We start from the raw sequence: 1,153,433 nt of genomic DNA on the forward strand, positions 1-1,153,433 counted from the left end.
TCCACTAAGCCACCAGAAACAGCCTATTTAGTTCAAAACATTAATGTCGACACTGACAAATTCACCTAACCTTTGTGTGTGTGTGTGTGTATATATATGTACTTTACATTTTAACCTTGGGTGTTGTAGCACATGCACTTTTATGTACTTTAGCACTTGCACTTTACCAGTCAAGATGTTTACTTTATGAGTTATTAACTATGAAGGAAAATCAGCTTAAACTTCATACATAAGGCTTAAAGAACAGTCTTGTTGAATTTTCAACACTGAATGACATTTTAACTCTCTTTAAATTAAATATGATCTACACAACAAAAGTTCCATAAAGGACAATACAATTTTTTAGAAACGTTCACCTATGTTTTAGAGTGTTGGTTGATGCAGTAATAAAATCCAAACAAATATAAGTTTGTATGTATACAATAAGTTATTTTATGACCATGAACAACAGTATAAAATGTATGATACTGACAGTCGGTGAAATGTTAAGCAAAATCAATAGGAAGTCTTTTGTCGACATCTGTGACTGTTAAATATATGCACTCGTCACTTTAAGAAATGGTTTAAAAAGGTTGAATGAAGCCGCGGTGCTTGTCATGTGATCAAGGCCCGTGAGGGCTGAAACGCGTAATGGCTGACAGCAAATAAATACAGATATCTTTGCACTTACTTCATGGTCGGTGCTTTGGTTTTGTTACAAGGATTGAAGGCAGTGGTGGTATATATATATATATATATATTCACTCTGATGACATTCCTGAGACAAGAAGAACTGAATGTCCCATGAACTTGGTCTTGGTGGCGGCCATCTTGAATACCCTTGTGGTACATAATGTTCTTGCTAGGCAATCTTGATACAAAGTTTCTGCGGCCAGACTGTGTTAGTGTAACTTAGAATTCTTGCAACCTATTTTCTAGAGAAGCCATCAATCAAATCAGAATATTGTCTCTGCACTGCACTTGCAAGGGACATAGACTTGCACTTGTTACTTTCCAGAATGTCATCAATTAAGATTTAAAGCATTGTCATTGCACTTTGTTTATTTTTATCACTGATCATCTATTACGATTACAAACCTGTTTTGTGCCTTGTTTATTTTCACCAAAAATTATTCATTGAGATTACAAACTTATTGAACTTGTTCGTTCCACAAGGAGTCATCCATTAGGATTCTGAACTCTACCGTGGAGTGCTGTGTTAATTAAATCTGGTCGTACCCTAATGTGCCTGTCAGTGGCGAACTCCCAAGCATCACTGGGCAAAAGTCAGACATGGCTGAGGGTGGTGCATCTTTTGATGGCAATTTGTCATGCCAACACAGTCAGTACCCCCAGTTAGGAACCTCATCTTCCACTGTGGAGCAGGTAGATACCCCTGGTGCCATACCTCACTCATTCTTTAGGGCGTAGAATGCTGTGTCAGAATCGCCAGACCACGGCACCGTGTCTGGAACGTCTGTCTGTCAAAGCCTGCAGTAGTCTGCCACCCTTTTCTGCATGCGTGGTCGGGGACAAAATGTGTGGTGGTGGAGCTTTTATGTATGTAAGGTAATATGGCTTTTCTCAGGGCATCGGTGATGCCAGTGGTACTTCATCTGGGAGCATAATCCAGACGTTCTTTAGTTAACGTTTGGCATTGGGCTACTATTACTTGTGCTACATCTGTAGTTGCCAAGGAGCCCTCTAGTTTTCTCCACTGGCCTATGAAGTACTGTAGTGTGTCAATCATTCTGGCATCTGCTGAAAATGGTAAATGTGGTCCCTGGAAGCTCAATTTAGAGAGATCCCATTCGTGCGCTTGGGGTGAGGGGGATTCTGTCCATGGACAAGGTTTTGGAGCGCTGTACATAAGGGCAGTGCACCCGGGGGTCTGTCTCCATAAAATGAGCCAGCACCAGACCCAACACTGTATCTCTGTGTGGTCTATCATGCGTTCCGGATGGTTGACCTACTTGTAACTTGCTCCCTACTAGGTCATTTAGTAGCACAGTGCATTTTGATCTGTCACTGTGTACAACAAACAAAATCTTATCTGTACTGCTGAGAGCTCTCTGAGGTAGATGGCAGGGGTGAGGAACCATGCCATGCTATCCCTCCGGGCACCTGGTGGTTTTGTTTGCCTGTCACATGTGTGCGCTGCAGCTGATGTATGGTGTACAGTATGTTTCCCAGGTGTGGCAATATTTTCATATGAGTGTATTCAGTTCAGTGTATATTCTAAAGATCCATTGTGAAACATCTGCTGCCACACTGAGTTAATTAAGTTTGGTGGTACCACGTTCTTCCCTTTGTATGCTTTCGCCCCGATCAGTGCAAAGAAAATGTAGTTTGAAATATTATCAAGACTGTCTGTTGTTAGTTCCCTATTTACCAGTCGCTGTGGCAGAACATGGCTCTCGGCCTGTTCTGCTGCAGTTAGCTGTGTACATTTTGCACCTGAGGAGAACTCCTACTGCACATGTTCTTTACTGATAGGAGTACCCTGTTATTATCTCCTCTATCACTTGGTCTACTTTTTCCCCTTTATCCCCCGGCTGTGTACTTGCCTCAGCAACACAGGGGAAGACCCCAGTTGCATCCAATTGTTTTTGTCTCCATGTTTCCGTAATCAATTCCCTTGCCCTTATTTGTCTTCATTTTCAAAATTCACAACTAACTCAATTCAATTCAATTCAATTCAATTCAAAAATAGCTTTATTCGGTTTAAAATGTAAATCGTAAAAGCACAGTTTATCACGTAATAGTTCAAGCGGCGAATCACAAAGGGATGAAATGGTTGAAAATGATATAAGAATCATGTATTAAGAGTAATGTTCAAATTCCACATTGTTTTCCTAGAAATAATCACGCATTTCAAGTACGTAACTACAGGGCTAGTAAACGTTTCATATTGTAAGAGTTGTAACGTCAAGAAGGCTGGCCAACATTGTCTCATACCCAAGATCTTTAAGATGGGAACGATCCATTTTTTTCTGAGGACAGTATAACATTTACAAAAGAAAAGAATGTGCATTGTACACTGTTGTGACAAATCGTCACATGGACAGGTGCCTATGGTTTTAGACCAATCGTTCATGACAGGAAAGCTTGTAAACCTATGAAAAATCCCCCAGCGAAAATGTGTGAGCAACTTCCTGTCATAACCCCCAGTTACGTATACGAGATATGGCTGAATGCCATAGCGCGACATTAAAAACTGGTTTTCCAGGACCGTGGGCTTGACAATTTCTTGCGAAAGTCTAATTGTCTCAAGGTGCATTAGGCAATATGCTTTCAGGGTTTTTCTTGGAATTGATATGATACTATCTGGATTAGCAAAATATTCAGGCTGGCCGATATCTGAAATAAAATTTTTGATGTAGTTTAGCCAGGGAAAACAAGATGCCCTGTCAAGCTTTAAACAATCGTTAATAATATCCCGATTGAAACTAGTTTGTGTTGTTACCCATATTTTATGCCATAATAAAATCGGTTGAATATTAATTAAGTCAGATATGTATGGGACCCCAAGCTCAGCATGACAGATGTAAGTAGCAGTGCTATTGGGGATCGCCAATAAATATCTGACAAAGGCATTCTCCATTAGTTGCAGGGGCTGAGAGTCAGCATAGCCCCAGATGCCCGTGCCGTACATGGCAATTGTAACACACTTGACTTTGTAAATTTGCATAAGTTCCACAACCGGCCTTCTGCCCAGTTTTCTAGCTCTTGGCTAGGGCAGCGGTAGCTTTAGAAAATAGCTTTTTCCAGAGATAAGATGGCGTCCGAGTGACATCTCCGCCACGATGCTCTGCTGATCGGAACCCCCAATCACTGCCAAAACAGCTTTTGTATGCCTTCTACGCTAAGTATGCAGTAAATCAAACGCAATGCAGCAGAAAAACCTTCCACGGGTGTTAAAAGTATTCCTCTTCTACAGCAAGAATTCATGCTCTCACTTCTTCCCAGCCTCAAGGTCGCCCGCACTGCTCGGGCTTCCTGGATTATTCCTGACCTGCGTGATCCTCCATCAGCACGATCAGAACGCAGGAGCTCAGCGAGGACATACAGTGCGCTCTCCGCCAAACGGGAAGCTACGAGGATTACACAGCGCTTGGGACGGTACAGCGATCTTCTGGAAACCGGAGTCGATTCTGTGATACTTTGTTGCAGCGTCTGGAACTGCCACAAACAAGTAAGGATGGCTGGCAGGGGGACTAAAGCTGTCAAAGGGAAGAATGTATCTGCGCTTAGCGCTCAAACACACACAGCCTCACAACCCAACTCAGCGCTATCAGTCACCAGGCAGAAAAGGCTGGACACTTTGGGCGCCAAAAGCAAAAGTGGGGGAGAGAACGGGGGGAAGGGGGAGAGCATTGATAAAAGCAGTGATAAAATCACATGTGAAAACCACTCAGAAATCACCAAGCCTATTAAAAAAAGGGTCCAGCTAAATTACACAAAGAGACCAGCTATTCTCAAACGTTAATCACTAGCAGTTTTGGTGCATCAGGGGGGACCTGGCACTGGGCCTAAGTCTTTAGAAGAAGCTCCAAGTTTGACAGAAGAGATAGTAAAGCAGATTGAAGGAGCACTGACTGATCCCAAATTGCCATCTCCACTATATGAATTAGGGCCTCCAGGCACTCCCTTTCCTGCAGATCTGAGGGGTATAACAAACTTTGAGGCTTATTCTATACCTGTGGCCCAGTCAGTTGAGGTTTGCTTTGCGGACAAGGCGGCAAGTCTTTACAGTAAAAACAGTAATTCAAGTGATGGTGCAAATATCGCTGGTGGAACTGTAGAATCCATAACAACACCGCAAGCTGCAAGCAAGGTGCTCCAAACCCATTCATTCAAAACGCCTGACAATCAAGACAAGTACTATTCATTAACGGATTAATCAAAGCTGTCAGACATAAGCATTTCAGTGTCAAGCGGGGATGATGGTCCCAAATGGTACAGTAGCTCTAACACGGACCCTCAGAAAAGCAAACATGGTTCGAAAAAACTACAAAAAAAGAAAAATGGGGGTCGCCAAAAAAATAAACATGATATGCCAGACAAAGAAAGTGCTACAGATTTGAGGTGGGACTATTCTGATACTCAGCTTACAATATTATCTGACTCTATGGCCGTCTCAAGTGGTAATCAAACAATTATAGGTGGCAGCCTAAGCGGAGACAATGGAGGACCGAAGAGCAAACCAGCTCTGGCAGTTGTTCTTCAATCTATCAAAAGCTTCCAGGAGGAAGCCAAGGCAGACAGCCGTAGATCACGCCTGACTGCCAAGAAACTGCAAGAGGCTGACAGGAGGGTCGGTAAAACCTGCGCTGAAATCACAGATTGGATGGCTTCTGTGGAGGAAAGGACAGAGCATTTAGAGAATGATGTAGCCACGCTTAAAACTCAAAGAGATGAACACAAGAGTGTAGTCAAAGATCTTATGTGGAAGATGGAAGAGCAGGAAAATAGGCAACGGCGCAACAATCTCCGCTTCCTATGGATCCCGGAAGGGGTGGAAAAGGAGGATCCCAGAGGTTTCATGATCACATTTCTTAAAGGGGCTTTTCCAGAGCTACATTCCTGGGACTGGGATAAAGAAGTTCAGAGAGTGCACAGATTCCCTCTCTCCCTTGCCAAACGCACCCCTTCAACGCAGCAACAATCTCGTGACATGTTGTTGTTTTTTGGCAACTTTCTTCTCCGTCAAACTCTCTATGATTTGGCCAGACCCATGAGCAGACGATCCTTTGATGGAATAACTGTCTTCACTAGACCTGATTTTGCGCATGCCGCAGTCGAACGCAGATGGAGGCTCAGGCAGCTCTTTGATCCTTTTCAAAAACTTGGAGCCGATGTATACCTTCAAAATCCTGCCAGACTTAAAATTGTATATAAAGGGACCACTCGTAGTTTTGTTTCAGAGATCCAGGCTGAAAAATACTTAGAGGAAGTTTCTGGAAATAAATAGTGGTAGCAGTAATATAATGTTCTTAAAAACCATAAGGACTTCTATCCTGGCTTTAAGAAAATCATGCAGCTGCATCATCACAGAAAATAGTCTTTAATGTTTCTGCTAATTTTTTTTTCTCGTTTTGATAGGCATATTTAGGGTAAATATGGCTTTTTTGTTTTTTTTACTATTTAGACATGAAGGTGCTACTTTTGGGGGGGAAGATCTGGCAGGCACGTGGAGCTCTGTTGTCTGGGATGTCAAACCCCTGGACTCGGTTAGGCCAGTTAACCTCAAAAACTGGTGGGGGGTGGGAGGGGGGGGTGAACGGTGTCAGACAGGTAATTAAAAAAAATGATATGAGTAACAAACTATGTTTAATTTGGTTTGTTGTTAATATCAGGATATTTGGCAACATATGGGCTGTGCAGTGCTCTGAGCATGGAGGCTCATCCGGTATGCAGGCTCTAGCCAGATGGGAGTGCTAAGGGTTTTGTCCTTAAATATCTGCGGGCTTAACGATATTAACAAAAGGCAAAAAGTGTGGTAGGATTACAGGCATTGGGTGCCAATATTGTCTGCTTGCAAGAAACACACATCGAAGGCTCACAAACACACATTTTAAAAACACTTGAGTTTAGGTTGATATGTGCAACAACGTAGGGTGCCAGGGTCCGTGGGGTAGCTATTTTACCCAAAGGGAGTGGGCTTGTGTTTAGTCGATCTAAAGCTGACAAATTTGGCCGCTGAGCAGTCACCGAATGTCAATATGGGAGTGGGCAAAAGCTAACACTTTGTGCAATATATGGAAGCAACACTGATGATCCGACGGTCTTTGATGAGATCTCAAATGAAGTTACGCACTGGCCACTTCCCTTAATGATCTGCGGGGATTTTAACATTAATCTTCCTAATGACTTGTCTCTGAAAGAGGACTGGCAATATGCTGGCCGTAAACCTAAAGTCTTTAGGGCCTTAGACACATAGGGTTAGTGGATGGTTGGCAGACTTTAAAACCCAACGACCAAGGGTATACTTTTTTTTCTAATCCACATCTCACTCATGTAAGAATTGATTACATACTTATCTCTAACTCACTGAAATCGAAATGACAATTGGAGAAGCTACCACGTGTCCTATCGGATCACAACCCATTAATCTGCACCTTACAAATAAGTATGGGTAACCTACCAACAAGTTCTTGGACCTTCGAGAAATCCCTACTTTTAGATGTTGAAAATTGTGCACACATGAGAGAGTGGATCCCAAACTTTTTAGCAGATAATCTAGGGAGCACGTCAATTGAAGTGGTCTGGGATACCTTAAAAGCAGGAGTTCATGGGGAAACACTGAGATTCTCATTAAATGCCAATAAACTGGCTAGGGAAACTACGAAACGACTTAAGGAAAATTTAAGGTTGGCCAAAGAGGAATTGGTAAGGGTGACAACAGGAAACAGTGGGGCAGAGGAACTCTCAAAAATTGTCACGGTGAGGTTAAACACTAACCTGAAGCCGGTTGCAGCAGAAGCGATGATGGGCGAGAGGAACCTCTTCCCCTACCTGTGTGTTCCCCCAGAGAGAAACGTGAATCACCTCGCCTGGGGAAGCCACAAGGAAGGGGGGAAAGGGAAAAAAGGGACAAATGAAACCAGAATGTAGGGGGTTCAGCTCTCTCTCGGGAAGACTTCAGGGAGACGCAACAGTCACTCGCTATCGCCTGTTGTCCCTGCAGAGAAGACATATACCAACACTATGAGTGTGACTCAATCCCTCCCCCTCTAATTCACCCAGCCCTGTAAGTGATGTACATACCTTGTAGATTCTACCCCAAGCGTATGGGAATGAAGGAGAGAAGGTAGAAGATAGAACACTACCCCAGAAGACGGCCAGTAAGAACGAGGAGTGCTCCTCCGTTGGGTCAAGGATGGAAATCCGAGCCTGGCAGTAGCTCTCCTTTGCTGAGGGGTGTAGCGCTCCCAGGCGCTCGTGTGTTGCCAACCGCCACGTAACGGTATTTGATGAGGAGACAAAGTATTACAAAAGCAAGTACGAAAGCGCTCAGGCGCATATGTCTGCGAGCTCTCCCCAGCTCCACCTAGAACTGTCCCCAACTTAGGTAAAGCGCGTCCTGCGCGTAGAACTGTGAGCTTTCAGCAGCTCACTTCTGGCAAGGTTCATGAAATGAAAAGGAAAGCGCTCCTGCGCATAGAACTGTACGCCTTCAGCAGCGCACTCTGGCAAAGGTTTTGAACTGAAAAGAAAGGCGCTCCTGCGCATAGAACTGTACGCCTTCAGCAGCGCACTCTGGCAAAGGGATTGAACTGAAAAGAAAAGGATCTCTTGCACATAGAACAGTGAGCCTTCAGTTGCTCACTCTGGCATTAGCTAGTAAGCGTTGTGCAGTCTCGCTCCGCGTTGCTGTAATGGCGGCCACTCGGAGAGTGCCCCATGGGTACCGGCACTGGCGTCCTGGGCGAGGATGCAGGAAAGGGACCCTATCCCTTTAATCCGCACCGAAGGTCCACACAAAGGGAAGGAAGCCAGCGGGAAGGTGGAGACGTGTAAGTACAGCGTAGCGCTGTTCTGGACTCGTACTTGGAGCACGGAACCCTCCGGTTTGCAGAGGTACGAACAGACAGGAGGCACACGTACCGAACAGGAATGGAGGTCGCGTTGTTCCGATCAGGAGTTGATGAACAGATCACGGGCTTGTCGGGACTTCGGGACTTCACGGAGATCATCAGGTGATGAGCCCCGAGTTCAAAGGAGAAGGAGGTTACATAGGAAGGATACTAGAAAGAGAGGTAGGACACACGTGCAGATAGTGGCAGGCATTCTGGGAGTTGTAGTGCATTCCTACCTCCTCACTGCTATCGCTACCTACGCGCTGTGACAGAACCCCCTCTTAACAACCGCCGTCTCGGCGGTCCACCGGGCTTCGTGGGAAAGAACCTGTGAAAGCGTCTAAGGAGGTGTGGACAATGTAGGTTTTGTTACTGGTTCCCAGGATCTCTCTTCCGGCCCAAATCCCTTCCACTCAATGAGGTACTGCAACCTCCCTCTGACCCTTCTGGAATCGAGAATGTTGTGTACCTCATATTCTTCGTGTCCATCTATTTCTACAGGAGTGGGTGCTACTAGCTGTCTCGTGCCCCCGCGATATGGTCGTAAGAGAGAAACGTGAAAGATGTATGTGCCACCGAACAGGGATTTGTAATCTCATAGCTACGGGATTGACTATGTCTACTATGCAATATGGCCCCACAAACTTAGGTTGTAACCTAGTGTTCCCCTTGAGACGCAAATGTCTCGTGCTCAGCCATACTTTATCTCCTATTTGATAGGCAGGGGAAGGAACTCTCTTTTTATCCGCATTACTTTTGTCTCGAGCTTGAGCGAGTTCCAGGTGTCTCTTGGCCTCGGCTAATACTAGCTTTAAGTGAGCATGGTGTTCCTGTATGGTTGGAAGGGCTGATGTTCCTGGTTGTTCAAAGGGTAACATGTTCGGGTGGAACCCGTGTAGACAGAAGAAAGGGGATGTACCTAACGAGGAATGAGTGGTGTTATTGTACGCGAACTCCGCTGTCCATAACAAGGTTCTCCATTCCGCATGGTACTGCAGGGTGAAGCATCGGAGGTATTGTTATAAGGTCTGATTCAACCTCTCCGTTTTGCCATCAGTTTGAGGATGGTAGCTTGTGGAGAATTTGGCATCGATCTTTAGAATGGTGCATAATGCCCTCCAAAACTTAGAGGTGAATTGGGTTCCTCTATCAGTAATGAGAACGGCTGGGATACCATGTAAACGGACTATGTTCTGAAGAAAAACAGCAGCTAACTCTCCAGCCGAGGGCAGCTTGGTGAGGGCTACAAAATGTCCCATCTTCGTTAAGTGATCAATGACCACTAAAATGGTGTTATGGCCTTGACTAGGTGGCATGTCAACGATAAAATCCATGGACACCGTATGCCATGGTGCAGGAGGTATGGGTATGGGTCGTAGTAGCCCTTGGGGTTTTTGATGGATTGCCTTTGCTTGTGTACAAACTGCGCAGTTAGCTACATACTGTTGTGAGTCGGTCGACATCGTTTCCCACCAAAAGTATTTGGATACTTGTTGAAAGGTTTTGTCTTTTCCCAGGTGTCCACCTAAAAGGGTATTGTGTACCCATTGTAAGGCCTGGATCTGCAGGGACTGCTCTGGTACATATAGTCTGTTATCTACGTACAGCAAGTTGTCCTTGAGAGCACGATGTTCGGGGTCGTGATCAATCCATGCTTTTATGTCCACTTGTTTTATACCCTGTCTCACTGCAAGTAGGAAGGCTGCTGTAGAAGAGGTGGCCAGTATCTCCGTCTGGAAGGTGGCCTTCTGAAGAATACCAGGTGGCTCAGCGGAATGCTGTGTTCCTGTCTCCGGGGTAATTCGAGATAACGCATCTGCTTTCCCATTTTGTGGCCCTGGTCTGTATTTGATCACAAAGTCGAAATCGGCAAAGAATAAGGACCACCGGAGTTGGCGAGGAGTCAAGGCTCGAGCGCTGTTCAGAAAAAGAAGACTACGATGGTCGGTGTAGATTTCGACCATGTGTCGAGCCCCCATTAAATGATGTCTCCACTCTTCGCAGGCCCTTTTTATTGCCAATAGCTCCTTGTCCGTTATACTGTAATTCACTTCACTGGGTGTCAGTTTCTTCGAGAAGAAGGCCACGGGATGGAGTTGACCGGTGTCGGGATGCCGCTGAGAAAGAATGCCTCCTATTGCATAGTAGGATGCGTCGGTTTCAAGCACGAATGGCTGACTTGCATCTGGATGTCTCAAAACAGGGGCAGTCGTGAAGCATGATTTCAGGGTTTGGAATGCTCGTTCAGCCTCTTCTGTCCACTGAAAGACGGCACCTTTTCGCAACAGAAGAGTTAAGGGTGGAATGATCCTGGAGAATTCACGTATAAATCGCCTGTAAAAATTGGCGAAGCCTAGGAAACTTTGTAAGGATTTAACGGTGGAAGGAGACGCCCATTGCAGAATTGCCTGAATTTTCTTTTGATCCATGCACAACCCTTCGGGACCGATGATATATCCCAAAAATTCTACGGTAGAGGCGTGGAACAAACATTTCTCAAGTTTGGCGTATAATGCGTGTTGCTGAAGGCGCTCCAATACTTCGGCGACATGGTGTTTATGTTCCTCCATAGACTTCGAATACACCAAGATATCGTCTATGTATACTATACAAGACACATCCAACAGACCTCTCAATACCTCATCCATGAAGTATTGGAAGGCTGCGGGGGCGTTTCAGAGGCCAAAGGGCATCACCAGGTATTCGTAGAGCCCGAATTTGGTCCGAAAGGCTGTCTTTCATTCATCGCCCCATCTTACGCGTACCAGGTGGTAGGCGCCTCGAAGGTCTAGTTTGGAGAAAACCGTAGCCCCCTTCAATTGGTCCAGTAGTACGGGAATCAAAGGCAGAGGGTACCGATTCTTCTTAGTGACACGATTCAGTGCCCTGTAATCGATGCACGCCCTCAATCCCCCTTCGCGTTTTGGTATAAAAAACAGGGGAGAAGAGGCGGGGGACGTAGATGGACGTATGAACCCCAGCCCGAGCAGTTTTTCCAGGTATTGTTGAAGGTAGGTAGTCTCGGCCTCTGCAAGCGCATATATGCGGCTGCAAGGGATACTAGCTCCTGGTTCCAAGTCGATAACGCAATCATATTCCCTGTGGGGTGGTAATCTGCTGGCCTCTTTCTCGCTGAACACGTCTTGATATGTGTGATAATCAGCAGGAAGCTCCGAGAGCGGAATCGCTTCTTGAGTGCTACATCCATACGCCAGTAACACTGCAGGATTTTCAGGGATAGTAGTTGCATGGATGCTGGTATAGGTGCAGTGTTCCGTGCAAAAGGAGGAGTTCAGGGTTACCGTCCTAGCGGCCCATTTCACATAGGGGTCGTGTAAGGTGAGCCAGGGTAGTCCCAAAATCAATTTAAAGTGAGGGGCATCGATGAGATCAAACCGGATGATCTCGTAATGCTCTGTGCCAATTTGCATCACTAGTTGTTGCGTATGTAAACTCACAGGACCAGATGATAAATCAGTCCCATCCACTGCCTTCACTGGTTCGGGTATCTCCTTCTTAATGCAGGGAACGCTTATTTCTTTTGCGTATCGTTGGTCGATAAAATAACCCGTGGCTCCGGAATCGACTAAAGCATACCCTGTCACTGGGTCCGATCCAGGCCACTGCAACGTGATACCTATGAGCAGATGGGGAGCCATGGGTTGGATCATGTGGCTTTGAGCGGTAAAGACCTCTTCTGTGGTTCTACTCAAACAAGGGGTCTTCAACTGGTTTGAGCATAGTCGTTTCCCGAAGGTTCTGAACCGCGTTCTACCACAGGCACCTTCTTAACCTCTTTCTGTTCTCTACTAGAGGTAGAGAGCTTGGTTCTACAGTCTTTAATGAAGTTTCCTGATTTCCCACAATACATGCACAGTTTCAGGAGACGACGATGACTCCGTTCTTCGGGGCTCAGTGGTCCTCTTACTCCGCTGATTTGCATGGGTTCTGTTCCATCACTGGGTACTACGGAGCCCTCAGAAGGAGGCTTTGGTCGGCTAGGCCAATATCGGGTTTCTGGCCGCTGCCGATCAGATTTTCGTTCCTGTAACCGGTGATCTAACTGGACTGTAAGGTCGATTAATTCCTCGCATGTAGCTGGCATATGCACCACTTGAGCCAATACATCTTTCAACTCTCCCCTCAGTCCTTGATAATACAATGAGGAACGTTTTTCGACTGGCCATTCCGTTTCTACTACCAGTCGGTTGAAATTAGTGATGTATGACAAGAGATCCTGTGAGCCCTGTCGCAAGGTGATGAGTTCGCGGTCTAACGAAAGTTGGTGGGCCTTTCTATCAAATAGTTTGCGCATTTCTTCACAAAATGCAGCAAAGTTCTGTAGGACCGGATCATCTCTTTCTATCAGGGGAAAGGACCAACTAGCTGCATTCCCACCCAGATACGACATCACGAATGCCGTCTTGGTCTGATCATTAGGAAAGACGGCAGGTTTGCACATAAAATGCAATTTACATTGCCCTAAGAATACACTAAACTTTTTTGGGTCCCCAAAAAACCTCTCAGGCGGGGCTAAAGGCAAGTGTGCGGGTTGTATAACATGAATAGTGGAGGATTCCCCGCTCCCCCCTTGCTCGCGTGTAAGGTTAGAAGAAGGAGGAGGTAAAGTCCAGTTTCGCATGTATGGAGGCCCTCTAGCCCCTGTGGTGGGTGCACGAGACAGGCCCGCTACTTCTCTTCTCACGGTTCCCATCTCGTTTCTCAGTTCCTGGTTTTCGCCTCTAAAGGCGTCCACTTCCATTCGCAAGGCTGTCATTGTGTCTAGCACCGACGTAAGGACTGTGGCGGTATCCATCGCTCAGGCTGCAAGTAACCGTGGGCTCGTCACTCTGTCACGGTGAGGTTAAACACTAACCTGAAGCCGGTTGCAGCAGAAGCGATGATGGGCGAGAGGAACCTCTTCCCCTATCTGTGTGTTCCCCCAGAGAGAAACGTGAATCACCTCGCCTGGGGAAGCCACAAGGAAGGGGGGAAAGGGAAAAAAGGGACAAATGAAACCAGAATGTAGGGGGTTCAGCTCTCTCTCGGGAAGACTTCAGGGAGAAGCAACAGTCACTCGCTATCGCCTGTTGTCCCTGCAGAGAAGACATATAACAACACTATGAGTGTGACTCAATCCCTCCCCCTCTAATTCACCCAGCCCTGTAAGTGATGTACATACCTTGTAGATTCTACCCCAAGCGTATAGGAATGAAGGAGAGAAGGTAGAAGATAGAACACTACCCCAGAAGACGGCCAGTAAGAACGAGGAGTGCTCCTCCGTTGGGTCAAGGATGGAAATCCGTGCCTGGCAGTGGCTCTCCTTTGCTGAGGGGTGTAGCGCTCCCAGGCGCTCGTGTGTTGCCAACCGCCACGTAACGGTATTTGATGAGGAGACAAAGTATTACAAAAGCAAGTACGAAAGTGCTCCGGCGCATATGTCTGTGAGCTCTCCCCAGCTCCACCTAGTACTGTCCCCAACTTAGGTAAAGCGCGTCCTGCGCGTAGAACTGTGAGCTTTCAGCAGCTCACTTCTGGCAAGGTTCATGAAATGAAAAGGAAAGCGCTCCTGCGCATAGAACTGTACGCCTTCAGCAGCGCACTCTGGCAAAGGTTTTGAACTGAAAAGAAAGGCGCTCCTGCGCATAGAACTGTACGCCTTCAGCTGCGCACTCTGGCAAAGGGATTGAACTGAAAAGAAAAGGCGCTCTTGCACATAGAACAGTGAGCCTTCAGTTGCTCACTCTGGCATTAGCTAGTAAGCGTTGTGCAGTCTCGCTCCACGTTGCTGTAATGGCGGCCACTCGGAGAGTGCCCCATGGGTACCGGCACTGGCGTCCTGGGCGAGGATGCAGGAAAGGGACCCTATCCCTTTAATCCGCACCGAAGGTCCACACAAAGGGAAGGAAGCCAGCGGGAAGGTGGAGACGTGTAAGTACAGCGTAGCGCTGTTCTGGACTCGTACTTGAAGCACGGAACCCTCCGGTTTGCAGAGGTACGAACAGACAGGAGGCACACGTACCGAACAGGAATGGAGGTCACGTTGTTCCGATCAGGAGTTGATGAACAGATCACAGGCTTGTCGGGACTTCGGGACTTCACGGAGATCATCAGGTGACGAGCCCCGAGTTCAAAGGAGAAGGAGGTTACATAGGAAGGATACTAGAAAGAGAGGTAGGACACAAGTGCAGATAGTGGCAGGCATTCTGGGAGTTGTAGTGCATTCCTACCTCCTCACTGCTATCGCTACCTACGCGCTGTGACAAAAATACAAAGTCAGGTTGCCATTGCTAAGGCAGCAATTACCAACACCTTTACCGACAAAGCTGTTAAAAAAGCTTTGTCACAGAAGGAAATGGTTTATGAGGTGAATGAACAAATTGGCCACCAACTGGCCGTACGCACAAGTCAACAGACCTCTGCGAATCTGATACGCGAGATAAGTGATCCTCTGTTAGGCCAAATAACTGACCCGGAACTTATAAGAGATGCCTTTTGTTTTTTTTTACCAGGATTTATACACTGCCGAGGTAGGGGGTGATCTATTAGATTTCGAAAGGTATTTAGATAAGGTAGATAATGAAAAATGTTACTATGTAGATCAGGCAACCTTAGAGGATACACCGGACACGGAAGAAGTTTTAACGACAATCAAAAGTTCGGCAAAAGGGAAAGCAACAGGAATGGACTGTATCCCATCTGAATTCTATGTTACCTTTTTGGATCAAATTAGTAGTATTTTCACAGATCTCATTATATATATGTTTAAAGGTGGCCAGCATCCAAGCTCTTGGTCTAGGGCTAAAAAAAACAAGCATCCTGAACAACTAGGCTCATACCGACCAATTACTCTCATTAATGCCGACTTAAAGATCTATTAAAAAATCCTGGCCAATATAATTGCACCCATCATCCATAAAGTAATAGCCAAGTGCCAACACGGTTTTTTGCCAGGGAGATCCACTATAAATCATATTCTGAGAGTGATCACACTGTTTGACTTTATGGAGGCTGCTGGAGACCCTATAGCATTGGTTCTGTTGGACGCTGAGAAGGCCTTTGATAGGGTCTCCTGGCAATATTTGTGGGCTGCCATGTCTATGGTTGGAATCAAGGATGCGTATATCCAGGCAGTGCAAAAAATGTATATTAAACCCATAGCGGAAGTAATGGTGAATGGGATTTTAACAAAACAATTTACAATATCACGCGGAACATGACAGGGTTGCCCATGTTCACCACATTTATTTGCCATATACATCGATCCCTTCATTCGTAGAATTGAAGGAAACAGGGAAATAAAACCTATTTGGTCACAGGATTTTCCCACCAAATCCCTAGCTTATTCAGATGATATAGCTGTGGTAACTGCTGATCCTAATCTGGCCATGATAGCCATTGAAAGTGAGGCTGAGAACTTCGGATTGGTATCCGGATACGCATTGAATCAAGGGAAAACACAGTTAGTATTGAACAACAATGCTAATATGAATGACATCTGTGTAATAGAAAAGGCTACATATTTGGGAGTTTGTATTTCATCTAATTGTATGGTTACTCTAAATCTAAAAGCAATGATGGACAAAATGCAGTTAGATCTCCAACACCTAGATAACTTGCATCTTTCTATCATTGGCAGAGTTAATGTTGTGAAGATGGTGTCTTTCCCTAAAATTCTATACCTATTTAGAGCGATTTGCCTAGAATTTTCAGCTCAATGGTTTAAATCAATAGAGCGTATGTTCTCTAGCTTTATTTGGGCGTACTCGCAACCTCGGCGGGCCTATAAATTCCTCACCCTCCCTAAAGATAGAGGAGGGTTAGCGCTCCCAAACTTAAAAGCATACTATTGGGCCTCTGTGTTATTATATAGCAGAGAGTTAATACAGAACATGGAGGGGGCGGAGACACCATCCATCTTCCAACTGGTTCTTGGCAGTAAGAGTAGAGGATATCTCTGGCGCCATCTACATGACAGCTATCACAATATAAAATGCTTTATAGTGGGTTTAAGGTATTGAAATCGGTAAGAAGAATGCTCGGTATAGGGCAAATATCATTCTATACCCCCTTAAGTGATAACCCAATCCTCCCGGATATTTTCAGAGGTAGCTGTATAAATAAATGGAAAGAGGCGGGAACTGTTCAGATAGGATGTCTCCTTTCCGCTACAGGAATATAATCTTTTGAAGAACTAAAAAAAGATTTCAAGCTGGACTGTGGGATTTTTTCAAATACCTCCAAATCAGAGATTTTGTGTCACGAAAGGTGGGGAGAAGGGCACGATTCGAGAAAATGGGTATTGTGGAGAAACTAATTCACATTAAAACAAGCACTATTGGGGAAATATACTCTTTGATTAATGCAGTATTCCCTGACGATATGCACAAAATTGCTCGGAAGTGGCAGGAAAAAGTAGGAATGTCTAATGATGAGTTTAATTAGGCATACTTCATGTCTCAATCTATTCTCATGACACTGAAATTACAAGCACAGTTTTTTAAAACAGTTTTTTTTAAAATATTATATGCCTGATAAAATTGCTAAGTGGGGGAGTGGTAATGGGACTTGCTACCCAAGATGTAAGCTATTCAACGCCGACAGCATTCATATTTTTTCCACATGTGTCGAACTAACACCATTAAAGAAAGAGATAGAGAAATTCCTGACCGAAATACTCCAAATTGAAATAGTACTGTCTAGTGATCTTATTAGGGGCGGTAGATCCCAGTAATGCAAGGGTAGGTCATGAACTAATTTTTATTGCTATGGATGTGTTTTTGGATAAAAACTGAATGAAGATATTTTTTTTTTAAATGGCTTTTTCCTGGCTATAACCGCATATCACCAAGTCCCTCTTTGATCAAAGTGAATTCCCATATATGCAAATCTATTGATACACTCCACCATAATCGTGTTAATAAAAATATTGCAACATTTAGCACTTTTCGCTCCGCATTTCATTGTAAACGTTTTTGCAATATTCACTTGCAGGCCCAGATTTTGCATGAATATTGCAAAACTAGTCACCATTCTTTGTAGCCCTAGTTGGGTAAGTGACAATAAAACAGCATCGTCTGTATACAATAATGAAGGAATAGAGTGCATACCAATGAGTGGCAAATCCTGGCATTGATGAACTAAAACTTGTCTGAGGCCATTAATATATAAAGTAAAAAGGAAAGCGGAAAGTACACATCCTTGTCTCACCCCTTTTCTAATTGGAAATTTGGCAGTGCACTCACCCATATTTCCGTAGCGGACCCTTGGTACTAGCATCTCGATATAGCTGCCTCATGTAGTTTATGATTGGTAATTCCACTCCCATTTCCTCAAGGATGCTCCAGAGTTTTTTTATGTCTAACACAATCAAACTCAGAGCTAAGATCCACAAAGGCCAAAATTAGCTTACCCTGCTTAGCTCGCGTATATTTACTTAACAATAGGCTTAGGTTTAGTCCCTGTTTTATTGTGTCTAATTCCTGGCGAAAGCCATATTGTAAATCGGAGATGACGCCCGTCTCTGCTGGCAATGACTGCAGTCTATTTAATAAAATACGGCCTGTCACTATGAGGAAGGAGTCTAAAAGAGAAATTGGTCAATAGCATTGTAGGAGAGTAGAGTCTGCTTTCTATGTTCACCCCCACTTTTTGCTTTTGCTTTATTGGTTTTTGACTTAGATGTGGCTGTGGGCCTGCTAATCAGACCCACATCCCTGCTGTTCTCTCTCTAAATTAATACTATGTACTTTAGGTGTGTAACCCATTTGGATAGGATCACCCTATTGGCCCCTGTATAGTGTACCTTAGGTACCCAGGGCATAGGTGTACCCTAGGCCTACCATTGGCTGCAGCATGTATTATGCCACCCCTGGCCTGGCCTTCCATTATGACACAACTGGCTGATCACTCAGCTGGGGCAAGGTCGTGTAATCACCCCTTGCTTAGGTGTAGTATTCCTATACCTGCCTTATATATAGACACATGTGTACCTATCAGCCACTCCTATGGCAGGCCTTAACAATCCTGGAGGCAGAGTGCTTGGTAACATGTGAGATAGTGCTCTAGCATGAGCTGAGCCTGTCTGCAGCTTTCGGAACCATGTCCTTATAGCTGTTCTATGATATAGCCTACCATATACTCTTAAAGTGCCTTATAATCTTAAACGGTTATGGTGACTATGGTTTGGCTTTATCAAAACATGTCGTGTAAGGTGTCTAACACTTTGGAATAATACTCCCATCCCATTTCTGGTGATGAGGATATTATCCCTCCCTTCTAGAGGGAGAAGACATGTTGAAACCTACTTACCCGGTTAAAGTTAACCAGAGCCCCAGCATCACAAAATGGATGATGCTGCCACGACACAAGTCTGACCTCCTGCTGCTGGGAGTGATCCCGGCACAGGAGGCTTGGACAATAGGTTTCCTGCCTTGGGAGGTGCGAGCACCACCCCAGACAGGCCTTAGTGTATTGGGGCAGGGAGGGATGAAAGAAACGAGACACTGCCTGGGTCACACAAGGTGTCCCATGCATAGTCCAGTTCAAACCGGTGCCGGGGCACCCCAGCCCCAGTCCTGACATGAAACTGGACAAAGGGAAGGGGGTGTAACCACCCCCTCCCAGGTCCCACCCATAAGGCGTGACCTAGCAGGAAACCCAGCCCCCAGATTAGTATAAGTGTGGTAGCTGGGCCCCATGAGATTAGATTATCCTGAACCTGCAACTTGGACAGAAACTCTGGACCTTCGACATTCGACGAAAGAAGAAGACTGAAGAATCTCCCTTGTGGCCAAGGAGTGGCTACCCTGTGCAAACAGGCACCATCAAGAGACTTACCCTTTGCTTTGCTGAAGTTCTACGAGGGACCGACTGCAGAGTCCGACCAGAGCCTTGACTTCCAGACTTCTCTGACCCTGATTCACATCCACAGCCGAGCTGAGATCCGTGGAGGTGACGAGAGACGTGGGACCGGCTACCTGGGAAAAGTGGCGAGTATCTTCCAGCGCAGCTTCTGAGGCACCCTCGAAGTTGTGCACCGGGGATTGAGAAGCCCCAACCCCAAGCACCATCTGCACCGAAGATCAGCCCCCCACACTCCACGAGTCCTGACTATCCTAGGGTCTAGTTTCCGAGTCTCGACTTTCTAGCTATACCAAAAGTGTCCTAAAACGGCTTATTTCAGAACTGTACTATTTCTATCGATTATACGCATTACGCGTGAGTGTTTCCACTCTGCACCTGAATCCCGTGGGCCTCCCACTTCCTAACTGTTGGTAGGGTAGTGTAGCCCCAGCGATTCCCTAGGCCTAGGCCTATTCTATTTCCGTGACAGTGGTCCTTATACCACTTCTTTAGTATATGGTTTGCGTGGCCCCTAGGGCCTAACTGTATTACTTACCTGTGTGACTTATTGTATGCTTAAATAAGACTGTGTTGTACTTACCTCGAATCTCATAAACAGTGCTGAGGGTTTGACTAGAATAAATACACTTTATTTTATATATATATCTGTTGTGGTGTCCTTTCATTTGGTATTCAAGGGATTATATATGGTATAACAGCTGGCTTCACATGCCATTCAGAGTTTAGCCTAACACTGCTCTTGTCCATGCTGCCACTAGGATATCTGGTCTATAAGGTTGACTTTACAACCAATCACCATAAGGGTTGTTTGGACTGATATAAGGTGTACACTAGAACTAGTGACATCATACATCAGGCCAACTTCTCACAATCATGGTGGGATATTTCTATCACCCTTTTTTAAAATTGGGACCAAGATCGATTCAGACCAGAATGGAATAAAGCCATCATGGCAACATACTGTCAAAACCAAAGTTAGTAATGGGCCCCAAAGAGAGAGATTCGATTTGTACAGGTCGACGGGGACTCCGTCCTAGCCAGGAGCTTTACCTTCCACACTGGTGTTTATAGCACAGATCACTTCATCTAATGAAAAATTAACATCTAATGGAAAATAATTAAATGGTTCAGGCTCTGAAGAGGGTCTAAGTGCAGCTGGAGATACTGCCTACTCCTCGTCCTTGTATAATGTAGTAAAGTTATCCACCCATTTGACTTCGCTGATAGTTGTTTCTATTGATGGTAGATCTCTGGGAGCTAAAAAGGCTAGTTGACTGCCTTCCAGAAGCTTATAATATCTCTGTGTAGAGAGGCTTCATGCAGGGCCCGCCAGGATTCGGCTCTCAGGGCCTCCTTACGTTCTTTCAACGCACGACCATATGCCCTTCTAGCCATCTTAATTTCCAGCTGATTTCTATCAGGTTTATGAAGGGCTTTTTTCAGGTCTGTGTGAGATTTTGTGCATTTGGAGTTGAACCACCCTTGCTTCTTGGTGTGGCACTTTTTGTTTTCCACAAATAAACTCCTCTTGATTTCTGTAGAAATTAATCCAAAGGATTTCAAAACTTGCGCATGGGGTGCAGACTCATTAAGACAGACTAAGAAATCTGATATACAATTGGTTAAAAGTGACTTAGTGATCTCGATTGGTTTAACTTTGGGCCAGCGCTGAGAGTAACCATTATTTCTGTTAAGAGCAATTTTTTGCACAAGGTGCTCTGATGTGCCCTTTACATTTAACACATTGCTTGGTAATTGAAAGGTAATACTTATAGGAAAGTGGCCGATCATTGCGTTGGTATGTGTCACAAAATTAGCCAACCACTTCAAGTGGCGGTTTGAGATCAGAATATAGTCGATGATGGAACCAAGCCCTCTGCCATTATAGGTGCATCAAATGGTGCTGTAGGGGTACACAGTTTGTTTGCAAACCCGAGATCAATAGAAACAAGATTGAATTTAGAAGGTACCTGGGTATTGTGTGTGGAAAATGAGCAGAATCAGCACACTCATCATAAGCTAAGCCGCAAGTGCCTCCCTTGGCATATGGACACATGGCAGAACTGAAGTTCCCTTCCCAGACGACACACATGTCTTTGGCCGTATCATTCTGTAAGATGGACAGATTGTTCTGTAATTTGTTCAGCACACCCACAAACTGTTCTTTGGGAATATTGTTGTAAAAGTTTAACAAGGCAATACAGTGCTTTTTGTCCACATATAACAAAACAATCTGATAGTAAATTGCTGATATCTTAAGTTCAATCTTTTTGATATTGACTCGATTGGACACATAAGTACCCAAACCTCCCTTATTTCTCCCATGTGCTGAAGCTGTCGCTGGAGAATGGAATGTTTTATAGCCGTTGATATGCCAACAATACTCCAGCCAGGTTTCTTGCAAGCACAGTATGCTAAAATCTTCTACAAAGTTTAACCACAGGGGGTCACTGGCTTTAGTTTGCAGGTCTGCCATGTTCCACAATAATATATTACAACTAGGCGACCTACTCTCGCTACCTTTACACTGTGTATTAGTCTTGTCGTGACGTGCAGTTTTGTATTGTTGTACTGTCTGGGCCAGTGTATCCTGGATGCAAGCAGAAGTCTTAGCTGGGGGAGCAGATTAAAACCTTTGGCCATAGAAACTGATGTGTTTATGAGAAGTACAGATTTTTCAAGAGTTTTATGCACGTCAGATCCGCTTATTTGGACTCTACGTGCGTCAAAGGCATTGGGTCAATCTATGTCCTCTAGTGTGGGTAGAATGTCAAAACGATTAAATACAGGTACATTATAAGAATCTAGGGGAACTGCCAAGGGACCCCTACTCTGTATACTAGTATGAGTTACACGGTGTAAAAATACCCCAAAGGGCAGAATTCTAATGCCGATGGAGGTGGCAGGCCCAGCTTCGCAGGATCCGGTCGCAGCAGAAAATAGGTCCACCTCCAGATGTTACCAACACCCAGATGCTAAACGTAACTGGGTATGTGAAAGATCAGGCGGGGAAAAGGAGAGGGAAAGGACAGCAGTGGAATAGAACCTGTGGAAACAAAACATAAAGATGTAAACACCGCAATTATTTCTACTCTCAATATTATCTCGCTAGGATTGACAGGTACCTGCATTAACTACTGCTGTTGTATCACTCTGGATGGCCTGCACGTCCTTAGACCACCACACGACCTATTAAATAGAAGAGGCTCCACATTACATCAACGGACCCATCACATGCGCCATATAATGCTTTCCCATTCACATAACTCACATACCAGGAAACAAAAGGCAGTAAGCAGTCAAAGTGTATAACGTCCTTCCGTAAATCCTCAAAGAATAATAGTTCCGAAATAAATAAAGGATTCTTTATGCAGATAGAGGTATGGACCCTCTCCCCTGGTTCACCAATGTATTTATCCTGAAGTTTCTTCACCTCATTAAAACCCACTCCTTCTCCAGTCTTTGGGTGTCTTTCATAGATTAACATGCTTGAATATTCCCCGTCGTCGAAGTGGGAGTCCCACGGTATATAAAAAGCAATAGGTGTCATGTATATACATAAACATACATAACCACATAATAGCATATACATATCCAAATAAACTTTATATACTATTCAGAAATAACATATCAAGTGAAAATACCATAGGATAGTATTGACACATAGGAAAGCATTGAGAACAAGAATCACTTTACTGACATATCATTGTCGTTTTATAGTCCAAACTCCAGCCAATCAGGCGCAAGCACCCTCTAGAACCTTCTCCTCAGAGGCTCAGGCCCTTAGATTTTCTACCGCACGTCGTGTGAAGGGAGTCTCCCTGAGCTCTGCTCAGTTCTTTGGTCTGGTTTGAGTTTTCTCATCATGTCTTTTCCGTCCATGTTCATCTTGTGGGAAGTTAAGGCTCTTTTCTGAGGACCCTCATGACAAATGTATAGATTGTCTTTACCCTGACCATAAGGTGGCCAACTGTAAAATCTGTAGAACCTTCTCTCAAAAGACTTTGAAGGACAGGGAGGGTCGCCTTTTATTGTGGCTTCAAAAACTGAAGGATACGGATAACCCCCTTTCTGAGGTGGAGAGTGTAGCCTCTATTCGAACAGGAGTCTCCCCCAAGTGTGGTAGTGTTCAGGACTTGCCGTCTCCCTTTCTGAAAAAGAAGAGACTTCATCTTGAGGAAGTGTCTACAGGCCAAGTCTCTGTTACCACGCCAGCGCCCCCGAGACCTAGCTCTCAGGCGTCCCTGACTCCGTCAGCGCATGTTTCTACTCCAAAACGCGCAAAACCGTCGACGGCCCCTCCGTCGACGAGATCTGCCACTTCATCAACCTCGTCGACGACGGTGATGACGGTGTCGAGCAGATTTCCTTCGCCGTCGACAACGACTTCGTCGACGTCTTCACCGTCGACAGTGGTGTGTGTTTCCCTGAAGACTATTTCGTCGACGATTCCACTATCTTCTTTGTCGACGACTAGGAAGCTGTCGCTTCCGTCGACGTCTAAGGCTTCGTCGACGATAATGAAGAAGAAGAAGTCATCGCCGTCGACGCTCACAGCATCGTCGACGACGGCGTAGTCGACGGCGGGCTCGTCGTCGACGTCAGTCTCGTCGGCACGGGCTTCGTCGTCGGCACCCTCGTCGACGGCATCGACGGCGGCCTCGTCGACGGCGGCTTTTTTGCCGACGACTTCATCGACGACAACGGAGGTGTCAAATTTTGCAATGATGCCTTTGGTGCCAATGTCTACACCAGCGCCAGTGTCGGTGGACACCTCCTTGTTGCAGCATCGCCATGCTGTGCTGGACTCTGTTATGTTGCCACCGGTCACTCGGCCATCTCATCAGCTATTCCCCACGGTTGCTGAAGAGGTTTCGGACTCTGATGACGATGTTCAGTCCTCTTTCCGAGATGCTAGTAGTCCTTCTGAGCTTCACATTAAATGCCAAGATTTTGAAGAGGATGATTATTCGCAGGACTATTACTGTCAGGAGCAACATCCCCCTGCACAAGTTCCCATGGCGCAGCTTCCGTTGTCGCTCATCTCCAACCTTCAGTTCATGTTGGAAGATTATAATCAGCACTTTCCGGCTTCCTCTCATAGCTCTCCACGTGAGATGCCATCTGCTGTTCCGTCTACCCCTGTGTTGCCAACGATGCCGACACCATCCGCACCTGCATTGGTTCCCCCTGCAACAGATGAGGTGGTGGACAATCTGCATACGGAGGAGGGAGAGCTTCATGATGACGACTCTATGGCGGACTGGGATGACTATCAAGTCAATTGGCCGGCATCACCTCCAACATCGCCAGTAAATTCACCACCTGTCAACATATCAGGATTCCATCAACTGATGGACAGGGCAGCTCAATGCTTTCACCTTCCCATGATGGTTAGGGAGGAGGACTGCTTTCTGTATGACTTCAAGTCCCAGCCGCAGAAGCAGGTACGAGCCGTGCCCATTATAGACTTTATCTGGAACGAGGGCAGTAAACTGATGAAAACGCCTAACTCCATCCCGGCTGTCCTCCCGAGACTGGAGAAAAAGTACAAGGCCCCGGACTCTTCACCAGCTTGCTTAGTGTCTCAGCCTAAGCCAGACTCGGTGATCACCCAGGCGGCGCAACGTCGCTCCAAAAATCCATTGTCTCCGCTCTCGTCACCTCCGGATCGTGACGGCCGCCGCCTGGATGCCATTGGCAAAAAGTTTTCAACCATGGCTTTAACAACAGTCCGGGCAGCAAACTCTTTGGCCATCCTCGGTCGTTACGATCGACAAATGTGGTCGGACATGGCGGCTTTGGTTAAGCTTATCCCGGAGGATTCTAGAGTGGAAGCTCTTAAGATCCTGCAAGAGGGTGAGAGGGCATCCTCCGAAATCATCGACTGCTCCGTCGACATTGCCTCCACGGGTTTTCGTCAGTTGGCTGGAGCGGCTGTTTTAAGACGACAGGGTGGGCTTCGTTCCACCTCGTTCCGTCAGAAGGTACAGGCCAAGATTCTGGACATGCCGTATGATGGAGAATCTTTATTCGGCCAGCATGTGGAGGACGCTTTGCAAGCCATCAAGAAGGACACGGAGACGGCTCGCTCCCTCGTCACTCTCCAGTTCCGGAAGCAGCCCTTTCGGGGTGCGCACGGCCGCGGCACCTCCTCTTCTTTTTGTGGGTCCTCTTCCCAGTGCCGCTTCTACAACCATGGAAAACAACGTTATTCCGCACAGCCACAGCAGTCTTACAGACAGCAGTCTGGCAAATCTTTTAGAGGAAAGTCAAATTACAAGGGAAACTCTTCCAAAAAACAATGACTGGGTACATCAAACGTCCCCTCTTTCCAGTTTTCCCCTTTCTCCTGTTGGAGGACGAATCTCCCAGTTCTTTTCAACTTGGTCCTCAATCACTTCGGACCGCTGGGTTCTGGACATTATTTCAAAGGGCCATGCCCTAGAGTTTGTGAAGGTTCCCCCACACACCTCTCCATCCGGACCTCCTCCCGCTCACCTCAAAGAACTTTTCAATCAGATTCAGATAATGCTCAAAAAAGGGGCCATCGAAGTGGTTCCGAAATCACAAAAGGGATTGGGGTTCTATTCCCGCTTTTTCCTCATACTAAAGAAATCTGGGGAGTGGCGCCCCATCCTCGATCTAAGGTCGCTCAACAAATTTCTCAAGGACCAATCATTCCGCATGCTCACGCTAAAGGACATCCTTCAATTCTTCTCTCAGGGCGATTTCATGACAACAATCGACCTTCAGGATGCGTATTTCCATGTGCCCATAATTCCACGCCACAGGAAGTACTTACGTTTTCGTGTGGGTCACAGGGATTTCCAATTCAAGGTCCTGCCCTTCGGCCTCCACTCAGCTCCGCGGGTCTTCACAAAGATCCTGGCCCCGGTGGTGGCTCATTTGAGACCGACGGGCATACAAATATTCCCGTATTTGGACGATTGTCTCATCAAATCTCAATCCTCCCACCAAGTGGACCTCGATACTCAGCGCTGTCTCAATCTGTTTCAGTCTCTGGGCTTGTCGATCAACTTGCAAAAGTCTCAGCTCACGCCAGCTCGGCTCAAAACCTTTCTCGGCGCTACCATCGATACGAGCACGGCTATGGCCTTTGCCTCTGCGGAACGTCAAGCACAGATTCGACAGCTTGCAAGCTCCATCGCAGCAAAGCAGTCAGTTTCAGTCCGCACATTAAAGTCTTTTCTGGGGATGGCGTCCTCATGCATCGCTTTGATCCCACATTGCACACTGAGGAGTCGTACCATTCAGGAGGAATTGGACAAGCAGTGGCGTCAGGTCTCCGGTTCCTTCAACGACCAGCTTGTGGTGACACCCCGCATGGCTCAGGCGCTGCATTGGTGGACCCATCCTTCCAACATCGCAGCAGTAACATCTTTTCTAACGACAGCCCCAGAACTCGTTTTTACCACGGACGCATCCATGGAAGGCTGGGGCGGACATCTTCAAGATTTATCCGTTAAGGGCAAGTGGACAACGGCTTAGCATTTCTGGCACATCAACAGATTGGAGCTGATGGCCATTTTCGTGGTGTTGAAATCCTTCTGCCTCCAGCTCCAGGGGGAGTCAGTCCTCATTCAGACGGACAACGCCACCTGCATGCACTACCTGAACAAGCAGGGCGGGACAAGATCTCCGCTGCTTTCCCGTCTGGCTCAGAGGATTTGGAGTTGGGCCATAGTCGATCGCATTACGCTCTAGGCAGTTCATCTACCCGGCATTTCCAATACTCTGGCGGATGCACTCAGTCGGTCAAAGTCATCGACCCACTAGTGGGAATTGCATCAGCCGACTCTAGACTTTGTCTTCGGCCTTTGGGGTCGCCCGACTATCGACCTTTTTGCAACCCCTCAGAATACCAAATGCCAGTCCTACGCAAGCTGGTTTCCCCACAAAGGGTCGTGCGGAAATGCCCTTTCGATAAATTGGTACAGGATATTTGCGTACGCTTTTCCGCTGATCCCTCTGATTCCTCGAGTGTTGCGGAAGATGCGGCAACAACCGTGCCAGATGCTCCTCATAGCTCCACGGTGGCCTCGGCAGGCATGGTTCTCGGAGTTGCTCCTCCTCTCCCAATGCGAACCCATCCTTCTTCTCCCGAGGCCGGACCTTCTAACAATGAATGACGGGCGGATATGCCATCCGAATCCCAGTTCACTCAGCTTGTCGACTTGGAACCTGAGCACCTTGAATTTGCTCATTTGAACATTCCACCAGCCTGCAGGGAGGTGTTAGCTAAAGCAAGGGCGCCCTCCACAGTGAAAACGTATAAGCTAAAGTGGAAGCGATTTTGTCTTTGGTGTGCGTCCGTTCACATACATCCAGTGTACGCCTCCCCGGAACACATTCTGCCGTTCTTCCTGCAGTTAGGGCAGTCTGGACTGTATCACTCTACCTTAAAGGTCTTTCTAGCGGCAATATCTCGCTTTCGGCAGGACGGCTCGTCCTCTCTCTATTCATCTAGAGTAATACAGCAATTTTTCAAGGGTCTCGTCCGAATGTTCCCGCCCATTCGGCGTCCTTCACCCACGTGGCTTCTGAACATCGTATTGGCTCAGCTCATGAAGGCGCCCTTTGAGCCAATCCACTCGGCGGATTTCAAATTCTTAACTTGGAAAGTGGCCCTCCTCCTTGCTCTGACTTCCTCCCGCAGAGTCAGTGACATTCACGCCTTTACAATACAACCTCCATTTCTTCAATTCAGATCGAACTGTGTTATTCTCCGCACTAATCCGGCTTTCATGCCTAAAGTGCCATCCGATTTCCATCTCAATGAACCAGTAATCTTAAAGACCTTTTTCCCGCATCCGCAGTCTCCGGCGGAGCAGAGTTTACACTCTCTGGACTTAAAGAGATGTCTTAAATTTTACATCAGCAGAACACAATCCTTTCGCAAGTCGGATCAGCTGTTTGTGGCTGATGGACGCTCTTGTAAAGGACAGTCCGTTACCAAGCCCACGATTGTCCGTTGGGTTTCTTCAGCAATCTCTTTTTGCCATCAAAGGGCTGGCAAGCGTCTTTCTTCTGGAGTAAGGGCTCATTCAACGAGAGCCATGTCATCTTCCACTGCCCTGTTCACTGGTGTACCCATCCATCAGATTTGCCGGGCAGCTACGTGGTCCAGCAGGCACACGTTCACGAAGCACTACTGCCTGGAATCGATTAATGAAGCGGACAAGGCTGTGGGACAAGCAGTTCTACGGAATCTGTTTAAATAAGGTGAGCCTCTGCTACTTCCCTCCTCCTTGGGAATTCTCAATTGCGTATTAAATACATTGGCATTGTATTTCATGCAATATTATTACGGCCTTGTCAGCCAGCTGCTGCTTACTGCTCACTATTCTATTCAAGCATATGAATCTATGAAAGACACCCCAAATACTGGAGAAGAACAAATGTTACTTACCTGTAAACTGTGGTTCTCCAGTATTGGTGTCTTTCATAGATTCACATGCGACCCACCCTCCTCCCCTCAGAGGCTCTCTTCTCCTCTTTTTCGGCTCTTTTGTCACTCTCGTGCTATGAAAATCTGAGGGCCTGAGCCTCTGAGGAGAAGGTTCTAGAGGGTGCTTGTGCCTGATTGGCTGGAGTTTGGACTATAAAACGACAATGATACGTCAGTAAAGTAATTCTTGTTCTTAATGCTTTCCTATGTGTCAATACTATCCTATGGATTTTCACTTGATATGTTATTTCTGAATAGTATATAAAGTTTATTTGGATATGTATATGCTATTATGTGGTTATGTATGTTTATGTATATACATGACACCTATTGCTTTTTATATACCGTGGGACTCCCACTTCGACAACGGGGAATATTCAAGCATGTGAATCTATGAAAGACACCAATACTGGAGAACCACAGTTTACAGGTAAGTAACATTTGTTCTTATGTGTCTGATTCTTGGGTAATCCCAAAGTTTGCTGCAGCCCGCACCTTTCGAAGAGTATGTGTGCGAAGGAATGCACTCACGGCAATACGCGGTTGCATCACCGCTGTATTCCGCTGTGCCTGTATAAATCACCAAAGCCAAACACACACGGCAATACGCGGGGCCTTACCGCCGTATTCCGCTGTGCGGCCCGTAACAGAAATAAACAAGGCAAAATGACTTCCTGTCCCAGAAACGGCAATATGCAGAACACCGCTATATTCCGCTCTATGTGCGACCTAGAAGTGGCCACTTGGGAACACACAGGTGAACTTCTCTCTAGGCTCAATGCCCCCGTCTCTCAATGCACTCACGGTTTCCTTTATTAATCCTTGCCGCTCCTTCCGCCTTAAGTCCAGGGATTCGGGCGGCGGAACTACGGACGGCGCTTCGATCTCCTGCCTCCTCTGCGCTCAGCCGAGGCAGAGGGTGTTCCACGGACCAGAATTGCGCGCAACTTCTTGCGCGACGATACGAACTAAATCCTTTCCCAATTCGAACATCATGGGAAATGTAGTTCCTGGACCTCGGTAGGCGCGGTAATGCGTGAATCCTGACAGACGTAATGTGTTGGTTGCCAGCTCTAGTGAGAATCGCCTGTATTAAATGTGGGGATCTGAAAGTCAGTACTACACAGTCACCAGCTAACGTTTTATGATCTCTGCCAACCCAGCGAATCCTTCTGGCCATTTTGAATTCGGGAAATAAAGCTTCTGTTAATCCTGTTTTTGTGCCCAGCCAAAATAGGGCTTTATTTCTCAGAGCATCCCATGGTTCTTTTGTCTGAGTCAGAAGAACTGGGACCTTGACCAGAACTATTGCGTAGGGGGTAACTGCCAGTGGTAAGTCAAGCGTGCGACTTTCCATATGAGGATTAGGTTGAAGTAAAGGAACGGACTGCTGGTTTACTCTTAAAATTGGTTTGGCAGGAACCCTCAAGATGTTATATGTGATGCAGTTTGCCGCATTCATATTTATTGTAGAGGGGATTGAGCCCGTGGCCGGAAGGTCAAGGTTTGTTGGTAACATTGGACCGATCCTTTCGTGAGACTCAACGCATAGCGCTCCTCCGGGTCATTGACCCTCGGGCTGAATCAGTAAATCCCTACTTGGGCAAATAGCAGAATTAACCTTTATGGGGGGATATTGAGTGCCTACTTTGTGCTTTAATATCTCCTCAATTGCTCCCACCCTGGTTAGTAGCTTGGTTAGTTCTTCACTTACGGTTTTGTGTAAGTCATCTATTTTGGCCGTTATCTTACAAAGATCAGCTGATTGGTTTGTAATTAAGGTATTAATGGAGGGAAAACCCTTCCTACCAGCATCAGGTTTACTAGGGTTGTTCATTTTTTTCCATTTCTTTTTATTTGTCTGACCTAGCTGCTGGTTGAATTGGATCAGTATGGTTAGAAACTACCTCGGGATTTCTAGGGCGCTTTGATGGGGGCTGAGGGTTGTAATCCAGGTCGCTCATATATATGTGCCCTGAAGTATTTTGAACACATCCATTCCAGGGTGATTGTCCAAGAGCAACCTCAGGTTGTCTGAGTAAAGAGGCATTGCATGCAGTTGTCTGGGGGCTCTTAACTACCCCGCCTCTTACCTTCCCTTGTATTAGAGACTCTTCCACTGAGTTAATTTGTTTTTCGATGGCCCCTATGGCCCCAGTTAGGTAGTTTATTAAAGATTGCTGTGCACCCCCTAACGGTTTGGGAATGCTGCCCACTTTTCTCTTAGCCATCCCACGCCCTCTCTCTTACAGAGAAAACAGAGGTATTACAACAAATAATGATCTTATCACTCTCAGAATGTAAGAAGTGTAGGTCTTAACCTCGTGAAAACAACAAGCTAGGTATCGGAGTAACCAATAATGAGGAAAAATAGGCCACCAATGATATCTAATACCTGCAACAATGACCCCTTTATGCAATTCCAACTTAATTCAGATGCATCAAGTCTGTATCCCACAATAGCGATGGCTCAATCAACCGTTAGCCCTTCAAAATGAGTTCAATAATGAGTTGTCCTTACTTATGTAGGCCCTTGAACAACTTCAGGTGGCTAGTCTTTAAATGAAACAGGTCCGGGTGTAATTACGCAAACAAGAAGGACTGACCCCCATAAGCTTGAGACTCCATTTATAAAATTCCCGGAGAAAGGCCCAGCCCGGCCTCCTCCGGTCTCTGATGCACTAAGACGGGCCAGTCTTGGCCTGGTCTTGCCCAGGGTCGAGCCGGGGCACGCCCTACGCGCGTCCAGCACTGCGGGACCTCCGCCAACCTTTTGGGGCATCTCACGCCCCTCCTCTGTGCCAGGCAGGGATCGGGCCAAAAGTGCAGCATGCTTGTGGTTAGGGTTTGGGCCAGAGTGCTCTGCTCCTCACACTGCGGGACCCCGCCAACCTTTTGCGGCGTCCCACGCCCCTCCTCTGTGCCAGGCAGGGATCGGGTTAAAAGTTCAGCGTGCTTGTGGTTTGGGTCCGGGCCAAAGTGCTGAGTACTCTGCTTCCCGTGCTGCTGGACCTCACCAACCTTTTGAGGTGTCCCATGCCCCTCCTCTGTGCCAGGCAGGGATCTGGCCAAAAGTGCAGCATGCTTGTGGTTAGGGTCTGGGCCAAAGTGCTTAGTGCTCTGCTTCCTGCGCTGCAGGACCTCCCCCAACCTTTTGAGGCGTCCCACCCTCCTCCTCTGTGCCTGGCAGGGATCGGGCCAAAAGTGCAGCCTGCTTGTGGTTAGGGTCTGGGCCAAAGTGTCTAGTGCTCTGCTTCCCAACTAACTCAACAAAAACGATCTGGCCATATTATGAGTGCCATTCAAATGGAACCGCAAATCCATGTTCCTGGCTGTCAGTGTGTGCCATTTGTCTGATAATGGGCATGCACTGATGCTGTGGCGTGTGTCCACTTAATAGGTGGGGGAGTCTTCGGGCGACATATGCTTAATGCCATGCAGGTCATTCTTACTCATTGTGTTACCCATTGTATGTTCTAGGAACAAGAGCAATAGCAAATAAACTAGAGAAAAAGAGAACAAAATGTAATATCGACATTTTTAAAACTCACAGCCATTATGGACAGTATGCAATTGTGACCTGCTTACACATGGATTCAAATCCATGCCACTGTACCTAATATATGAAGATGTACTCACACAAACATTAAAAATAATGTAAAACATATCATAGAGACCTACGAAAAATACATGGAAAGAAAAACACTTTTGACCCAACCAATTATTGTATTCACCAAATATAGATATAGACATCCCTGCATCCAGGGTGTATTGAAAATTATACAAACTTTTAATTTAGTAAAATCAAAGAAAGTCCAAATATTGTTGTGCATACCTGTCCAGTTGTGCATTTATTTGCTTTCTCCACTATTAACAATACACGCTGAACCTACTAGACTATCCTGCACGTACATTATACTTTGATTTGCAGTCACAAGATATTATTACATTGTGTGGCTGTTGAGTCGAGTAGGTCGCCATGGCAGTTTGAATTCCACTCACAGACACTGCAATGACAGGCCTGAGACATTTTTGCAGGGCTGCTCATATGGGTGGCAGAAACAGTGCTGCAAGACTCAGCTTCCCTCACCACATTTCCAAATTATTAACATCCTTTATAAATAGAATGTAACGTTGGTCATTGTCAACTTGTATCACAATAATTTTGTCCCCAATAATACTGCCATTGCTGAAGACCTACAGAAATCACTAAGCAGGCACATACAGGAACTAAAAACTGATTTCATTGTTCTCTGAGGGGGGTGATTTTAATTGTAAATTATGTCCCTTATCAAAGCAGTCTGCATGTTGTCTAGTAGATGGGGTCAAGGATGGTGGTTGCCATTTTTATCATAATCCATGTGGGAACATCTTTAATTCGCTGCTCTCAAAAGTTTCTCTTTTTCTTACAATAGATCTTATCCAACCATTAGGCCCAGATCATGTCTCTTTTACGGGCAGAGGTGGAGGCAGCCTTATTGACGGAATACTTTAAACCTCAATCTGTGGTCTTTTCTATGCTTAAGGTTTGTCTTAGTGACCACTTTCCCCTAGCCATTCGTTTAGAGACCCAAACTGGCTATCTCTCTGGGAAAACTAATCTACATCCCATATCTTATAATAAAAATAAAGGCCTGTTGCACAAGTGGTCCACTGTAGATCCAGATTCCGTTCTTCAACAGATTCTGACCATCAACATGAGACACATTTTGGAGTGCCTTGAATGTAGTATAAATCCCCCATACACGTTTAATGCTTTTGCTGCATTAACTGAGACCATTAATGCTGCTTTATGAAGTGACAATAGACCAAGACCCCAGAAGTTATGTAAATTGTTCAACAGTGACTGTTCACAATCTCACAATAATCTCATGAAGGCACTGAAAAAAACCACTGGATAATTTAGTGGTGAAACAGCTCCGATATAAATATAAACGGGCTCTGGAGAAACGTAAAATGGACATAAGAAGAGAGGCATGGGAACAATTGCATGAAGCAAGTCAAAATAAAGACCCTAGACTCTTCTTGAAAACTGTTCATTTCATTTTTTTCCAAAGTTCCCACAACAGTAGCATTGATGCCACAACTATGCCAGAAGCTTGGGTACAACACTTCTCCAGCCTATATAGTGTTAATGGTGAGTACTGCCCCACTTTAAATTATGGGACCTCAGAGTTGGCACACCCAACGCTCGATGAAGTTGAAATGGCATTAAATCAAACTGTAAAGAACAAGGCATCTGGCCCCGATGGCGTGCCTGCCGATTTGTTTTGGCCAATCCCTCCCTATGGCTCCCCCGGTTGACCAATTTACTAAGCTGTATAGCTTCCCAGGGCCCTCCCAAATCATGGTGCACTGTGATTATAGTTCCCATTTTCAAAAAAAGGGGACAGGTCAGACCCAAGATGCTACCGCCCAATCTCATTAAATGATTGCACTTGTAAACTGATGGGCAGGTTTATATTAGATCGTCTGGAAACCTGGGTAGCTGAAAGTGAGAAGTTTTCAGACATCCAATATGGCTTTAGGAGGGGCCTGGGAACTGTTGAACAGTGTCTTAATCTGCACCTGGTCATAAGCAAGTATACAATAGCTAAGACCGCATCCCTCTATCTCGGGTTCATGGATCTTACATCAGCATTTGACTGGGTGCAGAGAAGGAGATTATGGGAAAAAATGCTGGATCTGAGCATTGATCCATCTTTAGTCTACTCCTTAGCCCAGATGCATCATGATGTGATTGGGAGGGTCAGGGACGGAGCGGACGGGGAACTTACATCTCCCATTAAAATGAACCGTGGGGTTTGTCAAGGGTGTGTCCTTGCCCCTTTTTTATTTTGTCTCTATATTATTGACCTAGAAAGTTACATTAATCAAGGGCATGTTGACGTTCCTAAGATATGTACTAGAAATCTTCTGGCATTCCATTATGCCGATGACTGTGTCCTAATGTCCAGAACCAGTGTGGGCCTACAGAAGCTTGTCAGAAGCTTGAGCGATTTTATGACCGAACTGGGCCTAAAGACTGACACAGCCAAGTCCTGCACTATGGTGGCAGGTAAATCTCCCCCCTTTTAAAATCTTGTTTTATTAAAAACGAAAGGCTGTCCTATGTCCCAACTTTTTCGTACTTGGGAATTCCTTTTGACCTGAAAAACACTTAGCACCACCTAGTTGAAACAAGGGTCAGTAGCTTTAATCAAAACCTGGAAGCGTTATTCAGGTTCACGAAGAAATTAGGCTCAAGACCTATCAACTCAATAATTAATATTTATAAGGCTCACTTGTGTTCTGTTATCTTGTATGGGACTGGAGTATGCAGCTTTTGCAATCCGGCTTGCCTCTAGGCAGCTGGGAATCATTTCATGAGACGTTTGTTGACAGTCCGTAGTAGTCTCCCCGCTACCATCTGTCACAGTGAACTTAGTTTGACCCCTTTGTCCCATTGCATACAAACTGCACCAGTTTTATTGTGTCATTCAATTTGGGCAAATGAGGAGCCAGCCCTTAAACGTGCAATTATTTTAGACTGTTTTAAACTTGATCACATGTTGAAGTTACCTTGGTTTAGCTACATAACAAAACAGTTGGAGACAATTGGGCTGGTGGTCTGTTTTCACAACCCAGTGCATACTGTAAAGATACCAAAAATCAAGTTTAAGAAGGACTTCTTGACCTGTCTAAAGTTGTCTTGTGAGCTTCTAGAGATGGTGAAAAAGAGAGTCTCTGAACACTTGCTTCTAGTACATTCTCCAATTGTTGAGCCCCATCTTATTTCTGTCACACCAACTTGTTTTATCTCATTAGATTCAGGTTTGGCATTTTGCACCTTCTGGTTTCTTATCCTCGTAAAGCCTCCTGTGATACTAAACTGGATCTTTGCCCTTGTGATTCTAAATCTACACAGAACACGTTGCACTTCCTGTTTTTTGTCAACTTTATTCCAAGCCAAGGCGCGATTTTATCATCCCCCTTATAAAAATTTTTAAATATCAGGAAGTGTCGGCACGCTCTGCATCACCTTCAGCTCTTAAGTGATGAATTTACTTGTTTAATGGTATATAGATATATCTCTACAGCTGTCCGTTTACGTAATGTTTTTGGGAAATGATTCCTTTTTACTTGGCTTGTAATGAATTTCTTCTGTTTTTTATGATTTAGTGGACAGGGGTTTGCCACAAAGTCTATTACACGCTGTTTGTATGTCATGCTGCTATTTTTGTAGAAATATTAACTTAATTATTTACCACTGATACACTCTGGTTATGAATTACCACTGTCATAAAGTGTACCATACATTGTCTGCATCCTATTTCTTTTTATCTGTTTTTTAAATACTTTTATGTGTATTCTTTTATGGCTGCAAGTCAGCCGAATAAAGACATTTGACTGACTGACTGACATACACTGATTCACATATGATACGCACATCAATTAATCAAATGCAATTCACAATATGAAACAGATCACACCTTGATGCATTTCACCATTTTCCAAATGAGTCGTGAGTTGGGGCTGATTTTGAGTCTTTAAGTTGGGATAATCCAACATATATGTGATGGAACATGCAATCTGCCAAAACCCCTTCAAGTATCCCATTTTTCTCCATGACAGAATTATCATCTGGACGTAACAAAGGGCAGTGGAAAATGGTTAGAGGTATTTGTTACTCTGTCACCATTGTGTACACTTTCCTGTCTGTGTTTTTACAAAAATGGTATGCCTATCACAAGTATTTGTACAAAAACACACTGGCTTACATACACATTTGTGAAAGAGTAAGACATCATGCAAATCAGTTGCTTTTAATGTGTATGAAACAACATATCTGATGAAAAACACAATTGGGATATGTGTCGACTCCAAAAATGTAGCCATTAAATTTGATGTGACTAGTGATTTTGGCTCACATGCTCACTCTTGTTTGATTAAGAAACCCAACTTACCAATGTGACGTTTGGAACATTGGTAACGTTTGGCATGAGCTGAGGACCAGAACCGCAACAGGTTGAAATGCCGGGTGAGGACCCTCACTTAAGACCACCCACATTATCGCTCCGGTCCTGTGTGTAACGCGCAGCCCTCCCGCAATTGATGGAGATTGCCAGTACACAGACACATGTACATTTCACACACTGCGAGGAGTAGCTACTCTGCCCTCGCTTCACAAAGATGATAGGGACTTCCCATCCTGCAATAGCCCTCACATAGGGGGTTCTCCTTTTGCCCTGAAGAAAGTTCGGGAGCTTTATGGCCGCACAGAACTGAAACATGTCGGCACTAGGGTCTTAGGACCATAATACCCTAACAAGACTCGTTTTTAGATTTTTATTGACCCAGACAGACCCAAGAATAAAGGGAAACTGGGGGTCTGACTGAGGTATTTTATCTTTAACCCCCCTACCTTCATCTATCCAAAGAGCTCCCAACACTGTGGTTGAGCCCACCCCGACTTTTAGGGGTCGGGGTGACCCGATGATGAAGCATGACACCACTAGGGTGTGTGTGAGGGTAATTAAAACAAGAAGTGCTCTTTCCCTGACACAAGATTGTGACTAGCACAACCTTTCACTAGAGATGCCCACCTCATTTTTTCTTCCCTGTTCTTTGACACGGGTAATATATTAACAACTCTGACCACTGATCTGTCAATTTGATTTTTTTTTGTGATGAACGTTTGGAAAACCCAATGTATCATAAGTGCATAGCATGCTATGTCACATGTAGATTGGTCTACCATTACATCATCAACAATAGTGAAGGATCATCACACCTGACACAACAAAGAACCATTAGCCTGTTTGGTACAACTGTTCCTCACGATCTCAAACAACCTGATGAATATGTGTAGTTAAGTAGCCATGTGTCTGCTCAGAACAGTCGTTTGGTAGTGAACAAGAATCAGGTGGGATCCTTTCCTACAAATGAATAGGCAAAGCACATCATCACACACATTGTGCAAAACTTAAACCTTCAGGAACTCTTCTTGTGCGTTGGACATGGGTCACCCTTAATGTTGATGGGAAACGTCCTGACTGTAACAAAAAATAAGTCATGTGAAACTCAAATAAGAACGTACCCATTGTTGCTGCTGTTGGGCTCTCAAATGACCTTCAAGGTGGGGCTAGGCCAATGCAAGAATGCAGGGCTTTAGGGGGGGTCGAGATGCGGGGCACGTGCTTCCCTCATTGGGAGGAGTGCCTGAGCAAGACTTCGGCTGACTTTTTGGTCCAGTACCGTAGGTCCTCCCACCTCTTCCTGCAATGGAGGCTGTGCTGCTTGTAGACCCCCAGGGTCTGCACCTTCATGACAATAGTCTTCCAGATATCCCGCTTCTGATGGGTTTTGACCTGTATGGATACAAGAAATGGAAGCCAAAAAAAATATGGTTTTGGGATGTTTTGTTTGTCTGTATGAATGTAACATAATTTTACTACATGTTTCACAAGCATGACTCATAATTTACCATACAAAATGTGTATTTTCACATGCTGGACAAAACAAAGATATTAATACACACTTTTGTAGCAACATGTTGACTACCTTCATCCCTTGTCATGTGCTAAACTCTCTAATCCAGTCCAGTGACATCATCTAGCCCTGGGGGCTCCTACATTTTCTGTGATGTGAGCTGCTTCAGCTCAGTTCAAAACATTGTGAACTACTGAAGGCTAAACAACTTGTGCTTTGTTACCAGACACCCTCACAGCCAGCTTCATTAACTTGATGCCTAAAGTCCATAGTCAGATACTATGGTTTGAACTACATACTATGACTAATGGCAATAAGAAAGGGCAGTCATGTGTGCCAGTGAGAGCGTGCTCTTTTGGGAATGTATGAACATGTGTGCATATGAATGGGATATGATTGTATGGGTGACAGAGGCTGTGTGTTATGTACTTGTAGCACAGGACACACTTTTTGCCATATGTGGCACTGTTACATGGATGACACAAACATGCAATTGTATGTCCTTTTGAATGGGGGAATTTCAAAAGTGCAGAGAAATATTCTACCAAACACTTCATATCATGGAACATTTTTCTGCTCTTTAAAATTTTCACATGTAAAAACGGGCTGTATCTTGCATAAATACTTACGGCACACTGAATACTGACCACTGGGATTAAGGGGCCTGTAGTTTGAAGATGAAACACTTGAAATGGAAGTAAAATGAAATGTGTATTAGCTCAAGAAGTTAGCTGACCTCTCCATTTCAATTGTCATCCATTTAAAAGTATCGAGGGGGAGACGTTTGCTCACACCTCCAAATTTGAGTTGACAAGAAATATTTTATGAGAGATATACTTCAGTGCTTCAGTTGTGAGGCGCTGTGATGCAGCCCCAGCCTGGCCCATAATTCTGACTGAGCACTGCTCATTGTCAGCCCGTTATCTGCAGCCTGATGATCATGATGTCAAATGAACACAGCCTTCCCTTAACTTTTATATGAAATAATGACCTTGTGCCCATCTAATAACTGACCTAAAGGCTGTGTGCTACTCTGGAGTGGTATGGGAACTATTGGTAGCTCCCAATCAACTGTTTGGAAACCCCTGATAGAAACTGAGTGATTTCTGGGATGATACACATAGCAAACATCATTTTCATTTGATTTGTACAGAAAACATATATATGTACAGTTCCAAAGACAATATAATGTGTTTTCTAATTTACATGATATGAGATTTCTAAATTTCACATGCAAATCAAATTTATACATAGATATTTCTCTACATACACACCTATATGGATTGGAGATCTCCTCAGTGACAGGTGTTTGTCCTCGTACTCTTGGTGTTGGACCTATTATGAATGAAAAAATACAAATATTAGAAGTCTGGATTATACATTAAATGTGTTGAAGCTAAGAAAGTAGAAACCTACAATGAAAAAGATATTAAACATAATAATTGTATGTTTAAGTTGTATTATAATCAATAATAGAGAATGACATGCAGAAGTTAATCAGAAAAGCAAGTAAAAAGATGTCCTTAAATGACAAAAAAATTATTAATTAGTAAGTATACATTAAATATACCAAACACTCTAAAGAACACAGTAGAGAGGAGAAATGTGAACTCATCCTATGCATGACCTAGCATACAAAAAAGCGGACTATTACACAACCTAGAATGATATATAGCATTAGTCGTCATATAAATATTGCAGAGTCAATTTGAAAACAAACACTGCTTAGATTCAGCATGCAGTTTTACATACCTTAAACTTCTTTGCTTTGTGACACATATGACATCATTTCTATACCATAACAAGGATAAGACAACATGGAAATGTAAATCTTACAAGATTTCTAAACTTAGCATGGACAATTGATTGAAAAATACATTACACCATAACATATGTGGAATCATGGTAGAAAAAAGAAAATGAGCAAGATGAAATAGCAAGTTTATTTTCACAAAACCAAAACAAGGCATCATGGTAGTGAGGAACGTCGATTTTCGATCGGGATCGAACCGAGCCGCCATTTTGTGCTCCGTCGCCATTTTATGTTGCCCTCACTCAGGCAGCACGGCGAACAAAGTCTATTCTGCTTTTTCTACAGCTTCGTGTAGGAATAACCCTTCTGCCTCTATTTGCAAAGCTGGTGGTAGGACTGGCAGAGTACACTAATCCCTGTCTGGTTTTCCTAATCCCCATCTCAACTATCTGTTGGTTCACACTATTCTTTCCTGACTTTATCTTATCGTCTGGCCTTCACTGTCCTCTGCTAGCATTCTCTCGTTTCACAACTGTCCTCCAACATACACAAACGTATCTCGCCACCTACAAGTTAGTTACGAATCCGTTAATGAATTAGTTTGAGGGAGGGGTGACAAACATAGTTGGAGGAGAGGTTTCTTCGAGTCATCTGACACTTTGTTTTCAAATCTCTCCTATTGGTTTTGTCCTGTTTTTCAACGTTTCTTATTGGCTCTTTCTTGTATATTCTGGGTGTGTATTTGGTTAATGTATATGTTACCTATATGGTATAAAAGATTGTGCGCCACGGAGTGAAGTGGCAGTCTCCTAAGAACCTATCTTGTGTACTTCTGGGATAACTGTACTAGCTGCAGCTAATACAGTAGTTGTGGTAATTTCAATTTTATCTTAACAACACTTGCAACACTGGAAGTTAACCATACCTAATGAATAAATGCCGTTAAAAATGATAGATATTTACTATATAAGACGGAAATATGTTATTTGCTGTAAAAACACTTACAAGAACCATTACATCATAGGCAATGTAATGGAGGTTGATACCTATAATCTTAAATAAAAAATAATACATTGAAACACAGCCTAGATGAAAAAATGATTGATAGAATTATATGTTGGCTTCTATGTTTGCTAAAGGTGGAAAACAAATTACCAACAGCTAAATGAAAAGTAATAAGGACATTTTGGTTTAGTGACCCATTCAACAGTCTAATTTACTAATCTCCACTCCACCAGAGATTCCTGTCAAGCCTTCCGGATGTAGGATCTGTAAGACCTTCTCCTCCCATAGAAAGAGTTGTAAGGGGGCCCTGGGGGAACCACCATCAGTCCTCTGGGCCTTAGGGTGATGCTTGGTGGCCAGGCATTGCACTCTCCCCCACAGGTCATTCCACCTCTTCCTAAATTCCTCCTGTGTGCATAGGTTGTTTGCTACAACATTCACTCTGTCAACTATTCTGACCCACATTTGCCTTTTCTGTGCTATAGTTGTGGCTCTACTCTAATGATTTCATCTACCATGACGGACAGTTCTCTCTCAGTAAAATTAAGATTTTTCTTCCCAGCCAATCTAAGATTATAAACCTAAATACATTAAATAACCCACAAGATGATAAACAAAAGGGTAAGTGAACAAGAAACAGAGAGCAAAAAACAGAAACAAAACCCTGAATTCAGTGGTAAAGTTCTCTGCTACAAAGTTCTGCTGTGCTGGATTGGCAAAAGATCATGGTCTGAAATGGAGTGTGTTTTAAGGTGTGGTAAGCAGGTGTTCACAATTAGCCAAAACACATCAGGTGTGTGATGCTATCATCCATCCTACAGCCACAGGAATAGTCCACTGCTGGCCGTCGTCCCGCAATGTATTTACTCTGTCAGAAAACCGCTACAAGAAGACCTCCAGTACAACTGTGAAATCTAAATATGCTCGGCTCAACCCTGCTGCCCTGACAGCAATGGAGTACTGTTTGCCAGCATTGGAGTCCGCCACATCAGCAGCAGCGATCCGCGTAAGCAGCAGTAAACATTGTTGACGGGGATAGAGAGTCAGCCAGCATACATCTAAATAGGGCATGCGGACCGCCGTCAGCTTGATGGAGTACTTGGACCCGTCGACGTGGCAGGATGAGGGTAGTATCACCTTGATCTACATAAGGCCCTATATTTGGGATAGTGTGCTGATCTGTTAAATAACAATGACAAAACATTTTTTAGAATCTATGTAAAATCGAGCAATGTTTAATGCCTACAATGATCTGTGATTGGGGGAGGGGGGTGAAGAAAATTGAAAATAAAGTTAGTATTTTAGAAAAAATGCTTTGCGTTATTAATGCGTTTCTCCGTGACGCACAGTTAAAAATAGGCACTGACCCGAAATAGAATTTTCAGGATTTCTTAACCTTTTCTGAATAGAATGTTGATTGAACAATAAACACTTGTAAAGCTCTGCAGAATGGTTCTTGCCATCATTATCTAAGAAGTCTGTCAAATTCAGAGGCTAATCAGCTGTGGGGAAGGAAATTAGAAAGAGGTCTCCTATTGACTGAACTCCATATTTCAAAGGAATTAATTTATTTCATGAAGTATAGAAAATAATTAATGGTTATGAAAGCATCTCAATGAAACTCTGGTTTTTATAACACTGCCTTTTGTGAAATAAAAGCAATAAGCTGCTTGATTATTTCCCAACAGAAAATTGGTACACTAAGGTTCATTTTTGAAAGGATTGTGTAATATGGTCATTTGCTTAATTTTTCATTGAAAATTCCTATGGTAGATCTTGCCAGGTCATTGTCAGCTAAAGGACCGCTGGATGATTCAATACCAAAGTTAAAATGAAGATAAAATCCATTTAGCTATATTTTGATTAGTAATACAATCATAAAGCATTTTTATGAACCATTTACACTGCCCAAAGAGATTTAAAAAGTATATATGTAGGAAAAAGTATTATTGAAACAATTAATCAATATTAACAGCTTCACATCTACCTAAAAGGAAAAAAGAAAAGTTGTGTATTTTAATGAAGCTATGAAAAGCTAAGTATGTTTCAAAGCTTTGTGTTTTGCAGAAAGAAAAATGAAATATTAATTGATCAACCCCTGGTTTGCATCAGCCAGTGGACATGTGAATTAACTCACTCAGACGAAAACAAGTGATATAATCGTATTGTCTTCGGTGTGAATGCTGACAATGTTCCTTTGCAAATACACCTATTTAAATATTTGAATCTCCTCATGTTGTAATTGTAAGATTTGAATATTTGTTATTTTAAAACAGTCAAATAAATTCCTTCACTCTCCAACCATTCTTTGAAAATGAACAAAAGTGTAATACAAAACACATTAAATAAATAGAAGCAGCACCAAAGCAGAGCACTGTTATCCACTTTCATTAAATGTAATATATTAGTAGAGGTTTCCAGAAGTCATCTTTTCTGCTCCAATTCCCTCTCATGAAACTTCTAATTCTCAGTTGACAGTTCACCTGTTTTACTTATTGCTGAATGGCTCTAAATCTGTTGTCCAGATAGTTCTAGTAAAGCGTTGCTTTCAATAAACCCTGAGCACTGCTGAGGAGTAAATTGGCTGCAGGATGATCCCGCCCCCAGCCAGATCATCTCAAGGCTTAAGAAGAGTTGGTTCCTTCACCCAACTTCATCAGTGAAAGGAAAGGCAGCAACTGTCTATCACCTTCCATACTTTTCACGAAAGGTAGTCAGTTCCTGTCAAAACTTTCTCCCCTTTTTTGGGGCGCAGTAACCTAAAATATAGAAGCAATAAAGCTATGCATGTAGAACTTGAGTATGCCTCCCCTTTTGGAAATAAGCTAAGAATTCAATAGAAAGAAATACTCATCCTGGCCCACAACATGTCTAGAACCCCTCTTTAAGAAAAAAAGACTACCATTTCAACCCTGCTTTCTTGCGTGTAAAACTGACTTCAAGTAAGTATCTACTGAGGTCAGTTTACTAGCTTCTCACCTCTTCCTTACTTTTTCCTTCATCAGTCCCACCAGTTTATTTGTATTTTTGTGCAGCTCCATATCCAACCTTCTTACCTGTTCATCTGTGTTATCCCCTAGTTTTAGTTGTTCTAGCTTTCTAATTTCCTCCTTCATCAGTCCACATTCATACCTGTACACCTTGTTTCTTTGCCAGGACATGTAACTTTGTTACTTATTCTGCCCCGAATATAAGCCTTGCGTCCCAAATGATATTTAAGAGGACAGAACCCTCATTAAGTCTAAACAACTTTTCCACATCTCCTTTGAGTTTTTCGACCACCTTATCGTCCATAAGCAGAGTCCTTTCGAATTACCATTTTCTCTGCTGCAGCCTCTGCGTGGCCTTCAGCTCTAATATTACCTCTGAGTGATCTGATATATGAGCTGGTATATGCCTGACATTGTGAACTTCCTCTGCTACAATGTGTCCGTAAATAAATAATTGATCCTTGAGGCACCAAGTTATCTATTCTGGAAAGTATATTCTCTTTTTCTCCAGTCTTCTTTTTCCAGATGTCACTCATACCTAGCTCTGACACCACTTTTCTGACAAACTGTTTCATTTTAGGAGGATGAATCAACTCCCTTCTAGATAATTTATCTAACACATGTTGATCAAAACATTCAAATCACCTACCGGTATCATCAGGGTATTATCATTTAATAACTTCAAATGCACTGTTTTTATCTGTGTAATGTCATCTGTATTTGGTCCATAGTACCCCACAAAATGATATCTTTTATTCAGCATCCTCAAATTAGCTATAATACACATCCCAGTGCTGTCGGTTTCATACTCGTTAATTGTTGCATAAGTATTCTTTCTAACTATGGTACTCCCTTAGTGCACCCCACTTGATTTGTAGAAACCCCTTGCTAAAAATCTTTTTGTGATTTAAAAAGATCTACACACTCCTTACTCAGATTTTAATGTCTTTATTTCGATAATAAAATCATAAAAGACAGCAGAATTTACACAAACACTTTGGTCCATGCTTTACAAACGCCATAAACTGTCCAGATTACAAATATTTATACACATGATAAAAACTATACATTAAAAATAATCCTTGTTAAACATCCCATTTATATTTAGACGATCCGTTTATGTATGCTTTTTAAAAACATAAAATCAATAAATAAAACCATCTTAAAATACTATACAATATCCATCTTTGGATAGGATGTTTTAGGTACGAATCGTATAAGCAATCATTTCTAACTATTTATGGGCTCTGATGATCCAAACCCAGCCAAGGAATTTCGCTGTGCTCACCACAAACAACTCTGAGGTATTGGTCTTCAATGCCCGAATGGCCTCCGCGGACCTACTACAAGTAAGTCGTTGAAACAGAGGTTTTATCCATTTTCTGCGAGGGTCGTGGTACATGGGGCAGGCAAATAAAAGGTGACCCTCTGTCTCCTTATGACCAGGACACCATTGACAGAATTCAGTTACTCCAGTACCCCAATTTTTAGTGAATGTATTCAAGGGCAAACAACCCACCCGAAACTGATGGTAGAGTTTCTTATCTAGCGGCCTGGTAATGATATCCCAGTAGTTCTCACGGGAGGGATCCAGCTTGTTAGCCAGAAACCTACCTGTTAGACTTGTGGAACTAGAAGCAGACACTAAGGTTTGTCGAACCGAGGCCCAGTACAATGCTTTAAATTCTTGTTTGGAGGGAAACACATTGGTTCCAGGAGACAACCACAGCTGTTCCAAACCCATTTCAACCAAGATGGTTCTAACCGTGCGTAGCCATAGAATTCTCCCGGATCCCTCTATGGACCTAACTTTGACAAGTTCATTAGCAAATAAGGCAAGGTCAGGAGAAGACCAAATCCGTCTCCAAAAGGCAACCAATCTGAACCTCGCCATCTCATTAATTGGATTACAACCTAAGTCCAAACACAGGGGTATAGATGGATTTGATTGCGGAAGCCCCACTAGATTCCGCAAGAACTTACACTGTGCTTTAAACAGACTAGAAAGATCCATATACGCCCAAAGATCCGCTCCATATAGAATAGCAGCGTTAATCTTTGCGTCATAAATTTTTAGCGCTGGGTGCACACGTTTAGTGATGGATCTCTTTTGTTCCCTAAGGAGACAGCCAGTTAAGCGGGCCATTTTAAGCTGCTGTTCGACTACCTGCTCCTTCCATCGCAGGCGAAAGTCTAGTGTAACCCCTAGGTAGGACATATGATCTACTTGTTCCAAATTAACCCCACCCATCCTTACCGAGCTCCGAACCGAGATGTTCTTAGTAAAAACCATAAACTTAGTTTTGCCCACGTTTACCTTCAAATCATTGATGACACAAAACTCCTCAAAGCGGTTCAGAGCCCGCTGTAAACCGCTTCTGGTCTTAGAGAGGAGCAGAGTGTCGTCAGCGAAGATAAGCATAGGGAACTTCTTCCCAGCCAGGGAGGGAGCGTCAGTTGGGAAGGTCTTGAAAAAGTTTACTACCTGGTCAATAAGTAACAGGAAGAGTGTGGGTGCCAGGACACAACCCTGACGAACCCCGCGTGTTACTGGGAAGCTGTTCGTCACTTGTCCTTGACCGCCCCACCGAACCCTAGCAAAATTGTCCTCATGCAGTTTAACAATTAAGTCCAGAAGTTCCAAGGGCAAACCCAAGTCTCTCAAGACACACCACAATTTAGCCCTCGGGACCATGTCAAAAGCCGCCTTTAGATCAATAAAAGCGGCGAAAATTTTCCCCCCGCCTAACAGCACCACCTTCCAGTAAATCAGACAAAATCTAAACACCTGGTCGATGGTGCTGATACCGGATCTAAAGCCTGCTTGCATGGGAGACAAAATGCACTCGGAGACCATCCAACCCTGAACTCTACCTAAAATCATACGTGCAATGACCTTTTGGAGGGAGTCAATAAGGCTGATCGGGCGATAATTGCCCGGGTTGGACCGATCCCCTTTTTTGTGGATTGGAAGGATCTCAGCCCCCTTCCAGCTCTTTGGGATTCTGGCTCCTTGGGCAATTGCATTAGCTAACCTGGTAATATACGGTACCCAAAGTTCTGGGTTGGATTTAAACAAATCGACAGGGATTAGGTCCATCCCTGGAGCCTTCCCCCGCTCAGTCAAACCCAGAGCTAATTCTGTTTCTTGCTCTGTGAAGAACAGGACCCCACCGTGATCAAACAGTATGTGCTCATAACTTAGCATAGTGGAGGATACCGAGATCTCAGACCTAAATTGGGCAGCATAAAAATCCACCCAAGTTCCGGGGGAGACATGGTTTGTAGGCGTTCGCGAATCTGGGTCCCTGCCCCACTTTACCAGTTCCCAGAATTTAGTCTGGTTATTGGATGTCAATGCATCCAGAAGATCGGACCAATGCCTATCTTCCCACTCTCTTTCAGCATCCCACTGGTTTTTTTTATACTGTACCCTAGCTAACTTGACATCACTCATAATCCGAGACTTGACCGCCTTAACTAATTGGCTATAGGCCTCCCTACATTTCCCGTTGTACCATTTCTGACGGGAACCAAGTTTTTTTGACGGGCCTGCCAAGTATGGACTGGATAAGAGAAGTTTAAGCTGTTCAAAACAACATTCGTGGGTCTCGGTTACATGATCGGGGCCAACCCCCTCTGACACAGTGGGCATGAGTTCGTTCACCGTGTAGGTGACCAATATTTTAATACTTTCAAGGAGGGTGGCATCACCCACTAACCTAGACCATTTCAGCCTTCTTCTGTCATTGGTCAAGGTGAGATCTCCTGTCCTAAGAGTATCTGGATTCCTCAATCTATCAGAGCCCAGAAGCCTTAAACTAAGCGACAGGGGGTTGTGGTCGCTTTCTGGGCGGGATACCACTTCCATGTCGATCATATATTGCCAGAGTTCCAACTTTAGCAAAATATAATCTATACGGCTTTTCCTTAAACCATTATCATAGGTGTTGCAGGCACATTGATCTGATAAGGAGCGGCCATTAACTGCCCTTAAGCCCCTGTTCAAACATAGGGCCATCCAATTCAAAGCTGCCTCAGTCCCTTTGGCGATTTTATCAATTGATAGGTCCGGAATGTTCCAGACTGCATCCTCTGAGGACCCCCAACTGTCCCCAACTGCCTGGAGCGGCTCAAAGGTGCAGTTCAGGTCGCCCGCTAGGACAAAGAGATTATCACTTCCTAAACTATCAAGATACCTATCCACTACATCGACAATACCAGGGCAGCGGCCACCAGGTAGGCCTCGTGCATAGATGTTAATAATAATCAGATCCCGATGGGCAGCTTTGCTCAACTTGATACCCAGGAGGTCTTGATGTTCCAGAGAAATTTCAGATAAATGGACTCCCAAGGATTGCTTCACCCAGATCAATAGGCCCCCTGAAGAGCGCCCTTTGCTACCACTGATTGCAGGTTTTGAAAAATTAATGAACCCAACCCTATGGATTGGGACCGTAGCCCAAGTTTCCTGGAGTAATATAATATCAAAGGTATCTATAAATTCCAACCACTCCTCTGAGTGTAGCCGGCCCTTGATCCCAGCCACGTTCCAGGAAGCTACCTTTAAAATATCGTGTGGGGTTATTACATTACTTTTATATGATTGAATCATTGGCATAGTGGGGGCAGGGATCTCCACCACCTTCACAGGTTCAGCCCGTAACTCTAATCTAAGAGTCATGCAAGCACCATCCACCCCCACAATTTCCTCTAAAATATCCTCTGTAGTTGCTTCAACCGACCCCCCCATAAGATTTAACAATGGACCCCCCTCAACAACATGCCCCATAGAAAATTCCACCCTTCCGGGCCCAGGTATTACATTCCTGTGACTCTCCACAGTGCTGTACTCCTTGCTTGGTAAATGTAGTCAATCAACAGCCTCAAGGTCAGAAAGGGGGCCGTAGCGATTGAAAAGTTGAAGATGTTGGGAGTGATAAGGAGTTCTCACAATCGAACGCCTCCTGTCTAATAATCTCTTGGGATGGGGGCCTGGTGTGAATTTAGAATTTCTTTCGGGATAAAAATAAGCAAGGTCCAGTGTTTGTACATCCCCCATTCTTGCAAACCTTGCTTCCCTTCGAATGGACTCTACCACCCAGGGATCCTTAAACGATACCAAAATGCAGTCACCCTCTAAATCTTTAGTCCCAAAACCCACCCAATCAACTCTCCTCACTAATAGGATTTCGGTTGAAGTAGATGGCGGGAGAGGGCGGTTTTTATTCAGCCAGAATACTACTTTATTACGTAGGTCCCTGTCTGTCTCTTTAACACCCTCCTTGACGGGTGCTGCCCCAGTTAACACAATGGTATATTGGTTTGCTTCTGGGGGTAGGTCAGTACGGGGGTGAGCACCCTTAACAATGTTTCCCCCGGTGTGAATTCTGGGGTTACGAATAGTAGTTGACTTTCCTAAAGGAGGCTGGGATGGGGTGCAATGTACACCATTTGCCCTGTCATCCGCCCTACCAGTTTGAGCTTGTTGCGCTGTTATCATAGAGGAGGTTTTACTAGATTCCTGCACCAGGGTGCCTGCACCAACGGAGCTATCTATATCCCTGAAACCCACCTGTGCCATAGACTTTGTTGCTACAACCCCCATTGCTTTACCAAGGCTCACATTATCTGTGTTCTTAATTAGGTTTGCCTGAGAGGTAGAAGCCCCCACTACTATGGAGGGGGTGGTTAGCTTCTGGAGTAGGCGCATGTTCGTATTCGCGACAGACTCCAAGGCATCAATTTTGATGGACATCAACCTAGTTTGCTCCAAGACGGGAAGCAGTAGGGTTTTAAACATGGCCTCCATTTTTACCAGCAGGATTTCATCGCTGTTAAAACAAGTAGGGCAAGGATCTGATGAACCGATAGAAGTTAGAGTGGGGCACAATACGTTGGAAAGTACCGAGGGGGGTTGTCTAACTGTGTGAAGCTGCGAAGCAGCTGCACTGGTATTATTAGAGACATTTGGTTTGGACGGCTTCTGTACTCTCCCCCCATGTTTGCTCTGAGTGTTTTCCCTTTTACAGATTTTTTTTTTTTTGAAGGAATCAAACACTTCCGGTGGATTTGGCACCGAATTATTAATTGAGTCCACTCTATCTATGCCACTAACATTTGCCCCACTATGCTGGGTGACATCTGAGCTCAAATCAAGATTGTCTGACGAGTGTAGAGAATCCACCCCTTCTCCTGCAACATGCATTAGTGCCTCTGTCGTTAGTGAATGTAGATGATTAGACGGGACTTGAGCCGCAGGGCTAGAAATTGTAGCAAGGGCACCTATGGAGGAACGCTTACCACTGACTAAGTCTAGGGAGAGCCTTTTCTCGGTCATTACTATTTCTTTTTCTAAAATCCCAGTTGCTCGGGTTAAAAAAGCATCTAGCGGGCCAGAAACTATTCCCTTAGAAGTTTGCAGTTGGACTATACGGTCTTTACCTGACCTTAGAGGCATGTTAGGGTGAAATAGAAACAAGCAATACCTATGACAAACCCCGAACTGTAGTAATGGGTGGATGCCTGCAGTGATGAAAAACACAATGAAATGTGGCGGAAGGCCAAAAATTGTGGACAAACTCTGCCTCGTCCAATCACAGGCGGGCACAGACCAGACCCCGACTAGTCCCGGGCTAATCTCAAGTGCTCAAAGTTGACCCTATTAACAAGATAGACAATGGACAATAGCTGCTCTGTCTTTATGTTCTTGAGATGGTATACAAGAGTCAGGAGAAGCAAACTATCGTAGAGGGGCCAACTGCCACCGTACTCAGCAGATGGACAACAGGGAAATCTGGGTTAACAACCAGGAGTGGTACCAAAAATTCGATAGGAAGCAAAGTCCACAGTACCTTAGGGAAACCGATGATGGTATGGCACAACTTAGAGGGGTAGCCCCGCCCCGGCCAACTCCGGTCAGTGACGGGCAAGGACGGGCCCGCCCTTGGCCCGGGCTTCGCCCGGGCGCTGCCCGCGCGCGTCACGCGCTGCGGTGAGGGTCCTGGGTTTATGAGGGATTCCCCTCAGCTGTTCGCAATCTCGCTGCGGCGCTAGGCCTTCTGGGGGTTGTAGGCAGGATGGTGCAGCCGGCCAAAGCTGCTTCCTTCGTGACCCCTTGGGCACCAGCACGGACAAGCAAGAGCAAGGGCGGCTACACAGGACAGAACCGTTCCCCTCACGGTGTGACTGGTAACTCCTTCGCGCGTCCCCTTACTCATTATATGTGTCTCCTGAAGTATAATAATTTGTGCTCGTCAGTCTCGTAAATATTGCAGCCCCTTTCTTTGTCTAACTCACAGTTGCAGGCGGATTACATTCCATGACATAATTTGGGTTAAAACTTCTCTACCTCTCTCCAGGCCTTTCATAATCTAGTCTGGATTAGTTTAAACTGTTTTGATGACCTTCTAATCTCTACAGTGTAAGTGTGGATCCCAAGGATTTTTTTTAACGTTTATGCCAATTTGCTCCCAACCCTGTGTTCTCCGTGCCCCCTTTCCTCTAAAGCCTCACCCCAGTTCCCTCCCAAAGTCCTATTGGACCTTTCTATTGGCCTATAGGACACCTGCGGCTTGGTAGGGGGAGTGAGTTGTGTACGATGACCGAGTTCTAATTTAAAAGTGACCATGTGATAAGTTACAAATGTGAATATGTGGGGACTCTGTGTCCTGATGTGTTTCAGCTATGAACATGCTCTAGTCACATTTTAATCAACTGCTGCTGCAACTGTCTTAATCTTCGTTATTAATTCATCAGCCTCGTTATAATCTCTCAAGTTATATATTATGTTGTTGTACATTACTTTAAGGGGGGTTGGAAATTTCAACTGGACTGTGGCCTCTAGTTTCTTTAATTCACCCATTTGTTTTTTAAGTTCCCATTGTTTTTCTAGCGTCCTTTGGTATATATACAATCATATTTCAAAGGTAATACCATTTGCCATTAGAGATTTTAATTTTAAGGCTTTTGACAGTATCTGCTCCTTGATTGAATATGTTATGAAATTCCCTAACATTTCCCGAGGTTTCTTCCTACTGAGATTTTTCCGATAGGGATTTCTATGTACTCTCTGAATATTGTTTGCTACGTCCTCTGTGTCGTCGCCCAGAGGGGCTGTCAGACTTAAAAGATCTACCACAAAGGCTCTCAGGTCTTCCCCCTCGGCACCCTCTGGAACATTAAAAATTCTTAAGTCGTTCCTTCTGGTATTATTTTCTAGCTGTTCAACTCCCTCAGGGAGCTAGTTTTCCTTTTGTTATATCAATATAATGTCTTTTTGTTCCGAACAACTGATTTTCTTAGGTCCCTAGCATCCTCCTCAAGGGCCTGAGGTCTCTGTGCTAGGGCATCCAGCTTTTTTCCAAAGTGACACAGGCTTCTTGAATCTCCTTCTGATTCATTTCTGATACAAATAATCTTGTTTTAGTATGTTGTTAAAGACCTCAACATACTCTCAATTGTTGTGGATAGGTTTTGCGGTTCTGATTGCTAAGAGAAAGGATTTATTACAGAAGGATCTCCAGGGGTCAGAGGGGCTCCATCGATCCACCTTTCAACTGTCTCCTTTTCTGTTACAATTTCAACCTCCCCCATCAGTGGTACTGCCTCCTCTGCTGCCTCCACCACTCTTATACCACCTACTTCATTCACTTCTGCCAGGGCTTGAAATCAGTTTGCCACAGGTACATTTAATATGCTCCCCATATCAGATCTTTCAACATTCTCACCATTTTTTCTAACTGTCCTTACTGCTGAGGGTGATCGTGGTGAAACGGACCCACTGTCACTACTTTGTGCGTGCTTCTGAGAACTCCCCTTAACGGGGGCATTTTGAAATTTGTCAACCACTGTATCTTTTTCCATCTCCTCTGAGTTGCTTGGCTTTTATTCAAAAATGGAACTCACTGATGGAGTTATTCTTTATTTTCTTCAAGTTATTTTTTTTTTTATTGCTCCCTCTCTTTTTCTTATTTTGTTCATCTTTCTTCCCTTTCTTGTTTGGAGTTTTGTCTACCTCTTATTGTTTACTCCATCCGTCCCAACTTATAGATTGTTATCAGGGTCATCTTTTATTTTCTCCTTCACTTACTTTACTTCTTATGGGGTATCAATAACCCCCTTTTAGACCGCTTTTTGTAAAAGATGTCTTTATTGATAAGAAAACACAAAAAGAAACCACCGGCGACAGTCCCGCACAACTTCCCTCGCAGGGGGACGCATATTAGGAGGGGAGGCCAGGGAGCCAAACAGCCGCCTGGTGTATCAACCATGTTAAGCAATCAGCCCTGTAGCTAGAAAGAGACCCAAACGAGTCTGAGGTATCAGGGATAATGTTAATGGTGGGGCCTCACTTCCGCCCAGTAAAATGCCCCTGCAAAGTCCATGCTATCGGGCAGGGCCCAACAATCGAGAAAGAGCCTGCTCTCCCCTCCTCTTCAGGCGCCTCTCCATAAATCAAACACAAAAGAAAGGAGAAATCCCCCCAACCCGCAACCTCCCCGACCCTCCCAACCCCTCCCACCCTCCCCCCAGTGGTGGTAACTCTCAGTCATACGCAGGGCATTCCCCAATCGATAATCATACCTGGAACAGGTGAAGGGCTCGAATTGAGGGAGGACACACCGCTGCCGGCAGTCCCCTAGAGAGAAAGCGCACTAGAGGGCCCCAGCGGAAACTGAAATTCTTAAAGGACCCCAGGAAGACATCCGCCATCCGTTCCATGCTCAACAATTCCCACAACCTCGCATGCCACAAAGATATCGCCGGGGCTTCCTTCTTTTTCCAAGCTGCCGCCAGAGTGATCTTAGCCGCCCCAAGCACAACCAAAGGATCTTTTTGTCCACACGCGTCTGGTGTTCGAGGAGGGGATCCCGGAGACCCAGTAATACGTGAGCCACGAAGTCCGCGATCGGGTACCCCAAGATCTCTTTAATATGGGACAGTATCTCCTGCCAGTAGGGGCGGATGACCGGGCAATCCCACCAAATATGGCGGAAGTCCCCCAAGAGACCACATCCCCTCCAACACCTGTCCGAGGAGGTAGGGAAGATGCGGTGTATCTTGGCGGGAGAGAGATACCAGTCCATCATTGTCTTAAGGTGCGCCTCGCGCAGTTCCACCGAGTGATTGTGGCTGGTCAAATCGCACCACAAATGAGACCATTCTTCATCCGCAACGGCCCTCCCCAGGATGTCCTCCCAGAAGCCCATATAGCGCGGCCTCGGAGAGAGAGCGGTGGCCAAGAGATGGCCATAGATAAAGGAGATGGCTCCGCGCATCGTCGAGGTGCGCGAGAGAAAAGCCTCAAAGGGGGTGGGTGGCCGAACTGCCGCCTCTGGAACCGACAGAGACAAAGCCCAGTGCAGCAGTTGGGTGTGGCGGAACTGCTCCGTCTGAGGAACCCCATAATCCCGTCCACAATTGGCAAAGGTGAGCGGGGCAGAGCCATGAAATAAATGCATAAGGGCGAGACAGCCCCCGCTTCTCCATACGTCGAATGGACCCTCTTGCATCGCAGGTGGGAAGGCTGGATTGAAATGTATGGGAGTAAAAGGCGACAGGAACGTAGTCTAGTGCTCATCCCGGAAACCGAGTCCCAGACCTTAAGGGTGGTGCTGGTAAGGGTGTTGATGTACGCATTCTGGGGCCTGTCCCCCTTGGGTTTCCATACCAGATCCCATATTGTGCGTCCCGCCACACTTCTGTCCCATGTGGAGCCAGTGTTTCTCCGAAAGCGGTTGGGTCCATTGCACCAAGATCCACAACTGTGCAGCTTTATAGTAGAGGAGCAAGTCCGGGAGGCCCACCCCTCCCTCTCCCCGAGGGCGTCGGAGAGTGGCAAAAGAAAATCTAGCTCGCCCCCCCTGCCATATGAAACGGAGCATTAGAGTCTTTACGCGGCGAAAGAAATCAGTGTCCAAGACAATAGGGAGCACCTGGAACAGATATAAAAGCTTCGGCAAGAGCGTCATTTTAATCGCGTGTATCCTACCTAGCCAGGAGATAAACAACGGCTTCCACCGGTTCAAATCAGCCCGTATCGCAGCCATGAGAGGAGGGAAATTGGCCGAATACAGTTTCCCCACTGTGGGGGTCAAGTGCACCCCCAAATATAGTAATGAGGAATGAGTCCAAGGCAGGGGCGAGGGCTGCCGAAGGCGGTCCACCTCCATCGGCGAGAGTGTAAGATTAAGGGTATAGGATTTGTCATAGTTCACCTTAAAACCCGCCACCGCTTCAAAACGCGCCAGGGTCATCTGGACGTGGGGGAGGGAGTGCGCAGGGTCCGCCAGCGAGAGCAAGACGTCATCCGCGAACAAGGAGATCTTGTGCTGTTCGCCCATAAAGGGTAACCCCCGGATGTCCGGGTGTTCCCGTATCGCCAGCGCCAGTGGCTCAATACTCAGAGCGAACAACAAGGGAGAGAGTGGACACCCCTGCTTCGTTCGTGCCCCGCGAGTGTGGGAAGAAGGACGAAAAGTAGCGATTGACCGCGACACGGGAACGGGGCCCGCTAAAATTGGCCCAAAGCATGGTGAGGAATCTGTCCGAGAACCCAAACACTTCCAAGGTACGGAAGAGAAACTGCCACTCCACCCGGTCAAACGCCTTATCGGCATCCAGGCCAAGCAAAACTGCCGGAATGTTAAATCGGTTGGCCTTCTCGATGAGGTGAATCACCCTCCTAGTGTTATCATGGGTTTGTCGCCCTTTAATGAACCCCGATTGATCCGGGTGGATTAGTACCGGCATCAGGTCTTGCAGGCGGGACGCTAGGATGGAAGAATAGAGTTTGGCGTCGACATTGAGCAGGGTGATCGGCCTATACGATGAACAGATAGTGGGGTCTTTACCGGGCTTAGGGATGACTGAGATGACGGCCTCCGCCATAGAGGCCAAGGAAACCCCCGACCCAGCCATCGCATTGAACAGTTGGACCAAGAAATCACTGATATCGGCGGCAAAGGTCTGATAAAAGAGGGTCGTGAATCCGTCTGCACCTGGCGCCTTATGAGGCTTCAGGGACTTGACGGCACTCAGCACCTCCTCTCTAGTGATGGGAGCAGCGAGCAGCTCATTCCAGGCCGCAGACACCTGTGGGAGCGGGAGAGTGCGCAAGTAGTCCCTCTGGGCAGCGGGGTCAAGGGATTCCCCCGCGTATAACGTCGCATAAAACTCGCCGAAGCATCGCAGTGCTGCAGCGCGCCCACTGCGTCCCGAATGCCTCCGATGTATTCCCGCTCACGCTTACGGCGCAGTTGGCGGGCCAAGTGTCTCCCCACTTTGTTCCCCTGAGTATAAGAGAGATGACGGAGCTTCAGGAGGGTAAACTCCGACCTATTATTGTAATGAGCCCGTAGCTTGCCCCGGAGAGCAGTAAGCGGTCGCAACGTGTGTTTGGAAGGGTGGTCTTTATGCGCACGCTCCAGCACCGCGAGTTCCGCCTCTAACGCCTCTCGTTCCGTTCTCCTCAATCTATTAAGTGCCGCATTAATAGCTAAGCAACTACCCCTCACTGTGGCCTTAAAGGCATCCCAGGTAGTGAAAACAGATGTGTCTTGAACCGGGTTAAGGTCGAAAAAGTCCCGAATCGCCACACGGAGCTCCTTGCAAGAGGAATCGTCCCTCACCAGGGAAGCCGGAAAATACCATCTGCGCGGAACATTCCCCACCGGCGCCCACTGTAGCCCCAGCGCAAACAAGCTATGGTCAGAGATAGAAAGAGGAAAAATCTTGGCCTCACTCATGGAACCCCGAAGGGACTGGCTGTAAAAAATATGATCTAAGCGGGAGTACGATTGGTGGACATGAGAGAAGAAAGTGTAGTCCCAGGAGAGGGGGTGCAGGGAGCACCACCCATCCAGCTACCCCAGCTCCTCGATCCGCCGGCGCAACTCATCAGAGAAGACCCCAGTCTCGGCCCTCCGGCAGTGGGAGCAGTCCAAGTCCGGATCCCAAACGAGATTGAAGTCCCCCATTACGAAGAGCGCCCCCTCCACAAAGTCCTCTACAGTTTGCAGTAAGCTCAAAAGGAATCTATTTTGCCCCACATTGGGAGCATACAGCACAAGGAAAATAAACAAGTCCTGCCGAGTAGCACCCCCTTAACAAGAAGCCATCTACCCTCCCTATCGCTCCGGACTCCCAATGGCTGGAAGTGGAGAGTCGAGCGGAACAGCAGGGCTACTCCCCTATGTTTTGAAACCGCCGAAGATCTATAGATAAGGGGGAACTGCTTATGTTTCAACCTGGCCTCATCCCGCCGAGCCAGGTGGGTCTCCTGGAGACCCACCACATCCAGGTGATGATCCAGTACATATTTCCAAACCTTTTGGCGCTTCTGAGGCGAATTCAACCCCTTCACATTCCAAGTTCCTAGGGTAACAGGCATGCTTCAGATCTCCCAACTCTCAGCTCTCTCAGGTCAGCCACAGACAAAGCGCCGCCACCGTCCCAGGGACCCAACCCGTCCAGATAGGCCCCGGCAGAAGTGGGCCCGCAGTGCTCCTCAGGACCGCAGTCCTCAGACCATCCCATGTTATCTCTCCGAGGGTGGCCCGCAGCCCATATCCAGCCAGAGCAGCGCCCCCAGCGACAGCAACCCCCTCCTCCCCCACCTCGCCTAGGATCAGGGCCCCCTCCAAAGCAAGCGCCACTCCCCCTCTGCCATTCAAGAGTGACCCCCGCCACCCCCCGAGCTCCCCCCTAGAACCCCCACTAAGCGCAACCCACAGAGCCTCCCTCGCAGCAGCTCCATGCTACCACCACTGCCCCCCCCATCCCACCCCCACCCATAAACCCCGACACCCCCCCTCCCCACCCCCAAAATCCCTTTTCCAAAAAGTAAAAAAAAAAACAAATGCAACAGGCAGAAGAGTCAACTGAACCCCCCCAAAGAAAGTCAAACAAACGAATGCTGCAACCAGGAGGGCTGGTGATGAGACCCTCGGAGAACGGGATCGCAGGCAACAGGCAGTGTCCCATCCGCTCTCCGGTCCGGGGTATCTTCCCCAAAAGTACATAGTTACCCACGGTACCTGAACAAGAGGAAGGCGTCCCCCCACCACCAAGCAGCCTTCCCTCTACAGTCAAGCCGCCGATGAGCTGTCCCGCGGCGACGACACCGTCACATTCCCTAAAGAGGCCACTGCTCCATCTCTTTCCTGTTGACTGGACGCGGAGTGCCCCCAGTCGCCCAACTCTGTGCCAGGAGGAAGAGCGCCTTCTGCGCCGCGATGGTGAGCGTCCCCCCCTCGGGGAGTCCGTGGCGTCGTCCAGCCCCAGGAGGTCTTTGCCAGCCTGCAGTGATCGAATCTGGACCAGTCTGTTTTGCCACCTGAAGATGAGGCGAAAGGGATGACCCCAGGAATATGCCGCATGCTGATCACGCAAAAACGCCGTCACAGGATGAAAGTCACGTCGCTTCTGCAGCGTAGAAGCTGCAGATCTTGGAAGAGTTAAGGATGGTGCTCTCTGAATAGCAGGTTAGTAATACTCCGCGCCTTCCGGAGAATACGTTCCTTGAGCTGGAAATCATTGACGCAGACCAGAATGTCCGGCAGTGGAGCCCCCGAGCCCCTCGGTAGGCCCACTCTGTGGACTCTGTCCATCCTGACTTCGTGGAGATCGTATTCATCCAGGATTTGCAAGAAAAGAGCCTCTACATACCCACGGAGATCCCCAGCTTCGCCCCCCCAGGGCACCGCTCGGATACGGATGTTGTTTCACCGAGACCGGTTTTCCAGGTCTTCTGCGTGGGCCTGGAGATCCAAGTTCTGCTCCGTTAGTCGGAGCACATCCTGTTGGAGCTGATGGACGTCACCCGCCAGACCCAGATCGTGCTCTTCCAGCGTTGCCACACGCTCGCCAATGCCATCCACTTCACGCCGCACTTCTCTGAGGTCCGAGGCAAGCTGGGAGCGGAGATTCGAGATGTCTTCCTTGATAGCGGAAAAAAGCTCCAACATGAAGGCCTTGGTGGCCGGCGCATCATCTGCTTTCTGCTGGGGGGAAGCGCTGGTACCCGGGGGCGTCGCTGGCAGCGCACCCCTCGGGGGCCCCTCCTTGCCCGGCTTTTCCTTGCGGGGCCTAGTCGACATCGCGAGCAGCACCAAGAGTGACCGGGGTTCCAGACCGCAGGCAGACCCCACCACTCTCGCCCCGGCCCCCTCACGGCTGGCAGACTCTCCAATACCTCTCACCTGGCCAGTACTAGCGTAGAGTCCCGAGTCCCGGGCTCCCCACTCCGTCACACGCCGGGGGCCACCGCGTCTCAGCACTCCGGGGGTCCGATCCACTGCCAAATTGCCACAGAGAGCACCCTCCAGCGCCTTTGGGGTCCGGGCCCGTGCCAGGCCGCACTCTCCAAGGGCCCTCGTCAAGCAGCAGCAACCAGGGGGGGCACAAAGGACACCAGGGCCAGCCTCCAACTCTCCAGTCCGCCGACTTGGACAGCGCCCACGTTGTCACTGAATGACCCCTGGCCTAGCAGTCACAGGTGGGAAGGCGGCCGGCCAAGCGTTGTCGGCAGCTGCATGCCCGTCGGCGAATACGCGTCCCACCAGGCACCCCAGGCTCACAGTAGCACAGGCGGCAGCACACCCCTTTCCAGTAGGCACCAGCAGCAGTATCAGGTACGCAGCCCCCGCGAAGTCCAACCAGCCGGAGGGGGGAGAGGGGGAAGGATCTCACCGGCGGGTCCCGAGAGCAGCTCGGCAGCAGGCCTCACTCCAAGAAGGGCTGTTCAGGTCCGGGCACCTCACAAGGGGGGCGGCCCCCAGCTTCACAGGGCCCCCACCGGCACACCACTGCAGACTGAGCCCCCACGGGGCCCATGAGTCCCAGGGCCGGGGCCACCCCACACTCCAGTCGACCACAGGCCCAGAGGCCCCCCAGCACCAGCGGTCCAGCATCTCTCCTCGGACCTCGGCCGCAGTTTCTCTCCGTACCTCCGTAGCGTTCCTCGTAGGCGAGGCCCTCACTCCGTGCCGTCACCGCGAGCCGCAGGCGCGCTCTCCCCACCTCGGCGGTCACGCTCCACCGATCCGGTGGTCAGGTGCGGCAATCAGCGTCGTTGCGGTAGCGCGGCAAAGGGCACCGCCCCCAGCCGTGTCGCCACGCAGATCTCCCGGCTGCGGCCGCCTCTCTCGCCACAGGCCCCAAAGCCGCCAGAGGTCCCCGTTCTTGCCCCTCGGGCACCAAGATCGCCAGGCTTCCTCCCGGGCCACCAGGGGACCAGCGCCAACTCAGGGTGTCAAGCGGGAGGGTCGAGGGAAGGCGCTATACAACGCTGAGTGGGTACGGCGGCGGAGGGACTGAAGACACGTCCTACTCCGCCGCCATCTTGGACACGCCCCCTTAGACCGCTTTTTAAATTCTCCTTCATTTCAAGCCCATGTTCCCTTTTAACTCTCACCTGGAAGTTGAGGTCTCTAGGCAAACAGCTGTCTACTTATCCCGCTTTCTCCAGCCTGCCCGCCTCCACCTCCAGATTGCTTTGTTTTCTGTTTCAGACAAGTGCCATGCTTTGACTGTCCTACCTCTGCCCCCAGCAAGATAGAAGGGAATTCTCACAGAGGCACGCCTCCCTCATCGGACTCCTGACTGCGCTCTGCTCCAGGTGCTGATGCAGAGACTACTGCCACAGGCTCCCTGGCCAATATTGCTATCTTTTTTCCCCTTTAGTACTTGGGACGCCATCCCTGAAGCGGTCCTAAGACGCAGCATAGCCCTTCTCTGAAGCAACTGTTTGATTTCTCCAGTATGGAACCTCCCAAGAACCTTCCCCAAAAAAATCGCATCCAGTCTTCCTAATTCCCGGAAAGTCACACTCGATTGTCCTGTGACCCAGGTCTAGCCTGCCACCATGTTTGCCTGAACCAACATTTTTGTTGTAGCTGTCAAACCCAACATCAGGTTTCATTTGATTATCACTGCCAGCTACAACTTCCTTCATATAGTCTCAATAGTAGTTCTGGTTGTACAGTATTCACACATGTCATACATTCATACATTGTGTTTAATAACAGTAAATCTCAGGCTATAATTCATATTGTATGTAATAATTTAATCCTGACTCCCTTACTCCTTTTGAAAGTCTGTGCAAGAGTTTAAAAATTGACAATGAAAAATTAAAGAACAGCCAAAATGGCTTTCTGTTAATGTATACGTTTGTGCAAATATGTTTTCAAGTCGCCAAATCTTAAATCATTTGTAAGTATTCCAATCCATAATTATCCCAGTCTTGATTTACTTTTCTCCAAGCCCGCTTTTTGCCGGAGGTGGGAAACAGATCTCTGGTCAAGCATGTCATACGTTCTCTAAGTTCCAACTAGTTCCACCATCCCCACTTGTCTTTAAGTTCAATGTTTTACCTCTTGGATCCCCACATTCAATTTCTCCTTGAACTATGTTTGACATGTACACAAGTAATTGTGTAACACTTTTTGGAGCGGTAATTTGTTCCACACGTAACATTAACTTCATACTTTTGCATAATGCAATTACATTCTCAGTAGTCTTTCAAAAATAGTAGTACATTACAACCAGGTCCTGAGTAGATGTTTCCATAGTCAGAAAATGGAATTCATGCAGTGTACCTTTTTTATGATAAACTACAGTGGACGTGAATCAATATCTTGATGGAACTACCCTCATTCTTATTAATGTTTCCATGCAGCACATTTGAATTAATTTCTTCTCTGTATAAGTATATCATCCACATTTATTTCATTTGTTAATTGAAGAATAATAAAATTCGATTTTAAACGTTTAGTCTCCAACACGTTACTTCCATTTAGTCCTTACCCCCTCAAGGACACTGGGGAGTACAGTATGACTGTTGGCTGCAGACAAACAGCCAAGAAAAGCCAATGTCACAGCTAAAAGCACGTGGGGTCAATTTGTTGACAGAAATCCATGTTCTACTTTAGATAAACAGTCTCGCAGAATCAATTCAGGGTCAGGGAGGAAGACATCAACAAATCAGTAGATCCAGCTATCATCAGCATTACAGTACCATCTAAAGCAAAAAGTGGATGCGCCTGCTAATTAAATCACCCAGAGAGGAGCAGCTCAAAGGCAAAAGGTGAAAGCCCTGTGGGTTGTCACAGTCAATCACTGGGCTCTCTTGCAGAAACTTGATCAGCCAGATTGAAAAACGATTCACACCATGTGTGGAAAAAGGAACACAAAACGTTTCAAAGGGTGCGTATTCTGTATAAACAGACACAATTCTGCAGCTTTTGTTGAATAGGAAGTGCTCATACCTGCAATGTGGCTCCAAGCATTACTACCCACTAAAGAACATCAAAGCATATGCCATTTACTTATGAAAATTGTGTCTTAGTTTTCTTACTTTGTGTGCCATGTGTACAAATATAGTTGCAGCCTTATTACAATGTATTCTCCAAGAACAATCGAACCCTAATAGCGAAGAGTTGTTATGAAAAATATGCCACTCTTGAAGCGTTACATTTACAAACGATTGTCAGTTGCTGTTACCAAGGTGCATATTACTTGGCGTACATTGTGGAAAGTGAACCTTTAGATCAGTGGTGGCTCCTCCGCTAAGGCGGAGGAGCGTCACCTCACTGCTCCTGGAAAAAAAATGGTAATAACAAGAAGTTATTATCATTTTATTGTACTTTGCAACGCAGGGTGGGGTTGGCTTGCAAGAGAGAGCAAGAGTGGTTTGCACTCCCTCCCTACATGCGCATGATGCTTTGACCGGCCCTCTAGGGCTGGCCAAACAGTCATGCGAAGTTAGGCTGTGTTGCACAGCCCCATGGAGAACATGCCCAGCCTCCCCAGGCACTACCTGAGCAGCCAAACAGGCCACTCAGATCAATCACGACTCGTCGTGATTAGCTGGCAGAGTCGGAGCCTAGGTGCTTCCGGTGCAGACTGCAGGCAGCAGGCAGGAAGAAGACGAGACAGAAGATGGAGGAGAGGCGTGTGGCATATATTTAAAAAAATCTTTCATCCTGACCCCCCGCTGCACCACCCCCGTTCAGAGGCAGCTGCCACTGAACCTTCCCTTGAGCAAGATTGAGATTAATAGGAAAGGAGATTATGAAGCTAAGAGATCACAACTCCCTGCTCTTGTAAGTGGGAATAATGTGGGCATTTTGAAAATAAATTGGAAAAATAAGATTTCAAATAAGAGGTCTTGACAGTAGGATTGGACTGGGCTCTGAGCTTGCAAACTTGTCAAAGAGTTTAGGATTTTCCGAGGAAACTATTTAGCAGTTGGAACATGACTGAACGTTTTCATGACAAATCTGCAATTTTCACAGGAAAGGGTGTTTGTTTAATAGATTAGTCGGATGAGCCTTAATACAGAGATGTGCATCATTACCGCTCACACATTAACCTTTTTCGAAATTTGTCACTTGGCACACCTGTAATGATAATGTACAAGACACAGTTTCTCATTATGTTCACATTTAGCAGTATGAAAAGCTGAGCCACAAGTGTCTTCTGAGCAATCTTAACAAGATTGTAACTTTTGACCTGTAAGTTTCACACACATTGCTGATGCAGACAACACAGCTATTGAGCTGCTTGACTATGTTGGAAACTGTGGTCTGTGGGTGTCTAGCTTTCTCTATTGCGCACACATGACACACACACAACACACACAACACACACAACACACACACCACACACATGCCTACATTTCCACAGCTTGTGGCAGCCACGATTACATTAACTGGATTCTCTCACATGTAAGTTTCTAACAGGCCTCACAAGCCGACACCTTAATCATCTAAACAGTTGCGCACAATCCTTTTCTGTGAGAGCTCTAGGAAAGTCTGTTTAAGCTACTAGCACACTTTATCACTGTAAAATAGTGACTATATGTCTTTATATTATAATGTGACGATACTAAGCCTGGTTGTTAGTACTGAGCACCCAAACATTTCAGATGAGGTTACCAGCAAAAAATGTCTAAAGCTTATCAATATTAAATGTATCCACCTGACTAAGGAATTAACATCCAAAGTATCTCTTGACCTCTAGAACAAAGGACACAACCACAACAATACTTCTCACCAACTCAGCTTAAAATACCATTCAACTATCAACTTTAATTGTGTTTTAGGATTACATTCTTTTGTTTTCAGTTTCTGAAAATGCACATATTTTTCTATCAAATACCACATTTCGCTATGGGCAAACAAACTCAATTTTAAAGATGAAAAACAATAAATATAGTTTTTGACTTCAAAATATTATTTTTCATTATTAGGAAATACAAATAACAGCTGTCATTTGTATTGAGTACTTATATGCACATTTGCTCCGCACGAGCTGAGTCTGCTTCAGATGTTCATGATTTACAATGATAGGCCATGTGTGCTCATTATAGCTCCACAAATGCCTGTAATATGCCAATAAAGTCCACCATTATACCAGTGTCACCACTGTGTCAAGGATGGACACCACAACGGCCAACATGCAGACCATAAATTAGTAATGGCCAGTATTACTTGAGGGTCAGCCACTATTATGTCAGGGATGACTAAATGTAGGCCAGCCATGTTCACTTTAATTCCTTGAATAGCCACTCTTGATTGATTCATACCCTGCTCTCCTCATCTGTTGGTGCTGATTTATGCACCCAACTAACCAATGTTCCCTCTGGCTGCTCCAGTTTTACACTTTGGAAGGTCAGCAATGGCTACTTCTCAGACTACTGCTAGCACTATTCTTTTATGGCCCATTATATGCACACATGGAATGACTGATCGAGCTGCATTATTTAATATGCACAGACCCTCTGAAGGAGTAACTGGGCTTGGCTTCACTTCTGAAAGCAGCTTTAAGGATGCTGGTGAGCTACTAGTAGTTCCTGGGCTACCTATTGGAGACCTTTGATCTGCACTCTATCTGGGATTGCATCGTGGGACCAATAGGTATCCCCATAATACAAAAGAAAAGAAATGAAAGTCTGCTGTAATGAAACCACAACTGGATTAGTTACTCAGGTGTGAGTAACTATCTACATGCAGGCCCCTGCAGTTAGGGCTTTAATCCACCTATCAACCACCAAAGATTTTAACATGTCTCCCACAGATTATACGCAAGTCTTTACAGCAATGACAGTTACCACACTGGGTGGTGTTTTGTTGCATTTTGCTATCTTATCTGCCACTTGCTTTTTTCGCTTCTGTCACTTTCATGCCTCATGCCTCACCGCCTTCATCCCAAGCTCTATCTCAATGTCTTTGCAACATTTCCTCCCATTTTGGCACTATTGTGAAGATTTTGGATTATGGTTCATAGCCTCACTACTGATGTGAACTGCCAATATGCATAATTTTTTGGTCAATATGTGAAAATCTTCAGGGTACTTTTGCAGACTACATCCAAGCTGTTGATCTTAGGAGGACTAAGAAATACCTTTCTTGCAAGTGGCTAGTCTAAAAGACTGCATCTTTAATACCATCTGGTTAGCTGTGCATAGAAGCATGTGTGTGACCTTCAATGTTACAGTTTTAGTCTTGTTGGCTGGAGCATGTTCTTGAAGTATATTATGTTACAACCCTTTATTTTTATCAAGATTCTGATGTTGCAAACGTATAAATGTTGGCCTCTTTTCCTACGTCTGAAAACTAGTGTAACTGTAATGTTCAGAACCTGTTGCAGTTTACTATCCTTCTTTATAGGCTTGCAAACATTTTTAGCTGTAAAATTACAATGTATTGATGCATATTCTTGTGCAACATATTCAGGAGAATCGGGGAGACCCACCTACCAGATTCTTTGTAAAAGGTTAACTTTACCTATGGGTCCCTAACAACCACCTGTATACCCTTACTGTTTTGTTTTTGGTAGTTTTGGCGCAAGACGTACTATATCCCACAGATATTCTGAAACAGTTTCGACACTTCTATGCAAAGCTCTACAAATCCAGGAAGTACCAGTCCACACAACTCATACACAAGTGTCTATATAAGGGAATGTTGGCCAAGCTTGACTTCCATCAGTGGCAACCTTTATATAAACAGGTCACTGTAAAAGAAATCAAGAAGGATGATAAAAATTGATGAAGAATGGATCCACACCTAGCGAAGTTGGCTTCTCAGTAGAATTTTATAATGTATATGCTGAGGCGTTGACACCAATACTGGCAGATGCTTACAATTAGGCCTTTCAGCATGGCAGTCTTCTCCCAACTGTGAGAGGCCATCATAATCATACTCCTTAAAGCAGGTAAACCTATGAATCTCAGTGAATCCTACCCCGGCTGTTATTGATAAATGTAGATAATAAACGTCTTGTGAAGGATCTCACTAATAGGCTCCTTTCCTTACCTCCCTGTCTGGATCAATAGGGTTTTATTCCTGATAGGTCCACTTCCAACAATCTAAGCACCTTATTTGCTCTGTGTACTATGGTGTATTATTAGTATTCTTTTGGTTCAGGAATATGTTCTTTAATGTTGTTATGGCTATATTGGAATGTACTTCTGTCACGTTGTTGGGGGTTCTGGAATGTAGGGTTTGTGGCTCATTGACTGTCATGCTGCTGTGGCTAGCAGTCGCGGGTCCTATCTGTGGAATAAATCTGACTTTGGTAAATAATTCAGCTTTTGCCTTTTTACTTCATGGTACTATTCTACATTTTTATGGCGACGAGTTACTAACTCCCAGAGATTCAGGACCCAACGACCACACGTTTATATTTTGTATGAAATATCTCTTTGTCTCTCTTGGATACCTTTGGGACATATCTGGATTTCGTACACATAAGTTTTGTGTGCTGGAATTTTTTTCATGTGCCGATGCGCACCATGATCTTGTAGGCCTTCATTGTGTATGTTCCTTAATGATCAGTGCGCCCCACACATTCTTTGAACATTTTCTTACCTCGTTAAGAGTCTTGAGCTGGACATACTGCGCCTGCCACTTTCTTCAAGAAGCTGTTTGGGACGTCCTGATGTCAACGCGCCTGCTCAACGTTGCAGTATAACTTCAATCGCCTATTGAAAGGCACGCAACACATTTTCTTTGGCGGCCATTTTATTGGTTGGGCATTTCTTCATTGATTCCTTAGGAAACAGGCTATTCTGTGCACTTTGTGTATGCTTGTTTCCGTGTCAAGCACACGTCTGCACATTATTGCGTAACCATTCATTGACTCCACTTCTGCCTGTTTTTATGACAGGCACACTCTGCTCTTTTACATTTTATTTTAATTCTGTCAACATTTTCATCTGCATTTGGATTGCAAGGTGCTTTCATTTCTTTCATGTAATTGTTGCAGAGTTATTTTCTTTGCATGTTGGGAATCATCCACTGTGACAGGCACATATTCACAAAACTTTCCTGTTATATATTTCTTACTTTAGTATGGCTACTTTTAGTAATGTTTTGCAGGAACCACCTTTTCTACAAATTCCAGGTAACCACTTATGGCATGGCACAAGTGGTATAGGGTTTTTGAGAACTATCTAGTTGCTATAGACACTGCTAGATATTCAGCGGCTAGAAGGAAAGCTTTATTATTCAACCATTTAGGAAGTGCAGGCCAACAAGTTGTTGATAACCTGCCAGTTGTGGCCGCACCCTCTGGTGATGACATTTGGGATGTGTATTCTGAAGCTTTAGCATTCATGTGTAAACAATATGTGGATGAACCATCTGTTATGGTAGAGAGACATGTTGTTTAAGCGTAAGAAGATCCCAGAGGAATCCATTGAAGATTATTTAGCAGTTCTGAGGGTGTTAGCATCCAAGTATGAATTTGATAACAATTTGGATACATCTTTACGTCATCAACTTGGTTTTAATTGTTTCTCCCCAAAAATTCAAGAACGTGTATTAACTTGTAAGAATCCATCTTTAGAAGAGGTTATGGATATGACTAGAAGTATAGAACGTTCTGTAATATCTTCTAAAATTTTAACAGAAGGTGGTACCAGCAAAACCTTAGAACGTGTGGGGTAATGCAAGTTGCAGCTTTAAATAGTGCAAATGATTCTGGTGTTAGTGATGTTTTACAGAAGAACAAGACTAAGAAGACCTTTGATAAACAATGTGAATGGAGCATGTTACAGATGTGGTTCTAGATATCATATGGGTAATAACAGCAATCGTCTGGCACAAGAGAAAAGGTGCAACAATTGTAAGAATATTGGACATTTGCAAATCAACTCAGTGTAGAAGATGAGTCAATATGCGAAGCACTAAATAATGAACTGTTGAAGTTAGCACATTAAGTAGTTCTGGTAAAAGGTGTAAAGGACCTATTGTGAAGTACAAATTGGATAAATTGACTTGGGTGTCATGGCTGATTCAGGGTCACCTATAATGATTCTGGCAGAGACTACATTTAATAAATATTGGTCCAATAAGTTGTTAAAACCTACAGATGTCAACCCCAAAGCATTTGGGGAGTATGATATAGTTATGAGGGGTTACTTTGCTGATGTGGATAGATTTTATGGAAGAGAAATTCATACTAAAATATATGTTGTGACCTAATGGACGTGACATTTTGGGCTGGCAAGGTCAAGCTAGTTTAGAAATCATGCTTAGACCAGGACATTATGAACCTGTGGTGTTGGGGGACTTGCCGATTTTATCTGTTGATCAAAAAGTGAGCATGATGAAATTTTGTGTGACATATTTTCTAAATTTGCTAATGTTTTCAGCAACAAGGTTGGGGCTGTTAAAGGATTTCAACATGCCATTAAGTTGAAAAATAATTTCACTCCTCTTGCACAGAAAGTTAGACAAGTTCTGCTTTCTGCCAGGGATGATCTTAAAAAGTTATTAGAAGCTATGTGTTTCCAAGGTAATATTACACCTGTGGAATCTTCAGAATGGGTTTCCGCTGCTGTCGTGGCACGTAAAAGTTCAGGGGATATACGCTTGTGTGCGGATTTGAGGACTCTCAATCGCAGTATTATAGTGGATTGCCATCCTCTTCTGAGGATTCATGAGCTACTGGCTAAGTTAGGTGGGAGCAGGTATTTTACCACTATTGATTTATGGTCAGCGTACCATCAAATTCCTTTATCAGAGGAATTGCAGCCATTGACAACCTTTGTGATACCATTTGGTGTGTACATGTATAAACGGTTGGCATCAGCTACCAGCGTTTTTCAGACTCTTATGGACCAAATGTTTGGAGCGGAAGTTGCTGTCCAAGCTTTTCAAGATGATATCCTTATTCACACTGAAAGCTTGGACCAACATTATCATCTATTAGAAAAAGTTTTGAATGAGTTGGGGAAACAGGGTATGACTGTTAATATAAACAAGTGTAAATATGTCACTGAGGAGGTGGATAATCTTGGCCATAACATCTCATGTGAAGGGATAAAACTAAAATTGTCATTGTTGACTGCTATTAATGATGCACCTATTTCGACGGACAAAGACTCTCTGAGGGCATTTCTTGGTCTAAGTGAGAAATATGCCAAATTTGTGCAAGATTATGCTGTAATTGTGCAGCCACTGAGAAATGTGTTAAAGAAAAATGTAAAGTATGTGTGGTCTGACGAGACTCAGAATGATTTTTATAGTGAATGCGTCTGCCATAGGACCTTTTACTCTTGGTGAAAGAAGCATTATAACAGTGGATTCTAGTTCCAAATGATTGGGGGCTGTATTAAGTCAAATTGTGAAGGGACAAGAGTGGACAGTAGCTTTTGCCTCAGGCACACTCACTGCAGCTGAATGGAATTACAGCATTATAGAACAGGAGGCATTGGCATGTTCATGGGCTGCAGAAAAAATTTAAATGTATTATTGTGGGAAACAAATTCAATTATTTACTGACCACAAGCCTTTGATTTACATGTTGGGAGATAGTTGCTCCAACAAAGCATTTTCAAGACTTATCAGGTTGCTTGCAAAATTGCAAGAATTGAATTTTGACATTAAGTACTTGCAAGGAGGAAATAAAGTTCGGGCGGACTGCCAGTCGTGTTTAACTGTAGAGAGTGAAGATAACCTTGATGCTGGTAGGAATGAGGATGAGTTTGTTTTAATTGTGGGTGATGTTATGGAAGAGTTTAAAATCACTGAGAAGCAGTGGTTTGAAAGTTGCGAGAAGGATGCTTGTTTAAATAATGTTAAGACATTTTCGACTGAAGGCTGGCCTTGTGACAGGAGTAGGTCTTTAGAAATAAAGTATTTTTCACAAGTAGCATCTGAATTATCTTTGGTTAATGATATTTTGGTGAGACAAACATGTTTGTGCCACCTATAGGTTTGAGGGGGAAAGATTATTTTGTTGGCTCACGAAGGGCATTTGGGTATTACTGCTACAGTTAGGAGGATTAAACAGTCTTATTGGTGGCCTGGTATTGACGGTCATGTCAAATTTTTTGTTGAGAAGTGTGCAGAGGGTTTGAGTTCCAATAAGCATTCATATTTTGCTTGGTTGGTTAAAAAAGATTTCTTATTGTTGCCATTGATTATTTTTCTAAATGGTTGTATTTTGGTTTTGTTAAAAATGCTGATACTAGTTCTGTCATTTGTTTTTTGGAGCACTTGTTTTTTTTTTTAAGGTATTACTAAAGAAATTGTGACTGACAATGGGACGCATTTTGCCTCGGAAGAAATTAGCATGTTTCTTAAAAGTCGGTACCAAGACACACCCTTTCACTCGCACTCTTGTACTTGTCCACAATAAGATCTGACAGAGACATGAAGCAGTTTAAAATATTTATTTGAACTAACATGCAGTATACCTGCCACAACAAGCAGGAAAATGCGTAGTACAAATACAGTCAGCATAGCAGCTAGTCCATAAATCATTAAGGGAGATGACATCATGAAAAGACAATCAAGCCTAGCCTCCTCCTATATTAGAAGATCTCTGGGCTTTGTCAGCAGACCCCATACCTTATCCTATAAATGGTAGATCTACGTCATAGGTGTTGTCCCTCTCATCTCCCTGGAAAAGTCCCTCTCCAAGTGTCTGCTACCTATTTGTGTATTCCAATAAAACCCAAACAACAGCTGCATCTGTATGTTTTGTCTAAGGGATAAGGTCTGGCCAGGACAAAATCACAAGGGGCATTGTTGTTCGACCTTGCTCATAATGTTCAGTCAAAATCCTAGGCACATGCAGAGAATGAACAGATCGAGGAGTTCTCATGTGAAAACAGCCATAGATATTATTGCAAAAAATAAAGACGTGTAGTAACCTGCGCAAAGGAGCAGACAGGCTGCAGCGTTCTCATGCTTACTTAGTGAAGATGACAATGTCCCTATGGGTGACGTGACATGACCCTATCCTCTTTGTCCTGCTGTTGGGGCCCTTTTCTTGCATTAAGAGAGAGTATCACCTCCAGCAAGTATAGATGTGGCATTCATAGGATTTTCTTGCCTATGTATGCTAGTGGCATTCTACTCATCATGAACGACCTTGCCCTAAATCTAACACTGATCATAAATGAAATTGTTACAGTCGTCATTTGGTCCGGTTTAAAGATTAACTGGACAAAATCACTCCTGATGCCACTGACTAAAAACACATAACAACTCAGCCTGGCATTTCCTTTACAGTGGCAAAGAGAACACGTGAGGTACCTGTGCATTGGATATCACATGGATATGACAGTGGTGATCAGAGAAAACTATGTCGCTATCTTACAAATATCACTAGACAGAGGGTTGGATCAAATTACCACTATTGGTGTCTGGCAGGTGGTTTGCTCTTATAAAGATATTGGTGCTCCCCAAACTACTTACTACTTTCATATAAAATTACAATACCTTTAACCAAAACATTCTTCAGGCAACTTAGATCTCTCATGCTCAGACTGACATGGGCAGGTTGGCAAACTCAGGTAGCATGGTCTAAAGTGTAGCGGCCCTATAAACTAGTCAGCTTTGCCGCTCCTGATTGCGAGACATACTACCTGATGGCACAGGTGCAGATTGCACATCACTGGATACACTACACTAGACATACACCAAACGTAAACCTATAGATGACAAGGTGGAGGGGGATCTAGCTTAGTGGGGTGACATGATTGGTAAAATTGAGGAACAGCCTTGGGCTAAGACACCTTGACTAACAATTGAGGGAACTCTGGTAAGCAAAAGGGGGGGGGGGGGTGCAGGGTTAGAAAGGCTGGTACAGGAGATTGTGTGCTTTACATTTACTGCATTGCTGTCACCCTATAGTGCATAAATTGGATGCTAGGTGTACAGTATGTATTATGAACTAGTTGAAAAGAACAAGTTTCTAGTTATTTGTAAACTGTACTCTAAATTGCTAATAAACAGATGAAACAAAAGTAGAGAACCTGAATAGATAAACATGAACTGCATCAAAGAAGTCCACTATGTAAAGACTGCTGAAACAAACTTTAAGGTCTACCTTTAAAAAAAGAAAGATGAAAAGAGTGGGTTGAACGTTTTGAGCTTATATTTGTATGGGCTACACCATAGATAGAATGACAATTTAGAAAGACTAGAAAGAGGTAGCCTAATAATTCTAAATTTTCAATTATACTGCTAAGCTTTTCAATTTAAAAACTGTAGAATGTTGAATATTAAGCCAGACCAGTAGACAGTTGGGGAGAGCTCTTCGAGCAATGGAGAACGATGAAAGGCAAGCAAATCCTCATGTTCTCTATAAGTCTGAGGCACTACATTTTTTCAAGAAGGTACGACAGCTGTCAAACTTTGGTACGACATTAGGGACTTGGGTGATATTTCATACTTCAGTAAGTTAGTCCCCATATGTGATTTGTGGGACACACTAGAGTGTATGAGAGATAAGCTGAGTCTCTGGTAAACGGAGATAAGAATCAACAAATGGGGCAATTGGTTGATAAAGGCAGTCTGCTCCCTTGGAATTTGTTGAAAGAAAAATCGAAGTGCCCCATATTGAGATATAAATATTTACAGTTGACCATGTGGATTCAAGCATATGTTTGTATGCAGAAGACTACAGGACAAATTGAACACGATGTACAAAATACAACTCCAAGGAAATTGCACTATGGTAATGGAGGCTACTTGGAGCAACGGAAGGAGACCAGAAGTCAATATCCTGTGTGTGGGAGGAAGACTTGCCTTCGAGTGAACTATAAAACTTTTGGCAAGTATCTATGAATGCTCTTTATACTATAGTTGAGTCTTCTACTCTAAGGAAGAACTATTTGTCCTCTCTGCATAAGTTATACTGGATTCCTACACAACTAGAGAAAATTAATAAATGAAGGCGCCACAAATGCGTAAGTGAGGGAACAGACAATCCCCACGTTTGTGACTTGCCTGAAGATACAACCTTTTTAGCTAAATGTGGGTAAGACAATAACAACAATTAAGCACTGGAAAATTGAGGTCAGCTGCACTCATTGTATTGAGAGGTTCAAAGAAAAAGCAGAGAGCAGTTTTCAATATATCAATGTAAACTGCTATTTTATTTCTTATTGTTGGCAAGAAGGCCAATATGTAGATAATGGATTAGCCCAACAGCCCCATTGCATGTAAAATGGCTAGAATACTTAAAATGTATCCATGTTTTGATGGGATATGCTCAAATGTAAAATGAACAGAGGTGTGGCAACATTTTGACCCGAGGTTGAGGATTGAAATGGTCTCATTGTCCAATTTCTACTGATTACACCTAATAAACTGTAGATATACTTGAGCCAAATAGCCAAGGTAATAGTACTCAGATAAGTGATTGGAGGAAAAAAGGAGAAACATCTCAATGGTGTTGTCACGAAAAAGGTCCCTCAAGCTCCACATTGAGGCAGTCAATGTTTCAGCTTCTTTCTTCATATTCTGAGGTAATGTGAGGACTAACAAACAAAAAACACACAAGAAGGTTGAGGGCACTTAGTGACAGTTAATATACATTTACTAGAATATGTAACATATTTTTAATGTAAATCTAAAACGTTGGCATCATTTGTACTATGGATGTGGTGAAGGGGTTGGACCTTATTAGTTAAGACACAGTGCTCTGTTGTTTCAATCTTCTTTCCCTGCTCATGGGGTGAATTTCCTCTCTGTATCACCAATTGGAAGAAAGTTTAATAAGAAATGGCCATCTTGCAGGGATTTTAAAAGGATTCAGAGGTACCCGTCGGTGGTGCCCTGTGTTTCAAAGGTTGATTGCTCTGTTCATGGAGCTTCTTGCAACATATATTTGGAAATCTCGTGACATGGTGTCTCCATTAGTGGTTCTTCAGATATCAAACAGGGTGGTGAAGATTTTCTTTTTTTTTTAAAGCAGATCGTGATGCAAGTTTAGGTGACCAACACTCTAAATTATCCTTTCATTTCAAAATACCAAACCTGCATGATGAAAGCACTACAGTGTGATTGATCGTGTTTTTTCATTTATTGATCCATCACTATTTGTCAAATGCACGCATAGCACTGGTGTTAATAAACTTGGAACAGTTTTTCTTGCCTGGGGTTCTAAAGCTAACCAATGCCCTGCTAAGTGGCATGAGAAAAAATGTTAACTGCTTTCAGTTTTACATTCTACAACTTAAAAGGGCTTTTAGCACTCTTGCATCTAGTGATATTTCTCTGTCACTAGTGTTATTAGTATTTTTTTTCAAACAGTTCATGCAAGAATATATCAGGGCTATGGTATTCCTGGATTACAGAGTAATGGCGAAAAAACGTGCTCCTCCAGGGCGCTGTTCTGCTCTCTCCTTCCCATGCACACAGCTTTCTTGGCTGCTGTGTTGCGTGAAAATTTAGTAAATAGACCCCTCAGTTTCCCAATCCCAACCAGATTGCAATGTCCGGCTCAAACAGTAAATAGTGTTTTCGGTTTTTGGTATTTTCCAAAGTACACAGTTTGTGTCTCATTCACAGTTTCTGATCATGAAATGGGGGTAAAACAACAATTGTGCTGTTTTACTCAAATCCAAGTTTAACACACTCAGGCCCAGATTTAGAAACATTTTGTATCAGGGTTGTGTTACTTTTTCAATGTAGACCTGATGCTAAATCTTTTTGGGCATTTACAAACCAATGCAAATTGGTATCACGTTGGTTTGTAACAAACAGTAACACAAATGAGCTTTGCATTACTCTACATCAAGGGGGTGTTCCATGAGTGGTACATAGTCGTTCCCGTGCTACCACACATGGTCTTTGATGAAAGACCCTATTTACTAATAATAGTAGACGGGGATTTGCAGCAAAAATGAACACCACTTCCAAGCAGGCTTTAACAGCAGAAATGTTTTCATTTCTCCTTTCTTTTCCGACTTTGCACTTGTACTGCATGGTGAATCACACATACAAGGTGGGAAAAGTAGATTCAAGCACCATATTTTGTACTTGAAGAAATACAAAACCTATACTAGTCTCAAGCACACCCCCTCGCACTATGGAGCAAAGGTGTGTGTATGGTGCTCAGCAGCAAAATCCAGTGTCTGTGCAAGGGAGAGGGGAGGAGGGTGACAAATCTCTGTAGATATATCGTTCTCCTGCTCTCTCCCCATCACGTAACGCAGTGCAACATTTTTGTCTGCTGCGCTGCATGACACTTTTGTACGTCTGGGCCTCAGTGTGGCGTTCTTTACCAATTCTATTTCATGCAGTTTCAAAACACAATTCGCACTCTGGTTGTTATCCCATTGCTATTGAAAACTACATTTTGAGCCCAAAACGGGATTAGGGCCCAAATTGTAATTGGGAGCAAAATCTTTGAGCTTTTTAGGTGAAATATGATGCAATTGGTTTAAGTAGAAGGCCTCAACTCTTTCTCCAACTCTCACATGTGCTATTTTGTAGCGTAGTCTTCAAATAGTGCAGTTTATCCTATTCTTGAAATTGCGACATGGTTCTTACATTTCTTGGTTAACATTTGAATATACCAGTCCAGCATGTATTCATATGAAGGCTGTAAATGCAGTTCAGTTCTCAAGTGTCAAACAATGACTTACAATCGCTGTGAGACCAGTAGATTCCCTGAGGTTATAGAAGGGTTATGAAGTCTACTGTGTAGCTGAAAATCAATCTTTAATATCAAAAATCCTGTAGGATTTATGATGCTCCATCACAGGTGTCTGATTTTGTTGCCATAGGACTGCTACATTGCAGCTGTAATTTCACATCTATTACACTTCGTGCCATCACTTAATCCAGTCGTTCTTTGTACTTCACTCCCCCCCACCTACCCACACGCACCCTCCGTTTCTTTTCAGCCCCCTTCCTCCACCCCCCCTCCTTCCCAAACCCATGGCAGCGTGTCATGTTATTTCCTGGTATTCAGGCCACCAAACGAATGAACACAAAAGGTCATTTATTGTTAACGTTGATGTGACCCCTTTGCATTTTGTAGCGTCTACTTGTTGTTCAGCAGGGCACTCACTAGAAAAAGACCTTATGAAGAGAAAGCGAAAGCACAGGTAGACAAAAGTAAATGAAAAAGATTTTCCTAGGGCACCTTTGAGAGTCACGTCTAGTAGACTGGATTTATACTAAATAGCACACTGGGCTTGTAGTAAATAAATAGTGGTGCACATTTATTGAACTGTAACAAAAAACACAAATGGATAATACAGAAGTTATTTAAACAAGGTCAGAAATCGTTCAGTAGCTCAAGGAGAAATGGTTTGCATGATATACATAAAATAGGTGCTAAAGTCAGCACTGTATGAGAGAGAGTTGTGATCACTCCAAACCAATGAGTGTTCAAGATTTAAGTTATTTTTTCTTGTAGTTTTACGTAGTGCAAACTTGACCCCAAGGTACTCGTGCGCTCTGCATGAGCATTACACAAGGACACATTCATTTTAATTATTTAGTTTTTTTTTGTTTAGGCACAGGGAGATTTAGGTCCTGATTACGATATCGGGTGGACTGTATCGGTCTGGAACTGCTCGACCATAGGTCGGCATTTCCAGCCTCCCGAGTTGGATGTCACCGCCCATAGGGCGGTCGGAAACATCCATTCAAAAATGGAAGCTTGTGTGGCCGACGGGAAAGGCCTGCAACACAAGCTTCCATTGTAGAATGGATGTTTTTAAACATCCCTGCATCGTGTGGCAGGCACCATGTGGTACCAGCCACACAGTGCAGGGATGTTAAGGGGGGCACCATAGATGCCCCCCAGGCCCCAATGCGGAGGGCCAGGGGGGGAAGGGAACCCTGCTAGAGGTCCCCAAAGACACTTTGCGACAGCCTTTTCATGTAAAAAAAGTCAACACGAAATGGCTGTCGGAAAGTGCCATTATAATCCCGACGGCAGAGCCAAGCCTGGCACACTGGTTTCGTACCGTCCGCCGCCATCCTTATACGGCAGTCGGAATGAAACCTATGATGTTGGGTGGAAGCTTTCCATCCAACATCGTAATCAGACCCTAAGTGATTTGCCCAGAATCACAAGAGTGCGGAGATGATGCAGAGAATGGACCTGGTTCCCTAGTTCCAAAGTCAGCAGCTCTGGTCATACATCACATCCTTTCCTGCTATGTTCTTTACTCTCAGTATTTGATTAATCGGGCGTTCACCAAGCTCATATGGTAGCTATAGAATTAACAGCCAGCATCGTTCCAATATCTAAAATGGCACAAAGCATGCTTTTCATGTGGTATTTTTAAAAGAATGAGGCTAGCTAATGAGACTGCTCGATAACGTTATTGCTGTAGAGCTAGGTCTTTAAGAAATAACAACTTTCTTGCTATGGATCTAGCCCATTTTCATTTATTTAGATTGTACCACAGCAGAAGTAAATACAAATTAACAATACTATCCATCATTTTACTTACTTCTGTGGGTGATAAAATGAATTTGATGAAATCAAGCGAAATTCTTCTTTTTAGGTTAGCTATACACTGCTTTAGCTGTTTACAGAACTCATATGATGTCAAAAAAGATAATTTAGAGAGAATCTTTCAGTCTATATTTTAACCTGTATGCATTTTTGCATTGTGCTTTGCATTGGCAAGGAGTATAAACAAATAGTACTTCTCCATGATTCCCTTGTATTAATGGTTCATAGCAACGCGGCATTATCGATGCAACCACATCTACTGTCAATGCAGGAAACACAGCAGCAACAACCGGTTTCATGACATTAGGGACCACAGCTTCAGTAACAGTAGTGAGCACAGCTGCCAACATGGCAGGGACAACAATAGCAATATTATCTGCCAGCCTAGCAGGAACAGCAGCAGCAGCCACTGCTGGAACGCCTGCAGGGATGACAGCAGAAGCTGCAATTTCCACTCTTGCAGGTACAACAGTAAGTACAAAAGCTGTCAGCAAGGCAGCGACCACAGCAGTGACGAGAGTTGAAACCACTGAACAACAGTTGCGACAGCAACAGGAATTACAACAATTGTACCACAGCGGGGACCACATTTACAAGAACTGCCACCACACCACTTTCAACTGCCCCCACATAAACTACAACTTCCACATTATTCACCACCAAAACAGCATCCAGCATCAACAGCTGTCCATGCAGTAACATTAACTCGAAGCAAGGCAGGAAGTGATTTCGCAGACTACAGCGGATACCACAGCAGGGACCAAAGCAGTAACCATAGCTGAGACTGTATCATCAAACAGAGCTACCACCACAGCAGCAACACCAGAAATGATGAGTGCTTACAACAGCAGAGAGCATAGCAGCAGCAGCCCAACCACCATGGTAATGACAGCTGTAACAAACGTTGCACCACAGACATGCCAGCCGCTTCCACAACAGCAGAGACCACAACTGTAATCACAACATAGACAGCAAGTGCCACTATGGCTGGGTAAATAGCAGCTTTCACCACAAGAGGGACTGTAGGAACAACCATGGCTGCCAGCACAGCTGGGCCTGCAGCTGTAAAAATAGCAACCACAACAGAGCAAAGTAGTAAACCAAAGCTGTAAAATCATGAGGGACCACTGCAGCAACCTTACTTGCTACCTCTGCAGGGACAATAGCTTCTGTATCTGCAGGGACCTAGCAGGGCCAAAAGCGTTCACAGTTGTAGCCACAGTGGGGAAAAGAGCATAAACAGCTGCAAATGCAACAGGACTAACCACAACAACAACTTGACAGCTGGGTAAAGACAACAACAGCGACCATAGTTTTGACCAATGAGAACAAATATGTTATCAGTGAAATTTCACATTTTCAGTGGCCCATCCGGACCAGGCAGTGACATTCATGTATACACCCGTAGAATGGAGCCATGCGGAACTCTGCAATATTGACATGGTTTGACCCAAGAAGCTGTCCAGATAAAGGCTGGGGAGGTACATCAGTCCCGATTTGAGTGTTTAAAAAAGGAATTAAGGCATCGAGGAACCAATGCCCAAGGAGGAGTGCTTTATCCTGGTTTGATTCTCAATGTAAAAAGGCCAAATCAGCACAGGTTAGGGCCATTAAAATGGAGGATACGGGGTAATTTAAATCAAAAGAGCCAACTATAAGAAGGCACTCAGCAAGGCAAAAAGGGAGTGGGACCACAGGACGGGGGACCAACTTCTCAAAGCCTCTAGTGGAAAAATACCAAACTCTTTTGGAACGTTGTAGTTACAGGGAATGCGGAGGGCCGAGTGGAGTTTGATAATAACATTGCAGCTGATGCATGAATTCAGCATTATTCGCACCTCTACTCACCATCACCAGGGGCTATCAGGCAAGATACTGTACTATGCAGTCTATGCAATGTCAACATAGTTAGACCAGCAGAGACTTGGACGTTTCAATCAATTACCTGTCTTGAGGTTGAATCGGCCATTAGAACGATTTTGCCCAATAAAGCCCCGGGAATAGACAAAATACCTGGCGATCTATTTCTTTCAGAGATCTACATATGGGGACCATATTTTAAAGTGGTTTTTAATGCCATCTTATTTGGGTTGAGCCCTCCCGAGTCATGGGCAGGGGCTTAAAACTATCCTATATTTAAGAAGGGTTCAACCCTAGACCTATTAGCCTCATCGATACTACTCAGAAACTCTTAAGTAGGGGGACACTGACTAGGCTTCAGCAATGGTTAGAAGACCATGCAGTTTTATGTCCCCAGTTAGCTGGTTTTCGGTCAAAGAATGGGGAGAGAATGTGGCCTAACGGCTAGGGTGGTCGACCTCGGAGCTGGGAAACTGGGTTCAAGCCTCGACAGCGACACTCAACATTCTGTGATTCTGGGCAAATCACTTAATCTCCCCGTGCCTAACAAAAATTAATGTGTCCGTCTGTAACATAACTGGTGCTCATGTAAAGCGCTCTGATACCTCCGGGTCTAGTTTGCGCTATATAAAACTCCAAACAAAAAAAATACTTATACAATAAACTGTATCTGTAATGTCAGACTAAAGATGCTGTTGCTAAGTCCGCCTGTGGCAGGTCTGTTTATACATCTTAAAAGTTTGTGAATGAACGTCAGCCACTATGGAACACTATTATGATGGCACACATAGCTTAACCCCCCTGAAGGCACTTCAGCAAGTATGGTCTTAATGAGAAGATGTGATGCACTTTTAAGCACTATGGAACACTATTATGATGGCACGCATAGCTTAACCCCCCTGAAGGCACTTCAGCAAGTATGGTCTTAATGAGAAGATGTGATGCACTTTTAAGCACTATGGAACACTATTATGATGGCACACATAGTTTAATTCACCTGAAGGCACTTCAGCAAGTATGGTCTTAATGAGAAGATGTGATGCACTTTTAAGCACTGTGGAACACTATTATGATGGCACACATAGCTTAACCCCCCTGAAGGAACTTCAGCAAGTATGGTCTTAATGAGAAGATGTGATACACTTTAAAGCACTATGGAACACTATTGTGATGGCACACTTAGCTTAACCCTCCTGAAGGAACTTCAGCAAGTATGGCCTTAATGAGAAGATGTGATGCACTTTTAAGCACTATGGAACACTATTATGATTGCACACATAGCTTAATCCACCTGAAGGCACTTCAGCAAGTATGGTCTTAATGAGAAGATGCTGCTAACCCCGTTATTATCATGATTGCACATATTGTGTTTTAACCTTTCGATTGCACTTCTAGTCCTTATGACTCAAAGAGTCGAATTACATTAAACTGTATCTGTAACGACTTTTTCAAGGCTGAATATCTCCTATCTGTAAATTGAATCTTAATACAGGTAATTGAAATTCTTAATAATAAGTCCACAGGATAAAAATTAAGTGTTCCCCAGTTCTCGTAGTTATATTTTAACTTTCTCACAAATTGCTCAGTCAAATCTCCGTGGTCTTCCCACACAAATCACGGCGTCCATTACTGTCGTGTATACGTGACCCGATACGGTTCACGAGGTTCCGTCAGCTGACATAATTGGAGGTGACGGAACCTCGTGAACCGTATCGGGTCACGTATACACGAGGGTAATGGACGCCGTGATTTGTGTGGGAAGACCACGGAGATTTGACTGAGCAATTTGTGAGAAAGTTCAAATATACCTACGAGAACTGGGGAACACTTAATTTTTATCCTGTGGACTTATTATTAAGAATTTCAATTACCTGTATTAAGATTCAATTTACAGATAGGAGATATTAAGCCTTGAAAAAGTCGTAGGCTTAATGCTATTATCGACGAAACACGTTGGCTCAGGCATGGTTCAGACATAAGGCTCAGAGAACCAAAGAATGAGAAGACCTATGAATATTAAAGCAAGAAGAAAAAGAAATTAATTCCTCTTATGTGCATTATTGTGTAACAAATTGTTTTTGATTGATCAACGTGTGCTCTGAAAAAACTGTAAACTGTTATACTAATCCTAGGATTTAACTTGGGAGGATAGGGTGTTTCCTCTCTTTTTGGATGCACCGTACAAGAGATACTTTGTCGATTTACTTTAGTGTGAATACTTTATGTGCGCTTTTAGAAACCCTCTACACCCAAATCTCTTTTTAAAGAACGGTGATGGATTAAACCCAGATCAGTTGACTTGGGGTGAGTGCTTGCAATGTTCAACACTCCGTCCATCATTTCCTTTGGTTTTTGCTTTCCACCCTTGTGACTTAACTAATCTTATTATTATATATTACAAGGCAATTAGCTTTTATCTTTTGTTGGGTTCAAAAACCGACCGTACCAACAAACACATACCCTTTATTAGGCTGGCAAATGAGGGAGGCTAGCCGGAGTGAGAAAACGGATATTCAAGGTCCTTGGGGAGGAAAAGGAGAGAGATGGGCAGAAAAAAACATTAAAATGTGAAGTGTTGGGGAGTAGGGAGCAGAACTGAGATGGAGGCTTCTTACATGGAGGAAAATATAGAGAGGAGCAGATGGGAAACGAAAGTGGCTGATAGGAAAATGTGGCAGAGATGGATAATGTGTCAGGACTTCAGCAGGAAGACAGAAGAGGAGGATGTACTGAAGGGAGAAGCATTATTCAGAAGGGAAGCTATGAACAAGTCTCTGGAGTAGGAGGAAGAAATGTGGGCGCAAAAAGGATGATTAGCAGATGAATACATGAACATAAGTAGAAGGGCCGGGGTGATATTGCAAACCTGTTTGTGCATAGTGTTTGCTGCCACAGTTTTACTATTTCATAATGCTATAACAAGGGTCACAGAGCAGAGACATAGGAAGCTCTGATGAAGTGAATGGAAGAAGGGGTGAAGTTCAGAAGAAAAGGAATGAGTGGCTAAAGGAACAAAGATGTTGGGGAGGGAAATATTAGAGGGAGGAGGAAGGTAAAGATGAAAGGTTGAATGGTCAAGGAGGGGGGTATTGGATATGCTCAGCAGGGGAGAGCGGGATAACGGATGAGGGAAGAGTGACAAGTGAAATCACGGTCAGAGAGAGGTTAACAAGTCAGCAGAGACAGACCCAAAGGAACGGGTATATGAGGGAAGGCAAAATCTTGGGTAATAGGAAATGAGAAAAAACACTGACAGGGCAATAGAACAAGAAGCTGAAAGGGACTGCAGATGGAAAGAGGATGAGCTGAATACCTAGATGTAGATATTTGTGAAGAGACAGGGCGAAGGAGAGGGAAATGGGGGGAGAGGAAAAGCTCAGTGCAGGAGGATAAGGCAGGGCAGAAAGGCTATGAAAGTGAAGCAGGGTTGAGGATATAGATATTGCTGAGGAAATGAAGTTCCGAATGGATGGTCCCGAAAGGTATAATGGCCATGTTTGTAACAAGGTGGCGGAGGTAGATAAAATGTCTTGAGAACGAGAGGTGTGGCGCAGCGGCCAGAGCAGCTGACTCCAGAGCGTGGGCTCACGGTTTGATCGCTGGCGGCAGCTCCGCTCAGCATCATGTGACTCTGGGCAATAGCTCACTTAATCTCCCGATGGTCCCCAAGCACCTGGATACCCTTACGGGTGATACATTTGCACTTTACAAATGTGGAATTATTGTAAAGTGGAGATTGAAGAGAATCAGCCCTTGCTACATGTCATCATGGACACTGGATCCTATCCAGGGCTCTCCTGTTACAGCTTCATGCAATCGGATTGTTGGATTCTGGGTATTCTTCTATTAAATTGTTCAGACTAGCACGCCTGAAAGCAATAATTTTATGTACACTACCCAGAACAGATCATAGTGTCGCCTATTAAATGGAGGAAAGTGGCCCTCGTAAGTTTGCAATGAAATAATAAAGTGCTGATGGGTGGATGTATGGAGCTGCAGGCGTTGGGAGCAGGATGAGAGCAAGAGTGACCCACGGGAGGCAAATCACCAAACAGCAAATACTGCGAAACCACTTTAAAAAAAAATGTATGATACTGTACCTGCTTGCACACCAAATTACAAAGTCACAAATGTCCTTAAATAAGAGTCCGCTTCAGTCAATCCATAGATAGAAGCAATATTTTTGCATTCCAAACTTCAAATCATAACAACTAACTCCAGCCCAGGCTGCACATTTTTTGTTATTTGGGTAATAATCCTGTGACCTCGTCAGGGTTCGTAAAAATGTCGCTTTATAATGCGGTAATGTGCTTTCTTCCGTGTGGTAGAATGCAATGAGCCCATCTGTTTTTCCCGAAATTAACAACCGTTGGAAAGTGTCGACCGTACCCTGGTAACAAATACCAGAAATGTAACACCCCGGTGTGAAATCGGAGAAAGAATGCCGAGCTTACACCTGCCAACGAAATGATTATGGTTACATTGATAAGAAAGAAATCTTTTTTCATTATTTCTTCTTATTTGACTCGTACATAGATGAAGGCATGACTGTAATAGCCATAACAAAGTTTCCATAATTCTCTACCAGAAAGCACGTAACATTGGTGTTATAAATGCCGACAGTGTTCGTCCTGTCTTCCCAAGGGAAAGGTTGTGTTGAATTTAAAACGTAAAAGGAACTAAGTAACATCATTGGAGACAGCAGAACATATGTTGTCGTTAGTAGCAAAAAACGTGGCTTCTGTGCGGAAGAATGGTCGTTGACAGGCAGAGAAAGTGGAGGAAAAAAGCTCACCTGGTACAGGTAAACGTCTGATGTGATGCACATTACTTGCACTGGCGCAGGCGCAGAGCAGCTTTAAAAGGCAGCTGCAAAGCCTCGGCCAGGTGATTACCATTCCGGAGCTGGAGAGCCGAGGAGCAGCAGCTCGGAGCGCCGGAGCGCGAGGGAGGGCAGCCAGCCAGCCCCGGGTTAGCGAAACTCAGAGCCCGCAGCTGCTGGCGTCACGCGGGCTTCCCCGGGACCACTCGAGGTAGAGCAGAGCTCGGGCACCGACTTCACAAGAGTTACTTTGTCTGCCAGTGACCGAGTTACAATATCTTAGGCCTGTGAGAAAATGTTTCTCACAATATTTATAAAGCTATACACATGTGTTAAATTACAATAGGCTTACTATTACATTTTAAACAATAATTGTGCGAACGTGTTACTCTTTAACTTATACCTAACTGAGGAGCGTGCGTAGAAGATATGAGAACCTAGGTCCAGCTGTGCAAATATATGACTTAATGACTACAATGCCATATGCACTTAAGACTGAGATACATCCCCTCCCACACACGATTTTCTCAGCTCCTTATATATAGAACCTTGACCTAGAAGTTATAAAGTCAACTAATGTGGCACAATTAAGTATTTGGCTCACTGGAATCGGTAAGAAATTAGGTTGTTTCTTGAGGAAGGTACGTATTCACCTCAAGTAATATTCACTACCCATGTCAGGGTGAATCACTACAGTCACAAAATAAACCTGACAACAACCCCCTTGGTAGCAATAGTACACAGCAGCCAGGTTTCTCTAGACTTAGAGGCAATGTACAAGGTTTTTATGCAGTACTAAAACAGTAACAATGTCGTAATGCAAAGCATTAAACAGCCCAAACCGAATTAGACAGCTAGAGTAAAATTTAATAAACAAAATGACACCTAAATGAAAAAATATTCAGTAAGGAAAACTGGACATATGAAATCTTAAAGTTTTAAGCAGACATAGGGCCAAGAAGAACAAACTGCCAATGATAGTCAATAGTCACAGTAGAACAGGACCTAGGTGTAATTTGACGCTGACTGATGGTGTGTGGGTCGGATACACCAACTAGATCCACCCTTGTCAAGGATTTTACCTTCTGACTTCAGTCCTTTGTGTCCTAATCCACCACAAGAGTACATTTCTAAAGCCCCTAGAACCTCTGGGGAGGCACCGATGGACTTACAGAGCATCCGACAGAGGGTCAGTCCAAGTCAATTTGCCACTGTTTAGCTTGGGGGTTATTGGAAAAGACCTTTTGCAGAGTGTTGTGTCTATGTAGCTTTAACAGGAAGTCAGTGTTATGACTCTTGAAGTCTAACTCATTGATTGGGTATAAGAGGGGAGGGCAGGTCAGTCTTCAAGGCTCTTCTTTGGTCTCAGACATCAGATTCACCCCAATTCTGATGTTCCACAGGTCCAGGAGTGTTCTGAAGTTGGTGCCGGTAAATGCCACATTTATGCCTGACATGAGCTAGTGCAATGGAATGACCCCTGGGGATGCTGTAACTAATGGGAGGGTAAAGGTTCCATGGGTAATCCTACCCACTTTGAGCGTTTTCAAGATGGCGAAGCTGTTGGTCGCACTAAACTTAGGCTCCGAGGGATGGGGCATTTGTGGGGAGTGCACTATGGTAATCCAAGCGTCCTCTGACATCTAACACCAGATTCCAGTTTTAGACAGCCCCTGTACCCACAACAAGCTCAGAGTTAGATGTATGGTAGACCAATCCTAAACTTTCTGTGACCAAACTGTAGATACACACACATTGTTTTGTCATACTGTTTCCCTTCTTTGAGGTGTGCCTCAAATGTCATATGAAAACACCCAGAAGATCTGTCACACAGATCTTGACACTCCAGCAGGATCTGACACTATGATGTCAACAAGAGCCCCCCCTGTGATGGAGACTGCTCTGGCTGTGAGGACGAGAAGGATGCAGGCCTTGGTGTTACCTACATCTGCTTGTGAAAGGGTAGGCCTCTTTGACGTTAATCAAGTCCTTGGGCCCACTCCAGAGGCAATCCTGTCAAGGGCAAAATACCACCTCTCCAACCTGAGAGCAAGATCACACTTCATTCACACCCACTGAAATGCTAATTACTGGCTGGCAGAAGGGAGAGAGCAAAATCCAGATGTAGCTTCCAGGATTTTAATGCAGGGCAAATGTGGATTTTGAACAGTCATTTTTCCAAAGTATTTATTACAAATCTGACTTTGCTAGTGAATTTTGCTTTTAATAAATATTTCAAAAAGTCTAAAAGTTAATTTTGTAGTGTTTGAGAGGGGAGGGGAGATCACATGTATTAAACTTAATACTGTATCCTGGTGCTTTCCTATGTAGCGCCTAACTCTGCTGCAGTGAAAATAGCTTTGGGTTACTAGTCACTGTATGGAAACATTTAACATTAACCTTTAACCCCTTCGCTGCTGCGGACATTCCGCTGCAGCGCTGGGGGGGGCAGGGGGGCAGCGCGGCGGGCCTGTGCTCATGACGGAGCCGCTCCGTCATGAGCCACAGTTGAGCTGTGCTCATGACGGAACGGTTCCGTCATGACTCCGCCCATTTGCGTTGTCGCCCCGCACAGGCGGGGAAACAGCGCCGCGCAGGCGGAGCGGCCGCCGGCAGGATTGTCATGACGGAACCGTTCCGTCATGAGCACACGACAACCGTGGCTCATGACGGAACGGTTCCGTCATGAGCAGGGAAGGGGTTAACTACCATGCACACTACCTAAATGGGCAGTAAGGTTTACTTAGCGGTGACTTTTAAGTATCTAAAGGGAGGGTTTTAGGCCTGTCAAAAGTGGTTATTTTGACAGGTTGAATTTAAAGTTAAAACTTCCACCACTGTGCTGCACATTACAGGCCTGTATTCATGTTTGCATTTTCACTGCAGTGGGTGGCACAAGTGTGGCATCCCACTTGCAACATTTAACTTACAGGCCCTGGTACCATATACTAGGGACGTATAGGTAAATTAAGATGCCAATTAGGGGAATACATATTTCATCATGTTGAAACGGAGGAGCACAAGCACTTAACCACTGATTAGCAGGGGTAAAGTGAACAAAATTATACAGCCAGCAAAAAGGCCAAAACATTTCCGATGACCCTGTAGAAAGGGCAAATTTGTAATGGAATCTAACCAGTGCAAGTAAGATCCCTATTTAACATATTTTGATTGAGACAGTGTTAGGTAATACAATAGCAAGCCCATCTCCAATACAGCTTCTTGATTATTTGTACATAAAGGTCTGATTTAGATCTTGGTGGACAGGTTTCTCCGTCACAATGGTGACGGATATCCCACCCGCTGAAATATAATATGCCGTGAGATATAATGGGATTTATATTTCGGCGGACTGAATATCTGTTACCGTTGTGACTGAGTAACCCATCTATCAAGGCCCTAAGTCTGTAAATGTCTTTTTACCTACACTGTGTCATTGTGTTGATGTCAACTCATACTTAGTTGTGTTATTGTTTTAGTATGGGCAATATGTAGATTATTCTATGTACAATGAGCTCATGAGTGTGATAGAGCACAACAGGTAATTTTATAATCATTTTGGAGTGGTTATGTCTGTCACACTTTAATGGTAAAACATGGCCCATGTATTTATGAGTGTGCTTACACTTAACCTACGGACCCTGGGTACCCCTGGTACCATATACTAGGGACTTAGTAAGTTAACTTAGACCAATTGTGGATAAACCAATTAGACATACACCTTTTAAGGGACAGAGCACTGGCACTGAGACCCATTAGACAGGATTCAGTGCACATCCAGAGTACAACCAGCAGCATCAGTCCAAAACGTTTGGGATGATCATGCAAAACTAGGTATTGCCTCACTAATTTCCATGGCCAATACTGAGCAAGCTCCTTTTAACTGCTTCTGCTCATTAATGATAATGCTTCCATAGTGAGGCCACTTTTTATTTTATTTTTTGCTAATGAACATCGTATGTACTGCTGTTACCAGTTATACTGTTTCTCTCCCTTTGGAGCCATATTTTAAACAACACTTATTCTTTGGGACCACACGACAATCTCTTATAGCACTTTTTATGTGCTTCCCTCGAGAGCATTATGGAAATACTCTTATCCCTATAATTGGCATGAAATCTTGATATGAGTCATTTAGGAAGAAATAAAGAAACAATGAGGTCTTGCTTGTGTATGTAGCCAAAATGATTTCCCTGGAAGGTGAACACCTGCACTATTGCTAAGGTTTCACATGTGAGGTGTTATACATGTTTGATATTTGCTACCAGGGTAATGGTTTCCCACTTTATAAGTGGTTGTAACATTTTTGAACATACCAATGGGCTTAATATGTACTACCTGCACTGATGAAGGTATGTTACTGTATTAAAAATAGGTAGATGTGTTTCAACTATCTGCCCTTCTTGTTTGAGTTTTTTTTTCAATCGGAATGGATTTTGGCTCAAAAGTACAGTTTCTTAAAGTAAGGATTCAAAGTACAACATTCTCTTCCAGGAGTAGCATATCAGGTTCTTGGGTACACACATTCAATATTGAACAAAGAGTCACTGAGTTGTAAAAGAAGTACTTTTTTCTTTAAAATTCCTATGGATTAACAAGAACTATTTAAACATCGGGTTGTCCCTGAGGCTACATGGATTGGAACACAGGTAGTAGATTGAAATAGTTTATTTTGGTTAAGAGTCTTTATAACAAAGCTACTAAAATATCATTAGAACAATGCAATTCCAGTCTTCCAAAATAGTCAAACAATGTAATAAAAGTAAAAAAAGTGCAATAACTAAGCTGAGTGGAGCTCATGATTATACATTGTTCCCTCAAGGTGGTTCTTATCTTGCAGGCTGCAGATATATATCTGGATGGGACAAAAGTATTCATAAGGGAATTCATCCAAAGAAAATGCAAAACGTCTGGTCTTCATCTATGATAACCCATTGTTAGGAGCATTGCTTTAGATATTTTCTCCTGAGGATATTATAGAACTTAAGAAAATGAAGTGCATAAATGATTTAGATAAGATTTGGCACATAGTCAAAAAATTTGTTTTTCCACATGTCTTACCTTAGGGAAACACAACATTTCTGTTGAGCAAGCAAATCCCTTTTATGTGAATTAGGGACTCATTCTAAATATTGCTCTATCCCAGGCCAATTTTAAGGCGTTTGTGAGACTTCACTGATGGTTTACATATCTCAGTCATTTCCTGGTCCTTCAAAAGAACAAGTGAGCACATTTGCCTTTAAAAGAAATCAAGATTTTATTGAAATGCCTACAAACCTATCTGCAATATATTTTCTGCAGTGTGGCATTGATTTACTCCAGCCATAAATTGACATAGGAAATATTTTTGGCAGTTATATCTATCGAAATTGATCTTGTGAGATCAGCGGAAAAATTTGTTCACACTAAAATCCACATCAATAGGGCACATTTTCTTCTATTCTTGTATACCACATCAAGTTTTTGGTGCATGGAAAAGGGGGGTGACTGTCTGCGGGAGGCCAAGAATCTGCCACAAGCAACTGTTTTCTCTTATCTAGAGGTATTACTTTTCAGAACACCCCCAGATTGCTGCTCTATATGTGGCAATCCCCACACTTATTGACTGATAAAAATTAAGTGCAGATGCTGTATGCATATTTCCCTTTCATCCATCAAAACTCTAAATACCAGCATTACATTTGCTACATTACTGAATTTGAAAGATGCCAATGGACTCCAATTTAGGTTAGCATCTAAGTGCTCAAATAGGGGGAAGGAATATATCCTTTTCAGGATTGTACCAGTTACTCCAGACTTTTTATAACCACATTTGTTTCGGCACAGAGACATCAGCGCTTCAGCTATGTTGATTTTGAGCCCAGGTTATTCCATATATGCCATATTTTAATCACAAACTGCTCAAGATATGTTACTGTCTTTGATAGTTTAACTGCATTGTTCACAAAAATCAATAGAGGGCAACTTTGCAATCACAGAAGGGTCAGAAATACCCCTGCAAGATACTTTTCCATAGCACTAATATGTAATAATAAACAAGCATTTACAATGCAATGGTCTCGGCATTGTTAAAGTTAGAGCTATTGGCATTGCTCATGACATTATTTTTGTTAATGTTTTTGTTTTTAAAACATTTAAAGAAACGGCATTGTTATTTACAATGTCAATAGCTTAATCTCTCTCAAATGCGAGACCTATTGCATTTGCACCCACACACAGAGCCACACACATAAAGCCACCCACACAGCCACCCACACACAGCCACCCACACACAGCCACCCACACACAGCCACCCACACACAGCCACCCACACACAGCCACCCACACAGCCACCCACCCACAGCCACCCACACAGAGCTATTCACATAGAGCAACCCACACACAAATAGAGCCACCCACACAGAGCCACCTACACACACACACAGTTACCCACACACAGACAGAGCCACCCACGCATAGAGCCACCTACAAACATGGTAGGTAGGAATTAGAGTGCTGTACTAGGACGAATACAAAAGTTACACAATGACAGGCATTTAGTTATATAAAATTACAACGAAAAATATCGCTTGTGCATCAAACTGCTTAATATTAAACTGAGTACATTCATCACGAGTTTGGAGGGACTCAGAGAGGGTAAAATCAAGGGGAAAAGATATTTCCATAGATGTCACAAGAAGGTAGCTGATGGATGAAGGAACTGAGGAAGGAATGGGGGAGGAAAAGAATGAAACGGAATGTGGAGGTGAAGTCAGAGAGAAAGATATCAGGACTCGATCGGGGGTCTCTTTCAAAGGGTAGTTTCAGCTCCTTCTCAAAGGTGCATATCGGCGCACAGGTGAAAATGCTAGGAGAGAGAGAGATTTCCAAATTCTGTTTGCACTCCTGAAAAGGACTGTACCACAGTCCCCGTACTGCGAACCGATCTGAGCTCATAAGGTACATTTAGTTAAGAGTATGGGCATTGTTTGTGGAAAGAAGATGGAGGAGGAGTGTGGGGGGTAATCATGGCCTTGCAATTAATGCACATTTTTTTGGTCTCTTTGCGGAAGCAAACCACTACATGTGAAACTGCCTTAAGAGGGCTAGATATATTTTGTGAAGACCAGTCAGAGGAGAATTCCCATAGTAAGCATCTTGTAACCCAAGAGATTGGACGAGGATTTGGAGGGCCTGTTAAGGAACATATCAACAAAGCCTCCAAAGAAATCTTAGATAAAAGTGCAGATTTTTAGAAATCATTCCCTTGAAACTGCACATGGGGTCTTTTGTCCGGGATGAAACCCTGCCAATGTCTGCCTGTTTCTAATCCAGTTCGCCAATGGATCCAAGCCAATATTGTACAGGCGAGGTTGAGCGGAGGGCTCGATGAGGAGAAACTCATTTTAAAGGATAGAGTTTTAAGTGGTGGCAGGTTGGACAGTCTTGTTTAGGAAGAAGCTCAACTTTTCAGGAGAGGTTATGTCAAGACAGACGTGTGTATCACCAGCACACGGACCGATTATTTAAGACAGGCTCCGGCTATGTAGGATAATTCTGCATGCCGTGCAAAATATTCGGTCAAAAAAGGCACCACCGAGTAAGGATGAAATGCTGAGATGGCTCACATGGGATTCACAATTGTTTGCATGTCACAGAAAGATCTGTGTAGTGGTTTATGTGTCATTGCGAACAGTTCATTACCAGTGGCAAATTACTATAAAAAACACGTTTCCATAGTAAAGCCTGCATTTCACAAGTTTAAGAATGTAATCCCTCCCTGCCTTTGTAAGATACAAAGCTGTCAAGTGGCTTTGTGTTATTTCCGAGACATTCAGACAGCCCTGCTTCTTGTTTATTTATTTTTAACGCGCAGCACTCTACAAGTTAGGATTCTGTGCCCACAGTTGCAATGGCCCCACTTCAGAGTTGTAAGGATGGAATTAAATATGCTCAAAGATTTTTTTAGCAATTTGCAGGGTAAACATTTTGCAGCAAAGACAAGGTTGCCAGGAAGTTCTACGCCACTTCGGCAGGCTACTGTTTTTTTGGGTGTGGGATTTCCTTCTAAAAGTCGCCCGATTAGGGGTGATGGAGCAATTGTTTCAATTGAAGCAAACAAGAGCTACCATCCCCGGAACGGAGTGATTTGAGAAATGAAAGCCCAGGGTTGAAGTCACTGTGGGATAACTCCCCTCAGACTCTGCACGTGTACGAGCAAGACCCCTGGTGAATGGACTCGGTCACCTGGGACCAGGCTGGTGCCTCTTAAAGGCCCGATGGGCTGGGGCGGGATCTGTCGCAATGTCAGGCGCCGGCTGATGTACGATCGAGGCCACAGCCACCAACTCGTGAATGTTGCCTCTTTCCAATGACGCCTTTTGCTGCAAGAATACTGAATACCCAATAATCGTAGTGGTCCGAGATGGGGGTTACACATCACATCATCATCATCATCATCAATCAATTTTATTATGTTTTGGCACTCCGAAGAGGTCCACATAAAACAAGATACACAAATACAAATACACCTTTTCAAAATAAAAATGACAACTACAACATTTTCCACTGAACAAGATAATCAGCGACACATACCTCCATATTTCATCAATAAATAGCTAAAAAACCTTTAAAAAAGTTAAAAATATTGAAGCAAAACATTTCATTTGGAGGAGTATATAAGGCCTGCAAAAAAGAATTCACATTGAGGATACCCAATTGCAAGCATATTGATCTTAACCACTTCTAACGAAGTGGACGCAATGCAGGACATATAAACAGTACATGAAAACGATCCTGAGCAGACATATTACAAAAGTTACATGTGGGAGAGGACCCATACCATTTTGCCAAAAGAGTATTTAGGGGCAGCAAGTCCTGCCTTAGGAGGAACCCAAATCTCCGAACACCATGTGGTAGATTCCAGGTGACATAGGGTTGGGCAAGCTTCATTGAGTATGTGTTTGCAAGGAGATCACCTCCCCTCTTTACTAGCATGGACTTCTTGTCCAACGTGAAGCAAAGAGCCCAAGAAGCCTGTTTCAAAAGAGATTTTAGCTGGGAAGGGGAAATAGTAATAAGGGTACTCTCTTCCAATTCAAGAAGTGCCACAGCCTTTCTAAAGTTCTTAACAATTAGGGAGTACTCTCTTAAGCTACCCAACAATTCCCCCTTAAGAAGGGATCTCAAAGTCCATGTTTCTCCTCTAGCCAGGCTGGCAACCCATCATACTAGAGCGGACAGGCCCTGCACCCAACTACTACGGAGACCGAATTCAAGTCTACAGGCAGCCACAGAACAGGCGGGGTTGAGAGAAGTTATAGACCTTAATAATTTTCCTTCTACCGTCTGTAGAAAACCCCAGTGCTTTAAGTCAACCAGTTCCATTCCGTACAAGAGGGTTGATGGAATTTTTGCCCTATAGACCTCCAGTAAACAAGCAAAGTGTCTTCTCCCTGTGGCGGAATAAAGGCCGCTCAGACTTTTGCCTTGGGACAGGGCTTTACGGGAATTATTATCGATATGAGGCTTCTCGCTCAGGTTGGCAGAAATTATTTTTCCTAAGAAGGTATATGTCTTAACCACCTCCAATTTCTGACCACCAACTGACCAACCAAAATTCTCTGATTTAGATTTTTTCTTCCCTGAAATGCACATAATTTTGCTTTTTGTGGCATTTATCCTCATGTAGTGGGTCTCTGCAAAAAGATGTAAAGCCTGCAGTCAATTAGCTAATCCCTTAGGTGTTAAATCTAGGATAAGAATGTCGTCTGCATATAGGAGGCAGGAAATAGAAGATCCCCCCACTACCGGGGCTATGCCAACACAAGATGAAAGCGAAGCTGGAAGGTCAGCAATGTACAGGGAGAACAGTAATGGAGCCAGTAGACAACCCTGTTTTAATCCATTAATGGAGGGAATAACCCGCGATAAACCCCTTTCTCCACCTTGTAATACTCGGCACTAAGTGTCCGTGTGTAAAGACCGCACCAGATCTAATAGAAGAGGGGGCATGCCCAAGTCAGATAGCTTTCTCCACAGCAAGGGACGATCAACTTTGTCGAATGCTGTGGAGAAATCAATGAAAGCCGCATACACTCCTCCTCCCCGAACTCTTATATATTTGTCCAAAATAACCTGAAGGGCTGTGAGGTTATCCAATGTACCATGCCCCTTACGTTCAAGGGGTAATATCTGATTCGCATCAACCCAATCAGTAATTAGCGATAGGAGACATTTGGAAAAGACTTTTCCAATGGCATCGAAAAGGGCTATCTGGCGATAATTCATTGGCTTATCCCTATCGCCCTTCTTGAATAATGGAACCAATATGCTCCCCTTCCAAGAAGAGGGCACAGTTTTACTAATGAAGCAAGATCTAAATAATGGAAAAATAATCTTGCTCCATAAAAGAGGGTCCTGCTTCAATACCGATATGGGAAGTTCATCAGGCCCCATTGCTCCAGAGGAACGCATGTCCTTAATGGCCATTTCAATGGTTTTCTCCAAAAGGGCGTCAATAGAAAACTCATCTTCTTTAGTAGACCCCTTACATTCTACCCTTACGCCGTTCCCAGCATACAGGTTGAAAATGAAAGTGACCCATGACAATTCAGCAATGGGAATAGGGAGGGGGCTAACTCTTACTCCACAACCCTCCCCAATGAGTGACCAGAATTGTCTACCTTTGCCATGAACTGCGGCCTCCCGTAGACTTATCCAGAGTGAATCTTCTTTTTCTTTTTTAAGTTTCTTCCTAATTCTGCTTCTCCTTCTTTTTAACAGGTATATTTTATTATTTATTTCAATAGATCTACGCAAAAATTGCTCCCGCACTAATTTATTTATTTTCTTATTTAGGAGGGTAATCGGTCTAGAAACATAAATCTTTTTTACAGAAGAGCTAGACCTTTTGGTAACACGGATGACCTCCTTCATAAAATTCTCAAAGTGAATTATTTCAGAACCCTGCCAATCATTCAGTTCTAGAATTGTTTTACCTAGAATACACTCCAGGCCCTTCTTGGCTTTAAAGTTCCAAAAACATCTTCCAGAGTCCTTATGAAAGTTAACTACATCACTGTTAAGGGACCATGAATCGGAATTAGAAGGTTGTAATGAGAGGCTTATAGTAATCACATTGTGGTCACTAAATGATGTCGGAGAGACCACCAGATCCTTCACTAAGGAGAAAATACAATAGTCGGTGATTACATAGTCCAGAATTGACTCACTCTGGGAGGATCTATGAGTATATTTTGCAGGGACATCAGAGGGAAGCCTACCGTTCACTATTAACCCCTCCGCCGCTGAAAGTTCTTCTAGCAACAGCTTCCCTCTCTTATTAGTTTTAATTTTATTAGGGAAGAGAGATTGAGGAATAAGATAGGCTTCTTCTTTAAATTTGTTTCTAAATAGCTATAAGCTAGAGTTAGAAACTTTACAATTAAAATCACCTACTAACAACACATAGGGGGGAGGTTCTAACTCTTTAATCTGTTTAATGTACGAAAAGACTTGCTTCAATAGAATATTAAAACATTCATCCGGGGGAATGTATGCGTTTATTATTACCAGAGGATTATTATTTCCCATACTGGTTAGACTACAAAGGGTCACCGCCTGAAAGAGGTTGCTTGGGTCAGCATAATGGGTGAAGTTCCACTTTAATCTATTGGACAGAAGGCACCCAATTTCCCCTTTTGCATGCCCTTTCTTCGAAGGAGAGGCCATTGCCTCCAGTACAAAATAATCTCTCCCTGCACACAATCTACTAGCACACCAAGTCTCTTGGATGCAAACCACACTAGCGTTCAGAGAGAACAAGCACTGTAATTTCTCGGGACTATTATTTATCCCGGCAGCGTTCCAAGAGAGAACTTTTAAATTACTGCTAAAGATGTTGAAAAAGTTTGGGGTTGTCTATGGATTTACTAGACAAAGCACCGGGCAGCCAATTCCACAGCTGGTTATCTTCTATTGGGAGGGTGTTCTGAATTAACGGGGCAGGCATTACATGCGTCACCAAACGTGTGCTTTTCGAAACCCAAATCTTTAAATCATCAAATGAGGGAGGGGGACCATCTTGGCCAGTGCCCTGCTGAGAGAGTCTATTATAAGGGAAACTATCTCTTCCAGAAGACAAAACAGGTAATACATCAATTCCCCTACACTGGAAGTTCTCAGCCTGTTGCAATATAAGATTTACTATAAGTTTGGAATAGAACTTTACCCTGACATAGGGCGCGGCAACTGTTCCTGATATGGAGACTAAATCAATATCGTTAGATTGGATTAACTTTAGACTCTCTATGTCTTTGAAATACTTAAGTAACCATGCTCTATTTAAAGGCAGATCAAAATCAAATAACGATAGAAAATCCACAGTCAATGTATCTACAAAAACTTCTGATACTTTTATAGGCAGATGGTGAGGCCATACAACGCCATCACCTGAGGCATGAAAAGTAGGAGCAGAAGGATTAAGAGCCACAGATACAATAGGGACTGACCTAGTCATCTCTGATACGGGGAGAGGGATCGTCAATCCTCCTACATCTAATAGGGGGCCTCCTTGAACAATTGGAAGAAATTTTAATGCCTAATGCAGAGGGATTCAAATTATCGGAAGGATGAGTGGCCGCTTCCTGACTCAAGGACCCATTCACAGATTCTCCAGTGATAGGTTCATTGATATCAGGGACTTGGGAATCCTCAAACATTATTTGTCTCTGCCTTTTCTTCCTGTATCTGCGGATTGGTTTCCTCTTTTTTCCTTTGTTCTTTCTTTGTTTTCCAGTTTTTTCTTTTTCTTCCCCCCCGTCTCCTTCATTTCAGGCACAAAAATTGGGAATAGCTCTTTTTCAGATTTTTGAGCGGTAACATCAACACTTTCTTCTTCAATTTCGAGGTCAGAATTCCTTACACAGTTAGATACGGGAAGTGTGGGTACTAAAGATTGCTCATTTTTAAGAATAGCCACAGGTTTATTTTGAACTGAATTAACATTTCCAGCTAGATGGTCACTACCCGACTTAGGCCCCTGCAATCCTGCCTTAGGAACTAAGTCAGGAACCTTTTCTGGGAGCTTTAACAGTAAGACATTTAGTATCTGAGTGACTGAGTCCAAAATACAATCAGAGCTTCCCACAAATTTACCCAATAACTGTAAAATAGATGCCAGCAAATGTTCCAATGCAATCAGGGATTCAGAAATCGGTTTTTCTGATTTATCAAAACCTGGAGGACCCATGGGACCAATGCCAGATATATTAAACAGTGGGCTCTTTAAGATGTTATACTGTGAGGAAATATCTAACGATTTTAAAGAGGGGGTACTGCTATAAAGCAGAAGACCAGATGGAGTAGCGCCGATCGGGGACTTAATAGCTTCAGATGATTTCAGAGTACCATCAGCTAGGTATCGACCACAAAGCTCCAGGTCAATACTCGACAACTGTGAGTCCCCCTTACCGTCCACCTTTGGCTGTAAACCTCCCATGGGATCATTGGATAAAAACACTTTATGGTTTGCAGGCACATTATTTTGTTGCCCACCCTCAGAATTGGAAGCAGAACACTTAATGTCACCAGTCATTTCAGGGGGTGCTGGGCAAGATTCCTCAATAATCAGGGAGCCCGAATATTCTTCATTCACCAAAGGAAGGACCTTCTTGAGCACCATAAGGGCTGTGTCAGATGGAGAAGGTATGTCAAGGGCTTTATTTGCAACATTTAACAATTCCTTACCCTTGGGTTTTCCCCACAATTGCAGCAGCTGGCATTGACCCTTTAATAACAAATTACTGGCAGCCTTGTTTCTAAGGGGGTTGGATCTTGTCTTCATGCAAGACCTTCCCCTCAATTGTCTCCCCGAACGTAACTTTTTAGCCGTCATCCTTATACGTGGAGAGCAGGAGAGACCGTGACCCCGATGAATACAATTAATAACAGTTAATCAAAAAAGATTGAATATTTGGAGGTAAGTTACGGTAAGTTCCTGGTCAGAGAGACAATGTTTACACCGTCATAATACAACGCGAAATATGTAACACTAAGCAAATGAAGGAGTTCAATACAAATAAAATTAAAATATAAATTAGTAGGCCCAGCCCAGCCTACTTCAGCCTCTGAGGGCCACAGAGGGCCCGCCCTTTGCCCGGGCTTAGCCCCCGCGCGCGATCCCGCGTCTCGGGAGAAGTGCCACTCCTTTTCTGCGCCTCCGGGCGCGGGCGCTGGTGTCGGTGGGGCGGGGCCACAAAGGATTGTGGGGCCTGTAGTCCCCCCGCTCTGCGGTCGCGGTATAGAGTGCGACGGCGGGGGGGACCAGGCAGCAAGAACACACAGGTAATATCCCCCAAGTGCTCCGCGAGTCCAAAGTGTGGCAAATTGGCTCCAAAAACCGCGTTTAGGCAATGTAATTACCCCCCAATGCTCCGCAAGAGAAAGCATGACGAACTTGCTCCAGAAGTGGCGTTAAGCAATTCAGTCAACCAGACAGTCCAGACAGATCACGCAGGTCATGCGGATCATATAGATATTCATTCAGCTGGTCAATTCCAATTCCAGTGGTTGATCCTCCAAACAGCCCCCACAAACCCACCTTGCCCAGCCAACATGCAGGGAGAAGGCGATATGACTCCTGCCTCAATCTAGCTGCACCGCTCACCAGATAGAAACGGGAGGGGGGAACACCTCTCCCACTGTGAAACCAGCAACAGCAGCAATGGCAGTGACAATGGCCAAGTCCGAGGAGTCTGAAGACAGAACCGCAGGAAATTGCGTCTTAACAAGTCCCACCAAGTCCCAACAATTAGCGCCACCGCTGCACTCACGGGACTCCCGGGTATTCCCGCCCGTCCACTCGTTCGCTGCACACTGCACACTGCACACTGTTCAGGGGATGCCGCTCGGGACTTGGTCCACTTCAAAGTCCCCCGGAGATTGGAAACTGGAACACCCGGTCGGCGTTTTTCAGGACAGCTCAGACCGCTCGTGGCCGCTGTGGCTGCTGCTGCTGCGCACACGGCTCACACCTCACTACTGCTGTGGCGGCTCACTGGAGCTCTGCTGCTCTCTGCTGCTCTCTGCTGTCTACACATACATCCAGCAAAAAAAAGCACAGCTACTCCTATACCAAGCGTCCCAGCACTGAGCAGTCAGATCACACGTGACACTTGACGAGCTAGGAGGTCCTTTTAGTCTGCACTAGCACAAAATACCCCCCCCACACACTCACCCCCGCGCAGAGACACGTTATCTTGGCCCACTGCTCCCGTTCCGTTATGCAGTGAGAGCAACATAGCAAATGGATTACAACTTACAAGCATCTCTCCCGCCACCTCCGAATGTCTCCGGACCACGGTATTCTTCCACTCCCTTCGCTTCCCGCCTTACTGCCCCAACGCCCGGTGTCTGTCCACACCTTCTACCCTTCGCTATGTCTGAAACCACTCACCTTGCGGGCTCCTGGTAATGCAGAGCAGCCTTTCTCCTGGAGTACCGCCGGATCCCTGAACCCCTCCTGGCCGCCCCTCTCGCTGCTCCACTCGGGTCTCCGCTAGTTTGTAGCCTCTCGGCCCATCAGAGTCTGTGCTCTCTGCTCTGGTGCCACCTCGACAACTTCCGGGGGAAACAGAAGCCGCACAGGAAGGTTCCTACTGGGGGGCGGAGAGGCAGGGGGAAGCCGGCGGGGGATGGCCGAACGTGGCGAGAGGCAGAGGGAAGACGCGGGTAGTACGGGGGCGTGTGAGGGACAAGGTTAGCAAAAAAGCGAGTCCACGCTGGGCAAGAGAATGAGGCTGCGGCGGGGAGGAGGAGAGCCAGAGAGGAAGGTCCCTACTCGGAGATGGGGGCGGGAATGCGCTGAGCAGAGAGAAAAGCTTGCAAACAAGCGAGTCCATGCTGGGCAAGAGAATGAGGCTGCGGCGGGGAGGAGGAGAGCCAGAGAGGAAGGTCCCTACTCGGAGATGGGGGCAGGAATACGCTGAGCAGAGAGGAAAACTTGGATGGTTCGGTTCTTACAGCAGACATGCCAGCCAACCCTCCCGATTCAGGCAGGAATCGCCCTGGACACCACCGCCTTTCTCCGAGGTCAAGCAGAAATGCCTCGGAGAAACGCAGAGGCCTTTTCAGATTCGGGGGCGTGTTTTTCTTTCTCTCCTCTTGCCATTGGCTGGAATGTTTACATTCCAGAGGAGAGAAAGAACGTGAAAAACACGCTCCCGAATCCGAAAAAGACGGGGCTTGTTTGGAGAGACAAAGCTCTTCTCCAATGGCTGACCAGCATTTAAGAGGCCAGCCAATGGAGAAGAGGTAAAAAAAGGGGCGGGTTAAAGCCCCACTCGTAAAACATTAAATCTCGCGAGCGAGACTGCGCAAGCACAGCCTTCGCTAGCCGAGACCTAAGAAGGAGCAAGCATGTCCTTCTGCTGTCCGCCCTTTTCTGAGTTGAATGATCTAGTTCAGCGGGTCTCCTGCTTTTTCAATACTAAGTGGTACTTTTGATTAACAAAAGTACTCCAGAGCTTCTGACCACTATAATACCTGTTACAGTAGTAACCACTTCAGACACGCTCATCAGGGTATTCAGTTGATTCACACACATTCTGCTGCTCTATTTCCTGTAGTCCCACACTGAATCAACTCTGCTTTTCCTTCCAAGAAATCAATTGTTACTATATGCTCGGCGCTGGTACAAGAAAGATCTGATAGCTATTGAGGTGACAAGGAATGGATAACCAGGTTTCCTGTACACCATGATCTGACTGAAGTCCTAATTAAATAGACACATTTGTAATCTTGACTTTTTTCCTTAGATCAGCAACCTTTCATGATAATAATCTGATTGGTACATCATTGGGGGTGTGGTGGGATGTGGGGTGGTTGTCTTTTTTTAGTTTAGACTGTGGACTAAATGTTGAATGAATGGACAAATCCTGGCATAAGTGAGACCTACTTTTAAGATAGTCCACTTGGTTGGAACCAGAAACAATCTGTGGTTCCATAAACCATTTGTTGTTCTCTTAGTGAAATTGGATCATGGGCTATCAGAGAGGTAGTCCACAAAAGTCAAACACATGACATCTAAATGTACTCCTTCCAATATAGAGTTGTACATCCCCATTCTTTTAAAAGGTCATAAAGCCTGAAGTGCAACCTTCAGCTGGACATAGTACAAGGTTTACTTCAAGTGGAGGGATTAAGCATTAATTTCATAAAGTAATTGTAGCAGGAAATCAGTGCTGCTATTCCCCAAAGAAAGAATATCTATAGAGCAGTACAAAATTGTTGTGTGGATTAGAGTCCCTTAAATCAATCTCTTTTCAAAGTCATACACTTAGAGATTGGCTAGTAACAGATGTACTAAACTTGTGTATTGATCTGGTGGGAGTGATACAGTTTGGCCTCCACAGAAAGTATTTGAAGGACCGATCCTTAACCAAAGGTCAAGGAGTTTACCTGGGGAAAATGGGAATGGCAAAAGAGAGTGATATAAAGCAGTGTGTTCAGTTCAAGCAAGTGTTGAAGAATCCACAAATAGCAAGAGGTTTAGTAAACAACCTAATTACATTCAGTCTTTCGATTAAAAATGACTTAAGTACCTATTTACACTTGCTTCAGATAGGATCTTTCTATGGCCCTAGCTTTTAGTTCTTCATTACCTGTTCTTAGACAAGACACGCATGGGCATATATAAAAGAACCGATGCATCGGCGCATCAGATTTCTTGTGCCTACTGAAAATGTCCCAACGATGCTATGGGTGCGCTGTATTTAAAATGCAGTCCTCCATAGCGCAAGGATTCACAGTTGCGTCTGAAATTCTGATGCATCTTTTTGTGCTAAAGTGGAGCATTGCTGGAGTTGATCGTAAGAGTGACGCATCTCCAGCAATGCATCAGAACACAGAGGTGAGTCACATGTTATAAGACTTGCGTCAATCCTCAAGCCCGATTTTAGACGGTGTGGGGATTTTGACATAGTCAAGTTATAGAGTGACGCAGTGAAATGTTGTAAATTTCACTGCGTCAGTTCCACGTGGCTTTTAATGTGGGTACACCTACGCCACATACATTATACCTGGCGTAGGTATAATGTGAAACAGGCCTCTACAAACTGACGCATTTGGCCCAATGCTCCAGTTTGTAAATAAGGAGCAGTGTGGAGCACTGATTGCGCCACCGTTTCGTCCCCAAAAAATCATGCTACGTCAGCGCTAGCTCCTTGTTAATATGCCGCACAGTTTGAAATTGAAATGAGAAGTGCCAGACCAGCAAGCAATGTTGCTTCTGTTGAAGTCCTGTTCATCACTATATCTTGCTCTCCAGAGAAGGTTATGTGCCTACTTATGTAAGAACTACTCTTTGAACATCTGTTTTCGTAGGCTATGGTTCCATGTGGCTCAGATCTCTTATCTCTCAAATGAGTTCAGGCTCGTATTTCAGTGTCATAAGGCTGTTCATTGTTCCTGTTAATTCACACACTTGGTTGTTTGTGTACATACAACCTTAACTAAATTATTCTGTTCTCTATTGGTTTCAGGTACGACTTACAAGACTGAAAAAAAGATGCGTCATGGTTGTGTCCTACAGAAGAAGATCCATGAGAACACCATACATGGATGAAAACTCCAAACAGAAGAAGACGCATTATGGTGCTTGTCAGGTAAGTTCTCCCTGGCGCCGGAGCAAAACTCAAACTGCTTCCATTCTCAATAGACCACCATGGCAATCAGGAGCTTGCTGTTTTTTCAGGAGAGTTGCAGGTCAAAATGGCTGCCGAAATTTAGTGCTCTCATAAGACCTCGGAATTCCTGCTCCTTTTGTAAACACATATGCCAGTCACACTGCCGAATAGGCGATGTAGTGCAAGGAAGTGGCAGACTTGGAAGCCAAACCAACCAACTGTTGCTCCTTCACCTACATCAGAGGCAGCCAGTTCAGGGCATTTTTGTTTGAAGTGGAACACAGGGTTTGTTATCACACCTGAACATACTGGATAGGTGAATGATTTCAGGTGCCACTGCGGTGGGTGAGCGGTGTGATCCTCTGGGATGTCTGGGCCATTGACATGAGGGATGTGGCATTACTAACCTGTGACAGATGAATCAGTTTGGTGCATAGGTAGGAGTTAACTCTGCAAGCCTAATAATAAAACTGAAGAAGTCTGTCTGTACGACCAGCAGTCTGTTCAAAAAGTGTTTACCAACCTTTAATGCTCGGTCTTGGGAAATATTTGTGTGCAAACCCGCCATGATACATGTAACCACAAGATGTTTTGGTTGATCACATTTATACATTATTTGAATCTGTATCATGTCTATAAAGTCCTTAACAGACGATTTTGTGTGGGGTACAAATGTTTTGTTTAAAACTCCTCATATTTCAGACAAAACTGGCACTCTGACACTTTGTTGCTCATGTAGGTTTGCCAAACTTTGGTGAATCGTATAAAGGTCATGAAACCCCAGATGTGGCACATTAAAAACTCATATTCCTTATCATCAATCTAGCATTACTTTAAAGAAAAACCTTTGTTCTCTTTTATCTGTACAAGCATTGATTTGGTTGCACCGCCATCTAGGGGTGGGCATTGAGCGCTATTATCCTGCTGCTCTTAAGTTCTCTGTATCCCCAGCTTGATAATGACGATATCATTAGCAGCCAGAGATCTAATTTCTTGTCATTCCTCTGTGGAGCAATTCGGTCTGTTCCGCTTTGATTTTTCATGATGCTTTGCAAACCTGCCAATGCAGTTCTCACAAGAATTAACGCTTTTGATTGCATTGTGGCAGAAAGAGTAGTACAATTGGGATTCCCTAACCCAGTTATACCTCACATACTCGTAGCCCTTCTGTATACAGGGAAGTCTGCTGTGGCCTGTGCGGTCATCTCGATGTAAACGTGATGCATGGACATGTGAGGGTGAAAGTGTCAATGTTGGGCAGTAGAACAAGTGATTGCTCAAGTGGATTTGGGAACAATCTTCCATACTTATAGAAAATGAAAGGCTAGGACAGCAAGCATTGAAAATGCAATCGGTCTCGCCTTTGATTAAGTTAAAGCCTTTTGCTTTGCTAATGGGTATTGTATAGCAAAGCAAATGGCGTTAACTTAATGAAAGGCGAGACCTATTGCATTTTTAATGCTTGTTAAAATGTGTTATCAAGTGCATGACTGTCAAAAGTCAAAAGTGTTTGGTTGTTATGTATATTTTTGTATGTTTGTTTGTACCTGTAGGGGACAGTGGTGCAGTACATTTTGTGTTTATTTTAAATTAAAATGCCCCTTTTTAAGAATATTGCTTTGAATGGGGAGTGCTGTCTAGAAGGATTCAGGCGAGCACCACGGTATTGTTTCACATTGTAACTCCTTCTCCGGGGCCGACCATACAGGACTAGGTCATCTGTGGGTACATATCACCCTAAATTCACATTGCCCATTTCAAACTTAGAGGGATGAAAGGCAAAGCTGGTCCAGTAAGAATATCTGTCTAAGCTGAATGTCGCACACAGCAGCAGCAGGCACATTGACACGATGGGCTATACTGCCTCGCTATTAAGTCCACTGCATTGTATGGTTTCACACAAGCTTTCTTTTCAAATCTGCCCACTTTGAACCCCGTTTACGACGTAAACGGCCTCTTCCTGTTGATTGTTCAGGAGGTAGGAAGATGGGGGAACGTGCAGAGTCTCTGACAAAGGCAGTAACCCACTGAGCTATCCACAAATTCAGTTTATCTGCATTTAAAAACTACCAACAGACAAAATTATTGCTCTCCAGCAAGATCATAAATCACCAGAGGTATCGGTACAATTTTTAGGTCTCGACCTTGCTATCGCGTAAGCGATCGCAAAGCGAGACTATAGAAAGCGGGTTTGAAAAGTGCTCCCAAAAAGCGGATTGCATGGCTAGCATGCGCACAATCACGCGCATCGTGCCGCCATGCAATCCGCCTTTTGGGAGCACTTCAAAGGGTCCGCTCCCCCGCCCCCAAGCGTGCGGGAGCACTTCAAAGGGTCCGCTCCCCCGCCCCCAAACGCGCGCGAGCCACGCTCCGCCGGGCTTGTTACTTTTGAATGTATACACCGTGTTGTCGACTGCAGTAAGACATTCGCTCTCTTCTGCTTCCTCTTAAATCCTCTTCATTATCTGGAGCCGCTCCCAAACTCTTCCTCACTCTGCCAATTCTGATCACGCCATCAGTATTACTACGTACTATTTTTACCACAAGTTGCTCAGCAGCTTCCGGTCACAGACGTCACTCGCAGCGGCAGCTGGCTGTCACTCGGAAGGGCTACCAGCATCCTCAGCTGCCTGTCAGCATTTACCTGAGAGCTCTGTGCAGCTTCCTCTGTTCTGTTAGCCAATTAAACAACTGTTTGCACTTGTATGGAACCCGCTTCAAAGCCACGACCTCTTGCCTGCTTTACTCTCCATAGGCGCTTGGGCACTGCGCCCTCCAACAGCTGTGTTTTAAATAGCGCCGTGTCAAAAGTGTGAGGAGACGGGCTTCCACCCCTGCGGAGAGAGATGCAGGCCCAAGGTCCAGCACACAAAACACTTAACACACGGGGCGCTTTCATCTGGCTGAACACTACAGGGCAGAAGTGATGAAACATTAGAAGATCGGAGATGGGACCTCCAGTGCAAAAGGGAGCACACAACAGATGATAAAGGACGGCCCCTACTACAAACAGCGACGCCTTCTCCTCCATCTCTACCTGTTGTAATAGTAACATTCTGTCATGATGGCATCAATGGGGTGGAGGGATTCTGACAGCTTTAGCATGCTATTTTTTGCTGCAGTTTTATATAGCGCAAACTCAACCTGAAGAGTTTGGAGCGCTTTACATAAGCAACAGTTACGTTTCACAAGGATACATTCATTTTTGAAAAGGCGCAGGGAGATTAAGTGATTTGCCCAAAATCACAGGACGTTAAGCCTTCCCCCCGATATTGGAACCTTCCCCATGTCCAATTTCGGCAGCTCTGACCGTTAAGTCACATGCTGCTTCCGCTACTCGTATGTCAATTTTTGTTTCTAGCTCAAACGGATGTAAGTCACGTAAAACGCAGCGACACGCGTTGATGCGCTGTGGAAACCCCTTCGCAAATGTTTACTGGTGACACCTTTCTTTGGCTTATTGCTGTATTTGAGTGTTACACTGGTACTTGTGAATAGCCGAACAGTGTAAGTATGTTAATTTTGTATGTGTACTGCAAAGCAGGAGGCAGCTGCCCACGTCGCTGGTCTGTTATAGGTAGGTAGTGTTCTACTACATTCAGATTTCTGTTTGTCCTTTTAGATTTTAACCCTCATGAAACAGCTCACTTAACAGCAGATATAACCACATTGGTATTAGTAATTCACTCAAACCCTCTATTGTCCTAAGTGACAAGGTGTGCACCATTCCTGATCGATATATTATTTGTTGCTATAAATAAATACATCAATATTTGCAAATATTCTCTGTAAAGAGCTTCTTGGAATTACGTCAATGAGATCCCCCAAAAAATAAAAACCATTAAAAAGGTGAGTTTTTTCCAAAACAACTTCTGGCTATGATAATTCTAGTTGCGTGTTTGCCATATGCGGAATTTCTCATCAATCTCGAACGAACACTGCAAACGGCGAGCAGGACGTGTGTGTGTTGTTACACGCTGGGAAGGGCCTGGAGTCCTGGTGCAGAGCTCCGGGTTTATTTTGTTGTAAATCATGTTGTGTTGATTCTGTGCCACATGAAACGGCCCTGCGCAGCCAGACATCAAGGCCTGCTCTGCTCACACTCATTCATCCGACCCTACTCCTGTGCACTGTGACTTAAGGCCGTCGCACTTGCAAAGATTACTTTGTCTAGCCATTGCTTGTGTGCGCGCTCGCGTGTATGTGTGTGACTGATCCATGGTGGCAGCGTATCTGTGTCTAACGCAATCAATAATTTGATTTTAATGAGTAACTTGAAACCACACATATTGGCCTAATTATCTTCTCATAAAAAAAGCGTAAATTGTGTACTGAGTGGGAATTTAAAGTACCAACGACAAGCACAAAGGGCAGCTGGGCAGGTCTGGGTCTACCGTTTTGTGTCTAGCTGGCATATCTTTTAAATGGATGGTGTTCACTTTTTGTTTCACACCAGAAGTCATGGACATTAAAAAGAACAACAATATGCACACACACACACACACTCACGTCTGCGCACGCTCGCGCACGCACACACTCACACACACAAACAAACATTCCCCTTGTAAACCGAAGGAATCCGCCTGATTGAAGCACGCGCCCATCCGTCTAACAAAGGGACACGGCCTGACAACGAGCACGATGGACGAGAAACAGAGCAACCCTCAATGTGTTTCTCATTTCCTCATAAAGTGTATTTACACAAGGCCAGGACTGTGGGAAGAAATAAAGCCCTCGGTCCGAGTTGTATATATCCCCGCCTGGATTACAAGGTAATTTACTGTTATCGTCAGGGGCCATTGGCTTCACATACTCTGCAGTTTACAGCCCTCAGGAATACCTTAAATCACGAGCTGTCATTCTTCCATTTTATATACATTATGTCGGCAACTTGTTTAAGCTTATGCAACTTGAGACCATCCAGCGCCTTGGTCCTGTGCAACAGTTACAGACTTGATAGCCCTGGAAGAAAAATACAAAACCACAGGGCCCTCACGTTCGTTAATTCTCCAGCAGGGCAGGAGCTGAGGGTGGAATTCAGGGGTGCAGAAAGAGGTGGTGGTGGACAGCACAGTTCTTAATCTACCCTGTTATGTCTGCACACTTCAAGGCTGCAGCCAGGGCAACAGTCCTAAACAAGCATTTGCAATGCAATAGGTCTCGCAGTTACACGAGTTAAAGCTATTGGCATTGCAAATGACAATGCCTTTTATTTATGTTTTTAAAACGAAAAAAAATATAATAGGCATTGCCATTTGCAATGTCAATAGCTCAAACTTGCGTAAATTCGAGACCTATTGCATTGCAAATGCTTGTTGTTATCGTTGTGCATCATTGGCAGATTCACTGTGAGGGCCAAGGCTCAAGTTTGGGTGGGCCAGACTCATGTTTGGGTGGGCCTGGCCCACCGGGCCCACCCTCTAGAACCGGGCCTGCTGCTGCCCCCTGTGAGCTGGACAGAGTGCCAGTCTGCTGCCACCTCAGACCTGGACAGAGTGCCAGTCTGCTCTCACTTTGACACCGTGCCAAACAGTTCAGAAGAGTTGGAGTGTCCTCACAGGTCTCCAGCTCTAGAACAGCCGCCGATCCCTGAAACGCATGTGGCTGTCCTGACGCTACACCCAGCAGAGTGGCCAGGGTCTGAATGGGAACCGTCTGAACTCCCCCCACATCTTGTAGCGCAAAGGTCCTTGGTTCACACGGATTGGAAACTAGAAGTCCTGCAGATCAGTGCTTTGGGCCTGATAGCTGCCACAGGCCCCATACTCACTTACGAAGCCGCCCCTAGCGCCTAGAGGTCATTCAGCTAGCACTGTGCTCATTTGTGACCTACTTACCTTTATTAGCCTCCCATTTGCATTGTCGTGCTCCCCTCACAATGCCTTATCAAGCGCAGTGAAGCAGGAAGGAGAGCTCAGTGAGTTACACGTTCATTGTAGAAAGTGTGCATGTGTGGGCAGGGCTTGTTTGTTTGTGGGTTTCAAATCAGGTCTGAACTAGTTCAACCTCTCTCATTGTTTAAATGTACAACCTTAATATTTAACTGGTTAATAAATGCACCTGGTATGCAAGCGCCTACCGATCACAGCGCTTAGTTTCTACACCAAGAATTGAAACGCTATATATTTAATAATCATTGGCATATCCATGATGTTATTAAAATTATAATATTGCCAGTGACGTACTCACAGTCTGCAGCAGCGCCTCAAACTACTGAGCCATTTCACGGGTGGATGGTGTCGGATGATCTGTGGTAACGGCAGGGTTAATATTACACAGCAGGTCGGAATGTATCAACCTGGGAGGATTAAAGCTGCCTCTGTCGAGGCAGACCTTATACCGCAGGCGCACTAACCCAATGAACTATCTTGCTGACAGTGTCAGTAAATGGCTGTCCTGTCCGCGCGCACTAATGTTTTATTCATCGGGTGAAGCTTAAGACGTTAAGTGCTTCCTCGGCTCTGCTCCAGAGCCCCCTGTCACCGATAAGGATCTCGGGGCTTTTGGTATTAGGTAGACGTTGCTGACAATATCTGCAGCTCCTTGTTTCATGCTTTTTAGTCTGTAGAGCGATTAGTTCTAAGGGGGAACTTTACCACAGGCCAGTAGGCCACTGTCATAGAGCAACACAGCCCTGCAGAATGTGAACCCACATACCCCAAGCCCTGCTTTTATTCCCTCGGTTGGTCTTGTGTTGTGATTTCTGGGGGCACGGTTGCAGGCAGAGCAGGCACAGTCCAGGTGTCAGGCATCCGTGCCAGTGCAGCAGCTGCTTGTGAAGGAGTGAGCTAACTTGTAGCATGGACGGGACTCCACAAAGGAACGTGGGAGAGCAGATGGGACCCGCAAGGGAAGGATATGGGGGCAAAGCAAGGGAGAGGGCAATAGCAGAAGATAGCAACGGAGAGGGAGCACGGGGGGACACGAAGGAGCAAGAGGGACAGATGAGACAGGGAGAGACCAATGCATTGCAAAGAGAAAACACACATGAATGGGAGACAGGGTGAGCCGCTGTGGGTCCCTGACAGGGAGGGCAGGATAGAGAGTGACAGAGCGAGTGACCAAGAGACACTGGAAGCCCTACAGAAGCGGCGACAGTTATAGTCAGAGAGGGCAGGCTCACAACTTTGGGGATTCTGCCACAGGAGAGGTTAAAGGGGCTCTCGGGTAGAGAGGGGGGGGAATGGAAAGGAAAGGGGGGCACTGACTTTAAGAAACAAGCGCAGCGTGGTCCCAAAAGTGAAAGAGGATCGCTTGCCTTTATGGGGCCATGTGTTTGAAACACATGGCCCCATAAAGATAAGAAACCTTTCACGACGCACGGAAAGCAGACGAGCCCGTCCAAATGGGACGGCTCAAAAAGCCAAAAGTAAACGTCACAAACAGCTCTTTTCCAATGGCTGGCCACCGTTTAGCATAAGAGGGGCAGGGCTTAAAGCCCTTTACAGAAAATACCCCAAAACATTAAATCTCGCCAGTGAAACTGGAAGGTGCGCAGACCATGCCGGCCAAGACCTAAAAAGGAGGGCCTGTTAGGAAAATGCCACTTTTTAATGGGGAATTAAGGCTATGTAACTAGAGTGAAATCCTGTACCTGAGAGGAGCACAGGGCTACTTTTAGAAATTGAAAAGCCAAGGAAAAGCATTTTTTAAACCAAACATGACAATATGATGCTTGAAGCCAATATATAAGTAATATCTGAAAGAAACTATTAGTTATGGATTCCTCACCTTAGAATTACCCCCAGGCGTCAGACTGGATCCAGAGAATTTTTTCCTCAGCAGTACCCCTGCGCATCTGTAGGTGGCGGCGGTCGAATATGCGTTCGTTGTGGGCATCGTGATCGCCAAAATGACATTGCGGTATCTACTTAGATGCCGACCCTGCGCGCTGTCCTCAGTTCTTTCTTTTTCTGCTCCAGCCAGCACAGATCTGTAGAGAGCCGTAGCTCGAGTCACTTTTCGACATATTTTTGAGTCATTCGACTCCTCGTAGGTAGGGATATCCCTTTCTTCAAGGCCTGCCACAAATTGATGTCGGTTACAGACCCGCACCTCATGTGCCTTTGGTGTTTGGAGCATGACCACAACCTGAAGTCGTGCTCTGACTGCCGGGCCATGAACCCAAAGTTTTTGCGGGAGCAGTCCCGAAAGCTTCTTGCGGCCTGGCAGTCTGCTCTGCTTGAGGTCCTGATCAAGAGGGAGGTCGCGTGACTGGTCACGGAGCCATATCACCACTCATCGTCTTCGGGTAAGTAGATGCACAAAAAGAAGGCGAAGAAGCATCGTCGCTCTTTGTGTTCTCCCCGTCCGTCGGACGACGCGACGCGGGTTTCGGAAGGTAGTCATCCGGCTCAGCCCGCAGAGTCTGTTGGGTCGACCCCGAGCTTCCCTCCCTTCACAGGATGCGGGGCGACTCCTGCCCAACTTCGTAGTTTTTACGAAGCCCTCCACTCGATCTTTGGGAAGCCCGACTCCGCCGGGGCGCCTTCAGCCCCTGTGGACTCAGCTGGCGGCTCTTAGGCCTTCGATCCCTTTGGCTCCGTCACTGCAGGGCCCTCAGGGATCCAGGTCTGGATCTGTATCAGCACCGGTCGACCTCGTGACACCTCTTGCACCGAATCTAGTGGCAACACGTCCACCCACCTCTGAGGCCGGTTGTGTCCCCAGCCGACGTCGACCCTAGCCTCCCCCTCAATGTGGACACGGAGCCAGACTGGCATCGACCAATGTCGGCACTGGCGCCGACCGGTAATTTTGTACCACTGTTCCCTGCTGGTGTTCCCTATCACCCTGAATGGCTACCAGAGGAGGGTGAGGAGGACTGGGAGGGGTCTGTGGACCCTCTGGCAGACCAGTTAGAAGAACCGGACTGGTGAGAGGAGTTGGGTGAGTCCAGTGGTCTGGATACCAAAGGCCGACCCAACAGACCTGAAAAACTACCAGCCCATCTCTCTCCTCCCCTTCGCAGCCAAAGTCACAGAGAGACTTGTGAACGCCTAGCTGACCTCCTTCCTCGAAGAGAACTCCATCCTAGACACCTCCCAGTCTGGATTCCGCAGCAACCACAGCATCGAGATCGCCCTCCTCGCAGCCACGGACGACATCCGCATGCTACTGGACCAGGGACACACTGCGGCCCTCATCCTTCTGGACCTCTCCGCAGCCTTAGACACGTCTCACATCGCATGCTCACAGCCAGACTTCATGACGCAGGAATACAAGGATCCACCCTCAACTGGATCCAATCCTTCCTCTCCGGAAGAACCCAGAGGATTCGACTCCCTCCCTTCCTCTCCGAACCCACTGAAATTAACTGCGGAGTACCTCAGGGATCATCACTGAGCCCCACGCTCTTCAACATCTACATGGACCCCCTCGCCGCCATCGTCAGACAGCATGAGCTCAGCATCATATCATATGCCGACGACACCCAGCACCTCCTCTCACTCACGAAGAATCCCAAAGACACAAGACTGTCTCCAGGAAGGAATGAAGAACGTGGCAGTCTGGATGCAAGACATCTGTTTGAAGCTCTACTCAGAGAAGACCGAGGTCCTCATCCTCAGACCATGCACCTCCGCCTGGGACACCACCTGGTGGCCCTCCGCCCTCAGAAACCCACCCACCCCGACAGACCACGCTCGGAACCACTGCATCATCCTGGACTCCTCCCTCTCCATTAACCGCCAGATCAACGCCGTCGCCTCCACTAGTTTCAACTACCTTCGCATCATCCGTAAGACCTTCAAATGGATCCCCCCGACTGCAGAAAGACCGTTACCCACGGACTCATAACCAGCAGACTGGACTACGGCAACGGCCTCTATGCCGGAATCAACAGAACTCTTCTATGCAAACTACAAACCATCCAGAATGCACCAGCCAGACTCATCCTCGGTACTCCGTGTCACGAGCACATGACCCAACACCTACGAGGACTCCACTGGCTCCTCGTCGAGAAGAGGGTCACCTTCAAACTCCTCATCCATGCCTACAAATCCCTCAACAACATCAGACCCAAATACCTCAATGAGAGAGTGTCCTTCCACGTACCCAAGAGGAACCTCCGCTCCGCCGACCTCGCCCTGGCCGAGGTCCCCCACATCCACAGGAACAGAACTAGCAAGAGAGCTTTCTCCTACATTGCTGCCAAGACCTAGAACAAGCTCCCTGTGAGCATCAGACGCTCGCCAACCCTGCACATGTTCAGGAGGGACCTCAAGTCCTGGCCCTTCGTCTGATCCAGAACCGCTCCCCCCCCCAGCACCTTGAGACCCTCACGGGTGAGTAGCGAGCTTTACAAACCCCTGATTGATTGATTGATACCTCCCTAGACCTTGGCATGCTATCTACCCCTACCGTGGCTATGGAGGAGGGTGATACCTCCCTAGACCTTGGCATGCTATCTTCCCCTACTGTGGCTATGGAGGAGGGTGCATCATACGCAGTGGTGTTGGGTATGGTGGCTGAGGCCTTAAACCTTGAGCTTCCTACGGCGGCGGTCAGGGCTAACCTCCAAACCGAGGTGCTTCAACTGGCAGTGGCCTCTGCGGAGCCCCTGCTGCCGTTCAATGAGACCCTCACGCTCATCCTTTTGGGAACTTGGTCCAAGCCCAACACCAGGGATCCTGTGGATAGGATGATTGCCTGACACCACTGCCCGGCCGACCCCATCTTCCTCTCCCTACACCCCACCCCTGAGAGCTTGGTGTTCCAAGCCTTGACTTCCAAGGGCGCTTTGCCTACCGCTCCACCTGATAGGGAATCCAAGAAGTTAGACCACCTTGGGAAGAAAATGTTTTATTCCTCCAGCTTTGGACTGTGGTCGGTGAACACCGCATGTCTCTTGGCCATTACTCCCACTCTGTGTGGGACACGTCGTGCAGATGCTGTCACAGTGCCTGGAGGAGGCCCGGGCCGTGCTCTCCTGTTGCCGAAGGGAGAGATGCAGCAAAGTTCGCCATACGTTGTGGACTGGACACTGCCGACTCGCTGGGCAGGACAGTTTCAACGTCAGTAGCCCTGAGACGCTATGCCTGGCTGAGGTCCTCAGTCTTTTCGGGTGATGTCCAAACAACACTTTTGGACATGCCCTTTGATGGCCGTCGCTTGTTTGGCAACAAAGCAGACAACGCACTTGAGCGCTTTAAGGACTTCAGGGCTGCGGCCAGCTCCTTGGGCCTCGCTTCCACCTCTCTTCCTGCACAGTTGCTTTTCGCCCCATTTGTGCCTACGAAAGGGGTGCCCTGCCACATTCCGTCCAGAGCCACAGGCCTGTGCAAGCTGTCCAGCCTCTGTGCAGCCGGGGACGTGGGACCCACCATCATGGGTCTGGGGGCCAGATGGTGGGCCAGTCCACCAGCACCCCCTCTGCAGCAGCATCCAAGCCCTCCTAGTCCAAACTTTCAGGGCCACCATTCGTCATGGCGGCAGGATCCACCATCACCTCCCCCACTGGCTCAACATCACGTCGGACAGGTGGGTTTTGCGTATACTCCAAAGGGGCTACTCCCTCTCCTTCGAGACTTCCCGTCCATGCATGCCACCTCAATTCCATCGCATATCCGAGGATCACTTGGCCCTTCTCCAACAGAAAGTTATGGCTCTCTTGGCCAAGGGAGCCAGTGAGCGAGTTCCTGCCCCAGAAGTAGGTTGTGGTTGTTGTTCTCACTACTTTCTGGTGCCCAAGAAGGGCAAAGGCCTCCGTCCTAGCTTGGATCTCATGAATGTCAACCGCTTCCTACAGAAGGAGAAGTTCAAAATGTTGACACTGGCTCAGGTCCTGTCTGCCCTCGACCCCGGAGACTGGATTGTAGCGTTGGACTTGCAGGATGCTCATTTTCACATCCCTGTCCTGCCGGCCCATTGTCGTTACCTACGGTTCAAGGTAGTTCACAAGCACTTTCAGTTTACCGTGCTCCCCTTTGGCCTTACCAGCGCCCCTCGGGTGTTCACGAAGGTGATGGCAGTGGTCGCAGCTCATCTGTGCAGATCAGGGGTTCCAGTCTTCCCCTATCTCGACGACTGGCTGTTGAAGGCGGGCTCGCCCCAGGCTTCCACCACCAGAATTCGGCCAACCTCCTGCATCTGCTGGGGTTCACCATCAATATGCCAAAGTCACACCTGATTCACCTCTCAGAAGCTCCTTTTCATCTGAGCGGTTCTGGACACAGCGCAGTTTCGGGCTTATCCTCCCAAGCATCGAGTCTGGGATATTCAGGCTATGATTCCGATCTTTCAGCCTCTATCCCGGGTTTTGGTCAGACTGACCCTGAGGCTACTGGGCCTCATGGCCTCCTGCTGGTGGACTATGCAAGGTGGCATATGCGGGCTCTTCAGTGGGACCTGAAGTTCCTGTTGGCACAGCATCAGGGGAATCTTTCTGATTGCGTCCAGATCTCGGAGGGCACTGCGCACTAATTGCAGTGGTGGCTAACGAATCAGGATTGGGTCAACGGCAGGTCCCTCTCCCTTCCCGAACCAGAGTTCACAGTGGTGACAAATGCATCACTTCTGCTTGAAGACCTGGCTATTCAGACTACCTTAGAGACTGGCGCAAGCCTCTCTCCGTTCTATCCCTTGTGCCTGTAGGACGCTAGTGCTGGGACACTTCCGTTGGAAGTAGCTGTTGCGCTTTATAAAATATTAATAATAATAATAATTCTGGGCTGGGCTGGGCGGCCACTAGGGAGGCCTCTCAGAGGCCTCTGGTCTCCGGCGGATTCTTGGCTCCACATCAACCTTCTGGAGCTTCAGGCGATCCGTCTTGCACTGAAGGCATTCCTTCCTTCTGTTAAATGGAGAGAAGTGCAGGTGTTCATGGACAACACCTCCACCATGTGGTACTGCAACAAACAGGGCGGAGTGGGGTCGTGGACCCAAAGTCAGGAGGCACTTCATCTCTGGACGTGGCTGGAACATGAGGGCATGACCCTGGTGGTTCGACACCTGGCAGGTTCTCTGAATGCCAGGGCGGACAAACTCAGCCGCCGGTGCATGATGGATCACGAATGGCATCTTCACTCGGAGGTGGTGCAAGGTCTCTTTCAGCAGTGAGGAGAACCTTGGTTAGATCTATTCACCACCAAAGAGAACGCGCAATGTCAGCATTTCGTCGCTGTCTTCTATACGCCTTTCCGCCTATACCATTTTGGCCCAGAGTGCTGCAGAAGATCAAGCCCGACCGGGCCCAAGTCATTCTTGTGGCCCCGGACTGGGTATGAAGAGTCTGGTATCCCGAGCTTCTGCACATGGCCATCGATCCTCCAATCTGACTGCCTCTTCGGGGGGATCTTCTATTGCAGCAGCAGGGCACTGTCCTCCACCCGAACCTGTCCAGCCACCACCTCCTTGCATGGGGATTGAGCGGCGACAGTTGACAGCGTTCGACCTTCTTCCCGAAGTCTGTAACGTTATCTTGGCAGCCAGGCGTCCCTCCACCAAAACAGTACAAGCCTGTAGATGGAACAAATGTGAGGCATTGTGCGCAGCAAAGGCTGTGGATCCCCTTTCTTCACTCCTTTCAGAGGTTCTCCTCTTCATTTTTTTCTCTTGGGCCCAGCAGGGCTCTGCTCTGGGCACTCTAAAAGGCTATCTTTCGGCCATTTCGGCCTTTCTTCAGCTCCCTGATCAGCCTTGTCTTTTCAAGTCCTGTATTGTAAATCGCTTCCTTAAGGGCAGTACTCACTTGTTTCCTCCCATTCCTTTCATTATGCCCCAGTGGGACTTGAACCTGGTTCTCACCAACCTTATGTGCGTGCCTTTCGAATCGCTACATAACTGTCCTTTCAGACTTTTGACACTTAAAACTGCCTTTTGAGTGAGATTCAGACTCTTTCTTCAAAACCTCCTTTACTGGCTGTTCATCCGGGGAAAGTTGTCCTTTGCACTAGGCCTTCTTTCCTTCCCAAAGTGGTTACCTCTTTCCACATAGGGCAGACCATCACTTTGCCCACCTTCTTCCCACATCCTTCTAAAGAGGAGGAGAGTCACCATCATCTGGATCTAAAACGTGCGCTTTCATTTTATCTGGATTGCACAAAGCAATTTCGGGTAGATGACTAGCTCTTTGTTGGCTATGTGGGCACCAAGAAGGGTCGGGCTGTGCAAAAGCAGACCATCTCTCGATGGGTTGTACTTTGCATCAAAATCTGTTATTGCTTGGCAAAGAAGGAACCTTCTGTGGGGCTGCGTGCCCATTCCACCAGGGCGACGGCAGACACTACTGCTTTGGGATGTGAAGTTCCTCTTCATGACATCTGCCAAGCAGCCATGTGGGCTTCATTGCACACGTTTATTAAACTCTACTGCCTGGACAGCCAAGTCCGGAGGGACGGCTTCTTTGGCCGTTCAGTTCTCCAGGACTTTCTGGTGTGAACTTAGTTCGCAGACCCACCTCCGGGGTAGTATTGCTTAGGTATCTAATCTAAGATGAGGACTCCATAACTAATAGTCTCTTTCAGATGAACAAGTTACTTACGTTCGGTAACAATATATCGGTAAGAGACATATATTAGTTATGGATGCCTCACCGCCCCACCCATCCTTCCTGTTCTGCGAACTGACTTCTAGGGTAACTTCCTAGTTTTTGTGCATCAGTGGTCAATGTCTTGCATGGCTCTGAGATTCTGGCATGGAATGTCGTGTAAAGAACTGACGTCAGCACGCAGGGGCTGCGTCTAAGTAGATGCCGTGACGTCATTCCGGTGATCACTACGCCAGCGACAAACATGGAGTTAGACCGACGCCACCTACCGATGCTCAGGTGTACTGCTGAGGAAAAAATTCTCCGGATCCAGTCGGACGCCTGGGGGTAATTCTAAGGTGAGGAATCCATAACTAATATATGTCTCTTACAGATATATCGATACCGAAGGTAAGTAACTTGTTCCTAAGGAATTACAATTTTAAATTTGAGGAATGTGACTCAATTTAATAAAAATGCATTTATTTTAGATATAGTAGCTCCTAATACATTTTTGGGGGCATTATCAGTACAACTGTCGTTGTTCTGAGCCTGTAGTGGGGTTTAACCTCTGCTTGCTGACCATTTAGGCTCTCTACAATCTGAGAGAGTAGATCTACAATGTGATGTCCATTACCTCATATTGCATGATCTCTGTAATGGAACAAGCTTTATCAAACCAATAGATCTGACTTTAAAGTTCCCAAACACAAAAACAGAATTTGCGCCGGTGTTTATTTGCATCTGTGAGGTCACAAAAGACCTATATATTGGCTTTGGAAAAGTCTTCTTATTTGGACCTGTGAGGAGGACGAAGGCTCAGCCCGGCGGAAGTCGGGAAACACGGACGGAGACACAAAAGGGGAACCGGAGGCAACCTGCGTCCTAGTCGCGCTAGGGACGCATGATGTCAGGACGTCGACGACAACGGAGGACAAGAAGGGCGGAGTATGGCAAGGAAGGGTCCAGAACAACGTGGATCCCGAGAACAGCAGAGAAGACCGGACAGTGGAGCCAGGAACACGAGGAGGAGACGCCGAGGCATGCGAGGAGCAGGACAGAGGAGCCCCTGAAGACCCGAGGAGACCAGAGACCAGCAGAGAACCAAGGGGAAGGACCCCCGAAATCACGAAGACATCGGAGAGGGAGCAGAACGCTGACAAACCCGGCGGCCTACAGGAGGGAGAGGACGCCCCGGGTCCCGCCGCCACGGCCCTGCTCACGGGTCGTGGCTCCAGGCAAGTGCCTCTCAGAGGGTCATTTTGATGGGGTTGGTGGGGTGCCATAAAGAGTTAATCCACTGCCACGTCCTATCGGAGTTTTGTTTTCTTTTCCCTCTCACGTCCCCGCTCACTCCCCAAAACGGCCCCTTCCTGGATCCCCTCACAACGTTTTTGGTGATGGTGGCACAAACTACGCAGTCTGAAACAGACAGAGCCTAATCCCAGTGCTTTTGTTTTTCTCCCCTCTCCCCCCTTTTTTGGAGCCCGCGGGAAGAGAGCAACCCTCAAGAGAAGCGGGAAGGCAAAGACACCCAGGAGTACAGAACGGACCGCTAGCAGAACCCATCCCTCACAGACCGGATGCTGTAGTGTTTCTCTATGGAGGCTACTCTTGTTTTTTTTTGGTTTGTTGTTTTCTTTTTCCGGTCCCATATACAGACTGATTCCTTCTCACTGTGACTGCAAGCGAACCTGAAAATAAAAAGTATCTATTGGAAGCCCACCTACTGGCTGCATCCCATTCATACCCTCTGTTTGGCCCTCGAGCCCCCTACAGGACCCTCAATAAGAAAAATGCTTAGGGGAAAGAAAAACATAATAGGCAAGAAAAACACACGCACAGGTCCGGACAAAAATAATTAAAAAGCTTGATGGACTTATTGTCTGTATACAATGTATGTAGGTCATCAATAATGTAATATTTGCTTCAGTGTACTTTGCAGATGTAAAAGTCACTGATACTTGACAATGTGGTGGAGGTGGAAGGTTACACCAAACAATAAATAAATAGCAGGAGGTGAGATGCCAACAATCCTCTGGATCTGAAAGATACACGTTAGTTAGATTCCTCACCTTAGAATATCCCCAGGCGTGAGGCTGGATCCGGAAAGATTTTTGTAGCAATACCCCTTGCGCGTCGGTAGGCGTCGTCTGCGGCTCCGCGTCCGTCGTCGGCGTCGTGCGCCGGAATGACGTTGTCGGAGTACTTCGACGCCGCCCTCGCGCGCTGACGTCAGTTCTTCTTTTTTCCGCGCCAGTAAGCGCCGATCCGGGAAGAGCTTACCCCTAGTCATTTTTTGACTAGCTTTTTTGACTTTTTTGGTCTGTCGACTCGACTCTGGTGCCGGTAGGATGCCTGGTTTCAAAGCCTGTGACGCCTGTCATCGCCTGATGTCGGTGACGGATCACCATCGCCGGTGCCTTTATTGCCTGGGGGCCGACCATGACGCGGAGTCGTGCCTCGATTGCCAGGCCTTGACATCGAAAGCTAGGCGGGAGCGGTCCCGTAAGCTTCTCGAGCTTCGGCACTCGGCTCCGTGCCGCTCTCGGTCCCGGTCCAGTAGGAGGTCCAAGGACCGTTCGCGGAGCCGCAGCCATCGTCATCGCTCGTCGGGGTCTTCCTGTAAGTCGAAGCACTCCAAGAAGTCCAAGAGACGACATCGCTCTTCGGACTCCCCTAGCCGGTCGCGCAACTCAGCTGAGGGTCAGGGTGGTCCCACCCCCGCGGCTCTGTCGGAGCCACAGGAGCCGCATCCGTCCCCAAACCCGCCGGTCCCTGGGACTGACGCAACTCCGGCGGAGGTCAGTGCCTTCCTCTCGGCCATGAGGGGCCTGGCTCCGCCGTCGACGCCTGTAGGCGCGCCTTCGGGCCCCGCAGGTTCGACTGGGTGACCTTGCGTGCCGGCGGCTCCGGCCCCGATGCCGCAGGTCCCTGAGGGATCCAGGCCTGGATCTCGGTCGGCGCCGGTTGACCTCATGACACCTCCTCCGCCTACACCGACACCGATTCCACCCCCGGCGCCGTCCCTGGACTACATCGTTCCCCAGTTTAGCCCGGTCCGGGCCCGACGCCGATTGGTGAACGCTTCATCTACTGCCCGGCTCCGATCATTCCACCTGTTTATCGGGAATCGGATGACAAGGGCGACTGGGAGGGGTCTGAAGACCCTATGGCCGCTCAGGCCCAACTTTCTCAGGACTGGGCAGAGGAATTGGGGGATGCCAGCGGTCTGGATACCTCCCCGGACGCTGGTTTCATCTCTCCTCCGACTGTGGCCTCGGAGGAGGGTGCAGCCTTCTCAGTGGTGTTGCGCAAGGCGGCCGAAGCCCTAGGGCTGGAGTTGCCTGCTGTGGCCGTGAGGACTAACGTCCTCACTGAGGTCCTTCAACTGACAGCAAGCTCCACTGAGCCTCTGCTGCAGTTTAATGAGGCCCTCATTGACATTCTGCAGGGCACTTGGTCCAAGCCCTCCACAGTCCCTCCTGTGGACCGGAACGTTGCCCAGCGCCACCGCCCTGCTCCGGGCGGCCCCAGTTTCCTCTCCCAACACCCCACCCCGAGAGTCTGGTTATCCAGGCCTCAACCTCCCAATCCTCCTTCCCGTCCGCTCCTCCGGATCGGGAATCCAAGAGGTTGGAACAGTTTGGCAAGAAACTGTTCTCGTCCCTGAGTTTGGGGCTGCGTTCTTTGAATACCGCTTGCCTTTTGGACCGTTATTCCCACTCTCTGTGGGATACGGTGGAGGATGTGCTGCCCTTGTGTCCTGTGGAGGCCCGGACACGACTCGCCCAAGCGCTTGCTGATGGTCGAGATGCAGCACGGCACGCTATACGGTGTGGACTTGACACCACGGACTTGCTGGGTTGGGCGATTTCCACCACGGTGCCGCTTCGGCGTCACGCCTGGCTGAGGTCCACGTCATTTTCGGGGGATGTCCAGAGTTCCCTCATGGACATGCCCTTTGATGGCACTCGCCTTTTTGGTGAGAAGGCGGACAGAGCGCTGGCTCGGTTCAAGGACTCCCGGGCCACGGCCAAGTCCTTGGGTCTTTCGGCCCTGTGGCCGCAAACTTCCGCCTTTCGTCCCTTTCGTGGCCAAGGAAGGGGCGCTTCCTCACGCGGTTGCGGACGTGGATTCCGCCGAGGCGGTACTGGAGGTCAATGTGCCGGTCAGTCCACATCCACCCCGGCAGCATCCGCCTCAAAGCCTTCCTTGTCCGAGCTTTCAGGCCCATTCAATGCCAGTGGGTGGCAGGGTTCGCCATCACCTGCTCCGCTGGCGCTCCATCACGTCGGACAGGTGGGTGCTGCAAATCGTCTGAATGGGCTACTCCCTCCCCTTCGAGACGGCCCCTCCAGCCATGCCACCGCTGAACCACCGGATGTCGGGGGATCATTTGCATCTTCTACGTGAGGAAGTTTCGGCCCTCTTGGCCAAAGAGGCCGTCGAGCGCGTTCCTGGTCCGGAAGTAGGTCGCGGTTGTTATTCCCACTACTTTCTGGTTCCCAAGAAGGGCAAAGGGGGCCTACGCCCGATCTTGGACCTCAGGAGCGTCAACGCCTTCCTCCGGAAGGACCGGTTCAAGATGCTCACTTTAACTCATGTTCTGGCTGCCCTAGACCCTGGAGACTGGATGGTAGCGTTGGACTTGCAGGACGCTTATTTCCACATCCCCGTCCTGCCGGCCCACCGGCGTTACCTGCGGTTCACGGTGGGTCAGGAGCACTTTCAGTTCACCGTGCTCCCCTTCAGCCTCACCAGTGCCCCTCGGGTGTTCACGAAAGTGATGGTGGTGGTTGCAGCTCATCCGCGCAGATCAGGGGTTCCAGTCTTTCCCTATCTCGACGACTGGCTGTTGAAGGCGGGCTCGCCCCAGCAAGTCGTCTCCCACCTCCAGACTACGGCCGACCTCCTGCACTCGCTGGGGTTCTCCATCAATGTGCCGAAGTCACACCTGAGTCCCTCTCAGAAGCTCCTTTTCATTGAAGCGGTTCTCGATTCGGCTCAGTTCTGGGTCTATCCGCCGGAACAACGGGTCCGGGACATTCAGGCCCTGATTTACATCTTCCGGCCTCTGTCCTGGGTTTCAGTCAGGTTGGTGCTGCGGCTTCTGGGGCTGATGGCCTCCTGTATCCTGTAGGTACCGCACTCCAGGTGGCGGATGCGGGCTCTGCAGTGGGACCTGAAGTTTCAGTGGGCCCAGCATCGAGGCAACCTGTCCGACCATGTCTTGATCTTGGAGGGCACTGCGAACCAGCTGCAGTGGTGGCTCACGAATCGCGATTGGGTCAGCGGCAGATCCCTCTCCCTACCCCAACCGGAGCATGTCGTAGTGACGGATGCGTCCCTCCTGGGATGGGGGGGCCATATGGGAGAGGCGGAGATCAGAGGACTCTGGTCTCCGGCGGAGACTCGGCTCCATATCAACCTCTTGGAGCTGAGGGCGATCCGACTTGCACTGAAAGCCTTCCTTCCCTCTGTCCGGGGAAGTGTCATGCAGGTGTTCACGGACAACACCACCGCCATGTGGTATTGCAACAAACAGGGCGGGGTGGGGTCGTGGACCCTTTGTCAGGAGGCTCTGCACCTCTGGACATGGCTGGAACATCAGGGCATCACCCAGGTGGTTCAACATCTGGTGGGCTCTCTGAACGCCAGAGCAGACGAACTCAGCCGCCTGTGCATGATGGATCACGAATGGCGTCTGAACTCGGACGTGGCGCAAGGTCTCTTTCTACAGTGGGGAGAGCCTTGGTTAGATCTATTCGCCACCGAAGAGAACACGCAATGTCAGCAGTTCTGCGCGTTGGAATTTCCAAGGCGGCACTCGCTCGGAGACGCTTTTCGTCGCGAGTGGAGTTGCGGTCTGTTGTACGCCTTTCCGCCTATTCCACTTCTGCCCAGAGTGCTGAAGAAGATCAGGCGCGACCGGGCCCAGGTCATCTTGGTGGCTCCAGATTGGGCACGAAGGTTCTGGTATCCCGAGCTACTCAGTATGTCCATCGATCCCCCGATACGACTGCCTCTTCAGGAGTACCTTCTGTCGCAGCAGCAGGGGACGGTCCTCCACCCGAACCTGTCCAACCTCCACCTCCATGCTTGGAGATTGAGCGGCGACAGTTGATGCCATTTGACTTGCCTCCTGAAGTCTGTGATGTCATTCTGGCAGCCAGGCGTCCCTCCACAAAGACGGTATACGCCTGCCGGTGGAACAAATTTGTGGCATGGTGCACAGCAAAGGCTGTGGATCCCCTTTCTGCCCCTCTTTCTGAGGTTCTCCTCTTTCTTCTTTCTTTGGCCCAGCAGGGCTCTGCTCTGGGCAGCTTGAAGGGTTATCTTGCTGCAATCTCTGCTTTCTTAAGGCTTCCTGATCAGCCTTCTCTTTTCAAGTCCCCTGTTGTCTCACGTTTTCTCAAGGGCATTACTCATATGTTCCCTCCTGTTCCATTTGTAATGCCTCAGTGGGACTTGAACCTTGTTCTTACTTTTCTGATGTGCGCTCCCTTTGAGCCCCTTCACAACTGTCCACTTCGTCTACTGTCTCTGAAAACTGCCTTCCTGGTGGCTATCACCTCCGCTAGGCGGGTGAGTGAGCTCCAGGCTCTGTCAGCTAAGCCTCCCTTCCTTTCGGTTCATCCGGATAAGGTTGTCCTCCGGACCCGTCCTTCTTTCCTTCCTAAAGTCGTGACTCCATTTCACATCGGGCAATCTGTCACGGTGCCCACCTTCTTTCCGCCTCCGCATCCTTCAAGAGATGAAGGGAGGCTCCACTGTCTGGACCCAAAACGTGCGCTGTCCTTTTATTTGGAACGCACAAAACAGTTCTGGGTGGACGACCAACTTTTTGTTGGATATGTAGGTGCTAAGAAGGGTAAAGCTGTGCACAAGCGGACCATCTCGCGATGGGTCGTGTTGTGTATTAAACTCTGCTATTCCTTGGCAAAAAAGGTCCCTCCTGTTGGGCTGAGAGCCCATTCGACCCGGGCCACAGCGGCGACAACTGCCCTGGGACGGGGAGTCCCCTTGCAGGACATCTGTCAGGCGGCGACGTGGGCTTCACTGCATACGTTTGCCCAGCACTATTTCCTGGACAGCCAAGTCCGGAGAGATGGCCACTTTGGTCGTTCTGTTCTCCAGGACTTTCTGGTGTGCTCTTGGTTCGCAGGCCCACCTCCGGGGTTGGTATTGCTGGGGTATCTATTCTAAGGTGAGGAATCTAACTAACGTGTTTCTTTCAGATGAACAAGTTACTTACCTTCGGTAACGATGTATCTGTAAGAAACATTAGTTAGTTAGATTCCTCACCGACCCACCCAGCCTCCCCATTCTGTGAACCGACATCTAGGGTTAAGGTTCTCCCTTTCAGGGCCCTAGATTTTTTGGCACCAGTGTTGGTCTCTTGCATGGCTCAGCGTCCCTGGCGTGGAAAGCTATGTATAAGAACTGATGTCAGCGCGCGAGGGCGGCGTCTAAGTACTCCGACAACGTCATTCCGGCGCACGACGCCGACGACGGACATGGACCTGCAGACGAAGCCTACCGACGCGCAAGGGGTATTGCTACAAAAATCTTTCCGGATCCAGCCTGACGCCTGGGGATATTCTAAGGTGAGGAATCTAACTAATGTTTCTTACAGATACATCGTTACCGAAGGTAAGTAACTTGTTCGTCTAGTGCACTTACGAATTGTTCACACTAGGACTTGAAGACTGATGTGCTATCAAGGCAGACCTAAAAATGAAATAAAGGGAAATGTCTTTCCCTGTGCCTTTTAATTATATTATTTTTACACCGCATGAAAGTGAATCTATCCGAAGGGAGAAGGTTGGTTAAATAATGGGAATTGAGAGTAGGTGTGAAGAAATATGCTATATCCGTGCTTACATGATAGCCTGTGTCAAGCTACATCCCAGATTTTTTTTTTACTTGAAAAATGATATGAATGGTTTGCCAAATATTATGGAAACCTTGCTTACAACTTTATAGTGTTTGCTACTATTTATTAAAGGAGAACATCCACGCTTCAACGCCCACGGGGTTCTTTGAACTTGCTTGACACATCATGAAAGAATTGGTATATTTCAGTTGCTCTCCTTTAGAACCTAGGAGCTTTTAGCCATTTATTTGAAACCACTGTTTTATAATGTGTGGTATCTCATGTGCCCTGGTCTCACTTGTTTACTGTGTCCAACTTTTAAAGTGTAGCACATGTCGGTGTTTCATTGATAAAGTAAGGATTTGCTACACATTGCGAAAAAATGGTCATATGTTTAAAATCTATTTGGGAGAAACAATGTCATTGTAAAATGGTGCTGGCTTTCAATATTGTTTCTCTTTTGCAGTAGATGTTTGTTATATTTCTCTGAATTGCATCTCAAAATGCACAAAAAAACTAAACAGATAACCATAATCTTCACTATCTCTCTAACCTTTCACCCAAACCAAAATTCTAACTTTAACCTAAACATTACCTTGCTCTTAAACTTTAACCTGACCCTTACATTACCCTAATTCTCACCCTAATCAAGACCATCAGCCTTGTACTTATTCAAGCTTTTCTTAGCCTTGCTCAAACGTTACTTCCAACCCTTACTCTAACATAAATGTAAACTTGAATCTCACTCTACACTGACCTTAACTTTACCTTTGACCCAAATCTGCACCCAGGCTCCCAGTCTCTAACGCTACTAGTGATGCCTCACTCACTGAATGATTGTAATTGTTTTTAAGAACTGTATTTTTCTCTATTTATTGCACTATTGTAAATGCGGCTCTAGGTGCGCCTAAAGTTGATTTATGAAGCTGTCCTCAGTTGAGTGAGGTCTTCAATTCACCCTCTCAAAAACCTGGGCTGTTCTTAGATTTGAATTCCCACAGAGAATCAAAAAAACAGAGGCCCCTATCTACAAATAAGTATATCAGACATACGGGTGGTTGCTGCCATCACTTTTTAACTGTTTGGTGGTTAGATGAGAAATAATTCCCAGGTAAAAATATTCTTTGAGCTATTTAACCCCTAGGTCAGCCACTTTCCAGCCTCGAGATAGTGAAATGACTATGAGCATGTACCTTAGCAGACAGATGTGACTTAAGCTCCTGAGAGAGAGGTAAAGGGCTTTGTGCAGCATATGAAAAATAACTTTTGACCCCAGCAAAGGGTAGTGACATGGTCATTTGACGTTAGAAGGGAGACCTGCTTTAATTCATTCAGGTGATAGCAGAATTCAGCAAGGTATGGCAGGTAGGCACTTTTGGGGAAATAGGTGAAAATTGGATAAAAAGCAGAATTTGCTGATGATTACAAAAACCTGGGAGCCTCCAGGGAAAGGCAGTGAATACATAGCTGATAATGAGACCAGAGTAAGAGAGCCAATTAAGATATGAATCTAAAATTCAAAAATGCACATTCAGATATACAAAACAATTTGGAATGTTCATGCATTAATAAAGCACAAACCTGCACCTTTTCTTGGCATATCTATTATCTTTGCTAGTCAAATTTAGTAATCTATTTTATTTTATATATAATATTTTCGTCGGAAAATGGCCCTGTCTGAAGAGTCAGCTCAAACTTTTTGCCTTCCACCTCCTCTTTTTCTGGCCTTCTTTTTGTTGTCTTTAGGACTTTGGGCACTTTACCACTACTGACCAGTGCTAAAGTGCATGTGCTCTGTCCTCTAAACATGGTATAATTGGTTTACACCTGTTTGGCATATTTGATTTATGTGTAGGTCCCTTGTAAAGTGGTATACCATATATCCAGGGCCTGTAAATTAAATGCTACTAATAGGCCCGCATCACTGATTGTGCCACCCACAGAAATAGCCTTTCAAATCTCTCTTAGGCCTGCCACTGCAGGGCCTGTGTGTGCAGTTGGCTGTGACTTCAACTTGGCATTTAAAACTACTTGCCAAGCTTTAATTTCCCCTTTTATTACACATGTCACCTCTAAGGTAGGCCCTAGCTAGCCCGAAGGGCAGGATGCTGTGTAAATGAAAGGTAGGACATGTACTTGTATATTTTGTGTGTCCTGGTAGTGATAAACAGCCTATTTTGTTTTTCCCTACTGTGAGGGCTAATACTCTCATAGGTTACCATTGGGAATTCCTTAATACATTTTTACGCTGTAATTCCTGATCAGAGAAGAGTAGCTTTTTCATGTTTCATGTGTTTAGAATGGTAATGACAAACCCTCCTTACTGGTAAAGATGGATTTGGCATTACTATTTTAGAAATGCTGCTTTTAGTGAGTGGACATTTCTCTGTGTTTATAACTCTGTTTGCTTTGCAGCCTTTCTCCAATACACTTCTGGGCTGGGTGACAGCTACATTTTGTGCATTCCCTCAAGACCGCCACAACACAGGAAGGATAGGTGTGTTTGAGTACCGATCTACATACATCTGCACTTTGATGGCCTACCTTAGAAAGGAAGGACATGAGATGCCAATACTTCACTTGAATTGGCTGTGTCCTGACTCAACACAAAGGACTGATTACCCCCCACTGATAACCTAGCAGACAGGACTGGGATGAAAGGGATATGTGTGCACTTCAGAGAGCTGCTTTGAAGTCATCCCCACATCAAAGGCACTTTTGGGTATAAGTACTGGGTCTCTGACCCCCCCTAAAAATAGACCCTACTGGACTTGTAACAAAACTCTGCCAGAAGAACTGCTGTGCTGCTTTAAGGACTCAACTGGACTGCTGATCTGGAAGGCCTATTAAGTTTATTGCCCTGCTGCTCTCGGACTCTACTTAAGGAGAGCTGGACTCTGCCTTCATTCCAAGGTATAACCAAGAGCTTGTTGGCTTGCCTCCTTTTGTTAAATACTCAGGGATATCAAAGTCTCTACCCTTGCTGCTCTGCCTGACTCACTGTAAGTGACCCAGAGATGTGCAACACAGGTTTTGACACATTTTGTCTGTGTATATCAGAACCAGTGCATCGACCCGGTTGTAGAAGTGAAATCAGACAGCGTATCACTGCAGCTGCAGATTGATGCATCTCCTCAACTGCGTGGCAGAATCTGGTGCATCGCTCAACGCCTCTCGACTCCGGCACCCATCTTCAGACCGGATGCATCACCTTCACTGCATCGAGAAGATAGACCCATCCTGTGACTGTGGGACTCAACATTGACACATCTCGTTGTTTTTGAAGCCAGGAATGGTACTATGTTCACTGGGGCCTGTGTGGGTCCTGTAGCCAGCCAGCGCTCCATAGTGGTCATCCCCAAATTTGACGTTGCCCCAGTCCACCATGAATTAAAGTAACATTTTTAGTACTACTTGCTACCAAGCACTTCACTGCATTTATTCCTTTTAAATTCAATATCTCAACTTCTATACATCGAATTTGTGTTGTTTTGGTCTTGTTTTGTTTATAATATAATCTATTTTTATAAACTTGTGCGAAGTATTTTTGAGGTGAATTAATTATGTTACTGTGCGTGGGTGTTGCACAAATACTTTACACATTGCCTCTTTAGATAAGCCCGACTGCTCTGTGACAGTCTACCAGAGGGTGAGCACAGGTTATATTTTAGTGTTTGCTTAGCTTACCCTGACAAGAGTGGAGGTTCCTGCATGGTGTGGGTTGTGAGAAGTTGGCCTGGCATTTGCTGGTCACTAGTTATTGTGCCACCTTGCACCAGTCCAATTCAACTCTTATGGTAGATAGGTTTAAGACAACCTTTTAAAGAAAGCTATCCTAGTGGTAGCTGTGGAGAGCAGCCTTCAGGCTAAGTCTCTGAGGAATGTAAAGCAGCTTGTTTTACCTTATAATCTCTTGAATTACCAAATGAAAAGGACACCACAGAGGTATATATATCAAATATATATGTATTTATTTCTAGAAACACTCTACTAATCTCTTTATGAGATTAGAACCCAGATACACATTCAAATGTCAACAGTGCTCAATAAATTAAGCACAAATATGGCTGTAGCCCTAGGGGCGTACCAGACCATATACTAAGAAAATGGTTTAACAAAGTCGACTTGCAAAATGACAAAGCCTAGGGCCTTGGGAATCGCTGGGGCGTCACTACTGCAGTGTTAGCAGGTAAGTAACAAGCCCACGGGAGACGCGTGCAGTGTCTAAACACAGCCGCGGGTTTCCTATAGGTTACAATGGAGCAAGTCGCGGTTTGTATTTTAAAGTTTTAGGGCACTTCAAAGAAGTCAACAAGCAAGCCACTTACAGGGTAAGTATTTCGAGGGACAACACACACTTGGGCACCGGAGTGCACGAGTTACCTCACCCAGGGAAGCCGGGTGCATAGGTGTCTTTTGGTGTCGGGTCGCGATGCTGTTTTCAATGGTGACCAATGAAGACTTGCTGCTTGAGACGACTGGAGAGGTGTCCGCTGGAATCCGAAGGGGGATTGAAGATGAGGAGGACCTGAAAATTGAGGGGACAGTGTTCAAAGTCACTTGCCAGTGACCGGTGGCCAGCAGAATGGATGACCACAGATGTTGCGTCGTTTCAGGTCATCTATGGTGATTTGTCTCTTTGCTCACGAGATCCAGGAGGGATCGACGATGACCAGCAGCTGGATTCGGAGTGTTCCATAACGTCTGCAGCTGATGACGGTGTCAGCAACCGGATTGGCACCAACAAGCCTTGGCAACTGCAAGTCTTGTGTGGACTGAAGATAGTTGGTGATGCAGACCAGCAAGGTCTGATGGACTTACCCAGCAAGGGTAAGTGAGGGCAGACCCGGAGCAACCAGGAGAGCCCTTGAAGTTGCTTAGAAAGTCTTCGGGTGAGTCACTAGCCAATGGGCAAGTAACCGCAAAGACGCCTTCACAGGAAAAGTTTCACAGGAGCCCACGGTCACTCGGGATGGGGTAGGCTGCTGATTTTTGGAACACAACTTGCTAGGGACTTGGACTACAAATGGTCCAAAGCACAAGTTCGTAAAACGTTGTTTAGAGTTTGCACTCAAAATCAGTGCACGGTTCCCTGGTATTGCTGTTCCTCGTCACTCGTGGGGTTCAGATGCCACAGCTTCACTGGGGACTCAAAATCGCCGTCGAGAGGTCAGGAAATCTGCTTCAGGGGATGCAGGGACTTCGGACTCCGGCGGCAGCGGTGAAGGTTGCAACCATCGATTGAAGTTACAGGTGCCTGCCAAGCAGGGGAGTCACTCCTTGACTCCAAGGGAGATTCTTCAGTCTTCCAGAGATAGTGGAACGTCGAAGGGCCAGGATTCTTCTTTGTAGAGCGTTGTCCGGGGTAATCTGGATTGCATTGGCAATGCTTGCTATCTTATAGTGAAGATAGGGGAGGGACTAGCTCTATGACCACTCCTCTAGGAGGGTCAGGGTAGTGGGTGGTTACACCCACTTCCCTTTGTCCAGTTTCACGCCAGAGCAGGGGCAGGTAGCCCCTGAACCAGTTTGAGCTGGTATATGCACAGAGGAGCCTACTGCTCCCCCAGTGCAGGACTTCAAAGCACTCTAAGAGTGCACCCACCCAGCTCCGATACACTAAATCCTGTCTGGGAGGTGGTGACACCTCCCTGTGACAGGATACCTTTTGTTGGGCTTCCTCCACTGCGAGTTTCGGTCAGCAGCAGGAGGGCAGCCCAGTGTCTGTGCTGGTGGCATCCATTTTGTGATGCCAGGGCTCTAGAAGATTTCTACCGTTTAGTGCAGTGGGTACATGTCATCCCCTCTAGAAGGGTGGGATCATACTCCCACACCAGTTACTGGTGTGGGGGTATGATTCCAAGTTGTTTGACACCAAACACGACATGTTTTGATGCAGTCATTCTAAAGTTAGCATTTACAGCGAGGTTATAATGCACTTAAGAGTATATGGTTTAACCGCATCCACAAACAGCAGCAGAGAATAGACTCTGCCAGCTGCAGAGGAGTCCTGCTCATGCAAAAGCACCCCCTCACATAGTAAACCAAGCACCCTGCCCTCAGGATTGTTAGGGCCTGCAATAGGAGTGGCTGATAGGTTTATATGTGTGTGTATGGTGAGATATAGGAACCTATACCTCAGTGAGGAGTGCTAACACTACCTCACACAGGCTGCAGTAGCAGGCCTGTGGTGTCAGATTGTGAATGCTTCCCAGGGGTGGCATAATACATGCTGCAGCCCCTGGTAGGCCTGTGAAGTACCAATGCCCTAGGTACCTAAGGTACCATATACTAGGGGCTCATAAGGTACCACAGTATCCAATCACTAGTGCATCTAATATGCACACCAATCATTTAAGGGAGTAAGCAGATAGGCTGGGGTCCTGGATGGCAGGATCCCAGCCAGACTAGTCAAAAATGATTCAAACACCAGGAAAAAAGTGGGGGCAACCATATGGTCAGATTCCACCTTCCTACATGGGTGCATACTTCAGCCAACCAGGAATCCCATTTTTAACAATTTTGATAGGAGAGAAAAATATTTTCCTCGTTGCTTCATGAGCAGAAATCTGAGAGTGTAGGTTTTCAATATCTGCATAGCATTCTAATGAGCTGGTGCTCCCACTTACATCCTTCACTTCAAGATTCATGAAGGAGAAGAATATTACATATAATTTGGTGTAAAATCTTAACTTGAGTTTCTTTTCTCTAATTTGGTGTATCACCTTTTCTCTCTTTAAATCATTGCTCACAACTGCTTTAAGTACATTGACTCACATAGTATCTATTAATATATAGCCTTTCTGATCAAAGGATCTCGGGTTGCTGCATTCTTATTAATGTGAAGAATGGGAAGAGCATATGGCCCATTGTGTAATTATTTTAAATCTGCATTACTCCAGTCCTATTTAACTCATCCCTTTCCTCTCACAAAGTGTGTTAGTACACTCAAACCATAACAGGTACCTAGAAGTGTACAGCTCCTCCTGTGTTGTTGTGGCAGACGTAAGGAGGATAACATGTTGATCCCAAGAAGTCTTTTGATAAAAGATGCTGCTCTAGGAGTAGATCATCCTATGATCATCCTATGATGTAAGGAATTGCATTAGTAAGATGCCTAAACCTAATGATGACTAGCTTTAAGTATTCAAACCAGTAGTATACACATTACAAGTTGATGAGCGGCCATCTCTGAGTTGGTACATGCCCATCTCAATTATAGGTTTTACATGGTGCAAAAACACACCCAGTAGGACGTTGAACGAGGTCCACAAAATCTGACTTGAAATTGAAAAAGACATTTGAAATTGCATCTGGGTCTTGCAAGTTTTTCCCGAATTCTGATGCCAAAAATATGAGATGCCAGATAACAGAGGCAAGGAGGAGTAAAGGAGGAACTGTTGAATGCCAGGGCTGCCCCTGGATTCCCCGGTAGATTTCATTAAACCCCCCAGCAAGGCAGGTATACCAGTCTTCTATTTGGAGCAGGAAAACAGAAAGGTAGTGTCTCATGAATCTATGTGCACTTACCGGGAGGAAATTCACAGAAAATAAACATTGCCTGCAAGAGAGAGAGGTTTTCTTTAGTGGGTTCACCTCATGCCTTCTCCTAAGCACACACAAGCAATTTGGACTAGTATATTTAAAGGCTTTAGTTTAAAGGCAATTAAGTGCAGATTATCTGGAAGCGAATTGTTGTAAATATTATACATATTGTGGTGAATAAGAATAAACATAAAAGAAACAATATTTAAATAGGCAACATGCAAGTCTATGTATTTGGTCTTTCTATGAAGCACTCATTAATGATAATTAGCGCTAAAATGTCTGCTTTTATGAGGGCTGTAATACAGCTACATACCTGTTTCAGATCAGCAGGCTGCCTAAAGCCAGTGAAGAAAGACTTTGGATGTGTGATCCCCAGCTTGTTATTAATAAGTGGCCTTAATGTTGGTGGGAAAAAAACGAGAAAACTCCCTGAAATGAAGAGGTACACCTCTCTGGGAGACTCAAAAACAATTTAGATTGTTTTTAAGGCTATTATGAGAAATAGACTGTTAGTTAGAAAAGTACCTCACATGGTCATGGTGTATCGCTGCCCTGACTGCCCCAGCTCAGGTGATATCTGCATCCTTGGTAATGACTTTTGGTCATGAACAAACATGGATCACGTGTGTGCGCTATGACCTAGGACTGTCTCATGGACCGCGGTCTGCTTAGACTGGGAGGGGTATCCAAAGCACTACTCTCAGGTAGTGTAAGGCTACTGCCTTCGTCAGGAGTAAGTAGCATAAGCTCTGTAGTGGCAGCATACCATGATTTTAGGTTTTAGTGATCAGTAGAGTGAACAAGCCTTTTTTTTACCTCTGTGACTGGAGTGGCGCCTCCTGGCCCATGCTACTAAAGTTCTACTGCCATGTGCTTAACAAACCCCTTGGCCTGCATTGGATAGTGTGCAGCGATGGGATGTATATACCTGTGAAAATGTACAGTGCATCAGAAGACAGAACGCATGGTTGCACGCCTACACTGGCATACATGTGTCCCTGTGAGAAGGTACAGGGGATCAGGAAATGGTATGTGTCGTTACATGCATGAGCTGCACTATATGTGGGCCATATAGTGCAGCATGTAGGAGATAGCATGCAGTGTTTTGTCAGCACAGCACTGAACATTGTTAGCTGTACATGTATGTATGTGGTTTCTCAGTGGTGTGTGTGTGTGCTTGCAATGAATATAGCACATAGAAGACACTGGCTTCTATTTTGGAAGGCCCTGGGCTTGTTGGAGAAGCAGGGAGAGGTAGAGGTTTCCCCAGACAGATGTGTGGATTGCTGCATGCCTGAGAGCTAGATGAGACACACATTAGAAGAAGGAAGAGCCAGGCTCATCGTGTATATCAGTAACAGCTCTTTGATTCATAAAGGAGGTCACTAGTCGAAGGGGCCTGGGCACATCTGAGGAAGGAGTTGGGTCTGGTAAGAGAATTATAGAGGCCCTTTGGTAACCTTAAGATGTATATTTTACTGAGGCTGACATCCATGTGTTAACGTTTAGTCACTCTCATGGTCTGTATTTGGGGAGGTCAAGATTGGAGACTTACCTTCTGTAATAGAGTGCTTTCTGGAGGAGCATCATAACAAAGGAGTAGGTACTTCAAAGTCAGCAAACCTCAGAACTTGAACATTAAAGACAGGGACACTAGAACACATTTTGTCCGGCAAAGGATTATACAAAGGGGAGCTGAAGGCTTCCAAATTGTTAAACTGAGGCTGTCCATCAGCATGGAGAAGCTCGACATGAGTTCTGCCTGTTGTGCCCAGAACAGGGGATAAAGGTTTGCCAGTTTCTCATCCTGGGTCAGGGGACACCCAGGCGAATCAAGAACACTTGCCTGGAGCACCAGCTTCTGCCTAACCCAAGACCAGTGGGCCCTGTCAGTAGAAGGAGATTGCCTGGAGAGAGCAAGGTACAATGGATGTCCTACTGAGAGGATCACAGGAGTGGATTGCAAGATGCTAGTACATTGAGAACTGCGCGATGATCCGGTTTGCCCATGTGTGACACCCTGATGCCAGTGGGGGGCTGCTACTAATAGAAAGGGTTGCTTCTCTGGTGCTGTACTGCCTCGAAGTGAGGGTTGTTGCTCTTGGAAGTGCTGGGACTCAAAGAGGTCTGTTGCCTTATCGATTCTCCTAAGTAATCTCCTTTTGCCAGGAGGGGATCGTGGAGGAGGCTAATGGCCGTTCCCTTGTGTATGATGTGAATACCACCTGCATGTCAGGAGGGAGCATAGTCCAGGAAGAGGGCTATCGCCTGAGGGTAGCATGCAGGCATATTCACCTAATGAGCTGTGACCCTTGGAGCTGGAACCAATTTTCACCTGCCGAGTCCAGGAGCATGCAAGACCTGTCCCCGGACAAAGAAGACAACTTAACACTGGCTCAGAGGAGCGCCGTTGGTGTCTGCTGCAACAGCGGCAAATTCCTGAGTCTGCTCAACCCTGGGCCCAGAATGCACGCCTGTGGGCTCCAAATTGCCATCCCAGCGAGTGTGGGTAAGATTGATTCCACGCCATTGGGCCCTTGTGGAATCTTCTCTGCATAAAGCGCCCAGCTGTGGCGACACATGGACTTTTGCTAAAAGCCCTCATACAACTTCTAAGCTGAATTAAGCTCACAAGCGCGGCCTTGCTTGGATGTCGCCACACTTGAATGGGGAATAGCTATCACACATAGAGTGGAAAGGAGACAGGAGCTGACCTGACTAACGCTAGCAGGCCTGCCATCAGAAGACTGTATATTGTTTGCAGTGTTTTGTATTGCTCTTCGTGTTAGTAAATAAATACTCCTTTTTACAAAAAAGACAATTTATTAGGGTTGCTAGGCATATTTTAAGTTGTGAATCTGAGCTCGCCTTACACCTACTTCCTCCCCAAGAAGCTTTGGAGATCTCGACCCATGCTACCACTGAGAGTCATGTGCTGAAGGGATACTTGGCCCAGTTCCTAAGAGCCCCTAGTAGGCAGGGCCATGGGAGATCTGGAGTGAAAAGGCCTCAACCACCACAGTTGGGCCTTGTGGCTACTGCTGTTTCCCATGGCCCTATGAAATAATAGTGAGAGGTGCTTGATATAGCGACTACCTATACCTTGGCAAACAGTGAATAAAAACAGCTGAATATTGGCCGTAATAGTCCCCTCTGGTCCCGTATGGCCCTCTCCACTTACTGAGTGCCTCCGGATGAGGCCCTTAGTAGACTATTTTAAGTTAGAAATGTTCATTTCCATTACGATCTACTTAAATATGTCCGTTCACTACATCATAAAGTGCTACATTGTCGGTGCTCCCGAGGAACACGCTGTTGGTTCGTTTCCACGCATCACAAGAGTTCTTCAGCTTTCTCACGTCTGCATGCATGGGGGTGGGCAGGCTGACTCTCATGCTTCACCTTTTATTGCGAAATGTCTTTTCTTTGGCTTTTTATGTTTAAACATAGTGATTCTTTTCCTGGAGCAAATCCATCAAAGGATAGATAGGGGCATTGATAAATAAAGGCACATTAACAGAAAAAAAACAATGTTACCATTCATTTCGCACTGATCTTGCTTTGAAGACTGACCCTGAAGAAATGTTGAGTAAATAAGAAATACTGTAACTCTCCACAGAAGTCTCACATTGAGCTAAACCCCCTGAAAAAAGGTTTTATACCCATCCAAAATTATATATCCCTTAGGTCAAAGGTAACACTTATCCATGTAATGCGCAATTAAAATCAATCCCTTGCTTTGATGGAAAGAAAGAGCATTAAAATGCGCTCATCAGTTACAACCTGAAAGCTTAGCAGGCATTGATTAGCAGTAATGACAGTCGGTAAAATTACACCATCTGTGTCACATATGCACTTGAAGGTATTTGTTTACACTGGAAAAAATGCTGTTGCTTTTAAAGGTTAATGGATCTTCTAGACACAATTTATAGAGCGATGTGTAAGTCCGTGGGAAAGCACATCTTTGTTATACACTCGTATTAGTGGTTCCCTTGAGATCAAACTTTGTAAATTAATAATAATACAGATTACAATATTGCAATCGTACTGAGTGAATAAATAAAAGTACATTATCAAACTAAATTAAAGAATGCCACGCCTCTAAAATAAACTAGCAAAGGTTTTCAATATAAATAAAAGTTCCAGCTTTAATAAGTCTCCAATTTTATTTCAATTTGCTTTGTAAACTTATCCAATTAAAAGTAATAAATGTGGCAAATCCTCCGTGGCCCCCAGAGTAACCAGCAGTGAATCAGCAAAGGAGCCCACTGACAGACACAACCCTCTGGGGACAGTGACAGCGGGACTCGACGGAACTGCATGAGTACAAAGGCCCTCCAGGCAGCCCTGAGTCCCCCTTGGAAGTTAACCACAGCCGGTGTGGTCAGCGGCGGACAGCCTTCCTCCTCCTCCCTTTGCACATGGCGGAGACCGCCGGAGCCATGACACCCACATGTACCTAACTACACGTGGGGCAACCCTAATTCCAACTACGCTCCCAAACAGGCCGGTGTGCTCCGGGGCCTGTGTACACCGGCACTTCCCCGCCTAGTACATCGGTTGAAAGTCGAGACTCCCCTCATGGAGGCGACAACCTGGGGGCACCAGCAGGCATATCGGAAGGAGAGAGACACGAGTGAGTGCGGAAAGTAGCACATTCCCCCTGCGGGTTGCGAGGGCGCCTCCGGAAGCATCAAAGGGACAATATAACAGCACGTGGTGCTTCCCAGCCCTTCTCCTTTGATCTAACGGAGGCGGTGCTCTAGGTGTTGACAGAGGCCAGTAACCCACTCATATTGTTGGCAGGCAGCACCTACTGGGCCAGGTACATCCTGTGCCGTGGACTCTCACAACCACCAACAGACCCCAGCGGAGAAGTAAGGACGGTGATGCACAATTGACCTGAAGGGAGTACAGTCACTCACAGCCACCCGACTGCACATCACCTCAAACTGTCTCCCGAGGCTCTCCCAAGAGCGACAACTAGACAATCAGTTGCCATGGGATGACAACGCACCACGAGAATGTTGCAGATGCCAGCCCCGGCGAGGCGGACCTCCCCAGATGCTAAGTCCACACAGTCGTATGGGGAACCTTCACACGCAACGTCCATGTCCGATAAACTAGATAAGGTGCTGGCGGCGATCGAACACTCAAGGGTAACCATGGAGGACCGATTCGGGTCACTGGCCATTGACCTTAACCTGCTCCGAGATGACCACAGGAAACTGGTGGACAAAGTCAAGCAAGGGGAAAAATCACTTCACACCGTGGAACCCCAACTGCAGTCGCAGCAGGAAGCCCTGAGGGACCTACAGTCTAGAGTAAAGACCTTGGAGAGTAAAACTGACGATTTGGAGGGACGCTTCGGCCGTAGCAATATCCAATCCTGAATCTGCCGGAAGGAGCAGAGGGGTCCAAACCTATCCAATACTTTGAAACATGGTTCAAAACGTTCTCCCAGGTGAAGGACTTGACCCCTTTCTTTTCCGCATACCGAGCGCACCGGGTTCCGGCACATAGGCCGCCACCGGGGACACCACCCAGGCTGCTCATATTGAAATTATTACATTACCAAGACAGAGACACTGTCCTTCGAGCTGCTAGATGGCAGGGGCCTCTCCGAGTCAAGGTCAAGCAAGTCATGTTGTTCCCGGATTACTCCAGAGCTGTTCAGCATCAAAGGGCGACCTTCTTGGAAGTGAAACATCACCTACGCCAAAAGAACATACAATATGCGCTCCTGTTCCCTGCTCGCCTTAAAATAATTCATGAATACACTACACATTTTTTTACAGATCCCAAAGAGGCAAGTGATTGGGTGGAACAACGCCTAACAGGACTCCACAGCCCCGGCACGAAATGCAACAACCGTCCCTCCAGGCATCAACGACGACAATATAAACTGGTCACCCTGAGGCAACTGATCCCCCGACCTGGACCCTCTGCAAAAGCCTCCCCAGACCTAGAGCAAATTATGGCGGAGCGAAGGAAAGTACTGCATGAGGTAGCAGAGTTGGGACCACCGCTGGAGAGCTCGGATGGGGAAAATGGCCCGCATATCTTCACCTCGGAAGAAGAAGCTAGTGACATGTACACCTCTCCAGAAGGCTCAGTCACTCCACTGTTGGTGACCCCCAAACGGCGGACACGCTGGTCTGAAGCTGGTCCCGAGGAGAGATAGCAGTGCAGCACTGAATCCATCAAGGACTGAGTACCCGTCAAGAGGACACTGTTATGAACACTTGTGCCAGAGTAGCAGAGTACTCTGTAAACTGCTGGATTGGGCGCCAGATTACGGTATTGTAGATGGGCAGTGTTGTGGGGACCCCCGCAGGCATCCCATACATATGGCTCAAATGCGGGCAGTCATGAGGGTAATGGCTGGCAGAGACGAAAGGCACCCCCCTCAGATAACGCACTAAGGAATGTGCAAAATGTCTAGTTTAGACATATCACCCCGAGCGACATGTCCTTCCAGTTGGGAATGTTTCCCGTTCTTCAGTTCCACCCTTACCCCCACTATCCATTCCCAAATCGCACCTAGAGAGGCACACAGGCGGGACGCTGGAGGGCACGCAGGTGGTTGGTACAATGAGGAGGGTTTGCAGAGGCTTGATCCGACACTATGGCTGAACAGTCTACACCTACTCCTGTACAGTATGACTCACAAGCTCCCTAATACTGCGATAACTCTCCTTACATTAAATGTCAGGGGCATGCACACTGTACGTAAATGATATGCCATCTACGCATATATAAAAAGACAGCAGGCACAGATAGCTCTCCTACAGGAGACACACTTAATGACTGCTGAGGTGGATTGCCTACGTAAGAAGTGGCGAGGAACTATTTGTGCCACGACCTATTCAGCGTTTGCCAGAGGTGCCCTAATTTGGATAAGACCGGGGACCCCTTCAGGGAGTACACGCGTATAGTAGACAAAGAGGGCCGCTATGCTGTACTCGTGGGGTTACTGGAGGGCCAGTCGGTACTGCTGGGGAGCATATATGCCCCTAATGAAGTGCAGTAATGATTCTGGAGTCACCTCATGGGGTATTAACCCCATACACTTCCAGCCCAGGACTTTTAGGAGGCGATTACAACTGTGTTTTAGACCTCCTCCTTGACAGATACCACCCCCACCAGCACAATTTCCTGCATGTAAGCAGATGGAAAAATATCAAAAATGGGTAACACATTGGGCTCTGGCGGATGCATGGCGGGCACGGAACCCAGTCACTAAACTGTATCCTTCCACTCCATTCTGCACAACCTACGAGTGCGACTTGACAGATTTCTCTGCTCCACGATAATACTTCCAAGAGTCCAACACACTGCCTATCCCGGCAGGGTTCTGTCAGACCACGATGCAGCCCACTTGGAAGCTGCCGCGCGATTGTCTCACTGATCAGGTGTTCTGCCACGACCATGGGGACCACATTTGAGAATATTTCTCACTAAACACAGGTACGGTGGGTCCAGATTAATAGAATGGGACGCACACAAAGTCGCCGCCTGGGGACATTGCATACAGCGGATAGTGGGCATACCTAAAAAACTCGAACAAACATTACACCGAGTGGAAGCAGCTTCAGCAGATTTAACGAAAAAGTCATGTGGGTGAGTCCAAAAACCAAAGTAGCAACAGCCAAGACATCACATGCAGAGGCCATGAGGGACTTCCGAAAGGACAATTTTAGGATGTACGCCACTAAGGTACACAGAGAGGGCAACACAGCTGGGACGCTCGTGGAGTGGTTAGCCAAGAAAGACACGAAGCCGGTTACGGAAATAATTAATAAGACTGGGATCGCCCGCTATACGCAAATAGATATCCTGCACACATTCCACGACTATTACTTGGGTATTTATCAAGCCCCGGCACAAAAGGAGGGCGCTGCAGTATCCCGTTTTCTCCGCCTGTTGCCCATACTCCGTATCCCGTCAGCAGACAGGAAGGCCCTGGAGACGAAGATCGCGTCCCCGGAAGTTACCCGCACCCTTAGAGCATTGGCGCGCAATAAAGCCCCGGGAATCGGCGGCTTCCTGCTGGAATATTACAATATCCTTTAAGCCATACTGACCCCTCACATAGTGGCCATGTATGACGACGCACTAGAAAGAAGAGAGCTCCCAGGATCACTTCGGAAGTTTTATAGCCGGTGATCATCCACAGGGAATGTATTCCTCATCTATCACACTACATAGCGCCCATACGTCAGTATGGGGCTAGGCATATCTCTGCACTTCCGGGAACTGTGCCCAACCAGGCTCTTACACATGTCTATTAAAGTTCCCGGACCTACTGATGGGTAGTTCCCAGAATGTACCACCGAGAAATGTTACTTCTACACTGCATGAACAGTTATTGCAAACTAGACCGTCAGTAGATATTTTACTCCTTGTCCTTATTGCACACACGTATCGCTCTAATATGATTGTACTATGCCACTCTGTTATGTATGATGTTCAAATTTAAAAAAAGAACATAATAAACGTGGCAAAATAAGGTAAAATAGTCATGGCAGAAAAAATTAATTTAAGCAGAAATAAAGTAGAAATTGCCTTACCAGAATGGCACTGAAATCGACCGCATTTAGGGCAGACATGTACATGTGAGCAGACTACATAAAGTAACTCGCAGTTGGAGAAACAATGGGCCTGATTCACAAACATAAACCTACACTTTTGTGTACGTTTACACTTGCTGTAGTAGTTTTGCTGCTTTTTTATATTCACAAACTACTAGTGTAAACAGTAGTGAATGTACTACCAAGTGTATGTTTGCCATTGTTAATCTTATTCATATAGGATTTGTATGCTGGGGCCTGATTCACAAAGGTAATCCTACCCTTTTGTGTAATTTTGCACTTGCTGTAGTAACTTTACTATTGTTTTGGGGTTAACAAACTATGAGTGTAGTTTTACTACTAGTGATTTTACTAGTAGTAAAATTAGTTTGTCAATATCGAAAAGTAGTGAAGTTACTACAGTAAGTGTAAACTTACACAGAAATGAAAGTTTACCTTGTGAATCACGCCCTAAGAATCAAGTGAGCCAGATCATTTCTCTTTGCTGTATGCTATGGAGGGTGGAAGTAAAATGTGAGCACTTGAACAGACCAATGGATGAAGAGGGCTGACTGAAAACCACTGTATGTACATATATATGCATGTATTTTTTTTAAACGTGGGCGTCTAACGAGAGAGCATAAGCTGTCATTACACCAGACTTCAGAGCTGGTTAATCGCTGCAAATTTAAAAATCAAATACTAGGTGCCTAGCACTTGAAAGATTCTTCATAGAGGAGGCGAATGAAAACAGATGACAAAAATTGCCTGAATCAATATCTTCTAAGCAACTGTAAACAAATGTGCAAAGTACTTTGTTGTATTGGTGAGGTGCAGGTTTTCTTCCCTCTGGCACTGCAAAATCTTCCTTGTGAGAACACGTGTCTCAGCTTCACCTGTGAATTCTCTGGTATTTTCGCTGTTCAACAAGTAAAGCTGGATGAGAACAAAGGATGCAGTGCTTAGTTGCAGCATCTGCACATCCAACACTCGGTAGTGCCCTTTACCAAATGGTCCCTAGAGCCTCAGAAGCTGATTGAGGTGTATTTTTTATAAATATATGCCTTGCAGTGCAAACCCATAACAGATTTTCAGTAAACTAGCTTTAATCCCAGCTCATACTTGGGAACCCGCTGTACCCTGAATTTCTTACAAATAAAATCTTCTTAGTGAAGCTTTTTAAAAATAAATTATTCAAGTTTTATATAGCGCTGGCTCAACCCAAAGGTAACAGAGCGCTTTACATTTTTAGAGAATAAATTTACACAAGCACATGGGGAGAGGTAAAACGGCATCACAAGAAGTCATATACAGAAATATAGGAACACAGAGTATTAAAGTAGACACAGGGGGAGCATAGTAATATAAATCAATAAAGTAATTGGATGCTAGGGAGGAGGATAGGCTTTGAGTTAGACTGGTAAATATTCTGATTGGAATTGTCCAAGAGAGTTGGGTCTTTGGGTGGCGTAATTGCATGATCTAGGTGAAAAATAAAGATTAGAGGTCTCATTTGAAGCAGCAGGAGGAGGAAGGGTTGCAGCGTAGTTCCTTATGGAGTGAGTTACAGATTTTTGGGGCATTTCCAGAGAAGGAGTGTGTCTGTGATGATTTTTTTTTTAGTCTAGGGGGTATGAGGAGCTCAGTGCTATGTTCCCTTATCAGTTTTTTCAGTTTCTGTTAGAACATTAAAAGATAAGTCCTCTCCGCCAACACCTTACTAAGCTTGTGAAATTCTAAGACACTGTTATAATGCATCTACCATTTTGAGTTAGTCCCTGTGCTAGAGGTCTCAATTGTCTTCCACACTAAAACCTTTAATAGTTTTAGGGTCAGATGTACAGGCACAAAAACAACATTTAATAAAATTGGCTTTTGTGCATAAAGTTTAACTAAGCACTGCAATCTGCAGACTTAGTTGACATTGGGGGGTGCCTTAAAGCAGATTAAATAGGCACCGTACAAAAATACAGTGTCATGTATCCAAAAGATTATCTTGTGACCCAGTCATAGTTTACTTCCCATTAGATGGGAATGGAAGCATGTAAGTGCCTCCTCCTCCTTATTCAGTGTTGGTAAGAAAAGAGTGTTTCAAGTAATGATTTTTTTATTTTGCTGTTCATACTTTTTAAGTTTTCATCATTTGTTCGAGATGTTTCAAGGTACAGTTTGAGACTTTCAACAGCCGACACGTGTTTCGCCCTTACATGGTTATCCGGACCAGGGCCTAGTCAAGGCTGCGATAGATTCAATAAAAAGTCTATGATTAAATATTCAAGAGATCACTCAAAGCCACCACCAAGTGCTATGTGACAAAGCTAAAGACATTTTTTTATGATTACTTTGCCATGCATTTTCAGTCTAAATGAACGCGGAAATGGTGTAGTGATGTTGTTATTAAAGAGAGAGAATGGAAAAAAAAGGAAGGATGAAAAGGAACTGGCAAAAGTGCTGGCAACACAACTCCAAATTAGATGTGAGTGATATCTTGAATATTGAATCTTAGACTTTGTATTAAATCTATTGAAGCCCTGGTGCGGATGACCATGTAAGGGCAAAACATGTCTCAAACTGTACCTTGTAACATCTTGAATAAATGATAAAAACTTATGAACAAAACCACAATACACAAATCCTCACCTTAAACCTTGAAGCACTCTTTTCTTCCCAACTCTGAAAAAGGAGGAGGAGACCCTTAAATACTTACAATCAGTTACAAATTGAGGTAAATAAGGTCCAATACCTCGAAATAGCATCCTCCTAACAATAGATAAAAGGCAATAACACCCAGGAGGAGAACCCTTGGATCTTTCTTCTGAAACAAAATTCCATTACATGGGAATGGTAAGACTTTTGCTCAAAAAACTTTAAATAATAGGTACTGTGGGGCTTCTTGGGTTGTGATATACATTTCTAAGTACGAGAGTAAGTCCTGCTCCTTTACGCCAGATCAGTAAAACCTGTTGCCTACAGTTCCATAGAAACCAGATTCCCAAATAATTTGTGGCCCTCATTATCTTCCAGTGATCTAAAATTAAATTTGTATTCATGATTCTTTCCCCCATCTTTCACAAACTGCATTTGTTTTTTAGGAAATTAACTGCAATGTAATCCAAATCATACTTAGGCAACTTTATGGTCTTCTGTTGCCCAACCTGCATCCATTCCAGAAAATACAATATAATGTGCATGCTGATGGATCCCCATGATGGTTCCACACCGCTATTATAGCCTTAGAGCCCACTGTAGTGGGCTCCACCAGCCATTAAAGGCCAGGCTCAGCATTAAAGGCCCAAGCTGAAGGCGAGGGCCTTTAACAAAGGAGCAGGCCCTTAATGGCCAGTAGAGCCCGCTACGGACGGCTCTAAGGCTATTAGAACTTTCCGCCTCTAGGGGGAAGAATGTTAAAATTTCAACAACAAAAATAAGGCCTCTCAGAGCCAGAGGGGATTGAAATCCTCTCGGACTCAGTGAAGCCTATGTTCACAGCAACAACTAGTTAGTTTTGTCATGACATTGACAAGGAAGCATCCACTTTGTATAGTATTTGATTTGACAATGTTATAAAGAGAAATTGATTCACTGACTGAAAGTTTTTAATGAAGTACCTCACAGAAATCCACCATATCTGCTAAAATATGGTGCGCTTATGCTCTCTTATAGCACTGGGTGCAATTTAGGCAGCCTAGCGCCAACACAGGCACCCTTTTGTACCAAGGTGCAAGGGTGCCAGTGTTACAAGGAGAACTGTTTTTGTGCATGAAGGGATATCTTCTTGCACAAAAACAATCCCTCGTGGCATTTTGGAAGTAACAAGGAGAAAAAGTGATTTTTCTCCTCATTACGCCATCCTCTAGGAGATGTAGCGATTTCCCACAATTCCATGTTCACAAACTTGTGTAAATCTGTGATTCCGTGAAATTCATGGGTGATGCATGGGAATGTCCATGCTTCATCTATGGACCACCTTCCAGAACAAAATGTAATGCAATCCATTGCAAGCCACTTTGTTTTGTTAAATTGCTTTACAAAGCCATGCAAGGTGGCACAAAACGCCACTTGCGTGGCTTTGTGAATATCTACTTACATTTATTGTCATAGCGCATACACCAGTATATCCATACATGATATGCTGCCTCTTATCTAAAAATTTCTATTGGTGTTGCAGGTGCTGCTCTGTTGGTGTCACAGATGCTTTAATATGTGTATCATTATTTGCACTAAAGTAAACAGAAAAAAAAATGTTCTCGGATATATTATCTTAATTACCCCAATAAGTAGTTTATAAAACGGGATTGTTCCATTTTATGTCATACAGAAAAAAATATGAAGTCAGCCTTTCCATAACTTTACAACGCAAGCAAATGAGAGAGGTTGGCTGAGAAAGATGAAGATGAGAATTGAAAAAGATCGCTAGAGATTCTAAATACTAAGGGCCTGATTATGATGTCGGGTGGAAAGCAGTGTTAGGATGATGGCAGTCAGAGTTAAACCTGCGGGACGATTCCGACGTGGTTCCAACAGGTTTAAGGAGCTCGTCGGTCCTTTGGAAAGTCTGCATAATCCCTAATGGTGGTGGCTCCACCGTTGGATTATGATGTTGGTTTCCGACAGCCATTCTATGTCTGCCCTTCCGACATGGAAAGGCTGTCAGAAAGCGACATTTGGGGCCCCTAGCAGGGCCTCCTTTTACTTGGCCTTCCGCATTTGGGCCTGGGGGGCACCCCTAAACATTCCTGCACCATGTGGCAGACACCCTGGGGTGCCTGCCACATGGTGCACGGATGTTCAAAAGGTTGTACAACGCAGGCAATTACTTCACGTGCCTTTGCCACACATTTTTTAGTGCACGTGTTTTTACCACAAATATGCATTTACAACACATGTCAATACCATGCATTGTTTTTAGATTTAAAAACAATGTATTTGTGGGGGGAGACCCCCACACCCCCTAACCCACCTTAAATGTGTGGTATTGGCATGTGTTGTAAATGCATATTCGAGGTAAAAATATGCATGCTAAAAAATGCATAGTAAAGGCAGAAAAAGGTAAAAACCTCGTCGTAAAGGCTGTTTCCAGTTTCAACAAGTTGTTTTTTCAATGGAAGCTTGTGCTGCTGGCCATTTCCGCCCACCGCACAAGCTGCCTGTGAAATGGATGTGTTGGATCATAATAGTGTGGTCGGAACCGCTGACCTAAGGTTGGGCAGTTCCTTTCCATAACGGTGTCCTCTGACTGACATCGTAATAAGGCCCTAAATGTTAGACCTGCCATCCTTGGTGTGGTTTCCCCTTTCTTGTTGCCTCTACCTTCTCTATTTTTGACTGTATACTGAACTTCGTGTTCGCTGGTTTTTGTGCTCTGGGCATTTTACCGCTTCTGAACAGTGCTAAGGTGCAAGTGCACCCTGTGTAAACTATGATTGGTTATCCATGATTGGCACATTTGATTTACTAGTAAGTCCCTTGTAAAATTCACTGTATGTACCCAGGGCCTGTAAATCAAATGCTACTAGTGGGCCTGCAGCACTGACTCTGCCACCCACATGAGTAGCCTTGTAAACATGTCTCAGGCCTGCCACTGCAGTGTCTGCCAGTGCAGTTTAAACTGCCATGTCGAACTGGCAAGTGCACCCACTTGCCAGGCCCAAACGTTCCCTTTTATTACATGAAAGGCACCCTAAGTTAGGGCCAAGGTAGCGCCATGGGCAGGGTGTGGTATCTGTGAAAGGTAAGACATGTCCTGCTGTGTTGTACATGCCCTGATAGTGAAATACTGCCAATTTTGTGTTTTTCACTGTTGGAAGATCCATCTCTCCCAAAGGTTAACGTTGGAGATGCCTTGTTACGCCTTACAAGTGTAACTTTCAATTGGGACGATATAGGGATTTGGAGTTTGGGCTCCCTGATCTCAGAATTTAAAAATACATCTTTTAGTAAAAATGTTTTTTGAAATATGTGTTTGAAAATGCCACTTTTAGAAAGTGCACATTTTCTTGCTTTGCCAATCTGTGTGTCTGCCTGTCTGTGGAATCAATGTTTGGTTTAGACTGACAGGGGCTGTTTGTGCATTATTCACTCTAGACAGTCACACAAAGGGAGCTGAGATGTTCCCTACATATCCTGATTGACCATCACCAGAATGATGGACCTTTCTGAGCTAGAGTGGTGGGAGGAGATTTCACTGACACCTGAATAGGACTGTGTCTGTCCTCTCACAATGAGGTCCCAACCCCCTGTAGTAAGTCTGGAGCCAAGGCAGGGCAAGGAAAGGATCTTGTGGAAAACAAAGACTTTTCTTTGAAGTGTGCCTACTTTAAAGTCTAAAAGGAATATAGGTATTGGACTGTAACCCCACATTTTAGAACACTTCTGGATCAAGAGGAGATTCTGTCAAGAAGAAGAGCTGGAGAAGCTGTCAGGAGGAGTACTGCCCCTTTGCGGTGTTGTTTTGCTGGGTTGGCATTCAGTTGCTGCTTCTGTGTGTAGGCAGTGAAAGACCTGGACTTTGCTTTCGGGAATCCTGCTTTCCAAAGTTCTCCAAGGGCTTGTGTGTGCTTGCCTCCTGTTGGAAGTCTCGGGGCCATCAAAGATTTCACCCGCAACCCCTGGACTCCTCTGCTGGGTGTTCTGACCTGCCAAGTGGTGCCAATTCCAGTTATGTGCCCTTTGAGGTGGCTTTGCTGCAAAAAGAAGAAGAAAATCCACGTGGCAAACTTCTGTGCCTGTTTTTCACACCGCACTCTTGCTGTGCAGTGGAAAAACCAATGCATTGCCCCAGCTGAAGAACCAACACAGCGCCTGTTCGTGTGGCTCTGAGATCACCGCAGTCCGAGTCCTGAGCACCATGTCTCTGATGTCCGAGACACCCACACTGACTGTGATGCAGGCCATGCTGTGTGGCTGAGAAACCATTGCATTGACGCGGCCAAAGGATCGACGCAGTGTCTGCTTGTGGCTGGAAGAATCGATGCAGTGCCTGTTTTACTGCTGCCCCTTCGACCACAGCGCATCTAGATTTTCCACGCATCACACCTTTGCACCAAATTTACAGCGCATTGACCACAGAAAGGAATTCAATGCATCACTTCTCCTTGCAGTAAGGAATCAACGCAACACTTCTCCTGCATGCAGCAAAGCTGACGTCTCCATTCCCCTGGGAATCAACAACCGACTCATCGCGTGTGCTTTTGATGCTTCTTTTCTCCGCAGCTGTTTTTAATTCCGGATTCTGATGCATCAAAGTTACTTTGTGCTAGATTCAACACATCCATAGAGTTCTTCATTTTTTTTTTTTTTTTTATATATTTTTTATTATACTTTCCATAGCGCACATTTCATAAAATCAGTTAGTTGTTAAATCCACAACACTTTTCAAACAAAATGTAGTACAAATAAATAAATCATGTTTAAGAAATCAAGTCATAATCAGCAATACATAATCCACTCTCCAAACACAAAGTCCCTTTACCCTATCCCGTCCCTCCACCGCGCTAGTGGCTCCCAGATTCTTAGACCCCGAGCTCTCCCTGCTCTTCCCTTTCTTGCGTATATAGGTTTCTCCAGATTAAATGTAGCAATTAGATTCGCCAACCATGTTTGCATGAGCGGGGGGGGCCTTGTCAAGCCAGGCCCTGGCTAAGGTTAGTCTATACACAGCCCTAATCATGAACATAAACTCCTTATCTGAATTACTATTATTTCCATCATGTCCTATACCCAGCAATATCCGCAAGGGAGTTAGGGATATCTGTAACCCCAGTGCCCTAGCCAGAAAACCCTCTATGTCCTTAATTAGCGTATGTAGTTGAGGGCAGGTAGCGAACATATGAACTATATCTGCATCGGTTGAGCTACATCGAGGGCAGCTTATCCCGACCGTACCCCCCCATTTAGCAATTCTGGCTGGCGTATGGTAAAGTGAGAATAAGGTTTTATAATGTTGGGATTTTAAAGGAGCCGAACACAGTATAGTACAACCCAAATCCAACGAATCCTGGAAATCATCAAATTCTCCTCCAAGCTTCTCAACCCACTTATGCCTGTGCTTGTCCAAGTCATCCACTTTGGTTTTAACTAATAACGCATAAGCTGATCTAATCGTGTGTGCACCACCAGTGGTTAAAGTCTCCAGAAAGTCATTAATCTTATATCCTACTGAACCGCCCTGTTTATTGCCCAGAAATCTCCTAACCTGTAGGTACTTAAAAAAGTCTCTATTGCTTATATCGAATTTGTTTACAAGTGCTCCAAACTGTGTTACACCCACAGAGTCTCTTAAATCCCCAATTTGCTTAATTCCCTTTTGGTCCCATGCGGCCATAACTGTATCTGCAAAAATTTCCGAAGGAAAAGACTTGTTATTATATAATTTGGTGTATCTGTTGAATCTGCCAAGTCCCATCTTTTTCAGAAAAGCATTCCATATTTTAATAGCCACAGCTAGAGTCCGAAACTGTTTCCTTCTGAGGTACCCAAGATCAGTATAGTGTAAGAAACAGTTTTCTGTCTCCTGTCCTAACACAATTGCATAAACATCTGTAGATGAGGAAGTAATTTTCTGCAGGATTCCACCTCCTTCAATTAAACCCTGCATATATTGAAGGGCGGTTGCCAAATAATATAATCTAAAATCAGGAGCTCCCCACCCTCCTCTTTCTCTAGGTAGGGACATAAATCTATAAGCTCTACGCGTTTTTCCATGCGCCCATATAAACCTATTTAAGATACCTTCCAGTATATTAAACCATTTAGCTTCGAAAAATAATGGAATTGCTCTAAATAAATAAAGAAACTTTGGTAAAATAGTCATTTTCACCACGTTGGTACAGCCTACTAAAGAAAGATGTAAATTGTTGACTCTGTCTAAATCTGTTTTTACTTTGGCTAGTAGAGGAGTCATATTAACCTCAACGAGAGCATCAAGGTTTGCTACTATTACTATACCTAAATACATAGCTGACATAACCACCCTGGGATCGGCACAAGTGGTATATTTATTTTTAACTATCTGGGTCTTAGATTTATTCAAACTGTATCCCGAGAATTGCCCAAATATACTAGCTTCCCGTTCAACCTCTATGATAGCCAAATCCGGGTCGGGGTGAGTATAGCCACATCGTCGGCATATGCCAAGATTTTAACTGTACGGCCATTCAGAGCCATTGGGGAAATCCCACTATTTCTCTCCAACCTTCGTATTAGGGGCTCAAGAAATAACGCAAATAAGAGAGGGGATGAAGGACAACCCTGTCTCGTTCCCCTGAAAATTTTTACTGCATCTGAGTGTCCTCTATTCCTTCTAATTTTAGCTGTTGGTCCTTTGTATAGGGCTTGGATAGCTGTTATGAAGCCTTCCCCTATACCGCTCCATCTCAAGACTGCCCAAAGGTATTCCCAGGTGACCCTATCGAAGGCCTTTTCAGCATCTAAGAACAACGCTGCGATAGGGTCACCCAGAGTTCCTGTGGCGTCAAACATTGTAATAACCGTCCTTACATGCTGGGTAGTTCCCTTACCTGGTATGAAGCCATGTTGTGACGGGCTTACAAGCTGCTCTATATTCCCTGCAAGCCTCGTTGCGAGCATTTTCGAATAGATTTTTACATCAGAATTCATAAGGGTAATGGGTCTGTATGAGCCGGGGAAGTGTCGGGGATTTCCCTTTTTTTGGAATAACTATAATATCTGCCCCCCCCCACGACTCCGGAGGAGAACCACCCCGTTGCGTATGTAGCATAATATCAAACATCTCGACCAGCAGAATATTCTGAAACAATTTATAAAATTCCACCACGACCAGCAGAATATTCTGAAACAATTTATAAAATTCCACCGGGATTTGGTCTGGCCCAGCAGCTTTCCCCGAGGGGAGACTCTCCAAGGCATCCCTAAGTTCATCCAACTGAAAGGGGGTGTCTAACAACTCTCTATCATCTAACAGTAAAGCAGGAGCCAAGATGTCGCTAAGGTACCTATCTACCTCTATTGAGCCCCTCACATCATCCAAAGAATAAAGCTTGGTGTAAAAATTGCGAAAGACTTCCCTAATGAGATCAGGATCCATAACTAAGTTTCACTGGGTATCTTGGATCTCCTTGATATCAGCAGTGGCTGTACGATGCCTAGTTCTAACAGCGAGAATATGTCCAACTCTCTCGCTTAACTCGTAGGTATCTTGTTTATGTGTAAGATACTTCTCAGCAGCTTTCGAGATGATACCCTCCGTAGCATCTCCTTTGAGGGTAACTATACTAAGTATATAAGGCTCAAGTGGGAGAAGCTGCGTTATAGCTATGGCAAGATTTTCTTCTGCTGCAAGTAACCTAAGCCTTATATCTTCCAGATGTCTTCTTTCCCTTTTCCGTCTTGCCAATACATAACTCATCGTTTCCCCCCTAACCCCAGCTTTAAAACAATCCCAGACCGCGCCAGGGGAAGCCATACCTCTATTAACTTCCCAAAATAATTTTATCCAACATTCCATATGTTTCTGATAAGCCTCATCTTTTAGTAGAATACGCTCGAAGGTCCACTGGGTTTTCCTAACATTTACCTGAGTAGTATTTAGTGTTAAAACAAGAGGACTATGGTCTGAAATAATTCTGGGTTGTTTTTCTATTTTTGAATGAGGGATTAAAGAGTTGGAGATTAAAAAATAATCCAACCTGACCAGTGTTTTATGTGGGATGGAAAAGAATGTGCTGCCATCTATAGAGGGATGGAACTTCATCCACGGGTCCCCAAGGGAATTATGTTGAACCATAGCGGCAAGGGCTCTGTATGACTTCTTCTTTCTCCCTAGGTACCTTCCCCCTGGTTCTGCAAAGGAGCTTCTTGGGTCATGAATATTGAAATCCCCGCAACATATAATAGGTTCCAGCCACTGCGGCAATTCCATATCCATAAACTGCCAAACATCAGGATCATCTTCCGTGGATCCATATATAGTGGCTAGTGTAAACCGCGTCCCTTTAAAACATAATTCCACAATGACCCACCTACCCCATTGATCCTCCTTTTTCCTATGCACCACTAAATCACTACTTCTCCCTAATATTGCTACCCCCCTAGTTCTAGTCCCTTGCTTACTTGCTGCTAATACATCAAATCCTAACTGTTTCAGAAGATATACCTGCGATACTTCAATGTGGGTCTCCTGGAGGCAAACCAGGTCCAAATGGAAAGATCTCAGCAAATGTGTTACCTTCGCTCTCTTCCTAGGATCATTGAGGCCACATACATTAATTGAAGCCATCTTGCAAGGCATTAAGGGATATCCGAGAAATTCCTACTCCTAATCCGCCAGATAGTAGATAGCATAAAATTACAACAACCTACACTCCTTTGATACTGTCTATACCATCTGTATTGTATGTACCATGACTCGCACAAAAGAATAAGGAGAAAAAAAAAGGGCATTATCAAACCACAAAAGTCAACATTTTTTAACCATATTGAGAAACCCCCCACCCACACCCTCTCACCACCCACCCCTTCACACCCACCCCCTCCCCCCCTGTACAGGCAAATAGGTCCATGAGACCTATATGTGACCGGTTTTGGGCTGCGACAGTCGCACCCCTCTCCCATCCCCCATCTTAGACAGATATTGTTACCCCCTGGATCCGAGCAAGCTTCTAAAAAAAAGCCAAGTGTTACAGCACCACCCTGGCTTTTTAAAATAGAGATAACGTTCCCTTTACGGATCCTGTTTTTTCAAATCGTCCATAAACTGCTGGGCTTTGATCTCTGAAAAAAACATCCTAACTCTTCCTTTAGTAATTACTTTTAATTTGGCAGGGAACAATAAATAAGCCTCTGAACCTAACACCTGGAATTTTGAGATCAACTGCCTCAGCCTCCACCTCCGTTCGACCGTCACATGGCAAAAATCCGGCCTGGCGAAGAAGGTGGTGCCCTCAAATGATCTCTTGCTATCAGGTCTAGCTTTCTCGATTACTTCTTGCCTTAAGAGAAAATTCCCTAGATAAACTAAGATAGCTCGCGGAAAAGCCGCATTGCCTCCACCATCTGCCCCATGCACCTTTTTGAGGGTAAAAGGGAACCTATGCGCTCTCTGGATTTCCCTGTCCCACTGCCACTGAGACTCCGGGAACGCCCCTTTAAGTAAATTGATCACATAACGCCTTATGTCCTGCCCTTCCACCCCCTCAGCCACACCCAAAATTCTGACATTATTACGCCTTTGGCGATTTTCAAAATCCTCCATTTTCCATTGGAAGTCCTCTGCCACCTTTTCTTGAGCCGATTTAAAGTTTTGCCAATTGCCAAGATCATCTTCAAGCTTACTTGTGCGTTCTTCCACCTCCGTAACTCTGCCCACCAAATCATCGTACAGTTTATTAGTCTTCCTCAGTGAAGATTGTATTTTTTTAGCATCCTGTCTTGCTTTCCGGCTCACGGCTCTAGCCTCTGCTTGCATCTGTTTCAGCATATTAAACAAGATGTCAGAAGGAGCACTCTGTTTTGGTGACCCAGCGGCATCCTCTTCCTGATATATCTGGGAAGTACCTGAATAGTCCCACAACAGCCCCTTTTCTGTGCCTCCCGGTGATCCGGTCTGTTGGCTACTTAGCTTTGGCTTTAGCTGTCTCTTCCTCAAGGTCGAGTCGTTACCTGTACCTATACCCCCCCAGAGGAACTGGAGCCTGAAAATGAGACCTCCTCCGCTTCATCATCTTCCTCCTCTGAGATCTCCTCACTTGGCTGCGCTGAGTCTGAGTCTTCATTGAGAGAGAAGAATCTCTCTCCTTCACCCGAACCCACATCGCCCTTTTCAATTGCCTCCTCCTCTCTGCAACCAAGTAGTTTCTCTTTATTTGTCAAACTAACAGAGCTTCCCCATGTAGGCAGGTTTCTTTTGGGGTTTTTGGGGCTCTTGGAGGCTAACAACTCTGCTTCAAGCACCATGATTGCGCCCAGCATGTCTGCATCCACATTACATTCCCTGACTGAGCCTGTCCCTGCTCAGTGCATACCAGGGGGGAGCCTGTTGCAGAAGCCAAGTCCGACTCTATTTGAAGCCTCGCTCGATCCTGAGCCCCCGCAGAACGCTGTGCCTGTTGTGGTTGCCTAGCAACGGGAGCGTCCGCGATTGACGTACCTCCAGCGTCCTCCAGGACGCCTCCAGGATCGCTGGGTCCGCCGATGCTTCTGCTGCCTTCGTTTGGTGACCGATCGCCTGGTGCCATAGAGCGAGCAGTAAATACTTCTGACAAGGTAGGCTGCCTGAGGGGGGTCTCCCTAGTTTTTGGTTTAGTTTTGTCAAATCTGTCAGTTCTTTCAGCCCTTTCAGCATATTTTGCCGGCGGCTTACTCCTTGCTTCAACGAGACTGCCTGGCTGGCTACCTGACTCAGTAGCACCGATTATGACATTTTTTTCCCCCCCTCGCATCTCCATCTTCTTATTTAGCTGCGGGCCACCGTTTTCCGTATCGCCCCTAGCTCCTTGGCGGCTGGTGCTGCTTCTTCGTTTAGACCTTTTGGGGGGTGTTTACCGGCCTCCGCTTGCTCCTTTGCCTTCTCCTTCCCCTTTGGTTTATCACTTCTAACAGGACGCGGTGGCATTCTGTGCGGCTGTGTGTATCGTGCCCTTATGCAACCAATAGTCCTCCAAAATCTACCCCAACTTTCCTTGAGCCAGACCAGCTCTAACAGCATATTATAGTTAAACGCTGTGATGGATGAATGCATCGGTGGATGAGTATACAAATATGGATACACCTCTATACCAAAGTCATCAGGGGTCAAAAATCCTATTAACTAACTCATCGTCGATGCCAATTTCGTTACTGATGGGAGAGATGTCAGCAGCGACCGCTCAGCACAGCCCGTCCGCGGCCATCTAACACATCCATAGAGTTCTATGGATAAATTTGCTTGAACCTTTAAAAATTGATATCTCTACTTCTGTATGTTGCATGTTTGTCATTTTAGTCTTGTTTGGTTTAGATACAGATTGGCTATTTTTCTAAACTGGTGTGGTGTCAATTTGTAGTGTGTTCATTATGTTACTTTGTGTTTTATGTACAAATGCCTTACACATTGCCTCTGAGATAGTCCTAAAGCTTGTAGCAAGTTACCAAGGGGCTGAGCAGGGATTATCTTGGTTGTGTAACACCCTTACCCTGACTAGAAGGAAGAGTCCCTACTTGGAAAGGGTGCAAGTCACTGCACGCTAGAGACCCCCACTTCTAACATTGATGGTCAGTGGTGAGGAAATGACTTGTGTTTGTCCTTAACATACAGTGATTGGTGTACACTACTTTATAGTGCAGACCACTATGCAACCACATACTGTTTTTTGATTCTTCATTACAACTCTTGAGTTTTTCTACAAATCATGTCTGTCTGGTGAGCCAACAGTTGGAGCTGCAGAGCTTGTTTTTGAGATAGTCTGGAATCCCATATGGTGCCTTAACTTAGACAGATCTTCAAGGATGTCAATTTCCCTGTTAGAAGTTCTGCTAGGAAAGAGGAACTGTAAAAGGTGCTGAGAGCCTGGTGAGCAACACAAGAAGCTGGTGGGCATACTGGGGCTGAGGATGTGGATGTGGAGGTACAGAGCCTGCATGAGGATTTTGTGTCCCAGGATCTGCCTGTGGGGAGAGCACCCTCCAGGACTGGCAGCAGTGTGTAATCTAGAGGGTTGGCCCCAGTCGATTTAAAGTACAGGTGACAGGCCAGAGAGCATGAGCTGGAGCTTGAGAAGCTCAAGATGGAAAGTAAAAAGTTTGAAATGGAGCAAAAGCAATAGGAAAAGGATAAAACCTTTGCTCTGGAGGAGAAGAAATTGCGTTTGGCTCATGAGTTGTGTTTGAAGGAGCTGGACATCAAGGCCAAGCAGGCAGAGTCCAGCCCAAATGATGGCAGTGTACGTCCAGTGCAATCTGAGGGGAGGGTGAACATTCCCAAGGATATAATAAAGAATTACACAAGGGAGGATGACACACACAACTGGTTTTTGGAGTATAAGTCTGCTCTCCCCATGTACCAGGTCCCTGACATTCACTGGGGAGTGGGAATCTGGAAACACTTTGAGGTAGAGGGGAATGACATTTTGACAGCCCTAGGGCCAGCACAAACTTTCACCTACTCTGCCATGAAGGATGCACTGATCACTAGGTATGGTCTCACCGCAGAGCAGTACAAGGTAAAGTTTAGGACATACAAGAAGTCTGATTCCTAACTTTGGCTTGATGTGTAGATTCTTTTTGAAGAGCACTGGATGGTTGGGTAAAGGGCAGCCAGGTAGCAGACTATACGGGGCTGTTTGATTCATTTGCATGGGAGCACTTCTATAGTCTTGGTTTTCCAGAGCTGCACCAGCATCTGATTGATAGCAAGCTGACTCACCCCAGAAAGCTTGCTCAGGAGGCGGACTGCTGGATGAGTACCGGGGTTCACAAGGGGTATGGGGGAGACTCCACCAAGGGTGGGCAAGGTCCACAGCAGAAGAGTTGGGGGTCAAGGTTAAACATAGGGATGTCTCAAAAGGGCCCCAATCTAGTTCCCAGGGTAAGGATTCTCACCCCCAGGTGATATGAAACCTTGGATCTCTACAGGGAAGCCTGCAGAGAGCGGACTCCACCGGTGTTATGTAAGTGATCAGAAGGGCCACATGAGAGGGGGATCCCAACTGTTCCAAGCAGGCACCACCACCAACTGGTGGGCAGTCACAGGGGTTGGCCAGTGTAATGCTTGGGGAAGAGTTGGTTCCAGGAGTAGGGAAGCCAGCTGAGATTACCCTTGTTTCACTAGGAGACAGTGACATGGTCCAGAGGACACTCATGCCTGAGAACATTAGGAAGTGCAGGCAGTGGGTGACCATCAATGGACAGAGGGTGGAGGCGCTGTGAGAAACTGGAGCCAGTGTTAATACAGTCAGGTGTCACCTGGTGTCAGAAGAGCAGGTGGGCCCCAATGTGTTTCACCAAATGTTTGCAGTGGATAAGTCTTAGCACTAGAACAGGGTGGTGCAGGTTACCTTTGAATGGGGGTATCTCAGGTTCCTTGAGGGTAGCTGTGAGTCCATCCATGCCTGTTGATTGTCTGCTAGGTAGCAACCTGGAGGATTCCCCTTGATGTGTGATTGATTGCAGGTCACACTTGGAGATGGTGGGTCTGCCTTACTGAGCATTTGTGACCACTCGGTTCATGTCAGCCAGTAAGGAATATCAGAAGGACATGGAGCCTTAAAGAGTGGCCCAGGTGCCGGCCAGAAAGAGGAGGGGCAGGGGGCATGGGAAACCCACCCCAGAAGGTTCCCACAGTCTGCGAGGGGGCTGAAATTGAGGTAGCCCCAGAACCTACAGGGGAGCAAGTGGCCGAACTGGGAGACTTGTCTGAGCTGACCAATTGACAGCAAGAAGGGGGTCCCACCAGGTAGGAATTCTGCAAGGAGCAGCAGGAGTGCCCTTCTCTTGAGGGTCTGCGGCAGATGGCTGCAGAACAGGCAGCTGGCAAGGAGTCTGGATTACACTGGATTTACTGGGAGACTGGTCTCCTGTATAGTGAGCCTAAGGTTGCTGAGCCTGGGCCAGCCTGGACCATGCCACCTGGTACCCAGAGGCTATCCCTCTGATGATAGTGACGGCACCCATGGTTGACCTATGGTTGGCGGGCACTGATGGGAATTTCTACCTGCATGTGGTTCCCTAAGGAGGTGGTATCTGATTTGGGTACCAACTTCATGTCCCAATACATGAAGGCCATGTGGGAGGTGTGTGGGGTGAAAAACAAATTCACCACACCTTACCACCCTCTAGGTAATGGGCTGGTTGAAAGGTTCAACCATACCCTGAAGGGCATGATTGGGGGTCTGTCAGACTCCATGAGGCATAAATGGGATGGAGACCCTATTGGCGTACCTCTTAGTCTGGTGAAGGGAGGCAGGGAGAAAGCTCCCCGGAAGCCCCCCAGGATGCATTTAGTTAAATGCTGACCTTCAGAAACCAGCGCTTTAGAAAACTCACTCAGGCAAACCTAGGAGCAAGCCAGAATGACATCAAATGGTGGTATGACCAGAATACCACTCTGGTTGAGTTTCAGCCTGACCAGAACATGTGGGTAATGGCCCCAGTGGAGCGATGTGCTCTGCAGGCACATGGTCTGGGCCTTTTGAGGTAAATGAGTGCAAGAATGATGGCACATACCTGGTGGACTTGAAGACTCCAGGGAACCCTTTAAGGGTCCAACACATGAACTGCCTCAAACCGCACTTTGAGAGGTCTGAATTGACCATGCTCTTGGTGTCTGATGATGGGGTGGAAGAGGAGAGTGAACCTCTTCTTGACCTCCTGTCTGAAAGGAGCAAGAAGGGTCAGTGAAGGGTGTGAACCTCTCCCCTACACCGACCCTGGAGCAGCAGAGTGACTGTTGCCAGTTTCTGGGACAGTTTGCCTCTTTGTTTTCCTTGACCCCAAGATTCACCCATTGATGCACCCACAATGTGGATACTGGGGACAGTCTACCTGTGAAACACAAAATCTACAAATTGACTGACAAAGTCAAAGCCAGCATCAAGGAAGACGTTCCGAATATGCCAGCTTTAGGGGTGATAGAACCCTACAACAGTCCTTGGGCCAGCCCAGTTGTCTTGGACCCAAAGGCTGCTGCACCCAGTGCTGCACCTGAACTGCAGTTCTGTGTGGACTACCGTGGACTCAATGCCATCACCAAGACTGAGGTGCACCCCATCCCTAGAGCTGATGAGCTCATAGATCGGCTGGGAGCTGCCAAGTTTCTCAGTATGTTTGACTTAACGTCTGGGTTTTGACATATTGCCTTGACCGATGGGGCCAAAGAGAAGTCAGCTTTCTCAATGCCAGAAGGGCACTTCCAGTTCCAAGTTATGCCTTTTGGGTTGAAGAATGCCACTGCCACCTTTCCGAGGTTAGTCAACCATGTTTTGGCTGGCCTGGAGGATTTCAGTGCCGCCTACATGGATAACATTGCAATGTTCAGCTCCAGCTGGGAGGATCACTTGCACCACCTCTGGGAAGTGTTGAATGTCCTGCAGAAGGCTGGCCTCACTAGTAAGGCCAGTAACTGCCAGATACGGTCTGTGGTGTACTTGTGACACCAGGTAGGAAGTGGCCAGGTGGCGCCACTACAACTAAAGATTGACACCATTCTGGCTTGGGAGCCCCCAAGACCCAGACAGAGGTGAGAGCCTTTTTAGGTCTCACTAGGTATTACAAGAGATTTGTCAAGGGCTATGCCACCATTGTTTCCCCCTTGACTGAGCTGACTTACAGGAAGAGGTCCAGGAAAATAATCTGGTCTGAGGCTGGCCAGACGGTTTTTGATGCCCTGAAGGCAGCCATGTGCTTGGCACCTGTGCTCAAGGCACCCGGCTTCTCCAAAGAATTCATTGTCCAGACAGATGCTTCAGAGCATGGTGTGGGGGTGGTACTCTCACAGCTGAACGCAGATGGCCTGGACCAACCTGTAGTCTTCATTAGCAGGAGGTGCCTCCCCAGGAACAGAAGTGGAGTGCAATAAAAAGGGAAGCTTTTGCTGTGGTCTGGGAGCTAAAGTACCTAAGACCCTACTTGTTTGGTATTCACGACCGGGTTCTGACACACTACAGGCCCTTCACATGGTTGATGCAGATGAGGGATGAGAATCCAAAACTTTTGAGACGGTTCATCTCCCTACATGTTATGGACTTTACGGTGGTGCACCGCCCCAGCACAGAACATGGCAATACTAATGGTCTATCCAGATTCTTCCGCCTTATTGATAAGAACTTCCAGGAGGTTGGGAGGTTCTCCCTACTTTCAGCTGGAGGGGATACGTTGTTAGATCTGGCATCCTTGGTGTGGTTTCCCCTGCCTTTTTGCCTCTACCTCCTGTATTTTTGACTATATGCTGGATTTTGATTTTGCTTTTTTTGTACTCTGGGCACTTTACCACTGCTGATAAGTGCTAAAGTGCAAGTGCACCCTATGCCAATTGTGATTATGATTAGCTACCATGATTGGCATATCTGAGTTACTAGTAAGTCCCTAGTAAAGTGCACTGTGTGTGCCTAGGGCCTTTAAATCAAATGCTACTAGTGAGCTTGCAGCACTGATTGTGCCAACCACTTGAGTAGCATTGTAACCATGTCTCAGACCTGCCACCAGCAGTTTTAAACTGCCATGTTGACCTGACAAGTGCACCCACTTGCCAGGCCCAAACCTTCTCTTTTATTACATGCAAGGCACCCCTAAGGTAGCTCCAAGGTAGCCCCATGGGCAGGGTGCAGTGTTTGTGAAAGATAGGACATGTACTGGTGTGTTTTACATGTCCTGATAGAGAAATACTGTCAATTTCGTTTTTCACTATTGCAAGGCCTTTCTTTCATTTCTATCATTGGAGCTGCCTTGTAAGACCTTACAAGTATAGGTTTCAATTGTGAAGAGATAGAGATTTGGAGTTTGGGCTCCCTGAACTCAGAATTTAAAAATACATTTTTTAGTAAAGTAGTTTTTTGAATTGTGTGTTTGAAAATGCCCCTTTTAGAAAGTGGGTATTTCTTTGCTTTACCATTCTGTGTCTCTGTCTGCCTGTGGAATCAACATCTGGTTTAGATTAACAGGGGCTGTTTGTATATTCACTCTAGGCAGTCACACAAAGGGAACTGAGGTGTGCTCTGCATATCCTGATGGCCCATCACTAGGCTGATGGGCCTTCCTCAGCTAGAATGGTGAGAGGAGTTGTCACTGACATCTGAATAAGTCTGTGCCTGTCCTCTCACAATGCTGTTTCCACCCCCCTGTAGTGCGTCAGGAGCCAAGGCAGGATCTTGTGGACAACAAGTACCTCGTGTGGCTCCGAGATCACTGCAGCCCCAGTCCCGAGCACTGTGTCTCTGTGTCCGAGACACCCTCTCTGACTCTGACGCAGGCCCTGCTGTGCGGTCGAGCAACTATCGCATTCCCACGTTGAAGCTGAAGGATCGACATAGCACCTGTTAGCGGCTGAAAGAATCGATGCAGCATCTGTTTCACCACTGCTGCATTGACCCAAGCATGTCCAGATTTTCCACACAGCGCACCTGTGAGCCAAGTTTCCAGCGTATCGCCCCGCAGAAAAGAACCCCGTTTGGAATTTGATGCATCGCTTCTCCTCGCAGTAAGGAATCGATGCAACACTTTTCCTGCGTGCAGCAGAGCTGATTCTTCCATTCCCCTGGGACTCAAGAACAGACTCATCGCATGAGTTTTTGATGTTTCCTTCGTCTGTGGCTGTTTTTTGGTCCAGATTCTGATGCATCAAAGGTGTTTTGCGCTGAAAATCGATGCATCAATAGAGTTCTAGGTAAAACATGCTTAAACGTTTAAAATTTTATATCTTTACTTCTGTATGTTAGATTTATGTTGTTTTGGTCTTGTTTGGTTTAGATAAAGATTTCTTATTTTTCTAAACTGGTGTGATGTCCATTTGTTGTCTTTTCACTGTTTTACTGTGTGTTTTATGTACAGATGCTTTACACATTGCCTCTGAGATGGGTCTGACTGCTTGTGCCAAGGTACCAAGGGGGTGAGCAGGGGTTATCATGGTTGTGTAACACCATTACGCTGACTAGAAGGAAGGGTCTCTACTTGGCCATTTCCAACTAGAGACCCCCCATTACTAACACTAAAAAAACTAAAATTTCATGATAACCTCACCTACTTGTCAATGCCACTATTAAACTCTTTTGGAGCAACACTGTCTCTGAAATTTTTCTCTTGCTTTCCCTGGTTAATCAATAAATATTGTTCTACAGAGCTTTAATTTCAGTTTTTCTTTTTAATGAGTGTAAAGTATTTTAATGCCCTGATTACAAGGGGACTAGTAAAGAGTGAGGCATTTACTGCACCAAGTAAATTATTTTAACCCACATACATTATTTACCAGATATGGGAAACATCCCATTATCCAAATTTTACCTCTAAAAATTGCAGAATCAGTATTTTTCTCTATAAACTCCACATGTAACAGAATTTACCATACCTTTACCCCGGAAAATGTTGACAGACCTGTTCAATATTTGCTAGGGGTAAATGGTGGGGTGTGATGATTAGGACAACACTCAGAATTCTGATCCATGCAAACAAACTCCTTTTGTACAGTAAATGGAATCTTCTCCTACATCACATAACCAGTTAAGAATTTTGTTTATCCAAACATCAGGTGGCTAAGTGTGAAAAATCAGTACCTGATTCTCAGCTGGCAAACATGGAATGCTTTATTTTGCAAAATTAACTACTTGGGGCATATTTACAAGGCCCCTGCGCCCACCGCAGCATCACCTTTTTTTACTCTCCAGTGGTGTACATTGCCCCATTATTGGATTCACCATAGAGATTATGTGGGAAATGAGAATAACTATCCCCATACTGGTTCCCATACCCACAGTGCTTTCCTTCTAAAATACCACATTTTTTACTATTAAATCTCCAACCCAGATCAGGAGATAGTCACTCTTGATGTTTTGTAAGAATAAATCAAGTTCCCTCTTGAGTGCCAATATCACTTGATTTCTGGTGTTATCAAAGACATTATTATAAAAGTTAATTACTACAAAACATTGGTGATCAACAGAATGGAACCACAAAAATGTAAAAAAGGAAGAGTCAATATAAGCTTTCTTCAGAATCAATGGGCATGTGACTGAAAGTAAAACTGCTAAGCCTCCCTTTGCCCTTCCATTCCTTGAGGGTGTTGCTTGGGTGTCAACAATTGAAAAGCCATCAATGTGGAAGGGTTTTGTATGCCAAGTCTCTCGCATGCAAATGATTTCACAGTTATTTAAAAGAACAGGCCATTTATCATCGTTGAATTTCTTGTTTATACCCGCAATGTTCCATGTTACTAAAGTCAAAATTTTAAATTTTCAGTTTTGAGTTGCAGGTTATATCTCATCAATTGGGCCAGAGTCTTGTGCCACCTCCTGGTGTGGTCAGTCTACATCGCTACATCTTCTAAGGGGTAGAAATCTGTTAGACAAAGCAAGTGGTCTAGGCTTTTCCATTGTTATAGGACCATTTCCAAACTGGCTGGGATTTCTCATATCTGGCTTATAGAAAAACCCTAATGGAACCCCAGTGATGGTTTTATTCTGGTGTTTTAGTGGCATCTCCCATTTGTTGCATAGATCTTCTAGCAAAGTATTAACCATCTCTGGGTGTTGAAAGGAGACTATAACACAATCCTCTTCACAGTTTTTGGGTGATTTCACTACCCAGGTTACTCTTCTTACCATATTAATACTTTGGGCCAAAGTATTTGAGTCATATTTACTGTGATTAGTAAACCAAAATACAACCTTATTTTTCACTTCTGCCCAATCCTCATTTACACAAACCTGTAATTCTGGCACATTTTCCAGGATAATCGTATAAGGTGCAGCCTCGGGCGTAGGTGTAGTGGTCTTTGGGGCCTTGTAGGTAACGGTTTGTATTTATATTTATCCGCATCTATAATATTTAGTCTTATCTTTTTTGACACTTGGTTAGCCAACGTCGTGGGGTGTGACGCAATATTGCTTTCTTCCTTGTCCATTGGCCCCACGGTGTTCTCTCCTTCACACAATATTGGTGGCCCCGTAAACTACTGGGGGTCGTTTGTAGTAATTTGGTGATTGTTAACCGTTACTATTATATTGTTTGTATCAGATTGTATATTTTCATTTTGACGTTTTCCCCGTGGTAACGACTCCTCAATTAGTTTAGAGATACTTACTATATCGTTTTTAATTTCTGAAATTACTGTTAACAAATTTTTCGCAGTTAAATCAATCTTCCCATGTAACTTTTTAAAAAGTGAGTCCAGGTTGTGGGGAGAGTCATGACTTACAATGGCCCTCGTGTTTCTCAGGCAATAGCTGTTGTTGTGATTGTAATTGTTTAGTGGGTTGTTTGGTTTTTCCTTCCATAGCTGTTTTCCTTCAGTTACAGAGGGTGTGAATGAATCTATGCCTTCTGTTAAGACTGATCTTTCCAGTGGTGACGTTGATACACAGGGCGCAACATTATGCATTAACACTGTAGTATTCTTTTGTTAAGGTTTGTTATTTGTAGCTGTCTCCAAAGCAGTTACATCCACTATTGTATCTTCAAACACATTAGTTAATGCAATCTTTGTGGCTACTAAACGCTCCTCAACTTTAACAATCTCGCTATTGATTAGTCCCATCGCAGTATTTAAGTAGTTCGTAATAGGTGCACTTAGTCTTGCATCCTTGGCCTGGGCTTTGCCTGCGGGAGCTCCTGATGATTTTTAAATGCGCCTCCTGTTGCTGTGCTGTGTGTCGGCTGCACACTGGGCCACGAGGGATGCTGGGGAGTGTAGTCCTTACTCCCGGTCTCCTGGCCCCCAGCGAGTGGCAAACAACAAGGCAAATGGGCTTCCCGTGCTGCAGGAGCACCTGATGATTTTTAAAGGAGCCTCCTGGAGCTGTGAGGTCCGTCGGCGGCTGCACGCTGGGCCGCGAGGGATGCTTGAGAGTGTAGTCCTTAATCCCGGCTCCCTGTCCCCAGCGAGGGGAAAACAATAAGGCAAATATATATATATATATGTATATATGCCACGACATTTCCCAACAAATATCCACTCGATACGGATGAATGGGTACGGACTCCAATGATTGTGCAAAATACGTGTTTATTTTACTCGCTCCAACTCGCTATTACGCGATTCGGTCACTACACATGACCTTGATCACATGAGGAAACGCCGCAAATCAAATGTTTTTAAATCCTTTGTGTCAACATGTCGCCTGACAGGAGTTCAGTGTAATCACCATGGAAAACAGACTGTGTTGTTGTGAAGCATTTGTTGGGATAATATAAACTACAAGATATTGTAATTCTTGTTCAAACCGAAAGTGGTTGATCCACTTAACATATTGCATTATTATAAACAAATATGTATAACCATATATAATTGTACATATAGTTCAATAAATTCATGATTAAACCAGCAGTCAGTTCAATAAATAAATAAATTAATTAATTAATCGCTGCATTTTTCTAATATTTATAATGCTCATTGATGGAAGGACTTCTTTCTAACTGCATAATGCCTGTAATGTCATACCCATACTGAGACATGATTGTCCATCGCGTAGATAATATTGAGTTTTACTGGTTTACTTGGAATCATTATCACTTTCCATACCATGTGAACTTAAATAGCTATTTAAAAAACGGATAAAAACATTGTACAACAGCTTGATGTAAATTGGAGGGGCTAAACAGTTATATTTACAGAAGTTGCTTAATGCAAGACCATCTATATTCCTCAATATTGTTACTGAAATTTAAAGCGCAGTAATTAAAGAACATCCCACTGGTTATATTCTTACTCTCTCTATATCTCTTTTTTGTTCTCTTTTTTTTCCTTTTTTCTCCTTAATGATTTTTCAAATCTTTTCTTGTGACCGTTTAGATGAATAAGTGGTATAATCCTATACCACCTACTTAGATCTTAGCTATTCAGTCCTAAAGTATATAGGTATGGAATATAAAAATAATCTAAATTGAATTCCATATATCCTCCATATAATTTCATACAAAATTCATAAAAACTTCACAAATATTTCATAAAACTTCATAAAAGTTCCACATAGACCGCACAAAAAAGAACCTCACAAAAATCTCACAATGTTCCAAACTCAGGCTACCACATGAAACACTGCACTGTGTCACTTGAACTTCACAAAAAATTATGTAATTCTTCACTATTATTTAAACCGAAAGGTGATTTGGAGTCCAATTCTAAAATCACTCTGGACTCCAGTCTTCTGAGTAGTTTTCCTCTATTCCCACCTCGCCTAAGAGGTGGTATGGACCCGATTACATAATAGGTTAAGAATTTGAGATCATTTTGGTGTATAGCTTTAAAGTGCCTAGCCACTGGGTATGTCTGGTCGGAAATAACTATTGCACTTAAGTGCTGAAGTATTCTCACATGCACCTGCAGCTTGGTGCTACCCACATAGCGCAAGCCGCAGGTGCATGTTAGCACATAGACTGCATATTATGTGCGGCAGTTGTAATTAGCTTTCAATAGTGTAGGTTCTGTACTGAATGGGGTAATGTATTCCGTAGTATTCACCCCAAATTTACATGCCCTGCATGACGTACATTTAAAAACAAACTTTTTTGGTTTGAGCCATGATGTACTAGGGTTGAGCTCTGGACTATTTTTTACCAAGTTTGACCTCATAGATACTGCCCGCCTGAAAGTTAATATGGGCTTTTTCGGTGTTCTATATTTTTTTAAAACAATGAATCTGCTAACATTATTACATTTTGTAAAGAGTCATGGGTAAGCCTGGCCGGTGAACTCCGCTCGCGGAGTTTGCGGTGTTTTGCGCACTCCGCATCACTTGTAGCTCGCGGAGTTCCGAAAAACTCTGCTCAGCGGAGCAAAGTATTTTTCCTTGCTCGCATTCGTCAATGTCAAGTTGGCGAGCGCGAGCGAGGAAAATCCACCTCCTGGCGAGATTTTTCCTCGTTCTCGATCGGCAACTTCAAGTTGGCGAGCGTGGAAAATCATTCTCCTGGTGACATTTCTCAACGCAGAGGGGTCAGGGTTCTCATTACAAGTGGTAGTGTATGCTTGCGACTGCTCGGGTGAAGAAACTACCCGTTCGTGTTGAGGAAGCTGCTGCTCGAGTAAAAATGTACTTGAGCAGCAGAAAGGAAAGCAGCACCCGCTTGCACTGTGCATGGTGCTGTGGCGAAGATTGCACAGTGTGGAGAAGCATCCGGCACTGAAAATCACAGCGAGCGGCATTTTTCTATCGCACTTCGCCGCTTGCGGAGCTCCGCGTAGCGCGACGGAGTCTTTTTCCCACTTCACAGAGTTCCGCGTAGCGCAACTCCGCCCTGTGACGCCCCGTGAGTAGGCGTAGCGGACCCCAGGATTAAGAATCACAGTTTTAAATAGTTATGCTCAGTCTGTTGGTGTCAGAGCTTGTGTTTGTATCCGTAAGGGAGGATACTTCATAGGAAGATGACTAAAATACTTTTCCTGGGGAAGTATTTGTGCTTTGCCTAAAAGCAGTCATCATAAGATCGCTTTTTCCCTTTGTCTTTACTCACATGTCTGGTGATTCTCTTGCAATCAGTGCACTCTTAATATTGTTCAGTCCAAGAATTCTAATGGTTCTTGAGACATTTTCACACGTCGTTGAGGATTATTTCTTAAATGTGTGTGTGTATGCGTGTGTATCTATGTATCTGACTGAAACGGACATATAGAAAAGGCCCCAGTATGTTATTTTTAGGGCCGTAGCACAATCCTAGCAGTAATGAGGCATGACTCGTCCCTACGTAAGGCTCCCCAGGCAAAGGAAGTTAAAAGCAGGCTGACAAGCCGAAGGCCTATCGCCTGTGACAAGTGAGGATGAAAAAGAGTTTCACTGTCACACGTTGTCTTGCGCATAATTAAACAAATGAAGGCTCTGGAGATTCGCTACCCGAACATATGAACTACTTCATGCAAGATGACTCTCTTTGGATTTGGTTAAAAGACAGCAATCTCTCACAATCTCTACTTTTTTAGGTGACTCGTTCATAACATGAAGACAGGAACATCAGCCGCGCGCATAGATTTAAGAGGAACAACATACACAGCAAAATTACACTGGGAAAATGCGAGAGTAAAATCTACATCAGGAAATATACACTGGGCGCTTGAGGGGTTTCCATTTCAGCCCTCTGACCCCTGTACAGAGAAGTATCTTTGAATGGTCAGCTTTTCTTGTCGGTGGATTGTAAATCGACCTTTCTATTCCAGAAACGCTATAACTCAGAAAGAGAATTGGTTCACAGGTTTTGCGTTTGGCTTAACACTAATATGTTCCAAGTGACCAGGAAAACGAAACTAGAATTGGCGAAGCCAATTATTCCTAACAATCCAGAAATATGGGCTTTGCCAAAACTTTGTGCCTAGCGTATGGGAATGCACACATGAAGAGGCATGCGCTCTCGTGGATAAGAAAACCCATTTCAAGATGTCTGCCATATGATATTATGCATGCTTGCATCATGAAGTGCACATGCTTCATGACAGATGCCAGCCAATTTTAATTTGCCGTTGTAACATGTCAAACGAGCCATGTTCGAACATAAATTAAAATATATAAACTGTCAGTAGTAAGTGTCTACAAGACTTGAGGATGTGTGAGCAGCCTATTAACACTTTGCTGCTATTGGGACATCATACAAAAAACTAAATAGTTCATATGGAACGCAGGAAAGGAAGCATTGGTAAACCAAGAGAGTGGAAACAAAAGAGAGCATGCGGACAATATGAGAGAGAGCAAAGGAAAAAATAAGTAAAAAAACAATAACATGGAGAGCTGGATGGTGCTAGGGAGAGATTTATCAAAAGGAAGTGTGCTGGAGGAGGTAGATATAAGAGACAAAAGAAACACATGCGTTCACATAGAGTGTTCCATACATGCTGAATTTGAGCCAGTGGTTTCCAGTATGTACTCAATCATCAGCACTGGTGCTTTTCATGAGCACCAGATAAGGACACATTCATGGCACGGGGAGATTGTGATTCGCCCAGAATCACAGGAAGTTGAGCTGACGCTGAGACTTGAACATGCTCCCCTAGCCCCAAAGTCAGCAGCTCTGGCCATTATGCCACATCCCCTTCCCACGTTCATGGTTAGTAGTTGACTCTGTTTTAGGCAGCTGCAACAGCAGAAATGGGCTGGTGTAAGCTGCCTCCTCACAGGAACCCTGGCAATCATTCTTTTTACAAATTAACCACTGGCTCCATAGAAATGAAAAACAACAATGGCAAAGCTAATATGGCTTGCTATTCTCTATATATAAGCACATTCATCTTCCCTATAAAAGCAATCTGTACTTTATTGATGCAGTCTGCAATACTTGATATCACTACTAGGGGTCCCTTGAGTTAGACACAAATGCTAGCTGCAGTACATTAGGCCATTGTCAAAGGTTGTTTGAGTCAGATGCAAATGCTTGGTGCTGCAGGCTACTGCACCTTAGGTTATTATTAGATGTCCCTAGAGCCAGAACACGTCTTGATTGCAAACAAGCCATAATACATAACGTTGTTACTAGAGGTGCCTGGAGTCAGACTTATGTCCTTGGTGTGGTCATGCACTACCTATTTACTGGTGGTCCCTGGTGTCTGATGTTTGTCATTGGTGTGGTCAGGTTCTGGGGTCAGACATAAGTCCATGGTATAGTCAGATTGTAGTTCCTTTGCTCATTAATAGAAGGCCCTGGTGTCTGAGATGAGTCCTCTGTGTGGTCAGGCTGCACTTTCCTAGGTTGTCACTCGAGGTCCCTGGCGTCAGCAGTAAGTCCATGTTGTGCTCAGGGTTCAGCTCTTTAGGAGATACCAAAGGCTGGGTTCCACATTTTAGTACTCATTTCTAAGAGTATATGTTTTTTGCATAATATTTACAAGCACATGGGCGCGGTGGGTGATTCCAAATAACACAGACTTGTATTTCCAAAGACCAATGCATGCGTTTCCTTTGGATATTTTAGTAAGTTGCATCAAAAGCATTATGGGCTGTTAGGAGCTGGATGATTAATAAATATATTGATTTTCAATAGCTAAGGCTCGCTTACAAGCACCTATATCAAAGGTTGAAGGGGCCACAGCCGCGGCCCGTGTAGGTAAGAGCGGTGGGGCCGGGTGGGGGGATTTCGACAGACGAGGACAGAAAATGAATTACTTATTTAATATTCCCTCGTGGTCATCTGTCAAATCCCTCTCTCCCCCAACCCGGCCCACTGCTCCTTCCTGCACGGACCGCAGCTGAGGGGCCAGTCTTACCTCTGTATGTTTAGTTTTTTTGAGCTTTGGCGTTCACTTAATTTCAACATGCAAGAATAATTTCCATTACCCTCAATTCTTTTCTAATTCATAGGACGCCAACAAATGTTGATCACACTCATGACATGTTACATCAGTAGGACAATTAGTGCTGAACACAGTTTTTAAGGACACTAACACGTCACAATTGTAAAACAGTCTTCTTAAGCATTGACAGTAGTACCGGCGCACGCTGAGTTCTGTGAGGCAAGGATACTGATGTTGTACTAATTGATTCTCCCCTACCTGTTAAGCATAGGGAACTTAAACAGAATGCCTGCAGTGATTTTTAGGGGACTGAAACCACAATGACAGAAGGGGAGAGTGAGGAGGTGCGGGAATGAACTAGGACAGCCACTGATGGAGCCAGGGTCAGGGATGAATAGGGAATGACAAATGAAATCTACAGGAGGCCAAATGGGTGAAGGGGACTGACCCAAAGCCGACTCCCGCTCTTTCACTATAATATAACCTTATAGCCCGCTGTAGCAGGCTATACCGGCTATTAAAGGCCTGCTCCAGCGTTAAAGGCCCGAGCCAAAGGCGAAGGACTTTAACAAAGGATCAGGACTTTAATAGGAAGTATAGCCCAGCTAGGAAGGGCTATAAGGCTATTAGAACATTCTGCAACTAGTGGGCAGAATGTTCCAACAAATAAAACAAAGGCCTCTTGGAGGGCTCCGAGAGGCCTTTGTAAAACAACATTGAAATGTTGCTTTGCGGGCCTTTACCCGCCCGTAGAAGCATGGAGCATTCCATTGTCTTCAATGGAGCTCCCAACATTCCAATGTTCTAATACTTCTTAATGCTCGTTTTCTTATTGATAACGAGGTGTCACAGATAACTAAATCAGTATGTAGGCTATACCTAAAATTAGCCCCCTAAAGTATGCAGTGGAGGGATGCAAGCTACTGATTCTGAACACAGAGACTGACATGCTTCTGGGCATGACAAACACAGCATAGGTTGGACATTCATGAAATCAGGAGCAGGGAAGTGAGATACAACAGAGCTATCCAACAAAAAAGTACCACTCTTGACCAAGAGGCTGCCATTCTTTTTTATACGTAAGATATGGGAACGTATAGGTTTGGCCAACAGACAGGTAACGCTGTCTGTAGCAGAAACAGAAATAGAAGGTGCAAGAAAAATATTTGTGAAAGCAGTTTTATTTTGATCCTGACTTTTGTGTGTTTTTTTCAGACAGGACTATTTTAATTAGAACACATGGGATCACACTGTTGCAGTTTTCTGTTGGCAGTAGTATCTTGACTTTGGAAAGTGTAGCAAAAGCATTTGGCAAATCATATGAACACACTTTTTATTAGCAATCACATCAAGAACATTCAGTATATCGATCAAAAAGCAAAAAGGGAGAATGCAGATTGATGTGTCCATAATGCAGGTCTAAAATTCTGCACTATCACGGAATGAGCAAACATGAACAGATCTCTGTATTTAGAAAGTTGATGAAGTTGAGCCTTCACCTATGGGATAAATTCTGCATGGAGAAAGAAAGCAGCTTGCTGATTTTCAGAACAGGCTTAAGTGCTCATATGTAAGTAGAACAGATGGTATATTTTACCTGTGGGTATAGATTGATGGCAATACCACATACAAGACCCACACTTTAATACTATGTGCCTGTGTTTGCGCAAGTTCTAAACTGCATGTGAAAGTAGTTCAGCTGTGTCAATCCTTATTTGTAAATCGCTATGTGGTTGTTAGATCATGTAAAATGTTCTGGAGTTGTGCTAAACACATTTTGAATGGATGCATTATAGTTTGATATTTTTTATTCTGTTATTTTGTTACAGTTCAACTTCATGTAAATAAGTCATACCAAAATGTTACTAATTGTTGTTTAATTATTTGACATTATTTAAAATTCCCAAAAATTAGTTATAACTCTTGGTAGCAAGAACTTCTTCATCGTGGGGTTTTAGCCCTTGGAGCTGCCAGGTGCTGTTGCTGCCTGCACAGTAGTGACCTTCCTTTAACCTCCTGTCTACCTCTCCCTTGTGGATACCTGCTTCGGGTTATTACCAGTACTGCAATCCTCAAGTCAGAATCTACCCACTAGACACCAGGGAATTCTGGAGTAGGCCAGTAGTCTATCCCTCTTAAAAATACAATACCAGTTTTTCCTTCCCCGCCACAGGGTGGAGTGAGTGGTTTGTTCATTCTTAATCGGTCCTGCATGGGATACGAGGCTGATTAGAACCTAGGGGAACACAAATTAAATAGAAGTGGTGGGCTGCCTGCTATAGCATCGGAGTTTTGGCCCACCTAATAATGGCCACAATAGTCCTTCTACTCCCCTTGGCAGCTGGTGGATTTGCCCCAGTCTGCCTCCACGGGTGAGGGCCAAAAAGCTCAGGAGCTGCCAGTTGATACCACTTTTTTGGGGAGAAGTGTGGGAATATGGGATATTAAAACATTTTTACTACCAATTGAAATTCTCTCCATATATGCTTTCTAAATGTAAGCCAGTGTGCAAAAAACACATTTTGCAAAATGCCCACAGGATCACATGATAGTAATCCCAAATTGAGAGTTTTTCAAATAACCACTAATCTTAAACCCAGTATTTTAGGAAAATGGAAAAAAATAATAAGTTTCCTTCATACCCATTTCATTAGATTTTACCATATGGCTTGCTGCATGGTTGGTACACAGTGAAAATCATTATAAACTGCAGATCATTTGTAGGCTGTGAGTATTTAATGTTTAGGGGCAATCAACAAACATTATATCTCTGGGATTATAAGGGTCTGACGTATATTACTTTTGTAAATCAGCCATTGAGGCAAACAATTACAGAAGGGAGTGAAGAACATTTGAGAAGGAAAGGAGAACAGTTACGTTTGAGAAACCAGGAGCGATTTATGTAAATAACACATTTCTGGACATAGGATTTTGTCTACTTTTCAGAAATGTGTAACTTTTATGAGTTCATCAATGAGTTTCACACCTGTTTCCACCTCAAACTTTAAATAGGTAGAAGCCACAAAAAACTGGAAAAATGTAACTACCATTTAAAACAAGCATTTGCAAAGCCAATTGGTCTAACTATTGATAAGTGAAAGGGCTCCTTTACTGATTGGCAAGCTTTGGTTGAACGCATGAGCAATATTGTTCAACATATGAAATGCTTCATCATATCAGCTAATGGCTCACAATCTATTTACACATTATGAGAGAGAGGCTGAAAATAACCAGTTTCCAAAAATATTAGCTAGTCCAAGCTCTTCCAGCACCGTCGCGGAGAATCCTCTCAGCTGCGTGGTGTGCTGAATTGTCCCCTGTATGGAGATGCTACCTCTCATGTGACTTTAAAGAAAGATTACATCATGATACATTTCTGGCAATATTCAACCTTGAATAAAAAGGGGAAAACGAAAGCCTTCTTTGGTGATCCAGTATCCTGATGTGTAAAGGTTATCTGCATTCCATACAGTCTTAAGCTAGATAAAAAAAGAACGATTGATAAGCTGTCCAACCACACTTACTGGATTCAGGAATACTTGTTTGTATATTGGTTTAATAGTTCAGCAAATGTCAGTGACTGAAATGATTTACTGCACTAGGTTCTTAATTAACGATTTCCTTCACAACTTCCATAATAGCATCATAAACATTTTGTTTCAAGCTCCAGTGGAGCAAAAGTTAATAAAAGATCACCACACATGGTGCCAGAAAGTGGGAGACCACTTGCAAATGTTAACTGATGATATTTGAGTTTCTGCTTTCGGTTATTACAATGGTACGAATTAAGTGAAATATTTGCAGAGGCAGAATTGACATGTTACCGTAGCGAAATAGCGCTGCCCAAATGATGCTGCTTGAAGCTGCATGCGTTTTCTTTGTTTGCTGCATAGTTTATTTAGACGTGCCAAACAAGCTGGTCCGCATTGTGACATAATTTCAGCAGCCCGATTACAATTCACACCCAAGAAGATACCATCATTCAAATTTGGATGTGGGACGAAACAGTGTGATTTTTGTCCCAAGAAGTGAGGTGCACTTTTCGACAATAGGACACCAAAGGACGCAGAGTAGTGTTGAGGTATATAAGTACATGGGAAGAGTATAGGAGTTATTTATGCTTTTCTCCAAGCTGTGTGGCTAAAGTCGAGGGCCTGCTGTTTTAGGAGCTTCAAGGGCAAATGAAAGAGACATTACAATCACTTCTTGCTTTTTTTACTCCTCCTCTTAAACATGTATTTCCTACTTGTCTGTCATTTCAAGGTGGATGCTGGAGCCAGGGCTTCCAGCTTCCTCTACTACAGAAAACACAGCCGGCATTGTTTGTACCTATATGGGGCAGTGCTTGCTGATTTGCAGGTGTGTAATAGCATGTGGATGCTGAGCTGATGTGTACTAGTGAATGTTTTGTGGTTGCAACGTGCCGCCTAACATATCCCGCCTATGTGAGTACAACCAAATGTTGCCCATGATCGTGTAACACAATCCAGTATCCTTTCTCACAAATGTGAATTTTTAGTCACTTATTCACATGGCGTTTTTAGTTCAAGCCTTTGGTATTCCAAGGAGGATTTTTTTCTAATAATTGGAATTTGGAAATGTAGTGTCTCATAACATGGTTGCAGAGTGAAAACGCATATGGCTAATTCTCTACTTACAACTCCGAGGACTGGACAAAGGTAGGCGTTATAACTGAGTTAGATGAAAACGATATGTAGAAGAATAATCTGTAACTTAGGTAATAAGTGATTATCATAATTGCACAGAAGTAAACCAACTATAGCAAAAGGTTCACATAGGCATCAGCTGAACCAATCATAGTGTAGACATTAAGCAAGTATTAGTTCCCGTTCAGTAGCAACATTTGCCACCACAATGTGCAATGTTAGTTAATGTGCTCTTCACTCAGGTCCAGGCTGTCAGCATGGGCAGTGAATGAGCCTGAGGGGTCCTGGCAGAGGTGACTGAGGTCCTGGGCCTAAGATCAGTCTCGGCGGATGTGAGAAAGTTGCAGCGAGGCACAGGGAAGGTGCACAGACACTCAGTAAAGAAGGTGAAAAGGGGTTTAGAAGACAAAAAGAGAATGGTAAGATAACATGGAGTAGAGCAGCTGAAAAGGGGGACGTTTAGAGAAAGTTTGTGAAGAGAACGGGAGGCATCGGAGAAGATGGAAGGGAAGATAGGGGAGGGAAAATAGAGATAAACAAATGGAGTAAAGTGGAGGAATGGTGGATGAAAAGGGTCAAGAATTCGCATAGGGTGCAGAGGGAACTGAGCAGAAAAAAAGGTGAAAAATGAGAATGCTGGAGATGAGAGAAAAACATGTTGAAAAAGGGAGTAGAAGTTAGAAATAGAAAATAGGTAAGAGTGGAGAAAAAGTATTAGTGGAAGATAAATTAAGCAGAAAGGAGGGAGTGAAGAACATTTGAGAAGGAAAGGAGAACAAAAACAAGGGAAAGGAGACTTAGAGGGGCAGAAATAAGGTGATATAGAGGTGACGTAATGCTAGTGTTGAAAAGGGGCAAAACATGAAGAAAGCAAAGGGAAATAAACGATAAGAGAGTGAAACTTGCATATACGATCTGGACTGCAATGGTAAGAAAGTGCAGAGACTGGAGGTAGGTGAGTGGAAGGACGAATGATGTATGAGCCCTCTTGGTGAGGCCTTTTAGGGAGAAGTAGGAATGAGGTCCTCTTGGGTAATCTGGGGAGGGAGGTTAGCCACAGCCCGTGCAGGTAAGAGCGGTGGGGCCCTGTTGGACAGCGGAGGATTTCGACAGACGATGACGAGGGACAATTAATTAGCGGTCCCACTGCTCTTATCTGCACGGGCCGTGGCTGAGGGAGGTATCAGCACCTACTGCATATAGCTCTGCTGCTATATGCTGAGTTTGTTGATGGCTTCTTCTGGGGCTCACTGGCTAGTTTGTGACCAGCACAGCAGCAGAAAGCCTCTGAAGCACACGGTGTAGTGTTCTGCTAGAATTATGAGTCTCTTAGTCTTGCTCTCAGCCTGGATGCCTTGGATTTGGGCTGAGGCACTTCAAACTATAAAGATTTTTTCAAGCTAGGAACATTTCTGCTCTGTGTAAACCTTGAAGCACTGCAACAAAAAGGAATTCCTAGAAATTGTTGTTCTGCTAAGTGTCAAATTCTTCTATATACAGACAATTAATCCAGGCGTTAGAAAGTGAGACCAGAAATGGTGCACTTTTTGTATCTTCATGCCTAGACTTAGGTTTCTAAGGGCGTTTTGGAAACAACAGCCTCTAACACATATTAGGCCTCTGTGCATTTTAATGAAAAGGCACCCAGGAACTATTAAAAATAATAAAAATATCTTTATTAGATTATTATCAAATAACAATAAAAGCACAAATAAAAACAGTTAAAAATGAATGAACAATATGATGATTAAAAACAAATCTTACATTAATGATCTACATTAGACAAAAATCATACGCTGGTGTATTGCAGATTTTCTTTAAACACTCCACAAAGTAACAGACAACTAGATCAGACAACAGTAAAATGCAGGTTTGTACTGACAGAATCCATATGACTTAAAAACATATCAAAAAGAAAGTTTTTTTAGAATTCATAGTATTTCCAGAATAAGACTAAAGAAATTGTGAGAGGACGATTCCTCAGAAGGACCAATCAAAATGGACGCAAAATCAAACTCACCCAGGGGAAACCATACAGAGCTTCTGATAGTCTCCAAATGAAATTTTGTCGAAAGCATAATTTTTCAAGGTTCTGCTCCAACAGATGCTTGTATAGTGGCATCATGTAGAGACGTTTTACCCATTTCCTTCGCCTTTCTGTTCCGTGTTAGAGAAAAACATAAAAACATTTTTCACCTTTAGAATATTCCTCTTCACAATCAGGTGGGGAGACCAAAACAAATCTGGCTTACCAAGAGCTTCTGAGGTACATCTACGCCAAGGCATTATTATGGCCCCAGTCATACGCTAAAAAGTCAGCTATGGCGTCGCAATTAAAGGTGGCATGCTTGTTTCCCCCAAGTGAAATCCAAAAAAGCAGTAGTGCAAGTTTTATATGATCTTCTGCATAGCTGAGGCCCAGTTCCTCGTGAAGCCACTATTGAGGACTTGACGGGGATATACCTAAAAAGGGCCTACAAAAGCATTTGTCCTCCTGTGGTAGCTTGGAGGTTTTGCAATAACCCCATAAGCGGCCCCATAGGTCAACACTGGTAAGCATTTATGTTTATATATTTAAATTAAGAGTAACATTCGTTTACTTCCAATAGCCCATGTAAACTCATACAGAGCTCCAACACAATGGTTAAAACAGAGCATCTGCTGGAGATACAAGGCAGCCACATGCTGTGTGGTTGAAATATGACCCTCTAATCCGGGAAGTCATTGACCTTCACAATACACTTTCCCTTACTGGAAACAAGTTTATTTTGCATCTTTGTGGACCACATGCAATATAATGAATTTTAACAATATTGGTCTCAAGATCCAATTGTCCCTGAATACAACAAAGTTATCTATTAACCCTATAAGACCATTTGGTGTATCAGAGAGCAAAATTGCATCATCTGAATAGAGTAAAGACGGGGCAGTGGTTAAATTAATTTTTGGAATATCTTTACCATTAGCGATCAAAAAGGCATTCAGGCCATTTCAATCAATTGATCGATCAATCAGTAATATCTTTTTTTCGGCCTGAAAGGCCATGAAAAAGTGTGATAAATACATACATACAGATTATACAAAAGCAAATAAAATACAAAGTGTATAAAAGAGAGAAAAGAGATCCAACTAGATAGTTTACTGTAAAACCAGGATAAAATATGTTAAAAAGTTTAGTACACAGCAGCATTAGAGGGACACCTTTTTCTGTCTTAATCTCCAGATAAACATCAGATACCTTGAGATTGCAAAGACAATGGGTTGACTTGTGTTACTTCTGAGAATTCCGAAGGCGATGCTGTAATTCATTAGACCAAATTAAGACATAGGGGCAAATTCTACTTTTTCCTTGGACCATGATTGGCTGGTCAAAATAGAATTACATATTCAACCATTTCAATCACCCCAGGGCAGAAAGGGCACGATTTGTCAGACTCCCTATTTACAAACCTCCATGCAGTAGTAAAGGCTCAAATTGGGAGGATCCCTAGACGGAACTTTAGGTACAGGGTTCTGCCATAGGGAGGTTCCACCTTATCCAAAAATGATTCAAAGCAGTAGTCAATTTTGTACTCGAAAGAGGCAGAGAGGGAGCCTTCCATAGAAGTACTCACAGCGTTTTGGTCCACATATTGCCAATAGGCTCTTTTCAATGCCTGTTTGGAGACCAGTGCAACATGAGTTGGTATTGACCAGAAATTGCCAAAACCAATCTGTCTCAACCGATCCCTGACCACCCTAAGCCAGGAAATCTTACTGGACCCCAGTTGCCCCATAATGTCTCCCAAGGCTCCTTGGAGAAGTATGAGTCTGGGAGCTGACCAGAGTTTTCGCCAATTCATTAAAGGTTTCAACCCAACTATATCATTAACTCTCTTTAATCCATGATCTAGTCATAAAGGGTGTAGGGGTTTGGGGGGGTGCTTCCTGGGAGTTTGTTCAAGCTCGTCAAAAAATGATTTCCTACCATTTCAAGGGGCCTAGCATCACAAACACCCCATAATTCAGTGCCATACGGTGCGGCTCCCAATGATTGACATCTATGGATCACTAAGGCTGGGGTAATTGGTCGGCATGGCAATATGCGGTGGACCCTCAAAACACCCTCACAGTATAATCTTACTCTTCTGAATATGGAATGACCAGTCAAAGTGATCTGATAAGGTCACTTTCAAATAATCAAACACTCGAGCATGCTCCAAACGTTCGCTGTTGAGGGTGGGATTGGAGAGGGTTGCGGGGCAAGGCTTAAAGACCATGTATTTAGTATTGCTAAGGTTGATATGCTTCCAAATCGATAGCTGTGAGAAGCTGGCTTGGTATATGATGCACACTTATGTAAGTGGGCACCATGCACCAATCCAGACAACCCTTATTGTGATTTTTCGTGGTCTTAGACAACCTTAGAAAGCTCTCTCTCTGGATGTTTTTTGGAGGCAAGATGGCCGCTGACTGATTTTCATGGACAGCAGCGCTGACCTTCCTCTCCCCTTGTGAAATCCCCGCTAAGAATGGATGAGTAATCTGAGGATTATGCCTCGATGGATCTGCTGCGAGGCTGCTCAGACCCCGCAGGCTCCCTGCGGCATAAGCTAGAATAGAATCTGGGACAGCTGGTTTTGCTTACGTGACCGCCCTTACGAGGCGCACAGCGACACACAACTCCTACTGATTACTGCGACTCTGTGGCGGCTTCTTGTGTCCGTTCAGCAGTGGTCACTGCGGTTTCGAATTGCGATGGCCTTGAAGGCATCAAAAAACGGGAAAGACCAGAGTGCCTTGAAGGACGATGTTAAAGACTCTAAAGATGCGGCTAGGGAGACCAAGGAGAGAAAAGGAATCATGTGAATACAGGACACTGGTGCAATCTCTGGGCAGACGTGACGTGGTGGCCCCAAAAAGAAAGTTGAGGGGAACAAACTGCTGGATGTCGGTGTGGCAGGCAGTACAAGGCTACGCGCTGCGACCGTTGTTGCTACAGAAGGCACTATGTGCCAGCCGTCAGTCTTAGAGGCGTTTGGGGTGATTGGGGCGATAAATGCTATAGGGATAATACCCTCGAATAATGTTTGCTCTCCGGTCTACACCCCCGCTCTATCTCTGTTGTGTCTGTTATACCCAGAACTGATGCTGGTGTATCTCCTTCAACGGATGATCCAGGCCATTGCGCACAGAGAAATGACTTTCCAACAGTTGACCATCTAGATTCTGGGCCGGGTAGTTCTTGTCCCTACTCCTCGCCTCAGATATTAGAAAATGTAGAGGAGGGTTTGGAACTAATTGGCACTATACAGACAAATCGAAAGGCGATGGAGGGGGTAAACTCTCGGATGATGGCTATTACAGTGAACGGATATAGCAATGGACAGAGCAATGGCTTGGATAAGGAGAAAAGCAATGGCCCCTCTGGCATGCGAGATAGCCCAGTAATAGTAGATGAGAAAATAGCTAACCAGTAAATTCTAGGCCAGGTCAATATATCCGTACAAGCTCAATTAGCCCCAGACACACTGGAGTTCGACGATGGCAACCTTAGTAGTGCCTCAAGCGAGCAGAATAATCAAGGGACTATATCTACCTGGTCCAGCGCACCCCTGCTCTCCTCAGAGGGAGATAAGTTTTTCTCTTTGAATGACGATTCAGACACATCTCAGATTAGTGAGCAGGATTCCTCGCAAGAGAGTGTCTCAGGGTATGATTCCCCGACCACACAGAAGAGGCACTGCAGCCAAACTATGATCTCTAGACGACGGGCTAGGACTAAAGGAAGATCCTCGGACTCAACTAGCAGGCGGCTTGAATGGGATTACTCCAGATCCACGCTGACAGCTTGTACTGGTAGCGGGCCTGATTTAGGAAATGAGATACAAAGTGGAACTGGCACAGGCAAAATCAGCAACTCTGGCAACGCTTCTCCATCCCCGACAATGGAGTTACTGTTTGGTACTCTTAAACAAATGCAGGGTGAGGCAAGGCAGGGAAGTAAAAGATCGCAACTTGCCACTAAGAAAATTCAGGGGGCCATTCGCAAAACGAATAAGCTATGCACGGACATGTCGGAACGAATAACCCATGTGGAAGTGCAAACCGTTGCTGTTGAGGAGGAGGTCGAGAAACTGCATATATTTAAAGCTACACAGGAAAAACAAACACAAGATGTATGTTGGAAACTCGAGGAGTTTGAGAATCAGCAGCGTTGTAACAATGTCCGGCTCCTTGGCCTGGAGGAAAACGTGGAAGGAGAGAACACTATGGCGTTTGTTGTAAAGCTACTGAAGGGCGCTTTCCCAGATCTCGCCCATTGGAACTGGGAGATTGAAGTACAACGGGCTCATCGTTTTCCAATGTTTAAAAGAACCCACTGGAAAAATCAAGGAGAAAGACCTAGGGCCATATTGATCTTCATTGGCAATTTTTTGCTAAGGCAGGCAATTATAGATCGGGATAGACCTAATTCAAAAAGAACATTTGAAGGACACACCTTCTTCGCTCGGCCAGACTTTTGCCACACAATGGTTGAGTGGAGATGGAGGTTATGACAGATGATTGCCTCATTTCAGTGGGTGGGCTGCAAAGCTTTTTTGCTCTTTCCTGCATGGTTTAAGGTTATTTATAAGGGAAGGGTTAGAATGTTTTTCTCTGAGATAAACGCTCAATTATTTCTTACGGAAGTAACTGAATCATTGGGGCAGTGGGCCCTAGGTAATACTGCAGAAAGGGGGGCAACAGGGAATAATTGATGGAATGATCGATGGGGCTTTCTTCTTTTCTTTCTGTTAAGTGAATATGAAACTTAGTTCTGTTAGCTAACCTGCGCTACTAATGCCCTTTGGGGCATGGGGGAAGGGAAAGTTTATTATGAGGTATATCTGCTGCTTAGGTATTTTTCTTGCTTGAAACTTGGGGGCTGGGGCTGGAGTTTATTGATGGAATGATTTTAAGGATTTGATCATTGAGTCTTGGCAGCATTTAGTGTTAGGGGACACTCGGGGGTGGGGAGGTTGGCACTGTTGGTGCTGGAACTACAGCAGCCACACTTGGGTCATGCTTGACCTATTTGCCTGTAAGGGAAGTAGGGGAGGTGGGGGCGGGGGAGGGAGGAGGGGTGTCCTTTTGGAGGAGCTTGGTGGAGGTTCAGCACAGTATGTGGTACTACGATTTGCGAGGTCAATGAAGGAGCGGCATAATTGGATACAAAATGTTTCGGTTTGGTTATTTAAGGAGATTCGAATAAGGCGTGTAAATATAAATGATTGTAGGGAGAGACTAATTGAAAGTAGGGCTTATTTGAAAGAAATGAGAAAATCTAAGTCATGAGTTTACGGATTCTGACAGTTAACATTTGTGGGCTGAATGACCAAAATAAGCGGAATAAGGTGGCAATCTGGCTGAAGTCTTTACGTGTAGATTTTCTTTGTGTTCAAGAGATACATATAGAGGGCAGCAGAGCTCGTATAATGGAGCAACTGGGGTTTAAACTTTTGTCACATACGACGCAGGGTTCTCGAACTAGGGGAGTGGCAATACTTTCCCGGAGGAATGATGTAAGGGTTCTTAGAAAGACCGCAGATAAATGGGGTCGGTGGGTGGTGATCGAATGTCTGATTAATGAATGCAAATTTACACTCTGCTTGCTATACAGATCAACATGTGATGACCCGGAGTTGCTAGAAGAGCGAGATTCTAGTCTGGCCATGTGGTCTACCCCTATGATTATTTGTGGGGATTTTAATATCAATGGTTTGGGAGTACAGTGGGGTATGTCAGGAAGTAACTATCTTGGGAAAAAAAGAAAGGCTGGTTTTGCCTTAACTAACTTAGTTCGCAATAATGGTCTGATGGATTTATGGGCATATTTGAAACCCTTAGATTCAGGTAGTATCTTCTTTTCCGCTCCACATAAGGTTATTTCCCGTTTGAATATTTTTTTTGTTTCAAAACAATTTATTTCTAAGGGTGGGCGTAGTGGGGCTACGTGAAGCAGCACATAGTGTGCCCAAATCTACGCACACTACGTGCTTCGCGTAGCCCCACTACGCGCCACCCGCCCGCCCTTCTTTTAAATCAAACCCCCGCATTTACAATAAATACTAAATTAAAGAAACTTACCTGAAACGCGGCGTCTCCGGGGCTCCCTCTTCCATTTCAAACTTCTTCTGACAAATGCGCATGCGTGGAAGCCCGCACATGCGCATTTCTTGCGAGAAATGCGCATGCGCGGGCTTCCGCGCATGCGTATTAGTCAGAAGAAGTTTGAAATGGAAGAGGGAGCCCCAGAGACGCCGCGTTTCAGGTAAGTTTCTTTAATTTAGTATTTATTGAAATTGCGGGGGTTTGATTTAAAAGGAGGGCAGGCGGGAGGCGGGTGGCAGCGGCAGGCAGCTACGCTTCGCCCTGGGTGTGCGTAGCGCTAGCCTGCTTCGCCTACTTCGAAAACTGCGAAGCAGGCAGCGCTACGTACACTACGTGGGCGAAGCATAGTGTCTCGCCCAGGGTTATTTATTTCCAATTCTGGTAGTGAGAGGCATCCTCGGATAATATCGGATCACAATCCACTAGTTCTTATAGTTAATTTGCTGATGGGGGTGAAGCAAAATCCGGGATGGACCTTTGAACGGAGGTTGTTATATGATCCTGACGATGTCGTATTCATTAAGGGCTGGATTAAGGAATTCTGGGACTTTAACCAAGGGAGCAACAGCGGGAGATGGATGTCAGGGAAAAATTAAACAAACTGGAAGAGGCTCAAGCTATAGCCATCAGCATGGGCGAGTTGATAGATGAAATAACACTACAGCTGGCTATAAATAAGGCTGAGGCAGGGGATCATTTTGCTACTAAAGCAGCAGAGATCTATCTGGCAAAAAAAGAACACTGCCATGAATACAACGAGCAGGTTGGACATACCTTGGCTATAAGAGTTAGGCAGAAAATAGCAGCTGGGGGGATCTCTGAAATCTATGACGCCGAAGGAAAGGTTATAACAGACGCATTAGGTATCCGTGAAATCTTTAGGCTTTTTTATCAGAACTTATATAGTAGAGGACCATCAGTGGCGTCTTCGGGCATTCAAAATCTTTTAGATAAAGTAGCTGTACAGAAGGTAGACCCTGCAGATAGGGAGGAACTCAAGAGGGTGTTCTCACATGAGGAAATAATTGGGGCCTTGCAAGACTTGCCATCTGGAAAGGCAGTTGGCCCGGATCAGATTCCGCTGGAGTTTTATAAAGATTTGAAGGTCTCTATCGGACAAGATTTGATCGAGGTTATGCTGCTGGCTCAAAAGGGGGGGCCTGTACCTGAGTCATGGGCGGGTGCGGATATTGTAGTTTTTTTGAAAAAAGACAAACCAGCCAGAGAGCCTGGCTCATATCGCCCTATTAAACTATTGAATAGTGACGTTAAAATCTTCTCTAAGGTCACGACGACACGATTAAATGGCATACTAAAGAAAACTATCCACCCCTGTCAACACGGGTTTATAATGGGTCGTGGAACCACACAGCATGTACGGCGGGTGATTACACGCTTTGTCTCAGGAGACCCTATGGCTGTTTTGTTATCAGATGCTGAAAAGGCATTCGATAGGGTCTCCTGGGACTTTCTGTGGGATTCAATGAGATGGTTCGACCTGGGGGAGGGGTTTATTAAATCCATTCAAGTGCTTTATTTGGCACCCACAGCTCGCCTAAGGGTAAATGGCAACTACACTCTGCCTTTTAACATCCAGTGGGGGACACGGCAGGGGTGTCCATCTTCACCCCTGTTATTTGCTATCTATATGGACCCCTTAATAAGGCTATTCGAGGCTAACAATGGAATCTGCCCAGTTGTATGTCAGGGTGTGGAATCTAAAGTCCTTGCCTATGCCGATGATGTGGCCATTATCACCGCGGATCCACTCTCGGCGTTGGCAGCGGTCGAGGTAAAAGCACAAGAGTTTGGCACCTACACAGGGTATGCACTTAATAGATCTAAGACGCAAGTAATAAAGAACCGATTTGTCAATTTCGAAGATTCCCTGTTACAGAATCGGCAATGTATTTAGGTATAAGGATTATGTCTGATTTAGAAAACTTGGTGGCTATAAATAGTGAGCCAGTAATCAGTAAGGCGAGAATGGATTTCGACAGATTGAACAATCTTCATTTTTTGTTGGACGGTGCAACGTCGCTAAAATGATGATTCTACCAAATATTTTGTATTTGTTTAGGGTGATCCCACTGGAATTTCAAAAATCTTGGTTTATTACTTTAGAAGGCTTAGTTAATCGATTCATTTGGGCACAGGGGAAAACCAGGAGGGCTCTTCGTTTTATATCTTTGCCACGGGAGAAAGGGGGGTTCTCAGTTCCCGATTTTCGAAGTTATTATTGGGCAGCCGCTCTTCATTATATGGGTATTTTGGTTGGGTCATCCCCTTGATATGGATGGGGAAAGAGAGCTCCCTGATGTTTACAAGCTGTTATTGGGGGAACATGCAGAGAACTGCTTCTGGAAATTCTCGGAGCCTAGTTACTATAAGAGGACAAAATTCAAGACTCTGCTATCTGCTTTTAAGATCTGGGGGTTTTAAAAAAGAAGATTGGTTTGGGGAGGATTAATCATTATACTTTGCTTTCTAAAAAACCCCACCCTTCCGGAATTTTTTTTTGACGAGATCATGGCAGGATGGGCAATAAAGGGAGTCCAAAAGGCTGGTGATTTAATTGGGAACGAAGGGTTTTGCCAATTCAGGGACATTCAGCTGGAGTTTGGGCTGGAAAAGGGTAATTTTTTTAAATATTTGCAGCTGCGCAGCTTTTTTGGCAAAAAGGTTGGGGGAGCTAGTGGGTTTAATAACAACTTAATTATTGACATCATGCAAGATAGTGCTAAGGGCACTATCAGGTTAATATATGCAGAATTGATTAGCTTGAAACAAGATGATTTAGCTAAACATGAGAATAAATGGGCGGAGCGCGTGTGGGCTGCACCAGAGGTATTTACAAAATCCTTAGAGCCGGACAGTTTTGTGTTCAGCCGGGCTTCAGGCGCAACATTTGAAAACTGTTTTTTCTCTATACTATACCCCAGCTAGATTAGCACAGTGGGGGGGGGATGGTTATCAGGGATCACCTGCCCACGGTGTGGGGGGATGGCAGCTGATCTCGTACATATGTTTGCAACTTGCCCACGTCTGCAAGGTTTATTGGAATCTATTATGGAATTTTTAGATCGGTCACTTGTGCTAAAAACTACAATAACCCCCCTGACTAATTTTGTTGGGAATAAGCAATCCAGAACAAAATGAGAGGGCTTATCAATATCTTTTCGTTGCTATGGCTGTCCTAAGGATTAATATTGCTTCTGCTTGGTTAGACCGTCTCCCTCCACCTTTCAGCAATGGCTCTCGCGGTAACTCTCTATATATATTGGAAAGAGCGATTTATGAAAGGAAGGGCAACAAATCAAAGCTGTTAGGACGTAATATCTGGGCTCCCTTAGCAAGATGGAAGGAATCCGAATAACGGATAGGTATCAGTGGAGTAAGTTAAGCACGATGTCAGAGTTAATGGGATTAGTTTGGCTCCAATGTGTGCTCTTCTGAATCAAGACCTATGCCTTTTATTCGTTTTGTTTCCAATTCCTTTTTTTGTTACTACTATTTGTTTATCTTGTATGACTGCTTCCTTTTAAAAAAAACTTGCATTTTTTGTTGCTTTCTATTTTGTTGTGTTTACTGTGCTGATACCTGTGGGAGAATAAATGTAAAAATGCAATAAAGAAATAAAAAAAATAAAAAAATAAAGCTCTCTAAGTGGTAGCTGTGTGAAGCAGCCTTCAGGCTTAGTCCAGAACGAGTGTAAAGCAGCTTGTTTTACCATAACATACTCTTATAGGTATAGATTAAGTGAAAAAGAACCACGCAGTGTTTTATAAAAATAGGTATTTATTATAAGACACTCACTAACACATACAGATATCTCCTAGCCGGAGATATACACAATGAACAGAATACTTTTCAATAGAAACAGGTAAGTAGCACGAAATACACAGTGGTCACCAGGGGGAGTTTAAACCACATACTATAATAGTGGTATGTGAATCACGAAGACGTAAAATGGTGGACCTAAGGAACCACCTGAGGCAAGTAACTAGGAACCCCATGGAGGCTGTTTGCAGAGCGGGAACATGACCACAGGCTCAATACAAGTCAATGGGTAAATCGCGGTTGCAATTTTAAAGAAGGACCCTTCCCAGTGGACCCTGAAGAAATCCTGTGGAAGACAGAAGGTTGGAGAGCCACACCACCCATGGGTACCCTAGGACCAAGGATACCTACACCAGGGAAGCTTGGTGCATAGGTGTGAAGTGGCGTCGGAAACCGCTGTCGAACTTAATGGGAGACTTCAGGAAGATGCAGCTGATGGAGAAGGCGAAAGTGTCCGGTGGAACCCAAAGGTGGATTCAGGATGAGAAGTACCTGTAAAGAGAGGGGACAGAGTCTATGCCACTCAGGAGTGATCAGGAGGCATGGAAGGCGAATGCCCACTGATGTCGAGTGTTGCAGGAGAGACGATGGTGACCTTGGAGCTGCAGCTGTGAGGACCAGGCAATGCTGTGGAAGACCAGGAGCTCTTCATAAGCTGTCTCAGGTTGGATGTCGAGAGTTGAGGGGTCTGTGTCTGTCGAGAACACCAAAAAGCCTTGGCAACTGCAAGCAACGTGGAAAGCGAAGAAGGTGCAGTGTCGGGACCAGCAAGGTCCAGGTGACACACCCCGAGCAGGGGAGTCAGTACAGGCCCTGAGACATCAGGAGAGCCTGCAGAAATCAAAGAAGACCCTCAAGAGAACTCAGAGGCCAGAGGCACTGGAGTCGCAGGAAGACCTCAGACAGCTCACCAAAGATGCATGCCCACGGTGCAAGTCATGTGGTGAAGACAAAGATCTTGGTCACAGGAAATGCTTGAGGTGGGAGCTGCTTGGACCCCGAAGATCTTGATGGAAGGAAGCCAACAAGCCTTTGCAACAGCAAGTTGACACTGTGCACAGGGGTTAGTTCCTGTGGCTCCGACAAGGGATTCTGTCCTCAAACTTGGTGAGAGAACAGGGCAGGCCTCGAGTAATGTGAAGAACCACCACCTGTGTTGCTGAGCCTTTCAGAGTCTGTGGGAGCTCAGGATCAGCAGACTGGTCAGCTTAGTTGCGGTGCCTGTAGATGCAGGGAAGTGACTCCTTCACTTCAAGGGAGATTCCTTCAGGTGTCTTGGATGCCCACAGGCCTTGTAAGGTTACTGTATGGAGCACAGGCAGGAATGTTGGAGCAGAGAAGCAGGGCGACGATATCAGGAGCAGCAAGAGTCTTCCCAGTTGCAGCTTCATACCCAGAGCGAAGTCCAATGAAGGCCATTGTGCCCAGACGGTTGAAGAAGTGGTGCCTTTATATGAATATTGTCCCACTATGAATCTAGAGACCCACCCTCAGGTAAGCCCGTAAGTACTCTAAGGAAAGGGTTGGGACAACCAGAAGCCAACGGCACCCTGAGCTGGTTTGAAATGGATTATGTAAGGAGGGCACCAAGTGTGCCCTTCAACCAGACTGAGTGGCGCTGGCAAGCGCTTCCACCCGGCCCCAATACACTAAACCCTGTCTGGGAGGTGCTCACCCCTCCCTGTGACAGGATATCTATTGTTCTACCTTCCCCTGGTCGAGCTTGGCTCAGCAGCAGGGGGGCAGAATCGTGTCCCTGGTCGGCAGCAGCCATCTTTTGCTGTCTGGGTCTAGAAGACTAATACCGGGAGCACCAAGGGCCTCCCGGAGGAGCTTTACATTGAATGGAATCATACCTTCCACACCGTTTACGGCGTGGGGGTGTGATTACAACATGTTTGATACCAAACATGATAGGATTCATTACAGCCAGTTTAGAGATGGTCATCACGTAATGACACATGGCCACTCTATATATCATAATGATTGATGCTCTTAAAACCCAGGAGAATGGACTCCGAAGGTTGTAGGGGTGTCCTGCTTATGCAGGGGCACCCTCACACTTAGAACCAAGCACCCTGTCTTGAGGATTGAAAGGGCTGTTTTAGGGGTTACTTAAAGGTTTTTAGTGCAGTGACCTTAGATATAGGTAAACCTATATTTTTCGTAAGTGGTGCTAGCTCCAGCTTACACAGGTTTTAATGGCAGTCCTGTAGTTACAGTTTGAGTGGTCCCTTGTGGGTGGCATAATACATGCTTCAGCCCATGGGGGACCACAGGTTTACCTATGCCCTGGCTACCTCAGTACCATATACTGGGGACTGATAAGGGTACACCAGTGTCCAATCTGAGATGTTCCTAAAACTTAACATACCAATTTAGGGGGAAAAGCACAGATACTGGGGTCCTGATTGGCAGTATCCCAGTCAAACTACTCAGAAACAGCATAGCACCAGGCAACAAGTGGGGGTAACCAGAAAAGCAGATCCTACTTTCCTACAATAGCTGAAGCCTAAAGACCTGGTCTGTAGTGCTAATACCATCTCTGAATCCAGCCTGCCATGGAGTCGAGACTTCTGTGTCCACCATCCACTCATTCAGTCTATTCAGGATGATGTGAGAAAACAATTTTTTGGTACTATCAATAAGGTTTATAGGTCTGTAATTGACAGGGGATGATCTGCAACCCTTTTTAAACATTTGGATGATATCTTCCCCAGCCCAAATTAGGGGTATGGGAGCACAAGACAGCAGGGCATTAAAAAAGAGGACCAAATAGGGACACCATATATCTTTAAACATCTTAAACAGGTCACCAGGCCCTTTATCCAAGCCTGGCGCCTTGTTGGGTGTAATTAAGTCCAGGGCCTTGGAAACTTCTACCTCTGTTATGCGGAGGATATCTAAATGTGGTTGATCGATAACAAGGCCAGTGGCGGCTGCACCAACAAGGTTGCCAGTGTTCCACATAACCTTCACATTGTCAGCTGTAGCCTGGGATTCTACTACTCCTGCAGTTGAGTTCTGGAGGCTACCTGACAGATTTTGAGTGGAGGCTCCCTGAATTTTTACTCAAGCATACACATTGGAAAAATGTTTGACCCAATCACTCGCCGCAATATTGTTCTCAAGTGGGGCCTGTATGCCTGGGTCAGCCCCTGCAGCTAAATGCCAAAAGGTACAGAGATCTTTTCTTTTAATGGCATTTAACATCATGGACCATTTGCCACACTCCCACTCTCTTTTAGCTTTTAGTATGGTGGCTTTATAATGTAACCTGGCTGCCTGTAAGCCTTTATATGCCCTGCTCTTATGAACCCTAGCCAGGCAGGCCTAACTTCCCAGCAAGGCTTATGATACCACAAAGCCTCCTTTTTTCTTTTCCTAGCCCCCAGGTGTCCTTTGTAAGTAGTGCCCTGAGCGAGCCGAACATAGAATCATGCATTGCATGAATATTCTGCAAAGGGTCTAGGTTATTACTGTCCTCAATTATACCTGCCACTGACTCCAGCCCTACAGTTACAACCTCTAGCACCATATTGAGATCTATCTAGGGCCTCGTTTGGTGCTGCAGGGATATAGTCACCCGGGGCTACCACTGATATGCTCAGAGCAGTCTGATCGCTATCCTGCCTTTGTATTACCACCATATCTACCAAGGCTGGCCACAGTCTTATGTCCAAGAGAATATAATAGATAAGGCTGGAGTGGTGTAGATGAATATATGTAACTCTCCCAACCCTGTCTGATTTGGATCAGGAGGTACCGGCTAATCTCATGGTGCGAAAGGCAAGGGGGGCACCATAGCAGGGTATTCATCGGGCCCGGGGAAAAAAAAAAAAAACCCAGCTATTTCAGTGTACCCATGATAACAAATACCAGAAAGCCATTTTGCTCTGATTACCAGTTCTAGCAAGGTCCATACGTGATGTATACAAAATAGAAGCCTGCCAATCGCTAAAGTTGGAAAGGGACGAGTCCTTCCACTTCCTGCAGATCTCCCTTCTTGCCAACAACACCGCGTAGAACACCAAATTCTTGGCCGCACTTTGAACTCCTTCCCGAATCCCAAAGATCACGAGAGGCAAGTCAATGTTAACCTGAACACCCAGTGATATGGTTAGAGTATTACTGATGGCTGCCCAATATGACTCTAGGCTAGGGCAGTCGAAAAACATGTGGGTGTCTGATGCTGCCAGAAGGCCACACCTTGAACATGCCATTGGGTTGCCCTCAGAAAATTTAGATCATCTGAGGGGAGAATAGTATGCCCTATGCAGTGTAAAAAGATGTTTTTTGCGTAGCCATGAAGGCTTCACTATACTGCACAAAAGGCCGAAAGAAGCTGACCAAAGATTTTGTAGATTTGGACCAGAAATTGAAGGACTCCACAACAAGTCAGGCAGGTTGAAAACTCTGTCCGTTTCCTCGAGTAGGAGTCTATACCATTGTGAGGTCTCCTTTTTACCGGGTGGGTTATTGACCAAATTATCAATAAGTAGGCTATATCCTCCAAGTGGAAATTTGTTTCTTTCAAGGGATTGAGTCTTATAGGCCTGAGTCCAACTAGACATTTGGACGTATTTGAACCTTGATAGATTGGGGCCGATCTTAGCCTGGAGCTGATCCCATGAAAGCAACTCCCCGTTAAAAAAGAGATCTCCCCAGACCTCTAGGCCTGCGTCTCTTATAGGCGCCGCTAAAATATCTCCAAGCCAGACGGGGTTTTCACGTAGTCCCCATAGCGGAGTAATATAAAACGAGGATACTTTTGTGATAGATCTTGTGACTTCGGCCCATAATTTTGCCAATCCCTGTAACACCTTCAGTTTGATTTTTTATAAAGTACTTGGGTTTGCCAAATTTGAAGAGAAAGGCCGATTGACTAACATATTCCCCTTCTAACATAGCTGAAAACATCAGGCCCACCCCATAGTCTGAAGGCATTTTTAACAACATACAGGAGTGAGTAAACTGGAAAGCCCAAGCGTACAATTTGAAATCCGGGGCAGCCAATCCCCCCTTGTCCCATCGCCTCCTAAGCTTTTTCCATGAAATCCTTGCCTGTTTGTTGTTCCAAATAAAAGATGTTATGTCTGACTGTAATTTAGCTAAACAAGAGTAATCAAAGTGCAAGGGGATGGTGCAAAACAGGAAAGAAATTTTAGGGAGAATCGACATTTTAATTAAATTGACCCTCCCAATTAAAGATAGTGGAATGTGAGACCATGAATGCAATAACCTACGGCATTCTTTGGCTACTGCTGAAAGATTCATATGAGCAATTTTTTCTATGTCCTTCCCAATATGTAGACCCAAATACCTCATCGAGGAACCTGCTTGTAAATCCTCAGCTCGCCCATCATCATTCCAGACAAGCATCTCGGTTTTGGAATCATTAATTTCGTAACCGGATACTTGGCCAAAGGAGTGGGCAATCTTTAGAATTGTGGGGAGTGCAGTACCAACATCTGAAGTAAGAATAAGCACGTCATCGGCGTATAGGGCTACTTTCCTTTCCCACCCTTTATAAGAAAAAGGCTTGATAGTGGCCTCCCCCCTCAATTGTTGCGCAAAGGGTTCGATGTAAAAATCAAACAATAGGGGGGAAAGTGGGCAGCCCTGCCGTGTCCCCCTAGTGATAGTAACCGGGTCCGATAGTTCTCCATTAACCAAAAGGCGTGCAACTGGGCTATGATATAGCAAACCAATTACCCTACGGAACCCTGCCCCCACGCCAAACTTAGCCAAAGCCCCCGACAGGTAAACCCAATTAACCCTGTCGAAAGCCTTGGTCGCATCCAACGTGAGGCCGCCAGAGGGAGGGTCCCTGCAGATGCTATATCTATAGCACCTATTAAGTCATATGTTAGCTCAAATAGTTGTCGTCCCTTGACAAAGCCCTTTTGGTCAAGGTGGAGGACCGCCGGCGCAATCTCGGCCAACCTCGATGCCAAAATTGTGGTGAAGATCTTATAATCCACATTAAGAATCGAAATTGGCCTATAGGATCCACAAGCGGTCTTTGGTTTCCCTGGTTTCAAAATAAGGGTGATTGAGGCATTATCCCAAGAGGCAGGCGGGAACTGACCTTCCACTAAAATTTGATTGAATAGAACAGTAAGGAATGGGACTAATTCTGTTTCAAGGGCTCTATAGATTTCTGGCGGCAAGCCGTCAGGTCCGGCCGCCTTCCCCTTCTTACTTCTTTTAATGGCAGATCTTACCTCATCCTCCGTAATGGTGTTATCTAAGAACTGAGACTGCTCGGTAGATAACGAAGGGAGATTGATATCCCTCAGCCAACCTTCAATAGAATCTAACGAGATCTCCTTATCCTCCTCGTAAATCGCCTGAAAGTATTCTCTAAAGGCACCCCTGATATCCTCATCTGAAGAAAGAGTACGATTATCTACCGTTATTGCGGCAATGTTATTGCGAACCAGATCTGTTTTAGTCTTCCAGGCCAGTAGTTTCCCGGCGCCCTCACTGTATTCAAAATGGGCCAGCTTACTAGCTTCCCATCTTTGTTGAAGCCGAAGATTTAATATCGAGCTCAAACTACCCTTCAGAGCCACTAATTGATTGCGAAGAGTGGGCAGATCTAATCCGGAAGCCACATGATTGGAGTCTATATCTTGTTGCGTTTGACGTATCTGAGCTTCAATAGAAATGACTTCCTCTCTATGTAGTTTCCTTTGCCCAGAATAACCACTCTCAAAAAAGCTTTAAATGAATCCCAGATCATACTGGTCGTAGCTGAGCCCCTGTTGGAATCCAAAAAATTATGGGTTTCAGATTTTGTCCATGGTAATCCCCCTCCGAGGTTCCTATTGGTACTAAATTGGAGTCCAAATTTTGGGCACATATTACGGAACACGTTTGTCCAAAATTTAGACTCCAATTTAATTCCAATATGACCAAAGGTCATATTGGAACCTCGGAGTGGGATTACCAGGAACAGCGCACTCGCTACTAGGTACTCGTCTTTGAAGTGCCGTTTGAGAAAATTATATTAGTCTAAATTTTGGACCAACGTTACGGGACACTGTGATCCTTCACTACATTAGAAGTGTCTGCCTACTTTATTTACACAGGAACCGCTCTTGAATTGATATAGGGACTTCTTGATAGTCGGTCACACATCTTATTTATACACCAGCCAGGATGAATGACAACCGGCGGAGAGGAGTTTTTTTTTACTGTTTGCGCTTGCCCGAGGCCCTGAAGACATCGAAGGGTACATCCCTAATGACGAAACACTTGTTGGCTGGGCAATTATCGGATTAAAGGAACAAGAAAATTACAACTACACAGATTAATCTCATTTTAGTGATATATGTGTCGATTGAATTTCTATTGAAGTTTAACAAACGTCTTACTAGAAGTTGTAATTAACAGGAGCATGTGCATAGGCTTGCTATACATAATTGTTTTTGGTCTAGTAGTCTCGCTTCCCTGGACCTTGTGTTCAAAATTACCTACTAATTAGGTGTGCATTAGTTGCATAATGCAAAATTATGAGTTCAATAAAATAATTACTGAATGAGCTTGACTGTAGCTCCTGATTTTGTCCTTTCTGAGTAATATGCACCATAATTCATGGTAACTTTTAAAATCTATTTCCCATATTTTCACTTCTATTATTACAACTAGCCGTGTTTTGATGTTATTGCCAAAAGAATTGTCTGTCGAATTTCACAATTGAACCACATCCATGATGTGATAAAACCACATTGCATAAGCAGTTTCATTGCAAAACCTTCAATCAGCACAAAATATAAAATGAATGAGACTTGTTTCCGAAAATGTTACCATTAGCATTAAAAATGGCCGGGTTTCCCTCCTTTCTGGATCCAACCTCTTTTAGCAAGACAGGGTCCAAGGCTTTATTCAGCAATGGCTACTTAGGATAAGCTAATCAAGTAATAGCTGTGCAGAAGAGCTAAGTTAAAAATAGTCTAATGTAAGAAAGAAAAGAAAGAAGGAAATACCTGTGTAATGCAGTGAAAAACTAAGATATAGTGGAAACAGAAAACTAAAAAAATACAATGGGATACAAAAGGAGTATGAAATGAAGGAAAAAAACAACGAGATGGAAAGGAAAAAGATTGAAAGTGAGTATGAAGTAAGACAAACAATGAACAGAAGTTAAGATGGAAGATTGCTAGATGGAAACAAGTACAGAAATATGGCAATACATAAAGAAAGAAAAGGAGGATTAAAAAATGAAAGAAGAAAAGAAAATGTGGAAAAGAAATGACATCGTGAAAGAAAGTTTCAAAAGATCAGATGAGGGCAGATAAAAAGACTATCTCTTCTCCAAATATCCTTGGGGTGGATATATGGTGGTTTGCACATAAGTTCCAGTTCACTATTGACTGTGAAACCTACAGCTATTTTGACACTTTATTTGTAAAATATGGCCGGATCTTTTTCACCATCTGTGGGAGGAGGGCCCCTTCTACATTTCTGAAGAAAATTTTGAACGGGCATTTACCGGTTCATTTATTTAATTATTACATGACAGCCCATAGTGAATGTCCTCTAAAACCTCAACCCTTTCTATCAAATCATTTGAGAATTTAGGAGTAAAACGCAAGGTTCGGCTGCACTGTTCTCTGAATTCCCTTGGAGTGGGCGAGGAGACAACCACCCCTGCCATCTCCCAAATGAACGAGCCTAAATCGCTGTCTCAGTGCCATTTCGTGAATGGTTCAAAGTGTGTGTGCATGAGGGGGGTTATTTTTCTGGGTTGTTCGACTCTCATGTTAAGAAATATCCAGCTTGAAAGTCCCCATCTTTGATGACATCAGTTTTTTTTATCAGGACATACAGAAAAAAATTTTGTTCACGTTGGATAAGAATATGTTTACTAACAGATGCAGAGAAATAAATTTACACACTCAAATTAATCTGTGATAGACACTTATTTTATAGGGGGACGTGGGTGTCAGTGATATGTAGATTCGCCTTTATAAGTTAATATAGATTTACAAATATTTGCACTTACTCAGTTTAATGCCTTTACACTTGAGAAGAACAGTGACTGCAGTGTGTTTCCTGTCATCATTAACAAAACCTTTTTGTCAAAGTTGTACATGTGTTTGTTTATTTTGCTGTTTCTGCTGCAAGGTACTTTGTGGTTGCTTATAGAAGGCAATAAGATATCTGCCTCTAAGTAAGATGTGATCTGACAACTTGTTTGTAAGAAAAATGAAAGTTTCTTCCCAGCCGGTAGAAATGGTGGCTGGGAAGGGGCGAGGCATTTGCTTCTCTGCTCCGAAAATCCATTACTTTGCAACCCCCTGGGATTATTCGATCATGACAGCTGACTTCTACAAACAACTCTGCCCGCCAGCTTCAAGCCCCCGCTGCCTGCCTCCTTGGACAAGAGCAGCATATCAGGTGTTGAATAAACAAAGGCTGACTGAAGATCAATGGGAAACTCTTCTGGTAAAACTCGGATCTGAGCAGCTCCTGCTTTCTGCGGAAAGAAACATGAGGGCAAATAGAAATAAATCTTCCCGGCAATTTGCTGAAAAGAGAACAAAACATTACATTTCGTAAAAACAGGAACGGTACAAAAGCAGGATATTTGTTTCTTTCTTGCCACTAATTGATTTCACTTGCAAAAGATGACCTTTAGGATTCCTCATAACAATTTCTAGTTCTGTTGTTGCAGGGCAGAAAATGTAAGGACTATGGAAGTTATGAATGATGAGAGGTGTTTGCTTTTGTGGACTTAAAAGCTGAAAAACGCTATATATGTGGCCCTAAGACTGGACAAAAGTGATGGCAATTGTGTATGCCATTAAAAGACAAGTTCATAAAAGTTCCACTATTAGTACATCAAACCAGTGGGAGTCCCAGGAGTTATGCAGACTTACTCCCAGTGAAGGAGAGAGGGTGTGGCTTACGGCCAGAGCTGAAGACTTTGAAACTGGGGAATCATGCTCGAGTTCCTGCCATAGCCCAACATCCTGTGATCCTGGACAAATCACTTCATCTCCCTTCGTGTAAAAAGTGAATCAGACCTTATGTAATGTAACTGGTGCTCTTAAATAGCCTCGGGGTAACTTTATGCGACATAAAACAGCAGCAGCGGTCCATGCAGGTAAGCGTGATGGGGGGATGGCAACAGAATAGGATTTTTTTTTTCTTCCCTATTCTGTCATCTTTTGACTTCACCCCCCTCCTGCCCCGCCCCCACCTCGCCTCCCTGCACGGACCGCCGCTGTAAAAAAGGAAACAGAAATAAAACCATTAAAGATGCAATAGGCCCAGGTGGAAGAAAAAACAAAATAAGGTTGAACGAAAGAAAATACACAAAAGGGCATATGCATCAAGACAGAAAACTATCCAGAGGCATCTACTTTTGTTTGCACTGGCTGAAATACATTGCAGACTCTAAATCCTACATGCAATGCAGATTTGTTCTTGCTACGCAAAATGATCATGCCCCAGATTCAAAATTGAGACTGGAGAACTCTGGACACAATTCAAAGTTTGCATGTCCGCTAACACCAAATTAGAAACTGTCCTTAGAAACATGATTTGCATGTGCACAAAAGGGGATGTGTGTGTACCAGCTGGCTTGCATAGATGCATTTTTTGTGATTAGGAACATTTTACCCTTTGAGGGATGTGGCAGTCACATATATCTTTGTATCAGACATACACAGAGGTGTCACGCTGGCCTGTTCATCAGAGAGGGTTGACTTTTCCTGAAAGCTGTTCTACAGCCTACCTGCTCCCTGTGCCACGCTGTCTTTGCCAACACTGGAGGACGCCCACACTAGCGCACCTTAGCGTTTCCCTGCCGCTGCCGCATTCACCACCCACACGGCCGCTGTGTGCAGGGAAACTACTGCTCCCAGCAACCCTTGCGGGACGAACCCGCCCACGTCATCAGAAGCGCGCTTGAAGGCGCATAAATCTAGCGGGAGCCTCGGCAGAGCGGGGGTGACTTTTCCTGAAAGCTGTTCTACAGCCTACCTGCTCCCTGTGCCACGCTGTCTTTGCCAACACTGGAGGACGCCCACACTAGCGCACCTTAGCGTTTCCCTGCCGCTGCCGCATTCACCACCTACACGGCCGCTGTGTGCAGGGAAACTACTGCTCCCAGCAACCCTTGCGGGACGAACCCGCCCACGTCATCAGAAGCGCGCTTGAAGGCGCATAAATCTAACGGGAACCCCCGCGACGCGGGATCGCGCGCGGGTCGGCGCCGGGAGAAGCCCGGGACAAGGGCGGGCCCTCTGTAGCCCTCAGGAGCCGAAGGAGGCCGGGCCGGGCACACCCCCCTAACATTTGCTGGTACTGTTCACAAACCTTTTTCATCTTATATGACATCGTTGGACTGTTGGACCGTGATATATTTTCTTTTGTAGTGTTGCATATGTCCATACAGCGGTGTTTTTTAACAAGTTATATTGATATGGCTGATTGCGCTAATAGGGGTACACTTGATGGTTATTTATTGAAAGTTCCCACGGGCACAGATCGTGAGGCAATACTTGCTGAATTAAGAGTGAGGCGTCGTAATTCTATTGAACTAATTAAAAGCACGCCTTTACTCATGAGCCCACAGCATTTGGCAACTACTCCAGTTGAGAGTGGGTATTCACCTAAAGATACTCCACTCCCTCCTGGTAAAAATGATTTAATTGTACAACCCCAAAGTGTATGTGTTGTTGAGACATTGATTGATTTATCCCCAACTGTTTTACATATATCCCCGAGCCAAACTGCTGAGTCAGCAGTTTGTAATGGGTCACCACAAGCCGGTAAGACCCCATCCCACAAGGCTAATTCATCTAGGCAATTTAAATCAATGGGTCCTTTGCCTAATAAACGGAGAAGGATAGATCCTGATTTGTCAAAGAATAGAAAGACAAAATGTAGCCGTAATTCTGGCATGGCACTCATTGATAAAGATCCTACTTATTGTGCAGTTAACTTATCTTCTCCTGGTAAGCTTACATATTGTCTTTCAAATAACATAAATGTTAAAGAGTTAATGGGTAATATAGATCAGTTATTGAAATCTCTTCTGTTACCTGTTGTTGATAGCTTAAAAGTAATTGAAAAAAGGTTGGAGAAAGTGGAACTCTTAATAAGCAGTAAAATGGAATCAATTGTGGGTTTTTGTACATCGCACACAGTTCCTTCCGTTGGACCAGGCTCTGCTGAAACACCTTATATTGCTCCACTTCTGGAGACCACTTCCCAAACTCAGTCGAGTACCAGCAAGATAACCCGCACAAATGTAGATGGCAATACAATGCAACCCACTACTTCGAATAATACCAGTAATTATTTGGGAGATAATGTTTTGCCACAAAATGGCCCAACGAGTGACAGAAAAGGTTATAAGTCAGCTCCTATTGTCAAACCACACCGAGCTTCCTTTATTAACCTGCCACCGGAAGCTGTCCCCCTTGTGGTAGTTCTTGCGGGTGTTCCTACCCTAAAAAACGGCATAACAGAGGGATATTCTCAGCTAAAAAACAAGGTGATTCACTGGCTTGCCCAGAACCGCCCTCTTCCATCACATATTAATGGGGATATTCTTCATGTACGACGTTTACCCTGGCTGGGAAATACACAAAAAAAGATAGAGGGAGATATTATTTTAATTAACTTCAGGGACCCCAGAGCTGTCAGTCATATTCTTAATTGGCATATTAATTACACGAGATCTTCTATTACTACTTGGGAACTGACCTTTTTTTATCCAAGAAGTGAGATAGTTCCCAATATTAACTTTGAGGCACCACTTCTTAACCAATTTAATTCTCCTATCCCGCTGAGAAATCGTTATGAGGCACTAGCAAGTCTTGAGGATGTGGACTGACTTGATAGCCCTAAAGCTCCCCCTTTGGCCCTTGAACAGCCATCCTCCGATACACTTCTAGCTTCCAGTGACCCAAGCGAGCCAGTATTATTACAAGCAAGCTCAGATACTTTTAATGGCTATCCCCCTGCCCCAGATATTTTACCACCTGTTGACAGCTTGGTGGGTACCAAGACAGTCTTGGGGAACCTACTCTCCTGGAATATTGCTGGTCTATTCTCTAAAATGGATTCTGAGGATTGGATAGCTTTTGTTAATCGTTATGATTTGTGCATATTTCAGGAGACTTGGCTTTGTGAACCTCTTTTTGTGCAGGGATACCTGAATTATTCGGTGCCTGCATTAAAAGGACCGAGAGGAAGACCAATGGGGGGACTAACCATATGGGTCCGTCAGATTCTAAAACTAACTATTAAAGTTGTAGAGACTAATAATCGAGATATCCAACTAATTAAAGTGAACCTAGAAAATTTAGGTATGCTGGATATTTATAATATCTATGTCCGGAGTAATAGGGGAGGGAGTCTAGAGACTCTAGCAGTCTTGAGCAGCCTTCTTGACACCCACTCTCCAAACAACAACATTGTCATTGCAGGCGATTTTAACAGAACATTTGAGCCACTGATCAATGAAGACAATCTTTTTGGGGAGGAAGAGGATTGCCAATGGGGAGTCCCTAAACTAGAGCTCAAACCGGTTGCACGTTGGACCAGTGACGTCATAGCCCTAAACTCTATCTGCTATGAGAAGGGCTTAAGAGCTCTGAATGGAAGGTCTAACAGTGACAGGAATGGAGCCAATACATTTGACAATGGGCGTTATAGTAGTCGAATTGACTACGTTTTATGTAGTCTCAGTCTGTGGCCCTCAATATGCGACATGGAGGTTGTTGGGAGAATTGAGAGCGACCATAATCCTTTGTGTATCAGACATAAATGGTGGTCCCTACCCAACCAGCATGCTGGTTCTTCTGAGCTGGTTCCTCCTGTGATTGTTCCAACCAACGATCTACGTAGATTAAAGTGGGAAAAGATAGCAACTAATTGTCAAGTTATTGCTGATATATCTGACCAGGTCGATCAAGCAATACTGGCAATTGAGCTCTCTAACTCACTTGACACCGGTTTAGATAAGGTAGAAGGAATACATAATACTCTTTTCTCCACAATTAAAGATTATTTCCTCAAACCTGCAAAAAATAACGGAGTTAGAATCTTTAAGCCCGCCAAGTGGTATAATAAACAATGTAGAGAAGCACGTCTAGCCTTGGGTAATGCTATTAAAGGTGGTACACCCCTAGTAATTCAATCAGCTAGAAGGGATTATAAAACCAGCATATCAAAGGCTAAGAAAGCATGGGACGAACACCATTGGTCTGAGCTACTGGTAGCCAGTAATAAACGGGATTCCCGGTCGTTCTGGCACATTGTTAGGTGGGGAAAATCTGGTTTTCCAGAAACCCCATATAATAATGTGCCTGAGGAAGAATGGGTGACATTCTTCACAGCACAGTATGCCAACCCAAATAGTTTTAGCTTGGGGCTAGAAACTAGAGTAGAACAACCCCAGGAAACTTTTTTCAGTGTCTCTGAGATTACGATGGCCCTTGGTTCAGTGGCAAGTGGGCGTGCCCCTGGTCTTGATGGAGTGCCAGCGGATTTATTTATTAATGATAAAGAACGCTGGAGCAAGTACATTCACCTACTCTTGAATGCCATTGCTTTGGGCGCGCCGGTACCCACTTCCTGGCAAGGCGCAATAATCATTCCTATCTTTAAAAAAGGCGACCGGTCTAAGCCAGGTAACTATAGGCCAATAAGTCTTATAGACACTATTCAAAAAATTGTGGGACGAGTCATCGTCAATAGGCTCCTGGATTGGGCTGAGGAGTTTAATGCTCTTTCACCCTTCCAGGCAGGTTTCCGTCGCTCCACCAGTACAGTTGATCAGGTTTTCCGATTCACACTGCTACAGTGGAAAACCGTATTGTTGGGCGAGGGAAGTCTCTACGCGGCTTTTGTTGATCTAAGGGCCGCTTTCGACCTTGTCCCTCGTTCTACGTTATGGACGGTACTTAAGAAGCAGGGACTCCCAAACAAATTATTATCCCTCATAATGAGACTTCACGAATCCAATTATGCTAGAATCCAATGGGGGGGGGATGGGTTCGGTAACCGCGGACTTTCCAGTTGAAAGGGGAGTTCGCCAGGGTTGTTCGATGGCTCCTGTGCTCTTTACATTATACATCAATGACGTTGTGGGCCGCATGCTCTCAGCCCAAGTGGATGCCCCTTTTTTAGCAGGGACTAAAATCCCTATTTTAATGTTCGCTGATGACACGCTCATCCTATCGAAAACTCCTAGTGGTCTACAGCATGCCTTGTCAATCTTTGATCAATTCTGCGGGGAGTATGGCTTAGAGGTTAACACTGCCAAAACTAAGCTTATGATTTTTAACCCCCATCGAAGTTTTAAATCTAAAATTACTTTGAACAATCGTCCGCTAGAGGTAGTGAAAACCTTTACATACCTAGGTATTCATATATCTAAAGAGAAGACCTGGCGGCACCACATTGATCTTGCAACACTCAGGCATAGACAACTGTCTGGTGCTATCTGCGCAGAGCACAGGAAATCCTTAACTAAACCTGTTAAACCCGCCTTGCAGATTTATGAAGCAAAGGCTTTAGGCTCTGCGCTATACGGCGCTGAGCTTTGGGGTTTTGAAAAGGTGGCAGCACTTCAAACCTCGGAGAATAAATTTCTCAGGGCTATAACTGGTGTTCCCAAAAGCACCCCATTATTGCCCCTAAAATATGATTTGGGTAGAAGAGCAGTCACAGATTTAGTTAAGTTACGTCCAATTATTTACTGGCATAGGTTGTGGACTACCCCTGTACTTAAACATTATGCCGAGGGTTTTTTAGACATTATGAGTTCCGATGTTTACCACAAAATTGGATGGTTGAAATCATTAAAGACATCCCTTATTGAGCTTGGTATGTCCCCACTTTGGGAAGATCCTACGAGAGCAATCTTCCCCTCCAAAAGTATTTTAAAAAGTGCTTATTGGGAGATGGTTGCCTCCCGACATTGGAGAAGCTCTAGCGCTGGTTCAATGTCTGGTGAATTTTTAGAGGCAAAAATGTATCCCTGTTTAGAATCGTACTGGGACACTATTACCAGGCCTGGAGATAGGAAGCTCCTCTTCCAACTCCGAGCAGGTGCACTCCCCCTTAAATTTCTGACAGCTAAGTGGAATGGTGGTTCCTGTGACACCTGCCCTGTTTGTGGTATTACTAAAGAAACCATCGGCCATTTTTTATTTTCTTGTAAACCCTATGCGGTACCAAGGCGTATTTGGTTGTCCCCAATGTGCAAAAATTTTGGGACAGATAGCAGTACTGTGGCCCTGCGTATTATATGCACCAGCACTTTGACATGGGTTTCAATAGCCACCGCAAAGTATTTAGGTTGGGCGTGGTCAATTAGAAGGAGATTGCTAGGTACTTAACTACTCTCCCAACTATTGCAGAGACTGCTAGCTATTGACTATTCTCTGTCATGTTTTATTCTCGTGTCTTATCAGCCGTTTTACAACTATTTTAAATTATGTTTTTAATTATTTCTTTCTTATCAATATAGGTAGAACAGTACACGCATATAGGACTAAATATCTCAGTTAATAATTTTCTCTTCCTTGAAGTGTGCTTTGCAATTGATGTCATTGATGAAGTTTAATCTTGTTTTAAAATGTATGTATTTGTGTTTGTCTATTGTATTGTGCTTTTGCTTTTATGAATGAAATTCGAATAAAGCATACTCTGACTGACAGAGAGGGTTCAGGAGTCAGGCTCTCTGAAGTGGCTGTCCCACATTTGTGCTGGGTGATCTGTAGATTTATTTAATTCCCATGGATTTAAGGAAGGTTGCCTTAAAGGGGATGGAAGTATATTATATAACAGTGTGCCTAAAAGATCTAGGGCTGCATTACCAACTTCCTTTGCTCCTAAATTTAGCGTTTCTAGGCCTGTTAGTGTGACCTTTTTAAATGCACTGCATGGATGGAAATTTGGCATTTCCACCTGGGCATTCTCTTATTTGCTTGTAGATGTGGCTCAATTCAAATGACATAAACACTTTCTTGCCTGTGCTATACTGGAGGTGCAGGTACATGCCAAATAGGTTCACAAGGAATTAAAACTCAGCACCGAGAAAGTAGCCAATAGTTATTGGGTTTTCCCCTCTGTGCTGTTCGGTAGGCCAAATAATGGGCTACAAAAATTCATACCCTCTCTAAGAAGGCCTTTAAGAGGCTTCCTGTATACTGGCTCTTAAAGGAGTCTTTAAAGTATTTTACTAATTATACCATGTGCGTTATGTAAGACAGAAAGACATTGTTGTTTGGGAACTTTAGCCATGTAATAACAACCACTGTGTTTAGTACTGCTAACAAGCACACTTGGTGGGATCTGTGGCAGCTATTGCAGTAACAGAAAAAAATAAATGTTGTTGGAATAAGGAGGGAGGAAATGACTATTTTAGGTGCAGTGGAAGATTGTGCCACGGGTTGTGTGCATTTTGTTTTTTAAAAATGGTGCAAGTTTGTGAGTCCTCTTTTTGTGGCCCTCTTGATTTCCAGTACAACGATCACTAGTGCAGTTTAAACGCACATGATTTTTGAGGCCATAATATACTTAAAGAATCAGCGGTGTTAGATTGTTTTCATGGGCTTCTCTTTTGTGCGCTAATAATAATGATTAATATTTTCTTTAATTCATGAATATATATATATGTGTGTGTGTGTGTATATATATATATATTTATATGTGTGTATGTTGAAGTGATACACTTGTAGTTAAAATGAACAATATATAATGTGTAGAAATGTGTTTATTAATGTATTTTAGTTATGTCCCATGTTCATGTAAAACACTTTAGACGAGGTGGATGCCATCTGCATCTGTCGCATCTGCTTCCGCCTGCGTACTTCTTCTCCAAACTGGCTCCACAGAGCACGGTCAAGCTGACCTGTAGTAGTTTATTTCCACTGTTTTTATTAAAATGCTTTTAATGAACTGTTCTCATTTCTCTATGGCTTGCAACATCTGTTAAGGTCCCTTCTGCTGCCTTGCCTTCCATCGTGACAACTACTCTATTCATTTGCTGAAAGTGCTATTGTTCAAATGTTTCATATTAATCAGAGCATCTCAGGATGGCATTAACGTAGTAGGTGTTGAATAAGTTTTCAGAAATGGGATGGTACTTTTGTAAGGTAATAACGTGTAATTGTCTTGGCTTCTCTAACTTGCTAAGGAAATTATACGTATGCTCACACCATGATGATGTCTCTGTCTTTCTAATTTGTTATGCAAGAATAATGTATAATAACGTATTAACCTCTTGGGTTTGGGGGTGAGCCAGAAATTCTGAGAGATTTTAAGAATACTTCTCTATGCGAGGGTTGCTGTCTGTTTTTTTTTCTGATTTACTACCCTTTTGGGACTTTGAATATTTGTCTGATTGCACACTCTGTAGGAAAGCCTTCATGGCATTGATGCTGTACAACTTATATTTAAATTGTGTAATAAAATCCTTTAACTTTATTTTGCAGACTAAATGGTATAACATGAATGACTCCTTGTGGAGCTTTCTCTAACCAATACAAGTGCTAATAAAAAAGCTCTCTAGCACCTCTCTTTGATGTCAAAAGTATTTAGGTAACCTATAGTGCCGGATGTTTTTGAAAAATATGGACCCTAATTTCAAAGGTAAATCTATTGGCTTAGATCTTTGCACATGTAGATGTATTTCTACGTCTGTGTTTAAATCTTTACCTAGAAGCAATTCAGCAACTCCAAGCAGATATTTGTGCTCAGTAGTAGCAGTAGTACATGTTCTCATCTTTTTACATGAGGGATAATGGATCACAACATGGCCTGCCTCCAGACACCATCACTGTACATTATTCCCTTTACATTCCCCCTTTACTCATTTTTAACCCTTAACAGGGATCATTCTCAATAAAGTGGTTGTAGGAACCCCTAGTTAATCTTACTATACTTTGCACAAACAAATCTACACACCTTCCTGGGGTTTCAGCTGGATTCCTTGGTCAATATGGCAAAACCAAGGAAAATAGCTCTGGCAAAAAACTCATTTCTTGCTCCAATAATTTAAATATCCTATATGGCCTATGATTGGTTAAATTATACAGTAATAGTGCACCAGGTTTGCGCAGGAACAGCACATCATTTTGTTTTTTTTATTACTATAGAAAAGGGAGTATGTGCTGGACCTTGATCAATCCCAGGTCACCCACTATTATTCTGTTATTGTTTGTGACCAAGAGGATCCCTGTTGGTTGATGAATCCTGGCATGTAAAATTAACAGGGATCTGTTTCAGCTATATCCGTACATTGAAAACGTTTTTCAATCTTATCCCTTTGGCAGCTAGAAAAACGGTGACAGTAGCTCTTATACTGGCTCGGCTGGACTACTGCAACAGCCTCCTCGTTGGGACAAATAAATCCTCCCTGAGACGGCTTCAGGTAGTCCAGCATGCAGCAGCCAGACTGGTCTTGGGACTTCCTCGCAGATCATCTGCCTCTGCTGCATTGAAGGCTCTGCACTGGCTTCCGATTCATAAAAGAATTCTGTTTAAACTACTTTTGACGACTTTTAGAGCTTCCCGGGGAGTCGGCCCCGCTTATCTATCCAGCAGATTTAAACCATACACGACAACAAGGACATTACGATCTAGTTCCGCAAATCTTTTGGCAATAAGCAGGTTCAAATTGTCATCAAAAGGAGGAAAATCAGCCATGGTACTGGGAGCAAAAGCATGGAATAATCTGCCAAAGGACTTGAGGACAATTCAAGGTGAAGATCTGTTTAGACGAGCCCTTAAGACTTGGATCTTCGGCCTACCAAATGTCTGTTCCTTGCCTATGATTTAGTCTGGACATTATAGTTAGTCTAGTTATCTGCAGCGCCAGGAGACTCCGTCAGGAGTGACAGTCGCGCTATATAAATCTTTCTTTTAATTTAATTTCATGTTGTGTCCTCAACCTCTCCCCCAAATTTATTTACCTGTGACCATAACATTCTCCAGTTGAATGTCCTTTTTCTCCTCTTCAGTTGTGGTGCTGTCTTCTTGTGCCTGAAGAGGGAATGAAGCCCTAGCTCTTCTTCACTCTGGTCCTGATGTTCCCTGCCTGCTTCCTGGTTAAAATGACTAGTGAGACAACCGAAGACGTATGAGTGCATACGCCAATTGCAATGTCATTATTCAACAGTCATTGTGACAAATACACACATTGTCATTTAACTCACTCCTCTGTCACATTCAAGGCTGATATTCCCACAGGGCACTTGTAACAGTGTTTAAATATGAGCAACAAAGGTGCAGATGTAGCACATCTTACTTCACCCTCCATCATAAAACTTTGTCAGAGATATACATAAACAAATGTCACTTTTGCACATGTGACATGTTCACTGACCCAAGTGATGTCACCCACAATTCTTTTATGATGGCACACAGAGATCTAGACATGGTTCTGAGGTCAAAGATGCCTCCCTGTTTGCTGAGCATGTGATGGTAATTAGTTTTTAGTGTCCTCTGCTTGTGCCTATCTTAATCCTGAGCTGTTTGTGTGGGTGTGGGTGTCACAATGGCTGAAATGTTGTGTTGGAATGAGTCAAGTAAACATGAAATAGGTCCCATGTGGACTTAGCAATGCAAAGTGCCAGTGGTAAAAATGAAGACATATGACATGGACAGCCTGCTGAAAAATCTGTGTGCCAACATGCGTTTCAAGTGCACATAATGAAACTTTATGCATTACACCATGGCATACCCTCAACATGGGCATAACAGGTACACTAAAGAATAATAATAACACAACAGCACTTGAGCACTTGCAATAAACAGATGATGGTGTGTTGCTTCACACTCCCCAAATATCAGAAATACAGCTCTCCCACACAGAGGCACACACACGGTGAAACAAGAAAACACCTGGAAAGGGGGTTCACTCTCATAAAATGAGGCACATCAAAATACAGCTTTCAAAATAAAGCATGGGGTTTTATTTGTGAAAAATTCTCTAACAGAAATGCTTTCCCAGATGTAAAATGAAACAACATGTACATGTGTGTGTGTGTATATATATATATATTTCACGTTGTCATGTGAACAAGGCTCTGCTGAGCCGAAACCTCAAGACGACATCCTCAAAAAATTAAGCACTTTATTGAAGGTCCGTGTCCGCCTGTGATTTGGAGCTTTGACGTTCATCGCCGTCGTTTTCCCCATAACTAGCGGTAACTGTATATATATAAGCTGGAGGCTTTCAACTACTGGGTGGTAGACTCAATCCCTATTCTAAGAAGGGGTGGGAACCGGGAGGTCTTGTTAAGGAGATTGGAAACCCAATACATTTTAGAGTTGGATAGTAAGAACCCCAGAGGACTGAATGCAAGTGAGGATTTTTATACTCACTTGTAATTTGGAGATTCATCTTCTTTTGGGAAAAGAAGGATGTTATTTTAATCAACTCTAACAGTATGCTGCTATATCCCTGTCTCGTTAAATTGCACTAATTTTTATGTGAGACATATTCATTTTTACACTTTTTTGCACAATGGGTTCATACTATTTTAGAGATAATATTTATTGGGAAAAAGTTTTTCAACAAATTTGGCAAATGTATATTTATTTGTAAACAGGTGTCACGGACGTGGATCTGTACAGCAGATGTGTATACTTGCACGAATTTGCACTAATTTGCACAGTCACTTTATTGCAATAGGTGGTTTCATGGCAAGGCCCACTTGGGCCGTATTAAGCAAATAACATTGTTGAAAACATGCCATTCGTGTGTTTTTAAATTGTTTAAATTGTAATTATTTATGGTTTTAATGAAGTAATCAGCAATCAGCGGATCTGTGACGAAATGCAGTATTTTTATTGTAAAAACGATGTCTTTTACAGCTATTTCTAGATGTGATAGGCATTGTTTGGTGAAAATCAACTGACAATGTAAATGTTACGGAAACTTCTATGTCCATGATTTGTCCCCACTTGCACATGTGACTCACTCCAAGCATATTTAAAAGGTGAATCCGTTGTATTGCGCATCATGTGACCAAGGCCTGTGACGGGCTGAAACGCGTAATGGCGGCGGTGGTGTCTACTATATTTAAATAAATAATTAATTTTCACCGCAAAAAAAAAAAATGGCGGCGGTGGTGTCTACTATATTTAAATAAATAATTAATTTTCACCGCACCTTGGGTTTGCTTCGGTTTCTTGAAGGAGAGATCTTCAGTTTACGAAACGGAGTTTTGTTATATATATATATATATATATATATATATATATATATTATATATTTATATTTATATTTATATTTATATATTATCTACTGGCGGTCGCCAGTAGATAGTTATAGTTAGGACCTATTTTCCATAGGAAATCCACAACATTCTATTTGGAATAATGTTGGTGCCGGTTGACGAATCCTCGCAAAATTTTCCCAACTTTTGGCCAGCTCTGCTCCGCTCCTACCTTGAAAGTTTTGCGGTGATCCCTCAAGCGGGGGCCGAGAAAAAAGGGGGGTCCCAAAACACGTTTTCCCCATGCAATTTCCCATAGGATCTGTTGTCGCAGCTACAGCCCGAACCGCTGAACGGAATGACACCAAATTTGGCAAAGAGATAGTCCTCAGTTCGGACTCGTGCCTTTTGTATATATGGTGTGAATCTGTTCAGTAGTTCCTGAGAAAATTAGGGTAAAAAAGTTAGTGATATCTATGGCTGCGGAGGATCCGCGGACCGTACCCGCACCGTAAGCGCACCCTCCCCAAACCAAGCGCGCACCCTCCCGATCGAGCTCTGAATGCTAATTGGCTGTCGAGTGTCTCTCTACATTCAAAACCAGGAACTGTTGGCGGCCATTTTCTGCCTTGGTAGAAGCGAGGCTGAAGATGCAAGGGGAATAAGTGTGTAAAACATATGAAGGGGGCAGAGTGGAAATACTCTGATCCTCTAGAGGTGCTTAGGGGTCCCAGAAGGACCCCCTGGGGTCCCCCTTTAAAAAAAAAAAAAAACGGCGAAATGCGCGTACGGTGCACGCATCCTATCGCGTTGGATGCACGGATCCTCTCGCGGTGGGTTCGCGGATCCAAGGGAAAAAAAATGAAATTGTTGGGAGATAAAGATTAAGCTTAAGTGTTTTGTTCTTGAGTGGCTCTAAAAAGAGCCCTTGTGTTCATTGAGAGTTTTTGGTACTTATAAGTAAGTACCTATACAGAGTCTAAAGTTGTTGAGGAAGACTCTGTTTCCTTCATCCGTAAAGTGTACTCCATCTCTCCTAGACATCTCTTGCATATGAAAGCGCAGATTGTTATTGTAAATGGACCCCATTCTGTAGTCTCGGAGAAAAGCAGAATCAGATTTATTCACATGTTTTCTAGCTTTCTCAATCTGTGGACAAAAATGATCGGACCAGTTCCATTTCTGCCTTTGGCATACGTTAGAGTACACAAAGGCAGTTTTAGGGAAAAGTGAAATCAGTTGTGCAAAGGTGTCCTTCATAAGCATTTCCAGACCTACCCCAGTCAAAGTGCCTTGGTCATTGCCACCACAGTGCACTATTATGAGGTCAGGGTGTTGGATTTGCATGAAGGATTTCACCAATGGCATCAATTGGTGCCACTTTAACCCTCTCTGTCCAATCCATTTAATGTCTACATTTGGCAAACCTAGGTCTTTGTGAATGCCTTTGTTTTCCGCATACCTTTGGCTCCAGAAAATGTAGCTGTGTCCCACAATCCACACTGTAAGCATCTTGTAAGGAGGTCTGGATGCACTCAGATGGTCTCTGAAAATGAAATGGCAGTTTGGAAAGTAAGATGTTTCTAAAATGGTGGCTAAGATGCAATTTTGAAAAAAGACAAGAAATTATTGGTTGTTCAACAACCTTCTACACTGAAAGGTAGGGTGCATGTTTCTGTTTTTTAAACGCATGATTCTTATTGGTTAACAAAAAGTGTGTGAAAGGAACATTATATATGATAAGCTGATATGTTGAGAAGTCAAGCACACTTGCTGTTTTGATTAGCAACATTGTGTGTGCTGAACTTGTGACCTGTGTGCTCAGTACAGTGTTCCATGACCTGTTTCTATGGTAACGGGCAGAAGGCAGATTGGGGGAATTGTTGAAGTTTGTCATTTGGAAAGTGTTGAAATGTTTAACCAATAGAAATGTGTGTTTGCTTTTGAATTTATGTGGGAAGGAATGTGATTTGATGTTTACATGTATATGTGTGGAAAATGAGAGGGAAACTTTGCCATTCTTTGGTTCTGCTGACAGGTGCACAGTGCAGATATTCTGTATAAGAAAATCTGGTGTGTGACTGATACCTGGCGTGTGACTGATATACTTCTTAATCTACAAAACATCTTGAAAGGTGAGTTATTTAATTATGAGGGGATGTATGTAGACTATTTTTATTTTAATCAGAATAATGTATTTCTTCTGCTAAAGTGTAGGGAGTACTTTTTTTTCTCTACAATCTTATTGACAGTGTGTGTGTATGTAGAAACCATTTTGTGATAAGGATTTGTTTTTTTCATGTGTTTGTAGACAGATAACTATGCAGTTTTTATATTTTAGTAGAATTAGAAACCAGTCATTGTTTATGAATTTGGGAAATGAGTTATGTTTCTGCAGTAAAATGTAATGCTCTTTGTAGATGAAGAAATGTGTTTTGGTATAGTGCAAGGGATAGTGGTGCTTGTCTAGAATCACACTGTGAGTCTGTGTGCATTTGGGAACCACTGTGAGAGAAGCATTTGGTAACATTGTGTATTTGCTGACAGATAACTGTTTTTTTAAAAAGCTGTCATGTTGTCAAGTTTTAGTAGCATTAGAAGCCAGTCTTTGCTTATGCGTTGATTACATTAGTCAGGCATTGACATTAAAGTGCAGTCGTGAAATATGTAGATTGTGTGCAGTTACCTTACCTCCTCCACTGTAGTGAATGAGTTTTGGTAAACTCCTAGGGATAGTGGTGCTTGTCTAGAATCACACTGTGAGTCTGTGTACATTTGGGAACCACTGTGAGAGAAGCTTTTGGAAACATCGTGTATTTGCTGATAGATAACTGTTTTAAAACCTGTCATGTTGTCAAGTTTTAGTAGCATTAAAAGCCAGTCTTTGCTTATGCATTGATAAAATGAGTCAGGCTTTGACACTAAAGTGCAGTACTTAAATATGTAGATTGTGTGCAGTACGCTTACCCCTTCCAGACTAGTGAATGAGTTTTGGTAAACTCCTAGGATAGTGTTGCTTGTCTAAAATCACACTGAGAGTCTGTGTGCATTTGGGTAAGGATTGTGAGAGAAGCATTTGGTAACATCGTGTATTTGCTGACAGATAACTGTTTTAAAACCGGTCATGTTGTCAAGTTTTAGTAGCATTAGAAGCCAGTCTTTGCTTATGCATTGATAACATGAGTCAGGGTTTGACACTAAAGTGTAGTTCAAGAAAACACTTTATTCTAAGACTTAATATAAAATTCCTATTGGACAGAGTGTAGGAGAGTAGGATCTGCTTCACATGGGTACCCCCACTTTTTCCTGGTGTTTCACTGTTTTTCGATCTTAGTCTGGCTGTGGCCCTGGTAATCAGGACCCCAGCCTAGCTGCTTCCTCTCTAAAATGGTTTCCATGTACATTAGGTACATATCTAATTGGATTCTGGAGTGCCGTATAAGCCCCTAGTATATGGTATACTGTGTACCTAGGGCATAGGTAACTCAGAGGCCTACCAGGGGCTGAAGCATGTATTATGCCAGCCCTGCAAAGGACTGCAAAATGGCACCACGGGTCTGCTACTGCAGCCTGGGTAAGGTTGTGCTTGCACCCCTTACAGTGGTATAGGCTACCTATATCACTACCATTGCACACACATATAGAACCTATAAGTCACTCCTATGGCAGGCCTTAACAATCCTGAAGGCAGAGTGCTTGGTTTTTATGTGAGAGGGTGCCCCAGCATGAGCAGAGCCCCTCTGCAGCGTTCGGAGTACCTCCTCTGATGCTGTTTGTGGTGCTGCCTGACCATATACTCTTAAGTGCATTAGAACCTAGCGGTAAATGCTAACTTTGGGATGGCTGCACGGAAACATGTTGTGTTTGGTGTCAAATGCTTTGGAATACTACCCCCCCCACCAGTGCTGGCGGTGGGGGTAGCATTCCACCCTTCTAGAGGGAGAGACTTGTTCACACTGGTCTAACCCGTTAGGACTTTCTAAAGCCCTGGCATCACAAAATGGATGCCTCTGCCACAGACACGGGTCTAGCCTCCTGCTGCTGACCAAAACTCCGGCAGGGGAGGCCTGGACAATAGGTTTCCTGTTCCAGGGAGGTGTAACCACCTCCCCAGACTGGCAGATGTCTATTGGGGCTGGGCGGGAGCACTCTTTGGTGCTTTGAAGTCCTGCACTGGGGGCACACTTGGTGTCCCTGTACATAGTCCAGTTCACACCGGTTGCAGGGGCTACCTGCCCCTACTCTGGCGCGAAACTGGACATAGGAAATGGGTTTAGCCACCCCTCTTTCCAAACCCTCCCATAGGTGGGTCCCTAGAGTATGTCCAGCCCCCAAACTTAGTATAAGTATGGGAACCCAGTCCTTGCGACTTTAGAGTACCCTGGATGAAACTCTGCAACATATATCCTGGACCTTCGACGTTCTACTTTGACTAGAAGACTGAAGAAATCTCCCTTGTGGTCAAGGTGTGACTTCCCTGCTTGGCAGGCACCAAAGAAGCAACTGACCGGTCTGCATCGCTGAAGCTCCCACCGGACACCGAAGTCTTTGCATCACCAGAGGTGGATTTCCAGACTTCCCTAGGCTACTCTGAGTCCACAGCAAAGCTGAGGCCCGTGGGTGACGTGAAACCGTGACCCCTGGACACCTTGAACTTTTGCAGCAACACTATCTTCTCGAAGTTGTGCTTTGGGCTCCGAGTAGCCCCAGTCTTGAGCACCTCCTGCACCTAAGATTGCTGGCCTCCACTCCACGAGTGACCCGTTGGCCAGTTTCAAGTGCGACCGCTCGAGGCTCCTTCGCGATCGCTAGCCCATTGGCTAGTAGGTCCCCACAAAGGCAACTCCTCTTCTGATTGGGCTTCCCTGGTTGCTCCAGACGTGCCCCGGCTTACCCTCGCTGGGTGAGTCCCCCAGGCCTTGCTGGTCTGCACCGACGTCCTTTCTCTGCTTTCAAGTAACTTGCTGTTGCCAAGGCTTGTTGGGTCCAATATGGTCGCCAACACCGCAGCACTCAACAGACTTTGTGGGACAGCTCCAATCCAGCTCCTGGTTATCATCGGCACCTCGTGGCTGAAGAGTCAAGACACCCGTCAACTCACCTGAAGCACCCGACATCTGTGTGCATTGGTCAGTCGTTTCTTTGGTCACTGGTAAGTGACCCAGACTCTGTCCCCTCTGCTTTCAGGTTCCTTCCATCCTAGATCCAGGCTTGGATCGCTTCGGACACTTCTCCTCTTCACGGCAGCAGCACTTCTTCGCCAGCTTCCATTAAAATCAAGAACGCGACCCAACACCAAAAGACACCTATGCCCCCGGCTTCCCTGGGTGAGGTAACACAAGTACTCTGGTGCTCCCGTGGGTGCTAGCCCTAGAACTTCCTATGTCCAAAAGGGTTTGGTCCTGACTTGATTCTAAGTGTCCCTAATCTTTAAATTTCCAACCGCAACATTGCCCATAGAAGCTAACGGGAACACACGGCTGTGTTCACATACTGCACACGGCCCCCGTGGGTCCCCTGTGTCACTACCTTGGGTGGTTCCTTGGGGTCCCAGCGATTCTGCAGGCTCTAGGCCTTGTGTCTAGTTCAGTCGTGGTTCTTATACCACTTTATTGGTATATGGTTTGGTACGCCCCTAGGGCCCAAACGTTTATTTGTGCTATTACTGTTGATTGCTAGCTTTTAAATTAAGTACGTCGAACTCCAGTCTCATAAAGAGACTAGAGGGGTGTGTTTTATCTTAAATACATATATTTTAAATATATACCTGGTGTGGTTGTCCTTTCATTTGGTCATTCAAGAGATTATAGACTGGTAAAACAAGCTGCTTTACATTCCTTCAAGACTTAGCCTGAAGGCTGCTCTCCATAGCTACCACTAGGATAGCTTTCAATAAAGGTTGTCTTAAACCTATTCACCATAAGGGGTTGTTTGGACTGATACAAGGTGCCCACTATAATTAGTGGACAGCATATATCAGGCTAACTTCTCACACAGAGGTTATTTGAGAATTTGCTGCTTTTATTTGCCAGGAGTATCGTCTTATATTTTAAGTTATTAGATTATTCTGTTTCCTTTTTATGGACATTTCATTTGCTAGGACAGAAACGTTCTCTGCATGGTAATGGACCCCTGCCCTGTGTGCCCAACTGTACTAATATCAGGATCCCTAATGCTAATTTTTGTTGTCATACGCAAACAGATCATTCTTGTGTGCCATGACATAGGCCTGTCTCATGGACTGCGATCTTGTTGGACTGGTAGGGGTATCCAAAGTGTTACCTTCACAGTTGTGGAAGGCTAACGCCTTCAGCAGAAGCTAAGCGCGGTGGTAACAGCATACCATGTGGGGATCAATAGTAGTGAACAGGACCTTTTCAAGCTTTGTCACTTGAGTTAGGCCTACAGGCTCAGTCACCTTTTTAAAAGTTCCCCTCCTGTGTGCTTACCTCACTCATGGCCTACACCGGGTAGATTTGGAGCGCTGCATAGCACAGGAGTAGTGACTCTGCGTTGGTTGTATTTGTGCCTGGGAAGGGTACAGTACAAGGAAGGAGCAGTACTGTGAACTGCATGTGTGTTTAGTCCATGTGTTTAGTCCAGGGTGTATTTATGCTTGAGAGGGATACATGACATGCAAGATGTAGGGTTCTGAAGTGCGCGTGCAGGGTGTATTTGTGCTTGCTTTAAGTACAATACAAGAACGGTAAAGTAATGTGCAGTGCAGAAAGTGACTGTGAGTGTGCTGCAGTGCACGTGATTGTAAAGAGCACATCCTGATTAAAGATTTTAAAAAAACTTAAGAGCTGAACAGTGCGAGCAGACTGAGTGGCTTGCTGAATGCATGTGTACATGTGAGGGTATGATGTACAGTGGTATCACTGCTCAACAGTAAATCTGCTGTGAAAGTACACTGAGTGAGTGTGCCAGCAATGGTGCACTGTATGGAGGACCCTAGGTTCAACTTTGAGAAGCCAAGGCCTGACTGGTGAAGACATGAAGAGCAGAGGATTCCCCAGTCAGATTTCTTTATTGCTGCATTCGTGTGAGCTGTATGGGGATTGCTCTTTGATTCAGTGAGGTGTCGAGGCGTCTTTCCTGTGACCTATCTCAGAAAGGGAGATGGGTATGATTAGAGTATCAAAAATGGCAGGGATGGGGGGTCTGAGATTAACCTTTAGATGCACATATCACTGAGGCTGACGTCCAGGTCACTCACATGAATTGTTTGTGGATAATCAGCTTTGCAGTCATGCCTGCTTAGACTGACATCTTTCATGAAGGAAGGAAGATGAAAAGGAGAAGTGCCCACTTAAAAAGAAGGAGAACCCCAACATAAAACTTTAAAGATCAAGACCGTAAATCACATTTGATGCCTGGAGAAGCACTATAAGAAGGGGAGGTTGAGTCTTCTGAAATGTGTCATCTGCCAAGCAGCCAGATCGGGGGCCAAGGCCTGCTACTGTCCCTGGTGGATGAGGGGACATTACCCAAAGAAACCAAAACTACTTGTCTTGGAGCACCAGCATCTGCCTGCTTCCCAAGACGACTGTTTTTATTGATTCCCCTATGCCAGTAGAGGGCCATCGTAGACGCTGGCATGTATTGAGTGCTGTGTGGAGGGCGCCAAGCCCACACAGCCTCGTTGCTGTAATCTCGTATGTCAGAGGGGGCCGCTGATCAAGCAGTTGCGTGACCACAGTGCCAAGGCATGTGAACCCCTGAGCAGTGATCCCATAAACACCAGGAGGGGCCGTTGTGGTGTGGCCAATTGCACTTGAAGAGTCTACGTTGAGTTTGGAACGTACGGAGGCAGCCCCATATGTCAAGGTGGGGCTGCCAGGACAAAATTATCAAAGGCTTTGGGCCATTGCCCAGGACTGAAGTGAGGCTGTGACAGACAGGACAAGCTGTTCCGAGGGATCTGCCCTGACTGACTTCTATGGATCAGGAGGACACCGAGGAGGATGATGCTCCCTTGTGAGACTCCAGTTGGGCGCCAAAGGATTGAATTCTCTCCCTGGGAGAACTTGACATACCGCATCGCTGTGAAAGGAGAGCAGCTCCTATCACTGGTGTGAGCAGCTTTGACGCTCAGTAGAGTGAGCTTGCACCCACCCGATGCTGCCACGTGTATCACTAGCAGCCTGACTTCTCTGAGCAGGATCGGACCTTGTGAGTGCCCACCCACTGTAACACCGAGCGCTTCCATATTGCAGGAGTGGCTAAGACTTGAACTCAGGCTTTTGGGGTTGGGGGATTCAGTCCTAATGGTGCTGTGGCACCATAGACACATTTGACTGTAATCCAGAGGAGTCAAAGGGTAACACTTAAGTCCAGCCTAATAGTTTATTTTCCCTAATGTGGCCACCAGTGAATGGGGAATAACTGTGAACACATTACACAAAGGAGGATGGGACAGGGATTTGCCTGACAACTGCTAGAGCTCCGACCTCAAAGGGGATTGTGTTGTTGCGTCTGAACGTCACACTAAGCTGCCGGTGTAGAGTTAGAAATAAAACACTTTTTCTTATATAAGCAAGCATATGGCCGGACATTGATTGATTGTTTGTACTCTTTGCACTTTAAGTAATGAGTTGTATCCACTGAATTAATGAAGGCAAGCTTTTGCTGCTCAACGTGCAATGGTGATTGAGGTGCAAAATCATGTGTCATGATTACCTATACTGTTGTGATGAAAGCCCAAGCATTGTCTCGTACACCAAAAAATAAAGGGTGTACAGCACACAGTTGGTGGGGTTTGTAAAGGTGTTAATGAATTGGGTCTTTGCCCCACACATAATGTTTCATCCTTTGCGGGTGTTTTCAATCCTGTACTTTAAGCAAAGTAAATACAGGAGCGTTACTTTCCCCTTCACTCTAAGGTAATGTTGGATGATGTTGTTTGGCATTGCAAGGGTGGATACTCAAAATAACTGAGCAATAAATTTCATAAAGGCATGTACACTTGTAATAATAGTATTGTCGTGTACCTCCTGAGAAGGTAGTATAACATCACATTTAACCTATAGGAGCTGTGAAATTTATTTTGCTCAAAAATGTGATAGAAACAAATAGTTAAGTCACATAAGGTGTATAAATACCCAAACAGTAAAAATGATGCAAGTCCGTCAAGGTTCAAGAAACACACATAACCACAGTTTGTTAAAAGATTTTCACAATTCCCCAAACACTTCATTGTGTGGCATGACGCTGGATTCGTTCTGGGTGAACCTGCCGAATAGCTGAGATCGAAATTCTCCTGTGAAAGGCCAGTGGGAAGAGATGTCTCCAGCTTGCCAACAAGGGAACAAGTTATTTTTCGGGCCATACTGCTGCAGGGAACTGTGAGCAGCAGTCAGATTACATTTTCTGCCCCTATGAACATCTTTCTTATTGAGCTCTCTAAAGACAGCAATTTTTTATCACAGCTTGCAAGTACATTTCAAACCTTTCTAGGATGTTTGAATATAGCAGAATGAGTACATACATTGCATATGACAGGTCGGACGCCTTCTGAAAGGTACACAACGTAATGGCAAACTTGTTCCCCAAGTGGAGCAACTAGCATCAACAAATAGAAAATGAAGAGCTCGGTAATTAGTGTGTGGGTAATTTGTGTGAAGAAAAGTGCCCTGCAAGAACGTGGCCTCTCCTATCAGGACTTAAACCGGTATCACAGCCACAGGAATTGACAATTAATTTGAATGGAGTCGAGACAAAAAAGGAAGTAATTCTGCAGTGTGGGTCGAAATTCCTGCAACTAAAGTTTTTATTTTTTGTGGAAGACTATTTTTGAAAAGCCTATGGATAAGCCACTTCGCTTATCAGTGTAATTATGTTCAATATTTGTTTAGATAATCTTTTGACAAGCAATAAGGCCCAGGTAGGATGCCGCTCATAAGTGCAGCAAGTGTGCAAGCAAGGTTAGTGGCCCTCATGACTGCTGGTTGGTTCGTAGTCTACAGCAATATACATTGCTCGGTGGGCCACTAAGATTTCTGAACCCTAGTGCCACTGCACCTGCTGCACCAGTGATAGCGATGCCCCTGATACCGCTCTACCCCTTGGTAACAAGCCAGATTCCCGTAACCAGATTTCTCCGATGCCAGAACACCAGACCTGGTTGTACCGGGTAGAGAATATTGACAATAAAATTGCTTTATGTTCGGTCTGTGAGTGCAGTCTGTCTTGTTGTCCGCCCCGCCTTACACCCTCCTTCAGCACAGGGGGTATGTCATACCCTCCCCCCAAGCAAGGCCACAGCCTCCCCCGCCAACTACCACCCTTCCGTTCCTTCCCTTATCCACTGACCTGCACTGGCAACTACTCCCATTTAGTACCTGCACAAAACAGGTGATACATTGACGAATTAATCTGCATTAAAAAAGGGAATACTATTCGGATTTTCTCTCAATAAATCCGGTCCACCTGGTTATTCTTCATTTCATCCTTATTTAGGTGCAGAGATACCGTCTGGAATTGCTCATCCCTGCCACATGGTATCTATGCACCACATCAGTTACAACAGTATAATATGTCTGACAGCAGGACTGATTGCAATCAGGGGTTAGCAGTCCAGCTGCTTGATGATTGGACTTCCTGGCCAGAGACCAGGAGACAGAAATAGTGGTTATGTCATGGAGGCTGGGAACCAGAAGGTGTGTGTGGGACTAGCTCCACATGAGTATGCCATTTGATGTTATCAGTAGTGATTTCAAATAAAGGTGACAAGTGCTAAACTGCTTTTCCTCTCCTTCAAACATAGTAAAATTGGCCTACACATAATTGGCACATTAAATATACTTATAATTCTCTAGAGAACTGTACTATATGTATCCAGGGCCTAACATTACATGGTACTGGTGAGCCTGCAGAACTCACTGTGCCACCCATTTAAGTAGCCCTTTAGCCAATCTGACAAAATAAAACTTTCACCAGGCTTAAACCTTCCAGTTTAATACTTACATGTCACCTCTAAGGTCGACCCTAAGGACTCCTAGGGCACGCGGCATTGCATTTCGAAAGTAGAACATGAGAGCTTAAGATGTACATGTCCTGGCACTAATAAAGGCCTAAGGTCCTTTTTCACAGTTGTAAGGCTTTTCTCTCCCATTGACGAACAGTGGGTTACCTTTGACATGTAATAAGTGATAACTCACTTATACTCGGAGCTGGTAGTGATGTGCTGTTTCACTCAAATGAATTGTAATTTAAAACCCTCTTCAATTGTACAGTCAGATTTTAGGTTAGAATTCTAAAAATGCCACTCTTAGAAAGTTGGCATCTCCTTGTACCAACCATTTATGTCTGATGCCAGTGTACTGGGTCACATGACTTTGAATGGCCCTGCTGTTGGGGTTTGTGTATTGCTTTCAGGCAGTGACACAATGAGGCTTTATGTGTGAACAGGATAGGCCACACTGGTAGGATGACTGGGAGGGGTTGTACCAAGCCCAACTTGCACTTCAACGGGTTTTGCTTCCAGTACAAAGCAACTTGACACCAGGTCTGCCCTTTTGTCATCCCTAGACCGTTTGGAGCCATGACAGGGAAAGGGGAAGAACTTTCTAGAATCAGATGTGGTGGTAGGACTGGAGTCTCCTACACAAAGGCTGCTACCAGGTACACTCCTGGACCTGTGAAAGTTACAGAAAAAGGACTGCCCTGCTGCTTGAAGGACTCCCTTCCCCTGAGAAGGAAGACTGAACCAACTTGCCTTCATCCCAAGCTAACCAAAATGACACCTAGGGTCAGTTGGCTGACTTCGTGTGAGCTACAGGGACACAACAAGCTTCAGAGGCCTCCTACAACTGCCCAGATGACCTGCCACAATTGGACCAGCCTGTACCTGCAACTGGACATGCCTCAGGCACGCCGGCCCCTACTGGAGTGAGCCTTTGATCTCCAAGAGCTGGCTCCCCAAGTCCTAGACCCTTGGCTGGCATCAGAGTGTACTCCTCCACAAGAAAATGTAAAGTCCTGAAATGTGAGCTTTTTGTCAATGGGCCCATTTGAGCCAATATTGCTGGATGCGACGACCGTCCATGTGAAGCTTCAGTGAGACCGGCCCATCGCATCAACAGCGACTGCCAGCGACGACCAAAAAATAAAGACATCCACTTCGTGCTAGAGCAATGACCGCCCATGACGATTGCCAAAATGTAGCTACAACAACCCCCATCCGTGACGCCTGCCTGGTTCTTCACGCTACAGTGACAACCATCTGCGATGCTCATCCACCTCCATGCAGCCTCCTTCAATGCGAACAGAACTCTTCGTGCTGGGTCTGCAAAGGTACTTAATCTGGTCACTGTATCCGAATTACGCTTCATCGCATTGGCTTGAACTTGTGACTTTTCCTTGGTCTAGCTCGACCAGATGACAGCGAGTGGTGCTTTGTGCTTCTAGATGCTATTTTTCACTTTCATTAATGTATCTATTAAAATGTACTCTATTTTTCTAAATTGGTGGGAGAGTTTTCTTGCATTGTGTTTTCATATTGTTACTGGTTGTGTGCTGCATATATACTTTAGCCATGGCCTGTAAGTTCAACCTGACTGCTTTTGTGCCAAGCTACATACCAGAGGGTTAAGCACAGGAAAATGTAGTGACTTTTGTGGTTCACCCCAACCAGGATTGTGGTTTTTGCTTGAGTAGGGCTTCCATTTCCCTCAACCAATAACCCACTTTTTTTTACATACACCCAGTAATTTCACAATAATGGAACTGGCATGATTCATGCTGACAGCCAAATGCTTCAACATGCTTCTAAGAAAGCAAGTATAAACAGAGAAGAACAGGTGTTACTTTGATGTCAGATTGAAACCATAGCTATATACTCTGAAGATAAACCAGATCATACACAGTGTCATGAAATAAGGGATTTGTCTGTGTCATAGATGTGGATTAGGTTCTGTTTTTAAATGTGCTTGTAATTCTAAAGTGAAAATCTCTTCTGTAAGTATAGACAATCTGTTTGGCTCCCCACTCTTCACTTGACCATTGAAAAGGCTGTCTGGTACGATGTTTGTGTTTTTACAAGAGACACCTTGGCAAACTGGTTTCCCCGAGGCTGGTTACTAATGGGCCACTAGGTTTTCTTAAAGAGAGAAAGCTCAGGGTTCGTATTCACCAGCTCTTAAGACAAGTCCTCAGCAGAAAATGAGCCTCACCCTAGATTCTTTAAGCTTCTGGGAAGATATAGGCAAAAAGACAAAATATCCCTGTTAGAAATGGGATTTCTGGTTGGCTGAGGCGTGCGCCAAAGCCAGGCAGAAACCACCACTCTAGTCAGGGCAAGGAAGTTACATGCCAAAGATAACCCCTGATCACCCCCTTGGTAGCTTGGCATGAGCAGTCAGGCTTATCACGGAGGCAATGTGTAAAGCATTTGCGCATGCACACAGCAACAACATCCCAGGCCCACCACAAAAGAAACTCCACACAAGGTTATATATAAAAATAGCCTTTGTATTATCATAACACATTAGAATAGTAAGCGCATATATTACACTGTGCCAACTGGCACTGGGCAATATTTACAAGGGATTATTTACACCTGGCAGGGCCAACTGGACCACTGTCAGTAACATCACAAAGTGAACTTAGTAAATGTAGAACTTATAAACATAGAACACAACCAGTAACTACTGGTAACCACTGTACTTAGCATCAGCCTGTAACATAAACTACATTAGGCTCAGTATCACATCAGGTGCACATTACATTCTGCGCCAACCTCACCAACATAAACACATGAGGCCATCATCTCACAAGTCTAAACGCATTAGACCCTGACCCCCTTATTATAACTACATTAGGGGCGTAAGTCACACAGTGGGACATAATCTCACTAGCATAAACACAGATGCAAAACAACCTCATAATCATAGGGACCATATTTAGAGGTATAGAATACAGGTGCGTAAGTCATTCTACATGAATCACATTTCTTAGCACCCAAAATCACAGTAGGGCCTGGTGCCCTATAAACCTACCAATCCCCCTGGCCAACTGGCCATCCCAAAGGGTGGGCTCAAATGCCCTGGGTCCCAAGAGTCAGGGTTGCTGCCTATATAGCGAACGTCAAGTGTGCGCCACTGCGCCAACCTTAACGTGGCAGCTGCCCACTACTTGCTGGGCAGCTGGGAAAGTGTGGGGCAAAGGAGCGCATCTGACTCCTGATTTCACAATACCCCAAAAGAACGGTGCGCCTGAACGATGCAGCTGCCCACTACTTGCTGGGCAGCTGGGAATATTAAAATGAGGCCCGGGCTCTCAGTGGCCCTTCAAACAAGTGTGCCCACCGGTGGAACCATCTGGCTCTAAAACAAATACTGTGGGGCGTAGGAGCCATCTGGCTCTTAAAATAAATCTGCCCCCGTGGAGTGCCCCGGCTCCGGAAATAAATATGCGCAAGGTAGGAGCCACGCACAGGCTCTCATATCAGCACATGCCTGCCTTGTTGGAGAACCGTAGGCTCTGAACATAAACATATCCCCTGTCGTTGGGGCAGCCCCCTCGCACGCGGGGCTGCCCAGGCGCCGCAAATGCGCCTCGATATGGCCCCAGACACGGGGACCAGCACGGGCCATGCTGGGGCTCTCCAAAGAAACCTGTCACCTGTTGGAGCCCCACTGGGCTCTTAAAATAAACATGACCTTACTGTTGGAGCCACTCAGGGCTCTTAGAACAATAATGCCACTTTGGAGCCACGTAGGCTCAGAAATGAAGGCGCTCATCGTTGGAGCGGCCCACTGCACACACGTGGCCGCTCTGACTCGGTGCCCCGTACGGGCGCCTTAACAAAACCTGCTCCTTCGAGGAGGGGGAGCGAACTGCCCATGTCCCCTGCCCAGCCCTAACTCACCGGACTTCGGCGCAGGGGATTCCTCTGTTCGAGCGGATGCCACGCTTCACCCGGTCCCCCATCTCGGGACCGGGACTTAAAGAATGGAGCACTCGTGGCTCCTGCAATGTACGGGCGGCCGCCACGCTTCACCCGGTCCCCCATTTTGAGACTGGGACTTAAGGGATGGAGCAATCGCGGCTCCTGCAAAGACTGCTTTTCCGGGGCACCCTCCAGCCAATGGGAGCCCCGCAACGCTCGCGCTGCTTCCTGCTTCCGCCGGTCGAGCCCCTCAGTTGCCAGGCAACGCCCGCGGTTGGGTCCAATCCCAGCGCGGCGGGCTCCTGACGTCAGGGGCACAGTGAGGCAGCACTTGGGAGACTCCGGGCCAGCTGCGGGGATGCGGGGTGGGCACCTGCTGTCCGACCAACATGAGAGCGGGATGGGCACCCGCAAATCTGAACAATATGAGAGCGGGGTGGGCACCCGTAAATCTGAGCAAAACAGATGCGGCCATGATGCGGGGTGGGCACCCGCATTTAGATATAAAAATAAGCGGGGTAGGTTCCCGCTAGGCAATAAAAGAATGCGGGGTGGGCACCCGCTTTCAGAGGCATCACAAGGGAATCCCTCACACGGGGATTCCCTCTCCAAGCGGGATGCAGCAACAACGCGGTGCAGCCCACACGCTCTTCTTGGGGGAAAATGGACAGGAAGCGCACATGAGGCGCTGGAGGCATCACAAAGTCCTGCACCCAAAAATAAGGGACCTAAGCAAGCAAAAGGGTCCCAAACAGTCCTCCAGGCATCCAGAGGCAGGGCAGGGCCCAGGGAGGCGAGCCTTCCCCTGAGCCCCAGCAGCAGCACGCCCCTGGTAAATTCAAGTCCAGAACAAGAACATTTTCATGGGGTCACAGCCCCTTCTATTATACTACATTTTCCTTTGTCTCAACAACTGTAGGGCAAGGGGAGAACCAGATACAACTGGTTCAGGAGCACTTGTTTTGCCCAGCACCCCTCTCTATTCACAGGACAGGCCAGGGACATCAGACGCACCACAGGAGGTGGAGCCAACATTGTGAAGGGAAGGCCCAGCCCTATTCAGGTCCCAGGTGCATCTCCTCCCTCCCATCTACATGCAGATCTCTCCATTCACCACCGGGCAGACTCACCCTGGCTCCTGGAATTCCCCAGCCCTCTCAGCTCCTGTCAATCACAAGCCAAACAGGACATTCACATCACACAGCACACAGCCAATTCACATCACACAGCACACAGACATGCCAACTTCTAGAAGTGGCACTTCTCCACCAGTCACCATAAATCTGTGCACACCATTGCACAGCATTTATTCTCACGAGTTTGCACATACCAAATTCGCCCCTGCACTCCTCTCACATCAGGAACTACCATGGACACACATATCCCCCATGCATTCCTATGGGAGGGCAGGCCAGTCTCACTACATGTAACACAGAGTGCACGCACTTTACACTGGGACACTGTGCTAAAGTGCCTCGAGGCCTAAAACTAACAACACTACCTAGGGAAAAAGGCCAGGATAATTGCAAAACGTTTAGGGGTGAACCTGCCAAAAGGGCCAGGTCCAACAATCCCTCTTTGTGGGGTGAATCTAATTACACTTAAACAGAGTTATCACAATTAGAACTGTACATTAATGTCTGGCCAAAGTTGTATGATAACACACCAGTTGAATAAAGCATTACTGTTTGTACTGCATGTGTATTTTTAGTAATTAGATGAGTAGAAATGCACAAAACATTATGTAGAACACAATGCAGGAGGTAATGAAGTAGCTACATAAAGAAATAGGTAATCTTCTTTCAGAGTATGGATCTTTTTAAAAAGATTTATTTTTATTGCATTTTGTTTCACAAACAGCCTTAAACAACATAGCAACATACTGTTTGAGGAGCTCAACTGGTTTGGGCATGACCATCTTGACACAATCTGTGTCATGCCACTTGTACATAGCACAGCACAGCTTCACATAGCACAGGTTCTCGCAGAATTCCATCTCTTCCCAACCACATTCACTCAGTCCTCCCCCCAACTACCCCGTGGTTGACTTTACAGGGGCTACCATCAGGGGTTCCATCATCCTAACAATCATTTCCCCCAAGTTTCCATCCACTGCCTCGTCTCATCTTGTAAGCCTGATATGTTGTTCATCTGCAATGGCCCATTCCATTGTATCCCTTTTTCACTGTGCCAATATTGGGCCAGTGGTGCCACCCAGTGTATTGCAATGCAGCATCTTGCCAATACCACTGCCAATGCAACCATCCTAGATTCCATGTTTAGGTCTCGCCTTGCTATCGTGTAAGCGATCGCAAAGCGAGACTATTGTAAGGGGGTTTTGAAAGTGCTCCCAAAAAGCGGATTGCATGGCTAGCACGCGCACAATCACGCGCATCGTGCCGCCATGTAATCCGTTTGGCAGCGCACTTCAAAGGGTCCGCTCCCCCGCCTGGAATGCGCTCCCCCGCCCCCGCCAAGCGAGCGCGCCACGCTCCGCCGGGCTTGTTTTTCTCTTCCTACGCTAGGCATTAGCAACAGAACACCGTTATTACAAACGCAGAGCAGGGTGGATGTCCACAGCGCTCTGATCTCCCCCCATTACATTCTTGCGGTTCCGGTTTGTTGCAGCCATTGATAAACATCAATCAGAGAAGGTCCCGGGGTTAAATCTATGTTGCTTTGCATTTATCCCCCGCGCCCCGCCCCCGCTAAGGAGAAATCTACACACCTTGATCTCGTTTGATCCCTCTGGTGCCATTCGCAGCACAGCGAGCCATTTCCATGCACGGGGGCCACTGCGCTTGTTATGATGGCAATTTTAAGCTTTTTCTGCAATGCTGCGAACTGTTCTGTTTGGGATGTAACTCTGAAATTAGCAGAACCAGATCGAAAACTGGTCTGAGCATTCGAGGTATGACAGCAAAGATGCTTAACCAAATATACTTTTAAAAGTAATGGACTTTTTTAATAAAAGAAACTGAAACAAAAATAATAAATCTTCATTTCGAAATGGGCTCAAAAAAGTCTTTATTGAGACATTTAGTTTTTGGGTTATGGGTTTGGCAAAAACATGCATGCTATTGCCAGGACAAACAATATCATGGTAACATTTCTGTGTGTGTTTTACTTTATTTGTATCCTGAAAGATGTTTTTAGCCTTCGCCAAGACCTTTGGTTTTTACTAGAATTATACAATGTACTTACAGAGGATTGCGCACAATGACGAGCAGAGGCGCCATATGGCTTTCCTCTCTTGTCATGGTGCGCGCACATCGCACACCACTCGCCAGCCCTCAATGCTCCTCCCCACCACAGAGCGCATCCGTCTTTTTGTTGCTTGGCTCTGAGACTAACTGGTGGACAGCTTGCTTTCAGTTTTCTCTCCCAGAAGGCACTCTTTTGCCAAATGTGAGCAGAGAAAGAAAACATGGCTTCCTGCAGACATGCGTTCAGGGCAGTGCCGCGATTCTTCATCTCATGTGACCTCATTGGTGGAAGGCTCCATGACATGTACAGCAACCGCAGCGTGTGCATCAAAGCTAGGGTGACCCGGCGCAGTGAAAGTCTCGGATGAGCCATGTGACGTGCTGTGTGATACTCCCCTGTTTCTCCATTTATGACCACGACTGTGCACTCAGAGCTGGTGGAATCTGTTTATATTTGTATTAAACAGTAAATACGGGTCAGTCAGTGGCACTTGTGATAGGATGGACATGGATTGGCACTGTGTAACTGGGCGCCCGAAATTTCATGCTTAATGAAATTTCACCTAGGCTCCGGTGACCATGAAGACGGTGGCTGCTAAGTGAGTGCTTGCCTCCATCCAGTTCCCACATACAAACACCGAAATATCACCACGTCGGGTAATATATATTGCTCCTTTGTGGACGGGATCAGCAGAGAGGCCAGGACCTGACGGAGCATGGAACCATAACTCACCCTCCGCCCCTTCTCTCCCCACTCACCCCTGCCCCTGAATTTGATTTTTTGCGAGGACGCGGCACTCGCTTTGTGACTTTTTTTCTTGAAGTGCTTTTTTCTGCAATGCTGTGAACTGTTCTGTTTGGGATGTAACTCTGAAATTAGCAGAACCAGATCAAAAACTGGTCTGAGCATTCGAGGTATGACAGCAAAGCTGTGTAACCAAATATACTTTTAAAAGTCATGGACTCTTTTAATAAAAGAAACTGAAACAAAAATAATAAATCTTCATTTCGAAATGGGCTCAAAATGTCTTTATTGAGACATTTAGTTTTCGGGTTATGGGTTTGGCAAAAACATGCATGCTATTGCCAGGACAAACAATATCGTGGTAACATTTCTGTTTGTGTTTTACTTTATTTGTATCCTGAAAGATGTTTTTAGCCTTCGCCAAGACCTTTTGTTTTCACTAGAATTATACAATGTACTTACAGAGGATTTCAGCAAGCCTCTTCATCCGTTGATCTGTTGTGTGTCCTTTACATTTTCTTCCTCCTGTTACTGCATACAGCAAGGAACTCTTGGTCAGCCCACTTCAGTCATTGGATATTTTCACTGTGAGTGATGGCGTTCCTCTCTTTCACAATAAGCACGTCCACACACCATGTAGGTCCCTCCATTGCCAAGACCTTCCATGGCAATGTGTGCTTTTTGAGACCAAGAACAATTGTGGGTTTGTATGATGTTTATTTATTTTTAAATATTGTAGAGGCCCTGGCAGATACCCCTCGAATACATTTTTACAAAAGTCCAGCAAAACAAATCAAGCCTGATCTAAGCCCAAAGGGTGGAACTTGAATGCCAGACCTATTTGCTTTGCAAGTTCTAATTTTTTATGAAGTACTCTTTGAAATGGCTATTGTTAATATAATCCAGTCTACACGCTGCAAGAGCCCAAGGAAGATTAGATTCTATCTTCATTTTTACCAGGTTGCCTGCAAGGTTATTTAAATAAAGCGAGAAGTATGGTGTGGGTACTCATTAAGTGAGAGGAGATATCCAAGCTATACCTATAATCATTTTTAGGTTTCAACTGAACACTTGCCATGCACGGAGGTGACACATTTTGGCAGAGTTGTCATTACATTAAACCTCTGATATTAGATTCTCAGTTTACACCACGGCTCGTAGTTTGTGTTCCAGCAAAGCTCTGATATTTCCACCTTTCTGATTATACTGTACTTACCATAACTCTGTTTCCGGTCGCTGAATATTCAGTCTCTGCATATGCAGATGCTCTGTTATGCCAGCGTAATATTCACTCTAGAGCTCTGCATATGCCAGCACTTTAATCCGACAAGCGTTCTAATTATAACTGAGTTAAGGCTATACAAGTCTTACAATTGTACCATTGCACTCTTTCTCACTTTCCGAGGAAGCATTTTATGATTTGTTTTTCTAGCTTTGCTTCTTTTAGGCATGCACTCGGTTTCATAAAATGTTACTGTAAATAAACACAGATTACACTTGTGGTATAGTGCCTGTGTTGCCAACTGATGACCCATTAAATACTGACTTTTTTCACATAATCACGCTGTTAATTCTTGGACATATCACTTCATCTCACTGCCTGCCAGTACTCAGGTTTGCCATAATGATGAGCATATAAAAAGCACTAGATTAATGTCTGGACATTTGTATTTTTCCAATAGATGAATGCTGCAAAGTCTTTTGAGAGTCAAATTAGTATAGGCGCTATTCGCAAAGCATTTACAAGTGTAAGTTTAGCTCACATGTGCAAATCTTGGTTTGGCTTTCATAAAATGATTTACTCTCACAGAGATTTTCATATGACCAAATATACGCCCAGGGCCTAAAAGTGGACAGAAGTGGTACTTTCAAGGCTAGAATGCCCTGTGAGATTGTGAACTCTCCTAACTTAAGAGCGGATTGCATAGCGAGCATGTGCACAATCACGTGCATCGTGCTGCCATGCAATCCGTTTGGCATCCTACTTCAAAGGGTCCGCTCCCCCGCCTGGAATGCGCTCCCCCGCCAAGCGCGCGCGCCACGCTCCGCCGGGCTTGTCTTGTTTGGAGCAAGCAGAGATGTCTTTCATAAAATCTTGCAACAGCACCTGAATGTCCCCCTTAGTCGACAGTGCCCAGAGATCTAACAGTGTGGGAAAGTCACCTGTGCTGACTCGGACACCTCTGTTTTCAAGGTCTTTCTAGAGATTTATTCTTAGCAGAGGCGTATTTCTCGCCTCATCAACTGTGCAGCACCGATCAGGATCTTACGCAGTTGTTCGTGACACCAAGACTCAATCAACCAATGTTTGGCGCTCATGCATCATAACACTGCATTTAAAATAAAACCTATGCTGGGAATATATGTTTATAAATCAGAATTAGGAGGGAACTTCGCTCTGCCTTATGTAAATATAATCCCACCGAACTTCTTTGTTGCTCACATCCCGCTCTCGATTTTCCCAGAGTCAAGCTTCTTACTGCTGCTGCTGACCAACCTCTGGCTTGCCATAGGTCGGGCCGAGTCGAGCTTCTTTCTTCTGCTGCTGACCCACCTCTGGCTTGCCGTAGGCCGGGCCATATCTTGTGCCGCCATCCTGTAGTGTCCTTGAGGACACTGTGCTGGCAGAGGGGCTTTAGCTTCGGCCGTCTTTCTCCTTTCTTAACTGAACTTCGCCTGTTGTCACACGTGTTTTTCATACTTGGCTTCAGTTCCTCTTTAGGTCAGTATGCTTTTAATTAAAATATCTGTGTCTGTTCAGGCTCATGAGCCTCACCAGTACCAGCAAGGATATAGAATGTCGGGTCCTCGCATCAGACAGACCTCTGTCCTGTAATTGAGTACTCCAGGTGAAGCCTCACTAACATTTAATACAGCTGGACCACAAGTTCCTTCTTGCTGCTGGTTATACCTGCACCCATGCACTCCTCATGCTCCCTTCAATGTGCACACCATGAATTATTTGACCTCTAAATTAACAAGATAAAATTCAGTGGCAACTACCGTAAATAAACAAGCATTTGCAATGCAAAAAGTCTCGCATTAACGCGAGTTTGAGCTATTGACATTGCAAATAATAATGCAGTTTATTTTTGGTTTTAAAAAAAACCCATAAATAACAGGCATTGTTATTTACAATGCCAATAGCTGAAACTCTCGTAACTGCGAGACCTATTGCATTGCAAATGCTTGTTAATCTCTGTCACCTTGACACAAAGGCCAAGAGATACAATTTGAAAGAGCCTTGGTAATTTGAAAGAGCCCTCCGGTGTCAGATCCCCAAATCCGGGTCAGGAGCTGTAGCATGTCCCTAGAAAATTCTGCTATATGCGAGCACCCCCACGTCATGTGGTGGAGTTCAGCCATGACCTGACTGCAGTGTGTGAATGCCATAAGCATCACAGGACATTTAGATGAGCACCTGTGGGATCATGTAAGTCCAATGCAAGTAGTGGAAGTGTATGTGCTTAAAACGCACATTGGGTGACATATGTTTGACTTAAGCACAGGCTTTTTTCCCAGGCTGCTGTTGTCGAATCATCAGGACAGCCTGCTTCACCGCGCTCCTGGGCGGTTCCATACTCCCTCCCCATCTGCCACTAGGGCTACAAATAGGTGAGTTATCAGTCATCTAAAGGTTGCCAATACCAGCAATTGCCTCACTGTGTCATGTTCCTGAGGTTTGCCAGGAAGCGTGGGCCAAATCATACATGCAGTATCAGCTATCGAGGCAAAATGTAAAAATTGTCCCATCCCACCCCAAGCAGCTCCTGGGTGAGGGATATGAAGTGATTATTGAGGTATAAGCCCCCGATAGTAACGCATCCCCCGCATGCCATGCTGCATAGGAGGTATCTTTGTTCATGTTGTAAAAAGTCCTCAATGCCCACAGGGTTAGATCCTCTCAAAGGGGGATCTGCAGAACATTGCCAATTGCAGAATTAGATATGCAAAGTACCTCCGGACTCCCACCCTCATTAAGAACATCTCAGGGAGTGTACAGAGGCCATGTGGGTCAACCAAGAGCATTGTTTTCCCAGTTCAGGCCCTCGTCAAGCCAGTGCACTGCATGCTGCAGTTGTGTTGCAGCATAATAAAGAAACAGGTTCAGCAGCTCTAATCCACATTTTATACATCGAAGTTTAATTGTGGACAAAGCACACCTGGCTTCTCTCACCCACCCACACAAAGTCAGTCAGCAATAACCTATCCAGCTGGAACAACGTCGATTCCAGCACTGGACACTTCACGTTCTGCAAAATACACAAAAACCTAGGCAAGAACATAATTTTTGTCAGGGCTACTCTCCACATCATAGACAGTGGTAACGCTTTCCAGAAGTCAACTGACCTCCTCAGTCCTTCTGTTACCTTCCCTACATTCAGGTTATATTGCACCTTTTGTTCATCCATTCACCCATATCCTCCAATCTCCTGTTCACAGCTGAGCCCGAGTCCTTCTGGCAGGGTTACCCTTTCATGCCCCTAGTTTGGATTGATCTCTGTTGGTTCATAGTCCTGAAGCTTCTGTAAAGTCCTGTAATATATCCAGATCTTGAACATCAACGAAATGGCAGCCCCCATCGTCCTGGACCTGTCAGCTGCTTTCACCACCATCTCCCATCACATCCTGATCAACAGACCCCTCCACATTGGGATCCAGGGAGAAACTCTCCAATGTGTCACCCCATACCTCACAGGAAGAACTCAGAAGATCCGTCTCACACCGTTCATCTCAGAACCCAAGAAAATCATCTGCAGAGTTCCCCCAAGAATAATCCCTCAGCCTCACCTTCTTCAACACCTATATGAGCCGACTGGCCCACACCATTAGATCGCATGAACGCAACATCATCTCCTACACCGATGACACCCAGCTCATCCTCTCACTTTATGAAGACTCTCAAAAAACAGAGCCAACTCCCGCAGATGCATGATGGACATCACTGAATGGATGAAGCACAGCTGTCTCAAACTCAACACGGATAAGACAGAAGTCCTCATCTTTAGGAACAACACCTCACCCTGGAAAAATGCATGGTGGCCCATGTAACTTGGGTCACCTCCTGCCCCTACCAACCACGCCCACAACCTCAGCATTAACCTGGACAGCAAGCTATCTATGGGAAAACACTGTCTCCTCCACCTGCTTCCAAACCCTTTGCATGCTTCGCAAGATCTTCAGGTATGTCAACAACAGAAGGACCATCACACAGGCCCTCATCACAAGCAGGCTGGGCTACGGTAACACACTCTACATATGAAATCACTACACAACTCCTGAGGAGACTTCAGACAATATAAATCTCAGCAGCAAGACTCATCCTTGACCTCACTAGAAAGACCTACATCACACCTCACCTCAAGAAACTACACTGGCTCCTTATCCAGAAGAGATGCCAGTTCAAGGTTGTTAGACCCAGCTGTTTCTGGTTGGCTGGGACGCTTTGAAGTCAAACATAATTCACTGTCCTAGATAGAATGAGTACAATACACTTGTACTCACCCATGGGTAGCTTAACACAGAGCAGTCTGGCTTATCCTCAGGGTCAAAGTGTAAAGTGTTAGCACAACACCACCCTTGTGACACACTGAGTACACTACAGTAAAACTCCACACCGTATCTATAAAATACTGGTCTTTTTATTACACACATTGAAATCAAAATTACATAAACATTGGATATATACTTTAAAGTTATATGCAATTGTTAAACTCAACCATTAGCAGCAGAACCTCATGAACATATATGTACTAGTCATAGGTATTCACTTGCCCTGTTATCCCCTCAACCTTGTAAGCAACATTGGAGAAATGTTTCCCCTCAGGTGGAGGAGCGAGCTGCAGTTGCTCCAGGCCGCCACCCATGGAAGCACACAAGGCACAACGAGGCCCAGTCATGATATTCTCAACAACAGAGTACCTTGTGGTGTGGGTCCAGGAGTAGGGAGCCAGCGACCCTGGATGGAAGCCGCAATGTCAGATATGGTCGACCTCCCAGTCTGGAGGTTGGAGACAGTCTAGGCATCCAGCCCGGGTTCCGCTGGCTCAGCAAACATCCCCCAGCACCCCTCGGATGCCACACGCTACAGATTGCAAGCTAGCACAGGTTTCTGGTTTCAAGCACGGGCCCCTTGGACTGTGTAAATTTCCACCGCACTCCTCAAACTTCTTCCATTCTGGCACCCAAGATGGGCCACTAATCTTTACAATCACACTCCTCTGCACAGTGTGATTACAGCGTATGTCAAGACGGTCCTTGTCCTCACCGATGATCACTTCCTCCCATTTCTGACACACCATGCGCAGTCGTTATGATCTCGTGGAAACAGGGAGATCCTTTCTGTCCCTGGGATCTCGTGGACAGGAGGCCAGCCAACAAGTCATTGGAGAGTGCTTAGTTGACAATTAGCTGCAGGCCAGCAACATCCAGGCAAAATCCACCAAGTGCTAGTCCCATTCCTGGAGCACGAGAAGCCCCAGGCCACCAAACGTCTGCAGATATTCCAGTTGCAGTCATTCCTGCCCCAATGGTTCCTCTTGTTGATATCCTAGCATTGAACCAGCGTAGTATGGTAGTTATACCCACAATGGTCTTTGAAGATGAGATCGGTTCAAAAGGTCATTTTTGAAATGCTAGGCCCTCTCAAAATGTGGTCCTGTCTGCCATCCTACCCTGAGAGGCTTGATCAGTATCTTTAGTGGGGCCAAAACCCTGCCCCTTGAAATGCAGGTGCCAATTCCACTGCCTATCTGCCCCAGAAAGGCCCTCAGAGTCAGAGGTCTGCAGTTTCCCTTGAGTCCTAGTTTATGGCCTTTTATTAAGAAAGCTCACCTGTAGCTGTCCCCCCAAGCACCCAGATGTGGATTCAAGACAAGCGGACAGGCACACAGAGCCGCAAGCACAGAAATGCCCACTTTCCCAAAGTGGCATTTCCTCATTAGTTATGTCGAATCCACTCGCTCGACCAGAGAGGATTTGCCATTACTAACTCATCAATATCCAACACTGCTACTCTTCCGCACATAGGAAATACTGTTCAATAGCCTTTCCACTGGTTTCCTATGCTAATCAATGCGAGAAGCAGGCCCCACCATACCGAACACACCATCCGGTGCCATTCACTACCAGTGCATGTAGCGCACCGATGGCCTGCCTCCTCCTGACACCGCACCTGGCCCCCAGGGAGAATTCCGATGTAGTGAGAGACATGCAGAACCTTGGCAAGTAGCTTTGTAAATGCCAAGCCAAGTAACTGTAACCTGCACACATAGGCGCTGCCAGGGCAAACCTGTGGCACATATGAAGAGCTACCTCCGTGGGTGGCACAACCAGTGCTGCAGGCCCACAGAGAAGCATTTGAGTTGCATGCCCTAGGTAAATGTCTTACCCCTAGACAAGGGACATTCAGCTAACTCAAATCAGCCAATCATGTATACACTAATCACCAATGTGTATATGACACGCACAGCACTTTGGCACTGAATGAAAGTGTCAAAAGCACTCGGAGTCCTAAGGCTTGCACATAGATCAGCAAAAAACCAGGAGGAACAAAAGCAAAACATTGAGGGAAAGCACCCTAGAAAGGGCAATTTCCAACAAAGATGCCTACCCACTCTGACAAAGCCCTGCACAACAAACGACGTTCTGTAGTTTCTGAGCTGTTTCTGGGTGACGCCGGTGTAGTGTATGTGGCCGTAGTCCAGTCTACTGGTGATGAGTGCGTGGGTCACCGTCTTTCTGGAGTCTGTGGGGAGCCATCTGAATGTCTTTCGAAGTAGGCAGAGCGTGTGGAACAAGATGAGGCTACTGTGTTGATTTGGCAGTTCGGCAGAGCGAGGAGTCCAGTGTAATGCCAAGGGTGCGTGAGTGGTCCGTAGGGGTGGGAGGGGTTCCTAGTGCAGCGGGACACCAGGAGTCATCCCGGGCTGGGGGTGTGAGTCACAGGATGTGTACTTCGGTTTTGTCCAAGTTGAGCTTGAGGCAGCTGTTTTGCATCCAGGTCGCAACAGCCTTCATTCCATTGTAAAAGTTGATTCTGGCGGCTGTGGATCAGTTGGTGAGGGATATGATCAGCTGGGTGTCGTCGGCGTAGGAGACGATGTTTAGTCCTTATCTTCTGACGATGGCTGCGAGGGGAGCCATTTAGATGTTGGCAAGGATGGGGCTCAGAGAGGAGCCCTGGGGCACACCGTAGCTGATCTCTGTAGGTTCTCAGAGGAACCGGGGTAATATGACTCCCTGTGTTCAGCCGGTAAGGAAGGCGTGGAACCAGTCCACCAGTCCAATCACCAGTATGTATATGACACGCACAGCACTTTGGCACTGAATGACCGTGTCAAAAGCACTCAAAGTCGTGGATGCTGGCGTAGTGGAGTCTCGTGCTTAGAGTGCGGTGGGAGATGGTCTACAATGAGTGAGTTCCTCATTTTTTCTGACAAACTGTGTTGTGTACTCCCTAATGTGTGTGAGAAAGGTGCCATTTGTCAAGGGCATTAATCTTAAGTGGTAACCAGCAATCCAAAATGAAAACCTTAATCTCAAATGAAATAAAATAATAACAAATAAAATATGGTAAAACAGTAGCCACTGACTAACTATACTATTTAACTTCGACCACATTCTAATGTGTTGAAGCTCGAAAAAACATATTGGAAGTACAATGCAATGCAGTGTGTAATATGTAATCTCTAATGGCAAATGATCGCCAGCGGTTCATTAAAATTGTATCAAATTGGAGGAACCAATGTTCCTTCCCAAACACGATATTTTGTAACTTACTGTAATGTTTAAGAATGACAATCCAACAGTTTTGGCAATGTATAAAGCAATATGTAACATAGATATCCCAATAACAATTGGCATTAAATTATCTTTGGAACCTGTAAAGGAAGTGGATGGAGTCTTGCAGTTCATGTGTGTGAGACCATGGGTGAACACTGACTTTGGGTGTTAATATGGACTCAAGAGCCATAAGCATTGGGGCAAAATGGGCTCAATATATACCTAAATATATACCTAAAGGTTTCTAAATTTGATTTGCTGCTAGCTACCAGGATGCTGTACCACAACACATGGCAGATCTAAAAGAGAGATAGCAAATGGATAAAATAACAAAAGTCCTTTGAGACAAAAAGTATCTCACCTGCACATGTAGCAGTCGATCTCACGCAGACTGCATCTCTCTAGTGTGGCGATTGTGGTTCTCAGCAGATATCAGCAAATATATTTTGTCATCAATGTTTCTCTGCAGAAACCCTTATCCATCCCATGTTGAAGATCAGAGCAGGCTCCCATCAGGGCCTTAAGGCTCCTTGTGCCAGCTGGAGGCATGCTCAGAAAGCAAAATCAGCAACATGGTTGACCAGGCAGGAATAAGTAAAGGCATTATTCTTAGTCCTTGCAAGAAGGAAGGAGACAGCTCACTATTTTTGTAATCTGGCTGCATAAATAGCACAGCTGTGCGCACGTAACAATTAGCGTGAAGAGCAGGAAACGTGCTGTACCGCTGTGATGCATGCATGCCTGCCTCATCACAATGCTTTACCCGCCGGATGGGTGATTAGAAACACAGTGATGCTGTGAACACTTTAGCGTGTTCTGTCAGTGCCACACGCCTGCGCGCTGCACCTCTGTATTGTGCAGCGCTTAACATCTGCACTCCGTAACCCCTCATGACTTGAACGCAGCTGTTGAGTCTGTGCCTTGACCTTGGCACATGTCTGCACCCTGCGCCTATTTACTGTGCAGCACTTACTGCTCCGTAAGCCCTAACGTACTCAAACACAGCTGTTCAGTCTGCATCTTCACCATGGCTGGGCTGTGTCATGCCTCTCGAATCCAGCAGTTGAGTTTGCTATAGGGGACTCTATATCCATCTCAAATGACAATGCCGCTACACTTGTCAGCAAAACGCTACTCTTCGTCTCATCAGCTCCCCAGTGCTACCGACACTCACTTTACTCTGATCAACGATAAAAGTTCTGACGTTCATGCTACACCTCTCTAATTAGCTCGTAGATAAAATGTTGCCAAAGTTATGCTGTAAAGAACATTAAAACCAAAGAGTTATAACGTAGATGTGGCTTATTAAGCACATAGGTAGAGCGTGACTTCTCTCCCTGCCAGCTCCTAGTAACTGAAAAAGATCGAATGACACTGCTCCCATCACCGCACAGCTTTACAACATTCTAGGACTCTGTATTGGAGCCTGACAATATCGTGCAACATAACAACTTACCCAATACTAAACATGTACATACATTACAACAAACATCCGTAGAAGTCCAGGAGATAATTTGTGAGTTGCAGAGTAGCCCCAGTTTGTTACTAAAGCCTGTTATTTGGGCATCAATGCATTCTAGCAGATGAAATGTCGAGTCAACTATGCTAAGACACTCAATTATGTCATTTGAGATGTGCAATCAATGAAGTAATTTAACATGTCATGAGTGATGTAATATGCATGGTCATAAGCACGGCATGGTGGAGGCACAAGTTATAGTTAGCTCAGGAAACTATAACTAGTAAATGTAAGTGTTTTGTTTTTTAAACATTAGTTTTTATATTATTACAACACCTAACTATGTCACTTTAACCTTTGGTTTTTGTAGTAAGTGACTACAAATAAAGTTAAATCTTTGTAAAGATTTATTGTAAGATACAGGTACTGCACTTCAGTTTAGAAGAGTCAGCGACTCTGTAGCAACTGAACACGGTACAAAAATGTTAAACATTCTAGACCAGAATGGGAAGAGACAGTGGTTCCACGAGTTCCACTAGGTGACCAGGGCCCACTACATTATCACTTCCCTTTATTAAAAAACAGAACAATCTTTAAAAAAATGAACTACAAGCAAAACAAAAACTACAAAAACAAAAAGAGGGCAAAAAAATGCATACAACCATAGGTTTAGAAACAAAAACATTAGGGACAAAATGAATCCTTCCATTCAGGTGTCACACAATACGATTGAGAATAACCCAAAAATTGAACAAAAAGACACAGGAAACCTGTAAGGGAAACCAGGATGTAAACTCAGCAGAATCTTATTGGAACATCACACTGTCGTTTGCTCCTACATGGCCCAATAAGGACATGTTCCTTGCCCAAATTTGTTTTGGACATGGAGCCAAACCTGACATTCTCTCATCTTCACCACAACTTTCCATGCTAGAATTTCCTTTGTGTCCTTGGTTATTTTTCCGCCTTACTACCCTGGCCATGTTCCTCCAATTCTTGTTCACTCTTACGGCATTGTCACAAACCTTGTCCATGGTCATAGGTTCAGAATACTTTATGTAGCCCTTTTTAGTATGAACAGGACCTTTAACCGGTACCACATCTCCAACCCTAATTTAATGTTAGGCCACCCTTTTTCTTACATCAAAATAATCCTTTGGGGTTCCTGGGCTTTGCCCACATTCGATCTTGAAAAATCATCCAAGTCTTCCATGACATCCATCTTCACCCACCTAAACATCCAGCCTGGACATATTTTAGTTGAATGTTTTCTCCCTCGCAATAATTCAAAAGGTGACACTTTTTTGAAGATTGCGGAGTGTTGCGATAAAACCAAAGCATGGAACACACCGCATTATGTACCACACACTTGCTAGCAATAGCCCAATGCACACAGTTGTTCAATACTCTGTTCATACGTTTGATAAGAATATTTGTTTGTGGATGATATAACAAACTCTTGCAATGGTCAATCCATCCCTGTTGCAGGAATTTTTGTAATTCTGTACTCAAAAACTGTACACCATTATCTGAAACAAGGGAACGTTAGAAACCCCTCCTTTAAAAAATGTCCTTGAGAAAGTCAATAACATTTTTAGAAATGGGATCTCATATGAACCTAACCTCTGGCCACTTGGAATAGTAGTTGATGACCACAACAGCAAACCTGGATGCAACAGGCAATGAGTTGAAAGGTCCAACCAAATCGATACCCACTTTCTCCCAAGATTTACTGGGATAGTCTATGGGATTCATGGGCGGAACTCTTACTTTAAACCCCTTTTCAGCACCACCACAAACCACACAATGTTCAACCAACTCGTCATTTGTCAACTTTCTTATCCATGTGCAGCCATCAGAACACTTCTCTCACTCTCCGTTTTGCAAAAGTCTTTCCCAAATGCCCTTCATGTTCACCGCAATTATTCTGTTCTTCAGCCTTTCAGGTAGTTTCAATCTTTCTCCATGCATCAAAATGCCATCTTCAGCTGAAAGATCTTCTGAAAATTTAACATCTGTTTGAAACTGGAACACCACATACTTCTCTTTTGGCCAGCCCCCCTTAACATACTTCATGACCTGCCCAAGTACCTCATCACTGGCTAACTCTCTTCTCCACTCGATTTCACTCACAGCACCCATATTTTCAACATCAATAGACAATAAAAAAATAATCCTGATCCTCTTCATCTAGAGAATCATTATCTGTCTCCACAACTGGGAATCTAGACAAATAGTTTGCGCTGCCATTCTTATTACTAGGCAGATAAACCACCTCAATATCGTATTGCAGCAGTTTAGTAGACAACCTGGTGATTCTTGGAGTGTTCTCTTTAATTTTCTCACCAGAAATTATAGAAATCAAAGGACTATGCTCGGTGCGCAGCACAAAATGGTTTCCCCAGATGTAGGAAAGGAATTTCCCGATAGTCCACCAACAGCCTTACAATTCCTTCTCAATGACTGAAAAATAAGCTTCTGCTCCTCTCAATACCCTAGAAGCATACCTAACGTATTCTCAGTACCTTTGTTGTATTGAGTAAGAATTGCCCCCAAACCAAATCCACTGCCATCAATAGTGATGGTACTTTTTTTTGAGGGTCAAAAGATTTGAGAAGTCTAGAGCCCACCAACTGGGATTTGATCTACTCAAACACATGACACCTCGCATCCCATTGAAATGCCCCTTTTTTAAACTATTAAGTGAGGGGTTTAATATGGGATGCATAATCCGGTATGAACCTTGAGTAGAATTCAGAAAGACAGATGAAAGGTTTCAAACTACTCTTGTCACTAGGCGAGGTAGCATCCACAATGGTCTTAACTAAACCAGGTCTTGATTCAACACCATTTTGGGACACTACATGCCCTAAATACTCAACCTTGTCTTTAAGAAACAGACACTTTTACCTTTTCAACACAACACCTTTGTCTTGCAAAATCTTCAAAACCTTGATAAGAGTATTGTCACAACTCTCTCTAGTCTTTCCAAAAATCAACACATCATCTTGGGAAACGGCAACTTCACTGACTCCTTTCAACATGTGACTCATGATTCTCTGGAAAAACTGCAGCTGCTGACACCAACCCGAATGGCATCCTACAGTATTGGTACGATCCAATTGGTGACACAATGATGTAAGATGTCGAGAGGGCGGATCCAGCACCACCTGATGGTACGCTGAAGCAAGATCTAACTTAGTGAACCATTTGGAATCATTAATCATCGTCAGTAATTCAGTAATTTGGGGCAAGAGATGTGAATCTACCCAGATGTTTTTCGTTAGACTGCATAAGTTCACACAAACGCTCACATCACCATTTTTTTCCCTTGCTACGACTAAAGGAGAAATCCATAGGATGACTCAATTGGTTCTATAATGCCTTTAGCACACAGCTCCTTGAAGTCTTGTTCTAAACGTTCCCTTACACTAAAAGGCAGACTTCTAGGATTCTTTACAGGTATAGCACCATCTTTAACCTTTATCTCATGAGTAAAACCTTTGGTTTTTCCAGCCCCCCACTGTGGAAACTGCTGGATTAAGTTCTCAGTGCAATCTGCAGAGTCAACCACACTAACTTGCTCTTTAGTACGAGGCCTAAGGACCATTTGATAAGTCCTTGTTGAAACCACCACAAGATTGACAGGTCCTTGATGGCAACGTAGACTTTCCCAAGAATTTTTACACCCCTTAAATTCCAATATGTCTTCAAATAATTCCAGCTAACTCTATCCTGCACCCCTCGTAAGAGACAGGAGGTTCCAAAGGTCGATCACACAATGTTTCCTCGAACAATTCTTTTGTGATCATGGTAATCCTTGTCCCAGAGTCTACTAATAAATTTAACTTTTTGTCTCTAACACCGATCTCAACATAAGGATCCACACAAGTAGATACATCAGCAAGCACAACTCTCTCCTCCCTGACAACCAATACCATATCTCTCAACTCATCCTGAATATTCTGCATTTTTTCAGTGTTTTCTTGGGAGCATTCCTTCACATTTGCAAAATTGGACGTATTGCCCTGACCTCTGCTCACTTGAACACTCACTCCACCATGCTTCCCACTTTGACACACTTTGACAAAATGACCATATTTGCCACAGTTCCTACACATGACATTCTTTGCTGGGCAAAACTTGGTGCCCTTAGTGTGAGCAGCATTTCCACATCTTAAACAAATGCTACTTTGCCTGAAAAAGGATTTGTTATCTGCAAGTGGCACAACATTAGATTTTAGTTCCTTGCCCCGAACTGCACACACAGTTTCATCGTTCTTGTTTTCTAACTCTTTCACTGATGCCTTAGACAATTCAACGCTTTTAGCTGTACGTATGGTTTCCTCTAATGACGGATTTCCCCACAGATAATAATTTTTGTTGAACAGTTTTGTCAGAACATTTAATTACATACTGGTCTTCGACCAATTGTTCGGTGCTACCTTCCATCTGACAATCTGCATTCAATCGCCTAAGTGCAGAAACAAATGTGTCCACATCCTCTCCTGTCAATTGTTCTTTTTTGAAGAACTAGGCTGGGCTGAACATCAAAACGCAATTCTAGTTGTTTTACTGTTTCAACACATTCATCAACGTCTTCCTCTCCTTTGTTTCTCATTAAAGGTGGCAAGTGCTTGAAAATTGATCAGCACTCGAAATCCAACGAATGTAGCAGTAAAAAAAAAATGTTCTTTCAGGACGGTACATTGATGCACCTATGGCTCCTAAAAAAGTAACAAATGCGTCACACAATTTTTTCCAAGCAATAGGTGGATTACCTGGTACGTCTAAAAAAGATGGTGGTGGTGTTGTTGACTGCATGGCAAATGGATAATCAGAGTACATGTGTAGATTGAAGCACCTACCATCAAACTCTATAAACTCAGCTCTTACGTTCTTAAACCATACTGTTAGAAGAACAAGTGTACATACATTTGTTAAAAGAAATAACATTAACAGTTGTATAAAAGTAACAGTTCTCCGACACAGCTGCTTGTTGCATCAGAATTCAGAGCATGAGCAATAAACTTTTAGATGAACACGCACCTAAACCCACGTTACACAACAAAGGTGTGCGTATCACCGTATTTTAACATCAAACAAATAATGCAGATAGAAAAAAATATATAAAAAACAAGAACAGGGAACCTTGAAGGTAGGCGCGCCACTGCTCTGTGCCACATCGGATTTCTTTTGCAGTCCAAACAGATGATAAATTGACAAAGTGGTGTGCATATCACCGCAACATATTTTGGAATGAAATGCACTATGGACACTTAGTTATTGGAGTGCGCGTCACCGCGCAGTGAAGCAAAGAAGGAACATCTGCCTGACCTCCACCTTGAACCTTTGCCTTCTGCACAAGCAAAGACGCAAGACGAATAGTGCTCAATCCTCCAAAACAACTCTAACTAAACGCGAGTTGTCACTCAACAACTGCCCTCAAGATTGCCAGGAGATAGACTAGCGTGCAAACACAACAACGATCTCCAAAATGGCCGTTACATGGTGTTGAACTTCTATACTTATCTCATCCCAAGATGGCTGTCAGCATCAACTAGAGTTCTCATCAATCACCAGAGCCACTTCCATGGCCCTACGCATGCGCACTGACCAACATCTTTTTTCTTTTTTTAATGACCTGTACCTTCCTTCGTCAAGCACTGCTCACAACAACCACAGCTGCCTTTGTGCTTTGCTGCTGTCCGACACAACGAGGTGAAAATCCTCCAATGTTGAAGTCCTCCACAAAGGAAACCAGACACAGACCTCCGCAGGCTTCAATGAAGAAACTGCACGTGGGTTCCACAGCACCTGTAGTGCGGCGGCAACATAGTTGTAGTAAGTGACTACAAATACAGTTAAATCTTTGTGAAGATTTATTGTAACATACAGGTACTGCGCAGCAGTGTAGAAGAGTTAACGACTCTAGCCCAGAATGGGAAGAGACAATGGTTCCACGAGTTCCACTAGGTGACTAGGACGTCACCCCAAAATTAACTACTATCGTTTTTTAGTCAGTTTCTAGGGAGTTTTTAAAATAAGCTAATATATTATTAGCATTCTGAACTTTGACCTTTGTTTTTACCAGATAATTTTTGTACTTTTTTTCGAACATATGCATCAAACTATCCCACTGAGCACACTTTTTGGCTATGTGCAGCAGTGGGTTGGCCACACAGACTGGCCTGCAGCCAGGTCCTGCACTCAACTCCCATGGGTGGCCAATCATCCAGCTACACCCAGCCTTCATCCATGCATATCAGGGGGGGTTGGTGCCCCAACCCTTATGCAGAACAGAGAGGATACCTTTTTTTGTTGGATATTTTTTGGGGTGTTTGTCATATTTGTTTCACATTTATTTGCAGTTTTGTTGCAATTTTCAACTACTGTTTTTGTAAAAATGTTTTGATATAGTTTTAAAAAAAAATTTAAATCAATTTTTATTTCTACTTTTATTTTCTTACACGTCTTTGTGTTCTGTGGACCTTGTATATTTCCTTAGCTTCAACACTGGTCAAAACTTTAACCATATCTGTAGGAAAGTAGTATCTGCTTCTTATGGTTACCTCCACTTTTTGCTAATGTCACAATGTTTTTGGACTAGTCTGACTGGGATCCTGCTATTCAGGACCCCAGTCTATCTGCTTTCTTCCTTAAATTGATATGCATGTACTTTAGGTACACTCCAGATTGGTTTCTGGGGTACCCTTATCAATCCCTAGTATATGGTACACCATGTACCCAGGGCATAGGTACCCCAGAGACCTCCCATGGGCTGCAGCATGTATTACGCCACCCCTGAGTGGCCATCCTAATTGACATGACAAACCTGCTACAGTAGACTGTGTAAGCTTGTGCTTGCACCACTTACTTAAGATATAGGTTCACTATATCTATCTAAATCACTACACTTAAATACCTATCAGTCACCCCTATGGCAGGCCTTAACAATCATGAAGGCAGGGTGCTGGGTTTTATGTTATAGGGTGCCTCTGCATGAGCAGGGCCCCTCTGCAGCCTTCGGAGACCATTCTTCGGGGTTGTCTGTGATACAGCCAGACATAAATGTTTAAGTGCATTACAACCTCATGGTAAATGCTAAATTTAAAACAGCTGCTTGAAACATGTTGTGTTTGGTGTCAAACACATTGGAATTATACCTCCACACCAGTAATTGGTGTGGGAGGTATGATTCCACCCTTCCAAAGTGGCATGTGTTTGTCACCGGTCTACCCGGTACCAGCTTTCTCGACCTGGGCACTGCCAGCCACAGACACGATTCTGCTCTCCTGCTACTGAGCCAAGCTTGACAATAGGCATCCTGTCACAGAAAGGTGTGACCACCTCCCAGACAGGGTTTAGTGTATTGGGGCCAGGTCGGTGCACTCTGAGAGTGCCAGAAAGTCTGCACTGGGGGCACATTTGGTGTCCCTGTGCATAGTCCAGCTCAAACCAGTTCTGGGAGCCATTTGCTCCTGCTCTGGCGCGACACTGGACAAAGGACATGGGTGTAGCCACCCCTCTGTCCTGCCCCTCCCCTAGGAAGGTCCACAGAATCTTTCCAACCCTTTCCCATAGGTATAAAGTGGGTTACCTGACTACAGGACTTTAGATTTTACCTGGACAAGATTCTGCTAAGAAGAAACCAAGTACTTCGACTGCCTGCACGATTTTGGACGACGGAAGAATCTCCCTTGGAGTAAAGGAGTTACTCCCCTGCAAAAGCTGGCACCTAAGCGCATCTGATGGTTTGTTTTTCCCAAGCTCCTGAGGACTCTAAAGACTTCATCAACACAGGAGATGGGTTCCCAAAAGTCCCTGAGGTTGATCTGCCCTCTCAGCAATTCTGAGACCAGTATCCCTCGGGGCGACCGTGCAACCTGAACCCCTGTGCATCCAGTACATTTGCAGTTGCATATGCTTAGTGACAATTCCAGAGCTTGTGCATTGGACTTCGTGTAGTCCCGATCCTGAGCAGTATTTGCACCAAAGATTTCTGGCCTCCACTTCACGAGTGTCCTGTGGGCTGGTACTTTGCACACTTGCTTGAGGTCTCCTTGCGATGCCTGGTCCATTGGCCTGTGGGTCCTGGCGAGGGTCACCTTGTTTGTTCTTGGGCTCACCTGCTTGCTCCAGACGTGCCCTGACTCTCCATTGCTTGGAGAGTCCCCTGGACTTTGCTGGTCCACACTATAACCTGTTTCCTCTGACTATGTGGGTTGCATTTGCCAAGATTGTTAGTGCTCCAGCCGAACATCAACCCCACAGCTTTATACACTGTACAAAGGTCCTTTATCCATACACAGCATGGGGTTATCCGCAGGTCCTGGCCTACAACCAGGACCGGTTCCCAGTCTCCTGTGAGCAACCAACTTACTGTGCACTGCCTTTAGCCATGCGTGCAATGGAGCTGGACATAGGGATAGGCAGGCTCTGAGGCCACCCTCTGTATACCCCCATCTCTCATATTTATTTATTTTTGTTAATTTTTCGGTTACTGGTGGCAAGCCTCAAACCTGGTACTGCAAGACTGTGCACGCTTCAGTTTGTGAAGTATGTACATTCTTGCGGCTGTCTCTCCCTTGATAGTACAATGGAACCACATGTGGGGCCTCGTTGGATCCAATGGGAGTACCGCTATACTCGCGGCATGAACTTTTTCTCTCTCTTTATTTTGACCCTGGGCTTAGGGGTGCATCTGGGTCCCCACCTGAAGCGCAATGGGGTCGGAGTCTCCCACCCTGTCCCTTATTTGATTTTTTAACTTTTTCTTTTAGGATATGGTGATGGAGTTCCTGGGACCTGTAATGGCTGCAACATTTATCGTCAGGGTTTGTCGAGTCAATTGGATCACTTGGGGCTATAGACCGAAAGGGGCAAAATGGGGGGGAAAAAAGCCTTGCTGGCAATTCAGAATGCTTTACTGTGGGACAGCAACAATCCAGATAACAGTATAATTTAAACCTGTATTTCTCAAAAACATATTTACACCAAATAATGAAAAGCACGTTATCTAAGTAAAGATTGAACTTTCTGCTATATTTGGGATAATTCTGTTGGGCCATTTTTTCCGTATTGCTATCAAAACTTCCTCTGGGAATTAACTAGGGAGAATGATGTTTTGGGACCTAGCTTTTTCTCGGCCTTCGCTTGATGAATCACTCACAAACTTCTCAGGAAACACATAAAGTCAATAATGTTTCGTTTTCGTTTTTTTTTTTTTAAGTTTCATGAAGATTTATCAAATGGTGCCAAAGTTATTAGCAAAATGAAAAATCCTCTTCCCATGGGAACACTGACGTAACAATAAGCACACTTTGATGACATCACTGTGTGAGATATATATATATATATATATATGTGTGTGTGAATGTGTGTATATATTTCAATGCCCACTTTCAGTTAGGATGGAATATTACCATGAAATAGAATGATGATTTCCAATTGCATTTTTCAGCAGCGTCTTGAATCATGATTGTGTTTTTGATGCTCCCAGAGGCAGTAACGACGTGTATTGAATAAAAAAGGGAACAGTCAAGCCAGGCATTTGCACATTGTTGCTGAATTAATTTTTTGAAGACTTATGTTTTGACTGGGTAATAATCTATAGTATCAGTGATTGATGCTGACATATTCTGTGTCCTGAAGGGCACATCCTAGCCAGCAGGGCCATCTTTAGTGTTTGTGGCGCCTAGTGCAACAATCTGTTTTGGTGCCCCATGACTACCACAAGGCAAAAGTGCCCCTTATCTCTCATAGCCCCCCTTTCACATACATTTCATTTGTTTTAAAGCACTGGTAAATGCTGGATTTACTAATGAGAATGTATATCTACCTAAACGAACCCTTTTTAGCAACAACCCCCTGAGGTCAGTGCCCATTCCCTAAGGCAAGTGCCCAGTCTATCTGCACCAGTCGCACTGCCCTAAAGCCAGCCCTGCTAACCAGCCCAATGCAGCCTTCCATCTGTAATTATTGGCTATCTGTGGTAAAAGACTTGCAGATCCTACGGTCTGCACACCTCATCATTCACTTGCGGTCTGTAAAGAGTTTTGGGCTTGGCAAGATATAACATGTTCAAGAAGTAAAACAGTCACCAGAGATATTCTCCTTAAGCCTTTCTGTATCATTCCATCATATTTAGGCCATTCTTCGCCCCTACAGAAGAAAATGCATCTTATGCAAATCAATACTTACCGTGCTTAATTTGACCTGGTGGTTACCCATGGGGCCCACCAACACTCATTTTTGGGAGCCTGCATTTATTTTTCATCACATTTTGAGCATGAGCAAAAGAGAAAACACACAAACATCAAAAAAAGAGGAAGTGAAAGACAAAAAAAGGGAAGAAAGCAGGGACTGGCAAAAAGTAATATAAAGGTAGACAGTGTCTATAATGGATTAAAGAGGACTGAGGTGAAATCAACAGTACGCAGCCTTGACATCCGTCAAGCCGATTTTAATGGCAGCCCCAGGAATAGCACTCGTTACATCGCATAGAAATACCACACATGCCTTTACAACGCGGGTATTACTACGCGATGTCAATTATGACGAGTACTATTACAATGCAAAATTTTACCACAACAATACCTTTACAACGCATGCCATTTTACGCCAAGGCATGCGTGGTAAAGGTATACTCATGGTAAACGTTTGCAAGGTAAGTGACTACAACCTCCCCTACCCTAATCCCTAATGTAGTTTCACTGCACGAGCCTCCCCCGACCACCAGTCCTCTCCTTACAATAACACTACACTACCCTGCACAACCCGCCGACACTACACTAATTCCTAAAACACTACCCTACACTACACAAACACCACAACACTACCCTCAACCCTAAAACTCTACCCCCTCCCTCAGTCCGGTCCCTACACTCTAACACTACCCTGCACGACCCTGACACTACCCTAAACCCTAAAACACTACCCTACACAAACACAACACTACACTAAACCCTAAAATAGTACCCCCGCACGACCCTCTCCCTACCCCCAGTCTGTTGCTACACTCAAACACTACCCTGCACCACCCCGACACTACCCTAAATCCTAAACCACTACCCTACACACAAACCACAACATTACCCTAAACCCTAACACGCTAGCCCCAGCACGACCCTCCCCCAGTCCTGTCCCTACACTGTAACACTACCCTGCACGACCCCCCGACACTACCCTAAACTCTAAAACTCTACCCTACACTACGCAAACACCACAACACTACCCTAAACCCTAAAACACTACCCCCAGCACGACCATCCCCCTAAACACAACCCTCCACTACATAAACATTACTACACTTCTTCGACACAACCCTAAACCCTTAAAAAGTAACCCCCAACCCAAGCACAATCCCCCTTACCTCTCTCTCCTTGTGGTTCCTCTCTCCTGGTTCCAGAGTCGACAGAGGGGTGGTGCACATCCTTGTGAGGAAACTGAACAGCCCAGTTTTCTCACAACGATGTGGATATCCATTACATTGCATTTGTTACGCATGCGATGTAACAACTTGTGTGGTAACAGCCTCATAGTAACTTCTGTTTACCCAGCGCCACAGTAGAGCTTTGGGTACCATCACTCATTCTTTTACAAATTAAACACTGAATACAAGACTGCTCCGAAACTTAACACTCCGGCCTAGATAGTTGCTCTTTGTCCCTCCTTAAGGGTCCTCGTTGGAGAGGAGTAGCTTCAGACTCTAGACAGTTCATGCATGGATTCACTATCAGGCATGTTTTCTTCAATTTGAGAACCCAACCTGAAAACAAAAATTGTGATAGGTATGCTTGAGCACTTGTGCCACAAATATATATATTGACTAGCCCAACATTTATGCATCTTGTGAATCCTTAATAACTATAATGAACAGTAATATAATTATCTATATTTTTACTGTTACACTCTGCAGGGCATAGTCCAAGACAATGCTTATTGTTTTGGTATTAGTAGTGTGTTAACTGGTGAATTTTGCCTACGCTCTAAGAGAGCAGCGTTACATGATAAAATAACTACACATTCATATAATAGACAAGAAATTCACTCGTTCCTTGATCTGAGCTGTTTTTTTTCATTGACTATTACAAAACGTTTGGACAGGAAATTAATTCCTGCTGCTATTGTGAAGAAAATACATTGCTTGGTGACAAAACGCCCTGAAGAAGTTTGATGATCGAACGAAACGTTGAAGCTGTAATCGTTTTCATTTATAAGAAATTAAAGATTGTGGAAGAACAATAAAGGAGAAGCAAGAATATTTGATCTATTTCCATTGTAGTTTTTCCCTTTTGGGTGCAGCTTTGTGATTGTAGCTGTATGTTGATCTGCTTTGCAGTGGTATCAGTTAGCGGCCTCTAAATAGTGTGTGCACACAAAGCCTGATGTTGGGGAATAGTGTGGGAGGTGCAATTTGGTTTACCTGCACATACATAGCTAGAACTGCATGGCTAAGATGCCAACATCCTTCTAAATATGTTGTTTTAATACAACGGTCGGTCTGCTGTACAAAATACCTAATCAGATCAATACTCTACTGTAGAAGGACCACTAGTGCAGCAATTTTGCTTTAACTTCTAGGCATCAAAAGAAAAGCAAGCACAAATGGAGTCAATCATGATATAGTTTTGAATTAGCCAATCAGGGATTGTCTCTCCAAAATAAAATTTCCCCCCATTAGCAAAGTATATATCAAAAAGAAAAATGGTAATATCAGGGAAATTAACAATAAAAACCAGCCAACATAGCCAAAAAACCAGCCCACAACTGCCACAAAAAAAACACAGCCCAGGCACATTTTCAGACCACCCATTGGGCACTGCCCAATTGCCCTATAGGCCAGTCCAATCCTGAAGATGTCTGCACCTCATCCAGATACGGATGTCCTGTGCCTACATGAAGCACAGCCCCAGCAACAAAGAGTCTCCAAGAACAATAAGCAAGAAAAAGTATAAACCTGGCTCAATGGGGAAATTGTTCATTCTGTTCTCTTAAAGCACAGCTAACAATGGACACTGATTGCAATTAGAATGTTAAAGTGGTCTTTACCTTTCATGAACAGACTCTTGATAAAGCAATGGACCATGATAAGGGCAAAATGAATAATAATGAACTTTCTGGGGCTTTGAAGTTATCACATAATTATCGATTTTCCCTTACTACTAAATATTTTGCCACAGAGCGTAATAAAAATAATTTCTAGCCACAATGGCTCAAAATCATATTGCCAGAGAATGGGCTGCATAATTGTTCATAATTTGGCTTTTCTTGCAGCAACATCATTTCTATGGACCTAACTACGAGTGCGGCGGGGTTCGGACCACTACACTCACAGTGGTGCAGCAGTGGCGGTCCACCGTCTGCCGGATTACGACTCTCACTGTCATACCGGCAGTGGACCACTGACTGCATCAGGGAACAGTCGTTCCCTGGTGGAGCTGTGCCACAATCTAAAATGCTCAGCGGGAATGCACCAGTCCTGCTGAGCATATTACAAGTTCCTGCACCGCCAGACATTTCATTTATATGAACAGGCTGGCTGTGCCGGAACAAAGAGGTACTTCCGGGCCCCCATGCCCCCCGCCATGGGGATACATTTAGGGGGGCACAACACATGCACCCTCATCTGTATTCCCCCAAAGTTCCAGCATGCATGGACGTCACCATCCATGCCTTGCTGGAACTTTTTTCGCCGTTCCCATTCCAGTGCCTGTTTTCCAGGCACCGCCATGGGAAACTCAAAGGACTGTCCGCCTTACATGAATTCAATTTGTAATAAGGTGGGTGGTCCTTGCACAGCTTTGGCGGTGCCAAAGTCGTAATGAACCCCTATAACCTTCCTGCATAACTTGTTCCTCCACATCTTGTTCCTCCACTGCCACATAATCCTAGCGGCCCTGACATTGGCAAAGCTCTGCAGATTGGTTTGGAGGCTGCTATTATGATCATGAAACCTATATTTCACATGACCCTTGTAATTTTTTCCATATTTACGGCTCCCAATGAGTTATGTGTTTATATATCACTGTACTTTGTACAATCTAATCCGGCAAGCATGCAATAAATATATATCGCCTCATAGTTATGCAAAAGTTTGTTTCTACTCTCAGAGGAAGAAGAGGACCTCAAATGTAAGGTACATGAACCCACCTCTGCAAAATGTATGCTTTTCACACAGCCACTGTGTGCTCACTGCCGCCGGTAAGGCTTATCAGGGAGCATATTTCATTTACTGAAATATCAGTCACCAACATTATCAGGTGGTGGGCCTCAGCTGCCCGCTTCAAAACCGCATTTTTCATTATCGTCTCTATTACACGTTGCATTATTATTTTAGATGGAAGCAGAATTTGAGATGGCGGATACACTGGATGATGCTATTTTCGTTTTCAGCCTGAATTTTCTTCCAGTGAAGGCTGCCTGGCATTTTATAGTCCTAGCTTCAGGCAAAAGAATGGTGACATTTAGAGCAGTTGAGCAGATGTGCTCCCCAGTGCATAAAGAACTTACAGAACAGTTGCAGAGCAGTAGTATAACACAAAAAAATACCTCAGACACATGGTCATCTCTGAAGCAAGTAACAGCAAGGTCCTGGCTAAACAGCCACAGAGGTGGAAAGGCCCGTATGAATGGCCATGTGTGCAGTGGCTGACATGGTAATTATGCACCTTTTATGAGACTTTAAAATGCAGTAAAACACTGCTGCACCATTAATCTAAAGGTAAAGGCTCCATTCTTAGTGAAACAAACACCTTTTTCAGTCCCAAATAAATATGACAGCAGCAGACATTTTAAGTACGCTCTGTTCCAAAAACATCTGCAAGACAGTATCACAGTGAGACCACGGAATGCAGCTAAACCAGTCGCTTGCAAAAATACGAGTGTGCCCAGTTTGATATTGCATAAGTGAAAATCAACAGCATAAATGTGTTCTAGAAAAAGTCTAAACATTAATCATTGTATTGGTCTTCCTGCTAAAAAAAAATGTGTATAGATTCTAGACCCTGCATGTCACTGTTAGCAGGGTGGATAAATTGTGCCTGCTTAAATTTCATGTTTTATATTGTGCATTTGTCAAGCAATTTAGAGCATTGGTTCCTGACCATTGGTCATGGCACCACAGGGGTTCCACAAAACCTACTTAGGGGGTCTGCGACGGATTAAAGACTTTTATAATATTAACCGACTAATAATTTGTATATAAATAAAGAAGTAAAATGTACACATGAAAATGCTGAAACATTCTGTAATGATAAAGGAATTTGAAATTAGAGGGGAAAAAAATTAAGTTATTACCCTCAGATTGATTTGTGAGAGCAGTGTAAGTGCGATGAGTAGTGTCAATTTAATTTAATTTAAATAAGTGTGACTATTTCGTCACTTGCGTATTTGTTTGGTGTTAAAGTCAGACACGGACTATGTGTTCAAGAAATCAAGATTTTATTATATGTTCTGGCTTAGATGAGTGATGATGTTTACTCTCTAAGCTTCTCTTTAGCTGAATCAAATCAGTTTTGTTTTTCAGGTAATTTGTAGTGCATCCCCATCTCAATCCCATCCTTGTAAAAACCTAATCCTCCATGAGTGTTTTAATATCACTTGGAAGCAGTTTTTGATAAATCTGGAGTGGAGAAGAAGAGTTTGAAGAACCAAAAAGTCCAACTAATCGTAGTAAAGGCCCTCCTACGTTTCATCATTAGAAGTCCAGAGTAATCTCCCAGTCACGATTGAGGGTAAAGTGCATCAAACAAAGTGCTAAAAAAAATAGTGCAACTGCGCATTATTCCTAATTCATCTTTCTAAAGTGCATTTCATACAGTTTCTGAACACATTATTTCATTCCCTTTCATAAAATATAGAATTATTCCCAGTTCTGCAAAACATCCAAATAATCCTAACAAAGGCCCTCCTACATTTCCTTGTTAGAAGTCCAGAGTAAGTAATCGGTTACGATCAACGGAAAAGTTTATTGAATATTGCTGTTTATAGTGCTGAAGTAAAATAGTGCAGCTATGCTTTGATGTTTATTCATGCTTCCAAAGTGCATTCCATAGGGCATATTTTACAGCCAAAAATGTTTCCTTGCCTCAAGTCTTAAATTAACATCACTTCCCTTTGAAAGCTAAAATGCAACAAAAGTGCTTTTTTTAATTAAAAAAAATACTAATTAATTTCAATAAAGTGCTTTCCCTATATCAAGTAAAACATTTTCAAACTTTTAGAAATCTTAACCCTCCCTACCTTTTTGCATATACATATTCATTTTAATAGACAATGTGAAGCCATATTTGGTGGGTCCCTTCATTTCCAGTAGTTAGTTATCACTGATTAGGCTAGCACAGTTGCTGTGTACCACCAACGTCGCAAATCTCTAGTCCTTATGCCCAAATGTATGGAGCTTTCTAGGTGTACTGACTTAGTGTCCAGGACAACCTGAGCTCCTAATACTACCTGTAAACATGTTACAACCTTATCCCAGAATCTCTTCCGCTTCTGGCAACTCCAGATCATATGCTCCCAAGTGCCCATCTGGGTACATCTAGGTCAGCTATCTGGAATATTTGCATTCCAGTCATGTAGTTTTTTAGGGTTATATAATATTAACCATTGCAATTAAATCTCCATCCATTTAAAATATGCCCCCCTCAAAAGCTGGGAGTTAAAAGCAGATATTCTTCAGCAATCTCTCTCAGCCACATTTCAGCCAACATCCTTTATCCACATATTTTGGGCAATATGATACATTTTATCAACATCATTGTGACTAGTTTGAATGCCAACTTACCAATGGTTCAACCTTCTTTGTGATGTTTTAAGGTTTGTATGTTTCCATCGCTCTTTCCGTTTTTCTTTCTGAAGCTGAAAGAATTTCTTAAGTACGCTTTGAATTTATAAATATTCCAGGATGTTCCCAGCCCGGGCTGAGGGCGATCTTGTCTGCCTTCCTTCCCAGAATGTTAATTCATTATTATCCCATCTCCTAATCTTCCTGAGTTGGCTTTTTCATACTGGCTGTTTTTTTTAAGATCTGTGGGGCATAAACATTTGAAGAGGGTTGCTGCATGTGTCTGTGGAATGTTGAGGTATTTCCATAGCTGCTTTTTCTTCTGCTTAATATAAAATTACTGTTGTATAGCTAACCATTTTAGGATTCCTCTCATAGACCTTTTGGAAATTCGGGTACGGTGAAGCCTTTTACAACTTTTTTTTCTAGATAAAATTGATCTACCCTTGATGTCCTAGAAAGGTTATTGATCCTGGTATGTGAGAGCGCATAGGTGTGTGATTTAAATCTCTCCTCTAAAGGGTCTTTTTAAGTTGACTGAGACAAAAAGGGAGTTGATAATAACAAAACAATTACTGCTCTTTGAAGCCTGTTTGGCCACACAATAAGGACTAGGAATCAGTGGTTAAAGTTAAATGGTTTATTGCAAATGAATGATCAAACCAATCTATATGACTATTAAAAGAATATTAAACAGATACAGCATTACAGTTAATAAACTAAAATCTCGCAGTAGGTTCAGTCTCAGGGTGATGAGGTATAAAATAATCACAGCCACTGCAATACAGAAAACGAGAAATAGGTGTTCCATAAAGAAAGTCTGATATTCCCTCCTAAACTCAACTAAGCTCTAGAGTCATCTAATCAAGATTCTACGTTTAGAATAAGAATGGTTTCTAGAGTGGGGCCTGGAATGAGTTCAGAAATGCGAGAAGATATCAGCAGAGTAAAGACTCCAGTAGAAGTCTTACAGAATAGGCATAAGTGTTTAGCATAAAGCTTCGCACTTGCAAGATTAAAGGTAGAAAAGAGGTATGTACCCATTAAAGTATAAGGAAAATCTGCCAAAACCCCTCACAGTATTAACATTAATTTAAACATACAGAGACTTCAGCAACAGTCATATCTCTTCCTATCCTTCCAAGAACCAATAGTCTCAAACCTCACGTTGTACAATTGTAACATTACCAGACTTTTCCATCCCACAGAACTTGGACAGTTACTGTAACCTTAAGCATCCATCTGTTACTGAAACACAATGAATAGGAGGCTTTATCTGCTAATTAGGTCTTCACATTCTTGCCAAGATTTCTCATCTCAGGCCTTACTATCAAGAAAACTAATACAAATAATACTCCTATTCTATAGCTAATGAAACCTTGAGAATGCACTTACAAAAGAAAGAACAACTGGCAGAGCCAAATACATTTCAAATTAAGACCTCTAGTAAGGCTAACTTTAAGCATCTAATGTGCACTTTGATTTCATGGTTACACATGTAACTTCTGATAATCTGCAAAAACGTGAGCAATGGAAAACATGTTCTTAAGAAATGTAACTTGAAGTGTAAATGTAAACCTGAGTAAAGAATACATGATTCATGCTCTGTTAAACATGAATGCTTACGCATATAAATCTCAAAGTTTCAAAGTGAATACATTTCAATAATGCGTTTAAATGTTTAGCACACGTTAATATTGTTAAGGCACACAGCTAATCTAAGGTCAGGTGCACGTATATAATTGCACTTCTATGGCTTAAGAGGGAGGAGGCTCAATAGCAGTGCTTCATATGCATAGCCAGGAAAGCGGCCAGATAGTACATTTCCTAATCTGGGAGTGCCATCCCTCCCTCTTCCCACCAGCTTTTGCCGACTTATCCATGCTTTGACCTTATTCCATATGAAACTAGCAATTCTGGTACTGAGTCATGAGACAAATGTGTTGGTTAGATGCACTTGTTTTGACATAAATAAAAATCAGCAGAGGTGGTGGAGTGAGCTAAAGAATGATGATGGATTAAACCCAGATCAGTTGACTGGGGGTGAGTGTTTGATTTGCTCAAACGCTCCATCCATCATCCCTTTTGGTAACGCTCTGTTCGCCCTAAGTTGGCAGGGTATGCCCAGACGTGGGTCCCTTGCTCACTTTGCCACTGGATTCAAGATAGCCTGGCTGATGAGGGTTATGAACCCGAACCCGGTCCCAGGATGCTTGTTTCTGGTCCAGGGAAGACATTGCTTTGCAGTTCGGGCCGGTCTGTTCCCATGAGGCACAGGGTCAGACTGATTTGCATATGGCCATGTCTGAACTGGGGTGGCAGAGTGGGCTAAAGAACGGTGATGGATTAAACCCAGATCAGTTGACTGGGGGTGAGTGCTTGCAATGTTCAACACTCCGTCCATCATTTCCTTTGGTTTTTGCTTTGTTCGCCATAAGTTGGCAGGGTATGCTCAGACGTGAGTCCCTTGCTCACTTTGCCATTGGATTCAAGCAAGCCTGGCTGAAGACGGCTGAAATGCCAGAAACCGGTCCTAGGAAGCTTGTTTCCGGTCCAGGGAAGACATGGCTTGGCAGTTCGGGCTGGACTGTTCCCATGAGGCACTAAAGAAGGCTGATGGATAAAACCCAGATCAGTTGACTGGGGGTGAGTGTTTGATTTACTCAAACGCTCCGTCCATCATCCCATTTGTTAACGTATGCATTCTAACAATTGCCATCCTGCCGACAATCGAGATTGAGAGCTTGTCCTATTTATCCTGGATTTTCCTGATGAGGGGGGTATAATTTAACTTATTACTTGTTACTCTAATCCTGAGATGCCTAATGGGGTTTCTACTGTAAACCTTCTAAAGAACGTATGGCTAGTCCTTCAGATTGGTATTAAAACGCAGTATCTCTGTCTTGCCAGGGCATTGACCAGTCAGTAGACTGGTCATGGGTAAGTCCAGGGGGCCTGGGCTTATGCACTTACTTAATCCTTTGAATATTTAAAGTCTGCTTTGGGCTCCCTTTTGGGTTGATGGATGTTGATTTTAAAACTGACTATGCTGTGGTCTACCTAAGTGATGGCTTTTGGGGTGTTGAATGTAATGTTGATAGATGAAATCATAAAAAGTATATGTTGGCCAACATGCTGCCCTAGTTCACAAGGCTTTCCTACTCATAAGATTACTCTGGGAGCCGTAAAAAAAGAGCAGTTGGTATATTGTCCAAAGCTACATTGATGTAAGGGAAGTTGGAGACCATGAGTGCAAGGATTGCACATGCTGAGAAAGAAGCAATTGGTATCATAGCCAGAGCTTACTGGATACAAACATGCGAGTAGTCAACACTACTGCCATCTCCAGAAGTGAAGCTCTGGGAGTAACACTAAATCTCCTGTAGAATACTGACTTGTTGAATACCAGTCTCTAGGACAGGCGATATCTGCATCAGCAGGCCAAGGGGCCAGAGAACAAATGAGGACATGGTAATGGAGGAGACGTGTTAGAGCTTCAACTTGTAACAAAGTCCTCCTCAAGACCCTTTTGGCATAGCAAGACCTTGAGCCAAAAAGGATTTACTTGAACTCTGATCTGTAGCCCTATTTGGCACCAAGCGAAGTTGTGCATGATAAATGAAAGGACATAATAGATTGTTTGCATTGCACTGGGATCATGCAGCTGTGCCAGTGTTTATTTCTATAATAAATACAAAATTTAAATAGCAAAATGATAACCTCAGCACAATGTCCAATAATATGCCCAATGGTTTGAACATTCTGCAACAACAGCCACTCTGCTGCCCTCTCACTACATTACAAGAAGGAACATCAAATCCACCAATACACTGACCACGGTTGTGTAGTTTCCACTAACTGCACATTTCCAAACGACATAAACTTAGAATGGTGCCAGACTGATTCATTGCACCCCGGCAGGATATGTTGTCCCTTAGACCAACTACCTCACAATGCCGTTGTTAGCCCCCCTAAACCTAGACAGGGAGCGACCAGTTCTGGCAACTATGGAACATAACAACCCTTTTCCCTCAGGAACCATGGTGACAGACCTAGAACTTTACGCTTAGTCACTCATGCGCTCTTTTGCTCAGAGAAATATACAAATAATTCACAAAGGGACGTTTTCCAATATTTATTGAACCATAGTGATTCTTGTGTAGCAAATGTGTGCTGCACTGATTAATAGACAGAAGTAGAAAAAAGTTATGAGTGTCAAAACAGTGAATAAATCGAAGAGTTCCACCATCTTCTTGAGACATGTTATATATGCATACATATACAATATTATAAGGACCTAACATACTCCTACGATGCAAATCTTAATCTACGTGTCTAGGGTGTCAGTGTATGGTTTGCCAAATAACCCCCCTTCAGGATGATATAATCCTGTTACTTGGCGGGTAAGAATGTAGGACCCCGTCTTGGTCACGAACTGGACACCCCTCACAGAGATCTCAGTCAGATGGTAGGTGAAAGCTTCAGCATGCAAGGACCCTTCAAAGTCAGCAGAAGTGTCTCCTCTGATTACATTTGGAAACATAAAGGTTTATATAGAAAAGGGCATCCTTGCCTCCGGCCATAATTGTGATCAGGCTGCCTGTTGATTGTATTCCACAGATAGCTGCGTCTCCATATGAACATAATAAACACATTTGTACCTCACACCTGAAGGCCTTGCACATACTGCCAAGGTAGTGTGATGGTGTTGTCACAACATTCTCTTGTGTCAGCAAGGTCGGTGTTTCTTAGATACTAACCCAAGTGTCATCAATGCAAATGTGTGTCAAAAGTTGATGTGAAAAAGGAAATTCAACTTTAATAAAGAACTGTGTACATGTAAATTTGCACTATTTCCTACTAGGCCTAACTCGGGCACACCGGGCCAGCAAAATGTTATAACCTTGAGTGATACGTAATCAGGAGAAACATGGTCACAGATCTCTAGGGCTTCCCTACTCCAGACTGCAATCCTCCAACCCACAATGAATCTATTACAATATTTCAACAGTCATGCAATTAGTGCAATGCTTATAATGCAATGCAATGTGGCGGGTTACTTCCTCTGGGGTACAGAATGTTGTGGTTAAATTCAAGTTATTACCATGCGGTAATTCGGCTTGTGTGCCTGTCAAACAATGCTGTATATTAGTGACCCTTGCTTGCAGTGTAGCATAGTGGAATAGTGCTTTGGATTCAGCACACTACGTTAGTGTACATAAGATTAGTAATCCATATTTGTAAAGCGCGAACAATCAGCCGTAAGGGTCTCTAGGCGCTGGGGGCCGTCGAGAAGGTTAAGCAAGCTAGTGCCCAGAGTCACATGGTGCTGGGCTAATCTGCTGCCGGCGCCGGGTATCGAACCGTGATCCCCATATTCCGGAGTCAGTCACCCTGGCCGCGGCACCACCCCTAATGCATTGTGGTGGGACAGTGCCACTAGAGTCTGTGAAGATTAGTGCCATGATGTATCTAAGATGCAGTGCATTGTGGTGGCCTAGTCTCACTAGAATACAAGAGTGGTGGGTTTGTGTTATTATGATGCAATTCAGAATGGTGGATTAACATCCCTGGAGTACAATGATTTATGGCGGGTTTGCATGCTTATGTCTCCGTTTAAAGATTTAATGCCTCTTGGATGTAGTGAATTGTGGTGAAATAGTGTTTGTAGGTTGAAGTGCATTGTGGAGGAGTTTGTGGATGCAAGCACAGTTGTTTGTCGTTATTAAAATGTAGCATGGAGCATCTACATAGTTTCCTCAGTACGCCGATCTGTTTGATGGGTTTTTAGCCCCCAAATAAAATGCAATATGGTGCGTTAGTGTGTTTTTATTTAATACAATGCAATGTGGTGACATGTTTTACTTAGGATGCACTGCAGTGTGCTGGGATAGTGTCAAAAAGATGCAGTGCTTGGTCACTCAATGCTCCTACGATGTAGTTTGCCTCCTCTGGTGCATAGAGACCCTCTTGTAGGACATGCATCATGTGGACATTAATTGTTAAATTTCTCTTCAGGCATTAAAAAATGTCACTCTCCTTTCCTCTGAGTAAATTGCCCCTGACATTTTAACAGTGATACTTTTACACGAATGGAAAAATAATGTAATAATTTCCTTAAAACAACTTTTTTCTTGTTTCTGCATATTAACGAAAAAAAATGTGGGTTGTAACATTTTGTAGTCATACATTCTATTCAGGAGAGCAGTTAAAGCTGACTCATGTTATAGTATACGGATATGGCAATTGAAAAATATATTATATGGGTAGTTTATTAATTCTGAACTTAACAAAGTGCACTCATAAATAATTCCCAACCAAACTTCAAGCCTGCCACCGAAATCTCACAGGTCCTAAAAACAGAGCCCGTGTGTATTGAAGATTCAGCTCTCAATATTGACCTCGTTAACTTATGCAAACACAAGCATATTCTAGCCTTCCCAAAACATTTTCAATTTAATTCAGTGTCATAGATTAAGAACAGAAACTAATATTAAATGTAACAGCATTGCCTTATCGGTACACATTCATATATAAATATAATTAACAGCCCACACATTTAAAAGCGCAAATCATAGATGTTTCTCACTGGAATACAAGAACATATTTCTTTACCTGCATCTCTACAGAAATACCTACAGCTGGTATTCCCACACACACAGACAGAATTCAAAATGTTGCTATGTCTGATTGTTATTTCAGACCGGGCTCACTTGATAAAGTGTGTTGCAATAGAACATTGCCATAGCTAAGTCGATATCTTGCGGTGCATTACATACAACAGGAACATTTCCAATATTAATGAAAGGGGCGTAGGAAAACCTTACCCGACATCAGCATCTTACTCCCATTGCTATCCAATCACACTCCCTAGTGAAAAGAGAACAAACAATGCTAGAGAGGGAAAGCAGACAGGAGCTAAGGGAAAGTGTGGAAAGGTGACAACAGAGTAAAGAAGAACAAAGAAGACAAACTATAAAAGGCTTATTCATAATTTTTTGCAATGCCCAGGAAGAGTTGCAGAATGCAATCAACAAAGTAGAAAAGAACTATTCCACAGCAGAGCCATATATTGAGCTTGCCCCGCCGCAGCTATCGGTCCCCGTCCAGACCCCAGGAAACAGGAGTGTGACAAGGTCCAAAGGAAAGCAAACGCTGGAGAGAGAAGACATTACCAGAGGAGAGTGTTAATCTACCTCCTATCCTAGACCACCAATAACCAAGATGCAAGACAGGAGACAGACCCTGAGGCCCCATTCTCTTAATGCCACAGACCCTTGCAATCCATGGTACCCATAGAAGAAGGGTGGGGTATTATTGCAGAACAAAAAGCATGACCTAGCAAGGAAAGAGGGAGTGTTGTAGATAATATTCAGCACTCTCATGCAGAGTTATCTTCAAAGTAGTTTATTTGTCCAGAGATAAGAACCCCATATGGCAGTCACACCAGGCATAACTTAGAAATGAACAGCATTAATCAAATAATAGAATGTAGCTATGTCATTCATGGAATGCGAGTATCTCACAGCAGCTTCAGTCTGGCTGAAACTGGCTAGGTACAATATAACACTTGTCCTTTCCTTGGTAACCTAATATGATTAACTATACAACTCAACTTAATTAATGCTACAAAGACATAACACATTAAACACAAGTAAAACAGACAAAACAAAACACAGTGGTACTTGCAAGTCAACACAACCAATAGTAAGTGACACTGACAAGTCAACACAATCACACATAAAGACTTTGTGAGACAAAACAATCACAAAAATACACATGCTAAAACAACTTCACAGAAATGCAACCCAACTCTTTTCTTTACTGAGCAACCTACAAAACCTCCTAACTACAAACATAATCACCCAAATACCCTGGAGGCCTCCTTGTCCTCACTTCTCGTTCACCCTGGAGTATAATTGTAGACCCATCTCCTCTCTCCTGCACCTGACCCATTGTCATTAGTTGAGAGCTGATGCTTCTGGAAGACCTGTGTCACTTATAAGTAACTATGGAGAGTATGCACCTCCAACTTCATGCTCCTTCTTTGTCACATCACTTTGTCTTTGGTACAAAGCCACCCTTCTAGGTTTCCACATGTGTCCATTGTCTAACTTGAACCAATTTACACCAATAGAGTTGACCCTATGCGGACCATGAAATTTGTCATCCCCTTACCAACTCTACCCGGTTTATCTTTGATCTAGTCTCTCACTTGAAAAACACCTCTTGGGTCCCTCATCAGTCAAGCGATTCAGTTTTTTTCCATGAAATACTTTGAAGCATCCAGGATGGAACCAATTTGGTTCTTGATTGTCTGCCTCGCATAATTTCAAAGGGACTTTTCCCCTGTACGGACATTCACAGTAGTGAGATAAGCCCATTAAACCCCTTTGATGGCATCCTACACCAACATACCATCCTGATCCAGTCTTTTTATGATATAGAATTTCCTAATCCTTCAGTGGCATCATCTAAATCGGCCACTACTTCTTCAGTTGCCAATTAATAGTGTTCAGCAGCTTTGCTGGGTAACATAGAGAGACAATCAGCCACTTTGTTTTTCCATCCTTGCACATATTCTACTCTACACAAATAATCCTGTAATCTGACTGCCAATTTTGCTAGTTTCCCTGAACAATTTTTTGTGCCTCCAGGTCCAAACTCTTTAGCATCCATCAAAGAACGTGAAGCAAAGGCCAATGTTGTTTCCACCTTACCATGAATTTGTACTAATACTGCTCCAATGCCCACCGCGCTGGCATCCACTGTGACTATAGTCTTTAAACCAGATTGAAATGGCACTAAAACTTCTGCTTGTGCTAAATTGTCTTTAACCAATGAGAAGGTTGCTTGCTTTTGTTTACCCCTTATGAATATCCTTCCATAATAATGCTCTCAGTGGCTCTGTTTTGTGAGCAAAGTCCTACACAAATTTGGAGTAATACTCCACCAGGCCCATAAAGGACCTCAGCTTAACGCTGTCACTGGGGACCTGGGCATTCACAATGGCACTCACCAAATTGTGTTTCTATTTTATCCCCTCCCTAGTGATGAGGTAACCCAAATAATCCACCTCATGCATAAGAAACACACACTTTTCTTTATTCAAGGTTGATCTTGCCTCAACAAGACATGATAACACCTCTCCCAGAATTTGGTTGTGTTTCTCCTCATCTTTCCCAAGCACAAGAATTTCATCCTATAAGAAAATGACCTTACTGAGACAGTACTTGAGTTATCAACCGCTAAAATATGCTAGCAGCTGAGCATAGCCCAAATTGAAGTTTGCAAAATTGGAATGTGCCTTCAGAAGTTATAAACAATGTTAAATGTTTGAATTGCAGATGAAGCTTAACTTGATGGTAAGTACTCTTTAAGTCAAGTTTCAAGAAATATTTTCCCCCTGACAACATAAGAATGATCTAATTTATGTTGGACAATGGAAAATTATCCATTAACAATCGATCAAAAGATGCTTTATTCAACAGTACATATCATAAAATCGTTACAGATAAGTTAAAAACAGTATAAAGATATAAGCTTGAATACAAATTTGTGTTTAAAAAATGACAAGGGAGTCCTTAAAAGTCCCAATACAACCAGGACATGTAGTTCATGGGTGCTTTGGCATAAGAAAGCAATAGTTAAAAAAGATCTTAATTGATCACAAAAAAGACATAAAAGAGCAAGTTGAAGCCCACACTTCACAATAGGCCAACTGCACATACATGGGTATGGATAAGTTCCTTTTTCAGGTTACGGGAGTAGTTTGCTGCCCATTAATTGCCCACATCCACCTTAGGAATTTTGCTATCAGAATGGCATATCTGAGGGACGGATCTGTGCAGAGAATAAGGAGGGCAGTAAAGCATGATCTTGTACCCATGTTCCTGCATGTTTGCACTAGCCATACTTTACGCGGGCCTACATATGCAGGACATACAAACAGTACATGTGATAGAGTTTCTACCTGGTCTACATATGTGGTGCATTTGTCATTCTTTTCCGTGGCCTATTTAGATGTAAAACAATTAAAGGTAGGGTCCCTGATCTAAATTGGAAATACAGTTTCCGGTCCAAAGGCTTTGTGATAGCATCCCAATACAGCTTAAGATTTGGGCGAGATTTGATCTGTAGGAAGAGTCCTGTGAGTGAGGTGGAATCATTACACCTACACTCTTTGGGTTCGATCGTCTCCTGATATATTTTTTTTAAGCTTGATTTTTGTCGATAACAAGGAATCAGTGGGGCTTTCCCGCAGATGTGCAAGGCCCATTCCATAAAAGAGAACCTTCAGATTTCTCAGCCAGCTGATCCTATGGAATTGGTTGGCATCAATATTGTCCCTTAGACTCTCAGCATATACTGTCAGTTCCGGCGTACCACATATCCTACACCAGTATAGAACAGGTTGTAACCTGGCGAGGTCTGCTATAGCATTTCTACCTAGATTGCTCCTTAGGGGAACAATCAGTGTGCTTTGTGGTAGGCTAGTTATTGCTTGAATAACTGTATTCTCCGCAACACTTAGCTGCTGCAGATTTTCCAGGCCCCAGAGCTCAGCACCATGTAGGGCCGAGCTCAACACTTTGATGTTGTAGATTTGTAATTCAGGGCTAAGTGGTTTTGTCAGGGAAGTTCTAAATTCCTGTCTTAAAGTGCCCGCTAATTGTCTGTGTTTTATTGCCATGGCTTCTACATGCAACTTCCATCTCATGTTCTTCTGTAGTTTGATTCCCAAGTAGGCAAATGCATCGACTTGCTCAAGGGGCAACCCATCCATAAACATTCTGCCCTTGAAAGATGAATGTTGGTTAAAAGCAATGAACTTAGTCTTGTCAGCATTGATTTTTAGGCCTCGAAGATTACACAATTCTTCATATCTTCGCAATGCATATTGTAGGCCGCTTGGTGTTTTAGAGATGATCAAAGTATCATCTGCAACCATTAAAATCTGAATCTTTCTGCCGGCTAAAACAGGAGCGTCAGTGTGGGTGGCAGCCAAAAAATTTGCTACACCGTTGTTAAAAAGGGAGAATAGTGTGGGGGCTAACACACATCCCTGAAGAACGCCCTTACATACTGGAAAGGGACCTGTCTTGTCTCCCTGCACCCCCAATCAGATCTGCGCAAAGTTACCCTCATCAAAACTGATAATCAGGGAGAGCAAATCCAGTGGCATCCCCATTACTTTCTGAACCTCACATAATTTAAGCTGTGGGACCAGGTCAAAGGCTGATTTCAGATCAACAAATGCACCATACTGTTCGCCAGTGTAGAGTAACAAAGCGAAAGACCTGGTCAATTGTACTTATGTGTGTCCGAAAGCCTGTCTGAAGGTGGCTGATGATGGAATTTTCATCCACCCATACATGGATCTTGGCCAAGACAATCCAAGCCACCACTTTTTGTATGGAATCTCTGAGGCTTATCGACCTATAATTGCCAGGCATTCATTTGTCTCCTTTCTTGTATATTGGGATTATTTCTGCCTCCCGCCAGGAATTCGGGATGGGAGCACCATGGGCAATAGCATTAGCTGATAAAAGTATACATTGAGTCCATTTAAATGTGTCCTGCAGAAACACATCAGCAGGAACACAGTCTAGCCCTGGTGCTCAGCCTCCTGTAAGTGAATTAAGGGCGGGGCTAACATCTGCCTCATCAAATACTTAGTCGCTAGCGCAGAAATGTGTCAATACTAGTCCACAATCCTCTGTTTCCTCACTTTCATATTGAGGGGAAAAATGCCTAACCCACACATCTGGATCTTCGTGATTTTCTGGGAGTGGTGCCACTCCTGCACTCCCCCTTTTTACCAGGCTCCAAAACCGTTGTGAGTTTTTGGTACCACAGGTGCATTTTAATTCTATCCACCTATCCTCATCCCAGGCTTTTTTGGCTGAAAGGATGACCTTCTTATATGTAACCCTAGCAGATCGCACTCTAACCACATCTCCTGACTTGATAGCCTCGCTAAGAGTCCCACAGGCGTGTCTACAGTCAGTGTTGTACCAGTGATTTTTTGCTTTGATTTCCCATGTCCTGGTTTTGGTTGGTCTTTGAAAGAACGATCTAATTTTTAAAAATAGTGTATTGTGCAATTGCATATAGTCATTTGGCAACTGATGTTTAAGACGGATCTACTGTATTTTCCAACTCAATAGCTATGGAGGACATAATTTCTGGGCGCTCTAAAATCATGGGCCTTTTAACTTGCATATTATTTGATAGCTGGAGGTCGCAAGTAGTATGTACGACATTATGCTGTGCTTGTGGCCTTGGGTCCCGGAGTACACACCTAGAACACAATTGGTCTTGGTCACTCTCCACACGGGCCTTCACTACCATGTCCTCAAGGATGTGCCATAAGTTCAAACTGACTAGGACATAATCAATGCGACTTGAATGGTATCCACTATTGAATGTGTTTGCTCCATGTGTATCAGAAATGGTTCTACCATTGGCTGCCCTTAAGCCATGTTCTAGACTGAGAGCCTTTATTTGAATGGCAGAGTCAGTCCATTGTTTGATTGGTGCGAGTTCCATAAGTGGAACGCCCCATTGTTCGTCCTCCTCCCTTGCTGCTTCATTATCCTCGTTATCAAGGAGTTCAAATATTGTATTTAGATCCCCAACTCTTCCTACGGAAGTGGCCACTGAGGGAATTTCTAGGAGCTCACCCAGAGCATGAATGGTGTCAGATTTCCACCCCCCAATGAGGCCTCTAGCATAAACATTATAAAGATATATGGGGCAATGTTGATCAGACACCAGCCTGATTGCAAGAATGTCACTGCAGGCTACCGGGAGCGCTAGGATTTTAAGGCCAATGTCCTGTCTAACCCACAGTGTGAGTTCCCCCGATGGTCGACCTCTGGCTCCCTGGTTTGCTGGGATGTAAAAATGTATATATCCAGGGTGGTATATAGGTTCTGTAGACCATATTTCCTGGAAGGCACAAATATCAAATTCCTCTATCAAGTTATTCCATTCGGGAACATTACCCCTGTGCCTCAGACAGGCAATATTCCAGGATAGTATTTTAATAGTGCGTGGCGATATATTTGTACCTGGCGTTTAGCTGGCCCTGGGGATTATAGAACCTGACATCTGATTCAGTATACGCCTAGGAATATTAGGAGAAACGGTCGGCATTTGGAGTATACCATCGGGGCAAAGATTAATAAACTCACTCATGTGTGTTATTTTACTGACCTGTGAACTGTTAGCAGGGGACGGAAGACACCTTCAATCAGTCTCTCTGGGTGAGGACCTAGAAGATTGGAGGTCATTGGGATGTGTACAGGTCATGCCACTGATCTTATCTGGGCGAATATATTTAAAGCAGATTACAGTATTAAAAAGATGTTGAGACCGAAGATCAAAGGCTACCAAATTTTCTACTAGGTCATGATGTGTTAAAGTAAGGGCAATGGTATCTGTGACGGATCCCGAAGTGGAGTACCTTTTGGCCCTCACTATGTCCTCCCTTATTATGGATTGACATCCCCTCACTTGTCGAATCAAGTGAATAGCTTTGTTGACTAGGGTTGCCTCAGCTTCACTACTTATCTAAGGCAGGAGCCTAGGTACATTAATCAAGTGTATTATCCGATTCCACCCAGGTGAAGTGTCGGTATTGATTGCCTGTAGAGGATAGATACTTGCATCGGAGCGCTGTGCATGATATGGGATTGGAAAGTGAAAAAGGGAACCTCCATTATAAATTTCCCCACCTTGGTGCTCAGCTGATTGTTAGCCTCCTTTGGCACTCCCATTGCTAGCAGTACTACTTCTAGCGTTAGTTTCAGCCCGCTGGGATTTACCTGATGTAGGGTGCAATTCTACTGACCCCACCTTGCCATTTACTAGACTATTGGGCTTAGAGCTTAGAGCTTTTTTGAGGAATTGAACATCATTATGTACCCTACTAAAAGATTAAAAAAGGCTACCTACGGCTGCCTTTAGTGTCCTAATTACTTCCAATAAATTAGTTATCTGTCCTGCAAGCGATTTTTGCAAGGGCATCTCGCTGTGGGTGGAGCTAGTGGGCACGGCTATGCTTTCGCTAACGTGGGCTGCTACCTTGCTAGCATTGTTGACATGGCCTGGATTCCTCCCTATACATATACTTTGTTATAACTCCCCCTTTTTGTGCCTTATTACCCAAATTGGTGTGGCATCATTGTTATACATAGGGGGGGCGAAACTTTTGTTGCAGGGGAAGACTAAAAATGTGTCTGTTAGTTCTTGCACCTCTGTTTCCTCATTAATATTCTCTGCGTGTCTAGATTTTGATACAGGCGCAGATGGTTTCTTTCCTTTATTAAATAACGATGGGATATGACTTTGGTAGATGTTGTGAGCAGGGCCTCTCTGGTGCTGCGCACTATGGGCTGGGGTCAATGTGCCTTTGGAATCAAGAAGGCCTTCACATTCTGACAATAAAATATCAATACGATCCATCACCCCATCCCCTCCACCCCCTTCATTGGAGCTTACAGCCTTTTTACATTTCTTCGCCCTTTTTTTTAGAGGCAGCCCTTGGACCTTCCTCAATACCCTTTCTCTTTCCCATTGTAACACAACACTCCCCACAAAGCTATGGGTTGTTACATGCACCGTAGGTCAGGGTTCAGATTTAGACAGTTGCTTGTATACACAATCAGAGTGTTATGGTAAAACAGTACTTTTATCCTGTTGTAGGCATCCCGTAGGGAAAAAGGGAGAAAATGCGGGGCTGTCAAATGTCAGAGAGCTGGCCCAGACCAGTCTCTTACTGGCTCTGATGGGCGCAGACGGTCCCCGCCTTTGGCTCGGGATTTGCCCGGGCGCAGCCCAGACACACCCACGCGCGTCCCACGCTGCGGGGTCCCACAGCCCATCCAGGCACGATGTGCAGGCGGCAGCAAGCCACTAGGGAGGCTGGGACTGGTGGTCCTGGGTCCCACCCCCCCACTACAGGAAAACCAACAGGAAGCAGTGAAGCAATATTCTCATTAAGACTTCACAGATCCACACAAAATCTGAGTGAGCCATCAGATTTCTTGGTGATAACAACTGGGGAAATCAACACAGCTCCTTTCACTGCCTCTATCACCTTGTCATACAAGAGTTGTTGTATTATGTCTTCACCTGCTTTCTAACTGCCATGGTGCTCTTTCTGGCAACATGTTTAATAGGTACTGAATTTTTCTTTAATTTGATCTCATGCATATAGTCCTTTGCTTCGCCCAGCCTATTTTCAAAGACATGTGCATGTTGAATAAAGATGTCCTGTAAATCAGTTTCATCAATAACCATAACTTGGTTGTGGGCTCTACGATCCACCATAATATGTAGATCATACTGATGTGACCATCCTAGAATCAGAGGATCAGGAGCAGTATGCACCTTTCCTGTTATCTAGCACCCCTCAAATTTAATCAATGATGTTATGAAACCCATCACTCCTATATCTGCTCTCTGGTGTCCTTTCAAAACAACATCTGTGGATGACAACTGTCCCCTTGACAATGTAGCATCATACATCCGCTTTGGTATTATGGTGTACAAAGATCCAGTGTCTATCATCAATGATGACATTTTTCCATCGACTTCAAATTCATCTTTGGGCGTGCTCTCCTCTTTTCATGATCACCACTTCCATCCGTTCCTCCTTCCTTTATCATTAATACTCTGTGTTTAAGTTCTTCTTCATCCACCAGAGGTACCTTTTTTTCTGCCACATTACACATGTGCAAAGTGACCTTTCTTATTGCACTTGTGATACACTTTACTCTGCGCAAAAATGTTTTCAAATCTGCGAAGTCCAGATTGCAGCCACATCTGTGACAGACATGAAATATAGTCTTCCCTGGTGCATTTGAGAGTGAGTACCCTCTTGCTGTGTTGCTTTTGGTAGAGGTACTCCCCCATGGAACTAATAGTATTTTTTACAACATTGACCAGGTCTCTGTCATCCAGCATTGCTGCTACCTCCGAGACTTTTTCTTCTGTAACAGTCTCCATCTCCTGCATGCCCTGCTCTGATTCTTCTACCAGTTTAGCAATGGCTATTGCATCTTTCAAAGTCGGGTTACTAGAAGCCCACAATCTCTCTTGCATCTTCTTACTACTACATTGTACAACCAATTGTTCCCTTATTATATCCTCAGTCATATGTCCAAACTGATAGTTCGCAGATGATTCTCGCATCCTGGATACCAACTTATCAATAGATTCTGCTGGACGCTGTGTCTGTGTATCGAACTTGGGATGATGCATCACTACATTCACTTGCTTTGCAAACAGGACCTGACTGGTGATGTCGGGCACTGGGCAATCCCCCGATAGGCCGGAAGGATGGGGAGCTGGTTTTGTCACAGGGGGCCGGATTTGTTACGGGGGGGGGGGGGTAAATATTTTGCAAAATCAGCCCCAAGTAACAAAATTAGAGGACCTCCATGACAGTCTTTCCAGTGCACTATGACCTCTGTATTTAGTTTGTGTGCTGTGCACATATCTGCCACCTGGCTTATGGAGGCAGTGCGCAGCACCAGAAACCGTCTGGGAGCACAAATCATTGGTCCAACTCGTGCGTTGCACCCCAAACTCTCACTGTCCTTGCCATTGACAGTGAGAGTTTAGGGCACGATGCGCAAGTCATACAAATGATCTGCGCACACTTCCCAAGTTCGCCTGCCGGTGCAGCAGAATAGTGCCCAGTGCGCCCTCTTAGTCAGTCAGGGACTGACATGCACCGCAGAAACAAGCAGCAGGCAGCATTAGTCTGTATAGGCCTGAGGCCTCCATTCTTTTAAGTAGGTGTAATTTACTTTTTTACAAAGATATTTTAAAACCATTAAAAACAGTTTGTTCATTCATTGGGCAAATGTACTAAATGTACAGTGCCGCATATAAAGAAACACCGGCCTTCGAATTGTTTCGGCAGCTTTTTCCAGGGTGAGTGTCACACAAACTGAGGCTACCTCCCCTGCCATCTCTACAGTTTTTAGGCACTGCAGGTAGTAACAGGTTTTACTAATATCCTGTTTATTGCACTCAATATACCAATCTCAAAACAAGGATGAAATACTGAGTCAGAATAGCTAGGAGTCTAACTTGTCACCTGCACATCACTTCACCGATCTATCCTGCCAGCAAGTGGGTGACCCTGACATACAAAAAACCACCCGTAGCACTTTTCACTCTCTTTACAAACAAGGGTAGTCCTCATGTGTCAGTGGCCAGCTGTCCACGACACAGCAACTGAACCACAGTGGGTGACACTGCAGAGTCCCTCTCCAAGCACAGCTAGATAAAGGCACCGCAGTCTCACCACTCGTCCGCTTTGTACTTATGTTATGTGACTAAAACTTAGTGTGAGAAGACAATTCCACACGCTCCCAGGTTACCCAGGTAAGGCACCGCAGAGGCCCTACCTTGGTGTCTCATTTTGGTCCTCAGACCTGGGTGTATTCCTCGCCATATCCATCCATACCTGGCACACTCTTTGAATCTCAGTGCTATCTCCTGTCCAGGCTTCACCCCTGCATTAACATCCCTCTGCCCTCTCCATCCTTCATGGTGAGTGTTCAAACAAGGTAGACTGGTACGGGAGCCATGGTGATGAGTCTGTTTTAACATGTGTGCATACAAATACTTATATATATTTAGGGGAATACTGCGTTTTACTGGCTCACATCGATGAAGTTTAGCAGACCAGGATAAACGACGATAAATGCTCCACTGCTGAGGGAACACAGAATGATGACTGAGTTTTATTATCTTCCATTTCGCTTTTAATAGTGGATAAACCACACTGGAGGACTGCCATCTGCCAGGGCAGGCAATGGTAGTATACATAAAATAAATCTTGTGTCAGGGAAACACTTTTGCACTTACCAACAGGATCCCATACCATAATAGCATACGAGTGAATAAACAGTGCTTGAATCTTAAAGTTCTGTGTAGCAGGTTTTTTATAATTACCCCTCTTATGGGTGTGTCTTCAAATTCCCTCAGAAAGATAAAGAACAGAGTGAACTAGATGTGTTTTGAAACCGTGTTTGTGGATAACATACAGATCAATGCGTTGGATGCATTAATTTACGGATCCACAGTAACTCATCTAAATGACTATAAGAAATCTGAACATATGTCTTTTATACAGCACAATATCACCCCTAGGGACTTCTTGGTGCCATACAACTGATGAGTCTTACAATAAACAAGCATTTAAATAGCACACGCTTTGAACTAAATAGCTGCACTGCCTTTACGCAATCAAGTGCAGCTTTATACCTTAGTGACTTCAGTGATGGACCATTGATGGCAGCACCCACAATGAAAAATGTTCCTGTGCCACTGGCCTGGGTTCCTTTAGTGACAATTTCATGCTTTCTGGCCTTGCTGATTATGTATGACATTTCCATGCTTACTGACCTGGGTGCTTATGTGTGCCATTCCCATGCTTTCTGGCCTGGGTGCTTCTGTGTGCCATTTCCACAGTTTCTGGCCTCAGTGGCTTGGGAGCTTATGTGTGACATTTCCAAGCTTACTGGCCTGGGTGCTTACGTGTGACATTTCCATGCTTTCTGGCCTGGCTGCTTATGTATGACATTTCCATGCTTTCTGGCTTGGCTGCTTATGTATGACATTTCCGTGCTTATGTGCGACGCTTCCATGCTTTTTGGCCTAGGGGCATATGTGTGACGTTTCCAAAGTTTCAGACCTCAGTGAGCTGGGTGCTTATGTGCGACATTTCCACAGTTTCTGGCCTCAGTGGCCTGGGAGCTTATGTGTGACATTTCCATGGTTACTGGCCTGGGTGATTATGTGTGACATTTCCATACACTCTGGCCTGGGTACTTGTGTGTCACGTTGCCATAATTTCTAGCCTTAGTGGCCTGGGTGCTTATGTGTGACATTTCCATGCTCACTGGCATTGCTGCTTATGTGTGATATTTCCATGCTTACTGGCCTGGCTTCTTATGTATGACATTTCCATGCTTTCTGGCCTGGGAGCTTATGTATGACGTTTCCACAGTTTCTTGCCCCAGTGGCCTGGGTGCTTATGTGTGACATTTCCATGCTTACTAGCCTGGGTGCATTTGTGTGACATTTCCATTTTTTCCGGCCTGAGTGCTTATGTGTGACATTTCCACAGTTTCTGACCTCAGTGGCCTGTGTGCTTATGTGTGACATTTCCATGCTTACTAGCCTGGGTGCATTTGTGTGACGTTTCCATTCTTACTGGCCTGGGTACTTATGTGTGACATTTCTATGCTTACTTGCCTGGTTGCTTATATCTGACATGTCCATGCTTTCTGGCCTGGCTGCTTATGTATGACATTTCCATGCTTTCTGGCCTGGTGTTTATGCGTGACGTTGCCATGCTTTCTGGCCTGGGTGCTTATGTGTGACATTTCCATAGTTTCTGGCCTCAGTGGCCTGGGTGTTTATGTGTGACATTTCCATGCTTTCTGGCCTGGGTGCATTTGTGTGACATTTCCATGCTTTCTGGCTTGGGAGAATATGTGTGACATTTTAGTGCATAATGTGTGACAATGTGAGTGACAATTTATTGAAAATACAAAAAATGCTGTAAAGTTAGGGCATTGAAACAGTCTTACAACAGCCTAAAATGCATAGTACGTTTGGCTGAAAAGACATGCGTGGCCTTGTGATCAGTACTGTACAGCACCTTGAAGATTCCTGGGCAGCAATGTATGCAATTTACTTCTCTCTTAAACTGACCCAGGGAGTAATCTGTAGGTTGTGATTTCACTCTGTACTGTGCCATCTCTGAACATGTCCTAGAGAGAAGTCTCTTCACTTGTAATCTTATTCTGTTTCACACTATGCCTCAGTCTGTTCAATGGAGCAGTCTCTCCTTCTGTTGCTATTTTAGTTTGTATAGAGTGTGTAGCCTGTCCTGGGAAACAGTCTCTGGAAGAGTTATGATTATGATATCCCTCAACATTGTGCTGTCTGTTTGTTAAACATGATCACACACTGACCTATGCTATTTCTTAAACTACACTGCAGGGACGTATCTTACTCTGTCTTGGACACCACTACTCCCATGTGATCTCAATTGACCATGTGCAGTCTTTAAAAACAAATTCTGGAAAGCACTTGGAAAAATTATTTTAGGCTATGTTGATACTTTTGTGGACCCCAGGCATGTGTGGCTAGGCTGACAGAGAGAAGCAAACAGAAAGCTCTTACATCATTATTAATGATGAAACAAGAAAAAGTAATTATAGTGTTAATGATAATAATGCAAATAAAAGCTTGCATGACTGAAAGGGAGCCAATTATAGAGAATTTGTGAGTTGGAATTATTTATATGTTTGAAATCCATTACCTGTGTCTGCAAGAGAGTAAGTGATCCTATCTGTACCACTTAATAGCTGCCTGAATCTGTGGGATTTCCTATTAAGGAAATGAAATTGGCCAAAGCATGACTAATGCACAAGTGACACCACAGTTTCTGTATACCATGTAACCAAGCCCCATGCATCGGGTGTTTGTGGACTATGGTTGTTCTCCCTTTAAAAGCATAACATTTCTATGATTGTAGCATCCTTATGTATTTCATGTGCATATCTTATGAGTGAGGGCTTCCGTAACACCTTGTTACAAGAATAGAAACACAGAAACTTGTCAGATTTATATCAAATCTTATCATTTCTTTTAATTCTGGTATCAATAGTTTTGATGTGTGCTGAAGTATACTAAGGAATATCTAGTTTCAAATTCATCAGTTTGCGTCCGCTCTGAAAACTCGCTTGTCTGTTATTTTAGATTTTCACTATGGATATGAAAGGTGCTAGGAAGAGAAAATCACACAAGAAAGGAGGAGCTGAGAAAAATAGAAAAAGTGCAAGAGAATTAGGCAAGCCATTACCAAAAAGTGACTGCTGTTTTAGTCCCAAAAAAGGTTTGGTTCTTTCGAAGGCAGCAGCACCTCCACCAGCTTCAGTACTGAAAGTGCTGAACAAACTGCTGAAGGCTAAAGAACTGAAATAGGTAGTGAAGCTACTGTAACTGAGGCAGCTCCTAAGTATATAGAAGGTTGCATTGAATTAGAAAGTGATGTAGATTCCGAAGAGAAGTGTCAGAAAGACCCTGTGACACATGCAGCTTTTGGAAAGAAGAAATGGCACAAGAAAGGAGGAGCTGAGAAAGAAAGTGAAACGCAGAAAGAAATACAAGAGAAAGAAGCAAGCCATTACCGAAAATTGACTGATATTTCTAGGCCCAAAACGATTTGGTTTCTCTCGAAGGTGGCATCAAGTCTACCAGCTTCAGAACTAAAGCTGCTGCACAAACTTTTGAAGGCCAAAAGAATGAAATGCGTAGTGATGCTACAGTAAAGGAGGCAGCTCCTAAGTCTATCGAAGGTTACATTGGATTAGAGAGTGAAGGAGATTATAAAGAGAAGTGTCAAGAAGACCACATAGTTGAGAAAGCAGCATGTGCTGATCTGACTTTGATTGATCCAGCTGAAACTGTTGATGAGAACCATTGTTTTTTTAGACCAACATCTGAAAATGTGAATGCCTTTTTTTTTAATGTTTTATCCCTGTCAACCAGATAGTCTACATTGGAATGCAAAACAATTATATCAGCAAAAAAATGGTACACCAAGGCAGTGGTTGACTTATTCACACAAAGCCGAATTCACACTATTTCTTTGTGGAATATCTAGCTTTTAGCAAACAGACAGATAGAATTGCTTTAATTGATGACTGTTCTGAGGAAAGGCATATGTATCAAAGAATTGATGAGTATGAAGACAGCATCCGTAATTGCCCTACTTTGGAATCCTTCATGATGCGATCAAGAAACATAGATATGTGTAGCCATCTTTTTAAAAAGCACACAACTGCAAAACAAGAGGAAGTCAATCGGAAATGCTGCCATTTTAGAATGAGTAGTGGAAACAATAATACTGGCAAAAGAGGTCTGAGCTATCAAGCAACTACAGAAGCTACCCACACCTTAGAAGATGAAAAATTGGGCCCTGGATTTTTTTGGGAACTTCTTCAATATCTTAAAAAGGTATATCTTAAGAAAATGGATCCATTATTGAAAAGCCATCTTCAGGATGTTATTAAAAAGAGTAAAAAACATAATGAGGTTGCAAAGAGTGATTAAGGACGTGGCAATCTGGTTATCCAGATTTCAAAAGCAACTGTGAACTCTTTCATAGATATTATTTACTAATTAATAGCAGAGGGTAATATCAGGGATGTCGAAATGTTCTCAATACAGCTGGATACAAAACAGGACATAAGTGTTGTAGACCAGCCCTCTATTATGATCAGATCAGATGCATGACAGATGTTGTCCAAGAACGTCTCATGTCTGTTGTGAATTGTAGAATGGCAACTGGAAAGGCATTGTTTGAGCTAGTTTGTACTGCACTTGAATCCATTAACATTAACGTTGAAAATTGTGTTGTTAACTCATCAGATGTAGCCTCCAATATGCAGGGAAAGTACAATGGGTTCACACCATGGCTGAGTAAAAAAGCACGTGATCAGATTAACATGTGGTGCTACATACATGTACTTAACCTTGTCATAACTGATATCACTAAAATCTCTATCTGCAGTATCACTGTTTGGGCTGTTAAATTCTTGCGCTGTATTAATCAGGGATTCATACCTTCGAATTAATGTGTTGCGTGACAAAAGTATTGAAGCATGGTTTCGGTCCATCTCTACAATTGGAGAAACAAGATGGTGGGCCAAAGATGTGGCAGTCAAAAAAATGTTTGGTCTATTCAATGACCAAAGCAAATCGGTGCACATTGAGGTTCTTCAAACTGTGGAAGAGATGTTAACATCAGATAACTTTAAATGATGAGTTCAGATACAGAGCCATTTTATTTCTATCACTAGTTACATTTGACACCATTTTAACTGCGCAGATTTATCGGTTTATTTTTCAAAATACCACACCTATATCTCTGTACTTGCAATTACAAGGTATTGGTGTACTGCAGGCATATCGAATGGTAAATAAAACCATAGACTCCCTACAGCAATAGGGTCAGTATTTCAGCTGCATAATTGATGCTACAAACAAAATATTCACTTGGGCAAAAGGCAAATTGGATCAGTGTGATGGCGACATTTTGATTCAAGTTGACTTCCCCAGATTAGAGTGCACAGGAAGATGATGATGCCTGGCAAAACTGCGACTGATGAACCCATCAGATCAGCTACTGATAAATACAGGATAAAAGTTTACGATGCTGCAACGGACAAAGAAGTTACCAATCTGCAAAGTCTGGTCACAACTCTTGGTCAGTTTGCAGATTTGGCATGCCCAGATCCCAGAAACTTTAAAGACATCCTTCAGAACTTTCCCCAAAATGCACTTCAACGACTAAGTGGCTTGCTAACCAGGTTTGATCCAGAAGCATCTGTTGAAAAGATGCAGCATGAGTTAATTGATTTTGTATCGAAGTGCAGCAGACTCAGTATTGAGGAAGAGTACAATGAAGTTGAGCAAGACTTAGACACCTCTTGTCTCAACTTTGGGGATGAGACAGTAGAACACGATAATGCTGGGCAAAAAAAGTTTGTGTAAGACCTGCAAGGACTGTATGGCTTGCTGTTATAGTTTATTATTGTGTTATAACATGTACAGTAAAGCCTACTCTTCTCTATTTAAAGCCTACAAGTTGACATTGACTCTTTCCTCCTCTAAGGTAGCTTGTGAAAGATCTTTTTCTAAGCTCAAGTACATCTTGAACAGGCTGCTTAATTCTCTCTCTCTCTCTGTCACGTTTGAATGCCTTTATGCTCATGTCTGTGGAAAAGGATGCCTTGATGCGAGTAAGCAATGAGGTAATCATTGATCTTTTTGCCACCAAAAGCAAATTGATGTAAGGGATGTTAACACTTTAAAATGTGAGCTCAAGTTGCCAAATATTTTAAGCTGAGAAATTCTAACAAACTTTTTTATTTGAAGGCTGCATGTAAGACTCAGGACATGAAATATGTTGTACTCTTACATGAAGTAGACGCTGATAGCCATGTAAGTTCTTTAGTACCTTTATTCCAGTAGTACAGCAAGTTGGTCTACAGGTACATCCAACAGGTAGTACAGGTAACAGGATAAGGTAAAGTAGGTTAGCCCAGTAGTCAGTCCTTGGTACTATGCCATAGCAAACAACTTTGTAGTATCAAACCCCACCAGGAGCAGCCTGCCTGCTGCTCAGCCCATCTGTAACTGACATACCTCACCCAGTCAGACTCCCAACGTTCTAAGCATCACAGCATTCTCAACATTCTACTCCAAACACACACTGTGGCTGATCAGCAGGTGAACTGGTAAACTGCAAGATATGAAAATACTATGCAGGGCATAACATAATGCATTTGACTTTTGAACGTTACTGTGCACATTGTGAGGCCGACTTGCAACTATCAAACAATGCAGTGCAATAACCAGAGTTCAACTCCTTGCATCGGCACTCTTTGAGCCTCCTTTGTACCATAGTGAAAGGTTGTGAGCATTATGTCTAGCATAGGGTTTACAGTACAAAATCCTATGCTTAAGTTAATTTAAAAATGTTTACAGCACTATATGTGTGCTGTACAGTAAGGTACACATGCATTCTTACAAAACCTCAAGGAGGCGTCAGTTTTTGGCTTAAATCTAGGTTTACCTTTGTTAGTAGGAAGGATTTTGCATCAAAACCCATGTGTGGTTGCTTGGGGACTCCCACAACCTACCCATGAAACACCCTCTTGACACAAATTAATGCAAATTAGTGCATAGTGCAATTAAATATAACACTTGTTTGAGATTAAGTATGTTTAAGTTATGTTTTTACACTTTCATATTAAGGAAGTTGCTGCAGGCCATGTCAACTGTTTAAAATGTTTAAAATGCCCACAATCATAACGTTGTGCATGATTGCCTTTAAATAAGATGCTTTATTTTAGCACTGTTTACAAAACTCAGTATATAAAAACAATTTTATTTCTGCACATTGGCTTGTACATTTTTTTCCTCTAAACCTTTTCACAGTTGTTTGAGGTTATATGCATTTTAAATCTCTTGTTTATACTATCTCTGTAGGAATGTATGAGAGTTATGACTGGGTATCCTGGTGCATCATAAAGTCCTAATTTACTATGCTTTGAAAGTTAATACAATTAAATAGGTAATAACATATGTGTTGACAAATGCTTTGTTTTGGCCCTTCTGTCTCTAAAACCCCCCTAGTAGTTGTCAGGCTCACTCACTGCGCTTGCTCGCTACACACCATATGGGGCTGGTCTGACTTATACTTTGTATTCTCTGATTTACTACTCTTCTGTCTATTTTTGGTGTTCTATTTAAGAATGTCTATGGGTACATATGCCTGGGTAACCTGGTCCTCTTTAAGGTCATCATTTACTTTGCTCTGAAAGTTAGTATCATTTAATATATAATTAAAAATGTGTTCTTAAATGCACCGTTTTAGTCTTCATTTTTCCAAAATTTTCTTGGGGAGAAAACATCTCCAAGCCCCCCAATCAGTGATCAGGCTTTCCCCCTACACACCGCGAGGGAACTGCTCTAACAAAATTTGGCGGGGATGCTTTCAGTGCCCAGTCTGGCCCTGTTTGCAAATCTAGTTTGCCATCAGGACGGCCTCCATATATACATCTTCCACCTCCTCAATTATCGTTGAAAGATACTTAAAAACATGTTGACTTACTTTGCCTAATGAGACCGACAATCATGCCTTGTTTCGTATTTATGAAAATCTGCAGCTATCAAGGTCACCCAAATAATTCTTAAAACACTCATCCAATCCTCCCATTCAATATGTGGGTCACCCGGTGTCCTTAAGAATGATAGAGGTGCTATTATGGCATTGGTTATATTCATTCTCAAAATGTTGTTAATATTCTTTTATTGTCTTAAATGTTCCTCTTAGTTCTCCTGCATTTCCTTTTTGTTCCTCCAGGTGACAGCCCAATTTATAACCAAACGAGTGAGAATGCTGAGTGTGGACATTGAGTGAATATTGACCCTTAACATTATTCAGTCTTGTTGTTCAAAGTGCACGCGCCAACCAACATGCAGTTTACTGTTCCAGCCAATCAGTAACAGCGAGACAGGTATTGAGTATTGGCAGTACTGTAAAGCACATTCACAGCTTGAAGACAGCGTGTGAGGCTGCCACGCGATGCCGCTTCTCTAGGTGCACACGTTAGTTCCAACAGCTGCGAGTCAACTGCCCTTCTTTGCCATTCCACGTGGATGTTGCAGTGCATATGCAATAATGTGATGTCACACTGCATGCGCTGGAACGGTGACACTGCTAACTTGATTGTGATGCTGTCCGCAATGTGTGTTACCCACTTGCATTCAGATGGAGCCTCGCGCTTCTTTAAAAATGTAGCCGTTCATCGCCTCACTTTGCTCGAGGTCATTACTTTGTGCAATGACATGAATGATAATCTCACATACACTATGCTGTACTGTGGACTTTACCCGAATTCTCTTCTTCCTTCGCAACTCACGCACTGCCAGAGCTACTGTGATAATTTGTTGAAGATTGCATATCTGGCTCGGGGTAGGGTGGAAAACTTTAATTGCAGATAACTTCATGGCGAGAGGTCTATGGTGAGGTGAATTCAGGCTCCTGATTTCGCGTTCGGGCTCACTAACAAAGTCTTTGGGATGACTTATGTGGCTCCAATGATGCTATGTATTCTGTTAGGTGGTTCATCTATCTCTGTAATCTTGCTGATGCCTGGCACTATCGTTGCCAAAATTGCTGTAGATAGCATTCAGCACTCTGTAGCAGGATGATCTTCAAAATTTAGCAGGCCAGAGATGATAACCCCAAACTGCAGGCATGCCAGGCACATCATACTAGTGAACTGCGTTATTCAAATAATAGAATGTACCTATGTCATCGATAGAATGTAAGTATGTCACAGCAGCTCATCCTGGCTGAAGCTGGCTAAATACAATATAACAGGGAGCAAAAAGAGAGAGAGAAATCTCAAAAGCATAGAAACAGGAAACTAATATCTAGATATAATCACATAGAACAAACTGGGATGGAGCTAATTCATCTCACAAACAGAGCCTGTAGTTTGTTTTAATTCTGTTATTCTTCCAGATGTTTAATTGCCTTTTTATATATGAGCCTCTCAGACAGCCTCAGTCGTTATTTCAGTTTCTAAATGTCATGACTTTCTGCTATGACATAGCAACAGCTGATGCCAAAACTGGCTACCCACTGTTGTGATGTCATAAAGGCCACCCTGGCCAGGATGAATTAGCTCTCTGAGAGCCTGTCAGTGCAGGGCTGTTTATTTGTTTTGAAAGCAGAAGCACAGCTGCAAGAGGGGCAAGTAAGGCAGGGATGGTGGAGGAGGTTGAATAAGTGTGCCAAGTGAGTCATTTTTTTCTCATATTTTGGTCAGGGAGGAGAGGCCATGTCATGCATGGCTCCCTTTAAACTACTCTGCCACTGCATAGTCTTTGAAACCAGAGACAGATGATTTTTGGAGCCATACATAACATAAAACTATACATAAGTAAAAAGTGAATTACGTATATGTTTTTCACCTCGGGGTGCTGAGTGACATCATGGACTGTTCAAGTTTTGCTCTCGTTGTTTATTTGAGGTCACTCAGAAAAAATCAGTGAAAAACATCTTGTAATTCACTGTTATTCATCGAGAATTCTATGCATAATGCATGGGATTCTTCACCCCTAAGTGCTAGTGAGAAACAGGGATAAAGTACCCATTGCCATACATTTTATAATGTATGGCAATGGGTACTTCATCCCTGTTTCTCACTAGCACTTACCTTCTTTTCAGGGGGTCACGGAGCTCGAGGTGCTCCATATCATAATGGAGGAACAATAAAGAAACCTGGGAGAAAGAGAACAAAAGAGACATTCATCCTCTGTTTTGCAGAAACCAACACTGCGTGAGAAAATGTGAAAAGAATGAGATAAACTTTATTTTGATTATGACTTGTGTTAATTAATCCGTAACATTCTAAATTACTATATACTTTACCCCAATGTATGACTAAACCTCTGTCTGTGAGATAATGTTGAGGTGAGTCCTTACCCACTCCCCATGAAGGACCTCGCACAGCTCCACAATTTTTGGGGGATATTAGTCTGTGTGCATTGAAAATATTAAATCAGAGTACTCCCTCTTCACAGCCAAGAAGTTAAGCTAACTGGCCGCAAGCTCAACGGGGAGGACAGAACGTTTTTTTGGTGTTAGCTAGCCCCTGTGCCCTTCCCCCCCCTTTTTCGGTGCCTCTGGCACCTACCTGTGGCCGGCTCCTCTGCCATTTGGTGTTGCTGCAGTGGGCTGCTGGAATGTTCGTGGCAGGTCCCAGCCCCGAGATCACTTTGGTGGATTCACGCTGGGAGAGTGCAGCAAGGGAGCTGCAGCCCAGTATGGCAGCCAGCGTATTGCTCCGGGGCAGTGGCAGCTGAGTCAGCACAAGTCAGTGGGAAGATAGGGAGGACTGCCCTTAGACTGCAGTGAACTTCCTTGAGGTGGCTGGCAGTCCACAGGTTCAGGGCAGGAGTTGGGGGGAGATCCTCCCTCAGGCAGTAGGAGGATCATTTGAAGTACATATAGGTGCACTGGTTGAACAAAAGAGTAGGCGATCTTTCTGGGAGAGAGGAAAAGAAGTCCAGTGGGCACAACGCCCCTTGTCCATGGAGAAGGGCAGTCAGCACTTAAAAAAGGTGGAACGCGAGCTCATAGGCAAATTTTCAAGATACACAATGCATACCAGAGGTATAACAGCAGCATCAGGGGTGGGTCCTGAGCTGGAATTCCCTTCTGTCACAGTGATCCATGGTGGTACAGAAACTGCAAAGAGGCATAGCTTCACATTCAGGATGGCTGCGTATGCGGAGGTCTCTATAGCAAAAGTTGGGAAACCTGGGAAATCAGTAAAGCTGCAGAGGAAGAGCCCGGAGGGTAGGGGAAAACATGCTCCTCCTCCCAGATTAAAGTCACCCCCTCCCTTAAATCCTTTTATAAAGTTCTGGCATCGCTAGGTCTTCAAAATGAAGGGAGAGGGATGGATGTGGGCATAAGTCAGAAGTGCTTAAGTATGGATAATGCCACTAAAGAGTCTGCAATAGGTATTGATAAGATGTAATTGTGTAGATTGAGCTCTGTAGTAAATACAGGGCCAGCAGCTGATTTAGATAGTATAGCCCAGGTCCCCACCGCTAGGAGATTTGATGTTCTCGCCGTAGTAGATGAGCCAAGTTCTGCCGATGGGCATTCCCAGGAGGTGACAGATACTGAGAGTGCAGCCAGGGAGAAACCAGAGGAGTCTTTGACCTCCATCCTCTTAATCTTAAAAGAGGAGATGAAGAACAGATTTAAGGTATCCAAAACCAACCAGGTAGACATCCAGGCCTCCTGCACTGCTTTATCTAAAAAACTAGAGGAAGTGGCCCTTCGGACAGGAGCATTGGAGGAGAAGGTAGCTACTATGAGACAGGATATAGTAAAAAAAAGACTCTACTGGCATATGCCTCCTGTCCAAACAGTGATTAAAGATCAAAAATCACTCTCGGAGGAATAACCTCAGGCTCCTATATGTACCAGAGGACGCGGAAGGTTCCGATATCAAGACCTTTGTAATCATGATGTTGCAAGACACTGCCTTGAAGACCAGATATCATTCTTGACTTAGAGATTCAGCACGTGCATAGAGACCCCTTTAAAAGGATACCTCAAAGGCAGAGGCCAAGGAAAATACTAGTGAACTTCCTCTCATATGCAGTGAAGGAGGCGATTCTGAGTGAAGCTTTAAGGAATAGCCCCTATTTGGGTGGTACTTACTCCCCTTCCCTTAGCTCAAATGTCAGTCGGGCAACTGATCAGAAGCAGTGGGAACTAAGCAAAAGAGTGGAGAAGCTGAATAAACTTGGGGCAAAAGGGCAATTGACATTTCGAGCAAAGCTTTGTGTTATGTGGAACAATCGTATGTACAATTACCTGATCGAACTGATCACAAAAGGAGTGGTCCCCTGAGCTTCATGAAGCAGTGGAGTGCTGGACTGGGGGGGGGGGGGTTGCCATAGTTTAATTAATTTTGAATAGAATCACTCCTCCCCAGGAGAAGCTCACCAGGCATGAACGCTAGGGGTGGGGTAGAGCACTGGGTGGGGAGCAGCAAGGGAAAAATAAATACAAAAGTCCTCTGTATCACCTAGACATATCTATGTAGCAAGCCGGCCTAGAACAATGCAAAAAGAATGGGGTTTCGAATTCAAGGAAAAGGATGGGGGTAATAATGTTATCTTTTTTAACGTGGAATGTAAACGGTCTCAGGTCTAATAGGTGGCAGAGATTGGCTATGAGATACTTATAAGAAAGTCAGGCTCACATGGTCCTTCTGAAAGAAACTCACTTAATGGCCAGCGAGAGTAGAGACCTCTTCTCTAAATGCAGATGGGTGGATAGCTACGTAGTTTCAGAGCAAGTAGACCACTGTCAGTGATTATCCTGATTAGAAGGGAGCTGGAGTCAAGATAACATCTTCAAACACAAATATCTCTAGAAGATGGGCTTTGGCAAGGTTTGGAGATTTTGAGTTTGTATGTGCTGGATTTTACCGCCCAAATTTGGATGATCCCCAGCATTTATCCAACCTGGACTGGAATTCAGTGGAGGTTACATCTCCAGTGATTATTGAGGGGATTTTGACACCCTCCTTGATTACACCTTGGATAGATTCACTTGAAAGAGCTATGCCTTAGCCCCTCGAGAGAGACAGAATCTTAAAAGTATGCTTCAGGACAGAGGCCTGGTAGATGCATGGAGACATACAAATGGTTCTAGGAGGGGCTGGTCAACATGTTTCTGCCTTTGGTAGACTCTAAACAGAGTTCTTAGGCATTCTTGAGGACCCGAAGAAGGCCTGGACCCCTTATACACAGAAAACTCGAATCAGTACTGTGTTTCAACAGCCGAGTTGGCTGCGGGGGAGCCATATGGCTGTAGAGATGTAAAATGCATCTCCTCCAACAGATGGAGATGTCGTTTTATTCACCCATTATTTTCGTGACCTCAGACAATCACGGCCAGTATGGCCATCTGACTAATTCTATTATTGTATGCAGAGTGACTTGAGCCGTTTTCTTGTCCTGAAGAATGCCTAAGAACTCTGGTTGTAGTCTAAGAAAGGCATAAACATGTTGACCACTAAGGGGTATATCTGCTCTGAACCCCCAGTCCTCTCACTTTTTATTCCTATCCATGGGTACTATTGAATAAAGATATTGAGTCCCTGGAGACAGTTTTAACTTTTCACTTGGTTTGGTTTGGCACTCTGCCCCTCACCCACTCATTCTTTCCAGTGGCATCCCCCATTCAAAACACCTCAGCTCCTCTCCACCCACTGCTCTCATGGGGAGTTGTAGCCCACATCTGGGACCTTGCCGCCCCGATGTGAAGAGGGAGGCCCTTGATGAAGCATGTCACCTTCGGGTGAGTGAGGGTTCTCGTCGTTCTAAAGGATCACTTTTCCTTATCAAACAAAAAAACAACATTTTAAGTAGAGTGTTTTTTTTGTGGGTTTCATGTATAGATAGGAATTGATACGTTCTCAGATGGGATTCTATCCCTTTGATCCCTAGTATGATTTTGATGCACCCCAGAAGTTGCACAGCCCCAGCACAAAATAATAGTAAATATGACCCTTGGTTTTCAGTGTCTTTGTCCTTATTGTTTTACCATGGCCTTTGCAATGCTTTTGGGATTTACTCTGAAACTGCTCCCTTGAACAATCAAGCCCTGTACATCGCATCCCACAGTGACGATTTCGGTGCAGATTTACAAGGAACTGACGCATCTGCATAGATGCATCCGTTTCATTCTGCCAGTGTCAAATGGCCTTGCGCCTCCATGGACGCACAAGGATTAATAGATGTGTCAGAAATACTGACGCATCTGTTGGCACAAAAGTGACGCATTGCTGGAGTTGCTCATGAAAGTGATGTAACTCCTGCAATGTGCCACAACAGATAGGTGAGTCCCATACAAAAAGCCCTGCACCATTCCTTATACCTGGTCTGAGAAGGCGTAGGGATTTATCCGTAGTGAAGGCGTGGAGTGACGCAGTGAAATGTTGTAAATTTCACTGCGTCAGTTCTACATGGCTTTTTGCGTGGGAACGCCCACCCTGCATACATTGTACCTGGCGCAGGTATAATGTGACGCAGGGCTTTACAACGTGACACATCTCCCTCGATGCGTCACGTAAATTGGCCGCATTGTGTGGGCCGCAGTTGCATCAAAAAAAGTGATGCAATGGGGGAGCAAAGAGGTGCAAGGGGCTTGTAAATCTGCCCCTTATGTTTTTAAATCCTATGAGAGTACAGTTCCAAAGTAAAGAACACCACCTGAACCTATGATTTCCTTAATGCCATATATGCTATATACATTTCTTTCACAAATTCTTTTCAGATAGTCTTTAAAATGGAGGCAGTTAATGGAAAGATTTAAACTGTTTTTGGAAGGAAGGTGTACTTGTTCTTTTTTTCAAATGTTTTTGGTATCAGTTAATTAATATCACACATGTAATCTCCTGTTTGAATTTTAATTAAATAACACAATTCTTTCTATAAGGAAGTTTTCTACAGCTCACAAGATATTTAACTGAAAATGTATGTCACGCCTCTCCCATATATGTACGATTCACAAATATGCGAATTCGACCAAGTTTAAGCCAATGCAAAAATAAAATCCTCATAGCAGTGCGAGCAGGTACGCTAAAATGGTTTCAAACAAACCTCATCTCCCATCACGTAGGGATCAAGGGGCGATCTAGTTTTCTGTCATCCCTAGAAATAATTTGAGCAATATCCTTTATGCCACTCAAGGCCAAATGGGGCTTGAATCATGCAGCTAATGTTACCTCCTTTATCTGAACGCATTGTATTGTAGAGAATGAAAACTCATTAGGGAATGCAATGGAAAATTAAGAATGTGTTATTCTAGAAAACTGCTGTCATATTGTTTATAGCTGTTCGGAATATGAAAATGAATGCACTGAAATGTAAAAAAGGACCCGACTTATTCACTGTTACAGATCGAAATTAACAATTTCACAGCGCTGAACAGTGATTTAAACGGATGAGTGGTTTTAATTCTTTCATAGTACAATGTACTATACTTTAAACTCTGCTACAATGAAGCTCATTTCAAGAAAACATAAGTCCGGGGTAAAAATAAATGAACATATGCTCACGAACGGACAAAAGAATCGCGAAACGGGTAGCTTCATTAACCATGTTTTCATTTTATACCTATTTATTTGTTGTGTTTGCTTGAGAGAAAAAATTAGACCAGGTGCACTACAGCCAGATTGCAAATTACAATTATCGTGCTCTGCCGGTGAGGTAGAAGGCGATAACAGGACGCCAAGTATACTTGGTCTATGGGAAAGATCCATTCTTTTAAATGGTGTATGCATTTGACAATGACGATTTGATAGCACGGTTTTGCCATGGGATGGGAAGCTGATATAATTAATTTTAATTGTGCTTGTAGTTTGGCAGAGATTAATGGTGGGCTCTTTACTTTCAAACTTTGGCTTCTCGACCCAGGCATCATGTAATAGACGAGATAAATTTCCACTCATAATTTGTTAGCGTCCCAGATCCATATACACATTACAGTTAGCACTGTGGCATGTGTGGAGGGTAGGCATGATAGGATATCGCCAATCACGCATTCCTTTACACCTTCTTGGCTCTTTTCCACATGGGTTCATTCGTAGTAGCACAGTCCCCATTAAGTGATAAGCTTTATTTTGTGAGAATAGATTTTACCAGACACATTTGATAAACTAGATCAAACTTTAAGAATGCATACTTCAAATCTTTTAGTGTGCGAAAAATATTTGACTACCACATTTTACTGTGCTTAATTCAAAGCAACTGAGCACTGCAATGCAAACTTATTCCATATGTAATGTTGTAATTAACTAATTTATTCAACCAGCTTCTTCGTTTGCCATCCAGTAGAAACAGTGATTAACTAATTCTACACAGTGGGAAACAAGCTGTGCACAAAAGCACCATCAACAGCTCCCTGAGCCATTTCCATCGGAATAGCAATGCCCTAATATCTCTCAAACACATCCTTAAGGCTAACTAGAGAATCTGCTCGTGATTCTCCTTTATCCTGCTTGCAATTGCAAAAGTTTCGTCCAGTCTATTTTCACTGGGCACACATTTGCAACTGCATTCAATAACGCATCCTTTGCCATATCCAGGGCCCTATGACGCTGTATCGACCAATCCGACTTGTCAACCAGCCTATCACTTCATTCGGTATCACCAGATCCAGCAATTGATTCACACCAACCCAGTTTGATTTATTTGCAATTCTTCCTGAAACTGAGTAGGTTTTTTGCTAATGTTGGGGACATCGTTTCTTAATCATCATCAAAAATAGAAGGGTTCTAGGGGATTTGGATGTTGACTATACCCCTTAGGTTGGAGTAATTCCTTAATGAAAGTAGAGTATTGGGAACTGGTGAAGTGGAGTCCTCATTGTCTCCATCAATAAAGTGAGAGAAGTCTCTGTACTCGCTCCTAGAAACCTGTTCCTAGCTATTAGGTATTCGGACTTCGTTAAACTGTTTCAGGTAATAGTGGGTTGCATCATTTAGGATCCCTACATCTAGCTAGGACTTCCCAGAGTGATCAGCCTATGTACGGCCCCCCCAACTGCCCAGAGTGATCAGCTTGGCAGTGGTTGCAACTGTTCACCGCGATTGGCCTGTGCATGCCTAAAACAGCTGGCCCGTGAAGGACTACAACTGCTGATGTAATGACCACTTGGAATAGGCCACATTTCAGGACTTTGGTGAACACCCCAAATGCTGCAACACTGCTGAGGTCAGTGCATTCATTTATTATATTAGTGTGTGATTTGTTGAGCTCTGATTTCAAACACTTTACGTTCCTGAGAATCTTATGACTGCTAGCCATCTCTACCACTCAGAGTCAAATGCTAAAGGAGTTGTACTTGGCCCAGTTTGGAGAGCTATAGTAGGACAGAACTGGGACATCCAAGGCAAACGCGCTCAGTCCCCATTGTTGAGGCCCAGTGGCCCCTGCTTGGCTCATGCCCCCCTGGATCAGATTCTGAGGGATTGATCACAAGATCTAAAGTACCTTTCTGGGAATTATATTAGCAGACAATTTTGGTGTCTTCACAATCTGTTCCATAAGGGGGAATTTGATGTGTAAGGCAATGCAGAGTGATTTAGTGTGGGGTCATATTTGAGGTTTGAATCTATCTAGGCGCATGCCATTGAGCCAGAATTGGCCTAGGTGTGGATTGTTGTGCTTGGTGAATAGCAGGAATCATGTTTTGGACACTTTCGGGTCTATTAGGATGACGGACGGATGGCTGCCGCCGGGCCGGCTGTGGCAACCGCCGTGCTGGCGGTGGCCATCTGTTCGTGACCGCAACCTGGAAAAACGCCGGTCACATGAGTATGACGGTGTTGACTGCTGCGGTGAGAAATCCCGCCCGCCACTTTTCCGCCGGTAGAAGTCTGCAAGCTTGCCTGGCGTGCGGAGCTGGACCGCTAAAATGGGGCCTGTGCAGGGCCAGGCTCTGCCTGCACGATTATGATACTGGTAGAAGCAAGCATTTCCGCTGCGGTGGAACCGCCATTCAAAGGCTTGCGGTGAATGTCAGTGCAGGGAAATGCAGGACTTGCTCCATTTGACATCGCAGCGGTGCTGCTGGCAGCAGCAACCGCTGCTATGTTAATGGCCGCGGTCGGATTTCGACTGCAGAGCATACTAATTGGACCGTCGGTTATGCCGCGGTTCTGGTGGGCAGTCTTTTCCCGCTACCATGGCGGTCGGGGTGCCATCCTAATAGACCCCCTAGGTCTGGGTGACGTGCATGCAGTGTTTGAGGTGTTCAATTTCTGGAGAGAAGGGTAGTTTAAAGTAGAGTTGTGTGTCGGGATTCTATTATTTTTTGTGTTTAATAAGCTTTATTAAGAATACTACAGGTCACAAAGAGCCAGCAATAAACATTTGCATATGAAAGCAAAAGGTACACGAACAAGCGAGCAATAAAAACAGAAAAGAAAGCTATTTACATTTTAAGTAGCAGCAGAAGCAAGGGAAGAAAGAGGTAGAGAGGGGAGACACGTTTACAACTGGAGATCGAGTATTATTGCAAACGAGTGAATATCAGTGAAAAAAGTACAATAACATTTGAAGAAAAACCAACCTACTGATAAGAAGAAACGAGCAGAGAAGCTTGAATGATCACGGAGGTTTAAAATTCTTATAACATTTACGAAAATGTTTTGTTTTTACAATCTCATTTAGACATGATGTTAACCAGTGTAAGTCTCTATTAACAAACGGTTTAGAGAAAGAGGCAAAAGCAACATCCAATCGACGATAGTGACAAAAATTATTCCACCAATTCTGAACCGAAAGATTAACTGAGTTTTTCCGACTAATTGCAATAAGTTAGAAGGCTAAAGCCAGCATAAGGTCACATAAACCATGTTCATGTGTAGTTAAACCCAAAGTATCTAATAAACTCCCACTGAAAAGAGTAACATTAGAGAGAGAACTATGTGAATTAAATACAAGGGAAATATAGGACCAAACTTTTTCCCAAAAAGAGGCAACGGGAGGGCAAAGAAAGAGGAGATGCATTAAATCAATTGAAGGAAAGCCACATGACCAACAGCTCTTATCATTTGTGTGAGGAAAGGTAGCGATAGGCATAGGTGTGAATATATAATCCATGGTATAGAAAGAACATAGATTGAGTAGTAGATGCAGATCTAGAAAGCTTAAGGGATCAACTCCAAATCTTATTCCAGAAACTGATGCTCCAAACACATCCCAAATCCGCCTCCCAGGCTAGCACCGCCTTACTCTTAACATGAGCAGGATCAGGAGATAAAACGTATTGTAAATCAGGGAAACCTTAGGGAGAACAGTAAGTATTTTAAGAAGAGAATTTTACACAGGAGAAGATACAGCCACATGAAGCGAATAAAAGGTCTCTAGAATGGCTGCCATTAAAATGGAGAATTTGAGCCAAAACAAGCGAGGGCACTTAAAAGTTGCTTGAAATCGAGAGAATTAACAAGGGGTTGTACCATCAAATAGATCATGAAGCCACATTATCCACCACAATCGCCAGGACTTCCAATAGAAAGGTCTGTTCTTAATGGTAATGAGGCAATTGTACCAAATTGGAGAATGCACAAAGGAGTCTCTAGAATAAAACTAAAATTGGGTGAGCTAGTATTTTCAAATAGGGGGAGAGAAGGCCAGTGCCTCTTTAGTAGAGAAAGGAGTAAATGAAGAGTGCTCAACGGTGAGCCAGAAAGTCTTAAAGGGGGAGGTGTCCAAGAGAAGCCATTTAGAGGCTAAATGAAGGCAAACATATTTATGATAGATTCATTAATCAGGAAAATGAACACCTCTGTAAGATTTTTGTTAACGAAGTTGTGATAAAGGAGTTCTAGATTTTTTAGTTTTCCAAAGAAATTTGGAAAGGAGAGAATCTATTTTCTTAAAATGATAGACAGGATATGAATGGGAAGCATAGAGAGAAATTACAATAGAATAGGTGTGACCATCATTTTAATGGAATCCAGACAGCCCCACCAAGAGAGAAATAGATGATTCTAAGAAGAAAGGAGTATAGCAATACCAGAGAGAGCTTCTTTCATATTTAAATTGACTGAAGCTGAGATGGAGTTATTAAGCTAAATGGCTAAATACAACATTTTCGATCTACTCCACAAAAATCCAGTGGATGAAAATGAATGCTGGGTGAAAAATGTGGTAAGAGGGAGAATTTCTGTTTCATCCTAATTCATCTTATAGCCAGAAACTAAGGAAAAAGCTGAGATTTCTTGTAATAAAGGGGGGATTGAAATCTTTGGGGTAGAAATAAAAAGTAAGATGTCATCCGCATAGGGAGAAAGTTTCAAATGATGGTCACCATAAGGAAATCCAGTAATAGAATTTTTTCTACGAAAAGAAGTTGAGAAGGTTTCAAGAGCTAGTATAAGGAGAAGAGGGGACAACCCTGGCGAACACCACGTTTTAGAGGAAAGTATTGTAATGTGTGGACAATAACTGATAATGAGGCCATGGGGGCAGTATAGAGCAAAGCGATAAGAGAGATTATTTTAGGACCAAAACCATGCCAACTAAGAATCTTAAAGAACAAGCATTGGCATAGCCAAAAGGTCTCGCCTTTGGGACCTTATAAATGTTTAGCCATGCAACACTTGATGATGTTGCACCAAGGATATTGTGCTGGATAACTAAACACTTATAAGGTCCCAAAGGCGAGACCTATTGGCTATGCCAATGCTTATTATTTGATTCCTTTTTTAGATTATATATTTCCATTACTTTTTAGAAGGCTTTATCTCTGACTTACATTGGGGTACTTCAATCATTTGTTGAAACTTATGCTAGACCTGGTTGCTCTTCCTCTTCATTGTGTGGATGCGATGAGTCTTCATATGAGACTTTTGCATTTTTTTCTTACTTCGTGTATTTTAGTTGTCCATACAGAATTTCTTTTTACTTCTAATCATTAGAAATGAGTGGGTTAAATGCTTGTCATGTGCTCTGTGGAGAGCATGGGACTTTGAATACCAAAAAATCTCTTGTACTTTGTTCTGTTAATAATGTTTTGAAGCTTTTAAGATTTTATGTTTTTTAAAATCTGTTTTTACATTTATGTAATGATGATTCTCTGTGTTGTGAAGCAATGAGAAACTGGTTATCAAAGGGACTACAGAGATTGTTAAAGCGGGAGGGAGATGTTGCAGTAGCATCTTTGATTTTACCTAATACTATCAGTAAAATCAAAGGCCTTTGTAAACCAGTTTAAACCAGTTTTCTGAGCAGAATGGAACTCAGTATATAGTCATTTTTTTTAAAGAGGTGATATGCCCCAACATTTGAAAAGGCATTGATTTCTTGTAGCTGGGCCCATGCTCCATGCGCCCGTGGCAATCCTTTGATCGCAGAGGGAAATGTAATGCATAGATCATTTAAGGTGCTGTGTCTTGTAGTGCAACACAATTTTATTAAACTTAATGGCCGCTTTCCTAGAGATAGGCCAGCACAGACTGCTTTTGGACATGACAAGCTTCTAGTGCTGATTGACTACTCTAGTATCTGTAGAAAAGTTTTTAAAACATTGAAGATTTCAACATACTCGTTATGGGTCTTATTGATCACATCGCCATGATACTGGCCTTTAGGGCACAATACCAAAATAATCTGCTGAATCAAACATGTTTTATAATCACACACCCAGGGTTACAATGTCAGATGAGAATTTACAAGTCCTGTTTACAATTAGTACTTATAACATTTTAATTAGCTGGGATTATATTTGCAATTTAGAGTGGTACAACAAATGTATTTAGGAAAAAAAGTTTTGTCCTATTTGAAATCACAAAGCAACTCATTGCCTTAGGAAAACGGTAAAAGGAAAAGATTTCCCTTGGGATGGTTCAATTCAGAATGCCGCCTGCAAATAACTGTCCTTAATATGATGCGTCTCAGTTTAATCAATAATAAAAGCGAAGCAGCAAAACAAAAGTCCAATGCAGGGATCAGAAAATATCATACACTTTTGATAGGAAAGAAACATGAGGTTTTTTTTTACTTTCATTGCAATCAAGTGCTTACTTTCCCTCAATGTTAAAGAACAGTAGATGTTTCAGCACCCAGGCTAATGTGCTGCATGCTAAATACATATGGTCCCAAAGGCAAGACTGATTGCATTGCAAATGCTTCTTTAAGTGGGTGTCGTCTAGTGGTAGAAAGGCCGTCGGTTGGAACCTGCTAACTACAGGCTGATTTCATGACACTACCTCAAAGATCTAAGCAAAATCACTTTTAACCCACCTTGAAAATTGGGCATTTACATCAGGAATTATCCCAAGTGAATAGATGGATTTAGAGAAAACTACCCCACCATGGATCACTATTTGACCCTTTAAACGGCGTCAAGGAAGTCAATCCTGTCAGCTGGCAAATTATGCTGCTGCTTTGTAGGCTTCCGAGCCACGTTTGATCTGGTCCACCATGAGATACAGTGGAATAAATTAAAGACCTTCAAAATCCCACACAACCTATTATTTAAGATTCAGCAGTTTCATATGAGAAATTGGGTTCATGTATATTTGACTGGACAGGGAATGCTCAGCAATAATTCATGCGCGAAAAATGTCTTCAGCAGGGGTGTGTTTTAGCGACCCTCCTATTTAGTCTATTTTTATTTAGTCTATTTTTATTTAGCCCAACCATACCATTGTTGGGTTACAGCGCAAATTTAATGTACTTATCACAAACTATGTAACCAAAGGACATGTATATATTTAATGTAGAAAAGGCTAGGGCTTACATTTTTTTCTAGAGTTTTAAGAAGTTTATATGGTTTCCTAATAAAGTTCCAATAAAGCAAGTTAGTGTTTACATGTACTTGGGTCTCACTTTTGCAAACGACTTGAAACAGGATAAACATTTAGTAGTTGTAAAAACCTCGTCAATGGCCACGCAAATGCTTTTAAATGGTTTGATGTATGCTATGGTGGTTTATCAGTTGATCTACTAATGAAGGCAATTCTGAGTAAATTTATCCCGCTGGTGCTTTAGGAGCAGAGCTACTGTCTCTTGATCAAACAGTAAGCTGGGTCTAGTTGGACTGCAGAGGGACCTGGCCCAGGTAAAGCCCTGGCTAGCAGCAAGCTTATCTGTCTTAGTGCCTTCACAGCAGAAGAAAGCAGTCCTGAGCAGGGATAGACTAAGGAAAACTGCATTGACATTTATTTGCTGTAGCTCCAAGTGCCAGGCCCAGTCTTTACTTATACACAGGAAGCATAATAAGTAGGCGTGCAATCAGACAACTTTCAAGTGCTCAGGGCCTTGCATAAGTAGCCAGCCTAAGTTACGGGAAAAGATTAGTAATGTATTCCCTGAGGCCTCTGGACAAAGCCTTAGGTATCAATACTGAAATTATGAGTATGTGCAGGAAACCTCTGTAACGTATGCTGTCCAAGGTTAAGTGTCACCCATGGGTACACAGGAACAGAGGGTACAAGTCCAAAGGATAATAGTGGGAGAGACTAATGATTATTATATATATATTATATACTAGTATATGCAATTCACAATGACGTCACTGATAGGGGACATCACAAGAAGTAGTGCCATGCCCTTATAATAATCCTCACTTAAAAGGTAAATGGCCTACTATACAGCAACAACAAATGAACATAACAACAAAGGAATGTGAAAAGAACATGTTTCAGGTTTTACTTTTTATATAGCGCTTATCTTTTTTTTTTCACATATACATTCGTAACCAAGCTGGGAAAAGAATGAAAGTGACATATTCTTAAACACACATGTGGAACTTTGAAATTGCATTTTTGAACTGCATGTAGTAAGTAAACAAAATGTGCTGGGTCTATTTTTAAAACACTTATCATTGCTGTTAATGTGCTGGCATTAGTTATCTAGCGTCAAATCACTTCACACTTGCAGTTGGTTATGGAATAGAAGGGTTAGCAGTGTGAATGTCTCTGTTCCTTCTCAGAAAGATCTGAGACAGAAAGGGAGTTTGGCAAGAAAACTTGGGCCTAGGAGACAGAAAATGGTGGCAAAGTGATTGAAAATTGATACAGATAACAGACACTGTAGTTTAGGAGTAGGCATGGCGGGCACAGTCACTCGAATGATAAAGGGAGAGCTGCGTGAGAGAGGAAGGAAAGAAAGACAAGCAATAGCCGCGCGGCTGTGAAAGTGACACGGCTGCGCGAAAGTGAAAGGAAAATGAAGCCGATAGCCGCGTGGCCGTTTAAAGTGACACGGCCGTGCAAAAGTGAAAGGAAAAAAAAGAGATGGCAGCTGCGCACGCACGCGCGCGTGAATGCAAGCGCTAGGCCACCAGGCAGCACTTTAAAAACCCCAATACTAAATGTCTCGGAACAGCGCATGCGCTAGCTCAGCGAGACCCAAAAAGGACCAATCCATCCAATTAAATGCTTTTTCTGTATCTATGCAAACTACAGCCAAGGAGTAATATCTGAAGTCAAACTGCCTTTAACAAACCCACATTGTTCTTTACCAATCTAATGCGGCATGAGAGGTTCCAACCGTAGTACAGCTAATTTAGCTGACACTTTATAATGCACATAGACCAGGCAAATAGGGCGATCATTCTTAAAATACAAAGAATCATGACCCTCTTTATGAATCAAACAGATCGTGGCTTCTTGAAAAGTACCTTCCACTTTACCACAGAAATAAAAGATTGAAACAGCTGTAGAAGTTTGGGAAGTAATATATTGGAGTAATGTAAATAAAATTCCACCGTAAAGCCATCTGGACCTGGAGTTTTACCTATTTTGAGTAATTTTTTAAGGCTTTAGATATATCCGCAAGTGATAAATCAGACTCGAGCACAGAAAAATTAAGATGAGCACGAGGAGGGGACGGAATCTTTTTTAGATAGGATTGAATAAGGGGAAAGAGAAGGAGGTGACTCTGGAGTCTATAAATCTTTGTAGAATTTCATGAATTAATCTAAAATATCCTGATCTTTATACATAAGCTTCCCATCTGCAGAATGTATGGAGTCAATTAATACTTGATCCTTCCAAGATTTAATGTAAATAGCTAGAAGCTTTCCAACTTTCTTACGGTCAGCATAGTAGCGAGCACTACTACGAAGTAATATAGATGCAGAAATATCAGTAGTTGCTTTGTTAAAATTCAACTTCACACATATAGGCTCCTACAGAATAGAATCAGAAGGTGAAGTGTAAAATGTGTGTTCCAAACATTTAATATTAGCTAATGTAGAACTATGCTGCTGAAGAGACCACTTCTTCTTTTTAGAAACATTGTCTATAATATGTCCACAAGCTGTGGCTTTAAAAGAGTCCCATAATAAATGAGGAGAGAGATTCGGGCTGCAATTCAACAGAAAAAAATCTTCATCAAAAGAGGTAAATGAAGAGGAAAAAGAGGGTCCTGTAAAAGAGAATTATCAAAACAAAACTGAGAGGACCTAGGCTGTGGAGAGAGCAAATCAAAATCAGCAACAACGGGAGCATGATCAGAAATAACAATAGATTCATTAGAGGAAGAGATAAGATTTTGAGTTAAAGATTTAAAAAGAAATATATAATATAATCGAGAAAGGGAGCCATAAGGTGGAGAGAAAAAACAAAAGGTTATTGCATCAGGATGGCATAATCTCCATGCATTCACAAGGTGTGTCTGAGATATGGTATTGAGAAACTGTTTATGGGATTTATGGGGAATAAAGCGGACTTGGGATTGACGATCGATAAAAGGATCAGTAATCGGATTACAATCACCCCCCAAAATAAACAATTCATCCCTAAATTGAGTAAATTTTTTTGCAACAGCAGGCTAAAATGAATAGTCTGGCTTGGTCGGACCATGTACATTAAATACAGTCAAAAAAACATTATTAATGAGCAATTTAGCTGACAGCCACCTCTCCTCAGAATCAGTCTCTTGGGATAAAACTTTACATTTACATTTTTTATTACATGAAATAATGACTTTCTTAGTGGAAGTGGGGGAAACTAAAACGGAACCTATCCAACCCCGTTTTAACTTTAATATCTCTGACTCCTTGAGATGTTTCTTGCAAAAAACACAAATCTGGATTTTAGGAGGCGAGATGTGATAAAAATTCTCTGTCTCTTAATAGGATTAATAAAACCTTTCACATTCCAAGAAACAACTCTGAATGTAAAAAAAGTAAGAATACTTATAAAACTACATGAGCAACAGCGAAACAATAAAGACAGTAAAAAGGAGAAGAAAAGAGTGGGGAAGGAAAACACTTCAATAATATCATTGAAAGGGAAAGGAGTAAAGGAGTAGACTAGGGAAGAATGGAAGGGAGGAGCAAAGACCACAAGAAGAGACAATGCATGTCAGAACCTGACTGTAATACACACCTTCCATGGAAGACCGGAAAATAAGGAGTGGCGACAGACAAATGAAGACAGCACATCTGACAGGGGACAATGCACCACATCGGGACGCCATGTAACACGAACAGGAAGTGGGTGCACAGAGATTACAAGAAACCTGAAATAACATTAATGAATCAATGAGATCACAAATGCAGATAACAAGATCAAACACTGCAAATGATAACACTTGAAGTCAAGTGATAGAGGAGGGACCAGCAATCTTCATCAAGGATGTAGAGTGAGAGTGGATATCTTTCCTGAGATCAGCAGGATCTTCAAATGAAGAAGTCTTGTTCTGAAAGGTAGCCTCAAACAAACAAGGATGGAAAAAGCCATAGCGTGCACTAAGAGTGCGAAGTGCGGGTCGAAGATCTAGGAATTCCTCCCATCGTTTAGCAGTAGACGTAGAGACATCTTGAGATAAAAACAGTCTTGTGCCAGACCAAAGTAGTTGCTTCTTGAACTTGGCTGCATTTAAGACTTGTAATAGATCAGTGAATAAAAGAATTACTCCGCTGGGGTTTTGAAGGAGCAGATGAGGAAAATAGACACGGACCCAGTCTGTGTGCATGTTGGATAGTTAATTTGGTCAACACAGGGAGGTCCAGAAGCTGTGGAAGAAAGGTAGTAAAATAAGTAATAGGGTCATCTCCCTCAATGCCCTTTGGAATCCCATATAAATGAAAATTATTATGCCGATTCCTGTTTTCGAGATTCTCTGCAGTGTAACAAAACCTCTCTCTCCAAAGAAGTAATTATGGCAGATAATTTCTGTATGTTGCTGATCTGTTGTTCCACCAAGGATGAACGAGAATCCATGGATGACCATTTATTGTCAAGAGTCTGTAGACGAGTAATTGTTTCCTCAACAAAAGGTCTCAGAGCATGTATTTCTTCCAAAAGATTGTCCAAAGGTACGGTGGACAGAGATTTAGACAGAGGGGGAGGGTCCTTTTTGAGCCTATTATTGGCAGAAGATGGTAGCTACAGGTGCAGAAATCGGTTAAACCGCAGGTTGAAATGAGGCAGACTGAGTCATTTCCCCAGAGGGATGCAGACAATTAACAGAAGTAACAGTATGAGTAGAACTAGAGAAGGGTTCGCTAATGGTGTGTCTCTTGGTAGAGTGCAATAACTTCTTGCTTCTGCCCATGAACCAAATTAGTCAACAGGAAAAAACTTTTGAGGTAAAAAACAATAATGGGCATAGAGCACTCAATAAGCAGCAAAATCCCTCTAAAACAGTTCCTCTCTGAGACAAAGTACATCCAATATTGCAAAAATGAGAGGGAGAGTGAAATAAAGTGCAAAAATAATATCACTGATGTAAATTAGCCGAGTTTTGAGGAGAAATATTCAAGATGGGCAAAAACAAAATGGCAGGCGCTAGGCAGCCTTGACAATCACCTGGTAAGATTAGGGTCCATACTCTAACACACATCCTCACTGGGTCTAAACTCACAAAATGTGTATAAAGTAGCAAATCATGAGGGGTATTGGATCTCAATGCAGAAGTTTAAAGAAAATAAAGAAAAATCCCTTAAGGATGATTACCTTCACTCACAAAAGGTGACATGCTTCATTATTTGGGAATCTCCTCTCAGTAGAAAAACCTAGTTCCACTGAGGGCTACAACCCCCTCACTGTGAGGGAGGAGCTCAGGGATGTTTTTGAAGTTGAAGCTGCTAACCTCTCAGGGATCCTAAAGTCCCGTGGCAAGTAAGGTAAAATGCAAAAACATGCAGCGCATATAATTATAAATGTGATTTAAAACTACCTAGTGAGCAACAAATTGAACTAGCTTTATTGGTTTGCTCCCACTGGCAGATATAAAAAGCAGTGCAACAGCAGTGTGGAAATTAAACTGCTGGTTGTGAACAAAAGGTCAACATGTTTCAGCCCTTATGATCATTAAAGTATCTGGGCTTTCGTCAGGACCATAAAAAAGTACAAAGCTGCTGCTAACGTGAAAAACCTAAAAAAGCGCAACATAACACAATATTATTGTGATACTGAACCATTCTCCATTGTATCCATCAGTGATAGTGGAAATACCTATAAAACAGAAAATAGGCATATGGCAGGCCAATATCCCACAATAAGCCAATAAACACACATTTTTTATAATGAAAGGGCCTCATTACTTGTCCCTTATTTAAACAAATTAAAAAGGTGGAAATTGACTCACCCAATCTGTTGGATATAGTGAGCCTCACCTCAACCTTGCAACAGCTTAGGGAAAGGGGCCCGCTCTACAAAAAAGAAGTATATAACTCTGTGTCATGTGTCCATTTCAGCACACAGATTACTACAAAACGACATAAAGAAACACTAACTGCTCACATGCTAGAGATCAAACACAAAAGTAGACTAAAAAGAGATGTAAAGCATTTAAAATGACTTCTACAGTCTAAAAATTCATGTTGCTTTTTCTGGAAGTGTATATCATATCTCAGTTCTCATTACTAAATGATCTGCCCAAAACACTGTTATACCAATGGGCTTAACCTCCATCTGTGTACCGGGAATCATTCAGAAAAACCAACATGACAAACTGAGCTTAGGTCAAAATATCAGAAACCTAAGATATCAAATAGCCCTCAAAGTCACTATTTCTGCATAAGCTGCTAAATCTAAACCGGTAGCTTCAACTAATGCAGAAAAAAACATGGCGTGTACTCACCTATCCGTCGGTACCCCGTCGCAGGCTGAGGCTGTGACCGGAGGCACCGAACGGAAGGCGCCATTGGATTTTAAAGCCCTCTTCAGCAATAAAGAGGACCCATAGTCAACCAAGCCTTGCCTGATCAACGGGGGAGCGAGAATGACACGCATGCGCAGACCGCTCACACTAATCATCGCGCACATGCGCGATTGATGTGGCTGCGCATATCGCTCACACTAATCAACGCGCACATGCGCACGCACTATGTTTTGGATCGATTGTAGTGTCACCTCAATTGAAGATCAAGATTAAGAGATAAACATAAAAACCGGTTAACAAATTGTATATGAAACCAGATTGCGACCAAGGGGAGAAAAACACACGGTCAGCGGTTTTATCAGACGATGTCTGTGTCAAATGGTTGTATCTCCATTTAACTCGCACCTCTGTTAAAATGGAAACCTATCGTCAGTGTAAATAGAATAGTCACCATATAGTTATAACAAGAAATATAATCAATAAGTTCATGGCAAGCAGTCATATAGAACTGATGAGAATGTTACTTTGTCATCAGACTAATGAGTAGCATAGTAGACAGACGATAGATAATAAAAATTGTCGTGTAACAGAGCCACCATGATCATACTAGCTTCAGTGACCCAAACTGTCAAGCCAATCTGAAACCATTTTTTTGGGAGGATCAAGAAAAATCAAGAAAAAGTAGATCAATACAAAACTGCCTAGTAAGGCCTGTATAGCCCTCTATTTGCAGTGGCCAAAACAGCTAGTAGAAAAAATTAAGAAAAGCACTTAGATTGGCCTGTATTGACCCAACATAAATTTTCGGTTATAGAAAGCAAATTTTATAGATCTTCTCTCTGTGCAATTCACAGTAATAACCAGGGAATGTCATCATTCAATCCACTGGTATCTGTGTGAAGCTTAAACACCCATCGTTGTTCACGATTAAGTAAAAACTTAGAAAAATCAATGATGTGCGGTGGAATGAATGGTTGCTCTAAAACCACCCATTTCAGGTCAGATTCTGAGTGGTTTAGATCTATAAAATGATTGGTCCTCTTGGTTGACCTTTTCTTGCAGCGTATGGTACTTTTATGCTCCAGGATCCTTGTTTTCACTTTACGTGTAGTCATGCCCACGTAGCGCAAACCACATGGGCATGTGATCATATATATCAGTTTCTCACTGTTACAGTTAGTGCGCTTAGATAATCTCCATGGTCGATCTGTCCCAATATCTATCTTCCTAGTTTGTTTGGTCTGTGCACACGTCGCGCACGACCCACACGGAAAATGTCACTGTACAAGAGGTAATACCCATAAAGAAGTTTGATAACCTGATTTCTTCATAATGGGTCTTGTGTGCACAATCCGATCCTTAATGTTGGAGCTTCTTTTAAAAGCAAAAAGGGGTGATGGTAAAGGAGAAGCTCCAATATTGGTTTCTGAAGGTGCTCTTCTCTCCAGCAAATGTTCTCTCATCTAGGCTTCCCTCAGAAGCTCAAGGCTATTCTTTCTCTCCTCATTTCCCCTTTCTCCGCCTGGGATTCCAAAATCTACTCCACAATAGTGCAACCAGACAACTGCCACAGTAGTAGACTGTATAATATATGCTGAAGGAAAGAGTTTCAACATCATAAAAAAAAAAAGTGTTGTGCAGTTGAGGAGGAAAAAATAAGAAAGTGCCCATTACCAGTTGTGCTCAGAACCACTAGTTACCTCTCCGGTGTAACTGAGGTGCAAATAGCAGCAAATTATGAAGTACCAAAATTAGTAGACAAAGTTACACTTTGTCAAGTGAGTTTATCAACCTGATTTTTTTCATAATTGTACAGTAACATTTAATTCATGTCAAAAGACCGCATAATCCTTGGGAATGACAGTAGGAGGGGAGCCATCAGAATAAAACGAGAGCTCTGTCTTGTCAACATCAAATTTCAATGGATTAAGTGATGAATAGGAAATCACATTTACCATCAAGTCCTGAAAGTGTGCATAGGGATAAGGCACTGTCTCATCAGTCAAGATCAACAACTGGGTAGCGTCTGCATAATTCATTAAATTAAGTCTATGTGAACGTATCATCTGAGCCAAAGGATATAGGTCTATGTTAAAAAGGTACAGGTCAGCGAGGAGCCTTGTGGGGTGCCTTGCTGTAGATGTTTAATTCCAGAGCAGTATGGAGCATGTGTACTTCCTGCATGTATTTTCTACATAGGACATAACCCACTGATGAGAGGAATCACAGATACCCACCTCTGCCAATTTCAAAGTGGCTTGTCATGGAAAAGTGTGCTAAAAGTAGCAGACAGGTCCAACAGCATCAATGCTGCTGGGTGACTCTTGTCTTCTGACTGACATATGGCATCCAAAATGGAGACCAAAGCTGTTGGTCTGATAGGCAAGCCGAAAGTCTGATTTTGGTGAGTCTTGTATACTGTTCTGGTCTACAGCAGAACAGTTGGAAATTTGAAAGTGTTCTTACACATTTTCTTTCTGTAACCATAGAATTTCGGAAACATCAGTCCTTGGTTCATTAAGGCTGCCTTAACATTTCAAACTGGTGAATGACTCATTTGTTCTGAAAATGCACCATTTTATTTTTTCAGTGATGGTGACTTGTGAGACAGGATTACTTCCGAACCTCAAATCTTCGATTCTCATTACAAAATCATATGCTTTGCAGAATCGCTCTCTCTCATCTTATGCTATTGTCTGTTAGGGTGCATTTTTCCTCGTGCAATGGAGTATTTGCAATGAACTGCATAAGGGAATATTGTACAAATGTAGCACTCTCTGTTGCCTCTTTCTGGCTTCCTGCTGTATGATTCATTCTTTGTGCTCCTCGACCCCGCTGTCTCCCTTACACCCTTGCCTCTTCACTGGTCAGCTCCTCATTCCACGTCTGACAAACCTCTCTTGTTTGTTGTACATGTGGCTGGTCTCCCTTGCCTGCTGCTCTCTCGTTTCTCCCTCCCTTGTTCTAGTGCACATTTCCCCCCACCTGACACCCCTGCTATTCCTGCCTCATAAAAGCGAAATATTGGATATTCAGAAGTCTCCCTTGACTTAAGTTATGTCCTTCATTTGTTTCTATGTGACTCAAAGGTCTGGTGTCAAGGTTTTTTTTTTGCTCCTCCTTTGATTTAGTCTGAGCAAGAGCTATAATAATGGTCTCTTGCCATTCGACTTTTATTTGGCATAGAAATTCTATTAAAATGAAGGGAGCCTTCAATACAGTCCACTTTTGTTTCTTCATTGGGCTTTGATGTGCCTACTCTGCAAGTGTGAGCACATTAAAGCCAAACCTACTGGTTTCGCCAATACTTTCTTAAATCTGTAAAGGTGTCATAAAGTGGTTTATTACATAAATGGATACAAAAGATTATAACATAGTAATAACCCCTTATAAACAACTGCTTGCACTTGATCATGCGCTGCCAAGAGCCGGTCTCAATTCTAGTCAAGACTAGTTACCATCAACTTTCACTAAGCATTCAGAAAGGTGGGCTGGGGGACCGTGCATAGGAAAATAATTAAATCCTTTTTGGTCGAGTTTTAAAATGCAGGGTCGCAACCAGGTGTTCGATATCTTACATTTTGTTTGTCAGATTAAACAGGAACAAAATACAGGAAAGGAGTAGGAAAAACTTTAATGGGATACTTTCTATGCACGTGTCTTACCTTTTGGGAGTCTCCCTCCTAAACTAAAATCATTCCATACGATTTATCTCTAATGTTCACTCTATAAATTCTCAGATATATTCACATAAAAGTGCTGAAAATGCACGTACCAATCTATTACCTAAAATTATTGTGCAAATAGCTTAAACCTGCGAGCCAGGGTTATATCCCAGACACCCGTTTGGTCCTTTTAAGAAGCTGCCTGGGTCTAATCTAAAGTGGCATGGCGGACAAAAAGCTATGGCTTGAAATACTACCCCGAGCGACTGCCAGTGGTTAGACACATTGCAAGCATTCCTCCCATCACCTTTTGCGTGTTTGAGTAGATTTTAGCCTGCTATTCCCTTCTTCTGCCTCCGAAATTACTGGGGTACTGGTAACCCCAGGGGTTGGAATTATTCAAGGTTACACGAGTTTGGAGAATAACACTCAGAAGTCACTTTTCTGCCTCTTTTACAGAAGTCATTTCTTTGTTTGCTTGTAGTGTAATTACCTGACTCTTTCTCACTCTGTATACCGAAAGTAGGTTATTTCAAAATATCATATTTGTTCACCTTATTCTTGATTTGCTTAAATTTAATATGCAATACGTTAGCTGTTTTCATTTGGTAATAGGGTTACAGGGGATCGGCGAGTGACTATTTGCATTATTCTATTTGATGCTTATAGAAAACCAGTGATATTTGTCTAAGAAAGCAAAAAGTAATGGAATTATGAAAGTTATCCTTTAGTCAGAATTATTTTCTTGCTGTGTGAGCACAGTAGCTGTAGTAATTGTGACAGTGAATGTCATGGCAAATTAATGCAAGATCATTACTTTGAACAGTTAGAGACAGAGTCTAGCAGATATATTTAAAAGTCAAAATGTCATTCCATTTTCATGATGGAAATATGAAATAAATTGCTAGAGGCATTCTTAAGTTTTGAAGCAAAATTCTGATTTTCGACGAAAAGTTCTATTTAATATGGAAAGGTACTAGCAGAGTTATGCTAGGGACATGGTTAACATGAATGTGAGAGAAAACGGATAGGAGGAGAGGAGTTTCTACAATTTTAAGGTGCATACATTGCTGATGATTACCCCCCTTAATGCGGATGTCAATGAAAAGGTGATTGACTAGATGACTATTTTACATGTATTGTACTAGCAAAGGAGAAAATTGTCTCATGTAAAAAATATAGCTGTTAGACGGGGTTCTAGGAGCTGTACATTTTGACAGTATGTAAGGCATTCTCCTTATGAGAAGGTGTAATATGGGTTCCAATACAGTGGACTTTGGAAGTGCCTACACACATGCATGTCTATACCATCTAATTACCACTGCCACTAGGGTCCATCATGGTGTGGAGAGGGGAGCTCTCTGCCTTCTCTACTGCATTCACATTGAAGGAGGGTACACCTCAAGCACCATGTGCTTCTAGCCCGTTCCATATTCTTTACGGTTTCATGCAGCCAGTGGGTGGGCTGTGCTGAATGGTAAGATGCCTTGAACTGCAGTGTGTGCTGTCTGTTGTAGTCCAAGGCAACATCTACCAACACCCAGCCAAAGTCCGGCATTTTCCATCGAATCTAGGGATATCAGAGGGGGAGCCAGCAAGCTGGTTTAAGCACTCCTTGGCATGGCGAGGCAAAAGAAGGGATCGATAAATTCCTGCAAAGGTTTCTCTACTGCCCCCTTGCACCACAGGACCATTGAGGACTACCAAGTCATCTTCTAATCCTCATCTCTGCTGATGTTAATGCTCAGGTGGAAGGTTTCTGGACACGCTTCGAGGTCTGTAACCTGCAGGAAGTGGCGCCTTCCTGAACTCAGTGCTTTATGTTCAGGTAGCACCAGGAAAACGTCATCAACTCAGTAGTCATGTTTTGTGTTCAGCACCGTCTCCTTATTCCAACTGCTTGAGTGTTCAAAACCTCAGACAGGTCATGCGCAGAGTAGAGGTATTATTGGGTGAACATGGGCAAAGGATAGTCAAGAGGCATGTCCATCACTGGCCAAAACAGATTAGGTTGAACACCGTTTCATCTATTTGCAGAAGAAATTGAGTTATAGATGATTATATATTATATATGTTGACCCACGGTGCAGTTAAGTGGACCATAGCCTTTACGGCTAGCTACTGCCTTATGTTTGACCTGCCCATCAATGCTGTTTTGTGATAGTATTTAGATCGGAGGCCACAGGGTGGTTTCATTGCGAAGAATATTATCTTTCGTATGATTTTCATCAAATGCAGTTATTGAATAGTACTAAATTATAATTTTAAAATACTTCTGTACATTGGATTATGTGCTGTACCTTTTATTACAATGATTCGAAGTTCATAAGAATGGGAGTGTGAAAATCAAAAGGTGGTTTCCCCTGATTGGTGTTACACGTTCCCAAAAATATCATCACCAGACTCAAATGAACTGTATCTGAAAAGGACCTTTGGTGTCCTGGCAGGGAATATTGAAATAACAGACTCCAACACACCAGGACATTTCATTTGTAACTACTTAAAATGGAGTAAAGATGGCATAAAATCAATGGGTGCTGGGCCATGCCCCTTTCAACCATCTGTTTACCTTCCACCTATAGGACTGTGTTGCAAAAAATATCTTTATATCCTCGTCTTGAATCAACAAAGGAACCAGACAACAATAATGAGGCAAAGACAAATCCATTAGTTCCTGGCGAAATTATGAAGGATGGTGATATCATGGACCTACCATGTAACTTGATGTCAAATAATATTACATTTTTTGGAGTAAAGAGACAATACAAGCCTTTAATTGAATTTGCTTTAGGTGCCATATAGTATTTCGATTTGCACGATTAATTAAAATCATGGCAAATATCCTCAATAAAAAGAGCACCTGGAATTAGGAAAACAGTATCATGCCATGTTGTTGAAGCAATTTAATAATGTAATAGATTTAAAACAGTCCTTTATAAAGAGCTTCATTAATTGAATCCATGACGATATCCAGTCTGTGGAATATTGAACAGCATGTTGAAAACTTATGAAGAAAGTTGCAATTATTATAATGATTTACTGTGTCATTGTGGTGAATGATACAATTGTGTGTCTCGTGAGATGTAAGAGGGCTGGAGGACACAAAACCGTAGTGTAGGGAATCTAATTTTGTAAAGATAAGGAAGTACAGGGAACAGTCTCGATCTTAGCATGCTTTTGATCTGTGGGAAGTATCCCACAAAGAGACCATCCACATTGCCTTTCAATGACGAACATTTTCTAAGTTTGTACTCTACATCACCATTAATTTGAGGAAAAGTGTCCACATTCTGAGGGATGGGTCTTTAGACTTTGGTCTCCAAAAGTAGGACACTTCCAACAACTCCTGTTTTCGAATTCTGTAGAGTCCGACTGTCTACCCGTTTTTTTCATATTAGCCAGAAAAATTGGCCAGTGCTTAGACATGGACAAGACGGAATGCGATGCATTTAATCGAGACTGGCACACGGCAGGTCTGATACTCGGTTAAGTAGCAAAGCCATCAAAGCCACTAAATAACCACAAATCATCACGCCAAAAACCACTGCATTGGCAGATGAATATGTCGCTATACTAAAGCAGTCTGGAGGACAGCCTTAAGTGTATCAATTATTACTGTAGAACCAAGAACAATCTTTCGGCCAATTTAAAAATCTCAAATATTGCTATTCAATTATAGAGGCTCATTAGAGGTCTAGTGGGTTACTGCTTAAGAAATTCCCTCAATTGGTTTTCTGTTCAAATAATTAACCTAAAAATACAAAGTAATAGTTTTATTTCTGGATAAAAAAAAAACTTGAAAAGCTGTCTTTTTTCAAAAGTTGTATCTGTAGTCCAAATAGGATGGATGGTGAATGTCCCTGGTACGGTGCCTTTACACCTGGCTTCTCCCTAGTACTCCCAAGCTTCAGTACGTGCAAATTAGGGCTGGTATTATGGACTAGCTTCCAAAAATCCCTAAAGATCAGAAGCTGTAGTGTTCACAACCTTTGTATCTTTCCTGAAACAGAGTGAACACAGAACCAATGCCATTACTATTAATAAGGTATGAGAAGGTTCTCAAACAGATGCTGTTCATGAAGTCTCATGAATACAAACAGTTATTTACAATGGAAAATCATAGTCTAGAAATAAATGAGAACATTAGTATCTAATGCATCAAATTCTTCGCACACATTTTGATGAATGATACAGCACACTGAGGCTATCCAAAGGCTCTCTAGAGATGGGAGACTACCAGGACAATCTGGAAACTTCTCAGCAGGGCAAAGGCAGCTTCAGCAGGGCCTTAACTCATTTTCAGCAGTGAGGAAGGAGGCAAGATGCTGGCACCAAACTCTTGATACAGTCCTGCAACAAGGGGTCCCCCACAGGCCAAGTGTAGTACAGTTTAAAACATTTACAGGTGCCATTAACATAGGCACACTGATACTGTTTGCGAGCCCTTATTATATTTCCTACACACTGTTTGCCAATGGTTACATCAGGTGATTGCAAATAATGGTCATGAATATTACATTTATTTAGGAAAGAAATTGTAAGAGTCCTCCTAAGTCTTTTAACTTATTTTACCATAGTAAAGCAAATATGGAATTCCCCTGGGCTCACCTGATCACACATACAATCAGCGGCCACAGCTTGTGTAGATGGGATCATTGAATATTAATCTCTTGAACCTACATGTGGGGGTAATTAATGAAGGTTCTCCCCATTCTCACATCACACCAAGGGTGTGTCTTAAACTCACCAGGTCAGTATGTTTTAGCAGCGTCTAGTGTATTATGGCGTGCAAGCAATGCTAAAAACAAAAAATCAGGTGACACAGCCAAAGACAAAAGAAACATTGTAGAATGGTACAGCCAATAAGCTTATTCTAGAATTTGGTTCCTCCAGCATGCCTCCCCAGATTAGACTTGAAGTGAGAAACTATTAGACTCGGGGTTAATCTTGTTCTAGTAATCTTTTTAACTTACTCCTTAGCCCAGTCACATTCTCATGGGAAGTTCCATTTTTTTAATTTCTTAATGAATCAAAACACAAAATATTTCCTCCAAATACAATGATAATCACATCTGCTTAGCCAATTTCATCAACTTACAAATTTGGTCATGATATGTAATTTCAACAAAGCTTATAAGACAGAAGACAAATAAAACAAATCATTCTCCTATCATATGGAATGCATACTTACTGTGAAATAAGCACTTGGCAGGCAAATTAAACCATTTGAGACAAAAAAGTACGTCCGAATAAAGTTAATCGGGGCAAACTTTCCAGGTACCCTAGCCTGAAAATTATAGGTAGATTTAGCATTTGATCAAATGTCAGGCAGATTCCCTTAAAGCTAACCAATCCCGTAATCCCAATTTATTCTTAACCCAATGCCCCATTGGCTGCCAGATCAGGGCCCGCGTTTCCGAGCCCTCTTTTCCTTATAATTATAGAGGGCTTTTTCCATATTATACATACTTAGCAGTCGCGTAAACCATTGCTGCTTGTAGTGGGTTCCTTGTCTAGCCACGCTGCTGTGCTATGGAGGCATGCTACCGCATAGCAATAAAATCAAAAGAGAGCATCCCCCAGTCCTTCCAGATGCTTCGATCAACTCAGAGAAGGAGTGATATTGACCTCTTCACCAAAGATCACCTTTAAAAAGGTTCTGATTCATTCTTTTAGCACCTGTAGCTTCATACATCCATGAAACATATGCTTAATTTCTGCCTACACTCATCCCACATTGATGGGTTTCCCCCAAACTGAACAACTTGGCAGGGGTATGGAATAGACTGAAAATAGTCTTGTAATGCTGACTTCTCAAAGTCACCGTAAACAAAGCTACCATGGCGACCTCAAGCAACTCTTCCATATCTATACCCTGAATCCCCATTATTGCATCCCATCTCTCCCTGTCAAGCTCAGGGTCATCCAAATTCTCTTTAGTCAGCACCTGGTAAGTTTGACTGATCTTATTTCTCGGAATCATGCACTCTAGGAGTGGTATCCTTCTTAAAGATAGTGCCCCGTTCCCTAATTTACAGATAAAAGTTCTGATCTGTATGGACTTGAAAAAGATTTTTCCTCTCAGATCAAACTTTGATTGGAGATCCCTGAACGAACATAGATTGCCATGGCTAAAATGTCACCCAATCTGGTCTCTTCTGCTTTTCCCTATATATTACAGACTCCATCATGTAATATTGAGGGAAATATAGGTGATGGCTACAACATGGTATATTTATTGTATCTTGCGTTTTCTTAATTCCTTCTGAGATTCTTCCAGATAACATATGCTCCCCCAATTATCTGAAATCTGAACTTATTATAGTAACTGTGCTTGATGTTTCTGGCATAACACCCACAGGCTTCCTTGTCTGGAGCCAGGGCATAAATGGTTGGTATTTCAGTATACATTGGAGCTGATCTCCCAAGATCCATAATAAGTATCCCCATACATTTCAGCAAAGCAACCCAATGATGATAATACTTAAAATTGGGGAACGACAATTCTCCCATTTCGAGGAAGAACCATATACTTCAGTGCCCGCCGAACACTTTTGTACTGCCAGATGAAATGTATACAGAGTCTATTTTTATTTAACCATAATGCTTGGACCTCTAGTGGAGTAGCCCTAAACTGATATAAAACATTAGATGAAGCGTTCATTTTGATTCAAGTTCCAATGTGAGTTTATTCAACTGATCTTAGGAGCCTTGTGTTTTTTTTCCATGTTCCTGCACAGGCCCTTCTACCACGTAAATACTGTCTTGCAAACCTGCGTGTTATACCAAAGGTAGGCTTGCAAAACATGGACCCTCATCCTGAATCTGGGGGGATTCTGGTTTGTGGTCTCCATTGTTGCTCTATGATTGGAAAGCTTCTGGTTTTGGACCTAACCCTTTATGCAGGGTCACCCCATATGTTTTCCTTCTCTTCTTGAACCCATTTCTTGGGCTTCTGTTCTGCCTTCTAAACATTGTAAAATTGGCCTATATGTGGTTGTTAGATTTAATTTACTTTTAAGTCCCTAGTAGATGACACTACATGTACCCAGGGCCTGTAAAATAATTGCTACTAGTGGGTTGCAGACAGCCTTCATTGGGCCACCTCAAGAGCAGCCTTTTAAAACATATCCCAGGCCTGCCACTGTAGCCTGCAGTGCAGTTTTAAAGTGCCATTTTGACCTGGCAAAATAAACCGTTTGCCAGGCATAAACTGACCAGAACCTGTTTTGGTGGTAGGCCAGGGAATCCCCCCACACAAAGACTGGCACCAGATATAAAAGTGACACCTTCAGAACCTTTCCTCAGCACACTCTTGGACCTGTGGAAGATTAAGAAGGAGGACTGCTCTGCTGTTTGAAGAAGGAAGATTGGACCTGCTTGCCTTGAACCTAGGCTCCCTAGAAGTGACTTCCAGGGTCCTTTGGCTGGCCTGTTTTAGCTACAGTGAAGCAACAAGCTTCCAGAGGCCTCTCTGCAACTACCCAGCTGACCAGTACTAACTGGACCTGCCTGAGCCCTGCTACTGACCTCTGCTGTCCAGGAGGATTCCCCAGGTCCTAGACCCTTGGCTGACATTGAAGTGTACTCCTCCAGAAGGAAAGGTGACAAACCAGAGGCTCTTCACGACTATGAAATGACCTCTTTGGCCCCAAAAAATGACCACCATTGCCAACCTCCAGCAGGACCTGCACTTTGCGCCAGCAGCGACAGTCTGCAATGACCGCCAACGTGAATCTCCAGTGAATACCTGCTCTTCACGCTACAACAGCAACCGTCCATGACGCATGACCGTCTCCTCGCTCTGACATTGATGTCCTTGTGGCTCCCACCAGTGAAATGCAACTTCTTGTGCGTACTTAAGAAATTAACTCCTCAGCCACAACAACCCAGTCTCTGTATCTGACCTGCACTCCATCATGGTCAGCCTGAACTTGTGACTTCCCCCTGTCCAGCACAACCAGATCATCACAAGCAACGCTTAGTGCTTTTGGGCGCTATTTTTACCTAAAACTTTAATAACTCCTATTTCTGGCACTATTGAATGGATTTTTGTCATTTTAGTGTCATTTTATTTATTGAAATTTACTCCATTATTATAACATGGTTTATGATATTTTTTTGAGTTTATTTGATTTTTCAAAAACCTTTATTAGAGGCAAGAAGCATTGACCACAGCATGGTGCCTACATCCCTGAGCGGGCCGGCATCGCAAAGTAACGTATATTGAATCATCATAGACGGAGAAGGTATACAGAGCAAGTCGCCTAAAACCACTTCGGGCCGGCCGCATCAGTTGGGACCAGTTGAATTAGTATCAGCATAAGGTAATGAGCAGTTTGCTTCAAAACAACAAACAAAAGAATAACATTACCACTTGTATACATTTGCAGGTGGAAGATGCCCGTGTGTGTTGATGCATTCTGACTGTTGAGTTATGGAATGATGTCTCCTGGTGACCTGTCGTCCCGCTTGGGCAGTGTGTCCTGTCCTGGGTGGGGGGTCTCATGCATCAGTTTATCTCCCTGGTGTGTGACCCATCCTCATTGATGCAGGGGTAAGCGGCTAAGTACGTGGCGGTGGGGTGCTCCAATAAATCTATTTGGAGGGGGGCCCATATATCACTTGGGCGGGAAGAGGGGGGTAGGAGTTCTGCATAGATGTGTAATTGCTCTTAACAGTATATAAGATCTTGTAGCCAATCTTTGAATTTGTGCGCCCTCCCTCTTCCCCATCTACAAGCAATCCATCTTTTGGCGAGTAGGAGTGCAAGGAGGAGTGCAAAGGAAACATACCTCCGAACTTTGACAGCCAGTGTCTCAATGTATCCTAAAAGTGCGGTTAGGGTGTCGTCAGGAATATGCAGCTCTGTCATGTGGTCCAGTGCTGCTAGTACTTTCGTCCAGAAACTACGAATGGGCGGGCAATGTCAGGCAACGTACCTAAAGTCTGCTCCCTCACTTCCGCAGTGATCACACCGGTCACTATCTCGGAGGCGTAGGCGGTGCAAACACACAGGCATGTAGTAAAGACGATGTATATATTTGTAATGAATGATACGCAATCTGCTGCTGGCAGAAATTCCTCCAGTTTGTCTGCAGCAGAAGGACTACTGGTTGTCAGTGAGGGGGAACCCCAGTTCCACATCCCATCTACCCTTGGCTAAGGGGGGTCGTATGTCCTGTCCCTCTGTACTGTGCGATATAGTAGTGATACAATGTGTGTGGGAGCAGTTTGCTGCAGGAGGGTGTGCAGGGGAGGCATGATGAGGGGCTCATATGGAAAGCAGGGAGTGAGGGCCGTCACATCTTAACGCAATCTAACATAGTAAAACCGCTCTAATGGGATAGGAGATGTGGAGCCAAAGAATTCTTCGCTGGTACAGAACTTGCCCCGATGTGGAGTTGTCCCCATGTCTGGAAGGACAGTTTGCGAAGGAGCCGGCGACATCCGCCCTCTTGTGTGACCGGGAGATTATGTCTACCAAGAATTGGAAGGAGGGGGGGAGTATAGCAGGGTGCATTGCAGCAGTGTAGCTAGTTTGTGCCAGGCGCTGGTAGTGCATTGTACAGTGGTGGAGGCGAAGTGTCATGGGACTGCAGGGGTGCTCAGGTATGCAGTACATGGAGTCGGTGTCATGTATCCGTCCTCTATCGCAAGATGGGGCATGTAAGGGGGGGGTTATCCAATATGAGGCAAAGTGAGCTTTAGCACATATGAAGTATAACTCCAGATCCGGTATTTCAAATCCACCAGCGTCAAAGGGCCGCGTGAGAGTGTCCCATTGCAGCCTGGCTTGTATCCCACCCCAAGTGAGGCGTATGAGCTGAGTTTTAGCATCTTTGAAAAAGTGTCGGCTGGGGGCATAGGGGATATTAATGAATAGGTAGAGCAGCTTAGGAAGAACCACCATTTTTATAAGGGCGGCTCTTCCAGCCAGGGAGAGGGGTAATGTGATCCATCTTTTAATTTTCTATTATTAGATCAAGTGCGCGACCATAGTTGGCACTCATCAGCTCCTCCCGATTGCGAAAGATGACTATACCAAGGTAGGTAAGTGTATCGTCGCTCCACATAAGGGGATAGTCAAGCGCAAAGCGCGGGGTGGCGTCCATGAGGGGATAAATCTGAGACTTCCCCCAATTGATGTTGACACCGGATAGATGACCAAATGGAATAAGTAACCTAAGAATAGGGTTGAGACTTTCGCCTGGGTTCTGTAAATAAAGGGTGAGATCGTCCGCATATAAGGAGATTAGTATTTGTCTCTCTGGATAAATGAGGGCAGGATTTCGGAAGTGTTGTCAGACCTTAGTGGCTAGAGGTTCAATAGCCAGGGCAAAGAGAAGGGGCGATAGGGGGCACCATTGTCATGTGCCTCTATTGTGAAGTGGGAGGATCGAGCACCATTGATCATTACGGTGGCCCGCAGGCTAGTGCATAGTAAATGTATCCAGTCCAAAAAGGGGGGAGGGGGGCATCCCATACGGTGCAGGACAAAGGAAAGATAGTCCCATTCCAGGGAATCGAACGCCTTGGTGGCGTCAAGGAAGATGGTAGCTGCATTCATGTCAGGGTCAATATCATAGAGGACCGCAAACAGGGTGAGCAGATTGTGAGATGTGCCTCTGCTCGGTACAAACCCCGACTGGTCGGGGAGAACCAATACGGGCATAAGGGGGCTGATGCCATTCGCGATCAGCTTGGCTAGGATCTTGGCTTCAACGTTGATGAGGGAAAGGGGTCTGTACGAATCGCATTGCGAAGTTGGCTTACCCGGCTTTGGTAGGGAGATAATGAGTGCATCACGCATTGTTTGGGCAGGATACCAGATTCACGGGATTCTTCGAAGACATGTCGCAGCACAGGGATGAGTAGGTGACGGTATGTTTTGTAAAATTCGACAGGGAGGCCATCAGGCCCTGGGGCCTTGCCAGATTGTAGTTGCATTATAGCGGATATGATCTCCTCGTCCACTATATCTTGGGTGTTTCTATGTGTTTGTCCATCGTCATCCTAGCTTTCTAGAATTGTATTGGAAAAGTTAGGGGGGCCAATCACGGAAGCTAATGCTTTGCCCGGTCTCTCTCCTTCACCATAGTGGCACGCTTGGTGGTATTTTCCCCTACATTTACATTCCCGTTCAGCTGTCTCTTGGTATTCCGTAAGTAGGTCACGCAAGTGTATTTTCAGCTCAGAGGTGGGCGTAGTTTGTATTAGCTATTCTGTTTGCTTAAGCTCCAGTTCTAATTTTCGAAGAGTGGTGCGGCTATCTTTCAAGACACCCCTACTTTTGGCGATGCAGACACTGCGTATAGTGACCTTAAAGGCCTCCCATACCGTGGAATATTGTGGGACTGAGTTGTCATTTCGGGGGAAAAAAATCTGATATTTCTTGTTCTAGTTCCTCCTTAAAACAGACACTACCTTCTAGTAGTGTCTGTGGGGCGAGGCGCCAGGAGATATAAGGTGATTCTTCATGAGGCATGGTGAGAGGACAGGCAAGTGATCGGAGTATGTACACGAGAGGTGAGACGAATGTGACAGCCAGGTTGCCAGCCCTTTAGTAAGCAGCCACCCATCTATGCGCGACCAGGAGGAGTGAGCAGTGGAGAAGCAGGAGCCCTCCTGAGCGTGCGGGTGAAGGGTTCGCCAGGTGTCTATTAGATCATGTTCTCCTATAATGCTGTTGAGGGTGTAATGTGCATTAGAGTAATGATGGGGTTGTGGGTGTGATCTGTCTATTGCCGGGTCTAAGGTGACATTAAAATCACCCCCCCATCCCAGGTGCGTGGAGCCATTGTTGAGTATTTTACCCCAAGGATTCAGAAGAATTCCGGATCATCAGTGTTAGGCCCATAGCAAGAGACAAGGGTTATAGATTGGGCGGCCATTCGCCCCCCCACAGGGTGCTGTATCGACCCTGTGGGTCTCCGTAAGATCCAATGGGGGTGTAGGGAAGCGTGCGTTTCACTAGGATAGTCGTGCCACGGGCATATGAGGAGGAGGTTGAGAAGGATCTGCAGGCCGCCCAATGGGATGCGAATGTGGAGGGTGTGGTGGAAGCAAGATGCGTTTCCTGGAGCATAGCGCAGTGAATATTGTGGCGGGCCAGATAGGACAGGATGTGTCTACGTTTGCGGGGGTCGCCCAGGCCGCGCATATTCCATATCAGGAAATTATATTTAGGGGGACTAGGTCGGGAATCCATAGCAGTTGTGCAGATTGATAATTGTGGAGACTGCGTGTTGTTTAACCTGAGTATTCAGCAAAGGCATATATGTGCAAATTAGTGTGATCAAAAGTGGTGTAAAACATTCCCAATACCCTCCCCCTTCCACATCAGCAGCTCAAACCTGCCGTGATATGACCCTCCCCATCCCCCCAAAGAACCCATGTACCACATTCCCAACAGGGGATAGTGGGACCAACATATCAACAATTTCGAACCAAGTCATGGTGATCTTCTCTAGTCCATAGCAAGTGTGGCCGCGAAAAGCAGAAGATGTGTCGCAGTTCATCACGGGGCGTGCGGGCCTTCAGTTACTATGAAGGATACAGAGGGAAGAGCTCGCCATCTTGGAGTGTGTCTCGTGGAGATGGATATAGGTGCCATGGATTAGGGTACAGTTGTCATTCTACGTTGGACATGTCGCTTTCTTCTTGGGAGCGCCTGGAGGGGGATGAACAGTCTGTCGCCGCCTTAGGTAGAGTTTTTAGGAAGCCACACACGTGTTGAGGGATTGTAAAGAAGTGCTGTTTTCCCTGATGAGTGATCTTGAGATGCACAGGGAAGAGCATGGCATATTCAATGTTCATTTGCTGAAGTTTTTTCTTCACTGTGAGGAATTTTCTGCGCCCTTCCTGAACAGCCAGTGTGAAGAATGGGTATATTGAGACTTCTGTACCGTTTTGCGTTCCCTGGCAAGTCAGAGGGCAGTGTCTCGGTCCCGATAGTTAAGAATCCTCGCAATAATAGGGCGGGGAGGGGCTCCAGGTACTGGGAGGGGGGCCAACGAGCGGTGTGTTCTCTCTACGATAAACACCGAGGAGAACGCCTCTCTGCCAAAAGCGGCCACCAGCATACGTTCCACATAGTCCTCCATTCTGCCAGTGGAGGTGGATTCTGGTACACCTAGGATTCATAAATTGTTGTGCCTGGAGCGCGATTCCAAGTCCTCATTCTTTGCGGCTAAGAGCTTCAGAACTTTCTCCATATCCAGCGTTTTAGTGATGGTGGTGGCGGAGGCATCATCTAAATCAGAAATACGTTGTTCAGTTTCCTTGAGCCTCTCTTCATGTTGGTCACTTTTGTGCGCTAGGGCGTCAATGCGTGCGTTCATAGTGTCCATTTTAGTTTCAATGGAGGTTTGGCTAGATTGTATGGCGAGAAGGAGGGCTTTCATATTTCTGTGGATGTGGGTTGCTCAGAGGCAGTGGACTGTTCACCCTCCATTTCTGTCTGGGACCGCGAAGACTTCCGGGCTTCGAAGTTCAGTTTGGGCTGTTTTGCATCTGTACGGCCCATGTCGGGGTATTAGCTGGCGGGGGGGGGCAAGAGGTGCCGTAGCGGGTTGGAAAGGTGGTCGTGAATTATTCAAGAGGGAAGGACGTTGGTTGTCATGTACATTGTCCTCCCTTGTCCCAGCAAAACTTAGTCGCCTGTTTGTGTGGAGATCAGACAGATCTGCGGCCTCCGGCATCTGAGGGGGTCAGGCCGCCCTACTCCTTACCCTGGTTCCTAAGTAAGCAAGTTTGGGAAGGATGGTGGAAAGGGGGTGCCCAGTGGTATCAGCGGAGCGGCAGGTAGCCGGGGGAGCTATCCAGCAGTACAAACGTTAGCCAGGCAGCATGTGGTGTTGCAGGCGAATAGTGTCTTTAATGCCCGCAAGAACCAGTAGCATCCACGTGCAGTGGCTATCAGGGCCTTCACCCACCAGTCCACGTGGTCGGCAAGATCTCCAACAGGAGCCAGGCACGATAATAGTAGTGCTGCTCCAGGCAGTGTTTTCAGGCCAGCAGCAGCCTAGTGTGAACAGCTTGCGTAAGAGGAATGCAGCAGGTCATGCTACTTCCACGGGGAGCGACGGGGGGGCCCGAGGCAGGTAGGGGCAGCAGGTTATCACAGCAGACACACCAAGGCAGCGGATGCAGGATATCTCCTCCTCGGTGCAGCCAGCACTCCGGGCTCAGGACGCCCATCCGCATGTCGCGTTCCTCTCAGGGTTCAGGCAAGGCCGCACCAGTTCCGGGATAGAGCGCCCGCCTTCAGACCCGGGATCCACGTCGGTGTTCACCACGTCCCCCACCATCAGCAGGTCTGCGGTCCGGGACTCTTGGGGCAAGAAGTCTCTGCGGTGTCAGAACGAGTCGCAGGCGGCTCTGTAGGCATCACCAGTCCGGAACTCCTGGGCAGCAGCGGGAGCCGATCGAAGAATCCACCACGGGGCGGGCCCCTACTTGTTGCAATTGATGATGCAGGGTCCCAGATCAGGTTAGTGAGGCAAAGTGTGGAGCGTAGTCTCTTGGATTCTGTGTGCAGCATCGGCCGACGGATCTCACCACGGTAGATTGCTTTTTTTAAGTGGCCGCGTCCTTCGTGGCCAAATAGTTGCTGTGGAAGGTGGACGAGGGTTAGGACTACCCCATCAGTTCGTTTTCAGGCGTGTAGGGCTGGAGCAGAGAAGGATGGCTGTTGGATCTTGTCCCGAGCAGCAGGAGCCTCACTGAGGTGCGGCCATCTTGCTTGGCGCCCTCTTGTGCCCCGGTTTATGATTTTTATTATGCTGTGTTTTTACTTTATGACAGTTTAAATGATGCATAAATAATTTACACATTGACACTAAATTGAGCCTGACTGCTTCTGTGCAAAGGTACCAGAGGATTAAGCACATGTTTATTTAGTACATTTTGTAGTTCACTCTGACATTGATTGTGCATATTATTTCAGTGGGGCTCTCTCCCATCTTACTAATAATCCAATTTCTTACAGATAGGTCTTCCTAAATCAATAGTTTGATTTATGCTCCTTGTAGCTTCACTTGTACCTGGTGGTCATTTATATCATTTTCAATTATTGCTTCTGTTCTGGTCAGAGGCAAGTGCTTAGCAAGCCTGCAGCTCCCTACTCTTGTGTAAACTTAAATGATAACTACTGTCAAACTCTCTACTCATTTGCTATCTGTGCCCTTGAAAACTTTACCTATAGGTTTTGAGCAAATACAAGGCCATAAAGAGTTGCAGGTCTGGAAAATCTAGCCTTACAGGGAGAGGGATGCTTGAGGAACTACATTAGAAGGACCAGCAATTATGCCCCAAGTTTGTTTGCCTCCTAGCATCTGTAACTACCTCAGATTGTATTGTTTTTCTTTGTGGCTGCATTCATGCCTCTCAGTGTTCTCCTTTATTTCCATAACATAATTCATTGTGTACTGCAGAGATATCAAAAGCTCAACTTATTATAGAAAGATAATGTGCCTTCTGAGGCCCAGACTCAGATTGTCACCAGTTTGTTATTGAACTGAACAACTGCTCTTGTGCCCTGTGCTGTCACAGCACCAGCTTTTCATGATGGGGTGGAGCTTTAAAAACACAAAAGGAAGAGGGAGCTGGCAATGTCAGTAATACACAGAAAGGCAAAGCTCACTCCAACAGCTTGTGCTGAATGTCTTGGTGGATATGAGGATCCTACCATTCTTAACCTACTTTCTGTTCCACTCTGTGAGACCTTTTCATCACCTCTGGAGCCATAAGATTGCTGACCCTTGTGTATGCCTTGCACCCTGAAATTTGACATTGATCTCTTTCTCCCACACTGTCAACTGCTCACAAACTATGAAATTGTGGTCCCAAATGCTAAATCACATCATACCACGTCCTGTAAAAGATCTTTTTTCTCCAGGGCGTCTTCCAAGATTTCAACATTCTAGTTGATCATGAAACTAGGGTCTGTAACATTGTGGTCACCGTTGCTCATCTGCAGCTAAAATCCAAGTTACTGCAGTTAAGCTAGTCGTTCTTCATTGAGTTACTCTAGAAGCATAGGCAAGAACTTTGTCTTGTTGAAAATGCTTAACGCATGAAGTCCTTACTAAGCTTAAAGCCCTAAGAAAATAATACAAACTTCCCACCAACTCCAGCAAGTCAAACTTCCTACAAAGTGGAACCTCCAACCCATTTTCTCATTAACACCTAATCTTCCATGTTCAAACAATAAATCAATTTCTTATCCTTCTTCAAGAGTAAAGATTGGTTATTCACCACTGAGGGTCTGGGCATTTGTTGGGTTGCAGATCAGTGTTTTCTTTTAGATGTGCACTTAGATCTCAGGTTGTGGAACAAATACAGAGCTTCTGGCATGGACAAAACAATGAAAAAGATCCTATTCTTAGGACCTGATTTACAAAGGCTTTTTAAATAGCAAGTATGTTGTGACCTGATTCGTGACTTCATAAGAGACATCTAACAATGTATAAAACAGAAAAGAATGAAAATACAAAATTAGCACTACGTACTCCATGAAAAATCCTCCAATTTTGCCTGTTTATAGTAAATACCAAATATTGATTCCCAATTTCTAATTGCTAAATGTACTTAAGAACAAGTGGCATATTGGGGATAGTAAAAAAAAACAATATCTCTCACAAATTGCCATCATGAGGAAGCAAGAAGTGCAATGCAAGCTTTCAAAATGGCCACAACCTATGCCATATACTTGAATCTCAGCAGAGCAGAAAAAGGAGACAGGAAATTTCAGGCAGAGAACCACACTCTTTGACCAAACAAAGGTGGGGGCATATGACCTGGTATAGGTTTAATGGTCAAGTAGATCTACACCTTATATAAGTGCTGAAGTTTCTATTAGGCATACACGCACAACAGAGCCAGGCCATCTGTACACATCAAACAAGACTATGGATGGAGTGCTGAAACTTTTCAGACACTCACCCCCAGTCACAGATCTGGGTTGAACCCATCATCATTCTTTATCTCACTTCACCACACCAGTCCGTGACCCAGCTATATGCAAATCAGTCTTGAATCTGTGCCTCATGGGAACAGTTCAGCCCGAACTGCCATTTCAGGCCTTCCCTGGACCGGAAATAAGCATCCTGGGTCCGGTTTCAGAGTAACACCCCTCATCAGCCAGACTAGCGTGAATCCTGTCGCAAAGTGAGCAATCTAGCCTGGTTGATGAGTGTTGTTACCCTAAAACTCATCCCAGGATGCTTGTTTCCTGTCCAAGGAAGAACCGGCTTGGCAGTGCGGGCTAGACTGTTCCCATGAGGAAAAGGTTCAAGTGTGATGTGCATATGGCTGGGTCTGCACTGGGGTGGCGAAGTGAGCTAAAGAACGATGATGTTTTCAACCCAGATATGTGACTGGGATGAGTGTCTGAAAAATGTAAGCGCTTTATCCATGATCTCCTGGTGTTTGCTTTGTTCGCCCTAAGTTGGCAGGGTATGCCCAGAGGTGGGTCCCTTGCTCACTTTGCCACTGGATTTAAACTAGCCTGGCTTATGAGTGGTGTTGCCCCGAAACCGGTCCTAGGATGCTTGCTTTCGGTCCAGTGAAGTCCTGGCTTGGCAGTTCGGGCTGGACTGTTCCTATGAGGAACAGGGTCAAGACTGATTTGCATAGGGTGGGGTCTGAACTGGGAGTGGCGGAGTGAGCTAATTAACAATGATGGATCTAACCCAGATCTGTGATTGGGGGTGAGTGTATGAAAAGTTTCAGCGCTCTGACCATCATCTGCTTGTGTTTTCATCTGTACACGTCGTCAGGTTATGTGTTCCCTACTCAAGCTAGCATCACAAATCTACCCAGGCACAATAGTTGTTGCTGGAGGTGTCTCTCAAGCGCCCTATGTAGGAGATCTGAGTATTTCCCTGATATTATGTTGTCCAGAATGATGCCCACATACCTTTTCTAAGAACACAAGAGAGCTGCATGGCACCTAGGAGCCATTACAAAGAATTTGGTAATTCCCACACCTAATTGGCTGATGGTTTGGTCAAATATGGATTTGTCTGCCTTCAGAAATTGAGTATCACTACAGAAATTGACAGTGCTCGTGAGTATACAAATTGTGTGCAGTGCAAAGTATCTCATCACTGACATTACGGTGGGGTATCAAGGTAGCACAGCTCTTACCTGCTCCACTACTATGCTTGACCTGTAAGATGAAAGCTAAGAGATGGGTGTCTTTTAAATACATCACTACCAACATTCACCCAGCATATCAGCCAATTGTTTAACTATACCAGCTTCATGATAGACCAAATATTATCCATAATGAAAGGCTTAAATAATAGGTAGTATAATTATAATTCTCAATTTGGTGCTTAGTGTCAGTTCAAACTACTTTCCCACCCTGACTTCTTGTATGCCTAGCTTTGGTTTGTAGTCATGCATCGGTGTGGGGTGGGGATGGCTGTGGGGGGTGATATTTTCTAGCACATTTCAGTCAAACTGCATGTTAGTAACTTCAAAGTCTTTGGCCGCATTGTTGTTCATCTCCTCAACCTCCAAACTAAAACTATAATGTCACTGAGATTTATTTTCTGCACTCACGGCATTGCTCTCTTCAGTACCCTGCATTGGGTGGACGAAGGAGTTACATCATCTTGACAAGTGTGTAACGCAGGCCCTTGTGGTGTGGGGGGCTACCCTTTAGGGCCCTCCTATTGAGCCCAAGATCAATAAATATCTGTGAGAAATCCGAGACTCAGGAGCCCCTCATAACATTCTGCTGGGGGCACCATCATTTTGCATTGCACCACCCCATCGTCGTCAGATGGCATTGCTGTTCGTCCCCTCCTGTTTGTCCTGACTCATCTAGGTACTTGCTACTAGTATTGGCAAGGTTCCACAACAAATTTGAAAAGTCTGATTGGCCGCACTCTGCTCGTCCTACCAGCGTGTTACCCTAAGCCATTGTGGTCCATGAAGTGGCGTCGGCGAGTACGCCTGTGCCAAAGTTTTGAATGAAAGGAAGTGTCGCGTTAGCCATCCCTGGACACGTGTTTCGAGGTAGTTGCCTCTCGTCAGCAGGGAGTAGGTATGTGTGTGGGGTTGCCGCGTAGACTGCTAAAAAAAGTATTATCAGGTAAAGTACCACTCATGGCGCGCAGGTGCTGGTCCATGGCTCGTCAGACCCACCGGCTCAAGGGAGCCTGAATACAAACAAAAGTCCAATTGGCCGCACTCTGCTCGTCCTACCAGCGTGTTACCCCAAGGCATTGTGGTCCATGAAGTGGCGTCGGCGAGTACGCCTGTGCCAAAGTTTTGAATGAAAGGAAGTGTCGCGTTAGCCATCCCTGGACACAAATTTGGTAGACAGTGGGTTTGTAGCAGAAGCAAATGAAATTAAAGACAATGGTGTTGATGTAATTTTCTGTACAGGTTGTGCAATAGGTCATGGTGTCAGATGCCATGTAGTCATGCGTATATGCATTGAGGCATGAAAACATATATGTTCAGGCAGGGTACATGCCTCATTGACTTCTTGTCCCCGGAGCAATGTTTCTAACTAGAATGTCTCCAGAAATTGATGACTTGAATCATGGCCTTTGTTGATGCTTCCTGTGTGTGGTTACATTTAGTTGTTTGTGTGCATGAGGTGTGATGTACGGTGGTCCTCTACCTATATTCCTAAATATGTTTGAGAGGTACCAGCTTAGGTGGGAATTAACTGGCATGGTGAGTGCAAGAGCAGATGTGTCTATGCTGCCTACTCCAGGTAATGACTCAGACTTGAGGAAAGAATTCATGAGTTCCTCCATGGGGGTGGGCAGTTTTTCTGTCCTGGATGCTGGTGCAAGAGCATCTTTTCTCACCTCTCCTTTGTTCATTACAAGAGATCATACCACCTCTCTCAAATTCTGTAAAAAAAAAAAAATTCGTTTTTCTGACCCTACAGAACTTATCTTGTGGTTATTCCAAATCCATGTCTGCTTTTTGGTGGAATCAGAAACTGAGAGCATTTGTCAGCAATTTTTTTATCTTCATCAATCCTTTTCTTCATCAGGAGTGTGCTTTCTTATTCTATAAGTCTGTGGTTTCTGGTTTGCCATTGCAGTATTTGAAAGTTGTCTCGAGGGATTGCACATCTCTTGGAATTTCTGGTCTTTTCGGAGGTTCCATTCCTGGTTCTGTGAGATCATCATCAACTGCTCAGGTGACAGCCAATATTTGCAACTGGATTCGACCACTATGTGCAGTTCTTCAGTTTGCAAGTGCATCTGCTACTGATTCACATGATTCTCTCTGTGTGTACATAAAGTTCAGTGACTACTAGTCTGCGACTATTAACATTCACTGATTCCTTACAATAAATTAAAAACACACACATCTAGGCCATAGACTTGCATTTAGTATGCCAGTTCAATTTCCGGTTAAAATGTTTAAATTGAAATCTGTTGAGGCCTCACTTAGAATTCTGAAGATATGAATAAATATTAAGGATGAATTCTGTGAATAATAATTTCGTTACAGCTATGTGCGCCAATTCTTGCCACACCCTCACATTACGGAATTTGATATCTGGGCAATTGCTCCTCAAATAATTAGGCACTCGGTGTTGCACTGCAAATTACCATGCACATCAAGCACTACTTCCACAAAAAAAATATCTCATTCAAATTATAGATGCATCTTCACTTCGAAGGGATAGTCGTGATGTTCGTTTTTTTGTGTTCATAAGGTCACTGTATCCTTTTCTGTGTCAGTGCTGCAACATTTCAACTGATAAGATGTGAAAGGTCTGCGATGCAATCCCACTTGATGTTAACCTTGTCGGAGAGGAGGTAAGACTAAAGTTGACATCATTGACTGGCCTCTGCCCACACATGAATTCACTGTTTATCACAGCTACACAGCATACCTGGCAGTGGTCTGTATAAAAAATTGAACCACATCATGATGCTTCCCAGTGCTAGATTGGGAGCTCACTGGTGGAATAGAAAAATTGTGTTCACAATCCTATTGGAATTATTGTCCCAATTTACTGGTGAGTTAGAGGTTCAGAAATTTATATCGGAGGACGGAATATTTCTTGTTTATGTTACTATTTAGTAGAGCTCCTGTACTGCCAAACTTAAGGTCCTCCAGACTCATTTAGAGTAGTCAACAACCATGTTAATGACAGTAAAGCCTTCACTAGCTTCTATTGAAAACAGTCACCTGGTTACCCGTCCGCCACAGGGTACCATGCACCAGTGCTGATGGCTGCATCACATTTAATGTCCCCAAGGCAGGAAGAAAATTCTTTGTGCATTAAGGCTGTGGCTAATTTGGTTTTCTGAAAGAAAGAAAAACTCCAGATTTGTGAATTTGTGAAAAAAAAACTAAAAAATAAATAAGCCAGAGCTTGTCAGGCAATCGTGGCACTCACTCTGCATGCATCCGACCGTTCAGTACTTACTCCACACTGACAAATGCACTGTAGACCTAGAGCTCCCTGCCATTCTGTGGCTGACGATCTTCCTCCAGCTGGGGAGAGGCCAAGATTGCGGCAGTTTTGAGTGACCAGAGGCCTCATTTGATATGCTGAACACGATCCACAATTGTGGCATCCTACAATCGGGGCTAACCCCAACTTTGAATGAAATTCATCAGTTTTATTTCACTGTTAGTGTTCAATCAATCAATCAATCAATGGCATTTGTAAAGCGCGCTACTCACCCGGAAGGGTCTCAAGGCGCAAGGGGTGGGGGGGGCTAATGCTCGAACAGCCAGGTCTTGAGCTGCCTTCTGAAGGAGAGGTGGTCCTGTGTAGAGCGAAGATGGCTGTGAAGAGAGTTCCAGGTCTTTGCTGCAAGATAGGAGAATGACTTGCCTCCGGCGGTGGCTCTGCGGATGCGGGGGACGGCTGCCAGGGCTTGTCCAGTCGATCGTAGGTTGCGAGTGGGTACGTCGAAGGAGACGCTGTGGTTGATGAGCTTGGGGCCTTGGTTGTGAAGGGCTTGGTGTGCGTGGGTGAGGAGTCTGAATGTGATTCTTTTGCTCACTGGGAGCAAGTGAAGCTTTTTCAGATGGCCGGAGATGTGGTGGTGGCGCGGGACGTCCAGGATGAGGCGTGCGGCTGCGTTCTGGATACGTTGGAGTTTCTTCTGTATTTTGATCGTGGTGCCTGCGTAGAGGGTATTTCCGTAGTCCAGGCGGCTGGTGACGAGGGCGTGGGTGACGGTTTTCCTGGTGTCGGTGGGGATCCAGCGGAAGATCTTGCGGAGCATGCGTAGGGTGTTGAAGCATGACGAGGTGACTGCGTTGACTTGCCTGGTCATGGAGAGGGAGGAGTCCAGGATGAAGCCGAGGTTGCGGGCGTGGTCGGTGGGTTGGGGGAGTGCTGCCTAGGGCGGGGGGCCACCAGGAGTCGTCCCATGAGGTTGGAGTCGGGCCTAGGTTGAGGACCTCCGTCTTGTCGGTGTTGAGTTTAAGCCGGCTGTCCGTCATCCAGTCAGCGACTTCCTTCATTCCTTCGTGCAGTCTGGTTCTAGTGGAGGATGGGTTGTTGGTGAGAGAGAGGATGAGTTGTGTGTCGTCTGCGTAGGAGATGAGGCTGAGTCCGTGTTTGCGTGCGATGTTTGCCAGGGGGGTCATGTAGATATTGAAGAGGGTGGGGCTGAGGGAGGATCCTTGTGGGACGCCGCAGATGACCTCGCTAGCCGCTGATCTGAAGGGGGGGAGACGGACTCTCTGAGTTCTTCCAGAGAGGAACGAGATGATCCAGTCCAAGGCCTTGCCTTGGATGCCGGCGTTGCTGAGGCACTGTATCAGAGTGCGGTGGCATACCGTGTCGAAGGCTGCGGAAAGGTCTTGGAGTATGAGTGTTTAGCACATGTCATTGCTTTGGGAACGCTCTTTTCGGTTCATTACATTCAGTACAGAATGGGGTCATTATCACGGGCCATTCTTGACATGCATGCTGAGTAAAGCCTTCACTAGCTTCTATTGAAAACAGTCACCTGGTTACCCGTCCGCCACAGGGTACCATGCACCAGTGCTGATGGCTGCATCACATTTAATGTCCCCAAGGCAGGAAGAAAATTCTTTGTGCATTAAGGCTGTGGCTAATTTGGTTTTCTGAAAGAAAGAAAAACTCCAGATTTGTGAATTTGTGAAAAAAAAACTAAAAAATAAATAAGCCAGAGCTTGTCAGGCAATCGTGGCACTCACTCTGCATGCATCCGACCGTTCAGTACTTACTCCACACTGACAAATGCACTGTAGACCTAGAGCTCCCTGCCATTCTGTGGCTGACGATCTTCCTCCAGCTGGGGAGAGGCCAAGATTGCGGCAGTTTTGAGTGACCAGAGGCCTCATTTGATATGCTGAACACGATCCACAATTGTGGCATCCTACAATCGGGGCTAACCCCAACTTTGAATGAAATTCATCAGTTTTATTTCACTGTTAGTGTTCAATCCTGCTAGGTCAAGAGGTCAGGGCACAGTTGCTATAAATATTTAAAGGTGGTGTTTGCAGGGCACTAGAATGGTTTACAGTTCAATGTTTAGAGGGGTTCCTAGGGACTAGAGGCCTCGCCAGCTTTGAAAACTAGCATTTGCAATGCACTAGGTCTCGCATTACTGTCAGTTTTAGCTATTGGCGTTGCAAATAATAATGCAATGCCAATAACTCAAACTTTCAGTAATGCAAGACCTATTTATTGCATTGCAAATGCTTGCTTTTTGTTTACTCTAGCTGTATCTTGGCGAGGGCAAAACCTTCTATGAGCTTTAAAGCAATTCACACCATTTTGATATAACTAGTAGGGAATAAAATAGGTTTCCCCAGACGTGTATAACCTGTCCCTTTGCATTACCCATTGTGTGTTCCTGGTTAAATCAAGCCATATCAGTTCGCTCTTAAGTATAGTGTTAAAACCCGGGCATGTCCTATTTTTGAGGTTGGGGGACTTCAAGACCATTTGCACATTTTCATTTACTCAGCAGCCTATGGGTTTCATGCGCCGCCTGCAGAGATCTTCATAACCTTCCCTGTAGGTCATTGTTTAACATTCCAGAGGTTGAGTGACTCAGCAGTTATTCTGCATAGCGTACTGGGTGTTCTGACGCTTCGTAGTGACGCGTTACGAAAATTCAATCCTTTACCCTTTAATGCATATGTAATACAACATTATTGCTCCTACCGTCCCTCCTTTTCATGCTTGTTAAAAGGGGTGCGTTTATTTTCTTGACAATAAAGCCTGTTTTTCACTGCTCGCCATAACAGCAAAATGTTGCTCGAAGCACTAGCTCTAAGTAACTGCAAAATGTTGCTCGAAGCGCTACTTAAAGCATGTTATTTGCAGTATTCTTTTTTTTTACATATTGAATATACATGGCTGAACGAGAAGGGTTGTTTACATCCATAAGAAGGTGATGGGAAATGTATGCAGTAATGTAAGAGGCAAGATCTGTGCTGCCCCCTTTTCTCTGGCCGCAGGTGAAGTGACTTTACTTCTATAATGCATTGGTTGCTTAATGAAAGCCCCGAATTGGAGCACTGCCTCTTGAATTGCTATACCCTGTGTTGACCAGTTAAACGTTTGTTTTATTTTATCCAGTTACCATGCATTACGTTTTTGAACTATACATCTGCTTACCTAGAATCTCCGGAGCTTAAGTAACACGAGGGACGTTTCAATATAGAGAACGTAAAATTGAGTAGGCAACCAACTTTATTTCAGGCTAAAACCGGGGGTTGGGGGAACTCACTGTCGGTTGTCAGGTTTTTGTTTATTTTTATTTTCTTACACTTCCGCCAACATAATCAACAAGGTATACAAACTCACTATAATATGCAAAGTTCAGTCATTTAATCAACAAAGAAGAGTTAAATTTTTTTGCCTGTTTTTTTTATTTGTACTAGTTTAAATCTCCCTTGCGTCTTTACTGTTACTTAGTTGTTAGTTACACAGTTTGATCGGTAGTATGCGCAGCTCTTAGTGCAAGTCCGGTAGATTTTGTTGTTGGAACCCAGCTTTACATCACTTATTTCACTGAGGAATGTTGTTATCCGACTTTACTAGTCTGATGAATCGAACTTTGCTACTGCATGGTGTTGTGTGTAAAAATAAATCTGTGTAACAAAGTGTACATGTTTAATGAGCCTGGAAAACTGTGCAGCTGTGGCCTTTAAAGAGCAGCTCCTGCTCCTAGAGGATGAGGGTCTGAGCCTGGTGGTGCTGCTGCTGGGCTGGAACAATGTCCCTTGGCTGCTGTCTCTTTCCCCCGCCCCCTTCCATTCACCCTCCTGTCTCTCTGTCAGTGCTCGCCTTCCCCGCCCAGTGTCTTCACATTCCTGCCCCATTAACGCCAAGAGAGTAGTAAAGATGTCCCGAGCCTCCTCCCTCAGCCTTTAATTAGTGGTCTCCTTTGAGGTAGGGGAGTGCTGCTGTTGCAGGCCACACATTCCTGGCCGATTACCTCACGGGCTCTGGGCCCAGCCAGTGGCCAGCAGCACAGGATGCTCATTGTCTGCTCCCCGAGGGGCTCCGGCCAGTAGAAAGGCACATAGGTGCCGGGGCTGTCCTGCTTGCGCCCCACCCCTGCCCTCGGTACGCAGCTCATAGGAACTCTAGCACTTCATGTGTGCCATAGAAGTCCCCCTCACTGACTTTGCCCTGCGTGGCAGACTCATGCGTGATGCGCCCCCCAATAAACCAAGCTTCTACCATTGCGTGAATGAAAAAAAAGTGCTTACAGACTAATTGAAGAAGACAGTATTACGCCGCAAGTAAACGATGCAGTCCTGATGGGCGGTCCCAAAAGAAGACAGAGCGGTAACAAGGAGGGACTAAGAAGCCTCATAATCAATCGGGCCAATAAAAATTATCGGCGGGGCTTCCACACCGCTTCTAAAAAGTACCCTAATACTGCTTACTTCGCAAAGTGAGCAATGCATGTGCTGCAACGCTAGGAGAGACCTAAAAATGGGTCTCTTGGGAAACAGCAAGACACAAAGGGTAGATAGATGTTGAGGATGGCGCAGCCGCTGTGCTAGCTCTCGACTATCGGCCTCCTCCAGTGATTAAGATGAATTCAAATATTTACAGATATCTCTTTGGTCTTTATCAGCATGTTAAGGTGGGGATGATTCCAAACGAGCCTGAGTGTGTTTAGGTCATTATTTAATATTTTCAAATATTTATCAATTGCAGAGGTTGAATTAAACACAACTTTTAAGCGCTGATATAAAACAGAAATCGAGTGAAATACTGTTCTTTGCAGTGGTTCACAAAACAATGCTGAGTTTTATTCCCACTGTTGGCACTAAGAAAAAGCATAATATTTCTGCACTTAAATCTTCTTTATTCATTTAAGGCCAAAATGGGTGTAACTCATCTTTGCAAGTTATTATTGTCTGCACATCTTCTACCTGGTTCGACATACTTGATTCTCCCGGTGATGTTTTGTAGTTCGCATCTTTTTTGTGATCTACAGTTCTGGTTCTTTTATTTCTAAGTTACTGTTTTTATTTGTTTAAAAGTAATACACTTCATTGACATGTTTAGCAGCTTATGTGTTGATTAGATCTAAAACATTTGGTTTTTTTAAATATATCAGTTTAATTTGAGATATTTAGCCTCTGTAAAAATGTGTTAAATTGTGTGAAGTATAATTTTAACTTTTATACTTCTTTTGGTCTCTGGCCGGTGGTAACTTTCATCGTTTTTTTTTGTTTTGTTTTTTAAATCGGAGGTGTTAATTCACCTGTTATACTTAAATCATGTGGAACCCCCTAAAGTTCGTAATGTTTCGATATACAGAACTAGTTTTGCATGGAAGTACAGGGCAACAAAATAAAAAGTCTACCGAATGAAGGAATGAGTTGGTCATCTCTCATGCTTGATAAACATGTTTAAAATGGATTTTCAGCTTTAAACACAACGACCATAAAATAAATAATGGAAGTAATAATGCTGTATTGATGAAAGTTTTAAATCATATAACGAATGCTGAATGGTGTCAATAGATTTCCCCAACGCAGGTATCATTAGAAATAGGTTTTATAAAGTTTTGCTTGTCACTTCTCTGCTTGCATGTGAATTTGTGGGCGCATACAAAAGAGTTTGAGAAGAAAGGCGGCAATTCATTTCTGACATGAAGGTGAAGACGTGTTACCGTTTACTCCTCAAGTAAACCTCGGTGTAGTTTAAGGACTTTTTGTTGGAAAAAACCTGGGGCAAAGATCATGCAATTCTGGCATCATATTTGCGAGATTCATGTCTGTGCATATTATCTTGTCAGAGCAATGGCCTTATGCTGGATGCAGCCAATGAGCATCAGCATTCAACCCATGCACATGGGGAGAAGCACTTAGGGACAGATTTGCTAACATTACACGCAACACAGCACAGCAAGGCAACCTGCTTCATTGCGTGTAAGGGAGACATCAGACAAAAATATGGCGCATACCTGCTGCCATACTGTGTGCTGCCTAGCACCAATTTAGGCACCCAGGCATGCTGTATGGGTGACTGAGCTACGAGCAAGATTGTGTTTTTTGCAGGAAGGGACAGCTTCCAATGCAAAGACAATCCTTAAATGTATTTTCCTTTTACTATGTGTGATGCTGAATGCATCACACATAGAAGAAGGAAGTAACAAGGCAAAATAAAGATATTTTTCCTCATTATGGCTGGGTCTGGAAGGCGTACCATTTTGATGCATTCCCAGGTTTACAACTATCTCTAAATCTGGGAATGCACCAAAATCCATGGTGGATGCATGGGAATGCCCATATTCCACCCAGGGAAGGTCTTCCTGATGCAAGGTAATGCAAGGCAGTAATAGATGCTGCCTTGTGCTGCTTTGGATTTACTAAACCATGCAGTGCCGCCCAAGGTGGCTTGAGTGGTTTAGTAAATCCCACTAAAGGACTTGCTTTGCCTTTTGACAACTGGCGTCATGCAAGGGCAAAGCAAGCCCTTAGTAAATCTGGCCTTTGGCATGACAGACCTTAAGTACCATTGCACATGCCCATGTATTAAATGAGATTTCTGCAGCTGGATGACCTATGGTTTGGTTCACAGTTAACTATGCTAGGGCTAGTGGACTGAAACTTTTTTTTAAATTTCTTCGTCTCTTCATCGATGTCTAACATTTGATAGCAATACACCATGTTCCAAAACATATCTGCAAATTCAGTTTGAGAATATCTCTAACAAACTCCTTTTCGAACACAAAATCCAGCCAAAAGGATTCAACTATAATCCTAATCTGCAATAGTTTTTGCTTCTCTCTGACAGTAGAAAGTTTTTTGCAAATCTGCTAGCGGGTTGCTTCTGTATTGTTCTCTGTTCTGTTAGATCATAGTCATGCTTTACCATCTTTCAACCTCACACAAAATTGTGTAATGCAAATTTTCATGGAATTTCACAGGCCACAAAATTATACAAATTTGTCTAGCATAATTACAATTTTACCCAATTCTGTCTCAGAATTTCAAACTGAATCCTTGCTGCCACTGGACTCCAGTGGAGATTTCTTTGAATGGTTGAAATGTATGCAAATTTAGAGAAATTGCAAACCACTATAGCCATTTTCTTTGCATGTTAGGTAGTTTTCTAATAATAGATTTTAATGTATTTGTCATGAAGTATTTACCGTAACCAATTTTTGAACTGGTCACAGCTCTAGGCTTGATGATCTTGCCTTGTCTGCGAGCATTCGTTGCGTTTTAGGGAGAAGTGTGAGGAAATAACGTATGTGTATATTATAATGAACCTGGTTCTTCACTAATAGACGAGCATCCAAGGATACTTAATGTCTTAACCTTACCAATCACTAAAATCTGAGCATCTCCCAGCTGGAAAGAGCAGTATTTGAAACTATAATTCTTTGCCAAATGATCATAACACAAACTCTGTTTTGATGGCATTCACACTCAACCAATTGTTGTTTATTTAGATCTGGATTTCAGCAGAGATCCTGGTCACTCTGCTTTAGCCAATATTTAAATTGTTTGCCAGACAGAACACCGGCTGGGTTTCATCAGCCTAATTTTATAATCCCTCCTCCATGTCGGCCACCAGCTAATGAATAACTTGAACATACATGTTGAACAGGAGTGCAAATAGGTAGGACCCCTGTGGAGCTGTGCAATGAACTATTAATATATCAGTTCGTTTCTGTCTGGCGTCAACCCCTGAGTTCTGTTCAGAAGGAAGGAGTTCGACCACTCATGAATGATATTGAAAACCCTAAGCATCACAACCACACTATTCAGAAAGGTTGGGTAATTAAGAGTGTTGAGCTTCTCTGATGGATCCAATAGTGTAAGCAATGCTCTGTGATATCCAAAAGAGAGGTTTGAGCATGACTTAGATCCATTTTCGTTCTTCCAGTGGAGGAAATTCAGATTGCCTATCACTCAGAACATTGAGACTTTCCATGTGAGCCTGTAGCTGTGGTGTGGCCACCTTCTGCAGTATCTTAAGAATCGGGAGTAGATTTGATATCAGATGATAATTAGTTGTCCTGTGCACGTAGGGAGGGATTGCCTGGCATTCCTTTAGAGTAGCAAAAATGGAACCTTCCCCAAATAATGTATTAATATATTCCCGTCTGAAGGGTGCAAGGATCTATTTCATTCCTTGATTATCTGGGCTGTGCACAGGGCTCCTGGACAGAAGGTAAGAATTGGTGATAAGGTTATAGGATTGGTCACTGCTAATAAGAGTTTTTGAAATTAGAACCTGGGGTAAACTGTTTCAATAGAGACTTAGTGAAGTTGGGACTAAATCCTACATAAGGAGAAGCTTCATTCACTCCTTCTAGTTAGATTTTATCCTGTAATAAGTGTTGCATTATGTTTCACTGATTAGTAGAGGCCTCACCTACCCTTATTGTGTAGGTTTTTTAAATTATTTTTTCCTTTTTTAAATAAAGACCACAGTGTTGTTTTAGCACTAAGTTATTAAAGAGCTGTAGTGGTATTTAAATAGAATATTTAATTAAACATGTCAACATTTTAAACCATCCTAAACATGATTGTAATTTCTACCTACCCAATTATCAGTGAAGAGAAATATGAATAAATATAGCTAATATATACTTATTAACATAATGATAATTAAAAACGTGATGGTAGATAAGAATTTCAAACCTCACCTCGTCCTCACCTTCTTTAACTCCTTATACCATACACTACAAAATTAGAAATAAGAAATTTGGGGGCTGAAAAATAAGATAATCAGATGTTGATAGCGAAACCCACATCAGAAAATCATGCAATATTTCTATAAGAATGTAAGTTTTTTTTCATCAGTTATAAATGTAAAACTGCCATGCTTATAGGCAATCATAACCATTGATCTAGTTGAGCAAATTCGGGGATCCCATTTCCTTTGAAATTATCCGATTACAATACACACACGGAAAAGCAAGAAAACTGAAATCTGAATTGTGTCAAAAAATAAGGTTTACTGCATGATAAAAGTAGAAATAAAGTGGCCTATTAGCAAAGGTAAATATGTACATGGGTATTCTCTCACATATATATTTCCCAAGGCACTTTCCTGCTATTCATCATTTCTGAGGATAAAGTTGCACCTAGGTTTATACCCACATGTCTCCACCACCTCAAATCAGGGGTGGACCCTCCTACTGCAGGATTTATGAGTGGAAACGTACTACTATTAATTTTGTACACGTAGACAGCAATCTCCTGCACCATGTAAAAGTATAGGACAATAATTAAATGTCATTAATATTTTAAAATATAACTAATATTTAATTGTATAATATAAATGTAAAGTATTCTATAATATTTGGTATGAACCTAAAACTAATAAAATAATTGTTACAACACAGTAAGCCTTCAAATTGAATATGCATTAAGTAATTAATTAAAATATTTTAATCGAAAAAAATTGTACACAAGATTTTCAGAACAATTATACCCTCAGTAACAATTTATGTGTTGAATTAATGTCAATTATCAACATTTCTAAATTAATTTATTAATTGATCATTAGCTCTCATGGGGTGTTATTTTAATTCCCTGCCTCCATTATTTCCAGGGTTTTCTGTGTTACATCATCACATTGGATTGGTCAGTGGTGGCTTACTCCAAAACTGGGCTGGAACACATTTGTGCCTGTTTTAGCACCTTAAGGGCTGTAGTAATTTTTAGGGATGTAATTTGTGAATAGCAATTGTGTTACTCTTTTGTAGGTGTATGTTTGTATCCACATGCCACTCCCTACTTTTCCCTAAACTCCTCCCATTTAGTAGAAAGTGTTCCCCATGCCCAGCCAATCCCCTTTATACCTCCCAGATGTATTACACAAACAATGAACTACATATGTAGAGCTCTCCACCATCTTGGCTGTAGTTTTGTGAATTGCATTTTGTAGCATGTAAGTAGTATTACTTTACATACTCCAAAATGCAGTATGTGACTAGGCCCCAAAGATCCCATTTGCAATTGATAACAGGTGCAGGAAACACAGATGCTTATAAAAGTAAAGGAGAAAACAAACATATAGGAGCAAATTAAGTCTTTGTTATCTTCTGTCTCAGGAATGGTATTCTGGCTTTCAACCACGAAGGTGTGGTGTACTGTTTTTAAGTTTACTGAGAAGTTTAACATCACCAGTAGTGCTGTTTTAATTTGATCTATCATCTCTGATAATTGCTCCAAGACATTCAGCAAAGTGATATCTTTCTCACCCCAAAGCAAGATTTCATCTGCCCAAGCAGCTTATTTTACTCTACATGGTTAGAAATCTGAGAGCAATCTTCTCAATCACTTTTGCTAAAAAAAGGTCGCCTGCAGTCAGATGATAACTTGCTAGATCTGATGCACCCAGACCTTTATTTTAGTATAAAGGAGATACATTATGTTCAGATAGCTGAACACATAGTCACAATAATTTATAGATATATTATGCCTTAAATGAAAGGACTTAGAGTAATTTTACAAAGCTTTCTTCAAATAGGGCACATTTCACTGTGCTGGAGCAGTACCAGTCAAAAAGAACAATTGATGGACAGAATGCAGAACAATGTCATACATTCACCCCAGTACAGAGATCTGGGCCTAAATCCATTGTTTTATTGCTCACCATGTCATTCCAGTTTGGACCCAGACATATGCAAATCAATCTTGACCCTGCACCCATTGGGAGCAGTCCAGCCCAAACTGCCAGGCCAGGTCCTCCCTGAACGGGAAACAAACATCCTAGGACCGGTTTTAGGCTTTCAGCCCTCATCAGACAGGATAGCTTGACTCCAGTGGCATGGAGAGCATGGGACCCACGTATGGGCATACTCGTCCCACTCGGGGTGACAAATGCAAAAAGAACAATTGATGGACAGAATGCAGAACAGTATCATACATTCACCATAGTACAGAGATCTGGGCCTAAATCCATAGTTTTTTTGTTCACCATGTCATTCCAGTTTGGACCCAGCCATATGCAAATCAGTCTTGACCTTGCACCCACTGCCAGGCCAGGTCCTTCCTGAACTGGAAACAAGCGTCCTCGGACCGGTTCGGGCTTTCAGCCTTCATCAGCCAGGATAGCTTGACTCCAGTGGCATGGAGCGCACGGGACCTCTGTCTGGGTATACCCATCCCACTCGAGGTGACAAATGCAGACCAGGCGGTGCTACACATGTTGCATATGATCCTCTATAGGGTACAAACTAGACCGCGGCCCAGAGTGGACACAGTTGGCTGAACTGTATGGGCATGGTACAAGTTGCATTGGTTGGAGGTGCTGGTTGCTTCCTCCATACCATTTATTAAACATCCAAAACTGCCCTTTTACTGAGACTCCGGTGCCTGTGACAGACTAAGGAGACTTTGGCTTACCACAATGGGGGATGTGTTACTGGAGGGTGTATTTATGATGCCCTAGCAGGCCCTGGATGGAGCGGAAATCAATTTGTGGGACAGATTCACTTATTATCAGCTCTGGGCCACCCGCGTGCTAACTTTGCCTCATTTCCAACATTGCCACCCACGCTGCCGTTAGGCTTCTGAGGAACCCCTCCCCACAAACTGATAATGCGGCTCTACACAGAAATGCAACGTTCTGCTCCGGTGCGAGTCCCTAAGGTGAGAAATGATTGGGAGGTCTAGTGGGCATACCAATATCAGACAAACAGTGGACTTTTTGCTGTGCTCAGGCCAGAGAACTATCCTGTAACTACAGACTGCATCTGATACATTTCAAATTACTGCATACCCTGTATCGGACACAGGAATGGCTGTTTTGGGCGGGTCTTAGTGAGGATGCGCGCTGCACAGATGCATAGCTCCCTGTGCGAATGTTCTGCACCTGTCTTGGGAATGCCCCTACATTAGCCGCTACTGGGTTGCTGTCTTTGATGCAATAGAAGAAAAGATGAATTTGCGATTAGAGCGTTCCCCCTTGATTGCACTGCTGGGGTATGTGGAAAATGTCTCCTTAGATAACAAGAAATTAATCTTGCTTCTCCTGTTGCTTGGTAAAAGACTAATGGCGATGTGCTGGGGCCGCCACCCGATCCCTTGAGTAGAGGATTGGCTTCGGGATGCAGAGTCTTGCCTGGGTCAGTGGGGAGCCTTCTGGGACCTAATGCCCATCCAGACCCGACCCAGAGATATTTGGGGCCCTTTGTAGACCTACCTGAGGTTGCGGGTGCAAGATGAGATGTAACCCTTCCCCACCACCCCCTCAAGAGTGACAACCTGATATCAGAGAGAGTGAAGACTGCCATTGATGTCACTATGAATGAGCTATAAGCTGAGGAGGTCAATCTACCCCTCCCTCTTTCTCTTCATCTCCCCTGCCTTTTCCATGTCTCTCTAATCTTCCAGTTCTAGATTGATGGAATTAAAAGACTTGCTTATACATATATGATATGATGATATAGTGTTACTGTATTGGACGATTCTGTGTAAGAAGTGAGCTGATTCTGTGTAAGAAGTGTACAGAGCTCATTTTTGTCAAGCAATGCTACGGTGATACTGTACTACTGCATTCTCCACTCTGTACTGACCTATATCTCTAATAAACAGAAATGAAAAATAGGGCACATTTAATCTCTACACATATGCCAAATCATGAAACTTTCCAAAATAGTGTGTTCACATATAGAGTCCCTCTACCAAAGGTCACCTGCCCGCAGAAGCTTTTACGCCAACCCCATCTAAATGGGCTTAGGCTTTCATGGAGCCTTTGGAATCCTTTCCAGTTTCTTGTTTTTTTACTTGGAAAAAATCTTGACTCCTTTTCAGGTTATCTTATTTGTGAGGGAAGGAGTGGGTATATAATAGAGTCATTAGAGGGTTTATGCTGCCATGTTAAAGTTGCCCTACTAAAACCTATTAAGACACTCCTTGCTGGTTTGATTGCTTATGCTCTTTAGGTAATAGACGTCTACAAAGAGCCCTAACCGTTTCCTCCAGGGATCCTCTGTAAGTTTCAATAGCTCACCCTCTGTATAAAAATGCTGTAAAGAGGCAGAAAAGTAAGATAAATTGTGAGAATTCGGCTAAATTAGTTCAAGCAGCAGTAACTAAGCACTGCAGGGTCTTCTGGGCAACGGTTAATTTGGTGAGGGCTAGTGATACATAGACCTCCCTATTTAGCTGTCACATTCCAAGAGACACTGGGTGGCCCATTTTTCAGGCGTGTATTCTTCCCGCTCTGAAAATCTAGTGCCTATGAAGCCCTTAACTACCAGCATCCCTGAAGAGAGGATAGTTTTTTCCCCGCTTGATGAAGTAACACTAGCAATACAGCAGAGCCCATCAGGTAAAACACCCGATCCCGATGGGGTGCCTGTGGACCTCCTAAAATGCAACTTGAATCTATGGGTGCCATTGAAGACCAACATCTTTAACAGCCTAGATTACAAACAATTGCCAAGATCCTAGTCTTTTTCTATCATTGTCCCCTTCTTTAACAAGCATTGGCATAGCCAATAGGTCTCGCAATGGGGACCTTATAACTGTTTAGCCATGCAACGATTAATGTTGTTGCACAAAAGGATATTGTGCTGCATAACTAAATACTTATAAGGTCCAGAAAGCGAGACCTATTGGCTATGCCAATGCTTGTTCTAATTGCTGTTCCTGCAGCTTATATGTGACGGTTGCATCATTAGTGGGCAGCGCAGTCTCCGAAAGTTAATTGCAACTGTCTTCAACGTACATGTAGTTGTTTTCTTTGACTGTTCACTCTGCTGCAAGTATTGCAGTGTACTTACATAGTGTTTTGCTACCCCCACGAGTTTAGAAAGCGCTTTGATTTAGCCGATTCAAAGAAACAAGTCCCCAGATTTTCTAAAGTTCCAATGCGTTTACATTCTGGATGGACACTTGAGTTGGTGTGGGATGTCATTTCTCGTTGTATAGTTAGGCTTGTTTCATTGTCCCTCTGTGCACAGCAGCGTAGGCAGTTGACCTAATTTTCGGAAGGCACACCTTGTACTTATAAGTGTTTTTTATCGGAGATTTGTTTGTTCTTTCTTCATATTATGCATAGGCTCATGTTGAGTGCTGGAACATACGTTAACGCTGGTATGTAACAGGTGCTGTACAACGCATGGTAATCAATGTACATTGTATTAGTTTCTAGAACATGTGAGTAAAGTGCAGAATTTACATAGGTGTCATAGAGGGCATTGGGAGTCATGGATGTTTGCTTTGGCATAATGGTGAAATATTCTAATGCTGTAGGAGTGCTCGGCCATTTTTGCTTCACTGCGCTGTAAAGATAGTGTGCTTACACAGGAATGCCTCTTTTTATGAGTGCATTCTACTAAATTTAATGCAGAATTGAACTCGCCAATGCAAAATTTATGTTGGCAGTGCAATTCCCTATGAATGAGACCTATGTTCTGTGTGCGCGGCAAAAATAAAATAAAAAAACAAGCGGCCGTTAGGCCGCAAAAGAGATCGCGATCAAACATCAAAGCGGCCGCAAAATTGAAAGTAATCGCGCTCAAGCGTGGCGCGTGCACATGCACTGTAGCTCTAGGCTGGCCTGCTAGCACTTTTTGGAGCCCTCTCAAAAAGTCTCGCCAGACCAGCGCCTGCGCTGGGTCAGGCAAGACCTAAAAAGTGCAATCAATCTGACCACAGATGTTATCGGCTCAGCTCCCTTATTGACACCTTGGTTAAAATTATCGGCAGAGTCATTTATAATAGAATGTATGATTGTACCAAAGAAACCGGCATCCTTAATCCTAGCCGATATAGATTTAGGGAGTGGCAGGGCACTGTGGAGCAGTGCTTAACCCTTATTTGTCATAGGCAAATACAGCATTGCCAAACGCTGCCCACTGTATCTGGTGTTTATGGACCTGTCAGCAAAGTTTGACTGTGATAAGCAATCTAAAGTATGGAGGACCCTACTTGAGCAGGGGTTGGATGAGACACTGTTAAGCTTTTTATCTGCCTCCCATGAAAATATGTCTGCTAAGGTTAGATTTTACACCTGTGGGGAACTTTCAGACTTGTTTTCAATCTCCCGGGGTGTGTGTGGAAGGAATGTGTTCTCGTCCCGCTTTCAGTTATATTATATATCAATAAGTTAAATATTGCCTTCAGCAGTACATGCTCGATGGCCCAGTGATAGCTATTGCCCCTTAGTTTGCATTGGTATATGTCGACGATGCAATTTTGATGGCCCATACACCAAAGGCGTTACACCTTCTAGGTACATCTTTTGCACAGTTTATGACTGATCTTCACCTGGTTACCAACTATTCTGAATATTATACTATGGCCTGCGTCCCCAAATGACAGACCGTTTCCTCTTTAGCTGTTGGCAATAATTGGTTAGAAAGGACCAATAGTTAACCTTACCTATGGGTTACGTTCCACTGCTTGGGGCGTGGTCCCCTAATATTCACTGTCTGAATATTTTTATTCAGTTTAAACATATAGATTAATGTGTCCAACAGTTCTTATTGCTCATTTTCCCCCAAATCAGATGTCTAGAGTGTTACCTTGAGAATAAGAAGGAACTAGGAAAAAATTAACCTGTAAATAGGTAGAAAATCAGAACAGGTCAACATGCACATGTCTACATACCATAAGTAGGAATCTCGGTCATCGCTACCACAAAAATAACCCTCTTCTCTTCTGTCCCACATCACAAAATAAACTATTCCAAAGCATGCAAGTGTATGAATAGCATACAGTAGAGTAGCGTATAGGAGAGTGGCATACAGTGGGGGGGCATACAGTGGAATAGCATCTAGTGGCATAGCATACACTGAAATAGCGTAGAGTGGCGTAGCATAGATTGGAGTGGCGTAGAGTGGAATGGTGTAGACTGGAATGACCTACAGTGGAGTAGCGTACTGTGGAATAGCGCACAGCTGAGTGGCATATAGTGGCATATAGTTAAATAGCATAGAGTTGAGTGGCGTACAGTGGAATAGAATATAGTGAAATGCCATAGAGTGGAGTGTCATAGAATAGATAGAGTACAGTGAAGTGTTGTAGAGGGGAGTGGTGTACAGTGGAACAGCGTACAATGGAGCAGCGAAGAGTGAAGTGGTATAGATTGGGGTGGGGTCGAAATTAATAGTATACAGTCGAGTAGCATGGAGTGAGGTAGGGTGTAGTGACATATAGTGGAATAGCATAGAGTGGTGTATAATATAGTGACATGGAGTGCCATATAGTGGAATAGCGTAGACTGGAGTGACACAGAGTGGAGTCGCATACAGTGGAATAGTGTGGAGTGGAGTAGTGTATAGTGGAGTGACGTAGACTGCAGTGGCATTCAGTGGAGTGGAATAGAGTAGAGTCACGTACTGTGGAATAGTATATAGTGGAGTAACATAGAGTGGAATAACATAGAGTGGAGTTGCATTGTGCACAGTGGAGCGAAGTGCCATAGAGTATAATGGCATACAGTGTAAAAGCATAGGGTGGAGTGGTGTGAGTGGAGTGTGATAGAGTGGAATAGCATACAGTGGAGGGGTGTACAGTTATTGTGGAGTGAGAGACAGTGCAGTGGCCTACAGTGGAATAGCATAGAGTGGAGTGACATAGAGTAGCATGGCGTACAGTGGAATAGCGTACATGGAAGTGTGGTAGAGTGGAGTGGTATAGACTGGAATAGAGTATAGTGGAGAGAAGAACTGTGGGGTGGCATAGAGTGGAGTGGCGTACAGTCTAGTGGAGTACAGTGGAATTGTGTAGAGTGGAGTAGAGTGAAGTGGCAAAGAGTGGAATAGCATACAGTGGAGTGGGGTGCAATTGAGTGGTGTAGAGTGGAGTGGTGTAAGTGGAGTGTGATAGAGTGGAGCGGTGTACAGTGTAGTGGGGTAGACTGTTGTGGCATACAATGTATTAGTGTACAGTGAAGTGGAGTAGAGTGGAATGAAATGTAGTGCAGTAGAATGGAGTGGCATATGATGGAGCAGGGTATAGTGGAGCAGTGTAGAGTGGATTAGCATTGAGTGTAGTGGCATACATTGGAGTAATGTAGAGTGACATAGAGTGGAGTGCCATATAGTAGAAAAGCATAGGGGAAGTGTTGTACAATGGAATAGCATATAGTGTAGTGGCGTACATTGGTGCGGTGTAAAGTGGAGTGGTGTACAGTGTAATATCGTAGAGTGAAGTGTTGTAGAGTGGAGTGATGGATGTATAGTGGAATGGTGCAGAGTGGAGTGGCGTACAGTGGAATAGGGTTCAGTGGGGTGGCATAGAGGGGAGTGGCATAGAGTGGAATAGCATAAAGTGTAGAGTACAATGGAATAGCGTATAGTTGAGTGGCATAGAGTGGAGGGATGTACAGTGGAGCGACAGACTGGAATGTCATAGTGTGCAGTGGCGTGGAGTATAATAGCGTGGAGTGAATTAGTATAGAGGCAAAGAGTGTAATAACGTATAGTGCAGTAGCATAGAGAGGAGTGGCATAGAGTGGTGTAGAGTGGAGTGTGGTACTTAAAACAGACGTAGCGTGAAAGGTGGTGAAGGGATGTAGATGCAATGTGGCAGCAATATACATTATAAGGTGTAACTGGTAATTTTTGGTAGTAGATGTAAGTGGTGTAAAAGATATAAGTGCAGTTACGTATTGTGACATGGTATACCATGGTAACTTTGAGGTATACCACAGCCATGTCATTTTCAGAACACTTCCGCTGCATTCTGGGTTAGCACTTTAGATATAGGTAGGCAGTAGCTTTTATTTTTGTTCCCTACCTATTAACCTCTTTGGTGCCCGTGACGAGCTGGACTCGTCATAGGCCGCGGTGGCGCTGTGCCCATGACGAGTCCAGCTCGTCACAAACCCCGCCCGCTAATGTAACGGCCGGCACAGGGCGGGGAAAGGGGCGGGCACCGAAGGGGTTAACACTTTATTAAAATGATAATAGGTTGGGAAATGTATTTATATGTATCTATATTGTAGCGCCACATAAGTAAACACAATGCATAAATCATACAAACAAATGCAAGAATGGGAGAAACACAAGACAACACTAATGGTGTATGGCATATTTTCCATATAATTTTGTATTGGATGCAGCGTGAAAACAGCGGAAAACATGTCCATGAAATTGGCAGGATTATAGATTTTTTTTATTTATAAAAAAGACTGGATCTGATACGATGACTGATAATCTCTAGTTCAAGTATCATGTGCAATGCTGACACAAAGCAGTAACATGCAATAGACCATTAGTGTTGTCTTGTTGTGTTTCTCCCTGTTATTACATTTGTTTGCATGATTCATGTTTTGTGTTTACTTATGTTGCACCGTAATTTCGAGAGTTTGAGATGGGGGTTTTAACTGAGATATTTTCAAAAAGTGGGTATCATTTTTACATTGCAAAGTGATTTTCTCGACACCTCCCAGTCCTAATTTTGCAGCAACCACAGCACTGAGACCACCTCCTTGCCCCCACCGATGACATTCACATGCTACTCGAGCAGGGCCACAACGCGTGTCTCACACCGCACCCTCGCAGCCAGACTCCAAGACGCCGGCATGCGAGGAACCGCCCTCGACTAGATCCTCTCCTTTCTCTCTGGCAGAACCCAAATGGTTAGACTCCCTCCCTTCCTCTCCGAACCTACTGAGATCAACTGTGGAGTACCCCAGGGATCCTCGCTCAGCCCCACGCTCTTCAACATCTACATGGCCCCTCTAGCCACCATCGTCAGACAGCATGGGCTCAGCATAGTATCCTACGCCGATGACACCCAGCTCATCCTGTCTCTCACAAAGGACCCCAAAGACACCTGACTCAGTTTCCAAGGAGGAATGAAAGACGTCGCAGGCTGGATGAGCGACAGCTGCCTTAAGCTCAACTCGGAGAAGACAGAGATCCTCGGACCCTCCCGAACCGCATGGGACAACTCCTGGTGCCCCTCGGCCCTCGGAAGCCCACCCACCTCGACGGACCACACTAGGAATCTCGGCATCATTCTGGACTCCTCCCTCATCCGCCACGCCAGATCAACGACGTCGCCTCCACCTGCTACAACTCCATCCGAATCCTCCCCAAGGCCTTCAAATGGATCCCCCCTGAATGCAGAAAGGCTGTCACCCACGCACTCATAACCAGCAGACTAGACTACGGCAACGCCCTCTATACCGGAATGAACAAAACCCTGCTACGCAAGCTCCAAACCATCCAGAACACCTCTGCCAGACTCGTCCTCGGAACCACTAGACACAAGCACATTGACCCAACACTTACGAGACCTCCACTGGCTCCCCATCGAGAAGAGAGTAACTTTCAAGCTACGCACCCACGACTACAAATCCCTCCACTACATCGGACCCAAATACCTAAACAAAAATGTCTTCTTCCACGTACCCAAAAGGAACCGTCGCTCTGCCACTCTCTCCCTCTACATCGCAGCAAAGACCTGAAATGAGCTCCCTGTCAACATCAGACGCTCCCCCACGCTGCACACCTTCAGGAAGAGCCTCATAACCTGCCTCTAAGACTGATCCGGAGCCACACCCCCTCCCAGCGCATTGAGACCCTCATGGCTGAGTAGCACGCTTTACAAACCCCCTGGTTGATTGATTGATTTAGGTTTCTTTTTATTGTAACAATTGATATGCATTTTCCAATTAATGACTTTTAATAAAATCTTAGAAGCCTCTAAAAACATCTTATTGCAACCTAGTGTATTTTCTATACTGCATTGGTACTGAGGTTTGGATACACATAGTATATGAGCGAAAAGTTCTGGCCAGGTGTAGCCAATCACATTATGCCTTGTCATCACTATGTACCATTGTAGCAGGTCCTGACTGTTGAAGGTGTCGATGTCCCTAGAGTAGGCTGTTCCTCCATTCCTACTCTCCTGTGTGCGGACAACCCAGTTTTTATGGCCCGTACTGGCAAAAGCCTGAACAAGCTTCTTTCACTTTCTATTAATTTTATGAACAGTGTTGACCTATCCACCAACTTTTCTAATTCCCATGTGATGAATTTTGGCCCATTAAAAACAAGAACCGTGAAGTATGTAATAGATGGCCAGCACATTATAAAGGTGGATAAGTTCAAGTATCTGGGGATACAATTGGATTCTGAGTTCAGTTGGCACTCGCTCATTGATCAAAAAGTTTCCTCTTTTTAGCAGGGTGATATTTGGTGTCAGGGATTTTTCCCACGGATTGGGGCGTACTCGTATCCAATTGGTTTTGAAGATCTACTTGGCTAAATGTATCCCCTTAGTATGTTATGGCAGTGGAATCTGGGGATACGGCCAGGGGGCCTTACTCTAAGTTGTAGAAAATAAGTATTTAACCCCTTCGATGCTTGTGACGGAGCGGTTCCGTCATGCGCGACGGTCGCGCTGTGCGCATGACGGAACCGCTCCGTCACGGCCCCGCCCGCGCACGGAACCTTCAGCACGGCGCGGAAATCCGCGCCGCGCTGAAGGGGTTAAGGAGCCTCCTGGGCGTTGGTCATAACACACCTTATGAAATCATTAATCAAGAACTAGGTGTGGATTATGCAACTGATCGGCTTCACCTTAGTCCATTAAAACTCTGGAACTCGATTTGGACAAAGGAGGAGTTGGGTTTTAGCAGTGTGATCCTGCAAGACAGCTTACTATTAGATAAGCCCTTACAGATTCCACAGTTGGCGTACGTGGCACGTAGCCTGAGGGTTATGGGGAGGCCAGATATGTTTGTCAACACCACACCGATAGTAAATGGGTTGAATCTGCACTCATTGATAAGCTCAGGTCAGAACGCAAAGATGTCGCTCTAACAAATCATTCTATGCGGCACGCGTTGCTGGTGAACCGTATCTGACTTGGGATATACCTCGCCATCATCGCCGTCTGTTGACTTATTTTTGATTTCATTTATTTCACGGAATGGTCCCTTTTAACCACAGCTGTTTTAAGCGCTCAGACTTGCCCCCCTGCAACCGTGATAACACCACGGTCAACGACACATTGTATGTGGTTAAGTTTTGCCCAAAAAATTGTTACCTGCGATATCATTTTATATGCCCAGTTTTATTACCGCTAAATTTTAACCAAGTTAGGCCAGCCTTACCTTTTTTTCAGTTGTTGAACTCCCCTTTTAATAGTTTTTCTCTGGTACAAATTCCTGTGGAAGTTTTAAAATACGAATGACTATGAGACTGATATTCTGTATGCCGTTTTTAAATGAATTGTCTTTTGTGATTTTATCCATAATATCAAATAAAGATGATGATGATGTGTCACAGTACCTTTGTGAAATACTATGACAACAGATGTCACTAAGTTCAAATGCCTTTGTTAGAACTTAAAAAATACCCTTCTTACATGCAGTACTCAAAAGGATCGTCTGCATACCATAATCTATAATCCTGCTAGTTTCATAGACATCCTTTCTTTCGTGTTCGTGCTCCATCCGATACCAAATTATATGGCAAAAGCATTGGTGGAACAACTGGTTTTGGGGGACTCCCTTTAATCTGTACATCCCCTTGTCCATTCACACAAAACTTTTCATCCCCCGTAAATGTAGAAAATGCTTAAGGTCTAGAAAATTAGTGGAGATTAGCGAGCAAAAATCCAAGGGACTCTTTTACTTGGGAACCATAAATATAACTACACAGTGGTTACGGCCACTCTGTTTTTAATATATATATTTATGAGAAAGGCTAGTAATCCTTCATATATTTAAGAATGCATTCAGTGATAATCAAATATATGTGAAGTTTTCGATTTGCCTGATGCCACACATTGTATTGTATTATTCAAAAACCTTTCTGAGCCTTAGAAAGCCCAGGAGCCATAATGTCTAATGGTGTACATGCACATTTTCAGTAAGTGTAACTTAGTTTTTAAGTCTGACAAAGGAAAGTGGGATTTTGTGTAAAGAATAGAACAGTTGTTTGTGGATGTAAATAATATCTCCCCATTAAGGCCTTTCTTTGCTTCCTTGAGGGGAAGATCCTGACGCCTGTACACTAGCTACATTTCTACTTCAACTTACTATCATTTGGCTATACTAAACTGAAGTACGGAGATACATTTTTATATATGCTTGGGCGATTTTACCCGTTTTTTAGCGCATAGCTCCAACTAAGCATTTTTATGAGAGCCCTGGTCAGTTGAAATGAAAATGTTCTTTATATCTTTTGCTTTGCTCTCTATTTTCATTAAACCTAGTAGGATGTTAGTGTTGCTAATGTGTTGTGTTTTATTTTTAACAGATCAGATGGTGCAGTTGGTGGCCTGAACTGACTCCATGAAGAGAAACAGGGGAGCACTGGGCCAGCAAGGTAAGGTAATGCTGTATCTGATTTACAAAGGATATTCATGGTTTTTAACAATATGGAAAGTGTATAATGTGAATCAATTTCAGGTGGTGAAGGGATTTACCTATATACTGCAAAAGAAAAGTATTGGGCTAATACTTATTTAGATTAAGTGTTCACAGGTACTAAAAAGTGGCGCAGTTAAACATATGAACTATTATGGTGCTGCTTATTATATAAGATATGATTCATTACAGAGATTGACCTAGTGTGGAACAAGTTGTTCCAACAAATTAGATTGCAACTAATAAAACTGGGATATGTCATCTTGTGAAACACAAGGAACCGCTGTTTGGTGTTCAGCAAGGGGTTTAAATATTTCCAAAGCTGTTTTATGCATGGTCACATCTTCTAGCTCACATCATCGTTCATCAGGACAATCATCCTCTGCTTTAGAAAATAGCTAAATGCCTGTCTCCTCAAGCAATAACGCATCAATATGTAATTCCATGTTCCTATAGCTTGGGCTTAGCATGCCTCCATAGACATACCCAACCCCTTTCCTCTCAAGGTTTGGCATTCAGTACCTCTAACCCTCTACTACTCAATGAGCCAACTCCCTAGCCCTTCCCTCGACCCTTCTTCACTCTCAGAGGAGCTAATCCTGCAGCTACTTCTGTAATGTTTTTCCTACTTTAAATAGTACTCTAGTCCTTTGTATCTAAATGTGTGCAACGTTGATGCAAATATATATGCACATTTGATGCCTTTTCAAGTCAGTAAAGAAAATATGCAGATTATGTCCCATGTAAAAGATTATGCATATCAACTAGACATGACTGCCTGACTCATCCATGTCAAGTAATATATGAATTAATATATCCTTTTCAACAAGGACTCAAAGATGGAAATCATATTATTTGGAAAACTAAACACAAATCTTGACTTTATTGACTGCCAAGGCTGTAAAATCTACCAATTCCAGCACCCAAAGTGAGGAATCTGAGAGTCATCTCTGACATAGAACTATCAAGTGAATACTGGGTTGCAAAGCAGGTATCTCCAGATTAAGGTTCAAGTCTACTTAAGCACCTTTCATCAGCAAACGTTTGGTTTAACAGTATAATCAACATGCATCCAGGCAGATACATTTTGATACTCAATAAAAAATACTTATGGTGGGTTCATACAGGCAGTTTAAAAATTCATCACAAGCAAGGGGTAAAATACATTGGAATAGAGAAGGAAGAGTAATGGAATTCCTTGGTTTTATGACTCCTTTATGTGTAGGTTTAATAGAAGTGATCCAAAATTGGTAGGGGTGAGCATAACTCGAATGGGCGTAACTGTGAGATTGTGCGTAGTTATTCAAGAAGAGTATTTCTGCATTTAGCTCCGTTTTCCTAGCATTTAGCACTAGTTTCTTAGCGCGGCATGCAACCGTGCGCCCAAAATGGATGAAAGGATTTATTTTTCGCTAAGAACTTGCTAAATTCCTCCTAAATTACTCTTATATATGTGAACAGGCGAAATCACATAATTATTGGTAATTATGCATGAAAGACTAACGCAGAATTATCTAAATTACTCCTGTGCAATTGAAATTATTCACAGCCCTAAAAATTAAACAAGTCATCAAAGGATGAGGCATGTAGCTTTGGGTGATTGAACAGTTTAGGAGATGTTTCAAGGATTTGTAGGATCAGGGATAATTTAGAACAATTTTCAAGTTTCAGCCTTGAACAACACTACATCAGGTTCTTATTAATGTTCAGAAACTGTGGGGCGGTTCAGTTTTTCCACAGTCAGCTATGATCCAAACTTTTTGCATGGACCACTCCTTGATTTGTACTTTTTTGGTTATTTTAAATTCTTTGGATCATTGCCTGGAAGATGTTCCTGTCCAATTATGCACTTGTTTTGTTCATATTTTGCCTTTCTTAGTTGAGATTTATCAGCATTGATTATTGTTAAATTTCAATTATCTACCATATTTTCCAAATGTTGTACTTCAATTTCTGACATATTCTGACAAGTAAATAAATAATGAAAGAGTGATTCCAATTGATAAGCATTACCTGAGTCACAAAGTTTTAAAATAAAATCCCTCACTCACCAACCTAACTGGTTACATGCTTCATCATAGGGTTCCCACCCAAGGGGCCGAATGCCTCTCAGGTGTGCTGCGACTCCTGATTACAGCGGAGCGGGTTTCTATTTGGAATGTGAGTGAATAATAACACCATGAATGTTGAAATTGCCTTTACTTATCCTAAAACAATTTTAATAGTGGAGAAGTAAGGCAAGATTAAAAGGTGGTGATGGTGGATGTTTTAACTGGTTAAATTGGCCAGTGACATCCTGAATTGAATGAGTGATGGCCGGTCTACATGTTTCAGCCTCCGAACGCAATTAGCGAGGCTTTCATCAGGACCAGGTATGCCACGGCGTATGCACACGGTAAGGTGCACCCTCACCTGTGACAATAGTTACCGTAAACTCACAGTTTTAGACCTTCAGCGTTGTCTGAAAGAAAATAAATTATGGGCTGTAGAAGATTCCTACCCCATGGATCCTAGCGGGGGGTGCTGATCTGTAGTCACACATACGCCAAGACCAAGCGCCATCTCGACACCTGGTATACACCCGATCAGGGACCCCGTAGCTCCACCATAAATTCCCTTTCTCTCTCTGTGTTTCTATTATATTCTGACAAGTCTCAAAATGTTTCCTTCCTTGCTGACATTCAAGCCTTTCTTGGTTGTTCTTCCATGTCAATCTTTGAATACACCTGCTTGGATGCTTTTACTAATGATGGACATGTCCAAACTGCCCTCTAGGGGGGAACTAGCACTTAGTTGATGTGGACTTGTTGAACGTGTCTGGCAGACTGACCTCATGAGTTAGTCTAGTATTACCTAAAGGCTATGTAGTTTCTGGAAAGATATTTCACATTTATTAAACCCAGGAATGATCTTAACACATATTTTATGATAGCCAGCCTTATTGTCTCTAAGATCTTTATTTTTCACATTTTTGGCATCTCCTGTGGTGCTTTGCCAGTCTCAGCTGATCCCCTCCTATTGTGCAGGTTTTTTGATAGCTTTATTTAGACCCAATTTAAAAAGTTGTACATAGGTGGGCTTTTTTCTGTCATTTTCCCTTCCCTCCTATAGGTTTTGTGTATGGTGTAGAAGCCTGGGCAATTTCCTGCTTAAATGTAGGTGCAGGTAAAGGAGCACTTTTGGTGAGGGGGGTCTGGTTTTCACTAGTTTTTAACCTTTGGTCGAGGAGAGTATTCCTGCTTAGATTTTAACTCTCTTCAACTCTCTTCAAATAGGCAGTGCCCTAGGTGAATACTTGCGGGGGGTTCAGTTATAGGGCTCTCAATATCAAGAGAAAAAGCCAAAATCTATCTGTTTTATTCTTCTGGTGGTACAGCCATTGGAAAGAATAAAGAATGTCCTTGGTCATCCCTACTTAACAAATGTAATTGCGCCTTCAGGCTTTTCTCACATTACAGTCCAGCTGTTCAGCGGTAGCTGTTTCTGTAGAGAGACGCGATTCTTCTAATGACAACTTCCTGAATCTGATATCATTTCTGCTGTCCTCAGTTAATCTGCCACTCTCCTCTCATTGCTTTTAAGGATGGTTATAGATTTGCTTCCTGTGAAATTAATTTCTTTCTGCTGCTTCACTTTGCCCTTCTTACTTTTCTGATTTGAAACTGCCAAATCTGATTTCTCATTCTGGGGCGATGGCAGCTTGGTAGAGGTATGATTAATTTGCTTGAAAGTGCACCTCTTGTCACTCCAGTGGTTGACCATACTTAAGAATATTTTGGGAATTCTTCCTTTAGTCCCTGTCATTGGTCCCCATTAGATTTGAGTGGCTTATAGTGAAATGTTGAATTCTGTAGTATCAGCAACTGAGGTCTGGCTGGTAGTGTCTTTGGGTATCTGTTTAACCAGCTTTGCAACTTTGAGGGCTTTACCTTCCACTACAACCCCTGACCTACTACATTCATCACCATATCCAGTGAGCACCCCACCCAATTCCCTCCATATTCATGAGCTCAGGAAAGGCCTACCAATATTTAAGTTTTATCATATATTGGCTCTCATAGGTGCACCTATATTGCTATGCCTAGGCTTTTGTAACAGCCTGTACATAGGTCATGTGACAAAGGTGTTAACATGGCTTTAGCTAGTCCGAAACTGAGCAGCATGTCTAGTCCTGAGTTATAAGAGGGAGATGTGCTGTACAAACAGTACCCATGTGCAATGATATAAAAACAGGAGTATGTGAACATTAAAAGAGATAGCTTACAAAATGCTTAGATTACACACACCTAGGTCAAAACGTGTTTTAAATTAGACATAATAGGTGACAATGATGTATGAAATGTGACTATTTGTCTGTTTTTGTCATTCAAGCTGTGAGTTCTGAAATGTTAGATGAATGTTTTCTTCAAACAACTTTCTCATCATGACATTCTATACCAGACAAATGAAATTTCTTTCAGCTTTATGGGTCAGATGTACTAACATTTCATTTTGTGAGTCTCTAATTTTGATTTTTTTTTGCGACTCGCAATTAGAGACTCTCAAAATTAAATGTACTAATGTGTCTCAGACACATTAGCGATTCCCAATGTGCCTCACTTGACCTGTCTCATTAATATTCTTGAGGCAGGTCGCAATTTGCGACCCATTGGGAATGGGCAATAACACAGGGTTGGTGGCTTGCTGGGGACAGCAGACCACCATGTCTGTGTTTGCTTTTAACTAAAGTAACGTTAAAAACAAAAGGAAGCCTGTTTTCCTTAAAGGAAAACGGTATGCGTTAAAAAAAGAAAAATGAAACATTTCTGCTTAATTTTTTAAGTGTAGACAGTGGTCCATCGAACCACTGCCTGCTCTTAAAGAACATTTTGCTACCATTCTCAAAGAATTATTTTGTGACTGCATTCCGGTCACAAAACAATCTACATAGCACTGCGACTCACTATTAGAAAGGGACGCCCTTAGCATGCCCCTTCTTAATAGTAACTTGCAAGCCCTATTTTGTGAGTCGTAAAAGATTGCCGACTCCCAAATAGGGCTTTGTGCATTTAAAAAGGCCCGATTTAGGTGGGAACACTGCCACTGATTGTTGGGTTCTTAAATGTATTTTTCTTCATTATACTTTGAACCAGAGCAAGTCAGAGAAAGACCCTAAAGTAAAAGGACTACAAGGAGAATGGTAAAACAGCGAAAAAGGGAGAAAGCAGTGATAAAAGATATGCAACAAGAGAGAAATGAACAGATGGGAAGTGTGGGGTGGTGGAAGAGAGAGGCCTGGCCCCAAATCAGCACTAGGCCCTTTGGCAGCAGAGGAGGGAAGTTTAAAAACACTTTGTGCCCCTGCACTTATTTATATATTTATTAATTACGCTCTGAACAAATCCCCTTCCATACTTCGATTAAACCCCCTCTGGAGTAATCTTTTTCTGTCAAAAATATTTTGTTTCTTTCACTGCAACTACTCCTGATAAAGTGTTGATGGGGGAGTCTCTCGTCTGAAAGTCGTTTGGAGGTGTTTTATTTTACTTTTGAATTATGTGCCTAATCGTGAACGGTGCAATTCAGTGCCATTAGCACCTAATGTGGTCTTTCCATAAGCATGAAATACGTCACTCTTCAGAAACTATTCAAAGTGTGCTCATCTTTTGTTAATTCAGTAGTTGTCATATCTTTTTTGAGGTTTTATCAAATGTTACATTTTTAAAGTAAGATATATATACAAACTGAAAATATCAGAGATTTGCCATTTACAAATTTAAAAAAAAAATAGCTGCAGGAAGTTTGGCTAGTAGATTTATTATGGTAAAACTGTTATATTTTAACAAAGGAAAGTAATTTCAAAAACTGCTGTGCATATTTTCTTGAAGGATAATTGATTCACAAAGACATGGGGATGTGGAACCAAACGAAATAGATAAGCAGCAGGACTCCTGTTTTCTTCCGTTTATAGTTAAACAAACGTAATGCTAGGAACTGAGTCATTCATTAAACATGTCTCAAAATCGAAAAGAACAACATACTTATTTTAAACTTTAACTGTTCACAGAGAGCAACTGTAAAATGCACAAGTATAAATTCAAACAGCACTGTGAAAATCCTCTAGTTGAGGGATCCTTATCAGGTGAAAGCAGCAATCGCTATTGATTCAGAAACATGCTGCATTCAGAAGTAATATTTTTTGTAGTTTGAAGTATATATAGTGAGAGTTGGGCTAAATCACAACCATTTTCTGATACATAGGAAAAAAAACTCCATATGTAAAAAAACATAACAAGAATGCATAACTATAAAATAATAATCTACATCTGCAAAAATTGCTCGTGATTATCTAAACAAAATAGATGTGCAATTGCATGTCCCTCTGCCCTAGGTGTGCACGCTATACGCCACTCTTTAGTACGTTAAGTACATGTAAAGTGCAAATGTGCTTAAAATATGTTTGCATATCTGGGGGTTTCAGAAAAATGGCGAAAAAACGCAATTCAAATGTACTTATACCTGAAAAATTGCATTTACAAATATTTTTGTCTGTGTAGTCACACTCATCCAACCAAAAACTTGCTACTTGTGGTACAGGTTCAGGTTGTGTACAAACTGATGGAAGTGCACTCATCAGTCTAATATGAACAGCTTCTGTCTAGGAAACTGCGTCATGCACGAGGGCAATGTGTATAGCTGAACAAAGAGGTCGAAACTTATTTTAAAAAATAATGAAAGTTGGAAGATGTGCTCAGTTTATTTAACAGGTGTGTTTGAAAAATAGGGGTCATTTAGAGATGGGTGTTGATTGTGCATCCACATAAATTGCTGCATGCTCCTTATGCGCGACTCACACATTAACCGCCTGTTAGAAATGGGGTTTCTGGTTGCTTAGAGTATCCACCCAAGCCAGGCAGAACCCACCAATCTACTCAGGGTAAGGGAGTTACACACCCAAGATAACCGCTGCTCACCCCCTTGGTAGCTTGACATTGCGGTCAGGCGTTTCGCAGAGGGAATGTGTAAAGTGTTTGTGCAACACACAAACACACCGGTGACAAACTAGGCACATCATCAAAAAAGAGACTCCACACAAGGTTATATAAAACTAGCCTTTGTATTATACATAAAACACATTAGACCACAATCAAATAAATCAGAAGCAGTTTGCCAAACAGGCTATTGTCATAAGCATGAATAGCGTACTAGCATAAATACTTGGGTATTATACACGTGATGGACCATTAGGAAATAGGCATTAGCAAATAGACATAGCCTTGATACTCATAACCCATACATGTCATGGACCATTAGGAATTAGGCATTGCATTGATACATATAACTTAGACATATCATAAATCCTTCAGAAAATGAACCAGCCTTAAAATGCAGGCCTTGACGATAAACCAAACAACTCTTTTTTAGAGCCCATGCTGCAGGAACGCCTGCACGCTACCACCAGCCGCGTGGTAACCATTCCGAAATGCCCCCTTTCACCAGATGAAAATAGCAGCTGCTCGTGCTCAGGTGGCACCGCTGTGAGTGACTTTGAAACATTTTGATCGGAAAATTTGGGAAGTCACGGATTTATGGTTAGAACCCGTGGATTATTGGAGACAGAATGATTTAAAAAATCACCAAAAGTTGATCAAAGAAGACATCTGCAGGTGGGATTTCCAATATTCCAATTATTTGAAATAAATAATTGAAAAATTCTAATTTATTTGAGAGAAAAAATGGCAAGTAAGTTAGAAGAAGGAGTTAGTTTGTATTAGAAATGTAGTATGCTTGCAATATTTTCCAGGTGATCTAAAGCCACTGACAACGAAAACTGTTGCATTTGTGCCAATAGTCGCTCTGACATTTCTTTACTTTTTTGGGATATACCTGGATTCTGAGTACCTGTTAAAGATTGCACAACCCTCATTTCATGGTAACGTTGCTTCTTCTTCCAAGTTTCCAACAAATTATAAAAGTTTGGGTGTGTTCTTCCAATGGATTTGTGGAAGGGCTCATCCCTAAATGGCAATATTAGTCTTTATGCCACACTATAAGCAGGTCGCATTACAGTTCACCCATTCAATTTGGAACCTTTGCTTCCTCCTGTGATCCGACCTGCTTAGATGGCCAATCCTGTGTCTTCAAAATAATTTAGTAAGGGGCTGTTATGCTTTGGTTTTTCCTCCAGATAGAACCTGCTCCACAGAGCCTTTTTAACCCAAACCAGAACGTTACCCCCTCCCTAGGGCCTTTTTACACCTAAATAACCACATATATATGTACCACCTAAGGACAGGGAATTCCTATTATATATATATATCAAGACCTCACAGCCTCGCAATCTCAGCACCCACAGTCTCGCGACCTCAGTCAGGTCCAGAATCTCCTACCCATCCGGTAGCAACACACACAGTCTCGCGACCTCAGTCAGGTCCAGAATCTCCTACCCATCCGGTAGCAACACACACGATCTCGCGGCCTCAGTCAGGCCCAGAATCTCCTACCCATCCGGTAGCAACACACACAGTCTCGCGACCTCAGTCAGGTCCAGAATCTCCTACCCATCCGGTAGCAACACACACAGTCTCGCGACCTCAGTCAGGTCCAGAATCTCCTACCTACACGGCAGCCTTAGCACGAGCTCATCCTATTATTACCGGGGTACACGACAGGGGAATCGGGATTACCATATATCAGATCACACAAAGACTATTAGTTGAGCACAACCTGTTCTCTAGTTCGAGGGGCTTGTTTTCCCCCTCATCCAGTTACCACTTACCTGACCAGGATTAACCTCTGTTCATTTTGAGGCAACTCTGACTAAAGAATAGGCTATCCTCCTATACAAAAGTACACAACACATGCTAACGTACAACAAGCTAAATACTTTATTTAAATGCCACATGCACATTCGCAAAATACATTATATATATAGACAACCTGCAAGGAAAGTGAAAGGTTAAGTTGTATACTCTAATAGTAAAGGGTTAACATCACCTGATTATATTCAGCCTGTACTCAAAGGTCATCTAGGTTCCCTTCCCATCTGCGCCTCGGCTTCGCCTGGAAGTCACACCTCTGTAGTCACAGATCTACTCCCTTCTCTTTTTCTCCTAGTCACTGGAACCTCCTCCTCATCAGCTGCTCTCTCCTCTTTAGATTCAGGTTCGTCATCTGTCTTCCCTGGAATAAGTAGTAGCTTTACTGCTAACGGCCAGATGCCGCCTATGGTCTAGAAGCAAGTGCCAGTATCTGCCTCAGACTTTCACTAATATAGATGTGCATTCTCTCATGGAAATTTCCAGCTCGAAACCTGCCGCCCACCAAATTCCTGTACCTCCCCGTGCCAAGGACACGTTCCCAGCCGGCCGGCCTGTTGTAGTGTCTTCGGCATGAAGGAGAATACAATCCTTCGATAAGGGCCGGCCTGAACCGGTTCTCTCCAAGCGAATAACACCTCCTAACTAAAACACTGCCTATGACCTAGAAACTTCCCAAGCTGCCAGAGCAGGAGGAAAGATGGAGTCTCTCCCGTTTAAGGCCTACCAGGCCTGAATGCAGCACAGCTCCATTAGATACCCTTACTACAGAACATATTACCCCTAATGCTAACGAATCTATCCCCTAGGATATGTATGCAAACCCTGATCTATGGGGAAGAACACAGGATCATGTTGAAGTGCCTAATAAATAGGCTCTATACACTACTCTAACCCTTAGACTTGAATGGAAAGAGACTGAAGTCACATTAGGCCTCCCTTAACACGGGAAGGCCGGGAAAATCGGGCAGTACATTCCACCCTTGACTTCAGTCTATTATACATTCAATAAACATGACTAACATCGGTGGAGGAATAACATCTCTCCCGTTTAAGGCCTACCAGGCCTGAATTCAACACAGCTCTATGAAATAACCTCACTATAGGGCAAATTATCCTCAAGGCTAACGAATCTATCCCCTAGGCTATGTGTGTAGGCCCTGAGCTAAGGGTAGGAGCACGGGATTGTGTCACAAGTGTCTAATAGATAGGCCCTATTCACTACTCCAGTCCTTAGACTCGGATGGAAAGAGACTGAAGTCATATGGATCGCCCTGCAACACCGGAAGGCCGGGAAAATCGAGCAGTACAGGGGCCCAATTTGTCATTGTTTCGAGTAAAGTAGTCCGATTCAGTAATTAAGGTGTAGTATTTAGTTTCTTTAATTCATATGGCAGTTCACTGTCTGATAGGTAATCTTCAACAAAGGATGTTTTTTGTATTTTTCGCCAATGTGCCTGTGAATGTTGTAAAACATCCTTGAATTTGGGTTTCTGGGTATAATTTAGTAATGGTATTAATCATAGACAATTCAAAATCAATAATCACTTTTCTAGGACTTTTATTTAGAGTTTTAGTTTTTATTACTGACAAAAAAAGTCAGTGTAGGTTGAAGCTTGCTTATCAGGCAGTAAACTGTAGACTAAAGGACCAGTGGTGTTATTAAAGATGGCATGACTAGTGTATATTTGGCTCAAGGTATAGGGGATGGACTTAAAGGTACCATCGATCATCCAAATATCACTATTCTCCAGTTAAGCAAATTTAGGGGGGTGCTAACAATTAGTATTAGTTTTAGAGGGTTTTGTTGTCGTGAAAAAGGAAAGATTTATTAGTAAAAGTTACTGTTAATTCATCAGGGAAGTTGATATCTGAGTAGGTTTGAGGTGTTACACGTTGAGGGTTACTTGCCTGTTTTGGTCTCTGTATAATACGACATAGATTCGGAATTGTATGCAAAGAACTAGCTACATGCATAGGTATGTGGTGGGAAACCTGCCTCAAAACTGAGCCACAAGGTTCATTGGAGGTCAATGCAAGTGTTTTCATTTGTTCAATATTTTGTCGAACTTCAATCTCTATTGCAGAGGCATTGTGGTTATGCTCAGTTGTTTTTTCAACAGTGTCACCAAGAGGAACCGTTCTGCCTGTGCAATGGGATACACAATACCGCACACACCTCCAATGACTCCTGGACTCAGTTAATCTTGCCTTACAATAAAGGTAGCAACATTAAGTCAGTAGTCTGTTTCCTCTGCTTAATTTGATATAGTTGGCTTGATTTCTTGCTGCCATTCTTTATCTGCAGGTTTGAAAGAAAAAGATACAAAAATGTTTTAATTAATTGGTATATGAATGGTTTTTTTTAAATTTAACCTGCAAGGGAAAATGTTTTTAGATTACTTATTTCACAGTCTACATTTCTTTTTGATAACAATAATTATATTTCTTAGGCATTGCTGTGTTTGCTTTGAATAGTTTTTTTGGCTGATAGCTGTGAAAAAAAGCTATTTTGTGGGCGATAATTGTGTCTTTGTCGAATGTTACCTCAAATAGGTTTCTCTGTTGTGTAAATAGTAACTTTTGAAGGTATTGGTGTTCTTCCAGATAGGTGATGTGCTATGACTTGATCTGTACAGAAAGGAAAAGACCAAAAAAAGGGTTCACAATTTGGTTTATACATGTGTTTTTGATATTATCCTGCAAGGAAAAATGTTTAGAAATATTTTTTGGGACATTCTACATCTTTTATTGATTATAAAGTTTATATTTGTTAGATAATGCTATGTTTGTAATCACATTTATTTTTACTTGAAACCTGTGAAAGAAAGTTATTATTGGTGATAGCTGTGTTTTTTTCAAGTTTACCTTCAATGGGTTGGCCTGTTGTGTGATGGTGATGATTTAGTTTCTTTTGAGGATGTGTTCCTCCAGACTGGTGGTGTGATATGGGTTGATCTGTAGAGAAATGTAAAGAAGACATGGCTGTATATTATTTCATTCATTTTTATTTTCAACGGATTGATGGTTTGCATTGCGCTTGTAAAAGAGACCATGTATTTTTTTGTGGTTAGTTTTTACATACTCCATTTACTCAGATAAATGTCTTTATTTTGGTTAGTGAGATTGGGCGAGGAGTGATTTTGCATTTCCCTTCTTATATTGCAGCAGATTTTATACTTTATGGAATTAAACAGTTTCTTGTGTAAATATTTTAACTGTTGAGCTATTTCAAAATTCATAAACTCGTTGGATCATTTGTTTTCTGTTGTGCTGTGGTATTTGAACCTTTCATTTCAAAGGTAAGAATTCACAGTTCTGGAAAAGAAAGGATATAATGTGAGTTTTATTTACTGTTCATGTTTTCTTTTTTATATTTAAGTACAGTTGTACACTTCTTTCAAGACAGCACCCATAGGGCTACTTGTACGTTACTTTGTAAAACACTTGTCAGAGTCAGGATAGCAATTTTGCGCCACCACCATCCAGCACCTTCCCTGCGCCAAACACCTGGCCGAGTAGAAATAGTAATTTTGCTCCCCATTGCCATCCAGCACCTTCCCTGAGACAAACACTTCACAGACTGGCAATAGTAATTTTGCCTCGCACCGCCATCCAACACATTCCCTGAGGCAAACACCTGTCAGAGTAGAAATAGTAATATTAGCCCCCACCTCCATCCTGCACCTTCCCTGTGGTAAACACTTGGAGTTTTACTAGTAATTTTGCCCCCCCTGTTATCGAGCACTTTTTCTGAGGTAAAGAAATGTTGGAGTAGGAATTGTAATTTTGGCCCCTTCCACTATTCCTCACCATCCATGAGGCAAACACTTGTCGGAGTTAGATTAGTAATTTTGCACGGCTTCACTTTTCAGCATCTGCCCTGAGGTAAATCCTCAGCACTAACTTTGTAAATAACAGTCTCTGGCATAATACTTTTAGTAATTTTAAATACTACCTCAGTAATTTATTTTATGTAACTTTTTCAAAAAAAAAAATTATGAAAAGGTTTTTTATAATACCAATTCATTTATATAACCTAGACTTTGTAAGTGTTCTGTGATTTCTGCTATTTTTAAGGCTGTAAATGTCTGTGGATTTAAAAATATATATAGTATCACCAAATGTTTAGGGGTTTACCTCATCATCTGTATGTGTGTAATTGTTTTACTTGATCTGTAGGTGACAGTGTTCAAAAGCAAACTCTCTCTTTCTTTTACCTCTTTGCTCCAATGCGTGTGGACGCCAGGGAAGTCAGTGCTCCACTGAGCACAAAATGGTGGACAGCTCCATTTGAACGTTTTTATGTGATGAATCATAATTTAAAACAAAATATGATTTAATTGTATTTCTAACTGAGATTTTAATTTTGACCGAAACTATATTCAATACGAAATGTTCATGTTTAGAACGATAGCCATTTTGGTAGGTCAAAAAAGACAGAATGGATACTTGAAATGTTGTTTTTGTAATGCACCTGCTGTTTTTGCTATGAACACTACATGGAAACATTTGTTTTATTGTTGATATATACAGAAAAATATTAATGATCAAATTCTTATTATTGTTGCTATCTCAAAAAGTAGTGTTACAATTTTTTGTTTTGGGCTTAAAAAAACACTATTTTTGCATGGTTTCTGGGGTCGCATTGTAATGGTATATGTTGTAATGGCATGCCTTGTAACGGCATGTATTGTAATGGTAGTTATAATGTTGGTCTATAGGAATGCTATGCAATGGAACTCGTTGTAAAATCATGCCTTCTAGTGGTGTTTGCGTTGTGATGCCCGTTTTTGTAAAAGCATGCATTGTAATGGTATGTGTTGTAACGTCCTAAAGTCTCCTTACTCTCAGCGCCCACTAAACTGACCCATGGGGAACCCTTCTCCCCTCCTGCAGAACCCATCTGTGCAGCACCTAAGCTTACTTTACCCACAGATATGTCCCAACAGGCAGACAGTACCCACATGGCCTACACAGTGGTGTGGCCCAGTCCACCCTCTGGCGGTGACTCCTGTCCTCCTCCCAGGGGTAACTCTGTCCACCAGGACAGCGAGCCAAAGTGGCCACTGACAGCTGTCAGTGATGAGAGCCGGGCCTTATGCCTCTCAGGTCTCTCTAACCTCTGTGGCGTAAGAGCGTGGGGGGTGCTAGTTCCTGGTGCCTGGTACCCTCTGTCCACTCTCCCGCCTACCAGGTCTGGGATGGCATTGTGACACTGACCCACTAGCCCAGGGTCTGTACCATGAGGCTGGACAGGAGACTGGGGTGTGCTCTCCCACACCCTCTCCTCCTCCCTTGAGTCCTGTGCCCTCCACTGTGGAGAGGTACCCCCTGACACCAGAATTGTGTGTCCTGAACAATCCTTCTAACAGTTCAGGGGTTTTATCCTGCAACTGGTCTCCCAGCCCAGGGTCTGTACCCTTGGGGTGGACAGGAGTCAGGGGCGAAGCAACACTTCCCCTAACCCCCGTCCTTGGACTCTGCACCTACCCACTAGGACCAGTACCCCAGAAGTAAAACTGGTAGAGGTACTGCTAGCAGTTGTTTCTTCCTCAAGGTCAATGGGGGCACCCTGCACCTGGCCCTCCAACCCAGGGTCTGTACCCTTAGGCTAAACCTGTGCCTGGCAAGCCAGGACTTCTGGGGAGTTCACCCCCCCATGGAAACACACTCCTCACGAGTTGTGCAAGAGTGTTCCTGGTGCAGGTCTCCAGCCTCCTATCCACACGACAGTGCATGATGAACCCCCATTACAGAAGTTGACACACCAGGGTCAGTCCTGGGGTTCTTTGACTATGAACCCCTGTGCGAGTTCCCCAATTCACCTCAGGGACCCTGCGCCCCACTGGAGCTACCTCATAACCTTGAACCTCCTGGTGTCTGTAAACCCCCTCCTTCAAGTCAGGCGTCACATCTCATGGCTTCCACCTCCAGCTCAGCCAAGCACAGTTCCTGAGGAACACACCTTTCCTTTTCTTGGTCTAAGGCCCACTTGGCCACTCATCAAACTCTCTCAGCCTCCACTCAGCAGCCATAGACAATTCCTCTCTCTCTGTTTCCCTGTCACTTTCTAAGAAGAAGTCCTCCTCAGAATCACCTGTTAGTGTTGCCTGCCAGGAGTGTAGCTCATAGCAAAATAGGGCTGTCCCAAGGTCCACCCTGCCAGAAGTTCAGCTTCATTTTGTCAAGACCTCACAGGTGCAACAACTAACCATCGTTCTAGTATTAAAAATACACCAGGAGGACACCAGAGAACATAAAAGGAAAAACAGTACACACACCAGTGACACACTAGGAACACCACAAAAGAGACTCCACACAAGGTTAGATAAACATATCCTTTGTATTATACATAAAACACACTAGACTACACTCACATAAACCAGAAGCAGTTTGCCAACTAGGCTATTGTCATAAGCATGAATAGTGCACTAGCATAAATACGTAGGTATTATACACGTCAAAGACCATTAGGAAATAGGCATTAGCAAATAGACATAGATTTGATATTCATAACCCATACAAGTCATGGCCCAATAGGAATAGGCATTGCATTGATACTTATAACTAAGACATGTCATGGACTCTTCAGAAAATGGGCCAACCTTAAAATGAGGGCCATGACGATAAACCAAGCAATTTGGTTTTGGAGCCCAGGCTGCAGGAACGCCTGCACACTACCACCAGCCACGTGGTAACTGTTCCAAATGCCCCCTTCACCAGATAAAAACAGTGGTTGCTCGGGATCAGGCTGCGCTGCAGTGAGTGACTTTGAAACAGAAGAGGAGGACAATCACTCGGTCCCAGGTCGGGTCCCCCTGGACACTGGTAGTGTAGCAGACAAGAGACAGAGCGTTTCTCCCTGTTTCGCGTGGTCGCATGTCAATCCGGTGTGTTTGCGGGGCGACGGCTCTCCCTTCTTTCGAAAGTGTCCAAGTTTCTCCTAGGCAGTTGACTCTTGCTGTGGAGGCATGGTGTCTTGGTGGGGTGAGGCCTCGGTCAACCACGGTCCTCCTTCGGGCCGCTGCTCCTACGTTGGCGGCTGGAGTTGGTTGCTAGGCAACGCCTGGCACTCCTGTGGTGATTTATTTGTTGATGAGCTGCCGCTCTTGACTGCTCTGGGATTTCCCTGGTTTTTGGGAAGTGGGTGGGGCTCAGCCCAGAACGCGGGCCCACAGCAGTGCAATCAAGGGAGTGCCAAAGAGCCCTCCCAGTGGCGAAGAACCCCACAGAGCTCCCAGAAAGCACACAGAGTTCCTAGTCAAGCACAACACACTGGAACAGCACTAGGAAGTTCCCAAGGAGAACGTCATGCACTAGGAAGTTCAAATTAGCACCAGGAACTTCCAGTAAATTAATAGCACAAGGAAGGAAGACTTTGATAACCCTGAGTCTTCCAAAACAGAAGGCCAGCACACACAAGCCTTTGGAAATTCTTCACAAGCAAAATACCACAGCATGGCAAAATGAGTCAGTCCTTTGCCTCCACCACAGAAACTGCAGGCCAACCCACCCCTCACACAGAAAAGACTACGCTCCTGACACTGTTCTACCGCTCTTCTTCTTGCAGGGTCCTCTTGTTTTTTGAAGCAATCTAAGATCCTTGGGTGTTAGGTCTTATACTTATATACCATTTTGTCATTTTTCTCTTTGTGGCAAGGGTCTCTGAACCCAGTCCAAACCACTCCTGTCCTCCCTGGTACACCATGACCACAGGTGGTAGAGACAGCATTGTGCAAAGGAGAAACAGCCTACTCAGGTGCAAACAAAACTCCTCCCACCACTCTAAAAGCAGACCATGTCTATTCAGCCTAGCGATGAGTCACCCAGGCAAGGCAGGGTACACCTCAACTCCCCCAGTGACTGTTTAGAGTGAATGCACAGTCACTCCAAAACCAGACGCTGAATACACAAACAGCCAGAAGCACACAGAATGGTAAAGCAAGAAAATGCCCACTTTCTGTAAGTGGTATTTTCAAATACACAATTTAAAAACCACCTTCACCAAAAGGTGAGTTAAAAAATTCTGAGTCAGAGAGCCTAAACACCATTTTTTATCTTGTCTCAAAAAACGTTATACTTGTAAGATGTTACAAAGCAGCTCCCATGTTAGCCTATTGACAGGTAGCCTTTCAATAGTGAAAAACGAAATTGGCAGTATTTCACTAGCAGGACATGTCACCCACACCAGTACATGTCCTACCTTTCACATTCACTGCTCCCTGTACCTTTGGCCTACCTGAGGGGTGCCTTACATGTAAGAAATGGGAAGGTTTGGGCCTGGCAAGTGGGCGCACTTGCGTTGACAACATGGCAGTTCACAACTACGTGCACAGACACTACAGTGGTAGGTCTGAGACACCTTTACCTAGCTACTCATGTGGTGGCACAACCAGCGCTGCAAGCCCACTAGTAGCATTTGATTTACAGGCCCTGGCACACGCTGTGCACTTTACTAAGGATTTACCAGCAAACAAATATAGCAATCATGGATAATCATAGTCATAATTTACACAAAGAGCATATGCACTTTCGCACTGATCAGCAATGGTAAAGTGCCCACAAACCTATAGCCAACAGAAACAGGGCCAGGAATACAGGAGGCAAAAGGTAAAATGTTTGGGGATAAACCTGCAAAAAGGACCAGGTCTAACACCGCCTCTTTTAGATGTTGGAGAATTGAGGTTTTCCTTACAGAGGAGATATCTGCCATTTCAAAACAGAGCTACAAAGAAAACCACTTGAATTCCCCTTAAGTTCATCCTTACTGACTATTCATTGTCCACCATTGACCTCTCGTCTTCTTACCACTTCCTACCACATGTTGGTTAATATTCCAGTCCTCTTCCCTTCTGGCCACTAAAACACTCATTGCACAAAGAACATTCTTACAGGATGGCCCTGGCTATCGGTACAATGTAAACACCTACCTCAGCCACCTCTCCAGCTTGATAGACAACTTCAGTAGGACACTGTAAATGGCCCTCAACTGCTACATGCAAGCCTACAAACAGAAGGACATCAACCTCAGCAATGGATGACTCCATCCATCCAAGCATCAAAACTTCTCAATGCCTGCAAAGAGGCTCTTGGCATTCCAGCCTGTGCCTTTGATTCAAATAAATATGTGTGTTCCATTGACCTACTATAGTGTTGTAATCCATACCATAAATAATGCTACAATATCTACTCCCTCTTTCCCCCTTCTTGTGATATTGTTACCCTTTCTAATTTGACTGGCAGCAATTTTGCACCTGTCTTCTCTTCGGAAACAAATGTATGCAGGATGATCTTAAATGCTCGTCCACATTCTCCTCTCTCCGTTCGACTCAAGTCAGGTCCCATTAATCTCAGGCATTTAAACCCTTGAAAACAATTCAACAAATCTTTAGTACAAATACATTTTAAAAAGTAAAGTTAATGTAATTCAACGTAATGTAATACAATAGACCTGTGACTAGTTAAAAGCAAGTAGTTTAAACAAATATAAGTATCAGTTGCATATCATACATAAACACCCCACTGTACAGCATAAATATAGACTTAATTTCTGAGAAGGTGCTAATTAACACAGCAGATACTAGATTGGGGTGCTTTTAGTCCTTTTCATAGTTGTACACTCAAAAAAGAGCATTTTAGCCTGCGAGCTGCCTCAATATATCTTGTCAATGAAAAGGTGACTGCGGGGAATAGCAGTATATGGGCACACCTGAGTCATTCACTATGAATATATCTCTAAAAATCCAACAGAGCCAACCCTTCTGGTGTTAATACATAGGGTGCAACCTACCAGGATCTGGCCAGCTAACCATACGTTGTAATCCAGAAGCACATTGCTTCTGGATAGCAGCTCTTTAGGGCAGCAAATCTTAATATAGTTTTCAAGTTGAGGAAAATCAGCCCTATAATTTAAGTTTAATTTTGTCTTAGGGAGTTTTATATAGCAACTCGACCCGAAGGTATCAGAGCGGTTTATATGAGCACCAGTTGTATTACAGACGGACACATCAATTTTTGTTAGGCACGCGGAGATTAAGTGATTTCTCAAGAATCAGAGTATGTTGAGCGTCCGTGCCGAGTCTCAAACTTTGTTCCACAGCTTCGAGGTTGACCATTCTAGCTCTTGGGCCAAATCCACAAGGCTCTGTTAGTTCAAGGAACAGCTCACTGCTGGTCGAGTCCTCAAAATAATTGAAGTCCCAACATCTGCCTGGTCTGTTATTCTAATAAGTGTTGGGGAACCATGATTAACATCAAAGGACACAGGTTGACCGATGCTACCAGGTTAAGGAGTGCTGAAGTAAAAAACTGGTTAGGAGATTTAGAGCCTCAACTGTGGAGTAGAGGCAGAAGTGTGAAGTCCTGAGCCACAAAGGCAAGTTCCAATATGCCACAAGTATTTGCATACAAGTGTATTCAGCACTTTCCTAATGGAGAATCGTCGTTTGCAGTAGTTGCCAGGGTCTACCTGTAAGACTTTCTTGACCATTGTACATGAGACTAATACACACATTACGTGGGTTAGGGCACTATCGTTTATGAAACAGGAATTATTGAAAACAGAATGTATGGTACAAAGAAAAGTTTTTTGTCTGTGTCATCTGAATTATGTTGACTAACCCTATCTCAATATGTTACAGCAGGGAAGGTATCCACTGTTTCTTGTCCTTCATCGCTCATAAATGTCAATGCTGAGGACACTTTGGTAGAAATTCTACGCAGTCATATCTCATGAATTTAAAAAGTGGTTGCATTTAAATGTGCATCATAGATGTTTTTGCTCCTTCAGCCAGACCCTGCACCCAAAAATCAATGTATATGGTTAAGGGCCTTATCCTGTTCCTGTAGATCCTTGTGTTGCTGAGTGCAGGCCCTGAACTGTGACCAGACACTGCATATATGCACGCCACCTGTTAAAACCCGTGGTTGTTATTGCTTATCCTCTACACTTTAAAAAAAAGCCATATCTTGCTTTACTCAAGGATACTCATTCTCCTGGCCCTCATCTGTACCAGCACTTTGTTCATGGCCACATGTTCTTCATAGGTTTATTCGGGAACCTACCTTGTCTGTTTGCTATCTTATTAATGTTAGATCCCTGACTTTTTAGTGTTACATAATAGTGACATTTTGTTTTTAACTGAAACATGGCTTCACAACTGTTTGGCCTCTGACCTCACCACCTTCATCCCTTCAGGCTATTTGATAATATTTCAGGACTGTTATCTCAGATCCAGAAGGATCTCACTATAATTTCTTATTCAAATCTCTTCCACACTGTTTGATAATACCTCACTTAAAATTCTGTGAATGCCTTTTCTTTTCATTGAAGAACAATAAAACCATCACCATCACCAGAGCTCTGGTATACCCACCACCAAGACCTAGAATTACTTTCAATACCACTTTATTAGATTTTCTAACTCCTTGTATTCTGAAGACTACCAACTTTACCAATCTTGGTGATCTTAATTCCCACCCTGACACCTCTACTCTAATCGACTATATAAAGGCTTTGGGCGTTCAATAGTCAGACTCCTTACTCACTTATTTGGTGGGAAATATTCTGGACCCAATTTTTGTTAATCATTCTTCTTTCACAGTTTGATAATCCTTTCCCCACTCTGACCACTATGTGCTCCCTTTCAATATTCTTCTTCCCCAAACTGAATTTTCTCTCATCATTTGTTTAAATGTACCCATCTCAATCTATCCAAGACTTTATCTTAAATATATTTTACACAATCTGACAATCTTCCCAAATCCTGATAGTATTTTACCATGTGGATTTCCCCTACCCTATATTGTATTTCTCCCCTGAAACAGCCTAGTTCCCCTAAGAAATTCGGCTCTGCACCTTGCTATTCAGAGAAACAGCTCATTGTTAAACATCGACAACTGCAAGAATGTCACTGGAATCTAATACAAACCATCACACAGCTATAAAAGAGATCTAATCATCCAGGATTTCACCTTTCGAAATGTGTTCTATTGTTAAAGGCCTATGCAACCCCACTTCTTGTAGCAATATTATTTCTTCTTTAACTCTTTGTATCAATCTCCCTTCTTTTCTCCAAGATAAGATGACCAACATTTATCAGGAATTTCCTTTGTATGATCTGTGGACTCAATATTTCAGTCTCACCTAAGAGGCCCTTAATATCTGTGTTCTTACCTGTACCTACTGAAAACTAATGTGCAAAATTTGCCTCAACTAAATCTGGTTTGCCATTTGATCATGTTTTACTGCACGTTTTCTCATTAGCTCCTTGTGTGATCGCCTAGCTGATTCCTTTAAAATGCATTTAAGTAATTAGATGGTACTTTGCAATTAGAAACAAGCTAACAAGGTGTGGTTGTACCATTACTCAAGAAACAATCATCTGACCCCAATAACTTCAGTAATTATCAACCAGTTCCGCTTCTTTCTCTTCTACCAAACATTTTAATGAAAGCAGTTATCACACAGCTATCTAGCTACTTAAAAATCATCTGCCTTCTGGATTGTTCTCAGTGAGGCTTTTGCCTTTGGATCAGTTGGCGTGGTTCTTCTTGACTTATCAGCGGCTTTTAACACTTTCCCTTCTGATCTCTCACTTCCTTCATTTTGGCACATGTGAGGATGACCTAAAAGGCCTTGTTCCTTCCTTTCGTACAGAACTCAGTCAATTTCTTTACCAACTTGCCATTCACCTACTCTCTCAGCAAGTACAGTGTTCCCATGGGATTATCTTTATGGTCCTCTTTGTTTAATATCTATATCTCCCCACTAGCTTCTCTGGTTCATTCGTTTGGGTTTGAAATAATGTGCTACACTGACAAATACTAATCTGCTCAGGACAATTTTTTTGCCTGTATGTCAGGCACTAACTGTCTCTACTCTAAATTACGTGTTTGACTTAAGGCCTAATAAACTAAATGGCTATTAAACTGAAGTCCTAATCCTAGGCAATCAATCTTCAGTATAGTTTAGTGACCTTCAGAACTGCCTAGTCCCACCTGTTTTGTAAACAAAGTAGGGTTCATGTTCGACTGCAACTTGTCGTTCTCCACACAAGTTAATCAAACTGCATCAACATGTTGTCAGCCTTTGAGGATTCATAGGAAAGTGAGTACTCTTGTTCCACTGGCTTCATGTAAGATGGTTTTTCTGTCCCTTCTCGCTTCCCCCCTTGATTATTGCAGGAGGTTTCTATATCATGCTTTCCCGTTTTACCATCTACACCACCTACAGGTTGTTCAGAATATGACAGCTCACCTCATCCTGAAACTCCCTTTCTGTGCTCTCCAGTCTCAGGGGATGTCAATGGTTGAGAAAGCACAAAGAATCCATTTATAAAGCTCTTTGCTTTATTCTTCAGTAACTTAACAACTCTGGTCCCACGTACATTAGATGTACTTTTATTATCTACCCCCTCTTATCTCTCTTTACTCTGACACTCTCTAATAAGTTGGTGATTCTGAATTCAAATGTAGCTCTACAGGTGTCTGCTCTTTTTCCACCTATTAGCTAAACTCTGAAAATGCCCTGCAAGTTCCCATTAGAAATACAGACCATTCTCTCTCTGGAAAAAAGGTAAAAACGTGATTATTCTAGCACAATTAATTCCATATACTTAGCTGCCCCTCAGCTCCAGGATGCCCCTTAGGGTAACAGTTTCAAGTTACAAATTCTCGTCATTATCACATGTGGTGTCCTGTGAATCTCTGCCCAGAGTTAACTGGTCATAAAGTGGCTTAAGTGGACATGGGATTACCAACCTTTCACTTTGAACGCTCGACCCTATCTTCTCCGCAAGCAACAACATCTACATCAGCCACATGTCCGAGCTACATTGGACCGACCACCACTGTGTTTACTCTCATTCACCAAACCCACCATATACCACCACTCCCACAGCTATCGTTGCAGAAGCTAAAACAAGGTCACCGAAGATCAGCTTGCCACCTTCCTCAGCATAACCCCACCACCAGCATCCACGAGCGCCAACGCTTCAGCACGCAACCTCCACTGTTGGATCTACAACTGCGCCAACACAGTGTCTCCCCTCAGGAAACCCTCAAGCAAGCAGCCCCCCAAGAAAGTCAGATGTTTCTATCTCTCCCTCCAAGAGTCAAGGTACAGCTTCAGGTGGCTCGAGAAAAGATGGCGGAGTAGCAAGACCTTAGCAGACCACGCAGCCTTCAAAACAGGCCATCAACACACACCACCACCTCATCAGAACAACAAAGAAAACAGCTATACAGGTACACGTCAACGCCAATGCACACAACAACAAAGAACTCTTCAACATGGTCAACAAATTCACCAAACCAAGCACGGAGACAGACATTCCCCCCACTCAGGACCTCTGCGACAACCTCGCCCACTTCTTCCAGCACAAGATCAAGGAGATCGATGACAGCTTCATAACCCAAGACCCATCCACCCGACCCATAACCACCTCACCTGATAACTCCAGACCACAACAGACTCTGCCCAACTGGACCACCCTCACCTCTTTAGACACCCTCAGGTTCCTAAAGAGCATCCACACCAGGCCCCCTCGGATCTGCCCGCACCACATCTTCAACAAACCCAGCACCTCCATCGCCCCGGAACTCGGCAGCACTATCAAGTGCTCCATAGAGTCTGCTACCTTCCCCGAAGACTTGAAACACGAGAGAAACGAGAAATGAGAGAAACCCTGCTGAAGAAACCCTCTGCCGACCCGACACACCTCAAGAACAACAGACCCATCTCTCTGCTCCCTTTCCTTTCCAAAGTCATTGAGAAGGCCATCAATACCCAACTCTCAGAGTTCATTGAAAAGAACCACTCCCTGGACCTATCCCAATCTGGCTTCAGAAGCAACCACAACACCGAGACCGCTCTCCTAGCCTCTACAGATGACATCCACTCCCTCCTCGACAGAGAGGAAAATGCAGCCCTAATCCTCCTGGACCTCTTTACCGCCTTCACCACTGTCTCCCACCTCACCCTCTGTGCAAGACTCCACAACACCAGCATCTGCAACAAAGCCCTAGAAGGGATTCGCTTCTTCCTCACTGGCCGAACACAGAGAGTCAGACTTCCTCCATTCTACTTAATACCCACAGAGATCAGCTGCGAAGTGCATCTGGGATCCTCCCTGGGCCCTACCCTCTTCAACTTCTATATGGTCCCACTTCCTGCCATTATCAGAATCCACGGACTCAACATCATCTCCTATGCCAATGACATCCAGATAATTCTCTCCCTCACAGACGAACCCACGGCCACCAAGAGCAACTTCCACAATGGGATGAAGGCAGACGCCACCTAGATGAAGGAGAGCTGCCTCAAGCTCGACTCAGGCTAGACCGAGGTGCTCATCCTGGGCTCCCCCTCTCTGCCTGGAACGTCTCCTGGTGGCCCACAATTCTCAGAACTCCCCCACACACACCCTTGTCCCACGTACAAAACCTCTGCATCATCCTTGACTCCTTGCTCTCAATGAACACCCAAATCAACGCTGTATCATCCTCCTGCTTCCACGCACTCTGCCTGCTTCAGAAGATCTTCAAATGGATCCCCACTGAGTCCAGGAAAATGGTCACCCATGCACGTGTTAGCAGCAGTCTTGACTACTGCAATGCACTCTACACTGGCACCAGTTAAAAACTCCTAAAGAAACTGCAGAACACCTAGAACGCCTCCGCCAGACTCATCCTGAAAGTCCACCACCACAGCCACATCACCAGTCACCTGCGAAACCTTCACTGGATCCCGATGAACAAGAGAATCACCTTTATGCTTCTCACGCATTCCTACAAAGCCCTCCACAATTCCGGACCTGCATACTTTAACCACTGCCTCTCCTTCTACACACCCACCAGACATCTCCGCTCTGCCCAACTGGCTTTGGCCACCATCCCACAGATCTGCAAGACCATGAATGGAGGGAGATCCATCTCCTACCTTGCTGCGAAAACCTGGAACTCCCTGCCTCTACATCTCAGGCAATCACTCTTGCTGATTCAATTCAGGAAGGACATCAAGACCTGGCTCTTCGACTGAACTGCATATCCACCCCCATCCTCCCCCCACTCAGTGCCTTGAGACCCTTCCGGGTGAGTAGTTGCGCTTTACACAAAACCTTATTGATTGATTGAACTCATAGCCGGTATAAGGCCAGATGTTTTTCCGAGAGCCTGCTGAGCATAGTAAAAGATTGAGAGCAATGAGTTTTTATATATAGGGATAGATAATATGTAATTTATGTAATGTGCTGTCACCTGTGATTACCTTATTTATGTAATTTGTGATATGCGTGATGTGTTAGTTATGACCTATGATTGACCAAATTGCAGTGCTCACGAAGAACCAATCCACAGCCCCTTGCTAGTAAGATTCATGCAATTGCTAAACATAACCCTGTGCACAGTCTCCACCGTTCATTGTCTTGGTCTCCAACCTTCAGTCACAGGAGTGCAGGCAATGCACATCAACTATCTGGGGGATTCATCCTCAGCCCCGCCTTGTGCAATGCCATAACTAGGAGGATCCAAAATGGACCTCACTTCATTTCCTTAATTAGTACTGTGTGCCAAGCCTGTATGGTGAACATCAGAAGACATCTACTCCAGCATTTGCAGAATCTCCCTTTCGATGTTCGCATTATTTGCCTTGTATATGCCATCGCTTAGGCATGATCCTGAGGCTACGGCAGCCTTTGAGCACAGCTCAAACCACTCAATATTTTCCTGTGTGTGTCTAGCCATGACTTCATGTTTCCAGCCTTTGTGCTGATCATCTGTTCTTGTGAAAGCGGCGGTCTAACGGAAACTTTTCAGGGGATTTTCTGATTCTAGTTATTAAAATAATCGAATTTAGCACGATCTCACATGCAAATAATGTTTATTTCTTAATGTTTACATTTTCAATTTGTATGATATCCCAAAAGGGCCTTCTAAATATATTCCCATGAAAATTGACCACTATTTAAAACTTCCAATTGTTGCCTCTTCCCTTAAATTAACCTTGCCAATAGTTTTCTCCGCTGCGCTAAGCTGCCATCGATTCAGTCTTAGCCACATAGTGTATATTCACATCATCTCATACTTAGAACCCCATCTGCTGGGAGCTTTCGTGTTATATGTTCACTAGCACTGTAAAGTTTACCTATAGCACTAACCATCTGAGAGATGAAGAAAAATGTTGTCTCTTCATACAAAATGCGCAGGAATGTGTTTTTTAAAGTTGAATATGCAAGCAAATTAATTTATACATTGGGCTTCTGAACTTACTGAACAGAGGGAGAGATACCATTTTGTCTTTGATACTAGTCTAATTTTGCAAAAATTGCTGTGCGCAACAGGACATCTCACAAACGAAAGAACCCCCCCAATGAAAATTAATGGAAAGTTTGTAAGATAGGAACATGAACTTTCTAGTGTGGGTGAAGCGGTAGATGCATACAGATATAGTCCAGTACACATGTGTAGGTATGCATCAAAACACGTATGCAGACAGTCACTCACTCCATGCCATCTTCAGTTCTAATCCCATCTCGTGGTAGTAGTTCTGTGCTCTAAAGGAATCTAAAAGCTACATAAAAGAAATCGTACCATTATTTTTTGGGTGGAAATAGACACAATAGACCAGTATTGGAAAATGCATGTATGTGCACTAACCACTGTGAATGTCAGCTGTGTACCTCAAACACATCAGCCATAGTTAAGAAGCTTAGAACATAGAACAACGGTTGTATATCTTCAGTCATATGTTTTCATATAAAACAAGTACTCCTTGTGGTAAAAATAACTTATTTCTACCCACTCAAGTATTACCACAGTGGCGTAGGGGACACCCAGCTTTAGCCGCTTAAGCCGGGGTATCTCTGGGCCCCATGGGCTGGTAATCTCGCTCTCTCTACTCCATCATTTATTTCTGGGTCTGTATGTCTACAGTTTCGCAGACAAAGGCTCATAAATAACACTCTTGGGGGATATTATCAGAGAGGGCTCTCTGCTTGGCCTGACATACACAGTGGAGACAACGAAAATAGAAATGATGACAATAGCGACACACTGAGAGAGAGCAAAGAGTAAGCGAGAGAGAGAGAAAAAAAAAAGTAAAAGTAAGGATATGGAGAGAACAATGAGTAGATGCAAAGGAGAAATTAAGGAAAGAAGGAAGAAAAGATGAAAGATAGGATGGAAAGAAGGGTGAATGAAGGGGTGACAGTATGAAAGGTTGGACAGCATGCAAGGGTTAAAAGATGGGTGGAAGTGTGGAGGATATAGAGGAAGGGTGAACAGCTAGACTGAAGAGTGAAAGGATGGATAAGCAAAAGCCTGAGTGGATGGAAGAAAGGACAGATAGGTAAATAGATGGCGGAGTGAAGAGACAAAGGATTGATGGGTGGAAAGATGGATAGATACATGTATACATTGATAGGTGAAAGAATTACTGTATATATTAAACGGTGAAAGGATGGATGGAATGAAGAAGGTATAGCTGGATGGGAGAGCGGATGGAAAGAAGAAATGAATGGATGGAAGTGTGAGATGATGGATAGATAGATGGTTGGAAGGAGGAAGAAAGTGTGAATGGAACTCTTCTAAGGAAGGTCAGGTACACAGGCTGTGTGTGCTCAGTGTGACTAAGGCGATAGCTGAAAGTGGGGGTTAGTTCAATATTCTGGCTATCCCTTGATTACCAAAAGAGAGTGACAAAGTGCACACCAGTTTTTTCAAAATGTTTTTCAAAATTGCGTTTGTTCGCGTGCTGCCCAGAATCGTGGTCTGCCCAAAGCCACGTACTTGTAGAAGACATTGAAAACAATGGGGTGATCTTTCACCCCATTTCTGGACGCACAGCGATAAGTATGTGCATACCAATAATGCAATATGTTAAACCAAGTTTTTCTCCAAAGATTTATTCAAAGTTCATCAAAGTTATTCACGGTATCCAGGATTTATCCATAGTCACTTGTGAGACATCTTACTTTCAACACTGTAACCTCAAACGCTACAGACATGCCGTGGCCTTAATCGGTAGCTAGGAGTGCATGTAGGGAGAAATATCTGGACATTAATATATGGGAGGCGGTTTAACAGTCACGATTAGCGGGAAAATGTTGATACACGAACAGGTTACTAGATAATCGCTTGTAAAATGTTTTAACATGCACTAAGTGACATCGACTTGGAAAGTTCTTGTATTGAAACGTTGTTTTTTAATTGTAGAAAACCCCTGACGAAGGGCCACGAGAAGGCCCGAAATGCATTGGGTTAATGTGATGGATTAATGAAGATCACTTACATGCACTCCTAGCTACCGATTAAGGCCACGGCATGTCTGTAGCGTTTGAGGTTACAGTGTTGAAAGTAAGATGTCTCACAAGTGACTATGGATAAATCCTGGATACCGTGAATAACTTTGATGAACTTTGAATAAATCTTTGGAGAAAAACTTGGTTTAACATATTGCATTATTGGTATGCACATACTTATCGCTGTGCGTCCAGAAATGGGGTGAAAGATCACCCCATTGTTTTCAATATCCCTTGATTACCCCACTTGTTCCATTTCTCCTTCAATATAACCTCAGAACATTTGAAAGACATGGCTTAACTTTAAGAGACTTGTGACACCCCTTCACACCTATTTTATGGTCCCCTTTTCTTGTTCGGCCCTGTTATTGCTGAATCTCCTGGAATACTTACAGCTACAACCATACCCTTTCCATAGCCCTGTTATCTTACTATACACCCACCCCATTACAATGAATTTTAGAAACATGCATCTCTTTCCAGAGCTCCCTTGTGTGAATGACTATAGTTGTATTTACCCATCCCAGCAGGTTTGATGTGCACCGTGAATATCGAGCCCACAATATCAGTGGGACAGAATATGGAGGACAAAATATTGAAAAATAAAATATTGACAGGTGTTAAAAATGGGGTCTCTAGCTGGCAGAGGTTTGCACCCTGTCCAAGTAGGGGCCACCACTTTTGTCAGGGAAAGTCAGATACACACCCTAGTTTAACCTTTGCTCACCATCTGGTAGTTTGACAAAGAGCAGTCAGGCTTAACTTAAGAGGCAATGTGTAAAGTATTTATATAACACTTAAATTACAGTAACTCAAGGATAACACCACAAGAGAACTCTACACAGTTTTAGACAAATAGAAAATATTTATCTGAGTAAAACAAGACAAAAATGACAAATATCCAATAAGTAGAAGTCGAGATATGAATTTTTAAAGAATAAATCACAAATGGTGCTTAGATGTCACTAGTGGTCAAAAGGATACTTGAGGCTGCAAGGGACCAGTGCAAAGTCAAAGTTCAGGCTAACCATGATCGACGGCAGGCCGGCTACAGGTCCCAGGTCTCACTGAAGAAATAGCTTGGATAGAGCTTTTCCCGACGTCAAGAGTACTGCGTTAATATCGAGCCGCGCAGAGAGGGCCCCACGTCGTTTTCAAGCTCCGTTGAGGTGAGTGCCATGCTTCGTCATCGAGCCGTGCTGAGCATCATCATTGAGCTGCGCAGACTGTGGATTTTTCCTCATCAAGCAGGCTCTGCATCAGCATCGACAGGGAGGTGCAGCGGAAATTCTCACGCTGTTGAGGCAATGCGTCGGTTTAGCAGAAATCAGCTGCAGAACCCACTTCTGAGGCCCAGGACTAGAGGGGGCACCTCGATCCGGCAAGTGTAGGACTCACAGACGGCAGAGTCCAGCACCATCAGGCCCGAGGGAGCAGGAGTACACTTAAGCCCGGCAAAATTCAGCCAGCATGAAGGGACCGAGAGGAGCAGAGCCAGCAGCACCAGCAAGATTGCAGGAAATCATTTGTATCCCTGATACTTCAGAAAACAGGAAGCAAGCCCTTGGAGTCACTCTGGGTTAAAGTGAGTGGGTCCAGTCCTTGTCCTCAGCAGGGCAGAGATCAGCTGGTAGCAGGCTAGCTCAGTAAAGCAGAGAAGAAAAGAAGCAGTTCCTCAGAACATTCAGTCACACAAAGTGGCAATTCTTTCTGCACAGCAGTCTTTACTCCAGCAGAATTCTTCCCAGGTCCAGTAGTGTACTACTTTGGTAGCATCCAGGCCCTGTAACTTATACCCAAAAGTGCCTTTGATGTAGGGAGTGACTTCAAATGAGTTCTCTGAAGTACAGTAGGATTCCTTTCAACCCAGCCCTGTCTGTCAGGCTATCTGTAGGGGTTGATAAGTCCTTTGTGTGAGGACAGGACACAGCCTATTCAGATGTAAGTGTGAGCTACCTCTCCCTCTTCCTGTCCAGGAATGCCATCAGAATGCAAATGAATGCAGTTGAGTCCTCTGTCGCACACATCCCTACCTGCGTTTGTGGCTGCCTAGACAAAATGCACAAAGTGTAGCTGTCACCCAGCCTAGACATGTATTGGAGACAAGCTGCAGGAAAACAGAGAAAAGTTCAGTGCATACAAATGTTCACTTTCTAAAAGTAAACACAATAAGATGATTGACGGAGTGCTGAAACTTTTCAACCACTCACCCCCAGTCAAAAGATCTGGGCATAATCCATCGTTCTTTTGCTCACTATGCAACCCCAGATTGCACCCAGCCATATGCAAATCAGTCTGGACCCTGCTCCTCATGGGAACAGTCCAGCCAGAACTGCCAGGCTAGGTCCTCCCTGGACAGTAAACAAGCATCCTGGGACCAGTTTCGATAGCCTGAATCCAGAGGAACAACGACCAAGGGACACACATCAGGGCAAATCCTTGGCTACTTATACCTAACATAGCAAACATAACAAGATGAGTCAAAAGTGGCATTTCTAAAACGGAAATGGCAAATTAAAATTTACCATTAAAGAGGATTTATCACAACCATTCCAAAGATACTAAACATGAAGTAGCTACTTCTTTCTAATCAGTAATTACAGCTTCAAAATACGTTTTAAGAAATCCCCAATGCTAGCCTATGTAAGGAGTAGACCTCATAGAAGTGAAAAACGAATTTAGCTGTTTGTCACTGCCAGGAAATGTAAAACTTAAAAGTACATGTCCTGCCTTTTAGTTACACAACACCCTGCACTTGGGGTCACTTAGGGCCTACCTTAGGGGTGACTTGTGTGTAATAAAAGGTGTGTTTAAGGCTTGGCAAGTGGATTTGAATGCTAAGTCGAAGTGGCAGTAAACTGCAAACAGACCCTGTATGGCAGGTCTGAGACAGGTTCAAAAGGCTACTTGCGTGGGAGGCACAAGCCCACTAGTAGCATTACAGGCCCTGGGTACATGGTATACCACTTTACAGTGGACCTTTTGGTAAACTATATATGCAAATCAGGTATACAACAATGTCACCATGTTTAGGGGAGAAGCACATGCACTCTAGCACTCTTTAGCAGTGGTAAAGTACTCAGAGTCCTAAGGCCAACAAACATATACTGGTACAAAAAACAATGGTCCTAGACCTATCTTTCAGTTGAATATATCAAAAGTTCTCATTTTGCATATTATTGAATAAAGCAATAAACATAGGAATCTAATATCGAAAAAATATGTCAATAGTTAAATCAAACAAGTCAGAAAAGTGCAACAGAGAGACCATGAACTGGATCACCATACATTTATTTAAAGAGATTTTTGGTGAGAACCAGGCAGTATATAATACACAATAACCATTTCAAAAAAAGAGAAATTTGGAAAGGTTGCTCCAGAGGGAGACGTGCAGATGAAACAGGGTGCTCAATAGTGATGTGAAAAAGAAAGATATTTCAGCATGAATGTATGAGAGGTTTCAGTAATTTAAAGAAAACAACGGGACCGGTTATAGGTCACCGTCCTTGGGTAATCAATTCTAGGGTAGCACGTGGAGGAAAACCAAGGGTCCAGGTTAAGTTAGTTTGGACGCCCAACTAACTTAACCTGGACCCTTGGTTTTCCTCCACGTGCTACCCTAGAATTGATTTCTAGTTTTGAATTGATTTCTAGTTTTGAATTGATATAAGAATATTGTGTGAATATAATTGGTATATGAAACAAGGAGGAACGGGGGGCTGTTTAAGACAGGTCCAGCATACTTAGCCCAGGTGAAAATCTAAAGATATGAAGGTATGCTGTTCCTATAGAGGCTGTGAAAGATTGTAGAAAAGTATAAGTCAGGAGGAGATTCCTCCTTATGGAAATAGACCCTCACACATCCGGCAAACTAGCTGTCATGTATCGTCAGCAAGTGGCCCAGATGTCAGGTATCATCATCAGGTCTGCTCCGAATCGGGGCGGCGCTGCAATCCCCGATCGGCGACCTTAGAGGCGCTTTTTAATGGAGATCTTTATTCCATTCATTGCCGGTTGGTGAGTGCAAGTGAGGGCCCTATTGTGATGTGCGTGTGAGACTAAGTGTGTTAAAAATAAGTAGTGGAGATCCTCAGTGGCAAATTTTAATAAGAGAGGTCCCACTCTTAATTAAAAACAATAACATGCGTAATCTTCCAGTGAGGGTGTCTGAATTACGCTCTAGTGAATAGTGGTCAACATGTTTCTTCCGCGCCAAATCGGTCCACCGATTTGGCGCGGACGGAGATTAGGATCCAGGCATTCGGAATCGCGGACTGCCCACACTGCACTTCTCAGTGTTTTCCTAACACCTTATCCCTGACACCGGAGGCCCGGCATACCAGGGCGTAATAATTTTATATTTCAAAGTAACCACTTATTTGGGTGCTGTAACGGTGGTAAGTATTAGTTGCTACCACCACCAATAAGTGTGTGTACTCCTTTGGTCCTGAAGAATTGCGGTCAATTTGACCTAAGCAAGAAACATGTTGACCACTATTCACTAGAGCGTAATTCAGACACCCTCACTGGAAGATTACGCATGTTATTGTTTTTAATTAAGAGTGGGACCTCTCTTATTAAAATTTGCCACTGAGGATCTCCACTACTTATTTTTAACACACTTAGTCTCACACGCACATCACAATAGGGCCCTCACTTGCACTCACCAACCGGCAATGAATGGAATAAAGATCTCCATTAAAAAGCGCCTCTAAGGTCGCCGATCGGGGATTGCAGCGCCGCCCTGATTCGGAGCAGACCTGATGATGATACCTGACATCTGGGCCACTTGCTGACGATACATGACAGCTAGTTTGCCGGATGTGTGAGGGTCTATTTCCATAAGGAGGAATCTCCTCCTGACTTATACTTTTCTACAATCTTTCACAGCCTCTATAGGAACAGCATACCTTCATATCTTTAGTGAATATAATTGGGCCAGGTTACCCAAGGACGGTGACCTTTAACCGGTCCCGTTGTTTTCTTTAAATTATTGAAACCTCTCATACATTCATGCTGAAATATCTTTCTTTTTCACATCACTATTGAGCACCCTGTTTCATCTGCACGTCTCCCTCTGGAGCAACCTTTCCAAATTTCTCTTTTTTTGAAATTGTTATTGTGTATTATATATAGGGGTGGGCGGAATTTGCGTAAGCGCGTTACGCAAATCTCCGCGAAACGGCAAAAAATCTCCGTGAACACGCAGAAATTCCGCGAACACGCGGAATTGCTTGTTCGCGATACTTTTTGCCTGTTCGCGATCGCTGTTTGCGTGCTCGGGGTGAAATATCTCGCGAACACGCATATTGAGAACGCGAACAAGCAAAAAATTTCGCGAGGTCGCGGAACACAGATTTTTGGGCAATTTCGCGTTCTCCGCGGAACGCGAAATTACCCAAATTCCGCAAATTCCGCGAACGGAACGAAATTTACCGCCCAGGCCTAATTATATACTGCCTGGTTCTCACCAAAAATCTCTTTAAATAAATGTATGGTGATCCAGTTCATGGTCTCTCTGTTGCACTTTTCTGACTTGTTTGATTTAACTATTGACATATTTTTTCGATGTTAGATTCCTATGTTTATTGCTTTATTCAATAATATGCAAAATGAGAACTTTTGATATATTCAACTGAAAGATAGGTCTAGGACCATTGTTTTTTGTACCAGATGATACCCAGGTCCTTTGATTATTTTGGGTTACCCCGTTCTCTATAATGGCCAACAAACATATACAGCAAAAAGTGGAGGCTAGCAGGCAAAAAGTTGGGGGAAGCCCACCCTAAGGATGATAGGTCAAACAACATAACAAGCTGGATATTCTGTACCTAACACCGCATATATTTACCTTTGGGGTACAAATATCTTCACAGAATAGAGAGGTGGAGTTAGGAATAGTAAATGTATACTTTCTTATACGCACTTAACTTTCAATATTTTGTTGTCTCAATAGTCTGTCCTTGATATACTTGTGCAAACACAAAGAGATGATAGACAAAATGCTGAAACATTTCAAATTCCCACCCTCAGTCACAGATCTGGGTTGAATCCATCATCGTTCATTAGCTCACTTCGCCACCTCAGTTCAGACCCAGCTATATGCAAAGCAGTCTTGACCCTGTGCCTCATGGGAACAGTCCAGCCCAGTCTTTCCTGAACCGAAACAAGCATCCTGTGACCGGTTTCGGGGTAACACCCCTCTTCAGCCAGGCTAGCTTGAATCCCGTGGAAAAGTGAGCAAGGGACCCACGTCTGGGCATACCCTGCCAACTTGCCGCAAACAAAGCAAACACAAAGAGATGATGGACGGAGTGCTGAAACCTTTCAAACACTCACCCCCAGTGATGGATTTAGGCCCAGATCTATGTACTGGGGTGAATGTATGACATTGTTCTGCATTCTGTCCATCAATTGTTCTTATTGCACTTGATATACTTGTACCATGGTACTGTTGCTGTCAGTATGTCAGTAGTACAACCAGCTGTTTTAACTTTCCCCTGTTTACCCTCCTCTCATTAAATCCTTTTGAAAGGTTATGGCTCCAAAGACAGCATCATAGCAGGCGCCCTGCCCACCCTTGTCTCAAGTATTCACTACCGGCATTTATCCCCTCATTTTTCTGTCTTAACAGAGTGCTTCTCTCACCTATTATCCATCATGCCAATGGTTTAAATACATACTCTCTCTCGCCCACTCTTGGTCTCCCCGCTGCATTGCCTAACCATCAGAAATGATCAGCTATATTTTAAAAATCTGAAAATAGTAACCAACACTAATTAAATGGTGTAATTTACATATTCACTATACCATACCACAGAAAGCACAGTTTTGTTGACAGTAGATTGAGCAGAAGTGCTTATCTCAATTTGTTTCTTAATGCTCTAATTACTTATCAGTACCAGGCACCGGCGCTTCAGTACCTGAAGATCCTTTGCAGATTGTCAGCGAGCTTAGGTTGGAAATACGTGCGATGAAGGTGCTGATTGAGGAGCTAGTGGCAGTAGTTAAATTAATAACTCCATGTGGCATGTTACACCAGCCGGTTGCTAGTAGCACATCTATTCCACACCCCCACAGGGCACATATAAATGTACAAAAAGAACAACCTATTGCACATAATAGCTCTCTCTCCTCCCCTAAACCACTTGCTACCCAGGCCATTAAGATATCCCATCGCCAACAGTCAGCTTCCTCCCAAATCTCTTTACACACTGGCCAGGCAATACATCTGCCTTTTACAATCTATCATAAAAAACACTAGATATCCTAATACACTATTCGATACTTGTCAGCGTGCCAAAGACCATTCTTATCTAGAAAAATTCTTGAATTACCCCCCCAGGACAGACGCGCACAGTCTACATGGTCAATGTTCCAAAGCTTAAATCATGTGATGACCATGAACATGAAGACTCCTTAAAAAATAAGACCATACACTGGATTCGTCATGTCAGGGGCTGTCGATCGCTTATACGGGACGATATAGCCAGTGCCCGGAGATGTATACATCATAACCGATCCCTTGACTACATTGAACTCACTCTAACAAAGCCCGATCTGGCAGCAAATTTGTTGGCATTAGAATATCGGACTTGCCCTCCAGGGTCCTCAGCTATTCAATTCAGAAGCTCTCCAATAATTATTGACACCGGGGCACAGGGCAAAGTAGTTGAGCCGAGTGTCGAAGGTGGGTCTACAAAGTCGATGCCAACGACTGACTGAGAGCAGCCCCTGTCTCTTATTCAGAGCTTACAGAGACCTGTCATAATAGTAACCCAAGAACCCTCTGCACACACCTTACAAGTGTCCCTGGCCAATCACCGATAAACTTAATCTACAACTCTGATATTGGTTGCAATACTGACGAATTGAGGAACCAGCACATAGTATCAAATAGGGGTATAGATAGGGCAACCCCTATTACCAGACCTGCTTTACCACTGCAACCTCAAGTTATACCCCCACGAGTGGTAGCTCCCGTGACTTTACACCTGCAGCTCAAGATTGTTTCCTGGAATATAGCCAGACTTAGCAGTAAACTGTTATTACCCGATTGGAACAAGCTAATAGAAGGCCAAGACATCTGCCTCTGTCAGGAAACTTGGAGCTTAGTCCCCCTTTATAAATCTGGCTATACCTTCTTTTTCTTGCCAGCTGTCTCCCTAGGGAAAGGCCGCCCTTCAGGAGGCTTGATGGCCTGGGTTAATATCGCTCTGGGTTGTAGAATCATTGAACATAACTGTGCAAACCCTGATATAATGAAGCTTACTATTACTGGGAAAAAAGGAGCCATATCTCTTGAGTTGTTTAACGTATATGTGAGGGGGCCGAAAGGGGGTGCCTCTTCACCTATTGTATCATCCTTGGAGCAAGAGCTGTCTAAATGTCACCCTGACTCACATCTTATGATAGCGGGAGATCTTAACTGCACGTTTGAGCCTCTTAGCTCGGGGGATATGCTGGGGTTGGAGGAAGATGATATTAGGTGGGGTATTCCCCCCCTAAGCATTCCCCCCATCAAAAGATGGTCACGGGTTGCAATACAGCTAAACGCACTTGTTCTGGAATATGGGCTAAGGGCTGTAAATGGCAGAACACCATCAGACCCTGAAGGGGCTTGTACATACAACAGAATTAGCTGCCCATCTCGCATTTATTATATTTTAATCGATGTAAGATTGTGGAGAAGTACAATTGATATGGAAGTTGTCCCAACTATCGACGGCGACCATAATCCTCTTTGCATGACCATTAAAGCCCTCTGGACCTCTTTCGGCTCTGTCCCTGAGGCACTCACTAACCTGATGACCAAGGTAGTAGTTCCCTCAAATAGCAGAAGACATCTTAAGTGGTCCAAAGTAGTCGTTAACGAATTAAAAATGGCTGGAATCAATCGAGTACTGGCTAAAAACTTAACAGACTTTCAAGAAGAATCCCTCAACCCTGATGCTCTAGAGAAAGCTTTGGACATCTACATAAGAACTGTAGAACAGATGGGATCTTTTTTCATGACAACTACCGGCCATAGAACTGTAAAAGTATGCCCAAAAAGCAGGCAGGCCTGGTTTTCAGAAACCTGCAGACAAAAAAGGAAAGCCTTAGCCCTAGCTATTAAAAGTAAAAATATTCTTCGCGTCCAAAGTGATGTTGTGACGCACTAAATTAAACTGGGAAGGATTACATTGGCAGAACTTAAAAGATGCTAGTCTAGCAAATAATGCCTATTTATTCTGGAATCTTGTTAGGGGGGGGTAACCTGAACGATGCAGATTTAATTCCTAATCATATATCCAGCCAAGACTGGTTTGATCACTTTAGGAATTTATATGCTGGGACAGATATAACACATCAGGGAGGATCCTGTGTCCAGCCAACCATTTGCCCAACTCTTAATACTGCTGACTATATTAGCCCAAATGAAGTAGAAGGAGCAATTAAAAGAATAGTACCATCAAAAGCTCCTGGACCGGATGGTCTTCCGGGGGACCTACTTCGTGCGAGCCCCAGTGCTTGGGCGAATTACATCATGCTATTAATTAATTCTATTGCCAAAGGATGCCCCATACCAGAGTCATGGAAGGGAGCCGAAGTGGTGCCTATTTTCAAGAAGGGGGCCAGGGAGGACCCTGCCAACTACCGACCGATTAGCTTGATTGGTGCTATTCGAAAAGTAGTTGGTAGGGTATTGCAACAAAGAATCCACTCCTGGGCTGAGGACGAGTCCATTCTTTCCCAATATCAGGTGGGTTTTAGGATCAAATCCGGAACAATGGATCAGGTGTTTAGGCTGCTCCTCATCTATTGGAAGGTAGTCGTGATAGGTGGAGGCAGTCTCTACCTTGCCTTCATCGATCTAAAGAATGCCTTCGATCTGGTCCCTTGGGACCAATTATGGAAAGTTTTGGGTGAGATGGGTATGCCTGTGTTTATTCTGAATCTGCTTGTCCAATTGCACGAGGGCAATTACGCCCAAGTGAGATGGGGGTCACAAGAACAAAAAACCAACAGAATTCCAGTGAATAGAGGAGTACGCCAGGGCTGTGTCATGGCGCCCACCCTGTTCTCCTTATTTGTGAACGGGGGTGTTAGTTTTCTTCAGGAAATTCCATCCAACCCCCCCCGGCCCTGGCAGGAGACAGGGTACCTACACTCCTCTTCGCTGACGACACCTTGTTGATTTCTAAGACCCCGGTCGGGTAGCAGAAGCTTTTAGACATGTTCCATCTCTTTTGCTCTTTAAGGCGGCTGATCATTAATACTTTGAAGACCAAATTAATGACATTCAACCCCTATAAGCCCTTCAGGCACATTTTCTCTCTGGGTGGAAAACCTATGGAAAGAGTTAGTACTTTTGATTATTTGGGCATTCGACTATCTGATACAATGCAGTGGAATCCTCACATTAACAAGATGCTTTTAAACCACAGGCGTGTGGCTGGGGCAATAGGCAGGGAACATCGTCGCTCGTGTAGCAGACCTGTTGCCCCAGCGCTCACGATTTATGCAGCCAAGGCAGTAAGTTCTGCCCTTAATGGTGCGGAACTGTGGGGGTTTACCAACGTGCAAGAGCTTTGCAGTTCGGAACATAGGTTCTTGGAAGAGCTTGTGAGCCTTCCCCGAAATGTTCCACTTAAGCCCTTGATGAGTGACATGGGAAGACATTCTTTTAAAGATATTGCTAGATTGAGGCCATTCCTTTATTGGGCCCGGCTGCTACGGACTGCTGAACTCGCCAATTACGCCGCCGCATTCAAGGAAGTAGGTGGTCTGGACTCCAGTCATAGGGTTAGCTGGCTTAATAATGTCAAGAAACTTGTGCTTGCATTGGGATTCAGAAATTGTTGGGAAGGCCAGAACCCGCCCAGTAAGGATTAACTTTAAAAAAAGCATACTGGCTTTGGGTTGATACGCAGGAACTCAGTAATCCAAATCTAGGTAGGATGGCAGATGAATTTTATCAGTTTAAACAACACATATTTTTAGAGCCGTACCTAGATTTTATTCAAATCCCAAGAGATAGGGCACTCTACACACAGTTTAGAGTCGGTTCCCTTTTGGTACGTGAGCTTACTGCGAAATGGAGTCCCCCACGCCAGACAATCGCGGACTGCCCTTGTTGTGAGGCACCAAAAGAGTGTGGCCCACCTTATGTTTGTATTTCCAATATACTCAAGGGCTAGATCAAAGTGGCTTAAATAAATTTGCAGACAACTGGGCACCACAGCTCATATTACTGCCTTGCGGATCTTGAAAGCAGACTCTAGAGCTCTTTTTGTATGTGGTGTGGCAAAGTACCTCGGTTGTATCTGGCTTATTAGATCTAAATTCTTGCACAGGGAGGTGTAAAAAGGAAATGTGAATGTATCACTAAATGTTGGTTTCCTTCACTTCCTATCTTTTTAAATGATATCAAAGAGCTGTATAAGAAGTATCTTTTTTTACTCTCTTTTTAATCAAATTCACTTATTATATTGCACTCAGACATCACTAAACATACAAATGAAATTTCTTGGATCGGGCATTAGCATATCACTGTTACTTTATTCCCAAGACGATTAACTTTTTGTATATTGTCTCTGGATCTATTGTATCCACTTGTTTTTATGATAATTTTTACTTGTTTTACTCTTGGTTTGTATGAATGAATTTGCTTTTATGATACTTGTTATCGAAATAAAGCTATTTGACTGACTGACTTACCAGTAATCTTCATTACTCTGATTCTCTTTACCCTCATCCCAGTACTTACTCCCTTTTTCCACATCATTCCAAAGCTTTCTTCCCTTCCCATCATCTTCCATGCTCCTCCCATAAAAACCTCCCTATTCCCCAGCACTTACCAAGCACTACTGAAGCAGTATTTCAAAAAGGTCAGATAAGAAGGCCAAGAAATAGAGGGATGGAGGGCCGTAAATACTGGTACGAGGATGATAGAATCGGAGTAATGAAGATTACCAGTAAATAAGCTGAGCATTACCATCCTCGTCATCTTCCTCATCCCAGTCCTTATTCAATGAGGATCCATCCAAGCAAAGGCCTTCTTATCAAACATGACCAACAAAGAGTGAATCACTTTTATTGAAACAAAGTACACCCCAACACATGCTCAATTATCAGTCTTGCTGGAAAACGACAAACCTATGACTGATTTGTCTTAAAAGGAATGTGGGAAACCCCCTTAGAATGAATCATAGAAGCAAAAAGAGACTCAGAGCCCTGGAAACTGGGGCCCATCCCATCATTACGGGACCGGGGCGTGGAGATCCACCGTGTTTCCACCAGATCGATAAATATGTTCCTATATTGGTTCGTATATACACATGCGTATAGAACTGGAGATCAGACCTTCAAACACAAATAGATGCACCGAATATGCAATCTCCGATGTGAAATTCCACACCAAGGAACCATTTCCCAATAAATGATTCATATCATGCTGTGCTGTCCTTGGGGGAACTCACCTGTGTGTTGCTGCCACCACCGACCTCCCTCCCGCCGCCGCAGCTGATCACATAGCGGCCGCCGTGTGGAGGGAGACTACACCTCCCAGCCTGCTCTGCTTCCCCGCACCGCTGTTCCCGTGCCAGGAGGCACTACAAATTCCCGGCAGGCTCGGTGGAGCGGGTGCTGTGCTGTCCTTGGGGAACTCACCTGTGTGTTGCTGCCACCACCGACCTCCCTCCTGCCACCGCAGCTGACCACATAGCGGCCGCTGTGTGGAGGGTGACTACACTTCCCAGCCTGCTCTGCTTCCCCGCACCGCTGTTCCCGCGCTACGAGGAGGCGCTACAAATTCCCGGCAGGCTCTGCATCGCAGGATCGCGCGCGGGTCGCTCTGGGCGAAGCCTGGGCAAAGTGCGGGCCGTCTGTGGCCGTCAGGGGCCAGAGGAGGCCGGGTCGGGTCATCCCTCTTTGGCCTCTCTTCCACTGTCCGTGTATACAGCCCTCACAATGAGGCACGTCCAAAGGTACTGTAACGATCCTGGTGGGGGTTATCATTGACACTGTTCTAAGTCTTGCTTCTCTAACATCCTTCCTGGCTTTGAAACCAACCTACTCTCATCATTACCTACACACACGATGGGCAAGAGAAAATTGCTTGATGCCAATGGAGGGACTTCAATCTGCACTGGCGGGGCAGCCAAAAGGAAGAAGGCTAGGAGGATTTCGAAGAAATCTTCACCTGCCACCACACTGGATCGTATAGAGACACTGGTTAATGATTGTGAACTTATTTTAGAAAATGTTCCTCCCCAATCACCCGTAAGGAATTTGTCCACGAGCAAAAGTCGTCCTGGTACTGTCACCATTCCGCAAATGTTTTGCAAAGCTCCCCCCTACCACTTAGCTGCTGAGACCGCTGATTTGCTGAGTAATACAGGTAACTTACCAGCAACTTTAGATGCACCAGTTTTTACTGCCGCTGTTGCGAATCCCGTTCCTCTTGACCCTATTGTTATTGTTTGTAACAACCGCTATGCAGCATTGGCTGATAATTCTGAAATGTTCGCAACAACAAACATACCCTTAGAGCTAGATAAACAAAATGGGGCCTCGAAGGCTAGAGAAAGGGAACATCGAGAGCAACCCGATGGGGGGGTAATTGGTGTAGGGCAAATTGTCGAAACTGTTGAGTCCTTAAAACAAGAAATGAGCGAGCTAAGGAAAGTGGTTTCGGAGCTGATGTCTATTATTAATAAAACAAATTTTTCTCCATTGAATATTTCTGGAAGGTAGCATAAAGCATGCTCCACTTCTTCTCTGGATTGTGATTTGGGGGAAAACATACACTGAATTTAACAGAGAGGTTATTTCTGACTGTTTGGCATGTGATTTGGGTTATAAAATCCCGTGGTTAGGTTTTATTGGGAAGGCCAGAGCTGTTTATATCCCCACATCTGTTGAATAAAATGGAGGCCCTTTGGGTTAGGAAGGCGTTCCCGAGACTTGCATCTGCTGTTAGAGAGGCGAAGGAACTAGAGAAACCATCTTTGAGAGTCTATATTATGCATAGGAGTCGGGGTACTGAACCTTATCTCTCTCAGGTCAACAAAGTTTGGGAAAGGTCACTCTTGACCAGGTTCCTCCTTTCAGACACTGATGCACTTTACCCTTTTCTATAAGTACTTGGAACCTTTTAGACTCCGATATTTATTGCCTATTTTAAAAGCCTAGGGCTTTTGACAATGTAGTCCTGCATTTTATTATCTTTGTGTGGTAGCTGATCCTGCTGTGTGTTCTTCTGTGGGACCCTTTTTATAAAATGCATTATCTTGGTGTCATCTTAATAACGTTTAATAATATTATGTGTAATTTGTATCTGCACATTTGATGTTTACTGTGTATTTTATGTGATGATTGTTCTTTTATGAGTATTTTTAATAATCGAATAAAGATGAAGAAAGATTAAGGCACTTATTAGTGCACCTGCTTGCAACCTCCTGAATACTTAACGTCAACAAAAAATTGCAATTCAATATGTGCAATATGTCGGGAAAAATACTTTTGCAAAAAGCAACATGTCACATTGTTCGGGCAAAATGAGCATTCGGGTAAACTGAGAATCCAGTGTGCCAACAGACATTAGTTCATCCTGGGAAAACTCCCTGTGGAGCTCACGAGGGAGACAAAACTATACTAAAGTTGCCTGAAGGTCACTTACACTCTATGCTTTTTCAGAAGCGAACAATAAAAGTAATATCACAAGAACATTGTATGATTTTTTACTTTTACTTAGTTTCAGAAATGTAATATTTTGAGGACAATGTCAGACGGATCACCGAGTAATTTTCTGAGAAGCAATTCATGTTTGTGTTTGATGGTAGATTCTCGTATAGCCAACTAACGTAGCTTAAAAAATTGTTTGTTTCACCGACAGATAACATACGATGTGAACATTTGAGATTATGATACCAGCAATGTTTGTTCCTTTTAAACGTGTACATTAACAGATTATTGAACATATGCCATGCTCTATTTCATGACGAAATTACATGTTTTCTTTCCATTAAGGCGTGGTTTTACAGAATGAAAGTTCAAGGTGCAAATGCTACACAGTGATTAGGACAGCGAGAGTGCCTGTTGTGCAGTCATTAGAAAGTCTAAGGACTCGAAAGGGGGATGAGATGGACATGAGAAGGTAGTCTGCACTTTCCTAGTTACCTGACTCAAATAAATAACATTTAAAATTGAGTGTGACTTGACTTCAGTGCGGATCTGATGAATCAACGTGGGAAAAGGAGACTGCTGGAGTCAGTTGAGTTGGTTATTTCTAACTAGCCATATTTAAAAAAAAAAAAAACGGTCAGGATGTATTATTGGAGGGACTGTGCACAATTTTTGTTAGTTTAGTGTAATCTTTTTATTTATTTGTATCTGTTTTTATTTGTAATCAGCAGCCAAAACCTTAGCAGGTGAATCATATATACTTCTGGTTGAACATTGTTACAATCAGGTGTTACTTTCAGGGATATACACAGATTACACACTTGGAATTCTCCGTCCAGTGCATCTCCCTCTTCTCTCCCTCCAGAGTAGGTGTGACCCACTCTTTCTTACATAGTTTTAAGAGGATAGAGTGATGTGCCGACAATTTATGGATCTTGTGTGCAGTTCAGTGTAATCTTGCATTATTCTTTAATTTTACGTTACATGAAATGAGCCTTAATTGACATTTCTTATAATGTGAAATTTCTTGTGATTTTTCTTTCTCACGGGGGACTGGTTCAACTAAAATATGTCTTGCTGAGAGGAATTTTCTCGATAAAGAGTCACGTACTAGTCTCCTACCGGTAGCTCACTTAATTTTTTTGTGTGAAGTATTCACTCTGGCAAAAATCTACTCCAGCTGCGAATAGAGAGCTGGAGGTCTGCAAGTTTCTTCTCGGATTTCGCAGTCACGTGGTGCCAGTATTGCATCCCTCGTCCCTAAAAGGGGCAAGAGGTTCAGCGCCAAGAAAATTGACAGTGCGCAAATAGGATATGACATATGATCATTATGCCACTGTCTGCTTCACCAATACCTGCTGGTGACACTGTCCTTTCCATACAGCTTCTGTCATTGCTTTCTACTGGAGCTTCTGCGAAGGATAGATGCATTCCTATACGAATCATAAGGAAAGAGAAATATCTTTTTGCCGTTCTCTCTTTGCAGAGATTCGCAAAAATAGCAATGAAGACCATGTGAGACGCAAAGACATTTTTAACTCACAATTTCATGCTAATGCATTGGAAACTGACGTTTCACCCGCGCAAAGCCTGCCAATCTGCAGATCACGGATATTGCAAGGAATGAAAAAGAACCTTTTACAGGATTGGACTTTTTTCCCCTTTTTCATGCAATTTTTCCTTGTCTTTTATTTTCCGATGAAAGGACGTTTTTATTTATACCATGAAAGTGAAATATTTGCATATTTCGTCAAGAAATGTCATACGTTTTTTATTTAAATAGGCTGCCACGTATGAGCCATATAGTCTGAACATCACAGGATATGTGATAATATCCCACTCCCTTTGATTGGGATTTGATGTGAGATAAGTGACTCAACCTCACTCTCTGCCTCAGGCAGTAAATTTGATGTATTCCATTTCCTTCATGTCACTGCTGGTAGTTGCCCTTCAGACTGCAAACAGGCAAAATCCAAACCATGTCTTTTCATCTCTTGATCCCACCTCTTGAAGTGAGACCTTTTAAGCGTCTCCTAATTATTCATCATTTCAGAAAATAGTCTGAATGTAATTTAACCAACGTTGAATGCAAAAAGAACTGTTCTCAGGGATGCACATTTGTTTGGTTTGGTGTAAATCTATTCAGTAATTTTCAAGAAAAAATTAATATTTCTGGGGTGGGCTTAAATGGGTGGAAAATATATAGTGATATCTGTACTGTTACTTTCTAGATCCTCTGTGGGACTCAATAAAAAACATAAATGCACACAATTAGATGAGGAAGATTTTTCTTTCATGTTCCGATTGGATGGCAGTCACACACATATATACATATGTTTGTATATATTATATTTTATGCCATGGCAGTAAAAATAAATGTGGTGCCCTATTTAGGGCAACTGTACTATGAAACACACATTCACACATTATTGCAGTGCAAAGATCAAATTCAAATGTATTGCCACTGCACAGAAAAATGGACAATAGTAGAATACGTTTTACTGCCTTACAGATTTTATGTAACAATTACTTTCTACAGGGAGACAACTCTCTTCCAAATCACGATGGCTCTTCAAAGTACCTTTACCATACTGCACAAATGTGTTAACTTGCTTCCTGCTTTCGCTTAAATACCCGTTATTCAAATAAGTTTAAATGAAAAGTAGCATGGCATAATCCTCATATGCAGATGAGCAGAGTAGGAGTGAATAAAAATCATGACTCACTGGAGACTTTGGCATTCATGATTTAGGGCTCCTCCCCTCACTCAACAATGATAATGCATATCATATTACACTCTGCACAACTATATCTCTCTCTCAAATGGAAGTACACCAAATATTGTAGAAAGTTAGAACTTTACACAGAAAGAGTGTTTTTTTTTGTGGTTTAGGCAGGGACATCTTAAGGATTTTGGGGGCCCTGGACCAAACATATTTTGGGGGCCCCTGTTCAGAACAGCTTTGAATTTATGATCCAATTTGAGCCCCTGTTTCCCACGCAGTTTCCGCTTCCTCATTTTCATTAGCGATCCAGTTTGCCTCATAGGCATTAGCCTATATATTCCTGATGCAAACAGACGTGAGCAGCTGACAGCAGTAGGATTTAGTGTTTCCTGCCCTGCTACTAGGTTTTTAATACTTTTTAAATTGTATATTGTGGCTGAATTACTCTGTGCTTTTTAACAATTTCTTCTACCTACGCGCACTTGCACTTTACTTGATTCTGCTTGCCTACACCTCCTTAGCTGCTCCAATTCGCATCTCGCTTTTTCTCCAGTCCTGGTCTGTCGTGGCTGATACGCCGATTGTGTGGAGGGCTGGGGCTACTATCGGGCTCCTCACTTCCGCCCACGTAGTTTCTGCTTCCTCAGCTGCGTTAGCGGTCCAGTTTCATCAAAGGCATTAGCCTATATATTCCCGATGCAAACGGAGGCGTGCCTCCTGCGCGCCGCTGGTGTGCCAAAGGCAAGGCCCTCTGCGCCCGTCAGCATCCCGGAGGCGTCTGGCTCTGGCCATGCTGCCCAGTTCCCCTCCGGTGAGTTTCTTCCACTATATTACAATAGGGAAAAATTGCTTAGCCTTAGGCGGCTACCATTATGTCAGTGGACCGCCGCTGATCCGAGCTTGGAGTTAGACTTTCGATTTAATAAGTGCAACTGGTCTCTCCTCCAGCCTAGGAAACTCGCACCCAAGATCCTCCCACGCAACAATAAGTGTAAAAACAATAGGAAAACAGAGGACTTAAAGGCCACCCTTTTAAATTGTCGTTCTATGCAAATGCATGAACCACACATTTATGACCGACTTTTAGACGAACAGCCTGTTCTTTTATTTCTCACTGAGACCTGGCTGTCTGTAGCCTCCAACCCTACTATCACCTTGGCCATCCCTACGGGTTATAAAATCTTTAGGAGAGACCGACAAAGTGGGAAGGGGGCCTGTGTCACCATAATTTATAATTAAAAACTAGACTGCTCTCCCATACCAATGGAAAACATCGAGGGTGCAGAGTCCTTAGGCTTCTGCTGTACCTTATCCCCCCATCATAGCATAGCTGTTTTTCTGATTTACAGACCTCTTGGTGCAATTGGAAATGTTATTACTGCGCTTAATACAGCCACCACCTCCCTGGCCTTAAAATACAACAACTGCCTTATTCTGGGAGATTTCAATATGTATATGGACAATGGAAAAGACCCTCAAACAATTTCCTTGTTGGGGACGCTGCAGGCCTGCAACATGTTTCCATCTATTTCTTCGGCCACCCATGAGAAGGGCCATACCCTAGACCAAATCTTTCACAACTTTGACATATAAGCAAGCCTATCTCTTCCCATTACCTGGTCTGACCACTTCCTATTAAAATGTGTCATTCCCAACTCTGCCACAGCCCCTCGGGCTAACACAGGGCAGAGGGTCCCTAATTACATGATGTTCCATAAAATATCCATCCCGATGTTAGCAGATGCCCTCGGTTGTTCCTCAACGGAGCTGTCTGGCTGCCCCGACTCGGACGCCCTCTCAATAGATTTATGGCTCTGTATCAACATTGGTACAGTGGTACCGGTTGTTTCCCGCTCCTCAAAGAGGTCGGCCTCACCAGCTCCATGGTTTAACGGTCCCCTCAGATCTAGCAAAAGAAATTGTAGAAAAATGGAATGGAAATGGCGTAAATCCTATCTAGCTGAGGACAGGAAGGTGTATAAAGACACCTTAAAAGCTCATTACATTCTTGTGAAGGCAGCCAAGTAAAACTTCTTTGAAACCAAAATAGAAAATGCCCAAAATAAGAGTAAGGAAATCTTTAGCATAGTTAAATTCTTTACCGTCCCGAAAGCAGTCACAAAGGAAGGGCCATGTACGGAAGAATGGTCTAAGCAAATAGCTCAATTCTTCCACAAAAAGATCTCCGTGATCCAACAAGCCTTCAGTAACATCTCAGAGGAAAAACTGACCTTCTACCTTAGTTCCAATAGCAAATTTCACTTCTTGGATCCTTCATCTTTACTAATTTTCCCTGAGCTTTAGCTTGAAGAGTCACTGACCCTTCTCAAAAAGCATTAAGCCTGGCTCTCCTACCGACCCATGTCCAGTGAATATCCTGAACCTATTAGCTCCCACCATAAACCCCACGGTAAACCAGCTCTTTAATGCTTCCCTCTCCTCAGGCAACATGCCGAAATTATGTCAGAATGCTAAGATTCTTCCACTGATAAAAAAGGCTAACGCCAAACTGATGGACCCTGCCAACTACAGGCCAATCTCCCTTCTTCCTGCCCTCTCCAAAGTATTAGAAAAGCATGTAAACAAGGCCCTCCAAAAACACATTGATGATGGGAAGCTCCTTCATGAGTCCAAATCCGGTTTTAGGGCTAACTACAGTACGGAGTCCGCTCTCCTGGAAGTGACTGAATTTCTCAAGGGTAAGCTGGACCAGGGAGGCAAGGCTGTTCTGATAGTGCTCGATCTGTCGGCGGCCTTCGATACGGTCCCACATGAGAGGCTCCCGGAGAGACTTGCTAACATCGACCTGGGGGGGCGTCTTAACATGGATGTCATCCTTCTAGGCAAATAGATCTCAGGACATCTGGCTCCCACCTTTCTCATCCCCGGTTCCGGTCATGATTGTAGGTGTCCCTCAGGGCTCCATTCTCAGTCCTAGCCTTTTTAAGATATATATGTATCCCCCCTTGCATTTCTGGTAGAGGAACAGAGCGTCAAAATTGGTTCCTATGCTGATGACACTCAGCTGATTTTTACATGTGAAAAAGGAACCGACTTTGACGGTGCAATGATTAGGTCTTGCCTCACAAAGGTTTTTAACTGGCTTAAGATCAATCAGCTGAAGTGCAATCCTGACAAAACTGAAGTTATTTTCTTTGGTAATCCACTAACTCCTGACTGGAGCTCTTGGTGGCCAAAAGATCTGCTTCCCCCGCCCGCGGAAAAGGAGAAAGTCAAAAACGTAGGAATTGTCATAGACCAGACACACTCCATGCGCTTTCCAACCCAAAATCTAACTGAAGCTTGCTTTGGCATACTGCGGATGCTAGAAAAATTCCTGCCACTGTTATCGCATGAGAGTAGAAAGATCGTGGTGCAGGCTCTGGTGACATCAAAGCTTGACTATGTCAACAGCTTGTACCTCTGTCTTCCCAAAGCCCTTATCCAGCACCTACAAGTAGTACAAAACGCGACCAGAGCCATCCTGAGACCTAAACCTAGATCTGGTATGAATGCTATTCTTAAGTCTATACACTGGCTCCGCATAAAAGAACGGATCAACTTCAAAGCGATGACCATCTTCTTTAAAGCTTTCCGCAGCTTAGGAGCCGGCTACCTAAATAACCGCGTTAATCACTGCACAACATCTAGACCCCTAAGATCTTCCAATGCCTACCTGGCCATCGTGCCTAAAATATGCTGTGCCCGCACTGGAGGCAGATCCCTCTGCTTTCTAGGCACAAAATTGTGGAATAGATTCTGAGTCTCTGAGACTAACCACAGACCTACTCTCTTTCGGGAAGAACTTAAAAACCTGGCTTTTTAATAACTGATGGGTCTTTTACGCACGTTTTCCTCCCGCTGTCATGTGCCAGGACACTCTAGTCTGAGTGGCTGCGCGCTTTATTAAATACATTATTTCATTTAATTTAATTAGGGCCCTGACAGTGCAAAGGAACACTCGTCCAAATTCTAAGGGCCTGATTCAAAGAACTAACTCCTAAACTTACTACTTTTGGTATTCACAGAAATTAGGATTAGAATTAGGATTTTGTCTTAAGTTTGTCTTAAGACAAACTTAAGACAGTCTTAAGACAGTCTTAAGACAGACTTAAGACAGACTTAAGACAGACTTAAGACAGTCTTAAGACAGTCTTAAGACAGTCTTAAGACAGTCTTAAGACAGTCTTAAGACAGTCTTAAGACAGTCTTAAGACAGTCTTAAGACAGTCTTAAGACAGTCTTAAGACAGTCTTAAGACAGTCTTAAGACAGTCTTAAGACAGTCTTAAGACAGACTTAAGACAGACTTAAGACAGACTTAAGACAGACTTAAGTTAGGGTTTTGTCTCAAGTCTGTCTTAAGTCTGTCTTAAGTCTATCTTAAGTCTGTCTTAAGTCTGTCTTAAGACTGTCTTAAGTCTGTCTTAAGACTGTCTTAAGTCTGTCTTAAGTTTGTCTTAAGACAAACTTAAGACAAAATCCTAACTTCTGTGAATACCAAAAGTAGTAAGTTTAGGATTTTGTCTTAAGTTAGTTCTGTGAATCGGCCCCTAAGGGCCTTATTTATGAGGCCTTGTTTCACTTTTATGCCGCCGGTGCGTCACTTTTTGTGACGCACCGGCAGCGAAAAAAATGTGCCATGTTGCGCCCTATTTACAAAGTGAGGCATCTAGGCAGACACGTCACTTTGTAAACCCCTGCACCACATTATACCTGCGCCAGGTATAATGTATGCATGGTGGGTTTTCCTCCGCAAAAATCCTCGTAGAAGTGGCACATTTAAATCTATGAGAACTCAGTGCGCCACTTCTAGGAGGCCATTGCATCAATATCTTACACCTGCCTCACAGCAGGTGAAAGACTGATGCAGGGCCTTTCACATGGGGCTTGTCTCATTTGAAAGGACACATTGCTGGACTTGCGTCTATTTTCAGACACACCCCAGCAATGCATCACTTTTGCGCCTACAGATACGCCAGAAATACTGACGTATCTGTAACTCCTTGCGACATGATGCGACATACAGTAAATATGACGCATCCGTCATGTCGCAAGGAGGGTGCACTAAGAAGTGACGCATCCCTGTTTTCACACAGCGATGCATCACTTCTCATAAATAAGGCCCTAAATGTGTTTACATCTAATATTCAGGGGTAGGTATGTCTGTTTTCAATATTGTAACACAGCAGCAGCTCACCAATATTACTGCAAATAATCAAAGTGACGCCCTCCCATTTCTCATATGTTAGGCCTTGATTTGATCTAAAAGAAACTTTTTTTCTGTATACTGCATGAAACATAAACGCAACATTTCTCCGCAGAATGGATGTACTAGACTCTCACACATCAGGCACATAAAACATAAATTAAAGGGAAACGGTATTTAAAACAATCCGTTTAAGAAATAATCAAGGTCATTAGGGTAACAATCTGGAGAACGGAGCTGACTCTGTCAGGGGGCCCCCTGGAAGGCTGGGGCCCTGGGCCAGAGCCCACTTTGCCCATGCATTAAAACGTCTCTGTGAGGGGGGTTCCTTGCATAGTTTTGGTCGAATTTTTGTCGAATCCCCTTTGAATGGCTTGGTGTGCATGTGTATTAAATGTGCCCGTCAATAGCTACCCATGTTTGTATAAATAAACGACAAGGTTGTCTACCGGGATTAGGCACGGTAGGGCATCAGACATGTCAGAGCTTCACTAGTGGTGTGTCAAGAATTCCTGTCATGCGAGGGGAGGAAAACGGTAACCAGCGAAAACGGACTACATCTCCCAGGATGCTTAGTGGTTGAGAGGTTATGTAAACAGGAGAGCTGTTACATAACTCAAGGAAAACACGCCCTTATGTAAACAGGAGAGCTGTTACATAACTCAAGGCAAACACGCCCTTATGTAAACAGGAGAGCTGTTACATAACTCAAGGAAAACACGCCCTTATGTAAACAGGAGAGCTGTTACATAACTCAAGGCAAACACGCCCTTATGTAAACAGGAGAGCTGTTACATAACTCAAGGAAAACACGCCCTATAAAGGGAGGAACCGGGAGGTACAACGCTGTCGGATATTGTGTTTACACCGACGTACCTGCTTAGTGAAGAGCAGTGTTCCGGAGTGGTGCTCCAGTAAGGCAAGAACGGAGGTAGGTCGAGTCGTTACTCCCTGGGCCGTGTCTTGCCCCATCGTCACCTGTGAAGGACCCGGAAGCTCTACCGGATAACCATTGAGCTTCGCTTTTTGACTCGGCTGAGTCAAAGCGCAGTGGCGCTTTTGCTGGTTGGAGTCGTAACTCCCAGCCCGACCAGAGATACAGGGACTGCCAGCTGTAACGCACACCAGGAGGTGTTTGCCACGTTACAGACTCGGAAGTCCACAGGATCGATCGAGCGGCTGCTCTCGGTTCAGTCTTCTTTGCTTGTGATTGGGGTATCGGTGACGCATCACCAGGAGGTGACTTCGCGTCCCGGTGCAGTCTGAAGAAGAGGTTGAGCGGCTGCTCCCTTCAGGTAGAGACCCCGGCTGGGTGTTTCCCTGACTCCTCGATTCTCCCCAACACTCTTCGTGCCCCTCACAGCCTACCGATTGGCATTGTCGGCCATTTCATTTCTGCCCTCTGTTGGCATACGCCGGGATCGGCGTATATGCAGAGGACGGTTAGGACCATCCGTGCTGTGGGCTGGTAACGTACTTAGCCTGGAGGATTCCAGTGACTATAACCTTTGTTTATTCCTTGTATTATTTTTGCCTTCATTAAAATAACTAAACCTTCACAAGTGGTTGCGTTCTCATTATCGTGTCTGTTAAACGATCCTGAGACATTCAGGGCGTTACATGGTGTAAATACATTCCACATGGATTCATTGTATGCATAGTCGCCTTTTAATGAATATCACGCAAATCGTCATGGTGATAGGTAGGTACGGTTTGTCCAGCATATCCTAGGTGTGTCTATAAATATATATTTTTTAAAAATAATAAAAAACAGTGGCCGGCCCTGGGGATTGGGGTCAAAAAAATATAATTAGGAGACAGGCCCTGGGGGATGGGGTCATCAGGGCCAAGAAATTAGAATAAGAAGGGGAACCACACAGCCCCCATCTTAAAAAATTAAAATAAATAAAAGACTGGCATCATACCGGAGGCCACGCCCCCTCCTTGCAGCACTCTCCAAAAGCGCCCCCTGGCCAGTTGTAAGTTGGGGAATTAATTCCTCTTCAATACTGAGGGTCCCTGAGGGCCAACTAGCCCAACAGGCATTGCCAGTATGCGCCAGGGACCTGCGCTGCAGACAGGTGTTCTGAGGCCAAGCCCCTTTTTACACCTCTCTGCAACGCAGCTCGGTGGTGCTTACTGGAGGTACCTAGTGGTCTAGTTTGACCCTAGGGACCCTTAGGATTCAAGGGGACTTAATCTCTCAACTTAGAACAACCACAGGGCGCGTTTACACAGTGGTGAAGGGAGGGGACGGGGCCTGAGGTGACGTGTGCAAACACGCACTATGGCACGTTTTAAATTGGGGATATAATTTCCCTTCAATACTGAGGGCCCCTGGGGGCTAACTAGCCCACCAAGTGCTTCCAGTAAGCGCCACTGAGCTGCATTGCAGAGAGGTGGTCCAGGCCGTGCCACTTTTTACACCTCTCTGCAACGCAGCTCTGTGGCACTCACTGGAGGTACCTAGTGGGCTAGTTGGACCCTAGGGACCCTCAGGATTCAAATGAACTTAATCTCCCAACTAAAAACGGACACAGGGCGTGTTTATACAGTGGTGAAGGGAGGGGACGGGGCCTGAGTTAACGTGTGCAAAAACGCCCTGTGGCCTGTTTTAAGAGGTAGTTTTAATCCCCCTGCCCTATTATATACTAGGGGCTTACAGAGGAGGTCATGCTAATCACAGGGGGACCCCAACGCATAATGTTCCCTAGTGTATGTAGGTGTTTTCACTGTATTCTAAGTGTCTTTTAACATAGCACTGGCTCTAGGACTGGTTAGTCAGACTCAGTTACCACCAGTATCCGTCTGAAAAAGTTGAGGGTACAGGATGATTTTGCAACAAGGCTTCTTTCTGCTCTTCTTTTTGTTCTTTCTGCACGTTATCCTTCTTCCTGCACTTTTCTTCGTCTTTGAGGACTTCTGTTGCTTCTTTCTGCACTTCTTTTTTTTTCTTTCTGTGCATTTTTTCTTCTTTCTTCACATGTCCTATCTCTGTAGGCATAGTTCGAAATTAGCATTTAAAAAACCTTTGAAATTCACAGAAAAAACCATAGGTTTCAGGCACGTTATAGTTAGGAATTAGCATTTAAAAAACCTCAGAAATTCACTGAAAAAACCATAGGTTTCAGGGGTGTTATAGTTAGCTGGACTTTTCACTTGTACAAAACCATTGAAATTCCCCCATTATAGTTAGTTCAGCTAACTATAACTCGCGCGTCTGCAATGCACTGCTGATGACGTCACATATTACATCTCTCATGACATGGTTAGTGACATCACTCATGACATCACTGATGACATCTCAAATGACATCACTGATGACATCACTGATGACATCATCCTTGTGATAGAGTGGCAGACCTCCTCTCACCCTAATATAACCGCGCGGGGCAGGCAGGAGGAGCAGTTGCAGCACAACAGATCAGGGAGGGCAGAAGGGTGTGGCAGTAAAATGGACCATGGAGGACAGGAGGAAGGGGATAGGGGCATGGCATGTGGACAGGCAGGGTGGAGGAGGCAGGGACAGGTTACAGTCATCTGACAATGCTAGGCAGGTGGGAGGGGAGTGGCAGCTCAACAGAACAGTCAGAGTAGATAGGAGTGGCAGGTCCATGGAACATAGTGGGCAAAAAGGATGGAGCAGGGGCATGCACAAAGACATCGGAGGGCAGGGGGAAGGAGAATAGAGGCAGCAAGCTAAGCACAGAGGCTAAGCAGGAGGTCAATGATGGGCCATAGAATTGGGCAATGGAGGGCAGGAGGAGTGGACTGGTACAGCATGCTAAATGGAGGGCAGTGGCAGCACATCAGACCATGCATGGCAGGAGGGAGGAGGCTAGTCCATGGATTCAGACAACTGTTCAGAGAAGGTGGGTATTAGGAACTTTATTGTTTTTAAAATGTGTCTGTGCGAACTACTTAAAATATGAACAAGTATGCAGCATAATCTCACTTTTATTCAGGAAGAAGAGGACGTTTGTGACTGTGACTCCGGGCTCACTTGGCAGAAACACCCCCTGACCCTCCCACCCTATCGCAAAATGTAATGTCCGTGAAAAGGGTAGGTGGACGCAGTGTTATATAGAACATAGTCCTGAGAGCACGATTGAAAATGAAAACTAGATGTAGTATATGGTATAAACTATGCACCAAAAAGTGTGATATAAGATGAACCGGGGCATGAAATATAATAAGCAATACATTGTGCGCAATGACAGATTCATTGGAGAGCGCGAGATAGCACAGGCACTAGCGCGTGCTATGCGATATGCGCCTTGGAGTGGAATATGCACAGGGCAGTGTTGAGTAACATAACTAGTCTCTAAAGTTGTAATATAAAATATGTGCTGGGGAGTGTAACGTTACATATGCACTGTGACAAAGATAGGGATCCCAGATTGTAATATGTATGGCATAGCGCTGTGCGTTATAACATACACATCGAGGAAGGCACGTTAGATGGGGCAATATAACCCGTGCGAAGGCAAGTGTGGCATGACATATTCACGGGGTGGTGTTACAGTGCACATGGGCTAGAGAGTGTCATAGCATGCGCACTAGCTGGTGGAATACAACACAGAGGTGTGAGGCAATCGGCGGGCACTGGTGGGTGTAACACAGCATTGGGCTCAGCCAGGAGCACGCTGTGACTTTCAAGTGAGGTTTGTCTCCTTTCCAGAGAGTAAAATAAAAAGTATTACACATCCGGCGGTGGATGTGTTTTTTATTAACCGTGAGGGGGGTTTCTTGCATAGTTTGGTCGAATTTTTGTCGAATCCCCTTTAAATGGCTTGGTGTGCGTGTACATTAAATGTGCCCGTCAATAGCTACCCATGTTTGTATAAATAAACGACAAGGGTGTTTACTTGGAGAGTACCCACCGGCGGGGGCGCCGGGATTAGGCACGGTAGGGCGTCAGACACGTCTGAGCTTCACTAGCGGTGTAAATACATTCCATGTGGATTCATTCTATGCATAGTCGCCTTTTAATGAATATCACGCAAATCGTCATGGTGATAGGTACATACGGTTTGTCCAGCATGTCGTAGGTGTTTCTATAAATATATATATTTTTAAAATAATAAAAAACAAAGGCCGGCCCGGGGGGGGGGGGATGGGGTCCCCGGAGCCATAAGTGTCCTGAGGAGGGGGGCAACGCAGCCCCCTCCTAAAGAATTTAAATTAAAAAAAAGGCCATGACCCCGGGGTTGGGGACCCCGGGGCCGATTAAGGCCTTAGGAGGGCCAAATTGGTTTTTTTCAACAAAAAAAATTAGGGTGCAGGCCCTGGGGGATGGGGTCCCCAGGGCCAGTAAATTAGAAAAAGAAGGGGGGCCACACAGCCCTCCTTCTTAAAAAAATAAAATAAATAAAAGAACGGCATCGCGCTGGAGGCCGCGCCCCCTCCTTGCAGCACTCTGCAAATGTGCCCCCTGGCCAGTTGTAAGTTGGGGCATTAATTCCCCTTCAATTACTGAGGGTCCCTGAGGGCCAACTAGCCCAACAGGTATCTCCAGTGTGCGCCAGGGAGCTGCGTTGCAGACTGGTGTTCTGAGGCCACGCCCCTTTTTACACCTCTATGCAACGCAGCTCTGTGGCGCTTACTGGAGGTACCTAGTGGGCTAGATTGACCCTAGGGACCCTTAGGATTCAAGGGGACTTAATCTCTCAACTTAGAATGGCCACAGGACGCGTTTACACAGTGGTGAAGGGAGAAGACGGGGCCTGAGGTGACGTGTGCAAACACGCCCTGTGGCGCGTTTTAAGTTGGGGAAATAATTCCCTTTCAATCCTGAGGGACCCTGGGGGCCAACTAGCCCACCAGGTGCTTGCAGTAAGTGCCACTGCTCTGCGTTGCAGAGAGGTGGTGCAGGCTGTGCCCCTTTTTACACCTCTCTGCAATGGCGCTTACTGGACGTACCTAGTGGGCTATGTTGCCCCTAGGGATCCTCGGGATTCAAGGGGACTTAATCTCCCAACTTAAAAAACGGCCACAGGGCATGTTTACACAGTGGGGAAGGAAGGGGCGGGGCCTGAGGTGACGTGTGCAAACATGCCCTATGGCGCATTTTAAGTTGGGGAAATAATTCCCCTTCAATCCTGAGGGCCTCTGGGAGCTAACTAGCCCACCAGGTGCTTCCAGTAAGCGCCACTGAGCTGCATTGCAGAGAGGTGGTCCAGGCCGTGCCACTTTTTACACCTCTCTGTAACGCAGCTCTGTGGCGCATACTGGAGGTACCTAGTGGGCTAGTTGGACCCTAGGGACCCTTAGGATTCAAATTAACTTAATCTCCCAACTAAAAACGGCCACAGGGCTTGTTTACACAGTGGTGAAGGGAGGGGACGGGGCCTGAGTTAACGTGTGCAAACAAGTCCTGTGGTGCGTTTTAAGTTGGGGAAATAATTCCCCTTCAATTCTGAGGGCCCCTGGGGGCTAACTAGCCCACTAGGTGCTTCCAGTAAGCGCCACTGAGCTGCGTTGCAGAGAGGTGGTCCAGGCCGTGCCACTTTTTACACCTCTCTGCAACGCAGCTCTGTGGCGCATACTGGAGGTACCTAGTGGTCTAGTTGGACCCTAGGGACCCTCAGGAGTCAAGGGGACTTAATCTCCCAACTTAAAACGGCCACAGGGCATGTTTACACAGTGGGGAAGTGAGGGGACGGGGCCTGAGGTGACGTGTGCAAACACGCCCTGTGGCATGTTTTAAGAGGTAGTTTTAATCCCCTGCCCTATTATATACTAGGGGCTTACAGAGGAGGTCATGCTGATCACAGGGGGACCCCAGCGCATAGTGTTCCCTAGTGTATGTAGGCGTTTTCACTGTATTCTGAGTGTCTTTTAACATAGCACTGGCTCTAGGACTGGTTAGTCAGACTCAGTTACCACCAGTATCCGTCTGAAAAATTTGAGGGTACAGGATGATTTTGCAACAAGGCTTCTTTCTGCTCTTCTGTTTGTCCTTTCTGCACGTTACCCTTCTTCCTGCACTTTTCTTCGTCTTTGAGGACTTCTGTTGCTTCTTTCTGCATTTCTTTTTTTTCTTTCTGTGCGTTTTTTCTTCTTTCTTCACATGTCCTATCTCTGTAGGCATAGTTAGAAATTAGCATTTAAAAAACCTTTGAAATTCACTGAAAAAACCATAGGTTTCAGGCACGTTATAGTTAGGAATTAGCATTTAAAAAACCTTAGAAATTCACTGAAAAAACCATAGGTTTTAGGGGCGTTATAGTTAGCTGGACTTTTCACTCGTACAAAACCATTGAAATTCCCCCGTTATAGTTAGTTCAGCTAACTATAACCCGCGCGCCCGCAATGCACTGCTGATGAAGTCACATATTACATCACTCATGACATGGTCAGTGACATCACTCATGACATCACTGATGACATCTCAAATGACATCACTAATGACATCACTGATGACATCATCCTTGTGATAGAGTGGCAGACCTCCTCTTCCCCTAATATAACCTTTGATACACACATTCAAAAATAGAAACTACAATGTTCAAAACAATGGACATACCAATACCAGTTACAACAACCTATTCAGTAATTCTAAGAGCCACATACACTCATTCACCGACAGTCCTATACAGTCACTCATACATGTACTCACTCATCATATGTACTCACACACCTATACATCCTGTTACACAACGCCACTCATCCATAGAGTTACTCACACACATAGTCACTCATCCTAATAAAGAATCAAACATCCATTTACTTGCATATACAGTTATTCACACACCACCACACTTACTTATACAGAAACTTACACATACTTAGTCTTTTAAACAATCACTTATAGAAACACATACTTATTCATACAGGAACTCTTTCAATCTCTCACTCTCACGTATACTCACTTATATACACCAATAGTTACATATACTAGTTTATAACATATGTAGTTACTCATAAAGACACTGAGACAGTCTATCACTCACTAACACACCCATGCACACACTCATCCACCCATACAGTCCTGCACACATGCTGTCTTCAACACATACAAACAGTGAGTCACTCATTCATGCACCTATGCACTACGTAATACCCCCCACCAAACCATACTGACACTCAGACACTCATACTAATACTCAAAAAACCAACTAATAACCTATATAGACACTGATGTAGCTACTCACCAACCCATGCAGCCACCTATACACAAAGTGAGACACTGATACAGATATTTACACATTTAAACATTACTCACTAAGCCAAGTGTTCACTAAGATACACTTAATCAGTCAGTTATACAATCAATTTTTCGAAAACAAATCATCCATTTAGACACTTATATACCCATTTATTCTTCCATCGACCTTGAGATATATATATATAAAACATATGTAATTTTCAGAAAAACACACATTCACTGGATGATGTCATCAGTGATGTCATTTGAGATGTCATCAGTGATGTCACGAGTGATGTCACTGACCATGTCATGAGTGATATAATATGTGACGTCATCAGCAGTGCATTGCGGGCGCGCGAGTTATAGTTAGCTGAACTAACTATAACGAGGGAATTTCAATGGTTTTGTACGAGTGAAAAGTCCAGCTAACTATAACGCCCCTGAAACGTATGGTTTTTTCAGTGAATATATATATATATATATATATATATATATATATATACATATATGTACATATATATATAAACATATATGTATAAATAAAATCACACAATTATGGAAGGTGACGGTGCTCTGCAGGAATGTGACCTCCAGTGCGTTCTTTTTAAACAAATTAGAAATCCTCATTGTCAACAAAGAGCAGCATTCCCAGCCATTGTGCTTAAATGAAAAATGTACTGGATAAGCTCCTACACATTTCGATCCAGGCAGGACCTTGTTCACGGTGTCAGCTCTTTCTTGATGAAGAAGATTTCTAATTTGTTTAAGAAGTGCGCGCTGGGGTCGTGCTCCTGCCGAGCACCAGCAGTGGTTAGTGTAGTGACCGGCTGGTCACTGTTCTAATGTTTCTTGTACCAGTCACTCCCCGAGGGCTGCCTTACATTACCACCCCACACCCATCCATCACAGATGTCATAGGACATGTGACCCTGCCAGTAAAAGGGGCCGGGCACACGGGCCCTGGGCCAGGTGTACCATGTAAGCCACTGTGTCTGTGTCATTACTCATAGTGCATGGGAGCCTAGGGCCCGACCCTTTACAGTTAGGTGCACGCTGCATATATTTATATTGCTTACTTTTAAACCGCCTATTGCACTCAAGTAAAGCATTCCGCAGGCCTGCACATTTGTTGCAAGGCCGTAGCTTTCTCACCTTCATTAAACTCTCTCTTCTCAGAAAAAGTGTTTTCATTTTGTTATTGATCGGTGTCCTAAGTGAGATCTGAAACCTTACTCCTACTTTAGGACCTTCATGAGCTGCTGAGATCAGAGCTTTTGATCTGGCTGGTAAGAGTGTTTTGACAAACCATTACCTTAAGTATCTCCTGCAAATTGCTGCAACCTTACCAGAACTACTGCTACAGTATTCCTCCTCACTTCTGGAGTCTATTCGAAGGTATTGACCACTAAGCTGCTCAATCAATGAAGCAATGCACTCAAGTATCCAGACAGTGACACGTGACCTTTCAGACCGGAAATCATGACAGAAACAATGTGATTACCAATCACTTTAGAATCCACCAACACAATGAGTCAACATTGCAACAACAGCCAGATGACATCAGATAAAGCCATGTCCACAAGCATCACAGGTTCACTTTACAGTTCGTTGGATTTGTGATTATGTGAAGGTAGCAAATAAGTGTGCTTTCCTTAGCATTGATTCTGTCATTCTTCCTTATTTCACTATATTGCAGATGTTGAGGTGTGTGTTGGTCTGTGGCAGGGGGTGGAGACTTTACGCCAAAACAAACAATGTGGCCTCCTAAAAGTAAAGATTAACTTAAACAGTGATTAAGAAATTCCTATGATGTGGTGTGATTGAAAAGCTGCTGCTTGAACACCATATCTATGTTCCTATGGGCCTGTTTTTAGCGCTTTACTATCATTTGTATGTCCTATAAGCACTAAATCTTTCTTCTGAAGATTAGTAAGATTACCTTATCAGAAACGAAAGACATTTTACTCTATAACTTTCCATCATCTTTTTTAATTTATTTTTTTGTGAGACCGTTTCTGATGTACACATAAACCGTTAAACACGTTTTCATGCAATAAATTAGCATAGCCCTCAATGACGATAACATTTGTAAAATATATAGGATTAAACATTCTCTTTTAAAATCGCTTCACAGTTCCGCTAACATTTCATATCTATAAATCCCCGTTAGAATGTAAGGGTACTCTGTCAACCCTTTTTGGTCCAGATGACGTTGTCATTCCTATAATGACATCAGTATTTACATTTACTATTTGGTGTTTTGAATTCGTCTTCATTGTTAAATTTAATATGAACTGTATCAAAACTTGACACTAAACATTAATGAAACCACATTGAAAGATTTCCATTTTTTTGGTGCCACATTTGTCAGGCAAAATCAAAAAATGAATTTATAACGACTGCCCGATTTTTTTTACTGTACATAAAACCAACATATATGTGAGTAAACTCGTTTGTGCCATAAAAGGATTAAGGAGGTCAATGTGGCATCAATATGTGGGCCACCATTCGCTTGGTCGGTGGAAGTACTGCCCTCCACTTACCTAACAAAGAACCCCCCTGCATTTTAGTGGTCTCGCTGCCAGCAATTCACCCATTGATACGCCAGATGAATTGACAGTCGCGGAAGTTTGTAGTGTGCACAATGTTTTTTGGCCTTATTCAGCAAACTTTTGGTTTTCTTAAAGAAACTCCCAAAGTTTTTGTGTTTTAGAAAAAGACAAAACAAGTGTTGGTCCTGACACTCAGGGAGTTTACTATCTTTGAGTTGGGCTCATTGATGTATTTCCCTGCCAGAGACTGCCAAGCCATTCATGGCTGCTCGGGGCAGGTCAAGCCAGTGACCTCGACCTGCCCTGAATCTCACACTGTTCTTATACTGGTGATTTCAAGCATTTTGCTTCACCTAAATTTGAAGGACATTTCTTTGGTTGCCCACATAGCCTTCATATGTCAATACTTAAGGAACAAACCACCATTGGCTTAGGTGGCATGCCATTTCATTTACTGTGGTGTCTGAATAGGAATCCTCTGTTCGTTTTGAAGAGGTTAAAAAGAAATGATTTGCTAGTTTAAAATTAATGTAGAAATACAGGGAGCTGGTTGTTTTCTATGGCTCTCTAAGTGTACGGCTCATCACAAAAAGCATCTGCATTGTACTGTATTAAATCCGCTGTCCCATCTGATGCTGAGGAGCTTTTATAAAGGCTTGCTTGTAACCCTCTTTGTCCCCATATTCAATGGCATTGATATCCTTAGAGGGTAGATGAAATGGACTGTAGATCATCAGGAAAATACCCTGACTGAGAATGTCATACCTTCCTGTTGATTTATATGATAGATAGAAATAAGTACTCGTCCCTGCTCCTCTTGGCATCCCTCCCACAGCGTGATCACATTTGATGACCGCCCCACCTCAACCCTCCGAACTATAGTTTACACATTGCACTCTTGGGGCACTGGTGCCTGCTCGGTTCCTTTCTTCCCTGATACACAGTATAAACCACCTGCCTCCTCTCTGAATGTTGTTTTGTGGTCAAGGATCACTAGGTGAACATATCTCTATTCCTGATGATGTTTTATTGAACTATTTTTCAGGTCTCCTTGCATCTCCCTACCTTTTGGACTTCTCAGGTTGAATTAGGAGCATGACTATGCCATGCATGGTTAATCTGCAACATTGGAGAAGTGTCCATTCCATCTGTCTTTGTTGTGGATTTTACTTGAGAATCTTGGTTAACATCAGTTAAAACGTGTTACTTTCCCGGGTAGGAGCGTACATCCCCCATGGTGCTATGAACCTTCCGCTATTCTCCATATTGCGAAATTGCTCTTGAATAGTCGAGTTGCCCTCCTTCTTGATCGGTTTTGCCAACAGGAGGAGTACTGGGGAATCTGGCCTTTGACCCTTCCTCAGAAGTTATTGGAGTTTGCTTTTATGCTTTTGTTAAATTGAACGTTGAAAATCGGACAAGTGGCACTTATTTTTTTTCTGGCACATACATATCCTTCCCCCACACACAGCTGACCAAGATTGACAGACTCTGACATGATTTCTGTTTGGGGTCTGTGGAAATAATTTACCTTATCTACTAAGGCTGATGGTCATCCCTGTCTGCCAGTCGGCTATCTTCGCCGGGACTATTACTTGAGATTCACACATTACCAGCAAAATTTCAGAACACATTTTTAGGGTTCAAAGGGAATATTGCCAATTCTTTATTTAATTGTCTCTGCCACAAGATCCTATTTTCTGTCGGCAGTGGCTAAAGGGAATGCAATTTCCTGAATGACTTATTTGTGCGTCCAGTTCTGTGGAGGGTCCGGTGAGAGCTCAACTGTTCGAGTCACTAGGGTGCACCTAGCTTCCTTTAGTGTGAAGAAAGAAAGAAGAAAAACACCATTGTTTTTTAATCGAGTGAATTGAACCATTTTTCTTGGTTTCATGAAAGTTAAAAGCAAGACATTAAAAAGTCAAACACCCTAGTAAGGCTGACAAAAGTCATACATTCTAGAGAAGTACGCTAATATTACTTGATAACTATTTTCCAATTCTACTTCTCCTGCCCCTGGATTTGCCAGTTTCAGACAAGAGCTTGGCAGGTTTGGTTGGGTTGGGCTGCTTTAATCGAGGTGTTGCATGAGATTGAATCTCCTCATCTGTTGCTTCCAGGCTGGTTTCTCCCTCTCCTGCTATGTATGCACCACCCACCCATGAGCAGGAGGGTCTGGCTGGTGACCTCTGATCTCATGACAGTGTGCTTCTCTCTGCCTTGTTCACTCAGAACAGGCCTACTGTTACCAGCATGAAGCAGGGGCAGAGTTAAGACACTAATCTGACAACCAGTTAGGGCACTGTTGTTAAAGTCTTGGGTGAGGTTTAAAGTGCTCTGGTGCTGAGTAACTGCTTTTGTGTACTACTCCAGGTGGCTCGCTATAAGATGTTCTTGAGGGGAAAAAGTGTGGTGTTCCATCCAAATATATTTTACCACTTTATCAAGAAAGCTGTTAACGTTTTTGTACGTTTAAATCGGCATACTGCAGGTGAGATGCAAAACAAAAACACAACACTGAATTTCAAGAACGCAATACAAAACCAAATTCGGTAAAATACAGCACTACACTACAACACAATAACGACCCATCACAATAAAACACAGTATACCAAAAAAATCAGCAACACGATGCCAGCACCAGCCAGTGGTAAATACAACCGAACACCAAAAGAGGAACAGCACAGAATTCAAATTCAACAGCACAACATAGTGACACAAAACGTATAGGCTAAGCATCCGGCTTTTCCAGACAGCCAGTCCTGACATTGGAGACACTGTCTCTCCAACAGTTAAAAAATGAGGCAAACTACAATGTTCTCCCACTTTATTTGTACCCTCTCCAAAAGATGTAAGTGCTGGGTCAGGCAAATTAGAAGTCTCACTTCTGATTGCATCTCCTCAAGGCAATCCTCCCTTTAAAGGTGTAGGAGTGTAGTGACATCTTACCATTGTACTTTTATCAGCTTCAGTGGACTAATGGCAGCATCCTTTGAAGGATGAATGAATGTGTGACTAAATCTTATCCAGGTCCATCTGGTTAATGTTTATTAATTGCCTGTGTTAATGGTACTCCTATGATCGCCCACAGCTGCCTAGAAGGCTGAACCACGCACACATTCCTCATATCCTGGTCTTCCCTAGCCATATCCACTGGCTTGCTTGTAATGAAAGTTACTCGTGCACACTGCAGACACTTTATCAGTCACAAAATGCAGAGTCACCACTGCTCACACCCAGCTTCGAAAGAGACCTGAGCAGCAGGTGCAATATAACTTACTGCTGCATTTACTGTTCTGTGATGTTTCTCAATGGCAGTGATCTTCAAACTTCTTAATGCCGCGCCCCTTGTGTTAAAAAAATTAATAAATAACCCCCCCTCGATTTTTCACAATCATTCTGTTAAATTGGCTATGTTTAAATGCCTAAACATATTTAAACATTGCAGTTACATACTGTTACCCCTTTTACACACAATGATAGTCAGGGTATAGACGACAAAAGATGTTAGTGATGCCGCTCATTTTTTTTTATCACTAAGAGCAAAGCATGATGCTTCTCTTGGCCAGATAAGCCCACCCAGACCACTTAAGGCCTCCCCCCAGGGGCCCCGCTCCCCAATTGGAAGACCTCTGCTATATGGCTTAAAACCTTTCTCACTTCCTCTCCAAACCAACATCTCTCAGTTTCTTCTCCCTCCCTTTCCAGGTTATTTGTTGCTTATTTGATGATGCACAGCCACAAGCAGCCCCAGGCCAGCCTTGAAGATATCACAAACCGAGGCAGTTTTTAAGCAGTTCTCGGATCTCACCAGGGCAGTCAGGCCACCTGCCTGGCTTATGTCCACCTTTGAATAACCCAAATTCGGCAGAGATGCTTTGGTCTCTGCATAGAGTCTGCTAGAGGTCTGCTTTGTACACAGCTCACACAACTTGCATGAGTCAGAGTGCACGAAGAGTTTTCATGTATCTGTTTGAAAAGGGCTGCGCTTCCTTCCGCTGTCACCTGCAGTGCGTGTTATAATAGCTTTCTGCTTGGCAAGGGTCCCCACTGCTGGCGGGCAGCTCATTTTAATATGTGCGGCGAAACGTGGCTGAAGTTAATCACACATACATTTAGAAAAGACGAACTCTTAACTATAGCACACCTCTCACAGTGCTGATCACAGACCTCCAGAAGAGGTGCAAATGGCGGCTTTTCATCTTTCTAACACTCTGTAGGATGTCAATTGTCCCTATGAAGAAAGAAAGCCATCCAAACTAGAGGGACACGTCACAGCGGATAGTGCTGAAATGACGCTCGTTAAATCACATCACTTCTGGGAATATCTATTCAAAGGAATAATCTCTGCTGTTTCTTTCCCGATCTTCCTCTCCCCTGGTGCTCTTCAAGAAAACACTTAGAATAAGATGATAAGAGGGAAATCCTAGACAAGGGTTTATATAGCCTTAGCTCACACCACCTAGAGTTACTCTTCAGCTTTCGAGTATATTTTGTAGAGAATTTGTTATCTGTTTTTTAAATTATTTTTGTCATATTAACAGCGGACTGAACACGTGTTTTTTACTACCCCCCCCCCTTATTTGTATGGCTTTAATGAATAGATAAGCCAGTGTGTGTCAATGACCGGCCGCCAAAAAGGAGTTTTCCAAGAGATTGCCTGAGGAAATGATGACTCCTGTCAGTAGCCGTGGTGCTATCTTACAGAGATGACTCTACATCTATACAGGAGCGCCCGCTCATACTGTGAAGTGGTGGGGCGGAGGGAACACAAAGAAAAACATTAAAAAATAGATAAAATTGCACTTACCTGTATCGACGGCCACCGCTTTCCTCTCGATCCTTGCGTCCTTGGTAGGAACCTGGTTCACACTGCGCAGACTTCCAGCTCCCAATCCCAGCACTGCTCACATGCTGGAAATGCTATTCCCAGCATGTTAGCAGCACTGGGATTGGTCTGAGTGCCTCAGTTCGGCGCTCAAACATAGACTGGGAGCCTGTGTTGGTTTCTCCACCCAGCTGTACAACACAGCTAGGCAGAGAGAGACTAAGTGCGCATGACGATTTGGCCGGCTAAACCATCATGCGCATTTAGCAGTGTCCATCACTCCCTCCTCATCCCTGGTGCTGCAGCTTCAGAGTCACTGTGGCTGTCCCCGCCCCTCCTTCGGTGCGGCTTGCAGGCAACCAGCAGGACATAAAATAAAATGTTGATAAAAACGTTTTATTCTCATTTTATTTATGTCCTTGCATCAGCTGCCTTTCAGCAGGGGGGGCAACGCTCCTCCACCATAACAGAGGCGCCGCCACTGTATCTATATATAATTAAAGCACTCAAATCAAAGTTAGTACAGAGCCTTTGTCAGCAGATTTGGGGGGAGATTCCAGAACTGGTCAGAAATAACAATACACCATCATATTGCGGTATGGTGTCGAGCAGTGGAATGGAATACCTTTTTGCCCACTGCCTTAATACCGTCCAGAGAGTATTCTGTCTGAGGGGGTGTGGAGAAGTCAACAGCAGTGAATATACAATGGAAACTATTAATGTGGAAAGCATTTGTTGGTGAACACTGCTCTGCAGATTACTAGAAAGTATTAACATGCAGAGCACAAGAAGCCCAGTTATAATGCACTCCATGTTTTAGGAGGCCACCTCATAGGTGAGAAGGGTCAGATAAACATATGATACCCTCTAACAGGCTTACACGTTGTCACAAAAACAGTTGTCACCTAATTCAGTTCTGAAGTACTATGCAATGTATATATGAGATAGCTGTTGTTCTTGTATTAGGTCTAATGTCAAAACTCCAAAGTCCATTAGGTTTGACTAGTCCACCGTGTTTGGTAAAATTACAGACCACCCAGACTGCAAGAATCCACAGACGGTGAGAACATGCTAGAGCAGTGCCTTTGCTCTCTCTTTTCCAACATACTGCCCACACTTGGCGGGACAGAGTGTACATGGTCTCAGGGATGCCATCAACAAGCGGGATCATGGCCAGATTCACACCACTTCTGCAAGAATCCAGAATATAAGGTTAGAGCGCCCGTAGGTTTTCACAATGTTGCGAGCGTGTGTGCTTTATGATTCTGCTTCGGTTTATCTGCCTCTTTCTAAGGAGTTTTTAGGTCTGGTTTGTGATGGTGCCACTTATTCAGTCTTTGTTTGCCAACTCCTTGACCTTGGGGTGGTGTTCTGTGCAAGAATACGAGGAGGTTGTCTTGAGCAGATGCTGTATTAGTATGCCCATGTGTGATGAGATGAAACCAATGGCGTGGTTTCATTGTTGGCCATGGATTTGTGCTGGAACTCCAATGAAAGCCTAATATGGAATATGAGAAGTTTATGGTTTACATAAGGATTGGACTGCCTATAATGTATTGCTTAGGTGAAGATGTGGCAAGTCTAGATTCTAGGTGGTATATTGTTTAGTACGACCCTCTGTCTCTTGTGCTTTTGAAATACATATATAGTCAAGCATCACTCGTTAGTCAATTATTATTCCTTTCCTCTAGAATACCTCCAGGCTAGTGTAATACTGACAAGAACTAAGTTTACCTTTATATTACTTTAACATTTACTGGTGGTTAGATGATATCTCTAGGCAGACCCCTCGCTTATTTTCAAGATTACATTAACCGCTGTCTTAGATATTGTACTAATGAAGGCCCCCGAAATACTGAAGATGGGTCGAAACGCAAACTGAAACAGTTGTAGATGGTTCGTTATAACTTAAAGGCAACTCAAAAGCATGAGACTTGTCCCTTGCTTCTGATTTACCCAAATATGTGCAGCTAAAACCAGAATGTTTTGACTAAGTGTGGCTTTATACTTGATACTTTATTATGTTATTTCACATGAACACTGTATCATGACCTCTCAACTTTTATGTTTCGGTTTATGGTTGGAACTCCCCACATTCCCAAGATAATCATGGGTGCCTTCAATTTAACTGGCTCTTCTGTTGCTTCCTTTATCAATTTCACTGCTTGTGTCCAGAGGAGTTAACTTTCGATAGTACACCAGTGTGTAAAATGATTCCACTCTGTACGCATCCACTTAAGCACATGTCTGTTGTGACACCTTTAAATGTATAGGTTTATACTCTAGTGATATAAATTCAATGAAGAATTTGCAATTGGATCAGTTCAAACCTCATCTTATTAATATCCCTCTTGGATGCATCAGGGCCTCTCTCCAGTCATCGTCGTCGTCCAGCTGTCCCAAATTTGCTCCCCAACTGGATTTTAGGTGTGTCAGTTCTCTGTTGGTGTTGCTCATTAATGTGGTGTGAATCAATGAGATGGTCAACCTCGTATTCTATTTTCCGGTCGTGTTCCATCTGTAATGCATGTTGCATTTTTAACAACAGTTTTATGTATTTGAAATTTTGTGAATTGTATAGTAAATATTTAGCTTGTAGCTTGCAATAGGATTTTATCTTTGTCTATCTATATTTCTTCTTGTGTGCATATTCCCATTTCATCCAAATTTTTGAATTCTTCAAATTTATTTAGTCCCGTTAATTGAGTTCCCACACACAGCAGTGTCCTGGGCTTCAGTCGCCCTGTCCATACCACTTCTCAAGCAATCTTGTGCAATGTCTTTGGCACCGTACCTATCACTGGAGGAGGGCCATCCTTTATCTTGCATGTGTGTCTCCTTGCTACACTACTGCATATCAGTCTATTGATTTCACTGGTTCAGTCAATAGCCACCAGTATGGGAATACTGTACATTACTTTAACCCTGGGCGTAGTTCGCGAAGTAGCACTTCGCGAAGCTACGCAAAGTGCAGTTCGCACTACGCGAGCTACGCGTAGCACTTCGCGAACTGCGTAGTACCTTGTTCGCACTGTGCCAGATGTCGTTTTCAATGATTGCACAGTGCGGACAAGCAACCGGCACTGTGCAATCATTGAAAATGGCATCTTGCACAGTGCGAGCTGTAGTTTTCTGCTGCTCGAGTAGACTTTTACTCGAGCGGCAGCTTTCTCAACGCGCACTGGTAGTTTCTCATCGCGAGTGGTCGCGAGCATACGCGACCACTCGCAATGAGAAACCTGACCTCCTCGCATTGGGAATCTCGCCGGGAGGTTTATTTTCCATGCTCGCGATCGCCAACTTGATGTTGCTGATCGCGAACAAGGAAAAAGTCTCGCCGGGATGTCATTTTGCTTGCTCGCGGTCGCCAACTTGACGTTGAGGACCGCGAGCAAGCAAAAAATGACCGCAGCACTACGCAACACTACGCTACGCGTGTTCCCACTGTGCTACGTGCAGTTCGCGTAGTGCGAAGTAGCGCGAACTTCGCAAACTACGCGAGCATAGCGTAGTGCTTTGCCCAGGCTTACATTACTTTCCTATGCTAGGCAATGCTTTACCTCTATCATAGGAACCCTACTTACGGTCGACAGCACTATCCTCAGAGCTTAGTCATTCCAGAGTAGGAATCTAACGAGCTCATCTATTCAGTAAAATAACTTGTCTGGGGTAATGTGTGGTGAATTTGAGGGATTAACATGAAAGTTGGATGAGCAATCATTTTGTAGAACGTGGCTCCTCTCATTAGTGAAAACTGGAGCACTCAAACCTCACACAAGAAGCTCTAGATTGTTCTAATAAAAATACTCATGATCTGTTAAGAGCCACATGCTGAGAAATTTGAAATCGTCCCTTGTAATTCCCAGTAGCATGGGTGGCTTCCCTTTTGGAGTCCATCCGGCCGGGTGAAAAAGAAGGGATCTCCCCCTCCTATGTGCCTCATATAGGCTTTTGAGCCTTGCTAATGAGTTATGTGTGCATGATGGATACATCAGAATGCAATTTGCATTAAACGTAATGTCCTCATCCGATTTATATGTTATTTCACATGAACACTGTATCATGACCTCATAAATTTTATGTAGCATAAATGTATGTGCTTTTATAGCTATTTTTTTATTGTGGGTTAATTTAAACAAAATCTGGTAATTGAAGAGCATACCATACGTTACTTTGCGACCACAATTTTAGCAACTTTCTAACTCATATGGCTGTACATTCAGTAAATATTTGTTCCGAAGCGCACACATTAGTGGCAGACACCTTACAATGTGGCAGAGAATAAGCAGAACTCCGTGTAAGTGCTGAAGGATTCCTGCTTTTCGATTCTGCTGTTTTGCAGAAACACAAAGAAGGGCCACTGTAATATGCCTTCTGAATTTCTTCCAATAAACAGCATGTTGTTGTTTGCTAGCCTTGTGGCCCCATGTGCTACGAACCAGGTGAAAAGGAGCAAAGTGTGCTCCATCAAATTGTGCATTTCTGCACATAGCTTGGGTGCATATCAGTTGTCCTAAAACATACCCTGTATGGAATGCCACATGTGGTGCTCTTAGGGTTGAGGTTTTTTGAGTCTTAGTGGCTGCTACCTTGGCTTTCCCACGTCCCAATTGACAGTGGTTACACTGACTAGAAACAAGAAAAATAATGCAGGACTGAAGTTGTGTCCTTGTCTTAGAGACGCTGCGGAGCTTCTGGTCCCCAACCACCCCAGGCTGTCTTCATTTTGCTATTAGGAGTGCCAACTGTGAGAACATAAATGCATTTTTTTGTTATTGGGTTTTGGAATCAGTTCCAGGAGACATGACAGTGGTGACAAGTCAATCCCCCAATTGCAAGGTTACTATAGACAGCCATTCTGCCTAAAATATTTAGGGCTTCATGCATCACAGTTAATTCAGCAATGCATTCAAATGAGGAAAACATTGAGCCAGCTTTTCTGAAGGAAGAATGCCATTGCTCATTGTGCAACCGTGGGAAAAGGCCAGCACCCTACTTCCTGTTTCTTTTTTAAGAAACCACATTGCACGTGTGTTGTCACCTATCCATGCTGATTTATGGGTGTGGTCTATTTCTGAAGGATACACGCACTTCTCAGTCTGTAGGACACATCTGAGAGGAGAGACATCTTGGACAAGAGGAGCTTCAATCACCACTCATCAAGTCAATTTATCACAAATTCGGATATATATGGGAAGCATTGAGGAACTGTTAACTTTTTAGAAGCAGCTTTGTTGAATGACCAGTATATATTTTTTACCAATATGCAGATCATGTTGTTGAGTAAGCAAAGTTTCAGGGTTCACCAGCGGAATATTCTTTATATAGAAAGGAACGAAATGCCTCATCGGGTGTAGTGACGTGGCTGCCAGGAATTGTCACCCTATTCAGCAAAAGAAGGGATTGACCGCTTTCCACATTGTTGAATGGCAGCCGTCTGCATATTACCTTACAACATGTGAGTGATCTTTGAGTTTGGGCTCATTAGGTACAGAGAAAGAGGTACTTTCCCGCAGGATACTGACTTCTCACAATCAACATATTTTACAATGTGTTTTATTGTGAACATTGTGTGAATGCATAACTTGGCATAAGAGTAAAATTTTGGACCAAGACAAAACCTGAGTCATGCAGCCATTTGTGCATGTGTGTTGTCCTTACATATGCATATCCTGGATGTATGAGAGAAAGGGAATATTGCATTGGTAAAATGATTCACAAAATGTAACATTAGCCATATATGGTGTGATATGATGCATCACTAAATCTTCTAAGTGTAGCCAATTGGCGTTCTAGGCTGGGATGGACTGAAAGGTTGGGAACAGCCACAAACGCGAGTATGTGTCTTTGCCGCGTGCAAGATGGCAGGATAAGAATGGGAAGATGTACCAATGCAAAATCATTTTGTCCTGAATGGTTGTAATATTTGAAAAATTAAGCATGTGCAACTTTTCAGCAAAATGTAAGCAGGAACTGACCAATGCTTCTCTTAATCACAGGTTGCCAGGAGCACTCTGGAAGATCTTTCCGAATTTCTGAAATTCGTAAATAAATGTATGTTCATGCGTGGTAGTAAACAAGCACATTTTGGAAACTATTTGTGAATTGGGGCCAAAGACAGGGTGACCTGTTTCGCTCTTTATATTAGCGGTTCATGTGTGACCATTTTCATCACACTGTGTTCTCCGATAACGCCTAGAATGAAGTGTTTAGGACCTGTAATGCAAATCCACACAGCAAAGCATGTCATATCACCATCCAAAAATAAATACATAAAATATAGTCCTACTGGTGTGAATTTATAGTCAATTTGGCAATCCATATGTTTAAACCGCCTCTTGTCAACTAACTGTTACAGTGTTATCTTTTTTAATTGGACAACCATTGCACGTGTGATGTTCGTGATTATTTCCCTCCGGCTACAAGATTTGTGGAAAGAGTCACCCTTTCAAGTATTAATACACTGTAAGAGCCGAACATCTTATGTTCAGATATTTCTGCAATCAGATATGCTGTAAAACACCTCATATAAGGTAGTGAAGCAATGAGCGCATGAATATATTCTGTTCGCTCCACTGAGAAGATTATTGGATTTGGCAGTGGCATCTTGCGAAAATCTGTGTTTCCTTAAAAAGATATACTTATACAACATACTGCTGAAAATATTGCAGCACTTTTCCACGCAAACTGAATATTGGTGTAGATTCACGTATACGCAAGTGAAAATAGGTTTAGAAATGTGTTTGTATCTTTGCATACATGGCCCATTATGTTTAGTTTTCATCCAAGTTTACTCCCACGGTGGAACGTTTGAGTTAATAGTGCAAGTAGAGATCAGAAATATTTTGTCATTCATATTTTGTAGAATTACAATTAAAAACAGTGACCAGGTATATGAGAGTACAATAGTTTTGTTACATTTTATTGAGTTTTCTTTTTTTAAAGTTTTAACCATTCGTGACATGATAAAGACATTTGTGCTCTGTGATGCTTGGCAGCTGATGTGATGCCATACCATTTTCTTCCTCATCTTCTTGATTTTCAAGTTTGTCTTGTTGACATCAAGTGCACTTGACTGCCAGCCTCCCCCCTTTGCAGGCCACCACTGATCACACTCCAGTGTCATCAATGGTTCCTTCTTCAATCCATACCTTGAATTTCTACATTTCCCATATTTACCTTTCCCCTCCCCCCTCATTCCAATCTATACTTTACTATCCAACCTCCCCATATTTTCTCAAAAGTTTTTGAGCACCCCCTCCCTTTGTACACCACTCTTTATGGGACAATGTTCCGGTCCATACTACTTATCCATTTATTGCCAGTTGGTATTCCTGAGTCAAGTATTTTCATGGTTTTCATTCCATTTTTGGTTGGAGCTCCCCACGATCTGAAAGATAATCATGGGAGCCTCCAATTTCACTGGCGCTTCCGTTGCTTCATTTATCAATTCAACTGCTTGTGTCCAGAGCAGTTAACTTTCGATAGTACAACAGTGTGTGTAAAAGTATTCCACATTGTACGCATCCACTTAAGCACGTGTCTGTTGTGAGGCCTTTAAATCTATAGTTTTATACTCTGGTGACATAAATTCTATGAAGAATTTGCAATTGGATCAGTTCAAACCCAATCTTATTAATATCCTTCTTGGATGCATCAGGGCCTCTCTCCAGTCATCGTCCTCCATCTGTCCCAAATCTGCTCCCCAATGGGATTTTAGGTGTGTCAGTTCTATTTTGGTGTTGTTAATAAATGTGGTGTCAATCAATGAGATAGCTGTTTTGGTCAACTTAGTATTCTCGGCGGTCTTTCATCTGTCATGCCTATTGTTGCATCTTTAACAACATTTTTATGTATTTGAACTTTTGTTAATTGTATAGTAGATTTTTAACTTGTAGATAGCAATAGGATTTTATCTCCGGGTCAATCTATATTTCCTCTACTGTGGAAATTCCTATGTCATCCCATTTTTGAACCCCTCAAATTTATTTAGTCCCATTAAAAGAGTTTCCACACACAGCAGTATCCTGGGCATCAGTTATCGTCCCTCCCACTTCGCAAGCAATGTTGAGCAGTGTCTTTAGCACCGTACCTGTCATTGGTGGAGGGCCATCCTTTATCTTACATGTGTCTCCTTTCTCCACTACTGTATTGTATATGACATGTATAAAGCGCGACAAACACCCTACGGGTACCTTGGCACTACTGCATGTCAGTCTATTGATTTCACCTTTTCACTCAATAGCCACCAGCATTGGAATGCTGTACAATTCTTTCGTATGCAAGGCAATGCTATACCTCTATCAAAGAAACCCTACATACAGTCAACAGCAATATCCTCAGAGCTTTTTCATTCCAGAGTAGGAATCTATCTAGCTCATCTATTCTGTAAAAGAACTAGTCTGGGATGATGTGTGGTGAATTTTGGAGATTAACAATTATTGTTGGAAGAGCACTCATTTTGTAGATCGTGGCTCCTCTCATTAGTGAATACTGGAGTATTCAAACCTCACACAAGAAGCTCTAGATTGTCCCAATAAAAATATTCAGGATCTGTTAGGAGCCTCATGCTGAGGAACATGAAATTGTCCCTTTCAATTCCCAGTAGCATGAGTAGTTTCCCTTTTAGAGTTCATCCGGCCGGGTGAAAAAGAAATTATTTCCCCTAAGTGATGCAGAACCCGCCTATGTGCCTCAAATAGGCTTTTGAGCCTTCTAGCGAGTTATGTGTGCATGATGGATATATCAGAATGTAATTTGCATTAAACATAATGTCCTCATCTAATTTCTTGCCCATTTCAACCCCCCCTCCTTATGAAGGGAGTTAACAACAATGTGATCCATGGCACTATGGGATGGAAACTCCATCCTTTCTAGTATCAAGAACATGAACAGGCATTCAATTGAATCAAATGCCTTGCTTCCATCTAGTGAAAGATATGATTGCTTCAGTGACCTTCTCAATGTAGGCTAGGTTCTTGTGGAACCTGCGAGATTCACCGTAGGCAACTATTCGGCATGAATCTTATCTGACCAAGATAGGCCACGTTCATGAACATTATTAATATTCTACTAGCTATTACCCTCATTTAGTATCCCAGTTTTGCTGTTCAGCAAAGGTATAGGGTGCTAAGACTGATTGTCTTTCCTATCCTTACCCATTGTATGTTACAACGCTATTGTCGTCATCCTCAGATCTTCCAAAACTATGTGTTCATTTATAGCCTCGAGGAACATTTTCAGTGTGGGGCCTACGAATATATTGTTCAGTACCTTATAAAACTGACAGAAGTTGTTTGATGCCTAGTTCTATTCTTCAACTGTATAATAAATTACTGGACTTGTACGCAAGCATATATTTTTCTGTAATCAGCAAAATGGTTGAATTGTTCATCTTCTTCACCATTCTCATAATGTTAATCATATTATTCTATTTCCTTCTATTAATTAGTGCTGCACAAGTATTTTACACAAGAATCACCATGTTTCAAAACATTTTGAAATGCTTCACTGTGTATTTCTTGTGTATCTCGTTGGGTATGCATAAGTAACTGAGCGAAAACGTGTGAGATCTGTTACTATGATTTTCTTGGGGAGTCAGGGTTGTCATGTTCTGAGGTTGCGCATCCATTTATTACCCTGTAAGATTAAGGGTACTGATGGTGGACTGTGAGCTAGCAGGACTAGAGGCCAACATATCCTTTAGGATACTCAGAATCTTGTACCAGTACAACAAGTGCACCGTTTTACTTGAGAAATATAAGCCATATGACAGTGGCCCAATGCAACTCTTGCAAGAAGGGCAGCATCAGTATATATGTGGGCACATATCTTGTTTATAAATATGTGGTGGATTTTGCACTGTGAGTTGTGTGCTCCAGAGTAAAAAGAGAAGACATTCATTCAATCCCTTATTGTGACCTCTCTATAAGTCGTGTAGTCCCATAGCCTTGGTACACTCATTTACTTTTGTAGAAGTTGCATTACCTCCCTGCCTACTCAGAGGTCTGTCAAGGGCTTTGTAAACCACAACGTTAAAGTTTTTGCTTAGTATTAATAGCTCTTGTAACATTGAATTTTGGAGGCCAAAAGAGACATACACATTAACCAGATCTCCAGATGCTATCTATCCATGTCTTTTGTGGGTGGAGTGTGACGGAGTTCTTGACTAAAATCACCATGCCCTTTAAATCCTGAATGACACATCAATTTGTATCTTGATCAGCATGGGTTCCCCAATAGGTGGGTCCCCTGTAGGTACACCACATCCAGCCCGTCTGGCGAGCCATTTTTGAATCACCTCATGTTTTTTAGTCTGTTCAACAGGCCAGTTACATTCCAAGGTAAGCAAGTCAGCCTCCCCTCCATCCTTTATTTGGGCCTGAGTGTCAGGAGGTACTTTTTGTTGTCTGGTCGCCGGCAGTCATGTTACTCTATGACGCATCACTGTATGTCATACCACTAGTTAACCATAACCACCCAAGTCCCAACACCAACACATCCATACAGTGAGCTCAAAACTACCAACCCCTCCAAATGTTTGATCTGTCTGTCATTTCAACATAGTAAGTTTAAGCTGGTCTGACAATGCACACTTAGCTGCGAACACAAACTACTATGTCATTAGTGTCTATGAGAACAGAATTTGGTGGGAGATGAGCTAGCATTTGCATTCTTCTCTCCACTGTATTTATGTCTCCTATGTACATTTCTCATGAGAATGCTGTCATCATTTATTTGTATGCTACACTCTCCAATTGACTGTCCTTTCTCTCTGCAATCTTGTTTCATCATTGTACTCTGGATAACGTAGGATTGTGCACACCCTTGTTCCCGGGTACTGCCTCTTCCTCAATCTCTGGAGCTGTAGTGCTAAGACCATTTTGCTTCTTATCAACTTCATTGCCATATTTCGCTGAGCTTTTTGTTGGCCCTATTCCTGCCCTCTGTTTGGATATTTTTGTCTTTGGCCTTACATCTTGACTCCTGGTTCCAGTTGGTTTGTCACAGCCCCTCTCCTCCAATCCATTCCTAAGCATCCTCTTGGGCAAGATATGCCATGTTTTCTCTTCTGTAATACCCATCCATTGGGCAAGCAAAGCTGTCAGAAGTTTTAAACTCTCAACTCAAAGGGCACGTTTCACTGTATCAAAGCTACACCTGTGCTTTTGTACCACCTACATGAGGTCTGGGAACAAATGCAGTGTTGTTTTCTCATATGGTGCTGAACTCTGTGTTCTTCCCATCTTTAGGATTGCATCGTTGTTACAATAGTTTAGTAGGGAGGTTATGATCTGTCTTTGTGAGGTTCCTGATCTAGAGTGGGACCATGACCATATAGGGTTTCAGTACCTTTATGTTCCACTCCTCAAATGATAACACTGAGCACTGGCCTTTTGGCATCCTTAAGGATGTTTAACAACCAGTTGCTGTTTCGTCATGCCCTTCCATACGTATCTTAGAGGTGTTCCTGTCACATCTTGTCTTCCAACTGAGTTTTTTCCAATGATAGGTGGAGGGATTTCACCTTTGTTTTGAAGTCTGTTAGATCTGAGTCTTTGTAGTTAACATGTAAATGTGTAATCTTTACCTTATGAAGAAGATTAATTTCAATGTTCACCATGTTGATGTTTTTTTCCCTATTACTCTTTTTGTTTATTTCACTACCAGCAGCACCTCCGTGTTGGTTCTGGTGGGGATGAGGATTTTGGAGCCTTGTTTCACTCAGACCCTTGTCCCACATCATTCCCAGGTTTATTGTGCAGGCATACATGTTCATTCTGTGTTGTTGGGCAGGTTGCATCACTTTCTCTTGTTCCATTTAGGTTCCACCAGTCCCTATCATGAGCCTTTGAAGATGTGGTGGTTTTTACCCAGTCTTCTGGCCATTTATTGGTTAGAACAGCAAATTCATGCAACCCTTAATTTATCCTTAGGGTTTTCTTACTGGGTTTTCAATTTTGCTTGGATTCAGGGAGGGAAAGCTGGTGCCGCCTTACAGGGGAGGAGTGATGCTGAACCTTTCCTTGTTGGTTTAGATGCAGTAAGCCTTCTCCCACTTTGGCCTGTCTAATTCTGCTCCCACTGCATGCTTCCTCATTTTCCTGGGTTTTCCCAATCAGGGGAATGCTTTCCACTCTGCAGCTGCTGTGTCTTTACTATTTTCAGTGTCTTTCAACCCCTTTTCTCCATAAAGTATCACATCAGAGTAATCAGCATATAGAGATCCTCCTAGCCCATACCTAGCTGGCATGATTGTCTGCTAAACATTGGTAGTGTCCTAGTTGTGGGGGGACACCACCAGGGCTCCACTTTGTTTTCAGAGCAGCAGGTACATCCACCCCGCCTTACCTCCAAGGTCCTTTATTTTCTGCCTTGTCTTTGGAGCCCCCACCTCCTCCTTTGCTGAACACCATGGGCCTGGTAGCACTGTGATCCTCTGCAGATGGATTGTGTTTGTGCTGTGGCCCAATCCTGCTTTTTCCCCTTGCTCCGGAGTCTGTTGTGAGCCTCATTGAATCCAGCATCCAGGCCAGAGTTACTTGGTGCTAAAGTCCCGCAGTATGTCCTTAATACTGGAACCTGTTGTGACTTTCATGTTTCCCACTGCTACCCAGGGAAGTCTGCCGGTGTCCTGAGGTTTCTTTGTTCCTAGCAGCCACAAGTCCAGTTCCCATCTTTGGATTTCTTCTCGCACCGCCTATGGCAAAGATTTTATTGACCGATCACAGAAGCAGAATATTTAGATGATTAAGTACAGGAAGGGAGGAGCGGCACCAGTATGTAGCCATCTTAATTGGCACCTGGCGACATCCCCTTGATGAGTGTACAATATTGAACAGTGGATGAAAAAAAGAAATACTTAATTTTTTACACATTAATGAATGCATGCAAAACATCCGTTTCTCAGAATATAGAATGTTCTCATTCTGAATTCTAATTGGCTAACATGCAGAATCATGCCTCTGATATCCCTCTTTCAGTGGAACTCATAACTGACATCACAAATCAGAAGAGTCATTAAAAAAATAGCCCTTGTGAAAGCCTCTAAAAAATGCCTGCAGGTGACGGACATTATCTTGGCGTTGGGGAGTAGTGAATGTATTTAAGAGTAGCTGATGGACACCAATACAGGCATTCATGTTATTAAAGGCTCTATGGCAGCATGGTGTCCACATGGTGGAGCATGTTGGCCATTTGCAACAGCCTTCTGCAAGAGACACTATTGATAACTGGTAAAGATAAAGAAGTACACTGTACAAATCAGATATAAATGTTTTAAAAAAGCACAGATTTGGGACATTCACTCTTACATTTTGGAAGGAGGTATAGAAAAGACATGGTCTTCAAAAGATTAAATGACAGGCTATCAAATACACTAATGAATTTACAAAATAAATTAAGCACTGCCCAGATGTGTGCATTAAAAATGTGCAATCAGACCTCAACATTGAAACTAAAAATAACTCACAAGAGGTTGATAAAATGAACCTTCCCTATAAGTAATATTGTTGTAATGAAAGTGACATCCCTGTATGTAGATAATCCAGTAGGCAGTAGAGTAGGTTATGAGAAAGGTTTATTAAGACACAGTTACAGTTGGTTCCAAGTAACTGGTAAGGAGCAGCCACCCTCCTACTCAGCCCACGCTCACCAACTGACACTCACTCAACCAGGCACACACCAGCATTCTGTGACATCACACACACTGGCTGAGCAGCAAGGAACAGTGCACTAGAGAAGAATGTATTGCAGCATAAAAGATACAACACTTGATGGGAAAGGCAATAAATTGATTAAAACACATCAGAATACTTGTTCCAGGGTCAACCGCAGGCCTTCTTGGTATTCAAGCAGCATGAATAGACTCCACGGCTCTGATTCAGAAAGCTACCAGTTCCTACTTAGTTTACTTCTGAGTTGGGAGCAGATTTTTGGGAACGAGTGCACATTCCCAGCAGAAGTACTGGGAATCTACTCCCATTAGTTCCCACCAATTCTCCTACTGGTCAATAATTACTCGTTCAGATATTCTACTAAGTGAGAAATTCCGAAGATGACATGAAGTGGACGTATGCATGGTCACAAAAAACACTTTTGTTTTTTTACTCTGTGAGAAAATAGTTTTTATTATCATGAAACAAGTTGCGTTATAATCTTCTTGAGTAGGGTTAGATGAATAATCTGGATGCAAACCTCGAATGGAAATGTTAGTCGGTAAGTACAAAGTTACAACTTTATGGATGCATCTAACATCTTTTAGTGGCAGGGTGAATGTGCTCTGAATATTTCTGTTAGTTCAGTTATGTCAGGGCTGACATAACCTACTAGTGGTGAGACAACAGTAAACTAATGGACTATATTTACTATGTTGAAGCATTACCATTCTTGGAATATTGTTAAATAATTAATAAATGTTTTCTGAGGGTATTATCCAGAGATCACCTAATTTTAGGCATTCCTTAGCTGCAAGCGAGTGCAAATAAGGTTGAAGTCACAAGGCCATTGGTTAAAAAGCCACGATTTCTAACATTTTAAAGATTCCCGAAGAATTCCAGAAGTCCTTAATGAGCGCAACACAGTACTCCCATTTACTAAATGTATGCATGCAGCATTTAATCCTGCATTTAAAAAGCTTCCATACATTTGAATTAGGACAAGTCACTTCTTTTCTCCACAGGGAATTGAGAATCTCCTACCTCTTCACTGCCTCTATAGATGATCCTTTGCCATCCTGGAAGAGCACATACTGCTGCCTTTCACAGGAGGACATGTATGTGGGGTTCTCGGGTTCCAAACTGAGTTTGTGGGCGACCTAACCGTGAATTCATGAACTTGTGGGTGGTATAACCCTGAATTCATCAAAGAGGCAATTCCACAAGTCTTTTTTACACGCTGAAATACCCTTAAATGAGCAAAGCATTTCTAAACGATGCACATAATGTGTGAGAACAGAGGTTATCTCCATGATAAGATAAGATTCTTGAGAACATTCATTAATGCTTAGAACAGGCTCACTTAGATCAGTAGTTGTTTAGACAAATATTTCTAATACTTTACTAATGCTTCTTGTACACCTCGAGCTCAGTTTGAGGCTCGGTGTTTATTAAAATAACCTAGGTGATGTATTATTGTAGATTTGATTACACAGGTAAATAGCTGTAGCGTGTACTTTCATCCTCATATTGTTTTTACTTTTCAAGATGACATTTGTAACACTTAATTAAGATTTCATTCTGCTCACTTAAATTCCATTGCAGAGCAGCTTCCCCAAATAAATCCATGTTGTAACAGTTATACTGGCTTTAAAATCACTAATGTAATCAGAAGTGTTACTTCAGTAATTATTACTGTTACAATTAACTGGCTTCATTCAATATAACTAAGAAGAAAGAGCAAAAGAGGTAGCAGATAAACATAAATAAAAAGAAAATGCCTATTGCAAATATATACGTTTAATGAAGTCTATAATTCAATCCGAGCACAAAAATATAGAGAAAGTGAACGTGATGTGCACAGGTATTGTATGTATTCGTACCTGGTGCCGGCTTTTCCTCTGTGAAACTGGAGAAGCATGTTGTTGAGAGCAATTTCACATCCGACACACCTCTTTGGGGACAGATATTGAATCTTCGCGTGTCTCTCTAGTTATAATAATAGTGTTATTAAGGTGAGCCTGGGGGAGGCAGATTGAGGTCTCCCCGACAGTATATCAGTGGATGTCAGTAAACATCTGCATCAAGAAGCTACAGATATTGACAATTGCTTCCTCCTTCAATAAGGTGTGAGAAGAAAGGGTGTCTACTGTGATGTTCCTGATGCATCGTGAAATATATTACATTAACCAGGTCGATCGGATTATCTGCTGTAAAGGTCAGACATGTCCCTGGGCAAAACTGGAAGACACTATAGGGTGGTAGATCACAGCTCTGTTCCCCATGACAAATGTCGCGCAGCAGTTTTAAGAATCATCCACCTGATACTTTTCAGTAGGATGTTGTGCGCCCCCTACAGCTCACATTAGGGATTATTGATAGAAGTAATCATTAGTCTCACAGAAATAGGGTAGGAATGTGGCATTTTAACCTGATTAGGGCCATCGTACGTGCACTCCAATCTTATGTGTTGCATACAATACAAATGTCAACCTACCTCGTTTTAGCAATAGGAATAACTTTCATCCCCCAAGGAAGACACATTAAACATATCAAACAGAGAAATAAACTATTAGGCATACCATATTTTTCTTGCATTTTACACACATGAACGCAAAATATGACATTTTTAGGCATGTATAATACCGGGACATATTTTGCACATTTCCAGATTACAGATGCAGGGATTCCTCTCTTTAAGGTGATTGGACAGGTTAAGGCATTGACTCTGTCATTAGAGTGCATGGCATTAGCAGAAGAGTGTTTGGACTGTGTGCCACCCTCTTTTGTCAAGTTATGTGGCAGTGGTCCTCCTCCTACCCCCCCAAGTGTGAGGTGGGGAGGTTGTGTGCATGCAGTCTTTCTGGGTTCTTAAAATTCTGCAAGAATGAGTCCAATTTTGTATGCAGAATGTGTGAATAACTTGGGGATGGGAGAATCGTCTCAGGGCTGTTGCGGCTCACACATTCAGTGGTACACATCTTGGATTGTCTTGTTTAGACTGTTTCCAGCATGAAAAGACAGGACAGAGGGGGAGGAAGGAACTTGGTCATCTGGAATTGCTGAGGCTGCATCTCTGGTGTGGTGTGGTTCAATAATTATTCTGAGGGATGTTGTGAACATGAGCCCAGTGTCAAACCAATGAGCCAGACTTCATCATGGAGGGTGCTGGCCACTCCGGTGGACTACCATGTGATGTGATGGTTAGGATTCTGGTTTAGAAATCTCAGTAGATCAATTCCTTGATGTACCCTGAGGAAGCGTACATGAAGGTCAATCCTCATTCTAACCTCTCGTGTTCTCTTCTGTGCACCCATGATAATGCAAATCCTCCCCCTTGTTAACGTAGCACCTCCTAGAATCGCAAAGCTTCAGGGTCCACGAACGAGTATACTAGGGAGGTACACATGAGAGAGAAAAACAGCAGATCATAGCGTAATACTAAGCCCACTGCTCTATGTATGTTTGACTACTGCCGCCATAGGGAATTAGAGATTAAGGGCAGGTTAGGGCTAAAATTAAATGTAACAGAAAAGACTTGACCTTCATTGGTCTTGCTCATTCGCCTCCTGACTGTGAATGTTTACAAATGCAGTGCATGAGCTGCAGAATTGCGTGTCTCCATCACACACAAGACAGGCACACCGTATGGTAACAACAATAAGAGCTTACCTCACAAACAATGACGTACAACACGGATAGCAGAAAACCTCACCTGTGGGTTGGGCATAGGCATATGGCAACAGCACTGCTCTTTCTGTAGTTCCTTGGACACTACTCAATTTATTTTCGTTGTACATATCCGCACACTACAATGCCTTCATATTTGTCATCTCCTGACTTCTTTGGTCGGTGATACTTAACAGATTACAGTTTTCAGTCTTGAAAATGATCCTCAGTACATTTACAATTTTACTCTCTTCAACTTAACTCTTCAGTTTTTCAAAATGTTTACTTTGGTGAAGGTGTGTAAAAGTTTATTCCCATCTACAAGATTCATGCCCCCGTTTAGTTTTCTTGTCCATTTACAACCCTTCTACTCCAACTGCTCTACGTTTAAAATTACACCCCTGACTTTCACTCACATACACACTTTTACATATCCATTGCTCAATGACTATGTTCGTGAACAAATGGTGAGTGACTTTGCATGAAATGGTCTTGCATTAATATCAGTGAGTGCCGGAGCGACCGCCATATACGAAGGGTGTTGGGGCAGGTGGGGTCGCGCGGGAGGCATCGCATCGGGGAGGGGGGGGGGAATTTAATATGGAAAAAAGGAAACTTACCTTTTGCTGGCAGCCACTCCAGTGTCCCGTCTCCTCGCACCGTCACACCTCCCTGCCTGCTGGTCCCAGTAGCCCCTGGGACAGACTCCCTGTCGAATCCCCGTGCTGCAGAGCAGAAAAGACACCCTGCTCAGACCAGGGATTCTGTATGTATTTTTTGGTCTGCCTGAGACGGCTGGCCAAAACACATATGTGCACTTAGGGAGTGGAGTGCGCTAGCACTCCTTGTCCCCCTCCCACAACTCGGTCCATCCCTCCCAACAGCGCTGTCTAAGAGCCGGCAAATGTAAATTAAAACGATGCAAGAACATTGTTTTCATTTACATGTGCTGGCTCTGAGCTAGGCAGTGGGGCAACATTCCTCCCCCATTGCGTAGGAGCCACCACTGAGTTAGTGACATCTGTAGATAAAAAAAGGTAGCAGACCTTTTCCATCTATGTATCCAGGATATGGAACAACATCCCCATACTCATCAGGACCATCCCACCACTGCTCCAATTTAGGAAAGAGTTGAAGACTCACATCTTGAAAGAACACCATATCAAAATGTATTAACCATCCACAACAAGGCTTCCTCGTCCCTCACTCGTTGACTCTAGGATTGTCTGTGACCCAGTACAGCTCTACGCTGTCTTTTGGCTAGATTTGTGTTATAGAAACATTATATTCATACATACATACATACTATAGTTACGGGTATGTGGCATCTAGAGCATCATAAGTGATATAAGCACAGAACATACCGCACTCTATATTAAAGGAAAATTCACTTGATGAGAATTATAATATTTTGATTCATAAAGTTTTTATTTCACATCCAGGAAGTAATAAGAGGAGTCTTTAATAATGGGGGTGTCTGTCATCCATACCACTTGGCATGCTGCCTTCTATACAGGCAGCGTCAGAGATGGATTGTCTGCAGGAATTAATGCACGAAGAGGGACACAGCGTCGAAGCATCTGCTGTCCTGACAGGGTGAGTGAAATAACTAGAGGTTAGCTTGGATTTTGGGACCAGCGCATGCGGTGTTTGTCCAAACACTATATAATCTGGATCCAGAATGAATTTGGCACAGAGGCCTACACAGTGTGGACAAAAGGGTGTGGAAACATAGGATATTAAAGCAAACTGACATGGACATTTTACCCCATCCCCTCAAGACCACACAGCTTCTGATAAAGTGTGGGGTGATCCTCTTTCACAAGTTTTTTTTTCACCTTGCCATTTTTCCTTGACTTCCACAACAAGGTGGTTTTCCACTCCAATGTCATTAACAAGATTTGTGAGGTGCTACAACATGGACTGCTTCTTATCTGCACGGATGTTGTGTGGCAGCAGGCTAAATAGTCCACCATAACTCTCTGGTATATAGTGAGCTTCTATGCTTACCCCCTACTCAGTTCAATTTCTCTCCCTCTTCAGGCTCCTTTTGTTCCATGGTTGGGAATATATATGGCAGGATAGTGCAGCCTTAGAGGAAGAGTCAGAGGACTGACCACACCTGCAGCCTGATTCACAAAACTGTTTTTATGAAAATGAAAACTACAAGCACCAAAAGATACTTATGAGTGCAAATTCACTTTTGAAATTCACAACATGGGAATTTGCATTTCACAGGGGTTTTCAATGTATACTATTACTCTGTGGGGTGTAATATTACACTTAAGCAAATTTCCCATAGTGGTCAGTGGCGATCTAGGGTGGGAATACTGTGAAGGTTTTGGAACACTTACTAGGTGGGTATAGGCACGTCATCATACATGTACATTTTCAATTTTTTATGAATAGAGGTGCAGAATGCAGCAGTGCATCTGTTTTTACAGAAACTTGTGCTGTTTACTGTGCATGAACAAACCCTGTATGCAATGGTGTACGTACCATTTGTGCAGCTGGTGCAATGTTCCGGGGACTAGAGGTGGGAATGCACAGACTGCCCCACACTGGCTCATATTATTTCAAAGGCTGCTTGTATTGATTTTTTTTTTTAGATTTAGTTTTAGACACAGTGTGTCCAAGGGGTTTGGCTGTGTTTACTTTTCATAGGCAGAGGTTCAAAGGGAATAGAGGATAAGGGACCAATAAAGAAGAGGGGGCAAAGGGATGAAAGAAAAGGAGAGGGTAAAAGAACAGGGAGGAGTGCAGGAAAAGGTGGCAGAATGGGAGAAGGAAATAGGGTTGAGTGAGAAAGAGAAAGGAAATAAGATGAGCAAAGTGGGCAAGGGGACAAGGAAGAGGAATGAACAGGGAATACAAAGAGAAGAGAGAAAGGAGCTGAGGAAGAGTGAGAGACAAGAGAGGAAAGAGAGAGAATGAGGAACGGCACACAAAGGAGAGGATTAAATTGATGAAGGAGAAGAGGGGTCAAAGGGGTGGCGATGGAGACATGAGAAGGAAAGGCAGGTAAAATGAGTAACTTGAGACAGAGCCAGCTCAAGCGTGGTGCGACCGGTGCCACCTCACTGTGTGCTGACTTCAGGGGGGGGGGGAGGGGGGGGGTGCTGTGTTTGAAAGTTCATTATGATTTTAAAGCACCTGCTGACACGTTCCTAGTCTCCACAATTTCCAGGCAACAACAAAAATGTCAAGATAACTTCTGTGATTAATGTTCTTCCTGAAGTGAGATTGGAGTGTTGTTTAGTTGAGGTTTTGACTCACTGTAAGGTAGCGCAGAGGGTTAATATGCCTGCTGCAAAGAACGTGTACTATGCAGAACACAAACTGCATATAATGTAAATAGGTCAGTGGGTTACTGCTTTTAAAAGAGACATCCTTTTGTTACTTGTAATTTGGAAGTTAATATTCTAATATAGAACAGTAGGCTATTAACCTTCACCAGAGAATTGCATGCACACTGCAAAGTGTCGATTAGAGCATAGATTACTCTTGCAACAAGGGTTAATTTAGGTGAAAATCGATTCTTATTATTAAAGAAACCCCCCCAACTATGGTGTTCCATTTTTAAATTCTGAGTTTGTACTTCTCTAGACCAAGCACTCTTAAACTATATTGCTTACCAGTATGGATGACATGTCACTCCTACAGCTTGTAGACCTCTGGCTTATGTAACATTTCCTATACACTGATTTACAAACGTATGATTGATTGTCTCTGTGTAATGTAAGTGTGTGTGATGCAAAGTGCTCTGACACCCTACACTGGTATGAGTGGTGCTATATAACTAAAGAAATGCTTCTGAGAGAGACTGGTTATGGTCACTTGAGGGGCACTATTAAAGGGTGGTGGTGAGGGAATCTGTGGTGGTGGTAGTCACTGGGGGCGCCAACAAACATTGTCGCTCCAGGCGCCATGAGCTCTAAAGCCGGTCCTGACTTGAGATCCATAAATTACATCACACTGTGGTCCAACGGTGTGATGGGTGTGCGCTGCACCTCGTTTGTCGCAGTATTTTAATAGTGGCTAGCATGCCAAGTTGTATTGCTTCCACTAGGGTCCATGACCCCCAGGCTACAACAATGTAAGACTGTAAGCCAGAATATGGGCTGAAGACCACACAACTCAGAAACAGAGAGTTAACCACTGCCCTGTTTTACCAAGCTGCGCTGTCTGCAGCACGTCTTCTAATTCATAGTGCTACTTAGCTGCTTTGTGCACCTAAAACTCTCTATTTCATGAAACATGGGTGCAAAGCTCTATTCCTGTTGAACATTTCAATGGTATGGCCTCTGCCGTTACCACTAAGAACAAAACCAAGCCCAAATCCAGAGAAAAGACTGGAGCAAGCACAATTACTTCTGAACTCTAAATTGATATAGTGCTAAAAACAGGCACATAAATGTGTCCATTTTCCATTCCATTTGATAACTTGGTCTCGAGGACCATAAAAGTGCATTGTCACAAGAAATATGTACTGTAATAAAGGATATCCATTTTCATTTCTGCCCCCACTCTAAATGAAGCCAAACAGCAACAAACTTTTTTCAGAGCATTGTGGTGTATTGCCACTCCCACTTCCCCGGGCGTGTTAGCTAAGTTGTGAAATATGTCCGTGTATATACCTGCAACCATTTCCCGAAAGAGTCTCCTTTCACTTCAATTAGCTTAAAAACAAAAAAAACATAAAACAACAAACAAAAAACAATGCGATGCAATTTATATTATATGACTTCACGTATCTCCCGGTTTGCACAATGTATAATTGCCACGGAAATATAATTGCGTGCCACTGATGCATTAGACTATTTATAATACCAAGTTTGCAATGCTAGTAGCGGCAGCAATATCAATTAAACTGTTTTACAACGACTGGAATTAATATACCATATCCCCATTTTAACTGCTAATTAATTGCAACACATGTAAATAACAATAATAATGTAATTAACACAAATATGGTTAATAACTGGAAAAATGCATTTAACAGTTCAGAAAATCTCATAACAATTTATATCAGGGACACCGAACAAAATCAATTATCACAAAGGTGACCTCTTTTAATATTCTTGTAGGTGACAATTTGTCTTGTTTCTTTCATTCCTATTCTCCAAGGGGGGAAATTGTATATCGTTATCATGATCAATTGTTTATCACCAGGAAATCTCTCATAAAGCAGTTATTAACAGCTGCTCAGTAAAACAATATAAGACAGTATGTGAAAACCAATGGGAAAATGTAACCTAGGACATTGAGTTGGTACCGCCTAAGCTCTAACAATATATAAAGGACCAGGCTACTATATTTAACAGGGGTTCAAACTGTGCCCTGTACCTTTCAAAACTAATTAGAGGATTAAAAAGCATTGGTAATGCATCAGTTTCACCTAGGTAATGAATAAAGAGCTGTTTTCATCAATCATCGTCCGGAAGAATGAAAGAACTCCCTGACAGATACTACGGGAGTGGAGAGGGTGTGGTGCAGCAGCCAGAGCTGCTGACTTGAGAGCTGGGAATCCCGTTCGAGTCTCAGTGGCGCTGCATAACATCCTGTGATTCTATGCAAGTCACTTAATCTCTCCTGGTGAAAATTGTTATGCTGCAAGAGTGAAAGGCAACACTTTATGAAAATATAGTTCCACCAAAGTGAATGTTAACAGTATTTCGGTGGTGGGAAACTGATAATAGAAGCACATGCGGAAAAAGCATTGGTAAATGCAGGAAAATATGCTACAGCCAATAGAAATGGAGGAAAGGTCAGTGGCACGCACAGGAACCAATGAGAAGCCAGGAAAGAGAGGATGTGGGATGTAAGTCCCTTTTAAGTTTGTCTTAAAAACAATATATTTCTCAAGCACAGCGCAAGCGCTTTGCAGGCGAAACCTAACAAGTAGATGTTAAATAATCAAGGCCCTCTTTTAAGCAATGGAGTATTGAGGTGGAAGCCATCTGCAATTCTAACGCTAATTTCAAGGCACTGGTGCTTGCCAACACAGCCATTAACCATAAGGCATTTTTTCAGCCTCCACCAATGCAAGCGGTCCACCAAGACACCACCACGTCAGGAGCAGTTGACAGCATGGATGGATGAATGTATGAATTAATAGATTTCGGTATTTTAATATTGCTGCATGATCACATGATAGTACTGGCACTAACATTACCGGTGATGTCACGCAAAATGATGGGGGCCCCCTGCATAGTGTGATAAGATGCCCCAGTTCTCCAATAGTTAACAAATATTCATAAGGTTTAGGCTGAATGGGGGACCCCTGAAGTGTGGAAGGGGGGGAAAGGTTAGGGGCCCCTGTGCGGCATGGCTAACAGTCGCCTCTGCTAAGCTCCTGAGCATTACACTGTGGAAAGAACCTTCCGATTGACCACACAAGTAGGTAGGCTCGTCAGAGAGCCATACAACTGCAGCTGATAATCCAAGGGGAGTAAATAACCAGTGCTCTCACAGTTCGAAACAACCTCGCCGTTTTTCAATAAGACGAATGCCTGATCTGGAGTGTAGCACCAGAAAAACACCAATCAGTAAATTACCACTGACGCAGACACCGTAAATCGCCATTGAGTGATAATGAGGCATTTCCCGAGACTTCCTTTAATCGATGCCTACTCTGGACTCCTAACCCCTCACGATGAAGCACAGCTTAGCAGATGCCGAAGATAAACGGCGCGTCGGTTGCTCATTTTCAAGCACTTAAAATGAATCATCTGGTTTTAAATCCTGATCATGCCTATGTACAAATAAAACAATCGCAATGGACCGCACTCCGCTAGCCCCTCCTCCGGGTCGCCCCTAGGGAAGCTGGTACATGGAGTTCTTGAGTGGTTCACCCCAGTGGGTGCAAGTAAGTACTTGTTGGACTGATGATCTCTAGACCCGATACATGTCCCGGGTTTTAGAATATCGCCCGAGACATGGCTCGGGTTTCGGGATAACTTCCCTCATCAGTAGAGAAAATAGTTAGGGGTGGAAGAGAGGGCCGCCAAGCAACCGTCAAAGGCCTCAGTGCCCGCACAAGCACGCAGGTGCGTCGTCCTGGAGCTCGTCAGCTCAAAGCTCGAGGGAGCCATTTTTAGAAACAATCGCAATGGACCGCACTCCGCTAGCCCCTCCTCCGGGTTGCCCCTAGGGAAGCTGGTACATGGAGTTCTTGAGTGGTTCACCCCAGTGGGTGCAAGTAAGTACTTGTTGGACTGATGATCTCTAGACCCGATACATGTCCCGGGTTTTAGAATATCGCCCGAGACATGGCTCGGGTTTCGGGATAACTTCCCTCATCAGTAGAGAAAATAGTTAGGGGTGGAAGAGAGGGCCGCCAAGCAACCGTCAAAGGCCTCAGTGCCCGCACAAGCACGCAGGTGCGTCGTCCTGGAGCTCGTCAGCTCAAAGCTCGAGGGAGCCATTTTTAGAAACAATGGCAATGGACCGCACTCCGCTAGCCCCTCCTCCGGGTCGCCCCTAGGGAAGCTGGTACATGGAGTTCTTGAGTGGTTCACCCCAGTGGGTGCAAGTAAGTACTTGTTGGACTGATGATCTCTAGACCCGATACATGTCCCGGGTTTTAGAATATCGCCCGAGACATGGCTCGGGTTTCGGGATAACTTCCCTCATCAGTAGAGAAAATAGTTAGGGGTGGAAGAGAGGGCCGCCAAGCAACCGTCAAAGGCCTCAGTGCCCGCACAAGCACGCAGGTGCGTCGTCCTGGAGCTCGTCAGCTCAAAGCTCGAGGGAGCCATTTTTAGAAACAATCGCAATGGACCGCACTCCGCTAGCCCCTCCTCCGGGTCGCCCCTAGGGAAGCTGGTACATGGAGTTCTTGAGTGGTTCACCCCAGTGGGTGCAAGTAAGTACTTGTTGGACTGATGATCTCTAGACCCGATACATGTCCTGGGTTTTAGAATATCGCCCGAGACATGGCTCGGGTTTCGGGATAACTTCCCTCATCAGTAGAGAAAATAGTTAGGGGTGGAAGAGAGGGCCGCCAAGCAACCGTCAAAGGCCTCAGTGCCCGCACAAGCACGCAGGTGCGTCGTCCTGGAGCTCGTCAGCTCAAAGCTCGAGGGAGCCATTTTTAGAAACAATCGCAATGGACCGCACTCCGCTAGCCCCTCCTCCGGGTCGCCCCTAGGGAAGCTGGTACATGGAGTTCTTGAGTGGTTCACCCCAGTGGGTGCAAGTAAGTACCACGTCAGGAGCAGTTGACAGCATGGATGGATGAATGTATGAATTAATAGATTTCGGTATTTTAATATTGCTGCATGATCACATGATAGTACTGGCACTAACATTACCGGTGATGTCACGCAAAATGATGGGGGCCCCCTGCATAGTGTGATAAGATGCCCCAGTTCTCCAATAGTTAACAAATATTCATAAGGTTTAGGCTGAATGGGGGACCCCTGAAGTGTGGAAGGGGGGGAAAGGTTAGGGGCCCCTGTGCGGCATGGCTAACAGTCGCCTCTGCTAAGCTCCTGAGCATTACACTGTGGAAAGAACCTTCCGATTGACCACACAAGTAGGTAGGCTCGTCAGAGAGCCATACAACTGCAGCTGATAATCCAAGGGGAGTAAATAACCAGTGCTCTCACAGTTCGAAACAACCTCGCCGTTTTTCAATAAGACGAATGCCTGATCTGGAGTGTAGCACCAGAAAAACACCAATCAGTAAATTACCACTGACACAGACACCGTAAATCGCCATTGAGTGATAATGAGGCATTTCCCGAGACTTCCTTTAATCGATGCCTACTCTGGACTCCTAACCCCTCACGATGAAGCACAGCTTAGCAGATGCCGAAGATAAACGGCGCGTCGGTTGCTCATTTTCAAGCACTTGAAATGAATCATCTGGTTTTAAATCCTGATCATGCCTATGTACAAATAAAACACCATCTCTTCACAAAAGATGAATAGTAATCCTTTGCTGAATATGTTTAGTCTTCCTAGATCAATACCCTCTTGGAAAGCTTGTACACAGAGATAACACAAATACTTGGAAAACATCACATAAATACAAGGAGAAAAGTCATATCACCCTATCAATTCAGATAAAAAAAAGAAAAAAATGTAAACAGCTTTAGTTTAATAAAATACCACTCGTTCTGCTGTAATCCCCGCAATTTGTATTGCACGGTCCATTTGCAGTTCAACCAGAGTTCTCATAAGCTTTGGGACATTATATTTATTTTCAGATTAATTCTCTATAAATCTACCACTGCCTACAGTGGCTCATTTGCAAGATGTTACATAAAAGATGTCCTGGCTGCTACTTAACTCGACATTCGCAGCCTCCCATAGCTCTTCGCATAGGGGAGAATGATGCATCTCTCTTAGACCATACTCTCTTTACATAATGTGCTCTTGAAAGGTCCCATTTCTAGGGACAACTGATTCCCTGTACCTCAAGTGTCTTCTCATGCATAATGCATATGGTTATAAAAAAATGTGTATTCATGAGAGCTATTAGCTGTTGTCAAAAGGAAGCTGAATTTTTCACGAGTCATTTTGATTCTGTGTCTTTACGCTTTATGCATTCACCAAGGGGATTCGCGGATCTTTAGAATTGTTGCACTACAAAGAGCAGCAATACATTTATTCTTCTATTGCTATAATTTGCATCCTTAAAATGTTTAGTTGGAGAAAATGTGATGAAGGTCTCGGACAGAAAATGTATACGCACCTCTGTTCTTCAAATCTCTTTGAGTATTACGGTTTTTTAATACTCATAATAAGATTTGAAAGTTTATTGACAGATAGGTCAAATACATAAGTAGACCACGCCCATAGCACGTACAGAAAGTAAACACCATAAACTTGCAAAAAATATTACAGCTTGAAATAGGACCTGTGGCATGTCATATGCCACAATATGGAGGTCAAAATCGACTCCATATTATCAAATGCTAACATCTAATCATATGGAGGAAAGTCCAATGATATGTTGTAGAATTAATATTATTGCAGGTGACTATATAATAAGAACTCTAATCCGTAGCTAGATAACAGCTGTTAATTACCTGCCTGACGTTATGGACCAGAACACTGCAGGCAATAAGGCTTTTAGCAATTCGTTTGCATTCCATTATACCACCGCCTGGAAGTGAGTGTCAGCTTCAGAAAGCACTTCGCAGCTCCTACTTTTTTTTCCCTGTGCAGCTTTGAAAAATAATCTGCTGCACCAGCTCCACCCAATGCCTCACTGAGGGCAAAAGCAAGCTCTTTCAACTACAGAATAGGTGAACCTGTGACACTTCTGTAGTTGATGGGGCTTGCTTTCTGCTTCAGTGATGTTTGGGTTAGATCTAGCTTACAGTAGCAGAGCGGTGTTAAGCTGTGGGCCCTAGGTTCAAATATTAAATGAATGATGACATGAGGTTTGTGGTTACTAAAACAGGCCCAGGGTATGTGTGCCCTGCCCCTTTTATTAGCAGGGTCACCTGACAGCTGACGCCCGTGTTGGATTGGTGAGGCATGGTGTCAGTACGGCCCCTGGGCATGGGCTGCTGCATGATGTGTCCTGCAGGACACAACATTCCTCCCAAAATCCAAAAGAAAAACAACAAGTCCAACCTGTGGAAACAAAACAACAATCAACTGGATACCACGTGGTCCATCAGTCTCTAGAGTAAACCAGCAGAACAGCAGTGGAAATATGGGCTAATGAAATGAACTTCAACAGGATATCGCCACTCGCATTCATAATTTAACCTCAGTACTGCAGGACACAAACGCTGGCTCAGAGATGTCAGGAACCTTCCAGCAGCATTCTGGTTCGATTCATGTCCCATGTGTGGAGTTGGCCCACTCTGATGATGCGCCTGATGATTTGTGTTTAGTGTCAACAGTTCAAAAACAGGGTGCATCAGGAGCATTGTCAGAGTCCACCTCGAAGCATCCATCATGAAGTAGGCTTTGGGTGTGTTGCTTGACTCGTTGAACACGTCTGCAATCTGTTAAGGTCCCTACTTGAAAGCCATATCCAGTCCTGGTATACGACGGTTTGGGCACTGTCAAGTCCATCTCTCGCGCTTGTGGAGGACTTTTGGATGGGTTGCCATGGGACTGCCTGTGGTCTGCCCTGGGGCTGTGTATGTGACGCATCTGTGCCACTGCAAGACTGCCGAGGAGCCACTGCCTAGGCACTCATGCAACCGCAGGGGTAGATGGGTCTTGGCCAAGTCTCTCCACCAGGAGCAGGGTGCATTCAGGGTGAGTAGGTAAACTCTGGTTGACTGACTCTTCAGAGTGCCACTGGTACTCTTCAGAGTGTCACTGGTGCTTCTTATATGTAGTTCTGATAGCGGTGTTGGACTCCACTCAAAATGTTTGATGTTCCTGGCATGCTGGGGTTGCCTGTCATGTGGTTAACCTGTATGATCTGGTGTTACGACTTCCTTTGATGGCTAAAGGTCTTCTTTCTTGGGTCGTCCAGTAGCTTGGATTGATGTTGGCCAGGTGCGAACATTCTTTCTTTGTGGAGGCATCTCCATCCTTTTGCCTGGATGTTTTGCATTGCGGAGCTATCGGTGACTGTGTCTGGACAGATACGCTGGGAAGCGTGGGGCAGAGACTCGGTTAGCGCATGTTTGCGGCTTAATTTCAGTTCTCCTGCTATGCAGTCACCAGGTCATCCTTTTTTCACCTCAATTGTTTCCTGCTTGTGTATCTAGGTGCATTCTGTCTTCTTGAAGGTGCCTTTCAGGCCGGGACTCTCTTGATCTTCACTCCTGGGCCTGCCTGGACACCAGGTTTCCCAGTGCTAACTGACAAGTCACACTTACACTTCCTCCTTCTCTCTCTCCTTGGTGCGTCAGCATACACCTTCTTTTCAATGATGCAATTAAGACTTCTCGTTGAGAGTCTCTTCTTCTGGGTGCAGTGGCATGCACCATCTTTGGCACAGGCCAACAGGGCCTCTCAGTGGTCGATTGTCTCCGGACCATATGGGTGAGAATTCTAATCACTTGTGTCTCTTCTTCTGGGTGCACTGGCATGCACCTTTTTCAAGACTGGCCAACAGGACTTCTCAGTGGTCAACTGTCTCTGTAGTCCAGCCACCAGCCTTGGGCTTTCACTTCACAATGATCAGGGCAATCTCTAATCCCATTCTCTTTCTTCTCTGGGGCTGTGTGTCGTTTGGCCACATGTGGTGTGTTCCATCTCCTGGGAACTTCTTAGAGCACCAACCTCATAGTTTTCCTTCTTCCAGGACCACCTTCTTTTGGAAGTAGGGAGCTGTGGTTCTGCCTCCATTCTCTGGGTGGTGCAGGACTTGTGCCTTGAGGTATCACTGCCTTCAGGAATGGTTGGTGTGGTGTGTTTCTGTGTGTCTTGAGGGTGCATGACAATGAAGTCCTAGTGTCTGGACCAGAGGCATGGCGTGCTTCTGTCCACCTTCTGGCCTGGCCTAGCTTTCCTTGGCACGTCTTCTGCTTGTGTCTGTGTCTATCTGGCAGTCTTAGATTGACACTGTAGTGTCTCTGGGGTTCTCAGTCTCTTTAGTGGCTAGCACTCTGTGGGTTTCATCTCGTGAACGAGGCGGTTTCCTGGGATGATTTCATGTCTCTGCTTTGTTGAGGCAGTGTTAGAGCATTCACCTCCTTTTTGCTGCTCAGCTTCTCCGATCCTTGTTGGGGGAAACAGGCTCCTGCTTGCTTCATCTCTGGAGCAGGCTCTCTAGTGGTGCCACAATGTTGCTGCGGTCCCTCCTTCTGGTCTGTCTGACTATAGCTGGGTGTTGCTGAGGCATAGCACTGCTGTCAGCTCTTGGCTGAGGTGCCTTGGTGCAGTGCCACTGTCCGGTATTGGGAGTAACATTTGATGCTGCAGCTGTTGCCTTGATGGGTTATGTGATACAGCCTGGTTATAGGCTCTGGGTTGTTGACATTCTTGCCCTGCCTAGGTGTTACCTGCACCATTATTTGTGGGGTTACATGCCCGTGTTCTTGAATGTGTGCCTCTTCGGTGCTTGTGAGGATGTCAGATGGATACGAAAGGCACTCAGCATACTTCTGCTGTGCTGCTCCTGACGCCCAACATTTGGCCTCTCCTTTCTACATGTGGCAGGTTGCTGGTGGGGTCAGGCTCCCCTGGAGCACTGACAGGTGGCTATTAAGTGGCATACAGTTGTCTCTAGGTAAGTCTTGGATATCATCCTGTGTCTACCAAGGGAAGCATGGTGCTTTCTGCACCCGTCATAGCCTTTCCACCTGGCTCCCTTCAACAGCACTGGTCAGTACAAGGACATTGAAGGCAGGAATATTCCCACTGTTGCATGTGCTTTGGTTTGGTTAGTAAGCACATGAGGCACCGTGTTCTCTGCCTTATGGGCGTTGGAAGGCAGTGTGGCTATGATTTAGGACAGCAGATGGCTTGCTACAGTGCCATGCTGTTGAGTCTTCCCTTTTATTGGCAGTGGCGATGGGAAGCCAGCAGGAGGCACGGGTGCCCTTGGTGCTCCCTCCAGAGTTGCAATGCTTGGGTGTGTCAGTCCTAGCTATGTAGATGGTGGTGGAGAGTTGCTTTCCGCTCCTGCTGGCTCTTGGATCGATTGGTATGCAAAAAAGGGTAGCGCAGTGGTTTTTCCCCTTCCCACATGTATGTTAGCGCTTTCGTAGGTGGTGGGATCATGGACACAGCCTACAGCCTTCTCAGGTATGCCTTCACTTACTTATTTCTTTGTATCCTCCGAGGGCACCCTCTTACTAGCTGGCTGTGAATTCTGCAATGCCTTTTGCAGGTCCCATTCACATGAGCGCAGGGGCTCAGGGAAAATGTCTGTGAGATGTGGCAGGCACAGGGTCTTCTCCGCTTACGCTGCTCTGGCCTGCTCCTCCACAGTTTTCATTTACCTAGGAGGGTATGCCTTGGGGAGCTGTTGCCCCTTCATGCAGTAGTAGGGCAGTTCACTTCTTCCTGCAGTAGTAGGGCAGCTCAGTTCTTCCTGCGTGCAAGTTCAGTAGGCAGCAGGAATGCTGCAGGAGATTACCGGTACACTCTCTACCTGGCGGAGGCAATAGACAGCCACTAGGGGGTGTGCAGCGCTCACTGCTCCTGTCCTGGCTGCATTAGCTCAGCGACACTGGGCTCACCTTCCTCCTGCAATTTCCCAGTGCGGCGTTCCTTGTACATTTTCCCCTTTCGTGCTTTGGGAAAGAAATGCTGGTGCTGCGGGTTGCCCAAAATGGTCTTCTCTCCTGCGGTGATTGCAGATTGAGACCAGTGAGCACACAGTATGGTCCGCGCTCATAATGGATTAGTGATTGTGGTCCAACCACTGCGAGGGAGGAGTAGTCTCTGTAACTGATGATTCACCATCCCTTTTCAAGGCGACATGGCCAAATTGCACCTTCTCCTCTTTCTGGGATGGGAACTCCTCTATCGCTCTCACGCAGACGGTAAGTTCTGAAGGTGAGTAGCCGGGCCCCTTCTTTGCTCCTTCACAATTGGCACTGTCTGCAGGCTCTCAGCCAGGCCTTGAACCTTCTTCATGCTTGATACAGCAGTCTTGTGCTGTGTTCGCTGCAGGCGGATGGCGCAATATACTCTTCTCTTGCCTAATCCCATATATGATATCCTCAATGCCTCGGTCACTGCATGCCCAAAATGGTTGAGGTGCTCTGGCCCTAATCACTGTAGGTAGCGGGGCTTCACCCACCTGTTCTTGGACTCGCTCAGTGGTGGCGAGGACAATTTCTTTTCTGGCTTCTTCTCCCACCACTTCGCCTACAGTGAAAGTGGGCTGGGCTAAGACACTGCCGGCGTCTTATGCCATTCTTGGCTGTGGCAGTTACCCTGACTACCCCACTCGGATTGTTAAGGTGCTGTTGTGCCACACCGGGGGCAGCACCGCTCATAGCATGACACCAAGCAGCCCTGTATGTTGGGTCAGCTGCACATATGTCTCTTTCCTCACCCCAGGGTCACAGCTGGTGTGCTGACACTCTTTTCTACTTGGGCCAGAGCAGAAATCATCACTCCGGAAGAGCCAGGTGAGGGTGTCTGGGCGGGATGCCATTTCACACAGGGTCTGGTCCGCCTCATCGCACTGCTAAGTTGTGGGCCATTGGCCCACATACTAATTGGATGATGATATGGACATGAGGTATGTCCTTACTAAAACTGACCCTGGGCACATGCGCCCAGCCCCTTTTATTAGCAGGGTCACCTGACCAGTGGCACCTGTTTTGGATCGGTGAGGGGTGGTGTGAACATGACCCCTAGGGAGGGACAGCTGCATGAAATGTCCTGAAGGACACTGCAAGTGGCTTTACTTTCACCTGAGCACAAGTAGTGACAAAGGAATTGCATGGCAGAAAACAAAAGCTACTTTCAGTTACAACTCCAAGAAAGAGGAAAGTAAACAACAATATGAGGGGAGCCAAGCGGAGGCCAACAATTATTGACATACCAGCACCCAGCAGGGACTGGGAACTGCCAGCCATGGATTTCTCCCTTAGTGGGCCTCTAATTTTAGAGATACTCATCAAATGGAGCATTCTGATTGGCTAGCCAGCTCCCAACATTTTATCCAGGTGCCATTAGAACCTCACAATTGGTATTGAACGCCCTGTGGAATTGTCTCAGTTGAATGATGATCTAGCTCAAGGTCCACAGACTGAGGCTGAGCTTGTTGAGTTGAGGTCTTATTTGGACAAAAAAATTGTCATTCAGTGTGTAACAAGCCACCAGAAAATCTTTGAAAGTGAAAGATGAGAAGGGTGTAAATGTAGGGGCAGCGGAGTTGAAAGAGGGTAAATTGAGCTTATTAAAGATGAATGAAAACTAGTTATAGATGCAGCTTGAGCAGCAACAGGTGAGGCAGGAACACAGAACTTGCAGCTAAAGGGTGCTTTGTTATGGAAACACAGGACACAATGTAATGGCATGGAAAGGCAAAAACAGGTGTCTGACAATCAGAAATGCTGAAGAAATGGAGGGCATCTGTAATGTGGAGAATAAGTCTAAAGGTACATGTTTACAGCATGGCTTGGCTATTATTTAGATGTGGAGCAGTTAATGTTAAATACAGTTTCAGCTCCATTCTGCTATGAACAGGCTCTGGCGTTAAGCCCCAACCTACTTTCAAACATACCTCTGCAACCCATATTAGGTGCTCTCAGTCTTTATTTTGATTAACAGAAAGTAACACCTGAACCCCAAACTTTAGTGATTTGTAAACTATGAACCACATAGCTTTTATTTCGAAAGCAGATTCTTTTTATCTGTTTAGAACTCTTTTTTAAAATGTGGCTCTTCTCTCCGTAGACTTTGCCCTTAGTGCCTTATAGCTTTATACATTTGTTTTTATTTCACTTAATTAAATTAATTTATTAATTTCATATATGACTATGGTGCTATCAATGATGTACTCAATGAAATCTTAAAGGATTTCATCAATGATGTAATCAATTATGTCATTTAATGCGGATCCCCGCTGGTAGCCACGAATCCCTTGCGGGTGCACCCACTCACAGACGCACTCAGATGTACAGACACCAAATCAAAACCCCCTTCTGACACTCATGGACCCACTTACAGACCCACTCAGATGGACATGCACCCACTCACAGACTCACAAAGCCACTCACAGACTCACTTAGGGACTCATGCACCCAATCACACACTCGCTGAGAGACTCACTCACCCACTCACAGACCCATATACCTACTTTTACACCCACTCACTGACCGATAAAGCCACTCACATAGCCATTCTGAAACTTTATAGGGTACAGTTAGGAAATGCAATTCAAAAACCTTACAAAGTTTTAGAAAGGGGAGTGAGTTACAGTTAGATCAGGTAACTATAAATGCAGAATTTCCATGGTTTTCTATGAGTGAAATCTGAGCCTAACTATAACATCCCAATAACCTTTGGTTCTAAGATATATATATACCACCAATCCCAGTTAGGTTTGGAAGGCTGTCAAATCATGGGCGGTCCGAGTCAGGTTACCGGAAACCCTTCAATCCTCTCACTTCTCCCTCGATGGCGGCAGAAAATATGCGGACACCCTTGTAAGCTTAATGATATTTGTTTAATGGCTCCAAACGACGTGTTTCAGCTTTCGTCTTGATCACGCTCATAAACAAGCAAAGATACCATCCTTCATTATAAACAGTGATGTCATAATAACATAGATAAAAGACTACCCCCATGTGATGTGTTCACAACAAGTACTACCATGGCGGCCATTTAGCAAGGTAAAAGTGGTATATCATCACTCTATACCACTATCTAAAATGTTCCGCAAAGCACTATTTCGGCTATTTGATTATAACTGCACCAGTTTACAGATTATTACAATACTTCTCATCCAATATGATTTACATCTCGCAATATTTCATCATTGCAAAAAGAAGTTCCATAATACACTTAAGGCCCTTAGATATTGGCCAGTCCATTTTCTAAATTAATTAAAAGTACTGTAAATCGCTGATCGCAGTAATTTATCATTGCGGTTCCATAATAAATATAAAACAAACCATTAAATATTGTACAATTTAACATCACAATCAATATGTACAATAGTGTCACGGGAACAAACCCAACATTCTGCTCCAGTGGGCGCTTCTGATAGTCCATAAAAAATGGATTAGTCACAATCTTGCCCAAGTGAAAGATAGATGCAAAATTCTGGCCGAAATATGAGGAGGTTCTTGTAGAATTAGGAAAACTGGTGGACAAAGAAGGAGGAATTTATGAAAAACGTCTTAATACGAATGAGTAAATTAGAGGATAAAATTACAGCTAAAAAGTTTCTCAGAGACTTCAAGGAATACCAGGCTGGTCGTACTTTAATGTTCCACAGGAAATATGATCATTTATTATTTGAAAATAAAGAAGAGAGTGAAGTAGGGAAAACGATCATTCCAATTGTGTCCAGGGAAATCAGTGAGAGTGATGTCTCCAATGGGAGTTTATCAGACACGTCAATAAAAGCATTGAACCAAGAAACAAATCAAGTTCATCTAAAGATCTTTTTTATTACAGTTCCAAATGATGAATCAAGGCAGGACAGAATTTTTTCATGCACAGAATACACAAATGGGCAGAGGACGCGGCGGCAGAGGAAGATCAAGAGGAACAAACAGGCCAAAGAAAGGAGCAAAAAACTACGAAACAAAGCACGTGTGAATGGAAACAAGGGGGCAAGAAAGCGAAAGTATGATTGTGGTCAATCATTCCCGACGAACTCTCTCCACAGAAGAGATGGAGCTCCTCTCATTAGGTTTGTCATTTTGTCCCTATATGAACTTGAATTTTGCTCAAACAAGAATGGACCTATTTTACTTCTCAAGGAAATTGAAATTAAAGAAATGATTTGACACGCAACATAGCAGGAATGTAGAAGGGGTAGATCAGAACCTTTGAATAACTTAAACATTGATGACATTGAGACCTTACAGACATTATCTATCTTAGAGAGTAAGGAAATAGGATCAAACAATGAAACTCTTAACCTGTATGATTTGGATATGGAATTAGGGCTAAATCCTGGAAGTACTTTTAGACCTAAATCCGTATTTCTGCTCAGTGTACAGTGTGACGTAATAGAAGTTTTTGAGAAACGGGTGTTGCGAGATCTCAAAAGGATTAGATATATGAAAACCCCTATACATAAGAAGAATCTATGCTCTGACCAATTACAAGCTATGGAGAGTTTGAAAAATGACAATTCTATTGTGATCCGTCAATCAGACAAAGGCGGAAATGTGGTGGTCCTTGATACTGAGAAATATGTAGCAGAGGGGTTGAGACAATTGCAAGATATGAACTGTTATTGTGTCTCGGATAAGAATGAAGTGGCAAGATCTAATAGAAGATTTGGAGAGATGTTGGTTGAGAGGAGAGATAGAGGATTAATAGAATGGGAGGAATGTAACTATCTAAGATGTGCCTATCCCAAGATCCCTATACTCTACTCAAACTTCATAAAGATCCAGCTAACCCCCCGGGGAGACCCATTGTTTCATCTATAGATCTCTGCTTGAGAAAACTTGAGATTGCCAGTTTTCAAACAATAAAGGTCTTGAAAAACCTGCCAGCTGCCGAGTCTGTTCCCGCAGCAGGGCAAGTTTGTTTGGATTTAATCATGGCAGCCTGGCCCTGGGGAACAGAATACCGTTCGGAACTTGTGTGGGGCCAAGAGGTTTGGAACTTTCCTTACCTTTGAGTGCGCAGCTGTTTTATGAATTTAACTGGCGATGTTGCATTCGAGACCCACTTGGGAGCACTGTGACATGAAATGACTGGTGAATGTGCAGGTCCCACTGGGGAAATAAGTCGCTCCGAGTGAACAGACTACAGGTACCAGCATGCTTGTTACTGTGATCTTTGGGATAAGTCCCTCGTAAAAACCAATGAAATTCCCCCGTTATAGTTAGTTCAGATAACTATAACTCGCACGCCCGCAATCCACTGCTCATGACGTCACATATTACATCACTCATGACATGGTCAGTGGCATCACTCATGACATCATCCTTGTGATAGAGTGGCGGTCGCGCGGGTTTTAGTTATCTGAACTAACTATAACGGGGGAATTTCATTGGTTTTTTACGAGGGAAATGTCCACCTAACTATAACCTGTGTGAAACCTATGGTTTTTTAAGTGAATTTGCAAGGTTTTTTAAATGCTAATTCCTAACTATAACGTGTGTGAAACCTATGGTTTTTTAAGTGAATTTGTACGGTTTTTTAAATGCTAAGTTATGTATTTATTAATATTTTCTTTTTTTTAAGGTTTTTCACCGTGCGCACACCGTGCGCACACCGTGCACGCACGGTGGATGCATGGTGCGTACCGTGCGGACACTGTGCGTGCATCACGCGATTTTTTTCAAAAAAATTACAATGTTTTTCTCACCCTTGGGGGTCCTTCTGTGACCCCCTGCCAAAAGGCTAGGGGGTCAGGAACTCTCTTCCCTGCCCCCTTTTCACGTTTTCCACCTTTTTTCCTTTTCAGTCCGACAGACAAAATGGCGGCCGACACTTCCTGATTTCGACCTATTCGAATGTTGACTGACATCTAACAACCAATCAGAATTTCGCTCGCGCACGGCACCGTGCGCGCGTATAGATATTTATATTTATATGCTTTTAAATGCTATTTTCTCAGGAAATACTGAACAGATTTACACCAGACCTGCAAAAGGCACTTCCCTGACCTGAGGACTACCTCTCTGCCAAATTTCAAATTTCAAATGTTTCTGCTCAGCCGTTCGGGCTGTACCTTCGACTAAAGGTCCTATTGGAAAATGCATTGGGAAAATGCGTTTTGGGACCCCCCTTTTTTCTCGGCCCCCGCTTGACGAATCACCCCGAGACTTTCAGGGTAGGAGCTGAATGGAGCGCCCCATTAGTTTTGAAAATTTCGCGAGGATTCGTCAACAGGCGCCAAAGTTATTCAAAATAGAATTTTGAGATTTCCTATTGAAACACGATCCTAACGATAACTATCTACTGGCGACCGCCAGTAGATAATATATATATATATACACACACATCCATCCATCCATCCATCCATCCATCCATCCATCCATCCATCCATCCATCCCTCCATCCCTCCCTCCCTCCCTCCCTCCCTCCCTCCCTCCATCCATCCATCCATCCATCCATCCATCCATCCATCCATCCATCCATCCATCCATCCATCCATCCCTCCATCCCTCCATCCCTCCATCCCTCCATCCCTCCATCCCTCCATCCCTCCATCCCTCCATCCCTCCATCCCTCCCTCCCTTCCTCTCTCTCTCCCCCCCCCCCCAGTAGGTAGTTGTAGTTAGAACCTGGTTTCCATTGGAAACTCGTTTTTTGTTTTCCCATTAACTTTGGCGCCGGTTGACGAATCATTGCGAAATTGTCAAAACTTATGGCCCGCTCCAGTCAGCTCCTATGCCGAAAGGTTCGGGGTGATTTGCCAAGCGGGGGCTGAGAAAAAAGGGGGGTCCTAAAACGTGTTTTCTCCATGAAACTTTAGACACACCTACTGCCCGAACTGCTGAACAGAATTACACCAAATTTGGCAAAAAGGTAGCCCTTGGTTCAGAAAGAGACCTTTTTGCTAAATGGTGTAAATCCGTTCAGTAGTTCCTGAGAAATTCAAAAAATAGAGGTAAAAAAATCAATTTCCCATAGAAAACTTTAGACACGGTTACAGTTGAAACTGCTGAACGGCATTACACCAAATTTGGCAAAAAGGTAGCCCCTGGTTCAGAAAGAGACCTTTTTTTTAAATGGTGTAAATCCGTTCAGTAGTTGCTGAAAAAATCAAAAACAAAAGGCCGCGGTGGATCCGCACACTCTGCCGATCACAAGCTGCATACTAATTGGCTGTCAACACTCCAAACAAGGAAGTGGTGGAAGCCATCTTGTGCCTCGGTAGAACCAAGGCACAAGAAAACAGTAAAATAAATGCGCAAAACAAGATAAGGGGGCAGGGTAGAAACACCCTGACCCCCTAGGCCTGCTCAGGGCATCCCAAAAGGACCCCCAGGGCCCAAAAAAGCATATATATTTTGTTTAAATCAGCCGAATTGGCACTGGGTGCGCTAAATCCGCGCGAAAAAAATCCGAAGCGCGGGCTCCCGCGCTTCGTTATTATTTAGCCCCCGGGTGGGCCAAGTCCGGGGGCATGCTCAAATTGAATTGCGGGGGCCCAGGGGGACCCCCACAGCCCCAGGGACCCCACCCCCTGGTCTTTGATAAAATATATGTGGGGGGCAAATGCCCCCCGCAGCCCCGGGGACCGCCACCCCGGGGCTTCTTTTTTTAATGTATGGGGGGCCACCAAGGCCCCCCAAGCCCTGGGGACCGCCACCTCCAGGGCTTTCATTAATTATTTGCAGGGGGGCATACTGCCCCGCCGCAGCCCCGGGGACCGCCACCCCTGGGGCTTCTTTTAAAAAAATGATATATACCTCTGTGGGGGGGCTCGAGCCCCCCCACACACCCTGGAGACCGCCACCTCCCTGGGGCACTAATATTTAAATTTGGGGGTCCGTAGCGGACCCCCGAGCCCCGGGGACCTCCACCTCCCCGGGGCTGTACAGATGTTGAGAGGGGGGCAACGCGGCCCCCCTCCAGGAGACCTTGATGCCCCTGGGGACCGCCACCCCCCCAGGGCTGGCTCCTGCAGTGTCCCAGGGCGTCCTGTCATTGCAAACTCTGGTTTGGATTTTGGAAGAAAGAGCAGGAAACCTGCTCTCTCTTCCAAAATTCAAACCAAATTGCTTTTCCACACGGGGAGCTGCATGTCAGCAGCTCCTCATGTGGAAAAGCAATGCTGGCACCCACTGGAGGTGGGGAGCCGGCTGGGACCGTGGGGGCATTGGGGCTTCCCCCACGGTCCCCAATGAAGTGCCAAGGCCCCGGGGGATGGGGTTCCTGGGGCCAGAAGTGGCCCGGGAGGGGGGCCATGCAGCCCCCTCCCCCTTAACTAAAATAATTAAAGAAAACACGCAAAGGCCGGCCCCAGGGAATGGGGTCCCCGGGGCCATAAAGGGCCTGAGGAGGGGGGCCACGCAGCCCCCTCCAAAGATATAAAAAAAAAAAACACTGGCCATGCCCCGGGGGATGGGGTCCCCGGGGCCGAATAGGGTCTCGGGAGGGGGGCCACGCAGCCCACTTCGATAAAAAAAAAAATAGGGGTCAGGCACTGGGGGATGGGGTCCCCAGGGCCAATAAAATAGGAAAGGAAAGGGGGCCACACAGCTCCCCTTCTTGAAAAAAAAGAAAAAAAAAACACCGGCATCACCCAGGCCCCACCCCCTCCCAGCAACACTCTGCAATAGCACCCTTTGGCACATTTTCAGTTGGGAAATTAATTCCCCTTCAATACTGGGGGTCCCGGGGGGCAACTAGCCCATGAGGTACCTCCAGTAAGCGCCACAGGGCTGCGTTGCAGAGAGGTGGTCAAGGCCACGCCCCTTTTTACACCTCTCTGCAACGCAGCTCTGTGGTGCTTACTGGAGGTACTTGGTTGGCTAGTTGGCCCCAGGGACCCTCAGGATTCAAGAGGACTTAATCCCCCAACTTAAAACGCTCCACAGGGCGTTTTAAGTTGGGGAACTAATTGCCCTTCAATCCTGAGGGCCCTTATGGGCCAACTAGCCCACCAGGTACCTACAGTAAGCGCCAGAGGCCTGTGTTGCAGAGAGGTGGTCCAGGCCATGCCCCTTTTTACACCTCTCTGTAACGCAGCTCTGTGGCGCTTACTGGAGGGACCTGGTGGGCTAGTTGGACGTTAGGGACCCTGAGGATTCAAGGGGACTTAATCCCCCAACTTAAAACGTGCCACGGGGCGTGTTGGCACAGTGGTGAAGGGAGGGGGCGGGGCCAGAGGTGACATGTGTGCAAACACACACTGTGGTGCGTTTTAAGTTGGGGAATTAATTCCTCTTCAATCCTGAGGGTTCCTGGGGGCCAACTAGCCCACCAGGTACCTCCAGTAAGTGCCACAGGGCTGCGTTGCAGAGAGGTGTAAAAAGGGGCATGGCCTGGACCACCTCTCTGCAATGCATGGCCATACAGAGGTGGTCATGCTAATCACAGGGGTACCCCAACGCATAGTGTTCCCTAGTGTATGTAGGTGTTTTCACTGTAATCTAAGTGTCTTTTAGCATAGCACTGGCTCTAGGCCTGGTTAGTCAGAGTCAGTTACCACCAGTACCCATCTGAAAAAGTTGTGGGCACAGGATGATTTTGCAACAAGGCCTCTTTCTGCTCTTCTGTTGGTTCTTTCTACACATGTCTTGCTTTGTCCTGCACTTTTATTCGTCTTTGTGGGTTTCTGTTGCTTCTTTCTGCATTTCTTTTTCTTCTTTCTGTGCGTTTTTTCTATTTTCTTCACGTCCTACCTCTGTAAGCATAGTTAAAAACTAGCATTTGAAAAACCTTTGAAATTCACTGAAAAAAACATAGGTTTCAGGCACGTTATAGTTAAAAATTTGCATTTAAAAAACCTTAAAAAATCACTGAAAAAATCATAGGTTTTAGGGAAAGCTACAGTTAGTTGGACATTTCACTCGTACAAAACCATACAAATTCCCCCGTTATAGTTAGTTCAGCTAACTATAAATCGCGCCCCCGCAATGCACTGCTGATGACATCACATATTACATCACTCATGACATGGTCAGTGACATCACTGATGACATCACTGATGACATCTCAAATTACATCACTGATGACATCAGTGATTACATCATCCATGTAATAATTTCATGCATCTTCTCACACCCTAATATAACTTTAGATACCCACTCTAAATTACAGACTGCCATTCTCAAAACCATAGAAAGTCCAACACCAATAACTACATACCCACTCAATGATTCTTAGGTCTACACACACATCCGCTCCCTCACCCGTACAGTCACTCATACTTATGGTCACTCAGTACAGGACTATCATATGCACTCATACACTATATAGACACTCACACACAGCCACTCATCCATAGAGGTAATCACACACCTAGTCAGTCATGCAAATAATTAATCACACTCCCATTTACTCACCTATACAGTTATACACACACCAGCTCACTTACTCATACAAATACTAGCACATTCTTACGTTCTTATACAATCACTGACACAAGCAAACACTTATCCATAAAGCCACTCTCACAATCACACACTCTCACTTATAGCCATTTATATACTCTAACACACATATATACTGCCTTTCATATATGTAGTTACTCACACATGTACCACTGAGATATACATTCACTCACTAACTCATCCATTCACACACTCACCCACCCATACAGTCCTTCTTAGATGCACACGTCAAACCAAGCACCCAGTGAATCACCCACTCACACATCTATGCACAGAGTCACACACACCCCACCCACACAAACACGCAGGCACCCATACAGATACTCAGACAACCAATCAATAACTCGTATAGACACTTATGTAGTTATTCACAAACCCATGCAGCCGCTTACACACCAACAGACAGACGATACAGACATTCAAACAGTTTAGTCACTAACCCATGCATTCAGTAAGATATGTTTAATCACTCACTTATAGAGTCAGTCAAGCGCCTAGTAAATCACCCATTCAGACACTTATACACCCGCTCATTCATCAATATGCCTTTCCCTATATATATTAAACATATTTAAACTTTACAGAAACACACAGTCACCGGATGATGTCATCAGTGATGTCACTGACCATGTCTTGAGTGATGTAATATGTGACGTCATCAGCAGTGCATTACGGGGGCAAGAATTATAGTTAGCTGAACTAACTATAACGGGGGAATTTCTATGGTTTTGTACGAGTGAAATGTCCAACTAACTATAACTTTCCCTAAAACCTATGTTTTTTTCAGTGAATATATATATATATATGTATATATATATACAGAGTTCACAGTTACCCAAAGGTGCGGGGCGCACTCTCCCATCAGCGCGTTCAAATTAAGGCAAGGGACAGGAGCATCCAGCGTCAGCAGCGCCTGACGCGTTTCGGGCTACGCCCTTCTTCTGAGGCTTGCTGCTACTCAATGACTGCCACCAAAAGGACTCCAGAGAATACTCCCATATTTATTCAAATATTGCACTCAGGTGAGTATTGTAATCACAAAGCTTTCTGGGACTGGTAGTCCTTAGCATAAAACCCCAGTGGGCTGAAGGCAGGCATTAAGTAAAAAATAGTTCCAAATCACGGGTGCTTCTGCTCAGTTCTCACCCTTTCAGGTAAACGCCAGATGTATCTGCAATGCTGATCTGAAGACCAGCGGCGGAGCCGTTAGAATCCACGGCGGTGCACCCCTCGGCTGGGTCGGCCGCAATTTATACAGAGTTCACAGTTACCCAAAGGTGCGGGGCGCACTCTCCCATCAGCGCGTTCAAATTAAGGCAAGGGACAGGAGCATCCAGCGTCAGCAGCGCCTGACGCGTTTCGGGCTACGCACTTCTTCTGAGGCTTGCTGCTACTCAATGACTGCCACCAAAAGGACTCCAGAGAATACTCCCATATTTATTCAAATATTGCACTCAGGTGAGTATTGTAATCACAAAGCTTTCTGGGACTGGTAGTCCTTAGCATAAAACCCCAGTGGGCTGAAGGCAGGCATTAAGTAAAAAATAGTTCCAAATCACGGGTGCTTCTGCTCAGTTCTCACCCTTTCAGGTAAACGCCAGATGTATCTGCAATGCTGATCTGAAGACCAGCGGCGGAGCCGTTAGAATCCACGGCGGTGCCCCCCTCAGCCGGGTCGGCCGCAATTTATACAGAGTTCACAGTTACCCAAAGGTGCGGGGCGCACTCTCCCATCAGCGCGTTCAAATTAAGGCAAGGGACAGGAGCATCCAGCGTCAGCAGCGCCTGACGCGTTTCGGGCTACGCCCTTCTTCTGAGGCTTGCTGCTACTCAATGACTGCCACCAAAAGGACTCCAGAGAACACTCCCATATTTATTCAAATATTGCACTCAGGTGAGTATTGTAATCACAAAGCTTTCTGGGACTGGTAGTCCTTAGCATAAAACCCCAGTGGGCTGAAGGCAGGCATTAAGTAAAAAATAGTTCCAAATCACGGGTGCTTCTGCTCAGTTCTCACCCTTTCAGGTAAACGCCAGATGTATCTGCAATGCTGATCTGAAGACCAGCGGCGGAGCCGTTAGAATCCACGGCGGTGCACCCCTCGGCCGGGTCGGCCGCAATTTATACAGAGTTCACAGTTACCCAAAGGTGCGGGGCGCACTCTCCCATCAGCGCGTTCAAATTAAGGCAAGGGACAGGAGCATCCAGCGTCAGCAGCGCCTGACGCGTTTCGGGCTACGCCCTTCTTCTGAGGCTTGCTGCTACTCAATGACTGCCACCAAAAGGACTCCAGAGAATACTCCCATATTTATTCAAATATTGCACTCAGGTGAGTATTGTAATCACAAAGCTTTCTGGGACTGGTAGTCCTTAGCATAAAACCCCAGTGGGCTGAAGGCAGGCATTAAGTAAAAAATAGTTCCAAATCACGGGTGCTTCTGCTCAGTTCTCACCCTTTCAGGTAAACGCCAGATGTATCTGCAATGCTGATCTGAAGACCAGCGGCGGAGCCGTTAGAATCCACGGCGGTGCACCCCTCGGCCGGGTCGGCCGCTGGTCTTCAGATCAGCATTGCAGATACATCTGGCGTTTACCTGAAAGGGTGAGAACTGAGCAGAAGCACCCGTGATTTGGAACTATTTTTTACTTAATGCCTGCCTTCAGCCCACTGGGGTTTTATGCTAAGGACTACCAGTCCCAGAAAGCTTTGTGATTACAATACTCACCTGAGTGCAATATTTGAATAAATATGGGAGTATTCTCTGGAGTCCTTTTGGTGGCAGTCATTGAGTAGCAGCAAGCCTCAGAAGAAGGGCGTAGCCCGAAACGCGTCAGGCGCTGCTGACGCTGGATGCTCCTGTCCCTTGCCTTAATTTGAACGCGCTGATGGGAGAGTGCGCCCCGCACCTTTGGGTAACTGTGAACTCTGTATATGTATATATATATATATATTTATTCACTGAAAAAACCATAGGTTTCAGGGGCGTTAAATTCCCCTGTTATAGTTAGTTCAGCTAACTATAACTCGAGGCCCCCCAAATGCACTGCTGATGACGTCACATATTACATCACTCATGACATGGTCAGTGACATCACTGATGACATCACTGATGACATCTCAAATGACATCACTGATGACATCATCCATTGAGCATGTGTTTCTGAACAGTTTTAATATGTTTAATATATATAGGGAAAGGCCTGTTGAAAAATAAGTGGGTGTACAAGTGTGTGAATGGATGATTTTCTAGGTGCGTAACTGACTCTATAAGTGAGTCATTAAATGTATCTTACTGCAGACTAGTGACTAAACTGTGTGAATGTCTGTATGTGTCTGTGTGTTGGTGTATAAGTGGCTGCATGGTTTTGTGAATAGCTATATGAGTGTCTATATGGGTTATTGATTGGTTGTCTGAGTATCTGTATGGGTGCCTGAGTGTTTGTGTGGGTAGGGTGTGCGTGACTCTGTGACTAGATGTGTGAGTGGGTGATTCAGTGGGTGCATGGTTTTAAGAGTGCATCTGTGATGCACTGTATGGTTGGGTGAGTGTATGTATGGGTGTGTTAGTGATTGAATGTATATCTCAGTTGTACATGTGTCAGTAACTACATATGTGAAACGCAGTGTATATGTGTGTAAGAGTATATAACTATCTATATGTGAGAGTGTGTGATTTTGGGAGTGGCTGTATGCACCATAGTGCAAGGATATCTGTGTCATGTGCTGTTTGTTTTTTCTGCAGGAAGACACAGAATTTGTTAGTATTTTTATGAGTAAGTGAACTTGAGTGTTTTAACTGTATAGGTGAGTAAATTTTACTGTGATTAATTATTTGCATGACTGACTAGATGTGTCAGTACCTCAATGGATGATTGGCGGTGTGTGAGTGTCTATATAGGTGTATAAATGCACAGAGTGACTGTAAGTATGAGTGACTGTAGAGGTGAGTGAGTGGACATGTATGTAGACCTAAAAGTCAATGAGTGGGTGAGTAGTTATTGGTATTGGAGTATCTATGGTTGTCAAAATGGCCGTCTGAAATTTTGAGTCGGTCTATCAAAGGTTATATTAGGGTGTGAGAAGATGCACTAATTTATCACATGGATGACGTCATCAGTGATGTCATTTGAGATGTCATCAGTGATGTCATCAGTGATGTCACTGACCATGTCATGAGTGATGTAATATGTGACGTCATCAGCAGTGCATTGCGGGGGCGCGAGTTATAGTTAGCTGAACTAACTATAACGGGGGAATTTCTAGGGTTTTGTACGAGGGAAATGTCCAGCTAACTATAACGCCCCTGAAACCTATGGTTTTTTCAATGAATTTCTAAGGTTTTTTAAATGCCAATTCCTAACTATAACGTGCCTGAAACCTTTAGTTTTTCAGTGAATTTCAAAGGTTTTTTAAATGCCAATTCCTAACTATAACGTGCATGAAACATATGGTTTTTTCAGTGAATTTCAAAGGTTTTTTAAATGCTAATTCCTATCTTTAACTTATCTCTGAAGATGTCATGTTTAATGATTTTGATTGGATTTGTATATTTTTCAAATTCAGTGTGTCAAATTCATTCATTTTGGTTATTTTATAGACTTTTTTATCACCATTTTTTAAACTTATTTTTTCAATTAATTCTTTTAAAAATTAAAAAATATTATTTGAAGTTAATTGCTTTTTCAAACATATTTTTTTATATTTTTCAAAATATTATTTGAAATATATGTGCAAAACTTTATTTTATATATATTTTTTTAAATGTTTTTGGATCCGCGCACCCTATGCGAGATTTGATTGGTTCATTACACTTCCTCTTCTAACTACTGAAAGACCCCACCCATTTCAATCATTCTTCTTTGAGCTTCTTTTGGATCCACGACCCCCCCGGGAGAAGATCCGTGCATCCAACGCGATAGGATGCGCGCACCGTGCGCGCATTTTGCCGTATTTTTTTTTAAAAAAAGGGGCCCCAGGGGGTCCTTCTGGGACCCCCTAAGCACCTCTAGAGGGTTAGAGTATTTCCACTCTGCCCCCTTTGTATGTTTTACACACTTTTTCCCCTTGCTTCTTCAGCCTCGCTTCTACAGAGGTAGAAAATGGCCGCCAACAGTTCCTGATTTCGAATGTAGAGAGACACTCGACAGCCAATTAGCATTCAGCGCGCGATCGGGAGGGTGCGCGCTTGGTTCGGGGAGGGTGCGCTTACGGTGCGGTTAGGGTGTGCGGATCCTCCAAGGCCATAGATATATATGTACTTTTAACTCTAATTTTCTCAGGAACTACTGAACGGATTCACACCATATATGCAAAAGGCACTAGTCCAAACTGGGGACTACCTCTTTGCCAAATTTGGTGTCATTCCGTTCAGCGGTTTGGGCTGTAGCTGCGACAACAGATCCTATGGGAAATTGCATGGGGAAAACGCGTTTTGGGACCCCCCTTTTTTCTCGGCCCCTGCTTGACGGATCACCGCAAAACTTTCAGGGTAGGAGCGGAGCAGAGCTGGCAAAAAGTTTAGAAAATTTCACAAGGATTCGTCAACCGGTGCCAGACTTTTTGGGAATAGAATGTTGCGGATTTCCTATGGGAAATAGGTCCTAACTATAACTACCTACTGGCGACCGCCAGTAGGTAATATATATATATATATATATATATATATATATATATATATATATATATATATACACATATCACACAAAGTTAATTTCTCCTGTTCCGGAGCCCCCGACCCTTCAGGGCAGCCTCAATGACAACGGGCACGGAGCAGCCCGTCCTTTAACACTAAAAAACAACTTGAGGCTCATTACTGGAAATTATGATTTATTCAGCAACCAGGCAAACACAGCATGCTTCCCTTTCTAACGTTTGGGCACAGGATGGCCTTGCTCACAGGTGGGAATCATTTTGCAAAGTGCGCTCATGCGTGCTTTAAAAGAGTATACCATCACATGACTGCATGTTAAAAAATACAAGTCCCATAGTGCTTTTAAATCCTTTCAATAATATCTGGCAGTCCTCATATAACATTACCATAGTGGAACTTTTTACGGCACAAGCACTAATGTTCTTACGGAATCTTGGAAGCAGTCAGGTGAGTTTAAATGCGTAATGCAGTTATTTCTACTGGTCTGAACAACTCTGCATACCAGTACGATCGAAATGGGACGTTCTCCCTCTCAAATCCCTTCCACGCGCACCTATTTTCACTTATTAGTTTCCTTTAGTAGGCCGAGTGCGTGTGTGGGTCATGCTCCTCCATTAATCACACAAAGTTAATTTCTCCTGTTCCGCAGCCCCCGACCCTTCAGGGCAGCCTCAATGACAACAGGCACGGAGCAGCCCGTCCTTTAACATCAAAAATTAACTTAATGCTCATTACTGGAAATGACGATTTATTCAGCATCCAGGCAAACACAGCATGCTTCCCTTTCTAACGTTTCGGCACAGGATGGCCTTGCTCACAGGTGGGAATCATTTTGCAAAGTGCGCTCATGCGTGCTTTAAAAAAGTATACCATCACGTGACTGCATGTTAAAAAACTACAAGTCCCATAGTGCTTTTAAATCCTTTCAATAATATCTGGCAGTCCTCATATAACATTACCGTATATATATTCACTGAAAAAAAACACAGGTTCATGGACGCTAGAGTTAGTTGCACATTTCACTGGTAGAAAACCAGTGAAATTCGGCCATTATAGTTAGTTGAGCTAACTATAACTTGCGCCCCCACAATGCACTGCTGATGCTGTCACATAATACATCATTCGTGACATGGTCAGTGACATCACTGATGGCATCATCCAGTGACTCTGTGTTTATATGAAGTTTAAATATGTTTTATATATATATATATATATATATATATATATATATATATATATATATATATATTCATTCACTGAAAAAACCATAGGTTTCACACACGTTATAGTTAGGAATTAGCATTTAAAAAACCTTGCAAATTCACTTAAAAAACCATAGGTTTCACACATGTTATAGTTAGCTGGACATTTCACTCGTGAAAAACCATTGAAATTCCCCCGTTATAGTTAGTGCAGGCAACTATAACTCACGCGACCGCAATCCTCTGCTGATGACGTCAGATATTACATCACTGTATTTAGACACTTATTTACCCATGTCTTCTTCCATTAATTTTTAGCTATACATATATTACAAATATTTTTTTTTCAGAAAGACACATATGTCATCAGTGATGTAATATCTGACGTCATCAGCAGAGGATTGCGGTCGCGTGAGTTATAGTTGCCTGCACCAACTATAACGGGGGAATTTCAATGGTTTTTCACGAGTGAAATGTCCAGCTAACTATAACGTGTGAAACCTATGCTTTTTTAAGTGAATTTGCAAGGTTTTTTAAATGCTAATTCCTAACTATAACGTGTGTGAAACCTATGGTTTTTTCAGTGAATTTTTACGGTTTTTTAAATGCTAAGTTATGTATTTATTTATTTTTTTAAGGTTTTTCACCGTGCGCGTACCGTACGCGCACGGTGCACTTCGCGTACCGTACGCGCACGGTGCACTTCGCTCACCGTGCGCGCGCTGTGGGCGCACGGTGCGCTTCGCGCACCGCGCGCCCACGTTACGCAGTTTGCGGAATTTTTCCGTTTCTACCGTACGGGCACGCTACGCGTACTCCGTGATTTTTCGCAAAAAAATTAAAGGAAATATTGGCCCTTGGGGGTCCTTCTAGGACCCCCTGACAAAGGCTAGGGGGTCAGGAACTGTCCACCCTGCCACCTTTTCACGTTCTCCACCTTTGTTTTTCACCCCCTCAGACTGCGAGAGACAAAATGGCGGCCGACACTTCCTGGTTTCGACCGATTCGAATGTTTACTAAGATCTAACAACCAATCAGAATCACGCTCGCGCACGGCAGCGTGCGCGTACGGTAAGTTTTACCGTACGCGCACGGTGCGCGCCTATAGATATATATATGCTTTTAAATGCTATTTTCTCAGGAAATACTGAACAGATTTACACCAGACCTGCAAAAGGCACATCCCTGACCTGATGACTACCTCTCTGCCAAATTTCAAGTAATTCTGTTCAGCCGTTCGGGCTGTATCTTGGACTAAAGTTCCTAGGGAAAAATGCATGGGGAAAACGCGTTTTGGGACCCCCCCTTTTTCTCAGCCCCCGCTTGACGAATCCCCCCGAGATTTTCAGGGAAGGAGCGAAGCGGAGCGCCCCACCTAATTTGAAAATTTCTCGAGGATTCGTCAATCGGCGCCAAAGTTATTCCAAATAGAATGTTGCGGATTTCCTATGGAAACACGGTCCTAACTATAACTATCTACTGGCGACCGCCAGTAGATAATATATATATATATATATGCCAAGGTGTTAGAATGAGTGGGTGTATAAGTGTCTGAATGGATGATTCAGTAGGTGCGTGACTGACTGTATAACTGAGTCTTTAAATGTGTCTTACTGAATGCATGGTTTAGTGACTAAATAGTGTAAATGAAACAATGTTGCCAGTGTGCACAGGTGCTTCTAATATTCAGCTCGAGTTCATAAAGGTGAATAAACTCCAATGTGCATCCACGCCTGGTGCCTTTTCCAAAGGCAACCAGTGCATAATTGTGTACAAGTATGTAGAAGGAACACCTTCCCACTGGTGGGAGCACACAACAAATACCAAAGTCAGTTGTTATCAACAAATTAAATCAAGTTGTAATCCGATAAATCCACTTTAATTCAACGCTTATTCATATTTCCAGAAATGTTTATTCTTGATTATTCATTCATAAACGATGAGATCCAATCAATAATCATTTTCCATAATATAATCAGCAACCCAATGCATTTCGGGTCAGTAACACAACCCTTCCTCAGGGGTCATCTTTCCAGATTCTAAAAAACAAAAGAACAGGGGTCTGAACACTGTACAGTCCTCCGGGCTGTCATGCATCATCAAACTCATAAACATACCATTTCCCTGCTAAACTGCGGAGTGAGAGTACCCAGGTAGGTGAAATCTCAAACAGTCACATGCAATGAAAAAACGTGTCTTCAACATCACACGTAATCCCAGTGAAAAAGGCCACCACTCAGTGCCCAAAAGTAAAAGTGCATATGTCAAAAAATTACACCTTCTGTGAAAAAACGGTTCGGTAGATGTGAAGGATTACAACACGAGTGTTACAAGCACTCAGTGGAAGAATACACCGCTTAGATGCTCAACAAATACCAACCAAACAACGTGAGTAAAATCAAAATTGCACCAAGCCGCTGGAACCTGTGAAGAGCATCTATGTGCATGCAGTTAGTTGTATGTAGATGTGCTCAGCTTAGTGAGGGTACGGGGGGCTTACCAGAGTGCCGTCGGCCATAAACGCAAACCGCGGTACTGTTGTGACAAAAGGAAGTGACGTGGTGTTTTAAAATCCATTCAAGCTACTTAGATCTTAAAGGGATAGATCACATGTTCACTAACTATCACGTGCAGCCCGGGAATACAAAGTGCTGTGATTCCAAAAGTGACTGATAAAGTTAAAATTGAAAATAAAAATGCAGTGCCACCACTGTGAACAAGTCCTCACTTTGAAAGTACAAACCTGTTAACAACGATCTACAACAGTATGAAAACACAAAGAAAATAAACTCTAACTGGCTATGGACATGCTGCAATAGTAATTGATACAAGAGTGGCATACAATCAATTATACGAAGAGCTAACTCTAGCACAGATGTGCATAAATCAAATGCTGTACTGACGTTCAAAACAGTAGGCTCTTTTACAAAAACGCCCTTACGGTCAAAGACAGGTGTTCTATGTCATAGTAAGCCACATACACATAGTTTCATTACGTGGCATATACTGTGCAAATTAATGAAGTGTAATCTAGCCATGTTTCATAAACAAAAACACCCCGCTTTCAGTGTGGTGTACCGTTTGGCAATATAAAATGTAGAACCTGATGCTTAATGAACAATAACAGCATTAACAACATAAAACATAGTATCTGCCTAGATACAAACTACGATCACAAAAAAAAATTGTATTCAAGTCTGTCATTCAACCATAATGGTTGCATTGAGTGTAATTTTTTAGTCCGAAAGAGTTTGGCCCTTGCCAGCAATTTGTGGGGGTCAATCCCAGGTTGATGTTTCCCTGCTTCTAACACTGTAAATTGAAATTTTGTGTTGTTATGCCTTGCCTCCATCCAATGAACAGCGACAGTAGATTTCAGGGATTGTATTCTGATGTTGCTCCTATGTTCGCCCACTCGGATTTTGATTTTACTTTCAGTTCTACCCACATAGATTTTTCCGCATGGGCATTTAGGAGCATACCTGACATTAGATGTGTCACAAGTACTAAAATGCTGCGATTTGTTTTTAGTACTTTTTGTAGGGTGTATGAACGTGTTACCCACCTCACGTAATTGCAATATATGCAGTTCCTGCATTTCTGCATGCCCTTATGTTCTTGCTTCACTAGATCTTGTTCTTGTTTTTTGGAAAGCAATTCTTTCAGATTGTGCGAACGTTGCATAGCAAAAGTGGGACACTGTGGAAACAACTGTTTAAAGTCTGGTTCAGGTTGAATGTTTATCCAATGTTTCATAATGATCGATTTAATCTCCATAGATTGAATTGAATGCTTTATAACACAAATAATTGGGTTCCCCCGTTTGGGTTCAGCACTGTGTAATAATGATTCTCTAGGGCGTTTCGAGACCACTTCTATTGCCTTATTGATTACATTTTCAGTGTAACCACGTTGTTGATATTTGCGGGCAAATCTCTCAGTGGTAGTTACAGCTTCATCTGAATCTGAGGTAATCTGATTTAATCTGATAAATTGAGAATATGGTAGGTGTTGTTTCAATGAATTTTAATGAAAGCTCTTAAAATGCAAGGCGTGGTTCCTGTCTGTGGCTTTAGTGAATACACTTGTTCTAATGATGCCAGAGTCAATTTGAATTAATACATCCAGGAATGCAATGCGATGAGGGTCGATTGATGAGTGAACTTGATGTGAATATGCATTTGATTGAGCGTGATAATGTTCTCTTCCAGTCCGTTAACGTCTCCCTTCCATATAATCAGAAAGTCATCAATATAACGTTTATATAAAACAAGATGTTGTGTCCAATTCTGATTAGTCAAAATATGTTCATGTTCCAGTTTGGCCATGAAAATATTGGCATTTAAAGGGGCTCCAGCAAAGCCGATAGAAGATCCATTGTTTTGAGCATAATATTCCCCCTGCCATTCGAAGTAACTGTGGTACAATGCGTTACACAACTGCTTAAACAATTGGAATGTTTAAGTAAAAAAGAAATCAACCAAAGGCTGCATGCCACTACCCTTATACAGTATCATAAGAACAAAAGAATTCCAAGGGGACTACGCATTGCTTTAAAACCTATGCTGTGTAAAACTAATAAATCTTTCATGGAAAGATGGTATCAAATTTTGAACAAATGTTCGTTGGATTTGATTTTATTGATTTATAGAAGAATTATCACAGATACTTAAATCTTTGGAATAAGAAATTAATACCATTAAAAATGAGATATCCATCAAAACTCCTGAAGATTGGGATAATCTTCTCAAGGATCTCAATACTCAACTTGATAAATATGCCAAGGAGATTCATGACCAAAAATAAAGAAATTCCGCAGAGTCATGATAGACTACAAGCTTGATGAGGTCTACATGTGGGCCGAAATCTATAATCAAAGCAAATGGCAAAAACAACCTACATTTGGTTCATCACAAGAGAGCGTGGTATCTGAATCAGATATAGCCCAACCGAGATTACTTGTTGCTATAAATAGCCAAACTTCGATTGAATCCTCTTCAGGAGGTCCTCAAACATCAAATGCTCATTTTTTATCCACCAGCCCGGCGTCCAACCAGCCACTGGACAAAGGCATGCAATAACAAGGAGGGGCAAAAGGATCAAATCTAGAGCCAGACACGAGATCCATGAGGAGCAAAACGAGGCTAATCTAGTGATTAATAAATCTAAAGCTACACTGTTTTGTGCTCATATAGCGGTTCTGAATAAAGGCACTTTTGTACCAGCATATAGCACCAATGTGGCAGAGATGGAAATCGCTCTTTTCAAGTCCTAAGACTTGAGCATTTTTTCAGTACCATTAAAATACCCTCGGCTGCTTCACAACAAGCTGATTTTAAAGAATTTAAACCTAAAAGTGTTTTCTGTGCACCAATGTCCCATAAATCCATTGATGCTTTTGAAAGATTGGCTAAAGCAGACATCAATCGCATTGAGTATAGGAAAAACAAACGCATTAATTTCACATCTAAAGAATGGAGTACATTAAAACGGCTAGCTAATGATAAGCAATTGTCTTTCAAAAGGCAGATAAAGGTGGGGCGTTGGTCGTCATGGACATCGAATTTTACGAACGCAATGTCATGGCTGATATTCATGATACAAACACTTACACCAAACTTGATAGTGATCCAACCGCAGCTTACCAGAAGGTCCTTCTACAGATATTAATGCATGCACTTGTAATGGGATGGATTAACACTAACACCAAGAACTTTTTGTACACTGCTTATCCAAGACGTCCTAAAATATACATGCTTCCTAAAATTCATAAGGATTTGGAAAAACCACCCTTTCATCCTATTGTATCAGCCTGTGGCTCATTATCCGAACCAATAGGAAGATATTTGGACTTCTTCTTACAGGCTATAGTACAAAATTGGCAAACTTACCTGAAGGACACCACATCGCTTCTTAACCTATTCAACGATCTAGACATGGTTGATATAAGTAACTGGCATCTCTGCATGATTGACGTGACTGCGTTATACACCTCGATATCAAATTCGGATGGATTGGAAGCCACAGAATGGGCATTGCTAAATCAAGATGATATTGGAGCAGAGAAGGTGCTGCTCATGGAACTTTTACAGTACGCATTGAACCACAGTTACTTCGAATGGCAGGGAGAATATGAAGCTCAAAACAATGGAACTTCTATGGGCTTTGCTGGAGCCCCTTCATACGCCAATATTTTCATGTCAAAACTGGAACCTGAACATATTTTGACTAATCAGAATTGGACACAGCATCTTGTTTTATATAAACGTTATATTGATAACATTCTGATTATTTGTAAGGGGGACTTTAACGGACTGGAACAGAACATCATCTTGCTCAATCAAATGCATAATCACATCAAGCTCACTCATCAAATCGACCCTCATCGCATTGCATTCCTGGCTGTATTAATTCAAATTCACTCTGGCATCATTAGAACAAGTGTATTCACTAAAGCCACAGACAGGAACAACGCTTTGCATTTTAAGAGCTTTCATCAAAATTCCTTGACACAACACCTCCAATATTATCAATTTATCAGATTAAAACGGATTACCTCAGATTCATATGAAACTAACTACCATTGAGAGATTTGCCCGCAAATATCAACAACGTGGTTACCCTAAAAATTTAATCAATAAGGCAATAGAAAGAGTCTCGAAACTCCCTAGAGAATCATTATTACACAGTGCAGAACCCAAACGGTCGAACCAAATTATTTGTGTCCTAAAGCATTCAATTCAATCTAAGGAGATTAAATTGATCATTATGAAACATTGGATGATGATTCAAACTGTACCAGACTTTAAACAGTTGTTGCCACAACTTCCCACTTTTGCTATGCAACGTTCGCACAATCTGAAAGAATAGCTTTACAAAATACAAGAACAAGATCTAGTGAAGCAAGAACATAAGGGCATGCAGAAATGCAGGAACTGCATGCATTGCAATAATGTGATGGTGGGCAACATGTTCATACACCCTACAAAAGGTACTAAAATCAAATTGCAACATTCCAGTACGTGTGACATATCTAATGTCATTTATCCTCCTAAATTCCCATGCGGAATAATCTATGTGGGTAGAACTGAAAGGAAAATCTAAATCCGAGTGGGCGAACATAAGAGCAACATCAGAACACAATCCCTGAAATCTACTGTTGCTGTTCATTGGATGGAGGCAAAGCATAACATCACACAACTTCAATTTACAGTGTTGGAAGCAGTGATACCTCAACCTGGGATTAACCCCAACAAAATGCTGGCAAGGACCAAATTCTTTTGGACTAACAAATTACACTCAATGCAACCATTAGGGTTGAATGACAGACTTGAATAAATTGTTTTTTGTGATGGCAGTTTGTATCTAGGCAGATACTATGTTTTATGTTGTTAATGCTGTTATTGTTCATTAATCATCGGGTTCTACTCTTTATATTGCCAAATGGTACACCACACTGAAAGCGGGGTGATTTTGTTTGATACATGGCTAGATTACACTTCATTAATTTGCACAGTATATGCCACATAATGAAACTATGTGTATGTGGCTTACTATGACATAGAACACCTGTCTTTGAATTTAAGGTCGTTTTTGTAAAAGAGCCTACTGTTTTGAATTTCAGTACAGCATTTGATTTATGCACATCTGTACTAGAGTTAGCTCTTCGTATAATTGATTTTATGCCACTCTTGTATTAATTACTATTGCAGCATGTCCATAGCTAGTTAGAGATTATTTTCCTTGTGTTTTCATACTGTTGTAGATCGTTATTTACAGGTTTATACTTTTGAAGCGAGCGCTTGTTCACAGTGGCGGCACTGCATTTTTATTTTCAATTATAACTTTATCAGTCACTTTTGGAATCACAGCGCTTTGTATTCCTCGGCAGCACGTAACGTTTAGTGAACGTGTGATCTATCCCTTTAAGATCTACGTAGCTTGAATGGATTTTAAAACGTCATGTCACTTCCTTTCGTCACAACAGTACCGCGGTTCGCGTTAAGGGCCGACGGCACTCTGGTAAGCTCCCCATATGCTCACTAAGCCGAGCACATCTACATACGAGTAACTGCAGGCGCATAGACGCTCTTTACGGGTTCCAGCGGCTTGGTGCAATTTTGATTTTACTCACATTGTTTGGTTGGTATTTTTCGAGCATCTAAGCGGTGTATTCTTCCACTGAGTGCTCGTGACGCTCGTGTTCTAATCCTTCACATCTACCTAACTGTTTTTTCACAGAAGGTGTAATTTTTTGACATATGCACGTTTACTTTTTGGGCACTGAGTGGTGGTCTTTTCCACTGGGATTACGTGTGATGTTGAAGACACGTTTTTTCATTGCATGTGACTGTTTGAGATTTCACCTACCTGGGTACTCTCACTCTGCAGTTTAGCAGTGAAATGGTATGTTTATGAGTTTGATGATGCATGACAGCCCGGAGGACTGTATAGTGTTCAGACCCCTGTTCTTTTGTTTTTTAGAATCTTGAAAGATGACCCCTGAGGAATTACTGACCCGAAATGCATTGGGTTGTTGATTATATCATGGAAAATGATTATTGATTGGATCTCATCATTTATGAATGAATAATCGAGAATAAACATTTCTGGAAATATGAATAAGAGTTGAATCAAAGTGGATTTATCGGATTACAACTTGATTTAATTTGTTGATAAAAATTGACTTTATTTGTTGTGTGCTCCCGCCAGTGGGAAGGTGTTCCTCCTTCAGACTTGTACTACACTGTAGAAATGTCTGTATCAGTTTGTCAGTTGGTATGTAAGCGGTTGCATGCGTTGTGAGTAGTGAAATGAGTGTCTTTATGGGTCATTGATTGGTTGTCTGAGTATCTGTATGGGTGCCTGTCTCTGTGGGTGGGAGGGTGTGACTCTGTGCATAGATGTTTGACTGGGTGATTCACTGGGTGTATGGGTTCAAGAGTGCATCTGTGTTGGGCTGTATGGGTGGGTGAGTGTGTGTAAGAGTGTGTTGATGAGTGAATGTATGTCTCAGTGGTACATGTGTGAGTAACTCCATATGTGAAAGGCAGTATATGTGAGTGTTGGAGTATATAAATTACTATATGTGAGAGTGAGTGAGTGATTGTGAGAGTGGGTGTATGGATAAGTGTGCTTGTATCAGTGATTGTATAAGAGTAAGTTTGTGTAAGTATCTGTATGAATAAGTGAAGTGGTGTGTGTTTAACTGTATAGGTGAATAAATGGGAGTGTGATTGATTCTTTGCATGACTGACTAGGTGTGTGAGTAACATTATGGATGAGTGGTGGTGTGGAAGTGTCTCTTTAGGTGTATGAGTGCATATGATAGTGCTGTATTGAAGAGTGAATGCATGTATGCGTGACTGTATGGGTGAATGAGTGGATGTGTGTGTAGACCTAGGAATCAGTGACTGAGTATGTAGTAACTTGTATTGGTGTGTCTATGGTTTCGAAAATGGTAGTCTGTATTTTAGAGTGGGTGTATCAAAGGTTATATTAGGGTGTGAGGAGGTGCATCAGATTATAACATGAATGATGTCATCAGTGATATCATTTGAGATGTCATCAGTGATGTCACCGACCATGTCATGAATGATGTAATATGTGACGACATCAGCAGTGCATTGCAGAGGCGCGAGTTATAGTTAGCCCAACTAACTATAACGGCTGAATTTCTCTGGTTTTCTACAAGTAAAATGTCCAACTAACTATAACATCCCTGAAATCTGTGTTTTTTTAATTCTAATTTCTAACTATATTATCCCTGAAAACTATGGTTTTTTCAGTGAATTTCAAAGGTTTTTTAAATGCTAATTGATAACTATGCCTACAGAGGTAGGACATGTGCAGAAAGAGGAAGAAATACGCAGAAAGAAACCAGCGAAATGCAGAAAGAACCAACAGAGGTGCAGAAAGAGGCCTTGTTGCAAAGTCATCCTTTGCCCACAACGTTTTGCTGATGGCTACTATTGGTAACTGACTGTGCCTAATCTGGCCTAGAGCCAGTGCTATGCTAAAAGACACTTAAAATACAGTGAAAACACATACATAAACTAGGGTACAATATGGGTTGGGGTACCCCTGTGATTGGCATGACCTCCCCTGTAAGGCCCTAGTACATAATAGGGCAGGGGGATTAAAACTACCTCTAAGTCAGAGGTGCGCAAACATGATTCTTTAACTAGTAGTCGCGTTTGCAGAGTGATAGAGAAAGGGTGCTCGGCCTCTGACCAGCGCTCAGGAATTCCACTGCGTAAGACTTACAGGAGGTACCAGGAGGGCTTCTTGGCCCCCAAAGTCCCTCAGGAGTAAAGTGGACTTAATCCCCATCCCGTAGTCTGCCAGGAGGCGCGTTTGCAGAGTGGTAGAGAAAGGGGGCATGGCCTCAGAAGATGTCTTATCAATTCTACTGTGTGGGACTTACTGGAGGTAACAAGAGGGGTATGTAGCCCCCAAGGACATCCTTGGGGGCCAACTACCACTCCTATTACCTCCAGTAAGTACCACACAGCAGGATTGCTAAGTTCTCATAACAGACCACGCCCCCTTTGCCCACCACTCTGCAAATGCGCTTCTTGGTGCACTCTTCTATGGGGATTGAAGTCTCCTTCACTGCTGGGGGACCTTAGGGGCCAACTAGCCTACCTCTTACATCCAGGAAGCCCCACACAGTGGGCTGGTTAGAAGTGGACACAGGCCACACTCCCTTTCTCCAGCACTCTACAAAAGCATCCCCCGGTGCGCTCTTGGTTGGGGGATGAAGACCCCTTTCCTCAAGAAGGTCCCTAGGGGCCAACTAGCCCACCAGAGACCTCCAGTATGCCCCACACAACTGGAATACTGAGAGTGGTCTGAGGCCACTCCCCCTTTATACATCACTCTGCAAACATGGCTCCTGGCGCACTTGGGGATGAAGTTCACTTGTGTCCTGAGGACCTCATCGCCCCACCATCAGTGTGCCAAGAGGCGCGTTTGTAGAGTGGTGTAAAAAGGGGCATGGCCTCAGACCACCTCTTTGCAATCCAGCTGCATGGCGCTTACTGGAGGTACCTGGTTGGCTAGTTTGGCCCCAGGGATCCTCAGTATTCAAGGGGACTTAATTCCCCAACATAGAAGGTGCCAGGGGGTGTGTTTGCACAGTGGTGCAGGGAGGGGGCAGGGCCTCTGGTGAGATGCTGGCTTTTTTTAATATATATTTTTAGATGGGGCTGTGTGGCCCCCCTTCTTTTAGTATTTTTGGGTCCCTGGGGACCCCTTTCTCCATTGATTGACTCTTTTTTAAAAAAAATTGAAATAAATGGGAAGGGGGCCATGAGGCCACCTTCCTGAGGCCGATTTTGGCCCCGGAGACCCCATTCCCTGGGGCGTGGCCTCCTTTTTTAACCTTTATTAAAAGGAAGGCATGGCCCCTCTTCCCTGGGCCACTTTTGGCCCCGGGGACCCCAACCCCTGAGGCATGGCCTCTTTGAAAAAAAAAATTATTGGGAAGGGGGCTGCGTGGCCCCCCTCCCAGGCCACTTCTTGCCCCGGGGACCCCTGGCAGGCCTTCAGCATTGGGGACCGTGGTGGGAGCCCCAATGCCCCCACGGTCCCAGCCGGCTCCCTGCCTCCTGCGAGAGCCGGCATTGCTTTTGGACAAGGGGAGCTGCTGAAATGCAGTCCCCTTCACTGCTGGGGGTCTTTAGGGGGCAACTAGCCTACCGCTTACCTCCAGTAAGCCCCTCACAGTGGGATTGCTGAGAGATGGACACAGGCCACACACCCTTTCTCCACCACTCTGCAAATGCACCTCCTGGCGTGCTCTTGTTCGGGGGATGAAGTCCCCTTTCCTCATGAGGGCCCCTGGTGGCCAACTAGCCCACCAGGTACCTCCAGTATGCCACACACAGATGGATTGCTGAGAGTGGTCCAAGGCCATGCCCCCTTTGTACATCACTCTGCAAACGTGGCTTATATATTAAAAAAAAAACATCCCCTGGGCATGGCCTCTTTTAAACAATAAAATTATTGGGAAGGGGACTGCGTGGCCCCCCTTCCCTAGGCCATTATTGTCCCCGGGGACCCCATCCCCCGGAGCTGACCCTCAGCGTTGGGGACCATGGGGGGAGCCCCAATGCCCCCACGGTCCCAGCCAGCTCCCTGCCTCCTGCGGGAGCTGGCAGTGCTTTTGGACAAGGGGAGCTCCCGCCCTGCCATAGCAAACAGCAAGGTCCAAGGGTGGGCACCCCGGTACATTGCAGGAGTGGGCCCTGGGGAGTGGCGGTCCACAGGGCCATAATGGACTCCACAAGGGGGGCTGTGCAGCCCCCCTCCAACATGTATATAGCCCCGGGGAGGTGATGGTTCCCCGGGCCGGGGGTCCGCAATGGACCTCTGTACTTACATATTCGATGCCCCGGAGAGGTGGTGGTCCCTGGGGCAGTGTGGGCCAGCTAGAGCCCCCCACACTAATTATTAGTTACAGCCCGGGGAGGTGGCGATCCCTGGGCCTTGGGGGCCTGCGAAGCCCCCTGCCTTTATTTAAATAAAGCCCCAGGGAGGTGGTGGTCCCTGGGGCTCTGGGGGCCCCCACGGGCCTCCACACCATAATTTAGAATTGCCCCCGGGACCTGGCCCACCCAGGGGCTTTTTAACAAACGAAGCACAGGAGACCGAGCTTTGTTTTTAAAAAAAAATTTCGGCCGGATTTGCCCATCCAGCGCTAATTCAGCCGACATTATTTAAAAAATGCTTTTTTTTGGGGCCTGGGGGTCCTTGTGGGACACCCTGAGCAGGCCTAGGGGGTCAGGGTGTTTCTACCCTGCCCTCTTTTCTTGTGTTTTTACCTTTTTCTTGTGACTCGGTTATTGAGTCACAAGATGGCTGCCAACACATTATGGTTTAGAGTGTTGGCAGCCAATCAAAGGGAAGCTTGTGCCCATGAGGTTTCACCAACCCTCCTCAGTGCTCAGATATCGATATATTTATTTTTTGAATTTCTCAGGAACTACTGAACAGATGTACACCATTTTAAAAAAACACGCTTTCTGGACCAAGACCTACCTTTTTGCCATATTTGGTGTAATTCTGTTCAGCAGTTCGAGCTGTTTCAAAATTCCTATGGAAATTAACATAGAGAAAACACGTTTTGGAACCCCCCTCTTTCCTCAAACCCTGCTTGACAAATCACCCCTAAACTTTCAAGACAGGAGCTGACCTGAGTGAACCATTAGTTTTGAAAATTTCGCAAAGATTTGTCAAACCACTAGTAGGTAATGTATATAATTCAAAATATACTCTCCTGTTTCCAGAAGCGTAAAAGTAGCCCACTAACCGGTTTGAAGCGCAGTATCATTTATTGCAGAGTGTCATACAAACATGACGCGTTTCGACCCTCACAAGGTCTTAATCATATGTAAATGCAGGGTAGGCAGCTACTAATCTTTTAAACACCACAAAATATATAGACACTAAAAAGGGACTTATATTTTGAGTAGGTCAAACAAGTGATTGCAAATACTCTCCACTTGCACATTTGAAAAGTTACAATGGGGGTCATTGGCTATTTGAAATGTTCAGTTTTATGATCCCAATAATTGGAAATGTTTCCATTCCTTAGCACTCAACAAATTAATGTCACTGAAATTTCCCAGTCCAGGGACCACAGTATCCATAATGCATTGCGTTTGTGCTGGTTTTTTGTGTCATCGAGACCGCAAACTGAGGAACTTGCACCGAGCACTTTTGCCAGAGTCCCTGCCTTGCCCTGAATGCACCTTGCGGCCGGTCCCTGGAGGGGCTTGAAATCAACGGCGGTGGTCCCGCCACGCAGGAGACCGCAAACTGAGGAACTTGCACCAAGCACTTTTGCCAGAGTCCCTGCCTTGCCCTGAATGCACCTTGCACTTTGAGGCCGGTCCCTGGAGGGGTTTGAAATCAACGGCGGCAGTCCATCCACGCGGGACGCACGCGGGGCTTGTCCGGGCTTGGCCCGGGCGAAGATCGGTCCAAGACGGGCCAGTCTTAGCCCAACCTGAGCCGGGCTGGGACACAACTCTTTCACCCACCGTATATAAGGTACTGTGTCTAGGGTTCGATTAGAGTACTCTTGCATTGGGACTATATTGGGACTATACTGCAGAGCTGTTATTGACTCAGCGTTTCATTGAACTTGTGCCATTACGTGTCACCCTCCTCAGAGTAGGAAGGAAGGAAGGAACGAGTTTGAAGCAAGGCACTGTTTGACTTGTAATCTTACGACCATTGGACTAAGTACACTCATACCGGGGGCGCATTTAACTTATTTATCCATTTCCTGTTTAATTTTTTGTTTCTTTCTTACTGTTTTGTTTTGCCATTGACTCAATTGAATATGGGGAAGAGAAAACTGGTGACCAACCAGAACAAAAAATCAGCTAAGCCAGGAGTGCATTCCCGCCAGTCCCTATTAAATTATTTAACGGGTGCAGTGGGGGACATTGAAAGACAGATTATAACTGTCGAAGAGGCTTTAAACCCAGTTATGGAGGGGGGTGTATCAGGAGATGCTAGTTCTTTTAACCCAACAGACGCTCATGGAAGTGATCCAACGGCTGTGTGGTAAACATCTCCGATCACATATCTGGTTGCGAACACAATAGTGAACACAATCACGAAACACAACCGCCGACCAAGCGCCCCAGAAATCCCGACACGTGCCCTCCCATCCCTGACACAGCATGTTTAAAGCCAAGTAAACCCCCATCTAAATTATGTAAAAAGGCATCCATAAAGGTTAAGCCCCAGAAATCCGAAAACAGGGAACAATCACTACTCAGCTCTAATGTGCACACACAGAGCCAGGTTGGTAAGTTAAAAGCTAAGCTGGAGGCCCTAGAAACGTACTTTAGAGATAGTTTAAGCAACCTGTTGTCGAGATTCGGCCAAATGGAAGCAAGCTTGACTAAATGCTTGGATAAACTTGAGTCCCTCGGACAGGGGTGTATTTCCACCCGAGTTCATTGGGGAACGAAGCAGATAGATTAAGATCTAACACAAATATTTCCGCCCCAGGCACCCACAATGATATAGGACATGGCCCACCAAACACACTGTCTCAGCCCCCCACTGTAAACATATGGACACCCCCGCCACTATACCATCAGTTATTATTCCACCTACACGCACTGCTATTGTTAAAAACCCCCATACCCTATATGAGAGGAAGAAGGAACAGCATATGACATACCTGAACCTCCCCCCAGCCACCACGCCTTACATCGTGGTGTTGGCAAATGTTCCAGAATAAACAAAAGAGGGTCCCTGTCAGATTAGTATAAGAAGAGTAAGACAGGGAATAATAACATAGAAACAACGAAAGACCTCTTCTTAAAAGTCAATTATAATGTGGGGAATATCTCCACCATCATAAGCAACAACAATGTCCCACAGAGATGAATTAATAATTCATAATTTTATTTATCAATTTTTTTTTTTATAAATTACGTTTTCTCTTTTTAAACATAAATGTTAGAATGCATTTCAATGTATTTATGCTTTTACAAAAAAAAGTACATAGTCAGAACCATTATAAAAGGTGAGCCCAAGAGAAGAACAAACAAACAGAATGACAAAAGAATATCTGCATTGTACATACTAACAATCCAAGCAATCATACCACACCTACATTCATACTACACAACATTATTTAACATGTAAAGACATATTATAATACATTTCATGAATATATACAAGTAAAAATGAAAATGTTTTGATAAATAAAATTATGAATTATTAATTCATCTCTGTGGTACATTGTTGTTGCTTATGATGGTGGAGATATTCCCCACATTATAATTGACTTTTAAGAAGAGGTCTTTCGTTGTTCCTATGTTGGCAAATGTTCCTAAATTAGATCATGGGACAGAAGAACCGTTGGAAACATTAAAAAACAGGTCGCTGCATTGGCTTGGCATTAGGACGGGGCTTGCGGGGGAGCTATTTGATGAATTCAAAATGGCAAGGAGAAAAGGATGGGTTGGCAGAGGACGGAAAACACTCCCAGGGGACTGTGTAGTTTTGACATTTAGGACCCGTTGCCTAGTAAATCTGATCATGAGTAGAACAGGAAACCATACTACACTTGTACAAGGCATTAATGTACTTCATCTAGACTATTTCTGCCAACCCCTATATAGCAGTTGTGCAAGGCTTAATTGAGAACCTCATACGTCAACTCACAGCAACCATTTCAACATTCAAACATATAACCGCTTCGATGCACTTAATGATCTCGAAGCAGTTGACTGACTGAGACAAGAGGAGCCCGCTCAGGCAATAACATCCAGAACCACAGTTAACGTCGCCACTTTGGGTACGTCAATAACTGTCCTTAAAACCAAATCGGGCGACACACAAGGAAAAGATACAATGGGATATATACTGGCAAGCATGGGCATAGCCCCAGAGATTACGGCTGTGCTAACTCTATCTTCCCCTCTACAAACTGTGTCCACTAACCTGCAGGGGGAGGATGGGCAGGGAAGGAGTAAGGTCACAGACAGGTGAGATAAATGTCAGTTCCTAATTTGGAATGTGGCTGGCCTAAAAAGCAAGACTTCTATTAACATATGGATGGATTTTGTTTGCAAATTCGAGATTATAAGTCTTCAAGAAACCTGGGTAGTAGAACCTATTCATATAAATGGGTTTAAAACATTTCACACCCTGGCAAAAAGATCTCACCACGGTAGAGCCAAAGGGGGGCTATGTACCTATATTTCTAACCATCTAAACTTGAGAAAAGTTGAATTAATTGTATCCAATAGGTACTATCAACTTAAAACCCTATAACCTGATTGGGATCTGTGCGTGGCCCTAATACATTTTTATAACAATATTTCATCTGATTCGCTCGAGGGCACACTGCGCAAACCAATGTGGCGACTTGAATAAGCTACTTTTGCATTCAACTAATGAAGTTATTGTTCTATGGGGTGGTGACTTCAACTCCCCCATCTGCCAAAGTGATGCTAAGGGGGCATGTGGAATAACACTTGAAAAAAATACCAACTTGCCTCACTTCCCACATACACCTCTTGGAGAGCTCCTAAATGAGATCATGTTTTCACACAACATGGGCTTTGCAAACAACCTATGTTCAACGGTGGTCTCCTTTTCCCCAATGTTTAATGGACGAGGTTCTTTTTCCACTATCAATTTTATATTGATAACATGTAGGCATTCCACACGTGTTCGAGCATTCACCACCCATGACATTGCTTTAAGTGACCATTATCCGCAAAGCATCGATATTTTAGTGTGTAAACAAGATTTTCATATGAAAGGCAATTCTAATCAGCTGTTGAAGAACATCACATTAAGTAGACAAAACGGGTATGCACTAAAATGGGACAAATTGAACCCAGAGTTATTTGTTACAAATATTGTCTCAAAATGCAAAAACATGTTTTATTCCTGCCTAGATGAGAAGTCCTCACATCAGGAAATCATTAAGAGTTTCTTAAATATTGCTGTTCATATTAAAGATACACTGCGCAAAAAAACAAGAGGGAAGAATGCACGCAATGAAGGATGGTTCGACTCCCATTGCACAGAAGCTTACACTAAACTTAAACATGCTCTGAATGCGGCGGTAAGGAACGAGGATTACATCAGGGAAACCAAAAGGAATTATAGGAGGGCTTTAAGTGCTAGGAAAAAAACTTTGAAAGAGGAAGCCTGGAATGCTTTGCATGAGGCATCAATCGACCAAGATCCCACAGCTTTCTGGAAAGCAGTAAATGCCCCTTTCCTGGTTGAGAGTAATAAAGCAAGCTTAGAAATCGCCATAACAGAATTGGAGTGGATCTCACACTATTCTAATTTGTACAATAACGTAACCAGAGACGAACAGGAGATCCCGGTAAACGGGGTTGATCCTGAGTTCTCCCCTCCATTTTTAAAGTTACCTTTGGTTTTTACTCTGAGTGAGGTTAATAATGCTATAAGTGCAAGCTTGGGTGGTAAGGCGCCGGGGCCGGATGGCATTCAGGTGGACGTATTTAAATCTAATCTGGCTCTGTGGGGACCGATTTTAACACAAGTTTTTAATGCATGCTGTTCACAGGGATTTTTAATGACTTGGTACGATTCTATAATCGTACCTATTTTTAAAAAGGTAGACAGGTCGAGCCCAGCCTGTTATCGCCCAATTTCATTACTGGACTCCACAGTGAAGATTCTGGGACGGGTGATTTTAGAGAGATTGCAGGCTTGGGCGGACGAACATAGAATCATAAGCAATCAACAATATGGTTTTCGTAAGGGCTTAGGAACTATTGATCAGGGACTAAATCTATATATTTTACTGGAAAAATACATAAAAGCTAAAGGAGAAAGGTTGTTTTTAACTTTCGTTGACCTAATGGCTGCATTTGATTTGGTCGTCCATGAAAAGTTATGGTCAATTTTATGGGAGCAGGGGGCAGACCCTGTTTTAATTTCCTTCTTAAGGCAGCTCTATACGGGCGCTAGGTCAAGGGTGCGTTTCGGGCGGGATGGGGAATGTACAAAACATTTTAGAGTTAGGAAGGGCGTTAGGCAAGGTTGCGTCCTTGCTCCCTTTTTATTCACTATATATATAAATAACATAGAGACCACCCTGGTAAAGGAGTGCAGGGATTTACCATCAGCAGCAACCTGTCCTATCCCTGCGCTCCTTTACGCAGATGATGTGGTTCTAATGTCGCGCATGTCACTTGGCCTTCAAAGGGTAGTTACCTCTTTTACAAATTTCATGTCTAAACTGAGCCTCACTATCAATTGCTCAAAAACATTTGTTATGAATTGTGGCAATGGATCCAATAAAAAGAGTAACACCATCTCTATTAACAATAAGGCAATAGAGTGTACTAAAACATTCTCTTACCTAGGGCTTTTATTTGACCAATCAGGAACTTGGACCCGTGCAGTTAAATCCAGAAGGCTTCTGTTTAGTAAGTCACTGACGGCATTAGCCAATTTTAGTAGAAAATTAGGAAAACGCCCTCCAGGGGAACTACTGCACATATACAAGGCAAAATGCATTGTGATTGCTACCCATGGGGCAGGAATTTGTTTTTTTCTTCTACGTTAACTCATTGCAAACAACAGAAAATATGTTCCTTAAATACCTTTTGTCTCTACCTGACAGCACGTCCAATTTTATCTGTCATGCCGAACTCGGTTTACCGTATCTGGAGGATGTGATTAAGATCCAGTCCGTCCTCCTTTGGCATAGGGTTTGGACCACAGACGAGTCGGTTTTTAATCGCCACATATTAAAAGATGCTATGGGGCTCGATGGAGTAAAAAGTATGAGATGGTTAGAATATGTTAAATCATTCTTAGGCCAGTTAGGCCACCAGGAATATTACATAGATCCCCATACCCTATGCAATGTGTCCAGAAAGGACCTAAAGTCTGGTTGTATGAGATATTTGAGTGAAAAGAGAATTCTGATCGAAATGGATAAATCAACGGTTCAATCCCATCATCTCACTCTGGCCTTTGAGCACATCCAGCCATATATCCTGATGGTCACTAGTGACTACGATAGATATTTGTTAATACGCTTCAGATTAAATATCATATTCCGGTCACTAAGTTTCCCAGAATTGAATGACTGGTCGAGAACATTATGTAAATGCCCGTGCGACGATCTTTCCGCACAATCCTCTATACACATTTTGCTTTTCTGCAAATTTTATCTTAGTCCTAGAAAAAGATGCATTGTACCAGTGCTTAAAAAACTAGGATTTAGGCAATGCCGTCCTGCACACCCGGCACTACAATTCCTGGATAGTGAATTCAGAATTGCCTCTATTGCTGCCTTTTTAAAAAAAAAAAATGTATATTGCGGAAATCAATTGCGATATGATATAATTGTGCTATAAACTGTTCTTCGTTATTTTTAAATTGTATAAATCATGATCTGTGCTTTTATGGTATGCTTTATCAAGTATCCAAATAAAGTAATTTGAATTTAATTGATGTCATCGAATTGCCCCAAAGAATTCTATTTCACGTAGTACAGATGACAATTCAAATCACATCATTGATGATGACATCATCAAGAGAGTGTAAGTATTTTCTAAGATTTTATGAGTTTTAAACATATATAGTAAACTTCAACAAAAGTTAGATTAGTATACAAGGTGTAGTAGTAATGAGTGATACTATTTCTAACATATGTGATCTGAGTAGCTGTGTGACTATCTGGTATCAGTTTGTGAGCGGGTGTCTGAGTGCCTGTATGGGTGTGTGAGTTGGTGTATTAGTGGTGTATGGGTGAGTGAGTGCAGGGTCGGACTGGGAACCCAAAACAGCCCTGGCAAATTTTGTCAGACCAGCTCCAGTAGCATGAGTAGCAAGCGAGCGCAGTGAGTGAGCCCAACTACTACCAGAAGGGTTTGGGTGGGTTCCTCCCATGAAAATTTGAGGAAAAAATGCGCGTTCTACAATGCATTTTCCATTATATTTCCAATCGTATAAGCTTTTAAACTACAGTAAATTATGACCTTGCAGTGCACGAGGATACGACAATCTTTATTGGGGCCATGCAATGGTTCCCTCACTTTCACGCTCCAACAGTGCCCTATATCTCTCCATAGCCCCTCACACGTGTATTTCATTTCTTTTATAGCACTTCTCATACCAAATTATGGTGTCAGAACACTTTACATCAAATGCACATGCGGATAATGAATAATACCTTTGTAAGTCAGTGTATAGAAAATGTTACATAAGACCAAGGGCATTACGAGGTCAGGCATTTTTTAGGACTGCTCTAGAAGCACAAACAAAGGATTCAAAAGGTAACACAGTGGTTAAGGTTACATTTACTAATAAGAATGTATCTCTACCGAAACAAACCCTTTTTTTAGCAACATTAGGATAATGAAATACTGGAAAAATAGAACTTTCTAACCTGAACCATGCAGTTTGAATGCAGCTCTTTGATGACACTTCATAATTCACTGTGCTACACTACTATTGTAACTTATGAACTGCACAGTAACAAAAGGATCTTTGTGACAAAAGCAGTAACCCACAGAGCTATGCACATAAAATACATGTATGTGATCTGCATGATACCCATTCTTTTCAGCAGACATATTAACCCTCTGTGCTACTTTAGATGAGTTAAAGCTGCCAGTAGACAAAACTCCAGCTCACTACAGCAGAAAGATTAATCACCAGAGATATTTTGACACTTATATTGTTGATTGATATACAAAGAACTCTGCAGCCAGTGATTTTAAAACTATACCGTATTTAAAACCACAGGGAGGCTGGAAACAAAAGTGAGTGCTGTGTGGATTATGCTGGTCTGCTGATTTTGTTAATTGGGGCCGATACTGCAAAACTGCCCCTCTGTATTAAAATCGGCCTACCACCCTACCAGCCTCCTGGGGAAATGCCTGATGCCCGGTCTGGCCAGGCCAGTCCAGCCAGTGAGTGGGTTTCTGAGTAGCTGTGTGGGTGTTTCACTGGATGTATCAGTGTGTAAGTACCTCTGTAAGTGGTTGTGTGTGGGAGAGTCAGTGCGGGCGTGTTTGTATGGATGTGTGAGTGGTTGTGGGGCTGTGTGCATGTATGTGTGAGTAGTTGTATGGGTTTGTAAATGGGTGTGTGAGTGGTTTTATGGGTGTGTGAGTAGGTGTCTGAGTGCCTGTATGGATGAATGACTGGGTGAGTCAGTGTTAGTATGGGTGAGCGAGTGTGTTTGTGAGTGCCTGTACGGGTAAGTGACTGCATGTGTAAGTGGCTAACTAGGTATATGTGTGGGTACGTCTGTCTGGATGAGTGGGTATGTGAGTAGTTGTATGGGTCTGTGAATGAGTATGTGAGTACTTATGTTCACATATAAGTGGATGTATGAGGACTGCATAGGGGTGTGAGTGATTGCATGAGGGGGTGTTGATGTTGTTATCAGTGATGTTATCAGTGATGTCACTGACCATGTCATGGATGATGTACTATGTGAGGCCATAAGCAGTGCATTGTAGTTGTGTGCGTTTTAGTTAGTTCAGGTAACTATAACTTCTGAATTTCACTGCTTTTGTACGAGTGAAATCTGAACCTAAATATATTTATTCTATTTCCTAAAAAGAACATTCCTGTAATCTTTGATTTTTTTTCAGTGAATTTCTAAAGTTTTTCGACCTACATTTTTAAATTTGCTGTCCTTCTAATGTTGACTTTTTTAGTTAATTTGTAGGGTTTATTTTTAATACTAAGTGTATTACAATTGTGTTGTATTAAGTTTATTTCTACTGTACCTATTTATTTTTTTACAACTAACATTTTTCAACTCTAAAAATGACACATGTACCTAATGTAAAGTAAAATAGTTTTTTTTCATTGTAATTAAACAAAAAGATTTTTGTGGTACCGCTATACCTTTGTGGGTCCAGAAATATAGATGGGCTGCTACTCTATGATATTTATTCCCTATCACGTGATCAGAACGAGTCTGAATGTATCCATTTTACCAGTTTCGTGAATCCACAACTTTTCACCTTGGATTCACAAAGTCACTCTATAATACAACCAAACCTTATCCAGTATTAGGGTATCTTTCATAGAGTCACATGCCTGAACCATTCCCAGTCGTCGGGATGAGAGTCCCCGGTACATAAATAAAGTAATGTCCCATTAGACATGTATAATAATAGTCCAAAGGCCTCACATAAGTAACAACTCCATGTCCTTTTGTAAAAAGGACCAAACTCTAGAGAAGAGTCAATCAGCTATCACCATCCTCTGGAACCCACCTGGAAGGAGCTCTAGTCCCTCAGAATTTCTACGGCACATCGTGCTAAGGGAGTCTCCCCTGAGCTCTGCTCAGTTTTCCTTCATTTCTGGTTTTCCAGTGATTTTTTTCTTCAGGATTCCTTCTTCTGTGTGGAGTTCTCACTCTCTTCATGGCAGATACTCCTAAGAAAGGCCTTTTTAGGCCCTGCGCTTCCTGTGGTAAAAAGAGGCTTCATGTTGATGACCAGCACAAAAACTGCCTCTATTGTCTTTACCCGGTCCACTCCTCAAAGGACTGTAAGGTATGTCGTACCTTTTCTTCAAAGACCCTTAAAGATTGGGAGGAACACCTTCTAATTTGGCTGCAGAGGCTTAAGGATAAAGACCAAGTCCTGTCTTCTGAGGAGAGTGAAGGCTGCTCTACATCTTCAAAATCCTCTCAGAAAAGGCCCAGAGTTGCTTCTCCAGGACCTTCGTCGCAGCCCCCTCAAAAGAAGGTACACAAAAAGTCTTCAGAGGCTCCCCTTAAGGCTTTCCCGTCAAAGGTTTCTCCACAGGAGGTCAGTCATACCTTTAAAAAGCCTGGTTTCACCTCGGCGTCGACGGTGAGAAAATCCCCGTCTACAGCTGTGGGGATAACTTTGTCGACGACGACCGTCTCCATCTCTTTGGCATCTTCTGCCTCATCCTCATCCACGTCGACGACGACGACTTCCTCGTTGACGGCTGCTAAACCTGTATCGTCAACGATAAAAATTAAAAAGTCGACGTCCAAGTCAACGTCGACGCTACAATCGGCGACGAGTGCGTCGACACCTACGTCAAAGAAGAGTGTTTTGTCGAAGTCTATCCCGTTGACGACGAAGACAACCCCGTCGACGAGGGCTCCGTCGACAACGACACCGTCGATGACGGTTGTGATGCTGACGACACTGTCGACGAGGGCTCCGTCGACGGGACCTTTGTCGACGTTTACTTCAATGGTGCCAGTTGGTGCTTCACCATCGATGATTACACAGACGACGGGCTCGTCGACGACACCAGGGTCCAAAGTGGAGAGTGCGTATGTCCATTTCAAAATCACAAAACGCACGTTGACACCTGCCCTGACTTTTCCTAGCAGGGTCCAGCAGTTACCTCCGACTCACCTTTTGGAAGAGGAGGAAGATTCAGACGATGGTGGTATGTTCGGAGCTGCCACAAGTCCTTCTGAGCTCCATGTCAAGTACCAAGAGAGTTCAGACTATGATGAACAAGAACCAGAAGACCAGCCATATTATCCTGATGACAGCCATCCTCCCCAGCCTCCTATGGTTTGTCTGCCCGCGTCTTTGGTTTCTGACCTCCAATTTCTGATTACTGACTACAAGCAGAGATTTTCTACTTCTGCTACGTCTCCTGTTCCGGTTGTGTCTCCGCCGTCAAGGCTGCAGCCTCCACCTCTTCCTCCACAGTCTGTGCCTGTCCTGGTACCGCCTCCAACTTCCACAGATGATGAGTATGATGAGCAACAAGAGGAAGGAGAACTCCATGATTCTCAATCGACTCACGATGAGTGGGATGATTATGTTATCCCTTGTCCAGCGTCTCCGGTGCCTCCTCAAGCTGATTCACCTCTGGAGGATATCGGGGGTTTTCATAATGTCTTGGAAAGGGCCGCACAGCGTATCCAGATCCCCATGCCTTCTCACCAACAGGATTGTTTCCTGTATGACTTTAAATTAACCTTTCAAAAAGTCCGTACGATCAGTATTATTGACTACATCTGGGATCAGGGTGTAAAAATAATGCACAATCCATCTTCGATTCCTCCAGTGTTGCCTCGGCTGGACAAAAAATACAGAGCTCCGGACACCGCTCCAGCCTGCCTTACGGGACATCCAAAGACTGATCCGTCATCACTCAGACTGCTCAGAGAAAATCTAGAAACCCTGCTGCTCCACTGTCCGCTCCTCCTGACAAAGAAGGCAGACGACTTGATAATATTGGAAAGTGATTTTCTTCTATGTCTGCGTTGACAGTACGTGCATCAAATTATTTAGCGTTATTAGGGCGCTATAACAGGCAGATGTGGGCGGACATTGCTCCATACTTGGGAGCCTTGCTGGATGACTCGAGGGAAGAAGCGAAGAAGATCTTGCTGGAGGGCGAACGTTCAGCTTCCGAGATTATCAATTGTGCGATGGATATCGCCTCTACTGGTTTTCGTCAACTTGCCGGTGCTGCTGTACTACGACGCCAAGGTTGGCTGAGGGCAACTTCATTCCAGCTGGAAGTCCAGACAAAAATTCTGGACATGCCCTACGATGGTCAGCTTCACTTTGGCCCGCATATTGATGCGGCTCTTCAGGGTATAAAAAAGGATACTGACACGGCTAGGGCTTTGGGTACCCTTCAATTTAAAAAAAAACATTTTCGTGGCTCAAGGGGTAGAGGTCAGTCTTCCACCAGAGGAGGCCACCAACACTATCGGCCTTCCTATTCCTCCTCCAACCAACAATATCGGCCACAGTACCAACAGCATCAACAACAGCAATCATCTTACCCTAAAACATCCTTTCGAGGAGAAGGAGGACGACAGAAGGACGCTGCTTGGCGGCAATGACTTTTCTCTACCGCCGGTCTCCATCTCCTCTCCACCCTTCAAAGTTGGAGGAAGGATTTCCCACTTCCTAAACAATTGGAAACAAATAACAACGGACCGCTGGGTTCTTCAAATAATACAGTTTGGACATTCACTGGAGTTCATTCACACTCCTCCCCAGACCCCTCCTCGCCCTATGCTTCACAAACATCTCCGCCCGTTGCTCCTGGAACTTTCCAGAAGGGAGCTGTAGAAAGGGTTCCTCTTCGTCAGCGGGGGGAAAGGGTTTTGCTCCCGTTTTTTCCTGGTGCGCAAAAGGAGAAGAAATGGAGACCAATCCTGGACTTGAGAAGTCTCAACAAATTTTTGAAGAAACATTTGTTTCGCATGGTTACCATCCAAGAAGTGCTGCAACTTCTCAATGCAAACGACTACATGGTGTCTTTAGATCTTCAGGATGCCTATTTCCATATCCCTATCCACAGAAACCACAAAAAATTCCTGAGGTTCCCCGCGGCAGGCAGACATTACCGATTCTGAGTCCTGCCCTTCGGACTCAAGTCGGCTCCACGCATTTTTACGAAATGCCTCTCTCCAGTGGCTGCATATCTCAGACAGCAACACCATCAGGTCTTTCCCTATCTCGACGACTGGCTCGTCAAGGCACCTTCTCTGGACAGCGCGACCAGGTCTTCCGACACCTGTCTGCAGCTTTTCAGTCGCCTAGGACTCACACTGAATCCGGACAAGTCCGTTCTCCGGCCTTCTCAGCGGATAACCTTTCTGGGTGCTACTCTCGACACAACACAGAAAAAGGCTTTCCCATCACAAGAGCGGCAGAACAAACTTCTTCATTTGGCAAGTCACATAAAATCCAAGAAGTCTCCCTCAGTACGCCTCTTCAAATCCCTTCTCGGAATGATGTCATCCTGTATTCTGCTTGTTCCTTACTGTCGCCTCCACATGCGCCCTCTCCAGGAAGCACTGTCGGCTCAATGGATTAAATCGGAAGAATCCTTCGACTACGTCATTCAAGTGACCCCTCAGATGGTCACTGCTCTGCAGTGGTGGACTCGTCCACAGAATCTATCTCAAGGTCTGCCTTTCTTGCTCCAGGCTTCTCCACAGGTCATCACAACAGATGTGTCCTTGGAGGGTTTGGGAGCTTTTCTCCAAGAACTTCGAAACAGCGGGAAGTGGTCTCCTGCCGAACGAAAGCTTCACATAAACCTCCTCGAGCTACGAGCTGTCTATCTGGCTCTCCTGGCGTCCCTTCCCAGGATCAAAGGTTCTCTAGTGCTCGTCCGGGCGGACAATACTACGACGATGCACTACCTGAATAAGCAGGGAGGGACTCGTTCCCTGACACTATCTCACGAATCTCAAAAAATCTGGAACTGGTTACTCCATCACAACATTTACCTTCGAGCGGAATATGTTCCAGGTACAGACAATGTACTGGCGGATTCTCTAAGTAGGCAACAAACGACATGCCACGAATGGGAGTTGAACCAGCGGACTCTCAACGGCATATTCTCCCAATGGGGCACTCCTCTCCTGGACCTCTTTGCTACCAAACAGAACGCCAAATGCCAAAACTATGCAAGCTGGCATCCCCAACGAGGATCTCTAGGGAAAGCATTTTCGATCGCATGGTTCAACGTCTTTGCACAAGCTTTTCCACTGATTCCCCTGATTCCCAGGGTCCTCAGGAAGATGAAGACAGAACCCTGCATGCTAATTCTCATAGCTCCAGCGTGGCTGTGTCAGCATTGGTTCACAGAGCTCCATCTTCTCTCTCTGGAGCCGCCGATCTCTTTGAAACCGTTTCCACTCTCCTCACAATGAAACGGGAACAAGTCCTACATCCGGATCCAGCATCTCTCAAGTTATCGCCTTGGCTCCTGAGTTCTGAGAGTTTCATGGCCTAGACATTCCTCCAGACTGCAGGGCGGTTCTGGCTCAGGCTCGAGCCGACAGTACTAACAGGACATATTAAAATGGAAGAGGTTCTGCATCTGGTGTAAGTCAGCGAAAATACACACTCTTTCGTCTTCCCCAGAACAAATACCACCTTACCTTCTCCATCTGGCAACTTCAGGTCTTGCTCATGCCTCTATTAAAGTTCATCTAGCAGCAATATCCCGTTTCAGAAGATCTTCTGCAGGCCCTTCACTTTGGTCTAGTAGGCTGATTAAACAATTTCTCAAAGGCCTATTCAGGACATTTCCTCCAGTGAAGTCTCTGCCTCCCACTTGGCAGCTCAACACAGTTCTTGCTCAGCTTATGAAACACCCTTTCTAGCCGATGCACAGAGCTGATCTTAAATATCTTTCTTGGAAGACGGCACTCCTTCTAGCCCTTACCTCTGCCAGGCGCGTAAGTGAGCTCCATGCATTCTCGGTTCAAGACCCTTTTCTTCAGTTCAAACATGACAGGGTCATACTGCGGACTCATCCTAAGTTTGTGCCCAAAGTCCTGTTAGACTTTCACCTCAATGAACCTATAGTCTTATGGACCTTTTTTCCGAATCCTCAAATGGCGGCAGAAAGAGCTCTACACTCTCTAGACCTTAGACGCTGCCTTAAATTCTATCTTCACAGGACAAAATCGTTCCGCAAATCCAACCAACTCTTCGTGGCTTACAGTCGACCTAGGAAAGGTCTTCCACTGACTAAACAAAGTTGAATTTCTGGAGCTATTACTTGCTGTCATCAGCAAGCGGGCCACCCCTTGCTTTCCACGGTTCGAGCCCATTCCACTGGAGCGATGTCTACTTCCATGGCACTCTTTGCGGGTGTCCCTATCACAGACATTTGCAGAGCAGCAACATGGAAGACGCCGCATACATTTACCAAGCATTACGGCTTGGATACGGAATTCATGAAGGATGCTGCGGTGGGACAGGCAGTGTTGCGACATCTATTTCGCTAGAGGTGAGCCCTTTTTCCATCCCACCATCCTTTCTGTTTTACGCACATTTCTATATTGTGTTCCATAATGGTTTCTTTGATTGACCTTTGGTACTTTCTATGTTTTACATTGATATGTTATTATCTGATGAATTTTTTCTATGCTGTACCATCCAAAATGTGCTTATCATTGCTTACTACTCTGATTCAGGCATGTGAATCTATGAAAGATACCCTAATACTGGATAAGGAATGCGTTACTTACCAGTAACTGCAGTTATCCAGTATTGGTCTCTTTCATAGATTCACATGCAACCCACCCGCCTCCCCTGGAAGGGTTCACCTAGTTCTCTCAGTGATACACCTTCTTAGTACACTGTGCTTCCGAAAATCTGAGGGACTAGAGCTCCTTCCAGGTGGGTTCCAGAGGGTGGTGATAGCTTATTGGCTCTTCTCTAGAGTTTGGTCCTTTTTACAAAAGGACATAGAGTTGTTACTTATGTGAGGCCTTTGGCCTATTACTATATATGTCTAATGGAACATTACTTTATTTATGTACCAGGGACTCCCATCCCGACGGTGGGGAATGATTCAGGCATGTGAATCTATGAAAGATACCAATACTGGATAACTGCAGTTACAGGTAAGTAACGCATTCCTAGCCTTCTGATTGGATACATTAGGACCCCACCCTACCACATGGAAAACCACACCCAAAAGCAATTACTTGTCTAGTGAAGTCTCTAGAAGGAGAATTGAGAAGTAGCAGTGTTCTGCTAGTAGACAATGGCTGAAGCTACATCGTCCGTCCAAGATGAGAATCCACAACCTCTTGAGGATGTCGAAGAAGACACACCACCATGCAGAAAAGAAAGTGATGTGTGGCAGCACTTTACTATAACGTCTGGGGAAAAGAATGTACCAGCAAAATATGTAAAGTGCACAATTTGTGGCAAGCTGCTATCCATAGGCACTGTAAAGAAGTATTCGCATGGGACAAGTTCTGTGTGGAAGCACCTAAAAACAATTAATGAGAGGGTCCACAACCAGATGATGCGATAGAAAGCATGTGCAACATGACAGTCGACCTTTACAGCAGCCTTGGGAGAACCATCTTCAGCTGAACTCCTCACAATACCAGCTACCTGTGAGGAATTAGGTGTGATGGTTATTCACTGCATGAAATGTTACATGCTTGTTGCTGTAAAAATGTGTCTTCTGTGGATGCTTTCTTGGATACAGTGTAGAAGCATTGCTGTATTTTGTTTTTGCATCCAAAGACTACATAATGATTTTGAAGTGTGAAGATAGTTGCTTCTTTCTATTGACCCATCCTTACCCTTTTTCCTACCTTATTCACTTTTTCTTAAAAAAGAGAAGAAAACAAATTAGAAAACTGTTAAAAAAACTCTTCTGGAAATAAAATTGGTTCTTGTCTGAACTGATAAATCTCTGGGTTATCTCGGCGTGCACATCATAGTGTGGCTGTGTGTCTTAGTGGATGCATTATTGTTTGGCTAGCTGTGTCAGTGACTGCATTCCTGTATGCCTGAATGTGTCAGTGTCTGAATTGGTAAGTCCCTGGGTGTGTCAGTTTGTGCCTGGGTATGTTATTGGATGCATTGATGTTTAGTTGGCTGTGTCAGTATCTGTATTGCTGTGTCCCTGGGTGTGTCAGTGTCCGTATTGGTATGTCCCAGGTTGTGTCCGTTTGCAGCAGTGTATGCCTGGGTGTCTTACTGGATGCATTAGTGTTTGGATGGGTGTGTCAGTGTCCACATTACTGCATGCCTGTTTGTCTCAATGTGTGCATAAGTGTGTGTGTGGATGTATTATTAGATGCATTAGAATTTGGCTGGTTCTGTCAGAGCCTGCATTGCTATATGCCTGGGTGTTAGACCTGTCATCATCATCATCATATAGTCTTTATTGTCGATTAGATTCATCATAAAAGACAATACATTATAAAAAGTCCACACAAAGACACTTCAAGAATTAAAAACAGAATTGAGAAAGAAAGAATTAAAAGAACACATCACTGGGTGCTGTTAGGTCTTATTTCTAATGATCCAAACTCAACCCAAGTATTTAGCCACGGCAATTACAACAGATTCACTTGTGTCAAATCTTAAAATACTTAGTGCCTCAAGCCCCAGCCTGGTGCCCATGTTGCGACAGATGGGTTTAAGCCACTTCGCCCGAGGGGCAGCATAGGCCGGACAAGCAAAAAACAGATGACCAACAGATTCAACACAGTCAGTACACCAGTGACAGGAGTCGGACACCTCACCCTTCCAGCTTTTAGTAAACAATCTAATAGGTAAGGATCCAACCCTAAATTGATGATAAAGTTTCCTGTCGCAGGGCCTGCAAATAATATCCCAGTAGTCTTCTAAATGGGGAGCATTTTTCCACTCAAGAAACCTTCCGGTTAAAGACTCTGCCGAGATATGAGTTAGCTGTTTCTGATATACCATAGACCAGTACAGGCCTTTAAATAATTTTTTTGCAGGAAAAGGGTTGTTGACAGGATCGGACCATAGGTTACCCAGGCCCTTGACATGTTTTCCGCTGTTACTTTGCCTCTGCCTTCTGTATTTCAGAGTGTATGTTGGATTTTGTGTTTGCTGGTTTAGGTGCTCTGGGCACTATACCACTGCTGATCAGTGCTAAAGTGTAAGTGCTCCCTGTGTAAATTGTAATTATGATTGGTTATCCATGATTGGCATATTTGATTTACTGTTAAGTCCCTAGTAAAGTGCACTATGTTTGCCCAGGACCTATAAATCAAAATGCTGCAAGTGGGCCTGCAGCAGTGGTTGTGCCACCCACATGAGTAACCCTGTAAACGTGTCTTAGGCCTGCTAGTGCAGTGTCTGTAAGTGCAGTTTTAAACTGCCATGCCGACCTGGCAAGGGCACCCACTTGCCAGGCCCTAACCTTCCCTTTTACTACATGTAAGGCACCCCTACGCTAGTCCCAGGGTCGCCCCGTGGGCAAGGTGCAGAGTGTGTGAAAGGTAGAACATGTGCTGGTGTGTTTTACATGTCCTTATAATGGAATACTGCCAATTTATTTTTTCACAATTGAAAGGCTGGCTCTCCCATCAGCTATCTTTGGAGCTGCCTTGTAACATTTTACAAATATAATATCAATTGGGAACAGCTAGAGATTTGGAGTTTGGCACTATTTTGGCACTATTTTGCGGCGGATATAGGCATCCAGATAAGGCTTGGCTTGCTTTCGTGGACGTTTGGGGACGGGCAGAGAAGGAATAGGACTCGGGCAATGTCCTCTTCTTTTTTGTGCTGGCCGCTGTCCCCCCTCCCTTCCTATTATTTCCTCTCTTTCTGTCTTGCTCCTCACTTACTGAAAACAGTAACTTGGAGCAACTGTTCACAACCTCTTTCCTTCTTTCATGTAGTTGCTTCCCTGTGAAATGGATCCAAAAAAGAAAAACACTCTTGCGGGAAATGCCCTTTTTCTGACATTTTTCTATTCCAAAGTGCAGCGGGATGGAGAGAAATAGAAGGTTTTAAATATGAAAAATAAATACAGAACTAAATAAAGCAAACAGAGGGGTTGCAAAGTGGCCAGATTGGTTTTATTCACATCCAAATACATCAGCATTACTTTACAGAGTTTGCCAGTGAAGCGCTACTTTTGTTTTCGCGTCTTTCTTTGAACAGCATTGTCGTTCCCAGGTGGGGAAGTGCACCATTCCTGGAGGTACTGCAATACCTGGTTGATGGGTGGATTGGAAAACAAAATGCATACTCTGTTTATGGATGTGGTCTTTTTAAACCATACTGCTTATGTTTATTAAGGATATAAGCAATGGACATTGAAAAGGTTCCCTTCAGGGCCCTGTAGTCATGTCCTTAACTTTTCAGGTAAAACCACTCGCTGATTTCTGAATAGTGAGTGAGAGATCGTTAAGGTAACCATGTTGTTTCTGCTTACATTTCACATGCTTTACTTAATCTTGCATTCCCTATGAGTGTTTGCTTTTACTTTTTTTTTTAGGCAGCATATTACTCTTATCAAGTGCATAATTTGAATTGAGCCACATCCAAGTGTTTATAGCGGGCACAATTAGGTTGTAGCTGAAGGCAGTGAGAGTTTCTCTCAGTGGGGCAGTATGGTGATCAGTGGGGGAGAGGATGTGGCACTATGGCCAGAGCCGTCGAATTTGGAACTGGGGAACTGGGTTCAGCCTTCATGACCAGTCCAACAGACCACTCTACTGAGGGAGCATATTCCCATGCTAAACCTTACAAGGCCCCACTAGACCTTAGAAGACTTGATTTCTTAGCACAAGCAGGTGTACCCTAGTGGTGTCAATTGTGAGTTAACCTGGAAGGCCTGTCCACCACAATCCATGAAGTTCATCTCCAGTCTTGCGGGCAGGCCTACAAAGCAGCACACCCTAGAGCAACAGTGATCCAGTCACTGTGACTCTGTCACTGAGGTCACATGAACCTTGAGCAGGTTAGGGCGGTGCGAACAGTGTGACCGCACTGGGTACCTATTTTTTCGGGTGGGTGCGTAGTGTTTGCAAGTATATTGTGGTTTAAAAAAAACTTGCTGCCTCCTTCCTGGCCTCCAGTAATTTTCAGAAACATTAAAAATGTCATGATAACTTCGGTGATTAATGTTCTTCCTAAAGAGAGATCCGAGTTTTGTCTAGTGGAAGGGTTGACTCCTGGAAAGGTAGCACAGAGGGTTAATGTGCCTGCTGCAAATAACATGTACCATGCAGATCACAAAGTGCACTGCTTTAATGGGGGGACCATGATGAATGGTCATTTAATGTCAGCTGTAGATGATGGATCCCTGAACAGTGTCATGTATGTGCATGTTTGCATTGTGCTGAGGGGGTTACCAGGTAATTTTTCACGCAGCTCTCTGATGGATGTCACATGCGGTTTTTCTGAGTCCCCAGATAGATCATGCAGTCTTTGTGTTCTCTTTTGTACTGCCATTCACTGCCAGTCACCGGTGTATTCAACTGTGTAGCCTTGGACCGTGTCATGTATGTGCATGTAACTTGCATGATCGAGGTAACTATTAGAGGCGATACTACGTGTCTCTTGGTCCTACTTCAAGTGCTTGCCGTCCTTTTTCCCCAGCAAACCCCCCCCCTGAGGGATAGCCCCAGGCGCCACAAGCTCTAGCTACGCCTCTGTGTCACTGACACCTGAATAATCTGTGGTTGCTCTGCACAATGCTGTCATGTAGTGAAGCTGGACTGGGCAAGACAGAACTGGTTTTACCAAGCAAGAGAGACTTGCTATATAAAGACTTCAAAGACAAAAAGGGTATAATCATTGGACCTAAACCCCCAAAACTATTGATTGCTTCTAGATCAAGAGGAGTCTCCGCCAAGTAGAAAGGCTGAAGAGCTGTCAGTAGGAGTACTGCTTCTTTGCTGTGTGTTGTTTTACTGGGTTGGCCTTCAGTTGACTGCTTCTACCTGAAAGTTGACAAAGACTGAACTTTGCTGTGAATCCTGCTTGAGAAGTTCTTCAAGGGCTTGGTGTAGAGCTTGCCTCCTGTTCTGAAGTCTTAGGGACACAAATACTTCATCTGCAGCATCTCTGAACTCCACTGCTGGGAGTTCTGACCTGCTTTGCGGTTCCAAGCTCCATCTCTGGGTCCCTGGAGGTTGTTTTGCTGCTCTTGTTGCTGAAAATCCATGCGTAACACTTCCAGTGCAGTTTTTCCCACTGCAAGTGGCAGTGGGGTTGAAAAACACATGCATTGCCGCGGTGCAGCGAACATTCCGACACAGCGCCTGTTCGCAGCCTGAGTCCCAAGTCTCAGAAGTCTGAAATTCCTGCTCCATCTCTGACACGGGCCCTGCTGTGCACCTGGAAAAATTAATGCATCACTTGTGTGTGGCTGCAGAAATTGGCACAGCACTCGGATCTTTGCTGCATCGACCAGTAGCACCTGGATTTTCTCTTGCATAGAACCTGTGTGCCGGAACCTACACTGATGTTGGACTTTCAGAAAGAAACCAACGCATCACTCCCCTTGCAGTAAGGAACTGACGCATCAGTTCCTGTTCAGTAAGGAACTGACACATCAACTCCCCTGGAGCAAGGCACTGACGCATCACTTTACCTACAAGTAAGGAACTGACACATCACCTTCCCTGAGCCTTTTTTCATCCTGTAATTTTGATGCATCCCAGGTACTTTGTGCTAAAAGTGCTGCCTCCATATTTTTCTATAGACAGAATTGTTTTTACCTTTTAAAAGTCATATTTTGATATCTGTATATTGGATTTCTGTTTTGGTTTTCTTTTGTTTAGATACAGATACTTTATTTTTCTGAACTGGTGTGGTATCCATTTGTGGTGCTTTTACTGTATTACTGTGCTTTACATAGTGCCTATGTATTTAGCCTGACTGCTCTGTGCCAAGCTTCCAGAGGGTGAGCACAGGCAAACTTAGGTGTGTATTTCACTCATCCTGACTAGAGGGAAGGGTCCCTACTAGGATAGGGTGTATACCACTGCCAACTAGAGATCCTCCATTCTAACACTGGGTGTGTGAGTGTCTGCATTGGTAAGTCCCTGGGTGTGTCAGCTTGTGCCTGGTTTTGTTATTGGATGCAATAGTGTTTGGCTGGATGTGTCAGTGCCTGTATCGGTGTGTAGATGGGTGTGTCAGTGACTGTATTGATGGTGCATGTAGGTGTGTCAGTGGCTGTATCAGTGTGAGCCTGTGTGCTTTAATACCTGTCAGTGTGTAGCTGGATGTGTGAGTTGCTGTACTGAACTGTGCCTAGATGTGTTATTAACTGTAGCACTTTGTCCTTGGGTGTGTATCCTCAAAATATAAAGTTATGGAACAACACTGCGAGAACTAATTAGTAAAGTACATTGCCCTAATAGTAGGGGTGGGCGGAATTTGCATAGTCGCCCTCCGCAGAGCTCCGCAAAATGATAAAAAAGCTCAGCGAAACTGTAAAAAATCTCCGCAAGCATGCAGAAATGCTTGTTCACGATGCTTTTTTCCTGTTCGCGAACGCTGTTTGTGTGCTCGGGGGGGGGGGGGGAAATATCTCACGGACACGCATTTTGAGAATGCGAACAAGCAAAAAATTTCGCGAAGCCGCGGACCACAGAATTTTGGGCTATTCCACGTTCTCCGCGAAACGCGAAATTCCACAAATGTTGCCAGCGGAACGGAATTTACCGCCCAGGCCTTCCTGATAGTTGGTGTCATTGATCCGCATAAAAAGAAAAACACTGAAATATTTATTAGTTTTACAATTAACGGAATTACAAAAGTAACTTACAATTTCAACAATCCATAAATACATCATTCTAAGGAATAAGTACACATTTCTCATACAGTAAAGATATGTATTAATAAGTGGACTTAAATACCATGGCTAAGATATGTAAGGGATGTTCTGACCAGGCTGGGTCATGAAAAGTTTTTCAACGAGCCAAGCACGCTGGCCAATAAAGATAAGGGCAGCATAAAGAAAGCCTGTAGGCAGTACTTGGCTAGGACTAGAGAAGTAAAAGAGGGGTCTAAAAGTACAGTGAGATCACACCAGCTCATCAAAACTCAGCCGGGTATGGAATTTTATTTAGCAAATATGTATAATAGACATGACAGATACTTAATGTCTAGATTTAGATTAGACTTGCTACACCACATTTTGGCCGTCCCAGCAGGTTTTGTACATGACATAAGCATAAAAGGGTGTTGCGGCTGCGATCTTAGATCTCCGCAAGATACCCTGCATTTTGTATTATTGTGCCCCTACTATTCTTATCCACGTTCATTGTTTTTAAAAACACTATTTAAACGTGTAAATATTAAACAGGCCAAAGTGGCCCTCCTATTTCTTAAGCTTGCTGCTGATCCTTTCACACTGTTTAGCATGGTACATTTTCTGCGCCTGGCAGTCAAGCTGAGGAAAACTAGGGGAGAGGAGTAATGGGGCCAACGGAAATAAAATGGCGCAGTAACAAAGGAACCAAAATTAAGAAAGAAGTAGAGTATAAGTGTATAGCTCTCCCGCTTAAGGAAGACATGGAATGTCTGCTTTTAAAGTTGCTTGTTTTAACATGAATTATTTATTAGTATATGGTAAACTGTGTTTTATAAGGCCCGATTGTATAATAATATGTATCTTTTATGGCTATTTTTAATAACCGAATAAAGATTATTTGAATTTGAATTTGATATGTATTAATATAAATGAGCATTTTATTTGAACTTTTTTACGGTTCTCAGCTTCTTTACTCATACACCATAAATAATGTACTTTTTAGAAAAACAGTGGAGAAAAAGCAATCATAAAGATTGTAAGAAAAAAAACAAATCTGCACACTATCTCATCGCAATTAAGGAACACTGTGGAATGCACTCACTACAAATAAACAAATAAGGATAACACAAATCATTTAACTATTACCAAATATTGTTTTCTACACAATCACTTCAAACACTTTCATATATATCTTTAGAGCAGCACACAAGAAAGTTATGTTTGGAAGTGCTTTACTATACATTCTGGGAAAAAAAGGTAAGAGCTAATTATGTGCAGTGTAATATTTGCTGCATACAATTGCCCAGCAGCACTGCCAAAAAATATTCACATGGTGCAAGTTCCAATTGGAAGTACTTAACAGCAATTCATGAAAGGGTGTACAACTGAATTATGCACGAGAAACTAGGTACAGCAGAATATTCTACCACTAGAGCAGCCTTCGGAGAACGTCAATCAGCAGGGGTCATCAGAATAATAGCAGCCTGTGAATATTTAAGTGGGATGATTACTCACTGTGCGAAATGCCACATGTTTGCTGCTGTAAAAATGTCTTCTATGGCTCCATTTTTACTAACAATGTAACTGTGTGAATGACTGTATAGGTGTGTGAGTACATGTATGAGTACCTGTATCAGTGTGTTTGTGACCCTTATATTAACTTAATAGTAAATATATTTATAACTTTACAAGTGTATTTTTTAACATATTACAATCCAATTTAAACCAAACAATTAACAAACAAACATAAGGTAACTTGTTTAACTATTTACAAATACAGAAACACACTCAAACTTGAACTTTTACAACAACATGTACCACCACTGCAGAAAAAGATATGATTCCTAGAAATGTAGAGGAAAAAACAGGTGACGAGGTACAAGGAAGGTGTAGAGATGCTCCTGTTTATAAATGGGAGTGTAGTAGTATTTGTATCATTTGCCCGGATTACATTGATACAGTAGGACCCCAACCATGTACTTGCAGTGCTGCTATTTAATTTACCTCTGCAAAAATTGGGATTAATGAGTACTGGTAACTTCATCATGTTGAACGTAAGTACATGTTATGAAAAGTAGGAACACTAGCTTAGTTTGTAACCCTGGGTTGTGCAGAATATCCCTGGGATCACTTAGATTACTTTCAGAGAGAAGCAAACTCTAACATTAAAGGTATCATCCACTGAGCTTCTGAAAGCACTTAAAGGTACAGTTGTGTATTTTCCTTTAGATGGGAAACACTATATTGAGACTGTGAGTGTAAAGACAGATCTAGAAGAACCACTCGTTCTAGTCAGTGGTGTGGCCACGAAAAACAACAAAATCTGGCAGGAACTAGTGGATGTAAATAAGGTGAAGAAAGCTACATCATATCTAAAACACAATAATGTGTACTTTGAAAATCTAGATGTTCTCTAACATGGAAGTTGCATGATGAAAAAAATGTTGCCTACAAGTGGACAGTTTGAAAAAGTGAAACAAAAGTAGACCTGAAGAAATATATAAGCATTACAGTATCCATTTACTACATTCAAAAGAGATTTTGCGGATGCCATTGAGCTGTATCAGATGAAACAAGATAAAAGAACTCCAATAAGTGTCTATAGAAAAAGTTCCTCAAGTTGCTTCTTCTCAGTCCACTGTTAGAAACACTTTCTTGAAAACAAAAGTACTTTTATCAAACATTTGAATACTACCCTATAAAATCCTCCCTGTAGTAGTGCATACAGTTTCTGACAAACACTGAATTTCGACCTGCATTCTACTGGGGTTAATTCATACTTACTGACAAGAACCTCCTTTATAGCATGCTGTCGGTCCCATCACTACAAATATGACTTCAAAGTCACCTTTACAATTCTCCTAAGAGATTCTCTGTACCACTACAGGTACTTTTTATGCCAGAAATAACCTGTCTATATCAAACCCCTCTTTAAGGTCAAACACCAAGTCTCTGAATATATGAACTCATTCTTCTACACTGGACACAGTAGTAGTGCTCTAGACTCTAACAGCTATTTGGCCTTCAAGTGCACCTCCTTAACATTCCAGCCAGCAAGACCCTTCTCTCCTCCAAATTTCTCTTAACCTCACCTTTTCTCTCCTCTGCACCCAGCTCGCCCAGCTGTGACTTCAGGTCCCACTCAGCCTGTCTGTCCTTGAGATCCTCAGGGGACTGGATTTGAGAGGAAACAGTGCTTCCTGAACCATATTCAATAGAGAGGTTTGTCTCTGGGGATCCTCACTCTCCTCTCGAAACCTTACCCACTCAGTTCTCTATTCATCTCCCTCCTTCTGAAATACACTACACTTCAGTGCTCTCATTCCTAGGTCAACTACAATCAGGGTTCTTCTTCAAGAGTGTTTTGGTAGTCCACTTCACACTCTTCTTTTTGTGCAGATTGCACTCTGTGCATGTCCTCTAATGCTCTGAGGGCGAACTACTACTCACACTTGGCAGTATAGCTGAGTAAATGGGTGTGTGACTGATTTTATGGTTGTATGACTGAGTGTTGCAGTTAATGTCTGGCTATATCAGTGGTGGGTCCATTAGTGGTTTTGTGGGGGTGTAACCTGATATGTAAGTGCCTGCCTATGTGAACGTGTGCAAATTACATACTATTAAATTAAATACTGTAAGCAAACACCTAAATCTAATTTCAAACACATTTGTTCATACTGGTTTAATAAAACTACCATACTTTCGGTATACCAATGTTTCTTTCTCCTTTCTTGCTCACTATAATATTAGTTAAGCTCCCTTGTATTTCCCCTTCTGGTAAAGTCTCTAGAAGGTACACATTTTCTTTCAGTGTACAGACACTCGCAATGTTTTATCTAGATATACTTTTAAATGATACAACCTAATTAACATACCCATAAAAACTTTTTGCTGTTCTCCCAGTTTTATTTCTATCTCCTACCACATCTGCATCCATTTCAAATGTCCAGTCAGAACTCCTGCAAATCACCTCTTCTCTCAGTAGTAAAGCAGTTAAAATGACTACCCCTCACCACGTGTTTTTACTTATGCTGCTCCACTTAACAAACCACAGCATTTCTTTCATCTTTCTTTTTTATTATGACACTTCTAAATGGCCTGTGAAGAAAGCCAATTTGGTTGTTTTTTTCGTGAATCCACCGCGACGTTCACCGCAGCCCCCGTGTAACTTCGCGGCACAGTTTTCAGATATACACAGGGCCAAGCTGAGTCCCACGAGTCTTGCAAGTGACTAAGAAAAACATTTTCAGGCATTTTACTGCCCTTTAAACATGCTTTTACCTCATTTATTACAAAACCATAGGGTCAGGGCACCTCTGCTCCAACCCCTTCATCTGTTGTGCATGCTTATTTTCAGCCCCGGTAACAAGTTCTCGACAAATAAAACGGCGGTGGCAACTTTTCTCTCAATTTGCGGCCAGCCAATCAGGGCCTTGCTATGACACGTGGAGCTGTAGATTCACTGTGGGTGGATCCATGGGGGATCTGCGTCCCTAGATATACAAATTTGTTTTTATTTTAATATCGCTAAAACTACTGAATGGATTTACACCAAATCACAAGAAACATGCTTTCTGGAACAAGAGCTAACTTTCTGCCACATTTAGTGTAATTCCGTCCAGCAGTTCAGGCTGTAGTCAAGCATTGTAATATTGAGGTCATAAGCCGTGCACTGCATAAGGGTGTAAGTTATAGTTAGCTCAGGTAAATATAACGGCTGAATTTCACTGGTTTTGTAGGAGTAAAATCTGAGCTTAACTATAACGTCCCTGTAACCTCTATTTTTTTCTGTATACACTGTTTAAATATACACATACATACATACAATACTCTTTCAGGAAATTGATATAGTGGAGAGGACATAATGATTCCAACTCAATAAACAGTTGAGTAGAACTCCTACAAGAACAATTTTAGTTAATGGTTGGAAGAATATCTCTTTTGCATAAAAGATAAAGAGAGTAGCTAGACCTCAGAAGGAATTAGGTATAGCAACTTGGGAATATAACAGAATGTTAAAGGACGAGGAAAGTTCACCAACTTAAAATGTATGTAATGATTAAGTCACAAATTATGAAGTATATATATATATATATATGTAAGTTGGCAATGATTGCTTATTGTATTCAGTTGATGGGGCAGAATTGAATTCAGCCTTCCCAATTGTAGTAGAAGATCCTTGCAGAGAGTGAGTAGAAAAACTAGGCTATCCAAAGGTGGAACATCAATCTCCGAGGTAGTCTCTCTTTTCTCCAATTCCTCTTTACCCTCTGGCTGGTGCATAGTGGCAGAATTCAGAGAAAGTTCCGGCACATGCTGCTGTGAACATCATTGGCACCTAGTTAGTCTGCACAAGAACCCTGACTTTATCCTAGCAGGCTTCTGTCTCTGAATTTGTTGTGGGTGCAGTGGCTGCCTTAAACTGGATTTTAGAGCTAGATTTGAAAGGACACTAGGGTTACCATAGAAAACGCCCCCACACAACCGTAAGAGCAGAGGTTTTGTGCGGCTGAAGATTTTTGAAATGTTGAAAATGCACAAAAATGATACAGTAGTCCCCTGGAACTTTTATCCCATTGGTTTGGGACATGCCCTAGAGTAATCCCCACCCTGGCACCCACTTCCGAATACTGCCGAACCTGAGGAAGAACAGAAGAGGACTGGGCCTCCACTCTCTTGTATCTAGGAAAAAGAAGTGAACTTCAAGGGTCATAAGGCTGACCTCCTGTTCATGCTTCAGGGGCACAACAAGCCTTTCTTGCAACTGCACAGCTGACTAGTGACCTGGACTGGACCCTGTTGCTGGTCTATGTCTGATACCTTGCTAGTCTCAAGGTACCTCCCTTAAGATCCTGTGGGCTTTAGAATTATGCTCTTGTTGCAGATTGGTATTTAAAGAACTAAGTCAGAAGGTAAAATCTTTGACCACCTGGTTGGAATATTTGACCAGCGCTTCATCACGTCATTGGGGTCAGCCTCAAATTGCGTCTTGGTTCCGTTCTACCATGTCGGTTGACTATCATTGGTACTTTGTGTTTCTTGACACTCTTCCTACTTAAAACTTTAATCATTCATATCTCTCATACCACTTATTGGATTTTTGTCATATTGGTGTCATTTTGTTTATTGATTTGTACTTTATATTTCTAATTCAGTTTGGGATTGTTATAGTTTTGCATTTTGACTTGATTCGTTTTTTGGTACTGCCCTAAATTAAGCTTGTCTGCTCTATGCCATTGCTATGAGGCAGTTGAGCTAGTCTTAATTTAGAGACTTTGAGAGTTCAGGCTAACAATGGTCATTATTATTCCTTGAGATGAGTACTCCCACCCCCCCCCCTAAGATAATAACCCAATTTCTTGCAGTCTTCTAGTATATTGGAAAGTTGTGCAGAATGAAAAAACAGAGCCAAAATGTACACAGTGAACTTCCTTTTGATCAAAAACTAGAATGGTTCATGTAAGAAAACAGGCTTTTTGCAGGTGTCCCGCTACTTTTTCCCTCCACTTGTACTACTACATGCTGGTTTTTGACTCGGAAAGTGCACTGAAGCCTGCTAACCAGGCCCCAGTGCTTTGTCCCTAAAACTGATACATATGAATTTGTAACCCAATTGGCAAGGACATTAACCCCTTTTAAGTCCCTGGTAAAAAGAACCAGTGGTACCCAGGGCCTGGGTGTTAAAGGGGTCACCACAGGCCTGAAGCATTGTTTGTACCACCCTGAGTGACACAGGTAAGCTGATGACAGCAGTCCTGCCATTGCAGACTGCATGAGAAGTGAAAACTGCTCAAACTCAACGATACCCTCCCATGCGTGGCAAGGTCAAATCACAATCTTTTAATATATGTCATTCACCCCTAAGGAAGCCCCCTGAGCTCAAGAGGCAGGGTGCATTCTATTAAAGGTGTGGATATATAAATGTAAGCAATATGTTTTTATAGTCGCCTCTTTCCATTAAAGGCTAATATAAGTGATCAGCTGGCCATAGGATAACATGGGCTATCACCCAGTGACCCCGAGATTGCCAGTTCCATTATGGTACCACTGAAATATGTAATGTGTGGTATCAAACAACTTGTCTCATCACCACTGAAATGATTCCCATGTCAGAGTCAATGTGGCATGGACCCAGGTGGTTACCTTAGAGGTTGCCCACCTGGCTGCCCCAGCCTTTACTGTGCCCTGGCTGACAGTCCGCAGCTGCTGCTGCCAAGGCAGGGCTCTGACCTCCTGACAGGTAGTGTGAATGCTACCAGGAGTCAGAAACAAAGGCCTGGCTTGGAAGGAGGTGCAACCTCCCTCCGTGACAGGACCGCTAGTGAAGTGGCACATCAAGGTAGTGTGCTTTAAAGCTTACACTGCCTCCGATGCGCATCCAGGCTGCCTCCTAAAGGAAGAAATAGCCATCCTCCTGCCCCCAAGCACATTTACACCCAGGCAGGTGGGATAATTATGTAGTCAGGAGGTGTACATCCCCAGAAGGCTAGCCACACCCCTCGGTGGGCTACCTGATCTGTACAGCCAAAGAAAGCCTCTGCCATTTTTAAAAGTGGCAGAATAGAGTGTTCTAGGTAGCAAAGGTGGAACACATCCCAAGATGTGGTCACCTAAGGGGTGGATTAGCAACTAGGGCAGGTAGCCCATTGGCAAATTGCACCCACACCCCTAAATCTAGGATTTAAGAGGAACTAGAACCTCAGTTCTGATTCGCATTGCAACAGAGGACAAAGAAGAGACCCAAGTCTGTGAATACAAGAACTGCACAAAATAAAGGCACAGTACTCTGCATCTGTGGCAAGCACCCTCCACCGGCACGACTGCAACTAATCCCGAACTAAAGACCAGTTCCCCCAGACAGAGAGACATCTTTGAGAGCCATAGGCAACCCCAGACTCCTTTGGACTTGTGGCACTAGTACCCTGCAGCCAGCAGGTAAGAGCAGGCTCCTGGAACCAAAGTATTGCTGGTCATCGGGCCCTCCGAGGGTTTGCCCAAAAGTAGATGCTCCAGTGCATTGTGGGAAACATATTCCTTCCCTCCAGCAGGTTTCAGGTGGCTACCTTTATCCCCTGGACTTCCAGATGATGAAATATCTTCACACTGACCGTACTGTTGCCAAGGGTTGTTGGTGGCCAGTCCGTCTATCACTACTTCCAATCAACACTGCAACATGAGGGAACTCTAAGTGGTAAAACCAACACCAGGGACAGCCAGAGCCACTCGGCACCCGGTACCTACGCGCCAGGTAAAATTCAACTGATTGTTGTGACTTAGTCCTAGGACCCACATTGCCTTCCCAGTGGTCTCCATGCAACTCCACCTGCAGGTGACTGATTGTCACTAAGGCCTTTCCCCATTGACCACAATGCTAACGGTTTGCAGTATTTATTTGCTCTGATTTATCTTTCCTTCTAAAATCCATAACTCAGGTTATGCCTATCCAATTATTTTCATTTTTCTGTCTAAATTCATATTAAAATCTGTTTATTTTTATAAAGTGGTGTTCGATTTCTTTCAAGTGGTGTCAGTTACTTATCGTCAATGTTGGTACTCTGAAAATGCTTAACACGTGTTTCTCTAGTAAAGTCTGACTGCTCTGTGCCATACTACCAGGACTGAGGTGGGGATTTATTACTAGGGATCCAAAGGACCTAGTTTAGGGCATTGTGAGTATTGCATAGCGAAGCCTTGCCAGCCTCACTGCATAATACTCCACTTTCATACATTTCAGATAACTCACCCCACTCACTTTTGCCCCCACTGCAAAATATATATTCCTGCACCAAGCAAGATCTGAAACAAATAGTTGATTTCATCCCAGCAATTTAGCCAGACTCACCAAAATGGCCACAGACACTAGAATCAGTTATGTACCATATTTCCACCACTTTTTGCATCCTGAGCACATAGAGGACTAACAAATGAAGCATTTGCAGCTCCAAGCCAGCAGAGGGAATTAAACACATTTACAAACCTGCAAATAATGATCCAACCAGCAAAGTTGAAAAACATAAGATAGTCATTCAACCTCGAATCACCCAAATATATGAAGGTTTTACATTTATGCAGATTTTGTTCTCCATGGGCTATTATGTTCCCAGGGTTATCCCTGAACTTTTAGAGGAAATGTGGACATATGAGACTGTTTCACATTTGGTGCTCTTGCCATGTCTTTAGCATGTTTTAAAGCAGCACCTGTACCAGATTAAGGGCATAACTAATGGTGGTGCTACATGACTTGTTCTTTAAAGATGTCAACACTGATACAATAGGTGTCATTGAGTACCACAGGTGCTATCCTCCACTTTCAACCCCCTTTGCTCCTGGGCATTATTGGCCGCCCCTTCCACTGCTTGCTCAGAGCATTGCCATTCAGGATATTTTCTGAACTGTCTGAAAGGAGTGATGTTGTCCAGGATTGTGGCTGCCACATTGTGCTGCTGTTTTGTAACCCATGCTCCATCACCTGCACAGCTGTTTTTGTCCCATTGCAGACACCCTAATGGCTGTAACACTAATTCCATCTGAACAGAAGGCTAGAGTGGACTTGGGTATCAACTGTAGGATTTGAGGATCCCATGATCTACTGCTGGATTCTATTATCCACCTCATGATTCAAGAATGCTGTTGTCTATGAAGCCACACACCGGGCATGGCCAGGTGCTTGGCTTTCATCACTTTTGTTGAGTGGATGTTTCTGTTTGGACTCTTTTCTTCATCATTGTTCATGGCTCTCCAGCCAAGACAATCTTCCAGCTGGTTGCCAATTTCATCTCAGATGTTTTCTGCTTGTGGCACATCTTGAAATCTTTCCTACTGCCTCACTTCAAAGACTTTCCTTGCATCCTTTGAGCTCTACGACCTCTGCCAGTGTTGTCTTCAGAGACTTCAGGTTAGTGAGTAGGTAGTGAGGGCTACATTTATTTGTTTGGATTGTGAAACTATTGTTAGGTTTGTGAGCTGCCCCTTGCAGCTATGCATTAGAAGAAATCTACCACGCTGTCCATGTTGTGCCATAACTACTGTCTCTAAAGACTTCACAGATTAATTTACGAACCCTTAGTGAACCTTTATTTCTTAGTATTTCAAGTTGTGTAGCTATAACAGGACAGCAGAACAGAACAAGCCTCATGGTGATTCCCTTGACTTATCAAGATTAAAGAACTGTGCCATACATACATTGATTCTTTACTACAATTCACCTATTGCTACAGTGACTCTTGGGTATTTTTTCTAGTTTCTGTAGAATATCCCCATTCATGAGAAATCAGTGTAAAAGAAAAAAGAAATTCTGCAATGTATTTGATGTGAGAGCAGAGGGTAACAGTAGTCTTGTGCTTTATTCAGTAGAAAAGGCCTGTAGTTCGTGTGATGAGGCAGAACAGCCGAGAGTCCCTCCATTTGGTGGAATGAGCTGCGTGACTACAATTCGAGAATGTCTCTTGGGCACTTACTCTCATATCCTTATCTCGCTCCCCCCTCATCATTGCCAATATTATGCAGCCTTGGACATGTCCAGTACTGTCAACGCAGAAGGAGGCTTGTGGATTCCATGTCATTCCTGCAGCAACATACAGATATACAGTTAGTGGTAGCTTTAGCCGGACACTAGGTTCATTCTGAGCTCATAACTACCACCCATTCTTGGCAAAGCCAAACTGTTATATCCTGCTTATTTCAGTATATGTATCCCAGTTTACCTATCTCCCTGCTGCTCAGCTAGTGTGAGTGTGAGGGTGGTATGTTGGTGTGCCTGTGATGCTTGGAATGTGTGGGCTCTTGTGTGGATGAGTGGTGACAGTTGGAAGATGGGCTGAGTAGCAGACAGGCTGCTCCTGGTGGGGCTGTACTATAATGATTACCAGGCTGAAGGGCAGATGTACATGGAAACAAACTTATTGTAGTAGAATGCCATCCTGCAACCTGAACTTAATAAAGAAACACATAATAAAACTCTGTTACGTCTGGCAAGATGCAACATATTTTGGCGACGGCCGGGACCTGGACCATGCTACTGGACTCATGCACAAAACTGGTCTTAAGGATGATCAAGTGAAAAGGTAAAGAAGATTGCGTAAGTGGAGATATTTTACAGAGTTTACACAAGCTCACATTTAAAAGCACTCTAAACTGGAACAAAATGAGTCTCAACAGATTGTGGTAAATAATTTAATTACCGGGACTTAATTTGATACAGAAACATAATAAAATAGCTCAGTAAATAAGAGGCAGAATCCGTGGTATTAGAGGTTCGGAATGGGCTTTATTCCAGTGGTCGATTATAATCGGTTGCTCCAGGTTCCATCACCACGAGGGTTCAGGAAGTGAAGTACATACGTTATTGACAATCAATTACTTTTATACAATATGCATTACAGTGAGGCCAATGCAAGAGGCGTAACAATTGATAGTGGTGATAATATATTCGTACGTAGCAAAAATAGGCGTAACTGGGAGTGATGAAAGAACGTCATCAGATGTGATGTCATAAGAGGGTGGTTACATGAAAGAATTTTCGCAATGTCAGCAGAAATACTTGGCAGATATGCGCGCGCAGCAGCATGACGTGTAATTGACGTGCAACTAGGGGGTGAAGGGGACTTGACATTTAGCTCTACATGTGGCGACAGAAGTCTGGAGGGTCAAGTCAACCTAATCCCAAATCATATCTAACATCCTATGTTTAAAGAACTATGTTATCCAAAAGAGAGGTCTCTTAGAGTAGAATCTTATTCTATACTGACTATACTGACTGTTAGTGCGTGTACAAGCGTCTAAGTGTCTACACTAGATGCGAGGGCGGAATCTTCCATGGTAACAGGGCTATGAATTACTTGCATGAAGACAGAGAAGTCGGGCCTTTGCTCGGTAGCTGGCAGAATGTTTACTTAAGCTACTAGACAGGAATGTATTGGGCAGGGAGCGGAGCAGATAATTTTCGAAGGTGAAATACAGTTCTTGGCAGGCAGCAAGCTGATGTCAGGCTTCGTGAGCCGCGCAGGGAATGAGACAAAGTTCATGGTCACAGATGCAGGCTCGGACTGGAGCTTCAAAGACAGAAAGCAAGAAGAGTTCGATGACAGAATCAGGGCCTACTTGCCTGGACTGTAAAAATGGCATAAGTGAACCATATAAAGGCGGTGGCCTTTTGTACTTATGAATGGAATATCCAGCCTATTCATGGCGGATCTGAAAGAGGACATGTTAACGGTGGACGCACATGTATTTGCGTCTTCATAACTGGAACTGGAGGGAACATACATGTACTTGTAACATGCACATAGAACCGTTGGGGTCCAAGATAGGGGACATAACTGACCAGAAAAATCCATATTTCCACATTCCCTCCTTGTCCCCTACTTGCCCGTCAAGAGATATCAATCTTCATTAATCCATTGATCTGTTCATATAGCATCATTTGTTCTTCTTTCTTCTTCCGGGATTTTGAACGAAAATCTTGATGTGGAATGCACGATGTGGCACACAGACCACAAATCGCTGGTCCACATTGTAGGCATAAGCAGCAACTGAATAATATGAGAAGGCCAATACCTAGGAAGGATAGAACTCTCCATCCCCAGGCTGATAACACGCTCCAAAACCAACCGGACCAAGTCCAGGTGCCTGGATTCTGGTGTATCTGGCTTACAATCTTATGAAGGCGGGTTATGGCTTTATATACAGATGGCGAATTTTCTGGTATGAATATGCAACAGCTTGATCCGATGACCCTACAAGCTCCGCCCCTATCGGCCAGGATGACGTCAAGGACAAGACGATTTTGAAGCACAACAATCCGCATAGCAGACTGCTCTTCTGTTAAATTGCCTAAGGCGGAAATAGTTTCGTTCACTACTGCTTCAAGGGTTCTAGTCAATCTACGTATCAGCTTACTATTAGTAACGGTACCTATATAGGGAAAGAGACCTTTATTGAAATCTGTGTATTTTTCCCATGCCGTTTCAGTGTAATCGACTATTGGGAGATCTCTCCTTTCTCTATTGTGTACTAAATGAGTATTTCTGTGATAATCAGGAGGAGCTAGGAAAACAGGTGGCAAAAGGAATCCAATGTAGCAGGTACCATCCCAATCTAGAGGCAAACGTACATTAGGGGTGGGCGGAATTTGCGGAATTAACCTTCGCAAATTATCGCGAGAATGTTTAAAATTATCGCAAACAAGCAGAAATATCGCAAAGATGCGGAAGTTTTTTTCCGGCATGTTCGCGAGATTTTCTGCATGGTTGCGGGTCGCCAACTTACCCATGTGGTTGCTTGCGGGCGCGGCCATCTTGTTTTGAGTTGTTCTCGCGGTGCATGATCGCGAGAAGAAAGACGTGATCGCGCGACGCATGACGTCACTGCGGGCGCGAACTGTCGCGAGACAGCGCAAATGGCTAAAAACAATACAACATCTCATGGAGAACGCGACCGGATCAAGAAAACTTGTCGGCGAACGCAGGGATTCAGGTAAGGCGATCGCGCGCGCGCGAGAATGTATCATTTTACAGCGCGAGCAAGAAACAAATTATCGCCAAGCTGCGGAAACCGGAATTTTTGACATTTTCGCGCTCTCCGCGGAACGCAAAAATGTCAAATTATCGCAATTTCCGCGAACGGAACGAAATTTTTGCCCAGGCCTAACGTACATATGCCGTCTGACCACATATAAAATAGGAATGGCGGGAAGCTCTAAATGTAGACTTGCCTTGATCACTAAATTCTACTACAGTGGTGCATCTACTATGGCCCATATGTATGGAACCATTCTTTCTTACACATAATTCACCTTTTACTGGAAATACTGACATAGCGGGCAAAATTGGAGTAGCTTCGGATTCGACATTTAGGATCATAAGATTAAGCGTAAAATTACCTAATCCATATACTTCATTTTCTAGATCAGTTCCTGTTCTTTTGGGAAGTCCCTCCTTGTTAGGATAGCAGACCTTAAGTAAAACTAAATTCAAATTTCCCCATACCCAGTTGTCTTGATAAACTGCAGAATTCGAATCTAGGGAATTGATTAAGCTAAACCATGCTCCACAGGAGCCATTGTGTGTGAACGGGTATGAAAAAAGAGGTAGAATTCCTTTATAGTTCTGATAGGGAGGGAGTCGGCCACATATCCAACAATTTTCTAGCATTGCTAACCTGATGGGAATGATGTAACATACTAATAAAAGTGTTATTGCGCAGCGCAAATCTGTATGACAATTCAAGCGGAGGTAATTCACTAAAAGAATGTTCAGCAGTAACATTGTAAACATGTCTAGAAATAGGATAATATATGTGCAACAATATACTTGCAGTAATTATTAAAAGACTTGAGAAAAACAAAATTAATAACGTCACTATGCAATGACTACGCAGTGATTTACAGTACGCCTGTCGTTTCAACATTTTTCGGGTGCTTTCTCTATTCAGGTCCAAGGGATACATGTCAGAGACAATTCAACCGCTTCACCTTGGAGAGGACTTAAACAATCAAATTGCTCGACTGATTGGGCCTGAGCTTTAATTTATAATGTTCGGAATCACTTTTTTCCACAAAAGGAAGTTTTGAGTCAATGGGTGAAGACACACAAGGTGTGGTATTCACATCTGATTTCAGTCCATGAAATTTCTTGATATGACTTGAATGAATCCATCCTTTTCTGCCTTCGATCTTCACGGCTGTTCTTGTGGTGAGCAACACCAGCTGAGGTGACCTCCACCTAGGTTCCAGCTGAGTCTTTCGATCAAAGTTCCTCACGAGGACCAAGTCTCCCGGAACCACGTCATGGGGTTTCACCTCAGTGTTGTCAGGAAAAGCTGCAGCTACCTGTGAACGACAAGATTGTAGTGCAGACATCAAGGAAGCCAAATAATCTGTCAGCATATTACAGTCAATATCAGTTATTTTGCGTGGTATAGGCGTCCCCCACATATTTGGTGGTCTGCCGAAGATCACTTCATACGGGGATAGCCCTGTTCGAGAGTGTGCTACCATTCTTGTGTAAAAGAGTGCAACTGGTAATGCTACTACCCAGTCGACACCTTTCTCTCTGCATATTTTGGATAATCTTATTTTCAGAGTCTGATTATGTCTTTCTACGAGACCTGCTGCTTCGGGGTGTCGGACACAGTGGAATTTCCACTGATAGCCTAACAAAAGTGAAACGTGTTTCATTAATTCGGATGAGAACGGCTGGCCGTTATCTGAGTGAACAACACGTGGTAAACCGTATCGTGGGAAGAATTCTCGAACCAACTGTTTGGCAGTAGTCGGGGCAGTGTAATCTGAAACCGGGTATGCCTCCGTCCAACGGGAAAGAGCACACACAATTACGAGAACATATTTAAATCCTCTACATCGTTCCATCTGGATATAATCCATCTGGAGGACTTCAAAAGGATGATCAGGAGGATGAAATCCACCCTGTTCTACGGGAACGCTTTTTCCTGGGTTGAACTGACAACAGATCATACAGGTACGAACTTTTTGTTTCGCTGCTGCTCGTAAATGCTTGTTGAACCAAATATGTTGAATGCTGTCTAGCATAGCTTTCTCTCCTAGATGCGCTGGACTATGGATAGTGTTAATAATGACTTGGACCATTGAATCAGGAAGGAACCACACAGACTTTTCCTTCATCAACCATCCTTGATCCGTTTGGATCCCTCCTAATTCAGTCCATTTCTTTATTTCTTCTGATGTAGCATGTGTCTGTATATCAATTACGTCAAGAGTAGGATCTTTAACCGTCATACAATGTGTTGGCGTCGGGACTATTGTCTTTGTCATGTCGGATGTTTGAGTTTGGGCAGTCTGTTTAGCTGTTCTGTCAGCTAAATCATTGCCTTGAGAAATGATATCAGTAACTTTCGTATGTGCTTTGCATTTCATAATCGATATTGCAATGGGTAAATGTATTGCATCTAATAAGGCATGAATGAGGGATCCGTGCTGAATGTGGGCACCGTGAGAAGTTAAATAACCTCTCTCTCGCCACAGCACGCCGAAGTCATGTACGACTCCGAATGCATAACGTGAATCAGTGTATATGTTGACTTTTTTATTTGTGGCTTGAATACAGGCTTGTGTCAGAGCGACGAGCTCTGCTGCTTGAGCGGACAAGGTATTTATGCAATTTGTTTCAATGATTTCAGTGTCTGTTGTGACTGCGTAAGCGGCCACTAGTTCTCCTGTACTAGTTCTCATACATGAACCATCTACATACAACGTCAGGTCTGGGTCTGACAATGGGACGTCTGTCAAGTCTTGTCTGGGTTTCGTCGTGATTGTAATAACATCAATACAGTCATGGGCTAGTGGGTCTGTTCCATTTACAGGTAAAAGTGTGGCAGGATTCAATGTGTTACAACGTCTGATTTCTATATGTGGCTGAAACAGTGTTAGTTCATACCCTGTAAGTCTTGCTATAGTCAAATGTTGTGTTTGCGTTCGATTCACAAGAACCTCCACTGCATGTGGTACTTGTACTGTCAATGGATGTCCTAACACTATGGCATCGCTTTGTCTGATTGCTAAAGCTGTCGCTGCCACTGATTTCAGACACGCAGGCAGAGCCTGAGCTACGGGATCTAATGTACTAGAAAAATAAGCACATGGTTTGTGTGCTCCTGCTTGTTCCTGTGTGAGTACTGACAAGGCAGTACCTTCGCGTTCTGTAATAAAGAGTGTAAACTGTTTACTGTAACATGGTGTTGCTAAAACAGGTGCTTGGCATAGAGCTTTCTTTAAGCTTTCAAAAGCTTGTGTATGTTCCTGAGTCCAAGGGAGAACAGTCGATGTGGCTGCCTCCTGTGTTGTCAACTGAATGAGTGGTTTTGCTAGAAATGCATACTGAGGGATCCACTGCCTACAATATGAAGTGAGGCCTATGAAAGCCCGTACCTCCTTTTGTGTCTTGGGTATTGGTATGTTAGCTATTAACTGAATGCGGTCGGGTGTAAGCTGCCTTCCCTCCTTGGACAGCGAGTGTCCAAGATAAACAACTCGCTGGACACAGAATTGCAGCTTAGAAGGGGACACCTTGTGCCCCTTTTCGGCTAGAAATTGTAAAACTGTCAGTGATGCTTTCTCACATTCGGGTTCGCTTCTAGCGGTGATCAGCAGATCATCGACATATTGAAGCAAGGCAGTGTTAACTGGCATGTGGATACTGTCGAGTTCTCGTTTCAGTGCTTGGCTATAGATGCTGGGGCTTTCTGTAAATCCTTGAGGTGCGCGTGAGAATTTAAAGCTACGTCCATTTAAACTAAATCCGAACAAATATTGGCTTTCCGGATCTATTGGGACGCTGAAAAAGGCATTTTTGAGATCAATTACAGTAAAGAATGTTGCTTCGGAATCAATAGCTGTCAGTAATGATGAGATATCGGGGACCACAGGGAATTGTGGCACAATGCACTTGTTTAATTCGCGCAGATCAATAACCAATCGATATACTGGCGGGGCCTTCGGATCTGTTCGTTTGAGAATCGGAATTATCGGTGAATTACATACATTGGAGTCTGTTTCTACAACCACTCCTTGGGCAATGAGTTTGTCAATGATTTGCAGTAAAGCCACTACAGCATCTGGTGGTAACTTGTATTGTCGCATTCGTGGTAGTACCACTCCTGCCTTTAGTGTGACTCGATATGGTGTAATATTCATGCAAACAAACATCAGTAGGGCCTTGTGCCCATAGATGTGTAGGTAAAGTCTGCAATCGGGGATCCATGTCTCTAGATACATAATGACCTTTAAAATCACGTAAAAACAATCTTACTCCTTCCGGAGAACAACATATTATAGCTCCTAGAGCCTTCAGTGTTTTTATTCCTAACAGGTTTTCTGGACATGATTTAGTAAGCAATAAATCTGTAGTTCGGGTCAAAGGTCCTATCGTAAGTGGAAGAGGTTGTGACACTTCATTAACAATAGGTTTTCCTGAAAAACCAAGGGAAATATTCTGTGAGCCTGAGAGGGGTGCCCCTGGAACTTCACTACGTTTTATGGTTGTTCGACTTGCCCCTGTATCGAGTAAAAATTTCCTGTCTTGGCCTAATAATTCACTATGTACATAAGGTCCTTCTTGATCTACAGGGATCTCGATAAGGGGTAAGTCAACTTCCCTCTCTAGGCTGGTTCATGCATATCGTTGATAATCAGGATAGTCATACTGTGCGGTCTGGTACAGTTGTCGTGTCGTGGTTTGCGTGGCAGCAACAGGCAGCGCTGGTGCAGCTGGCACAAACTGTATAGTCTGTTGTGGAGCTGGCATGGACTGTGCATGCTGCAAGGCTCCTTGTTCATTCTGATCCTGTCTAAGTGGCCGTGGTCTTTCTTTTGTAATACCCGTGGCGATATTACGCTTCAGGACTGGACAATCGTGTACATGATGACCTAGTTGTTTACAATAGTTGCATGTCCCTTTTACAGGTCCTGCTAAATCGCCAGAATGTGTCGTACCCTTTTTATGTCCTTCAACTGGAACTGTCTGGGAGACTAGCATTTTCATTTTCGTGTCTTTCATGCGTCTTTGTTCATGATCTTGTTCCTCTCTAATTCTATTGTGATGATACTGTAACATTTGTAACATTTGTGATGGAGTGTTACCTTGCCAGGTACTCTCGAATTTTAATACTCTGTTCTTCACTTGGGGCAAGGAATTTTCAACTAATTTTGTCACAAACAGATGTGGGTATGATTCGCTACTTGCTTTTATACCACTATTTATACCAAAACATTTTTCAAATCGTGCATAGAAATCACTAGTGTCTTCATCTTGCTTTTGTTTACAGGCTGAAATTGCACCCCAGTCTTCCTTTTTCGTGGTTAATAAACGTGGCAGTACCTGTACTAGTAAACCTGGTAGTGCTTTAGTTTTGTCCCCAAGCCCCGAACCTGGACCTCGGGCCTTTTCTTCATTTTCTAATGCTGTCCAATCTATCTTTTGGTCTCCCACCTCCCACTCTTTTTCCTTGAGTTTTTCATAAATGCCAGCAGGCATCAATACCTTTAATATTGTCATAATGTCGGGATAGGTATACTCTCCCATGAGTAACATGTCTTTAATTTCTCGGTGGAAACCCGCTGGGTCTTTGTCATGACTGGGTACCACTTTCTTCATTTCCAACAATTCTATTTTCGATATGGGCGTATATACATATACACGTTTAAACTCATTGTCCTCGCCCTTTATTGGGTGCACTTCTCGTAAGGGATTCTGTCTGTCCATGTAATACGTGGTTCTTTCCTTGATGGGCAGTGAGACATGTTCTGGGCATATAAAAAGAATGTACTGCTTTCTTGATTCTAGTATTTCTTTAATTAGCTTAGTACCTGAACCTCTCCATCTATTCGTGAGTAATTCGGTCAATATATCAGGTAAGGGACCAGGATCTGAATGTTGGCTTTTATATAGTATAAGAAGTTGTTGAATCATATAAATCCCAGCTAAACGCTGTTCATCTGGGGTGAGATTCAAAAATGTGTGTGCTACTGTATCATCACTATACTTCCCGGGACTGTCAACCCAATGGACAGCTGACCTGGCTAATTCTTGTTCATCCATAGAATCGAGAAAATGATAACCCCTTCGTTCTCGGAGTAATTTATCAGCTGCTTGGAATGAATGCTCGTTAGACCTTATATTTATTATTGGTGTTTGAAAATTCCTGTTATTTTCTAGACATATCGGACGTATCGGATCAGTAAGACATCTAGTACTATTACAAGATCTTCCTCTACCTACATAGGCTATAGTTTCTGACTGTCCTGTGGGCAGTCCTGATGCTTCTTCCTCGCTTTGTTCGAACTGGTCTACCGCTAATCTTTCTTCGTGTAGGCGTTCTATTTCTTTACGGATCTTTCGGCACATGGCTATTATACAGTTTTGCTTATCATGTCTCCCTTCTGATATATTCTGGCTCCATCTGGTAAGAATCTGCATTGCTTCCGGGTCTACCCCCGGTCGGTCTTGATTTCTGATCACACAATTTATGAGGAAACGTAACAGTTCCCCCTGTATTTCCACTTTCTGGTATTCCATAGCTCTGTTAATACATTCAGAATCTCGCCCTGTTTGGACAAAATGGTATATATTATCTAGATGTGCAGTCATTCCTGGTAACTTCCCTAAATACACCGCGGCTCGTCTGATACGTAATGATGCTAGGGTCATTTCGTCCTCTTTTCCGGGCACAGGGTCATATCTACAATCTATAAGAAGTTCCTTAAGCGTACGGGCATTTATGAGTTTGGGGGTACGTGAATGTGCTGACTCTTGAAAAGTAAGTTTATTTATTCTAGGTGGCGTAGAAAAGATATTGGTAGCACCTCCGGTAGCCCCGTCTGGAGTATCGGGCGTGAAAGGATTCGTAGAACGTGATACAGCAACTATAGGTGTGGATACAGCTATAGAAGTAGCTGTAGGAACAGATGCAGAAACAGATGTGCTTGCCGGAACTTGTGTCAGAACTTGTTGCTGTAGGGATACGGGTACTGGATCTTGGCGTTGAACCTCCCTGGCAGGCGGTCTATGTGGGGCGGGATTAGCATACTCGGGAGCTGCGTCATCTAAATATGAGGAAAGAAAAACATCATCTGCGGTTCTAGGATGCCCCTTAGGATGTACCTTTATTGGAAATAATGGGGTTGGCAAGTCTTTTGGTATCCCTGGAGTAGCCTTAGGTAATCCTTCGGCCAGAAGGGGATACATACCATTCATAAGGGCATTTCTTTGTCTGTCTACTTGTTCTGATTTCACTCGTGCACCTTCTTCAATTAATAGATTTTCTCGGACTTCATTGGAATTCTCTTTACTCTTCTCTTCCTGTCTACGTGCTTTTTCTGTACGTCTATATGATTCTTTACGCCATAATTCAATGGCGTCTTTCTGTGATTGTCTAGCTTTCTTTTTCCATAATTCTTCCTCTACTTTCACGATGCACTCTGCATCCCAGGTCCCCGCTACGGGCCACCTCTGACTTTCTGGTAATTCCTTAGTGTAGTCTACCCATAAATCAAGAAATAATATAGCGTCTAAGCCGTGTTTATGATACATGAAGTACCCTGGAGTGTCCCTAGGAGGAATAGGAACAGCTTCTTCGAGTACCCCTTTTCTAGTTGTGATCTGTCTTAATTTCGAAAAGAGTGGCATATTGAGAACTGATCTGATACTTGATCTTGAACAAACTTAATACAGTAATCACAATAATGAACAGTCATTCATACCACAATATGCAGAACGTACTAAAAAACATTTAACATTTAACATTTAACTGAGCAACAATGATGATGACGATCTAAGGAAAACTTAATCACTAAACATAATACTCGACTTGAACTGAATTATTCTGAATTTATATACTTGATATACTAGATATACTGCTAAACAGTACAGATACACTGCTGAAACAGTGCAGACCGGATTTGTGTACCCAAACCCGTCTGGACCGGCTCAACTTATGTGCACGCCAGAACGCCTCCCCAGTAATGGTACTCACCGGGTAGCTCGGAAACGGAAGGCCTCAGAAACTGGACTGAACTTGAACCGGACTGGACTCGACTCGAACGCTTCGGACACTGGACTCGACTTGGGACTTCGGAAACTGGTGGGCCTCTGTATACCTCGGATCTTGCTCTCTCAGCTAGGCTCTGGTCGGGATACTTCGCACTTCTCACCGCCTCGTCTGGGTGTTGATCGCAGCCTCAGTCGCCCCCGCTTAACCAGAGGGAGATACAGGAAATCCTGCTGGTACGCGTTATTGTCCGTCCAGCTGTGGCAGGAGACCGGGCCTGCAACGCACCGCCGGCGCGTGAGATGAGAAAGTGTCCCTATTCGGGCGCCATTCATGTGGTAAATAATTTAATTACCGGGACTTAATTTGATACAGAAACATAATAAAATAGCTCAGTAAATAAGAGGCAGAATCCGTGGTATTAGAGGTTCGGAATGGGCTTTATTCCAGTGGTCGATTATAATCGGTTGCTCCAGGTTCCATCACCACGAGGGTTCAGGAAGTGAAGTACATACGTTATTGACAATCAATTACTTTTATACAATATGCATTACAGTGAGGCCAATGCAAGAGGCGTAACAATTGATAGTGGTGATAATATATTCGTACGTAGCAAAAATAGGCGTAACTGGGAGTGATGAAAGAACGTCATCAGATGTGATGTCATAAGAGGGTGGTTACATGAAAGAATTTTCGCAATGTCAGCAGAAATACTTGGCAGATATGCGCGCGCAGCAGCATGACGTGTAATTGACGTGCAACTAGGGGGTGAAGGGGACTTGACATTTAGCTCTACATGTGGCGACAGAAGTCTGGAGGGTCAAGTCAACCTAATCCCAAATCATATCTAACATCCTATGTTTAAAGAACTATGTTATCCAAAAGAGAGGTCTCTTAGAGTAGAATCTTATTCTATACTGACTATACTGACTGTTAGTGCGTGTACAAGCGTCTAAGTGTCTACACTAGATGCGAGGGCGGAATCTTCCATGGTAACAGGGCTATGAATTACTTGCATGAAGACAGAGAAGTCGGGCCTTTGCTCGGTAGCTGGCAGAATGTTTACTTAAGCTACTAGACAGGAATGTATTGGGCAGGGAGCGGAGCAGATAATTTTCGAAGGTGAAATACAGTTCTTGGCAGGCAGCAAGCTGATGTCAGGCTTCGTGAGCCGCGCAGGGAATGAGACAAAGTTCATGGTCACAGATGCAGGCTCGGACTGGAGCTTCAAAGACAGAAAGCAAGAAGAGTTCGATGACAGAATCAGGGCCTACTTGGACTGTAAAAATGGCATAAGTGAACCATATAAAGGCGGTGGCCTTTTGTACTTATGAATGGAATATCCAGCCTATTCATGGCGGATCTGAAAGAGGACATGTTAACGGTGGACGCACATGTATTTGCGTCTTCATAACTGGAACTGGAGGGAACATACATGTACTTGTAACATGCACATAGAACCGTTGGGGTCCAAGATAGGGGACATAACTGACCAGAAAAATCCATATTTCCACAAGATAATGGATATGAAACTAAAGAAACCTACAGAAACTAAGAAAGTAGCATTTACTATGAAGCACCAGGCTTGCCAGCCCCACCAGTGTCCTTGTCAGCAGACAGCCCCAAGCTGGACATGCTTCATTGGTCTTCTAAATTTGAATACAATGCAAGTGGTGTACAAGCTGCATAGTCATCTTAGTGTGTACACTGGTTGTGAGATTTATGCACACTGCCCCTTCGTTTCTTTCATATTGACTTTGACAGTGTTGGATCTGAGAACGTTTTACTTTTAAATATGAATTTTTGCTGAAAGTATTGTGGCATGCTTCACTATGCTGTCTTCTTTGTGTGTGTTTACATTGCTGGGGAATGCACAGTATTTAACCTGGTCTCGGTACGGTCGGCTACAGCGGGACTTTGGAGGTGAAAATCTTTTGTTACATCAACTTGTATTGCAGTGTAAAACATAAGGGATTCAGCCAAAATTTGGGCAGACGCTGTGGGACTTTTGCGGTGGGGTAATTTCTAACATTCATTTTTTTTAACCCCTTTGCTGCTAGGCCTTCTACCCCCCCCCCCCCCCCCCCCCCATGCTAAGCCTTTGTTTGGCTATTTGGGGTAGTTCGCGCTTAGGCCCCTGTAATATTTTGACCACATAAGGTATTCACACCAAATTTGCGTCCTTTTCTTCCATTATCTTGGGGATTCTAAAGGTACCCTGGGTCTGTGGATTCCCCATGGAGGGGAACCAGAAATGAGCCAAAATACAGCAATATTTTGTTTTTTGGGGAAAAAAGTGCTGCAAATGAAAGCGTCTGATTTTTCCCAGAAAATGGTATCAGCAAAAGGTTTGTGGTGCTGAAATTACAATTTTTTCAAGTTTTAGGGACTGACAGACTTTTATCAGAAACCCAACATTTTTTGCACAGTTTTGGCATTTACTGGGATATAGCCTGTTTTTGCTATTTATTGTGCTTTCAACCTTCTTCCAGTTAATGGTAGAAATGGGTATGAAAGATATCATGGATCCAGGAAAGCTTTACATTTTAGAAAAGTAGACAAAATTATAAATTCAGCAAGGGATCATTTTTTTAGATCCTTTAAGGTTTCTTTATAGAAATTAACAGTTGAATATTGGAAAAAACTTAAAATTAGTTGAAGAAAAAGCCATTTGTGCCAACTTTTTCACCTGTAACTTCTTCTAATTGTGACAGCTGTTTGTAAGCAATATACCGTTACATCCGCTGGACCTTTCTGGTTGTGGGGATGTATAGGACTTGTAGGTTCACCAAGAACTCCACGAACCCAGAGCCAATAACTGAGCAGGGTCTTGCAATGTTTTTGTATTATGTACCTGGTATATAGCAATTAATTTGGGAAAATGTATACATGGAAAAATCGGTATGAAAGACCCCTGTGTATTTCTGAAATTGGAACAAAATATAGAGTTTAGAAACAGTAGATATTTGCACATTTCCGAAATTGTGAGTACCCATACTAGCATGAGAATTATAGGTCATTTTTCAAAATGACTTATTTTTTACACATTGTCTTTCATTTGGAAGGCAGAAATGCATCAAAGTCAATAGGTAATAACAGTTGCTGTACAATTCTGTGTTACCCCAAGTAACCCGATAAAAATGGTACCTCACTTGTGTGGATAGGCCTAGTGCCCGCGACAGGAAACGGCTCAAAATGCAACGTGGACAACACATTATTTTTACATTGAAAACTGACCCTTTTTTTGCAAAGTGCCTAGCTGTAGATTTTGAACTCTACCTCTGCCGGAAACTGGGGAAACCTAGCAAGCCTATACATTTTTAAAAACTAGACACCCAGGGGAATCCAGAATTGGGTGACTTGACTGGCTCTCACCAGGTTCTGTTAACCAGAATCCCTTGCAAACCTAAATATTTGTCCCAAAAAACTAATTCTCCTCAAATTTCTGTGGTGGAAAGTTCTGGAATCTGCGTGGATCCACAAAATTCCACCGACCCCACGTTCCCAGAGTCTTCTAAGAAAAATGTTACCTCACTCGTGTGGGTAGGCCTAGTGCCCGCGACAGGAAATGTCACAAAACGCAACGTGGACAAACCACATTTTCACAGTAAAAACTGACCCTTTTTTTTGCAAAGTGCTTAGCTGTAGATTTTAAACCCTAGCTCTTCCAGCACCCAGGGAAACCTAGCAAACCTATACATTTTTGAAAACTGAACACCCAGGGAAATCCAGGATGGGGTGACTTGACTGGCTCTCACCAGGTTCTATTACCAAGAATCCCTTGCACACCTAAAACTTTGTCCAAAAAAACACATTTTCCTCACATTTCTGTGGTGGAAAGTTATGGAATCTGCGTGGATCCACAAATTCCACCCACCCCGCGTTCCCTAAAGTCATCCGATAAAAATGGTACCTCACTCGTATGGGTGGATCAAGTAACCGCGACAGGCAAGAGTCCAAAACCTATTGAGGCGACATAAAAATTACCTATCACAAAACAACCTGGTTTTGCAAGGAGAGTCCCATGAGTTTTTGGCTCCGGGCTTGGCGGCCATGTAAGGAAACCTACCAAACCCACACATTTGTGAAAACTAGACACCCAGGGGAGTCCAGCGAGGTATGGCTTGCGAGGACCCTCCAACATTTTCGTACCCAGAATCCCCTGCAAACCTCAAATTTAGCTGAAAAAATCCCTTTTTTCTCATATTTCTGTATGGGAAAGTTCTGGAATCTGTGTGGATCCACAAATTTCCTTCCACCCAACATTCCCCCAGGACTCCTGATAAAAATGGTACCTAACTCGCATGGGTGGGTCAAGTACCTGTGACAGGCAAGGGCACAAAACCTATTGATGCGACATCAAAATTACCTATCACAAAACAACAGGGTTTTGCAAGGGGGTCCCATGGGTTTTTGGCCCCGGGTTTGGCGGCCATCTAGGGAAACCTACCAAACCCCACATTTCTGAAAACTAGACACCCGGAGGAGACCAGCGAGGTATGGCTTGCATGGGTCCCCCAAAACTGGCCTACCCAGAATCCCCTGCAATCCTCAAAGTTAGCTGAAAAAATCACCTTTTTCTCAAATTTCTGTGTTGCAAGGTTTTGGAATCTGCGTGGATCCACAAATTTCCTACCAGCCAGCATTCCCCCAGGTCTCCTGATAAAAGTGGTACCTCACTTGTGTGGGTAGGCATAGTGGCTGAAACAGGAAATGGCCCAAATTCTACTGTGGAGACTTCAAAATTACCTATTACAAAACTACGTGGTTTGGGGGGTACACCTGGTTGTTTTGCCCCGTGCTCGCCGCCATGTAGGAAAACCTACCAAACCCACACATTTCCGAAAACTAAACACCCTGGGGAGTCCAATGAGGTATGGCTTACGCGGATCCCCCAACGTTTACCTACCCAGAATCCCTTGCAAACCTCAAATTTAGCTGAAACAAAATACTTTTTCCTTATATTTTTGTTTGGAATCACTGTGCTGACACAAATGTCCTACCCCACAGCGTTCTCCTCAGTCTCCCTAGTAAAATGATACCTCACTTGTGTGGGTGTCCAAAGCAGAATTGGCTAAAAACATATTTGTTAAAAATAGTAGCGCTTAGGATTCTCAGTGCTATACCCTAAATCTGTATGTTTTGGGCTCTTCCCAGTCACAGGCCTTTGGCCCACCCAGGGGGGCAGAAACGGCCCAAATTAATGCTCCCCAAAGGGGCGCGACCCTTGCCTAAGGGGACGTTCCCCAATAACATATTGCTCCCCCAAGGGGAGAAAACCTTGCCCAAGGAGCCGCTCCACAACAACACTAAAACCCATCCCTGGTGTCTAATGGCTTCTGCCCCCTTGGGTGCAGATGAACCTAGAATAACAATGCCGGTCTGCCCCCAAGGCGACCAGAAACGGCCAAAATAAATGATCCCCCAAGGGGAGCGACTCTTGCCCAAGGGGGCGCTCCCCAACTAAACAAACAATCCCTGGTGTCTAATGGCTTCTGCTCCCCTTGGGGGCAGATGGGCCTAGAATAACAAGGCCGAAACAGCCAAAATAACCGATTCCCAAAGGGGAGCGGCCCTTGCCTAAGGGGCCGCTCCCCAAAAACATATTTAAAAAAACAAAAAAAACCCTGGTGGCCTAGTGGGCTCAGATTTAAAAAAATGTTTAATGCGATCTGTCCCCAACCCCCAAGGGGGGCAGACCCTCTAAAACAAATTGCACCCCCAAGGGAAGCGAGCCTTGCCCAGGGGGCCGCTGCCCGACAAAATGGCCCTTTAAAAAAAAAATCCCTGGTGGCCTAGTGGGCTCAAATTATTTTTTTAATTCTTTTTGGAAGCAATCTGCCCCCCCCCCCCCCCGCAAGAGGGGCAGACCCATCTGAAAAAATTACACCCCCAAGGGGTGTGACCCTTGCCCAAGGGGCCGCTCCCCAACACAAAGGCTGTTTAAAAAAAGGGCATTCCTGCTGCACGATCGCGCCCCATGCGCGATCGTGCAGCAGGAATGCTTAAAAAGACATTGGAGGAAAGGAAAACCCTTTCCTTTCCTCCAATGCCTTTTTAAACCCCCCCCCCCCCAACCCTCTTCGAGGAGAAACTTACCTCCTTTTCTCCGGATGCACTGGAAGCGAATGGCACGCTGATGTAATTAGATGACATGGAGGCAGGGGGCAGCCAAAGGGCTTTCCCTGCTTTCCCCGGTGGGGGCAGCTTAAAGGGCAGACCACGGGGGGGGCACCAGCGCTTCCCCATGGGTGGGTGCTAGGACTGCCGGGAGCCGTCCGATGCACGGAATGGGTTAAGTCACTTGCAGTCTCTCTTTGGTCATATGTCAGTTTAACTGCAGTGGTGCGATTTGAAAACAGTGGCATGAGTGGTTAATTGCACGCACACTCTTACCTTCACTTTTGTGTCGCACGGAGCCTCTTCGTCAACGTTTTTGTTGCTATACAGCTCTGCATTATGCTAAGGGACGCGATTGAGCTCAGAGGAGCCAAGAGCCATCAGGCACATTGTCAAGTGCATGCCGCCATCTTCAGTTTGCTCATTGCAGGCTTGTTCGTGGCCGCACTTCCTGCTGAATTGTCGTGACAGTTGTTTGCTCACCAGCCTGTTTCTGTACGTCCAGCAAGTTTTCTGTAATGACTTGTGGGTCCTATTTTGGATCTCGTTCGCGTTCGGAATGATCCTGCATAACATAAATGTTTGCAAGTGCACCTTAAAACGGAAAGGCCTGCAGGGAAGTTACATTTTAGAAGCATTGTCTTTCTTCTTTCTTCAAGAGTATGGTGGTGAATATGGCTTCGAGCCGAATGTGATGTGGCATATCTTTTTTCTTTCCTGAAACTCAGCAAACACACAAACAATTGCAGGGGTTGTAAGCAATTTGTGTTTGACTGTTCTTACCTTTGTGAGTGGAATATTGTTCATTCAATCCATTACTGCTGCATTTTACATTTTGAGTATTCGCTTGGACAGTGCTCAAATTTACATTATGTAGGGTTTTATTGTATTTGGCACATGTTGTGTGGGTATGAGCCTAGTTGCTTGCAGAAGGGGTTAGATGTCTCACCAGTGACTTTGAGGGGATGTTTACCGTGATCAAAAATTATCCTGTGTTCAGCATGTCACAAAAAACCACGATTGATGGTTTCAAGGTTCTTCTAGTACCAAAGATGCAGTGGCTGTTTATTTTTTATTCTGCTAAAAGGATGTTCTGCATTTCTTAGTGTGCTAGTTTTTCTCCGTAGTGTGTCCATGAAACCTTTTGGTAACACATGTATAGCTGTGGTTCATGTGAAGTTCGGTCTTCTGGTGAAACATGGCTACAGTCTCACAATTTACACTAGGTTGTCATTGCTTACAATTTACATCACATCTAAGTTTACACTTGTGTATTGAATGTTACATCTCTTACACGTGAGATTGTGTTAATTGGTTCAATGTGCGCATTTCCTTCTTATGTTCTAGGTACCCTTACATGAGGGAAGTTCTAGTCTCTTGGTGGGTGGTTTCCCACCTTTCTGTTTCTTAGTTACATTACTTTACTTGTGGGTTCTGTTATCGGTGTGTAAGTCGTCATGTGCTACATGTCTTGTCTGTTCGGTGTGTAAGTCGCCATGCGCTGCACATCTTGCCTGCTCGTGTGTAAGTCACTAGGTGCTAAACGCATACATTGGTTTCTCACCCTTACGTCAGGGGTAGGTTATGGGTCTTAGTCCCATTTACACAGTTTATGTCAAAAACCCTTACAGGAGGGATGACTTTTTGGGTTACAGTCCCAAGTGCTTTAACTATTACTTGAGGGGTGTTACAATTCAGTGTGTACATCATGTTCCTTACATTAGGAATCCTGTTTACACTTTTGGTTCCTATGTTGTTGGGATCGTAGTCTCGGGGTGCAGCCCACCCTTTGCTACCTGTTACATTTTATTCTAAATTATTTTATTGGGCTGGATGGGTTATATTGCTTGTCAATTTATTTTATATTGCTTGTCAATTTATTTATCGTTCCATTCAAGTAACTTAAGTGTTCAGACTCTCTCGTGATGTTGTATTTAAATTTGCATCCCTGAGATTTGAACTATTTTCTGCTTTCGTACATTCTTGTCTATAGTTTCTCCCAGGTAGTACTATTATTTTCATTTTTCATTTAAAAGATGAGGGATATGTTAAATCCTGCTTATTTAAGTATATGTATCCCAGTTTACCCATCTCCCTGCTGCTCAGCCAGTGTGAGTGTTGAGAGTGGAATGTTGGTGTGACTGTGATGCTTGGAATTTTTGGGTGCCTGTGTGGAGGAGTGGTGACAGTTGGAAGATGGGCTAAGCAGCAGACACGCTGCTCCTGGTGGGGCTGTAGTATAAGGATTAACGGGCTGAAGGGCAGATGTACATGAAAACCAACTTATTGTACTAGTATGCCATCCTGCAACCTGAACTTAATAAAGAAACACTTATAATACTGTGACATTGTATTGTCTCTTTAAGCGTTTGAGAATATCTAGCTATCATTATTCCAAGTGGAACGTTTGTTTAGGAATTGACATAAAAATTCTGGGAAAGGCAGTTGGATCTCAGTGGGCAATGACTGAGGTGAATAAACCCTGACTATCTTAATCTTCGATGTGGTCTACTTCTTTCCCTGAAGACACTACATTTTATTGGCGACGATCGTGGGAGTAAAGAAATATCACCTCAACATCCAGCGCGCTATTCGTGTCTCTTCCTACGATCGAGTTTTCTCGAATCGGTGATCTCCTCCAGCGGCAGTTTCTTTTAGAACAAAGAGAAGATAATACTTCTCCGGCGGCTGTTTTTCATCCTCAGAAGTGAAGCAGAGGAAGGTGAGGAGATCTGAGGGAGGGGCGGAGATTAGCGCAAAATTGCGGTCCTGTGACGTAGTAACAACTGTGCATCCGGAAGACTGCGTTCCAGTGACGCAGACATAGAATCCTGTGCGCATGCCTCAAGTGCTCGGAAGACGGCAATATTGTTTTGTCACCATGGCGTATGCGTGATGCGAATGAAGGGAACACTTCTCTATTTAGAGTTCACGTGTTTGTTTTCATCTACATGCGATTTTATGACAGTCTCAAAGTCGCTGTCTCTTCAGTTTTCATCACGTTTCATCGGACTTTAATCATAACATCTACATAGTGAGTGCATTTTTTTTCTTCTAGTTTTCGACGTGATGTACGCGCGTACATGCTTCTGGGCAAATGAAGTGTGAGCTCATACAGATACTGTTCAAGACATCGCAGGGAGTCACACGCTAATAGGATAATGCGTGTTTTTGGAAACCAAATGTAAACGTTTGCTGATTTATTTAGTAGCATCCTTATATGTCATATGATTAATTCAGACTGTTTTTGGGGAGGTGGGGGTACCTCTACTAACTTAATAAAACAATTCTGGTTAGGGAAAAACACAGTTATGAGGGAAACTCTGCTCATTCCCTGACAGCATGGCACAAGCAACAGGCAATCCCCAGATAAGTGCATGTTAAGTCCAAGTAGTAAGGACAATTTTAAAATTAAGAAAAAAACACAATATAATTCCCAAACCAATTAAAAAGAGTTAAGAAACGTATAATGAGCAACAGAGACATCAAGATCACTCAAATAGGTTAAGGTGAGCCAGAGATATGAATTTTTTTAAGTTTTAAATCCTTAATCGCAAAGAAAATGTTGACCACCAACCAAAAGTCACTGTTAATAACTGATCAGGATATAGGCATAATTTCAGGCTGATCACGCTAGACCAAGCAGGTCATCTTGGTCAAAGTTTTTACCTTTATACTTTGCCTGTAAACTGGAAATCAAAACATTCCAGCAAGGCAAATTCAAGGCTGTGTCCAGCAAGGGTCCCTTGAAGTCAGATACATCCTTGTCGAGTGTCCAATGAAGTATTTGGTTATGGCACAAAAAGGTACAAGCAAGTCAAATCTGGATTTTGTAGATGCTGAGATCAGGTTGTGGGTCGAATAGATTTCTCACCTTGCTACTGTTCAAAGCTTACTCTTAGACCTAATTCTTTGGAAGTCACAATCCTTCAGCTAGGTAACTGAAAGCTGAAGCCAAGAAGGGCTCTGCAGGTCTGGATATCTTTACTGCATGGTCCCGCTGTACAATTTTTCAACACAGCAGAAAGCTCCAAGGATGAAAAACTGGTTTTCTTGCCCACCTCATGAGAAAAGCCAAACCCCATGTCACAGTCCTCCAGAGGTGGAAAAAATTACTTCAACTGATGCTTAGCAAAGTGCTTGAAAAGTTTGTTTGGGTCAGTCCTACAGTTATTCGGGGCAGGGTCATAGGCAAATGGTCTCTGCAGCTATGTCTCCACTCTGGTCAGCTGAACCCTCCTAGAGTCCACAATCTTTATACTTGTGTGCCCATAAAGAAGGCAAACAGGAGGCCAACTATTTGCCATTTGGAGAGCATTACCAGTCCCTGAGCGCCAGTAGGATTTAGAAGTCTCTGAGTGTTAATGTAAGTTCTGATCATCCATCAGGACCTTTTCCTCCTCCTGAAGTGTTCTAAGATGATGATGGTTCAGGTGGCAGAATTATCCTCCTACCCAGTTCTATTTTCTCACAGTCTCCTGCCACACTTTACAGCACTTAAACTTTGCCTTATTGTCAAATTACCGAGGAGCCCCTTTAAGAAAATGGCAACACTTATAGGGTGGTACTGGCCAATAGGGCAATCTGGTAGGGCCAGATGGGCCAATCTGGTAGGTAATTATGTGGGCTTGGTTTATGGCTTTGTGTGAGTCGGTTTTGTTGTATGGCGAGCTGGTTTGGTGGCATCATTTAGGCTTGTGTTGTAAAGATTTTTAATGAAGACTAGGCAGCAGTAGTAAGCATCAGTGTGCAGTCTGTGGATACTGTAATCTCAATATATCCAGCTTGTGCTGCATGTGTCAATGTTTTGATCTTTCTGATAGGATAAAAATATAGCGAATTTCACTGCCACATTTCTATAATATTACTACACATGCTGCCTTCCACAAGTTCAAATACCTGCTATTCCTCACCCCTCAGAGACCTGCTAGACAGCATGTTTTAAAAAGTCCAGAGTGGATCAAATTGCAAGTGTGGATCACATTTGTTTCTTACTACCCAGTTAATTTTTTGATGCTTGTGTTTATTTCTGCCTCTCTTAAACTGAGCATCGATATGCCACCAGTCAGGGCCTATCTTCAGATCCTTACTCAGTCCCCTATTTTGATGATGTATTCTTCTCTCACCCGACATGGTCTAAACTGGTTGTCTCCACTACTGTGACAGTGGTCTGGCTGTCTTGGAAAGTCCAGGGATTAAATCGGAGAGGTCCTTCTTGGTATCTTTCTTCTGGCAAGCGTTCCTGTCCACACCCAGATAGCTAATACCTTCTAAGTGTTCAGCACATAACTCCCATCTGCTCTTCCTGTTCTCAGAGGCAGGCTATTGTTCACTGAGCCAAGGTCTTTGACACTCCCATCCAAAGATATTTATTCCAGCTGTAGAGGTGTGGTGAGTGACAGAACTGATTTTAAGTCAGTTCTGACTTAGGCAGCTAAAGTACACTTTATAAGGTAACTTTCCCGCACAAGGCATAAGAAATCTGATTTCAACATTAAGCCAAAATTTGAAAATTAAATAGGAAATAACATGCAAACATTTTCTAACATTTCCTCTGGTGGAGATGTGAAGAATAGATGTCATTTTATTCATGCCAGTTCAGAAAGAAAGTTAGTCTGTACAATCAAATTTCTTTTGAGTTTAAGTTCCCTTTAGGGGGACACTAACCCTAATTAGTAGTGTACCCTGCTTTTATATATTAGCACCCTGTCTTGTGGGCATACAAGGTGTACTTTACAGGTGACATAAGTATATATAAAAATAATCTTTTTCCTACATGGCAAAGGCACTTTCACTGTAGTTTATTTAAAGTGCAGCTCAGCTGGAACAAGGTGGTGCTCCTAGCAGACATATGATTTGTTCCTATGTATGTGTGGTGTACATGCACATACTGCAGACTGCATCTGATATTTATTAGCCATGATCTAAGTGTATTTTCTGTTCCACCTTCAGTGGTCTTACAGGACAGGTAAATAAACCAATTGGTTGAACATAATTTTACCAATGCCATTTTAAGGCAAAGCCCACTTACTCTAGCATTGGTTAGCAGTGTCAGAGGGCACCGAGTCGTAAAGGAATTAAAAATGTGTACTTTGATAATGATGGCTAGGGAAACGGCGCACACTCTATACTGGTACAGCCAAATGCAAGTAATATTCAATGTCCATGTATTAAGTCGGTGCTCAGGAGGAGGAAGAGCCACACAATATTCCTCAACTTCAAAATAAACTTCTGCTCAAAATTCAAAATTACTCCAAGCACTCAAAATCAAGAATGAGTATTGTAATATGTAAGAAATCCTATCTCTTGTACTTTGACATCCAGGTTTTTTCCGTGATTGTTATCCGTTATACATATCACTCCTCATCATCAATACAGCTCCTTGCCAACACGTGTTTCGTCTGTTTACATACAACAAGACTTCATCAGGGCTGAAACATAAAACAATGGCATCATAAGGAAAAAGGGGAGTCATGGGATTTAAACTTAAACCCATCTCCAAGGTATATTAACCGAATCGTGTCATACATATTATTTCGCAGTTTGATGATTACTGTCTGTTGTCTAGTGACAACTCAAGTTAGAAAGAAGGTTGAATTCCAGCAAAGTAGAGCGGAAGAAAGCGAAAAGAATATACAGGTACAAGTCACCCTTGTATGTGCTGGATCACCGTTAGAACCATTATTTCCCAAGTGCGTCCCTTATTTATGTAATGCCATGCTATTCTAGGATGGTAGGCCCTAAATGGGGGACCAAAATATATGAGCTCACCAAATCAATGATCACTACCATCTTTATCGATATGAGGAGTTATAGTTTCACTGCAGCGCGTCAGGGTATCAGTGAAATAAAATTAGTAATTATACGCACTGGTAATACAGGCATCATCTGATGTCCCAAAACAGAAGTCTCACTTACCAAAGTTTCAACAGTTCAATCATAAGGAGTATTGTAGGGCTAAAACTGCCATGCCACAAATCTAAAATATCAAATAGGAAAGCTAGGAGACAATAAGTGATCCCATCGCATGCGTAGGTACCCATAGTTTTCGTAACAGGGCAAAGCAATGTTAGTATTATTCATCAACTTAGAGTCAGCGACTATGTAGAGTATCTATACATTCAATCATTCGAAAACCCTTAATACCGGACAGGGACGAGACACATTGTACTGCATATAAATAAATGTTTATAGGGTCTACCTCAGGCAAAGTTAACCACCCGTAAATTTGACCTGGAAGAAAACATGGTCAATGTATTACTGCGTGGTGTCATTCGACATGTCTATAGGGCCATCCTAAAGGACCAAATATACACTCAATTCTACCACTGGAGGATGTAATCCCAGTGAAAACAATGTCTTTGCAACTACAGCAGCATATCATTCAGCAATCCTAATGACCTTCTGTATATACATGCTCTCACACGCTAATCCTGAGTTAACATATCGGTGGAGAGCCCTCTTTCGAATGTTCTAATAATTGCCAAACGAGGCAAAAGAACAAAGGGATCAGTCAAACGACAGGGCGGGTATGCGTACCAGGTCCTGGAACAAAAAGAAGTAATGTGCATGGATGTAGATGATAAACACATAAATGTAAATGTGATTAACTTGTCAAAACAAATGCTGACAGAAAATATGATTAAAGTGTTAAAGAAGGGCTTTGGGTTTTTTCCTTCTAATATTGTGAATGTTGAACAATAAAAAGTTGTGTATAATTTTGTAGGAAAACTTAAACTGAAGAAGCATTTCTCTACGCACCCGAAGAATGTCAATCGTGTTGATAGAGTTATGTCTGAAAGTGAGCTATCTATACAAGATGCAGTGGACACTGCTCTATTACTCTCCTTTGATCCTGAGGAGGGGGAAGTGACTGATGGGAAGGGACAATTGTCCCAATTAGATATATACATTGAACACACTAAGGACAATGTTAGAATAGGGATCATTTTTTTAGATCCTTTAAGGTTTCTTTATAGAAATTAACAGTTGAATATTGGAAAAAACTTAAAATTAGTTGAAGAAAAAGCCATTTGTGCCAACTTTTTCACCTGTAACTTCTTCTAATTGTGACAGCTGTTTGTAAGCAATATACCGTTACATCCGCTGGACCTTTCTGGTTGTGGGGATGTATAGGACTTGTAGGTTCACCAAGAACTCCACGAACCCAGAGCCAATAACTGAGCAGGGTCTTGCAATGTTTTTGTATTATGTACCTGGTATATAGCAATTAATTTGGGAAAATGTATACATGGAAAAATCGGTATGAAAGACCCCTGTGTATTTCTGAAATTGGAACAAAATATAGAGTTTAGAAACAGTAGATATTTGCACATTTCCGAAATTGTGAGTACCCATACTAGCATGAGAATTATAGGTCATTTTTCAAAATGACTTATTTTTTACACATTGTCTTTCATTTGGAAGGCAGAAATGCATCAAAGTCAATAGGTAATAACAGTTGCTGTACAATTCTGTGTTACCCCAAGTAACCCGATAAAAATGGTACCTCACTTGTGTGGATAGGCCTAGTGCCCGCGACAGGAAACGGCTCAAAATGCAACGTGGACAACACATTATTTTTACATTGAAAACTGACCCTTTTTTTGCAAAGTGCCTAGCTGTAGATTTTGAACTCTACCTCTGCCGGAAACTGGGGAAACCTAGCAAGCCTATACATTTTTAAAAACTAGACACCCAGGGGAATCCAGAATTGGGTGACTTGACTGGCTCTCACCAGGTTCTGTTAACCAGAATCCCTTGCAAACCTAAATATTTGTCCCAAAAAACTAATTCTCCTCAAATTTCTGTGGTGGAAAGTTCTGGAATCTGCGTGGATCCACAAAATTCCACCGACCCCACGTTCCCAGAGTCTTCTAGGAAAATGTTACCTCACTCGTGTGGGTAGGCCTAGTGCCCGCGACAGGAAATGTCACAAAACGCAACGTGGACAAACCACATTTTCACAGTAAAAACTGACCCTTTTTTTTGCAAAGTGCTTAGCTGTAGATTTTAAACCCTAGCTCTTCCAGCACCCAGGGAAACCTAGCAAACCTATACATTTTTGAAAACTGAACACCCAGAGAAATCCAGGATGGGGTGACTTGACTGGCTCTCACCAGGTTCTATTACCAAGAATCCCTTGCACACCTAAAACTTTGTCCAAAAAAACACATTTTCCTCACATTTCTGTGGTGGAAAGTTATGGAATCTGCGTGGATCCACAAATTCCACCCACCCCGCGTTCCCTAAAGTCATCCGATAAAAATGGTACCTCACTCGTATGGGTGGATCAAGTAACCGCGACAGGCAAGAGTCCAAAACCTATTGAGGCGACATAAAAATTACCTATCACAAAACAACCTGGTTTTGCAAGGAGAGTCCCATGAGTTTTTGGCTCCGGGCTTGGCGGCCATGTAAGGAAACCTACCAAACCCACACATTTGTGAAAACTAGACACCCAGGGGAGTCCAGCGAGGTATGGCTTGCGAGGACCCTCCAACATTTTCGTACCCAGAATCCCCTGCAAACCTCAAATTTAGCTGAAAAAATCCCTTTTTTCTCATATTTCTGTATGGGAAAGTTCTGGAATCTGTGTGGATCCACAAATTTCCTTCCACCCAACATTCCCCCAGGACTCCTGATAAAAATGGTACCTAACTCGCATGGGTGGGTCAAGTACCTGTGACAGGCAAGGGCACAAAACCTATTGATGCGACATCAAAATTACCTATCACAAAACAACAGGGTTTTGCAAGGGGGTCCCATGGGTTTTTGGCCCCGGGTTTGGCGGCCATCTAGGGAAACCTACCAAACCCCACATTTCTGAAAACTAGACACCCGGAGGAGACCAGCGAGGTATGGCTTGCATGGGTCCCCCAAAACTGGCCTACCCAGAATCCCCTGCAATCCTCAAAGTTAGCTGAAAAAATCACCTTTTTCTCAAATTTCTGTGTTGCAAGGTTTTGGAATCTGCGTGGATCCACAAATTTCCTACCAGCCAGCATTCCCCCAGGTCTCCTGATAAAAGTGGTACCTCACTTGTGTGGGTAGGCATAGTGGCTGAAACAGGAAATGGCCCAAATTCTACTGTGGAGACTTCAAAATTACCTATTACAAAACTACGTGGTTTGGGGGGTACACCTGGTTGTTTTGCCCCGTGCTCGCCGCCATGTAGGAAAACCTACCAAACCCACACATTTCCGAAAACTAAACACCCTGGGGAGTCCAATGAGGTATGGCTTACGCGGATCCCCCAACGTTTACCTACCCAGAATCCCTTGCAAACCTCAAATTTAGCTGAAACAAAATACTTTTTCCTTATATTTTTGTGTGGAATCACTGTGCTGACACAAATGTCCTACCCCACAGCGTTCTCCTCAGTCTCCCTAGTAAAATGATACCTCACTTGTGTGGGTGTCCAAAGCAGAATTGGCTAAAAACATATTTGTTAAAAATAGTAGCGCTTAGGATTCTCAGTGCTATACCCTAAATCTGTATGTTTTGGGCTCTTCCCAGTCACAGGCCTTTGGCCCACCCAGGGGGGCAGAAACGGCCCAAATTAATGCTCCCCAAAGGGGCGCGACCCTTGCCTAAGGGGACGTTCCCCAATAACATATTGCTCCCCCAAGGGGAGAAAACCTTGCCCAAGGAGCCGCTCCACAACAACACTAAAACCCATCCCTGGTGTCTAATGGCTTCTGCCCCCTTGGGTGCAGATGAACCTAGAATAACAATGCCGGTCTGCCCCCAAGGCGACCAGAAACGGCCAAAATAAATGATCCCCCAAGGGGAGCGACTCTTGCCCAAGGGGGCGCTCCCCAACTAAATAAACAATCCCTGGTGTCTAATGGCTTCTGCTCCCCTTGGGGGCAGATGGGCCTAGAATAACAAGGCCGAAACAGCCAAAATAACCGATTCCCAAAGGGGAGCGGGCCTTGCCTAAGGGGCCGCTCCCCAAAAACATATTTAAAAAAACAAAAAAAACCCTGGTGGCCTAGTGGGCTCAGATTTAAAAAAATGTTTAATGCGATCTGTCCCCAACCCCCAAGGGGGGCAGACCCTCTAAAACAAATTGCACCCCCAAGGGAAGCGAGCCTTGCCCAGGGGGCCGCTGCCCGACAAAATGGCCCTTTAAAAAAAAAATCCCTGGTGGCCTAGTGGGCTCAAATTATTTTTTTAATTCTTTTTGGAAGCAATCTGCCCCCCCCCCCCGCAAGAGGGGCAGACTCATCTGAAAAAATTACACCCCCAAGGGGTGTGACCCTTGCCCAAGGGGCCGCTACCCAACACAAAGGATGTTTCAAAAAAGGGCATTTCCTCCAATGCCTTTTTAAACCCCCCCCCCCCAACCCTCTTCGAGGAGAAACTTACCTCCTTTTCTCCGGATGCACTGGAAGCGAATGGCACGCTGATGTAATTAGATGACATGGAGGCAGGGGGCAGCCAAAGGGCTTTCCCTGCTTTCCCCGGTGGGGGCAGCTTAAAGGGCAGACCACGGGGGGGGGGCACCAGCGCTTCCCCATGGGTGGGTGCTAGGACTGCCGGGAGCCGTCCGATGCACGGAATGGGTTAAGTCACTTGCAGTCTCTCTTTGGTCATATGTCAGTTTAACTGCAGTGGTGCGATTTGAAAACAGTGGCATGAGTGGTTAATTGCACGCACACTCTTACCTTCACTTTTGTGTCGCACGGAGCCTCTTCGTCAACGTTTTTGTTGCTATACAGCTCTGCATTATGCTAAGGGACGCGATTGAGCTCAGAGGAGCCAAGAGCCATCAGGCACATTGTCAAGTGCATGCCGCCATCTTCAGTTTGCTCATTGCAGGCTTGTTCGTGGCCGCACTTCCTGCTGAATTGTCGTGACAGTTGTTTGCTCACCAGCCTGTTTCTGTACGTCCAGCAAGTTTTCTGTAATGACTTGTGGGTCCTATTTTGGATCTCGTTCGCGTTCGGAATGATCCTGCATAACATAAATGTTTGCAAGTGCACCTTAAAACGGAAAGGCCTGCAGGGAAGTTACATTTTAGAAGCATTGTCTTTCTTCTTTCTTCAAGAGTATGGTGGTGAATATGGCTTCGAGCCGAATGTGATGTGGCATATCTTTTTTCTTTCCTGAAACTCAGCAAACACACAAACAATTGCAGGGGTTGTAAGCAATTTGTGTTTGACTGTTCTTACCTTTGTGAGTGGAATATTGTTCATTCAATCCATTACTGCTGCATTTTACATTTTGAGTATTCGCTTGGACAGTGCTCAAATTTACATTATGTAGGGTTTTATTGTATTTGGCACATGTTGTGTGGGTATGAGCCTAGTTGCTTGCAGAAGGGGTTAGATGTCTCACCAGTGACTTTGAGGGGATGTTTACCGTGATCAAAAATTATCCTGTGTTCAGCATGTCACAAAAAACCACGATTGATGGTTTCAAGGTTCTTCTAGTACCAAAGATGCAGTGGCTGTTTATTTTTTATTCTGCTAAAAGGATGTTCTGCATTTCTTAGTGTGCTAGTTTTTCTCCGTAGTGTGTCCATGAAACCTTTTGGTAACACATGTATAGCTGTGGTTCATGTGAAGTTCGGTCTTCTGGTGAAACATGGCTACAGTCTCACAATTTACACTAGGTTGTCATTGCTTACAATTTACATTACATCTAAGTTTACACTTGTGTATTGAATGTTACATCTCTTACACGTGAGATTGTGTTAATTGGTTCAATGTGCGCATTTCCTTCTTATGTTCTAGGTACCCTTACATGAGGGAAGTTCTAGTCTCTTGGTGGGTGGTTTCCCACCTTTCTGTTTCTTAGTTACATTACTTTACTTGTGGGTTCTGTTATCGGTGTGTAAGTCGCCATGTGCTACATGTCTTGTCTGTTCGGTGTGTAAGTCGCCATGCGCTGCACATCTTGCCTGCTCGTGTGTAAGTCACTAGGTGCTAAACGCATACATTGGTTTCTCACCCTTAGTCAGGGGTAGGTTATGGGTCTTAGTCCCATTTACACAGTTTATGTCAAAAACCCTTACAGGAGGGATGACTTTTTGGGTTACAGTCCCAAGTGCTTTAACTATTACTTGAGGGGTGTTACAATTCAGTGTGTACATCATGTTCCTTACATTAGGAATCCTGTTTACACTTTTGGTTCCTATGTTGTTGGGATCGTAGTCTCGGGGTGCAGCCCACCCTTTGCTACCTGTTACATTTTATTCTAAATTATTTTATTGGGCTGGATGGGTTATATTGCTTGTCAATTTATTTTATATTGCTTGTCAATTTATTTATCGTTCCATTCAAGTAACTTAAGTGTTCAGACTCTCTCGTGATGTTGTATTTAAATTTGCATCCCTGAGATTTGAACTATTTTCTGCTTTCGTACATTCTTGTCTATAGTTTCTCCCAGGTAGTACTATTATTTTCATTTTTCATTTAAAAGATGAGGGATATGTTAAATCCTGCTTATTTAAGTATATGTATCCCAGTTTACCCATCTCCCTGCTGCTCAGCCAGTGTGAGTGTTGAGAGTGGAATGTTGGTGTGACTGTGATGCTTGGAATTTTTGGGTGCCTGTGTGGAGGAGTGGTGACAGTTGGAAGATGGGCTAAGCAGCAGACACGCTGCTCCTGGTGGGGCTGTAGTATAAGGATTAACGGGCTGAAGGGCAGATGTACATGAAAACCAACCTATTGTACTAGTATGCCATCCTGCAACCTGAACTTAATAAAGAAACACTTATAATACTGTGACATTGTATTGTCTCTTTAAGCGTTTGAGAATATCTGGCTATCATTATTCCAAGTGGAACGTTTGTTTAGGAATTGACATAAAAATTCTGGGAAAGGCAGTTGGATCTCAGTGGGCAATGACTGAGGTGAATAAACCCTGACTATCTTAATCTTCGATGTGGTCTACTTCTTTCCCTGAAGACACTACATTTTATTGGCGACGATCGTGGGAGTAAAGAAATATCACCTCAACATCCAGCGCGCTATTCGTGTCTCTTCCTACGATCGAGTTTTCTCGAATCGGTGATCTCCTCCAGCGGCAGTTTCTTTTAGAACAAAGAGAAGATAATACTTCTCCGGCGGCTGTTTTTCATCCTCAGAAGTGAAGCAGAGGAAGGTGAGGAGATCTGAGAGAGGGGCGGAGATTAGCGCAAAATTGCGGTCCTGTGACGTAGTAACAACTGTGCATCCGGAAGACTGCGTTCCAGTGACGCAGACATAGAATCCTGTGCGCATGCCTCAAGTGCTCGGAAGACGGCAATATTGTTTTGTCACCATGGCGTATGCGTGATGCGAATGAAGGGAACACTTCTCTATTTAGAGTTCACGTGTTTGTTTTCATGTACATGCGATTTTATGACAGTCTCAAAGTCGCTGTCTCTTCAGTTTTCATCACGTTTCATCGGACTTTAATCGTAACATCTACATTGTGAGTGCATTTTTTTTCTTCTAGTTTTCGACGTGATGTACGCGCGTACATGCTTCTGGGCAAATGAAGAGTGAGCTCATACAGATACTGTTCAAGACATCGCAGGGAGTCACACGCTAATAGGATAATGCGTGTTTTTGGAAACCAAATGTAAACGTTTGCTGATTTATTTAGTAGCATCCTTATATGTCATATGATTAATTCAGACTGTTTTTGGGGAGGTGGGGGTACCTCTACTAACTTAATAAAACAATTCTGGTTAGGGAAAAACACAGTTATGAGGGAAACTCTGCTCATTCCCTGACAGCATGGCACAAGCAACAGGCAATCCCAAGATAAGTGCATGTTAAGTCCAAGTAGTAAGGACAATTTTAAAATTAAGAAAAAAACACAATATAATTCCCAAACCAATTAAAAAGAGTTAAGAAACGTATAATGAGCAACAGAGACATCAAGATCACTCAAATAGGTTAAGGTGAGCCAGAGATATGAATTTTTTTAAGTTTTAAATCCTTAATCGCAAAGAAAATGTTGACCACCAACCAAAAGTCACTGTTAATAACTGATCAGGATATAGGCATAATTTCAGGCTGATCACGCTAGACCAAGCAGGTCATCTTGGTCAAAGTTTTTACCTTTATACTTTGCCTGTAAACTGGAAATCAAAACATTCCAGCAAGGCAAATTCAAGGCTGTGTCCAGCAAGGGTCCCTTGAAGTCAGATACATCCTTGTCGAGTGTCCAATGAAGTATTTGGTTATGGCACAAAAAGGTACAAGCAAGTCAAATCTGGATTTTGTAGATGCTGAGATCAGGTTGTGGGTCGAATAGATTTCTCACCTTGCTACTGTTCAAAGCTTACTCTTAGACCTAATTCTTTGGAAGTCACAATCCTTCAGCTAGGTTACTCTGAAAGCTGAAGCCAAGAAGGGCTCTGCAGGTCTGGATATCTTTACTGCATGGTCCCGCTTTACAATTTTTCAACACAGCAGAAAGCTCCAAGGAGGAAAAACTGGTTTTCTTGCCCACCTCATGGGAAAAGCCAAACCCCATGTCACAGTCCTCCAGAGGTGGAAAAAATTACTTCAACTGATGCTTAGCAAAGTGCTTAAAAAGTTTGTTTGGGTCAGTCCTACAGTTATTCGGGGCAGGGTCATAGGCAAATGGTCTCTGCAGCTATGTCTCCACTCTGGTCAGCTGAACCCTCCTAGAGTCCACAATCTTTATACTTGTGTGCCCATAAAGCAGGCAAACAGGAGGCCAACTATTTGCCATTTGGAGAGCAGTTCCAGTCCCTGAGCGCCAGTAGGATTTAGAAGTCTCTGAGTGTTAATGTAAGTTCAGATCATCCATCAGGACCTTTTCCTCCTCCTGAAGTGTTCTAAGATGATGATGGTTCAGGTGGCAGAATTATCCTCCTACCCAGTTCTATTTTCTCACAGTCTCCTGCCACCCTTTACAGCACTTAAACTTTGCCTTATTGTCAAATTACCGAGGAGCCCCTTTAAGAAAATGGCAACACTTATAGGGTGGTACTGGCCAATAGGGCAATCTGGTAGGGCCAGATGGGCCAATCTGGTAGGTAATTATGTGGGCTTGGTTTATGGCTTTGTGTGAGTCGGTTTTGTTGTATGGCGAGCTGGTTTGGTGGCATCATTTAGGCTTGTGTTGTAAAGATTTTTAATGAAGACTAGGCAGCAGTAGTAAGCATCAGTGTGCAGTCTGTGGATACTGTAATCTCAATATATCCAGCTTGTGCTGCATGTGTCAATGTTTTGATCTTTCTGATAGGATAAAAATATAGCGAATTTCACTGCCACATTTCTATAATATTACTACACATGCTGCCTTCCACAAGTTCAAATACCTGCTATTCCTCACCCCTCAGAGACCTGCTAGACAGCATGTTTTAAAAAGTCCAGAGTGGATCAAATTGCAAATGTGGATCACATTTGTTTCTTACTACCCAGTTAATTTTTTGATGCTTGTGTTTATTTCTGCCTCTCTTAAACTGAGCATCGATATGCCACCAGTCAGGGCCTATCTTCAGATCCTTACTCAGTCCCCTATTTTGATGATGTATTCTTCTCTCACCCGACATGGTCTAAACTGGTTGTCTCCACTACTGTGACAGTGGTCTGGCTGTCTTGGAAAGTCCAGGGATTAAATCGGAGAGGTCCTTCTTGGTATCTTTCTTCTGGCAAGCGTTCCTGTCCACACCCAGATAGCTAATACCTTCTAAGTGTTCAGCACATAACTCCCATCTGCTCTTCCTGTTCTCAGAGGCAGGCTATTGTTCACTGAGCCAAGGTCTTTGACACTCCCATCCAAAGATATTTATTCCAGCTGTAGAGGTGTGGTGAGTGACAGAACTGATTTTAAGTCAGTTCTGACTTAGGCAGCTAAAGTACACTTTATAAGGTAACTTTCCCGCACAAGGCATAAGAAATCTGATTTCAACATTAAGCCAAAATTTGAAAATTAAATAGGAAATAACATGCAAACATTTTCTAACATTTCCTCTGGTGGAGATGTGAAGAATAGATGTCATTTTATTCATGCCAGTTCAGAAAGAAAGTTAGTCTGTACAATCAAATTTCTTTTGAGTTTAAGTTCCCTTTAGGGGGACACTAACCCTAATTAGTAGTGTACCCTGCTTTTATATATTAGCACCCTGTCTTGTGGGCATACAAGGTGTACTTTACAGGTGACATAAGTATATATAAAAATAATATTTTTCCTACATGGCAAAGGCACTTTCACTGTAGTTTATTTAAAGTGCAGCTCAGCTGGAACAAGGTGGTGCTCCTAGCAGACATATGAATTGTTCCTATGTATGTGTGGTGTACATGCACATACTGCAGACTGCATCTGATATTTATTAGCCATGATCTAAGTGTATTTTCTGTTCCACCTTCAGTGGTCTTACAGGACAGTTAAATAAACCAATTGGTTGAACATAATTTTACCAATGCCATTTTAAGGCAAAGCCCACTTACTCTAGCATTGGTTAGCAGTGTCAGAGGGCACCGAGTCGTAAAGGAATTAAAAATGTGTACTTTGATAATGATGGCTAGGGAAACGGCGCACACTCTATACTGGTACAGCCAAATGCAAGTAATATTCAATGTCCATGTATTAAGTCGGTGCTCAGGAGGAGGAAGAGCCACCCAATATTCCTCAACTTCAAAATAAACTTCTGCTCAAAATTCAAAATTACTCCAAGCACTCAAAATCAAGAATGAGTATTGTAATATGTAAGAAATCCTATCTCTTGTACTTTGACATCCAGGTTTTTTCCGTGATTGTTATCCGTTATACATATCACTCCTCATCATCAATACAGCTCCTTGCCAACACGTGTTTCGTCTGTTTACATACAACAAGACTTCATCAGGGCTGAAACATAAAACAATGGCATCATAAGGAAAAAGGGGAGTCATGGGATTTAAACTTAAACCCATCTCCAAGGTATATTAACCGAATCGTGTCATACATATTATTTCGCAGTTTGATGATTACTGTCTGTTGTCTAGTGACAACTCAAGTTAGAAAGAAGGTTGAATTCCAGCAAAGTAGAGCGGAAGAAAGCGAAAAGAATATACAGGTACAAGTCACCCTTATATGTGCTGGATCACCGTTAGAACCATTATTTCCCAAGTGCGTCCCTTATTTATGTAATGCCATGCTATTCTAGGAAGGTAGGCCCTAAATGGGGGACCAAAATGTATGAGCTCACCAAATCAATGATCACTACCATCTTTATCGATATGAGGAGTTAAAGTTTCACTGCAGCGCGTCAGGGTATCAGTGAAATAAAATTAGTAATTATACGCACTGGTAATACAGGCATCATCTGATGTCCCAAAACAGAAGTCTCACTTACCAAAGTTTCAACAGTTCAATCATAAGGAGTATTGTAGGGCTAAAACTGCCATGCCACAAATCTAAAATATCAAATAGGAAAGCTAGGAGACAATAAGTGATCCCATCGCATGCGTAGGTACCCATAGTTTTCGTAACAGGGCAAAGCAATGTTAGTATTATTCATCAACTTAGAGTCAGCGACTATGTAGAGTATCTATACATTCAATCATTCGAAAACCATTAATACCGGACAGGGACGAGACACATTGTACTGCATATAAATAAATGTTTATAGGGTCTACCTCAGGCAAAGTTAACCACCCGTAAATTTGACCTGGAAGAAAACATGGTCAATGTATTACTGCGTGGTGTCATTCGACATGTCTATAGGGCCATCCTAAAGGACCAAATATACACTCAATTCTACCACTGGAGGATGTAATCCCAGTGAAAACAATGTCTTTGCAACTACAGCAGCATATCATTCAGCAATCCTAATGACCTTCTGTATATACATGCTCTCACACGCTAATCCTGAGTTAACATATCGGTGGAGAGCCCTCTTTCGAATGTTCTAATAATTGCCAAACGAGGCAAAAGAACAAAGGGATCAGTCAAACGACAGGGCGGGTATGCGTACCAGGTCCTGGAACAAAAAGAAGTAATGTGCATGGATGTAGATGATAAACACATAAATGTAAATGTGATTAACTTGTCAAAACAAATGCTGACAGAAAATATGATTAAAGTGTTAAAGAAGGGCTTTGGGTTTTTTCCTTCTAATATTGTGAATGTTGAACAATAAAAAGTTGTGTATAATTTTGTAGGAAAACTTAAACTGAAGAAGCATTTCTCTACGCACCCGAAGAATGTCAATCGTGTTGATAGAGTTATGTCTGAAAGTGAGCTATCTATACAAGATGCAGTGGACACTGCTCTATTACTCTCCTTTGATCCTGAGGAGGGGGAAGTGACTGATGGGAAGGGACAATTGTCCCAATTAGATATATACATTGAACACACTAAGGACAATGTTAGAATAGAGACACAAAGCCTCAGATAAGCGATCTCCCATACTGTGAACAAAGTGTCCTCATTCAGAATATACCATCAAAAGGTTAACAACAGTAATCTGTTAAACTCTGCTAGAGATATTTGTGGGTCTTACCGGTGGGTAGAGTACTCCTCGTGTTATGGTAGCTCTGTGGTGTTCAGCGTGGGTGCCATCTTTGTTGGCCTTTAAATATTCTTGCAGTTCAAGTGCATGTGATTGTCTAAATAATTTGACGGCCATCTTTAATTATGCAAATACGCTATAAATGTGTACCGAAACAGTATTGTGAATCAAATATCTTAATCATGACACGTCATGTAAGACATTGATAAGACTGTGCTGAAATTTATTGAATATTTCCGTATTAGAATTACTTTTGCCATACGCCGACTATTCGGCGGAAAATTGAGTATTTGTAATACTACTAGTGTATACATTCAGAGATCGTGTTGTGAGGATATTAAACAATACATTTTAAGTAGGTTTTTGAAGGGGATCTATGAGTAAACATAGTTGCTGAAATAAGAAAACGTGTTTAGACTCCTCAGAAAGAGACTGATGCCGTATATAAAATCAGAAAACCATAATATCTGTATGACATTATTATGAAAAAGACTTCAGTATAGAGTGCATCACCGCATCCCCAAAACAGACTGTGGTGTGTGTGCGGCTACCTTTTCAACATGGGACTATACTTGTTCAACTCGTGACAAATTGACTCCACCCACCACTGGTAGGAATAGAGCAGGTTCATCGAAATAGAGTACAGTGTAGAAAGGAGGGAACAGAGAAGTGAAATAAAAGGACAGAAAATTGAGAAAAAGATTAATTAGTGTTCAAATTATTATAAATAATCTCTATTACTGGAAAACATTATTTCAGCACCCAGATGGATACTCATCTTAATCTGGTGTTAATTACAGTAAAGGACAATACCATTATTCACATACTTATATACAGAATCAAATGCGATAGTAATTAACATGTGTATGAATTCGTAATTTCCATGATATTCACAATTTCCTACTTGTACAGTCTATACGTCATCATTGGATGGGATGATCACATATATGTACATAAAGATTCCCTCAGAATCTTCCATCTGATAGGTGGGTCACAGTAATAATTGTTTACATCATTCGCCCAAAAAGTAGTGCAGTTCACGATCTATATTCAGGCCTCTATCTACCGCCCTGAGGCGCATAATCCATATCGCCTCTTGGCGATGTAGTCACAACTCTCTATTCCCGCCCCTTTCTTCTGGTGGAACCATTTCTAGGCCATGGAATTGAAAGGATCTGTGTTAATCTTGCTTATCACAGGTAAGTGTGTGGACCGCAAAAGGATATCTTGGATTGCCTTGTTTCACTGCCCTGAAGTGTTCCTGAATCCTCTCTCTGAGCATCCTAATGGTGCTCCCTACGTAGATTCTATGACATTTACAGATTAATACATAGACCACAAATCTGGTGTAACAATTGATATAGGTCCTGATCACAAACTTTGGGCTCTGATTATAGGCAAATTCTCTTAAATGTATACTCAGTCTACACATGGAACAATGTCCACATTTGGGCAAACCTTTATTCTGGGCTGTTAGCCAATTGTCTGTCTTATTCCATACGGGGTAACTAGGACTAATAAGTCCACGCAATGTCTTCCCCTTACGAAATGTTATACTTGGATTTGTCGTAATGTGTGGTGTAATATTCCTGTCATTAGTCAATAGGTACAAGTGTCTTTTGAATATCCTACTTATGTCACCTGTATTACTCCCAAATGACTTGATGGGTCTAATGACATCCCTTTGTCTATTGGTCTTTCTTGGATTGTCCGAAAGTGTTGCTGCTCTGTCCAATTTCATTGCTTTGCAAAATGATCTATTGATTATATGCCTGTCATAACCTCTTACTTTGAATCTATTCTTGATTTGTTCCAGATTATTTTTGTATTCCTCATTATAGCTACAGATTCTCCTAGCCCTAACCATCTCGCCAAATGGTATTGCCTCTATATGATGGCTAGGGTGGGAACTGCTTTCATGTAGTACTGAGTTGCACGAGGTCTCGTTTATGTACATCCTACTTTTCAACTGCTGATTATGTCTGAAAAGTTCCACATCTAAAAATAAAAAATGTTGTTTGCTTGAATTCATTGTAAACGACATATTGCAGGTGTTGCTCTCCAAGTGATGTTTAAAGTTACTCAATTCATCTATTGGTCCTGTCCATATCAACAAAATGTCGTCGATATACATCTGCCCCAAAACTGAATAAATTGAACCCAATGTGCTCCTTTACTGCCCCAGATCCACTCCTTCTCGAACCACCCCATGAAGAGGTTCACGTACGAAGGAGCGAATCTGAAACCTATAGCAAACCCGCTAGTACCACTTTCCTTCAAAAAAGAACACATTATTCCCTTAAATAATCTCAATCATTTTTATGTTTAAATCTATTTATTAGAAGTATGCATATTGAAGGCAATACATTATCATCGACAGTAGCTCATAAATGCTTCACAATCAACATCAGCTTGTGTACTCAATTGCTTACAGTAAAAATTACAGTCAATGGTTTATTTCTTGACATCCTCACAAAAAAAAGCTTGGTGTTGTATCTTATTACCAACATTAAAAAAATAACCATTAACAACCCCCTTCCCCCTCCGGTAGTCCTATCATTATACATGGTACAGTCTTGATGGAAAATCAATCGTTCTCGGGAGGCTGACTTTCACCTCCAAGGTCAGGCAAGCGTAACACCCTCAAATACTTAGGCTGGGTAATTTCATTGAACTCAGATGCTAGTAGTGTTAGGAATGGTTTCCATACCTCCCAAAACAAGTTCTCAGAGTTGCTCAAGGAGGCCGAGATATGCTCCATGCCCAGAACATACCACAGCCTGTGAAGCCAGCCCACGTGAGTAGGAGCAGTAGAGTTACCCCAGTGCGTCAGAATGTTTTGGAGCACTGCCCCCAAAGCCAACCCCTTCTGTCATCCCCTCATGCTTTTAAGTGGATACGTAATGGGTTTTGGGAAGGCCTAGAACCACATATGCTGGGAAGCGAGGTATCTTTGTGTTAAATAGCTGGTTTATCTCATCTGAGAATCTGGTCCATTAGGCAGATAAAATCTGGCATTCCCATAATAAATGTACCAATGTTCTCTCCTTATCGCAACCCCTCGAACAGGTAGGGCTCCTGTCCGGATTGCCTCTATGGAGGCTAACCGGCATAAGATACCAATACGCGGCTATCTTCATAGCAGTTTCAATACTGCCCACATTGCAGGCTGTGTGTTTTGCCCTATAGTAAATCCTCTCCCAGTCTTTCTGCTTTAGGTCTCTTCCTAGCTCTTTCCCCCATCTCTTCTGGCTAGGTGTACTGTCAGGGCGTGGAAGATGTCTGAGCAGGTCATAGAGGTTAGAGATCAGTCCTTTGTCATTGTGTTTAGTGATTAACCATTTCTCGTAGCGTGTCAGTCTACGGCTGGCGTGTTCGCTCATCGCAAGCTGGAGCACCCAGTGTCGAATTTGCATGTACCTGAACCGTTTACTCCGGCACCCCATAATCTTCTTGTAGCTGCGTAAAGGAAATTATCCCCGACAGGTCAAACAAGTGTCTGACTGAACGGCAGGGAGTATCAATGCCTTGTCCGCTTCCCCCGGTGTAAACTCCCTATTTCCAAATAAGGGCGTTAAAGGCGATGGAAAAGTCGTAAGTTTCCTGGCAGTCGCCACCCCATCCCAGACTTTCAGTACTGATTTATAATTGGTGATCCCAGCAGGCTTTGAGGCCTATGCGCTTTCTTCAGGAAGGGTGCCTTCTATAGCGGGATTCCGGCGAGAGTCCTATCTTGGAAGAGCCGCCTCTTCTCGGACTCAGGCCTGTTCCATTCCGTCAAATAGCGCAATTGGGCCGCTTTGTAATAATCCGCTAAATTCGGTATCCCAAGACCCCCGTTGTCAGGTCGCATATAACTTAGGGTCCTGCTCATACGCGGATGTGCCCCAGCCCATACAAAGTGATGGATATCTTGTTGAAGCAAGGCTAGAACCCGACCTGGCGGAGGTGCTGGCAAAGTCTGGAATAAGTAAAGCGCCTTGGGAAGTAGGGTCATTTTGGCTGCCGCTACCCTGCCTAGCAGAGAAAGATTGTGTTTACCCCAGGAGCCCAGGTCTTTCTTTCACTGCCGCGACAATTTCTCGTAATTCAATCAAACCGTTTGAGGAATCGACGCCGCTAACTCCAACCCCAGGTATGGAATAGCTTCAACTAGCCAGACTCCTGAGAGTAGCCCCCGCCCGCATTCCGCTGTGTCCGGCCTGTCGGGTTCAGGTCGAGAATCAGGGATTTGTTCACTTTAACCCGGAACCCCGAAACATGGCCAAAGGCCTCCAGTTCCTTTAAAAAAGCAGGCACTGATCTCTGCAGCTCTATTAGGGCTGCTATAATATCGTCTGCATATAGGCTAATGGGATGTGTTTCCCCTCTGATTGGGATCCCCTTAATGCTAGGGTTATCTCGAATTATCTGGTCCAAGGGTTCAATTTAGAGGGCAAACAATAGAGGCGACAATGGTCAGCCCTGCCTGGTGCCCCTTTGGATGGCAAAGGAACACGAGGAAACGCCATTCACCCGAATGGATACCATAGGCGCGCCATAGCAACAACTCACCCAGTCTCAGAATCTGGTACCCAGCCCAAAATGTGCCATGGTCTGTTCCAGGAATCCCCATTACACCCGGTCAAGCGCCTTTTCGGCGTCAATCGGCAAATAGAAGCGCATCCATTCGAGGTTGGTGGGCTTTGTCTATGAGATGGAGAATTCTCTTTGTATTATATCCTCATTGTCTAGATTGAATTAATCCCGCCTGATCCGGTCGTATTAGGTTCAGCATAAGCGGACCCTTCCGGGCAACCAGTATACCTGTGAATATTTTTAAAATCTACATTAAGCAAAGATACCGGCCGGTATGATCCACACTCCTGCGTATCTTTCCCTGGCTTGTGCAAGACTACTATCGCCTCCGCCAGCATAGTCACAGGGATCGATCTCTACCCCGAAAGGAGTTAAACAGTTGCATCATTAATGGAGCCAGTATGTGACAAACTTGTTTATAAAAAAAGTGCGGGGAATCCGTCCGGCTCCGGTGATTTAAGCAATTTAAGTCTTGAGAACGCCGAAACTAACTCTTCGATCCGAATTGGAGCATCTAAGATGCTTGCTTGGTCAGGTGTAAGTGTAGAGACTGTAACTGCATTCAGGTAAGACCATGTGTCCCAGTCAGACGAGGTATCAGTGGTATAAAGCATTTTGTAATATTCCCAAAACATTTGTGCTATATCCTGATCGTCAGTGGCCTCAGTCTGCCCCTCCCGTTTTAGTGAGATCACGTTCGCACTTTGTCTTTGGGCCCGCAGTCCTGTCCTTTTTTCTCCGATATAGAAAGAGTGTTTCAGTCGTACCGCAGCGTATCCCGCTTTGTCTAGATCTATACTCGATGGCTGTGCTCTTGCTGCCTTCAGTTGTCGCCACACCCTAGGCGCCCCCGTCTGCCCATGCACTCTCCCCAGTTCTATGACCTGCACGGTCAGCTGCTTGCACATCTCCTTGTTTTCTCTATTGTCCACCACTCAAATAGCTATTAGTTCTCCCTGCTCCACTGCCTTCGTGGCTTCCCACAATGTTGAAATAGTTACTTCAGGTGAGTCATTAAATTCTAAATAGTCGGTAATGCACTTGGTGATTTGCTGCTCTACTGTCATTTTATGTAACATGAATTCCTTGAGCCTCCATCCCCCCGTTGTAGTCTGGCAAGTTGCTACATGCAGCTGTACAATCACAGCGTCATGATCAGAGAGGGCCACGGGTTCTATGTCAACTTCAGACACCGCTTTATTGACCTCTGTCGTCCCTAAGAAATAGTCCAAGCGAGCATATGGTTTATGTGCATGTAAGAAAAAGGAAAATTGTGTGGTTGTGGGGTGTGTCTCCCTCCAAACATCCACCAGCCCCATCTCTTGTAACCATTGCTTACCTTTTGCAGATAATTTCCCCTTTTGGTGCATAGTAGCTTTGGACCTATCTTTGACTGTGTCCATGACCATGTTGAAGTCCCCCCCCCAACGTTAAGCGCATCTCCTCGGTAAGTGCCTCTGTTAAAGCTTTTTTCAGAAATCCCTCCTGTCCTCAATTGGGGGCATAAATAGAGCCCATAACCAGTGTTTGGGCCCCAAACTGGATAGTGTACGCCAGTAGCCGTCCTTTTATCTCAACTACTCCTTCACCACCCCTTTACAACTTTTGGCTAATAAAATGGAAACCCCCACCTTTTTCTCTCCAGTGGAAGAGAACTGTTAAGGGAATGCTCTAGAACACATTCAGTGCCAGTCACTGTCTAAGAGTTGCGTTTCTTGCAGGAAACACACATCTGCCTCTTTGCTGTCTAAGTAGGAAAGAGGTGCCCTCCTCTTGATGGGTTTATTCAGCCACTTCACTTGACTTGGAGCGTAAGAATTTTCAACATTTCCCCAGGCCTATCAGGTTTTGGAGAACGCTAAGCCTCTAGGTCCCAGGGCAGGCTTCTTCATCCCTGCTCTCTCGATCTCCCCGACTAGTGGATTGAACTATACCCATTTGAGTGAAACCCGGTATACACCTGCTTTTGGACTCCTGTGACACCTTTCCCCCTCTCTAACCCCAACTGAACGATCAAAAACATTTTGTTCAAAAACTCCAGGATCCGCAGGTAACATCCGCGTGTCCTTGATGAACCAGTTTGTAGGGTGCAACGTGTGGCCAGTAAACCTCCCCGCTCCCGTGGAGTCCATCCCCAGCATAGATTTGCACTACTTATATGACCTCTCTGTTCTCTCAATCGCCGTCTCTAGAGCCAGATGCATTGAACTTCTTTGGAGAAGTCTTTTCTGAGGGCCTATATATCCTCGTGAAGGGTAGAGAACATGTGCGCCAGGAAAGCGCGTGTGACGGGCTCCTCTGCCTTCTACATCTCCAGCCTACTCGGCATAGTGGGTGATTCTCGGCCCTCACCCCCACTGGCCCCGGTCATCTTAGAGAAAATATACTTAACGCTCCTTTCTTTCGTCCCCCTTGTCGTAGACATTGTCGGCAGGTGGCACTATTATGAGGGCCATGCTGTGATACTGGGGGTCTGAGCTCTTCGGCTGGTCTGAGTGGTCTAGCTGCTGGGGTGACTGACACAGGAGTGAACACTGAAGACCCACGCCGCCCGCTCTTCCCAGCCACCGTCGGGGCACTGCTAAATACAGATTTCCTCACTTCGTCTGCCAGTGATCCAGCAGGCTCCAGCCCTGCTCAGTGCCTGTCCGTGCCACCTCTACCGAAAATGCCAACAGTGGAGGCCCCTGCAAAGGATCCACTTCAGGAAAGCCCCAATTCCAATCGCTATGGCTGAAGTGTGGCCAGCACACTGAAACTACCCAGGTTGCTCGGTCTCTGCGCCCTCTCTGCATGCAGAGGACCAATTCTCGGGGTATCAGATGGTCAAAGGGGCCCCCAGGGAAGCCAGGAGTACAATGGGCCATCTCCTTACCACTGCGGTCTCAAGTCTGACCTCGCCGTTTAGCGTACTAACTCCGCCTCTCTGTCCCGTTAAGACCGGGCCTGGAGATCCTCCGCAGTGTCTGCGGTGTGCACAAACCCCCTCGGGCAGGCTCCGGGGTCGCTGTAGCCGTAGTGAGAGCCCCATTCTGCCACCGCAGTCTCATGCAGTTCTGGGGCCTTCGGGGGGGCCCACCAGTGTCTGCAACACGAACGTGGCACTGTCGCTCCTGCAAGCCACTACCACCTCTCTACTCACACTCCGTTGGTGGCATTGGGCGCCAAAAGGCGTCGGAGGCCTTCCCCGCCTTCACAGACATGCACGGGCATCAACGCCTCACGTGGGCCAGCTATATCTGCAGCCTTATGCGCGGTCTGTAAGCTGCGTAGCAGGCAGCGCCGCCATCTTGGCTCTATGGAGTCTGAGGTCTTCTTTCCTCGCTCGGGGTGTCCCGTGACATGCGGCAGGCACTGGAGTACTTCCCTTGACTCCCACTGTCATCCGAATTGCAATCAGGGGTCTGTAGAGTTTTAGAAGGGCCGTGAAATTACTCGGTGGGCGGACGGGAGCGGAGAGACGATCGAAACACGTATTACCCGCTCGCCATCTTGGCCACGCACCCCTCTCAATCCTTTTTAGAATCATTTCTGTATGCAGAAATAATTCTGCTAGTCTTTTGTTTAGAAAATAAGTGACTGCTGTCATTCCACATTCGGGACTGATATTACTATACAGGGATACGACACCCAATGTCACAAGAGTCATCTCCTCGTCCCATACTATATCATTCATCATGTTAAGCACATGTTTTGTGTCCCTGATATACGATGGCAATTTGAGTACCAAAGGTTTGAGAAATGTATCCACAAAGTGAGATAGATGTTCAGTTGGTCCCCCTATACCGGAGACAATAGGTCTTACCGGTGGAAAGGGGGCCTGCTTGTGAATCATCGGTAGGGTGTATAGGCATGGACATTTAGGTTTGTCCATTTTCAAGTATGTATATTCCTCAATTGTCAGTAGTCCTGTGTCGTACCAGCCTTTGAGCTCCGCTATCACCATACAGGTTTTACGTGGTATAGGACTACTTTCTAAAGCTATGAAACAGGCATAATTTGCAAGTTGGGAATAAAATTCATTGTTGTAGTCAGATCTATTCATAACTACTATGCAGTCTCCTTTGTCGGCCTCTCTAATAATCAAAGTGTCATCATTTTTCATCGCATAAAGTGCATCCTTTTCCTGTTTCGTAAGGTTGTCTACGCTTCGTTGTCTTCCCATTACCCTTTTAGTGGATACACAGTCTAGGTCGTCACAGACATTCTTAAAAAACTCGTCACAACAATTATCTGGTGGAAGAAGGTCCACTTTGATTTAGGTTTCAACCCACTGTCCTTAGTGTGTTCAATGTATATACCTAATTGGGACAATTGTACCTTCCCATCAGTCACTTCCCTTTCCTCAGGATCAAAGGAGAGTAATAGAGCAGTGTCCACTGCATCTTGTATAGATAGTTCACTTTCAGACATAACTCTTATCAACAGGATTGACATTCGTCGGGTGTGTAGAGAAATGCTTCTTTAGTTTAAGTTTTCCTACAAATTTATACACATCAACTTTTGATTGTTCCACATTCACAATATTAGAAGGACAAAACCCAAAGCCCTTCTTTAACAGTTTAATCATATTTTCTGTCAGGAATTGTTTTGACAAGTTAATCACATTTACATTTATGTGTTTATCATCTACATCCATGCACATTACTTCTTTTTGTTCCAGGACCTGGTACGCATACCCGCCCTGTCGTTTGACTGATCCCTTTGTTCTTTTGCCTCGTCTGGCAATTATTAGAACATTCGAAAGAGTGCTCTCCACCGATATGTTAACTCAGGATTATCGTGTGAGTGTGAGAGCATGTATATACAGATGTTCATTAGGATTGCTGAATGATATGCTGCAGTAGTTGCAAAGACATTGTCTTCACTGGGATTACATCCTCCAGTGGTAGAATTGAGTGTATATTCGGTCCTTTAAGATGTCCCTATAGACATGTCGAATGACACCACGCAGTAATACATTGACCATGTTTTCTCCCAGGTCAAATTTACGGGTGGTTAATTTTGTCTGAGGTAGACCCTATAAACATTTATTTATATGCAGTAGAACGTGTCCCGTCCCGTCCGGTATTAACGGTTTTCGGATGATTGAATGTATAGATACTCTACATAGTCGCTGACTCTAAGTTGATGAATAATACTAACATTGCTTTGCCCTGTTACGAAAACTATGGGTACCTACGCATGCGATGGGATCACTTATTGTCTCCTAGCTTTCCTATTTGATATTTTAGATTCGTGGAATGGCAGTTTTGGCCCTACAATACTCCTTATGATTGAACTGTTGAAACTTTGGTAAGTGAGACTTCTGTTTTGAGACATCAGATGATGCCTGTATTACCAGGGTGTATAATTACTAATTTTATTTCACAGATACCTTGACGCGCTGCAGTGAAAGTATAATTCCTCATATTGATAAAGATGGTAGTGATCATTAATTTGGTGAGCTCATATCTTTTGGTCCCCCATTTAGGGCCTACCATCCTAGAATAGCATGGCGTGACATAAATAAGGGACGCACTTGGGAAATAATGGTTCTATAAGTAATCTATCACATATAACGGTGACTCGTACCTGTATATTCTTTTCTCTTTCTTCTGCTCTACTTTGCTGGTATTCAACCTTCCTTCTAACTTGAGTTGTCACTGGACAACAGACAGTAATCATCAAACTGCGAAATAATATGTATGACACGATTCGGGTGATATACCTTGGAGAGGAGTTTAATTTTATATCCCATGACTTCCCTTTTCAGGTCTCGCCTACGCACCGCGCATGCGCTGCTTAGGAGGGGACCCCTTGGATTCGATCAGCTTTTTTGGCCAAAAACGTGCATGCTTTGCATTGCTTTCTATTGCAACGCGTGCATGTTTGGATTTCCCTTGCGGGAGCGAGCTTTGGCGACATCTGTTTGTAATTATCTTGCAAACAGATGGTGCCCCTGCTCGTTCCTGCAAGGGAAATGCTGTGTGGCTGTCAGGGGTACCAAGCACTCTTACCTGAGTTATCTTGACTCTTACCTGTAAGGTGCTTGGTGAAGTTTTGTAGAGACGCTATGGGCCAAACTCACAGTACCTCTATTCTACAACCTGGGATAAAAATTTCACACTGCAGGTTGGTGATAGGAATTTGGCGAATCTTTTGTTTAAAGAACGTGGGTTTATGACAGTGGCCGTGTCAGTTGCCTTTTAATTCGATGCCACGCTGCACGCTCCCTGTCTTGTTCTACTTGCAATGCTATACGCCAAGACAGGCTTTGCTAAAAGGTTAACCACCGCCCTCGGGCACAAATGCTGCTATAAATTGAGGCTCGCAAAGAGGCCTGACGTGTTTTGCCACCTGCTTAAGGCTGGATAATCCTGCAGGATACATTTTGAAATGTGATTTTTTTGATCTGCTTTTATTTAATCAAAGGTTCCCTCCCATCTTTCAGCTCCATGTGTCGAGAAATGAAACGCGCCACTTCTCTACCGAAGTCGCTGCGACAAATTCAGTCCTTTCTTTTGGTTTCTCTTTATTTAATTACATGTCACGCCTGGATAAAATGTTTTGTGAAATTTCCACGGTTCGAGCAGTAATTAAAACAGCAGAACTTGATACAGAAACGTGACGCAATGAAGGGCTGGCACTGTCTGCAAAATGGAGCCTACAGCAGACTCGGCGCTGGCGGTCATGCAATTTCAAAAGATTCCGCAGCGGGCAGTACCCGAAACACTATTTTGGGCTGTGAACAAAACATCAATGAAAAAGAAGCATTGGCAAAAACAGTAGAGGAGGCCTTGACAAGCTGGTGCCATGGTTATAATTTTATTGCAATGGCATGCCACGAAAAAGGAGTGAAACAAAAGAAAACATACTGCCCCCTAAAAATGGTGGCTGTTTGCTTGAAATACACATTTTACATTAAGAATTGCCTATGATTTTATTAGAGCAGTATACATACGTGTACTAGAACTGCTAGTTAATCATTCTGAACTTAGAGGTCCGTGTGACAGCAGCAAGATTCTTAAACCCCTCCAACCCACCACGCTCATACTAGAAGTCCACATGATGGGGACAAGAGTAACAAGCATTGGCATAGCCAATAGGTCTCACCTTTGGGACCATATAAGTGTTTAGCCATGCAACAGTTTATGGTGTTGCACCAAGGATATTGTGCTGCATAACTAAATACGTATAAGTTCCCAAAAGAGAGACCTATTGGCTATGCCAATGCTTGTTCCTTATGATGCCATTGTTTTATGATTCAGCCCTGATAAATTCTTGTTGTATGTCAACAGACGAAACACGTGTTGGCAAAGAGCTGTCTTGGCAAGGAGCTGTATTGATGATAAGGAGTGATATGCATAACGGATAACAATCACGGAAAAAACCTGGATGTCAAAATAAGACATTGGACTTTCTTACATTTTACTATACTCATTCTTGATTTTGAGTGCTTGGAGAAATTTTGGAATTAAAAATATGGTTGAGTATAAGGTGAACAAACCTGTGGTGAATATGTAGAAAAGGCAAATCTGCTACAGTCTCCATTTAATTGAACATGCCATATCAAATGCCAGCAAAAACAGGATTCATTCTCTTTTTGAAATATATAATAATAAATATGATATAATATGATATAATGTAATAGAATAGAACAGAATATATAATGGTGCATAACCCAATCGAACCACTTACCTACTGCGCCTTCTCTGGGGGATTCGACGTTTCTTTTCGGAGCAAGACTTAAAAACCTTGGTCCAATCTCTGGTTCTCTCTATGTTGGACTATTGCAACTCTCTTCTTGCTTGCCTCCCTATATCCCACCTTTCCTCTCTTAAATCTGTACTCCATTCAGCGGGTCGTTTTGGTTTTGGGGCCTTAAGAAGTGACCACATCACACCCATAATGCTTTCTCATCGATGGCTTCCCATTGAAGCAAGGTCAATATAAAAGACTACCTGTATCACCCACAAAGCCTTGCACACTTCCTCCCCTCGATACTTGGCGAATAAACTCAAAATCTCTGCAGGCTCCAGACCTTCACGTAATGCAGAAAATCTACTGCTTGAGCGCTCCCACCTCCAAAAGGGAAAGAGCAATGGCTCAATCCTTCTCAGGCAATGCGGTTGGAATCTGGAACTCACTTCCTACACCACTCCGTACCACCACCTGTACCCGGACCATCAAAACTGACCACAAATCTCTTATCTTCGAAAGACACTTCCAGAATTAATACATACCTTTTCATGTCTCTAAAGGAAGTTCTTACAATGTTGTTAATACGTAATATATGCCTGTACGATCCTCATCCTAATGTGTTTTTGTTTTCTGTGTGACTGCCACCTATTATTTTATTTTACTTTTTCATCTTTCTCATTTGTATCTCTAACGTGTAAATATGTCATTTTTTCTCGTTTAACGTACTGGGTTCTATTGTGAAGCTCTTTGACACCTTTGTGTAAAGTCTGCACTATATCAAATTGCATAAATAAATAAATAACCTGGCGGGAACAGGGCCTCAACTTTCCTAAACATTACCTACTACTCATGACAGACAGCTGCCACATTTACTCTTAAGTTTATATTCTTCTCAACTCTTATCAGCAGCTGAGTATGTTGCGTAAGTAGAGGGTTCGCCTTTGTAAAGTAGTGTAATGCATAGATTAGGTGTCCACCTCTTTGAATGAGAGTTAAACATGGTTATGCAGTTCGTTCCAATGTAACGATTCATTTCTAGAGCAAACTAGTCTATATATGGAGCTGAATAAAAAAGTAAAGTTAATTTGTAACAGGGTCCCAGTAATCACAAGTAAGGAAAGTCAGACCTTTCCATATGAACACACATGGAACACTAGACACTTTAGTTTGAAGCTCAAAATCCAAAACCACAGGGAGGAAGGAAGTTTGTGGAAATAAAAGCCCCATGCGATGAAAAATGATACGGAAAGATGGACTTGAGTATAGGCCCCATCAGGAGGCGTGTAGGGAGCGAAATTGCCCTGCAAGATCCTGCACCATCTATACAGTGGCAGCCGGTATCATGGCAGAGTGGCGTGGCGAGGAGGCGGTGACAAAACAAAGCCTACAAAATAAGAAAAAATAAACCACGTACCCGCCTCTCGTAGCTCGCCGACTCGATGCTGTTCTGCTGCTGCAGTGCCCAGGCTCCCCTGTAACCAATCCTAATGTGGCTCTCATGTTTGAAAGCAGTATCAGGATTTGCCTGAGCGCTGTGTATTTACGCTCCCAGGGAGGCAGGGAACCTGAGCTTTGCTGTCTCCAACCCGGCAAGCTAGCTAGGGTTCGAGACAGCTCAGTTTGCATGTGTGGTTGGCCTGCCTAAGACAGCCGGCCAAATGCACATGTGCACTGACAGCAGTGCTGCACACCACTTCCTCTCCAGCCACACAGGCTGTCATCGTCTGCCCCACCCCCAAGACTTGTTCAAAAACGATAATAAACTTATGCTGTCATCGTTTTATTTTGTTACGGGGCTGCTGGCAGGGGGCGATGCTCCTCTTCCATAGTGGAGGATCCGCCCCTGCATCTAGAGAAAGAATGTTCAGGAGTTTCCACAGGAGAACCTTGTCATGCAGCCGGAAATTACTTGATGGAGCACCCGAGAGACTGGGACAGACCTGGGCATTTTGTGGTCCAAATAGGGGGTAGTGAAGAACGCTGACACGAGAGTCTGGGGCCATTTCCCTTCTTCATGGTGACTGCTGGTGAGTCGAAGTAATTCTTTCTGGCAAAAATGTTTGATAGCTAGGCTAGTTTTAACTCTCCATATCATTCTCATATTAATACTTGCCGAAACAAATGACAGCATCTAGGAAACATTTTCAGGTTGTGTGTCCATATACTGTAACATAATGCACATGTATTTGGATTTTTTGCTTTTAATGTATTTTGAAAAAGAATAGTAATAAACAATTCCTTTAAAGGAAAATATAAGACAAACCCTAAGAAGACTTAATTGGTAGGGAAACTGAAGGCTCTCGAAGGAAATCTTGGCATCCTCACCATAAAGAACTTGAGAAGAGAAAGGAAACAAAGCCCAAGGAAGCTGTGTAATGAATGAAGTTAACCTCGAAATAAGAGACAGTTATGAGCTGGGAATTTTTCCAATTGTAATGGGCAATACTGAGAAATAGTTTTGAGCTAAAAGAAGAGAAGTTCATCGAGGCTGCAAATAAGCGAACAACCGGCTCACTTTAAGAGTAAATGACAATAAATTGATTTAATTTACTAGTAACAAATATAAAGAAGACCGAAAAATAAAGGAATAACAAAAAAAATAATTTAGCATATTCTAAGGTTCAAAAGCGTCGAATTATCCTTGTGTCCCACCACCCACTCACACAGTGAACATTCATCCAAAATGTGACAGGTTGTGTACATGGCTTCTTCACCCAGGCCTGCAGGGAGGAAGCAGAGTGTAAGTTTATCAGCAGATGGAAAACTATCTCCTGCTCGTTCGTGTTCCGTGCCCAACTGGTACAGTACGGATAATTATACAGCATGCTGCGTCACCAGCGTGTCTCGCTTTTGTCTGTCATTTGTTTTACCTGTCTCCCGCCTCTTTATTTTTCAGCTCCACGTGTATTCTGCTCTTTATCTGACATTTCATTTTGTCATTATTTATTCCATTTAATCAATCTGTCTCCTTATTTACCTCTTGCCTCTCCTGTCTGCATCTGCCAGGTTCTAATCATTCAGTGTGTTCCTTCCGGTCTGTTGAAGTGTCACCGATGGCAATCACAGCAGTTTATGTCAGCTCCAGAGTTCCTCCTTTTTGATTCCCACTGCTCGGCCAAGGCAGTTTACAGATGGGTACCTGATTTATGGAGTAAGTCGCGGTGTGAGAAGTGGCAAGGCATTTATTTCTTTTGCGGCCTTTGTAAAGTCATATGCACTACTTTGCGAAGTATTTTGCTTGAGAGTATTGCGTAGAAATAGCGGCTGTAGGTATGATTTGTCGCACACCTCTTTAGTTAACACTCACAAGATGTTTCTTCGCAAGTTAAGCTTTGCTGAAAGCGGACTCGCCCTCATTTGAAGCCTTAATTTATTCTGGTGGCAGAGGTCTTCAAACTCTTTAATGCTGAAACATGTTAAAGGACAACTGGTCCCCGTTTAGAATGACAATCATATTTTCTCTTACTTATATGAAATTGGCCGTCCTGAACACTTTTAACAATGAAACATTTGCACTTGTGTTCAGGTGTGCTGAACCTACCCAGAGAAGTTGGAGTTGAGTAATGATCAGGAGCGGCTGTTGCTGTGAAGCCTGAGTAACACCTAGGAGTGAAAACCCATGAAGTCCAGGAGCGACTCACCCTCCCAGAGAAGCTGGTTTTGAGAAATACCGAGAAGCCCCAGTCAAGCCGGCGGGAGCTCCACAGTAAATGGGCGGTCACACTGCAAGAACAAAAAAGGGTACAAAGTTCCTCTGGTGCATAGAAGAGTTAGTTCAGGACGTGGATGCCATCAAAAAGAAAGGCCTAGTAGTAACTTGGGAAATTCCCTTGGTTTGAACTAGAGCTCTCACACACCCAGCAAGCTGGGTGTCATGCTTCATCATATGAGCTCTGCCCCTCGTCAAGGCGGCGCTGCAATCCTTCACGGGCACCCGAACCGGGGCTCTTTATCGGGGATCTTCTGTTCCTGCCGGTTGGTGCATGGGGGTAAGGGGGCCTAAAGTGTGTAGATGTGTGAAATAGTGAGGTTAAAAAGGGTCAGTTAGTCCTTATCAGTAATTTATTCGGAAGGTAAACTACCCGATTAAAACTGGTGTAGAGTGGCTAGTGTACTAGAGAAGGTGTCTAGTCATGAAGCTCTACTCTATAGATCGACATGTTTCGTGCCTCGTGTGTCAGGAGGATCTAGGCACTTCTTCAGGATCATAAGCAACTATCTACACTACGTGGAGAGGTGTGTGCTACCTACCACGTCTTCAGGTGCATTGCCTGCGGACAAGGGTGAAAAAAAGTATAATACCAGATGACACTCTGAACAGTACTCTTCTAAATATCAACAAGGAATATCACCAAGTTAAAAACCACAGAATTGAGGTTTGGATATATGAGCATATAATAACTGCTTAATCATTATAGCATATGGTGTATATAGACACCCAGTGTATAATTCAAAGAAGGAAAGAGCGTGCAGTTAAAAACATCTTTTGTATAAAAAATTGGTATTCGAGGTGAAGAATAATAAAATACTCATGGACATGGGATTATAGCTGCGGACTCACCTAGTGGGTTGCTAGAAATTGCTAGCAACAGTCCTGGCGGTGACTAGAGGACACCGGTTGGGTCCTATAGGAATAAAAAGCGTCAAAAATGGGGAAAGGGGGGATTAGGGACAAGACGCAAGAGAGACAGGCAATCAGTCAAACCAAAATAAAGGTGGTACGGTAATCAGAGGCACTGACGGGGTGCCGGGTGGGAACTCGACCGTGTTTGGCGCGACCCACTGGGACCGAAAAAGAGCCGCAAAGTAAGGAGTGTGTTTGGGCGGTCTGATCGGGGCCGAGGGTACGGCCAGTGTACACGCGGAGGAGAAGCTCACCAGGCGGGCCCAGAGTAGCTCACGAGAGCAGTACGAAGTCACAGGAGTGCGGAGCAAAAGGTATACTCACCCGCGTCGAATCACGCTATGCTGTATCACCTACCCAATACCGCCAGGAACCGGGGTGGTGACTGCGAGTGAATAACCCGGAGAGATATACCTGCAGTTTCCTGCTTCGTGACGTGAACGGGGGTGTGGTGTGGGCGTGGCGCGTCACCGTAGTGATCACGTCAGTCGTAAAGTCACGTGATATCGCCATAAACTATGGCGGACATGTTGGATAGGGAAGACGATCAAGTCTAAACATACCGACTGTTAAGCAACCAAAGTAGAAGGTGTCATGAACGGACAAGTTGCTGAACAAAAGTCGTAAGGTATGCCGGTACAGAGGGTTAGTTATATCAGGGACTAACAAACAATAAAACGTAGGTTGATGGTTATTAGTAGGGTCGGTACCAAGGTAACAAAACAACACAGGCTAGGTTGGAGTAGTCTGCGATAGTTATCCCAATGTCGTTAATAGTGTAGTAAGTCTTTGTACGAAAAAGGGGGACCAGTACTAATGCAATAGTGCCAACGTGTGTGCCAACTAATGGTAGATAGCCTATAATACATATAGTGCGGTAATGATGGCACTATTGGACAGGATGATTAAGCGATGGAACTCCATGGAATATCATCATTCAAACCCTCAGTGTGGCTCGCTAATCTGTGTACCCATCTCTGTTCAATCCTAAATAGAGATTGTTTGGAAATATGTTGGTGAGCTTCCAATACAATCCAGTGTAAGGAATCTGGGGAATGTTGAGTCTCTGTGAAGTGTCTGTACATCCTCGTGGTGGCTCGTTGGCAACGAATGTTACTTCTATTTTCGGTAATGCGAACTTTGACCGGACGCATGGTCATCTCTATATATTGTAGACCACAAGGACAGGTGATCAGATAGATACACTGCCTAGTGTTACAGTTGGTGTGTGTTCGGATGCACCACTTGAAGTTAGATCGTAATGTCACTTCTTTGGTCAGTGTTGTGTACTTGCAAACTGTGCAAGTACCACAGGGATAATGTCCCTTAACAGGTGGTAGACCCCATAGAGTGGTTTGTGTCATTTCAGTATGGGCCCTGGGTCTTGTATTGATCAAAATGTCTCGTAGGCTACGGGTTCTGGTGTAAGCAAATCTAGGTTTTGATATCCTTAAGTCTCCTGTATTCAAGATGTTCCAATGTTTCAAAATGATCTTCTTAGTTGGAGCTGAGGTAGCTGTGTAGGAGGTGACACATGTAATTGAGTCTACTGGTGGTTTGGAGTGGACTTCTAGTAGTGCTTCCCTAGGGTTATTTCTAGCTCTCTTCATAGAGTCATTGATCACTTTAGTTGGGTAACCTCTAGTCAATAGATTAGTAGCTAGAATGGTGGACTCTTTCTTATAGTCAGTGGTGGATGTGCAGTTGCGTCTGATGCGCACGAACTGTCCAAAAGGCAGATTGTCTTTGAGAGCCCTAGGATGGTGGCTCTGATATAGGAGTAAACTGTTGCGATCAGTAGGTTTCCTATATAGACTCGTGGAGAGCTCCCCCTCAGATAGTCTAATGTTAAGGTCAAGAAATGCAACATTGGTTTCTGAAATGGTGTGAGAGAAATTCAGAAAGGTGTTTTGTTGATTGATCCAACCTATAAAAGCCATACAAGTGTCAATGGTACCATGCCAGAAGGTTAAAATGTCATTGATAAATCGTTTCCACAGTTTCAGATGGTGGACATATGGATTGTTGGTGTTATTGATGACATTCATTTCAAAGGCCGCCATGTATAGACAGGCCAGACTGGGAGCAAAGGTACTCCCCATCGAAGTTCCCTGGCATTGATGATATAGTTGGCCTTTAAACTCAAAAAAGTTTTCAGTCAAAGCCAGGGACGCACACTCCATGATAAACGAGATGGGAGTGGGTGAGTCCCAATCTAGGGAATTGAGGGCCGCTTCTACAACTGTCAGAGTCTCTCCCTGGGGAATGTTTGTGTAGAGGGCCTCTACGTCTAGGGTAATCAAAAAATCAATGTCTCCTGGGTCCTCTATAGATTCAATGATTCTGAGGATGTCAGTCGTGTCCCTTACGAAAGATGGTGTATTCCTGACTAGGGGCTGCAAGAAATGGTCAACGAATTTGGACAAGGGTTCAAGTATTGAGCCAATTCCAGAGACAATAGGACGTCCAGGAACCGGAACTGTACCCTTGTGTATTTTGGGTAAGGTATAGAAATACGGTATTTTAGGTTCTGTCGCAATCAAAAAGGCTGATTCACGTTGACTGATCCAACCATTAGTAGCAGCCTCATGTACTAATGTAGAGATGGCACTCGCGAGGCGTGGGGTTGGATCAAGTGTGATTGGAGCGTAGTATCTGTCATTGTGGAGTTGACGTCTACATTCTGTATTATAGTCAACTGTGGATTGTATCACTGTTGCCCCACCCTTGTCTGCTTGTTTGATGGTTATCGATTGATCTGCAGCAAGTGTATTCGCAGTTTGTATTTCGATGTTAGAAAGGTTGTGGAAGGGAGAAGGAAGAGGTATTAAGGCTAGATCTTTTAATACTGCCTTCTCAAAGGTTAACACTTCCACTGGGACCATAGCATTGAGAGGGGTAAAGGTAGAGGGATTTCTCAAACCAGAGTCATCCTCTGTGCTTGTAGGTTTGTCCTGAAAGAAGGACTGAAGTCGTATCTTGCGAAACAATTTCTGTACTTCACAAAGGTCTCTGAATTTGTCTACTTTCGGGGTGGGGACAAAGCCTAACCCTTTTTGTAGTATTGAGGTCTCAGATTCAGTGAGAATGCGTGGTGACAGATTCACCACTAGTTTCTCTTGTTCACCGTTTTGCTGCGCGTGTCCATCCCTGTTGTTGGTTGGTCCTGCCATTGGACCCGTTTTTGGGAGCCTCTTCTGTTGCGCCCTCTTCCTCTGCCCCAACCTCTGTCTAAAAAAGGGGGGCCATTATTGAAGAACTGAGGTGGTCCTGGTTGGAATGGTGGATATTGCCAATATGGAGGTGGTGGAGGATGGCCTGGAAACAGGGGAGGTCCCTGGAAAGTCTGGGCATTGTAATGGTAGTTAGAGTGTTGATTTCTCCGTGCATTATTACTGCCCCAGCTCCCTGTACTGGAATTGCTGTCAGAGGAGTCTCTTCTATCGAAGTTCTCATCAGATGAGTAGCTATTCTTGACCGAAGTGTAGTCGGCCTTAAGATAAGGGAACACTTTCTCTTTATCAAATTTAAGAATATCTTTCTGAAGCTTCGCTATTTTTTGTTTCATCAGATATTCCTTGTTATCGGTAATCTCTGCGTTGATCTCAGCAAGTCTACTCTTGTAGGCTGTAATCTGGATGGTGGTTTTGAGCGCTCCCTCAGCAATTTGTATTCTGACTAGGAGGGCTTCAGCTAGGCGTCTAGCTGTATTAATGATCAGCACTAGTAAATCCCTGGTGCATTTCCAGGCAACCAGGGACCATTCCTTTTTGAAGGTTGCATCATCTAGAAATAATCTAGGGAAGTTGTTAATGATGAGCCCAGTGGGTGCAATGTTAGCACGTAAATATTCCGTCATTAGCGCACCATGGAGAGTTATTTTTAGCCACTCTCTTTTAAGTTGCATCAATGCATTCCAATCGTCAGATTGTGAGCCTGAGGCCATATTACCATCATTTAGTAGGAGGGACGGTGTTCTCTCAAGTATATCTGAGACGGCAGCATCGCCGAAGCTAAGCCCCTGGGTATCCATGAGAATAAAATAAGTGGTCAGTAAGTAGAACCGGAAGGAAAGATAGAAGGTCCAGTCTGGATTAATTGAAATCTGCTGGTAACCTATAGATACTGTCCCACGGGTGGAGACCCGTGCTAGTACAACAATGCAAGGAGAGGGACAAGGCAGATGGGCTTCTTTAATGAGGTCCAGTGTACAAGCCCCAATAATCAAGAACAAAAAAGGGTACAAAGTTCCTCTGGTGCATAGAAGAGTTAGTTCAGGACGTGGATGCCATCAAAAAGAAAGGCCTAGTAGTAACTTGGGAAATTCCCTTGGTTTGAACTAGAGCTCTCACACACCCAGCAAGCTGGGTGTCATGCTGCAGCCTTTTGGCTTGTCCCTACATGAGAAGAGGTGAAAAATATTTATGCACACTCTGGTTGAAATTCCAGTTGCCATGCAGAAATGGTTTCTAATGTTTTCTAATGAACGCAATCTGGTACACTGAGCGGCCTCTGAGCATCACTGTCACCACAGGTGTGCCTTGACCTATGGTGAGGTTTGAGCAGTGACCCTGAACCCGGATAGCAGACACTCCAGCGGCCAGGGAGAGACCGCAGAACTTCGCGGCCTGTTACTGGGAGGTCACGCACGGCTCTGAAGCTGCCGATCCCGGGGAGCTGCAGGACGAGAGACACGGCATCACAGACCGGTGGCATTGAGCTGCCTGAACTCCTGCTGGGCCACTGCTGAGCCCCTGCGACTATCTCTTTGGGGCTGGGGGCACCGTCATCAATCAGTAGTGTCCCACCCGCTTCTCTATATGGTCCGGGCCCGAGTCTACGCAGCTGGGGCAGGCCTTTGAAAACTCACTTTGATCTTGAGCCCCCTCACGGACTTCAGAACCCAGGCTCCTCGTCTTCCAATTCTTGCCTGCATAGGCACCTCGTGCAGCTGGGTCAGTTTAAACTCCGGGGCCGGGTGGTGAGTCTCTCTTACTATATTTATACCTCCAAGCTACCTTTAAGCTGTTTTTTGGGTAGGGTGGCACCAGTTACCGGGTTTGACATTTTGCTTTTTAGACTATGGAGGATCTTGGGCACAAAATGATGACACACAAAGCTCCTGGCCCCCATGAGACGAGTAGTAAACCTACAAACAGTACCGACCTGGACTTTTTTTTAGCTAGAGCAGTGGGGGTTATTACCCCTGAGCTAGACCTGGCCGAACGCAGGTTATCGATGGAGGTGGCGGTATCTGTTTTTTCACTAGGGGGTGCATGCAGGCCTCAAAGTCCGCCCCCCAAGGACACCCAGTGCCCCATACCAAGCTAAGCCTTCCCTGCGTCTCTCCCAAAGTTCAGTCTGTTGACAATATAGTCACCGAAACCCCTAATAACAGTAACTGCTCACCCCAGCCTAAAAGGAAGAGGCAAACTAAACAACTTCCCAAACTAAGGGCCACGAAATGACCTTCGAATTAATCTATAAACCAGCCTAGTGCTAATTCTTCAGCATCAAGGAATTTTCTGCCAAGGGTTGATCTGATGTGATTGTCAAATTTACGGATGCAATCCTGCTCAGCATAGGCCCCTTAATGAAACTACTATCTGTTCTGGAGTCAGCTATAATCAAACTGACTGTTGGGGTTGATCCACTTAAAGATGCCTTAAATTCAATCTCTTCTTTGAGAGGAAGGACTATGGGGCCTGATCTGCTTAATACTTATGCGCAAGCTACTTCGTCCCGATGTCAAGTCGCAGATGGAGGGTACATTTGTGTCCCTAATTCACCCCACCTGTCCCAGCTGCTTTCTCAGCCCTTGGCTCCCTTAGTTTCATCTGCAGTAGGAATTCTTCAGAAGAGGATAGGTCCCGAAGGTCTTGTTTGGACCATCCAACTCCTGGGGAACCGGTGGGCAGGAAGACTAAGCACGGCTCCCTTGGCTAAATGTACCCCGGGACTGTTTTCCTTATGTAGCTGTCTTGTCAGGGGTCCCGAGTATTAGCACAAACACTATAGAAACTAGCGGCCAACTCAAAAACAAAGTTTGCCATTGACTGAAAAATAATGCACATTTTGACTGTAAGGACTCTGATGATATTTTGTTTGTGGGAAGATTAGGGTGGGTTGGTCCTATGCCTAAATCACTAGGGGGGGATTGTGTTGTGTTTAACTGTAGGTCACCCGTACTGGCCAAGCGTCTACTATCTAGTTCTGGCTCTTTGCATAATAAGGAAACACGGATTAATATTCTTCCACTTGGCTTTTTCTACCGTACCTTACAGCCCCATCCCCCTTTAAGGACTAGTTTGAATCTTCATACTTCTAGGCAACCTGCTATTTCCTATCAACAAATGGCTATTTCTGTGAGTAACAGATTCGATCCTCTGTGTGCTTTGGACCAAAATGATTGACTACAGGGTATGTCTCCTTGTGCATCTAGTGTTAGCCCCCCTGCCTAGACATTGGTTATTTTAGAAATCTTCCGGCTGAGTTCACTGCTGAGTCTTCACCTTTAAGTGTTCCAGGCCTCTCGCTATAAATTGTAAACTGGAATATAGCAGGGATTAGGGATAAACAGGCGGACCCTGAATGGCAGAATTTTATTTCTCATTTTGATGTTATTTTGCTTCAGGAGACTTGGGCTGTTGATCCGGTTGGCCTGGATGGTAATTAAAGTTTTTGTGTGGCAGTAATTCCCTCCCCAGGACATAGGCCACGAGGGGGACTAATTAACCTGGTCCAATTTTCAGCCAATTTGAAGGTATTTCCAATTCCCCTTAAACATAGAGGAGTTCAGATTCTTTGGGTGCCTGTCTTTAAAGAAGTAAAAACATTTCTAGTAAACTTCTACAATTCGACCAGTGATCCTGGGTGTCAGATTGAGGCACTTTTTGAAGTAGTGTCACGCCTAGATACCCGATCATATGCCCATTTCCAATTTTTTCATATTGGAATAGGTTAGGATTTTATTGCTAAGCTAGGGCAAAAATCCATACATGGTAACTCTTTTGTAAATGTGTTGTACTTGTATAGCGCACTGTTACCCTAGGGTGTCCTGGCGCTGTACTCATACCGCTGTGGAACCCTTCCTGGCTTTTCCCTGTGAAATGTCCACTCCTGGGCACCCCCAAGGTGAAGCCAGGCATCCCAGCGCTGTTGGGGCCATTGTGGAGATTAAGCAAGCTATTGCCCAGAGTTGCAGAGTGGGACCCATGATTAGAATAGGCACGAGGCGAGAATTAACAGGTCCGAGGAAATTGAGCCCAAGACCCGCTGAGGCGGGAATTGAACCCTGGTCCCGGGCCAGACCTCTGCATCAGGGTCCTCCGCTCTAACCATTGAGCCACACTTCTCCACTTGTGTTAGAGGACCTAGCGACTGGAGATCACAGGTCTGATCTGAGGGGACGCAAACTATTGGAGGCCCTTGGACAAGCTGGATTAATTAATGTATTGCCTGTAGGCTCTAGTTTGTCTAGGGAACTCTCTACTTTTGTGGATTGGGGTAAAGGGACCATCATTGATTATATCTTTTGTTCAAGGTGTTTAGATTGTTATATCAGCCTAGGGGTGGTTCACGAATCCAATTTTAGTGACCACAACCCAAAAGAAACTGTACTCAGAGTAAACGTTGGTACTCCTGAAAATCCTGACCCAGGGTTGATGGGTTTAACTATGAAAGACCAGGGTATGAGGGTAAAGTGGCTAAATCTCCCAATGCCTATAGTAATTAAATCTGTAGTCAGCCTCAATATTGCTATTATTATGGAGCTTCCAAAGAAATGGGCATGCAGTTCCTGTTATGGGAGGGATAAGAAGGGACTGACAAGGTCCCAGACTAGAGAATAGTAGTGTTAATAGGAAAAGGGGGACCGGAAAGTCCTTCCTTTCGGAATGAGGGCCCAGCCTGCTAGGTGTCATGCTTCATCATCAGGCATGCTCCTAGTCGGGTTGGCGCGGCAATACCAGACGGGCACCCTATGCAGGGGCTCTTTGGCGTAGATCTTTTATTCCTTGCCGTATGGTGCAGTGGGTGTAAGGGTCTTGAAAGTGTAGGAATGTAAGTGTGTGAATTAAAACAGTGAAATAGAAGAGTCAGGTAAATTAGACATGATCCTGCCTTCCCCCTGATTAAAAAATGGAGTTGGCGACTCTCTGCAATGATGCTGCAGAGTGTTGCGCTCAGACTTGTGCGGTCGACATGTTTCTTGCCTATTTAGTCAGGTGGATCTAGCAGCAATTCCTCTGGACCTAGTGAAAATAGTAACTCTACACTAAAAAGTGGTGGCACTGTTGTGTTCTAGCCTGTTAATAACAAAAGTGGCACCAAGAGGTATAGTACCTGTTGATGCAGCAGCCAATCTGGAATGAAAAACAGAGAAATGGAAACAGTTCAATACCAGAAAACAATAGTACTGCAAGAATCCTGCCCTCGTATCCCTCTATAGTGACACCAGTCTGTGCAATAATTATTGCTATAAAATGGTTACTTTTATCAACCAAATTATACCCGCAGTGGTTGATACACATGTACGTATAACTGTGAAGCCTAGAGGGTTCGAACCATGTGGTGAGTAATTAAAAGAAGTAGCAAACTGGTGAGGTTGAAGCAACTCGCCTAAAAGCTATTTTTCGATTGGCCGCATCATGGCAGAGAGTCGCCAACTCCATTTTTTAATATTCAGGTATTGCAGCACCGACCAGATGAGGAGCATGCCCGATGAAGAAGCATGACACCCAGCAGGCTGGGTGTGTGAGGGCCCTCATTCCGAAAGGAAGGACTTTCCAGTCCCCCCTTTCCTATTAACACTACTATTCTCTAGTCTGGGACCTTGCCAGTCGCTTGCCTTCTTAAGCCTCCCATAATAGGAACTGCATACCCATTTCTTTGGAAGTTTAACTAGGGCATGTATGCTGGACCTCTCTAAAAAGCCCACAGTCCCCTTTTCTTGTTAAAATATTATTATGGAGCCCCTGCTATCTTTGGAAACATTACCTGCCCTAATTGTAGATGCATTTAACCAGCTAAATGAGTCTACTGTAAATATCATAAGGAATCTGGCGAGCAGTCTCAGTGGTGCAAAGCCGGGATGGCTAGATAAAGTCTGTAGGTTGGCGGGTAACCATTTACGAGAGGCTCACCACACTAAACCTCATAACCAGGACATTATTAAGGATGCCAGGAGGGTGTACAAATTAGCCTTGGGAAAGCGAAAGGCTGAACTCAAGGAAGCATCTTGGAATCAGTTGGTGTTCACTTGATCCTCTACAGATTCTAAGGATTTTTGGGCAGTGGTTAATGGAAGGCAGCCCAATGTGGCTGTGCAAGATGATATAGACTCTTCTATATCTCCAGCCCGTTGGGTTGCCCATTACCATAAGGTATATATGCTCTGGGCAAAGATATTCCCATTCTTCTGGATGATGCTGATAAATTGTACCCACTAGAGATTATTATTATTATTATGGAATTTTGTAAAGCGCATGGTTACGCACCCAGGCGTATCCCCGCGGTGAGAGGAGAATATAGGCGAATAAAGCAAGAGGTCAAATCAGTGCGGAGCGGTAGAGGTGAGTTTTTAGTGCTTTACGAAATTTAGTCTCTGAGGGTTCGAGGCGCAGCTCTATCGGGAGCAAGTTCCAATTTTTGGCCGCAAGAAATCTGAAAGATCTCCCCCCATTCGAGCTTTACGAATTTTGGGGATGGCAACTAGTCCCGTGCCCGAAGATCTTAGCATCCGCTCCGATCTATAGGGGGTAATGAGATTACAAAGGGGTATAGGCGCCCTGCTCATAATGATGCGATGGCACAAGCAGAGTGCCTTGAAGATGATCCTCTCCCTGACCGGCAGCCAGTGGAGGGCCTTCAAGGCAGCTTTAGATGGCGTTCTTCTAGGAAGCCTCAATACCAGTCGGGCTGTGGCGTTTTGAAGTACCTGGAGATGATTAAGGCATTTTACTGTCACGCCCAGATACAAGAGATTAGAATAATCAAGTCTAGATGTGACCAAGGCATGAACCAGGGTCTGCCTAGCACTGACTGGTAGTAGGTCAAGAATCTTCCTTAGGCTCTTAAGCATGCCAAAGCAAATTCCAACCACCCGATTAATCTGGGCAGTGAAGGAAAGGTCGATATCAAACAACACTCCCAGATTTTTTGCCTGCTGACAAGGCACGGGAGTGGGTCCCAGGCAGTCTGGCCACCATGCCGATGACCACACATTCGGTGCACCTCCTACCACGAGCACTTCCATTTTGGACCCATTCAGCTTCAGGCAGTTATTAGACATCCAGGATGCAAGCTCCTGCATGCAGGCACTGAAGCTGGATGCCGCAACATCAGGTGCTCGTGACAGCGAGATGACCAGCTGTGTGTCATCGGCATATGACACTAGTTGGAGATCGTGACTTTCCACAATGGTGGCAACAGGGGAGACATAAAGGTTAAACAGGGTGGGGCTCAGGGCAGAGCCCTGGGGAACCCCTTGATCAAGAGAGAACATACGAGAGTAATGTTCTCCCTGTCTAACCTGAAAGCCCCTGTCAGTAAGAAAAGATTGGATCCACCTAAGTGCTGAGCCCGTGACTCCTCCTTTGTTAAGACACTGTAGCAAGGTGAAATGTGCTACAGTGTCAAAGGCAGCACTAAGGTCCAATAGAATGAGGGCCATAGTATGCCCCTCATCAGCCCCTTTCCTAATGGTCTCAGTGGCCAAGAGTAATGCAGACTCCGTAGAGTGGTGGGCCCGAAAGCCAAACTGAGTAGTATGAAGTAAGTTGGCTTTCTCCACAAAGGCCATAAGTTGAAGATTAGCCACCTTTTCTGCCACTTTAGCCATATAGGGGAGGAGTGAGATGGGTCGGAGATTATCCATCCGGTCCCAACTAAGGTTGGGTTTTTTTTGGAGCGGGAGTACTACAGCCTGTTTCCAGCTTTGGGGTACGCTACCGGAACTAAAGGAGAGATCCAGGACATCTCTTATATAAGGTTCAAGGGTCTCAATGCTCTCTGCCAGAAGCTTGGGAGATGCAGGGTCTCGTGGGGATCCTGACTTAATCGAACGGCAGATCCGCTGGAGCTCGTTCGAGGAAGGAACAAGGAAGTTAGTCAGGCAATTCGTGCCTAAATCGACTGATCTACTCTCATTGAAAGCTGTTCCCTTATCCTTCCCTCCCGAGAAAGTGGAATAGATGGTAGCCACTTTATCCGAAAAGAAGGCAGCGATGCGATTGCAGGAATCTTCTGAGACCAGGGACGGGTCAGCCGAAGAACCACAAAGGGCAATTTCCTTATAGATTTTAAAAAGCTCCTTAGTAGAGTTATTAGCTTCACCTATCCTACCGGAAAAATAATTAGTTTTGGCATGCCTGATCTGGGTATGGTATTCTCTGCGTTTATCTATATATCTTTGTTTTGCTAGATCAAGATAGGTCAGTCTCCACTGCCTTTCAAGTTGTTTACATTCTGCTTTCACTAATCGTAGTTCTTTACTGTACCAAGGGGCGGATTTCTGATGCCTACTATGCGGATTTTTGTGGCAAAGAGGGGCAGTATCATCTAACGCCTTGTTTATGCGAGCTTCTAATCTCTCAGATGCAGCTGTCGCATCCTCACCTCCAGGTTTGCCACCTGTAGTAAGAGCAATATCAAACTTAGATTTAGAAAAGGCAGTCCATTTGCGACTCATATATTTAGAATTGGTGCTCTTATGACTGTTACCAAGAGGGATGGTTAATGTAAAAGGCACAAGAAAGTGGTCAGACCAGGAAACAGGAACGGGAGCCTTAATTTCAATATCTTCCCAATTCGCAAAAATAGGATCCAGTAAGTGTCCCTTTTGATGGGTGGGGGCTTTGGATTTGATCTCTAATTGGAGGGAGTGTAGTTGCTGACAGAGATCAGTTGCTCCTTTGTCCAATAGGTCATCCCAATGGATGTTAAGATCGCCTAGGAGCATAAATTTATCTCTGCGTAGAGCGGCCTCAGTTAGGCCATCAATAAGGCTGTTGGAGAAATGAGTAAAAGGACCCGGAGCACGATAAATCAAAAGGCCCTTCAGTATGTTTCCATCATTGACTTTGATGGAGAAGGCACCCGTCTCACTATCAGCAACAGCAAGTGGTTCGAGTTGGCAGTATAGTGGCTGTTTGTAAACTATAGCTATTCCACCACCTCTGCCCACAGTTCTATCTAAACGTGCCATAGCATAACCAGTGGGGAGAGAGGCCACTATGTCAGGCTCAGAGTCAGGATCAAGCCAAGTCTCAGTAAGAAATAACAGATCCAATTTCATATCTGTAAGCAGCTCATATATATCAAGACTATGCTTCCGCATAGACCTAGTATTGAGCAGTCCGCATATGAGCCTGCTATTCTTAGCCTTATACACAGGTTCAATGCGCCAGTTGTATTGACACTCTTTACAATTAAAAGTATCTTCCGCCTTAAGACTGTGAAGACATGCTTTAGGGAGAGGCGGGCACAAGGCTCGAAGTTGCTGTGCGCTCCAGCGGATTACTAACCTCTTTCGGTCAGGGGTTGGGGCCCCTGTCCCCGGCCAGCCGCGGACGGGCGCAGACGGGCTTGCCTTAGGCGCGCCTTCGGCGCGCTGACTGCGCGCCCGCTGCGCCCGTCCGCTGCATGAACGGGGAAAGCACATTTTTATAAGATGGAAGGTGAGGGGGGTGTGGCCTGTTAGAGGGGGGCGTAGCCAGCAGCCTCTGGAGAATGGCGGCGTTGAAGTTATGACACCGCTACAGCTATACGATCAACTTCGCGGGAGATGCCAAGACCTCAAGTGCAAGTGCCCAGGAGGGGAAGGTGAGTAAATAAAACAACAATCAATTAGCACACTTTAAAATTCAAATTCGCTATCTCCCGGCTTCCGCCTCAGGAGTTCTATCTGCCTCTGCCTCGCGCTCGAATTTAGTGCGTATTTAAAAGCACCGGCGGGGGGGGGGCGTGGCCTGTTAGAGGGGGGCGTGGCCAGCAGCCTCTGGAGAATGGCGGCGTTGAAGTTATGACACCGCTACAGCTATACGATCAACTTCGCGGGAGATGCCAAGACCTCAAGTGCAAGTGCCCAGGAGGGGAAGGTGAGTAAATAAAACAACAATCAATTAGCACACTTTAAAATTCAAATTCGCTATCTCCCGGCTTCCGCCTCAGGAGTTCTATCTGCCTCTGCCTCGCGCTCGAATTTAGCGCGTATTTAAAAGCACCGGCGGGGGGGGGGCGTGGCCTGTTAGAGGGGGGCGTGGCCAGCAGCCTCTGGAGAATGGCGGCGTTGAAGTTATGACACCGCTACAGCTATACGATCAACTTCGCGGGAGATGCCAAGACCTCAAGTGCAAGTGCCCAGGAGGGGAAGGTGAGTAAATAAAACAACAATCAATTAGCACACTTTAAAATTCAAATTCGCTATCTCCCGGCTTCCGCCTCAGGAGTTCTATCTGCCTGATCCGGTTTGAGTATGAGGGTGTCTATGAGGCTATCATGGGTAGCCCGTCCAACAAAGCACCTGGGCCAGATGGGATACCCATGGATCTATGTAGGGCTGAACCACATCTCTGGGCTACAGTTCTGACCAATGTCCCTAATGCCGTGACCCAGCTAGGCCTACCGCTGATTAGGAAATCTGCTACCATAGTCCCAGTGTTCAAGAAGGACCCTACCTGCTTCAGACCCAATCTCCCTGTTATGTTCAGGGGAAAAGGTGATTTGGCGTATTATCCTTCAGCGAGTAGAAGCTTTAGCCCAGGCAAATTATATTATTTGCCCTGTCTAATATGGATCCAAGGAAGGGATGGGCACCTGAGAACAGTGCCTGAACCTTAACCCTATCATAGGGAAGTATGTTGTGGCGAAGCAGGGGTCTATGTTTCTTCCTTTTATGGACCTCAGTAGTGCCTTCGACTGGGTGAGTAGGTCCAAGATTTGCAATATCCTTGGGGAAATGAGGCTGCCAGCCCAGTTGATTGCTTTTCTTAGAGCGTTGCACGCGGACGTAAATGCCAGCGTTAGATGCAGCACGGAGGAGGAGACAACTGAATCTTTTAGTCTCCCATGGAGGTAAGGCAGGGATGTGTGTTGGCTCGAATATTGTTTTTATTATATATTAATAGCCTGAATAATTGAGTGAGAACGGGGTTGACCTGCGTAGGGTAAAGTATGTCAGCGTGCTTACCCTGCTATATGCCGACGATGCCGTACTGATGGCCCGAACGGCAAACAGGTTAAAATTTCTCATTGATAAGTTTGTAGGGTTCATGGATTATCTGGACCTAGATATTGATATCAAAGGGCAAAATATTACTAGGGTGTCCACCTTTCCCTACTTGGGGGTATCATTCGACCATCAGAACAACTGGCTTTCTTGCATTTCCAGTCACTGTTCCAAGTTCACACAAGCCTGCTGTGCCTTCTTTAGATTTTCACTGTCAGTGGGACATAAACCCATTTTGCCCCTGCTGCAGATCTACAGAATGAACTGTCTTCCAGTCCTGACATACCGTGCAGCCATTTGGGGGTACCATAGGTGTAGGACGATCCAGCTTGAAGAGGATCGATACCTGCAGAAAGCCTCTGGTGCTGGGCCCAAACAGCTCCTCTTTTGCAACCCCCGAGGAACTGGTTTTGAATTATGTGGAGGATCAGGTTAAACTAGCTCCACTGTTACTCTGGATATCTGTTTGGGTAGACAGGAAACTGGGGTTCAACTGGAGTGTGATTGAGAATTGCATGGAATGTACAGACGTCCATACGATACCGTGCATTAACTACATTTTTAGAAATGGGATTTCTGGTTGGCTAGGGCTTGCGCCAAAGCCAGGCAGAAACCACCACTCTAGTCAGGGCTGCGGAGTTACACGCAAAAGATAACCCCTGCTCACCCCCTTGGTAGCTTGGCACGAGCAGTCAGGCTTATCCCGGAGGCAATGTGTAAAGCGTTTGCGTGCGCGCACACAGCAACAACACCCTAGGCCCACCACAAAAGAAACTCCACACAAGGTTATATATAAAAAAATAGCCTTTGTATTATAATAAACACAGTAGATGATAATCACATAATTTACACTGTGCCAACTGGCACTGGGCAGAATTTTACAAGGGACTATTTACACGGGACAGGGCCACATGGACCACTGTCAGAATCAGCACAAATCACCCATTGTACATGTAGAACATATACTAACTGTAACAGAAATTATCACGGTAGAGGACAACCAGTAACTACTGGCGCAATAATGACCTCAGCGTCATCACACTAGAATCAGGTATAAAACCTATCCTGCATCCATCACAGGGGCATAAACACACTATGCAATTTCTCATTAGTCTAACGCATTAGACCTAACCACCTAAGTATAACTACTCTAGGGGCGTACATCACACAGGGAAGTACAATCTCCCTAACATCAACCTAAACAGGTAAAACAACCTCCTAGGCAGAAATCCTATCTAGAGGTATAAAACACAGGGTGCGCAAAACATGCTACACACAGTACATTTCCTAACACCCAACGCATTAGTATACAAATCGCTAAATCACATTAGGGTCCAGGTTGCGCCAGAACCTAAACGTAGCAGCTGCCCACTACTTGCTGGACAGCTGGGGACAAGAACAGGGCCTAAACGCTGCAGCTGGCACTAAGTGCTGCGCAGCTGGGGAAGTAAAATGAGGCATGGGCTCTCAATGGCCCCTGAAACAGTGTCCAAAATGTTGGAGCCACCTAGGCTCTAAACACACCATGTCCCCCAGTACTGTGGAGCGCACTGACGCTTTTTAGAAGGAAGAGAGGCCCCCAAAACGTCGGAGCCACGTAGGCTCTTAGAAACAAAACATGCCCCCATAGCGTTGGAGCCACACGGGGCTCTTTAAAATAACCTTGCCCCCTAGTTGGAGCGTCCGGGCTCCTAAAACAAAACATGCCCCACGAACTACAGTGGTCTGCTACGGCGGAGCCACTGGCAAAACTGGTCCACTTGTTGGAGCCATCTGGAGCTCTAAGAATAATGATGCCCAAGTCGTTGGAGCGGCCCGCTGCCATCCGGGGCCGCTCTAAAGATGACTGGGTTCGTGCCTTTTACCAGGCACCACAGTAGTCTCTTGCGGAGTCCCCCCCCCCCCCCCCCCCCCCAGCCCTTTCACACTCACCGGGCTGTTTGCTGGCGAGGATCTCCAGGGGCAGGACTCTTCTCTTTTTTCACCCGGGCCCCCTCCTGGGACCCGGGGCTGCAGGTGCGCATGCAGGGCTCCCACCGGCACACGGGAGCCCTGCCTGAACGGACGCTGCCTCCCCACTTCACCCAGGCCCCCTCCTGGGACCCGGGGCTTCAGGAACATGCGCGGGGCTCTCTCCACTCATGGGAGCCCCGCGAGGCTTCACAGTCTTCCGCACGGGAGCCCCGCGTCACGGTAACAGCTTTCCTCTTCCCCGGCGGCAACAGGGCCCGCCCACGTCCCAGGCAAGGCTTGCCTGACTTCTGGGTCATACAGAGCGCAGCCCGGAGAGGAATTCTTTAGCGGCTTGGGCCACAGAGGTAAAACGCCGGGTGGGCTCCCGCTATAAGATCAAACAGGCGCCATGAGGGGTAGGCTCCCTCTGAATTGGGATATAAAGCAGGATGGGCACCTGCTCCATTATACAGGCACATATTGGCGGGGTGGGCTCCCGCTGGATCCTGAAGCACGGGGGAATCCCTACAACGGGGATTCCTTCTATCACAGACAGCAGCTGAGCTCTGCGGAGCTCCAGCGCTCCTCGGGCTCAAAATAAATCATTATAGCACTCCCAGGGTGCTAGAAGAAGCAATGAAGCGCTCACCAGACGCTAGAAGTATGCAAAGGTCCTGGGGCAAAGAAGATAAATACAAGCAGGTCCCAGGAGTCCATCAGGCATCCAGGGGCTGGGCAGGGCCCAGGGAGACAAGCCTTCCCCTGGGCCCCAGCAGCAGCACGCCCCTGGTAGATTCAAGTCAGAACAAGAACATTTTCATGGGGTCAGAGCCCCTCTTTTATACACCAAATCCTTTGTTTCCAAAGGTGCAGGGAAGGGGCGAACCAGAAGCAACTGGTTCTTGAGCACTTTGTTTTGCTTAGCCCCTCTCCCTATTCACAGAACAGGCCAGAGTCATCAGTCGCACCACAGGAGGCGGAGCCAGCATTGTGTGGGGAAAGCCCAGCCCTATTCAGGTCCCAGGTGTACTCCTCCCACCCATCTGGCTGCCGATCTCCCCATTCACCACTGGGTGACTCCTCCTGACTCTGGGGATTCCCTAGCCCATCACATGACCTCAGCCAGCCAATCGCCAGACAAGGCACTCATCTCACACTGCACACAGAAATGCCAACTTCCAGAAGTGGCACTTCCACACTAGGTACATTGAGGCCGCACACATCATCGCGCAGCATTTCATCACACGAGTCCGCACATACCAAACTCGCACCTGCACTCCCCACGCATCAGGAACTACCAGGGACACATACATTCCCCCATGCATTCCTAAGGGAGGGCAGGTCAGTCTCACTCAATGTAACCCAGAGCGCACGCACTTTACACTGGGACACAGTGTTAAAGCGCCTAGAGGCCTAAATCCACTAATACACCATAGGGAAAAGGCTAGGATAAATGCAAAAAGTTCTAGGGGTGAACTTGCCAGAAGGGCCAAGTCCAACACATATAAAATCCATTGGCCATTCTTTAGACTGCTTGGATCTTTTTAACTGACCATATCTACTTAAAAAGGGCGACAGTGGTCTCTTTAAGGAACAAATTCTAAATAAGTTTAAAGATGACAGGCAAGTCTGGGCGCTGGAGAAAAACTCCAATAGATCCTATTTACTGCTGACATCCATTGTTGGTGTTGAACATCCAAGGGACAGATCTTTGCTTACTAGATTTAGTCTGGGTTCTATACACTAAAGGATCTGTTTCCCCCTGGACAAGTTCGATCCCCATGTTCTTTTAACCTGCCTTTGTGATGAAAGTTCACCCCATTTACATAATGAATTCTTTCGTAGAAGGTATTTATTACCACTTTTAAAAGAGAGGGGGTTTACTCAATTTCGCCCTGCCTTTTTATATTTACAGCTATTATCGGATTAGGAGGTTGTCGGTTATTAAGTATTTAAAAGATGCCTTACATCGGAATACAATAATATGTGCCTAGTTGACTAGGTTAGGCTAGCCTGCAAATTCTTATAAAAATTTTATAAGGTCCTTATATGCTCACACATTGTTTCTTGGTATGAACTGTACTGTATCATGTTTAATAAGGCTTTTTAAGGTTTTAACATGGCTTTTATATGTATGTTTTTTATCTTTTATGATTATGAGATATCTATTTGAATAAAGATTGAAATTGAATTGCATGCTTTTTAAAAATGCACTGAAATATGTTTGTCACCATGCATTTTCTCAGCCAGATCATGAGTGAAAATAGGAGCTATTGATTATTCATTCCATCTTTCACTAAAAACACATGATGTTTGCATGATATTTACCTCTGTTCCTCAGGGGCATACAAAATGCCCTCCTTGGCCAGAGTATACCCCCTCCCCCATGAAATCAATTCAAGCTCCCCAAAGAAGGGGGGTCGCCACAGTTTGAATACCTCTTCTGCTTGGCATTGGGAAAATCTCTCAGTTGAACAACCAGAACACATTACCAGTAGCGGCTAGCATCTACTGAAGGGGGGGTTAAAAAATGAAAATGAAATGCAAAACACTTACCGGATCTGGACGACTTCCTCCTCGTACCCCGTCCTCTTCCGCAGGGACTGCAGTGCAGGCCCAGCAAATTCCCTCAAACAATCCTGGCCTGCCCACGTGCTGTTAACCAGCATGCGAGCAGTTCTCTGATTGGTGGGAGAGGCCTCTGTTGGCGCTCCCAAAGAAACTGAATGCCTGCACCTTTCTCTCAACCTAGCTGTCTTAAGAGAGCTGGGTTGAGAGGTTTAAAGTGTGAATGTGAGGCTGGCCGGCGCAAGACGGCTGGCCACAGGGTCATGCGCACTTTCAACAGTGCAAAAGCAGTCCTTTGCCCACCAATCCTCCCTGCTGTTACTCAGCAGGCTCAGCCCCATTATGACGCTCGGTTCAGGATGGGAGGATGAAAAATAAAATGGTAATGAATTGCCATTTTATTTTTCATATCTGTGGCTTTGCGAGGCACTTGAGTGGTGCCACGCTCCTCCACTCCATTTGAGGGAGCCATACCTGCACATTACAGTGGTAAGTCTTAATATAATTCCCCTTCCTATGTCCCTTAAAACATCTATTCACTAGACAACAAGCTAATGCCTATAATGGAAACATGTATTCAAATATGCCAAAAGAACAAATGAAAAGGAAAAAGAATCGACAAAATACCTGCAAACCATTCCATTGCGATAACAACACCAGACCCAAACACTAGAAGGAGATAATGCACACAACCTACATACAATTGAAACCAGTCACATAATTATTTATAGAAAACAGTACTCATAAACACTGCAAGCAGACAGGAAGGAGGCAGCTGTTCAGAGGTATGTCTTGGCACTACATCAGATACCCAATGCTTAATGAAGTGTAGTCAAAAACTGATCTGTTACTGTTGGAAAAAGGCCCTGTTTGAAGGGTCACCCCAAACTGTTTGCCCTCCTCCTCCTTTTTTTCAGACCTTCTTTACTACTGCTAAACAGTGCTAAAGTGCATGTGCTTCTTCCCTAAACGTGTGTGTAAATAGTGTATACACGATTGGCATATTTCATTTATTTTTAAGTCCCTTGTTAAGCGGTATACAATATACCCAGTGCCTGTAAGTTAAATGCTACTAATGAGCTGCAGCACTGATTGTGCCACTGACAGAAGTAGCCTTTCAAACCTGTCTCATACCTCTATGTGCAATTTACTGCCACTTCGACTTGGCATTTAAAACTACTTGCCAAGCCTTAAACTCCCCTTTTATTACACATAGGTCACCCCTATATGTACTTTTAGGTTGTACATGTCCTGATAGTGACAAACAGCTAAATTAGTTTTCACTACTGTGAGGACTACTCCTCTCTTACACTAGCATTGGTAGTGTCCTGTCCCCCCACAAAGTGCTGATTTACCCGCCATCACTAGGCTGGTAGACAGGAATGGCCTGCAAGGGGGACCTATCAGCTTCAGAGAGTTCTTGTGAAGTCACCCCCACACCAAAGGTCCCTTTTGGGTATAACTACTGGGTCGCTGACCCCATCTAATCAGACACTTGGTTGTACCTGTAATCAGACACTGCTGGCTCCACATATGCACATTGCCAGAAGGACGGTTGTGCTTCCAGGATGGACTGTCACTTTGCTAACTTTTCTGCTGTGTTGACCTGCTGTTTGCTGAGATGCAGGAGGGACTGGCACTTTGTGACTTGCATTGCTGTGCTTGCCTGCTATCTTAGTGCTGTGCTGAACTACAAGTGTTCTCCAATGGCTTGCTGGCATGCCCTCTGTTCAGAAGGTCTGAGGATCATCAAAGACCTCAACCCCTTCCACTGTCGTAGCACTCAGTAACTGGGGAGTCCGGTGAGTGGGTTTTTACATGGATTAGCTTGTGAGCCACCTCGATCTTAGTAGAAAGATCAGCACTTCTCCTTTGCAGAGAACTCCACGCTCTGCGTTTCTACAACCTGTATTGTCTACGAGGCTCACGTTTTTCCAGCTGTGCTTGTTCCGATCTAAGTCACTGCCGTATTCCCAGCAGCTGAGGTACCTACCAGTGTGGCTGTACTGTGATGCGTTACCTGGGTGACCAGGGCCGTCACTAAGGGCCTGAGGTTCATCAGCCGCCGACGCACAGCTTTTGTGAATCAGGTCAGCATACGATGCGCGCCCCGCTCACAAGGCCCCCCGACGACTTGATTGAAAGGTACTGTACTGAGGAGTCTGATCCCCAAGGTTCCAGTCACCGACCTGCACGTTTTCAGGCTATTCATCTTTTGTTGAATTTCTCCAGTCCCGAGGGGCTACTAGAATTGTATTTACCTTCTTGACTGCAAAGCATGCTCTGTTTATCACTATGATTACCCTGGGCATTTAATGTAATAACTTAAAAAGTATGCGTTGTATTTTTTGTCATTTTGGTTTTGTTTATAATACACTAACCTATTTTTGTAAACCTCTGTGGAGTCTTTTTTGTAGGGTATTCATTGTGTTAGTGTGTGTATGTGTATGTTACACAAATTCTTTACACATTGCCTTTTTTAGATACGCCTGACTGCTCTGTGCCACGCTACCAGAGGGTGAGTACAGGGTATCTTAGTTGTGTATCTAGATTACCCTGACTAGATTGGTGCTAACTGCCTGGGTGTATAGCACCTTGACACCCCCAGGTATTTGTGTGTTTAAGAAATTCGTTCACATAACTTATACCTTAGCCAACCAGAAACTCTATTTCTAACAGTTATTATTTAGCACTTTTTTTTGCAAGGCACTTTCCATAAATCATTTTTATATAACATTGTTACCCAGTTGTAATTGGTACTCGTTTTACCCCCTTCAGAAGAAATGAAGGCTGTGTCAACTGCCCTGGTTAAAACAGCAAGATGCATATCACACACAGATCTCAGAAATGATCATTGAGCTCCTTGAGCTTCCTTATCGTTTAGTCCATTGCTTGTTTCCCAAGTATGATAGGGGTGTGTGGGCCTGGGAGCAAACAACACGGACAATAAAGAAGGTTTTGAGGGATGTTTATTCCAATAAGAGTCAGAAGGGGTATACCTATTTATCCACTGTTCTTTCGTCTTGGACGTGGTCCCCTTTGTGTAGTACAGTTTCGTGAGGTAGTGTTCTTCCAAGTATAAGGGGAATAAACAAAAACAAAAGGAAACCCAATGAGGTAGTGTCCGATCTGGACCAGTGATAGAAGGGAGAAGGACTGGGGGAGTTCACAATCGTTGTCCGTCACCAATGGCTGTGCAACATACGTCGCGTCGCAATGTCAAAGTACTTCAAGCGTGCGGCATTTAGCAATTGTCATCCCGACTTGGGCAGCCTCCCTCCCTCCCGTCCCGACTAGCGAAGAGCTATGCGCTCGCTGTTCCCTTCCCCAGAAGCCTCTGAGGCAGGCTCGTACCTGAGAAAGCCACGCTCCTCCAGGAGCGTGGCTGGCCAACTGGCGATGTCAGAGAGGGTCCGACTCCCTCTTGGGCTCCGTTGCAGTGTTCTCGGTGCTCCTCTCCTCTTGAGCGGGGGATACGGCATTCCGCAGGGCGGTGGATGCTTCGTGCTTTCCGGGGCTTCTCTTCTGTTCCTCCTCCATCTGGTCACTACACCAGTCTGGCACTTCCGGTGTCTCTTGATGAAACCACTCCCACTTTACATTACTTCCTGGCAGATACCCCCCCGTCCATTGGTGCATGGACCACGTCAGGTGGGCGGAAGTCTCATCCATCATAGGCAGGTCTTTGGGTTTCTGAAAGCTGTCACCGGAGGGGACTGCAAATAGAGGAGAGGAGAGATAAAAGGGGGGAACAGTTCGACGTCCTCCTCCTCATGTGGGATTCCGTTGGGCACTTTGTGACAGGGTTGTAAATTTCACAAAAATCTTAATGATTATTCAAAATGCCAGGAACTGGGTAGGAAAACTGTGAATAGTGTCTCACCCTCAGTGTGCCGATGGCATGCAACACTGACCTTCATTCCCTTGCTGTCACAGATTCCCAGGTTGAAGTTATGACTCAATGATGCTGTGTAATAACTGCATAAAAAAAAACAAGAAGACACCTCACACACTTAGGACTTGGCTCATAGATGAGTATGCCAAACTGTACTCTCCCCGTAAAAGAACCAATGCACCACAGTCAAGGCAACTGTTTCTTGGAATGTCTTGCTATGAAAATCTTAACAACTGTATCTTTTTGGGCTTGACAAGCGTATAAGGACAAAATAATCAACTTGCATGTCGATAAATAATGAAGAGTGACAGTTATGTTCCAAGATTTGTATGAATTTTGATTGCATTAAAATATTCTCTTTGTGAAATGGTATTGTCCAAGCGTAACAAACTGTGTGCTTAGTTGTATTGTATTGGTGCTTGTATAGCGCTCTGTCACCCCACGGGTATCCTGGCGCTCTGCTAAAAATAAAGATCACTGTTGCTGAGGGATTAGGCTAGACGGAGACAATCAGGCTCCCGGGAAGAGCCAAGTCTTGAGGCTCTTTCTGAAGTCCATTAAAGAGTCAATCTGTCTGATCCTCAGTGGGAGCTCGTTCCACATCCGAGCACCCACCACACTAAAAGCCCTCCCGCCCATTCTGGCTTGTTTGAATCTTGGCTTTACCAACAGATTAGCGCTAGAGGAGTGCAACTGTCTCTGGGGGAGATACCAAGTAAATCTTTCTTGAAGAGGGACCGGGCCCAACCCATGTGTCGCTCCGTGGATCAGGCAAAGGGATTTGAAAAGGACTCTTTCCCTGACTGGCAGCCAGTGGAGCTCTCTCAGAGCCTGAGTAGAAGAAGAGTCGCGCCTACTGTTTAGTGCAAGCTTCGCCGCGGCCGACTGAACTCTCTGCAACCCCTGCAAGATGTATTGAGGGGCCCCTAAGTACAGAGAGTTACAATAATCTATTCAGTACCGTGCTCCTTACAATCAAAGGTCGCATGTCCTCTGGCAGCATCGGAAGAATCCGACGTAATAGCCGCAGTAACCCGAAGCATACGCTGGCTGTCTTGCTTGCCTGCGAGTCCAGTTGAAGGTTTTTATCAAACAGGAACCCGAGGTTACGTATTGTATTGGCCGGGGCCAGTGAAGCTTCCTCCGAGGCAAGCCTAAACTCCACCGGCGGTTGTTGGATCAACCTTGTCGGTGAGTAATACAGTACCTCCGTCTTTCCTCCATTAAACTGCAAGGAATTTCTCCGCAGCCAATCTGTAGTCAGACGCATACAATTTTGGAATTGTTCCAAGGGGACCGCCTGTTTCCCCTCCAGCGAAAATACCAATTGCGTGTCATCTGCATAATTGACTAACTCGACCCCAAACGCTTTGATAATCGAGAATAGAGGCTGTAAGTATATATTGAAAAGAATGGGACTGATACTGGAGCCCTGTGGTACCCCATAGACTATGGGGGATTTTCCAGAGGAGAACGGCAGCCAGAGTTAGCACATGTTGTCTCCCCATCAGGTAAGCCTGAAGCCACTGCAGTGCCCGGCCCTTTACTCCTATTCCTTCCAATCTCTCAAGCAGAATTGGGTGACTTACTGTATCGAAAGCGGCTGACATATCTAAGAGCACCAAAACAGCGGTGCTCCCGTTGTCGGCCCGCATCCGCAAATTATCCAACATGGTTATCAGGGCCGACTCCGTCCCGTGACCGGGACGGAAGCCAAACTGGTCCCTGTCCAGGAAGTGATGTTCCTCCAAATAATCTGAGAGAGATCTGCTCAGAGCCTTTTCTAAGATCTTGATAGGAAAAGGAAGGAGGGAAATAGGCCGGAAGTTAGCCGGGTTAGTTGGATCCAGAGCGGGCTTTTTGATAAGAGGGGACACCACCGCCTGCTTCCATCCCTTCGGGACTGAGCCTTCTTCCAAGGATTGGTTACAGATCTGACGTAGCCAAGGAAAGGTCAGGTGGCCGTATGACTTCCACACTTTCTGGGGCAAGGGGTCAAGGAGCGAGCCAGAAGAAATGCTATACACCATTGTGTCGAAAGTAAGGTCTGTGAAGGTGGGGAAAGTGGTCAAGGAGCATTGCTGGCCAAGAGTCCCCTTAATTACCTCTTTACCAAGGTCCTGAGCAGCCACTTCGTTGTCCTTGAGGAGGTCAACGATCTTTGCCACTTTATCCTCAAAGTGGATGGCAATCTCGTCACACAGCTTCTGTGAGGCCTCTACTTTGTTCTCCAAGCATGTTGGAGCTGAAATAGCTCTTACAATTCTGAAAAGTTCTTTAGTCCCGTTGGGTGCTTGCACAATGGATTTAGCATAAAAATTAGCTTTGCTTTCCAGGATAAGCTGCTTGTACCTAATTAGTGCTGACTTTAATACTATCTTGTCCCGATCCAAGTACCCCTTCCTCCATTTCCTTTCGGCCTTTTTACACTGTAGCCTTGACTGTCTCAATTCTTCATTGTACCAAGGTGCTGACATTTTTTTCCTAATTTTTATTTTTCTCAGCGGGATTAGATGATCCAGAGCATCCGTAATAAACTCCTGATAGATGTTGTAATTATCCTCGACCGTACTGGATGCCTGGAATGGGCTCACTGTGGGTGGTATTAAGAGGGCACCCGTCCTCGCTAATTTAATCCAATTTCTGCCTTTCCGAAACGACGCGGCACTTTTGACTTGGCCATGATAATCTGCTAACTGTATTTTGAAATGGATAAGGTAATGGTCTGTCCAATTTTGGGGGATAATATTTAAGAGTTCCACCTCTGAATCATTTGCAAATAAAAGGTCGAGTATGTGTCCTCCTTGATGAGTCGGGGAGGTGACCAGTTGTTGGAGACTAAGATTATTACAGGTTTACTTCAAGTCTCTCAGCTGGTTTTTCGTGCTAGCATTCTCCCACAAATTGAAGTCGCCCAAGACGACCATTTTAGAATGCGTTAAGGATAAGTTAACGATGGTGTTCAGGAGAGGCTGCTGCAAAGTGTTACTCCCTGGGGGACGATAACAAAGCAGTCCTGTAAAAAGACTACCTTTAGCCTCCTGAAGCGAGAATCCCATCAATTCAATTCCATCTAGCTCATCCACCTGTAGCAGAGTGAAATTGAGTTCCTCTCTAAAAATCAGTCCCACCCCTCCTCCTTTACCCTCCTTCCTAGGTTTATGTATGATTTTAAATCCGTCAGGACAGGCGAGGCCTATCTCTACGGCTGATTCTGCTCTGACCCAGGTTTCAGTGAGAAACAGAGCATCAAGCTTCATATCATCAATCAGTAAAGCAATTTCAGTGTGATGCTTTACTAATGATCTGCTGTTTATCAGCCCGCAATTGAGGTAACTGGACATGTTAGTGCGCCTATTTTCTATGTCCAGCCCAAGGTCAGCAGCAATACCAACAACCTCAGCGTTAACATCAGCGGCAGTGTCTGCCCTGCTACCTATCTCCAGCAGCTGTTTTTTGGAATAAGTATGGCATGCCTTATTGACTTTACAGGCACCGTGTATCGGCCCGGGCTCGTCCGGGATGCAGACGGGCTTGCCTCTGGCATTGGCCTGCTTAAGTAGTCTGCCGTCTGGACACTAGCGCGCACACCAATATGGCTTAACTTACAATTACTATCAATTAGATATGATAGTGCCACACAAGATAACTGTAAACTATTGCATCTTAATCTGTGAATTCCACGCAGGTCCCTCTAGATATCTTCTGAAGCATTGCTGATGACTCCTCCGATCAGAAAGGAGAAGCATTGTTGCAGTATTTATTTATCAAGTTTTCTATAGCGCAAACTTGACCCGAATGTATCAGAGTACTTCACAGGGTTAGCACAGTAGCAATACTGCGAACATAAAAATACAAATTATATAGTGAGGTAGATATGGAAGTATAGCAGCAGTAACAGAAGGGGCATGTGAAGTATGCAGGAATGAAATACAAAGTACATGGTGATGATAGATAAAAAAGGATTGCAGTAGGCCCAAGAATTTGTGAAAAGTACTCAGTGAGGTAGAATGGTGGCATAGCAGCAGTTGCCTGAGGTGTGTATGTGGTAAGTAGAAGAAAAATACAGAATACATGGTGATAATATATAAAAGAAGATTACAATAGGCACAAGGAAAATGTGGACTAAATAATTCAGAGGTAGATTTGGCAAAAGGCCTCAGGAGTAGTAGAGGTGGAGTCACAGTTTTTCTTTTCCAGGTATTGAAGCTCAGGTTCATTTGAGGGTGAGAGGTATGCGCGCCAGTATAGGTAGTCGGTTTAGGGAGGTTTACGTATGTGTTGAGAAGAAGTTGTTTAATTGATATTTGGAAGAGAGGGAATGATTGATTGGTCCTGTGGCAGCAAATTCCAGATTTCAACGCATTCCCACAGAATGAGCAGGAATGTTGTTTTTCTTTCTTAAATTTGGAGTAGGGTGTTGGAACTTCGAAGAGATCCATTTTGGCCAGCTTTTGATAGCTTGTTACTGAGGTAGGATGGATTTTTAGTATATAGAGCTTTGTGGGCTATGCAGACAGTTTTTAATATATACCTCATCTCCATGTGTAGCCAGTTGAGTCTCTTGAGCATTGGAGTGATGTGGTCAAAGCGGCTCTCCCCAGAGATTATGCTGGCTGCTGCGTTGTCTAGCTTTTAAATGGAGTAGGTACGATTTGGGGGAGCCCTTTTTCATTGCCGAAATCCAGCATGGAGAGGACTAAGGATTGCACCAAGGTCCTTAGGTCTTTGAGAGGGATGAGAGGTTAGACTTTTTTAAGGTGGTTCAGTGTGTAGAAGACCCTTTTTGCTGAGACATTAATATGTTTGTTCATGTTCAGGTCTTTGTCAAGTTTAATCCCTTGAGATTTAACAGAGTTTCAGATGGGTAATTTGCAGTTTAATGCAGTGAGGTTGTCAAGCCATAAGATGAAAAGGGTAGGACTTATCTTTTGGTTGGATGAAATGGAATTAGCAGACAAAATGTTAATGTAGAGTTGGGTGTCATCTGCATACAGATGGTACGCAGTTCGGGCTTGCTTCAGAATCATTGTAAGGGGTTCCATATAGAGCCTAAATATGACAGGGAATAGGATTGAACTTTGAGGAACACTTTGTGAGATTGGCTTTACTTTTGAGGTGTTCATTTTAATTAGCTAAGAGAGATGGCTAAAGAAGAAAACAAACCACTCAAGGACTGTACCATTGATACCTGCCTGCTGTGAGAGGGTGCTTAGGAGAATGTCATGGTTGATGGTATCAAAGGCACAGAGAGATCCAGGAGGACTAGGAGGCAAGCCTGGCCATCATCCAGAGACCTGTGCAGGTCGTCAGTGAAGTTCAGTATTGCAGTCTCTGTGCTGCAGCCTTTTCTGAACCCAGATTGGAAGGTGTTGTGAAGATTGTATTTTTCAAGGTGATAGTTGAGCAAGCACACATTTTTCAATGGTTTTGGTAAGGAGGGGCCGGTTGGTTGTAGTTCTGTAGTTGTTGAGGTAATTCTGGTTGGCGTTGGCTTCTTGATGAGGGGAGTGACTTGGCTGAGTTTGAGGTAGGCTGGCATGGAGCCGGCAGATAAGGAGGAATTAATGATTTAATCCATGTGGGGGAGATGATGTGTTTGGGATTTTTGACACGCATGGAAGGAAGGTGGTCAGAGAGGTTGGCTATAGGCAGTCAAGTATTTTGAGGACTTCTTCAGGGATAGTGTCGAATCCCGTCCTGGATGCCTCATTTTTCAGATGCAAACAATTGAGGATGGTGTTCTGGATTGCTGAGTGGCGAAGATTGGAGGAGCCACCATAAATTTGCAGAGTGGTCTTGGATGGACTCACTCGATAGAGGAGGCATCTTTGTTAAAGAGTGAGGGGGGGTGGTCCAGTGAGAGTTCGATGTTTGCTGTGTTTTTTCACAGAATAATGCGGCGAACTCTTTGCAGCCCTTAGTGGAGTCAGAAATTGAGTGAGGAGGTTTGCTGTTTGATGATGTTAAAGAGGTTTTTAAGTCTGCCCCTAGATTAGCATTAGTCAAGCTGGACTCAGAAGAAGGAGGATTTTTCCCTGAAGACGTGTTTTTTGTATTTTAGGCATTCTGCTCTTAGGAGCGAGAGATGGTTAGCGAGGGTTTCTCATTCATTCATTATTGAAAGATATATGCAAAATTCACATTTTTGCTCTGATTTAATCTTCATCAAACTAAAAAAGGCCCATCACAATAATAGTCACCTATTACTTACTTCAGCCGAAGTAAATGACATTTATTTAACTTTATCAATTATACCACAAAAACATTTAATTATATATTAAACATAGAAGCATTTTTTATATACACATTGTGAGTGATTTGTGAGTCCCAGTGAAATAACCATAACCAAGCTCAGTGAAAAATTAAATAAAAAAGGGGTGAGGAATAGGTTATTGGGGGAATATTAGAAGGAGAGCTATCTACAATAGTCAATGAATTATTTTAGGCTCTCTCTTCCTATTGGCGACGGCGTTTCGACCCACTCTTGATACGGGGTCTCTTCAGGACAACGATTCTGGGGACTAAAGGAGGGAAATAATTACATTGTGGAATTATAATACGTGATAATGGTGACTGGGGCTAAAATGATGCGTGTACCACACTTACCGGTACACCACAAGGCATCTATTTCATGTGGATTCTTGGAAATGTAGGATATAGCGTGTTACTGGCAAGAGATCGACGGACAGGACAGCGTAATAGCTGTACCTGTAATATAAAGTAAATGATATAATATCCCTTGTATTAACTTATTTCAAAATACACAAATAGTTAAAATGTATGAATTTGGAAAGTGGAACTCACTTTTATACGCTTCCATGAAGACCAGGAGCGTTGTTGTGTTCGACGGAGAACCCTTCTGTGGGGTCTGAGGTTATATAGCTACTGGCTGCAATACCAGGATGGTCTGAAAGAATAACAGTGTGACAGCCAAGATTACACTAATGCTGTCCAAGTTTTTTTAAAAACGAGTGTTGAAACTCTCTATAACTTATCAACACTTACTTAAGCGTCGTTGTATAGACCTCCGTATGAGCAATGCTCTATTTCACTTCCATGGATACCGGGAGCGTTGTTGGAATGGCCGGAGAACCCATCTAATGGAAACCGATCTATTGTCGGGACGAACTGAAAAAATAACAGCGTGACAGCCAAAGTTACCCTAATGCGGTCCGTGTTTCTTACGGGGTTGTAGTCGTTTGGCTCTCTCTATCACTCGTAATCACTTACTTAATCGTCGTAGCGTAGACCTTCGTGTAGGCAGTACTTGCTGTACGCTGCACTGTTGGTAATGGCATAATAACTACGGAGCGAGGCCGGGCAGTGTCAGGTGATCGTATGCAGAATCAAGATGATGGTAACCGTTTCGGCCATCTTTGAATAGGTATACCTAATGGCTCATCTACCGCTGCTATGATAGTATGCATTAATAAAGCTGTTATTTTTTCAGTTCGTCCCGACAATAGATCGGTTTCCATTAGATGGGTTCTCCGGCCATTCCAACAACGCTCCCGGTATCCATGGAAGTGAAATAGAGTATTGCTCATACGGAGGTCTATACAATGACGCTTAAGTAAGTGTTGATAAGTTATAGAGAGTTTCAACACTCGTTTTTAAAAAAACTTGGACAGCATTAGTGTAATCTTGGCTGTCACACTGTTATTCTTTCAGACCATCCTGGTATTGCAGCCAGTAGCTATATAACCTCAGACCCCACAGAAGGGTTCTCCGTCGAACACAACAACGCTCCTGGTCTTCATGGAAGCGTATAAAAGTGAGTTCCACTTTCCAAATTCATACATTTTAACCATTTGTGTATTTTGAAATAAGTTAATACAAGGGATATTATATCATTTACTTTATATTACAGGTACAGCTATTACGCTGTCCTGTCCGTCGATCTCTTGCCAGTAACACGCTATATCCTACATTTCCAAGAATCCACATGAAATAGATGCCTTGTGGTGTACCGGTAAGTGTGGTACACGCATCATTTTAACCCCAGTCACCATTATCACGTATTATAATTCCACAATGTAATTATTTCCCTCCTTTAGTCCCCAGAATCGTTGTCCTGAAGAGACCCCGTATCAAGAGGGGGTCGAAACGCCGTCAACAATAGGAAGAGAGAGCCTAAAATAATTCATTGGCTATTGTAGATAGCTCTCCTTCTAATATTCCCCCAATAACCTATTCCTCACCCCTTTTTTATTTTATTTTTCACTGAGCTTGGTTATGGTTATTTCACTGGGACTCACAAATCACTCACAATGTGTCTATAAAAAATGCTTCTATGTTTAATATATAATTAAATGTTTTTGTGGTATAATTGATAAAGTTAAATAAATGTCACTTACTTCGGCTGAAGTAAGTAATAGGTGACTATTATTGTGATGGGCCTTTTTTAGTTTGATTAAGATTAAATCAGAGCAAAAATTTGAATTTTGCATATATCTTTCAATAATGAATGAATGAGTTCCTTGTGAACATTTGTCGCTTTAGCATTAGTGCTTACCCAGTTCACAAGGACATATGGGTTGCTCTTGTTTTTTGAAATAGCGAGGGTTTCTGTCTCCAAGTTCTTTCCGCCAGTCTAAGTTGACGCCTTTCCTTGTTGAGGTGTTTGTTATACCATGATCTGGAGGTGGTGCTTCTTGAATTCTTGAGTTTCCACGGGGCTATCATGTCCAGAAGTTCTGCCATTTTTATGTTGTAATGGTAGGTGAGAACATCAGCTGAGGTGAGGTCCATTAGAGGGAGAATATGGGAACTGACTACTGCTTCTAACTCTGACTGGTGTATTTGGCGTGTGTTCCTCACCCAGTGCTTAGGACAGATGGAGTGGGAATGGACCTTATGTTGGAGTGCACTGAGATCAAAAGAATTAGGTGGTGGTCAGACCAGTCTGATGGAAGAATGGCATGGAAGGATATGGTGTCATGTTTAGAAATTAATGCGTCAAGAGTAGACCTTTTATAGTGGGTTTGCTTGTTGCAGAGTTGAGTGAGATAATTCACTTCAAGGATGGAGGATAGGGCTTGTACTATTGGATCTTCAGCATTGTTAAGCTGCAGGTTTAGGTCACCTAGTATGATATCAATGCTGCCCTTTAGGGAGTTTTACGTAATTAGGTCTGCTAAGTCTTAGACCTCCACAGGGCTTGGTCGCCCCACTCACTGCTGCCGCTCCTGCCTGCCTTTGCCGCCTCCTGCCTGCAGATTCCTTCGCTCGCTGCCCGCTGCTCCTGGGAATTTCGCGCTGCCCGCTGCTTCTTGGAATTTCCCGCCGCAGCCTCCCTGCGGCCCCGCCCCCCTGTGATTCCATTCGCCGCCCCGCTCCCGTCACCCAGCTGCTCCTCCCTCCCGGCTCCTTACTTGTGACGCCCCCAGAGCGACCGCGCAGCGGACGTGCGCAGCGGGAGCGCCGATTGAGCGCCGAAGGTGCGCCAAAGGTAAGCCCGTCTGCGCACGTCCGTGCCTGGACCGCGCCCAGCGCCAGACCCCCTGGTCCTCGCCCTCGCCAGCACACCCTGCACATCTACGACTCCAAAACACTCCACGCACTCAACGCCGGCCGAAACACCGCCTGCTACCGAGCCACCCCGAGACGCACCCACGGACCCTTCACCTGCCTGACCTGCCGCTTCACCGGCCTCCGACCCAACACCGCACCTGCTAAACCGAGCCCCAGCAACAAACACCTGATGTGCATCCTGCTCAACACCAGCTCCGTTCACAGGCATGCCGTCGAACTCTGGAACCTCCTCGACTCGACCGCACCAGACATCACCTTCCTGATGGAAACCTGGATGAACGCCTCCTCAGCGCCCGACGTTGCCATCGCCGTCCCGGAAGGCTACAAAATCACCAGGAAGGACCGCGTCAACCAGACAGGAGGAGGCATCGCCATCATCCACAAGAACACCATCCGCATCACGACCAACTCCGATGACACCTTCACCTCCGCCGAACACCTCCACTTCCAGATGCACACCGACCCCAAGACCACGCTCAGAGGCACCCTCGTCTACAGACCACCGGGACCATGCACACAGTTCAGCGAAGACATCACAGACTTCGTCAGCCCGCACGCCATCAATTCCACCGACTACATCCTCCTGGGGGACCTCAACTTCCACCTGGAGGACAACAAGGACTGCAACACCACTACTCTGCTGGACAACCTGGACAACCTCGGACTCAAGCAACTGGTAACCACCCCCACCCACTACGCCGGCCACACGCTTGACCCAGTCTTCTCATCCAGCAAATACGTCACCTTCAGCCACTCCACCAATCTCCAGTGGACTGACCACAGCTGCGTCCACTTCAGCTTCAGTAAAACGACGACCCACCACCACCCTCAACAAGCCCCCCGCAGGAGCTGGAACAAGATCACCGGCGACCAGCTCACCACCTTCCTCAGCCAGAACCCCCCCACCAGCTCAACGGACCCCAACGAAGCCGCCAACAACCTCACACAGTGGATCACCAACTGCGCAGACGCCCTCGCACCACTGAAGAACCCCCCCAGCAGACGTGGCAGCAAGAAAGCCTCCTGGTTCACCGACGAGCTCATCACCTCCAAGAAGAACTGCCGCTCCCTGGAGAACACCTGGCGCACCAACCAGACCACAGACAACATGACGGCCCTCAAACACGCCACCCGCAAACACCACCAACTGATCCGCGCCACAAAGAAGACAGCCTTCAAGGAACGACTGGACAACAACACCCACAACAGCAAGGAACTCTTCAGCATCGTCAAAGAGCTCTCCAACCCCGACACCGGAAACAATGACATCACTCCCTCGCAAGACCTCTGCGACTCCCTCGCAGCCTTTTTCCACGACAAGATCGCCAACATTCACAACAGCTTCGGCCCACCAACCGCGAACCCCACACCGAACCGATGCCCCCCACCGCCACCCTCCGCACTTGGACCCCAGTCAGCACCGAAGACACAACACGCACAATGAACACCATCCACTCCGGATCCCCTACGGACCCCTGCCCACACCACATCTTCAACACGGCCGACCACATCATCGCACCCCACCTCCGCGACATCATCAATGCCTCCTTCAACACCACCACCTTCCCGGAGTGCTGGAAACACGCCGAGATCAGTGCCCTGCTGAAGAAACCAACTGCAGACCCCTCCGACCTCAAGAACTACCGCCCCATCTCGCTCCTCCCGTTTCCTGCCAAAGTCATCGAGAAGACCGTCAACAGACAGCTAGCCGCCTTCCTCGAGACCAACGGATCCCTCGACCACTCGCAATCCGGCTTCCGAGCCAACCACAGCACGGAGACCGCCCTCATCGCAGCCACAGACGACATCAGATCCCTAATAGACAACGGGGAAACTGCGGCCCTCATCCTCCTTGACCTCTCCGCAGCGTTCGACACTGTCTGCCACCGCACCCTGGTACAGCGCCTGAACAACACCGGCATCCAGGAGAAGGCCCTGGAGTGGATCACCTCATTCCTCGCCGGAAGAACCCAGAGAGTCTGCCTCCCCCCGTTCCGGTCAGCGGCCACCGAAGTCATCTGCGGCGTTCCACAAGGGTCATCGCTCAGCCCCACCCTCTTCAACGTCTACATGAGCCCCCTCGCAACCATCGCACGTCAACATAACCTCAAGATCATCACCTACGCCGACAACACCCAGCTGATCCTCTCCCTCACCAGCGACCCGGATGCCGCCAGAGCCAGTCTACACGAAGGTATGAAAGAGGACGCCGAATGGATGAAGAACAGCCGCCTGAAACTGAACTCAAACAAGACGGAGGTCCTCATCCTGGGATCATCACCCTCCGCCTGGGATGACTCCTGTTGGCCCCCCGCCCTGGGAGCCACCCCCAAGCCAACGGACCACGCACGCAACCTAGGCTTCATCCTGGACTCCTCCCTTCGATGACCAGACAAGTCAACGCCGTCTCGTCTTCATGCTTCAACACCCTGCGCATGCTTCGAAAGATCTTCCGGTGGATCCCCACCGAGACCAGGAAGACGGTCACCCAGGCCCTCGTCACCAGTCGGCTGGACTACGGGAACGCCCTCTACACCGGCACCGCCGCCAAACTCCAGAAGAAACTCCAACGGATCCAGAACGCCTCAGCACGACTCATCCTGGACATCCCCCGACAAAGCCACATCTCCGGACACCTGAGAGACCTGCACTGGCTCCCCGTCAACAAGAGAATCACGTTCCGACTCCTCACCCACGCACACACGGCCCTCCACGACCTGGGCCCCAAGTTCCTCAACAGCCGCCTGACCTTCCACAAGCCCACCCGCCAGCCCCGCTCCGCCAGCCTCGCTCTCGCCACCGTCCCCCGCATCCGCAGAGCCACCGCCGGAGGAAGATCCTTCTCCTACCTGGCAGCCAAGACATGGAACTCCCTCCCCATCCACCTCCGGACAACGCAAGACCATCTCGCCTTCAGGAAGCAACTCAAGACCTGGCTGTTCGAGCAGTAGCGTTCCCCCCCCCCCCGCGCCTTGAGACCCTCCGGGTGAACAGTGCGCTATACAAATGCCTATGATTGATTGTTTGATTGATTAGAAGAATTGATATTTTCTACCTAGCGGGTGGTAGATGACATGAAATTTGATGGGGTTTGGGCCTTTGGATGAGAGCTGAACTCCTAAATGTTCGAAGGTGGGGTATTTTTGTTGTGTTGAGGGGGGTTAGGTAAAGATTATTTTTGTGGAAGATAGCTATCCCCCCACCAGTCGCATCGAATGATTGAGAAGCCTGGTGGCATAAGAAGGTCAATAAAAGGGGATGAGTGGTCATTCAGCCAGATTTCAGTTAAAAAGCAGATGTTGATGTTGTTTCATAGGATGGTTTAAGCTATTTCGGTAGCATGCTTAACTGCTGACCGACAGTTTACTAGCATGCAACAGGAGTAGATAATGAGCTGGGACTTGGAATAGTGAGTTGGATGGAGTTTAGTTGGGTGAGTGGCCTACGTGAGTGAGTAGTGGCCGGGGTCCTACTAGTGTAAAGAATTACCTGGATCTTGTGGAAGCGAGGATGGCTTAGTGTATTGTCATGTGTGAAGCTTAGATTTTCAGCTTCTCGCTGTGGCATTCCAGACGAGGCACACCTACGTTTGAGGTGATAGTGAGTGTCAGGGATAGATTGCCATGGGTTAGAGGAAGGGGGGGTCAGAGTTTGTCTCTGAATCTGAGTTCGCCTTAGATGCATGAGGAGGAGGTGGGTTGTGGCAGATCTTAGTTTCTTTATGTGGTGAGGAGAGTTCATCCAGAATAGTGCTGATTTTGAGTTCTGGGGGGCTATTATGGGGAACAGTTGAGAGGCGATTGGATTAGTAGTGGGGAGTGCGGTTGGCTGGCGTTCATTGACACTATAGTGGGTGGTGACAAATTATCCAACCTCCTTTTGTTGAGGGACTGGAGCAGTACGGGTGCTGTAAGATACTGTAACTGGGCAGGGTAAGTGGGCCATGATGGATGGAAACTGTGTTTCTTGTGGTGAAGTCAAAGCTTTCTGGGGTGGGGGTCTGTGATTTTAGGGGTCAAACCAAGAATTCATGGTGTCTGGTGGTGGGGGAGGCTATGGGGGGGTTGGAAGAGGAGACATTGTGAGGGGTGTAGGGAGGAGGCTGTACAACTGGGAGAGGAGGGAATACAGGGGTAGGCACCCTGATGGAGGGGGGTGTCAATGGGAGCAGAAGGCATAGAGGTCCGGAGAGAAAGGAAGTGGTGGTCAAACATGGACAGATTTTGTTCAGAGACTTGGATTAGGATGTTTCCATTTCTGTAAATGGTTATAGACAGTATTCTGCTAAAGTTCCGGGAAGGGGCGATATCGACTTTGGTTCCATGAGGGACGTTAGTTATGTTGGTCATACGAAGGTGGTATAGGAAGTTCTCTCTCCATTTGGTGGGTCTCTTGGTGTAGATGAAGTCCTTTTTGAAGCCTCTGTGTCCGTGTATTGGACTGTAAAATATGTCTGTCACTAATGTCTCTGGATTTTCTTTGAGGATTTTGTGTTTGTAGATTTTTGCAGCATGTTTTGTGGAAGTTGTATGAAATATGAGTTGGGGCTGTGTCTTTCCATGGGGGAATTCTGGGGGGATGCTGTAGTCTGGTGTGATTTGTGGTGTGACGCTATCGTCAGGTGTGGTGTGGGAGTTTGGAGGCCGCCAAGAGCTAGGGGAGGAAGAGGTGATGGGTCCACTGTAGGAGATGGCTCGCACAAGGGATGTTTTTTTCAGTAGATTACAGGTGACTGTCAAACCCAGGAGCCCCTGGGTGCAATAGCTGGGGATGAGCACAATGGGCTATTTTGGAGTTGTATCTAGAATTGGGATGCTTCCTCCAAGGAGAAAACAAGCTCGGATGTGGCCTCTAGGCCTAACGATGGTGTTCAATAGTTGTCCTCTTGAGCAAGGTACAGTGCCCGAGATGTTGTCGCAGTTATCAGTTGCAATGCTCAGAAGGTGACTCTGTTTGTAGGCATGTTGGGTCGAGGTGAAGCATCCGGATGAGTGCGTGGTTGTCACAAGGCTGCTTCTAGGTCCTGGTGCAGTGCTCTCAGTGATGATTCAGATTTTGGGCAAAATACTCTGTGAGAGTCAGTAGGAGGTTTCAGGGTGCCTGCCCCAGGTTCAGTGAGGCAGCTAGCTGGGGTTGGGCTGGACTGAAGGTGTAGTTCTTCCTCATTTTCTCTTATTGCCCTCGATAGGAAGGAATGTAGTTGTTCAACTGTTTTAGTGCCCCAATAGTGTGAAGCAGCTTCATGGTGTAGGGTTGGACTCTGAGTATGTAGTCTTTCCTTGTTTTTTATGATCTCCCTCCATAAGAAGGAATAGTCCTTTAGCAGTTTTTGTACCCTAATTTGGAAGGGAGAGTCTCCAAAATGACTGTTTGTTGCTGGATTGGCAGTGCATAGTCCTTCTGCAGTTTCTTCCAGTTGGGATATGTCCGGCTGGATTGAGTAGGGAGCGGGAAAGGCTGTGTGCCCAGACAAAGATGGCTGATGCCATCATGTGAATGTAGTCTGTTTTTACTGTCAGTGAGTCTGGGTTATCTGGTAATTGGTGTACAGGGTTGAGGCCCCCTTCCATGTGTCGCAGTAGTGGCTATGGTGCCTTTGTGGAGGGGTACCAGCATCCGCAGAGAGGCCAAGGTAACCAGTGTCACAAAGCCATAAGGGCAGCAGCCCCGGCACCGTAAATGCTGATGATATCAGGACTGGAATGTAGTGTCCGCCGTTGCAAGATTGAGGTAGGGAGATTCTCAGGTGTGGCCTTTATTAACAGTGGGGGCAGAGGGATCAATTCCTGGTCAAGGGGGCGTCAGCGTGGCAAAGCTGCCATGGTTTCCTCCACCCAGGAAGCCCCCTCACAGCAGCAATGCGGTGTTCCTGGCTGCACGTGGGGCAATGAAGCAGGGTCCATGGGGTCCCTTAGAAACTTGATCAGATCCATTCTCAGGTGGAGGTCAGGCAAGAGAGGAGAAAAGTGATGTCACCCAGACTAGAGGGAGAGCGGATGGGGGGCTTACCTCTGGACATAGAGAGTTGCCATCTTTTGGAGCACAGTAGACTTCAGATTCCCAGATTGAAGAGAGTTCAGAGCATCTGCAATCCCCCAGAAGCCACTGTGATCTCCTTGAGGTCTTTGGTCATTGCAGTCGTTGCAGAGACAGGGCCCCAGGTTGCCCCATATTGTAAAGCTCAGTTGCAATGCTCTGTCTGTTGTGGGTACTTTCTGTAGGCACCCTCTGTCTGGTCTTTCTTTCCCAAGCTTTCTTGTGGAGGCATGGTGGCAGGGCTTTGCAGGGATTTATGCTGGAGGCAATCCCTTGCCCTGGGAGCATCCTGAAGCTGCTACTTCTCAGCCGGCAATTTTGTTAGTAAGTAGAACACTCATTAAAACATACATCACTGGAGAGCACAGGAACTAATAAAGCTTGGTTTCATGTGTCTTTGGTGCATGGTGCTAGTATGTTGCATGCTAGACAACATTGCAGTGAGTTGTTAGTTACAGTGATTAATTAGGAGTAGACTGAACAGGTAGAGCGGTAGCTCAAGAGCTGACAAGCAGGGTAGACTATGCTATGGGTTCCATTAACCCACAAGGACATATGAGGGAGGCAGCAAGCCCAATGCCTCATCAAGTTTCTGACCCTGGTAATCAGTTTTCTAGGTGACCTGACAGTTAGAGAGGAGGGGCACCTTCACAGACTAGCGGAGGGAATGTCAATAATCATCCCCAGCTCCCATTGCACAGGCATACAGGAAAGGATACAACCTATGCGAAACGAGATGGTCAGCACATGTCGATTTCTGAGGTTGCTATTAATTTACCCCCTGATGCTACTCCCTCTATGGTGGTGATAGGTAATGTACCACCATTACAGAATAACAAAGTTGAGACTCATACACAACTCAAAAACAAGGTCACTCATCGGTTGGGGCTATATTCCTCTTTGAGGGTACATATGACTGGATCAATTTGGTGAGGAGGGTAAAATGGATCGGTAATGACACGAAAAACTTTGCAGGTGACTGTGTGTTTTTATAAACTGTAATAAACCTGTTACTGGCCGAGTCCTTGCATCTATATGCCTGCCCACAATCACCTCTATATAAGCACTTCTGTTGTGTTACTTTTATAGGCCAGAATCAGTAGGCTACACACCAAAGCAGGCCTCCTCTCAGCACTTCTTTGGTCAGGTCATGGGTGCACTGGAACTATTTGTATGTGCCACTTCTTACACATTTGCTGCACTGAGCTCACTGGATATTTGTGATTGACTTAGCCATCAAGACCATTGTGCAGCGATATCCAGGAGTCTATTGATCTTCTCTAAGCTGATACGCCTGTAGCAAATCTAAATGATCTCAAACTTATCAGCTGGAATACTACGGATCTGGCCACAAAAAATGATGACATCAATTGGCTAAACTATGTGAAGGACTTTAGGATGATATGCTTACAAGAGACTTGGGCTATCTCTAACAGCTTTTTGGAAGAGTATAAGTCGCTATTTATTCATGCACCTGAATCTAGCTCAGGCCGGTCTAAAGGTAAATTGCTTATTTTTGTGTCCCTTGTACTTCAAGTAGAAATTGAGGTACTCCCCACAGGAGTTTCTATTTTACAAGTGTTATTGTTTTTCTTTGCAGGTGCCCCAAAACTCATGTTGTTGAACTTTTATAATGCTAAAAGATCATCATACCATGTGAATAATCTCCATATGCTGGACTTCTTTCTGAGTAAGCTTGAGGGGAGGAAACTGGTAGCAGCACATGTTATTGTGGCAGGGGATTTTAATCTCCATTAATGTGAGAGCCATCTAATTGGCCTCCGAGATGCTTGCCATTGAATGGTCTACATATGGAACATACGTTACAAGGGAATTTTTTTATTGCCTTCCTCAATTAACATGATCTTGTCTTTTTCTTAGAAACGCCTGTTTATTCTGACTCAGTAGAAGTTCAATTATAGATTTTGTCTTTTTTTCATCCCCAATCTTCCTAAAGATCTCTGATTCTAAAATTGAACATAGTCCTTTTAGTGACCAGAACCCCATTTACCTATCCCCTTGTTGAGGACAGGCAGGCGAAGTGAGCATCCAGAGGGATGGTGGAGGCCTGAAGTTGACTATCCAGGATAGAAGGCTCAGGTGGACACAGGTAGCTGCTGTGTGTTTTAGACAATGTCTGTTCCCATGTTGTGCATATTATTTCTTAACCGGTTTAGAAATCAAAGCTAGTTGAAGTGGAGATTAGGGGCTTTTTCAACTTTAGCTCATAAAGTTTCATAGCTTCTTAACCTCTTTTCAGTGACTAGGCCTCTTTCTGGACCTAAATGGTTTTATGGTGGTTGCTCTAAAGTACTAAGAAATCTAAAGAGATCTTTAAAGGGTAAGTCTAGCGATCCCGCAAGTACTGTGTCCTGTCGTAGAAGTACAGGCTTGAAGTCGGTAGGCAGAAGAATGCTATTAGGGACACAGCTTGAGAGAGCTTGTTAGAAGCGATCTGCCTAAAGAGCAGTGCTAAATTCTGGAGCATCATTAATCAGCCTTGTTTTGCTCCAGATGATGTGGCCTCACTGTCACATCACATTACCACTGACAGTTTGGTCTCTCTCATTTTGAAGGGGTCTGTTTTGGAGTATTTACTATGGTACCTCCTGATTACAATCATCCCATGGTGGGGATCTTGAATCTCCTGTTTACAATGGATGAGGTGAGGAAGGGTATATTGGGTCTGATTGAAAATAAGGCTCTGGGTCCTGGCTTGATTCCACCCAACCTTTATTTGAGTGATATTGAGACCTGGGCACCTCTATTCATGAACACTCTAAACGCTACAGTCAGGACGGGACCTCCATCCTCGTGGGCTACTTCTATCAGTGCCCCAGTCTTCAAAAAGGGAGATAGGGATAACCCTCAATGCTACAGACTGATTTCTATTATCGGTTCTGTGGTTAAGGTAGTGGAAAGGGTTCTGTTGGAAAGACTTCTTCCTTCGGCTACTGAACATAATATCATATCTGGTACGGATTCAGGCCTGGTAGCTAGACCGTTGGCTGGTAGATAGATCTATACATGGTCTTGAGTAAATAGACAGTGGCACTTAAAGGCTCCATATATCTCGCCTTCATGGATCTTACTTTGGCTTTCGACCGGAGAAATTATGGAGGATTATGCTAGCTATCGGTTCTGTGGTTAAGGTTGTGGAAAGGGTTCTCTTGGAAAGATTTCTTTCTTGGGCTACCGAACATAACATCATATCTGGTACAGATTCAGGCCTGGTAGATAGACCGTTGGCTGGTGTATAAATCTATACATGGTCTTGAGTAAATAGACAGTGGCACTTAAAGGCTCCATACATCTCGCCTTTATGGATCTTACCTTGGCTTTCGACCGGAGAAATTATGGAGGATTATGCTAGCTATCGGGGCAGATTAGGACATAGTTCATTTTCTGAAGGTCCTTCACACTCACACAATGGTGAGAGTCAGGTACACTAATGACTACATTTGTACATAATGATTCAGAACCAGAAATGGGGTCAGAGTTGGGTGCATTATGACCCCCTTTCTATTTATCTTATACATTAATATTATCTTATACATTAATAAGTTCAAACAGGTATTAGTGGACACCCGGGCTGATTGCCTGCAGATAGGAATTCCCTTGCTTATCGTCCTGCTTTATGTGGATGACGCAGTGTTAATGTCAAAAACTGGGAGGGGTTTGCTAGCCCTCCTGGATGCCTTTGTGGGCTTCTTGGATGAGCTAGATCTTAAGTATTAATACTAGCAATTCTCATGTGATGGTGGTAGGACCTAGCACAACAAAATCTAAAGCTTTTAATGTAGGGTCTCAGACCCTACCTATGGTGACAGCATTTTCGTATTTAGGTGTCATGTTCGATTTAGACTTGTGTTCGAATTCCGTGCTAAGTGGATAAAGGAGGATATAATTGAAACTAATGCATCCATATGGAGGTGTGCCTGTAGATTGGGTAGGAGGCTGATTAGGGCACTAGTGCAAGTTTATTTTGCAGAATGTGTCTCAATGTTTCATATAGGAGTGTCATTTAGGGTTATACTAAGCATAATTCTTTACAGGTGGTTGAGAACGAATTCTTAAGGCGACTTTGTTGTGTTCCCCAATGTATTTCCTCCTTTACAGTGCATAAAGAATTGGGGGAAGGCTATCTTTTGGACACAATAGCCCTTTGCCCTCTCTTACTCTTGGTAGATATTTGGTCTAAAGGTGGAACTCAGCTGAATAAGGAGGTCTTGTTAGAGTGCCTCTCCCTTGACTATCCCTTCCGAATCCCCTGGCTCAAATACATCAAAGAATCATTGCAGAGTTTAGAGAGGATTGAGCCCTTCCCTAACCCAGGGCGGACTGTAAAGGCAGACTGGATTTGGGTCAAAGATACCTTTATGAAACGGAGGCCATTAGATAGGGAACAAGCGGCTCTATAGAAGCACTCTGTGTATGGGTATGCCCTGCTGGAATCAACTCAATGTATAAAGCCCTACCTTACCATTGTAACCTGTAACTATAATCGTTATCTGCTTACCAGGTTTAGGCTTAATTTGATACCCCATCCTTCTGAATCTCCACGGGGCTGGCAGGATGCTCATTTATTACCACACAGTGGCTCTGATCTGGTGTCTCCGCAGGACACTATACATTTTATCATGCTCTGCAGATATTAATTACGGTGTGGCTTGGAAAGCCGAAATTGTCCCCCTGTTAAAGGCTCGTCAATTCAAACAAGTTTGACCTGCCTTCTGTTTTTACAACTGCTCTCAGGAGATATTATTTTTGATGTAGCTTGCTGTTTAAAAAGCTGCAATGAGACTAAGGAAATCTAGAGATGTTTGAACGATTTTTGGGTGAACGTAGTCTCTTATGAGATTGCTTTTTATGGTTTTTCTTTTTTACTGTGTATGTGTGTATATATTTATAGCTTTGTTGTATTTTTGTGGCACTTTTGTGGTTTTTACTGTAACGGAATAAAGCTTATTGACTATGAATTGTAATTTAAAATCCTCTTTAAAGGTGAAGTCAGATTTTAAGTTATAATTCAGAAAATGTCACTATTAAAAAGTTCAAAAAGAAATATTGAGGTACAGACTGCAGAACAATGTCATACATTCACCCCAGTACAGAGATCTGGGCCTAAATCCATAGTTTTTTTGCTCACCATGCGTTCCAGTTTGGACCCAGCCATATGCAAATCAGTCTTGACCATGCGCCCAATGGGAACAGTCCAGCCCGAACTGACAAGCCTGGTCCTCCCTGGACTGGAAACAAGCATCCTAGGACCGGTTTTGGGGTTTCACCCTTCTTTAGCCAGGATAGCTTGACTCCAGTGGCATGGAGAGCACGGGACCCACGTCTGAGCATACCAGTCCCACTCAGGGTGACAAATGCAAAAAGAACTATTGATGGACAGAATGTAGAACAATGTCATACATTCACCCCAGTACAGAGATCTGGGCCTGAATCCATCGTTTTTTTGCTCACCATGCCGTTCCAGTTTGCACCCAGCCATATGCTAATCAGTCTTGAGCCTGCGCCCAATGGGAACAGTCCAGCCCGAACTGCCAAGCCTGGTCCTCCCTGGACTGGAAACAAGCATCCAAGGACCGCTTTTTAAGTACATTGCACCCGGCCCTCTGGGTTGTTTAGGGCCTACCTTAAGAGTGATCCTAGGGGATACTTAAATGTATTCAAAATGAAGGGCTGGGCCTGGCCAGAGGTTTATTTTTCCAGGTTGAAATGGCAGTTTAAAACTGCACACAGAGGCTGTAATGACAGACCTGAGAGATGGTTGAAAGGGCTACTTAAGTGGATAGCACAATAAGTGTTGCAGACTCACTAGTATCATTTAATTTACAGGCCCTGGGTACAAGTCGTACCACTTTACTAGGAACTTATAAGTAAATTAAATTTGCCAGTTGGGGATAAGCCAATGTTACCATGTTTAAGGAGTTAGCACACGCACTTTAGCATGGGTTAGGAGTGGTAAAGTGCACAGAGTCTCAAGGCTAGCAATAAAATAGGAGGGGGGAATGCAAAATGTTCAGAGGAGGACCATCCTAAGGCTGACCGGTCTAACAGATATGCATTTGCGGCAACTGTTACATTGAATTTCTCAATGAAATTCAATCAACAATAAGGCATCTCCCAACCTTCCCTTCACTCACAAACTTCAGAAAGGAACTCAATACCTGGCTCTTCGACTAAAGCTCCCCATACCTCAGCTACTGGATACCCTTTCCCCCAGGGGGTGATAAGTCGTGCTATACAAATATCAATTGATTGATTGATGGCAGTGGCTGAAAACTTGGCTCCGATTCCACCATGAAGAACAGTACAGTCAGCACAAAGAACAGGAAGTATCTCAAGGCCTACTAATTCTAACCAAATCTATGACGTTAACACTTAAGTTAATATGCCTTTGATTTAAGAGGGTAACAAGGGTAGCAAGATTAAGTTGAAAAGACTTGTGCAAAATTAGCAGTTTCTCCCGCGACTCATCCATGGCATAGCCTTTGTCACTCTAGTGTTTCTCCACCTGCCTCCACAGGCATTTCAAGGGCGTTCTACTGACTGGTGTAGCTTGAGCTGATGCGAAGACCATGCTTTTGAGCTGTTACACTCATGTATATTAAATTAAATAAATCAGTTTAATTTAGACCAATTTTCTAAAACACATATTCAGTTACATAAAGTTCCATGTCTCTGTTCAGATTGACTTTCACAAGGCATTGTATTTCTTACAATAGAAAGGGCACATACAGCAATGTGATGAATCATACAAAGAAAACAGCCTATACTTAAATTATACAGGAACAACAATATTAGATTAGTCTAATGCAAGGGTCTGATAATGCTTTAGTCATAGATCGTGGTGACGTATACTTTGATAATTTCGTTTTCTGATCTCCTATTTCCAGAAGCGTTTCAAAGGTGACTCATATTAGGGATAGAAACAATGCTTTTGATAAGTGAATGTTTAGTTTACCAACAAGCTATACTTATTCTTGCAATACTTTCACAGCGACATCGTTACTTTAATAATAAGCGTTTCAACCCCCTTTATGTGAATTAACAAGGTCATCGCTAGGGTCATCCCATGGACCACAAATCACTAAATATATTAAACTAAGGAACATCTTTAGTTGTCTCTCATATTATCCAACAGGGAGTTGAATAAGCAGTCTGGGACTTCTTTCCTACACCTTTGAGCACTCTTGCCCCTATAGAATCTGTCTGCAGTTGAAGTAGAACCCTAGTATTGTACTGCTGCAAGTAGGCGCAGAAAATCACAAGCAGCATTTCCTCTCCCTTCTTTTACTGCCCCAAGTGCACAACTGTTACTGCAATATGACATCTCAAGTTATCATTTATATCACTCCAAAACTAATAATCACAAAGGTGTCAAAGCTACCTCCTTCAAGCTATATGACTACCGACACATCCTTACTTTCTATCCAGACACATTCTGACTATGGGTGTCTTGAGCACTAGTAGATGAACAATTGTGAATGCCAACTTCGTTTTGCACTTAGATCGCTCTATATTCACAATTCATTCTCAGATTGTATAGAATGTTGCCTATATCCTGCAGTGTATTCTGAGAAAAACAGATGTATGTGCTGCCAAGGAAATCTGCACACTAAAGTGACCGACCTTCATGTTCACACTGCTGCTACCAAATCACATCACCACAACTACTGTTGCCCTCCGTGGTCATCTTTATTGTCCATACAGTAGACTTGAGTCTGATTCAGATTGAAGTGATGCATTGTCATCAGAGTGAACGATTATTTATGTATCGCTGTCAGAATTATGTCAGAAATAACGGCTGTTTGTTGCACGAGACAAGAGGACTCTCTGAAATCTCTTGTGAGTCTTTTGATCAGTATTCATGCTCAGTACGAAGCACTTGTGACAAGTTGTGAGTATGTACAGAAGGTGGTTGGTGGAAGAAGAGGTGTGGTCAGTCAGCTACATATTGGATATGATTATCCTAATGTGTTCTTTTTTAGGGTAGTTTGTATTATGGTGTATTGCGGTGTGTGGTGTGTTCTGAGCTTGATACCCAACCAACTTTATTATCTAACCTGTTTGATCTGTTTCTTATGTTCTGTATTAGATTCCCTATTGAGCTCAGTGAGAACAATCAACTATTAATTTCTTTGATCAGAGACATCAATATTTATTCATAACCAGAAATGATGATGACCAGATAATACATTATGTCACAATTTCTCTGGAAGTCAGGCCAGGGGCTCCAAAGCTAACCACACTCCTTCCTTTTTTAATCAAATGAGAATTTAATGAACTCTAGAATCTGAAGAGACTGCACAGTGAAAGAGGGAACAGGAAATAGAGAGAAATTAAACTCTCCATAAGCTCGTGGCCCGCTGATCTCGGGCGTGGGGGCTGGTGGAAGACATGAGCCAAGGACGCTCAGACTGCACATAATCCCATAGGACAAGGTACAACTAATTTACTATAGTTGTGTAGCACAAGATAGAATGTCTTGTAAGTATCAATCGAATGGCTTACCGGAGTATGGAAATGAAGACGGTATGACTAGCCCCTCAGGCAACCAGGATGCAATCTGGGAACTGAATACAAAGGTCCTCCTAAAATAGTAGGGTTGCCAGGATAGCTTGGGGTGTTAGAAGTTGGAGCAAGGATTCCTGAATAATAGCAAACAGAGCTCAGAATCTGTGGAAGAAATGGCTAATTTGAGCTGCCCTAACCACCCAAGGGAACCAAAGGAGAACAAATAAAAAAATGTGGAGGGAACACAAACTGTGTGAATTATTCAACCAGAATAGAGAACCCACCAACTATTGTTGCCAGGGAAAGTGTGATATTGTGACTGGTGCTTAAATCTTCCTAGCTCTTCCAGTCCCGGCATTGACCTCTCCTTTGCCTCGCCAGCCACCACTGAGCTGTCTGCCAGTCTACAAGGCTGCCCTATAGCAAGCTTGCATTGATTAGTCTGAAATGCAGTTGCATCCCTGGGACATTTGCTGGGATCCCCAGGGATGCAAACTACGATATTCCTGACACATTACCAGGCTTCCATATAAGGAACTGCCATATTGATAAAGTCAGGGGTTAAGCCCTCTGACTTCATCAGTATGCCCTTTCCTCAACTGAAAAGGCTGGTAATGTCTCTCGCTGTTTACGAACTGCTGTTGCACTGGAGTGTACTCAAAATCCATGACTACATCCCCTCTGCAACATATGGGGATCCAATGGTCTCTAGAGTCAGTAGTGCTGTCATGTTTTACAGTGAGGCTGTTGAGACAGCAGGGTGACCTTGAGGTTACGTGGAGGCAGAGAGGATAATGTCAGGAAGGCGCTATCTGCTTTTTAACATTGGACAGGGGACACTGGCTGTAATACATGGATGTCTTTACTCAAGCTGCCCTGAAACCACTGTCACCTGCCACTCTGATAGTGAAGCTGCTGCAGATGGTCTGTGGGCTGGGATTGGAGGATCTCTTGCACTTTTCTCTCTCCTGTTCTGTACTAATCCACAACACACAAGTCATTTTGTTCTGATCTTGAGAATGCATCCCCTGCCAAGGGCATGGGCACACAGGCCACTAGCAAGAATGCTCATGGAAATGGGGAGAGAAGTTGGCTTAATGGCTAGGGCGATCGACCTCAAATCTGAGGAATCGAGTTTGAGTCTCGGCAAGTACGCGCAACATCCTGTGATTCTGGGCAAATCACTTAATCTTCCCGTGCCTAACAAAAATGAATGTGTCCTCATGTAACGCAACTGGTGCTTGTGTAAAGCGCTCCGATACCCGATGCCTTCAGGTCTAGTTCGCGCTATATAAAACATGGCATGTGAACAAGGATAATAGAAGGTGCTGATGTTTTCTGCTCTGAAACCTCTCTACATATCCTTGGTTTATCACCACTCACTTTGTTTAATTTTAAATTTGCCAGGGAAATTTGAGTAAAGATACTTTTGTTATATAGCTGTGATGATTTTGACTTCAAGCAATCCAGCAGAAATGTAGCTTTAAAAATGTATTAACTCCTGGTTGTTCTAACAATTGTATTTTGCTTCCACCTTCACATCAAATACACTCAGTACAACAAGCTTGTCATATAAGTGCAAACATAACACCAATCACACACCACCTGATAAAGTTTGCCATTAGATTTGTAGATGTAGATAAATAGTAAATCTGAAAATTCAGAGCTACACATCGATGACGTAGGCATGGAGCTCTACACAGGCCTCAAACAGCCCTGCATTTTTTACTCATGCAGTGTAAAGAAAGGTATAGCTGATGTTCTCATCCCCAGGAGACCAATAATCCCCTGCAATCACGGATGGCGCATGATCCGAATTGTTATCACTTCACGCCTTTAATGACAGGCCCCTGAATCACTTCGAGCCAGGGCAACATTAAAGGCTTTGCTGGAATCTGGTGCTTCGAATGTGCACCTCCACATTATCCAAGGCTCATAATACAGATGATCCAGTCTCTTGGAAAATTGGCATATTACAATAAAAATTAGTCTTGGATGGTAATCATCTCAGTGTGCACCTCATCTAATATGTAAATGAAGATACTGCGGTCTCATTAGCTTCATTTGTCTTTCTGTTTTTTTGCTGAACCAAACCTCCAGCCATTGCAAAGAGAACAAAACAGTATTTCTCTTTGAAGCTAATGAGGGGCTGATGAGCCTTCTTTGTGGCTTGCTACACTTTTAGAAAATAATATAAAACATTATAAACCGTGTCATCAATTGGGAAACAAAAAGGCTATATATATATTTGCAAAATCCCTTTTTTCAGGCAGATCAGAACTATGGTTTAAAGAATACTAAACCCTATCTCAGATCACCGACTGAAATAGGAAGACAAATGGGACGTAAAGGTCATTTTGGATGAGGAAAATTATATTTGAAATAGACGCTGTGTTACTGCAGCACATATTGGCAAGTTGGGGTTCTAATCTTACTAGTATATGGCAAAAACCGAGCGGGCAGAATTTATCATACTTTCACACAACACAGCAAGACACCTTGCTGGGCTACGCTGTATGAAAGGGAGAGGGCAGGAATGTGGCATATTTGGTTTTGTACAGGAGGGCACACCTTCATGCACAAAAACAATCCTCAGAGTCATTGTCCTCTTTCTAGGTGTGCTGCAAAATGCCTACATTTCCAGGTTTACAAGTCTTGGCAAATTTGCGAATGCGCCAAAATGGGCGGGTACATGGGAAAACACACGCTCCATCCATGAAATGCCTTCCAAGGGCAGAGTAATGCAAGGCAGCGACTTGCGTAGACTTGAGTTACTTCAGATTTACCAAGCAACTCAGGGCCACCCAAGGGGGCCTTGAGTTGTTTGGTAAATTTGACTTAGGGATTCCATTGCCCTTGCAACTGCCTGACACAAGGGCAATGAAATTAATTGATAAATCTGGCCATGCATTTGTATAACACAACGTTCTCAGGAGACACATAGACCCAGAACTGAGAAAAAACGTGGTTCTAAGTATCTGGGACTGCAAGCCAGAAAGGGTGAGTATTTATTAATTTAATTATTTAATTAATCCAAAGAAGGGAGTAGTTCAATTTCCCATCATATAGAGTAAGCGCATATTCCAACAGAACAAGCCTGGACTGTAAAACTGAGATTCTAAATAGGAAACCAATTAATAGAGATTCCCACTCATATAGGTCAATCTCTGAACACAAGACAGAGGACATGAAGGGTGCAGCTTATGGAAACATATGGAAAAAATTGCCAGCTTGAAAGTGATCTTAATAGAAACAGTAAGCTAATCCAAGGATGTATGGGATAACGATGCATAGCCAGTTGGACGGAAACCGCGAGGAATCTGTGTAACACGGAGGCTTGGGTGAAATGGGGCACATTGCAGGCCACTGACTCCTTGTACGTGTGGAAAGGCAGCTTTATTGAAAGAGGTGTCTATCATATAAGCATCCTCAGCCTAATACCTTACAGAAATCAAACTTCATTATACATTTAATAACCTACCTTCTCTTCTCTTCTCCCCTTACTCCGCCCTCTTATACATACCCTTCAAACTTTGACAACATGCCCTATTGTACTTCACTGATTATCTCCCTTTAAACTTCTGCTTAGCAGTGAACCAATGAACCTGTGCTCAACTTGCTATTCCTATGACGCAACCTTTTTAACTCCAGAACTTCAGGTGTGGGCTTGTTGAGACCCTCCCTTTCTGCCTGATTAGCCTATATTAACCAAAATAACATTAAGTAAAGGTCTGCAAACTTGTGGGTCAACCAGCCACCTTGGCACCTGTATCATAGTGACAGCCAGAAACAATTCCTACCCCTTAGGCACCTGCTGCAACTAGTCTGCTGAAAGCGAACTATAAAGCTACCTACTTTTCCCCCTGAAGGATCGAAAAAAGGGGGTGGGAGGGAGAAAAACTACCACACAACAGGAGCTGTCGTAGTGTACACCTACCAACAAAATGGTAGGTCGCAGCCCCAAAATGGTGAATTATATACCCTTTGGGCTACATCCTATACCGGAGGTAGCCCAACAAGCCCAGTCATCTAGACTGAGCCTGCTTCCCACAATGCCTCGGGGCGACAAACCTCCCTCTGGTCTTCTCTTCCCCAAAGCCCTATTATAGACTAGATTTTGCTATCATTGCTAGTCTTTACAAGAAACTTCCTTCATCCATCGACCTCAAACTCTCTTCCCATCTTAGTCATGTATTTGATTCTAAAATGTGTCTGCAAAGGGATTGTTACTAATAATTTTTAGATGGAGCTTGGGTTGTGAAACCATCACGTTGTCCATCATTTTGATATTAGAAGGCCTGTGAATGGTTGAGAACAGACCAGAGTTTAAGAGTCGAGGTTGTGTTTTTTAACCTCTGAGCAACCCCTCCTTCTTTAAGACATACTGACATTGTGTTAGAGACTGCTTGAAGGATGTAATTAAATGTACCAACTGTGCATAGTGCTCTCTGAGCATCCAGGAAGGATTGGCGGGAAAAAGATTCCACAAATGGACAGGAATATCCTCAAATCAGAAAGGAGATTTTGTAAGTTCAGGAATATGGAAAGCAGCTTTAGGCGAAGACAACACACAGGGCCACGTGCTTATCAGTCAGAGGAAGCCTTGCTTATATTGTTAATGTTTTGATAAGGAAAATTACTTATTATGATTACACAATTTCTGGGAGCCTGCAAAAAAAGGGAACTCGTGTGTGTTGCTGACAAAGGACCACACCCAAGAAAAGGTATCAGTCATGGGAAATCTATATTATTCAAATAGACTTTATTCGATTAATAAAAACTATAAAACATAATAAATAAAACCAACAATCATAACATAAAATAAATTGTCCAACATTCTTTATCCTCGCCTGAAATTCTGATCTCAATATTTCAACAATGGCTTGAAAAGAATGCAGAGGCGATAAGGGGATTGAGGGCATGATTTTGTCCACGAGGTGAATTTATCGTGGATGGTAGTGACAAGTAATTAAACAAACACAATCGGCACCCCAGGGCAGGTCGCGGGCGCTGTTCCCTCCAAGGTCGGCAGGTGGCGGGGTTTCCCATTTTAGGAAGCCGCCATCAGCAGCATCAGAAAAGGTTCCTCCTGCTGAAAGCAGAAGAGCTCTTTGTGTAAAGTGGGGATCTGACGGAAAAAAACACATTTAAGCGAGGCAGACGGGAGCAAATTGAAAGCAAGGTTAGTATTTTTTAGAAACATCCATGCCACTTGCCAGGTTTTTGTATTATTCTGAAATAATTTCACTGTGTATTTCCATACCCTGTGATTTGACCATTAAACACTATGCCTGCATTACTGCTTTTGTGTTTTTCTGTAGGTTAAAAACAGACTCTGTCTACAGCCAAGTTCTACCTTGCATGCCTCCAATTGATTGCTGTGAGTGAACTCTGTGGTGTCAACATACCTCTTTATTTTGCTAATCTTTCTAATTGTCTTCCATGGTTTGTTAAGCACCTCCTGAAAGCTGAGTGTTTGCGATGTCAAATGAAGGCAGTCATGTTAACATTTAATGTGTCGTGTCTTTCCTTACGCTTATCTTCCACTTAAAGCACCTCTTGTGCTAGTTTGATTTAACATGTGATGCATTTACTTATTAAGATTTTTGTACAAAATTATCTGCTGAAAGAATTAAACCAAAAGCACTGTCCGTTAGTCTTAAATGGAAGAGAAGAGGGAGATATCAGTGGCTAAACTGTACAGCCGGTAATCAGGAAACAGGCTCAAATCTCGGCGTGCCCACTTGATCAACTTGTGTGATCCTCTGCCATTCACTTAACTGCTCTGCGCCTTATGTTCCATGGTGGCAGACTTTGGGAGCACCTTAAAGAAATTTGATTCAGGTTGTGTACTACACAATCAGCTAACTTTGTTATTGTTACACAGGTGATAATGTTAGTGCATGTATAATAATATTTTTCATACATACTGTGTACATGACAAATTGGATTGTCCTTTGTGGTTCATTAATAGCATCATCAGAGCATAGTGTGTTCATTTATATTGCTAAAACCATACTAAACTACTGCTTTTAATACATGCTACACTATACTATGACATGACCTAATCAATCAATCAGGGTTCTTATAAAGCATGACTACTCATCCAGCAAGGGTCTCAAGGTGCTGGGGAGGAGGGGGGTTTGGTAGTACAGCCAGGTCTTGAGGTCCTTCCTGAATTGAGGTAGTGACGGTGATTGCCTGAGGTGCAGAGGTAGGGAGTTTCAGGACTTCGCAGCAAGGTAGGAGAAGGATCTTCCTCCAGCCTATGTGTTTGGGAACTGTGCAATATTGGCCGAGGCCAGATGGGCAGAGCGGATGTGTCTGGTCGGTGTGTAGAAGAAGAGGCGATGGTTGAGGTATTCAGGTCTGGAGTTGTGCAGGGCTTTGTGGGCGTGCATGTGGAGCTTGAAGGTGATTCTTTTGTTGACCGGAAGCCAGTGGAGGTTTCTTAGGTGACCGGAGATGTGGTTTCGGAGGGGCATGTCCTGGATAAGTCTGGTGGAGGCATTCTGGATGTCGTGCAATTTCTTTAGTATTTTTGGGTCATGCCGGCATAGAATGCGTCGCTGTAGTTGAGCTTGCTGCTGACAAGCCTGGGTGACCCTTCTCCTGGACTTGATTGAAGATCTTTCGGAGCAGGTGGAGTATGTGGAAGCAGGTGGATGATACAGCGTTGATTTGGCAGTTCATAGAGTGTGAGGAGTCGAGGATGATGCAGAGGTTTGTGAGTGGGGGTTCCGAGTGCTGCTGTCCACCAGGAGTCATCCCAAGCAGAGGGAGTGGAGCCCAGAATGAGGACTTTGGGTTTGTCGGAGTTGAGTTTGAGGCAATTCACCTTCATCCATGTGGCTACTGCTGTCATCCCGTCGTGGAAGTTGCTCTTAGCGACTGTTGGTTCTTCAGTGAGGGAGAGGATCAGCTCTGTACGCTCGAGCGGCCGTGAGACGTGGTGGGGGAGGGGGAGAAGCAGGAGTTGTGTGCGCACGAAAGGAAATAAAACAAGCAATGGCCGCGCGGCCGTGAAAGCGACATGGCCACGCGGCAGGAAATTGAAAGGAAAAAAATGAAAAGCTGACAGAAAGATGGCATTTGTGCACGTGGCACGCGCTTGTGCGCGTACCAGCAAGCTGGTGGCCGGCAAAAGCCTGTGGGTAGCACTTTTAAAACCCAGCTACTAAATGTCTTGCCACTGCAGCGCATGCGCTGGCTCAGTCGAGACCTAAAAATGGTCCTTATTAGTAATCCATTTACCTAAATAAGTGGCCCACACTCTTTTATGGATAATTTGGACCTGAAGATAAACATTAAAAAAACATTTGTAATGTCTCTCGGGTCAACGAAAAGGAATAGAATGACCTTTTTTGTAGATCATCAAAAAATAGAGAGCACTATCACGTATCCATACCTGGGCATTGTTTTCGATCATAAATGCTCATGGAAAAGTGCCATTGAGTCTAGGAAACTCACCTTTGCTAGAACAACAGCCGCTTTGGTCAATGTTGCTAACAAACTAGGCAGACGACCCACGGTTGAACTCTTGGAGATTCATAAGGCAAAATGTATAGGTAGAGTAATTTATGGGGCTGGTGTCTGGGGTTATGCTAAGGTTGATGAGGTCCAAAGGGTAGAAAACAGTTTTTTACGATTCCTTTTGGAAGTCCCGCGGACCATCTCGACCTACGCATGCCATTTAGAAGTAGGGTTGCCATATGTATCAGATCTAATCAGGATTTAACCCCTGTTATTATGGCACCGCATTTGGACCTCTAATACCACTACCTTTTCCCAAGGGTTCATTAAAGATCGTATTGCCCTAGACAGAGCATGTAAGATTAGATGGATCTCTTACATAAAGAGATTCTTAGATGATTTGGGTATGTCACAGTTCTACCATTTTCCTTCAAAAATTGCTGAATTTCCCAGGAAGCAATTTAAAAAACTGTGCCTCGCTCATCTAGAATCTCTGAGGTTAACTAGTGAACTTCACAAACCCACAGTTCAATATTCTTTACTGGTTCAAACGACTCTGTCAATCCATCCCTATTTGACCTTTAATTTCACGGATTATGAGAGATCTCTTCTAACAAAGCTCAGATTAAATATTTTTCATCATTCAGTTACCTTTCCTAAATCCAATACCTGGGAAAAACATCTTCAACCTTGCCCTTGTGACGCGAGTTCTTCCCAATCCACAATGCATACAGTACTATTTTGTAAATTTTATCAGGATTTGAGAAAAAAGTGGTTTATCCCGATTTTGAAAATTTGGGGCTTGCGTAGATGTCGCCGCGCTTTTCTTGTTCTCCAACTATTGGACGCTGAGCTGTTCGCTAACCAGATAGTCATCTTTTTGAAATTAGTAGTGAGACACAGGCAGAATTTGTGACATGTTAAGTTATGTTTTCTTTCTACAAAACCTTTGATAACATACTTATTTCGTTGCATAATATCTTACTGGTCTGGCACTTTTTTATCTGTTTTTAAATTGGTTTCGTTATGTTAACATGCCTGTATCAGCACTTTCATTCTTTTATGCTGGAAACTTTGAAGATGTCCTTGCTAATTGTATTCTTATGTGCTTTTATGGTTGTCTTTTGACATCCGAATAAAGATTGATTTGATTGATTTGAAGTGGCCCACAGTAGGACATTATTTTACTTGAAGGACACACTGTGTGGGTATTTTGCTAGTTATGGGAGACTGCATGCATTTGTGTGTCCTGTAGGCAATGCTTGTGGTAATATCAGTTAAATTAGCACTAAAACCCAGGCCTCCTGGCCATAAAACAGGCTCACAAACACCAAAAAAAACTGTCCCACCCACTAACCTGTTAGACCAGCCCATCTGGCACTGCCTGATTGCCCAATAGGCCAGTCTGACCATGAACGTTGTTTTAACTAAGTGAAAGACTACAATGGTATGGTGGTAAACTTGCATAATATAATAATACACCATTCTTAAAAGGCTGTGGGGAACGCTAAGCACGTTAAGGAAACAATTTGGCATTGCCAATGTACCATCACTCTAGGAGCAGTTCACAGTCCAAATTTGGTAGGGGAAATTCTGTCATCCGTACTCATTTGTGGATTTCCACCAAAGGTTTTTACTGCCGACTGGCTCCTGGTGTTACGGAGTCGGCCACTTTGATGGGGAAATCTTCACTGCTTTGGTGGAATACTTTAAACATGACATATTTTGTACAGTTACCTTGGCCGTGTAGAACATGCACATGAATGCATTAAAGATCCACAGCTGAAACTCTAAAGTAGGCCACTTTAGTTTAAAGTAGGCAGAAACAAGACAGTGTTTTCTAATGACATTACAAGACTAGCTGTGCAAAACTGTATAAGCATAGGGGGTAAGTGACAAATATACAGTGGCTGTTTACTCATTAGACGGCACTGCAGAGCTGTTTCCATTGAAAGAATATTTTCACAGAGAGGTACACTGCTTTTTCCTCCATCCTCTGAGCTTCCTTCAAATGTTCTCCTAATAGCAGAAAGAGAAGAAACTACTTCAGGTCGCATGTTGATGACCAAAACCCCTTTGTTCGCTTGCCCTTCACAATTTAAAATGTAACTTCTGAGATCACACATGGCATCTGAAAGGAAATGCTGCATTAGTTAAGGTTTCAGCACACCATAATGTTAGCATGTTTTACCTGCTATGTTTTCAGTCATAGATTTACCCTTACATAAGGGAAAATAATACATTTATTGCTGTCACATCATGAGTGATGTAAAATGTGGGGTAATTAACAATGCATGGCGAGGGTGCAAGTTATAATTACCTTAGGGCACGAGTTCTAGTTAATAGAGATAAATATAACTGGTCAATTGCTGTGTATTTAAAAAGTTTTAAATGTGAATTTGTCACTGAAAATTTTACCTAACTATAGTGCCAATTTAACCTTTGGTTTTTTTTCAGTGAATTTCCAGGATTTATTTTAGCATATGGTAATATTTTCTCACCTCACATAAAGCCAAATCCCTGCTGCTTCAGGCGCTGGCAATTTCTTTCTAATATTTGAGAGGGGGCACATGGCCTCCCTCCCCCGAGCTGTCAGGGCCACGGGAACCCCATCCCTTGGGGTCATTTTATTTAATTAAGGAAAGGGGGGCGTGAAGTCCCCCTCCAAGAACCTTGATGGGCCCGGGGACCACATCCCTGGAACTGTTTATTATCTAATTTAATGAGCCAATAGTGGCCACAGGGACCCCATCCCCAGGGCCTAAAACATATGATTGATGGGGCTTGTGGCCCCCTACCCAAGACAATATTGCCTGGGGACCCTATTCCCTGGGCCTTTCCCTTTACGGGGTGGGAGGGTGCACAGCCTCCTTCCCCAAGCCTCATTGAGTCCCCTAGGGACCCCATCCCCCAGGGCCAATATTAAATTAATAGGGAGGGGGCATACAGCTTCCTCCCCAAGCCATAAAAGGCCCCGGGTACCCTATCCCCTGGCGTCTAAATTCTTAGTTTTAGGTAAGAAGGGCACAAAGCCACCCTCTCCAAGCCTCTATGGTCCTGGAGCTTCTGTCCCCCAGGGTCTTCTTTTAAGGAGGGGGCATGCAACCCCCTCCCTAAGAAACTATTAGTCCTCTGCATCCCATCCCCATGGCCTTTTCTTTTTGTTTCCTTAGGACGGTGGCATTTGGCTCCCCTCCCCACGCCCCCATTGGCCTCAGGGAACACAACCCCTGGGGCACTCATTTCCTAAATATGATGGGGGACACAGTCTGTCTCCCCAAACCTCTAGTGGTCCTGGGGACCCTATCCATGGAGTTATTGTTTAAAGTGAGTGAGTGTCCCTGAGCCCTCCGGAGGCACCCACAAAACATAACGTTGGTGTATGCAGGAGAGTCCCAGGGACCCTGTGACCCCAGCTTGCTCCCTACACAAGAGCCGGCATTACTCCCGCCTGGTGGCATTCAGCTGCGCTTCCTTCCATCGTTGACCCTAGCTTTGGCGCGCTGCTGAATGCCGGTCTATAAACTAGAGGTGTACACGGTGATGAGCAGTTTTTGACGAAGCATCCTGGGGTTAAGAAGGCTTCTCTATTTTTTGACCTCCTACACATAACGTTTGGAACCGGATAGTGTTCTCCTGACAAAGGGTTTCCCAAAATGCATTGGGACTTGTAAACACTACACGGGAATCATGGAATTGGATTAAGCATAATGATATGAAATAAATGTGATGCTACTGTGATCACTGTTCATTCCATGAACTCTTGTTCCTTTGTTTCATTGGTGTCATTGTGATACTAGTGTTTGTTTTGTTTTAATGTTCTATGTGCTGTGAAGTACTATATTGGTTAAAATTGATGATCAGATTTTACACTGAGAAAAGTGGATTCATATATTGTGAGCACCATGCGGGCTTGTGAATAGTGCACCTTCTCCATATGTGACAGGTTCTGTTTGCATACTTAAAAGGTGATGGTGTGACCATGTATTATAAGGAATAAAGTACTCCCTGCCGTTCATGATAGGGATGTTGCAAGTTACCTTGTAGTCACATAACCTTATAAAGCAACCCCTCAGTGGCTTGCAATATCCTTATAATGTTCAACAGTGCCTTGCAATATCCTTTTAACATGCCACAGGGGCTACCGTATACCTATTTAAAGTTATTTTTTTCACTGAAAGAAACAAAGGTTACAGTGATGTTATAGTTAGGATCAAATTTATCTCATACAAAACCAGTGAAATTCAGCAGCTATAGTTACCAGAACTAACTATAACTTACTCCCTGCAATGCACTGATTATGACCTCACATATTATATCACTCATGACATGGGCAGTGCCATCACTGATGACATCATCCACAGAAAAACTCACACACCCATATACCCATTCATTGATCTATAGAGCTACTCATACAACCACTCACTACTCAGCCATACAGCTACTCAGATCCCATACACCTACTCACACAGCCATTCACTCACCCCTATAGTCACTCACATAGCCACTCACTCACCCATACAGCTACTCACATACCCACTTATTTACCCATACAACCACTCACACACCCAGTCACTCACCTATACAGCCTCTCAAAAGCACCTCTCACTCACCCATACAACCACTCAGACATGCACTTACACACTCAAGCAAGCACTCACACATGTCCTCACTCACCCTTACAGCCACTCACATAGACACTCACTCTCCAATACAGCTACTCACACAACAAATCGATTAACCAAACACCCACTCCGTCACCCATACAGCCACTTACACACACAGTCACTCACCCATTCCGCCTCTCAGGCAGCCACTTAGTCATGATGCAGTCACTCACATATCCACTCACAGACCCATGCAGCCACTTACTCACCCGTACAGCCACTCATGTACCCACTCACTCACCAATGCCGACACACACACCCACTCACTTATCCATACTGCCACTCACACTGCCACTCACTCACCCATACAGTCACTGCCACACCCACTCACTTAGCCATACAGCTAGTCACACAGCTACTCCAACACCCATACAGTTACTGACACACCTACTTATTCACCCATACAGCCCCTCACACTCCTATACATCCACTTAGACATCCACTCACACACAGATACACACAGTCACACAGCCATTCACATAATATATGTTAAAAATAGTATCACTCAGTAGTACACAAAGTACAGTCATTTAACTTTTAAGGGTCCCTTAGTATATTTGTTCAACACTCAAAACCCTCTCAGTCACTGATTGATATCATCAGTGATGTCATTTGAGATGTCATCAGTGATGTCATGAGTGATGTCACTGGCCATGTCATGAGAGATGTAATATGTGAGGTTATAAGCAGAGCACTGCATGGGCGAAAGTTATAGCTGGCTCAGGTTACTATAACTTCTGAATTTGACTGGTTTTGTATGAGTGAAATCTGATCCTAACTATAATGTCCCTGTAATCTTTGGTTTTTACACTGAATTTCTAAGGTTTTTTTTAAATTGTATTTCCTAACTATAACATCCCTGTAACCTTTGTTTTTTTCAGTTAATTTCAAGTAAAAAGAAATGTTAAGTAAGATGCCCATTGCATTGTACGGTCGGGGTGTTGGACGCTGGGCCTCGCCTGGCATTGTGCTGCCCCTACCCAAGCTAGCTTCTCCTGTCCCCCTCGCCCTTGCCATCCATTGTACAAGTCCATGCCCCTGCTACCTCATTACAGCAGTGTGTGGACTTTGTTCTGCCACTGCTTTTCAAGCCTGGCCTGAACAGTTAGCATGATGCCCCACCCACCTCCTCCCTACCCTCTGCTGTCTGAGTCCATGCACCATCCCCCTCCCTCCTGCCCTGCATGGTCCAGTGTGCTGCCACTCCCCCTCCCGCCCTGAATGGTCCAATGTGCTGCCACTGCCCTTCATTTAGCTTGATGTCCCTGCCCACTCCTCCTGCCCTCCATTGCCCAAATGCTATGCCCCTTCATTGCCCTGTTGCAAAGCCTCTGTCACATATCTCCTTTCCCCTGCCCTCCGATGTCTGTGTGCAAGCCCCTGCTACCTCCTTTTTGTCTACCATGTTCCATGGACCTGCCACCCTTTTTTCTACTCTGAGTGTTCTGTTGAGCTGCCACTGCCCCTCCCACCTGCCTAGCATGGTCAGGTAGCTGCTATCTTTCCCTGCCACCTCTACCCTGCCTGTCCGAGGTCCATGCCCCTATCCCCTCTCTCCTGTCCTCCATAGTCCATTTTGCTGCCACTCCCTTCTGTCCTCCATGCTCTGCGACAACTGTTCCTATTACTTGCCCTGCATGAACTGCTGTGAAGCCTCTCCCCCTGCCCCCTCCTGTCTTTGTGCAGCCCCTACCCTCCCTTCTGTCCTCCATGGTACTTTTGTGTATGCCCCTGCCCCCATGCTCTTGCCCATCTGGGTAATTGTACTGATACTAACCCTCCTGCTTGCCATGTATGGTCTTCTGTGCTGCCACAGCCCCTCCCTCCTGCCCTGTGTGGTCATTTTGCTGCTCCTGACCTTTTCCCACTTTTCCTCCGTTGTCTGAGTGTATGCCATTAAAGTCGCACAGTTGCCCTCCATGGTGTGTTGTGCTTCCAGTGCCAATCCTGCCTGCTCTCCATGACCAGCTTGCTGCTCCTGCCCACTTGCCCCTACCCTCTGTTTACCATGTGCAGACCTCTATCCCCTCTCTCCAGGGTTTTCTGGTCAGTTGTTGTGCCCCTGCCTCCTCCCTCCTGCCCTTCATGGTCCGCTATGCTGCAACTGTCCCTCCTGTCTGTCTGGTAGGGTCAGCTTGCTGCCCTTGCCTCTTTCCCCTTTGCTCTCTGTTGTCCATATGCATGGCCCTGTTCCCTCCCTATTGCTCCCCATGGTCCGTTGTGCTGCACTGTCGCCCTACTTGCCCTGTGTTGTGTATTTGGCTGGTGCAACCCATGACGCCTACCCTGTAAGGATAGTTTGGTGTCCCTGCCCGTCTCCCTCCTGCCCTCTGTTATCCAAATTGAAGGAGAGTTTAGGCAGGAGCCAGATAAAATAAAGCCCTTTTTGGCTTAAAAACATCGGAGGTCTCCAGCCTGAATCCGGTCTGTTAGCATATATGGTTGTACTGCCACTGCCTCTTCCTTCTGCCTTTAATGGTCTGTTATATTGTCACAGCCTCACTTGTCTGTTCTGCATCATTGATTTGTTGCCCCTGCCCCCCTTTCCCCTGAACCTCCATGGTCCATTGTGCTGCCAGTGCCCCGCCCTCCTGCCCAGCATGGTCAACTTGTTGTCTCTGCACTCTCCTCCTTGCCCTCATTTATGTGAGTCCATGCCCCTGACCTCAGCCTCCCAACAATATTCTAATGAACTACTAGATTGGTAACATTATATATTTTTACAAACGTGTGGCATTCAAAACTGTAATACCTAAAGCATTTCTTTTAGAAATCATAAAAATTAGAGTGTCTCACTCCCATAGAAATTATGGATAGTGCTCTAAAAAGCTTATTTGAGGACATATTTTGTGAGTTCTCAATGAAGCACTTTTAAATTATTTGCTATCTTTGTTTTTTTTCCCAGTTGATCATTTGATAATATGTTACGCTTAGGGGGGAGGATGTGGCTTTACGGCCACAGCTGCAGACTTTGCCACTAGGGAGCCAGGTTCGAGGTTCAGCATCCACTCGTCAGCCTGTCATTCTGGGCAAATCACTTAATTTTCCCATGCCTAAAACCAGACCTGCCAACTCAAACAGTGTTATATTTGACACAGGATATCGGCTCCCATCACAAGGTCACCCGGCGAGGAGCCAATATCACACAGTGGCAGGGAAAATGAGCTGTAAACAGTGTTTTTCAGTTTGTTTTTGGAGGCTTTCAACTGGATTGCTAAAAAGGCTTCATTTGGATAGAAAAAACACATTTTTTTATAGACATCCCCAACTACTGTATTATGTAGTAATGCCACACTTTGTTCTTCTCCAAACCAAGCACTATTAGCATACAACGGCTACCAGGATGAATGATGTGTGACTCCTACACCTTGCAACCCTCATTCTCTTATGTAACATTTATTGTACATTGATTTACACTCTTCTATAATTCATTATGTAATAGGTGTGTAATATAAAGTGCTCTGACACCTCACCTTTGCCCTAGGATAAGTAGTGCTACAAAAGAAATGAAATTAATAAAAGCACAATTTAAAATTATTACTAAAGTAATAACTGATATAAAGAGACACATTGGACGTTCTTACGGTGCCTGCATGTCTTTCACACATTAAGTCAAAATCCTAACACCAAATCGTAGTTTCTCTAAGCGCTTGTGTAGTGATAACAAAATAGGTGAATTGACATTTATCTTTTGGAGTCCAGATAGCTCCCAGTTGGGATGAAACAACAACAAAAGGAAGTCTAGTGATCGTTTAAGTGAAGTCTGTGTGTTGGTCCCAGCTCAAAAATAATACCCCCCCTTGCAGGTTGCTTCTCTGAAAGCAAAGCAGATAGTTTGTAGGTGCTGCTGAATGACCCCTTGTGTCCACACACAAATTACAGCAGGACAAGTAGACGATATTCCACTATCCCTGGCCCAGATTTGTGTCGATAAATTCTGATGGCCGTGGCTGGGTCCCCATCAGGTCTTGTACTGATGAAAGGGAAAACATAAACAAGGAAACAGTGAAAGCCTGGTGCTGAAGAGAAAAGCGATGACATTTGAGATATGCAAATGGAGGATTTTAAAAGGATGTGGGGGAGAAAGCGAGCTCCATAGCCTGGCACTCACCTTGCCCAGATGAGCATGCAAAACTGGCCTTAAAACAGATTCTGTCTACACAGGTTAAATTTACGTGTGACCATCATTCTATGTGCTCTGCAGAGAGGTTAAGGATTGGATTTGGACATAGTCTAAACCCCTTAATGACCCACTGGTTAGTACTGAGAGAAACTCAGCCTGCTTTCAGCATTATGACTTTCTATCATACCCCACCATAAACATCCACTCGCACCATAAACTCAAATAGACACCTGTAGGTTACTCATTTCACAATATACACTATACAAGTGTATATATTGTATAGGCTTGAACTTGGACAGCATTCAGCTTTATAGGGGTCTTAAATTCTGGCAACATGGTCTGGGTTGGGCGCATGGAGTTCCAGGCACTCGTATAGAATTTACAAACAAGTGCCGGCCAGTACCAAAAATTGTTATTAGCAGTGCATTCAGAATGGGAAGATACACCCTACTTCCCCACTTATCAATCAAGGAATGAAACAAACAATTTACAAAATTCGAAGCACATACTGCTCAAATCAAATTACAGTGTAGCACACTTAAAGAGTATCATAACACAATGACAAACTTCTGTATCTTCTTGTGTGCTTTTTATTCCATCCACTTCTTTTAGCCCTAGCCAACTTGTTGCGCCGCTTGGGGTTGTCACCCCTATGACTTCCTCAGGGCCAAAAGTAATACAAATACCAATATTGTAATACGAACATTTGATATACAATAAGGAAACACAAAGCATGCTGTCATTGTTTGCCCTGTGCAAAAATCCGATAAGTGGTGTATTGTGGAATACATAGTGGTGTGGAAAAACCATCGCAAGCTTTTACTGAGAATGTCACACTTCATTCTCATATGGCCGAGAACGATAGTGTGAATTTACAGAAAATATGCTCTAATTTTACTTTCTGAAGCACCTTCCATAACCTCTATGGGAAAATCATGAGAAAACTGTTTTCTCTCAAACATGATTACTGAAATCTCAGCAGAAGGCTTTTTCACAGTGTAAAATCACCTTAGAACACACCACAATTCCAAAAATTAGAATGGTACCATCAGCAAATGATTTATTTTATAACCAAAATCTGTTATCACCCTTTATATGTTCTCATGTTGGTGACACTCAAAACCTGGCATTCACTACCATGCATTTCAATGGGGTGCTATCATGTATATTTGGGCTCAAGATGGCTGCCAGAACCTTCTAGTTGAAATGCTGATAACTCAGGAGGGTGCCCCGTGCACTCCCTCTTTAAAATAAAAAATAAAATGCCCCCGTGACCTGGCCCACCTTGGGGCTGTATTAAAAATAAATGCTGGCGCTTGTTTTCTTTTTTTTATTGCAGTGGATTCTCGCCTCTGTCGCATTTTTGCAAAAACAATTTCTTTTTTTTAAAGTTCTTTTTGTCCTTGACCAGAGCTGGAGCCAAGTCCCAAGATGACTGCCAACACTTCCTGGTTGAAGTGCTGACAGCCTATGAAATCTCAGCATGAGATCGGGAGGGTTCGCAGAGCTTTTGTGTCCCTGTATATATAAGTTTGAATTTTGTATAATGGCTCTAAAACTAATCAATGGATTTACACCAATTCACGAAAAGGTCGCTTTCTTGACCAACAGCAACCTTTTTGCCAAATTTGGTGTAGTTTCTAAAATTCCGATGAGAATTAACATTGATGCAGCGGGTTAGGGTTACCAGCTCGGGTTACACACACATACCAAATACTCACCTGGGCTTTTAACATTCATACAGATAAGCTAGTAAAAAAAAAACGCTGTCATCAATTTTTAAATTTTACCTGAAATTTGATATCCACCTTTACCAAATCTTACCAACTCGATTTTCCTGTCAATAAATTTCCTTTACTCAATGAATCAGGTTGCTGAGTTAGTTTAAGGTAGAAATGACATTTACTTTCCTTCGAAATGACCACAAACTCAAAAAAGTTTCAAGATCTTTGTCTAATCAATAATTTTGTGAGTCATAATCAATAATTTTGTGAGTCATAATCAATTACAGTCAACACCTTCTTCCTTTAAGAAGAAATTAAAATTCATTAACTAGTCACAATAAAAGATCAATGATGTCAGTACCTGTAAAAGGGAGGAAAAGAGAGCAGGTACAAGGACATGTTTCACACAATTATATTTACCTAGGGTGATAGATGAACCCAACTCCGTGAAGATGGGCCAGATGGAGTCCACCGGGACAGGTGGCAGACTGAGGATCAGGACAGGTTCAGATCTGGGAAGGTGACCTCTTCTAAGTGCAACGCCAGCGTCGCACCTCTCTCTGGCACTACTCTCCTTGACCTTCACTTCTGAAATTCCCCTTCTAGATGATTGGATTATTGTTCAGTATCTCAGTCTCTCAAGCAGGGTGTCTGGCATCTGCAGGGTCTGAGACAGCGTCTCAGACAGGGTCTGTGGCAGCATACGTGTTGGGTCTGTGACGAGTCGGAATGACAGGTCTGACTCAAAAGCGACAGCTAACTAACTAACTTTACCTCAATTATACTATTCTGTGTTTGTGTACCACCCCCAAAAGTTTCAATATTCATGTTTTCACCTATTCTGATTGGACAGGACAAGAAGGTGAGTTCATCAAACCATACTAAAAGTAATATTTTCTCTTTGGACCATTGTTCTATATTTCCGCCCCTTAACTTACTTTCCCAAAGCTTTATACCCACCAGCATTTCACATTATGATCAATACAAATTATACATTTTGTTAATATTGGTGCTCTTGTCCGGGTCAATAGGTTGATTTCCCAGGCGTCTTCGTCCAGTGTGGCCTTGGCTGTGTTTCAAGTGTGCCATCATAGTTTCCGGCAAGTTTCTATGCGCATGCGCGCTGGACAGGTGGGTAGGGATTTCAGTCACCCTCCGAGGCCCAAATGTGAATCAATAATAAAGTCAGAGAAGGACACGTTAGAATGCAAAAATAAATGATTTCACTGCAACCACTTATCTCTACTCTATCCCCATTTATTTATTTTAATCTTTCACTTTAGTTTTTAGTAGAACTTCTAAGGTTTAGTTTAAGCAATAGCAGGTGCATTATCATGTGAGTTTCAAGCGGCCATATTAAAGCTACTGCGTAGCTGCAAAGTTTCCCCCCAAGCCATGAAGGCGTCATACTACGTAGATGCAGTAGACGCATGCGCAATGAAGTTCCCGTGTTTTTTGGCGGCCATTTTAAGACACTCGGGTTACTTGTTAGTAATACACATAAGAAAGCTTCCCCTAGATACAGCATGTCATGTATAATGCAATATTAGTATTTACAAACATATTGGTTACGTGGTTACATGTTATTTGAGAGGATTGCATACAAGCAAGTTTCCTTAATACAAAACCTTGCTCCATCAACATGGGAAATACAAGTTTTTTTTGCCCCACCCCTTTTCTCGGCCATTGCTTGACAGATCGCCCTGAAAATCTCCATGCACAACAAGAATCACCGGGGTGTTGTGTGCACATTTAGATTCCGTATATAGGTTTCCCGATTTATGCCCTTATATAGGTACAATTCACATTGCCCTTATTTGGACATAAATATCCGGCCCTTATTTAGACATTGTCCATACAAACCAAATACAGGCATGGCCACCTACATCTGTCCATCCACGTCACAACGAATTCTTGGAAAACCGGACCCTGAAGCCTTTAAGAATTTTCCTCAGCTTGAATATTGATTTCTCCAAGAACTCATTAAGTATGCATGAACATCTATTCCTTAGGGGTTCATTCATGACGTTCCTCTGCCCGACTTATACGTCAATACTGGCATTCCTAGACACCTTCAAGGTATAAATATACCAGCACTTGCCCTGGCAAATTGTGGTTCCCGGAGGATTCGATCCAACCCAGACTACGTGGTTCGTCACGGCAAGTTCGGAAGGAAATCGAGTTCCAGCCTGATGCACTGACCTGATGCTGCCATCCTCCTCGCAGAGAATCCAGCTCCAGTGCTCTCTGACTTCCCTTGCTGGGGGTTAGACTATCGAGTCCAGAAAAGAGATTCCAACCTGTCTCATTCTCAGGTATGGAGCTGACTAGAACTTGGAGAAACGTTTGGCAACTCTTGGCTAAACTAAAATATAGCTAGCTATACTTTAGAAATAGCACCTACTTCAAACCTCGCACTGCACTTTGGTTAGGTAAACTGGGGTAGAACAATTTAGAAGCAACAGATGAGTATCACATTTTAGCATTGTTATTTATGTATGTATTTTGATTAATATATGTCATAGCTACAAACCATGCTATTGCAGTATTATTTTATCTTACTGCTAACCTCGTACATATTGTACTTCGCAGATTCTTACGATTGTAGCAATTCATATCTCTTTCATGAGAAATAAGACTGTTCAATCAACCCTTTTATTGAAACGCCCGTCTCTCTATTTCTGTGCAACTCTGTAGAAACGTAGCATGCACGATTGACTGAGTGAGACTGTTATCTATTGTTTCCACGATTCTGAGACTCTTCCGATTCTAAAGGGAAACAAAGTTGTCATGTTTATGCGGTTGTCAGAGACTAATCCCTTCTTGTATATTCGAGAAGTTTCTAGTGACCTCTGAGTTAGCTGGCACACACAAGTAATTAAGTTTAACGTACTCGATAGAGACATACTGACCTCAGTCCTATGTCAAATCTATAATGAATGTTATTTCAATGCACAGGGCCTATCAGGGATATAGGAACTACACTACAGGGGCACTTTTTGGGAACATTTTGGGAACATTTTTAACCAGCGCCTAAGATATAGGCAAGTTAAAAACCACATATATATATTTTTTTATTTTACTTATTTTTATTTTACAGAGTTTTATATAGCGTGAACTTGACCCGAATCGGGTATCGGAGTTCTTTATATAGCTCCAGTTGCATTACATGAGGACACATTCATTTTTGTCAGGCACGGGGAGATTAAGAGATTTGCCCAGAATCACAGGATATTCAGCATCATTGCCGAGACTCGAACCTAGTTCCCCAGATTTGAGGTCGACCGCCCTAGCCGTTAGGCCAACATATATATATATATATATCTATATATATATTCACTGAAAAAACCATAGGTTTCAGGGGCGTTATAGTTAGCTGGACTTTTCACTCGTACAAAACCATTGAAATTCCCCCGTTATAGTTAGTTCAGCTAACTATAACTCGCGCGCCCGCAATGCACTGCTGATGACGTCACATATTACATCACTCATGACATGGTCAGTGACATCACTCATGACATCTCAAATGACATCACTGATGACATCATCCAGTGAATGTGTGTTTTTCTGAAAATTACATATGTTTTATATATGTATATCTCAATGTCGATGGAAGAATAAATGGGTATATAAGTGTCTAAATGGATGATTTGTTTTTGAAAAATTGATTGTATAACTGACTGATTAAGTGTATCTTAGTGAATACATGGCTTAGTGAGTAATGTTTAAATGTGTAAATATCTATATCAGTCTTTCACTTTGTGTTTAAGTGGCTGCATGGGTTGGTGAGTAGCTACATGAGTGTCTATATAGGTTATAAGTTGGTTTTTTGAGTATCAGTAGGAGTGTCTGAGTGTCTGTATGGTTCGGTGGGGGTATTACGTAGTGCATAGGTGCATGAATGAGTGACTCACTGTTTGTATGTGTTGAAGACAGCATGTGTGCAGGACTGTATGGGTGGATGAGTGTGTGCATGGGTGTGTTAGTGAGTGAATGACTGTCTCAATAGTGTCTTTATGAGTAACTACATATGTTTTAAACTAGTATATGTGACTATTGGTTTATATAAGTGAGTATATGTGAGAGTGAGAGATTGAAAGAGTTCCTGTATGAATAAGTATGTGTTTCTATAAGTGATTGTTTAAAAGACTAAGTATGTGTACGTTTCTGTAGAAGTAAGTGTGGTGGTGTGTGTATAACTGTATATGCAAGTAAATGGATGTTTGATTCTTTATTAGCATGAGTGACTATGTGTGTGAGTAACTGTACGAGTGACTATATAGGACTGTTGGTGAATGAGGGGATGTGTATGTGGATCTTAGAATTACTGAATAGGTTGTTGTAACTGGTATTGGTATGTCCATTGTTTTGAACATTTTAGTTTCTATTTTTGAATGTGTGCATCAAAGGTTATATTAGGGGAAGAGGAGGTTTGCCACTCTATCACAAGGATGATGTCATCAGTGATGTCATTAGTGATGTCATTTGAGATGTCATCATTGATGTCACTGACCATGTCATGAGTGAACTAATATGTGACGTCATCAGCAGTGCATTGCGGGCACGCGAGTTATAGTTAGCTGAACTAACTATAACGGGGGAATTTCAATGGTTTTGTACGAGTGAAAAGTCCAGCTAACTATAACGCCCCTGAAAGCTATGGTTTTTTCAGTGAATTTCTATGGTTTTTTAAATGCTAATTCCTGACTATAACGTGCCTGAAACCCATGGTTTTTTCAGTGAATTTCAAAGGTATTTTAGGTCTCGCCTTGCTATCGCGTAAGCGAATGCAAAGCGAGACTATAGATTACGGGTTTCAAAAGTGCTCCCAAAAAGCGGAGTGCATGGCTAGCACGCGCACAATCACGCGCATCGTGCTGCCATGCAATCTGCCTTTTGGGAGCACTTCAAAGGGTCCGCTCCCCCGCCCCCAAGCGCGCGCGCGCGCCACGCTCTGCCTGGCTTGTTTTTTTTTTTTTTTAAACTTCAAGCGCGAGGCGCGCGTGCGGCCAATGCTTGTTTAGGACTTGTGCCCTGCCAACAGTCCTTCTTGGCTTTTGTAGGTGTAATGTTACTTGTTGCATTATATATGTGGATGCAAGAACAGAAACAGTAAAATACCGGTCGGGCGGCACACTATGCTAACGACAGATTTTTTGGGAGACACCCCATTCCCCCTCCCCCCCCCCAGTTTTTTCATCCCACTTAAAGCCCTTGGTGTGAGTGACCCTTCAAACGGTACACAGCCATCCACAGTCGTACCCAGCACTCCATGGGCCTGTACCATCCAGCACGCGGGGTACACTGTACAGGAGCATCCATCCACAGATATACTGTTGACAGCCCTACATGCTTCACTACTAACCTACATGTGAGACATACACGGCAGGCATCCACAGATGTGCATAGACGTCCACAGATTTGCACAGCGCTTGGTAAGCAGCCATCCACGCACGCCACAGCCCGCCGTACAGCTGTGCGCCTCTGCAGGCGGTACACAACTTTTCACAGAGGTACACGGACCCCCATAGGGCTAAACATATCTGGGTAGGCAGCAGTTCGCATAAACCACTGTTCCCCCTTAAACTGTGCAACCCTGCAAACGGTACACGGCCCTGAGGCGCGCAGTTGAACACAGGTGTACTCACTCAGCCCTCCACGGAGCTGCGCGAGCGCCGCGAACCTGCGCGTGGAGCATATGAGGGTGCACGACCGTCCAACCTCCCACAGGTGCACCGCCCAAAGCCCTGCACGGCTCGCTGCTAACGTGCGCGTGAGATAAACAACCTTCCACAGGACTCAGACGTCCCAAGGGGTCCACAGGTGTGCACAGCTCAAGATAGGCCACCGTTCCCGTGCGGCACAGCCCTCCTCGCGTGCACACAGCCCTTCACGCAGCTGTGCGAGCCTGCAACGGGTGCAGCCCTGCAGGGGGGTACAGTCTTCCACAGAGGCGCACAAGCATACCGAGGTCTGCACCCCCCAAAAGAGAGGCACAATTAAGACCCGCGCTGATGTACATAGTAATCCACAAAGGTCTACAGCCCTTCATAGAACTGTGCGAGCGTGCACAGAGAGAACAAATATCGGAAGAGAGGTCCAGTCATCCACAGAAGTACACGGTCCGGCTTGTTTAACTGTGAGGCAGGCTTGGTATGACGAGAGGTCACTGCTCCTACTAGTAACTCTCTGCGAGTGAGTGCGTGGTTAACGCACGTCTCTTGCCTGGTACTAGCGCACAGATTCAGAATGGAAAAAAATACCACACCCGAGAACGATAACGATAAACCCGGCTTATTAAGGATTCGATATCAGAAATGCGATGGCTTCCTGGCACTGCAGTCGTACCTGCTCTCATTACCCAGTAGGACGGGTTTGCTTAATTTGATGAAAGGCTGAGTCAGAGCCGCCGGTTTACTCTCTATCGGTGACATTCAGGTTTGAGACTTCTTCTTACTGACGAGGTGCAAAGGACCGGAACACTTGTCTACTTCACCGGTAACGTTTCTGGTACGAAAACACGATTGGCCTGTTGCACCGACGCACCTTCTCAATTCAAAAGATCCCCTCCCCCCACGCCCCCGGACACTAGCCTGATTTATAACGTAACCACTTGTTAAAGGGTGTGATCTTGGACAAATGAAAACATTCGTTTGGTGCCGTCTCTGGTCTCTGACTAAAGTGTGATATTGATATATCTACATGTATACGTGTGTCATATACACGCACACACATACTTTCCGGGAGAGCCGGTGTCTTGCTTTGACAGTCAACGCGTCCGTCTTTCCACCAAACAGACCTTCTGGCTGGCCATAGCCATGTATTCGAAGCATATGCTGCCTGCTGCAGTCTCTGTGCGTAATGTCAGCAGCTTCTCATTGATTCACAGAAGCCGCCACGCAAATGCCCTTGCACTGTTCATCAGCGCACCCGACCTCCATGCACCAGTCTGCACCGAGACATAATTGTATAACGTACAACAGAGAACCTTCATTAAAGAGCTTGCGGTTACCCTGGGAAAACACCACAATAAATACCTCTAATATAATATTTGCAGTTATTCTTCCTCTATTGTAACTCTCTGCGAGTGAGTGCGTGGTTAACGCACGTCTCTTGCCTGGTACTAGCGCACAGATTCAGAAGGGGAAAAAACACCACACACGATAACGATAAACCCGGCTTATTAAGGATGCGATATCAGAAATGCGATGGCTTCCTGGCACTGCAGTCGTACCTGCTCTCATTACCCAGTAGGACGGGTTTGCTTTATTTGATGAAAGGCTGAGTCAGAGCCGCCGTTTTACTCTCTATCGGTGACATTCAGGTTTGGGATTTCTTCTTACTGACGAGGTGCAAAGGACCGGAACACTTGTCTACTTCACCGGTAACGTTTCTGCTATGAAAACACGATTGGCCTGTTGCACCAACGCACCTTCTCAATTCAAAAGGTCCCCACGCCCCCGGACACTAGCCTGATTTATAACGTAACCACTTGTTAAAGGGTGTGATCTTGGACAAATGAAAACATTCGTTTGGTGCCGTCTCTGGTCTCTGACTAAAGTGTGATATTGATATATCTACATGTATACGTGTGTCATATACACGCACACACATACTTTCCGGGAGAGCCGGCGTCTTGCTTTGACAGTCAACGCGTCCGTCTTTCCACCAACCAGTCCTTCTGGCTGGCCATAGCCATGTATTCGAAGCATATGCTGCCTGCTGTAGTCTCTGTGCGTAATGTCAGCTGCTTCTCATTGATTCAGAGAAGCCGCCACGCAAACGCCCTTGCACTGTTCATCAGCGCACCCGACCTCCACGCACCAGTCTGCACCGCGACATATTTGTATAACGTACAACAGGGAACCTTCATTAAAGAGCTTGGGGTTGCCCTGGGGAAACACCACAATGAATACATCTAATATCATATTTGCAGTTATTCTTCCTCTATTTCTCCAATACACAAATGCCATATCAAAGCGACTTTTTTTAAATCAAGATTGTATTGGTTTGTGTAAAAAATACTACACCGCAACAAGTATGTGAACTTGCAGGTGACTGTTCAAATGAAGAACATTTAAACATATAAAGTAAAACGCATCCGCAAAAAATGCAGCTTTCACAACCAAAGTGCGATGCACCCGTTAAACACTACTAAAAGTGTATTTTTACCCCAGTTCATGCAGCGAAGAATTACGACTCTATTTTTGTTGTTTTTGTTTTTTTAACTTCGATGCTATAAAATGAACTGGTACTTAGTGATTTTTGCGGTGGTGATGATTACAATACCCATTAATAACTTGTTTTTTTATAGCGCTACATAGAAGTCTTATTTGGACTCGAAGAGCTATAAATACCAACTGTAATTGTAACCCAGTTTACCTGTCACCCAATGCACTGTCCTTGGAAGGACGGTGTTGGATCTAGTGGCATGCACATGACTTTCGAATTGACCGTAGGTGTCTACCTCACCGAGCCCCCTTGGCGGCCATGTTGGGTAAGGACAAGGTTGCACATCCATACAGTAGCTCTGCCTTGCATTATATGCTGCTGTGCGTTGGTCCTCCCAACCTATATTGTTGTACACCGAGTCTCCCTCCTTCCACGAATATGTATATGCTCCCAGGTCGAAAGCCAAGGCCCTCTATTGGAAATCAATGTACGTCAGGGAAGGGCCAGCCTCAGTAATGATGGCCGGACAGTAAAACTGGCCAAGGAGAAAAGAGCAGATAAACCGGGGCAGAGGCCAGCAAGGCAGGGGACACATTGGTCACGCTCCCTTCGTAGTCAATAAATCACTCCGGCCAGTATTACCGAGACTCGTTATTTAATCCGTTACGCTTCAATAGGACTCCGTCATGTTAAAAGAAAAACAATTTGTGAAACTCTCATTGTGTGCACATTTGTAACCTTTTAAAAAGCGTACACCCAATGGCAACCTTTATTTTTTTTTTTTTTTACTAAATTTGGATTTGACTGTTTCTCGCGGCCTCGCAGACGGAAATATGAATGTATGTGTGTGTGTGTTTGGTGTGTGTGTGCGCATCTGTGTATGTGTGCATGCCTGTGTGTGTTTGCCTGTGTATGTGAATGCATCTGTGTGTGTGTGTGCGTGCCTGCGTGTGTGTGCGTGCCTATGTGTGTGCGCCTGTGTATGTGTGTGCATCAGTATGTGAGTGCGTGCCTGGGCGTATTGACTGACATCTCGGTTCCGTTTAAGCTATTGGCATTGTAAATGACGATGCCTTTTATTTATGTTTGAAAAACAAAAACGCAAATAAAAGGCATTGTTATTTGCAATGTGAATAGCTCAAACTCGCGTAAATGCGAGACCTATTGCATTGTAAATGCTTGTTAAATGCTAATTTCTAACTATGCCTACAGAGATAGGACATGTGAAGAAAGAAGAAAAAACGCACAGAAAGAAAAAAAAGAAATGCAGAAAGAAGCAACAGAAGTCCTCAAAGACGAAGAAAAGTGCAGGAAGAAGGATAACGTGCAGAAAGAACAAACAGAAGAGCAGAAAGAAGCCTTGTTGCAAAATCATCCTGTACCCTCAACTTTTTCAGACGGATACTGGTGGTAACTGAGTCTGACTAACCAGTCCTAGAGCCAGTGCTATGGTAAAAGACACTCAGAATACAGTAAAAACACCTACATACACTAGGGAACACTATGCGTTGGGGTCCCCCTGTGATCAGCATGACCTCCTCTGTAAGCCCCTAGTATATAATAGGGCAGGGGATTAAAACTACCTTTTAAACCGCGCCACAGGGCGTGTTTGCACACGTCACCTCAGGCCCCGTCCCCTCACTTCCCCACTGTGTATACACGCCCTGTGGCTGTTTTAAGTTGGGAGATTAAGTTCCCTTGAATCCTGAGGGTCCCTAGGGTCCAACTAGACCACTAGGTACCTCCCGTAAGCGCCACATAGCTGCGTTGCAGAGAGATGTAAAAAGGGGCACGGCCTAGACCACCTCTCTGCAACGCAGCGGAGTGGTGCTTACTGGAAGCACCTGGTGGGCTAGTTGGCCCCCAGGCTCCCTCAGGATTGAAGGGGAATTATTTCCCCAACTTAAAACGCGCCACAGGGCTTGTTTGCACACGTTAACTCAGGCCCCGTCCCCTCCGTTCACCACTGTGTAAACACGCCCTGTGGCCATTTTTAGTTGGGAGATTAAGTTCATTTGAATCCTGAGGGTCCCTAGGGTCCAACTAGCCCACTAGGTACCTCCAGTATGTGCCACAGAGCTGCGTTGCAGAGAGGTGTAAAAAGTGGCATGGCCTGGACCACCTCTCTGCAAGGCAGCTCAGTGGCGCTTACTGGAAGCTCCTGGTGGGCTAGTTAGCCCACAGGGGCCCTCAGCATTGAAGGGGAATTATTTCCCCAACTTAAAACGCGCCATAGGGCGTGTTTGCACACGTCACCTCAGGCCCCGTCTCCTTCCTTCCCTCCCCACTGTGCAAACATGCCCTGTGGCCGTTTTTTAAGTTGGGAGATTAAGTCCCCTTGAATCCTGAGGATCCCTAGGGGCAAAATAGCCCACTAGGTACGTCCAGTAAGCGCCATTGCAGAGAGGTGTAAAAAGGGGCACGGCCTGCACCACCTCTCTGCAACGCAGAGCAGTGGCACTTACTGGAAGCACCTGGTGGGCTAGTTGGCCCCCCGGGTCCCTCAGGATTGAAAGGGAATTATTTCCCCAACTTAAAACGCGCCACAGGGCGTGTTTGCACACGTCACCTCAGGCCCTGTCCCCTCCCTTCACCACTGTGTAAATGCGCCCTGTGGCCGTTCTAAGTTGAGAGATTAAGTTCCCTTGAATCCTAAGGGTCCCTAGGGTCAAACTAGCCCACTAGGTACCTCCAGTAAGCGCCACAGAGCTGCGTTGCATAGAGGTGTAAAAAGGGGCGTGGCCTCAGAACACCTGTCTGCAACGCAGCTCCCTGGCGCACACTGGAGATACCTGTTGGGCTAGTTGGCCCTCAGGGACCCTCAGTATTGAAGGGGAATTAATTCCCCAACTTACAACTGGCCAGGGGGCGCGTTTGCAGAGTGCTGCAAGGAGGGGGCGTGGCCTCCAGCGCGATGCCGGTCTTTTATTTATTTTATTTTTTTAAGAAGGAGGGCTGTGTGGCCCCCCTTCTTTTTCTAATTTACTGGCCCTGGGGACCCCATCCCCCAGGGCCTGCACCCTAATTGTATTTGTTGAAAAAAATTAATTTGGCCCTCCCAAGGCCTTAATCGGCCCCGGGGACCCCAACCCCCGGGTCATGGCCTTTTTTTATTTAAATTCTTTAGGAGGGGGCTGAATTGCCCCCCTCCTCAGGCCACTTATGGCTCCGGGGACCACATCCCCCGGGGCCGGCCTTTGTTTTTTATTATTTTAAAAATATATATATTTATAGAAACACCTAGGACATGCTGGACAAACCGTATGTACCTATCACCATGACGATTTGCGTGATATTCATTAAAAGGCGACTATCCATAGAATGAATCCACATGAAATGTATTTACACCGCTAGTGAAGCTCTGACGTGTCTGTCGCCCTACCGTGCCTAATCCCGGCACCCCCGCCGGTGGGTACTCTCCAAGTAGACACCCTTGTCGTTTATTTATACAAGCATGGGTAGCTATTGACGGGCACATTTAATATACACGCACACCAAGCCATTCAAAGGGGATTCAACAAAAATTCGACCCCCCTCACGGTTAATAAAAAACACATCCACCGCCGGATGTGTAATACTTTTTATTTTACTCTCTGGAAAGGAGACGAACCTTACTTGAGAGTCACAGCGTCCTCCTGGCTGAGCCCAATGCTGTGTTACACCCACCAGTGCCCGCAGATTGCCTCACACCTCTCTTTTGTATTCCACCAGCTAGTACGTATGCGATGACACTATCTAGCCCATGTGCACTGTAACACCACCCGGTGAATATGTCATGCCACACTTGCCTTCGCACAGGTTATATTGCCCCATCTAACGTGCCTTCCTCGATGTGTATGTTATAACGCACAGCGCTATGCCATACATATTACAATCTGGGATCCATAGCTTTGTCACAGTGCATATGCAACGTTACACTCCCCAGCACATATTTTATATTACAACTTTAGAGACTAGTTATGTTACACAACACTGCCCTGTGCATATTACACTCCAAGGCGCATATCGCATAGCACACGCTAGTGCCTGTGCTATCTCGCGCTCTCCAATGAATCTGTCATTGCGCACAATGTATTGCATATTATATTTCACGCCCCGGTTCATCTTATATCACACTTTTTGGTGCATAGTTTATACCATATACTACATCTAGTTTTCATTTTCAATCGGGCTCTCAGGACTATGTTCTATAAAACACTGCGTCCACCTACCCTTTTCACGGGCATTACATTTTGCGATGGGGGTGGAGGGTCAGGGGGTGTTTCTGCCAAGTGAGCCCGGAGTCACAGTCACAAACGTCCTCTTCTTCCTGAATAAAAGTGAGATTATGCTGCATACTTGTTCATAGTTTAAGTAGTTCGCACAGACACACATTTTAAAAACAATAAAGTTCCTAATACCCACCTTCTCTGAACAGTTAGCTTGCTGCCCCATCCACCTCCTCCCTATCCTCTGTTGTCTGAATCCATGGACTAGCCTCCTCCCTCCTGCCATGCATGGTCTGATGTGCTGCCACTGCCCTCCATTTAGCATGATGTACCAGTCCACTCCTCCTGCCCTCCATTGCCCAATTCTATGGCCCATCATTGACCTCCTGCTTAGCCTCTGTGCTTAGCTTGCTGCCCCTATTCTCCTTCCCCCTGCCCTCCGATGTCTTTGTGCATGCCCCTGCTCCATCCTTTTTGCCCACTATGTTCCATGGACCTGCCACTCCTATCTACTCAGTGTTCTGTTGAGCTGCCACTCCCCTCCCACCTGCCTAGCATTGTCAGATGACTGTAACCTGTCCCTGACAACTCCACCCTGCCTGTCCACATACCATGCCCCTATCCCCTTCCTCCTGTCCTCCATGGTCCATTTTACTGACACACCCTTCTGCCCTCCCTGATCTGTTGTGCTGCAACTGCTCCTCCTGTCTGCCCCGCGCGGTCTGTTGTGAGGCCCCTTCCCCTGAAGTCTCTTGTCTGTGCCCAGGTCCTGACCCTCCCTTCTATCCTCCATGGTCCTTTGTGCATGCCCCTGCACCCTCCTTCTTGCCCATCATAGCCATTGTGCTGCCACTAACCCTCCCGCTTGCCATGCATGGTCTTCTGTGCTGCCATGGCCCCTCCCACCTTCCCTGTGTGGTCAGCTAGCTGCCCCTGACCCCCTCCCACCTTCCCTCCATGGTCTGTGTGTATGCCACCATAGTCTCATTGTTGCTCTCCATGGCTTGTCTTGTTTCTAGTGCCCATCCTGCCTGACCTCCATGGTCATCTTGCTGCTCCTGCCCTGCCACCTTGCCCCCAGCCCTCTGTTTCCATGTGCAGACCCCCTATTCCCTCCCTCCTGTCTTGTCTGTTCCATTGTAATGCCCCTGATCCGTCCCTCCTGCCCTTTATGGTCTGTTATGCTGCAGCTTTCTCTCCTGTCTGTCCATTATGGTCAGCTAGCTACCATTGCCTCTTTCCCATCTGTTCTCTGTTGTCCATGTGCATGGTCCTGTCCCCTCCCTATTGCTTTCTATGGATTGTTGTGCTGCACTCACGTCCCGCATGCGCTGTGTGGTGTATTGTGCTGCTGCAAACCCTGATGCCTGCCCTGTAGGGTCAGTTTGGTGCACCTCTCCATGTCCCTCCTGTCCTCTGTTATCCGAGTCCATGTCCCTACCCCAATTCCTCCTGCCTACCATGATTCAATGTACCATACTTGCGAACATTTTGAACTTGGTAAGAGGTAGATTTGGAAAAAAAACTGGGGTATTGATTTTCCCCTTTGAGTTACATTGAAAAAGAGGAGATTGTAGACAGGAGACAGATCAAATAAAGCCCATTTGAGCTTAAAAACATTGGACGTTTCCTGGCTGAAACGGGTCTGTTGGCATATATGGTTGTACTACCACTGCCTCTTCCGTCTGCCCACAATGGTCTATTATATTGACACAGCCTCTCTTGCCAGTTGTCATGGTTCCGCGAGCCGCCCGCTACTCGAGGAAGAAGGGTGTGCGGTCTAGTTCTTGCCGGACAACAACAGAAGGCCGAAAGACTCACTTCCGGTTGGCCGTGCATAACAGCCAGGAACTCCGGCTAATCACCGCTTTGAATTCTCGCCATCGCCACGGAAGGAGAGACGCCAATCCGGAGAAAGACAAACAACCGCCGAAGGAAGGACGCTGCTGTGGACTACAAAAGGCACAGGTACGGTCTTAAACTGAGGGCGCTTCAAGGCTAGAGGGACGTCTGTTTCTGCCATCTTAACTCTGTACACTTGGCTTACCACTGCACACCGGAGGGTGTACGGTGGAGTGGGGTCTCTCACCCTACGTTATTATTTGCGCAGGAGCGCTGGTTTTGTCCACATGATTTTGGTTACGAATCTGAACTAGCAGGATTGGGCACGTTCTCATTTGCGCAGGAGCGCTGGTTTCGTTTCCTTCATTCCGGTTCCTGTGGAGCTGCACGTCAACCCTGCGGCCACTGCCGTTCCGGAACCGGGAAGTGGAGGCCAGTCACTTAGGGAGGTCTCGCGACATCACAACAGGTACACCAGGGTTTCATAGGCGGGGCGCGACACGGAGGAGGAAAGAGAAGGAACGGGCAGTAAGGTAACCGTGTTCCCTTCTTTCCCTCACAGCTTGGTGTCCAGCGCCATCTAGACTTGCTCCTATCTGGCTTCTACCCCGGGTACCCCCTTATCCTAGACGGTGCTCAACCTCGACTAGGGCAAGGTGGGGAATGGGGTGGTGGTTCTTGTCGCCTCTGCAGGATCACCCCACCAAGCAGAAGGTAAGCCTTGAGGGGGACTCTGACAGAATTCAAAGCCCAAGTAATTCCTCCTGCCCGGGCGACATGGGTGACCCTGAGATCACGCTTCAAGACATCGCAGCCATCTTGGCGACTATGCAAGCGGAAAACCGCAGCCTGCGCCAGGATATCACCGCCTTGCAGACGCAAGTTGCTGATCCCGGAACAGGACCTTGGGGACAGTACCCCACGTCTAGAGTGCTGCGAGAAGGCCTGTTGAGACCCGCCACGTTTCAACCCGGTGAGTCTCCCTCTGCTCCATCGCACGACACCTCCATCCAGGTGATAGCCCCGCATACCGTACAACTGGCCCCTCCTGAGCGCTTTTCTGTTGATAGCACGAAGTACAGCGTTTTCATGCACCAGTGCCAGTTGCATTTCATGGCCCGTGCTACCGCCTTCCCTGACGATGCTTCTAAGGTTGCCTTTATCCTCTCCTATATGGGAGGCGATGCCTCTCTGTGGTCCATACTTTTGGTAGAGAATGATGACCCGGTGTTGTACAACTTACCTGCCTTCAGAGACACCATGCGACGGATGTTCGCCCGCCACACCTTTGTACAAGCAGCGGATAACGAACTCCTCGGACTAAAACAGGAAACCACGGACTTGATACATTATGTCACCACCTTCAACAGACTGGTGATAGAAGCCCACTGGCCTGAGTCCAAGAAGGTGTCGGTGTTCTATAGGAGTTTGCGGGACGAGATGAAAGACCTCCTGTCCCAGATCCCAGACCCACCAGACGACACCATGGGTTGTACGTCAAGATAGAAAAGAGCGTCTTCCACACCACCGCTGTTGAATTCCTGGGACACGTCATCACCCCGGAGGGGGTTACCATGGATACCAAGAAAACGACAGCCATTCTACATTGACCATCCCCTACGTCTGTGAAACGGGTACAACGGTTCCTAGGGTTTGCGAATTATTATCGTCGCTTTATCGAAGGGTTCTCTAGGATCGTCACCCCCATCACTCGCCTTCTGCGCAAAGGGATCCGCTTTGAATGGGACAACGACGCCGAACGAGCCTTCCGAGCCTTGAAGACACGGTTCACTACGGCCCCCATCTTGCTACATCCAAACCCGGAACAGCCTTTTACAGTAGAGGCCGACGCCTCCCAAGACGCCCTGGGTGGGGTGCTGTCCCAAAGAGATAACAACACGGGCTTGCTGCACCCAGTGGCGTTCTACTCAAGGAAACTACAGCCGGCAGAGCGGAACTACACGGTTTCCGACCGTGAATTGCTAGCCATAAAGGCCGCCTTCGAGGAATGGCGCCACCACCTCAAGGACGCGAAACATCCCATAACCATTTTCACGGACCAAAGGAATCTCCAATTCCTTCGTTCAGCAAGGGCCCTGACCGCTCGGCAGCTGCGGTGGACCTTTTTCTTTAACGAGTATGAGTTTCACATCACGTACCGATCTGGCAAGAACAACGCCAAAGCCGATGCCCTGTCACGACTCACGGAAAATGAAGAAACCACACCTGCTGACGTTCCTACACCGATCATACCGAACCGTTGTTTTCTGGGGCTCGTTCTGTCTTCTGGCTTCTTGTCCCAGCTGCGTGACGACCTACAACAGAAGGCCGCCTCGTCGTGGATAGGGGAGCATAAAGGGCTCACCACTAAGGATGGGTACATATACCAGGGAGACCGGTACTGCCTGCCTCTACCGAACCTCCAACAACGAGCCCTGTACATGTGCCATGACCACCCTCTATCCAGTCACCCTGGCCGTCAGAAGACGAAGGACTTGCTGTCAAGACATTTCTGGTGGCCTACCCTAGACACTGATGTACACACCTACATCACGCGGTGTGCCGTCTGCGCTCAGGGAAAAGGTTCATCTCAACCCTCGGTGGGGTTGTTGCATCCTATCCCTGTGCCTCCGTACCCCTGGCATACCATATCCATGGACTTTGTGGTGGAACTACCCAGAACGAAGACAGGATGCACCATCATCCTCACTATTGTGGACCACCTCTCCAAGATGGCTCATTTCGTCCCGTTGGAGAAACTGCCCTTGGCGGCGGCCTTGGCTGGTATTTTCCTATGCAACGTGGTACGTTTACATGGCATTCCGTCGGTGGTGATCACGGACAGGGGCTCCCAGTTCGTGTCCAAGTTTTGGAATGAGGTGTGTCGCATCCTACGCATGGAAGTGCGCTTATCCACGGCGTACCACCCTCAAACCGATGGACAGGCCGAAAGGACCAACCAGACCTTGGAGCAGTACCTCCGATATTTACTCCTGTCCGTGGAGGATGATTGGTCTGACGTCCTTTGGCCGGTGGAATTCGCCTATAATAACAGCAGACATTCCGCGATCGGCATGTCCCCGTTCTTTTGTCTCCATGGCCGGCATCCCCGAACGGCCCCTTGGGAGGATCCTTTCACCAGTCCTCTGCCCACTGTACAGGCGTACCATGGGTTCCTTCGCGATCTGTGGCAGCAGGCCAGGTTTGAACTGGCCAAAGCTAAGGAGTCATACAAACTGTTCGCGGACAGGCACAGACGGGCCGAGCCACGGTACACGGTGGGTGACAGGGTTTGGGTGTCCGTACAGCACGTTAACACTCATGGTTCCAAGAAACTGTTGCCCCGGTTTGTGGGGCCCTACGTTATTGCTAATGTGATCAACCGTGTTTCCATGAAGTTGTCTCTGCCCCCTCACATGAAATGCCATCCTGTTTTTCACGTTTCCCTCCTGCGAGCCACTCACCCTGATTGTGTTGCCTCCGCTCCTCCTCCTCCGGTTCTTCGTGGAGACCACGTTGAGTACGAGGTCCGGCCCATTCTTGGTTCCCGCAGGACCCGGGGCTGGCTCTTCTACCTGGTGGACTGGAGGGGTTATGGTCCGGAGGAGAGGTTGTGGGAGCCGTTGTCTCATGTCCGCCATGCCTCCCGGCTGGTTCGAGCCTTCCACTTGGGTCATCCTGGCTGTCCTCGGCCTGCCACCCCGGTGTGATCCGCCGGCTGCCGGGTGGGGGTCCTGTTTAGTGGTGGGTGCTGTCATGGTTCCGCGAGCCGCCCGCCACTCGAGGAAGAAGGGTGAGCGGTCTAGTTCTTGCGGGACAACAACGGAAGGCCGAAAGACTCACTTCCGGTTGGTCACGCATAACAGCCGGGAACTCCGGCTAATCACAGCTTTGAATTCTCGCCATCGCCACGGAAGGAGAGACGCCAATCCGGAGAAAACAAACAACCGCCGAAGGAAGGACGCTGCTGCGGACTACAAAAGGCACAGGTACGGTCTTAAACCGAGGGCGCTTCAAGGCTAGAGGGACGTCTGTTTCTGCCATCTTAACTCTGTACACTTGGCTTACCACTGCACACCGGAGGGTGTACGGTGGAGTGGGGTCTCTCACCCTACGTTAATATTTGCGCAGGAGCGCTGGTTTTGTCCATATGATTTTGATACTAAACTGAACTAGCAGGATTGGGCACGTTATTATTTGCGCAGGAGCGCTGGTTTTGTCCATATGATTTTGTTACTAAACTGAACTAGCAGGATTGGGCACGTTATTATTTGCGCAGGAGCGCTGGTTTTGTCCACATGATTTTGGTTACGAATCTGAACTAGCAGGATTGGGCACGTTCTCATTTGTGCAGGAGCGCTGGTTTCGTTTCCTTCATTCCGGCTCCTGTGGAGCTGCACGTCAACCCTGCGGCCACTGCCGTTCCTGAACCGGGAAGTGGAGGCCAGTCACTTAGGGAGGTCTCGCGACATCACAACAGGTACACCAGGGTTTCATAGGCGGGGCGCGACACGGAGGAGGAAAGAGAAGGAACGGGCAGTAAGGTAACCTTGTTCCCTTCTTTCCCTCACAGCTTGGTGTCCAGCGCCATCTAGACTTGCTCCTATCTGGCTTCTACCCCGGGTACCCCCTTATCCTAGACGGTGCTCAACCTCGACTAGGGCAAGGTGGGGAACGGGGTGGTGGTTCTTGTCGCCTCTGCAGGATCACCCCACCAAGCAGAAGGTAAGCCTTGGGGGTGACTCTAACACAGTCCTGTATTGTTGGTTTGTTGCCCCTGCCCCCCTTTCCACTGCCCTCCATAGTCTGTTGTGCTGCCAGTGCCCTTCCTGCCTGCCCAGTGTGGTCAAATTGTTGCCTCTGCACTCTCCTACATGCCTTCAATTTTCAGAGTCCGTGCCCCTGGCCTCTGCCTCTCAACAGTATCCCAATGAACAACTAGATTTCTAACATTCTGTATTTATTACAAAAGTGTGGAACGCCTGACGTCATCTTGATGTAATCAAAACTGTAATACCTAGAGTATTTCCTTTAGAAATTACATATATAAGAGGGTCTTATTTGCATCACAATTATGGTTAGTGCTCTAAAAACCTAAAATGAGGACATATTTTCTAAGTTTTCAAATAGCTACAAAGAACTTTTAAATTATTTGTAATCTTTATGTTTTTTATCCAGTTGACCACTTGATTAAATGTTGCACCTTGGCGAGAGGATGTGGTGTTACTTCCAGAGCTGCAGACTTTGCAACTGGGGAACCAGGTTGGAGTTTCTGCTTCAGCTCAACATTCTGTGATTGTGGTCAAATCACTTAATCTCCCCATGTCTACAACCAAAATGAATTTGATCTTGTGTGATGTAACCAATGCTCATGTAAAGCATTCCAATACCTGACAAGTCTGCACTATATAAAACTGTAAATACACAAAAAATAAGTGTTTTGCACACTTCTGTCATTGGGCTACATGTGGGCGATATTTGTGCTACATTTAGGCTCTTTTGTGTCTGGTGGTCATCTTGGGAGATGTATTTGTTATGAAGTTTCCTAATTTCCTCATTTACTGCAGTCTCCTCAGTAGGAAATGCTTTCAGTCTTTTACTTTGATTCCATCAAGAAGGTATTCAGATATGTCACACATTTGCCATAAATTCTGAATGTTAGCACTCTAGTTGCTCATTAGATCACTGTAGTAAAGCTACTGCTCACCACAGAAGTCTGCTGCTGGTATTAAAAGTGCATGTTTCAGTCTGCATATCAGAATTTTTTAATGAAATAGAAGAGGATTTGAGAAGTCACTCAAAATGTGCCCTAATTTTTCTTTCTTCAGCACTAATCATAATTTCTATGGCAAAATGAACCCCCTCATTGTGTTCCTTTTTAAATTACATGTTTTAAGTGTTACCAGTTTATTCCAATCAAGATGGCTTCAGGTGTGCCGTACTTTTGTCATAAGTAAGACCGTAAGCGCTCTAGTTGTTCTTAAGAACACTCTGGGACATTCTGTCATTAATTAGGCTATACTTGGGCTACATCTGGGTGATATCTGGGCTACATATCGGCTCTTTTGTCTCTGGTGGCCATCTTGGGAGATTTATTTGTTATGAAGTTTCCTAATTTCCTCATTTACTGCAGTCTCCTCAGTGTGAATACTTTCAGTTTTTTATTTTGGTTCCATCAAGAAGGCATTCAGATGTGTCACACATTTGCCATAAATTCTGAATGTTAGCACTCTAGTTGCTCATTACATCACTGTAGTAAAGCTACTGCTCACCAGAGAAGTCTGCTGCTGGTATTCAAAGTGCATGTTTCAGTGTGCATGTCAGAATATTTTTATGACATAGAAGAGGATTTGAGAAGTCAAAATGTGCCCTAATTTTTCTTTCTGCAGCACTAATCATAATTTCTATGGCAAAATGAATCCCCTCATTGTGTTCCTTTGTAAATTAAATGTTTTAAGTGTTACCACTTTATTCCATTCAAGATGGCTTCAGGTGTGCCATACTTTTGTCATAAGTAAGACTGTTTGCGTTCTAGTTGTTCGTTAGAACACTCTGGGACATTCTGTCATTGGGCTATACTTGGGCTACATCTGGGTGATATTTGGGCTACATTTGGGCTCTTTTGTCTCTGGTGGCCATTTTGGGAGACTTATTTGTTATGATGTTTCCTAATTTCCTCATTTACTACAGTCTCCTCAGTAGGAAATACTTTCAGTTTTTTACTTTGATTCCATCAAGAAGGCATTCAGATGTGTCACAAATTTGCCATAAATTCAGAAGGCTAGCACTCTAGTTGCTTATTAGATCACTGTAGTAAAGCTACTGATCACCAGGGAAGTCTGTTGAAAGTGCATGTTTCAGTCTGCATGTCAGAATTTTTTAATGAAATAGAAGAGGATTTGAGAAGTCACTCAAAATGTGCCCTAATTTTTCTTTCTGCAGCACTAATCATACTTTCTATGGCAAAATGAACCCCCTCATTTTGTTCCTTTTTAAATTAAATGTTTTAAGAATTACCACTTTATTCCAACCAAGATGGCTTCAGGTGTGCCATACGTTTGTCATAAGTAGGACTGTTAGTGCTCTAGTTGTTCTTTAGAACACTCTGGGAAGCTGCAGTAGAACACAAAGGAATCAACTGACAGTCTCTGCCCTTGTTGGATGTACATGTTTTACTGAGAATGTCAGACTTCATTCTCACATGACTGAGAAAGATAATGTGAATTTACAGAAAATATGCTCTCAGTTAACTTATAGATCACCTTCCAAACCTCTGTGGGAAAAGCATGAGAAAATAGTTTTCTCTCAAACATGATTCATGATATCACAGCAGAAGGCTTTTTCACATGGTAAAATCACCTTAGAACACACCACAATTCCTAAAATGAGTATGGTACCTTCAACAAATGATTTATAATGTAACTAAAGTCTTAAAACCTTCTATTAACTGCAATGCTTTTTAATGAGGTGCTATCATCTATATTGGTCCCAAGATGGCTGCCAACATTTCTTGGATGAAGTGCTGACAGCCAATCAGATCTCACGATGAGATGTGTGGTTAGGGTCCGCCCAGATATATATGTGATTTTACATTTGATTTTCTCAGGAACTACTGAACGGATTTACACCATTTAAGCAAAAGGCACATGCCTGACCTGAGGACTACCTCTTTGCCAAATGTCAAGTAATTCTGTTCAGCCGATCGGGCTGTACCTTCGACTAAAGGTCCTATGGGAAAATGCATTGGGAAAACGCGTTTTGGGAACCCCCTTTTTTCTCAGCCCCCGCTTGACGAATCACCCCGAGACTTTCAGGGTAGGAGCTGAGCGGAGCGCCCCATTCGTTTTAAAAATTTCACGAAAATAAGTCAACCGGCGCCAAAGTTATTCAAAATAGAATTTTCAGATTTCCTATGGGAACTCGGTCCTAACTATAACTATCTACTGGCGACCGCCAGTAGATGATATATATATATATATATATATATATATATATATATATATATATATATATATATATATATATATATATATATATATATATATGCGCAGACAGGTTGTTGACAAAAACAATATATATATATATATATCATATTTTTCTGTGGTTCTCATAATTTGTTGTCTATAGCTCTGGCATGTGACCTTCGAAACATTTGCAGCACTGAGTGTGGCTTATGTTTACATTTCGATGTTTACCTCTACAAATAGATTCAGAAACCTAAAAGGCCCATTTTTAAATGAATATCCAGTCACTCAACCGGGGACAGAATGTGACTTTTCTCAAGTATCTTCCGTTGCACGCTGGCATTCTGAATTCAAGGGCCTTGGTCGGCCTGCATGTGCCGCTGATCATACTAAGTGGCAAGTCGCAGCCGGCACGCTGACAGCTTCTTGGATCTGCCCGCAGTGTGCAAGGCAAGGTGAGGTCAGCGAAGTAAGAAGGCATTCCCTCAAGCGTCTGAAGGCAGGACAGAGAGCGCTTGACCCATCCCTTACCTAAGCGCAACATTACAGAAGCCATTTATAATGATTAACCTCGTTAGACCCCGCTGCAGGTGAGGCTGTGCCCAGAATTGATCGGGAGACGGTGCCTCCGCGAGGTGTCCTGCTGAGCGGCCAGAATGCGAAGTTAAAGGCTTTAAACTAATCAAACGCTGCAGAAAATCGCTGTGGTTTGCATTCTTAGGCCTTTGTGTTCACTATTAGCAGTCTCCAGTCGGTTCGACGTTTAATGTATGCGCTTTGTCTATACACGGTACACACACTGCAAGCCAGAAAAATATTATTTACATAAGTTTGAAGAGAATGATACACAGAATTAGGCCTGGGCAAAAATTTCGTTCCGTTCGCGGAAATTGCGATATTTTGACATTTTTGCGTTCCGCGGAGAGCGCGAAGATGTCAAAAATTCCGGTTTCCGCAGCTTGGCGATAATTTGTTTCTTGCTCGCGCTGTAAAATGATACATTCTCGCGCGCGCGCGATCGCCTTACCTGATTCCCTGCGTTCGCCGACAAGTTTTCTTGATCCGGTCGCGTTCTCCATGAGATGTTGTATTGTTTTTAGCCATTTGCGCTGTCTCGCGACAGTTCGCGCCCGCAGTGACGTCATGCGTCGCGCGATCACGTCTTTCTTCTCGCGATCATGCACCGCGAGAACAACTCAAAACAAGATGGCCGCGCCCGCAAGCAGCCACATGGGTAAGTTGGCGACCCGCAACCATGCAGAAAATCGCGCGAACATGCCGGAAAAAACCTTCCGCATCTTCGCGATATTTCTGCTTGTTTGCGATAATTTTAAACATTCTCGCGATAATTTGCGAAGGTTAATTCCGCAAATTCCGCCCACCCCTACACAGAATGACTGACGAAGGGGCTCACGGACCGACTGCAAATATATGGTGCGGCTTCATGAAAGCAAAGTGAACTTTGTAATGGGTAAATGATGTATGGGGCACCAACTTAAACAAAAACACTATAAAAAATAATCCACCAGGCTTCAATGCTCGCACAGAATGTGGGTTGTCTCATTTCATCTATTTATTATTTAACCCGCCCTTTGCATTCATTTTTTGGAAAGATCTTTGCTAGTTATAAAGTAATATTCCTATGGTCCTAATTTAAATTGTACAGTACTTCTTATATTGCATCTTTTGGAATCAACATGTACAAAAAACACTGGAAAAATATAAATAATCAGTTATGTAGTGGTTGCAGCATTTTCGTGTGTATGTGTTTGGCACATTGCTACAAAATCCACCATTTGCTGCATAATGTTAAGATTTCAACAACCCTCTCGGCTCAAAAGTTACTGAAAACTTGAAACAAGACACGCAAAACAGCGCAGCATATTTTGCAAAAGGGAAGCGGATACTGTTTTCTCTGTTGGTTTCTGTATTCCTGTACGAGAAAGTGAGCATTTTGCCTACATCATGTTAATATTGCCAATTGATGGCCTGCAGGAGGGTGTTTGCCTGCAGCTGGAAAGTAAAACACTATAAAGGTAACATGGCTATTTAAATCATCAAAACAGTACTCAGAAAAGCTTTTATAGCTAAAAGGCTCTCAAAGGGCCTGATGTTTCTTGTCATCAGGATATTTTTGAATATTGGAGACCCTGATGGAAATTCATAGTTCGATCTAACGCTGAAGTTTCTGTACTTAGGTTATGATAGTCAGAGAATGCCAGATTTGCAGGACATCCACATTAAGTAAATGCATACGCAGTGCTTTGAAAGTGAGGCTCTTGGCACAACACTGAAAACTGCCTGATCTACGACAGGAGATAGTCACAGTAAGGATGTGGATTATTAGCAGGGGTGGGCCGAACTTGTGGAGTTTCACTCTGCGAAAATCCGCAGATTCCACTAACGGTTGTAAAATATGCGTGCGTCACTGCTAACGCTGTAATTTTGCTGCACTAGCACGAGCAGCGCGGGCACCATGCGATGTGCAAGAGTGCGGAGTCATTTGCGTTGATTTTGCTGCCGCTTGAGTAGAACATCTACTCAAGCTGTAGGAATCTACTTGAAAAGCAGCCCTCTGACCGCAACCCCCAGCTATAGAAATTCGAACAAGGGGATGTCAAATCTCGCTCTCATATCTGGTTCCTCGCAGGAAACTATTCCGCCATGTGGTGAGAGGTGGAATATGGCCGGAACTCTGCGTTACAAGAGTAACATGGAGTCACCAAATTCTGCCAATTCTGTGAGCTGAATGAAACATTACGCCCACCCCTAATAGGAACTAGTGCTATTCATCTAATATTTTAAAATAGTTGAATATAAGTATGGGCTCCCTAATGCCTTTTGTTGTGCTCCATTAAGATATTTCGCCATTCCTCAACTGAGAACTTTCTGCCAAGTTTGTCCTGCCACTTGATTCTAAGATTGTTGGCAGCGAAACGTGTTGTTTCATAATAATGCCATATAATCTTGGACTCACTCCTCAAAACTGCCTCTAGGCATTGCATTATTTACAGGTAGAGGATGTGAGCAGGAGTTAAGTGGGTGGATCCAGCTTTGATTGCCCAAAGTGCAACAGTTAGTAATACCTCTACAATTAAGAGATAGGTAACCAAAATGTATCTCCAGGCTCTCTGAATGATTTTCACTGATGGTTATCAAGGAAGTTATGAATTGTGTAGGCCTACCTCCAACAATTTCCTCAAGTGTAGTACACGCTCATCCATCTTGTGCCTATTATTTCCTGGAATGGGTGCATCAATGGAACACCGACAGTTTACCGTGAGGAGTTTGTGGACTTGAAGTGATGCCTGTGGCGTGGCATCCACGATAGAATTAAAGTCCTATTTAAGTAGCACTGCAATAGGTCAGGTTTAGCTCACCACCTGTAATGTTGTTATATTGAGTGGACTATTTATTTTCATCAGGATTTCTGGGGCCCTTTAATCACCTAAGATGAGAGTGGAATAGTTGGGTGATTTGTTTCAGTGAAAAATAGATTTGTTCTTCTAATGCTATTCTGGAGATGTAGTGGTTTACCTGGTTGTCTGCAGAAGGAGCAGTATACCTTTATGGGCTAGGAGATAAAAGATACGAGAGGAGTTGGCCTAACACCTAGGGTGCTCGACCTCGAATCTGGGGAACTGGGTTCGAGTCTCGGCAATGACGCTGAACATCCTGTGATTCTGGGCAAATCACCTAATCTCCCCGTGCCTAACAAAAAAACGAATGTGTCCTCATGTAATGCAACTGGTGCTATGTAAAGCACTCTGACACCCGATTCGGGTCTAGTTTGCGCTATATAAAACTCTGTTAAAAAAAAAATGTGTATGGCAGCAGCTACTCCAATATTAGTAGAGATACCAATGTAGATATCAAAATAAGTATTAGGCAGTCATCGTTGTGCTATACGAAAAATCTAGGGGTGTCCCATCCCCACAAAATGAAGCATCAGGGACCAGCTGCTCTAGGACCACAAATTGTAGCAGCCAGATGTACATGATCATAGCCTGTTGAAATTAAGTTTATGGACTTCACTCTTGTCAAGAAGACAGGTGAGAACACATTGTGGCAGGGGACTGCTAGGTTATGTGGCAAATGTGTCCCAATCCGCAAATGCCAACAGGGTCAACAAGGAGCAGCACACAAAAGGTACATGCCAGCATTGGCCTAGTGAAGTTGGAAAGGATGAGCGTTTGGTCTTAGGGAATAAAGTAGGCCCTGGGTCTTTTGATACCTTTTTGAGGTGTTCACAGTTGGAGGAAATAATGTTAAATGGAACACTGGTAGGAAAAAATGTCCTCCAAGATTAAGCACAAGAAAGTGATTTGCCAGCAGAAAGCATAAATTACATTATGAAATTGGATCATGTGTTTTTTTCCAACTTGGTGTTGGTGGAATTCCAAAGAAGGCTCTGAGACCTTGGAGGTGAAAAGTCATAGAATACTTCAGGAAATGTGCAAGAAAAATAGAGACACTGTCATCACCCTCACCCTTATATGGCAGTGACAATGCCCAAAAAAGGGACATTCGTCCAGGATGCAGTGAGACAAAAGAGGCTAACAGAGTTGGAGCTAGATGTATTTGGTAATTTCTCGATTCCAGGCCTTGTGATTTGCAAAATAACACAGGTCTGCAATGGCAAAATGTCTAATTCCAATGTACAAAATTCATTTTAGAAGCTGAGAAAGTTTTTCTGACTCACAAAATGGGTTTTGCTACCCATACTGAATAACATTTAGAAGGGTTGCAGGATGAAAGAGGTGTTCTTACGAAATTGAAATGCAGCATGTTATATGTTACTGGTTTGTGACCGCAGGTTCAGTCGTAAACCATTGGCCAGTTACTAACTCCTCGAAGTAGGTGGCAACTGATTCGCAAATTCCCTATGGAAATTGTGTTGGCCGCCTAGCTCCAGCGGGAGTTGGCAATAGTGATGGACACCACTGCCTTGTCCACTTTGTGTTTTTCAAATGCGAAACTGTTATTGTTTTAAGTGAGCACCAATTTGGTTAAGAATCTAGCAGCTTTTAAAAAAACATAGATGCCCATCTTGGAATGTAAACACAGAGGGATGGTGATCTGCTGTACCTTGAAGGCCAACTTACCTGTCTTTGAAGCCAATCACAGGGGGGTGGCAAATTTCTAATATTCATGAGGCAGCTCGTTCTGCACCCCACTGTAAATGGCAAGCTTACAACCTGACCTGTTTGTACATCAGTCGATTCACAACTCAGAGTCCATTTGTGAATAACCATTGTGCAAAGCTTGTGAGGAGGGCCAAAGTTTATTGATTTTACGAGAAAAAAAGAATCTACTGACACAAACGAGAATTGTCAACACTTCTAACATAGGGCTTTTCTCTACGAAAGATACTGATAAGTTGGGGAAGCAGAAAGGAGTTGAGGTGGGCACCCACGGACAAGAAATGTGAGAAAGATGCCCTGGGAAGTACTATAAAATAGCCAAATGAGTGGCATCATCTTGCTCGAAAGCTTAATATTAAAAGTTATCACTGAGTATGTACAGTAGAAGAAAGAGGCTTTTTACAGCTTTTTGTTTTACTTCATTAGTGAGGCTATGATAAGGCCCATTGCTGTAAAACCATTTCTTCTCATCTTTGGGGGTCTTGGAAAGATAGGAAAATTGGGATATGGCTCCGACACCACTGCAGAATTGAAGAAAGAGCAAGCACACACTTGAGATCTTTTTGCTCAAAAGAAGGTTGAACCTCTGCAACAAATCTATTTGAAAACAATGACTCAAAAATACCACATAGCTCATGGGGCTACTACAGTAACCAACTAATGTCTGCTGAAAGTGGTACAATAACAACAAGGTGGTGGTGAATGAAATACTTGAATTCATCTCATCCACTGGCAATTGCTCGGGGCAGCATCCAAATCCATCATTTTTGCCCATCATGCCACCTCAGTTTGTTTCCAGCCATAAGCCAAGCAGCTCTGATGCTTGGGCAATTGGAACAGACCAGTTCTATAGGTAAAGAGGTGACGGGTCCCAATCCCTTACTATCCATTGATTGAGCAGAAATGTATTTTTGTGTTACTTGTCCTTGACAGGAGAATACCCCTAACCCCCTAAATTTGTAGCAAGATCCAAGGTGGGTGTCAGGGCAAGTAAAGGTAATCGTAGTATCTCAGGAATAATTCCAATAAGCTTGATTCATTTAGAAAAAAAGGTTTTTATAGGTGTTGTCACTCATTAAGGAGAACTGAGTGGATGTGCAAGAAAGTAACAGACAGCCAACACGTGTTTCGCCCCATTACATGGCCTTCCTGCCCGGGGCTTCATCAGCGCTGTACATTAAATCACAACGATTTAGCAAAAGGTGCAGTATCACATGGTGAGGACATACAACATAAAGGGAGAAAAGCACAAAACATATAAATAGTATCAACACCAAACAAAAATCACATTAGGCAAGTATCATAAATGGCATAACCGATGAATAAATATGATTAGGACATACAACACAAAACCATGAATTCAAGGGTGAAATATTAAGAGAATAAGAAGAATATCATCATGGATATAAAGTGCAAGTCAAAATATAAGTGTTGTGAAGGGAAGATATGAAGCAAGAAGCACACTTATCAGGAGACATTATAGGGAGTTCCATGACAGCATACATACGATAACAGTCATTATGGGGTGACGAATTCCAATTTATGCAATATGAATAGTAGATAAGTATAAATAAGGATTGATGTAGTCCAGTGTAAACAGGAAAGAGAACGTCGTACATATTCGTGTCCGATGGATTTTAGAGGGGACGGATGATGACACAGATCAGATATAAGTGGACAAAAACATCACCGCATAAATGTGCCAAATGGACGAAAACAGAGGCAACAAAGAGATATTGATGTGCATTTGTGCATGAGACATACGTCAAGATAGACAGGTCAAAAGTTAGTTCGAATGTGTTGGGGTACCGAATAGGAATATAATTACGTAATGAGGAGGTTCATATTCATGGGTCCAATCCGGATCGAGGGAGTAAATGAAGGAAACTCGATTAGCCAGGCGGAAAATAGGGATCATAGGTGAATCATTGTAAGTAGTATATTAAAGGACTCTATAGTCCGTGACAAAGTACTAGTCACCCTTCCCCTGAGTTCAGGAGAGCCCTTATCAAATTATTTTCCATAGGTGGGGAGTGTGCAAACCGGGTGAAGTCTGAGACGATATTGGTCCCTATGTGGCGCTGCAAAATACTTTAGGATGGCTCCGCTGCTGTTTGTCAGTGAAAGGATAATAAGCGAGGTTGCAAGTATGCCTCTGAGGCTTGGAAAATCTGTTCTTACCGTATATTGGTATATGAAGGAAATATGTTAGCGTAGGCAAAGTTGGTCTTTGTTCAATCTGGGGAAAAAAATGAAAGGCAGGAGCGTTTAGGCTGCGGCAGGTGGACACGGAGAGTACTCTGATGGAAGGCGGGGGTCTAGGGGACCTTACCGTCAAGGTCTTTGCGTAATGCCTGGTCCTTCAGGGTTTGGAAGAAGCGTCATGGAGTCGCGTAGTGACCGACTGTAATTATACACAAGTACGTGGTACTTCCGGGAGGCGGGGTCGGCTGTCGGCCGGGAGCCCAGAATGGGCGCCATATTGGAGTGGTGAGGAGGTTCTGGGTAGAGGCGTAGAGCCACCTATTAAATTTTATTGTGGACCGTTATCTAAATATAATATCCATAAAGCTGATCTGGCATCTATTTTCCGGTGTCTATTAGCAGACAGGTGTCATATGAGCGGATGCAAAATTACGTAAGATGGTATGTGGATCGTTATCTTAACATAATGTCTAAAGGAGGGGGGGTGGCAAGGATGGAGGGGGTGGGGTTTCGTGTCAGTCAGGGTAGGGGCAATATTATGTATCAGAGGTATTGGTTGAATGGATTGCGAAGGATTCGCAAACCATTGATCAAGAACAGCTCCTGTATGGAATAAACCGAGATCATCCTATGGAAGCGTGAAATGGGGCGCCTGTTCAAGGTAGGCAAAGTATCTGAACTGGATGTATACCAGGACCAGTGCGGGAAGGATTCTGTAACCCTGGTTCCAAGTGTTGCTACTGATTGGGTTGGGTCATAAGGGGTTTGAGGGAATAGAACGGTCTCATGATTGCCTGATGGTATCTAAGGCAATTTAAAAACACAAGCTATTTTAATTTAATTAGATGAAGGGCATAGGGGAGATAGAAAAACAGCACAAAGTAATGTTGAAAATAACTCTTCATTGTGTCCCCCATGTTTGGTATATGTCATGTATAAGGCTGTCTAAAGACATCTGATTCAGTCATCTCCTAGCTAAACATGCATTTCAGCATCTTTGTTGAGTCCCAGTGTCACTGTTTTGAACCTGAGAATGAGTTCGCTTTCGCGTCTTCTTAGTTTCAGTTCACGATCTCCCCCTCTTTTGGCTGGGCGGACAACTTTCTGGTGAGGATGTATTTGGTGGAAATGTTCTGTAAGTGGGTTGCCAGTGTTGTACTAATGAATGTTCCGATAGTGTTCTTGTATCCGAATCCATAGAGGTCAGATCGTGCTCCCAATGTATGGCAAATTGCACGGACAGAGAATTACATAAATTGTGAATTTACAATTGCAGTCAATCCATTCCATGATGGTGAATTGTTTGCCTTGAGGCATCTGTACTTTGGTAGTTTTGCTTTTGCTTAATTTGCAAATGCTGCATTTTTTACATGTGTGGAAACCCGATGGTCTGTCTAAAAATGTAGTGGTGCTCTTCCTTTTGTCTTCAAATTCTGATTTGCATAGTAGACTCTTTAGGTTGGATGCTCTTCTGAATGCCATTTCCGGATAGTCTTTGAGGTGGTCATTTAGGCTGGGTGTGTGTTGTAAAAGATGCCAATGTCGTTTCAAGAATTTGTCTTATGTGATGTTCTCCATTATGCTTGTCTGTAATAAAACGGATCATGGTTTTGCCCTCCTGCTTCCTCTTCGTCAGTAGGGTATTCTTCCGTTCGATTTGAGATACTGCAGTCAGTGTGTTAGTAAGTTTATTGTGATCATATCCACGTTGTTAGAGTCGGGAGACTGTAACCTGACCCTTTTCCATGAATACCTGATCTTCACTGCAATTTCTATGGGTTCTTACAAGTTGTCCTTTGGGGATATTTCTTATTTTGTGTCTTGCCTTTGCCTTTCCTTGCCTTTGACCCTGCCAGCAGGTAGGTCGCCCCCCCAGCCACCACATGGTCCTCCTGTGCTTTGCTGCTGCCTGCCACTACCCGCCGCTGCCAAGTAAGCCCCCTGCGCCTGTTGTCCTCTCGCTATCGTTTGTGCCCCTGTGACCCATTTTCTTCTGTTACCCCGCTCCTGGTCCCCTCGCCTTGTCTCTGCCCCGGTGACCCCCGTTATTTCTTCTTTGTTTGTGCCCCTGTGACCCATTTTCTTCTGTCACCCCGCTCCCAGGTCCCACACTCCTGCCCGTTTTCCCCGTTCCACCTTCCCGCCACTGCACCCTGCGGCCACGCCCCCCGCTGTCCCATTCGCCAGCCCGCTCCCGTCTCCCAGCTGCTCCTCCCTCCCACTACCACTTATATGGAGGTCGCGCGCAGCGGCCGCGCTGCTGGCGCACCGAAGGTGCGCCTAAGGAAAGCCCGTCTGTGCACGTCCGCGCCTGGACCACGCCCAGTGCTAGGACCCTTGGCCACCACCGGAGCCAACCCACCTGACGGAGATACGATGCCACCGCCCTCCACGCTCTCAACACCGGCCGACAGCCAGCCTGCTACAGAGCCACCCCGAAACGCACCCATGGAGCCTTCACCTGCCACGCCTGCAAGTTCACCTGCCTCCGGACCTGCACCGCGCCCGCCCGCAAGAACAGGCGCCAACAACAACCACCTCAAGTGCATCCTGCTCAACACCCGCTCCGTCCACAAGCACGCCGTCGAACTCTGGGAGCTCCTCGAGACAACAGCGCCGGACGTTGCTTTCCTCACGGAAACCTGGATGAACGCCTCCTCAGGCCCCGACATCGCCATAGCCATCCCGGACGGCTATAAGATCACCCGGAGGGACCGCATCAACCAAGCCGGAGGCGGCATCGCCATTGTCTACAGAAACTCCATCCGCATCACAACCAACACCGACGACACCCTCACCGCCGCCGAACTCCTCCACTTCCAGATACACACCGACCCCAAGACCACCCTCAGAGGTACCCTCATCTACAGACCCCCGGGACCACGCACACAATTCAGCGAAGCCAATCGCAGACTTCATCAGCCCGCTCGCCCTCGCCTCCTCCGACTACATCCTCCTAGGGGACCTCAACTTCCACCTGGAGAACAACAAGGACAACAACACCACCACCCTGCTAGACAACCTCGCCAACCTCGGACTCAAGTAACTGGTCAACACCCCCACCCACTACTCCGGCCACACGCTTGACCCCATCTTCTCCTCCAGCAACCACATCTCCTTCAGCCACTCCACCGGACTTCACTGGACCGATCACAGCTGCGTCCACTTCAACTTCAGGAAAACCACGACTCACCACCGCCCGCAATAAGCTCCCGGTAGATGCTGGAGCAAGATCACCACTGACCAGCTCACCACCTCCCTGAGCCAAAACCAACCCTCCAACACTACGGACCCCAACGAAGCAGCCCTCAACCTCACACAGTGGATCACCAACTGCACCGACGCCCTTGCACCACTGAAGAACCCTCCAAGCAATCCCGACAGCAAGAAAGCCTCATGGTTCACTGACGATCTCAAAGACTCCAAGAAATCCTGCCGTACCCTCGAATAAACTTGGCGCAACGACCAGTCAACAGGAAACATGACAGCCCTCAAGACCGCCATCCGCAAACACCACCAGCTGATCCGCACCACCAAAAGGATAGCATTCAGAGACCGACTGGACAACAACACCCACAACAGCAAGGAACTCTTCAGCATCGTCAAAGAGCTCTCCAACCCCAGCGCCAGCAACAACGACATCACGCCATCGCAAGACCTCTGCGACTCACTCGCCACGTTCTTCCACTGCAAGATCACCGATATACACGACAGCTTCAGCGCTCAGACCACGTACCCATCCACCGAGTCAACGCCCCCCACCACCACCCTTTGGAACCCCGTCAGCACGGAAGACACCACCCACATGATGAACACCATCCACTCCGGCTCCCCAGCCGACCCCTGCCCACACCACATCTTCAACAAAGCCGACTCCATCATCGCACCCCAACTCCGGGACATCATTAACAACTCCTTCGCATCCGCCACCTTCCCGGAGAGCTGGAAGCATGCGGAGATCAGCGCCCTCCTGAAGAAACCCACCGCGGACCCCACAGACCTCAAGAACTTCCGCCCCATCTCGCTCCTCCCCTTCCCAGCAAATGTCATTGAGAAAACAGTCAACAAACAGCTGACCACCTTCCTCGAGACAAACAACTCCCTCGACCCATCGCAGTCCGGATTTCGAGCGAACCAAAGCACCGAGACTGCCCTCATCGCAGCCACCGACTACATCAGGACCCTGCTGGACAACGGTGAAATGGCCGCCCTCATCCTCCTCGACCTGTCGGCCGCATTCGACACCGTCTGCCACCGCACCCTGACAACCCGACTCCACCACGCCGGGATCCAAGGAAAGGCCCTGGAATGGCTCACCTCCTTCCTCTCCGACAGAACTCAGAGAGTCCGTCTCCCGCCCTTCCGCGCAGCGCCCACCAAGATCATCTGCGGCATACCCCAAGGATCCTCGCTCAGCCCTACCCTCTTCAATGTCTACATGAGCCCCCTTGCAGCCATCGCACGCAAACACAACTTCAACATCATCTCCTACGCCGACGACACCCAACTGATCCTCTCCCTCACCAACGACCCCGCCAGAGCCAGCTTCCAGGAAGGAATGAAAGACGTCGCAGACTGGATGAAGCTCAGCCGTCTGAAGCTGAACTCAGACAAGACGGAAGTCCTTATCCTCGGACCATCCCCCTCCACCTGGGACGACTCCTGGTGGCCCCCTGCTCTGGGCACCGCCCCCAAGCCCACGGACCACGCACGCAACCTGGGGTTCATCCTTGACTCCTCCCTCATGATGACCAAGCAAGTCAACGCCGTTACATCTTCCTGCTTCAACACCCTCCGCATGCTCCAAAAGATCTTCCGATGGATCCCCACTGGAACCAGGAAGACGGTCACCCAAGCCCTCATCACCAGCCGACTGGACTACAGGAATGCCCTCTACGCTGGGACCACCGCCAAACTCCCGAAAATACTCCAGCGCATACAGAACGCATCTGCACGACTCATCCTGGACATTCCCCGACACAGCCACATCTCTGCACACCTGAGAGACCTGCACTGGCTCCCTGTCAGCAAGAGGATCACCTTCAGACTCCTCACCCACACACACAAGGCTCTCCATGACATGGGCCCCGAATACCTCAAAACCCGCCTCACGTTCTACACACCTACCCGCCAGCTCCGCCAGCCTCGCCCTCGCCACCATCCCACGGATTCGCAGAACCACCACCGGAGGAAGATCTTTCTCCTACCTGGCGGCCAAGACGTGGAACTCCCTCCCCACCCACCTACGACTGACCCAGGACCATCTCTCCTTCCGGAGGCACCTCAAGACCTGGCTTTTCGAGCAGTGGCGGCACCCCCCCTCCCAGCGCCTTGAGACCCTCGCGGGTGAGTAGCGCGCTCTATAAATTTTCCTGATTGATTGATTGATTGGATGGCAACTGTCTGCCTTCAGTATGGAATTGGCAGATGTTTCTTTCCTGTGGAGTTTACTCTGTAAGGTGTTGTCTTTGACATATAGTGTCAGGTCCAGGAAGTTGATCTCTTTCTTGGAGTAGGAGTATGTTGTTTTGATAGCCCAGGGATTTTTGTCCAATCGTTCAAGAAATTGTTGTAGTAATGCCATGTCTCCCTGCCAAATGCAAAGGATATCATCTATAAATCTTCGCCATAATATGATATGGGTTGTAAACTCTGCAAAATCTTGATCCCAGAGCCAGAACTTCTCCACTTGGCTCATGAAGATGCATGCGTACGGTGGCGCAAATTTGGCTCCCATGGAGGTCCCGCGTGTCTGCCTATATATTTTGCAGTTGAAGCTGAATACATTATTTTCCAAGCAGAATTCTAGCATCTCTAGAACCATTTAATTGGTCTCCAGAAAATTTGCCGGTTGTGTCCATAATTATTGTTGTGTAGCTGTGATTCCATCTCGGTGTTCAATTGAGGTACAGAGACTGACGATGTCTATGCATACTAGTACAAAGTCAGGTTCCCAAGTGATATCTTGTAGTTTGGGCAGAATATCTTTGGTATCTTGGATGAATGATGGGATCTCATTCATGAGTCCCTGAAGTTTGTCATCGATATATTCCCCCAGCATGACGAATTGATACCCGCTATGATCAGTCTCCCTGGTGGCGGGTACGTCACTTTCTGTATTTTGGGAAGAAGGTAAAACGTCGGCATCGTGGGGTGTGCTATATGAAGAAAGGCTTTTTCTGCCGCGGATATTAAGCCCAATGTATACCACTTGTTGATTTTTGCACAAATACGTTTGAGAATTTCCGGTGTTGGATCTTGTGATAGGAGTTGATAGTATGTTCCATCTCCAAGTTGACGATTAGCTTCATGGATGTAGTCGTCGATGTGTAGTGCTACTGGGTTTCCCCCGTTGTCTGCTTCTTTTAGGATTAGATCTTTTCTTTCTTTGAGTGTTTTAATTGCTGTTTTTTCTTCCTGTGTAATGTTCTGTGGTAAGTATTTTAATTTCTTCTTATATTTATTGAATTCCTGTTCAAGATCATGCGTGACCGCCTGATGAAAGGCATCAATGCTATTCCCAGATGGTAATTGTGGAGTGAAGGCCGATTTTTTTTGTTAATTCAGTGTCCATTGATGTATTGGTATCTATTCCTAGTTCCATGGATGTTCTTGCTAGTGTTTCAGAGTTTGCTTCTTGCTCACTCAAATTAGTTAAAAGATCGATGTAAGTAAGGTCTTGAATTGACAGTTCTGAAACAGTTGACTTGGGAAGGTGTTCTCGTCTGGTGACACGGTCAGCAAAGAAAGCTTTGAGTTTTAACACGTGTTGGCTGTCTGTTACTTTCTTGCACACCCACTCAGTTCTCCTTAATGAGTGACAACACCTATCAAAACCTTTTTTTCCAAATGAATCAAGGTTATTGGAATTATTCCTGAGATACTACGATTACCTTTACTTGCCCTGACACCCACCTTGAATCGGAACAGACCAGCCCGAACTGGGAGAGGATAAAGGGGAAAAGAAGACTATGTTGTTTGTAATACCGGCCTGTGGTTGCCTTACGCCTGTATACCTGTCCTTTTCCCTTCCATACACTAGTGGTTGTCTATGTGCCCAAACAGCTGCCTGGTCAGGCCACAGTTTTCTTCAGTGGTGAAGGGTCTCCATCAGTCCTCACTCAAAACCTCCACAGCATCCTCAATGCTGAAGTTATCTCTACCTTCTGGGTTTGGATCAGGCTTTTCAGAGTCAATGGTTTTGGGATTCCAATCAGCGCTCTCTGATGTCTGTCTCTCCTCCCGTCTACGAAGAACAAATTAATCCTAACTTCATTTTTATATGCTGGTAGTATTTTTTCTCTCTCTTTGTGAGTCTTTCTTTTCCCATTTCACTCTCTAGTCTTTCTTCCCTTTTGTTTGTTTGTTTACCTGAGAAAATTCTAGAGCACATCCCAGCAAAGTGGATTCTTGATGGGAACTGGTAACAGTTATGTTTACCCCGCAAAAGGACATAAACAGAAATATAAAATACAGTCCTGTTGAATTATGTGATCTAGATAACACCTGATAATTACATTGAAGAGTGAAATTCCACTGGCATTGTGGTTTGGAAACCAAACTCGAATAGAAGTGCAGGGAAGTTACAACAGAGGACCTCACATTACAGGTCAAAAGTGATCTGACATTGTGAGAGCCAGGACTGGTCCACCTGAAAGCATTTTTTTATTATTACTAAAACATTAAAAATCATACTGCCACTGATTACAGGAAGCCAAAGCATCAGGAAGAGAAACGGTACACTCAAAATTGGTCTGGCTGAATGGTATAACGACAATTGTTACCTAAAGAAAAAGGACCTCAAGAATCGTGTCCTTCTACGTGGAAATTCCTAGGACATTGGGAAGGTAGGAAATGGCTCTAAGGCTCCAATAAAAAAAAAAGAAGGTGGAGATCCTGGAGGGCTCTCTTATACCTACTCCATGATTCTGAAATGCTGATCACACTCACTGATGGTGCTGATTTTCGCACATGAGCAATATTCTCGCTGACCAATATGTGTGTCAGAGCTGCTTGACTCTGCATGAAATGTAAGAAAGACCATGCTGGGGAGAAGCAGGAGAGAGGTCATTTTTTCCTTCTCCACCTGCGCTTGCAATCCACCATTTCTAAATTCTTTAGATTGCCCTCAATTACAGAAACAATTATTTGATAAAACTAATATCATATTTCTAGAATACCCGTCTAAGTATCAAATCTCTTGGGTTCTTTTTGATAATAAACTCAATCATCACAGACATACCTACACTATTGCTAGAAATGCAAAACATCAACTTAGACTGTCAAGAGGATGAAACTATTCTTACGGCAAAAATACCCCTAAGAACTAAAGTGCTGGTCCTATAAGCTTACCCTACAGAAACGCTGCTGTATCCGCCATTCCAAAAACAAATTTGGTGTTGCTCAAACCCAACCTGTATGCAGCTGCCCATCTGATTTCCGGGGTTGGAAGTCCCCATCATATAACTCCAGTCCTTCACTTCTAGGACTGGCTTCCTATCTAAGGTTTATCCAGCCATAACGTCACATGCGCTGTAGAACACCGTAGCCATCGACTGCTATCATTATCTGGCCAAGAAGCAGAAGATATCTGTAGGTACCCATCAGCTCCACAGTTCTGATTCAGTACTACTGGAAAGATCAACTTTCATAAAAAAAGTGCAACTCAATCTGATCTTTCTCTGGATGTGCACGCCAGATCTGGAACTCATTCCCAACTGTCGTTTTGGAGCCTCTTTTCTTTGTCTGACTTTAAAAACAAACTAAAAACATTTTTTTCTAAAGCTGTAATTTGTATTTTGCTTGACATAGATACCTAACAGATTCTGTGCTTTAGTACTACCTATGCACGTGCCTCGTTCTCCTCATTGACCTTATTTTTGGGACACTTACTGCCCTGATTGAATAGTAATTGAATTTTATGTGAAGCCTTCTTTGCTCTTAGGAAGGATGATGAGTCCTCACATACAATTAACACCTGCCTAGAGCAGGTTGTAGGTGCCTGTGTTATATGGTCTGGAATTTAGAATTATGTGTTTTCTGGAAATTCTAGGTCTGGGCAGTTATTCTGGACCTAACTGTAGGAATTCTTTGCAGAAATTCCAGCTGGAATCATACATTCTGGCCACTTAAAATATCTGTATAGAATTTCTGACAATTTTTAATTGGGACTATAGTAAGAAAAGTTCATTACCTGTGAGCAGAAAAAGATTATGGAGCAAAACATACAACACTTTTTTACTTTTTACATACTAAAAAGCCTTTTATCAACTAAATATAGTATCACATATATAATGATTTGACCTCTACACATATGTAGTGATGGAATGACAATCATTAAGTGGCACTGTTTCAAATGTTTTGCCACCGTTTTAAAATTACTCTTAATTTGTATTTATCAACTTGCTACTCACAAATTTATCAAATATATATTGCTTATTACTGTCAAAGTGTGGAGACCTAGTTTTTGTTTCAGTGACACATTTTTAATTATTGGTTTGACTAATACCTTTGAGATAATTCATACTATGATTAATCCCTTATTGCCCCTGACAGAAGAGGATAAGGAAATTGAAACAATTGTATACTGTAGGAGAGTAGGATCTGCACCTTATGTTGCCCCCACTTTTTTCTGATGTTTACACTGGTTTCTGGCTATAGTCTGGCTGGGACCCTGCTAATCAGGGCCCCAGCCTCTCTGTTTTCTCTAAACAACTTGGAGTGCATATTAGATGCACTAGTGATTGGATACTGTGGTACCTTATGAGCCCCTAGTATATGGTACCTTAGGTACCAAGAGCATAGGTACTTCACAGGCCTACCAGGGGCTGAAGTATGTATTATGCCACCCCTGGGAAGCAGACTAAATCTGACACCACAGGCCTGCTACTGCAGCCTGGGAGAGGTAGTGTTAGCACTCCTCACTGAGATATAGGTTCACTATCTCGCTCCCTGCACACACATTTAAACCTATCAGTCACCCCTAAGGCAGGCCCTATCAATCCTGAGGGCAGGGTGCTTGGTTTCCATGTGAGGGGGTGCCCCTGCCTGAGCAGGGCCCCTCTGAAGCTCTCAGAGTCTATTCTCTGGGGCTGTTTGTGAATGCGGTCAAACCATATACTCTTAAGTGCATTATAACCTCGCGGTAAATGCTAACTCTGGGATGGCTGCATCAAAACATGTTGTGTTTGGTGTCAAACAACTTGGAATCATACCCCCACACCAGTAACTGGTGTAGGAGTATGATCCCACCCTTCTAAAGGGATAGACATGTACCCACTGTGGAACCACGGTAGAATCCTGAAGAGCCCTGGCATCACAAATGGATGCTACCAGTCACAGACACTGGGCTGCCCTCCTGCTGAAGACCGAAACTTGCAGTGGAAGAGGCCCAACAATAGGCATCCTGTCACAGGGAGGTGTAGTCACCTCCCAGACAGGGTTTAGTGTATTGGGGCTGGGTGGGTGCACTCCTAGAGTGCTTTGAAGTCCTGCACTGGGGGAATAGAAGGCTCCTCTGTGCATATGCCAGCTCAAACCAGTTCAGGGGCTACCTGCCCCTGCTCTGGTGCGAAACTGGACAAAGGAAAGTGGGTGTATTCACCCACTACCCTGACCCTCCCATAGGTGGGGTCATAGAGTTAGTCCCTCCCTTCCTTCTAGTATAAGTTAGGGAACCCTTGCCATTGCAAACTAGATATCCCTGTATGACGCTTTGAAGAAGAATCCTGGACCTTCGACGTTCCACTACCTCTGGAAGACTGAAGAATCTCCCTTGGAGTCAAGGAGTGACTCCCCTGCTTGGCAGGCACCCAATCTTGCAATCAATGGTCGCAAACTTTCCTGCTCCCGCCAGAGTTCGAAGTCCCTGCATCCTAGGAAGAGGATTTCCTGACTTCTCCAAGGCCATCGTGAGTCCCCAGCGACGCTCAGGCAAGTGGACCCCACGAGTGACGAGGAACCGCAATCCCTGGGTACCCTGCACTATTTTTGAGTGCAACCCCTTCACGATGTTCTATGAACTTGTGCATTGGACCACGTGTGGTCCAAGCCTCCAGTAGGATTTTCACCAAAGATCAGACTCCTACCCCGCCCCAGTAACCGTGGGCCCCTGTTGAGTGAATCCTCCCAAGGCGTCTTCGTGATCCCTAGCCGGTTGGCTTGTGGTTCCCCAGAAGACTTTTCTACAAAACCAAAGGGCTCCCCTGGTTGCTATAGGCCTGCCCTGACTTACCTTCACTGGGTGAGTCCCTCAGACCTTGCTGGTTTGCACTGCTGACTTTTTACACTTTCCACAAGACTTGCTGTTGCCAAGGCTTGTTGGCTCCAATCTGGTTGCTGACACCGCGGTAAGCTGCAGACTTTGTGGTACACACCGAATCCAGCTCCTGGTTGCCATCGACGCCTCCTGGATCTCGTGGCTGAAGAGTCAAGACACCCGTGGATCACCTAAAATCACCCGATGACTGTGGGCATCCATCTTCCTTGCCCCGAGTCACTGCCAAGTGACTTTGAACACTGTCCCCTCTGCTTTTAGGTCTTCCTTCTTCTGAATCCAGCCTTGGATTCCACCGGACACTTCTCCTGTCTTCACAAGCAGCAAGTCTTCTTTGGCTCCTATTGAAAACGACGCCGCGACCCGACACCAAAAGACACCTATGCACCCGGCTTCCCTGGGTGAGGTAACTCCAGCACTACGGTGCTCCTGTGGGTGTTGGCTCAAGAACTACTTACCCTGTAAGTGACTTGCTTGTAGACTCTCCCGAAGTATCCTTAAACTCTAAATTTTCAATCGCGACTTGCTCCATTGAAGTCAATAGGGATCCGCGGCTGTGTTCTCACACTGCATGCGTCTCCCGTGGGTCCTTTATTTACGTACCTTGGGTGGATTAGTGAGGCCCCAGCGCTTCTGAAGGCCCTAGGCCTTGTTACTTCTCAAGTCGTTATTCTTAAGTCTCTTTTTTAGTATATGGTCTGGTACGCCCCTAGGGCCCCAGCCATATTTGTGCTTAACTTGTTGTGAAATGTTGATTTGTGCATATGTTCCTTACTTCTAATCTCATAAAGAGATTAGTAGAGTGTGTCTAGTAATAAATACATATATTTTATATATATACCTGTGTGGTGTCCTTTCATTTAGTAATTCAAGAGATTATAAGGTAAAACAAGCTGCTTTACATTCCTCTAAAGACTTAGCCTGAAGGCTGCTCTCCGCAGCTACCCCTAGGATAGCTTTCTTGAAAAGGTTGTCTTAAACCTACTACCATAAGAGTCGAATTGTACTGGTGCAAGGTGTCCACTTTAACTAGTGAACAGCATATACTAGGCCAACTTCTCACATACACAAATATTTTTCTTAACCAATTGGTGGTACCTTTATCAATGCAGATGAATATAAGGCCACTTCCAGTGGTTTTAAAAATGACAGCACGCTCATCACTTTAGCACTGAAATACTTTGCACGCACAAATTTATATAAGGTGCACTGACTTCGCAGAGCTTTGGCACTATCTTTGGGCCTTATCAATGTGTAATACAGAAGGAACACCGCAAGCACTGGTGTCTTATTTTTTATTATTCCAAAATAGCCCAGTAGCAAAAAAGTAGATGAAAATTAGTAACATTCCTGGACCACTTTACTTGTAGAACTGACTGTACATTTAGTTTATTGTGCTACTCTGTGTTTGAGGTGTAAACCGGTTAGAAATTGGGTTACTGGTTGACTGGAGTGTGAGCCCTGGTCAAGCACCAACCATAATCCTAGTCAGGGTAAGGCACAAGCAAACTCCAAGTCAGGCTTAATTTAAAGGCAATGTGTAAAGTATTTGTGCAACACTTCAAACATTAAAACAGTGAAAACACCACACAAAAAGATCCCACACCAGTATAGAACAATAGAGCTTAATGTAATAAAAAAAAGACCAAAACAACAAAAGTCTGATCAGTAAAACTAAAGTTATACATTTTTAAAGAATAAATTGTAAAATAGTGTCTAAAAGCAGAAAGCACCAATCGTCGCTATCTGGTCGTCATGGACCGGGTCAAAGTCAAAAGTTCAGGCTGAGCACAGCTCAGACACAGTCCTAGATTAGTCCCGCTGATGGTTTACCTTCTCAAGTTTCGTGCCAAGAGTCCTGTTTGCGTTGGAAGGGGTTGCGAAGAGCAGGTAGAGAATCAGTGGCAGGAGTTGGTGTGGTTTCGAAGAGTAGGCCGGGCAACATCAACATGCGGGCAGTAGCTTCATGTTTGCTGTCCTCTGTAGGCTGTCAATGCTGCTGGGTGAAGAGATGGGCCGACGGCAGCTCGTGCTGGATATCAGTGTGAGTGACATAGTTCCAGTTCAAACTGGCCTGGTCGAGAAGAGTCGAAAAGCTTGATTTAAAGAGCCTGTGAGCCACATCAAGGGTCAATGACCTGAGAAGCACCATTTGGGGGTCAAGAACTCACTGCATTTGATTCCAGAAGTATTTTATGCCTTGAGACTCAAATCAATAGGCCAACAGACTAGCCATTTGAGTCACTCTGGGATCCTGGGCTCAAGATCAATGTGCAGTTCCAGTTGTTCTTCACCAGGCAAGAGGGCAGCAGGCCTGCACAACAGGGTATTGGTTCCTTTAGATTAGCAGTCCATCAGAGTAGCAATCCTTGTAGCAGCACAGCAGTCCTCCTTTCAGGCAGAGTATCCACAGGCTCAGAAGTGTACTGAGAAGTTGTTGTCTGGGGTCCTTCTTTTATATACAGTTATGCCACTGAAGTGGAAAGAAGCTTCTAGAGGCGTGCCTTTCAAGAGCACAAATGCCCTGTCTTCCTAGGTCTGGCTCCAGACTAACTACAGTGGGTATGCAGCGCTTTGTGTGGAGACAGAACAGGAGCCTATTCAAGTGTAAGGTGGTCTAGCCCAGCTCCTCCCACCCATCCTGCCAGTGATGGCCCATCCAGTCACACCTAAGCTCCTCATTGTGTGTGGCTGTCTAGGAGGAATACACAAAGCCCAACTGTCACCCACATCCAGCCATGTAAACAGAGACAGGCTGCAGGCACTACATGGCTAAGGCAAGAAAATGGTAACTTTCTAAATGTTGCATTTTCAGAATAGCAATTTAAAATCCGATTCATCATAGGATTATAAATTGTAATTCCCGAAACAACAAACATGAACTATTTCTGTCTTCCCATTTCGAAACTACACTTATAAAATGTAATAATAAATCTACTCCAATGTTATCCTATGGGAGAGATAGACCTTGCAGTAGTGAAAAATTAAATTAAGAGATTTTCACTACAATGGCCGGTAACAGTAAATGTCCTACTCCTTACCTACATTGCACTCAGGCCTCTGAGCTGTCCAGGGCCTACCCTAGGGGTGACTTATTTATATGAAAAATGAAGCTTTGTGCCTGGAAAAATGTTTATTTTCCTAGGTGGAAGTGGCAGTTTAAAAACTGTATTCACAAGCTCTGCAATTGCTGGCCTGGGAAAGGTTTAAAAGGCTACTTAAGTGGTTGGCACAATCAGCCCTACTGACCCACTAGAAGCATTTAATTTACAGGCCCTGGGCACATGTACTGTTACTGTACTAGGGACTTATTAGTAAATTAAATATGCCAATTGGATATAAGCCAATGTTTTAAGCAGAAGCACTTTAGCATTGGTGAGCAGTGGTAAAGTGTACAGGGTCTTAAGGCCAACAAAAACAAATTCAGCAAAAATAGGAAGAGGAAGGCAAAAATTCTGGGGATGACCCTGCAGAATGAACCAAGTCCAACAAAAACCTAATACCAGCTCATTTACCAAGTCCTGTCTGGTCATGGAAGCTACGTTTGGAGAGAAAAGAATGAAAGAAAATTAGTTGATTATCCAAGTGGTTGGCACTGGAACTGCAAATACTAAGTTAACAGCGATATATTACATATCCAGGAAACATACTGCCTAGTAACTAGTAAATTTATATGACTGAGAAAAAGATATCTCAAAAAGTGTACATACATCTCTTTTTGGTCCTATATCTGTAGAAGGCCACATATGGAGCACATTTCATTTCACCCACTGGGTCACTTGGATTTTATTTACGTATGATTTACAGGAAACATAACATGCTTGGAATATAAACCTAAACAATCAATCTAAGGTCCTGATTGCAAACTTATCAGGAATACCTACCCGAAATTGAGAGTACCATATGGGTGATAATTCTATGGTGCAAGAATACATTGGAATTTGAAGACTAGTCATCATGAATTGGGAATTGTATAGGAAAACTGGGGTTTCCACTGATTCCAGCAGGTTTTTCCAATTAACGGGTCTTTTTCACCTGTGCATTTCACCATATTTGTCCTTATGAAATACTTTGGGACAAAATAGTAGTAAATATTTATTTTTAAACCTGCATAATCCTGAGATGGCTAATAATGTCAGAAGCCATACATTTATGATGGCTCTCTCCTTTCTCCATCAGGTGGGTCCCTGGCCCCTCTCTAGCTACACTGCCATTCAGATGAGGTCCCCTGTCCTCTGCCAGGATCCAAACTAATGTTTAAACCTCTGGAGATTGGAACTAGAAAGTCTGTGATAGTCCAGGGAATGAATGGGAGAAGTTCCTCCTGCCAGCCCCATTTAGCATCACGAATTCAAAAGAAGTGCTAATACAGTCCTCCATTTTGTCAGCTGTTGCTCTGCTATACAGCTAATCTCTGCTAAGTGAGCAATTGTTGACACCACCCCTGCCTTTCTAGGCCCAGAGGCCAAGCCATTGTCCTCAAAATGCATGGTTGCTTATTGTCAGTCAAGAATGTATGCCAGTTGAAGAAGGCTGAACAACAAACTGGTTCTAAGTAGTATAAAGTACACTTTTTTAAAGTTACATTTTGCTAAAGTTATCAAAATACTACTTTACTCATTGAATAAGATTTTTAAAATTAACTCAAAATACCTTTTCATTCATTTTCTAGCATTTTCTCTGGTGTGGACAGAAAATAAGGATTTTAATTTAATCTAGGTCTGCTATGGGATAATGTGGTTTTGCTTTCACAGTAAGAACAACTTTCTGACACTTGTTTACTATGTGGCGAATAGTATCCCCAATGTGTAGTTGGCCACCATTTTATATTTTTTATATTTGTGCTTCCGAGGAACACTTAGATGTAAAATATAAAAATAGGTCTGCCTACATGGAAAAGGCATGTTCTCCACCATGTTTATCTGCAGCCCGCACGAGCACACTAGTGCACCCTGAAGACATAACTTGGCCCTTTTGTTGAAACAATTTTTTTTTATAAACCTATTTTACTCATTTTTGGAGTATAGATGAAACAACAAGAAAACATACCTTACCAGCACCACACCACCCTTACCCAAGCCTTCAAGCATTTAAATTGAATCACCTTCAACAGGAGTTGTGCCTCCAGACAGACTCGTGACACCATAATAGAACCCCATTTTCCCCAAATCTTAGTGAATTTGCGGGGGCAATACCTTGCGATATAAATTAGTTATTCTTGTTTGGCACACCACTACATATCAGTCCTCCATTCTGACCACATTGGAAGGTGTTGACATTTCCATTTGTGCGCAATGTCTCATTTTGCAATCACAGTTGCTAGATCCACAAGCATTTGATCACCGTAGGCTCTCCCAGCGTCATCCAGACAGCCCAACAGTGCGAATGCTGGCATCAGCACAATCGACCTGTTCAACACACGAGATAAGGACTGAACTATGAGTTTCCAATGGTGTGGCACAGGGGGACATTGCCACAATGTAAAAGAGGGCAGCGATAGGAAATGAGCACCAGGTGCAGTGAGAATCAGAGAGAATTCGAGCTCACCAGAGCTGCTGAGGTGTAAAATAAGTTGTCTGCAGGTAATGTGGTTGTAACAGGGACAGGCGTATTGGCATAGCAATCTCATGGGAGTCATACAGGCTTCAAATCTTTTAGTGTGTTTTACCAGTGTCGGAGCATCTCGAGTGCCTGCGGGGCATTGCATACTAGGGAGTGGTTCATCTAAGAGATGCCACCACAGCCCAGGCTTCCAACGAGCAGTTTCCCCTCTAGAGGACTGAAGTAATTGTAAAGTCTGCTAGTGATAAATATTTATGGAATTGCTTGTGTGAGAGTTTAAAGTCTGTCTGTAGGTCTCGAAATGAACATATGTGCAACCTGCCCAATACATTTCCTGGTGTTGTAACCCCAATTGAGTCCCATCCCTGGAAACACTCCAAGTGCGATGTGACTGAGCCATCGGCTTCTCTGGAGACGTGTTTTTTGGGTTTGCCTATTGTCCCAGCCTGTGGGAAAGTGGATCATTGGTAGGGGCAAATGTAGGTCCGCCAGTGACAATAAGGCCACTAACACAGTATATGGCTCAGAATAGGTCTTAGAAAATTATTCCTATGCTCAAGCCTTGGTAACGTGGCTGCGAGCAGGCAGGCTTAACTTCAAGGACAGGTATGTAAAGCTTTTAAAAACAGAAATTCAGTAAATAATTAAGACACAAGGCACAATAAAAATCCAAAACCAATTTATAAAAATAGGAACTATTTTTATCATTAAAATGACACCAAAAAAACAAAAATCCAATGTAGGGAACAGAAGATATGAATTTTCAAAGATTTAGCATAATATAATACTTAGAAACCTATAGCACCACATTTGGATATCTGGTCGCGATAGACCGGCTCAAAGTTCCAGGCCAACTGCGATGGAACCCTGAGCGACTACCCCTCGCGATCGGTCCGGGTCACACTTTTTACCTTCGGACTTAGAAACTTTTCTGGAGCTTTTTCTAGTGGGGTCCCTCGATACTCTCCACCAGGCTGGATTCTGTGAGGGTTCGCCGGTCTCGGATTTCTTCTTCTCCCAGTCAAACTCTGGAAGTCGGACCTACGGAGATTTCAGGGGGATAAACCTGGATAGCTTGGCCGGCCTGCGGTTGAAGGCAGGAGGCTTGGCTGGCCCGCGGTTGAAGGCAGGCGGCTTGGCTGGCCAGGTTGAGTCGGTCACCCTATTGAGCTTATTTTCAAAGTTGCTCCTAAGTTCTCAAAACTTCTGGAACTTCTTAAAGAAGTTCCCCAACGGATCCCAATGGGGCTCAAACTCACTCCAAGGGTCTGGAAGCTCCAAGATGGTCCTTGAAATTTGAGAACTTCAGTTCCCACAATCCACTTGGACAAAACCCTTACAAATTCACTGGTAGTTCTCCAGGTTGAGGATCCTTGGTGGTGATGTTCCAGGTGAACTCTGTTAACCTGTAGATTGCAGGGAGTCCACTCTTTCGTTCTTTTACAGCAAGGTAGTCCACAGGGCTGTAGTTCCAGATGGTACAGTCTTCAGAGAGCAGGCCTTAGAAATTGCACATCAAACTTCTCAGCATGGCACCACATCTTGCTTTCTTAAGTTTCAAGCAGCAGATCTGAGAGACTCTGCCCCTCTCAGATACTTATTCTGGGGCAAGCAGGAGGTCATTCCTGACCAATGGGAGCAGGGTAACTCCCCAAGGGTATGACCACATCCTGTAGAGTGTGGCATTATTTTGCCCCAGAGTGCACCAAATCCTCCAAATTCATAATGGCTGATTTTCCAGCAGGGTGTTAAGAGCTGGCTAAACACACCCCTAGGAAGGCTAATTTTCATAGACTCTCCCCCTTGCATCTGATCATTTCTTCCTTAAGCCTAGCTCTGGATTGGGGTCAAAAGACTAGAGTTGTAAATGACACAGAGCTGGTTAACCCCAGGGGCTCTTAATCACCTCTTCAAAGCAGCCTGGTTAATCCACTTAACCCTGACCAATCAGGACAGACCACTGGAAGGCTGAAGATGGACTTACAAACAAGAAAGTCTTAAAACTTCTTGTATGTACATTTTAGGAGAAATTCAACAAAATTATATTGTTGGATTTATCACTGCCATTCTGGGAAGTCTTTGAAAGGAAGTTCTATCATTCTCCTATCAGGAGGTATTAGTAAATAATTTCTTGCCATGTTAACCTATGTGGCATGGGATTTGCAATAGGAAAAATGACTTGGGTCATTTTTCCAGCACTAGGGCTTATAAAAACATATTTTATAAGTACTCCGCTTATATCTACAGAACCCCCACCCCATGGAACAACAAGGGGAGACTTTAGGGGTTCTGAATCTGTAGAAATATTGCAGATCCTCTCTTTACAGTGCTCCTAGCATCAAAGTCGAATTTGGGCAGCACTTTATCACACTGTGGGGAGTGAAATGTGAAATTTCACTTAACTCAGGGCATATAAAAGTAATTTTATAAGGGGCTACCCTATAAATACCTGACCCCCCCACCCCTGGGACACCTAGGGGAGACCCTGGGGGTTCCTAATATCCCAAAACATTGTAGGTTATCAATTCTTAAGTTTCCCAAACACCAAAGTCGAGTTTGGGCACAATTTACTTTTCAAAAGCAGTCCTGCCACCCAGGGCTGCTTTTAAACTGACGTCAGGCTTCAGCAGTGCACACATGCAAGTGCAGAAAAAGCTGCAGGCCTCTAAACTACCATGCCCTATTGTGGGCTAGGAACTTCTAGATAGTTTTAAACTCCCTGCCCTATTGTTTAATAGGGTCTGATAGGGTAGGTCATGCCAGTCACAGGGGTACCTCATACCCTAGTGTACTCTAGTGTATGTAAGTGTTTTCACCATATTCTAAATGTTTCTCTTTCAGTATGGCATTGGTCCTGGTTAGGCAGAGCCCAGGGTCAGTCAGAGTCAGTTATGACCAGTACCAGTCAGCAAAACATTGGGGGGGGGGGTGTGCCCAGGGCACAGGATGACTTTGCAACAAAGCCCCCCCCCAACGAAAAGTGATGGGTTACTAACCTACACCCTGGTAGTTCTCATCAGCTAAGTGGAAACACCTGGAAAGTCCATCCACATTTGCATGGGCAACCCCAGGTCTGTGTTCCACTGTAAAGTCCATTCCCTATAGGGAAATGGACCACCTTAACAGCTTGGGATTCTCCCTTCTCATCTGCATGAGCCATCTGAGAGGCCTGTGGTCAGTTTGAACACAAACGTGAGTCCCAAACAAATATGGTCTCAACGTTTTCAGGGACAAAACCACAGCAAAAGCCTCTCTCTCAATGGCACTCCACCTCTACTCTCTGGGAAGAAGTATTCTGCTAATAAAGGTAACTGGCTGATCAGTGCCCTCTTCATTTAGCTGTGACAACACTGCCCCAATCGCTTGCTCTGAAGCATCTGTCTGAACCACAAATTATTTTGTGTGGTCACGGGGCCAGCAGCACTGGTGCGGAACACATAGCAGCTTTTAGAGTCAAAAGCCTTCTTACACTCTGGGGTCCAATCCACCTTCTTGGGCCTCTTCTTAGAAATGAGTTCTGTTAGGGGCCCCACAATGGTCCCATACTTTTGAAAAAACCTTCTATAATACCCTGTCAGTCCCAGGAATGCCCTGACCTGAGTCTGGGTAACAGGAGCTGTCCAATCCAAAATAGTTTGGATTTTAGCTGGGAGAGGCTGTACATGGCCCCCATCTACTAGGTGGCCCAGGTACACCACAGAACTCGGTCCTATTTCGCACCTACTTGCCTTAATAGTCAGGACTGCCTGTTGCATGTTCTGAAGCACTTCCTTTAGGTGGCTTAAGTGATCCCCTCAGGTAGACCTGTATACAGCTATATCCTCCAGGTAAGCTGAACTGAACTGTTCCAACCCAGACAAGACCCTGTTCACCAACCTTTGGAAGGTGGCAGGTACATTATTTAAGCCAAAGGACATTACCTTGAACTGATAATGTCCCTCTGGTGTGGAGAATGCTGACCTCTCCTGTGCTCCATCAGTGAGGGCAATCTGCCAGTAACCTGAAGTAACCTGAAGTCAAATCAAACGTACTCAGGTACTTAGCAGCCAATAACCTGTCAATGAGCGTATCAGCTCTAGGTATAGGGTGAGCGTCAGACTTGCTGTCTGCATTCAATCCTCTGTAGTCCACACAGAAACTTAACTCCTTGGGCCGCCCCCTGAGGATTAGGTGTAGGTACCAGCACCACTGGACTTGCCCATGGACTCTCAGACGGTTCAATTACCTCCAATTCCAGCATCTTATCAATCTGTACTGTTTATTTTTGACAGGTAGGCTGTCACTAGTGTCAATATGGTGCACACACCACTCAGTGATGCCTGGGGTCAAAGAGAACAGGCCAGAAAACTGCTCCAGCACTAGCTTACAGTCTGTGCTGCTGGTCTGTCAACTTGGGAGAGAGCACAACTCCCTCCACTGACCCATCTTGCACATTAGTGGATAGGAGGTCGGGCGCAGGCTGTTTCCTCCTCCACACCCTTATCAGTGACCAGTAACATTGTTATGTCTGCCCTGTCATGGTATGTTTTCAATCTATTCACATGAAGGACCCTATGAGGGTTCCTGGGGGTGCCAAGGTCAACCACATAGGTAACCTCACCCTTCTTTTCTAAGATTGGATAGGGCTCACTCCACTTGTCAGGCTCCAACACCCACACCAATTGTCCTGGAGTATACTCAGGCATAGTAGCCTTTTGATCATACCAGTGCTTCATGAGCTCCTGGCTGGCCTCCAGGTTCCTGTTTGCCTTGTACATGTACTCTGTCATTCTAGATCTCAGGCCTAGCACATAGTCAAGCACATTGTCCTTTGCTTCTTTAAGAGGCTTCTCTAAAGACTCTCTCAGCGGGCTCAGTGGCCCCCTCACAGGGTAACCAAACAACAACTCAAAAGGACTGAAACCAACCCCTTTCTGTGGCACCTCCCGGGAGGTAAACAATAAGCATGGGAGGAGAAAATCCCATCTCCTCCTGAGTTTCTCAGAAAACCCATTTATCATGCCCTTCAGGGTTTTGTTGAATATCTCAACAAGACCATTTGCTTGTGGGTGATGGGGGTGATGAACTTGTAGTTGACACCACACTCATCCCACATAGCAGTCAGACAGCTGGACAGGAAGTTTGTGTCCCTATCTGATACCACTTCTTTCGGAAAAATGACTCTGGTGAACACACCAAGCAGTGCTCTAGCCACTGTAGAAGCATCAATGGTTCTAAGAGGGATTGCTTCAGGGTACCTAGTGGCATGGTCCAATACCACTAAGATATACCTATTCCCTGATGCAGTAGGTGGGTCCAGGAGCCCACCAATGTCCATCCCCACCCTTTCAAAAGGAACCTCAACCACTGGCAGTGGTATTAGGGGAGCATTTGTCTTGCCCCCTAACTTGCCACTGGTCTGACAGGTGACACAGGAGCTGCAAAACTCCTTTACTTTTTCAGACATATGGGGCCAGTAGAAATGATTAACCAACTGGTTCCATGTCTTTGTCTGTCCCAAATGTCCTGCCAAGGGGATAACATGACCCACAGTCAGTATGAACTCTCTGTGCTTCTGGGGCACCACCAACCTCATGGTTGAATTTTCCAGCCTCAGTGTAGAGCAGTCTATCTTCCCAGTAGAGATTGTGAAACCCACTGTCATGCCCCTCCTCTTGCTTGGAAGCAATCCGCCTCAAGCTCTCAAAGGTAGGACAGTCTCGCTGTCCCTTACTGAACTCCTCTCTGGAGGGTCCACCTGCTCCTGTCAGTTCTACCAAATCCGACAGCTCTGGCAGGGATAGAGTCCCTCCCTCAGAGGCCAGATCCTCCCCATCAGGGTTAGATTCTTCCTGCACCTCTGGAGTTCCTTGGGCTGGCTAACCAGGCCCAGTACCCTTGTCCTTGGATGCTTGGCCCTTTGTTCCAGGGTCCAAGTGTCCAGCCCCTCCCTTTTGGCTAGTCTGTGACCTATTCACAGCACAAACCCACTCCGGAAGCTCCAATATTTTCATATGGAGTCCTCTCTCCACCTCTGACCACACAGAGGCTTCAAGATCATTGCTCAGTAAACACTGGACTGGGAGCACCTTAGACACAGCTACCTTCATAGGACCTGTCACACCTCCCCATTTTAAATCCACCACAGCCATATGATGGCGTTTGGTCGTGCTGTCTGCATAAGTCACTTGGTGAAACTCACCAGGTAGCAACCTTCCTGGAGGCACCAACTCATCCAGGACCATAGTTACACTAGCCCCAGTGTCTCTGATAGCCTTAACCTCACACCCATTCACTTTAGGCCTCAGCCTGTACGTGTCCATGTTTGGAGGTAAAGCAGCAAGGGTTGAAATATTCACCCCACCCAGGGACACTAAGGTTGCTTCCACTTCATGACTACTCTGGACACCTCTCTCTGGGGCACCACTCTCCACCCCTACACTTACACTGGCAATCCCTGTGGATGCCCCCTTAGGGGGGAGCTTCTTGGTGCAGACAGCATCTCCCTGTTTGTGCCCTGGCTGGTTCCAGTCAAAGCACCTACCCACTTTTGAGGGATCAAAAACCTACCAAACCTTCCCTGATACCCTCTCCCTTTGAATTTGGGTTGTCTCTGCCCTCCCCCCCTCCTTGTTCAGGTATTTGTGGGTCTTTGGAGGACTCCGTAGGTTTTTGACCTTCTTTTCCCTGGCTTTCCCTTGGGGAGGGACCTGTCCCCATTTCTTCTGGTCACGCCCCTGGTGCTGAATGAAAAACAGGGTTCTCACCCACTCATCAGCTGCTTCCCACAGCTCTCTGGGGTCTGTCAGCTTAGAGTCCACTAGATACTGGCCTAACTTCTATACTGCACAATTAGTCAAAATATGTTCTTTCAAAAACAAACTATACACTCCCTCACGTGTCAACTTTGTTACCAACAATCCAGCCTTCCAGTGCATTCACTGAAACGTCCACAAAGTCTACCGAAGACTTTGAACTCAATTTCTGGGTGCCTCTAAACTTCACTCTGTACAGCTCTGGAGTCAGACCAAATCTCTTGACTAAGCATGCCTTCATCTGCTGGTATGATTCTGCACCCTCTCCTTCAGGGTCAGGAGCCTATCCCTCCCAGCTACTAGAATCAACTCCCACAGGAGTGCAGCCCAATACCTAGAGTGGACCCTACTCATTCCAAGGGCACTCTTAAAAGCTGCTAGCCACCTGTCAAATTCCAAAAATCAAACTCAAAAATGTTGTTCTGAGGCAATTTAGAGGATTTTTATAATCTTGATTAACTTTACTGAAAGGTGTACTTTTTTAAAAAATAACTTTATTTATTATTTTCAAGCAGGCAATCTTACAGGCAAACAGAACCGCAACTGCCCATTTGCTGCCCAACAGACCCCATTACTTGTTTTAGGCGGCGTATCCCAAGTTTACGTAGCCGAAGCAAATTACTAATGTCCATGAGCAAAACGAGAATGTCCAACATTAGGCCCGAAACTTATAGCGTACTTTAAAAGGCAGTACATAAGTCCGTTCCCTGGTCAGACCCACCCGCCACTTTCCCCCTCCCTCCCTCCCTACCCGGTACCGGTGTGCCGCTGTGCCATGTGAGCATGAAGATGAAGTATCTCCTAAACTGTATCCTGAGACTGTGGGGCGTCAGCAAGTCTGAGCAAGCAGAGGTATTTGGGGCATGTAATTTAGTTAAATTCATGTGCCAGCAATGAAAGGATGGGGCGCCAGATAGTACGGAAGCAATCTGATGAGTGGGTAATGTTAGCGTGTATTCGTTCCATCCCGATAATGTACCACAATTTGTGTAGCCACCCAGTATGCGTCGGGCGAGTTTGCGTGCTCCATAGTGATAGAATGTGGTGTACTGCTGCGCCCATTGCTAGCCCCATTTGTTTCCCCCGAATGGATTTCAATGGGAAGGTGATTGCATTAGTCAGCCCTTGACGAGCACAGGCAGGAAAGCGGGGTATTTCCGTTTCAAAGTAAGTGTCTACATCATTAAGGACTGTTATCCAGTAACCTGTCACCTCCCTACAGTCCCAAAGGATGTGCGTCAGCGTGCCCTCCTCCTCGCAGCCCCTCCAGCAGGTGGGGCTTCGATCTGGGTTAATTTTATGTAGTCGGGCCGGGGTCAGGTACCAGTAAAGGGCTACTTTAACCGCTGCTTCCCTGCTTGCTGTGTTCCTGGCAGTGTGATTTGCTCTGTAGTAGATCTGTTGCCATTCCTTTAGTAAAAGGCTCCTGCTTAATTCTGTCTCCCACCGTCGCTGCCCAGCCGAGCACTCCATGGGTGCCGTGTGGCGTAACAGAAGGTATAATTCAGAAATCAAATTGCGGTCAGAGTACTTCGACAAAAGCCACTTCTCATAGGTCGCAAGGTGTCTGCTAACCAGAGGGCGCGTGTCAGGATGAAGTAACCAATGGCGAAGTTGAAAGTATTTAAATCTTTTGGGGTCCTTGATGCCGTGCCAATTAGACAACTCAGTGTAAGAGAGGAACCCATTAATATCAAAGAGGTGTCCTGCAGATTTACAGGCCGAGGCTCGCCATTGTGGGAACGCCCGTGGTTCGAGTCCTGGAGGGAAATCCGGGTTGTCGAATAAGGGCATGAGATGCGAGGGGAAGGAGGTAAGGTTCCGCTGGGTCGCCACCGCATCCCACACGTGTAATACTGAGCCAGTGATGGGAGATCTGTTGAGGTACTTTGGTCTATCCGAAGGTTTCAAATATGATATCTTCCATAAAGAGAGGCCTGCCATCGCTCTGTCTTGGAAAACCCATCTTTTCTCTGACTCAGGTCTACTCCATTCTACGAGGTAGCGAAGTTGCGTCGCTCTATAGTAGGTCAGTAGGTGGGGAATCCCCAGACCTCCGTCGTCCGGGGGTCGGTAGGCTAAGTCTCTACGTACCCTCGGCCGTTTCCCAGCCCAGATAAAATGGTGTATCTCTTGTTGCAATGAGTGAATATAACGCATGGGGGTCCAACCGGAATAGTCTGAAATATGTATAGTATTTTAGGCAAAATGGACATTTTAACCGCTGCGACGCGGCCGAAGAACGACAAGGGATGAGTCTGCCACTTGCGAAGATCCCGAGTGATTTGGGAATGGTGGTTGGAATAATTGCGTGCAATTGTTTGGTCAGTGGACGAAGTCAGAGTTATCCCCAGGTATGGAATCTCCGTTTGGGGTCGCAGATCCCCGAACCCTATAAATGTGCTCTCAGAAGCATTCTCGTTAAGGCCCAGAGGCAACAGCATTGATTTCCCCACGTTGACTTTAAAACCCGAAACTTTGCCAAAGTCAGTCAGCTCCTGTAAGAAAGCTGGGACAGAACGGCTGGGTGTGTCAAGAGTCGCTAAGATGTCGTCCGCATATAAATTAACAGTATGACGTTCCCCCCCGAAGGGGATACCAGAGATGTTGGGGTTGTCCCTGATCCTTTGCGCTAGGGGTTCGATGTAAAGCGCAAAGAGCAGAGGTGAAAGAGGACACCCCAGTTTTGTGCCTCGCCGGATGTCAAACGGCCGGGAACTGATCCCATTGACACGGATCGTCGCTTTGGGTTGGTCGTAGCAGCTCGCGACCCAGGCCCGAAAACGGTTCCCTATGCCAAAGTGCTCTAATGTTTTGTCCAAAAAGCCCCAATCCACCCTGTCGAACGCTTTCTCAGCATCGACTGAAAGTAATATAGCGTCCAGTCCCATATAATGGGCTTTGTCTATTAAGTGCATTAACCGTTTGGTATTGTCACTGCTTTGCCTGTTGGGTATGAACCCGATTGGTCAGATTCGATTATGCCCGGCAGACGGGGGCCCAATCTGGCGGCTAGGACACCCGTAAATAACTTTAGGTCAAGATTAAGTAGGGAGATTGGACGGTATGCTGCGCACCGAGTGGGATCTTTCCAGGGTTTGTGAATGACGACTATCTTGGCTTCTAGCATGTCCGCCGGGATAGAACCCGGTCCCTCGAAGGAGTTGAACAGGCGAGTTAAAATCGGGGCTAGGGGCTGGCAGAAGGCTTTGTAAAAACCCGCTGAGAACCCAACCGGCCCCAGTGATTTCAGAGGTTTGAGACGGGAGATCGCGCCTATGACTTCCTCCACTCTAATTGGCGCATCTAACGCTGTGGCGCCGGACGCATTAATGGCTGGTACCGCCGCCTGGCTGAGATAAGCCTCCCCTGTGCCGTCAATCGTAGGGTCCCTACCATACAGAGTTGCGTAAAAGTCACGAAGGGCTTCTGCGATCTGCTCATCGCCTTCGACCCGTTCACCGGATGAAGTGTGAAGGGCCGCAATTTTGGAGCGTTGAGCCCGGGCACGGAGTTTGCTCACAAGGAGCTTCCCCATTTTATCTCCCCCGATATAGTAGGAGTGTTTAAGCCGTAAGGCGGCGTACTCCGCCCTATCGAGCTCAAGGCTAGCCAGTTGGGCCCTGGCTGATTTCAGCTGCCGCCACATTCGCGGGGCCCCGGTACGACTGTGTACTCTCTCGAGTTCTGCCACTTTAGCCACTAACTCCTCCCTCTTCTCTTTGCGGATCCTGTTGTCAGCCGCAGAAATAGCTATTAGTTCCCCTCTCACTACTGCTTTAAGGGCTCCCCACAGTGCAGTCAAAGATATGTCAGGAGAATCATTAGTCGTCAAATAGTCAGTGATGCATTTATGCACCTGCTGTGAGACGTCAGGCGTTGTAGTAGGGACTCCCGGAGTCGCCACCTCCCCTTTGGTCGGTGCAGGGGGCGTATGTCAAGAGTCACAGTCACGGCATCATGATCAGACAAAGCTGCCGGGACAATTACGACAGTCTGGACCAGGGCGTTGAGGTCGGACGACCCTATAAAGTGATCCAGTCGAGCAAACGTTTGATGTGCATGGGAGTAAAATGAGTATTGTGTGCTGTGAGGGTGAGCTGCTCGCCAGAGATCTATCAGCCCCCTACTCTGTAGCCAGTCCCGCCCTGCACTCAATATCGCCCTGCACCCCCATGGCGTTGACCTGATCTATCTTTTCCAGAGTTCTTGACTAGGTTGAGGTCTCCACCAATTAAAATGTGCCTGTCGTGGTAGCAAAGTACTTCCGACAGGGAGTCTGTGAGAAAGGGCTCTTGACCAGCGTTGGGAGCGTAGAGGGATCCCACAATGACGGGGGTGTCCCCTACCCAAAACCTGTAAGCTATCAGCTGTCCCTTTATCTCTGCTATTTTGTCCCCAATTCTGCCATGGAAGTGCCGTGCCAGAAGTATAGCCACCCCTCCTTTCTTATCTGGCCTAGAGGAATAGAATTGGTGAGGAAATGCCCGAGATCTCATTCTGTTCCAATCTTTGGATAACCGATGTGTTTCCTGTAACAGGCAGATCGAGGCCTCAGAATTCTCTAAGTAGCTAAGAATCGCCCGTCTCCTGATGGGGATATTCAACCCCTTCACATTGAGAGTGAGGACTTGGGTTGCAAGGGTAGACATGGTAGTTCGCTGACTGTGTGTCATCTGAGCAACAAGAGTTTGTGCCTGTGAGAAGCTAACTTAAAGACTCCGCATTGAAGTAGCTCCCATGCATGGATGCCACCTACATCCATGTTCTCCCTTCGGCTGCATACCGGTACCCCTCTCCTCCCTTCCCCTCAACTCCCTTCCCTCCCCTCGCCCTTTCCACCCCCCACCCAAACCTCAATGAAACCTCACCCTGGGTAACACACCGGATCTGTCCGTCCCTCTCCTCCTCCCCCTACCCAAGCCCCAGCCATCCCCCTCACCCCCCTTCTGTCGTCTCCCTCCCTCCCTAACCCCAACAGAACAACCCCAACAAACCACCATTGTCCAATGCCCGGCTTCCAAAGATGCCGGCAAATGGGAAAAAGAGAGTAGGGTCTTCGTGTAGCCTAGTCGACCCCGGCTCCCCCCCCCACCCCCAGTCAGCCGTAGTTCCGTGCTGTGGGATCCCCATGTGCTTCTTTAATGTTACTCAGGAGTCGAGGTATCTCGCAGCACCGCTTCCAGGGCCGATGCCCTCAAAGGTGTACTTTTTAAACACAAGTCCTCATCCACACTGCTGAGCACCAAAGTTGGAAAGTGGATAAATGGTAGGGGCAAATGTAGGTCTGCCACTGGCAATAAGGCCACTAACTCGGTTCACTGTAACCATCAGGACCTGGCTGGATCCCGTGCATTGTCACGCCGCCCTCATCCACAGCATCGCTTGGACTTCCTTTAATTTTAACATTGGATTTTCCTAACCGTCAATTAGCGGAAATTTCTGACCGCCACCGGCAAACCCACCGTGCTTTCGCCCCTAGTCTCTGTCGTGTGAGCCCTCACCACAGTTGCCCCCGTCATTGGACGGTTGCCGTTCTCTCACTTTTACAGGCAATTTCGTTCACAATCAGGCATGTACGCATCTAAGTCCTGATGATGATCCTGGCACCCCTCTAAAAAGATCGAAACGTCGTCGACCCCCTTTAAAATAGCATGCACGTCACTCCATTGTGTTAAAAAAGTGCAATAGCTGTTATTTTCAAAAGCTTATAACACTGGATACTCGAATAAGCTCCACTCTCTGTCTTGCCTGAAATGCCTTGTTTGTTTTGTTAAATGTTTTTGTTCTATTTGGACACAGGACTGTGTCCCACGTGCATTTGTTCCTATATGTATGCATTCTTTATTATGAATAATTAAATCGGTTGTGCGGCTGGACTTCTGGAATATAGTATTGATTCTGAACTATATTTATCTTTGCATTACCCCAATCGTTTGAGGATCACTGTTGTTTGTACTAAGTCAGTATAGGGCTCACAATAGGTCTTAGAAAATTATTCCTATGCTCAACCTTTGGAAACGTGGCTGCGAGCAAGCAGGCTTAACTTCAAAGACAGGTATGTAAAGCATTTAAAAACAACAATCCAGTAAATAATTAAGAAACAAGGCATAATAAAAATCCAACACCAGTTTATAAAAATAGGGAATATTTTCATCTTTAAAATGACACCAAAATGACAAAAATCCAATGTAGGGAACCGGAGATATGAATTTTCAAAGATTGAGCATTATATAGCACTTAGAAACCTATAGCACCATATTGGGATATCTGGTCGCGATAGACCAGCTCAAAGTCAAAGTTTCATGTGCACCGCGATGAATCCCTGAGCAGCTACCCCTCGCTGTAGGTCCCGGTCACAGTTTTTAACTTCGGACTTGGAAACTTTTCTGGAGCTTTTTCTTGTGGGGTCCCTCAATGCTCTCCACCAGGCCGTATTCGGTGAGGATTCGCCGGCCTCGGATTTCTTCTACTCCCGGTCAAACTCTGGAAGTCGGACCTACGGAGCTTTCAGAGGGACGAACCTGGATGGCTTGGCCGGCTCGCGGTTGAAGGCAGGCGGCTTGGCTGGCCAGGTTGAGCCGGTCCCCCTATGGAGCTTTTTTCAAAGTTGCTCCTAAGTTCTCCAAAGGTCTGGAACTTCTCCCAGAAGTTCCCCAAAAGATCCCACAGTGTCTAAAAGTCACTCCAAGGGTCTGGAAGCTCAAATATGGTCCTTGAAAGTGGAGGACTTCAGTTCCCACAATCCACTTGGACAAAACCCTTACAAATCCACTGGTAGTTCTAAGGGTTGAGGATCCTTGGTGGTGGTGTTCCAGGTGAGCTCTGTTAACCTGTAGCTTGCAGGTAGCCCACTCTTTAGTTCTTTTACAGCAAGGTAGTCCACAGGGCTGTAGTTCCAGATGGTGCAGTCTTCAGAGAACAGGCCTTAGAAATTGCACATCAAACCTCTCAGCATGGCACCATGTTTTGCTTTCTTAAGTTTCAAGCAGCTTATCTGAGAGACTCTACCCCTCTCAGATACTTATTACAAGTTATCTGGGTCACGCAGGGGGTAACTCCTGACCAATGGGAGCAGGGCAATTCTCCAAGGGTATGACCACATCCTATAGAGTGTGTCATTATTTTGTCCCAAAGTGCACCAAATCCTCCAAATTCATAATGGCTGATTTTCCAGCAGGAAGTTAAGAGCTGGAAAAACACACCCCTAGGATGGCTAATTTTCAGACTTTCCCCCTTACATCTGCTCATTCCTTCCTTAAGCCTAGATCTGGCTTGGAGTCAAAAGAGTAGAGTTATAAATGACACTGAGGCCTTCCCCTTCCCTTTGAAGTCCATGGTTTATGACTCATCCCCCTGCTCTGGCATTCCTGTGTAGCAGCACACTGCCCTCCCAGCAGAGCTGGTTAACCCCAGGGGCTCTTTATCACCTCTTCAAAGCAGCCTGTCTAATCCACTTAACTCTGACCACTCAGGGCAGACCACTGAAAGGCTTAATCTGGACTTACAAACAAAGCCTTATAACTTTTTGTCTGTACATTTTAGGAGAAATTCAACAATATGATATTGTTGGATTTATCACTATCTTTCTGGGAAGTCTTTGAATGGAAGGTCTATCATTCTCCTATCAGGAGTTATTAGTTAGTAACTTCTTGCCATGTTAACGTATGTGACATGGGATTTGCAATGGGAAAAAGGACTGGGGCCATTTTTCCAGCACTAGAGCTTATAAAAACATATTTTATAAGTACTCCACTTATGTCTACAGGACCCCCACCCCGTGGAACAGCTGGGGGGAGACTTTAGGGGTTCTGACTCTGTAGAAATATTGCAGATCCTCCCTCCACAGGGCATATAAAAGTCATTTTATAAGGGTCCAACTTATAAATACCTGACCCCCATCCCTGGGACACCTGGGGAGACCCTGGTGGTTTCTAATATGGCATAACATTGTAGGTTATCCATTTTTAAGTGCCCCAAACACCAAAGTCGAGTTTGGGCACAATTTACTGTTTAAAAGCAGTCCTGCCACCCAGATCTGCATTTAAACTGACCTCAGGCTTCAGCAGTGCACACATGCAAGTGCAGAAAAAGCTGCTGGCCTCTAATCTGCCATGCCCTATTGTGAGCTACGGACTTATAGGTAGTTTTAATCCCCCTGCCCTGTTGTTTAATAGGGTCTGATATGGTAGGTCATGCCAATGACAGGGGTTCCCCATACCATAGTGTACCCTAGTGTATGTAGGTGTTTTCACTGTATTCTAAATGTGTCTCTTTCAGTATAGCACTGGCCCCTGAGCCAGGTTAGGCAGAGCCCAGGGTCAGTCAGAGTTAGTTACCACCAGTACCAGTCAGCAATGGGGGGTGCCCAGGGCACAGGATGACTTTGCAACACAGCCCATGAACCTATTAGCTGCCAGCCAAATGAGAAAAACTGTCTTAGTGACTTCAGTGTGCAATGGAACAGGACAGCATATAGGCTGTGCATCAAAATATTAAGACTGATGTGAGCCAATTCATGTTTTAACGCCGGGTCACTCCAGCATCCAGTCATTGATCACAAGAAGCTGGCACACCCAATAATATAGTTAGATATTTGCTGCTCCTAGCCCCCATCATTAAAGGATCTGCTGCACTTAATAAAGGCTATACGAGGGGGATGACCACTCCAAAGAAAAGAGTGAAGGAGTGGTGACACTTCGGAAACCAGGGGTTAAGGATTTAAAGTGAGAAATTCTGCAATGAGTATAGGAAGTGTGGGAGTATCATCATTTTGATGAGTGCGCCCTGTCCCAGCATGTTCAGGGCTATATTTCTCCAAGTGTGTAGGTTGGATTTGGCAGTGGTCAATAGAGGAGTAAGATATATATTTTGGGTAAGCTCCGGTACCATGGAGGCGCTAGAGAACCCGGGCACAAGATGGCCACCAAACTGGGAGGCTCTGTCAGCTGGAGCAAATAATCTGTCCTTCAACCTTCAAAAATGGAGGCATCAAGGTGCAAAAGACTAGGACTGTGCTCCTGACATCCTGCTGCACAAACAAACCCGATTTGGACCTGAATCAGCGCAGAGAAAGTGATTTATGAAGCGCAGCTCGCAGAGGCCTTGGCAAATGGCCAGGTAACCAGTATCGGGCCTGATAGTGAAGTCCGGGTACTGCGGGACCTGACTATCAATACCTGATGACTGAAATGGATCCTGTTTGTCCCCTCATGCGGCCGCAACAGAGGTACGATTAATTGAACTGATAGGATCAGTGGGCTGCTGTGCCGTCCTCAGACAGGTCGGCAGAGACCACCTCGGGCCCTGATCGGGACCCTTGACTTGAGTGGCATGAATATCCCTCCTGCAGCTAAGGTGCCATGTATATCTGCTGCTATGTATATCTGCTGCTGGTAAGACATGGGCACGGCCAAAGCGCAAGGCCGCAGTCTGAGGCTGCGTGGACGTAGATAGGCCTGGAGGCACCATAGGCAGCGCAGCAGAGGCCCTGAGTGGACACTTCAGCCCCCTGGACTTGATGCCGGTTCTCATTACCGCCTGACTCTAGGGATGTGCTGGTGAGTGAGCTGAAGAGGCGGATAGCTTGTTGGCCTTCAATGACTTGCCCACACAGACGGCCGCACTGCAGGCTGAGGCGAGCCGGGGAGAGCGGCTGCGCAACATGAGCAGTGGACATCTCAAGGCCTATGTATGGAATGGGCTGCTGCTGCGGGGGGACGTCTGTATGTTTGATGTCACTGAACTGGAGGGAATCTGGCAAGCTGAAGGGCCACGTAGATCCCACAAGAGTATACAGGTTCTCTTGGACTGTGTTTGAGTGCAGTGGAAGCAACAGTGGTCTGCTGATGCCCCCCTGTTGTCGTAAACTGTGGAGTGGCGGGACCTCGGTGAAAACTGGAACATAGCAGTGTTCATGTCAAACATTGAGCTGGTAACTGCGAGTGACGCCTGAAGTGCTTTGCTAAACAGAAGATGGGTATAACTGATGCAAAACAAGCTAAGGTGTCATTTGAGAACTGGCAGCAAACACGTTCAATGGACACTCCAGCTAAAGATCCTCTGCATGGACATGGAGGTGAGACTGCCCTGACCCCAGAACAAGATATCAGATCTATTTTTCTGGACTTCAGATAAAGCCTCACAGCAATAGACATGAAAATAGACCTACTTGCGGACAGGTTTGATCACCTTAAAGAAAAACAGGACAAACACAACGGCCATATTGAAAAGCTTGAGAGTCACACCTTAGACATAGAGGATGGACAGCCTGTTGACAAAGAAAAACTACTTCGCATGGAGAAAGTGCTACAGGTGATACGCAGCAAAAATGAAGCCCAAGAGGCATGCTCGAGAAGGAACAACCTTTGGATCCTGGGTGCGCCTGAGTCAACAACCATGAGCAGAATGGAGGACTTTGGAGGAGATGCTTCGGACACTTTTTGGGGAGGCACTCTCCGCTATGTTTTCCGTGAGTGAGCCATCCAATCCCTTGGACAAAGGCTCCCGCCGGGGATGGAAGCCCCATCTAATATAGCTCGCCTATTAGATTATAGGGACCGTGATATGGCCTGGCGAGCAAGAGACAACTGCTACAGAACCAGCAGAATGAAGTGTCAATCTTTACAGAATTCATGATGGCAGTAAAGGCCGCTAGAAGAGACTTCCTGTCAGTTATATGCTCCCTCCAGTGTACGGATGCAAATATTCCCTTTTATAGCCCACTAAGCTGTGAATACTACACCAAGGAACGGCGCACTACTTCACTTATCCCAAGACGGCAGCAAAGTTTGCCAAGACCATTCTAGCAAATATGGGGAGTACCTCATCAGCTGCCCATGGGGCTGACTCAGAGCACCTTAGCGACAATGACAAGCTTCATGATTATTCGTCGAGAGATGGCTCATCGACGATGTGCAGGATGAGCTCACCCCTGAGATGACTCAGGCACATTAAAATTATTTGACTATCTATAATAATTGGGTATTAGTTAGTGGGAAGTACTCCTTGCCCTGACGATCCTGGCAAGAGGGGAAAAAAACAAGGCCCAGTGGTGACACTGCCAGCTAAATAGTATTATGGGTCAGTGGGGGGCATTGTGGCAACAGTCCTCTTAGAATCCAGAGGCATTTACCTGGTGCACCTAGATGCCATGACTTTGTTTCCTCCCACCCCAGCTCGCTATGGCTGGGAGTAAGCCGGACTTCTGTATCACCCTCACAAGATGGGTCCCTGGATAGTTCATCGAGCTTAGTGTTGGGTGTTACAAAGAGGGAGGGTTAGTGGAATTTGGCCTGACTTGGGCGCCAAAGTGGGATGTGGGGGAATGTATGTTGGTCAGTGTTGACTGTAGCTCACTGTCTGCTTTTTGATTTTCCTGCTCTTTTCCCTTCGAACCATTCAAAGTGCAGACACAGCTTGCATTGCTTGATCAATGTTCCTTGCGCATATGAGACCCTGACCTAATATTTTGCACTGAATACAATCTGTTAAGGTTTTAACCTGGAAAGTCCGGGGTCTCAATGATTGGCGCAAGGCGCAACATGTTCTTGTGTACTTGTTGAGAAACTCAGTGGCTATTTGCTTCCTACAGGAACTGCATCTCATGGAGAGAACCCAGGTGCAGCTGCGAGCAGGATCGGTGGGTGACAACATGTGGCATATGACTCAAGTTATGCCCGTAGCTTGTCTATACTTATCCACAAGGGATTGGCATGGTGCCTGTGATGTGCAATTTACGACCAGCTGGGGTAATATGTCCTACTTGCTGGAATACTACATGGCCACCAGATTAAGCTTGAAGCTCTCTATGGACCATATGTTGATGATCCTCAGTTCGTTGCTGAGGTATGGAGGGTGGTTGGCACACTGGGTCCCAGCGCAATAGATTTAGTGAGATTTCAATGTTGTTCTGGACCCTGCAGCGGGCAGATCCAGTGGTTCCTGGTGTCCACACCCAAGGGCTGCAGCCTGCAGCCCAGCTGTGCCTGCTCATGGCAGGTTTTGATCTCATTGACCTCTGGCGCACCAGACACTTAAATTACAGAGAGGGAACGAGCATAGTAGCAGTACATGGCACATGGTCGCCTTTCGATTACTGGCTGGCATTGCACAATGTGGATGCCTGGATCATGGAGTCTCCCACTTGCAGAAAATGCTGCTAAATTATGCCCCAGTTCTGCTAGGACTTGCCCTCCCAGATAGCCCCTAGCAGTCCTTTATATGGAGGCTGCCAGCTGTAGCCTTACGTGACTAAGTGTTCCAAGAGGAAATTAAATCTGTGGTTTTGAGCATGATGACAAGCCTGAGATGTCACGATCCTCACTTTGGGAGACCTTTAAAGTCATCATAAGAGGTCCATGCATAGCAAAGCAGGCTGGGGTATTGCGAACACTGCATGGTGAGCTTGCATGCCTGGAAAAGGCGATTAGAAAGTTAGAACTCCAATACTTTACTGATTGTAGTGCAACTGTGCTGGCGTCCATCAGGTAAAAATTGTGTGCGAGGCCCGTGCTCAGCAGTATGGAGAGGGGGATACAGTGGGCAAAACATTGGCACACATGCTCCGCAAGCCTTGGGCAAGCAGATATATTATAGAATTGCAGGAAAGAACTAAGACTATTGTGACTCTATACAGTTACTATGGCTAGAGGACGGTCACAGAAAATATCTTGATGAATCCTTCTCATTTGAGGAGGTTGTACAAGTCAATGCCTGTGCGTCAGCTGACAAAGCATCCAGCTTAGATGGCCTAACAGCTGCATTTTACAAAGAATATGCACACCTACTGGCCCCCCACCTCCTTGCTATGTACAAGGAGTCTCTCTCCGCCGATGTCTTGCCCCATTTCAACGAGAAGCACTCATCATGACAATCCTCAAGCCAGGCAAAGACCAACAGCATTGCGACTCTAATTACCCTCTGCCCATCATTAAAATGGACAATAAAATCTTTACCAAGCTCAGCACTTCACGACTACTGCCACTGCGGTTGACCACAGTGTGACTGGACCAGTCCAGATTAGTGCCGGGTAGGTCCACCTCTCTCAATCTATATACCTTCTTCACTCTACTCCATACAATTGAGCTGACCCAGAGTAAAGCAGTGGTGTTTTTAGTCACCTCTAAGGCATTTGATTCACTTGAGTGGCTGTATCTCTTCGCCTTACTGTCATGTCTTGGCTTGAGTCCTTTGACTGATTGGTCATTTGTATAGCCAGCCTGTGGCTCATCTGTGGTTCAACGGCAGGATCACAGCACCCCTTTTTGGTGACACTGGGTTGCCCCATCTCCCCCATTTTATTTGCTGTTGCTATGGAGCTGCTTGGGATCCAGCTGCCATAGCCCCATGCGCACCGAGATGTAACATTCACGCCTCACAGAATTGTAGGGTCAATGTACATGCATGATGTCACCTTATACATGAGGGATCCGCAGACCAACTTGGACCCACTAATAAGGGAATTAACAAGGTCTTGTGATTTATCCGGGGTCACCATCCACTGGGCGAAGCCGGTCCTGTTCCTCTTGACGGATGCAGAAACGGTATTCTCCCCAGAATATCGGCTTGAATGGGCAGATGTACTGGTAAAATACTGTGGGATATGACTACTTAGAGCTATTGATCTCCTATAGAAAGACAACTACGGGCGCCTGATGTTTTAGCTGGATTATCGTGCAGAGAGCTAGAGGAGACTTCCATTGTCTTTAACAGGCAGGCTTGCGAAAATGGGGATCCTTCCTAAATTCTTCTATCTCTTCATTAATCTGTGGCTTCCGCTGTTTCTCCATTTTCCGCCCATGGTTTAATTTGTGCTTGGTGTCCCTTGTATAGGTGAGCAGGCAGCCCCGGATCTCCTGGGAACACTCCCTTTCAAGCAGGGGGGTTTCGGAGGTCGGCTATGGACCTCTATTATTATTACAAGGCCCAGGAACAATTTGCGCACCACAGGCTTTCCCAACACAGTTGTTCGCCATAAGTTGGCAGGGTATGCTCAGACGTTGAGTCCCTTGCTCACTTTGCCACTGGATTCAAGCAAGCCTGGCTGAAGACGGCTGAAATGCCAGAAACCGGTCCTAGGAAGCTTGTTTCCGGTCCAGGGAAGGCATGGCTTGGCAATTCGGTCTGGACTGTTCCCATGAGGCACAGGGTCAGACTGATTTGCATATGGCCATGTCTGAACTGGGGTGGCAGAGTGGGCTAAAGAACGGTGATGGATCAAACCCAGATCTGTTGACTGGGTGTGAGTGTTTGATTGGTTCTGATGCTCCGTCCATCACCACCCCCTTTTGTACCGCTTTGTTCGCCATAAGTTGGCAGGTTATGCTCAGACGTTGAGTCCCTTGCTCACTTTGCCACTGGATTCAAGCAAGCCTGGCTGAAGACGGCTGAAATGCCAGAAACCGGTCCTAGGAAGCTTGTTTCCGGTCCAGGGAAGGCATGGCTTGGCAATTCGGGCTGGACTGTTCCCATGAGGCACAGGGTCAGACTGATTTGCATATGGCCATGTCTGAACTGGGGTGGCAGAGTGGGCTAAAGAACGGTGATGGATCAAACCCAGATCTGTTGACTGGGTGTGAGTGTTTGATTGGTTCTGATGCTCCGTCCATCACCACCCCCTTTTGTACCGCTTTGTTCGCCATAAGTTGGCAGGGTATGCTCAGACGTTGAGTCCCTTGCTCACTTTGCCACTGGATTCAAGCAAGCCTGGCTGAAGACGGCTGAAATGCCAGAAACCGGTCCTAGGAAGCTTGTTTCCGGTCCAGGGAAGGCATGGCTTGGCAATTCGGGCTGGACTGTTCCCATGAGGCACAGGGTCAGACTGATTTGCATATGGCCATGTCTGAACTGGGGTGGCAGAGTGGGCTAAAGAACGGTGATGGATCAAACCCAGATCTGTTGACTGGGTGTGAGTGATTGATTGGTTCTGATGCTCCGTCCATCACCACCCCCTTTTGTACCGCTTTGTTCGCCATAAGTTGGCAGGGTATGCTCAGACGTTGAGTCCCTTGCTCACTTTGCCACTGGATTCAAGCAAGCCTGGCTGAAGACGGCTGAAATGCCAGAAACCGGTCCTAGGAAGCTTGTTTCCGGTCCAGGGAAGGCATGGCTTGGCAATTCGGGCTGGACTGTTCCCATGAGGCACAGGGTCAGACTGATTTGCATATGGCCATGTCTGAACTGGGGTGGCAGAGTGGGCTAAAGAACGGTGATGGATCAAACCCAGATCTGTTGACTGGGTGTGAGTGTTTGATTGGTTCTGATGCTCCGTCCATCACCACCCCCTTTTGTACCACTTTCCCAACACAGTGCAGGCCCAAACAGCTCCTGAACATGATCATGTGTCACCGTGGCCTCTCCAGATGGCGCTCTTCCTGCCTCCAAGGCACCCGCATGCACAAATAGATACGGGGGCATGTACATTATGGGTGTGGAGGAAGCTCTGGTGGTGCGCTTGCAACATCTGTATGCTCTATCAGTACCACTCATAGAACACCCTGCGTATCCCATTACTGCTTATGCTGGCCCCGCACCAGGTTGCAGAATGTGGGACTGACTTCTATGGGGTCAATATACCTAGATAGTTCCTTTATATCACCACTGCAGGGCCCCAGGGTACCCTTCTGGATAGCTTCAAATGTTATCAATTATGTGTGACTGTCTGAGTGACTCACCATTCATTCCCGGAGGCCCGGCAGTATTTCTGCTTCTTGAAGCGACTTTGACCTCTCCTTACCATATAATCACTTGACTAAAAATTGGGATGCAGGACACTGCGCCAATATGCACACCTAACAGCCGGAGTGCATGGGATATTGATCTAGATCCTCCCCTCGTGGATGGCCAATGGAGGTACTGCTGCACTCAGCTGTGTTGTCTTTCCCCTAATTATAGGCTGCATCATGTGCATTGAAAATATCTACACAGGCTTTATTTCACTCCGGAAAAAATCCATAGGATGGGGCTCCTTGAAGATGCATGCTGCGTGGGCTGCATGGTGCCTTGTGCTACTTTCTTGCATCTGGATTCGGAGTGCCCTAGCGTGCAGCGATACTGGTGCGAAATGTTTGTGGCACTTGAGGTGATTGTTTAACATGCGATGGAGTGTTCCCCTCAGGTTACGCTCTTGAGATATATAAGGAGTGTAAAGTCAGATGGCCGCAGGCTGATGGCGCTCCTGCTTGCTAAGGGACAAGTGGCGAAGTGCTGGGGTTGACACAGTATGCTGCATGTTGCGGACTGGCTCAAAGAGCCAACACACTGCCAGGAGTAACTGAATGCTTACGAGGAACTGATGCCAATGCGCGTCCGCCCAAAACATTTTTGGTACCCATTGGAAATGTGCCTCTCTTCCCAGCCAAAACCAAGAGAGCCTGCGGGCATGGGTGGGATGGTAGCTCCCCCCGAACATGGGGAAGCAGTAAAGTTGACCCCCGTGAAGAGACCTGCCAGTACCAAGTAAGACATGACTGATCCTCATGAACCAGAACAAGCCCTACAAAGTTCAATTCCAAAAAAGCAAATGGGCAACGGACTTCTCAGCAATAAGCACCTCACATCGGTACTGTTGGTTGTACATCCAGGTTTGTGCACACTTCTCAGCACCTGCTGCCCTTTGGTGCCACTGTTCACAGATTCCAAGTTTTTTTTTTTTGTAATGAGCAGTGCACGTGAACAGAAAGTCTTCAAGTCTTTTATAATTTCTTTTAGTCCTTTATTGTCAATTCAATTTTCATATATCAAAAATGAAGCAGCCAACGCATTTCGTTCCATTAGGCAAACTGCCTGGAGAACTTCTTCAGGCCTGCAAACAGAGTAACACACAAACATATATAAGACACAACAAAACATAACAGTTTGACAGACAATAAGAACACAACAAATTCTAAATATTAATATATATAAATATATAAGTACCACATATTTCATTATTTTCCACACATACAATATATTTACAATAACGATATCAACTACATTTTTATACACATTATCAAAAACCTTTTTTAAGCCACTTCACATAGAAAGAACACGGGGGACATCCATAGAAGAAATATATTATCTTACAAAATTTAATTCCTAAGGAACATATTTAAATTCATGATTGCACAATTTTACCAAATGTATATTTCAAACAGGCCAAAACAAAATTTTGAGCGTGAGAAATGAGAATGAATTTGAAGGAATAATATGTTGAAAAGAAGTAAGAGAAAAGAGAAGGAGAAGAAAGAGAAAGAAGTAATTGAGACACCCAACCATTCTGATTACATCTAACTTTCAGCAGCGCTAATTACTATTGATCCTTAGTGGGTCAATTTATAGCTGTTTTCAAAATACTAGTGTGACCTTGAAAAAATCGGAATCTACACACAAATAATATACTGTTGCTATTTTTAATTTGCATTTGTTCAGAACCAAAAATGAGCCACAAATATTGAAGGCTAAATGAACAACATACCCATGAAGCGAAGAGTAACCACAATTTATATAAACAAGATGGTACCCCTAGTCCCAATTAGGTTGCGTCCAGTATGCACTGCCTAAAATGAAAGACAAACATAAAAAAAAAATGTTTTTACATGAATATACGATCTACTACTGAATTCAAGGTGGATTGTGAGTCAGTTAGTTATCCCTCTCCTATTTCAACTTGGTGCAAATGGGCCCACGAGGAAATATGGGTCACTCTGTTATTATGAGGGTACCAACGGTGAGAAGTCCTTCTAACTCGGAGTAACTTAAAGGATTATGACCAACAGAGTTATTTTAAAACGTTCATTACAAAAAATGAGGGTCAGTCGATTATAACTAGTGTAAAGCATTAGTGCCAAAAGGCCAGAGTGAATTTTGTTAGTTAACTTAAAGGTTTATAACTGACAGAGTCTTTTATTCAAAAGTTTAGCAGCATGAAAAATATATGACACAATTTAAAAAAGTAGTGAAACCCACTCCAAATACGCGAAAACCAGAATTATGGTAATATCCAAGTTCAGAGTAATAACTCCGAGCCATCATAGCCACTCTAGACACCAAAATTGATGGCATATACATTATCCTAGAAATACCTTAATAAGCAGGGCACTTAAAAGTAGTAAGGACCACTTCAAACAAGAGACAACCAGAATTGTGAAATAATCAATGACCAGAATAAAAACATCAAGGCAATGCAGCTTCTCTAAATTCTGTAATCAATGGCATACACCTTTCCTGAGACATAGCTTAATAAGCAGAGCATGGAATATCGCTGAACAACGTCCGACACCAAATGTTCCTATAATGGAGGAAAGTTAGGCAAGCCTTATATACCACTCTAATTGAGAGTAATCAGTAACACCTGTTGGTTGGACCTACTAGTATTCCTACTCGATATTCTATAGTGGGATAGCGTCTACGCATATTGGAGATGTCGGGTTATTAGTATATTTTGGAAAAACCCATGGCTGACGATTGTCATCCATACAGTCGTCGGTTTAAATATAATATTACCAATCATTTAGACAATAATGGGATTCAAAAGATTATTTGAATTTTTATTTTGTAAGCTGTGAGTGTCGCAATATTATCTCTCTAGTAAGACAAAAACTACAAAAAAGCCGCCCACAGGCCATAATTGAGGACGTCATCGGTACGTTTGGAATTACAAAACCGGCGCCGACAAACGCCCTTGTTTACTGAAAATAGCTAACCACACACAGTAACCGGCTTAATATTTTACTTATCGTCAACGCGATATTAAAGTACAGAATTATTCCATACAATGTAAATGTCAAACTCTCCATTGCAATAATAAAAAGAAAAACTCAAAAAGTCGCCCGCTGGCCGTTGGTGATGATGTCATCGACACGTTTGAAATTACAAATTCAGCGCAGAGACTACAAGCAGCCATAGGCGTCATATTTAAAGGGCTAAATTTTACCAGTTCAGCCAGGTATGTATCAGAATCAAGTGTTCCACAATTCAGTAATTAAGAAACCAGGATTCATAATTCGTAAGTAAAAATTGTATTGAAAAATATGATTGTTAAACTCACAACTCCATAATAATATAAAGAACTACAAAATGTCGCCCGCTGGCTTCCAACAAGAGAGTCATCACCACGTATAAAATTACAAAGTCCAATCAAAAATTACAAACAGCCTTAGGCGCCATATTTGAAGGGCTAAATGTATCCATTCAACAAGTTATACAGCAAAACAGAGTGTTCCACGATTCAATAAATAACGAATCGCGATTGACAATACATAGGAAATTCTATTATACTCATCCAATGATCAAAATTCTGGAAATTCAAGAACCACAGGAGTTCTCACTAAAAAGTAGGGCAATAGAATCATATATATCGAAATAATGTATTTTTTTATATATATAATGAGTAAAGGGACCAAGAGTCAACAAGAATTCCTGTCAACCTCTCATACTAAATAAGACAATAGAATCAGAAGATAGACACAGTGTATGTAACGTAGGAGATAAAAGGGCAAATTCAGTTTGTAAGGAGTACTGAGACCGAGTCAAACTTCCTGCTAGTTTTTCATTACAAACAGGAAGATAAATTAGGAAAGTAAACAGGTTGGTTGGAACGAGGGGGGGGGGGCAAAATCAATTTAGAAAACAATGAAATTCATTGTCTGTGTTGTGGCCCAAGCTAACGGCACGCAATCTGCAAATCCACTTGGCCTCTTTTTGCCTTACAACTAGCTCCCCACTTCCACCTCTTTCACTTATCGGAACATGTTCTATTCCATGAAACCAAAGAGAATCTCTGCTTCTTAATAACTCCCAATTTACAAACATTACATGAGGAACATGTATAAAACCCACAAGGTTTACTGGGCAGCCAAGTGCCACCAGACTTAGAGGTGGTAACATAGCTGGGGCATAATTTATCTTTCAACGTCTGTCCCCTTCTATACGTTATCGAGGGATTTGCAGCGAGATCATTCCTCAAATTTGGTATTTCCAGCAGAAGGTGCCAGTTGTTCTTAAGGATACGGAATATTCTATCACTCTGTGAGGAATACTTAGTTATGAACCGTCACTTTTTAGTACCTAGGGTGTTATTCTTCCCCTTAGGGACTAAGGTTGTGTCCCTATTTAGTTGATTCACCCTTGTTTCAGCTTTTTTCACATCCTTAACATCGTATCCTCTTCTGAGAAAACGGTTACGTGTGTCCAAAATATTGTCCTTGAAAGTGGTTATTTCTGAACAGTTCCTCCACACTCGCACCATCTACCCATAGGGGATGTTTTTGAGAACTGAGCGGGCATGGACGCATCGGGCATGTAATATGCCATTACATGCCGTTTCTTTTCGGTATAAAGAAATTTGTACTAGTCCCTCCTTTACATAAAATAGGAGGTCCAAAAAGTTGATCTTCTCCCTGTCATAGGACATCATCAATCTGCTGCTGCTAAAAGTTAGATGTAATCAGAATGGTTGGGTGTCTCAATTACTTCTTTCTCTTTCTCTTTCTCTTTCTTCTCCTTCTCTTTTCTCTTACTTCTTGTTAACATAGTATTCCTTCAAATTCATTCTCATTTCTCACGCTCAAAATTTAGTTTTTGCCTGTTTGAGATATAAATTTGGTAAAATTGTGTAATCATGAATTTAAATATGTTCCTTAGGAATTAAATTGTGTAAGATAATATATTTATTTTGTGGATGTCCCCCGTGTTCTTTCTATGTGAAGTGGCTTACAAAAAGGTTTTTGATAATGTGTATAAAAATGTAGTTCAGATCGTTATTGTAAATATATTGTATGTCTGGGAAATAATGAAATATGTGGTACTTACATATTTATATATATTAATATTTATAATTTGTTGTGTTCTTATTGTCTGTCAAACTGTTATGTTTTGTTGTGTCTTACATATGTTTGTGTGTTACTCTGTTTGCAGCCCTGAAAAAGTTCTCCGGGAAGTTTGCCTAATGGAACTAAACGCATTGGCTGCTTAATTTTTAATATATGAAAATTGAATTGACAATAAAGGACTAAAAGAAATTATAAGAGACTTGAAGACTTTCTGTTCACATGCACTGCTCATTGCAAAAAAGCCCTACAAAGTGTTAATGCAACAGCTACCTCTCTTTGCTAACTGAATGGCCTTTCTTTCCTTTCCCATGTTTCCCTTGTCCCCCTATGACTTTTCCGTATGGGCTGTAACAGTGAACACTGATTGTACTGATGAAAATGTAGAACTGTAATCTTTTTTGACTCAAATTTGCTGTGTAGTGTACTTTCTTGCTTTGTTTAAAACCAATAAACAGAATTATAAAAATGTAAAAAAGTTCTGGTATCATAGTAATATATGCACCCAAGTATTTAAAGCTAAGATGATGGACTGGGATGTCCGATTGCCAAGAAACTGTGGCATTGTCACCGTGTACTGGCATAAGGAACAATTTCTTACAGTTCATACAGAGGCCTGAGACATGCTCAAATACCTTAACAATGTCCTATACTCTAGTGCCTGACTCTTAGGGGTCTGCCAAGAAAATTAAAACGCCTTCCACGTATAGTGCAATCCTGTCTTCGATGCGCCACTCCAGCCCCAGCACATCACCCAGGCATCACAAAGGATAACTCTGGCAAAAGGTTCTATGGCCAGAACAAAAGAGAAGTGGGGTGAGAGGGCACCCTTGCCTAGTTTCGAGTCTAATTGGGAAGGTAGAAGACAGTAGTCCATTAATGAGGATGGTGCCCTTTTAAGGAGTCCAATGTATTTACAAAAAGTGGGGTCAAAGCCTATGTGTTGAAGGACTAGATCCAGCTAGCTCGCGTCAACCAAGTCAAATGCCTTTTTGAATTATATGAGTGGATTCTGATATTTTATGAGCATGGGCCAGTGCAATGTGAATGCGCCTGATACAGTGCCAGGTGATATGGTGGGGCATAAAGATGTATTGGTCTAGGTGCACCAGGGAACCTAGAACCTGTTGGAGTCGAGTAGCAAGGGGCACAAGGGCTAACCCACTGGGGGTCTCTGATCCAGAGCTCGGTGTGCTCGTTCTACCACAAATCATGGGAAAAGAACCCCATTCGGAAGCCAGGATGTGACTCAAGTCTCTATAAAGTGTTTTGGCCAGGGAGATTCAATGTCTTCTAGGATTCCAACAAGGTGAAGATTATTACACCAAGAGCAGCTTTCTGCATCTTAAGCCTTTGCTTCTAGGTTGTGGGGAGTGGAGGTCAGTGCAGTCACCTTCGCCTTGAGGTTGCTGGCGTCATCTTTGATGGAAGAGACTCCACCTTCCACCTCAGCGACCCTCCCGGCCATGTTACGGAGATCTTGACATAGAATGGCAACGTCCACCCTTACCTCACCAATCTTTGTTTCAAGTGCTTCACGGTAAATTTGGATGGCTTGCAAAATGGGGGACACATCCATGGTGGCTGAGGGCCTTAGAGGCCAGGGAGCAGACTCCCTACTCTCTAGCAGCCTCTGGAGGGTAAGTGGTAAATGTGTGACTCTTCGGTTGTGCAGCTAATGATGGGCCCTTATCTTTTCCCATAGCAGCTGCAAACAGTGGAAGGGAAGGCACTCATTTTGACAACAGGGAGAGATGGCCACCAAGCATCGTCAAATAGCATGGATGCATCTGTTGACTAAGTCATGCCTTGTCCTGAAAGGAAGAACCTCAGAAGGATCATTCTTATACTGGGGCTTACCCCATCCTGCTTTGCCCTAGGATCCTTAAAGGCACTACTAGCATCTGGAGATTAGGCTTGGAGGTTGATCCTTAAGTGTGGAGGAGTATGACCCGTCAGTGCCAAATGAGTGCTCTCACCGCTTAGTCTCATGTAAGGCCATGGGGCCAAGCCGCACAATGTCAGGCATTTAGGAGAGATGTCCATAAGGCCCCAGGCAGAAGTGCAAGCCCATCCACCACTAGGACACAACTGTCTCGGGGAAAGGAGGTTGTCGAAGGATCAGGTGCATTGAGTCTTCACCCCAGCCCACTTGCCTCATGATTTTCAGAGAGAGCACAAGCAGCCGGAGGCCTCTGCAAGGAAGGCTGACCTCTGGGGTGGAGGAGTTCAGTCAGCATCTTCCTGGTAGGCGCTCCCTCTGCACCCATGCAGGAGCACTAAAGGCTCCAAGCCAAGCCGTGTATGGCGTTTTCCTTCATTTGGGCCCAGCAGCAGTTCAGGGTGTGGGGTAAGCCTAGGAGTCAGGGCAGCACGATCTGCCCCTACAGCCTGCTCACCCCCTAGTGCAATTACAGGGGCAGCTTCAGCAGCTGAGAGACATGTTTCACCTACCCCAGCAGGTTCAAGTGAGGGCCCAAGAAACTCCACTTGCCTGCAATGTCTGCCTGGGCCATGGAATCCCTGCTCACCAGGCCCACCACCCGCCGCGCTACTCCTCACCCAAGTGTCCCACTCAGTCGGGGACCGGCGTGCATTGATCAATCAGGACTCAAGCATAGCCCAAGAGCCACCCGCGACTAAGATAAACAGCAGTCCCGGACTCCTGTGCTGCTCCCTTGTGGCCACCGACAGGCCCCATGCCTTGTCCAGATGAATGGGCACAGTCATCCTGGCCCAGTAGCACCAGGCCCTGGGATGTTGCAGCTAGGCCCAGTTAGCATCTTCGGTTGGGCACCATGTTGCCTGACAGTATGCCCGCTGTCTCTCCTTGAGCACCACACCAAGGCGGCAGGCAAGCGTCAGCAACGATGTAACCTTGAGAGAGGTATATAGCACAGTCACCCTGTTAATTTGAGTGACGGGCACAGAGCGATAATGCAGGGATTTTGACGGATTTTGGCAGAGGAGTGGTATTAAATCTTGCCCGCCACCTTGGCTGCTTCAGCCACGCCCCCTGCTGTGACAATTCACAGTGGCCTCCCAAGAAATTAAATAAGGTAATTTAGAAAAAGGTGAAAAATCTGTAGTGACTACACAGGAAATGTATCTTTTCTACATCCCCTTAAAGTAGCATGAATAGATAATTTTAAGCAACTGTAGACAAAAGAGGCCACCAGGACCAGGAAATGACGGGTATCAACAATCAAGTAAAATCGGCGTGAATCGAGGCCAACACAAAACCCTGCAAGGCCAGAAAACCCCACTACTGAGTCACCTCTTCCTTTTACAATCCAAATGAGTTTCTAACAATACCTGCTGCGCAGCCTCCTTAAACCACTCATTAGAGGCCGTTCCATAAACTGAGCGTGACGGATAGGATCCAGGATATAATCAATCTGAGGTTCTCGCATATTGAGCTCCACAATATCGCTTGCACCTGTGTGTAATAACCATCTGCAGTCACAGCTCTCACCTCTGACCATCCCTTTGAGCTAATGAACGATTCGAAGAGACAAGGTTTGCACAGGTATCCATCATGTCTGTGTGCTTTTATAATGAAAAAACATGACCTACATAAGTAAGTAATTTGCTAAGTGTTCTGCGAAAAGATACAACCACTAGGCAAAATCCCACTTAAAATACAAAAATATATATATATTTTGGTAGAAGGTACATTTCAATTCATCTCGAATGATATTCTGTATTCCTTTATGCAACACTTTAATTTAATCGATTTCTGAATGTGAACATCTTAATTTAGACAAGAACACAATTTGTCTGATGCGGATAAAAGAAGTCATCCAGTCTTGACATTTTCCACCTATTTAAAATTAAACTTCAGCTCTCCCTGCAAATATACTTCATGCAAATACTGTGACAATATTGCTCAATATTATCTTTCCTTGCACAACTTTTCCACAGCTGTGAAGTTGAACTAATATCCTCAAATGATAAGTGCTTCAAAGCATCAGTATCTAATGTAATGAAAACCTCCTGTGGTGATACGTTTACAAGCTAAGAGAACATTTTTGCTTGGTATAAATAGCTCTTTAAAGAAGCTTTACTTTTTTAAGTAAAAGCAACATTTGCCATTTTATTATGTATCGCCGCGCAGCTTACCCTGACGCCAAGAGTTTGTAAAGTAGTTGATACACTTTCAAAAATGGATCCACTCCTCGGAGACCCTCCGAGCTCTGGTCTCCGCTGTTTAGAGATTCTTTGCCTCTAGGGCGAGGCCTCAGGCCTATTAACTTGGCCAAATCGGTACTGGTAGAGGTGAGGGGAGATGCCGAAGGCCGTTGCTGGGGCCCAACTAGTCCACTGCAGCGTAACACATTCAAATACCTGGGGGTCCATACATCCCATCTCCTGGACCTGGCGTGGAAACTTAATTTAATTTCCAGGGCCTGGCCGCTGCTCTTGGTCCGGACTTTCATCGTTGGCAGCGACTGCCACTCAAACCAATGGGGAGCAGCGCACTTTTTAAGATGATATGCCTTCTCCGGTATCTATACATTTTTAGCAAACTTCCCGTACCCCATTCTCAGGCAATGGTGTCGCTCCCTAACCTCCAAGCTGACCTCCTTTATATGGGCTGAGAAGCGCCACAAGGAGGCCTTTGCAGCGGCATACAAATCATCCTTTGATGAGGGGGCTGGGATTCCCTGATATTTACACAGACTGCCTGGTTGTGCAACCAGTACCCATCAACGAGTGGTTTACAGGAGGGTGGGAATGACCCAGCATACCTCCTTGAACTCCACACATTGGGATTTGAGGGCTTGCTCGGCGTTCCATACGGGACCCGGTGTCTAGGGAAATGCCTTCCTGCTCCCAGGTGGCAATATAGTGCTGGAGGGCAGCACTGGGCTGGATTTGCTGGGACCGCAAGCTAACCGAACTCACCCTCTGTGGTGTGGCTCGAGGCTCCATAGCTCTCTTACCTGAAGGGATTCCATCAGTGGGACCGTATTGGTATCACATATTTGGGCAATGTTTAAAAAGGGACGCCAATGTTTAAAAAGGGGCGCCACTGCTGTCCTTCCAAGAGCTGCAGGAACACTACGCCTTATCCCCCAAACAGTTTTTTCACTTTCTTCAAATGTGACTCGCTCTGGCAGTGCACCTTCCTTCCAGCACACAAATCTCGGAACCAGCAGGCTGGAAGTGAAGATACTCATAGGGCACTTGGGGAAGGGAGCGATTACCCAAATCTATTGTACATTGATTATCCATGCCCCCGCTAACTTTGATTCCCTTTGCCAGAAATGGGTTGGATGGGTGAGAACCTTAGATGAAGATGATTGGAGAGAGGCTTGTATGGCACTTACAGAACTGGCCATCTCCGCACGACTGTGTCTGATCCTGATAAATTACCTACATGAGGCCTACCTGTCCCCTTCATGCATACAACAGATGTTACCTGGTGCTGGTTCCCAGTGTGCATGCTGTAAACAGCCCGCTGTTGACCTCCTGAATGTCGCATGGAACTGCCCTGGGGTCATGTCATTCTGTGGCGGGGTGGAGAGGGAAATTGCGGAGGTCCTGGGCCGCCCAATCAAATGAACCCCTAGAGTGGCCTTATTGGGGCTGGTGGAGGACCTGGGAGGTCCCCGCTCTGAGCAATTGTTCGTGGGCCTGGCCTGCCTACTGGCCAAACAAGATATTTTGTGCTAATGGAAGTGATCTACAACACCTTCGCTATCAGTTTGATGTACAGGGATAGACTGGTGTGCGCAACAGGAAAAACCTTTATCTGAGGTTCGTGGATATCATCAAAAACATGAGTGTGTGGGGGAAATGGTGGGCTTATCATGGCTTATCTGCATAAGGGGACAGTCCCTGAGTGGGCTCATGTCCATGTAATCATTGATCTGTCATAATGGCACCCTAATTTTCTTTTATGAACTTTGATGTGTTGAACTGCTCGCTGTCTATACAAATGCATTAAAATTGGTTATATAACAAAAAGTTGATACACGCTTTGTTTCCACATAAGAATCGCAAACTACATTTTCAGTATTTGGATAAAGATTTTTGTAACTTAGTTATTGCTGTTCTACTTGATAAGAATGTAATTACCAGTAATCTCCATAGTTCCCTCTTACTCTCTTTCTTTCTATCTTTCCTACCTTTCATTTTTTCTTTCTTTCACTCAGACATTTCCCCAAGGAATTTTAATCATGAATGTGCATCTTTTTTAACTTCTCCTCTATCTACCGCGGGTCAAAGGTTTTTTCACCCCTCTTGCAATAACCAGCAATGACTGACCACAATGGTGGAATGGAGGTCTGTGATGAGGAAATCCAGGAAGGACACAATTACTGGTAATTAATCAGACTTTAACATCCTTGTCCACTTTTTTCATTACTGTCCTTACTAAGTGAGGAAGTAACACACAATTCATATATTAATCAAATTTAAACAACACACGTTCATTTTGCTGAACAATTTTATCAATCGAAAACATAGACTTGAAGTGCATGCAAAACCACTTCTCCAAAGGTTGTAAAATAAATATTTCCCATTTGCAAACATAGTTGAATGAAAGTATGAGGAGTAGACCATGCAGCAGCCATATGTACATCATTTAATGGAAGCCCCAGGCCTCTCCTCGTGATACGGCTATGTCCCTTGTTGAACAACCATGTGTATATCTTCATTCAAATAATTTGACTGCAAAGCAGGCTTCAGCAATGGCCAATTCTAAACTACCTAATCAAAACGGCCGAAGGGGGCTTTTTACAATTATCTGAAGAACCAACAGAAACAAAAAGAGAACCAGAGTAAAGAAAAAAGGCAGTTCAAATAGGCAGATAGAGGTATGCCTTCATTTAGAGGAAGCAGAAGGCTTCATCAAGTGCCATTCTCAACCATCTAGTCAAAATGGCAAAATATGCTTTTTACCTTTTAGGCAAACAACCAACAGAAACCAAAAGAGAACCAGATAATTGAAAATATATAGGAAGCAGAACTACTTATTAATAATGCACAGTAGGTACAACAACTATAGGCAAGCAAATATCTTTGTCTAAACGAAATCTAGCCAATACCTTCAGGCAGAAAGAAGGATCTAGTTTTAAGACAAGACAATCTGGAAAAACTGAATAAATGAAGCCCAACAAAGCAGGGCCCCTGAGTTGCCAGGACTACAGGCTGAATAGGTGCTACTAACAATAATACTTTGTATGTCAGAAAATAAAAGGAAGACTGACTCATTGGTTTAAAAGGAGCTTTTCAAAGTGCAGATAATACTAAATGGAAATCTGAATAACAAAAAGGATTTGAAACAGATTTTTAATATTCTACATTTCTCAAAAGTCTACCTACCAATGGGTTTATTTGGGAAATTCACAACCCAATGTCTCGGAAGAATCTACTTGCTCCTATTGAAGGAGATGTATTTGAAATGGATCAACTGTTTTAGCATGCAATGCTGCTCACGCACAATTTTTAGAAAAATATCCCAATGTCTTCTATAAACTTGAAGTGTTGTTGGCCGAGTAGATCACACTGTATTTGCAGAAACCTCATTGGAACAACCCATCCTCTAAAGAATTATTTGTTCAATCTCCATGCTGCCAGGCGAAGCCAGAGTGAAGCTGCCTCAGACAGGCTAGAAAAATGAATATGAGATGGGTAAACTTGAATGAGCCAAGACTGATCCACTACTCCCCACTGAGGCAGAAAAGGGAACCAGTGGCGCCAAGGCCACCCAGGTGCAGTCAGTATTACTGCTACTACCTCATCCCTGATTTTACCTATACCTTTCGAAGGAGAGGAAACTTGGGACTGAGGGAAGGAAAGATCAAGTGTAAAGTAGTCCCTGAGGCTAAGGGAACAACATTTAATTCCTACTCCATGCTTTGTTATTTAGATGTGCAAGGTTGACAATTGGAAGCAGGAAGTCCTTGTTTCAGGAAAAACAGTCTGCTATTGGACAAGCCATCTCAACTTGATCTTATGAAAAATATCTGAGAGTAGTCATGGTGGACTGATGATGGAAAATATCTGTTCAAACTATTGGCATGCATATTCTTCCTCCCCAGAAGATAAACTTCCAGCAGAACAACACAGGGTGTATTTATGCCAAAAGGTAATTATCAAGGGCAGTTTTGTTCAGCAAAGGACAATGTGCCACCTTTGTCTTTTCAAATTGCTCTTCGCCATTACATTTGTAAGCGCAATTTAGAACTCTCTTTCCCACCAGTAGGGAAACAAAGTGGAAAAGATCTCTATGCATTGCTGTCAGCTCTGTTCTGTTGGAGTATTGGTTTGCTTCCTTCTACAACCAGCTCACCTTTACTTGTCTGGCGTCCATTGCTAGAATTATTGGGGAAGAGGGGGCATAGGGAATTTCCTACATCAAATAGTGCACGCCCAACCACCAACTTATCTCCTCCTTGATGTTTGGACTGACTGGAATCGAATCAAGCATTCGTAAGCTCCTGTTGCTGAGATCATTAGTGTTAGAAAAAGGATTCCTGGTTGGCTGAGGTATGCACCCAGGCCAGGAAGGGACCACCACTCTAGTCAAAGTAAGCTAGGTACACATTAAAAGATAAACTGTGCTCACCCTCCGGTAGCTAGGCACAGAGCAGTCAGGCTGATCTAAAGAGGCAATGTGTAAAGTGTTTGTGCAACACACACACACACACACAGTAACACAATGAATACGCCACAAAAAGATTCCACATGGGTTAAAAATGACAAGAATCCAATCAGTAGAAGTCGAGATAAAAAGTTTTAAAGATTAAATACAAAAACAGTGCTTAGAAGCCACTAACGGTCAAAGGTTACTTGAGGTCATGAGGGACCGGTGCAAATCTAAAGTACAGGCAACTGCGATGGAGGGCATGCCTACTATCTTCTATAGGACCCATGCAGGGCCCACTGAAAAAGTACCTTGGATGGAGCAAGGAGTCGATACTCAGGGCACAATGCATCAATCTTTTCCATGCAGCCGGGTCACTGCATCAATTTCGAGCTTCGCTGAAGTGAAGGCACTGCGTCACGGTGGAATCATGCAGGCTGTAAAATCTCTGTTGTTGAACAGCCTCTGTGTCGAAGGGCGATGTGTCAGTTCGGAATGTCGCAAAGGTGAGGATGCGTCGTTTTTTTTAGCAAAAATGCTGCAGAACCCACTTCTGAGGCCCAGAACGTAGAGAGGCCACTTAAGGCAAGGGTAGGACTCAGGAAGGCAGAGTCCAGCATCACAAGCAGAATTGTAGAAAGCGTTTTGTGTCCTTGAAACTTCAGAAAACAGGAGGCAACCCATCAAACCCTTGGAGATCACTTGGAAGGACGGTAGAGCCCAGTTCTCCTTTAGCAGAGTCAGGAAGCAGCAGGCAGCACAACAACAGCGCAGAAAAGCTGTCCTTCCAGAAAAGCAGTCCAGTTGAGTCCTTTAAGCAGCACAACAGTCCTTCTGGCAGAGATAGAGTTCAAGATCCAGAAGTGTCTAATTTTAGCGGGTCAGAGACGCAGTACTTATACCCAAAAGTACCTTTGATGTAGGGGCTGACTTTAAAGCAGTTCTCGGAAGGGCACAAGAATCCCTTTCAACCAAGTCCTGTCTGCCAAGCTGTCTGTGGGGGGTAAATCAGTGCTTTGTGTGTGTACAGGACCCTACCTACTGAAGTGCCACCCCCCATTCCTCCCTTGACAAGAAGATCCATCAGAATGCAGATGAATGCAGATGAGTGGTCAGAATGCACCTCATCATCATTATCATATAATCTTTATTCGATTTTAAAAATAAAATCATAAAGACAAGTCAATTAAAAACAAAGAAAGACATCCACATGAGCACAACTTTAAAACCCCTGAGCGATAACATACAAGAGAAAAACAAACTATGGGTGAGTTTAAAAACTGTAAATACTTGCATAAAATTAATAGATTTTAAAATTGGATGCAGAAACTTATATCGTAGGGTGTTATATTTTGAACAAATTATGATGATGTGTAGTGTGTCATTAACCATGACACTGTCACAGTCACATAGGGTCAGGTCCTTAAAACAGCCATGATTAAAAGCGACTAAGCGCTGGAATGAATTCAGCCTAAAATAAGTCAATAAATGTCGCTGATGACGAGTCATGTTCCAGATCAAACAGGGTTCGAAGTTACTAACAGTTTTCACCAAGATGATCCTCACCTTCCTGTGTTTGTGGATTTCTAGAGGGAATGCACAAAGTGTAGCGATCACCCACCCCAGATGTGTATTGAAGACAGTCTGTCAGATACAGAGAGCAGTAAGTGCAGGGAAATGTCCACTTCATAAAAGTGGCATTTCCAAAAACAGTAATGTTAAATCCAACTTCACCAGTAAGAAGGATTTATCATTACCAATCCAAAGATATGAAACTTGATAAAGCTACTCCTCTCTGATCAGTAATTACAGTTTATAAGTGTATTAAGGAATTCCGAATGCTGGCTTACGAGAGGGGTAGGCCTCACAGTAGTGAAACACAAAATAGGTTGTTTGTCACTACTAGGACATGCAAAACATAAAAGTACTACATGTCCTTCCTTTTACTTACATAGCACCTCGTCCTTAGGGTTACTTAGGGCCTACCTTATAGGTCACTTATATGTAAGAAAAGGGGAGTTAAAAGCTTGGCAAGTAGTTTTAAATGCCAAGTCAAAGTGGCAGTAAATTGAACATGCCGGTACTGCAATGGCAGGCCTGAAACAGGTTTGAAATTCTACTTATGTGGGTGGCACAATCAGTGCTGTAGTCCCACTTGTAGCATTTGACTTACAGGCCCTGGGTATATGTTATACCACTTTACAAGGGGCTTATGAGTCATTCAATATGCCAATCAGGTATACACAAAGTCACTATGTTTAGGGAAGAAGCACATGCACATTAGCTCAGAGTCCTAAGGCCAACAAAAAGAATCAGCAAAAACAGGAGGTAAAAGGCAAAAAGTCTGGGGAAAGACCACCCTAATGATGACAGGTCAAACAGTTAGTCAATTTAATGATGCAACAAATGTATCTGATGAACTTGGGCACATGTAACCCCAGCTCTTGTGGAAGCCATATGGCCTTGAAATTATAACCGTTTACAAGCTGGCACCTGTGTAGAGTCGAGTATTCTTCTCAAACCATCCTGTAGCCCAACAGCTCTGCCTACTGGAAGGAACATATGTCTCAAATGTGTTATGAAATGGGTATCAACATATGGAAAATCCCTTACCTGAGAAGGGGATGAATTGGCTTGATTTAATAGAAAACCATGTTGCTCCAGAGTCACACATACAAGATTTGTATCTGCTTTCGCATTGGAAAATGAAGAAACAGATATTAACCAGTTATTTAAACATGGCATAACTCATACATCAAGGTTATGAAGATAAGCAATCAATAGTTCTACTACTTCTCACAATTGCCCAAAGAGAGGTACTGCAAACTAGTAGTGATAATCATGTTCTATGAATATTAGAAACCACCTGTGGGATAGTAAAATTGGTGTGATCTTATAAGCGCCCTTTAGATCTAATATCATTAGATTATCTCTTGGAACAATAAGAAGCAGAAGAGACTGTATTGTCAACATTCTGCAGGGAAAAGACAGACATACCTGTTTACTGACCCTAAATTCAACACTGGTTGTACTCTACCAAGGTATTTCAAATTAGAACAAGAATAAAGTAGTGGCCATAGAACTCTACTCTTCTCTAGCAATTAACAACTAGTGGAAATTCAAGATTGGAAGGATCACACCTAAATCGTAATATGAAGAGTCAGTTTAAAGTAATGCAGCCCACCAAAATGCTGGACGAGTACTGGGCATAAAACTCCTCCGATAGTTCAAACCGTCACATTATAGATAAAAATCTCAATCATATGAATGAATAGCATGAGAGAGAGAATACACATATACTCCTTTTTCAAAAGAAAATACCAACTTCTTTTGTAGAAGAATTTAGATTTTTCTTTTTTAAAACTTGTATGAGGGTTTGCACTTTAACCACTCTCTCTACATTCCACCTTTCTTTCCCCCAAATCATTATTAGTGTAGGATCACAGCATACTGTCAATGCATACCAGACATACATACCGGGAGAACATGCATTAAATGGAAGTTTTGATGCAGAAAGCATCAATGTTATGTTCCATAATTATTGCACCTAGTAAATTCCGATACCCAGGGTATCGAATTGTATGAGGTCAGAAAATTATTAATCACACAAACGGTGTCAGGAGGAATGCTCGAAATAACACTGGCAATCACATGGGGGAGCATTGCAACCCATCGTTCTTTTGCTCACTGTAGTACCTCAGATTGGGCCCAGCTATATGTCAATCAGTCTTGATCCTACTAGAATAGGAACTGTCCAGCTAAAACTGCCAGGCCAGATCCTCCTTGAACCAAAAAACGCTACCCAATACCAGTTTTCCTGATTGGGGCTTGTCTTTTAGTTGTAGCTTGGTTTCACTGGCACAGTGAGCACAGGACCGATGTCTACACATACTCTTACCATATAGGGTGGTACATAAAACACACAAAGGTGATGGGAGGAATGCTTACAAAAAGACTAACCACTGGCAATCTCACGGGGTAGCATTCCAACCCATTGTTCTTATGCCCACCATGTCACCTCAGCTTAGACGCAACCATTTGCAAATTATTCTTGACCCTGCTCCAATAGGAGCAGTCCAGCCTAAATTGCAAGGCTAGGTCATCCTTGAACCAGAACACAAACAACCCAAGACAGGTTTTGCCCTGATTGGTGCTCATCAGTTGGGTGTAGCTCGGTTCCGATAACACAGTGAGTATGGGACCCATGTCTTGGCATACCCTTCCCACCCACTGGGGTGGTACTTGTAGTATTTTGATTTTGCAGCATAGCTTTATTTGGAGTATGATAGTTTTGGTGACTGAACCTATGTGAATGTCAAGTTTGAGATATGTGTCCAACAGCAAACCAAGATATTTATCTCATTTAACATTCTTATTAAATCTGGACATGGCATATCAATTATCAGTTGGGTTGTATGGGAAGGCATTTGAAATATGAAGTGAACAGAGAATAAATGCATGTTTTCATTGCTCTTGAATTTCTTCTGGAACATTCATGATCGGATGTTTGAGTGACACTGAGATCAGGCATCCATGTTGTCAGTGCTGTCAGTTGTTAGACAGAGCTCATCTACATATTGATGGAAGTTGACACCAGTTTTGGAGAATATTTCGCCAAGTGGTTCAATATATGTCGAATAGCAGGAGACAGAAAGAAGGATGGAACTGTGGTATACAAGTGGACAGTGAAGGAGCTTATAGAGATTCATATGCTTTTTGCATTGGGACCAGTTAATATTTAAGACCAGAGCAAATTAAGTAGTGTGTCATCAAAGTCCATTCTATTCTGTGCAGTGTGAAGGAGGGTGCTGTGCTTGGTATCACACTGTTTGGAGCATAGCAGCCTAAAATGTTTATTTTCTTAAAGTATAATATTGAGCATGGAGGTTTTGGTGCTATGCCCAGATTTAAAGCCAGATTGACGCAGGCTGGTTATTTTAAGAGATTTGTTTCCCGTTGAAAAGCCATCCATTTTTCAATATCGTTTGTCTAAAACGTAGATCAGTGAAGGGTCAGTTATCGTCAGGACTGTTCAGGTCTGCAGACAGACAAGGTCTACTTTGAGAGCATGAGGAAATGTACCTTATGCAGGGGATGAGTTATTGATGTCAAGAAATATTTGTATGGGGATTGCAAGCTTCTTTACAAGAGATTAAGTTTAGGGGTCTGTGGAATAAGACAAGGCCTTGGTGTTGTAGATGGGCTACTTTGTCCTTTTCTAAGATAGGACTGAAGTAAGACAAAGTGGCTAAAGGAGCTTTCCTGGAAAGAGAAAAAATATGTAATGATCAGATTGAGATGCTAAGCTGTCTGTGCCTTCCCACATCTTCAAATGTTTTGAGGCGCAGCTTGTGACCAGTTTAGTTTTTCGTAATTTGGAATTATGTTTAGGATGGGTTTTTTTGTCGATGTTGCTCTTGCGTATTTTTGCTGATTTCTCAGGCTGTTGATATACATGATGTAGTTCTCGTATTAATAATTGTGGTTGTTTGGAGCACCAAACGTGATGTCTAGCTTCTGCTATAAAAGTCTTTGTTGGGAAGTTCATCGGTGAAGGTATTGTGTTGGCACGCGTGTGGTTCAATAAATGAGACAGATAGCTTGCATAAAGACTTCCGTCATATTTGTGGTTGACTGAGTTCATTTCATTTTGGGCATGGGGCTGGCTTCCTCACAAGGACGTTGTTGTGGTTTTAGTAGAGGTTGTGGTTGGTCTAAGGTGCAAAGCAGTCAGTCTACCAGACGTTAAAGAATGATCGAGTCAATCTGGAACACAAGCCATGTTCCATATTCATGCCACTGACACTCTACTCTGTGGAATCAGTCATTCAAAGGCTTGTTTGACCAACTCGAACTGCAGCTGTGGAGCATTTTTAGTTGATCTACTCTCAAACATGAGTTGACACTATCTGAAAGTAGTACAGCTGGCCCCAACTTATTCACTTGAATGTATGTTTAACCAAAAACCACTGCATGGTATCTAACGGGTAAAGAAGCAGTATTGGAAGTTGCAGGATTTGCATGCACAGGATAGGATAGTCCTCATGAAGATAGTAGTACCATGGAAGACTAGTTGACGATAGGCTGCGGGTTTGTGCTGAATTACATTCCACTAGTTTTTTGTAATTGATCAGATGCTAGAACAAATGATTTTTTAGGACTGATCAGATGCTAGAACGAATGATATAGAAGATACAGGACTCAGATTGCCTCCCTTTGTGTCCTGATAATAACCTGTGGACACTGACCTGAGGGTCGAAATGTCAACCAGCAAACCTTTCCGACTGAACTGTTTAAATTAAAACCTGAAGCTGACTTGTAACACTGCTCCCTATGCTTGGATTTTATTAAATGTATTCAGCTGAGGTTATAAGCTTTTTTCGGCTGAATCAAGAACCTAATATTTACTGCTCAAAGCCATTCACCTGTGTACTTTCTGCACCACTGTTTGCCTCATATGCACCCTCATTATGAATAAAAATAAAAATAATTCTGATATGCAATTTATATATTCACATGCAAATTGAATGATTCCACGTGCTGTTTGTATTTACATTCAAGTGGTTAATATACTTCGAAAATCATATCACGCTAAACCATGATTAACCTGGGATATGATATAAATGATGGTACTAGATGAAAATGATGTCTACATCAATCATGGAGAGCAGTTAATTTTGCAAAATCCATACAGTAACAAGCATCGGAGGTCCCACAAGCCAGTGCTCATTAATGGCTCTGAATATTAATGAACAGTTTTAACCCCCAACAGTACTGAATATTAATAACCTCACACGGGGCATAACTTGCTGGCTTTTTCTGCCTGCGATGGTCATTGGAGCTGCTGTAAACCTGTGTCAGTGTCAGTGGCCTTCTGTGTCTGAGTGGCTCACAGTTCAGTGGGTCGATGAAAGTCTCAAAGCAAATTCCATGTCCATGTTTGACATATGCACTCCTTTTCCCCGGCAGCTGCCTAGACAAGTTCCTTTTTTAGAAGTCATTTCAGGGAAAATAGTGGCTTTATTTTGTCATTGTCAGTGTTGCATCTGCGTGTCATTAAGGTCAAGCCTAAACATTGTTGTGTCAGTGTTGGAAAGTGGATAATTGGTAGGGGCAAATGTAGGTCTGCCACTGGCAATTAGGCCACTAACACAGTATAGGGCTCAGAATAGGTCTTAAAAAATTATTCCTATGCTCAACCCTTGGTAACGTGGCTGCGAGCAGGCAGGCTTAACTTCAAAGACAGGTATGTAAAAGCATTTAAAAACACAAATTCAGTGAATAATTAAGACGCAACACAAAATAAAAATCCAACACCAATTTATAAAAATATGTAATATTTTTATCTTTTGAATGACACCAAAACGAAACAAATCCACTGTAGGGAACCAGAGTTATGGATTTTTAAATATTAGTTACTTTCTAGTGCTTAGAAACCAACAGTGCCCCTTTTATTAATTTCGTTTTCTCTGACAGGGACACATCTTTAGAAATTGTTCTGGAGAATTTTTCACCACTCTTGGGCAGCCTTCTTCAGCAGGCTGGGTCCAGTTAAAAATCCTTCCTGAAGTTCTGCTTGCGGGTCCCAAAGTATCCAACACACAATCCATGGTTGTGGAATCTCCAAGAGGGTCCTTGAAAGTGTGCAACTTCAATCCCGCAATCAACTTGAAACAAAACCATTACAAATCCACTGGTACTCCAGGCTGGGAATTCTTTGGGGATGTCCAGGTGAGCTCTGTTAACCTGTATCTTGCAGGGAGTCCATTCTTTAGTTCTTTTACAGCAGGTAGTCCACAGGGCTTTAGTTTCAGATGGTGCAGTCTTCAGAGGGCAGGCCTTAGAAATTGCACTTCAAAACTCACAGCATGGCTACGTCTTGCTTTCTTAAGTTTCAAGCAGCAGATCTGAGAGGCTCTGCCCCGCTCAGATACTCATGCCAAGTTCTCTGGGTCAAGCAGGAGGTCACTACTGACCAATGGGAGCAGGAAAACTCCCCCAGAATATGACCACATCCTGTAGAGTGTGGCATTATTTTGTCCCAGAGTGCCCCACATACTCCAAATTCATAATGGCTGATTTTCCAGCAGGGAGGTAAGAGCTGGCTAAACACACCCCTAGGATGGCTTACTTTCCATAAACACTCCCCCGTGCATCTGTGCATTCCTTCCATAAGCCTAGCTCTGGCTGAGGTGATAAGTTTAGAGTTGTAAATTACACTAAGGCCTCCTCTTCTCTTTGAAGACGATGGTTTATGACTCCTTCCCCTGCTCTGGCATTCATGTGTAGCAGCACACTGCCCTCCCAGCAGAGCTGGTTAACCCCAGGGGTTCTTTATCACCTCTTCAAGATAGCTTGGCTAATCTACTTAACTCTGACCAATCAGGACAGACCACTGGAATGCTGAATCTGGACTTACAAACAAGAGAGTCTTATAACTTCTTGTTTGTACACTTTAGGAGAAATCCAACATATCATATTGTTGAATTTATTAATACCATTCGGGGAAGTCTTTGAATGGTACTTCTAGCTCTCTCCTATCAAGAGTTATTAGTTAATAACTTCCTACCATGTTAACCTATATAACAGGGGTTTGGAATGGGAAAAATGACTTCGGCCATTTTTCCAGCACTAGGACTTACAAAAACATATTTTATAAGTACTTTGCTGATATCTACACGACCCCACCCCATGGGACAACTAGGGGAGACTTTAGGGGTTCTGAGAATTTGGGCAGCACTTTATCACAATGTGGGGAGTGAAGTGTGAAATTTCACTTAACCCAGGGCATATAAAAGTCATTTTATAGGGGTCTACCTTATAAATACCTGACCCCACACCCCTGGGAGACCCTGGGGATTCCTAATATGCCAAAACATTGTAGGTTATCCATTTTTAAGTGCCCCAAACCGCAAAGTCCAGTTTGAGAACAATTTACTTTTTAAAAGCAGTCTTGCCACACAGGGCTGCTTTAAAAACTGACCTCAGGCTTCAGCAGTGCACACATGCAATTGCAGAAAATCTGCTGGCCTCCAAAACTGCCATGCCCCATTGTGGGCTAGGGACTTCTAGGTAGTTTTGATCCCCCTGCCCTAATATTTAAAAGGGTCTGATAGGGTAGGTCATGCCAACCACAGGGGTACCCCAACCCTTTGTGTACCCCAGTGTATGTAGGTGTTTTCACTGTATTCTAAATGTGACTCTTTCAGCATAGCACTGGCCCTGGGCCTTGTTAGGCAGAGCCCAGGGTCAGTCAGAGTCAGTTACCATCAGTACCATTCCGCAAAACATTGGGGGGTGCCCAGGGCACAGAATGACTTTGTAACAGTCAGTAACGGTGCAGTTCAAATGGAGCTGAACCTCTGCTCAAAGAGGGATGCTGATGTTTGCTCCTGGTGCTGGACCATTGCTTGAGGCCTGTGCTCGCCCACTGGAGAGGAAACCAATGTAGTCAATGGGCATGAACTATTGTTGGGAGGGCAATGATGCTTAAATCTGTGCAAGGGAAGCATTAGTTTGAGTGATAAAGGTTTGTCAAAAGTTATTAAAATAAGTCAAGGAAGGTGAACTATAGTTGGTGTAATAAGGTAGTTTGATGCCTTTGAAGGCAATGAGGTTGAACTATTGTTGGGACGTGAAACTGCATTATAATGTCATTGAAGCCAACAAAGATCAAGGTGTGTGGAAGCATGTCCCAGACTCATACTAGTCTGTGCTTATCAGCACATTGCCAAGGAAAGCATAGTTTTACTCTCTCCTATCCTGATATTAGCACCACCCAGAAGGTGGGATCTTGGGGTTGCTTTCAACGGAAGGGGAGAATTCACAGAGGCGATCTTTGGAGAGCTATTGGTCTTCTGTCCTCTAGTTTTCAGAAGTTCATGTTCCCTTGGGTTTGACAGCGGGTTTGGGAGAAGGTACCCTACGATCAGGGAAAGATAGCAAGACAAAGTGATGATCATACACACTGTGCAAGAGCAGTTATTAGAAATATAGCCAGCAGTGCACCTACCTTTACAATAGTTATCTTCTGTCCTTACAATATGCTATCTGAACTGCATGGGTGCAGCCGAACAGCAGCATAGTTCACTTGTTCACAATTCCAGTTACTTCTTCAGGCCACATTAGTGAACACAAAAGACGCACTAGTCTTGTCTCTGAAACAGCACTGGCATACTCCTGTGCAGTCTCTGTGTAAATTATCTTTGTTAGCAGTTAAGTTTGGTACTATTTTCATAACAGTACCTGGGTGTACGCGTGCTGTACAGTCTACCCTCATAGGGGCGTAACGCAGGCCCCTGCAGACCCTGCAGACCCTGCAGTGCAGAACAGCCCCAATCCTCGAGGCCTCCCCCAAAACCTTTAAGTGGGCCCCAATCTGCCCAAGTTCGATGAATATCAGGGAAATTTGCACGATCTAGGGGCCCCCTCATCACATTCTGCATGGAGGCTCCATCATTTTGCGTAATGTCTCTGTACTCGCAGTATTTTGAACTTTGGTATGTTTCCTTCCATACATCCCGATAGAAAGCTGTATGCAAATAACTTTCTTGTGGATTTGGGATGCTGAACGATGGATTGCATAGACATGGTAGTGAAGTCAAAGCAAGACCAGATTCTTGCAGTACATCTCCTCTCCAACTGGTAACTAGACCGTCAGGAGAGAGATTATTTCTGGAAGAGGGTAATTGTGGTGTCTATAGTATTAATTTTGTCCCTCTCTGTGAGTGTGATAATATGCAGCTGAGAGGAATTGGATGAGCATCTCTATCCTCCCCCGCCATGTGAGGAATAAACTCGTGGGCCAAACCAATAATGTGCGTACTACGCTTGCGCGCACAGGTAGTATAAGTACATGTCTAGCACGTTAAAACCGTCTTTGTTGTAGTCAAGAACAAGCGTCTCCCAGCTCACGCGGGGTTACTTCCAGCCCCATATCAACTTCTCCAGTAACGAGCATATATTTTAAAAAAATGGACATGCCAGTTTTATGGGTATGTTGCTAAACAGGTACAGGAAATGGAGCAGGACAATCATCTTGATGAGAGCTATTCCGTCGGCCAGTGTAAGCAGCACTGCCATCCACCGGGCTACCGGGTGTTCCAGTTTGGTGAATGCTTCTCCGTAGTTTCCCTCACCACTATATCCGGGTGGTGGTGGGTGAAGCCATATACGTAAGTACTTAACAGGGTCAGTGGAACATGTGAGGGGAAACTCCAAAGCGTGGGGTGCAGGGACACCACCAGCAACTTGTTACAGTTTATGCTAAGCCCCGAATAACGTCCGAATCTAATGTACTCCCGCAGAATTGGCGCAAGGTATGTCTGTGGATCCCTAACAAACAACACCATGTCATCGTCATATAGCTATATGCCGACAGGCGGGTGTGCAAATCGCAGTGCTGTGTCCCTGTGCCACTGCCTGATGATACAGGCCAGTGGTTCCAGCATTAGTGAGAAGAGGAGCGGCGATAGAGGGCAGCCCTGTCTTGTTCCCCAGCAAATTCGAATTGGATCAGAGGTAAGTCCGTCAATCCGGACACGTGCTGTTGGGTCAACATTTAGCAAATGCACCCAGCCACTGTAAACTTCTGGTATCCCCATACGTTGCAAAATTCTGAACATATAGCTCCACTCAATGGAATCGAACGCTTTAACCGCATCTAGCATAATTGTCACAGCTTGGAGGTCTGGATCAAGGATATGACACATAGCAAAGATCGTACGCAGGTTGTGCGACGTGGATCTATCTGGTATAAACCCAGATTGATCCGGCAGGACCAGTTTCGGCATTAGAGGTTGTAGTCTAGTAGCCAGAATTTTTGCCAAAATGTTTACGTCTATAATAATAGTAAGTGACAATGGACGGTACGATTCGCAGCAGGATGGCGTCTTGTCTTTTTTCAGCAGTGTTATTATTAGGGACTCTCTAAGCGTTGGCGGCAGCCTGCCTGATTCATAGACCTCCTCGTACATATCAAGCAAATGTAGTATCAGCTCATCCGTGAACTCCTTGTAGAATTCGCACGTGAAGCAATCGGCCAAGGAGCTTTTTTGTTTGGTAAAGATGGAATTGATTCCTGAATTTCAGCGGCTTCAATCGGCTGGCATAGGTTTTCATGCTGCCCGCTGGTCAACCAGGTGATGGCAATGTCTTCGAGATAGTCATCCAGTTCACTGAAATCGGTTCTGCCCCTGGAGGTATACAGGGCAGTATAGCAATAATGAAATTGTGCGACTATTTTCTGCGGCAAGTAGTGGTCCCTGCCAGAGTTGTCAGGGTTTAGCTGTGGCGCCTGCCTGAACTACAGTTCCCATGAACAACGGGGCTTTGACTACATTTCCCAGCAGCCCGGGCGACCGGACAGGATATAGTGAGGCGCGGCTGTTTGGGAAGTGTTCGTGATTTTGGTGAACTCAGCGGGAGCGGCTGCTCCCGGTTTCAGGCTTCAATCTTGGCGGAGCGTTTTCAGAGGATCAGTGCAGGTTCCCAGCGTCCTGCAAGGGTATCGTTATCGTGAGAGACCCAGTGCTTTGTACTTATTTTACAGAGCGGAACGCTCGAGTATATACGTTAGAGACAGGCTGTCTAACCAGTGAAGATTCAGCGTCAGTCTTGGCCGTTTGTTTTCATGGCGAAGTGAAGGGCCATGATTCATGTTTTCAGGGATTCGTGTTAGGTTGATGCAAGTGGCGGAGTGCTGGGGGGGGACTACTCCGCACTACCGACACGAAGAAGTGCGCTTGGTTTGTTGGATTACAAGTGCCAAAGCGGACGGCAGTAGTATAGACACTACGCCCTGCCGTATTTGGCAGACCATTGATCGGGGAGGAGTCTTGTGGGCACCGGTGTATAAGACGGAATATACACAGGGAAACTCCATATCGTTTCTTGTATTGTCTTGGTGGAACTAAGGAACAATAACTTAGTCACGACTTTGGGTATTCGGATGATTACATTGGATTACTTAAGTACATTAAGGAGGGGATAAGGAAGACAAGGAGAGCATTGTCGCTTTGAAGCTCTTCTCAGAGGCTGCTCAGCTTCCTTTCCCTGCCGTCCCTTCCTTTCCCCTCCTGCGGTTTTTCCCCTTTGGGGTTTTTTCCCTCGCCGTATCGTTCAAATACCCTGTACATATCTGTAGCTCAGGGTGTTTGGAAGGTCCGGAGGTGGAGGTTATTGCTGCGATTGGATCCTGCAGAGTGAAACCCTGACAAGAGTAGTCTGTGATTTTTGTTATGACGTGAGTCTCAGCTCTGAGCTTTATCTTAGAAGCTAAGTTGTGCCCTGGTCTACCCCCCTCACCGTATGTGCTGGCCACATGCCTCTTAGATAGGTATTGTACCTCTCCCACTGCCAGCTCATTGTATTCTATGATTAGGGCTATTATCTGGGCCAAAGTGCTCGTGCAGGGAGACGCTCCATGGTCCCGCCCGAGCCGCCCTAGCGCCGTCTCGACTTTAGAGAGCTGGCCCGAATGTCCTTGAGTATGCCTGCTGTTGTGCGGATGCATGTGCCCCTGATAGGTGCCTTGAAGGCTTCCCAGAGTGTGGCGGCCTCACTCACCGACCCCTTTTTTATACTGAAATACTGTGTTATTGCATCTCTAATGTGGTTGTGTATAGTGGGTCCAGCAGCGCCTCTGATCGGAACCTCCATGTGAATTGACGAGGAACACATAACAGGGTATGCAGTGTATGGCGGACTGGGTTATGGTCAGGCAATGTTATAGGTAATGCATCTATGGCAGCCACCCACGCGTTCGCCCCTTCACTTAACAGCCAGTAATCCAGTCTTGACCAGCTTCCATGTGCAGTGGATGTATGTGTGCCCTCCAGTGTATCCGTATTAAGAAGCCTCCACGTGTCTACAAGTCCTAACTCAGCCATCCCATCGTTGATAACCTAAGCTGCCCTAGGCAAATTCTCGCCCTGTCTAATCGCCAAATGCATATTCAAATCATTGCCCCAAAGGATTTCAGCTTCCAGCCAGTCACATAGCTCATTTAGGATGCCTGCGAAAAAACCTGGCTCGTCTGTGTTTGGCCCATATACATTCACTAGAGTTATAAGCGAGCTGTCTAGCTTACCATGCGTACTATGGCGTATCTTCCGCCGTCGTCTATGCTGGATTTAATCAGTGTGAACGGGAGCCCCTTCTTTATGAGTGTTAACACCCCCCTTGCGTACTACGAGTACGAAGATGCTAAACGGTATCCAGCCCAGTGCAAGCCCACCCTGGTTTCAATTTAGCACATCAGGTTCGTTTCATGGAGGAGAGCAACCTTAATATTGTGTCTGTCTAAGTAGGCCAGTACTTGTCTAATTTTTTTAGGGAGTTCAGCCCACACACATTCCAAGTTATGCAGGAAATAGATTTACTATCATCCATTTTCATGCCAGCTATCGGGTGAGAAATGTAATACAATCAAGAATGAGGGCAAAATGCAGTGCAACAATAATGCCCACAGTCCCAGCAGGCCACATAAAAACATTCCCAAAGTACCCCCACCCCCTTTTCCGTCCCTCCCACAGCAACATCCCAATAATGCTGAAGACAGAAACCACAACTATCCTGGAAACTCCAAAACAGAAAAAACAGTACTTGTCAATTTTTAGCTTGGGTTCACCCACTGGGGGGGCCGGTATGAGCCTGAACACTTTCCTCGGAGGTGGCCAGACGTGGAAAACCCCAACCACCCACAGCTACTTCAATAGTGTGCCCACGATGTGGGCCGTACATCTGCACATTTGCTCCCCTTGTCGTGACCTCCCAAGGGCGCCACAATGCACCTGCGTTTTATTAGTCAAAGTCTTCAGCCTCCTATGTGTGTTGCGTGCATTTGATTTTTCTGCTTTTTTCAAGAATTCCTGCACCGCCTTCGGGATGTGAATATCCTGTTCTGACCGTCATGTTCGATCCGCAGCCTGGCTGGGTGCAGCATTGCATAACGCATGTTCGCTTTCTGTAGCTGCTTTTTTACCGCCGGGAACTCCCTCCTCGCTGCCTGCACTGTAGCCGTGAAGTCCGGGTAGAATGCAACTGAGAAGCCTTGATATACTAGATCCTTCTTCTCCCTGGCCATCCGTAGTATTGCATCTCGGTCACGGTAGTTTAGTAGTTTGGCGATGACCAGACTCGAAGGAGCGTCCGAGTGTGACCTCGCCCGTAGTGACCTGTGGGTGCGTTCAACAACCAGGATAGACGAGAAGCTCTCCCAGCCACGCTTCTCGGTGAGCATCTGCTCCATGTACAGCTCCATCTTGCCTGTATTTGTTGACTCAGGTATGCCCACAATGCGCACATTGCTGCAGCCAGAGCGTGCCTCTAAGTCTTCATTTTTAACTTGGATGATGCTGAGGAGCCTTTCCATTTCCGAGCACCTGTTTGTGGTGGTCTGCATGTCATCCTCGACCGTGGACAGGCGATGTTCAGCCTCCGTGATCCTGGAGGCCTGTTTGTCTAGTTTAGCTGACATGAAGTCCATATGCTGGTTTAAAGTGTCTATTTTTGCGCCAATGGATATCCAGCTCTGCTGCACATCCTGTAAAGTCGCTCCCAGATGTGGAGTATCTGGAGTCTGTCCGGGTTCTGCCTGTTAGCCTTGCGCTGGGCACAATACTTTTTTGGTCTCAAAGGTGAGTCTTGGCTGCCCTTTGTCCGTCTTTCCCATTTTGGCCGCTGAGGTACCTGCGCACTCCAAGGCAGCAGCGAGCTCCTTTCATTGGAAGGGCCCTGGCGAGTAGCCATGTATAGTCACAGGGTCAGTCCCTCCCGGGGCCTACCTTGAGCAGACGATCTGGTGCGTTTATGCCCAGTCTAGCCGAAGTGACGTCCAGCTCCCTCACATCTATGTCGCTGTTTACATGCTGTTAGAGAGCCCCAATGGATGGCCCTGAGTTATTTCAGGCCCAAGCTCCCCTGACAGTTCTGTGTGGGGTATCTGGAAACAGTGTAAAGGTGTATTAGGCACCAGGCCGCAAGGCCGCACTCCATGCCGGCAGCATCACACAGTTCACGTGTTAAGCCCAGCTTAGTCTACATTGCCATGCTGCTCAGCCACCAGCATGAAACTCAGTGTCCTGCATCGACTGCCCCCCGAGAGGAGGAGAAGGGGGTGTGCCCAGCGAGTGCCTCTGTGCGTGACCGCCACCCCAGACAGGGGCCTACTTTCAGCCGGTGCCGTGCATCCACAGCCAGACTGGCCACGGTGTTCTCACGTACCTCCACACAGGCAGCTCAGTTTTCCTGAAGGCATTCGCTTTAGCCCCGCCGTCACTGCGCTCATTCGCCGTGGCCAGCCAAGGCACAGCTGCCGCAGGCCGCACACCGCGACACGGCCTCGCAGGCCCTAGTCGTCCGCCCCAGACCTCAGTTTAGACCCAGGGGGGCAGGCAGCTCCCGGCATGGCACTCGCCAGCCAGCCTCACCGCAATACGTCACAGCGGGGGCTGCCAGAACGCAGCACTCCGCGTTCGCGGCTCTCAGCCCAACAGCAGACGCAGCAGTCAAGGGCTGTCGCCGCTCAGTGCACAGCGTCCCTCGATCTGTACCGCACAGCAGCAGTCGTGGTTCCTCTCAAGCAGCTTAGCAGGTACAGATTTCTGCGGCATATTGTGAGTGCGTCTTGTGTCTATTTGGGTGGTGGATGGGCGGATATCTCAAGGATCATTGCCGCCTGGCCGGCGGAGCTGCACTAAGGTGTGGCCATCTTGCGTCGCGCTCTCTAGCACCCCCATACAGTGAATCTTTAAACGTTCAAAACTGCCTCTATTTTAAACATGGACCACTTTTTAGCTATTTCATTCACTAATTGTAGGCACTTGTTTTTGGTGCCCGAACTATTTCTGCCCAAGATCAACCCTGCCATGGATTACCCCAATGTGGCTGAGTAGCTATGAAATACCAACATAGAATATTCTAAAACCTGAAGGAATGGCAATATTGATCATCGTAAAGACACAATGTGCTACTTTATGTGATCCTTCACCTGCTACAGACCCAATAGTGATGCTAGATGGAATGAATATACACTTAGCACATATGCCACAACTTAATATACATGACACTCATTTTAGTACCATAGACCTATTTATATTTGCCATTGTGCTTTGAACGCAAATTTTGTGTGGATGTTGCTTAACAGTACTCAAACACATAGGAGAAACGTAGGAATGCGTGATAACAAAGACATTATTTAGAGAAGGAGAGGAATTACATATGAGTGCAGCAGTTTAATCAAACATCACAGCTTAACATCCAGGAAGGAAGCGTGATATGTTATTTTTGGAGTAGCTGTGTGGAAGTGGGGCCTCTTTAGGTCGGTGGAGATGATGACTGTTTTGCCAGATATTATATTGAGAATGAGACTGCTCCAGTGTTGGCATACTAGGAAGCTGTTTTCCTAGATGGCATTTAGGGCTATTTATGTGGTGTTGGCTGTCATCGAAGCAGTACCTAAGACTATAAAGAGTTGGTACTCTGTGTGCATGCTTCCCTGATGCCAACAGGGGGAGATGGAGTGGGATCTAGAGAGAATAAACTGGTGTGAGTGAATAAGCCTAGATTTTCAAGCAATGAGAGAGAGACTAATAGAGAAACTTTTGCCATAAAGAAAATCAAGTGCAACTTTTTCTAAATCTACACTAAAAGATCTTTTTATAACTAAAGCCAACCAAGATAGATGGAATAAGAATGAAGCACAAGGTTCAGTAATAATGTATCAGGCGATGCCCCCCCCCCCCTCCCTGTTCGGGCGCTCTTATCATCTTTACTTTGTAAATAACAATCACCACCGCTTTCTATTAAAAAGTTTCCGCCTAAATGATATCCACTTGATGCTGGGATATCCATCTAACGTATACTCAACTAATCAGCTTTCCTGTTGTCCATGTGACGATCATTCAAATCAATCTATTTCTCACATTTTTTTTGTTCCCTCTATACAACAGAGAGGAAAAGGTTCATTGTTCCAATACTGCAAAACTGACCTTAAGCTCTCATAAATTAGCTCTCCCAGTACTACAACAATTGGAATCGCCGTTTATATGTTTTATGATGGCGTCTTTTCTAAATGCTGCTTTAAAAATCCGGAAGGACTGCTACTGTGTCACTAATTTAGTCAGACATAGTTATTTTATAGTTTAGGGACACCTGTGTAGGTAACTTTGATTCCAACAGGAATTTTATCATGATGAAATTAGATTGATGCTAAAGCTCCTGAAGCTATACCTTTTAGATAGTTTAACTTTTTTTATACTGTCAAGGCGTATATCGGCCATTACATTAATTGCAATTGTATCATGGCTATCTTATAATAACAAGTAGGCCGTGCTGTTTAAGATTTTAGGATTTTAGAGGATTGTTACTGAATTACTGTAAATAATAATTATTTATATGTAACTGAATGTAAACACTTTTATGCTTCTTCAATGCGAAATAAAGTTGTTGTTGATGAAGTGCATTTGTCACTCCAAGAGGTGAGAGTGAGGTGAAGACGGGTTTTAACGGGTTTTGTATGTGACGCCCTGTTGAAGAAGTTCATGAAAATGTAGTCTCATTTCATTATCAAAATTAACTCCAAAGTTTTGTATGTTGGGTGAAGGAAAAAAGAAGTAAGTGGGAAGAATATAGAAGATGAATGGTATCGTGTGTGCTACAAGGGAGGAACGAAATAATATTTGTATTGTCGGGATTGTGCATTTACCAACACATGACCAGTCATTTGTGTATAGCAGAAAGACAGGTAGTACTTTGGCAAAAGTACACGGGAAAAGATTTTGAAGAAACCAAACACAGATATTAAAGCACTGTTCTTGGTTTGGGAAGGTTTTCCTGCTTATGGCTGGTGTGATAGGGACACCACAGCTGGCTTGCTCTACTTCGACTTCGGGCATGGCATGACTGCCTTTTTTCTTCCAAAGCAAGTGGCTTCCGCTTGGATGGCATAAAGCAGTTCTGGGGAAGCAACTTAGATGGCAGGACGAACCTGAGAGCACTTTTGTATTTTCAGAAAACAGACCCCCAGAGTGGGGGTCTTTTCCCAGAAAAAACAAAAGAAATGCTGTAACATTCTGAATTGTCTACCAGCATGTGGGGACATTTGTCAACTTTTTCGGACTAGTAATTTCATGAATTATATGGTGGAACAGAAGAATTGAAGAATGTATAGTAGCAGTGTGTGCCTCTCTGATGCCATTCTTTTGGCATATACTCCATCCATGAGTTTACCTGAGGACAGAGTCGAAGTGCACTCTGACATAGGGAATACCATATTCCCTTGATGTTTCCTCCCTTTCAACATTTAGTATTTATGATTTTAGTTGCCGATTCAAACATGTTTTCTGAAATAATTCCTCCTGAAGTGTCATTCTCTGTGAGTTTCTTTGTCCCCTAATGTCCCTTGCAGATGTTCTGGCTAATGGCCAGCTTTACCTGAGGCAGTAAGACTAACAGAGAGCACCTCGCATTCCCCACGGGATGACGTAATTGACTCCGCAGCACTTCCCTGTTGGCTGGGTTGGGACTACGTCTCCCAGCCCCCTCTGCTTCTGTGGGAAGATTTATAGCTGCCCAAAACGCCACCTCAGTGCTGAAGAGCGCCTTGCTTTCCCTGCAGCACAGGAAGCACCTGGGCACATGCCCAGGCAAAGACTGGGCAAATACCAGGCCAGGAGCGGTCAGAGCCGGAAGAAGCTGGGCGTGGGTCCACACCCCTGTGATTTTACCCTAGGAACCCACATCCCCCTTACAGGCCTTGATCGATTTACTTTATCTTCCTGCTGTGAACTGTGAGTAAGATGTACACACCTTGACATCAGCTTGGGGGCCCTATGGTAAGGTGGCAGATTTTGGAACTTGCTTCTCCTTTAGTCTGTATTTGTATTCTAGATAATGTACTTGTTGATTGATCTTACCTGTACATAATGGGCAAGAGGAAGCATGATACTATCTCTGTGTGGAATGCTGGGACATTGGAATTTTGTTATCGGGAGCCATGGGAACATTGAATAAGGAGATGTGTAATGCTGAGGCCAATATTGAGGCAACCATCAAATCTGTCTCTTCACTGGTTGACCTCCATAGTGAGCCCTCTAACCCCTCGGACTAAGAAGAAAACACTTTGAATCCTTCCGTTGAGCCTTGGGGTGTTAATGCAAATGGCTGTACAGTAGTCTGTGCAGAATCAACTTTCCCTATTTCTTCCCCACAGGTTCCTGGCCCACCTCCTTAAAACGGATCAAAACCACGGATGGCACGAGTGCAAACTATTAAATGGCCAATTTTATCGGGCACCACCATCTCTGAGACTTTGCTTAACCCGGTTTTTCAAACCTTCTAAAATAAAGTTGTTAAACAATGCCAGGCCTTGATTTCAGCCTTGGAGCAGCGTATTACATCCCAATTACTTACCATCTTCACAATACTGTCTTCAGTTGAATCTCTCCTACAGTCATGTGAGGCTCCCTGGGACCTTCAGTTAAGGCACAGCCCTCTAATCTAAACCCTGACTGTTATTTGTATCATCCACTGTGCAAAATGACTGTACATGGGCAGGGAATGCTCACTATACATCTCAACTTATAATTCAGAAAGGCACTTGGACTCTTTCAGATGAGGCAATATTTAACACTGGGCTATCACCCCCGGATTTCCTCAGATAACCCTGCTAAGCGCCCACTGAACAATCTGGACCTACCATCTGAGTCAGCTCACTATTTATTGGTTATTTTAGGGGTTCCGTCACTTTCAGATGATAAACATGAATCATGTATCGTGTAAACTGAGTGAATAGAGGAGATAAGACACACATGGGTATTGTATTGTATTGTTATTCATTTTTGTTCAGCCTGCATTAGTCGAGGAAATTCTTCTTTTAAGTCCATTACGGTTGTTCCTTTAGGTTACTTCTATAGACCTACCTTTGATGAGAATCACCACCCTTTCCAGTCTAATGCCAGACCCAGTTACAAAACGCTAATGGTTGAAGGAAGGGTAATTGGTTTGGCTGTTTGAGCAATCTTAATGGTCAGGATTAACTCCCTTCAGACAGGTTGCAGCATGAGTATAGATATTCTCCAACTGAGCTTGTAAATTCTGACCCATCCTCTTCACCCCCGCCTAATGCCCTTACTCTAACTAATGCTGTTTTATTACCTCAAACCTCTATGTTATTCAACCCTCCTAAACATTTTAGCTCTGCGAGTGCCTTGTACGAAGTTGGGTTTTATCATGGAATATAGCGGGGCTAAAAAGTAAGTTGGTCATGGCTGACTGGAGGGAAAATATATTTAAAGCTCACATTCTCTGTTTTCCAGAAACGTGGGTGCTACAGCGAGGTCACATTTATGGTTATTCGACGTATTATACTTCAGCTTAGTCTTCATGTGCAAGAAGAGCCAGGGGGTCTCGCAACTTAGAACACATTTTCTGAGAAGTTGGTCAAGGCACTTAATGACTAAATTTTTCCACTTATTCATTCGTACTTGGAGATTGGGACAGGCTTCTAGTTAATTTCATAACAACTGCTTTGACTCTAAGAAAAACCAGGTGGTGGCTGACCTGGATGATTCTATCCAGGCAATCTTTAAGGATCACCCTAAACCTCTGCGACAGTTCTGCATTGGAGATTGTAATGCCCACTAATGCAAACTGCCAGTAAAGCTGGTGTGTGGATTTGTTGATTGCAAAGAGGAGTAGCTGACACACTTCTCACGTGACTCCAATGGGAATGCATTGAATAATCTATTAGTCAAGTATATTTTGATCATGATCAATGGAATGGGATTAGTACTTTCAAATCTTGCTCCCACCTTTATGAGCAATATGTGTATCTCAACCATTGATTGCATTCTGGTCTCAGAAACTCTGAGTAATTTTGTCAGTGATTTTGAGTCTAATTTCACCTGTTATAGTGACCATGCGGCCCTAATGCGGAGGGTGGGGATTTGGGCCCTGACTAAAACACGGTGTAGGAGAGTGGCATCGACTGCATAGTTGCCCCAACTTTTTGCTGATGTTTTGACTGTTTTATGACTCTAGCCAGGCTCTGGCCCTGCTATCCAGGACCCCAGCCTATCTGCTTCCTCTCTTAAACAATGTGAGTACGCTAGGTACAACTCAATTGGATACTGAGGATACCCTGGCAGTCCCTTGTAGATGGTACCCTAGGTACCCAGGGCATGGGTCCCTCAGTAGGCCTACCAGGGCTGCAGAACTTATTGTGCCACCCTGGGACAGCCATACAAACTGACACCACCAGACCACTACTGTAGTCTCCTGGGTAAGGTGGTGCTAGCACCCCTTACAGGGATATAGGTACCCTATATCCCACCCCATTACAACACATATACTCTCATAGGTCACCCCTATAGCAGACCTTGCTAATCCTACAAGGCAGGGTGCTGAGGTATGTGTGAGGGGGGACCCCTACCTGAGTAGGGCCACTCTGCAACCTTCGTAAAATCATTGCTGGGTTGTTTGTAGTGTAGCCATACCATATACTCTTAACCGCATTATAAGTCTATCGCGATAGAGTGATAACTTGAGAATGGCTACACAGAACCATATCGTGTTTGGTGTCAAACATGTAGGAATCCTACCCCCAGTCCAGCCATGGGCATGAGGGCACGATTCCCCCCTGCTAGAGGGGCGGTATAGGAAAAGCGGCAGAATTTAGACACCAATTTAAAAGTGCACACGTAGTACAAAATGGCTACTACCCGCCACCCACACAACTCTGGCTGGCTGTTGCTGGGGAAAATCCCAGCCTCGCCAGCTGGACAATAGGGCTCCTGTGGCAGGGAGGTGCTAGCACCTCCCCAGACAGGGTATGTGGATTGGAACTGGGTGGGTGCACCATATGTTGCCTTTCAGAGTTGCACGTAGGCTGCTACAGCGCCTACATTCTGCAAACACCGCCTGGAACCGGTTCAGGGGCATCCTGCCCATCGCCCAGGCGGGAAACACACAAAGGGGAGTGGGTGTAGCCACCCTTTCCCGCTTCAACTCTCATTGGTAGGCTCTGATCTGGACCCTCCCCTAATCTTGGGGATAAAGGTGAATACTGTGTCCCCAGAGCCTCAGATTAATCTTGGACTTCACAGACTTGACCTTCGACGAGCTGCTGCCCAGCTGACTGAAGAAATCTCCCTTGGGGTAAAGGAGTTACCCTCCTGCTTGGCAGGCACCTGAAACTGCAAGTGACCTGGTTGGAACTTTGCTGCTTCTATGGACTTTTTCAACTCCCAACAACCTTGAGGTGGGTTTCCTAAGCATCCCAGAGGCCAGTGAGTGTGCACAGCAAGTCTGAGCACCGTGGACTACGTGGGTGCTGAGATTCCCAATACCCCAGGACACCAGCCACCTCTTGCATAGCACACGACCCTGACCAGTGGGGAAGTTGTGCTTTGGCCCATTCTTGAGCCAACTACCAAGCAGTAATTGTGCCAAAGATAAGCGCCCTAGCCCCCTCCGATGGTCCGTGGGCTCCCTTTTATGCACTCCATTTTGCTGCCTTCCACGGTCCCTTGTCTCTCGACTTGTGGGCCCTAGAGGAGAACAATCTCGACTTGCAAGAGTTTTTCTGGTTGCTCCAGGCCTGCTCTACAGTCTCTCCAAAGGAGACATCTCACAGACCTCGTGGGTCTGCACCAGTAGCTGATTTGTTCATCTTACCTGGGTTGCGGTTGCCAAGGCTTAGTGGATCCAATCCGGACATTTTCACCGCAGCGACCCTCATCCAACATGGGACAGTTGCCTTCCAGAAGCTGGCCTTCCTTGATGCCTCCCGGAGCCCGTGGCTGCAGATCCAAGCTACACCTCTTTCCACTTGAAGCACCCGACATTGAAGGGCTCTTTCCTTTGAGCTCCCTGGTCACTGTGCCGTGACCCAGACTCTGTCCCCTCTGCTTTCAGGTTCTTCTCTACAAGATCTAGAACTTCAATCTTCACGGCATCATCAACGCTTTTGGCTAGCAGCAGTTTTGTGCATTTTCCCATTGAAAATCAGCCCGCGACCCGACATCGAAAACAACCTATGCACCCGGCTTCCCTGGGGCAGGTAACAGTCGTACCTCGGTACTCCCGTGGTAGTGGGCTCCTCAAAAGCTTAACTCTAAGTTTTTAACTTTGAACTCCTGCTAGAAGTGACTTTAATCTGTTTAAATCAAACCATGACATTCTCCATAGGCTTTAATGGAGATCCCGATAGCAGCTATTTCCACTGCATGCGCCTCCCGTGGGTCTCCTTCCTCATAACCTGGGGTGGATTCTTAAGGGGCCAGCGATCCTAAATGCCCTAGGCATTGTCTGTAGAATTGTCGTGGTTCTTATACCACTTTTTTAATATATGGTTTGGTCCCCCCCTGGGGCCCTGTGATTCCAGTGCTATTTATTGTATCTATCAATGCTTGTTTGAATTGTAACTTTGCCTCAGCCTCATAAAGAGACTTGTGGGATTCTGTCTAGAATAAATACATATATTTTATATATATATATATACCTGTGTGGACTACTCTTTCATTTGGTCATTCAAGAGGGTATCTATGGTAAAACAATAAGCTTAACACTCCTTCAAGACTTAGCCTGAAGGCTGCTCTCCACAGCTACCACTAGGATAGCTTTCTTTAAAGGTTGTCTTAAACCTATCATCAATAAGAGTCGAATTGGACTGGTGCAAGGTGTCCCCTATAACTAGGAGACAGAATATGCCAGGCCAACTTCTCACATTGGTGTGCAGCGGTTGGATTCAAGCTTGCCATTGTTTTACTAGATAACAAACTGAATTTCTAAAGTGAAAGCCACTTGGTACCAAAGGTACATATACATTCAAGCTTAGAATATAATAAATTCTACTGAACTTAGGAGTTGTGTGTAGAGGGTTTAGCACACCTTGACTACAACTCAAGAAAGGGTTCAGTAGGCCACACCTAGTGTAGGTAGATACACCAGTACCACTACACTAGAAAATGTCTTTAAATGGAGGTGCCCATAAGGCTTTGGAAGGATTCCTAAGGATCCCAGTCAACAAATATGATGATCTCTCCTTTGCTGAGCTTAGGGAGATGTGCACCACTAGGAAACTAAAGACAACCAAAGGTGCCAACACCCAACGCCTCAGGGAAATCCTCCTCATAGCAGACTTTAAGCAGACTCTAGTGTCTGATGGGGTAGGCAGGTCGGGTGGGCATCCCTCAGAAGAGGAAACTCCCAGAGTGGACTCTGATGAGGACCAGGAAGAGGAAAATGATCCTGACCTGGAAGAACCAGACCACTCACAACATGGAGGTGATGGCCCAAGAGGCACTCTCTCAATCCCTAATGGGAGGGTGGTGGATCCAGATAGAAGGAACAGATCCCCATCAGAAGGGTCCAACCATTCTAGGAGATCCAAAAGGACCTCTGCCTCTCCTCAGAGGAGAGAATCCTCCCAAGAGAGGAAATGCAGATTGCTCCAGTTTGAGCAGGCAAAACTTCAGCTCAGGAGAGAACAGTTAGCATTAGACAGGGAGTCCCTGGAGCTTCAGAAAGCTTCAAGAAAGTGGGGTCTAGAGACCCCTGGTGGCAGTAATGAAACCCTTAGAGTTAGAGAGAAAGTCCCTGACAATAGGAACCTCCATAAGATTGTGCCCCCCTATCATGCAGGGGATGATATCCACAAATGGATCTCTGCTCTTGAGAGGGCCTGTAAAGTACAAAGGGTCCCAGTAGAGCAGTGGGCAGCAATCCTGTGGCTCTCCTTTGCAGACAAAGGAAGAGACAAGCTCCTCTCTGTAAGAGAAGAGGATGCAGATGATTACTATATCTTGAGAGATGCTTTAATAGATGGGTTTGGCTTAACCACTGATCAGTACAGACTTAAGTTCAGAGACACCCAGAAAGCACAGAATCAAGATTGGGTAGACTTTGTTGATTGTGCTACCAAGGCACTGGAAGGTTGGTTAACTGGCAGTATAGTAAATGATTACCAAGGATTATATAATCTCATAATGAGGGAGCAGATCCTTAACAATTGTCAGAATCAGCTCTTACATCAGCACCTGGTAGACTCAGATCTGACCTCTCCCCAAGAATTGGGAAAGAAGGCAGAAAAATGGGTCAGAACCAGAATTAAGCAGAAGGTCCAGCCCTTGGGGGGTGCAACTAAAAAGGAAGATGCCAAGAACTCTGAGAAGGATGGGGAAAAGGGAAAAGACCAGCAGTCTTCAACAGGCCCCCAAAAAGCAGCATCTGAGAATACCCAGTCCAACAAGGCTAAGCAGCCAAGGAAGCCATGGTGTAAATTCTGTAAACAGAAAACCCATTGGACTTCTGATTGTAATAAGACCAAAGACTCCACCAGTACCACACCTGCCCCTAAGGCACCTGTTCCCCCTAGTCCAGCTATAGGTGGTGGTACACAGAACAAGGGCATAGTAGGGTTGACCCTGGGATCTGGAGAGGATTCTGGCCTAGTCATAACTACTACTCAGGCTGTACTAGTTTGTGATGGGGACCTGTCCCTGTTTGTGAGCCCCAGTGGACTGGCCAAATACAAACAACAGCCTAAAATAAATGGAAGGCAGTCATTAGCTTACAGGGACACAAGAGCCAGTGTCACCATGGTGACTAAGGACCTTGTGGACCCTAACCAGATCATACTTGGGGAAACCTACCAAGTGACCAATGCAAGCAACGTTAGTACTAACCATGCTCTAGCAGTTGTGAACTTCTCCTGGGGAGGGGTAACTGGCCTCAAGAAAGTTGTGGTGAGTGCAGACCCACCTGTTGAATGTTTACTAGGGAATGATTTGGAGACCTCAGCATGGGCTGAGGTGGAGCTAAGTACCTATGCAGCAAGTTGGGTATACCAGGAGAAGTGTTTGCCCTGACAAGGTCAAAAGCAAAGCTAACAGGAACTGAACAGGCCTTGGATCCTGGAAAAATGGACCAAGGACCATCCAAGAGGAGGAGTAGCAGGGGTAAGGCAGAGCCTTCCCCCCAGGATCAGTCTGTAGAGACTCTTTTAGCAGAAGAGGATCTATCTCCTGAAGAAGGAACTGCCCCAGATGAACTGGAACCTGATCAGGTTGAGTTCTTGGGGGCAGGGGGACCTTCTAGGGCAGACTTGAGCCTGGAGCAGCAGAGCTGCCCCACTCATGAACCCCTCAGACAGCAAGCCGCTGCTGAGGCTGCAGGGAGTGCCAGTGAAACCCATAAGATATATTGGGATGATGGGCTCCTTTACTCTGAGGGTCGAGACCCCAAGCCTGGTGCAGCCAGGAGGTTGGTCATACCTCAAAAGTTTAGGGCCTTCCTACTCATACTGGCCCATGATATTCCCTTAGCAGGACACCTGGGCCAAAACAAGACTTGGGACAGAATTGTCCCTCACTTTCATTGGCCCCAAATGAGTGAGGACTGTAAGAGCTTTTGCAGCTCTTGCACTACCTGTCAAGCCAGTGGCAAGGCAGGTAAATCCACAAAGGCCCCCCTGATACCATTGCCTGTGGTGAGGGTGCCCTTTGAACGGGTGGGGATTGACATTGTTGGTCCCCTAGACCCACCGACAGCATCTGGGCACAGGTTCATTCTAGTGGTAGTGGATCATGCCACTAGATACCCAGAGGCTATTCCACTTAGGACCATCACAGCACCTGTGGTGGCAAGGGCCCTCCTGGGAGTCTTTTCCAGGGTGGGTTTTCCTAAGGAAGTATTGTCTGACAGAGGTACAAACTTTATGAGTAGCTACCTCAAGGCAATGTGGAAGGAGTGTGGGGTTAACTATAAGTTCACCACCCCTTACCATCCTCAATGCAATGGCCTTGTTGAGAGATTCAACAAGACCTTAAAGGGTATGATCAATGGGCTCCCAGAAAAGCTTAGGCGAAAATGGGATGTTCTTCTGCCATGCCTTCTCTTGGCATACAGAGAGGTGCCACAGAAGGGGGTTGGCTACAGCCCTTTTGAACTTTTGTTTGGCCATCCTGTTAGAGGGCCACTCTGTCTAGTGAAGGAGGGATGGGAGTTACCTCTCAAACCTCCTAAACAGGATATTGTGGACTATGTACTTGGTCTCCGCTCCCGGATGGCCGAGTATATGAAGAAGGCAACTAAAAACCTGGAGGCCAGTCAGGAATTACAGAAAGCCTGGCATGACCAAAAGGCTGTACTGGCGGTGTACCAGCCAGGACAGAAGGTGTGGGTGTTGGAGCCAGTGGCCCCAGCAGCTCTCCAAGATAAGTGGAGTGGACCCCATACCATTTTGGCGAAAAAGGGAGAGGTCACCTATTTGGTGGACCTTGGCACTCCCAGAAGTCCCCACAGGGTACTTCAAGTTAATAGACTGAAAGCATATGTGGACAGGGCTGTCATGGGCTTGCTCATGACAACAGATGAGGGACAGGAGGAAGAGAGTGACCCTCTCCCAGACCTGCTCTCTCACAACCCTGACGATGGGTCAGTTGATGGAGTAGCCTTGGCAGGCAGCCTCACTGACCAGCAGCAAGCAGACTGTAGACAGGTTCTTCAGTCTTACAGACATATGTTTTCTCTGACTCCAAGTCAGACCCCCTAGTGCACTCATGAAGTGGACACTGGGGACAGTCTGCCTGTCAAGAATAAAATCTACAGGCAACCTGACCATGTCAGGGACTGCATAAGAACCGAAGTCCAAAAGATGTTGGAATTAGGAGTGATTGAGCCCTCAGAGAGCCCTTGGGCAAGGCCAGTAGTCCTTGTACCAAAACCTCACACCCAGGATGGGAAGAGAGAGATGAGGTTCTGTGTTGACTACAGGGGACTCAATGCAGTCACTAAGACTGATGCTCACCCAATTCCCAGAGCAGATGATCTCATAGATAGATTGGCCTCAGCCAAGTATCTGAGCACATTTGATCTGACAGCTGGCTTTTGGCAGATAAGGTTAGCTGAGTCTGCAAAAGCCAAAACTGCATTTTCTACCCCTGGTGGGCATTATCAAATTATTGTGATGCCCTTTGGTTTGCAAAAATGCACCTGCCACTTTTCAAAGGTTGGTGAACCAAGCCCTCTCAGGCCTGGAAGACTTTAGTGCAGCATATCTAGATGATATTGCTGTCTTCAGCTCCACCTGGGAGGATCACCTGATCCACCTGAGGAAAGTTTTGGAAGCCCTGCAAAAGGCTGGGCTCACTATAAAGGCTACTAAGTGCCAGATAGGACAGAGTCAGGTTGTGTACCTGGGTCACCTTGTAGGTGGAGGCCAGGTTCAACCACTTCAGAGCAAAATCCAGACCATCATGGACTGGGTTGCTCCAACCACCCAGACTCAGGTCCGAGCTTTCTTGGGCCTGACTGGTTATTATAGAAGGTTTGTAAAGGGATATGGATCCATTGTGACCCCCTTGAATGACCTCACCTCTAAGAGGATGCCCAAAAAGGTTCAGTGGACTGTCAGCTGTCAGAAAGCTTTTGATGACCTAAAACAGGCAATGTGCTCTGCTCCAGTGCTCCAAAGACACAACTACTCCAAAGAATTCATAGTTCAAACTGATGCTTCAGAGGTGGGGGTAGGTGCTGTGTTATCACAACTGAATGAGGAGGGCCAGGATCAACCAGTAGCTTTTATTAGCAGAAGGTTGACCCCCAGAGAGAAACGTTGGTCAGCTATAGAGAGGGAGGCCTTTGCTGTGGTCTGGGCCTTGAAGAAGCTGAGGCCATACTTGTTTGGCACTCACTTCCTTGTTCAAACAGACCATAAGCCCCTCCTATGGCTAAAACAGATGAAGGGTGAAAATCCCAAACTACTCAGGTGGTCCATTTCCCTACAGGGGATGGACTATACAGTGGAACATAGACATGGGAGCAACCATGCCAATGCAGCTGGCCTCTCCAGATATTTCCACTTAGAACATGAAGACTCAACTGGTCAAGGTTAGTTTAATGTCCCTGCGTTGGGGGGGGGGTTATGTAGGAGAGTGGCATCGACTGCATGGTTGCCCCCAACTTTTTGCTGATGTTTTGACTGTTTTATGACTCTAGCCAGGCTGTGGCCCTGCTATCCAGGACCCCAGCCTATCTGCTTCCTCTCTTAAATGATGTGAGTACCCTAGGTACAACTAAATTGGATACTGAGGATACCCTGGCAGTCCCTTGTAGATGGTACCCAGGGCATGGGTCCCTCAGTAGGCCTACCAGGGCTGCAGACCTTATTTTGCCACCCTGGGACAGCCATACAAACTGACACCACCAGACCATTACTGTAGTCTGGGTAAGGTGGTGGCAGCACCCCTTACAGGGATATAGGTACCCTATATCCCACCCCATTACAACACATATACTCTCATAGGTCACCCCTATAGCAGGCCTTGCTAATCCTACAAGGCAGGGTGCTGAGGTATGTGTGAGGGGGGACCCCTACCTGAGTAGGGCCTCTCTGCAACCTTCGTAAAATCATTGCTGGATTGTTTGTAATGTAGCCATACCATATACTCTTAACCGCATTATAAGTCTATTGCGATAGCGTGATAACTTGAGAATGGCTACACAGAACCATATTGTGTTTGGTGTCAAACATGTAGGAATCCTAACCCCAGTCCAGCCATGGGCATGAGGGCACGATTCCCCCCTGCTAGAGGGGCGATATGGGAAAAGCGGCAGAATTTAGACACCAATTTAAAAGTGCACACATAGTACAAAATGGCTACTACCTGCCACCCACACGACTCTGGCTGGCTGTTGCTGGGGAAAATCCCTTGGGGTAAAAGAGTTACCCCCCCTGCTTGGCAGGCACCTGAAACACTACAAGTGACCCGGTTGGAACTTTGCTGCTCCAACAGACTTTGTCGACTCCCAGCAACCTTGAGGTGGGTTTTCTAAGCATCCCAGAGGCCAGTGAGTGTGAACAGCAAGTCTGAGCACCATGGACCGTGTGGGTGCTGAGATTCCCAATACCCCAGGACACCGGCCACCTCTTGCATAGCACACGACCCTGACCAGTGGGGAAGTTGTGCTTTGGCCCATTTTTGAGCCAACCACCAAGCAGCAATTGTGCCAGAGATCAGCGCCCTAGCCCCCTCCGGTGGACCGTAGGCTCCCTTTTACGCACTCCATTTTGCTGCCTTTGGTGGTCCCTCGTCTCTCAACTTGTGGGCCCTAGGGGAGAATAATCTCGACTTCCAAGAGTTCCCCTGGTTGCTCCAGGCCTGCTCTACAGTCTCTCCAAAGGAGACCTCTCACAGACCTCGTGGGTCTGCACCAGTAGCTGATTTGTTCATCTTACCTGGGTTGCGGTTGCCAAGGCTTAGTGGATCCAATATGGACACTAACACTGCAGCGACCCTCATCCGACGTGGGACAGTCGCCCTTCAGAAGCTGGCCTTCCTTGAAGCCTTCCGGAGCCCGTGGCTGCAGATCCAAGCTACACCTCTTTCCACTTGAAGCACCCGACATTGAAAGGCTCTTTCCTTTGAGCTCCCTGGTCACTGTGCCGTGACCCAGACTCTGTCCCCTCTGCTTTCAGGTTCTTCTCTACAAGATCCACAACTTCAATCTTCACGGCATCATCAACGCTTTTGGCTAGCAGTAGTTTTGTACATTTTACCATTGAAAATCAGCCCGCGACTCGACATCGAAAACGACCTATGCACCCGGCTTCCCTGGGGCAGGTAACAGTGGTACCTCGGTACTCCCATGGTAGTGGGCTCCTCAAAAGCTTAACTCTAAGTTTTTAACTTTGAACTCCTGCTAGAAGTGTCTTTAATCTGTTTAAATCAAACCGCGACATTCTCCATAGGCTTTAATAGAGATCCAGATAGCAGCTATTTCCACTGCACGCACCACCCGTGGGTCCCCTTCCTCATAACCTGGGGTGGATTCTTAAGGGGCCAGCGATCCTAAATGCCCTAGCCATTGTCTGTAGAATTGTCGTGGTTCTTCTACCACTTTTTTAATATATGGTCTGGTCCCCCCCTGGGGCCCTGTGATTCCAGTGCTATTTATTGTATCTATCAATGCTTGTTTGAATTGTAACTTTGCCTCAGCCTCATAAAGAGACTTGTGGGATTCTGTCTAGAATAAATACATATGTTTTATATATATACCTGTGTGGACTACTCTTTCATTTGGTCATTCAAGAGGTTATCTATGGTAAAACAATAAGCTTAACACTCCTTCAAGACTTAGCCTGAAGGCTGCTCTCCACAGCTACCACTAGGATAGCTTTCTTTAAAGGTTGTCTTAAACCTATCATCAATAAGAGTCGAATTGGACTGGTGCAAGCTGTCCCCTATAACTAGGAGACAGCATATGCCAGGCCAACTTCTCACACACGGCCAAAAGTTAGCTATAAATCCGATCTGGCCTGGAAAAATGGATTTAGTATAAAATGGGCCAAGGTGAATACCACTAATTTATTTTCATCTATTATGCAACAAAATAGTTTAGAGGTGTTTACATGCCTTGACACGCATGCAGAGGCAAATGAGATTAGGCTAGCTTTCGTAGACATTTTGGTCAATATTAGGCAGTCTTTAATAAACGCTAGCAAACCTCTCCCACAAAAGCCACATGGTTGGTTTGCTAGCACCTGCACCAAAGCACATGCAGCTCTCCACACCGCACTTCCTATTAGACCTCAAGCTGTAGAGTTAATTAGGAAAGCACAAGCATTTTGTAAACTAGGTTTGTAGTAAGGAAAAAGCAGATGAAGGAGGATGCCTGAAATGCTTTTCATATGGCCAGCCTAAAAAAAGACAATGCTGCTTTTTGGCGGATGGTTAATGCCCCCTATTTTAGTGTCCCATTGGGTCCTTCTGCAGGAGTTCATATTCTGGCACACCAGTGGGTAGACCACTTTTCTAACATTTATACTACTCAGGAGTCCCCGGATGATCAAGTAGATGTAGCTCAAGGGAAATTATAGAGATTACCAGCTCTCCCCTAATGATAGAGTATGCTGAGGTTTGTAGGGCACTGGCCGAAAGTAAGAAGGGTAGGTCGCCAGGCCGCAGACAGGGTCCCACTAGATGTCTTTATAGATAGGCCACATCGGAGGGTCCCTTTGCTTATCAATGTGTTTAAATGCAGTAGCAATGGTAGACCCTACTCTTACATTGAATAGATCAGTAATAATTACCATTTATTAAAAAGGGGATAAAGCCCAGCCAAAGACCTAGAGGCCCATAACTCTTTTGGATACCACTGTTAAACCAATGGAATGTGTTCTGCTACGTAGAATGGAGGATTGGGCGGCCAGGTATTACATTCTAGCTAACAATCTATACAGCTTTAAGAAAGGCTTGGGCACTGTTGACCTATGCCTTAATCTCAGTCTAGTCATGAGCAAGTATGCTGCTGTCAAAAAGGGATCTTTATATCAGTCCTTTATGGACCTCACAGCAGCCTTTGACTCTGTTTCACACTCTTAACAATGGTCTATTATGAACGAGTAAGGAGTTGAGCAGGGTATAATTTCATTCATAAGACAATTGTATAAGGTGCTTCTGCTTGTGTCCGCTATGGTAAGGGTGGAGAATATAGTGATAATTTTAATATAAAAGGGAAGTGAGTTAAGGATGTGTCCTCGGCCCATTTTTCTTTTCTTAAAAAATTAACAGAGTGTAAAATGTTTTAAAGCTGAGAGCACAGGACATACCCTATATTGGGTCTTGTCCCCTCCCCATTCGTTTGTACACAGATGGTGCGGTTTTAGCAGTCAGAACAGGAAGAGGGTGTCCAAGTTTAGTCACTGATTTTATTGTAATCATGAATGAACTAGATTTGAAGGCCAATGAGAGTAAAACATTTACAATGATCTGTGGGGCTAAATTGGCAAAAAAAACTCATTTTATTAATAATTTCAAGGTATTGATGACCACTTCCTTCTCTTATCAATGTACTCTATTTGATGATAATTATAACCGGAAAACCAATGTTATTAAATGAGAAAGCCTTCTTTGAAAAATCTATTATTGTTTTGCAAGGTTTCTGTGAAAAGTTGGACTCAAAACCAGTGAAAGAGATTTCTTATTTATTCTAGTAAATGTGTGGCTATTGCAACCTATGGGGCAGGTAGCTGGGGCATGACTAAGGCAAAGATGATACAACAAGTTGAAAATAGGTTTTGGAAAAGTCTATTGGAGGTCCCTCGAAGTTGTTCAATTCCATATGTCACGTGGAATTGGGTATCCCTTATATATAGGACAGAATCCAATTATCCCCCTCTTATTGTGGTATTCAATCTGGGTAAGGGAGGAGAATGCTCTTAACAATCTTGTTATAAAGGATTGTCTCTGGCTTCAGTTTGCCCTATATATCCTGTTGCTTGCATATGTGAAAGCTACCTTTGAGACAACAGGTCAACTGGGTTTATTTGCCACTCCAGAGTTTTGCCTCCTCCTTGAAAAAGGTATCTTAAATTAACTATTCTATGAAAAGGCCTCATTGATGAGAGATTCTTTTGACATTACTAAATCCACGATATGCTCTTACAATCTGGTGCACACTCATGAGGGCCTTATAATAATAATTCCACATTTGTATAGCGCAAACTTATCACCCCAAAGAGTATCCAGGCACTGGGGGCCGTTGGGGAGATTAAGTGAGCTATTGCCCAGAGTCACATAATGCTGAGCTGCCGCCGGCACCTGGGATCGAACCGTGAGCTCCATGCTTCGGAGTCAGCCACTCTGGCCGCTGTCGCTGTGCCACACCTCTCCTTCAACAGTGTCTTTCTTTTACCCTTAATAGACGGCAGCGATTTGTCCTCAACCAGTTTAATTTGAATCTTTTAACTCTTTTTGTGGGGTTTCCTGCTGGTAGTTGCACCTTGTCAGATTTGAGTCCTAGTCCATGTGACGGAAGGTCTGTCCAGTCGACCCTACATAGTGTATTCTTTTGCTCCTTCTATCACATGTCCAGAAGAAAGTTTTTATTGCCAATGTTTAAAGATTTTAACGTTTGTCAATGTAGACCTTCATTTTTATTTCTCCAACAATTACATAGCCTTCTGCTATGCTGCTCGGTTGTTGCTTTTAAATATCATATACTAAAACTGAGGGAATGTGTAATGCGATATTTTTATATATAATGTACAGCTGTATTATTGTATTTTGATGGATTGTTATTTATTTGCTTGTTTGTACTGTGGTTTTACTCTTTTATGCTACAGATATGTGATGAATAACGATATATTTGAATAATTGCATAACAGGGCTTGTGTGTTGTGGGTGGAGAGGAGGAGGATAAAGGATACGTCTTGTAAATGTGCATTTATAGTAAGCTGGAGGAGCACCTGGATACCTTTCACAAATGTTTCCATTGCATCTGTCAGCACAAGAATATCACTGTATTTCATACTGCAATATAGGTATATTCATTTATTTTGGATAATTAAGATATTTGTTTAATAAGAGAAATGCAGGTGAAGAGGTCCCAGCAATGAGGTGTTACTGGGCCCCAACTGTGTCACTGGCATCTTATTTCTGGTGTTCTGAGGTCCCAGTTCTGTCGGCTCCCAATTTGGAGAACAAATACTCTATTAATGCTTGATTGGCAGGGTAGCATGCTAGAGCAGTTCAAGGCTGACTCGGGAGCTGCTGTAGGCTAGAAACACACTAAGTGCAAATATGGACACAATAGGAGGTGAAACACTCATTGGAAAACCCCATAAGTAGCTTTCCAAATTGTATAAATATATTTTTTAAGTATGTATCTATGGTCAGCTAACCCCCCCTAAAAGTTGACAAAACCCCATAGCTCTGCAGCACCTTTAACCGTTGGATGTGGCAGGGACCTAAAAGCCTAAATCCACAATTTTCTCATGTGTGCCTAATTGTGAGGTATGCAATCATAAAATGGTATGCATATTGGCTTTGTGAGAGGCAGTGCTTAATTTGAACCAATGATTGCAGAGGAGGCCCACTGTCACTCAAGTTTGTGGAGACCGGAACTTACTTTTCCTCAGCAGACTTTTAACCAGAAAAAAAGAAAGAAAAATATACATGGGGGAAAGAAGGAGGAAGAGAAGGATGGAAAAACAGGACCAAAGGTAGAAAGTGGGGCAGAAAAGAACCTGCGTGTTTGAGGTGGAGAGGCAGGGAGATTCTGGTGGTGGACGATAGAGGGATCAGCTGGAGTCAAGAGTCAGCAACCTTGGTACTTGGCAACCCGACTTTTGATAGTGCTGGCTGTGGCCTGCTGAGCAAAACACATTCCTTAGCAAATCAAGCACTTGTCAAAAGATATTCACAATGAAAATCACAGTGAAAAATGAACATTTCAACATCAATGAACGTTTAAGTATGTTACACAATATAACTGTATTTTACCTGCCACTGTAGAAAAGTTTGATCTATTGGCCTTGAGATACTTGAACATTTTATTGGAAGAAAATATTTCTGCTGTTAAACTAAAAGTCCTATCAAACCCTCAGGACCCAAAAAACAGTGGATTCAGGACACAGACAAATTCAGCCCTGGTACCGTCTGACACAATGCTCAAATTTTCCTCTTGTTTCAAAATCATCACCCTCTGAGACCGTGGGTGACACTGTTTCTCGCTGCAGTTAGGGACTTGTGGGACTTGTGGGAGCCTTTGTAGTGCAATAGTCCACTGTAGTTACCACAAACATATGTATCTAGTTCTTTTTAATAACCTTGGGGCCGAATGGGGAACAACTTCCCCCTGGGTCTTTGGCTTTAATACGGCCACTGGATATACATTTTTTGTTTTTGTTAAAATCTTAGATGCGCCCACTTGAAACTTATTGCTGGTGCCTCCTTTCTCACTTGCCACCACTCACACAGGGTCGAGCTACTCCACCCTTCTGGCACACTTTGAGGATCGCTGGTTGGTGGATCTGGGTACTCTATGCTTCCCTGATGACTTTGATGCTGCCGACCAGGTGCAGAAGCTAAAAGTCTCCCGCTATAGATGCAGGGAGTGTGAGAAAGACAATGAGGCTGCGCCCTTCATGCCTGAAAGCCCACCCAGTATTTGGGACCCAGAGGCACCTCACCTGAAGTGGAGGATTGTGTCAGCCACTCCCACAATTAGGGGACAGTTTTAAAGAATGGTGCTGGATCTTTCCAGATCTCCAGGGGAAATCCAACTGCCTAAATGCTTTATGATTCGTGCCCACAACCCTCAGGACAACTGGCTGGTGGAAGGTAAATTTACTATAAGAGCATCTATTTCATTTTTTAAATATCTCTGACACCAGTGGGCCAACTTAGACAATGGTTGTTGCTTTTAGCTCCTGGTGACAAGTTCCAGCCTCCAGGAGTGGTGTTATAGTTTCTCTACTGGTGGCGTTTAACTCTTCAGGTAGTGCTGATGTTTTCTCCTGCAAAGCAGATCGGCTGTTAAGACTTGGAACTGCCCTTCAGCACAGCCCTGTTGTTCTCCTGACTGTGGATCATCCTGGCAGCATCACCCCCATACCCCTCTCGCTGCTTGAATTTCCGAAGCACACAGGTCTTTACCACTTCTAAGGTGCCTGTGTGTCAGAAATGAGACCATAACACCTACTCTTAGGCACCCACAAATAAGACCAGTTCACAGAAGGTCAGTGTTATCCTATTTTCTCCAGGGTCCCACTGTGAAGATCTGTCCAGTTTGTATTGGTCCTCCTTTTCTCTGTCTTTCTTCTGTGGAGGGGTATAATTAGAGGTACAGAGTTCTGGAATCTGAGAATCCCAGCCCGGTTGAATGACGCCAAATCACCCCTACACTTCTTATTGGCACTTCCAGGGTTTAGTCCACTGGCTGTCTAAACTCTTGCAGGGCTTTCTGTGAAGAAAGCAAGATGCGGCTGAGAGCAATACTGCAGAACACTTCCCTTTTTAGCCAAGCTCCCTTGCGCCAGGCACAGTTTCTTTCCTCCAAGCTTCATAGAAAAATCTCTGGTGAATGAAGCCATAGGTCCTCCTTATTTCCCATGTTGGACCATCCTGCAAGATGTTTGATAGAGTTCCGATAATCAGTTTATGGAGGTTTCCCCAGTACTACCTTCCTGAGCCAATCAAAATCTAGTCTTGCTGCTGGATTTGCCTACTGAGGAACTGTGAGCTGCCTGGTGGTAAGCAGAGTAATTACTAGGCCTGGGCGGTAAATTTCGCTCCGTTCGCGTAATTTGCGTAATTTCGTGTTCCGCAGAGAACGCGGAATTGCCCAAAATTCTGCATTTCACGGCTTCGTGGAATTTTTTGCTTGTTCACGTTCTCAAAATGCGTGTTTGCGAGATATTTCCCCCCGAGCACGCAAACAACATTTGCGAACAGGAAAAAAGCATCACGAAAAGCAATTCTGCGTGTTCGCGGAATTTCTGCGTGCTCGCGGAGATTTGTTACCATTTCTCAGAGCTTTGCGTAGCACGACTATGCAAATTCCGTCACCCCTAGTAATTACATGGCACAGTATTGCAGTCCAATGAATACATTCCTTTATGGCTGGCTCATGGAACTATGACAAATTTCATAAGTACAGGAACAACTCACATCAAGTAAAACGCCCACCGGATATGAGTTCAGAAACCCAGGAATGGTTGGAAAAGGTCATATCAATGACAGTTCTAGCTTGTGCGAATCCCAGGGTGCTTTTCGGGCACATCTTATCCAAAGGGTAAGCGGGATTAAACACTACAGATTTACATTTTAAACAATGATAGGGCACTCTTCTCTTTGGAATCCCAATTGAATTATAAGACCTTAGCAGGTCACAGTCAATTTAATAAGAGTTCCATCTGCAGCAGTGCAACAGGCTTGTCATTCAGACAACAGTCTTCCTCACTCACTGTGCAGATGTTCCACGCATATCCTCTGCAGAGCTTTTTACCTCTACTACACAATAGTGGAACTTATTTGAAGAAAGTGGGCACTGGATGTCACATCCAATATACCATAGAGATAACAAAAAGTGCTGGGACTAGCAAAATATACATAATTACTGGTTAGGACATGCTTTATCTCGCTTTTATATATTTATTTAATTTATAAAGTGCTAGCCTTTGTTTTCAGGTTTCTACAAAGCGTTAGCTTTTATAAAACATAGTTATAATGATTTGAAAATATTAAAAATGTTCAAGAGTAAAGAGATAATGGGTGTATGGTATGATACATGGGCACTGGTACTAATTGATATGAATGAATACTATATTTACCATCGCATATTCTACAATCAACACTGCATATGAATTTTTTTCAACCATTCAAATTTTATTTGAAATTTTAAAAAATGTAAATAGAAAATGTATATAGGTATGAACCAATGGATATTTTTAACATCTAGATATCCCAGTAACTTCCTAATTATTTATCTTCGGATAGTCATTCTTTATAATTTGCATTTTCATTCTTTTTTTATAAAGGAATGCACAAATATGTTTTAGTGAAAACTGTCAATCCAACCTGCAAATAGAAAATATTTTTTGAAACCTTCATCGGCAAAACTGTCCATTTTTGTCTACAAACAGAGGGCCTAAGGACGAATTATTGTTCAATATGAGATTTTCATTTGGATATATGGTATTTTTTCAGAGTAGCAACCTATGAACAACAATATGACACTACTACAAGAAAGGTAGATCATAATATTCCCAGAAGTACAAGGTGCTGTGTTGTTTAAAATGGTGCACAATCCCTGTCTACACCAGTGTTGGTGTCCCTAGTACAGGCAGTGGAAAGTATGTAATAGTGCATAAAATTGCAGTTCCGGTTCATGCGAAAACCTGGACTGGGGACAGCGCAGAACTTAAAGATGAATGACCAGCAGTTTGAAACCATCCGTCAGTCTTGCAATGCAGAACAACTGACAGAATAGGGACCCACTGCAGGCAGCTGTAGTGTGTGACAGCATCTGTATGTGAGAAGATCGCTGGGCTTCTCCTGGAACCCCAAACTCTCTCCAGGGCATCAGCCTTAGGGACCCTCTGACTGTGAGCCATTTCACATGTAGCGTATAATCCATGAGCCTTCTGACAGATTGTTTGTCCCCTTGTCAGTTCAACCGTGCATGCGCAGTACCAGATGTGATTCAGTCAATGTTACTGAATGTGCCACATAACTGTTTGCTGTTTCTTCTGTAATACCAATATGACTCTGTGGAGCAAAATATGTACAAGATGCCTGTTGATCCCTTAGGACACTTTTTGTCATATGGCCTCTGTGCCATTATTATGTTTGCTGGATTTGCAAACAACCGATATTTGGGCACAAAATTATAATCTTTCATCATGTTTGCCTTCTTACAAGATTTATACAGCTGTGTACAACTTTTTGGGCTGAGCAATTGTGTATGCTAAAGAAAAGTAAAGTTACTTTCCAATGACGTTCGAATCCTCCGAGATTGGCTGGAGATGCATGAGGCATTTTTGTTTTGGGAGATTTCAAGCAGAACGTCCATTGGTAGAACATTGCCATCTATTCAGCTTTACAAGGGAAGGTCGATATTGTTCTCTCCACCAGACTGTTAAATACTAGAGTGATTTTATTCACTAAGCAAAATAAATTAAGGCAGAAAAAAGAAGAGCATACTTGAAGAAGTAGCACAAGGACTCTGCTGGATCTGAAAATCATATCATTATTTGGGCACGCCAGATACATCTTGATTTCGGAGAATTGCTGTGAACTTAATCTGAGTATATAGAACAAAGAAAAGATGAAGCATAGCTCAAATCGTCTCTGACAATCTGAAATGTAATGAATACCGATTAAGATTTCAAAATGTCCACCGCTGATGGACATCAAAGATACAGAACTTTCAGATTTCCTAGGTGAATGACTTGGTAGCTTTTTTAATCCAGGATTTTCATTTAATTCTCTATTGTGGATTTTATTCCATTATATATTCACAACACCAAGTCCGAGAAAACCGTGGGCTGGATGAGCTGTTTGCGTGGATTTTGGAAACGTCAGAGCTTTACACAGTTTATCACCACTTTCATACACGGATCCAATAATTATCTGGCATTGGTCATTATTGTGCATCAGGGCTTTCTGCTAGTTAAAGTTGACTGTTTAGTCTTACATTGTCACTTTTTGATTTCATTGTAGTCATTGCAGTAGTAACACATCTTCAGGTCTATTGACAACTGTGTTTCAGAGTCTCTACTACTCACCAGAAGAGCTTATACCTTTACCTTTGTGAAGGTGGTGTCTTTTACGGTGCTTTAACATTTGGGGCAAGGTCTTCTGATTCCAGCAAAGGGAACCATCCAGGTCTGATGCATGGTTCTCAGATGAAGGCTCGCAGGCATTACAAACAGAGAAAAAAATGGTACACGCCACCACTCAGCCATTGACTAAGGCAAGAATTTAGAGATTAGTGGACCTCCTACGATGGAGCTGACATTGCCTCTGAGGGCCCTTGAGCGGGGAACCCCTTCCTTTTCATATCTTCATAGAACTCTGTGATATTTCAGTGGTATTCTGTCTGTATCAAACAAGGACAACTTCATCCTTTTGTGATGGGATCATAAGGTTCTGTTGCTGGCTTCGCCGAGGGTTGTAGCTGGATCAGTTCAAATGTACATGCCTCTACAGTTCTGGGGCCTGGTCACTTCCTTTACTGAAAGCTGGTTAGCATGTGAAGGGATCATTTTGGTACTATTGTCCCCTCCGCGCTCTCTTTTCCTGTATTATTTTTGGCCACCCTTCGCTCCCCTGAAAAGAATGCCCTTGAGTGTACCATCAGCTTTAGTTTTTATAGCATACAGTCCAAGGCAAGGATGAGGGCTATTTCCGTTTCAGTTCTCCATGTTCCATTGAGCAGCGTATAGAAACAGGTGCGTTGTCGCCTCTGAATATCTGGACACCACTTTGCACCACTCTGCCAGCCTGATGCTTTTTTTTATGTCAGAGGTCTTTGATCTTGTGTCTGCTAAGTAGTGGGCAACACTATATTTCACTGGGTGTATGCTGTCATCTTAACTAGGCTCCTAGCACAGCCTAGGTGTCTACAGGGTGGATGGGTTGAACTACAAGGTCTTGTATATTTGATCTATGAATTGTTTGCTCACTTTTGGCTTTGTTTTGTTGTATCTTTGCTTCACTTACTATTGTTGCACAGCTATATGGAGGTGTAATTTCTCTGTTTTTAAGATGGCCTAGCTTGAGCGCAGGAATCAAATAACTGACCCAAGGCTTCCTTTGCAGGTCGCTTCCTCCTTCCATTAGTTATTAAACTGTTTCACAGTCATTGCAGACAATTATTTTACTGATGCGACATGGACTTGGAACAAAATGTATTTTCATTCCTTTTAGGGTAACAGCAACAATGCCCTCTGATGGATATACGCTATTATGCTTTTCACATTATAAATGTCGGTAAACAGATACTAGAATGCAAAGCTGTGTGTGCTTAAGAGGCATTACACAGTGATGCTACTCATGGGGCTACTTAAAGGGGGAGCCTGAGATTTTTTGAGGGAACAGATTCTTCCACTCAACCTGCAGCTTGCTGATCACACTGTAAGGGATCACCTCCCCCTACATATTGACGGAGGCAACACCATGAACACAGACCCCTCACACTTCACCCTAACCCACCTACAACTCATTGAAAATAAAGTCATCTGCCAGATCACTATGCAGCACAAGTAAGTCTACATCATTTCCCCAGTCAAGAAATGTCACTGTCTTCCCTTCCTGCCAAGCATCAAGATAAAATTACTTTTCATCATGTACAAGGTCATTTAAGCCAGCAAACCACACGACCCACCTTGACAGCTCTTCTTTTCTTTTGTCCACAACTGTACTCCTCAACCCCTTACACAGACAGCACAAACCTAATGCATCTTTCAGCTGCTATTCCCCTGACACACACATCAAACTACCATTTAATTTGAGGCATAATCACATGCTCCATTTCATCAGGAAAGAACTAAACCCCTTCCTGTTCTTCCAATGCCAACCATTAGCCTCACTCATTATTTCTGAGGCAAGCCCTCTCTCTATTCCTGCCCCTCTATGGTAATATGTGTGCACATTCTGCCTACTCTCTTATCTTGATTCTCAACCTTTACTATATGTCCATCTAAACTAATGTATGTAGTATATTAAAACATGTAACTCTTGTGCTATGAGAATGTCTTCACTATGCCTCAAGGATTGTTTCATCCTGTATACATTCTACCTAACTTATACATAGCAAGAGCAACATAGTTCTGGATTACATCCCTGCTGTTCCATCACAGGAGAAACTTTAAGTGATATGCAACACATATACGGACTTTATAGAGTTCATATTAAATGTTCAAATAGTTCAACATTCGTTTCCACCAAATTTAATGACTTTCAGCAATCTCGTTGTCCTTCAATACAAATTCAGAGGGAAGCAAGTAGTCTTTTCAAGAGAAATCCTTGGCTGCAGTAAGATTGTATCAGGATTACCTAGCAAAGGTGCTGTGGAAAATGAGGGTATTTATGACCAGATATCCAAAATGGCCACTGCTTCTTTAGACTGCATGAGAGACCATGGCCTGCTGAGAAATTTAGTTCATGGTTGGGGTACTGTCACGTAGTGCGTTCTCGGCATACGCAAAGTCTTCGTCCAAACAGTTCTGACACTCTGAAGGACCTGCCAGACTTTCCTTTACCCAGAAGGCCTTGGGTTTTTGAAGTAGTGCTAATATAACATCCAGGAGTTCCTACCATTCTTTAACTGGCTGGGCTTCATGTTGGTGTTTGTTTCCTTATTCAAACTTGTAAAATCAACCTGGCTTTCCCTTCACCTGTACCTCACTTTCTTTCAGTTGCTATCCTGTAGATTCCTCCTCATTTTTCCTGATTACATGTTGCTGTGTTTGTCACCTGTTTTTCTTCCGTGCTTACCTACAGAACCAGCTCTCATCTTATCATTTGGGGCTAGTCTCTAGCTTCTATTCAAAGTCAGCTTTCCCCTCAACTCCGATATAGTGAGTTAATTCCTCATCCCTATTGTTGTTGAAGATGTAATTGCTCTTATGTAATCTCTACCTTATGATGTAATGCAATCTGATTTAAGATTCTCTTGTATTCTGCTGATTAGATCTGTTTTCTTTCCAAACCTAACCCATGTCTTCCTGAAGCCTGACTTTTCATGTTCCATTTTTTAGTGTAACATGTATGGTAGGCCTGGGAGTAATTTTAATTATGCCAGAGTCATTTTGATAATCCATATACTCTTTGATGTGGAATTACCAATAATATGATTAGGCTCGCTTGCATAATTAGGAGTAATTTGAGGGCTGGGGGGAATCCTACCACAAGAGCACATTTAGCCAGTGTGAATAGCTGCTAGTGCTTGTTATTCACATTATGCTCATTTAAAGATGTTTCTAAGTGCAAAATGAGTCCTCGCATTCATTTTGGACACAAGGGTGCATTTTCGAGCTACGGAAATAGTGCTAAATGCAAAATGACTCTTCTTGCATACTTAAGTGTACTCTTGCAGAATTGTGAGCCAATTCTGTGTGATTGCGTCATATGGAATAACACAAGTTATGCCCACCCCTAATGTATGTGCAAAGCAATGGGGTAACCCAGTATCCCTCAGAACGTGGGCATATAGACTATAGACAACAATCGGTTCTGTCGGGTGGACAACAATTTCTTTGTTAGTTTTTATATTTTGGCAAGGTGATTGAAATAAAAATACAAGTAAAAAATGAAAAATAAACACACACAAGGCAAGAAAGATTGAGAGTGAATATTATTCTCAAAATAAATCAAATGATTAGCTTAATAATTGAATTAAATTGTTTTTTGCTAGAAAGGCTGATGGCAGGATTCGATGATCTGAGATCATAGAATCCTGCCGCCGGCCAGAGTTCCACAGAGACGGAACGATGCCCTGAAATCTTTACAGACACACTACATGATTACATTTATTGCCACGTTTTGCTGTGATTTTTCCCAGACCGACACGGTAAACAAGTTGGATGCTTCAACCCCTGCGCTGATGTTATTCCAGCAATACATTCAGCCCCATTCTTCTAGTTATTCAGATACCTGATTTATTCTCAACTTTCACATCCAGATGGATTCCCCCACTGGTTCATCTCGCCTATAGGCTCCTTTTGCATTGCCCTCTTGGAGTGCCTTGAATTGGCTGTCCAATACACCATCCTGTCCTGATGAAGACCCATTTCTGACTTCTTCCATTTATGTTGATTGTCAGGGTCGAAACGTCGACGGTTTTTCTGTACATCGATGTCTCAAGATGCCCTTCTAGCAAAAAACAATTTAATTCAATTATTAAGCTAAGTGTTATTGTATTTGAATTTGAAATTGGATCTTTTTTGCTTTGCTTTCATTGTAAATATATGTACAGTATCTTGTCATCATTGTGTTTAAAAACACTAATCTCGTCACTTTGTCACTTCACTCACTATAATCACGCCCACATGCGCCGTTTTAATCTAATGAATTTCCGGACAGCCATTTACATATACAGTTTTGTCGTGTTAATCACTAACCCTATGTATGACTAATTGAAAAACCATAGAGTAAAAAATTTGATTTACTTTGAGAATAATATTCACTCTCAATCTATCTTGCCTTGTGTGTGTTCATTTTTGACTTGTATTTTTTATTTCAATCACCTTGCCAAAATATAAAAACTAACAAAGAAATTGTCCACACGGCAGAACCGATTGTTGTCTATAGTCACCCCTAATGTATGGCACTTGCATCATTCATGGTGAACATTTTTATTCTATGCTTACTTTCAGGGGCTCTCATCAGCCTTCTTCAGCCATCGCGTCCTTTGCTTCAGAGCCTTCAGCCATTTACTTCAGACATTTCCAGTGACACAGTGGCCAAGCCCACAGGAGTATTTTAGTCCCAAAGTTTCTCTATTGACTGTTTGGATTTGTGTCAGAAATTATCTGGTGAGCCATCCGTAAGCACCGTGGGTGAGTGCTTGGAAAGGCACCTGAAGAAAAGAAAATACAAAAAGAAAAACAAATTGTAGAATCAATTTTTCTTTAGATGCTTTTGCTTGTTATTCAGCACTATAAGTTTTACATTAGTGCAGTGAGGGCATGACCGATGTGCCATCCATGCGAGTGTCAACGGTATTGGCATTATCAGTGCTTGTTTTTCAGGGGCATTATGAGTCTAAGATAACTGAGGGGCTGATAAATTGTTTTCACAGTCCACTTGATATTGGCTCCTGAAAAAACTGTTTTGAACTGAGGTAGGCCTATCTCTCTTGCAAGCCTCATCCTGATAAAGACTACTTTTGTATAACTTACTAGCAATTTGAACATTGGTTTGTAAGGCGACCTTGATTTTATCCATGTACATTTTTAGACTGAGCTTCTGAGACCTATTGTATATACTTTGGAATACACTGTTGTCTATTCTTAAGTATAATACTTCTGTGAGGGCTTAAAGCTCAACCACTGATTTTCATTTGTTTGTTTCAGTGTCCTTTAAAAATCCTTGCTTGCTAGTGGTCAGTCCTGCCTCTTTGTCCCTCCTTTTTGTCTTTCATTTCCTCCCACTGGAGCACGGACCAAGTACTGTATCTTTACACTTTGGTTGTTAATCTGTTGCTTGGGGACTATTTTTTAATTTCTTCCCTTTTCGTGTTATGCTGAGGCCGCTTGTTCAGCTTCGGTGCATGTATTTTATTGCATCTTCACTTTTCCCTTTGTGTAAGAGCACTCCACATGAAAGAACAATGTTTTCAGTTACTCCAACTGTGCCTCTCTTTTGCCGCTGTGCCTTTCTCTTCCGCTGCTGTGCCTCCCTCTTCTGCCGCTGTGCCTCCCTCTTCTGCCGCTGTGCCTCCCTCTTCTGCTGCTGTGCCTCCCTCTTCTGCCACTGTGCCTCCCTCTTCTGCCGCTGTGCCTCCCTCTTCTGCCGTTGTGCCTCCCTCTTCTGCCGCTGTGCCTCCCTCTTCTGCCGCTGTGCCTCCCTCTTCTGCCGCTGTGCCTCCCTCTTCTGCCGCTGTGCCTCCCTCTTCTGCCGCTGTGCCTCCCTCTTCTGCCGCTGTGCCTCTCTCTTCTGCTGCTGTGCCTCCCTCTTCTGCCGCTGTGCCTCCCTCTTCTGCCGCTGTGCCTCCCTCTTCTGCCGCTGTGCCTCCCTCTTCTGCCGCTGTGCCTCCCTCATGCGCCAATGTGCTGCCCTCTTGCGCCACTGTGTCTCCCTCTTGCGCCGCCATTGATTACAAACCCCACAGCTGTTGATGCCTGTATGAAGGGTAAAGGGGATGGAGTACCTGCACTTCTATATTTCCAGTTTAAGAACTGTGAACAAAAATAGGTTTTGTCTTCAGAATAAAATGCATTTCATTATGTTATGTTACTGGTCCTTTTGTTTTTTTGGTTTTTGAGCTCTGTGCGGCATGGCTCTGAACTGTCTGCAATGTGTTTTGCAGCACTACTCTGTGCTGCCTGTACTGAGGGTTGCTGCATAGTTCTGGTATACACACACCAAGTAGATGAAGGTTAGTGTGCAAGGGTTTTGGTAGTGCAGTTGTATTGGTTTTATGTGTGTGTGTTCTTCAATTCTTGCTCTTTTTCATAGGTCATATTTCGTGAGGGTTTAACGTGGTTGCTTCTGTGGTATGCTGCTTTTGACAAGTTGGCATTCATTATTCACACAGTTCCACCCCACTAAATTCAATTCCACACATTTCCAATCCTCACCACATAACGTAACACCAAACCACATGATTCAGTTCAACAAGACAATTACACAACACACCACATACATTAAATACACCACAGAATTCCACATCATGCCCCAAAATTCAACAGCACATCACAGAATTAAACTCCACTGCATACCACTCCATAACACAAAATACTATTCCACAAAATTACAGTCCATAGCACACAATCTCACTCCACACAATTCCAATACACCAAATACCACATAGTTACTTGCCACATAATGCATCTGCATACCCTGCCACATAATTTTACTACACAATTCCACACCACACAAGTCCACAACTAACAATTTCAATCAAGCCCATATAATTCTACTAAACACCACAGACATACCCTCAATAATGCATAGGTAAAACACATTGTCATTTACAAGGTCAATAGCTCTAACTCAATCAAATGCAAGACCTATTGCATTTTCAATGCTTGTTTCAATAGGCATGTGCTGCTCCTTGCTAGTTCTTGTGTGCATTCACAAAACGGTGTGCGACGGTTGGTCCTTTATTACTGTCATTGCTATAGCCTACGTGAAGTGATTACAGTTACTAATGGCTACTAGCCGTTGAACTGCTTTCAGTGTTTGTGTTAAGCTAGTTTCATAGTCTTTGTTTGCAAACAATGAAAAGAAATGGCACGGCAAAACACTGTCCAGAGTCAACCAAGTTATCTGTTTAGGATGCTGGGAATTGCAATTTAGGAGAGATTATGCTATGGATGTACTGAATTTCATTTCATTAATGCATAACCACTTCTTCAAAGTACCCGTACTTGTGCATTTCAGAACTTGTTCAAAATGTGTAAAGCTCAAGTTCCAAAAAATAGATGTGGAGAGCCCTATCAATCCCATGTCTATTTAATAGTAAATGTCAGTCACCGCACCTGAGTCAATCTCTCACAGACATTGCCTCTCCCAACCTTGGTTTCTCTCTCTTTCACATGCACACACATACCCCCCACACTTTGTCTTCCCCAGTAAAATCTCACGCATTGTGGTCTCTCACATGGACACCTATACATATACACTGATGCATGCACTCATTCATTCAGTCTCTCCCATACTTACAGTCTTGTGTGCACTCACATTCACAACTGCAAACTTTCACTCTCACCTCACTTTTTTGGGGGGAGTTTTATGTGGCACAAACTAGACCCGAGACATCGGGTATCAGAGCGCTTTACGTAAGCACCAGTTTTGTTACAGAAGGACACATTCATTTTTGTTAGGCACGAGGATATCAAGTGATTTGCCCAGAATCACATGATGTTGAACGTCGTCGCCGACACTCAAACACGGTTCTCCAGCTGCAAGGTCAACTGCTCTAGCCATAAGGCTACATTCTCTCCCCATTTGCTGGCCTCGTCACACTCTCCCACACATAAAGACTGCATGGCACACAGCTGCATCGAGAGGAAGGGTGCTCTACATAGTAGGTCACTTGTAAAATAAGTTAGACATCCATTTCCCTTGATATTTGTTATACGTTCTTTATTAATCACTAGGATGGTTTGTACCTTTTCTATCATTTTGTATTTTTTCCATTGATAAATTAAAGCTAGTTTTCAAAACCTAAATTCTTTTTTTGGGGTTTTTTTTATCGGTCACTTCCAAGCCTCTCCACTGTACGCCACACCATGCAACTTCACTCCACTCTATGCAACTCCACACAGCACGGCTCCATGCACTGCAACGTCACTCTATGACACTCCACGCAACTTCACTGCATGCAGCTGCACTCCACTCTACTTCACTCTACGTAACATCACTCTGCTCCACGCAATGCCACTCTGCTCTTTGCAACACTACTGTGCTCTATGTAACGCCCCTCTATGCATCTGCACTCTAGGCCACATCACTAACGACAACACCACTCCACTTGAGTACAACATAGCTAAACATATTGGCAAAGCCAGAGGCGAGACATATTGGCTATGCCAGTGCTTGTTTCCACTTGTAGCAGCAGAGGTTTAGATCAGCTATTTCCCTAAATGTCACAAGGTAAAAGTCAACACATTGAATCTTATTATATATCCTGTCTGCATTTGTAAACACAAATAATTGAAATTCGTACTGCATCATTCAGGACAGATAATAGATATTTTATGAATAATATTTACAATCTGAGCTGGAGAAAGAAAAATAACCTTGCATTTTAATTAATAGTAAAACAACAAAAGCTGAATTATTCAGCAAAAATCATGTTTGGCTGAACAATATGATTACAATAAAGTATCAGGCTTAAGTATTTTTCATTTGAAGGTTAAGTTCTCAATTATTTTTTCAGCATGTTACCACCTCTGCTAAGCACGACCGCTAATTGTAATAAAACAAAACCATTGCTTGTTTGAAGTCAACACATGAATGCGAGACAAGAGGCACAGATCTTACGGGCTCAAGAGCATTAAATCCGAAATATGAATTATGAAATGCAAATGTCAGACTCATGCGAAACGCGCTCAGGGTCCTGAAAGATATTCACGGTATGCTAACCAGTCCACAGTTTCACTATGTAGGCCATTCATAATTTTTGACTAAACTATTAGAATTAATATCCCTTGTCCTGATGGTATTTCATTTCTATATTTTTTTAAGTTTGGAGTCTGGACTCATTCATTGCTTAGAAAGTGCATGGGGCAAGGTGATCCACGGAGTGCATGCCTTTTTAGGTCAAGCCTAGAGCAGCGTGCATGCGCTGCTTGCTCGACTTTTAGTAATGGGCTTTAGAAAGCTCACCACACGCTTGTGTGTGTGCTTTTGTTTGTGTCCCAGGCTATTGGGCTTTGCGTGCGTCTTTCTAAGAAAGACAGCACGCAATTGGGCAAAGGCGGGCACATGTCCCACCTTTGCTCCACCCACAGCCTATTGCTTTCGGTTACCCGCACAGGCCACGTCTGTTTTCAATTATCGTGCAAAGATGCGTGTGCAATAATTCAAAACAGATTGCTCGCTGTGGCGCTCGCGCACCACTCGTTTATTCTTGTGTTCTCTCTTTATCCCCTCCCCAGAGAAAAATGGTGGCATTACATGGATATTTTCCAGTTGCTGTCTGTGTTTGAAACAAGGAAGTTCTGGTTCGCCTTTGTATTTCTTAATATATAACACTGAGAAGGAGCCGCTTATAAACTGTGTGATCTCTCATTTAAGGGCTGAACGTGAATCCGTCTCACTATTTGTATGATTTCTCCATTTGATCCCTGACTCTGAAATCCAAAACGACCAACTCACTACAAGTTCGCAACATTCATCACCTGTTACAGCTGCAGGTGATATATTTTGTTTGGCGCGGGTGAGGCTGTATTCTGCAGAGCGGGGCTGAGAGATAAGGAGACCCCTTTGAAGACATCATATGGTTCTCGTTTGGGAGCTGGACTGCGTTCAGGAGCCCTGTGCGGCCGGCGGCATGGTGGGAACCGGCCCGGCTCTGCACCACACACTACCTGCAGGGCCAGAGATGGGGGGGCAGCTCTGCCACCACACAGTGCCTGCACGCGCCTGTGGGAGTTGGCACACTGACACATACTTCCTACCTACATAAGTTTGCTGGCCCAGGTCTGTTACTACACACTGCCTGGACAGGCCGCGCCAGGGAAAGCTGACCTGACTATGTCCCCCCACATTCGATTCCTGCACGGAAAGGGCTCCCCGCATTACAATTTTACCTACTTTGAGCATGTATAAAGATGCCACCCAGCCGGCAGAGCCGCGCACACTAGCAATGACTAACACGTTTGCCCTTTGTGCAGTGTCCGGGCCACACAGCAGCCACCCTACTTCACCTGCTCCCTGGCCCCCCAAAAGTGCCAATGCTGCCAAGCAGATCAAGGGCTGTGCCCTTCGGTGCCCGGCCCTCTGCCAGCCCATGTCAGATGAAGCTTGTATTTGCTCGCAGCGCACGGATATTACATGCCTTGTTATCTTTGGCTCGCCTCGGCTGCCACATTCGTTTGGTAGTTTTCACGTTGGCATCCCCTTGTAATATTTTTGGCAGAACTCCGGTTAATGATCTTGCAGCCCCTTCAGTCATATTTTGACATCTAGGGATGTTTTTAATATTTTTACTTCCTCTTAGCAACATTTGAGTATATCCCCATGTAATGCTCTATACGGACAATACAATGCTGTCGTTAGTAAAACGTTTGATTTCCCGCTATGCACTATTTTGCTTTTTCCACTGTCACTTTTTGTCATTGCCCTACATATTATGCTATAATATATGACATTTTCCCCTGTGTAATAATTTGACACTCTGTGTCATTTTATTATTGTTGTACAATATACGGCCATCTCGTACACTTGCATTGGATCCTCCAGGTCTAATATTTTGACAGCCTCCTGTGACATATGTTCGCATTCCCCAGGATAACATTTTATTATCCACTTATACAGCATTTTCCATCTCCATATGACGTTTTATTATTTTCCTATGCGCTATATTCTTTCACATTGGATACCCTGCATCTAATTCTTCCTACTCAGTATATCTGATTCGCTACTATCTTTTTTTAACTTCCTCCACATAACCTACTGTTGTCCCTGTGTAATATACAATGGTTTCTAGTGTTTAGCATCTGTACACGCTGCTCCATATCATATTAGCATCCACTTTGTAATAACGTTGCCACTCCTGCGTAACGCGATGACCATAGAGGGCCGAACGTCACCTTGCGGTGTTACAGGCACGCCGCGCTAAGCACCATGGGTTCATGTCCTAGTGTACGCAGACGGTGGGGGCCTTGGCTCCAATATCGAGTGGCAGGGGTCGCTTTTTGTAAACATTGCTGTATGTTTGGAGAACAGTGCATGCATGGGCTGAGTAAACCCGAGATTTTTGTAGGCCGATTTAGGCCGAGTAGGGTGACCAACTGGAATGGGTGCAAATTCAGGACGATCAGTGTAAAAATTCAGTACAAAGGGTCAAAATTCAGGACAAAAATTCAGGACAGAAGGTCAAATTTCAGGACAAAAATTTGGGACAAAACATACGTTTTACAGACATATCAGAGGAGGTCGCACAATAATATAAAAGTAAGTAAATAGACAACCAAAATAAATACTAGCCAAAATACGTTTATATAAGGTTGAGACAATCATGCACTTCACAGTTCTTCAGTATGAGTGCAGCTTTGCAAAGCGACATCAGGCCCTTTCTGCAATCAGGATTTGTGATAATGTAACAGTAAACATTAAATAGCATTTTTGTATTTGTATGTTGAAATCTGACTTTTAAATGTACAGTGAAAACGCTGTTAGTTATTTTATTTTTATTTTCTCCAGCATGGCGCCAAGACAAAATTGGAATGCCTTGCCCTAGTCTGATGCAGGAGAAGGCACACCACATGCTGCCACTACAGTTGGGCCCATTGTCATTCTATAAGTTCTAATCAGCTGTAGTCTCAGAATGACAATGGGCCACTCCACAGTCTGCGCGAGGTCCGGGAGGGGCTGGGGCAGCCTCAGTCTACAGTTTAAAAGATATGTGTGAGCGGCCCCGAGTGAAATCTTTTAAACTCATGGGGCCTCTCACAGGAAAACAGCATACCTCACTGAAATTTCCCAATTCGATTTTAGTATGATGTCTGTAAGGCGTCCGTCATTTGGGGACCCCAAATTACGGACACCTTGTGGACATCATACTAAAATAACGGACGGTCCGTGAAATTTACGGACGGTTGGTGAGTGAGGTGTGCTGCTGGCGGGGGCACTGCTGCCAGGCGCAGGCATGGCAAGGAGCGGCGCCGGGTCCCTGGGAAAGCAACAAACCGCCACCAGTCTGACACCAGAGCACCGCGATGCACGTTACTGAAGTGCAGCCGGGGACCGCCAGCCACCACACATCGGCCCCAGCGTGGACCGCTGGAAAAGGGGCACTCCTGGGTACAACGTGACGTGGAGTACCCGGGGGTTCGGTAAAGGGCCAGCGGGGTCGTGACATTTTTGTTGGCAAAGTACTCTTTTAAAAAAAAAAAAAAAGAAAATAGCTGCCCTTTCTGGGCAATTGGAAATAAGCCGTGAAACTAAAGGCCAGATAAAGGTCAAATGGCTTCAACTGTAGTGACATCGTTAAGGTCCAGTGGTTGCCTTTCCATTTTATGAAAAATGTATTTAATATGTTGTCAATGTGCAGCGAGTTCTATCCCTGTGCCACTTTCTGCGCATCCAGGGGTAGCCTGCGTAACAAGGGCACATGTGACCCACTGACTTCTCTCAGGAGCATTAAAACATCACACGTTTAGTCACACAACAGGCACTGGGGTTGCCTCTTAGGGGATATAGGGGTCCGTGTCTACTCCGAAGAAGATGTGCAAGCGTTGCCGTTTCCCACAGGAAATGCAAAATCGGTTTATAATTATATTGCCCTTTAACATGTTTTTCTTTTAACTAAAATGGTAGAAAACGTGACTAAAACCTAAGTAGATCACAAGGGGTGCCTTGCACAAGTGATGCAGTCTGCTGCACTAAACGGGACTTTTCAAAGGCAGGCGTCTACTGCACTAGCATGCCACTCTCTGCCGACAGAAGCCTACTCCCTTAAAAAAGCTGCTCTATGCAGGTTGGTGTCTACTGCACTGACCACACGCTGTGTGCATGCAGGTGCCTGCTGCACTATCACTGTGCGCATGCAAGTGCCTGCTGCACTAGCCTGCCGCTGTGTGCATACAGGTGCCTGCTGCACTAACACTGTGCGCATACAGGTGCCTGCTGCACTAGCGTGTCACTGTGCGCATACAGGTGCCTTCTGCACTAGCGTGTCACTGTGCATACAGGTGCCTGCTGAACTAGCGTGTCACTGTGTGCATACAGGTGCCTGCTGCACTACCACTGTGCGCATGCAGGTGTCTGCTGCACTTCTACTATGTGCATGCAGGCGCCTGCTGCACTATCACTGTGTGCATGCAGGTGTCTGCTGCACTTCCACTGTGTGCATGCAGGTGTCTGCTGCGCTACCACTGTGTGCATGCAGGTGTCTTGCTGCACTGACCACACATCATGTGTGTGCATGCCGCACTAGTATGCCCCTGCATGTGTAGTTTCAATAACAGACCACTGTGTGCAGGCATGTGTCTTTTCCATTAGCATGTCACTTTGTGTAGCCACATCAGCATGTTACAGGACACCTTTCGTACCCCATCTTCGCACACTTGTGCAGGCAGGTGCCTGCTGCCCCTACCTTCCACTGCACAGGCAGGGGTCTACATCGCTAGCCGGACTCTGTACGCAGGCAAGCGCCTCTAACCCCACCATCTGCCAAGTGCAAGCAGCTATCTAACGCGCCCAGCCAGCGTGAAACCAGCAGGCGTCTCCCCTTGGGTCTGCAGTGAGTAAACAGGTGACAACTCCCCTCTGGGTCAACATTAGGAAAGCGGTGTCTGCCTCCCTAACGCACACCCCTTGGGGCGCCAATCTGGCGCACACTCTCCGAGACCCGCTACAGCCAGAGGAGGCTAGCCCGTCCTCTCAGCCGTGCCCCTTAGCACCACTGACTGCCCCCAGTGCTGCTTCTAAGTGCACTTACCTGTATACTCACATTGCGCGCACTTTATGCAAACATAAGCCTGCTCTCATGGCGCCCTCTACTTGTGCCGTCACGTGCCTGCTGCTCCCTCAAATGTCAGGCCCTATGCATGTGCTGCCCGGTGCCTGCATCCCTGCACCCCACACCTGTGCCAGCAGGAGCCCTCGCCTGCCCTGTGCCAGCAGCCTCCCACCCCTCCGGCAGGTGACTGGAGCCCCCGTGCCCCGTCCACCGTGCCCCCCACCCCATGCGCAGTCCAGCATATTTTCCTTTACGGTGAGAGGGCACCTCCTACCCTAGATGTACTTACGTGTGACCCCTCGGTGTGCAGGCAGGTGAGTGTTACACTGCTGCTCCGCTCGTGTGGAGTACAGAACCTGCCCCCCGACCACCAGTGTGCAGTTAGGGGTGTCCACCGCTAGTGCCCCTGCTTGAGCAGTCAGTTGCCTGCACTGCCAGTGCCCCTTCATGTGTGCCTGACTCTCCAGTGTTCCGTCCATGAGCAGTCAGGTGTTTGCACCTTATTCCCCCCTTCCAGTGCAGGCAGGTGCCTCCCCCTCCTCCCTAAAGCCCCATTCAAGTCCAGTCAAGTGTCTGGTATTCGCGGTCTTACTCCTGTGGAGGCAGATACCCCCTTACCCGTCTCCTCCATGTGCAAGCTGCTATCCGTTCTTTATTCCTTCCTTTCACCGCCTTGCTGGCACCTTCATCTGTTCCTCTCTTCCTTCGTCTTTCACTTCCTCCTCCTTCTCACCTGTACATTCCTTTACCCCCCTTTCCCTAACTCTCCAATCCACTCCCTTCCAATGCCCTTCTTTTCCAATTCCCTCTCCTCTCCCCCCCTTCCCTCTCTTATCATTCTCTGCTCTTCCCTCCTCTGCCCTCCCCTAGCCTTCCCTCCTCTGCCCTTCCCAATCCTTCCCTTCCCTGCCCTTCCCATCCTTCTCCTAACCTCCCACCCCCACTCCCTACTCTTCCCTTCCCATCATAGATGCAGCACTCAAGCCTCGACCCAGCATCTCCCCATGAGCACAATGAGTTTGAGTTTTAGTTGAGTTTAAATCACTTCTAAAGCGCACTTACACCTGACAGTTTCATGGCGCTGTGGTTCACTAAACCTCAATTAGCAGGGGGGACCAGGGGGCAGGAAGAAAATCATTGGGGGAAGGCCTGTGAAAAAAGAAAGGTTTTTAATGCTTTTCGAAACAGAGGATATTGGGTGAGGGACCTGAGGTGAAGCGGGAGTGAATTCCAGAAGGTGGGGGCAATGGTGGAAAATTTGGAACCTCCCCATTTTTTTCGGCGAAACCGGGGGACAGTCAACAGATTTTGGGAGGATGATCTCAATTCCCTTGCAGGGGTATAGATTCTTATCTCAGAAGAGATAAAGGCGGGGAGGATCCTGACTGAGCCTGAAAAGAAATACAACCCATTTTGAACAATGAGCGTTCAAGAATAGGGAGCCAGTGGAGGGATTTTAGAAGTGGGGTGACGTGATGTGACTTGGTCAACTTATAGACTAGCCGAGCGGCCTGGTTCTGCACCAGCTGAAGCCGTCGAACATTGTAAGGGGGCATACCACAGTATAAAGCGTTGCCGTAAACTAGTCTAGAGACGACCATAGCCAATACAATAAGTTTAAGGGCAGGGAAAGAGAAGAAGCGGGATACCTTGCGGATAGTGCGGAGAGAAAGGAAGGAAGAGGACACCACAGAGCTCACCTGGGAGTGCAAAGTGAGTTGATCATTGATCTTGAAACCGAGCGCTTTGACGGAAGGAGAGGGGGAAGGGGGGGAACCCAAGGAACAGGGCCAAAAGAGAGACGACCAGGGATTGGCACAACCACCTGTCAAAACCAATTCGGTTTTATCCGGGTTTAGTTTCAGGTGGTTGTGGCTCATCCAGTCCCGGATGAAGATCATAGTGGTCTGAAAATTAGATATAGAGTCGGTGGATGGAGACAGAGTAAAGATGAGCTGGAGGTCATCCGCATAATTAAATACAGAGACCTCCATATGTTGAAGGGCAAAAATGAGAGGGGCAATGTATAGATTGAACAGTAGTGGGGAAAGGGAGGAACCCTGGGGAACCCCACATGGCACCTTACAGGGCTTGGCCGAGAAATCGCCCAGCTGCACTGCTTGGGAGCGGTCCCTAAGGAAGGAGGACAGCCAGACCAGGGCTACCCCGCCGACCCCGGCCGCCCCGACACGGGAGAGTAAGATGGAATGGTCGCCAGTGTGTCGAAGGCGGCAGACAGGTCGAGGAGGACCAGGGCCTCTTCTTTCATACATACACTTAACAACGCACCCTACCAGAAGACCTGCTTTCACCATGGGCGTAGGAAGTGTGGGGGACACGGGGATATATCCCCCCAGATTTTGGAGTGGGGGGACAAGGGTGGGGGGGACGAGGGGACAAAGAAATTTCCCCTCTCCCTTCTGTTATCGCAGGGCCATTAGCACGCGAAAGCGCTACCTAATGGCCCTGCACTTGACCTGCCTGGAGTCAGAGGCCACCCGCCCTCTGCCTTTTGTTATGCTGCAGGAAGGCTCAGCCGTTCTGGGAAGGGGAGAGAACGGAGTAAAAATAAACGCTGTCTCTTTTCCTTCATGGCAAGGACCGTGTCCACTACTCCTGATCTGCCTATGGAGGCTGCCCTCCTCTCTTTATTCCTCCATCTCTTTCCGTCTCTGTCTCGCTCCTGCTTACGTGCTGATTTCAAGAGGCAGCTCTTAAGGTACTCTCTCTTGCCTCTCCTTTTCTTTATTTGTTCCCCTGTGAAATTGATCCAAAAAAGGCTGAACACTTTGGCTGTAAATGTCCTCATTTTCTGACCGTTTTCTATTGAAAAGAAAAACCTCGGAATGGAGAGAAAAAATAGTTAAATACCTAAATAAAGCAATACAGAGTGGTCAGCAGACAGGCCAGACTGTTATTTACACCCACACATATTAGCGCCACTTTACAGAGTTTGCCAGTGAAAGTGCTACTTTCTTTTTATCTTCTTTCTTTGAACAACATTGTTTTCCCAGGGTGGGTAAGTGCGCCATTCCTAAAGGGACTGCAATACCTGCTTGATGGGTAGAGTGGAAACGTTTAATATGATCGTTTTCAACTTTTTAATTATTTTAGCTTATAAAATTCGGCTCTGTGTTTGGGGATGTGGTCTTTTTTAAACCAAACTGCATACATTTTGAAAGGATATAAGCAATGGACATTGAAAGGGGTCCCTTCCTGGTCCTGTAGCCATGTCTTGAACTTTTCAGGCAAAATCACTTACTGATTTCTGAATAATGAGTTTAAAACCGTTAAGGTAACCATGTTTTTTTCTGATTACAGTTCACATGCTTTGCCTATTCTTGCATTCCCTATGAGTGTTTGCTTTTTCCAGGGTGTTGTTCATTTTTTTTCAGGCAGCATTTTACTGTTGTCGAGTGCATAATTTGAATTTAGTCGCAGCACAATTGAGTTGTGCTGAAGGCAGTGCGAGTTTCTCTCAGTGGGGCAGTATGGTGTTCAGTGTGGGAGAGAATGTGGCACTCTGGCCAGAGCTGCTGCATTTGGAACTGGAGAACCATGTTCAGACCTTCATGACCAGTTCACCATACCACACTCCTGACAGAGCTTATTCCGATGCTACACCTTAGAAGGCCCGATAGACCTTAGAAGCCCAGGTGTCTTAGCACCCGCAGGTGGACCTGTCCACCACAATCCATACTGCAGTTCACTTCCAGTCTTACGGGCAGGCATATGAAGAAGCACATCCTAGATCGAAAGTGAATCTGTCACTGAGGTCACAAGACCCTTGAGGCCAGTCCACCTCACCCATTGGTACCTCCATTGGCCTTTTTCCAGCACTAGCAGTGCAACTTGCCAGGGGTTGGCAATATAGGATTTGCATACACACCAAACTTAGGGGGTGATTATAATGGCAGTGGGACCACCACATACCCCAGTTGGTGGCGGTCCCACCGCCATTGGTGACTGCATCACAGCCCGCCATATTACAATGGCAGGTGGTTACCTGGCGGTCGGAAAGACCAACCACCACGCACCCGACGGGCTTCTTGAGCCCGCCGGTGTGGTGGAGGGGCTCGTGATTCCTACAATGCTGGTGGTGCCTAGCATGCACCGCAGCAGGGATTACGATGTCCCTTACCCGCCAGCTTATCAATGGCGGTTCACCTGCCATGGAAATGCTGGTGAAAGGGACATTGGGGGCCCGTAGCAGGCCCCTTTACCCCTGGCCCCCAGACATGGGTCCTGGGGGGCATCTATGATGCCCCACAACATATCACTGCACCATGTGGCAGGCACCGATATATTTAACATGTTCCTTTTTTTTTAACTTTGCGGCGGATGATGCAGCCAGCAGCACTTGCTGCAATGTAAAAGATAGGCACTGCGAACACCGTAGTGGCAGTCGCATTGTAATGCCTATCGTGGGGCCTCCACCTTGAAGGCCAGCGGTCCCATTCCCCGATTCGATGGCGGTGGTACTGAAGTCCGCCTGCCATCGTAGTCAGCCCCTAAGTTTGCATTTTATGAATATGATTCAGCTGGAAATAAATTTATGTTTGCAATTTAATTGACTTTGGTTGGCCTCTTATCTATGAGATTTCCCTGTTGAATGTGCCTTTACATTATACATTTTCGGTTGTATGAATTGATTGCATACTACACTCTCCTACAGGTATTAACTTGAGTATCATTAGGAGTGTCTGGGACCAATTGTTTTCTTAGGAATTGTTTTCTTTACTAACCTTTGCAAAGGGCCCTAAACTTCACAGCAACACAAGTCACATTTATTTTAGTAATTTGGGATCCGTTTGAGCTACAAAATTGTTTTGGAGGAAATCGTTAGATTATGCAGCAGATGATGTATTATGTGGCAAATATGATACAGCCATAGTTAAGTGGAAAACATCTTTCCACTTAATTTTGCCCCAACATTGTAGTTGATCAATTTGTAAGTTCCCCAAATCCAAAAGTCGAGTTTGGGCACAATTTGCATTTTAAAAGCAGCCCTATAACACAGGGCTACTTTTAAACTGACCTCAGGCTTCAGCAGTGCACACATGCAAGCGCAGAAAGGGCTGCTGGCCTCTAAACTGCCATGCCTTATTATATTCTAGGGACTTAAAAGTAGTTCTAATCCCCCTGCCCTATTATGTACTAGGGCCTTATAGGAGAGGTCATGCCAATCATAGGGGTGCCCTAACCCATAGTGCACCCTAGTGTATGTAGGTGTTTTCACTGTATTTTTAAGTGCGTCTTTCAGAATAGCACTGGCTGTTTAGGCAGAGGCCAGGGTCAGTCAGGTACCACCAGTACCAGTCAGCAAAAAGTTGGGGAGTTCCCAGGGCGGCTTTACAACACTAGAGAAACACAAACTCAGAATGTAAAACATAACACAATGGTTGGGGGGTTCTCTTCAATAATCAGAATTGATTTCTATCCTAATGAACCCATTTTCCAACATTAGGATAGGGAAAGACTGGGGAAAAATCATAACGTTCTAATCTATACATTGAAGTTTTTATGCAGCTCTTTGATGACGGTTAATAGCTCACTGTTCAATGTTAGGATTTTAACTTATAAACTTCAAATACCAAAAGAATATCTCAGACAAAAGCAGTAACTCACTGACCTTTTGAATTAAAACTTTCACTAGACAAGCCTTCGATCTCTCTCAAAAAAAGAACATTAATCACCAAAGTTATCTTCACATTTTTATTGTTGCCTGAAAATTGCTGGAGACCAGGAATGCAGCAGCAGGTACTTTTCAAACCATAATGCACTTGCAAACACGACGCCCCCACCCTAAGTCAGCGGCCTTTGTTTGCTTTGTACATTAAGATGCAAGATTCATATATATGTTTTTTTTAAACATTTGGTCTCATTACTATATGAATGTAAATAATAATAAAGCATACATGCAAACTGTGACTACATGCCTGCTTTTCTCAATATTTCACTTCGAAAGTATGCAATTGTATTTGTTTAACGGGCTGTGATTTGTATAGGGTCACTGGAAAGTGCACAAGGTTGTCCCTGTCCCCCCCAGAATTTAAGTGTCTCCTACGCCCCTGGCTTTCACCACCTCATTTTAGAAGAACTGCTTTCAAGAATGCACAGCCTCTGTCAGCTGGTGTTATGGACTCCAGTGATATGTAAATATGTGTGATCTTAAAGCAGTCAGTCACCCACAAGAAGACACGGCCTCAAGGGTCTGTATTGTCATCTTGATGAAAGCAGGCTTTATTATTCGGCACCCTTGTTTGGTGTGGGCTTGCAGATGTCCTCCTCGTGTAACCAATGTTTCTGAGATACAAAGAGAGAGGACAACTTTTCCACATCTTAAATTTAAAAGAAAAAAAACCTCATTAACATTCTTACCTTACAATTACGCCTTCTTGTATGTCCGTATAGCAGGAGCCGTCTGGTTGCACGGTTTCTCCATTCCCACTGAATACAAATACATAACGCATTTGTAGACCAGAAAGGAGTTGTTACCCCGGGGTGTAGCTTTGCATCTCTGACGTGCTTAGATTCGGCTCAGCAGCTGCGTGAAGCGTAGCACGCATCACTCCAACTTTATCATAATGCAGCAGACACAAGACATAGCTTGAAGCCTTATCTCAGTAACATCAGGTGAATGGTACCGCCCCCCCCCGTGAATGGAGCAGTCCAAGTATAGCCAAAGCAAACAAGAGAGCAGAGCAAAACCATAACTAATGCTATTTGGAAAGCTACACTCATTTTATTAGGGGACGTCCAAGTAACTCAAGAGACAAATCAAGCCATGTTTGTTAAAGTAAAGCGAGCCGGAAGTAGTGTTTCAGAAATACCCAAACCATAAACATTCAGCAAAAACGTGGGCAATAACAACACAATGAACAAGCATTGGCATAGCCAATACGTCTCGCTTTTGGGACCTTATAAGTATTTAGTTATGCTGCACAATATCCTTGGTGCAACAAAATCAACTGTTACATGTCTAAAACACTTATAAGGTCCCAAGGGCGAGACCTATTGGCTATTCCAATGCTTGTTTGTGTATGGGCAGTGATTTTTACCATGTTGGTCAACTGTGTTTTGGCACTGTTTTTACTAACCCCTTTTGACGGCCATGAAACCAGGGGTATGAAAAATGTATATGTGAGTCCACTGATGTTAATTTGTAAAAACAATAAATGCCGGGCAGCTTCGACCGACCCATTTCTCCTGTTAGCTCTACCTAACACAGAACCAACTACTAACTATTAAACTCTACAAGTAGGGAGAGGATGTGGCGTAATGGCCAGAGCTGCCGACTTCGGAGCTGGGGAACCAGGTTCTATTCTCAAAGTCGGCTCAACATCTTGTGATTGTAGGTGAATCACTTAATCTCCCCGTGTCTACCAAAAATTAATTTGTCCAAAACTGGTGCTCAAGAGCTGGTGTTGATGATTAAGTGCCGATGCTGAGCACCGGAAACCATCGGCTCAAATTAAGCACTGTAATTCCTACTTATTTTCCAGATTTTCCACACCTTCTCCTTTCCCTTAGACCGTGGCACATAAACAGCAAAGTGTTAAGGTGGCTAAGGACGATATAAGGGGTCAACGGGAGTTATGGGGGCAGCGAGGGTCAATGGCTTTGTGATATCTCTTCAATCAAATCAGAATTGTTTTATTTAGGTTACATGACAAAAAACAATAGTTAAACATTTCATACCATCACAATAAGTAGTATAAAAGATTATTGAATTGACATTTATGACTTCCAATATTTCATTAAAAAAGTATCAGGATGCATAAATATTAATTTAAATGTGTTAGCACTTTAAGAGCCCATAACATGCCTCGATAAACTCTGTAACTGAGAAGCTAATTTAAAAGGTCCTCCCTAAACCAGAATGCAAGCAACCCAGGACCGGTTTCACCCTGTGTCTAGGTAGATGTGACTCTGTAAACCAAGCAAGATGTGCCACCCCCATGCCAGATCATGCACAGCTAAGGTTGTTCCTATTTATTTTTGCAAGATTTGAAGATTTTGTCAACATCACTAGCACCCAATTAATGTTGGTCTCACAAGTGAAGAAACAGGGGCAGCCACCTTTAATGCCAGCCCTTCTACCTTAATGGTCTTCAGCTTCACATTTGTGTGACACACTGACAGGATCTTTCATTTATTTTTAGTCCTAGATGTTCCATGAATTTAAGATATGCCTCAGTTCTCGATAGCAATACAACATCATCTGTCTAAAGTAAAAAAGGAACAGACTTATCAGCCATTCTTGAGGGCCAGGGTTGTTTAAACTGTAGTGAAATAAGCCTCTCCTCTAGGACCTTAATATGTAGGAAAGGAGGATCACATTAATGCTGACTGGGATAAATATCCTTGGCGTGGTCAGCAGTGGTTCAGGGAAGTGTGGAAATTAGCATTGCTACTGGTGGATGCAGATTAGGTTAGTGCAACCCTGACAATTGTCAACTTCATTGAATATTAGTATACTTTATTTTAATATGTGGTCAAATGATGTCATGTATCAAAACTTCACAAAAAAGTTCTTCATGTATTAGTGAAAAATTCCATTCCCCTGTAAATGTCCTTTTTAAATAATGTGACTAACACATAAGCCCATACATATGTAAAATGCATGGTGGTGTTACTCTACTTCTGTGTACTGAAATATGTGTAAAGATATTGACAGATGACCATGCCTATACTTTTCTTAATAAAGGGATTTGAAGGCCATTTAGGGAAAACAATGGTCTAAAGCAGACACTTATAAATGACTTGTATACATTTATTCTGTGAAAACATTTATTATTCCCTTTTGGTATAGTCTGTTTCTTTTTATCAGTAATTTATTGCAAAATAAAATAAATTAAAAAGGTTGCTTGCTAGTTAATGAATCCATGTAAAATATTAAAAATGTCTCCTGGCATCAGAATTTGAATGTGTAAATAAGATCAAGCCTGAAATAGAATAAGAACTTAGCAAATGTACTTTAATACGTTAAGGGTTGCTTTGATAAGGGGATGACATTTTAAAATTATGGTTTTATTCTCTGATTTTGCATTGATCTTGACCAGTCTTTCTTCTTGATATCCATGGCCGGACTATTGTCCATTTTAAAAATCTACTATGCCCTGTTGTGTAAGAATTTTCTTTACTATACATTTTGTTTTATCAAATCCATATACAGGTAGTCCATTGAGGCATGATTTCAGTAAGGGCAGCAATCACCACTGAGAAGGATATGGAATCCCGGGACTTCAATGGGAAATTTAAAAAAACTTGTGTAACTGGGCAAACTAAGGCGACATTTGTATCCAACTATCCGGTAAGTGCTTGTCACTGTGAAAACTGATTCAGCCACCAAGAATTATTGCTAGTTAATACTGAGATGAATTAGTGACACTAGATATACATTTCTTGACATAATCACATACGATTTCCATGAATGAAAAGTAAATCAGTTGATTTAATTTATTCTTTGACGAGTGGGCAATATGAATAGTCGAGTAGAGGTGGCACAGAGCTCAAGTACAAAAATACTACAGCAGTCTTCCCTGGGAAGGTTGAATGTAGGTTAGAAGTGCCAAAGTGTTAAAATGCCTCCACAGTCAACCTTGAGCTTTAGTGCATACAAAAACACCAGAATGATCAGCTGGTAAAAGGCATGATTAATGTATCTTTAATATTGCCCCACAGGTCCTGTTCCTCAACATTTGTTTTAGTTTTGCCAGTGCCCATTCCATATTAATGACACCACAGTTTAGCCAAACATGGCATAATTGAGGTATGCCTGCCTTCCATTGCATTACTATTATGAATTTCAAGACAATTGTGACCTGAATCACCAGAGTTCGATTTAATAAAGATTTATGAGGCAGGTTTGCATTACATCCAAACTTTAAGAGCACAGTGCCATACTCCACTTGTAATTAAAATTTGTCTTCGATTAAGGCGATGATCTCATGTTAAAGTGATGCGATCTGTGGGAGCATAATATATATCTGTAGATGATCCGCAATGTCCTAACTGCATCAATGGCAGAAATCTATTTTATGCCTGTTTACTTTACAAAAAACAAACAAAAGGTGATGGAAGAAATGCCTACAATAAGCCTAACCACTGGCATTCACTTTGGGTAGCATTGAAACCCATTGTTCTTTTGTCCACCATGTCACCTCAGCTTGGACCCAGTCATATGCAAATTAGCCACGACCTTGCTCCAGTAGCTTTAACAAAAAGGGGGGACAGGTGGGCTTAAAAGGTCCAACATACATGCCCATGACAAATGAAAAAAGAGGGTATGAAGTTCCTTATGGGAGTCTTAAGCAGGTAAGAGAGCCCGGATAACTATTACTATGGAGGTGGTCCAACCAATGTTACAAGGGGATGGGGGAATTCCTCCATTGGGAACTAGGGCCCTCACACACCCAGCCAGCTAGGTGTCAGGCTTCATCATTGGGCCTGCTCCTCGTCGGGTCGGCGCTGCAATACCCGACGGGCACCCAATGTGGGGCTCTTTGGCAGAGATCTTTTGTTCCACGCCGTATGGTGTAGTGGGGGTGAGGGGCCCAATGTGAGTAAATGTGGTGAATAAGTGTGTGCAGTGATTAAAAAAGGTAAGGGAATCCAATAAGAGACCTTTATTCAGATAGGTTCCCTGCCTCATTAAAATAAAGGTAGAGTGGTGTATGTGTGACTGTGATAAATCAGGATATTTACGCTCTACTCGTAATTATATCGGTCAACATGTTTCTTGCCTCGCTCGTCAGGAGGATCGAATGGCAATTCTTCAGGACCAAATAAAATGCATCTGCACATCATGGCGAGGTGGAAACACCTACCTCCCAAATGATCAAACTGTGGGATAAGTGACCACAGGGATGGAGGACGACCTATAGAAGAGTACTAATAGATACTCAGAAACATATTCGTATAAATCTGTGTAAACATTGTAGTAGTAACGACTCTCTCAACACTGCAATTATTTGGTGTAAAATAAAAGACCCTAAGTATGAGCATTCATGCTACACAATGTCGCATAACTAAAGTGTCAACATTTCTTGGGAGGCTTACAGTGAGCTCATAGTAAAGAAAATTAAAATTAAAAACAGGGCTCAGACTAGTCATGAGGATGGTGGCAAATGGACTCACCTACTGTTGTACGAATTATGCCTCAGCGGTTTGCCGGCGGGTCTGGGGATACCTATCATGTAGTGTCCTACAGGGCCAAAATGGTTGAAGAAGTCACCAATTAATTACAAACACAAATAGATTCAAGAAAATATCTGTGATAGAACAACAATTGTAGGTAGATGGCGGGGAGGGCAGCGTAATGCAAGCGAAACACCAAAACCTGAGAGGAGTTGAACACAGGCCCCCAAAGAAGTCGGAACACTGGAGAGCCAACGCACCCCCTGTCAGTTAGGTCGTTTAAGAAACACCATTCTATTGGGTTCCAAGATAGAGGGCGCGGGAGGGTCATCTCCCTGTGTACGCGGTTCGTACTCTGGGTGGTTAACTCATGGTTAAAAGTGCTTGCTTACCGCCATATACCGCCGCCTCTCACTCATAGCCAGAACCTCAGTGACATTACAAAAGGGGGCCGGGACCGCTCGTGAATGAGCTAAGGCTCACCTGGTTAGGACGGAATCCAACAGTGAGACCTACCCCTCCGCCGGTGGAACCGGATGGCTACAATCAGCTAAAGTGTGTGCCGAAATATACACCGACTCCAGGAAGTGGGCTGAGCGGGGCGGCCCCCAATTGGGAACTGCACGCAAACACCTGCGACTCAGCACATCATCGATTCAAAAACGGGAGAAACCATGTCGGCCATCTTTAAGTGGTGTGAGAAAAACGAAAAACCCTTATACTACAGAATCCTCGATAAGGCGCTATGTATGGTAACTGTGTCACAATACTCATCTTTAGAATCATTTAACTTGCCAAAATGAGTATGCTAACCATTAACAGCCTATTAAAACAGTATAAGGTGAATCCACTATAGTAGGTGTGTACTGCTGTTCGCTAAGATTGTTTGGTATGACAAGTGGTGCAGAAACAAAACTAATTGTTACACCAGGTGTTCAAAAATCCAAAGACCACTAAAACCAAGTCTAAGAAAGAGCGTCTCTCAAAGTGTAAGCAGTCCAAGGTGAATGCTACACATATAAAGAGGAATAAAAAATATATATACATTTTATATATATCTAGGTTAAAAAACAGTAGCAACAGCCCATCCTGAACTGCCAGACCAAGTCCTTCCTGAGCTGGAACACAAGCAAAACAACACTAGGTTCACCCTGATTAGAGTTTATCAGTTGTGTGTAGCTTGATTCCAGTGGTCCAGTGAGCATGGAACCCATGTTTGGGTTAACCCTTACCACTTTGGGAAGTACACCAAACACACAAAAAGTGGTGGGAGGAATGTTTTCACTGAGTCTAACTACTGCCTATCTCTCAAGGTAGCATTCTGACTCATCCTTCTTTAGCCTACCATGCCACCTAAGCTTGGGCCCAGCCTTATGCAAAATAGCCTTGACCCTGCTCCAATAGGAACAGTCGAGACAAAACTGCCATGCTCTCCTTGAAACGCAACACAAACAACCCATGACCTGTTTTGTCCTGATTGCAGCTCGTCAGTTGGTTGTAGCTTCATTCCAGTTGTACAGTAGACTCATGCCTGGACATACACTGGCCACTTAGGGCAGCACATCAAACACACAAAAGGTGATGAGAGGAATGTTTGCAGTAAGTCGAATCACTGGCAATCATTAGGGTTACCATCCCAACCCAACGTTCTTTTGCCTTCCATGCTATCTAAACTTGGACCCAGCTATATGCAAATCAATATTGACCCTGCTCTGAGAGGAACAGTCCAGCCCGAACTGCCAGGCTAGATGGGTATTTTACAAACTTTTTCAGGTGCATTGTAAATGTGATAAAGGTTATCTGCCACGTATTTAAAGATTTTTAATAGTTTATTAGGCATTGCTCCTTTTCATTACCAACCAGATCTACCAGTCATAGAAAAGCAGTCACCATTAATTACAAGAAAGAGGTTCGAACAAACCATTATCTTCATAACTGTCAATATGTTTCATAACATGATTCAGCCCTCAGGCACTAACCTTTCTCTTCACAAACAAGAGGGACCAAATCACTCAATTTCCTAACTAACTTCTCAGCAGTCTTCAATGGCAGCGTGTCTAACACCAGTCCAACTCGCCAACTTGCCAAGTTCCAGTTGCGCTTATGAAGCTTCCTGGGACTGTTTGCAACTCGTAGGGTGAAATAATGATCCTATCATCTTCAACCTCTACATATAACCAATTAGGATCTGCCATGCCAACCATACCATCAAGCTTCACAAATTTGTAGATGACACACCAATGTGCTTGAATGTTTATTCAATCAAGAACATTTACTAAATCACCAACGATTCTGCAGCCGACCACACATGAATCAATATTATCAAACTCTGTCTGACAAAGATGAAATTGTTAGCATTGACACTGCATCAGACAAGCCAAATTCCAAGACAGACTCTCCATAATGTAAATGGACAGACTTAAATAACATCATATCACAAAACCTAAAATCATATAAATTCATCATTATATCTGAAATCATATTTAATACATGTATGGCCAAGAAAATACAAAGAGGTGGCTAGCAAGTAGCATTCCTAAGCAGAGGCTAGCCAGACCCATCTCAAAGTGAAATTCAGTGACATAATCAAGGCAATTACTTTCAACGTCAATAATGGAAATGTCTTTCTTGTTAAAGTTCCTGAAGTCACTCCAGCTCCATTAAAGTGAATCCTCAATGCAACTCCACTTTTATCTACAGAACTGAAGATAGGTAACAATATCTCTTCCAATATGGTTGTTTCCTTTGGCTACCAGTCGCAGCCTGTCCCCTCTCAAAGTGGCGGGTCGGGCTGCAGGCGGGCGCTGGGGGGTGGGACTCGGGCACTGTTGGAAAGTGGATTATTGGTAGGGGCAAATGTAGGTCTGCCACTGGAAACAAGGCCACTAACACAGTCAATGGCTCCGAATAGGTCTTAGAGAATTATTCCTATGCTCAATCCTTGGTAACGTGGCTGCGAGCCGGGAGGCTTAACTTCAAAGACCGGTATGTAAAGCATTTAAAAACACCAATTCTGTAAATAATTAAGACACATAATAAAAATCCAACACCAATTTATAAAAATAGAAAATATTTGTATCTTTTAAATGACATCAAAACAAAAAAATCCACTGTAGGGAACCAGAGATATGGATTTTTAAAGATTAGTCACTTTCGAGTGCTTAGAAACCAACTCTGCCCATTTTAGTCATTTCGTTTTCTCTGACAGGTACACACCTTTAGAAATTGTTCTGGAGAATTTCTCACCACTGTTGTGCGGACTTCTCCAGCAGGCTGGGTCCAGTTAGAACTCCTTCCTGAAGTTCTTCTTGCGGGTCCCAAAGTATCCAACACATAATCCAAGGTTCTGGAATCTCCAAGAGGGTCCTTGAAAGTGTGAAACTTCAGTTCCACTATGCACTTGAACCAAACCCTTACACATCCACTGGTACTCCAGGCTTGGGATTCTTTGTGGGGATGTCCAGGTGAGCTCTGTTAACCTGTAGGTTGCAGGGAGTCCACTCTTTAGTTCTTTTGAAGCAGGTTTGATCCACAAGGCTGTAGTTTCAAATGGTGCAAAAAAGGCGCAATCTCAGAGTCCTGGCCTTTGGAAATGCACATCAGAAATCTTCAGCGCAGACCCTTCTGATTCTCTTAAGTTTCAAGCAGCAGATCTGAGTGACTCTGCCCCTCTCAGATAAGTATTCCAAGTTTTCTGGGTCAAACAAGAGGTCACTGCTGACCAATGGGTGCAGGGCAACTCCCCAAGAATATGACCGCATCCTGTAGAGTGTGGCATTATTTTGTCCCAGAGTGCACCAAATCCTCCAAATTCATAATGGGTGATTTTCCAGCAGCGAGGTAAGAGCTGGATAAACACACCCCTAGGATGGCTACTTTTCATAAACTCTGTCCCTTGCATCTGTGCATTCCTTCCATAAGCCTAGCTCTGGCTGAGGTGAAAAGTTAGTTGTAAATTACACTGGTTTCTTCTCTTCTCTTTGAAGACCATGGTTTATGACTCCTCCCCCTGCCCTGGCATTCACGTGGAACAGCACACTGCCCTCCGAGAAGAGCTGGTAAACCCCAGGGGCTCTTTATCACTTCTTCAAAGCAGCCTGGCTAATCCGCTTAACTCTGGCCAATCAGGACAGACCACTGGAAGGCTGAATCTGGACTTACAAACAAGAAAGTCTTATATTGTATGTGCACTTTAGGAGAAATTCAACAATATCATATTCTTGAGTTTATCAATTCCATTCTGGGAAGTCTTTGAATTGTACTTTTAGCCTTCTCCTATCAAGAGTTATTAGTTAATAACTTCCTGCCATGTTAACCTATGTGGCAGGGGATTTACAATGGGAAAAATGACGTGGGACATTTTTCCAGCACCAGGACTTAAAAAAAACATATTTTATAAGTATTATACAGGACCCCACCCCATGGGACAACTTGGGGAGACTTTAGGGGTTCTGAATCTGTAGAAATATTGCAGATCCTCCATCCACAGTGCTCCTAGCATCAAAGTCGAATTTGGGCAGCACTGTATCACAATGTGGGGAGCAAAATGTGAAATTTCACTTAACCCAGGGCATATAAAACTCATTTTATAAGGGTCTACCTTATAAATACCAGACCCCCCACCCCTGGGACACCTAGGGGAGATGCTGGGGGTTCCTAATATGCCAAACTATTTTAGGTTATTCATTTGTAAGTGCCCCAAACCCGAGTTTGAGCACAATTTACTTTTTAAAAGCAGTTCTGCCACCCAGGGCTACATTTAAACTGACCTTAGGCTTCAGCAGTGCACACATGCAAGTGCAGAAAAAGCTGCTGGCCTCTAAATTGCCATGCCCTATCGTGGGCTAGGGACTTCTAGGTAGTTTTAATCCCCCCTGCCCTAATATTTAATAGGGTCTTATAGGGTAGGTCATGCCAACCACAGGGGTACCCCAACCCTTGATGTACCCTAGTGTATGTAGGTGTTTTCAGTGTATTCTAAATGTGTCTCTTTCAGCATAGCACTGGCCCTGGGCCTGGTTAGGTAGAGCCCAGGGTCAACCAGAGTCAGTTACCACCAGCACCATTCAGCAAAAAAAAAAAGTTGGGGGCTGCCCAGGGCACAGGATAAATTTGCAACAGGCACAAAATAAAAAATAAAAATAAACTTATCTGTTTGCTGCCGCCTCCGCCATCTGCTCCATCTCGCTCTTCCTGCTTCTGGGACAGGCTCCCAGACTGCACTGCGGCCAATCATGATGCTGCAGGAAAGCAGCATCAGGATTGGCCTGAGCGCTACAACTTTGCGCTCCCAGGCAGACTGGGAGCCTGTGCCTGCTTTCTCCAATCTTCAGCCCCAGCAATGCAGCAGGGGCTGGAGAAAGCTTCACTGCGCATGAGGTGTTTGGCTGGCCTGAAGAAGCCGGCCAAACACCTCATGCGCAGTGAATGGACAAAGGTGCACTAGCACTCACTCCCCTACCACAGTGTCACCCCCCCTGGACCTGCCCCAAGACTCGTTGGAGTCCTGGGGGCGGGTCCAGCGGGATTAAAATAACCAATAATAAAACGTATTTGAAACCCGTTTTATTATCCTTTTATTTGCGGCTGGTGACATATGCAAAACAAGAAACAATTACCTTTTTATGGGAAATCCATTTTTACGTGTACTCCTGAATACCCTTTGCTTTTTGGACTCTGGCTATCTAGCATTCTGAACCCCAGTTCAGGTGAGATCTGCTAAACAGCCCCAAGGCCATGCTCAATTCACCAAAAGATTAACACGATTTGTAATGAAACTGGTGTGATGTACACTCTGGTAAGACAAATGTGCAAACATGAAATATCAGATATAAAGGCGGAACAGTGTAATTGGCATTACACATGTTTAACATTGAGCAAGTCACAATTTTCGCATCGTGCAAAGCATGGGATATTTTCATAATTTCCCCTAAATGCTAAATTTTCTGTGCGAGAGATTCATTTAGAAAATGTCTCCTAAAGAAACATATTTTCTGCTTGAACCAATCTCCTGACAGTATCTCAAATGACTTTTTCAAACACGCTTTGCCCTAATCTAGAAAAGTCATGCTAGAAATCGGTTCAAAACGTATGTATCTTGCATACGCTTCTTAGAATTTCATGAAACAATACTCCAGTTATGAAGAAGCATAATATAAACCTGCAGGAAATCATTTTTATTCATACATCTATGGCAGAAATGCAACACAGTAGGACATGTGGCCCAGGCCTGTGTTTTTTCCCAACATTCCATCCATAAATTAATTCTGATGGTGACTTTATCAAGTGCATTTCTTACTAAACATATATTGTGCAAAGTGTGCAACTTAATACGTCTTAAGACAAGGAAGAGCTAAGCCCCCTCCCTCTGTACAGCTGTATAAAGTGCTCAGTGCTATTTTTGGGCTGGCTTTATTCCATATGAAAGATGAAATCATTGATGAAATCAATTTTAGAAAACAAGAGCTCTGCTTAAATTGAAATGGTATTGGATGCCGTGAAAGTGTCCGGATGAGCATTTGTGGTCTCTAGGGATATAGCCTGGTCTAAAACTCTAAGGGAAGAAAACATCAGATTGGATAACAGGGTTAATTGCGAGTATGGAAGTTTTTTTAAGAATGGCCCAGATACGAATAGGTAAGCTTTTGCAGGGTATTTTTTTTTCTTTTCTAGCAGATATGAGTGATTTATATGACTTGAATTGAATTGCTAATTAAAGTCAATGGTATATTAGCTAGATGGGCGACTCTTCCTTTTACACTCTTAGGGCGGGTGGCTTTAATTAAAATGGTTGTTCTTCCATTATTGAAGCTTTTTATTTTCAGCTTGCATATGTAGGCCTGTTTTGAACATAACGTCCCGTAATGGTTCTCAAAACAGCTTTGAGAAGAACAGAAAATCTTGATTGTGGCAGAACATGCTATGGTGGCAAAACCCATATAAAATGACTCTCTAAATTCTAAAGAAATACAAGCATGGGTACAAAAACATTTTTGAGGCCCAAGCAACATTTTTAAAATAGAATTCATCAGGGCTAAATACAGACTCAGAAAACGTCATGATGTTCACTAACACCCCCCCCCCCCCCGACATCTTTTAATCCCATGCACCAAAGAATACTGTGACAAATTTCCCAACTAAGGCAAACTAATAAGTATAGGGTTCTCTATCACTGCCACAGTAACAATTGTACCTTAGCAGGTCCTATCCCGCAAATCAGCAGATAATATATTCTCTTTTGAAGAGATAATGGAACATTCACTCATCTATCAAACTATCCTCTCATTTCTCTGAACTTAATCTAGCTAAGATTGTCAAAGACAAATCACCTTCCATACTCTCCTATCTGACTCATTTAATCATCCACACTTTGAATCAAGTTGTGGTCCCTGACTGCCTCAAAAATTGACAAGTCACCTCTCTTCTCTACAAACAGACACAGACTCCGATCATCTCAACAGCTGCTGCAAGAGAATTCCACAGCAGAGCAGCTAAATAAACTCATAAAAGAAGCTGACCTGCTCGAAGCCTGGCACTGTGGTTTTCGCGCAGGCAGTAGTACAGAAACCGCAATGCTACATAGAGCGGAGGATGCACAAAGCATCCTTGACAATGGTGAGTCCTGCCTCCTTGCACCCCTTAACCCGTTCAAAGCCATTGACGGAGTCAACAATAAATCTCTTCTAAAAATTCTCAAGGATCAGGTGGTGATCAATGTGACATTTCTGAGGTGTTTTGTGTCATATCTTTCAAATGGCTCCCAGCCGGTAAAACTGAAAGACTCATCTTCCAGTTCCATGTCCTTACTTCAGGGAGTTCCCTAAGGTTCCTTCCTCTCCCCAGCAGTTGCATACATGGAACCTCTCAGCTCTCTCCTTACAACTGGCAATATGTATTTTCCTCTAAACATTGATGACTCACAGCTATACCTGAAGGTCTCCTCATCGGAGGTTGTAACCATTCCCACAAAAAATTTCAACAATCTCAATCTTGGATGCTATGTCATCATCTCAAATTGAACCCGCAGCAAAGTGAGATCCTTCTATTCTCCTCACCACATTCTGCCACTGTGGTGCAAGCATAGCTTCATCCATATAACCTGCTTGACTGCAAGCCTTCCGTTGTGGAAATAGCTAAATCTCTGAGATTTACTCTTGCCAAAAACCCAAAGGTCCATTTGCACACTAATGCAGTAGTGAAAAGAGAACAATACCAAATACGATTCCTCAAGGGGTCAAATCTTTTGTCGCAGCAAAAGACAAATCTTTTATCCTAGCAAAATTATGGTTCAATCACTGGTCCTCTCAACACTGTAATATGGCAACTCCCTATTTACCAGCATTGGAAGACTTCATCTAGCTGCTTTGAATGCCGCCATAAATTCTGCGGCCCGACTAGTCTCCAGCTCCTAAATATCAGTGCACATAGCCCTAAGCATAATTGCACTAAAGTGGCTCCACATTCAGGCAAGAAGTACTTAAGAGTTGGCCTGTGTTGTTCACATGACTATCCCAAACTAGTCATTTCTCAGGGCTCCAACTCTCTCTGAATTGTTTAGACTCCATAAGACTAGAAACTCCTTCCTTCAAAAACACGAGAAACCTGAAGCAATACTCCTCAGGGAATGCACCCAGAATCGGAAATTACATTCCTCCTACCATGAGGACGACTTCCTCTCATAAGAACTTCAATAAAGAACTACAAGATCTACTCTTCCAGCAGCTTCTCCCCCTGTAACTGGGGTTATTCAACCTCAAAATGGTTCCTGATCCTGTTGGACTGAAAAAAAGTTTGTTTTTTAGTTGATTTTTTTTTATTTATTAGAATATTCCTCCCGGGCGGCATGAGTTTTGGGGCGGCAGCCTCCACCTACCCCCGCTCTTACCTGCGGCCGTTACGGGGGCAGCCGCCTCAGGAATCGCCAGCACTCCTCACTCTTTCATACAGCCGCCGCTGGGCGGCAAACTCAGGGGCCGCAACGGGTTGCCAAGGGTCAAGCTACGCCACTGAGTAGGTCTATACTGCCACCCTGTATTTATAGAGTATTAGGTGCTATTATACTGGGATAAAACGTTACCCTTTTTGTTTCTTATGTGAAGCACTCTGCTGTTCTTGGTGGGTCTGATTTGCACACTGTAGAACCATAAATAAATACATAAACAAACCAAGGGCACTTGTAGGGCATCATTATAAAGCAGTTGTGCTGAAAGCACGTAAATGGAATAAGAGTTAATAATATCATGCTCTCACCTCTCCTCCAATTTACTACAATCTACCTAGCCATTTACATGAAGCGCGTGACATTTACTGAGTGTGGGGCGCAATGTGTCATTGGAGGCTCACATTGCAGCAGATATGAGATGCACATTTTTTTTAGATCTTTTCCCATAGGGACTTTTCACAGGCACTAATAAAATCCTTCCCTGTTAAACATTAATGGCACAGATTTGTTCTGCACATCCTGGCAAATGACCTTGCATGCAGAGATGGAGGCTTGTAATGAACAACATGTCTCCATCTCTGCATTCACTTTCTAAAACACTCCAAAATGTTGCACATCATGAAAGGGACATGGAACGAAGCTCACATACAGATCATAGAAACAATGTCTACACTTTCTGACCCCTTGAGCTGTCGTTTGCGCTGTTTGAACTGCCTTTTATTAACCGCTTTCACTTTGTGAAAGGGTTAACACGAGCAATTTTCAACTTGTCTATGCTTTGTGTCCACCAGAGTGCCTCTTGTCTAACCTGGGTCAGCCTGGGACATGTGTGACGATTGGTGATGTATATAACGGAAGGTAGGGATCCACTTCCACATGTATTAAATATGAATCCTGTTGACTGAAAAGTTACTGAAAAGTTAATTATTGATTGAAGCATATTGTCTTGGATAAGATAATCCCTCTAAACCTTGCTGTAGTGTCTGTCATATATGTGCATTTATCATTGATTGTTTCAAACCAATTGATAATTTAAACATTTTGTTTGCATTGCAACATTCACTGCACAGTGTTTAGATAATCAGAGTTATTGCTAATTCTAGAACCGATGTCCATACTTTTAAGTCTGATATTGGCAACCACTGTTTCCTCGTGTAACATTACCATTGTTATGATAATAATAATTTTTTTTGCCGATACCATTATCCTCTTCAAGTTCCAAATGAATGATCACTACCGTAGGATGCGGGACCACTTTCGACGAGTTTAGTGACTGTACACACTAGTAAAGAATTCTCATGAGTGCCTCCATTATTAAGCTGGCAGCTTCGGAGAGCGGATTACTTTCACTTCTTACACATGGCTAGACTGATTTCAATTACAAGCCTCCTAATTAAACCCGACTATGAGTCTGCAGGTCTTGGTTACTTAGCAACGGCACTTTCGCGTCTGAAACACTCCCACTGTTCGACGCCCCCGATAGGTATTTCGCTCATGGTTCCTCCACCATCATTAAGCTAGCAGCGAAGGGTGGCCTGTTTTTCACTTCTTAAATACGGCTAGATTGATTTCACTGAAAAGCCTCGTAATTAAACCCGACTATGAGTCTGCAGGTCTGGGTCACCTAGCAACGGCACGTTCGCGTCTGTAACACTCCCACTGTTCGACGCTCCCGATTGGACGTGCTTCAGCGAATCAAGCTCAAATTCTCTACTCACGGCTCTATCGCTGTGATCGTACCTCGCAGACAGGACCTTGGTTTGCCTGCTGCAACACTTCGCGGGATATTCGGACACCCGCTAGAAGAGAGAGAGGTATGAGCATTTTTCCATAGAGTTGCATAGCACTTAGACTCATTCCCATTTCAGATTTTGTAATACGACCGTCCCCCGCGCTTGTGTATTTTTTCACTACAGTTGATCGGACTCGCCTCCACGAGGTGACAGCTATACCAAAGTTTGGAACCTTGCCCAGTGTGGAATATAGAAGTATCCTCACTTCACGCACAATCACGAGCACATCGAGCTACTGCCTCCGTGTGAGCTTCCTCTCACAGGGGTGAGTAGAAATTCTGGTATCTACCTGATACATTAAGGATCAGATTTTGGTATGGATAATAATCATTTTCTCTTGATTCTAACACAGCACCCGGCCGGGTACCTGTGAGTATATTTTAACCTTTTCACCTCGAACACGGTGTCACTGTATACACACCAGTCCTGGACGTTAAGGTAGAGAGGAGTACCCCTCCCCTTCTTTCTTCCTTTCCCACTCCTTGGCCCCCCTTATTTTGACACACATTTATTATTTTCCTTTCAGGTGTCCCTATATTAGACAGTCCTGACGAGACCCTCTAAGTTGGAACAGGGTCGAAACGCCGTTGACGCGATAGGCAAATCACTAATCAACACCTACATTAATTAAGTGTTGTCAATTTGAATTATTAATTATATGTGATTGCCTTTGTAAAGTGAAATCAAAACCTTGTTTGTATGTTATATGGTATGTTAATTGTTTGTTTAGGTTTTCTTTATTGGGACACTAATTTTGTAATTTGTTTGTCTAATGTCAAAATTGTATTGTATATCTATGTACACCTCTTGTGTCGAAATTCTAGTAATATAAACGAAGATCATTCTTCACAAAATAAGAACCAGCGTGTATGGTCTTGCCTTTTCTTCTGACATCTTTTATATTCCCCATTTCTTTTTTTGATTATTATTTTGAGATTATATACTATATTGATAAGTATTAATCCGCATGAGCCATTGTCTCCTTATAGCACGTAATACCCAGGCTCCTTGTGGGTAGGGTTTCCTTGTTTCCCAATCAAGTAGTTAGAGCGGTGGCGGCACCGCAAGGATACTATCCTTACACAGGATTTCTTCCTTCACCCTATGATACATAGGGTTTATATTTTTGTGTTGGGGTAAGATGTCAGAGGGAGAAGCACCCCTCTACACGGAAGAATATATTGCTAAATTAACAAGTGGGCCTTCCTTATTTTCAAGCCAGGTCTCCTCTACCTTGAGTCCACGCCAAGTTTTATGTGAAAAAATAGAGAAAACTAAGAAAAAGCATGTAAGAACGGAATTACACGCACGTATGTTGACAGAATACTTGAAGGCAGGGATAATTCCACAGGGTCTAGTGGTTAGAAATATTCCGGGCATCTTCCGTGACGATCCCAAATTTAAAGGGGGTTTCAGTGGCATTTCCACAACTTGCTCGCGCCACTGGATGGTACTGGGGGTAGAAACGGCACTTGACCACGCCAAGGCTGAATTAAAAGAAATTGAAGAATTAGAGAGAGAGTTATTGGGTGATAATCTGGAAGAGACAAAGAATATCCTTGAGAAGATCAATAAATCAATAGACGAATTCAATACATTTGAATTAAAGAAAAAAGCTGACAAAGTGTCCAAGGACATAAAAGGCTTCGCTAAAGAGAGGATTTATCCTTATTTAAAAGAAGACTACTATAATACGACAGGCACCCTCAACAGACAGAACACTTGGGGTAGGTTTAGAAGAAATCAACCTATTAATTTCTCGGAATCATCGGGAGGATCCAGTGATTCCGACGTACAACCAGGTCCCAGCCGTATTGATAATCACCCTGGTCAGTCTTTTTTAGATCGAGGCAACAAAAGGAGGGGGAGAGGGAGAACATGGCACCAATATGCAGGAGAACGCCAGACCCGCAACAAACATTACCAATGGGGACCGCAACCCTATTAGTAGGCACTGAGACAGAAAGCATTCCCATCTTTAACCTGTCCAATCACCTCCTATCCTCCTCAGAAATTTCATTACTAAGTAAGGGACTATCCTTTGTAACTACAGAACGCACCAATTTCTTCAATCTAAAAACAGAGTTCTATCAGTTTTTTAGAAAGATTCGTTTAAAATTATTCTTTGCAGATAAAGATATCCCTCTGAAGTATTCGAACACAAACCTCAAACCACCATCGACTTTCTATCCTAGTAATGGGATGATGCCACCTGAGTTATTGACTTTTGAAAAAGTAATTCTAACAGGAATCGACAAACTGAAAGAAAATACCAAATTTATTCCATACAACATCAGTCTGGATGAGCGCAAAGCATTATGTTCCTTAAAAAATGACAAGACAATTGTCCTGAAACCTGCTGATAAAGGCGGCGGGATTGTTGTACAGAACAGGGACGACTATGACATCGAGATCAGAAAACAAATAGGAGAAGAAAGACACTATAAAAAACTAGATATGAATCCCTTAGGGAATATTAAAAAAGAAATACTTAAAATAACGACAGAAGGCTTTGAAGAAGGTTTTCTGAGTAAGAAAGAGTTTGAATTCTTAAATATCGATTGTCCTAGAACTCCGGTTCTGTACACCCTCCCAAAAATACACAAGAGTATTACCCACCCTCCAGGGCGTCCTATACTATCAGGGTGTGGTTCAGTTCTTGAACCCATTGGTCATTTTATAGACTTTTTTATAAAAGACTATGTTCCCCTTCAGGAGACCTATGTAAGAGATTCAATGCACATGATTAATTTATTGGAAAATCGACCCTATGACACCAACAAAGACCGCTTAGCTACACTGGACATCACCTCATTATACACAAACATACCTCAGCAGGAATGCATACAGGTGATCCAGGATTTACTTGATACTAGACCTGCACCCCATCAGGTACCTACTTCCTTTATTGTCACACTTTTGCAAATCGCATTAACACATAATTACTTTGTTTCGGAAGGCAAGTACTACCAACAGTGCTCCGGAACCAGTATGGGCGCAATTTTTGCGCCAAATTTGGCGAATATCTTTATGGATAATCTAGAACACAAATTTGTCCTCACCACCGCCAACATCTACCACTCGAAAATCAATTGTTGGAAAAGATATATTGACGACATTTTTTTGATTTGGTCTGACACAATCCCTGAGTTTAATAATTTTGTCTCTTATTTAAATTCAGTTCAACCACATCTTAAGTTTACATCCACCATACATGAGTCCTGTATTGCCTTTCTTGACCTTAACATTTCACATGACGAGGGTAAACTCTATACTTCATTGCACAGAAAACCCACTGAGCGTAATACACTACTCGCTTATAATAGTCACCATTCTCGGGCCCTGAGAGATGGATTGCCTCACGGACAATTCTTGCGAATACGTCGCAATTGCACCAAGAAAGAGGACTACATGAGAGAGGCGTGTATTCTACAGGACAAATTGTTGACTCGGGGATATCCAAAAAGGCTAGTAAAGAATTCTTTGAAAAGAGCCTGGTTTTGCCCTAGAGAGACATTACTCACTCCTAAAGAGAAAACCAAGGTTGACAAATTGATCTGTGTCACCACGTTTGGTATCCACACGAATGATATTCGTAAATTGGTCACAAAAAATTGGCACATCATTCAAAATATAGACTCTAGCATTGACGTACCAATGTTTGCCTTTAAAAGAGGCAAAAATATTAAAGATCATCTTGTAAGATCATCGCTGGAGAGTCCATGCCAAAATGTAAGATCATTAGAATCAACCTGGGGCTTACCGAGTGTCAAAGGTCACTACAAATGTGGTAATTGTGTCGCCTGTGAATTTACAGTGAACACCAAAAAATTCACTCATGGAAAAGTTGATCAAATACTTGATTTCTTTGCCAATTGTAATACAAAAAATGTAGTATATTGCATACTGTGTCCCTGTGGACTACCATATATTGGACAAACCCAACAAATTGTTAAGGCACGCATAGGACAGCACCGAAGCAGAATCAGGAATTCTGTTCCCAATGCCCCATTGGTCAATCACTTTGAAGAGAAAGGGCACAGTGCCAATGATATTCGCTGGCAGGTAATAGATAAAGTGATTGCTCCAAAAAGAGGTGGAGATGTGACACAGATATTGCAGCGACTAGAGTGTCGTTGGATTGAACGTACCAACTCCATACTACAGGGACTGAATTCAGCTGAGGAATGGCGAGGGTTTATTACTACCCTTTCTTGATCATTGTTGCTTATGTACCCAGCATTTCTCTTAACACATTTGCCTGTATATGATTCTAACTGAAAATTCACAGAGTCCATGAGATGCATTTCCATAATTAACCTGATCTGTACATGTGTGACGATTGGTGATGTATATAACGGAAGGTAGGGATCCACTTCCACATGTATTAAATATGAATCCTGTTGACTGAAAAGTTAATTATTGATTGAAGCATATTGTCTTGGATAAGATAATCCCTCTAAACCTTGCTGTAGTGTCTGTCATATATGTGCATTTATCATTGATTGTTTCAAACCAATTGATAATTTAAACATTTTGTTTGCATTGCAACATTCACTGCACAGTGTTTAGATAATCAGAGTTATTGCTAATTCTAGAACCGATGTCCATACTTTTAAGTCTGATATTGGCAACCACTGTTTCCTCGTGTAACATTACCATTGTTATGATAATAATAATTTTTTTTTGCCGATACCATTATCCTCTTCAAGTTCCAAATGAATGATCACTACCGTAGGATGCGGGACCACTTTCGACGAGTTTAGTGACTGTACACACTAGTAAAGAATTCTCATGAGTGCCTCCATTATTAAGCTGGCAGCTTCGGAGAGCGGATTACTTTCACTTCTTACACATGGCTAGACTGATTTCAATTACAAGCCTCCTAATTAAACCCGACTATGAGTCTGCAGGTCTTGGTTACTTAGCAACGGCACTTTCGCGTCTGAAACACTCCCACTGTTCGACGCCCCCGATAGGTATTTCGCTCATGGTTCCTCCACCATCATTAAGCTAGCAGCGAAGGGTGGCCTGTTTTTCACTTCTTAAATACGGCTAGATTGATTTCACTGAAAAGCCTCGTAATTAAACCCGACTATGAGTCTGCAGGTCTGGGTCACCTAGCAACGGCACGTTCGCGTCTGTAACACTCCCACTGTTCGACGCTCCCGATTGGACGTGCTTCAGCGAATCAAGCTCAAATTCTCTACTCACGGCTCTATCGCTGTGATCGTACCTCGCAGACAGGACCTTGGTTTGCCTGCTGCAACACTTCGCGGGATATTCGGACACCCGCTAGAAGAGAGAGAGGTATGAGCATTTTTCCATAGAGTTGCATAGCACTTAGACTCATTCCCATTTCAGATTTTGTAATACGACCGTCCCCCGCGCTTGTGTATTTTTTCACTACAGTTGATCGGACTCGCCTCCACGAGGTGACAGCTATACCAAAGTTTGGAACCTTGCCCAGTGTGGAATATAGAAGTATCCTCACTTCACGCACAATCACGAGCACATCGAGCTACTGCCTCCGTGTGAGCTTCCTCTCACAGGGGTGAGTAGAAATTCTGGTATCTACCTGATACATTAAGGATCAGATTTTGGTATGGATAATAATCATTTTCTCTTGATTCTAACACAGCACCCGGCCGGGTACCTGTGAGTATATTTTAACCTTTTCACCTCGAACACGGTGTCACTGTATACACACCAGTCCTGGACGTTAAGGTAGAGAGGAGTACCCCTCCCCTTCTTTCTTCCTTTCCCACTCCTTGGCCCCCCTTATTTTGACACACATTTATTATTTTCCTTTCAGGTGTCCCTATATTAGACAGTCCTGACGAGACCCTCTAAGTTGGAACAGGGTCGAAACGCCGTTGACGCGATAGGCAAATCACTAATCAACACCTACATTAATTAAGTGTTGTCAATTTGAATTATTAATTATATGTGATTGCCTTTGTAAAGTGAAATCAAAACCTTGTTTGTATGTTATATGGTATGTTAATTGTTTGTTTAGGTTTTCTTTATTGGGACACTAATTTTGTAATTTGTTTGTCTAATGTCAAAATTGTATTGTATATCTATGTACACCTCTTGTGTCGAAATTCTAGTAATATAAACGAAGATCATTCTTCACAAAATAAGAACCAGCGTGTATGGTCTTGCCTTTTCTTCTGACATCTTTTATATTCCCCATTTCTTTTTTTGATTATTATTTTGAGATTATATACTATATTGATAAGTATTAATCCGCATGAGCCATTGTCTCCTTATAGGACAGAAAATAGGCCTGGACACCAAATTAGAAGTGGCGTCAATAGCGAATAAGCTAAAAAACAAAACGGTCCAAATTTGCAAATGAGGTTCATTTTTAAACTTGTAAAGACAAGTTGCAGGTGTTTTGCAAGGTATAGGAGACTCTTTAGATGTGTGCCTGGAGCAGACGATGTTTATGGTAATGTCAGAGAAATCTGTAGTAAAAAAACAAAAACGGCCCACCAGTCCTTAAAACCGACCCACAAACAACTTAAGAAACAGCCCATACACTGACATGTCAGACCACCCTTTCAGACACTGCCAGGCTGTCCTTCCTACAGGCCAGACCAACTCGATACTAACCCATTTTTCTTGCGATTCACTAGTTCTTGCATATGTGCATTTTGCATTAGAAAACAAAAGTGATTCACAATATTATTCATAGAGTTTTGATTTTCTCCCTCACAAAACCAGCCACGCTAAGCCTGTAGTCTTTTAATCACTGCCTGATAAAAAGTCTCCACAACTGGAATTACGAGTAATGTTTGAGCGCTGGGAGAAGAAACACTGTGAAAGGGCCCTCGCAGCGAAGAATTGACAATTTATTCACTTCAGGTGGCAGAGTTTTAGCCTTTGCCCTGTGATACCAAAGCAAGAAATTGCATTCGCCTTTTGCCTGGAAACGGTGTGGAATCAATGTCTTTCAGACTCCAGCACAGTACAAAGAACAGCATGTGTCACGGGTCGTGCACATTGGATATCGGCTTTCTAAATATACTGTAATTAGAAAAGTTGGGAAAGCGTGCCCAGGGTATTCATGTATGACTTACATTTACCGGAAGCAAGACAGAGTTGGTAAAAAATAAAAAACTACTCCTAAGGCTCCGCTCTCCTTTATTTTAGGTCACCAAATCTCCAGAGTTTTTCAGAGGTTACATACAGTATTTAAAAGGTAGAGCCAATAGAGTGTAACAGTGTCCACTTGGTAAAGATATAGATGTGTTAATAATGTGCAACAAGCAATGACAAAGCCAGTACTTCTAGCGTTAGCTGCCATCCTTTTGGCTTTGTCAAAGCATGTTATGTTTTGTCACGGTTTTTCAAACCTTTATTGTTGTGGAGGTTGCTAGGCTCCTGCCAAATAATTATTTTAAAAAAGGCTGAACCCCCCCAAAAAAACTTTTTTGAAGGACTTTGCCATAGAAGTTGCGGTCACTGAAGAGAATGAATTTATTTTTGGGTGGTTCCCTGTGAAAGGGCAGACTGTTGTCACTGAGAGTGAAGTTAGGCAGTGGGAGAATTTGGCTGACCCAGGGCCCCATGTGGTTTACTGTGCTGGGCGATAGAAAAATGTGAATGACACAATAACAGACAATGGATGAAGAGGGCGGACTGAAAGTCCCTACAAGTAAGTTCTAATAATTTTAGTAAAAAGAAATGTCGTGCCTGATGCCATAATTAGAAAGACTGGGATAATAATTGTAATACAGCAAAGTCCCTACAAATAAGTACTTATACTTTTAGTGAAATCAAAAGGCCTTGCCTAATGTCATAATTAAAAACACTGGAATAATAATTATAATCAGGCAATTCAAGTAAATTTTCATTATCACTTCCCGCCTTGCTTTCCCCTCACATGCATCCTTCCTTTCATCCTTACTTATTTTCTTTGTTCGTCTAGTGTTTGTTTGATGGCCTTCCTTCTTGCCCCAGTTATTTATCGAAAAAGTGCCTGTGCCCAAAGGAGTTTGTAGAGACACCTGGTGCAATCCATGCCGAATACCTGAATTACTGAATCTGGAGGCTGCCTAATTATGTTTCCACCTTATGTCTCTGTCTCCCAAAGACTTACTTTCTTTGTCTAATTTTTGCAGGTTGGTTTTAATCCATCCATTATCCCTTTGCTACACTTCTCCTATCTTTCTCTCTTTCTGCCTTTCTCTATCTTGGGTCAAAGACAAATAAAGAAAAGTAGGTTGTGGTACCCAAAATTGAGTACCAAGGCACAACACCTGCACAAATTAAGTGCTGCTTATTTCAGGGCAGTCTGCTCTCCCTTACTTCTTTCCACCTTCCCTTTCATTCTTTATATCCTTCATACCCCCATTCTTTGCTCAGATTGAAAATATGCGTAAACAGGCATAAAGAATTGAATTTCACATGCGCGAGCCCCCTCCCCGCGCGCCTGTCTGGCAGACGCGTCATAAGGAAGCGCTGTGTTTCCTGAACTGCTAATGAAAGGTCATTCCGCTTAACAAGGTCCAGACTCTGAAGTGCCCCTCCAAGCAAATCAGCTTAAAAGGAGACAACTGACATTTAGTTTATATGTCGGTTCTAAACACAGCGTTCTGGTTGGTTGTGCCAGAGCATTTAACCTATACAGAGCTTTGTAATAACAATATTTAGCAAAGCTCAAGTAGGCATACAGCTACCATCTGCTATTTACACTTTTCAAAATGAGCATTCCGTGTGCTCAGGAGCCCCTTGGCAATATGCAAATGTTTTCCGTGAGTGAAAATCCGCACCTGGAAAATATCTAATTGCAGAGTTGTCAATGGGATGCAAAAGAGCCTGGCAACATATTTTTCTTGATTTAAAATAAAAGGATCAAGCAAGGTCTCTGCTTCTCTGGCACCATGTTATCCGAATGGTGCAGGTGTTGTATGTGAAGAGGCATAATGATCAGAAAGAGAACTTAGCGTGCAGAGCTCATGTGCCAAAATTGTAGAGGGGCCTTCTAGGCTTGGTCAATTACATATGTACTGTGCTGGTGGGGCGGATTGCATGGCACAGCACGCCTTCTTACAAGCCCCATGCACCAGGAGGCAACTGCTGCAAACAGGGCCGGCTTTAGGGCTGTGTGACCGGTGCAGCCGCACTGGGCGCTGACCTATGGACGGGGGTGCTGAGTTCAGGGGGTGGGGGGGTGGTGTGCTTAGCACGAACTTATGATTGGAGAGATGACGGGCACCTTTGCTCGGTGGTTGTGAGAGAATCCGAGAAGGGTTTCATGGGATTTGGAGGCGCCAAAAATAATTATAGCACCGGGCGCCACCAGCGCTGCAGCCGGCCCTGGCTTCAAACTCCTCAGCTCCATCAATCGTCCTCACTTGAAAAGTCACATTAGAGTCCCCCCAGCTGCACCAGTTGTAAGGTTGACATCAGAGTGCTGATGTCAACCACACAGCTGTGACAGTACCGTTGCCTAGGATACTGCACACAATAACTTCAAAACCCAATTATAATCAGGTTTTGTTTTGTTAGTTTGTATCCCGTTATCCACAAAAGAAAAAACAAATGGTACTTTCACTGATAAATACAGCAGGTACGTGGCAGGATGGCCCGCCCCAACACCTAGGCGCTCATTACAAGCAGCCTGGTAATCGGGTGATATTTATTGCACCTGGTAAAATTCAACTGCCCTGAGTCGGAATTAATCAGATTGTGATACAAACCACCCAGTGCTTACTTTTTTTAAATGTAAGTGCCATGTTCGTGTTGTATCTTGTCTTGCTGCAATACATTCTTCCCTAGTGCTCTGTTCCTAGCTGCTCAGCCAGTGTGAGTGTGATGCCCCGGAGCGCTGGTGTGTGCCTGGCTGAGTGTGTGTCATTTGGTGAGAGTGGGCTGAGTTGCAGGGAGGCTGCTCCTGGTGGGGTGTACTTTCCATCTTCCCAGTTACTTGGAACCAACTGTAACTGTGTCTTAATAAACCTTTCTCATAACCTACTCCACTGCCTACTGGATTATCTACATGCAGGGATGTCCCTTCCATTACAACAGCTCGCTTTTGCCACACCACTCACAGACCCTGGCACTGTTAACAAATGGCAGTGGCACCATCTCCTATTTACTATCACACACGTCTGCAAGTGTGACATTGTGGACCATTGCAGACTGTCCCAGGCTGTAGGGATGCCATGGAAATGCATGTTTTATGAATTTTTAACACTATGTATTGCACAATATTGGTGCTGTGCTGCAAGATATAGATTGAGAGTGCCAGCATGTGGTGTACACTCATAAACAAATGCTGGTTTATGAAATTAAGTGTGGGGGCCGAGCACCAGAAAACATTGGCACATATTAGGCAGTGATATCATCCAATTACGTTTTTGGGGGCATAACATGTGGATTTTGGAGATTACTGCACCAAAATCCACGTTTGGTGCCCAGGCGCTTTTTCAGTGGCAGGCATAGCTTTGAAAAGACCCAAGTAAGTATTAAAAAAAGCATACTAGACAGTGACCCCTGACCCTGCTTGCAGGCCAGGTCGCTCCCCTGCTGCCGCACAGCTCCACCTGTGTATCAGCGCCTCCCTCGCTGCCACTCCACCGTGAGTTCTTCCCCGCTGTCTGCCGTGCCCCGCTGGTCTAGTATTCCGTTCTTGTCTCCCTGCATTTGTATTTAACTCTTGTGCCTGTATTTATTTTTTGTGCCTCTGTACTGTACCGTTGCCCTTGCTTCGGCCCGTTCGCCCCTCCCCCTCTTCTGTTTTCCCCTCAGCCCGTTCCCCGCCGCTGCTCCCCTGCGCCCCCACCCCCTCAAAGCCCATTCGCCGCCCGCTCCCAGCTGCTCCTCCCTCCCTTCCCGCCTTAAATGGCGGCCGCTGCGTAACTGCAGGAGTGACCCCTGACCCTGCTTGCAGGCCAGGTCGCTTCCCTGCTGCCGCACAGCTCCACCTGTGTGTCAGCACCTCCCTCGCTGCCACTCCGCCGTGAGTTCGTCCCCGCTGTCTGTCGCGCCCTGCTGGTCTAGTATTCCGTTCTTGTCTCCCTGCATTTGTATTTAACTCTTGTGCCTGTATTTGTGCCTGTATTTATTTTTTGTGCCTCTGTACTGTACCGTTGCCCTTGCTTTGGCCCGTTCCCCCCCTCCCCCCTCTTCTCTTCTGTTTTTCCCTCAGCCCGTTCTCCGCCGCTGCTCCCCTACGGCCCCGCCCCCTCAAAACCCATTCGCCACCCCGCTCCCGCCTCCAAGTCGCTCCTCCCTCCCCGCCTTAAATGGCAGCGGCTGCGTGTCCGCGCAGCGGGCACGCCAGAGGCAAGCCCGTCTGCGCCCGTCCGCGCCTGGACCGCGCCCAGCGCCAGAACCCCTGGCCACAGCGAAAGCCACGACACCAGACTCCACTACGACGCCAGCATCCTCCACGCACTCACTGCCGGCCGAAACCACACCTGCTTCCAGGCCACCCCGAAATGGACCCATGGACCCTTCTCTTGCTACACCTGCAGCTTCACCTGCAACAGAGCCACCAAACCTCCAAGAACTGGACCCAACCACCTCCGCTGCATACTCCTCAACACCCGCTCCGCATGCAAACACGCCATCGAGCTCTGGGATCTGCTCGACACCACCGCCCCAGACGTAGCCTTCCTGACTGAGACCTGGTGGAACGACTCCTCGGCGCCCGACATCGCCATAGCCATCCCGGATGGCTACAAGATCACCCGCAGGGATCACGCCAACGGAATCGGAGGAGGAATAGCCATCATCCACAAGTCCACCCTCAAGGTCGCCACCCACGCAGACGACACCCTCAACACCGCCGAACACCTGCACTTCTGGATCCACACCGACCCCAACACCACCCTCTGAGGAACACTCATCTACAGACCCCCTGGACCCCAGGCAGACACCAAAAAAGATGGGCTTTAAACATATTAATTAGTAAATCAGGTTAAGAAAATGTAGAAGATCCTCTGTATAAAAATATAGGATATCTTACACCTTTAATTCACTAACCAAATATCGATGTCATAGTAGATTATCTGAAGGCTCAGTAAACAATTGCATTAAAATAGCGTATATTTTAAAATATAGTTTGTCAAAACCTCAAATGTATGGGGCAGAATGCTTCAAATTATGCTCCACAAACCTGAACACCAGCTCTTGCAAAGAACTAGAGACAGAGGACAGACTTGAGCTGATTGGTTTGTATCTTTTATATCTTAATGCATTCTGGATATATGAAAGAGCTCTACTAGGTGTTCTACATAGTATGGATCATCCTAGGTTAGGTATAAAGTTATTGGAAATCTAAGACGTACTTCTCTATAATGGTCATCAAGCACCACTTCTATTTTACTGGTCTAGTTCTACTGAACAGGCCAATAATACTGACGAAAGCTGTGGAAGGCTCTAGCTGAAATCATTGTAACTTTCATAATTAGTTGCATTTAATACATCTGTCAAGTACATTATCATTTTCTTCATGCCTTTTATTGTTGATAATAATGTGCATTAATTAAATTGTAGTTTGGCAATCAAGTTTGTTGCCTCTGCGTACACCGATTCAATTCAATTCAAAGAACTTTATTCGGTTATTACTAAAAAAAATAACCATAAAAGCACAATTTATACATCACAATAAAGTTCCACAATTTAAAATAGAATCAATAGATAAAACTAAAAACTTAATAAGCATATCACAATTGATTTACGGAATTTAAAAACATTTTTTTAAAACGCAGTAACAGAGGCAATAGTGAATACATTGTCTAAATTCTGCAGCACCAGGAATGCAGGGCGGCATTGTCTCAGTTCCAATCTTTTTAACACTGGAATAATCCATCTTTTCCTAGGTTTGGAATAAAATGTGCAAAAGAACAATATATGTATGGATGACTGGACTGACACATCATCACATGGGCAGTTACAGAGTGTTCTTGACCAGTCGTTTACCTCAGGAAAACTCAAAGAGCTATGCAAGATATCCAGTCTGAGGCGCGTTAACAAAAACCTATCATAATCCCTAGAGGTTAGCAAAATATATGGTTGTATATTTACAGAGATCAAAGTAAGATGGTGTACTAAAACTGTGGTCTTGGCCATTTCACTCGATAGTCTGGATTCGCTCATGTATGACATGCATATATTTTTAAGGTCCTTTCTTGATACCCTGCACATAGTAGAGGGGTCATTATAATATTCAATATGGCCTATTTGAGTCAAAAATGTTTTAACGTATTTTAGCCATCTAATATGTTTTTCCCCGTCAATTCCTAGTACGTCCTTTAGAATATGGCGATTAAAAACAGACTCTTCAGTAGTCCACACCCTATGCCACAGAAGAACAGGCTGTATCTTAATCACATCCCCAATGTATGGCAGGCCCAGTTCTGTATGACAGATGAATGTTGACGTACTCTCAGGTACTGCCAAAAGATACCTGAGGAAGATGTTTTCTGCCACTTGAAGTGAGTTAACATTAGCGTATCCCCAGATACCTGCTCCATAAGTGGCAATCGCTACACATGTTGCTCTATATATGCGTAACAGTTCCCCTGGAGAGCACCTACCCAATTTCCTGCTAAAATTTGTTAAAGCCATCAGTGATTTACTGAATAACAGCCTTCTCGCTTTGATAGCCCTACTCCAAGAGCCTGACTGATCAAATAAGATCCGTAGGTATGAAAAAGTATTAGTGTTCTCTAATGCCTTAGTATTAATAAAAATGGTGGTTTTCTTTTTATTTGCCCCAGTCCCACATTTCATAGAGAACGTTTTTGAACAGTTAATTGTAAGGCCCAAATTTGTCATAAATTTTGTAAAGGAAGTTACTACCCTTTGGAGACCAATGGGCGTACGGGCCATCAGTACCGCATCATCTGCATAAAGAAGTGCAGGGATGGGGCGTGTAGCTACCAATGGCAGATCCCTGCACTCCTTAACTAAAGTACTTTCAAGATCATTTATGTATAATGAAAATAGGAATGGGGCAAGGACACAGCCTTGCCGCACTTCTCTCAAAACTCCAAACTGCTTAGTGCTAGATATCATAATGTAATCTATTATTGAGAAGACACCTCGTCCATTAAAAGTTGGACTAAATGGGACCTCAGGTAGACATAAGTTATTAGCAAACCCCATATCACAAGAGAATGCGATGTCATTCAAGAGGTCTCCATGTACTGTATGGGAGAAATGCGATAGGCTAGTGTCTTTAACTGTCTCCTATGTCAAAATGGGATAAGGGCATCTGTGGGATAACATACGGTAAAGTCCCCTCCCCAAATAACAAAAACATCTTTAGTTGTCTGTGTTTGCAGGTTAGTCACATCTCTACTCAAAGTTCTAAATGTTTCCTCCCGTGTTTCCGAGGAGGCGTTGTTATAAAAATTCAGTATTATCACACAGGATGCCTGATCTACATCCATGCTGACAATTTGATAGTATCTATTACTAACAACTAATTCAACTTTCCTTATATTTAGATGGTTGGTAATGTAAGTAAAGAGTCCCCCTTTTGCTCTATCATGAATAGACCCAATTGCTGGAGTGTGAAACGTTTTAAAGCCACACATATGGATTGGCTCTTCCACCCAGGTTTCCTGCAAACTTAATATCTCGTAATTGTTTACATAATCCAACCATACTTTATTGGACACTTTTGATTTCAAACCAGCCACACTCCAAAACATAATCTGACATTTAACGTTCCTCCCTTTACTACCAATCTTTCCCCCAGTTCCCTCAACAAACGATGATGTAAATTTGTTATGGGGCTTGTGGGTATATTCCAAGGCATCCACCTCCTCTATTTTAATAGCATCAGCTGCTTCTATATTTACCAATGTCACCTGGACTGGTTGTACTACTTTTGTGACACTGGGACTCGTTATTAAAGAGCCCTTAATGCAGCAATCCTCCAAGCCTCTAGTTGTTACGCCTTGAATAGAGTCCTCTAGACTCAGTCAATCTACTTCTTCGAGGTGGTTGAGTCTATCAAAACGGTTTTGGGTAGGGATATTAAACTGTCTCCTATAGAGCGGGGTGAGATTTTCCCAGTTAGACCTAGGATTATTCCTGTGTGGCAATTGATAACAATATCCTAGAGGAACAACACTAATATGTGAGCCTCCCATGAAGTTAGCTCTGATTCTACTCAATATCAGTCTCACAAGTTTTGGAGTTTTAAATGACAACACAACACAGTCCCCTTGAGGTTTTTTTGGCCCTCTTCCCAACCATCCCACTCTCCTTGCCATCTTGAACTCATCAAATAACTTCTCGGTTAGACCTGTCCTGGTGCCAAGCCACTGTATGGACTTATTCCTTAGAGTCTCTCAAGATTCTACCGTCTCATCTGCTAATGTGGGTACGTTAACTAACACCACTACATACGGTGTTGCAGCTGGCGGTAAATCTAGGTATGTAATATGTTGTGTCCCCTGAGTCATGGTCGCACAATTAGTGTTTACTAAAGGCTGAATAAGTGTAGACTTGATCACAGCTGGTGTAATAGCGGGTAGGTGTACCTCAGTATTAGAAAGAGGGGTTTGTTAAATGGTGGCAGGGGGCACATAATTAGGGGCGTTCTGTGTAGCTATAACAGAGCCAGTATAATTTAACTTGGTACTATTATTAGGGTTCTCGTCATTAACAATATGGCTAGGCAAACACATTCTATCAGATGCTGATGGGTGAAGAATATCCAAACGTTTGACTAATTTTGCCTCCATAGTGTCTATTCTAGTTGTCAGATTACATAAACTTTCTCTGATCAATGTATCCAGAGCATCCAGCTTTATATTTAACTTCCCTACCTCACTCTGAGTACCCATACTTGAGCTAATTACTGATTTTTCCCAGTTTTCAGCTTTAGTGGCTGGGGTGGACTTTACCCTTTTAGGGGCCCTTTTACGGGTCTTGCGAGAGAGCCTTTCAATTGAAGGGCCCGAGAGCTCGATGATGCTAGGACATTTATCTGGATTCCTAGCACGCTTATTCGGTGGTTGCTGCGATGCATCGTACTCCTGCTCACCACCTGACAAGTGGTCAGCAATATTCACCACACAGCCATTTGTACCCAGAGTTATACTCTGAACCTCATGTGAATTAGAACTATCTATCACTGTGGTGCTCTCATCCACTCCGGGTTTTAAGGCCTCTTCAACTGTGGTAATCTGCTGTTCTATGGCACCTACAGCTCCAGTGAGATAGTTAAGTAGAGACTGGCGGGAATGCTCCCCTGATTTAGCTAACTTCTTATTCTGAGTACTCATTATTTTTCTCTTCCCCATGCTAGATATATCACAGACAAATCACTAATACCAATGATAGGATATAATACCCAAAAAAAGTTTGCAAAAAGCAAAGATGAAAGATAGAAGAAGCTGTAGCCAGTTCTTTTTTGAGTGACTTAGTGCCCCTCGAAAGGTCCCTTAAAATGATTAACATCGGAGCATGAATCTTGCTTACTTCGCGGTCAGTAGATGATGACTACAATATTCTTTTCCACATGCCGTATTATTAGCAAGAATGTCACCAAGTCACAGTACCTTATTACAAGAATGATGATTACAGCGCTGTGGCCCGGCCTCTGTCGGTCTATGACGGGCCAAGACGGGCCCGTCTTGGCTCGGTCTTCGCCAGGGCACGTCCCGCGCTGCGGGACCGCGACGCCGGTTTTCTCGTCCCTCCAGGGACTATGGCTAAAGTGCAGTGCAGTCTTGGGGGCCCGGGGGTCGTGTGCAAACAGGCAACAGGACAAGAGCGGTCTCCCGCGCTGCGGGACCACGACGCTGGTTTTCTCATCCCTCCAGGGACTATGGCTAAAGTGCAGTGCAGTCTTGGGGGCCCGGGGGCCGTGTGCAAACAGGCAACAGGATAAGAGCGGTCTCCCGCGCTGCGGGACCACGACACCGGTTTTCCCGTCCCTCCAGGGACTATGGCTAAAGTGCAGTGCAGTCTTGGGGGCCCGGGGGCCGTGTGCAAACAGGCAACAGTACAAGAGCGGTCTCCCGCGCTGCGGGACCACGACGCCGGTTTTCCCATCCCTCCAGGGACTATGGCTAAAGTGCAGTGCAGTCTTGGGTGCCCGGGGGCCGTGTGTAAACAGGCCAAGAGCGGTGTCTCGCGCTGCGGGACTGCAACGCTGGTTTTCTCGTCCCTCCAGGGACTATGGCTAAAGTGCAGTCTTGGGGGCCCGGGGGCCATGTGCAAACAGGCAACAGGACAAGAGCGGTCTTCCGCGATGCGGGACCGCGACGCCGGTTTTCTCGTCCCTCCAGGGACTATGGCTAAAGTGCAGTGCAGTCTTGTGGGACCGGGGTCCGTGTGCAAACAGGCAACAGGACAAGAGCAGTTTTTGGCTAAGAAGATGTGACATGGGTGCGGGAGTCTCCCTGTGGCTTCCAAGTCACCATGCCAACGTTGCACCTCTTCCAGCAACTATCCTTTGGTGCTCAACTTTGACTAAAAATTCAGTTTTTCTTAGGAGGCTTCCCATTGCAAAGGAAAGCATTCATCCAGGATAGTGGCTGGAAGAGTTGCAGCATTGGCATGGTAACTTGGAAGTGGCAGGAAGAAGAGGAAATTAAATCTTCACTGAAAAGTAATTGTGTTAGTTACTATTGGAACTCAATGTTGACTGACCTGGGACACTTTTCTCCTTGACCATGATACAGCTTTTACTTCAGTGAGGAGCACTGAATGATAAGAGTAGGCAGAGGGAAAACTGAAAATATACTCTGCCGAGATGGTGGTAGTTACTTTTACATTGTGATTTAGATTCATTTTCGTATTGTCATGTTTATTCTTTGCACCACTCACAGCTGCATCTTAATTACTCCAGCAGCTGAAATATATTTTTGTTTATTTGTATTTTTTTTATTCTCAATACTTTAGTTCACAATTTGGACTCTTCCCTCTGTTTCATGTGACTTTGTGTATGTTGCATCTCAAACACTGCAGTGAATACATTAGGGATGGGATTTTCTACTCTTCTTTTACTTCTTTCCTCTCAGTATTGATCCTCAATAAGTCCCCAAAGTCTCAGGACATTTTTGTGCCACATGTACAATAACCAAAAACAGCTTGCAGTTAGCTGCAGTATGCTGCATTCACTTTGAGCCATTAAAAGCAGCACAGACCACATATTCTCTTCTTGTGTTAAAAGGCTGCTTTATTGAAGACTGTCAAGAATTCCTGTCATGCGAGGGGAAGAAAACGGTAACCAGCGAAAACGGACTACATCTCCCAGGATGCATAGCGGTTGAGATGTTATGTAAACAGGAGAGCTGTTACATAACTCCAGGAAAACACGCCCTTATGTAAACAGGAGAGCTGTTACATAACTCCAGGAAAACACGCCCTTATGTAAACAGGAGAGCTGTTACATAACTCAAGGAAAACACGCCCTTATGTAAACAGGAGAGCTGTTACATAACTCAAGGAAAACACGCCCTATAAAGGGAGGAACCGGGAGGTACAACGCTGTCGGATATTGTGTTTACACCGACGTACCTGCTTCGTGAAGAGCAGTGTTCCGGAGTGGTGCTCCAGTAAGGCAAGAATGGAGGTAGGTCGAGTCGTTACTCCCTGGACCGTGTCTTGCCCCATCGTCACCTGTGAAGGACCCGGAAGCTCTACCGGTCAACCATTGAGCTTCGCTTTTTGACTCGGCTGAGTCAAAGCGCAGTGGCGCTTTTGCTGGGTGGAGTCGTAACTCCCAGCCAGACCAGAGATACAGGGACTGCCAGCTGTAACGCACACCAGGAGGTGTTTGCCGCGTTACAGACTCGGAAGTCCACAGGATCGATCGAGCGGCTGCTCTCGGTTCAGTCTTCTTGCTATTTGATTGGGGTATCGGTGACGCATCACCAGGAGGTGACTCCGCGTCCCGGTGCAGTCTGAGGAAGAGGTTGAGCGGCTGCTCCCTTCAGGTAGAGACCCCGGCTGGGTGTTTCCCTGACTCCTCGATTCTCCCCAACACTCTTCGTGCCCCTCACAGCCTACCGATTGGCATTGTCGGCCATTTCATTTCTGCCCTCTGTTGGCATACGCCGGGATCGGCGTATATGCAGAGGACGGTTAGGACCATCCGTGCGGTGGGCTGGTAACGTACTTAGCCTGGAGGATTCCAGTGACTATAACTTTTGTTTATCTTTGTATTATTTTTGCCTTCATTAAAATAACTAACCCTTCACAAGTGGTTGCGTCCTCATTATCATGTCTGTTAAACGATCCTGAGGCGTTCAGGGCGTTACAAAGACATGCACATCACATACATTTTACCCTAGGCCTTCCTCTCACAAAACTAGACCTCACTATACATTATTTCATCTAATTCCCCCTACCCCCACCCCTAAGTTTGCCGCCCCTTTTAACATCCTTATCTTGCAACTGTAACTCCTACCCCAGCATTGAACATTCACCCTTTACGATGATAAACACTTTGACCTACATCTATTATCATCTATCTAAGTATTCTACCTCTTAATGTGTCCTTCTTCCAGTTTTAACTTTATTTCCACCTCCCCATTGTCCTGCTTCCCCTGTGTGCACAACTATCATCTTAATGCATATCCATGGCAACTGAAATGCCCACTGCCACTCAGAGAAGGCCTACCCTCCCTCCTCCTCGTTTCTGCCCCCCCCCCCCCCTCTTTAGGAACTTTCCCTATCTCTGCTCCCTTTCAGAACCTTATCTAAGGCTTCTCATATCTGAATCAAATACAACTGTAATCATACCCCCTGCAGAAATATGTGGCCTCAAACCTCAGCTCCGGATATTCTACCCTACCAAACCTCTCTCCCCTACAAAAAAACCTCATATATCTGTTAATCTTATGCCGGGCCTTGTCAATGGCAGCCGGCCTGGTCACCCCTTCCCAATGTTGCCGCTGAATAAATTCAGTCCATGTACCAAATGCCCTTGACCACTGCCTCCTAATTGTAGGAGAGTAGGATCTGCTTCTTATATTTACCACCCCTTTTTGCTGATATTCACTGTTTTCGACTTAGTATGGCTGGGATCCTGCTATCCAGGACCCCAGCCTAGCTGCTTTCTCCTCTAAAATGATTGCATGTACCTTAGGTACACGCCAGATTGGATTCTGGGGTACCCTTATCAGTCTCTAGTATATGGCATGCTGTGTACCCAGGGCATAGGTACCCCAGAGGCCTCTCAGGGGCTGCAGCATGTATTATGCCCCCCCGGGAGACCATTCAAAATGACACCATAGGTCTGCTACAGCAGCCTGTGTAAGGTGGTACATGCACCCCTTACTTAGATTCACTATATCTACTCCATATCACTGCACATATAACCCTCTCAGTCACCCCTATAACAGGCCTTATCAATCTTGAAGGCAGGGTGCTGGGCTTTATGTGAGAAGGTGCACCTGCATGAGCAGATCCCCTCTGTAACTTATATTCCGGGGTTGTTTGTGATGCAGCCAACCATATATACTTAAGTGCATTATAACCTTGCGGTAAATGCTAATTTTAAAACGGCTGCATGGAAACATGTCGTGTTTGGTGTCAAACACCTTGGAATCATACCTACACACCAATAACTGGTGTGGGAGGTATGATTCCACCCTCCTAAAGGGACCTATGCGACACCCCTATACATCCGGTACCATCTTTCTCGACCCTGGCATCACAAAATGGATGCTGCAAGCCACACAGGTCTGCCCTCCTGCTGCTGGACGAAACTTGAGCAGAGGAAGGCCTGACAATAGGTTTCCTGTCACAGTGAGGTGTAGCCACCTCCCAGACAGGCTTTAGTGTATTGGGGCTGGGTGGGTGCACTCTGAGAGTGCTTTTTGATGTCTGCACTGGGGGCACATTTGGTGTCCCTGTGCATAGTCCAGCTCAAACTAGTTGCAGGAGCCATTTGGACAAAGGACATGGGTGTAGCCACCCCTCTGTCCTGACCCTCCCATAGGTGGGTCCCCAGAGTTTGTCCCACCCCTTCCTTGGGTATAAAGATGGAACCCCTGATTACAGGACTTTAGATTTTACCTGGACTAAACTCTGCTACAGAAACCAAGTACTTCGACAATCTGCACGATGCTGGATGACTGAATAATCTCCCTTCGAGTTAAGGAGGTACTCTCCTGCAAGGAAGGCACCTGAAATGCATCTGACCAGTTTGCATCTCCCAAGCTCATGAGGACTCCGAAGATTTCTGCGACCCAGGAGCTGGGTTTCCAAGGTCTCTGAGGTTGATGAGTGCTCAAAGCAATTCTGAGGCCCGTATCACTTGTGGGGACTGTGCAACCTGAACCCCTGTGCACCGCGTACATTTGCAGCAGCATATGCTTTTTGCTGACCCCTGAGGCTGTGCTTTGGGCTACTTGTAGTCCTAACCCCGAACAGTAATTCCACTGAAGATTTCTGGCTTTCACTCCACGAGTGTTCCTTGGGCTGGTATTTTGTGATTCAGCTCGAGGTCCCTTTGCGATCCCTGGTCCGTCAACCTGTGGGTCCCTGTGAAGGTAACTTTAACTTTCTGTGGGCTTTCCTGGTTGCTCCAGATGTGTCCGGACTCTCCATAGCTTGGAGAGTCCCCAGGACCTTGCTGATCCTCACAGAAACATCTTTCCTCTGACCGCGTGGGTTGCAGTTGCCAAGGCTTGTTGGTGTTCAATCCAGACACTGATTCCCCAGCACTCGACATCCTTTGTGGAACAGCTCACCTCTGGACTTTGGTCACCGTCGACGTCTCCTGGTTCCCGTGGCTGCAGAGTCAAGCTTCACCTCTTCTCACCTGAAACACCGGACATCGGTGGGCATTCGTCTTTCGTGGCCCTGGTCACTGTGAAGTGACCCAGACTCTGTCCCCTCTGCTTTCAGGTTCTTCTCAGCCCCGATCCAGGCTTGTATCACACCGGACACTTTTCATTTCCACGGCAGCAGCACTTTTCCGCATCACGCCATTGAAAACTACGAAGGTTTCTGATATCACGTGACCCCTATGCACCTGGTTCCTCTGCGATAGGTAACACGGGTATTTCGGTACTCTCAAGGGTGCTGGCCTTAGATCCTTCTATGTTTATCTGGGTTTGCTTAAAGTCCTCTCCAAAGTGTCCTTAATCTTTAAAATTCCAACCGCGACTTTCCCATAGAGTTGTACGGAACTTGCGTCTGTGTTCTCACACTGCACCCGTCCTCCGTGGGTCCCCTGTGTCACTACCGTGGGTGGTTCCTTGGGGTCCCAGCGATTCTACATGCTCTAGGCACTGTGTCTAGTCAAGTCGTGGTTGTTATACCACTTTCTTAGTATATGGTTTGGTCTCCCCCTGGAGCCCACTGTGTATTGTGCTATTTACTGTTGTTGTAGTGATTTAATATTGTGTGCTTTGTTCTCTAATCTCATAAAGAGGTTAGTAGAAAGTGTTTAGTAATAAATACATATATTTTATATATTCCTTGTGTGGTTCCCCTTTCATTTGGTCATTCAGGAGGTTATACACTAGTAAAACAAGCTGCTTTACATTCCTTCAAGACTTAGCCTGAAGGCTGCTCTCCATAGCTACCACTAGGATAGCTTTCAATAAAGGTTGTCTTTAACCTAATCATCAATAAGGGTTGTTTGGACTGGTACAAGGTGCCCACTTTAATTAGTGGTCAGCATATACCAGGCCAACTTCTCACACTAATCTCCAGCATGCTCATTGTCATCTCTTTCCACAGAGCAAGGCCTTTACAGACCACTAAATAATTTTCACCTAAATGCAACACCAAAATGTCAGGACATCGGTACCTCCTCAGTAGCTGATTCAAGCAATGCAAACGTTTCACCATCTCATACCCCTTTTTCAATGCCATTTCACTGTAAAAAGCAGCTAAACCAGCCCAAGGTTACTGCCTCGACCTTTATGTGGTTCAGCCCATGATCCATATTGACAAATCACTCGCTTTCTGCACATCTACCACACCTGAAAAGAACACAAATGTGAGCTACATAATTTAATCATCGCAAACCCCCACCTTGTTCCCCTCACACATATTGCCGAAAGCAGCCTAACAACCATTGCCCCAGTGCCATAATCCTTTCCCTGCCATAGCCCCTCTGGGCTGCTTTGGTGGCCGCACCAATCCTAAATTAGTGTGTCTCGAATTCCTTTGGGTTTCCCCCCATGCTTTCCAATGCTCTTCCATTGACCCTCAGAAGCTGATGAGCTGTCACCCGAGACCCATCCATGTGGTGGAAGACTTCCCCCCCCTTGCTGCCCTACTAACCTCCCACTACTTTCCTCCCCACTGTTCTGGACATACCTCCCATGCAGGCAAAACTGAAAGTCTCACTCTCTTCCTTAGCACCCTCTGGTCTGTTTAAGATTGACAAATGAACAATTCCAGCCCATCCTCCTAGCCTTCAACATCCCCCCAGTCTAACCCTGGGATACTTTTCAAATCCAGCAGTTCCAAAACCTGAAAATCACCAAAAATCATCCAGGACATGGGAGTCAAGAAAAGGGCATCTTCTTGTTCTGTGCATATATGCGAAAGCACCACTAAAAGTTTGCCAATCAACCGCCAGGATAAAGTCCTCCGAATAAGAGGCAAACAACCCCTTTCCGTGCACCACTCTTCTAATATTCTCCTTCAAAGCTCCACAGCCGTATGTGTGTAGCCCCATAAAAGCTTGCCCATGAAAGCAAGTCTCACCAGTTTCACAGACATCGTGACCCTATAAAGCCCTTTCCCTATCAGCATGAGGATGGATATATTGTACTACGTCCTCTTCCCTGCCCACTGTTATGACCTACACTGATCTCCCCCTGCTTGAAACTCCTTCCAGGCCAGAGCATGCGCTTTCCTGGTGGATACTGCCAGGGGCCCTACCACTAACCGCAGCATCCTCTCTTTCCTGAGCTCCACATGCCAGCTGATATCCTCCTCCTGTCTTTTTTTGCCCCTGTGGCCAGCCCATGAAACCTCTCCCACTGTGAACGAGACAAATTGTCCACCTCTGGCACGTGCTTTGCTCTGAAAACAACATCATGCTTCAAACAACATATCACAAATACTCACAGCAGCTTAAGTACCTGATTCTCCCTTGCTGACTGCCTGCTTTCCACGTGTACAACTGACATGTTATCCACTCTGAATAAGACCATTCTATGTCCCAGTTCATGTCCCAATAACATCACTACTACAAACTAATGGGAAGAATTCATGAAAAGTAGTACTCATACCCCCTGCTTCCTTGCTTCTGGCCATTCTTCTGCTCACAACCTGCCCTGCCAGTTGAGACCAAATCCGATTATTCCAGATGCATCTGAGTATATCTGCATGTCCCACTCCCATTCCTGTGGTCTAACCATTGGGATCCCATTGCAGTGATCCAGGAACATGCACCACATGTGCAGGTCCTCCCTTGTACCTGTCGATAAATGCATGGGATGATGCAGCAGAGAGAGCCCTACCAAAGACATGCCCAGGTGCCTCCAGAAAGACCTACCCATCCTAACTATCCTACACGCAAAATTCAAATGTCTCAACAAGACATGCATCTCTTTGACCAATACCTTTGGCTTGTCCAGCATTTCACCCAAGAGCAGCTGCATTTGCACCTTTTTGTCCACCGGGAGTTGCTCTTCCATAGATATAGAGTCCAGTTCAATACCCCGAAACGAAAGCACAGTTACTAGCCCCATACTTTTTTCGGAGCCAGCAGTACCCTGATGTCACCCATGAGCTCCTGAAAACTTGTCGACTGGCGCGGACAGTCTGCAGAACCAGCAGCCCCACAAAAAGGAAGTCATCCAAATAGTGTGTTTCTATCCTCTTTTCCATGTGTAACGTAAAACACCACTGTAAGAAGCACCTGAACCGCTCAAACAGTGCACAGGATATCACACAGCCCATGAGTAATTCCTTATCTATGAACCAGTGGCCTTCAAACTGTATGCCTCAACTCCTCCAGATGAACTAGCAAGAGCTGGAAGGCGGACTTGATGTCGCACTTTGCCATGAGTGCATCCCTTCAGATCTGTTTTAGCAAGGCCATAGCCACATCTACTGAAGAATGTGACACAGAGGTTACCTCAGCTGGGATAAAGTAATTAACTGACTTCCCCTCCGGCCATGATAAGTGCTATATGAGCCGGAATTGTCCCCGTTCCTTTTTCGGCACCACTCAGATCGGGGATACGATCACATTGTACATAGGCCATTGGTCAAATGATCCTGATCTTCTGTCCCTCCTGCACTCCTTATGCCAATTTCTCTCTCACCACTTGTTTGTGTCACCACAGACTTCAAATTGTTGACCCATCTGGTAATTCTGGGGCCCCTGTACCCCAAACAAAACCCCTCCCTTAAACCCTCCCTCAGGAACTTTGCATCCTGTCTGGTAGGATATCCCGTCAACCACTCGTTTAGCCGGATGCTCTTAATTGGCATATGAGCCTTTGCCCATATTGCCCTGTGTCCCCCATCCTCCTCTGTTTACTGCTGTAGGGTTATCCCGCTGTCCATTGTACCCCTCTGGTACTGGTACCGCTGTCCTGCCAGAGGACCCTGTGAGTTTCTTCCCGCCCCATAACATTGGAACAGTGAATGCCATCCCAAACACTTCAAACATTCCATTCATGCATGAACTTGTAGTAGTTTCTAGTGCATGAGCCTTTATTAAAATCTCGGAATGTCCCCATTGTTCCCCCTTGTGTCCTGGCCGCGGGACGGGGCAGAAAGGGCTGACACACCAACAGCAACCCATTCGCAGTGTATGTCGTCTTTCTGGATTTGACTGATATAGGTAAGTATCATTTTCCCCCCACTTGTCCTCTGGTTCCCAAGCAATCTTTGACCTAAATTCTCATCATAATGTCCCCACGTATACCCCCCGTAGGTGATATGTGCTCTGCGAATGATGTCCATGTATTCAAAGAGGGAAACCCACTGCTCTGGATATTTCTCGCAATATACACTTGCGAAAATGAGAAATGCCGCTGTCCTGTTCTCTATTGTCGTCAGCACCCTAGGTCTTCTGGACAATTCCACTTCCTCCTCTTTGGGCCCCTCGTTAGTTTGCAATTCCCTGTGGGGGAGCTTCAGCATCTCCACATACTCTCCCTTCCATATTTTCTCTTTCATTGCTAGCATCAGATGTGCACCCATTGGCTGGTTCACCCCTATATACGGCAATCTGAGTTTCTTTATTTCTTTACTTGCTTTCACCTTTATGTCCTTCCCACCCTCCTTCTACTGTTTGTCCATCCCTTCCACTTTGCCTTGCAACGTCTCGTGCCCTCCCTTCACTATAGTCTTTGACGGCTTGGCTTCTTGGTCTTCTGTCAGTACTCTGCCTCCCCCTGCTGTGGCATTGTCATCTTGTGGCTTTTTGCCTATCCCTGTATCCTTGTCTTAATGTCCTTTCTGTAGCCATACGCCCCCTCATCTAACTTCTCCGACCCTGCCCTGATGAGCCCTCCTGTCTCAACCTCCAACTTACATCACATGACACCAGTGCTCACATGAAGCGTGGCGTGACACCAGAGGCCGCATTGGCCCATCCCGGCTGTTGCACTTCCAAGGCCACCCCATATCTTTGTTTGATAGTCCCACGTCGCTACACGGCTGGCCGCCCCAGACCCTGCCATCTCTTCTCCTCAGGATTAGTGAGCCACATAGAACTATCCTAGGTCTGCATGTCTGCCTTGGAGCTGTCCCTAAAAAAGAAAATGTAGCTCTGGCGTGCTGTTGTTGGGGTCCTTCACCCCTTGCCCTTAAGCCTGATCTGGCACCCATAACCAACCCTGTGCCCTGTCTCAGCACACCTCCCTACCCTGCCCTTCTGATGCCACCCTTCTCTGAATGCCACCTGCTCCCTCCTACTCTCTCCCCCTGAGTGGCTGCCCCTTCTCGCAGGGGACCCTCCACCTTTGGACCGTGCAAGGCATATGTCTTTACGGGGGGCTTTGCACCTCCCCCTCCCCTTCTTCTAGGTCTTCCTCATCACTCCACTCCAAGACTGCCGCAATTAGGCTGAGGCCAGACCCTTCACTTATTGCTGGGTCCCCTACCTTGGCATGAGCGTCCCACACTTACCTTGATCCCTACTGCCCATAGCTGTACCATGCCCCCACCCCTCCTCTTTGCTCCACAAACCTTGCATAGCTCTGGGTGCCCTCTTGAGCCACCCAGCTGCTGCTAGGGACACTGGGGAACCTCTTACCACCCTGCCATCAGCCCCCTCTTATTCCCTGCCCCGGCACTCCCAGCTCCCCAAAGCTATCATGTTCCGGCTCAACTCTTTACCCCACCCCCGTCTGTTGTCCTTTGGCTATCAGCTCATCCCTCCTCTGTTACTCACCCTCTTCCCTGCTGCCACCAAAATGCTTGTTCTTTCTTTACCCCTCTCAGCTGAAAACTTAGATGCCCTAGGATGCACTGGTTGCCCGTGGCTTTCCCCTGCTTTGGCCCCACCCCATTTTCGTACCATAAATTGGAGCATATGCCAACGCACTGGGTTCCTCTCAGGGCCGCTCTCAGGGCTGGACTGGGAACAGCAACCAGCCCTAGAAGATTGCTGCTCAACTGACCCTGGGAGCGGAGGGGGGGGGGTGCTAGTAAGAAGAGCCGCGCTCCCATTTTTGTTAGAGGTGCTGATATTGCAGAATTGCTGCAAACCAGGCTCCCTCGGACACAAAACCGGCCCCCACCCCTCCGGCCACAGGGGAAACGCCGGGTGCCCGCTATGGCCAGTCTGGCCCTGGCTCACTGAGACGCCCCGCTCACTCACCTGTGTGCACTTCCAACCTGACGCAGGGCAAGCAATGAGGGACTGCTGCCACCACACCACCCGCAGCATGCCTCACTGAGCGGTTCATGACCCACACGCCTAGTGTCAATAAATCGATGCGGCCTGACTCAGATAAAAGGCGCATGGCCTCCTGCCCTCTGAAATTCTCCTTGACCCTATTGCTACTTATGCTACCTTCGCTATAACCAATTAAGCTGACTAAAATTATCCTAACTGCTTACTGGTGTCCACCGTGTCACCTACAAAATGGTGACAACACATAAATATCCGGTTATATGCTGGGCATAAAGTACAACACAGCCCGGCCCAAAAGAAGCCAGATGCAGCCTGGGCTTCATCATGTGCCAAACTCCCCGGGGGGCACACCACCCTGCGGTCGGCTGCCCCCAAAGGCCATTGTCGCATTGATCGTAAAGGGAACACAGAATTGCATTTATTGTATAATTTTATTGCATTTCAACTTGAATCATGCATTCATTTGATATAAAACTACATAATTGAAAACCGTGTGGTAGATTGCTTTTGTTTCACTGGCAAAATTACATAATGCTTACTACTGCAATATGTGTTCACTCCACTGCAACAAAAGAACTCCAGGGCACATTAATGTATTTTTAGATTGCCCCAAACCAACATTAATTGAGCACAGCATTTCACAACCTGCCTGCATCTCATTTTCAACTACCTTAATTTGTATAAATTTAGCCTCAGAACAACTTAGTGTATTTCCGTTGCTCATTAGAAAAGACAGCATGGGTTAATTCTGTGTTAAAACATATAAGCATATTATGCTAATCATGAAGTGGATTTAGTATGAAAGAGACCCCGTTTAACTCAAAATGATCACTTGAGTTGTACCAACTTTTCATTGAGATAAAAGATTTCATCTTGAAGATGCAGTGAATATTTATTTATTTGATTTTTACAGCGGACAAATTAGGCCACTGAAACCATTGGAAAGGTAGGGAACGATAGAGCAAGATTAACACAATTGTCAGCGAAAAAAATGAATTTAACTGTAAATGTGATGTGTTCTTCAGAAAAAATACTTTAGGGAACAAAATATTTACAATTGGGAAGAATCAACCATTGGAATATGAAATGCTATAACAAAGTATATAAAGAGCATGGAACAAAGGAATTGGGATACACACTAATGAGGCAGATGTACATACATTTAATTGGATAATACTGGCAAATTGCATGTTAAAATATTTCATACATTACGTTAAAAAAACGCAACATCCCTGTTATGACTAAAGTATCGGTACATGGATGTCAATCATGGGGGGCTAATTAATTAAAAGACTAAACATGAAAGAAAATACTCTTCATAGATAGTGTTTACAGTGCATATCATCTGAATATACCACAATCATGTATAGATGAAAACGTATTTGAATATAGCTACTGATTAAACTATTTGTTATATCATATGAGGAGAAAATAAATGGGTGGCCAGCTGGAGGAAAAATATGATCTAGAAAATCCCAGAAGCCTATGAATCAGGGAGGCGTGTTAGAGAATAATAAGAAGGGAAGAGGGACTAAGGGGGTAAGAAGATGTCAGAACCCCTTTCAGAGGGCAAGCAGGAGCTACTGTGTCCAACCGTCGTTGTTTGAGGCCTTTCATTCCTGATGTCCCAGAAGCCGACCTACTACGGGTCCCAAATAACTGGGCCAAGTACTATCACTTCAGCAGCTGACTCTCAGTGGTAGCAAGGATCGAGCAGTCCAAGGCTTCTTGGGGGGTTGGCAGGTGCAAGGTTTACACAGGCTCACAACTCAAAAATACGCTCAGCAACCCCAGTAAATGAATCTCCAGCCAGATACTTACTTTTATGAAACAAGGTTTTTTTGATCCGAACAAAAAGTGAAATACAGCACATAACAAATAAGGCACACAGTCTTCATACAGCCAACACTTCAGCATTGTGTGGGTATGTTCCTGAGTCCTACTTCCTTAGCTAAGGACAGATGTTTTTCCCTATTAACGTGAGGTGATCATTCAGGTTTGGCAGCCCTAGAAAGTAGAATTTTTACTGGGGTTCTTAAAAGTCAAAGTGTCCCAGGACAGTAATGTTTTTAGTCAGAGCAAGTTACCCTAGAGACTTAATAGCCTGGCGATCAGTTTTACCTTCTCTCGCTTGGAGCTGTGGTTTGACATGCTCAGGCGCATGTCTGTGGCCCAGCGGTGAGCAGAAATCAGGTTTGGGTGATTCACAACCAGTTACACTGCTCCAGGGAGACGGTCCCACATCTTGGCAATGGAGGGGTGGCGAACAGCTCACTCCAGGCAATGGTCCCTTCGATTCACAATACTGCACCATGGCAAGGGCCCTCTTCACCTCAGCCCCCAGCTGGAATACGGGGGCTGTGACAGTGCTAATAAGGTGACAAACCCTTCGAGCCATGACCCTGGATGAGCAACAGGCCGCTGCTTGCCACATCTCTGTGCCAGGGTGACAGCCCTTATCTTCACCGCACCACCCACCTGGCAATGTGGGTTGATGGCCCGATCGATTCAGTGGTCCTCAGCCTGGACCAAGAATCTCACACTCTGCTTCAGGGATCCACTCGGCAGGGTTCCCATTGAACCTCACTCCCTCCAGCAGCTCTCCCCTACCTCACAGGGTCCTCTGGTTTTGGCAGGCAGGCAGATGCTGATGCCTCAGGCCCCAAGGTGAGCGGTCTGATTCTCCTGTCCGATATCCCCTCACTCCGCTGGCAAGCATAAGTCCATACTCTTGGTCACAACAGGCAGAAGTTGTGCTGAGCTTCTCCACACTGATGTACAGCTCCAGTTTGACTTTTCAGAGAGGCTCACCTCCTGTTATTATAATCCACCTGGATGTCAGACTTAATGAGATATGCCTACTAAAATGTTTCCAAGGACCTAGCCCTGTTCATTATGATTCCCTTATCAGCCCCATCTTATTACTGAGATGTGCTCAGGCCCCACTGACCAGAGACCTTTACAGATCCCTTTTGAAGTGTGCAGGAGAGTCTGGCTCTCCCTCCCTCCATTGTGTGTGTCTCACCCAGCTCTCAGGAATGTAAGCTATCTTCAAATCTGTCTGGCATGGCTCATTCACCTCCTTATGCCTGTCTGAGGCAATGGGTTTCCAACATGGAACTCACAGGCCTCAATGTACTGTACCATACACAGGCAAACAGACATCACAGCACTCACACACACACTACTTACTAAAATGATGTAGGTCAAGGGTGAGTTAAGTACACAGCAGCTGAACTTTACATGAGTGGGCCAGTAGGCCTCACTTCATTGACACAGATAAAAAGTCCATTTCACTATACTAATATCCAGTACAAAAACACAGTACACTGCCACCGCTGCACTCATGCTACTTAACTCTCCGGTAAGGGCAGTAGCTCTTTACTGCTTATGAGAGTGGCACTTTGGGTGCACCTCTCAGTCAAACAAGATGGCAATTTGTGAGACAGGCCTAAGTCATGGTGTGCATGCATGATCTTTGTTCACCCACTACAATTGGCAGCAAGCATCCAGACATCGCCCTAGGAGGTGGCACTAAGGGCTGAGGTGCACGTCCATTACAAAGCAGGCAGGGGACTTTTCCATCCCAACAGAGTAGTACTCAAAACAGAGACATAGATTGGATAATGGAAGATTATATGACAGTATGATGGACGAAGTGAGAGGAGGTAAATCTTAGGTAGAGAAGGGGACATTCAGTTCCTTGAGAAGTATTTTAGGTATTGAATTTAATCACTCAGGAGAGGAAGGTTGGAATCCCTTATAAGGGATAAAAAAGGATATGTAGAAACCTAAACTGGAGCGTAGTAAGAAAGAAAGTGATTAATGTCAGGGATCTATAGTAAATGGGAGACAACCATTCAGATGCAAGTTAAACAGGTGTGCTCTGAGTTTGTTCTTGAAAAGAATCAAGTTAATTTTACATCAGATGACTTATGGCAGCAAATTCCAAAGCCTTGTGAAAGTGCCAGAGAGAGGCTGTTTAGCAGTCTAATAATGTACGTTTTTTTGCTTTTGTTTACAGTAGAAAGTCTCTTTGCTCCACAGACTTTGCTTACCACCAGAAATTTTCACAGAGTTGTTCAGGTTGTTTTGTCTTGGAGTTCTTTGAAAATAATTCACATTGTTATGATAGTCTGTTAGGATTTCGTTGTCTTAGGGTCACTTTGGAGGTTTTCTCTGCATATTGCCTAGTGTATTTTTTGATACATTTTGTTTTAAAACCATTTGTTACACATTTTATTAGATTAACAACTTCTGTCAATGACATTACTCATATAAAATTTTGCACCATTGCTTCTTGACAAGCTTAGTGTTGTTTCGCCAGAACAAAATTCAAGGTTTGCGTTTTGTGACCATAGATAAATTAAAACAAATTATAATATATATATATATATATATACACAGTTACGGATTTTTTCTGCATCAAAAGGCCAGTGACCATCACACAATGAAATATAGCAAATTCACACACGTATACAAATTGTTATATGGTCCTACACAGCACCTGAGATGTTTTTTCTACTGCAGGTGACCTTATATAATTCACCATCTCACGTTTATCCTTCTGGACTTCCGGCAGAAGATTGAGGTTTCTTTGGAGAAGGGAAACGCTGTACAAGAAGTTTAGATATAAAACATCAGATCTGTGTTCAAAACACAAATAAACTCCCCTTTCTGCCCGAAGCACTTTACATCACTTTCACAGGGTACCCTTTGCATAGAGTCAAGCTACTACGGGGGCGTGGCCAGCGAGCCATCATGGCAGATGCGATTTCATAGAGCTCCGCCTCGAACCTCAATTATCCTGATTTCTCCGAGTAATCCGACCCATCCAACCGAGAAAACGGCAGTGTTTGACTGAAATATGGATATTACTGTAACTGAGCCCCTGTGACAGCTCCGGAACGCAGGCCCGGCCTGTGGTGGCAGTGGGTGTGAGGCCTAGGAGATCCCGGCTGTGAGTACGGAGACAACGCACAATCAGACACACTACTGCCGCGCCAGATAGGCATTTTTAATATATACTTGCCGTGCTGCCACCGCGATCCCGGCTGAGTAGAGCCATGTGCGACACAGTTGGAGTTGGTACCTTGCCAGGTGGGCTCTGACGAGACGGACCTTGCCCAGTTACCACTGGTGGTGGACCCTCACATTTCAGCATCTGGGGCGTGACTGCCAGGACTGCGCTATAGGAGAAACCCAACGTCGCAGATGCCGCCTGAGTAGAATCTCTGCCATTACCAGTGAGGCCCTGCAGACAGCTGTGTCTCGTATCCTACCCCCGGGAGGCCTGAACATTATAACTGAGCCGGGCGACACTGCGAGAAGATACCGAGGTGATGGACGTCGTCGGACCCGGGAGTGCTGAGACAAGATCAGCGGCATCCACCCATGACTGGAGGCTGCCTGCGACCAATTGCTTTCTGCGTCCTGCTCCTGGGGAGAGCTGGCTCCTGAGTCAGCGACCAGGCGTGTAAAGTGGGCTGTGACTGCAGTGGAGCGGGCAGCCGGGATCCACGCTTTAGCCCGGAGACGGCCTGTAGACAGTTGCGGCCTGCTCCCGGAGGGGCCAGGCTCCCGAGTCCACAATCGGATGCCTGGATTCAACTGCACCTGCCATCCAGACCAACGCCTCTACCCGGGTAAGCAGCACAGGACATGCCCTGCGCCCTACACCTGGTGCCATATTCCTGATACCATCGCTGCCTTACATGAATGTGTTGGCCGGGAGCGTGGTGTGAACTAGACCTGCCCCTCTAGAGGTTCAAGTGGGTTAAACCCTGCCTGCATGCATGCTGCTTCTGCAACTGACTGCAGCTCCTCTGAAGAAATTGGGGAAAGCCTTGAGACCACAGTCACTACTGGTACTGCGTGTCGTGAGATGCAGCTGGGAAGCGACCAGTAGCCATCTGGTGGGGCTGGCCTGGGAGCGCAGTGATCTGTGCCTGGGGCCTGGAAAGCCCCCCTGCTACGACTGTGGTCGAACTGACTGCTGCTCACGTAACAAAACTAGTCCTAGGATGCTTGTTCCAGTCCAGGCAGGACCTGGCTTGGCAATTCGGGCTGGACTGTTCCCATGAGGCACAGGGTCAAGACTGATTTGCATATGGCTGGGTTCAAACTAGAATGGCATGGTGAGCAAAAAAACGATGGATTTAGGCCCAGATCTCTGTACTGGGGTGAATGTATGACAGTGTTCTGCATTCTGTCCATCAACTGTTGTTTTTGCATTGCTCACGTAACTGCAGCGGCTGGAAGGGATGAATTCTGCACCCACCCTGCGCTGGCTTGTGATTGGGCTGAAGGAACTGCGCTGTATCTACATAGATGGAGATGGCACGGCACAGAGTCAGTCATTTCCAAGAACCAAAAACCTGTAACGCCTGCCGCTGTGCGTTGATGTACACCTGGACACCCGCAGCGCTCTCCTAACACCTGGGTCAGCATCGCGTGGTGGTGGAAACTCAGAGGTCGCGAGTCTGGGGTACTCTGAGTAACAAGGTGGACGGATAGAGCTCCAGCGAACTGCGAGCCACCTAATGACTGCCTGAGAAGGCCAGAGCCAAGGGGAAAAGACCGGGGAGAGCCAACGCATTCAAAGGTGAAGTCACATATCTAGAATTGGACTCTAGCGCAAATGTACCTCAACGACGAGGCCCTGAATATGCTGACCCTACATGAATAACCTTCGACGTCCAATACACAGCGGCAGAGAGCACTGAACCCACCGGAGTACAGATAGTGGATGAGGGCACTCACACGACCGTGGTCCACATCTACATGTGTCTTCGCACAGTTGCCTGACATTGGAAACCAATGCTCTCGGCGCAAAAATTGGCAACGGGCCGCCTCTGCACCGACGCGCACCAGTGCTTTGGGGCCACCACCCATGGACGGGATTGCAGCCGGAGATGCTCCAACTGCTGCGATAACCACAAAACTAGACTCGGTGCTGGCAGCAGTTGAGAAAATCGGAACTGCACTGGACCAGACGCACTTGTCTCTTGAAGCTCGGATCGACAAGGTAGCATCTGACTTCACTCTGCTGCGTGCTGATTACCACAACCTGGCGGAGAAAGTCCAATCACACACTCAGACACTAACAGAGCTGCAACCTGTCACTCAAAGTCACACTGCAGCATTACAAGACATCTTTGACCGAATACATGCATTGGAAGACAGAGTGGAAGATGCAGAAGGACCCTCACGCTGTAACAATAGCCGCGTGGTGGGTCTACCAGAGGGAGAGAAAGGACAAGTTCCGAAAACATATGTGGAGCATTGGCTTCGATACATTCTCCCTGCTCGGTCACTATCGCCACAGTTCGTGGTAGACTGGGCGTACCGGTCCCAAAGCCCCCCCCCCCCCCGGGGCCCGACCGAGACTTTTCCTCTTCAAGCTCTTGAATTACAGAGACAGGGATGCAATCTTGCGTGAAGCTCGTAAACTCCCTGCCTTAAAGGTCGGCGGAAGCTAAATCATGGTGTTCCCAGAATATACGTCACAGGTACAGAGGTGCCGGAGCACCTTCACGGCAGTGAAGCGTCAGCTACGTGAATTAGAACTTCCTTACTCTCTGCTATTCCCTGCCAGGCTGAGGGCAGTGGCTAAAGATGCTACACGCTTCCTCAACTCGCCCAAAGAGACATGGGACTGGTTGGAGGAGTCGGGCTGTGGACGGGGCCCGCACCTTAAGTGACGAACCAGCTAGACCAGTCAACGAAACGATCCGCTGACGGGGGAAGTGAGGACGAACGGGAGGCGCATCCATGCGAGCAGCAGCGCCGCCCCCTGGCCAGAGCGTGTTGGAACGCCGGGACACCCTGGAAGCAGCTGCAACATTGGGATCTCAGGGTTATAGTCAGGCTCGGGAAACCAGCTCCTCTGGATCGGCGACTGCCAGCGGCTCATCCACTCCTGGACTTGAGGACTTTCACGGTGTCCGGTTACCTGGTATTACCCCACAAACGGCTGACGGCATCATGTGAGAGACTGTCAAGTACCAGAATCATGGACAAAAACTCACACACGCAAGTAGAGACTGCCTTGCACTGGTTAAATGTGATGCTGATGGTTCACTGATATGATAAGTTGACACTAGTGTCTTAGCAGGTAGTATGCACATGATTTACACGCACATCGGGGGCGTCATAATACAGATGTAATGCATTATGCCCGCTGGCACACAGGTTGGAAAAATAGATAATCACACTCTGTCACTGAGGGATGTGAACTGTACATTATCCACAACCCCCCCATCAGTCTCTAGACTGAAATAGTCATTGCCTCGTTGGGCAACGTAGTAGTTTGGACGAACGCCACCACAGAGTTCACCCCAATTGTTAACATGGTTATGGTTCGCATTCCACGTTCTAGTTTAGCAAGCTCAGCCCGAGACCCTATGTGCATCACATGCCAGACACACCGCTGCTCACCGCACCTGCATCCAAACAATATATTACTCAAACATGACACAAGTAAATGTGACAATGTGGAACAGATGCGGTATGCACACGCCCACACGTAGATACTCCATATATTCATACCTGCAAAGACACATGGCAAACATAGCATTACTTCAGGAGACCCACATGTCACAGATTCAACTGGAACTCCTGCGTAGACGTTGGAGAGGTCAGGTGTTCGGCACTACCTTTTTGACACATGCGTGTGGCACACTGGTGTGGATTTGGACGGGGGTCCCGTTTGTTTGCGACAAAGCCATGAATGACGCAGAGGGCAGGTATACCTTTGTGAAAGGGCATTTAAATGGCCAAATAGTGCTGCTGGGCCCCATCTATGTTTCCAACATAGACCAAGCCTCCTTCCTTGAGCGCATTCCCAAGGTCCTAGCCCGATGGAATGGCATTCCCTGGTTGTTGGGCGGCAAATTTAACTCAGTGCTCAATGTGGAACTCAACAGTTCATTCCCACCACTAAACAGCACCCCTTCCATGTCTAATGCGAGGGCCCTTTCACACCGGCTTACACACTGGGCTCTACTGGACATATGGTGCTTCCTTAATCCCACAGCCTGAATTTACTCTCACTGCTCCATGGTATACAGATTACACGTGCGGCTGGACTGACTGGTAGGGTCGCAGGCGTACTCCCTTTGGTACATCGCATTGATTACTTAGGGCGGACTCACTTCAATCACAATCCCCTGATATTGTAGCTCAAGTGGGAGGTACAGCATCCCCCGGTCCCTACATGGCGACTCCAAACTAGTGCACTAGAGGACTCGGCGTTTTGTGCATCCCTGGGTACAGCAATTTTAGCGTATTTTCAATTAAGTGAAGGTACAGCAAGTAATGCACTTATCTAATGGGAGGGCGTTCAAAGTCTCAATCAGAGGCCATTGTCTGGGAGCCACATGGAATATTTGCAAACAGTTATCGGACTCCCTCAAAAAAATAGAAATGCGGTTGCTGCAATATGAACAAGAAGGCGAGGGATCGGGTAGAAATGCGTGGGGTCTTGAAGCCCTACACTCTGACCATGCAGAACAGTTAGAGCGCCTTCGGTGCCAAAATTATACTGCACATACAGCTTGCACGCATACTACAGCGGACAGAACGGGCAGACTGTTAGCCTGGTTGATAAGACAGGAGTACACTCATGCCCCAAATGGGGCGCTGTGGGGGAGGACAGGATAGATACTATGTACACAATGCGAAATTCACAAGGCTCTGACAAACCACTATGCCAGTCTATACAAGTCCAGGTGTAAGGCACTAAGCGAGATCTAGAAGGGTTCAAAGGCGCTCTACAGCTACCCACGGTAGGGAGGGAACATAGAGAAACACTCAATGCGCAGGTTACATTAGAAGAGATTGGAGAAGCCATACAATACCTTGCTTCTGGGAAATCACCGGGACCAGATGGGCTGCCAGTTGAGTACTACAAGGCATATCGGGTCTCCCTTGTGCAGCGCCTCCACACTGTATACACCATTGCTTTAGAGTCCCAGCAACTTCCGCCCTCTATGCATGAAGCACACCTGATATCACTATTGAAACCTAACAGAGTTCCAAAAGAGATGAGCTCCTATATACCTTTAGCACTGCTCAACACCGACTATAAAATACTAGCGAAGGTGTTGGCAGATAGACTGGCTCACGTCATCCCGACACTGGTTCACACAGACCAGAATGGCTTTGTACCTTCCCGGAACACCTGGCGTTTCTTCAGGGTATCCACATACGCACCAAGTGCATAGCCGAGGGCGGGATGCCCTGTATTGGACCTGGAGAATGCCTTCGATTCTCTAGAGTGGAGCTATCTGTTCACGGTACTGGAGAAATTTTAGCTTGGCCCAGTTTTTATCCAACTGACACGCCAACTATACACTAACCCTACATTTAGAGTTAAAGTGGGGCCCTACATCTCAGATCCACTCCCAATACAGAGAGGTACACAAGGGTTCCCTTTAGCACCGCTCTTGCTTGCGCTCACAATGGAGCCATTAGCAGAGGCGTTGCACACCCAGCTAGATGATGGCATGCCTCTGGGAGATGCCACACATCAAGTGTCGCTGTACGCTGATGACCTCCTTATATATCTTAGAGACATCACCCCCCCCTCAATTTGGCACAACTATTGCAAGCGTTTGCTATGTTTTCGGGATTAACTGTAACATAGACAAGTCCTGCATTTATGCATTTCAAGAGGGGCTCCAAGACCCTGACCTCGTTATAAGTGGTATAAAGGTACGTTGGGCGGCGGATGCGTTCTGATACTTAGGCATCCAAATCTACCACCGAGCGGCCGATCTGGTGGATGGGAATCTGGGCTGAGCAGTAACGTCCCTCAAGTCGCATATGCGGTTTTGGAGTACGCTTCCATTGGCTGTAACGGGCAGGGTTGCACTCACCAAAATGCTGGTACTCCCGAGACTCTTTTACTTTTTTTTTACGAATTTGCCGGTCTATCTCCCAGCCTTTTTCTTCATCCCTATAGAGAGGCAGATTAGTGGGGAAATGCTAGACATAGGATGGTGCAGAAGAAGTTGTATTTACCAGTGGACCAGGGAGGGATCGCAGCCCCTCGTCTTGAACATTACAATCTCGCCTCTCAACTTCAGTGGGTGGCACACTGGTTATCAAACTGGCATTGTGCAGATACTGCAACCACGTGATCGCCCTGCCCCCTGCAGCACATCATGAGCCTTTTCCAAGCGGGTGCACGCTCATGACCGCCAGAGCCCTTGTTGCTTGCTGTGGCCTATAGATGCTTCAGTAGAAGCCTGTATATCACACGTACGGTGATTGCCTATGCGCCTGCGATCCCCCTAGAAGGAACCCCTGTTAGGCACACGGTTATCTCTGCGTAGATACTTCGGAGGTGGCATGACAATGACATCCAGACACTCAGAGACTTATATCGCGAGCGGATACTCATACCGTACACATCCATGGTAGAAGAAGATGGGCTCCCGCCTGAACACTTTCTAGTCCACTGTGCACTGATAGCTTCGCACACAGCCAAATGGGGAGACATGACTGCGGAGCCACAAACACATCTCACCATGCAATATTTACATGTCAAGTTTCATGTAACTCCCGCCACAAATGTTACCTCGAGATTCCGAGATTTTGGGCTGATAGTAGCCAAAAGGCTAATCAATAAGAAATTGAAAGCATTTGACCCCCCCATTATAATGGCCTGGCGGAACTCAATGCTTGCATGGAATAAGGCAGAGAGCATCGCCATTATACTCGAAGAAACATTGGGGCTGCGCAGGATTCCCATTGCGACATGCTGGGACGCTCTCTGCACTGCGTTGCAGTTCAATGTGGACATGGAGGGTGGAGACTCTCCTGACCTGCAACCTATGGGACACTGATGCTGTTAAGAGTTTGGGCAAGGGGGTACACCTTGTTACTTTAAACTGATAAACCACAACCTGCTTGTACAAGCGTGCTCACACAAGATGTAGCTGGGGCAGAGCACTGGTAGCCACCGGCGTTGAGAGAACAACATACAAATTTCACTGGGGCGTTAAGGGCTGAACAACAGTTACATATGTTTTTGTATATTTCGGTTGTAAGTTGATACAATCTATGTTTTGCCTTCTCTTTTACTCCATCGATACCACCTAGCAAACTGCACACATCGTTGACATTATCCTAGTTGTATGTTAACACATGTACAGGCCAGCCACAATGGATAGTAAATAACAGACGTGATTCGTTAGTCAACTAGAACCATACATCCAGAGTCGTTGTTTGACTTTTCTTCCACAGGTTCCCTTTTATACCAATTGATGGACACACCATGGGACTGCTTTCAAGGACTTGGCCCTTTGGATATCTTCTGTCTTTCAGTTAATAATGAGTCCATGGGTTTGATAACACAAGTATGACAAGCTAATATATCTGTACCATACCCATGTTACATGTCATTGTATCCACTACTGCTTGCATGCAGGTATTATCTGTATCATAACTATAAACCAATAAAATAGATTTGCAAAAAATAGAGTCAAGCTACTACAAAGCTCCTGGAAGGGAACATTAACCGCACACATCTAAACTAAGCCCGGTCGATTTTTTTTTCAACCGAAAAAATCTTGCATAGTTTCTGATTAATGGGATTTGTGTAATTTTTAGTCGTTCTTGTTATGCTGTATTACATCATTATCTCCAAGCCACGATTTGGGGCCCTCTTAAGCATGGGTGAGCTGGGCCGCTGCCTAGGGCGCCGACCTTCAGAAGAGCGCAGGAGCTGCCTGCAACAGTCTCCCTCTGAACTGGCTTTACAGAAAAGTGATTAGAACATGTTTCTGAGGGCTGCTGGCACCTGTGTCTGCATTTGTTTGTTTTTCGCCCACCGGCTCTCCTAACTCTTGTCCGGCTCTCCTTACCCCTCCCATTTTTCCAACACACCAACAATTAAAGATGGCAGGTGGAAAGGGGCGCCAAATTTGGTTTAGCCCAGGGCACTTTTTATGCTAAGGTCAGCTCTACTGAAACTGGTTCATGCAGGAAGTGTCTTGGGGGAACTGTTAAGCTCAAATGTGTTGAGGTTGAGAAAAATTCTCTGCTCAGACTAGCCTCTGCCGCCTATTTTGTAGGACTTTTGTGGTGAGGTTTGCCCTCCCATTCAATTTTCATACAGATCACCAACAAATAGTATTTCACATAATGTCAGTCAATTTTTAGGAATTATGCTTGTACGCGAGATAATTTTATTTTTTACCTCAAACGAACCCAAATTCTAAACCTTTCAGTGTAATCTGGCCCTATATTTATTCAGTCTCTTTCCTCAAATTGCAAATTTAGCAGCAAAATGCTTACACGTTTTGCAGCAGATTCGTAAAATAGCTGTCAAAATATTCACTGTGATTCTTTTATATGCAAAGATGTTAGCGAGCACTTCCAATCGAAGTCTCACATAAAAAAATTGCTAGTCTTCAGTTTTTTCACATAAAAAGCGAAAATCCTTCTAAACTTTGCTTTGCAGCTCAGAGGGTAATCCGTCTGGTTGATATGCAGAATCGCTCTATGATCAATTTTACCTTGTTGGAGGGCGCTTTGCTTTTTTCGTCTCCTGTGGCTTTTTCCATTCTCACTTCATGACAATTTCTCCCTCCTCAGTGGTTTTAACGGCATCTTCTTTATCAGATAAGCAGAGCTCTGACACTATTGGCTTTCATCAGATCGCCGAGTAATAAACCTTCAGGTGGCCAGGAGCATTTGAAAAGAACTTCTGCACAAAAACCTTCGGAGGAGAAAATTGCATGTTTGGCAGAACCAAGTCAATTAGCCTAATTGGGAAAACACATGTTGATAACGAGGCAGGACAACCTTGGATATATAATATTACCATTAAATATCATTTAAAAACAATTAGAACGCGCCCCCAAAAAAAGAAACTGTTTAATGATTGGTTTTAACATCTGGATCTAAGATCTTTAATGACACTTTGCGCCTGGGAGATGGCGGGTCCTGTGAGTACGGTTTAGATGCAGAGGTGCGTCTCACTTTTAATTACAGTTCCTTTTTTGGCTACAGACTTGCAAAATGTAGTTGTCTAATGAAATCATTTTAATAGTGCAATAACCCTTCTTCTTTCTAAGTGTGTTTCTGACTAGGCACCACAGCCACACATTTATTTATTTAGGGAGTTTTATAAAGCGCCAAAATGACCCACGGGTATCGGAGCGCTGTGCAGAGAGAAACCATGACCTGTTATGTAACACATAGTATCCAGCAGTGGAAAACGGGACACAAGACATTAGTTCGTCGCCCATGACCACTCTACTGGAGGTGGGACGGAGAAACTAGCGAAGTGCTGTGGTTTGGCCAGAGGATACCCCAGGTGTCAAGTTGTCCCCGGATCAACCCTAGTCCAGATCATTTTGGTAGGAATCTGTTTAGTAAAATCCTTTTAACCTCTTTCTTGAATACAATTAATAGGCTCATATAGTTTTGAAATGTATTATGTGGATTTAATGGTAAACCCTCTCACTGTACTGGTTGATAATTATACATTTTTACCCTTAATTTGTCAATACAATGAGAGTCCTTTCTGAAATGCATGCCAACAGGAAGTCACGCAGCATTACATGTGCAACATTTGTGGCCTCTCGTTTATAGTGGTGTGTTTTGAACTCCCTAAGGATCTCATCATGAAGGATGCTGGTAACTGATTTATCGTTACAACAAACAATTGATGGACGGAATGGTGACAATGCAGACATTCTCCCCCAGTCAAGAGATCTGGGTTAAATCCATTGTTCTTTTGCCCACTACGCCACCCCAGTTTAGACATGGCCATATGCAAATCACTCTTGACCCTGTGCCTCATGGGAACAGTCCAGCCCGAACTGCCAAGCCATGTCTTCCCTGGACCAGAATCAAGCATCCTAGGACCGGTTTCTGGCTATCAGCCGTCATCAGCCAGGATAGCTTGACTCCAGTGGCGTAGTGAGCACGGGTCCCACGTCTGGGAATACCCATCCCACTTAGGGCGAAAAGCGTTACAACAAACAATTGATGGACGGAATGGTGACAATGCAGACATTCTCCCCCAGTCAAGAGATCTGGGTTAAATCCATCGTTCTTTTGCCCACTACGCCACCCCAGTTTAGACATGGCCATATGCAAATCACTCTTGACCCTGTGCCTCATGGGAACAGTCCAGCCCGAACTGCCAAGCCATGTCTTCCCTGGACCAGAATCAAGCATCCTAGGAAAGGTTTCTGGCTATCAGCCGTCATCAGCCAGGATAGCTTGACTCCAGTGGCGTAGTGAGCACGGGTCCCACGTCTGGGAATACCCATCCCACTTAGGGCGAAAAGCGTTACAACAAACAATTGATGGACGGAATGGTGACAATGCAGACATTCTCCCCCAGTCAAGAGATCTGGGTTAAATCCATCGTTCTTTTGCCCACTACGCCACCCCAGTTTAGACATGGCCATATGCAAATCACTCTTGACCCTGTGCCTCATGGGAACAGTCCAGCCCGAACTGCCAAGCAATGTCTTCCCTGGACCAGAATCAAGCATCCTAGGACCGGTTTCTGGCTATCAGCCGTCATCATCCAGGATAGCTTGACTCCAGTGGCGTAGTGAGCACGGGTCCCACGTCTGGGAATACCCATCCCACTTAGGGCGAAAAGCGTTACAACAAACAATTGATGGACGGAATGGTGACAATGCAGACATTCTCCCCCAGTCAAGAGATCTGGGTTAAATCCATCGTTCTTTTGCCCACTACGCCACCCCAGTTTAGACATGGCCATATGCAAATCACTCTTGACCCTGTGCCTCATGGGAACAGTCCAGCCCGAACTGCCAAGCCATGTCTTCCCTGGACCAGAATCAAGCATCCTAGGACCGGTTTCTGGCTATCAGCCGTCATCAGCCAGGATAGCTTGACTCCAGTGGCATAGTGAGCACGGGTCCCACGTCTGGGAATACCCATCCCACTTAGGGCGAAAAGCGTTACAACAAACAATTGATGGACGGAATGGTGACAATGCAGACATTCTCCCCCAGTCAAGAGATCTGGGTTAAATCCATCGTTCTTTTGCCCACTACGCCACCCCAGTTTAGACATGGCCATATGCAAATCACTCTTGACCCTGTGCCTCATGGGAACAGTCCAGCCCGAACTGCCAAGCAATGTCTTCCCTGGACCAGAATCAAGCATCCTAGGACCGGTTTCTGGCTATCAGCCGTCATCAGCAAAAGAACGATGGATTTAACCCAGATCTCTTGACTGGGGGAGAATGTCTGCATTGTCAGCATTCCGTCCATCATTTGTTTGTGGTAACTGATGTATCGCCGCATTGGTGACAGATCCACAGCGTGGGTGTGTTTTGTTTCGGGAGGACTTTTCTGCTGCTAAAATCAGCGAGAGTGCCCGAATGGAAATCTGTGGAGAAATGAGGAATTACCATGTGAATCAGATGCAGAAATACAGACTTCCACAGTTAGTCCTCATTTATGAGGGCATCTTTGCGCTAAAACGTTTAATGCTTTGTAATGGCCCCCTGGACTAACTGATTCTCCTGATTTGAGTAAGTCTGGGAGGAAAAGGAACTATGCCTAGACATTCATAATGAGGCTCTAGGTGCTTGGACAAACATGCCATCCTGAAAGGATCAAGGGTGCTCAAAGGAGGGGACATTCTTCGCTCTGCCTCTAGAGAAGCATAGACCATCAGCAGGTTGACCAGCTATGGGACAGATGCATATTTACTGTACAGTCATTGAAAAACATCCCTTATACAGAACGCTTTACTATTTGTTGTTTGGTGTAAATTATAACTGCACACATATGATATCAGTTAAAAAATGATTCCACTTTCCATGTGATTAAATGTACTCCAGCAATTTGAAGCCACAATGTGAACCTTATGGTAGATGCAGGGACCTGAAAGTGATGCAGGCTGATTTGAAGACACTTCAAGCTCAGTATCGGAGGTTTGTGCTCACATTTTCTGGAGCTCATGGTCAGTCTAGTGGCCGCATAAAATGCCACTCGGACGACAGCTCAATCTATTTTATGGTTTTAAGCAGAAGTGAATTTCGATGGTCACGCCTTAATAGCGCCAACCCTTGGCTCACTCTTTAAAACCCTTTCAGCAACGAGGGGCTCACACCCTTGGCCTTTTAATTGATATTGAACCCCTTTTGCCATTACATGTATCTGATCATGCAGGTTGAAGGTTTTGTCCAGAAAAAAGCTAGAGAGTTGGTACATTCCACAAAGTGTGCCGACATTTCAATGATGAGCAACTGTGCATGCTATTTTTATATATTTTTTAACATTATTTTATAATTAATGATTTTTTAAAACTATTTTATATAATTGATTTAACTGAGCATTATTTCCTATAGGGTTTTGTTTTAGGTCCCTGCCTCTATTATTTTCTATGGGAGGGTTTTGCAGTACTTGTGGTTGGCCATAAGTTGCAAGTTACTAAAAAAGTGTGTTGTACGAATACCAAAACGTAGTAAACTAACGCAAAAGTACAAACTTACTTAAAAGTGAAGTTTGTGAATCAGGTCCTAGATCTTGTGATATTCTCTAAGTGATGTTGTTTGTCCTGAGTAAGATGCACATGGCTAAAATTAGTGACATCCATTAACAGTGCTATATATCAGTCGAATGAATATGAAGTTGGCCCTTCGCTTTTTAGTTCCAGAACTGCACGCCTGATCTAGACTTAACAGAGATTGGGGCCTACATGCATGAGTTGTGGGTCTCTTGAGCTGTGCTCACATTCAGAATGCAATTGCAATATCAGTCTGTAGATACTTGACTTCTTAAGACCCCTGTTGCAACAGGCCCGCCTTTTTAATACTGTAGATCTGCCGTTCACGTCTATAAGTCAGTGTTAGATCTGAAGTCCTAGATTAATGTCCTTTTAAAAATGCATACAATAGGGAAATGTGTTGTGGGCATGTCTACAAGGGGGAGTGGTTAATGTGTTGAAACATAACTGCGTGAGAGGAAACCACAATATAGATGATCACGTGCTGTGTTACTTATATGTATCTCCATTTTCCTTTGAGATAAACTATGAAGAATGAGCCTTTTTAAAATTTCCTTGTCCTTGCCGTCATGGGCTAATATGAAAAACAATTCTTACAAATTGCATGCAAGTATCTTCTAATTATCAAAACTATTTTATGCCCTTGATTTTATTGAAATGGTTACCGCAATCTCTGTAGTTAACGTGAAATCTCTAGTTTCTTCTTTTTAGCAGAGGCCAGGATTACTCTTTTTACCATTGTATTCTCATGGATTTCGATCTTTTGAAAAGTAAATGAGTTCAGTAATTCATTGCTATTGCAAATCCAAAGAGGTCTCGCTTTAGTTTTTATTGATTCTTAAAGCGTTTACCACATTGCGTAGTCAGGTTCATAAGAGCTAATGCATACACTTGACCCACATGACGAGTGTGCACATCATGCCGGCCACATCTGGCTACACAAATATACTCACATACATTGGAGCGGTGTATATGATTTTCCTTAAAATATTTCAGGTTTCCTTATGCTTACACTGATAAGAATGTTCTCCTGCAACAAACTTGATTCAAGCAGAAAATGTCTTGCCAGAATTGTGAAAAGAAATGTGTGCAATTGACGCATGTGCTACGCTAGCAACGTTCACTATGCACTCTTAAAAACATTTTAGGTTGAAACTGGTAACTCGAAAACCTTTTGTACAAATTACATACATTATGTAGGATCTTCACATTGATGACTGCCCACATGTAATATGTGCAAAGCATTAATATTTGTGAGAAATAGACCTTTTACACATGTGGAAAATAGTACCTTTTTGCTCATCCCTCGTCTGCACTTATAAGTTCCTAGGACCAAGAAAACCATTCCCTAGTTTAGCAGAGTCTACACTTTCACCTCCTTCATCATAAAATGTAATTACTACCAAAACAGAAAGACCTCCTAAAAAGATTGTGTCCCAAATCACCCCGGCTTAGAAGATCATCATGAGATTTAGCACGTGAAAACGAAGCAAAATTGTAAAAGCCTTGATCTCAAAGTGCAAATTCAGTAACTGATATAGTAGTGATATATGAGGATACCCATATACACTAGCAGAAAAAAGAGAACAAGAATTGGCTGATGGATTAAATGCAGGTATAAACCTACTGGCTTTGCCAATGTTTGTTGGTTTTGTCATATATACTAACCAAAGCCCTTCCACTGGTCACCTATGCGAAGGGATTCTTAAGATGGCGTATTTTAATGTTTTTTAAAGGAAGAAAAAAGCATTAAAAGATGGTTACATGTATGCATGCTTGTCATCCGAAGTGTCACAAAATCAGTGCAAGATGGACAATAGTGGATGCTCCTATGTGTGCACGTTTTCTTGCTCACAGCAGCCATCTTAGAAGATTGTGTTTCTAATGTATTACGCTACCATTCCAAGATGGCAGAATGGTAAATTAAAGTGTTGCATAGGATGCCATACAAATGGGAACGAGGGAGTGCCCTGGTAGCAGTGTGCAGCTTTCATTTTCTGCCCCATCTTTTCTAGTCGATTTATGCTGTATTTATAACTCTCTGCACTTTAATACTGTTAGCCAGCAGTAAAGCACGTGTGTTTCTCCCAAAAAAGGTGTTGTACATAGGTATTACCTATTTGGCATATTTAATTTCCTTTCTAAATCTGTTGTAGATGCTGCAAAAGAAAGGCCCCTGACTTGGAAAGTTAAATGTCACATGTGGGCTACAATGAGATTTTTCTTCAACCTTCTATGTCACACAAAAGGACATTGTAGGCAGGAACTTCACTGTGCTCCAAATCTGGGGTAGTTTAAATGCACTGCATTAAAGCATGACATGAAAAAATGTCCTTGTCTTGTAAAAATGCCTATTTTTATTTATTCATGTGTCACCTCTAAAAGTGTGTGTTAGGAACCCAAACTCTTGGTACTAACATGTGTAAAAAGAAAAGAAAAGTGGACTATATTTTGGGTTTAGTGTGCCCCCACAGTGAAATAAAACACCAAAGCTATTTTCACTTTAAAAGGTTGTGCTAACTTTTCCATTAGAAAGCCTAGATCTGCCTCTCTGCCAGGGAAAATGCTTGAGGAATAACTCAAAGTTATTTTCCACTTGATGTTTAAAATCTGATTTAATGATTAGATCAGATTTTTGACAGCTTCAGTGGAAAAGTAACTTAATTAAATTAATTTGAATTGCAGATCAGGTTTTTGTTGGATAAGTGAATGCCTACTTTCCCCCCCCCTTTTTTGAAAGTTTAAACGTTTTTATTTATCAAGAACATTGTGTTCTAACTTTTTTTTTTGCATTTATTTATTGTTTATTAGCATCAATGCCCATGTTAACAAACAGTATCCATGTTATAGCAATTATACATTGCATCACTACATGGATCTACTTACATATGCTGAGATGCCTAACATCGTCATTTCCCGCATTTCTTTTTCATTGTTGTTTCCTACCATATTTCTCACCCCATGTTCTCTCATTAAGTTTGAGTGATTTCCATTTTGAGTCAAAATACAGTGTTTAATGAACTTAAGAACTTCTATGAAATAACCCCCCCCCCGAACTAACCGGTGTCGCTAAGTAATAACCTATCTCCAACTCGGTCACAATTGGTTATGTGGTTTTTATGTGGTTGTTACCTCCCTGTTCTGACTATGTTTAGCTGTTTCATCGTCATCCCCCTGGGTAATTGGGGCCTGTGACACCATCTCTCCCACTTTATGTATCTCTTGAATCATTGACCCCCATGCCAGCAGGACCTCCGGAAGTCTATCGTCCCGTTTTCCTCATATGGTTTTCTTCAGCCATTGTCCATTCTTTAAGGTCCTTCTTCCATTTGTCCAACGGCGGGCCTTGAGGGGATAACCAGTGGATCGCTATTAGTCTCTTGGCTACCGTAAGACCCACTATCAGGAACCGTCTGGTAGTTTTGCGTTTGGGATTCTTGGGGATCAGACCAAGAAGGCAAGTGTGTATCTCTAGGGTTTTGTCCCAGCCTGTGATTCTTTTCAATTGTTCCTGGATCGCTACACAAAACCTGTGTATCACCTGGCACAGCCAAACAACATGGATGAAATCGGCTGGGGCGTGCTGGCAACGAGGGCACCTAGGGTCTCTGGATGGATTTATGGCGTGTAGCCTCTTGGGCGAAAGATAAGACGTATGTACAATATTGTATTGTATTTGTTTAAACCTATTACAGAGAGAAACTTTCCGGACATTTCCATGGATCTTCCCCCAGTCTGTTGTCGAGATCACATGTGCGCTAAGTGCTTTCCTTTTATCCTCAATCTTCAGGGGCTTAACCGTTTTATCCTCTCTGAGTGCCCTATATAATTGAGAGACCAGTTTTTGCCCACCCGCCATTCCAATCAAAACGACCAGTGTTCGTGAGGGGTCAGGGGTTTCTGGGAACATCGGCCAAAGGCGGCGAGCCGTCGCTGCTATTTTAGCATAGTGTAAAAATTGACCCGTCCCTAGTGCAAACGTAGTGACCGCGTCTTGGTAGGTAATGACCCTATTCCCTGGGTAGAGATCAGCAAGCATTAGACAGCCCCCCTCTTTCCAACAGACATATCCAGTTCTATTTGAGAGAACTGGGGTATACTCCAGATATCTGCCTCCGGTGCATAAGGTACCTTTTTGATCAGTCGCCTGACTATTCTATCCAATATGGTGCCCAAGAGTCTGATCAACGGGGGATTCTTCTCACCCCGAGTCCTAGCCTTCCAGAGCAACGTCCCCAGCCGTCCCCTAGCATAGGAGCCCTCTAACAGGGCGCGCTCCCAGGATGGATCAGTGTCCAGCCACGATATTGCATGTTGCAGTTGGGATGCGAGATAGTACGGCTCTAGGTCGGGAACTTCAAGGCCCCCCTTACCCTATTGTCATTTCATCACTTTCAAGCTTACCCTGCAACTCTTTCCATTCCACAGCAGCTTGAGAAGAAGTCTGTCCAAGTCCCGGAATATCCTATGTGGTATTTCATAAAAAGATCCCTGCATTGTGCACAAACACCTGGGTAGCACCACCATTTTAATCAGGGCGATTTTTCCCACCACGGACAACTTGAGGGTTTTCTAGAATTTTACACTCCCCTTATTACCCTGCCCATATTGTGCTCATAGAAGGTATCTATATCCCTAGTCACGCGGATCCCAAGGTATCTCACTGGATTCAGTTCCCACGGGAGTCCTAACTCCAAGGCCTTGGATTCCTCCCCGTCCAGTCTATGGGAAACAATTGCGATTTCCTTTTATTAATACATAAACCCGAAGCTTCCCCAAACCTCCCCAATGTGTTAAGCAATATTGGCACCGATCGGGACGGGTGACACAGGTAGACCAAGGCGTCGTCTGCGTACAGAGACACAATATGTTCAGTTTGGCCTAATGTGATGCCATGGTCCTGCAGTTCCATCCGGAGAGAACATGCCAGTGGCTCCATGGCGAGGGCAAACAACAGAGGGGACAGAGGACATCCCTGTCGCGTGCCCCTCTGAAGTGATATCGCCTCTGATACAAACCGTCCCGTGCGGACTCTCGCCTTGGACTGTGTATGGAGGAGTCTGACCCAGGCCACAAACTCCGATCCCAGTCCCATTTTACAGATGACGTGCCAGAGGTATTCCCAGCGGACCGAATCGAGCGCCTGTTCGAGGTCCAAAAGCGCTAACGCGCTCCCTTCCGCGCTGTCCACATGAGTCTGCATTACATGTGTAAGGCGACGAATATTTCTGAGCGTATTCCTACCGGGTATAAATCCCGATTGATCCTCATGCACCAACTGGAGGAGATACAGGAGCAGCCTAGTGGCTAGCACCTGAATATACGTTTAAGATCAACATTCAGCATAGAGATGGGTCTGTAGGAGCTCGGTAACGTCGGGTCCTTCCCGGGCTTCGGAATCATCACTATCAATGCTTCCCGCATTGAACCGGGTAATACTCCTGACTCCTTTGCTTCCTTAACAACTTCGAGCAATCGGGGAGTGAACAGCCCTGCATATGCCTTACAGAATTCGGCAATTAGGCCATCCATACCTGGGGATTTAGCCGTTTTCAAGTGGGATATAGCCGCTTTGATTTCCTCTTCCATAATGGGGGCTCCCAGTAGGTCCTGGGCCTCTGAGTCCATGCTAGACAATTCTACATCACTTAGGAAATTCGAGAAGGAGTGCGTGACGGGGCACTCCTGGGTATCATTGTAAATCTTAGTTAGATGGATCGCGAAAGTCTTATTAATTTCATGTTGTGTATAGGCCATTTGCTGTTGGTCAGTTTTAATTGACAGGATCGGTCAGGGTTGTGTCTCCTTATTAATTAGCCGTGCCAGGAGGCGACCGGCCTTATTGCCCTCTGCATACCATCTGCTCCTACTTCTATCTCTATGGTATTTATCTAGCGTATCCCAGAGCTCCCCTACCTTTTGTCTTTGTGCTGTCCATTTGGCAGGACCCTCACATCAGTGGGGAGTGCGTTTTCCAGCACAGCCAATCGTTCCTGGTTTTGCAGATCTAGCTCCTGGACCGTTTTAACCCCGGTTTCAGTGGACATAGATGCCTCCCTTATGACCACCTTCATGGCATCCGACTCTATACCGTTAGCACTAGCGGAGTTGCAGTTAACATCGAAGTACCCCTGTAGCTCCCTACCAATTGCGTCCTTATAAACTGGGTCAGTGAGTGCTTTAGTATTTATTCTCCACAGCGGGACCCTAGGTCTCGGCCTACCCAGAGTGTACACTATAACTAACGGGGAATGATCTGAAGTATCGGGTCAGATACTGTGCCTCCTCAATTCTGTTCACCATTCCTGTCTGTACAAAAAAAGAGTCCAGTCTGCTATATGTATTTGTTGCGGGTGTCTGACAGGAGTATACTGTTCGGGAGGGGTTGCGATGCCGCCATACGTCCACTAAGTTATAATTGATTAAAATTTTACGCATAGCCTCTCTGGTTCTAGGTTTAGCTGCGGATCTGAGGGGATGCCTATCTAGGGTGCCAACCATGGCAGTTGTAGTCCCCTGCCAAAATCAATTCTATGTCTGGGGCGAGGTCCGCCAGGCCCAGAACCGACCCCGGGACCCCTCCGTCATCACTATTTGGGGCATGTTAGACCTGACATCCTTGGCGTGGGTTTTTCCCCTATCTTTTGCCTCTGCTACCTGGATTTTTGATGCTGTGCTGGATTTCGTTTTTGCTGGTTTAGATGCGTTGGACACTCTGCCACTGCTAATCAGTGCCAGAGTGTAAGTGCTCCCTGTGTAAAATATCATATTGATTGGATATACCTGATTGGCATATCTGTATCACCATGAAGTCCCTAGTTAAGTGCACTGTGTGTGCCAGGGCTGGTGATGACAGATGCTACTAGTGGGTCTGCAGCGCTGATTGCGCCACCCACCTGTGTAGCCCTAAAATGGTGTCTCAGGCCTGCCACCGCGGGCCTGCCTGCAGTCCCCGGACTGCCATGTCCTCCTGGCCAGTGTCCACCCTGACCGGGCCTAACCCTTCCCTTTTTATACACGTCAGTCATCCCTATGGAAGGCCCAAGGTACCCCCCTGGACAGGGTGCAGTGTATGTAAAAGGTAGAGCATGTACTAGTGCAGGTAACATGTTCTGGTAGTGAACAACGGCCATTTTGTGTGTTCACTGCTGCAAGGTTATCTTGCTCCATAGGCTAACATGGGGGAGGCTGGTGCCAATGGCCATCCGCCTATCTTCTCATAGGAACAAGATAAGACATGAGTGTTTGATATCCCTGAGCTCAGCATTTAATAACACATCTTTTAGGAGAGGTTGTTTTTAAATCCTGAGTTGGAGAATAGTGCTTTTTAGAGAGTAGCTGTTCTCTTGTCTGACCCTTCTGTGTGCCTGGGTATGCTTGTGGATTGACTGTCTGGCTTGAGAGTGACAGGGGCTGGGGATCCCCCAGGAGGTTGGCTGAGTCAGCCCTCTGCTGAATGGCGACATTTGCAAGGAGAGTGGAGGGAGGAGATAGCACCTGGGAGTGAATAGGGCTGTGCCTGCCTGCCACACTGCTGGCTCCACCTCCTGCTGGGCGGCTGACGACTCTGCCCCTCACTCTGAAAAGAAAGCAGAAGCCAGGAAAACAATGTGCTCCAGCAACACCCAGAACTGGATCAGACCGGGCTCAGGACCCACTTGCACAAAGACTTCAAAGACTTTTAGGGGTATAAGTACAAGACCCCTGACAACAGATTGGTAGATTCTACCATCAAGAGGAACCTCTGCTGAAAGACGGACCGCTGAAGAACTAAAGGAAGATTGCCTTGCTGTGTGCTCTAAGGGCTGACCTGTTCTGCTGTACAACTGAAGCTGAGGAGGAGAAGGGGTCTTGCTGTGTGCTGACCCTACCCACTTGACCAAACAAGACTTTGCTATGTGCTGTGTCTTAAACCGAATCTCCAAGGGCCTGAGAAGAGCTGGCCTCCTGTTTCGCAACCCAGGGATAGAAAGGTTGCCAAGAACTCAAGACTCTGCTGTGTCCCCCCTGCGCTGCTGTGTGCTGCAGGGACCGTGGACTGTTCTGCCAAGCTTCTAAACATCTGCCTGTGAAGTGGGCTGGCTGCTCTCTGTCTTGCTGGAGAGTGCCGCGCTGATCCAGGCCTGACACCGGTTGCCGCATCAAGAAGACCGACGTGCTCATCGGCACGTGCCTTGCCGCGACCCGGAGGCCTGAAGCAGATCGAGAGTCGTACTTCCCTGCTCTACGAAGCCGCACTGTGAGTGGCTGACTCCGGTGACATCGACATCGTCACTGGGGGCTCGTCGAGGGAGTTGTGAAAACCTTGCACCGAACAGCCAGAGGAGCGCTTTTACAACGAGCGCAGCGACACCGCCGGAGCAACGTAGCTGCCTAAACATCAAGAGCCTACAAACTGATTCATTCTCAGTGAGTATCGAATCACGCAAGAGACTAGAGACTATCGTCTTACGATCCCGACCAACCAAGAAAGCGAATAGTGTGTAAATCTGTGATGCTTGATTTTAACTGCGGAAACTAGATAAAGATATATTATTTTTGATATAACTCACCTGTGTGGTCTAAGTTTGTGGTGTACGGAGGGGGGATCATTGTGGTGTCTATGTGCAAATACCTTACACATTGCCTTGGGGATAAGCCTGTCTGCTCGAGCCAAGCTACCTAGAGGGTGAACAGGGGTTATCTACCGTGTGTGTCCCTGTACCCTGACTAGAAGCAAGGGTCCCTATTTGGTCTAAGGTGTATACCTCTGCCAACTAGAGACCCCCAGATCTAACAGGGCATATACATTCACCAGGTTGACTTTTCGTCCATCCAGTGTCCCCTCTACTATAACATATCGCCCCGACGGATCAGGGGTAGATTTCCCCACTTTAAATGGGACTCCCGGCGCTACCCATATCGATGTGCCCCTGACAAATCCAGAGTACAACGTCGCAAACAACTGGCCTCTCCATCGCCGTTAAACATATTTCAGGCAGTCCCCCCATAAGTGCGTCTCTTGAAAGGATGCTATGTCCACTTTATCAGTCAGTCAGTCAAAAGTTAGCTTTATTCGGTTAAAAATTTTAAAACCATCAAAGCATACACAGTAAAATTCCTTTCACAATTAATCACATTACTGTATCATAATTAACACAACTAAATATATTACAATATAAAAAGTGCTATACAATTGATGAGTACAAAAACACTATAAAAAGTATGTCACCCAATGGAGAATTAATTATTTTTTATAAAAATTTCAGAAATCATTGCATCAAATTGTCATTACAATAAAACTTTCTGTTACACTGCGGACATGAAGAGGCAGAGGGGGGCGATTAGGGTAGCAGCATTTTCTTACGACATCTCACAGCCCCTATAATGTAACTCGCCACCCCGAAACATATTGCAGAAGACCCAAGCATTTGTAAATAAACCAGAGCTGGTCTGACCTGTTCAAAATTACAACATCTTATCAGTGGCAGGACACATTTCTTTTGCTGCAGTACATAGAACTCGCAGAAAAAGATCATATGCAGGACATTTTGCTCTGATTTGTTGTCACACGGACAAGGCCCTAGAGTCCCACTTTTGGCATACCCCGGGGGAAAGATAGCAACCATGGGAGCATGCCGTGTTTGAACCTTTGCAGAACAAACAAATGGAAAGGCTTATTTATGTATGTTAAGTACGGCTGAATCTCTCTCCCTGTGCTTAACATGACAAAGTTTCTAACCAATGGTTTTGCCAATTCCTCTTCTTCCCTTTGGACCATCAGCCTGTTTAAGTACTGAGATTTTATTGCCTTAATCGCGATTTTACTTAAGGCCCTAGGGTTTGTATACAAATCAAGGCTACCCATTGACTCCATTTGGGTTTTAATATAATGGAACCATGGTATAGCCATGGCCTTGTCCAAGGACAGACAGTCCTGAATAATTAGTTGATTTAGATTCGGAGCTTGCTGTGACCAGATTCTAAGACATCCTAATATCGGAGCCACAGCAATCTGGTCAGAAATATAACCAGCGCCCAAGTCTTCATGTATGTTAAAAGATGCTGCAGATTGAGGGAGCGATAGGACTTTTCTAACAAATACATTTTCTGCCATTTGGATCTCGCTAGATTTAGTATAGCCCCACACCTCACTCCCATACAACACCATGGGCAAACATTTAGCGTTATAGATTTTCATGATGGCCGGTAATGGCTTACAACCTAAACGTTTAGCAAAGCCCAACAGGGCTCCTGTGGCCCTCACTAATGTGTTTTTTTTCAATGGGCGTTGCATTACCCACGATCTTCTATCGTCAAAGACAATACCCAAGTATGGGAAGGCAGGAATTTTACTTAGCTCCTGCCCTTTACAGACAAATGATGCCCTTTTCGCCCGTCTGCTGCCTAACGTCATAGCGTGTGATTTTTTTAAAATTAGTTTTCAAATCCAAAGAGTCCATAAAACTAATAAAACAATCTAAAAGTGATTGTAAAACTCTTGCCGTCCTGGCTACCAACACAGCATCATCTGCGTATAATAGCGCAGGAATCTTTTTATGGCCCACTCTCGGGATGTCCTTACATGATGAGATTAAGGCTTCACCCAACTTGTTTATATAAAGTGTGAACAGCAGAGGAGCAAGGGTACATCCTTGCCTTATCCCTCGCTTTACTGGCCAGGCATCCGTCAAGCTCCCATTCTCATTGTAACGCACAGCAGCACTAGTGTCTTTATGAATATCGGCTAAGAAGGATATCAGTATGGGATCTAGACCTATATCAGACAGGGCAGTCCAAAGTTTCTGACGGTTTACAAGGTCGAAAGCAGTGGACAGATCCATAAAGGCTAGATGTAAATCCCCCTGCTTTGCGACCGTGTACTTCCCTATGAGGAGGTGTAAGTTGAGGCATTGCTCAACAGTACCTCTTCCTTTTCTGAACCCGTACTGCAAGTCTGAGATGACTGCATTCTCTTCCAACCAGTTTGTCAGCCGCTCCAGGACCACTTTCCCCATGATTTTTGGTGCTGAGTCCAGGAGAGAGATCGGCCGATAACACGCCGGATCCTCTCTTGAACCCTTTTTAAATATAGGAACAATAACTGCTTTACCCCAGGACACTGGGGGGCACACTGTGGTGACTGCATTAAACACAGCAGTTAAAACCTTTGCCCACAAATGCGGATCTGCCCTATAAAGATCTGCCGGCACCCCATCCGGGCCGGGTGCTTTCCCATGTGCCGTGGACTCAATGGCCTCCCACACTTCCTCTTCTGTGAAGTTAATCTTTCCTACCTGAGTGGGTTTACTTTGAATCACAAGAGATGAATTATTTATTCCAGCATAGAGGCCACCGTAATGCTCCACCCACTTATCTGGTGGGATGAGGCAGTCTTGATTAGTGTTTACTGTCTCATTAAACAAGGGACTGTTAATCACTTTCCAAAATTGAGTACTACTTTTCAGGATACTCACTTTGGTCAGTTCCTCCCATGCCATATCTTTTAACTCAATTTTCCTACTTTTAATAGCCTTTTTATAAGACCTTCTTGCCTCCGCAACCTTCTGTGCATCCTTGCCAGGTTCTTTAAGCATTTCTAAAAGGGCCTTATGGGTGTCACTACAGGCTTGGTTGAACCAATTTTTCAATTTCTTGGGCCTTATTTTACTTTTCCTAGTCAGGTTAATTGTTACCTGTGCTGTGATGCAATTAAAAGCATCCAGGATTTCCCATGGATCTGGATTTCCTCCTAGACATTTTGCCAGATCCTCGGCATTACTCGTGTACAGGTTTTCCAAAAAATCGCTAGGAGTAATGACTTCCCACCTTAGCCTGCGTCCTTGACATTTGGAGACTATATTAGAATTTAAAATAATGGATGGTACAAATTCAGTATTAAGTGCCCTGATGTTGATGGTCAACGTGAGTGGGTTATGATCACTAAAGCCTCTCTGATCCACACTAAAAGGACCTAGAGAGTCCCTCAGTAGACCTGACACTAAAATGTAGTCAATCGTAGACTCATTGCCTTGGCCATTAAAAGTTGGGACAGGGCGCTGAGTTTCCCATTGTGCTGGGGCAAACAAGTAATATGTCGATAAAAAACTCTCCAGATAGACCCCACTCCTAGTGTGTTCAAAATGAATGTTCCAGAGTTGGTCTTCCTCAAAATCCAAATTCTGTAAACATTGCATGTGACAAACATGAATATTAAAATCCCCAAGCACTAACAAATAATAAAAGGTATTGTTGCGTTCATCATAATCATCCAGGAACCCTGATAATTCTAGTAGATGTTCTAATTCGTCATTCCTGGTGAAGGAATTATAAAAATTTACCACTAAAATAGTGGGCAAGTTATCACCCTCCAATCTTACTGCTAAAATGTTTGGGGAGCTTGTCACTACTAATACAGCTTTGTATAGTAGTTTCAGACTGAATAACAACAGAAGGCCACCCCTGGATCTCCCCATTGTGGAAGGAGTTGCGAATTTAATAAATGATTGCTAACCATCCAGGTAATAACCTTCTTTAGCTTCCCACGTTTCCTGTAAAGCTATAACATGATGGGCAGCAAGAAAAGCCTCCCAGTTGGTATCCCCTCTTTTCGATCTTAGTCGGGCAATATTCCAGGATAAGATCGCCATCTTGTTCTCAGACACTGCGAAACTTAACTCTATGGGGACCTGATTCCCTATTGGCAATCTGTCACTCACTGGTGAGTCACCGTCCTCATGTTCCACTGTGGGGCTCCGGAAACCACCTTTCCGCCCTGTGGACTCCCCCATTAGTGTGAAGCTTAAAACAGGCCCGATTGTCATATTGTCCCCTTCCCTGGGCAAAATATTTTGGACTCTATCACTGGTAGGTGTGGCACGATTTACCATTAAACCACGATCAACACATTTTAATTCCAAATCCGTGGTCGAGCACACCATACATCCATCCACTGAGGGGATTATTCCCAGTTCTACACTGTCACCATCCCCAAGTCAATCATTTGCATTTAGTGAGCTTAGTGCCTCATATCTATTAGTCAGGGCCACTGTACTAGTCGGGTAGACCAGTTGTAATCTATGTCCTGTCTCACTATTTAATCCAGTGTTGACTGGGGGGTAGAAAAACCTAGGTGGGAGTACATTTACAGAGTCAGAATGGATCCTTACTGATCCGGCCTGTTTAAGAATGTGGTCCACCAGTATAGGGCAGCTGAAACTTACCACCGCGCAGTCCCCCTTGAGAGACTTATTAGTTTTACCCACCCAGGGAAGCCTCCTCACCATTTTAAAGTTCTTAAACAGGTGATCCCCTAGCACTGTTTTGGTGGTTAAGTAATGTAAGGCCCTGTTTTTAAGGGTACTCCAGTGTTCCTCTTTTCCCTCCTGCGTTTTCGGTATATTTGCCAAAATCACCGTAAAGGGACATGCTTCTGGGGGGAGGTGCAATGCTCTTTCTCGCGGGTACCTCTGCACTGGGGGGCTGATTTTCCCCTCTGGGCCTCTAGGACCCTTCGTTACTCCCTGAGTTACTCCCACTCCTACAGCTATGGGCGGCGTGGTTGGCGCTGCTACATGGGGTACCTGGGATACTTGGGTTGCTATAGTCAACATCGGGTCAGTCCGGTTAATTACTGTGGTAGCAACGGCTCTCGCGGAGTGCACCTTGAGTGGCATTGAACCCTGCACTGACGCTTTTTGACCAGCAATATGCTTTTCGATGGTAGTTAATCTGCCCTCTATTTGCTCTAATTTCACCATAACCGGTGAGATGAGTACCCCTAAACATTCTTTCATCGCCTTGATAAACTCCGACATTTTGCCCCCCAAAACATTTTCTAAATTTGAGTCCTCATGAGATAAGGCCCCCATTGCCCTCCCTTCTGTACCATAATTTGAAACATTTTCAACATAAACATCAGGCCCAGTCACAAAAGTTTTGCTATTCCTGGGTTGTTTCGCCTGTTGCCCCTGGGCACATTACTGGCCTTTCTTTTCCCAGTAAGAGATTTACCTCCAGCCGATCGAAGCTGTCTAGTACAAGTTACTACAGGAGAAGGTGGAACACTAGGCACGAGGGATACCTCTGCCGTGATAGACAGACTCAGGTCTAATACAGCTCCATTTGAGGCTGGGCAAACTGGGAGGGCCAGAGTCGGGACAATTGACTTAGGCACCTCTATGTTAAAACTTGGAGGGAGGGTTTGAGAAGATGGGTCCAGAGATAACCTTCGTTTCACGTGCTCGATTTCTTTTGCCACAGCAGTCGCTGCTCGTTTTAAATAAGCGTCCAAGGTCCCAGCCCCCCCCGCACCCTTTAGCAATGGATTTAGCCATGAAGTGAGATCACAACATCACAATATCACAATAAGACCTAATAATTAATGTACTGCTGGCAGCTGAAGTCCACAATTGGTACTTATGTCTAAACAGAGCGCCCTCCTTACATACCGCTGTTAATTTCCGGCTGTGGTTGAAAGGGACAGGGCCAGGGCCCAGCCCAGCCTCTACCGGCCTCCTTTGCCCTGCGCCGACGGCTGAGTTCCTTTTTGCTCGCCTCCTGGTGCCGGAAATGCATGTGGCGGCGGCTCCCACCGCTAGGACGTCTGGGATCTATAGTCCCAATGCCCCTGGACCCCCCTCCTCACTGCGGCCGCTGGTAAATGGGTGAGGTGCGGCGGCGGGAGGGGAGACTGGAGACAGGAGACAGCTGGTCAGTCAGGGAAGGCGGCAGGTATGACTCGCGGAATGCGAAATGCCCCCAGTGCAATACTGAGGGAACAAGAACAGAATGGTGTAATGAGGGGAAAACACACAGAGAAATCCCTCCTGTGCCGGAAAGCAGACTCTGCCCCCAGTGGCTCCTGGGACCTGCGGTCTGATGTCGATCCTCGCCCCAGAACAAGGGCGGTGCGTCCCCAGGTCCGATACAAAATCGATAGCACTTCAAAGAATGGTCTCTTGAAATCAAAAGTTGGAAGCAATCCTCGTATGAACTAGAGGAAAATCCAAGTGTTATGTTGTTCTGAAGAAACTCTCAATGTCTCCCATCCACAAAGGAGAGTTCATGCACTCCTGCGCCAGTCTCAGTACCGACCCATGGGTCAGGACAGAAAGACAGTGGTAGAATTCAGGCCTCAAGGTAAGCAGTTTAGCGCTTAACTGAAGCCATGCAGGGACTGCAGAACAGAAATACGGTCTCATCTGCCGAAGCCAGGTGTTTGATCCAAGAGCCTTACGGTGTACATACAGCTGGGGGGATAGCCTGCCCCTTCTGCGCCGGCAGTGTCTGGGCCCGGAGCAGTTAGAGGGTCAGCGCTCGGCGGGACTCTGTGGCGGAAGCTGCGTTAGCAGTTATTAAGAGATTGTCACCAGAAACAGCATGGGCAAACACAGCTGGGACCAATTATCAAAATTCAAGCTCGGGAGCTTGATAGAGCTCAATAATGAGGAGGCGGGGGTTAGAGCTGGAGCGTGGGCAAAGCTCAAAGTTTAAAGTTCATGTCCTGATGGGAAACATCAATCTACTAGCCCCCCCTTCCTCTGTGTGTTGAAAATCTGAAGATCTCACTCTATCTCCCAACTTCCTTACCTCACCTCACCTGCACCTGTGCCTGTAGCAGTCCTAATGCAGTGCAGTGTGGTATGGTACGGGCGGCCCGTTCAACTTTCCGCTCCTCAGCAGCTCCAGTAGCCTCCCCGGATGCCCTAATCGTATTTTCTGCCCCGGAAAAACAGCTAAGCGGATAATGGGCACTGCTTGAAAAACGCCACTCGCAGCTCACGGCTTGCAGCTCCGAGGTCTGTGCTCTGACTCCACCTCCGACCGTCACTTCCGACTCCGCCCCATTGGACTTTATAGCGCCCAAGGTATGCTGCGATTCGAATCCTTTTAATCGTACTATTGAGACCCCTAATGTTCCATGTTATAAATGTATATTTCTGACCAGTGTCTGCCCTGTTTATCGTAAGGTATGGTGCCCAGGTCTCTCCACCCTCCGGGGGGAACATACCCATATATTCGGGCAACTACCCTGGTTGGACCGAGCAAAATCTCGGGATATCCTCTCAGCGAACTTCCGGTTCTAAACGTGGTAACCAAACAGTACAAACTCAAACATCCGCCCACCCCCTCCCTCAGGCAGTAGCATTGAACCTCCAAGGCATAACCATTATCCAAGGAGTCTGGACTCTGCCCCACATTACAGTTCCCCCCTCCTCCCACAACCCCGTCATCAACTGTACTGTCCATCAAAACAATAGATGAGTTTGAAGAAAAAAACATGGTTATTGTTATTGTTAAATTGTATTTATAAAGCGCTAATCACCAAAGGTCTCTAAGCTCGGTCTGAAGTTTGGCCAGACTGTCGGGCACCAGACCGTCCCATCCAGCTAGCTGCCTATCGAGATGGCTCCAGTACGCCACAGCTGGGACAGTTGAAACTGCATTGCGACTGCTCCGTTTACCAACCCCAATAGTAAACTTTGTGTCCCAGAGTCTATCAGGAGTTCCCCCCCCCCCCCCGAGCCAGTTCTTATCATAGTCCGCTCCACTCATGTTATAGGACCCTGTACTTAGAGCTGCTGAGGCCGTAGAAGACCAACGCGGGACCCCTTGTTCCAGTGTCCCCCACTGGTAGCTCCAGAGGCTGCTGCTGAAGTTCCCGTTCAGCTGGGCTATCCCTCATCTTGCGATTGGGTCTCCTGTACCAGGCAAAGTGGGGAGAACGGGTTATGTATCGGAATGCCCTCCAAGTCTGTCTGCAGCGTGCCATCTGGGCCCACCACTATCCTTCCCGTCTTGGGAGCCTTATGGGGCGTATGTGCTTGCTCTTCAGTGGCACAGCGTGGACTTTTCTGTCTGGCCGGACTCCTGCGTTGATCTTGCCAGCCTCTGTTCTGGTCTAGTCCGACGAGACCTATGGAGTCCATCCAGTCCACGGCCTCCTGTGGTGTGGCGTAAAAAAAGATCCTGCCGTCGTACTGAACACGTAGCCGGGCCGGAAACATCAGACTGTATTTAAATGTTATGGTCTCTGAGTTGCCGTTTGAACCCCAGGAAATCATTCCAGAGGTCCTGTACGTTCTTGGTATTATCAGGGAAGTTCTGGATATCCTGATCCTCACACCGGGGAGGGCCATGAGTACGCACATGTTGCAGTATAGTATCTCCGTGCCTGAAATTGAATAAATGAGCAATCATGGCTCTAGGCGGTGCCCTCGGTCTCGGCGGGGGTCCCAGGGATCGATGGGCCCTTTCGATAGCGAACATTTTTGAAAATCTAAGATTCGGGAGAGCCGACCCAATCTATTGTTCAAGGAATAGATCCGCCGCCAGACCCTCCGCTTTTTCTGGGAAACCAATACATCGGAGGTTATTTCTCCTCAATCGCCCTTCCGCGTCCTCAGCTCTCGCCTCCAGGCAGAGAGATTCCTCCTGGAGTGAGACCACCATTGTGTGGAGCCTCTGGACCGCCTCCCACATCGTGCTCAAGTCCCCCTCCTTCGTAGTGACTCGGTCCACTACCTTCCGTAGGTCCAGGTGCAGATGGTTATTATCCATTGCCATGGAATCCATCTTGGCTTCTAGCGCTACTCGGGCGTCTCTAATAGCGGCTAGGATGTCAGCTTTATCCTGTGTCATGGTTCCAGGATGTTGCACCTGTCCAAGATCACGTAGGGACTGGTCGGATGTTGTCGGACCCAGTATCGTATATTGCGGTATCTTGTTGGCCTGGGCTCCCCTCGTTGGTTTGTCTTTGCCCATGGTCCAGTCATTTCGGACAGTCACTCTCTCCTTTTCAAGGGCTCGAGGTCTGGGAACCTCTATTAGTGCACTGGACCGGACAGTCACACCAGGCTTAGCACCTCCAGTCGATCGATGTCACACCCCAACAGAGCCCCCGAGCTGACCGCCAAAGGGGGCATCGCTCCAGACGGACCTCACTCCAGTTGTCCAGATTCAGGGGATATCAGGGTGCGATAAAGTTCTCACTGTTATTAGAGGGGATCTGCACAACCAGGCTTCCTCCCCAGCTTGACGTCACAAGGTTCTGTGTCCCTTTCAGGCCCACAGGTATGTGCAGGGGACTCCCTCTTCGCAGCTGACCCCACACTTTACTTTTGCCACATGCAGGAGAAATTACGCTTCATGCAACCGCCACTCACGGAGCCCCATGTCCTCAGGCTCTCACTGCACACTTGTAGGCTGCTTGCTAGTGTGGATCCAGTAGAGAATCGAGAATGCCTGCCGCGGAGCCCCCCGCACTACAATGGTGGTCAAAGCAGTCCCTGCGGTCCTCCAGGGTGGCCGCACCAGCCGGGTCCCCGGATGTACCCCTCGCGGCTCAACGGTAGTCCGCGCGAAGAACAACCTCCGCCATGATGGTATCGGGCAGGCCGCCATACCTTTGTGGAGTATCACTGCAAATGGGCCCGCCGGCTCCGCCACCACCAGCCAGGGCACAGGGTCGTTCCCTCATCGTGGCTCCCGGCCCGCCAATGCTGTCCGATTCGGAGTTGCAGACGTTCAGGGTGAGCTCCGGCGTCCACTCCGTCCGTCGGCCAATACACCGCTTGTGGAGACGGCTGATCAGGATCTCCACCAGAGGGGCTTCACCACATCACAACACCCCTGGGTGGGGTTTCCACACCTCCGAATGTCCCACGGGCTGGTCTTTACTCGCCGCTATGTCCAGGCTCTGCCATTTTGAAACAAGGCAGGCCGCAGAGCCGAAATTGCTGCAGACGATTTCTCGGTCCACTCTGGTATCGGTGGCCCCCGATAGTGGCCCGCTTACTCGTGGGCATTCCGCTGCCATTATCTTCCGGGATTGGCGTCCGGAACACCAGGATACCGGCAGGATTATTTGTCTGGGGCAGGAGCACCGCAGGAACGCAGCTAGCCAGCCATGATGTTAGGTCACGCCCCCATGAACGCGTACTTTATGGCTGTTTTAATGTATTGTATGATCTATTGTACTTGTACTTTTATGGTCTATTGACCGAAATAAAGTATTAGAACAAACAAATTAAAATGTACTTTTATGCTTAACCCCAGTTATTTATTTATTAAGTTTTATACAGCACGGACATGACCCGTGAGGGTATCATAGCTCTTTATAGGAGGGCGAAGTAAGAACCAATCGCAAATGTGAGAGAAGTACAATGAGAGAAAAGTAACAATTTCAGGAACTTGACCTCCATAGGAAATCAGCAGGACAGTAGTCATGATCAGCAAAAATAGACAAGGGTAAGATCAAGCGACAAAAGGTGTGATATCATGGCAAACATTTGTTCACCAGATGTGTTTTCAAATCTTTTGTGAAGGAGGCAGTAGACGGAATCAGATGGATTTCCATAGGCAAAGAATTCCACATTTTCGGGGCAATACCCGAGAAGGCTCACTTGCACATTTTCTTTTTGAGGAAAATATGTGGTTCCTGCAGCAGGAAAGGCTTTATGAGTCATGCACACAATTTGTAGTTGTAATTTTGCCTTATAAGGAAGCCAGTTCAGGGACTTCAGATCCGAGGAGATGTGTTTGTTTGTTTTTATTCTGGTGATGAGTCTGGCAGCAGCATTGATAGAGGCCTGTAGAGGGGCCAGCTTTTATCTGGGCAGGCCACAGAGTGTAGCACTTCTGTAATCCAGTCTGGGAATGAGTAGGGCTTGGACCACAGATTTAAGGTTGTCCTGAGGGAGGAAGGGTTTTAATTTACAGAGATTCTCTAAGAATGTTTCTTGGCTTAACTAGACTGTTCATTAAGTTGGCGGAGGTCACCCCCTCAATTAAAATCTCAATTTCTGAAGCACTTTGCTTAAGCTTGCACTAAAGAGACAGCGGTTCATGTGGACAATGTACAGGATACTTAATATTATCGATGCGCGATGGCAGTTACCATTGGTAGATGGATGCTGAAAAAGAAGACCAATCATACAGAACGCAATACACAGGACAATAATATTAGTGCAAATAATATATTTGTATTGTGTTACCATATAGAAATGGTGCTGTGTCCCAAGTGAACTTAGAACCTATATCACCAGACTGGCAATGTATAACATATATTGAGGTTTCAAAATCAACGAAAATGACCATTATTCAATACATAGCTATTATTTTTCCTAGCCATCTACCACATTTGTGAAGGCTATAAAATGGTTGGTTTAAATGTATTGACGGCATTTCGACCCCACATCCAGTAAGGGTTCTCATTAAGCCTGAGCAAAGCACTACGCTACGTTCGCGTAGTATGCGAAGATTGCGCTACTGCACACTACGTGAATTGCACGTAGCACAGTGCAAACATGCGTAGCGTAGAGTTGTGTAGTGCAGCGGTCATTTTCTGCTTGCTCGCGGTCCTCAACATCAAGTTGGCGACCGCGAGCAAGCAAAATGACATCCCGGCGAGACTTTTTCCTTGTTCGCGATCAGCAACATCAAGTTGCCGATCACGAGGGTGGAAAATAAACATCCCGTCGAGATTCCCAACGCGAGGAGGTCAGGTTTCTCCTTGCGAGTGGTCGCGTATGCTGGCGACCGCTCACGATGAGAAACTACCAGTCCGCGTTGACAAAGCTGCCGCTCGAGTAAAAATCTACTCGAACGGCAGAAAACTTCAACTCGCACTGTGCAAGATGCTGTTTTCAATGATTGCACAGTGCCGGATGCTTGTCCGCAATGTTCGATCATTGAAAACTGCATCTTGCACAGTGGGAACAGGGTGCTACGCAGTTCGGGAAGTGCTACGCGTACCTCGCGAAGTGCACTTTGCATAGCTTCGCGTAGTGCTACTTCACGAACTACGCCCAGGGTTAGTTCTCATCAGGAACTAGCAATGAGGAACATCTGAAAATAGATGAGTAATGAATTGTCAGCGAGTTGTGCACAGCAGTCATGTGAGGGAAAACAAAGGGAGCGATTACTCACTAGGGCCCAGCCGGGCACCCAGTGTGGGGAGAGCTGACAATTTCTATGGCGTGGCTCCCAATTTTGCACTGCCAACATGTTGATAAATAGTAAATACAGGAACACTAATGCAAGCTCCTCTTAAGCAAGCACCTTATAAGATGGAACACAATCGATGAAAAAAAAGAAAGTCTGTGACACCTTCATGTATTGAGCAAGTTTAGGAATTTGTATAGATTACTTTACATTGCTCAAAGTATAGCCCCATCTTAATATGTGAAGCCAATTGAAAATGAACAGCCCTGATAAACACATAACAAAGTAACTATCTGTCTCTGAGAGTGAACTCAAGGACTTTATTTTGAGGTGCCCTGGTAATGGAGCCAGTAATTGACCCTCACAGTAGGGTATTTATAACTTCAAAATTACCAGCCAAATTACAAGTGGGACACTGCACATTTACTAGTGAAGTCAGTATTTCTGTTCCAGATTCCCTGAGTCCTCATTCCTATGTGGTATTTTACCCAGACACTCCACATTTTACAGAAGGTGATTAGATCCGATTAGTCAACTCAGAACCCACCCATGACAAAGGACACCTTTTGGACCCCGTTTTTACCAACATCACGGATCTCACCACCCGCACCCCTCTCCCCCTTCCTTGGACAGACCATTTCTTAATATCTATCTTTTGGCATCTCTTCATCTCACCCACCCAACAGGCCAAAATTCGGGTCACTGACCGTCGCTGGCACAAACTCTCGCCAGACGAATGGGCTTCCAGTCTTAGGGCCTCCCCATGGTCTCTGACCCAGCCATTGCTGACAATCAGTTCAACTCTTGGCTCACCACATCACTGGACAAACTCCTCCCTAAAACTACCACCCTTAGGCGAATCAAAAGAGTGAGCCCTGCTCCTTGGTACACTCCTGATCTTAACCTCCTACGGAAGGAGTGCAAAAGAACGGAGCGCTCCTGGAGGAAGGATAAGTCTATAGCCAATAAAGACGTCTTCCGTACCTCCTTAAAAAACTATAAGATCACTCTTCGCAATACCAAAAGTACATTCTTTCAGGAAAGGATAGAAAACTCCTCCTGCTCCGCCAAGGAATCTTTCATCATTTTAAAAGATTTACTTAAAGTCCCAGACCCTGCACCAAAGAATCTGCCAGACCTCAAGGCAGCTGAAGAGAAATGCCTTAAACTGGCCAAATTCTTCGAGGAGAAGATTCAGAAAATTCTTGCTTCTCTTCCTCCTGTCGACCTCAGTATCACTGAGGAAGACTGCTTTAACTCAAACCCTACCACTCCCCATCTAAACTCTCTCGGACCAGTCACTATTGAAGAGGTCTCAACCACGCTAGATACTATCAAAAGCGGAACCCCTAGGGACCCGGTCCCCCTACGCATCCTTAAGAAAGAGGCCTCCACCATCACCCCTCCACTCACTCACCTCATCAACACCTCACTGCTCCAGGGAAAAGTTCCCCCCAGGTGGAAGGCGGCTGTCGTCAAGGCGCTCCTTAAAAAACCTTCTCTGGACACCTCGGATATGACCAATTACAGGCCAATCTCTCTCCTCCCCGGAACCAGTAAAATCGCTGAAAAACTAGTTAACAAAAAGCACTCGCAGTATCTGGAGACCAACAATCTGCTCAGAAGCTCACAAACTGGATTCCGCCCAGGGCAGGGCACCGACATCGCCCTACTTGCAGCAGTGGAGGAGGCCAGAGCCCTTTTGGACGCAGGAGGATCAGTGGCAGTGATCCTCCTGGACCTCAGTGCGGCCTTCGACACCGTCAACCATCGGGTCTTAATCCAGCGACTCAAGAACATCGGTGTCGAGGGCACTGCTCTGACTTGGTTCAAATCTTTCCTTGGCCACCGCTCCTTTCAGGTCTGGGAGAATGACACCCGCTCTCCCGAAACCCCCCTCCAATGTGGTGCGCCCCAGGGTTCATCTTTAAGCCCGACATTATTCAATGTCTACATGTCCCCATTGGAGGAGGTTGTCACACCGTTCGGAGTGAAAATCATCAGCTATGCTGATGACACTCAATTAGTGGTGTCTCTATCTCACCCAAACCAAGAACCATCGGACCTCTACAACTGTCTTGCAGAAATTCAAGGATGGATGAATATTTCGTCACTGAAACTTAACGGTTCAAAGACAGATATTCTCCCCCTTGGTCAGAAGGGGTATTCCCTCTCTCAGACCATTTGGCCCCCCTGCTTAGGTGAACCCCCAGCCCCCAAGTCTGAGATCAAGAGCCTGGGAATTTGGCTTGAAAAAGATTTGTCTTTTAAGACTCAAGCCAAAAAAATCGCTGGGACATGCTTCGGGCTTCTTAAATCTATTAGGAAGATTTTGCCCTTACTTCCTCCTGTCTCCCAGAAACTGCTAATCCAAGGCCTTATTCTATCAAGGCTGGATTACAGCAATACCATCTATCTGGGCGCTCCCGAGGCAACCCTTAATAAACTGTAAATGATCCAGAACGCCGCGGCCCGGATTCTCACCAACACCCCGGCTAGATCCTCGGCCAAACCAGCCCTGAAACATCTCCACTGGCTCCCAGTGAGAGAGCGAGTTAAGTTTAAAGCTCTATGCCTGTCACACAAACTCCTACAGGACAAAGGCCCCCCCATCCTAAAAAAATTCATCAGGCCCTACAAAGCTTCAAGATCCCTCCGGTCTGACCATGAATACCTCATTACTATCCCTAGAGTGAAGAGGGTACTCACTGGCGGACGGCGCTTCTCTGTCAACACAGCCCGCCTCTGGAACTCCCTCCCCCGTGACCTTAGGACAGAACCAGAATATCTCCGATTAAGGAAGCGGCTAAAAACTCACCTGTTTCCCTAATTTCCTTTTCCTCTTCTCTCCCCCCTGTTTTCCTCTGGCTTGTCCGGATCGTAGCGCTGGGATACTTACGGGTGACTACGCACTTTACAAAAACCTACTACTAATAATAATAATAATAATTTAAGTCTGCTTTTTTAAAAATAGGGCGAATGAAGCCCGTTTTTTGTTATGTTGGAAAATCCCAATACGCATGTGAGGTAATAACAATTATCTAAAAAGGTGCCAATGTCTCAGGGGCCAAAACAAAAAAATAGCTTGGAGATCATCATCGTTGTAGGAAATAGGTTTTAGTGATAGCAAGAGAAAAGTGAAGTTTAACAGAGTAACTGGAGCTTGGACTTGGACTAATAGAAGAGAATGGACTTCTGAGTAAATTTCCTGCACAAAAACAATCATTAATTGAGTTGTGCTTCTTTTATGTATGCTACACAATGTAGCACACATAGAAAGAGCAAAAGACAAGAAGAAATAAAATATTTATCCTCATTGCATCACTCTAACCCTCCTTTTGAAAGGCATTAGTTTTTGGCTCTGCCTCAGATTTACAGATCTTTGTAAATCTGGGGCAGTGTCAAAAAGCAATGTGTGTTGAATAGGAACGCCCACAGAAACACCCATTGTATGCCCCTTTGCCGCAGAAAACTTCACTGAGGAGGCCATATTTACAAGGCAGCGTTAAGCCATGCAAAGTGGCTTGGCATCGCCTTGTAAATAAGGAGCAGGGCATTGCTCCACCACAGCGTCGGATAAAGTGGCCCTCCATTAGCGCAATGCCTTTGTTAATATGCCCTTATATGTTTTTACAATAACACACAGATTTTCCATTCGCTCCTTCAAAAAGAGGTAGCAGTTCAACTAAATAAAGTGGCATAAACAGCTAACACGCCAGTTATAATGATACCATCACATTTCAAAAATCTAAATTAAACTCTTATCTGATACTTTTAAAATACTTTGAACCACTGACCTTCCCCCCTCCCAATTCCAGATTTGAGGGTAAATTGTAATATGGGAAGAGCAACGTAGATATAATAAATTGAAGGCGCTCTGGACCAGAGGGGAGAATATGAAATATGTAGCACCTAATGTGCTCCCAGCATTCATTTGGCTCAAAGACTACAAGCAAGAAGAATGTTAGTCCAGATTCGTGAGGTGAGAATACATACACTCTTGGTTGGTTTATTGTGAATGAACAAATACATTCCAACTTACAATACTAACCATGGGCATTGATTTTCCAAATGGCCATGAATGGAAACTACAGTAAGTAGTCATGGCTGTTATAGCTCTCTTTGCAGGTTGCTGTTCTAATGCCTTCAGGGCGACTGAATAGAGGCAGAAATGACATCAAAAGACAAATCCAGAGCAAAAGCAGCTACCTCTGCTGCTTCTAACTGACATTCTTGTTGTTGCCTCATACAAACCCCATTGACATTCGGAATCTATGTTATCCTTAAAGTGATCATTAAAAATCTCCCTCATATGTGCGCTGGAGGAACATATCCTATTAAAGACATACAGGGCCAGACTGGCCGTTGGGGGCTTTGGGCATTTCTCCAGTGGGCCGCCAGGGCGTGGGATGGTTTTAGACCCCTGGGGGGGCGTTTTTGTTACCGGGTGCTGGTTTTGCAGCGTTCCTGCCTGCACAAACACAATTAACCATGCAACGCAAGCACCCTTGCACAATGGTGCAAGGGTGCCTGTGCTAGGCAGTTTTTTTTTAGCACCGGCACAAGGGAAAACACAAGTGAGTGCCATATTCTTGTAAATACAGCACATCCCTACGTTTTTGAAATGACGCACCATAGCGCAGCAAAATTGCTGGCAGTGCCATGCTGCACCATTTTGTTGTAAATATGCCCCATACAATCAAATTGTTCAGATACATTCTATCTTCATTTTAGGATGAATTCATTGGAAATTGGAACAGCTCCTGCACGTTATTTAAAGCACTTCCAATAAAAGATATTTTTAGATGAACTTTCGTCAGACGGTCTGTCCTAATGAAATCGAAAAAAAAACACTAAGACATTAATTTAACAATTATTTTTTTAAATATATGTATTGCTATAAGACAGTGTCCTAGAAATAAATAATTACAATTAACTGTTGCCTGAAGTGTACAAGTAACAATTGCCAGTTAGATTAATATTTCTTTAATTTATTACTAGAGCCAGAGAGTGTACTTGAAGCATAACAATTGAGCCTTCAGAGACTGAAACAAATGCTCCACAACTTCATATCTCTACTTTTGTTAAGTATAGTAAAATGAGTTACCAATAGGAGAAGAAAGAGTGCTATTTTGTTAACATATATTTTTTGTCATTTATTGCAGCAATTGGTTTTGCATGTGGCCAAAGCTCTGGGTGATCACGTATGTCATACCAACCTTGCTTCCACTGTATTATCATATTCGTTGTAGGATTTTCTATTCAGAAATCTAATTTCATGACTGCTTAGCTTTTCTTCGGCTTGAAATTCCTCAAAACCTATTCCATAAGGTATGTTCAATATTAGTTTGCATGATGAGTCATGAAGGAAGCTATTATAGAACATCATTTTATTCTGCTTCAGAACAAAATCTGATTTACTGTGTTATCGAGCATAGTTAGCCCAAAAATGTAAATTAAAATATGAGGGTGAGACCTTTATATTATAAAGCAGCAGTCTGGACACTAATATGTATATGTTTATATACATAAACATATGTGGTTGAAGTAATTCCACTATTGAGATAAATGGATACATTGTGAATTGCCTGGAGTGTTATCCATGGAAGTGTGGGGTGACGGATATTCTGCTCAGTGCAGCTATGTCCTTGCTGGTGTATCCTTTCCTGCAAATATTGTGTCTGCAAACTCCAGACCTGATCATTCCAGGCCCAGAGACATTGACCCCACACTTTCTGCAGAGCTGCAGGGGCTGCGGGTAGCTGCTTCAAGCAGCTGCTGTGCCTGGTCCCCGCCAATCCATGTATTTCAGCTGAGGGGAGCAGAAAAAGGTCCCCCAGCTAAAGTAGAAAGGAAACCATCCTTCAAGCCCCTCTCGGGCAAATAAACAAAAAAACTACAACATTTACCACCTGCTGCAAGCAAATGTTTTAGTATTCAGGCCCTTTCTTTCCGAGGGAAGGGGGAAAATATACGGAATCGGACCAGATATTACCAGGTCCGTGTTTTATTACCATTCAAGGAGGACTTGAAGCTGTTTTGGGAGTTGTTGACCACTGCTTTATTTAAAATTGCACAATGCCATGATTGATGGGGGTCATAAATCATCCTGTACGTCCATAACTTGACATCATAAGCAAATATTACCATATAGCATGCCAGAAATCACATGGACTGGTTGATACCAGGTCATAAAACAAATCATGAATCAATCGTTATCTCATAAATCAAGATCATAAATCAAGTCATAAATAAGAGGCCATCATTCAAGCCATAAATCAACCGTACAGACACCTTTACAGCATATCATAGTCCTTTTTGCCATGCACAGTCCTGCGTTTAGTGTCGTCACCTTGAGCCCCTTGAGCTGGAGCTTCACAGACTATGTGGGTGAGGTGTGTTCCGCTACCATACTTATTTGGTGTGGTTCGCCAACTGGTGGGCCTGGGCTGTGACTACCATTTTCTGGGACCCCTCCCCTCTCTGACCGTCTTACCATCCTGTGAGGCCTCACAAGGTAAGTGCCATGTCTGCCACTCTTTTGGTGACCTTTCAAACTCTTAGGCTCCATTGAGCAGACTCTTTTCCCAACTTAACTCCTTTACCAACTTTTGATGCAACAGCAACACTTTGTTTTGATGATGTGGGTGTTTTTCTTTTTTTACCCTGCGGCCCCGTCCCAGTAGTAACAATGACTAAGTATGAGCGCTTCACCTTTTAATAGGGCCTTGATGCTCTGTTGGCACCCTTCAAGCCCTGCATGGTCCCTACAGTTGGCTGGCAAGTTCTGTGCCACTCTTTCTCCCTTTGTTGCCCTTTTCTCCCAACACCCATCTCCATTGGTCTTAGCGGCCAGTTTCCCATTTCCTGCCCTTTGATGTGTCCCTTCCCAGGGACCACAGCTCCCGGGCATTTGGCGCCGTTTACAGTGCCGGCCTGTCTAGACAACTACGGGTGTGAGCCTCTGCTATAAACTTTGCACACGGCGAATCCCATTCATAATTGAAATGCTGAAAAATTTAAGCTGGTTTCGAAATTATTGGCTGCAGCTATATTTAACATTGCACCTGCTTCGATTTTATTGACTGGGTCATAAATCATCCTCCACTTCCATAACTTGACATCATAAACAACAATTCCGGTAGAGAATGCCATAAATTAAACAGCCTGGTTGACACCAGGTCATAAATCAAATCGTAAGTCAATCATTATGTCATAAGTCAAGTCATAAATAAAATAATGACCATTAATCGAGTCACATGCACAGTCAGTCGTTTATTGTTGTCACCTTGAGTCCCTTAAGCTGCAGCTTCACTGACTATGTGGTTGAGGGGTATTCCACCATATCTTTTAAGCCCAACTTGCTACAATACTTATTTGTTGTAGTGCTCCCCTCGTTTCTGTGTTTCATTCACTGCCAGCCTGCTAGCACCATGGCTGCCCATAAGTTAAGGACCTTCTGGTCCACACGTGACCACTGCCTGGCACCCGCAATAATCAATCTTCTTTGTGGGGTCTGCCTCCAGTTACAGGCCACTTCCCTTGTGAGTCATGCTCCGTGTGTCCCCTCACAGAGACAACAAAGGAAATGCAATTTTCCCCCACCTTCAAATGGGTTCAAAAGAAACACACTAACTGTAATACCAGCAACTGCATTTACACCATCACTTGCCCCTGTAACCTGCGTTATGTTGGCATGACCACGTGAGTGGCAAAGGTTAGGGTCATGAAACAACGTAGCAACATCTGCTTCCGCAAACTTCAGATTAAACTCTGTCAGCACTTTGCCCGAAAAAGGTCACCCTCCAGAGAGTTTGAGATGGACCATCATAGAGGCACACCCTAACCTGAACAAGCAAGCACTCTTTAGGAGGGAACAGTGTTGGATCTTTCACCTATCCTGTGACCGGAACGGTCTCGACGAGGATATTCCCTGGAGTGAAGTCAATAGTTAGGCTCACCTCTCCCACAGATAGTTTGACATCTTTAGAGCACGCCGCCTATCACAGAAAGATCACTATAACATGCAGCAGCCCAAACCTAACACTGGATCTCCCATCTGCCCTTCACTCTGATATGTCAATCGATAGATCTTAGTACACACAGTCTGTGTAACATGCTTGCGTCAATATTCTTTCCATACCCTCACTATGGGCATCGCTGCTATAGCTGGTCACCAGGACCATTACCACAACGAGCGAGTCATCACTTTTAGAGCACGACATAAACTCCACACGGCTCTCTTTCCGCTATTGGGGTAGCTACTTATTCTAAAACCCCTAGACCCTCTCCGTGGGGGGCAACCTTCCTTTGTTGCTACTTCCGCATGAGGGCCCTCCTATTCAGAAATGACATCAGCTCTTATTGATTTTTAATCATCTTCTGTAGTGTGCATTGCCACACACAGACAAAGTGTCCATTCCAACAATATTTATTAACACCAGTCTACAGACCTCCTTGTCATACCCACTGGTAATAGTTCCCCTACAGATACGCTATGCATACCAGTACTTGACATCATTACTAAATAACCAATGGAACTAACATCTTTGCTGGTCTTGAGTATCTATCCACCTCCCAAGTGGTGAAAGTTTGGACAACAGACTGCTGCCAGCATGACACACATCATTGGCGTGGCTCCCACTGCCGGCTAATCTTTACTAACCTTAGTGATACGGACCAAAGATCTCCGTACCCCCCCTCACTCAAGATGGCCGCGGCCCTGCCCCTTCATGAACTGGTCACACACTAACGCGTATGTGCCTCCCCGCACACGCGCCCGGACTACGTTCGGCATTCATGTTGGTGCAAGTTTGGGCAACATACTGCTGCCAGCATGAAACGCATCATTGGCATGTCTCCCACTGCTGGCTAACTCAATCTTCACTAACCTTAATGACACGGACCATAGATCTCTGTATCCCCCTCACTCAAGCTGGCCACCGCCCTGCCCATTTACGAGCCTGCCACACTCTAACGCGTACATGCCTTCCCACACCCACGCCCGGACTGCTCCTAGCTTTCGCGTTCAGCTGAGCCAGCCTCTGGTTACTTAATCTGGCCTGTACACACACCCCTCACTGTTCCGACCAGACAGAGCGAGGGGTAGATTCCCAGCACCAGTTTCCTGATGAACTGTGAGTAAGATTGCCCCCTTGAGGGCTTGAATCTAAGCTTGCACGGCGTTCACCCTACTTTGGCTTTAACTACTTCTTTTCCTAATACTCGGCAATATCTCTTCTTCTGGTTCCTAACTAGAAGGACATTAACTTTTTTGTAACATGCATTCCTCTGCCTGCTAGTCGATGAAGTGTGACCATAATCCTAATCGGTTAAGTCCTTGTATGCTATTACTTGATGGTGGTTGGTTGACACCACCCACACCTGAGTGCAATATGTATGTCACGTTTGTCACATTTTTACTTCTTGTGAGTCCAGCCAAACACCGCTTATGTTGCACTAACCACCCGTGCATGTGAATGTGGCATGCTTTTACTTTGGAGGCTGATTTGTCCATTGTGCATGTTTTACTCATGATTTCTGTTCTTTTGTTTTCTTACCTTTACTTCTATAGGTTGGTAGACATTTAAAAGGTACCTCATTGCTAGGTTGTTGAGTGCTTGGTTCACCTCTGAATAACCAACCACTGTATAGATAGTGTACTATTTCTGGTCCGGACAAATTGTCACATGATTTTCTACTCTTTAGGCGAGAAACATGTTGACCATTCACATTTAGCCACCTCTGACCATTACATCAGCGGTGACATTCTCTATGTTTGAAATTGAGACTAGTGGGCTCGCAGATTGCACTCATTTTGGAGCACCACTTTGGCTCATTTTATCCCTCCATGCACCACCTCACTGTACACTTTGTCTACATCTACACCATGAGACCCCACACCTGCTCTTCACCTAATGGCTTGGGAGAAAGATCTCTGCCAAAGAGCCACTCATAGGGTGCCCATCAGGCATTGCAGCGCCGCCTGACTAGGAGAAAGTCCTATAATGAAGCATGACATCCAACCGGGTGTGTGAGGGCCCCACTTCCCAAATTGGGAGTCACCCGCCTCCACTTTTGGGTGGGGATGTTGATGAACCCAGCCTCCGCCTCCTCCTTAGGAATTGCATACCCCTTCTCTCATGCCCATAAGTTGGACCAGAAAACCTCCCACCAGTGCCTGAAAGATATACTCTATCCTCTGTAAAGGTTCTGACTTCTCAGATTGATTAGGCCATGCCAAGTAGCTTCCCAGCCATTGGCCCTACAATATTTAGCCACCGCCACAATAAGCTTTTTCATGGACCTTTCTAGGGCGCTGGTAGACCAAGCAACTTTCCACTTCTGCCTGAGCACTATTTCAGACCACAACAAGCTGGCGCTACCTAGATGCATTGAGGCTCTAATCAGCCATTGTCTCATGTCTCTGAGTAACACTTTCCTACCAAGGTGCACCAGGTCGTTCCCTCCTAGGTAAACAACCAGAACATCTGGTTTGTTTGTGTACTCCTTGTATAATCTGGTCAGCGTTACCTCCAGTTGCTCCCACCCACCTTATTCTGATGTTATCTGGCTTGGTGAGCCTTGAGCCTTCACTTTGGGACCACCACTGCTGACATCTCTGGATGAAAGAGTTCCCTAACACCAAAACCATCTTCCTCTTTACACCTGCTAAGACAAATAGTGAGAGCTTAACACAAGTTCAGTTGCGTGCGGTCTTGGATGGGGGCTTGGGGGGGGGGGGGGGCAGGTGCTTGAATGCTATGGGCTCCCCTTTGTGGGAGCCTCTCATAACACCTGTAGGTTGCTTATCACCATCTTCCTATGTTCTTGATTGCATCTGCTACCAGACCAACCTGTCTGCTATTTTGGCCTCACCGATTCAGAAGGAATGACTGCCAAACTCTGCAGCAGGTATGCCTGCCCTTCTGAGTGACATTTTTAGCACTGTCCCAAACTGGCACCTGCTTAGACAGTCCTCATTTTTGATCTTATATAGTGGGCCTCCTCCTGTCGGGTGGATTACCCAATATTCATGCATCCAATGTACAGGACATAGCTCGCTGCTTGACAAACCCTGCAACTTTACTAGTGTGCCACTTGATTGGTCTTGGACGTCTCAGGATCACTTCTAGCTGCCCGGGGACCAGCCGCACATCCTGTGCTTGGAGGCAGGTTTTGGTTCCATGGGATTGACCATGTTCCCTGTGGTGACAGGGGTGGAAATCGGGAGCTTCTGGTAAGGCAACGAGAGGCCAAATGGATCTGCCGGCTCAAGGCGACCTTGAGGGGACACAATACGGATAGGGAACTACATTACTTTCTGTAGATACCATTAAAAGGGATCCCTATGTTCAAATGTTTTACAAAAAATTCTGTATAATAGCCTTATTATTTTGATGCAAAGGAATATCTCTCCGTCTGTTTTTTACAGAATGGGAAAGTTTGGACATATGGGGGTCTCATTATAGGGTTGTTACCCTCTTCCGCATTAGAATGAGATAATTAGTCTACACACTTCTATTTTTCCTCTTATAATACAATGTGTATGGAACAACACTGTTTGGCTATGTGTATCGTCTTGGGGTTTTTAAGTAGTCATGACATCTTAATATCATTGTCAGATAGTATATATCATTGTCATGGGCTTTACTCTTATTGCCCCTGATAATGTGACAATGGAGACATGGATGTGATGGAAATATCTATTGTAAATATTTATGTAATTGCCCTTTCACTCTGTTAAATAACAGTGCCTCTTCTTCTTCTTTTTGTCTCTTTAATGGGTATGGTGTTGCCCGTTTACTTTTTCCACTTGACATGATTGCCAACATTGGGGTATTTTCTCTATTTTATTTTTGCTGGGGTTTCCTTCGCTTTTTCCCATATCTGTAATAGACATTGGTGCTTGGATGTGAGAGGTCATCTTTGCTTATTCTTGATGCCTTGTCACAAATACTTGAGGTAGGTAGTGGTAATCTGTTTCTCTTTTCATATCATGCTCGGTGACTCATGTCCTTGTTTGGACGCGTGAGGTCCCTTTGCCACTGATGCCTTCTCATTAATAGATTGTCTCTCTGCCCATAGGATTTCATTTTGGTTTTTATTCTTGAAGCTAGCTGATTTCATTATAATTTGGCCTGCCTGGTTAAAATATATAATCATATCGATAAAGGTATGAACTAAAAGGTGATGATTCTTTTACTTTGATTTTGCGTTTTGGCATTATATTACTGCCTTTGCATCTAAATGAATTTTACCACTATAATATGGCCGCTGTATTTGTGGCTTTTGTCCGTTTCTACTTTCTAGGGAAACCCTTTGCCACGTCATACCACGTGATCGACGTTTACGTCGGAACGCGGGATGTTTGTTTGGGGCTTTAAATGGAGACCCTTTTCGCTATGAATGGTTGATACTTCAATAGCTACCATGCTGAAACCGGACGCTACCCATGAAGGTAGGAGGATGCCATGCGCTCCCCGCGATGATTCCTACTGGGAGACATCAATTTTGAGTCTTTCTTGGTACTTTGGTAATAAGCGTGGGTAGATGTTAGTGATTAGATGTTGGTTTTCTTACTTGATATTAGTCTCTTTTTTTTCTTATGACATAATATGTGGATATACTGTTGCTTCATATACGGGGATTATATTACCCTGGACAATATTATAGATTCGGTTTGCATAATGCTCTTGCTTTGGCTTTGCCTTTTAAAAGTTATTGGGGCAATTACTTTGGCTCTTTGGTTATATTGTGTCACTTAGGGAGGGTATTTAGAATTTAACTTGGGATAAATGTTATCTTTTTTAGTGCTCTGAATTAGAATTTTCCTTTACCATTATTATTCTTTATTATGCCCATACAGGATAATACCTATCATTCTCTGTCCATCTCGTTGCCTTTTATGTGTACCACCATTGGGACTACATGAGGGTCCTTTTTTTGTATATATATTTATATACAAACAATAACACGCAAGGTGAGCGCACTGGTTTCTTGGTTTCTTAAACATTTTTGATATGCAACAACATATTACATTGATTTTGCTGTAATATGTCGGATTATATTGATTAGCTTATATTGGTAAAGCGAGAATATATTGTTAGGTGAGACCTCTTTAGCTATAAGAACGACCCTCTTTGGGCAAACATTAGGTACTATGGGTATAGTGACTTACCTAGACTTCTTTGCCTTTTGTCTCTGAACTACAAATCTCTTTCTGATCGATATTTTTTTTTTCAGATTTACAATTTGTTTTGTTTTTGTTTTAGTATAGGATCGTAATATTCTTCCTTTGGCCCTCTCTTCTTTGAGACGAAACAAGCTCTAAAGGACTACAATTACCATTTTTTGGATATTATATTTGCCTTCCAAATAGGTGAGATGTTACTTATTATCATCTTAGTTTTTTCGGTAATTTCTCTTGACTATGTGGTATGCTGCGCGGCTCATTGAGTGCTGATTGAGGTCACAATAACCTTTTGTGTCATTAGTAATGGACAAGCGTGGTGGTTTTTCTTCTTTTTTTCTTTCTTTTTTCTTCTTTATTATTAGATTCTGGTCACGTTAGGCCCTGATCCTAACGATACTACGAAACGCTTTAAAGACTGTCTGATCCATGTGGACAAATGGATGACATCTAACCATCTCCAGCTAAATGGAACCAGGTCTGAGATCATGCTTTTCGGCAAAGCAACTAACCACTGGACGCAGGACTGGTGGCCATCCAGGCTTGGTCCATGCCCCCCCCACAAGAACTTAGTCCGAAACTTAGGATTCCACATGGACAATTCTTTGTCTATGAAGGGGCTTGTGAATCATATTATTGGCACCTGTTTCGGTGTTATGCGGAGCCTTCGTAAAGTTTTCAAATGGCTTCCTCTCAAGGCCCGCAGCCCCCTTATACAAGGTCTAATAATCAACAGAATGGACTATGGTAACGCTCTTCTGCTATCAATCAATTCTGATCTCCTAGACAGACTCCAGGTTCTTCAGAATACGGCTGCAAGGTTGGTCCTCGACCGCCCTTACAGATCTCCATCGGCACCCTGTCTGAAAACCCTCCACTGGCTCCCAGTGAGAAAACGTACTCTTTTTAAAACCTTATGTTTAACACACAAACATATGTATGAAAAAGGTCCAAAATACTGGTTGCCAAAATTACGATAGTACCAGCCGTCTAGGGCACTGCGCTCTAGTGATTCTGCTCTGCTCACCCCCTTAAGATTTACACCACTAGACAGGGAGGTCGCGCTTTCTCATTCCTGGCTCCAGCTTCTTGGAATAAAATGCCTTTCGAACTCCGCAACATGTCAGACCACAGCTGTTTCCGTAAGAGGCTTAAGACCTGGCTTTTTGGAAATTAGCCGCTGGTCCTGTCCTCTCACTTGCTCAGAGCAGCCTGCAAGCACCATGAGACTCGCAAGAGTGATATGTGCGCGATATAAGTATCCATGACTTGACTTGACTTGACTTAGATTAGAATAATGATACCAATATATCATGATACTGGATCAGATCAGACAGCTTACCATTCCACATGGTTTTTCCATGGGAGGCTGCATTATATATATATTAATTTATTTATATATCTTTTTGCTTTTTGCACTTCCTTCTTATCTCTTTTTTCTTGTCTTTCAGCTCCCCTCCTCTTTTTCCTCATTTTTTTCTTTATTGATTGATCTATATGAATCTTGCCTCACTATTTACATAAACTGTGTGTTAATATGGAGTAATGTCTAGTTGTTTGGATTGCGTTTTAAATTATGTGTTTTCGCAATGAACGTCTTTGTTAATTTTATGTATGTATATATTTATATGTCAAAATGTTTTTATATTTGTGTGATTTCTATGGGCCATTCTTCCTTTAAGACTGAGCAGTCATGTAGTGTATGTTTGTGTCGATGGTTGTCATAAATATATGTCTGTAAATGTTGTCTCTCTGTTTGTGATTATTGCAGCCCTGACGAAGTTCCTGCATGGAACAAAACGCGTTGGCTGTGCACTGTTCGTGTTGAAACCATCAGAATAAAAAGAAAGAAATATTACATTCTTTGGACTACTTGATTTAATGTGTTCAATCTCAATGAGTGCACCTTCCACCTTTAGATTTAGGCCCCTGCTACCAGCTCGCTTTACCTAAAGGCCCCGAAGAAGAACACTAGTGTGAATGCTGCCCTAAATAAAGTGACTTTTGATGCATCTGGGAAAATTTTAGGCAAATCCCCTGGCAGGCTTGTTAGTGTGCTGAACTCAATGGGCTTCTTCTAGTCCTCTTTCATCCCTTCGAGGCACCACCAATCTTTCATCGCTGCTTTGAGGTAAGGAGTTCCGGTGGGATCCTTCCCGGTAGCGAGCCTGGAAAAATTTGCTATCGCTGACAAGCGTGCCTGTGTCCAAGATCTGATTTTGCTGTGATCAAAAGCCCATTTCACAAACTGCTGCACAGCTCAGGTTGTGCTACATGTGTCCTCAAAACATTTTAGCCCTGTCACACTTGAAGCTGTTTGCTTGTACATAGAATACCTTTGCTCTGTCTTGGGTGCCAAGGCGTGCTCTACCAGCACGGTCAGATGGCGTCCACCACGGACCACAGTTCTTCCGGAAAGGGATTTATGCCACTCTCTGCTGTAGGAGCTAGCTCCCTGAATTTCCCCATCTGGAAACGAGACAGTGCATTCGCTTTAGCGTTACTTATCCCCTGGACATGTCTCGTCCTCACCTCCCAGTTGCCTGTCATCTATAGCCTGACCAGTCTTCTGAGCAGCTTCAGAACTAATGGGCATCTTGCTAACCCTTTATTGATGGCGTGAACTACAGCTTGGTTATCTTACGTTAGCATCAGCTTCATGTCCGTTAACCTTGCTCTCCAAATTGTCAGTACACCAATGATTGGGAATGCTTCTACAAATTAAATGTTCTTAGTTATCCCTGCTGCAGCCCAGCTGGGGAGCCACTGCTGCAAGCACCACTTGTCCACTAGTACAGCCTAAGCTGCTTGCTGGGGCTGTGTACGGGGCTAGATCCCAGTCTGGGACTTATACCACTGGGATAAACCTTTCTGCAAAGTTCAGTTTACCAATCAGTTCTTGTAGGTTGCCCAGAGTGACTTTTTCCTTCCCAATTAGTGCCATGATCTTGTCTTTGATATCTTGGACCTTATCTAAAGGAATTCACGAGGTGTCCACCTCGGAGTCCAGCTCAATCCCCAAGACAAGGATTTTGGCGGCTGGTCCCACCATCTTGTCTGTGGCCAATGGCACAACTAACTCTGCTGCTAGCTGTTGGAATACATCAAATAGGTCCCTGCGCTCTCCACCACCGGTTTGCCCACAAACAGTAAGTCATCCAGGTAGTGAAACTTGCGCCCTTCTGGGTTTCTTTTATGCATTATCCATTCTAGGAAGGTACTGAATTTCTCAAAATATGCACATGATATCGAGCATCCCTTGGGCAGCACCTTGTCTAAATACAGCTCCCCATCAAGTTCAAAACCCAGGAGCTGGTAGCTTTCAGGGTTGACTGGCAGGAGCCTAAAGGCAGATTCTATGTCTGCCTTCGCCATTAAAGCCCCCCTGCCCAGCTTCATGTACAAAGTCAACTTCATCTTCCACTGATGCACACCCTATTGTGCAGTACTCAGGGTTGACCCTATCATTCACAGATTCTCCCTCTGGCAATGACAAGTGGTTAATGAGCCTTTATTGCCCCTGCTCCTTCTTGGGAACAACTACAAGTGGGGAGACAACCAGACCAGCTGGCCTCCCTACAGCTAAGGGAACATCTATCCTGCCCAATTCTTTTCCTTCAGTATTTTCTTGTGCACTATTTCTGGGTGGAGGAGCTCTGAGCCAGGTTTTTGGATTTACCCGTCTTGAATTGCCCCATTACTGGAATTCTGAAACCTCTTTTAAATCCTTACATTATAACTGTGTATCTGCCTTATTGTCATAGTGATTAGCTAGCCGCCTTAGTCTGTGTGCAATGATAGGGGAGCATGCAAGCTCAAAGCACCCCATCCCCTTCCAGTATTTGCATCCCCTGTGCTACTTTTATCTGAAAGAAACACGTTAGTTAGATTCCTCACCTTAGAATATCCCCAGGCGTCAGACTGGATCCGGAAGATTTTTCGTCAGCAATACCCCTTGCGCGTCGCTAGGCGTCGTCTGCGGCTCCGCGTCCGTCGTCGGCGTCGTGCGCCGGGATGACGTCGTCGGAGTACTTAGACGCCGCCCTCGCGCGCTGACGTCAGTTCTTCTTTTTTCCGCGCCAGTAAGCGCAGATCCGGGAGAGCTACCCCTTTTAGTCTTTTTTGACTAAATCTTTTTGATCATTTTTGATCCTTGTCTGTCGACATCTGGTGCCGGTAGGATGCCTGGGTTCAAGGCTTGCGAAGATTGTCATCGACTGATGTCGGTGACCGATCACCACCGCCGGTGCCTCTACTGCTTAGGCCTCGACCACGACGCGGAGTCGTGCAACGACTGTCAGGCCCTGACTTCGAAGGCTAGGCGGGAGCGGTCCCGCAAGCTTCTCGAGCTTCGCCACTCGGCTCCGCGTCGTGCGCGATCCCGGTCCAGGAGGAGGTCCAAGGATCGCTCGCGGAGCCCTAGCCGACGCCACCATCGATCGTCGGGCTCCAAGTCGTCGGGTAAGTCCAAACACTCTAAGAAGTCCAAGCGGCGACATCGCTCTTCGGACTCCCCTCGCCGGTCGCGCGACTCGGCCGAGGGTCCAAGTGGTTCCACCCCCGCGGCTCCGGCGGAGCCGCAGGTGCCGCGTCCGCCCCCATACCTTACGGTCCCTGGGGCTGACGCGGCGCCGGCGGAGATCAGTGCCTTCCTCTCGGCCATGAGGAGCCTGGCCCCGCCGTCGACGCCCGCTGGCGCGCCTTCGGGCCCCGCGGACTCGACTGGGCGACCTCGCGTGCCGGCGGCTCCGGCCCCGGCGCCGTCGACGACTCCGGTCTCGACGCCGCAGGTCCCCGCGGGGCCCTTGCCTGGGCCCCAGTCGACGCCGGTTGACCTTGTCACTCCTCCACCGGCGCCGACGCCTGAACCACCGACGCCGTCACCGGCGCCACCGACGCCGACGCCTGTGACGCCGACGCCCCGGTTTAGCCCTCATCCGGACCCGACGCCGGTGCGGCGTCCGCCGACGCCGCATCCGGCGCCGCTTGAGTCCTACCATCTCTACAGTCCGGTTCCGATCATTCCTCCTGTTTATCAGGAATCGGAAGAAGGGGGCGACTGGGAGGGGTTCGAGGACCCTCTGGCTGTTCAGTCACAGCTTTCTCAGGACTGGGCAGATGAACTGGGGGAGGCCAGCGGGCTGGACACCTCGCCAGACGCTGGATTCACTTCTCCTCCGACCGTGGCTTCGGAGGAGGGTGCAGCATTTTCTGTGGTGCTGCGCAAGGCGGCTGAGGCCCTTGGGCTCGAGTTGCCTGCCGTGGCTGTGAGGACCAACATCCTCACTGAGGTGCTTCAAACCTCAGCAAGCTCCACTGAGCCTCTGCTGCCGTTCAACGAGGCCCTCACTGACGTTCTGCAGGGCACCTGGTCCAAGCCCTCCACAGTTCCTCCTGTGGATAGGAACGTTGCCAGGCGCCACCGCCCTGCTCCGGGCGACCCCAGTTTCCTGTCCCAACACCCCACCCCCGAGAGTCTGGTTATCCAGGCCTCTACTTCCCAATCCTCCTTCCCGACCGCTCCGCCGGACCGGGATTCCAAGAGACTCGAGCAGTTTGGCAAGAAACTGTTCTCGTCCCTTAGTTTGGGCCTGCGGTCCTTAAATACCGCCTGTCTCTTGGACCGTTATTCCCATTCCCTGTGGGATACGGTGGAGGACGTGCTGCCCCTGTGTCCGGAGGAGGTCCGGACGCGTCTTACCCAGGCTTTGGCCGATGGGAGGGATGCAGCACGGCACGCCATAAGATGTGGGCTTGACACCACGGACTCGCTAGGTCGGGCGATTTCCACCACGGTGGCGCTCCTCCGCCACGCCTGGATGCGGTCCACGTCATTTTCCGGGGATGTCCAGAACACCCTCATGGACATGCCCTTTGATGGCACTCGCCTGTTTGGTGAGAAGGCGGACAGTGCGCTGAACCGCTTTAAGGACTCCCGGGCTACGGCCAAGTCCTTGGGCCTCTCGGCTCCGCGGGCGCACACCTCCGCTTTTCGCCCCTTTCGTGGCCAAGGAAGGGGCGCCTCCTCACGTCCGCAAAGCCACCAGCCGCAGAACCAACCTGCGCGCGGTCGCGGACGTGGCTTCCGCCGTGGCGGAAATGGAGGCCGACGTGGTCAGCCCACATCCACCCCGGCAGCATCCGCCTCAAAGCCTTCCTAGTCCGAGCTTTCAGGCCCATACCACGCCAGTGGGCGGCAGAGTTCGCCATCACCTGCTCCACTGGCGGTCCATAACATCGGACAGGTGGGTGCTGCAAATCGTCCGAAGGGGCTACTCCCTCCCCTTCGAGACGACCCCTCCAGCCATGCCACCGCAGCACCACCGTATCTCGGGGGATCATTTGGATCTTCTCCGCGAGGAAGTTTCGGCTCTCTTGGCCAAGGGGGCCGTCGAGCGCGTTCCGAGTCCAGAAGTAGGTCGTGGTTGTTATTCCCACTACTTTCTGGTTCCCAAGAAGGGCAAGGGGGGCCTGCGCCCTATCTTGGACCTGCGGAACGTCAATGCCTTCCTCCGAAAGGAAAGGTTCAAGATGCTAACGTTGGCTCAGGTCTTAGCTGCCCTAGACCCTGGAGACTGGATGGTAGCGTTGGACTTGCAGGACGCATATTTCCATATCCCCGTCCTGCCGGCCCACCGGCGTTACCTGCGGTTCACGGTGGGCCAAGAGCACTTTCAGTTTACCGTGCTCCCCTTCGGCCTCACCAGTGCCCCTCGGGTGTTCACGAAAGTGATGGCGGTGGTCGCAGCTCATCTGCGCAGATCAGGGGTCCCAGTCTTCCCATATCTCGACGACTGGTTGTTGAAGGCGGGCTCGCCCCAGGCAGTCGTCTCCCACCTCCAGACTACGGCGGATCTCCTGCATTTGCTGGGGTTTTCCATCAACGTGCCGAAGTCACACTTGAGTCCCTCTCAGAAGCTCCTCTTCATCGGAGCGGTTCTCGATTCGGCGCAGTTCCGGGTCCATCCACCGGACCAGCGGGTCCGGGATATACAGGCCCTGATTCCCATCTTTCGGCCTCTATCCCGGGTTTCGGTCAGGCTAGTGTTGCGGCTTCTGGGGCTGATGGCCTCCTGCATCCTACTAGTGCATCACGCCAGGCGGCGCATGCGGGCTCTGCAGTGGGACCTGAAGTTTCAGTGGGCCCAGCATCACGGCAACCTGTCCGACCATGTCTTGATCTCGGAGGGTACTGCACAGCAGTTGCAGTGGTGGCTCACGGACCGCGAGTGGGTCAAGGGCAAGAGCCTCTCCCTTCCCCAACCGGAGCATGTCGTAGTGACGGATGCGTCCCTCCTGGGATGGGGTGGCCATATGGGAGAGGCGGAGATCAGAGGCCTCTGGTCTCCGGCGGAGTCTCGTCTCCACATCAACCTGTTGGAGTTGAGAGCGATCCGGCTTGCACTGAAAGCCTTCCTTCCCTCTGTCAGGGGAAGCGTCGTGCAGGTGTTCACGGACAACACCACCGCCATGTGGTACTGCAACAAACAGGGCGGGGTGGGGTCGTGGACCCTTTGTCAGGAGGCTCTGCGCCTCTGGACATGGCTGGAACACCAGGGCGTCACCCTGGTGGTTCAACATCTGGCGGGCTCTCTGAACGCCAGAGCAGACGAACTCAGCCGCCGGTGCATGATGGATCACGAATGGCGTCTGAACTCCGAAGTGGTGCAAGGCCTCTTTCAGCAGTGGGGAGAGCCTTGGTTAGATCTATTCGCCACCGAAGAGAACGCGCAATGTCAGCAGTTCTGCGCGTTGGAATTTCCAAGGCGGCACTCGCTCGGCGACGCTTTTCGTCACGAGTGGAGTTGCGGTCTGTTGTACGCCTTTCCGCCTATACCACTTCTGCCCAGAGTGCTGAAGAAGATCAGGCGCGACCGGGCCCAAGTCATCTTGGTGGCTCCGGATTGGGCACGAAGATACTGGTATCCCGAGCTACTCAGTCTGTTGACCGATCCCCCGATACGTCTGCCCCTTCGGGAGGATCTTCTGTCGCAGCAGCAGGGGACGGTCCTCCACCCGAACCTGTCCAGCCTCCACCTCCATGCGTGGAGATTGAGCGGCGGCAGTTGATGCCATTTGACTTGCCTCCTGAAGTCTGTGATATCATTCTGGCAGCCAGGCGTCCCTCCACAAAGTCGGTATACGCCTGCCGGTGGAACAAATTTGTGGCATGGTGCACAGCAAAGGCTGTGGATCCCCTTTCCGCCCCTCTTTCTGAGGTTCTCCTCTTCCTTCTTTCTCTGGCCCGGCAGGGCTCTGCCCTGGGCACCCTGAAAGGTTATCTTGCTGCCATCTCCGCCTTCTTGCGGCTTCCTGATCAGCCTTCTCTTTTCAAGTCCCCTGTGGTTACACGTTTTCTCAAAGGCATTACACACACGTTCCCTCCTGTCCCTTTTGTAATGCCTCAGTGGGACTTGAATCTGGTTTTGACATTCCTGATGTGCGCTCCCTTCGAGCCTCTTCACAATTGCCCTCTTCGTCTTCTAACTCTAAAGACTGCTTTTCTGGTAGCCATCACCTCGGCTAGACGGGTGAGTGAGCTCCAGGCTTTATCTTCAAAGCCTCCTTTTCTATCTGTTCATCCGGACAAGGTTGTCCTTCGGCCTCGTCCCTCCTTTCTTCCTAAAGTGGTGACTCCATTTCACCTTGGGCAGTCTGTCACCTTGCCCACCTTCTTTCCGCCTCCGCATCCTTCCAAAGAGGAAGAGAGGCTCCACCGTCTGGACCCAAAACGTGCGCTCTCCTTTTATCTGGACCGCACAAAACAGTTCCGGGTGGACGACCAGCTTTTTGTTGGGTACGTGGGCGCTAAGAAGGGGAAAGCTGTGCACAAACGAACCATCTCTCGGTGGGTCGTTTTGTGTATAAAAATCTGCTATTCCTTGGCTAAAAAGGACCCTCCTGTTGGGCTGCGCGCCCATTCTACTCGGGCCACGGCGGCTACTACTGCCTTGGGACTGGGAGTCCCTTTGCAGGACATCTGTCAGGCGGCGACGTGGGCTTCGCTACACACGTTTGCCAGGCATTACTGCCTTGACAGCCAAGTCCGGAGGGATGGCTTCTTTGGCCGTTCTGTCCTCCAGGACTTTCTGGTGTGATCTTGGTTCGCAGACCCACCACCGGGGATGGTATTGCTTGGGTATCTATTCTAAGGTGAGGAATCTAACTAACGTGTTTCTTTCAGATGAACAAGTTACTAACCTTCGGTAACGATGTATCTGTAAGAAACATTAGTTAGTTAGATTCCTCACCGACCCACCCATCCTCCCCGTTCTGCGAACTGACATCTAGGGTTAAGGTTGTCCTTTCAGGCCCCTAGATTTCATTTTTGGCACCAGTGTCGGTCTTTGCATGGCTCTGCGTTCCTGGCGCGGAAGGCTATGTACAAGAACTGACGTCAGCGCGCGAGGGCGGCGTCTAAGTACTCCGACGACGTCATCACGACGCCGACGACGGACGCGGAGCCGCAGACGACGCCTAGCGACGCGCAAGGGGTATTGCTGACGAAAAATCTTCCGGATCCAGTCTGACGCCTGGGGATATTCTAAGGTGAGGAATCTAACTAACTAATGTTTCTTACAGATACATCGTTACCGAAGGTTAGTAACTTGTTCTTCCTGTCTTCTCTTTCTTTTCTTTTTCTATTCTGCCTTTCTTGCAGTCATCTGCTGGAAGCCCCCACCCGCAGGTTGAGCACACATGCCTGAACTTGCAGGATGGGCCCCAGATGCACTCGTTCATGTCCTATTTGTAGCATACCACTGTGGAGCTTTTCGCTGATGACACTCCTTTCCAACCTGAAAAGTGCTTCTGTTTATGGAAGAACTTCTGTCTCTCTTGGTGACCCTTGAAATGGCCGTTACGAAAGGGTTATTACTGCCTCTCAGACCCTGACCTGGCCTCCCTGGCTACCGTCATTTTGTGCATGTAGCTAGAAATGTCTTCTTCATCCCACTGCATGTCTGGGTGTGCTTGCTTTTTTACCCTAAAGCTTTTATCATAATCTAGCCAAGCCTTTCCTGCAAACTGCCTATAAGCTTCGTGTATTTTTGATCCGTATAACCACAAATCTTTGGCACAATGGGGGAACTGTTAAACTTATCACACATGCCATTATCCTAAAAGCATCCAGCCAAATATCAAAGTTCCTCTCTTTCCCTACCCATGCTCTACCATTCCTGTCCTCATTCGTTTTGTTGTATGTTGTGCGGTTGAATCCTTTTCTTTGTATCTCTAGCAATGAGAAGATGTCTATATGCTTTCTTTTATTGCAAATGGTACCAGGCTTGCTAGCCCCGTGGCCCTCGCTACCATCACTGGATGACCCATTGTTCCCCTCCTATATGCCTCTGATGCTAGGCCAACCTGCTCTTGACCTTTGACTTTTCTCCCTGCACTGCAGCCACATACCTCAGTTGGGGCTGGGAGAGCTCTGCTTGTTGATGGGCCCTCCTCAATGGTGTGTACTATGCCAGGTGCTTTTGATGCTGCACTCTGCGATGCACTTGGGTTTGCTTTGTTAACCTCTTCTATGCCCATGACGAGATAGTCTCGTCATGGAGCGCGGTTGCGCTGTGCCCATGACGAGACTATCTCGTCATGGACCCCGCCCGCTAATACAACGCCCGGCACAGGAGGGGGAAAGGGCGGGGCACTGAAGGGGTTAACCCCCACTATTTCAACCTCCCCATTGTTGGTAAACATCAGTGGTGCAAATGATCTTAAGCATGTTTGCATGATTGCGAAAATTTACTCAACCTCATGGCCTTTGCCTTCTTGCTGGCGTTGGGTGCTGTTTCAGGCAAGGGCTGAGAAGTCCTCCCATCTTCGTTCTGTCCTTCTGCTCTTTTCCCTTTTCTGACGTAGGTGCAACAAGGCTTCTTTGGCTCTTCTGTCTCCGTGTTCTTAGCCTGGCACACTTCACTCTGCTCCTCACATATGCCCTCGCTGCTTGGTTCTTGCAGGCCGTTTTGACCACCTTGACCCCCTCTCAGCTGGGCCAACAGTCAGTCTTTGCTATGTGTGGTAGCTGCCTCTCTCCCCACCTTTGTTATCTCCTCATTGTCCTCTGGTTGCGTACTGTTGTTTGATTTGGCTTATCCTTCCTGACAGACCACCAACTGTTGTCAGTCCTTGTTGTTTTTTCCCTTTTGGCCCCCTCTTTTGGCCTCTCACTAGTCTGGGTCGACCTCACCATTCTTATAGGGCTGTCCCCAACAGGCCTAGACACTTGGGTCACGTCGCGTCTAACCAGGCTGTCTCCACATGCCTTTACCCCTTCCACGGATAGCTCACTGCCCCATGGGTCGTGTTGCCTTCCTAGGCTGTCTCCGGGTGCTTTCAGTAACACTGATCAGCTGAGTGTGAAAGGAAAAGTGGGGTAAGGATTCTTTTGCCCTTGCTGCCACTGGAGGATCAATGCTGCCCATGGCCTCCAATTGCAGCGTCTGGGGAGCCGAACAGAGTTGCGTCACTGCGCTACACAGCTGTTCTCTCCCGGCCCCCGGTGATCAAAGTACTGCGCCTTTAAGGCCCAGGCTCTGCTCCAGGTCTGAAGCCACATGTTGCTGCCTGTCCCTTCAAGGCAAGTGGTGGGGGTTGGGCCGGCTTTCGCTCTCTTCTTTTTGTCATCCGTGTGACACTGCTCAAGCCAATGTCTCTTGCATCCTTAATGCCTTGCGGGCACATTTCAAACCCCGCAAGGCCCACTGATTGACCGGCGGGTTTCATGCCACTCTTTCCCCTTTTGGCGCTCTTTTCCCCACAACCCCCCTCCGTTAGTCATAGGGGGCGGGGCTTTCCTGCCCTTTATTGTATCCCTTACCGGGGACCATAGTTCCTGGTCCTTTGGCGTTGTTTACCGCTCTGGCCCCTCTAGCCCCCTATGTGTGTGGACCTCTGCTAAATCCTTATTTCACAGTGCAATGCTGCCCAGTATCCTTAACTCTGGCCCCATTTATATCCCTGCAGAGTTACTGGGAACTTGGAGCCTGGCCCAACATGTGCTTTAATCAGCCATAAGGGACTTATGAGGGTGACATCTACTACGTGAGAGAAACATTTTACAATGCTAATCATAGAAATTACAAACACAGCCAAAAATGCGTATGATGGTGGGAGAGTTTGAATTTACCAGACAAACGGCTTCCTAAAATTCTTTAGATAACAACTGCATATTAATTAGTGACTAACAGAAGGATACATTTTTCTCAGGCCCCAAGAAATTACAATAGCAGTGCTGTGAAAATCAGCAAATGATATATCATTCTTATCTGTGAATATGTAGCAGCATTAAATCTACTTTCTGTTTTGTCAGCGTTTTGGGAAGAAGAATGTGGCTGGTGACATTGTCCTTGTGTTTAGACAATAGAACAACTTTTTCCAATCCTCATATGAAGTTATGCGAACACTTTATGCCTAGTTTAATACCTTGGTGTATGTAGTGAGATATTACAAAAATGCAATTATTGTCACTTCTCTTTAAAAAGAAATTATGAAACAAAGAATTTTGAGGTGGGTGTTTGTTAACACATCTAACGCCTTATTCTCTGACCAAGAGATGTATTTTTCCCTCTTGAGAAAGAATCTCAAAACAAATGCAAAAATCCAAGTAAACGTATCTTTCATATGACCTTGATATCATGCAAGCCAAGTACAGCTCACTTTAAATATCAAAATTCACCTGGAAACAATATTTGCTAGGTAGGAAGATAATCTATTTAAATGGTTTTCTATTTACAGTGATTGACTACAAATGACTGCGTGTGAATTATTGTAAATGGTATGTGAGTGATTTATGTCTTTCTAACCTGGCCCTACCATTGCAAAATAATTGTTAGTATTAACATGGCAAAAACATGGCTGGGGGCTACTATTGTCCCTAATTGTATATTGATTATTGCTCTGTATGTGAGTATTTGATGCAACGTATGGATGATGGTAAAACGTAGGCATATATTACAATGTAAGAAAATGGTCATGAGAAACGAAGATGCCCATAAATAACATATGTCATGGAATTAAAGCAATGTAAGGATCGAACTCCTAGCCACGTTTAAAGCTTTATTTAGCCTTTGGGAATTTGTGCAATTTGCCACACTCTGAAATATTTTACTGGCTGCATGATAGGTATTACACATTCTCAGTCAACAAATAAATAAATGGTGAAATAAATAGATACATAAATCCGTAACTTGTGAATTTCTTAATGCTTTCATGAGATTTTCAAAATTTGTAAACAGTACGCACTGTAGTGCCGTGCTGTTCGCACTTTGTACCGTTTGTGCACTGTTAGCTATCTGTATTTTTTTAAACATCTAGGGCCAGATGTAGGAAGCCAAATAGCGAGCGCAAATGCTGAAATTCGCAGAATTTCAGCGTTTGCGATCGATATTTGGCTGCGAGCAATGTAGTAAGTTTAAACTTACTCGCAAAATAAGGAATCTCAAAATTGCGATTCCTTATTTTGTGCAAGCATTTAGAGAATCGCTATTTGCGATTCCCTAAATGCTATGCTTGTGGGCATCGCAAATTAAGATTTTGCCTTAAGGAATCGCAAAATACCACCAACTTCAAGTTGGTGGTATTTTGCGATTTCATTTCAAAAAGCACTTTTTGGCTTTTTACAAAGTTCCATGTGGCACACATACATGCCCTTAGGGCATGTATGTGCGCCACAGGTGCACACATGCACATTTCAGGGGTGCAACAGGGTGTCCTTTTGGATCTCTTGCATCCTTGAAATTGCGCCCGCAATTTGCGAGTGCCTCTTGGTGACTCGCAAATTGCGGGCGCAAATCCTATTAATTCCTATGGGCCTCTTGGCCCATAGGAATGAATGGAATGGGATTCCTTGATTGCGAATCTAAATTCGCGATTCGCAATTAAGGGATAATAAGGAATCGCAAATATTTTTGCAATTCCTACCTATGTTCAATTTTGCAAGTCCTTAATAGCGATTCGGTAGAAATCGCTATTAAGGACTCACTAAATTGAATTTACCTACATCTGGCCCCTAGTCATCACTGAGGCTCAGGTCCTGCTAGTGGACCTGTCGTGACACACATTTAGAAAGTAGTGTAAATGAAATGTAGGATACGTTTGTAAATTGTACAGCATTATGTCATTTGTGGTGATGACACTGTCTTCTTAAGCTGTTAGCCCGAAACCGGTACCAGGATGCTTGTTTCTGGTTCAGGGAAAACATGGCTTGGCAGTTTGGACTGGACTGTTCCCATGAGGCACAGGTTCAAGACTGATTTCCATATAGCTGTGTCAGAACTGGGGTGGCAAAGCGAGCTAAAGAACGATGATGGATTCAACCAAGGTCTGTGACTGGGGGTGAGAGTCTGAAAAGTTTCAGCACTCCGTCCATCATCTCCTTGTGTTTGCTTTGTTTGCCCTAAGTTGGCAGGGTATGCCCAGACGTGGGTCACTTTCTCACTTTGCCACTAGATTCAAGCAAGCCTGGCTGATGAGGGCTGTTAGCCCAAAACCGGTACCAGGATGCTTGTTTCTGGTCCAGGGAAGACATGGCTTGGCAGTTCGGGCTGGACTGTTCCCATGAGGCACAGGGTCAAGACTGATTTGCATATAGCTGTGTCTGATTTGGGGTGGCAAAGTGAGCTAAAGAACGATGATGGATTCAACCAAGGTCTGTGACTGGGGGTGAGTGTCTGGAAAGTTTCAGCACTCCGTCCATCATCTCCTTATGTTTGGACTGTCTTTATTGAGACATTGTTTTTCTTCAGTTCTTCTTTAATGTTGAACCATTTTGTGTGGAAGCAACCCACATTTGACTATATATATATTTACTACATACATCCAAGTGTCGTATAAGAACATTGTTACAGTCATATTTCGTTTATTTTCATATCTCCCCAATAGCCAAACAAAGTCCTAAGTTGTTAATAATGCTAAGGATTGTGCAGACATAAAAACATTCACCTACTAAAGTAAAATAACTTAATAAATAAACTTTATGCATAAGTGTCTTTAATAAGTAAACGTTTTTCAGTTAAAATAATTGCACACTATTGATATGCACCCCTAACCAGTACAGAGGCGTGTTTCCCTGCTCTGAGTGCCCAGCTGCTTGTATATCTTTTATCCTGACATTTGAGGCTTCATATATGGCATTTTGGCATAGGGCAGCGCAGCAAGGCACTTTGCTGCACTGCCCTACTCCATAGTGTAAGGGCAGGAATGCACAGTATTTAAGCAATATGGTGCACTCCTGCCCTTTCTGCCTCAGCTGGCACCGTTTTAGCTGCCTAGAGCCTATGTAGGCACCCTTGCACCATGGTGCAAGTGTGCCTCTGTTGCAGGCAGGATTGTTTTTGTGCCGGAAGAAGCACCTTCCTGCACAAAAACAGTCATACGAGGCGTTTTCCTCTTTCTATGTGTACTGCAGAATGCAGCATGGACATGGAAAGAGGAAAAAACGAGGAGGAATTGACATATTTATCCTCTTTACATCTCACTTTGGGAAGTGTGCAGATATGATGCTTCCCAAGGGTTTACATCTCTTTGTAAATCTGGGGCAGCATTGTAGAAAAGTAGGATCTGCTTCTTATGGTTACCCCCAGTTTTTGCTTCATGTGACACTGTTTTTGATTAGTCTGACTGGAATCCTGCTAATCAGTCCTGTACTGAGGTAGTATCCAGATTTGATACTGGGGTACCCTTGTCAGTCCCTAGTATATGGTACCCATGTACCCAAGGCATAGGTACCTTAGAGGCCTCCCATGGGCTGAAGCATGTATTATGCCACCCAAGAGAGGCCATGCAAAATAGAACTACAGGCCTGCCATTGCAGCCTGTGTAAGTTGGAGCATGCACCACTTACTTAAGATATAGGTTTACTATATCTAAGGGTCAGTACAATTGAAACCTATAATTCACTCCTCTTATAGCAGGCCTTAACAATCCTGAAGGCAGGGTGCTTGGTTCTAATTGAGAGGGTGCCACTGCATGAGCAGGACACTCCTGCAGCCTACAGAGTCCATTCTCCCGGGTTGTTGGTGCTGCAGCCATTTACGACATATAGAGTGGCATTATGCGACAGCGTGATGACCAAATCTAAAACAGCTGAAAGTAACTCTATTGTGTTTGGTGTCAAACATTGTGGAATCATACCCCCAAAACGGTGTGGGAGGTATGATTCCACCCCTCAGAATCGAGCTCAGTTGGCTCCCTGGTGTCCCCGGTAACAGCCTTCTAGTCCTGGACAGCACAAAATGGCTCCTGCCGACTAGACACACATTTCTGCCCTCCTGCTGCTGAGTCAAGCTTGAGCAGAGGAAGGTGGAACAATAGGCATCCTGTCACAGGGAGGTGTGACCACCTCCCAGACAGGATTTAGTGTATTAGTGTATAGGTGCTCTTGCCAGCGACCGAAGGTCTGCATGAGAGGCACAATTGGTGCCCCTGTGCATAGTCCAGTTCAAACTGTCCTGGGAGCCGTTGGCTCCTCCTCTGGCTCGAAACTGGACAAAGGGTATGGGAGTAACCTCCCCACTGTCCCGACCCAACCCCGGGATGGTCCCCTGAATCTGTCCAACCCTCTCCTGTGGGTACAAAAGGGCTTGCCTGGCTGTAGGCCCATAGATTCAACATGGGCAAGATTTTTAACCAGAAACCACTGAACTTCGACCGTCTGGACACCCTGGTCTCCGCTGGACTTCGTTTGGGCCCGACTTCGTCTTCCACTCAGTCTGAAGAATCGTCTGTGTCTGTGCACCATACAAGCTTTGTGCAGGACATGTGGAGCATCAAGGACAACTGAAGATATCTCCCTTGGAGTGAAGGAGTCACTCCACTGCTACCGCAGGCATCACATCACGACTGACTGGTCTGCTGCTCCTGAACTCTTACGGACTACAAAGGCTTCAGCAGCACAAGAGGTAAGTTTCTAAGTCCCTCGAGGTCCAAGCTGCCCTCTTACAGAGTTTGAGGCCAGAATCCCTTGTGAGGGCTGCAATGCCTGTACCCCTGTGCACAGAATTCATTTGCAAGTGCATATGCTTGTTGGCATTTTTCGAGCAAGTGCATTGGGCTCCGGGTAGCCCCAACCTCTGGTACCATTTCCTACAAAGAACTCTGTCCTCCTCACACCGAGTGCTCCGTGGGCTGCTGCTTTGTGAAATCGCTTGAAGTGCCCTTGCGACTCCTGTGCTTCCGGCCTGTGGGTCAACTTAAGGGTCAACGTTGCTTTTCTTGACCTTCCCTGGTTGCTTCAGGCTTGCCCTGACTCCCCTGTGTTTGGTGAGTTTCCTGGACCTTGTTGGTCCGAATCGTATCCTTCCTTGACCTTCTGCTTGGGTTGCCAGTGCCAAGACTTGTTGGTGCTCTCGCCAAACACTAACCCCTCAGCACTCGACATCCTTTGTGCGACAGTTCGCATCTGGCTCCTGGTTGTCCTCAACGTCTCCTGGTCACGGTGGTTGCAGAGTCAAGAACTCCCTCAACGCACCTGAAGCAACTGGCATCGGTGGGCATTCGTCTACCAAGCCCCGGGTCACTCCTGAGTGGCCCAGACTCGGTCCCCTCTGCTTTCAGGTACTCTTTGACAAGAATCCACCCTTGGATTCCAACGGACACTTTTCTTCCTTCCAGCAGTGGCTCTTCTTCTAAGTCATCCGTTGGGTTCGACGGCTGTTTCCCAAGCCCCTTATGACCTATGCACCCGGCTTCCCTGGGATAGGTAACTCTGGTACTACGATATCCATGGGTGGGGTGGCTCTCCAAACTCCTAAGTTCCACTGGGTTTCTTCAAAGTCCACTGGGAAGGGTCCTTAAACTTTAAAACTTCAACCGCGACTTCCCCATAGAATTGTACGGAGCACGCGGTCGTGTTCCCACACTGCACCCGTCCTCCGTGGGGTCCCTACTTACTCACCTTGGGTGCTTACTTGGGGTCCCAGCGATTCTACGTCCTCTAGAATCTGTCTTGACTCGAGTCGTGGCTCGTATAATACTATTTTAGTATATGGTTTGGTCTCCACCTGGAGCCCACTGTGTATTAGTGTTATTTACTATTGTTTCTGTGCTACAGTATATTGTGCTTTGTGAGTATCTTCGTGTAGAAGATACTGTGTCATACTAGAGAGTGTTATATCAATAAATAATTTTTTTTTATAACTGCTGTGTGGTTCTCCTTTCATTTAACCAATACTTTTAGGTTGCATTCTGGTAAAACAAGCTGCTTAACATTCCTTCACGACTAAAACAGAAGGCTGCTATCCACAGGATAGCTTTCTAAGGTTATCTTTGACCTCTTAAATCACCATAAGGGTGTTTGGACTGGTACAGGGTGGCCACTGTAACTAGTGGACAGTATATACCAGGCCAACTTCTCACAAGCGTCAAATTGCATGGGTCTTGAGTGGGAAAACGCACTGAAACGTCTCCCGGGTGGAGAATAAGGTGATATAGCGATTTATGCTACGTCAACTTACTCATGATTTATGAGGCCACTCAAAGCCACACAGGATGGCTTTGTGTGGCTTCATAAGTCTTTATAAGAGCCCTGCATCACACATTCACCACTTTATGTGGTGCAAAAGTGACTCTGGGTTCTCATAAATAAGCCCCTTAGTTTGGCCCTGGTGTCACACTAATCTAATTATGTATGGAGAGGCCTAGGCCTGTCACTTACTATGAGGGTCTACGTCTGTCATGTGACCTGTAGGGTGTACCATGTGCACCCTCATTGCTGGCAGTGGCCTACTGTACCTGTTGTGGGTTCAACACTTAGAGCTGTGACAGCAGCATACAGTGGTTAAAAGAAATCAGTAGCGTGATCATTTTTTTTATCTGCATCACTCTGGTTGAAGTCTACTGGCCCAGCGGTGGAAAGTTCTGCTTTTATGTGTATGCCTAGAACATTTTTCTGAAATCCATTATGTGTGTTATGCATGTGTAGTGAGTGTAACACATGAAAGGTGTGTGAGCAAGCCTGAGTAATGGGGGCAAGTGGGATTCATTTTGGAAATCTCCAGGTTGGCCTAACACAAGATGTAGGCTGATGGTTTACTGTCAGACAGTGGATGTGTATTGCCTGCATTCCTATAGATGGAGAGAGAAGACCCAATGTCTGAAGTGAGGATGATGATGTCAGGCCTACTTGTGGGAGTTATATGAAACCTTTTATTTAGCTACTGATTAGTCTTCCTGAGAACTGACAGAGGATGGTAGGGATGGGTGGTTGGGGCTCTAGACTGTTGTGATAGGTGAAGAAATTATTAAGTGAGGCCTGCTCTTTTGTCTGTCCCTGATTACTCCATCACTTGGGCTGAAAACAACCATGTTCAGAATCCTCACACCTCTTCTTTCCTCTGTTGTGGGTGTTCCTGTACGGACACAGTCCAAGTGTTACCTACTGCGACAAGCATTACTCGACTCAAAAGGCTGTGTCTGGAAAACAGCATAACGCTGGTGCTTGACCAGTTCCAGAGTTTAAGACGGTGGATCCTCATTCCCTGCCTGTAATTGGTGTATAGCAATGGAACTCAAACCACCCCACTTTGTTAAAATTCCAAGTCCTTTACGTTGAAGGAAGGAAGAGCTCCTCAGGGTACTGAAAAGGCTGCTGTGCAATCAGGGCTGGTGTCTGCTGAAGTTGAGTGGATATCACCTGATATCTGACCTTCCTACTACAGATGCTGGGGATCTACCCTGTAGCACTTGCATGATTTCCTGCTTGCTGAGAAAAGGAAGGAGTATGTCTGGCCCTGCAAGTGGTAAGGCTGAGGAGAAGGAGAAGGAGCAAGACCTTTTTACTTAGGTGGTGGCAGTGGGATGTCCAAGAGGAGTGAACCTCGAGAGAATTAATTATGGAGAACCCCCGTGCCTTGTGAACCACACTTGGTCTCTCATCTTATTTTCTGGTGGGAACGGATGCACTGTCGTCCTTGTCAGCCCAGTCTGGACTTCAACAGCTTGTTTGTCATAGGCCCAGTCGAGGGCTTCAACTACATGATTGCTATGTCTGCATGATTGATGTTAGGCCGGAAAAGGGCTGAAACTACATGATTGCCATCAGCCTGGACAAGGGCAGTAACTGCCTGACTGCCGAAGGCCAGGTCGATGTCTGCAACTGACTGATCCTACCATTGATCCTTTTGGGCTGTGAACGCTAGAACTGTCTATGTCTGACCATTGGACTGTACCTGCTCTGGCCCAGGTGGAGACACATCACTACACTAGACGAAGACCGCAATGGTCTAATCTGCATTTGCTTCTACACAGGCCACAGCACCACATCTTATCTGATCAAGGCTGGTTGGGCATACTGCTAGATGCAGATTGCGCCTGACTCCAGTAGACTTTCTGGCTCACTGTAACCCACTGTTGTGTATGTGAGAGGGCCATCCTCAGCCGAAGTAATCCCATGTCTTCTTTTGTCTCTGCTTTCACCGTCAGGTACTGAGGGCTATTTGCAATTAATTCTCACCCTGTATGCAGGAATCTCCTTCCATTAGTCCCAGATTCTGCAATCACTGGCAGGGAAGCACCAGGCAATACTCCAGCGATTGTTAAATTCTGCCCCCACACTATGATCCAAGTACTTTGCCCTTAACTAATTAGTGACCTCTGGAGGTCATGTAATTCCACTCAAGATATCATTACATTTCTCAATTCACACCTGGGGCCTTCTGCTTCTTATCACACAGTTGAATCTCAGGCATTGACTTTGAAATGTCTTGATGTTGATTCTTACGTTTAAATAGGATCGAAATGTCTTCAACTTTGAAAACTGACTATTATATATGTAATTTGACAGGATGGATTTGTGACTATGTGTGCTGTGACGTAAATGGAAATATTTCTAAGCATGTCACTTGTAATTGCCTGAGTAAATTGAATTACTTTGTGTTGTTTTGTCGCTACCCACTACCTTTGCTTATTAATAAATGTGATTTTATATTTTATATTAAGACACTAATTCATAATTACATTCATTGACATCTACCTAGTACCCCTAGTCCCCATGTACCCTTTGGTTTTCTGTAAAATCCTCAGAGTAAGGCAGTGAATGAGGACTCGTAAAGTATCAATGTTCCGAGGAGGGGTAAGATAAACATAAATTGAGAGCTTTTGACTACTGGCACATATAATCTGCATCTAGGCCTGCTTCCTGCTGAGCCCTGATATCAGAAAGGGGAGGGAACTAAGAGTTAGGGGATCTACCTGGGAAGTAATAGTAGAGGTAGTGGGGAGGGTGTTCTGCCTTTACGGGGATTGCACTCAGAAATATTAACTTGTGTGGTCCAACTGTGTGATAAAAGTAGTCTGTTGGTTGATTGCTGAGTGCTGAGCTTGAACACAACCACACACTACCTCCCTGAGAAGCTTGAGACTGCTCGCCCTCGCTTTACTTGGAGTCAAGTGCAGAAAGATTTGTTATTGGCCCAGTCTGCAGCGCAATAGTAGGATTGACCCCAAGTCATTGAAGACAAATGACCCCAACTCCCACGTCTAACATCCGGTAGCCTGTTCCGTGGCCTCTTAAATAGGATCTGAAACACAATAAAAAAAAAAGGTTGAAGGTGTCTACAAAAGTGAGACCTGAAGGTTAGTTCACTGTCCTCCGTTCACTGCTGACACACCTGTAGGAGCTGCGTAAGTTCCTTGCACTCTGGTTTCTTGTAAACCGCCTGAGGTACCTGATTGGCTTCTGGAGTGGAGCACATATCAGGACTCATACCTTGCAATCAACCCACATTTTTCATACACTATCAGGTTTATACATTTGTAAAAATTTAGTCCTCTTCTGCATAAAAAGTACTTTCAAAGTTTTGGGGATAATGGTAGTACTGCGAATAACAGTCATGTCTCGCTGTTGATTTTTACTCAAATGATTATTATACTACTACACAGACCTGGTTAGCTTCATTGAAACTATGCTTTCTGTAGTAAATTACTTGACTACTATTCTCCACAGTACTGCTCTATCAGAATGTTCCATGACATCATAGAATGCCTGAGTGCCTCTCTGTGTTAGAGTGTCAGTTAGTCAACTCAGGCTGAGCTGTTAGGAGCCTGCTCCTGGTGGGGCTGTCTTTGTACCATCTTCTTCTACTATCCTGATCTCCTATACTGGAACCAAGCTACTAGTAAAGAAGTATCCTACATGTACAGATGGACCCTGTATCTTCCTTTACAACAATTTTAGCGACGATCCTAAGAACTCACGCGTGGAGTAAGGAGTAAAGACAACTAAGATCCAAGGAACTAAAAGAAAAAGAATCAAGGACACTGAAGTCTTTCAAAACGTCAATTGAAACTCAAAGGTAACGCCCTGGCCAGCCCCACCAGTGTCCTGGACCATCTGGACAGCCTGCAGCCTGGGCGTTTGTCTTCACATGACTGAGGAGCCTGCTGTCACCTGTAAGACCTCAACAGTGAACCGTCCCTCTGCCAACAAGCCTGCGGTGTTCTCTGGCTTTCCCCATCAGTGTCCTGTACTATCTGGAGCCTGCAACCTGGGCGCTAGTTATCCTATCACTAAAGACTCTGCTGTTATCTCTCCAGCAACAAACTTCCCTGAGGCACAACAGGTTTGAGCACCCTGCTGTGTTTCACTGCCCTATCTGGGTCCTGCGTGGGAAGCGTCACAGTCTGATAGCAAGTTCTGTCTGCTTTCTCAGTGATTTCCCCATCTACCTGGTGGTGGAATTTGCTTTCGGCAGTGTCTGGCATTGTGTTTTGATCAGCGACCTCATCAACTGAGAGCGGGGGTATATTTTAGAGAAAACAAGGACTTTGTGTGACTTTCTTCACAGCGAGCACCTTTTATTGTGCATTTGGCGAGATGCTTTGACGGAGACAGTGGCAGCTTTAACGGACTTGAGAAACTTTGCCAGAAGAACTTTCTGAGTTATTCATTGCATCAGGAGCACCTTTTTGCGTGAGTCCGTGTGTTTTCCAGTCTGTGGGTGTGCTTTATTTTTGGTGATATTATCTCCTAAAAGTGGACTCTCCACCTTGGCTAACAGCAGCGCATCGTTTAAATTCAAAGATCAAGCACGCGCATCTCACTGTTTTCTTAGCGTCGCGAGGAGGCAGGATGAATCCTTGGTGATGGTGACGTCTTTCTCTCTTCGATACCGAATGACGTTTTCTCTCTCCTCATGTCTCTCGCCTGCCCAGTGATGCCCGCCTGCAGCAGCGTGCCGTGAGCCACCCAGCGTAGCGTTAGACGCGTGCGGCCATCTTGAGCTTGGCTTTAGCACATTGTTTTGATGGATTGCTTACAGTTCCTGTCTTCCAGCCTTGTTTTTGTTTTGTGTTCACCGCGACTCTCGCTGCTGTGAACGTGCGCCACACAAACTTCCTATATTTCATCAGCTGAGTGCCGAAGATGTCCGCACTTAGTAACGCCGTCGAGCTGACCAACAATATGGTACGGGCTAGAGCATTCCTTGACCAGCACCAGGAGTATAAGGATGAAATCGATGCCCCTGATGATAACTTCATATCTGCTGAGGTGCTCGGACTGACCTTCCTGGTCTTGCATGCTGCTGTTCACTACGCTCCTGACGAAGTCCACGAGGAGTTGCCTATCTAAGCAGGGGGCAAGAACAGTGTTCCTGCAGCTGTGGTGGTTGTGCGGACAGCAGAGCAGACAATACATGGACCCGCAGCTCTTCTACCAGGACACAGAGCAAGTTCACATAATACATGTCCTGTTTGGTATATAGTCTAATCTGGCAGGGGCAAGTACTGCGCTCCTGGATATGTGGGCACTGCGCAGACAACAGTATGAAATATGCATTGACGTGTGGAGGTTTTAGTGGCACTCAGTTCCCCTTTTATGTTAGCGCAGCGTGTACCCTTTTCTTTGGGGAAATTGTGGGTGTGTTGACACCTCTAATTTAGTTTTAACTCATGTGTGTTGCGAGACAGTGAGCGTTCCGTACAGCTCACAAGTGTAGTATGCCATTAAGACGGTGTGTGTCCTGATTTAGTCTTCGTACATAGAGTGTACCCATTTCTTTGGGGAGGGTGTGGGGGTAGTCAATGCCTCTAATTTAGTTTTCAGTGTTCCAGGGTGAGTACCTTGCGGTGTACCCTATTTAGGGGAGGTCGTAGTTTTTGTTTTCCAGGGTGAGTACCCTGTGGTGTACCCTACTTAGGGGAGGTTGTGTTATTTTCCAGAGTTATTACTCTGTGGTGTACCCTAGTTAGGGGAGGTGATGTTGTTTTCCAGGGTGTCTACCCTATGGTGTACCCTATCTAGGGGAGGTTTTCTTATTCCCAAGGGTTAGTACCCTGTGCTTTTGGTGGAGGTTGTTTGGTTAATTCCTAGCGTTACCATGGGTTTTCCTTTCTTGTTGACACTCCGGTCGAAGTCCACCTGCATGGAACTCGTGGCCAAGGGTTTCACGCTTGTACGACTTTGAGTGAGAAGCTTCTCTCTAGTGTTTAGACCTCTTCCGTTACTCTTAACGGATTTTAAGTGTCAGCATGCTTTCTTCCAGGAGAACTTGCGTTTTTTCCAGAGCGTTATCTCTCTGGTGTATCTTTGTTGTTGAGGTTGCACTCTTCCTGTTATCTAGAGTGAATCTAACCCCTATTGTACCTATCTATTGGGGATGTTGTTTTCTCCCAAGGGTCAGTGTCTGCACCCACCTTTGTTTAACATGGTGTCTACCCTGTGGTGTACCCGCTTATGGGGAAGTTGTGTGGGTGACCACCCTTCTCTGTTGCATTGTTTTTTTTTCCATCTAAGCCATGCTTTGTTTTTCCCTAAGGAGAGGGATGGGGCGTGTAGTAATGTTATTTGCAATTTTAAAGTTTTCTCTTATTTTTGCATCTTAACACATTTCTGTTCATCCCAGTGGAATTTCTGATACCTCATGCAACACACCTGTGGATATGTGCATCTCATTGTCATACCTTCTTGCTGATGATATATTGAGGTATATTATTTATCTTTATCTTTACTTCTGCTGTTGTTCCCTAAGGAAGGAGGATGTGTAGTAAATTACTTGTCTACTATTCTCCACAGTACTGCAGTAAATTACTTGTCTACTATTCTACACAGTACTGCTCTATCAGAGTGTTCCATGACATCATAGAATGCCCGAGTGCCTCTCTGTGTTAGAGTGTCAGTCAACTCAGGATGAGCTGTTAGGAACCTGCACCTGGTGGGGCTGTCTTTGTACCATCTATCTTCTCCTACTATCCTGATCTCCTATACTGGAACCAAGCTACTAATAAAGAAGTATCCTACATGTACAGATGGACCCTGTATCTTTCTTTACAACACTTTCCAAACAATATTTGCCCAGCCTGTGTGCTTAAAAATCTTTCCACTTGCCTTCAGTTGTAAAATTGTTGCTGGACACGTCATTTGGGTCTGATGCTGTGCCTTGGCACTGAAAGAACGGAGGAACAAAGTCAATACTGAAGAACCCTAAATTGGTTGTGAATGGTGGTGTGGTCAATGAACCCATCACTCTCTTCCCAGCTATTGACAAAATGTCAGCAATTTCACCTCACATGTTAGCTTTCCAGCTATTTGGAGGAATATGATTATTTTGGCACTCACCCAGAAGTTGTTTTGTCCTGAAATAGGCACTGAGACTGCCCTAACCCATGTTCTTGATCAGTTGCAAGCATGTCCAGACTCAGGGGAACCATGTAGTTCTTATAGGCTAAGATTGTATGCTGCCTTGATCTTTTGGCACATAGGTGCTCTGACATTCAGATGATTCACAACCAATATTTAAATTTGACCATCCTTTTGCGAAGCTTCAATCTACTTTTCAATCCTGCCTTTTATCAATCTAGGCCTCTATGAGTGCCATCCCCCAGAAATTCAATGCCATTATGATGAACATGTGTATCATTGGAAGTGATCAACTGTGTAAGCCCTCCATCTGGTCAGAACAGTAGAGAGAATGTGCTGCAGGGGCAGCAGCTAGGATCCAAAGTCTTTGATGTAGGAAGTTGACAAGAATCTTCCTATGGACATCCAGACAAACACAACTTCCACCATATTTTACCAGATGAAGATTTTGAAAAAATCCCCCACTTCCTTCCATAGGAACCCAGAGTTTCATTTGTTTCTGGCTCATTTTTATTGATACTGGATTATTGCAGCCTATGCTATCTGGGGTTACAAGCTTGCTTGAGTAAGCAAAAAGGTGCTAATCTGTTATTTAGTAGTTGTTGCGAGTCTTGGTAAATTTGACAAAGTATTGCTACAATGAATATTACCTGCTGTTGCTCCCTGCATACAACTTAATGTACTTTTTATTGTACATTAGTACTTTTAGGATTCTGGACCCCAATTCATGAGGGCCAGAATACAATGAACACTAGTTCGAAATATCTTTTCTTTGGAGTTAAATAGTGCTCCATTTTTGAAAGGTTCACTCTGGAGACAAATCCATCTCTGTTTCATCCCCTAACTCAAGAAAGTTACCCCTGTTAAAATGGCATGTAGAGAACCGCTCCTTATTCTGCAAGGGACTCAAGACACATTTGCTATGTTAGTGCCTGGTATTTTCTCTTTTCATCTGTCTTGTTTTTAGTCAATCCTAGCAGCAAAAAGGCTTTTGGGCAACAATGCGCTTTATATGTATCCTCATCCATTCAGATATTCATTCATTTTCCTGAATGTGTGTGCCCTGAGATAATGGAGTGAGAGAGAGACAAGTTTTCCAACTTTTCTGAGGACAGGTCAAGGAGGATTGTGTCCATGTACAGTATTTCTTGAACGGTAGAGATTCCAGCAGGAGAGATTCAGCACTCAAGTTTGGGAGATGACCTCCTGAAATTCTCAGCTTGCCTGCCATCTATTGTGTAATGCCTTGTGTATGATGGTATCCAATGCATGTAGTTTTGTAAGTGGAGATTGCTTAAATGGGAGTCTATTAAAGGGACACTAGAATGGGAGTAATGTGATCTTCCAGAGACTAAAAGTGCTACTGCATTAAATATGGCCTTAAGTGGAGGAAAGGTTACTTCTGGAATGCCTGTGAAAATGGAATTACCAAAGGCAACATTCAGTCATACAAAGGACTGTACTATTGGTTTCGGTCTTGCTTTGGGCCAAATGGTTTAATATTCAAGGTAGCCTCAGCTAAAATTGAGCAGTCTTGACTGTGTTAAGCCTCTGTGATGGGGAATCAATGGCCTGATGTACAAACTTGTTTTGCAGTTGCAAAGCCTGAGATTCACAAAATCACAGATTTTGTGATGGCAATACTCCTTTTATAGTGTTTTAAAAAGGCACTTTAAGAGTTGAAAATGTATTCCCACTTGTCTTTTGACCCTGCCTGAATCACAAATAGGATGAGGGGTGTGAAAGGTGGGTTACCCCCATCTGCGATTCAGAGAGGTATGTATGGCTTGTGAATGCAGTTGCAATTGCAAAACATTGATTGGGTACAGACATCTCAAAACGAGTAGTAACTATGGAAGATGTCAAAATCTAAACTAATCCTAAACACTAGGCTGCGGGAACTCATTGGCCATGTTAAGGGTGGGAAATTAATCCGGTGATCCCTCTGTGACTTTTGCAGGCCAGGGGGCTACAGGAGGCTTGCAGCAGGGCCTCTCTGTCCCAGAAACCTCAGTGCCAGAGAGGAGGGGCCAGCAAACACAATGCACACAAAGCGCTGGAAGCCCTCCCGCAGTTCAGGATACCTTGGTGACTGTTGCGGTCCAAGAAGCTTGCAGAGGGGACTCGCTGTCCCAAAAACCTCTGTGCCAGGGTGGAGGGGCCAGCAAACACACCGTGCATAATGTGCTGAGGTCGAAATATTTTACTGCTGCTGCTGCTAGTGACTCCCTCAATGGTGGGTCTTCTAACGCCGCTGGCTGTAGGCGCCACATGGGTATGCTGGCACATATGGCTCCCATACAAGACATTTGAAGTGAGGTTTGTGGTCTGTGTGTATGAGACCAAGTTAGTCTGTCAGCTGGACAATGGGGAGAATGATGTTTGTCCCTACCATTCGATCTATTCCGACATGTAGATTATGTGGTAAGGAGTAGACCTGTGTTTGAGGGTTGCAGACATGGCATATATCTACTAATCCCCAGTGTTGAAGCCAGTCGCCCAAGTCCAGTGCACTGGATGTGACTGCCCTGTGGGGAAGTGGGGGAAATGAGCGTTCTAATGTAGTGTGCAAAACAGAGAAAAAGTCACCTCCCAACAGTCATGGAATACCACACCAAACAGAGATTACACTATATAAGTTGTGTAGATATGTTGCTTGGTCTGTGATGGGGGAATATATCAACTACAGCAGTATATGGCGATAATTAAGGTGACCTTGGATCAGGACGTAAGGTCCCTCCATGTCGGTTGTCAAGTCATCTGTCACAAAGGGGATCTCTGATCTTACTCACATCAAGACGTCTTGCACATATGAGGAATATTTTGTGGTGCATACCTATACTCTCAAACGGCCTCCGAGGTCTGTGAGCTTCGGTTAGAATTAGGTGTGTCTCTTGCAACAAAGCTATATTGGTAGATCTGCTCTTACGGTAAGGGTACACTGCATAGCGGCATGAGGGTGGGTGCATGCCTCTCACATTCCATGTGATAATGTTAGTGTGCATCATGTGTGAGACGTGGTAGTGCCTCATTCGTGGGGCCGTCCTGGGAGCAGAAGCTTCCTTCTGTGGATATCTTTGTGATCTGGTGGGTGTGGTCCAGGGCTGAGGTAATCCAGAGCAACTAATAAAACCATGTGAAAGGGAATAGAAACTTAACATACACAACATGTCTTGAGCAGAAGTACGCGAGAAACGAGAGAGAGAGCAAGGAAGGTAAATGGGGTACGTCTCTAGCCCGACTAGTAGTAATCAAGAACAACGTGGACTTACCCACTAGTGAATCCTTAAACAAGGATGACTTTGTTAGGGACCCGCTGTCTGCTTAAAACACTAGCTACGTGTTTACGGTAGCTCTATTAGATCCCAGAAGGGGCGGACTCCTGTAGTCAAACATCGTCAAGGCTGACCGCCCACCTGTCTCACCTATTCCGGTCTTCTCAGGATCTCGCTGAGATAGGTGAGACAGGCGGGCGGCCAGCCTTGACGAATGTTTGACTACAGGAGTCGGCCCTTTCCCGGATCTTATACAGCTACCGTAAACACGTGGCTAGTGTTTTAACCAGACGGTGGGTCCGTAAGTACGGTTACACCACTCCATGCACAGCACACCTTAGCGCGTGTGCTGATATATATACACTTTTTTTTTTTTTGCCACAGCACACTGTATGATCCTGAAGAAAGCCTCATTATTGTTGATGAAACTGAAACATGTCAACCAGTATTTGAGGGATAACGAAGACCAAATGTCTGTCTTCACTTTATCACCACCTTTTTCTTTTAACTATGTCCTGGGGCGCCGGGAATAAAAATTTTGTCAGCAAGGAGTCCCAGAGGCATTTTTAACTTCACCACCTTTTGAGCACACACCACAGTGAAATAAAAACAAAACCCGCTCCCCTGTAACTCAGGCGTCGAAGCACAGCTGTGTTGCATTCGGCAGCCCAGCTGGGAATCCGATGATGAAGCATGCCACCAACTAGGTTGGTGAGTGAGGGTTCTTCTTAAAAACCTATGTGGTTCCTGGCACTCCAACACTTCTCACAGACTCATCCTTGTTTAAGGAATCACTAGTGGGTCCGTCCATGTTAATCTTTATTACTTGAGCAGAAGCACAACAGGTATCCACCTAAACTTTTGAACTGCCTCCGGCAACAACCAGTCTGTAAACTGGCTTAAGGGAATGTGGGGTCAGGAGAGCCAACTATTCAGGGCCCCATGTGTGTGCAGTGTGTATGTAATCAACTATAGGCCTGTAACTGCTAAGCTGGTCCTGTGTTTTGCCTGTATTATGACTCAGTGGCATTGTGTCCATACTCAGGCTCCCAGCTGCTCTGTTGAGATGAATCATTGTATACACTGTTGTGAGGCGGTTCAAGAATGAGCCAGGCGTTGGCAACCATGGCACTACTGCTGGGCCATTTCTTGTGGTTTGCTCATATCATGTCATCTGCCATTTGGGGGGTGACTTCGTTGGAGCCGAGTCCGTACCGGATGGCCATGTGATAAGGGAACCATCATCTCTGAAGTATTGCCTGGAGGCATCATCCGTATCTTGGATCAGTTCATACTCCCGCATCGTGGAAGCCATTTGTATGGCTTGTCGCCGCTCTAGGATCACTCGCTCTACGCCTGGCAATCCTCGTCACAGGGGGCCAGCGGACCCCCTGTGATGCTCTTGGCCACAGATCCCTACCTCATCTCTCGCTCTGCCTGTTCCTAGGGATGCAAGGCACAAGTATGCTAGTCCAGCAGTCTCCATCCAGCCCCACGCCTTCTGCAGAAAGTGGAAGAAGTGTGCCTTGCCATTCACCACTGTGCGGAGATGGGTAGGGAAGAGCAACGGATGTTGTGATCTCTAAGACGTTGCTTGACCACTTGGAATGAGCTCCGTTGTTTCTGTACCGCCTTTTTGTAATCAGGAAAGAACATGACTCATTGTCTGCTTTTTGTCTTGCATTCTGTGTGCTTGATGGAGAATGGAGTCTCGGTCCTTATAATTTAATAGGTGGAAACAGAAATGTTCTGGGGTTAGCACCAGGCAGCGGTTGGTGAATTGGCACATGGTGGGCATGTTTAACTGAGAAAAAAAGCGAGAGCGTGGCGCCAGGTAGTTGTACGCAGATCCAGGTCTCAGTATATCCTACAGCAGACCTACCATGCCTTCCAGGCAGTCCCACTATGTGGATATTTTTTCTTCGAGACCGGATTTCGGCATCCTTGGCCCTGCACTCCAAAGCATGTACTCTTTCTGAACCAGGTTTGTGGTCTTGTGGCTTGTTGGTTAAAGTTTGGTTAGTGAGTGTTCCTCCATCTTCACTTTATCCACTAATTTACGGTGGTCTGCATGCAGCAGAGTAAAGTCTGCAGTTACTTTGTCTATCCTTTGCTTGAGCGATGTGAGTGTGTGCTCAAGGTTAGCACCAATTTTCTCCACTGCTTGCAGGACTCTGTCGAGTTTGGTCCCAAGGGATGTGTCAGAGTCAATTGCTCCATCTGTTGCCTGATGTCCATTTCGTCGCTCCGGGGTGGGGGTCACATGTGTCTGCGCCAGCTGTTTGCCTGAGCGCAGGCAACCATGGCTAGCCAGTGGTTGCTGGGCAGCCAGACTTGCAGTGTGTAGTAAGACCGGGTCATCTCTCTCTCTTTACGAGAAGAAGGGATCAGGTCCCAGGTCCACTCCTGACCCCAAGCACATCAACCGAGGCCCCAGCCAGCGGATCCGAGGGTGTGGGGCCAATGAGGCATCCGATCAAGGGCCAGGCCTGCTGCCAGGTCAAACCCCACCTGTCCAATCACCCGGTTTGGGGCAGATCCTGAGAGGACATTGATCCAGGGTCTCCGGCAGTGGGCCTCCTACCCTGTGTCCCATGCTGCAGGGTCCGCTTGGCCCGGTGGCACCAGTGTTGTGGTCAGGTCCAGTACCAGAAATTTGTAGTTGTGTTTGTTGAGTAACTAGGCCTCAACCACTCTTTGATCTGTGTCATTGGCCCTTGGAGTGTTTCATATGAAGGCAAGATGCCAGGGTCAGAGGCCCCACCACTTGAGCGCCAGCGTGTCTCTGCAGTACTCCAGGTGTCCAGACCCCACCTCTGGTGTCTTCCAGTCCACCAGCAGTATCTAACTGAGTATAGCTTGGCTCGCCGGGGCAGCCCGTTGGGCCCGCCTCCCCTCTCACAGTCAGGCCGAGGCCTGACACAAACTCCAGGCCTTTGACTGGGGCCGTAACCAGGGTCACACAGGCAGGGCCCCAGCAACGCAAGTGCTCCTCACCAACTAGCGGTCAAGCCCCCTGGAGCCTCTCAGTGTCTCAATCTCTTCACTCAGTCTTGGCCTCTTCCCGTGTATCCAAGCCAAGGCCCGACACAGCCTTCGGGCTTCTGGTAGGGACCAATACTAGGGGGAGGAGGCACACCGGCCGAGGCGCAGAAGCGTTGATGCATCCTCTCCGTCTGAACTCCTCACTGATACCAGACGGGGTCCAGGACCAAGCACAGTTCTACACCGCCCCAATAAGCAGTACCCCCCAGTCTTATCAGCCCCCCTTTGTCATCGTCGGCGAGCGTCCCAGCAGCGGCTCATTCGATTCCGCAGGGGCCGCTCACAGGTCACAGCACAACTGACCAGCGCTACTGCCCTGGCTCACGGCAGCGGGCCAACATCAGTTTATGCCACAAATCCCACTTGTATAATGATTACCAGCCTTGGAGAGTAACGTATCGGCTGGTAATGAGAGTGGTAATCAATTAGGGCACCTCAGGGTGGCGGATGCCTTAGTTGGTACAGGATTTATGGCTGATAAAGGGGCCAGTCGCTCGAAGCTTCGGTAAGATGCGTACACCATCTTGGCTGGTTAGCCGTGTCCCCCCTCAAAAAGGACAGCTAATTTTATAATATATTTTGGTTAAAAGAACACCTCAATAAATGTATGTCACATTGTAATAGGCTGCCAATCATCGCAGAGCATATTGATACCACAGTAGAACTAGGGTTCGCCTGCCCAGAAGGCTATAACATTTTTCATAAATCTAGGCTATCGGGGAGGGGAGGGGGAGTTGGGGTGATCTTTAAAGAGATCTGGAACTTCACTCCACTATATATTGATGATGTTGAGTGTATCAAACTATTAGGCTTCTCACTGCAAGAGGAAAGATACTAACAGGGATGTTATGTTATAGCCCCCCGAGTCTTAATGCTCAATATCAAGCTCTGTTTGATATCCTTACTAACTTGACTTTAACTAACTCAAGGGTGATCATACTGGGGGACTGTAACGTCAGAGAAGGTGAGGAAACCCCTCATCCTGTTGTTTAAAAGAAACTGAATGCCGCTTTGTACTCTGCTTTTGATTGTATGACAATACCTCTCGAGGAACTTAGCTCGCGCCACACTTTGCACATGTCAGAGCGTTATTTTGTTATTTTTCACTTGGTATAATCTTTGTACCTTTTAACCAGAAACCCCTTTTCAACTTTTGTAATTTAATGCTGTGATTTTAAAGAAACGCTTGATCCCGTAATTGTTACCTTTACATGTACCTTGGCCTTCGCTTCCTCGGTCCGACGCCGGCCTTGGAGCCGTTTGATTGGAGGGAAGCGAATGCACCCTCCCACGCTCATCCAATCAGCGCCTCAGTTGGTCGACTGTCCTGGAGGGGCGGGGAGCCGGGCTTCCACGAGCAGGGTAGTTATTTAAGTCCAGGCTAGGGCGGTCGCGCAGCGGGCGCGCCAGCGGTGCGCCGAAGGCAAGCCCGTCTGCGCCCGTCTGCGCCCGTCCACGCCAAGGACAGGACAATGACGGGACACGCTGCCCAACTTAATACAAAAACCTATCAAGCTGATGCCCTTAAACGCCTAAACTGGAAACCACCGTGTCAACTCAGCATCTCTCCCGACACCATTTACGGTGCCTGCTCCTGTTCCGAATGTCTGCTAGACCTCCCTTTCGTAATACCGGCGGGTGTCTCTAACCAGGAAATACACTCTAGGTCGGTGAAGATTAAGAACAGGGGTCTACTTACAGGAGGACTAATCAATGCACGTTCTATGTGTAAACACAGTCAGGACATTAGAGACCTTTTACTAGACTCCCAATTAGACATTTTATTTGTTACCGAGACCTGGCTCAAAGACTGGAGCAGCCCGGATGTAGCGAACTCCATCCCACCAGGCTTTCGTATACATAGGAAAGACCGACTGGTAGGGAGGGGGGGCGGACTCGCCATTATCCTGCGTGATTCCCTTGTCTGTACCTTCTTTGAATTAGACACCATTAATGATGCTGAATGTCTTGGCTTCTGTCTCTCCTTGACTGCCACCGCATGCTTTTCTGGTGCTCTGATTTATCGGCCCCCTGGCCAAAGTGCCAAATTCATCGACGCACTTAATGATTCTTTAAGTCATTTAATGCTTAAATATGCAAATTTTACACTCCTTGGTGATTTTAATCTCCACTTGGAGGAGAATTCTAATCTAGGGACATCTAGTTTCCTTCAAGTTCTAGATGTATTTTCGTTACAACAAATAGTCAAGGGTCCCACCCATCAGGCAGGTCACACCTTGGATGGGGTCTGCTCCAACTTATCCTGGCTTACTGTTGATTCTCCCTCCCCTTTAATCTGGTCTGATCACTCGCTTATTCCCTTTAAAATCACTATGCCTCCGAAGATACAGAGTGCAAATTTTTTTAATAACTCTCAACAGGGACCGGGTTGGCCACAGATCATGAAACACCCCAACTTACTGATGACGGCCAAGGACCTTGCTCCAACGCTGACTGGCCAGACAGAGACAGATTCTCGTCTCTTTCAGTCTTGGCTGGCCACCGTAGGTAGGGTTCTTTCGCCCTCAAATTCTAAGAGTAAACTGTCAAAATCAAAAAACTTAAATACTCCCTGGTTCACATCCAAACTGGCCCAAGCGCGCCTACACTGCAGGCAACTGGAGCGGCAGGGGAGAAAGGGATATAGGGAGGACAAAAAACAGCTGTATAGGGAGGGCAGGAAAGTATACTTTTGTCAGGTGCAGTTGGCAAAAAAGGAATTTTTTACTAATAAAATTAACATAGCACAGGATAATCAGAAAAAGATCTCTCAAATTGTGAGGTCCTTTCTTAAACCCATTGTAGAACAAGCGGGGCTTCCTGCTTCCCAGTCACTGTGTGACCAGATCTCCCTGTTCTTTCAGGAAAAGATCCTCAAGATTCAGAGAGACTTTCCAGTAGGTAATTTCATTTCCAATCCTCTTTGGAAGGACGGTTTGGCCTCCATCTCTACATTTAAACCTGTCTCATTGGACATGACTCTTTCAGCCATTGAAAAATGTAAATCTGGTTCACCATTGGATGCCTGCCCCCCGTCAGTCCTACAGAAGTTGTTAGTGATAGTAAACCCCATGATCAACCAGATCGTCAACTCATCTCTCAAGACGGGGGTGATGCCAGTGGAGTGGAAGCTGGCACTGGTTAAACCACTAAAAAAAAAACAATATATTGACGCGACTGTACTCTCTAACCTTCGCCCTATCTCTCTTCTCCCAATCTTGGGTAAAATCACGGAAACGTTTGTCCTAAAGGAGTTAACTAAATTTCTTGAAGAGCAACATACTCTCCATCTGTGTCAAACCGGATTCCGGCCCAAACACTCGACAGAGTCAGCCCTCATTGAAGTCTCTGACTCTTTGAAAATGATCACAGATAGAGGTAGGAGAGCGGTCCTGATTTTGTTGGATCTGTCGGCTGCATTCGACACGATCTCCCATGACATTCTTTTGAGGCGTCTCGAATGCAGCGGCATTTCTGGTACTGTACTGAAGTGGATTAAATCCTTCCTGGTCTCTCGGAGACAGGTGGTCACCCTGGGCTCGTTCCTTTCCGCAGAGCGCGCCATCACGGCAGGAGTCCCTCAGGGATCTTCCCTTAGCCCATTACTCTTCAATGTGTATATGGCTCCCCTCATCACCTTGATCAACTCTTTTGGGATTGAGGTTATGTCATATGCAGATGACACCCAAATGATTATCTCCTTGGAGAATGACTCTATGCAGGCGGAAATAAATTTCAAACTATGTTTGACAGCTGTCCTTGTTACGAGAACAGCACTATCAACAGCAGCTCCCATTTAGAGTACTTCAGAGATGTAATTGATTCGTTTATTTTCTGTGTATTTTTTTGTTTGTACCAATGATTATTTGATTCATGTGTCCCAAGGAAAAAGATTGTCACGTGTACTTTTAATTGCACATGTAAAAGTCTGTTTTCCTGTTTGTACCAATGATTATTGCTGGCTCACGTTTGTACCAATGATTATTGCTGGCTCACGTTTTTCACCGTTACATTGCACATGCAAGCGTAAGAATGTGTGAACTGAAAACGTGATTTACTGGCTTGTTCATCTCCCCGTGGCACGAGCGCAAGGACACGTGCGTGCAAAGCGTGGCTTGCAGCCTTGCTCCCCTTCCGTAATACTATAAAAACCCCACCCACCTCAAACCGGTGCTTCGCTTACTCGATAGCGGATCACTCACCTGTTCCTGACCGACGTTCTCCGGGCTCTCTCCAGTGCATCTTCCTCGACATCTGTTCCTGGTTCCGGGTTTCCGGGTCCTCCTCCTCTGCTCTCCTGAACTCCGCCGACTCTGCGCCCGTCTTCATTCTCGGGCGGACGGTGTTGTCGACGGACCAACTTCCGGAGCCGACTTCCTGAAAGACAAAAGGAAAGAGGGTTAATTCAAAAGAAAAAACAGTGAATTCACTTGCTGACAGCGGTAAGATCGTTCCTTATTTAAAGCGGATCTTGATGTGTTTTTGGCACAAAAAACGTTCATAACAAACGGACTTCATTAGCGGAAAAACTTCTTTTGAATAGCGTTGCACATCTGAACTAACTAAGAACGGACAACAACTACATAGACATATTGGTTTAGCGAGTGGCTAACGAAACTGGAATGCTCACTATTGCGCTCAAAGCAGCATGTAGATAAATAAGCAGAAAAGATTTATGTTCATTGTATTGGGTAACAATTATGTATGTGCATCAACGTTAATACTGTCAATAATGCAAATACAAGATAATTACTGAGTGTGCAAAGGTTGAGTGTTCTCAGAACCAAACAGCATTATTTTGTAGTGGCTCTTGTCTCTTGTTCTTTGTTTTCTTATTTATTTTTAGTCCACGAATATTTGAATTCAGCCAGAAGAATTTCAAGGTATGTCACTACAGGCACTAATCGTGTTACATTAACATACTAACGATAACAAAAGACGTTAAGAATCTGATCCAGTCTATGATGAATAGTAAATTACAGTATTGTTGCATCTTTCTTCTTCAACAGAACTTATGATATTCTGATGGTAGTAAAACCTTGTTATTGAAGCATGAATAAGAGCTTGTCTTCTAGGGTAGGTGATTCCCGATAAAGGAGTATAACAGATTGCGATATTCAGAAAGTCAGTCTACTAAGCGTGTGTTTGCATTTTTAGGACACAACTGATTGACGCTCACAGACGCTTCATCTTGAGAGAAAACGTGCACCGATCTGGCGCAGATAAGAAGCTGACGATTCAACTCAGCGTATCTTGTTTTTTCTCATTCCCATTCCCCTTTCCCTTAGGGGTTTGTCAGAGTGGTTAAGTATACTTCTTGCCACTCTGGTAGGCCTCGGAGGGTTTTGGGACCTATCGGCATCAGAGAAGAAGCAATCAAAAGAACAGGTGGGTGACTTCGTAACAGTCCTCCAATGGATGCGAAATAATCATTTGAAGTGTAACACGGACAAAACAGAGATTCTACCGATAGGGTCGGATGTCTCTTTTCAGCCGTCTAAATGGTGGCCTGAGGGAGCAACCCCCCCCTCCTGTGGTTGCGAAGGTTGTCAGGAACCTAGGAGTTCAATTTGACAATTCCCTCTGTTTCCTTCCCCATGTCAAAATAGTTGCAGGCACATGTTTTACTCTAATCAAATCTCTAAAAAAAATGTTTAAGTTTCTTCCCCTATCCGCAAGAAAGTCCGTAGCAGTGGCCTTGATACTCTCTTGTATCGATTACTGCAACAGCCTCTTGGCTGGAGTCAGTAGATCAGTTCTCAAGAAGCTCCAGGTGGTGCAGCACGCTGCAGCCCGCCTGGTGCTTAAGCTCCCTAGAAAGTCCTCAGCCTCGGCAGCTTTGAATGCACTCCATTGGCTCCCGATTCCTAAAAGAATCCTTTTCAAGATTCTTCTTGTCACATACAGGGCAAAGATGAAGATTGGGCCTAAATTCTTGTCTGCACGTTTCACCCCATGTACCACTTCCAGAGTGTTCAGATCATCTTCGGCTAACCTTCACTTTAAATACAAGTCAAAAGGAGCAAGAACCCTGGCCTTCTTGGGTGCCAGAGCCTAGAATAAACTCCCAGCTCAGATCAAACTTAGTAACACTGAACTTACATTCAGGAAGGAACTCAAAACCTGGATCTATGGCATCTCGGAGGACTGTTGTCTTGCTCTGATCTAAATCATTCTTAACAGTTCACTATTCGGGTTTCCCTCATCGATGTTTGACAATAGCACCAAGATACTCCTCGCGGAGTGATAGCTGCGCACTATAAGTACAATCTCATATCATATCATGATGGGAATTTAGGGCCTCACCTCACAGACTTAATACATATTTGTGAGAGTATTAGCTTGCGCCAACTTGTGCATCAACCAACTCACCAGGGAGGACATACTCTGGATCTCCTGTTCGCAAACTACAGGGAGACTGGGGTGATTGAGGTACTTCGTCAATATTGGACTGATCATTTCCTAATCCGTTTTAAGATCACATTGCTTAGCTCAGCCAATAATAGTAACAAGGTAACAACATATTGGAAGGGTAGAGAATGGACCAAACTATTGAGAAATAGAACATACCCGACCTTCCCAGTACAGAATCTCTTTGCTCCAACCAACTCGGTAGAGGAAAACTACCAAAACTACTGTAATCATATAAATAGCCCATTAGATCAGGTCATTCCCATAAAAAGACTGAAGAATAGGAAGAAACCCTCGGCCCTTTGGTATAGCGAGGAGTTAAGACTCATGCGAAAAAATCGCAAACAAGCGGAGAGGAAATGGAGGAGGCCGTATGCAGAAGTAGATAAAAGAGAACTAAAACTGCTAGAGGCCTCGTATAAGGAAGCCATCGCCAAGTCCAAAGCGGAATATTATGCAAAAACTATTGCACAAGCACCTAATAGTACAAGAACACTATTTAGTATTATAAAGGATTTAGCCAACCCTGCCTGTATGGTCAATAAGGTAATTGCAACTCAGAAACTCTGTGATTATATCTGCGCTCACTTTGAGGATAAAATCAATAAGATTGTTGGGGGCCTGTCTGTAGATAACAGCAGTGGTCTGGAGGAGAAAAAGGGGCCCTCTGAGACATCCCGCTGCGGAGCAAAAAACAGAGACATCGTCTAGCCGTCAGTCGACGGCTTTAGAGTGTTTTCAAACTCTGACTGAGGACACATTTAATAGCCTTGCTTATGGCGTGTCCTCAGGCTCCCCTTTAGACCCCCTCCCAGATGGGATATGGAAGGAGTTCCAGTCGGAACTTTTCCCATGGCTGCGACAGATTTGTTGCCAGTCACTGGAAAGTGGAATTGTCCCTGAGTTACCCCACTGCTTAAGAAGCTGTCTCTGGATCCTACTAGCCCTTTGAGCTTTAGACCAATATCTCTTCTACCTTACCCAGTAAAAATCCTGGAGAGGGCTGTCAGTGAATCCTTGTCCATATTTTTAGAAGGAAACCATCTACTGGATAAGGACCAATTCGGATTCCGAGAAGGACATGGAACCGAGACGGCTTTGGTGACTGTTTTGGACAACTTGAGAATGCGTGCCGACAATGGTAATTCATCTGTACTAGTACTGCTAGACATGTCGGCCGCATTCGACACAGTGAACCATAAGACACTGCGTGAAAGATTAGAGAACATAGGAGTAAGAGGGCGGGCGCTGAAGTGGCTGCAATCATATTTGATGGGCAGACAACAGGCAGTGACCATCCCACCGTTTACATCCTCCAAGACTATCGTGTGCCATGGGGTGCCACAGGGCTCAGCAATAAGCCCCATTCTTTTCAACATCTATCTGCGGCCTCTGATTCCCATTATTAAATCTTTTGGAATAGATACGGTCAACTATGCAGATGGCACACAATTTGTGTTCTCCATGGAAGGAAATCAAGCAATGTCATTAGAAACGTTCCAGGAGTGCATGCGACAGACCTCCGACTGGCTCAGGACAAATTCCCTACAATTTAATGGTGGGAAAACAGAGGTTATACACTGCTCCATGGCTAAAGTGCTGCGGCCTCTGCCATCTGAGATTAGTTTTTCCCCAATGGACGAACCACTGGTCCCAGTGAAAATGATTCGTAACCTGGGAGTTTTAATTGATGACAATCTCCAAATGGGGCGCAAAGGTTACAAGATAGTTAGCACTTGCTTCTTCTTGTTAAGAGCTCTGCGTCAGATCCTCCCACTTTTACCTAGTGTTACTAGACCTTTAGTAGTGAGGAGTATCATTTTAAGTAGACTGGACTACTGCAACTCGTTATTTTTGGGAGCACCGCAATCAGTGCTACTGAAATTGCAGCGGATCCAGTATATAGCAGCTAAACTGTCCTTAAATAGGCAGCGTGGGTCTTCATCAAGGGCAGCACTAAAGGATCTACATTGGCTGCCCGTTAAGGAGAGAATATTATTTAAATCTCTCTGCACTGTGTTTAAAGCAGTTCATGGACTAGGCCCAATAGCAATGCAGGAAAAATTCACCTGGTATAAGCCTGGGCGAAATCTCCGTTCCTCCAACGCATGCCTGGTAACCTCTGCCAGGTTCAAGAAATCTAGGGCGGGCGGAAGAGCTTTCGGGGTAGTCGCATCATGAATGTGGAACACTCTCCCTCTGCATATTAGACAGACTAAGCTGTTACTCCAATTCAGAAAGAGTCTAAAGACATGGCTTTTCCCAAGGGTCGAGTAATTTGAGCTCTTGGGTATTGTGCATAGGATATTCCGTTCTGCCTAGTGTTAACAGAGCAAGGTGCTGCGCCAGGATACCAGTAGGGTGACAGCCTCGCTATATAAGTTCCTATTCAATACAATACAATTTTAAATATTATCCTTTTAGGCTTTGAAGCGAAACTGTTCTTTGACTTACCTCATGCAACCTAAAATAAGAAAGACAGATACTATTTATGTTCCTAAGATATTTTGTAAATTTTCTTCAGAATGGATTGGAAAAGTAATTCTGAAAGCAGTACTTATTTTGTAGCTAATATAGGCCTATCAAAACCAGGCAGTCATCCTACTGAAAATGTACAAATGATAGGAAAGAGATCCCAACACACATTACTTCACCTACTGCATCTCAATTCCTCTATAACTTCACTAAAACCTGTAACATATTGCTGCCACCGTTATCCAAAAAGCTGGCATTCGATGACTGTCAATTTGGATCAGCATTGCCCCTTTACAAAACACACTAGGGAGGTTGAACTGGATAGTGAACATCATCGCATCTAAAGTGAAGACTGACCAAGCTTGTGAAGTTCAAGCATATTCTAAGTTGTCAACCTCTCTTCCTGGTAGTAATTGAAGAGAATGGTAGGTTATTATGCCTTTCATGGACCTATAAAGATTTGTCTTTAATGATTTATTGTTCTGATGATCAATGTTGCCATTAGTATGGCATGTCAGATGTCTTCAGTGATATCATTAACAATGTCATTGGAGATGTTACAAGTAATTTCACCTGTGAGTACATGAGCAGTGCATGGATGAGGTGCGAATTGCAGTTTGTGTAGCCAGCCATAACAGTTGAATTTCAGTCGTTTTTAGGTTTTGTTTCCTTTGAGAAAACATCCCTTTGTGTGTGGTCACTCTCACATTTTGTTGAATATTGTTGGTTTTTAGACTCTGTGCACTGGGACACAGCTGCCTGGGGCCTAGTGTATGTGTGTGCTCTGACCACAAAACATGGAAAAATTGGCTAATCCCTAGTTTGCATATTTAACTCTCCCATAAGGCCAGTGGATGGTGTACGAACTGTACCCATGGCATGCAAAGTTAAATGTCATGCATGGACTGCAGTCCTTATTGTGCTTTCCACTAAAGTGTCACAGAAAACACGGCTTCAAGCTTACCTTTGTAGTAGAAATGCTGCTATTTAAACCTGGAGCCAGATCTCTCAAAATCAACCAGTTGACAGGGAAAACCTTCCCTTGAAATATTAATACACCCCCCATGTAGGTATTGCAGTCACCAAAGTAGAGTGCATGGTATTTAAAAGTGGGACATGTTGAAATCAAATGTGACCATGACCCTTCACTGACAAGCCACTAAACACTATGTTCACTGTGGAAAGCTCTGGCTATCATATGAGGAAAACTAGTTCAGATTAAAATATTATTTCTGCTATCGTTGGATTTAAGACCAGAAAGAAAAAATATTCAACCGCTATTTTTAATATTTATTAAAAATCCAATCAAATGGTTAAAATAGAATTTTAGTAAATATTTACGAACCAGAACTTTTAGAAATGCACCTTTTTACCTGTCTGAAGCTCCTAGAGGCTAATTTGCATTTGTTCTCATGCAGCTGCCCAGCCACTGCTTTACCTCAATGAGGTGTGAAATCTTCTTCAAGCACAGAGACAGTGGCCTCGGTATGGGAAGGTGTTATTCCTCCCCATGCAGGAAGACCTGTAATGGTGGGCCCAGGTTACTTCATTAACTTGTATAGGGGTTTGCCCTATTGTAATGTAAAGTGAGACCTTGATTAGGCAAAACTTTGTTCCCCAGATAGGCTGTCTCCAAACCAGTTGAGAGGGAGCTACTCTCAGAACTAGCTTTGAGTCATTTCTGGGGCGGGGACTGCTCATTTCTCTGGAAGCACAGGCTCCGCACAAAGGAGAAATTGTTCTCCAAACTTGGCTTTTAGAAGTAAGGTGCACTGTGGGATTGTTTGCAGAGGGATACACACGGGAATGTCTGAAAAAGGGAACCTTTACCTCATTGGTTAGGGAGGTGGCAGGATTCACCCACACCTACTAGCTAGTGCTAACAATAAAGGTGACACCCCAGACCACCCTCCTCAAACACAATCTGAACTTGGGGGAAAGCAGAAGAGGGACTGCACCTACTATTTGAGAATTGCTCCCAACTGTACCTGTAACCCAGAAGCAAAACTCCAAGGGTCAGTCCTTTGTGACTTCAGGGCTACAATAACTGCAAGAGGTCTTTTTCCTGACGTTCCCACTTGACTGACCTGGTGCCTCTGCCCCTGGACTGGAAACTGTAGTGGCCTCTGCTGGAGTATATCCTGATGCCTAAGTGCTGTCCCTGTGGTCCTGGACCCATGGCTTGGTCTAATTGGACATCTTCTGCAATCGCTGAAAAATTGTGAGAATTAGAAGAATTCGGACTTCCCACTCCCGGAGGACCGGAACCAACCACCCTAGCTGATGTGGCCAAAGTACTACTTTGCTGTGCTAAAGAAACAGATGTCGCATGATTGGAGCTTTCTGCAGCAGAAAAGCTATTTCCACTGGCTTTCAAAAAGAAGATATTTGGCCTTGTGGAACTCATTGTCAGATACAACCTGCAGCCCCGTCCAGCTGGAGGATTTTATGCTCTGAAAAAGAGATTAAGCCTAAACAAAGAAATCTTGACAAGGTGAAGGTGCACATCATATCCAACTTACAAGAGGACTTCCTTGTGTGCGAATTTTGAACTTTTTCCACTCTAAATTTTTCTTCATAATGTTATGATGTTATGTTACCACAACTTGTAAAGCGCAACAGCTGCCCCAGCAAAGGGGCGTCCCGGCACTGATAGCAGAGCAGCTGACAAGCGGGTGGAACAAATTATAGGAATACGGTGCAGGGAAAACGTGAGTTTTAATGGCCTTCCTGAGTTCTAGGTAGTTGTTAAGGCCCCAGATGTGAGCAGGAAGTGAGTTCCAGAGGAGGGTCACTCTACTACGAAAGGAGCGGCCTGCAGCTCTCTCCGTGTCCAGGGGACCACCACCAGGTGTTGACCCTGTGAGCGGAGATGTTGTGAGGGAACATATGGCGAGAGGAGGTTGGCCAGGACTCTAGGGGTGGTCAATTTCAAGGCTCTGAAAGAGATGCATAGAGCCTTGAATTCAATTTGCCTGGCCACGGGCAACCAGTGATGACGACGAATGGCGTCAGACACCGGGCAGGACCTACGCAGACCAAGAGTGGTTCTTGCTGCTGTGTTCTTCGCCCTTTGTAGCCTCAGAATTTCAGCCTTATTGGACCCCAGATACAGAGAGCAGGTATAGTCCAGTCTTGACATTACAGACTGAATTACTGAATGATGGCCTGTTGTGTGGGTGCATCAAAGAACCCCAATAGGGGTCTAAGCCCCCGTAGTAGTCCGAAGCAGGTCCCGGCCACCTTTTTGGTTTGAACTCGGAAGTTGAGGGACGAGCCCAGCCACACCCCAAGGATTTTCACAACCTGCTGGGGGGGGGGGGGGGGGTACTACCAAGGCTTGCGGGCCACCAGAGGTCACTCCACTGACCAACTAAAACCAACAACTTCAAAATAACCTCGTACAATGGCTATCTGGCTTTGAGAGAGTTCTTTTTCAAATAAAATCTGCCACCTTATCCCATTGAATGATTTTTACTTCCTTTTCAGCAACTAATTCTAGATTCTTATATCGGTCCAAGCTTGTGTGGTGTATCTTACCCGTGATCCATTGCGATTGGCCAGAAAATGCACCTAGGCCATGGTTACCAACGAGTAGTAATTACTGATTGACACTTTATCATTTCTTGGTGCTTTCTTCACTTAAATCTTTACAAATGTGTATCTTCATTTCCCCTTATTGGATTGTTGTTGTTTTTGGTGTCATTTTGTTTATGAAATGTCGCTATTTGTATAAATTAGAGTGGGATTTTATTGTATTGTGTTTTTTACTTTTTAACTTTTTTGGTACTTTTAAAATCTTTACATATTATCCCTAAGTTAAGTGTGTCTGCTCGTTGCCATAATTATCAAGGGTTGAGCTCATCATTTAACTAGATGGATACTGGATGAGCAGCAGTAAGGAGGTCTCCATGGACACATTGTTGGGACTGACAGCACAAGATCTATGAGAACAGGATATGATATATTTATGTGAATTGTGATGCACCTTGATATGCACAACGGAGGAATTAACAGAGTCTTCTGACTGAATTGTGATATTGAGCCCTGATGATGTCCATAGGGACGAAACGCATTGGCTGGGCAGCATTGACTACTTTTGATGAAAAGCATTGCTTGAATAAAAGTTTTGGATCCATTAAAAAACACAAGACTCCCAAGAGATTATTTTTTTAATGTAGTGATGATAATTAAGGAATGAACAGTATTATTCTTGGAATTGTGGCAAGATAATCAAGGATGGACTTAAACTCGCTCCTTTTCTTCTAAAAAAGGGTTGCTCTCAGGCTTAAACTATTGAAACCCTTGCTTGGACTTAACAGGCTAGTGACTTAATTACTTGTGGTGCACTAACATTCACCCCAATAAATATTGTGCTTTCTTATATTTTCTAAACATATCTTTACTTAAACTATGGTTTTGTAAGATAACGTTTGAGATTTTTCAAACTTTCTTTAAAGTTTTATGAAAAAAAGAGATCATAACTTACCCATAGCAAGGTTTTTCAGTGGTAACCTTTGTTATGGTGTACATAGCCTGAGATCGTGTGCAGAAGCGAGTTGGCCGCAGAACCTGGCCTTCTGCCAAGTACTATGCTCATCCTACCATTCAAGCAATCACTCCTGAGCATGGCATATGCCTGTGCATACCTCAGATTTGTCTATTTGCTTGCCACAACCTATATTGTTACTAAGCATCACTGCACAAGACCTTTGACTGTGCCCAACAGTGGTGACCACAGGGCCAGCACCCAATCCCTTTTTCAGACAGTCCTTAATTTATGGGTTGCCTGTAGGTCCTGCCTGAATGTAGACCCTGCACCAAATACAGTGTATGGCCACAGGAGCTCTGTACTAAGCCTAAAATATGGTCACCCCAATCATCTTATGTTTTATCGCTGAGAGTATCTGGAGTTGGCAAAAGGGATTGGTCTGCTGCCAAGCCCTGCACACAGCCTGCATTGCGACCTATCCTCACATAGGCTTGTGGAGCATGGTTATCTTAAGAACATGTACAGCAGCCAAGCCTTGCAACCAGCCTCTTAGGCCATCAAACAGCACGCATCCAAATCCAGCTTCCAATGGCCATCATGTGTCCTCAATTCCTGTGCAGGTGCTGAGCTTTGTAAATGATATTTTTGAGCTTGCACAGCATGGTTTGAGTTCAAGGTCTGGCTAAAGTCTATGCTCTGGACAAGCTCCTTCAATCATGTGAAACAGATCTAGCCCTGCATGGCATTTGGCTGTGCATAATGGGCTCTGGACGTAGAGCCCTCCCCTTGAACATTCTCTGTAATGGGCCCTGTGTCACTGAAATATCTGTGCAGAGCTTTGGCCATGCACAGCTGGCTCTTCTGGGTCCCAGCATCCTATGATAAAAACAGGTTTTTAATTTTTTTGTAGCATGTTCCCCTCTGAGATCCACTGCATTCTCCCTGGGGTCCAGGAATGCCCCAGACCCTCTTACACCTCCAGGACCTTCTTTTCAAGGCAAAGGCTTTGGTGCCTGGAATCCTGTAGAGTAGCTGCCAGCTAGCCAGACTGCCTACACCCTCAAATCTTCTAGGAATCTGCAGCTCCCACATTGGATGAAGGGAACATTGTTAACCATCAGCCGATCCCAAGAGTCTGTAAGTTAAGAAGATATGCAAAAGTCCCTGTTTGATTATCCCCTCGAAGTCTTCCCAACCTCTTTTCATAAAGGAAATATCTAAAAAACCTCAAAAATGGATACATAGCAAACAAGAAGACACTGCTATGATTAATCGTCTTGCTTCATGCAAATTTAGTAATATTCCATTCAGCGTTTTGCTGTAATAGATCTCAAACCTTCTCATTGGAGTTGAAATGGAAGAGTGCACGAATCTACACATGTCGAATATTAGCCACAAGCACTATTTGTCTAATAAGCCAAGAAAAACCTTTTCAATGGAAAGTGAAACTAATAGAAGAGTCGCTGTCACCTACAATAATAAGTCTGTTTTTTTAAAGAACATATTGACTTGTCCTAGGGCTTCCTTGTGAGGCAGGATCACCCGGTAAGAAGATTGCTGATAAAGGAGGTGTTCCTATGTAGCTTTACAGGTAACCTGTTTCACTGCATCCGTCGTGCACCCGCCACCCTCCCCTTTCCATGGCCATGAAAGTTCCTGTAAGGTGCCTGTCTGGTGGACAGAGGGCTCTAGAAAACATTAGAAATACAAGGCAAAAGCCTGTGACAATTTCCCGCAACGGTGCTAATGAGATGATATGACTCCTGAATTAATAAATATGACATTCTTCGTGTCGAGTCATACAAGGAAGAACGGACACTTTTTCCACGAGCCACACCTGCTCTGAATTCCGTGAAACCCTGCACTGCCTGATCAATAGGCTGCCTAGAACACTATACAGATGAGTGAGTAGCAACTGATAGGGCCGGATTCTTGTCTAACCAATTATCTACAAGAACTCTCTCAGGTCGCCTGGATCGTTTTACTTGCCAAATAGCGTAGAGGGAGTAAACACAATTATCAGAATATATCTACCGCAATTTGACATCATTAAAGGATAGAGGACTCAGAATCTAAAGTTTCCGAGATTTTATTATGAGCAAAAACATCTGAACATAAAGGCACCTCAATACAAGGCACAAAAGATAAATGGGCACTAATACAAAAGCCAACCTACGAAGGATTCGCATTCGACTAAAAATAAAAAGAATTACAGATTCTAAAAGCATCAAATAAAGAATCGTTATATTGATATCAATTTTTGGAACCATTAGTCAAAACATTTCTGTCCCTACTCTATTCTAAAGTGGCATCCCTACTTAGCATTCCCTCCCAAACAAGAGAATCATGGAAAAGGTGTCAGGAGTGAAACTTCCTAAGAAGTCTTCACTTAGTGAGAGCTCGATCTTTGATGCTCCTTCTAGCTTCCCGCCTAAACCTCATCTGCTCAACCCACGGGAGACTGTCCCTAATACAAAACCCCAAAATCGCAGAACACGCCCTTCGGCACACTTCTTCAGCCAGGTCTTCCTCCGGTAAATTTCCATCCAGAGCTGTCCATCTTCCATCGTCCGTTAGCTTGACCTTGGGTCCCAGGCACCTTCCATACTAAGAGTTACAGTTGCACATTCCAATACACTCCCCTGTAGGCTTCTCACCATATCTCAACTCCTAAAACAAAGACTTATTCTCACTAACGAGCTAAATGTCCTTGCACCTGCAACAGAAACATGGGAACGAAAAGGAAAGCTCTTTGCATCTTGAAGTTTTACATTTCACTGCAACTCAAGCCTTAATCAAGAAATCCCTGTCGGCCTATAAAATATAGCTAAAAGAAGAAATGAACAGGCCTTCTCTTCCACATATGCAGTTAGTCCTAGCAAATTTAAACACACTACGAAACCACATTCGAAGCATTAATTCATCATAATCATCTTGTAAATAAGCAACCTACTTTTAAATTCTAACGTGGCACACATTTAATCCATTACATTAATTTGTGAAAACTAATCATCTACATTATTCTAAATACATTCACGATAACTTGCAGCGTTAAACTTCGCAAAACGTTATTACACGTCTAACACTTCTATGTTAAATGATTATAGCAAATACATTTCTATGACGCTTCTAAACATACATCGATTATATGCGGGTGCCGACCAACGGTGAATATGATGCACCCTACAAATCTCAAAATCACATGGCGCTCTATCACAGCCATGATGCGATGTGCCTGTTTTTATAACAGTCTCTTGTCTGATAAGCCAGTGAAAGCAGCAGGATCGGAACAAAATCATCCTTAAATTTGTCTCTGTCCTCAAATGTTTGTGATGGGAGCAAGTAGGGAAACTGAGCCAATATAAAGAGAAAAAAAAGCCACATGAAAAGGGCATGAGTGATGTGGCTCCCATCAACAGGAAGAAGTGTCCGGAGAATAGCAAGTATTTTATTTATTCCATCAAAAAGCATTGGGCCTGCCACTGTAAATTTGTCATCCTGCCAGAGTAAACATGTGTCTGAAATGGAAAGCTACCATTAATAGACTGAGGATTGAAAAGCAGACACTGCGGCAAAGGTGTGCTCTAAAGACAGGAAAGGGAGACAATAAACACACATTCAACATGCTGTCATAATATCGCAGCGCAGATGCCTGAAGCTGGTTTGAAAAGTGAAGTACAAGCCGGGCTGTCTCATATGTCTGTGATCTGGAGTTTTCAGAGGTACTTCGGCGAACAATGATTCGTCTGTAAGTGGATCAGTGAGGCGTTATATTAGCTGGGCTGCAGATGACTACTTTATCTTGGTAACCCTGCAGCTGTAGGAAATGGACACAACAGTGCATTTACTTTCCTTCCTAAGTGATCGATGCCTCACCTATACTTTGTTCTTGGAGTTTAATGGATTTCAGCAGTACTTCTGTTCTATAAACGGACACTCTCCTGCTGGGTTATTGAGGCCAAGCCTTTGAAGGACAGCTCAGTCTGACTCCTACCCGAAGCACTGCAGGCCAGGATGGCCATATTGTCTGTTGTCTTTGATATTATAATTGTTGTTCTTGAAACACTTTTAATATTTTTCTCTATTGTTTTTTTTTCTATCCCGCTTGTCTGCCGAAGGATGTGTACATTTTAGTTATAGTTTGATCTATTGTGTTTGTAGAGCAGCTCCCATAAAGGTAGATTGTGTCAGAATGTTCGAAATCAAGACACTGAAATAACCCCATAGATGTGTTTCCTGCAGTTCATACTCATGCTTTCATGCATGTAATTTGGGATTTGCAAACACGTAGGAGCACTTGGAGGGGCAGGACTTCTGTCTGCGCTCACCATACAATTGTTAAACTCCACAGAATACTTTTTCAGTGAGTAAATATGTCTTACTTTTGTAAATGTATTAGTAAGTCATAGCTAAACACTATGGGTCTCATTCAAAAAAGTTAACTTACACGTTTGTGTAAGTTTACTACTTTTCGGTATTCATAAATTACGTGCAGAGTTTTACCACTCCCTGTATTTATGTGTGTGGAGTTCTCCACCCCAATTGTGGAGTCTCCGGGTGTGGAGAGCTCTGCACACATAAGTATAGTCCGAAAACTCTGCACGTAGTTTGTGAATACAGAAAAGTAGTAAACTTACACAAAAGTGTGATCAGTGAATCTGGCCCTGTGTAGGCTATGTACTCCCGGTTAATGCTCTATGAATCAGCCTTATATTGAAGGTTGCCTCACATCTGAAGCCCTCATTACGAGAAGCCCAGATTTACGGGCCAGTTACTGATTCCAGTAGTAGAGGTAACACAAGGTGCCAGTATCACTAAGATATCATAAGCTGATCATTTACAGCCCAGCAGGCTTTGGAGAAGAGCATATGGGGATTGGTGTTTCTGCACCGGTTCCCACTCACCAGCTTTAATTCTGGGATTTATACCAGGCACTGTCTTTCAGGTATGACCCGGAAGATAAGTCCCTGGTAACTCAGACCCTGGGATACCAGGTGCAGTCATTCTGCTTCACATGTCATTTCCAATTGGTCAGTTAACTCCCCTTATCAACCCCATCACAGATTCTGGGCCACAAGTAAAGAGGGCAGAACACTGGAGTAAAACACATGTACTCCTAGAAAAGGCTTTGTGAATCGAGCAGTACATTATGAGGTCCTAGAAGTTCTAAATAATCTAAAAGTGTGTCTCTGGTCTTGTTCTCCATTTACATCAGCAATCAGTGCACATAAATGTTAAAAAATTACCAATACATGTATTTGATTCCTTTAGACTCAATCAAAAAAGCTTTATTTCACCTCACTTTTGCGGCATAAAAGCACACAAAGCAATCCTTAGAGTGAAATTTTATATATATATATATATATATATATATATATTCACTGAAAAAACCATAGGTTTCAGGGGCGTTATAGTTAGCTGGACTTTTCACTCGTACAAAACCATTGAAATTCCCCCGTTATAGTTAGTTCAGCTAACTATAACTCGCGCGCCCACAATGCACTGCTGATGACTTCACATATTATATCACTCATGACATGGTCAGTGACATCACTCATGACATCACTGATGACATCTCAAATGACATCACTGATGACATCACTGATGACATCATCCAGTGAATGTGTGTTTTTCTGAAAATTGCATATGTTTTATATATGTATATCTCAAGGTCGATGGAAGAATAAATGGGTATATAAGTGTCTAAATGGATGATTTGTTTTTGAAAAATTGATTGTATAACTGACTGATTAAGTGTATCTTAGTGAATACATTGCTTAGTGAGTAATGTTTAAATATGTAAATATCTGTATCAGTCTCTCACTTTGTGTATAAGTGGCTGCATGGGTTGGTGAGTAGCTACATGAGTGTCTATATAGGTTATTAGTTGGTTTTTTGAGTATCAGTATGAGTGTCTGAGTGTCTGTATGGTTCGGCGGGGGGTATTACGTAGTGCATAGGTGCATGAATGAGTGACTCACTGTTTGTGTTGAAGACAGCATGTGTGCAGGACTGTATGGGCGGATGAGTGATGTCACTGACCATGTCATGAGTGATGTAATATGTGACGTCATCAGCAGTGCATTGTGGGCGCGCGAGTTATAGTTAGCTGAACTAACTATAACGGGGGAATTTCAATGGTTTTGTACGAGTGAAAAGTCCAGCTAACTATAACGCCCCTGAAACCTATGGTTTTTTCAGTGAATTTCTAAGGTTTTTTAAATGCTAATTCCTAACTATAACGTGCCTAAAACCTATGGTTGTTAAAGTGAATTTCATAGGTTTTTTAAATGCTAATTTCTAACTATGCCTACAGAGATAGGACATGTGAAGAAAGTAGAAAAAACGCACAGAAAGAAAAAAAAGAAATGCAGAAAGAAGCAACAGAAGTCCTCAAAGACGAAGAAAAGTGCAGGAAGAAGGATAACGTGCAGAAAGAACAAACAGAAGAGCAGAAAGAAGCCTTGTTGCAAAATCATCCTGTACCCTCAACTTTTTCAGACGGATACTGGTGGTAACTGAGTCTGACCAACCAGTCCTAGAGCCAGTGCTATGTTAAAAGACACTCAGAATTCAGTGAAAACACCTACATACACTAGGGAACACTATGCGTTGGGGTCCCCCTGTGATCAGCATGACCTCCTCTGTAAGCCCCTAGTATATAATAGGGCAGGGGATTAAAACTACCTCTTAAAACGCGCCACAGGGCATGTTTGCACACGTCACCTCAGGCCCCGTCCCCTCCCTTCCCCACTGTGTAAACACGCCCTGTGGTCGTTTTAAGTTGGGAGATTAAGTCCCCTTGAATCCTGAGGGTCCCTAGGGTCCAACTAGACCACTAGGTACCTCCAGCAAGCGCCACAGAGCTGCGTTGCAGAGAGGTGTAAAAAGTGGCACGGCCTGGACCACCTCTCTGCAACGCAGCTCAGTGGCGCTTACTGGAAGCACCTGGTGGGCTAGTTAGCCCCCAGGGGCCCTCAGGATTGAAGGGGAATTATTTCCCCAACTTAAAACGCGCCATAGGGCGTGTTTGCACACGTCACCTCAGGCCCCGTCCCCTCCCTTCCCCACTGTGTAAACACGCCCTGTGGCCGTTTTTTAAGTTGGGAGATTAAGTTCCCTTGAATCCTGAGGATCCCTAGGGGAAAAATAGCCCACTAGGCACTTCCAGTAAGCGCCATTGCAGAGAGGTGTAAAAAAGGGGCACAGCCTGCACCACCTCTCTGCAACGCAGAGCAGTGGCGCTTACTGGAAGCACCTGGTGGGCTAGTTGGCCCCCAGGGTCCCTCAAGGTTGAAAGGGAATTATTTCCCCAACTTAAAATGCACCACAGAGCGTGTTTGCACACGTCACCTCAGGCCCCATCCCCTCCCTTCACCACTGTGTAAACTCGCCCTGTGGCAGTTCTAAGTTGAAAGATTAAGTCCCCTTGAATCCTAAGGGTCCCTAGGGTCAAACTAGTCCACTAGGTACCTCCAGTAAGCGCCACAGAGCTGCATGAAAAAAGGGGCGTGGCCTCAGAACACCTGTCTGCAACGCAGCTCCCTGCCGCATACTGGAGATACCTGGTGGGCTAGTTGGCCCTCAGGGACCCTCAGTATTGAAGGGGAATTAATTCCCCAACTTACAACTGGCCAGGGGGCGCGTTTGAAGAGTGCTACAAGGAGGGGGCGTGGCCTCCGGCGCGATGCCGGTCTTTTATTTATTTTATTTTTTTAAGCAGGAGGGCTGTGTGGCCCCCCTTCTTTTTCTAATTTACTGGCCCTGGAGACCCCATCCCCCAGAGCCTGCACCCTAACTTTTTTTGTTGAAAAAAATACATTTGGCCCTCCCAAGGCCTTAATCGGCCCCAGGGACCCCAACCCCCGGGTCGTGGCCTTTTAAAAAAAAAATGTTTTAGGAGGGGGCTGCATTGCCCCCCTCCTCAGGCTACTTATGGCCCCGGGGACCCCATCCCCCGGGGCAGGCCTTTGTTTTTTATTATTTAAAAAAAATATATATTTATAGAAACACCTAGGACATGATGGACAAACCGTATGTACCTATCACCATGACGATTTGCGTGATATTCATTAAAAGGCGACTATGCATAGAATGAATCCACATGGAATGTATTTACACCGCTAGTGAAGCTCTGACGAGTCTGACGCCCTACCGTGCCTAATCCCGGTGCCCCCGCCGGTGGGTACTCTCCAAGTAGACAACCTTGGCGTTTATTTATACAAACATGGGTAGCTATTGATGGGCACATTTAATATACACGCACACCAAGCCATTCAAAGGGGATTCGACAAAAATTCGACCAAACTATGCAAGAAACCCCCCTCACGGTTAATAAAAGACACATCCACCGCCGGATGTGTAATACTTTTTATTTTACTCTCTGGAAAGGAGACAAACCTCACTTGAGAGTCACAGCGTGCTCCTGGCTGAGCCCAATGCTGTGTTACACCCACCAGTGCCCGCCGAGTGCCTCACACCTCTGAGTTGTATTTCACCAGCTAGTGCGTATGAGATGACACACTCTAGCCCATGTGCACTGTAACACCGCCCCGTGAATGTCATGACACACTTGCCTTCACACGGGTTATATTGCCCCATCTAATGTGCCTTCCTCGATGCCTATGTTATAACGCACAGTGCTATGCTATACATATTACAATCTGGGATCCATATCTTTGTCACAGTGCATATGCAACGTTACACTCCCCAGCACATATTTTATATTACAACTTTAGAGAATAGTTAGGTTATACAACACTGCCCTGTGCATATTACACTCCAAGGCGCATGTTGCATAGCACACGCTAGTGCCTGTGCTATCTCGCGCTCTCCAATGAATCTGTCATTGCGCACAATGTATTGCATATTATATTTCACGTCCCGGTTCATCTTATATCACACTTTTTGGTGCATAGTTTATACCATATACTATATCTAGTTTTCATTTTCAATCGTGCTCCCAGGACTATGTTGTACATAACACTGCGTCCACCTACCCTTTTCACAGGCATTATATTTTGCGATGGGGGTGGAGGGTCTGGGGGTGTTTCTGCCAAGTGAGCCCGGAGTCACAGTCACAAACATCCTCTTCTTCCTGAATAAAAGTGAGATTATGCTGCATACTTGTTCATATTTTAAGTAGTTCGCACAGACACACATTTTAAAAACAATAAAGTTCCTAATACCCACCTTCTCTGAACAGTTAGCTTGCTGTCCCATCCACCTCCTCCCTATCCTCTGTTGTCTGAATCCACGGACTAGCCTCCTCCCTCCGGCCATGCATGGTCTGATGTGCTGCCATTGCGCTCCATTTAGCATGATGTACCAGTCCACTCCTCCTGCCCTCCATTGCCCAATTCTATGGCCCATCATTGACCTCCTGCTTAGCCTCTGTGCTTAGCTTGCTGCCCCTATTCTCCTTCCCCCTGCCCTCTTTGTGCATGCCCCTGCTTCATCCTTTTTGCCCACCATGTTCCATGGACCTGCCACTCCTATCTACTCTGAGTGTTCTGTTGAGCTGCACTCCCCTCCCACCTGCCTAGCATTGTCAGATGACTGTAACCTGTCCCTGCCACCTCCACCCTGCCTGTCCACATGCCATGCCCCTATCCCCTTCCTCCTGTCCTCCATGGTTCATTTTACTGCCACACCCTTCTGCCCTCCCTGGTCTGTTGTGCTGCAACTGCTCCTCCTGCCTGCCCCGTGCGGTCTGTTGTGAGGCCCCTTCCCCTGAACTCTCTTGTCTGTGCCCAGGTCCTAACCCTCCCTTCTATCCTCCATGGTCCTTTATGCATGCCCCTGCACCCTCCTTCTTGCCCATCATAGCCATTGTGCTGCCACTAACCCTCCCACTTGCCATGCATGGTCTTCTGTGCTGCCATGGCCCCTCCCACCTTCCCTGTGTGGTCAGCTAGCTGCCCCTGACCCCCTCCCTCCTTCCCTCCATGGTCTGTGTGTATGCTATCATAGTCTCATTGTTGCTCTCCATGGTGTGTCTTGTTTCTAGTGCCCAACCTGCCTGACCTCCATGGTCATCTTGCTGCTCCTGCCCTGCCCCCTTGCCCCCAGCCCTCTGTTTCCATGTGCAGACCCCTATTCCCTCCCTCCTGGCTTGTCTGTTCCATTGTAATGCCCCTGATCCGTCCCTCCTGCCCTTTATGGTCTGTTATGCTGCAGCTTTCGCTCCTATCTGTCCATTATGGTCAGCTAGCTACCATTGCCTCTTTCCCCTTTGTTCTCTGTTGTCCATGTGCATGGCCCCGTCCCCTCCCTATTGCTTTCTATGGAATGTTGTACTGTACTCCCGTCCCGCATGCGCTGTGTGGTGTATTGTGCTGCTGCAAACCCTGATGCCTGCCCTGTAGGGTCAGTTTGGTGCACCTCTCCATGTCCCTCCTGTTCTCTGTTATCCAAGTCCATGTCCTTATCCCAATTCCTCATGCCTACCATGATCCAATGTACCATACTTGCGAACATTTTGAACTTGGTAAGAGGGAGATTTTGAAAAAAAACTGGGGTATTGATTTTCCCCTTTGAGTTACATTGAAAAAGAGGAGATTGTAGACAGGAGACAGATCAAATAAAGACCATTTGAGCTTAAAAACATTAGACGTTTCCTGGCTGAAACGGGTCTGTTGGCATGTATGGTTGTACTACCACTGCCTCTTCCTTCTGCCCACAATGGTCTATTATATTGCCACAGCCTCTCTTGCCAGTCCTGTATTGTTGGTTTGTTGCCCCTGCCCCCCTTTCCACTGCCCTCCATAGTCTGGTGTGCTGCCACTGCCCTTCCTGCCTGCCCAGTGTGGTCAAATTGTTGCATCTGCACTCTCCTACCAGCCTTTAATTTTCAGAGTCCGTGCCCCTGGTCTCTGCCTCTCAACAGTATCCCAATGAACAACTAGATTGCTAACATTCTATATTTATTACAAAAGTGTGGAACGCCTGACGTCATCTTGATGTAATCAAAACTGTAATACCTAGAGTATTTCCTTTAGAAATTACATATATGAGAGGGTCTTATTTGCATCAAAATTATGGTTAGTGCTCTAAAAAACTAAAATGAGGATATATTTTCTGAGTTTTCAAATAGCGACAAAGAACTTTAAAATTATTTGTAATCTTTATGTTTTTTTATCCAGTTGACCACTTGATTAAATGTTGCACCTAGGGGAGAAGATGTGGTGTTACTTCCAGAGCTGCAGACTTTGCAACTGGGGAACCAGGTTGGAGTTTCTGCTTCAGCTCAACATTCTGTGATTCTGGTCCAATCATTTAATCTCCCCATGTCTACAACCAAAATGAATTTGATCTTGTGTGATGTAACCAATGCTCATGTAAAGCACTCCAATACCTGACAAGTCTGCACTATATAAAACTGCAAATACACAAAAAATAAGTGTTTTGCACACTTCTGTCATTGGGCTACATGTGGGCTACATCTGGGTGATATTTGTGCTGCATTTGGGCTCTTTTGTCTCTGGTGGCCATCTTGGGAGATTTATTTGTTATGAAGTTTCCTAATTTCCTCATTTACTGCAGTCTCCTCAGTAGGAAATGCTTTCAGTTTTTTACTTTGATTCCATCAAGAAGGTATTCAGATATGTCACACATTTGCCATAAATTCTGAATGTTAGCACTCTAGTTGCTCATTAGATCACTGTAGTAAAGCTACTGCTCACCACGGAAGTCTGCTGCTGGTCTTAAAAATGCATGTTTCAGTCTGCATATCAGAATTTTTTTTATGAAATAGAAGAGGATTTGAGAAGTCACTCAAAATGTGCCCTAATTTTTCTTTCTTCAGCACTAATCATAATTTCTATGGCAAAATAAACCCCCTCATTGTGTTCCTTTTTAAATTAAATGTTTTAAGTGTTACCAGTTAAATCCAATCAAGATGGCTTCAGGTGTGCCATACTTTTGTCATTAGTAAGACAGTAAGCGCTCTAGTTGTTCTTAAGAACATTCTGGGACATTCTGTCATTGGGCTATACTTGGGCTACATCTGGGTGATATTTGGGCTACATTTGGGCTCTTTTGTCTCTGGTGGCCATCTTGGGAGATTTATTTGTTATGAAGTTTCCTAATTTCCTGCAGTCTCCTCAGTAGGAAATACTTTCAGTTTTTTACATTGGTTTCATCAAGAAGGCATTCAGATGTGTCACATATTTGCCATAAATTCTGAATGTTAGCACTCTAGTTGTTCATTAGATCACTGTAGTAAAGCTACTGCTCACCAGGGAAGTCTGCTGCTGGTATTGAAAGTGCATGTTTCAGTCTGCATGTCAGAATTTTTTAATGAAATAGAAGAGGATTTGAGAAGTCACTCAAAATGTGCCCTAATTTTTCTTTCTGCAGCACTAATCATACTTTCTATGGCAAAATGAACCCCCTCGTTTTGTTCCTTTTTAAATTAAATGTTCTAAGAGTTACCACTTTATTCCAACCAAGAAGGCTTCAGGTGTGCCATACGTTTGTCATAAGTAGGACTGTTAGCGCTCTAGTTGCTCTTTAGAACACTCTGGGAAGCTGCAGTAGAACACAAAGGAATCAACTGACAGTCTCTGCCCTTGTTGGATGTACATGTTTTACTGAGAATGTCAGACTTCATTCTCAGATGACTGAGAAAGATAATGTGAATTTACAGAAAATATGCTCTCAGTTTAGCTTATAGATCACCTTCCAAACCTCTGTGGGAAAAGCATGAGAAAATAGTTTTCTCTCAAACATGATTCATGATATCACAGCAGAAGGCTTTTTCACATGGTAAAATCACCATAGAACACACCACAATTCCTAAAATGAGTATGGTACCATCAACAAATGATTTATAATGTAACTAAAGTCTTAAAACCTTCTATTAACTGCAATGCTTTTTAATAAGGTGCTATCATGTATATTGGTCCCAAGATGGCTGCCAACACTTCTTGGATGAAGTGCTGACAGCCAATCAAATCTCATGGTGAGATGTGTGGTTAGGCTCCGCCCAGATATATATGTGATTTTACTTTTGATTTTCTCAGGAACTACTGAACAGATTGACACCATATATGCAAAAGGCACATGCCTGACCTGAGGACTACCTCTTTGCCAAATTTCAAGTAATTCTGTTCAGCCGTTCGGGCTGTACCTTCGACTAAAGGTCCTATGGGAAAATGCATGGGGAAAACACGTTTTGGGACCCCCCTTTTTCCTCAGCCCCCGCTTGACAAATCACCCTGAGACTTTCAGGGTAGGAGCTGAGCGGAGCGCCCCATTAGTTTTGAAAATTTCACGAAGATAAGTCAACCGGCGCCAAAGTTATTCAAAATAGAATTTTCAGATTTCCTATGGGAACTCGGTCCTAACTGTAACTATCTACTGGCGACCGCCAGTAGATTATATATATATATATATATATATATATATATATATATATTCACTAAAAAAACCATAGGTTTCAGGGGTGTTATAGTTAGCTGGACTTTTCACTTGTACAAAACCATTGAATTTCCCCCGTTATAGTTGGTTCAGCTAACTATAACTCACGCGCCCGCAATGCACTGCTGATGACGTCACATATTACATCACTCATGACATGGTCAGTGACATCACTCATGACATCACTGATGACATCTCAAATGACATCACTGATGACATCACTGATGACATCATCCAGTGAATGTGTGTTTTTCTGAAAATTAAATATGTTTTATATATGTATATCTCAAGGTCGATGGAAGAATAAATGGGTATATAAGTGTCTAAATGGATGATTTGTTTTTGAAAAATTGATTGTGTAACTGACTGATTAAGTGTATCATAATGAATACATGGCTTAGTAAGTAATGTTTACATATGTAAATATCTGTATCAGTCTCTCACTTTGTGTATAAGTGGCTGCATGGGTTGGTGAGTAGCTACATGGGTGTCTATATAGGTTATTAGTTGTTTTTTTGAGTATCAGTCTGAGTGTCTGCATGGTTCGGTGGGGGGTATTACGTAGTGCATAGGTGCATGAATGAGTGACTCACTGTTTGGATGTGTTGAACACAGCATGTGTGCAGGACTGTATGGGTGGATGAGGTTGTGTATGGGTGTGTTAGTGAGTGAATGACTGTCTCAATAGTGTCTTTATGAGTAAGTACATATGTTTTAAACTAGTATATGTGACTATTGGTGTATATATGTGAGTATATGTGAGAGTGAGAGATTGAAAGAGTTCCTGTATGAATAAGTATGTGTTTCTATAAGTGATTGTTTAAAAGACTAAGTATGTGTAAGTTTCCGTAGAAGTAAGTGTGGTGGTGTGTGTATAACTGTATATGCAAGTAAATGTATGTTTGATTCTTTATTAGCATGAGTGACTATGTGTGTGAGTAACTCTATGGATGAGTGGCATTGTGTAACAGGATGTATAGGTGTATGAGTACATATGATGAGTGAGTACATGTATGAGTGACTGTATAGGACTGTTGGTGAATGAGTGGATGTGTATGTGGATCTTAGAATTACTGAAGAGGTTGTTGTAACTGGTATTGGTATGTCCATTGTTTTGATTTTTTTTTTTTTTTTAAATTTTTTTTTTGGAACTTTAGAGCAAAACATACAGCTGTATTTCAAAGAGCGACAATGAGTACACAAATCATCATGGGTGATACATAGAAAGCGTGGAGGAGGAACAGGTAATACATTTCGGGCAGTGCTGGTGTGGACAGCATTATAAAACCAGTGCAAAACAACATTCAGGTACATACCCACAGAAGTCATCGCATGGCGTACACATCCCGAGGGGGGGCCTTCATTCAACACACCACACAACAACATCACACCACGCCCATCGGATTGGAGACCCACAGCCTCAGCGCACACCGTACTACCCCACCATGGCAGCAGCTCCGGGCAGCCACCCCCCCAAGCACCTGAGGTCACAAGCCCGAGATCACCCAGTTGACAGCACGTCGTCCGTGGCAGTCGCCCCAGCTAAGAGATAGCATCGCAGCGGAGCCCAAATGTCCGTAGGCCTTAACGTTGGTGGCATAAGCTCAGAGTACGTACAGATCTGTTCTTGACAGTATATAAGATCCCGCATCCATTCCTTGAATTTCGGGGCCCTGCCTCTGCCCCAACGACACGCCACCCTTCTCTTAGCAAGCAAACAAGCAAGCGCAATGAATTTGCGGTGCGTCGCCTGTATAGGCTCTACATAGCCCAGTAGGGCCAGGAGAGGGGAGGGCGCCAACACTGTGTTGATCATCTTTGAGAGCGCTTCAAACACCTGGCACCAATAGCGGTGCACTGCTTCACACGACCACGCTAGGTGAAGAAAGTCCGCACCAGGAGCCCGGCATCTTTCGCATCTATCATCATCGCGGAGAAGATAGCTGTGAAGTCTGGCCGGTGCGTAGTAAAGGCTGTGAATGTATTTGTAATGGATAATTCTGAGGCGGCTACTGGAGGAAACGCGGTCCATCTGCATTAAGCAGAATTGCCACTGTTTATCCGTCAACGGGGCCTGCAACTCTCGGTCCCACTTCTCCCTGGCTGCCAACTGCGGCGCCGGTGTTGAGGAATGTACCGATCGGTATATTTTGGAAACGAGCTTGGCTGGAGTTTCATCACTCAGTATGCGTTGCAGCGGAGCCATATGCGGGGGTTCCTGTGGGAAGCTGGGCGTGAGCGCCCTCAACCCCTGGCGGAGGCGGAGGTATAGAAAAACATCGAGGGGAGAAGGCTGTATGCTGTCATACAAGTGTTCCATGGACCGGAACGTGCCATTGTGGTACAAGTCCCCCCACGTCGCCACATGTATAGTGTGAAGTAATTTCCGGAAACCCGCCTCCTGCAACAGGGGCATACTTGGGTGGTAAGCAAGGGGCAAGAGCGGTGCGTACACCAGGTCCAGCCCTAGAGTGGCAGCCAACTGATTCCATGCAGTCACCGTGCTAATCAACGTCGTGGGCGTCTTGTCTCTTCCCTGCACTGGGATGTACAACGCGCCCTCTATAGGGATGGGGTGCGCAAGCCAGTGTTCGGCTGCAAGCTGCGGCATATATCTAGGCTGCCGTATCCAGAAGTAAGCGTAATGCGCCTGGGCTGCCTGATAATAGAGCTCAAAGTTGGGGATGCCAAATCCACCTTGATCGTAGGGCTTAATAAGGATCTCCCACACTAGTCTGATGAGTTCCGAGCGGAGTTGCCTAAAAAAAAAAAGGCACCAGGATAAAAGGGAATATTCAGAAAGATGTACAACAGCTGCGGAAATATTACCGTTTTAATCAATTATGACCTGCCAGCCATGGAGAGGGGCAGAGCGATCCAACGAGTAATGCAATCCGCAATGCGGGACATCGCCGTACCATAGTTAGCCCTCAGGAGCTCTTCCCTGTTTTTTTCTATATGGATGCCCAGATATTTAAAGTCCCCCTCACACCAGGCAAGGGGGAAGTCCAGCCCAAATCGCCCAGTGGAGGCAGTCAGGGGGAACAAACAAGACTTGCTCCAGTTGATCTGGATACCGGAAATCATGCCAAACCGAATAAATTCCCGGAGGATCGGGTTGAGATTATCCTTAGGGTCGCGTACGTAGAGGGTGATATCATCAACGTACATGGATATTAATATCTGCCTCTGGAAACATCTCAGCGCCTTGTCCCGATGGTGTTTCCGCAATTTGGCCGCCAGAGGCTCCATGGCCAAAGCAAATAGCAGGGGTGAAAGGAGGCACCCCTGTTTGGTGCCTCTGGTAATAGGGAACGCAGAGGAAAGCTGGGCGTTCACCAGTACTTTGGCCGTAGGAGAGGTGTATAATAACTTGATCCACGAGATAAATACGCTCGGGAATCCCATGTGCCCCAACACTTGGAACAAATAGTCCCACTCAAGGGAGTCAAAAGCCTTCATGGCATCAAGGAACACGGCGGCCATGGGCTGGTCATCATGCACAGAATTGAGGATCGAGAAGAACGTGCGCAGATTATGGGACGTAGCCCTACCTGGCATGAACCCGCCTGATCGGGCAATATCAGGTTAGGGAGTAGCAGATTAATGCGAGTGGCTATGAGCTTGGCTAGGATTTTCACATCGCAATTAAGCAGGGAGAGAGGCCGGTAGGAGTCACAGTCATTCGCCGCCTTCCCCGGTTTAAGGAGCGACGTGATGAGGGCCATGCGCATCGAAGGGGGCAGGTGGCCCACCTCTAACGCGTCTTCATACACCTCTCTCAAGACTGGTGCCATAAAGTCAATGTATGTTTTGTAGAATTCGATTGGTATCCCATCCAGTCCGGCGGTCTTGCCTGACCTCATGTGCATGATGGCTTCCCGCACCTCGTCCAGTTCAAAGGGGGAACTCAGAAACTCTCTTTGCGCATCACTAAGCCACCCCAGGGACACATCCTCCAGGTAGTCGTGCAATTGTAGCTCCCCAGCCCTAGTCGACGCGTAGAGCACGCGATAGTGTGCCACAAACGCGTTGAGAATTTGCGCGGTATCTCTGTACAATGTGCCGTCCGCCCCCACAATCTCCATGATCGTATTAGACGATCACACTAGCCTCATTGTCGCTGCCAGGGCTTTCCCCGGCCTCTCGCCCTTACCATAACTCCGGGCAACCCAATGTTTGCCTCTAAATTTTGTTTCCCTAGCGGCTTCAGCAGTGTACTCTGTGACTTTGTCCCGAATACCTGCCAACGTGGCATCATCAGGGTTTGCAGCCAGTGACGTCTCCAGCGTCTGAAGGTCAGTTTCCAAGGTGCGAAGGCGCGCCATAATTCTCTTCAGTACACCCGACCCCTTGGCAATGCACAGACCACGCAAGGTCACCTTGAACGCATCCCAAATAGTCTCAACATCCTTCACAGAGTCCTTGTTGCGCTTAAAGAAATCCAAGCAGTCCTCCCGCAGCTCCTCCTGGAAAGGGGCATCGAGGAGCATCATGGGCTGCAGACGCGAGGCCGCCAGTGGGGGGCCGAGGTCCGCAGCCCTCAAGGTAACGCGTACTGGCGCGTGATCCGAAAAGGTTCTCGGGAGGTGTCGCGCCCCAACCAACGCCACGTGAAACTGTGGGGCCAGGAAGACATAGTCGAGCCGAGCCCAGGAGCGCGCTTGCACCGTGAAGTGAGTACCCTCACGGACCTCCGCGTGGAGGTGTCTCCATGTGTCAATTAGTCTATGCTCTTCTACGATCTCTAGAAGCGCCCCCCGGGAACGGGTATAATGATGTGGGGCCGAGTGGGACCTGTCCAACGGCGGATTGAGCGTGGTATTGAAATCTCCCCCCCCATATGAGGTGTTGCGTTCCCACACCCACTATGTCTGCGCCGAGGTCCGCAAAGAAGGTTGGTCGTCCACATTGGGACCATAGCAGCAGGCCAGGGTAACCACTCTATGTCCTAGTCTACCCCACATCAGGCAGTACCTGCCTTGGGCATCACTTTTTGTACCTGACAGAATGAAGGGGGTTCCCTTTTTGACCAATATTGCAACACCTCGAGAGTATGAAGAGTAGGAAGAAAAGGCAGTGTATTTCACCCACCTACCAGCAAAGGGAGGAGCAGACTGCGCCCTGAAGTGGGTCTCTTGAAGAAGCGCAATGTGTATCGCGTGGCCATCTAAATAAGACAGGATTTGTCTCCGTTTCCGAGGGTCTCCCAGGCCTCTAACGTTCCATGTAAGTATGTTCAAGTCAGTGTCTCCCATATACGGGTCGATACAAAACAGGAATATAGTGCACTGGTATAGGGCCCCCACCCACACAACCCCCACCAGTCGTGCACGCCATCTGCTCTACTCCTCTCGCGAGGAGGCAACTCCGTTCCGCAGTCCACATCAGCAATCAAGCCAAGACAGTGTCCACCTCCAATAATTGTGTGCACTCCACGCCCCACAAGGGGACCTCTTCGCGAACACATAGCAAAAACCTTTGTCAACTCTGTGGATGGTAACGCCCTGAACACAGCTGCGCTCAACAATGGAACAACATTAATAAACACCCCTGATCCCCCACCCCTCCCCGCTGACTGCACCAACATGTACCCCACGCCAAGCGCAATTGCAAATCGATCTGAAGGCGTGTGACAACCAATCCCACAAAGCACCGAACTGGGAGCTCTCCCCACCACCCAGGAACCAGCCCCGAAGTGCAGCCTCCCCAGTTTGGCGAGCAGAGCCTGAATCCAGGGGGAAGCAGCCCGCCCAGCGCACTTATTACGCAGCCCTGCACCATATGAGGGCAATACTCCACCACCCCTACAGCCATACGCCCCTCTGTCGCGGCCGGCAGAATCGGTCATAGTAACTTGGGACTTTGCATCTAACCTTAGGGCAGCATTGCGATCCCCCCCTCGAAGGGCAACAAAGCTCAGTAAGACTGTCACACCCTGCACAGTGCCAAGGGGCCTAGCAGCAAGCCAAATGGACTCCCAACATCTTCGACGTAGTCCAGCCATAAATATACACATCATAGTCCCCAGGGAGATCCCCGCACTCCTTGTGAGCACTAACCTATCAGCTCTTGGGAAGGGTAATGAAGATACCAGCAAGGACTCGAAACCCTCTACCCCACCCCCCACCCACTGAAGCAGCCCCAACTCGCCAGAAAAAACTACCCACCCCCCACCCGTCATTGCCACCAAAGAGCTCAACAGGAGCAACCAAGTCAGATTAGTCAACGGGGTACACCCTACGGGGGTCATCCAGGGGGCACACATATCCACCCTCTACGGCCCGCTCCCCATCAAGACACAGGAAGAGGGGGAAGGGTGGTGCCTGGAATACATTACCAACCACCGACCAGCACACAACCAGGACAGTCTTGATCAGTCTTGATGCCGCCCTTCAAAAGGGCTCGCATGGCGGGCCACCAGGAAAAGGCAGTGGAGCCGCACACTAGTTCAGAGGAAAGGCCCCAGTGACCCGCAGGCTAGGAGTTAATGTTCATTCCCCTGAGCAGCATCGTCCTCTTCAGGCCGTGCATCCTTCACCCTCCGCAGGGACTTCAGGAAGTCATGTACAAGTTTGCGGATTCGTAAAGAAATGTTGCTTCGCTTGGTGGGTGACTCGCAGCTTCGCCGGATAAAGCAACGCGTAATCAATTTGGAGGGCACGGAGCTTTTTCTTGACATCAACGAATTTGCGCCGCTGTTCCTGAACGACAGGCGTGAAGTCTGGGTAAACGGTGAAGCTGACACCCTCGCATGAAAGGTTTTGGTTCATACGCGCGGCCCGCAGCGCAGCATCACGATCTCGGTAGTTTAAGAGCCGCGCGATGATGGGCCTAGGTGGGGCACCAGGACGAGGTCGCGGCCCAAGTGAGCGGTGTGCTCTCTCCACGATGAACTGTTTAGAGAAAGTCTCCGAGCCGATGGAGGCCAGGAGTATCTTCTCCACGTATTCTTCCATGCGCCCAGTATTGGTGGACTCTGGCACACCCACCACGCGAATATTATTACGCCGGCTGCGGGCCTCTAACTCCTCATTCTTAGCAGCGATGACCCTCAGAACATTGTCCATTTTCGTAAGCTGCGTAGAATGGGAAGCAGTTGTGTCATCGTTATCAGAGATCCGCCGCTCAACCTCAGTGATACGTTCCTCGTGGGCATCAATTTTCTGTGCAAACGCATCCATGCGTGAAGAAAGGCGGTCCACCTTGTCCACTACGGTGGCAAAGCCCTGCCTCATCTCCCGCATCATCTGTTGAAGGTCCGACGGCGGAGAGGCCATGTCCGCATCAGTCGCCGGAGGGCCCTGTGCGCCCCCATAATCTTGCGCACTCCGCAGCCCCGTCTTAGCAACTGGGGCAGCAAATGACAGTTTTGATTGTTTATTGTCATGTTTGCCCATTGCGGGCTCGACGAGGGGAGCCGCCTCTCACCCCAAGGGAGCAAAGGTCACCCCCGCCACCGGCAGGACAGAAGCAGAGGACCTCAGGAGCAGCTCAGCCACCGCCAGCGTTCGCACAGATGATGGCCCTGTCCGGCACCTTGGGAGAAAGCCAGGAAGGGAGCTCGTCGTCAACCCCCGCCGTCACCGGGGCAGCACCAGCCAGCACACCACAGCGAACAATCGCTACCCTCACATTGGAAGGATGGAGCCGCGTGGCAAAGTCACCCCACGCAAGGATCAACAGCAGGCCGTTCCTCCGGGGGCCCTCGGGCCAGCGATCCCAACCCCCGGACAAGAGTGGATGGATGCGGGGGGGCACGGAGTTAGCCACAGGGGCTTTCAGCAATGGTCAGGCCTCGCCCGGTGCAGCCTCTGCAGGCGCCGCACTCAGGTCTACGTCCTCGCACCTCATCTTCGGCCTCCAGCACTCCAAGGCCAACAGCCACGAGGCAATGGCGGTGCAGTTCCACCCACGCCAGTCTTCTGTGCACCTCCGAGGCGAACACAGCAGGCGGGCCTCCCCGCAACCGGGGCTCCAAATCACAGGAAGCTGTAGGCTCGGACCAGCCTCAGCGCGACATCAGGCATCAGCCAGCAGGCACATGAACATCATCGGGGGGGGGGCCGGCCATCCACCAGCGCCCCAATCGGCACGATCCGTCCGGGGGGAAGGGGGAGGGCGGGCGTTTCACCCCTCGTGCATCTCTGAGAGCCCCCGCCGGCCGCCAGCACAACCCGGCAAGGTATCGCCGATCCCCAGCCTCCGGGCTGCCTCGCTCCACAATCTGTCACAGGTCCAACGCCCGGCGGGGGGGGGCGAATCCAGGCATAGGCCGTGTCTCGTGCCTCTTCGTTACCTACCGCCTCCCGCCGGCAAGCAGACACCGCGATCTGCGCTCTCGAGGGCACCGCTGCAGCAACGGTCACTCCGGGGCCCACCTGCCTCGTGTCACGCACCGGGGTCGCGTAGCTCACAAGCCCGGCCGCTCACTCCACCATGCAGCAGCCAGGGGCTTGGTTTGACTTGCGGCACCTCTTACTCCGTCCCCGGTGATCGCACATCTCCCAAACTTCAGGCGGAGCCGCAGGGGGAGAACAGCTACATCCGCACCCGGTCGGGGTCTGGAAGGCAGTCGATAAATAGGATAAATGCAGGATTGTGTGTCCAGGCTGCAGGAGCCTCACATGAGTGCGGCCATACAGCTTGTGCGCCCTCTAGCGCCCCCTCATTGTTTTGAAAATTTTAGTCTCTATTTTTGAATGTGTGTATCAAAGGTTATATTAGGGTGAGAGGAGGTCTGCCACTCTATCACAAGGATGATGTCATCAGTGATGTCATCAGTGATGTCATTTGAGATGTCATCAGTGATGTCATGAGTGATGTCACTGACCATGTCATGAGTGATGTAATATGTGACGTCATCAGCAGTGCATTGCGGGCGCGCGAGTTATAGTTAGCTGAACTAACTATAACGGGGGAATTTCAATGGTTTTGTACAAGTGAAAAGTCCAGCTAACTATAACACCCCTGAAACCTATGGGTTTTTTTAGTGAATTTCTGAGGTTTTTTAAATGCTAATTCCTAACTATAACGTGCCTGAAACCTATGGTTTTTTCTGTGAATTTCAAAGGTTTTTTAAATGCTAATTTCTAACTATGCCTACAGAGATAGGACATGTGAAGAAAGAAGAAAAAATGCACAGAAAGAAACAAAAGAAGTGCAGAAAGAAGCAACAGAAGTCCCCAAAGACGAAGAAAAGTGCAGGAAGAAGGATAACGTGCAGAAAGAACAAAAAGAAGAGCAGAAAGAAGCCTTGTTGCAAAATCATCCTGTACCCTCAACTTTTTCAGACGGATACTGGTGGTAACTGAGTCTGACTAACCAGTCCTAGAGCCAGTGCTATGTTAAAAGACACTTAGAATACAGTGAAAACACCTACATACACTAGGGAACATTATGCGTTGGGGTCCCCCTGTGATTAGCATGACCTCCTCTGTAAGCCCCTAGTATATAATAGGGCATGGGGATTAAAACTACCTCTTAAAACAGGCCACAGGGCGTTTTTGCACACGTTAACTCAGGCCCCATCCCCTCCCTTCACCACTGTGTAAACACGCCCTCTGTCCGTTTTTAGTTGGGAGATTAAGTTCATTTGAATCCTGAGGGTCCCTAGGGTCCAACTAGCCCACTAGGTACCTCCAGTAAGTGCCACAGAGCTGCGTTGCAGAGAGGTGTAAAAAGTGGCACGGCCTGGACCACCTCTCTGCAATGCAGCTCAGTGGTGCTTACTGGAAGCACTTGGTGGGCTAGTTAGCCCCCAGGGGCCCTCAGTATTGAAGGGAAATGATATCCCCAATTTAAAACGTGCCATAGTGCGTGTTTGCACACGTCACCTCAGGCCCCGTCCCCTCCCTTCACCACTGTGTAAACACGCCCTGTGGCTGTTCTAAGTTGAGAGATTAAGTCCCCTTGAATTCTAAGGGTCCCTAGGGTCAAACTAGACCACTAGGTACCTCCAGTAAGCGCCACAGAGCTGCGTTGCAGAGAGGTGTAGAAAGGGGCTTGGCCTCAGAACACCTGTCTGCAGCGCAGCTCCCTGGCGCATACTGGAGATGCCTGTTGGGGGCGCGTTTGCAGAGTGCTGCACGGAGGGGGCATGGCCTCCGGCACGATGCCAGTCTTTTATTTATTTTAATTTTTTAAGAAGGGGGGCTGTGTGGTTCCCCTTCTTATTCTAATTTATTGGCCCTGATGACTTATATTTTTTTGACCCCAATCCCCAGGGCCGGCCACTGTTTTTTATTATTTTTAAAAAATATATATTTATAGACACACCTAGGACATGCTGGACAAACAGTACGTACCTATCACCATGACGATTTGCGTGATATTCATTAAAAGGCGACTATGCATACAATGAATCCACGTGGAATGTATTTACACCACTAGTGAAGCTCTGACATGTCTGATGCCCTACCGTGCCTAATCCCGGTAGACACCCTTGTCGTTTATTTATACAAACATGGGTAGCTATTGACGGGCACATTTAATACACATGCACACCAAGCCATTCAAAGGGGATTCGACAAAAATTCGACCAAAACTATGCAAGAAACCCCCCTCACGGTTAATAAAACACACATCCACTGCCGGATGTGTAATACTTTTTATTTTACTCTCTGGAAAGGGGACGAACATCACTTGAGAGTCACAGCGCGCTCCTGACAGAGCCCAATGCTGTATTACACCCACCATTGCCTGCTGAGTGCCACACACCTCTGTGTTGTATTCCACTAGCTAGTGCATATGCTATGACACTCTCTAGCCCATGTGCACTGTAACACCACCCCGTGAATATGTCATGCCACACTTGTCTTCGCACGGGTTATATTGCCCCATCTAACGTGCCTTCCTCGATGCCTATGTTATAACGCACAGTGCTATGCCATACATATTACAATCTGGGATCCATATCTTTGTCACAGTGCATATGCAACGTTACACTCCCCAGCACATATTTTATATTACAACTTTAGAGACTAGTTAGGTTACACAACACTGCCCTGTGCATATTACACTCCAAGGCGCATATCGCATAGCACGTGCTAGTGCCTGTGCTATCTCGCGCTCTCCAATGAATCTGTCATTGCGCACAATGTATTGCATATTATATTTCACGCCCGGTTCATCTTATATCACACTTTTTGGTGCATAGTTTATACCATACACTATATCTAGTTTTCATTTTCAATCGTGCTCTCAGGACTATGTTCTATATAACACTGTGTTCACCTACCCTTTTGACGGGCACTACATTTTGCGATAGGGGGTGGAGGGTCGGGGTGTTTCTGCCAAGTGAGCCCGGAGTCACAGTCACAAACGTCCTCTTCTTCCTGAATAAAAGTGAGATTATGCTGCATACTTGTTCATATTTTAAGTAGTTCGCACAGACACAATGTTTTAAAAACAATAAAGTTCCTAATACCCGCCTTCTCTGAGCAGTTAGCTTGCTGCCCCATCCCCCTCCTCCCTATCCTCTGTTGTGTGAATCCATGGACTAGTCTCCTCCCTCCTGCCATGCATGGTCTGATGTGCTGCCACTGCCCTCAATTTAGTATGATGTACCAGTCCACTCCTCCTGCCCTCCATTGCCCAATTCTATGCCCCATCATTGACCTCCTGCTTAAACTCTGTGCTTAGCTTGCTGCCCCTATTCTCCTTCCCCCTGCCCTCCGATGTCTTTGTGCATGCCCCTGCTCCATCCTTTTTGCCCACCATGTTCCATGGACCTGCCACTCCTATCTACTCTGAGTGTTCTGTTGAGCTGCCACTCCCCTCCCACCTGCCTAGCATTGTCAGATGACTGTAACCTGTCCCTACCACCTCCACCCTGCCTGTCCACATGCCATGCCCCTATCCTCTTCCTCCTGTCCTACATGGTCCATTGTACTGCCACACCCTTCTGCCCTCCCTGGTCTGTTGTGCTGCAACTGCTCCTCCTGCCTGCCCCGTGTGGTCTTTTGTGAGGCCCCTTCCCCTGAACTTTCTTGTCTGTGCACAGGTCCTGACCCTCCCTTCTATCCTCCATCGTCCTTTGTGCATGCCCCTGCACCCTCCTTCTTGCCCATCATAGCCATTGTGCTGCCACTAACCCTCCCACTTGCCATGCATGGTCTTCTGTGCTGCCATGGCCCCTCCCACCTTCCCTGTGTGGTCAGTTAGCTGCCCCAGACCCCCTCCCACCTTCCCTCCATGGTCTGTGTGTATGCCATCACAGTCTCACTGTTGCTCTTCATGGTGTGTCTTGCCTCTAGTGCCCATCCTGCCTGACCTTCATGGCTATCTTGCAGCTCCTGCCCTGCCCCCTTGCCCCCAGCCCTCTGTTTACATGTGCGGACCCCTACTCCCTCCCTCCTGGCTTGTCTGTTCCATTGTAATGCCCCTGATCCGTCCCTCCTGCCCTTTATGGTCTGTTATGCTGCAGCTTTCTCTCCTGTCTGTCCATTATGGTCAGCTAGCTACCATTGCCTCTTGCCCCTCTGTTCTCTGTTGTCCATGTGCATGGTCCTGTCCCCTCCCTCTTGCTTTCTATGGATTGTTGTGCTGCACTCCCGTCCTGCATGCCCTTTGTGGTGTATTGTGCTACTGCAAACCCTGATGCCTGCCCTGCAGGGTCAGTTTGGTGCACCTCTCCATGTCCCTCCTGTTCTCTGTTATCCGAGTCCATGTCCCTATCCCAATTCCTCATGCCTACCATGATCCAATGTACCATACTTGCGAACATTTTGAACTTGGTAAGAGGGAGATTTTGAAAAAAAACTGGGGTATTGATTTTCCCCTTTGAGTTACATTGAAAAAGAGGAGATTGTAGACAGGAGACAGATCAAATAAACATTGCCACAGCCTCTCTTGCAAGTCCTGTATTGTTGGTTTGTTGCCCCTGCCCCCCTTTCCACTGCCCTCCATAGTCTGTTGTGCTTCCACGGCCCTTCCTGCCTGCTCAGTGTGGTTAAATTGTTGCCTTTGCACCCTCCTACCTGCCTTCAATTTTCAGAGTCCGTGCCCCTGGCCTCTGCCTCTCAACAGTATCCTAATGAACAACTAGATTGCTAACATTCTATATTTATTACAAAAGTGTGGAACGCCTGACATCATCTTGATGTAATCAAAACTGTAATACCTAGAGCATTTCCTTTAGAAATTACATATATGAGCATCAAAATTATGGTTAGTGCTCTAAAAGACTAAAATAAGGACATATTTTCTGAGTTTTCAAATAGCGACAAAGCACTTTTAAATTATTTGTTATCTTTATGTTTTTTTATCCAGTTTACCACTTGATTAAATGTTGCACTTAGGGGAGAGGATGTGGTGTTACTTCCAGAACTGCAGACTTTGCAACTGGGGAACCAGGTTGAAGTTTCTGCTTCAGCTCGACATTCTGTGATTCTAGTCAAATCACTTAGTCTCCCCATGTCTACAACCAAAATGAATTTGTTCTTGTGTGATGTAACCAATGCTCATGTAAAGCACTCCAATACCTGACAAGTCTGCACTATATAACACTGCACTGCAAAAACACAAAATAATAAGTGTTTTGCACACTTCTGTCATTGGGCTATATTTGGGCTACATCTGGGTGATTTTGGGCTACATTTGGGCTCTTTTGTCTCCGGTGGCCATCTTGGGAGATTTATTTGTTATGAAGTTTCCTAATTTCCTCATGTACTGCAGTCTCCTCAGTAGGAAATGCTTTCAGTTTTTTACTTTGATTCCATCATGAAGGTATTCAGATATGTCACACATTTGCCATAAATTCTGAATGTTAGCACTCTAGTTGCTCATTAGATCACTGTAGTAAAACTACTGTTCACCATGGAAGTCTGCTGCTGGTATTAAAAGTGCATGTTTCAGTCTGCATGTCAGAATTTTTTAATGAAATAGAAGAGGATTTGAGAAGTCACTCAAAATGTGCCCTCATTTTCTTTCTTCAGCATTAATCATAATTTCTATGGCAAAATGAACCCCCTCATTGTGTTCCTTTTTAAATTAAATGTTTTAAGTGTTACCAGTTTATTCCAATCAAGATGGCTTCAGGTGTGCCATACTTTTGTCATAATGAAGACAGTAAGCGCTCTAGTTGTTTTTAAGAACATTCTGGGACATTCTGTCATTGGGCTATACTTGGGCTACATCTGGGTGATATTTGGGCTACATTTGGGCTCTTTTGTCTCTGGTGGCCATCTTGGGAGACTTATTTGTTATGAAGTTTCCTAATTTCCTCATTTACTGCAGTCTCCTCAGTAGGAAATACTTTCAGTTTTTTACTTTGATTCCATCAAGAAGGCATTCAGATGTGTCACACATTTGCCATAAATTCAGAATGTTAGCACTCTTTTTGCTCATTAGATCACTGTAGTAAAGCTACTGCTCACCAGGGAAAACTGCTGCTGGTATTGAAAGTGCATGTTTCAGTCTGCATGTCAGAATTTTTTAATGAAATAGAAGAGGATTTGAGAAGTCACTCAAAATGTGCCCTAATTTTTCTTTCTGCAGCACTAATCATACTTTTTATGGAAAAATAAACCTCCTCATTTTGTTCCTTTTTAAATTAAATGTTTTAAGAGTTACCACTTTAATCCAAGCAAGATGGCTTCAGGTGTGCCATACGTTTGTCATAAGTAGGACTGTTAGCGCTCAAGTAGTTCTTTGGAACACTCTGGGAAGCTGCAGTAGAACACAAAGGAATCAACTGACAGTCTCTGCCCTTTTTGGATGTACATGTTTTACTGAGAATGTCAGACTTCATTCTCACATGACTGAGAAAGATAATGTGAATTTACAGAAAATAAGCTCTCAGTTTAGCTTATAGATCCCCTTCCAAACCTCTGTGGTAAAAGCATGAGAAAATATTTTTCTCTCAATCATGATATCCCAGCAGAAGGCTTTTTCACATGGTGAAATCACCTTAGAACATACCACAATTCCTAAAATGAGTATGGTACCATCAACAAATGATTTATAATGTAACTAAAGTCTTAAAACCTTCTATTAACTGCAATGCTTTTTAATGAGGTACTATCATGTATATTGGTCCCAAGATGGCTGCCAACACTTCTTGGATGAAGTGCTGACAGCCAATCAGATCTCAGGATGAGATGTGTGGTTAGGCTCCGCCCACATATATATATGCTTTTAAATGCTATTTTCTCAGGAAATACTGAACAGATTTACACCAGACCTGCAAAAGGCACTTCCTTGACCTTACGGCTACCTCTCTGCCAAATTTCACGTAATTCTGTTTAGCCGTTCGGGCTGTAGCTGCGACTAAAGGTCCTATGGAAAAATGCATGGGGAAAACGCGTTTTGGGACCCCCCCTTTTTCTCGGCCCCCGCTTGACGAATCACCCCGAGACTTTCAGGGTAGGAGCTGAACGGAGCACCCCATTAGTTTTGAAAATGTTGCAAGGATTCGTCAACCGGCGCCAAAGTTATTCAAAATAGAATTTTGAGATTTCCTATGGAAACTAGGTTGTAACTATAACTATCTACTGGCGACCGCCAGTAGATAATATATATATATATATTCACTGAAAAAACCATAGGTTTCAGGGGTGTTATAGTTAGCTGGACTTTTCACTTGTACAAAACCATTGAAATTCCCCCGTTATAGTTAGTTCAGCTAACTATAACTCGCGCGCCCGCAATGCACTGCTGATGACGTCACATATTACATCACTCATGACATGGTCAGTGACATCACTCATGACATCACTGATGACATCTCAAATGACATCACTGATGACATCACTGATGACATCATCAAGTGAATGTGTGTTATTCTGAAAATTAAATATGTTTTATATATGTATATCTCAAGGTCGATGGAAGAATAAATGGGTATATAAGTGTCTAAATGGATGATTTGTTTTTGAAAAATTGATTGTGTAACTGACTGATTAAGTGTATCATAGTGAATACATGGCTTAGTGAGTAATGTTTAAATATGTAAATATCTGTATCAGTCTCTCACTTTGTGTATAAGTGGCTGCATGGGTTGGTGAGTAGCTACATGGGTGTCTATATAGGTTATTAGTTGGTTTTTTGAGTAACAGTCTGAGTGTCTGCATGGTTCGGTGGGGGGTATTACGTAGTGCATAGGTGCATGAATGAGTGACTCACTGTTTGTATGTGTTGAACACAGTATGTGTGCAGGACTGTATGGGTGGATGAGTGTGTGTATGGGTGTGTTAGTGAGTGAATGACTGTCTCAATAGTGTCTTTATGAGTAACTACATATGTTTTAAACTAGTATATGTGACTATTGGTGTATATATGTGAGTATATGTGAGAGTGAGAGATTGAAAGAGTTCCTGTATGAATAAGTATGTGTTTCTATAAGTGATTGTTTAAAAGACTAAGTATGTGTAAGTTTCCGTAGAAGTAAGTGTGGTGGTGTGTGTATAACTGTATATGCAAGTAAATGTATGTTTGATTCTTTATTAGCATGAGTGACTATGTGTGTGAGTAACTCTATGGATGAGTGGCATTGTGTAACAGGATGTATAGGTGTATGAGTACATATGATGAGTGAGTACATGTATGAGTGACTGTATTGGACTGTTGGTGAATGAGTGGATGTGTATGTGGATCTTAGAATTACTGAAGAGGTTGTTGTAACTGGTATTGGTATGTCCATTGTTTTGAACATTTTAGTCTCTATTTTTGAATGTGTGTATCAAAGGTTATATTAGGGTGAGAGGAGGTCTGCCACTCTATCACAAGGATGATGTCATCAGTGATGTCATCAGTGATGTCATTTGAGATGTCATCAGTGATGTCATGAGTGATGTCACTGACCATGTCATGAGTGATGTAATATGTGACGTCATCAGCAGTGCATTGCGGGCGCGCGAGTTATAGTTAGCTGAACTAACTATAACGGGGGAATTTCAATGGTTTTGTACAAGTGAAAAGTCCAGCTAACTATAACACCCCTGAAACCTATGGTTTTTTCAGTGAATTTCTGAGGTTTTTTAAATGCTAATTCCTAACTATAACGTGCCTGAAACCTATGGTTTTTTCTGTTAATTTCAAAGGTTTTTTAAATGCTAATTTCTAACTATGCCTACAGAGATAGGACATGTGAAGAAAGAAGAAAAAATGCACAGAAAGAAACAAAAGAAGTGCAGAAAGAAGCAACAGAAGTCCTCAAATACGAAGATAAGTGCAGGAAGAAGGATAACGTGCAGAAAGAACAAAAAGAAGAGCAGAAAGAAGCCTTGTTGCAAAATCATCCTGTACCCTCAACTTACAGCATACTGGAGAGGCCTGTTGGGGGCGCGTTTGCAGAGTGCTGCACGGAGGGGGCATGGCCTCCGGCACGATGCCAGTCTTTTATTTATTTTATTTTTTTAAGAAGGGGGGCTGTGTGGTTCCCCTTCTTATTCTAATTTATTGGCCCTGATGACCCCATCCCCCAGGGCCTGTCTCCTAATTATATTTTTTTGACCCCAATCCCCAGGGCCGGCCACTGTTTTTTATTATTTTTAAAAAATATATATTAATAGACACACCTAGGACATGCTGGACAAACCGTACATACCTATCACCATGACGATTTGCGTGATATTCATTAAAAGGCGACTATGCATGCAATTAATCCACGTGGAATGTATTTACACCACTAGTGAAGCTCTGACATGTCTGATGCTCTACCGTGCCTAATCCCGGTAGACACCCTTGTCGTTTATTTATACAAACATGGGTAGCTATTGACGGGCACATTTAATACACATGCACACCAAGCCATTCAAAGGGGATTCGACAAAAATTCGACCAAAACTATGCAAGAAACCCCCCTCACGGTTAATAAAACACACATCCACTGCTGGATGTGTAATACTTTTTATTTTACTCTCTGGAAAGGGGACGAACATCACTTGCGAGTCACAGCGCGCTCCTGGCTGAGCCCAATGCTGTGTTACACCCACCATTGCCTGCCGAGTGCCACACACCTCTGTGTTGTATTCCACTAGCTAGTGCATATGCTATGACACTCTCTAGCCCATGTGCACTGTAACACCACCCCGTGAATATGTCATGCCACACTTGTCTTCGCACGGGTTATATTGCCCCATCTAACGTGCCTTCCTCGATGCCTATGTTATAACGCACAGTGCTATGCCATACATATTACAATTTGGGATCCATATCTTTGTCACAGTGCATGTGCAACGTTACACTCCCCAGCACATATTTTATATTACAACTTTAGAGACTAGTTAGGTTACACAACACTGCCCTGTGCATATTACACTCCAAGGCGCATATCGCATAGCACGCGCTAGTGCCTGTGCTATCTCGCGCTCTCCAATGAATCTGCGCACAATGTATTGCATATTATATTTCACGCCTGGTTCATCTTATATCACACTTTTTGGTGCATAGTTTATACCATACACTATATCTAGTTTTCATTTTCAATCGTGCTCTCAGGACTATGTTCTATATAACACTGTGTTCACCTACCCTTTTCACGGGCATTACATTTTGCGATAGGGGGTGGAGGGTCAGGGGGTGTTTTTGCCAAGTGAGCCCGGAGTCACAGTCACTAACGTCTTCTTCTTCCTGAATAAAAGTGAGATTATGCTGCATACTTGTTCATATTTTAAGTAGTTTGCACAGACAAAATGTTTTAAAAACAATAACGTTTCTAATACCCGCCTTCTCTGAACAGTTAGCTTGCTGCCCCATCCCCCTCCTCCCTATCCTCTGTTGTGTGAATCCATGGACTAGCCTCCTCCCTCCTGCCATGCATTGTCTGATGTGCTGCCACTGCCCTCAATTTAGTATGATGTACCAGTCCACTCCTCCTGCCCTCCATTGCCCAATTCTATGCCCCATCATTGACCTCCTGCTTAAACTCTGTGCTTAGCTTGCTGTCCCTATTCTCCTTCCCCCTGCCCTCCGATGTCTTTGTGCATGCCCCTGCTCCATCCTTTTTGCCCACCATGTCCCATGGACCTGCCACTCCTATCTACTCTGAGTGTTCTGTTGAGCTGCCACTCCCCTCCCACCTGCCTAGCATTGTCAGATGACTGTAACCTGTCCCTGCCACCTCCACCCTGCCTGTCCACATGTCATGCCTCTATCCTCTTCCTCCTGTCCTACATGGTCCATTGTACTGCCACACCCTTCTGCCCTCCCTGGTCTGTTGTGCTGCAACTGCTCCTCCTGCCTGCCCCGTGTGGTCTGTTGTGAGGCCCCTTCCCCTGAACTTTCTTGTCTGTGCACAGGTCCTAACCCTCCCTTCTATCCTCCATCGTCCTTTGTGCATGCCCCTGCACCCTCCTTCTTGCCCATCATAGCCATTGTGCTGCCACTAACCCTCCCACTTGCCATGCATGGTCTTCTGTGCTGCCATGGCCCCTCCCACCTTCCCTGTGTGGTCAGTTAGCTGCCCCTGACCCCCTCCCACCTTTCCTCCATGGTCTGTGTGTATGCCATCACAGTCTCACTGTTGCTCTTCATGTTGTGTCTTGCTTCTAGTGCCCATCCTGCCTGACCTCCATGGCTATCTTGCTGCTCCTGCCCTGCTCCCTTGCCCCCAGCCCTCTGTTTACATGTGCAGACCCCTACTCCCTCCCTCCTGGCTTGTCTGTTCCATTGTAATGCCCCTGATCCGTCCCTCCTGCCCTTTATGGTCTGTTATGCTGCAGCCTTCTCTCCTGTCTGTCCATTATGGTCAGCTAGCTACCATTGCCTCTTGCCCCTCTGTTCTCTGTTGTCCATGTGCATGGTCCTGTCCCCTCCCTCTTGCTTTCTATGGATTGCTGTGCTGCACTCCCATCCTGCATGCCCTGTGTGGTGTATTGTGCTGCTGCAAACCCTGATGCCTGCCCTGCAGGGTCAGTTTGGTGCACCTCTCCATGTCTCTCCTGTCCTCTGTTATCCAAATCCATGTCCCTATCCCATTTCCTTCCATGATCCAATGTACCATACTTGCGAACATTTTGAACTTGGTAAGAGGGAGATTTTGAAAAAAAACTGGGGTATTGATTTTCCCCTTTGAGTTGCATTGAAAAAGAGGATATTGTAGACAGGAGACAGATCAAATAAAGCCCATTTGAGCTTAAAAACATTGGACGTTTCCTGGCTGAATCGGGTCTGTTGGCATGTATGGTTGTACTACCATTGCCTCTTCCTTCTGCCCACAATGGTCTATTACATTGCCACAGCCTTGAAGGAGGGTAGATTTTGTATCACAGGGGGCCCCTGGCCCGTTCTGTCCACACCTGAAGTATGAGACCCTTGTCCTTGCCCTGCCAGCCGCATTTGTAGGCCGTATTAAATTGACCAGCGGGTCCTGTGTTGCTATATAATTATCCTGAGACATCCTTACCACTCAGCCAGCATAAAACCCCTGTGTAGGCCCTTCTGTTCAATATGTAGGCCTCTTTGTTAAATTGACCATAGCTCTGCAATTTTAGTGTATAGCAGTCTGAAGGCAGGTCTGCGAGGCCTTCTGCTCCAAACTAGTAGCCCCCACCCTACCCGAGTGCTCCGTGCTCGGTATCAAAGTTCAACATCCCCCTGAAGCTGTCGACATACAGTAGGCTGCATCCTGGACTGGTACTTGCTTCCTGGGCAGGTTTCCCGCTTTTAAGGAAGTGGCAACCGCAGAGCATCAAGTTAGGAGAACTGAGGAGATTTTATACATGAATATATTGAATTCCTGTACAATACCCATTATTTTCTGCTTGCTCTATGGAACTTACGATAAGCGATTGGCCTGAGAGACTGACCTTTTCACCCAGTCCATTGTCAGCATTAAGTGGGTAAATGACGAAATGTCTGGTAAAATCTGCAGACGAAGCTTTTGGGTAGCATACGTAGGTAGATGTAGCGTGCAAAGGAGCCCACAAAATGATATAAAAAGGGAGCACCCACAGATATCAACGGACAACCTCGCCGTCTGTATGTAGGTTAACAGGCTGTGCAGGTTTTCCCCAAGAACTGGGAGCTCTTGTCTTCCTTTGCTTAAAATGTCTTGCTCTGCTTTGCTTGAAGTATCTTATTCTATTTTACCTATATGAAATGTCATGTTATGTTTAACCATTGTTCTCTTTACTTTTGCATTTAAAAGATGTTGTATTGTAATTGCAGGAATGCTTGCTCTAAGAGTAAATGTGAGTGTTCCTAGGTAACATTTTCCTTGGTGTAACTTGTTTCTCATGATGCATTTATAGATGTGTTTTCTCTCTCTCTCTGTCAGTCCATTAATTGAGATACAGAGAATATCATGACAGCTGTATGATTATCTGGATTCTGTATTTTGTACTTTATGTCTCTATTCTGCGGTTTCTTTGAAGTTGCATCTTCTCATTAAACTGCCATTGTATTCTGCCTCCAATTCCATGTCTCATATGTCTGTTTTCTTCATTTTTGGAGCAAGCGTTCCTAGGCACCCCGGCTCAAATTAAGGTGCCCCTTTTGTCCCTGACTCACTCTCCTGCTCAGTTCTGTGGTGGCTCCCGGGGCTCTGGGGACCGCCCCTAGCTTCCTTGACCCGTAATAGATCTTCCCTCCAACAGCCTCTCTTGCAAGTCCTGTATTGTTGGTTTGTTGCCCCTGCCCCCCTTTCCACTGCCCTCCATAGTCTGTTGTGCTTCCACGGCCCTTCCTGCCTGCTCAGTGTGGTTAAATTGTTGCCTTTGCACCCTCCTACCTGCCTTCAATTTTCAGAGTCCATGCCCCTGGCCTCTGCCTCTCAACAGTATCCTAATGAACAACTAGATTGCTAACATTCTATATTTATTACAAAAGTGTGGAACGCCTGACATCATCTTGATGTAATCAAAACTGTAATACCTAGAGCATTCCTTTAGAAATTACATATATGAGAGGGTCTTATTGGCATCAAAATTATGGTTAGTGCTCTAAAAGACTAAAATAAGGACATATTTTCTGAGTTTTCAAATAGCGACAAAGCACTTTTAAATTATTTGTTATCGTTATGTTTTTTTATCTAGTTGACAACTTGATTAAATGTTGCACTTAGGGGAGAGGATGTGGTGTTACTTCCAGAACTGCAGACTTTGCAACTGGGGAACCAGGTTGAAGTTTCTGCTTCAGCTCGACATTCTGTGATTCTGGTCAAATCACTTAGTCTCCCCATGTCTACAACCAAAATGAATTTGTTCTTGTGTGATGTAACCAATGCTCATGTAAAGCACTCCAATACCTGACAAGTCTGCACTATATAACACTGCAAAAACACAAAATAATAAGTGTTTTGCACACTTCTGTCATTGGGCTATATTTGGGCTATATCTGGGTGATTTTGGGCTACATTTGGGCTCTTTTGTCTCCGGTGGCCATCTTGGGAGATTTATTTGTTATGAAGTTTCCTAATTTCCTCATGTACTGCAGTCTCCTCAGTCGGAAATGCTTTCAGTTTTTTACTTTGATTCCATCATGAAGGTATTCAGATATGTCACACATTTGCCATAAATTCTGAATGTTAGCACTCTAGTTGCTCATTAGATCACTGTAGTAAAACTACTGTTCACCATGGAAGTCTGCTCCTGGTATTAAAAGTGCATGTTTCAGTCTGCATGTCAGAATTTTTTAATGAAATAGAAGAGGATTTGAGAAGTCACTCAAAATGTGCCCTCATTTTCTTTCTTCAGCATTAATCATAATTTCTATGGCAAAATGAACCCCCTCATTGTGTTCCTTTTTAAATTAAATGTTTTAAGTGTTACCAGTTTATTCCAATCAATATGGTTTCAGGTGTGCCATAATTTTGTCATAATGAAGACAGTAAGTGCTCTAGTTGTTTTTAAGAACATTCTTGGACATTCTGTCATTGGGCTATACTTGGGCTACATCTGGGTGATATTTGGGCTACATTTGGGCTCTTTTGTCTCTGGTGGCCATCTTGGGAGACTTATTTGTTATGAAGTTTCCTAATTTCCTCATTTACTGCATTCTCCTCAGTAGGAAATACTTTCAGTTTTTTACTTTGATTCCATCAAGAAGGCATTCAAATGTGTCACACATTTGCCATAAAATCAGAATGTTAGCACTCTTTTTGCTCATTAGATCACTGTAGTAAAGCTACTGCTCACCAGGGAAAACTGCTGCTGGTATTGAAAGTGCATGTTTCAGTCTGCATGTCAGAATTTTTTAATGAAATAGAAGAGGATTTGAGAAGTCACTCAAAATGTGCCCTAATTTTTCTTTCTGCAGCACTAATCATACTTTTTATGGAAAAATGAACCCCCTCATTTTGTTCCTTTTTATATTAAATGTTTTAAGAGTTACCACTTTAATCCAAGCAAGATGGCTTCAGGTGTGCCATACATTTATCATAAGTAGGACGGTTAGCGCTCTAGTAGTTCTTTGGAACACTCTGGAAAGCTGCAGTAGAACACAAAGGAATCAACTGACAGTCTCTGCCCTTGTTGGATGTACATGTTTTACTGAGAATGTCAGACTTCATTCTCACATGACTGAGAAAGATAATGTGAATTTACAGAAAATAAGCTCTCAGTTTAGCTTATAGATCACCTTCCAAACCTCTGTGGTAAAAGCATGAGAAAATATTTTTCTCTCAATCATGATATCCCAGCAGAAGGCTTTTTCACATGGTGAAATCACCTTAGAACATACCACAATTCCTAAAATGAGTATGGTACCATCAACAAATGATTTATAATGTAACTAAAGTCTTAAAACCTTCTATTAACTGCAATGCTTTTTAATGAGGTGCTATCATGTATATTGGTCCCAAGATGGCTGCCAACACTTCTTGGATGAAGTGCTGACAGCCAATCAGATCTCAGGATGAGATGTGTGGTTAGGCTCCGCCCACATATATATATTGATTTAAATGCTATTTTCTCAGGAACTACTGAACAGATTTACACCAGACCTACAAAAGGCACTTCCTTGACCTGAGGACTACCTCTCTGCCAAATTTCAAGTAACTCTGTTCAGCCGTTCGGGCTGTAGCTGTGTCTAAAGGTCCTATGGAAAAATGCATGGGAAAAACGCGTTTTGGGACCCCCCTTTTTTCTCAGCCCCCGCTTGACGAATCCCCCCGAGACTTTCAGGGTAGGAGCGGAGCGTAGCGCCCCACCTATTTTGAAAATTTCGCGAGGATTCATCGACCGGCGCCAAAGTTATTCCAAATAGAATGTTGCGGATTTCCTATGGAAACAGGGTCCTAACTATAACTATCTACTGGCGACCGCCAGTAGATAATATATATATATATATATATATGTATTTATTTATTTTATCTACTGGCGGTCGCCAGTAGATAGTTATAGTTACAACCTAGTTTCCATAGGAAACTAATGGGGCGCTCCGTTCAGCTCCTACCCTGAAAGTCTTGGGGTGATTCGTCAAGCGGGGACCGAGAAAAAGGGGGGGTCCCAAAACGCGTTTTCCTCATGCATTTTTCCATAGGACCTTTAGTCGCAGCTACAGCCAGAACGGCTGAACAGAATTACGTGAAATTTGGCAGGGAGGTAGCCATAAGGTCAAGGAAGTGCCTTTTGCAGGTCTGGTGTAAATCTGTTCAGTATTTCCTGAGAAAATAGCATTTAAAAGCATATCAATATCTATACGCGCGCACTGTGAGCGCACCCTGCTGTGCGCAATTCTGATTGGTTGTTAGATGTCGGTAAACATTCGAATCGGTCGAAACCAGGAAGTGTCGGCCGCCATTTTGTCTCTCGCAGTCTGAGGGGGTGAAAAAAAAAGGTGGAGAACGTGGTCAGGGGGTCACAGAAGGACCCCCAAGGGCGAAAACAACAATTTTGTTTTTTTTTAAATCGCGAGGTGCGTGCACGGCGAACCGTGGGTGCTTGGTGCGCCCACCACGCGCGCACGGTGAAAAACCTGGAAAAAAATAATAATAAATACATAACTTAGCATTTTAAAAAAACGTACAAATTCACTGAAAAAACCATAGGTTTCACACACGTCAATGCTTGGCCCACTGTGTCCAATCCTCTTTTAAAACCATACTGTGTATCTGCTAAAATATTGTTTACCATAGCCCAATACTCCAATCTGTGCAATAAAACACAGCCCATCACCTTCATTGTTGAATCAAAGAGAGATATGGGCCTTTAATTTTTCGGAAAGGATTTATCACCTTTTAAAAAGTAGGGATAATAATCAAGGTGCTCCATGTTAATGTCATTGATGCCTTTAGACTCAAGTCTTATGTTTGTAGAAAAACTCAGTAGAAGAGTATTTTCATTGGACAGGCTCGCAGCTACTGTAGTCTATGTGCTTTTGTCATTCTCTATGTGTAATTAGATGTAGAGTGCTTCTGGGAAGTATGGCAGAGTCAAGTTAGAGTGCGATCTGATTGATTGTTGCTTTGTCATTCCAGAGTGAAGGGGGTGATAAACCAGTGAAAACGTTAAAATATTTAGATCTGACTTATTACTGCTTTACTTCTCAACTTTCCAGTTGTATTATTTTGTTCACTTCAATCATAAAGGAGGACAAGTAGGAGTGAACTGACAGAAGGCGTAGATGGTAACATTACGTGGGTCCCTTCAGAGAAAAGTAGAATGGGAAAACAGTAGGAGACACAAAAAATGTAGAAGACTGGCACATGAGTTTAGATAAAAAGTAGGAGCAAAGATAGAGTTATAGGATTAGTCAGTCCTAGTCTACTATGATGCAGAAATCCTGTGAAGCCTAAAGGGGTCTGACTGTCCTGACAATATTACATCAGGCGGCAGCAAGGTGAACACATAGAACTTTGCAAACATCCTAAACTGACTCAAAGCAAATGTGTCACTTTTCAATGACGAACTAGCAGTTAATAAAAAAGATGTAGGCAAAGTTCAAAATGGGGTGTTTTGTGGTCCTCAAATCATACTAGACTATTCAGGAAAACAATTAAGGGTGAAGTCAAAATTACATGTTGATTGTATTGAGCTGTCAGTGCAAGCGGCAATGAAAACTCCAATAACGGGAGTAGCACTGTCACATCCAGGGCCGTACTGGCCGTAGCGGGCACTGGGCGTTTCCCCGGGTGGCTGGAGGGGTGCGGCCCGGTTTTGTACCTGCAGGGGCCAGTTTTGTTACTGGGGGGCTATATCGGCCCCTGTATAAAAGCGGGAGCGGTGCTCCTCACTAGCAGCCCCCCGCCCCCAGTTCCCCGGGCTGGTCTGAGCAGCAATCTGCCAGGGCTGGTTGCTGTTCCCAGTCTGGCCCTGGTCACATCATTGGGAACCTGCCATTGTTTTTTTTTTTTTTAAAGAAACCTTTAGTTGACTTCAAAGAGTTACAGATATGGGCCTACAACCACTTGGGCCGGCCGCTAAATAGTACGAGATGCGTTATTTCACTGTTACACAGACATGTCAATCAAAAGATCCCGTTAGTCTATCAGCACTCTGAGTGAAGGCAGCGGTTGTATTCAAATGACAGTATTAAAGACGGTTTCATCTTTCAATTTAAAACGTATAAACATTTCACACAAACAAGGCAATAAGAATTGTAAGTATCAGCACGTGCTCCCCGGGGCAGGAAATTCCACTCTATATAATAATCATGAATGGTCTGTGACAGAGGGGGGGGGGGGCCTGGGAGCAGGGGAAAAGTCAAACTGTAGCATACTCATAACATAGCAAAGTAGGAATGTTCGGCTAGGGGGACAAAGGAACATCCAAGACTATTGCCAGAGGAGGGGCGCAGATGTCTCCGCGATAAGAATTCCACAGACCCCACACCTTAGTCCATTTCCTAGGCTTGCCTCTCGCCACATACACCGTCTTTTCTCTAAACATGCACCAGTCCATATTCTCCTTCCACACCGAGACCGTGGGTGACCTCTGTGAACCCCATAACTGTGCAATGTTGCGTTTAGCCACCATATTCCCCAAAGTCGCCCACTGCGTCTGTGCCACATTATAATCATTTGGCTCCCACACGTTCAGTAGACACCTCCTAGCTTCTGGTAACAGAGCAACATGTGTGACCTCTTCCATTATCGCATGCACCCGATTCCAAAAGCGAGCCACCTCAGGACATTCCCATATGACATGAAGGAAAGTACCGAGCAAACCACAGCCACGCTTACACAATCCATCCACGGAAAAACCCATGCGCATCAGGCGGGGTCCAGTGACATACACTCTATGGAGTATCTTCAGTTGTACGAGCCGAAGGCGGGCCGGAATTGCCACTTCCCTCAGGGAGGCTACTGCCGATACCCAGTCCTCATCATCTAAGTCCAAACCGTCAGCTACCCAGACCTCCCTCAGGTGGGTCAACAGGCCCGCCCTTTCGTTTATAAGCTTTTTATAAATCAAGGAGATTGTGCTGTCAGGCACGTAACCATCTAGCACCCTGTCCTCCAGTGGGGAATTTTCCGGGAAAGCAGTAACATCAGGGAAAGCCGAGCACAACGCATGGCGGACCTGAGCATACCGGAAGTACTCCCTATCATTCAGCTTATATTCCACTTTCAGCATTTCAAACGTTTTAAACTTCCCTTTCACCCAAAAATCACTCACCTTACATATGCCAATCATATCCCATTTCTCAAATCCTTTTGTTTTCCACAAACGCCCCTGCCTTTCTGAAGCATACAGCGGAGTCGCTCGAGTCAGGCGGTCCTTTCATCCCATCGCAGCATTTGCAGCATGCCACACACGTACTGCTATCTTTGTTGGGCCTGTCAACTGCACACCGGGAGACTTCGAATAAAGTGCCCTATTGTAATCCCCACCAGGCAATAACATTTTATCCATCTCAAATGCCGGGTTCAGGGTCGGTCCGTACATCCCGTGATTCACCGCTGCCAATTGGGACGCCCAATAATATCGCTTGATATCGGGGAGTGCAATACCCCCATCATACCAAGGGAGTGTCAATTTTGTGAGAGCGATTCGCGATCGCCCGCCCCAGAACAATTGCCTCTGCAAACTCTCCACCTCACGGAAATAGCGGGCCGGTATGACGTCAGTGTGTTTTGTAGTGCATACAGGAATCACGGTAGCGACATCATTTTAAACAACGCCGCACGTCCGAGCGGCGAAAGCGGAAGCCGTCGCCAACCCGAAACGTCGGCCTTTAGTCGTTGAAGTGGGGGGTGTAAGTTCCGCTCATAACAGGCCACAGAGTCTAATGTTATGAAGACTCCCAAGTATTTAAACCCCGACTGCGAAATCTGGATATGGCAGCCACGCGGAAGGAGAGGAGCATCACCTGAGAGAACGTAGACGCATGACTTAGTCCAGTTAATGACCAAGCCGGAGTTACGACTAAATGAGTTTAGAACATCAACTAATACAATTAAAGACTGCCGGGGAGATGTGAGGTATAGGAGAATGTCATCCGCATAAAGAGATGCGGTCCTCATATTCAGGCGTCCACCTGATGCCCCGCAATGAGGGCTCCCATCGTAGCCAGGCAGCCAGAGGTTCCAAGGCAAGTGCGAAGAAGAGGGGCGACAACGGACAACCCTGCCGCGTGCCTCTTCCCAACACAAAGGGTGTCGACACTCTGCCATTCACTACCACCTGAGCCAATGGTTCAGCATACAACAACTTTACCCAACCGATAAACCCGGGGCCAAAACCAAATTTCGCAAGTGCCACCCAAAGATACGGCCATTCAAGAGTATCGAACGCCATTGTTGCATCCAAAGACGCCAAAATGGCCGGCTCACATATGTACGCCGCTCTTGCGAGCACTTCATGAAGATGCGATCAGGTTCAGAGCCGTGTTACGGTGAGGTATGAAACCAGACTGATCCGGATGGATCAAGTCGCCAACGACCCTAACCAGACGATTAGCTAAAACCTTAGCCAGAATTTTGGGCTCAGCGTTTAACAGTGAGATGGGTCTATAAGAGATACATCGATCCCGCGACTTCCCCTCCTTGTGAATCACGACTATTGTAGCAAGACGCTGATCATAGGGGAGGGAGCCCACTTCTCGTGCATCAAGAAACATTTCGCGTAGATGAGGCGCCATCTTGTCCAGGCGCAGTTTATACAGTTCGATGGGAAGGCCATTAGGACCCATGGCCTTGCCGGAAGCAACCGAGCGAATGGCCAAAGCAATCTCATCAGGCGACAACGTCGCATCCATCAGTACCCTATCCTCCTCCGACAAAGACGGCAACGCAATATCTCTCAGCAATAGATGAGAGTCATCCTCAGGGCGGTCCGAGGCTGGAGAATATACTTCGTGGAAATAAGCCGCGAAACATTCAACAATTTCCACAGGGTCAGTCACACGCACACCATCCGCTCTCTCAATAACCGGTACCACTCGACTCGCTCTCTCTTTCTTGTCCAACCATGCAATCAATTTTCCAGTCTTATCCCCCACATCGTATAAGCGCCCTTGTTGCTCTCTACTCATCACTTTGGCGGCATCGGTGACCAACGCTCTATAGTCAAGCTGCTTGAGACTGAGAACGTGCAATTTATCATTCGTTACACCCAGCTCCAGGTCCCCCTCCAACTCGGCTATTTCGTTTTCAAGGCGAACCACCTCCTCAATCTTGCTTTTCTTGGTGTTGGAAATTAGAGAAAGGGCTTGCCCACGGATCACTGTTTTGAAGGCTTCCCACAACGAGACAGCAGATGATACTGACCCCACATTTTCATTGAAATAGTGTTCGAGAGACTTGACCCGTTCAGCCCGGATTTTAGGATTATGCAGGTACCAAGGGTTAATCGGTGCTACCCTCCCCCCAGCCCCGGGGGTGACCTCCATGTGCAACAGTAGTGGGGAGTGATCAGAAATACCCCGGGCCAGATGTCTTACTTCCCTAACCATCACAGCTTGGGCCGCCGGCATAAGGACATAATCAAGTCGCGATAGACTTCCATGAGCCCCGGAGTGGAAAGTGTATTGCGCCTGTCCCGGGTGCATTAATCTCCAGCAGTCTATCTGTCCGAGGGTATCTATAAACCCACTCGGCCAGGTCTGTGCCCCAGGGAGATCCCTGGGAGGGTGACGATCCGCTCTACCGGATACGACAGAATTAAAATCGCCCCCCATCACCAGAACCCCCTCCCGGGAGTCCCAAGACCATTCGCCCCAAATCAGCAAATGTTACAGCCTGCAATCCTGGTGGGACATAAACAGAAACTAGCGAGACAGTTCTGCCCTCCCATCTTCCCACGAGTGCAGCATACCGCCCTCTGTCATCATGAATCATATCATCCACCTCCAACGGGAGAGAGGCTCTAACCAAGATGCCCACCCCCCTTGAGCCAGAAGTGAAACCGGAGTGGACAGCGAGACGATATCCCCGTGTCCAATTTATGGGCCAAGGTGTCGAATTCCTGACCAACCGCGGCTTTCATCTCGTCGATGGCACCCATGACGTCCTGCAATGTTATGTCTGCGGACGATCCCGGGCCATCCTTGGATCTCTCCGGTGACTTACGCAGTCCACTAGGGGATCCTTTTGACTGAGCATAGCGGTCCATGTTATTAGCTTGGGTATAACCTCCCCGCCTAGTCGTCTTAGTTTTTTGTTTATCTCCGTCCAATCTAGCCGCCATTGTCTGATGGCCACCAAGGTTGTCGTCCACCAACACTATTAGTAATCCCTGGACATCCGCTCTAATGAGCCTCGGCGATCACGAAATGTGGTCCAGACCAGTGTCCAAGAGTCAGGCAGGATTCCCAAGCTTCCCACTATCGATATGTCGCTAACAATCCAGGGTCCCTCAGCCAGTTTCAGCGAGGGGACCCGAAACCGAAAGTGAAAGTGTGGGGTAAGCACCAGCCCGGGTCCTGTATGCCGTTGTTGTTCACTTTCTGCCCGGGCACCACGCCAACTCAAGTCCGGGGCAAGGTCAGGAGTAGGCCGCCAACTTGAAGTCGATGCTATCCCGGTTCCTGAAGTCCGATTTTAGTTAGTTTGGACAACGGGTAGAATCAGGATAGACGTGGGAGGTTGCGGAGGCCCTCGGGAGCCCTGTGCCTATGCGGCCATCTTGGTTGCGCGCTAGGCTCCTCCTCCTCGGGAACCTGCCATTGTTATTCTGCATTTTCTGAACACATCCCACATAAAGGAGAAGCTAATCGATCAGCTAACTGTCCGAATACAGTTGAATTATGGTTTCTTCAATATTCACTCCAAATCTCATTTGACAATAATAATACAGTGGCCAATAAATTGTGATTACAACCATGTTTGATTGAAAACTGTTTCCTCTCAAACATGGTTTATCAAATCCCAGCAGAGGGTCATCACTTTTCACACAGTAAAATTGCCTGTGAACTCACCAGAATAAATAAAATGAGTATACCACCACCTGATATTGTGACTAAAATCTATTCTCACGCTTTATATGTGCTACTTTTTTAACCTTGAAACCTGACATTCACTACCATGCATTTGAATGGAGACCATTTCCAAACTGGGAACTGTGCTGGACTTGAGCCTGCCCTGGCTGCAAAACCTTTCCGCTAACGTACCAAGATTGAATATCCAACGAGGGGCCCCAGAGGTTTAGGTGCACCGCAGGGCCTGAGGATAACATCAGACCTAGCCCACCCTTGCCCTTAATGAGATCCTCGCTGGACTACCGCCCACATGCTGGGTTGGAACTGAATACGCTGCCTTAGTCCCTCATCTTCCACATATGGATCTCCCCTTTCCCTGCCCCCCCCACATGCCTTAAATCTTGGGCCCTCTCTAACACACTTGGGGGTCATTGTGGCTGGGAGCTGTGCTGCTCGACTCAGGCGGGAGATCGGACCCAGGCCTCTTCCCTTGCGGGATACATAGACTCAGGGTGCTAGTGCTAGTCACCCGACGAACCGCACTGGAGTTCAGGAACTATTGAGGGAGGCACGGAACGCACTGCAGCATGGTCAGAGGAACCAGCCGGACAAGCGCCAAGGAGCAAGCACTGCCCTGATGTTTGTAGTACACTCAGGGTTTCCCAGTAATACCGGGACTGATGCTGCCGATGGAACTATGATGCTGCACCCCGGGCAGATACCATGAATGTTGTACTTACAGTGGAGACCGAGCAACATGGGCCATGCCCGGTGGAGCTATTCAGGCAGCTACAGAGGAGTTTGGCTCTGGTTCACCCCCTCACCGTCACCTACCCAGCCGGACATTGGACATAGTTTTTTCCTCGTCTCCCCGTTTTGTTTCCATTCCCTCCCCCTCCTCCTCCCTCCGTGATCCTGTGTCTACTTCCCCTTTGCCAGTCAAATGTGTTTTGGATCGTTGGTCTCCAGCCGGTTTGTCTGTCTCTCACTTTGTCTGCTTTTGTCCCTCCGAAGTACTTTTTCCCTTGCCGGTCTGCCTGACACTATCTGCATTCCTTACCCCTTTTACCATTCCCCCTCTACCTTCCATTCCCCATCTGACCTGTGTCTTGGCTATGCTATGCGTTAATATCTTTTGTTATTGTGTAATCACAGTTTTTCTCCTATGTTTACTCATGGCTCCTGTAACTGATGTAATTTTGTAACCTGTAACTCGCTGATCCTCATGGAAAGCGCTCTGATACCTCCGGGTCTAGCCAGCGCTATATAAAACTCTGCAAATAAAATTAATTTCCCCAAGTTCTGTATCTTCAACTCCTTGCTTGCATTCTTGTGGGTAGGGAAGACAGGTTTGTCCCACCTAGTGGGAGTGGAGAAAATCTGCCCCAGCCAAACAGCGATGGACACAGGCAGGAGAGCTCGCAGTGGCCACAGGGCTCTGGGGCTTCCACCACAGCCCCATGGGCTGCAATGGCTGAGGGTAACCCTGCTGGGACTAGGGGGCCCATGAACTTTGAAAATGTGATGCAGCCTCCGGGCCTGTTAATGGCTTAGGGGAGAGGAGCCACAACCCCCTCTCCATACAAATGTGATATGGTCCTGATAGATGAGGTCCAAATGGCCTGATAATGGCCCTGTCCTTAATCAATACTCAAAATAACCCCCTTCACCCTGGCCCATGTGGAAGGGAGTAAAACTAAAAAGAGTGCCTATTTTTTTTATTGACACGCAGATACTGGTTAAAAGAATCATTTTTTACCCCAGAGGGACAATGCCTCCCCAGGCCTCATGGTAAAGGGTAGGGAAATGTTTAAAAAAAAAAAGAAATTACAGGACGGGGTCCAATTCCCTGTGTCTAAAAATGGCTGCAGCCACATCTTTATAAATGTGGTGGCAGCCAATCAGATCTTATCTTTAGATCAATCGGTTCCATAGATATAGACATTCATTTTTAACCTTAATTTCTCAACAACTACTGAACGGATTTACATCAAATCACATAAAGCATGATTTCTGGACAAAGATCTAGCTTTCTTCCAAATTTGGTTTAGTTCTGTTAAGCCATTTTTGTTTTATCACTGTGCACTTTACCTATGGAAATGTACATGGCGAAAACCTGTCCAGGGACCCCTCTTTTTCTCAACCCCCACTCCCACAAACTTTCCAAGAAGGAGCTGAGGTGAATGAATGATTTTACTATGGAAATGTCATATATGTACATTTGAGATGTCATCAGTGATCTCATCAATGATGTGACCGACCATGACATGAGTAATGTAATATGTGAGGTCATAAGCAGTGCATTGTGGGGGCATAAGGTATAGTTATAGTTCAAGTAACTATAGCTGCTGAATTTCACTGGTTTTGTACGAGTGAAATCAGAACTTAACTAAAATGTCCCTGTAACCTTTGTTTTTTTCAGTGAATTTCTAAGGTTATTTTAATTCTGTTTCCTAACTATAACGTCCCTGTAAACTTTTTTTTAATTATTGAATTTCTATGTTTTTTTAACCAGTAGTCATGTTTGCAGAGTGGTGGAGAAATGGAGTGGGTCCTCTTACCTGTTCTCAGGCATCCTGCTTTGTCAGACTTACTGGAGGTAGCAGAAGGGCTTCTGGGCCCCCAGGAACCCTCATCATGCATGGCTGCCAGCAACATTAGAAAAATGTTGCTGGCAGTCATTACAGGCGTTAGGGACTTAGTACCTTGCCCTGAAGTTATAAAAAGCAATAAAGGTATACGGGGGCAGGGTAAGAATACCCTGAGCCTCAAGGCCCTATCGCAGGTTTCAAGAGGGACTACTTTAGAAAAAAAGTTAAAAAAGGCAACAAATGCTGTGATCTTACAGGACTCCTGCGGGATCGGGAAAAAAAATGGCGGTCGGGCCACATTTATTTACTATAAGCCCCTGGGAGCCCACCCCTGGGCTGTCTTCAGAAAGGGGAGAGGGGTTGCGTGGATCCCCAGGGAGCCCACCCTTGGGTCCAAAAACAATGTTTATGGGGAGGGGGGTTCACCTAGTCCCCCTCCGAGAGCCATCAGAGGCCGCAGGGAGCCCACTTCTGGGCTGAACATATGCATGGGGAGGGGGATGCTTGACCATACTCCCCAACCCATCAAGGGGGGGCAATATATTGTGTATTGGGAGGGGGATGCACGGCCCCTTGCCTGAGTTATTGGAGGCCCCAGAGATCCCACCCCCGGGTCCGAAATCATTAAAGAAGGGCGACGTACTGCCCTCTCCCCGATAGGCTCTAGGGAGCCCAACCCCCTCCTTTTTAATTACTTTAGAAGTCCAGGAGGATGGGTTCCCCAAGGTCTTTAGAGGCTCGGGTAGAAGGTATGCATGCCCCCCCCCCTCATTTTGCATCATTTTGACTCCAGGGGTGGGCATCCTGGGGCCTATAGAGGCTTGGGGGGGCTGTGTGGTTCCCCTCCCATTTTTAGAAATTTCAGCCCCAGGGTTGGGCTCCCATGGGCCTCTGATGGCTTGTGGAAGGGGAGCCCAAGAAACAAGCATTTCGGCCCTGAGGCTGGGCTCCACAGGGCCTGCAAAGCCTCCTGTTACCAGAAGAAAGCATCCCCTGTTGCCATATTTATATTTTTTTACATTCCCACAGGAGTCCCGCTGGGGTTTGCAGCAATTTTACATATCATTTTTTTTGTTTGTTTTTAGCTACTCTGGTTCCCCCAAAGGACCTAGGGGGTCAGCGTATCCCTACCATGCCCCCTTATATATTCTTTTTTTCTTGATAATGATGGGACTAAGACCCTGAGTCCTGTAATGTTTAACAGCAATATTTTTCTAATGTTGTTGGCAGCTAATCAGAGAGCTCGCTTCCACTGGAGTCTGACTCCCTGGGGAACGAATTGGCCCAAGGGGAAAGAAGCTCCCTGGGCCAATCGAAATGCTCTATTTTTTTAAAATTGGGCTTGAGGGACCTAACCGTCGAGATATCTATATTTTTTTAACCTTAATATCTCAAAAACTACTACACTGAATTAAACCATATCCCAGAATGCACAATCTGTATACCAAGATCTTGCGTCCTGCCAAATTTGGTGTGATTCCGTTTAGCAGTTTTTGCTGTAGCCCTTCTTAAATAACTCTATGAGAAATGCATGGGAATTTTGTGTTTGGGACCCCTCTTTTTTCTTGCCTCCCAGTGGACGAATCACCCCGAAACTTTCCAAAGACAAACTAGTAAAAAAGTAGCACCTTTTTAGGAAGTTTTGTGAAGGTTCGTCAAACATGCCAAAGTTATTAGCAACACAAAAAACACTTTCCTTATGGAACAGCTGACCTAACTGTAACTACTCAGTGGTGACCGACACTGGGTAATATATATATTGAAAAATGCAAAGGTTATAGGGACACTATAGTTAGTCGAAAATGTGAGTCCTAGTGTTATGTTTTAAACCTGAAAAACACGGAAAATCGACAGCTATAGTTTAGTGAGCTTACTAACTTATGTCACCACCAAGCACTGCTTACAACCTCACATATTACATTACTCATGATATGGTCAATTACATTATTTGTTTACCTACTTATTTTTTCTTTGTTTTCCAATGGCAGTGTGGGGAGCCTACTCCTGCCTTGTTTAACCAGTAGTGTGGTGTTGCACCGCAGCATTTGTTTTGTTTTTAGGTGCCTGGTCCAAACTGAATAACCCACAGACTTGCTTCTTTGTTTGTTTTTGATGGCAGCACAGGGAGGCCCACTCCAGGTCTGCTGAGGCAGCTCCCCACCTGGCCAACACAGTCCTTCTCAGGCACTGGAGCCTGCAGCTTCCTTCTTTCTGCCCACGATCTGGGTGCAAGGTGCACTGCTGTGGTGTGCACCCTGCTCCCTCCATCATTGCCATTGGCAGTGGGAGTGTCACAACACAGTGCTGGGAGTGCCTGGCAATGTGTCCCCCTCCTCTTGGCTCTGGGGACCAGGGGCTGGGGTCTAGGGGTCCTATCGATCATGCACCAATATGTGACAAGGATTTGTCCTCATGCCATGCACCAACGGCACTGTCATTTCTTACAAGGGGACCTTAGGATGGGTTACCCATGGCCAAAAGTGGGCTTAGTGAGGTGGGCCATACACATGTGCCTTTTCACATTATTTTAAAAATAGATTGATGTGCTGACCCCCAGGTCCTGGCCTATCCTGGGGTGACTTCAAAGAAATATGTCCGGCTGCTATTTTATTCATTTTTTTCCAGTCCCATTGTACGGGGACAAAATATTTGTTTTAATTGTTGGCCTGTGGAGGTCCCTTTGGGTCACACCCACAAGGGCTAGAGAGTCAGGGTATACTTTTTTTAAAGCATTTTCAGGACACGGGACCGGGTTTATGAGTCCTGTAATATTGGTCACAACATTTCTGTTTATGTTGTGGCCAGCAATCAGAGTGCATACTCCACAAAGTCCCTTGGCCAATTAGAATGCTTGGATTTTTTTTTACATTCAAGCCATGCTGTCCATAACTCTGTTTATTACCTTAATTTCTTAAAAACTACTGGACAGAGTTACACAAAAGCACACTTTCTGGGTAACGATCTAGCATTCTGCCAAGTCAGGTGTAATTTCGTTCAGCCGATTTGGCTGAAGGGCTGTCTAAAAGTCTGTATGGAAATTGTATGGGGAAAATCGTTCTGCCCCCTCTTTTTACCAGACCCCTCTTGACATATCACCTCAATACTAGAGGAAGGAGATGAAATGTATGAACTCTTGTTTTGGCAAGTTTAGTGAAGATTTGACAGTGCCAAAGTTAATATTATGCAACGGCCTATATATATAGTTGCAGTGAAAATAAATGCTGCTAATAACATATTTTACTAGGAGCAGCTCTACTAATAAAAGAATATTCAAACATGTATTACTATAGTGTAAATGTCAAACTCAAGTTTATTACCAGAGTACAGAAAAATTGATATGCCAAAATACTACTGCCTCACAGAAAGCATGTTACTTTACACAGGCAAATCACTCTCTTAATAATTACAAGGCCTCTTCAGTGTAGTTTTACCTCACTGCACAGTTTTAACCCTTTGAATCTTAGTTTTGGTTAAATAACTTTTCTTTAAATAAATATTTATACAAATATGGCATACCTAAACCATATATGCAGATGTGCAGTTTAGAACATGCTATTTATTGCCATGGCTCCTACCCACACTCAATCAATCAATAAAACTTTATTCAAATTCTTAGATAAGACATTCATAAAAGCACATAATATACAGTAAAATTATCCATTCTTAAAAATATAAAATGTAAAATGTCAGAAATTAATATTGATTAAAACGATTCCCTTTTTAGTTAATCAAAATCGTGACTAATCACATGATAATTGTTTTTCTGTATTTAATAACATTTTTCAAGAATACAGTAACGGAAGCGATAATAAATTCATGCTCTAGGGATTGGAGAGCCAGGAGAGCAGGGCGGCAATGCCTAAAACCAAATGATTTTAAAATTGGAACTATCCATCTCTTTCTGTGAATGGAATCATATTTACAGAGGAAAAACAAGTGCAAAGTTGATTGGGATGATACATCATCACATGGGCATTTACACATTGGTCTCGACCAGTCGTTTAATTCAGGGAAACTCATTGTTCTGTGTATTATGCCTAGTCTAAAACGAGTTAACTAAAACCTGTCAATCACCTGTGACAATCCTTATATATGGTTGCATATAAAAAGTAGTTAAGATAAGATGATGGGTCTGTACAGTTGTTTTTATCATAACCGTGCTAGTTCTCTTTTCATCCATCCAGCACAGGTAGCTATTTTTAAGATCTTTCCCAGTGATCGCCCTCATAGTTTTCAGATCGTTATAATACTCTGGATGGCCAAGATTATGGGTAAAAGTTTTTACATACTTTAACAAAATAATTTGCATTGCCCCATCTAGCCCCCTACTGTCATTCAAAATTTGATGATTAAGAACTGCCTCCTTAGTGGTCCAGATCCTATGCCAGAGTAAAACTGGCTGGACCTTTATGATATCCACAAAGTATGGCAACCCAAACCTCTGTGTCGCAAATATATGTTGGGGTACTGTCAGGGACAGCCAACAGAGATCTGATGAAGGTGTTCTCTGCAATCTGTAGGGAATTGACCTCAGCATTGACCTCAGCATGGCCCCAAATACCAGCACCATAGGTAGCAATTGCTTTACACTTAGCTTTATAGATTTGGAGCAGTTCTCCCGGAAGGCCTTTATAAATAGCAATCTTCTTATTTTAATTGCCTCTGTCCAGGTATTTGTGCGATCAAACAGGAACCCCAAATAAGAAAAGGTATTTGAATTTTCTGACCTTCTATATAGACATGCCTACTCTTATTGCTGCCTACCCCACAGTTCATAATAAATGTTTTGGAAGTATTGATGGTAAGACCCAAATCAGACATAAAAGTAACAAATCTATTAACTACTTTTTTAAGGCCCCATGGAGTGCGGGCCATAAGGACCACATCATCCGCGTACAGGAGTGTGGGTAGGGGACGTTTATCAACCAGCGGCAGGTCCTGGCACTCCCTAGCTAACACAGCTCCTAGTTCATTTATATAGAGAGTAAAGAGAAAGGGTGCCAGGACACATCCCTGTCTTAGGCCTCGAATTACCCTGAATGATTTTGTACATTCCCTTCCCCCCCCCCAACTCCATAATGAAGTCTAGCCTTTGCTTCTGAGTAAAGGTGTCTTATGAATAAAATTAATGAATTTTCCACCCCCAATCCCTCTAAAATTTCCTAAAGTTTATTGTAAATTACACAGTCAAAGGCCGCAGTTAAATCAACAAATGCAAGGTATAACCTGCCCCTTTTTCCCTTTGTGTACTTGCCTAAAATAATATTTAAATTAGGGCACTGCTCCACAGTACCGAAACCCTTGCGACAACCATATTGCACGTCACTAATAATTGACACTCAATAATAGTGATGAAGAGCAGATTACACTGTGCGCATCTGCATTTCCTTATAGCACAACTGTGTAGCTGTAGTTAGTTCAGATTTTCCATGGAAAAGGTATTTTTGTGTGTTTGTATTGATGAATATGCACAAAAGGTTCCAAAAAAAACCAAAATCATTCGTTTTGGCTCTTTCATGGAAAGTTCTGCGCTGATCCATCAAGTGATGGTGAAGCAAAAAGGGGACCAAAACATGTGATTTCCCATTTCAATTTCCCATAGAAAAAATTGGGCTCCGATATAGAGAAAATTACTGAATGGATGGACGCCAAATGTGGCACATAGTCAGAACTTTATCCAGAAAGTGTGCTTTTTGTGATTTGAGCTGTTCTGAAGAAATTAGTGTTAAAAAAGGGGCTTGGGTTGGGCATGTAGGGGTTAAACACCTGAAACAATTAAAGATATCTGGATGATTGATAACTCACTGCACCTGCTATACCGAATGTAAGAAAGAAAAGGGTAACCGGGTTGGTTGAGAGAACTTTTTCTCTGATCATCCATTTCGGTACCATCGTACTGATACCAACACAGTGTGTGACAGAGGTGTCACTCAGTTATCTATAATTACGGTAAACCATTCCACTGCTGGGTTGCCAACATGGCGATTTAACCTTGTTATGAACACCAATTGGTTCACTTTTTATTATTATTTGTATGGAGTGTGCTATAATAACTTTTCAGGTAACATACTGACCAGTGGACCTTACATTTTGAAGTGATAAGCCACTCCATCCACTGGTGTTATATAATCACTGGTTATTTTAATGTGACCTATGACAGGTTGAATAACCATGTGTCATAGCTCTTTGTTTTAATTCTAACCTCTGGATGCCCCATTGAAGTTTGTCCTGGAGTTACTCAGCGTTAGTTTTAGCTCACACACCCTGTTCTTTCGCTCCCTCCGGCATTTTCCAAGTGGCAGGGTAGGCATAAAAGCTACTGCGAAGGGGTGCATCTAGACCCCTCCTCATAACCGCTGGGATCTGCCATTGAGGCACTACATCCATACGAAGGGGTGAATAACAGAAACACCACTTAAGTGTTCCTCTGAGTACTATAACTCAAGCAGAGCCTTAATAGAGGTACCATAGGATTATAGGGCTGCTCCTATTTTTTGCCATTTTAATGCGCTAATTCACACCACACGGTCCTGACGAAGCACACCAGAATCCACTAGGGACCCCTGTTCCAGCGCAAAACATGTCGAAGGGCTTCACCTCGACCTCTACCACATTTGTTAACAGGAGGTGCCCTAGTCTCCCAAAAACTTGTTTTTTATTTTTACCACACGCACCTACGGATAAAACTAATTTCAAGGTACCGATGGGTTAATTTTAATACACCAGCACCACAATTCTTTTTTAGGCCCACACACCCACATGCACAACTGTGGCGTCTCCTAAAAGATCTCCGATAAAGAGCCCTCTTGTGGGGCCCGTGGAGGACAGCAGCGCTGCCCCAATGAGGAGCAACGCCCGATGATGAAGCATGACACTCGCAAGAGTGTGTGAGTGCACTATTTTCTAAAGGAGAAATTCCCCATCTTCATCAGACTAGTAACACACATAGAGACCATCTATTTACATTTGTTTCATGTAACCAAATAGGTTACAGCTCTCTCTAACAGGAACAGTTACCAACTAGTGAGTACACTTTCGCTCCCTTCACCACATCCTGCTCTTCTATAGGTTTTGGGATACCTCTTTTCTCACAAAGAAAAACATCCCGGAGCTCCTCCCTCTCAGAGAGGGGGTTGTAGCCCGCATTATGACCAGGTTTGTAATTCGAGGCGGTTGCCCTATGATGAAGCATGCCACCGTCGGGTGGGTGAGGGTAACCGTCCTGTAAAAGGGACACTCCAGTACTCTTTCTTATATCAGACCAACGGGTCTCTCCAGTGCGTTCGCCTCAACATTGTCCCAAGTCCTGATAATCAGGGAAAAGGGGTCAGGGTGAGTATTCCCTGGCCCCAAGGTCCATGTGGAAGAGACCCAAAGGCACCCCACAGTAATTCAAAATAACAATAATTACAAAAAAGAGAAGGGCAACACCTAACCACAAGACAGACCCTGCGGCCAACCCCCCTCTGTGCATGACCATATTGAGGGTAGGCCACTATGCTTCTGGTTGGACACAGGGCCTGGCCACATGCCAGGCTTGTCCCACAACCTCCACTGTGCACAGCTGAAGCAATGGGGTTGGCTTCTGTTCAGCAGGTTGTGGCACAATACTTGGCCACAGATCAGACCCTGGGCTAACCCTTGCTTCACATGCTGCAGACAGGATCTATTAATATATAGGTCAGTTAAAACAAAAATTGGACTTTCCAAAAGCCAGTGCCAATATCACAATCCCTTTTTGCAAATGCAACTACTATTCTGGGACGCTGGTTGACCGCAACATACTTTAACCGTTAGAGACAGACATTACAAATGGCATACCTTTTTCTATTTTTAAACCAATGAAGGTGGTTCTCTAAAGAACCCTGATTTATTTTAAAACTCTTATTCTGTAATTTTTGCTAGTTTTGGGGAATTCAAGTTAAATGAGATCAAATCAAGGTATCAATATCAAAACTTGAGTAAAAAAAAAAAATATAATAATTGTTTGCAGTGTGACTGATGTGCAGCCACCTGCTTATCTCTGTCTGCAGTAATTTGTTCCCTACAGATATTAGTTGCAAACACTTAATATAATGCAGTGAGTTGTAGGCATAGGGTTGAAGTATTGTTGCTGAGTGACATGGACATCTAGTGGGAGAGAATTAAGACAGAGGTCTCTTGCTCAGGAATACAGAAGAAGATGAACTTGCACCCATCCTCTTCATTCAGATGGCTTGTACGCCATGCATGTATGTGTTTCATCATGCCAGAATTCATAAGGAGTACGTTTTTCCAGTGCCCCTGCTGAATTATTTCTGGCCCAATTTACAGGTTGTCAGTTTTGGCAACATGTTCAATTCTGTTGGTGGTATAGAGAAAAATTGCCATATAGTTGTTTCAACAGAGACCCGTTGCTGCTACTCCTCATCCTAAGGCTTTTTACATGCTTTCTGGACTTCTCCAGATGCCATATAGTCTCAATTTCAGTGTTAAATCCCCTAAAAATGAAAACATTCTCAGAAATAAATAGATAGCACACAAGATGTGGGTATACTCAAGTAGAAATCCCCAGTGAATGTATTTTGTGGGAACTACATCAAATAATCAATGCAGTCACATAAACCAATCAGAAGTAGCTTTACTGTGAGCCATAAGTACTGTGGTAAAATTTGTTTTGGTAAGGCGACACCTAAAACAAAATGAAGACATTTTAAAAAACGTTTCAACATTTCTTAGTTATTCAGGCTCAAACTTGAAAAAAGTATCTGCATATTAAACTAAACTTTGAAAAAAAATATCTTCTGGGCCTGGAAAAAAAGTAATGCCCTCATGGTAGTGACGTGCCACTACCTTCATTGGCTGTCTGGGTCCCATAAAGTACCATGGTATCAAGGGCACACCAAATAAATTAATGAAAATGAAATCAGCCATCTTATTGGCTACTCAGGGAACACTATTCAGAAATAAGCCCAGAGCCTTTAGAACCAACGGTCAAATTAATTTCCTGAACACCATTGGCGTATTAGTGTTTTAAGAGGCAGATAGGTGAGTAGACAATCGAAGATAACCATGTCCCCGGGAAAGTTTCCACAGCATCAGACACCAACCAGCGACTCTTCATGAGCTGGGTCATTACAACATGATGACCTCTTTGTGCTGCTGTCAACATCTGCAGCAGCAGAATCAACTTGGCCAGAATCAGTGATGCCTTTTCCAGGTGGCCAAAAATTAAATGCAAAAGAAATTGCATGCACCTTGTGAAAACAGGTGCTCCATAGGGGCAAGCCTGGCAAATACATCATGGGAACAAGTGGGAAATAGCTCATGCAGATTGTGAAAGAACATAACAGAGAGCAGAAAGAGTAAAAATGGCACCACTTGAAGTACAGAGCCAACAGCAAGAGTTGGATGATGACTGTATGCAGCATTTTTCCACACACTGTAAACACTGTATCAAAGTTGTAGCTTCTAATGAGAGAAATAACATTTTCTCAAAAGCCTTTCAGGACCATCTAAAAAAGGAACAAAAAGACAAACATTTATGTATATGAAATACAGTAAAGAATTGCGAAACCTTGTGTCCAATCTCCTCTCTTCACGACTATAGGGCGTGTGCAGAGTGGGTCAAGTTGGATACTTTCAGACAGTTGGGTGTAAAGTCTGGCTGGAGCTTAGGCCTTTTGCCCAACCCACCTCTGCACATGCACAGTAGGGTTGCCCACCTAAAGAAAGTGTTACCATGCTTGTTATGGCAACATTATGATTAAGTAGGTTAATAACATCTTAACTTGTGTAAAAAAAAAACACTGGGAAAAAAACAAAGATTAGAATCCTGTTACAGTTAGGTAATGAAAAGAGACAAAAGCTGATGTTTAAAGCCCACATAAATCACTGAAATTTGCTAGTTAAGGTTTTGTCAACATTGTGCATTGCTAATGACCTTCCACATTACATGACTAATGGCCAGGGCTACTGGAATCATGTGATTGTGTGGCTGCAATGTTTCCCACATACTTATGTATCTGCCACAGAACCCATAATCTGCTGCATAACCTGCAGATTTTACCACAAAAATGTTGTTTCTAGCTCAGATGGATCAAACATTCCTAAACATGTGGAGACAAATGTTGCCGCACAGTGGAAGTAATTGAAGATGGTTGACTGGTCAACCTTTTCTTGCTTATTTCTGTATTTTAGGGTTAAAGTGGTACTAATAAGATGAATCCTTTGCCCATAGTGTGTAAAAATTCCAATTGTTGTAATACTGGCAATAAATGTGCAGCATTACTCTACATAATTTACCTTTTCTTAACACATAATTTAGTCAACCCAGCCGCATAGTTCCCTTACCCTGCTCATGACATGTTAAATGGTATTGTTAATGATATCAGTCATGACATCTGAAATAATGTCATTGATGATATCGCTGATCTTTTTACGGGTATTTACTAGACTAACAAACAAAATGCCTCCATAAATTTCCCACATTATAGGAGGGATCTTATAGGAAGTTGGGGATTGACGTTGGATTCCTCTGCTGATACCCAGAGCATAATAGCTGAGACCGTCTCAAGGCAATGTCTCAAGGTACTGATACCAAGACAAAGCAATCAATGGGTGAGGGCACAGTTCCAAAGATAACTTATCAAGCTTAAGTATAAGAGGTGTAGTGGATAGCTACAGCTGTCAAACCAAACATGGATGTAAAAAGCTACGCATGAGAATTAGTTCACACGGGTAACCTCTATGGAAAGCAATATGTTAGATCCCATGTGAATAGAGTATCCAGGCTTGGCCTTTAATTACGTTTTGGAGACTGGTAAGCAAGAATTAGACATCCAATTCGAATTTGTGACTATTCAATGACTACTTTGTGCAGTAACACAGAGCATTTAAGTGCAGTGTATTGTTCAAATTGCAGGGACTAGCCAAGCCTGTAGATTGTGGCAAGGTTAGAAACTGATATATAGGCACCATTCCTAGTCATCTTCATAAATCCAAATAAATGTGAGCTGAAGTATAGCCAATATAACATTATCACATGCACAGGTCTCACACACTAGGCCAATTTCCACACTTAGATCCATGCACAATACACATGATAAGGTAAACTAGACACCTATGCCCCTAACATAAATGAAAGCCAATTGAACATGTCAAAATGTCAACTAACTTTGTGCAACTGATTGGGAGTTTGGTATTGCTAGTTTAAACAACAAATAATTCCACTAATAATTCCCACATTACATTTGAAGGCATGAGATAGTGGTTGTCAGAAAAGAACTGGCAGCAAAGTTGCACATGCAATGCCGCCCAATCAAAAGTTGCATTTTCTATACATTTCGGGTGAGCGTTATTAATTTCAGATGGGAGCTAAAGATAGTACTTAGGTCATAATAATGTAAATCCACTTCACAAAGCATGACCGCTGACCCATGTGCACCAATGGGCTAAGATGGGCAAGTCCATCTTGTCACATCAGTTTACAAAGATAGGTATCTGGCAGGTATTTATATATTTGACACCTTAACCCAGGTTAGGAGGACAGTCATGCCAGCTCTGTAGTTGATGCTAGTAGAATTGACAGAGTATCAGAACACAACAAGGATAAGGAGTCAGACTCTTGGTCATGCAGGATAACATGCAAGCCAAATCCAACATTGCGTATCATCTCCAGTAGTTCCTGACCACAGACTAGCTCAGAAAAGTGGAAAAGTAAAACTAAGTAAAAGTTATGATGCATCAGGCTGAAGAGCAAGAGAAGCAACAGTGACTTCTACAATATACTGAGTTATGTATGTGGCAGGCCAGTAAAAGGAAAGTTCTAATCTTTTTTTAATGCCTCTTTATTCAGTTTTATCACATCAGATTGGAACTTGCTGAGAAAACTTGCTTACAGGGAAAGTATGGCATCAACATGTTAATCAATTAAACCAGACAGTACCTCATTTAAGTTAAACAGGGCAGTATTATTTGGCATTGTGCCCAAGGGGGCCAAAAAACCTGTTGTCAACCTTGCAAGGGAACTGATGAGTAAATTAATAACTTATGATGGCTTAGGTATTACTGTGGTGCTATGTGAACAACGGGGAACATTTGCTGTGGTTGTGGGATAGCTAAGAAGGAATAAGGGAGTAGTCGACTTGAACATGCCGTTTGGGAGGAAGCATCTGAGTGAAGGGTGGGAATGTGTTTATGGGGGTAGTGCTAGTTGTCAAGTGGGGTCTGTGAGTGTTCAGTGCAGGGGCTCATCGAATTTGGGTTCAACTGCGGCCAAGTAGCCCTCCCTGTCAATGAGTGGTACAGAACTCCCGACGGTTTGGGCTAAGTTTATGTAGTGCATCTAACTCAGCCGAGATGCCCACCTTCTAGCCTTTGAGCCGGAGTGATATTGGGGGCGGGGGGGCAGTGAATGATTTCCACAACAGTTCTTTGCTGTGCTTAGCTAGTGCGAGGGCCAAGTCAATGAAGTTATTAGAACCTTTGCAGCGCTTTTGTTCCCCATTAAATATTGCACAGCCAGCTTGGATGATTGCCTAACCATTATATCTGTTATATGTGCTAGTATCTTGTCCTAATAAGCTCTAATAGTTAGGCAAGTCCACACCTTACAATAATATCATCTACTGCAGTGAAACAGCATGGACAGGTGTTAGTGGCCCCTGGAACCATGTGTTCTAACCAGTCATGTGTCAAAGAAGTTTGGTGCATTTAGATAAATTGCGTGCATTTTAGCCTGGAGTTTATGGAAATGTACTTGACCAGCCTAAGCATTGCTTCCATTGTGTATCCTTTAAGTCCTGGGATAGCATTGTTTCCCAGTACGTCCTCAATGATGTGAATGGTTGGAGTCTAGCATGCCACATGACGATGTATAGCCTGGTCACCACACGCCTGGAATCGCTATGCATAAGAAGGACCTGCAGTAGAGGGGACGTCGTAGTAGCAACATAAGTCCTTTGAGAACTCTGATACAACAGACTAGTGAGGGCCAAATATAGGAGAAAGTTTTCCCCGGGCAAGTTATTGGTTTCCAACAGACCTTCAAAAAGTCAAAACATCCCCTTTGTTAATAAATCCCCCATGTAGAGAGACCCGCTGCTGCACACGTCATGGGATGAACATAACCTAGTACAAATCAGTAGCACCCCCACGATGGTTCTGATGCATGTGGGAGTTGGACGGCACCCTGTTTCATGTAGGTCTTTGCTGTCCTTATAAGTATATTCCCTCCTCCCTTAGGGACCACCACATTAGAACCAAACAACCATTTCAGTATGTTGGCCGAACGGAAGCCCTCTAACCACCTCCCCAAATCCAAGGTACAGTCTCTGCCCAGCCAGCGCATCAGCCAATGTAGGCTGGTTGAGACATACTAATATTTGCAATTCGGAGCTCCAAAGACCACCTTGTAAAGGGGAGCTTACAGTTTGAAAATTGCTGTTCTGTGCCTACCAGAGTCCCATATTAGTGATATCAATAAAGAGTGCAGCTCCCTGGAGAAGCCTCTTTCCAACAAGACTGGGAGTGCTGAGAAACAATGCAGCAGGTGGGGGAGCACTAGCATCTTGGGGATTGCTATTCACCTTAAAGGTGAGAGTGGTAAACTCATCCATAATGGATGGGATGCCTGAGTTGCCGACAGTTCCCTACCCAAGTTGGCATCCATTAAATCCTTCTTGTTGCGATACAACCTGACCCTAGGTATTTAATACTGTCAAAGCACCAAGGGAGGGGAGTGGTGAGGAGTGAAAATCTTTGAACTTCTGTCAACTCAATAAAGGAGTATAAACATGTGTTGTCACAATTAACCTTGCAACTGGAGACATCCCTGAACCTTCCCAATAGGACGATGAGGTGTTATAACATCTGTTCCTTCTCCCTGAGGTAAATTATGGTGTCATCCGCAAACAATGAGATTATGTACCATAGGCCATCCATTTGGATCGGCTAATCCAGACCTCTAGCCCTATGCGTGCAAGTCAGGAGTTCCGCACCAAGGGCAAATATTGTTAATGATAAGGGGCAGCCCTATTTTGTGCCTCGCCCTTTAGAAATAGGGTCAGAGAGTGTTCCACCTGATTTCACCCATGCTGGAGGATCAGTGTATAATAGCGTTATCCACAAGAGAAACTTGGGTCCTATTCCCATTGTACGGAGCACCTCCATAAATTAGGACCACGCTAAAGTATTGAATGCCATCTCTAAGTCTAATGAGGCTATCCAGGGTGAGTTATGGACGTCCGTGCCCGGACCAGATCAGGTAAATTCAAGAAATTGCTCCTCCCAGGATGAAACCATTTAGATCAGTAATAATCAATGTTTGTGCTATTGGGATAAGAAGGTTAGTCAAAGCCTTTCCCAGGATCTTGTAGTCATTAGTGACAGTGGGTGGTAAGAACCCACTAAGAGCAGGTCCCTGTCAGGTTTAGTAATGATCACCAACAAAGCTTCCCTCATCGATTGTGGAAGTGAGCCTTTAATGCTGGCAGCTTTATATACCTGTTAGAGTCTGGGGGTTAGATTTTAAGCTTATGTGGCATAGAATTCCACCAGCCATCCGTCCTCACCAGGGGTGTTGCCCTGTGCCATTTGTCAGATCACTTGCACAACCGCCTCTAGGAACAGGGTAGCCTCAATATCTGCAGGCTGGGCAAACTGCAGTTTCGGAAGGCATAGATTACACAAGAACCCATGTATGGCATGAAAATCTGTATCTGTTGCTGTGGCATACAGCGTGGTGTAGTATGTACTAAATTCCTGGCTGATCACATTTTGGGTTTTATAATGCGCGAGATCTTGTTTTTTAAGTCGTCTGGTGTCACCGTGGTCGTTAATATTATATCGTTCTTTTTCGCTGTTTCCTTATATGTCGGGTCTTTTACAATTTTTTTGTGAGATGTGCTCGTTTTTGGCTCTCCAGTCCAGGGGGTGAGATCGTGAGTTTAACTGGACTGTGGGATTTGGTGTAAGCATCTTTTATTTTGGGGTCCCCGAAGTGAAGTGATAAGAACTTACTCCAGAAGGCTCCCCTAATATTTGCACTACCGTAACCACTTGTGCTTTGTGTACTCCTGTTTACGAGGGACCAAAATTGCTTAGATTTAGGATTTTTACTTTCATAGATGAGCTTCAGCCAGAATTCATCCAGGGCCGCTTGTTTTTCCCTTCGTGTTGAGTTCCTAAAAGCTACTTGAGCTTTCTTATAGTTGTTAAAGGTGATGTTATTACTGGGGTTCTTCCTTAACAATCAGAGCACTCGGTTTCTCTTGGTTCTTAATTTCCGTGTGGCTTTTGAGATGCGGAATTGAGGAGTTTGTTTTCTCTGACCCCTCCTAAGTGGCATTTCTTTGAGTAGTTGGTTTGTAAAGGTAGTCCAGCCGCTGACAACGTGGGTATGTGACTCTAGGGATTGGTGTAATAAGGCTTTACTCTTTTCAATCAAAAAAGGAGCCGAGGTGTCCGACAACTTTATCAGCTATAGGTCCTCTGTATAGCAGCCTGTGTGGGTATGTGCAAGTTCTTGATAGCACGGGGTGAAGGTGGATAATGTTATTATTTGTGCCCGGTGGTCACTCTCACCCTGTGGTGCGATTTGATAACTCTCGATCAGAGGCAGTGTTTTTCTACTCCCTAGAGTAAAGTCCAAAAACTAGTGGGTTCGTCCGTCTGACCGGGGTCATGCAGACGACAAACAAGATCACGCACATTATAACGAAAGCTAGAGTTGACGGTGCCCCAGGCCCAAATGGTCTCACCTAGGCCATGTTCAAATCCGATGTTAATCTATGGTCCGAACACCTGACCCCCTTGTTTCTCTACTGTAAACTAAACAACACAATTCCATAGTCCTGGCGAGGTGCAATCATCCACCCAATCTCTAAAAGTGGGAAGCGAAAAGAGCCTAAAAATTATAAAATGATTCCACTTCCCGACGTGGAGTCTAAGTACTATGCAAGCATTTTACTGGAAGAGCTACAGGCCTGGGCCGAAATGACAGAGCGTCTTCCTTTTAACCAGACGGGCTGCGTGGCTAACTCTGGTACTACAACCAACCTGTTAACACTAACAGCCCTGATGGAGAAAGCGACAGTCCAACAAGTCCAGCTACACTGTTGCTTTGTAGACTTTAAAGCGGCCTTCGACCGTGTACCCAGGGGTCTGTTATTGCAGAAATTAAAATTGTGGAGTATACCCCTGCCTCTTCTACATGCAATTGTACAACTCCATAAGGAAACATGGATTAGGATTAAGCTGGGTGAAGGCGCTCATGTCTCCGGGAAAATACGATCTGAAACTGATGTCAAACAAGGTTGTGTGTTGGCCCCACTTCTTTTTAATTTGTTTGTATCCAACTTAACTCCAGTACTTGACAGTGTAAATTGTCATCCTCCACAATTAGATGGCACCCGCATCAGCAATTGCTGTACGCCGATGACTTGGTGTTATTAAGCCTCACAAAAGTGGGTCTCCAGAGGTTATTGGATAAACTGCTTCCCTACACGACAAGAAATTGCTTAGAACTGAACCTGTCAAAAACTAAAACAATAACTTTTGGGAAGCAAAAGAGGTCAACTGAAAGGTGGTGTTTTAATGACACTAAGCTAGAACCAGCTTCCAGTTATAAATATTTGGGCATCTTTTTTGACACCAGATGCACATTCATTAAGCATAAAGAAGCGTTAGAAACCAAAGCCCTGTCGTTGGAAGCTGCTGCTGCAAAACTGTCAAAACAGCTACTTGGCCTGAGACTAACTCCCATGTTGAAAGTCATGAAGGCTAAGGTAATCAATTCCTTGACTTACGGCCACGAGACCACTAAGGGCTCAACCAGTACACTAATAAACAAACTAATAACTAAAATCTTTAAACAAGCTTTCCGGTTGTCAAGATCTGCCTCGCCTGCCCAAGTTAGACTGGAACTGGGACTACAAGATCACCATGGAGTAGAGGCCGGCGCGTTTATAAAATTGTGTCATAGACTGCGCCGTGCTCGGGAGGGCTCCCTGGAGGCATGACTATGGCAGGAAATACTGAAAAATCAGACCAGTCAAATGCATCACCAACTCCTGGATCGCAGTTTACAGTTATTAGAAGTAAAAGACCTCTGGGAAACAAATCCCTCCCACCCGGTGTTAAAGATCGCCATTAAAAAGACTGTTAGACTGTGGCCCTTTCACTCGGACAGGGAAACACTGTCTAAAAGGAAATACGCCTGGGCTGTAATCGCCAATTTTAAACTAGGTGCTCAGCTGCCCTACCTATCAAGCGCATATGCACTTTATTGGAAACAGAAGTTTTTAGCTCTGAGGATGGGTGACTGGCCCTTTCTAAAGAATCTACCCGAATGGCGCCGTCTAGGTAGCAGTATCGAATGCAGGTTGTGTGGTTATCACTCTGAAGCAATGGAACACATCGTTTGCGTATGCCCTGCACTGCTCATGGCCAGACGGTCATTATTGCGGGATCAATGGGTCAGGTTGGGAGTTCGATATTGCCGCCAAGCAATAATGGCAGCTCTAAATCCTATCAATACTAAGTTGAACATCGGGCTCACAAAACTTGTCCATAAAGCTTCAAAACTACTGGAAGCCACAACCGCAACCAAACCCTCCTCATCTTAGCATGGGGGCTGAGTTAAAAGGCTCAATAATCAAATTACAAACTATAACATCAGAAAACCAAACTGTGGCTGTTGGAAACCGGGCAACCGGGTTAGCAGTCACCAGGTTCCCAGCACAGTGGTAGCTTGGCTCGAGCGGTTGGGGGTCAGGCACCGTGTTAAGCGTACGTCACACCCTCACAATAACCATGCGTTCATCCGTTCCAAAAACGACACTACACCGTAAAAATTATGGAAGACAAGTTGAAAATATATATGTCTTTATCTTATTTTCTCTTAGTTGCAGGTTTTATAACATAAATACAATACAATGGGATTTTCCTTCAAAAGAGCAGGTCAAATAAATAATACTACTTAGGAATTTCAATAAATAGGTTCAGGTCATCAATAAGCAAGGAATAAATAGATGTGCAATAAATACAGATGGCAAATAAATACAGTCAGACCATAAATACAGTGCAGGAATAAATTAGTGGAAGACAATAAATAAAGCACCTTCAATAAATAAAGTAAAGCAATCAATGACAGTTACAGATCAGATCACTTTCATGAGGTAATTTGGTCTTACTTTGCCCATATACAGATTGTGGACATTTGGATGGCATGGGGGTGTCCCACCTAGATTGGTCAAGGCTGGGGCCTAAGCTGAGGCAGAACCAGAGTAACCTAATGATCTGGCCCTCCAAACTACACAGCCCCTCACAGATGTCACTGCACCAGTCTTAGTTCACCCCTGGCACTCCCAGGCTGGTTCTAACACCCCCCTAGCCCCTAGAATGATCTTTTAGGGCTCCACGGGGCCTCAGACGCCCCCTCTACCACTTACTGCCCTTTTCACAATGATCGGCTCCGCTCGGCGTCGTGTCGATGTCGCTGGGCGGCCTCGTCTCGATGTCGCTGGGCGGTCAATACTCGATGTCACTGGGCGATCTCGACTCGATGTCGCTGGGCGGTCTCGACTCGATGTCGCTGGGCGGTCTCGACTCGATGTCGCCCTCCGGCGTCGCAGGGACACGGCCTCCCCGCTTCCGGGTGTCTCCGGAGTGCGATCTCCACTCCCGACCTCCGGCGCGCTTCACCTCAGTTTCCGGCGACTCCGGTGGGCGGACTTCACTCCCCCGTCGACGCCTCACCTCGACCTCAGGTGACTCCCGACTCGACCTCCGGCGCCTCTCCACGACCTCCGTCGGCGCCCTCACTCGACCTCGGGTGAATCACCACTCGACCTCCGGCGCCTCTCCACGACCTCCATCAGCGCCCTCACCTCGACCTCGGGTGAATCTCCACTCGACCTCCAGCGCCTCTCCACGACCTCCGTCGGCGCCCTCACCTCGACCTCGGGTGAATCTCCACTCGACCTCCGGCGCCTCTCCACAACCTCCGTCGGCGCCCTCACCTCAACCTCGGGTGAATCTCCACTCGACCTCCGGCGCCTCTCCACGACCTCCGTCGGCGCCCTCACCTCGACCTCGGGTGAATCTCCACTCGACCTCCGGCGCCTCTCCACGACCTCCGTCGGCGCCCTCACTCGACCTCTGGCGGCTCCGGGTACGACGTCTGCTTTCTGTCAGCGCCGCTTCTCTACCTCAGGCCCCAGGTCTCCAGGCTTCTCGACGTCAGGACTCCAGGAGGACACCACTGAACAGGTCAGGAGCTTGCTGTTCTTCCTCTTTAAGGCCTGTTCCAAATGTTCAGTTCCTTAAGATGGTTCTTCTGGTCTTGGTCCCACACAGGGCTTTAGGCTGGGCTTGGTCAGTAGGGACTAGCATCAAGGGTGGGTTTCTGGACCCCACTCCAAGCACTGGTTTCCACCCCTGCTGCCTTACTCCGACCTCCTTCTATCTCACTCCTCTCTCCTCTCCAGTCAGTTGCCAACTGCCACTCTGAGATGGCCTCCCAACATTCTAAACTGCCTCCCACTGTCACAGGGTTCTGGAATGTTACAGAAGGTTCTAGAAACCTCCAGTGGGCTCTGGTGATGTCACAGGTGACAATGGGTGGCCACCATTTTGTGTCTCAGGCCCTCAGACAGAAGTTCCAGGGGTAGGGAAAATGGCTCCCTGACCCTGCATCAACACTAAAAAATCTGGTGGTTCCCAAAAAGGAAAAATTATAATAGGGTTTGAGGCAGAAGTGGGACAAAATAAATAATGATGAGGAGGGACCACCCAAAGGGCTGACAGGTCTAACACGCGTCCCCCCCCCAGCTGAAAGTGGGGAGAGATACCCAACCCCTTGGGAGTTCTCATCACTAAGGCGGAAATACCTTGAGAGACCGTCTGCATTGGCGTGGTCCACTCCAGGCCGATGTTCCACCTGAAAGTCCATTCCCTGTAGGGAGATAGACCACCTTAGCAACTTGGGATTCTCCCCCTTCATCTGCATCAGCCACCGAAGGGGTCTGTGATCGGTCTGAACTAGGAAGTGCGAGCCAAACAGGTATGGCCGCAACTTCTTCAGAGCCCATACCACTGCAAAGGCTTCACGCTCTATTGCACTCCACTTCTGTTCCCTGGGAAGTAGTCTCCGGGATAGGAAGACCACGGGTTGATCCAGGCCCTCCTCATTGAGTTGCGATAACACTGCCCCAATGCCATGTTCCGATGCATCCGTCTGGACAATGAACTCCTTGGAAAAATCTGGGGCCCTTAAGACCGGGGCCTCGCACATGGCTTGCTTCAGTTTCGCAAAGGCCTGCTGACAAGCCTCCGTCCAGACTACCCGTCGAGGTTGCTTCTTGGACGTAAGCTCCGTGAGGGGTGCAACAATGGTCCCATACCCCTTCACGAAGCGGCGGTAATATCCGGTGAGGCCCAGAAAAGCTCGGACCTCAGTCTGAGTCTTGGGGGGTTCCCAGGCCATGATAGCCTCGATTTTCGCCTGGAGGGGTTGCACCGCTCCCCTACCCACCAAGTGTCCAAGGTACACTACCGACCCCTGCCCGATCTGGCATTTACTGGCCTTGATCGTTAAACCAGCTTGCTTCAGGGCCTGGAGAACAGTTTGCAGGTGATGCAAGTGATCCTCCCAGCTGTTACTGAAGACAGCAATGTCGTCCAGATAAGCAGCAGAGAAACTCTCCATTCCGGTGAGGATCTGGTTCACCAGACGCTGAAACGTGGCAGGTGCGTTCTTGAGCCCAAAGGGCATCACGCAGAACTGGTAGTGGCCCTTGGGCGTGGAGAAGGCTGACCTTTCCTTAGCTCCATCAGTCATAGAGATCTGCCAGTACCCGGAAGTAAGGTCAAAGGTACTCAGATATTGGGCAGCTCCCAGCCGGTCAATCAGTTCATCCGCCCTCGGGATCGGATGAGCATCAGTCTTGGTTACTGAGTTCAGTCCCCGGTAGTCCACACAGAACCTCAGTTCCGGTTGGGCCCCCGGTGGTGCAGCTTTTGGTACTAGTACCACCGGACTGGACCAGGGGCTGCTGGAAGGTTCAATCACTCCTAGCTCCAGCATCTTAGTGACTTCACTGTGAATGCTGGCCTTCACCTTGTCTGTCATCCGGTAGATCTTTGACTTCACAGGTGGGCTGTCTCCTGTGTCCACGTCATGGACGCACAGGTGAGTGCTACCCGGAACAAGGGAGAACAACGAAGGGTACTGCCCCAGGACCTGGCGGCAGTCCTCCTGCTGTTCAGGAGTTAGGGACGGGGAGAGAATCACTCCCTCCACCAACCCATCCTTCTCTTGAGACGCAAATAAGTCGGGGAGAGGCTCGCTTTCCACGTCCTCTGCTCCGTCAGTCACCATCAGCAATATGACTTCGGGCCTCTCATGGTGGGGTTTGAGGCGGTTGGCATGCAGCACCCGTAGGGGCTGGCGAGGGGTCTTCAGATCCACCAAGTAGGTAGCCTTACCCTTCTTCTCCAACACCTCAAAGGGTCCTGACCAGCGATCCTGGAGGGCGCTAAGCTCTCCTGGTTCGATCACCCACAAGTTCTGGCCAGGCTCCAACTCCACCGGGTGAGCATTGTGGTCATACTACGCCTTCATCACTGCTTGGCTGGCTTCCAAGTTGTCAGAAGCTTGCTTCCACAACTTAGCCATTTGGCTCCAGAAGGCCAGCATGTAGCTCACCACGTCCTGGGGAAGCTTTCTGGGAGTTCTTTCCCATCCGTCTCTCACCAGGCCGAGAGGTCCACGCACAGGGTGCCCATACAAAAGCTCGAAGGGGCTGAAGCCCACTCCCTTCTGTGGCACTTCCCTGTAAGAAAACAATAGACAGGGTATGAGGACGTCCCATTTCCTCCGCAGGCTTTCAGGCAGACTTCTGATCATGCCTTTCAAGGTTTTATTGAACCTCTCCACCAGACCATTGGTCTGGGGGTGGTAAGGAGTGGTGAACCGGTAGGTCACTCCACACTCCTTCCACATCGCCCGCATATATGCTGACATGAAGTTGGTCCCCCTGTCGGACACAACTTCCTTGGGAAAACCCACTCGGGTAAAGATTCCCATCAGGGCCCTAGCCACAACAGGTGCAGTAATGGTCCTCAGAGGTATAGCCTCTGGGTACCGTGTGGCATGATCCACCAAAACCAGGATAAACCTGTGACCAGCTGTAGTAGGCGGATCTAACGGACCCACAATGTCGATGCCCACCCTTTCAAAGGGGGTGCTAACGACAGGAAGTGGTTCCAGGGGAGCTTTCAGCTTCACCCCTGTTTTCCCACTGGCTTGACAAGACACACACGTCCGGCAATAGGTGTCGGACGACACTTTCATTTGAGGCCAATAAAAGTGCGGGACAAGCCAGGCAAAGGTCTTGTCTTGCCCCAGGTGTCCTGCCAAGGGGATTTCATGAGCCAATTCCAGGAGAAAGGCTCGGTAACGTTGAGGGACAACCAAGGCTCGTGACGATCCGTGCATGGGTGCCTTGGGTTCACTGTAGAGGAGGCCATCCTCCCAGTAAATGTTGTAGTTCCCCTCAACGTTCCCTGCTGCCTGGGCTTCGGCCTGTCGCCTCAGTCCCTCAAGGGTAGGACACTCCTTCTGGCCCTTGCAGAATTCCTCCCTGGTCGGCCCTCCCTCCACGTGCCACTCGGCCGGGATGGGTAGGTTCTCCAGTTCGGTAACATCCCCCTCCGCGGACTCCTGGTCCACCACCTCCGGTTTCCTATCCGTCACACGGGGCGCGGATGCCGAGGCAGGCTCCTCCTGCCCTCGGTTCTTCCCTTGGTCGGCAGCCGGCGGTGCCTTTGTTCCAGGCTCCCGCCTATACGAACTCCCCCTCCGGGTAGTCGCAGACCTTGTGCTGACACAGGCCCAGTCAGGTGTACCCAGCATCTCAGCATGAGTCCGGTATTCCACCTCCTTCCAAGCATTATGCTCCATGTCATTCCCCAGCAGACAATCGACTGGCACGGCAGGGCTTACGGCAACTCGAAGCAACCCTGCAACCCCTTCCCATTCAAATGGAACCTCGGCCACCGGATAGTGGCCCATTCTGCCGTCAGCCATCGCGGCAGGGTGGAGTACATGGGGAATCACCTGCTCTGGAGACACCAGTTGGCTACGTACCATAGTCATACTGGCTCCTGTGTCTCTCAGAGCCTCCCCTCTTTGGGCGTTGATGGTGACCCACTGCCCATACTTTGTGGTATTTGCGGGCACCTGGATCTTAGGAACCATCTCCCGTTCTCCCAGGGACACTAAAGTGACACCCGCCCACTCCCTTCCCTTACCTAAGGGCATCTCCTCCCCGAGCACTACACTAGCTACTCTGGGGGCCTTTCCTCCGATGGGACGGGGTGGTCTTTTCGAGCACTTCACATCTCCCTTATAGTGTCCGACACCACCGCACTCGAAGCAATGGACAACCCTTGGGTGCTGACTCTGGCTAGGATTAGGGTTTCTGGGTGGGTTAGCCCTAGGGGTGAATCCCGTTCCCTTCCCTTGGAAACTATTTTGGGGGCCTTTAGAGAACTCTGTTTTCTTTTCCCCTCCCTCTTTCTTCTGGGGGGCGCCCTGTCCGGTCTTTTGAGAGTCCCCTCCAGTCCCCCTTGTGGACACCCGGGTACTAGCCCAAATGTCCGCCTCCTCAGCAAGCTTCCGGGGTTTGGTCAGCTTGCTGTCCACCAGGTGTTGACGCAGTTCGGGGAAACATTTTTCGAGCAGGTGTTCCTTCAACATCAAATCAAACAACCCCTCGTAGTCCCTCACCTCGCTGCCCTGTATCCAACCCTCTAATGCCTTCTTTGCATAGTCCAGGAAATCCACCCAATTCTGTGTGCCCAGTTTGTGGCTACCCCGGAACTTCTGTCTGTACTTCTCGGGTGTTAGTCCAAACTTCCTCACGAGCGCCACTTTCATGGTGGGGTAGTGGGTCTGCTCATCCTGCTCTAGGGCCAATAATGTATCCCTGCCAGCTGGAGGCATGTATTTGTACAATCCCCCTCCCCAATATTTCTCTGGAACCCCATGGACTCTTAAAGAGACCTCATAGGCTGCTAGCCACCTGGCGATATCATCACCCGCACTATAGCTAGCTACTATGTCTTTTGGCAAATAGGGTTTGGATTCCCTGGTGATTTCTCTTTCTTCGCTGCCACCATTAGGAACAGGGTGTGCCCCGACCCGTAGGATCTGGAGATCTATCTCCCTGAGCCTCAACTCGTGAGCCATCCTCCGTTCCTCCTTTTCTTTCTCCAGCTTCGCCAATTCCCATGTGAGCTGTCTTTTCTCCCTCCGGTCAGTGAATTCTGCTTCTAATAAGCCGTTGCTAGAGACACTGCTGCCCTTCCTTGAAAGGGTTCTGGGCCCCGCTACTAGGTTCCCCACCTCAGGTTGGTACAAACCAGCCCCCTCGCTGACAGTTTCTCCATCCCTGTCCTCCTTCTCAACCTTACTTTCTCGTTGTGCCTCCCCCCAAGCCCTCAAGCTGGTCTGGAGCTCACCCTTCTTTGCACCTTGGGAACAAAACACCCCCTCTCGCTCACAAAACTCTCTGAGTTGGGCCACAGTGTAAGTTTCCACATCCTCCAATACAAACTCCATCTTGCCCACTCAGGATAGAAGACAGTTGCTTACAGAAGCTATGCTGGGGGGTACCTTTTGTAATACCTCCTCCCACCACCAGAAGTAAATTTGGAAAAAACAAAACTCAAAATTAGGAAGTCCGCTTGGAGAAAACTCCCGGTGTAGGCCTATGGACTACCCAAAGTTATTGTCGAGAAGACGCAAGCACAGCTCTATCCCACCACTGAACACCAATTTTATGTTGGAAACCGGGCAACCGGGTTAGCAGTCACCAGGTTCCCAGCACAGTGGTAGCTTGGCTCGAGCGGTTGGGGGTCAGGCACCGTGTTAAGCGTACGTCACACCCTCACAATAACCATGCGTTCATCCGTTCCAAAAACGACACTACACCGTAAAAATTATGGAAGACAAGTTGAAAATATATATGTCTTTATCTTATTTTCTCTTAGTTGCAGGTTTTATAACATAAATACAATACAATGGGATTTTCCTTCAAAAGAGCAGGTCAAATAAATAATACTACTTAGGAATTTCAATAAATAGGTTCAGGTCATCAATAAGCAAGGAATAAATAGATGTGCAATAAATACAGATGGCAAATAAATACAGTCAGACCATAAATACAGTGCAGGAATAAATTAGTGGAAGACAATAAATAAAGCACCTTCAATAAATAAAGTAAAGCAATCAATGACAGTTACAGTTCAGATCACTTTCATGAGGTAATTTGGTCTTACTTTGCCCATATACAGATTGTGGACATTTGGATGGCATGGGGGTGTCCCACCTAGATTGGTCAAGGCTGGGGCCTAAGCTGAGGCAGAACCAGAGTAACCTAATGATCTGGCCCTCCAAACTACACAGCCCCTCACAGATGTCACTGCACCAGTCTTAGTTCAACCCTGGCACTCCCAGGCTGGTTCTAACACTCCTCTAGCCCCTAGAATGGTCTTTTAGGGCTCCACGGGGCCTCAGACACCCCCTCTACCACTTACTGCCCTTTTCACGATGATCGGCTCCGCTCGGCGCCGTGTCGATGTCGCTGGGCGGCCTCGTCTCGATGTCGCTGGGCGGTCTCGACTCGATGTCGCTGGGCGATCTCGACTCGATGTCGCTGGGCGGTCTCGACTCGATGTCGCTGGGCGGTCTCGACTCGATGTCGCCCTCCGGCGTTGCAGGGACACGGCCTCCCCGCTTCCGGGTGTGTCCGGAGTGCGATCTCCACTCCCGACCTCCGGCGAGCTTCACCTCAGTTTCCGGCGACTCCGGTGGGCGGACTTCACTCCCCCGTCGACGCCTCACCTCGACCTCAGGTGACTCCCGACTCGACCTCCGGCGCCTCTCCACGACCTCCGTCGGCGCCCTCACTCGACCTCGGGTGAATCACCACTCGACCTCCGGCGCCTCTCCACGACCTCCGTCGGCGCCCTCACCTCGACCTCGGGTGAATCTCCACTCGACCTCCGGCGCCTCTCCACGACCTCCGTCGGCGCCCTCACCTCGACCTCGGGTGAATCTCCACTCGACCTCGGGCGCCTCTCCACGACCTCCGTCGGCGCCCTCACTCGACCTCTGGCGGCTCCGGGTACGACGTCTGCTTTCTGTCAGCGCCGCTTCTCTACCTCAGGCCCCAGGTCTCCAGGCTTCTCGACGTCAGGACTCCAGGAGGACACCACTGAACAGGTCAGGAGCTTGCTGTTCTTCCTCTTTAAGGCCTGTTCCAAATGTTCAGTTCCTTAAGATGGTTCTTCTGGTCTTGGTCCCACACAGGGCTTTAGGCTGGGCTTGGTCGGTAGGGACTAGCATCAAGGGTGGGTTTCTGGACCCCACTCCAAGCACTGGTTTCCACCCCTGCTGCCTTACTCCGACCTCCTTCTATCTCACTCCTCTCTCCTCTCCAGTCAGTTGCCAACTGCCACTCTGAGATGGCCTCCCAACATTCTAAACTGCCTCCCACTGTCACTGGGTTCTGGAATGTTACAGAAGGTTCTAGAAACCTCCAGTGGGTTCTGGTGATGTCACAGGTGACAATGGGTGGCCACCATTTTGTGTCTCAGGCCCTCAGACAGAAGTTCCAGGGGTAGGGAAAATGGCTCCCTGACCCTGCATCAACACTAAAAAATCTGGTGGTTCCCAAAAAGGAAAAATTATAATAGGGTTTGAGGCAGAAGTGGGACAAAATAAATAATGATGAGGAGGGACCACCCAAAGGGCTGACAGGTCTAACAGTGGCCTTTTAGCAGAACAATATTACCTCACAATCATCTCCCTAAACTATTAGTAATTTAAAACCCTCACTTTTTAATACTTATCATTGCCAATTTTATTGTACGAATCAGTCGTGTTTTAAATTGTAAATGTTTTCTTTCTTTTAAACCAATCAATAAAGAATTTTATATTATTCAATACACCATTTGGGTATTAACAATATACCTCCACAGCGTTCTCAATGCCGAAATTGGACTTCTGTGACACTCCGACTGGAGTAGCCAGGCTAAAAGTTTACCTGCCTTGTCCCCCTCTGCATGATGGCTGGCCATGTATTCTCTGTAATTCAGGGATCCCAACTTTGTATGAGTAGATCTATATGTAAGTTGCAATTGCACCAAACTAGCTGAAACTATTTGGTCCAATGGACTACACATTTCTATGGTGTACATTTCCTACTCCAGTTTCTGTGAATCCCTACAGAGCATGAGGGTGGAACCATACACTGACTTAATGGCATGTCCCGATAGGACTACTTTAAAGGTGTCCCATTCTATGGGTATATCAGTTGCAGTTCCTGCATTTTCTCAAACATAATGCTCCAGGATCTCTGGCAGGGTGGCATGAAATGCTGTGTCACTTAGGGCCTTCACTAGGAGACACTACAAAGGTTTTAGGTGGGTGCCCTTCCCCCATTTTATGATAAGTAGCAGGGGATTATGGTCTGATAAAGTGCAACCCACATATTCAGTCCCCCACACTAGCATTGCTGTCCCAGTGTTGCAATACAATAAGTAGATTCTTGTGTGCAAATCATGAAACTCTGATTAGTATGAATATTCTCTTTTCAGTGGGTGGAATAACCTCTATACACCCTCTACCTGTGTGTGGGATGCTCTTTGCTGTAGGTATTAAGCATGTGTAAGGGACTGAGCCCCCAAAACCGGCTGTAGTGATCTGTCCAAAGTTGTGTCAGGCATACAATTGTAGTCCCACACCCCTTATATATGGCACAAGTGTTTTAGTAAATAAGGATGAAGTTAGGGTGTCAAAGAAAGCCACCTGGTTTGTGTACCATCCATGACCCCTTCAAGCACCACATATTTGCCTTCAGGGTCCACCGTAAATGTTGAATCGAAAGAGGCACACCAGGGCCCACCAATATTTGGACTCCCCTAGTATATCCAGAATATGTGGTGCCCACGAGCATCTTAAATATTTGTAGACTCTGTACCATACCCCGAACATTCCAAATTAATAGGCCATAACTGTGGCTCAACTGCTGTCACATGGCATTAAGATTGGAGTTCCAAAGGGTCGGGCAAGTGTGATGCCCCCATCAACCATACCCATAAAAAACATCCTGAATGAGTATAAGCTATTAGTAATCGCCATCAATACAGGAAGTTTGGGGAAAAAACAGAGGGAAAACAAATACGGTACTAAATCAACTTTCCGACTCCCCAACGCAGGGCCAGGCACTAACAGCCACCAGGCCACTAAGTTTGCATTTTCTCAACTGTGGGTTCCCAGATGAGCGGAGGAAGACAGGGAGAAGACCCAGTGACTCCAAGGTCATAAAAGCCAATGATGGAAGAGGAGAGTGACTCACCGCACAGCAGGAAACCCCAAATAATAGCAAAGCCCACAGGTGTAGATGACAGAGGCCTTACACCATACAGAAGTCCAGTTGGAGACTGTATAGGCAGTTCCTAGGTATCCCACCCCACATGTTGCGTCACAGTACTCTATCCGCTGTCATATGCATGAGCTCCAGACCCTCCTGGAGCAAGGCATACGCCAGTGCAAGATCAGTATCTAAGAGTCCACATTCTTTTTTCTCAGACGGGGCAGATGAGCAGAAAACATTTGATGTACTGTGTTGTTCCTCCTTTGACACCACTTGAGTTCTTTCGTATCGCCATCTGTTCCTTCGTTTGGCCAGACTTCCTCTTACTGGTTGTGCGGCAGCCCCTATCTGTGTAAGACCAACAATCTGTGCCAGCTCGGTGCACGGTGGAAGTCCCAGGCCTCTTGTTATCCCGCCCAGGCCACCTTCCAGAGTAGCAGAAAAGGTGGTGGCACCACTAAGCATGATCTTAATTGTAGCCAGGAATTTTACGGCGTATTTGATCTCGAGCCATCTCAAATGTGCCTTGGATTCCATGAATGATGCCCGATGGTTTTGTACTTCAGAGTACATGTAGTTGAGGTAAATATCAGCATTGCTGTTTCAATGAGCCAATGTCCTTTGACTCAGGCAAGCTTCAGAATATGATCTCTATAACGTTAATTGAATGGGAAGGCTACCACCAGGCTAGGAGAAAGAAGAAGAGGGGGGATCTTTTTGTTACCCTATGGCCTCTTTCCAATGAGAACATTTGAAATGTTTGTCCTCTAGCACAGTTTAAGTCAGCCATTCCTCCAGATAGAATTCCATACTGGTGCCCTATGCATGCTCTGGAAGGCCCACAACTCATATGTTATTGCAATGAGAATGATCCTCTGTGTCATCCAAGGCAGCCATTGTAGATAGTAATCCCTTAGCTTTTTATTCCCTCTGCAAGGAGCCCACCTCAATAGTCAGTGTGCCCGATTTGGGCTCTAGGGTTGATTTAATATCCAGTGAAGCTTTCAGTATGTCATCACATTTCTGGGCATGCTCTGTGAGTCTCTGGTCCAGTTCTGGGTGATGAAGCAGCAATGGGCCCCCACCACTCCCCCAACCCAGATGCTACAGCCATAGTCTTGACATTTTTGGGTTGCACCATTAGGAGCCATGCAAAAGTGTGAGCACCAAAGGTTCACATTGCATTGCTCCAGGGATCACCCTCCCGCATGCTGAGCAGGCCATGGTCATAGCAACTTGGGGCCGACGAGAAGGTACAGTCAAATCAGAGAAAGTGGCACCTCAAATATCCAGATTGTCTCCCTTGACCATGCGGAGAGGATCTGGCCCACCCCCCCCCCCCCGGAGCCACTCTCCATATCCAGTAGGTAGGAGCTGCTGACCCAGCAAAGATAGTGCCTGATTGTTCATAAACCCCATTCGTGCTCCTAACCCCAGTAGGTCCACAAACATGCTCTTGAGCTGCTGTGCTTTTGCAGGCCTCACATACAAGGCCAGGCAATCACAGCTCCTGGAGTTGCAGTGTAACAGTCAGACATAGGTCAGGGTGAAATTAGAGTCCATGTGAAGCACTATTATGTCCGTCGTGCAGTTTTTGACTTTTGCTGGACCGTTTTAGAGCCATTCACCTCCATAGGTCAGCGGGGATTGCAGTACCCCCTCAAGACAAAGGGGCAGGTGCCCAAGTATCGAAGCCTTTGCTCAAGGGGGGGTGGAAGAGGAATGTCACATGCACCGCCCCACTCTACCAGGGCCCACAGTACCTTTACACAGGCCACACATACGCCCAGTCGAGTTCCAGTGATTTAGTGCTGCGTTGGGATGTCCTATCGTTGGGCCCCCAATATCCGTATCCCCCTGGAAGGCAAGTTTAGTGGGGTCCAAGTGCCAGTAGCCATGAGCGGAGAAGGCTGAGGGGGAATGTTGTACACATCCTCTCTACCCCTGGGGCCCGCAGTGTCTTCACTCAGTGGCCTCAAGCGTTCCATCTCATTGCAGTCGACGCATGCTGTACTGCTTTGTCTTGTGGTAAAGCAATTACTGTGTTGGCTGAGGGGCCTCAGGCAAAGGAGAAGGGACCGTGCTGGGGTACAGAGCAGCCCAGCATGCTGTGGCAGAGGGGACGACTTCCTGAGCGTGCCTCCAACATCCTTTCCTGTGAAGATGGCTCCGTGAGGCTACAGCCTGGATCCCTGCACCAGGCTGCGATGTCGGGCCAAAACGTTTCACGGTATGCCGAAGCCTTTGCTGGTCTCTATCAGCCTGGCATCGGGACCAGGATGGCTCCAGCAACATCACGGCAGCTCAAACGGGGGCAGGATCCACTGCAGATTTCTTGGCTGTGAGTCTGTGAATAGAGCTCATGAGAACATGGCTTTTCGGGGCGCCATCATATTGGCCATGCCCCTCAAGGAAAAGCTACAATCAAAATGTGTACAAGCAGTGGTGGAAACACATGAAATGACTTGAGCAGTCTTCTTGTAACCATGAAGCACAGCAAGAATTTAGATCATGTAACCTGCTCTGAGACCAGTCTTTGCAGCAGTTAAACAATTCTTGGGTTTAGACGAAACAAAAATTGTGGCAAGTCGTAAGACTCCTGAAACTAGTAATTTGTGGTTATAGTTATGGCAAAAGCACCACTACTTAAACCTGAAAAGTGACAGTACATTTATAAGTGCACGTCACCATTATCACTGACTAACAGCCCTACACAAGACCAACATTTTACTCATTACCCATAGCACTAACTTGACACTTGCTCATAACTGAACCATGTACTCAAATATCCGAGGTGCAAATACATGATTGCACAAACACAATGCTTTGGATTCATACTAGATGAAGACCCACCAAAACAAGGGCATGGAAAAAAAATAGTAAAGAAATCTATATTGGCAACAATCTGAAACATCTATCTAGGGCCTCTCTTCAAAAAGCTTTTTGGGTGCATATAGGCGCTGGTCAAATCAAAAATGTCACAGAGAGTTCTCTTGTTGATTATTTTTTAGATTTCAAGATTTATGTAAGTTTTGAGCCCTTTTTAGATTATATTTTTCCATCATCTGCTAGGAGTTTATATCTTAAATTCTAGTATGACACTTCACCCTTACTGCCGCTGTTAGAGAAATGGAATCCTGGCCCCTACTTGAGTATCACGTGTCCAACCTGTCAGCAGGCCGAGGAATTCCTGGCTCATTTTATTTTCTTTTGACCGTCTTACACACGTCCTAGAAAATCCTGGATTATCCCCCCATGTAAACAACTGGGGTGCAGACAGCATCAGGATGCTCTACGGCTGCTGCGCACGGAATCCAAGCCATCCATTGCCTCTGCTGTGTCTAAATACCTTTATTGGAGCTGGAGTGTCAGGGCCAAAGCGACGGCCTAAGTCTTCTTATTTAACATCTGCTCAGGCCAGAGCCCTACCCTCTAAGGGACCAGTTTGAGGACAGCACAAAACGTCCTTTATCTTTACCTAGTTTGTCTTTTACTGGAGTGTCCTCTCTCCTTCCTGACTCGGCATTGGTCTGCTCTTTATGATAATGTATATATGGACTCAGTTATGTCTGTAGGTATGGCCCTTTTTATAGCTAAACCTTGAGATAAGCTATTTTGGTATATATTTGCATATATCTGTTCTATGGAGCTGAACTTGTATTGTTTGATGGGATGGTAGTTAACGTTTTTATGTCTTTTTTACTGGATTTTTAAATGTATGTATTATATGCATATCCGTCTGTGTGTCATGTACGTTTATTGTTGAAAAAATACGAATAAAGTCAAATGAAATTAACAATCTACCATTTGCACAATGAAGTACCATATATCTTATCAATATCGCCAATCATTTCCTTTAATCCCTAGTTCTTTCAAGAATGAACTATGGAACGACCTTACTCCCAAAAACAAGCCTGATGCTGAAAGAGACAGCCCTAAACTCATTGTCAAGACTAACTTCCAACACTAAAAAGACAGATCATAGTTTGCTGGTATTAACTGCTAGGGATTAACACCCACTGAACTGCCTTGAGCCATAATTCCCTGCCATACTTTATACAGAAAGTTAAAGTAGGAGGAGGAACGTTGTGGATACAAAAATGTCTTTACTCTAGACATTCCAAACTCCAGGAAAGAAAAACACGCAATAGTGTGTCATAGCATTGTATTTCAACATATATCATTTATACCTGCAATTTATAAAGCATCTGACATTGGATTATTTTTATTTTATTTGCACTTTGAGATATTGCATACCTTGGCCAAAGGGAATTTGAGTGCTTTACCTTATACTTGTTTTAGGCATGGGAAGATATAGCGATATATCTAGAACCACTGGATTTTGAGATGAGGGTGGGTGTGTACCTGGTTCCCTAGTTCCAAAGTTAGCAGCTCTGGCTGTAAGGCCACATTTCCGCCTATATGATGATTCATGTTATTAAAACCACAATGTTTAAATATATAATAAAAGTACAGTTAAGTAGGAACAGCAGAAGACAAGTGTATGTTGCAAGATCTAACATACATAGCATAAGTAAAACGACAATTCTTTCAGTATTTAAAGAAACACGCCTGGATGTTTTGTACACACTCTAACTAAAGCCCCACAACAGTGCTGATCAGTGGATTTCTTCACACAAGTGTGGTCATCTTGTACAGGAAGAGGTGGTGGAGCCTTAAAGATTGGTGCCTTGGTCTGTTAGAGGGTAAGTGGGAGAGAAGGGGTAGGGAAGGCCCAGTCCCTGGGAACAGTGGATGTCCAGGAACTGGAGATAGGATAGAAACAATAGCTCCTATGGATGAAATCTCTGTGCAGGTAAAAAAGACATACCACAGTGCAGCCTTACGAATACGTCCAACATGCACCACCCTCATGGTACCACATGTTGTCCCCAAACAGATGCACAGCCCAAAAAGTATACAATTTCAATTCCGTTCCAACAATAAAAAAATTATTTCAGAACCCAAGTATTTCCTACACATTTGCAGATTCAGTGGAGCGTTTAGTACATTTGAAAAGAGATCACTGCCCTGCGCACAAATATAATATCCCTAGATTCAAAGCTTAAAAATGTCCTGACCACAGAGGGCAGGTAGGACTCGGGGCTCCTTTGCAAATTCAGGGGGAAATCTTTTTTTGGGGCAGGCAGTGAGTGGTGCCTGCCCTTAAAAAATGAAACGAAAACGTTTCAATATATATATATATATATATTTAATGCATTCCGTTTTCCTTTAAGGAAAACGGGCTGCATTAAAATAACAAAAACTAATCTTTTTAAAAGCAGTCCCAGACATGGAGGTCTGCTGAGCCCAGCAGGCCACCATACCCGGGAGGGCCAGCCATTCTCAATGGGGTCACAACTTGTGAGTGCCTCATGAATATTGATGAGACATGCAATTTCTGACCCAATTGAGCATCTCAAATAGTGTCTCTGACACTGTTGTACATGTCATTTTGCAACTCACAATTGAGCGCAATTTGCAACTCGCAAAATAACATGGTCGTACATCTGGCCCCAGATGCTCTAAATCAAATTAGAGAAAAGGGTAAAATAGAGATAAATAAGGAGAATCAACTGCAGGTAATAGCTCGCTGATTATAAAAGGCCTGTAGACCCAGGAGATGAGAATCACTTAATTGTATTTCTCTGATTAACCGGGAAGTAAATGTGTCTGTCATCCGCCCGTTAAGTGTAGGCATATGAGTTTGCAACGTTAAAATAAAAAGCCTCCAGTGAGAGCTTAATTGTTCTTAGGTGAGCTAACACAGATGATTAAGCATTATGTGTTTATGAATGAATAACAAGTGTGGAGGTGATAATCATCACCCTAATAGCAGATTTTAGCGGAACATTTTAACATGTTCAACACACGTCAGCAATTCAAGTAAAGCACCATGCCAGGAAAAAAAGCAATTCGTGGCGTCTGTTAAGATCCCTATGCCCTCTCCAGCCAGCCATCACGGCCAACCGTCCCAGGCAGTCTTAAGCCCCGCCTCTCTCTCAGACACAGCCTAACTCTGCCAACCTCACCCTAATATGCGTTCCCAATATGTAGCGCCTCGTGATTGACATCATAAAATCATGCCACTGAAATTATTCAACAATGGGGACCAAATTATACAACAAGGTTCAGTAAATTATGCAGCAATAAAGGGCAAGTTATACAGCATAAGTGGCACAGTGTGTGTGATAACAAAACGTTATTTTTACACGTTAACACCGTGGGTGCAAATGCTTTACTTCATTACTGCCAGTTTAGCATACAAAAACCACATTAAGCAACTAAAACTATTTGACAGGTTAACCCTTGCCAAGAACCTTATACTAGTCAGCAAGACTTGTCACTGCGATGTTAGTTACTTTTGATTAGTTTCAGCTAGAAACAATATTGTTTTGTTAAAATCTGGACGTTGCGCGGTAGATGAAGTGTTATATAACAAATGTGAAAAATCTAACATTTTAAAGAAAATGACATGGCTGCAGATTTACATAATTCTAGTGGCCCTGGATAAATTACAGAAATTGATTACGAAGAAAGAAAATGGTGGGCTGAGAAATTGTGGCTGCCATCTCAATGATTCGCTGTGATAACCTATTGCACAAAAACTAATGGCCAAAAGCAACTTCAGCAAAGGTGACACAACCATGCGCAGGTTTTTAGCTTTACCATTTTCTGATGCAAAATTTCACGGATAGTTCACTCATCTACCATATATTCCTTTCGAGCATTCCACAAGCTCAACTGAAATGTAGCGATACAAGACTTAGAGCCCGATTTAGAGTTTGGTGGAGAAGGCCTCTCTCTCCATGAAACTGAAGATCTGCCTGCTTCATTTAGAGTTGGGGGGACCTTCAGCATGTCGACAGTGGGGACCACTCCGTCTCCTCTGCCGGCATACACCGTTTACTGTGGGTGAACCAATGGCAGACTGTCACTGTCTGTCATCGCCAGGTAAAACTTGGTGGTATTTGAAAATAAGAAAAAAAGCATTGAAAGTTTGTTGATGGAGCAGTCTATCAAAAATTCAGCGAATTGATGACAACTGCCATGGCGGTAGTTCCTAACAATGTTATAGATGTTCACTCTAGTCCTTCACCTTGACAGAGTAAATTCTATTCGCCAAAGTAAAAATCAGGCCCTTACTCTCTCTCAAGTTTGATGAATGGTTATTGCAGTTGGAACCATTCTAGGTACCTGACCTAAGTGCCAGGTTCTCGGTGCTAATTGGTGAATGTACCACTGCCAGTACTAGTGTAATACAGCCCATGATTCATAAAATAAAAACTCAGAAATTTACTGAAGTATTTGTATGTCTATATTTTAAGCACATTTCTGCTTTTCATAATTTTCAAAGAATTCCAGGACTATTTCTAGGGATGGATGGAAATTCAGCAAGATTTCTCAGAGTTCTGCCAGTAGCCGAATTCCTGTCCATCGTGCTGCATGCGTTGATTGTTAGTGTTGGGAGCTTGTCCCACTCAGTAAAATCAACGCGGTTGGCACCACGCTGCACGCAAGAGGGCGCTGATTCTCTCTGCCACTCGAGTAGATTTTCTACTTAAGCAGCAGTTTTCACTATGCGAGGTGCAACTTTCTCAATGCGAGTGGTAGCTAACTGCCCCGTTCGCCCACATTGAGAAATCCCACCGGGAGGCAGACTAGCTCATGTTTTTTTCTTGCTTGCGCTCGCCTACTTAACATCGGCGAGTCATGTGCGAGAAAAACTCCACTACGCGGCATTAGGCATAGTTTTTGCCGAACTCCAAGCAGAGCCCTGAGTGGGCAAAACTCTGCGAACTCTTCTGGAGGAGTGGCGTTTACAGCCCAACCCAAATTTTTATATAAGTACTCATGTATAAACATTTTCATATACAAAATCTGTGCATTTGCCAATGCAGAAATGGTATGATTCAAATAATTTCTTCTAAACATTTGTTTTTCTTGCCTCTGCCTCTGAATTGTTTTCCCTTGAGGGAGAGCTTTTCCACCACACCCTCACAAATTAGGTGGGTCATTGTTCCTTTCCTATACCCACTTAAAATAAAGATGTAATTTAGCTGTTCACTTAAAGTCTCAAAAATATTTGTGTGAAAAAAGTATTCTGTTTGAACACTTCCATTTACAAGGGCAAGGTTACATTTAGTGAATCAGCAATGTAATTTAGCCTGAAACGGCTGGCCAAGCTGACATGCGCACTGAAAAGTACACATTTACCACTCCCCCTTCCCGCTCCCATGGCCGAGCCCCATCCCTCCCTGCACCAGCTGGCTCATAAAATATTGCTTTACTTTTCAGCTGCTGACTCTGGGCCAGTGGGGTGATGCTCCTCCACTGTTGCGGAGGAGCCACTGCTGCTTGAAGTGCATGGTATTAGGCCAGTCTTTATATAGCGCTTTCTTTGCAAAGTCTAAAGTGCGTAATTGCATTATTTCTAAATAACATTCATGGAACACCATGTACCAGCAGCCTAAGCAATGGGATACCGTTTTCTTCTATGATCCACAGAAATACTTTATGGGTATACTAGAGAGGGTTGCATTGCACCTCAAGGTACACTCCATCAGGTACCCACCCCCATCCGTGTGCAGACACAAATTGTCATAGGTCTTGCCCTCTAGTGAAAAATAGTTTTGATGGAATTTCCTGGACAACGTACAGATAGCTGCAGCTAGAAACCCACTGTGAGCATTTGAGCAGAGGGTCCCTACAATATCAAGTTCAGTCACAATTTTGCGGCACCATTGTGTCCACCTCATTGTCTTGGGGATGTCCTGTTACCATAGCTCGAAAGTGGCAGTAAGAGAGCTGCACTCTATTGTGCACCAGGCAAAAAATAGAATAGGTGGACGCCCTACAGAACTGGGCACACAGCTTATGCCTGTTTGTCATTTATCATGCATGGAGCACTATTTATGAATTATGTTATTGGATTGAAATTAATTTGACAAATAGTTGACAGATACCACACTCTTTCATATACTCTTTCATCAACCTCATAATGTGAGTATGTCACCAACTATATTATCAATGTCACAATATTTATTTAAAACAACACAATACTCTCTTTTACAGTTGATATAACCAATGCCACAATGATGTTTGTTTCAAACTACACACCCCTCTCTTTCACAGACTATATTACCAATGCCACAATGAGATGTGTTGATAACTATACACCTCTTTCTTTCACAGACAATATTACTAATGTCTCAATGATGTTTGTTTAAAACTGCACACCTCTTTCTTTAATAGACAATATTACCAATGTGACAAGGATGTGTGTTTGAAACCACACAATCCTCTCTTTCAGAGACTACATTATCAATGTAACAATGATGTTTGCTTAAAACTAGACGTCCATCTCTTTCATGGACTATATTACAAATGTTATAATGTTGTTTGGTTGAAACCACCCAATGCTTTATTTCAAAGACTATATTACCAATGTGACAATAATGTTTTTTTGAAACTACATAATACTTTTTCATGGACTATATTAGCAGTATAGCAGGGATGCTTAAAAATGTCACAGTGATATTTGTTTAAAACATACACCTCTCTTTCAAACACTAAACTACCAATGTCACAAAGATTTTTGTATAAAACCGCTCACATCCTTTTCTGAGACTGTTACAAATATCACAATGGTGTTTATTTTCAAATTCACACCTCTCTTTCTCACAGGCTATTATCCATGTCAAAATGTTTATTTAAAACCATCACCACTCTCTTTTTCAGACTATATTATCAATGACAATGTCAGTATGATTAATTACACATGCGTGGCTATGCACATTAATCTTATGGCTAGGGGTATGCAAACCAGCTTAAATGCTCCTATGTATTAAAGATATGTTACATTCCACTGAACAGAGAAAAAGTGTATTTAGGCCATTTTACATTTCTTTCGACAACATGATGGAAAAACATATTCAGAGCCTGATCCATAAAGGTAAACTTACACTTTTTGCAAGTTTACTACTTTTTGGGTATTCGCAAACTACAAGTGTGATTTTACTAATAGTAATTTTACAGGTGCGGACACTCTGCCCCTGTTGTGGAGATTCTGCACACAAAATGATATGCCTGCCATATCATTTTACATGCAGAATTCTCCTCCCTGAGTCTCCACAACAGTTAAATTACCATTATACCTGATATACCTGATCACAATTCATCAAACATGATATGTTTGGAAAGATGCACAGATACTCAAGAGTTGAGCAGTGGGGTTACCTAATAGTGAACACCTTGTGCTAGCAGCTGATCTACAAACCGCTTTCAATCTCTAGTGGTTAGAATATATCAATATGTGTTTCGAGTCCAAGTTGTGAATGGTGAGTACACAGGAAAGGCCAGTTTCTGCACTTTTTCCTGGGTGCGTACCCTGAGATTTACATTACAATACTGATTACAAATAAATGCTTTATGAAATGGTTTTCTAAGAGCTTTGAAATCTTTGAGAGAAATTTTTGAAGGGGAGGGAAAGCTGAGCTTGACTTTTGACTAGGACACTCTCTTGTTTATTCAGGAGTTGCAGACCACAGGCTACTCTACCATGCTCTTCCTCTTTTAGTTTTTTTCATTTATTGGAAACATCTTTTGGTATTCTCTCCTTCACTCCTGTTTGTTTGAAGATTTAGTGCCCACTACTTCAACCTAAATGCTGTGTTCAGGGTTTGAAATTGCCCACTTTTGACACATTCACACCATATAGAGCCCCAACCCACAACTCAGAGCAATCATTCCAATCTTTAATATAAATGTTACTCTAATAGGTTTTATATAATTTGATAACTTCAATTTCGAGTAATCCTCTGCCTACACCACTTTGCGATATCCAGCCTCTCTGTGTAAAACACATTTTACTGACATGCTTGTGAAAAATGAGGATCCACAGATTAATGTAGAAAGTAGCAGCCCATGCCAAGGAGTGGACAGAAAACCAAAATTAGCCCTGGCAAAAAGGCCATGACTGCAATGGTTGCATAGGAGCTTTCATGGCTGGGCCATAGCAGCCCAACAAGCTCTAAATGCATACCCTAGACTGCACCGTCCTCTTGAGAAATTCTGAATAACTGAATGCCAGTCCAGCCCTGCCAAGGTCACACTTCCCTAGGATTATTATAGCTTTTATAGTCACAAAATACAAAAGTATTTTGCACGATTGTCTTGCTGAACCATTTTCAATCAAGCATTTGGCTCTATCTACCTTAACACAGTAACATAATGCATGCAACGCTATGCTCAATAATCCATACAGACATGAATGAATGGCAATGAATTCTCCCCTTGCTAAAGAAGCCCCAGCTGTACCAAGGCTATTGGTCCAACTTCAGACACATTTCTTTGCTCCCCATTTTTTCCAAGATACTGGAAAAACACGTAAATACTCAGTTTGCCTCTCTTGTAGAAACTCTGGTGGCTCTTCATCCCTTCCAGTCAGGATTCAGAGCCAGGCACCACACCGAGACCGCCCTTCTTGGAGTCACAGAACATCTAAGGCAACTCCTGGATTTGGGCGGCACACCCGCACTGATTTTGTTGGAACCCAGCGCTGCTTTCGATACTGTGTCCCATGATCTCGCTGAAAGGCTGACTCTACTGGGCCTCTAAGGCATGGCACTAGCATGGCTTTCCTCCTTCTTGATGAATCGCATATTTCAGTTCTTCCCGTCAAACGCAGTGTCTGCCCTCCTTCCACTTACCTCTGGAGTCCCTCAGGGATCTGCCCTTGGCCTCATGCTTTTCAACATCTATGTCCGCCCCCTGGCAGACCTGGTGGAAAGCTGCTGACTTACTCTGTTTTCATACGCAGATGGAAACCAGATCATTTTCTCCTTGTCATCCAAGCGAGAAGTCAACTTGGAGAATCTTAACTCCTGACTCTGCCTGGTCTCCACCTGGATGGATGCCAACTCCCTGAAACTTAATGGCGACAAGATCGAGTTGATGGTTTTGGGGAAGAACCCTTAGCTTTGGGGTCCTTAAAATTGGCCTGCCACGCTGGGATTGCCACCTATTCCAGTGAAGAATCTTGTATTCTGGCTCGGCTCTACCTTTTCCTTGATGCCACAAGCAGCCAAAGTTGCCTCCTTGTGCTTTGCTATTATGTGTGGCTTAAGAAGTTCCTGTGGATACTTCCTTTTTCTGCTCAAAGAATAGTTATCCAGGCCACGATACTATCCAGACTCGACTATGGCAACATCCTGTACCTGGGTGCAGTCAAGACAACAATAAGATGCCTGCAGGTGGTCCAGAACTTCGCTGCCAGGCTCTTGTTTTGCCTCCCTAAACTTTCCTCAGCATCTGGGCTAATTGGGCTAATTCACCAGCTCCACTGGCTCCCAGTGGACAAGCGAATAAACTTCAAAGCACTGTGCTTCATGCACAAAATCTGTGTCTAATCGGGATTGCAGCACTTACAAAGACTAATAGCTCCCTACCATCCTGCTTGCACTTCATGTTTAAGTAATCAATCTCTTTTCACTGTCCGGGGAGTGAGATACACCCTTATGGGCATTGATCCTTCACCTTCCTTTGCCCCAAGCTATGGAATTCCCTCCCCGATTCCCTGAGATGCTCTGCTTCCCTCTCTAGCTCCCAAAAGGAAGTAAAGATCTGCTCCTTTAGGCTGGTCTTCGTGTATTCAAAGCACTGGGAAACCCTGGTGGGTACCTACATGCTATATCAACCCTCAATACAAATAATAATAATAATGCATGCACATCAAGATCCACAAATACATTTATTGCCTGTAGTCTAAGGTTTCAGCAGAAGTGTTGGAATAGTTTGACTTCACTTTGTCTGAAATGTCTGAGACGTGTGAAATGTCTGATCATTGTGTGTGAGTGCCTTAAGGGCATCTACACACCATGCTCACTTATGAATACAAGGTTCACTGATTAATCCAATGTCTGAGGACACCCAGTGAGCAAACAGGGGCACACATCTATATGTACTAAGTTAATCAGGTTAGAAAATATGTACCTGTTTAAACTCTTCTGTACCCACTTCACCTTTCCTTAGTTTAACAGAACTTCCTATATTTACGAAAGGTGAGAGTGGGGGCATTGTGGCTTGGCCCACAAGAATAATTGTCACTGAAGGAGTATAAATGACATTTATTTTTCCAAAGACTCCACACATTATGGCTTTTACTGCCTCCTGAGGGATTTGAAAACAAAATTTTAAAGCCCAATATATGCAAACTGGCACAAGCATATTATAGATGAACTAAGATCTCCACAATATATCACCCCCTTCATGCTTTTATGGACATAATAGACAGAATTGCATGTCTATAATCGATTATCTTCCTATAGACCCTGAGGCCTCAATTGATGTAATCAATGCAAGCTCATTACTCCAAGTTCAGAACATCCTAATCAAATGCATGTAGGACTTTGAAATGCACTGTACATCTATGATGACCTCCCTTTACAGACATAAATGTATACCCATGAAGATCTACAGATGCATTTACTTCCTGCAGTTTAAGACTATGCAGCCAAAATTAGGGCATAGATTTATTTCACCATGTGAAGTCGAATAGTGCCTGTCTGAAATGGCAGAAACAGTTCAGTGAATGCCGAAGTAGCACCTGCACAATGTATACCTAGGACTACAAGGTTCACAAAATCTACTGCCTGAACACAATCACTATGCAAGCCGGGCCATTGTTTTAATGATAGGTTTTTCTCCTTTTAGTGCTTTGACTTAATATTTGGGAAAGACGAGAACATGATTGTTGCTCTACGACAAGAATGATGGTCAATTTAGGAATATGAGAAAATATTCCTTTGGCAGCAGAGCCACACATTACATTATTTGACCCTTAACAGCTGAAATGATATTTTGATGGAAAAAAAAGTTTAATCTATAAAATTTAGATTAAACTGGGTTGAGCATCTTATTGCTACTCTGCCTGCAATTATCCGACAGCTGTCTATATCCCTCACTTTAAAAATGAAAAAACAGCCTCATATGTCTATATTTGATTGTACTCCTGTAGCCATTAAAGTCTGTCCAATATATATTTTTGAATGGTGAGGCTGGGGATCTGACAGCTGCAAGATGCCCAATACATTCTCTGTAGTAGATATTGTAGATTGTATGATCCATATAGAATTACAATCTGCTCAAACCGTCATATAATATTTGAATATGGCAGGATGAGGACAAGAAACCTCTCAGCCGTCCTGTTCCTACATGCTCTATGGAAGTAATTGAAAAACTATCACTCCTAAAGCATACATCTTTTTTAAAATGCATTCTTGTCTACTTTTTTTCTATGTACGGGCCTCCTCCTCCCTTAATCCAGATCGAGAGTGTTACTATTGTAATAGTATCAGCATTTCTATTATGTATTAAATTATTTTAAAAAGGTAACAGTGATGGAGGTGCAAGCACAGTTCTCTGTTGCACATGTCTTCTTTCCACTAAAGGTGCAATAGGAGGACTATCTTGTTTATGTAGGAGGAGAATTCTGGATTTCCTTGTGGGGGATGCCATTACCTTTTTTTGTTTATTATTATTATTATTTTATATTGAGCAGAATTATAACAAAAACCGTACAGCATCAAAAATCACAATGAATATAACTATTTATAACTCGTAAAATCCAATACTTCTTATCTTACACCAGGAAATCAACCATTTCTAAAATGTCATCCTTCGAAGGCATAGTACTACCACCTAGCCAAAGTGCAGATAATAAAGTGCAGTGCTATCAATCCTCCCAAGTACCAGATCAGCTTAAAATATGAGTTTTTCCAAAACATTATACAGAGTCTATTAAAATAGTAAATTCCAATAAAGAAACACATTCATTGGAATATTGGGTCCTTTTGATTACTCCCCACAAAGAAACACATACAATGATTATAAATTATTGGGTAGATCGCTAACCCTAAAGTGCATATAAAACCCCCAGGCCCCCAAACCACACAAGCATCAGCACTACCCACCTTATACATGATCAGACTATTAATTTAATCTTAATACAGAGTAATCTAATTTATACAATTTTGATTTCCTATTCCTTAATAATCCGCCCATTAGTACCTCTTGTCCCGAGGCAATAGACCTTATGTAGAAACAGAAGTTTAACATCCCTCTTTAACCTAAAGTGCTGTGCATTTAACTCAGCTAGAGTGCTTTTCTCATCCGCTTCCCAATAAAGTTCATCCACATCATACTTCTGTGCCATGAGACCCAATTTCCATTCAGCTCTCCTTCCTCATTATATCTGCTTGTGAATAGCCATGAGATATTATCGAATAAAATGCAATGCTTTTCAATGATTCCCCTAATATCATAATTATATGGTTTAGGTTAAATTCACTACCTGACCTTCTACTTTGTCCATATATTTCCAAACTACAGAAAATCTTTTAATAGCACCTACCCTTTTTGCATAAGCTCCATCAAATGTTTTTGTGTGTAGCATTTTTTATGCCATTTTAAATAAACTGGGACTTTAGTTGTCCTCCAATTCTGAAGGATCAGGGACTGTGCCATTAAAGAGGATTTTACTATAAATGCTTCCTCACCTTTGGAAATTGGAGCATTTTGGGTCTGCCTGACTACCTCAAAAAGTGCTATCTCTGCCTCTGGTTTTAATGTTTTCTGTAAGCCATTGTTGAGGGTTGTCTTATTCGCCCCTTCAGATAATACAGAATCTGCCACATGGTGGCTCAAACCCAATGAAGCAGGGGACATTAACACAAAACAAACAACACTTTAAGAAAAGGGTTTAATTTTACAAACAGACTCTCTTTTTAGAATAAGGCTTGGGGTTTTATTTTACACAATGCTCTCTAACAGAACGGCTTTCCCAGATGCCAAATGCACAACATTCAAATAAACAAAGATATATATATATATTCACTGAAAAAAACATAGGTTTCAGGGGCGTTATAGTTAGCTGGACTTTTCATCCGTACAAAACCATTGAAATTCCCCCGTTATAGTTAGTTCAGCTAAGTATAACTCCCGCAATGCACAGCTGATGACGTCACATATTACATCATTCATGACATGGTCAGTGACATCACTCATGACATCACTGATGACATCTCAAATGACATCACAGATGACATCATCCTGTGAATGTGTGTTTTTCTGAAAATTACATATGTTTTATATATGTATATCTCAAGGTCGAGGGAAGAATAAATGGGTATATAAGTGTCTAAATGGATGATTTGTTTTTGAAAAATTGATTGTATAACTGACTGATTAAGTGTATCTTAGTGAATACATGGCTTAGTGAGTAATGTTTAAATATGTAAATATCTGTATCAGTCTCTCACTTTGTGTATAAGTGGCTGCATGGGTTGGTGAGTAGCTACATGAGTGTCTATATAGGTTATTAGTTGGTTTTTTGAGTATCAGTATGCGTGTCTGAGTGTCTGTATGGTTCGGTGGGGGGTATTACATAGTGCATAGGTGCATGAATGAGTGACTCACTGTTTGTATGTGTTGAAGGCAGCATGTGTGCAGGACTGTATGGGTAGATGAGTGTGTGCATGGGTGTGTTAGTGAGTGAATGACTGTCTCAATTAGGGGTGGGCGGAATTTGCAAAATTAACTTTTGCAAATTATCGTGAAAATGTTTAAAATTATCGCAAACAAGCGGAAATATCGCGAAGATGCGGAAGTTTTTTTCCGGCATGCTCGCGGGATTTTCTGCTTGGTTGCGGGTCGCCAACTTACCCATGTGGTTGCTTGCGGGCGCGGCCATCTTGTTTTGAGTTGTCTCGCGGTGCATGATCGCGAGAAGAAAGACGTGATCGCGTGACGCATGACGTCACTGCGGGCGGGAACTGTCGCGAGACAGCGCAAATGGCTAAAAACAATACAACATCTCATGGAGAACGCGACCGGATCAAGAAAACTTGTCGGCGAACGCAGGGATTCAGGTAAGGCGATCTCGCGCGCGCGAGAATTTATTATTTTACAGCGCGAGCAAGAAACAAATTATCGCCAAGCTGCGGAAACTGGAATTTTTTACATTTTCGCGCGCTCCGCGGAACGCGAAAATGTCAAATTATCGCAATTTCCGCGAACGGAACGAAATTTTCGCCCAGGCCTAGTCTCAATAGTGTCTTTATGAGTAACTACATATGTTTTAAACTAGTATATGTGACTATTGGTGTATATAAGTGAGTATATGTGAGAGTGAGAGATTGGAAGAGTTCCTGTATGAATAAGTATGTGTTTCTATAAGTGATTGTTTAAAAGACTAAGTATGTGTAAGTTTCTGTAGAAATAAGTGCGGTGGTGTGTGTATAACTGTATATGCAAGTAAATGGATGTTTTATTCTTTATTAGCATGAGTGACTATGTGTGTGAGTAACTATGGATGAGTGGCGTTGTGTAACAGGATGTATAGGTGTATGAGTACATATGATGAGTGAGTACATGTTTGAGTGACTGTATAGGACTGTTGGTGAATGAGTGTATGTGTATGTGTATGTGGATCTTAGAATTACTGAATAGGTTGTTGTATCTGGTATTGGTATGTCCATTGTTTTGAAAATTTTAGTTTCTATTTTTGAATGTGTGTATCAAAGGTTATATTAGGGGGAGAGGAGGTCTGCCACTCTATCACAAGGATGATGTCATCAGTGCTGTTATCAGTGATGTCATTTGAGATGTCATCAGTGATGTCATGAGTGATGTCACTGACCATGTCATGAGTGATGTAATATGTGACATCATCAGCAGTGCATTGCGGGCGCGCGAGTTATATTTAGCTGAACTAACTATAACGGTGGAATTTCAATGGTTTTGTACGAGTGAACTAATTCCTAACTATGCCTACAGAGATAGGACATGTGAAGAAAGAAGAGAAAACGCACAGAAAGAAAAAAAAGAAATGCATAAAGAAGCAACAGAAGTCCTCAAAGACGAAGAAAAGTGCAGGAAGAAGGATAATGTGCAGAAAGAACAAACAGAAGAGCAGAAAGAAGCCTTGTTGCAAAATCATCCTGTACCCTCAACTTTTTCAGACGGATACTGGTGGTAACTGAGTCTGACTAACCAGTCCTAGAGCCAGTGCTATGTTAAAAGACACTCAGAATACAGTGAAAACACCTACATACACTAGGGAACACTATGCGTTGGGGTCCCCCTGTGATTAGCATGACCTCCTCTGTAAGCCTCTAGTATATAATAGGGCAGGAGATTAAAACTACCTCTTAAAACGCGCCACAGGGCGTGTTTGCACACGTTATCTTAGGCCCCGTCCCCTCCCTTCCCCACTGTGTAAACACGCCCTGTGGCTGTTTTAAGTTGGGAGATTAAGTCCCCTTGAATCCTGAGGGTCCCTAGGGGTAAAATAGCCCACTAGGTACGTCCAGTAAGCGTTATTGCAGAGAGGTGTAAAAAGGGGCACGGCCTGCACCACCTCTCTGCAACGCAGAGCAGTGGTGCTTACTGGAAGCACCTGGTGGGCTAGTTGGCCCCCAGGGTCCCTCAGGATTGAAAGGGAATTATTTCCCCAACTTAAAGCGCGCCACAGGACGTGTTTGCACATGTCACCTCAGGCCCCGTCCCCTCCCTTCCCCACTGTATAAACGCGCCCTGTGGCCGTTCTAACTTGAGAGATTAAGTCCCCTAGAATCCTAAGGGTCCCTAGGGTCAAGCTAGCCCACTAGGTACCTCCAGTAAGCGCCACAGAGCTGCGTTGCATAGAGGTGTAAAAAGGGGCGTGACCTCAGAACACCTGTCTGCAACGCAGCTCCCTGGTGCCTACTGGAGATACCTGTTGGGCTAGTTGGCCCTCAGGGACCCTCAGTATTGAAGGGGAATTAATTCCCCAACTTACAACTGGCCATGGGGCGCGTTTGCAGAGTGCTGCAAGGAGGGGGCGTGGCCTCCGGCGCGATGCCGGGCTGTGTGGTGTTGCGCCGAGAATGCCATTGCCTCATTTTTTTTTGTCTAAAAACTATATCTAAATAAGTTTAAAGTGTATATGAGAACAAGCCAAAATCTAAAATATTTTAAACATTTATATATTTCTAACTGTAATAAACTTATATTATGGTAATATTTTCTCAATCGCGTCAGGTGCGGCCTCCTTACTCGCTCTGTGCGCGATTGCTATATGACCTTAAAGAAAAGCATTCTATTGGTTCCTAACATTTCCCATTGTAACAGTTGGAGGACCCCACCCATTTTAGCCATTCTCTCTACAGCGTTTGATGAGAGACTCCTCTTTTGCTTACAGAGCTTTTTTGAAATCTTTTTGCTATGTACACATAACTGACACAACATGCAACTATTATCTTCATCAATATTCATGCTCTGTAAAAGTAGCCTTCCACCTGTGATAGTCATGCATCTAAAAGCTACAAAACAGAACTTCCCCCCCACTGCCAGAGGTAACATGGTTGCATACCCTGTCCACAGCACAATGTAATGTGGTACGGCCCAGGGGCAGTATCATGCATAGATAATGAACAACACGGACATAGATAGATAGTGGAAGTGGGTAGGGCATGTGCACTTGACTCCTTTTTATTATCAGGGCACATATCCAATGACGTCTGTGCTGGATGCGTGTTGGGTGAGTGTAAACCAGCCCTCAGGGAATGGTTGCTGCTAGCATCAACTACAACAGTAATCATTGGGTCACACACAGAGATTCAATAATAAAAGGGTCAATAGTTTGTGCTGCAGTAAGGTAGGGACACTAGATGTGAAATAATACAGAAAAGATTCTATCGTAAAAGAACCATAACTTGTGGTATACTAAGATATAGGCAGTAGATCTGAAATAATACACAAAAAGATTGTATCATAAAGGGTCCATCAGGTCTAGTGCACTTAGATAGCCACATCAAAAGCATTCAGTATGTGCACAGCCAGCGATGATGCGTGCTGCGGGCGGGCCGTACTAAGAGCAATATCTGTTGCCTACAACACTACATCATCTGCAATAGCGACTCGATCTGAATTGTTAACACTGCTGTATGCAGTGTAGGCCAGAGAGCGGTCAGCAAGGGCCCACTGCCACATAGAGTTGACTTGAGCTGTCCTGTTTGCCATTACCGAAGCAACAAAAAAGTGTGCGGACCCTGTGATGATGCGTATGCATGGGGCGGACAGAGCGCACTGGAGCAATGTCTTTTGCCTACAGGACTGCGTCATCTACAATAGCGACTCGATCTGAATTGTGAACACTGCTGTCTGCAGTGTAAATTGAAGGCAGTAGTGAGCACAGTCATTCATGAATACTTTTTCTCACTTCCTCTTCACAAAATACATCAACATAAATTACACAAAACTCTGCAATAAATAAATCAAAACAATTTGAATTGCGATCTCTGCTGTCCACTTTGTACACTGTTATTCAGTGTTCTTTACCACTACCAAAAAGAATTTGGTCATTGTACTAGACCTATAAGTCATCTTAAAAAAACTTCTTCAAGCAAGTATACTAAAAGGCTATTGTGTATATTTCAATAGACGTTGTAGTTAGTTGCCTACTGGATTCTGTAATTAAACAATCACCACTCGATCTGAATTGTGAGCCCTGCTGACCGCAGTGTAGGCCAGAGGCAGTGGTCATTAACGCCTCACAGCCACGTGCCATTGGATTCGGAAGCACGCAGTTGGTTGCACCTGATCAGAGAGGTACACACAAATCATCACAAACTTTAACTTCTGACATCCTTAATCACAGAATCAAGATTCCGTTTCACTGTTCCGACCTGCTGTACCACGGTGTACTCCACCGACTGCAGTCAGCAAAGCCTAATAATCATGTGCAGCAGTTAGCTACGGAAGCACAGAGTCTGATGCACCTCAACGGAGGGAGATCTGTCAAAACCAAGCAGCAAGGTATATCGGACATCGTCCATTCTGGGATCAAGACACCGTTCCACTGTTGGGACCTAGAGTTGTTTGCACCTGGTCGCAGGGAGTACCTTCATCTCCACTCTCAGATACAGTTCTAACATCGTCCATTGTGGGATCAAGACCCCGTTCCACTGTTCGGACCTGCTGTACCGCAATGTACTCCACCGACTGCAGTCACCCAACCCCAAAAATCATGTGCAGCACTTAGCTACTGAAGCACAGAGTCTGATGCACCTCAATGGAGGGAGTTCTGTGAAAACCAAGCAGCACGTAATATCGTACATCGTCCATTTTGGGATCAAGACACCGTTCCACTGTTGGGACGTAGAGTTGGTTGCACCTGTTCGAAGGGAGTACCTTCATCTCCACTCTCAGATGCAGTTCTAACATCATACATTGTAGGATCAGGACTTTGTTTCACTGTTCGGACCTGCTGTACCGCAGTGTACTCCAGGTGCTATAGTCCTGTTTCCACCATCATTATAATATGATTTCCCCTTTTGTTCTATATGGAATTGTAACAATGCTGATTTGTTTGATCTTATGCATATTGCTGCTAGTATTGGCTAGTGTACTGCATTATAGAACACGTTAGTTAACATAAACATTTTAAATTATTCCTTGACTCTATTTACTCATGTTGTGGACAAGTAAGAGAGTATGAATGAACGAGTGTTCTTGTTCCCATGTATCCTGAGAGTGACGGAGTTGCATGTTCTAAGATGTCTAATCATTGGTAGCTTCGCTGTAGCATGGAGAATGAATGAGACACTTTAGGTAGTCGGATTGGGGGTCTGGGTACAGAGGTGGGTATTTTGGTACACCACTACACATTGAGGTCCTGGTTTCCTGCGCATAGTTCTGTATATGTGCAGAATCCCTGCAACATGGCATACCTAACGTTTGGTCTGGTTCTTATTTACGAGGCACTTTAGTAGTACTTGTGCTTGTCCATGATACCCTCGCTTCTGTTTTCCGGTAAACAGCTGTGACGGCATAACCTACCTATATTGACATTTGTATAGGTTTCATTTCAAGCTTGATACATTAAATGGTTTTATAGTTCTTTTGAATTACTACCCTTTTGCGCTGCCACGCTATAAGTTCTTCTTCTTTTCTACTCGATATGGCTGAAGTAGATATTGCGGCACATAGACGTGGGGCACTCCGTCGTCATTTGATGACTTTTGGAGTGCCCGACGTGGGTATCGCACTCATTTTTGTGGTTGGGGCTAATCCAGCTCACCACTTTGAGGTGTTTTCTTCTTGGGTGACCTTTCCGGCAGTAGATGGAGATGATAATTTGTTCCATACATACACTCCCACTGCAACACCCATAGCGTATCGGCTGTTTTATGACTCTTGAGGTTCCGGTTTCAGCATGGCAACACCGTATTTGGTTTAATGGCGCCCTACCCCACACCATGACCCCGGTCCGGTTAGGCCCTTTATCGATTCCAGGGGCCACTTGGCCGGGTACTCACCACATCCACGTTATCTAGTAGCCACTGTAGACGAGTTGCGCGTCTTACAAACCTCCTTGCTCAACGTACACAGGGCTCTAGTACAATATGTCTCACGCAATCTACAAGTGGGAGCACCTGGGCTAGCTGCGCATCCAGCTGGACCTGTGGGACTAACTATCAGTCCGGTTATGGGTAATTCGGTTATGTGCAAGCGTAAGTAGAATAAGGAAGATTTACCCTGCTGGCTTGCAGAGAAATTTGACCAGCTGAAAGCAGCATTTCCAAATACAACTCCTGCGGAGAAACCCAGGATTCTTACTATTAGTTTGCAGAAAGACTTAATACCCGAAGTAACTGATTGTGAAAATTGGGGTAAAGTATTTGAGGCGGTGTATATGAAATGTTTTGGCAGACCATCTATGACTGTGCTCCCCTCTGTGATTAAGCATGTTCAGGATGAACATGGACCGGAGGTGGCTCTGGAGTTAGGGATGAGGTTGGTTGGAGTGATTGACGTAGTTGCTGATCTGATCCTTGCTAATGTCAAGGGAGATGCGCTTAACTTTCAAGTGTCTAATGCTTTGCACCTTGTTCGGGATGAGGAGAAACCTCGCGAATTACCAAAAATTATTGCAGAAGCTTATGGGACAATTGAGCGCAATAGTTTGGGTGTTAAGCCTTTTGCTAGAATTCCAGCACAATAGCAAACACAGACGGCACAGTCTGCTAAAGACGAACGTCCAAACTTTCCAAAAAGGAATTGGAAAAACAAGAAACAGGGGAAGCAACAACAAACACAAGGGTCGTGTGCAGCGTCACCAGTTCCCGAACCTTCTGAGCGCTTTTATGATTTGCGGGACTGCGCGAGAATTAGGTCTTCTCACAGGTTTCAGGTTCCTGATCAGCGTTCTCCTCGTTCTTCACAGGCAACATCAGGCTCACAAGCCGGTGGAGGGGAGCACCAGGATCGCGGCAGAGGTCGAGGTGCCCAAGAAGGACGTGAGCAACCTCGTCAGACAGACGGAAAAGGGAAGCAAGGTGATTTTCCTTGTCCGCGACCGCCTTTTCAAAAAAAGAAAGTTGCTGCTTGCAACGGGGCGGGTCTCCTTAGAAGAGCAAAATACCACTGAGACCGGGAATATGGTGCTATACGGTATCTTTATTGCTCTATAACAGTCCAAACAGAAATTACTGGGGTCCTCCCTTGGTTGGGGCTGCTTCTTCCTTCAGTAGCTGTCACCCCGAAGTAAGTAAACAAAGAAAAAGGGAACAAGTCCATCCGGCTCCCACCGTGCTTCTGATTTTCCGGTATCGGAGATTTGCTCGAACCCAAAATAGAAAGAAATGACAAGGGGTCAGTTGCTAGGAAGTAAAATACTTCCTGACGCGAGGTAGCGGGAGTGAGGGATGAAACACCAAGACGCCAACACCATGTGGACCCTGTTGTGACCTCCCTCTTCACATTGCCCTCCCCTGCCCATGCCCTGGAAACCCCTGAAGCTTCGCCCGTACCTTGTTAAGCCACCCTCCTACTGGAGGGTGGCGGGGCAGAACGTGGTCTTGTTGGCCTCCTGGCTTGACGTCTTCGGCAGCAACAGCGCTTCCCAGTTTGTTTCTCTTCGATTTGTCTCTCTTCGGTACCTCTGGTCTCCGCAGTCTCCACGCTTCAGGTACCTCCTTCGGATCGGATCCACCTTCCCCTTGTATCCGGGTGCTCTCCCGTCTTGTTCCGTCCGGCGGCGCCTCTGATAGGGCGGTCACAGGAAACGTCACAGGCCATGCCTCCGGGGACTCCTCTGATGGATTTCCCTTAAAGGGCTCCAGACCTGCCTGCACATAAGGCAACATCAGCTCGTTCAGCGGGGTCATGAGGCGAAGCAACTCCTCTGTCAACTGTGAAATCCTGGCACATGCCCCCCCTGGGAACTCCCCGATCGGGGGAAAGAGTATAACGTGACAGGTAGTCGGCATTGCCTTGTTCTTTGCCCTTTCGGTGAAGCACCTCAAAGCGAAACGGCTGAAGGGACAGAAACCACCGAAGAACCCCCCTCATTTGTGCCTTTATTCCTCTGAAGCCAGGTAAGCGGAGCGTGATCCGTATACAACAGAAAAGAGCGTCCTTCGAGGTAGTACCTCAGTTTTTCTATGCTCCATTTGATGGCCAGGCACTCTTTCTCTATCGTGGGGTATACCCTCTCTCTGGGGAAGAGTTTTCTGCTGACGTATAGCACAGGTCGTTCTAACCCCTCCTCGTCTAACTGAGAGAGAACAGCTCCTATTCCCACCCCTGAGGCATCTGTCTGCAGGATAGAGGGTTTCTGGAAGTCCGGCGTAAGCAAGACAGGGGAAGTGGTTAGCGTGTCTTTCAGGTTCTGAAAAGCCAGGAGTTCTTGTTCGGTTGGGGACTTAAGGCGGTTGGGAGAAGAGTATTTTTTTAGTAGGTCTGTGAGGGGGCGACAGTATCGGAAAAAAGGGGAATGAAGCGCCTGTAGTAACCGACCAACCCCCAAAAAGCCCTCAATTCTCTTTTTGTGGTGGGATAAAGGGGTGTCTTGGATAGCCCTTACTTTCTCGCCCTGGGGTGCTATCAGGCCTTTCCCGAACAAATAACACAAATATTTAACCTTCTAGTAGGCGAACCTGGATTGTTTTGCGTTAATGTGCAGATTCGCCTTTCGTAGTTCGGTAAGTATGGCCGTCCCAGATCTTGCTAAACACGACAATATCGTCTAGATATGCCGACAAATATTCCTGATGGTTTTTTAGAAGGGTGTCCATTAGTCTTTGGAAGCTAGCCGTGGCATCATGTTGGCCGAAGGGTAGGACCATGAATTGAAATCAGCCCTCCGGGGTGGAAAAAGCTGTTTTCTCTTGGTCCCCGGGGTGAAGGGGTATCTGCCAGTAGCCCTTGGTGAGGTCAATGGTGGTGATGTATTGAGCCTCACCAAGGCGCTCAATCAATTCGTCCACCCGTGGAAGGGGATACCCGTCTTGCTTAGATATCCGGTTCACTGCCCTGAAGTCAATACAGAACCGAGTACTCCCATCCGACTTTGGGATTAGGACGATTGGTGAGCACCAATTGCTCTTGGAGGGCACCACCACCCCTAGGGCTAAAATATCGGCTATCTCTTTCTTTAAGGCTAGCCTACAGGCCTCGGGAACCCGATACAGTTTTTGTTTCACTACTATGCCCTTGGTGGTGGGTATGGTATGTATCGCTAAGTGGGTTCTGCCGGGTTGGTCTGAGAATATGTCAGAAAGGGAGTGTAAGAGACCCCAAAGTCCTGTTGCTTCTTGGGGTTCCAACTCAGGGCTAAGAAGGGTGTCATCCACTGTAGTTTTGGATGGGTGGCAAGGGACACGGTACAGGGTTTGTTGGGTACTTGACCTAACCACTTCTTTAACAGGTTCACATGATATAATTGGGTTCTTCTAGGAGAGAGACGTAACACATAAGTGGTCTTTCCGACCCTTCTTGTCACCTCGTAAGGCCCCTGCCACTCCTTTCTCAGTTTGTGGGTGGACGAAGGATGGACAACTAGGGCCAAGTCACTTGGTTGTAGCCTTCTCCATTTCTTTCCCTTGTCATATTGATATTTTTGTTGGGTGGTTTGAGCCTTCTCTAGGTTCTCCTGGGCAAGGGTTCTCAGTTTGTAAAGTTGAGACTTCACCTGGTTGGCATACTCTAGTAGAGCTTGAGCTTCGGCTATCCCTTGTTCCTCCCAGCTTTCCTGTGTAATTTCCAGGAGAGTACGGGGTCTCTTCCTGAACATTAACTCGAAGGGGGAGACCCCCAAACTACTCTGAACAGTACTGCATATAACATATAACGAACAATGCCTCCCGTCCCCACTCAACAGTTTCTTCAGGGTAAGTTTTAGATTTCGGTTATACCTCTCTACCAGGCCGTCCGTCTGGGGGATGATATACGAACGTTTTAATGTGTTGGATACCTAACTGTTTGCAGACCTCTTTCATTAAACGGGAGACAAAAGGCGTTCCCTGGTCTATTACCAGCTCCCGGGGGAACCCCATCCTGGAAAACACTTCTTTCACCCTCTGTGCTATAGTGGTGGCTGTTCTTAAAGGAAGGGCTTCAGGATAACCTGTGGCGTAATCTACTAATACGAGAACGTATTGATGGCCCTTACTGGACTTAGAGAGTGGGCCTATAAGGTCCATACCTACTCTTTCAAAAGTGCGACCTATAATGGGTAAGGGTTCTCTTTCTGGCATATGGTGCACTCCAGGCAGTACTTCTTGATCTGGAGGTATATGCCAGGCCAGTAGAAACAACCCAGAATTGCCTGACTGGTCTTTTCTGCCCCTACATGACCCGCTAGAAGATGGGAATGTGCAAAACAAAAGAAGGATTTGCTCCCTAAAACTACTGGGTACTAGCAACTGGGATTCCGCCCCTTCCTTTGCAAGTCGATAGAGGAGCCCATTTTGTTCAACAAAACAGGATAGGTATGTCTTGGTCGTTTTTTGTATCCTGTGCCCTTTGCCATGCATTTCGGAGGGAAGCATTGTTTAACTGGGCTGCCCTAAAGTTATCATCTATGGCCCATGGTTGGGAGGACAGAAGGGAATCGTGTGTACCTGTGGCTGGTAACCCCACGCTTAGAACATTGGACTAAAGAAGAGCAAAGCCAGGATTATCAACCCCTAGGATCAGGGACTCTGGAAGAGATGGGAGGACTCCTACCACAACCGAGGTACCTCTACCCGTCTTAGTATGAATAGTCAATGGAGCTACTGGGTATTCCCTGATATTCCGATGCACGCAGCGAATACTGCCTGATTCCTCGGGTTTGATGGCTGAGGTGGGGACTAGATCTTCTTGAGCTAATGAGTGCTTACACCCTGAGTCAAGAAGGGTCTTTACTTATTGTTGGTTTACCCAGAGACTCACTTAGTATATGTGCCCCATTTCTTGAGGAAAGGGGACGGATCGGGGAGCATAACTAACGTCCATGGGCTCATCTTCAGCTTTGTCCCTTCGTTTCCTACAAAAGCGAGCTATGTGGCCCCAGTCGCCACATTCAAAGCATTGAGGTCCGGATGTAACAGACGCATTAGACTTTCCAGCTCGGTTTCTAAAGGGCTCGGCTGCGACCCTGAGGGGTTTCCTATCGTATTTCATTGGTTGGGTCCCCTTCTGTGTCTTCTCTGGTTCCTTTATGGGAGGGCGACTTTGTGCCTGGGTTAAGGCCCTGGGCATTTAAACGGCATGTTCCAAAGTCAGACCTGCGTGTTGCCTGAACCACCTTTGTGTACTATAGGGTAATGCTTCAAGATATTGTTCCAGGTATATTGTACCCATTACCTCTTCCATACTAGATTCTTGGGGTTTTAACCAACGATCAACGGCGTCCTTAACCTTGAAAAACAGCATTTTCGGAGTATCACCTGTGGCGCCACGTGCCTGTCTAAATTTGAGACAGTGGCTCTCGTCGTCTACCCCTAGGCGTTCCAAGATATACTGTTTTACTATCCTGTAGACCGAAGTACCATCCTTGTTGATGATTTGGTACGCCGCTTGCGCCTCGGCTGTGAGCAAAGGAGCTAAGTAAAAGGGCCAACGATCTGTTGGCCACCCACTGGCCCGGGCGGCCCTTTCGAAGTTCAGGAAGAAGGCGATAGGGTCCTCCCCTGGTACATACTTCTGTAACTGAATGACCGTGCTGGGGGGAGCGGAGCTTCTTCCCTGTCCGATACCCACAAGAAGCTGATTCTGGCCCTCTGCCAACTTGACCATGTTGTCGGCTTGTTCTTGTATGGCCGCCGTAAACGTGGCTCTGTCCATCTCGGCCTGATTATTGCTTCTCCCGATAGCCCATTCCAGCTTGGCCTGCCCTTCTTTCAGCTGGTACGCTAGGTTTTCCATTGTGTATCGAAGGAGTCTATGCTCGCATTCTCCACCACTTTGTAACGGGGTGGGTCTCCTTAGGAGAGAAAAATACCACTGAGACCGGGAATATGGTGCTATACAGTATCTTTATTGTTCTATAACAGTCCAAACAGAAATTACTGGGGTCCTCCCTTGGTTGGGGCTGCTTCTTCCTTCAGTAGCTGTCACCCGAGGTAAGTAAACAAAGAAAAAGGGAAGAAGTACGTCCGGCTCCCACTGTGCTTCTGATTTCCCGGTATCGGAGATTTGCTTGAACCCTAAATAGAAAGAAATGACAAGGGGTCAGTAGCTAAGAAGGAAAATACTTCCTGACGCGGGGTAGCAGGAGTGAGGGGTGAAACACCAAGACGCCAACACCATGTGGACCCTGTTGTGACCTCCCTCTTCACACCGTCCTCCCATACCCGTGCCCTGGAAACCCCTGAAGCTTCGCCTGTACCTTGTTAAACCACCCTCCTTCTGGAGGGTGGCGGGGCGGAACGTGGTCTCGTTGGCCTCCTGGCTTGACGTCTTCGGAAGGAACAGCGCTTCCTTGTTCGTCTCTCTTCGATTCGTCTCTCTTTGGTTCCTCTGGTCTCCGCAGTCTCCATGCTTCAGGTTCCTCCTTCGGATCGGATCCGCCTTCCCCTCGTATCCAGGTGCTCTCCCGTCGCCTTCCATCCGGCAGCGCCACTGATAGGGCGGTCACAGGAAACGTCACAGGCCACGCCTCCGGGGACTCCTCTGATGGATTTCCCTTAAAGGGCTCCAGACCTGCCTGTACATAAGGCAACATCAGCTCGTTTAGCGGGGTCATGAGGCGAACCAACTCCTTTGTCAACTGTGGAATCCTGACACTTGCCCCCCCTGGGAACTCCCCGATCGGGGGGAAGAGGATAACGTGACAGGTAGTCGGCATTGCCCTGTTCTTTGTCCTTTCGGTGAAGCACCTCAAAGCGAAATGGCTGAAGGGATAGAAACCACCGAAGGACCCCCCTCATTTGTGCCTTTATTCCTCTGAAGCCAGGTGAGCGGAGCGTGATCAGTATACAACAGAAAAGAGCATCCTTCCTGGTAGTACCTCAGTTTTTCTATGCTCCATTTGATGGCCAGGCACTCTTTCTCTATCGTGGGGTATACCCTCTCTCTGGGGAAGAGTTTTTTGCTGACGTATAGCACAGGTCTTTCTAACCCCTCCTCGTCTAACTGAGAGAGAACAGCTCCTGTTCCCACCCCTGAGGCATCTGTCTGCAGGATGAAGGGTTTCTGGAAGTCCGCTGTAAGCAAGACAGGGGAAGTGGTTAGCATGTCTTTCAGGTTCTGAAAAGCCAAGTGTTCTTGTTCGGTTGGGGACTTAAGGCGGTTGGGAGAGGAGTATTTGTTTAGTAGGTCTGTGAGGGGCTGGCAGTATCTGAAAAAAAGGTGAATGAAGCACCTGTAGTAACCGACCAGCCCCCAAAAAACCCTCAGTTCTCTTTTTGTGGTGTTGGCCTCCTGGCTTGACGTCTTTGGCAGGAACAGCGCTTCCCGGTTCGTCTCTCTTCGATTCTTCTCTCTTCGGTTCCTCTGGTCTCTGCAGTCTCCACGCTTCAGGTTCCTCCTTCGGATTGGATCCGCTTTCCCCTCATATCGGGGTGCTCTCCCGTCTTGTTCTGTCTGGCACCTCTGATAGGGCGGTCACAGGAAATGTCACAGGCCGCGCCTCTGGGGACTCCTCCGATGGATTTGCCTTAAAGTTCTCCAGACCTGCTTGCACATAGGGCAACATCAGCTCGTTAGCTCGTACAGCGGGGTCTTGAGGCGAAGCAACTCCTCTGTCAACTGTGGAATCCTGACACTGCTTTAACAGCAAGATATGCCACAGATGGTGAGAACCTGGCACTGGAATCTTACATGGGCAGTAACACTGCTGGACAGTGCAGTGGAGGTTACAATGGTGCGGCAAGCACCGCGTCCATTTCTGGAGGCGACATCAACTGAAACATTTCATCACAGTTGAAACGGCTGACTCCCGAGTGGCTCCCCCTAACAGATTATATGAAGTTTGGTCATTACCATTCACATACAAATGCCTACGGGATTAAAAAGAAGTATACCTAACTGGGGAATCATGTTGCCGCGGCTTATATAAACAAACCCGTAATTACGTACTTTCATGTGATATTTGTCAGCAGATTAAGCCGTCTACGGTAATGCGCCCACCACAAACACAGCTATGCATTTCTAATAAACCTTTCGGTTGTGTTTATTTAGATCACTGTGGTCCTTTTTCTTCAGATACTGCCTATAAGTTTATCATATTTGCAGTTGATTCGTGCACACGCTTTCTATGGGTTTGGCCACAATGCAGTGCTGACGCCCGAACTGTCATCAGTGATTTGCGTGTCTTTGTGGGAATTTTTGCGTGTGGCACCTTCCACACGGACCAAGGTCCAGCGTTAGCCATGAGGTCTTTGGGGGTGCAGGTCAAATTTTCGTCTCCATACAGGCCTGAGGGCAATTCGGTTGTGGGGCAAATGAACCGTGACTTAAAGCAATCCTTGACAGCTAGGGTCATAGGGACTTTCAGGAACTGGTTTGTCCATTTGTATAGTATACAGCGTGCACTAAATACTTATTTAATTTCAAATAGCTTTATTCGACAGCATGTATCATAAAAGCTTCAAATAGCATGTTTACAGTAAATCAATATTTGATAAGATCTTGCAGTACAGTACAGATGGTTGCAAAATAATCTTGACATAAAATTAATAGCAGCATTTATGATTAAAAGACATGAAACCGATTTCATAAAAGACTTAAGCTTAAGTCTGTGACACTATATACATAAGGTGGCATAATCCATCACAGTAAACAATGTATAAAGTGCAAGTGCTATCTATATAATCAACAGTGTTCAGAGATTGTAAAGCATTCCAGATGGTATATGGTTTTAATCTTCCTAGAAGATCTCTGGGAGGGCGGATCCCATACGAAATGCTCTTCGGCATGAAAATGTTTGTGACAGACCTTGATGGTCTAGACATGGCGGCGTCAGCTGCATCCTTTGAGGTAGATAACCATTCTGCTGTATTACAGAAACTACAAGAGACCCATGACAGTCTTGCAAAGGAACACTTGCCCTCACCCACTGATGTTGCACTGCAGATTCCAGTAGTCAGCTGGCTACCCAAAATCGGAGACCTGGTACGAGAGAAGGTGGAGAACAAAAAAGAGTCTGGCCCCTCTTGCACCCGTTCCAGTGCTTAGCGTGAAGGGTACTTGTACAGTCATTTTACCACCGCTTCCTGGTCGAAAAGACAACAGATACATCTCAGTGGACAATGTCAGGCTACAACATCTGGCCGATCCTGAATAGCATCACGCCAGCGGTCTCTACAACAACTGTATCGAGAGATCCAGGCTTACTAACAACACGCAGGATGACACCACCATTGAGCTGGACTCTGTTAACAATCCTTTGCTGCTCCCGCCTGCTTCCACTCAAAATGAAGAAACTGAATATGCTTATCCCACTTCCATGTCATTACATGGTTCGCGACCTGAAGCAATTAATGAATCACGTTTTTACTTTGACTCACATTTCACATCATCAAAGGCCCCTTCCAAATTTCCTATTTTTGTCGCCTGGTTTAAACAAACTTATTTGGTTCCGCCTTGGACATACATCTGGTTGGTGCTCATTGCAATTTTTTTGTTCATGTCCATTGGCTTTGTGAATTTTTTTTTCCTTCTAATCAATGGTCACTACCTCCCTGAACGCTTTGCTGTTAAACTGGTAGATGGAACTTTGGCTCCGCACTCTTCTTCTCACATAATGAAAAGAGATCAGACTTTTGTCAGCATCACTGCCTGGCCAGTTATAGACGGCAAAGTTTGGGATGCCGTAGATTTTCAAATCCATGGCCCTACAGAGATAATTAATGTCCCAAATGTGCTTCGTGTTTCAATGGGGGATGTAGTGAAACATAACATACGGTCTGATGATTGGGACGTACAAGCCGTACAATCCTTGTTTTCAGATTTGAAATACTATGCTGCCTTTGATGCTGAAGATTTGTATTTGAATACTGCAAATTATGTAGATTTGTTTTGCTATCAGCACTATGGTCATCATTAGCTGCATAAAGCTAATATGTTTAGAAATGTTTTTTATTATACACAATGGGAAAATTGCCCGGCTCCTTTGGAAGGCAGCTCTACATCGTTTTTGAAAAAATTCACATATTTTACCGACTTTGATGAATCAAACCCTGGGTCATTCTATTTTAAATTAAATGCTTCTTCAAATTCTAAAATAATGCTCACCCACACTATATTATTATATTCTAAATTCTTTATTGATAGCTTGTCAGTGGGTGGCTATGATCTGTGGAAATCCACAATTGACCTTAAATCAGTTTGGGGTTCTAAATCCTGGCAAGTGCAAGGCACAGAAGCATTACATCGTGCGTGCCTCATCCCATCACAGATTCTATTTCTTAAATGAATCGATTTATCAAACTACTTGTTTTGGATTGGCAACTGCTAAGCAAATGAATGCCCCTGCTATTCCTGCACTGGCTGCATATCAGAACTGGAGCAATTGGACTAATTATTCCATGGCTGAATTACAATCACTTTTTAGCAATGACACCTTTAATTTTTCTAGTTTGGATCCCCCTAGGTTGGTTGGTTTGACAAACTAGTTGGAATACTTGCCAATTTTGTTTCCATGACAAGGCTCCTGGTTACACACAAGATAGGCCTGATCCTTGTTTTGCTAACTCCCATTCAGTTACTACACATTCCGTTGGAAAGTTAAGTCAAAATTGGTTGCAACACTCGACTCTAGCTTCAGTGAAACAACATTTGTCGTTATTACCAGGTGATATTGATTTGACAGATTCTATAAAAGGACCTGCTGGTCCAAGATCAAAAAGATTTATTTATGCAACTTACATTGAAATTTGGAAGCTATTCCAATTTGAAGCAGCTTCACGTTTAAGGGCATTTGATCAGGCTAATCTTGAAAAAGTGCTTGCTGTTGTTGATAATAGTATTAACACACTTTCTTCCCCCATTTACACATTGGACAATATTGTTTCATCTGTTGTATCATGGTCAAAATCAATTGCGTTCAGTTATGCAATTTGCGTGGACTTTACAGACTCTAAAGATGGGGAAAGTTCCATGGGATTACTTGAACGCCTCACCGTTATTTTTGCCCTTTAACTTGACAACAAAACAGCAGTTTATGTCCATGAAAGATGCCACGTATTCTCTTATGCATATTGAAAAGTTAGATCTGTTACCATTCTCTGTGGCAGAAACAGACTCGGCTGTCTGGCTCATCCATGGGGTGATAACTCTCCCATTTTCCTTGTATAAATTAACTTCACGCATGAAACACTATCCACTAGGCCACTTCGAACCCTCAGGCAGTGCATTTTTACACAAAGTTTGGTCATTACCATTCACATACAAATGCCTACGGGATGAAAAAGAAGTATTACAAAAGGGGGTGGTGATGGACGGAGCATCAGAACCAATCAAACACTCACACCCAGTCAACAGATCTGGGTTTGATCCATCACCGTTCTTTAGCCCCCTCTGCCACCCCAGTTCAGACATGGCCATATGCAAATCAGTCTGACCCTGTGCCTCAAGGGAACAGTCCAGCCCGAACTGCCAAGCCATGCCTTCCCTGGACCGGAAACATGCTTCCTAGGACCGGTATCTGGCATTTCAGCTGTCTTCAGCCAGGCTTGCTTGAATCCAGTGGCAAAGTGAGCAAGGGACTCACGTCTGAGCATACCCTGCCAACTTATGGCGAACAAAGCAGTACAAAAGGGGGTGGTGATGGACGGAGCATCAGAATCAATCAAACACTCACACCCAGTCAGCAGAACTCGGTTTGATCCATCACCGTTCTTTAGCCCACTCTGCCACCCCAGTTCAGACATGGCCATATGCAAATCAGTCTGACCCTGTGCCTCATGGGAACAGTCCAGCCCGAACTGCCAAGCCATGCCTTCCCTGGACCGGAAACAAGCTTCCTAGGACCGGTTTCTGGAATTTCAGCCGTCTTCAGCCAGGCTTGCTTGAATCCAGTGGCAAAGTGAGCAAGGGACTCACGCCTGAGCATACCCTGCCAACTTATGGCGAACAAAGCGGTACAAAAGGGGGTGGTGATGGACGGAGCATCAGAACCAATCAAACACTCACACCCAGTCAACAGATCTGGGTTTGATCCATCACCGTTCTTTAGCCCACTCTGCCACCCCAGTTCAGACATGGCCATATGCAAATCAGTCTGACCCTGTGCCTCATGGGAACAGTCCAGCCCGAACTGCCAAGCCATGCCTTCCCTGGACCAGAAACAAGCTTCCTAGGACCGGTTTCTGGCATTTCAGCCGTCTTCAGCCAGGCTTACTTGAATCCAGTGGCAAAGTGAGCAAGGGACTCACGTCTGAGCATACCTTGCCAACTTATGGCGAACGAAGCAGTACAAAAGGGGGTGGTGATGGACGGAGCATCAGAACCAATCAAACACTCACACCCAGTCAACAGATCTGGGTTTGATCCATCACCGTTCTTTAGCCCACTCTGCCACCCCAGTTCATACATGGCCATATGCAAATCAGTCTGACCCTGTGCCTCATGGGAACAGTCCAGCCCGAACTGCCAAGCCATGCCTTCCCTGGACCGGAAACAAGCTTCCTAGGACCGGTTTCTGGCATTTCAGCTGTCTTCAGCCAGGCTTGCTTGCTTGCTGAAATGCCAGAAACCGGTCCTAGGAAGCTTGTTTCCGGTCCAGGGAAGGCATGGCTTGGCAGTTCGGGCTGGACTGTTCCCATGAGGCACAGGGTCAGACTGATTTGCATATGGCCATGTCTGAACTGGGGTGGCACAGTGGGCTAAAGAACGGTGATGGATCATACCCAGATCTGTTGACTGGGTGTGAGTGTTTGATTGGTTCTGATGCTCCGTCCATCGCCACCCCCTTTTGAACCGCTTTGTTCGCCATAAGTTGGCAGGGTATGCTCAGACGTGAAACCCATGCTCACTTTGCCACTGGATTCAAGCAAGCCTGGCTGAAGACGGCTGAAATGCCAGATACCGGTCCTAGGAAGCTTGTTTCCAGTCCAGGGAAGGCATGGCTTGGCAGTTCGGGCTGGACTGTTCCCATGAGGCACAGGGTCAGACTGATTTGCATATGGCCATGTCTGAACTGGGGTGGCACAGTGGGCTAAAGAACGGTGATGGATCAAACCCAGATCTGTTGACTGGGTGTGAGTGTTTGATTGGTTCTGATGCTCTGTCCATCACCGCCCCCTTTTGTACCGCTATGAAAAAGAAGTATACCTAACTTGGAAATTGTATGATACCACGATAGGTCATTCTTTTGTTTGTAAGAACATCCAGTTGCATGGCGCCTGTAACCTTACGGCCCTGGATCTCGCATGTGTTTTAAAAGGTATACCTGTGCCAGCTATTACACCCACGTTCACTCTGCTTGCAAATGGTAGTTATTTGCTTTTAAATAATGAAGAATGCTGCAGCATGCTCACCGGCATCCCTTACATTGTAACGGTTTCACAGCGTGTGGTTTGCTGTAAAAATGTGCTTTCCCACCCCCACACGGGAAGCTCGATAACCCGATTTGGCCTTCCATTCCGACCTTGACAAGTTGAGTAGAATAAAAGCATTGTTATCCCAAAAAGAAGTTTCACTCACATCTGCCCGTGAGACATTCGTCCTGCACGTGGCTAACACCCGTACAGAGGTACAAGCGCTTCTTAATACTGACCTCCCACTACATTTCGGTGCATTAATTCACATTATCTTCAATGCTTCTAACACTACAGGCATTGCCCATTTTTTTAAAGCTGTGGGCTCTGGCCTTGTGACCTATTTCCAAACTATTTTTGATGTGATACCAGCATTTATCCATTCTATTTTTTCCAGCGCCTTCGGTGGTTTGCCACTATTGCTTGCCTTAGCCGCTGGGATTTTGCTGTTACTTTGCCTGCTACGAAATAGATGCTCTTCCTGTGGTCCTGCACTGCCAAGACCAGCTGCAGATGCTACGTAGCTGTATGCTTGAATGCCATGGTACTCTGCCCCTGGCCACACTCAGCGTGGCTTATGGATTATCTTTTCGCTTTGCCTATTACACTTGCATGCAACCTGTCTTCAACTGCTTGGACTGCTCCTGTCAATGGGCTTTGGATCTTTGCCTCTCCAATACGGCATTTCCTCCAGCTGATTTTGAACTGCTAATGAGTCCCTCAGTGGTCCATGAGCAAGAATGTTCCGGTGTTCAAGTTATGGCCTGCGCAGTAGCGCTGGTAGTTCTGGCTGAATGGGATATTTGTGCAGCGGCACAGGATTTCCTACAACAGAGTTATATCGAGTATCACGCCAGTTGTCCTCTGATGGTGCTGGAAGCACCCATTGTTGAGGAGCATATATGTTCATTCACTCTGCTTGATTGGGTGGCATCACTTTTTTCTGATGATAACAATGACTTCCTCTTTGAGGCTATCGCAACCTACTGTTCGTACACCTTGCTGGATTGACTCAGCCACCTTATCCTTGCTGGATTTATTTTTTATTTTCTTGTTTGCCTTTTTTGACGCAAACTATTTTTTTATTATTCTTTCCCCGCTAATCAGAGGTATCATTGATAAGAATGCTCTTGATTCTTGGTCAGACATGTTTGAAAGCTGTGTTCTCTTTAAGACCACTGTCCGATGGACTGACCAAGGGGAGGGTGTAGTGAGGATATGGACACACCTATGGACATTGCTAAGTTAGCATAAGTTAGTATATCGTTGGCCACCATTTTGCCACTTTTGCTCACGTTACTACATGCCACATTTCTCGTAAACACTTTGCTTGCTTGCTTTCACATGAGAACTGTTTGCATTTCACATATTTAGTTGAACACTCTGCTCCTCGTTTGTACAGCGTGTTCAAGGTCGAAAAACAATGAGCTCTGTTGATTTGCTTTTGTCAGTCTCACGTCCCTAGCCATAACACAGAACACAGCTGCAAACATGGAAATCTGGTGCATATAATATTGCCTTGCATGCATGTTCTCACACTTGGAGAAACGCTTTCCAGGATTGAAGAGCTGTGCTCGTCCAGTGATGTAAAATTCTGCATCTGAACTCGGAGGTATGAGGTCCCCCTGACAAAGCCTGGAGGTCTTCTATAATTATAATAAACTAGCTTCTAGCACGGGGAGGGTGATAAGGCACTATAGTCCTGTTTCCACCATCATTATAATATGATTTCCCCTTCTGTTCTATATGGAATTGTAAAAATGCTGATTTGTTTGATCTCATCCATATTGCTGCTAGTATTGGCTAGTGTACTGCATTATAGAGCACGTTAGTTAAAATAAACATTTTAAACTATTCCGTGACTCTATTTACTCAAGTTGTGAACAAGTACGAGAGTTTGAACAAAAGAGTGTTCTTGTTCCCGCGTATCCTGAGAGGAACGGAGTAGCATGTTCTAGGATGTCAAATCATTGATAACTTTGCTATAGCATGGAGAACAAATGAAACACTATAGCTAGTCAGATTGGGGTTCTGGGTACCGAGGTGGGTATTTTGGTACACCACTACACACTGAGGTCCTGGTTTCCTGCGCATAGTTCTGTATATGTGCAGAATCCCTGCAACAATAAGACTCAGGAAAATATAATATAGGACGTCCTGCAAGAGATCAGAAAGATATATACACTGAATCCCCCAAATGATTACTTTGGATGTGAACCTCACTCAGTCACACATCACAAAGAAAACGCCTCGAAAGATCAAAGCCACTGGCCACACATCACAATGGCAATAATCAAAACTCAACACTTCACCTGGTGCAAACACTGCATATTAGCCCACTTCTGACCGGGGGAATAACCAGCTGTGGATAAGAGCCTCAGCAACCAGGGTTCTGCAGTACTGATGCAGACGCGCCCGTCCCCATTAGGATTCCAAAATCCCGGTTTCTAAGTCAACAACCCTCAGCTTTATAATCTCAAAAACACACAAGAAGGTACAAGAATCTCCTCCCCGCGCCAAAGGAATCTTACCTGAACTGGCCAGCTTCCAAGCAAGCATTCCATGGCAGGAAGGAGTTCCCACGTCCCCTCTCCAATCTCGCATGTTCCAGCCTTTATTTTGACGAAGCTCACGAAAGCCTTCCAGGGTACATTAAACAATCTCTCACAAAAGCAATCCTTGAACATGATTAACCCAAACAGCTTGCGAGCGTTGCTGTGCACGCAGATAAAGCTCAACCCAGACAGAGTCAGAATTCAGGGTGACATGAGGCCATGTCAAAGCCAATAGTAAGAACTTCATAATACTACCAATGTACAACACAATGCACATTTGTGTACCACTGCTTATCGATTCACATACTTCATCTCTCAATGTACAACACAGAGCACATTTGTGCGCCACTGCTCATAACACTGCACTTCGAGACCAAAAAGTACATTCCACACCTCACTCTCTCGCATGCTTTCAAATGCACATCCCACATGTTCTATTCTTGGCAAGGCTCTCTAACTCCGTGACAGCTCCCACTGAAAGACAGCAAGATTACAAGAAAGAAACTTTTAAGAGAAGCAAGGCATATGCAGGGCATCGTACAATCAGGCTAGGATAAAATAACACACCACAGTCTATTTAAATATTGGTAGTCAAAGGTCATCACAGGGTGTCAGACCACAAGAGTGCCTCTAGCACTACAAGGGCGGAGAACACTTTCTCCCAAAACCAGGTTAAGAGCGGACAAGTAAAAAAGATATGGAGCCACCCCCCTTGTCCCAGTTGATGGCAATGAAAGCACCTATCTTCTATTTCTGTATGTATCTTATGTAAAGCTCTTGGTTTATAGTGAGCCATCCAGCAGTATAGAAATGACATTCTTTTAAAATTTCCCTCTCTTAATCCCTTTTTGCCATGCAGCGAAATCCCAAGCTCTGAGAAAGTGCAATATGTTTCTTGGGAAGTTTTATCTAAAAAGCGTATTACTATAGAACATTCTCCTTGGCTCCTCAAAAGTCTGTACCATTTTCCAACCCCCCCCCTTAGCTTAGTTCTGTGTAGGGCTGCCAGTATGGGAATTGAAGCGGAACTAGATGGGGAGCAGTGTTTTTTCAAAAGTTGCATAATCTGGAAACCCCCTAAAAAAAAGGTCTTGCACCTCGTTCCACACCTAGCTTGGATCTCCTGCCATTTTAGATACCTCCCCCCTATTATAAATTGACCAGGTTCCCTAAAACCATTACTTTCCCAAAATCTTACCTGGCTATTCCGCATATACAGGCCCAAATTTTTACATTCTGTGAGCTTCAAATACTCATATCTCACTGTCTGAGTCTTCATAAAATAAAATAACTGTAATGTGACCCCAAACGCCTGTAGTGTCTTATATCTAGTTTTGTTTGGGAGTTGTGCGGTCTTGATAAAAACTGGAATCTGAGATTCTGCTTCCTGCTCCATTTTATCCACAAAAAAATTTCCAGCGATGCCTTGCCATCTAACATACGAGCCATTGTATCCGAAAAAGTAGCTTCATAATAAGTTCGAACTTGGGGGAGTGCCATTCCCCCTTGACCAATGTCAAGTTGAAGTACTGACAAACTTACCCTTGACGCCTTTTTCCTCCAAATAAATTGGCAAAACATTTCTTCCATCTCCATAAAATACAAGATATTAATTCTTATCGGTACATTTGTAAAAAGAAAAATGTTTAATGGTAAGATAGACATTTTTATAAGAGCAACCCGACCAATTAATGTAAGCGGAAGAAGTGTCTATCTATCTAATAAGTTTCTGAGCTTAATACCCATCACTCCGTAATTCAATTAAAAAAGTTCCTCATAACGGTTTGTAACATATATCCCCAGGTATCGAATTGGCTCTGGGGAACAGGCTTGCCCTTGAAGATAACTTGGAAGAATTTGGCAGCCTGTATTAAGTAATAGGGTTTCGGTTTTATTATGATTGATTTTGTATTCCCCAATAGATTCAAACTGAGCAAACGCTGTCAACATTTTTTTTATATTATGCTCCTCAGGTCTAAGATAGAGAATAATATTGTGTGCAAACAGTTTTAGTTTGGGCATACTCTCTTACGGTGCTTTTATATCCTGATTAGCCCTAATCCTGTCAGCGAGTGGTTCTATAAAAAAGGTAAACAATGCGGGGGATAGGGGACAGCCCTGGCGAGTTCCTCGATTTATATCTATCTTCCATGCTAAATGAGAATTTATTAAAAAACTTTAGCCTGGGACCCTTGATATAAGTTTCCTAGTATATGTATTATTTGTATTGGGATCCCCAACCTTCTAAGAACATAAAAAGAGCATCCCAGTTAACTAGATCAAACACTTTTTCAGCATTGACCATCTTTATTAAAACAGGTAGTTTGTCGGTATTAAAAAAATCAAGTGCTTGAACTAAAAACCCAGTGTTTGATTACATATATCCTTCTGTGACGAATCCCGTCTGATCGTTGTGGGGATGCCATTATCTGAGGGCCTTCGAAAACAAAAGAAGAGTAGTGCACTGCAGGAAAATTCCCTCCCCAAAGGGTATTTAGAAACAAAACCTTTGTTGCCTGGTGGGGCCTATCTTCTCCACACAATGTACACAGGGTGTTAAAATCACTATTACTGTCTTGTCGGAAGAGAAAATTACTAAAATCCAAGAAGAGCTTTTGCTCCAAAATTGTGATGGGAAATTTGAGTCCAGATGAAACACTGAATATATGTAGATTTTTCTAGGAATCACAGAGTCTATTACTAAATCACAGCAAAAACCTTTCATCCTTCTTAGTGTAATTCATGCCCTGCTGGCACATAAACCAGGCACCAGCGCTGTGCCAGCAAAGCCCATCATGATATGGCCCCTAATCTTAACTGCACTTACAAGGCGCAAAAGTGCAATATAACAAACTAATTATTGTCATTGATGGGGTGTATGAGTTGAAATACCTGGGAGATGTTGTTGAAATAGAGAAGAGCAAGGTCCTTTAGAGACTTGAAATGTTTTCAAAGGTAGTAAGCTGCTGAGTGGTGCAGGTAATGTGGGCTAGATTTTAATGTCCGTTTTACAGTGGTGTAAGTTTGATCACATCAACTTATTATTTTATTTTTCTGTATGTTTTGACCCCTAATGTACATGTTTTGTCAGTGGAGATGATGATTGGCATCATTGGTTGTGATTCCAGTAGGAGTTTTCTATGTTGGATGCCTAATGCATGGGTTCAATCTGATAGCATGATTTTGGAAGTGACACAATTGAGATGTGAAGCAGGACCTTAGCATTATTAAAACTACTGATATGGTGACAATCTTTTAAACCGTAGTTTTGTGGAAGATCCATGTTCTTAGGATGGTGGATGGGGGAAGACTGTGCCAGAGAAAAAGTGATAATGGAATATAGATACAAAAGATGTTCATCATCCAGGCAGTATCTGGTGAAATTTACAAGACTTTATAGGCCAACGCCCTTCAAGAAGTGACGCAGTAATGTAGAAGATGGCCAAACCTAGAGCATATTTATAGAGTACTAGCAAATCGCCTAGGCATGTCACCTAAATAGTATCAAGTGCTTCTGCACAACATATGCAAATATTACCCATGTTGAAATAGCCTCGCTGTAACTCCAATGTGTCCAGTGATTGGCTGTACTGGATTTATGTGCGGGGTGCCATGGCTAGCATTCAGTAAAACTTTGTGTTAGGTTCTTTGTAAAATCTGCATTGATCCAGTATTATCTTTTATCCATCAGCTGAACTAGCTGAATTAAAATGCAACATGCTATGACATTGGTTTCTGAATCTAGTAGGGTGATCTACGCATATTCTCACAATTACCCAGTGGTGGGGAACATCACAAAAAGCTTGTATTTTACACAGCTGCAGCATCCCACTAGCAATGAAAAACTTGAAACATGACAAACCTTGGTTGCTTGACAAATATTTCTCATGATAGTTGTGAGAAGTTGGCCTGGTGTATTCTGTCCACTAATTATAGTGGGCACCTTGCACCAGTCCAATCAACCTTTTATTGATGATAGGTTAAAGACAACCTTATTTGAAAGCTATCCTAGTGGTAGCTATGGAGAGCAGCCTTCAGGCTAAGTCTTAAAGGAATGTAAAGCAGCTTGTTTACCAGTCTATAATCTCTTGAATGGCTAAATGAAAGAGAACCACACAAGGTATATATATAAAATATATGTATTTATTTCTAAACACACCTTACTAGTCTCTTTATGAGGCTAGAGGTCAAAGCACATATGTTACACTTCAAATATCACAGTAAATTAGCACAATATACGATAGGCTCTAGGGGCGAACCAAACCATATATTAAGAAAGTGGTATAAGAACTATGACTTGACTAGACACAAGGCCTAGAGCCTGTAGAATCGCAGGGACCACCCAAGGTAGTGACACAGGGGACCCACGGTGGACGTGTGCAGTCTGTGAACACAGCTGGGAGCTCCGTTAGCTTCTATGGGGAAAGTAGCGGTTAGAATTTTAAAGGTTAAGGACACTTAGGAGTGGACTAGAAACAAACCCTTTTGGACTTAGATGGTTCGAGGGCCAACACCCACAGGAGCACCAGAGTACTCGTGTTACCTCACCCAGGGAAGCCGGGTGCATAGGTGTCAAATGGTGTGGGGTCGCGTCGTCGTTTTCAATGGCAGGAGACTGAAAAAGTGCTGCTGCTGGAAAGAGGAGAAGTGTCCGAAGAGATCCAAGCCTGGATCGAAGATGTGAAGAACCTGAAAGCAGAGGGGACAGAGTCTGGGTCATTTGCCAGTGACCAGGGGCACGATAGACGAATGCCCACCGATGTCGGGTGCTTCAGGTGCGAAGAGGGGAAGCTTCACTCCTGAGCCACGAAGACCAGGAGGTGTCAAGGACAACCAGGAGCTGGATTCGAGCTGTCCCACAAAGGATGTCAAGTGCTGCAGCATCAGTGCCTGGATTGGACACAACAAGCCTTGGCAACAGCAACCCACACAGGAAGAGGAAAGATGCTTCGGTGCAGACCAGCAAGGTCCTGGGGACTCCCCAAGCGATGGAGAGTCAGGGCACATCTCGAGCAACCAGGAAAGCCCAATTAAAGTTAAAGTTGCCTTCACGGGGACCCACCAGTCAACGGACCAGGGATCGCAAAGGTGCATCTTGTGAAAACACAAAGGACCGTCTCACAGAATACTCGTGGAGTGTAGGCCAGCAATCTTCGGTGGAAAAGGTGCTCGTGGTCTGGGCTATAAGTAACCCAGTGCACAGCCTCAAGGGACGTTGAGAAGCTAATGCACTTGCAAATGTGCATGGAGTCCAGCGGTTCCGGTTCCACGGTACCCACGAGGGCTACGGGTCTCAGCTTTGCTGGGGACTCGGGTCAGCCTCTGGGAAGTCAGAAAACCCACCTCCTGTGTTGCAAATACTTCGGAGTCTGGTGTGAACTTCGGAGATGCAAACTGGGCAGGTGCATCTTTGGTGCCTGCCAAGCAAGGGAGTAACTACTTTACTCCAAGGGAGATTCTTCAGTCACCTAGTCGTGTAGATCGCAGAAGTTCTGGGATTTCTGTATCAGAGTTTCGTCCAGGTGTAATCTAAAGTCCTGTAGCCAGGGGTTCCTTTCCTATACCCAAGGAAGGGGTTGGACATACTCTGGGGACCCACCTATGGGAGGGTCAGGAAAGAGGGGTGGCTACACCCATTTCCTTTGTCCAGTTTTGCACCAGAGCAGGGGCTGGTAGTCCCTGCAACCGGTTTGAGCTGGACTATACACAGGGACACCAAATACAGACTTCAAAGCACTCCTGGAGTGCGCCCACCCAGTCCTAATCCACTATGGCCTGTCTGGGAGATAACACCTCCCTGTGAAAGGAAACCTATTGACCAGGCCTCCCCTGCCAGAGTTTTGGTCAGCAGCAGGAGGCCAGACTTGTGTGTGTGGCTGGCAGCATCCATTTTGTGATGCCAGGGCTCTGTTAGCTGGTACCGGGTATACCGGTGCTGTCATGTCTCTCCCTCTAGAAGGGTGGGATCATACTCTCACACCAGTTACTGGTGTGGGGTTATGATTCCAAGGTGTTTGACACCAAACACAACATGTTTCCGTGCAGCCATCCCAAAGTTAGCATTTACCGCGAGGTTATAATGCGCTTAAGAGTATATGGTCAGGCTGCATCACAGACAACCCTGGAGAATAGATTCCGAAGGTTGCAGAGGGGGTCTGCTCATTCATGGGCACCCTCTCACATAAAACCAAGCACCCTGCCTTTAGGATTGATAGGTCCTGCCATAGGGGTGACTGGTAGGTTTATATGTGCAGTGATAGGGTGAGATATAGTGAACCTATATCTCAGTAAGGGGTGCATTAGCAGACCTGTGGTGTCATTTTGGAGGGCTTCCCAGGGGTGGCACAATACATGCTGCAGCCCCTGGTAGGCCTCTGGGGTATCTATGCCCTGGGTACATAGTATACCATATACTAGGGACTTATAAGGGCACCCAGAATCCAATCTGTGATGTACCTAAGGTACATGGAATCAATTTATAAGAGAAAGCAGATAGGCTGGGGACCTGAATAGCAGGTTCCCAGCCAAACTAAGTCAAAAACCATCAAAACGCCAGAAAAAAAGAAGTGGGGGCAACCATGTAGTCGGATTCCACCTTCCTACATAACCAACCCCCCCCCCCCCCAAACAAAAGGATTTATGGCTAACCTTGCCCAGTTGAGCCTTTATTGACTCAGTGGCCATATTAGGAAGTACCTGCAATAGCATGGTTATCTCCTGTCTTATGGTCCACTAAGTTATCCCTCACCCTAAGGGTATGAGAGGGTCTCCGCCATGGGGAATTACTACCTGTGGTGTGTTTTGGTAAAGTAAAAGGCTGGTGAGGTGTCTGAGTAGGGAAGTGAGGCCCTAATAAAGTTGGTCTCAGCTTCCTCAGATCACTGGTCACCATGGATGCCTTTCTTTCCATGACTGAGTAGCACTTTGCTCTCAGGGTCAACCTTTGGCTGCCTACAGCTGGGGGTTGGGTCCCTTTGGGTGGAACACTGGAGGGACATGGCAGGTTTGGAACCTTTTGGTCCCAGGTTTGCCCTTGCCCAACAGAGTCCTTCTGGGGGAGGTCCCTACACAAAGGTATGGGGGATCCCTCAGGGGGTTGAGGAATTTTAACCTGGCTAGGGCTACTAGACTGGGTGCCCCTAATCTGCTGATGGGGGGGCTCCTCTGGATAGTGTGCCCTGTGGGGTCCACTGACCTCCCTGACCTCTGCAGCCCTGGGCTGGCTGAGGCAGGGTAGAGAGGGGCAGGTTACATGCTCCAGACTGGGTACCACCTTGGGAGGGTCCCCTGCCATCAGGGTTGTTGCCAGGCCAGGCCTGACTACCTCTGGGGCTGTTCCCTGAAGAGGCTGACCCTTACCTATAGTCTGGGGGGGGAAGAAGACTTTTCTTCATCCCTGGTGCTCTCTTGTGGGGGAGAGTGGGCCATTCTTTCAGGCTCCATCACTCCACAATTTCCCTGGGGTTGGGCTGTGGCTATCACAGCCCCACCAACTCTCTCAGGGAGGCCTAACATTCTTAAATGGGCCTGGTATTCGACTTCAGCCCATGGTGAAATCTCTGGATAATTGCCCAACAGGCAATCTACAGGCAAGTTTGGGGACACTGCCACTCTCTTTGGGCCAGTGAACCCTCTCCAGCTGAGATTGACTATGGCCACGGGATGATCTGTCCTGATACCATCTATGTTGGTCACCTGGTACTTGAACTCAGGTAAAAGCTGTTGAGGGGGGACTAGTTTCCCAGTCACCATGGTGACACTAGCCCCTGTGTCCCTGAATGCCAAAGCTTTTTGACCATTAAGGGCTCCTGTCTGTAATTGCCCAAAGTATTGGGACTCATAGTAAAAGTGGCCAATCACATGCCACCATCACAGACTGAGGTGGCCTGTGAGGGGGACCTTTCTAAATTAGGGCCCACCTCTGTTCCCGATGAGAATGCACCTAACTTTCTGGGTTCAACACTACCGCCTGGGGGATTACTACTAGTAGTACCAGGAGGGGTGGTAGTATTAGTTGGAGGAACATTTTCTTAATTGCCAATCTTGGGGCAACTGGGATCAGTTTTCCAGGGGTCAGGCTTTATACAAACATGGCAATAAGGTTTATTTTCAGGAGAGGAAGGAGTTTGGGACCCACCCCCAGAGGAGGACTTTTGGGGCCCTGTAGGGTATTTAAATTTATCCCCACCTTTCTCTTGGGACTTGGTAGAATCTTTCTTCTGGTCACCACCCTGATTCTTAGGACTCACCATGGTTCTGACCCATTTGTCTGCCTTCTTTCCCAATTCATGGGGAGAGGTCAGATCAGAGTCCACCAGGTACTGGTGTAAAAGCTGGTTTTGACAATTATTAAGGATCTGCTCCCTCATAATCAAATTGTACAATCCTAAAAAGTCATGCACTTTGCTGCCATGTATCCAACCTTCCAGAGCCTTAGTAGCATAATCTACAAAGTCAACCCAGTCTTGAGTCTTAGTCTTTTGGGTGTCTCTGAACTTCAACCTGTGCTGTTCAGTGGTTAGGCCAAACCCATCAATCAGAGTACTCTTCAAAACCTTGTAATTGTCAGCATCCTCTTCTCTAACAGTGAGGAGCTTATATCTACCTTTGTCTGCAAAGGAGAGCCACAAGATTGCTGCCCACTGCTCCTGGGGGACCCTCTGATCTTTACAGGCCCTTTCCAGTGCAGTAATCCATTTGTGGATGTCATCCCCACTCTGGTAGGGAGGGACAATCTTGCTTAGGTTCCTATGGTCATGAGACTTCTCTCTACCACTAGGGATGTTGCTGCCACCATGGGGCTCTAGCTACAACTTTCTTTTAGCTTTCTGAAGCTCTAGGGACTCCCTTTCTAGGTCTATCTGCTCTCTTCTGATTCTAAGACGAGCTTCCTCATACTTGAGCAGTCTCTCTTTCCTCTCATGGGAGGATTCCCTCCAATGAGAGGTAACTGAGGTCCCTATGGAGGTGTCAGAATGGTTAGACTCCTGAGAAGGAGATCTTGACCTTCTAGGCACACTCCCAACTCTCCCAGGTGGGGTAAGGAGAGGGTCATGATGGCCATCTTTCTCACCTCCAGGAGGAGTTGTGTCTTCCAAGCTAAGATCATTGTCATCTTCCTGGCCAGCTCCAGAGGTCAGATCAGGGGTATCTGTACCCCTGTGCCTTTCCTCATCTGCTGCCCCACCCACTCTGCCTACCCCTTCAGACCCTGAAGTCTTTCTGAGATCATCGAATAGCAGTACCTCTATGAGGCGTTGGGTGTTTGCACTTTTCACTGTCTTCAATTTCCTAGTACTACACAATCCTCTAAATTCCAAGAATGGGAGTTTGTCATACTTGGATGCTAGAAGCCCACTGGTGGGGTGTGGTGTATGCACCTACCTTCTCTAGTGTGGCCTACTAAACTCTCTTGAGTTGTAGAAAGGGTGTGCTAAGCCTTACTAACTTACTAAATTCCTAACTCCAAGTTCAGTAGAACTTACTGTAGATTAAGCTTGTATTATATGTACCTCAGGTATCTTTAGTGGTTTTCAGTTATTCAATTACTTGAGATTATCTGGTAAAACAATGGCAAGCTTGAATCCCAACCGCTGCACATCAATGAGAGAGGTTGGCCTGGTATATGCTGTCCACTAGTTATAGTGGGCACCTTGCACCAGTCCAAACAAACCCCTTATGGATGATAGGTTAAAGACAACCTTATTTGAAAGCTATCCTAGTGATAACTAGTGGACAGCATATACCAGGCCAACTTCTCACAATAGTACTTACTAGACTAGCATGAACTTTCTTCTATTAAAAAGTACACGTCAACCAACCTTAAACAAGGTAAAAGTTAAACAAGTAAAAGTGCGAGTTGGGGTCCATAGCTCAAGGGGGGTTTCTGGGGTGGGGTATATTGCGCCCTGGACAGCTAGTTACGTTGGGAGGGATTAGTGGCTTATGCCCGTCGGTGGGTAGGGGTGGGTAATAATTGACGTTTTTCATTCTTTATTCACCAGTTTTATATGTTTTTATCATGTTTTGACTATGAAGAGTGGAGAAGCTTCCAGAGCACTAATGCCCATACTGTGATTTTATCTGTTGTTGACTCATGCGGCTGTTGATAGACTACCCCCTATGATATTGCTGCGGAGACTGAGGGAACCAAATAAAAGTTTGTGACATGGAAGGTTAGGAGCCTGGACAATCCCAATAAGCGCAATAGGGTATATGTGTGCCTGCATAGGGATTGCTGTAGCGTTTCCTTTAAGAGGCCCACCTGTGGGGGGGCTGCATTAAGTCTCTTAGGAGTAGGTGGCATCGCCAAATATTTGCCACGTCCTACTCGGGTTATGCCAGAGGAGCACTTATATGGGTGACCTGGGGTTCTATTTAAGTCAATGAGTCATGTTTAGATCCTGAAGGCCATTATGGTTAATGTCTATACCCCAAACACTGATTATGGTGAGTTTATTGGTGTGGTGTTCTGAGCTGCACAGGTATCCCCTGAGGTGGAGGGTATACTAGCAGGGGCGATTTGAATTGTGCTTTGGATTGCGATCTTGATAGATTCCCCCCACTTGGTTGTCAAGCCCAATACCACTGCTGCTCTCATGGAAGTGCAGAGTAGCCTTGCATTGGTGGATATGTGGTGCCAGCACAATCTTGTCACAATTCCTTATTCCTGCTATACCCTAGCAACAGCTATATTATTTCTTTATTCCCACGGCAGCAGCCCGTAGAATAGTGGATGCCCATTACCTGGCCCAGTATCTCTCGACCATTCCCCACTTTTACTTATGTATTCTCAACAGACACGCACCCAGGATACCACTATTGAGATTCAATACTGAGGCATTGACAGACCCGGCCTTTTACGGGACAGTATTGGAGGCAGTAACGCAAAAATTTATTACAATTGGGGACAGCGGGTAAGAGGGCAGTGGAATGGAATGCCATGAAGGTGGTGGTATGTGAGGTATGTCTGGCATCTGCTGTTGGGATACAGCATACTCTAGAGAGGGACTTGTCACATCAGGAAGCTGAACTAGCAAAATTGGAGACGTCGCTTTCTACTGACGCAACACTCTTAAAAGACTGGGATAGTCAGTAGCATACAATGGCCGCACTGTGGAACCAGCTGGACAAATATTGCAGGTGGGTTGTCCCAGTGGCACTGGTATTTGTAGGATGATAATAAGGGGAAATTGTTGCCATGCTGGATATGGTCCGAGACCATGATCCAGCCCATTTTGACAATCAAAAACCCAGGAGGAAAAACGGTTTACATGCAACGGGCAATTAATTTTGTGTTTGCGGATCATCTGTGACAGGTTACGCGGCAGCGCAAAGTGTTGGGGGCTCAAAGGTGTCTGTGCATTTAGGAGAGATGCCGCACCCATGCCTCCCCTGGAAGATTGTGAGTCTTTAGGGGCTTGTTAAGCAAATTGCTGGGGGCGGTGAGGACTTTGAAAACTGCAAAATGGCCGGAAGCCGATAGCCTCCCTGCAGAAGTATATAAACTGCTCCCAGATTCCCTGATAGATAAATTATTGGTGGTATTCAATGAAGCGCTGGTGAAGCGTGTACTGCTGCAGACCATGAGGGAGGCTTTGATAGTGGTAGAGCCTATGGCAGGAAAAGAGCCAACAGTGATGGGGTCATACAGATCCCTCTCTATGTTAAACGTAGACCTTGAACTCCTTAGTCACATGTTGGTGATACAGCTGTTGCTCTGTCTCCCTCAGTTAATAATTGAGGACTAGTCGGGGTTTATCCCCCAGAGAAATAGGCTGCGCAATCTAATGTGATTTGCACATGTTATGCCAGCCCCAGAGTTAAGAGCGGATCCATGTACGCACTGGCCTTCTTGGATATTGAACAGGCCTTTGACTCTGTAGGCTGAGATTATATATGGCGGATGCTTTATCTGATGGGCTGAGTTTCCACTTTGTATACTGGGTTAAACTACTCTATACTAAACTGCTGGCGAGGGTATGCACGGGATGTTATGTATCGACGGAGATAGCCCTCTACCTTGGCACAAGGCTGGGATGCCCATTGTCCCCCATACTATTCGCCATCATCATGGAGCCACTGGCCAGTCACTTGCACAAGCTCTCAGAGGGTGGGGTATACAAATAGGTACCATGGAACATGTTGTTTCACCATACGCCGATGATGCCATGGCGTATTTCAGACAACCAGATATATCAGCCCCCATCATGCTTTATGTTCTCACAGAGTTCTGGGAGATCTCCGGACTGCGGATGTATCAGACTAAATCCTTACTCTTTCCACTGGGTCGGCTTTTGGGCTTGCCAGTGGAGTGACTATGAAGCTCAGGCCTCTCCTGGATGGTTGGGAGGTCCGTTATTTGGAGATATATGTTATTCAGGATGAAAGGCAGTTTTGCAAGCATAATATGAGAAGAGTGCTTGAAGGGTCTGCATCCTGCTATCCAGTTCTGGGACACATTGCATTTGACTCTAATGGGTAAGATATTGCTCATGAAGATGGTGGTAGTGCCACAAACGTTATAAGAGATGCAGGGACCTTTTATGACATTTCCAGGAAGGTTTTCTGTGACCTGGGCTCTCTCTTGATCAAGTACCTTTGGAATAGAATGAGATGTAGGGTGGGCCTCTCCACGTTTAAGAGGGATTGGGACCAAGTTGGTATGGCAGTTCCTGACCTGGAACTATATTATTTGGCAGCCCAACTACAGCCTGCTGTGCATTGGCTGGAATACAGAGCCCAACTGGGAGAGGGCCCTGCTGAATGGTACGCATGGATAGCATCAACTTGGGACACTCTTGATGCACGGCAGGGGGCTGCCTCGCGATTTCTCATATTTGGTCCATCTTATGGGCAGACCCTTGGAACAGTTTTGTAGCGGTTCATATGACGAGCACCCTACACGTCTGATTTAGACATCTGGATTATTTTGCCCTTTATACAAATTGCCTATCATATGTCAGTAGAGAAGTGGCAAAAGGGGTATGTTTAATGCTGTCTGATCTTTACTTTGAGGGTCGAATTATCACCATGCAGGAAGCCATGGAGTCGTTCACATTGGACTCTGGTCAATTCCTTCTATATGCGAAGATCTCTGCAACGGCACGCCAGCTGTGGACAATGTTCCCTAATGCCCTGACACTACTCACACACTTGCCCCTATATTATCAATGGCTGGAGGTCACAACATTTTAACACACCTGAATTGAGGGTTGCATATGGATAGACTGATTAAACCACTTCGTATAGATGAACCACTCTCCCCTAACAATTGGTCCAAGATTCAAACTGGAGTCCAGCAAGTCTCAGTATGCGTGAGAATCAAACAAATACAATATAATATTGTAAATATGAAAAACCTATCTCCTAAACAGCTGCATGCTATATATGTATCGAGAGAACAGTTCTGTCCCAGATGCAAGGAATCCAACGCTGACTTCCTACACATAGTTTGGCAATGCCCGGTGGTGGCCACCTATTAACATGAAATATTGGTCCAGTTTAAGCGGGCAACGGTGTGGGATGTTCCATACACAATTACAAAATGTTTCTTGAGGTTTCTTCCTCTCGACCCGAGGTTATGTCTGAACAGGCACTTCGCAGTATTGGGGCTAACAGTTGCTAAACTAAGGATAGCCATACATTGGGTGAGACATTGCCCCCTACTAGAAAAAACTTGGAAAAGGACATGCTAGAATGGGCAGGGGCAGAAGAGGCACATATGAGAAGGACCAGAAAAGATTCTAAAGCCAGGATGCCTTGCTTGCATGGGCCGCAATGGCCCAAGCGCTGTAGGAGTCCCAAGATCAGTTACAGGTTGTGCTTGACTAATTATTTGGCATCATGTTTTCACATAATCATGGGTTAGGCTCCATGGGCGCCCTCGCCCACTGCTGCTAACTCGGAAATGAAAGAGTTCACAGGTACCATCACCGAGAATGACAATTTTTGCAATAGATATAGACACGTACGAGGAAGCTTCTTGGGTGGGTTGGGAGGGTTAAGGAGTCTTACTGCAATTGTTGTTTGATATAACTGTTTCTGTGGTTTTTCATATAACTGTATGGTATACTATCCTGATTATCGTCTGGTTTCCTGTATGCACATTTCAAACACCAATAAAGAATTAAAACATTTAAAAATGGTGTAGAGGCATAAGGCTCTCGTACCAGTTTTACTTATATGTATTGATAAATCTATGAGGTGAATTCAGAAGGGGGATTATAAAAGATTAAAACATTAAAAGTATTGTGCACCACTAAGTGTTCACTGCAAAAGCACCCAGTGAGATTCCCGAGTATGGTATGCATGAGCAGCAAATTGTCATAGACACAGAAAATGTAAAGGAACGCGTGCAAACATTTTCAATCACACCACTTTCCCTAAACTGGTTTTAGGATCTCTTCCTGATCCTAAAGAGGGGGCGCTTCCCTGTAGTCTCACTATTATATAGGTTATAAGGTTTTGAATAGTCAATTCAATTCAAATTCAAATAGACTTTATTCGGATTTCAAAAACCATCCATAAAAGCACAAAGTAAATTTTAAAAATACACATATGATACTGCAATTTTGGGCCACAACTTATCATTTACAAATATAATTTATAAAAAACAGCAATGAAAACTCAAATGACCTTTATACTGTACAATGCATAGAACCACCTTAGATACAATATATAGCAGTGTATAGCAAAGGGTAAATATAGGTATTATGAAAACAAGACAAATGCGTTATAATACATTAGGTTTAGTGCAAATCACGTTTTAAAGTGCAAAGTGCATATCTTGGTACAAAATTTATCAATTCTCAAGGACCTGCGTGAGCATACAATAGCATTAAGAAAATTGCAAACTCTAAAAATTAATTCATCAGATCCCAACATTAAAAAATGTCTATAAGCGTGATTGAGGTCGGTCAAATCATGTTTTCTACAATAGGGGATTAAATAGTGCCTTGTAAACTTCATGTAAAAACCACAGCCAAAGATAAAGTGTAACATACTCTGGGTTCCACCATGGTCACATGGGCAATTTAATTTTTCCAGGTTTTTAGTGTAGCCCAATGGAAAACAGATAAGATTAATAATACTCCGGTCCCTGAATCTGAAGAGTAGGGTCCTCTTCCATCTGCCCAATTTTTTACATAAATAGGGCTGAGGTAACATCGGGAATTCAAGGGATGATTCCTGGATTTGTAGATAATTGATAGTAGATGGTTTCACAGAATCTACTCTTTCCCTCTCTATGTGATAATGCTGATAGAGTGCTCTTCTCACTAGGTTTTTGTGGGAGCCATCAATCTGGTTAGGGTATGTAAAAAGATGGCCATAATTAACACTCATGAGGCTCTTTTCTACCGCATTAATCCAAGGAATTAAGTTGACATTCTCGCAATTCAGACAGTCCATAATAATCTCGCGGGACAGGGAAGCTGCCGGGTTTTTCCAGACCCTTAACCAAAACAGTGCGGGTCTGGCTCTTATAAAATCCTCAACATAATGTAGTTTTAACTCATTATGGCATACAGTAGTTGGTGCACAAATGACTCCCCCCAAAATTTTCCGCCAAAATCTGTTCTCTTCTCTCTGTAATTCGGAACAGTTCGAAAACCCCCAAACTTCAGCCCCGTATGTGCCAGTTGGGAGACATTGGCTCCGATAAATTTGTAATAGGCTAGGAACCACGTCCGCCTGGCGCGGTTGGCGGAGAGAGATAACAGAGTTGATTGATTTTGAGAGTTTATTTCTCCCCATTGCAACGTGGGGTTGTCACGAGCCGCTATTAGAAAATAGCAGGCCCAAATATGGGAAAGTGCAAGTGCTTTTTAAGGAGTTTTGACCTATCACAATCTTTGGGATTTTGTAGTTTTTAGGGCCACAGGTCATAATAAAAGATTTGCTAAAATTAGTGCACAAGCCTAAGTCAGACATATAGTCAACGAATCCCGAAATTAAAATACGTAGGGCGTTCGGGGTGCGGCCTATAAGTACCGCATCATCCGCGTAGAGTAACGCCGGGATTGGTTTCTTATTAATCATAGGAACGTCTTTTGTCAGGTTACATAAAGAATGGGTTAATTCATTGATGTATAATATAAAAAGCAAGGGGGCCAGAACGCAGCCCTGCCTGACCCCCTTGCCTATTAAAATTTCGTTTGAGACCTCGCCTTCATTGTTTATTCGGACGCGGGCCTTCAGGTTGCAATGGAGATGGGCCAAAAAGTGGACTAGTGGTTCATCTAAGCCGTAGTTTAAAAGAATGGACCATAAGCGGGAGCGGTTTACAAAATCAAATGCTGAGCTTAGGTCCATGAACCCAAAATACAGAGGAGATTGTTTAGCTCTTGTGTATTTGGCCATTATAAGGTTGAGGTTCAGACATTGATCCACCGTGCCAAGTTTGCTCCTAAAGCCTAACTGGCAGCGGTGGATGATAGAGTTGTCATCTGCCCATGTGCTAATTCTATCAAATAAGACCCTGCCAAGGACCTTCAGGGTATTATCGATCAACGATATTGGTCGATAACACCCCGGGTCCAACCTATTTCCCTTTTTGAAAATAGGTACAATAGTACTACTGGACCAAGTCGAGGGGATAGATTTCTTACTCAAGTTGTTAAAAAGATTACAGAGTAAGGGGGCCCAGAAGCTTATATTGGATCTAATCTGGTCGATAGACAGGCCATCCGGGCCTGGTGCCTTAATACCGGCACTATTTCCAATAGCTTCCTCTACCTCCTCTAGTGTTATAACAATGGTGCTATCTGGGAAATTATCCTCGGTATGATCTCCATCTTCCGCATATAATTTCGAAAAGTGGGTGACCCATGAGTCTCCTGTGATATTGCAGTTAATCGGGGTGATGTTACTTCCCAGGGCTCTCAAATTCTTTACGTTTCTCCAAAACCCGGTTGAGTCTTTTAGGGCAGCAGATTTCGTTAGATTATCCCAGTGACTTATTAAAAGCTCCTCAGTTCTAACTTTTAGTGCGTGTTTATATTTAAAGCGTAGTGAACTGACAAGGGACACATCTCGGGGTTTAACTGCCAAGGCCTTTCTGAGTTCTCTATTGGCCCTCGAGCAATTAGTGTCAAACCATCTTTGATCAGTTACGTTGTGTTCTTTTGACGGTCTGGATATTGCCCTTTTTATAGCTATGCATAAATCACAAAATGACTTAATTATGTCGGGGCCATCGAATGCTAAACATTTGGAGATCAACAGAGGATTATTCCTGATCACAGTAGATAGGATCTCATGATTGTCGATCCCTCTCCAGACAATCCTAAGCCTGTCTGTAGAGACAGTGATATTTTGAGCTCCTGTCTCACAAGGGCCTCTAGGTTTATTGATAGATTTAAGTTGGATTACTATGGGCAGATGATCGCTATATGGGCTACTAACAAACTCAGAGCTAAATAGCACTTCACTAAGGAGGGAAGAGGTAAACATGTAATCAATCGTAGTTGAACTACCACGGCCAATGTAAGTAGGGGCCGGCTCAATTCCCTCGGGAGATCCACATAGACTCATTACATCATCTAAATCCCTACTATGTAATAAATCCAATAATTCGGCACCTCGTCTACAGGGCAAGGATGTATGGTGGATGTGGGCATTAAAGTCTCCACCAACACAAATGCCATCAAATTGGCCAAACTTTTCCCCATTTGCAACTTCATCAATAAAATTAAACAGTTCCAAAAAAGTAGGATTGGGATAGTTAATAAAATCATTATTATAAAAGTTTATAAGACAAATTCTTAACCTTGCAACATATTTCACAGCTATCAGATGTTTACTGACCACATGTAAAGGTTCAATTTTCACATCTTTAGAAACTTTTGCCCAGATGGATAAACCACCACTTGGTCGCCCCGAAACAGAGGGCAAAGCAGTAAGATTATGCGCAAAAAAACCCTCCAGTAATTGAGGACATGTACACCATGTTTCCTGCAACATTACCACATCAAAATGGCTTATCCATGTAACCCATTCTTTAATTTTCATCTTGCTTGAGAGCCCAGCAATATTCCAACTAATGATACTGAGAGTATCAGTTGGTGGAGTAGTGGTGCGAGAAGGCTGGGCAATGGGAAGGTAGGGGCGTATTACAAGGGGTGAAATTAATCCATCTGGACAAGACTCAGGAGTATTTATAAATTTTGCCCTTTCCAAAGGCATTGTACTAGTGGCCTTATCCGGTGTGGTGGAGAAAGTTAATAGTGGTCAATCTAGGCTACCTAATTCAGATAGGGCGGAGAATCTGTTAGGGGCCGTTTGGAATATTCTGTGTGGAGGCCTATAAAAATGGCCCAGTGGGTGAAGAGTTATGGCAGTTGATGTATTGGCATAGGTATTGTGTGTGTCTAAAAAGAATCTCACTGAACTCGGGTGTCGGAAGTTAATCACTATGCAGTCCCCACTGATATTTTTGTGTTGTGGGCCCACCCAGCTTACCCGACGGGTTGATATAATCTCATTAGATATGTTCCATCTTGCCCCTTTATGTTTAGTCAGCCAATCAGTGCATTTATTGTGCAATTGTTGCCATGACTCACTTTGGTTTTCATTAAGGGCTGGTACACCAGCTAGCACAAGAACATATGGGCAGGCTTCTGGGGGTAAGTGAAGTGATGGTCCTAAATTATTAGTGGTGCTATTTCTTACTGTCGCACCTCTACTTGCACTTACACTCTCTGGTTTATTGCCTGTCCTATCTTTTCGGGTTACTGATGGGGTAATAGTAGGATTAGCGTCCGAGCTCACGATATTAGTAATAGCTCTTCCTGCTGCTCCAAAAGAATCATGATTTGGGCCCTTAGTCAGTGCGGGTTCGATATTGGTTGAAGTACTGCTAGGTGGAACGGCTTTAACCGCTGTTAAACTTTTAGTGTTACTATGGCCGGAATCATTAGTAATGGCCAAACCTCCCTCCCTCAGATCATTGCATAATGATTCTAATTTGTTCATAATTTTTTCACCCCGGGCGACATCCACACTCATAGTGCCTTTCCTTTTAATTTCCTCTTTTTTTACAAGGGTTTCGATTTTGTCCAATCTTTTAAAAACGAGATTAAATTGCTTAGCTATTTGAGTTTCTACTTGCTTAAAAATGGTATCAACGATAGTTTCAACCAGGTTACCATTGACTTTGGGTTGGATATTGCGGTCAGTATGCTCAGTCTGGGTACTGACCGAATTGTCAGTCTCATCGCATAGTCTAACGACCTCACATATACCCTTATCCCGGGCAGGAGACACTGGACTACAGACAGGGACGGTAGATCTTCCCGCTCCTTCATCCGATGGTAAAAGTTGCGAAGATAAGTCCTCCATGGAGCCTGATAACACTATTTCACAGTCATTTCCTTTATTTTTGTTCCATAAACTTTGTGGCGTGGGTTGGTTTCTACAGTGGCTTGGTTGTTTCCTTTTGTTTATGGTACATTTCACTGGGCCTCTTTTGCGTTTCTCCCTTGTTGTTGTGACAGGACGTGTTGTTTTGTCTGATGCGGATTCCGCTAGTTGAACAGTTACAGGTACAGTCACCAAGCTGGTTGTATCAGTAATGGGAGTTACAATATCAGTTTGTGCTGATGTTTTGATAACTGTTACTGTAGGGGAGAGGGGGAGACCCAAAGCAGGAGATTCGTTAGGGGACTGGGAGCATAACAAGGTAGAAGTAGGAAGTCCGAAGGACATCCTACGTTCGGTGTCCGCAATCTCGTTGGTAACCATGGTAAGGGCATTTGCCAGTAATACATCAATCGATGTGGGCAGCTCGATAGGGGTAGCAGTATTAGTAGGTATAGACTTCATCGTGCGTTTCCCCATAGTTTATGTAAATACCTGTACGGCTTAGCGATGCAAGGGGGGGGGGCCCAGCCCAGCCTCGTCCTGCCCCGGACGGCCACAGACGGCCCGCCCTCTGCCCGGGCTCAGCCCGGCGTCGCCCGCGCGCGTCCCGCGACGCGGAGGGAGCCTTGCTCTAAATAGCGCCTCCGTGCGCGATGTCCGGCGGATGTGGGCGTGGCTGGGAGGGATGCTGGATCCTGTAGTTGTCTCCCTGCTCCCAACTGCGGCCTCGAGTGTTAGAAGGAGGCGGCGGGAGTGCTGGCGTCCGAAAGGGTATGCGGGCTGCTCACATGAGCCCAGGTAGGAGCTGCGCTGTCTTTACGTTTGGTTGGTTTACTCCGGTTTGACCCCCCGCTCCACCGAGGGAGCCTTGCTCTAAATAGCGCCTCCGTGCGCGATGTCCGGCGGATGTGGGCGTGGCTGGGAGGGATGCTGGATCCTGTAGTTGTCTCCCTGCTCCCAACTGCGGCCTCGAGTGTTAGAAGGAGGCGGCGGGAGTGCTGGCGTCCGAAAGGGTATGCGGGCTGCTCACATGAGCCCAGGTAGGAGCTGCGCTGTCTTTACGTTTGGTTGGTTTACTCCGGTTTGACCCCCCGCTCCACCGAGGGAGCCTTGCTCTAAATAGCGCCTCCGTGCGCGATGTCCGGCGGATGTGGGCGTGGCTGAGAGGGATGCTGGATCCTGTAGTTGTCTCCCTGCTCCCAACTGCGGCCTCGAGTGTTAGAAGGAGGCGGCGGGAGTGCTGGCGTCCGAAAGGGTATGCGGGCTGCTCACATGAGCCCAGGTAGGAGCTGCGCTGTCTTTACGTTTGGTTGGTTTACTCCGGTTTGACCCCCCGCTCCACCGAGGGAGCCTTGCTCTAAATAGCGCCTCCGTGCGCGATGTCCGGCGGATGTGGGCGTGGCTGGGAGGGATGCTGGATCCTGTAGTTGTCTCCCTGCTCCCAACTGCGGCCTCGAGTGTTAGAAGGAGGCGGCGGGAGTGCTGGCGTCCGAAAGGGTATGCGGGCTGCTCACATGAGCCCAGGTAGGAGCTGCGCTGTCTTTACGTTTGGTTGGTTTACTCCGGTTTGACCCCCCGCTCCACCGAGGGAGCCTTGCTCTAAATAGCGCCTCCGTGCGCGATGTCCGGCGGATGTGGGCGTGGCTGGGAGGGATGCTGGATCCTGTAGTTGTCTCCCTGCTCCCAACTGCGGCCTCGAGTGTTAGAAGGAGGCGGCGGGAGTGCTGGCGTCCGAAAGGGTATGCGGGCTGCTCACATGAGCCCAGGTAGGAGCTGCGCTGTCTTTACGTTTGGTTGGTTTACTCCGGTTTGACCCCCCAATAATAGTCATATTGATATATTGATGAAAAAACATACATAGTTCTACAGGTTTAAGGTAGCTCCTATCCTGTACATATGGTTGATCATAGAAACACAACAAAAAAAGGGAGAAACTGACATAAAATTCTCTCACAATAACGTATCATTATAAGTGCATAATAACATTGCAGGAGAGGAGTCACTGCTTCTCCTGTATCGCATGACATTTAAAAAATATATAATTAGCTGTCATGGTTATAACTTTTGTTTTTTGCATTTGGAGACCGGCAAGGAAGAGCGACCATCAACTCCGCGTTTGCAAATATTAAACATTGTTTTTTTTTAATTAAAAGTCCCTATTCATTGAAAGAACCATTGCTGCTTTAAAAAAAGTTTATAATTCAGAAAAACATCAGGGGGGCAGCCAGTGGTCCTACGGATCACAAACTGCTCTCCCCACTATGCCAACAGCGTTAATGTAGGGGAAGGACACAGTCCCATTCGTAATCAGCAACCCGCTTTTTTGAGGTGTTGGTAACAGATCAATGGTTTGTGACCACATTGCAGACATAACCCGTTGTTACATCCCTTTGTAACTCACAGTTATAAATGGGGACATACCTTTCATGAAGCCTCATATTTGTGATTCAGAATAGATTACAAAGCCCATGTTGCAAGTCAGACAGGCTTTTCTGGCTTGGGAAATGGTTTTAGAGAACAGAAACAAAATCCATTTTATGGTCGAAAACCCTATGATTTTTTGAATTGCAGGGTTTGAAATTGCAAATTGGCTTTGTACAGCTGCCCTCAAAATCTCTCGTTTTGCATTTCTGCTTTTATTTCTGCCCTTTCCTTCAGGCAGCACATTGATTTTTAGCTTACTCACCTATTACTTGGTAAAGTTGTTTTTAAGTTAAACTGTATTTATAACAATTTAAAAAATCACGTTTCTATTTTTTCCTGATAATGAACAAGACCCTGCAAATATTATTGTAGCTTTTTATAGAAACTGGGGATCCTTTTCGAATTTTGTCATTCATGTGCTTTCCACTTAAAACGTAATTGTTTGTTATTGTGGCTACTTATGAAGTGGTATTTCAATGACAGTAAATGTTGATGCTCATGTACCAAGTGTTAAGAGAAACGAAAGAGATAGTATTAGAGAGTAAAAATCATACTTAGAGTACAATTACATTTCATCGTAGCATGTAACATTTCCAAATGTGACCATCAAATCTTTGCTGGACCTTCCTTTGCTATTTAGTTGAGTCACAAATCAGGTTTAATATATGTCTTGTAAAAAGTTCCCATGCAAATATCGTCGAAACGAAGCTGCATAGGAGTGTATGACTTCTGGTATCCTATGGCTGGAGATAGGTACTGTCCGTCTATTTCTGATATAGACTGTGAACCTTTTTTTTTAAATGTAAACATTCTTTATTTATTATCAAAACCAATAAGACATAAAATGAAAAAGAATCAATCAAAAACATAAACATATGTCATTTAAAACCTGTCGCAGGAGAAAACAGTCCCAGACGCACACTACAATACTGAAGTAGGCATTGAACACCAGTTAACATCCAGTCCCACAAGACCACAAATAGCCAGGAAAGACTGCAGCAATTGCGTGAGAGTGTCAAGTTCAGTCAGAGGTAGATATCGAAGAGGAATTACCCAATTCTCCCCAGAATCACGACCCAAGCCAGAGTGGTCCAGAAAAGGAAACAATAGCCCAACCCAGGTGTCTAGGTCCTCAGCTAGCCTGTTATCGGTTCTACATTTTTTCATCCTCACCTCCTCTGCCACATCATATTCCGAACGCCCCAGGGCTGGGCCAGCCACACCCATCAAAGTGATAGCCACTCAGTGCTTAGACAAAACAAGGAACAGGTGCAGAAACTTAAAAGCCATCTTCTGGCCCTTACCACAGTAAAAATCTCCCAGACGAAATGTAACTGGGTCGGTCGAACAAGGAAATGGTATAAACCCCATCGCCCTCTCAACCATCCAGCCCCAGAAGGCACATACCGGCAGACAGTGCCTTCCAGATGCAAAAAGGACTCCGTTGGGTGACTACATCGGGGGCATCGCTGGGGCCTGGAGGGAATCTATTCTGTGTAGCCTGTATGGTGTCATATAGGTACGATGGAGATGATGAAAGGGAGTACATTTAAATCTGGCATTACTGGATACAGAGCGTACCAATCCACTCATACATGACCACTGCGAGTCCTCGATCTCCATCCCTTCACTCCAGGCCGCCGGTGCAGGAGGGGGAGTTTGCCCCTGTTCACCTGCATAGCCTTATAAAAGTTTGTGACCCAACTCCAACAAGGCACAGAAAACGTGAGATTTGGGGGGAGCCACTGGGAAGGAGGTCTAGATGTCCCTAGTAATCGCTAAAAGGCTGGTACGTTGAAGGAAGTGTCCCGGACCTAAGCTGAAAGTATACAGGGCTGCCTCAAAGGAAATGAATTCCTCATTAGGGAAGAGATCCCCTAAGGTTTGACAACTGCCATCTCATCATGCGAACTCGCTAGTGCCTAGAATGCAGGCAGATCCCTGAAAGTGAATTCCCTGGCAAATGGGGCCCTTTGTAACACCAATGTAACCATGCGTTCCCACAGCTGCACTGTATGTCTCACCAAGAATAGTATCAGTCCATCACCTCCCCCCCCCCCCCGCCATCAGGAGTGAAGCAGCGACACAGCATTTGAGTCATCCTGCAGCAAAAATAACCCCTTTGCAAGCCAATGCGCCGCATGCTGAATCTGTGAAGCAAAATTATATTGTTCCAAGTTAGGGACTGCCAATCCCCCCCCTACCTCCTCCAGGCGGCAAACAGGATGTATCTGGCAACTCGAGAGTGGCCACCCACCCAAACCAGAGAGGAAATCAAATTATTCAGCTGCCGAAAAGTGGTTGAAGGGATACTTTTGAATAAATGTGGAATATGGTAAAGGCCGCGCAGTAGCAGGACCATTATTTAAATGGGTACACGTCCCATAAAGGAAAATGGGAGGATGGTCCAGAAATGAAGGGAGGACCTAAGACCCTTGAGAAGCCTAGAAATGTTATATTGCTACCTTTTCTGAGGGGTATGTGCCACCATCATGCCCAGATACCAAAAACTGTTGGTCTCCGAATGCAAAGGGAGTTCCAGAAAGGTCGTGGGCTCCAGAGACTACAGAGCCCTCAGGGGAAAGATCAAGGACTGCTGATGGATAATCCTAAAACCTGGCACCTCTTCAAACCTGTCTAAAAGGTCCAGTAATCGGGGTGAGCGAATGTTGCGGTGTTGACAGATTAAAAAGCGTGTCATCTGCATATAGGGATACAAAGTGATTAGTAGCCCCCACGGTTACCCCCAGGGAGCCATCTCCTGTCAAACCCAAATGGTTATCAGCCCCATGGCCAGTGGGGACAGGAAACACCCCTTCTCATGCCCCTACTGAGGGGCCATGTCTCTGAACACAATTTACCCGCCCGCACCCAGGCGACTGGCCGTGTGTACAGCAACTGAACCCAGGAGCGGAATCGAGGGCCGATCACCATAGCACTCAAGACTTGCATTGGGTAGGGCCACTTCACTGTGTCAAAGGCCTTTGCAATATCTATCGAAACGATGGCAAGTTCGTCCTCACTTACCTACACCTCATGCAAAAAAATGAGCCAACTACCTCAAATTCATAATGGTATTGTGACCAAATCCACCCTGATCTTCCTGGACCAAGTGGTGCATAAAGGGGCCCAGTCGGAGATTGAGGACTTTACAAAACATTTTAGCCTCTGTGTAAATCATAAAGGGTCTGTAGGAACAGCAATCCGAGCCGTCATACCCTGGTTTTAGTATCATGGAGATATAATATTACCCTATAGATTCAGACGTCTCCAGGTGCACTTCCATCAGATGTTGAGTAAGGGAAGGAAAAAAAGCCTGGTAAAACTGCCAGAAAGTCATCACCACCCAGTGACTTGCCTAAGGGAGCCGCTGGAGAGCTTCACAAATCTCTTCCAAGGAGAGATCAGTGTCTTGGTCCATGACAAACAAGGCGGGGGCATGAGACTGAGCCAGAGCCAGGGAGTGAGGCCTGCAATAAACACCCACAAGGTGAGTCCTAAAGGTCTCAACAATGCCCCTCTTAGTGCGCACATCCTCAACCGCTGAGTCCTGGAGGTGGTGCACCAGAGAACGAGGAGACTCTCTTCAAAGGAGCTAGGCCAATAGGCAGCCTAAGGTGTAGCCTGCTCTATGAAGAAGCTGGCAGTACAATCTCCAAGCATATTTTTCAAACCAGTCGCTCTCCTCCTCAGCATGTCACAGGGCAGTCAGCTGCACTCGGGGTCCCAATGTGTCGGCCTGTGCCTGCTGTTGCACACGTGCCAATTGAGTTTCCCTCGCAGAAGCCCCGATTGGAGCACCCACCGCATCCCATAAGACAGCCCCACGCAATGCCCCCAAACCACCACCTTTATTGCTTCCCACTTGGTGTAGTGTGGAAGACCAATTCAATTCAAAGTAGTCTGAAAGGGCCTTCATACGGGTTGAGTCAGTTTCCAGTCCAGGATCGAGGGCGGCGTAGTCTCCCAGCCAACCTCACAAAGCACCAGGGCGTGGTTGGAAAAATACTGAGACATATGGGCCACTGAGTGCGCCCTCCCCTCCAGAGAATATAAATGTATGACATAATCGACTGTGTGTGTTGTGAGTGGCGCAATAGCAAGTGAACTCCTTCACATTAGGATAAGTGGCCGTCCAAATGTTGCAAAGTCCCTGATTACCCACACCCTCCCGAAGGGAGAGTGTCATCCTCTGTTTCGTGGTTAGTCCAGGTGGGAGTCTGTCCATAAAACCATCCAATACGCAAATAAATTCACCCACCCAGAGGACTGATCCCTCCACGGCCAGCGTAAGGATCTCCTGTACCTTAGGGAAAAATTGTGTGTCATCCATAATAGGAGCAAATGAGTTCATAATGGCAATGTCAAATCCATCCAGTCTCCCCTGTAACAAAAGAAAGCTTCCCTCAAAATTTGCCTCCATGTATGTCCAAGCAAAAGGGACCCAGGGCGCTATCCAAATTAGTACCCCTCTGGTGAATGCGGAATAATTAGAGAAATACAGCTGCACCTTCCATCTCCTACCCAATTTGTTGGCCTCTGAGTCTGAACGATGAAATTCCTGTAGGCATGCAATTTGCACAGTGTTCTAGCACAGGAAAGTTATTATCCTATATCTCTTAGTAAAAGTGCCCAGACCCCTCATGTTCCAGGATATCAACTTGTAGACTTAAGGACCGGCCATGTGTAAACTAAGTGTTGATGCGAATCATGAAGTCCCACTCGCACAGTTCTGCTTCTGAACACCCTCCCACCCTACCCCAGACAGATATAAAAAACAACATGTACATACTCGTCCAATGAGTACAAAGTGTCAGGATGTACACTACTACACCCCGAAGCCCCAACCAACACTAACTAGTGTCCCTCCTAAAAGGAAAAGTAGTAAAAATCAAGAACAAAGAAGAAAGGACAGTGGAAAAGAAAGGGATAGAAGCTCTACCCCCAAAGAACTACCCTCCACCGAAGCCAGATAGGTAAAAACAGGAGTATACAAGCCTATCTACCCTGTTCAGCACCAGTGTGCCTCCCTGTTCCCAGGATTACTTTGAAGGCAGCCATATAACCAGATCCATGCCACAAGGGAACTTCAAGCCAAACTACACAACCAACCAGTGTAAAATGCAGATAGAAAAATGAAAATAAAAGTGAGAATGAAATTGAAAATGAAGATGCACCCCATATCAGGTTGTCCCAGTTTCCTGCACCACATTGGGGAGGTCCATGCAGTAGAGCTAAGGACGCTCCCCTCACAGGAGTCGCAGTGATCAAAGTTTCGGGCACCAGAGTCGGATCTTCTTTGGCAAAGTCATAGGTGCCATAGTTACAGACCACAATGCCCCAAGCTCCCACAGCTGCCTCTGGTGGGCTTCTTCGCCTTGATGGCGACAACCTGCCCCCCGCTGGTACAATCATGTAAGGGATTCGCAGCACCCTATAGACATGCAGAAAGTCAAAGAGACAAGTCCAGCCAGGACCAAACCTCCTGTGGGTGCTCTAAGAAATGTGACTTTCTGTCAGCCAGAACTTGCAGCTTTGCAGGATATAGCAACATTTATTTGAGATTCATTTTTTGGAGCTTCTTTTTTACAGTAATAAAGGACTTGTGGCGCTCCTGCATCATGTGAGTGTAGTCTGGGTATATAGCAATATTGTGATTCTCAAACTGCGGGACCAAGAGCTCACTAGGGGCCCTAAGGACGGCCTCCCTGTCGCAGTAGTTCATGACCCTGGCAATCAGGACCCTGGGCAGGGCTTCTGGCCATGGAAAAGGAGCCAGTGTCCGGTGCACCCTCTCCACGACAAAGAAAGCCGAAAGGCACCTAGGGCGCAAAGTATTCTGTACCCAGGCTTCTGGGAAGGTCTCCGGTGACAGGCCCTCCGCTCGTTCCGGTAATCCCAGGAGGCTTATGTTATTGCAGCTGAGTTCTCCTCCACGTCCTCCACACATTTTTCCAGTGAGTTTGTGACCCCCATCATTTGTCATACCTGTCGTTTTAGTTGTCGCACCTCCGTTTACAGGATAGTAATGTTGGACTCAGTGCACTCTATCTTGTTGGGCACTGTGCGTAGATCCGCACGTAGGAGGTTTTCCCTAAATAGAGACACACACAATTTGTCTGAGCTTGGGCCCGACACAATCCGCAGGTCGCACTAGGCCCACCGGCATGCCCTACCACATGAAAACAGGCTGTGGTATGTTTAAAAGCAGTCAGCAGCCTGCAGATGAACTATGAAGTAATATGTTCAGTACATTTGAAACAGTACCATGCAGCAACTTACAGAGATTGTTTTAAGAATGAAAATTAAGGCAATATTTTTAAGAGCACCTTTAGTACCACCAAAAATGTAGTGTAATTCTATAGTTAGTAAATGCCAGTGTTAATCTTCATGGCTTATTTGTGCCCATTTTAATATGTCTAGCTGTCTGGACACAAACCTTATGTTTGTCACTTCACTTCGAATGGCAAGGAAGGGTTTTTGAATTTATATGGGAAGGCAGAGGACATGTCTGCAGTTCAAATAATGAGGACAGTTCTTTGAATGTCTTTAGGCAGGTAATATATAAAATACGTTTGTTCCGTGAATATTGTATCTGCTAGCCTTGCCCCCATTTTGAGACGATGACCTCATGGATTAACCCTCCGTACCTCCTGGTTTTCTTCATCCTCCGAGCCTAGTTAAAATCAGTCAGCTTATGTCAATTAATCTGTCATTAACACAAGAGGTACCAAACAAAGAAAACACAAGCAGAATCCACTTATTCATGGAATCCTTTAAGAGAAAAAGACTGGGCTTGAAAGAGCATCTAGTTCTTGTGCTGTGCCAGATGGATTCTGGGTCTCTGTCCTAGAAGGAACCTTGAAGTCTCCCTGTATCTGAAAGCGATGCATGGCCACTCTTCTGAGACCAAAAAATCTGCTTGGTGGGTCAGAAGGGATTGCCTCTGTTACTTTTTTTCCTGTACTGGAAACAAACATCCTGAGACCTGATTTGTGCTATCACAACTCATCAGCCAGGCTAGCTTGAATCCGGTGGCATAGGACCCACGTCTGAGTATACCCGGCTCACTTAGGTGACAAATGCAAAACGAACAGATGATGGATGGAATGCTGAACAAATAAAAAATTCACCCCCAGTCATGGATCTGGGTTAAATTCATTGGTTTGTTGCAAGGTCACAGAAGAACACCTCATCACCAGCCTCCTCCAGGACCCCCTCAGCGCCACGACCATTGCTGCAGCCACAGAATTTCACATCTAGATTACCTGCTGCGCCAACAAGATCGCACCCCTCTGCCACCCCACCAAGCAACACCCTCTGAAGGCCGCCTGGTTCACCACAGAACTACAAGAAGCCAGACGCCTAGAGAAAACCTGGCGGAACCAGAAAAACATGGAAGCACGGAACAACCACAGTAGCGCTCTGAAGGAATACCACCAGCGCATAAGAAACACCAAACAAACCTTCATTAGAGACAAGGTCCAGACCAACGCAACCAATGACAAGGAACTGTTCAACGACATACAGCCGTTCACGAAACCCCCCAGCGAAGCCACGGACGTCACACCTTCCCCGGAACTCTGCGAGAAGCTCAGCACATAATTCCATCTGAAGATCAAGACCGTCTACGACAATTTCAGCGACCACAAGCCGGATACCACCCCCCACCCCAACACTGCCGATAAACCGACCATCAGGACCTGGAATCCCGTCACCGTCGAACAAATCACCGTTACCATGAAGAAAACCCACTCAGGAGCCCCAACAGACACCTGACCACCGCATATTTTTCACAGGGCCGCCAACCACCATCGCTCCTGAACTAGGACTGACCATCAACACCTCCTTCAGGTCCGACATCTTCCCAGAGGACTGGAAGCGGGCGGAGGTTAAACCCCTCCTCAAGAAGCCCAAGGCCGATCCCACGGACCTGAAAAACTACCGGCCCATCTCCCTCCTCCCTTTCGCGGCAAAAGTCACTGAGAGACTCATGAACACCCAGCTGACCACTTTCATCGAAGAGAACTCCATCCTAGATGCCTCACAGTCGGGATTCTGCAGCAACCACAGCACCGACTCCGCCATGCTCGCCGCCACCGATGACATCCGCATGCTACTCGACCAGAGACACACCACATCCCTCATCCTTCTAGACCTCTCTGCAGCCTTTGACACCGTCTCTCACTGCATGCTCGTAGCCAGACTTCACGACGCCAGGATACAGGGAACCGCCCTCGACTGGATCCAATCTTTTCTCTCCGGCAGAACCCAGAGGATCAGGAACCCTCCCTTCCTCTCCGAACCCACCAATATCGACTGTGGGGTACCCCAAGGATCCTCGCTCAGCCCCACGCTCTTCAACATCTACATGGCCCCCCTCTCCACCATCGTCAGACAGCATGGGCTCAGCATTGTATCCTACGCCAACGACACCCAGCTCATCCTCTCACTCATGAAAAACCCAGAAGACACCAGACTCTGCTTTCAGGAAGGACGTGGCAGCCTGGATGAAAGACAGCTGTCTGAAGCTCAACTCAGAGAAAACCGAGGTCCTCATCCTCTGACCCTGCACCTCCGCCTGGGATGACACTTGGTGGCCATCTGCCCTCGGGAATCCTCCCACTCCAACTGACCACACACGAAACCTTGGCATCTTCCTCAACTCCTCCCTCTCCATGAACTGCCAGATCAACGCCATCCCCTCCACCAGTTTCAACTGCCTGTGCATCCTCCGCAAGACGTTTAAATGGATCCCCCCCAGACTGCAGAAAGACCGTCACCCACACACTCATAACAAGCAGAAACAGAACAGGCAGGAAAGCCTTCTCCCACATCGCAGCCAAGATCTGGAACGAGCTCCCAGTGAACATCAGGCACGCCCGACCCTGCGCACGTTCAGGAAAGACCTCAAGACCTGGCTCTTTGACTGATCCGGAGCTGCCCACCCCTCCCTCCTCCCAGGTCCTTCAGACCCTCGCGGGTGAGCAGCGGGCTTTACCATCCCCTGATTGATTGCTCGCCATTCCAGTTTGGACCCAGCCATATGTAAATCAGTCTTGACCCTGCTCCCCATGGGAACAGTCCAGCCCGAACAGCCAGGCCAGGTCCTCTCTGGCCCAGAAACAGGCATTCTGGAACTGGCTTTGGGGTATTGCCCCTTAGCAGCCAGACTAGCGTGAATGTTGTGGCACAGTCCCAATGTCTGGGCATACCCTTCCCACTTAAAGCGACAAATGCAAAAAGAACAGAGATGGACTGGCAGTTCGGGCTGGACTGTTTCCATGAGCAGCAGGGTCAAGACTGATTTGCATATGACTGGGTCCATATTGGAATGGCATGGCAAGCAAAAACATGTGGTTTTAACCCAGATTAGTGATTGGGGGTGAATGTTTGATTTGTGCCCCATTCTGTCCATCATCTATTCTTTTTGCATCCATGCTTTGCAAGGCACCAGTTCAAAGTATAATTTAAGAAGGCTTTGGGTAAAAAACTCAGTACTTCACTCAGAACTTGGTTTTGAAAACTTCGCCACAGTCACTATTGTACATGCTTAATAATGCACCAATTGTCAGTAGTTTTTCAAAAAGCCTTGATGGGATGTACCTCATAGCAGTAGCAACAGGGTTTGGGAGGTTGTTGACATGAGGCCCTGGCCATCTACGCTGGCTTTTGCCCCCCAAAAATCTAGCCGGCATGCAGGGCAAGAAAATCATAATACTGAGCTATTAAATTAAATCTTTAGCTCATTAAAACAAATCATCTTCAACTAACACATGAAAGTCAAGTTCAGGACCAGTTTATTTACTATAAAATCAATATTTACAAAGAAGAAAACATGTCCTTTTTTTTAGCAAGGCAAAGTCTGGGCATGGAAAACAAGAGTAATGCTGCACAATGTGAAGTATGAATTAATTATTTGTATGTGTATACTTTGACTTCCCTCCTATGCACCAAAAGTGGTTTGGTGTTGCTTTAGGCTAAGCACTGAATAAGCAGATACAATTTTAACTTTGAAAACTGAATTTGCATTGGGAGATTTAGATGTGGTATTGACACTGGAATACTAACAATTGGTCAGTGAGGCAAGGACACTGGGGCAATGACTCTCTGACGTTACACATTTAAACACATTCACAGGCAATGACATAGTACAAGTTATACTGAAGTAATGGCCCTGACACATGGACATTGAGATGGAGAAACTGGAACACTCACATGACATTAAGATACTGAGACAGGATCACATGGACACTAAGTGTGATTTTAAGACATCAACATATAATTAATTACAGATATCAAAACCTGGCACAAACTGACAACAGCAGATTAGAACTTCACTCCTCTAACCTACCCCTATACAGCGACTCTCTAGATATACTTGAACACGCAACTGAGGAGGAGGAGCTTGTGCCGTGCTCTGTTCCGCGGTGAGCTATTGTGAGCCGCAGCCCGTCTGCCACGCCAGCTTACCCGCCACGCTGCGGGAAAAAATTACTGAAATTGCCCGCTGTGACCAAGGCCGTTTGCCGGTTGCCATTCGCTGGCTGACGGTCTGCGAGAGTGCGTACTCCCAGTTGAGGCAGCTGAGACAGCGCTGTGACAGCCGGTCCCTGAGGGCGGCGGAGGACTGTGTGCGGCATGTGCAGCGTTCAGTGGGCGGCCAGTGAGGCAAAGTAAAGCTTATAATTTGGCAGTGCAGCGACACAGCGACACAGAACCACAGAGACCTACGGAGCAGAGAGCCTCATAAGGACAAGACAAGGACTTTGCTGTGTGGAGCAGTGTGACCAGCGAAGTCGAACGGCACGCGAGACAGAAGCAGTGAGGTGAAGGGGGGGTGACTGCCTCGGGGAGGCCCTCGGGCAGGCACAGGGCATAGGAGCAATCGAGACGGTCCTGTGGGGCTCCCTCCCTCCTTGCAGCTCGTCTCCGCTCTGCCCTGGTTCAAGCCACCAAGCCGCTAAGTCACCAAACTACCAAACCATTAAGATCCTGCCAAGATCAGATCCTGTCAGGACCCAGGATCCTGTTTGTTCCCCATCTAACCCCCGCCACAACTTCGCCAAGATTCTTGATTCTGTAAAACTCAGTTAAAACTAAAACCATAATTGCAATCCGTCCTCAGAGAAAAGACCTGTTGGAAGTTTTTTGGAGATAGAAGGTGCGGGTAGTGCCTGTAGTGTTTATTGGGGTCAAGCGCGGCTGCCTTCCAGAGCCTATAGAGCCTTTCTGAGGCGGTCTATAATCCATCTTCGTGAGCTTTGGGAGCCCCGTTCGCTCGCACTCCTCGTCATTCCTGCTTCAGCTCCCCACCATTTTTGGCATAAAAATATAACTTCCTCTATTTTTCCAGCTGTTCTTTTACTGCTACTGACACAGTCTTGCTCTAGTTTTTACTCTGCTGATTTATTGCCCGTAGCCTATGATTGCCAGCACTAATTCTCTATAGCTGCCCGAGCTTGTGATACTGCGAGCGTAGCCGTATGTTGGAGTGCGGAAACTTAGCGCTCGGTGTTGCATGAGCAGCGCATCGGCGCACAGGCGCATTGGAACTATACCTCTCTGGCTGTGCTGGCTGGTCTGGCTAAGGGTTCCGCAATATAACTAACTAAGATATGACCACAAAGAAATTGCGCTCTGGCAGATTGGTGTATACAAGAGCATGCAAAAAAACTAGAGCTAATCCCTTAAGGAATAACTCACTTCAAATAAACATCTTGAAGAGTTTCAACACCATCCCTTCCTTCTTCCTAAAAAAAGAAATAAGCCTAAATTTAGTTGGGATGTTGGAGTCTACTCAAAAAGATCATGAAGAGGCTAAGGTAGTCGCCGGAAAATCATTGCCAGTAGTACCCTCTAATTTATCTGCCAAAACAGGGGGAGCTCGGTCTAGAACCCCCAACACTTAGAATTTAGGGTGGCTGACTCTTTGCTGGCAAACTTAACCATCCACTCCCTTGTAACTGGAGTCTCCAAACTCGAAGGGGTATCACAACTAATGCCAAAAGCGGGAGAACCCATAATAGAAGATTTTACGCTCCCCGACATTAGTACACCCAGTGGCACAAGCCTATTAGATTCACGGGGCTCTTCTACTCCTGATCTAGCCCCAAATTTTCTTCCTTTAATTAATAATCCAGAGCCAAAAATGTTGATTTAGGAATCACTACGTTGCCTGAAAAGAGTGCTGTCTTCCATCTTAGCATTAATGGAGAAATCAGTAAGTAACTCTGACTTTATTCTGGACTCTCTATTGGCCCTGACAAAGTTTATAGCCTCTGAGCAAAAATTATCACCTAGAAAAGCCTGCCTATCTCCCTCCCGTTAGCCTAATCGTGGGAAAGGGACCTCTACTTTTGGAGGAAAACCTCAATCAGCTTTATCCTACTCAAACAGACTCTCTTCCCCACGCTAAAGGGTGGGACATTGGCATTCAGGCGGGTAAGCCTTTTTCTAGTAGGAAAAATAAAATCAAATTGAATGAAAATGATGATATACTTGATAAACTACTCTACAGCAGCTTTTCGATCCTGAGACTTTAGCTACAGGGGCTGTACCTATGTCCCACTTGCAAGCTAAGAAAGAAAATACAAATTCATGTATAATTCGAAAGGTTTTTCCTATTTTGCTAAAAACAGGTGTAAAATCTCCTGAACATCCTATTGAGGAAGAACTAAAAGCTGGTTGCTCACTCACTAAGGAAAAGGACATTAAGAATAAAAGCAACAGCGCCTGTAATAAAAAGAAGAAGGAAAAAAGGGAAAAAAGTTGAAGGATAAATAAAAAAAGGATAAAACGGCTACGCTTTGACCCTAACCTAATTCATAATATACCATCAACTTCAGAATTAAACGTTTTGAAGAAGGAAGATGGTCAAGGAGAGCTCAATTTATTGGAACCTTGTTCTTCGCTCTTGAACCCAAGCGTACCAATTAAATCCACCCAAGATGCATCTGTAATTAGATATAAGTGTTCCCCCTACTGCTCAGAGTATCTTGAACCCTAATGCTTTGCTATTTGCTTCCTCCTTAGGTAATAATGTTATTTATAATCCTACTGAAAATATTTCTGCGGTATCCCGCCTAGTCAATCCCTCACATTTTGCCACTTTTGCCCTGGATTTTTCGTTTATTTTTTATCATGAACCATTTATGAATAGGACCTTTCTGTTGGGTTGCTTTGCTGAAATCCAAGGCCTTTAAATGATTGAAAGCAATGACATCGCCCTGGTTGAGGTTCAAAAATACAATAATATTTTTTTTTTTATATAAGCAACCGTCCAAACGAACTGGCATCAAGAATATAGCTCCTATGTTCATCGACATTCAATAGCAAGACCTCCCACCCCCTCCCTGACCACTTCACTCCCTCCACCCGCATCAACACCCCTAGATTATACCCCCTAGCCACTTTCCCCCATATTCTGTTAAACTTTTTGGGACAACCCCGTACCGAATACATCATGCGCTCCTGCGTTGCGCACCAGTCCACCCCCCTCCTCCATGTAGTGCATGTGGGTGGGTCAGTCCGCTTCCATGCGGCAGCAATATCTCTTTTTCCCACTACCAGAGCAGTAGTTAGGAAGAATTTCTCATTACGGGAACCGTCCAAACCGTTCGTTATCCCTAGCAGGGCCAGTCGGGGATCATGGGGAACCTCCCACCCCAGCGTCTCAGTTAGTTCAGTCTCAATCTCGCCCCAGTAGGCTCCCAGACGCGGGCAGGTCCACACCATGTGGAAAAAGTCCGCCGGGTCAGCCCCACATCGTGCACATGAAGCATCTGGGGAAAGACCCGCACAATGGAGGCATTCCGGGGTCAAATAGGCAGTATGCAAGTAATAAAGCTGGATGAGCCGCAGCCTGGCCGATAAGGTGATCATCCTGGGTGCCATAAGGGCTTCCCTCCAATCGGCCTCATCCAGTGGTCCAACCCAGGCCTCCCAGCGCAACTTCGTGTCCTCCCAGTCCATTGGGGTGTTGTTGACCAGGGTCCGGTAAATACGGGAGATGCCCCCCCTCCCCAGAAACCCCATCATCACCTGCTCTTCCGGTGGGCTATGATCAGTATGATCAGGGATCCGTGAATCTAGAGGGACATGAGACCGAATCGTGTGGCGGAGTTGGAGATATTTGTAAAACTGTGAGGGGCAGAGCGAGAAGCGAGCCTGGTGCTCCCGGAAAGAGCACGTGACTCCCCCGCCACAGATCGCCTAAACAAGAAATCCCGAGGAGATCCCACGCTCGCAACCCCTCCAAACCTGTGACCTCCCGCAGCCAAGTGCCATGCCAGAGCGGTGTAACACGGGTCAGTTTCCCCGACCACCGGGTATGTCGTAGAGCGGCACGCCAAGCCAAGAAGGGGGCCCGGCCCGTACAACGTCCGGAAGCGACCGAGGAACCGTCGCCCCGTAGAGCATATTTTGAATAGAAGGGAACCCCATCAGCTGTACCTCCAACCTGTAGGCCGGATCGAGAACCAATCATGGACCACTAAGGAGCCGAGTCGCAAGGTAATATAAATAAAGGTTGGTCATGCTCAGACCTCCATCGTATGACGGAATCCGGCACCGGCTCAGGGCCAGACGGGCCCTACCGCCACCCCAGAGAAACTTGGTCGCCATACTATCCAAGTCCCGGAACCAAGGACGAGAGAGAGAGCAGGGCGTGTTCTGCAGCATGTACAGAAACTTGGGAAGGATCATCATCTTGTAGAGAGCAATCCTCCCCAATGGATTCAATGGGAGCGATTGCCACCTCGCCAGGTCTGATCTGGCTTTATTAACCATGGGAGCCACGTTAAGAGCCCAGCAGAGCTCCGGTAGAAGGGTAACCCAGATTCCCAGATACTTAAAAGAAAGCCTCCGGAGGGGAATATCGGATTGCCAATCAAAGCAATCTCTAGACGGATGCAGCGGAACCAAGACCGATTTCCTGGGATTGAGACGGAGACACGACGCCCGGCCGAACCGGTGAAGAATCCGACGAACAATAGGACCAGAGACAGCTGGGTCGGAGCGGTAAAGGAGGACATCGTCCGCATACAGAGCTATTTTATCGGGAGCCATGCCCGGCCAGTCCCACCCACGAAGAGCAGGGTCCGATCGAACCAAGACGGCCAGGGTTCCATTGCCAAGGCAAAGAGGAGGGGCGAGAGCGGGCAACCCTTACGCGTCCCACGCCCAATGGAGAGCGGGCGGGAGAGGGCCCCATTCACCAGCACCCTAGCCCGTGGAGCCGCGTACAAGACCCGGACCATGGCGCGAAATTGAGGACCGAACTCCATCCTCTCCAATACTTCTCCAAGGTAGACCCACCCCACCAAATGAAAGGCCTTTTCAAAGTCGACCAACAGCAAAGCTAGATAAGGAGAGAGGCGCTCTCGGTGAGCCATGGCGAGATGCAGGCGCCGCAGGCAGTGCCGAGTCCCTCGGTTCGGCATGAATCCACATTGGTCCGGATGGACCAGTGAATTGAGGTACGTACGCAACCGTTGCGCCAGGATGGTGGCGTATATCTTGACCTCAGTATTAATAAGGGATATCGTCCGAAAGTCCGAGCAGGACTGCGATGGAGGCTGCGTCTTAGGGAGAGTGACTATCGTAGCCGTCTCCGATGGGAACAAACCTTTCTCTATCACCTCTGCATAGAGGCCCAAAAGCTGCGGAGCGAGGGTTTCACGGTAGTGGGTGTAGTATTCCTGTGGGAAGCCGTCCGGACACGGGATTTTCCCAGGGGCCAAGTGGCTGATGGCATCGTCAATTTCCTGCAACGTAACGGGCGAGTCAAGGGTCTCCCTGGCCTCCCGTCCCAAGCACTTCAGATCCGCTCCACCCGTCCCCAGCAACTCCGTAAGGGGGATCCCTGGCTCCCGAGCACGGTACAGCGTGGAGTAATAATCGTCAAAGGATTGGGCCACCGCCACGGAGGCCGTGTGAGTTTCACCGGTAGGGCCCACAATGGCGGGGATAATCCTGTTTGTCCGGGGGTACGTGGCCAGCCGGTGGAGAAGAGCACCATTCTTATCTCCCCAGTCGTATACCCGCGCCACCGAGGAGCACCATAAAGTTTTCGCCGCTTCCATGGAGTGCAAGCGAATCTCATCCCGCAGAAAGGCCAGTCGCTGCGCCCGCCCGGCGTCAGTCAAAGCCTCCGGATCGTGCTCAAGCTCCAGGACTTGCACTTCACACTCAGTAAGCTGCTGGAGATGTTTCCGGCGTTGCTGCTGCACAAGGCCCTTGGCCGCTCCCCTAATAGTCGCCTTCCCAGCCTCCCACGTTATGGTAGTAGTAATTAGAAATCTCAGCTCCCACCGACTTCCGAAATTCCTTATCTTGAAGGAACCAAGCGTTCAGGCGCCACACCGGGCGGGCAGAGAAGGGAGGCGGGCCGAGGGCCAGAAGCAGCAAAGAATGGTCCGAAAGGCCCCTAGGAAGAATGCGGGCATCTTGTACCCCCGTGCATTTGGTAGATGGGACAAAGATTAAATCAATCCGGGCGTGCGAGTGGTGCGCCGCCGAGGTGTGGGTTTATTGGCGGGCCTGCGGGTGCCAGACCCTCCATACATCACACAGACCCTGGGCCTCGGCCCAGCCCGACAACTGCTTCGCGCGGGTAGCCCTGGCAACGGAGACCGGGCCCGTCGCGTCCATGCTAGGAGTTTATACAGCGTTGAAATCCCCCCCAAGAAGAGTGCGCCCACTGGGAGTGTCGGAAGTAAGTTTGCAGTGTAGGAGAGGACGAGTTGCAACTGGGACGGTGCCGCATACAGGGATAAAAGGGTGAGGGGCCGCCCCTCAAGAGTGCCACAAACCGCAAGCGCCGTGCCCTGGGAGTCAAAATGCACCTGGGCAAGAACAAAGGGAAATGTCCGTCTAAGCAGGATAGCAACTCCCCGGGAACCCCTAGCGAAGCCCGAGTGCCACACCCTATCGACCCGTAACAAGCAAGAAAGGGACAGTTATTGCCAATAAGATGGGTCTCCTGCAGGAGAAGGACATCAATCCCCATACGCTGCGCATATTTAAGGACTGCCATGCGCTTGAAACGATCCCAAAGACGGTTGACATTCCATGACAGAATACGCATGGCGGCCCTAGGAATGGTAGCATCAGCCATAACCCCAAGCCGGAGCATCAAGTGCACGTGGAAGGGGGGTGTCCTTAGAGCACGATCCCAGCAACAAGACCAGGGGGGACGCAGGCGCAGGGGCTCCCCAAGGGGAGAGACCCCGGGAAAGCAGGTCAGTGGGAAGGTCAGGAGCGCAATGATGCCGTAGAACAACAACCATGAGGAGGATCTTTCCAGCCAACATAATCCTCCCTAGGAGAAAGAAACAACCCCAAAACCACCCCAACCCCCCACCCTATACTTCAAAAACGGAAGCATCTGTCACCCTAACTGTGAAGAACAACTACTACCAAGCTAAAACGCTCGGGCTTCAGCACCTAGTGGACCCCCAAGCGGTCGGATAATGACCTAATCCCCTGCCCTGGCCGAGAGCTATCCCTGAAATGGAGCACGGAAGTCCAAGTATTGGCACTGGCAGCCCGGTAGACCGCTCTCAGTCCCCCAGCAAACAAACAAACCACCCCCAGCAAGAGAGAGTCAAATCACTGGGCTGCAGGAAAGGTCCGAGGTGTCCATTTGTGCAGCAGGCGGGGTCGCAGAGCCCGACCGCACGGGGGATCCGGCCCAGCAGTCAGCGGCAACAGGACTAGCAGGGGCGGCCGAAGAGGCCGGTGAAGCTCCAGAGGCCCGAAGCGGCCGTCCCATGGAACGTGTGACCACCACCTCCCCCTCGGCGCGCCCCCAGGGCACGGTGCGCCTCCTGCGATGGGGTCTGGACGGTCTGGGCGCAGTCTGTCCCCCGCGGCTCCTCGTCGGTGAGCCTCGCCCGGATCGATGCAGCAGATGTTCCTCCGTCAGCCAAGTCCAGGCGGCTCGAGGCGTCTCGAAGAAAATTGCTTTGTGCTGAAAGATGACCCGGAGACGGGCCGGGAACTGCAGCTGGTACTGGAGGCCCAGGGTCCGCATCTTCTGTTTCACCTCCGTGTAGGACCGCCGCAGCCCCTGAACCTCCCGAGTGTAGTCCGGGAAGATCAAGATATTATGATTCTGGTAAGTGAGAGATTCAGCACGTCTGGCCTCACGGAGAATTGCGTCCCTGTCCCTGAAATTGAGGATCTTGAGAATGAAGGGGCAGGGGGGTGCCCCCGGAGGCCTCGGAGCCAAGGAGCGGTGGGCCCTCTCAACAACAAACCAGGCCGATAGACTGTCCGCTGGCATCCAGGATCTGAACCAGCGTTCCAGGAAGTCGTCCGCCTGGCCCGACTCAGCCCCCTCCGGAAACCCCACCAGGCGGAGGTTGCTGCGACGCGCCCGGTTTTCTGCATCCTCAGCCCGGCGGTGCAGCTCCTTAGAGTGGGTGGTGAGCTCCCGTACTTGATCCTGCAGCTGACGGATGTCATCCTCCGCTGTCGAGATTCTCGATTCGGCCTCAGAGATGCGGGCAGTAGCATTGCGCAAGTCCTGTCGAAGAAGGGCAACATCCACCTTGACCTCCCCCACCATGCCCTCCAGGGAGGAGCGGGATGCATTAATGGCCTGCAAGATGGCGGCCAGGTCTGTAGCGGGGGCCGACGCCGCCTCCCCGGCCGGACCAGTCCCCCTCTCAGTGGTCGTGAATTGATCAATCCTGGTTTGGGTGGTCGCAGGTGTCGGCCGGGGGATCCTGTCCTTGCCCAAGGCGGCCCCACCTCAGTCCGCGGGGAACAGCCACACCCGCCGGAGGCCCTGCAGTAGATCATGGTGAGATCAGGAGGACCGGGGAACTGGGTGGCAGGAGGAAGAGCGTGCAATCGGGGCTTCCACTCACCCGGGCAGCCTGCAGACTCAAGCCCCGCAAATCACCTCCCGGGGCGCTGCCCGGTATGGCAGCCGAATCACCTCCCGGGGCGCTGCCTGGTATGACAGCCGAACCACCCCCAAGGACCGCCGCTGATCCACGGCCCGCCAGAGCCCAGGGTGGTACGCCGCCACCTCTCACTGTCTCCGGTCGGTGCCGTCAGTGTCCGTGGGGCCCCCGGGTCCCCTCGCCGGTGTGCAAGCGCTACAGGGTGACCCCCCGGGGCATGGACGGATGGGGGAGAAGAAGGAGCACCGCCTCCCAACCGCCGATCACGGCCCGCGCCCCCCACTGGTCAAGACGAGCGCCCACGGTCCGGCACCCCCTCAAGATGTAAAAATACAATAATTTTAGGGGCGGAAGAGTAACATTTACATCCAAAGCTATCTCCAACCTGATATTGTCACACAGTGATAAATTACGCTGTTGTGGAATAGATGTTTTAATACCTGAAGAGGAGCTAGCCTTAAAAAAAGCGACCCAAAATAAGCAGTCTAACATCGATTTAGAAACCACCACAAGGAGCAAACCCTTCTTGGAGAGAGAGCGTATATTGCAGGTCTTCCTTGGTAAAGAAGGCAGGAGGCTCTCGCTTCTCACAGAGGAAAATACCCAGTATGTACTTTCTGCAGAGGAGGAAGACAAGAAATGGAGTTAGGTAGCAGGGGCTCTTAATACAAAAAGATCCTTAGGCCTAAAATGTGGGAACTCCTCCTAGCAAGGATATTAATGTGATATCTTGGAACGCAGCCGTCTCAAGCACTAATAAAAACAAAGTCTTATTCTTGAAAGAGCAGAGTGCTGATATAATATGTCTACAAGAGACTTGGATCATAAAGGACTGGTCCATTGAAGATTATATAGTGCTGAGCCGGCCTGCGCTCTCTGTGAAAAGAGGTCATGCTAAAGGAGGTATCGCTATTATGCTAGGTACAAGTCTTAATTGGTCATATAAAGAAATTTTACATCCCTCTAATTTAATTCAGGCGGTTAAATTAGATCACAAGGATGCCCAGGATCATTTGAATTCCCTGTTGATAGTAAATGCATATTTACCTCCCAACGCATCTTATTCTTATCTATTAAATGATTTATTTGTTTTTATCTCCTCTACCATGGAAATTGAAGACTGCAGGTTCTTAATGTTAGTAGGAGGTTTGAACTCTAAGGTCTCTTCTCATAGTATAAGGGTATTCTCTAACATCGAAAAAAACCAAAGCCCTAAACATCCCCAATGCCCAATTTCGAAATAAAAGCAGGACTGACAAAAGAGGAGTCTCATTACTTGAAGGTCTAAGAAGCTTAGACCTCATAATTGTTAATGGGAGGCTAGAAAATGATATTCCAGCAAATTATACTCATAAGGCGCCAACCAGGAGATCTATTATAGATTATTTAATTGTCTCTGCCGATTTCTTTTGTAAACTTAAATACATGGAAGTTCTCGGACATGTTTTTAGTGACAGCCATATGTTGTTTCGCTCCAAATTTGAATTCACTTGTGCTAAGGTAGACCCCTAGAATTTGAAAGGCAGCACAGTAGGGTTCAATACAAAAAACAGTAGAATTCATTGGAATACTCAATCGACCGTTAAATTAAAAGATAATTTAACGGCTCTAATAAGAGATCAGCAGCATTTAGTAACGGCTGAGTGTGATTCTACCAAATCTGACTTACTTGAAGCCTTTTCCCATAATGTAGGCTCTGTGGCTAAATCATGTAAATTATCACATGCTCCAGTCAAACGAAGCTTTCATTTTAATTAGGCCTGGGCGTAGCACTACGCTACGCTCGCGTAGTTTGCGAAGTTCGCGCTACTTCGCACTACGCGAACTGCACGTAGCACAGTGCGAACACGCGTAGCGTAGTGTTGCGTAGTGCTGCGGTCATTTTTTGCTTGCTCGCGGTCCTCAACGTCAAGTTGGCGACCGCGAGCATGCAAAATGACATCCCGGCGAGACTTTTTCCTTGTTCGCGATCGCGAGCATGGAAACTAAACCTCCCGGCGAGATTCCCAACGCGAGGAGGTCAGGTTTCTCATTGCGAGGGGCCGCGTATGCTCGCGACCGCTCGCGATGAGAAACTACCAGTTCGCGTTGAGAAAGCTGACGCTCGAGTAAAAATCTACTCGAGCAGCAGAAAACTACAGCTGGCACTGTGCAAGATGCCATTTTCAATGATTGCACAGTGCCGGTTGCTTGTCCGCACTGTGCAATCATTGAAAACAACATCTTGCACAGTGCGAACATGTTACTACGCAGTTCGCGAAGTGCTACGCGTAGCTCGCGTAGTGCGAACTTCACTTTGCGTAGCTTCGCGAAGTGCTACTTCGCGAACTACGCCCACCCTTAATTTTAATCCAATGCTTACTACAAAAAGAGAAATAAATAAATTGATGAGGGCCCAGTTCCTGAATTTTTAATTGGAACAAAGTAATTTAATGAACCTTTTAAAGAGGAAAAGACAGAGAAAAAAATGCTCCCTAAGACAAAGAAAGGCAGATGGTGTTTGGGTGCAGTTAAAAGAGGCGGCCTCAAATAATCGCCGACTGCTGTGGCACAAGAGTGAAATCTCTCCCCATACCCATTAAAGAATAGGATGGAAAACTTCACCTGGTAGAACTTTACTCTGTGAACTTTAATTCTTCCAGTTCAGGCTCCGCGGCATTCGATCTGTTTAAAATCCCTGCATTCAACTACGTACACTCAATTAGTGACGTGGCTGGATCTATTAAAAATATTAGATCTTCAGGAGCAATGGGCCCTGATGGAATTCCCATAATGGTAATTAAAAAGGAGCCACTTCTGTGGGCCACTTATCTAGCTCCACTGTTTAATTTTTGCTACTCTCAGGGGAAGACACCTCCATATTGGTCAGGGAGTATTCTAATACCTCTGTACAAAAAAGGCCCTGGAACACATCCAGGTAATTATCGGCAAATAGCCTTATTAGATGTGGCGGGGAAAATATTTGCACGTAGTATTCTCGATCACCTTACGTAATACGTGATGGAGAAGCAGGTCCTCCCTATAGAACAAGCAGGTTTTAGAAAAAATCATTCTACCTTAGATAATATCCCCATGTTGAAACTAATTGAGGGGAAATACACAATTTCTCATAGGTCAAATGTATATATGGCTTTCATAGATTTTTCAACGGCCTTCGATAAGGCAGATCGACCATTACTATGGAGAAAATTGCAAAAAATGCAATTACCTTCTCCCCTGCTATCCTTAATTATCTCACTACATTCTCAAATATGGTGTCAGATATTAATGGGAGGAAATCAAGGTCTATCAGATGTCATTTCTACAGAAAATGGCTTGAAACAAGGTTGCTTGTTAGCACCATTGCTATTTTCTTTATATATAACAGATTTACATGATTGCACCTAAGATAAGTAGCCAACCTTTTGCATGTCTCCTATATGCAGATGATATAATAGTGATGGTTCTAACCCCTATTGGGCAGAACAGAAAGCTGATATCAATACAGAATTACCTGGTGGAGCATTTCTTGAAGATAAATGTATCTAAAAGTAAAATCTTGATCATGAAAAGTAACAAAAGTAGAAAATCAAGTTATTTTAATGGCAAATTAGTCCAGAATAGCTGGAGGTGGTAGATTCGTACCTCTATTTAAGGAAACTAATAGTGGGTGGGATGAAGAAAAAACGTCATATTGAACATAGTTCTTGTAAAGCTGCTTCCCACGCTAATGGTTTGCATATCTTCTACAGTGCGATGGGCAGAAGGCATTTTTCACATCTACTGATGGTTTTCAAAACAAAAATCCCTCCAACCCTGCCCTATGCCATTGAATCAATCCCTGTTAACGACTGGAGCTTTTTAGATAGGATTGAAGGTCAGATTTTACGTAAACTATGCAATTTTAACACATTAGTTCCATCAGCTGCTATTAGACTGGAATTTGGCTTGATAAGCTCTTATGTCCAAGGTTTATCCAGGGTTTTACGTTGGGGATATCAGTTAAAAAACAGCGAACATGATTCATTAAGAGGTTTCTTGTGTCCAGAAATCTTTGGCAAGATGGCAGGGAACAACTCTTTCTATTGTGATTTCTCTTTGGCACTAAAACATTTTTTGTGTACAAGAAGAATCAGTGATTACGTTCCCGCCATTAGAACTTAATCCTTTTTTAAAAACCTTAAGTGGCAAGATTAGCTATAATAGAGATATTACATTTTGTAAGTCTAAATCGAGACTAAAGATAATAGTCAGGACAAACTCACCGAGAATCTCACAGAAATATTTATTTGGGAATTTAGAACATGGAACTCGACGACTGCTCACTCTGTCGTATGAATCTCTTACCATTAAACGACTTGACAGCAAACTGGTCCCAGAATTTGAAAAAATGGAAACATTTGTAATTTCTGCAAGCTGAACATTCAGCCCTTGGATAATATTTTGTTTGTCTGTCCAGCATTGGTTCTGAGTCGTTGTCGCTGGCTTCGGCCGATGTTTTTACAAAATTGTCCTAAAAATGTATCATCAGCTCGTGACTTTCTCTTTTGCCCAAAGAATGAAGCAGTCTGTGTAAAACTAATCAATTATTTTAAGAAGTTTATGTATATATTTGAAATCTTTTTATATTCTTTTAAATGGGCTGTTAACGCCGTGCCTGTTACCCTTTTATGAAGTATTAATATTTTCTCCTTTTTCAGATTGTACTTTGCACATTTACTGGCTGCTATTTATTGCTCTTTGCACAGTTAGGATACGTTGTGCTTGTCTCTCACTTTTTTCTCTTGTTGCCAATCTCAAATCTCAATTGAAGCGTGGCATTGGACTGTACTTTGCACATGAACTGGCTGCTACTGAATTGTTTTTTACACAGATTAGGATATGCCCTGTTACTCCTTTTTTCCTGCTGCTAACTTTAAACTGAACTCTCTGCCGAAGCTGGATTTTGGATTATATTTTGCACATGAACTTGCTGCTACTTATTGCACACTCTGGGATATGCTTGGTTTCTTCAATCCTTCTGCTGTTAATCCCAAACCCTATCTTCTGCCAAAGCGGTTATGTGTTGCTACCTAAATGTTTGAAAAATCTTAACTAGCACTGACATGATGCATATTATTCTAAACTTGCATGAAGCTGTTATTTTTCAGTATGTTCTTAAACATACGTCGCTTGCTTTGGTTGAGGTCTCTCGGTCCTTGGTGCTTGCCTACGACCTAAATGGTATTACTGTTGAAAACCTTAGTTATTTCGCCTATTAGGGTAAACGTCAACATCTACTAATGTTATGTAATGGAAAATCTAGACCTGCTATGTAGGTTTTGGGAAATTTATGTTGGACCGAGAAATAAGTTTTCCTTATGTTTTATTTTATTTATGTAATAATTTGTATGTATTTTACTGTGGACCTCATTGGAGTTCCAAATCTTTAATAAATATTGATTTGACGAATTACAGAAGAAGACTCACAAAGGGAGATTGTCAAAAGCACACTGACAAAGCCACATTGACATTGGGGAATAAGAACAAGGAAACACATACAGAGTGGAAATGATAATGACAGAAGTGCAACCTAGAGACACTAACACTAGGACACAAACACTGATGAAATGATCCCTAGACACGGACTTGGATATACTCAAAAGGGAACACTGACATGGGAAGAATGATATTGGAACGCAGATATGGGAGACTGACACAGGGAGATTGATTGTGGGACGTTGACATCGATAGACTGACATCGAAAATGTGTTCATCGGCATATGGCAATGGCACGTGACACTGGGAAACTGACAGTCAGTAGGATCTAGACACTAAGGGGAATATTTTTGAGAGGTAGGCTTCATGTTTGCACCACGCAAAGTAGTACGTGCATGACGCGAGCATCTAAGTCAGATTTATGAAGCCACACAAAGCTACATTGCATGGCTTTGAATGGCTTCATTAATCCGGAGTAAGGCAATGCAGCACAAATCGCTGCGTTGCCTTACACTGTGCAAGGGAGGCGTTCCATGGGTGTTGCAGTGGGTGTTCCCACGCAAATCCCATGAGTTTTTTATGCATTTCCAGATTTACCAAACCTGAAAAACCTGGGAAGGCAACATAAAAAGATACACCTCCCCAGGTGAGACGTAACAAGCAGAAATATATTTCTCTTTGTTTTTTTCCTCTTTCTATGTGTGCTGCATTCTGCATAGGAAAATGTCTCTATGGAAAAATAATCCTGCCTATAACACAGGCACCCCCTTGCACCATTGTGCCAGGGTGCCTGCATTGGCGCTAGTCTGCCGAAACTGTGCCGGCGCAGGGCGAAAGGACAGGAATGCACCGTACTGTTTAAATACCACACATTCCTGCCCTTTCCCAGAGACACAGGGCAGCACTGCACGGGGATTTGCTGTGCTGCCCCTCACCACTATTTTCATAAATATGCACCTAAGACACGGACTCAGTGACAAGGACGAAGTCAAAAAGTAGCACTGCCATGACACTTGCTTTGGAACCCTGACACTGTAACAGGGGCACTGACAGTGGGACATTGGGATTGATTTGAAACACTGACTGGGGACAGTGACTTGGTGACGGGAACACAGGGCACTGTCACATGAGATGCAAATGTGTAATTGGCAAAGAGACACTGATATTGTAACGCTGATACAGTCACAAGACCACGAGGAAATAGAGATAGTTAAACGTGGAGGCACTGACACAGATACTATGATGTTGGGACACTGCCATTGGGGCGCTGATGTCAAATGGTATGGGAATAAAGGGAAATTGGAACAATCAAACAGTGACAAGGAGATGCTGTCGCTGAGGGACCAACATGGGGACATTGGAGGAAGAGAAACATAATGTGGATGTGGACATCAGTTTTAACAAATCTGGCACCAGCTAAATGCCAGAATCCTTTAAGAGCCATGAGCACCACAAGCAGAGCCATATATTGTATTAAAAAAATATCACTTGTGAAAATAAAAAATGGAAAGAGCAGTTGTGAATAGAACTGATAGCAGATGTCTCGTTCTTGAGTCCTGCTTGACTGTGTGGGGCTCTCCCGTTTCCTCTGTAAATATAATCCTATTGCTTCAAAGCATAGGATTTGCCACACATTTCCCAGAAATTCCTAATGGGAGCCACATATAGCAACTGCCCACCTGTAAAATCTGTTTTCTTTTTTAACCAAATTTCCTAGTCCAATGTGTTTTAAAAACATAATTCTTGGATAGAATATGAATAATAAAAAAATACAATAGACATAAAGCTGGCAATAAACTATCTCAGAAACAAACTAATGGAGTTTAATGTGACTTTCATAAAACGCTTTCCACATAGAATAATGTATTATATACATTCAGGGCCTTATTACGATGTTGGGCGTACGTAACCGTTGCTCTTTCGGGACCCATCGACCTCCGGTCTCCGGTTCCGACACCGACGTTACTGACATGGTGCGGTCGCATACTCCTATTTCTCTATGGAAGCTTGTGCTGTGGCTGTAAACCAGTCTTAGCACAAGCTCCAATAAAGTAATGGAATTTTCTGTTAATCCCTGCACCTCACAGTGCCTGCTACACAGTGCAGGGATGGTGGCTCCTCGGTCCCTAACTGGAGGCCGCAGGGAGAAGGGGGCCCTGCTAGGGGCCCCCAAAGTCGCTTTCCGACAGGCTTTCCATGTCGGAAAGAGCTCATGGAAAGCCTGTCAGAAACCGACCTTGTAATACCGGTGGCGGAAACGCTGTCCTTAGGGATTACAGTGAGGCCTCGGACTGGCCGATGGGCTCCTTGAGCCTGTCGGAAACCAGCCGAAATGACCAGCCGGTTTCACTTTTGACTGCCTGCATTGTAATGTGGCGGTTGGAAGTGAAACCTACGATATGACTCAGAGGCTTTCTGAGTCACATCGTAATGAAAACCTTATTGTGACTGTACTATTCTGCTCTCAATTCTAGTTAAAAATGGAAAAAGCATATTAATATCAGGGTCTTGCACAATAAATTTGACCCCTAAGAAATGTTTTCAGAGATTAATGGTAGATGATCGTCAATGGTTTTATCCAGTGGCAGTGACATTTTACACCGTAAAGGAAGAAGTGAGGAGCACAACATTATGAAAATTATAAATAATTTTGACAATTCCCTCCCAGAACAGAATGAACATCCTTATGTTACTAGGTGTGTGTAAAATTCAAATAATTAACTTCTACATAATTATGTGAAATTTTGCAAACGTGCGAAACTATGCAAAAAAATGTGAAATGCAAAACTGGAATTTAGTGACCTGTTTAAGCAGGAAATGTATAAGTGTTTCTGTTTTTGCTTCGAGGATATATCTGGTGCTAAAAAATAGCACGAAACACTATAGCGGTGAACAACAGCCAGTTGCATTCTCGTCTTTCACTTAGTTGCCATGCTCTGCAGAAACCCTTTGTCACAAATCTGGTGTGAATACATAATTTTGAGAATTTTATAAAAGCTTAAGGTGAGAAATTGGGTTATTGGTTGAGGGTGATGAAACTATTCTCAAGCAACTTTTACAATCCTTGACAGGGTGAACCACAAAAGACACTATATTAACCTGTGCCTAACTCTCTGGTAGCTTCACACAAAACCAGTCAAACATAGAGGTAATGTGTAAAGTATTTATGCAGCACATAAAGAGTAATAAACTGAAAACATAACACAATTTAGAAAAATAGAATAAGTTTTAATAAATAATTTGAGACCAAAATGGTAAAATCCAAGAGTAGAACAGAAATTTTTGAAGGTTTAGCTAGAAGTAGCACCAAAAGACACAACGTTACAAATGAGAGTATCAGGTCACAAGTTGAGGACAACAGGGATGATGTGCAGGCCTGGCACGGGACCAACTATGGCCCACTGAGATTTGTACCTTATGTCCGTGGGGCGAGGCCTGCACAATTTGTCTTCGCAAGTCTTCGTGACATCCTGCATCAGTTTCAATGAAGCTGTTGGAATAAGTCAGTAGAAGTACACCAACATTTTGTATTTGTTAATTAGATAATCCTTGTAAGAAAAAATGTATGGCATGTGATATCACAAGGCTGTATGCCTGTTATTGTACAGAGAGAAGGAAGAGGAGAGAAGTGAGTCTCATCGAGGCATCTATTTTGACATTGTAGGAAAGTGCCCTTTTTGGTATGGTCACCTCCACACTTTTTTCCTCCACTGCTGATTGTTATGACTCTGAAAGTGCACTGGAGCATGCTAACCAGGCCACAGTACCAGTGCCCTCTCCCTAAAACTGATGTATGTAAATCAGTAGCTCCAATTGGCAAGGACTTTAACCCTCTTATAAGTTTTCGGTAAGTGGTACCCATGGCAAAGGAGTTAAAGGCTAACATGGGCTAGAACCCGGGCACTCCAAGGTTGCCAGTTCCATTATGGTCCCACTGAAATATGTCATGTTTGGTTTGTCTCATTAAACACAACCTTATTCTAAAGTAGGGTTTAATGTGACATGATCCCGGGTGGCCATCTTAGAGGTTACCCACCTGGTTGCCCCAGCCCTTCCTGTGCCCTGGCTGACAGCCCAAAATGGCTGCCCCAAGACAGGATCTGGCCCCCTGCCAGGAGACTGATGACAGTGACTTGAAAGGACTCATGCCTGCAAGTGCACCCGGCAGTGTAAGTACTGAACTCACCATGATTGAAATCAGCTTTAGAAATAACCCGGTGCCGGTTTTCGGAATAATGCTGTAAGCGGCCCGCTTCCATTTGAATTAATTTCTAATCCCCCAGCATCCAGCACGCCACTGTGCGATTTGGAAAGCGGTTTCACCCACACTATCCTGCCGCCGCTTGGACATATTTTGATTGAACTTGATGGGACTGTAATACATGTACAGACCAGCACCCGACTTGCCAATATTGACTAGGTAACCAGGACTCACTCTGGTTCTCCATAGGCTGTAAACTCCTTCCCCCACTGTCCTGATGAAGACCCGCATTGACCACTCAATAACGCATATATTGGGTTGAAACATCAACGGCACCTCTTGGCCCAGATTAATTTGGATATAGCTGCAGAGCCATTGTTTTTCTCAGACACTCTGGCCTCCCATGTACATATTGCTATCACTTTGTATATAATATTCAGCATATTGTTTCACTGAGCACGATATGTCACCTAATCACGCAGCACTTTAAATGTCACTTCTTGTTGACAGCATTTTTATCAACTTATGAGTATATATAAATGATGTAATTTATATAAAGAAACGTAGTACTCATCATGCAGCATTGCCCTGGTGTTTCTTTGTGTGTTCCATATCATTTGAATTGTCCTAATGTTGAAAGCTGAGAATAATTTACTTTTCAGGAATTCTAATCTGTGAATAAATAACTAAGCAGGATAAGAAATATTTGTTTGCACCCAACAGAACCATTGTTTTGCTTATATATAATACCCAGATTCTGAGGGACACAGGTTCACCCTATTGTTTATTGAACCCCTGCCAGGAGAGTCAGAAACAACAGCCTGGCCGATGAAGGAAGTGACACTTCCCTCCCTGACAGGGTGGCTAGTGAAGTGGCTCATCAGAGCGGTGTGGTTCAAAGGTTATATCACCTTTGATATGCATCCAGGCTGCCTCCCAAAAGAGGAAACAGCCATCCTCCTTCCCCCAGACACATTTGATACCGGGCAGGGGGAGAACAATATGTAGTCAGGAGGTGTACACCCCTAGAAGGCTAGCTACACCCCTAGGGTGGGCTACCTGGTCCGTACGGCCAAGGAAGGTTTCTGCGATTTTTAAAAGTGGCAGAATAGAGGGTTCTGGGTAGGAAAAGTGACACACACCCCAGATGTGGTCAACTCAGGGGAGGATTAGCCGCTTGGGCCAGTACCCCATTGACTATTTGCACCCACACCCCTAACACCCCTACATCTCGGATTTAAGGGGCACTCCTGGCACCAGGACCTGAGATTTGATTTAACTTGTTAGCAAAGGACAAAGAGGAGTCTGCGATCTCATGACCTGCACAAAGCAAGGGCACAATAGTCTGCACCTGTGTCTACCACCTTGCAACTGCTTGACTGGGAATTGCCCTAGATCAGAGATCAGTTCCCAGGCAGAAGGAACTTCTCTGAGAGCAAAAAGCAACTCCAGATCTCCCTTGGACTAGAGGCACTAGTCCTGTGCTGCACGCAGGCACCGAACGCTCAAGAAACAAAAGAATCAATGCACATCGGGCCCGCCAAGGGATCGCCCAAAAGTAAAGTGTTCAGTGCATTGTAGGAAATGTAGTCTTGACCTCCAGCAAGTTTCAGGTGGCTACCGTTTTCCCTCAGACTCCTGGACATCGAATTATCTTCAAGCTGAGATTGCCGCTGCCAAGGCTTGTTGGTGGCCATTCTGGCTGCAACCACCTTTGTTTAATGGTTGTAACTTGAGGGAACCCCACACCATCTTCAATGTGCTGCAGCACTGGCCCCCATTGCAAAATATTTGCATCCATTTCCTCACCTGCACCAGTGTGCACAGTCTGGATAACTGTGCACACTGGCCCTACGAGTAATGTAAAATTCAACTGACTGTCGTGGCCTGGTATAGGGACCCGCTTCATCTTAACCCCTAGTGAGTTCCACTCAACTCCACCTCCAAGTGACTGATTGTCATTAGAGCTTATCTCCATTGACTGCTGTGTTAAAGTTTTGTTGTAGTGAATTGCCCTGATTTATATTTCCTTCTAAAAAACGTAACTCAGGTTAAGCCTATCCGATTGTTTTCTTTTTGGTGTCTAAATTTATTTAAAAATTGTCATTATTTTAATAAATTGGTTTCAGATTTCTTTCGAGTTGTGTCAATTACTTATCGTCCATGTTGGTACTCTGAAATGCTTGACACATTTTCCTATAGTAAAGCCTAACTGCTCTGTGGCACACTACCAGCACTTAGCTAGGGATTTGTTGGTGTGAATCCAAAAGCCCAAGTTTGGGTATTTTGACAGCATTGCATAGTGAAGTCATTGATGAAATTTCTTTATTGCGTGATTTTTTAAAAACCCTTGCAACAATATACAATAACAGAGATTTATTTCTAGGTGCTTGGCTTTGATATAAAATTTAAAAACATTGTGGAAGCCTAATCTAAAAAGACACTGAGGTACAATTTAAACAGTTTAGAGTTAAGAAAAAAAGAGACCTTGCGACATAAAAAGCTCTATAGCTTGATGCACAGTCGATGACACACTGCGGATTGTGTTCAGTTAAGGAGGAGGGTTTGACATCTTCCTAGTGGGGGGGAGAGATTGTATAAGAAAACAGTATGGACAAGTAGACTCCAGTGCTTGTGCCATGCCTTAATGATGGGTCTAAAACATGTCTGTAGGTCAGTGACCGGGGACATTAATCTCAGTGAGGCAAGGTGTCTGGTTGCCTGCCCGACCATCGTGAGCACATCTTGCTTCCTCTAGCTTCTTAGTGAAGCGAACCAAAAATCTGATCAAGGCATAGTTAAGGGTAGTGTTCAAAGGGTTAGGGCAAGCCAGCACTGCTCCTCTGCAAGATCTTATGTCCTTTGCCATCCAACCCCTTCCTTATAGGGACCTTCTGTCTTCTTAGAGATTAGGGCACAAGCATATCGCGTGTATTATGTCTTCCCTGTGTTGGCCGCAGAGCCAACACGTTTCCTGGGCACAGTCTCTCTTCCATTTTGGGAGGTGACAGATCAGAGGAATCACCCCCATTCTCAGCCTTAAGAACTGGAGCTTAGTACGTTCGTTAAAGGTATTTGTTAGGTAGCTCTGGGGTTTCAGCTGTGGGTAAGTGCGTAGAGTCACCCAACCATGGTTCCATACGCAGAGGCTGGCCCTGTCTTCTAATGAAGAAAGTCGATTTGCACTGATTTTTGCTAACCTCTTAAATTCGTGTTGGCTAGCTTGTAAGTCCCAAAGGTTACTCGAGCCAAGAGAACTGAGGCCGCCGGACAGGTAGTGATGCCCCGCCGACCATCGACTTGTATTCAACTGAATATATAAGTAGTGGGCCAGGCTGCCTTCCTTGGACGCCCTAAGCTTGTGGCAGTTTATTAAGAAGGCCGCCATACGGGCCAATGCCTGTCTACAGATACCGAATTCCAGTCTGATTTGTGCTGGTGAAATGTAAGGGGGAAGCTGAAAGATCATTCTGTAAATTTTTGCAACTATTTTGTCTTTTTGTCCACTGTATCGCCCTTTTAGGACCTCACACCCATATGTCAGGCCTTGGATAACCTTTGCCTGAGCCACCTGAAGGATTGGAGTAAATGTTGGACCATTTTCGTTTTGGTAGATGGATCTAAGTGCGAAAGACAGCGCGGTACACTTCTTTTTTAGTTCTGCCAGCTGATTCACATACCTGCTATTGTTGTTGAAAAGGCTAGTCTAGGGACCATACCGGATTTTTGGTCCCATATGTGCGGACCGCTAGGATTTTGGTTTTCTTTTTGTTTATCTGTAACCCATTCCTGTTGGAATATATGGTGGTTGCATCCAGGAGATGTTGTAGGCCAATCTTTGTATGGCTAAGAATAACCAGATCGTCGGCGTAAAGTAGGTTGGATAAGTGAAGGCTACCCAGTTTAGGTGGATGCAAGTCGATCTAGAGGGAGAGTGTAATAAGATTTACCATTGTTGTGGTGTTGTTTGTAAATCCAGTCTGGTTTGGTGGTATAATAAAGTTTGCACTCACCCATGATCGTAGGGAGTTCAGCAGTATTCCTGCGAAGTACTTCGCTTCTTTGTCAATTAAGGTGATCAAGTGGTATTTCCCTGGAGATTTTTTATCACCGCCTTTGAAGATTGGAGCAAGAATCGATCCCCGCCATGAGACTGGGATGGAGTTCTTTTCTAGGATGTATAGGTAGAGCGGGGCTAACTGAGTGGCCCAGAAGGCTGAGTCTAACCAGCCTCACTACATAATACTCCACTTTCCTACAGAAATCTAATATAAAAATGCAAAATATCACAAGAAGATGGGAACAAACAAATGTAGTACTTATTAGAAATATATGTACAAAACCAGACAAAGGCAACTGGAGTGAAAGGGTGGCATTGGGGAAAAGGCATTGACATTTCTTATTACATATAATGCATTTTATGCACCATTATCTTTTTGCAATTCACATTTGAATATGAAAAAATGCATTGTATTTGTTAGGATGATAAGAAAGAACAAATTGTTTCATTCAGGAGAACGTATGAGGTATATGGAACTTCTGTCAATCCAATTAAATTATATTTGAGCTGACAAAGTTATGGAAGACTGACCAGCTGTCGATTCTACTGAATCTTCGTGTACTATGGTACATTTTTAAAAATCACCACTGTAACTAAATTCAGTTCATGCATAATTATTGTATTATATTTCCCGAAAACTAACTCCGAATTTTGTTCAAAGTTATGAACTGTACTGCTCTTTTCTGCGTTTTGCTTGGCATGATGTACTTTGTTGTTTATTTAGTGCTCTCTAAAATGTTATTTACTCTAAATCTGTATCCTCTGCACATTGAAATATAGGAGCTTTGAAATGTGCATTTTAAGGGCACATGGATCAATAAAATACCCTCAGTTTGAACTATATGGCTGCAGCCAAGCAAATGCATTATAGGATTCTTCTGACCCTTTCAAGGATAGGATAGAGGAACTCTATCCCTAACATGAGGTTCCCTTCCTTCCCTCTTCCTTTCCATTTCTCTTTCATTCTTTCCTGACATCCATCTTTTGTTACTCTTCCATCTTTCTTGTGTCCTTTGCATTTCTCTTTCTTCCCTTCTTACGAGCTCTCATCCTATCTGTCTCTTACATATTTGCTGCTGTTGGCATCATTCTTCTTTTTCTCTGCATTCATGTTTGGTTCTTTTGCCACCATTTGACAACCAAGTTACAACTGTGTAATAGTATCTTCTTTCTGTTATTTATTAGTGTCTGATTCTGTCTTGCGACCCGAGGGTCACAGACAAAGTTAGGAAGAGCCACAAAACACACTTTAATCTGTTTGTTGACACCCCTGCTCAAGAGGGCCTACAAGTATCTCACCACTGATTAAAATGGATTACTCAGCCCTATTTTTGTTGACTCCCTGTTTGAATAACAGAGAAAATAAATGATGCCAAGGTAATGCCTTTTTTTCCAATGTTAGTATATAATCAATAATATCATGTGCACAGTTTTAACCAGACAAATTGTTCTTTCATGAATGTTTAAGAAGGGATGAGTTATGGATCAAAGAAAATGTGTGATTCGAATCAATCAAGAAATGGCGTGTGGTGTGTACCTATATTTACTTATTGATATGACAGAGTGTTTGAATATCATGGGGGGCCACAAGAAGTTATTTTTAGTTGCGGATGATAACAATGAAGTATCATGGACAACAAAACAGTGTACGGATTTGTACATGTCGATAAGTAATGACAAGCAAAAGTGAATGCATTTATTCATTTCTGAATCCAGTTGTTATGTTATTACAATATTTTTATGTGGGATAGCATACGGTTTTCAAAATGGAATTTAAGATGTTTGTAGATATAATTGTCCTATTGGGGATATTTGTTTGAGTAAATTAACTGTTTTTATCACATTTTGTGAACTCTGTATTCTATTGAGTTCAGGAATTAAAGATTGTGCGCCTACTGCTGCTATGTAAAGTTGCTTATTGGGTATGTACGTTCATCTGTGCAATTATCACAGCAAAAATATGCTTTGGTTGCTACATAGAGGAAACTGTTTGTGTGACTTCTATATACATTTCTGTGAGGCCTCATTTTCTCCTCTCAAGGACTGAACAGTGTTTTCTGGTGATAGGAGGTACATTTCTAAAATGATACACGTATACATACCTTAAACCACAGGTTTTATAAAGACATGCTGTTGAAGTCATATATGTCTATAATTCATAGACAGTGCCACAGGGAGCTAAGGAATTCAAATGCCTTCAGTGAACAAACACAAAAAAAGAATGTATACAGAACACTATAGTTAGGTTGAATTACATAGAACTGAACAATTTGGTGTGGAATACAATGCAGTGCAGAAAAGGAAGGAATGCAATTAGGAAAATTCTCCAAATGGTAAGTTAGACAAATTAAAGTTAGAATAAAGAAAAACATCCACTTAAGTATTGACATAGTGACAGTTCAAGAAAGGGAATTGTTAAACTATTTGGATAAAGCCCAAATCTTGATTAAATCTGGTGCTGAGCTTCCATACAGTTCAAACACTCTAATACTTAGTAGCAAACACCAATTTCCTTTAAGAATCCAAACTTTCTCTTGATAGAACATAGAGTATTAAGTAACAAAATCCAGAAACCAACTGTCAGAGAATACTAACCACATACCCAAAACATGAGGGTCAGTGCTAAACGTGGGTAAAGGGGAATGTGATAAGAGACAAAACAGAGATACTGGCCACCTATCTGACTCATTACTTCTACTTGGGCATTGGAGTCTGCAGGGTGCGGTGCATTATCTAAAGGCAACAAAAGATACATTTTATTAACTGTCCTGCACTAAATTGCATTATTGAACTGATATACATGAAAGATGTCTCTGCGTAACCAATTCTCAATACTGAATGTAGAATTTGTTATTCCTTTCAAAGGTTAGCATCTTGAATATATGTTCATTAACGCTTTTCCCTGAAGTTATTCACTCTAAAATAACTACCTCAAGCGTTTTCACTATCATTTTCTTGTGGTAAATGAGTTAGACCTCCTATTTAAATTATGTGCCACTGCATATACTTAGCAAATGTTAATACACTATGAATTCTAACGTGGCAAGTCTTATGAACTATACTGGAACTCTAAATAACTTATGCACAACTATTAATACATGGCCTGTGGGTCCTGGTTATAATTTAAAAGTTCTTACTGTTCCCCCAAAGGATACATTTTAGTGTAAATAACAATCTACTGATTTTATAAAAGTTCAAATTAATGTTCTAAAATAGTTTGTTTTTCCAAAATGACTGCACTTTGAAAATATTTTTCTCTTTTTAAAAAATGTCGTTCGAATAGCTCTAAAAGAAAGGGAAGCAACAGAGTTTTTGTTAGGAAATCCTAGATCCATGTAGCTAGGTTCTGCTCCTGAAACATAGTATTATAATAGGCCATAAGTGATTTCCATTACATCTCCAAATTATGTGGGAGTTCATGGCCTGCTGGTAGATATAGTTCATTGATAGGGCACTGTCACACACCGCATTATCTGCACATGAAAACGTCTTTCTCCAGAGAGCGCTGACAAGCTGCAAGAATCACTTTTCTTTTGTTGCTGGGATTGACTAATGGTGAGCAGGCTTACTTGTACTCCTCAGTGGGAAGCCATTCTTCTTAAGTGTGCCTCTCCAAAATGCTGTATGTCTTGGTAGTGCAGAACCTGTTCTTTGTCTGGGTGTCTTGCATACAAATCTTGCAACAATGAATTGGCATTAAGATTAGAAGCAGGGTCCCAAGATTGCTTTTCTAAGTCACCATAAATGTGCCACTTTTTTCTGACAATTTCTGCATCTAAAATTGTGTGTTCCTTTCAAACATATTTTAGCATTCACTTGGACTGACATATGAATGGAGGAAGACATGTTTTTGCAGATCAGGCTTTTAAATAAGAATACATAAAAATGGGTGATTTCTCATAGATTGAGGTAATTTCAATTGTAGAGTAACTGGATTCACATATCTGTACCATTATAAATGGACTCGCAAAATGATATTGTAGTTTCGAGATTATTTAAAATGCAAATTTTGGGGAGTAACCCTGCAGTCTCATCTACAACAATTTGAGGTTGCTGATTTCTCTTTCAATCATCATAGAATTGATAAATATCTTTCTGATGCTTTTTATGCTGATTTCTACACTTCTATCAACTCAGTTAAGTGAACTTCCACAGAAGGTACTGGCGTAGACTCAAACTGATCCAAAGGAAATATAGGTTGATGATGGCCACATATGCTAAAGAATGGTGATAATCCAAAATAAATGTGTCCAGTATTATTATACTTTAAATCCACTAACCACAATGTCTTACACCAATCCTCCTCTTATAGCAAAGTTCAAAATCTGTGAATAAACAACATTGATACAAACTTTCAATTGGACCACCCATATGAGGATTGTAACTAGTAGACAGATGAACTTCAATATCTATCTCTGAACACAAGGTCCACTAAAATTTTAAATGATTTGAGACACCTCTGCCAGGAAGCTGGACCCATGGAACACCATGCAATGGAAAAATGGGGTGTGCAAAAATCTTTGCTAACCTTTTAACGCTAAATAACCCATACAAGGATAAGAAATGATCTATTATAGTCAGATGGTGCACTGCCACTATTGTAAAAATTGAATTTTAGACAGCCTTACGATAAAATCTATTGTTACTGTGTTCCAAGTTATAGATGGACTGGGCAGGGTTCTCAATGAACCACTGGTTTAACATGTTATTTCTTAATCTAACAACTCTTTTAATATGTTTGTACACAGCTTTGAATCTCAGCAAACAAACTTGGCCACAAAAAATATCTTCTCACTGCGGCTTAATTCTTAGGTATGCCATGATGTCCAGCTAACACTGAATCATAAAGCTGTTGTCTTAAATGATCCGCAGATAAGTGTGTAGCTCTAACTGAATACAACAATCTGTCTTTCTTGTCTAACCTGTTGTTCCTTTAAGTAGTTTTCTTTATCTACAGATTGACTATCCTATGCACTTTTACAGAAAATTAATGCACATTAATTTAGGCACTAGAATGATCTTGCAAATTTTTGAGGGCAACATTAATGGTGGATCCTCTGTCAACAATTTTTCACCAATAAGAAAATTAACAAATGGGGGAGGGAGTAAAGAGTTTCAGATAGAATCCACTTCCTGTACAACATTTTTATAAACAATGAGATTCTACCCCACAATCAGAAAATATTTTTTCGTGTTTTTTTGGTTTAGAAAAAAAGGGGTGTTGGTGATCCATGAAGAGTAACACTAGGTGTTTTTAAAATACCCCTCACACACTAAGAATCCCTTAGTGTCATGCTTCATCATAGGGGTCTTCCTGTCCCTCTTTGGGGCGGGGCGTGCTACGACCTACGAATACGTGGGAGCACTTTTTTGTGAAATAGGCTATGTGTGGTGGGTTTGTGAGTGGTAGGGTCAGTGAAGAAATGTGGTAAGTACTAAAAATAAAAATAAAAATTCCCTGGCTAGTGTAAAAAACAAATGTTATTCACTTCCCTAGCTGGTAATATTAAAAAATGGGGATATGTAGGGGGTATATTGTAATGAAATGCCCCCTACTGGGTCAACATGTTTCGTAAGCCGTCCCCACGGCTTGCTCGTCAGGACCTAATATGATCCCTACTGCACTCAAAATATATTACTTTTTATATATATTGTATACCTTTTTTTCTAAAACTAACATGCACAATTGGCATGTCAGAGAAAAGGGGGTAATAGCCCCTTATAATCTCAAAACCCAATGGGTATATGATTTTCGCTCAGCCCTCACCTGTAAATACCTCTGTGCTACTCCGCGGAAATATTTTCTGATTGTAGGGTAGAATCTCATTGTTTATAAAAACTATTTTTCAGGTTGATCTTGTCATAATAGAGCATCAGTCTTATCATTCTTCATTACTTGTCTGCAGTTTATAACAACGTCATAGTAAAAACAAAACCAGATCCATCTCTGTTTCCTAGAAGTAGGTGCTTTAGCTCATGTTGGTAACTGCAAATTGATGGGATCAAAATACATTTCGGTAGAAGATAAAACCTCTCCTACAATGTAATAGAAATCCTCTAGTTCAGCAATTAAGAGGTATTGTACATTGGATGTTGCAGAGTCATTAGAAAAACACTCGTCCAAAAACGAAAAAGTCTGATCTGCCTCTGCTGACCAAACAAAAACTACTTTCTTTGTAGAAATATGGTAACTTGTCTTGAGATTTCAGAAAACAGGTTATATAAATCTCCTGCAACATTTGACAAATGTCAAAAACTTTGAATGGCCATTACTGAGGGTGGGTGTGCTTCTGAACAATTACTGACACTTTCTTTTCACCTGTGTGCCCTCAGTTATCATTATTTACCCCAAAGATTGTACAGTAGTAGTATAAAAGACACTTGCCCATCTTTGCAAAAGGATTATGATGTTTCAATCATCGTAAAACTGCCATAACATGTGACACATAGGTTTCCAAGGAGTCTGAACAGATCAAAATATAATCTAACCAGACAAAAATAAAACACAACTAGAACCCTCTCAATATTTCAGAAATAAAATACTGGAAATGTAGCAGGAGAATTAAAGCGTCTGAAAGTCATGATGGATGTTTCAAACTCCCAAATTTAGATTGGAATGATGTTTTCCATGTATCTCCATCTAAAACTCTGACTAGTTGTGAAGCTGTCTTGAGCTATAACTTTGTGTTTCTAATCTGATCTAAAAAAACAGAAAATAACGACATAACTTAATGATTCTTCACTATGCTTTTATTAAGGGCTCTGAAATCTATGCATGGTCTCAGTTTACCCACTTTGGCAGGAACAAAATTAAAAGAGAAAAAGCAGGTCTAATGAACACTATAGCCAAATGGTCATCCTACTACTGTTTAAGATACTCTATCTTTGGTTCCATATTTGCATACACTATAATACAGTGTATTTCAGCACAATGTTGAAAGTGATTGTTACAATCCTAACTCCTGTGTACCAAACTTGTATTTTTTCAAATACATCACTGAATTCACTTCTTAATAATAAGATGGTATGAAAAGTTCTTAAGCAGTAGCTGGAGAAATACATAACAATGTGCAAACCTTTAAAGGACTCCTCTCCCTGGAATTACATAGCATCGTAAAATTAGCTTGGCAATAATTGGAATTCAACTGTGCAGTCCTAGTAGCCCAATCAATAAAGGGATTGAGGAAAGTCAACCAAGATGTTCCAAAAAGTTACTTTGATCTGAGGGGCATCTTTCAATAACACAAAGTCAATCTTTTCATGATGGTTTTGAAAACAGGCCAGTGAAAACGTGTGTGAAATCTCACTGGATTTGAGGATAGAATTGTACTTTCCACTGTTATAACCTCAGGAGGAGTCATTTTACTATTTACAAGAATTTGCAAAGATTGAGCAGATGTAATGTCAATATAATTTTCCTTAGTGTTCAGAATTGAAAAGTCCCGAAACCACCTTCTTTTAAACTCTTGGCAAAATCATATTCATGCTAACTTATCATATGAGTCACAGCTGACTGCATATAATTCACTATTCATTTGTGAATGGACTTCACTTCTTCACTCTGCAAGGCAGCTCCTTTCATTGTCGTGAAATCCACTTTTCCCATGGCTGTGGCCTCTCAGTGGGCAATGTTACTGATGCTTGCCTTTAAATAGTTATATGTTTACTTTTGCAATCTTTTACAACATGATCTGACCTACAAGCATAAACTACGTACACGTATTCTTTTACTCTTTTCGATAGCTACAGGCTCTCGCATATTGCCTGTGTAGGTTCAGATTTTTGTGTATTCCACTCTAGGTTAGTCCAAATATTAATACATTGTCTTTTTCTAAACCGTGTTCAGAGAAGCCATCAACAAACTGAACCGCTATGAGCTTATCACACTTAATAGAATGATTAAACACTTGTGCTATGACATCCTTCAACTCTCTTTGCAGCCCTCTATGAATAAGGATGTCCTTTTTGTATCTAGCCAACAAGCCTCAAATACCATTTCATTAAATGTGATAACATAGCTCAATAGCCTATGTTGCTCCTGTTTTAAACAGGCCATTATCTAAAGAAAGGGTGTGTATTTTCCTATAAAACTATTGTGGCATCTGATTACAAAAGATGACAAAATCATAAAGATAAGAATCATTTCTCTTTGCCAACGGAATGCTCCAGTCACTGCATTCCCACTTAAATACCAGAAAACAAAAAGCACCTTAGATTTATATCCAGAAAATATCCTAGATTCTACACAAGGTATAACTGACACTGATTAAGGAATAACACTAACCTCATCTCATCCCTAGAAACCTTTTTCTGAAGGTTTATAATTCAAGTGTCCAATGAACAGGTCTCTAAGATCTGAGACAAATTAGGGTCCAATTCCATTGCACAGGCTGAATGATATCACGGGGTATAAGCTTTCTGTCAAACAGCCCGCACCTTGTAGTGGAAATTCAGCAGGAGTTATGGGCTCTTCTGTCTCTTCCCTCCACCACTTTTGAACATATACAGAAGAATATATGGGCCAGATGTAAAAGCATGGAAAGGGAACAGGATAAGACAAAAAACAGAGACATGGAAGTCTACCACTATAACTCCTCAATTCCACTGGGCACTGGGCTCTGCAGGGCATAGTGGATTGTCCACAGGTAAAAAGAGTTATCTCTTAGTAATGTGCCTTAACAGTCCTGCACTAAATTGTGTAATTACACTTTTATATTTTAATGATATCTCTGTATGACCAATTTACTGTACCTGACAAAGTATGCATTATTCCTGAAAATAAACAAGCAAGAGAGGAGTATCTTAAATATATTTTCATCATCACTTTTCCCTAGTAGCAAAACTTCCTCATACTTTTTCATTATTGTGAGAAGTTGGCCTGGTATATGCTGTCCACTCATTAAAGTGGGCACCTTGCACCAGTCCAAACAACACTTATGGTGATTTAAGAGGTCAAAGATAACCTTAGAAAGCTATCCAAGTGGTAGCTGTGGAGAGCAGGCTTCAGGCCTAGTCTTGAAGGAATGTTAAGCAGCTTGTTTTACCAGAATGCAACCTTATAGTATTGGTTAAATGAAAGTAGAACCACACAGTAGTGTTACAAAGAACACAATACTGTAGCACAGAAACAATAGTAAGTAGCAATAATACACAGTGGGTCCCAGGGAGGGAACAATCCATATACTAAAATAGTGGTATAAGAACCACGACTCGACTCAAGACAATGTCTAGAGTACGCAGAATCGCTGGGATCCCAAGGAACCACCCAAGGTGAATAAGTAGGGACCCCACGGAGGATGGATGCAGTGTGGGAACACGACCGCATGCTCCGTACAATTCGATGGGGATGTCGTGGTTGAAGTTTTAAAGTTTAAGGACCCTTCCCAGTGGACTTCGAGGAAGCCCTGTGGAAGTTAGGAGGTTGGAGAGCCACCTCACCCATGGATACCATAGTACCAGAGTTACGTATCCCAGGGGAGCCAAGTGGTGTCGGAAACCGCTGTTGATCTCTTTGGAGGACTTCGAAGAAGAGCCACTGCTGGGCTGAGGAAAAGTGTCGGTTGGAATCCAAAGGGGGATTCTTGTTGAAGAGTACCTGAAAGCAGAGTGGACAGAGTCTGGGTCACTCAGGAGTGACCAGGGGCTCGGTAGATGAATGCCCACCGATGTCGGTTGCTTCAGGTGCGTTGAGGGGGTTCTTGACTCTGCAGCCACGGGGACCAGGAGATGTTGAGGACAACCAGGAGCCAAATATGAGCTGTCCCACAAAGTATGTTGAGTGCTGAGTCATCGGTGTCTGAAGGGAGCACCAACAAGCCTTGGCAATGGCAACCCATGCAGAAGGTCAAGAAAGGTTACGGTTCAGACCTGCAAGGTCCAGGGGACTCACCAAAGACTCACCAAAGAAAGGGAAGTCAGAGCAGGCCTGGAGCAACCAGGGGAGCCAAAGAAAAGCAAAGTTGACCCTCAAATGGACCCACAGGCCGGAGGCATAGTAGTCGCAAGAGGACCTTGAGCGACTGCACTAAACAGCAGCCCACCGAGCACTCGGTGTGAGGAGGCCAGAGTTCTCGGTTGGAAATGGTGCCAGAGGTTGGGGCTACTCAGAGCCTAATGTACTTACTCAGCAACACCAACAAGCATATGCAACTGCAAATAAACGCAGTGCACAGGGGTACAGGTATTGCAGCCCCCACGAGGGATTCTGGCCTCAAACTTGGTGAGAGGGCAGCTCAGATCTCAAGGAACATAGAAACGCACCTCCTGTGTTGTTTGAGCCTTCAGAAGTCCGTAGGAGCTCAGGATCAGCAGACCGGTCAGTTGTGATGTGGTGCCTGCGAATGCAGGGTAGTGACTCCTTCACTCCAAGGGAGATGTCTTCAGTTGTCCTTGATGCTCCACAGGTCCTGCACAGAGTCGGTATGGTGCAAAAGCACAGACAATGCTTCAGACTGAGTGGGAGATGAAGTCAGGCCCAAACAAAGTCCAGCAAAGTCCAGAGTGTCCAGACGGTCGAAGTTCAGTGGTTTCTGGCTCAGAATCTTGTCCACGTCGAATCTAGGGTCCTTCAGTCAGGTAAGCCTTTTTGTACCCATGGGCGATGGTTAGACAGATTCAGGGGACCCTCCCAGGGGAGGGTCAGGACAGTGGGGAGGTTACTTCCATGTCCTTTGTCCAGTTTTGCGTCAAAGCAGGAGCCAACGGCTCCCAGGACTGGTTTGAACTGGACTATGCACAGGGACACCAAATTTGCCCTTATGCAGACTTTTGGTCGCTGGCAAGAGCACCCAACCAGCCCTAATACACTAAATCCTGTCTGGGAGGTGGTCACACCTCCCTGTGACAGGATGCCTATTGTTCCACCTTCCTCTGCTTGAGCTTGGCTCAGCAGCAGAGGGCACAAATGTGTCTCTGTTCGCAGCAACCATTTTGTGCTGCTTGGGACTAGAAGGCCGGCACCAGGAACACCAGGGACCCAACGAAGCTCACTTCTGAGGGGTGGGATCTTACTTCCCACAACGGTTACCAGTGTGGGAGTATGATTCCACAATGTTTGACACCAAACACAATAGGGTTACTTTCAGCCATTTTAGAGTTGGTCATCACTCGGTTGCGTAATGCCCCTCTATATGTTGTAAATGGCTGCTTCACTAACAACCCGGAAAATGGACTCCATTGGCTGCAGGGGAGTTCTGCTAATACAGTGGCACCCTCTCACTTAGAAACAAGCACCCTGCCTTCAGGATTGATAAGGCCTGCTAGAGGGGTGACTGATAGGTTTTAAGTGTAGTGACCCTTGGATATAGTAAATCTATATCTTAAGTTAATGGTGCAGGCATCAACTTACACAGGCTGCAATGGCAGGCCTGTAGTTCAATTGTGCATGGCCTCTCATGGGTGGTAGAATACATGCTTCAGCCATGAGAGGCCTCTGGGGTACCTATGCCCTGGGTACATGGGTACTATATACCAGGGACTGACAAGGGTACCCCAGTATCCAATCTGGAGTGTACCTAAGTACATAACATAACAGTTTAGGGAGAAAGAAGATAGACTGTGGTTTTGATTAGCAGGATCCCAGTCAGACTAGTCAAAAACAGTATCACATTTAGCAAAAAGTGGGGGTAACCAACCATAAGAAGCAGATCCTACTTTCCTACAATTATGCTTCCTTTTTTAAAAAAAAAAAACATCTTTTTATTAAGTGAGAAAACAGAAAATGTACAGTAGCAGGTCCGGTTCCTTCTAGAGATCTCACACATATTTTTGACCATTACAGCCCCTCTTCTTGTTATAAAGTGCAAGTGCATACATTTGATCTTATATGTTGATACTCATCATACATATTCAATCCACTGTTTTGAAAACTATCAGTTTAGTTAACAAAGTGCACAGTGCCAGGTTCCAAGAAAGTACATTAACAGAGAAAATGTTTTCAACACCTTTGCTTATCTAACCCAAATATTATCCTCCTCTTCCTCCCATGTCCGTACATAAGCCATCTCCTAAAGTGCAAGTGCTACATTACATTGGTTTATAATAGTCACTTTATTACGGAACAATGTTTAAATAAAGTGCATATATACAGTCTCGACCGGCATTATAACATTCTCCGCCATAATTCGCTTATCCAAATCACCCACTCTCCTAAATTCAATTGGTAATGACTCCCAAAGTGCCAGTGCATCATTGCGCCAAATTCTAGCAGCCAAGTTGGTACAAAATTTCGATAAAGTGCGTATGTGAAATCTCTACAGGCTTTATGTCTTTACGATAAATTATCCCGAAAACCTATTCCTCCACTTGATCTCTCCATGTAGTAAGGTGTTGCCAGATTTTCCATCCTTTCCTTTTAGCCTTAATGCCCCTTCGATCATATATAGTTTTCTCAAGGCTATAGGTTTTCATTATCACGGGCTAGCCACTGATGAAAGGTAGGTGGATTAGGGTCAAGCCATACCGATGCTATGACAATTCTATAAACTGCCATAGCTATGCAGATCAAGGCCCCACCTTCTTCTATGCCCAGGTTATGTATTCCCAGCATTATTACCTGTGGGGTAATTTTCACCTGTATCTGTAGCTTCCCTTCCCAAAAAGTCTCTATTTCTTGTATCAGCGGTATGAGTTCCTGGCAAGTGTCAAACATGTGTATCAAATCTGCCTTATAAAGTGCACATCTTGGACAAAATGTGCCTTTCCCCTCTCCCCACTTAGCGATCCGATATGGCGTGTAATACAACTTAAAAAAAACATGTTTTATAAAATTGTCCCTGGAGATTAGCGGGCATTAAAATCCCTAAGGTGTTAAAAAATGTTTCTTGAAAATCACTATCTGTTATTCCCAACATCTCTTGCCACTTTTCTGAACATTTTCCCAGATCATCTTTCATATAATGATTTAATAATACATACATTTTTCCGATTTTCTGTGCCTCGGGTTGGCTTAAGCTCACCACTAATTCACAGCGATCAAATTTCTGTATACCTCCTGCCTCTCTCAACAAAAAATCCCTCACCTGTAAGTATTTTAAAAAATCCCTATTTGCGCAAATTCATCTTTTATTTCTTCAACAGATTTTAAACCTCTTGGTGTGAAAAGACATCCAACCTGAGTTATACCAGAGTTTATCTATTTTTGGAAATATTGGTCATTAAAGATATCGGGCAGCCCTGAGTTCTGTACAAGTGGTGTATAATAATTTATTTTAGCTAACCCTACTAGACGTCGTACAGCCGACCATACCCTAAGAGCCGTCAAGAGTGTCTTAAAGCGCACTCTTTTGTAGTACCCGTAATTAACCTGGCACCATAGACATCCTCTTACATCTAGAGAGTTTACTTGTACATATGCATTATTCCCACTTGTAATTTCCACCCCCGGAGTCACATTCAGCAAGGGTCTTTAGTATATAATGGAAGGTGACCACCAGTATATTTTAAGATTCGGTAAAGCAAGACCTCCACGCTCCTTGGGTAGGTATAAGAATTTTATCGCCCTCCTAGGTCTTGTATAGGCCCAAATGAACTGTGAAAAAATACTTTCAATTTTTTTAAACCATAAATTCGTAAAAATCAGGGGAATTGCTCTTAAAAAATATAAAACCTTAGGGAAATAGATCATCTTGACTATATTTACTCGACCAATCAAGGTAAGATGTAGATTGTCCATTCTCTTAAGTGCTTTTTTCGCTTCAATAGCGCATGGTTACAAGTTTTCCTTAACTATCTCATTGATCTCTGCATTGATCACCACTCCCAGATATGTCTTTTTTTTAATGACTTTTTTATCAGTGCTTGTGGCGTATTCGTTAACAATTATTTGCGTTTTGGCCCTGTTCAAGGCATAACAAGATACAAAGTCAAACCTTTGGGCCTCATTTTCGATTGCTTTCATAGCCATATCGGTTGGGTAGTGACTAATGCGACATCCTCTGCATATTCTAAAACCTTTTTTACGGCCCCATTATCAAATAGTGGAGGAATATTCGATGCATGTTCCAGTTGTTTAAGAAAGGGATCAATATAGATAGCGAACAAAAGTGGAGAGCAGGGGCACCCCTGCCTTGTGCCTCTCGTTATTTTGAATGCCTCGGTCAGTCCCCCATTCACCAACACTCTTGCCTCCGGATCTTTATATAAGGCTTTCACTGCCTGAATAAACTGTTACCCAATCCCTTTCCAGGACATAGTTGCCCACAGGAATTGCCAGGAGACCCTATCAAACGCCTTCTCTGCATCCAAGAAGATCGCGGCCGTAGGGTCTCCTGCTAACTGCTTCACGTCAAAAAGTGTTATAATTTTCCGCACATGCTCAATGGTACTTCTACCTGGGACAAACCCATGTTGGCTCTGGGATACAATATTCTGAATCATTACAGCCAAGCGAGATGCATGAGTTTTAGAATATATCTACATGTCCCCATAAATTAATGAGGGTAATTGGCCGGTAAGACCCTAACTCTTCCATAGGTTTATTTTTTTTAGGAAAGATTACTATCTTTGCCTTCTCCCAGGGGGGTGGTGGATCTGCCCCCTCGATAATTTGTACAAACAGAGCCTTCATAGTATCCCTCAGTTCCTCCTGGAAGACCTTGTAAAATTCGGTGGGGATCAAATCTGATCTCGTCGCCTTCCCCTTTGGTAGACTAGCCAAAGCATTTGCTATTTCTTCCCATTCAAGAGGTCTATCTAGCTGGTCCCTTTCATCTCCCGTCAAAAGACCTTCAGCAGGTTGGGTCAGTTATTGCTCTATCTGTTCTGTCCTCTGTGTTCCCTCCCCCTGAATTTCTGTGTAGAGAGTTCAATAATAGGCTCAAAAAGCAGTTCGGATTTCCCCTGCTTCAGTTCTCAGTCCCTCCAAAGGGACCCTGATCGCCCTAATTTCATTTCGGGTAGCTTCCTGCCTTGTTCTTACCGAAAGGAAATGTCCCACGCTATCACTACATTCATACATCTCTTCACGGTTGACTATTGACTTATCCACTGCTTTCTTTAACAGTTTCTTCTCTATCAAAGTTTTGCTTATTGTTACTCCTAGGCTGACTGTTTCTATGTCTTCCTTCTGCTCTATAGCCTTAATTAGGCTGCATTCAGCTTGAGCCAACCCATTTTGTAGGTTCTGAAATTCACCTTTCTCGATTTTGTTTTTCCTCATTGCAAATTGCATTGTTTTGCCTCATACCCCTGCTTTTAATGTATCCCATACTATGCCCAGGGAGGCCGATCCAAGATTTCTTTCTAGAAACTCTGGTATCGACTTCCTCATATGCTCCACATATGCCTCATTCACCAATAGTGCTCTTTCGAACTTCCATGATGAACTTTGCTTCGCTTGCTCCCCCATTCCCTGTATCTCCAGCACTAATGTGCTGTGGTCTGACAGATATCTAGGAGCTTTTTCAATTTCACTTATTTGTCTGATTGTGTGAGAGACAAAAAAGTAATCCAATCTTGCATGCTTCTGATGGGGCGCAGATTAATATGTGTACCCTTGATCTTGCGGTCTTAGTTCCCCCCACACATCACATAGCTCGTGATCCTGACACATATTACACAGAGCCTGATAGACTTTAGGTTTTTTGACAATATATGGTTCCCCCAGCTTCCAATCACTATGAAGATTGATATTAAAATCTCCACACACCACGATTGGCAATTCCCAATGCACCAATCTGTTTGATACCCACTCCAATAAAGCCGGATCGTCAATATTACTACCATAAAGAGAGCATAGTGTGAATTTAAGAGAGCCAGGGCACTACAACTAGCAATAACCCACCGCCCTGCTGTATCTACCTTTACAGAGGAAAAATGAATAGCCCTGTTGCGGGCCAGAATTGCCACCCCCGAATACATACACCCTGTGATGTTGCTCCTATTACGCTATACCCCAGATGTTTCAACAGTTCTTTCTGACTTCCTTCCACATGGGTCTCTTGGAGACAAACAACATCAGCCTGTAATAATCTCAACCCTTGGGAAACCATTTGTCTTTTCTTGATATCATTCAGGCCAGAAATATTTATCGATCCAATCCTCAATTTACTCATCTATAGATTGTGTAAAAACCCCACAATAAGGACATGTTTGAACAATATACCCATTCCACATCCATCTTGCCTCCTCCCCTTTCCTCCCCCAGCCTTCCCTCATCCCCCCTATTCCCCTCTTCCCCACTCCCCGGGACCACTCACCCTCCTCCCTCCCCCAACACCTAGGCAATCAGGCAGAGGCTGAATGATGTGCATCTGATAAACTGCCCCGCTACCCCCCTGTGCTAACTAAAAAAAAAAGCATAGAAGCGACATTTCATTTCTTCTTTCAATCATAACCTCAAAGAGTTAATGGCCTCCTGTCTTCTGACTCTCCACCTCTTTTCCTGACTTTATTATCTCATTTAGGTACCCCTGCACCAAAATTTCTGATGCAAACACTCGAGTAGTGGCCTTATCCTTCACTTTCAATCTGGCCGGGTTCTGTAAAAACACCTCTGCCCCTGCTTTCTGAAAAGGTGTCATTATTCGTCTATATCTCCAGAGTCATTCCACCGTCACATGGGCAAAGTCCAGTTTGACAAAAAAGGAGACCCCATCGTACGACTCAGGTGAATTGGGTCGGGCTTGATCGTACACAAGTTGACGCAGTAGGAAATTACCAAAACACACTAAGAAGGCCTTTGGTCGATCTTGTGGCTGTTTCCTCATCGTTAGGGGTACCCGGTGGGCTCTTTGTATCTCGTTGTTCCAATCTAACTTTACTTGCTCCGGAAAAGCATTTTTCAGCAAGTTCACAATGTACAGCCTCAGGTTACTTCGTTCCACCCCCTCTGGTACCCCCAAAAAGCGCAGGTTGTTTCTCCGCTGTCTATTTTCCTGCTCCTCCAGCTTGAGCATGTCATCTGGCAGAGTTCCGCTCTGTCCGGCGCTCTGTTCCTTCAGTGCCTCTATTTCCACTTTGAGGGCCTCTGTCCATGTTTCCACCATCGTCAGCCTTTCTGCAAAGTCCCCGCACTTTTTATTGATTTTCCTGATCCCAGCTTGTACTTTCTTATTGGCAACTCTGGCCCTACGTCCATCCGCCCTTACTTCCTCCTGCATCTGCTGAATAGAACATAGTAACATTGATAGTGACGGTTCTCTTGCTTGAGTCTTGGTTCTACCATTTCATTTACACCCACCGGTGCCTCTTCATCCAGGACAGACCACGTGACCGAGTAATCACATTTCAATTGTCTCCCCACTGGTCATCTCTGGTTCTCTTTCCTTTTACGGCCCCCTGTACTCTTCTTCCTCTGGGTTACTTCCAGCGGATTACCGGATGAAGAGTCGTCTGTTTCCAGGCCCCCTTCACTACTACTTGAGGAGATGTCATCTTTTCCAGAGGGATCAGATTCGTCAGTTAGTGAGAAAAGTGTCTCCCCTATCCCATCGGGTGAAAGCTCCCCTCTGGTCTGCTTCCCCACTCTCATCATGTCTGTTTTTTGCCAGACTTTCCCTTATCTCCGGTTTATTCGCGGGCATTTGGAGCAATATTTCACTCGTTGAATGAGTTGTCTTGCCTTATTTTTTATCCATTGGTTTTAAGGCAGCACACTCATCTAGGCCAGGGAGCAAGTTTCCTTTGGGAGTGTCAGTTATTACGTTCATTAAGCCGATTTCCTCTGCGCCCACCTCCCCACAATGCACAGTCTCCTCTGTCCCTGGTGTTATTTTTATCTGAGTAAAAATGTGCCCCTTACTTGTGGCTTCTGATGCAGACAGGTTGCTGACAATAGTGATGAGGGTGGGCTGCGCTGGGTCATCCTCCATCTGCCGGCCTGGTTTCCCCAGCACCTTGTTAGATCCAGGGTCCTTTTTTTAATCCTCTGCCCATAGCAACCCATTGTTTAGCCTCTCCGGTGTTCCCGCTTGCCTCATTTAGGTTTGCCGGTGCCGCAGGTGTGGGGCCGCCTTCCGTAGAGCTCCCAGCGCTGATGTCGGCGCGAGCCTTGTTTACTTTGCCTCCCCTTGCTGCCATAATTCCAAAAACTTTCCTCCGTGTCCGGTTAATGAGCTCAGACCTTATGCGGCGTGGACACGTCTTTGTAAGCCACAAAATGATCTGTAGAAGCAGGAGAAGGGCATCCACAGTCTTGTGTGCTGTGTCCGACCTCAGGTTAGCTAATCCAGCCAGCCGCCGACCATTGCGTCGATCCATTCAGGGAGGCTAGCGGGTTGCAAGCAGCTAATCACACGCCATCTTGCCTCTCAGAAAATCTAAAAACTCTACAACTATGCTTCCTATTATGTAAAATCAATTATACTTTCTAATTGAGTTGTTTGCCACTGCACAGTAGTTTGCAAACATTAATGTTAGGGTGTGCAAAATGTGCTTAATTTCCCCTTGCGTAATTAGTTGAAACTTTGAAAAAATTATGCAACAATATCTGAAAAGCATATCTGGTATTGAGCTCTATATTTTAGCACAAATGGGTCCTTACATCATTTTTAGTTGCAAGTACATATTTTGCACAAAAAAAATGGAAGCACAACCACAAGTGACGCAAACAGCTATTCACATTCTATTCTTTCACTTTGTGCCCGTGCTTCTGTGATAGGACTTGTACCGAAACAGATTCACAATTGCATAACATAGTGTAAAGAAGTAATTTCAAGAGTTTTATGTAACAAATGAAATATCAGGAATTACATAGCCATACCAAATATTTCTCCGGGCCAAACATAAAAGTACTAGACTCCAAATACCTTATGCATAATTATTAAAATGTAGCATGTGCACAATAATTCTGACTTTATAATTCTTCTTGTTCTCTTATAGGATAGTCTTCAGTGTAAATGGCAATGCTTAAGTCTTTAAAATATTCAAGTTAAATGTTCAAGAATAGGTCATTTGTTTTTCCAATATGACACAATTTTTTTAAATAGTTCTCTCTATTTTGAAATGTCTTTTAAACAACTTGAAAGAAAAGCTATAGGAAATCCTCATAGAGGCGATGAGAGCAAGGAGTTGTTTATTGATGGCGTGCTGTATAATAGTATATTATCCATAGATGCAATGCCTCTCTCCTTAAGGCACTAACACTCTGAAAGGATAACCCACCTTTCCTTTTCTAAGATACGTTTTTTTTTAAGTAACATTCTTGAGTCCTAATTCATACATCCAGCCATGCTTCCTGACAACAATTAAATTATGAGAGTCACGTAACGAAAAATACTTCAAAATGACAATTGCTAGAGAGGATGTAGAGATATAAATTAAAATAAAAACCTAAAATGCCATTTATTAGGTGATCAAAATCCAGTGTTGTCAATGGAGTGGACTTGACTGGTGTTAGGCAACCCTGCAGCTCACCAGAGATGGAGTAAGGTTGACTGGTGACTGCTGGCTTCTCCTGCTCAAATTTAACAGAGAAGAGTGCTATTTAGACACCATTTGATGCGTACCAGATGTGACATGAGGGTCAACTAAGGGTCAGTGGTTCATCCTAATCAAGAGTTTTACCTTAATATTAAAAACATTTTCAGAAAATAAATGCATTCCACATGGCAAGGCAGGATACTGCAAAAGAGCAGGGCTCCACAAGGTCCAGTCCCAACCCATTGTTTCCTCAAACTTTACAGTCAAAAGTTCTCAGAAAGCACAAAATTCAAAACTGAATTTGTTGACATCATCTCTTTTGCCTGTAAGTTTGACACCTGGTCCTGATCTTATAGTAATGAAAAATATCTGAGTGCCACCTTTAGAAAACGTTAAATAGGTTATTTTCTAGTGCTCCAAATGTCTCTAAACATGCAAGCAATGTTCTTTGTTCAATATACCATAGGGCCAAGCAATGCCTTTGACTGCTCCACCCCAGTCAGGACTGAAGCCAAAAGTTGAGTTCCAGCTGGTCATGATCATTTTCTCAGAACGATGTTGAAGACTTATTTGTTTAGATTTTCTGCTCTTCCATGGTTTAGGAAAAGTATGTCCACAGAACAAGACACTCCTAGACATATCATGGACCCCATCATTGCTTGACTCAGCCTACCATTAGCAGCATTTTACTTTTGACAAGTACGGGAGGAGGACAGAGACGATGTAGTCTATTGTCTGAGGAGTGCCTCATTTACATGGACTATTCACATGTTTTCACATCCTTTCTGGATTTGGGGATGTATGTAGGAGAGTATTTACTGGGGCTCTTTGGAAGTCCATGCAGACTGTATACAGCGGTAAGTTTAAACTGTATATGTCAAAGATAGGAATGATTTCTAGAAGTAATTTCCTATGTTAGCTAACTTGTGAGAATTAAGTTTATAGATTTTTTTAAGTCAACATTAGAAAAAATAATGTGATATATTAATAAAAGACACACAATTGATGGACGGAATGCAGAACAAATCAAAACATTCACCCCTAGTCTAGAGATCTGGGTTAAATCCATCATTCTTTTGCTCACCATGCCACCCCAGTTTAGACCTGGCCATATGCAAATCAGTCTTAACCCTGTGCCTCATGGGAACAGTCCAGCCCGAACTGCCAAGCCAGGTCCTCCCTGGACCGGACACAAGCATCCTAGGACCGGTTTCGGGGTTTCACCCCTCTTCAGCCAGGATAGCTTGATTCCAGTGGCACAGTGAGCCCGGGACCCACGTCTGGGCATACCCGCCGCACGTAGGGCGAGAAAGCAAAAGAAACACAATGCAGATCTAATCAAAACATTCACCCCCAGTCAAGAGATCTGGGTTAAATCCATCATTCTTTTGCTCAGCATGCCACCCCAGTTTAGACCTGGCCATATGCAAATCAGTCTTGACCCTGTGCCTCATGGGAACAGTCCAGCCCGAACTGCCAAGCCAGGTCCTCCCTGGACCGGAAACAAGCATCCTTGGACTGGTTTCGGGGTTTCACCCCTCTTCAGCCAGGATAGCTTGATTCCAGTGGCACAGTGAGCCCGGGACCCATGTCTGGGCATACCCGGCGCACTTAGGGCGAGAAAGCAAAATACGCACAATTGATGGACGGAATGCAGAACATCTCAAAACATTCACCCCCAGTCAAGAGATCTGGGTTAAATCCATCATTCTTTTGCTCAACGTGCCAACCCAGTTTAGACCTGGCCATATGCAAATCAGTCTTGACCCTGTGCCTCATGGGAACAGTCTAGCCCGAACTGCCAAGCCAGGGAAGATATGGCTTGGCAGTTCAGGCTGGACTGTTCCCATGAGGCACAGGGTCAAGACTGATTTGCATATGGCCATGTCTGAACTGGGGTGGCGTGGTGAGCAAAATAACGATGAATTAAACCCAGATCTGTGACTGCGGGGAGAATGTTTTGCCAATGTGCAACATTCCGTCCATCATCTTGTGTGTTTTGCTGTTCACCCTATGTGGGAAGGGTATGCCCAGACGTGGGTCCCGTGCTCACTATGCCACTGGAGTCAAGCTATCCTGGCTGAAGAGGGGTGAAACCCTGAAACCGGTCCTAGGATGCTTGGTTCCAGTCCAGGGAAGACATGGCTTGGCAGTTCGGGCTAGACTATTCCCATGAGGCACAGGGTCAAGATTGATTTGCATATGGCCATGTCTGAACTGGGGTGGCATGGTGAGCAAAATAACGATGGATTAAACCCAGATCTGTGATTAGGGGTGAATGTTTTGCCAATGTGCAACATTCCGCCCATCATCATGTGTGTTTTGATATATTAAAACTCTGAAGTGAACTAAAAGAATATAAATTACAAGAAAGTACAATTAAAAACTATAATTTTTTTTTTTTTAAAGCAGGAAGAAGTACAGATATCTAATTGAGTTTTATAGGACACTCAAAGAATTGATAATATAAAAACTAATACATGTGTACTTTGTAGTTCATAAATCATTAGGTGCTGTTGTAGCTGGAAAAAAGAAAGTGGTGATAGAATCGATTAAAAAAGAAAAAACGGAAAAATTGATAGAACAATATACAATTAAGTAATGCACAAGAGTATGGCTGGAGAGTTGAAAAAAGAAATAATACTTGGAAAACAAGGCAAATATATCCCAAATGGCTCATTCACGGACCAAATCACATGACATTGACTGTACTGCTTGGCCCCAAGTTAACCAGTCTGCTCGTTCTGTCAGACCCACTTCATCTGAAGTTTACATCAAGCTGATCCTTATGTATGAGTCTTGGGGAATGTTCCGATTCTTCTAAGAATTACATCTAGTTTTAAAGAACATATGCTTCATTGGTTGGGCATTCACTCTACTCTGGGGGTGTATCTTGAAGCTAGGATTATCATGGTCAAACGAGTGCACTGAATTGAAAGCACTGTGAAATCCTTTTAAGGGGATTGTGTGATTGTTACTTTTAACAGACTTGACATTGCAGGGTGAGCACTTGCATCAATTAGTTTGGATAGCAGACCAGCCACCACAGCCCTGCCCCTTAATTTTTCTATAGGCTGCCCCAAGTACCTCACTGACCCAGGCATGCCCCACTCTGCCTCTCACACATCTCAATTTGGGGTTTGCAGAATCACCCAGCTTGGAGACCTCAAATTGTTTCCTTCCACTAACACTCTTGGATTCTTGTGATTGACTAACATATTCAGGCCATGTTGGGGTGCCTTTTCCCCCAGTACCTGTAAATTCCACTCAGGCCCTCTAAGTAACTAGACTCATTAGCTGGAATATAGCAGGCCTTGGCAAAAAATTTGACGATCCTGTTTGGATTAACTATAATAAACAGTTTGATGTGATTTGTCTACAGGAGACCCGTACTAAAATGTATTATCATCTAGAGGGGTTTAAGTCTTATTTTTCCCCTGCATGTGATTCTCGCACAGGCCGGTGGAAGGGTAGTCTGATGGTTTTTATCTCACTGGCATTTCAAGGGGTTGTTGATAGATGTGCTACAGGGTCCCCTAATCTGCAATTGTGTCTATTTTCCTTTGTGGAGCTCCGAAACCTTTGTTGTTAAATGTTTACAATGCCAAAATCTCCCTGCAGGATGCTGTAAATATACATGTCTTGGACTCTTTTCTCGATCACCTGGAGGAGTCAAAATAGGAGGCCACAAGTATAATCCTAGCAGGAGACTTTAATTATCATCTGTGTGAGGATCCTATTAGCCTTCCATTTAATCCTGTGAGCTGTTTTTCGCCCGAGGGTCTGCACAGGATTCATTCCACACAATGGAACCTGTTAAACTCTATTCTTGATAGGCATGATCTTGTCTTTACTCTGGATTAACTAGTTTACACCATGGGGGCGGTGCACTGAACATAACCTTGACCAGGAGAGGATGTGCCTCATTTAAAGATTTTATCTTTGTCTCACTCCTCCTTTTTTCTAATATTACTGAGGTCAACATTGAAAGTAGCCCACACTGTGATCACAACCCTAATTGTATTTCTTTTATCTGGGGCGTGGCTAGCTAGCAGATTGTTAGGGGACCTGGTGGGCTATTATATCCATCAGCCAAAGAAGGATACGTTGGTCGCAGATTTCCCCTGAGAGTTTTAGACATACTCTTAGACCTAAAACAGCCCTTAAAGTTACCCCCAGTGACGCCTCTATGGTGATACAACTGAGACGTAATTACAAAGAGAAAGTGAGAAGGTGAAAAAATGAGGTCAGACATACACCCAGGGAAACTTTACTTGACCCCTGTAAATTCCACTCAGGCCCTCAAAGTAATTAGGCTCATTAGCTGGAATATAGCAGGCCTTGGCAAAAAATTCTCCTGAGAGTTTTAGACATACTCTTACCACCAAGTGTACTAATGAACTTGAAATCTGTGTTAGTGGTCATTCCAGTGCGCATTTTATCCTTGATGCCTTCTCCCAGATTGCGGAAGTAGTCTCTGTATCTCTCAATTATCCTGTGAGCACGAGACCCTCTGTCTGTCCCAAATGGTTCGACAAAGATTGCTCACACGCTCTGAGAGACCTAAAACAGCCCTTAAAGTTACCCCCAGTGACGCCTCTCTGGTGATACAACTGAGACGTAATTACAAAGAGGAAGTGAGAAGGTGAAAAAATGAGGTCAGACATGCACCCAGGGAAACTTTACTTGACCCCTGTTGTTTAAAGAAGAGTGACAAATTTTGGGGCACCATGAACCAGGCCTTTTTTTCACAGGCTGATGCCCCCTACCTAGTGGCAGAAAATTGGATTGCCCACTTTGAAGGAGTATATAACGGGGAATATAGCTCAACCAACAGAGGGGCTGAATGCCCACTTGAAGATAGCGCTGGCGCTTTATTTGCACCAGCACTATCAGTAATACAGGAGGGTCTGCACAAGCGTCTGTGGCCCCTTCTGTAATACCAAAGTTCCCCAGGGGTGCACAAAGTGGGCGCAAACTCTTGTTGCGCCCCCGGGGCACTTTCTGTAATATGGCCCCAAGTGTGCAAACATTCCCTATCCATACAGAACAGATGCCATATGGCATTAGTGAAGAAAAAATATATATTTTCATTTTCACTAGGGACTGAGGTGGGGCAGAGAGAGAGAGGGCAAAAAAATCACATGATGGAAGAAGATAGTGCTCCCATCCCTTAATCTCATGAAAACCTGTACCATGCAAGGCGCTTGGCAACTAAGAGGCAGGTTAGGGATAAGGCTGGCCAGGGTCGAGGACACTGGGCAAGACAGCCAAGTGACAAGCAGAGGAGACAGAGAGACATGTTCTAATCTCTTGGCACCATTTATAGCTACATCAATGTTTGCATTTCTTATTTCTTGGAAAATTTCAGCTACCAGAGCAAAATGGTGAAGGTTATTAGAGAAAATGTATCAATGCACCTACATTAGATGTATGCTCTTGAAGAACCAGAACCTTATGGGCCTGGCGGCGCAGTGTTCGCCTTAATCTCCTGGGTTCTCCTGGTTCAGCTAACAGAGACATGGGGACACTCTGTCGGCGTAAAAGATCAGATTTATTAGCTGCAGCTAGTACAGTTGTCCTAGAAGTACACACGGTATGTTCTCAGGAGACTGCCACTTCACTCCGTGGTGCACAATCTTATATAGCATGTAGATAGCATATAGATTAACCAGAAACACACCCAATACATACATGAAGAACCAATAAGAAAATGTTAAAAACAAAATGTATCCAATAGAAAGAATGTTAAATAAAGTATCGAGTAACCCGAAGAAGCCTCTCCTTCAACTGTGTTTGTCGCTCCTCCTTACGGGTTAATTTATTAACGTGTCTGTAGCTGACTCGCAGGTGGCGAGATACATTTGTGTGTTTTTGGAGGACAGTTGTGAAACGAGAGAATACGAGCAGAGGACAGCGAAGGCCAGAAGATAAGATAAAGTCAGAAGAGAATAGTGTGAACCAACAGATAGTTGAGACAGGGATTAGAAAAACCAGACAGGGATTAGTGTACTCGGCCAGTCCCTAACACCAGCTTTGTAAACAGAGGCAGAAGGCTATTTTGACACGATACTGCAGGAAAAGCAGAAAAGACTTCGTTCGTCGTATTGCCTGAGTGAAGGCAACACAAAATGGCGGTGGTTTACAAAATGGCGGGTCAATACGATCGAGAATCGAATTTCCTCAGACCCTCCTTTTGCCCGAACTCAGGCAATAATACACGGACTCATGTTAATCTGAGTCGATGTCAATGGCCATGAGGTCATCAAGCTGTTGTTGCAACATCATTTTAATAGTCTCTGTTCTCTGTGACTGAGGGTTTGGGATGCACATAGTAGCACAAAGGCAACAAATGGCGGGGCCACAGTGCATACAGAGACAACAAGAGAAAATGATGACCAAAACCATTCCAAGGAATGTTAATACCTTCCATCCCCACTTAGACAGTAGTCCCCAAAACCACCCCAATAACGACCAACCTTCTTCGTCCTGATGAATCGACTCGGAGATTATATGTAATTTAGAGATGGCTTGGTATACTGTCGGAGTATCGTCAGGTATATAAATACAGCAACTTGATTTGATCATTTTACAGACTGCACCACGATCTGCAAGAATAACATCTAAGGCAACTCGGTTCTGTAATGTCATAAGACGATCCGCCTGTAATTCCGCTGTAATATTACTCAAAGCTCCTACAGTGATGTCTATGGTAGTCTCTACAACACGAACCAGTTGTCTCATATTCCTGCTGTTTGCCATAGGACCCCAAAAAGGAAGAAATCCTTTTAGGAAGTCTCCTCCCTCTTGTCCTGCTGTGTCTTTGGAATCAATAATTCCTCTGCCATATCTGTTTTTATGAAAATTTGAAGAAGCAGTGTATGTAGTGGGAAGAAGAAAAGCTATATAGCTAGTTCCAGAAAAACCAGTCGGCAACCACGGATAGTCTCTATCGTGACAGATGAAATACGTGCCCTGAGATGACACTAACGGCGGCGAATTCTGAGATGAGTGGATGTACGCATTTATTTCCAAACAGAAATTGCCTTGATGAGGTACAGTCCAAATTGGTGGTGATTTTCCCTGTTTAACCTTATCACTAAGGCTAGTGATATAATGAGTGACGTTCCAATTAGTATATGCTTTTCTCTCATCAATAGAAATTTTACTATTCTCCATGATTTTAGCCATAGCTACCATTCCCTTTATCAATGAACTATGACTGAAATCTGTTACACCAATATAAGAACTGACGGGTCGTTTAAATCGGCTTTGATAGGCGTTAGAGAAAATTACAAAATAAGCCCAAGCAGAACCTTCATAAAAGAACGGAAGGACTAAATATGGCATCCCTTTTTCTGTGGTATGAGGCATAAGTCCACACACCCAACAGTCGGTTGTATTAATTATTAATTGGTGTTGGTGTAATAACTGGATAAATGAATTATTGCAATATTCGGTTCTTCTAATGAGTTCATGTTAAGGAAGTGTATGAAATAGATGTGGAGAGATAGTAGAATAAGAAGGCACAGTGATAGAAGAAGGGACAACTTTTTGCTGCATAGCATGAACAATCCAACCTATACACGCCAATAAAATACACAATAATATGAAAACACATAAAGTTATACCACAACGACGATACATCAATTTACAGTATTTTTTCATCTTATCCTTCTTCTCTCTTACTTCTAATGTAGTCTCCATCTTTTAAGTGGATGCTCACGACAATCTTCCTCAATCACTTGGTTATGATTATCTGCCGTCCTATGACACTGCACGTCCTGCAGACCTATTGTCACTACTCAGGTCACAACCAAGACTCCTACCGTGACCCTGCAACCGGGATAGAAACTACATGGAAGAGAGAATCTCAAGTTTTCTTCTTCAGTCTAGGTCTTAAATTGTAATGAGCCTTATCAGGTACAGTCTGATCCTGAAACAATGTTCTTGGATTTGTGGTATTCAGACGAAAATGTGGTAGTACAGCTTCTTGGAGAATGTCGTCGTTTTCTTTTTCTGACAGTGTTCCATTCAAGCGTGCATCCCTAAAAGGTATAAATCGGGGAACCTTCTCGCTTTCAGAGTCACTTATACCCTTGCAGACCCACTGATCAAAGGGCAAAGGCACCTTCTTGCAGTGCACGCCGTGAATCCAATTCTTCTTTCCTTCAACTTTCACTGCTGTATGGGTGACTAAGAGAACCTGACGAGGTTTTATCCAGCGAGGCTCCAAATTCTTCGTCCTTTGAAAATTCTTCACACAAACCCAGTCACCTAGTTGGATGGAATGACCTGAGTCAAAGCAAAGCGCTCTGAACCTGTTGATGGAGAACACGCAATTTAGTTGTGAGGTCGTGCAGATAATCAATCAACATCGGGTATGGTATATCAGAGTACTTTTTAGGGCGAGGGACTCCGCATATATTAGCTGGGCGTCCGAAAACTACCTCATAAGGGCTAAGTCCCAAACGAGAATGCACAGCCGTTCTGGTGGATAGAAGAGCCAAAGGTAGGGCATCGGGCCAACTAAGGCCTGTACCGGCTTGTATTTTAGCAAGCTTGAGTTTTAGAGTACCATCATAGCACTCCACTAGACCCGCTGACTGTGGATGGTTTGCCGCATGGAACTTTTGCTTGATGCCAAGACCCGCACAAACTTTTTGCATGATCTGGCCCACAAATTCACTCCCATTGTCACTCCAGACAATGCGCGGCAAACCGAATCTAGGGTAAAACTCTTTTAGAAGTACTTTGGCTGTAGATAAAGCAGTATTGTCTTTCGGGGGGTAAGCCTCTATCCATCTGGAAAAGGCACATACCACCACTAGAACATATTTGAGATTGTTGCATCGTTCCATGTGAATGTAATCGATTTGCAACACCTCAAATGGAGAGGTTGGAGGAGCAAAATGACCAGCTGACGTTGGGGTTCCCTTTCCTGGATTGCACATTAAGCAAATAATACAATGTTTCACTACATTTTCTGCACACTTCGATATTCCTTCATTCTCCCACACTGGAGCCAAAAGCTTGCATATTCCTTTCGCACTTAGGTGGGCTGGACCATGCGCCATTGTAACTACAGGTAGTACATAGGCGTCTGGTAACAGCCAACGTTTGTGCTCTGATAATTCCACCCAACATCCCATCTCATCTAACATTCCTGTACTTTCTTTCCACTTGCTCAATTCTTTCTCTGTAGCCTCTTCTTGAATTGATTTCACACTTTCCACTGTGTCCTCATACATTCCTCTTTCTCTGACCCAATTTGCAGGGCCCGCAACATACATGCGACTTGTAGCATCTCTGGCTGTCTTTTTCGCTACCTCATCCGCAAATGCATTCCCGCGACCAACATCATCAGTAATCTTCTAATGCGCACTACACTTCACAGTTGCTATCTGGGTAGGTAAAGCAAGTGACTCAAGAAGGTCAGTCACCAACTGACCATGTTGTATCTTAGTGCCGTGGGAAGTAAGGAATCCCCTTTCTTTCCACAAACGCACAAAATTGAACGCCACAACAAAAGTGTACTGGCTATCGGTACACACGTTCACTCTTTTTCCTTTGGATAACACACACGCTATGTGTGGGAGAGCGGGCCGGATACACAGACGCGGAGGCTGAATGTAATGAGCCAGTGGATAGGTTTTTATTGGTATAGCAGTAGATATGGCAGTTGGGTCGGATTTCAGGGGCTCTTGACGTGGTCTCACGATCTCTTCTTCTTCTGCTTCGGGGCGGTCTCCTCCTCCGGTTGCTAACTCTAGGATGGTCGAGATGGGTTCCCCAGGGAGGCTCATGAGAGGGATAGAGAGAAAAACGAGAGGCCATCCGGGAGTTTGACCTATCTGAACTACAATTAAAGGAAAGGTCCGTCACCGCACCCGTGGCTTTTAGGGGATGGAAGTTTTAGGACACTGCACATAGGGTCTAGGCTGGGGCAGGGAGTTGAAAGACCCGATCACCAAGCATGTCACGGGCACTCTGGGTGTGTACCTTTGGGAAGGTGAGGAAGGGGGAAGAGAGACGTTCTGTACTGCGGCACCGTACCACCACCACAATAAAGCAACACCCTGTGACCCTGTAACCCTGTAACCACCCTCCTCCCCTTTACCCTTGTCTACCACCCGCTTCCCGGTCCCGTTTCCCAGTGGTTTAGCCACTCACCGGCCCCGCCGTAAATCTTCCTGGTTGCGGCCGCTCGCCAGCCTCCTCCTGTGGGGTCCACCAGTCCTCGCACCACGTTTCGTCCGGGGCCTCCGCTGCTTCCTCCGCTTCTGGACTCGGCCTCATTGCGCTCACTCCTCGCTGCTGCGGCTCGGTCCTCCTCTGCTCCGGTTCCTCGTCACGCTGCTCCTCGTCCTCCGCTTCGCTTCTTTCTTCCTCCGGTTCCTGCTCCGCCTTCGCTGCTTCCTCTTTCTCCTGTCTCTCTCCGGCACAAGTACGCCCGTCTTCTGCTGTGGTCCTTCTTTTCTCCTGCAGTAAAGAAGTACATCCGGGTTTAGTCCCTCCCCCTTCCGGGTCACTCCTGTCGGCGCCATGACCTGTCTGAGTCTGAGGGACAGGGGGCGGGGCCAGCCTCCGTAATGGTGTCGGCCGACCGCGGGATTTCTCCAGGACGGTCTCCCCGGGCATGGTCCACAGGTAGGAGCGGGGAAGGGGTGTGGTCATGGTAATGTCCGAGGTCCTCTCACACTCTGGTTAAGGCTATCAGTTCAGCTGCCTGAGCTGAATTATGTCTGATGCGTGCTGTTTCCACGACTGTATGCAAGGTAGTAACAGCATAGGCTGAAGTTGGCTCTCCATTAGGAAGCTTAAAACAAGAACCATCTACCCATAGGGTTCCATCCGGATTCACTAATGGCGTATCTGTCAAGTCAATTCTACCTTTTGTCTCTTCCTCAGTGCGGAGGAAACAATCATGTTGTTCTTGAACACCTTTCTCTTCTGGAAGAGGCAACAAAGTAGCTGGATTTAAAGTGTTACATCGTTTGATGTGTACGTGGCTAGCCAAGTGCGTCAGCTCATATCCAGACAAACGAGCACTCGTAAGAGGCTGTGTTTTTGTTCTGTTTAGCAAAGTATCCACTGCATGTGGTACTATAACAATGAGAGTATTATCTAGCACCACTCCAGCCGACTGACGAATGGAAATTGCTGCTGCTGCTGTTGCTTTAAGACAACTAGGCAATGCTTTAGCTACTGGATCTAACATAGCCGAAAAATAGGCACATGGTCGCTGTTTATCTCCAAATCGCTGTGTTAAGACTGACAACGCACAACCTTCTCTTTCATGAACATAGAGCATAAAAGGCTTACTGTAATCAGGAGTACCTAGTACAGGAGCAGAACACAAGGCAGCACGTAAGTCAGTAAAACTCCTCTGACATTCATCAGTCCATGGAAGGGGCTGAGGTGTATCTTTCAAAGTAAGTGCCAACAAAGGTTTGGCCAATAGAGAGAAGTTAGGGATCCACTGCCTACAATAGGAAGTAATGCCCAGAAAGGCACGTACCTCTCTTTGTGTGGATGGCACAGACATTTGCGCAATTGCTTGGATACGTTCTGGGTTTAATCGTCTTCCCTCCTTTGATAAGAGATGACCCAAGTAGGTAACCTCTTGGCGAACATATTGTAGCTTAGAAGGTGAAACCTTATGATTAAGATCGGACAAGTGTCGCAATAATGCAACCGTCACATTCTTACATATATCCTCTGAATCAGCAGCGATTAACAAGTCGTCCATGTACTGAATGAGAGCAGCACCAGACGGCAAAGAAAAAGCATCAAGATGACATTTCAGAGCTTGACTATAAATAAAGGGACTTTCACAATAGCCTTGAGGTGCGCGCTTGAACCGGAAGCTTCGGCCTCCAAGAGAGAAGCCAAAAATATCCCTACTCTCTTCGACAATGGGAATACTAAAGAAAGCATTTTTCAGATCGATAACAGAAAACCAAATCGCTGTAGAAGGTATCATTGTCAACAGCGCAGTGAAATCTGGCAAACAGGAAACTGCGGTACAACAATTTTGTTTACCTCCCGAAGATCAATTACAAAGCGATAAACAGGAGGCTGAGAAGGATCAGTGAGTTTAAGAACAGGTAGAATAGGGCTATTACATATGTTACCTCTCGTTTCCTCAACCACATCCTTCTGAATCAAATCATGAATGATTTCCAAAAGCGCTCTTTCACCTTCAGTGGAAATTCTATATTGAGGAACGCGTGGCAATTCAGCATTGGGCTTGAGAGTAACAACATATGGTGGGATCTCAAGACAACCAACATCATTTGGACCCGTAGCCCAAAGCGTTGTAGGAAGAGAGAGCAATTCAGGTGGGAATTGATCTTTAGACAAATACATTGGAGAAGTCAATTTCTGTCCTAAAGTAAGATATACACCAGAAGGAGAACAAGATATTGTAGCATGTATTCTTTTCAATAGATCCAAGCCCAATAGATTCTCGCCGCAACTATTCGTTAAGAGAAGCGGAGCTTCCAAATCATAAGGGCCAATTGAAATAGGCAAAGGGCAAGAGACCGGATTACGAACTGGGGCGCCAGAAAAACCTACAGATACATTTGTTAAGCCAGACAAAGGTGCCCCAGGGAGTCTTGAATGAATGATAGAACTTCTCATCGCACCAGTATCTAAAAGAAATGGCTCTGAAACACCCATTGTAGTGACATTAACATAAGGTCCATTCTGATCTACTGGAATCAACACAACTCCCTTACTTTGTCCATGGCTGTCCTAGTTAGCATGAAGACTTTCATTCTCGCCTTCAACATAACAATCCTCATTGTAATACTGTGTAGACCGAGCGTTTTGCTGATCAAAGTAGTTCACGGAATTAGGAGGAGGAAGGGAACGCTGTTCTTGGGTCAACATACCTCGACCTCTACCTCTGTATGCTGACTGGAGGCCACCACGACCTCGTGGAGCAGAAAGTGTTCCATTGTGCTGCAATAAAACCGGACAACTATTCTTAAAATGGCCTTCCTCTCTACAATAGGCACATTGATTAGAACCTAACAAAGGTCGCGGAATATATGGCTCAGGCTTTTGATACACCCTCTGAAACTGTGGAGGCTGTTGAAACTGGGGCTGAACATAACGAGGAGGATAAGCCTGTTGCAAGAGAACCTTAGTTTTCAATTCTTTAGTCTTTTTCTCTTGCTTATCTTTTTCTTCTTTATCTCTATTTTCATAATACTGAGCAGTAGCCAATATCTGGGCTGAAGAAGAAACAGCCCATGAACTCTCGGAGTCTTTCAACTTATGCGACAGCTCGGGAAGCAAATTAAATACGAACTTATCTACAAATAATCCCTGTCCACCCTCCGTAGTCATATCCTGACTACTGTGATCAGTGAATGTCTCCTCGAAACGAGTGAAGAAATCGGAGACACTCTCATCTTTCTTCTGTTTACACGCGGCTAGTTTATCCCAATTAACTCTCAAGGCAGGCATCATCGTTTTCATTAATGTAATAATCCTACCAGGGAGTTCTGAAATCAAAGCATCAGGCTTCGCACCACCCACTTGGGCTCTATCTGCGGTAATTATAGCATCCCAGTCTCCACCTAATGCTTGGGCATGATTCTCTTTACGAATCCTAGCCCATAACGTTTGTGGGACTACATTTCCCATCAACATATCAATATCTGCTAAATTCATAATGCAGGCATCAACGGTCTGTGACAATTCTTAATAATAACCTGCAGGGTCTTACGAGGATTCGGTAGAGACTGCTTAAGAGCAAAAACTTCAGATCTTTTCCAGTGGACATGTACCCATATACGCTGGAAGTGAGCAGGAATAGCTTGATTAGCACCTACTGCTGCAACCTCTTCTCTCCATACTGGAGGAACCTCTCTCATTGGGTAATTTTTCAGTGTCAACCTAACTGAGGGATCGGAGTCAAGAAAAGTCTGTGAGGTAAATAAGGTTCTAAAGGTAACAAGTGTCTTTACACCGTCCTCAACCTTAGAACCCACAATGAGTCCCTTATCAAAATTAGCCTGAACATCTAACAGACCCTGAGGACCCAAATCCATATCCTCCCATCCTTTAATGAGAGTATCACACATAACATTGAAAACATATCTCTGCGTAGGCGCATTCCACTGTGAAAAGGTAGGCATAATGTCGGGTACACTATACTGGGGACCCTTCTCAATCCATTTACGAGCGAGAGAGTCCAACCTTTCTCGTTCTTCGGAAGCTGGGAACTGACTACGAGACTGTCTTCGAGAAAAAAACAGAGACACATTTAAAGCCTCAAAGAAAGGAGATAAAAGACCAGAGACCGTATCTGTGAGTCGTTTACGCACAGACGGAGAATTGGACATAAGGATAGGGGACAAGGTATTAGGCGAACTAACTGAAGAGAAATCAGTAATTACCGGGGGAGCAGAAGGCAAAGAAGATGAAGGCAAAGGAGTCGAAGGCAAAGCTGGTGGAGGCGGCAATACTTGAGGGGGCAAATGTGGAAGAGCCGGAGCAAGCGGAGGCGCAACTTGCGGCTGAAAAGGCTGTAACAACGGGGAGGCATTAGCACCTTGTACATAGGGCGGAGGCAATCTCAATAAGTGAGACGTCAAGAGATCTTCCTCTAAATCCTTTCTTCTATCAGAAGGGGAAGCTGGCAACAACGGATAGTATTTATCTATCGTCATACGATGCTGTCTCTCTGAAATTTCCATCGAATTATCAACTTCATTATCTTTAAATTGCTGAGCAGCCTGTATAATCGTCATACCCTGTGTTTTCCTATCTCGTTTTTCTTGCTTAATTTTTCTCTGTTTGACTTCCTTACGCCAAAGGCGGAAAGAGTCAAACATTGCTGGCCGGGCTTTTCTTTAAATAAAATAGCTTCCAAATTATCTAGTATGTTAGGCTCAAAACTACCATTTTCTGGCCATTTTAAAACACCATCATTCTTCGTGTATCGGATCCATGCCTCGTTAAAGGCAATGGGGCCAACACCATGTTTAGAATAGAGCTCATAAGTGGGAGTTCCAACCGAAGGAATCGGACAAGAGTCCTCCAGCTGAGAATCCCTATTACAACCAAAGCAATAAAGTTTCCTAAACTTAGTCAGACCAGGCATCGTTATTTCACTGAAGTGTTCACACACATCAAGGGGGTTAAATCAATTAACACAGCACAAATGTACTTACCCCTCGGCTTCGGTTATTGCAATACCCGAATCAAAGACCCAAAGAACCTAAGAACCAAAGAACCAATGTGGGAGCGACCCACCAATACTTAACTAAGATGTCTTCTTACACCAACAGAGGCCCGTCTATCGTCTCGCCTTACCATACATCACCAAAAAGAGGGCCAAGGCAGGGCGGCAGTCAGGGCAGCAGTCGTCAGTAGCCGTCAGGAAGGAGTAACCATGCTGCAAAAGACCTTCGGACCACTTTCCACATACAGGGGTCGCTTGACGTGGTTCGCGATTCCTCCAGAATTTTCTTGCGGGGTTCCTCACGACCTTCAGGCAGAACCACTACCTCTGAAACCGCCCTACGTTGGGCACCAGTTGAAGAACCAGAACCTTATGGGCCTGGCGGCGCAGGGTACGCCTTAATCTCCTGGGTTCTCCTGCTTCAGCTAACAGAGACACGGGGACACTCTGTCGGCGTAAAAGATCAGATTTATTAGCTGCAGCTAGTTCAGTTGTCCTAGAAGTACACACGGTATGTTCTCAGGAGACTGCCACTTCACTCCGTGGTGCACAATCTTATATAGCATGTAGATAGCATATAGATTAACCAGAAACACACCCAATACATGCATGAAGAACCAATAAGAAAATTTTAAAAACAAAATGTAGCCAATAGAAAGAATGTTAAATAAAGTATCGAGTAACCCGAAGAAGCCTCTCCTTCACCTGTGTTTGTCGCTCCTCCTTACGGGTTAATTTATTAACGTGTCTGTAGCTGACTCGCAGGTGGCGAGATACATTTGTGTGTTTTTGAAGGACAGTTGTGAAACAAGAGAATACGAGCAGAGGACAGCGAAGGCCAGAAGATAAGATAAAGTCAGGAGAGAATAGTGTGAACCAACAGATAGTTGAGACAGGGATTAGAAAAACCAGACAGGGATTAGTGTACTCGGCCAGTCCCTAACACCAGCTTTGTAAACAGAGGCAGAAGGCTATTTTGACACGATACTGCAGGAAAAGCAGAAAAGACTTCGTTCGGCGTGCTGCCTGAGTGAGGGCATCACAAAATGGCGGCGGTTTACAAAATGGCGGGTCAATACGATCGAGATCGAGAATCGAATTTCCTCACTCTTAATTATCAATGCATTGCAATCGATCCACTGCTTAGGAAATTTACTTGAGATGGATACAGCTCTTCTCTGCCAAGACGTGATGATATTCCATTAGTAATCCTACACAAATTCATTTAAAAACTGCCACAGTCCTAGTGGAGTCAAGAAACAAATTAAAAAAACTTCACTGGACATAAGGCCAACACCAGTAAATGACCAGGATCCAGACAGCATAATGCATTTCTTATATATTAGCCAGAGGTTTATTGTTGCATATCTCGCATCTGATAATGCTTCACATGACAAAAATACAGTGGCGAGTCATTGATTTTTCAAAGACCGAGAATTCCAAAAGCTCTGAAACCAAGAATAAGATGGAAATCTATCCACAATCACTTATAATATTGATACTGAGCGTTTTAGCGGGTCTCCCATTAATAACTCACACTCTAGTGTAGTGCCTAAAACAAATTGGATAGGGTTTCTCTCCACATATTCACTCGTGCCTGATTCACAAAGGGCCTCCTCACTCGTGGATGAGGTCCCGCAGTCATGGGGGAGTCTCCGCACTCGAGGGGGAATCTCTGCAATGAGAATTCTCTTTGTAAAATTCTTACCTGACTTCAGAGACTCCCCCACGACTGCAGGGCCACTTCCAGAAGGGCGGAGGCCCTTTGTGAATCAGGCTCTTGGATTCCAACAACCCATAAACATTGTCTATCACTTCAGAAATTAGCCCTCTGACGATTCTGCAAGGCAACTGTGGTGCTCAATGAAACTTGTATCTGATTAATCATAAAACTATAGGTAGTGGTGGGTGAGTTACTGATGACTAAGATGGGAGAGGGCAAAAAAGCTGATGACTGAATCAAATAGAATGCAATGGCAGAAGAGTGTTTTAGTGTGAAATGCAAAGGATATGTTTTAGAGGAAGATTATTTCTGATTTGTCACATCAATATTTGATGTTGGGAATGCTATTACCAGATTACTTCATAGTATTTGAATTTGTCAGTAAGATTGTGCATTGAATACTATTATATTTGATTCATTTTTACACACAATGTACATATTATGCATTATTTCGGACAGTATGCTTTGTTTTCTAATGGGTAAAGGTATATGGATTGTTTTTAAAATCTAAAAGCCTTGTGGGGGGAAAGATGATCCAGGCAATGTATCAAATCACTTTTTAGACCCTTTGATGGACCTGTGAGTCTAAAGCATGTAGATATCAGACCTTCGCCTTTATTTTAAGATTTTTAATTAGCCAGCTGTGCTTACTTGCAGATGCCATCATCCTCCTTTGCAAACATTGTAGAAGAACTACCTTTGATTATGACAGACAGCTAAAGAGTGGTGGACCCCAAGGGGGCATTTAACATTTTTATAATAAATGTTTCCATTGGTGCCTAATCTTATGTCCTCGTACAGGCTTAAATAGTGCTAAAGTTACCTACACAGCCCTAAACTGCCCTGCAGGTGGTTAACTAAAATGGTTAACTCTAGATACAACATTTCGCAACCCCCAAAGTCATTCATGAAGCTTTTCAGGTCAATATTTCAGTGCTTCAGCAAGAAGCTCTACTCTCAAGGACAGGGAAGATTTTGCCATATTAAAAAAAATAAAAGCAGATTGCATGTGTGTTAATTTACAAAATGAATTGGCACATGCCTAAAATGTGATGCATGTGCGCTGAAGCCCCATGCAAACTCTGCACTTGTGACATGCAGTAGAGCCTGGTTGACACAGCACTAGCTGTTCAGCTTTTATTCCTCTGCATGAGTTCTAGTCTTGTGCATCGCTCCCATAGGGGATGATGCAATTGAGAAATTTCTGCCTGCATGATGCAATCAAACATAAAGAGGATCATGTCATGCTTGACTATTCATGCACCGGATTGTATTCAAAGTCTCCATTAAGGCAAAGGAAGAGAATGGACACTATTTCATTGGATGCATCCTTTAAGGGATATACACTCTATTAAAGTAGTGTTTTAGAGAGGAAGAAGTCTGCCCACCTCGGCATGCCTGTGTCCAACCATCCTGAGTGCTCTTTGGGAGCCATCTAACACCGAATTGCATAAGGAAGGTGTGGGGAAGAATACCCTGGTCCCCATCAATTACTTGTCCAAGATCCCAGGGTCCGCTTTTCTGTTGTGTTTCGCCACTGGAGCAACTGTGAAGGAAAAGGAAAACATATAGTGAGAGGGGGCGGGACCTGCCAAGGTCAAGAAACAGTGATGATGCACTACTCTTTTTCTGCACAGGGAGGCGTGGTCCCAACGGCTATGGCCCAATCCATAAACAGAAAAGGAGGGGACAAAAGAATCAAGGAAGCCGAGAGAGGAGTAGCAAGTTTTTCAGAGGATAAGAAGGACCGACAGACACGCAGGACGGAGAAAGCAGATGCTGGTAGCGCCTGGCCACAGACCTCGACGAGTCCACTGAGGCGGTGACTGAAGAGTAGTGGGTGCCAACGGAGGACGACTGCTGCAACTCAGCGGCCTTGTGAATGAGTGGCTCTGGGAAGAGAATGGGGCCTGACACGGGAAAGGCAGCCAAGGTGTTCATTGCCCTTGACTACCTCCCTTTATTACTTTCCTGAGCATGGCCATATTTCTTGGCCTACAAGGAGCCTGATATTATTGGTGTGGGGTGCACTATTGGTTTCTATTCTGTTTCTTATTTACACAGGTATGTAGTGCCGGACATATGCAACATGAGCGCTATTAGGAGAATCCTACCCCTCAGAGAAAAAGTGCCTGCTCTGGGTGATAGAAAAAAACAAGGAGTGTTATTTTGTTAAGAGTACCAGAGAGATCACAAAGGACAAGTGGGAATAGGGGGCTATCCCAGGCACATGTGTATCCTGGCAAGTTATCCCTATACTAAGAGACCCTCACAGGGGCTGGTGGTAGGTTGAACTCTACAGACATACAGAACCGTTACTTACCACCTTTCATTTACCACGGTTATCGATGGGGCACCCTCTTGGTGAAGACCTGCAACTGAAAGAGAAGGAAATAAAGCCACCTTCAGTAGCATCATAAGAAGAGAAGAACCTGTCAAACCTAAAGAAACAACATATACAAAGCAATAGAGATCAGTTTTACTAAATAAACCACCACAATTGAGAAATCTACTCAGCTTCTGTGTCCTTATAGCCGTCCTTCCCTCCTACACATGGTGACAGAAGTGGGATCTGGAGATATGAAGGCTGTGGTAATCGGTGTGGCTGAAAGTCAACAGAAACTGGAAAAAGCCATGGAACAGTTTTTAACCATGGAGGATTGAGAGAACCTACACATGGCCCTGCCCACCCAATCCCAGTCCCAGGATATAGCTGTAGGAAAATTGACTGACCTACTGCGTCAACAAAGGGGACACACAATGTTGCCTTTGGTGGTCCTGCAGAAATATGTAGGTGGTGAAGACTCAGACTTTTTCTCAATAATTTTGAATGTATGGCCCAAGCAACTGCCTGGCCCGGGGACAAGTGGGGTCTGAACTTCGGTCCTTAACTCTCTGGAGACTTGCAAACAGCCTACCAGGCCAACCCCCGAGGAACCTCTCCCTATGGTGATTTTAAGAGGAGTATCTTGAAGCGTCTATGTGTAGATGAGGAGACATACAAGTTGAGGCTGCGAAACAAAATAAGGAGGGGCCACAGGAGACTTCCAGGGCCCTGTACTATGGAGGCAAGGATATGACTGACCAGTGGCTCAAGCCAATCACCACCATAAAAGAGGAGATCCTCAAGAAGGTTTATTTAGAACAATACCATGCCTCCTTACATCCCCTGTCCAGAGATGGGTACGCCAACACACACAAATTACTTTGGAAAGGGCTACAGAAATTGCAAGTGCCTACTCTCAAGCACACGTTTTGCAAAATGGATAGGAGGAAAGTGGTTGGAGGGTTACTGACCCCAGCACTGTGAGACCGCACTGGCCTGTGTTGACCTGGAAGCCTGAGGTAGTAACGATGCTACTGGGTCCTGCTCCTAGACCCCACTACCTGGGACTCAGTGTTTTCACTCTGGCGGCTTGGGGCATATTGCACAATACTGTCCCCGGAAGAAGGAGCTTATGGATGAGGGCATAATTAAGTATCTCTACTGTTCCACCACTGGTGCTTGACCCCCCATCACTGTCAGATGAAAGTGAATGGTGAACCCATATCAGCCTCGGTATACACTGGATGCCATCAGAGTGTTATGGGACCCCAACTACTCCCAGGAGGGGTGAGTAACCCAACAGCAATGGTAAACATACAATGTGTTCAAGGGTATTAAATAGCTATATCCCATGATGGAGATCCACCTCTGACACCAGGAGGGTCTAGTTGCACCCCTACATATGGGCCTTATCCTCAAACTGCCAGAACCACTAATCGTCGGTAACAACTATCCCACTTTGGAAAACCTAGTCCGAGAGACCTTGAGGGAGGGTGATTTTTGGTGGGGGAACGCTTTGTTCTCTCAGGCCAAGGATAGTGAGTTGCCCACTCCAAAAGAACAGAAAAGCAAGACAAAAAAGAGAGAAGAAAAAAAGCACCACAAGTTGCATTACCTGTATGTACAGATGAATGTACCTGGAATTCTGATCGTAATTTTGATTACTGATTTCAAGGTAATCTAAAATTGGGCCAGCAACCACAACCCCTTAGTAGCCCACTTAAACTTAGGATCTGGGCTAGCGGAATTCAAGCCACCTGCTGCCCCCACAGTGCATAGCTCAAATAAAGGCCCCAGAATAAAATGGAAACTGATCGAGATTAATGTTTTTAAGGCTAAAACTGTGTGGGAAAATTTGGATCTAATTAATAGGTGCCTGTCACCAGAGGGTACTCCCACTGCCCTAGTCAAGGACATTGAGAATCTATATTCAGCCATATCGATTGAGCTAACAGTTAAGCATCCCATCACTATCCCCCCCATTTCCCAGTGGTTTGACAGTGCTTGCACAAAAGCCCATAAACAACTAAAAACAGCACTTATTGCCTATCCACATAATAAGGAAGTGATCATTGCTGCACAGAAAAACTATAAAGTCACAATTAGAGCCAGAAAGGATGAGCTCAGACATGAATCTTGGTCTGACCTATTTGCAGCGGCCTGCCTGAGAGATGTGAAGAAGTCCTGGGATGTTATTAATCACCTGTTGTTTTCGTAGTTACCTCTATCTAAAATTGTCTGTTTGATTTCAGAAACGGCATGGGTCACACACTTCTCCCGTATTTTTAATACTCTAAAAATGCGACAGACCACCATGAGATGGACACCGATATGGTGAAAGATAGGGAATCAGCCCTTTTGTTCAGCCAATGTATTTCAGTGAAGGAGGTGGCGGCAACGATTAAGCAAGGTACGTGTAAAAAAGCGCCAGGACCACACGGAGTTCCAGTGGACCTTTTTAAAAACAAGCCTATCCTATCGACTTCAATGCTCACGAACATTTACGGCTATTGATGGTCTACTCACTCCATCCTGGAAAGAGGCCGCCGTGGTCCCTCTATTTAAAAAAGGTAACCAAAATGACCTCATTCAAATGTTAGCTGGTGGATTATCCATATGCCATTTTGGCAGATTTAGGATCACTGTTACACTGGCAACAGAAAATCAGTTGCATTTAAATTCACCACGAAAGAAACAGAGTTTTCTCCATCAAAGTGTCTGACCCCGTCCTAGAAAGAGCCACGCTGAGAGGGAAAATTCTGGCTGGAATTATTCCCTTATCTGTGGCAGTAGGTGGAATTTACACCACTCGGTGACTGTCACCAGTTGGCTGTTAATCCCGATTCAACCATTATGGGGAGTTAAGGCTTTAATGGAATTTCGAAATTCCACAGGAACATCATCGGTCAGGTGTGTTCTATGCAAACATTTCACCTGCTGAAAGTAGATATATATGTGTGAACATCTGGCAGAATACATGGCATACTAAACAAGATTCCAAAAAGAACCACAGATCCTCAAATGGTAACCTTAATTCCAAATGTAGAACCCCATAATGGCCCAGTAAAGGTTTGGAAATACTACACAGAAACAGTAATCTCAAATGTTGGTACGTACAGTCTTCTACCTCCAACATGGAGGAAACTTATCAGTGTCACCACTGCTCGTCTTCCTAACTAGCTAAAACTTGTTTCCCATGTGCCATATTTATCAAAAGAAATTAAGCTACAATTTCCATAGCAACCTTTCAAATACTTAACTCCAGATTACCAGGTGTCAGATCAGCAACTTTAGATTGAATAGATGCCCATTCCGTATTTAATGATAGGTAACTGTGCATGCAAGGGATTTCATTCAATAGACTAAGTTAAACAATTTAAAACATCTAACAATGTTAGTAAGTCCCATCCGGTGACTTACAATTTAACAATCAATACATCAATTTGTTCATTTATATCATGATGAATCAACCACAGATCCTCTCAGAACGGGTGTGAGTTTAACAAAGTACAAACTTATTTAATGTGAACAAAAATCGGGTACCAAAGACTGTAAAAAAATACAATGACCGAGGTTAATAAATAATACACAGAGGTTGATGCCTCAGGGTCATTAGTGTGAGCATCTGTTCCAAAATACATCAACGGAAAATGAATCTGATGAGAACAGACAACAATTCCTTAAGAAGATAAATCACTGGGGAAATAGATGGGAGTGTCTACGTTTCGGTTTTTATGGCGTACACCTCATTTAGACCATCTTCAGGATGAAAAGTTGAGAGTGATGTATGACCCTTATGTCTAATCAAAGTGTAAATGCTAATTCAAGAATGGTTAAAAACTTCCTGGTCACAGACATCGGAATAGAAAGCTATTCAAAAGCTTAATATGTGTCCAAACGAAATGGCAAAGCAAATCAACCTGCAAGGATTGACTTGTGGTGACGCTCGCATCCGTCGAGCAAAAAGTGGGGCGAGGCTCCTCCAGCGTACCGCTGTCACTGCAGACGGCGTGCGTATTTAGACGCAGTTAATGCGGAGCATGGCCGACTAATTGGCGCCCGGAGTAGTCTCCACCAGTGAGACTTCTCCATCAAGGAGACATCAAATAGGGCAGTTTGACTGCTGGAGACAACAGTCATAGAATGTGCCATTTCTTGTATATTATCCATTCCCGTCATTTTCAAACTTGTATTATATTCCACCGGTGTTTGGGGGAAGGTTAAAAAAATGAATTGGATCAGACCAAAAAGGCAACTCCTCATCTTTATCAGACTCTTTTACAAATGGGGTAATGATGTCGCCAGCTATGAAAAATGAAAACATTGCTAATATTGACCAGCTACCCTGTTCCCCTATTCTATTTTCATTCCACCCTGTCTACCTTCGTCATGTCACTCGTCACATATGCAGACGGACAAGCAAACTTACCCAATTATGTGAAAGCAAAATGCCTTTCGAAATTAGGTTTGCTCATCTAGATTTGCATATACATTACGAACATATGGGGTATGATGAGATCACATGACAACCCGTGCTTTCGATTACATTAATTGTGTTATTTTATCACTCTGGGTGAAATGCAAATAAGCTTGGCACTGAATAGGCTCTGGCCATATAGCAGCAAGCAGAGCCGGCCGTAATGCTGGTGGCGCCTGGTGCGACATTCTTTTTCTGTTCCCCCACTCCTCCTACATGACCTCCTATTCGGATTCCCTCACTAGCACCCAACAAAAGTGCCCCTCATCTCTCCATAGCACCTCTCTCACATACATTTAATTTGTTTTAAAGTGCTGGTGAAGGCTTGTTTGGTGGTTTTACTAATCCACTCTGCTATCTGCCAAAGTATTAAATCTGGTTCCCCTCGGGATCCGGCTCCTCCCAAAATAATAGCTGCTAGTCTGGCTGTTTTGGAGCCCCACCTTAGGCACGTGCTACAAATTTCCTTTTCTACAGCCTGTCTGCCTGAAGACTGGAAAAAAGCAATCGTACTTCCAATAAAGAAAAAGCCCAATGTGAGTCAGGATACCCTAGACAATTTAAGACCTATATCTCTGCTACCTTACCTAGCCAAAGTCGCAGAGAAAATAGCAAATATTCAACTCATGGCCTATCTCGAATCCCAAAATGCTTTACACAGCTCTCAGTCTGGTTTTAGATCAGGCTATTCAACAGAGACAGCGCTCCTGAGAGCGACTGAAACTTTACGGGAAGGCGCAGATGAGGGTAAGACCATGGCACTCATTATGCTGGACCTCAGTGCTGCGTTTGACACTGTAGCACACTTCATCTTGCTACAGTGTCTAAACAAAGCTGGGGTCACCGGGAAGGCACTGGGCTGGCTGAAAGCTTTCCTAACCAACCGGAGCTTTCAGGTTCAGAGAGGCAATTTTCTCTCGGACAGCATAGCGTTAGAACAGGGGGTACCTCAGGGCTCTGCCCTGAGTCCCACCCTGTTCAACCTGTATATGGCCCCACTGGCAGGGGTGGTCCAATCGTACGGCGTAGAGCTAGTCTCTTACGCCGACGATACTCAACTGCTGATCTCCCTGTCCCAAGTTCCCTCCTTGGCTGCTGAAAATTTTAAAACCTGCATGAGCAATCTTGCAGATTGGATGACCCAACATTGCCTCAAACTTAACGGCTCGAAGACTGAGGTGTTGATAATTGGAGGCAAGGACACTAGCTGGACCAAGGAGTGGTGGCCATCCTGTCTGGGGCCTCTGCCTACTCCCGGCAGAGAAGCAAAGAATTTAGGTGTCTGGGTGGATACCAAACTCTCCTTTGACAGCCATGTAAATAAAATTGTAGGGAAGTGCTTTGGGGTCATGAAAACTCTCAACCGTACCCTGGACCTTCTCCCTTTGGAGGCCAGGCGTACCTTGACTCAGGCCCTATTAACCTCTCGCATGGACTATGGCAATGTACTTCTTCTTGGTACTTCGGAAAAGAACATCAGGAGACTGCAGGTACTACAAAACTCGGCAGCACGGCTAGTATTGAGATTACCCAGAAGAGTTGCTTCTAAATCCACCTTGGCAACCCTTCATTGGCTGCCCATCAGGAAGAGAATTCTTTTTAAAGCCCTTCTTTTATGCTTTAGAATTATCTCTCACAGTGCACCGTCCTACTTGTCTGACCTAGCTGTCCCTTACGAGCCTAACAGAGCACTTCGCTCGATGGGAAAGGGCCTCCTCATGATCCCCCGTATAAAAAAATCCAGAATGGGAGGTCGATCTTTTCGTTCCCTGGCAGCAACCAAATGGAACACCCTTCCCATCAATATTAGGTTAGCAAAAAATGAAGCCACCTTCAGGAAACTTCTAAAAACACACCTATTTGCCCTTTAGGCTCTTCCCCTCCTCTGATCTCTGACTCTATTCCTCAGCGCGGGGATACGCCGGTAGGCGTCACCATGCGCTCTACAAACCCCTTTATTATTATTATTATTATCCACATAAAATACAGATCTGTCCTTTACAGCAGGCATATTAAATATTAACCCTCTGTGATACTTAATGGCAGTCATAAACTGCCACTAAACAAACCTCGATCTCTCTCTAGCAGGAAAATAAATAAAAAGTTATCTTGACATTTTTATTGCTACCTGAAAGCTGGATACACAAGGAACTCTGCAGCAGGTGCTTTTAAATCATAAGTTATTGCTAAAGACAGCTTCCCCCTGAGGTCATTGGCCAGTGCGGGTGCACGGGTTGCACCGCCCTAAAGCCGGCCCTGGCAGTAATTATACCCCTACAATGCATACATTTCATGTTTTAAAGCACTGATGAAGGCTGGTTTAGCGGTTATACTAATCCACTTGGCAATCCACATAAAATACAGATCTGTTCTTTACAGCAGGCATATTAACCCTCTGTGCTACTTTATGGCAGTCTTAAACTGCCACTAAACAAAACTCGATCTCTCTCTAGCAGGAAAATTATTCAAAAGAGTTATCTTGACATTTTGATTGCTGCCTGAAAGCTGAATGCACAAGGAACTTTGCAGCAGGTGCTTTTAAATCGTAAGTTATTGCTAAACACAGCGCCCCCCTGAGGTCAGTGGCCAGTGCGGGTGCACGGGTTGCACCGGGCTAAAGCCGGCCCTGGCAGCAAGTATGCCCCTACAATGCATACCCATTGTGGGGTTTTATGACTATGCGATGTATGACTGTTTTATGAAATATTATGTGCAAGATTTTATGTGCATAGCTTAATTTGTTTTCAAGAACACCAATCAATATAAGTATGGGAGGAAGCCATCAAATGCTCTTTTCCTGGAAATTTATTTTAAGAAAAATTACACATTTTTGTGAACCCATTTCCAGGTACAGCTGAGTAGGCCTTAATGAAAAAATATCATGTAAGATAGAGCACGCACTAGAAAAATAATATCCAACTTATCGGATGTTTGGCAGCTTGGGAAGGAGAGCTTGGACCGTGTAGCATTTCCGCTAACCACTCTCCTATCCTATGGCATTGTGGGTAAAAATAAAGCCAGAACTCAATAGTTCCTCTTACAAATGGAAAGGCGGACTTGACAGTGGAAGAAAGAGTTGGGCGGGAAATGGGTAAATCCTCTTCATTCCACCTAAAAGAAATGTTTTCTCAAAATGGTCATGACTAAAAAATGGTAATAACCTAGGAAGGCCTATGCTTTCATGCTCTATAATAAAGCCAAAAATACAACAAGGGAAACTGAGAATTCTTAGGTTTACTAGAAAGCGGTCACTTTAAAGTGTAGAGAAGCTTTGAAGATTTGGGTCAAATTAATCTTTTAACAGAACAAGGACTTCATATTTTCAGATGACCTGTGAAAGCTTCTTCATTGTAGAATATCTGCATTGTCAAGTACAAATACCAGCTTGCATCATGAAATATGCCTAAACTGTGTCATGAAGTTTTGTTCTTACCGAACAATTCCTGCTGCACATTTGTAGCCATTGCAAGAAATATTATTTTGCATTTACATATTGTAAAGAAAACACACCCATATCACTTTAATATACTTCCACTACTAAACACAATGACCTCAGATCGCTGGGCAGAAAATCAAAAATGAAATGAGCTGCAACTATACAGGCATTCACCCTTTTGGGAAAACCTCCTTATAGAACATGCCAGCTCCTCAAATTTCAATTCATGATCCGTTAAAGAATTATAGTTTTGCCTACAGATAAGCTAAGACGTAGGAATGCTGCCCAACTGTGGAAAAAGGAAAAATAAAATGAAAATAACGCAACATTATTATCATTTTATTTTTCCACTTAAGGTGGTTTACGGGACGGGCTGGGCTGTCATGACAGCCAGCAGGGGAGGAGTGGTTGGAGCACTTAGGACAGCATGAGGGTTTGGCAGGCTGTCTTGTGCCGGCCAAACAGTCATGCGCACTTTGCATGTTCTCCACCGGCTGTATTGTGCTACCTGGGTCGAGAACATGCACAGGCTCATAGTCCCCATCTTAGCGCCTAACCACGGCAGTCAGACCAACCACGCCGTTGATATCATGGTGACAGCACCGTTGTGATTGGCTTAGGGGAGCCTTTCGTGCTTCCAGCTTCCCGCAGGAACAGAAGAGGATGGAGGCAAGGCGAGGCAGTGGCCGGTAGCTAGGTAAGTAATTCATTTTTTTTTTTACCCCCCTCACCCCCACCTATTTTATTGATTTTCTACCCCCCTCTCCGGTTCTTCTCGCAGGCAGCTGCTACTGAGATAAAGATCCTTACAGTGTCTCTAAAGTCATCGAATCACACGTCCGAATTCATGCATTAACTTATTCACATGAATTCTGTGTCAGCTCTATTACGATTCTGTCTTACACAGGCATGTGCAATGAAAAAGTCAAATGTATTTTATTAAAATAATAGTCTGTGCACATTGGTGTAAATCTCAGGCAGAAAAGGAGTACTGGATCTCCAGTTTGGGGGAAATGAAAAGGACCCTCAGGGCAAAGAAAACAAAATGGCAACGAGGGATGAGTTTCACAGATGGCTACAGACTTTTGTGCCAACACATGGCTATCTACACCTTTATAAGATGCTGATTTGACTGGATAATAAAATAAGTAACAATAATACATGGCCTTAACTTTTACTGAGCCGGAGTTACAGCAAATTCAATTGTTGCCCAAAGTCTCTATTTCTAGAACATAGCGCAACCGTATGATTAAACGTCAAATCTCTCTGCCAAACTTTGCTTATGGTTGGAAGTAACTGTACCTGTTGATGTCTGTATCCTTTTGAGTATCTCCGCCTCTGTTCCAAAATCTATTGTTTGTAGCACCAGGAGCATACAGAGCTCATTGAAACACCAGAAACAATGTTGGCGCTCTTAGACTTAGCTTGTAACATTTGGCATAATCCTGATTGAAATGTTTTAAAGCAGGTTTCCCAGGACTTAATGGCTTACAGAGGAATAAATATACCTTGCTTTGTGTCTCAAGCACCACCCACTCAGCAGTTGCCAGCATCACTTCCTGGAGAAGCATTATCCTACCGGTGGTGGCTGGCATGGATTGGGGATGGCAGGGAGGGGTGAAAACATATTACATTTACCTGTTCACGGCTGCTGTCTCTCCTTCGTCGTCGCTTCTCTTCCTGACGAGTCCTGGAAGCAGGAAGCACACAGAGTACCCCCTAAGCCAATCATAACACTGCTGTCAGCAGTGCCGTGATTGGACTCAGTGCCGTGGTACGGCGCTCAGACAGAGACTGGACCCTGTGCATATTCTTCACCCAGGCTGTGCAATACAATCTGGTGAAGAACATGCTAAGTACGCATGCCTGTTTGTCTGGCACAAGACGGCCGCCCAAACCGTCATGCAAACTTAGAGAGTGCCCACCACTGCTCTTGACTGCCAACTGAGCCACTACCGAAAAATAAAATGATAATAACATTGCATTATTATTATTGTATTTTTCCATTGTTTGCACTGCTGAAAAGCAGTGGGGTGACGCTCCTCCTCCTTAGCGGAGGAGCCACTCCTGAATCCTACATTATGAATGAGTGAAGTGAGCTATAGAACATTTGCCAAGATGGTATTCACAGGCGCTGATGACCCCATTATTTCTCTTGAGTGCCTGAAGAAATATTTCTAAATGCTCCATGCGGCGCTCCTCGCTGGCATAGAATGCAGTGATTTGGTTCACCGTATTTATCACGCAAAACCTTGTTTATCAGTCTCTGATAGATACATATGACATTACTACAGTGCTTAATTTGTAGAAAAATAAGTGCCAGGGCTCTGGTCAGGGGGCCACTGCCCCTGCCATGCTGCCAATTATAGTAACAATACAACTGCTAACCATCACACTCTACCAAGTGTTAAAAGGATGGCGTGGGCCTCAGGTAATAGTAATTTTTAATGTATATTTAATAAGAATTAACTGCTGTCGTGGTCATGTTTAAATAAGTCAGACAGCGCCACCAGTGCTGATGTTGACAATTGAGTGCTGGTGCCGAGCACAGGTAACCACTGGCTCAAATTAAGCACTCCATTACTCATTACAAACAGCGAGCTGTAAAGGTTTTTTGTGCCAGGGCCAATTAAAGAAGTCCTCTCAATTTCTTTTCTCAGGGCAATCAGCCAGTAGCCATAAATGAGGTGCACCATACGCACAGATCTTTCCTTCACTCACCGCCTAAAGAGCACCTCAATGCTCATCTGCAATGGATAAGCATCAGTCTTTGGAATTAACTTTATCACCATGTAATTGACAAAATATTGTAGATCAGAACATTGTGCTGGATATTTCAATGTAAACGTTATCCATCTGCAAAAAGTAAATTTCAGGAAGCAACAATCCGAACAGGCATGTGGGCACCTTGTTTTAGCAGTCTGTTCCAAATCAGACGTAAGTAATCTGAAGAACTCACATTCCAGTACAGAGGTTTAAGTTCCCCTTGTTTTACTCAAGGGACTGGGAGTAGTCTGGGGAACCCACATTCGGCTAAATAGCCTAAAAAATCCCCTTTAGTATAGTCAAAGGACTGTGATGGGTGCTAGATTTTAGGCGCTTGGTCCTTCTCTAAGTTGGTACTGCCTAGGTTTGTGATGACATTTGCTTCGGCAAACTAGTTAGCAGCACCCTTAGGTCCTTCAAATTGAAGCCTAGCAAGTTTTGTCACAATTTAAGAAAAAAATGACCATCCAGAATCATAACAATCCAGTGAAGAGGCTATAAGGCCATTAGAACATTCTGCCATAAATAAAACAAAGGCGTCTTGGAGCCCGAGGAGGTTTAAATCCCCTCGAGCTCCAAGAGGCCTTTGTTCACAGCAGTAGCTGTGAACAAAAGCAACATTGGAATGTTGCTCTGCGGGCCTTTACCAGCCCCTAGAAGCAAAGAGCACTCCATTGTATTCAATGGAGTTCTCCACATTCCAATGTATAGCCATGTACCTCTCACAGTTGTGCTCTATTTTCTTTACAGTGTGATGAGGATTTGGGTGTATTATGTGGTATGGCTGTTCAGCCTTACCGTGGAATACATCCACAAATACTGCCTTGGGTCCAGTCAAGTTTGTTTGAACAACCTTAAGCTCAACCCTGGGTAGCTATGGCTTTTGTGTAGCAAGGCTTGAACAAAGAAACGTAATGTAAAGCATTTAACAGTACCAAATAACGAAATGAGAAAGCCAGACAACACAAAAGAAACATGACACCAATTATAAAAATAGATTATATTTTTATGAGTTTTTAGAGTAAAAGATGGGCAAGATCCACCAGATTTTTGTAAAAAGTCAACAGGGGTGACTTGATGGTGGTTCTTCAGTTCAAGGGTGAAGTGGGGTGTCTTTGGCCACACAGGTCAGAGTCTCACAAAGTCCTCGTTCAGACAGTAGAAGGGTAGCTGCTGCTGGGCTACCAGACTTCAAGCACAGTGGATGGAATAAAATCCTCTAGTGGAGGCCAGTGTCCCTCTTGGGCGACCGACCCAGACTTTGTTGGCACTCCTGACTTCGGCTGACTCAGATGCAACTTTTGCCTTTGAGGATTGGTCTTTTGGGGTTCCCAACAACAGTCAGCGGTGAGTTTACGGAACGTGAATACCTTTGTGGCCATTGTTGACCGGACCCAGGAAGCATGCAGAGCAGGAGAGGAGGAGGAGGCAGATCCCCCTCATGTGCACTGATAAGCGCAGCAGTTCTCCTGCGGCGCAGGACGTGAATATCTTTGGGGCCATTGTTGACCGGATCTAGGAATCAGGCAGAGCCAAGGACAGAGCCAGGATTCAGTTTGCTTAGAGTGTTGGAGTGCAGCATTCTACCTCTGGAAGTGGTCAACAAGCAAGTGCCCCATGCATACCAGCTGCAGTGACCTCACTATCATCATCAATCTTCATCAAAACAGGTAGGGGCCTGAGTGTTGTGGACTTGAATTAAGCTAGGTGGGGGTTAGACTTGCTTGATCGTATGGGACATATTTTACAGGGAGCTTACTTGCTCAATCACCATGGATGCATTCCTTGTAAGAGCGGTGGGGATCATCAACAAGGAGTTTGAGCTTGTCTCATGCCGGTTTTCCCGTTCGCCAGTACCCTGTTCTCGATCGAGTTCACTTAACAACGGAAGGGACATTATAGCCCAGTCTGCTAGCCCAGCAGGGCCTGTAGAGCTTGATCCGAGCTCTCTCCTCCAAGGCTCAAGCATCATCAGGTCAGCGGCTGATGTAGGTTCTGGCCTGGGGGAGAGGTGGTCAGAACATTAGTGCCAGACCCAGCACCTCCCCTGGATAAGTGGGACATCCGTGACAAGGGTGCGAGTACCACCCCAAAGTCAAGGAGGACCGGGCAGGGAGAGCTCTTGGAACTGAATTAGGGAAGGGAGTCAAAAGGAAAGGCCCATCGTTGGCGGGTAAAGCAAAATACCCATAGGCAGAGGGTTTGGTGCAAGGGGTAAACGATACACTATCTGTGGCAATGATGGAAGGCTGACTCAGGTTACTTCTGACAAACATGGTCCATAAATTAGACCCCATCTTGCAACGTAGAATTGGAGTGCCTAAGGCCACGACAGGATACGCTAGTAGAAGCACGACCTACCCCGAGCAGGCCAGAAGGAGGAGAGCCTGGCCCGCGAGAAGATAGTGTGATAGCACATTCCCACGTGCTTAATGGGATCAAACGGCAGAGGACTTTACCACCCCAGAAAGATTTGTACGGCAGAGAACACCTTCTCTCCCTCCCGCTGATGGACTCAAACCCTTGAAAACTGACCCCTGGGCGCCATAGCAGATGCAGAAATCCCCTGTTCCAATGCCCAGACCTGTCCCAGGTCAGCAAACATTGTAGGGGAGGACCTTTAAGGGGGGCAAGGGCTTGCCAAGAGACACGGGCACAGAGGTTTCCAGCTATTGATCTACCCCCAGAGTCAATCCCATACGTAGTCGTTCTTAGTAATGTCCTAGTATTACCCCAAGGTGGTACTGAAGCTTTTGATCATTTAAAGAACAAAGTGTTACATTGGCTGTCTTGCAACACAATTCTGGGCCTAAGATTGGAGGGCTTCATCAATATGGTATGAAGAGTCTTGTGGGTCGGCAGGTCCAGTAAACATATGGGAGGAGACTGCATTGTTATCAATTTCAATAGGCCTCACATGGTAGATAGGGTCTTGCACGCAGTCACCCAGAACAATTCCCGCTGCCCTGTCTCATCCATAGTAGCCCTTCCCTTGGGCTATTTTTATGATACTGCTAGCAGAGCAAGACCAACTGCGGAAGGTAATGACTAGCCTTATCCGGCTCCTATTTTGCTCCTGCAGCCTATTAGTCCTTACACGAATCAAGCTATCCCCCTCACCAATCGATTCGCTCCCTGGCCACCCTGGACAGCTGTGATTGACTCATTCACAAGGTCCCGGTTCAGTCTTCATCCTCATCTAACAACGTGACTTTGCCAGGTCCTATGGGGAACAGAGATGGAAAGGCTTGTATACTATTGTCGTGGAACATTTCTGGGTTAACAAGCAAGCTCAGTGATCCCATGTGGTGTGCTTTTATTAAAGGTTTTGAGGTGATATGCTTGCAGGAGAATTGGGCCCATACTAAAAGTACCTTTATTGAGAGCTATAAGACCTTTTTTGTGCCCGCCACTCCCTCAAGGGCGGGAAGACACAAGGGTGGTCTGATCATCCTTGTTTCCCTGGCCGTTAATTGTCGTATGAAGGTGTTGACAACGGACAATCCCTGTCTGCAGGGTTTGGTATTTTCACAAAGGCCCGATAAATTATTGTTGGTAAATTTCTATAATACCACTGCTGTTGCCCCAGATGTCTGTAACATTACCAGGCTAGGTTTTGTTTTTAAACAGTATGATATCAAAGTTTAATTATAACGGGTTTCTTATGATTGCTGGGGACTTTAACCTTCACTTCTGTGTTAAATTCACCCAATCCAGGATGCCCACGGTGAGCGGGAATGCATGTTGAACATACCAAGCAGGGAGAATCACAACACTCTTATGGAAGAATTTGATTTGACCATGGCAATGTATACAGCGGATCAGACAAGGAGACCTCTTGTTCCAACCTTCTCAGGGAGAGGGTGTGTAGCCTATATTGATTTTATTTATGTGTCTAACTCATTTTTCCCCTTCCTGATGGAGTTTCCATTTGAGGAGAGTATTCATAGTGATCATAACCCCCTTTGTGCTACAGTTAGCTGGTTCCAGCAAGGGGATCACAGGAAGAATTGCGTAATGGGCCCCTTAAGGTTACAGATCAGATCATATCCCCTGACCTCTTTTTATCTAACCTCCAGCTGTGGGTGCCAGTCCTTAATTCCATCATTAATGCAGCTATTAGAGAAGCTCCACCCACCTCCTGCACCACATCACCGATTTTTAAGAAAGGCAACAGGGATAGTACTTTTTGTTACAGGCCCATATCACTGTTGGATTCAGCGGTAAAGGTGATGGGCCGTATCTTATTGGATAGGTTAACGACTTGGGCTAAAGAAAACAACATACTATCAGATAACCAATTTGGCTTTCACCCGGGGAGGTCAACAGTGTACCAATGCCTTAATCTGTACCTGATCTTAAACAAATACACGGTAGTGCGACAAGGTACGGTCTACTTGGTCTTTATGGACCTGTTGTCTGCCTTCGACAGGGTGAACAGAAGCAAATTATGGGAGACACTTAGGTGTATGGGAGTAGATAACAACATTGTCCTCTTTTTACAGGAGCTCCATAGTGACACCAAAGCGGTGGTTTGCTATACCAATGAGGGCAAAGTGACCAGTCAGATTCGAATCCAGAGGGGGGAAAGTCAGGGATGTATATTGGCTCCTTTTTTGTTTGTTATATACCAATAATTTAGAGAAGGATCTGTTATCTATCCATGCCTATGTACCTCAGGTGGGCAGGTTGGACCTGCCGGTACTATTGTATTCTGATGACGCGGTTCTTATGGCCCGGACCACTATGGTGTTGCAATCACTACTTAATTTGCGTCATTTATGGAAGACCGGGACCAGTTAGTAAATAATTCCAAGTGATACATGATGCAGCTAAGCTAGAGGCCAACAAAATCCTTTAATTTCAAGGTAGGAACCAGTGTCTTCTACTATTTAGGAGTTATATTGGTTGGCAATTTAAACAGGATCTATTTTTTTTTTTAAAAGCAAACAGGGGGCTCTGCTACGTGCCAACACAGCCATGTTTTATTTTGCCGCCCGTCTGGGCAATAAACCTATAGGCACCCTTTTGCAGATTTATAAATCTAGGTGTGTCTCTCAGGCAGTACATGGCAGTGAGATCTGGAGCTATACCCCGCATGGGAACTCCAAATTGTGGAAAACAGGTTTTTGAGACGCTTATTATGTGTCCCGCAGGCTACCACTTCTTATATTGTTCATAGTGAATTGGGTGTGCCCTATTTGATAGATTTGTTGTCTCTCTGTCCCTTATATTATTGGAACAAAATCTGGTCAAGCGACTGACTACCCTTAACAAAGAGATATTAAGGGCCTGCCTAGGCCTCTACTGCGCTCATTATATTCCTTGGTTTAACTATATGCGGGAAGGATTAAGGAAACTAGGCAGACAAGACCTTTTCTGCACCCTGCCTGTAGGAAAGACCTTCCTTGGGTAAAAGAGTTCTTTTTAGGTCGAACATTCGAGACCTCTTGTATATACTTTACTATATATACTTAAGTATATACTTTAGTACGTACTTATATGTGTATTTACTTTGTGGGCTCTGGAGAACAGCTCTAGGACTTGTCTGCTTCCGCTTAGGGACTTTTCTTCTGTTCAACTGCCTCTATTTAACTGTCTTGATAGAAAATGACCAGCAGAGGTCAGTAAAATACCAGAATTGCTTTCTGCTGAGGAACTTTCCATTTTTATTTTTCTGGTAACTGCCTCTGTTTAACTTTCTTGATAGAAAACAACCTGCAGAGGTTAGTAAAATACCAGAATCACTTTAGCATTCTCGTGATTCCAGTCCATAGAAATTGTCTTCCACGAGCATGTGTAGACAATAATATTTTTTTCAAATCTTGTACTTTCAGTGATAGGACCAACGAAGGCCCTGCTTTTTTATAAAAAACAGAGCTTTGGACTAAACCATTTCCCGCTGAAGGTCAATATTTCTCTCTATATGTTCCCATACGTGGCCTCTCACGCAATTTGGTGCTTACTTTCCCTCCATGTTAAAGACAGTAGATGTTTCAGCACCCAGGCTAATGTGCTGCATAGCTAAATACATATAAGGTCCCAAAGGCGAGACCGAATGCATTACAAATGCTTGTTTAGACTGAGGATGCTGGAAAGGGAAGAATGTGAGCTAAGGAAGCCAAGTGTACGTAGAAATAACCTTTTGAAAATGGTCCTTACTACGGAACCTTATCTCCTAGGGATTCCCAGTTCAAATTACCGTTTTTTTATTGACTAGATTTCGACTGGATCTATTTTATCTTCTCCTTGCACATCCCAGAGGGAGTAAGAAAGGAGAGATTCTGCTGCCCTGTGGCTGAGACGGTACTTCTGCCCAGGACATGCTTTATTTTTTTATGTTTTGCATCAATTACCAGGTGCCTAGGAAGCCCTTCTTATTCCTTATTTTAAAACAAGTCAATTTTAATCAAATACGACCTGCTTTTACCTTTTTATGAATGCTTTCAGGGAGCACGGAATGGTATGTCCTTAGATTTTTTTAAAGCTGCAGTAAGGCTCAGAGCGACCTGCGATTAACTTGAGTAGGTAAGGGAAAAATGGGTTCTGGAGCTATTTTTACCCTAGCTAAACTGTTGTATTTATGTGTGTTGTGATGTATTTTCGACTTTTATGGTTTTCTTTCAGAAAACCGAATGAAGTTGTTTTTGATTGATTGATTAAGTTTGTGGAAGTAGCTACTAAGTTGGTTGTTTGGACTTCCTTAGCTCTTTTGCACCTGGAGCGGGTTCCAGACCATCAGCCAACTGATCTTTGGAGTCACTGCTTTGGTGTGGGGCTGGGGCATGGCTTTTCTCCATTCCAGGAGCCACAGGCACAGTCTCAACTTCGCTAGCCCAAGGTGCAATAGGTGCAGTCCAGCAGATGATGCAACCTCCCTTTGTGCAGTCCAGGGGTCGGCAGGTCAGTCCTTATTCGGTCCTTCTTCCAGTTCCAATGGGCTCTTAGATTCAGTGTGCCAGTTGTGCCATATTTATCCCAGGAAAGTACCCAGAGGGGGCTACTCAGTCCCTAGTCAATGGTCTGCCAGGTTCCCTCCCTTCTGGTGATGACATTCTTTCAATGTGTGACACCTACAATACCAGAGTGCACTAATCTCACCCCATCACAAGATGTTGGCACCCTTCCTCTGCTGTTAGTAGTTTGGTAGCCCACTCTAGAGGTGTGGCTACCTGTGGGCCACATAACCATGGGAAAACAGGTTTGGGCACTGGTTCCCTCTTCTCCGTCCCTGTTGCCAGCCCATCAACCTGAACTAAGGGCAGCCCCTCAGAATTGTGATTGCCATTTGCCTACTAAAGGTGGCTTCCCATTTTGAAGCTTACCCTTTGGGCGAGCACCCTGAGTGGCTTCCTGCGATGGGGAGGTACTATCTTAGGCTTCGTAAGTAGGGGTCTACCCTACTCCCCAGTAAAAGTCTACTAGGGTACTCCCTACTATTCTGGTAATTAGCTCAAAGAATTATAATACCAGACGGTAGTGCACCATTCACATTTAGCTTTTCTGGTCCTGATGAAGTGCCAACTGACCTGTTAGGGGCAATCGAGGGACGAAACATGATGACCAACTACACCTTGGTAGCCCTTTAGGAACATCACTTCCACATAAGGGCACACACACTGCTTTTAATCAGGCTTGAGCTACCTAATTTATTAAACTTGAGCTAGTAGGACTTACCAGACCTATTTTACTTCACTTTCCTGTGCACTACCCAGGCTCACGCCCGCACGCACCCTACGGCTTCTTCAAAAAGATCTCCGATAAAGAGGCCCGTTTACGGGAGCCCGTCCGGCATTGCAGCGTCGGCCTGACAAGGAGTAAACGCCCAATGATGAAGCATGACATCCTCCGGGGTGTGTGAGGGCATCACGAAGAAAGACCTCCCTGTCCCTCCACACCCAGCCAGGAACTGCACACCCCCTTAAAACGAGGTACTATCTCACCCTGCAGCAGGCTAGCTACTATTAATTCTACGCCTGGGAGTTGTTCACACTACTCCCAATGTGTTCAGAAAGATGTCTGTTGGCTAGTGCCCGTGTGGGGCTACTGGACCAGCTGGGCCAATGATTGGAAACTTTCTAAAACCTGCATTACTTTAATACTGATATTAAATTCAACCTGGAAATCAGGTCTGGTTTAATGCTATGATTATTTGATACTTTACAGTACCCAGTTAGTTTGTCCCATCCAGAAGTTAGCCCGGCTAGGGTGCCTGTCAGTAACCTTGTACCAGCCCTTGTGGCTACTAACTTTTCCACAGTAGAACGACAATTTGAAGGTGCTGCTGCTAAGACAGATACAACCATATGTGTCCTACTTAATAATATACAGATCTCTGCCAGAAGGCTCTCTAGGCCTTCCTTAGAGGAGACTTGCAACTATTGTTAAGGCAAGTGGTGGCTTTGCCGTTGGTTTGAATGGCAAAGTCAAACTGGCAGTGTAACACTGCCCTTCTTGTCTGCAATGGCAGACTGGGAGACATTTTGTACTTTATGACCCACTAGGGGGCGTAATCAGTGCTGTAGCCCTGTGTGGTCACTGGATTACCTGCCCTTGGTACCCTAAGTACCATACACTAGGGACTTATAAATCAGTACTTGCCAAATAGGGACAGTCAATTCGACATACACTTTGTAAGGGGTTAGAACACTGGCACTGAGGTTGGGTTAGCAGGCCTCAGTGCACTTTCTGAGTTGAAAAACCAGCAGCATCAGTCCAGAAATGTGGGGGTGAACATTCAAAAGGAGGCATTTCCTTTAGTTTCAACAAAGCCCTTTAAATACTCCTATGGAGTTTTACCAAATGTCCTTGAAATAGCATCCTATATTTCACCGTAGGTGTTCTTAACAGGATCTCAGGTATAATGAAGGAGAGCAGTGTATCCTTCTTGGGACACCCGGGCATTTGTGAGGAAGAAGTCGGCGAGAGAAGGAAGAGGGAGCCCTGGGCTCCGCAGCTCAGGTAAGCTATTTAAATTACTTTAAGCTTGTTTTTTAAAGTTTAGGATCATTCTCAGTGCATTTTAAAAGCGGGCGGGAGGGAGGCGGGTGGCGGGCAACTCACTCCGCCGTGAGTGTGCATAGCCTGCCTGCCCTTCGCCTACTTCGCGGATCGCGAAGTTGACAAAACTACGCACACTCCGCGGCCGGAGCGTAGCACTGCGCCCAGGCTTACTTATTACCCAGGCTACATGAATCCACCACTGTGACTGTGCACTTTGGACTAGGAGGTGAGAAGACCAGGCCCATTGCCTCCACGGAAGGGGTGCGCCAGGGTTGTATCCTGGCCCCCTTCCTATTTCTTGTATATACTAACGGTCTAGAGTCATTCTTGATTAAACAGCAACTGGATTTTCCAAGAGTAGGAGGTAGACCGGTCCCTCTGTTGTCCTATGCCGATGATATGGTATTAATGACCCTGACGGCCAATAGTTTAAAAAGGTCCCTGACCTCCTTCACTGATTTTATGTTAGGACTGGACCTCAAAGTAAATTTTGGTAAATCATTTATTATGGTTTGTGGTCCAGAAAAAACTAAAACTAGGAAGTTCATTGTGAATGGAAAAATCATTGAGAAGGTGCCCAATTTTACCTATTTAGGTAATGTTTTTAACAACAAATTGAGTTGGGATAAACTACTCATGACAAGGGCCCAACAGACCAGTAGAACACCAGAGGGGCTGTTTTGTTTAGCCTGTAAATTGGGACATAAACCGGTTACAGAAATGATTATTTTATATAAATCCAAATGTTTATCTGTAGCTACTTTTGGGGCCGGAGTCTGGGGTTATCATAAGAGTTATCAGATTCAGGTTTTAGAGAATACATTTTTAAAAATGCTTTTAATGATTCCGAGTAGTACTTCAACCCAATTTTGTCATTCAGAGGTGGGCCTGGAATACGTGAAAGATAGGATAAACATTCCACCCCTTATCCTATGGGTGAAAATCTGGTAATCAGAGACTTTGACATTCACTAGGAGTATCCTTAAATATTGTATGAATCTGGATAATGCAATGTCCCTCCCTTGGCTGCGTTATGTTAGGGATACTTTTTATGAGATTGGCCTAGAGGAATGGTATAATAACCCAGATGCTATTGAGTCTAATATAAAAATGATGATAAAAAATGCATACCGCACTGAATTAAGTATGTCTGACCAGGTCAGGGGAACGTTAGATTATGGGGCATTAGGTCCCCAGCAATTTTATTTGTCTTTTACTTCGCATGTATAATCGCGTTTTCTGTTGACCAGATTTCGATTGGGAACACTGCATTTTTAGTGGCCTATCCTAAACAGGCCGGCTGGTGTGGGAGACTAGCCCCCGTCCTTCAAATAATCTGGCCAAACAGAGTACAATGCATTTTATGTTGGTCTGCTCCCTGTATAAATACCCTAGAGCACGTTTTATTAAACCTATATTGAACGCTATTAGGCCCTGATCTTATCAAGAGGGCTATGCCTATTTAGGGGCACTATCTACGGCTGTAATCTCTAGTGCAGTACTTGGTTTCATTAGAGCTGCATTTATATTCAGGAAACGTTATGAAGTGTAAAAATGAATCTACTTTTATTTATTTTACTAAGAATGTTCTTTTTACTCAATTGTACAAACTGAGGTGGGGATAGCTATGATGATTTTTAAATGTATTAAATTTGCTGGTTTATTAAGATCTATGGAAGGGAATATGTGTGAATTTTGTAATTGTTTTTAGATGTTTTATTGTGTAAACTTTTATGATTCTAATGAATTGAATAAAGTTATTTGAACTGAACTGATAATGTGATATAAATTTCAATGCTATATAAACTTATGCGGCACACGACCACCCCACCAAACACAAAGGAATGGCAGGAGGACTTGGGCATAGCAATAATGGACAAACAGTGGATATATTGCTGCTCAATCACTAAAACTATATCACAAAATAATAGGCATCGTTTTTTGCACTTAAAATACATTAACAGGGTATATTACGCTCCAGGACATTTATTTAAATACGGTCTGCACAATGATGATAAATGCGCAAGATGTGGTACTGAGGGAGCTGGGTTTTGTCATTTAGCTTGGTCCTGTCCTGACATCCATGGATTCTGGGCAAAAGTGGCAATGGAACTTCAGGAAATGGTGGGCAACCACTCCCAGTCTCGCCAATGTTAGCCTTACTGGGCTTTGACTGCGAAATATCTAAAAAACAAAGATGATTGGTGGCATTAGGCCGATTAACGGCAAAAAGGAGGGTCACGATGCTCTGGAGGAGGGGCCCGGTGCTGACGATATCGGAATGGCATGCATATATGATCTATTGCAAAGCCCAAGCCAACACATTCAATGCTTTGATACCTGTCCACAGCAGACCGCGTGACATGTGGGGGCCATTTAAGGCCTACTTGCACAGTAAGGCAGACGCTAAAAATGAGGAGAAGGCTCAGCGAACAACAGGTCCAATGTGTGGTGGGGTGACCTGGGTGCTGGGAGAGGGGTTCGTGGACTAGTAATGTATCTACTAAGGCCATAAGATGCTCCCTTCTTGTTTGATTGATCGATCGACAAAGTTGTGTTATGACGATGTAAAATAAATGTAAATGTAAATGTAGTGCATATATATAGCGCTCCGCACCCCGCCGAAAGGGTCTCTCAGGCGCTGTGCACATACCGCTGTGGAACCCTTCCTGGCCTTTCCCTGTGAAGTGCCCACTCCTGGGCACCCCCAAGGTGAAGCCAGGCATCCTAGCGCTGTTGGGGCCGTTGTGGAGATTAAGCAAGCTATTGCCCAGAGTTGCAGAGTGTGACCCATGATTAGAATAGGCACCGAGGCGAGAATTATCGGGTCCGGGGAAATTGAGCCCAAGACCCGCCGAGGCGGGAATTGAACCCTGGTCCGGGCCAGACCTCTGCATCAGGTCTGCCGCTCTAACCATTGAGCCACACTTCTCCACCATACCACTCATGGAAGTGTGGTATATGCGAGATGATTAAAGTTGTAGCCCTAACCATGATCCCCCTCCTCGTTCGCGGCCCCATAGGAGTGGGCGCATACTCATTCACCACACGGAAATGTTTGTTTTATGTTCACGTGCTAGTTGAAACTGACTTTACTCTGTATGCAAAATGATGAAGATATAAAAAAAATGATAATGTGATATATAATCTGTGACTATACCACCACCCAAAACACTCAATGTTCCTGTTCACAGAGTTATGATATATGCTAGTGTGTAGGCTCCTGACGGGCAGGGTGCCTCCAGAAGGGGCTATGACTCTTTCAGGCTGTTATTTTTGGGAATATTTTTCAAAAAGCAGTTGGGGCAACCTCATGATAGAGCATACAGTATGAGTTATTACAGCTAAAGAACATACCTTGAAAGAGTCATCTTTAACAGCTTCAGAGATAATGTAGAAACATAAAGTGCTATTGGGATCCTAGGAAATAAAGTTAAATAAGATAACAAATAGAAAAAAGGTATTAAACAGAAGGTCTACAGGTTACTTAGATATTCAGGGTTTATTTGCAAAAAGCAATATGATAAAGTATCCGACACCCACAATTGCCTCTGGGCCTTATTTGGAACGTGCCATATAGGATATTCCATCAAACCGTGACCTATATCCCGTCTATAAAGCCAGTTGTAATATGGCGGACGCCACGCCACGCTTATGACTAAACATCCTGTCCACCAGAATCAAAATAAACCCTACAGTTTCTTCCTTCTTGGAAGCTATTGTAACATAAAGACGTGCTGTGCAAACACGGCCACTGTTTTAACTCCTCCTGGGACTGCTTCATCTTGATTATTTAATGCAGGCAAATCCCGCCTCTTCATGATGGTGCTCCCACGAGGATCTGGAGTTAAATGCATGAATAATATATGACTAATACGTAAATGCATAACAAGCCCGGTGTAGAAATGCCTAATTTAGTTCGATAGCATAGCAACACTGTTGTTCATAAACATAATATGGAATACTTATAGTCATCAATTCATGCGAAATTTATGCACGTGCGCGCACACACATATTTATAAATATATGCTTTTTTTTCTTCATTTTTTCCACAGGAGCCCTGTAAAACATATGTGACTGTTTAACTCTTGCCTTAGATTGGATCTGTGTTCCTGAAAGTAATACGAGAAAAGAAAGGAGACGAATATTTCCTGTTTACTGCATTCTTTGACAAACCACCAGGTCATCGCCAGTACGTGTCTAGTATTGATTCATATCAATGTCCAGAAAGTACAGCGAACACAATGTTTGGTATGCTGGCCTCTTTTGTTAAAAGAAAAATGCAGCTTAGGCAGGAGGAGGATGACTTCGAAACGACATCCTATAAATAAAACATCTTGTTGTGAAACAAACACACAACACAACTTTTGAAAATACATTTGCTACTCAGTATGATTTATAAGTTTACTAATATGTTCGTGATGTTATTCTACTAGGCAGGCAGTTGTGTCTCACACATCTCCACATTTCTCCCTTTCTTTATCGTAACCTCTCACTTCCTTTATTTCCTTATTATTGTCGATCTATTGCGGATATTGTTGTAACTCCTCTTTCTCGTGTTATACTCTTTTTAACGCATTTTTTACTCTTTCTGGCTCACTGTCTCTCACTCTGTAGTTTCCTGTTTTCTTGCAATGGTACCACAGCTATATAAATACACGGCTTGCGTGCTGGTAAAACATGATCCGACCCCGAACATCAGGTTCCGAGCCTTTCTTATTAACTTTGTCCCACACCGCTGGCTTAACCATTCCTGCTCTTCACGCGGTTGTCCTCAGCACTTCCACTTGTTCAGTGGTATTGCTACTCTGTTGTCTGGCCCAATACTATATAGTCATCGCCATCTTTGATCAGCAATTACCATGCAGTCAATACCACGCAGAACCATTACCACGCAGTCATCACAACACAGATGGCTTTTTCAGCATATCATTACCACGCATATACCTCTACCACGAATGGCTTTGCCACAAATCATTTAAGTATATAGTAGGTATGTTTTTTCAATTGAACATAATATATATATATTTATATATCTACTGGCGGTCGCTAGTAGATAGTTATAGTTAGGACCGTGTTTCCATAGGAAATCTGAAAATTCTATTTTGAATAACTTTGGCGCCGGTTGATGAATCCTCGCGAATTTTTCAAAACTAATGGGGCGCTCCGCTCAGCTCCTACCCTAAAAGTCTTGGGGTGATTCGTCAAGCGGGGGCAGAGAAAAAAGGGGGGGTCCCAAAACGCGTTTTCCCCATGCATTTTTCCATAGGACCTTTAGTCGAAGGTACAGCCCATACAGCTGAACAAAATTACTTGAAATTTGGCAGAGAAGTAGTCCTCAGGTCAGGGAAGTGCCTTTTGTAGGTCTGGTGTTAATCTGTTCAGTAGTTCCTGAGAAAATAGCACTTAAAAGCATATAAATATCTATAGACGCGTACCGTGTGCGCACCGTAAGCGCATGGTGCGCGCACCATAACGTGCGCGAGCAAAATTCTGATTGGTTGTTAAATGTCTGTAAACATTCGAATCGATCGAAATCAGGAAGTGACGGCCGCCATTTTGTCTGTCACACTGAAAAGGAAAGGTGGAGAACGTGAAAAGGGGGCAGGGTAGGGAGTTCCTGACCCCCTAGCGTTTGTCAGGAGGTCACAGTGGGACCCCGAAGGGCCAAAAAAAAGATTTTAATTCTTTTAACAAATTTGCGGGGTGCGTGCACGGCAAAAATTAAAAAAAAAAAAGATTTAAAAAAGAAGATTAAATGTTTAGATATTAGGTGGCTCTAAAAAGAGCCATTGTGTTAATTGAGTGTTTTTTGGTACCTACAAGTAAGTACCGATGCAGAGTCTAAAGTTCAAGAGGAAGACTCTGTTCCCTTCATCATTGAAATGTACACCGTCTCCTCTATAAATGCCTTGCATGTTGTAACGCAAGTTGTTGTGGTATATAGAACCCATACCATAGTCTCTGAGGAAAGCAGAAACAGACTTATTGACGTGCTTTCTTGCTTTGTCAATCTGCGGACAATGTTGGTTGGACCAGTTCCACTTTTGCCTTTGGCATATATTAGAATATACAAAGGCAGTTTGTGGAAAAAGTTACATCAATTGCACAAAGGTGTCCTTAATAAGCATTTCCAGACCTAACCCAGTTAAAGTGCCTAGGTCATTTCCACCACAGTGCACAATAATAAGGTTATGCTGTGGGAGATGTAGAAAGGTTTTCACCAAAGGCATTAATTGGTGCCACTTTAATCCTCTCTGACCAATCCATTTAATGTCTACATTTGGCAAAGCAAGCTCTTTCACAATACCTCTTTTTTCTGCAAACTTTTCACTCCAGAAGACATAGCTGTGACCTATAATCCACACTGTGAACATCTTCCAAGGAGATCTGGATGCACTCAGAAGGTGTCTTTCAGTAGAATGGCAATATGAAAAGAAAGATAGTTGTAAAATGGAGGCTTACATACTTTTTTTAAAATAAAAAGAAATCATTGGCTGTTTCAGACCATTCAACAGTAAAAACTAGGCTGTATGTTTAAATTATTAAAAGCATGTTTTGTATTGGTTCAGAAAAATGTGTTCCCACAGAACATTAGTTTGGATTTGTTGTTAGGTTTGAAAAGTCAAGCACTCTTGCTATTTGGATTTGAAACATTGAGTGCTGAACTTCTGACCTCTCTGCTCACACCAGTGTTCCATGACCTGTTGCTATGGTAGCAGGCAGAAGTCATGTTGGGGGAAGGGATCATTTGGAAAGGGTTGAAATTTGCAACCAATAGAAATGTGTGATTCCATTTGAAAAAATGTGGGAAACACTGTGATTTGAAGTTAACATGTATATGTGTGAAAAAAGAGAGGGAAACATTGCCATATACTGGTTCTGCTGAGAGGTGTACAGTTCAGAGATTCTGGCTCTGATAATCTGCTGTGTGTGTGTCACATTTCTTTCTCAACTAACTACTTTTAAAAGGTGAGTTATGTATTTGAGAGGGGATGTATGTGGTGTATTTGGATATAAATAATAGAAATGTGATTCTTCTTTTAAAGTTGTGTTTTACATTTTATGTTAAGGAAGATATTTAACTGCCTTGAACATGTCAGATATTATGGAGTATGTCTTCACCATAAGTTAAAGTGTACTGGTATCACCCAGAAATACTGTTTTGTGCCTAGAATCACACCATGAGTCTGTGTGCACACAGGAATTCTTATCATAGATTTAATCCGTGTTGCTCTTGCTCTGTTAGACTTGCACTCGCAGGAAAGGGGCAGCCTGTTTTCTTGAACTGTGATGGTTAGCATTTAGCAGAAATCACTTTCTCACAAATGAGAGGCAAATGCTAACACATTTGAAATTAGCATGGTACATTTTCCTTCTACTTTTAAAATTGTGTTTTACATTTTATGTTAAGGAAGATATTTAAGTGCCTTGAACTTGAAAGATATTATGGAGTATGTCTTCACCATAAGTTAAGGTGTACTGGTATCACCCAGGAATACTGTTTTGGGCCTAGAATCACACCATGAGTCTGTGTGCACACAGGAATTCTTCTCAGAGACTTAATTCGTGTTGCTCTTGCTCTGTTAGCCTTGCACCCGCAGGAAAGGGGCAGCTTGTTTTCTTGAACTGTGATGGTTAGCATTTAGCAGAAATCACTTTCTCACAAATGAGAGGCAAATGCTAACACATTTGAAATTAGCATGGTACATTTTCCTTCCACTTTAAAAGTTGTGTTTTACATTTTATGTTAAGGAAGATATTTAAGTGCCTTGAACTTGAAAGATATTATGGAGTATGTCTAAACCATAAGTTAAGGTGTACTGGCATCACCCAGGAATACTGTTTTGGGCCTAGAATCACACCATGAGTCTGTGTGCACACAGGAATTCTTATCAGAGATTTAATTAGTGTTGCTCTTGCTCTGTTAGCCTTGCACTCGCAGGAAAGGGGCAGCAAAAGGAGAAAATGGTTCAAAGAAATGAGGAAGAAGTGTTAGCTGATGAGGTTATGGGGAGACGTCCTAAAGCCCCAGTGTACACTTGGAATTGTAGTAGTATTTGCACTGTGCAACAGGAATCTATTGATAAATTACGTGACTTTCTAAGAGAATATAGTAAAAAGAGTGTTAAATAGAAGATTAAGGTGCTTCAAAGACTAGACCTATGCAGAGTGAGAGAGAATACTGGTTTCCAAGGACATTCTCTAGCTTGTCTATCTAGGAAAGTTGCCAAAGTGTTTTTCACCATTTTAGGATGCTGGCTGCTCATCATACTGAAATGAGAAAGTTTGTGAGAACATTGTATTTTGCTAAAAGTCCAGCACTAAAGTTAAATGAGTTGAATAGTGCTCTGTTCCGTAGATCTGTATCAGATGTAGTGAAGGTTACTGATGATATTCAGTTTTGTTACTTTGGTCCAGAGCAAGAAAGTGCAGGAAATGACACAGTTATTGAGGAAAATGTGGAACAGAATGTAGAACTCACTGATAGTAAAAATTTTGAAGATGAAATGACAAAATTTACTATCATCTCTAATGAAAGACCAAATATTACTTGTATTTGTTGCCGGAGAAGCCATTACAAAATTCAAACAAGGAATGTTGATCTCTATAAAAAAAAGTGAAAATGAAGATAATTATAAGTGGAAGGATTTTGCAACATATATATTTCTGGAAAATAGTTTGGATTTGGGTGAAGATCAGCGTATTTGTAAATACTGTTATAACAAGTTAGAAGAAGATAGAATGCCAGCTAGAGCTGTACATAATAATTTGGAATTGGTTGATATTCCTGCAGAACTTTCTGTTTTAAATACGTATGAGTCTATACTCATTCAATGTGTCCATCCGTTTCAGACCATAGTGCGTATGGAGCCCAAACCAGGTAAATTACCTCCTTCGGATTTACAAAGAGGTTTAAAGGAAGAGTTGTCTATTTGCCATTGGATTTGAAAAAAAATACGGAAACAATTGATGCAGATAGATTGGAAACTGAACCATTAGTTTTTCTGGTTAATGGTGTACCAACAAAGAATAAGAAAATTTGGCAGGAGCTGGTAGATGTACGAGAAGTACAAAGAGCAAATTTATATTTGAAAAGAAATAATAAATGGCATGAATCCATTTATATGGAAGAAGATGAAGAAGTTTTACTAGCAGACTCAGGAATACCAGCTGGGCAAATTGAAAAAGTGGATAAGTCAAAAGAAGAAGACATTTATGAACATTTCAGCATACATCCTCTTCATTCTAAAGAAGTTATGGGAAACACTATTGATCTGTTTCAGATGAAAAAAGCACAAGGAACTCCCGTGAGTGTATGGGAGGAGAGCTTGGAAGCTCGTTGTTTTCCCCAGCTGTTTCCTACAGGAAAAGGTGGACGATATGATGAACGTCCAGTACAGATTCCTGCTTCTGAGTATCGGACTACAAGGTTATATGCAGAAGATCCAAGATTTTGTCAAAGTATTTCTTATTTGTTCCATCTTTTATTTGAAAGTGACTTGTCTGCACTATCTTATGCAGTAAATCACATTTTAAAAACTGGAGTACATCGGCGTGGCTTCGGCGTCTTCGGTGATGGACGCCGATTTCGGGAGCTCCGTAGTACCGTGACACAGTTCACCCTTTCCAGGATATTTTCGCCACTTTTTGGAGCGCGGAAAGTGCATATATCAGCGCCGGAAGTGTATCCTGATGCAACGCAATATCTTTTCCACCGTTTGGTGAGCTCCTAACAGCTTTTTCTCTTCAAAACGGCTGAAATGCACTCGCGGCCGCCATTTTGTTTTCATTTTTCAGGCGTTTTTCACATTCCCTGATATTTTACCTCAGAAGTTGCGTATTATCGCCTGAAATGACTACTTAACCAGAATTTTTCTATTGCCTCATGGATTTCCTGTGTTAGGATGCGCTTGGATCTTCGTATTTGAACATTCTAGTTGTGCTATTTATTTACTTCGTTATTTTGCTCTACATCTGGTTCCAGATTTGTGGGTTAAAACTGCCTTACCCCGACTCCGTACCTCTGCCAGCTTGCTTTGTGTTACAATACTCTCTGGGTCTGACTTTTTTGAAGCCGTCATCAGCATTTCTGCGTCTAACAAGATCTACAATATGGCGGCATCTCGAACCAGCCGTAAAGAGGTGCCGCAGTCCGCTGGTGCCTCTTTAGAGGACTTCAATCCTTTTACTATTTTGCCAGAAACTACAGATGAAGCTCTCAGTGACTCTATGGCCATAAAAAGCTCCTCTTCGTCTACGACTCGTTTGGGCTCCAAACAGGGGTCTAAAATTCCATCTTCAGCTCCCCTCACCCCTAGGAAAAGAGGGAAAGCGAATCCTCCATCTCCCACTGGCTCTTCTACACCCCTTTCAATGGAACTTCTTCTTGAGGAGATTCGTGCCCTCAAACCCTATATGGAGGAAACCAACACCCGTTTGCTGAGATTAGAAGATAACTGGTCTCACACTGAACAGCAGGTGGAGGGTCTGGAGAAACGTGTTGATGCTGTTCAGGAGTTCGCTGACAAGGTTCCTCTTATCCATAAAGATGTTGAACGTCTTCAGCAACAAGTTGAACAATTGGAAAATCGTAGTAGGCGTAATAACTTGCGCATTTATGGTTTGGCTGAAGGTCTTGAAGGTTCTAACGCCATTTCCTATTTTCAGTCATTTCTTCCGACTCTTCTTGGCCTTCCGGAATCTCCTCCATTAAATATCCAGCGTGCACACCGTTTGGGCCAGAGTCCCCGTTGTTCATCTTCATCAACAAAACCCAGAGGAGTAATTTTGTACTTTCTGGAGTATACTGATCTACTTAAGGTTTTACAAGCAGCCAAACAACGAGGAAAAATTACCTGGAATGGTTCCAACCTCTTCTTCGCTCAGGACTATGCCAAAATAACTGCTGACCGTCGAAAAAGGATTTTAGATATGAGACCAGCTCTACGCAGTTTGAATGCCCGTTATGGCTTATTCCACCCCTGCCTTTTTAAAGTGACTCTTAACAACAGAACCACCAACTATGAAGATCCAGCTGTCCTGCAACAATTTTTGGACTCTTGTAAAGGAATTTCCATGGATATCTCTAAACCATGAAATGTCGTGTAGTGTTTGTTGCATATTTACCCGTTTATGTACACTTCGTATGTGTCAGCCATTTTCGCAAGTTTTTGATGTCATTATCACTTCTCACATTAATTGTTATCTTATTTTATTTCTTTTCTGCCAGGTTGTGGTTTCCGTGCCCCCCTTCTTAATATTCTACGTTTCGCCTGGATGGTGTTTCTCTGTGTACTTCGCGTCCTGCGTCCTCCCGTCTGGCGTGTGGCCCTCCCCATATGGCTCCACCTACCCCGTTACTCTTGTTCTTTTGTGGTACGTTTTCTGTTATTGTACTGTTTTATCAATTGTTAGCTGTAATTTGTTCTTCTGTTTCCTATCTCTTTTTCCTTTTCCCTCCTTTCTCCTCACTCCTCTGTTCTTCTCTATCTCTGGTTGTCCTCTTATATTTCTCATTTGTCTACAATGTTTCTCTTATCCTCATTCTCTTTTTTCTGCACTGTTTCCTGATCTTCTTTGTTTCTCACTGCTATTTTTCCACAATAAGAAGTTGTTTTCATGTTTTTGATGTGTTTTTTGATTACTTCTGTCTTTATGCACAATATATTCTTTTATGAACAGTTTTGAATATATTTAAATATGATCTAATATGTCGTTAAACATTATATCTTGGAATGTTAAAGGCTTGGGTTCTCCTATCAAACGTCAACGAGTTTTGTCTCATATTGCAAACTTAAAAGGAGATATTGTTCTTCTACAAGAAATCCATATACCGGACACTGAGGTAACTAAATTGAGACGATGTTGGGTGGGCAATGTTTTCGCATCACCAGGTTCCGGAAAACGCAATGGCATTGCTATTCTTTGTCACAAGCGCTTAGATGTTCAACTCATAAGTCAAGATAGTGATTCTGAGGGTAGATGGGTTGTGGTCTCTTTGCTAATTAACAAGATTCCTCTCACCATTTTTAATGTTTATGCCCATACTTCCCCAGATAAATTGTTTTGGCCTCAGATTCTCTCCCGTTTAATGCAATGTACTGATGATTATTTAATTTTTGGGGGGGATTGCAATATGATTGTGGATCCCTTTATTGACAGGAATTCCAGCTCCAGGTTTGTCCCGTCCTCTATGCATTCTCAATTTATGTCTGCTATTTCTCAAAGAGCTCTTGTAGACTCTTGGAGGCTGTGTCACCCCACACTACAAGAGTATACTTATTACTCACCTGCTCACTCCTCCCAATCCCGAATAGATTATCTTTTTATTTCTAAAGCTCTTCTTCAACACATTTCTCATTCGGACATAGGCTCTATTCTTCTCTCTGATCATGCCCCAGTTTCCTTGAATGTAGATTTACTTCCTCCCAGTAAAGGAAATAGACGCTGGAGATTCAATAACTCTCTTCTTTTAGACCCTAAGTTCCCGCCAGCTTTTCTCGAATTCGCTTCTTTATTCTTTAAAGAAAATGAGTCCCCTCAAGTATCTCCTCAACTAGTATGGGATTCCTTTAAAGCTGCTTCTAGAGATTTTATTATATCCTTTGTTGGCCGAAAAAGACGTGCAGCTTTTCTCTCATCTCAAGCACTTACTTCACAAATCAAAAAACTGGAACATCTTTATTATTCATCGAAAAGTCAATCTACCTTGAAAGAATTAATTAATGCTAAACTCTCTTTCAATAAGCTTTCTACTGACTCTTCAAATTTATATTTACTCAAGTCTAGTGCTAAATTTTATAGTGCGCAGAACAAATCTGGCAACCTTCTTGCTAAATATCTCAAGATCAAAAAGGAACGTACTAAAATCGATTCTATTGTATCCTCTGCTAATGCCGTGCTTCATAAAGATGAAGACATTCTTTTGGAATTTTCTAATTTCTATAAAACCCTATATACTCCTGAATCTACACCTCTTTTATCTGACATTGATCAGTATTTAGCTTCCATCCCTCCACCTCCTTCTTTAGATGTTGATTTCTCTGCTTTAGAATCGGATATTCAGATTAAAGATGTTCTTACTGCTATTCAGTCACTTAAAAAGGGAAAGGCGCCAGGTCCTGACGGTTTTACCATAGAATTTTATACCCACTTTTCCAAGTTACTTATCCCTAAATTACTCAACTTATTTTTGTTTTTTATATCTTCCCGAAAATCTGAAGGTTCTTTTCAAGAAGCTTTGATTTGCCTTCTTCCAAAAGAGGGTAAGGATCATACATTATGTAAGAACTACAGACCTATCTCTTTAATTAATCTAGATTATAAGATTTTTGCAAAGATCCTTGCGCTTCGTTTGGACAATATTTTACCTCATTTAATTGGCAAAGAACAATGTGGCTTCATTAAAGGTCGTCATCTCTCAGATAATACTCGCCTCTTTTTCAATGTCCTTAGTAAATCTCAATCCCATAAGTCTTCGTTAGCAGCTGTAGCTTTAGAAGCTGAAAAAGCTTTTGATAGGGTTAATTGGCAGTTTATATTTTCAACTCTTACTTGGTTTGGTTTTGGCCCTAAATTTTTATCCTATATTTCTTTACTTTATTCTTTTCCGAGATCGTTTATTTTAGCTAATGG

General features: G+C 44.7%; 1 long non-coding RNA gene across 2 annotated transcripts; it reads left to right on the top strand.

Moving 5' to 3' along the window:
• The first annotated feature begins 84,609 nt into the window (after nucleotides 1-84,609).
• Nucleotides 84,610-775,782, top strand: LOC146775988 (uncharacterized). Of its 2 annotated transcripts, none has more exons than XR_014972204.1 (4): nucleotides 84,610-84,743; nucleotides 103,054-103,176; nucleotides 349,367-349,435; nucleotides 775,664-775,782. It is a non-coding gene; the product is annotated as an uncharacterized LOC146775988 (long non-coding RNA). The 2 variants fall into 2 exon arrangements; XR_014972203.1 differs by lacking the exon at nucleotides 775,664-775,782 and adding an exon at nucleotides 451,054-451,979.
• Nucleotides 775,783-1,153,433: the final 377,651 nt, after the last annotated feature.

The sequence above is a fragment of the Triturus cristatus genome, chromosome 12 (genome assembly GCF_964204655.1).
Source record: "Triturus cristatus chromosome 12, aTriCri1.1, whole genome shotgun sequence".
NCBI lineage: Eukaryota > Metazoa > Chordata > Amphibia > Caudata > Salamandridae > Triturus > Triturus cristatus.